The following is a 1,046,954-nucleotide window of genomic DNA, read 5'->3' as shown; positions in this document are numbered from 1 at the left end:
GCCTGAAAATGGAGCTCTTCCACCAGGCATTTGAGGCCAGGCTAAGAAGATCAGATCCCTCCCTGTATGGGCCCCATATGCCAGACATCACCAGAAAGCTCCCCCCCCCCCGATAGTGGTGGTTGTTATTATAGGGTATGGATGGGTGGGAGAGGGGTTCATAGATAATATGGAGGTCCATTGCAAATCATAACCTTCTGGTTCTTAGGACCCATATACAGCCCATCCATTAACAGCAATGTTTTGTGCACATTATAAAAAAGATAAAAAGAAAAATGTGCTGTAGTAATGTTTATTTTATACCTATTGAGTCAGTTACATATATTTGTTAAGTGATACTAATTTCTACTTTTCATGAATCCAGAATGGAATTCTCACTTGGACTGAAATAAATGGCATATTGTATCCCAAAGTCACTATACTAGCAATGGAGAATAGGGGGCTTTTAAGAAGGCATCTTCATGAGAAAAAAGTAAGAGTTGTTAAAATAAGTTGTGTGGTTAGTCTCAGACGAAAGGGGTGGGAGATAATTGAAAACACATTTCCTGAGGAATGGTACTGAAAACAGTGATTCAGCTTTTGAAAACAAACTGCAAATTATATTCTCATACAGTTAACAAAGCAAGTAATTCCTTTGATTCCTAGCACATGGGGTCATGACAAATAAGTAAAATAAGAGTGTGTGTTTTTTTAAATCAGTGTTCAAATTAAAGAGATCATTTTTTCATACAACTTTACTTAATATAATTTTATGCACCCTGCACAATACACCTGGCCCCTTTTTTGTGCATGATATAACAGAATTCATACAAAGGCCCTACCCGTTCTATAAATAATGAAAATATCTATGGGTATATTATGTAGGATTTAAAATAAATACAAGGGATATGAACTTCCATGCTTCAGGAAATAAGCCAATCACTGGCTGATGGGTTGGGGAAAACTCAAAGAGTACAGGCAAATTATTTTATTTTTTTGCTGCAGGCAGGCAGGAGGTTTTTTTTGCATGAGACATCTGGTTATTGAGCACTGTCATAAACAAAAGTGTAGGATAATAGGCTCAAGATCTTGTTCAGTTCACAGTTCATGCTTTACATTCCTATTTGAGAAGTCAAAAGTCTTTCCTGTACTCAGCAAGATTGAAATGATCCATGTTATTGGGAGTGAGCATCCTTAATGAACATTTATTGAAGGGAAATAAAATTACCATTTGCTATTGAAAGATATACCTAACTTTAATACTATTTTATTCCCTAATTCAGTATTACACAAGAATTAAAGCAGCTTAAAAATGTAAATTTTCATCTTCACTCTATGATATTTTACTAAGTCTTATCATTGAGAAACCCCTGAAATATCTTCCAGCAGGAAGCCCTGGAAGTGGTGTGATCATGCAGAATATGATTGACATAGCTGTATACACACCCACCTGGGGCCCCTCCCCTTCCTATTCCCTCCAGGACCATCTGGCCATTGGGGGGAGGGTCAACATGATTAAGCCATTCAGGAAACCCTTCAAGGGCCATCAAGAAACCCCAGGATTTCACAAAACCCTGGTTGAGAATGCCTAGACTAAAGTGATGAAGGGTACATTTGTGAGCAGACATACCACACAGTCAGGGATCAATTAATATCTCTACTCAGAAGTAAGTCCCATCCTATTCCCTTTTTAATAATTATTTACCACTAACTTTTCATTACTGCAGTGAATAAAATATTTCCTTTCATACTTATATTTGTGCATGATAAAAGAACTGTATCATCTGCACGTTGTAAAATGAGCTTATTTTAGTGCATGAAATCAGGAGAATTAAAACTCTTTAATTCCATTTTATTCAGTGGTACGTACTTGTAAGAAAGTGCTCTTAGGATTGCAGCCAAAGCTAACTGGGCATGCCTTTGGGAGAGAAGAGTATAGGATCCCACTGAAGAGTTTATTGAGACAGCCTATTGAGATAGCCTGATGAGGTGCATAATGCCCTATCATTATAATACCTGAAACTACAGTAATCACAGAATTAACACTTTTTATTTTTAAAACATTTCCAAGCTGCAATAAAAAAAGATTAAAAACATAAATATATAATACAATAATATTTAAGTGAGGATTCACAATATTTGCAGGGGGATCCAACTCCCAATTTCTCTCGATTCCCATTATGGCAGGGGGGAGATTAATGGGGGAAATCTCTCTCTCTCACACACACACACATACACACAAACCCCTCGGTGCCAAGCCTGGAACTGCTCGTGAGCCTAGCATCATCCTACTCTGCTGTTGGACCTGGTATGGCTGCTGGCGTTCTCCTCTGCTTGCCGGGGTCCTCTGACTCTGTTGCTGGGCTGATACAGATGCTGGCTCTCCTCTGTATTTACCAATCACTACCAAGCCTGGTACAGTTCCTGAGCTCAGTGTTCTCTGCCACTACTAGATCTGGTGTGGCTGCCAGCATGCTCCATTCTGGCTGGACCCAGAATGGCTGTCAGTATCTGGCACCAGGCCAAGCTGGGGTGCTCCCATTCTAATCAGGTTAGAACATTATCTGTGGTGCATCGACAATGCAAATGTATCGACAGGGAAATGAACTCCCCCTCTATATTTGCATTTTGATTTAAGATTTTTCTGCAAACCTGGGGAATTGAAAGTGTGCTGAAAAATCTGTTTGGCATATGTATGGCCTTGGTCCACAGATTAAATTGGGACAAAACAGAGCGGTTAATGGAAAGGGGGGAGCCTGACTGAGGAAGTGGGCTATTCCCTGTTCTGGATAAGGTTGCACTTCCTTAAAGCTGCAGGTATATAGCTTGGTGGTGCTACTGGACCCAAGCCTCCCATTGGATATGCAGAAGAAAGTGGTGGCCAGTCTTTGGCTGGCTCCAGTTAGTACAGAATGCTGTGGCCAGAGTGTTGACTGGAGTGGGTTGATGGAAACTCGTAACTCCAGACTGGTTCCGTTGACACTGGTTTCCAGTTTGCTTCTGCGCTCACTCAAGATGCTGGTCCTGACCTTTAAAGCCCTGTATTGCCTGGGATCAGCAAACCTTAAGGACTGCTGTGACAGACCCAAGAAGTAAGGGTAAAAGGAAAACAGAAAAAGTGAAGAAAACAATAATAAATACAAGGTTTGTTTATATCCACGCAGACCCTGACCCTTAAAGGGTTAATGCTAGTTTTGGACTGAAAGGTTCAGAAGGGGTGGGGCAAGATAAAAAAAAAGAGCGGGAAAGGCTAGTCAGGTTGCAGCCAGTCTGAAAGGAGACTCAGGCAAGTCAGTCAAGTAAGGGGCACTCAAGCAGGGGAGCTTAAGAGGAAAATCTGGCTTCCCTGGAGAAAGAATTGTGTTCTAATCTAAAGGCAGCTCTAGAGATCAGATAAAGGGCAGGCTTAGAATGAGTTCTGAGGGAAGAAATCCAAACTGTGGTGCCTAGTGGGGATGAGTCCTCTGGGGAAAGAAGCCTTCCTAGACGAAGAGAGCTGAGCAGCTGAACTCAGGGAGGGCTAAGAAAAAGAAGTGTGTCCAAGGCCCATTATGCACGGCCGCCGAAACGGCGATTTCGGGTCACATGGAAAACGTGGAGGGGGAAGACGCGACGCATACCGGTTATACACGGGGCGGGGCGCGACGGCGGCAAAACCCAGAGTAACCGATTATGCACGCGCCGATCCGGGCGCCGCTTCTGGTTGCGCCCCGCTCACCCGGAAGCTGCGCTTTCTTCCGCGTTTCACTGACGCGGCTTTTTCGGCGGCATGCACCGAAGCTGCAGCCGGTTGCAGCCGGCTCCGTGCGTTATCCGTGATTTTAGTCGCCGCCATTCCACCCCGAATGTGCGCTAAAACCCCCGTGCATAATGGGTCCATGTGAGGAACATTCTTAGCCTTGAGGGAAGCTCTGTTCACCTGCAGGGATTGTTTCAAGTCTGTGAAGCTTCTCAGAGACAAAACAGTACAACTATCTCTGTGACAAAGTCTACTTTACAATTAATAATGTATTGAAACTGCATTTACTTAAGAACATCCATCTATTTAATAAACTTCAATGTTTTATTGTTGTTCTCCAAAAAGTCAGCAATATAATCTAAGGCAGAAAGGGAACACTTTACGTCTGTCAGATGGTTCAGAAATCTTTTTCTAGTATAAGGGATTAGGGTAGGCCAATTTGAGAACTATTTAAAATAAAACCCGCTACTAGGCTGACCAGCAAGAACAAGGAAACGAAGGTTAGGGAACTTCCATATTGTTAAAGAAGACAAAGTTGTCTGTCTTAGTTCCCTGTTCCCTCCCATCACGTCGGGGTCCACAAAGGACATTGTTGCAACTGCTTTCTCCCACATATACCCATCCATTTACTCTGGCCATTTTTGGAGGCCCTGAAGCCAGACAACTTGTGGCCTGAGAAACTTTAGAACTCCCTCCTCAGGGAGTTTCATCTGTCTCCCTCTGTCAGGGTCTTACCAGCCAGTGAAAACTTTTTCATTTCATTTAACAGTGACTGAACCTCCTCCCTAGTTCTGGTGTTGCATGTTCGTATGTTTTTATTTAATTGCTTTTCAAATGTAAATGTTTTAAATTGGTCAGATGTTTTAATGTGAGCCACCTTGGGAATCCTGATCAAGTCAGCATCAAAATGTTATGAATAAATAAATAATTCCCAAACGGGACATATCTTCCTAGGAATAGGGAAATATAGGTTGTGATTAGTTTCTAAAGTGGTTCCAGGTTTTTCCCTGGAGGTGACAGCATGCAATCAAACGTATAGCAATTTTTTTCTTTTTTTTAGTTCTCCTACCACTGTGGTGACAGAAAGAGAAGATTGCCAGTGAAAGATATTTCACCATAGCAGGAGACATGGCTACTCTAATACCAAAACTAACTTGGAGCTAGCACAGGTGAACAAGATCTGGTCCCTACCACCCACTACAGTTGCAATTCTGGGACAGCATTAAGTACCAGGTGTAGCTTCTGGACACTCTTCAAGGGCAGCTCAACATAGATCCTGGCTGCTACTGCCATCAGCTTTTCTGTTAGGGGCCCCACGTTCAGCAGCATCCCAAGTTATGAGCCTTCTCCTTTAATAGAAAGACAACCACATCCTGAATAGGAAACACCTCGATTCCTGCTGCATTCCTTCTACCAGTCGCATTTCCATTTTGTCATTATTAGGTTTCATCTTATTAGCCCACATCCATCCCCAAACTGCCTCCAGGCACCAGTTCATGGTTTCCACAAGTTTCCTGGAAACTGTTGAAAGCCCAGGACAGAGTTGAGCATCATCCACCTACTGGGAACAATGCACCCCAAATATTCAAGTGACTTCTCCCAGCAGCATCCTGTGGAAGTTGAAAAGCCTACGTCAAGGGGATGCAGAGCTTGTAGTTGGCAACCCGGGAAAGCACACTGATGTGTTTGAAAAGTCAGCACTGGGAAGTATTTCGGACTCTAAGAGGTGAGGCAGCATTCAGAGCAGGCATTTGGAAGCCCCAAGACAAAGCCTCTTCCCCCATGCAGCTTGGCCCCAGTGTTGCAGTTGCAATGACAAAAGCAAACTAAGGATGAAGATGAGGGCATCTGTATTGCAGTTAACAGTATGTCAGACTGGGGAGCCCTGGTGCAAACAGCCCTTGAGTTGTGAAACTCCTTTAAAGCAGTTGCTTTAAACCTAAGCTACCTCGCAGGGTTGTCCTGGGGATAAAATGGGACAGGAAAAACTCCAGAAGTTTCTTCTTTGGCAAAGGGGTAGGATAAAAATTAGACAGATCAACGAATGAATAGACCTGTAAACATAGTTTCTCATGAGGAAATGCAAAATCAAAGGAAACTGCAGTTGTTCTGCTTTCAGATGGTCCCAAAAGCCATACTCACTCACTAAAAATATTTGATTGGCAGAAAAGGGACACAAAAACTTACTAGTATGTTTTTGGGTGGCATTTATAGTTTTCATACCACCGGTATAGCAACATCCCTGTCACTTACGTCAGGGGTAGTCAACCTGTGGTCCTCCAGATGAGCATGGACTACAATTCCCATGAGCCCCTGCCAGCAAATGGTCTGGAGGACCACAGGTTGACTAACCCTGACTTATGTAATCTGCTCACCTGTTCTTGCTCTGCTCTCCTCTCACTGGTCACACAAGATGCCAAAAAACTAATAAATGTCTCTGATTACTTCCAAAATTAGGTTTTCATTTAGCCATATATAAACTAAAGAACAGTGGAATATTTATTCAGTCTTTCATTCATTTACATCTGAATGCACATCTTAATTATTTTATAGTGCTATAATAACATCATAATTTTTTTAATAACTTCTTTAAGATCAATCAATTGATTGCTAAACGTTTATAAAAATGTTTTCCAGCATATATTCAGTTTTAGGGGTTTTATTTTTCTACTTTTGTGCATCACAGGCATACTGTTATGCCATAGAAAATTAAATATAAAATGTGGCTATTCCTTTTATCTAACATAGGGGATCTTGAATTTCAGTAATTCTTAAAGTACTTCCATGATTTTTGAAAAACAAATGCCTCTTAAAGTGATTTAAAAAAAAAACTTTAGAATTAAAATTGTGCTGTTCAGATTGTATATACTTTCCTCTCTACAGTGCTATATAACTGTATCAGATAAGGTACCATTTATTGACAAGGATATTTCTTCTATTGCTTTACTTTATTCTTTCTAGATTGCACATTTATCTTAGTGGTTCTCAGATCCTTTTCTTTAAAGCTCCTTTAAGGGTCACTTTACCTATTAGTTATGCCAGTAATGAGACGCTTTCAGTCTACCCACATGCTTTGTAGGCTGCATTGTGTCTAGCTGTTGTTGACAGCGCTGGACATCCACCCACGTCTCCTGCCGTTCACAAAATTGGATTCTAACTTCCTAGTTCTTACTTCCATGCTCCCACTACTTATTCCCATGGTTGAGATCACAATGTGAGAAGAATTTATACATGTCTGAAGCATTCCCAGATTCTTGGCATAGCTGTGTCTGATTCATAGTTATGCATGCATATCAACCCTTCCCACATTATGAATTTAGTCATGGGAATGACTTGTGGGAACAGGATTAAAACTTTATCATGCCATAGATCCCCAAGGCCATGATGTGAAATGCATTTGGTAAAATAAAGAAAAATCGCAAACATCCTCCTTATCATTTGCCAAATTCAAGCTGTTCTTTGAAGGACTGTGTGACAAAGCCATAATCTGATTGTCCCATCTTGTGACCTATCTGGTCCTCAGAATGTAAAAACGTCCCTATTTTCTCCACTTTTCTCATCATACTCTAAAGATTGATGTAGTCATGCAATGGAACAGTAAATTATACAGCCAGCTGTAACCGCATTTAAATTCACATTCAGAGCCAATTTGGGTCGTGAGATTGCTGACCTAAATCCCATTGCAATCAATGGGACTAATTTCCAAGCAAGTGTGTTTAGGGTTGATGTGCCAGTCTCAGACAACAGAACACTGTGTTTTGTTTCTCATAAGGTCATTTATTTTGAATATTAATGGGAGTATTGTCAAAAAGTATTACAGACTAAACACAAATTTCAGCAAACCAACTCACATTCCACAGTATCACTTACCACACAATTGAGAAATATTAATAGGGTAAGTCATTGGATCCAGACTAATATTTCCACAGGAGCAAGGGCTTCCCTCTGTGGAGTGCAAATTTCCAATTTTTTGTCTCCCATAGCAGCCCAAAATGCCACTGAGGGGATGGGAGGCGAAACCATACTTTGCCTGTGGATACGTTTGTCTGGACCCAAGCCATGGTAACATAATCTAATATATTTGAAAGATTTGTCTTTACTAAAATGCCCTGAACCTGCCAAAAAGAGCTGAACTTGTTGGAAGAATTCTCTTCCAATCAAATAATGACTGGATAAGACAAAATGGAAAATGGATACCATTTATGTCAGGGGTAACAGAAGGTAGAACATTTCTACAGAGATCACCGACCAGTTTCCAAAAGGACTTGGAAGTTAAAGTCCTTGAGAATAGTTCATTTTTGTTAGCTAGTATAACACTCTTATAGGTACACCACAGCTGAAACCAACAAATCTAGCTCATGGAATATTGAATATTTCCAGTCTGTGAGCCATTGTTTTGTTTTTCATATTTGTTGGCATATTTTTGTTAAAATTGTGATGGGTTCCAGTTCTGTGGCTTGAAATAGCTCTATCTGTAGTTCTTATTGTCCTTGTGTGCTTGTCACTGGAACACTGCACTTGGACTTCTCATTCTATTTCTGTCACTTTTTACTTTTGCTTCTTGTCTGTCTTTAAGAGTTTTATCAGTCATCCATTGAGGTTTTTCATTTCTTTTGGCTAAGGAATAGTCTTTGTGCATTCTCCCTTGATTATATCTCTGGTATAGTTCTTCTAGTTCATCTTCGTGGCTTCTGTACAGGCACACATGGGACTGAACTGTCACAGGCCAGCCATGGAAAGATAGCATGGAAAGGTAGCAAACTTCAACAGTTTATGGCTCCCAAGAGTGATACCCCTTCCCTTCACAGCTAGAAGATTAGTTTCCCACACAAAAGTTCTTTATAGTTACATTCTAATCAGGAAAAAAGCAGCAGCAACAAATCAAGAAGCAGATTGGAATATAAGCCTAACTTTTTGCCAGAACTAAGACCGCAGGTACACAGTCTTCATGCTCTCTCCATGTGACTCACAAATAATTACATCCTGTGCCACTTGAAACAGTCATGATACAGATAAGTAACCCAGGATATCTCACCACTGAACCCTTTTTTGAACACATTAAAAGTTTAATAAACCATAGATGTCAGTATACTTCCTTGGATTTTAATAATGAGGCACATAAGCTCTGGGGTGGGCTGTGTAATTAGGATAAAAATAGAAAAATGTGGTCAGGCACTCTGCTATTACCAAGGCTACCAGCCTTTAGCTTGGCTGTAACTTCACCGTGTATAATTTGCATATATTTGATTTTCAATGTCCTTAGCAAATGTTATATTGCTTCCCAGGTGGTTTCCTATACTGAAGCTTTTAAATTCAATTGGAATCAACATTCAATCCATATTTCCAGGCCTTAATCAAGACAATGCCTATGCAGACAGTTTTTAAAAGAACAGATGACTAATCCATTTCCTGACAAAGTGTACAGAAGAGGGGTCTGATGCTCATATGAGGTCCCTAAGATCCTTTTATTCATTACTCTTGGAGACAAAACAGTATCATTTTAATTCAGTGAAATAATAAAGTAGAAGGTTTAGAAAGCAGTTTGATGACCTGTTGATATTTAATAAAGAAAAACATGGGAGGGAGAAAAAAAGAGGTTGACAAGATTTGTCCTAGTGTCATTATTCATATTTGACAGACCCCCCTGCTGTGAAAGGAGATACAAGGAACTTTCCTGCAGAGATATAAACTTTGACAACCCTGTTCAGCGGGGTTTCAAAATGCTGAAATAATGCTGGCAACAAGAAAGAAGCCCTACTGCTATGTTAAAATGCCAGCTAAGATGCACAGACTAATCTCAGTTTCACATTAATGCTTGTATTCAATAATTTTAAGAATTTCTGAGTGATTCAGATCACTGAGTTTCAAATTGATTTACCATAGGAAATTAAGTGATGAAATTCAAATGTCTTAACATGAGATCCCTGCAATACATCCACCGCTAACTTAGTTGTGTAAATCTTGTGTTTCACAAACAAAACAAAGCAGAAATTTATGCCTGGGAATGTGCAAGTTGGAACCAGTTCACAAAAAGCTTAAGAAGGTTAATGCTAATGAATAGCTCAGGAACTCTAGTCTAGACACCAAGTCTTTTCTCATTTCTTAAGATAGTAGAAACATATCAATAACTCAGAAATATATCTACATGTTGTAAACAAGGGGGCATATGTTGTATTGGGAAGCATTACTCTACTGTACTTCTGCATTTACTAGCAATGGCTTGCCCTTTCACAAATTTCTGATCAGGCAGTCTCCCACCCAGTGGCTGAGGGTCAAGAAATAGCATCTCTATCACCTGCATTACAGTACTGGGTCCCCACAGTATTCTTAGTTTGGGGAACTCCTGCCCTTAAATTGCTGGTGCATTTCCGTGTTAGAATTGGGACTGCTGTATCTTTGCCCTTAAAACAGCAATTCTAAGAAGCCAGATTCAGAATCCTACTCTGGTCTGTTCAGCATGGTCTATTTATTTGGTGTAGAGAAAAACAGAACATCACTAGTGGTCACATAAAACTCTCAATTCAAAACAGTTCAGCAACTTACAACCTTTACTGGAAAATGACAGTTCTCTTTCACAAGTATGGGGGCTAAACCTTTTCTTGCACACAGACAGCCCCCCCAATCTCAAAAAAATCCTTAGCCATAATAATATAACATCTAAAATTGAAACATGGACCCTGTACCAGAGGTTGAAATAAACTCAGATGTCAACTTTGCTGCCACATACATCCAGATAACACAATCACTGGACTCAACAACATCCTAAACCTTCAAAAACTTATTTACATGTTCATCTTCTAACATATATGCCATCAAATGCAAACAGTGCCCTTCCATTCTCTATATAGGGCAAACAGGGCAAACCCTGTGCCAAAGGATAAAGGTAAATGTAAAGGTATCCCCTGTGCAAGCACCAAGTCATGTCTGACGCTTGGGGTGACGCCCTCTAGCGTTTTCATAGCAGACTCAATATGAGGTGGTTTGCCAGTGCCTTCCCCAGTCATTACCATTTACCCCCCCCCCCGCCCAGCGAGAGCAAGCTGGGTACTAATTTTACCGATCTCGGAAGAATGGAAGGCTGAGTCAACCTTGAGCCGACTGCTGGGATTGAACTCCCAGTCTCATGGGCAGACAGCTTCAGTCTCATGGGCAGAGCTTTCAGACTACATGTTTGCTGCCTTACCACTCTGCGCCACAAGAGGCTCTTGTGCCAAAGGTAAAGGTATTCCCTGGACCCATTATGCACGGGGGTTTTAGCGCACATTCGGGGTGGAATGGCGGCAACTAAAATCACCGATAATGCACGGTGCCAGCCGCAACTGGCAGCAGATTCTATGCACGCTGCCAAAAAAGCCGTGTTAGCAGAACATGGAAGAAAGCGCAGCTTCCAGGTGAGCAGGGCACAACCAGAAGCGGCGCCGGGGTCGCTGCGTGCATAATCGGTTACTCTGGGTTTTGCCGCCATTGTGTCCCGTCCCGTGCATAAACGGTTTGCTTCGCGTCTTCCCCCTCCGCGTTTTCCATGTGACACGAAATCGCCGTTTCGGCGGCCGTGCATAATGGGCCCTGTGCAAGCACCAAGTCATGTCTGACCCTTGATACAGAGTGCTCTCTCTATATATTGGTGGCACACCCCCAGGGAGGACCAATCAGGTAGGGAGTGAATTGTCAAGCTTTATTATGTTCAGGAATTGTTATGGTTTGATTTTGTGTTCTGTTGTAAACTTCATAGTTGGGATTTCTTTTAAATACACTTTTATTTCATTTTCTAAGACTGATTTCTTTTTGCAAAGTTCCGTAAAGTATTAACAAATTGTTCCTATGTATCTTTTTAATATATATGACTTGATCTTTCTTTATACATGTTATTACTCTCCTTTTCTGCTTCCTGAGACAATATGTGAAATATCTTTGGGATTTTGCATGTTCAGAATGCTTGAGCTTTAGACACTTCCATTTGTTCTGGATCTCCTTTGTCTCTAACATATCTAGTTGTTGTTTCTTTAGTTGTCTTATTTCTGTGTCTTTATTAAGACTTTTTCTTATACTCTTGCTCCAATTTCTGTTTTTTTTTCCTGCTAAATTCTTTACTTCTTTGGCTCTTTCCTTTTTCTTCATTGAAGCAATTGCTATTAAATTTGTTCTTATAAAAGCTTTGCTTGCTTCCCAGATAGTAGCTGATGGCATTCCTTCTGTGTTATTTTTAAAAACACAGTCTTCCAAGTCTTTTATACATTTTTAAATTCTTCATTTTATAGTAAAAGGGTGTAATTTAATCTCCCATCTTCATCTTGTTTATTCTGCTGCCAACGTACCTCGAGTGGATTGTGGTCTGCAAGTATCTTCAGTTGAATCTCTACTTTATCTAAGTTCATTATTATTAAACCTTGATAGCACATATCTATTCTTCTAGCACATATCTGTTCTTCAGCATGCTTGATGCCTGTTATAATCACTATCTTTTGGATGTTTGACTCTCCGGGCATCTTCTAATTTCAGCATGTCAAGATACTGAAATACAGTGTTCAGTAGCTTCCTGCATTTAGGGTTCCTGGATTTGCCCTTCTTTGGGTCTGATGCTCTGTTCATGACTCCAAAGATCATAATATCAAGTGCTCATTTTAAAGAATTAATTCATCTTTGAATAAAAACTGAAGTTATAGCAAAAGAAAGATGGACACCACACAGCACGCTTCTTGGTAACTTTGTGAATGATAGTTGTGATTCACAAAGATATTACCACTTTCTAAAACCTGCAAAATAGTATGAAAACATGCAAAAAGCAGAACAAAATACTCAGCGACTTCATCCTGTAAAACAGCACAATTTCATAAATCCTTGTCCATCTGTTCATACACATGACTATTTCTGCATACACATGCATCTAGGGAGCAGTGGGTCGAATTGTTCCATATATTACAAAATAATTTTACTTTATCAACTCCCCATTTTCTTGATGATGAATGTTAGAAGCCAGCTGGAGAAGGTATGTAAAAGAGCAATTTAAATAAATATGGAACTTAAATGTGTGGGAGGAGGTGATCAAAATGTTTTTCTACAGCATTGGATCCTGCAACTCTCATTGCTCACAACCTTGCTGTTCTTTTAAAAATGAAATACGAAGGGTTCATACTAAATATGTACTGTCTCAGCTTTACATCTGTCCTACACTTCAAAATTTTATGTTACTATAAATATTTACACTTGAACAGTGAAGTAGCACTTTGAGATCTATCAAGTATCACTTCTATCACTATCACTTCTGCACATCTAAAGATCATAGCACAAGGATAGTGATGCTAGCATATGATACATACACATAGATGCACTGATGGGCCTATAAGTGTTACTTGATCAAGAAGAAACTATTTCTCAGAGTTAAACTAACCAGGATAATACAACAACCTTTTTAAAAAGACCATGCTGTCTTGTTGTTTTTGTCAGCCATTTAGTGGTGTCTGACTCTTGGCGCTCCCATGGCACCACAATTGTCGATCCCACACCACCACCCTCAGCCATGCAATGTTCTGGCTGGTGTCCATCTTGATTGTGTCTAACCACCATGTTCTTTGTCAGCCTGGTTTCCTTTTTCCACAGATAAATCCTAGCATAATTGCTTTCTCTATTGAGTTGGATCACATGATATGGCCAAAGTAACTGAGCTGGAATTTTGTGATTTTGTCTACCAATGATATATCAGACCTTATGTGCTGTAGTATTTCCTTGTTTGTGACTTTTGCTGTCCATGGAACCCACAGAAGCCTTCTCCAACACTAAAGTTCAAATGAATCGATTATTCTCTTGTATGATTTTTTCATTGTCTGATTTTGTCATTGTCCAACTTTCACAGCCATAAGTGGCTATTGGAAATATGATAGATCTAACCAATTTACATTTGGTAGTCAGACTTATGTCCTTGCTTTTCCATCTTCAGTTCAAACTTGTCATTGCTAATCAACACAGAGCAATTTGACATTTTATTTACATATAAAATGTATTACATATTGCAATCGCCACTCGCATCAATTTGTGACCAAAGAAAAATGAATTATTTAATGCATTCAATCTCTTCCCCATCAATTGTTATTGTGACATGTTTGTTTTTTGCAGTGGTCATTATTTTTGTCTTTGTGGTGTTTAAGAAGAGGCCAAATTTCTTACTTACTTCATTGGCCTTTATAATCAGCTTCCTTAGTTTCTCACAGGAGGGTAGTGTCATCAGCATACCAAAGATTATTTATATTCCTTCCTCCAATCTTAATTCCGGTGTTGGATTCTTTGAGTTCAATCTCTCTCATAATGATCTCCACATACATGTTAAACAGGAAGGGGGAAAGAATACAACCTTGGTGCACTCCTTTCCAGCCAGTGTCACCAAATGATGTACGTACAATGGTTTCTTGGTTTATGAAGAGCTACTGCATCAGTTTGATCAAATGCACTGGCACCCCTAAATTTTGCAGGGCTTCCCACAATTTGTTGTGATTCACACAATCAAAAGTTTTATTGTAATCAATAAAGCAGGTGTAGACATCCTTCCGATATTAACTTGACTTTTCCAAAATCCAGATATGTGATGATAAGTGCCACGCCCTCATTGAAAGCCAGCTTGAACGTCTGGTAATTCTCTTTCAATGGTTGTTGTTATGCGTTGTATTATTTTGAGCAGGATCTTACTAGCATGAGGGCTATTGTATGGTAATTGGAATAGTTTCTTGAGTCAACTTTTTTGGTAGTAAGATGAACACATATCACTTCTACTCCTCTTATCAGTTATTAGTTTCCCAGATGTTCTGGCACAAAGCTGTAATGGTTTTGATTGGTATACATTTCAGCAGTTCTACAGGTCTAGATACTACTATAAATTTACTTCAGAATGCATAAATAATTTAGACTCACTTGTCTATATGAAGACCTAACATTCTTGATCCAGCTTAGGTACATGAAGAAGCTTATGTTAGTGGAGAAGGAGCTTAAAAGCAGTTAAATACATCAAGGGGAGGGGCCATGGCTCAGTGGTGATGCATCTGCTTTGAATTGGAAGGATGCATCTGCTTTGAATTGGAAGGTCCCAGGTACAGTCCCTGGAACCTCTTGTTAAAAGGAACAGGTGATAGATGATATGAAAGACCTTTCCCTGAAGAGCAACTGGACACTGAGTAGACAATAGCTACTTTGATGGACCAGTGATCTGATTCAGTATGTCAGCTTCCTATCATGTTCAAGACTTTCCTTCCTGAGTTTATTTTAACTTGTGAATTTAACATAGTCTGCTGAGCTAACCCAAATAAATGAATAGCAATAAAACATCTACCACATAAATCACAATTTGTCAATACATCTGAGGGAAGAAAAAAGATCAGAAAAGTTAAACTTCTTTCCTCAGGGCACTTTCCATACCATATACCTTCTTTGTACAATATGACTCCAAAATTAAAAAGAGTGCCCCTTCTCAAACATTCCCTAATTTCTTTATTGGGAGACCACTGAAATTGCAGTAAAATTACTGGAGACTTGAAGGTGGAAAATAACCCCTCATGTTGGCATGGGACAGGAGTCTGCACTGCAGCTTGAAAGCCCCATTGTTTTCATAGGACTTTTTATTGGTAGGAAAAGTAACAGAATTTCCCAGTTTCCCCACACCTCAATTTCCTTCCTCTTAGTCTACCCCTATTCCAAGACCTGTCCATGAACAGCATGGCATAGTCACATTCCATCTGTCCCTCACACCCTACACAAAATGAGAATTTCTTACCAACTGTTATGATCTCATCTGGAAGTGTTTTAGCACTGTATCATAGTGTCTCCTTTTATTAGTCAAATTTCTCTGCTTACTCAAAATAGCAGTCAAAAATCAAACTGGAGGCTTTCCTTAAGGGCTTTCTCTTACTCACTCTCTTTATTTCACTGGGTAAAAAATTACTTGAGTTCAACATTCCAATCTATTTAAGAACACACTTCACTCTGTTCATTGTAGCTACTGTGAGTGAAGCTGAAGAGCAAAATGTTTGGAATATTTACACCAATATTCTCATTTTAAACTAAATCTACATCTTTAATTAGAACAGTCTGCCTCATCTGTCTGGGAAGGAGCACTTATAGGTGGACTATTCTGATGTCTTGAGAAGTCCGACTTCGGACTTTTGAAAACTATAAAAACTATGGTCTATCTGGCTATTTTTTTTCTTGCATAGAGAGGGATCTCTCTCTTGTTTAGGAAAGTAAGGGGGTAAACAGGCTCTAGATTCATTAGAGCTGGACTTAATTCATATTACTGAAATCGAAAGGAGCTGTTTCTTCTAAACTCTGTAGTGTTCACAGATCTGGTCAGGGACAATGACTGAAGCTGCATTCAGATATTACAATGAACCATGGTTTGTAATGATAACTTAAACCATATTTAGTTTGACATCAGAATGAAGATGGTCCAACAAATAGATTTCAAGCTAGATAATGTTTTTGATTTGTAAACCAGAGTTTGTACTCATAGTGTTCTATTGTTATATCTGAATTTAATAACTGGAGTTTATTGAGTAGCAATGCTTTTTTCAGTGCTTGATTTACAGGGAGAGTAAGATAGGAGTGTAAAGTGTCTGCCATTCTCCCAGTCAGGAAAGGTAAGAAAGCATAGCTATTGAAATTAGACATACAACAGCTGAAAGACTCAATTGTACAAACTCAGGACTATTGTGACATCCGAATACATCCTTCAGCTGTAGCTGATCCTCCGTATAGTTGAATATATCCAAATGAAAAAAATTTAAAAATGGCTTTATTTGGGCTCAACTATACCTGTAGCCAATGAGATTCTCTGATCTATATTCAGCTTAAATAATACCTATAAAATGCCAGTGAGATATTTTTCAGGTGTATTTTCTGCTTTGTTTATGTGAAATGCACAACCCTAATCACCACTCAAATAGATTTATCTTGATGGCCTATAGCCTAGTGCAATAAAGTTTGACTTGACACTAAAATAGATTTAAGTAGCTAAATGTCAGAAGCCTGTGTACCCCAGGCATAATCCTAATAATATCCTGGAGTGAATCAGATAGTCTCAGTAACTTGAAAATCATATAACTTAATTTTTTGTCTTAGATGGGATCCTAAATTTAAGACAATCTTTTGCAACATGATATTCCATTTGATACAGCCCAGAATCCCATTTGCCTTTTTAGCCACTGAGTCACACTGCTGACTCATGTTCAATGTTTGGTCTACTAAGACTCCTAGATCTTAGCACATGCTACTGCCAAGACATGTCTCCCCTGTCCTATATTGGTGTCTATGGTTTTTCCTACCTAAATGCAGAACTTTACATTTGTCCCTATTGAATTTCATTTTATTCAGTTTAGACCACTTCTCGAGCCTATCAAGATCATCCTGTATTCTGATTCTATCTTCTGTTGTGTTTGCTACCCCTCCCAGTTTAGTATAATCTGTAAATTTAATAAGTATCCCCAAATACTTCATCCAAATCATTTATAAATATGTTGAACAACACAGGCCCCAGGACAGATCCCTGTGGCACTCCACTTGTCACTCGTCTTCAAGAGGATGCTAAACCATTAACAAGTACCCTTTGGGTATAATCTATTAACCAAGCAGGTTAGGAATAAGAAGGTCTTGAAACTACAAAGTGAAAATAAAGCAGTGGGAGGGGGGCACACTGAAAAATTAGATGGAGAGAGATAGAAATGGATGGAAAAGATATAAAAAAGGAGATAAATTAAGGGAAAGAGAGAGAAGGGTTGTTTTATCTTGCTGCAGATCACTAACTACCACTGGTGCAAGATCTGGTTCAGCTGGGTGCAAGGAAGGGAAGAGAGAAAGCCGAGTCAAGTGGGCCCTGTTGCACTACAAGCCACTACTACAAGCAAGGGTAATCAGCTGAGCTGCATCAGCAGTGGTGGTAATTGGCCCATCCATGTCTCCTTAATACAAACTGGTGGTAGTGCGTGAAGAAGAAGCATCTGGTGAGCTGAAGAGCCCAATATGTTCCTCATGGGTAGCATTGATGGGGTTTGGCTCTGAAGAAAAGGTTGAGTTGATAAATATGTTTGATAAAAAGGTACATTCCTCAGAGGACTGGGCTTTCTTGCCAATTGTTGAGCATGTTCTAAATGAAAAGCTATGGTTTGTGGTATAATGTGAATTTGCCTGTTGACCTTTATGGGAAATAGGTAATAGAAATGGTCCTAGCATTTTCTTGTAATGTATAGATTTGAGGCAGCAGGCTAGCTTGATACAGAAGAGCTTGTCAGTGTTCCTGACAATGTCTCTTAGTGTGCTGTTTCCATCCTATATTTGTTCTTTAGGTATTTTAATTCAAGTTATGAGGGCGTTATAAAAAGAACATTTTTAAAGTAACATTTTTAAAGTAATATTTTTATATAGTAGTACATTTATACCCCCAACTTCCCTTTTGATCCAAGGAGGTTTATAATGATGGTTTAAAACTTTTTCCGTTAATATCACCATATAAAGTGGGATCCTTATAAACCTAGTAACAAGTCTACAGTTGGGAAAGGTGGGGATTCTCTGTGTTTGTTGGGAATGGCTCAGAGAGCCACTTCCAGTCTGACTTGTATCATCCTCACTAAGATTCAAATGGCAAGCACTATCTTTCCGGCACAGGGTGGGGAGGAAAGGATGCTCCGTCTAATGCTCTTAGGCAATAATGGATTTATTTTTATCTTAATCCAGCCTTTTATCCGAGTATTTCCTTCGCTTTGATGGAGCAGGAACTAAGTGAAAACATCGCCGTTTCCCCACAGAAACGCGACTGGCCTTTCTTCCTTGCAAGGGACGACATTAGCAGGCGAGATGGCCTGCCTTGACTGGAAGGTCTCCATGATATTAAACAGCTCATGGGGGCTGTGAAGTGCTGAGAGTGATCACGCAGAGCAACAGGCCACAGGAATGCAAATCATGTGAAACGCCAAGACTGCAGCTAGCAGGTGGCCTCTCTTTTTCATCTGATGTCAACACACTGTTCTGAGCAAGCCCTTTTAACATCTGTGCCGGCCCACCATTGCCTTTAATTAAAGATAAATGCAGTCACCAAATGGGCTTACGTTCAAAGTAACCACATTAATATACTAAGGAATATTTGTTTGGCTTCTGGAGAGTGGCTATAATATATATGTAAATAATCACACTTGTATAAAGGAAAATGACAATTTTTTTCCAAACCGTAAACCATTCTCTATTCTGCAGAAAGTTTCCCTTGCACTGTGGTGATCAGCTCCTTTTCCAGAGGAAATACTCCTGTCAGGTCAGAAACTTATTTTTCAAAAAGGCTTTATAATTAATTTGCATACCATTGAAATATTTCCTCTCAAAAGAGCATCTGAACAGAGATATTTGTTTCAAAAAGGGATTTTGACAGAGTTAAAACCCTACAAATCATTGAAATGATCACATATCTAAGGGCATTCCTCTCCTACCCAACATTCCAGTAAGTAGCAAAAACCATCTGAAAGCAAATCCTACTCCCCCAAAAATCCTAATTGAATCTGTCCAGTAATTGATAACATAACACTGCAAAAATATGTTAAAGCTGTCACTTCTTTGAAAAATAGAATGCTACAAAGATCTTTTTCAAGGACAATAAACCCTAAAATAAAACGAGTAATGTAAGTATCAACAACCGTACTTCGGAAATCTTAGTATTTCATTGCAATGAATCTTTGAATAGGTCAGCTATTCCTTTTGAGACATCCTTGAAAAAGTAATTCAGATTCAGTAGTGGAATGTCAGAAGTTTAGGGCAGGCTTTCTCAACCAAGGTTTCATGAAACCCTGGGGTTTCTTGATAGCCCTGGAAGGGCTTCCCAAATGGGTGGGAGTTAATTATTTCTATATTTTTCAAATTTGTTAAGCATTTAACTGGGTAATATGACCAGTTATGTTCATGTTGCCCTGTGCCCTCTCCCAAAATGGCTAATGATGGGCCTGGAGGGGATGAGAAGGGAAAGGGCCCTGGGTGGTCATGTACACAGCTTTGAAATCATATTTTGCATGATTGTACCACTTCTGGGATTTTTCAAAGCCTGAAGAATGTCTCGGTGGTTTCTCAGTGGTAAAAAAGTTGAGAAAGGGTGGTCTAAGGACTCACTTTCAATATATCTATTGAACCTATATCTATTTCTGAGCATGCTCCTGATTGCAGATCATAAGAAATCCATGCAATATAGCCATGTATGGATATAGGCTTACCATGTGTAGGCCCATACCTGGTGAACTCTGACCCCAGTTCTTAATCAACTAAGCAGTGTGCAAAAGAGGGGCATTGTGGATGCTGTGTTGTCACTTTACCAAGGAATGATCTTACCTCCTCTGTGATGCTCACCCCTATAAGCCTCTATCCTCCATAAGCTGCTGGTATTCATTGGCACAAACCTGCCAACCTTATATAGGAGAGCTGTTTCTAGAAACCTGGGAAACCTCCCAGTTTGCAAGTAAAAACTTTAATCGACATTTCCATAAACATGAACAAAGGACATGTGAGCAGACAATTAGGGATGCAAAATGGTATTTTCAGGAACATATTACTAAAAGCATCAAGATCAACAATAAAGAATAATTTAAGTATATCAGGAGCAGCTATGGAAGCTTGTTCCTAAACTGATGTTTTCATGAGGGAGAGATGTGGAAGTGACAAATAAGTACCAGAGGAATAGCCAGTATAACACCCATTTTTAAAGAAGGATCCGTGGGGATAGTAGACTCAGAAATTACAGGCTGTTTAGTTTAACATCTGTTTCCAGGTAAATTGATGGAAATAAGGATGCCAGCCTCCAGGTGGGACTTGGAGATGTCCTGGATTTATAGCTCATCATCATACTACAGAGTGTTGTTCTTGTGGAGAAAAGGGATGCTTTTGAGGATGGATTATATGGCATTGGATCCTACTGAAATCCCTGTCCTCCAGAAATAGTCAAGTAGATGAGAGTTTGAAGTCAATGAGACTGACACATGGGTGAGTGTGCATTATGATACCTAATTCCTTGCAGTAATGGCAGTGGTGAAAGTTCACTTCTCCATTCATAATTCTAAACTCACCCGGCTTAATTCTGAGCTCACTTCTCCTCCACCATTTCATCTGTGAAAAACCACCAGTAGAGCTTATCCAGGGTGTAAACTGCATGGAGCTTTTATTCCAACCCCAGATCGATTCAGACCCTGCCCTCTACACAGAATGCGATTTCCATTTGGATTTGGGGCAATTTAAAATTTCATTCTGCAGCAAGAAGGATTGATCTGGAGTGACCCTACCTTTATTGTGCAATATCTTAGAGTGCTTTTAATCCTGAATATATTATACAATCGCATTGTTTTGAATCGGGGCTCTCCTCCGTAGTAGAGGACCCATGATTGGCCACAGGTGGTCATGTGATGAATTTGCCTTAAAGGAGAAGCCCCTAATTTCTCTCAACTTCTGTCAGTCCTGGATTTTTTCTGCCTTTTTCAATCCTCTCCACCCACCCTCCTCCAAGAAAAGAAAGAGGCTCCCTGCTTGGCTCCTCTCCCCCCCACCCTTCAAGAAAAGAAAGACAGAGGCTTGGCTCCCCACCCCCCTTCTGAACTACCCTAAACATGTGAAGAAGACTTTACTGTTTCAATGGGGGGGGGGGAAGGTCCGAGTTCAAAGCGATCTGAATTCAACAGGATTGACAATGGAATAAACAAAGTAAGTGCAGACTCTGCCCAGGTTGTGAGGATGCTCTTATTTTGGACCCTTATTCCTTTTCAATGTTTTTTGGAGATGAAATTACTTGTATCTATTGCATTTGAGATATCATAACTGGTTCAGTTCAAACATAATACCACTGGAGCAATATCTCGTTCTAGGGTAACCTTCAGTAAGGTAGGTCTGCTGAAGTGAGCAAGATTGTTAGAAGTGTGTGGTCCACTCTGTCTAGGCTTAGCCCTTGCCTTTAACAGCTGTCAGTGGCCAACACAGTTGAGTTGGGTGGTTTGGTTTGATGCAGGGAGTAATAAATTACTTCTTTGTGGAAGGGTGTCAGCACTCTTGGCAGTTTGGTCTTTGTCCAAGTGGCTGCCATTGGGATAGTTTTACTCTTTCTTGTCTGCTCTCCTCCTGGCACCTGGGTGAGCATGCACAGGCCAAGTGCAGAATTCTAACTGCTTTGAAAGACCCCCTTTCTGAAAACTCCAGTGACCTCAATAATTACCACCTAGTGACAAACATTCCCTTTTTGGGAAAGGTATTCAAGCATGTAGTGGCAAGACAGTTCTGGATGGTCTTGGAAGAAATGGATTTTCTGATGGCAATGGCCTTGGTGTGCCGAAAGGATGATATTTGCTGGCAGAATGACAGGTGGAGTGCATGACAGGTGAAGCACAGCTGGACCTTTCAACTGCTTTTGATAGCCTTCATCCTGGTATCCATCCCAAGATTCTGGCCAGGTTAAGAGTAAGGAGCATGAGGGATGTCCCAACAATTTTGAGCACTCTAAGCAAATGAGTTTGCTTTTCCCCAGCATTGTGTGAAAGCCACTCCCACTCAGACCACCAATGCTAGGATTGGGGCTGCAGCCTTTCACAGTAGTTCCACCACCTATCCTAGACCTTATAATGGGGGAAAGGCCTGCCTGGCTCCCAGGTGCCATGGTAGTGCTGCTTGTCATGGTGCCTCCTGATCCTGTCCCAAACCCACCCATTGGGGAATGTCCTACTGGTTTTTATTTTTAAGACTCCAAATGGCTTGAGGCCAGAGATCTTGGAGGGCTGTCTCCTTGCATAAAGTCCAGTCCCGAGTTAAGGTCTTCCTTACAGGACTTGCTCTTTATGCCCCTGCCTACCAAGGTAACTTAGTGGTGACCAGAGACAGGGCTTTTCCGTGATGAAACTTTGCCTTGGAATGCCCTTCCCCTTGAGGCTTGCCTGACACCTATGTTACTTTCTTTTACATGCCAGGCCAAACTGTTTCTTTTTATTAGGGCTTTTAATTAAAGGGTTGGCTTTTTAAAATCATTTTTACTGCCCACTTCCAGCCTGAGAACTATATTATAAAACTGTTCTTGAAACTTTTGAAGCTGTTCTGTGCTGTTTTTATTCTCTTAGTTGGTCTTTCAGCATTGCATTTTGTGTAGTGCTGATGTTTTAATTGTAAATACTTTTATAATTTAGATTTTTATTCATTTTACTTTGTACTTAAGCTGCTTTGAGCAGTTCTCTGGAAATCCATTCTCTGGAACGATGGCATAGACAATTACAAATAATACAAAAGTATATTCTGCTAGCAGAAGGATCCTTGTTTCCAAGGCTTCACTATTCCCAGAACAGAACATTTGGATTCAACCCACTGTTTTTGCTACATGTTTCTGTATCACATAAATAAAGTGATACTATCTCAATACAACTTAAGCCCAAATGCTTTTAGAGATTGTCTAAAATTGGTCCTTCCATGAATACAGCATGACTTTGTACTTGCCATTAATATCTAAACATTTATTTTACATTTAATTGGCAGTAAATATTCCCCAGGCTTAATTCTAAGTGATCTCTTCTGCTCTCAGTAGGACATCCTCAAGTATGTCTAGGGGTGTAGTCATAGTTAATTGCTTCTTTTTGTTAATGCTACTCCATTCCCTCTTTCCTGTCCATCTTGCAAAACACTCATCCCATCTTTCCATCCTCTTGAAACATCCCAACAGTTAGTTACAAAAGTTTACAATGTGTTATGTGACAATTCCCGTATAAAAGTTCTCTGTGTCTAGCTCAGCAATTCTGGCTAACCCTCTCTGGAAAATGAATCGCTCCAGTGGTATAAAACGAACCAACATCCAGAGGTGGGTGTCCAGACATGCACACTATCTAACAGGAACATATCTTCAGAATGGTGCCGCAGGGATTTATAAATATAATATAAATCTTTTGGGTAACCAATATGCTGATTCCATTCTTAAGTAGAAGCAACCTGTGTTTGTGTGAGTCAGTCCGCCTCAGGAGCACAAGGAAAGGTCATGTTTGTAAGATGTTTTCAAAGAGTTAAGACAGTTACCAAGGAAATTCCCCCCCTAAAGGTTGCTACTTTACGTTATTAAAAACAGTATATAAATATTTTTTTAAAAATATTTAAAATCTGCCTCAATACAGTGCTGAAGTTTTTACTTTGGTTTCATTTATTCAAACCTTGCAAACTAAAAAATGTACCTTTGCCTGAAAAGTTTTGGAATTGTTGTTTGGAGCTACTGGAGTGCTTCCTCAGAGGGAATGATTCTCACCTATGGAGCATGAATTTCTTTCCCTGCTTCTGCAATCCAGAACGACTCTCCCCAAGTATGCTACTCTTGAGGGACACAAAGTAGAATAAGTAACCAGGGTCATTTAAAGGAGAAGAAGCCGGTAATTAATGTAGATGAACACACACTTTTATTGTTCTTCCAAGTAATGTGGTGTTTTTCAAACTATGTTCCAGAGAACCTTAGAAGAATAAGAAGATCAAACAAGTTCCCCCAAAAGACAGTATGTTCACTAATGACAAGACTTCTCTGGCAGTGTGTAGTATGGGAGTGTTTGTTGTGTTCTTGCCCTCAATTTCAAGTCAGTCGAGCTGAAATGAGTTCCACAGGCAACAGGATCTGGCCCATGATGATGTCCTAGAATCCTTTATAATGCAGAGTCTTTCAACAGAAAAAAAATAAGGGAGGTGGGGCATCACCATGACAAATTGAGGGAGGTTTTTGATTCTACTCCTTTGACTCTTCTGTTCTAGGGCCAAAATTGGCCAGGTAGGGGTGGAATATCTCAGAAACAATAATAAGGAACTGATTCCTCAAAGTCAGAAATGGTTAAAAATGCAGATCTGGATGGTAATTCTCATTTTATACTGGTAAAAATGTTCACTTATGTAGCTTAGATTATTTCAAAGCATGATTTCATGCACACCAGAAACTTCACATTTGTTAGTGCTTGCCTCAGGATTGGGGAATTGTGGGTGCATCCTGAAGTTAAGTTACCTAGAAGTAAACCCTATTAGGTTCAGTGAGCCTTGCTTTCATCAGGTCATAACCTTTACTTCCATGCACTCTTTCCAAGGGAGAAAAGGAAAAGAAGCACCATCCCTTCCATCAGTCCCAAAGTCACTGTGGCTGTCTGGGGTTTGGCGCAGGGGGGAGCCATTTGTCATTTGGGCCAGTACTGCCCTTAAGACAGTTCTTGCTGCTGAGCAAATGATAAACGGTTTCTTTGCAACAGTGGGACAGAAAGCATTGGGATCTTCTCCTTCATTCAACTACTGGAGACAATGAAATGGTGAAGGTAAATGAATAAGGTCCATAACTCCTGGGCACAGTAGGCTTACAAAAGCACCTGCTTCCAACAGGCAATCTGTTGGGACTTTTGGAATTAGTTTTTGGAACTAGTCTTGGAATTATTTGAAAACTTGGTCTGCAAATAGAGTTATAGAATTTTTGCAGAGCATTGGCAGTTATTGGTTACATTTTGTGGATAAGACACAGATCCAAACTCACAGCGCTTTCAGGTTTCAAAGGAATAATCTTTATGGGGAAAATGATACATAAATATATATTATATTCATCTGCTTCAGTCTCCTTACTGAAGCAGGGCTCAAAAGCCTAGAAAATAGCTACATATTTTGTATTAACTTCCTTCCCTATTAAAAGCTACTTGTAGAGCCACTTAGTGCTGCCTGATTTATTTTCTTTTAGTATCAAATGCCAAACTGAGCTCAAATCTATCCTACTCCCTTCAAGAAGCAAAGGGGGTGCATAAACTTCTTTCAACCAGCACACCTCACCTATACCCATTTGCACTAGAGTAGTGGCACAATGAAAATAAAAGTGCAAGCAGGCACCATTTTCAAAAAAAATATTTTGAAAAGGGGAAGGGAACAAAGCATGATGGGAGGCTGCCTCTCCTATCAGTAAGGGAAACATGTCATTAATTTTGGCCTGGGAAATAAGGGGTTGTTGTTATGTGCGAAGTCGTGTCCGACCCATCGCGACCCCATGGACAATGATCCTCCAGGCCTTCCTGTCCTCTACCATTCCCCGGAGTCCATTTAAGTTTGCACCTACTGCTTCGGTGACTCCATCCAGCCACCTCATTCTCTGTCGTCCACCTCTTCTTTTGCCCTCGATCGCTCCCAGCATTAGGCTCTTCTCCAGGGAGTCCTTCCTTCTCATGAGGTGGCCATAGTACTTGAGTTTCATCTTCAGGATCTGGCCTTCTAAAGAGCAGGGGAAATAAGGGGAGGAAAGCCCAAATGTGGAAACACTAGAGTCCACTCGCAGCATCCAAAGGAAATCCAAAGTGAGGCTAAAACATAATGTGGAAACGGTCCAGGACCAAAAATACTACAATATGAAGTGCCAAAAACTTAAAATATATTACCTACAGAAAAGGCTCTGGTATGACACCTATATGAGTGGTATCATAAACGTGCTCATCTGAAGAAGGTTGATCACCCTTTTTAAATGGAGTCTTTTTGACTTTTATTTTCTACAGAGCTAATTCACTGCCTGAAGCCCCTAGACAGTTGTTTCTCTTCTGAAGGCTGAAACACAGTCCTCGTTTGAGGATATTTTCTGACTCCACCAATGATACACAGCTGCTGAGACATTTACAAAAGTTTTTATTGAGTGTGAGGAAAACTGTTATTCCCTGCTCATTTTTGAAACCCCACTTAGAAATAAAACAGCTCCACCTGGTCTGGAAAGCCACATAGAGCTTTGATCCTTTGTTGACTGGAGGTAGGGTTGCCAACCTCCAGAGAGCACTTCCCCTGGAGAAAATGGCTGTTCTGTGGCATTATACCTTGCTGAGATTCCTCCCCAAACCCCATGCATCCCAAGCTGTACCCTCAAATCTCCAGGAATTTCCCAACCTGGAGTTAATAACCTTAAGGGTCTACTACCAGAAATCCAAAAACAGAGCATCTTGCTCAGCAGTTTTCTTATTTTAAAAAACTCAACCTTATATTCCCCCTATTTCTCACCTTCCATATCTATGTGAACAGCAGGGAAGTTCCACGTAGATAGGTAAATGTGAGCTAACTGTGTAAGACCTCTAGATTCTTCTCTATCATTATACTTCTTGGGGTAATGAAATAAGGCCTGAGATTAGATGCAGTTGTCAAAACACAACTATGTATTACCCTAGACCAAATGAAATATAATACTTTACCAAAGGAATGGCCTAATGTTTTATATATAAATATAGCCAGACACATAGATGGCTTTCTGACTTACCCAAGAGCAAGAGAGAAAAGGAAGGTCTCAAGAGGACCCCAAAGCTAACAAAGGTTGAAATGTGTGCAGTGCTGTTTTTAAAAGCAATACATATTTATAGTCCTTTCATATATACTTATAACTGATATGATTAGGTCCTCCTGCAGTTAGTTTTTTTGCATCCTGTAATTTATATACAAGTACAAATTCTGCAATTATCTCCAAAATCTTTCCTTGAATATCCAGTGTCATACCATATTTTTTCAGTTTTTTTAAAATAACTCTAGTAATCGTAGCACAATTGGTATTTGTAGGGTTTCAACACTTGAGCCATGTCAACAGATTCCCAGCCCATTCCCACCCCCACCCCCACCCCCACCCCCACCCCCACCCCCACCCCCACCCCCACCCCCACCCCCAGTCCATCTTCATCCTACAGTGCTGCTGATGGTGCTAAAAGAGGTCTATTAGAAGCTACTCCAAAAAGGTTCAAACTATGGGGAGCCAAGAAACTCTCTTGGGATCTTTTAAAGGCTTTCCTTGCATGGGCTTCAGAATAAGGGTGCTCTAGTCATTACATTGCTTCCAGAGTTGAAATAAAAGGTAGAAAGTAGGCACTGTGATGCAAACTCATGAAAAGAAGCCATTTCGACACTCTTCTTAATGTACTCTCAGTCATTAACTGAGGCTTGCAGGCTTGCATGTAATGGATGACATACTTCTAAACATTCCCAGAGCTAATTATCAACCTCCTACAGCCACTTTTGCCCCTCATGTCACAGCAGTGACATTTCCCACTATCTAAATACACCAAACCCAGGAAATCATTATGTGCAAGCTTTTTCCTGTGCAGGTAGGCTGCACAAACAAAACTCAAGTCATCTAGCTGCAGACATTTGAGTCTATTCTAATGAAAACATGGGAGGACAGGAGAATTTATCATGCTGGTAATGGTAAATATTTATACAATGACATTTGGTGAGGTACTAGAATATACTGTATTGCTCCTGAAGTCTTGCTGCACATGATTACTGTTCAAGCAATAGGTGGGTGGAGAAGAGAAAAATCTACCAAGTTTAACCATTTTGGCTAGAAAGATGCAGATGATTGAAATGCAGATACATAATTTTAAAATGTGCTGTTTCTACAACTATTTGAAGAGTTTTTGAAAGTAACCTTTAGTGCAGAATAATATTTCTGCCTTTCTCCTGCTTCTTTGGGCAATATTTAAAGAAAACTCCATCTCACATCATGCAAATTGCACATGAGAGCCATATCACTTATTCCATTTGGACCCAGGAAGCTTAATTCATGGCCCATACAAGTGGGAAGGCATCATGCTGCTCCCAGATGGATAGATTCAAATGAGTAACCGCGTTGGTCTGAAGTAGCACAATAAAATCAGAGTCCAGTAGCATCTTTAAAACTAACACTAAGAACTTAGTCTGACGAAGAGTGCTTGCACTCGAAAGCTCACGCCTTGAATAAATCTTTGTTGGTCTTAAAGGTGCTACTGGACTCTGATTTTATTGTGCTCCCAGATGGTTCCCATGCTTCATTTGTATGTTTCAGAAGACAGGTATGGGCTGTGACAGGTAGGATATTGCAAAAAAGCTCTATTAGAATTCAACTTACACTCCTTTTGCATAATATTATATAGTAACCCTGTAACCTATTTTATGTGTATCCTTAACAATGTAAAATGCAAATGTGGTAGAATTGTGTTATCGTCCAGATATATGTTTTAGGAACCAACACTTAAAATGCACTTCCCTATCAAAGGTGCATTTGGTGGCAAACCCATAATGTAGTGTTTCCGCACTGGGAACTTAGCTGCCCCGGCTCCCATGCGGGAGCATAAATTCAGGGTGAATGAGGTGCACTGGGTCAAATGTTCCCCTGTGGAGGAATAGGAAGAGGTAGAGCAACCTGTCCCAACTCAAAGTCCAGCCTGCAGCCCAGTGTGAAGCCTCCAGTGTAGAAATGGTCTCATGAAGCAGCCAAAAATCAAGAGAGGATATTCCTGGTTACATATCCAAATCAAAAGTGAGCAAGCAATACACCACTACTTTATGTGACTTGCTGTGCTACTGTAAAATAGGTTTCATTGTCTGCAGGAAATCCCTTAAGTATTTCTCTGGTGCCCCACTTACATTATGCATACAGATCCACTAACTCCACCCACACTATTCTGCTTCTACAGTCTCTACCAAAATTGGAACTCTCTCTCGGGGCAGTTCCTCACATTTGTCTACCACTAACAAGAATGTTCCCTCAAGTGATTTCTTCATCCAGTAAGATATTGTGGCAGGGTTTTTGTACACGCCTTTTCTGTTCATGAAGCAATGGAGGGTTGGAGTGGTGACCTCTTAGTGCTGTAGGAGTGCTAACCAGCCCTGTGTCCCCCAATCACCCCTTCCCACCTGCCTCCTGAAGCACTAAAGTCTCTTCCTCCTTACCTCTGTCATAACTTGCTTCACGGGGCTGAGGAGGTAGGCAGCAATTTCTTGCTGCTGTGTGAGGGGTAAGATGGCTAGGCACCACTGTGCCCCATTCACCTGGCCATTATGGAGTTGAGGAGAACAGAAGGTGGATTCAGGAGCACAAGGTGTAGGGAAGGGGTGTGTGTCCGTCCTCACCCACTAGCTGGAGAACAAAGGAAGCAGGTAAAGAAAGCAGGTAGTGACTTCTTGCCATGCTGTGGGCGTGGTGGTGGATATAATCTTTCTGTCTCGCTATAGTCTGGGGTGGGGGTGAAGAGTGGAGGCATCCACCAGTCAGTTGCTTGAAGCTGACCAAGAAGAAGAAGAAGAGTTGGTTCTTATATGCCGCTTTTCCCTACCCGAAGGAGGCTCAAAGCGGCTTACAGTCGCCTTCCCTTTCCTCTCCCCATAACAGACACCCTGTGAGGTGAGTGAGGCTGAGAGAGCCCTGATATTCCTGCTTGGTCAGAACAGCTTTATCAGTGTTGTGGTGAGCCCAAGGCCACCCAGCTGGCTGCATGTGGGGGAGCGCAGAATCAAACCCAGCATGCCAGATTAGAAGTCCGCACTCCTAACCACTACACCAAACTGGCTCAACCCATCAACATCTGCTGGTTGACACCCCCTTTATGACCTGAACCATCCCGACCTCCCTAGAGGGGTTCTTGTTAAAGTTGTTGTTCCTGTTAAAGTATTGTTCAATCGAACCTGCTGTAATTCTGATGATGTTAGAACCCCTGTTGGAAGTGATATTGATGTGTTACATTATGACTATGACATATGTTTTTTTTTAATAATTTCAAATTTTATTTATAATCCATTACAAGAAAAATACATTTAGCCATCTCCAAAATTACATGTTAATAAATTATATTACATTTACAAATAATAAATTCCAACTGTATTTGTTAAAGAATATACGAAAAAACCCATTAATTTTCCTGTACAAAATTTCAATCCATTCTCATTTCCCCTTATAAATTATAAATCATAACCAATAGTCAAAAATCCACAACTATACTTTTTTCTAATATACTCTCTCCATAAGTTCCATTTTGTCTTAAAGTCGGCTATTAGTTTATCTTCAACATGAGTTGTCAATTTTGCCATCTGAGCGATTTCCAATGTTTTCAACTGCCAATCAAATATGGTGGGCGTCTCTTTTAACTTCCATTTTTTTGCCCAGACTATCCTTGCCGCCGTTATCAAATATCTAAATAACTCTCCATATTTTTTATCTTTTTCATTTACCAGAAAACCTAAAAGATAAGCTTCAGGATTTAGAGCTATGGAGTCCTTAAAGATTTTTGAGATTTCTTTATGGATATCCTGCCAAAAGTGTCTTGCTCTTTTGCATGTCCACCTTATATGGAACATTGTCCCTCTCACTTCCCCGCATTTCCAACATCTGTCCGATAGGCTTTTATTCATTTTTGATAATTTCTGCGGAGTCATGTACCAACAGTAATGCATTTTATAATAGTTTTCCTTAATATAATAACTGTTCGTAAATTTCAGATCTTTACTCCATATTTTTTGCCAGGTTTCCAGTGGAATGTTATGACCAAGATTCCTTGCCCAAACAATCATAATATATGTTTTGATGTTCTATGAAATACCCCACGACATTCATGTAAACCACCGTGAACCACCTGGAAGGGTGATATAAAAATTCAGGAAAATAAATAAACATTCCTGCCACCCTGCTGTCCAGAGGGGATGGTAGCTTGGGTGCCCAGCCAAAGGATCCCATCATCCTTTCCCCAGCCCTGAAAGGAATATGGACGAAACCACTGTTATTTTACCCTCAGATTTTATTCTTGTAGAAAGCAGCCTCCAGTCAGTTCACCCCCAAGGCTGCTGCAAGCCACTGAAGAAAGACTTCCATACCTAGACAAAACCTAAACATCATATCAAAGCAAACCACAGACTACCAGGCTAAACAGGTCCCATGGAATTGTATCCTCCTCCTAGTCTGCCACTCTGCATTTTATCACTGAGCCTAATTCCAAGTAGTTTGCAGCAGCATACCGAATCAGCCTTTTACAGAGAAGATGAGATATTTTTTCCAGGAGCCCCTTTCAGGCCATCAATCATAGATCTGTCATAAAGCAATCTGGATGGTTCGCTGCCTCTAGAAAAATGCACCCAAATGTTTCAGGTCAATTCTAACCACACAGTTTAGCACACTGTATGCTTTGACTTCCTGGCAGCCACCACATGGGAGATGTGTGATAAATGCATAAGGGTCACAGAAAGAGACCCTCAGATACTAGGTTTGCCAGGCCACCCCTAGTTCTTTCTTTCTTTTTTTTTTTAACATAACTGGAAGAGAACAGAGGAGCATGCCGTTGCCGCTTTGTGCATCTCACCTTTGAAAAGCAAATGCCTAACCTAATTACACTATTAGTAAGTGTTTACTCCGGCTCACTGTCATTACGTTAATTAGGTGAGGACTAACAGGCTATTACGCTCTCTGAAGCTGAAGTGATTTTAAAAAGTCACCTCACTCTAAAGTTTTTGCAGTCTAAACTTCACAGCTCCCGTCAGAAAGTGCACCGTACAAGTTCAGCACTCTGTTCAGCTTTCAAAACATCGCAAATTGGACAAGTATTCTTTTCTGATATTAACACCAGGGCCTTTCCATTTTATTCCTTCAACAGATTTCTGAGGACTTTGATCACATCATAGTAATCATATGCACTATATCAGTATGATATATTGAGTGCCCCCCCCTAAATACTATTTTAGAAACCTCTTGAAACATATTTACAGTTATTAAAATATGGGATTATTGTTAGCTCTGAAAAGGAAAGAAGGTCAGAATTTCAGAACTGCAGTATTCATAAACTGATATTTTTTAAAACTAAGCTTTAGGATGAGGTTCAGAGAGTCAGCTTTCACAGATGTGCATCTGAAGAAGATTCTGATTCTAGAAACTGGGAGTATTAAGTTGATATGGTAAGAGAGCTATCCGTCTGTCATTCCGTAGAATGTTTAAAGCAGAATTGTTCAGGGGGACTTTATAAACGGAATAGGATTGCAGTTTACTGCACTGTTTATTGTATTTTTACTTCATTTTCTCATTGTTAGAATCCAGTTTTTGCATTGTTTAGAGTATGCTGTATCTTATATTTTTAAAACATTATTTTAATATAGTGTTCTAATTTTGTAGTCTGGTTTTCCTGCATTGTACCTCGTATGTCATACTGTTTTGATTGCAAAATTTGAGTTGAGTAGCATCTTTAAAACCAAGGTAATTTTGCAGGGTAAAAGCTTTTGTGTATCAAAGATCACTCGGTTTCTGATGAAATGAACTTTGACTCTCAAAATCTTGTACCCTGCAAAATTTTCTGGGCCTTTAAGGACTCAAATTTTCTTCTACTACTATAGATTTAACATGGCTACCCACATCAAGCTGTTTATTTATTGTACTGTTTTTATATTTTGTAATCTGCCTTGAATCTAGATGAGTAAAAGGAAAACATCTTGCTTTTGCAGGGTGTTTCCAGGATTACTTGGATAGGCCCCATTTCTCTTCTGGCAGAAAAGTCACTTTGTATGGTTTTAAACATAATTTCTTTTAATGCTTATTGTTATTCCAAATTGCTGTAAACTGCCCTGAGACAGCTATATAGATCACATGAGCTGATGGTACTGCTTTACTCTGCTCTGGTTAGCCCTCACTTAGAGTGTTTACTACCCCTCCCAGTTTAGTATCATCTGAAAATTTAATAAGCACCCCCTCTGTTCCTTCATCCCAATCACCATTTATAAATATGTTGAACAACACAGAGCCCTGGACAGATCCCTGAGACACTCCACTTGTTACTCCCCTCCAAGAAAAAGACAAAACATTTACAAGCACGCTTTGGGTGTGATCTGTCAACCAGTTATTGATCCACCAAACAGTCATAGTATCCATACCGAATATCATATGGAACCTTATCAAAAGCTTTCGTTGCCTTTTAAGCACAAGTTTTAACAGAAAACAAGCTAATCACCTGACAGGGTCATTGCGTCAATGGAAAAACAGGCAGAAACACCGTCCCCCCACACACATCTTAAAATGTCAAATGAACCACAACAATTCAAATCTAATTTAAACCTAAGTGTCATGTAATATTATTATAATATGATAAAAATGTGAGTATTTTTGGCTATCCGCTGCTTGGATTAGCCATTACAAGCTTTCTGTGCGGACTGTGCCTTTAGAAATGTTTGCCATAGTGTTACCAACTCTGGGTTGGGAAACTCCTAGAGATTTGGGAGCAGTGCCTGGGGAGAGTGGAGTTGGGGAAGACAGTGACCTCAGCAAGGATCCAATGCTGAATCATCTGTCATCCAGAGATGCTGTTTTCTCCAAGGAATCTGATCTCTGTTGTCTGGAGTTGCAATTTCAGGTGATCTCCAGGCCCCTCCGGGAGGCTGACAATTCCCATTTAGGAGGTGCTGCAAAGCTATTTTATTTGGCAGGGCAGTTCATGGGGTTAAAGACTGCAGATATCTTGAGAAGGAGGGGAGTTGTTTGAGATATTATTTTATTCTGTTTTGATTGGTAAGCCATATTGAATCCTGAGAAAAGGCCATCTGCCCATTGACAGTGGCTCATAGCTGTGCTTGTACATCTAGCTGCAGCACATGTTGGTGCGGATGTGCCACCAAGAAACCAACCCATGAGCCACTTGTGCATGGAAAATTGCCAGAAGTGAAAAATGACCATGCACATGCCGTTTACCTTTTCATTCAGACTTCAAGGATTCAAAGAGGCTGTATACATTCTCAGCTCCAAATCAATTATCATCCTGTTACACTGTGTCATCAATACTCGTGTTTGAAAGCCATAATAGCTAAGAAAACCACTTTCATTGTTCTCCTCCAGCTTCTTATTTCCCCGGCAAAGGGGGAAGGAGTTCAATTGAAGCCTTTGTTAAACTAAACTGACCACAAAGAGGAAGAAAATAAAAAGGGACACACAAAGGCTTACTTTAAGTAAAGGATCCACAACCTTTTGCTGTACACAGTGAAGGAAAACACATCATTTCAAGAGCATGAAGAGATCTAAGGGGGAAACAAAGGCCTGTAATTGTAACCTTATCTGTAAATCTGCGGTGATGAAGGAAAAGAAAGCGGGTGGGTAGTTAACAAGAATAACCTGAAACTGAGCTTTGTTATATGAGTAAAATTAGCCCACTGAGAACTTTTGTTTTCCACATAACTTTTAGCAGGGCATTGTTTCACATATCTCCACGGTAGAGAGTTCTTTTACAAATTGTAACAAGCAATCACTGAACTTGAACTAATTTTCCTTCATTTTCCATTTCAGCTAATTAATACCTGTGAATTAGAGTCAGTTTACTAGCAATACCCTCTTTCAGAGTCTGTCAGCATTTCCATTGTAAGAACCCTTTAAAAGGGGACATTTACTCCAAACAATAACATATGGCTGAAGAATGACAAGGCCTGCCAATGTTTGCTCAGCAGTATTTCTTCTCATGCAATTATTATATCCGGCATCAGGAGACATCCAAAGGATGGGGTATTTTACATAGGATTGCCAACTGCCCTGGGGGGGGGGGGGGACCAGCCTCCTATGTACTTGTGTATTTAACAGAAGCTTCATATTTAAAAATCAAAAAGTGATGGGGTTTTTTTGTAAGTGTGCACTCAGAAGAAAAGGTAAGTTTGATACAGGATAGTGGCCATGTTCAGAATGATTTTTTTTGATGGGGGGCAGTTGGTATTCTGGTTCTAGTCAAGTTTCAAGGGAATGGCTTTTGGTTTACATTAGTGTACTCTTAATTCTCTGCTTCTCATACCATGTAATAATTTTGGGTCCCCAAATAAAGACTACTATTAAAAAGAATGGCTTGAAGCAATTCTAATAAGACGGGCAACTAAAACATCTTGTACAGCAGTCCTGAAGATTTGTTCTAGAACACACTGAGGTAATGTGATCTTAAGGCAAATGCAAGTTACGTTGTTAAATATGACGGAATGCCTCTAGGTTGTAAATTCTTTTACTACACAGCTCAATTTCAATGTCTTTGAAAACAACCCTGAGCCAAGCCACACTGTGTTACATAACCTCTTTTATATGAGCTGGGTTTGCCAACTTTATAACAGGACTTTTTAGCTATCCCTTCAATGTCATTTTGATCAGCAGCAAATACTGTTGACTCCATTGACCTCCATGGCCTCAAAAAGCCTCAACTGCCTATTTCCATACATTAAACCTCTTTTAAAGAGACATTTCCTTCACCATCTGTGAATTCCCCAGCCCAGGATCTCAGCCAATGTATCCCATCCCTTCTCCTGTGTTTGAAGAATTATACTTTTCTTTTTCTTATCACACTCATAAAACATCTAGCTGTGCCTGTATAAAACAGCACCATTTGTTTTCTTTGCAATCAAAAATAAACTGGGGTTATGCTTGTCAGATGTTTCTCCACAGCTATGAAACCTTTTTAAAAAATGTTTTCTCTAAAAACAGACACCTATAATTTTTACAGTTTTTACCATAGATTCCACAGTTTCAATCTTTTCTGCAGGCCGATGTATCATCCACATCGCTAACCCTAGATTGGATGATATGTCCATTTATCATTTCAAAAATACATAAGAATGGGAAAGGGAAAAAAAACCCTACAAGCAACCCCCAGATCCTTAAACATTCCAGGAGCATGAAATTTGTCTCAAATTGGTTTAAAAATATTAAAGTTCTTGTTTTAAATGGACATTTTTTCACATTTATTTGTAACACTACAGAGTGGGCTGCTATCTGTCTCAGCAGGTAGGGAGGCAAATTTAGTTTTAGGGTTCAGATTAACAGGAAGGGTTAGGGAGGGTTAGGGTTAGGGAAGGGTAGAGTAAGGTTATATATAAAACATTGTTTTCAATTATAAATAATTAGGGGATATCCTTCAACATCTATATTTACATTTACAATAAACTGAGAGTGGATAAAGATGCAAAAGTTTAAGAAAGGCTGCCCTAACCTAACCCTTGGTGCAAGCACACTGTATCTTTAGCATCACCATTGATTTATACACCTATCTTTCAACCACCTCTCTATATCCTCCTCAGGTCATTGTCAACATAATTGTGATTAGTTTCCCCTTGGAACAGTGGAGTAACATCAAGGTCAGATAGTGGACCCATCCATGTCAACATTGCTATTCATAGGTGGATCCAGAATCTCTGATAGGCAGCTCCAAGATGAGGCAAACATCTGTCTCCCTCATCCCCAGAGGCTTATTACTGCTAGTATATCAGCTTAATTTTTAGAAACTATGAGAATATGTACTGAAACATGAATTCCTCTTTCAATTTCTCAACACCCATTCCCCTATACATGAAATGAGTTACAAATCAAGGAATTTATCAACCCACTCCCTTTCCAGATAGTAATTTTTCTAAGGGGTTCCCTCTTGTAATCCCCATCTCTCCTGGGCATCTTCCCTAGACTCTCCAGTGTATCTTTGCAGAATTTGACAATTCTGGCATAAGAGAAAGCCTGAAACTGTTTCCTAGAATGGCCAGCTTCTTGTGATGCCCTGAATTTTATCCCTATCGCAGTCTGAAATGTATCTGTTGGGGTTTGTAAGTGTTGAGATCTGAGATGAATGCTTTTCCATCACTGATCAAGCTAACACCCCACCCAGGCCTAGCACCTTATCGCAGATCAAGGCCCTCCACAGTTTGAGAAGATCTTCCCATTCCCACAACATCTTCCTTCCCCACTTCTTCAACCTTCTTTCTGGGCTTCCAGTATCCTGATACAGTCCTCTTTTTCCACCATCAAGATTCCCGCCTTTTTCTTTCAAACTATCAGACCCTCTGTCCAGAGTTAATTTTCAGGTTCAGGTCCATTTTACACTGCACTTGCCTTTTCTCCCATCTCTGTTCATGTGCCAGAAACAGCAGAATCCACAGAGATGGTAGTGATGTAAAACTTGGGATAGGTTACAGAGACATTTGCAGAATCCATTGATAATTCTTCTCTCAATCCCAGCACGCTTCCTGTTGGCAGTCCTGTTGACAATCCTTTGTCATCTCTTGCACTCCAGCATCCTCTTTATTCTCCTGACACATTTGGTCAATGCCAACTTTGGTTGTCAAGTCCATAGTCACCTTGATTTTTGGGAAAACCTGCAAAACTGAGTTCCCCTGTTTTAATAGACAAGCCCTTTTCATATGAATGGAAGGGGCAGCATCAGCTCCCATATCAGCTTATCTAGCATCAGGAAGAAACTTAGGGCCCTGGATCACCATGGCATCACCATCTCCTTCAACTCCAGACAGCAATGTTGGGTCCTGAATCACCTCCTTTTGGTTCTCTTCATTTTAATTTTCATCATATGGACTGCATATCCACACCATTCTGTCCACTTTACTGGAAATGAGGGTGCACCATAATAATCTGCATTGCAGGCATAATATTCAAGTTCCATTATCTGGGTTACAAGAGACTTCCAGATTTGTTTCAGCACACTGGTAAAGCCTTGATCCATTAGTCGCACCAGATAAGTATCACTTGATGTTCTAGGTATTCTGCCAACCAACAGCCTTTCAACTACTTTTAGTCACAATGAATGAGAATAGATCACTCTAGATATGAATTCTGTGTCTCTCAATCCTTTTTTGAGACAAAAAAGTGAGTAATATACTGTAATATTAATCTAATAAACAGATGATGAAATCTTTCGTCCTTTGTTGCGTTGGCCCAATTGTTTCTACATCAGGAAGTTTTAGAAGATTCAAAATAAATCCCCAAAATCTTACCAAATCCAATGTCTCAAGCATTCACTCAAAGACCTGGCCTTTGAGACCTTCCAGGCCTCTAATATTTTACATTCCTTTCCTCTAAGAGACCTTCTAGGAGTATCATGATGTGAAGGTTTTCTTGGCATGCTAGACCATTTTGCATTAGAACATCCCTGGATGTTATATTCATGTCCATCAATATCCATCTGCATCCCACTGACATACCCTTCCAATTTTTCAAGCTAGGGGTTTGAGAAGGTGAACCCTCAGTGATAGAAAAACTCTCACCTTCAAATCTAAAGTCTTCCTGTCTTTGCCACCCTTGTCCTTGGTGCTGATCCTGGATTCCCACCTGTTAGACAAACCTACTGGAATCTTCTAGGGGTTGTAGTGGTGGTAGTCGTGTCAGAACCTGAAACTTTTCTTCTTTGAATTGCAGCACCTTTTCCAGAGGATTTCTGCACAAACAGTTTTTCATAAATATTAGGATCTTCACAACATAACATTTGTGCCTGGATCTCTTGTAATTTTTGCTGAAGAGATAAAAATGTTCCTTATTTAGTTGCACTAACATTGTATCTCCCCCTAAAATAAGTTCTTGTTGGAGAGCCTGGTGTTATCTATGGCCCTCAGACAAATCATCTTGTATTTTCATATCATCCCTTTCACCATCACCATCTTCAACAGACAACACCAAGGCATTATCAACCAAATTGGCCCCCTTAATCATCTCAGAATTGTCAGTCTTGACCGAAGTCAAACTAGGATTCAAAACTTCATAACTAGAACTAATAATTAAAACTTCAGGTTGATCCTTAATTTCAGGATCAGCCGTAATAAAATCCATACTTGCAGCCCTAGCATTTTCAGAATTAGCGGTTAAATTATGAGGATCATCTTCCAAAGACTCATGAAGGTCAAACTATTGTTTCCCTTTTCTTTCCACTGCAGCAAGTTTCATTTGAAATTCTTGTGCTGTCTTTTGAATGGAAGTTTCTAAACATGGATTTATGACTGTTCCTATTACCCCTTCCCTTCCATAATAACATTAACTTCTTCAGCCTCTTTTAAATTCTTCTCTATATCTTTTCCAATGCTTTTTTTTTTTTGCTGATAATTGCTAGCTAAAATCTCTTCTTCAAAATCAATTGTAGTCTGTAGCATCAGTAGTATTTCATCAGACAGTGTACTTATTGAACGTTTTTTCCTCTCATTGTTAGCCTGGGGCAGCTCCAAATAAATCAGGGTGTCTCCAAACTCTTCAAAAACTTAGAAACTGTGGGCACTAATTTGCTGGACATTCCCAGCCCCAGGGAAGCATGCCTGGCCTCGACTAGGGCCAGGGCCTTTTCGGTCCTGGCCCCTACCTAGTGGAATGAGCTCCTGGAGGAGCTGCAGGTCCTGTGGAAGATTCTGGAGTTTGCAGGGCCTGCAAAATGGAGCTTTTCCACCAAGTCTATGGTTAAGGCTGGCACACCAAGGAACATCTGTATGACCACCCTTCCAGGACAGAGCAGTGTGTATGGCGGCTGCGGGTTCCATCTGCCCCCCTCTTCCCACCTCCCTCCATGAGATTTCTAGTGGGGGGAATGGATAGTGTTTTGAATTGTTTTTTTCTGCCGTGTCTCTCTTTGGTTTGTGATTATGGATTTATGTGCTTTAATGTCTGGAGTTTTAATGGGAGTTTTATTGGGGATTTTATTCAGACTGTTGTAACCTGCCATGGGAGTGGCAAGTAATACATTGAAATAACAACAACAACAATTTGTCCTTGGGCCTTAGAAGGTCCCTCCCCTATCAAAATAGACACTTTTGGGGCTGCATGAAAAACCTCAGAAGGAATATGAAAAAAACAGCAGGAAGTTGCTTAGTTATAGGCTGCAAAATGTTTACTGATAACTTACATGGGGTTTGCAATTTGCAATCTGAGAAGGGAGGAATGCTTTGGGGTAATCATCACAGGCAATTGCAGCAGGGAAAATAATACTGATGTGGTTGGGACCGGGAATATGTAGACTTTCCCTTTCCATATGGATGCCACCTTGGTCTTGCTGCAATCTTTCCAAGATCATCATAACAAAGCAAATTCAAGACCAATGGCTTAGAACATGGGAAAACTGTAAACAAGGCACTGAAGCACCATGAACCCATGAGCACAAGTGCAGGGGAGACACTGTTTCCCAGCAGTATGTTCTCAGTAGAATAAATGTTGCTTTTTATACCCTGCTTTTCACTGCCCAAAGGAGTTTCAGAGTGGCTTATGATACCCTTCCCTTCTTTTCTCCACAACAGACATCCTGTGAGGTAGGTGAGGCTGAGAGAGCTCTGAGAGAAACTGCTCTGTGAGAAAAGTTTTTTAACAGGACTGTGACTAGCCCCAGGTCATCTAGCATGTGGCGGAGCAGGGAATCAAATCCAGCTTGCCATATTAGAAGCCACTTCTCTTAACCACTACACAGTTACTTCATTTGTTAAAATGTTATTGTATTCACCATTGGCCATCGCAATCATATGAAAACAGGATCATACAAAAAAGATATAACCAAACAAATGGTATATAGCAGCATGTATGAAATGATCAAGTCTAAAATAGTGTGATCAATAAAATACAGAAATAAGATTGGCAATTTAAGACAAGACCATCGGACATTAGAAGTGCTGTTTGTATAAACTGCCCTCGTTTTCCTGGCAGCCAGTGCCAAAGGGCCACTCTAGTGGAGACATAAGGATCTTTGTCTGACAATGGAAAGGTCAAGTTCTCCATTTTTTGTAGTACTCTAGGGCAGGAGTTTCCAAATAAATGTGTTTCTCAGTTCAACATAGAGAGGACAGTCCAGGACATAATGTATGGAGTCCTCAATTGCCTGATTGCTGCAGATACAAAGCCAGTCCAAAGCAGAGGATTGAAGAAATCTGCCCCTGCAGACCTCAGTCGGCATCACTTGGGACCTCAGATAGGTGAATGCCATACTTAAGGTTAGAGTTCGTATATTGACTAGATAAGTAGATCGGAGGTAGTTTGAAGAAGGGTGCTACTTTAGATTGAGCACTATCAAGCTGTACAAATTGCCTTTGCTTTAGAAAGATGTAGCTAAAGCACAGGCAGAATAAGCTGTTGCAGGAGGATGGTGTAAGTTTTCTGCCTTGCTCATTGTCTGTTATGGGATTGTGTTTCTTTAAATTTGGACATTCTGGCCGCTGGCTCTCAGAGCAGTCCAAGGGAGGAAGACAATTCAAGTGTTTCCTACATGGAGAGGTAATTGTGTAGTTAATGAAGTTTGAAATTTGAGAAGGGAGGAATACTTTTGTCTTCTGTGTTCTCTCTCTCTCTCCCCCACACTCCCTTTGTGTGTGTGTAGAGGGGAGTGCTACACAGCCCCCCCCTCCCCATCCCAAGCAGCTCTTTCCTCCAGGGGGACTGAGATCTCACCTGGAGGTTGGCATCTCTGAACAGTGGCAGGGATGCTAGCCTCCAGCTGGGAGCTGGGACTTGGAGAGCCCACTTCTGGGGCTTCTTGATGGCTGAAGAATGTTTCAGGGGTTACTCAATGGTAAAAAAGTTGAGGAAAGCTGACATAGAGGCAGTAACTGAGAAACCATCTGGGCCATTCTGCACTTCTAAAGAAATTGCTCAACGCTATTAAAAATTGCACCCTGCCATTTCTCACCTCCTCGCTCTCTTGTGTTCTTCTCCTCGTTTTCCCATGCTTCCAGGCACTCCACATGGCTGATTAAAATGGCTGCAGAGAGGGACTCGCAATACTAGTGAGTCTCCCCATGCCTGTCAATCATGGCAGGCAGCCAATCAATCAGCTTTCTCTTGGCTTTAAAGGGAAAGCAATCTTTTTTAAAAGTAGAAATTCTCCGTTGCTATGCCTATGCGTCTAATCATAGATGCATAGTGCATATTTTAATGCCACCCCGTTTTGGAATTATGAGGCTTGAAGATCCACAAAAGTAATCCCCCCCCCCATTTTTGAGGGAGAGTTGAGAGGCAAGCTTTGTGTGGCAACTGGTGGGTGGAATTCTTTTTTTACTCTGCCTGGCTTAAGCAACACATATTCATTGCTCCAGGCAGCTTGCTAGAAAGAAGGAAAAAAGCCCCCCTCCCAAGTAGCCCTTTTCTCCAGGGGAACTGATCTCTGTTGCCTGGAAATGGCCTGCAATTTCAGCAAATCCCCAACTGGATATTGGCATCCTTCAAACTCTCTGGGGCACAGTGCCACCGAGTGTCCCCCTCCCAAGCAACCTCTTTAATCTCCAGGAGCCTGGATATGTTGTCATTCCAGTCCCCCCTCCAAAACAGCCTTTTCCCCCTCGTGGAGCTGATCTCTATAGGCTGCAGATGACCTCCAATTCAACATGATTTCCAGGCTGCACCTGGAGGTTGGGGACTCCTGGAACAGGAACATTCCTTGAGGTTTGGAGGTGGGGCCTCCAGGGGTGGGCAGGAACTTTTGCCATATAGCCAGCCCCCAGGAATGCCACAGTGGAGGTGTACATCCTAGCACTCATTGTGTCCCTGGGTACAACAGGCTTTGTCTCTAGTACCTTATAATACCTATAAAAATCACAGAGCATGTGAAAAGCTGACTACCCCAATCTGGCTTCCCAGTAACATAGCTTCCATGTAGAGGCTGACCTCCTAGACTGGGTCCCCTATTTCTTCAGCATATGAAAAAGACTGTGCATACACTCAGAAGGCTGGCACTGCCATCTAGTGGCTGGAGGAACTTCTGGCTCCCCAGACAAGTTATTAGCACTATCAAATATAACTGCACCCCCCATCTATTACATAAAGGAGATCTTTGTGCAGATCTTTATGGTCCTCTTCCCCATTCAGAAAACAAGGCACAAAGGAAAATATCAACAAGAAAGTTTGCAGGGATACGTACATATTCTGAACCTTGAAAAAAGGCTTCTTTAGAAGATTTCCCAGATACAGATGCAGACTGCATATTCTTGTGTTGTCAACCAAATATTTGTGTTTGTTTCACTCTGTGATCATAAATATTTAAAATTTCCCTCCTAAGATAGTTTGTGGGTCTCTTTCAGACAGCCTTTGCAATTCATTTTGGTGGTTGGTTGCTAATGGGTTTTTTGTGTCATTTCATACACAACTGTTTTAGAAACAGATTTTATTTACCTTTGCATAAAAAGCCACTTGTGTCCATTTAGTAAAGGATGATTGAGCCATTCTTAACATAAACTTCTGTTTCCACCTCTCCTTTGTACTTCTGAATCACTGTGGTATGTTATGTAATAGTGCTGTGCCCCACCCCAGTATTTTGCACCATACCATCTTCCTCTAACTTTTTAAATGTGAAGTAAGTTCTACATTGAGCACTATAGTGCTAGACTAATATTGCAGTTTAGTTCTATGGAGGCACCATTGAGATGCTTTTATACAACTGAGATATACTCAGAAGCACTATATTGGCCTAGTACTATAGGAATCAACTTAGAATATTCCCCCCCCCCAAAAAATTGAGGAAAATCACATAGTGATAAAGGGGAGGGGGAAAAATGCAGCATTGTTTGAAATGGCCCGACCACTTCAGAAATGTCTCATAAGTGGGATGGAATTCACTGTATGAGCCCTCAGCCCCTGTGTCACTTTACTCAGAACTGGACCAACAACACATAACATCCGGTTTAGATTAGTAATGTGAAAGGGACGATACTAAAGCTGGTGAGAAAGAAGCATGAACCAAATTCCAAGCGTGCAAAGCTCAGGGGCCCACCTTGAAGAAGTGTGTTCTTTTTGGATTTGGATTTTGGAAGGATGGAATGTAAATACAAATGTATCCTTATTATTAAAATCAATTAACAGTTAGTGGATTAGATACAGACTGAATGAAAAAAATTGTATAAAACTTCAGGATTGTTAGCCAAGAGTAGTAGGGTTTCCAAATCTGGGTAGGAAATGCCAAAGATTTGGGGATACAGCCTAGAGATACCAGACTCTCGATCCATCAAAGGGATATAATGCCATAGAGTCTACCCCCCCCCCAGCAGCCATTTTCTCTGAGGAAACACATTTCTGTGGTCTGGAGATCAATTGTAATGCAGGGAGAGCTCCAAGCCCCACCTGGGGGTTTTCAACCTTAAAATGTAGCTAAAAAAAGAAATTATGTTACAAAATCTAAGAGTGCAAAAAGGGTAAAAGACTGCAAAATATTTCATGACTGAAAACTCTATGTAATTCAAACGACTTAAGCTATGAGATGAACATCACACATACATGTTATGCACTGAAACAAGAAACTTAAGACTCATGAGCACAGTTTAAGTCAATTTCTACATTACTAAAATATGAAATATCTGTTATCTGAAGAATATGTACAGTGCCCTAAAGTGCCTTATTTGGACTCATAATTTGATTTAACTCTACTCTTTCTTTCTTTCTTTCTTTCTTTCTTTCTTTCTTTCTTTCTTTCTTTATTTATTTATTTATTTATTTATTTATTTATTTATTTATTTATTTATTTATTTATTTATTTATTTAACATTTATATGGTTTGGATCCATACTCAAAATGTATCACAACTGTGTATCCTCTAAGGGTGGACATAAATAAGGTTGCCACTATTTTTTACTCAAAGAGAATGGCTCACTAAACCTCAATATCCGGAAGAAATACAGTAGGTGAAACAAGTAAAAACAAAAACATATCTACTGAATTTCTGGCAGTGACAGGAGCCCCAGTAGAAAATAACTGTGGAAAGCTTAAATGTATGCAGACAAACAAATGCATGAAATTTTCAGTGTTTCTTTTACTGTTACATCACTTTAAGCATGATTTGCTGCCCAGTTCTCACTTTTGGTGCTCTTGTAGCATGACCCTCTCAAATTCAGATAGAGTAATTGATTTCCCGTTTAAGGCAGAAATATAGAATGACATCCCCATGTGGCAAGAGTATAAGAAATACCAGCCAGATCTGACTTACTCAACAGTGTTTCATCCTGATCCAGCAAAGGAATCTGTCTTCAGAATTATGAATAACTTGCCCTTCTGGATGTAAAACTTGCATAAGTGTACAAGTGCTATGGGACCATTTAAAAAGATTGTTGAACTACGTAGAGTCCTCTGCACACAGGGATCTTTGGAGTAGAGCCTGTGTGTTTGTGTCATTGACTCTCTGTGTGTCTTTGTGTGTGCGTGAGTGAGTAAGAGAGACATGGAACACCCACTTTCTGTTTGAAGCAAAGAGATCTAAGCAATCATTTATCCATAGTATAACTAGAATGATCAACACCTCACGGTGACCAGGAGAGTGTCTCTTTACCTGTGGCCCATCCCTGCCTTTTATGTAATTTGTAAAGCGTTTGTCCTAAGAAGCCTTGGCTGGATCAGACCCAAGATTCCTCCCATCTAGTATTTGTTTCTAAGGGCAGCCAGACAGATGTCAAATTTACAAGCAAACCATGAAGACAACAGCCTTCCCTTGTTGCTTATCTACGACACGTGAAGTTACTTTCTACTGGCCTATCAAGGCCAATATTTCCTACTTGGACGGGAAGCAGCCGTCAGGCAAAGGCCTTTTTTATCACCTCGTATCTGATGTTTTTAACTAGAGCTACAGGGGCTTGAACCTTAAAACTACAGCATGCAAATCAGATTCTCTACCACCAACCACCACCATAACATCTGTTGCTTAAGAATACAGACTTTGCAGCTTCCATTTAGGAATCATGGCTATTAGCCGTTTGTACACACATCTTTTATGCATTGATTTGTCTAAACAATTTTAAAACATGTAAATGAATGGGCTTGTTATGATAATAGTAAATTAACCAGGTATCATGGTAGCAGATCTTTATGGAATCTACTGGCAGACAGTTTAATTGGGTAACCCTAAATAGTATTATTTAGGTATTATGAGATATATTATCTGGAATATAGTCTGTTTATTTATAATGGTACAGTCTAAAGAAACTTACAATGCCAGCCTAAGAATTTTCCTGGCAGGGTTGCTCCATCAGATACAATGGAACTTCTGAACTGACCAGATGGCTCCGGATCGTTCCCTTGGGTAATTCTCACTTATTGAAATAAATGGAATGAAAAATTGTTAAAAAGCATAAAATTCATGGAATTTAGGCATGTCTAACCAAGTAGATGGTAACTGCTGTCTTCAGCTCAAAAGTGAGTAATAGGTTACTGGTACGACCAGTCAAAGTTTAAAGAAAATCAATAAAATATAGGAATGTTTTCATTGTAATTTTTTCCTCCAAACCATCCACGTACTGCCCTTTGATGAACCCAGTTTAAAGGCCAATGACCATAAACATTCCTGAATAATGATAGTCTTCATTAACAAACTTCTGTCAGCTGCATAGGGAAAATATGTCCAGACTTGAAGTTTTCACATAGCTTAGGGGAATAGAAAAAATAAACTTTGTTGCTAGATGAATACGATTCTACGGTCAGTAGTGTGTGTGTGCGCGCATTACTTCAGATCCATGTAGAAGTTAGGCTGCTAACCATTAGTGTCATGATTGTTTTTACATTTTTTACATTTTTGGCTCTTCTAAGTAAAATCCTTGTATGTCCTGTTTCAATAATCTAGTGCTAATCAGATAGATTCCTCACATCTTTTGTTTCTTTGTTTCAATGCTTATGTATGCATTCTTTGCACAAGAGGATCAGGTCTTGAAATAAATATGTAGGAGCTCAACATATAGAAGGGACTGTCTGCATCCATGAGAAAATCTCTGGTTCATGGTACCTCCTGGACCAGTTCATCCACCCAGAAAATCAGATGTTGGCAGAGTGATTGTAAAGCTCAGATTGCTGGTTTTATGTCATAATATTGATCATCCCTCCTGTAACACTTTGGAGCAGCTTTATTTTATATCTATTTTTATTTTGATGGAGGAGCTGTGGCTTAATGGCTGTGTTTCTGCTCGGCAGGGGAAAGGTCCCAGGGTCAACTCCCAGCATCTCCAGTTGAAAGACCTCCGTTTGAGACCCTGGAGAGCTGCTTCCAGACTGAGCAGACCTGTGGTCTCTGATTCAGTATAAGGTAGCATCATGTGTGTGTGTCCCTATGAGTATAAATGGACTAATGTAACCAGATTTTTATGGATGCCCACTAGAAACTGTATCTGAACAGGGGGATCATGTTATAGTACAGTGGAATACATGAATGGTCTGGTTTATCCTTGGGAATAATTAATTAATTAATTAATTCAATTTATTGTTTCCACTTATTGCTTCATCGTGCTTCCACTTCAAGTGGGGTCCGAGAGTGGTAGTTAAGAAATTCAATTCAAAAAAATAAATAAAATGCTCATCCCATCTTTGCAGGCAAAGTTGTGGAGGGATTTAAAGGCAGTGGGGCTCATGACCTAATCCGCTGTTTAGTGGGTTCTGTCCTGCCTTTCTCAGGCAGCAGAGATGCTGCTGTCTGTGAAGGGAGGGAAACAGAAGCATGTGCACTCAAAGGCCTGAAACTTTTCAGATTTGGCCCCATTGAGTTGGCCAAATCGGAAAGGTGGAGGGTATTTGTGCATTTTGGATTCAGCTGAATTGTTTCCATACCTTTTTGTGGCGTGTGTACATGCCTAAGTGAAAGTGTGCTGAAATGGTGTGCAGCCACAGCAGAGAAGCATGCACATACACCCTGTCAACCCAAGGGACCAAGCCCTATGAAGATAGGTTGAGGGACTTGGGAATGTTCAGCCTGGAGAAAAGGAGGTTGAGAGGGGACATGATAGCCCTCTTTAAGTATTTGAAAGGTTGTCACTTGGAGGAGGGCAGGATGCTGTTTCTGCTGGCTGCAGAGGAGAGGACACGCAGTAATGGGTTTAAACTTCAAGTACAACGATATAGGCTAGATATCAGGAAAAAAATGTCACAGTCAGAATAGTTCAGCAGTGGAATAGGCTGCCTAAGGAGGTGGTGAGCTGCCCCTCACTGGCAGTCCTCAAGCAAAGGTTGGATACACACTTTTCTTGGATGCTTTAGGATGCTTAGGGCTGATCCTGCCTAGAGCAGGGGGTTGGACTAGATGGCCTGTATGGCCCTTTCCAACTCTATGATTCTATGAAAATGACTGTGTCATCTCAATGATTGATTTTGTTTCCTCCCACGTCCAATAGAAGGGAGCAAAGTTGATTATTTAAATGACTAGCAGCCATGTTAAGGTAGCAGCAGGACACACTATCTGTCCCTTGACAGTCAAATTCCTGAACCAAACCAGACAAAGGTCTTTAAAATAATTGGGGGAGGCACCTCCCCTGAAGATTGGTTCAGGAGGCACAAACTGGGGCATTTTTATGGGAAATTTGGCTTGTGCCCCAGTTCATGCCCAACCTTATTCAAGGCTAACCACTTCCTTGTGGCCTCAGTTTTTGTGAGTAAGGGCACATTTAATCACAAGCATCTTCCAAGGTGAATTTTGGCTCATGAAAGCAGATGCTGCAGCAGTCTTTGATGTGCCAAGACTGTTGAACAATCAAAGCATTTTGATAGACATACTTGCTGGCTTGCCTGACTTCATTTGCCAATAACATGCTTATCAGTGTACACAATTCTGTATTCAAAATTAGGGATGTGTGATTCAGCTCAGATAAGCCTGAAAAACTCAAATCAATTCTGCAAGCTAAATTGCAACCCCCGTTAGTTCTAATGGGCCAAATCAAAGAAGCCCAAAACAATTGGGTCCTGATTTGAATTATTGAGGGAATCAGTCTTTCCCCCCCAGCAGACCTACCTCAGGCTATGGAGACACCACCAAATGGATCAGGGGTGGGTAGACACGGAGATGACATATCAGCCGCATGCATGTTCTCCCCAACCCTGCTGAGACTGGCTACAGGCTAAAGTCAGGCAGGGTGGGATGGAGCTGAAATGTAAGTCCCATTCCTGGCTTCCCTGATCCTGCTGAGACTGGCTCAGTAGGCCCCAAGCAGGTCTGCTGGCCTTCCCACACAGCCTGAGCTGTGCTGGCAGAGGCTCATGGGAATTGTAGTCCATGGACATCTGGAGGACCGCAGTTTGACTACCCTTGGTTTATGGTATTACATAGGAAGTTTCCAAGCTACATGGGCTTTTGTTCAGGAGGTTTCCTCAGTCCTCTGGGGGGACAGAGAAGCTACTGGGGAAAAGGGAAGATGGAAATTATGCACTTCCGTGAACTCCTATCATTCATCTAAATAAGATCCAGCTCATAGCTATGGCTGAAAGTGGTATTTCCAGAGACGTAACAATTCCTGGTGCTATAGTTATTTTTGTATCACTCACCTAAACTCCTTAAAATCATACACTGAGGAACCTTTGATACTATGTGTGAGTCCAGCTAAAGGACCTGGAAATAGGGGGAAGCTGTTTCATGGAATCCTGGCCTTGTATCAGGAAACTATGGAGCAGAAGTAAACATTACGTCTCATCTACTGACCATGAAGTCACAGTACACTCAGTTATGAAAAGTAATTTATAAATGATGCCTACATATTACCAGCACTTTGTGTTCAACTTAAAAAAAAAAGAAAAAATTTGACGCTATGCCGTACCTTCTGCTGAATGCAGCAAATAAAGTTCTAATTTTAAAGGAGAGATGTTTTCAGTTCATGGGGAAAGCTAGGCAGAAATACTTCATCTTTTTTTTTCAAAAGTGTGATATTAGAATGCTGCAGCTGCTGGAGATTCTTGGGAGAGTCAAGACTAGCAAATTAACTTGCCTTTCACCGATTATAATTATTCTTGTCCCAAGGTGTTTACATTTCTGCTGTCAACTCTGTGCATTAGCACTAGGTTAATGTGCAAGCCATACATTAAATTATGCCCTGCATAAATCTTTTCATTAGACATCAACCCCCTTCTTCCTATTTCCTGAGACTAACCTTTGATCTTCCAATCAACAACAAAAATAATTACCATCCCTGGGCAACCTGGGTTTATCCCTATCACAGCTGCACAGCTGGAGACAGATGTTCATTCTTCCATGGCTAAACTCTAAAGGGTATTCTGCCATCATTTATAGCATACTTGTTATTAATCAGTCTCCATGTTGCAAATGCCACATTAAATGCATTCGGAATTTTAAACAGTAATGAATCATCAAGAGAGGGGGGAAGAAAGGCAGGAAAAATAGGGAAATGATCCTGAAATTTTAATTCTGCTCCTCAGAAACGTGTAAATTCCTCTGTTAAGATTAATTACTTAGAAACTGATTTGTTCCCTATTATTGTACAGTTAATTTGTCATTTAGGTTGCTACATCTGTGAGTCAGTGCCTGGCCCAAACTCACCTAAGGCGGTGGTCCCCAACCACCGGGCCATGGCCCGGTGCCGGGCCGCGAAGGCCCTGGCACTGGGCCGCGGCTCCCTCTCCCCCCTCCCCCCGCAGTAAGAAACTTCCAGGCCGCAAGCTAATTGGCTGCAAATGCAGCCGAGTAGCTTGCGGACCAGCAAGCTTCTTTTTGTGGGAGGGGGGGAGAGGGAAGCAGGGCCGCGCATGCGCAATGTGCATGCGTGGCCGCAAACACGCATGCACAGCAGTTTCGCGCATGTGCACATGCATGGGAGGGTCGTGCATGGCGCAAACACGCATGTGTGGCCCTGCTTCCTTATCCCCCCTCCCACAAAAAGAAGCTTGCCGGGACGCACATCAGGATGTCACTGAATGTTGGCTGGGCTTCCTGGCTACTTCCAGTAAATGCCCTCCATCCCCTGCAGATTGCCAGAAAGGACCTGGAAACCCTAATGGATCAACCAGTTTGCCTTGGAGTCAAAACAAACATGTATAATGCAGATCACAATGCAATCAATGAAATAATAAAGCCAGCTGGTCTATTCTGGAGTGCCTTCAATTAGGTTGAAGGCACTCCAAAACTAATAAGTCTTTATATTCTTCCTATAACGCCTGAAAAGAAGGCAACAAGTGTACCCCTTTTTCTCTGGGTTCCATCTAACCCAGGGGTAGTCAAACTGCGGCCCTCCAGATGTCCATGGACTACAATTCCCATGAGCCCCTGCCAGCAAATTGTGGTCCATGGACATCTGGAGGGCCGCAGTTTGACTACCCTTGATCTAACCTAACCTTTGGAAAAGCAGGTTCCTTCAGTGAGATCCTTCCAGGTTTTCCCAGGTCACTGGGATGGTTGAAAGACAAGCAACATACCATGTGACACATACATATATGTAAACCTTCCCCATGGTTTTGTCATCTGGCAGGGGGTAAGATCGGCTGTTTAGGGTTGCTCTTCATATTGGAAAAAGAGAAAGGAGATCTGGTTGGCAATCAGGTTGACTTCATTATTGCATAAAATAAAAGCTTCAAAATGTTTGTGCAGGCTAAGCATCTGACCAATTTTGTGAATCCAGGCTGTGAAAACTGCCGTGAGAAAGTGCAGAATACAAATATATCATAAACGCCTAGCAATTCTGTGCTTCGCGGAGTAACACAGGCAAGAGGATGGGCTCCTGCCCTGAGGAGCAAGATGGAAGTAAAAGAAAATATACACTGTGGGAGTTGGCCATAAAATGGTACATTAGCCACTGGTGACTCAACCGTCTAGCTAATCTATTTGTACTAAAGGTGGAAGTTTACATTTTGTTTATTTTTCTTCTGAATGAAAAGGTTTCTAATTTGACAGAGGTTTTAGCCCTTTTCACGAGGTTACAATGGAGCTACTGAAAGCTAATGAGAGCCCCTCTTTGCTATGCCGTGTCAGGCATTCCACACCAAGAGTCTCTAAGGCAGGCAGCTTTATTCCACTTGGACGAATCAGGAGGCTCCATAGCGGCAATAAAATGGTGGGATTTGAGCTAAATTGATGCACGCCAATTAGGATGTGTCCTTCAAAGTACAACTAGCTCTACAATCATGTTACAGGTGCTATAATGTACATTTCATTGGTTTCTTTGGGAATGTCATTAGGAATCTGCCTTGGTCCCCAAGGAGTCTGAAAGCTTAAACACATTAAACAAGATCAAGACAATTCTCTGAAGAATTTTTGCATCGAAATATAATGTTCTTGGCCATTTACTTGCAAGAAAACATTGTGCCAGTAGTTTTCAAACTGACAGGAACCTGGAAAGAGTTTTTATTAGCTACTAGGAAAAGAGATATGCTTGCATGCATGTGCAACAAAAACTACTTAGGTGTATAGCAATGCAGACCTTCGGAGAATGTAGAAATACTGGTGCCAGTTTCCTTCCAATCAGAAGCATGATAGCAATCAAACTGAGGGTATTTCCCCTCCCCCCCACACCAGCTTTCTCCATGTAGATTTTCAATGATATGCTTTTAATGGTTTATAATAATGCTGCTGCCGAAGATGATCATTCCTAGGGTCAGAATAAATTTTGACAGATTGCAATGCTTGCTTCTAGTCCTAGGCAAACCCAAATATCTAAATGTCCTTTACTGTCTCAGATTATATATAGCTGAAGACAGACTGTTGCCCCCACTCCTCTTTATTTACATTCCCCCCCTTTATGTTCATATTTTCACCCTTTTTCCTCCTCTTTCCCATCCATGTGACAGAAGCACGGAATGAAAGAAGAGCTGTTTTTCCATCAGAACTTACAATATTGCCTTTGCGGCATTCTAAACATCAAGAACCCTGCAAGGTGCATTCTCGATGGAAGGATGTTTCCTAGGGCTCCTGAGATCCTTTAAAGAAGCAATGTTTAAATTTCTGCTTCTTATCTGATTGTTGCCATTACATCCACACCCACAGCCAGGTATGTGGGCTTGCACCTAGTCAGGAGCAAGATATGGAAAGGCCACTTGTCTCAGAAGAAGTGCCACTGAAATTCTTAAATTCAGAATTGAGCTTCTATTTAAATACCTATTATTTTGTGGTTTGTGGGGTGCAAAATAATTGATGATCAAGAGTTTGAAAAATTCAGAAATCTAGATTAGGGGTGGTCAACCTGTGGTCCCCCAAATGTTCATGAACTGCAATTCCCATGAGCCCCTACCAGCGTTTGCTGGCAGGGGGTCATGGGAATTGTAGTCCATGAACATCTGGAGGACCACAGGTTGACTACCCCTGATCTAGATGACAATGACTGCAATAAGGGGCTATTTGTTCTCAGAATAAAGTGAAGCTGATGCTTTCCTAGAAGAGGAACCAGAAACAAGAGGCAAGCTAATATTACACATTTATTAGATTAAAATATATAATTATATTTCGACAAGATGTTTCAAAGAATAATATAATCTTCAATTACATACACTCAAAATGGTACACCTTTATTCAAAAATATATTACTTAATGTACCAAAAATACATTTTCAAACTTTATTTAAAATAAATTCAGTTCCAAACATCACAATTTCCCATCTATCTAAATTACAAACAAATACAACTTCCCCTTATAAATGTGTACCAAATTTATAATTATTCCAAATGTTCTCAAAATTTAATTCATAGGAGATATCTATATTAATATATATTACAATACATGACTTGGAGTTTCGCCATGGCTTTGTGAAAATTAGTATTAGATCTTTTAAAAAACTGCAATGATAACTTTTCTCTTTGACAAAAAGAAACCCTAGCAGAAGTTACAGATTTCCACAGATTTAACAACAAATAATTAAATGTAACAATGTAACAATGTTTCTGATGGTATTAAAAAGTTAATGATTTCTCCCCTGTAACTACTTACAGCTGACCATGTTATTATGCTACTGCATATATCTCCTTCCCACACTGCCATACACACACACACATCCACACACACAGGTCTTATTAAATAATGCTTGAATAAGAGATTATAAGATCCGAGGACTAAGTAAATGGACATTCTTCTTCACTTAAATAACACTCGGTTTGAATTGCTTGAGGATATCTCAGATTGCTCTGCTTCGTCTCCATTTCATGACCCTAACTTAAGAATGGACTGGGAGCCTGGCTCATCCATTTATTTCGGTCTATCGAGACAAACGGATCAGTTGCAGTAGCGTTACAGATATCAGACCAATGACATTCACTTGAGGTAAGAAGGTTGTACTATATTCCCCCCTCCCGCCCCCCAAAACTGTTAAGTTGCAAGATTATGGGCACAGCAGCAGACTCCCAAAGATTTCAGCCTCCAGCAGGACTGGCAATCCACAAGCAAAGCAACCTGGCTCCTACTGTTACACCAATTCTGCTAAAGAAAACAGCTCTACCAATTACGTGCAATCTTTCAGCCTCTAGGTCCGAAACTACCATTTATTTATATAAACGCAGTTCAACATTTTACTTTATCTAATGGAGTAGAACTTCTAAAAGGAGAATTGTGTTTAGCTAAGCATTTTTTTAGCCGTTTCTCAGTGCCTTTTCTAAATAAATAGTCTGCCAGAGTTTTCATTGGCACAATGTAGCCAAATGTATTCAATTTCCTTTAACAATATAAAACAGTCACTGGAGTTCTGGGATTTCGAAGTTAAAAAAGAGAGGGAGAGAACTATACAAAGCTTTTATTTTTTTTTTTAATGAAATAAGTCTGCATGATTAACTGAAGACGCACCAAGAGAAACCAATATAATAGACTGTTTGAAATGCCATCCATATAAAAAGAAACTATATACCTTTAAATAAATAAAAGCTACTATGTACACAACACTGTACATCAAATAAGCAGTGACATAAACTGGAAAATGTTTCCTTATGGAAAGGTGATAATGTCGCCTCTTTTTGTTGCTCAGACAATCTCTGACATCTCCTGTTTTACAAACGGATTCTAGTGGCAACCACATGATCGCACCACCATGTTTCTGTACTTTTTCAAAATGACGTTGGAGCTGTCGTCGAAGTAGAGCACAGAGATGGCATTCAGTTTTGTAGGGGCACAACAAGGCTTAGGAACGTGATCAGGAAACATTAAGTGGACCTGGGAGACAAAAGGAAAAGAGAGAGTCAATACCCTGAGCCAGGGATGGCCTACTAGTTGGACAACTTGACTGGGACTGGGGGAGGTCTGGGTTCAAATGTCCCTTGTGCAATAAAGCTCAGTGGGTGACCTGGGTCCAGTTGCTGTTTCTCACTAGCCTTTCTGACATGAAATGGAGGAGAAGAAAGCCATTGGATGCCCCCCTGAGCTCCTTGGAGGAAGGGTGAGATTTAAAATGATAGATAAATTAAGGCCTTGGTTGCACCGGCAATAATATTGGTCTCCCATATTTCTGCAAGTGGCAGAAATGAATATTCACTACTTTTGATACTTTAGTAGAAGTTTTTACAAATAAATAGTAATTAGATCAAACAACCATTGGGAATGATAAAATATTGAAGCTGGGTCAGGAGACCTGGGTTCAAACTCTCCAGTGAGGTCATTAATCTAACTTGCCCTGGGAAAGTCATTTTCTTGTAACCTAACATGGCCCCCAGCCAAGCCCCCATTAGCCTCCATCCTGTGCCTGGCCAGTAGCACCTTAATGGCCAGGTTTGTTAGAGTACTGGAGGCAGGATGAGTTGGTTTTAATGTTTTACATTTTAATGTTATATGGTTTTTATTTGTTGATGTAAGCCGACCCAAGACCCTTTGGAGAAGGACGGCATATAAATTTGAAGATAAATAAATTCTGCATAGTGAAGTACCTGGAGATTTTGGGGCGAAGCTGGGGGTGGCAGGGTTTGGGGAAGCGGCAACGCCACAGCAGGGTCTAAGGTAATGCGTCCAGTGTCAAAAGTAGCCATTTTCTTCAGTCTCCAGATGGGACCTGGGGATCTCCCAAAATTACAGCTCATCTCCAGGGGACAGAAATCAGTTCCCCTGAAGCAATGAATGCTATAGGTTTGTACCCTACTGATGTCTCTGCTCTCCCCTGGCTCCACCTCCAAATCTCCAGGAATTTCCCAACTTGGAGGGACAACCCTGCCGCCTCCCTCCACCAGTGGCCAGGGAGTAAGTACCTGGCAACCCTAAAGAGGACTGAGCCCTGTTGTCTGGAGACCACTTGTAATCCCAGCAGATCTCCAGGTACCACCTGATGGTTGGCATCCCTACACTACCGTCTTCCCTAAGCTATAAAAATAGTTGCTCATATCACGAGTTTTTCTCTGTGAAACATAGAGAAAGAAAAGAAAATTTCCCAGCCATCCTTCCCTACAACTTAACGTCTCGACTGTCTAGTATTCACCTTCTTCCCCTTACAGCTTATTAGACAGACTATATCCTTGTGCAGGAGACTGAATCCAAAAACGGATGTCTCTTATAAGCGAGCACTCAGTATTCAAGTAATCATTTAGCATTCATCAAGAGAGGAATAAAACTAGAGCACAAATGTGCTGCTTTCTTCTTGAAAGAAGGAGGGAAGTGGTCTTGGATAACCATAAGGAAGGCAACACTGAATGGCTTCCTGAAGTGAATGGGAGAGGTACTGGAAACATTTGAAAATGGGGAGAAATACAAGGCCTTTGTGCTTGAAAGCAGGTTAAAAATAATATTCCGCACATGTTGGGTGAGTTGAAAAGTGAGGAGGCCATAGAGGAGGGAGTTGTAATAGAAAGGACAAAAGATTATTAAAGCTTGTATTTTTTTTAAAGAAACTTCAGCAGTAATAAGTTTCATTTGTTTGGTAAGACTGTTAAAATCTGTTATAGCCATCTGCCCAGCAGTGATATAAGACTGCAGGCTTTGCCAGAGAACACAGAAGAACAGGCAATCGGGAAACAGCTTTTATATAACTGCAACCATGAAGAGATCGTTGACTGTGAAGCAAACTTCTTGAAATGAACAATCGTAAATCCTAAAAATGCCGTTTAGTAAAAATTCAAATTAACTGACCTCACAGAGCTCCAATGACAGGGGAACTGGGGAAGCCATGCACACCACCCTTGCTCCGTGGAGAAAGGGTGGGATGAAAAATCAATAAATAACTGTACACCTCATAGCACCGTCCACTATCCAGGCGGGCTCAGAAATAAGGCCCTTTGTATTCACTCTCGCCTCTCCCTGGAAAGTGTTCCTACACTTCAGCCATGCCTGAGAAGTACTGTTGTATTGTAAGCAGACCATAGGAACTGTGGCAAGGGCTTCTGTTTCCCAAGTCTAATATTCTTCACTTATCATTTCAGAGTCTTAATTATGAAGGAGATGACTGTGTTTTGGATGTGCCTGACATACGAAAATTAAATAATTAGAAAGGAGAGAAATGTGACAAATGTTGATGAGTTATGAATGAATCCATTAAAGATGATAACTGAAAATATGTATTTTTCTGATCATATTTTCATCCTGCCTTTATCCCAAGGAGCTCTGGGTTATGTCAGATGATCCTCCCCTCGTCCATTCGTTCCCTCACAACAAACTTGTGAGATAGGCAAACAGCCTCCCCAGGTCCAGTCAAACCACAGTGACTTCCTATTTAGGTTTACCAATTACCATTTAAATATCTAAATCTAATAAATAATATTATCAGAGACAGAAGGTTGAATTAGGCTGAAAACAGGGAAATTAACAAAAGCCCCTGAAGTGTTGGGGGGGGGGGTGTTATGCAAAGATTTCTTTTTTGTCATAAGAGCCTCTATTTTATTTATTTTGTGGCAAGTGTTCTACATAAAATGAAGCATACGTGGATTCATAACATACACCACTGGAAACATCTGTTTGTTAGAATCCCCAAGGCCATCTCTCATGCAGCACTCAGGCGCACAAAAACAGTCTTCTTGTAACAAGCCAGCCTTGTTTGGAAATTCCCCAAGACTGGGCTTTTTCTGAGCATCATCAAGAAAAGGACTGGGCTATTTCCTAATCCAAATGTATTTATCAGGGCTCACAAGGCAGTAGGCATAAAAAAACATTAAGCCAGGGGCATCAGACATATGGCCCAGGCCATATAGGTCTGTTTTTTGGCCCACAAACAAAGAGGAAGGTGGTGGTGGGATCAGCAAGAACAGCAAAAAGACCGACATCAGGTTGGCTGGCTGAAGGGTCCTTCCCTCCCTTCCTCTCTCAGTTGGTCCAGGCTGGACATGTGCAGCCTTCATCCCCTCTCCTCCTGTCAGAGGTGGGGGGGGGGTCACTGCCTCCCTGTCAGTGTGCTTACTCACTGGACCTCCCCTTTGTTTCAGCAGCAGAAGCCACCTCCTTCGCCACTAACATCATCACCACCACCTTCATCTCTGTTCTCCTCTCTTGATCTTGCTCTGCCACAATGCCAGAGAAGTGGCCCTTTGGGAGGACGAAAGGAAGAAGAAGAAGAGAAGGAGGCAGTCATTGCGTGTGAAGGTGGTTGTGGTGAGGGAGCTGCTGATAGAAATAAGCATTAGGCGAAGTGTAGGAATGGAAATGCCAGAGTGTATCTCTGGAGGGAGAGGCACAGAAAAGAAGGGTTGAAGGGCTTGCAATGGTGTATGTGATGGGAAGCAAGGAGTGAGGGAAGGTGCTGAGGGGTTTGGTTGGGGGAGGATGGCATGCAAGAGCAGAGGTGTAGTTCAAGGCTAAACAGAAATCTTGAGCCACCTTAAAGAATTACTGAGATTTTGTTCCAACATTTTTATTTTCTAGGCATCTGTACTTTGTTTTTCTCCCCAAACAGGGACCCAAAACAATTTACAAGTATCATTCTCTCCATCTAAGTTTTTGTTCTCACAACAACTGTGCAGGGTACATTAGGCTGAGAAGATGACTGGTCCAAAGTCACCCAGCAACTTCCATGGCAGAATGGGGCTTATGAACTTGGGTCTCCCAGCTAAGTCCCCATGCTCAAACCTCAGCACCATGAGAGTGGGGGGGGGGGGGTTGTGGAAGATCAGGACTGAAGTACAAGGAAAGGAGTTTTCAGTGGGATCAGATTTAAGATTTGGATGAGAGTGGATTGGTGTGGATGAATCACACAGAGGTAGTGGGAGAAAAGAACTGATATAGGAGTTCTGGTCTTTAACAGCTGCCTTGGTCAATCTGTGGGACATTCATGATAGTTATGCTGGATTTAGCAAGTGTTGAGGGTGGTGGCTCCAGTTTCTTGGGGAGCTGAATGTGTACATTATGGGATGGATCTCTTTAATTTCCTCTTCACTCGCGGAAATGCTTCCAGGATTGCATAGAAAAAGGTTGCTGATATAGTGTAGTTGAGGAGTGTATCTTCAGAGAAGGAAGAATCCTGGGATTCCTTGTGCTGGGGGAGGGGAATAGACAGGAAAAGTTTTTCTAAAGTGGGAGGTGTACTCAAGGCAGTTGTGAATTTCCTGCATTCTGCTGGGACTAGATGAACCTGGAGGTCCCTTCCAACTCTATGATTCTAAGGCAGATTAGGCAAAGTGAGTCAGTACAGTAGACAAAATGAGACATTCACACTGCTCCTCACCTACCAATAAAACTGCAGGTATTGGAGGGCTGCCATATGAAGGATAAGCTTTCTGAAGTTGGCATTAGCTAATTGTATCAATTTTTAGATCTGAATTACCCCCCAATTTAAAGGTTTTGTTTCTGTGTTTGGAACAATGTATTACAGCTCTTTTATGTGATAAATGTCAATAACTCAAAAGTATGTGGTCAGCTTACAGGTCTACATCTCAATAGCACATTCAAGGATGCTACAGCACAGAAATTGACTCCAGATTTCAATGCAATAATTCAGAGCAAGAGGTACTCATTATCAAAGACTGTTAAATAAATGAAATGCTATAAGAGTGTTAGCGTTTTAAGCTTGTTTGTTTTTTGAATTTAAAAAAATATCATTAATTGGGTTTGCCTGTGTCTTTTATAAAGATTCTATCTGTGGTACCTAGCACACATGGCCCGGTCTGACAAAGTGACATTCATGTCAGCTTGACACTTCTGATTTAAACAAGTAAACACACAATTAAAATGCAGTTAAAATATGAAATTAAATGAAAAACACATGTACAAACAACATTAGAAGGCAGGCCAACAACTTTCACTGGGTATATGCCAGATGAACTGAATATACAGTTTTTTCCTCAATCTATCTCCCTCCCCCATTAATCCGAACATTTGCATAATATAAAGGGGCTTCTGAATGTTCCTTTCCCTTGAATGACAAATTACCAAGGCACATGCAAGAAATTATAGAAACCTTATGGATTCTTTGAACATATATTGTTGTATAGATGTAGTCTTGTGTGGGCTTACCACATTATTCTCTACACCTCTGCTTGATCCTCCCAACAACAGCATCCTCTCCCCAAAACAGGGACTTTGTGAAGTAGGTGGTGCTGAGAGAGTCCTGAGAGAACTGTAGCTGGCCCAAAGTCACCCATCAGGGTCCATATGGAGGAATGTGGAATCAAATCCAGTTCTCTAGATCAGAGTTCAATACTCTTAACCCGTTCACTGTGCTGACTGAGAGAATGTGTTTATCCTAAGATCATGCAGCAAAATTCCATGGCAGATCAGGGGTTCAAACTCAGATTTCCAAGGCCCTAGTTCCACTGTACCCGCTCTCTCCCGATTTCCCTCAATTTCTGTTCTAAAATCTCACTGAAATCTTTAAGATAAGGGGCTTCTGTTATACGATCCAGTTGCACAAGCCTTCCTAAAACATCCCTGGATATCAGCCATGCTATTTATAGAAACATACATACCAGAGTCTGCACTATGGCATGGTTTGTAGCATTCATGTGGGCATTAAGAGGAAATGAACATTCTCCATCACAATAAAATGCCGCATAACCCTCTGGAGCTATAATCCAATCCTGAAAAAGAAACACTCAATGTTTAGGTGCAAGCTTAATACTTTCCACTTAAAATTATTTCCTAACTGGTGGACAGGGGAAATTTGTGAAAATCCTGGCCCAAATTGTTATGTCTCTCTCTCTCATACACACACACATATACACATACCATTTGGCAAAGAACTAATGAAAACAGAATTCAGATGAGAAATGTATAGTTTACAACTAAGCCAAATTTAGCGGAAGGGGGGGGCAGTCAGCAAATACACATGTATAAGGAGAAATGTAGAAAGCTAACTTTGAAAACTGGCCACCTTCTGCATCCATAGCCTAGTCATCTGTACAGTTGTATTTGAGCTAAGTGTGGAGTTTTCTTTTTCACCAGCTCCTTTTCCTCCATCAGGTTCCCCATACATATTTCCTGTGCAGCAGGTAAGATTTGCAAGGGAACATCTGCCCTCTGCATTTCTCCTACAAAGTGTACGTGACTTCTACATTTTACAGTAGTTGAGCAACAGCCAAGAATTACAGAGCTGGGATGCCACACATTTACACAGAGGAAAACTGTTATGAGTCTTTGCTCACTAACAGAATTAGTTCAAGGGGATTGTTATGATCAAGAGGGAAGGTGTAATGGGCTAGCCCAGTCTCATCTGATCTGGGAAGCAAAGTAGAGTTGGTATTTGGATGGGAGACTACCAAGGAGGACTGTGCAGGGCAGGGGTAGTCATACTGCGGCCATCCAGATGTCCATGGACTACAATTCTCATGAGCCCCTGCCAGCGAATGCTGGCAGTGGCTCATGGGAATTGTAGTCCATGGACATCTGGAGGGCAGCAGTTTGACTACCCCTGGTGTAGGGGAAGGCAATCGTGAACCACCTCTGGTTCTCACATGCCTTGAAAGCCCTTCCCTGCGGTCGCCATAAATCAATTTGATTTGACAGATCCTTCCATCCTTCTGAGGTCGGTAAAATGAGTACCCAGCTTGCTGGGGGTAAACGGTAATGACTGGGGAAGGCACTGGCAAACCACCCCATATTGAGTCTGCCATGAAAACACTAGAGGGCGTCACCCCAAGGGTCAGACATGACCTGGTGCTTGCACAGGGGATACCACCTTTATGTATACATTGCTATGATAAAAATCATGAAAAAAGGCTGAAATAGACGAACCCTGAGTGCCAACAGAGTATGATAAAGTTAAAGGTGAATGCAGAACTACTTCTTGAATTTGACCTTAAGCCACAGGAATAAACCTGTAGCCTTTCTAGCAAAGTTCTTCAGCTCCCGTTCCTGATTTGACACATCCAAATAATTCATGGTGGCACATCTGCTTCCACCGTTGTTCCCAGCCAGGAAATACCATTGTTTGTTATGCTGCTTTGGTAGCGTGCATCATGCAAAAACAGATCCACTGGCACAGAAAGTGAGCTCGTCAATGCTCCATCTCACTGTTAGCCCATGCAAGCAACCCCACTGGAGGTTCAGTGGTTTAAAACCTGGATTCAGCACCTTAGTGCTTGACTTTCCTCTGTAAAGACCACTCTGCATTCAACTGGGAGGAGGGGAGGGCAGGTCTAATCCAGCACTTTCAGTATAGACAAGTCACAGTGACTGTTTGATTGCCAGGTGGTCTATACCGAAAAGGTTAGTGATAAAACCGTATATAGTAAAATATAAACAATTTATTATTAGAGCTCAAAATATTTAAAAGCCATAAAAGAATATTTTATCTATTGGGCACAGATAATGTATCTTGGTGTGTATACCACTAATGCCAACAAGTTCCAATCTACAGCATTTCAGCCATACTGATATTCCTCAATGGCCAATATAAAAGATACACACAGTTGTACATTTTTAAAAAATCAGTTTTCGACAGGGAGTTAAATGCCTGTGGGCAACAGAAATAATGAGAAATTAGCATTGCTGTTATCCTTATTCAATTGTATAAATTCTAATGATATTATTTGGAACTTGTTGGCATTAGTGATATACACACTGAGATGTTTTATATGTGCCCAATAGATAAGATATTATTTATGGTTTTAAACCTTTTGAGCTCTAATAATAAATTGTTTCTATTTTTCTATATATGGTTTTATCGCTAACTTTTGTGGTTCTCACCTGTTTTCCAGGTTGGGTTTTTGTTTCCCGTTATACTCTTTGCTGGTTTATACCAAAAACCTAGGGAAATAATTGGGGGTGGGGATAGCCTTGTAGAGTATTGAGAATTGCCAGAACAGCAGCAAAATATGCATGCTACAGACACGATTATCTCAGGGGGAGGGGAATCACCTGGGCCCTTGAAGTGGTTCCTTGAGTGAACATTCTTTGGCTCTGAGTGGAAGGATTTTGTATTCCCAGCCCACCTGGTGTTAAAACACCTTTTTATCATTTAAATTATAACAAAACCTGACAGCTTGAATACCATAAACAACAGCATTAAGGCACCCTGGGGAGCCACATGCCTCTCCGGGGATAATTACTAGTGCTATGGATGAATATAAATTTTTAAGATGGATGCAGCAGCACAGAAAACAGCTGGCACACAGGTTCAGTTGCAACTGAATCATAAACACAGCCCTTAAGTCAGACCTTTTGACTTCAGTGCTACAGATCCTATATTTTTAACAATTACTGGATAGGCACTAGAAATCAGGGAGTATTCTCAAATCAATAAATATACAGCATTCAGTCTTGTAGCATCCTGCAATACAAAAAAGCTACAGGAAACCGTCACAACAGTAGCCTCCCATGATTTATAGCATGGGAATGTATAGGAACTCATATTGAAACAGGAAACACATTGGTTCTCCAGGTCAACAGGTGGGAAAACTGGAAAATAAAAATCAGGAAATGAAACAGTTTATACTAAAACAGAATGAAATACCTGGAAAAGCAGAGATGACATTATCTTAAAGAAGAAAATGTGACTGGGAGAAAAGTATGGTATAGATTAGTGGGCAACTGATATTGATTAGGTTAGAAGCACAGCCAACAGATACTCAAGCAGACTATAAGGAGGAAGCACACACAAACACGCACACACACACACACACATATACATACATACATACATACATACATACATACATACATACATACATACATACATACATACACAGAGAGAGAGAGAGAGAGAGAGAGAGAGAGATGTATTTACACAGAGTGTCATCAAATTGTGTGATTCACTTCCAGAGACTATAATAATGGCCACAGCTTTAAAGGGGGATTCCATGGACTCATGAGGGATAGGTCTGTCAGGGGCAACTAGCCATGAGAGGGGAACTTCCGTATTCAAAGGCACCAAACCCCTAAATCCCAGAGCCAGGAAGAACCTTCAAGGGAAGGTCTTGGCCTCTCTGCCCTGCTGTTGGCCCTCCAGAGGAACTGGTTAGCCACTGTGTAAGACAGCTTGCTGAACTAGATGGACCACTGGTCTAATCCAGCAAGGCTTCTGTTGTGTCCTTACATTTTTCCTGACAACTGATTAGACTGGAACAGCAACACTGGGGAAATAAAAGGGAAAGGCTGCAACAGGCAGTACCTGTCCGGGCCTGTCCAGACTTCACTTCCAGTCTGCGCCCCAATCAGGATGTTCACAGCATATCCTGACTGGTTACGCCCATCCCCACCAACCTGGCAGCAGGAATTCTGGCATGATAGAGGCCAGTGTGCCCCTGCCTGCCACCATGGGTGGATGGGCTGTGGAGGGACGGCCCCGTTGGGGGTGGCGAGGATGGAGATGGGGCTGGCCGCCACTTGCACCCGCCCATTCAAACCTCGCCGCCGCTTCCGTGGCCCTCACCAGGTCTCTGGGGGCTGGCACTGAGGGGTACTGGCCTGCTACGGCTGGGTGGTGAGGGAGCGCCCACTGCCAGCCACCTCCACCCACCACCTGCCACCCAAGCTCCATTGCAGACCTCATTCTGGGGGCTCGCAGTGAGAGGCGATATCCATCTTCTGATTGGCTGGGAGGGAGGGCAGACTGGCTGCTGCCTCCCCCCGCCGCCTCCCTCCCAGGCCCACTAGTGCCCATTGCATCCCTGAATGCAACAGACTTGCGGGCTAGTGCATCCATAATTCTGTTTTCTACATCTCAATGATTTTTATTTTACCTGTAGGGCTGATAACTAATTATACTGAATTTAAATAAGGAAACAAACACATTTCAAAAATGGATGCCAGTATTGAGTATTGTCCATGGCTGGAGACTTGCAAAGATGCAGGATCTGTAGAATCTGCAGACGGAAGCTCAGTAAAATGCTGGCATTTTCTGGTAAATGACTGTGCTCATGTAATTCCATACATTCCCAGTGCTCAGTCATGTTTACAGGGAATTTGCTCTCGTTCTGTATTGTCTTTGCTTGCCTTCAATGATGTTTCCCTCAATGACTAACTTATCTCTGATTGGCTGGAACCTCTTTAGGGAGATAATGCGGTGCTGGAACCAGCAATATCAAAGTGAAACAACAGCTTCAATCATAACTGACAAAGGCTAAATAAGGTGCTTTATGGGAGCCTCATGAGCCTCTTGTGGCGCAGAGTGGTAAGGCAGTGATATGCTGTCTGGAGCTGTCTGCCCATGAGGCTGGGAGTTCAATCCCAGCAGCCGGCTCAAGGTTGACTCAGCCTTCCATCCTTCTGAGGTCGGTAAAATGAGTACCCAGCTTGCTGGGGGGTAAACGGTAATGACTGGGGAAGGCACTGGCAAACCACCCCGTATTGAGTCTGCCATGAAAACGCTAGAGGGCGTCACCCCAAGGGTCAGACATGACTCGGTGCTTGCACAGGGGATACCTTTACCTTTACCTTTATGGGAGCCTCTTCAATCAGAAGCAAACCTGGACATCTTAAAGAACATTTTGTATGTAACCCTGGACTCACTAGAGGAAATAAAAGAGTTGGGGTGGTCCTTGCTGACAAGTGGGATCTGAATCTAGAGCTTTCAGTGCTTTGGGCTATATTTTTCTGTCCTTTGCAATTTTCGAAAAACTTCAGATGTACCAAATAGTGTGTTATTAAAATTAGCTGAAAAACTATTGATTGTATTACTATAACCAGCATGGAGCAACCTCATTGCTTCTAGATGTTTTTTTTCTAAAACTTTCTTTTATTAAATTGTATTATATATAACAGACAAGAAAGATAGAAAATAAGTATGAGATATATTAAACATAATGAAACCCCAGTCAAGTTTTCTGGTCCCCTAACCCCGTTATTTCCTTCTGTATTTATCAAGAAAGTCAATGTTTTTTAATTGGGATCCTCTGCTAAATTACTTTTGGAGACTTTCCTTCTCTCCAATACAAAATGCAAAAAACAGATCAGTTAATGGAACAAGTTTACTCTTTTTTCATTTTTAGTATTTATAAATATATATTGCTTTCTTTTACTTCTTTAATTTTTTTAAATTTAAAATTGTGACATATTCACAACAACAGAAGGACCGGAGGAGGGGAGAAAAGAGTGGTTCCCTCCCCCTTTTTCCAATTTCTTGCTACTAGAAGTTTGGCTGCTGTTAATTCTGTGATTTCAGGGACTGTTTCATTCTCAGAAACACTCCAAAGAAATTATTTGAGCTGTAGGGGAATGGAGTAACCTACAATTTTATTGATAGGGTATGAAAGTTTTCCCCCATGTGGTCAAAGGTTCTATCTGGGTAGTAATTCTCAAACTTTCTTACATCATGTTCTTGAGTGATGGCCCATATTTCTATGCTACCAAGCTATCTGCAGTGTATCTCACCCAGCTCACATGTTCTGCATCCTCACTCCTAATTTAGCATCCCCACCCTCAGAGGCACAATCCATTTTAGGGTTCTGGCCTATAGTTACCATGCAATCAGTTAAACACCTGTTCTAAGAAGTTGGTCAAGGATTCTATTGAAGAAATCTTCTGTGTTTCAAGCATCAGTTGCTGCTAGGTAAACATCATCAAACACACACACAGAGACACACACAGAGCATAAATATCAAAACTGATCATATTCCTACCTCCCACCCCAGGTCTCGGAAGCTCACGTAGAGTTCATGTTTTTTACAGGCCTGCTTCTGCTCACTTGTGCTATAATCTGGTGAAATAAAAGAAGCGCATTATAAATACTTGTTTATCTTTAAGAATTCATTGTTTTCTACCATAGATGCCATAAACATATTGACATGAATAAATTAAGAATAATAGTTTCATTTCCACAGCAGCTAGGCCTAGATCACTGAGATGGCATAACCATGTAAATTTCAGAATCCATAAATTCTCTCTTTGATATAGATTCAGGTGGGAAGCTGGGCTGGTTTGAAGCAATAGAACAAAGTTTGAGTCCAGTGGCACTTTAAGATCAACAAAGTGTAATTCTGGGTCTATGTTTCCATATGTATGCACACGAAAGCTTATGCTCAGAATTAAACTTTGTTGATCTTAAAGGTGCCACTGGACTCAAACTTTGTTCTCAGTCTATGATGAAATATGCACAGACTTAAAGATTATATATAATGCATTTGAGGCTACTGCTTGTCATACTGACTGTTTTATTTATTTATATTTATATTTATTTGGAGTGCCAGTTCTGCTAATATTATTAGAGGAACACTGGAAGAATAATATTGTGCCCATCAAATCTGGAGCAGAAAAGAGTCTCAGTTATAAACGTTATATAATTTCAAGTGTAGTTTAAATAAATACACCAATAAAATACACCATTTATTCAAACCTTAACCATATTTTTTTTTGCTACTTGCAAGGCTATTAGTTAATGATCTTCCTTAGGCAAACACCTCATCAGTAAGCATTTGCCAGCCCAAAGAGTGTGTTTAGCATGTAAACAGTAGAGATGCTGCAAATTTCTCAGTGAACCTGTTCAGCAGTCAAATGTACCTTGTTCAGTACTCATGATCGGACTGTGACCTGATCAAAGATGTGTTCTGTTTTCCCTGAACGACTTGAAAAGCTGCTGACCAAGTTGGCAGCCGCCTGCTGGTCAGAAGCTGACTCTAATTCTGATTCACTGTTATCACCACTCTCAGCAAAATGGCTACACCATGAAGGTGCAAAATGGAGAGAAGAGATTGTTTCCTTTCCCCCCTATAAACTAGGTGACTTTAGAAGCAATATTGACATCCCTACAATGGAGAATGAAGAGAAAGAGCTCTTTTTTCTCCCTGTTGCCTAAGTGTGTGTGTGTGTGTGTGTGATTTTGTGTATGTAGGGTTATGATTTGGATTTGCATTTTTAAAGGACTGAATTTTTTGTCTGTTTCCACACTGACATTCACCTCTTCAGGCACAGAATCAAATTGCCCCCTTCCTTGCTTCACAGCAAAAAAATGCACAGAAAACCATTTTATTATTATTATTTTAGGTGTAGACTAGTGGGGTTTAATCGAGGGCTTCCAATTCGGGAAGTGTGTGAAATCAGGTTTTTCCCCTCGCCCGCCATTTGTTACAGTCTTACGCAAACAATGTTATGATGTTATGATGTTATAACTCGTTTTTGTTTTTTTTTAATTACATTTGGGACACTTTGGGAGGAAGGGGGAAGGTGATCAGTGTCACAGAATGGTGGGATTAAGGGATGCGATAAAAACAAAGGTGCAAGCAGGCACCATTTTGCAAAAAAGGCCTCCATCTAACTCAGTGTGGAAAGCATATCATGAATTTCAGCCTGGGACATAATGGGAGGAAAGCCCAAATGCAAACATGCTAGGGTTGACTCGCAGCATCCAAAGGAAATCCAAAGCGTGGCTAAAACAAGGTATGCCTCCTAATGTGGAAATGGTCAGAGAGAGAGAGAGAGAGAGAGAGAGCATCAGTGCTTCTAAGCTCCTCACTGTAAAAAAAAAGAGATGAGAAAGAGCTTATTATTTTTCTTTTCTCTGCAACCCAAACTAACATTTTGACGTAGGGAAAAGGGAAAGGAAATCAGCTGGATTTCTGGTCCCCTCTTTCTCTTTCACACATCACACTAAATATGCTGTATGTCAGCAGGTCTGGTAAGCACTAAAGCTTCCAGGAAGAAAGGGCACAAGAACTTCACTTCCAGTTGATCTGCTGGAAGGAGGGTTGCCAGGTACCCTTGCAACTGGTTTGTATTGGGGGTGGGGGTAGTGATGTTAACGTTAACATGAGTAATGTTAACATTTATCAGGCACTGTGGGAACACCCTTCAGCAAAATCTCTATGGTAGAAATTGTTTTCACCATAGAGATTTTGACCAAATACCAGAAAGTCAGCACATTTCTGATGATATGATGACATCATTGCTAGTGTGAACCCAAAGTGACATCACTGCATTGCCACCTGCAGAGGCCTAGGCCAGCTAAATGGTGCCTGGGGCAGGGCCGCAAATCAAGGGAGACAACTTCTAAAAGGGTCCCCCCTCAAAGAAACACTTTGCTGGATATAGAACAAAATTTCCTCAACAAGAGATCATCTCAGAGACAGCTTCTGATGGCTGCAATTAGCCTGTTCCTAAAAATATACACAGGCAGCAAATAGTTCATAAATTAACAGCCTGCTTTCCAGCGGTGAACAGGAAGTGTCAAACTGAAAGTTACATCCCTAGCAAATAGTATGGGTATGGTTCATTATGCAAATACATTTTAATACAAAAATGCCAAAGCATGCAAAGCCATGGTCAGAATTGCCATTTTACCTGCATCTAATGGGTTGGAAAAACGGTAATGACTGGGGAAGGCACTGGCAAACCACCCTGTATTGAGTCTGCCATGAAAACGCTAGAGGGCGTCACCCCAAGGGTAAGACATGACCCGGTGCTTGCACAGGGGATACTTTTACCTTTAATTAGTTGGAAATGTTGAGTGTGTGTACAGCCTTTCCCGCCCCCCTTGAAATCCAGATCATTGCTAGCACTATAGAGTAAGTCAGACAACTGATCTATCAAGGTCAATACTGTTGACTTGGACCAGCAGCAGCCTCTCAGTTTTTCACATCCTCAACTACCTGATGCATGACAGCAGGGGTAGTCAAACTGCGGCCCTCCAGTTGTCCATGGACTACAATTCCCATTAGAGAATCTACAAGTTGGGTGTGACCTTCTCAACATTGTATTGCTGTCAGATATAAGTGGTGGGTTCTCCCCAATTCCTGCAGGTCTGGTGCTCAGTTTGAACTGATCATGGTGCTCATATAGTAGTGGCTCCAGCCTTCCCTTCAGGACCTTTTGCAAACTGAAACAGTCAGGAGAGGGGAGCTACTTGTCTCATACTTTCAGGAAATGAAGAGGACTCATATCTGACGGTGCTAAATTTACTGATAAGATTTTGGGAAATAGCATACAGTGGGCCACACAGTAGAGAAATAGAATTGAACTGCATACCTTGATTCTCTACAAGTGCTTTAGAGATCCCTGTCTTCACACAAAGCCTCTGGGCTTTTTTGCCAAAAAGTTATTCCAGAAATATGTAAAAGTATCCTTTCACCTATGTACAACTTGAAAACAGATGAGTGCTTTGTAGACATTTTTAAAGAAATGTTCCAGCATACTTGATGTGGAAATGTGCATTCAATACCCAGCCTTAGAAAAGTCGTTTGACCACACACCTATTTAGAATTCAAAACTGTTAAACGAAATCCATATTCCTTCCTTACTGTTCTGCATCCGAGATGAGACAAATGTGGTGGATGTAATGTTAGATTCCATGGAAACGAATAGGATGACATTTACAATACAGAATATGGTGCCAAAGATCCAGTTTCACTTCGTGGGGTTTCAAGGGCCATATGCTTACTGTGCGAGGAATCAAAAACAGGGGATACTGTGGCTGAATAAACATTGTACCCAAATGATTTGGAAACTCGAGTTAGATTTTAAAATCTTTATGTAGCAGAGAAAAAGCTTTGAAGGGAGAAAAGGAAATCAGATTGGAAACTCCTAAAAATATCCACAGGCAGGCAATGGATATTTGAAATGGGATTTTTTTTTAATAGGGAAGTAAAGACCTATGCATTTGTCTGTATATAATGGGTTGGATCCAATGAACCATGAATGGAACAAATTCATAGAACAGATTTGTTCTCCCTACCATCACCTTCTCTCCACTTTCCCCAAAGAATTGCAGTGTGGGACAGAGAATGGAAACTTGAAAGGAAATAATCCAAAAATCACTCCCCCTCCCCTTGGCAAGCTGTTTCATGAATACAGAATACAACGTGACTTTAACCATCCTCATTCTCACTGATAAGATTGGTTTTGTGATCAGTCTGAAGACTGACAGATAACACAAGAGCTCAGAGGGCATTTTCAGCTGCACTCCAGGTACTCATTCAAGCTTGAACTGCTAAACATGCCAAAACTTTTCTTTTGAGTTAGGGTTAGTGCAAATAAATTTGCACTCAAATGCCACAAGTGACAACATGGAACAGGTGGGCCAGTAAAATGTTACCTAGTCTAGAAACATTTATGGGCACATTAGGAAAGCTGGTATACAATAGCTGCCAAAGGCCCCATAATAAGGGTCTCACAACTGATAGCTGTTAGCTCTACATTGTGGCATGAATCCCATGGTAAATTTTCACAAATCGGAAAGGGAGAGTAATTTTGCTGATTTCTGCTAGACATCTCTGGTTCACATTTCAATGGGGTCTTCTGTTTCACCAGGAGCAGCATTTGGGGGACCCTTTTGAGCTATGGTGGGATGGGAAAACAAGGGCTGCCAACTGACTTATCTTTAAATAGTGAAGACTTACCACATCTAAGAATTATACATGATCTAAAATCCTGTATGTACTTGTTCCATTAAAAGAAATCCTCTGTGTGTGCAGTTGGAGACTCCATTGCATTCCCAGAAGACGTGATCCTCCTGACTATATTAAATCCGATTAAGTGCAATGCAAGAACACAGTGGAACTCCAAAGTATCAAACATGCCAGCTCATGCTCAGAGTTTTCACTGTTTGCTATAGTAAAGATAGAAGCTCTAGAACACCTTGCACTTTGTATGCACATTGAACATGGCCGTGGGGAGTGGAGAATAAACACAGATTGAAAAGCTTCCCCACAAGAAAGTGAGTATGTTTTGGAGAAAGCCAGGTGAGAACCCTTCATTCTTGTTGACATATAGTGTTTTATGTGACAGAGGTCTACAAGTGGAAGAATAACACAGAACCAAGCATAATGAGGATAACTCAGTCTTCAAAGGGTTTGCTTCTACAAATAGACAGACTATATATTCATTCATTTATTTATGGATTTATTTCCCACTACTCTCAGCATGCTGGCTCGCAGCGGGTTACATATTAAAACCCCACAAGAACATTAAAATACAAAAATAATCTCCATTTACAAAATAAATCTCATCAATGGCAACAGGTAAAATCAACCTCAATTCCTACCCTCCTCAAAGTCCTGGCAGCGCACAGCCTATGGACTGCTGTCAGCAGTAATTTGCTGTAAAAAACTCATGGGGAGAGGAGGAGGGGCCCCAGGATCTTCTGGCCCTAGCCTCAACCAAAAGCCTGGTGGAAGAACTCTGTTTTGTAGGCCCTGCGTAACTGATAGCTTTGTGGGGGCTCTCAGCTCTTCTGGGAGCTCATTCCACCAGGCAGGGGCCAGGACTAAAATGGCCCTGGCCCTGGTTGAGGCCAGGCGCACCTCATGTGGGCTGGGAACCACCAGCAATTCATATCTGCAGAGCATAAGGCTCTGTCTTGGGCATAGGAAGATAGATGGTCCATTAGATATGTCAGGCCAGAACGTGGATGGCCTTAAATCAGTACCTTGAACCATGAAATGTCACTTTTCATCCTATGAAAATTAAAATTTTAAAAATCCTTGTAGATGCAGGAAACAGAAGGCATGCCAAATGCAGTTTTCCTGTGTTCTACATGGAAGAGTTGCTTATTATAGGAAAGTGGCCTTCAGTGCTAAGCCTTAATGGGACTGTGTACTTGATTATAGCCTATTTATGTAAGTTCTTATTTTGTGAAAGCTAAAGTTTGTAGCATTTTACTGTCCTTGAAACCAAACAAAGGGCTAATTCACACATCCAAAACAGTGACCATGCAGGTTGCAGAAATGTGAGTTAAGTTTGGCTAATTGACACATGGCCAAGACATACATAGCTAGTTGATGCATTGTAAGTGTGAACTGAGATTTGAGTAGGGATGTGCTATCAGAACTTTTATTAATCACTATATGCCCATTTTTGAAGTTCATAAATTCTCCAAGCCAATTATTTATTTATTTAATTGTTATACCGTCCTCCCTTCTAGCTGAGGGCAGCTTACATATAACAAAGAGGAAATACAGCATAATTCATGAATTCGAGTAAACAGTAGTAACAGTGGTTTTAACTGGTGATAACAGTGTGTATAACATCTCATTAACTTGCTTACTATCCAACAATGATTCCATGGGAGGACCAGTGTGGGATTTAGTACATGGATAGGGGTTTTCTGTGGGCCAGTAGATGCTGCTGGCCTCAAACAAATGCCTGGCAGAAGAGCTCCATTCTGCAGGTCCTGCAGAACTGTGGAAGTTCAGGTAGGGCCCTGATCTCCACCAGGTGAGGGCCGGAACAGAGAAAGCTCTGGCCCCGGTTGAGGTCTGCATGCTTCTTTGGGGCCAGTGATCACCAGCCAGTTGAGGTGGTGGGGCATAGTGCTCTTTGGGGGATGTAGGCAGTCGGACGGTCTCTCAGGTATATTGGGACCAGACTGCATATGGCCTTGAAGGTGATTACCAAAACATTTAACCTGATCCAAAATTGGACTGGCAACCAGTGCAGTTGTTGGAGCACAGGCTGAATGTGGGATATTCATGGTGGTCCTGTGGGGACACTGGCTGCTGCATTTTGGATCAGCTTTAGTTTCTGGATCAAGGATAAAGGTAAGCATGTGTAGAGCAAAAGATTCTGAAAGAGAATCAGGGTGATCATTCATCAGGAGAAAGAGCTGGGTGTCATTAGCATATTAATGACATTCAAGCCCAAACCACCACACGTGTGGTTGGCTGAGCTGAAGCTAGCATCCTGTCTACTTTAGTCATCTGAAATTATTCAGTGTTACCTCCAGAGGTGGCCAAATGGACTCTAGTTCACTTTCTGTGTCTAAGGTTGGAGGGAGGTCACAATGGAGTGTAGAGATTTTGTCTGCAAAATAGCTTGTGAATGCTTCACAGCTGATTTCTGATTAACTATTATTTTGGTGCCCCTCCGCTATGGCAGTGAGCAACCAAACTAACCTGAACAATTGTGCTGGGCATTAGTTCACAGATGCAAAAAAATGCATTTTACTGACTTTACCACCATCTCATAGGCCTTTATGTGCATTCTATAAGATGTTCTCAAAGCTTCATCATGAGTCTTTGTCCAAACTCACTCTAGTAATCTCAGTTCCTGCTTCTTCTCGCAGAGCTCCTCTGTGTACCAGGGAGCTTACTTGAGATGGGGCGGAGAGGACACTGGGGATCTATCTTGTCAATGGCAGCCAGCATTCTGTCATGCCAGTCACTAACCATTCCTTCAGAGAAGTGCCAGGAGGCATTGGGTCCCACAGAGCATTCAGGAATCCATTCGGCTCCATGTGTCTCCATGGGTGAGATAAAATCTGTTTGGTGCCCAACTGAGGGGGAGGTGGCAATTGCATAGTGGTCTGACCATGCAACCAGATCCAGGGTGTGACCTGCCTGATGGGTAGGGCCAACAGCAAATTGCAAGAGCACTAATGTTGCCATGGCTGACTCCAGCTCCAGCCCATTTCTGGAGAGCAGCCACTCAGAGTGGACATTGAAGTCCCCCAGGATTAGTAATCTGGGTAACTGCAACAACCGGGCCACCACAGTCTCCAACAGGGCTGGCAGGCATCTGATGGTGCCTTGGGCGTGTGGTATACCAACCAGATGGCCACGCTCTTGGTTGTACCTCACCTGAGGCCAACACATTCAATTCCTGGAATAGAATGGCATCAATCATTTGTGAGAATGAAACTTATATGACCATTATTCTGATGCCTTGCTGCCTGGCTTCACGTCCTTAGATAGCAAGAGGAAGGAGGGCAAGTAAGGAGAGCTAACCTTACTTCGTCCCATTTTATCCTGCTACTCATGGTTGTTTGAAATATATTGTCTCCCAGCTAAGTCTGATGCCAGAAGTCAAGACAGAAGTAACATGTTGAAAGCATTAGAGAACAGCAAGTAAAGAAGTTCATGGTTAGAGTATTCACATCACATTCAAAAGGTACCATGTCTCCTGGCATCCCCAGCTTAAAAGATGATGTGGAGGACCTGTCCCTGAGACCCTGGAGAGCTGCCACCAGTCAGAGTAAACAGTACTAACTTTGATGGGCCAATGGATTCAAGATTTTGCAATCCTTTTCTGTGCACAATTTTTTGTAAAAGAAATCACATTAAAAAGTCTTTTCCCACCTTCAGCATCCTAAGAATGGGGGGAAGAAAACTAATTCATCCACATGCCCAATATTGTTATTCCTCTCCATGGCCCTTTCTAGAAGTGAGAATTTTAATTGTTCCTAAAATGGAAGTGTCAACAAAGGATCCCTTAGGAGAGAAGTATAACTCCTGAAAATTTTATTGCAGTAAGAAGTTTAATCGAGAAATGTTCTCCATTGAAACCAATGGAAGTTACTTGCTTTAATTCCAGTATTAAAAAACTTGATGCAGATTTCTAAAAGAACAAAAGGATCAAAGCCAGGATTACCAACTAGGATTTGGATAAAATAACAAATTGTGATTTTTCACAAATGCTGATGTGATGCATTTTGGAGCAGCATACCACACTTCTGAGGATCATTCCTGAAACCACAATGCATGGAATGACCATTGCGAGGAATGCTCCAATCTCTAATCTTTTTGAGGTAGGTCATCTCAGAATTCTCTCCATAAACACATTTATCTCCACAAACACAGATGTTATGATTTCTTTTGCCTTACCCCCAACACTTGACATTCTTGAGGAATCCTGAGGACTGCTGGATTTGTTGCGGTTCTGGTTTTTCTTTTTGTTGTTGGCAGCTCGGACAGATCGAAGAAGAACCTCACTGGCTTTGAAGAATGCAACCATGAATGGCTGTTTTGACTGTGGCCCATGCCTCCCTATAAGGCCAGCTGACTTTACGTTGATACTGCGACCTACAAAATAAGGTAGACACAGGAATATTTGCAAACAAGACAAAATCAATTGAACTGGCCAATGAAGTCACAATGTTAGAAATGTGTTTCATGTAGGCAGCTGTCTTAGTTTCTAGCTATAATAAAATTTGAGGTAGTAGCACCTGAAAGACCAACAAAATTTGCCCTGGCCCAGATAGCCTAGGTTTGACCAATCTTGTTAGACCTTAGAAGCTGAATGGGTTGGTTAGTACTTGGATGAGAGAATACTAAATGAGTCTAAGATTGCTATGCAGAGGAAGGCATAGATATAACTTGATGAATCTGGATGTATCTTGCTTTGAAAGCACTACAATGTTGCTATGTCAGCTATGACTTAACAGTGTGGTGTAGTGGTTAAAAGTGGCAGCTTCTAATCTGCAGGCTGGGTTTGATTCCCCGCTCCTCCACATGCAGCCAGCTGGGTGACCTTGGACTCGCCACAGCACTGATAGAGTTGTTCTGACCAAGCAGAAATATCAGGGCTCTCTCAGCCTCACCCACCTCACAGGGTGTCTGTTCTGGGGAGAAGAAAAGAAGGCGAATGTAAGCCGCTTTGAGCCTCCTTTGGGCGGTGAAAAATGGGGTATAAAAACCAACTCTTCTTCTTCTTGATGATCCTTTTGCACCACCACCATAAGATTTCATGAATCGAAGCTCACTTGGTCAGAATCTTATTAATTCAAACACCCTGGAAAAATAGGTTGGTGCTTACAATGTTACTGGACTTAAATAATTTTAGACATATGAACCTTGTTTGGCAAGAGTATCCTTGACTTTGAGAAATGTTATAGTACTGGATAAGAATAAGGTCTTCACTGGCCAAGTATCCTACACTATGATGGCAAAGTAGTTAAATTTAAAGAAATCCTCAATCCACTTCCTCTGAGAAAATGAGAAGGATGGATTGGAAACCTTAGATATACACACAAATCAACAGGAATTAGAATGGAGGTAATATACGTATTTATACTATAAGCCATAAATAATTTCAAGGCATTACTCAAATTTCACCAAAAGCCTTAAGTATGGATACAGCTGAAGCTTCAGTCTTTCAAGGAATAATATATAACAGAGGTTGAAATATGTACATGATTGACCCTGGTTTTACTCCTGAGAGATGGACATATTTCTTTGTAATATTTGTTCAGTCGGGACTGAGTGGTAACTTCACTAGATTATAAGACTCTAACCCTCTGGGCCAGGGGTGGGGAAACATAGGGCTGAAGAGCAAAAGGAAAACAAGCCGCTGATATGGCATCCATGAATTTCTAACAAATAAGCCCCCCAACTCTTAACAGAATTTATTTTGGCAGCTCAAATAATTTTGTGTCTCCATGTATTATGTGGAGACTTTGTTGCACCAGAACCTGAGACAGTGTCATGTGAAATTATGCAGCTGTACTAGGGGAGGGGCCCCAAGACCTTTGAAATGGTAACGTGTTGGTAAAGAAATGTTAAATTGTGCTAGTCTGGACAGCGGCAGAGTTCTGATCTCTTGTTCTGTAATAAACCAGAAGGGGAGGAGGGCGGTGGTTAACATCTTATGACAAAGAAGCATCTGCTTTGCAAATGCTTCATGCCATTAAACTCAATCTCACCAGAGAAAGAACTTACTAATAATCATAGGAGTAAGCCTTAAACAAATAAGCTTATAGGCTTCCCTTTTAAAGGCAAACTTATAGTGGCTCTCTGCCAGGGTCTATATTTCTTAGAAAAACTTCTATCATTGGCATAAATGAAAGAGGCAGTTTGATTTGTGGTTAAAGCAGTTTCCATTCTACTTCCACTGTAACAAATGTATTAATTCAGCTCAGACTTCCTCCTCCTGGCAGCCTTTTTGCAGTTTTTTTAAAAAGCGAAATTAGAAGTCGCAGCCAAATGCTGTACCTTGAACTGACCCACTTCAATACATAAACACTTTTACAACATGTTTATTCAGGTGTAGCACTTTAAATTGGTTTAAGATGTTTCCAGTGACAGAGAGCACAGCAAAGGTGAAAAGAGAAGAACCGAGAAAGTTAAGCAGTTCAAGAGCAGAGGAAATGGTCACAGATTGTGAAAAGTGTGATAAGACACACACACCCCATCAAGCAGTCTCAGCAAATGTGCATTGGTAGCAGCTTCTAATTGCGCTCCGAAAGCATATTTCATGTATTTACTTAAATGGTGGTTAAGCAATGCAGGAATACCATTCCCTTCTGAATGTCAGATTTGGGAGGAAACAAAACACACATGTTGTTGTTGACGATGAAGATGATGATGACAAGGACCAAACGTCAGCATTGCAAGCTTGCCTTCTTAAGTAGGAAGGACTGTCCTTCTGGATTGTCATAACAGTTCCAATGATTTTCGATCCTTTAATTTTATCTATAAAAGATGAATTCCTTACTTCCCCATGTAGGGGACCAGAGTTGCAACACACAGACTTCAGTGGACCTAAAAGGATTTAGCTCTGCTTAGGACTACACAGTTTACAAAGGTGTATATTGTGAGAGAAGGTGGAGTGGGGGGACCTGCAAACCAACATCAACTCCCTTTAAAATAATGTTTTATATTATTAAGTTTCCTCTTGGTTTCCTTTAGATTTCAGCAATGAGATGATTATTAAGATCCCATAAGCCAAGGTTTACAGAGATACTCTTAAAAATTAGTCTAAGTTCAAACACCCTTTAAACACAGAAGCAGTTTATGGGACTCTCTATCTTGTGTTTACTTGCTCTTTTGAACAGCCAAGGTAAGCTTTTAGGAACAGCTTTTTTTTCCCGTTGGAAGTAAGCCCTGCCAATGATTTCTGTTGAATTTACTGTTGGCGCCGATTTAGGATTGCATGGAAATCAAAAACTGAAGCACTGATCAATCAAGTTTTGTAATATGCTTTTTGCTGCGATCATCAAAGCCTTTAATTCAGAATTGTCCCACTGATCTTAGAGCTACTCCAAAATAAATTAGTGGTTTCAGAACTGAAGCCTTGCCTTATTTATTATGGCTGGGATCCAAAGAACTCATTCTGTGTTCCTAGGGGAGATTGGGGCTTCTGATTCTTGAACAGCAGCCCCTCATGCCACATAGGAAACCACTTTTGAACCTGAGTAGACTTTTAAAAGCAGTTTGTGATATGGCATTGTGGGATGCTGATCAAAGAAAAAAAAACTATTCTAAAATCCTACTGGATATTCGTGAGCCCTGCACACAGTTATGTAATTCAGCAAATTATTGCATCTGATTTATATAGTGTTAATAATTTTCATTTATATTCCTTTTATTCAGATTTAAATCCTTTAAAATATAGATCAGGGAGAGCCATTGTCTTATTTGGGATTCTCTATTTCAGAAAACTGTCTCAAAATATTTCATCGGCAGATTTCAGAAGAGCTTTTTTTTAATGCCCTGCTTTTCATACCAGAAGGAGTCTCAAAGCAGCTTTACCATCACCTTCTATCCTCCTCCCCACAACAGACAGCCTGCGAAGTAGGGGAGTCTGAAAGAGCCCTGATGTTACTGCTCTGTGAAAACAGCCCTAAGTGAACTGTGCTTAGCCCAGGATCACCTGGCTGGCCGCATGTGGAGCAGTGGGGAATCAAACCCAGTTCTCCGGGTTTGAGGCTGCGACACTTAACAACTACACCACCCTGGCTCTCAAGCGATGCCCTTAAATATAAATATTCAGAGTCTTCCCATTCATGCAGAGCCTCCAAGTGTCACTCTACTTGTTTGTGGATCATACCAGCAGTTAGTATTAGACATCACACTTATTTATATCCTATAAGGTAAAGGTAAAGGTATCCCCTGTGCAAGCACCGAGTCATGTCTGACCCTTGGGGTGACGCCCTCTAGCGTTTTCATGGCAGACTCAATACGGGGTGGTTTGCCAGTGCCTTCCCCAGTCATTACCATTTACCCTGCAGCAAGCTGGGTACTCATTTTACCGACCTCGGAAGGATGGAAGGCTGAGTCAACCTTGAGCCGGCTGCTGGGATTGAACCCCCAGATTCATGGGCAGAGCTTTCAGACGGCTGCCTTACCACTCTGCGCCACAAGAGGCTCATATCCTATATTTATGGCCTAAAGTAGCTTACAATAGTGTTTTACCTCTCTTGAACTATATCCCTACAGCCTTCCTGCCAGCTAATAGTGAATGTCTCGCTCAAGTTCCCTCAGTCAGCTTCTGTGTGTTAGATTTTGTCAGTAGCAAGTGTCAAGATGCTGACTGGCAGGAAAAGGTTAATTGTTTGTTAACACTTGTTGTTGCTAGTGGGGACAGGCTGAGTCAGGAAAGGGAAACACATGTTGTTGCTAGTGGGGACAAGCAGAGAGGGTCAAGTGTTCATAGAATCATAGAATCATAGAATTATAGAGTTGGAAGGGGCCATACAGGCCATCTAGTCCAACCCCCTGCTCAACGCAGGATCAGCCCTAAACATCCTAAAGCATCCAAGAAAAGTGTGTATCCAACCTTTGCTTGAAGACTTCCAGTGAGGGGGAGCTCACCACCTCCTTAGGCAGCCTATTCCACTGCTGAACTACTCTGACTGTGAAAAACTTTTTCCTGATATCTAGCCTATATCGTTGTACTTGAAGTTTAAACCCATTACTGCGTGCCCTCTCCTCTGCAGCCAGCAGAAACAGCATCCTGCCCTCCTCCAAGTGACAACCTTTCAAATACTTAAAGAGGGCTATCATGTCTCCTCTCAACCTCCTTTTCTCCAGGCTGAACATTCCCAAGTCCCTCAACCTATCTTCATAGGGCTTGGTCCCTTGGCCCCAGATCATCTTCGTCGCTCTCCTCTGTACCCTTTCAATTTTATCAATGTCCTTCTTGAAGTGAGGCCTCCAGAACTGCACACAGTACTCCAGGTGTGGTCTGACCAGTGCCGTATACAATGGGACTATGACATCTCGTGATTTTGATGTGATGCCTCTGTTGATACAGCCCAAAATGGCATTTGCCTTTTTTACCGCTGCATCACACTGCCTGCTCATGTTTAGTTTACAATCCACAAGTACCCCAAGGTCTCGTTCACACACAGTGCTACCTAGAAGCGTATCCCCCATCCAGTAGGCATGCTTTTCATTTTTCTGACCCAGATGCAGAACTTTACACTTATCTTTATTAAATTGCATCTTGTTCTCATTTGCCCATTTTTCCATTGTGTTCAGATCTCGTTGACCTCTGTCTCTATCTTCCGGAGTATTTGCCAGTCCTCCCAATAAGTGTTTATTGGTATGAAAATTGTTTACACCATTGGCATACCTGACTTGGTTGCTTCTTTGTTTTCAGAATGACAGTAATGGAGAGCTGGGGCCACAGAAAGTATAACCGTTAGAAAACAACTTTCTCTTTTGACTGGTTAATAACTGCAACATGGAAATTAACTTTGAACTGTTTCTGAGAGGAATAGTCTAGAGTTCCCAATGGACTCGCTGCTTAAGCAGCAGACATCCTAAGCAGCAGTAGAATCATACAAGTAAATAGAATCATACAAGTATATGAAAACAGACACAATGCAGTCCAATTTGATTCTTAGAACAATACTGAATAAATTCTTGATATCCTCTTTGCTGGGTTGGTGACATGCCATTCTTATGAATAACATTTCATTTTTCCCAGTAAATAAAAATTACATCAAAGAGATTTATTGTGCAGTTTAACCAGTTTAAAAATAGCTTTATTAATTAATTCATAAAATGTTTGGTTGGCTGCCTTTTGTCTTGATGAGCACGCACGTAGTAGTTATTCATTTTATTCTACAAAAATTATAGTCTTTTTTTAAAAAACTGCTTCTACAAGTATTTACACAGAAGGAAATTGCCTTTCATTTTTCAGCCACAGTGGTTATAATTTAAGGTAGCTATAGCTTTTCAGAGTATTTGGCGAACCAAGAAATAGTCAAGTTGACATACTGATTTCATTACGCTCCAAGGCCAATTTCTTTTAATTTAACCTTGTTACAGCACGAGATTTAATTTTTCTATTTATGCATAGAGAAAATAGGGTTCCGGAGTACGCAAGGAAAACTCCCCACATTGACTTGTAAAGCTTTCTTCAGGGATTATAAAATAGCTTAACTGATATGCTAGTCAGACCTTTGTAGCTCTGTGGTTGCTTCAAAGTTCAGTTTCCATTAATACATTAACACAAGTTCTCACATAAATTAACAGGCCTTGGGCAGCACAGCTGTTTTCTTACCACAGCTCAGCAGCCTGGTCTGCAGGGTTATTGGATGTGAAGACAAAAAGAGATTAAAGTGGACTCTAGTTTCCAAAAGTTTTATGCCATGACTCATCCATTTCCTTTAAGATACCACATCATTTTTTTTTCATCTCAAGAAACATCCCAAATATATCAAGACCTAGTATCTCTACCTATAAATGTAACAGATAGTCCCACTGTGCTTGTTTTTGGACTCTGTACTGGTGTGGTCCTGTTTTTCAGCTTCCCAAGAGCACGGGTCAGATGGGTCAGAATTGGTTCTGCCCCCTTCTGTCAGCAGCACGTTTCTGCAGGACAGCAAGAGAAACTGAGATCATGAAGTCAAAGAACTCAAAGCCAAAGAACCATGAATGGAACTCGGCCAGTTCTTCCTTCTCATTGCAGCCTCCTCTCCCCAGTCATTTCAGAATGTGGCATATCCTTAGAAACAGCATGGAGCAAGGCACCAAAGAACCGCAGGAAGGGAAAATTGGTAGAAACAAGCCCCTGTACATTCCAGTGCAAGCTCTGGCCCCATTCATGCAAGAGCTCCCAGGAGAATTACCTTGGGTTTTATATTCCCTTTGTAAGCTTCCCTTTGTGTCTTCTTGGACCCAAGCCAAGGCTCCCAACATTCATGTGTCTGATTTCAGCCTCATCTTGCCCTCATGGACCATTTACACTCTGGGAACTTCACTGTCCCAACTCCCGTGCAGGAACACAAATTGGGGGTGGATGAGGTGAACCAGGCCAAATGCTCCCCCATGTCGGTGCAGGAAGAGGTGCGGCAGCCTGTCACAACTAAAACTCCAGCCTGCAACCCGGCATGAAACCTCCAGTGCATAAACGGTAATGAAGAGCATAACTGGTATCTTCAGCCCATTTACTTCTGAACTTCCATTACAAGGAAATAACTGTATAACCAGACATGTTGCATTTCTACTGAACTTTTCCTTCTGTGCACAGTCAGAGTGAGTTCTTATTCACCCGACTAGTGCACCGTCATTTGCCTTGGATGTTTGAAATGGCCATTAGAAATCTCATGCTAAAGAGCTTTCAAATCTTCCATAATTTGCTGAATCACCATGCTTTTGAAGGGGCACATTTCACACCTTCAGTGGTGAACCAGATGGCAATTCTTGTTGATTTTACACTTTTTATCTATAGAAGGTATGTTTCACAGTCTCAAAATAAGTTGTAAATAAATAACACAAATCCGTTCAGTACATCCCTCATTCGAACTTCCGTTCTTGTAACTGCAAACTGCATGTAGGGATCTCCTGGGTATGCCTGTCCATTACAATTGGTCAACAAAATAAAGATGAAGGTATCTGTTCAACAGCATCTGGTCCTGTTGCACTTTCTAAATAGGGGAAAGGGGAATTGCTCAAGACTTGTATATCTGCCCAATTAGGGGAATCAACCCACTGTCAGAACAGTTTCCTTTTTCACCAAAATGGAAGGCAAAAAAATAGCCAAAGACTTGGACGTATTTTTAAAATATCTTCCCTATCAGGGCTACAGTCAGAATTACCAGAATTAATTTGACAGAGCTGCTTTGTGGTTATCAGTACACTCTGAAATGATAGCTGAGAAAACACTTTAAGGCAAGCGTCCCGAAAGATTTATGACTATTTCAGGAGAATGTTTTACACATTCTTCCATTGCAGGATGATATATTGTTGAAAAAGAGGGAAATGTTGTAATCATTACAGAAAAGGTGCTCTCGAAATACTTGACCCACCATTCAGGTTTAATATGGTTCAACATTAATAGTTCGTAGGAGTCTTGCTTTTGGTTCCAATTTGGCTTGGCTGCAGCAGCCTCAAGCAGATGGATGATAGCACAGAAAGGAAACAGGCTGCTTCACAAAAACGTTCATTAAAAGAGTAAAAAGAGCAGTGATTTCTCAAATAAATGTAGCCCTTTCCATTTCTGAAATACTGCTACCTTCTGCGTGAAAATGACTGCATGTGATTATGGGGTCCCATTGGCCACACGCTGAAACTTCTGCTATGTGATCTTACATATAGTGTTGTTGGTCTTCTGGAGCTGTGTCCTTTACTACAGGGGTAGTTAACCTGTGGTCCTCCAGATGTCCATGGACTACAATTTCCATGAGCCCCTGCCAGCGTTTGCTGGCAGGGGCTCATGGGAATTGTAGTTCATGAACATCTGGAGGACCACTGGTTGACTACCCCTGCTCTACTATATATCAGCATCAAGAGAGACTAGCAGCTGGGCCATGTACCAAAATGTTTACAATTTATTTTATATACATCATGTATTCAGCAGGGATGGAGAAATTTCTATTTATAATAAATGGGAAATATATAAGGCAGACTTGGTGGGCTACTGTTATAGACACCAAGTGGGAAGAAATACACATTGATACCAAAGATCCCACTGCAAACAGGAGATTGTTTAGGACACAGGACAAAGGGAGATATGCCTTGCCAAACAAAATAAAGCAAAGTGAACAGGGTTATTAAGCAATACAATTTATAACACTTTGTTGTTGTTATTTGCGAAGTCGTGTCCGACCCATTGCGACCCCATGGTCAATGATCCTGCAGACCTTCTTGTCCTCTACCATTCCCCAGAGTCCACTTAACACTTATCACTTAAGGAGATCCTTTTACATTTAGACTATTTCAGGTTGAGTGGTCAAACCAGATTTAAGACCTGATTTAGGACTTGGCGCAGTGGTTAAGAGCTGTGAATTGACAGTGTGGTATAGTTGTCAAAAGCATTGGCTTCTAATCTGGAGACCCAAGTTTGATTCCCCACGCCTCTAAATACAGCCAGATTAACTGTGTCCATCTATACGTGTTCTGCCTAATTCCCATTTACATTCAACACATGTACAGCTGAACATGTAATTTAAACCCCACATTTACCCAGGTCCCGGTCCCCAGTTTCCTATAAATATACACTGACTCTTTCTTACAAACACATGTACACACATACATGCAGGAAGTACATGTATTCACTGTACCATGTGAATGGGGCTACCATATTATCAGGATTCTAGGGGCAGAATCCATGGATGTACAGTTTATTAGCATGGAGGCTCTATGCTGATGTTGAGCTGAGTATGCATAGATAGAGGTAGGACAGGCATGCGCAATCCCACTTCCCCTATAAATCTTGACACTCCTCTATGTACCATTATTATGAATAAGCAGTGAAATATCTCCATGCGTTTCTAGGGCAACTGAAAAAAAGAGGCAAGAGCCGCTGTATATAAATATCAACAATAGTATTCAGAAAGTCATTTAGTATAATTTATAAAAACAGAATTCAGTAACAAAATTCAAATATGTATAAAGCTCTATACAATTTTTAGAAAAAAAGCTGGTCAGTCAGCAGGAAGGTTGGGTGGTTGCCAGTTCTAGGTTGTGAGATTTCTGGAGATTTGGGCAGTGGCGCCTGAAATGGGCAGAGTTTAAGGAGGAGGAGGACTTCAGTGTGGTTTAATGCCATAATGTTCACCACATTCAGCCAGCAGGTGACTTTGGACCAGTCACAGTTCTCTCAGAACACTTTCAGCCCCACCTGCCTCACAGGGTGTCTGTTGTGGGAGAGGAAAGGGAGGCAACTGTAAGATGCACCTGGAGGCTGGCAAACTTAGCTTGAGGAGGAGGACATGGTGGGGGCTAGCATTATGAGCATAATTAATTCTCAGATGCTGACCCTGCTCTAATCCCATCACCAAGCCCCGGCTGAGGTTTGCACATCAAAAGCACATCAAATCATGCATTTGTTCCTGCATCAATGTTCACACAGAGAAATGGGTTGAACATTGTGCACCATCACTGCAAGTGCAGTGAGCCAATGATCTCTCATGCGAGCCCAGAATTGCCCTGGTTTTTGAACTGACAGCTGATATTTTTGAGCTCGGTGGCCAATAATATCTGATAGGTGATGATGATTATTCCAAAGAACCTAAGGTTATGTTACTGCTGAATAAGACAGTTTGGCCAATTATGCATGACCTCTGAAACGGCGGCATAGAGAACGTGGAGGAGGAAGAAGCGAAGCAAACCGCTTATGCACGGGACGGGACGCAACGGCGGCAAAACCCAGAGTATCCGATTATGCACATGGCTACTCCGGAGCCGCTTCTGGTTGCGCCCTGGTCCTGTGAAGCTCCACTTTCTTCCACATCTCACTAACGCGGCTTTTTCAGCGGCATATGTTGACTCTGCTCCCGGTTGCCGCCTGCAGCGTGTATAACTGGTGATTTTAGCCGCCGCCATTCCACCCCGAATGCAGACTTTCCACTTTGTGCATTATGGGCCTTTATGAGCATGTTCCTTCTGCTACTTTAGTGAGGTAACAATTTGCTTCTGACTGGGGCATCCCTTTTACATGGCCACTCCCAGTCCAATAGTCAGGCCAAACATATTGTCCTGAAACCAGCTGCTTCCATCCCAGTATTTCCTTGATAAAAAATGGATGTTGTTTTGAACCTGTCTCTGCTGTGTGAACATGAGAGCAAGAAGGTGAGAGAGGACCTTATTCATGACTTGCAAGTAAAAAGATAGGATCCACGGCCACCCCATGTTATACTGCAACCTATTAACTTGCCTCTCAACCTCTCATATGAAAGTGATCGTTCCTTCTAGATGCCCACAAATACTTTCAGTCATCAAAAGCATAGAACACAAACCACAAGGGAATTCAGTAAAGTATTGCAAAGATATATGCAGACGTTAGAAAAGGGGAGCGAAAAAAAGCCACACGATACTTTCTTAATTTACCGTAGCCCTGGGGAAACTGTAAATTATATGTTGACAGCTTCCATATGTGTTATGTTGCTCTTTAGACCTGTGATTTAATATAAAATGTGGTTTTAGCTGAAAAAATTCCAGCTAGATTTCAGACAAAAATAATGCATGTGATACCCAATATTATTTTCAAGGGGGAAAATCTTGGATTCCAATGTCATGTGGCCTTTTGTACTTTTTAAGAATTATTGGAGGAGGGGGGATATGAACTATAGCTGCCAGACCTTTTTCTCATAGTTGTTTTCAATATACTATTATCTTTTTACCACCTATTTTCCCCACTGTTAGTCTAACAAAGGATTTACAGTTAAAAGCCACAATCCCAAAGGAGACCCATGAGGAATTTGTTTAAGTGTAGCAAGATTTAAGACCAGTTCTCACACAGAGTTGCATTGCATGAGGGTGAAGGAATCGCCCTGTTTTGCCACCAGTTCCTTACAGGGTATGGGGTAGGGACATGTGCAGTCAGTTTTGCTTTGTTTTCACTTTCAGCTTTAGTCCTAATTTTTGTTTGTTTGTTTAGAATCAAAATACTAGTGACTCCATGTAGTTTTCAGTTTAATTGGTTTCATGGAGAAAGATTTTCCAGAGGTCATCTTTTTTAACCTCCAGTTGAGATGCAGTCCCAACGATTGCAGCTCTTGGCCAAGAGATCTAGAAAAAGTCCACATATGTAGGGGAAAGCTACCTGTATCATAGACAATCAAAATTTTGATTTGCAGAACAAGCCAGGAGGGCATGATGACATGTGAGCCTTTGTTATGTGAATTCAGTGATGGTGAGGGGTACTTTCTGGGTTACTTTGGCGGTGGCAGTGGTCATAGGGCCAGCATGGGGTAGTGGTTAGGAGTGGCGGATTCTAATCTGGAGTGGCGGATTCTAATCTGGGTGACCTTGGACCAGTCACAGTTCTCTCAGAACTCTCTCAGTCCCACCTACTTCACAAGGTGCCAGTTGTGAGAAGAGGAAGCTGCTTTGAGACTCCATAAGGTAAAGAAACGTGGGGCATGAAAACCAACTCTTCTTTTTCAACCAAAATGGAATGAGCAGATGATGGGAGCTGTTTTCTTCCTGCTTTCAACAGTACACCTTGTTAATTTAAGCAGTCCATTATCATACTCATGCTGAGAGAAACATGCTGAAGGTTGGGGTGAGGCATGAGAGAGAGGAAAGGGGAGCTAAGCCATATTCCATTTCTGTTGAAACAGAGACCCTTCCCCCTCAGCATTTTCTTGTCATGTGACTTGGAAGACACTCAAATGAATTTATTGGGTACCAACCCCTATGTGAACTGCCCTGTACCTTCAAGGAGGGTGGTATATAAATGAATGAATGAATGAATGAATGAATGAATGAATGAATGAATGAATGAATGAATGAATGAATGAATGAATGAATGAATGAATACACGAAGCTGCCTTATACTGAATCAGATCTTTGGCTCATCAAAGTCAGCATGTCTACTCAGACTGGCAGAGGCTCTACAGGATTTCAGGCTGAGGTCTTTCACAACACTCACCAGCTGACCCTGTTATCTGAAAATGCAGGGAATTGAACCTGGAACTATCTGCACGTCAAGTGTATGCTCTACCGCTAAACCATAAGCCCTCTTCACATGTGAATCACCCACTTAGCCCTGAACCAAGAAGATTGCTTTTCTTTCTCCTACTGTGTAGCACCAAGACCCACATATAAATAATCCCTCTTGGCAGCTTTCAAATAAAATTTAAAATGTTGAGAAGTCACAGAGGTGATTTCTTATGTTGACAGATCTGAGGTCCAATCTCATCACAGAACTCATGTATCTCATATCATTTGGTTGTGGCTTGTATTCAAAGAAAAGCCTTTGCCCCTTCAATCAGTCTACTCTGCTTCAACTGTCTGCCTGCCTTCCAGAGGATACAAGCAATGTATTTCCTCTCTTAACCTAGCCTAGTCTAGCCTTTCCTTCCTATCCCACCTTGCTCATCTTCTAGATCATGGATTTAAGATCTGTATTTCTTAGAATGGAAGTGGGCCACAAGAGTAAAAAATAACATTATTTTATTTCAGCCAAGGGAATATCTCAATTATGCAAGGACTAGACTGAAAGCCTGTCCACTAATGGTGGTGCTGCCTCCACTTTACCGAGTGGTCCTGCCAGCTGCGGGGCCAACAGCCCAGGAGCCAGACACCATGCTGCACCGTGCCCGAATGGCCAATACCGGTGTATGGCGGGGCAATGGCCCCACAGTGAGGCTGCCATGGACATTGGCAGCGGGGCCATCAGCCCCGCTGCCATTAGGCCTGCCATGTGTGCTGGCGACCGGGTCAATCAGTGGCTGAGGCAGGGCGCCGCAGGAGTGCTCTCCTCGGCGGCCAGGCAGTGTCTAGCTGCAAGGCTGTGTGAGTGCCTTGTGGCCAGCTTCTGGAAGCAGGCACTCCAGGGGCTGGCCCAATCTAGGTGTGTCCAAGCTTTGCTGGCCACACCCGGATTGGCCCGCGCAGGCGGAAGCGCAGGATGGACACCGGACATGTCCCAGTTAGAGCACCGCCCATAGTGGCTCTTTAAAAATATTAGGAGCCACTAATGATTAGGATTAGTCAAAAGGAAGCTGAAAGGAGTGGGAAGCAAAGACTGCAAAAACTTTCCAGGATGCTTGGAAATAATTTAAATCTACAATAATCCATTTGTTTAGATTGAATGCGTATTACAGATTAGGAATGATACCATCAGATCTAAGAGGAGCCTATTGCTAAAAATACAAAGACAAACAATAAGTACCTTTGAATGCACAATAAGCAGGAAACTAGCCAGAGAGGTGATTGAAAAGTATCACAATTAATTTTTTTTAAGTGGAAATGATGTACACAGAAACGCAAGCTGGAATGAAACATCTTTTCATACCTGCTTTGTTAATTCATTCTTTCCCTGCCCTTTCTACTGACCCTACCTTGTCACTGAAGAGTGAAAATAAATAAATAATAAATAATCTATTATTGTAACCACCCTTCTCGGTTGACTTAGGGTGTGTCACAGCACATGAAAACATACAATTTAGTTTTACATTATAAATTATTTAAAAACCGCATCTTATAGTTTCACTCAAAGTGGTTAAGTTGTGCCAGCAGATCTTTGATGCTATCTTTCTGGCCTCAAGCCTCTGGAACTGTTGATGTCACAGTGTAATGTCATCTTTAAAGCCTACTAGTTGAATCCAAATAAGATTTGCACTAATTCCACCATTACTAAAAATGGGAAAGGGGCTAGTTATGTAAATACCCCACATGTCCTTTAATGGGGGCTTTAATGGGTTTTTATTGGACATTGCAACACACCATGAGCCGGCTTTGGAAGTGGCGGGAAATATGATGATGATGATGATGATGATGATGATGATAGTAATGTACGATACATTCCACATGGCAATATACATACATACATTTCAGCATACTTTAATGATAACTTTTAATGAATTAGCACCAAATATATCACACCAGAAGGTGGTGGTGAAGGTATCAACAATTTAGACATATCCTTAGAATCCAGTTCTGTATTTATATGTTCAAGAACTGCCTCCTCGGGCACTTAACATTCTGCTTAAAGTTTTAAAATATCAAAACTGGGAAACCACAAAGTATTGAAGAACTGGCAAGCAGCTTGAAAATGCTCCCACCCATCAAAATTTATTCCTCCGGGAATCTGTAAACCAGGCTAATCTCTCTCCTTTCCTATTGACTCTGAGCTGCTCTCCCTGTTCTGTGCAAAAGAGGGGAGGTTTGTGCATGACAGCCATATATCTTTCTAGACTTCCCTTTATGTTTGAACAAGATCTGAGCACAGTGGTGGAGGTGTAGATCAGTGGTCCCCAACCTGCGGTCCGCGGCCCGGTGCTGGGCCGCGAAGGCCAGGGCACCGGGCTGTGGTTCCCTCTCCCCGCCCCCCCCTGCAGTAAAAAACTTCCCAGGCCGCAAGCTTGCCACGCATGTGCGATTTCGGCCATGCAGTGCGCATGTGCGCATGCGCGCCCCGGCCGCGCATGTGCTCTGGGCGGGCAGGGCCGCGCATGCGTGCTGTGCGGCCAGGGTCGCGCATGCGTGCTGTGCGGGCAGGGTCGCGCATGCGACCTGCTGGTCCCCAGCCGAAAAAAGGTTGGGGACCACTGGTGTAGATCACATGGATGAAGTGATTTACTGCACAAAACATCTATTCTGCAGTCTGAAATTCATTCTTCACTTTCTTCCAGAACAATCTCAATCAGGGATTCAGTAACAAGGAGCCCTTAGGGGGGGGGGGGAATCTGGCCTTTTAGTAGTAATTATATGATCTACAGGGACCATTGCTGAATGAATATAACATGCAAATTGGTCTGAAGAGTTTAAAACAGTAGCCAAAGGTTGATTTTAAAGTGTGATATAAAACTGTAGCTTACCATCTGCTATTTCTGCACAGAGCTGCAATCCTAAATTATTCTGTGGATTAATCACCCAGTGATTGCTGGTCACGGTGATGTCAAATACAAGCCAGCCAACATCAAATGCTTGAGCCTTTCTTGTATCTAATAGGAACAAGTCTGCATCCCTAGTTTAAAAAGTAAAGAAAACAGTTAATAAATTTAATATTTCTAGGATTTTGCTTTGTTCCTGCCAATGAGGAGCTAGAAGAAGATTTGTTGGGACTTAATTTCAATAGACATAAATAATGGGAATAATCATTGCTATTTCCCTTGGAAACTAACAACGTAATCCTAAAAAGAATGATACCTTTCTAAATCTGTTGAAGTCCCACCCAGGGGACTTGGAAGATTGGAAGATTGTCACTCTCCTCAGGATTGTCCTAGAAGTCTGTAATGATCCACAAAAAGAGAGTCCTTCTGTTAATTTTAAAAAGGACTTCTGCACTGGCTTCAGTGGATCATTTCCACATTTCACTTTTTTATAAAGGAAAGCAGAACTTATCTGGGCTGCTGCTGTTGGCAGTTATGTAGCAAACAATGCAAAGGAATAGAGCAAAGAGAAACTCAACTCAACTCTATCTACTGGTTGATGTTGCACGCAACCAGAACTAATGGGAATTCCATACCAGATTGAGAATCAGAATCCCAGGGCTGGAAGAGACCACAAACGGCCATCCAGTCAACTCCCTTCCCACCTCGGGGGCTTAAAAATCACATGCTCCATCCAATTTCCTCCTAAAAATCTCCCACATAGAAGACTCAATCACCCTCCAAGGCAGCTTATGTCATCTATGAACAGCCATCACCATCAGAAAATGCTTTCTAACATTTCAGTGGTGCTTCCTTTCCCGTAATATGAATCCTCTGAACATCGAAGATGTTTCTGTGAGTACAGGCATCATGAGGACAAACCCATGGCCTGTTATATATAAAAAAAATCCTTGTGTAACTACACAGCATAGGAGAGAACAATATCTCCATGTGAAAATATATAATACTCTCTGAGTCTGTGTTCTATATATTTAATGTATTTTGACCACTGCAGAAGACTGTAGAGGCCAAAACATGTTTTGTTTCACGTGGTTCATAGGACATACTCATTCACTAGGCATGCTTGTAAATTTTGTAGTCTGATATTCAGACACCTAATGTTTTCAATTTTATATATGCGCACACTATAAAATGAATATTTAATTTGTTATTTTATTTTATTTGTTGTAGTGTGACCCTCTTGACAAAACTGGAATCTTCTGGGTTATGTTTGTTTCCCTTCTTTTGTTGTTTGTAAAGAGCAAGGAGAGCCCGAGATGCTAGTCAACAACTCAACAGCTGAGAAAGCCCCAATTCCATTACTTCCAGGCAACACAGGAGGGGATTCTCTAAGGCAGGGGTTGTCAACCTGTGGTCCTCCAGATGTCCATGGACTACAATTCCCATGTGCCCCTGCCAGCGTTTGCTGGCAGAGGCTCATGGGAATTGTAGTCCATGAACATCTGGAGGACCACAGGTTGACTACCCCGGCTCAAAGGTCCCCCATAGTGGTGGGGGGACATAGTCACTCCAGCAGGATAAGAATAGCATCCTATGTCCCCCATTTTCAGTACATTAAATGCTGATGGGTGTCATTTTTCTCATACAGGCAAATGCTTTAATCTTTCCAAGAACTAGACTCTTCTATTCCATCAGACAAAGTTTGGTAAGTTTCTTCACTGTAACAGGGATCCAACAAGCTTTTCTCCTAGTAAAAAAGGAAGGAGGTGATCCTCTTTCAAGTACCAAAAAGGCTATGCTGGAGATCATGAAACGTGCATGGATAAAGTGAATGTAAGATAGGGACTGTAGTCAGAAGTAGAATTATGTGAGATTGATTGAAAAACCTGGCTGGATCTAACCCAAGGTATACTATGCTGTATTTTCACTGTAAATTGGTTTGGGAGCCAATATTGCAGAAAAGTGGGCTATACATACAATAAATAAATGAGCCATTTAACCATTCAATTCTATGAGGGGGAAAATGTTCCATATATGTATTAGAAAATTCTCATGCGCATGCACAAGGCCTCCTTTTCATAAGCTAAAAGACAAAGAAGACTCCACATGCGTGGGTCTTGGATCATACCTATGGTATTTTAGGATTATTAGGAAAAAGCAATCTCTCTCTTTGGTTTGCTCTTAAGGTCCCAGCAAAACCACATGGAAAACAAAATCAATTTCTCTAGGCAGTTAAAAGGGAGCAGAACCCCTTTTCAAAATGTGGTCAGTAGCTTAGATGTTTTAGACGTATAGGTCATCAGTATTTCTGGAAACACCAAACCCAAGATTATCACTTAAGCCACTTCTTACTAATGCAATATTTGGATTAAAGATTACTTATGGTGAGGAGCATGGATGTGGCAAATCTAATCTAAAAGTCCTTTCATAGCTTAGAAGGCCCCACAAGGTATCCCACTCAAACACAACAGCCCTACACAGTACATAGATTAAGAAAGTACATGTAGCTCTTGGGTTTGTACAAATAAATCGTGTTGAGCCAAATAGTATATCCCTTGTTGCAGTTAAATGAACGTTGGCTTGTCACATTCATATTTCAGAGCAGCGGGTATTTTATAAAACTGGTCATTTAAACTGTGCATGTAATCCCTACATTTGCTCATCCATATCGGATAAGTGAACTAATCATTTACATGATGAAATTGGAAAATTGGATACCTGTGAATTTTCCTGCTGGCACCCTCACTGGACAGCAGTACAAGAGATGGGTTGTTCAACCTTCCAACCACTAGGAGAAAAAGACTCCAGGTAGAGGCTGAAAACAGACATGCTGGCATTAGGAACCACCGCTCTGTTCTGAATCCAAATCTCTATGCTAGTTTCAAACTTGCCACGTTGGTTGTGAATACGCTAAGGCACTTTCCGAGGTCCCATGGGCATGGTTCAGGCAGGGCTTTCATGAAACTGCACACGCAAAGTGATGTACAGAAGGACAGATTTCTTTTCAGATATCAAAATCACATGTATTGGGGGCCTGCCAACTACATATGCCAGGAGCAGGTTCTACTCATTCCATTCCCATACTCATGGTTACCATGTTGCGGACTCAAACCCTGAAAAATCCATTGGTCACTTCATGTGCCCTGAATCTGCATGCACTTTGAAAATGTGCCTGTTCTTCCCGTTCACACAGCATGGTAACTATACATTTCAAAAGGATCAATATATGATTGACAGGCTTCCAATAGGAGTGATCCTAGTACATGAAAAGGGAGGGATTCTAGTATATGAAAAGGGCTAATGATCCAATCAAAGGTTTTCTTGCTATCCACAAAAGGCCTAAGCCTCTCTCATCTGGGCAGATCACTGTCAGTATGCTGCATTCCATGCATATCCAGTTCTGAGCTTGTCCCCTTTAAAGAAGTCATCGTGAAACTTTACAGGATGAGGCCTAGTTCTCCTTGAAGTGGCAAACTTGTTTCTGAACTCCATCACTGCAGAATGGAGCTGATAATTGAAAGCTTCTTCACAGAAAGGCCTCCATTCATAGAGAAAATTATATATCAGAGCTATGGGTTCAAATGATTTTTGGTATGAGGCAACATAAATAAACAAACAGCTTTGTTCTGATATGCTTAGTGTTCTGTCTTCAGGAGGATTTTGCTCATTTGATTTGCATGAAGAGACGTTAAGTCTATCCAGTTTCTCCACACATACAGCCTGGTACAAGGTTACCATCTCATACACTCAATCAGCAAGTGATGTCAGGATCTTCTGACAGGAATACTGAGCAAATCTGGCCACAGGTCAGGCTTTCTCAACAGGGGTTTTGTGAAACCCTGAGGTTTCTTGACAGCCACAAAGGGGTTTTGCTGACTGGGTGGGAGTTAATTAAAAAAAAAAACAAACAGGTAATATGACCAATAATTACATTGACACACCCACTCCCTCCCAAAATGGCCAATAATGGGCCTGGAGGGGGTGGAAAGGGGAGGGGCCCCAGTCATAAAAATGACTTCCTGGGGCATGTAAGGGATGTGTGGCCTGCTGACATCACTTCCGGGGGTTCTCAAAGCCTGAAGGATATTTCAGAGGTTTCTCAGTGGTAAAAAGGACAAGAAAGCCTGCACTAACAAAGTTACTTTTTTATGGGCTGATTTTCCCAGGCAAAATTCCACCATTGCTTTCCCACAATGAGGAAAAATGCAAGGCCCACATGAAAGGGGTGAGGACGTTTTGTCCTAGCACTGCTGTTGTGATCAAATTCATTGGCACCCAAACCTGCACTTAACGTCCCACACCTTACAAAGTCGGAAAACTGATCATGGCTCTCCCAGTACTATGAGTAGCTGGAGTGTATGAAATAAGGCCAAATTTCAGAGCCTCATTTGACTTTCACACTGGATCAGTTGACAAAAAAAACCCCAAGGGAAACGCGCAATGAGAGGGGAATACATCAAAGCACTTATCAGGGGGAAAACACTCCACGCTGGCAGTTATCAGATGTCCAGTACCACTGAAGGAGTGATTGGGAAACCAAGGAATATGGCGGGATACAAGCATGATTAGTAAAAAACAAAAACAAAACTGGGATTGACTGTGGAAACAGAAGAGGGAACGCTTCAAAACTGAGACATTGAACAGGGGGTGAAAAGACATATCTAAAGACCTTTAGCAGCTTCGTTATTATGCATATATGCATAATATATATTGGATATAATATATATGCATAAATATATCAGAGCTATGGAAGCTCTAGAAATCTGATGACCAAATGGCAAACCATTAAGAGGTTTTCCTTCAATATGGCTCCCCCAAATATGAGTTCTTTACATTTGGCAACTTGTAAATAGATAAAGCTGAGCAAAGCCTCGCTGTGCACTGGTTTTCCTGGAGAAACAAGCAACTAGCAGCAGGACAGAGCCTCAATCAGCTTCCCCTGGACAGCCAGACAGCATTTTTTGCTATCTCTAATGCCGCTCTTGCCGCTTTTGTCTCTAGGCTGGCAACTAGTGGGCTGCACATTCTCCCCTCTCATGGGACCAGATTTTGCCAAGGAACCAACTCATGAATTAATTATGAATATGAACAACTAGATATGATCCAATTAGCCTCAAATATGGGAAGGATGTACAGATGTCCATCTATCTGTCCATTTAAGAGTATTAAAGGAAAATTCACAGGTAAGGCCAATATTTTTTTTTTATTTGTGGATTAGCCAAAGACCCTTGGTGGGGAAGAGTTAGAGCTATGAGTTCCAAGATCGAAACAGTAGTCTTCATGCCAGTTTGCTGATTGACTGAACCTGCTGAAATGCTGGATTTACAAAAAGGGTGTCACCTCTCCAAGTATCTAAACGTGTCTATGCCAGAAAACATTTAGCTTTGCCCTTTTCATGTTCCTTCCAGTATTAAACCTTTCAAGCTTCCTTTGCTCATGGTTGAGGATCCAGACATACTTTCTTTTGGAATATTTACAGAAATAACCACCTAATAATTTGTAAGTATGATCTCAAAGGGGCAACCTTACTGAGATGGGTATGTGATGTAGCCATGGTTCTGCAACTAAACTTATCTTAATAAAGAAGATATACATGACAAATTGCACAAAATCAGCTTCTAAAACCAAATGAAAAGTCTCCAATAATGGAAGGAGAACAAGACCACCCATGGGACAGGGGATGTCATAAGGCATCCAGTCTAATTGTTGAATTTTTTCACTCCTTAACAACCAGAATGATAGGAATCTGCACTATCTTCCATCCACAGGCTCTACAGTTGTTACAGAAGCCTGCTGTAGATACAGAAACAAGGTTCAGAATCATATTCTTATATGGTTAGTTGATAAGTTTTCAGCTAATCAATGCTACTGGGTAGTAGAGTTGGAGCACCTGGTCTTCAACAATGGCTGAAGAGCCTGGGACTTTTCCAGTTAGAAAGGAGATATAATAGCAGCCTTCACAACTGTTCATGTTAAGAGAAGGGGGCCAAATGGAACTCATTGTTCATCAAATTATGAGAAACTGTGGAAGGTACCATATGAAATGGATGGGCAGAAGAATCAGTATAGACAAAAGACAGCATTGCCTTATATAGAGAGAGTCAGAGTGGCCAAACTGGGGGTCTCCAGATATCCACGGACTACAGATATCCATGGAGTACAATTGGCATGAGAATTGTAGTGCCAAGAGAATTATGGAAATTGTAGTCCATGAACATCTGGAGAGCCCCAGTTTGGCCACCCTTGAGTAGAGTAATTTGGGTTAAGAACAAAGGATTGAAATTTAAAATTGATGACTAATTTAAAATGTAATTTAAAAGCAATGACTAATAAAGAATAATAAACCAAAGATAATAAACTAAAGGGAATGTATTTTGTGCTGCAGCCCTTTTACTGAGTACATAGATTCTCCTGCTCTCCCATTGATTAAAAAATGTGGCTCAAAACTCATTATTACACTGACATTATTCCCACTGGTATATGGAATAAAGACGGACTTTTAGGTTTCTTCCCTGTCTAGGCAGTCCTTTTCATGATTATTATCAACCATTCCTTGTAATAGCTTGACATTCTATACATTGTCTTCAGCTATGATTTAGGGATGCAGCTAGAGGAGACAAGAAATCTCAGCATTGGTGAGGCTTGATGAATTGTGAGGCTTTCACAGTTTGAGTCAACAGGTGGTTGTGGGTTTTCTGGCCTGTAAGGTTGTGGGTTGGTAGTTTTAGTCCCTGACATTTCGCTAGTAACTGTGGTTGACATCTTCAGAGATAGGACACAGAAAGATAGGAATTTCTTTGTCTCAAAGTGTGGAGCATGTAAACAGTTACTGGGCATTTTATTTATTTTACTGTCCACCCCCTACCCCAAGGAGTAAATAAAATGCTCAGCAACTGTTCACACACTTCATACTTTGGCACAGAGATTCTCATCTCGCCAGCCACAGTTACTGGTGAAACATTAAAGGTAAAGGTAAAGGTATCCCCTGTGCAAGCACCAAGTCATGTCTGACCCTTGGGGTGACGCCCTCCAGCGTTTTCATGGCAGACTCAATACGGGGTGGTTTGCCAGTGCCTTCCCCAGTCATTACCGTTTACCCTCCAGCAATCTGGGTACTCATTTTACCGACCTCGGAAGGATGGAAGGCTGAGTCAACCTTGAGCCAGCTGCTGGGATTGAACTCCCAGCCTCATGGGCAGAGCTTTCAGGCTGCATTTCTGCTGCCTTACCACTCTGCGCCACAAGAGGCTCTTCGGTGAAACATTAGGGACTTAAAATTACCAGACCATGACCACATGACCTGGAAAAACCACAACAACCAATTGCTGGGCTTTCCCATAGCTTCTATTAGTGAATGGTATCTGCATCCGAGCAAGAGGAAGGAGAGAAAGAGTTCATCCTTGTACAGTTTTGTCAATCAAAATCAACACACACATCCTGCCATTATAGTAATAGCCCTGGGAGAGAGGGAGAGACAGACAAAAAGAGTGGGGGCACCCATCTTTTTTAAAAAACTGGAATACCTCACAGCTGTTATTTGACTTTCAAAATATCTGAGAGGATCCAGTGATGGATCTTCAGCATCATATCTAATGAAGCCCTTGGCTCGTAAGATCTAAAGGACCAATTTAGCCAAAGAGGACTTTAGTAAATTTGGTTTCTCAAGCTCTGGGATCTCTTCTTCCCATTTCTTAATTGAGCTGCAAGGGAGATTTCTCAACACTTGATGTTTTGGGGCGTGTTCATTTTATAATCATACCCATGACATGTCTTTCCCCTCAGAAATTAAGACAAAATTTGAAATATAACAAGAATGAAAAGCACCTGTTTGGGTACTCCTTGATGATCTGATAAATGCTTATTTTAATCGTTTCATTTTCAAATCGATTATAACTTCGATCTTTGTAAATCCGAAATTCAGCTGCAGTCACAGCCTCTCCATGAGGGATCTGTGTCAAGTCAAACCGGAATTCTTTGTAATGTCGTCTTTGGTGGGAAAAGTCCTTGTCTCTTTCAACTGTGAAAACCAAATGAAAATGAAAAGGTCAAAACTCAGCATTAACTCAGCATTTGCCTTACAACATAAATAGGCCAAGGAGACGAGGGACCTAGGTAAACAGAGAAACCACAGCCGATAACATATTTCCACTTAAATATCATGCTATAAGCCAAATGCCTTGAATCCGCTGGAAAAGCCCTTCATGAAAGGAAGATCTGGAAATGGGCAAGATAATATAAGAATGATGCAAGGTGTAAAGAATTAAACTTGGCTTACCATAAAATTAGGTTAATGAATTATTTTAGTGAAATTATGTTAGTGAAAACATGGTCTGAAAAAGGCAAAAAGACAAGGTGGCCTCTCAACTGAAATAATATTTCTGTATTAGGGCAAAGTATATTGGGTTGGATTCAAATGTCCATAAACTGAGCGAGTTCGCAGGGGTGGTTGTAGTTTATGTTTTGCCACCTTCCCTCAGAGACCTTCTGAAAGGCTGCTGCTATGGTCCAAGGAACCCTTCAGAATCAATACGTTGTGTGGCATAAAGAAGGAATCAGCTCAGACCATCCTCCTTTTTCTCTCTCTTTCTTACTGCTGCCCACAGCTGGCCCAAACTCAAACATAAATTCCCTGGAGGGACTTGAATAGATTACTCACTTTCAGCGCTAAGGTTGTTTTGAAACTGATAGTAGGACCCATCCTGTGGGTTTCCACAGGAAACAAGCATATCCCTAGTTGTTTTTAATCTCCATGGAAAGCCCTTAGAACAAATTATTCAGTTTGGGGATTGTCTGTCATCAATTCACTAACAATATCCAGCTCTATGTTTCCTTATCCAGATCTCCTGGTAAGGCAGTAGAGTTCCTGAATTGCTGCCTGGCTGCTATGGCTAAATGGCTGAACAAACTGAAATGAAACCCTGGAAAGACGGAGGTAATGCTGGTTGGGAAGCTTGGGGCCTTGAAGAACATTGTGCTCCTTACTTTTCAGCTAGTACTTGCTGACTCAGTTCAGAGTCTTGGTGTTAGGCCTCTTTGGTCTTCCAGGGACATCTGGTTGGCCAGTTTTGAAGACTGAATACTGGAATTTTTGGCTTGAACAAGCAGGGTCTCTATTTATATTCTCCTGGAGAGGATCAATTGCTGCAGAAAACCTTTTAAAAGACCAGATGAGAGCAACACTAACCTATACATGGAGGACAGGCCTATCAGTGAACACTCACCATGGTGACTAAAGGGAACTACCTTCAGGGGCAATAAACCTCTCAATACCAGAATCCTAGAGCCAGGAGGCAGAATCAGGGGATTGGCTCAGTATCTATGTTCTTTTGTGGCTCTCCAGAATAACTGGCTGGCTACTGTGTGACAGGATGCTGGACTAGCTGGACCACTGATATGATCCATTAGGGTTCTTCTTATGTTCCTATTGTGTTAAGTAACAAAAACACAGTTTTGTTTTCTTCAGATACATGCTGTGATTAGATTTCCATGAATTGTACAGTCACTGACTTCAGATCACTTTTAACTGAAGAATATTCTAGCTGTAAGGGACCATTAGGGTAAGCAACTTTAAGACCATTAGGGTAAGCAACCATCAGTCAAGACCTTTTTTCCCCTAGAGAGTCAAAAGACTTCTACACTTAATCACCAAAACTATAAAAGAGTACAAAACCTTAAGAGAGAGGGGGATATGAGCAGAGGAGGAAAAGGGAATAAGAGAGTCTAAACTCTTTCACTTGCGTAACGTCTCTGATCCTCCACAAATATTCTTGTCTCTTAAAACAGGTAGATGTGATTGTGGTATGTATTGATCTTCTCAACTATGTGAGAGAAGGATGTTCCTTACGTAAAAGTCTCTGAATTCTTTGAAAAAGGAGAAAAAGTAAATCAGCCAGTACCAACCACCCCAGGTGATGGAGGTTACTGTAAACTGACACAGAACAAAGTACCCATGTGTACATCTTGAACTCAATGAAATGATAGTTTATCTTCAGTAAATACTTTCAGTTATCTGACAAGAACAGGTCAAAGGTTCCAGGAGTTTCCTCTTGAAATCACTGAGAGCTCTTTCTGATGACTGATAATTGAAAGCAGAGGCTGGAAATATCAAACATGGTGGGTGACAGATAAGTCACAGATAAACTCAAAGACTCTGGTTCCTACACACTCAAAGGGCAGAGGCCCCAGGAATTAGCGATTGTGTTACTGGAAACAGACAGAGACATCAAACAGTTCTCTATTCCTTTTCTCTGTCTTCCACCTTCAAGCAGGCAAATGCCAGAAACCGACTCTCATAAATCCTTTGCTTTCTCTCTGTGAATTGGAAGTGATGCAATAGAGAGAAGGAACGGCCACAAAGTGTGGAAAGGGAGAGTTAGAGCAAGCAGATCATACTGAAAGATTATACATCTTTTTTTGTTTAAACATCTCAAATCAAAAATATATGAGGCTTGACTCTCAGAACAGGGCATGTTATGGTCTAAACTCATATGTTGTGCATTACAGAACTAGATAGGAGCAAAGGCCACCAAACCCAATCCCTGTCCAAGGTGGAGTCATTTCAGATTAGTCCCTTTAGGATAACCAACATAATCCAGGCCATAAAATTAGGGCTATGTCTATGCCCTGATCCCGGAGCAGCATTGCCTCCAGCTGCAGGTGTTTGTCAGCCAACATCCAAAGGGATCAATTTCTTAACCCCACCAGGGGAGTGACTCTGCTTACATGCCCTAACTGTCTGTCATTTGGCTGCAACCTGAGTCATGGGAACATGCATGACTGTGCTTTCAGGGTCAGCCTGGTTTCAGAAATGCAATTCCATGTGCTGCGCTGAATCATAACAACCATGGGAGCAGCAAGAATAAATGGTAAATGTGTGATTCCCCGTGGACCCAATCTGGCAGCACTAAGATCTAAAAGAAGCAGAGAAAATATACAATATTAGATTGTTTAGTTGAGTTTCCTCACTGTCTCAAGTTCTAAGTGGAACTTTACTATACTTGGCATCTGACTGTGTGACATACTGCACATTGTTAGAGAGGCCATTCATTGACATTCTGCACTCGAGTCAATGGAATAACGAAGCAGCAGAAGAAGAGTTGGTTTTTCTAACCTGTTTTCACTACCTGGAGATGTCTTAAAGTGGCTGACACTCACCTTCACTTCCTCTCCCCATAACAGGCACCCTGTGAGGTAGATGGGGCTGAGAGAGCTCTGAGAGAACTGTTATTGACCCAAGGTCATCCATCTGGTCGCATGTGGAGGAGTAAGGAGTGCTGTCCAGATTAGAGGCTGCCAGTCTTAACCACCACACCAAGCTGGCTCCTCAGGTGCATGGAGTACCTGTGGCCACAGGATAACTGGAGTCTCCACACAGGAGATATCTCTCAGGGGCCTGGGTTCAATACATAGAGTTGGAAAAACGACCAGCACTGGTGGTTCATGCTAGTCTAGATCAACCACATTGGCCATTTGCTTTATGGGAGTGTTGTAATGTATACAAGAAGCCTCTAGGGGGCAAGTTACTGCTTTGCAGGTCTTAATGTTTTGGCCCTGCAAGGCTCCTGTAGAGCAGTTTGGGGCTGAGCAAGCTATCATGAAAGGCTGACTGCGAGAAGGCCCAGCCAGAGAAAGACTGGGACAGAGAGCGGGATAAAACCTTTTGTCAGACTGCAGCCCAGCTGAGGTGGCCTGCATTCAGGATCCTACAGAGAGGAAATCCTGGTGGAGCCTAGCCCTCAGCCCCCTCCCTTCCTCCATGGCAGGGCTGGTAAAGAACCTGGCTTAATCATGTGTTTTTTTAATACTTTTATACATTTGAGCTCCATAACTAAAATTCAAATGAAATACACTTTTATTATATAAAGCAGCAGTTTTCTCAGCTTCTCAACTCCACCTCAGTTTGGGTATTTCTTCCCTTTTTTGTTTTTTGTTAGTCATGTGCCAGCCTGGGCTCAGCGCAGCTAGCAGTAATGGAAATGGACATGGGGGCACCCAGCCTTTGCCCCCCCCCCATGAGGCACAGAGGCAAGGCTGCTCCTGGCTTTGCCCTGCCAGCCCAGGCCAGATGTGGCTGATAGGGAAAGCAGCGACACAGCAACACCTGCCTTCACCCTGCAAGGAAGAGCACAGGCACCATGGCATTCAGCTTCACCCTGGAAGTTCAGGTATGGCACAACCAGTGTGAAGGAACATGATAGTACCTCCCTTCTCTGCAGCAGAAGTCCATCAGGAAAGCAATGCATGGCAGCAGGGCAGGGTGAGGACTGATCGGCTGGTCAGATCTATGACTGTGTCAACTAGAAGGCAACTAAGACTGCACATCTGTAGCTAAAACAAGGCCCAGCCTCCAGACTGAACTCCCAAGAGTCCAGATTGAGGAAGATAAAGTTCTGTTCACCCTAGGATCTCTCTCTCAAGTTTGTTGTTGTTGTTAGGTGTGAATTCGTGTCCGACCCATCGTGACCCCATCGACAATGATCCTTCAGGCCTTCCTGTCCTCTACCATTCCTCGTAGTCCATTTAGGTTTGCACCAACTGCTTCAGTGACTCCATCCAACCACCTCATTCTCTGTCGTCCCCTCCTTCTTTTGCCCTCAATCGCTCCCAGCATTAGGCTCTTCTCCAGGGAGTCCTTTCTTCTCATGAGGTGGCCAAAGTATTTGAGTTTCATCTTCAGAATCTGGCCTTCTAAGGAGCAGTCAGGGCTGATCTCCTCTAGGACTGACTGGTTTGTTCGCCTTCTCTCGTCACCTATTTGTAAAGCTTCCTCAGACAGCCATTTTGCTTTCTTGCATTTCTTTTTCTTTGGGATAGTTTTAGTTGCTACCTCTTGTACAATGTTGCGAACCTCCGTCCAGGCACTCTATCAGATCTAATTCCTTAAATCAATTTGTCACCTCTACTGTATATTCATCAGGGATATAATTTAGTTCATACCTTAGTGGCCTGGTGCTTTTCCCTACTTTCTTCAATTTAAGCCTAAATTTTAAATTTTAATCATGTTTAAAACTTCCATGTAATCACCCTGTGTAGGGAAAAATACCTATTTCAATTAAGGAAATTGTCACACCTCATAAAATAACGTGTTGATGAAAAGCCAAATTTGTAAACATGTGTTATTCATTCCATTGATAATGTCCATATACTTTCTTAAGTCAGCCACAGATGCTTTGCAAACCAAAAGTACTGCTCCATTGCAGCTGCCTTCCAAATTATTAAATTCTGAATATTTTTACAAAGGTTAAGATTATAAATAGGAAAATGACCCCTTGTCTTTCCCAGTGAAACAAATTAGAAAAATTAGGCATGCAATATAAATCATGATATCCCAAATGCCTGGAAACTAGAAGGTGATGTAACTGATATTGCTGCCCTACTAAGACAATACTGGAAGGTATCACTTGATATTGGGAGCATATCACTGACAGTTAAAAGTTGGCAACCCATGTAGTGTCAGACAAAGCCAGGGAGACAATATGCATCACCTCAATTCCCTCCTCCTATCTAGGGTTGCCAGCCACCAGGTGGGACCTGGGGAGTCCCTGGAATTACAGCTCATCTCCAGACTACAGAGATCAGCTTCCCTGGAGATAACTGATGCTTTGGAAAGTGGACTCTGTAGAATTATACCTTATTGAGGTCCCTATCCTCCCCAGACTCCAACCCCAAATCTCCAGGAGTTTCTCAACCTGGAACCGGCAACCCTACCCACCACCTCTGCCACCCCTATGTCCTATATCTGTCTCTTTTCTTTATGTTAACAATATTAGACGGGAGATCTCAAATAAAGCCATATTCACTCAAGCGTCCTTTGAGTAATCAAAGGGGTTGAACTGTGTTGGGCTTCAAGAGGGTGTCACTTTACCATCGTTAGTAAAATGGATTTCTCCCAAATCTTTCAGTTTCTGCATGGGGTATTTCGTTTTTAGGATAATCTCCCTCACTCTTGCACAGAAATCTGATTCCAGAGATTTGCTTTGTGTTCAGCAAGATTTATAAAGATTAATTTGGTCTGAGACTGAATTGCTGGATAACAACTAAACTCTTGTAAAACAAGGCAGTTCCTCTGCCAGCTGTGCAGGACTTCTGTTTTTATACCCCATTTTTCTGCTCAAAGAAGTCTGAAAGCACCTTACAATCACCCATCTTTCCTCTCTTCATAATAGACACCCAGTGAGGTAAGTGGGGCTGAGAGAGCTCCGAGAACTGTGACTAACCCAAGGTCACCTGGCTGGCTTCATGTGGAGGAGCAGGAAACAAACCCAGAGGCTGTTGTTCTTAACCACTACACCAAGCTGGCTATTTTTATTTGAGCATAAAAACAGTTTTGCTGTGTCTTAGCCAGCAGATAGCATACGTCTCGCAAGGCAGTAGCCTTGAACTGGTTGTGGGACCTTGGCTTAATTTTCATGTGAATTTATATTAAATCAAGGCTTTTCATTATCTTCCAACTCCTCAGATCATCATACATACATAAAAATATAAGGCAGATGCAGGCTTTAATGCTAGCCTCCCTCCCTTAAAACAGAAAACCTTGTAAAGAATGGAGCTATACTACCTTTTCAGTAGGAAAAATGTTGTGAAATTAATATCATGCAGGTATAGATCAGAATACAGTAAGGCTGCTGTTTCAAGTTGGGAAGTCAATTTTTCCACATTGACTTCATGTCCTGTTAGGAAGCCAGGTTCTGCTATACAGTTCCTGATTAGTAAGAGAGGAAGGTGAGTCCATAATTGCCTATAAGTCACATAAATTGTTCTGCCTGCTAAGGCTGAAAAACATCATGTTGCTTTGGCTGCAATCTACCACTTTCTACTTGACTTCGGTTTTGTTCAGTAGCAAAGAGCTGCAATGAAAAGGTAACCGTTAAAAGCCAAGTTCCTCTCAAGCTACAAGAGAGCATGTCAATTCAAGTCAGCCTGATGATTAGTGAACCCAGCAGGCGGGGGAAAGGGGGAGATATGCTGGAAAAGCTCCTGGATACAATGAAGGCTCTTGAAGCACTATTGAATATGGCAAGTCATAGTTGAAAAACTGATTCCACTAATGCTCATAATTCCTTTCCCCTGAACTTTTCAGAACCAAATTCCTCTCTGACTTTTGCGCGACTCCTCTGGAGTCTCTGGCTTTAATTCAGCTTGTTCATCCAACAATAGTACAAGTTATACATCAGGCATGGATCAGTTCAAAACTTGATCTAAACCAGTGGTCTTCAGCTATTCCAGGTCTGGGACACACAAAACGTCAAGCTCGTGACAGGGAGTCAGAAAACATTACATCAGTTCTGTGTATAAAAAAATAGAACTAGATAACCCTACTGAAGTTTATGTGTAATGGACATATGGACAGCAGACAAAGAACTGACTTTACATATATTTGTTATTTAGGTTTTGAAGCAAGACTTTAAAGGACTGTAAAGTAAGGGGTATGAGTCTTGTGTGTTAAGGCTGCAAACTTCCAAGCAGAGCCTGGAGATCTCTTGGCCTCCAGGGTAAAAAGACAAATCCTCCTGAAGAAAATAGCTGCTTTGGAGGGTGGGCTATACAGTGTCACCTATCTGCTGAGCTCCCTCCTCTCCCTAAGCCCTGCCCTCTCCAGCTTCCACCCCAAAATCTCCAGGAATTTTCCAACCTGGAGCTGGCAACCCTAGGGTGGGAGCCATGCATGAAGAGTCACCACAACCATTGTCGGATAATGGTTGGATGAGGCCTGGCCAGAGCAGAAATTCAAATGTCTGCTCTGAAATGAAATTCACAAGGCCCCATTGATCAGTCACTGACCTTCTATTCTAACCTACCAATGAGGGATGATGAGAGGCTGTGACAAGGGGAATAGAGAGAACCATGCAAGTTACCTGGAGCTCCATGAAGGGAAAATAGGACAAAAATGTAGTTTCTAATACTTAACTGAATACAGGGGGAAAGGGGCACACCTCTCTCCCCTCTCCCTCTACACTGCAACTTCCAGTCTTCCCTCTTTGCATGGGGCCAGCTAGTGTCGCATTGTGATAAGAGTGCTGGACTAGACTCTTGGAAACTCAGGTTTGAATCTTCACTCTACCATGGAAACTTGCTGGGTAAGCTTGGGTCAGTCACGCACTCCTCATTGGGTTACAAGGACAAAAGAGTAACCAATCATTATTGCAAGGTGTGGATTTTAAGCCTTACTCAGCACTCTAAGTGCTATGCCACTCTCTCTCAGATTGTCCAGATGAGCCTCATTTGTTCATGACAGAGGTGAAGAGATCTCCACCTGTGGACACTATGCATTCATATAGGGAAGGTGGAAATGGCTGTCAAGTTGCAGCCCACATGGCAACCAGTGACAGACAACCTATATCTCCACCCTGCAAATACTGGCCTACAGGAGGAGCAGGCAGATTTTAAGCAGCATCAGCCAATGAGTGGCTGTTAGAACCTCAGGTGTGGCAGGGAAGAGTTAACTGGGGGGAAAGTCTATCATCCCCTTAAATAGGGCCTGAGGAAGCAACAGAGAAGGTGGGGGAAACTGCCAGGAGAATAGTTTGGTAGTTAAGATTCACTCAGTGACCGTTTATGCACTGGGAACTTCACTGCCCTAGCTCCCATGCAGGAGCACAAATAGGGGGCGGATGAGGTGCACCAGGCCAAATGCTCCCCCAAGGTGGGTGCAGGAAGAGGTGGAACAAACTGCCATGACTAAAAGTCAAGCCTGCAGCCCAGCATGAAACCTCCAGTGCATAAACAGTCAGTGAGGGAAAAGTACTCAGACATACATCTGAAGTATAGATGCATTTAGGGGCTGATAGAGGCAGGAAAAAAGCATGTAACCTGTGCTAATTTGGGGAAATAGTAGGTTAAGGATTTGTGAGGGAATTGTCCCAAGAGACAAGCAAGCCCTATTTCAACAGGCAGAGATTCCTGCGTATAAGGCGGAGTTCAAAATAAAAATCATTCTTTCTCTCTGACAGAAACAGCCTGACAGTGCAGTGAAGCTGTGGGTGTGTGCCTTTGCAATTGTTTTAAAGCGAAGTTCTACTGTCCCTTCCCAGATCAACGCATAACGTGTCTGATTCACAAAACCACTAAGCACTGAGCGCTTCTGAAGAAGAGACAGTAAGCTTATTGGGCCAGTCACATTTCTCTCAGCCTCACCCCTCTCACAGGTGTCTGTTCTGGGAAGAGGAAGGGAAGGCAACTGTAAGCCAATCTGAGTCTCCTTTGGAGTACAAAAAAAACAAAAAAACAACCCCAGCTCTACTACTACTGCTACTACTAATAATAATAATATCAGCAACCATATTACATACTAGTGCCATGCTTTTTGTTTTGCTTGCAGGCTTGTCAAAAAAGCAGCATATAAATATTTTAAGTAAACAATGCTTTTTGTTTGTATCTGGAGATGAATATATTTACAATGTCTTCTACATCCTGATCCTGAGCGCAGAGAGACATATCTCTGCAGCAGTGCGGTTGCTGCTGCCCTCCTACATTGATCCCGGAATGTTTAAAAACTTCCACCCACGTGGCTTCACTTTACACTGTGTTTATATAACATGCAAGCAACACTTGCTCCCTTGAGAAATGCGTCACTCACACATTATGTAAACAAGCTGCAAAGCAAAAACACATTGAGGGGACGGTGACATTTTTCTGATGTTCCTCAAGCGGCATGGGTGGCTTCAGCTATGTGGAAAGGTACCTTGATAAGAAATGGGTTCTACTGATATCCACAAGGTCTGCTCCCAAAGAAATGCATTCAGCCGCAGGAGCCTAAAGGAACAGAAGGCTGTTGTTTATTGATTTAAAGAGACTGACTAAACTCAAAGTAAAGAGCTGTCACCCTTAGCCTAGGCTGAACTGTAATCATGGATTTTTGAAGAATTAAAAAACAAACATCTCCATTCAGAAATACAGAAAACTTATTTTGGAATCCAATGGGTGTTGCTTACATGACCACAACCTTCACATTATCCTATCTAGTGCTGTCACTGACAGATTACTCCTGTTAGGTGATTTTCACATCTTGGGGGCAGAACTTTGGGAGACAAATGGAGAGAGTTTAGGGGTTTAGAAAACCCCATCTCCCTACCTGCAATGGCTTCTGCTAGACAAAACAATGTTGCTTTATGCTGTTCACCCTGAATTGATGATAAAATACTATATTTTCCCCCAACAGTGCAATCCTACACAGAATTACACCTAAGCCCACGAATTTCAGTTGACTTAGAAGTCTGTAACTCTATTTCAACCCAATGTACAAAACTGGCAGATGACAAATAATAATCAAGCCTGGCATTAAGGAGTTGGCTGATTCCCATCAGGTGCAAAGGTCTCATGAAAAGGATGCCTGAAATCTGTGCACTGTATGTCTATCAGAAAGACACCTACATGTGCACCTTTGCCTTGATTGGCCTGCTACTCTTATCTCCTGCTTTTGTACATGTGGAGGGGGTTTGTCAGGCGCATGTCTGTAACTCCTGGGAGATTTTCGAGGGTGGGACATGGTGTTTGTGGTGGGGGAGAAGATGTCATTTATGTGTTAACATCACTTATGGCTAAAAACCCAAAGTGATCTCACCAATGATCTAAGATTTTAGGGGTTTAGTTGGAAGTAATAGCAACACGTACATGACGCCACCTTTCCCATCCCATCCACCACCACTCATTTGAGCAGAAGTGACGGCAGGGAGGTGGCGACCACAGCAGTGAAACAGCAGCCACAGTGTCATGAGCCTATGTGCCACCATTCTTGGTGGAGCCCTCCTTTGACTGTAGCCTGGGCCTACTGTGTGTGTGTGTGTGTGTGTTTGGTGCCAATCCCATCATCATGACATGCCATCTCCAAACAGGTGGAGAGGGCCCCTTTGCTGCCTGCCTTCCATAAGGAACATAAGGCTGTTTAGACAGGCATATTGCAGTTAGTCTCATAGAAAGAGCATTATTTTCAGGGGAAAGTCATGTTGCTGTATTCTTATCTTCTGAAACATTTTGATTGTCTATCAGCTGTGAGTCAGGTATTCCTACTAAGCCTCTTTAAAGGGAAAGGAAAAATGAGATAACACTGTAAGGAAGAAAGAAAGGAATTTGAAGGGGGATTATAATTGCTGATTAGTGACCTTCCCAAGTACATGTTAAGAACCACTGTATCGTTAAAGGGCTATACCTTGAATCGCCCTTTGCAGAACATTCTGTTCAAAAGCATCAGTCAGAAAATCTCTTCTTCATAACCTGAAGGCAGTTTCTCCCTCTTTTCACAAACTCTTAAGACAAAAGCCTTATCCAACTGGCACCCTTCAGACTAAAGAAATAGTAGAGCATCTCAAGAGACCAGTCTTCAGAAGGAGAAGGGACATGTTGATTAGCCTTGAGACCCTCTCGATAAAGCTGAACGAATTCTCATTCTTCTTTCAAAAGAAAAAAGTTAAAACAGGACATAATTAAGTCAAATTAATAGCAGGGGTCAGATGGCCAGCAGATAAATATTGGCTGAGCAGAGACAGCATGCAGAGGTCCCTGCTGCCTTACATGCTCAACTCTGATTTAGAAAAACCAAAGGAGTAGATCGGTTCAAAAGACATTGTTTTCAATTATCCTGCTTCAAAAGAATAACCGTGCAACCCTAAGGAGCACTGCATACTCATAAAAGGGGGCAACTCTGTTTAGGACTACACTGCTAATATGCCACATCCTGACTTTCTAATTCAATACATTAAGATAACCTAAAATGCAATATAGCTTTGTTCTGGAGTGTTGGTGGGCTTTTACAGGCAAGGAACAGCTGCTAACACTAACAGTGCTTTAAAACTTCAGAAACTAAATTTCTGTGTTACACTTTTAAATTGTGTTTTTTGGCTTGGTCTACATTGGTATCTTAAGCTGTAAACAGAACTCAAAGATACAGGCTTAATTAAGATGATCCTCTAAACATAGCTTGGAGGATTGGGAACAAGCCAAGGATGAGTGAACTTCCTTCTCCCCCTCATGTTCAGCATCCATCTCCCTTTCCTGTTTAACACCAAAGATAGTGGACCACAGAGCTGAAAATCTGTTTAGCTATTCCCTCTATAACAGAGAATAAAACCAGAGCTTGAAGCAGGTTTGGAGATAATCATCATCATCATTAACAATAATTTGCTAATGTCAAAATACTATAGGGGGGGTGTTATAAAAAGGAAGGGGAGAAAGGAACTGTGTGAGGGGAGAGAAGAACAGACTGAAGCTCATCCCTGACCACCCAATGATGTTTCGGAGGAATATCTTGATTGAGGCAATGAATCCATAAGAAATCCATCAGCATCTCCCCCTTTTAACCAAACTTCGGAAGAGCCTGGACTCCCAATGCATTGCATAAACAACTGCTAGTCAAATGGGGAGCATTTGATATGAAAGGTCTATGAGAAAGAAAATCTACATCAAACCATTGTTAAGAGAACTAGGACTGCAGAACCATCTGGCTCCCTAAGCTGTGGTGGTTCCTACTATAAGCATAAAACTGGTGGTTGAAATGTGCAAGATCTTTAGTGTGCTTGATTCAGTAGCTTATGAAGGGGGCATTGGGAAAGATGTACATTTATCATAGCTAGAATAAGAACTTCCTGGTGTTTTCAAATCACCTCCTCCTGGGTCCTGATTGGCTCCATTGGAGACTTCCTGCACCTTTGAGCCCACTTCCCCTTTGATTGCCTCCAAAGAACAACAGTTAGGTAGTTAGGACGATCGTTCTCCTCTCTTCTATACAAACTTTTAGAAGAAAGCTCAACTTCTCAACTTTGCATATTTAAACTCTGCCAGCTAGGTTTCCTAGACAGCATCTGGCAACTGGCAAGAGGATTGCAGGCAAGGTAGTGGAGAGGGCTGCAGCATTGTGTGAGGCATTATGTCACTTCTGGTATCAACTTCCAGTGCTGTGGGTTTTCACATTTTCCCCCTGCCGCTGCTCAGAATGGTGGCAGGCAACAAAACCTGGGAACGAGGATCCCTTGCCTCCAGTAGGAGCTGGGCAGCCTGACTGCCAGCACTGGGCAGAAGGCAAAGATGAGAGTTTGGATATCGATTGGCTGCTTTTCCTGCCTGTAGGACCCAAAGCAGCTCACGAGAAATGCAAATGCCATTTAAACATACAGAAACCAGCAACAAGAAGAACAAATTGTATTTTGGGGCTGGGCTGGAATCCAGTGGGCCAGCTATGTGAGCCACGGTCTTAAAGCCTTTTTGCTCTTGCCCTTCAGGTCACGCCTAAGGGCTCTGCAGTTCCCAGCCATATCCAAGATACATACCTGAGACATAAAGAACAAACAAAAGCACAGGTGAGATGTCATCTCTGGCAGCTGCACTCCTCCCCGTCAGCCCTCCCTGCCTCAACATTCCTCTGACAAAGCTGGATTTTGAAAATACGACCAGGGCCAGCTGTCATTGGCAACAAGACGGGATTTCTTCATGGGGTACAGTAACACTTTTTTTTTTTTTGCTCCGTGTTGAAAAGCAACTCCCATTTTCAACAATTTTTCAGTCTCTGTTGCAAATGCATTCTTGTTGTTTCAATATTGTTCTTTGCCATGTTTTCTTCTCTTTTTTCGTTTTGCATTTTTAGCCACATTTTTGCCCCTTCTGCCTTCGTTTGTGATTATGCCATGTGATTTTTTTTCCAGTGACATCATAACGCTATGTTTAACCTGAGGGTAACAGACGCTTGCAACCCAAAATCATCTAAATTACCACAACCAATTAAGTTCAGTCGTAGTGAGCCAGTCATGTGGGGGGTTTGGGGAGGGGAGGCACCTCAGCAGGCTCTAATGCTACAGAGACCATCCTGCAAAGGTTATCTAGAGCAGGGGTAGTCAACCTGTGGTCCTCCAGATTGTCATGGACTACAATTCCCATGAGCCCCTGCCAGCATTTGGTGGCAGAGGCTCATGGGAATTGTAGTCCATGGACATCTGGAGGACCACAGGTTGACTGCCCCTGATCTAGAGATCAGTTGTGATAGCAGGAGATTCCCAGGTACCTCTTGGGATTGGAAGTTCTATTAGCTACAAGCCAATAGAAATGTTTAGTGAGGTCATTATTCTTCTGAGCCTAGCAGAGTAATGCTGTATTACTTACGACTCAAGCACAGTTTCTTATTTGCAAATTTACCACACCATTTCCAAAGCTTGAAGTAGGTAAAAAAAAAACAATTAAGTGCAAGTTATAGGGTGACTGACCAAAAGGAACATATAAGGAATCCCGGTCTAAAAACTAGGACGTAAAATGACTGTGACTTAACATGTCCTTCTGTCTGCCTTGCACAAAAAACATCTCAATCTTCAACGCAAAATTGAAACCACCTCTGCTACCCTTCCACCCAAACAAACTAACTGGTTGTCAGGACTGACAGTTGTGTCTGCTTTAGCACTCAGGGGTTTTTATAGGAACCTTTAGCCAAAGGTGTTATTTTAAGAGATGAGCAAATGGGGAAACCCCATGGCCTAGCCAATAAAATATGAACTTTAGGTGCAATGAAGCACTCATAAATATGACTCTGAACAAGGGGATTCATTGTTTCTTCTGACCTCCTTTTTACTTCCCTTCTGATCTCAGCCTCTCTGTGTGCGTCATGGCAACCCTCATCCTTTAACCTGTGGTTTTTAGCAAGCTAGCAACTCTGTTATTTATGGCCAGAAGCATTAGTAGCTGCTCTGTGTACTCCCTGTTCACACACATACCAAGGAGGGATGGGGCCTTTTTGTGTGTGTGTTTTACTTTGCTGGGATGAAAGGATTTGCCTCTGGAACTGAGATGGTTACTGTACTTTGAATTGGCCCAAGCAATTCAGATTTCTCCATCCACTTGCAAAGCCACAAGAACTAAATGGACGCTCAATCCCATATATCTTTTCATATTTCTATAGTCTATTTGTTTCACTTTCCAAATTATTTTTAGAATTTATTGGAATCCCCTGGTAATGAAGAACAAGTCCCCTAGTTCCTGAGAAATGTTATAATATTTGTCCCATTGTCATTAAACTGAGATGAAACCACATGGATTTCAGCTACTGAAAGCTAATTTCCTTTGGTTATATTTTTATTTCTCCACTTGGGGGCACATTTTATAAGAATAAGAAACCACAGGAGCACTACAGATTACAGAAACAAAAATATCAATTGTATACGCTCACGCCAACTGCATCCAGATCAGCAATGACTGAAATACAAGTATTATCATTCAGTAATTGTCCCTTCCACTGGTGCATGGAAATTAGACAATGAAAATCCAGAAGGAACTTTTGTACCACGCCATATCAGTCAGTCAGTGTGTTTATTCGGTCAATTGACCCATATAAAAGATACATCTGCAGAAACTGCAATGATCAATGATAGAAGTAAATAAATATGATGCTACATAAAAATATTAAGGTAATAAAACAATGTTAAAAACAATGCATTGTCGGAATAAAATGGTAATGATATTGTGGGTAGGGGGGAAAAGGGTTATAACATATAAAGAAGAAGGGGGAAGAAACCTCAAAGATGTTAACTACAGGGACAAGGAATCAATGCGACTTCTTGAACAATCCATGACTCAAGTGATAAGATGGCATTTACCTATCCATTACTATTGTTTGGACATTCTTTTTTATCTACGCCATATGACCTGAAACACAGTCCTTTCCAAGAGAATCAGTTCACCTATACTGAATGATACGAAGTAGCATACATGGATCAGGACCAACCTAATACCCAAGGGCTGACCTTTGTGTGCACCAAAGGGCAAATCCCCACAACAAGATCAGCCAAAGCTATGGCTTAGAGTTCTGCAAACTGGAAGGAACCTCTGAGTTCTGAGAAAAATATAATTTCAAAGAACCAATCTGGAAATAACCCCCCGAATGTTGATAGTCAAGTCTGTAAATGCAGACATTGCCCCCCACCCCCAGAAAAGCTCAGTAGCATTATGGGCTGCCATAGCAAACCAAAATGGCATATTATCACTTGCAGCAATAAACGGAATGTGGAGAGGAGAGGGGAAGCTGATTCTGTCACAGCAGCAAGAAGGGAACATGGGGGTTTGCACAATGGCAGAGAAAAGACCCTAATATGGCAGCAAAATGGGTATTTGCCTCTGCCATGCATCCTCCTGAGACCCCTCTTGTTTTCTACTGAAAACTGTAGATCTCTATTCAAATTCCACCCCAGCCACCACAGCCATAAATATTAGGTGGCTTCCATAGACATAGAAAATGGGGGAAATTGTTCCTGTATCTTGAGGAAAGCCATTTTTAATTAATACATTTGATTATGGAACAATCTTCCATGCTCAGCTTTCCATTTATAAAGGATAAAAATCTGCTTTAAAAAGGATAAATTCTACTTCACAGAGCTTTAGGGCTTGCTTATTCATTTTGAAAAATTATTTGCCGCTTTTAGTTTTAGACCTCCACAAGCAGGTTTCTGTAAAGTCAGTATACTTAGTTTACAGGGTATCAGAACTGTGTTTATTTTATTTATATACTAGCTTCCAAGCCTGTTCCTAAGAACGGGCCTTGGAAGGGGCCCCTGGCCCCTGGCCCGGCAGCTTGAGGTGGCTTTGGGCGGCAGCTCACAGACGGATCAAGTGGGGTGGGGTGGGCGGGGGCTAGCCAACTTGTTAGTAGGCCTGCTTGGGCTAGGAGGCCCTTGTTAGCAGGCCCTCCACCATGACCCTTTGCCCAGGGCCCTCACCCCTTACCTGCTGCTGGCTCCAGGCACTGAGGCGCGTCTGAGAGCAAAGAGGCTCGAGTCCAGGAATGGAGGATGGGAGCTGCAGGGACATGGCCAATCAGGGTGCTGCCAGCTTTGCTGGCTCCTCCCTGATTGGCCCTATTCCACCCTGACTGGCCCTATTCCAGTCCAGACAGCTGGACACATTTCACCCCCCAGGCTGTTTCACAAATATAAAGAGGAACCATTGATAAGGATAGATTTATTAACTGCCACTCTGGGACCAAGCCAGCTGTTAGCAGTTTACATAGAAGCCATAAAACAATAAAAACAATACAATACAATAATGGCGGCCTAATTCTATCTATTCCCTTTCCCCTCACCAGTCCAAACCCAGTACAGAACCACTCGCCGACCTCAGAGGAGGCCTCCCCTGCCTAGGTGGTCTGGCTTATGGAGGACCTCTAGGGGCCCTAGCAGAGAGGTGCAGGTTTTCCTGAGCCTGGCCTCAATCAAATGCTTGGTGGAAGAGCTCCCTCTTGCAGGCCCTGTGAAACCAAGATAGCTCCATCAGGGCCCTCAGCTCTTCCTGGAGCTCATTCCACCAGGCTGGAGCCAGGACTGAAAAGGCCCTGGCCCTCGTTGAGGCCAGGCATGCCTCCCGGGGACCAGGGACCACGAGCAGATTCAAACCCACAGAGCAAAGAGCTCTGCGAGGGGCATAAAGAGACAAGCGATCCTGCAGATGACCTTAAAGGTAAGTACAAAAACCTTGAACTTGATCTGGTACCCAATTGGGAACCAGTGCAGTTACCTCAGCACCGGCTGGATGTTGTCCTCCAACGGGAATTTTTCGCCACCAAAATCACATCCACTAGCTCTCGCCCGGCGCAATTATTTAGGGTAGTTTGATCTCTTGCTGCCCTCAGAGCAGGATGTCAAAATAGTAGTAAATCGAATTTGAGCTGTGAGGCTTTGTTTGTTTGTTTGTTTGTTTATTGTATTTATATACCACCCTCCCCGAACGCTCAGGGAGGTTTACATGAAACAAGAAACAATACAACTCCATTTGTAGTGATAACAACAATAACATTAAGGTAATAACAACAATAACATCAAAAAATGGTGGAAACTGCAAAGAGTATCAGTTCAACTCATACTGAGACCCAGTGGGTTGGGCAAATTTGTAGTGGTCATCGTAGGAGGGAGGCTTGAGGGCCAATGGGAAGCGGTGGTTTAGGTCAACCTCAACCAAATGCCTGGTGGAGGAGCTCCCTTTTGCAGGCCCTGTGGAACTGTTCACATTCCGTCAAGGCCCTGATCTCCTCTGGGAGCTTCTTCCACCAGGTGGGGGCCAGAATGGAGGAAGCTCTAACCCTGGTTGAGGTCAAATGGTCTTTCTTGGGGCCAGGGACCACCAGGAGGTGGTAAAGCGCATGGCTCTTTGAGGGGTGTAGGCAGTGAATTGAGGCAGATCAACTATCCTTGTATTCCTCGATATGTTGGCCACGTTTAATGTGGTCGACCATGAATTGCTAGCTGGGGCAGGAATTATGGGGAATTAGGTATTACCTAAATGCAGACAATGCAGTAAAAGTGCTACACTCAGTATGCCAGCAAATTTGGAAAACTCAACAATGGCCACAGGATTGGAAAAGGTCAGTTTACATTCCAATCCCAAAGAAGGGAATGCCAAAGAATGTTCAAATTACCGCACCATTGCACTCATTTCTCATGCTAGCAAAGTTATGTTCAATATTTTACAAGCTAGGCTCCAGCAATATGTGGACCGAGAACTTCCAGAAGTACAGGCAGGATTTTGAAAAGGCAGAGGAACTAGAGATCAAATTGCCATCACATGCTGGATCATGGAGAAAGCTAGGGAGTTCCAGAAGAACATCTACTTCTGCTTCATTGACTATGCTAAAGCCTTTGATTGTGTGGAGCACAACGAATTGTGGCAAGTTCTTAAAGAGATGGGAATACCAGAGCATCTTATTTGTCTCTTGAGAAACTTATATGCAGGTCAAGAAGCAACAGTGAGAACTGAACATGGAATCACTGATTGGTTCAAAATTGAGAAAGGAGTTTGGCAAGGCTGTATACTGTCATCTTGCCTATTTAACTTGTATGCGGAGCACATCATGAGAAAGGCGGGATTAGAGGAGTCACAGATTGGGATCTAGATTGCAGGGAGAAATATCAACAACCTCAGATATGCAGATGATACCACTCTAATGGCAGAAAGTGAAGAGGAACTAAAGAGCCTGTTGATGCGGGTGAAGGAGGAGAGTGCAAAATTTCAGGTGACTCTGCCTGAGCCATCCCGACACTGCTTTCAAGCAGCTGGCAAATGCTTCCAGCTTTCTGAGTACAGTTCTTCCCTGATTGCCTACAGAATAATGGCTTCAGACAACAGCTAGCTAGTGTGTTAGGTCTCCTCTTTCTATACATAGTGGTTCCTTTCACAACAACAATTGCTTTATTCGTTAGGCAGCCTGGTGTTCCACTTTCTCTGCATTTTCAAATTTGCCAACAGATCTAGTGGAACAGCATGGGGAACATTGCAGAGGTTCGAGTAGGGATGCCAACCTGGAGATGCTCATATCAAAAGATCCATTCCTATGAAGAAATTCCTTTGAAGGGTGGACTCTATGCCATTGTACCCTATTAAGGTCTGTCTCCTCTCCAGACTCCATCCACAAACCTCCAGAAGTTTCCCAACATGGATCTGGCAATCTGACCCCCTCATCCCCCACTGGTGGCAACCCTAAGTTGGTGACAACCATATGCATGAAGGAAACATGGGAATGAATTCAATGATTTGGCTTCTACCTCATCAGAACACATACAGAGTAAATGCATGGAGGTTACATCCCTGTCACTGGGAACATTCAAATAAGCAGCAATCTCAATCTCACTTTGCATGCATGTAGGCATGATACCTCCATTCCAGAAAACAAACATAAGTGGAGAGATTCATGGAGGGATACTAGCCATGGTGATTAAAGGAACCACCACATTCAGAGGCAGTAAACCTCTATTTACCAGAACTAGGCAACATCAAGGGGGGAAACCTCAGCCTTTATGTCTTGCTGTTGGCCCTGCAGAGTAACTGGTTGTCCACTGTGTGAGAGGAGATACTGGACTAGATAGACCACTGGGCTAATCCAGCAGGGCTCATATGAGTGGTACCAGCGCATGTATCCCTACTCTGTGTTCTTACCCTGCATATGTCATCTGAAGAAGGCCTTCAAGAGCAGCTAATATTAGGCAGACCAGCACTCTCAGTATAGAGAAGCTATATATGCCTATATGTTCTCTCTCCAGTTTTTCTCAATTGGTTTTATGTACACAACTCATTTGTTAATTTCTCTCCAGTTTTGCTTAATGGGGTAATTAAAGCAGCTACAAAGAGGTTCAGTGACCTCACCACTGACAGGCAGTAAAGGCGAGAAAGAGGGCAGGAAGAATGTGGGAAGTAACTGTAAAGCCAGATCGCAGTCAGAAATCTCTCAGAGCCCTGGGGAGTCTCTCGCTATCAGGAAGCTGCATTTGACACTTCATAAACTGTTAATCTCAGACTAAGCAGAAGCACCAGAACTTTCCTGCCATAATCAAGCCATAACCAGCCAAATGTCTGTAGGCTAGAGGGTCTTAAACTGCAGACTGTGCCTCCTGCTGGCTGCCACTTTGACCGACAGCACACAGGAGGACAGGAAGACGAAGAAACTGGGGTTTTGCACCCCCACTGTTTTACTACCCGAAGGAGTCTCAAAGTGGTTTTCAATTGCCTTCCCTTCTTCTCCCCACAACTAACATCCTGTGAGGTAAGGGGGACCGGGAGAGCTCTGAGGGAACTGTCACTGGTCCAAGGTCACCCAGCTGACTGCACGTGGAGGAGTGGGAAATCAGACTTGATTCTCCAGATTAGAAGCCACTGCTCTTAACCACTACAGCCAGTTTGGTGTAGTGGTTAGGAGTGCGGACTTCTAATCTGGCATGCCGGGTTCGATTCTGCGCTCCCCCACATGCAACCAGCTGGGTCACCTTGGGCTTCCCACGGCACTGATAAAACTGTTCTGACTGAGCAGTGATATCAGCGCTCTCTCTGTAAGCCGCTTTGACTGTAAGCCGCTTTGAGCCTCCTTCGGGTAGGGAAAAGCGGCATATAAGAACCAACTCTTCTTCTTCTTCTTCTTCTTCTTCTTCTTCTTCTTCTTCTTCTTCACCAACACTGGCTCTCTGACACCACTGAGCAATGAAACCAACATGGAACTGGCACATGGCAGAGAGGGTTGTTCATAATTTCACAAAGCCTTGGTCATATTTCCCCTTTGCATTCCACATTTACTCAACAAAGTCAATTCACGGTAGGTTAAGGACAAACAAAAGAAAGGGCTTTTTCACAGAACATATAATTCACTTGCAGAACTCACTACGGATGCCAGCCTGGTCTCCAGACTACTGAAATCAATTTCCTTGAAGAAAATGGCTGCTTGGGAGAGTAGACTCTATAGCATTGTACAACACCAAGGTTCCTGTCCTCCCCAGACTCCAACCTCCAGGAGGTTCTCCACCAGGATCTGTCCACCCTACCCCTTGCCCCACTCTAGTGGCCAGGGGAAACCAGGCAACTCTAGAACTCACTATCACAAGATGTTATTTTAGATGCCTTCTATAAGGTTTTGGGTAAAAGGAAGACTATGCTAACTCCAGGCAGTGACTGTGTTCAGGGGTAATACTCTCCATATACATATGGGAGATCAGAGGCATGCATTTGGAGAGTAACTAAACAAGACCCAGCCTAAACAGACACAATTCTTGAATATAATTATTGTAACTCATCCCTTTGATAGATTCAAATGAGTAGCCGTGTTGGTCTGAAGTAGCATCTTAAAGGTCTGGACTCTGATTTTATCATCCCTTTGAGTTATAGATCTTTTTCCAGATATTCTTGAGCTGGGGACAAGACTAAGGCTCAAATACGAAGCTTTCAGACTACTAACCAACTTCTGATGTTTTCATTTTGGTGTGGTTATACCAACTATATTCCTGAACAGGCCAGTTTTAATCCATTGATATTTGAATAAACATCCAGAATATATACCAACCTTCTTTGTCATAATAGCAACCAGAGATAGCTCAGGGAGGTCTTTGTGTAGGCAGAAATTGGTTAGAAATATTGCATTCTGCATAGTTTTCCAGGAAACAAAAACTTAGATTGACCATGGGGTGTTATTATGGGGGACTTTAATCACTGTCCATGGTTGCTATGAGTTTTTTTGTTTTCCTAGTAAGACATGTATGGTACATATCCCACAGCTTCCCACCCAAAGTCTGTGTTTAGTCTGAAAAAGCCATCGATACTGAAAAAACAAGCGGAATTGCCTCAGTCTCCTTCCTAACGGCAAAACTATTAAAAACAGTCCATATATTTACACATATATATGTCCCTTCACCATACACTCGAAACCATCTGCTATACTAGTTTCTTTGGTTATTGGCGATCCCTTTCAGATTTCTCAGGAAACAAAGATGCTGAGTCTTTTTCCAATCCATGGGGTGGTGGTGGGGAGTGAATTAAATCTTCATTTACAACATAATGTTGGATACTGCCTTAGGATACTGCCTTTAAGCATCGGACAAAATATTACATCATAACACTCTTTGTTGGTTTTACCTCAGAACAGTTAGAATTGTTTATAGGGAGATACATACTGACTGTGCACATGCTGGATTTCTTTATTAAAGTTGTCAGTTGTGTTTCAGGCCCATTTTGCCAATAAAGGAATAGTTCTTAAGTGACTTAAAAACAAGAGAAGTGTTGACAGATAAAAAAAGCCAATTGGTTTCGCTTCAATTTAAGGTCATGTTGCCATTGTTTCCTACAATCTGGGTTGGCCCTTGTTGTGTTAACAGGTGGTTGCAAGGCGTCCAAACTTAACAAAAGCTGCCAATGCTGAATCATGCTTGCATGTGACGAGCAATTTTAGTCCTTTGATTCAATTTTTAGGAAGAAGTCCTACCAGTCCGTAGTGATGGGAAGTGCCATCAAGTCACAGCCAACTCATGGCAACCCCATCGGGTTTTCCAGGCAAGAGACATTAAGAGGTGGACAAATTTGGAGTCCAGTGGTCCCTTTAAGACCAACGAAGTTTTATTCAAGGTATGAGCTTTTGTGTGCACTTACACTTATTGTATCTGAGGAAGAGAACCCATTCAGGGGTGGGTTGCCATTGCTTGTGTCTCTGTAGCAACCCTGAACTTCCTCAGGGGGCCTCCCCTTTAAATACTAACTAGAGCTGTCCCTGCTTTTTTTCCTGAAAGCCGACAAGACAAACACCCCACCTCCAGAGATCCAGTGAACGAGCCCTCAGGTTAAGATGAAACTCAGATGATGAAAAAACTATCATTACCCAACAGCCCTATTTACTTTTTGGTAATGAAAACTCTAAAGTTTGAGATTCCTTCAGGTACAGAAAAGCAGCATATAAGAACCAACACTTCTTCTTCTTCTTCTTCTAAAGAACTTGATTCAGAACAAATTATTTCCTTGCTTTTAGCTTATTGTATACTGACACCTCTTACGTGACTGAATAAGCAAATTAAAAATAAAAAAGATTGATAAGGGGTGTTTATGTCAGATTTAGTGGGAATATACAAGCAATTCCTCTACAGGAGCTGGTAGAACAATACAAAAAGGACCAATGGTCCGCAATTAGTATTTACTTTAACAAAATTCTCTTAGAAGAAGTGTAGTTGGTTCTTATATGCCGCTTTTCTCTACCTGAAGGAGTCACAAAGCGGTTTACCATCACCTTCCCTTTCCTCTCCCCACAAAAGGCACCCTGTGAAGTAGGTGAGGCTGATATTACTGCTCGGTCAGAAGAGCTCTATCAGTGCCGCAGCAAGCCCAAGGTCACCCAGCTGGTTGCATGCGGAGCAGGAGCAGGGAATAAAACCTGGCTCGCCAGATTAGAAGTTGGCACTCCTAACCACTACACCAAGCCGTGCAAGCCTTATTCAAATACATGCAGGTTAAGCAGAAGCCCTTCCTGCTGTGTTGTTATGGTTGTCACAATATTTATTTATTTACTTAAAATATTTATCTCCTCAGGCCGAAGACATAGAAAGTAGCCTCAACGACATAAAAACCATAACAAGTGTCCAGCAACACATTAAAAAAATACACAATTAGAATACACAGTAAAAAATGAAGCCAAACCTGACAAAACAGTCTGCTTTTCACCCAGTGCCCTCTGGAATAAAGCCAATTTACATGCCTTTTGAATTATGCCAGTGAAGATGCCCTCTGGACCCAGTTGGGGAGGCCCTTCCTTGGGCAGTGAAAGAAAGAAACAAGAGGGCCGGATTCCTAAAACCGAAAACAAAACCGAACCTACTCGCCTTCAAATGATCAATGGAAGCTTCACCAAGTAGATTATTTCATTGTAGCACAGCAGTTCAAAGCATGCACAGAATTTAAGTAAAAATGTTACTATTTCAAATGAGGATTGAAAGACAGATTTGTACTGAATACATAAGATATAAAAATGGACAGATCAGCTCGACAGTTCTTCAGTTCATATTTTAAAGGCAAATGTGCAAAAACCAACATGCAGACTAGAAAAGGGGTGGTTGTCCTTTTATATGTTGACCACATCTAGCCTGTCAAGGAACAACAATAACAAAGGGCTTTTGTAATTAGTCTTCTAGAATACAAAATTGCAATAACAGAATTTTCTGTTTTACTTTATCTTGATATTTTATGGGATGAATTGGACAGTTCTTAGATAAAGGGATGTTTCTTTTTACTGTTTCCACATAAGGGAAACATTAACAATGGTATGGATCTGCATATCTGTGTTGAAAGACATACCCAAATAGCTTCCAAAACTGGTTACAAATTATTACAGGATCAAGTGAGGTGAGTGGGCAATTAATGAACAAAAAGCACCCAAGTTGTATATAATGAACCAGAGCATTTAAAAATGAACAGAGCACATCCAGTAGTGAATTCTTTTGAATTCCAGAAGGTATCTTGGGCTACAAACAATACACACTTAGTTGGATTAAGCCACAATGAACAATGGGGGGCTTACTCTTGACTAAAGATGCTTAGGAATCAGGCGACAAGTTTTGGGTATCAGTTTTGACAGTTATGGAAAACAAAAAATGCCACTTGGGAGGGAAGATGATAAGTTACAGTACAATCGTGAATTAGAATGTTATCAATCTGAAGCAAAGAAAACTTTGTTTGCTCTTTTGAAGAGATGCAATCCAAAAAGGACACCGCAACTGAAATTTTAATTTCAGTTCTGTTCATTTTCTCAGTTGCCTATAAAATTATTTTCTTTTGAAAAGAAACATGGTCATCACAATTGTCTCCAAGGCGTTTTAAAGTTTTGTTAGCAAAATAAACACATTTATCAAAAAAAAAATTCTTGCAGAGCTGTTATTAAGGCTGAAACTACCTTTTGTACCTCAAGGGGATTTTTTTATCATTTATAATTGACATGTCTCTCAAGAATAATTTTATTATCCCAAGCATGCAGTAAATACAAGTTCGAGGACTTAACACTTTACATTTGTTATTTTTAACATATGAGTTCTTGAAGAGTTACGGTTTCAGTGCAATGATTTATGCAAATTCTTTATCATCTCATGGGGATTAGTGCATTGTAATTCGATAATGGCTTTCTGCTCTAGCACAGTCACTGCCACTTCCCAGAGAAGGAGGAATTTGATTGCAACTGACTGTTCATCCAAATCTAAAACTAGTCCAATTATCTTATCAAAGGTTTCATAAAAGAAATACCCTACAGTGAAAATAAGGGCTTTCACTTATGACTGCATCTTATAGCTTACTAGAGCAAATGCATGAGCAAATAATTAAACCTTAGGGAAACTGGACGAGAACATGGATTTATTTCCATTGTGTTAAATAAATTAGCCTGTGCCAATAACAGCCATTGTTATGGTGGTGCACAGTCCTTGATGGTAGAGCAGGACCTAATTTGATTTAAGAATAAGCCATTTCGAAAACATACCATGTCATTTCTTATAGAAGCCAAATATGCTTGATAATTAACAGTAGCCTGATTCCAGATAATAAGCCACACAGTAGAAAACCCCATATCTGATTCTATTATAATACACTGTTATTTCTTATATCCGGATCTCCCCCACCAGTCACCTGCATAAGAAGTCAATTGTATGGATCTAGGACATGCACAGAATCCATCTGAACAGAGGTCTTGCCTGTACAGGTACTGCTAAATCAAAGAGTGGAGGATTCTAGAAAAAAATGTAATAAGCTATTTGCTTAACAGCATTCAGAAGGTCCTGACTTGCTTAGCCCAGGCTAGCCTGATCTTGTCAGAGTTCAGAAGCTAAGCAGGGTAGGCTATGGGCACTGTTTGGAATGAGACCACCAAGGAATACCGAGGTCACTCGCTACACAGAGGCAGGCAATGGGAAAACACCCCTGAAGGTCGCTTGCCTTGAAAACCCTAGAGTCGACTGTGACTTGACAGCAAAAACAAAAAACCCTCAGAAGAACACTCAAGAAGTACCTGCTGATGCCAATGGGGACCAGTGCAGAGCTGAGTTTGTGCAAATTAGTACTGTGTAATGTGTCACTTTTCCTTCTTCAAGGATCTCCATTACAACTTGTACATCTAATCGCTTATTCAATGCTTTTAAAGACATTCATATTTCCTTAGGATATATTTGTGTGGAATGCTTAAAAAAAAAACCCTATGTACCACAGACACTGGAATTTCATGATATAATCAGGGCAATGAAACTTAATTCACAAATAACATATAAGCAAAAATAATGTTAAAACAACATTTGGAAGAAATAAGAAACACTCTACTAGCAGGGTCCATGTGCATTTGCTATTCTGCAGTAGTTTAAAGGCACATAGCATCGGTAGATGCCTTCCAAGATGAGACCTAAAAACAGATTTTAATTCCCTACAAATTTAACAAATTATTGCATGCTTGTGGAAGCTGGCTGTCCTGGAGTTAAAACAGTCACAAAGGAGCCTGCTGCAGTGAATGGGAATTTGGAAGACTGGGATCCTAAAATGTGGTCATCGGAAGGTAGTTCGGAACACGTGCTGATGGTTTAAAGATTCTCAGAGAAACTAGTCTATTGGAAAACAGCATACCTTATGTGAACATTGTATTAAACTTACAGTTTTCCAATTAATCCTTTTCAGAAAGGATGTTAAAGAGTCAAACAGATGCGATGTATTTCAAGACTCTTTCCACTTCAAAATCAAAATTAGTAAATATTGGTACAGAATTATTATCAACATACTTTAACAGAGCAATCCTAAGTGGAATTGCACAGGTCTAAGCCCACTGACTTTAGTGGGTTTACAAAAGTGTAACTCTGTTTAAAATTGCACTATAATAGTCTCAGTAAACTGGAGCAGTTTATCCTTGCATTATGGCAGATTGTAACCATATTCTACTCTTAATTACTACTCCTGTTTTCGGTTGGTCATTTTTCTAGCATAAAAATGCTTAAATGTTTTAATTGCTCCTCCCACAAACATTCATAGAAATCAAATTGCTTTTTTCCTTTTGGGATTTGCAGTAACACAATGATTCTGAACACCGTTCCTGACAAAGTTTTGTGGGCTTACATTAACTAAAACGTTTTTCATCCTATAAACAAACAAAAGTTACCCAGCAGCAAAAGAAAATGTGGTAATTTGTAATCTGTTCACTTATATCAGCTCCAAGAAAACATTTGAAAGCGAAAATTCTCTCCCAAATGGTTTGGTTTCTTTTTCTTCTCCCCCTTCCCATAGGGCTCTACAACTTTTAAACCATCCGCTATTACTGTTCGCTCTTTGCAGTTTAATTTGAAATTTGTAAAGTGAACAACTTACAAATACATACCAACACAAACAGAGAGAGCATTTGATTTTGTTGTTGTTTTAAAAACTGCCGTTTGCCTAAGGCTACAGCTTTATTACATCAAGGAAAGAAGGGAAACAGAAGCCGGGAGAGGAGAGTTATAGAAACTGACTTTATATAAACAGTGAGAGAAGAAACTCCCCCCCCCCCCCCCGGCCACCTACAAAGTAGCTCCTTTCCCATTAGCACAACTTCACCTTGTGTTCTGATCTTGCTAACAGTAATCACTCGGGCTCGTAGCTGTCAAACGCAGACCATATTTTTCTAAAGAAGAAAATTGAAACATACCTAAATTGACAAAGCTCATGACCATGTCTGCATCATTCAGAAAGTTGGCATCGTGCAGGCTAGCTAGCGGAGGGCTCTGTGTAGTCAGTGGAGTTGTCCGTGATAGCTGTATTCTTCGAGAGAATCCATTGGGAGTCGCAGGGTATCCCTTCCTTAACCCTCTGCTCTCACCTCCCAGGGGTCCCCGTAGCGAATATTCCACTTCTTCCGTCTCATCTTCATTGGTCATGGCATTGTAGAGGTCCAGCATGAAGAGAGGGGCAGAGGAAGCTTGCTTTCCAGGTGAGAAGGGCCTGGGTCTGTGAGGCAAGCCCAGGATAGAGAGAATCTCTCTCTGGATCTCTTTCCTCTCGTGGTTCCGAAGCCTCCTATAAATAAAACTGGAGTGGACGTGATTGTCTCCTATGCTTCCCTTAGCAGAACCCATTAAAATCCAATAATTCCAGAGCAAGCCCACTAGAGCTTTGAGCACAGTTTGGTCCATTTTAAATATATGATGTGTAAATGCAATAAACGGAAACAAAAAAAAACCTCCTTGTTTGCTCTGCTGATCTCCTAGGAGGTCTGTTTTCCCAGCGGCCAGAGGAAAAACAAAAAGGTTGTGGATGACCTATTCTTCATGTCAACGTTGTCATCTCCACACATAACATCTTGGCAGTTTTATTTTCTCCCCCTTAAAAAATATTAACAGGATAAGCTGGCAGCTGTTTCTAAGAAAGCTGAAATTCAGACTTCCAGATTTCCACTGTTGTTATTGTTTGCTCTGCATTGATGGAGCAGAAGACTAGACCTTGGTCAGTTGATGTAGGCATTCCTATTAAAAAAAAGAAAAAGAAAAAAAAATACTTAAAAATAATCAGAATGTTGGGCTATGGTTGTTCACTAGCAAGTGATGATCTCCAGTCACAGAGTAATCCTCTTCTGCTGTGCCTTCAAATTGATTAATTAGCTCTCCTCTTCTCCTACCTGGCCGTTCTTTCCTGAATCACAGCTCTCTGTCTTAATCTGCGACTTGGAGGATAACATCTATTTCCTCCAGTAGCCTGCTAAGAATTGTAACATCTTTAGACTCGCCTTAATATCCAGCAAATCTGAAACATGTACCAAGCACTTAAAGGCCTTTAACTCAAGGAAGGGGGAGGGGGGAGTCCCTTCTGTAAACCCACCCAGCCACTTTCAGTTCCTTAACTGTTATTTCCACCTCTAGCAGGCAAAAACATAGCAGCTCCCTTCAAGAGAGATCTAAAAGCTAATGTAAGCACAACCCTGCTGGGAACGAAGAGGCTTCTCATTGTAATTTGAAACGGGCAAAGTGAGGGGGGAAATGGCTTAACCCTTCCTCTGCCAGGCAAAGTTATTCCCCCCCCCCTTTCAGTTTACACTTCTGCCTCTAATAGTGTTAAATAATGACCCCTTCGAAAGAAGCATGGAGCTGAATGTAACTCACAATCCATATGTAGCAGAGTCGGCCATAGGTGGATTTTTAATTCCGCTGATTGTCATAAACTTCCCCCAAAACTCTTTCAAAGTAGTTTAAGCAACTAAGGAATACTCCCGCCAGAATTAAAACTTGACGATCCGTTGATTTCAAAGATGGAGATTAAAATTTGTCATTGACTCTTCAGTTGCAGTCCATGGGACTTAAAAAGTTGGATTGTGCCCTTCCACTTTTCCTTTTAAAAAAGAGAGTATTATTATTGAGAACATTTTGTTGTATATTTGCAAACTGTCAAACTTTGCTGTAATGTATTCATCATAAACATTCAAACTTGTTGGACTCCATTTTTTAAAACTAACTTTAGGATAATATGACTAACTTTACCTTTTAGATCTCTAAAGACAGAATTAATAGGAGACAAAATACCATTCTCAGTAAGTTCGTTTGGCAGAACGGTATGCAGATTTTGGGATTACACAGAAATTCTCTGGCTCAGTAAAAATTCTAGGGCTAATGTGTAGAGGCCATTTGGTGCTTCAACAGGACTCCATAAAAGCAGAACAGAAATCTCAAAATAAATAAGCAAATAAATAATAAATAAAACAGCTGATCAGTCACAGATGAATGTTTTAACTTTCTCCCATGAGAAGTTGTCACTGAGTTATTGCTGACATTGTCTCTTTGATATTCAATTAGTGATAACTATAGCACACATGAAAGTAATCAGCCTTCATGAAACCTTATCCAGTCTTCATCCCTTTATAAATACTGGTTACCTTTCATTTTTGTGCAAGGGGATACCAAATTGCAAGCATCCATTCAACTCCACCCATCATTTAATTAATGTGTACATCATAGTTCCTGTGCCTAAAACGACTGGATCTAGGAAATAAGTACATTGTGTTTTTTTCTGCATTGCAATAGCAGAAAAGAAGTATTACTTAAAGCAGCTTTTGCTTGCATAAAATATTGTACAAACGCTACTGTTAAGATCAAGCAACTGATTTCTGGTTTCTAGTCAATGTGGCTATGAAAACAAAATTTTGTTAGTCTTAAAGGTGCTATTGGACTCTTGCTCTTGATATCTTGATCTGTCTTTCCTAAGAAAGCTGATTATCATCACACCTCTCATTGTTGTAGCCACAGATCACAGTTGACTCCCAGATGTGTGTAGGAAAGCAGATGCCATGCACAGAAGCTGATATGCCATTTCAGACATGGGAAAAGAAGTCTGGAAAAGAAAAGAAATGGACAAAATATTAGCAGTACATGAGAGACTCCATGTTTTTCAATGTCCACTAATAGGGGGAGGAGAAAATGAGATTGCAAATGGGTGAAAGGGATTATTCTTTGTCCCCAAACCATGTTCCCAATGTACCTGATCCCCATCCCAAAATAATATCTGAGCCAATATATGCATTTTCTATAGGAGGCAAATAGCAGCTTAGAGAAAGGAGTTATTCATAAAGAAAATGGAATAGGAAAAAGAATGAATCTTGTCACCACAGTCCCAATCCCAGCATTTTCATTTCCATTATTGTCAGATGGCATTCTTTGCAGCTGATGCACAGAGCAGTCCGTTCTGGATTTGTCCCCAACCTCCTTCTTTGAAAATATACTAAAAACCATTTTAGAGCTCCCCAGCCTTTTTTAGCCTGAGGGCATATTTGGAATTCTGACACAAGGTGGTAGGCATATCTACAAAATGGCTGTCGGTTGAGTTGGAACTCACCACAGAATGGCTGCCAAAGGAGGAGGAGTCAGTCACAAAATATCAGGGAGTAAGATGCGTTACTGTACTAATGATTTCAACATTTCAGGCAGAAGCTCTGCTTAACAGGATGCCTTTGAAAAATCACCACAACCTTTTAAAAAATATTTTCATGCATACATGGACCTTACTCCAAGTCATGCAGTGAAGATCCTTGTGCTGTGGCAGTAGCTGCTGCCAAAGCAATGCTCTTTTGAATGTGCATGGTCACCAATCAGGAGTCCTGCTAGGACTCCTGATTGGTGACCATGCCACTTGATGGGTGCCAGAAAAAGTATGGGCAGGTACCATGCCACCCACACGTCCCATTTTGGGGAGCTGTTATTTAAGTATTGCATGACAGTGCTGCAGTGCTTAACTGATCCATATGCAGGCTTGGTGTAGTGGTTAGAAGTGCGGACTTCTAATCTGGTGACCTGGGTTTGATTCCACACTCCCCCACATGCAGCTAGCTGGGTGAACTTGGGCTCGCCACAGCACTGATAAAGCTGTTCTGACCGAGCAGTGATATCAGGGCTCTCTCAGCCTCACCTACCTCACAGGGTGTCTGTCGTGGGGAGAGGAATGGGAAGGTGAAAGTAAGCCACTTTGAGACTCCTTCAGGTAGAGAAAAGCGGCATATAAGAACGAACTCTTCTTCTCCTTCTCCTTCTCCTTCTTCTTCTTCTTCTTCTTCTTCTTCTTCAACCTCTCCTTTTGCTGGTGTATTTTACAGCAAAAGAAAGAATATCTAATGCAGGAAAGAAATCTTGCCACATACCTCCCTTTCCTAAAATCTATTACTGGTCATACTAGTCATCTTGTAAAGTAACACAACACAAGAAAACTTTTGGCCACATGTTGAAGGTCATAATGGGTAAATTAATTGCCTACAACCATCCCCAAATAGGTTCAGGGCTGCTGGTTCTAGACAAGAGACTTTCCCAAACCATAGCATCTGTGCTTTCAGGGAGCAACATTTCTCAGAAGTTCCAGGAACTTGATTTACTACTAGTGGTGCAATCCTATGAATGTTCAATCAGAAGAAAGTCCTTCCATATTCTGTAGCAGCAGTCCGCAACCTTTTTCCGGTTGCAGACCGCTGCCAAGGGGTGGGGAGAGAGGTCGACCCAGGACCCATGCTGGGGACTCTGCCGCTCATGTGTGTTTGCACCCCTGATGGAGGCAAATGCGCATGCGCCCTCGTTGGGCACAAACGCGCATGCGCGGCAGCTCTGTGCATGTATGAAACTGCCACGTGTGCGCATTTGCACCACTGGCGTGCCAACAGCCATGCTTCCCTCTCCCCCCTTCCCGCAGCAAGAAGCTTGCCAGGCCGCAAGATAATTGGCCACTTCGGTGGGGAGAGGAAGCCGCAGCCCGCTGACGAGGCTTTCCGGGCTGTGGACGGGGGGTTGGGGACCACTGTTCTATAGGATTCACTGTTAAGCAGTGTATATAGGATTGCATCCTAAAGGCTATTTGATTTACTTTGGGTAAAAAGTTGGGGGGGGGTCAAGAGCTGCTTAGCAACTATGGTTGCCAGACTCCCTGGTAGATGTGGGGACACCTTATCACCAAGCTCCACACATACCCCACAAACATACCTACTGATCAGCTGGTCTTTAGGGAGACTTGCCAGGACAGAAGAAGAAGAGTCTCCCCCCTTCCCAAACCCTGCCTTCCTCAGATCCTATCCCAGGAATTTCCCAACTCTATATTGGGGAGGGGGGGGGCTTGAATTTTTTTCCACTCCATTTATTTGGTAGGTGACCTTTGGCAAGCTAAGGCAGCTCAGGCATAGGGTTGTTAAAATCCAGGTGGGGCTTGGGGTTCTCCCAGAATTACTATGAAATCTCCAGACTATAGTGATCAATTCCCCTGAAAAGAATGGCAGCTTCGTAAGGTAGACTGTACAATATCAAGGCTTGAGAAGTGGGCTAAACTGAATAAAATGAAATTCAATAGGGACAAGTGTAAAGTTCTGCATTTTGGTAGGAAAAACCATAGATACCAATATAGGATGGGGGAGACTTGTCTTGGCAGTAGCATGTGCGAAAAGGATCTAAGAGTCTTAGTAGACCATAGTAGTAGACGTTGAACATGAGTCAGCAGTGTGACTCGGTGGCTAAAAAGTCAAATGGGATTTTGGGCTGTATCAAACGGAGTATCATGTCCAGATCACGGGAGGTGATGGTACCGCTTTACTCTGTTCTGGTTTAGCCTCACTTGGAGTATTGTGTTCAGTTTTGGGCACCCAAGTTGAAGAGGAATGTAGACAAACTGGAACGTGTCCAGAGGAGGGCAACAAAGATGGTGAGGGGTTGCGGACTAAGACACATGAAGAAAGATTGGGGGAGCTTGGTCTGTTTAGCCTGGAGAGGAGACAACTGAGAGGGGATCTGATAGCCATCTTCAAGTATTTAAAAGGGTGCCATATAGAGGATGGAGCAGAGTTGTTCTGTCTTGCCCAGGAGGGACGGACCAGAACCCATGGGATAAAATTAATTCAAAAGAAATTCCGTCTAAACATCTGGAAGAAGTTCCTGACAGAACGGTTTCTCAGTAGGACAGGCTTCCTCTGGAGGTGGTGGGTTGGAAATTTTTAAACAGAGGTTGGATAGCCATGTGACAAAGAGGCTGATTCTTTGATGGTTCAAGAGGGTGGCAGGGTACAGTGGACGAGCAATAGGGTTCTGAGTGTCCTGCATAGTGCAGGGAGTTGGACTAGATGACCCAGGAGGTCCCTTCCAACTCTATGATTCTATGATTCTAAGTTCCTGCTGAACTTACTCCCATCCCCAGCTCTGCATCCAAATGTTCATAAACTTCTTAACCTAGGACTGGAAACTCTCCTTGGGTACCATTCCACATATGCTGGAAAGACAGAAATACATTTGACCAGTTTTGTGGGAATCCTAAAAGGGCAAGGTTGCATGCTTGCCAACCTCCAGATGGTAGATGGAGATCTCTCTCTATTACAACTGATCTCCAAGTGAGAGAGATCAGTTCACCTGCAGAAAATGGCCATGTTATAAGATAGATCACATGGCATTATACCCCACTGAAATCCTTCCCTTCCCCTAAATTTCATCCTCCTCTGGCTCCACCCACCCACCCCTAATCTCCAGGTATTTCCCAACCCAGAGCAAGCAAGTCTACAATGCCTATTTAGGAAAGAATTCCAAAATGCTTTGGTGCTTCCACTGAAAAATCCCTGCTCTAAGTCATCATCAATCAACCCAAAGGCTGAACTACAGGAGCAGTTATGCTGAGAACAAGAAATTTAACTTGTTTGGTAAGCCCTAGGAATAAGAACGTTTGTGACATGGCATGGGAGCTGCTGCTGAAGAGGGGGATCCAGAAGTACCATTGAGTATGTATAAGCCTCAGGGCACATTTAAAGGAACTCCCAGGATTTTGGCCTCAGTTCAAAATATAAATATAATTTTGCCTGACCTTATGTCAATCGCTAACTAGCTTGCTTTCTAATTAGCAATGGTAACTTGTTCAAAATGCACTCTGCACTGTACATAATTATATTTCATTTCCCCTTAAAAGTCAAGCCATGAGATTTGTATCTCATCCCCTGCTCCTAATAAAATGAGCTTCAGAAAACATTTAAACTGGGAATAGATCTAAAAGGCGACTCACAAGCGCTTGCCCTGAAAAGAAGCTTATATCCTAACTCCCGTGATATTCACAAGAGAATCCTCAACTTAAGCAAAACTATCTGAGGTCCGCTTAAACAAAAGTTCTCTGCAGAATGTATTCTGCTTTCAGTTTATGTTTCTTTGGGCACAAATATAAAAGGTTCATCTAGCCCAAGAATTTGGTTGCCAAAAGAGGAAAGCCAGATGCTCCTTGGAGGCTTGCAATCAGAGCATGAAGAAAGCCACCCTCTTCTTTTGTTTCCCCCCCACACATCTGTGATTCAAAGGTACACTGCCTCTGAACAAGGATGTCTCATTTATTTCTCATGGCTTAGAAAAGGAAAGAAAAACATTCAAGTCGTACATACAGTTATGGACAAACTGAAAAGTTATGGACATCTGGGAAAAATTATCTTCATATTTTGTAATAGCTTTTGTGTCCTGGCAAATCTGTTCAGTTTTGCCATAAAAAGGATAAAGGTTCCAAAGTTGTATCTGCTGTGGGCTAGGGTTGCCAACAAGTTTAGGTGAGGATGTCCTGTCTCTTTCAGGCAGCTAAAACTTTTATTGGCATGGAAGGAGATAGTATCACCTGGTAAATAAAAACTCATCAAGCCTCTATTAAAGAGACAGGTCATTTTTTCTCTAGGCCACAGATAGTCAAATGTGGTAAGCAAAATGTGATCTGGACACTTCAATGAAGGTAAACAACATACTATGACTGTTCTTATAGATATAGATAGAATCATAGAATCATAGAATAATAGAGTTGGAAGGGACCTCATGGATGATCTAGTCGAACCCCCTGCACTACGCAGGACACTCACAACCCTATCACTCATCCCCTGTAACCTGCCACCCCCTTGAGCCTTCACAAAATCAGCCTCTCCATCATGGCTATCTAGCCTGTTTAAAAATTTCCAAAGATGGAGAACCCACCACCTCCTGAGGAAGCCTGTTCTTCCTGATGTTTAGACGGAATTTCTTTGGAATTAATTTCATCCCATTGGTTCTGGTTCATCCCACTGGGGCAAACGAGAAGAACTGTGTTCCATCCTTTATACTGGTGGTCCCCAACCACCGGGCCGCAGCCCGGCGCCAGGCCACAAAGGCCCCGGCGCCGGGCCGCGGTGCCCTCTCCCCGTCTCCCCGCAGTAAGAAACTTCCCAGGCCACAAGTGGCCCGACAAGCTTCGTTTTGTGGGAGGAGGGAAGCAGGTCCGCACATGCGCGTTTGCGCCATGCGTGGCCGCAGACACACATGCGCAGCAGTTTCACGCATGCACAGCCGCATGATCGCCCTCCCCACCACCGCCAGTCCATAGCCTTAGAAAGGCTGCTCTATATGGTAGCCTTTTAAATGATTGAAGATGGTTATTCTAGAATGAGGGGCTTTTTGCACGCCTTCAAAATCGCACAATGGTTGCCAATTGGAAACGCTATTGATTTGCCTTAACGCACGACGTCGTAGACAATCTGCCACACACCTGAAACCAATCTGCAAAAAGCGCTTCCTTGTAGCGCTTTCAGGGGAATCCCAAAAAGTGGATTCACCCTCCGGAAAGCGCTATACTCTTGCAACCAATCTGCAACACTAGCGAAAAAGACCTGTGCGTTAACATTGTTGCGGTTTCTTCAAAGTCCCTCCTCCTGAGCCTGTCCTCCAAACTTCCGGCGAAGCGATCGCCATTTTTTTTTCTCCGAGCGAGCGGGGATAAACGCACCAGCGAGCCTCTTTCAGTTTAGAGGCTTCCCTGGCTTCAGTCCCTCCCCTTCAGTCACTAAGCACACACATTTAACACAGTCATTCAGCCGAAAATCGGGCCCGTGAGAGGGGGGGGAGGGGGGGATTTTTTTTTCCACTTGGAGGCAGCGTGGCCACGATCAAATGACAGCTCAAACAGAGGCTTCCCCGGCTTCAGTCCCTCCCCTTCAGTCACTAAGCACACTTCAGTCACTAAGCACACTACTAAGCAGTCACTTTATTTTTTACACAGTCATTCAGCCGAAAATCGGGCCCGTGAGAGGGGGGGGGAGGGGGGATTTTTTTTTTTCACTCGGAGGCAGCGTGGCCACGATCAAACGACAGCTCAAACACCCCAGGCAGCTGGATGGGTCTCTCCGTTGCAACGAATCTACACAGATTCGTTACAATGGGTGTGTTTTTTTTAAAAAAAACCTTTCTTAAAGGGAAAGGGGCTGTTTGGGAGCATGCTAACGGCTGCCCATTGGCTGCTTGACGGCCAGGGGCGGGATGAGCTCGGCAATAGCGCTTCCTTTCTAGCGATTTCTGCCGAGACCGGAAGCCTGTGGGAAACGCTACAAAACGCAACTGGATACCACTACAAAGGCAGGTATGCATAACGATGAATTCCACTATTTTAAATGGCGATTTTTCATTCAGTGACCAATTTGCAACAAAGATCCCGGTGCGTAAAGCCCCTGAATATTTGAATAATTTTCGGGTGCATAGAGAGTCACTACCTACTACTGCTGTGTTAAACCAGCGCCTACAGTGAGAAAGACAGAGGCCTCTACGATTCCTACTCAGCCCTGGGTCGCAGAGTATATGACTATTAAGTGGTTTTCAGCAAGTTTGTAAATTTAAAAATCAATCTCATAGGCATGTCATATGCACTATACTGTTTTTGAGTTAGTTATACTCTTGTACAATTTTCTCTTTCTCTTCTCTTCTTCAACTCTTTCCTGTTCACTATTTGACAGAACGTGGTATATGCTTGAACCTATGTATTTTACTGTTTATGTATGCATATCTAAGGTGACCAGATTTTAAGATTGGTAAAGCGGGTCACCATTGACCGGGGGAGTTCTGGTTTAAAAATTTGGTCTATATGGAGCAACACAATTTTTCTTAGAATGCATAAAACTCAAAAATAGTATTGTAATATATATATATATATTTACTTGCAACATAAATACAATTTGCCAGGTGCCCCCAGATGTCCCTCCAAAAGTGGGACAATCTAGGACCTTACTAGTCACCTTACTAAAGAAGTCTGTTGTACCCAAACCCATCTGGTCTAGTTCATTTGGTCCTAGTTTGTTAATTGTTGAATTGATTTGATGTGAGGCTAAACCTTTTAGTGTTTTGAACCTTCTTTAAAAATAAATACATATATTTTCACATATTATAATATTTCTGATTTTTCAGTGGAAAACACCTGGCTGTCCTTTATATTCATTTAACATTTCTGGTTGCTTGACTAGATGGGGGCAAAGTTTTAAGTATTTTCTCCTCTTTTTTTTCTGGGTCTAAGTGCTGAAACAATAGCAACAATCTGAGAGGGGTTAAAAATCCTCACTAAGCAGACAGAACCAGGGCAGAGTCTGCACTTACTTTGTTTATTCCACTGTCAATCCTGTTGAATTCAGATCGCTTTGAACTCGGGTCTTCCTCTCCCCCCTCCTCCCCATTGAAACAGGAAAGTCTTCTGCACGTGGTTAGGGTAGTTCAGAAGGGGGGGGGAGCTAAGCCTCTTTCTTTCTTTTCTTGAAGCGGGGGAAGAGGAGCCAAGCAGGGAGCCTCTTTCTTTTCTTGGAGGGGGGGGGGGGGAAGAGGATCGAAAAAGACAGAGAAGGGAGAAAAAGACGCAGCCTCAATCATACTGTGGTCACAAGATTTTGCATTATGTGTGTGTGTGTGTGTGTGTATAAATTTGGTAACAGAAGGGAAAGGAAATACAAAACATTACTAGCCTCAGTAATGTTCCATATCCAATGTATGTGGAGTGAGCCCTCCTAGGAGCCCTCTGCATCACCTTGGGGAGCTCATGCCACCATGCTGGAGCTACCACTGAATAAACAGTGGCCTGAGTTGCGGTCAACAGCTCCATGGAAAGAAGAGCTCCACATGAGGATGACCTTGGAGGATCTGGATAGTGAACAGTCTCATAATGGGTAAGCAAGTAAGAATATTAAGATGTAGAAATGGCACTCCAGGCAGGGCAGTTTTTAAATATACATTACACACACACACAGTAATACAGATCTCAGGATCAATCCAGCAAGTGGGGTTACCAGCTGTGATTTGGGAATAACTTCCCCTTCCAGGACTTAAAAGGGATATTGGTTTCTTATCCCACTACATATTTTAATCTCATTCAGCCTTTAACTCTGTATTCTCACCAAGAAGGGCTCTACATCCTCTTTATTTTTTTGTATTGCTCATTTGGAATAGTGATTGGAATGTAATGGAATAGTGATTCGAATGGAGTAGCAGAATGTAATGTAATCTGGAATGGTAGATTGGAATGTATTTCTCTGGCCTGGCAACAAAGGAAAAAGTAATACTGCACAGTGAATCACCCCACCTTTTAAAAAAGGAAACTGTTAATTGCCTCCATGGTTGAGAGGAGATGGATGGAGCATAAAAACGGGGTTTCAATTAAACTGTGGGCATTCCACAGTTAAGAAGGGTGCTTCTACACATCAATCTCCAATTTTGATAAATTTATTTGCTTCACCATGTTTTTCCCAAAAGTTAAAACCAAACAAATGGTGAAACTAAGTGTATTATTCCTGTCTGGTCTTTGCCATTTGTTAAATATCTTTATGTTATATGCTAATTTGCAGCTCACCCTCTCCCTATATATAGGGTGTCCAAAAATGGTATTTTTCAGGTTTAGATACATTGAATTCAAAGAAATATTGGTATTTCCTGATATTTCCAAATCCCAATACCAGTATGGTATTCATAATAGATAAATATTCAGGAACGCCTAATTTTTTCTGCTCCACGAGTCCATGGCATTTAAGGGGACTGAGACCCCTTTAAATGCTTCAGAGTTCACTCCAAGCTGCAACTTCCCCTCTTAGAATGGAAGATGTGGCTTGGAGTGAACTGATTCCAAAAGCATTTAAAGGGATCTCAGTCCCTTTAAATTCTTTAACTCCAGCTGTCTACCAGTCCTGAAAAATCCTGGATATTTTTGGCATTTTTCAAGTTCAGACATTTTGGTAGCTTGAAAAATAGGAAAAAAATAACCCTGGCTGAATTAATACCTGAAAATGCTGATTTTCCAGGTACTTTTTAACTTTGATTAGCTGAATGTGTATTATGGACTGGTAACTTCCATTTCAATGTATCTGAAGAAATGTGCATACGCATGAAAGCTTGTACCTTGAGTAAAGCTTTGTTAGTCTTAAAGGAGAAGAGCCTAATGCTGGGAGTGATTGAGGGCAAAAGAAGAAGGGGACGACAGAGATTGAGGTGGCTGGATGGAGTCACTGAAGCAGTCAGTGCAAACTTAAATGGACTCCGGGGAATGGTAGAGGACAGGAAGGCCTGGAGGATCATTGTCCATGGGGTCGCGATGGGTCGGACACGACTTTGCACCTAACAACAACAAGTCTTAAAGGTGCCACTAGACTCGAATTTAGCCCCCCCCCATTAAGAATCACTAATCTAATCCCTAAAAACAGTGTCTGTAAAACAAAGCATATTGTTGTTTCTGCAAAGCAGCTTAAACAGTGCTACTGTGCAAACATCAAAAAAGATATGTGGCAAAGAAAAACAGAGAGGGAGAGAGAGAGAGACCAGGAGCTATTTTTACCTTCCCCAAAGAATTTGGGAAGGGAGAACTCCGCTAGACAAAAGACACAAACATGTACACCACATAAAACAAAGTTCTTATGTTAGCAGCTCTCTTGAAAACTTCTCATCCGTCTCCAGCCTAAGTGCTCAGGTGTTTCGATTTTCCAGTGCAGGGAGAGCAGAGCCAGCTGGGACCTGCTTGAAGAGTAGCAGCACCATAACTTCTTCTGCTGAAGCCGCTATAACAAATACTTTCTGGTGAAGCTTCCCAGGCAGCCCTTTTTCTCTCCTCCGATACCTAACAGCGTCCCTCCGGCTGTAAAAGTGTCACCAGCATATACACGTCCTGGACTACAAGACAACAAAGCAGAATAGCGTTATAGATATGAAAATTTTATGGGGGGAACATCCGTATTTGTTCATAATGCTGAAACGAGAGGATTTGGGCAGGGGGGATGACAAGGCTCTGCTTTCAGTGGACTCCCCCACCTCTCACAATGAATAAAACAATCCTTCATCATACTGCTGTGATTTTTCAAGTTATGCCAACCTAAAAGATTTCAGCAATCCTCTTTTGGTTTACAACAAAGATGACAATTAGCGCAGGCATTGCACAGTGGCGAGCATAAAAACATTGGCCGCAGAAAGCATTTGTAAGTAGCAGTGAAGAGCACTCTCTTAAATGCGGACCTTTGGCTGAGCCACTAACGGGTTTTATGGAGCTGCAGCTGCAGAGCAGTACCTGTTAAACTCATTGTGCTTTGACTTCACCGTTTCCTCGGGCACATCTGTTTTGCTCCAGTGCTGTCCTGATTTCTCTCTCTGAGTCACTTTGGGCACTTGGGGGCTGCATCATGATTTGAACACAATATTTACTTTTGAAAATGATTAATAAGGAAATAGCTGGATGATGAAGAACAGGAACAGTTCACCTCTTTCTAAATGACATGCCTTGTCCATATTATAGACTTCCCTCTCAGATGTTCTTGATCCTCTTGTGCATGGCAAGTTGACTGGTCACGCAGGCACCACACACAGGCTAGCTCTTACTCTGACAGATAATACGCCGGCATGGCGTAGCAGCTAGAATATTGGGCTTGGATTGAGGAGGCCCGGTTTCAAGTCCCTGGCTGGGTGAATTTGGCCCAGCCACTCACTGTCAGCCTACCTGGCTTCATGGAGCTGTTGTGAGGACAAAATGGACTAGAAAATAATATTGTAAGCCTCTTTGGCTTCCTGTTGGATTTTTAAAAAATGGAATATAGTAATTCAATCATTTCTCTCTTGGGTCTCTTGTGGAAATCACCATTAAATATCCTGCCTCTCCTCCAGGGCTCTGAACCAATCCTTAGGATTGTCAGCCAGTCAGAACCCATGGCGCTCCACTGAACAGGAGGCGGTGAGCCAACCTCAGCTCAAGCGGGATGAAGAGAACCTTTGTTTCTTTGGGCAGGGATTCAGGAGCTCTGGAAAGGAGCATCACCTTATTTGGCTGCAGGTTAGGGTTTGGGGCCGGTTTAAGGAAGAAAGCTTCTTTCAGTGTGACAATTAAGCATCTAGTTGAGGGCCCATCATTCCTAACCGGTAGGTGGATTTGGGGTCACTGTGGGTGGGCAGGTAGTTGTGAATTTTCTGCATTCTGCAGGCAGTTGGACTAGATGACCTTTCAACTCTATGATTCTATGACACTAAAGGTGCTCTGCATGGAAAAGAGCAGCCTTGAGCTGCTGAGGTAACCTGCCTGAGGAAAGGGGAATCAAATCCCCCTTCAGGATTTATTATACTTGAGTGCCCATTTTACTATATGTATTGAAGTCATCCACAAATAACATTGACCTCATTAAATACTGTATTTACTGTTCGATAGATCGTTGTAGTTCAACTCCATCTGTGTCTTTTCTGCCTCTTCAGGTGTCTTGGGAAAAGTGATTTCTGATGACTTCATAAATAATTATAGCCTTGATTTCCAGATAAGAGACCTCGAGGGAGCATACAGCTTACTTGCTACCAATCCTTTAGCCAAAGCTTGTATTGCTTTTTTTATTTTATTGTGAGAGGCTGGAGCTTAAGGAATCTTTAAGAGAGAGAAATGCCAGCCTTCAGGTGGGACCTCCAGACTACAAAGGTCAGTTCCCCTGGAGAAAATGAGGCTTTGGAGCCCACTGTGGTCTCCAGAGGTTTCCAAATCTGGATCTGGCAACCCTACTCTCCCATTTCTTGACAGTGGCCAGGGAAAACTGGCAATGCTAGGAGGAGAGGACATAGCGGGGATTGAGATTTCTTCAGTCCAGAAGTCAAATTGTCTCAGAGCTCCCTCCCCCCCACTCTGTCTCTCACCCAAACCACATCACCTTTTCCTACTGTTACTTTAAGCAATGGCTTGCATGCACATGTGGACTAATTCTGATATTAGCTCCGTGTAGATGTGATGGATTTTTTTCCTTTAAACTGGATCAGAGGTACTCTGAAGCTGTTATATGCCCTCTTCCACTTGCATTATCTGCTCTTTTCCTTTTGTAGTGCTAAGTATTATTAGAGTTATAACTAACCACAGCTTAAAATACACATTTTGGGCCATAGTTGCCGATTCAAAACTGATGTTAAGTAAGTGACCAAATATTTATTTATTTGATTGATTGATTGATTGATTGATTTATATACTGCCCTCTCTCGTGGCTCAAGGTAGTTTACATAGAATGTAGGGGTAAGTACAGTACAACACCTTCAGTGATGAGCTGATGCTCTTTGCAGTTTCCACTGTTCTTTAATATTATCGTTGTTACTATGTTAATGTTATTGTTGTTATCACCTTGTTGTTAATATAATGGGACTTACCTGTATGATTTCTTGTTTCATGTAAACCACCCTGAGCCTTCGGGGAGGGTGGTAAATAAATAAATAAACAAACAAACAAATAAATAAATGACGTAATAGTAATGGTAATAGTAGTTTCAGCAGCTGGTAACAGCAGTTCCAACATCAAACGGAGCTCTTCCACCAGGTCCATGGCTGAGTCCAGCGCAGCTAGGAAGATCTGTAGGGCCCCCCTCCCAGGATACAGTGAGTGGCGGCTTGCGGGTTCCATCTGTGCCCCTCTTGCCATCCCCCTCTAGGAGATTCTTATTGGGGGAATGATAGTTGAAAGTCGAATTAGAGTTTTTCCACTGTATCTTTTTTTGTTATTGTGATTGGTTGGGGTTGTGTTATGTTTTTATGTCTGGTGGTTTTAATGGAGGTTTTACTGAGATTTTATTCAGACAATTATAACCCGCCACAAGCCATTTGGGATTAGCAAGTAAATAATAATAATAATAATAATAATAATAATAATAATAATAATAGTGACAACGTTGTCAGCTATGGTCTCATATGTTGCTTGGTTTGGGAATCAGTTCATGGGGAGGGATTTCTGAGGGGCTCAGCAGATGTTGTTCGTTTGGTCAACATCAACCAAATGCCTGGCAGAAGAGCTCCATTTTGCAGGCCCTGTGGAACTACACTCGTTCAGGCAGGGCCCTGATCTCTTTGGGCAGCTCATTCTACCAGGTGGGGGCAGGACATAGAAAGCTCTGGCCCTGGTTGAGGTCAGGTGTGCTTCTTTGGGCCAAGAATCAGCAGCCAATTGGAAGTGGTGGGGTGTAGAGCTCTTTGGGGGATATAGACAGTGAGGTTGTCCCTCAGGTACACTGAGCCCAGACTGCATGTTTCTTTAAAGGAGATTACCAAGACCTTACATCAGATCCAGAATTCAACTGGTGCAGTTGTTGGAGAGCAGGTTGGATCTGGGACCTGCATTGTGTTTTTGTGAGGACCCTAGCTGCTACGTTCTAATAACATCTTAATATTTTTCAAGTATAATATTTTACTGATTTTTTATTTTTTTTTAAAAAGATCAAAAAGGAAAAGCAAGAAAAAAGACAATATAAAAGATGTGAAAGATAAAACAGAAGGACATCAGTTGCATTTTCAATTTTAAGCAACTGAGATCAATAACAGACATTTGTTTCCAAATCAAGTCTTTATTACTACGGTACTAGACCAGTAGTCAAATTACAAGGTACATTAAAACATCTGGCATTAACAAGATAACAGAATCATTGATAACTTAAACTTAAATATTATAAAAGATAAAAACATTCCAGCTATAAGAATCTTTCTGGTTTTAAAACTCACAAGCATTATCTCAAGCAATTGAGACTATCTCTACCTAAGTTGCTCCGAATCCAAACAGCTCTTCCTTGGTTTGATTGCTCTCCAAGCAAATCTGGCCACAACAGAAGTTATTTCTGTGCTTTTGTTTCCAAATAGTATTCTATTCAAAAAACGGCTTGCTTACTCTCAAGCTGTTAAAATCTATTACAGATTTATTTTTAAAACCCTTAAAGGTAAAGGTATCCCCTGTGCAAGCACCGAGTCATGTCTGACCCTTGGGCTGACACCCTCTAGCGTTTTCATGGCAGACTCAATACGGGGTGGTTGGCCAGTGCCTTCCCCAGTCATTACCGTTTTACCCCCCAGCAAGCTGGGTACTCATTTTACCAACCTCGGAAGGATGGAAGGCTGAGTCAACCTTGAGCCGGCTGTTGAGACTGAACTCCCAGCCTCATGGGCAAAGCTTTCAGATGGCTGCCTTACCACTCTGCGCCACAAGAGGCTCTTCCCCCCCCCCAAAAAAAAACCCTTACGCTTACTTTTTTGTTTAGCTCTCTAATAATCTCTCAACTTCTATCCAAGGTCTTTTACCCCTTATTCCACAAGACCACAAGTCATCAACTTATTCTTTTCACTTTTATGCAAAAAGTCAATAAAAGATTTCCAATCAATAACAAATGAAGTTATAGTCTTTTCTTTAATTAAAGAACTATTCTATTTCTCCAAATTCCACAATTTTCATCATCCAGTCCTCTACTCTAGGTATTTTTGACATTTTCCAATTTTATGCATATACATTGTTGCCATTATTGTATACAAAAACAGAGTTACATAACTATTTTCAATTTGCTTATCTATCAGACTCAGAAAATCTTTATTGGCACACAGTGCTTATCTTTCAGTGCAAAGAGAAAGTCCTCTGTTTGCATCTGTATGACCGTTTATGCACTGGGAACTTCACTGCCCCAGCTCCTGTGTAGGAGCACAAATCGGGGGTGGATAAGGAGCACCGGGCCAAATGCTCCCCCATGTGGGTGCAGGAAGAGATGGGGCAACCTGCCATGACTAAAACTCTAGCTTGCAGCCCGCCATGAAACCTCCAGTGCGTAAACGGCCTATCTGAGTCTAAGATCTTCTGCATTTTAAAGTATATTTGTGTTTTGTGTTTTAGCAAAAGCTTATACATTTTTGCTGTCATGTTGTCATCATGCACAAATAATTCTATTTTAAAGGCAGTCCTTGTTTGTTCAAAGCCAAACAATTTTTTATCCATTTTAAATATTTCTAATAATTTGTGGAGAAAAACCATTGGCAATTATAACTCTCTTTCATTAAGTCCTTCCTTGATTTCATTTTGTACTCTCTTTGAATAAAGACCAAAATATCTTTACAGGTTAACTATTTATCTCTCTTTTTTTAAACAAGCAAAACATTTATTCATACAAATGGATTTGTTGAATATACAGTAAAACCAATATAAATTTCAGCACCATTTAACAATTAAGCATTTCAAAAAGATTGTACTTCATTTGTCCAGGATTACTCCCCACGTGTTAAGGACCTTGAACCTGCTTGTTGCTCCTTGTGTGACCTGTTCTTTAGGGCAGGGGTAGTCAACCTGTGGTCCTCCAGATGTTCATGGACTACAGTTCCCAGGAGCCCCTGCCAGCAGGGGCTCCTGGGAACTGTAGTCCATGAACATCTGGAGGACCACAGGTTTACTACCCCTGCTTTAGGGACTCTGCCCTAGCATCATTCTTCTCCACACCATCTCCCAGTTTGTACATTCGGCTAGCATTGACGCATGTTCATATGTGTCTTCACATGCTTTCAGAGAATACTCCAAAGCCCAGCTCATGTCCTTCTCACTCCAGGGACTCCTTGAAGGAATATAGCACTAAGATTAAAGAAGCTGGGAACAAAACCACTATCACAAGCTTGTCTGTAATAGTCCCTGGCCAGAGAGGCATTAGATTTCACATCATCATTTACCTGCCCATCATGTAACAGTGTCCAATGTTGTGACAAGCCTCAGAGGATTTTTGCCACCGTTATCGCAAGACTTCAAAAAGTGGCTATAGGCAGTTTTTAAATCAGATGGTGGACCATCTTTTCCAGATACCTAGTGAGCTCCAAGTTTGTAGCAACTCTCACTGTGTTCCTTGCTTTCACAATTCTTCAGTACTTTGGCAGCTGCCTCAAATTTTTTCGTCACCCCCTCCAGGTAATCAGCCAGATGATGACAACCATCAGGGTCCTTATAGCACTGAAAACTGAACCCCACCCCCAGGTGAAAGTGTTCTGGAAAATATTTTCCTGAGGCCCTATGTGGAAGCGAATCGCTGATGGACTCGATGGGTTACCTGTTTATCTTGAATTAACATTTCCTGTCTATAAAAAGATTCTTCTGTTGATATTCATAACAGTGTTTTGGAGCAAAATCTCATCTTATTTTTACTCCATATCCTCTATCTCACATCTAATAAAACGGAGAAGAGCTGTGATGGAGAACAGCTGTAATCAAAATGAATGTTCTATCAGAATATTTGTTTTATTTCAGACAGTACCTGTAGTGTCATCTGATGTACCACTCAATCAAGGGAACAATTTATACTGCATGAGGGAAAAAACTCAAATAAAATTTAAGATATTGTTGTTGCTGTTGTTGTTAGGTGCGAAGTCGTGTCCGACCCATCGCGACCCCATGGATCCTCCAGGCCTTCCTGTCCTCTACCATTCCTTGAAGTCCATTTAGGTTTGCACCAACTGCAGAAGTGACTCGATCCAGCCACCTCATTCTCTGTCGTCCCCTTCTTCTTTTGCCTGCAATCGCTCCCAGCATTAGGTTCTTCTCCAGGGAGTCCTTCCTTCTCATGAGGTGGCCAAAGTATTTGAGTTTCATCTTCAGGATCTGGCCTTCTAAGGAGCAGTCCGGGCTGATCTCCTCTAGGACTGAGATATTACAAGATGCTAAAGAAAGAGGACGATTTGATTTACCAGATTTGAAGATTTATTTTGCTGTTTGGTATGGTTGAAAGAATTGATATTGCTGAGAAATAAAATGTTGCAGGAATTAGAAGCACATGATTTGAGATGTGGATGGCATGCTTATTTATGGTATGAAAAAACAAAGACTAACATGGATTTTAAAACCCATCTTCATCTTAATATTAATGCTAAGCAAGGATGGTGCAGCAAGCAAATGATTGGATCCAGTTTCAATTGGAATTTTGCGTCAATTTCCCCCTTTAGCAGCAGACCCCCATTCTCAGGGGCCTCAGGAACAGCATTTCATGGAGCTGAGTGGGCTGCCACAGGAGGAGAGAGGACAAGAAAGTTCCATTCTGCTGGTGGGAAATTTAGTCTGGATTCAACCCATAATATTTGAATGGAAAAGATCATAGAATCATAGAATCATAGCGTTGGAAGGGGCCATACAGGCCATCTAGTCCAGCACCCTGCTCCACGCAGGATCAGCCCAAAGCATCCTAAAGCATCCAAAAAAAGTGTGTATCCAACCTTTGCTTGAAGACTGCCAGTGAGGGGGAGCTCACCACCTCCTTAGGCAGCCTATTTTGAACTGCTGAACTACTCTGACTGTGAATTTTTTTTTCCTGATATCTAGCCTATATCGTTGTACTTGTAGTTTAAACCCATTATTGCGTGTCCTTTCCTCTGCAGCCAAGGTGTGTGTAAGTCTGACAGGAAATGAAGAAAAAGAAGGAAGAGGTATATGGAAGACTCAGAGATAGTCTCCTGAACTTTGAACAAGAGATAAGGAAACAAAGAAAAGTACCAAGCCAATCTGTTTTGTCAATCACTCATTTGCCAAACACCATAGGCAGCTGTAGTGGCAACTCTCTGAGTTTACCTGCAGAACGCTCATACATATGTTTGGCACATTCACACATTTGACCCATTTTAGTTATATTTCTTGGTGTGGGGATTTTTTTAAAGATTGCACCTTTTTTACTTTTGTCAGTGACATTTCTCTACTTACGTCTCTCTTTCCAAATGATCACTTATGTAGGTGATGATCAGTTACATGAAGGCTTTCCCTGGGGTGTTTCTCTTCTTCTTTTCCTGCCGAAAGCAGCTGTGCAAAGCTGTAATCTGGGTCGGAAGTTCACAAAGAGGAGGAGGTGCTTATCTCTTTCCCTGAGGGCAATTCTTATCAAATTCACCCATCCCAAGCTGTTTCTCGCCCCATATGGGAAAGATAAAAGTCCCGATAAACAAACTTAGCCTTTGTCATTACCTCTCAGTAATATTTGACAGTGTTTCCATCAATCCCATTTAACCCTCATCAGTTTTTTCTGTAATTATAAATACCTAGTTTTAACAAGCTGAGTTCAAGTGTTTGAAATTTTAGTCAAATGAAGTCTGCAGTAACAAATTAAATTAAAACTTCCATATTTTTCCCCAAGACTTCTTTAAGGGCAGGAAAGCTTTTCCTATCAATATAAAGGAAAATAATAGTGTATAGCTCAAGACAAAGTTAATAACTGAAATGTACAAAAGCATTTTATAAATGGTATGACATTCATATCTCAGATCCATGTGGCTAAAGCTGGTGTCAGTCCTTATGTGTTTATCTGCTGCGCTATCTACTTGTCTGTGGGTAGATTTTGGTCTTGGGGAAAATATATTCTGTTCAGTAATATGAAACATATGCAAGTCTGGATCTAACCCAGTCTGGATCCAACTCAGAATATTTTGGAGTAAAAGGGGTGAGTGAGCCTGAGAGGAACTGAAGAAAAAGAAGGAAGGCTGAGAGACGGTCTCCTGATTTTTGAATTTAAGAGATCAGGAAACAACACAAGCATCCTAAGCCATTCTATGCTGACAATCGCTAATTTGCCACACATCTGTATATATTTATATAGATACATAAACAAGATAAAGTTTGGGGCACTTCGCTTGCACAACATGCAACAAAGTCTCCGATTTAACTGGGCAAAATAGAGATACTGAAATACATTCAAATTACATCCAGAAATCACAAAAGCATTTCTACCCATGGTACATTGTAATTTAAGACTTTAAAAAATATGCATTCTCACTCATACATGCCAAGTTGCTAATTCACAGTAATCCTATAAAAAGACTAAAGTATTTGATTTCAGACAGCCAGAAACGCCATTTCAGATGTACAAGGTGTCGCATTATGATTTAAAAAAAAAACATGCCATGTTTGATGTGGGGGGGTTGGGGGTATATCACAGTCTGCCATGAGCACAACTTTACCACTATGCCTCAGTCCAGTAAAGGAAACCTTACTGATGATGCAGCCTTCTTAGGCCAAGTTGAAACATGATCCTGATAAGACTGAGGTTTCCTGGGTTTGTATAAACTGGCAGACCAAGGACCTGAGACGTCTACTGTCTTAGATGGGGTTATACACTCTTTGAAAAGCCAGGTTTGCAGTCACTTGAGGAAACCAGGTTGCTGCAGTGATCTGGAGTGCTTTTGCCCAATTCCGGCTGGTGTATCAACTAGGTCAGCCAGACTTTGCCTCAGTGATCTAGGCCACAATTACACCTAGACTGGAATATTGCAATGTGCTCTGCTTGGGACTACCTTTGAAGAGTATTCAGGGGCTGCAACTAGTGGAGAACACTGTGGCTAGACTGCTAGTCAGAGCTAGCTGCTGGGAGCATATGACTTGAAAACTACAGCAATTATATTGGCTATACGTCCACTCCTGAGGCCAATTCAAGACAGTGTGTCCTTGAAAGCCTCACATGGTTTGGGACCTGGGGTATCTGAGGACCATCTTCTCCCATATGCTCCTGTCCAGGAATTAAGACCACTGGTAGATCCTGACAGTCTCACCAATCAGAGAAAATTTTGTGGAACCACAAGACAGGGCATTTTTACTGGCTGCCTCACAGTTATGGAACAACCTCACCAAGGAGGTACACCAGGCCCTCTCACTTTCAATCTTTAGGAGGCAGTTGAAAATGATTTTATGTAGGACAGCATTTGGTTTATTATCAATCCTGAGTTTTGAGTTTGAAGTTTGAAGTTTGGTTTTATATTTCAATGTATTTTATTTCATATGTTTTATCTATGTTGTAAGCCACCTTGAGCTCCATAAGGAAGGTGGCTAATAAATGTTTAAAATATAAACATTAAATAAAAAGGAAAAAGGGTTGAAGAGCAGCCTGGAGTTCTCATGGAATTATAAATGTGCTTCAGAGAGCACTGCCTCTAGAGAAAATGGCGGTGGTGGAGAATGGACTCTATGACATCATAACCCCACTGGGTTCTCTGTTATCCCAAAACTCTGTCCTATTACCAGCTCCACCCATGCTCAATCTCAAGACGTTTCTCAGGCTCAAACTAGAAATGTTAATAAAAATTAATGTGGCAAAGCAGACTGCAGTGCTCATCCAGGCCAGGTGTATCATGGGATGCTCCAGTTCCCAAACTGGTTGGCCTTTGACAAGAGCTGAATCTTCTTCTTGGTTACCCTAGAACTGACTCCCCACCCTGTGTCCAAGTGACAAGGTGGGTTAGAAATTAATCTAAATAAATATATAATCTGTCTTCTCACGGAGATGTTTCCTGCCAAGTTGCAGCCTGGTGTGATTTTGTTTAAAAGAATAGCTATGCTATAAATTGCTTAAAACTGGGCTTTATAAGGGAAACGGTGACAGACTTTACTATGGCAGCACCGACAGGCGCCAGTATAATTACAGTCTTCGGAAGACAGAACTTATTACAGGCTCCACAGCAGAGCCCAATACTATATATTTTAATTCAAAAACCTGGATTTTGTTTATAATAATTGACTATTATGCTGCCCCTCTTGCCAGGACACTCTTGTAAAAGGAACTCTTGCCTTAAGAGTCATTTCTGCTTCCACGTTTTAAGCAAATTAAGCATTTTTGGAAAACCTTGTATAGCTCATTATCAGCTGTCTTTTTTCAGGTATGCAATTTGTCCAATATTTTCTTCAATGGAACTTCACAGCATACTCACTTGTAGCAACATGATACAAGCCTTGTGCAGTTCACAAGATTGGCCCATGTCCAGGAAGTCACAGCTCCTTGTGGCACCAGTAGGTAGCACACGACTAAACATGGTTGCATTCAGGATAGGCCAAGTGGATGCGTAACTCTACCTGGATCACTGTTTTGTCTCTTCTATGAATTTTCCAGGAAAACAAAATTGATTCGTGATCGGATCACTTCCTGGTGTTGGGGTCTGATCATTTCCATTTAAATTACAGAAACTTATTTTATGTTATCTTTGTGGATCAATTTATAAATTTATTTGCTTCATTTTTCCTCTGTCTTTCTCACAGGCACTCAAAGTGGATTACTAAATCATATAATTTAAAGATTCTCCATTTAGCTACTAAGACTGTGACTACAGCAACATGCTCAAAATGATCAAGTTATCTGTAAAAGCAAAGTTTGGCCAGATCTTTTTCAGCAAAGCTGTTTGGAGACTGAAATCCCCAAAATATGGCATCTCTGTCTGGAACTGAATGGAGAGAGATAGGTCCTGCCTTGAAATGTTGTGCTCCCATTTCCTCCAAGAAATTGCTGTCTGTAGTGTGGAGATCAATTGTAATTCCAGGAGAAATCCAGACCCCATCAGGCCTTCTTGAACCATCCTGTTTTGGGAGGGACAACATATGGCACTGAAGAAACACATACTCCCTTATGAGCCCACCCCAGCACTACAGTCATCTTTGGAGCCCCTGCTTCTCGTGCCTCCACCGTCTGAGATTCGGTGAGTGGTAAACCTGAGAGAAGGCCTTCTTGGTAATGGCACCAAAAGTCTGGAACTCTCTGCCCAAAAAGATTTTGTCTGTCTCCTTCAGCTGCCAACTTCTGTTAGTGGTTGAAGACTCCCCCCCCCCCCCCCGGTGTTCTCTTAGGAATCCTTCCTTCCTGACGAATGTTTTTATTTTTAAGAAAAAAAACCCTCAAGTTTTAGTGTTTTAGTGATATGGAGCAGTGGGTTGGTTTTAAGGGCTTGAATGCAAATTTATTATGTATATTTTACTTTGTTCACTGCATTTGATCATTTGAGGACAGAATGGCAGGGCAAAAATTTTGTCTGTAAAGTACTTCCTTCTGCTGATGGCAGTGGAGTGTATAAGGCTAATGGTTTGTTTGTTGTTGTTGTTGTTGTTGTTGTTGTTGTTGTTGTTGTTCAGCCAAACAGAGAAGGGAAGGGCCCTTCATCCTTTTCTACAAAAGTAGCAGTTGTGATTATGGTTGCTCACTTCTGCCTGAGCTCAGACGGGGAAATCCAGTGAGGAAGGGAGCAGACAAGCTCCTCCAAAAATTATTGTTTGGAGGAAGAGGCATACGTTTCTACTGATAAGGGAAAGGGTGTGTTCTTTGCTCCTGTTTGTGGGATGTGGATTCCAAATTGACAAACAGGGAACCTGTGAAAGGAACCTGAGACAAATTGCAGAAGGGTGGCAAGACGTAAAAGACTCGTTTTCATTCCTTTGCCTTTTTATTTGTCCTCCCCCTCAGCAATGACCAACTCCTTGGACATGAGGAGGAGAAAGGAAGGTAAAGAAATAAATAAAAAGGTACTTCATTACTCTGCAATTTCCTGATCCCTCCTGCCAAAGATCTCCTTGAGCCTCCTGTTGCTGAAGCAGCCATTGCAGGAGGGATTGTCACTGAAAACAGGTGTGTCAAAGGTCACACAGTCTCTGACCACCACTTTACTCTTCTGTCACTTTGAAAGAAGGAAAATTTTAGCCTCCCTTTGTTCCTGTGGGTAGACCAGTCAGGTGAGGTATTTTGACTCAGATACAGAAGGAATTTACTACCTAATGCTGAAGGAGATTTAGAAGAGTTATTTATTTATTACAAAGGGTTAGGAAATTATTTTGACTACAACAAATAATATTTTCTTGCTGGCTTCAAAGCCTGTTCCTAAGAACGGGCCCTGAAAGGGTCCCCTCCCCTGGCCCCCGGCCCCTGGCCCGGCAGCTTAAGGTGGCTTTGGGCGCAGCGCACAGCCAAATCAAGTGGGGCAGGTGGGGGCTGGGCAGCTTGTTAGCAGGCCCAAGACAGAGCTCTTTTGCAGGCAGTCAGCAGGCCAGGAGGCCCTCGTTAGCAAGCCCTCCACCACAACCCTTTGCCCTGGGCCTCTCCCATTACCTGCTGCTGGCTCCAGGCACTGAGGCATCTGAGAGCAAAGAGGCTAGAGTCCAGGGCTGGAGGGTGGGAGTCCCAGGGGCAGGGCCAATCAGGACAAAGCTGGGTGCACCTTGATTGGCCCTATTCCAACTTGGACAGCTAGACGCGTCCCACCCCCTAGGCTGTTTCAGAAATTTATAGAGGAACAACAATGGATAAGGATATGAGAATGGAGTCTGTAATATCAGTCAATCAGTGAGAGTTGCAGGAAGAGTCAGGACTGAATTGTCAATCATATAACAGTCTTGAAGAACTGCTCCCATAAAGTTGAATGTATCAGTCATTGTCCTTTTTCAAGCTAATAATTATGAGAGATGTACAGCGATTCTGTTAATAGGTACCATATTATCTGCATGTCAATGTTCTGTTGCAGTTTGAGAGATTTGTACATGATGCTCATAGCTGAGGAGTTTAAACCAGTTTTTTTTTCATTCTTTGGTTATGAAATAATATATCCTATTCTTTAACACTCTCTTTCACTGTACAGTATTCCAAAAGAATGATGCCTTGCTTTCATATTTAATTAAAGTCCCTTAAACTTAATGGGAGTTCATAGAAGTATTTAATGTAAGCCATTGGCGGTGTTGTGTAGAATGCTGCCACCTTTTGGCTTTACAGATATTTGCATGGGTGTGGTGATATTTTGTGATTTTGATGGCCACTGATTTCAAGAAGTGCATTTAGTAAGGCAAAAGAGTTGTTTGACACATGAAATGGTAAAAACCCAGGTTTGTCACCAAGTCGGGCACCCGAGAGCTACTCCTGGAACCATTATAAATATAAGTACTTACTGATAGAACAGAAAGCATGAATTTTCAGGAGCAGCTAATATTACTGAGCAAAAAACCAAAATCTAGTTGATTTAATATATTGTGCAACACATGTAAACAACACTTTACATGTGTTGGGCGGGGGGCAAACTAATATGAATGTAGACTGGGTCATGGTCCTGCATGGATGAGAGTTCAGTGTTCCTTCCTCTGTGCTTTCAATGAAATTCACCCACTCAAGCTGCTTAGTCAGATGTCATCAGGTACAATATGGGCAGATATCTTTTTGTTCCCTATTTCAGCAAATAGTAATTCAGAGAGGCTCTTTCTAAGCAGGGAAAGAGAATACCTCCCATAGTGGCATGGTCCCCCATATACCAAAGCTTCTTTCCAATGCTAACGAAAACATGAGACGATCTGATTACAAATCACACCTGTAATGGCCCAGCCTCACTTCCAAGTTAACTAGGGTTGCTAACTCTGGGTTAGGAAATCCCTGGAGATTTGGAGGTACAGCTTAGGAAGGGTCCAGTTTTGAGAAAAGAAGGAGCTGAGCAGGGACTAGATTCAATACAGATCACCTTTGAAAGCTACCATTTCTTCTAGGAGAACTGATCTCTGTAACCTGGAGATCAGTTGTAATTCTGAGAGATCTCCAGGCCCCACCTGGAAAGGCAACCTCAGCATGCTTATGGCAGGCCTTCAAAAAAAAAAAAAGTATCTGAAACTCCTTTTCCAATGCTATTCCCATGTGAAAAGACATTTATAGGTGAAACTTCAAATGTGGGAGCGACTTGCTCATTTAGACCGTTCCTGACAGATGACACAATATAAGTGAAACAGCACAACCGACCAGGGAGGGAAGTATTAAGAAGAAGTCCCAATCGCAAGAACAGGGAAAGAAAAATGAGGAGGAAGTAAATGCTAAATCAGAAAGAGAGGGTGGAGTAAACCCATGGAGATTTTTGAAAGCCAGGAGTACAATGAGGCAGCTGTTCAGGAGACTGGCAATGACGACCTATAATGACACAACAAGGACGTTGAGCTCAGTTTAATAAGACTTGCTGCATGATATCCACAAAGTAATGTTGGATGACTAAGCCATTTGAGAAGGGGATATGCTCTCACAGACAAAAAGCCTTCAGAAACATCCTCTGAGCAACAGCATGGGCTTGTTGTTTTTTAAGCAAGGCACAGCACCTCTGCCAAATACTGTTGTCAAGTAGCAAGGCAACATTATTATACAATTCCACAGAAAGTATCTGTTATCAGGCAATCTGCAGCAGTGATTGTGGGTGTCCCTCAAACAGAGCACTAGAGAAGCAAAATCCAAAAAGTAGTACAAAATCGCTATTGATAGTATCTGTCTATGATTGTGGCTGAACAACATATTATAACAGGTTGCAGTAGGACCATAGTTTCCCATATAATTTATGGTATGACAATATATTCATCTAATCTAACAATCACTATAGTCACTATTCAATACCTAAGGGCAAAAACTACCTATTCTTCAGGAATTCTATGACTGAACCAATATTTTTATTTTCAATAATTCTAGGTTTGTAAGGATTGTTCCTTGCAGAAGGAATTTGATGGTCTTCAGAGTCAAAAGTCACTGTAAAGTTAAGACATCAGATGTAAGACCTGACTGGTTTGGTCCACAAAGTCCGTTTCATGTCCGCTTTCTGATCGAACGCCTTGCCCCCTTCCCCAGCCACCAGGCAAGTCTGAACAGGACCCAGTCAAGAAAGCCACGGCCTTCAGTTTGCAAGACCTGAGCAAGACCTGAGCAATGATAGGGCATTTTGGAGGACATTGATCCATGTGGTGGCCATAAATCACAAGTGACTTGATGGCACTTGATCCACATACATATTCCACCAGAATGGCCCCTTCAGGAGATGACTTTTTGGTGCAAATAAGAGTCTCCATCAATGACATCTGTCCATGCCCAACTGCAGAGGGGAGGCTACTGAGGACTTCCTAAACTTTCAGCTAGTTTTCACTAGCCAAGTGGGATGGAGGTTGAGCAAGCAAAGTGTCCAGGCATGGTTTCCCCAAGATCTTGCCCCTATCTCCGGAGGTCATAATTGAAATTGATCCCTTAAAGTTTGACAAGGAAATAATGCTTTTATTGCTTTTTGCATGCCGTTGCTTTTGAATGGTAAAGTGAGCTTTGACTCATGACAGTTTAACACTGTGGAAAGTTTTGTTGGTCTCTAAAGTGCTACTGGACTCCATTTTTGTGCTGTGACTACAGACTGACATGGCTGTCCACCTGAAACTACCTTCGGGATTTCTATTACCCTTTTTCATGCTAAGGTGATTCTAAGGCACCACTTTTAGGTAACATGACTGAGCAGACCAAGGTGCTTAAAGGGGTAATTTCAGGGAGCATTGTTTGTTGGAAGAAGGTGTACATTTCTTATGGTAACAGTTCATAGGAATATTAAAACACAGAGATTCTGAGGCTTGAAAATAGGACTGTGGATACCTCTGTTATCAAACCAAAGATGACTAGTTTTCCAATTCATTTCTGAAATCTCTCATGGCAATATGGAAGCAACCCTACCTAACAAGGTAATGTAGTGAAGTCCTGGCATCAGTTCATTTCAACACATGGTAACAACAAACTGACCACCATATTTTACCAGACTGGTCAAACTTGAGTATCAAAACTCTACCGTAGCGTCACAATGGGTTTACTTCAGCTTGTTCAAGCACCTTAGGGAAAGAAGATTAGCTTGGTCTTAATTTAGTGAGCTAAATTGAGTGTTATTATGGGAAACAACTCTAAGCTTTTCCGTTCCCGCTAATAAAGTCTAAATGACTATGGATACTATCACCTGAGACTCCTGTAATGTTTTATTTGGATTAAGCCTTCTGACTTGGCAGCATTGTGATTTCTCTATAGACACCATTCATTTTCATTTTATATTCTCACAGGCAATAGATTATTTGTTAGCAAGAAGACTCCTATTAAATATGTTTCTGAACTTGGGGTCAGCATTATTGTGAGACATTAGCTGACAAGAGCTTCGGAACCTTTTGGTTGTCTAGTGCAAGGCAATAAATATCCACTTTTTTACTGCCAGTTGGAGCAAAATGTCTCTTTTTCTGTCACTCTGAGGAACTAGGAATCTATTTTCTTTGATCATCAAGCACATGTCAGAAAGGAGAGCTTACACAGTATTTCCATAAGAGTTAGTTCTGTGTTTTCCTGTTTGTATCTGGCCCAAGAGAGAGAAAGTCCGATTATGCATGGGATGGGTGCACCAGGCCTGCACTCACACATCAGCAGGGCAGATCCCCGCAGACACACGACATCCACGTCAGCCTAACCCCCTCCCATCTCTGGCCTGCTTTAGGGCCTCCAATGGCCCGCAGGAAGGGAATGCTGATTTTCCAGCATTCCCTTCCTTAACACGGGTGCCATTGGCGCCCATGTCAGGCTGGGCCTGTGTGTACAGGGAGGAGACAGGTCATTTAGGCCTGGCTTCTTCCCCCACCTACAATGTCCCTGAAGAGTCACAGAACACCCTGTTCAGCTTCACAGTGTTACAGAGCCCAATGGGGCATTTGGCACCACACTACCCCACCCTTGTGTAGGGATGCCCCCGACCACCCGCTGCTGCCACACCACCTTGCAGCATGGGGGTGCTGTCTGCCCCTGAATTGTTCGTGTGCATGAACAACTCCAGGGCAGACTGTGTGTGCCAGAGATTTGTGTTCCCCATGCACACGGGAAGTGGCGGTGGCCCAGTGTGGCTGCCACCATGCATAATAAGTCAAAGAGTAACAACATAACAGGAAAGCTTATGGAGTTGCAATGAGAAAATGGGGTGGGGATGTTGTTGCTTCTCTGTTCTGTGGTTCAACTTCAGGAATATTCTTTGGGAAGATCATTCTTCAGGAAGATCTACATTTCTGGCTGTTTCATTAGATCTACACACTGAATGTCAAATGATAAACAGTTAAATGGCCCTATGTACCAGGTTTGTTTACAAGGCATGGGGAGGCGGCCAGTTTATCCTAAATTAATAATGCTGCCTGCAGCCATAAGCCTTTTAAAGTATTCACAAAATGTTTTAAATATGTTCTTTTTTTGAAATAAAAAGTGGATTTTGTAGCTTTGCTGTGAATTCTTGCCATAACAGACATGTACACATAGATATATATAAATAGACAGATGAGGAAATTTCATTTTCTACTGAAATCTGAAATTATATTTCCTGTAGGTAGTGATGAATAAACCTGCCAGTTCATGTTTTGTTTGATATTTATTAATTTTTAGGAGTCTGTCTTTTTCTCTTCCTTGATGCTTTTCCCACAAGTCCAAATTCAAATGGTATCTTTAAACCGCTCTGCGGTATTAAATAAAAGAATAATGGGTAAGTGGGAGGAGAGTAGGCGGGCGCTGTCCGGAATAAAAACTCGGAGGAGCGAATCAAGAGCCGCAAAGCGGCTCCTGATTTGCTCCTCCGAGTGCCACTCCAGGGCCAAGTGGCCAATGGGGAGGCGCGCAAAGCGCGCCTCCCCATTGGCCACTTGGCCCACGCCGCCAACTCTCCACTCTTCCGAGGCCACCATCATCGCCTCAGCGCCCGCAGCACCATCAATCGGCCACGGGCGCTGGCATGGCCACCGCGGAGGATCCTCCCCACACGCCGCTGGCCTGAGGGAAACCTCCTTTCCCTCCGCCCGCCGACACCTCTTCCCCGACCTCCGCACTCGCCCCTACCCCCCCTGCGCCTCCCCAAATGGCTCTCCATGCCCCGCCAACAAGCCCTTCCCACCCTGGCCCGATCGGCCCTTCCCGGACCCCATTCGCTTACCATTTGCCCCGGCGGCCGCTTCCCCGCCGCTTTCGCCGCCTCCCCGCCGCCGCCGCCATGCCACCAGGGCCACCTGCCCACACACTGGTCCCATTCCCTCCGAGCCCTCGCTGCCACCGCTGTCGCCCCCAGACCCTGGCCGCGCCGATGGCTACCGGGCGGGGCCACGCCCGTGAACAACGCTGAGCCGGCCCGCCGGCTCCGCCACACCTCACTGCAGTCGCCCCCAGGACCTGCCCTCGCTGCTGGCTACAGGCTGCGCCCGCGCTCCAACGCCGCAAAACCAAGCTGCGGCCGCGCCCACGCCTTGCTGCCCTCTTCCTCCGGCCGTTGCCCTGCCGCACGACCCGATCCTCTGGCCTGCGACCGCACCCTGGCCCTACAGGTACTAGCGCCCGCTGTATTCTAAGGACAGCAAGCTTTATTTATATTTATAAGTTTATATTATACTTTTACATCAATATTTGTTTCTATTGTCTTTCTTATCTTTTTAAAAACTAAACTTACAAGCATTCAGCTGTGTGATATTTGCTTTCCTCTGCCAAGGTGGGGATGGGCTATTTAAACTTGTCTGTTGCTCAGGTTTCTCTTTCCATGGCAAACTAGAGGAAGGAATCCCTTCTTAGAAATCATTGAGGCTTGTATGACTGCAAACTTTGCAGCAGAAAAGCGGGATACATTCCAGGTAAAATCATGATGTGTACATGTGCATTTAAGCAAAATGTTTATAAGTCATATGAAAAAGCAGTCTCATTTGGAGATGGAAGCAGGATTCAGATATGGAATGTGGGGACATAGGTGGGTATCTGCTATGATATCACGTTCCAATACCCGTCTTTATCCCCCATAGGTCTTTTCCCACCTTCCAGGGCTCCTTGGAAATATATATTTGAATCTAATATGTAGAACTGGTGGCAGCACTGCAAATACAGCCATAAAGATGGGAAGCAGCAAAATCTGCCAGTGCCTGGAATAATTTAAATCACTGCAATTCTCACAGTGATTTTGGCATTTCAGTCCCACCCATACAAATCATGTAGGAAGTAGCATATTTCCATTTGGTACAGATGTGCAGGGCCCTAGTTTTGTTCAGGCTATCTTGAGTTATTTAGTATGGACACCTCAGTTCCAAACATCTTGCCTGCAAACACGTCTAAGTAATTTCAGTAGCATCTAATTCTCATGAAACTGTGCTTAGGTTCCCAGATGACATCAATGGAAAATTTAGATTCTGTGCTGTGTTTTTAAAACCCTCTCTTGCACACACACTTCTTTGATTATGCTAGCAAGAACTTTCGAGCCAGGTGTTGCAACTGGAGGTGAGGCAGAGTATAATTACTGTCATAAGGAGGAAACCAGTTCTTTCCTCCCCCAAGCACCTGCTACGGTTCTCATGCTGATAATCCATCTCCTCTGATGTCGTTTGGTATTGCCGTGACCAGAAATAGGTACACCATCCAGAGTCTGTTAGCATCGTTGCCCTAGAGAAGGGAAATAGCATCTCTGTGTCTGTGACATGATGTCTCAGCACCCTTTGGACTTTTGCCTCTTCGTTACACCATAGAAAAATAACTGGCTCCATTTGAATTTCCTCATCAGAGTCTTTTAAGGTATTGGTGTTATAGCTGTTTCTCTGTGTTTCTAATCATCTACCTTTAAACACTTCCCCCCCTGTCTTTCACAATAAAAGATAAAACTATTTCCTGAAAGGTCTCATATAGAAAACAGCAGTGCTTGCACTTGTCTTTCATGCAGTAATACCAATAGAATGAAGTATTTTGATGTGTGAACTAAGCAGGAATTAAATGTAGAAGTATGAAGGAATGAGAACATGGGAAAGAGTGTGGAAGAGCAATTTTGCTATATAGTAGACTACATATACAGCAATGGATCAAACGATCCATTTCTAATTTTGAATAGCAGCTGCAATAGTAAATAGCAGCAAATCCTCAGAGTTCTTTACTGCAGATATTCTAAAAATACATTCTAAATACCATTACACTGAGCTTAAGGTTTTATTCATATGTAGGGTGAGATACTATACCTGTAAGATTCTGATCTCTTCAATATTTAAAAACGTGTAAAACCTTCATAAGTATTTGGGATTGCCCAATTAGCCACTAAATCCATTGTTTGGATCCAGATCTAAACCCTGCATAAAAGTTCCTTCAGGTTATAACCACTTTTGCTGTTCTGGCAGCAGGCATGTGAACAGTGGCTGGAGGTGAGTCTCAGCTGCATTTGTTTTAAAATGCACCATAAGCAGTGTGAATCAAAATACACGAAAGTGAGAGCTCACAAAATATAACAGGGATGACCTTCATTGTGTGTGTGGCCCCATCTAACTGATGTCAGGTTTCATAGTCTTATTGGAAGAAGTTAGCCAGCCCACAAAAAAGGAGGGAATAGAGAGGGAAAATCCTGAAGGCTGTGGTCACCCCAGGGGAGCATAGAGGTAGACAAGTTATATGATTGTTTTCATTTAATGGTGGATTTGTTTAGTGTCAGGGGAAAAGGCCCAGAGGAGATTTTGTCTGGTGACCTGGCTCTCAATAGCTCAGCTGACTTCCATCAATTTTACCCCACTGAAAGCAATAGGACTTATTTTGTCTGAATCAGGGCCATTGTCCTGAATGTATTCTAAAGTGTATGTTCTATTATGGGTAGAGTTGCCAGCGATGGGTTGGGAAATACCTGGAGACTTTGGGGGTGGAGCCAGGAGTGGGTTGGATTTGGGGTGGGGAGGAACCTCAGTGGAATATAATGCTATGGAGTCCACCCTCCAAAGTAGCCATTTTCTCCAGGGGAACAGATCTCCATCACCTGGAGATATGCTGTACACAGAGGGATACCCAGGTCCAGCTTGAGACTGGCATATCTACTGGATGCATATATTCTCACTATTTGGAGAAAAGCAGAACAAAAAGATAATCAGCAGCGTGCATAATGGTTGAGTGAGGTATTCAGATACCAGCAATGGAAGCCAACTGTACACTTTTATCATCCCTTTATTTCCCCCCACCCTTTTTCCCCTTTAAGCATTTTCTTGGTTCCTGCTCTTTGTTGATCATCAACCGAACTCTCTCTAATCACCAAAAGGAGACAAAAACCAGACAAGCCCTTGAAACAATCTTTCTTGCAGGTTTGTCTTCCCGTTGCCATCGACCTCACAGCTGTTATAGCCCTGGAACAGCCAGCTCTCAAGGAACCACTTGAAATTACTGTCAAGCAAGCATTCTGCATAGCTGTCCCAGGAGATGTCTGGTTATCATCTCCCTTTGAAAACAGGCAGCTGAAATGGAAATAGCAGTTTTATGTATGTGGGAGGGAAATCTCCAAGTGAGAAGATTAGGCATATCAAACAGAGGAGTTCAAAAGATAGACCCAGATTTGTAATCAAGATGTGTTATTTCTTATTTATTTCATTCATGGACATTTCTGGTTTACCTAAGGACAAATCTTTGGGGGCAAATAATTACCTGGCCTCTGTCCTGCCACTTCAAATCTCAGTTTCCTGGAAGTAAACCAAAGCAAATAAGTCTTTAACAAAGAGTGTCAACATACCGGGTCTTGACCAAAGACAAGCTTGACCTGGATGTTTGTGCAAAGGTCAAAGTTTAACGCTTGAGTTGACCTGAGCTATCAGTATAGTTCATGACTATACTATAGTTCATTACATTCCTCTGCCAATTTGTCTACTTTTATTTTAATTCCCTCCTTAAACAAGAGCATAGATGTAACTCTCAGGCTGAATCTCTACCTAAAATTCCTCAGTATCTGCTATAGATTTGAATCCTGTAACCCTGTAAACCTCTGCAGTTAAGAATCTTATTTTGAATAAATGGAGACAAAATCCTATTAATATGCTATGAGACACAAATTAGGCAAATTTATCAATATATTTAATTCTCAGTATGGCCAAATCTGTGGATACTTATATCTGGAAATTGGAGCCATGAACAGACAAGACAGATCTTTCTACAAACTTGACCAAAGCCTTGGCTATGCAGGAAAATCTGAAATCTTAAAAAAATAAATAACCTGGCCCTCTAGATTAATAGAGGCAGTGCCTGTAGCTTTAAGAAACAAATGGCCCCTGTGTTCTTTGCTTGGCTACTATGACAGTATTGTTAGCTAAAGTCTTGATTTCTGTCAGTAAAAGACAATATAGCAGGGACAACTCCAGGGATGTTTTGAGGGAGGATTTATCATGGCCAGGGTAATCAGCAACCACTGGGCAATAGGACACCAAGTGATTTGCAAGACTCTCCCATGTCCAGCTGCCCCACAAAAGCTTGGTGTAGTGGTTAAGAGTGGTGACTTCTAACTCCTCCACATGCATCTAGTTGGGTGATCTTGGGCTTGCCACAGCACTGATGAAGCTGTTCTGACCAAGCAGTCAGGGCTTTCTCAGCCACACCTAACAGGGTGTCTGTTGTGGGGAAAGGAAAGAGAAGGCAATTGTAAGCTGCTTTGAGACTCCTTCTTATGAAGTGGCATACAAAAGTCAACTCTTCTTCTAGTGGTTAGAACAGCCTTTTTTCAACCTTTTGACCATGGGGGAGCCCCTGAAATAATATTTCATGCTTTGAGGAGCTCCAGAAGTGGTCAGCTGGACACACCTCCCTACCATGCCCTCGCCCCAAGAAGTGCCATGTCAGTAGAAGTGACATCACCATCCACATTAACAGACAGGCCTTGAGGAGAACTGAGGGAGGAGAGACAAGAGGTGGTTTAAGATGGGGAGTAGGCATGCACACTATGCCCCCTCCCAGGTGCAGAAACAACAAGACAACTCCTGCTCGGGAGGGGGAGCAATAGAAGCAGCCAGTTCCCTAGCTTATAGCAGAGTCCATTAAGGCATGAGGGGCAATGCCCTGGACCACCCACTTAGAACTACTGTGGACCCTCTTTGAAGCTCTTGTGGCCCCACAGGGCCCCCAGACTCCCTGGTTGGGAATTCCTGAGTTAGAATCTGGAAGTCTCAAATTAACATACCTGCTGTGTGATTGAATTTCACAAAACACCCCCCAAACTGTCCCAATAATCTATACTTGAGAAAAAATAGAATGTAACAACTACACTATCAGCATTGTTAGACCTACAAGAATAAAATTTTGCATCAAATAAAATGAAGATATACTGGCCAGATGTTATTGCTGACTCCATTGTGAGAATAGTACTACAACCTTATTGGTGGTGTAGAAGTCTTAATATACAAAAGCAGTCACCTGGAATGCTTACAGTGTAAATTTACTTTAAATGTGTTAATTTAATGTTCTCCATATTTTTCTATTGTTCTATGCTGCTTGTTGTTATCACCTTATTATTGTTAAACTAAATTAACTGTATCGTTGACATTTTATGTGAACCGCACTGAGCCTTTGGGGAGGGTAGTATATAAATATAACAAATATATAAACAAATAAACAAACATAAAAGGAAAAATTTGAAATTTGGCTCATCATGAAGATTTTAGCTAAAAAGGACTGGATTTTAAATCTATATTTACTGTTGTGTGATTTGACCTTACTGCTTTGTTTTTGAAATTTCCCCCTCTTTTGCCATGTTGAATACTGCTGTATTAAGATTGATCTTCCCTAAGCAGGGTCATCTCTGGCTAGTATTTGAATGGGAGAATTCCAGATTTACCAAGGCCGTGACATAGACATAGCAGGCAATGGCAACAACCTCTGAAAACCCTATGGGGTTCTCATAAGTCAGGTGTGACTTGACAGGTACAAAAACCAGGCTGACCTAGTTAGTTTGAAAATCATTTCTCTCTCTCTGTGTGTATGTACTCTCTCCTCAAATAGTCCCAACTGGGTTTCTGTGTACATGTACACTTCTGATCCCAGGATTTGCTGTCAAGTTGGGTATCAGCTGCCACCTCCTTAATTGGTAAATAAATGCATGTTGATTTAATGCAAACCCAAGACTGGTTCAGTGTCTATGTTGAGGTGTGTGGTTCTGGACTCTCAATTTAGTAGCATTTCTTTCTACACATTCAAGATTCATTAGCTGGACCCAAATCTGTAAAATATGTGGCAGATCCTTGCTTAGCTGAAAACCGTTTCCCTTACCTTTCATTCTTCATTTGGGATTCACCAGATTAAAAAATAAAAAGGCTGATGATGAGTTTAAATGCTCCAGAACCTATGAGGAAAGATCCAGCATAGAAGGCATATTTTTTTACAAAAGAATAAAACAGATGAAGCACTTGACATTTTGCACACTAGAGGGCAATGCTTTCTAAAGAAATACATTTCATTTCTAAAATACTATCCTTTTTTTGTATAAAATGTGACATCCATTTGGCTACTTTGGTACTGAAAAGGACATTGATGTTTATTTCCAGGTAAACCATTTAAAGGCCAGAGTGCTCAAGTTCCAAGTAGTTTTCAGGCAATGAGATAGACACAACAATCCCAGGCCTCAAAGCACATCATCATTCCTTATTCTAAGCTCTGTAGTTCTCTCAGCATCTGAAAACTAGGACCATTTCCACATTAGAAATCTGCCCCTGGACAGCCTTTGAATGTTGGCGGCTTTTAGAACCCCCTCCACATGACATCGCCTGCGAGCCCCCTCCACATGATCCTCATCCCGAGGATGTCAAGGAGCTGGGTTGAGTTTGGCCATTTTTAACTTGCGATGAGGGATATCGCCAAAACTAGATTTACTATACTCAGTTGGGCATCCCATTGGTGAGCAACCAGTGCGTAACCAGGGATAAGACCATATCGAGGGGAGAAGATGCAATCGTCTCTGTAGCATTGTACTGACCTCACACCTGCCCTCCCCTCTCCATTTGCTGCTCCAAATAATGTTTTTTAATTACATGGTCTGCGTTGCAGCACAACCTCAAAGCTACATTGTCAGTGGTAAAATAAAATCTTCGGCAAAGTGTCCGTGGTCTTTTTGGGATTAGGCAGGCAGAACACAACCCCTTTTCTGTTTTCTGGAGGTGGGGAATGAGTTGGGAAAGCAGCCTTCTCCTGATCTTACAGGGGTCTGAGCACTTTGTTTTTATGCCAACCATTTACACAAAATGACTTTTTGGGCTCCAGGGACCATGTTCAGCATCTCAGAAATCCACCCAGACAGAAACTGCAAACCCCCCCCACACACACACACAAATTCAAAGCGGGGCGGGGGGGGATGCTGTAGTGTTCTGCCGTTTCTCCATAGCAATGCAGCAGTGTTGATTTTTATTTAAAATGTATCTGTATTGTGGCATTACTGCATAGCAACACAGAAGTGCCTTTTTTAAAAAGGCACACTACCTCCTGGTCACGGATTCGTGTCTACTTACTGCACAGTTTCTGCCTTCCTGACAGTAGTCTCCTCTAATTTTATCCCCCAGTGTTGTCTCAGTTTTTTGTTTTCTGACCAGTCAGGAGGTTGCATGGAAGTCAGGACAACCTACTTCTCTCACCCCCTCCCCATTTTGGCTTGTCAATCACTGTGAGGTGGCTTCATCCACCAATCACCTTTCAGTGCCGTATTCTTGCATCCTAGCATCCCCCCAACCCTCCAAACATAGGAAAGAATTAAAAAAAAAAATCAAGATCCGTATAGCAACGCAGATCTGCTGCAACATATAATGTTTTCAAGTTAGCAAGTGGCGTTTTCATGTCTTCCCCCATCCCTTTGCAGGGGAGCTCAATTTGCAAGCAGCACAGAGGGACAAAGGACAAAGCAGCCACTTTCCCTTGGTCCCTCAGCACAAGTCCAAACAAAGCAGCGCAGCGGAGCAAATGAAAAAGCATCAGGGAAGTTGGCAGGGAATGGCTTGGGCATTTCTTTGTTTGGCAGCCTCATTGCGAGATCCTTTTCCACCTGCGAGGACTCTGCTGGAATAAACTCTGAAGTGTTTCTAGAGAGAATAGAAATTCTGAACCCTGTTTGCCTCTCAGCTAAAGGAGAGGGGTGAGAAACCAATAGGGGTTTTCCTTGGAACTTTGTCACACTGCTTTTACCTGACTGTCTATCTCTCTTACACCACCTCAGGCCTGCAGCTATTGTCCATGGCCAGAAATCCCCTTTCAAAAGCAGCCACCTGCTTCAAGGAAACTGATCTCTTTAGTCTGGAGATGGCCTGTCATTCCAGGAGATCCCCCGGTCCCACCTGGAGACTGGCATCCTTACAGCACTGCCCAGCCCCACCTCCAAACCTCGCTCCACAAAACTCACAAAGGCTTGCAAGCTAGTGCCTGTTGCCTTTCAGGGTGCAATGAGCTTTGCAACTAGTAGAACCATAAAAAACAGCAGCACAAATATTAAAAAACAAATACTGATGCTCTCTTTGTTTTGTTGCCATGTAGATTGCATATATTTTATTTAAGGAAAGTTTACATATTTAGTTTATGATCACTGTTGCTGTTTTTCTTGTTTTATTGTCTGCAGTTGCACCAGTAAAAAAGAAACGCTGACCTATAAACTACACAAAATGCTATTTGTTTATGTGGCATGAACCTTCAGATAATAATCCAAAACATACATGTACTTCATTTTGTAGCTTTGCTGAACATTTATGCAATTTTGGGATTAGCTAGAATTTAAATCAGGACAAATTCTCTGTTATTGAATTATGACAGGAATGTTCAACCAGCTATATTTTGGAAGAAATGGGACCTACAAGCACAACTTACTCAGAAACAATTTCTGCTCAGGTCCCATTGAAATAAATGCAAGTAGTGCAGTAATCTACCTGGAATGTTGCAGGTAGAAAACCCCAGTATGAAAAAAGTCCAAATTAATTTTAATTGCACTCTTGAAGTTGTTCAACTATATCTAACCTGATTGTATAACAACTAACATGATTTCCTTTGACAAGGACAGAAAGTTGTATCTCAGCTTTTTGCCTGTTTTTCTGCCCTAATAGAAAAAGCACAAGCATATATAGACAATTGGAGCGGTTTGTAGGGAATACAGTCAGAGAAAGATAAAACCTATCCCAAAGGTACTATAGATGTTACTCAAATTATTACAGATTAAATGAAGTAAATCGTATGTACAATATGGGGAACAGTTGGTATTACTACCATCCCATATTGAAGAGCCGAAGGCCGATATATATGCTATATTATTCAATAGAGGTTGCATTTCACAATTTGGATATTCATGATATTTACATTCAAAGGACAACCATTGAGGAACATTTCCATTTGAAAATGGACATATCTAGAAACCGTTCTGGTTGGATCCTACACGATAATAAACAAACAAGAACGAAGAACCCTTTATTTCATTTATTCTGTAATAATTTGAGTAACATCTATAGTAGCCTTGGGATAGGTTTTTTTCTTTCTCTTATTGTTTTTCTGCCCTAGCAGCTTTAGAGTTGACACAATTACCACAGGTAAATCCATGAAAATCATTATGTCCGTGCATGATTGTTCTCAGTGCCTCACGCATATATGCAAATATAATTGACTATCCCAGTACTGTGAATCAGTGCTTTGACAAGCAACCTAAAAATTCTAGTTATCTCCTGCTAAAGGATTCTGGGTTACAAGTATTGGGGAAGCCCTTTCTTTGCCTGAGACCCTAGAGAGCCGCTGTTGGTATTATTTTGAGTTAAATAGATCGTTGTTGTGCTTTAGTAGAATGAAAGTTTCATATGTCCATACTAGCAAGAAAGCCCATTGCAACCAGGAATGCCATAGGCACTAGGACCCAGGGGACACTGACAGGCACAATTCTCTCTCACACAGCAGAAGCTATAGGAGTTAATGAGGGCTCGCTCATAGCAGGGAATCAAGAACAGTTTGCAGTTTGGGGTGCTTTTGCAGTTTAGGGCTAGTTTGCAGTTTGTCTCTGTCTGTCTCTCCCTCTCCCTCAAAGCAGGAGCCATAGCAGGTAATTAGGGTTTGTGTGCAGATTGGCAGGGCTCTGTGTGTGTGTCTCTCTCTCAGGCATCTGAGAGCAAAGTGACTAGCATCCAGGGAAGGAGGGTGGGGCAGGGCCAATCAGGGTGTGGGCAGCTTTGTTGGCCGCACTCTGATTGGCCCTATTCCAACTTGGACACCCTGGACCGTTCCACCCCCCAGGCTGTTTCACAATTATTAAGAGGAACAACGATGGATAAGGATATGCTTCTACCTCCCTTCCCTTCTATGTACCGCTGAGAATATCATGCATGATCATCCTCTTCCATTGATATTAAAGTGCCTCTTCCTGTCTGGCATCTATCCTCCCTTCTGAAACTAATCAGAAAAAAACTCAGTTCATTTGCCACTCATTTTCTCTCTCCTTTTCTAACAGAGGCAGGCCATCTCATCCTGAAAGCTGATGGTGCGGCTGTACTGGGAAGAGAAGCCTACTAGGGTAAACTTTGATGAAGCAAAATGTGCCAACATACTGCCAGCAATGGAGATGATCTCCTAGTTTTGAAACTGTATTCTCCCCTCTCCAGTATCATGACCAATGATATCATGGATAAGAGGGGTCCAACTCATAGGAAACTCGGCCAAAGAGGTTCTGCCCTTTAGCTTTAAGAAGTTGGCAGTGTTTGCCTTAGTACAAAGAACTTAAAATTGTACATGAAAAATGTAAAATCACACACTTGGTACATGCTGTTCTATCGCTGTAAACTAGCTGCTGAGAATTCTTGTGAGTTGAGCCAATAGGCTTAGAGCGGAGAGATTTCTCGGAGAAAAAAATAAGATCTTACAAATTTCATTAGAAAAACTGCCATTTAAAATTACTTGGTATAGATGCAATGGAAACAAGGCATACATCTATTCCTATAGTTTGACGGTCCAAACCACTCTGAACTGTTGGCTTTCCATTAGCTACCTCATTGGCCCGCAAATGTAACTGAACATGTTTACAGCTTTTCCCGACACTCTTACATTTTGGGGAGCATAAAATGGCTTTGCTTATTGGGGTAGAATGTCCCTCCTGGCCTTTCCAGTTTCATACTTCAGCTATTCTCCTGCATCACAGGGGCTGATCATGGTTTGACATTGCAACTCCATCCATATTGTGCCATGGATTTAAGCCAAGGGTTTTGGTGACATGGCAGAGGGATCAGTTTAAATAAATAAAACAGAAGACTCCTCAAAATGATCTAACTCGGGAAGAAATCTCACTTTACACATGTGAAATTATTAACCAGCAATTTAGCAACACTGGAAGAAATGTTAATGATTCGATAAATTTGAATTCATATTTACCCCCAAAATAAAGAAATAATGGAAAAGATTTCCTGATCTATTTTGGATTCTAATGTCCTCCAGAAAAGTGCATGAAGGATTCAGTGATGTAAATTTTTATGTCAATTTTCCAGTAAATAATTTCTGAGCAGCTCATAACAACCTGGCTGACAGTGAAAGGATGATGGAACATGTCTTGCAGGAAGCACACCTGTGCTGTATGGACAGGTCAAATCCTTCTACCTGTTTTTTTCCTATTTATTTTGTTGCTATCCTTCTATTGTATTCAAGCAGAAGGACATTTTTGCTTGTGCAGATGTTTGTGTGTGTGTGGGGGGGAGAGTGAATTCACCCTTCCCACTACAGACTGAGAAATCACGTTTCAAGGTGTTGTTGAGGGTCTCTCTGTTCCAATATGTGTTTTTCCAAAATCCAGGGCTACAGCAGGAAAGCTCAGTGAGTGACCTCCATTCTACATGATAGAGGGCAGAGGATCACAGTTGGGGAGAATCAACCACTGTGAGGTTCCTCAGAGTGTGATTCTCTCTCCAACATTATTTAACATCTTTATGCATCCCACCACCCAGCTAGTCTGAAGCTTCGGGCTTGGGTCCCATCGATGTTTGTTTATTTGTTTGTTTGTTCACCACCACCACCCCTATGGCTCAGGGTGGTTTACATGGAACAAAGAACAATACAGTATAACTCAGTAGTAACAGTGATAAGAGTTAACAACATCAGTATTTTAACACTTTGAAAGCATCAACATTTTAACAGTCCCATGGTTAGTCAGTTCCAGGTGTTTCCTTCATGGGGAGGGGTTCAGCGGCCCCCATAAATATTGGTAGTTTTGGTCGACCTCAACCAAATGCCTGGTGGAAGAGCTTCCTTTTGCAGGCCCTGCAAAACTACTCTCCTCAGGGAGCTCATTCCACCAGGTGAAGGCCAGGACAGAGGAGGCTCTGGCCCTGGTTGAAGTCAGATGACTTTCCTTAGGGCCAGGGAGCACCAGCCAGTAGGAGGTGGTAGAGTATAATGCTCTTTGAGGGATATAGGCAGAGAGGCGCTCCCTCAGGTAAATTGGACCCAGACCACATATGGCCTTAAAGGTGATTAACAAAACCTTGTCTGATCCTGAATTTGACTGATAGCCAGTGCAGTTGTTTGATAATGGGTGAAATGTGGGACCTCCATGATTTTGTGTTGAGGACCCTTGCCCCTGCATTCTGGACCAGCTATAGTTTCTGGGTCAAGGTTAAGGAGAGGCCTACATAGAGCAAGTTGAGAAGTTCAGTCTAGAGGTGATGGTTGCATGGATCACTGTGGCCAGTTCCAGGGCCAAGTAGTTTGGCTTGGTGCAGGTGGTAGAATGCCAGCTGCGCTACTCTTGTGATCTGTGACTCCATAAAGAGGAAGGCATTGAGGATCATATCTAGGTTTCTAGTGGTGCAAGCCACTGATAGCTGCACACCATCCAGGTTGGGCAATCACACTTCCTCGCTTGGACCCTTCCTATTCAGCCATAGGACCTTCATCTTTGAAGAGTTGAGCTTCAGATGACTCTGCTTGAGTGACGTTGTCATTTCTTTCAGGCAGCTAGCTAATGCTTCTGGGGAAGAATCAGGACAGCCATCCATCAGGAAGAGCTGGGTGTCATCTGCATATTGATAACATCCCAGCCCAGAATTCCACACCAGTTTGGCAAGACGGCACATGAAGATGTTAAATAAAATTGGAGAGAGAACCGACTCCACCTGTGAGCTCATGGCAGCTTGATAATCTCTCTCCTACTGCGACCCTCTGTCTGTGATCCCAAAGAAGGGAGATTAGACATCAGAGGGCTGTTCCCTGTATCCAAGCCTCAGTGAGGCAGTGAACTAAAAACTTATTATCAACTGTGTCAAACACTGCTGAGAGGTCTAGTAGCACAAGCAATGCTGACACGCCATGGTCCAGCTGGCAGTGGAGGTCATCAGTCAGGGTGACTAGCATTGTTTCCACCCCATGGCCAGGCCAGAAACCTGACTGGGATGGGTCTAGGATTGAAGCCCCCTCCAGGAATGTTGTTATTTGGTCCATGACAGCCCTTTCAACTATTTTCCCCAGAAATGTTAAGTGTGAGCTGGGACAGTAGTTGTCAGGCTCTTGCGGGTCCAGAGATGTTTTTTTTAAGCAACAGGCTGTGCCACTGTCTCTTTTAGACTTTATGGGCATTCTCCTGTTGAGAGGGAAAGGTTGATTATTTCCTGGAGGGAGGGGCCCTATTCTTATATCAGTTGATTTTGGTAGCCACAATGGGCAGAGGTCTAGACTAGAGGGCATATGGTTGACCTCACTGTGGCTCAAAAGGACTTTTCTACAGGAATTTTTCCTATCAGTTATGGGCCCAGACTGCTTTGGTTTATTCCCTGATTTCTGCACTATTTTTTATGCCTTTACATTTCACATTTTAAACCCCCTTTCTCCTCTTGGATGTTTTGATACCACTTTTACCACAATCTTTTTTCTGGAAGTGGCTTCTGAGTCACCTTTTTCCTCAAGCATAATGTTTCTGTTTACTTTGTCCCACCCACTTCCAGCCCACTGTTTGCTGATTGGATTGTTGTCATCATGAAGCCACACCCTATTCTCTCCACCCGGAAGGCAAGCAGTTTCAATTTTTTGTTTTTGTTTTTTTAATGGCACTAAGACATCTGTATGTCAATACAGCACTGAAATAATAAGTTCAGCAGGTGCTTTGAATTACCAGCATACATCTTTTTAAAAGTAAGTCTCTACCTTAAAGAGATATGCTATAGAAAAAGTCGCAATGTGTGTATTACTGGCTACACTGCATCTATTGGAATAAAGAATATCTAAGCTGACAACTGTATGAAGAACTTTTCTTCAAGATGCCTTTATATTATTGTGTATAGCCAGTAATACACAGATTATGTCTTTTTCTATTGCTGGATTCTGTGTATCCTTTCTTGGGGGGGGGGGGGTTCTATTATTCTTCCTTATACATCCAGAAGAGGCCAGAGACTTTATTTTAAAAAATTAAAACTGGGAATTCAGAGTACCTGTTGAACCTACCATTACAATGATATATCAAAACGCTGATATTTTAGTGCCATTTATTAAAAAACACGAACTCATGATATTGATGTGCAGATGAACAATGTCCAAAATGATTACAATGCTTGTGGATTGACTGCAGAGAGAATCGGTACTAAGTTGAGCATGTGGAAAAGTCTCCCAAGTTGAAGAAAAGTATAGGGACATCTTTAGGCTGTTTCAGAATGATCCTCCCTAACTATCTTGTTTAAATGTTTTACTCAATACTATATACTAGCGATCCCCAACCTGTGGGCTGCAGACCACATGTGGTCCTTCGACTAATTGGAGGTGGGCCCCGAAGGATGCCTTCTCCCCCCCCCCCGGCCCTTTACTTCATCCCCCCCAGCCCTTTACAACACACTTCATTGTTGTGGCATCTCTGTATCTTATTTTGAAGGGATGTTTAAACATTACCATAGCGATCAGAGAGCACTAGGGCAGTGGTTGAGAGTAGAGGAGTAAACTACCCCCCCCCACCGGGCCTCAGTAAAAGGCATTGAGTGGTCCCCGGTGTTGAGTGGTCCCCAGTGATAAAAAGGTTGGGGACCACTGCTATATACCACACATGAGCATTACTTTGGCCTTGAAACTTCCGAAACAAAAATGGTTAATGTTTTGCAGGGCAACCATTTGTTGTCAATTTTAGAGTCATAAATTGTAGGGCCATTGGACTGCGTAAGATAGTTGAAGTGGCATCTTTTCGGAAAAAAGTATCCCTGGTTATGATTTGTGAAAAGCTTTTTGACATTTAGAAGGTCCGGGAGGTTTTCCTTTTGCTGTGCTCCTATCCTTGTGTGACCTCCAAGACAACTCGTACACAATTGCCTAAATGCCTCTTTCAGTAAAATAAATATTAATTTCAACTTTGCTTTCCTGGGATGCCTCAGGAAGATTATTGATGGTTTCTGCAGGCTTTGGTTTTGTAGCTCTCAAGTAGTTTTGCAGTCCAAGCTAGATCTATTTCCGATTCAAAGTTTTTCCTCCTCTGTTTGTTTGGAATCTCAGTTTGTTTGAAATAGGCAAGGTAACGAGGAATTTGTATCATAGGCATGTGCATCAGCACACAGAAGGCACATGGGTGGTCAATAAATGTGGTAAGGATGTAGTGGTACGGTGGCATATGCATGGCAATCTAATCGTGGCATTGTAACAGGAGCGGCAGCAGCAGCAGCAGCACGTTCATTTTTCTATATTCCCTCAAGAGTCACTAGAATAAGTAGCTTTCTGCTCATCTCCCATAGTTCTGTACAGCAGGGGTAGTCAACCTGTGGTCCTCCAGATGTTCATGGACTACAATTCCCAGGAGCCCCTGCCAGCATTTGTAGTCCATGAACATCTGGAGGACCACAGGTTGACTACCCCTGCTGTACAGCACTACTTAAAGATATCACTTTTCTTTTCCCATTCACATTGCAACATGTTGCATCATTCTGAATACTAACCTTAAAGTCTTCCCAAAAGTTTTTTTTTAAGGGTTATTGCAGAAAGAAACATTTCATGGATGATTTTTCAAAATTAACCTTTTTCTAGGCTGATTATTAGGGCAAGGCCGTTTCTAACTTAAAAACGTGTACTATATAACAATTAAAATCCAACTGAAACAGAATTTAATACATTCCCCTGGAGCTAAACTCGTGGCAGTTTGCAAAGGACTCCCCAGTTTTTCTTACCCTGTTTACAGGAAGAAGTGTCATGTTTTAACATTAGGCAGAAAAGCCCATTTCTAAAAGCTGCAAGCAACAAGATGTCTTTTCCCAGCCAAGACATGTGGAAGTTCTATTAGCACAGGAGGCTGCTAGTAAGAATCCCTCAAGATCAGCTGTGCACAGAAGCCACTTCGTTTTATCTCTGCCCTATATATATAGATTTTTTTTCCAATTGATCATGCTGCACAAATAATTTGGCAAAACATGAGATGATTCCTGGAATTTACAGTTCTTGGAACAATATACCTTCAAGCAACATTCTAGGTCTTTATCAATATGTTTGAACAATTAGAAAGAACAAAAAGAAAACCACACAAAAAGCTGAAATTAGAGAAGGGTGAATCCATCCAAGACAATTCAGCAGAATATTCCATGGAATTCAGAGACCGGGCGGGTTCTGGGAAACAAACAAGGGCAAAAGCGTGTCCAGTTCCACATCATATATTAATCCTTCCCAATGTCTCTATCCCTTGGAATATGCTGGGTTCTTCATCAGGGCATAAAAGAGCTTGGAGATGTTTACGCCTGCTAAATCCTGGACCTTCTCTACCTTTGTAGTTCTGCTGTTCGTAAGCTTACCACATTTTATCTTTCTTAACACATCCTGTGAGGTATATCATACTTACAGATCACAACTGTCCCAAGAATGTAAAATGGGCAACATTGCTAAACCGGGATTTAAACCAAGGAATCCTTGGTCTAGAGTTATTGTGAAATTAAGCATGTAATATTTTCCTTGGTATAGTGGTTAAAAGCGGTGGCCTCTAATCTGGAGAATCTGGTTTGCTTCTCTACTCCTCCGCATGCATCCACTCGGTGACTGTGGGCTAGTCACAGTTCTCTTGGGGCTATTCTCACAGAGCAGTTCTCTTAGAGCATTCTCAGGCCCACCTACCTCATAAGATTTCTGAGAGGAAGGGAAGGCAATTGTAAGCCACTTTGAGACTCCTTTGGGTAGTGAACAGCAGGGTATAAAAACCAACTCTTCTTCATCTTTAAATAAACATAACATGAAACCCAGCACTAGATTGGATATGTACAAATGAAACATGCTGGTACGTATAAGCGTGGACTTCCACATAACACCATAGGAACAAGCACTGGAGAACAAAAGATTCCTTGATCTAGTGTTGACACACGATGAAGTATGCCATACTGGTTGTTTACATGGGGGCCTCAGTTGTAGAGGGGAAATGACTCAAGATATGGAACACATCGGAGGGATTTCTGGCCAGGATTAGTCTAATTGAGCAATTGTTCTTCTGAAGTTTAATTTCGCTTCATTCCTTTATTGTTTTTCTACCGTCACTTTGGGTACAGAATGATCTGTGTCGCTGACCATAAATGGCTTCTGATGACCACTAACTTAATTTGTGAAAATACTAATCCAGACGGTAATATTGGAGTATTATGTTTTTTTGGCACCTTCCTGTGCATTGCCTTTGTTGTTACTTGTCCAACCGGAGGATAATATGGAATCTGAAAATGGGTGTGTGTGGTGTTTTACAATAATATAAGAAAAAATATAATTTAAAATTGTTTCTAGCTTTCAAGAAAAAGATGAGAGTGTGCATGGAATATGTTCCAGAGTCTCTTTAAATAAATATAACATGAAACACAGTGTACTATACTGAATATGTACAAATGAAACATCCTGGTACATATGAAGTGGACCTCTGGTTTTTATCAGCACCAGAGGAAAAATCATTTGCAGCTTGCTCATTAACTGAGGATCATCATGCTCCAGGATCCATACATTTGTATGGCTTCGGTAGTCAGTCATTACTTGCAGTAAGCCCTGCTACCCACATTCCTTTGGTTCATGCAGAAGGGTCAGAGGGGGGAGAAATAAGGCAGCCTCTCACCTACTGCAGAGCTTAGCAGACTGTTTGACATAGCATGTGAGAGCCAGCATGGTGTAGTGGTTAAGAGTGCCAACTTCTAATCTGGTGAGCTGGGTTTGATTCTCCGCTCCTCCTCCACATGCAGCCAACTGGGTGACCTTGGTCTTCTCACAGCGCTGATAGTGCTGTTCTAACTGAGCAGATGTGTCAGAGCTCTTTCAGTCCCACCTACCTCACAGGGTGTTTGTTGTGGGGAGAGGAAGGGTAGATAATTTTAAACTGCTTCGAGACTCCTTCTGGTAGAGAAAAGCAGCATATAAGAACCAACTCTTCTTCTTCTTCCATGACTTCTCTGTAATGTATAGAGAGCTGAGGGGATGACTACCATATGTCTACACTTTTCACCATATTAATCTAGTAGTAGTGAGGAAAAATTGTTAGTTTAGCTGTAGCAAAGGGGAGTAAGTCTGAAAGCAGCCTCATCTTCCCAGGAATTGTCAATTCTTTTACACAGAGGGAAAACACGCCAGCAGCATGCAACCTTCTTACTCTGCAACAAACTTCCTTTCTGATGTCTGTTCTCTGACTAACGTGTTCCAAATCGTGGTTGGGAAGACTGGGAAGACACATGCTTAGTGACAGAGAATGTACATTGCAGCAAAAAGGCCCCATGTTCAGTTTCTGATCTATTGGGCTAAATGGAGAATACTTTTAACAGTTGTACCATCTTGGGCGAGGATTTATTTTCTCCCTTCCTGTTCAGGTAACTGAAAGTTTGGGCATGGCCAGAGGACTAAACTATTGGGTGTGGGCCAAAGAGCACTTGGAGTTTTTTGTACTTAGCATGTGGTTTGCAGCTCACACCTTTGGTCCAGGACCGGCCCAAGATGTATTTTATTAGTTATTGGTTTGTGTATAAAGTATCCCATTCCCTCCCCCTTGTAACTTGTCTTGATTCCTTTTGAGGAGGAAATACTTTTTAAAAAAACCCATTTCATGAAGAAAGCATTAGTGCAGGGGTAGTCAAACTGCGGCCCTCCAGATGCCCATGGACTACAATTCCCAGGAGCCCCCTGCCAGCGAATGCTGGCAGGGGGCTCCTGGGAATTGTAGTCCATGGACATCTGGAGGGCCGCAGTTTGACTACCCCTGCCTTAATGAAAGACTTCTCTCTTCCTGAGAGTTGCTGCCAGTCAGAACTGACAATGGAACTAGATGAATCAGTATAAGGCTTCTTCATTTAGGCCCATGGCATTCTACACTTCCAGATTCTGCAGCTCAACAATATTTTTAAGTTTTTAAAATATGGCACCACCCAAATGGCAGTACACAAGGGGTCTCTATAGTTTTACCACTACTGTTAGTCTCTCTTTGCTATCAATAGACGATCAGTGGTTTCTGCTTAGAGCGAGCATAGGCCAGGTCTTAACAAAAGCTGCTGCAGGTATGGTCAGATTTGCCTATAGGAACCCTCTTACAAATGTGCGATTACTTTTAAGAATTGGGCAAACTCCTGCTATCAGCCCCCAACTTCCACTCCAAAGAAATTGTGGAATAGGGAAAAAACAGTCTGAAAATATCTTCTATGATTCAATGAATTTCTCCATGTCTCTGTGGCCTTTACCACAGTGATTATGGGAAATTCCTAGAATGTCACCTGGAAGTGGGACCACATTGTTCCCAAATTCTCCACTCCCTAGGCACTGCCCTCAAAATCTTCCAGCATTTGCCAAGGCAGTGCTAGTAATCCTAGGCAGGGCTCCATCTTGTATGTATACATACTGATAGGGGTTCTATACTATAAAAATATGTGTGCACTTCTAATACTGTATTCAATGCTAATGTAAATTATTGTTAAAGATTGTTATGTATTATAATTCCATGGACACAAGGTATGCAAAAGCACATTCAGGAAAATGAGATCCTACCTAATGGTTCCTCCATATAAAATGTTTTAACCAAATGTTTCAACAAATGGCTGCAGAGGAGAGGACATGCAGTAATGGGTTTAAACTACAAGTACAACAATATAGGCTAGATATCAGGGGAAAAATTTCACAGTCAGAGTAGTTCAGCAGTGGAATAGGCTGCCTAAGGAGGTGGTGAGCTCCCCCTCACTGGAAATCTTCAAGCAAAGGTTGGATACACACTTTTCTTGGATGCTTTAGGATGCTTAAGGCTAATCCTGCGTTGAGCAGGGGGTTGGACTAGATGGCCTGTATGGCCCCTTCCAACTCTATGATTCTATGATTCTATGAATATTATTAGCTAGGAGGTCTTCTGGGCATAACGTGTTGACAAATATATCTAACATAAATTACTGTGATGGGAGGAACTACTGTCTGAGAGCCAGTAATTTTCATTACCCCTCAAAGAGTCAATAAAAATGTACTGTTTATGCAACAGATTCCTTGTATGTCAACCATGGATACCCTGTTTTGCAAACTGCAGAAGGCATAACTGGATGGTGGCAGCAGCCGTTATGAACCAGAGCTTCTGGAATTGATAATTTGATGCTTATTTTTGTGAGACAACAAATACAAATAACACATTGTCCAGATGTCAATATGTGCTTCTGGTGCGCCTAATTCATTAGACAACATGTTAGCACATTTACTGCTAAAGATAAAAATGTGAAGCATCTTCAGTCTGTGGCATTGCTTGAGGGTTTCTGTAGAAAATATTAATACGCCACAATGAATGAAAGGGAAGTAGGAGAGACTGATAGTTTAAAGATGTTCCCTTTGAGACTTTTAAGGGGAACTTGGAGGATAATACTAGTATTTAATACTTGCTGTGGATTTGCAGATCCCAGACGTTTCCAAGTGTTCCATGGAGAAAATTGTTGTTTACTCTTTCTCAGAAGGAGCAACAATAATTTCAGCAGGAATAAATAGCATGTAATTTTTTATGCAAGGAAAATGGGGATGTGTTCAACATTAAGGTTATTAACTTTGCTTCCAGGCGCCATCTGCACCACCAATGCCCATTATTTTTAATTCAAGGGTTGAAAGCTTATTCTCTTCAACCAGAAGCCTTGCCCTGAGTGACAGTTTGTAGCAGCTACACAATGCCTTTCTTCAGTATTCAAAAGTTTCATATGCATTAAATTCAGCAACCTTACAATGCAGACTAATATTCTCCCTCTATTATAAACTGGGGGGTAATGTTTGTTCTGACTAAGCTGAAGACAAGACAAGGGCAATGCTGTTTGGGAAGCCTGATATATTAGAGCAGGGATTCTCAACCAGGGCTATCTGGAGTCCTGGGGCTCCATGAGAGCTCCCAAGGAGCTTGCCTTAATGGCCACACTTCCAGCCCAGTCCTGGGCCTCCCCGAAGCCTGAAAAATATTTCAGGGGCTCTTCCACAGGCAAAAGGCATACCAAAGGGACTGAATCCACTTGTCCTAGATGGACAAGTGGACAAGCTGTTTCCAAACTGGTGAAGAACTTGGGTGCTCATAGACCCTGCATTGGCTGTTTGAAGGTTGGCATGGTGGTCAGGAGTGCCCTGTATCAACTGTACCTGATTTGGCAACTCTCTCATTACCTAGACTCAGCTGCTGTGGTCATGCTGATCCATGTTTTTGTAAAATCAGGATGGATTACAGCAACATGCTCTATGTGGGGCTGCCCTTGAGGACAGCCCAGAAACTACTACTGGCCCAGAATGTAGCACCCCAATTACTGTCAGGGGCTAACTACCTGGAACATATGGGGTCCATTTTGAAACAGCTACATTAGCTGTCAGCCTGTTTCCAAGTTCAATTCAAGATGCTGGTCATGACCTTTAAAGCACTTTGCGACTTGGACGCCACATGTCTGAAGGACCATCTCCTTCTATATGCCTCTGTGTACCAGCTATGGTCATCAGGCAGCCATCTGTTGGTTAAGAGTAGCCTATTTCGCATCAGCCAGAGCCTGGACCTTATCCATTGTGGCTCTGGGTCTGTGGAATGGGCACCAGAAGAAGTCCTGGGAAATCTTCAGAAGGTGCTGCAAGGCCTGCCAGCTTGCCAAGGATATTGAGGGAATTTGAACAGCAGGCAGCTTTTAAGAGGGTAGGGCGAGAGATTTGGGGCTTGTTATTTTATTTTTTGTTTTAATTGAAAATGCTTTTCATTATTATTATTATTATTATTATTATTATTATTATTATTATTATTATTATTGGTTTTCATTATTTCATTGTTATTCATTTCATAAGCTGTCTTGAACCATGAGGAAAGCTGAGATATAAATGTTTTAATAAATAGATAAATGTGGCTTATCTGTACGGTTTCTGGATTTAATTTTAGTTTTTGTCTCCAGGCAAGCTCTGACTCTCAGAAACTTATGCCCTGAAAATCTTATTGGCCTTTAAAGTGCTACTCGACTCCAGCTCAATAACCTGTATTCAGCTCTTGGGCTGGTCCTGGGTAGAGTGGCTGACTCATTTGAAGGCACAATCTGTGTGCCATGGGTGGAGAACCAGAGGACAAAGCCTTTGGCTATGCCTAGGCTTTATGCCTGCAGACAGGAAAGAGACAAAAGACACACTGCTGATACGGTGTGTAATTGGCCAGAGGTTCTCCAGTAACAATGCCCCTCCCTGCCTCTCTTAATTAAAATATATGAATAACTTTCCTGTCCTTGTGGCTCAAGGCCATTTGCTAATCCTAATGATGATGATGATGAAGAAGAGCTGGTTTGTATACCCTGCTTTTCAGTACCTGAAGCGGTTTACAATCACCTTCCCTTCCTCTCCCCACAACAGGCACGCCGTAAGGTCGGTGGGGCTGAGAGAGCCTTGACATGACAGCTCTGTGAGAACAGCTCGAACAGGACTGTGATTAGCCCAGGTTCTTCCAGCTGGCTGCATGTGGAAGCGTGAAGAATCAAACCCAGCTTGTCAGATTAGAGCCACCACTCTTAACCCCCATGCTGAAATCACAATTTAAAGCCAACCAAACACAAGACCAAAGGATCTTCTTCCTCAAAAAGATTCTTGCAATTTATTCACCATTAAAAACTTTGGTAAGTAAGATGGCTTTGAAATGTCTCCTGAATGTTTCTAATAATGTCATTACCCCTCCCCTACCCCCGGCCTCCTCAGGGACCTCATTCCACAAAGCGGGAGATATAATACAAAAGCCATGAGCTCTGGTTGATGCCAGGTGGACTAAAACAATCATTCTGGATACCATAGTTGGCAAATAGACAGGGAGGAGATGGTCCATGAGATATGAAGGTTGTGGTGGGCATTTCTTGGTTCACTTGTATTTAACCACCACCACCACCCCAAAAACATTAGGATTCCAAAAAAACAACAACCAGAGATCCAAATACTGGTAGAATATTCATATCTAGGACTGGGACTGTCTGGCAGAGCCATCAAGCAGCCGATCCAGCAGGGAAAGTTGTTCCTGTAGGCTTTGCTGGGTGGCCTGGTTTTAAAGGGATTGCCCAGAAGAGCCTGCCAAGCAGCTGATCCTGCAGAGAGAGCTCTCCCCAAAAGCTAGGTTTGGGCTCTGCTGAGCAGCCTGTTTCTGAGCCTTAAGACAGTTCCAGAACAATTTTGTTACTCCCAGGGGTGATCATTGCTCTCTGGAGGCTGTTTTGCCAGCTCCAGAAAACCTATGCTACTCCCATGGGCTATCATGCCATTCTATGACCTGTCATTCCAGCATCAATAGTCACCTTCTTCTCTCAGGAACCTCCATTCCACTTGTGGGGCTGTCATTCCCGTCTCGGAGCTCAAATTCTATTCCAGAGGACTATAATTTCACTCTGGATGGAGCCTGTTATTCTAGTCCCAGAGCAGATTATCTGGGCCCAGAGACATTAATTGAAAATCCACTCCACATTTTCACTGTGATTGTTTTATGATATATTTCAGTGGAGCCCATGAATGTCAATGGGCATTCCTGGCTTCTATTATTTTCAATGGACATTCAAGCCTCTCCCATTGTTTTCATTGGACAATCCTGTCATTTATTTTAGTACATCCATTCTGCTGAGTTTGCACCCCTCCAACTTGGTGCTTCACATCAGTCCTGTTGAGCTAGCATTGCATGCTTTGGCACTGGGTTCTGCTGGGCACAAGGGTATTGCACTGATTCTGTGAGTCTTGCAAACTCATCCCTTGTGCCAATTTGTGCCAATATGTGCCAGTTTGTGCCAATTCATATAAAAGACATTCCAAAGGAGGTATTATCATGAAGTAGTTTTACCAGAGTAAAGAAACAAGGGGGAGAGTTTAAGGAGGTCACTCAGTAACATTGAAAGGCAAACCAAACAATTGTTCTTATTAATCTTTAAGCCAGCATACTCGTTATCATATCCCAAAATGATAGCCTGCTTCAGTTTTGAGAAATGATGTGAAAAGCAGCATACACGAAACGTCATCTTCCACTTTCATAAAAACGAAGCACCATTTAGGACTCTGAGTTTTTCTCAACCAGTTCCAAGAAAGATGTTAGATAGCATTCGGCTGGAACTCTTATGATTTCTTGACCACAGCCCAGACCTTTGTACTCTGATGCCAATGATTTCCTGGCCCTCAGCACAGAGATATTTTCCTTCAGAATTTGCTATCTATGCTATCCATTGCCGCAACAAAGCCAATAACAATCTGTCCACACACTGATACTTAAGTATTTATTTAACTTTTAGAAGATAGTTGAAGAAAAAAATGGTGCGATATGTTGCCAATGGAAAAGGGGTGGTGGAGCTTACAAAAATCAGTTTTTGTAGATGTAAGACTTGCTTTTATATGTGTCCAAAACTCCTAGCTAATATGCAGAGTCTGTAAGTGTAATCCTGTGGAGTGTTACTCTGCCGTAAGTACACTGATTTTGATATGCTTGGGCTGGAGTAACTCAATAGAGGACTGTAGAGGAGGGGTATGAATTCTAGATTAGCGATCCCCAACCTGTGGGCCGTGGACCACATGTGGTCCTTCGACTAATTGGAGGTGGGCCCCGAAGGACGCCTTCCCCCCCCCCCCCCAGCCCTTTACAACACACTTCATGTTGTGGCATGTCTGTATCTTATTCTGAAGGGATGTTTAAACATTACCATAGCGATCAGAGAGCGTTAGGGCAGTGGGTGAGAGTAGAGGAGTAAACTCCCCCCCCACCGGGCCTCAGTAAAAGGCGTTGAGTGGTCCCCAGTGAGTGGTCCCCGGCGTTGAGTGGTCCCCAGTGATAAAAAGGTTGGGGACCATTGTTCTAGATAGTTTCAAGTTGCCAACAAAACTCATCATGGAGGCAGGCAGAGAGGCAGAAAACAAGAATTAAGATATCCAGTATTTTGACATACTCTAGTGAGACCAGTATATTACCTCCCACCTCACTTATGCTTTCTTAATTATTCTAACAATGTCTGAAGTTCTGCACAAAATTTCCCCTCTCCAGGAGTAAATCCAATCCTGAAGCCACTTATTCCGTGGTTTCTGAATCCTCCTTTCCAGTCATTTATTTTTTCCTTTGGGAGGTAACTCACAGTTTTCCAGTGAGGAAATTCAGGCTTTGACTCCCCCCCCCCCACCCCTTACATGTTGCCAGTGATAAGATTTTCCCCCAGCCCTACTCTTATGCAACTACCAACTTGTTCCTGCAATATCTATCATTTAAAAAAAAATCTGTTTATTATGTTACAACACGATCACATAAATATTATGTTGATTTGCTATTGTGTTGTGAGACGAGGTGCATAACAATTGCTGGATAGTTTCTTCTTGGGACATATATGTGACATTTATTTAACCTAGGAAGGAAGGAAGGAAGGATGATCCGGGAAACTACAGACCAGTGAGTCTGACCTCTGTTGTGGGGAAGATAATGGAGCAGATATTAAAGGGAGCGATCTGCAAACATCTGGAGGACAATTTGGTGATCCAAGGAAGTCAGCATGGATTTGTCTCCAACAGGTCCTGCCAGACCAACCTGGTTTCCTTTTTGACCAAGTAACAGGTTTGCTGGATCGGGGAAATTCGGTTGATGTCATTTACTTGGATTTTAGTAAAGCTTTTGACAAGGTTCCCCATGAAGTTCTGATGGATAAGTTGAAGGACTGCAATCTGGATTTTCAGATAGTCAGGTGGATAGGGAATTGGTTAGAGAACCGCACTCAGAGTTGCTGTCGATGGTGTTTCATCAGACTGGAGAGAGGTGAGTACCGGGGTACCTCAAGGCTCGGTGCTCGGCCCGGTACTTTTTAACATATTTATTAATGATCTAGATGAGGGGGTGGAGGGACTACTCATCAAGTTTGCAGATGACACCAAATTGGGAGGACTGGCAAATACTCCGGAAGATAGAGACAGAGTTCAACAAGATCTGAACACAATGGGAAAATGGGCAAATGAGAACAAGATGCAATTTAATAAAGATAAGTATAAAGTTCTGCATCTGGGTCAGAAAAATGAAAAGCATGCCTACTGGATGGGGGATACGCTTCTAGATAACACTGTGTGTGAACGAGACCTTGGGGTACTTGTAAACTAATGTGGATTGTAAACTAAACATGATCAGGCAGTGTGATGCAGCGGTAAAAAAGGCGAATGCCATTTGGGGCTGTATCAACAGGGGCATCACATAAAAATCACAAGATGTCATAGTCCCATTGTATACGGCACTGGTCAGACCACACCTGGAGTACTGTGTGCAGTTCTGGAGGCCTCACTTCAAGAAGGACATAGATAAAATTGAAAGGGTACAGAGGAGAGCGACGAAGATGATCTGGGGCCAAGGGACCAAGCCCTATGAAGATAGGTTGAGGGACTTGGGAATGTTCAGCCTGGAGAAAAGGAGATTAGAATCATAGAATCATAGAATCATAGAGTTGGAAGGGGCCATACAGGCCATCTAGTCCAACCCCCTGCTCAACGCAGGATTAGCCCTAAGCATCCTAAAGCAAAGAGGTTGAAAGGGGACATGATAGCCCTCTTTAAGTATTTGAAAGGTTGTCACTTGGAGGAGGGCAGGATGCTGTTTCCATTGGCTGCAGAGGAGAGGACATGCATAATGGGTTTAAACTTCAAGTACAACGATATAGGCTAGATATCAGGAAAAAAAATTTCACAGTCAGAGTAGTTCAGCAGTGGAATAGGCTGCCTAAGGAGGTGGTGAGCTCCCCCTCACTGGCAGTCTTCAAGCAAAGGTTGGATACACACTTTTCTTGGATGCTTTAGGATGCTTAGGGCTGATCCTGCGTTGAGCAGGGGGTTGGACTAGATGGCCTGTATGGCCCCTTCCAACTCTGTGATTCTATGATTAAATCAAACATGCACATGCACAAGTACACAGCTGCACTGTTTGCTCTGTTTCAGAGGAGAGAGGGGCCTGCCGGCTTCATCAGCCTCCCGCCTCCATTTCAAATGGCACCTTGGCTGTCCATGGCAGGCCTTGTTTGGATGTTGTTTTCCCTTTTTCCTTCGCTTGCAGCTCGTCCTCCTAGTTGCTGCATGGAGCAGGAAAAGAAAAGCAAGATTCAAAGGGACCAGGCACAGTCTTCAGGAACACTGAGGGAAAGGGCATAGGGGCCGGCCCAATCAGGGTGCGGCCAGCTGCACGTGCTGCACCTGATTGGCCCGTATTCAACTTGGACACCCTGGACACACTCCTCACAAATATATAGAGGAACCATGGATAAGGATTATTGCTCTCAGTCAGTTTGCTTGGCTTCCTTTTTGCTAATGGAGACAGGGTAAAAGTTGGAATGGCCCGAAACAGTGCGATGCATTACAGACACTTGGGAACAATATTTAAAAAATGAAAAGGCAGAAATCCCGCATGGGAAAGGCCATGGGATGTATAAATATTTTTTCACATTTTTTTAACTTGTAAAAATTAGGTATATTAATAAAGATTTTCATACAGTTAAGATCCCTATGTACGGTTCGGGTTGCTTTATATATTGTTCAGGGTGGGCACTCTTGGTTTTTTGGAAGTGTTAGACTTGTGGGAGAAAAATTGACATGGTTGGAAAAGGCCATGGGACAATATTTTTTTCACAGTTTTTTCTTGTAAAAATTAGGTAAATTAATAGGGATTTTCATACGGTTAAGTTCCCTGTGTCTGGTTCTAGTTGCTTTATATATTGTTCAGGGTGGGCATTCTGTTACTTATTCGGAAGTGTTAGAACTGTGGGAGAAAAATTGACAGCTTATTAACAGTTCACTAACAGCATGTATTTTCTGAACAATTGCACCACTTTTAGGGTAGATTCAAATGAGTAGCCGTGCTGGTCTGAAGTAGCTCAATAAAATCAGAGTCCAGAAGCACCTTTAAGACAAACAAGGATTTATTCAAGGTGTGAGTTTTTGAGTACAAGCACTCTTCGTCAGACTAAGAACTGACCATCATAACAGTAGGAATATACAAGCAAAAGTTAATCCTGTTACATTAGTAACCTATTAGTAAACTGTTAGTATCCTATTAGTAACCTATTAGTCAACTGTTAGTATCCTATTAGTATCCTATTAGTAAAATGTTAGTGACCTAATAGTATCATATTAGTAAACTCTCATGAACCCATCAGTGAACTGTTAGTGACCCATTGGTAAACTGTTAGTGGCCCAATAGTATCCTGTTAGTAAACTGTTAGTAACCTATTAGTAAGCTGATAAACCTGTTACATTACCAGTAATAGTGACAGTTAATCCTGTTATATTAGTAAACTTAGTAACTTGTTAATAACTTGTTAGTAAGCTCTTAGTAAACTGCTGGTAAACTGTTAGTGAACTGTTAATAAGCTGTTAGTGAGATGTTAGTATTAACAGTAAGCTGTTAATGTTTATTTTACCACTTTTAGGGGTTCTCGAACCTAAAGAATGTTTCAGGCGTTTCTTAACATTTTACTAATAGGTTACTAATAGGATACTAATAGTTTACTAATAGGATACTATTGAGTTATAAATGGTTCACTAATGGGGCACACCTAGTTTGCTAGTGGGATACTATTATGTTACTAGTAGGATGCTATTAGGTCACTAACTGTTTGCTAATAGGTTACTAACAGTTTACTAACAGGATACTATTGGGTCACTAACAGTTTGACCATGGGTCACTGACAGTTTGCTAATGGATCACTAAGAGTTTGCTAATAGGATGCTATTGTTTACTAACAGTTTACTAATAAGATACTATTAGGTTACTAATGGTTTACTAATAGGATGCTATTGGTTTACTGGTTGGATTTCTAGTGCCATACTATTGGGTTACTAATGGTTTGCTAATAGGATACTATTGTTTACTAGTGGGATACCGTTGGATTTCTAGTGCGATACTACTGGGTTACTAATGGGATACTATTAGGTTACTACTGGTTTGCTAATAGGATACTATTATGTTACTAATAGGTTCCTAATAGGATACTAACAGTTTACTAATAGATTACTAATAGGTTACTAATGTAACAGGATTAACTTTTGCTTCCATATTCCTACTGCTATGATGGTCAGTTCTTAGTCTGACGAAGAGTGCTTGCCCTTGAAAACTTATACTTTGAATAAATATTTGTTGGTCTTATAGGTGCTTCTGGACTCTGATTTTATTGTGCTACTTCAGACCAACGTGGCTGCTCATTTGAATCTACCCTAAAAGTGGTGCAATTGTTCAGAAAATACATGCTGTTAGTGAACTGTTAATAAGCTGTCAATTTTTCTCCCACAGTTCTAACACTTCCGAATAAGTAACAGAATGCCCACCCTGAACAATATATAAAGCAACTAGAACCAGACACAGGGAACTTAACCGTATGAAAATCCCTATTAATTTACCTAATTTTTACAAGAAAAAACTGTGAAAAAAATATTGTCCCATGGCCTTTTCCAACCATGTCAATTTTTCTCCCACAAGTCTAACACTTCCAAAAAACCAACAGAGTGCCTACCCTGAACAATATATAAAGCAACCCAAACCGTACATAGGGATCTTAACTGTATGAAAATCTTTATTAATATACCTAATTTTTACAAGTTAAAAAAATGTGAAAAAATATTTATACATCCCATGGCCTTTCCCATGCGGGATTTCTGCCTTTTCATTTTTTAAATATTGTTTCCAAGTGTCTGTAATGCATCGCACTGTTTCGGGCCATATGAAAATCCCTATTTACCTAATTTTTACAAAAAAAACCTGAAAAAATATTTATACATCCCATGGCCTTTCCCAACCATGTCAATTTTTCTCCCACAGTTCTAACACTTCCAAAAAACCAACAGAGTGCCCACCCTGAACAATATAGAAACAACCCGAACCGTACATAGGGATCTTAACCGTATGAAAATCTTTATTAATATACCTAATTTTTACAAGTAAAAAAATGTGAAAAAATATGTAAACATCCCATGGCCTTTCCCAACCATGTCACACACACACACACACACACAGAGAGAGAGAGAGAGAGAGAGAGAACACAGAAGACAAAAGTATTCCTTTCTTCTGAAATTGCAAAGCTTATTAACCATACAATCACCTCTTCATGTAGGAAATACCTCAGTGTCTCCCTCATTGGATTGCTCTGAGAAGCCACTTCCCAGAATGTCCGTGTTTAAAGGGAAAGAATCTTACACCATCCTTCTGCAACAGCTTCTTCTGCGTGTGCTCTATCTACATCTCTTTAAGGCAATGGCAATTTATATAGCTGGGTATAGTGATTAAAAGCAGCAGCTTCTAATGTGTGATCTGGATTTAGTCCTGTTAGAAACTGTTCTCTCAGAGATTCCAAACTATTGCAGTACCTCAGTAACTTAAGAGTGTCATAGTTAATTTTGTGTGTCATTGTCACTCCCACCATTTACCTGCTCTTCACTCAGTTTCTTTACTTGAATTCAGAGCATTGGGCAGAAATGACATTCTGACAACACCAACCATGGGCCTTTACAAAGCTTTATTTTAATTAAACAGTCAGATTCATGACTTGTAGACCTTTAAAAAAACAAATTATTTTTATTTATTATATTTATATACCACCCTCCCCGGGGGCTCAGGGCGGTTTACATAATAACATAGGAACAATACATGGAGCAGTCTATGAACATTTGAATAACCGTGCAATAATAACTGATAATTGTAAACATATCTGTAAACCGCTCCGTGGTTATTAAATAAAAGAGTAAGGGCAAGTTGGGAGGAGTTAGGGTGGGCTCTGTCCGGGATAAAAACTCGGAGGAGCAGTGGTCGGCAGCGGCAACAGTCGGGAAGCGGCAATGGTGAGGGAAAGCTCTGGTCGGCAGTGATGGCCGTTTCTGGGAGGGTCGTTGGGGAGGGAAGAAAGGAACAGGGACGGTGTGGTGTCCCAGGTCCTTTCCCGGGAAGTTGAGAGGTAGTGCGGCTGCTCCTTTCCCCGCATCGAGGCATTGTGTATGGCAGCCAAGGAGGCAATGGGGAGGCGTGTGAAGCGCGCCTCCCCATTGCCTCCTTGGTCCAGAATTGACACTCGGAGGGGCGAATCAGGAGCCGTGAAGCTACCTTTGTGATCTGGGCTTCCATTGTGGGAAGTATCCAGAATCACACCTAGGTTCCTGGCGGAGTGAGCCATAGAGAGCTGCACACCATCCAGGGCAGGCAGGCGCACTTACTCACATGGGCCCTTCCTACCAAGCCACAGGACTTCCGTCTTTGAAGGACTGAGCTTCAGATGACTCTGCTTGAGCCATCTTGTCACTGCTTCCAGGCTAATGCTTCTGGGGGAGAGTCAGGCCGGCCATCCATCAGGAGGAGGAGCTGGGTGTCATCTGCATATTGATGGCAACCCAGCCCAAACTTCCGTACCAGTTGTGCAAGAGGGCGCATGAAGATGTTGAATAGGATAGGAGTGAGGATTGCTCCCTCCATAAATAAGTTGTCAGTGGTCCGATGTTCTTTCTCCTATTGCTACCCTCTGTCCACGATCCCGGAGGAAGGAGATCAGCCATTGAAGGGCTGTCCCTCATATTCCGGCATCGATGAGGCGGCAAGCTAGTAGCTCATGATCGAATGTGTCGAACACTGCTGAGAGGTCTAGTAATATCAGCAGTGCTGATCCGCCTCAGTCCAACTGGTGACGGAGGTCATCCATCAGGGCAACTAGCACTGTCTCTACCCCATGGCCAGGCCGGAAACCTGACTGGGATGGGTCTAGGACCGAAGCTTCTTCCAGGTATTCCATTAGTTGATTTGTGACTGCCCTTTCTATTATCTTCCCCAGAAATGCTAAATGCGAGATGGGTCGATAATTATTAGGATCTCGTGGATTTAGAGATGTTTTTTTCAGGAGTGGGCATACCACAGCCTCTTTTAATCCCTCCGGGAATTCTCCCGTTGTGAGAGAGACCGAAGGCCAGGTCTTCCCCCAAAGCAGCCTCCCAATGGGGGGGGGGGAGAACTTTTCTCCCAAGTCCAGGTTTCCTCATAGAGGCAGGTAGACCTGATTTCCCACTTGCCAGGAATTCTCACAGAAGCCTATTGGAGGTAGTCCTGTTGTCTATAGAATTATGTGGCTAAGGCATGGTAGACCTGGCCTCTAGAGTGAGCACTTGGACCTGGGAAGGTATAGCTAACCTCCTGAGGGCTCACCTGGCCACAGGAGCTGACTTCGGGAAACAGAACAGGTAAACGTGGCTTCTTGAGGGGACTTTAACAGCCAAAACATGGTAAACCTGGCCTCTGGAGAGAGTGCTTGGGGCCAGGAGAGGTGGGCATGGGCTCCCTGATGGAGTTTTTCTTTCTCCCCTCCCCCAAGCCATGATTGAGTTTTAAGAGAGATCAAGAGAGAAATGTCCCTCACAAGAAACATTATTTCAGTTCACAAAATATATTAATACAGTCCATAAAACCATTATATTTGAACTGAAGTATAAGAATAATTTTCTAGATGTGATCATTAAAAAACAAGGTAACAGCATTCAAACAGACACTTTTAGGAAACCCAAGGATGTCAACTCATTTTTGGCAGGTGACAGTGTTCACCCCTACCATCTAAAAAAGAATCTTCCCTTCTCTCAATTACTAAGATTGAAAAGGCGCTGTAGCTGTAAATCTGATTCCATCAAATATTCTCAAACAACTGTGTAACAATGGCTGAGAGAGGTTATTCAGCCAAAAATGTGAAATATGCTCTTTATATGGCTAAGCAAACTTCTAGGTCCAATCTTTTAATCAAGCCCGGCCCACCAGATTAGTCCATGCTCCTAACTGCTCCACCAAGCTGGATATGACTGAATGCACCCCCCCCCCAATGCCCCTCTCCAGGAAGCCACTAGTGCATTGCAGTGGAGCTGCATGCTCTGCCACTTCCTGTGTCCCCATGGGGGACCTTTTAGTGTGACTGACCTGGCCCGCCCTGGATCTTTGCATCCCAATGGATGCAGCCAGGGTGGAACAGTTCCGCCTCATAGGGTGGTGGTGATGGGTTTGTAGGAAGGTGGGATTGTGTGAGATAGTGGAGTTTCAATAGGATGTTATTTATCTCCGTGCCAAAGAAGAGTTTCAGCTCTCCATTTCCACACATCACACCTCTATTAGAGGACAGGGCCCCTTTTCCCCAGGCCAGTTGGCAACAGCCTACTTGTACAGTGGAATCATAGATTCATGGTCTTCCCAATTATAGGCTTTGAAAAAGACATTTGATTGTTTATAAACTTGTTTAAAAAAATAAATCCTAACAGCAACACACATGAAAGCCGTTCTCCAGTTTGGCACTGAATCCAGGTTTCCAGGATGAACCACATTGTGCTGTGACTCAGATTAAGTTCTGCCAATCTCTCTCTGTCTCTCTCCTACACACAAACCGTATTCAGGCTGCCACTTATTATATGGGTCAGAAATCTTTCCCAGAACGTGTCCCCACAGGCAGACTGAAGGCAAGACTCCCAACCCTCCTTAAATATGCCAGGCTTAATCTTCATAATCACCCCCCCCCCCCAGGATCCTCCATCAGCTCTCTACGGAAATATTTCTTATTTTCTTATGTTTGGATCATACATTCTTAAAGAAACATCTATTTCAGAAGTGACAGAAGAGACACTTAGAACATAATATATCCCATAAATAATAATTTGTATGCAGAAAAGAGAAAAAAGAAAGACAGTTGAGGAAAGGAATGGAAAAATGTTGCTTGTCACAATTAGTATCTGAAGAGTATCTGTCAAGTAGGCCAGCAACAGGGGCAAATGCCAGATAAACTGATCAGCCACTAGCAGAAGACAATGTGTCTTCCTCTCTTTGGAAAGTGCATATTTAAGTTGCATGTGTGACTTCAAAGGAGCCACAGAGTTGAACGGCATGCATACCTATGGAAGGTGTCAAGGGGGTAACAGTTGGTCTTGAAGATGCTCTCTTTGGATCTATTAGCAGATGGTGAATATCTATTTTGAACAATGTGTACCAGCAACTAATGGCCATGCATTTCTCCACTTTGTGAAAATGGATTATCTACCTCCATTTGAAAGGAGGCTTCCAACCAAATATGTCTCCTGTTTACTATCATTCAGCATTCAGTTGGATACACACTTTTCTTGGATGCTTTAGGATGCTTTGGGCTGATCCTGCGTTGAGCAGGGGGTTGGCCTAGATGGCCTGTATGGCCCCTTCCAACTCTATGATTCTATGATTCCTGGGTCTTTGCAAGAGTGATGGTTTTTAAAAATAATTGCCACTACTTTGGTGGGTGACATGGGCTAAAGGGGGAGGGGGGTAAAAGATTAGTTTACTTCCTTTGACAGCTTGATGTGATGAAAAGGAGAAAAGGAGGTTGAGAGGGGACATTGAGAGGGAGGTTGAAAGGTTGTCATTTGGAGGGCAGGATGCTGTTTCTGTTGGCTGCAGAGGAGAGGACACGCAGTAATGGGTTTAAACTTCAAGTACAACGATATAGGCTAGATATCAGGAAAAAGTTTTTCACAGAGTAGTTCAGCAGTGGAATAGGCTGCCTAAGGAGGTGGTGAGCTCCCCCTCACTGGCAGTCTTCAAGCAAAGGTTGGATACACACTTTTCTTGGATGCTTTAGGATGCTTAGGGCTGATCCTGTGTACAGCAGGGGGTTGGACTAGATGGCCTGTATGGCCCATTCCAACTCTATGATTCTAGGATTCTAGGATTCTATGATGAAGAGCCAAAGGTTTTGCCTATTTCTATCTACTGCCAATTTCCTGGGTGCCTGTTGTTTCTATGTGCGAATGCACCCAGGTGTGCAGATCAGGCAGGAGCCAATCAGGATCTTTGGAATTCTGAAAAAGCCAGATTTTTTTTGGAGGGGGGGAAGGAGGGGAGAGAAATAAATACCAGTTTGAGTCAGAAAAGGTTGAGATTCTGAAGAGAAACTGGAGGACTCCTTTTTCAGGAGACTGTCTCCCTTGGGAACTGGCTTCTAAAGAAAGCTAGCTATCATTTATTTATATTTTTATTAATGAATTAGTGTACTACCTTTCTGTCCTTACAAGACTGACAAAGGCAGCTAGCAATTTAAAGCATGCATAATAAAGCCACATTACAAAATCATTAATGTCAACCCAACACACATTAAAACAATTTAAAACAGAGTTAAAACAAATGCAAAACATATAAGCAGGAAACAAGATAGTCTTCACCTGCTGGCAGAAGGGGACATGTGAATCTTCCTAAAGAGAGAGTTGCAGGGCTTTGATGCCATGGCCAAGAAGTTTCTCTCCCAGGTTGCCACCCACTTCATCTCAGAAGGTGGGGGCACCCAAAGCAAGGCCACCAAAGATTCATGAAGGGATCGGCAGTCCTTTGGGTCCCACACTAGATAGGGCTTTGGAGAACAAGACTAGCATCTTGAATTGTGTCTGAAAACAAATGGAAGCTGCTATAGATGGACCGAGACTAGAATATGGTGCCTACAACCCACTCCAGTCAACATGGTGGCTCCAGAATTCTGTCCTGACTGAAGTTTCAAAATGCATCTCAAGAGCAGCCCAATGCAGAGAACATTGTGGTCATCTAATCTAAATGTCACCAGGTTCTGCAGTACATCTTTTCTGGCCAGGAAAGTACAGACTAGCATCCACAACAATGAATGTTCTAATACAAAATTGATATGAGCATGAAGTGGTGTACCAAGGGTGGGGTGGGAGGTGCAGTTCTACCCAGGGGTAGCTTGAAGAGGTCTCTTGAAGCCAGCATCATGTTGCGTCCAGCTGAACTTCTTTCCTTTTATTTTAAAAATGCATTTCTGGGTGCAGCCACTAGGGGCACAGGAAAGCCTAGACATGTCAGAAAGCACACTGGGATGAGATAGATTTCACTTTCTCCAAGACTGGCACAATTTTGCTTAACAGTTTGTACAACTGAGTCAGCACGCTGATAGCCGATATACTGTCAGCCTGCTGCTTATTTTCTCCAATAGTCTAGCCTTTCTCTCTTCCTTTCCTTGCACCCAGCTCTGCCAGATCTCACAAAGCAGTAGTTAAGTTAGAACAGGGGTAGTCAAACTGCGGCCCTCCAGATGTCTGTGGACTACAATTCCCAGGAGCCCCTGACAGCGAATGCTGGCAGGGGCTCCTGGGAATTGTAGTCCACGGACATCTGGAGGGCCGCAGTTTGACTACCCGAGTTAGAATGTTGCAGAAAGACCAAACAACCGTTTCCTCTCATAATTGCTCTCCGTCTTTTCCACATTTTTTTCATTCATTTCTGTCTCCCGTCACATAATTTTTCTATGTTCCCACCCCCTATTTTTACCTCTTAGTCTCAAGACGTTTTCATCTCTATACTGCTTGGTGACAGAATGAGGAGTATAATAGCAAATCTGTGTTAATATCATGAACCGAAGGCACTGGGTTTGTGGGCCACTGTACATTTCAGTGGTTCTGATGGCCTTCCAACCCTCTCCCTTGCTTGTACTGTAATTCTATGCTTGACTTCAACTAGTATTGCCACAATGACACTGGGCTTGCTGGGCACTATACAGCGCACTGGTTTTGCTCTCCTCCAGCTTGGACTATGAGTCTATGCTTGACATCAGCAGACATTACCACAATGGCACTCAGTTAGCTGGGAACTGCACAAGTTCCGCTGGGCTTCTGTAATCTACTGAAAAAGTGTCTCTACCTATGCTGGAGCTAAAAACAGATGTGTTCAGATTTATCTGAAATCCTGTTGACACAGAAGTGGACATAAGCACAGATAACTCTCCGTAAGGCCCTACTCTTGATGTAGTTAACCAACACTCTAAATTGCAATCAATTAAATATCATGTAATGTGTCTATTTTGGTGACAACTCCCTAAATAGAGTATAATTAGTGCCCAAGTACTTTGTTTTGCTGCCACCTACTGGAGCAGGTGGTAAAATAATAAAAAGCAGCCATAGCAAGTCTCTTTTTAACGTTATTTCACGCTGCAAAATTCAAGAGCATGTGGCTGATTTGAGGAAATGGTGAAAAGAGAACACATCTAGCAAAGATGTTACATCCTTCAGCAGTGATCAAGGCTTGTCTATACACCAATTCTGAATTGTGTTTTATATTAATATTAATTACTGCAATTTTGTTGCATGACCTGTATATATCATACTGGTTTTGTGGCACAGCAGTTATGCTCTATCACATAATGATGTGTGTTATATTGCAATTTGTAAGCACTGTAATTCTTTAGTCTCAATGAGAAAGATGGCTGATAAATGAAATAAGTAGATTGTATTGCGCAATTCTAATATACAAAATGCATCACAGTACTTTCTTCTGCAGAAAGTATGCTTACTGTCAGAACAGTAAGAACTGCTTTGATAACTTATGTTTAATAAATAAGTTTAAAAAATAGTCCTGTCCTCAATATATGAAGAGAGTCACAAGTCTGTTGCTTAGTGAGAGCCCAGAACTGTGGGCACTTTGAGTCTTTCTAGCCCTTTCTAAGTCCAAGAAAAATGCTTTGGAGATACAGTGAGGGACTCCATGTGTGTGTCTAACACTATACTAAATAGAAGATTGGGAACTCCCTGCATGTGGGCTTTGGATTGCACTTAGAGATGACCAAACATGTAAAAAGTACAGGCAGCTAAATAAAACATTGTAGAATGTCATTTGTGTAGTGCCTTTGATAAAACACAGCTTGTTAAAAAAAATAACAAAAATGACTTTGCATTACCACAAATTCTGTAAACATTTATTTAACCTTGAACATCAAGAACATTATGACTGACAACAGGAAATCCATCACAAAAAGACTAGTTATAAAGCTTTGGTTAAGTGCAGTAAGAGACTCCTAGCAATAATACTTAAAATGGCTTCAAATCTTAATGGAAATTGTACAACTTAATTTATTAGAATCCCAGCAGCACCTCTTGATTCTCATGTAATGAAATAAACAGAGAAATGCATTGCTTAAAATGTACAAAGAAGCAGCAAAACAAACTCTAGAGGAACATCGTAAGCATAAACATATATTGTAAACCATTTCTGACGACTACAGTCCTGTGAAGTTTGGAAGAAATGATAGCACCCTGGTTCTATACCTAGAATTAATATATTTCCAATTGTTAAAGTTCTGTTGTGCACATTCATGTTTTTTGAAAGATCTTTGCAATACAATACTTAGAAACCAAATTTTCAAAATTGTTTACATTAAGGTGCCCACAAAGGTTTCTTAGGTCATAGATGGAAACTGATGATTGGATCTTGGAATAAATAGTACAAAAAGGTAATTACATGAAGATCACAGGCGGTAAAAACGGCTTTTAAAGTTGTTAGGGCCATGCATTTCCCAACAGAAATCTAACAAATGAACAACGAAACGTACATGATGGATGAGATTCACACACCAATGAAACAACAGCCCGAGCCAGCCATGTTTTCATTAAAATTAAAATGCTGCATATATATGCTGAATAAGAAACACTTCACAGTGATTTCACTACTGATCGCCAAGCACTTGAGGATCCAATCCAGCTTCTGGTGAAGGCAACAAGTTCTTGCCAGTGGACTTAAAAAAAAAAAAAGCAATTATATAACTGGGCAAATATTATAGAACAAAATTTACTCTCACAGGATATGAAAGCTACAACACAAGTGGTCGAAACAGAAAGCATTGGGGCTAAACTTAGCCATGACTACTTTGCTTCATTTGTCTCCATCAATGGTACTGATGTCCAACTTTAACTGGATGGATGCTTGGAGATTTACAGTGCCACCCTAAGTGGAGTTACATTCATCTAAGTCTACCGGAGGGTATAACTCTGCTTAGGTTGGCTCTGTCAATAAATCCAAAAAAGCCACATTGTTAGTGTCTTCAAACTATTTACTATATTCCAGACTAGAGGTACCTTTGTTCCTGGGACAGGGGATTATTGTTAGTAATCTTCCTGAGACAAGGGTGAGCAGAAAAGGCACACACCAGGCCTAGTTTGCCAGCTAATATTTTCCAGATTAATAGTTTGGGCCTTTTCTAAATGGATCTCTTCCTACAACTACACTAAAGCATAAAGATGGGTCACAAATTCCAGGGGATCCAGTTTGTCCAGGAATTCCAGGACTTCCACGATCTCCGTCTTTACCAGGTCCTCCAGGTTCTCCAGGACGGCCTTCTATGCTTATCCCAGGAGGGCCTTCAGGACCTTAACAATACATGAAGTGAGTATATGAGAAATGTACAATATAAAAACAACACAACATTACAGTTGGATATGTACTGGTAGTCTTATCCACAGACTCATGTCATTAAAATATTAGATCAAACATTGTTTAGGTTTAAAAGACCTGAATGGTGCTGGCAGGGGGTCTTGGTAACATGGACATCTGGAGAGCCACAGTTTGGCCATCCCTGACCTATGGATCTTTCCTGCCTCCCACTTCCTGTTGGAGCCTGCTATGCTCCCCAAAGCATCCTGGGAGTGAGGGGACTCTTGAGAACAGCACAGGTGCAACAGAAGGGCTTGTCCTGGGAGGGAGGAGGAACCAGCACTCATCATGCCTGCTTTTGAAAAACTTCAAGTGCTCTTTGGTTTGCAAAGAATGACTTTGGACCCAACCTACCGACTTGAAATCTAAGTATCCTAAGCATTCTAGCGCAGCAAATTCAACCATAAAAAGTTGGGAGCAGATTAGTTACAACATTTATCTTAAAAAAACAAAAACCTGAAAAGTCAAATTCTGACAACAGAGCTTTGACTATGTGGCTTTGAATAAGTCCCCAAAGGGCCAGCATCTCCTGGGGTGCTCTGGCTTCAGACTGGAAGTTCAAAAGTCATTCAGAATACAAGCTGAAACCAGTATGGGCGGTGTTGTCACCAGCTTCAAGCACTCTGAAGTAGGTTCTCATCTGTGAGGCTCCATATGTGCCCCAAATGTACAGAACAAGGTTGACATATATCTCAGAGGTTGCAAGGCACAGTGGCTCAGTTGTAGACAATCCTCAGGCCAAAAATTAGGGAGTAGGGAAGGAAGCAGGAATATACCAGAGCAAAGGATATACCCCAAAGCGAGCAAAAAGCCAGGACTTAACTCTCTCTGAAAAGTATCCAAATAGAAAATCCTGGGAGAGAGCCTTTGGAAAGCCTGGAAAGAAGCCCACTAAGCTACTTGTCTCCCTGGGCTGTTATTCAGGAAACACTCACAAAAGGTACACGCTGCTACGAATATACTATGGACGGAACGAGAGACACAAGCCAGATGCAGAAAGGCAATGGAAAACCTGGAAATTAATCACATCTGCTTTCCAGCTTCTGTGTTATTCATGGAGCCATGAAACGGTCTATATGAAGCTTTCTGCCGCATGCTCAGACAGGAAGGCCAGAAGGGGCAGAAAAAGACCCTGCCCACCAGTAGATACCAGTAAGCTGAGCAGCCATCCTCTGCTTGCTGTCTACTTAGAAATGAAATGCAGGCTTCCGTGTGTGTCTGTGTGAGGCTGAGGCTTGGAAGATCAGATGGGCCCCCCAGAAGAGTTCTCCACCTGGCCGACCACCGTCGCCGGTGGATTGCTGGCACTCGGAGGCCCCTGTGGTACACCAGGAGGCAGCCTTTGTGGCTGTGGGGTAATTTCTAACAGGGTTTTATATTGTATGTTTTATGCTGGGTTTTTATCTTGTAGCCTGCTGTGAGACGGCTTGCCAGGAGCAGCAGGAAATAAACTGAATAAATAACAATAAAATAACGTGCATTTAGGGGCATAGGGGATGGAGTTTACTAGCTGACAGGGCGACGACATAGAATATTTCCTATTGAAACACAAATTGTACTTTATCCATATTTGAGAAGGATTTCAACTGAGTGCTGTCCACTCCAGTTGTCAATGGCTTTTATTGACAGTAAGCTGTCTTTGTGATTTTAGGCTCTACAAACAAATTTTAAATCTGCAATTATATGTTGGATACCAATTAAAATCTATTCTGCGTTATTATTCGTGGTTTTAATGGGGAGGACTGTCTCCTTTAGAGACCTGTCTTTACCTCCCTTTTACAGCAGCACAGGAAACCTGATTTTAACTGCCAGCATCAAACAATGGTTGAAGGATTCAGCACATTCTTCTCTTCTTGCCTTGCCCCAGTTTGAACTGGAGCCATGCACATGCACATCTTATCCTTCATACATTGACACATAACCATGAATCTCATCATGTTTAGCCTCAAGTTAAGCATCTCAAAAACAATTATACTGCAAAAGCATCAGGTAAGGCAGGTAAAACACTTACCTGGGGGTCCTGGAGGGCCTTGTATCCCAGGAATCCCAATTCCTTGGCTTCCTTTAGCTCCATTTTTCCCAGGTAATCCTGCAAATTATCAAATATGTATTAAGATTATGACTCCTCAGCTGTGTACCTGGATATGCCAGTTACTCTTGAGAAACCTGCCAGTATGCTACAAAGAATAAGTTAAATAATTAAAGGAAAAATAAATTTAAAGTTCCAATACACTAGAAAGGACTGATTCTCTGATTTAATGCTGTCGCCTAACTCATTTTTAATCAACTTCCTAGGTGGCTTAGTTAATTTTAACCAATAGAACTGTATGATCCAAACCATCCTGCCTCTCTTTTCTGACCTCAGTCTCAGTTCAGCCTAATGGCCAGCCAAATTCAGAAAAGTCTGGCCAGCTATCATGTAAAAGTTGCTTGCCAAGAACCTCATGTGGAGAAGGCTGTTCTTGCATCTCGGCAAGAGTTACTACTTTGGGCTTCTTTCCTTTTAACTGGGGTGGGGGGCATCACCCAGATGTAATGACTCACTGGATGGCCTCCTCAAAATGCATGCCATAATTTTATACACACTCATAGTAAAATGTTGGTGCTAAAAGAATCAACTGTGTTTCCAATTTTAACTCAGAAAATTTGTGGCAACTTTAATTCAGAAAACATGTCCCTAGCTATGAGATATGCTGGGTTTTTAATGGAAGTAAATTGTAAAATACTAGTGTCCTAATTTCAAGAATGAAAAGATAACTTTGTGATGAAGAAGGCTAGGATCCTAAGCAAAATGATTGCATGGAAGTTATATTCCACATACATGTAAACTGGCAGATCAAACAAAACCCTAGGGAATCTAAGAACAAAAAAATCAATAATTTGTATCCTGCTGTCCTGTTTATATTTTCAGGTCAAATATATCAGTTGCAGATGGAATTATTAATAATGTATTGTTTGGACTTATTGTTTGGATGGTGCTATAAGTTAGAAAACATTACTAATTAAAAAAATTCTAGTGAGAGTCTGATAATCACAGGATATGTGGAACACATACCTGCTCTCGGACTCCCTGGTTCTGCCCTCCCCCCTCTCTGTCACAGACACACACACATGCAGACACAGTCTCCTTCCCCCTGGGACTCATTGCTTTGCCACTGCCAGCTGCAGCTCCCCTCTTTCAAGGCCAGTCCCGCTTTCCTGAGGGAAGATGTGTACCACCGCGATAGAGCACTGAACGGGGCTTATTGCTGGTCCTCACTGGTAACTGCTCTGCGGCCGCTGGCTCCCATCCTGTTGCTACTGCCGCCTCCCATCTTCCGAGGCTGGTCCAGAGGCCAGGACTGGTGTCAAAAGGCTGGCGGCATATGCAAGAGCACTGAGGCCTGCTTTTTGCTCTGGTGTCGCTGCCACTGCCAAGTATCTTCTGAGGCTAGTCCTGCTCTCAGGAGGGCGAGGGCAAGACTGGCCTCAGAAGACAGGTGACGGCAGCTGCACCAGAGCAGCAAGTGGGGCTGAGCGCTGGCCTCACTGCTCTAGCGCCGCCACCACCACTGAGGGCCATCTACTGGCCTGCTCCCTGAGGCTGGATAACAGATTTCACAGCTGTTATCATTTCCATTACAAGGACTGCACCAGTAGATGTGTTCCACATCAAAGATTTTCTTCTGGTGGTACAATTGGAGCATTGGAGAAAAAAGAGGCTTTATCATCAGTATTTATAAAAACATCATTATCACTTTGTTGTTTAAAACTCTGGAGGGGAATAAATCCTACCAAAAAACAAAACAGCTCTGACAGCTCATGAATGAGCAAGGGAGCCTGCCAATAGACATTAAGTTTGTAGCAATCCAAGCAAGTACTTTAAAAGGATGGGTGTGAAGGTTTAACTCAGCACTTTGAGGCTTGCATTTGAAGTGCTGTCTGTCACAGCAGGGATCCTAAATTCTCATTCTTCAAGATGTCCAGAAGGGATATAATCCTCTGTATTTGAATGCTGCAAGCAGCTGAAGTCTATTTAGCAGACTTTGTAACGCTCTGTTCTGATACTCAGTCAACCCACAGCATTTCTTCTACTGGAAACCAGTCCCCAAAAGACTGCCCCTCTCAAGACTGAATCAGGAGTGGCAACTTCAGGTAATTTTTCTCACTTCTTTATTTACTATGTTGCTATATTCCCCATGACACCTAGCAATGATAACCCTTGGCCTGGTCTACACATGCAACAGAATGACATGGTAGAGTGCTGATGTGGTAGAAGGGACTGTGTTACTTTAGAGTGTGGGTGCCCAATTGTCAGTATCTGGGGGTGTTATGGTCTGTTTCAAGTGAACTGGACAGCTGTGTTTATGTCCCTAATTATTATGTATTTTTATTTTGTATTACTATGTTTTAAGATGTTCTAATTTCTGGTTTCAATGGATGTTTTGCATCATCTTGTGCTGGTCTATGACTGTAATAAAACTAAACAGCAGGACCAGGATCCCCAGGGCTCCCATTTTTCCTCTGGCAAGCAAAAGGGGGATCCCACCCAGTTCCATGTCCCTGCTCCCTCCAGGTCACTCCCCAGTCTTCTCTGGGCCATGCCTGTTTTTCCTCCCTGGCTTGCCTTCACCCTGCTGTTTTAAAGTTCCCCCTGGGGGTGGAGCCTCCCCAGACTCCTTCTTGGGGAAGTTCTGTTTGATGTCAAAGAAAAATCACCCACATCAGGCCCAGCAGCAGTAAGTGCAGGGGAGGCGGAGCTGCCCTGACACCCACAGTAAATGAATAATGCCCTGGGAATCTAGCACAGCATACAAAGGACTTGACCAGAATCTATCTTTCTGAGCTGGTGTTGGAGGGAGTGGAGGCTTTGGCAGGACCCTTTTATGGCCACTCTACCTCTTCATTCTGCTGCATGTATAGACAAGGCCTTAGAAGGAGGAGGAGGAGGAGTTGGTTCTTATATGCTGCTTTTCTCTACCAGGAGTTTCACAGCAGCTTACAATCTCCTTCCCTTTCCTCTCCCCACAAGAGACACCCTGTGAGGTGGGTGAGACTGAGAGAACCCTGGTATCACTGCTTGGTCAGAACGGCTTTATCAGTGCTGTCGTGAGCTCAAGGTCACCCAGCTGGCTGCATGTGGAAGATGAGTTGGGAGTCTAACCCTGCTTACCAGATTAGAAGTCTGTGTTCCTAACTACTACACCAAGTTGGTTTGAGAGTGCCTTTCCCAGAGAATCATGTGTACAAGAAACACATTGCTGTATGTCTAAGACCTGTGCAAACAGCATATCAACACCAGTCTAATTTGCTTAAATGTTTCCTCCTCTGCTGTCCTAGGCTAGGGCAAGAAAGCAGCACTAATTCTGAGACTTCTGGCATGAACAAGGAAGCAGGACTCAACAGCACCTTTTCATTAAGAAACAATGTTTTCTGCAGGATTCTATTACAAGGCTCCTGCTGCTTCCTACTCATGGTGTGTTCCCTGATCCCAGCCGAGGGGAGGGGACTCTGTGGTCAGTATCAGTAGCTACGGCTACCCCTGCAATTCTCAAGAATGGCTGGGAGAGGAGAGAGCCAAAACTGAATCTCACCTGCTCTAGATGAGAGAAAAAGAAACCAGCTAGCTGTCCCTTGGCTATGCCCAATGATATTCCTTTATTTGTTCCTCAAGAATAGACCACTCTTTTGCCTCCCCAATTATTAATGTTTAAAAAACTTTGTAAAGCTGAGTCTCAAAGCACACACATTTTGAATGGTCTCAGATTTAGTAAGGGTGAGTAATTGTTTCCCTTTATATATTCGATTTTTAAACTATTTTTCTTTCATAAGTTGCTTTGAATTCCTCATGGTGGAATAAATGCCAGAAAATAAGTAATGGTAATCTGCTGTGAGTTCATGCTTCTCCAACGATGCATGCATGCACCTCTGGGGGTTCCCCCAGCTTTTCTCTGACGTTTCTCTACCCTGCTTAGCTCCAAAGTGTTGGGAAAGATCACAGTAAATCCTGGGCGACTGCCGTCTGGGTGGGGAAAATTGGGATCTCTGACCCTGTCAGCAGCCATTTCATCCTCTCACTACTAGGCTTTTTAATTTTAATTTAAAACAAAGATTGGCTCTGCAAATATTCTATTGCAGCTACATGGCATAGCAGATTACCTGAATTCCCAGCATTCATTACAAAAAATAAAGTTTGGCACTTTTAAGACCAACAAAGTTTTTGTTCAAGGTATATGTTTTTGGGTGCACGCACACTTCTTCAGATACCTTATATCTTGAATGAAGCTTTGCTGGTCTGAAAGGTGCTACTGGACTCAAACTTAGTTCTGCTGCTTCAGACTAACATGGTTACACACCTGAATCTATCTTCTGGTTAAAAAGGCATCTACAGTCCTGAAGCCTTCACCACCCAACAGCCAATTGACACCTTGCTGGAATGGCATTCTCAACATGCCCTAGTGTCTGGAGTGGGAGGGAAATGATTGGTCCACTACAGTTTGTTGCACAAGTAGGCATCTCGAATAGATCAGCAAGCACAAAAGCCAGCTACATTCTTCGAACATCCTTCTCTTGAAGGGGCCGTCCCTTAGGACTGGACAGATGGTTACAGATAGGCCAAGGGCTCCTTTGGAATGGACTACCAGAAGCCACTGTCAGTCACTACCCCAAGGAAGGCACAGAAGACACAGTTACCCCATGAGCATTTGGCAGAAGGTAAATTATTTCCACAGACTTGCCTGCATTCACTTAATCCCATGCAATTTTAATTTTGTAATTCATGCTTTTTAAAACAATGCTTTAAAGCTAACCATTTTTTAAAATGTTACTTGGGCTGCTACTTTTTGGGCTCTTGCATCCCAGTATTGGTCAGCTTGAGTCTGAGGAGGTAAGGTAGGATATAAATGTTTGAAATAAATATAAGGGGTTTGGGTCTGCTTGCCAAGTATTTTGAGAGATATGTGATTATTAGTATTACTAGCAAGAAAGCCCATTGCAACCAGGAATTCAATGGGAACTAGGACCCAGGAGACATCAGCAGGCGCAGATCTCTCTCTCGCAGCAGGAGCCATAGGATCAGGGCTCATAGGCTCGTTTGCAGTTTGGTGTTCGTTTGCAGTTTGTCTCTTTCTGCCTCTCTCCCTCTCAGCAGGAGCAATAGCAGGTAATCAGGGCCCGTTTGCGGTTTGGCAGGGCTCTATGTGTGTCTCTCTCAGGCATTTGAGAGCAAAGTGGCTAACATCCAGGGAAGGACGGTGGGAGCTGTAGGGGCAGGGGCAATCAGTAGTTAATTATAATAATATTCATTATCCATTGTTCCTCTTAATATTTGTGAAACAGCTTGGGGGGTGGGACTTGTCCGGGGTGCCCAAGTTGGAATAGGGCTTTGCTGGCTGCACCCTGATTGGCCCTATTCCAACTTGGGCACCCCGGACAAGTCCCACCCCCCAAGGTGTTTCACAAATATTAAGAGGAACAATGGATAATGAATATTATTATAATTAACTACTACTACAACCTGCCCTTCCCTAAAAGCACAGGGCAGGTAACAACATACGTAAAACAAAACAAAAAACAATAATTATCACAATAAAATACATATTAATAAATCCTAACAATCAAATTGTTTATTTGATTAAAACCTTATATCAGGTCTTTAAATTATAAAGGAAATTCAAAGAATATTAATGTTCTGTACATTATTCTGCTAATGTGGTCATCCTGGTAACAAGGAATAAAATGATCATTGTGATAAAATGACTGCATGTTTCTGTATACATAGACATTTTACCACAATGATTATTTCATTTTTATTTATTATTTGACATATTGACTGTCTCTCCACAATTGGGCTCGGGGCAGTTTACAGCAGCAGATTAAAACTTGTAAAGGCAATTAAAACGTCATAAAAATTTTAAAAACTAACAAAAAAATCCCCCTCCACTCTCCAGCCATCTTCAATCTGGCCTGCAAAACTGGCTATAGGCCAAGGTAATATATACCAAAAGGTGGGGGGTGGTAGGGGAGCAGAGAGGTTGCCCCCCCCCCGGCAGAATTGTTTTAATCACATTTTTGTTAAGAGTTGCAAAATTCCTTCCCTGGATTACAAAATTACATTTGAAAATGAATTAAAGCACCTATAAAAGTCTCAAGTCCTTCTATTTTGTCAGAGGATGTGGAAATGTCTTGAGCACACACTTATCTTTCTGTGTTCTATTTAAGGCCACCTGGATTTCAGCTGAGAAGCACAGGCTCTGACTCCGGGGTGGATCCATATACAGTTTTCAAAAGATTTGAGTAATTAAAAAGACTCATTTAGGAAATCGAAGGAGGACCTTATAACCAAGGAAGAATATAAACAAATGACCAATGCTTTTGCAGGGAGAATGTTAGAAAAGCTAAAGCTCAGTATGAGCTTAGGCTAGCAAGAAATGCTAAACACAACAAAAATGGTGTTTTAGTTATGTTCAAGGTAAGAAAAAGAGAAAGGACATAATAGGACCATTGCGGGGACAAGAGAGTGACATTGTAACAGGTGATAAAGAGAGGGCTGAACTGCTCAATTCCTGCTTCTTCTCAGTCTTCTTCATGTGATAAAGGATGGGAGTTGTGGCCAAGAATCACTGTAGGGGTAGTCCATAAACACCTAGTTGCCTTAAATGAAACCAAATCCTGTGGGCCAGATGAATTGGAGAAGAGGTGAAGTGCCTGAAAACTGGAGGAGGGCAAATGATGTCCCCATCTTCAAAAGGGGGAAAAAGAGGACCTGAGTAACTACTGACCTGTCAGCTTGACCTCTATAACTGACAAAATTTTAGAACAAATCATCAGTCAGACCTTGAGCAGCTAGAGCAGGTTGCTGTGATTACAAAGAGTCAGTACAGCTTTCTCAAGAACAAGTCATGTCAGACTAACCTTATCTCTTTTTTGGGAGAAAATTACTAACTTGTTGCATCAGGGGAATGCTGCAGAAATAGTTTATCTACATTTCCGTAAAGCTTTTGATAAGGTTCTACATGATATTCTTGTTGACAAATTGGTAAAATGCAGTATGTATCACATTATTGTTAGGTGGATTGAGAACTGGTTGACAGATCACACCCAAAGGTGCTTGATAATGGTTCATCATCCTCTTGGAGAAGAGTGACAACTGGAGTGCCTCAGGGATCTGTCTTGAGCCCTATGCTGTTCAACATATTTATAAATGGTTTGGATGAAGGAATAGAGGGGGTGCTTATTAAATTTGCAGATAATACCAAACACAGCAGAAGAATCAGGATACAGGATGATTGTGACAGGCTTGAAAACAGGGCTAAAATGAATTTCAATCATGAAAAATGTAAAGTTCTGCATTTAGGTAGGAAAAATCAAATGTATCATTATAGGATGGGAGAGACTTGTCTTGGCAGTAGTATGTGTGAAAAGGATCTAAGGGTCTTAGTAGGTCTTATAGTGAACATGAGTCAGCAGTGTGAGTTGGTGGCTGAAAAAACAAAAGGGATTTGGGGATGTATCAAAAGAAGTATAGTGTCCAGATTGTGCGAGGTGATAGTACTGCTTTACTCTGCTCTGGTTAGATTTCACTTGGAGTACTGTGTTCAGTTTTGGCCACCACAATTGAAGAAGGATGTAGACAAACTGGGGCGCATACAGAGGAGGGCAACAAAAATGGTGAGGGGGTTGGGGATCAGATGTATGAGTAAAGTTTGAGGGAGACTGGTCTATTCAGTTTGGAGAAAGACGACTAAGAGCCATCTTCAAGTACTTGAAGGGCTGTCACACAGAGGATGGAGCAAAGTTGTTTTATGTTGCCCAGAGAGTTACACCAGAGCCAACGGGATGAAATTAATTCAAAAGAATTTTCAGCTAGGAGTTTCTAATAGAGTGGTTCCTCAGGAGAACAGGATTTCTTTTAAGGAGTTTTAAGGAGAGGCTAGAAAGCCATCTGACAGAAATGCTGATTCTGTGAACTTGGGCAGATTGTAAGTGCCCAGGGAAATGCCAATTACCACTTTGGGGTCAGGAAGCAAATTTCTTCCAGGCCAGAAAGGCCAGGTATTCTGGGAGAATTTTTTTTTGGGGGGGGGGGCTGGGCATGGAATTGGGGTCACTGTGGGTGGGCAGGTAGTTCTGAATTTCCTGCATTCTGCAGGGGATTTGACTAGATGACCCTGGAGGTCCCTTCCAACCCTATGATTCTATGACTGCATCTCTCTGAGATATCAAGTCCACTATGTGTCTCACTATGTGAACCACAGAATCTAGATGTGCAATAAGGTAAAAGTAAAGGTATCCACTGTGCAAACATATAGTCATGTCTGACCCTTGGGGTGACGCCCTCTAGCATTTTCATGGCAGACTCAATACGGGGTGTTTTGCCAGTGCCTTCCCCAGTCATTACCATTTACCCCCCAGCAAGCTGGGTATGCATTTTACCGACCTCGGAAGGATGGAAGGCTGAGTCAACCTTGAGCCAGCTGCTGGGATCAAACTCCCAGCCTCATGGTCAGAGCTTCAAACAGCATGTTGGCTGCCTTACCACTCTGCGCCACAAGAGGCTCTGTAGATGTGCAATAGATGCTACCAAAACAGCATTCAAAACCTGGGGAATGAGGGGATCAAAGAGAACCATGAGAAGACAGAAAAGTGAAGTACATGGGGGGGGGCATGGAAAGAAGGGAAATCTTATAACTTCTTTGCTCCAGATGTACAATCTAAAGGAATGACAAAAGAGAAAAGTCAAGGCTATAGTCATTATACTGAAGAGAGATCTACACCTCTTGTCCTCTAAGCTCAGGAAGTCCACATTTTGGTGATATCTCTAATAGAGAAGGAACTTGCTAAGCTCAGGAAACAGTTTTCCATTTTCAGTGTCCATCCTTAGCCAAAGAAACATAAAGAATATTTTCAACTGGAAGTTAAAGGAAACCTTAAAGACTAAGAGCAGGTTGAATAATTTCCACCCATTGCTCCTTCTTTTCTCTCTTCAAACTGCAAGCCACTTGTATTAACTGACCTTTGCAATTCAAACCCAAGCAGATCTTGTCAACCAAAGGAGAAGAAAAATAGGCTTTGTGAGCCAGACATACAATTACCTCTTGGTCCACGATTTCCAGGACGTCCAGGAGCCCCTGTAAGGCCTGGAACACCATCATTTCCTTCCAAACCAGGAAACCCTCTAGGACCTGGTGGACCAATGGGGCCTGGTGGGCCAGGAGGTCCTGAGGAAGGATTGGGAGACTGGCAATGGTCACAGTGTTGCTGTCTTCCATTCCGAAGTATGCTAGGCAACTGAGCTAAGGAGAATTCAGATAAAAAAGCTTAGTATCAAACAAAGTATGTCACTATATTTTAAAAAGCAATAGCCTGCAAAACACTGTACCACATTAACTTCAGTTTATTTAGTTTATTTAGTCATACAATCTTATACCAGAATACAAAAGATTAAAAAAGGACAAAGGGATAAAAACATAATGCTTGTGATACTCAAGCATTTAAAACAGTTTATGTATTAAAATTAAGCTAAAATATATAATTATTAAAAATCAATGGAGAAAAGATAAAATTCAGAATCATTTAGTATATTTCTTATCCTTCTGGCGGGTTTGAATCACAAACGCACAGAATTTCACCATCTGCAGAGGGATTTGAGGCTTTTCATCAAGAAGAAGTTCTCTTATCCACTCTGCATTGGTTTGATGTAGAATCACATCAATCAGTGGCCGACTAAGGTTGTAACATGCTTGAACAACAACAAAGCCTTTATTGGCAGAAGAAAAGAATAAACAGAAATAAATATACTATAAACATGGTATGAACCAGGTTTGCAAGACAAAACTATTACACACAATCAAATTCGGTTACAGCAGTTGTAGCTTTCATCCGTTTCAAGTTGGCAACTAAAATCTGGACTAAGATCCGTGCAATTGCATGCATCTTTGCAGGGTCCTTCTCATTCAGTGCTAACCCAATGCAGTGTTTCCTGTCTATATGAATAATATTAGCTTTGCACAAGGATATTTTCCAGCTGGATGACAACTCTCACAGTGAGGGTATTCTAAGATTAAATGATCCAGGGTATCTGGAGTGGGGCACCCATGCAGGCACAGACTCTGGGAAACAGGGATCTTGTTAAATCTGCCTTTCATTAAATTAGAAGGAAAGGTGTTCATTCTTGCTAGCAAAAAAGCTCTTCTTAATAGTGAATTGTCTATGCACAAAGATAGGAATGTATTTATTTCACAGTTTGGTGAACATGAACTACCTCAGATCTCAAAAATTTAATTTCCAGATCCTCCAGTCTACAGTATCAGCAGCAATATTGATTTCTCATCATGTCCAATCAGAAATGATAGATCTAATCTCATTGTTGCTATTTTCTGTTGGACTGATGCTGACTAGTTGGACACAAAGGGATCTTCCAGTAGATTAGAAACCAGACTCCCCAGGCAGGTCTTAAAATACAACCCAAGCCAATACTTAAAAGTTTGCTTCCAAGCTCTTGTTGCAATCAGGTGCTGACCAAATTCTTCAACCAGGGTTTTATTGCCTACACAATTAGGCATTCTGAGTAGTTACTGCAAGAAAGAAGCTTGTAATCTCCATTTGCTGCTTTAATTCACACTGGGACCCCATAGAGGAGACAAGGCAATATTTTGGATTCAAGCACTTTCATTACAGCTGGTCGATTATTATTACCGTTACAATGAAAGAATTTAGATAGTAGTGCCAGCTGACTTTTAATAAAATTTGTGACAGATCTCCTGTGCTCTTACCAGTTGTTGATGTAGGAAAATGTTATGCCTAGATATTTGAAATGGGGGGTTTAATGGGCTTTATTGTGGACGATTGTAACCCGCCACAAGCTGGTCTTGGGAGTGGTGGGAAATAAACATTTAAATAATAACAGACCTAATCTTGTTCTTGATAGGATTACTATGTCATCAGCCTATAGTAGTACTGGTATAGGCCTTTTCCCTAGGATTGTTGGGTGTCCTCAGTCAGGACCTTAGGGAGGTCACTTAAAAAGACATTGAAAAACTGTGGGGCTAATACGCATCCCTGCTTTACCCCTATATTGATGTTTATTGTAAGTGTTCCTTCTGCTGCTTGATCTGACATGTATTTCCTTTCTGAAGTTGTTTTATTAAGAAGAGGAGTCTTTGATCTATTTTTAAAGAGTCAAGCTTTTCCCAAAGACATTACCTGGGGATAAGGTCAAAAGCTGATTTTAAATCAATAAATGCTGCAAAAAATTTCCCATTTGCAGGTCTTGTATATTTTCCTCTTAAGAAGGCAAGTATTGAACAATGATCTATAATTGAGTTCCCTTTTCTGAAGACAATCTGTTCAGGTCCCGGTATGTTGTTTGCATCACTCTAGATGGTCAATTTTTGACCCAAGAATCTGCCCATATAGCTTACCAATCATTGCTAGTTAACTAATGGGACAATAGTTCCCCAGAATATCAGGTTTTCCTTTCTTAAAGATAGGGATGATTATGGCATTCAGCCAATAATATGGGATTGAGCCAGATGGATTGATTATTGAAAAAAGGTTGGCAAGGGGGCGGCCCACCACTCAGGATATTGTATTAATAGTTCCAGCGGTATCCCATCCGGGCCTGGGGATTTTTGTAACTTCAAGGATTTTATCAACTCCAAAATTTCATGTGGGACAACCTCTGGCCAGTCAGGTAGGTTGGGGGGTTGATTTACAGGTACCAACAACTCAGCAGAGGGCCTGGAAAACAGCTTCGCAAAATGGTCTTTCCACCTTTGAGCTGGGAATGGGTACAGGGCAATGTTAACCTGTTTCCACTAAATTCATTAGCAATTGTTTTCCAGAATAGCCTAGTGTCTGTGGAATTTAGTGCTTTCTGTACTGTCTCCCATTTTCTCTTAAAGAATGTTTCCTTCTTAGCTTTAACTAAGGACAGATATGCGTGTCTGGTGTTCTTAAAATCCTCTAAAGTGGAGTGGTCATAGCCACCCATTTGCAGTCTCCTAAAGCATTCCCTCTGGGATTTCTTTGTCCATATACATTCTTTATCAAACCAGGAAGATAGAGCTCTCCTTTTATTCCTAGGGGGTTTTGCCTGGAAATGCAAGGTTTTAATAAGGGTATCATATAATTGTATATCCTCTACAGGGGAGCTAGAACTGAGCTTCTCTTTCAGTTCTAATAGAGTGGGGGAGTTTAAAACTGTCTCCATGTGGGAGGTCACATTCTCAGTCAGAATAAGTTTCTTAGATTTCATTGTTTGGAAGTGGCACTGCCACTATATCTTCAACAGGCCTTCCCACCCGGTGTCTCAAAACCAGTTTAAGTGGCATGTGATCATTCTGTGTTCTACATCCCACTTCAAATTGCAGTATTTCCTTCAGATGCTGAGGTGATACACATACAAAGTTGATCACACGATTCCCCTTTTCTGATATGTGAGTAAATGTATTGGCTTCAACATAATAGCTGGGTCCGTTCAAAATTTTTAGGTCTAGACTTGATCAGAGGTCCATGAAAAGGGGTCATAACATGCTTGATTGTAAAGCAGCCAGTGGAGGAAAATATGTTCTGTTGTCTCAATTTCTTTAAGAGGACAAAAGCAGAGTCTCTCTGCAAGAAGAATTCTTCTTAGCACCAGCGTCTTCACAATATACTCTAACAGCAACTGCCTATTTATCAACTACCAATCTAAGTTCCTGAGAGCTGTGTCACAAACACCCAGATGTGTCTCAAATGCTCAGTGTCAAGACTGGCATGATAAGTGGGCCATAATTTTGTTTTTTGGTAGTTGATTTGGAATTGCTCTTCTCTACAGTACTATGCTAGACAGTCCAAGGCTCTCTTCATTCCCACTGGGGTCCGAGATAGCAAAGCAATAGCATCTGCATACAAAAGAACTGAAATATAACAATCAGCTAATTTAGGCAGATGATGAGCAGCTTTGTGTAGGCTTTTAAGAAGATAATTGATAAAAGTAGATAAATAACAGAGGAGCCAAGAGGTATCCTTGTTTTGCACCCTTTTGAGTCCTAATTTTGTCAGAATGATGGCCTTGCCTATTGCATCTTACTCTCAAGGCAGTTTGTTCATGGAGAGCTTGCATAAGAAACAGTAAGTGGCAATCAATAGATGAAAATTCTAATTTTTCCCAGAGCTTTACACAGGAGATGGAATCAAAAGCCGCCTTCACGTCTACAAAGGCAGCATATAAGGAGTATGTGCCCTTGTTGCTATACTTTCCCAGTAGGTGTTGTACTATACTACAATGATCTATGGTAGATCTTCCTTTCCTAAATCCTGCCTGTTCATCAACTAACAAGTCTTCTTTCTCCAACCAGTCTTGAAATTTTTTAAGATGTCGGGTCTAGAATTTGCTGATAATACTTAGCAGACTTATAGGTCTGTAGTCCACTGGATCCTCTCTTCTGCCTTTTTAATGGAAAGGAACAACAATTGTTTTCTTCCAAACACTGGGAATGAGGTCGTTCCTATCGATGTATGTGGAGAGGCCAAAAAGGAGGCCCATCAGTCTATATTCACTTTTACAAACTCAGGAGAGACGCCATCCATGCCCAGGGCTTTGCTGCTTTTAAGCAAAGTGATTCTAGTTCCCTGACAGTAACTGGAAGCCAATTGGGTAAGTCCTCAGCAGGGGTCATTGTTGACATGTTCAAAAGGTCTTTATACATTTCTTGAAAGTAACTAACCCGTTTGTCTAGAGTAATATGGACATCCAGTGGGGAAGACTCTCTATGGGCCCTGTCTGAGATTAACTTCCAGAAGAGGGATGGGTTTTTATTCTCAGCTGCCTGAGTGATTTCCAAAGGCTGTTAATGTATCTTTTGTTTTTGCAGATGATCATGAGTTTGTAGGCCCTGTTATAGTTGACTACAAAAAGGCACACTTAACCTGGGTATGATCCCAGGATAATTTCTTAAATCAAAGTAGGCCTTGCTCAAGAGCCTTTTCATGCTCTTACACTCTCCATCAAACCATGGTTTGGATATTTGCCTAACACAGGGACTTTTTTAGTCTTAGGATGGGTAAGTAGGGATTTTAAAGACTGCATGAAATGCTTATAACAATCGAGGGGTCATTGTTTTGCATTGGAATCAAAAAATATTGAATAGTATAACTTAAGAACTTCAGAAGCTAGATGTTCTTTTATCTTCTGCTCCAACTTTGAAGTCCATTTAATCTGACCTCCTGGTTATTCATTTGTGAAGACTTGAACTGGATAGTCTGCTTTTAGGTCTATTTGGCTGTTTGGGAGAGTAAAGCAGGAGCAAAGGGGCAGGTGGTCTGTGAAAGGCATTTAAACATATGATTAAGTCTTTAAAATCAAGAGAGTAGATCGGCTTAATTTTGGCTGGATCACAGGTTCACAGGTAGACATCTACATATTGCAGATGATTTCAGAGTCTGTCATAGGGCACACACAGTACATAAGAGATGCTGGCCAACCTGCTGAGTTGGTCCTAGAACATATCCATCATTAGCTGAAGTACACACACCATAAGAGAAGATTACAGTGGTGTCTTTCAAGGAAGTGCTTGCCACTACTAGCCTTCTCATTAAGGAAAGTCTAAAAATCTTCAAAGAAACTACAATCCTCAAAGCGACATCTTGACATCATTGTCTTCAGTCCTTAACTTCTCTTTTCTTAGTTTTGATATGGAGGGGAAGAAGGGAGAAGAGAACTTCAGGAGTATACTCTTTGTATGTTTGTTTGATGTAGTCATGTCACAGATTCATCAGATTAATTAGAGACTGAATTTAAAACTGAATTAAAAACCCATTTGGAGCTGGAACGAAGAAGAAAGAATTAGTTCCATTCCTAATTTTGTCAATGAAATCTATGTTATGAAAGCTGGTATGAGTTTTGTCTTAATAATGAAAACCAGCACCCTGAGCAATAGACTCAGTGAAGAAAACAAAAAACAAAAAACTTTGAGGCAGCACATAATTAACTTATGAAATTTGGGGTTTACAATATTTGGTGAAGGTCAACAGTTTTGTCTATTCATTTTCTTCCTTTTAAAAAAGGAAATAGACAAATGCATGAATGATAGACCATCAACCATAAAAGCTAAACAAAATCTCCATGTTCAGTGGCCTCAAAATACCAGCTCTTGAAGACAAACTTGAACAAAGTCTGTTTTTAATTTATTTTATTTATAATTTGATTTCCAACTCACCATCTTGGGGCGGTGTACAACAGATTACACATTGGTTACAGGATAAAACAATAAAATAGTATAATATTTTTTTTTCAAATTAAGAAAATAAAATACCAATCAACAGCACTGATAATAATTAAGTTCTGGCTTATTGATGTTACAAAAATAAGGAGGCAGTGGAGGTAGGAGGAAGGAGGCCCGATCAGCTGTTTTGATGTACTTTTGATGTAGGACATCAACGGGTTGACTGAGGGATTCTGATTTTTTTCCTTCTCTTCCTAGTCACTTCTTCCAAACTATTCTTTTGGTTTCTGTGGGTGGGGTGGGTTGGGTTTTGGGGGTGCTTTAGGGTTTCCTATTTCTTTCTCCTAGTGTTTCTTTCTTCTTTTATCTGAGGGGCGGCATTGTTTGCCTCTTCTTCTTGGAGTTGTGTTTCTTTTAAAAGTTGATTTTTACAGTTCTTTCAGTGTTCAGTTTTACATTTCTTTATTTCAGTGTTTTGTTCTGGGGGGGGGGAGGCACTGTAGTTGTAGTTAGAGATGTCAATTCTCCCAGACTGGTAGCTGTTGTACTTGTTGTACTAGGTTGCAAACTTCAGGTACTGTTATTCTGCTCTGGTTTGTTGGCCTGGGGGGCACTGTTTGGTTCTCCTGCCAGAGCTGTTCTCACAGAGCAGTTCTGTCAGTGCTCTCTCAGGGTGTCTGGCATCAAGAGAGGAAGGGAAGGCAATTGTAAGCTGCTTTAAGACTTCTTTGGTTAGTGAAAAGAGGGGTACAAAAACCAGCAGCTATTCATCCTCTTGAATTTTCTGTATTTGTTGGGCGGGGGGAGGCTGGATGTTCTTGACCCTCTTTTGCACTTACAGAGCTAGTTTACTGTTTTCTTTGAAACAAATATTCAAAAACATATAACCTATAGATGCCGCAATTAATGTAAATTTACCAGTAGCTGCTGCATTTCTCACCCTTGGCTTATATGCGAGTCAATAAGTTTGCCCAGATTTTGTGGTCAAATTAGGTGCCTCAGCTTATATGCTTATATGTACATAGGATGCAATGGTAATGTAATGCAGTTATATGTAGGCACATGCAAAAAGCACCATTTTACTTCCTCAAGCTCATGTCCAGCTATAGTAGTGATAATGGATCCTTGAAATGACCACAAAAGGCCCTACAACTATGTTAGCAAAAAAAGAAAATCACGTTTGATTACAATAAAGTTTTACACAGGCAATGTTCTTCCAGAAGTTTAAAAATAGATTTCCACTTGCTCAAGACCACACAAAACCCATGGTATTTTTTCCAATTTGTGAAATGTGAGACTACAGAAAATATTGTCGTAGAAAATGTAGTAAGATTTGAAAGAAAGTAGAGTGACTGCGTTTTATAATCTTAATTAGAAGAATTTAGAATGTATTTTAAAACAAATTTCTAAAGGTCGATTGAAAAATCACACTGTTATGGGACAAAAACAAACACATATCCATTTTAACTTTTAGATAATACTAAAAGCTGGAGAGGATCAAGATGCCATCTTGTTTGATCTGTTGCCGACTGTCAGTACCACCCACTCATCAGCTACTCATAGATTCATCCACATAATGAAACTGAACCTCAGGGAAACAACAAGGGCATCAGAATAGTGTGAATACGGAGGGCAATAGTTTCAAGATTACGTAAACAGGAATGAGTTGATAAAGGTTAATGAAATATAGGAAGTACAAAAACATGATGGAGGGTAAATCAAACTGTGATAACTGGGACTCACTTCTCAGCACATCTGCACAAACTTGTCGAATAAATTCTTCAGACAATCCTCTTCCCTGAATAGAACAGAGAAGAATTAGAAAGTTTACATAACAACTTTTTTTTTTTTACGTGTGACATTTTAAAAAGCATATGTTGGATGGAGTACATACAGGTTTTCCATCTGATCCAGGAGCCCCAGGAGAGCCTCTCTCCCCATGCATTCCTCTTGGGCCTGGTAAACCAATCAGACCATTTGCTCCAGGTTCTCCCTTTTGTCCATTAGAGCCACTAATGCCCCGATCTCCTTTCTCGCCTTTCTGAAATAAAAAAAGCAGTAACTTCTATAGCCAGCACTGAATACCGTAATCTCCACTACAGCGTGCTAATACAAGATATAAAATCACTTCAAGAACAAAAACAAGTTGCAAAGGTTTTTATTAGAACAAATGTGACAGGAAATCACATGACACTAGAGTAATGTGACAGGAAATAGTTTATGTACCTTATGTACCTTATTATGTACCTTATTATGTACCTTATTGAAGCCTTTCAAAAATATGACATTAAATGTCAAAGAGTGATGCAAAAAGGCCAATTAAATAAATCCTTTGTTTCTGACTCTCACACTTTTTCCAGTTCATTAATTAATAGGGAACAGTTTGCCCATCATAGAGGCAGGAGAGATTAGAGCCATTAGCACAGATAACAATGAAAATGCATGATGACCAGTAATTTACACTTAATCATCCTGAATATAATAAATTAATTTAACTTCATGTATTCAATCATTCCAGGCCAAGCCCCAGTTTTAACCCCCCACACAAAAAAGAATGTGACAGGAAACCATGTGACATCAAAGTAAGCTGACAGGAGATAGAGAAGCCAGAGTTATGATCTCATGAGGGTCAAGGCAAGGCTTTGGGCCACATACCAAGAGAGCTAGACACAGGAACCACAAGCAGAACAAGAGGTAATATAGTGACAAGCTCTAAAGGAATCCCTCTCCATCATTGAACTACCTCACTGTCCTCCTTCTCCTCTCAACATGTAAAAAGAAATAGAATGCATGATGCCCTGGCTCCCTATACACACGCTAGCATTCAGGTCTGAAGCATTCTGTTGGTCTGAAGCAGGAGAAAATGTTTGAGTCCAGTGGCCTCTTTAAAACCAAACTGAGATTAGATTAAGGCAGTTGTTACAATTTTTGAATGGCAGCAAATTAGCATACAAATTGCAAGAGTTAACAAAAAGACGCAAAAATGAAGTTTGAGTCCAGTGACCAACTAAGACCAACTAAACCAACTAAGTTTAATTCTGGGTGTAAAATTATACATATACATATAAAATTATATGTATAATGTATATGTATACACTGTATAATGTATATGTATAATGTATATGTATACACTGTAAATGGTGACCGAGTGGCCAGCATGTGTTTCTTTTAAACTTCTATAGTTACACTGTAGATTTCCTTAAATGTCACATATTGGTAGGGGAGTTAGTTGCCAAAAAGGGTTCATTAGTCAAGATGCAGAAGTGAATGACCAATAAATAAGTGGAATAACACATTTGATTAGAAGTGTAAATAGAGGCAAATACGCATACAGATAATATAGGAATTTACAACAGAAGTAAGAACTAAGTTTGAGTCCAAACTTCACTCTTACATTTGTTTCTTAACTCTTGTATTTGTTACACATGCTAGCAATAAGTCCTTTGAAAAATGAACAAAAAATTGATGCTCTCTCTAGAGTAGCGATCCCCAACCTGTGGGCCACGGACCACATGTGGTCCTTTGACTAATTGGAGGTGGGCCGCGAAGGACACCCTCTCCCCCCCCGGCCCTTTACTTCATCCCCCCCCCCAGCCCTTTACAACACACTTCATTGTTGTGGCGTGTCTGTATCTTATTTTGAAGGGATGTTTAAACATTACCATAGCGATCAGAGAGCACTAGGGCAGTGGTTGAGAGTAGAGGAGTAAACTACCCCCTACCACCGGGCCTCAGTAAAAGGTGTTGAGTGGTCTCCGGTGAGTGATCCCCGGCGTTGAGTGGTCCCCGGTGATAAAAAGGTTGGGGACCACTGCTCTAGAGCAGTGGTCCCCAACCTGCGGGCCGTGGCCTGGTGCCAGGCCGCGAAGGCCATGGCGCCGGGCCGCGGCTCCCTCACCCCGCCCCCCCCGCAGTAAAAAACTTCCCAGGCCGCAAGCTTGCGGCCCGGGAAGCTTCTTACTGCGGGAGGGCGGGGAGAGGGAATCAGGGCCGGCCGTGCCCATGCAGGTGCGGCCCGATGTGCGGGTGCGGCGCGCAGGCGCGCCCCGATGTGTGGGCGCGGCCCGCGGGCGCAACCCGATGCGTGGGCGCGGCCCGATCCGCGGGCGCGGCCCGTGGGCGTGGGCCGCGCGGGCCACGGCCCAATGCCCTGCCGGTCCCCAACCTCAGAAAGGTTGGGGACCACTGCTCTAGAGCCCTTTGACTAATGGGTTGAAGACCAGTGGATTACAGAGAGTCCATCTCTTTGCTCCCACTTTTCAATTGTTTATAATTTTATATCTGATAAAGTGAACTATGGGAAAAACCTAATAAGTAAATAAATGCGTTAGTCTTTAAGGTAGCCCTGGCCTTCATACAAAAACTATTAAATGCCTCATATTTTAAAGTCAGCTTTAGAGAATATGTTCCTGCTTACCATGACTTCATTGATTTGTGATTTTTAAATTACTTATGATTTGTAAAATCTGCCACTCTACCAGCTGTATTACATTGAGATAATATTTGTGAACGTTTTCTGTTTCACTTCTAGAGAGTGGATAGTTCTGGGAAATTGCCCTACAAATGTCAGGTTTTGAGCAGTTTTCTGCAAATTAATTAATACTATGAAAAAGGGTAAGATTCTGTTAAAGTACATGACCTTCCAAGGTTATGTGAATTTGGACATTAGAATTCGTAACATACACAATGAAATCTATATATTTTCATAACTTCTTCTCAAAGCACTTTACTGGAAATTATGGGCTTTGATATGGCAAAACATACCTGTCCTTCATGTCCATTTAATCCTGCGGCTCCCTTAGGGAATCAAATATTAAAATACATTAATCAACATGTTGAACCATTACCAATTTTCACCATATAAAATATCTATAATGGACTGCACTTTAAAATCTCAGAAATAATGTGTAAAGCGGTAACAGACTATAAAGTAGAGATGTCAGCTTCTGTGTGGGATCTGGGGATCCTTTGGAATTACACCTCATCTCTATACTACAGAGACCAATTCCTCTAGAAAAATTAGATGCTTTTGAGGCTGGACTCTATGGCATTGTACACAACTGAGGTTCCTGTCCTCCCCAGGCTCCATCCCCAAATCTTCATGAGTTTCTCAACCCCCATCCCTCACAGGTGGCTGGGACAGGGGCTGACAACCCTATTGTTAAAGGTTAATTCTTCACAGAACCAGAAAGCCTTGAATGACAAGATGCCCCAAGAATTTGATTACTTTGAATCAGCTAAGCAAAGAAAGACTTGCGAGTTGAATGCTGAGAAGGAAGAATCTCATTTCAGATTAGAAGAGTTGAGTACTGAGAGTTTCTGAATTCAGACCTGTTGGAGAGCAGTTTAATATAGATGGAGTACTGGGAAAGTTGGCAAGTGGAGTGGGTAGTTAGGAGAAGACTCCCATTTGGGCGAAGAAAAGGGGATAGATCTTATATTAAGATAATAATCTCCCTACCGAGTCAAAACAAGGAAGTAGCCATGAAGAGTGAAGAGATCCATGGTCTGGTTTAGTTAGAAACTGCCTTGTGAAATGTGGTTTTTATACCCCATTTTTCACTCCTTGAAGGAGTTTCAAAGTGGCTTACAATTACTCTCCCTACAACAGACACCCTGTAAGGTAGGTAAGGCTGAGAGAGCTCAGGACTGCTCAGTCAGAACAGCACTATGAGGCCTATAATGAGCCCAAGGTCATGCAGCTAGCTGTGGAGGAGTGGGGAATCAAACCCAGCTTGCCAGATTAGAAGCTGCCGCTCTTAACCAGTACACTACACTGGCTGAGAGTCAAATAAAACTCAAAGTACTGGTGTGTTTAGAGAAGGGAATTGATAGTGTCCCAGCCTTTTGGAAGCCAAAAGAATCAGTGAATGTTCAAAGAAATGTACAGGAGTGTTTGGGACGAAAGCCTCTCATCTTAGAGATCCTAAGTCACTGTGAAAAGCTTATCTTATTAAGGCCTTCAGTCTCCAAGCATTCCACTGTCTGCTTGAGACAAACTATTTAATTGGAGTATTATTATTCAAATGATAAAATAAGGAATTTTGCAGCACAGTGTAAAATACTTGGTCACAATGCAGAGATTTGCCTTTCTAGATATTTAAAGCTACAGCAAGCATGCCTTTATATGATTATTTATAAACATAGGTTTTATTGCATCAAAAAGCTTTAAATCAGTTGTTATAAAATGCACACTATCCTCTGAAATAAATGTAATGGAAAAATAATAAATTATTTTGAATTTTACCTTCTGTCCTGGAATTCCTGATCTGCCTACTTCCCCCTTCAGGCCCTTTAGAAAAAAGAAACAGAAATGTTTTACTGTATGAAAAGTTTATTTAATATAGGCTGGATCAATGTAGCATAAGTATGAGCATCCAAGATGTTGGTGTGAACGACAGAGCATGTTGGACACTGAAGGGGACAACAGCACTCTAAGGTTTTACAGGTGCTATCCCCTTGAATAGGATGTCTCCCTTTGTCTTAACCTGGGAGTTGCCACCTGATCACTCATTCCTATTTGCCCTATCACTCTCTGTACACAGCCTTCCATGGAGACACTGGCCTCATAATCTCAACACATACGATGCCGGATCAGCTGGCCATCTGTGATAAGAAAAGTACTCTTTAGACTAGGTATCTCTCTCTTCTTTTGACTGTAACTTGAATATGAACTGAACATGAATAGCTAAGATTTTTTTCCTACTTGAATAAATGTAAGTTTCCTTTTTTTTGCAATATACTTCTTTGGGAGATTAATTTTCTGCACTCAGTATCTCATTTCTATGTCTGGGCAAAACTCTGCTGTATTAACGAAATCTCTCAATATATTCAGAGTTCCCTTAGCCCACTGTGGGGGGCCAACAGGGCCTGTCCCACGGCAGACTTGTGAGGACGGGGAAGACAGGTGTGGAATGTATTCTGCTGAACTATGTCCCTCATGTGGACACAGACAGCTGCAAAGCATGCAGCTCCACAGCAATGTACCACTGGCAGCCCAGTGCAGCTGCCACTGTGTGGAATGGGCCTCTATGACTGGAAGTCCTTGAGCCTGTCGAAACAATAATTCGGATGCAAGCCACTATTGCCACCTTTCTTATAGTTGGCACATTACTTTTATAATACTGCTGTCTAATAGTATTAGAACTTCTTCATTTTAAGATATAACTGTTTTTAAAATCCTTTAATATCAGATACAATATGACTGTAATGTGACAACTTCGCAAGAGGGGGAGATGACCTGATGGTCTTGAAATGCTTAAAACCAACTGCTTAAAACCATCTAGTACATCACTCAAAGTAGTATGATTTTCATGGTGTATAGAATAAGCTCTTCACGTTGTACTACATTTGTACTCCGATTAATTACTGAAAAGCAGTATACCTGGATGCCTTTCTCTCCAAGGTTTCCTTTCTCTCCCTGAAAATGAGAGAGAAAAATGACATTTCCCTCTCAAACATCATGTATAACTTTTCATCAATACATCGTGGGGAAATTACTGAAATCACACACTATGGAAATCAAAGTGGAGTGGTAGAAACAGTATTGCATATTTGCCCAGATGAAAGGAAACGAGGGTAACAGAACAAAATGTGATGTTAAAAATAACACCAGTGTCGCAATGCAATCTAAGGAGATTCACAAATCTTTCACCTTGAGCTGATTATTTTATAATTTTTAATATACTGCCCTCCGCAGAGGTTCAAGGTGGTTCTCTCAATTTTCATCCAGTTTTCATAATGTCCCCTAGAAGCTTCACTAATCCAAAACAACTAGATATCTACTATTCCACAATCAATTATAGTTATTTCCCTATCTGTCCTATGCTATCCTGTAATGCCCAGTAATGGCTGTTTTTATAATGGTCCAGTTTTTCTATGGGTCAAATTGCTTTTAAAATGGAAAAAAAATTACCATGTGCCTTACAGGATGTTGATTATTCCCCTACATGATTGAACATTGATATTTTTCAGAAGGGCTTTTATATTTCGATCTGTGCATTTTCCAGACTTGAAAAAGAAAACATACAGTATTCCAACTGGCCATTCCAATTCTAATTTTCTTTGCTATTTCATCTACTCCCCATCATCTTGTAACAAAAATTTTAAAACAGTACTGGATTGGATCCAGCCAGTTTTTTCACTCGGTCTTGTACAATTCTCCTTCTCACTACAGCCACCCACCACACTACATATTTTTAGCACTTGTAGGTCCCATAATTTTGGAAAGAAAAAAGGGATAAAGAAAGGAACTCCCTTTTCCCTATCAGAAAAAAGGTAGCTAGATGCAAATTGACTATGTTTTGGGATAAAACCATAAAACCAAGGGGATGCTATGTGAGGTGTTGTGTATGTGGATTAACAGAGGCTGATGTTTTGTCACATGAGTGATTCCACCCTTATTGAACCCACCATTCAATATTACACACATACTTTCAATTTGAATATTTTAATCTAACCTTAATTATGGAAAGCCAGTGCAGATACTATAAGTATGACAGTAATCCCTAGTTCTTAACCATAATGCTGGTGTGCTCTTTTTTAACATGCATTCACACAGTGGGTTGAAGCATTTTTCATGGTGGAGTCCAGGAAAGCCTCTCACTTTTTAAAGCAATGGAACCTAAGTACTCATACATGTAAAAGGTTCTGGCAGACAATATGTAGAATCATAGGAATTAACAGATGTGCATTTTTCTGTGCTAGAGATATGTGTGTTTTCCTCACTGTGATGCCTGAGCAGGCCCCCATGGGAGAGTGACAAACTAACTTACTAACCTGAAGGCAGTGAGTGCAAGCTCTTCCTACTCCCACATCTCTCATGGCATCAATGTCTATCAAGTTGTTTATTTTTGTATTTTGTTACTTATTTACATAATTAATTACCCACCACTCCCAGACTAGCCATCTCCCCACAGTAAAATTCCCACAGTAAAACATAAAACCCCCAACCTTTAAAATTAACAATGGAAGCCATCCGGTTCCTGAGTCCCCACCCACCATCGAACTCAACAGGCCCCTGCCATATCCAGTGCCTCGGGGGGGGGGGGGGATAAGTGGGAGGGGGACATTGTGCCGGGGGGGGGGGGATAATGTCTTGCACGTAAAGGACAACAGTGCAGACTTGCAGATGGATTCAATGGAGAAACCACAGCAGAAAATACATGAATGGAGTGGGCAGACACTTCAGTGGGCAGTTAGGTCATGCCAGTTTATAGCACAATTTTATTCAAGTCACTACTCAACCTGAAATGGATTGTTCTAGCAGTTTTTACTTATGTTCTACAAATGAGAGAACATCGTCTATTTAAGTAAAACTGGCACTCGGTGTATGTTCAGGATGTACAGAGTTCACACCATCTCATCCTGTGGTTGTTGGGAAAACATGGGCAAGTTGATATCCTGATTTACATGAAATATTGATGTCACTTTCAGAAGGAATTACTGTGATTTATGGAGAACGACTCTGTAACTAAATGTACTAACATCTAAGTGTCTTTATTTATATTCCATATATACGCACACAGCCAGTTATTTGATACATCTCCTAAAATAAGTGATTTCAGAGCCAAGGAAGATCATCACTGGATGTTAATAGGAACAATTAGTCTTCCATCTAATTTTCGGTACTATAGATTAATCCATCTACCCCACAGTACAAAGATCCCGAGAAAGCATGTCTCAGCTACAGGACTACAGAGAAAAGTTTTGGGGCACATGAACAGTGGCTTGGACAGATCAGTTGATCCACTATGAGGCAAAAGATTAGTGTCCTTCCTCACTGCTACAATAATTCTTTACTCTAGAGCCCATATAATGCAAATTGATGCCCTTCCCTCAAATGTACCAGCAAAGTAACATGAATTACTGTCAGTTGTATTCAAAATAATGCACCTTACATGTTACATTGGTCTACACAAATAATGCTCATGGTGGTTTGTAAAACCAAAAAGATATTGGGGTAACTGGACAAGTATTACAACTGGACACTGAAATGTTCAAAGTCTATTTCAACAGGGTTCATGTAGGAATTTTTATGAGGAAGTGATCATAACGCAGCAAGCAAAAAAACTACTCAGAAAAATCCAGTGATCTCTGAGAAAAGCGGCCTTAATTTATACCCCTGTGAATGATCATGAATTATTTTTAACAGCTACATCATCAGACATTGACTGAAGAAATTATTCAATTTACTTTTTAGTAGAAATTTATGATTATGAAAAGAGAGTAGCCCTATCTTGTGTATTCTTTGCAGTAGTTCTAAAACACTTACCAAATACTACTTATTACATATACCGTGTTTTAAATGGCAACAAACATACCTTCAAACCTGGTGTGCCAGGTATACCGGGGTATCCTGGTTCACTTGCAGCACCTGGTCTTCCTTGTTCTCCCTGAATAATACAACAGCTCCATAAATCTGAGATTATATAATATATGATTAAAGTGTGCATTGCTTTTGGTATACTACATCTAACAACCCTGATGCTAAATTATCACTGTTTAGTTTTCCTGATGTCACTAATGTCAACAAATGGGTAGCTTTGTTAGTCTCTTATGAGTCATCTTTAAGGTTAACAAGCTTTCAAGCTCATATCAACCTAAACATCATTAGCCTTCAAGGAGTCACTGGATGCTTGCTTTAATATATCAAATACAGATGCCAGCAATGCAATACGGTATTCATTATTCAAGGTTACTCTTGGTACAGACATAATGACCATGGTTAAGGGCAGTAGGGAGAATGTGTGTGCAAAAGAAAGAATTGTGGGATTCCACAGCTTGTTCTCATTCCCCTAATAATTAAACAAAGCTGGATTGGCCCTTTAATTGGCATGGCAAGGAGTCAGAACTTCACATGTTCATGTAATTTCTGTCATAACTGGAGCTTCATATTAAGCAAGGAGCTTAGCAGCAAGGAGCTGTCTCTTCCCACAGCGCGCAACACAAGAGTTCAGCATACATTACTGGATCATAACAATAATGTCACCCACAGATTTACTTTAACTGTCATTGGCACTGATTAACTAAGCAAAGCATGACTACATTGTAACTTTCCTAGCAGCGACTATAGTAAAAGTTTTGATATCCAGCATTCATAGGGAAGGGTGACCTCTGCTAATCTGATGTGCTAGTAACCTATTGCTATGCTCTGGCTCCTACCCAGAAGAATCCGCAGCAACTAAATCATACATTCCCTAACGGGAATGCCATGGCGACAGGGCCTTGTGATGACACCTCATCTCCAGGCCATCTAGAAACCAGGGAGTTAAATTTCATGCCCTATTGTTTTATGCACTTTTCTTTTTTATAATTGAGGCTTTGGGGACTCTTCTCAGTGGCAACAATGCCTAGATTTAAGATGCCATCCAACATCCACTAGGCCTATTATGAGGGAACCATATGCTTGAAGGAACCACACAGGAAGCTTGACAAAAACAACTAAGAAACAGGTTTGTTTCAGTGGGATGTGTCGCTTGGTGGCTTTTTTGTTTTCCTTTTCTCTAGCCTTCTCAGTATTACAACCACAGTTACTGGAGAGCTGGGGCCTGAGAAAGCACAACAGTTACAAAGAAGGTTCTTTGTTTGACTGATTTGGACTTATAACATGGAGCAGAAAGGTTTTTAACTTTTTGAAAGGAATGAAAACTATTTATGTTCCACATTCTTAAAGGCCCCAGCAATCTCCCTGCCTAATCAGAAGACTTCCAAACCCTTCTCTAACCAAAATTCAATGACTTCCAACTCTAGCAATTGGCTGAATTCCTTGTTTCTTTTTCCTCTACAACATTCCAATCCACCATTCAAAAGTGATGGCTCAGGCTCCCAGAGGGGAGAACTTGGAAAAATACATCACACCCACACATCTAACAGGACAGAACACAGCAGGCAAACAGGCCAGGTGCCTGACAGGCATCCTAGAGAGCTGGCTGGCTCCTTGACAGCTTGAAGCAAGCTGAGGGGGAAGGAGACACTTGAGGATACCATTGGCTGCCACTGCTAGCTCTCCAAAGCCCAGAGACAGCCAGAGGTGTCAAGAGACAGGAATGGGTTGCCTGCACATCCAAGATGGAGGGCATGATGGCTAACTTGCTTGATAATCAAGTGCTGGATATTAAATCTTTCACTGTACTGTAAGTTCTTTAAGTCAGGGGTGGTCAACCTGTGGTCCTCCAGCATTTGCTGGCGAGGGCTCATGGGAATTTTAGTCCATGAACATCTGGAGGACCACAGGTTGACTACCCCTGCCGTAAGGGATAAAACTCTGCTTGAATTTACAATTTGTAACTTCAACCATGTTTACCTTGATGCCTGGTGTCCCTGGTTTCCCTTGTAGTCCTGGCTCACCCTTGTTGCCCTGTGAATACAACATTTGGACTCAATGCAGGTGAAGAAGCAATCTGTGGAATCACGTGAGAAATGAATTCTCAAAACAATTTGTCAAAGGTTAATTCTAGACAATTCAAGGCATTTAAAGTTTCTGAGCTGTAATAACTGCTATTTTCATCATACAATAGCTGAATAATTCATTGTATTGTGCTAATGGATCCAGACCATATCCCCAAACCTAAAGTGTTAATTATTTATTTCACTTTACCCTTCTCCCTTCTGGGAACCCAATGCGGCTTACGTGGTTCTCTTCTCCTCCATTTTACACATTTTATATTTGAAATGCACAAGTATCCCTTGTTAGATAACACAGGGAGCCTCAATGTCCTAGTGGTAAGAACTGTCCTGTTTATTACCACAAATATTTGCCTTGAGTCTCATCAAGAAAGGTGCCCTTTTCTCTAGCCTAGTAAAATAAGTAAATAAGACAGTATTTGTGGCAAAGGTTTTGGTATCATTTCTAAATTATTTCACATCAGGTATTCCAGATCCCAGATCTAGTCTAGGTTAAATTTTCAAACCCTTAATCAGCTTCTCAAACCTTAATTAAAGGGAAATGAGCATTTCTAAGAACATTTTTGTTCTATTTGTTGCATATTTAATTTTATTTATTTAAACCTGATGTTGCCTTGTCACCAAATCAGAGTCCCCAAAGTGGCAACCATGGTATGATTTAAATATCTGAGCAATTAAAAATAATATTTGAAGTTACGGAATAATTCAATAAAAACACACACATATATATACAGAACCAGAACTAGGAAGGAAGCCAATTACTGTTATTGGAAGCATGCCAAGTAAAACAAAAAAAAATCTTCACCTACCAATAAAAGGAGACATTAATTTCCCGGGGGAGAGAGTTCCAAAAGGTTTGCAGCCACAACTGAGAAGGCTATTTCTTGGGTTTTAAGAACATAACCCATTAAAGAACATAAGAACAGCCTTGCTGGATCAGACCATATAGGCTAAGCCTCTGTCTCACACAGTATCCAACCACTTCCTCTGAAGAGCCAACAACAGGGCACAGAGGCTGAAGCTTTCCCCTGATGTTGCCTCCTGGCTCTAGGATCCATAGGTTTAGTGCCTCTGAAAGTGGAGATTTCCCTCAGCCACCATGGCTAGTAGCCACTAATAGACCTATCCTCCATGAATCTGTCTATTCCCCTTTTAAAGCTATTTATTCCTGTGACTATCACTATATACTCTGGCAGCAAATTCCATATTTTCAAGGAGTATTTCCTTTTGTCTGTCCTGAATCTACAGCTTCAGTCTAGCTTCAGATAGTGGGGGCAACCTGAGCAGGGCCTCTGAAGATGACAGGTGTGCCAGTTAGGTTCATGTATGGTAGGATCTTAAGGTGTATGTTGCATATGCATGTGATGGCCCAGTTTGAAAATTCACATACAATTACTCTAGCTATGTATTGTGCTGCGCGGCATAATGAAATGCATGAAACAAGAAAAGCCTGGGTCTGAATACAAACAGCCAAATAAGTCAATGTAGGGAGGGGGTGTCAAGCAGGATGGGAAAAGATATCAATTGAAGACAACCTGCCCTTGCAGAACAACAGCCTTCCCTATAGATTCTTGCATGCAATTTATAGGTTTTTTTAGAGATGGCCTGATCAACATTTAGCAAGTGATATCTAGGTTGCATTTAGTTGGCCAAATAGGCACTACAGAAGAGAATGTAGCACTACCGCACTGACATCTATATATGTTAAACAAATGTGAATGTGTATGCGAGTAGTGAATGTGTAAATACTGTGAGAAAGCATACTGTCTAGAGCAGGGGTAGTCAACCTGTGGTCCTCCAGATGTCCATGGACTACAATTCCCATGAGCCCCTGCCAGCATTTGTTGGCAGGGACTCATGGGAATTGTAGTCCATGGACATCTGGAGGACCACAGGTTGACTGCCCCTGGTCTAGAGGATTAGTATAGATGTCAGAGAACAGAGGAATGTGGAAGAATACATAATTTGTAGAGTTTATAATGAGCATTAGAATGATGAACCACTGAATACCTTTAAAATCTTTCATATAGCACATATCACAGAACATACCTTAGGCCCAGGTCCTCCAGGTAAACCCGATGCTCCTTCAAGTCCAGCCACACCCTAACAATCAGAAATCAAAATCACCAATATGCTGGTAGAAAAATGGGAGCTTTCCAGTCAAAGGTTAATAATACCTAGCTGTAAAAGTAAGACACAACAGTAAGACCTAGCCCTCACCTAAACATTTAAAATATGGTGCCATAGACTTATAAACATATATTCAAAGCCTACCTAAAAAATAATGGTCCCTCTGAACCATGAGTGCTGCTCTGTTTGTTCCCCTGATGTGTCTAGGAACCCAGCAACCATCTCATCTCCCAGTTCACCTGAGCCTCAGAAGGCATTCTCTCTCTCTGATACGCTGGCACCAGCTAGTCATTTAGGAATTAACCACCAAGAGGACCAGTGCTCGCTCTTTCTCATCCCACATTGCCATTCTATGCCTTTGCCTAGTTCCGGCATCTTCTGCTACCTAAAGTCTGATTATCATGAGACTGGTTCACCACAGCTGCAGCGCTCCAGAAGAAATAGTGATTTAGCAATCTATCACCTCCTTTCCACTTAGTGCCACTTTTAAATAGCATGGTGGTGGTCTACGTGTTATGGAGAACAAATCGTAAAGAGTTTATTGAATGAAGTCTCTGCACAGCATCAGACTAAGAAAGGAATGCAAAGAAAAGATATAAGCGTGTAATTTCCTGTCCCTCAGATCTATATGTGTTTGAGCTTGGGGGTTCTCATTATGATGTCTGTAGGTACCATAGCATCCAATGACACCTTTTTTGACACCTGTTTTTAGAAAGTGGATGGGGTCAAGTGGGACTTTTGGAGTTCCTGATGACAGTAAAAAAGGTAAAGGTATCCCCTGTGCAAGCACCGGGTCATGTCTGACCCTTGGGGTGACACCCTCTAGCTTTTTCATGGCAGACTCAATACGGGGTGGTTTGCCAGTGCCTTCCCCAGTCATTACCGTTTACCCCCCAGCAAGCTGGGTACTCATTTTACTGACCACGGAAGGATGGAAAGCTGAGTCAACCTTGAGTCGGCTGCTGGGATTGAACTCCCAGCTTCATGGGCAGAGCTTCAGACTGCATGTCTGCTGCCTTACCACTCTGCGCCACAAGAGGCTCAATGATGGCAGTAGCTTTATGTAAAATAATTTACGTGCGCAAACAACAGGGCCATATTCTAAAAACATAGTGAGACTTTTGACTAAACAATGTAGATAAGCATGGCTAAAATTGCCTAATTGGAACTTCTGCTGAAGTCATAAGATCTTTCCAATTTTGAATATATTTTTTAGAAAACATCATACTTGGTACAGGTAAAAAGTAGCGTAAACAATAACAGTGATAATCTCTATGTTGATAAGCTACTCTAAAAATACAGACATACGTGTCTGTAAAAATTCAAGGCCCACAGAAGTATTATATCGACCTCAAATCTCAGTCGGTAAAGTGGACTATAATAAAGTAAATAAATAATCATATGAATAACCAAACACACAATTAACAGTACCAAAACTTGTTGTAAGTAAAAAGCACAAAGCAAGACCATGGCTTTCCAAACATAAGCTTTGCAAAAGTAGTATAATGTCCAGAGAAGCAATAACTAATTTTATCAGATAAAAGTATCACAATAAAAACACATGAAGTATTTCCCATTTCTTCTGAAAGAAGTTCCCAGATGGCTTAAAAAGTTATCTGTGGGTCAACACAAGGAATTCATCTGGCAGCTGCACTTTCATAAAAGTGATCCTTTTCAATCCTATCCAATTTTGCTGCACACAATGTTTTATGTATAGTCTAGGTTTTGACATTTTACACCAAAATAATTTGGTTACAATTCCACCTTTCTCCCCCACCATAATAACAGAAAAGAGGGGATAGGAGAGCCTTTCCACTCAGTGCGAACTGGCCAAATACCTCTCACTGACTCATTATGCACAGGCCAGAATGCACGTGCTGGCAGCATCAGGGCATCAGGAAAATCCCCAATTATGAAAGCCCCCGCTGCCAGCGCGGGCATGGCCCAGCCCAGGGCCACAGAAGGCCTGCGTTATGGAAATACAAGAACATCCGTGGTTTCCAGGATACCATGGGAGCCTGCAGGGGCTGGGGCAGGCTGGTGCTCTGCATAATTGCCAGCGCCGGGCCTTTCGGCCCGCCTGGCCCTGACCTACGGTGTCCCTGTAGTGACACCGCACGCCCCTGCGGGCTCTGCGTCCCCCTGCCCCCGCCATAGTGTGTGGAGGGTGCCCACCCCCCCACTACCCCCCCCCCCGGCCCCTCCCCACCTCCTGCCCTGGCCGCTGCCACTTACCCTGCCTGGCAGCGTGCCGAGCTTCCTGGCCCGGCACACACACGTTTGCGCACTCTACGCTGGGGCAGTCCCATACACCCTGCCGCCGTGCGTACATGGGGAATTGTGGGGCATCCTGCCCCACCGCAACGGCACAGCAACTGCCTGACGTAGCAGTCGCCGTGCATAATGGGAAACACTATTGCCAAAATTTGTGTTTCTGATGTTTGAGAGTTATCTGATTACATCAAACAAATTAACAGCATCCCACTTTCTTTGCAGAACGCTCTTGAAGATCATTGGGTTCTTAAGGCCCTTTATTCACTGCTAACTAATTGTATATTGTCCCTTATCTTCTCTGCCTCCACAGCTACTATATGTTTCTAAGCCTCTTTTGTTAGGAAAGGTAACTTTGGGCAAAGTTCAAGGATAAACTGGAGAGAATGAAAGCCTAGAGTTTGCTCAAATCATGTAGGTGCATTCTTTTGGACACATCTCTGGCACAGTTCTATGAACAAGCTAACAATACATGCTTGTTTGCCTGCAGTCGATTAAGCTCTCAGCAGCATGGGTTTGTTTAGATTTGTTGCAGCCTCATGTCTCCCATGGAAGCTAAGCAAAAGTACTGCCAATTCTTAGATTTCTACAGAGACCAGAGCCAACAAAAGTCCTCTGGGTGAACAGCCTCTATCTTTATCCAAACCTTGTAACACATGCAGGACACAATACCTTAAAGCTTTACGGAAAAGGCTTCCGTGCCAAAGACAACAACTATCATGTGCCAGAGCATGCCAGAGCATGCCAACACCAACTGGTGTTGCCAGGACATAGCTGGAGTTAGTCCAATCTTCTGTTAAAAATAAAGAGAAGAGCAGGGACTTCCTCTACCCTGCTGATTGTAATTCACAAGCTTATAATGCCCTAGGTTTTTATGCATTTTTATTTGTTGATCTTTATTATGATTTGAGGTTTGTTTTTATGGTGTACGTTTATATTTTGTGAACCACCCTGAACATGTCTAAAAAGATGTGGCATATAGATTGAATGAATAAGAACAATCAGAAACATTTGCACACCTGCATCCAGCTACTTCGGGTAACTGGGCTCCCTTGTAGATAGATGCCTAAGGACAGATATGGACTGCATCCATTACTCACCAACAGCTGATCTTTTGTTGTGAGGTAACAACTAGAAACTGTCTAATGACTTGAAGCCAAGATTTAGAACAAAGAAGCTGATACTAACAATAGCATGGATGATGGTGGGGATCTGAATCAAAATAGAAGCAGTTCAGTAATACAACCTGGTGTAATGGTTAAGAGCGGTGGCTTCTAATATGGTGATTCGGGTTTGATTTCCCACTCCTCCACATGCAGCCAGCTGGGTGACTTTGAGCTTGTCCCAGCCCTGAAAGTGCTGTTCTCCTGGAACAGAAGTATCAGGGCTCTCTCAAGCCCACCTAGCTCACATGTTTCCTGTTAATGGGAAAAGGAAGGGAAGGCAATCATAAGCCACTTTGAGACTCCTTCTGGTAGAGAAAAGCAGGGTATAAAAAACAACTTCTTCTAAAGCTAACTATGATTAGTGACAGCGCTCAGGTAATACTGAACCATAAGTAAGGCAAGCAAGTTAAAGGGGGAGAGGGGGGATATAGATACAAAAGTTTGTGCTAAAAAGAGAGAGTTGGAAAGAGAGGAACAGATCTAAGACTGGTTCCTAATTAGCAAAATAGAACTGGTAGACAGCAAGCATTACTTCAGGAAAGGACTTACTGAAGTGATTTTTTTCTATTCAGGTGACCTGAGTTTAAAATTGATGATACACAAAGGATATTCAAGCACAGTGAAACAGAAGGGCCTGAATGGTCTTTCTGAGAAGGCTTTAAAATTCCTGGCCATCCAAAAATATTTATTATTTTAAACTTAAATAGCACATTTCTGAAAACAAAATTTCCAATATGGGCGACAGCAATAATGAGATAAAGTCTGAAATACACAACAAAACCAATCCACAAGTCATTATGTTTTAAAAAAAAATTCCCAAGGTATCATTTTCATATCAGTAATATTTTCGCAAATAGTCATTTTTTTATTTGAGTAATCTACATTTCATTCAAAATTTAGAAATAATGGGAGAAAAACTGAGGAGATAATTGAGCCCAAGTAAAAATAAAGGAATTTAGCAATAGAAGCCATCATTAAATCTTTTTCCAACTCTGGCCACAGTTGTGGCAGATAATCAATTGATTTATTAAACTTGGCAATGATAATGTTGATAATTGTTTCTTAACAAGAACTTGTTACCAAATTCCCCTGATGTATTAAATCAAAACCGTCCACAGGATTTCCATCTGCTCTTTTCTGGAACAAAAAGTATGACTAATAGTAGGAAAATCCCACTCTACTCTTTGGTTGATCTCCCCCTTTTGTCAATTAAAACATTCATATATTCCATTCGTTGACAGTACGTTTATCTTATCAAGCAAGATGAGAAGTGACAATTGTATTGGATCTTTATAGGCAATATAGGACTCACATACCATGCCAGGACACCAAGACACTATGAAATACAAAAGCTAGACCACACATGAGTTACAAGTGGTTCATTGTGGAAGTACAAAGAAATGTATAAAACCCTTAACTACAAATTTGTTAGAGAATTCTTAAGTCTAAACATAGATAATAGAATTCTGTCTCATGTTTCATTGGGACTAATCATGACACACTTTTGATCTGAAGTTCTAAAACTGCTACAACAATTATATGTATGTCCTATGCCAGAAGGTTTCCTTACTAGCCAAGTATAGACATAATGCTAGCAATCTCCTAGCCATTACCCAGAGATTAGGAACATGATGGAAGATCACATTCTTCTTCCTTCTTTCTCTGTTTCTTGCAAATTTCTCATTCCTTTCTTGGTTACTATTAGATATGGCACAGAGTTACACCAGTGCAAACGACAACTCGCTTTTAACTCAGGAGTAAATGGAAGATTTGTTCCACTTGCCGTGAATCTTCCTTCTCCATGGTCCGAAAGTGGAGCAGTCCTGGCTCATGGGATTCAGCTCATCCTCTCTAGTCAGGGTCACAAAACTTATGACTCCAGTTGGGGGAGGTGCCTTCCTGACTGCCCCAATCTGGTCCAAAAGCAGTTCCAAATGGGAAAAGAAAACAGCTAACCCCTAAACTAACAAGAACTACCAGCTCTCCCACCAGATCCAACCTCTGGTGCAAGCTCTAAGGATGGGAACCAACCATCTAACTCAACCTATGGAAAAAAACAACAACCGCAGCAGAGGAATACTTCTTGCTAAACCACACTACACAGCTGGTTCTCCCCACCCCAGAGGCCAGTGTATCCCAAGATAGAGCCAAGGGTGAGAAATATGGACTGCCCTGCTTTCAGTCCGAGAAGGAAGATTCATGGTAAGTGAAACAAAACTTCTGTTCTCCAGTGGTCCTCAGTGAGGTAGTCCTGATTTATGGGACACACCAAAGCAGCGAATCCTGGGAGGGAGACCAGCCACTGGGGAGAGACAGCCCGCTGCAGCACTCGTCTACTGAACTCAGCATCCACTGAGGCTAACCAGTCAATTCCATAGTGCCTGGTAAATGAGTGAACAGATTTCCAGGTAGCCACCCAGCAAATCTTCTCCAGAGCTCTGTAAGTTGCCAAGGTGGCTGCCCCTCTAAGGGAGTGCTCCATCATTGCCACCCCCAACGCCCTGTAGGCCAGGAAGATACAATCCCTAATCCATCTGCTGATGGAAGAAGTAGACACTCTCTTGCCCAGGGAACCTTTCCTGAAGAAGACAGAGAATTAGCCCTTTGTCTTATCCAGGTAGAAACACAAAGCCCTCTAAACACCTAAGCAATGCCATTCCTTTACCTGAGGACTGCTAGGATTTGGAAAGAACGAGGGAAGAATTCCCAACTATGGAAAGCCAAACTCACCTCCGGGATGAAGGCTGGGTCTGGTCATGAAACCACTCTATCATTGTGGAAGATATACAATTCCTTATCCAACAAGAAGGCATGTATCTCAGACACCCGCTTTAGTGTAGTGACACACACCAAAAAAAAAAAAAAACATATTGAAAGTGAGTTCTTTAAGGGATAATTGCTGTGGGTTCAAAAGGCACCTCAACTAGGTCCCTTAAGATTGTGTTCAGGTTTCAGGTCGGAGAGTGGTGCATATGTGGCGGACTAACCAGAGAAGTACCTCTAAGAAATCTCCTGATATGAGGGTGCAAACATAACAGGCTTCCCTTCTTAGTACCTCTGACAGTTCCTAAGGCCACAGCTTGCCTCCTGAGAGTACTGATGCTGAGGCCGTTGTCTAGACCTTCCTGCAAGAACCTTAAAATCTCTGCCACCCATACACTGAGCAGATTGGAACCCCTATCTTATGCCATCAAAGACCTGCCAAGTGTTATTATACGCCCTGTTAGTGGAGGCCTTCCACAAAGTTACTAAGATTTCAATCACTTTCTCATGGTAGCCCAACTCCCTGAGCCTACCCCCCACTCAACCTCAGAGCAGTGACTTTTAAGATGCCTGGATTTGGGTGGAGAACCGGTCTCTGTGACAGAAGGTCCTGCCTGATCAGGAGCTGCCAAGGATCCACTGCCAACAACCTCAGAAACCAAGCTCTCTGTGACCAGAAAGGAGCCGCCAGAACTAGGTTCCAGCCTCCAACAAAATAAGGGCAACCATCATTAACGGAGGGATGGGGATACCAAGCCCAGTGGCTAGATTGACCCCTTGGCCAGGGAAACCGATTGTTTCCGCCTCCTGAGACTGATAGCCGGTGAGAGGATCTCCGCAGCTGTAGTCAAACCTGGTAGTTTGTTTGGGACTTTTTTAATCAATTAAGGAATCACTGTGCTAAAAGCAATTAGATCTCCATCCTGTTCCAAAGACTGGGGCAGTCGAAAAGACACCTCTCCCAAGATTTGCAGAGAGGAGGAACTGAATCTCATGAGTCAGGACTGCCCCGCTGAGGACCACTGGAGAAAATCAATCTGCACCAATAGTTAATCAAATGACAGTGCAAATAAAATATTACATCACAGCACAAGTCCAATTAGAACAGGGAGTAAAGAATTCATATGGGTGAGGGGGAAGCACAAAGCCAATAGCCCCGTTCACTCGTTACAGTGAATGCGTGTGCTTACTTCTGTTTGTAAGAAAAAGCCAAAGCACATTAACTTTGCAACTACAACCAGGGACTGGTACCTGAATAAAGGTGGGGACATCACATGTTCAGGTCTACGTGCCTTGAACATAACATGAGAATAAGTGAATGCACACATTAAAAAAATATCAAGTGAATGGCTAGAAAAGCTATAATGTTCTATTTGTACAAAACCATGCCTCCAATGCTAAGGGTCTTCCTGGTCAGCCTATTAGCCCCATCACCCAATACTAGCTCAGACATGCACAGCACGACCACTTTAATCCACTTAGTTGAGCCTCATAACATACAATTCAAGGAGAGGTCATAACTCAGGAACTATAAAGCAAATTAAAGTTTCAGTTCAAAGCAGAAGCTGCCTCCAAAATCATCCCCCCCCCCACGCCATAAATTACAAAAACCAGTGATGATGCCTACACCCTGCTGAAAATTAATAACATCCATTCTGGAAAAAGAATCATTTGTGGAAGTTATTATCATTATGAGAACAGAGGCGCCTCACAGTCATAAAACAAGGAGTTTAATATGATGGAAATAATAACAGCTTTCAAGCTCCCTATTAAGAGGGTGACATATGTCTTGTTAGAGCTCACACGCAATCCTTTGTTAAAAGAAGGAAATCTATTTGTTAATCTTTTTCAGATGTTTCATGAAAAGACACGTACAGCAAATGACATAATGGTCATATAATTGAGAATGACTTGACTAAAATGTAGTCCCCCCATATTTAGTGGCTTTTTAAACATACAGTTATATCTGATAGACATTACTGGAAAACATTTATTTGGGTCCTTTGCTTCACGATACCGTCCATAGCTGGGTTGGTTCCAATAAACATAATATAGCCTCCACAAACACTTAATTTAATCTTACAGGTGCTCAAACTTCCATCACAGCATATAATGAACAGTGTCATAAACAAATACAACAGTATAAACATACTGGTGTTCCAGAAGATCCTTTTTGTCCTTGTTGTCCTGGAAGTCCAATTTCACCCTAAAAATCAAACATATTTTGCAGAAATTTTAGGATTGTCCATGTTATAATCTGGGAATATCAAACCTATGTAAGGCAGTACAGGCTTACGCCTGCTCTTGTTCATAAATTATGAACAAACGTGCATTAGGGCAGAGGGCAGTATGCATGATCCCACCATCTCTATGTGTATCATTTTCCTGGAATGACTGCAGTAATTTCAGTAGGCTAACCATCATCTAATTAAATAGCAGCAACCAGGTTCTGTTCTTAATTGTGCATATTTCAAGTTTGTCCCCCGGCTCCTCATAAAATGTGACCTCCTAAACTTTAACAACAACAAAAAGCAGAATTAACCTCCCCAAACGTTTTATCTGAATCTTCCACAAATTTGATTTGCCTCTCAAAGTAAAATGTACAAGTACCCATATAATGCCAGCACACTTCTCCAGAATCTTCAGACAGAAGAAGAAAATTAAAATTGGAGGAAAAACATGAGCAGGGGACAAGGGTAAACGCTCCCTTCTTCACTACCGTGGCCAAAATCTATATAAATTCCTCATTCTCTTGTAACTACTTTAAGTCTTTTAAAAGAATGTAGGAGAGCCTAATCATGGATCTCCCAGGTCACATCAAGTTTGGCCTTTAATAATCTATTACCATGTTTGTTCTAGTGGGGGGCGGGAGAATCAAGCAGTCTGATTTTATATTCTTACAAATACCTTTTCTCCTTTTATTCCTTGAACTCCAGGGATCCCAGGAATTCCCTACAATGTAAAACATATTTAATTAATAACATATCTTTAGAATTATCAGTTTGAGCCTAACGAGACATTACAGATTGCACAACTTCAACACATTGACTAACAGCTATATTGTAATTGATGGTTTTTAACTTTTCCATCATAATTTCATTATCTAGTGACTACTGAATATAAATAGGCATTTACTAAAGCCCGCAAGGACATTTTACAACTATCAGTGGTGAAGGGCCGCTGTATTAGGACTTCCTTTCATGAATAAGATAGCTCTTGTAACCAAAGATCGATTGAAGATCTGGCCCATGTGACTTTTCAGTGCCCAAAGTTTACAGCAAATCAGGAACAATACCTTGGGAATATCTTATTACAATTCTCAGGAAGATCAGATTTAAATAAAATTGTAGTGCTACTTGCGAACAGGAATAAATGGATACCATTGCAAATGGAAACATTTACTGCCATGATTATTAAAACTAAGACAAAGTTATCTTATGATCTTGTATCTGTTGTTTGCTATGACTCTGAGTCAATACTGTAAAAGTACTTGAACTCGTGGCAACTCATGAGTAAATCACACAGCGGAGCCAGATTCAAGGTGGAACCACTGGTGAGAGAAGCCTTCTCACATGTGTTGTTTTTGGTGGCTGAAAAATCTCAGGCCAGTTGGAGGAGTATTATTTGCTCTGTGGGAAGCCAACATGTGCCAGTACCCCAATAAAGCAAATAGCACTCCACTTCTTGCAGTCCCCCAAGTGTTTCAACCACCAAGAAAAGCACAGGAAAGAAAGTAGGAATTTCTCCTTCGTATCAGTTCTGATAGAGAGCCAGAAGAAGAAGAAGAGTTGGTTCTTATATGCTGATTTTCTCTACCCGAAGGAGTCTCAAAGCGGCTTACATTTGCCTTCCCTTTCCTCTCCTCACAACAGACACCCTGTGAGGTGGGTGAGGCTGAGAGAGCCCTGATATCTCTGCTTGGACAGAGCAGTTTTATTAGTGCTGTGGCAAGCCCAAGGTTACTCAGCTGATTGTATGTGGGGGAGTGCAGAATCAAACCCGGCTCACCAGATTAGAAGTCCGCACTGCTAACCACTACACCAACCTGGCTTTCTCATAGGGTGTCTGTTGGGAGAGGAAAGGGAAGGCGACTGTAAGCCGCTTTGAGCCTCTTTTGGGTAGAGAAAAGTAGCATATAAGAAACATTACTACTACTACTACTACTACTACTACTTTCTTCTTCTTCTTAATTAACAAGTTGTCCTCAGGAACTGTTGCTACAATATACCTGCAAGCCTCTGTGGTGAACTTATGACATTTTTAACGTCTAATTGGGCTAGCGTCAGTTCGCACAAAGAACATCTGGAGCCTTGTACACGTGTTGAAGGGAACATATATATAACACAATAACAGATACAGGCAGTATATATAGGCAGGTTTGCCCAGTTTGCTTACCCCCTTTTTTCAACAAAGAACAAAAAGTTATAGAACAAAAAATTCAAAGGATTAAGCAATACATACATTTGAAGTCTCATTTTGAGATCTTCTTCTACATAAGTATTCATGATTTTTGTTGGCTATTCCAATTAAAGAATTAGTTTTATCCTGTACTTGACCATCAGATTGTGTTCCAAATTTGTGATGTTGAAAGATCTCTGTTTGACATTACTTCTTGGAAAAGGTATGGTTTTCTACCTAAAACTTGTCTATTTCCATAATTTATTATGTCTGCGTGTTTTTAAAAAGTTGTACCATCAGAATGAGATGCATACGCTTCCCTCACTACGAGTGAAATAAAATTGTACATGAAATTTCAGGAGGCATTTTTAGTTACAGCAAATAGGTTTCTTGTAAAATGTTTCATGTTGGATATGAAAAGCAGATGGCTTATCATGAGTTGTGAGTATGCCTAGGCTAACCATGTTGTACTTTAGCATTAGGAAATTTCCTGGCAAACAAAATTATTTCTTCCATGCTCCGGTCAGGATTTTCACTTTTATTAACATCTTCCACCCCCATTGTGGCTGGGTTGGAGTTTTGACCCTTCCCTCCTACACAACAGAAGGTTGGAAGAAAACACTGAGAAAAAGTACTCTGTGTCCCTTTCGCAGACTCCTATCATCCAAACACTATCAGAATGATTTTACAATACTGAGTATCTATACGAATATTTCCTCATCTCACTCTTCATCAAGTATGCCCGCAAGTGGCTTCAAACACAATTAATAAACATTAATAAATGCATAAAAATAAAACAATAACATCAGTAAAACTTTCCATGAAAACAAGCAAAATCTAATAAATAACAAATAAGCAATGGGGCTTATATTGGCCATTTCAGTTTGGATTACAATAGAAATGAGGCATTTGTACAACTTTTTCGCCTCAAAGAGAGACCAACAATCTTTCCAGCATTGGAAAGGATCCAACAATCTTTCCAGAGGCCTTCCTCCATCTTGTGACTCTTCTGTTGTGCCCAGACACAGACGAGTTAACCCAGGGGTAGTCAACCTGTGGTCCTCCAGATGTCCATGGACTGCAATTTCCATGAGCCCCTGCCAGCAATGCAGATTTTCAGCACAGAGATGATGCAATCTCTGTAACCAACCCTGGCCACCACATTTTGAACCAGATTTGCATTGTCTGAGTTGATCCTCAGTTTCTTGACCCTCATCCATCCCATTACCTTTTCCAGGATTTACCTATACAGGATTTCCACAAGCCCACCTGATATAGTATTAAGGAGAAATAGAACAAGGTGTCATCTGCATATTGGTGGCACCTCTAATGCCTTATCATATGGCATGTTTGAAAACATCTATTTATCATTTATGCTATACTTTTTGTTTGCAGTTTCTGTTGTGATCTCCACACTGTACAGGGATATACATAAATTCCATCCCTCTGCCAGCAGCATACTAAGACCAGTGTTTTCTTAAGCATATTATATGAGGGCCCCTGGGACTCCATGTACTAGAAAAGCTGGTTATATGGTACTCCCACTTCTTCCTACAGTACATGACCTTATAAGCCTTTATCAGAGATCTATAAGTCAGAGAGGGTATATGTGCTCAATAATCTCATCCCCAGAGTGTATATTTACTAGCTCTTTCATGGTCTTAGATTTTCTACTGAAGCTTTTTCCTGCAATCACATAATTACTTGGCAACCAAAAATCCAGACTTATTCTATTTTAGCTGGAAAAGTGCCAGATAGGATAAACTCAAGCATTTTAAAAATAAGTTGTTAAAATAAATGCTTTTAAACATTTTTGATACTTCTGAAACATGATTCAGGGCAGATGTTCAGTCACCAGCTTAACTATTCAAAAAGAGACACTCCCCACAAAAAACTGAGAGCAGAAAATACATGTCTATTTTGCCATTCATGCAGTGACTCCAAGTTCTGATGTTGCTGGCTATGTATATGAGAAAGAAGGACAACTTAGGAGGAAACCATTCACCAAATATTAACAGGCCAGACACAGTGGCTTTATCTTTAAACCCACATTTCCTCTTTACCAAGCCCCTTTTTCATGTTCAGGAGTACAATCAGGTAACGAAGACAATCCCTGTTTAAACTTTCATTGATTCCCCTGGTTCTGAAACTGTGAACAAGTCACAAGGGAAGTGTTTACCAACAAGACAGAGATGTGGTTATCAAAGGCCATATTAAATCAAAGTGAAAAGTAAAAGTTTATATTGCCTTTAATTTTGGGGGTTAGGCTGTAAACATATTTCCAGCCTTATTTTACATGTAAAAATCTGTCATATAAGAGTAGAGTCATATAAGAGTCATATATGAGTCATATAAGAGTAAATATATATACACACACACATTATTTTACATGTAAAACTATGTTAAAATATGGATTCATATAATGGAAAATATTAGGGTTAGGGCTGGCTGAGGTATGGTTTGGGTTGGGAATTGGTTATGTTTAGAGGGAGCATTAGGACTAGAGAAGAGTTAGAGACATACTTATGAAAATCCATATGATATATTACATTTTTAAACATTATTTTACATGTAAAAAACATGTAAAGTGTATGGATTTATAGTGCCTTTAATACCCTCAATCTTTGCTTTCTGTTAGGAAATCCTTACTTTATCAAGGGCTTTAATGAAACCATTTCTCATAAACTTCCTCTCTTAGGATTAAGCATAGCAACTCTAGTGAATTATGAGGAGTGTACAATCTTAAAGGTAAAGGTATCCCCTGTGCAAGCACCGGGTCATGTCTGACCCTTGGGGTGACGCCCTCTAGCGTTTTCATGGCAGATTCAATACGGGGTGGTTTGCCAGTGCCTTCCCCAGTCATTACCGTTTACCCCCCAGCAAGCTGGGTACTCATTTTACCAACCTCGGAAGGCTGAAAGCCTGTCCTTACGGATGGGCTTTGAAGGCAGTAACTTGATGTTAACAAACCCTGAGCCAGCCAGTGAAGGGCAGAATGTAAAAATAAAATTAGTAGTAGTAGTAGTAGTAGTAGTAGTAGTAGTAGTAGTAGTAGTATTGAGAGATATGTTGCTGATATAACAGTCTTCTAGTGCCTTTTTAAAAAAAGAATTGAAAGGGCTCCAGTGGCCAAGGGAAGGGGAGGACGGCCATTGCTGAGGGACCTACACAGCAAAACTGGGGAAACCTGCCATGTAGAAAACTGGTTACCAATTTGCTTTATCAGCTACTACAGCACAGTGAAGAGACCACACAAGCCCAGGCCTATGAGGAACTGGCAAAGAGTCTCCCAAGAAAAGCTACTTGCCAAGATCATGATTAGGAAGGCTTGTAGAGGGGCGTGTCTGTGCTGACTAACAAGTTGGCTGGCTGTGATCATTAGCATCCAGAGACAAGTGTCTTGCTTGCTATGTTCTACAGCCTTATTGAAGATGATGTTAGGCTGCACAGTAGGCAGATGTGATTAGAAGCACTAAAGGGGACCAGTAGGAACAAAACTGTACCCAGTGGCAATGGCTGGTAATTTTCTTGTTCCTGGAGTCAGTGTTGGCAGGGCAGCAGGAAACAAGATGAAGCTTGTTAAACATTTGTCCCTTTCCTCAAACACCCATCATTTTCCTACCAGTTACACCAAAAACATTACAAAACTTGTCTTGATCATAGGACATCTGTATGATTCCCTAAACACACACAGTAAAGTTAATGATTAATGCATGGAACACTGTGAAACACATGGCAGGTTTAGTGGCTGCTGGAAAAAATGGACATCCCCCATTAACAGTATTTTCCTATTGAATATCACTTGCTTGGAGCTGCAAAGACAAATTAATGTTAGCTCAAACCCTGAAGGGCCTAGAAAATTCTTCCAATGGTCTCCTGGTATCCTTCTCTCAGTTTCATAACTTACTTTCATTTCAGTTTACAGGGCTGAGATTTCCAGGGAAGGAAGGAAGGAAGGAAGGAGGGGGAGAGAGAGATTAACAAGTTTGCTTCACACTTATTTTAAACCATCTCAACTTCTGGAAATGTTTTAGAAAGCCACAAAACAGATTCTTTACATACAACGTAAAGATATGAAACCTAAGCGAATTAACAGTCCATGAGTTGGAGGCAGCAGATTAGAAAGGCAGATCTTTCCCAGGGTGCCAGAGTAGTACTTCTGAGTCAATCAGTTTAAACCTTACAACTTAAGTGGCATTAGATTTAGGCTCAATATATGTAGCATTAAAATAATTTTTGCAAGATCTGCAATGATAAGGAATGCCTGTCTCTAATCAAATGCTAATATAAAACAGATTATTCCTTCAGTTGTTAAAACCACCAAGGGTAAACCAAGTCTTTGGAAACACTGCAAATGGGAAGGGTTCCACTCTCTGGGAGTGTTAGAATAAATTGCATGGAATAATTTGTGATTCACTGGTTTCAGCAGAAAAATAGCCTTTGGGGAAGCCCTTTGCAAAATTAATTCTGTCCAGCAACATTTTGCCATTGGCAAAAGGGAGAAGGAACTTAACCTGCTATTCAGTTTCTTTTTCCTCTCTCTGCTGAGAAAGATTTTCCTGTAAAAGACAAGCACAGCTTAAACACAGCTTTGCAAAAATACACTAATGTATATTTTTGTCCAAGAATTTAAATTTAAAATATAAACAGGGCTTTTTTTACGCCCTTACTTGGCATCTATTGATCACAGTGTCTGCCTTTGCTCTTGGTTCTAACATTAATGCTGAAGTCACATCTAATCTGCCTTCCGTCTTCCTTTTCCCTTTCACATCCTTCTGCACTGGAACAAGGCTCCATTTTAAGAACCTGGCATGATCCTAACACAGTCAGTAAAGATAAAACCCGATAGACATTATCTCCCTTAGTGCCCTAAGCACAGTGAGGAAAGAAAACTCCATTCAGCAGACACTTATACCTCTTTGTGCAGAGAAAGTGTTATTTAGTCACCAACAAAAAATGAAATGGAGTATGTCAATATTCTCTGATTTGTATTCTGAACCAATCCTTTAGTTTTCACAATCAAGAACAGTTTTCTCAATAAATTTCAGCTTAGAATGCATTTCTCATAGGGCCCGTTAACTACTAGGTAACTTTAAGATCAATTCTAAGCAGGTCTACTCAGAAATAAGGCATGTTTTATTCCAAGGAAAGGATTCTTAGGAGTTCAACCATTGCCTTCTAGAATCATAAAACTAAACATCACTATTTGATATGGCAAACCTCTTTATAACCACAATAACATGTATCTACACTACAACTAGTTTGCTTCACTGAGCCTTCGGGGAGGGCGGTATATAAATCTAAATAAATAAATAATAAATAAATAATAATAAACTAGATGTAAAAGTTGGACATAGAAGAAGGAAGACAGTTGAATCATTAGAAATGTGGTGTTGGAGGTGAGTTTTAAAAATACTATGAACCGCCCACAAGACAAACAAGTGGTTTCTAGATTTAATTCAGAGCTGGGCTGACTGGTTTATATGACAGAATTCACTTTTGGTGGCATTCTAACAACTTTGTCCTTGAGCCCCCTTAGTTCCCTGAAGGAGAGAGGGATAAGAAAAAAAATCAAGGAAAAAATATGCAGAGCTAAAATACTACCCAAACCCTGCTTCCAACTGAAAAACCCAGGCTGATCTCTGACAGTAAGGAAATTCTCCTCCCCAGTGTGAGGCGCTGGATGGAGCCTTGTCTTCCACTTAGTAAGAAATACCGTCACGTATGTAGACAGTATAATGGATAGAGAATGATGTTGATTAATTTACAATAAAACATAACAATATTAGATAAATATGTAAACTATTGCTACTGAATTGGTATAGCAACACAGAGCATCAGGGAAAAATACAAATGTTTAGAAGCATCCAGCCACTCATCTTAACAGGAAGCTAATTTACTGCATTGTGATTGAGGAAGGGGGGCGGGAATCAGGACAAGTATTGTGTGTTTATTTTGGCCTAAAATCAATTAGGCAGCTGGGTTCAAATGAGAAGCTATAATCAAACATTAATCAATTAGGACAGCAATCACCACTGAAATAATGAACAGTTGAGAATGATTACTTTTAGTAGCAATTACATGGAAAAGATTTCCCAGGAAAGTTCTGTTCATGACACAGTCTTTTCTGCTAAACCCCACCCCTACCCCTTTCTACTAAGAATCTATCTCTTGAATGTCACAGGATTGTTTGGAAGACAGCAATGAGTACAGTACAGAGGCACAGACTAGGGGAAGATCACAGAGCCCCTCTCTTTTGCTACCATCAATGGCTGGTGCTTCACATTCTTTGGATACAAGTCATAGAAGTTTATAATATTTATACTCTCAGTAGTTAGGCTCAGCTTTTTTTCCCTATAGGACAAGCCATTACTAAAAAAAACCATAAGAATTCCCAAAGAATCTCAAAAGATAACAGCATGCTCTTGGATGAATTGCAAGGTGAATTGGAATATATACTGTGTTTACAAGTGTACATTGTGTGGCTCCTATAGGTTAAAGCAGCCTTTCTTAACTTTTTTACCATTGAGAAAGCCCCTGAAATATTCTTCAGGCTTCAAGAAACACAAGAAGTGGTACAATCATGCATCCTTCCCACCCTCCCCAGGCCCATCATTGGCCATTTTGGGAAGGGTATGTGGGTTGACTTGACCATATATGGCCATATCACAATAAATGTTTAACAAATTATTTTTCAAAAAATATTCATGAAACTCTTTTAGGGCCATCAAGAGACCGCAGAGTTTCATGAAATCCCGGTTGAGAAAGCCTGGGCTGAAGGCATATCTTAGTGGCTAGAATTTTCTATTCTTTTCCCATAAAGGTTCTATTCTTTGCCCATTAAGGATGCGTATGTACCTCTCTTTCCATAAAACAACTGGCTCAATTTAGTTTTCTGTTCCTCTGCACTTCTCTTTAAATAAAGTTTGTTAAACAAATTACTTTAAACATAATATTTCAACATAAACCAAGGTCTACTGGCTCCAGTTTTGTAAGCTACAACCATGAACAAGAAACACTTAAGATCCACCTGACAGCCTCCTGAATTACCTTTCAGGATTTATATCCAGTTTTTCAAAAGGCTCAAACTGGCTAAGAAATAATACAAGGCAGCCCTTAAAAAAAGGACATTAAAAGATTTCCATTTCCAAAATTCACTGGCAGATACAAAACTTTGTTTGTTTATAGGGAAAACAAACACTGATTTTCCTGGCACCAAATATGGCTGAAGTCAGCGCAATGAACAAAAATGTAGACAGCCGTCCAGGCATGTTCCTCAAGCGTCTTCTACTAGCAGAAGTTTTTGGACATGAGAAGGTATCATATGTTTCCACTGACCCAATTTCTTTTTCCTCAGCCTACTCTAGTTTCAAACTAAGTACATGGTAACTTCTCAGATATTCATTCATATAAATAATGAAATCCAAAGAACAAAACCTACACTAAAATTTAAATATACCTTTTTTCTTTTAAAAGAATTTGTCAACTCAATTCATTTACCTTTTTAAAACCATTTTTTTACATGAACTTGAACACATTACTTCAAATTCGGCAAAGCACAAGTCCCAAGTATCTTGCACCTTGGTAATTCAGCACTAACCAAGGCTGGGCAGATTCTTAAACTGAGGTACAGGCTCAGAGAAAGCTTGAAAGTGCAGGTGGACTCTAGTTATGCGTATGCCTAGGGATGGATTTAGAGCAGGGGTAGTCAAACTGCGGCCCTCCAGATGTCCATGGACTACAATTCCCAGGACCCCCCCTGCCAGTGAATGCTGGCAGGGGGCTCCTGGGAATTGTAGTCCATGGACATCTGGAGGGCCGCAGTTTGACTACCCCTGATTTAGAGAATCACTTTATCTCACCAAACAGCAACATTTTCAGTACTTGCAGGAGAGCTATGCAGAGTATAGGTTGCCCAAAGAATACCAGTTTGAACTACTGTACTGCTACCATGAGTGCAGCCACTGTTTATTGAAAGCATCCCAGTACTAAAGTTCAGTTATGGCCTTGATGCCATAGGAGTTATCACCCCTCCATGCGTACCATGAAGTAATATTTGTGAAGTAAATGAAGAATGTTCTAAAGCAGAAGTAAACTGTCCAAGTTCTGTGTGGATTTTTTTTCCTGGAACAAAAAAACTTTGAACCTCCACAATTCTACCACTTTACATAGCTACAAACATAAGAGATGGTCCCACAAAAACCATAAAAAGTATCAAAGTTTTTAAACTTACAGGATCTCCTCTTCTTCCTTCCGGCCCAGTAGAACCCAGCTGTCCAGCTTCTCCCTTCAGATGGATGACATACAATTAAATATCAGGTCAAAAATATTAACCTCTTGATGCTGAGTTTTGAATTTGTTTTCATAAAGAGACATGAGATTTACACGTTATCCAAAACTGATAGGAATAAGATTAATTATTAGAAGTAAAAATAATTATAATATATCGAGAGAATAACCACTCTGAAGTATTTTTTGCCAGCCTTACCATAAGGGTTATTTAATGTAAAATCGGCTAAACAATCACATAGTAGTGGATGAACAAGAAGGACCACATCCACTAACCCAGGAGTAGTCAAACTGTGGCCCTCCAGATGTCCATGGACTACAATTCCCAGGAGCCCCTGCTAGTGTTCACTGGCACAGGCTCATGGGAATTGTAGTCCATGGACATCTGGAGGGCTGTAGTTTGACTACCCCTGCACTAACCCATGACCACTGTCCCTCACTGTCACCCAGGAGCAGACCAGGTATCAGCAGCCCCACGCGAAGGGTGGCATTAATTGAAGGGAAGAAAGAGGGGAAAATAGAATGGCAACAAGGGTAAAGTTGCTGCCCCCATCCAAATTCTACCACCTCATTTCCCGTCATCATACAGCCTGTCAAGCTGATTTGTCGGAATTTTCGTGATAATTGGGTAATTATATTCTGTTTCAAATATTAAAAATACTTTCCATCTATGTACTTTTTAAATATGCTGGCCACAATCTAGAGGACATGTGCTTACATACATAATGCACTGGGTATGAACAGCATAGTCAAGTAGGCTCACACACGTATACAAAATCCAATCACAATAATTATTTTAATTATCCAGTGCATATCTGCAGATCTTGCTTGGATATCACCTATGCAGTTATATCCAGGAATTCAAGGAGGTCTAAAAAGGACCGAAACATTCAAGAAGAATGGAGGCACAGATTTTTTAACTGGTGAACTTCCATTCTCACAAGTAAAATGGCATTTAATTTTCAATTAGGCAATGATTCCTGAAATCAGAAAGCTGCCACCAATCCCTAGGATGGCTAAGCAGTGCTGAAGGAATAAAATTCAAGGGGAAAAGTGAGCATGCAATGAAGGAGTAACTGGCCAACTAATTATCTGACCACACTAGTTCATACTGTATAGTAAAAAAGTAGAATAAAGGCAGGAATTCTTGTCCTCCCAATCATTATATGAACCAAAAGCAGAATCAGGTAAGACCATTGATCATTTAGGGACCAGATGACATGAACTAACATGCAGGTGTAAACAATCATGGGAAAGAGTCTGAACATGAGCCTTGGTAAGTTCACAGAATGCTTAAACCTAGATCTCTGCCTACTTCATGACAAGGCTAACAGTGAAGAAACCAAAACATCTGCCAACAGATCATTCTTAAGAACGTAAGAGTCATCTAAGTCCAGTATTCTATTCCACATGGCAGCTGACAAGATGCCCCCAGAGCCCTGAGGCTAATCTCCCTTCCCCCCAGAAGTTGCTCCCTTGAGCATTAGTATTTACTAACACTATGTTCAGAGGTTCAAGTCTGCTACCATGCTTACTAGCCATTGACAGCACTGTCCTCCATTAATTTGTTGAATTCCATTTTTAAAAAGGCAGCTAGACTAAGGGCCACTGTCACATCCTGTGTCAGCATACTCTCCAAATCAAATTCTTTCAACATCCTGCTGATGCTCCCCTATTAAGGCCAAAGCACTTAAACAGTTTGGTGTAGTGCCAGTTTGGTGTAGTGGTTAGGAGTGTGGACTTCTAATCTGGCATGCCAGGTTTGATTCTGTGCTCCCCCACATGCAGCCAGCTGGGTGACCTTGGGCTCGCCATGGCACTGATAAAACTGTTCTGACCGAGCAGGAATATTAGGGCTCTCTCAGCCTCACCTACCTAACAGGGTGTCTGTTGTGGGGAGAGGAAAGGGAAGGCGACTGTAAGCCGCTTTGAGCCTCCTTTGAGTAGGGGAAAGCGGCATATAAGAACCAACTCTTCTTCTTCTTCTATGTCACGCTAACTGTAGGCACAAGAAACAGATGCTGCACCTATCTACATGGGCCGAAAAGGCCAAGAGTGTGGTCATATGGAAATGGGGCAAAATCCCGCGTCCATATGATGCAGCCGCTGGGCAGGCCTGTCGTGGATCGGGCCATCAGTTGGACCAGGTTAGAGACACATGGGAGAATCTGCAGTCCCTTAGCCCACTGTGGGGACCAACAGAGCCTGTCCCGCAGCAGGCCACCATGGAAAGTGGCCCAGGTGGGGCAAGAAATGTCCCGGTCAGCTTTGTGGTACTTCATCGCACCACAGGGCAGACCAGGGCATTTTTTTTTATTTTGCAGAAAGATTCTATGCAATCCCACCTTCCTGCAAAATAAACCCACCATGGCCCCCAAGATATGGTGGAACCATTCTGCCACCACTGTGTTTCCCAGGAGGACACATTTCAGTAGAACACCAGATATTCCACTGAAATGTGTCCCGTGAGGACACAGAAAGCTCACCGCACTGGCAGCAGCCTGGAGCAGCTGCCACCATAAGGAATGGGCCTCAGAAGAGTAGCGGTATAGCCAGACAGAGAATGAAAAAGACAGAGAGATCTTGAGCCCAGAAATCTTCTCTTCAAAGTCACCTCTTGCAGCAATTCTCTCTGCCATCCAAGCTAGGGACAATGGTCTCTTAGAAGTTGTATTGGTTGCTGTTCTCCTCAGCATGAAAGATGTGTCAATAAAATGGCTGGTTAAGCTGCAGGATCTCTGGACTCTCCCCTCCAATAAGACACACTGATGAAGTGAGGTAAAGAGCAAGCCATGGCTGCACTGGCTGGCAGGAAATTCAATTAAAGGCATTTCTTTTCTCATTTTTTCTCCTTAGCGCTCCCAAATGTCTGTCACAGGCCTGAAGACATACAGAGGACTAGTGGGAGGTTCTTCACTTGCAACAAGAAGCTTTCAATTCTGCCTTCCAGGTCCCAGGTTCAACCTCTGGTATCTCCAGTTAAAAGGATCAGGTAACAAATGACATGAAAGATCTCTCTGCCTGAGATCCTGAAGAACTGATGCCAGTCACAGCAGGCAACGGTATCTTGACAGGCCCGTGGTCTGTTTCCCTATAGGCAGCATCATAGGCTCAGGCCTGAGATACCAAATTAAAATGCTTCTACAGGTCCTTGGCTCGCTCCTTACCTCACTTCATTGGTGTCTCTTATCAGAGGGGAGGATCCAGAGATTCTGCAATTTAACTAGCCATTTTATAGACAGATCTTAATGGGTATAAAATTATCTATAACATTCACCGGTGTGCACGATTACTCATGTATAAAAAGAATAAAAATTGAACACTATATTTGTATAATGTACTGATTCCTCCCCTTACATTAACTGCAGTCAGCTACTTGGTCCAGTCTCTAAATGTATTTGGAAGGAAAAATACTGGTGAATGTTAGAGATAATTTTATACTCCATTAAGATCTGGCACATGGGAGTCAGGGGCAGGCCCTAAAGCAACTAAAGGGTAAAGGTAAAGGTATCCCCTGTGCAAGCACCGAGTCATGTCTGACCCTTGGGGTGACGCCCTCTAGCGTTTTCATGGCAGACTCAGTACAGGGTGGTTTGCCAGTGCCTTCCCCAGTCATTACCGTTTACCCCCCAGCAAGCTGGGTACTCATTTTACCGACCTCGGAAGGATGGAAGGCTGAGTCAACCTTGAGCCGGCTGCTGGGATTGAACTCCCAGCCTTATGGGCAAAGCTTTCAGACGGCTGCCTTACCACTCTGCGCCACAGAGGCTCATAGCAACTAAAGCAACTAAAGGCCCTTATCTGTACCAAACCCAGTATTTTAGCACAGGCAAGAAGCCCATGGATGGGATAGTTGTATATACTTCCCATTAGGACAACTAAGACTCTAAGAAGAAGGATGGTTGGCTGGTTTTGAAACTCTATAGAATCAGAAAAATTTCTATCTCAGTTCCATTTGGTTGCAGAACAGTTGGCCCTCTGCCACTTTCAGTTCTTAATCTTCTTTATCAGCTGATAACAGGGACAACAGTTATAGCAAGAATCGTTATTTGAGGGAGTGAAGGGTTTACACATCATGAAATCAAATTCCTCCTGTTGTGTTACATTATCACATAATCTGACTACTGCTTTTGCAGTTGTTGTGGAATACCAATATTATCTCATAACTGGAGCATACGTAAGGAAACGACTCTCATTGGAGTAAGTTCATTTGACGTTAAAAAGTCTATCTCAAATTTCAAAGCGGTAAACATCCAAAACTTAAGGAACAGTTTCCTTTGCACACAAAAAGGAAGCGTTGGCCAGTGTAGGCCTTTGGATTGCCTCATTTCCTGAACTATTATTTCCAGGCATCAAAACTGTTGACTACTGTGAAGAGTTCCAGTTGACTACTGCACTGTTCAGAAGCTGTTTCACAGATGATTCCTCTGTGTAATACTATGCAAACAGCATTCAAGACCTTTCTTGTTCTAACAGGATTAAAGTTCATTAAACCCACAAGAAAAAATGCTGCAGATGTCATGTTGACTTGTTACTTAACAAAATTAGGAACTACTCTACATCCTTCCGACGTAAGGAGAAAATACTTTTAAAGCCCCAAATGGTCGGTGAAGTTAGCAACTATTGATATTTATTTATCAGGGCATTTCGACTCACAAAAGGGGACCCTAAGCCACTTACAGAAATTTCTAAGAGACAAAGCAACCAATGTAAAACAATTAAATTTAACTAAATTAAATAATTTGCTTATCTATATATAATTTCATTTCAGTCACGCCACTCCTGTTGACTGGTTTGTGGCGGTTAACAAATTACAAAATAAAACCCACATTAAAACCCACCATAAAACCCCTTACATAAAAAACATAAGACAATCCAAGTCGTCCTTGACTAAGCCCCCCCACACACCCAAACTCACAAAGATGAATATCACCTCATGGGGGGGGGGGCGGGGAGAGGAAGCCACACCAATCTCATTTGCTCAAGGGGGGGGGACCCAGAGCTTAACAACCCCAGCCTCAATCCAAGACCTGGCAGAACAACTCCATCTTGCAGACCCTGCTGAACTTCAAGTTCGATCAGGGCTCTCAACTCTCCCAGGAGCTCATTCCACCAGGTTAGGGCCAGGACTGAAAAGCCTGGCAAACTTCCCCCAGGGACCTCCAGTAAATTCCTGCAGAGCAAAGTGCCCTGTGGGGAGGATAAGCAGGCAAGCAGTCTCTCAGGTCCCTTAAAGGTAAATACCAAAACCTGGAACATGATCCGGTCCGCAACTGGCAACCAGTGCAGCTACCTTAGCACAGGCTGGATATGGGCCCTCCAAGATGTACCTGTGAGGATCCTAGCAGCTGCATTCTGCACCAGCTGCAATTTGCGGTCACGGATGACTACTATGTAGTCCAATCTGGAGGAGACCATTGCATGTATCACTGTGACCAAGTGTTCCAAAGACAAGTAGGGCACTAGTAGTTACACCTGGTGCAGATGGAAGCATGCTGACTGGGATACTTCTGTGACCTAGGCCTCCAAAGATAAGGAAGAGTTCAAGACCTTTACCAGATTACTTGCTAAAGGCATAATGTTAAGTTGCACCTTGACCACGGTGGGTAAGGTGCGCTTCCTGACCTGCCTCCTTCCCACCCAGCCACATAACCTTGGAGGGGTTGAGTTTCAGGCGACTCTGCTTACAGTATCTAGCCACCACTTCCAAACAACTGGGAAATGTATCGGAGGAGGGGTCCAGCTGCCATCCATGACGAGATAGAGCTGGGTGTCATGCATAAATTGTACTAGCTGTGCCAGAGGGCGCATGTAGATGCTAAACAGAGTGGGTAAGAGGACCAACCCCTGTGGGAGACATGGAAGGAGCATGATAACTCCTCCTCCACTGCAACCCCCTGTGTCCAGTTCCGGTGAAAGGAGCACAGCCACTGAACAGCTGTCCCCTGTATCCTGGCCCCAATAAGGCAGGGTGCCAGCAGTTCATGGTCAACCACATCAAATGCAGATGACAGATCTAACATCACAAGCACAGCTGAACTGATCCAATCCAGCTGGAGACATCTACCAAGGCGACCAGTACCGTCTCTAACCCATGGCCAGGACAGAAGCCCAAATAGTATGGGTCAAGCACCAAAGCTTCCTCCAAGTATGCTAAGAGCTGGTTCGCAGCAGCCCTTTCAACCACCAAAGAAATGCAATCCATCTTGGGCAGATCATGATTAATTTGGACTGGCTAACAAAGCCTGCATGCTAAGGCAGTCATCCCCAACCACCAGTCCAACCCAAACTGATCACACCCAATCAAATCAATCAATAGGAGAGGGCAATCAGGTTGGATTAGGTTGGAGGGAGAGTAGATAGGTTGAGTTAATTGGAGGGGTAATCACTTTGGGTTGAATCATTCAATAGGGTTGAATCAATCAAAAAGAAAGTAATCAGTTTGGATTAGATTGGGGGCAGGTAAATAAATTGAATCAATTGGGGTGATCGGTTTGGGTTAAGTCAATCAATAGGGTTAACTCAGTCGATAAAGACTGGATGGAGAGACAGATAGACTGCATTGATTGGGGGTGACCAGTTGGATTGTTGGATGAGCACTTTTCCCACTCCCTCCCCTCCTTTTTTCTTTTCTTTCCCCCCTCCCTCCCCCCAACATTACCTCAATCTTTACTTTATTGAACCTCATCCAGTCCATTACTGCCTCCAAGAACTGCTTCAGAACATGAGTCAGCTCACCTGATCTAGCTGTGAAGGAGGGCATCATCTAATAACCTTAAATAAACAATGACTATCATACAAGTTTCTAAATGTGCTACAGTGATGGGATGATCACACAATATGTTTGATCACAGTACAGACTATGGTGCTGTGGGGAGGAGGTACTGAATCTTAAACTAATCTATACATGAAGGAAACTCTGTGATCAGGGAAGCAGACTAGTATTCATCAAACCATGTTAAATGTGGCTAAATCTGCAGCAATGAGGGCAAATTTTGCTGAAAGTCATTTCTGCAGCATTTTGAGAGATCAGTAGAAAGAGACCAGGAGGGAAGGACAGAATTCATCCATATCACATACAAAGGGTCATCTGGCCATTCCACAGAGGAACTGCCTCATGGGTAAAATTGCACCACAGGCCAAATTGCAGAAAGCATGGATTTGGTGTGCAGTGAACTGTTTCTCATCTTTTCCAAGAATAAATAGGTTTCTGAAATTTTCTAGGAAAATAAAGAAGACTCCAAAGGATCCTCCAGCTTGTTAAAAGTCTGATTTTGATTACAATAAGCTCAAATAAAGTAATGTTTTATAGAGAGCAGATGTTAAAAGGCAAGCTGAAAACATATCGTACTGCAGCTGAAATAAAGAACTACTGCTTTCAAAGTTTCAAGCAAATTGACAAAAATGCTATAAACTTTTCCTGTTCTGCAAGAAAATCACCATCTAAATGACTAGACAAAGCAATGACTTCCAAACAAAAAGGATACATTAAAAATAGATTTAAAAGCAAATATTGTGCTTGGGACAATAAAAAGAAAGACAATACTACAAGGGACAATCTGGAGCAATCTCATGTGTGTTTCTCACTGATTTCAAAAGTGCAAAAGTACTAGATTTTTGATAAATTAAGGAAACTACTAAAATCAAAACATACTGTAAAAAAATGAAATGCCTACTAATACTGTGAGATCCGTTACATATCTATTCAGCTGCTAGTGAATTAAAGAGGAGACCATTTGTACACTGTTGTAATACCGGAACAATTTTTTAGAAATTAAGCAAAAGCTGCACCGGTAATTTGTTGAAAAGTCTGCAGGTAAACAACAAATTCTGTGGGGTTAACCCAGAGTTACTTTTTAATCAAAGCTTTATCATATTATAGACATAAGTTAATAGTGTAGCTGGGCATCTCTCTCTAGAAAACATCTGTTCTTGTTAGTCCTTGAGGAATTATTGCCACCATAAAAGGTCAGGCTACTTCAGTCTCCGTGCACCATGTCCAGGGAGTGGAAGTAATTATTTGTCTTAGCTTGTCAGAAGATCCTAATGCCACTTTCCCATCTGCGGTGGCATCCAAGAGGAACAGAAAGCCTCTGTGATGACTTCACTTCTCATGCTTCATAACAGGACCAAATTCTTAATTCATCTTTACCACAAGGTTTTCAATACAATTCCCATCCTTGGCAATGTAGCCACAATACGGCATCCATTAGCAGTTCCCTGTAGAATGAACTCTGTTTCCTCATCCTTTGTATTCAGGTAATGATGTTGCTCGTCTCCACTCTAAAATGCCTTAACCACTGTGTCTAGAATAGAACTATTCACCAGAAAAAACCATGCTGGTGCGGCATCTAACAGGAAGGATGGATAAATATGTGGAAGCATTATCCAGGGAGAAAACATCCCACATATTTTGGACATCAGTGCTACTCTCCCCTGATTCCACTTATTCAGAAATCTAGGAGGACACAATAACTTTGGCCAGCTAGTTATTTGCAAATGGTCTAGACTGGGTCATTGAACTCCATCTGACCCCGGATAAGGGAATAACCTCCCATTTAAAATTTCCCACAAGAAATAAGTCAATGGGGCCCTAGAATTCAAATTATTTATTTAAAAGGGTTCTGACATGGGTCCTTTGCTCATGACTCAGAAGTGAGGAAGAAGACTGGAGCCCATTGTTTGTATCAACAGGCACAGGGTACTTTATACTGGAAGAAGAAGAGCAGCTAGTTTTTGTACCCTGCGTTTCTACCCAAAGGAGTCTCAAAGCGGAGTCTCAAACCTTTCCCTTCCTTTCCTCACAACAGACACCTTGTGAGGTAGGTGGGGCTGAGACAGCTCTGAGAGAACTGTGACTGGTCCAAGGTCTCCCAGCTGGCTGCATGTGGAGGAGTGGAACATCAAACCCAGATCTCCAGATTAGAGGTCACTGTTAAATCCGTGGGTTCAGAAGTGGACACAGACACTGGAAGTGATTTGATCTCTTTATTAGGACCTCAGAAGGGTACAAAAAGGACTGAACCGAAACTGAAACGAGAACCCCACAACCCACCCCAACTTATATACAGAAGACACACAATAGATCTTCCCACCAATGCATGCTATTGGTCAGTTTCACTTTAAACTGACTGGATCCAGCAGATAGGATCTAATTACACATTGGCCAATTACATGCAGATTTACGATCTTGCCTTGGACCTTAAGCTTGGTCCTTGGCAGAACTACAGGCACAACCACCAAAGGAGGAAAGGTTTAATTTTTGTTCAGAGTTTTTTCTTTTACATAATCTTCAGACAACAGGAGATAGCTGACTGGCAAAGACAAAATTGAAGGTAGTCATGTATGCAGCAGTACCTATCCCAAATCCCTGATGCTAGTGGCAGCCAAGCTCCTTCCTTCCCCTTTTCACCTATCTCGAGGTCAATCCTGCCCTTTCAATTACCCTGAGAACATGGAACATATTTGCAGGCTCCCTCCTCTCATTTATCAATTCTTTCGTTCATTTCCTGGCTTGCTTCTGTGTCTCAAATGCAGCTAGATCAGATGCCAGAGCATAGTAATGGCTACAGTAATGCAGAAATAGATGAGAGAACTCAGTACAGGAGAGTAACAAGGGATGAGAACCAGTGGCAGTTCAAGGGGTGTACCACAGGAAATACCATAAACCCACACAAACACACAGACACACACAAACACACACAGAGGCCGGGAAAGGTAGTGCCTTTGCCAATGGGCAACAGGAGAGTGCAAAAAACTGCCAGGACCAGGGCTGTAGCTGCCTTCAGAAAAGCAACTAATAAATAGCTTGTCAAAGAGAGCATGGGCCCAAAGAGATGCTGTCAGTTACTGGTATCTAGTTTCAGTAGCAGTGCACCAGCCCAGCAGCTCTGTTCCTGCCCCTTCAGCTGAGAACTGGGCTAAGTGGCGGGTGGTGGGACATTCCCTGTTATCTCAGAAACAGAGTACGATCATGACATACTCCAAGACTGAGTACAGTCCTGATCTTTCAAAATATGGAATATAGGTGGTCTGAATAATCCAGATCACAAAAATAGTGAAATATGGAACGTGAAGGTTTACTATGTTGTTTGAATGAGACTTATGACAGCAACAGAAAGCTAATTCCTCTTTTTGCATTTTTATGCTCTCTACCTCTATTAACTTAAGTTTAGCTCCTATATCTGTAAAACCGACCTAACTGCTTAGAAATATTCAATGACATCTATAGATTCTTGTGCAGTTTCAGGAAATTGGCATTTCTGTATGGGTGTACTATTTCTAACATGTGAAGTCTGTGGCAGATTTGCAAACTCACTGATCATGTGTACATGTTCACACATTCTCATGGGCAGGGAACATGTGCTCAAACCCACTTTCACCTTAATTAAATGTCATGTCTGCCTTTATCCCTTTCCATATACATGCACATTAACATAGATACACATGCATGAAGAATGCACAGAAGAATGCACATATAGATTAACTATTTCTTTATCTATACTATAGTGCCTCTATAAATTCAAATACCTTAACACCCGGGTTCCCAGGTACTCCATCCTTTCCGCTTCTCCCGGATTCCCCCTGTGATAACAGGCAAGATACCGTTATTCACAATATATTCTTTATTTATATTTATATATCGCCCTCACCTGTGGCTCAGAGCAGTTTACATGGAACAACAAAGAACAGTACAGTATAACTCGGTAGTGGTAACAGAAGGAACAGAATTTAATAAAATCAGCATTTTAACAGTCCCATGGTTGGTCAGTTCACGGCATTTGCTTCATGGGCAGGGGTTCAGGGCCCCCCATAGATGTTGTTAGTTTCAGTCAACCTCAACCAAATGCCTGGTGGAAGAGCCCTACAGAATTGATCTAGCTCCGTCAGGGCCCTGATCTCCTCTGGGATCACTAGCCAGTTGGAGGTGGCGGAATGTAAAATTCTTTGAGGGGCAAAGGCAGAAAGGCGGTCGCTCAGGTGCACGTGTATGGACTTAAAGGTGATTACCAGAACCTTGTCTGATCCAGAATTCAACTGGTAGGCCATGCAGTTGTTGGAGAATGGGCCAAATGTGGGACTTCCATGGTGTTGTTCTGAGGACCCTGGCTGCTGCATTCTGGACCAGCTATAGTTTCTGTATCAAGGTTAAGAGGAGGCCTGCGTAGAGCGACTTGCAGAAGTCCATTTGAGAGGTGACCATTGTGTGGATCACTATGGCCAGGTGTTCCAGGTTCAAGTAGGGCGCTAGTAGTTTGGCTTGGCAAAGGTGGCAGAATGCCAGCCACGCTACTCTTGTGACCTGTGCCTCCACAGAGAGAGAGGCATCAAGGATCATGTCCAGATTCCTAGCAGAGTGAGCCACTGATAGCTGTACACTGTCCAAGTTGGGCAAGCATGCTTCCTCGCTTGGACCCTTCCTGCCCAGCCATAGAACCTCTGTCATTGAAGGGCTGAGCTTCAGATGACTCTGCTAGAGCCACCTTGTTACTGCTTCTAGGCATCTGGATAATGCTTCTAGGGGAGGGTGGCCATCTATCTGGAGGAAGAGCTGGGTATCATCTGCATATTGATGACATCCCAACCTGAACTTCCACACCAGTTGGGCAAGAGGGTGCATGAAGATGTTAAATAAGATTGGAGAGAGGACAACTCCATGTGAGACTCCACATATGAGCTTGCAGTGGCTTGATAATCTCTTCCCTATTGCTACCCTCTGTCCACAACCCAGGAGAAAGAAGATTAACCACTGGAGGGCTGTCCCCCATATCCCAGCATCGGTGAGAAAGTGAGCTAACAGCTCATGGTCAACTGTGTCAAATGCTGCTGAGAGGTCTAGCAGCACTGACCCACCTCAGTCAAACTCGCAGCGGAGGTCACCTGTCACGGCAACTAGTGCTGTTTCTAGCCTATGGCCAGACCTGAAACCCAACTGGGATGGGTCAAGGACTGAAGCTTCCTCCAGGAAGACTGATATTTGGTCCATGACAGCCCTTACAGAAACATAAAATGGAAAGGCAAGACAACCCCCAAAGAACACAAACACAAAAACTTACAGGCCGGCCAGGCATTCCTGGAAATCCTACTTCACCTTTTTCTCCTTTTGTACCCTGTTAAAAGAATCAGAAACTGATAAACAACCCCTTCTAATAAGCACCCCCTGTATTCCTTCATAAATGATTTTGGGGGGGTGCTTATTAAATTTGCAGATGATACTAAACTGGGAGGGTAGCAAACACAGTAGAATCAGAATCAGGATACAGGCTGGAACACTGGGCAAAAATCAGTAAATTGAATTTCAATAGTGAAAAATGTAAAGTTCTGCATTTAGGTAGGAAAAATCAAATGCATCATTGTAGGATGGGGGAGACCTGTCTTGACAGCAGTATGTACGAAAAGGACCTAGGGGTATTAGTAGACCATACACTGAGCATGAGTCAGCAGTGTAACCCAGTGGCTAAAAAGGCAAATGGGATTTTAGGCTATATCAAAAGGAGTATCATGTCCATCTTGCGTGAGATGTTGGTACCACTTTACTCTGCTCTGGTCAGACCTCAATTAAAATACCGTGTTCAGTTTTAGGCACCATAACTGATGAAGGATGTGGAGAAACTGGAGCATGTCCAGAGGAGGGCAATGAAAATGGTGAGGGGTTTGGAGACCAAGATGTATGAGGTTGAGTGAGCTTGGTCTGTTTAGCTAGGAGAGAAGATGACTAAGAAATGATATGATAACCATCTTCAAGTACTTGAAGGGATGTCATATAGAGGTTGGAGCGGAGTTGTTTTCTGTTGCCCCAGGGGGTAGGACTAGAACCAATGGGCTAAAAGTAATTCAAAAGAATTTTCAGCTAAATTTCCGCAAGATGTTCCTGACAGAGCAGTTCCTCAGAGGAACAGGCTTCCTCGGGAGGTGGTAGATTCTCCTTCCTTGGACGTTTTTAAGCAGAGGCAAGAGAGCCACCTCACAGAAATGCTGATTCTGTGAATTTAGGCAGATTATAAGTGGCTGAGCAGAAGGGACTGTGTCCGTGCAGGACTCATGTGGCACTTTCTTGCACGCCCAGGGAAATGCCGATTATAATTGTTTGAGTACTAGTTAACATTTAAATAGTGGTGAAGCCTACTCGGTATAATGGTTAAGAGTGGTAGCCTCTAATCCAGAGAATCAAGTTTGATTCCCCACTCCTCCTCCATGTGCAGCAAGTTGGATGTCCTGGGGCCAGTCACAGTCCTCTCAGATTTCTCTCAGCCTCACCTACCTTACAGGGTATGTGTTGTGGTGAGAGGAAGGGAAGGCAACTGTAAGCCATTTTAAGACTCATTCCGGCAGCTCAAGCCCACCAGTCACGAGAGCAATCGCAACTTTTGCTCTCTGGTCTGATCCTGAACTGTATCTTACTTTAAAAAATGGGAGGCTTCAACATACCACAAGAAGTCCAGTTTTAGGAAGAACACAGAGGAACATCTTTTGCAAAGATGAAATGCAACTATGGCCATTTACATCATGCTTCATGAGAGATTCTTGAAACAAGGATGGGACAAGTGGTTTTCCTGCCTCCATCAGGCATGCAGACATCCCCTTGAGATTACCGTAATATTCTCACATGTATTTTTTAAAGTAGGACATTATACAAGATACAACATTTATGGCTATTTCCAGCATTCCTGCAGAAAATCAAGAATAACAGTTTTCAGTCCTCAGTGTTGAAGGAACCAAATTAATCTCAATCTTTTGCTCCATTGATCACATGGGCACACTGAATCGACTTTAGCCCCACTGCCATTCTAATCACTCTAATCCATTCTAATCACTCTAATCCATTCTAATCTAATCAGAAATTATATATTTCTGATATACAAACTCACAAGCAGCTGCAACATCACACTGGTAATGCAGAACTCTTATTGAATTTAAACTCGCCTTTTTCCCGTAAATTCCTGGTGGGCCTTGATCTCCTTTAGGTCCTCTGTCACCCTTGATCAAAAGACATATAACAAGGAATTAGTCACTTTAATTCAAAATTTAAGGAAACAAAAATAAAAATAGGAAAAAAAGAAATTGCAATCCCAAGTCTCGGCATTTTATGAGTTAAATGTTACAGCATATTTTGGATGAAGGCTGATAGACAGAATTAGTTGGGGCAGACTTTTACTGGCCTGCGAACAAATACTCCAGAATGCAGTAGGTTCAGCTCTTCAAGCCACCTTGAAAACATGCATTAGACTTCACCAAGCAATTCTATCTAGATGAATGAAACCCAATTTCTTCAACTGCATGAAATCAGTTTAAAATAGTCAAGAAAGACCATAAGAAATTGAATATAAAAAAGACTAGAAACATGCAACAGGCCAACATTCAAGTTTCAGCCAAAATTAAGAATATATTTTTAAATGACTTCAGAATTCATCTGGTTGGTTTCTATGGCAGGTGAAATAGTGGCACACTTAGCACTTTATTGCAGTTTCTTTGATAGAACTGGGGCCTAAACTGGTCCAGACAGAAGGTATTATACACACAACCTTAGCGGATGTACTTGCCTACTTGTACTGCTACGTAACTTGTCAATTCTGAACTACTGATGACCAATTTTGAGTTGTTGTTGTTTTTAAATTAAACATAAGAGTACAATTTTGCTTTTCAAAATCCCTTGATACTTTTTTTAACATCCTACCCATTGTTACAAGAAGCATTTGGTTTGAACCTTAGCTGCCGGCATGCCATGCAATCCAGGGAAGCCTGGAAGTCCTCGTTCACCCTAGAAAAAGAAAACAAGAACCATGAGAAAGCAAGAACAAAAACGGACACATCACTTCTTGAGCACCAAGAGCTTCAGTGGTCTGTATGGACTTAATCCAGAACTTTGTTCTCTTAATCATACAACCCCTGAAGCCTCTCATTTATACCAAAATATAGTTTTATATTACCTGGCCATTAATCTCCACCTTTCACTCTTAGAAAACAATGTACATGATTAGGGACAGAGTCTAAGGCTTTGGCTAGAAAACTAACAGCACTTGTATGTCGTTTTTTCAGGAAACTCAGACTTCAAGAGTGCCTCACTGCTTCTCATCAATTTCCCAAGCTCTACTCCCTTGTCATAAAGCATGAGTTGCAGACTCCCGGACGCAAATGCCAGAAAACCTGGTTATAAACTCTTTTTTTACAGTTGTGAGGTATGGCTCCACCCCCAAGGGATCAGACAACAGTAAGCAGCTAACTCACCTCACTCAAATAGAAGCCCTTCCATCAGAACAATGTGCTTGTATAGCACACATCAAAAGTTAGAAGTAAGAAGGCCAAGTCCTTTAAAGCTTTGCACATATAGAATAATTATATAGAGAATTATATAAAGTATAAAACAATTTTTGGCAGAGGTGTGCTATCTTATGTAAACAAACGCATGTTCTAGGTTTGAATTTCACAAAGTTGCAAGATGATATCTTGAAAAACAGCCAACTTTCTTAAAAATATTAACCATCAGTGGGTAGACATGTTTGGTATGAAGCAACAGAACAAGGTTTGTGTCCAGTGACACCTTTAAGACCAACAAAGTTTAATTCCAGGTATGTTTTCATGTGCATGCACACTTCTTCAGATATGATGGTATCCAGATTCTAAGTTCCAAAGATACTGTGATATTGAAATACACTCACAACACAGCACACTCACCGATGCAACCTAACTATTTCAGAGTGCTATAACCTCTCCATTGAAAAAAAGGTTCAACTGTGAACTTTGCAAAATGAAACAAAACCATCCAATAAAAGGTACAAGTCTATGTAGAATAGAGTATATTCAGAAGCATTTTATAAATTAAAGAGTAAGCACATGTGGAACTTCTTAAAGGCAGCAAAGTACCTACATGAAAGTATCAACATTTAAAATGTTCTGAAGATGAATATAAGTAGATATTCATGTTATAGGAATTTCTAAGGACATTGCAACACTGACCTTTTTCCCATCTGCCCCAGTTTCACCCTTCATGCCTTGAAGACCACGTGGCCCCTGGGGAAGAATAAAATATCCGGTACTGATTCTTTCTAGGTTTACCTTTATTTATCATTGGGATTACAGTTTTACAAGGACTTCACATGCAGAGAGCTTACTTGAATCCCCGGGGATCCTGGAATACCTGGAGTTCCTGATATTCCTTGGTAACCCTGAAATGAAAAACACAAACCTGATCCTGAGGCTCACTTTAACAGTGTGTTTTCAATTCTGACAATACAGTTTTAGCAAGCTAGAACTAAAACTATATAATTGCACAGAAAATTAACATTCCTTGAATGCAGAGCTTAATTATAAGATTTTAAAGTAAATATTAAAGCTAAGCTTTAGATCAAATGCCAGGATGGCACGAAGTATCCTCCTTCTGTGTGAAATAATCTGGATTCACTACCATTCCAAGTTACGTGCATACAGTCTTCACACCACTTGAAATCACGTTGTAGTAACAGAGGAAAAAATGATTGGATGACTTGTGGTTTTAGAGATTAAAGAAAGCAAATATTAATTACAATCTTAAGAAGTAAGTTTGGTCAAAATTGACACATTTGTTGTGTCGGTTATAATTTTATTTGTTTGTTTGTTTGTTCATTCATTCAATTTATTGACCGCCACTCCCAAAGGCTCATGGCGGTTTACATATGTCCCACTAAAAACCCCATTAAAACCCATTAAAACCCCATTAAAAGGACTATAACAGCAACAATCGAGTAAAAAACAACAACAAAAGTAAAGATGGCAGAACCCTCAAACCCCCTCCCCCTATTCATCTACTAGAGGGAGGAGAGGGGAAGAGACAAATCAGATGGTGTCCGTTGTTGGCAACAGGGGGACCCCAATTGCAGTTTAGGAACTGGTTGGCTGGAGGCTCAAAATTATTGCAATGAATGTGATATATCTGTTCCTTGTTCTCTCCCCCCCCCCATCTCTTATTTATTGTTAGTGTTAGGTGCAAAATCATGTCCGACCCATCGCGACCCCATGGACAATGATCCTCCAGGCCTTCCTGTCCTCTACCATTCCTCTTATTTGTACCTTCCCCCTTTTAAATCTGTAAATAAATCTCTAACTTTTAAAAAGTAAAATATTAAAGAGTGGTCGTGGGATCATCTGTAGTTCAACCATGCTTTAAATTCCATAGTACCCATATTTCCAAAGTGGCTAAAGACTGCTAGTCCAGGATAGCCCAATCACTTCAGGCCTTAAAAGATCTCAAAATCAGGGTCAGCCCTAATTAGTACTTGGACCAAGGATGTCCAGGCTGGCTATGCATAGACAGGCAATGGCAACTCTGTTGCCTTGAAAATCTTATGGGGTCGCAGCACTTTCTTAAGTCACATGAGACTATTTTCCTCATATGCCTTGAGACGACTATAAGAATTCCTCTTGATCTACCCTCAGAGACCATAATATTTTTAAAGAGAGAAAACTGCTAAATAATGACCTCATTGGGGAGAGAAAGGCATTAAGCGCTACACTTGTGAAGCACCAGTAACTCTTTAAAGCCAGGAAACTTTCTTTGGTGTTCCCAGGGCAGGATCTGAGGCAGTGGAACCATTAATGCAATCAATGGCCAATAATAGGGCTGGGATACGTACGGCAGAAAATAAATATATCTCCTGTTGACAAAATGAAATCAAGCTATTTCTCTAAAATAAAATAAAAAGCACTTTCAGCCTTCGTCTATAAAATGCTACTAATGTATCTGGCTTTTATACAAAGAACACTGTGTAAAGATTCAACTTCAGGCCATGCATAATCAGGGAGCACACACACGCAAAAACACTAACCCCTACCCCTCTACAACACAGAAAGTCAATATCAGTATCCTGTAGTTCTTTGTTAAACTGTTGGCACCATTGGGGAAAAACTACTTTATTAGGTGAGACATTTGGTATCTTCTAAGAAAGGACAAAAATCTATGTATCGAGCCTGCATCTGGATAGCTCAGCAAAGCCAGCTGTGCCAGGCCACTTTTTAAAGCTGCAACCACTTAACCGGACACTAGAAACCCAGAATAAACATTTATGAAATGCCATAAAGGATGCAAGATGAGAAGCTGGTACACATCCCTTCAGGAGGTCAAATTCTTCACATATGAAAAAAAAATCTGAATTTGTACATATTAGTTTCAGTCATATTAGTTTCAGTCCACTAATGAAGAGTCCATACTCTTCCTGTGCTCCTACTAAGAAACACTGCTGTTGTCTTCTCCATCCAAATGCCATGGATTTCTGACATTCTTATGCAGACTATGAAACAGCAAACTCTCATGGCTATTTTCTAGCCCAAGAACAGAATTCCCGTAGAGAAAGCACCTGCCTGGCCAGAAGACAGATTGTTATCTTGTGTGTGTTCTAAAAGTATGACATGGGGTCCATCATCTGAGCTATGGATACCCTGACTATAATTAATATAACAAAAATGGAGTCCAATAGCACCTTTAAAGGTAAGGTAAAGGTATCCCCTGTGCAAGCACCGAGTCATGTCTGACCCTTGGGGTGACGCCCTCTAGCGTTTTCATGGCAGACTCAATACGGGGTGGTTTGCCAGTGCCTTCCCCAGTCATTACCGTTTACCCCCCCAGCAAGCTGGGTACTCATTTTACTGACCTCGGAAGGATGGAAGGCTGAGTCAACCTTGAGCCGGCTGCTGGGATCGAACTCCCAACCTCATGGGCAAAGCTTTCAGACAGCTGCCTTACCACTCTGCGCCACAAGAGGCTCTTTAGAACCAACAAAGATTTATTCAAGGTGTGAGCTTTCGTGTGCATGCATATGAAAGCTTGCACCTTGAATACATTTTTGTTGGTCTTAAAGGTGCTATTGGACTCAATCATTGTTGTGCTCCTTCAGAACAACACGGCTACCCACTTGAATCTGTAATCTATATAGTGCTTTAAGAGCCAAGATTGGCTAGTTAGCATCCCAAAGTATAAGAGTAGGGTGAGAAGTTTCAAGGTGGGAACTTTATTTGTACCATCTGTATGGCACTTTAAAGAAGTATACGAGGACCCAGGTTGAGGAAGATTAGGCTCTTCACCAAGCATACAGTTAAGGCCAATGGAAAAACTGACTGAATATCTTGCCCAGGCCTCCTTCTACCCTCCATGCTCCCCCTTTTTCTCACCCCCCTAAGGGGCTTACGGTTAGATAGAAATCAGATTTTTAACCATTGTTCTTTTAATGTTTTTAATGTTTTAACTCTACTGATTGCTTATAATTGATTACATGTATTTTTATAAATCAATTGCAAACTGCCCCAAGGTGATTGTTTACAAGGGCACAGTATAAAAATCCCGAACTAACGAACCAACGAACCAACGAACCAACGAACCAAATAAATAAATAAATAAATAAATAAACAAATAAACAAATAAATAAATAAATAAATGTTGACTCAGGCTGCTATTCCTGAGTACATCTTCCACTTATGACAGTGGAGGGCTTTGTTGTTACTCTAAGAAAGCAATCATAAGCAATGGTGCTTTCTTTCTGAAAAGGGTTCTTAGGAACATATTGTAAAGTATTTAGGGGCAGGTGGTAATCTTCTATACTGTATTTCAGTCATTTCAAATCAGTTGCTTTAGGAACTTCATGGTAGAACATGAAATAATCTAGTTATTGCAGACAAATAGTAAATAGTGCATTTTTAATCCATGCTCAATGCACTTTTGAGATCATTTGCAAGCAGAACTTGCTGCTTCACACAGTAAAACCCAGTTGCAAAATACATTGAAAATGGATTGAAAGTGCATTATTCTGTGTGTGTAAAAGTGCCCTTTGATTTATCAAAACCAATTAAAAAGCCATTGCTTATCTGATCTATTGTTTTCAAAAAGTCTTAGTTAAGAATAACTTGAATTGGGTCAAGAACAGTATATTTCAGGCTTTTACTGTCTTTTTGATGTCCCTCTCCTTCTCAAATGTACTTCCCAGAAGTAAAAAAAATCTTTTCCATACTGAAAAAGACATTCAACTTGGTAACTGGTGACTCATCTGAGGAAAACATATACAAGTGCCAAATTACAAAGCTACAGAGAAATGGTTTATTTTTCCTCCATGGTTCATAATGCCATGATTTATGTTGCTACTAGGAAGTTGAATAAAAAACTACAACTGATATTAGAGTAATAATAATGCCAGAAATATTTTATGTTATTTACCCATTTTTAAAAATAAATCAGTGGTATTTTATTCTTAATCCCAGATTTAAGTACCAGTTTACCACTGGTTAAGTACCAGTTTACCACTGGTTTACAATCGCAGAGGCAGGGTGAGAAGCTGAATGGAAGTGGGCAACTCACTGTGTATGTGCCAGGCTGTGGTTAATTATTATCAAGCTTCTGGAATGGCTAAAAACTAGAACTCGCATATGCAGTCTTTCCATAAGTCTTGAAACTGTCACATTCTTGATCGCTGATCCAACACAGAGAATTTATCACAACGATTTCAGGAAGCCTAACCTTGTTGTGCTGGAAAAATAAATGTCCTTTTTGGCAAGGAAAGTAATTGCTAGAGTAGCCATACAAATTAGACGGGAGAAGGCAGAATACATAAAGTAGACAGCAAGTTTCTTTGACTGAGAGAAAAGTAGTTTTGTTTACTACATGACACAGTGCAGATCTGGAGCACGCCTGTGAATAATGTGAGCGTTATCCATTTCTTTCTCTCCCCTCCCACAAACGTCCCTCCTTCCATCATCAGCTCTACCATTAAGTAAGGTTCTTACCCAGATTTACAAACCTAGCTGAAAAGCTGATTTCAACCTGCAGCTAAGTCAAGCAACCCAAATAGCACAGGGCTGATGTAATTCTAGACCACAGATAAGACCAAGAAGAGAAGGAACAAAAAATTTGGACAAAAGAAGAAGCAGGTGAACATAGTAGTCCATCTCTGACCATTTAAAAGTAATGAGAAGCCTGGTAGCCTTAAACCTGCACTAGGAATAGGAAATTGGAGCTGCGTAAACCAATGAATGCAAACTTAAATGGACTCCGGGGAATGGTAGAGGACAGGAAGGCCTGGAGGATCATTGTCCATGGGGTTGCGATGGGTCGGACACGACTTCGCACCTAACAACAACAACAACAACAAACCAATTAATGGTCTGCATTACAATGCTACAATATCCAAGTGAAATAAGGGGGGGGGGAGTGGAAATAGTCCTAGTGACAAAAATAAGGTACTGATCAATCTCCTTGCTTTGCTGTTAGAATCATACCACCTTTTCAAATAACTCTTGTTTCAGAAACAGTCCAATAACTGATTTTGCCAGGCTCAAGTGGAAGATGTATTTATCTTACAAATAGAAATCCAAGCAAATAGATTCTTTTATGTTCTCCCAAATGCAGCTGGCGTCTGGCTCCGGAAGATAAACAAACGTGAGGCTGAACTTTTTAAGGTAACAGGATATCAACATGTACCAACATTTCCATTCCCTTATGGCACTGTCAAAAAGATGCTTGCAGATCCATTGAAGACAATCAAATTTGACACAATAGGAACTTACTACTTAAGTGGGGAGAAATGCTACAGGAGCTAAGGCTATACTTGGCACTTTGCTTTTTAAAGATGAGACGTCATTTATGCATATATCCATTTAGCCTTCATTTTATTTTACAAATTGAAAAATCAGTTTTAAAAAGCCTGCTAGTTTGCAGAGAAATTGAGATCTTAGCATCAGGTAAGATAGCAAAACTTATTTATGTTTTTTTTTAAAAACATGTATGTCTCTGTATTATGTTTTGAGATCATCAAATGGCCAAAGCCACTGCAGGGTGGGGGGCAGGGCGGGGAAATGACCAGGCATACAGAGAACACAGACACGAGAATATTCCTTGGTATGGATAAGGCCACAGCTTTTATTAACATGGAAATGAGTATGGGCATCACATAGGCGGATCCATTTAAAAAGGCCCCTCCCCCCGAAGCCATCAAATCTCAGGATAATGCGGGAGCGGAAACCCACTAGCAGGCTCACCCACAGGGTCCAAGCAATACACATGTCAAGCTCTCCCTACCCATCGGGCTTGCTGCGTCCCAGGAAAGTGAAGCATAGAAGTAGCTCCACAGGCATCAGCCTCTATTGGAGCGCCTCCCAGCCACCCACCATGCAAGCAGCCATCTCCCACTCCTGGGAGGACACAGCAACTGTTCAATGTGCAGTCTTTTAAAATTATTTACAAGATCACACAACAAGCTTTCATGGAGCTGGGGGATTCAAGCCTGGGTCTCCCAAATTCCAGTCTGACACTAACTCAGTTGTTCCCAGCCTACTTTGAGCCTGTGGGAATCTTTGGAATTCTGATGTACGGTAAGAGGCACAGCTACAAAATGGCTTCCTCAGGAGGTATAGCCTATCACATAATGGCTGCCGTAGCTTACCTTCATCCATGCAGTGAATATTCTTGTGCTATTGTGGCAGCTGTTGCCAAAGCAACATTAAAAAAATCTGTACAGCCAATCAAATCAACAATTCCAATCAGAGGCCTTGCTGGGCAGAAGCCCCAACCCAGTTTCTAAAAACATTTGGTGGATGTCAGGAAAGGTATTAACAGCCATCAAGGACATCCACAGGCACCACACTGGACACTCCTGTTCATACCACTATACCAATCTGGCTCTTTAAGATGGTTTATGCACTGGAGGTTTCATGCCGGGCTGCAGGCTGGAGTTTTAGTCATGGCAGATTGCCCCACCTCTTCCTGCACCCACATAGGGGAGCATTTGGCCTGGTGCACCTCATCTGGCCCGGATATCTGCTCCTGCACGGGAGCTGGGGCAGTGAAGTTCCCAGTGCATAAACGGTCTAAAACAGCGGTCCCCAACCTTCATCTGGTCGGGGACCACCTCCGGGGGTGGGGGAGAGCCAGCGGCCCAGCTGCTGCAGTTGCTCAAAAACGTGCACGCGCGGAACTGCCGCGCACGCGCATTTTGGCCACCAGGTGGTGCTAACATTAATGCGCAGAGTTGCTGAGCATGCGCATTTTGGCCACCAGGGGCGCAAACGCACATGCGCGGCAGTTCCGTGCGTGCGCGTTAGCGTCGCTGCCGCGCCGGCTGCTGCGCCGGCCTCTTCCCCCCCCTCACTACAGGGGGGGAGGCAGGTGTGGCCGCTGGCGGTCCAATGCAATGGCCTTTGCGGCCCGCTACCGGGCCGCCGACCGGGGGTTGGGGACCCCTGGTCTAAAAGATGCCTACCTTGGCACAAGGCTGATGCATTCTACAGTACTCCTCTAACAGCTAAGAACTGGGAAAACAGAAGATAGAAGAAGCAAGAATGATAAGGCCATTGCTTAAATTTCTAGAGAAGGAAGATAGGCAGATATGGGTACAGCCAGAAAAATTAGACCTTCTGGATCAAGAGACCAGTTTCTCAATCCCCATTTATTATCTAGCAATAAAATAAATGCTCTCTTTATTTGTTCCAAATGCTTTCCCCCATCTATCTTCATTTCAAAGGTTGTAGGGCACTGAAAGGAAGTGTTGAGACAGCCACAAACTAAGCAGTAGGTTGTGCCATGTGAAGAATCTTGAACTGACCTCACTCCAGCCTGAGTACAAGTAGCACCTGCCCTACAAGTTCTACAATGGCCTCTAGGTGCAGGACAGACAAGGCCATGGCTAATGTGGTGCACAGCGTGACTCATGAGCCCGGATGAATATCAAAGTTAATCCAGTGTGAATCTGGCACTCCACCAGCTACCTAACAAGACAACTAGTACAGCCATATCTCCAGGAACAGCTGTTTTATGACTAGCCATGACAGCTGTTTTATGACTAGCCATGACTAGCCTCTAAAAATACACACTGATGTGTATCCACTCAAAATGGCCACCCTTCTCCCTGCCTCTGTCACCTTTTTTCTCCTTCCAGTTACTGTTGCTTGTATTATCATTGTCCATTTTTAAAAATGAAGACTGCTGTGACGAGTAACAAATAATTCCCAAAAAACATCCTTCTTTTGCCTATTGTATAGTATTTGGGCAGATCCATGGATTTATAAGTCAGCCATGATAAAACCTTGAAAGTGTTCTTTTTTCGTTGCCAGTTCCATTAGCTATTAGGTGTCTTTGAACCCTACTCCAAAATTTCTTATTTGAATTCTTGGACTTCACCCAAATGTAATCTGCAGAATGTGGAATAAGTGTATTTTTGGTATTACTTCTCTTCTTGCTAGTATTGTGTCAGCATCCAAGGGGAACCACCACAATAACTTCAACCATCTGTTATCCATATGCACACGGCCAAAATGCATCTTAGCAACCAAAATAGGAAATTTGGTCATTTTATAATGTGTAACATGGAATTCTCTATGTAACTGGCAACATTCCGAAGACGTATACCATATCCAGAAAGTTTTCCTCTAAAACTTTCCATTAAGTTCAGATACAGAAATCTAGTGAACACTTGCCACCAAGACAGGACTCTCACCAGAAATGGGATTTGAAATGTTTTAATTAAGACATTTAAAAATCATTAGCAGTTTAAACTGTGATGGTTATCTTGGATAACATCAGCAATAATACAGACCATGTTGCTTAACAAGCAGTTAAATGTAATGAGATTTGTAGAATCATTCTAAGAACTGAAGAATTAAAACCAGATTCTGCCAAAGTTAAAAAGAGATGAATATTAGGAAGATCTAAAAGGCTCTGTGATTCCATTATCAATATTTAATTTACCTTGAATTATATAATTAGTACAAGTTAACTGACCCCCGGAAGTCTTCTTTTATAAAAAACACCTTTATTGTGCATGGTCATAATATTAACAAGAGACATCTATATACCTTTTGGCCAGAACAAAGAGCAACTCAGCATGGCTTTTAGTATTTGCCTGGGATTGGCTTAATGATAGAGCATCTTCTTATGCAGAAGGTCCCAGGTTCAATCCCCAGCATCTACAGTTTAAAAAGAAGAGCTAGGTAGTAGGTGATGTGAAAGACCTCCAACCGAGAGCTTGGAGAGTCACCGCCAGTTTGAATAGACAGTACTGACTTTGATGGAACAAGGATCTGATTCAGTATAAGGCAGCTTCATGTGTTCATGTGATAATAAACTCACATGTTTTTCAATTCTCCCTTTTGTAGCAAGATTCATATGGAAACTATTAGTTCATTGTTAGAAAGGTCCCCTGGCCAATCTAGTAAAATTATCTTTTGTCAAGCAAAAAATCACTAGACAATGCATGTAACTGCCAGATTTTGTGCCCAGGCCTGGAAACTTAGAAATTTGCACAGTCTGAAATAAAATGAAATTTTAAATCTCATTTCTTATATTTTTAAGTTATGGAGTGTTATGATTGTGATTATATTGTGATTGCAATTGTGCTGGTCAAGAGCCGTAATAAACTGACACTCGCATGATGCAGTCCCAAATATTAAGCCAGATGATGAGCTTGCTAGGACTTATTTGCTCTCCTTTCTCCAGATCGCTTACTTCCTATTGTGTGCCCAAGGACCTTGTGAGGTCACAGTCATTCAGCCTCTCCCTAGTAAACCGGAAGATCTGGCACCAGCAGCAGCAGGGGAGGACAGGTGGGTTGGCAAAAAACAGTGACAAGGAGCAGGCAGCAGGGGTGGTGGAAAAACTGGAAAACAGGAAGTAGAATGAAATTTCCATTCCCCATGAGTCTTATGGATCTCTTGGTTATGATTCGGTATTACATTATGTCATACTGTTGCTTAAATTTGTTACCTTTTAAAAATTAAACATTTAGTAACAAAATAAGGCTTTAAAAATAAAATATAGTCATTCAGGTCCAAATCTCATCTTCTCTGAAAATTTGTTTTTCTTTAAACAGGCCTAACACAATATTAATAGTAAAGGAATTTAATGAAAGCTCACTAGAAACAAATTTGCTATGATTCCAGTTTCTAGGGCTTCTGTCACTTTCTGGCCTACTCTGCACCTTTGCAATGAATCTATGTGTAGCTAGAAACTGCTACACAAAAGTGTACATGGGGAAGTATATAAATGTAAATAAATGTGCACTAGCTTAGATACTATTCTGCACATGACGTACTATCACATGGATTTGTCCTGATTTAACATCTGCAAAGGCCTCCTACAATTTCTGTGGAGAGACAAATTTACTTCCATGGAACAGCAACTTCCCCCTCCCTCCCCCTCCCACTGCAGACCCTAGTATGCCCTGAAAGGCTGATTGTGGAGGAAATGTGAACCACAGAAATACCTTTGGGAAATCAGCTGGAGCAAGGGGTCAGAGAAGAGGTGGCAAAAGCCACAGTGCCTTTGTGTGGGCAGAAATTTTAGACATTATACAATCCACATAGTTCATCTCCTAGTAAGGAAAACAATAATTGGCGTCACACAAATTTCACCATGGCTTTGATGGTAGACCACCTGCTCCTCCACCCCAAATACAGAAGACCATGTATCATCAAAACTGGCCCAACACTGAAGAATTCCATTAGTGAAAATCAATTAGTAATTTATCACCTCCAATAATCTTCTGATAAGGTTTCAAGTGCACATTATGCATACAGTATATAACTAAGTTTTTAGTACTCACAGGCTTACCATCTGGACCAGGTTCTCCAGGAAAGCCATGATTCCCAGGTTGCCCAGGATCTCCCTAGAAAGAAGACCATACATGTTAGAGTAAAGACAAACATTAAGAACAGCATGCACTATGATTACACTTTCAAAGGAGTGTTAATTCATAAAACCTTGGGAGCAAGCCAAAAGATGCTGTACAAAAGATCTGTTCCTGACAATACAATCTCCCTAGGAGACACTTTCGTACTTTTATAATGTTTTTGCAAAATATGGCCCTGCGCCTGATATCCAAGAAGTTACAGACTAATATAGTACACATAATTAAAAACATTTTGAGGAGGTGATGTTGCAATGCATGCTGGAGGGGGAGTTTTTCGGATGGTTAATGGAAGTAGGAGCAAAGACAATAGTATCATGAAACACACTCCAGGTTAATCTAATAGAGTCTACATTCCCGAAGAAGTCACGGCCTACAAAAATACAGCAATATAACAAAAAATTATTGCTGTTCGATATTCATTAAAAGCAAGTGACATTTAATATCAGCAGCTATACATCTGCTAATATAACATCTAATATATTAAAATCCAAGTCTGCTAACAGAGTCATTAAATGATAGTTAGAAGAACAAGCAGGCTTCTTATTCAGATGAGGATACAGAAAGGGTCTTCTCAGATCTGAATAAATTACCCAGAAAAAGAAGAAATGCTCAATAATTTCTACCAAAGACCAATCACAGATCATAAATCTAGACCCTCTTTCTTGGCCTGCAAAACATTCATGTAAGAATAAGTGGGAGTGAATTCATTCTTGCAAGGAAAAAAATCGATAGATTACGCTATAGAACAGGGGTCCCCAAGCTGAGCCCTTCAGCCTGCATGCAGCCCCCAACCTGCTTGTCTGCTGCTATTTTCCCTCAGCCCATTACTGTTCTTCCTGCCTCAAGAGGCACCATCTACTGATGTCCATCCTGTCCCTTTCTTACAAAAAAGACAATAGCAACATTGTTTTGGTCTCCATGGTTCTTTCTGTGAGCCCCTACTTGTCTTTATCCTCCATAATAGCATTTGGGCCATTCTAGGTGCTTTGCAAGCCAGCTTTTAAACTCCCCCTCTCCATGAATTACAATGTTGAAACTATGTATGTATATAAGGAAGGTAGAGTCTCTGTGTGAATGGGTTAAAGATAAGTCAAGTCTGCTTTTGCAAAAAAAAAAAAAGTAAAAGGCAAAAAAAAGGATACAGTGTTTTTCATATTGAACATCTCTAGAGGCTCCACCCATCAAAGCAAGTGGCTTTCAAAGTTACTAGTGAAATCGCTGCTTGCTGCTGCTGCAAAAAAAAGCATTCTTCCTTCCACAACGAGAGCTGGTTGCTCTGACTTCTGTCCTTGTTTGCTTCTGCCTCTTCTCCCTCACTCAAGCTAGGAATCTTTTTATACATCTGTGATTGCAGGAACTGGTGAGAGGCCTCTTGAGTATTCTCATAGCATTTCCCTTCTCACATCTTCATCCAGCCAAGTTCCCCTCCCTCTGGCTGCCAAATTACAGTATTTGCTGGCGTATAAGACTACTTTTCCCCCCTGAAAAACATGCCTCCAAGTGGGAGGGTCGTCTTATACGCCGGGTGCACTTCAGTTGGGATAGACATAGCTGCCCATAGTGGCCCATAGTACTGTATTTTGAGTGGAAATGTTGGGGGGTCGTCTTATACGCCCAGTTGTCTTATACGCCGGCAAATACGGTACTTCTCACGATGAGGCTTTTAATTTTAAAAAAAAAAATGTTCCTAGCCTGTGTGTATAGCCCAGTGAGTACTGTAGTGTATTGGGGGGGGGGGGTAGGGTCTGTACTCTTCTTTGCCCTGGTCAAATTGAAAATCCCCAGATAATAGCGGCTATTATCTGGGGAGGAGTTAGATCCCTCCAATTATACTACTCATATTATTTATTCAAAGATAACATTGAAACTCTGCAACTGCTGCTTTGCTAAAACCCCTGTAAGATGTCTGCAAAAGGAAGTTCTGTTTCAAATAAGCGAAAAATAGCAGGTGAGCATCGTGTCTTTAATGACAAATGGACTACTGAGTACTTCTTTGTTTTAAATAAGGATAAAGCAGTTTGTCTGATATGCCTTGAAACTGTCTCAGTATTAAAGGAGTACAATATTAAAAGGCACTTTGAACTCTGTTAGAAGATCTGCTCAATATATCAAGGAGAGGTGCAAGTGAACAAGATAAATTCTTAAAAGATCAATGTTTCTGCAGCAGTAGTTTTAGAAAGCATGTTTAAGAGAACCTGTCTCATGTGAGGGCCAGCTATCACGTTGCTAAATATATTACTGAGAGTGGTAGACCATTCTCTGATGGTGAATTTGTTCAAAAGTGTATGGTTAAACTAATGCAGGAAATGTGCCCTGAGAAGGTATCTTGTATTAGTTTTGTCAGTTTATCTGTATCTACAATCACCAGGCATATTGAAGAACTAGAAGAGATGAATATGGCTTTGGTTGTCAGAGATGACATTATAGACACTGCTCAACTACTAATTTTTATGAGGGGAATAGATTCCAACTTCAGAATTACAGAAGAATTGTGTGCACTGCAGAATTTGAAAGGCACTGCAACTGCATAAAACATAGTCTTGAAAGTGTGTAAATCAATAGAAAATCTTGGTCTGAGTGAGATAAACTGAAAAGCATCACAACTGATGGTGCAAGAAATATGGTAGGAAGTAAAACTGGTGTAGTTACAAAAATCAATGAAGAGATATTGAAATTAAACAGTACAATCCCCATGCAATTTCACTGCATCATCTATCAGCAAGCTTTGTGTAGTAAGATTCTTCAGTGAAAAAGTGTGATACATATGATTGTATACAGAATTAATTACATCAGGCATCATGGCCTTGCTCATCATCAGTTTCAGAATTTTCTCTCAGAGATAGATGCAGAATATGGGGATGTATTATACTATGTAGAAGTCAGGTGGCTCAGCAGAAGCAAAGTCCTCAAATGTTTTTTTTTCCAGTCTTCATCATGAAATTGATGTCTTTCTTAAGGAGAAAGGAAAAGGTCAAGAAGCACTTTCTGACCCTGAATAGATTTTTGATTTGGTTTTATTAACTGATATCACAGAGCATCTGAACACATTGAATCTAAGGCTGCAGGGAAAAGGAAAACTTGTGTGTGACATGTATACTGAATTGAAAGCTTTTGAAGCAAAACTAAACATTTTTGAGAAGCAAGTTAGTGAAGGTAACTTTTCAAACTTCTCATGCTGCAATGGACCAAAATTTTAGAAGTATTGGAATTTACAATTCAATGTTGAAAGACACATCAAAGCACTGAACCTATTGTAGGTGGAATTTCAGAACAGATTCACTGATTTCCATAAGCTTGGAAAGGAAATAAGAATGTTTCTATTTGAAGTAGCGCCAGAGGTTGCAAGTAACTCTTTTCAGATGGAACTAACCATTTTGCAAGCCAATGATCATCTCAGACACATTTACAAAGAAAATAATCTGTTAGATTTCTATTCCGGTCTACCTGATATATTTATCAACCTAAAGAAATTTGCAGCAGGCATGTTCATAATCTTTGGCATCACATACATCTGTGAACAAACCTGTGAAATTGAAATGTAGGTAGGTCAAGGCTTACAGATGGACATTTACATGACATTTTTAGACTGTCTGTCACAAACCTTGACTTGGACATCAATGCCTGGGCTAACAGAAAACAGCCACAAAAATCACGCTGACTGGGTAAGCATGTGTAGCTAAATAAAGGGATTCCACAGTAAAACATTATTCCAAAGTGGATTGCATTAAAGTTAACATTTCTTTGTTTAGCTTTGAGAAGGTTTACATTTGATCTAAATAAGTAGGTTAATAATTTTGTTACATTTTGGTTTAAGATGTGGCTCTCTTTAAGCACTGGGCATGTTAATCCACACTCAGCCATCTTGCTCACTAGAGAGGGAAACTAGCTACTAGCAATATCAAAGAAGTGAAAGAAGCTGGTCTGCCTACCAATTCTTCCCTGCAACCTCCTTCACTACCTGTAGCAGAAACTCAGAAGGAAAAAAATATATGGGTACATAAATGTACACTATCCAAACCCTGCCTAATTACATTGTAGTCTCTGAAAGAGACTAAAACGGGAGACTAACTTTGGCAACTAGCTCTCTGTTCAAGAACAGCCTTTTTCAACTTTTTAGCATTGAGAAACCCCCGAAACATTCTTCAGGCTTCAAGAAACCTCAGAAATGGTGTGATCATGCATAATATGGTAGGGAAAGCATAGCTGTGTACATGCTCACCTGGGCCCCCTCCCCATTCCCTCCAGACCCATCATTGTTCGGGGGGTGTCAACATGACCATATATGGTCATATCACCTGATAAATGTTTAACAAATTTAAAAATATATTAAAAATTAATGCCATCAAGAAACCTCAGGGTTTCTTGGCTGAGAAAGCCTGTCCTAGAGGCATGCAACATCACATTTAAGTGAGGCAAGGGAGCAACCACTTAAGATACTTTATCCAATTAACAGTCTCAAAGTTTTGGACAATAGTAATCTCCCATTAATTTGCTATTCTGATTCCCTGAATGATTTCTTCTGAGGCAGGCTGCTAAATCCTGGACTGATGATTTAATCATACCAATATAGCTATTTACCCTTGCCATTACCTTTGTGGGGAAACAAGGCCAAATGTTGTAAGTTGAAAAATACATTTGTGCCATTACCTTGGCGGGGGAAGTCTTAGCATAAACCCAAGCATTGCCTAATCATTACAGATTTATTCCCAACAGTCAGATTTCAACTTCTTTCTACCTCCTATTCCAAATACGCACACTTCCCTTCAAAGTCCAGAGTATCCAGAAACTGAATAGAATGGCCATTGATGATAAATGATATGGGGGCTCAGTATACATGTTTTAAACCTACTTTTCTAAAGTTAGCAACTTTTGTGTTTAATTCTTTTGTGTGGCTGTAATGCCAATCTCCTAGTCATAAATTAAGAAGAGGAGGAATTGGCTTGTATATACCGCTTTTCTCTACCAGAAGGAGTCTAAAAGTGGCTTTCAGGTACCCTGTAAGGGAGGTGGGGCTGAGATAGCCCTGATGTTACTGCTCTGTGAGAACAGTTTAACACTTTGTTTGTTTACAGGATTGTTCTAGCTTCAGCTTGAACAATAAATTCAAATTCTGTGAGAACAGCACTATCAGGGCTGTGATGGTCCCAAGGTCAGCTACCTGGCAGCATGTGGAGGAACAGGGAATAAAACCCAGCCTACCAGGTTAGAAGTCAAAATTCCTAACCACTCTACCAAGCTGGTAAATAGAATTTCTACTCACCTTTGGACCTGAAGGTCCTTGTTTTCCTGGGGGGCATATACACGGAGCTGGTGTAGATCCTACATCACTAGGTCCATTTAGGCACTACCAAAAATAAAAAATATTTTTCAAAAAATACATGTATAAGCAATTTATATTTTCAAATGTAATTGTAGGCCCAACAACAATGTCATAGTTAGATGATACTTAGATGATAGGCTGCTGGTTGGGACCAATTCCTGGGATCATGTGACCCCAATCCTACACCAATTACACTGACTTCCAAACTGTTCCTGATCCTAATTCAAAGTGTTGGCTCTACTATTACGGGACAACTTTCCAAGGGAGGTGCACTAGCCCCTTCACTCTCAACCTTTAGGAGGCAACTCAAGACAAATTTATTCATGACAGCATTTGATTAGTTCTTCTATCTATCAACAGTATAGATTTTTTGTTCTAATTAGTGTTTTAATGTATTTTATGGTATTTTATTATTATTTATTTTGTATACCACCTTGAGTTCCTATAAGGAAGAAAGGCAGCTATGACTTCATTACCATGGCTAATATGTGTATCGGGAGCTAGTAATTCTTGATGTGCATACCATGAGTTATGTATAGTTATAAACAATTTAGAATAAGAGACATAAAAGGATGCTGCTCACAGCACCTCCGCATGATTCACTGCTGTGCCTCTACTTTCTTCCAAGCAGTCTCTGCTAAGAGCAGATAGGGATCAGGGGCAAATGGATCATCCAGTCACTTCCAGTGCTAAGCAGAATTGCTCATCTTTAGAGTCAGCAAGCCCAGAATGGTGATTCATGCAGAAACAATCAGTATTTCTTTTTCCTTTAAAGCAATCTGGATCTGAGCAATAGTCCCAAAGCGCAGATCAAAAATTCACACAGTGGGGCCATATTCAAACGGAGGGGGATTCAGCTCATGTTTCTTTCAGAGTTTTAAGACTCCACTTCTAAAACAAAAGCATGAGTGGATGAAAAAAAGCTCCCTTTCTCCTAAGGAAGACATACTATCATGCTTCATGGAATTGTGCCTTGTATTTTTCCACCAGAAATTTTGGACATAGGCATGGAATCACAGAAAATTACTGTAGACAGCAGGGAACTCCTCTCCTGTTTCCTCATCCCACTACAGTCCAAAAGGCTCCTCCAAATGCTGTTCTTGAGGGAATTGGGACCCCCATGAACATGTGAGGAAGGGGTCTGCAGGAAAGGGAAATAGGCAAGAGGGGGAACCTTCAGTTTGTAGAAAATCTCTGTGGAATCCAATCCATTTTCTACTCCAATTCCAGTATTATAATTAGTGTGTATCCACTGGAATATACTCAGCAATTGGTAACAAAAATCTTATTCATAAGTATAAAACTTGGCATAAAAACAAAAATATCATTCCCCTGAAGTATTTAGATCTTTTCTCTCCTACATCAACAGTTCAATTTCAATACCACATGAACTAAATACCACTACCCATGAAAATATTTTAATTCTGAGTAATGGAGTACAGCTTGTATGTCAAATTTAATGCAAAATAATGCAATCCAATAAGAGTTTCATAATACTACTTAGTCTTTTAAAGAGATTCCATGCCCAATAACACAAATATCTTTTTTTTAGGAAGAATTCACTTCCCCAAGCAAAATAGCAAGTTCTTACTTGATGGAGTGATGTGGGACTTACAAAGGAAAAGAAAAAAGAAAGATAAATACTACCTTAAAGTCAGTATGAATAGAAGTGCTTTTGCATACCTCTCCATTCTGGAATAAAAGACAAACAATGTTCACAAATTTAGAAAGGCTATGAAAAGTATGTTTGGATTCAATTAAATATGCACACAATAGAAAGCCTGCACTATTCAACCAGCCAGAATCAAGTATTGTTACAGATGTTTCAGGGACTATTTTAATATTTCCAGAAAAGGAAGTCCAACATCTTTTCACAGTAAAAAGTAACCAAGAAAGATCCCATCTAATGGCATTTCTATGCACGCTGTTTGAGTAAAAGCAGCTTACATTTTTAGAATGGCTAGACAGATTGTTCATACTATACACAATTAGGGCACATATTCTTTAAAAAAAAATAAGTTATTTACAGGCCCTCCCTCCTCCCGTATTTAAGTATCATTAAGGAGTATTCAACAATCCTTAGAACACCATTTCTCCATACTCACAAAGCCAGGTATCTCACAGGCTGTTTCCCGGTTGTTTTGCTCTGGGTCACAGTAGATCCTCAGCTTTTGCAAATCAAACTGTTTAAAAAAAGGATTATGAACTCATTAGATAACAGCTTATGATAGGGTTAATTAAAATGTCTTGATAGGAGGCAGAAGAACAAATTGTCAACCAGAGTGCCCCATGCTGCTGAAGAAGAAGAAGAAGAAGAAGAAGAGTTGATTCTTATATGCCGCTTTTCCCTACCCAAAGGAGTCTCAAAGCAGCTTACAGTCGCCTTCCCTTTCCTCTCCCCATAACAGACATCCCGTGAGGTGGGTGAGGCTGAGAGAGCCCTGAGATGCTTCCTGTTTTTAAAGTCTGGGATTGCACCCCAGACCATTTCCACTCCACACTGGGGGGGGGGGGTCGCCCCCTTTGCCATCTGTTTGCCTGACAGGAAGTGGAAACTTTCCACCAGCCTTTTTTTAACTTCTCAATCTTTGTCACATGACAAAAACACCCAATCATCTGCAAGCACCATCTTGTTGCCTCTAACTGCTTCCCCCTTCCAAGTCTGAAGTTGTTTTAAATCACCCCAATCATGTTACAATGCTATTCCAGTATAGGAAAATCATTTTGTCCTGACCCACTGCCATTTGCCTCCTCTTGCTGACCTGATGCTCCAGGCAGTGAAAAGGAGGTGTGTGGTGGCATGGGGGGGGGCAATTTTCCTATACTAGAATAGCATTGTAACACAATTCCAGTATAGAAAATAAGTTTCCCCCATCCCACCCACTGCCACGCATCTCCTCTTTGGCAAGCCGAGGCTTGGGTCTACAAAGAGGAGGCACGCTGTGTAAGTGAGCCTCCCCGTTGATCTGTCCTGCTGACCAGGAGGCTTGCCTTTAGAGTGTGCCCCCCATTGGCCAGCTAGAGCCTTGGAACAGAACACTGTTCTAAAGGCAAGCCTCCCAGCCAGCTGGAGCATCACAACAAACACACACAAGTTATGCTGGAATTGCTTAGTAACACAACCAGCCATTTATTTTTAAAGGTAGGGGAAGTTGGGAGAGTTGTCAACAAAAGTGATGTTACAGGGGCATGAGAACAATGTTGGACAAAGACTGGAAAAGGTGGAATTTCAACGTTTCCACACTGGCCAGCCCTGACTCATCCCTTGTTAGCTCCCAGTACAAAACCTGAAAACCGGATTACAGAGGATTCCCTTGGGGTGGGGAAACTGAGGTGGCAAACTGGGTCTGCACCTGAAAGGGGGAATTTCAATGTGGAAATGGAGAAATAACTCGACCCTATGCAAATGGAAATCCGAGACAAAACCCTTGTGCAGACACAGTCGGGGTTTATTCGTAGTTTTAGGGGATGGTTTGCATAAAGGTCATCCTAAATGCTTACTATGTGAGCAGGGGTGGGGGCATCAGAAATGGCAGAAGACATGCCTCCATTAAATCCCAGAGGTCAAAAGTAAGGCAGGCCCACAGAACATAATCTGGCTGTAATGACAAAAATCACAGCTTTGACCATTTTTCTACCTTAGCCCTCACAATGGAATATGGAGGCAGTGGCAGGTTTTATACCTTTACATCAAAGTAGCCCTAATGTAAAGTTATTATAGGAATACTAGTAATTACATTTAATTTATGAAATAGAAAAACACAGCTGAATAATTGAATTTAGCCAAGTAGTGCAACGCAAAGGTCATCATCAACTATGCCAGATTTAATGCATTTGTTAAAGCACTTCTTTTCCCTATCCAAGAAAAAGAATTCGAGGCTGCTCATGACCAAACAAAACAAGTTAAGTAAAAAAAAGTAAAAATTTAGAAAAATATGAAAAGCAAAGAGTAAGATTCAAATTAGCTATAAAACTTAATTGAGAACTACAGCCACAACTACACATTAAATATTAAATGCCAAGACAGCATTTTCCTGGCAGCTGAAGTTGGAGCAAATAGAACTTCCTTGACAAAAGAATTCAATAAATTTCTTACCGCCGCACCAGGGATGCTGGGGGGAAATATGCAAAAAGGTTCCTGAAAAAAGTGTTAAGTTAGGAAGGCTCACATAAAAGGCGACCTTTAATGTATCCAGGACCCAGATCACCGAGAGCTTTAGACATCAATCCCACACTTCATAGTTCCTAGAAGCCAACTGGAAACCAGTGGAAATGTTATCCAGTCCAGTCCACACTGTGGCAACAGCATTTTGAAGCAAATGTAGCTTTTGAATACTTTTTGAAGGCAACTCTTTTGAAAAGATCTTTACTGTAATCTAATTTAGATATCATTAGATATGAATTACCGTGACCAAACAGCCAGGAAAAGGCACGGGTAATAAACCAGCTTAACACAATGAAACAGCTTCTTGGAACCCTAAGAGATACTTGGGAACCCTATGAGATCCAAGAGCACCCTTCATCTGTCACCCTGAATTTGAAGGGAGTGTGTAGCCCCATCCAACACAAACTATACTAAATTCCAGGAACACACAGATTGCCTAATCTCCCAAGGAGGAGGGGTGTATGTTTTTTGCTTTCAAAAGTGCTCAGCCTCCACATCAGAATGTTAACTGATTCCTGGGATTTGATAGAAAAGAGAGAATTCCATTCGAAATGGGAAATCAAAAAAGTTTAAAAAACACCCTATTCCATTTACTGTACAGGCAGCAGAGAAGTAACATGATAGGAGTCTGACAATGAACTGTACTGGCTAACTTTCCAGTTGCCCTTTGATGGCAAAATAATCTCTATGCTCCATGTTATTGTTGTGATTCATGCTCCATCTTTGACTGATGAAGGAATTGCCTTAAGAAGTGACCTTATATGAATCACATCATTCATCTAGATCAGTGGTCCCCAACCTTTTTATCACTGGGGACCACTCAACGCCTTTTACTGAGGCCCGGTGGGGGGGGGTAGTTTACTCTCAACCACTGCCCTAGCGCTCTCTGATCACTATGGTAATGTTTAAACGTCCCTTCAAAATAAGATACAGACACACCACAACAATGAAGTGTGTTGTAAAGGGCTGGGGGGGGATGAAGTAAAGGGCCGGGGGGGAGGGAGAAGGCGTCCTTTGGGGCCCACCTCCAATTAGTCGAAGGACCACATGTGGTCCGCAGCCCACAGGTTGGGGATCGCTAATCTAGATAGTCTAGTCCCATCTACTCAGACTGACAACAGTTCTCCATGGCCTCATACATAGAGATGGGTCCACTGCTCAGTGGAAGAGCATACACTAAACATGCAGAAGGCCCCAGATTCAATTTCCAACCTCTTGAGTTAAAAGGACTGAGTAGGAGGTGGCATAAAAGACCCTCTGCCTGAGACCCTGGAGATCTGATTCCAATGGTCTGATGCGGCGTAAAACAGTTTCACGCGTTTGCGCTGGGGCTGCCGCACGTGCACGGGCCCCCAGGCCGTCCTCTCCCCCCACTCTGGAGCAGCGGTCCGCGGCAGCCAAAAGGTTGCGGACCGCTGCTTTAAGGGCTCACTACCTCACAATCAGCAGGGAAGCAGGCATGAGCCAGGGGTAGGGAAACAAGGAAATGTGAAGGCAGTGGCAACTTTCCACAGGAATTACTCAGATCCAAAGGGAGCTCCACAAGATTTGAACTTCCAAAGGGGCTGGCCTCAGTATGGACAAAGAGAAAGAGTGTATAAGGCAAAGAGAAAGAGGTCAAGGTGGACACATTGCCTCTTGCTTTGAAGCAAGAAAGAGAACAAGGGTGGAGGAAATCTCCTCCCTCTCAGTCTGAGGTCTGTGTGCTTTATGTTGCCCAAAGTGAATGAATCATGCTGACTAACTTATTTCATGGTCATGTTTAATACAAATAGAAGTTTGTGTGACACTGGACTTGATTGGTATTTGGTCTGATCAAGCCTGACTCTTCTTATATTCTTATAATCAGAAATACCCATTGCAGTCTGTTGGAACATCTTATGTACTGTAACCCATTTCACAATACAAGCTGCTAATTAATATTGCTTGTAAAACTGCAAATTGTGCTTGACTTTTGCAACAAAACACAACAAGGCAGACAGAAAGGGCTACATGTTTCTCAAAATTAGTTCAAACACATCCTTGCAGAGGATAAAATCTGGCATTCTTGAACACAGCCATGAAAAATTCCATGCATTACATAGACAAGTAAAGCAGAGAAACATCAGGAAAAAAAAGACAATTGACTATTATAGATTAATCTTTTGAAATGCTGCCAAAGCCAATAAAAGGAATACAGAACAGTTGATTACAACTCTTCCTCTTCTGTTTAACATTATATTCTTTTAAAAAAATAACCCCAGATTTCTAGGAAAATGTTGACAATTCCACAATTTAGCAATGCCCATGCATATTTGCTTTGAACAAGTCTATTCAAATTTTACCTAGTACGGGGGGGGGGGGGGGTTCCTGTCGGCCCTGGAGGGGTTTCCCAAATGGGTGGGAGTTAATTAATTTTAATGTATTTTTAAAATCTGTCAAACATCCTCCCAAAATGGCCAACGATGGGTCTGAAGGGGATGGGAAGGGGAGGGGCCTCAGGTGGGTAAGGAGACAGCTATGCTTCCCAACCATATTCTGCACAACCATGCCACTTTTGGCATTTCTTTAAGCCTGAAGAATGTTTCAGGGGGTTCTCAATGGTAAAAAGTTGAGAAAGGCTGATCAAGTGCTTTATACAGATACAGTAAAGAAAATAATATGCATAAAGCTAGATGTTTTCCATACAGGGAAGTGTTCTGTGGTTTCCAGTTGCAGCTTCAGCTGCCAATACAATACAGCAGCAAATGGCATGTTTCCCCACATTTTCCCTGCCCCAATTGTCCAGTAGCCTCTCAAACCATGACAGCAGGAAGTTTTCAGATTTTAAAAAAATCTCAATATGTGTATCAGATTCTTTGAATTCCCAGGGGTTTTTTGTATAAAAAGAAATCCAGTCTCTTTCCTTATGAGATATAAAGTCAAAGGAACATTTGTGTGATGAAATCAATTACAGACTTTTTTAAAGGAAACTTAAGAATTGAGAGAACCTCACAGATTTTAATCAGAAAATATAGAACAAATAATTTAAAAGCCCTCCAGTGGCAGGGGGCCAATACATGGACAGGGGCAAAGAAAATGGCTGCTGTCTGCATGGAACCAGGAAAATCGAAACCTCCCTCATCCACACGACAGCCATGCAGGTTTTGCTGTGGTCTTTCCCAAATCCTAGTAGCAAAGATTTGAGAATGATCACAGAATAGCTGATGAATACCCTGGAGGCACACAGAAGCACCACAGAGCTGTGGGGAAGTGGGAAGAAATGCTTCCCAATAGCATTGAATCAGGGACAAATGACCTATGTGGAAGAGTTTTCAGTCTTTCACCCATTCACACAGCTGCCTCCATGCCCTCCACACAGGAAGTTGGGGTTAAGCAGTAATTCTGAGGGGCTTTTTGCACGGCTTCAAAATAGCACAATGGTTGCTAATTGAAAACGCTACTAATTTGCCTTAACGCACGACGTCGTAGACAATCTGCAACACTCCTGAAACCGACCAGCAAAAAGCGCTTCGTTGTAGCGCTTTCAGGGGAATCCCAAAAAGTGGATTCACCCTCCGGAAAGCGATACACTCCTGCAACCAATCTGCAACAATAGCGATAAAGACCTGTGCGTTAACATTGTTGCGGTTTCTTCAAAGTCCCTCCTCCTGAGCCTGTCCTCCAAACTTCCGGCGAAGCGATCGCCATTTTTTTTCCCCCGAGCGAGTGGAGATCAACGCTCCGGCGAGCCTCCGTTTAGCCAGTGAGGCTTCCCAGGCTGCAGTCCCAGGCTGCAGTCCCTCCTCAGAGCTGTTTACAGTCACTAAGCACAAGAAGCCCGCAGAAGCCCGTTTGCTGATGTATTTTCCCTTTATTTTTCACACTGTTTCGGCTGAAAATCGCGCCCGTGAGGGGGGGGGAGGGGGGATTTTTTTCCCCCACTCGGAGGCAGCGTGGCCACGATCAAATGACAGCTCAAACAGAGGCTTCCCGGCTTCAGTCCCTCCCCTTCAGTCACTAAGCACACACATTTCACACATTCCATTCAGCCGAAAATCGGGCCCGTGAGAGGGGGGGGATTTTTTTTTTTTCACTCTGAGCCAGCGTGTTAACGATCAAACGATCAAACGACAGCTCAAACACCCCAGGCAGCTGGATGGGTCTCTCCGTTGCAACGAATCTACCCAGATTCGTTACAATGGGTCTGTTTTTTGTTTTTTTTTTTAAATCTTCCTTAAAGGGAAAGGGGCTGTTTGGGAGCATGCTAACGGCTGCCCATTGGCTGCTTGACGGCCAGGGGCGGGACGAGCTTGGCAATAGCGCTTCCTTTCTAGCGATTTCTGCCGAGACCGGAAGCCTGTGGGAAACGCTAAAAAACGCAACTGATTCCACTACAAAGGCAGGTATGCATAACGACGAATTCCACTATTTTAAATGGCGATTTTTCATTCAGTGACCAATTTGCAACAAAGATCCCCGTGCAAAAAGGCCCTGGTTATCTGTCTTGTATGAATGCAGGTGTAAGGAGCTCACTGAAGACTCAAAATCCTGGTTAGTGAGTGCGATAAGCTACGCCATCAGAAGTAGAAAACAAAAAAAACCTGAAATCTCTCCCATATACAGGTTTCAAATTCCCACCTTGCATATTGTAATATAATTTTTAGTATTTAATAATAAAACATTACCTATAGTAACAAAGGTGAATTATTTTTACCTATTGAATATATCCTTTCAAATGCAAGTGCACCATACCTCGGACAGAACACACCGCAGTCAGAGAAACCATCTCCAATTCTACCATAAATATAACTTAAGACCGCAAATCTAAGTCTTAGTAATTCCTTCCACACCTAGCCAATCAAGTTCCAAGTAACTGCATTGAGGATCAGGCTGTAAATCTAATTGAGAGCTACCTAGACAATGGACACACACTTACTTGAACAGTCTCCTCTTTCCCAGAATATTTTCCTATTTGAGTTAGTCCACTGATATAAATTCCTAAAACAGGATGCAATGTCTTCATTTCAGCCTCTTGATCATCAATGTACAGTGTCACATCTGCTTCTGTTACTAAGAGACGTATTTGATGCCAGCCTCCATCAAACAAAATCTAGACAAATGAGGGATTAATTAGTTCTACATTTAAAGGAAACTAACAAGGCTTCTTTTGCAAAATTTACTGGCCATCATTACACTCATCAATCAATTTGGTGACTAAGTAGCTTCATGCAAAAAGAAAAGACTCACAATTTGTGTCAAGACATTCACTGGAGAACAACTCAACACTCATTTGGGGATTTTTCCTACTGGTACATGTAGCTGAACTATATGACAGGTTTCAGCTTCCCTGCTTGTCTGGGATAGTCCCAGTTTAGATAGTCCATTAACCTCTTCCTTCTTTATAACAGAACTAGTAAATAAGCCTGCTGCAGTTAAGAATGCAGCGGGCGCTAGAAAGGTAGCTAGCAAGGGGTGTGGGGGGATAGCCAGCATGTGGGCGCAGTGGTAGGGCGGGGAGGTGTGTGGTAGACATACCAGTGGGATGAGCAGGCAGCAGCTGGTGGGGTTGGAGTTGTGCTCCGCACCAGGGGAGGGTAAGCGCTACATTAGTGGGCTCTGCACCGCTGGCTTCCCTGGCCCTCAGCGTCAGGGCTGTGACCTTGATGGTGGGGCTCCAGCAAACTGGTGGGGCTCCACAAAACTGCTGGGCAATTGTTTAATAATTCTGCTTAGTTTTCTGGCATCACTTTGTAAAGTAAGAGGATGGTGAGTTTGCAAAACATAGCATTAGGTAATTGCCTCTGAGCCTCCTGTGTACAGTCCAACATGAGCAGCAACTTGCTACCCAACAACAGGATTATTTCCTGGTCTACACTTCCCAAATTTTATACATGTGCACCCTGTGAGAACTGGCAGAAAGCTCATATATTTGGTTATCTTTATTCAAGTTCTTAAAAGATCTGAAAATAACAAAAAAATTATTTCTCTATTCATTTAAAACAGACAAAATAGCCACAAATACATCAGTTTACAAATGAAGTGCTCTACCTTTACACGGGGTGCAGTGAAAGTAACAACTTGAGAACTGTTTATTTTGCTTGTTGTTGTAAAGGACAATGTTCTGTCCTCTCCATTCACAGTGACCGCTATCTGTGGCCTCCCATCCAAGCTTAATATCCTCCACAAGTCCCAAGTTTTTCTGACTTTGAACCTCTGAGTAGAGACAAACACATACGACGGAGGAAGGCCTTCTGGAAACACATCCCTAGAAATCAATTTTTTTAAAGAAAAATAATTTTGATGATGGAGAATATACAAAGCAACATACAAGACAAGAAACCACATCTTATTAGAACTGGTTAGCCATCCAAAAAAGAAATGTCTGGGTATACCTACAGATAGTTTTTAAATGTAAATTTGCTCTAGATTCAAAGAATGTTATTAAGTATCATACTAACAGGCTTACCAAAAGAAAGAAGATAATTTTTCTTTCACGCATCCACGGACTTCAAATTGCCACTGGATGGAAAGACAAGAAGCGCGGCATGTGGATGCATGGGTGTGTAAAATAAGAGAACTGTGAATGGTGAAACCGACTCGTTTGGTCAACCAGAGATGACCAGAAGAATTTCAAGATTATTGGGAGGGATATCTAACAGCTCTGCCACTTTCTTTGTCTTTGTAATTTTCTTTAATAATGAAATTTTTAAAAAAATGAATAAAAAGAAATACCTGGTTAATTCTGACAAGTCAACACTTGAAGTTACTTCGTATGCTTTTGCATTAGTAGATGGGATTTGAATTCTCTTTTTCACCTTTCTCTTCACACCTAAACCTAAGAGGATATCAAATCCTTTTTCATCCCGAGAGGCAACAGGAATTCTAGTTGGACAAACTGATTCTACAAAGAAAACAGACACACAGGTTAGTAACTGAGGCACTGCTAGGGAGAAGGCCCTATCCCGGTAGCCATCGTTTTACCTCAGAGGGTAGGGATCTGTGATACAAGGCCACACTGGAACATTTTATCAAAAAGTTAGAAGTAAGCATGGTGTCATGAAAGCTGGTTCATGCAGACCTCCCCACCCCCACTGCCATCTACAACACGCAGATAATATTTACATTACAGAGTTAACATTGCTGCAACAATGTACACAAACAGTTTGAAGTGCTATATAAATGGTACATTCCATCATTGGATATTTTACTTCAATGAAATATCAGAGTATAGAACTGCCAATGCACTGAGGGTCAGGGTATTGGTGTTTATACTACTGAACACTGTGCAAAGTGTCAGCAGCTTTTTCCCCGCCCATGTCTGCCTATAAAGATGCCTTCACACACATAATGCATTTTCAATCCACTTTCATGCACTTGTAAATGAGGATGATGATTTTATAGCCTGTCCTTCCCTAGTAGGTTCAAGGTGGGTAACAACACGGTTAAAACATTCAATATAATACATTTATGAATAAATAAAGTCTATATTTAATAATAAACCATTAATATAATTTAGACTTTAAAATTAATAAATGAGTTAAAAGCTGCCTCTCTATATAACTAAAATCCTTCTAAGTGTTTATCAGTAAAGTTCATTGAAAGTGGGTTGAAAGTGTATGTGCATGTGAAAGCACCTTATGTCAATGACCTCCTACCAAACGTGAAGAGAGTCTCTATGCAGAGCTTCATGCATGTGAGAACCAATGGGATCTGTAAGCATTTTAAATGAATCTGTAACAGGTTGTAAAAGCTACGTGTCCTCTGAAAGGCAGCTCACTGAATCACACATATTTGGTTTCTCCTTCATTGCCTGAGTTGCAGCACTGGCACGTGACTGGTACAAGTCAAAAGCCTCTAGCCAGATGCTTTATCACATCTGTGATTAAGTTGCCCAATTGCCTTTGCAGCTGTGAAGGAGCTGGGGAACTGTTGTGTAGTGGGTTCGCTAGGAAATAAGTGAGACGCGGTCGTGCATGAAGCAGCTCTTTATTGCTTCCAGGAGTGGGTACATGTTGAAGGCAACCATGCAGACTGGAGACTTGCCTGGACAAGCCCCCACTTATATACAGGAGGTTGAATTACCCTAGGCCAAGCGTGATTGGCTTTGCGGTGCTTGATTGATTCAAACTCATTGAGCCCCACAGGTGGGGATCCGACAGCTCATTGGTTGTTCTTCGGGGCTGCTTGGATCCTGCTCCAGACCCCAAGCTCAGCCCTCGCATACACAACAGGAACCTATTGCTAGAATCAGCATATATCAGGCCTTGTAGACCATTCTATATACAAAGAAACAATTTGTGTTTCTTGATTATATGGTATGGTCTTCTCTTGTTTTGAGTCCACTAGAGAACAGAGGTCTCCATGGGGCATGCACAGCTTGCCACAATTTCAAAAAGGGGATTGTCCAGCACATGGAAAGCACCAGTGAGAAAGGATGGCAAGGCTTGAATGTCCATAAAAGATTTAAAATTCAATGGAGGTGCTTGAGTTGCTAAAATTTGAAAACTGCTCATCTACCTGTTCCCAATGTCACCTAGCAGTCACATTAGTCTTAACAAGAACTGAAGACTTAACGCCAGCAGCTCAATGCCTCTTTCCCACTCCCAATAGCCCTTTCCAGCCCTCTGTGCCAATAGTCAGCAAGACTTATAGGGGGAACATAAAGGATCCATTGAGGTCCCACTTTTACAACACTAGAAGAATCTCGAGCAAGACACACAATCAAGCAAAATAGAAAGCAGGTATGGAGTGCATTTGCAGTAATCCAGTTATGTTTTGACTTATCCACTGAGCCTGCTATGGACTCACAGCCATATTCATTCTAAAAGAGTATGATGTACTTGCGAAAAAAATTCAAACTTGGACAAATACTAATTTTAAAAAAATACAGCACAATACTGGGCACTTAACCTAGATTGGGTTTTTTTGTTTTTTGTTTTTTTAAAAAAGCTTAAGAAATTCAAGTGCCAAAATTTCTTTTCACTGACATAATATACAGTAAAACCTCTATTACTCAGACTTCTCAGGGGACTGAGATGAGAAATTTGTCCCAAAAAGAAGCAGCACACTGATAAGAAGGGAACAGAAAGACCACAGTCCCAGAAACAAGATTAGTTTCCGATCCCAGCAAGGTTTTTAACGTTGCCATCACCAACAGGCCCCAATCCAATGGATCAGACACACACGCTCAGCTTAACGTACCTCAAGTAACTATTCTCAAGATAAAATGGGGAAGGGAGAACCATTCATGCCATTCTGAGCTCCTTGGAGAGGTAAAGTGAGGTGAAAATACACTAGACGGGCAGACTACTCATTGGAGTTCTTTGGGTCATAACCCATGTACTGAAATAAATACTCGACACGGTCACAAGACTTCATTACAGCGTGATAAAAATGAATACTTGAACTTTTGCTTTCCCACTCAAGGAACACTGAAGGGAAAACTCTTCACGTTTTTGAAAAGCACCCCTTGCTTGTGTTTTGAGAGTTGATCCCCTTGGAGACACTGCATGAAAAGTCTTGATGGGTTCACGAAGTTAATTCTGGCTTATAAGCTCTTGAGGCTGCTGCAAATACCAGAAGACAATCAGCCAGCCAGATTCTTAACAGCTAGTCTAGACTTGGAAATTCGCAGATGTGGTAATTTCAACATTTGCCTTGTCCATGGCTTTCATTCCTACGCTTTACATGCAAATACATCCCCCCCCCTTCAATTCCAAACCTGAATTTTGTTCTGCTGCAAAACAACATTTCCCTGTACAATTACATAATGCAGCTGTACTGGTCTCATCTTTTAACCTGTAAAGCAGCCTTTCTCTCTTTTTTTTTTTACAATTGAGAAGCTCCTGGAACATTCTTCAGGCTTTGAGAAACCCCAGAAGTGGTGTGATCATGCAAAACATGTTTGGGAAGCATAGCTGTGTACATGCCTACCAGGGGCCCCTCCCCTTCCCACCCCCTCCAGGCCCATCAATGGCCATTTTGAGAGGGGGGAATGGGTTGACACAACTATATATGGTCATATTACATGATAAATGTTAAACAAATTTTAAAATTATATTAAAAATTAATCCCACCCATTTGGGAAACCCTTCTGAGGCCGTCAATAAACCCCAGTTGAGAAAGCCTGTTGTAAAATATCACAGTACAGCCAAATAGTTATACAACACCATGTCTGAGGCATGTAATATATACACACATCCATAGATCCATTCATAGATCCATATGCTACATCATATTTTCAGAGAACATTCAGATTTACCTTCACAGAGTTTTTGCTTTATTACTTCTCTTATTCTGGATATTGCAATATAATCTTCAACATAGAAAACATATCTCGAAGAGGGCTTGTTGGCAATTGCTCTCAATTCATCCTCTTCAGTTTCTGAACCAACTCCAATGGCAAACAAGGTGATTTTGTTCTTTCTTGCTTCAGCTGCCACATCTTTGACTTCATCTTGTGACTTACCATCAGTGAGAACCACTGCTATTTTTGTAAGGAATCTGGGGGATTTAGCAAATTGATGGTCGATGGCAAATTGAATGGCTCTCCCCGTTCTTGTATTTCCACCCAAATACTGTATGGATTCCATTTCTCTGACTAAGTTTTCATTGGAGTCATGTGTTCCCAGTGGAATCTCAAGGACAGGGTAATCACTGTACTGAACTACTCCAACCTGAGTAAACTTGGGCCCAATATTAAAATTGCTTGTAATATTAAGAAGCCATCTTTTAACAATTTCAAAGTTTTCTGGTCCAACACTGTAGGAACCATCCAAGATGAAAACTAAATCTGATGGGGCAGTTCGACAACCTTTAGATAAGAGAGAGACAGAGAGAGAAAAACATATGTCAAATTAAGTTTCTTTTAAAAGCAGAAATTTTCATTAGAAGGTGATTTCTTCAAACTGCCAACTTTCGATCAATCCCTAGATTTCAGAAACATAATACTGCTACAAAAAAAATAAAATATGTTTGCATTCAGTTAAGCCAATCCAATATAGGACAGGATTGATGATGATTATATTATTCGTTCAGTTGTGTCCGACTCTCGGAGATTCCATAGGAAAGTATTCGCCATGCCCCTGTCTCTGACTGCTTCTTTTAGTTGGTTCATAGTCATTAGATTTCAACAAAATTAGTAAAACCTATTGACAAATTAAAGCCTACTGATTACAACAGTTCACAGCTATACCAGTTGGGACCAATATCTCTGATATCTTATCACCCAACCGTCTTCAGCTTTTCAGTAAATTTCTGTTTAGTCAACCACTGAAATTTTATGATAAACAACCACGTGCATCAGAGCTGTCTTGGAGGGCAGTATATAAATAATAAATTCTTGTGAGAGTCCAACTATCATAGGGTACATGGAAGATACCTGCTGTGGGACTCCATGATCCTGCCTCCCCAACAAACACACACATAGACACTCTCATTTCCCCCTCCCTACTTGCCTCTCCAACCTAGTCCCTCTCCCCTCAATCCCTCTCTCCCTCCCCCACACAATAACATTCCCCCCACTTCCCCCTTACCTCTCCCACCCACCTCTCCTTCCTGGTCCCACTCCCCCCACACCTTTCCCACACATCTTGCCTCTCCCATCTACCTCTCCTTCCCCCAACCATCTCAGAAACACACTTTCCCCCATACCTATCGTAGAAGCCCCCCGCTGGTGGCTGCAGTGCCTCTCCGTTTCCCAGGCCGTCCCCGCTCTGCAGAGGGCAGAGCCGGCCAAGGAAGCCAGGCACTGCAGCGACAGGACTTCCCCAGCCTGCCCTGCTCTGCAGAGGGCAGGACTGGCTAGAAGAGTGCCATGCCGTGGCAGCACAGAGCCCCCTGTTTACTTCAAAGGCGGTGCCTTGCCCCGCAGAAGCTGTGCAGTCACACAGTGACCCCAGCCAGCTTCACAGGTGACACCTCACCCCACAGCTATTGTGTGAGTCGCACGGTGGCCTCAGCCGGATTTAGGGCCCCCGCCTCTGCCAGCTTCACAGCCATACCCAGTTCCATCTCAGGGGGCATGCCAGAAGATGTGTTCCACATCAATAATAATAATAATAATTATTATTACAAAGAACACTGGGTCATTAACAAGCTCATAAAACATGTCAAAATCTTTACAAGATCTCTATTACTTCTTTGACTACTTGCATAAAGTTTTTCATTTATATTATGCTTGAACTTTCTCAGATGTGGGGAATACCCTGCTGTTTTCATTAATGAGACTTTATTACATAATAAATATTACTCATCTTGGAGAAACAAAATGAACCAGTAGATATAACGTGGGGCAGGACCTTTCAAAACCCTGCAGAGTGGTTTGTGGTTTTACCAGTTCACTGGAAAGAAACCACAAGTAACCTTGAATGAACAAGCACCACCAGAAAATGGTAATTTCTAACCACATTTGGTTTTTTCTAAACCCTTGGTGTCTAACCACAAACAAAAGTGTAATACACCCTTAAATAGCATTCATGTCCCTATATGGATTATTCCTAATTAGATCTCTATGCACAGGCTGGCAATATGGCTATCTGCTCTAAATGAATCAAGACGTTATGATCCAGAGCAACATGCATAAATTGGCTTCTAATTTTTCTCCTTAAAAGAATAAGCATACTCTATTACAATAAATTCAGCATCAGCACAAATCACCTTCATTATACTTAAATTAACAAGAAATGTATAGTTAATTTAAATTAAGTTTCCCTATCTTGAAATGTGTCTATTTTCAGAATATTAACTGTTTCCATGGTTACTAGTAGAACTGAATAATGATCTGCAAGTAAGTAAAGACTTTATTTAACACAAAACTTTTAGGTCCTATGCCCCACATGCACTAAGGAATTGTATTTATTTAGAGATTTCTTTGGCTATTCATGCAAGGTTACTAAACAAGAACACTGATTTGAAGGGAAAGATTACATGTCTACACACATATGTTGGGACATATTTATTTATTCATTTGATTTATATACCGCCCCTCACTACAATGGATTGTATGGGCCAAACGAGATGTGATACCGGGAAATGCATGTACAGATCCCAGATTTCTTTCTTGTTTGGCTTTATGTCACTAGAACATTTCAGAGACAAGAACTGGTAATCACTGGGCACAACACTGTTTCTGTCTGTTTATGCAAAAGTATTTATAAATTTCAAAAGGGAACACACTTTAGGGCTTAGGAAACAAGAACTATGCCAAATGTATTTACTTAATTTGTAGCATATACCTTCGGCAAGGCGGAGGACAAAATATAGAAAATAAGAACTTGGAAGGCATGAAGTGCAGAATGCCAGATAACAATAGTCTGTGAGTAAGACTGAGCTCTTCCACCAGGCATTTGGCAAAGGGAGTACCTGGAGTTACGAACCGGAGTCCTACCCAACATTGGGCATTGCACATCTGGTGGGGTAGATCTGTGCCTAACTGAATTTTTCAGAGCAAGTAGCGTCACTGGATGATTGTAACAGCTCACTGGGATAGAGGGCAACTGCTGTTTTTTTTACTGCCATCTGGGGACTTATGTTGTTCGATATTGTTGTGCAATAGGTAGATGGGAGAGGCAAGATGTGTGGGAAAGATGTGGGGGGAGTGGGAGGAGAGGTGGGTGGGAGAGGTAATTGTAGATTTTAATGTTTTTTTTAAATTTTATCGTTGTAAGCCACTTCGAGACGACTTAATCGAGAGAGGCAGGATATAAATTAAATTATAAAATAAAATAAAGTATGAAAATCAAATTTGATGAAAAACCTGCCCTCTTTAAGGAGAGTTCCACTTTTTCAGTCATGGTGACCAGATAAGGGCACATTCTATCGACCATGCATTTTCAGAACTGCTTATGGATGCAACATAACCCCAGACTCTTCTAAATCATCACTGAGTTAGGATTTGGAAAAGACTAAAGAATGAGTCCAAAGAACGTGGAGAAGAAGGTGGCCTATGAAAACTAATTTTAGGAAACAGTCACTAAAGAGAACGTGACTGCCGGTGCTGATGGAGACATGAAGATGTGGTTTATCCCTCAGGCACTGACAACATGATTAGTAAACTTGAGTTGCATGATTTCTATTGCCCGCTTTCATAGTTTATAATGCACGCTATATAGTATTGGTTAGTTTTATGATGTAAAGTAACTAGGGCAAAGCATAATTCTTCCCCTTATTTAGTCAACTGATAATATGGCAATCACTAACGAGAAACACACAGTGCAAGTATTATTTGTTTGGCAGAACAATGGCCGTCTTTCCTGTGTAATGGGAATGGCCGGAAGGGAAACAAAGTTTCAATAAAACAACGAGCAACGATTAATCACAGGAGGACAAAATATTGTACTCCTTTTTCAGTATTTTTCTTCTCTGGGCCAACCCTAGTTGGCTTGCTTACTGCATTTTTCCTGCTGTCGGCATAGCCCCTTTTGCTATATACTGAGCCACAAAGCCATTACGAGGCCATGCACAAGTCACTAGAGCTTGGATTAAAAGATCACAGCCAAGTCATGCTTTGGCAGTTGTGAGTACCACACAGGCTAATGTGTTCCCTCCTCACATGCCAATTTTCTCCTCCTTCGCTGATTTTCTCTAATCACAGTTCGTCGTGATTTCCAAACTGGGCAAACTATGGTTACCGATAAACAGGAACTGCCATAAATCCTTGATTTGAAACCATAGATGATAAACCTTGGTTCATCCAGTTTGGTTATCATTACTGTAATTACAGAAAAACGAAAGGATCACTGTTCAAGAAGAGCTCGTCTGTGGTGGCACTTTGGCTGTGGAACACCTTTTCCGCTTTTACCCAGCCAAACCTGTTAAGTTTTCTGTGTCAGCAAAATACATGCCCAAGCTTTTTGTCTAGCTGTATTTTGGCTAGCCTTCCTTAAATCCCCCGAGGCAGATTAGGATGGGTAGTCACGTTAGTCTGTCTAGGAGTCAGCTTGGTCTAGTGGTTAAGAGCAGCAGCTTCTAATCTGGTGAGCCAGATTTGATTCCCCGCTCCTTCACATGTAGTCAACTTGGGCTCACCACAGCACTGATAGAGCTGTTCTGACCGAGCAGTGATATCGGGGCTCTCTCAGCCTCACCCACCTCACAGGGTGTCTGTTGTGGGGAGAAGAAAGGGGAGGTGATTGTAAGCTGCTTTGAGACTCCTGGTACAGAAAAGCAGCACATAAAAACCAACTCATCTTCCATAGCAACAGAAAGGAGCAGGAGTCCAGTAGCACCTTAAAGACTCACAAAGGACATGAGCTTTCATGAGTCACTGTTAACTTCTTCACTCTGAAGAAGTGAGCAATGACTCACAAAAGCTCATCTCCTTAGGACGGGTTTTGAAGTTGGTAATATTTTTATATTTAAAATTTTTATCTGCATTTTAGTCTGTGACATTTTTTGACATTTTTATATAACTGCTCTTTATATAGTAACAATATTGTATTTCTGTTGCTCCTTACTGCCAAACAATGGTGCTGATTAATTGCTCTGCTTTCATTGCTATGGTTATTTTTCATAATAGGTTAATAGGTGATATTTTAATGAAAATAGTTAATTGGTTTCATGCTCTTTTAAAATATGATTTGCATACTGTCTCAAGAGCTTTACGACTGAGTGAACCTAGAGCAAATAACTATAAATAAAATATAAAAGGAAGGAGAACTCAGAAATCCATATTCACAATCACCACACTATGATTTACCATTACGTTACAGATTTACCATAAGATAATCATTTTATTTTTTGTTCCAGATCCAAATAAAAAACAAACCCCCCAAAAAACAAATTCATTTGCATCAAAACTGAAATGGATTGCTCATGTTTCCTCAGAAATTGTTTTTCCTCCTACTTTCTACATATGTATATCACTTCCAGTGACCATAATACAAGACCATGATTTAAAGTGCCATTAAAATAAACATAAACTTTGGCCTCAGTAGCTTAGAATTCTTGAGGGAATCCGAGACATGCAACTAGGCAACAGTATTGGATTTCTATGGCTAATATCTTATTTGGATTTTGCTGAGGCCTGCCTCATAGCTACCACCTAATTTAAGTTTCTAGGAGTTGAGTGGGGGCTGATAGCTGGATGAACTGTTTTCTCTTCACTACAGCCATGAAACCACAGGGGTGCACTGTAACTAGATCAAGCCTTCAAACCTCCTCTCCCTTCACCCTCACTCTCCTTATTTCTATTTTTCTGACTTGCAGACACCATTCTTCATTGGCAACTTCCAAGTCTCAGTAGAACGAAAGTGAAATAATGGGCCAGAGGCCACCATCAGGCCGGAGAAGAATCATCACCCTCTTTGGTACCCAGCCCTTTGGCATCGACTTTGGTTCGGGCTTTCTACAGGGCAATGGCAGAGAGACTAGAGTGGAATGAAATCTATCTGCTTTCTACCCCTGACAGGGGTAATCTTAAGCTTTGACAGGAGTTAGCTCTGGAGCAACTAGTTAGACACAGACCCTTAATCACCAGTGGGTCACACGTCAAATAAAGGAACGTGCTCTCTTCAAACTTCGTGCTTTCATTTTATGCTGTATTTTATTATTATTATTTTTCACCCTCTTGTAGACTACATGCATGGTTTTCTCCAGTGGTCACTGCAGCCCAGAAAGCAGTTTTAAGTTCAAACAATCTGCTTCTTGCTGATAGGCAATTGATTTTTTTTTCTCCAAAAATCTTTGGGTGATGTGTGGGTTATGTGACCTATGGTCATGTTTGTTAGCTGCCTTGTGTTAGAAAGGAAATGTGGGGTTTAAAACTTTAATTAAATTATGAAGGCCCAGAAGCTGGAAAACAATGTAAAGATCAACACTTTACAAAGGACAGATTCAAGTGAGAAGCCATGCTGATCTGAAGCAGCAGAACAAATGTACAGTGCAGTGGCACCTTCACTTTACAAAGGAATCTACAAAATGTAATACCCCACCAGCAGCAGGAATGATTTACAAAAACATCAAATAAATAAATAACACCACTTGAAATTAATATTATTGAAATGTCATCTAAACATTATGATGTATCCTATATAAAGAAATCCCCCCCCAAATGCCTTTATACGAATTGATATAAAAATCAACTCACTAAAATGTAAACTTATTTAGACATCGTCTTAGAAGGAAAGAACAGCAAGGGAAAAAAGAAACTAGGATATTTAGGGGAAAGTTTTAACTAGCCATGATTAGTCAATAAAGCAGATTCTTACTTGATCTTATATCATCATCATCAGCTGATACGTAATCATGAAGTAGCAACATTAAAACTGTCTGAAGAAATTTTACGTTCTTTGCCATGTATTCAGTATTCCCAGCTCTTCAAAATCTAGAACTAGAAGAACACAATTATTTTAATTGTGACCATTACTCATAAACATAATACATTTGAACAGTTAAAGTATGGTCAATTTGAAATCAATAGTCTAATCCATCTGCTTGTATTTCATGGCTTTGGTTCTATTTCATTCCCGAAATTTAAACAGGTAACTAAAAATGTTAGCATGTTTCAAGAGGAGCAGAAACAAGCACATCAGAAAATCTACATGAATTCTTTACCACTGAGTAGTAACCTGACAAAATTCAACACAATAATCCATCACTAAAACACAATATTCTGGGGTACTGCACAGATGCTTCTACTCCTGGCATATGCCAGGGACACCAAACACCACATGGGCAAGGCCTACCCACATGAAACAGGGGTAGCCTACCCACATGGAACAGGGACACTGCTGTAACTGGGGGTAGCAGCAGCACAAAACAAAAATAGCAAGTCCAAAGCTCTTTACTTCTACTGCTCTATCTGTCCAATGAGTCATAGCGCTTTTAGAAATATTTTATTTCCTTCACTTATCACCCACCTTTCTTACTGGGACTCCAGGTGAATTTCAAAATATAAAAAGCAATTCAATCAAACAGCACATGACATTCAATAAACAATTCAAAGGGACTAGGATTACAGGATTAGAAAGCAATGTAAACAGAAAACGTTCCTACATACCATAAACAGAGGAAGGAGTAGACTATAAAGGTAGGTAATGGACTACAATCCTATTCCTTTATAACAACACCTTCCCAAACCGTTTAACTATATTGCTATTATTATTATTATTATTATTATTATTATTATTATTATTATTATTATTATTATTATTATTATTATTATTATTATTCCCCGCCACTCCTGAAGCCGGCTCGTGGCAGGTTACACAAGTCCATAAAGCCAAGTTAAAAACCCCATTAAAAGGACATACAAATCAGCTACAATCTCAACAAAATAAGAACATGGCAAAATAAATCTCACCCCCAGCCATACCGCTAGAGGGGGGGAGGAAGGAAGGAGGGCCGGATAACCCCGATGTTACATAACGCTGAACGACGGACAAATAAATAAATGAATAAATATATATATAGGGTGGGCACTTTGATTTCTGTTTCATGTATTCTGCGGAATGAATCTTCCTGACCTCCTCAGGCAGACTCCTCCCTAAATTGGGAGCCACCAGAGAAAATACATGTGAGTGAGCATCTGCCAGCCTTACCCATCTGTAGAATGGCACCCTCAACAGGCTTTCCGCAGAGAAGCAAAGCAGTCTTGACAGTACATATCAAGACAAGCATTTCTGCAAGTATGTCAGTCGAAGGCTATCAAGGGCTTTGAAGGCGATCATCTTTTGTCCAGCCATAATAGCCCCACTACTGTACAGCTTCACTTGGTGTGCAATCCCAATTGTAACCAATGCTGCAAATACTACACTGCCATACTTAGAAACTACCATTAGAAAATGGTTCACATAGGAAGCCTGTTGCTTCACTTTATTCTCCATGTAGATACTGTTCCATTAGCAGTACTCTAGTACAGTGGTCCCCAACCTGCGGGCCGCGGCCCAGCGCCGGGCCGCAAAGGCCATGGCGCCGGGCCGCGGCTCCCTCTCCCCGCCCCCCCCCGCAGTAAAAAACTTCCCAGGCCGCAAGCTTGTGGCCCGGGAAGCTTCTTACTGCGGGAGGGCGGGGAGAGGGAATCAGGGCCGGGCCGCGCCCGCGCGGCCCACGGATGCGGCCCGCAGGCGCGGCCGGGCGCGCTTCGCGGGCGCGACCCGATCCGCGGGTGCGGCCGGGCGCGGCCCGATCCACGGGCGCGGCCGGGCGCGGCTCGTGGGCGTGGCCCGCGCGCGGTCCCTGCGGGCGCTGCCCAATGCCCTGCCGGTCCCCAGCCTAATAAAGGTTGGGGACCACTGCTCTAGTAGCACAATGCAAAGCACTACAAGAACCCAGACAACACTTAAAACATGTCAAATTTTAATAATCCTTTTCTTGATAGGAGAGAGCCATATGGATTCTTTCCATTATGCAATGATCTCCAAACTTAGAACTGAATGCTATGTACATTTAACTCCTATGCCATCCTGTAAAAAGATAATAAATTGAATTATATAACATGCCCCATGTCATTTCATATAGATAGACCATGAGATAATAACAAAATATCAGCGCACACATTGTATGAGCAATAAACCAGCCTGTAAATAATATTTACCACCTCTTATTGCTTTTCTGAGACCATCTGCTCTCCCAGTGCCAAAGCTAACACAATACTCTGCTACCCATGCAGATTTAGGATTAGGGTCCAGCAAAACATAGCTTTAATTTGACTCAACAAACTTCTGAACTGCAGTTCAACTTATCACAGGAAACTGCAGGTAGGAAAAGAATGTATATGTTTGTGTGACATCTCTCAGGACGTAAGATGCCAATTGGGCGGGGGGGGGGGTTCTCACAAATCCACCTACCTAAATTCATATATCATAGGTAGCCATAGCTGATATGTAACACGGTTTCCAGTGTCAAAAGGAGGGGGAGGAACAAGGCTATAGTATGATTCAATTTCAAGCATGCTTTCATTAGTGGCAGTTATTTATTTAATTTATATTTGTTTTTATTAACCACCACTCCTGGACCCTGCCAGTTTGTGGTGGTTTACAATTTAAAAAAAACCCATAAAAATACAACAATATTGGCAACAAAATTATGTCCTTCCCTCCCCACCCGTCCACACCTGATGACAGTAATCTACCACCGACCTTGGGAGAGGTATCCAATGACCAGATGTTCGGCACATGAGGGTCTATACCAGGCCCATACAGGGAGGGACCCAGTCTCCTTGGCCTGGCCTCAACCAAATGTCTGGTGGAAAAGCTCTATCTTACAGGCCCTGCAGAACTGTAGTAGCTCCATCAGGGTATCAGCTCTTCCAGGTGCTCATTCCACCAGGTCAGGGCCAGGACAGAAGAAGCCCGGACCGAAAAGTTACACATGATATTTGAATTCAGTCCCCAACAACCAGTCCTTAATAGTCTAGGGTTGTGTCCAAGTCAGGCACTGTTAAAAGTCTACCAAGTCTCTGCTGGGACAGACTCCTCCTTCTTCTCAGCCACATATTCGACATGACAGTTGCTAATGACATGCCAAATTTTCATCTGGTAAACACAGACCACTTCAGAGGCACAGGTTCAGGGAAATAAATAATCTTTTCCTTTACTAAGAACTGCCAAGGGAGTAAAAAAATTTAAATGTCAGTGATTTGCCATATGATACTAGATAAAACTTTGCAATCAGTGTACAGTGTGCAGAATGCACGTTGAGGCTGCAATTCTCCACACCATTAGATCCTTCAGTCCCCATGAGATTCAACCTAATTACCTTTGAGCCAAATTGCAGCCCTATAGCTGCACTCCATGACCACTAGTAGAGTAACCATCAGGAATTCCCCATCGCTCCTGCTGCAACTCATTGAGCCAAGAACAGAATTCCGCTCATAGAACAGGGTGGACAAAGCTGAAGAATGCAGAGAAAGGAGAAAATCAGTAACAGCCCCTTCTGCTCCTCTGTCAATTGAAGTGCTGTTTCCCTGCATAGCTTCTGGAATACCAGTGCAATGGCACTTCAGGATCCAACCCTCAGAATTCCTCAGTTTGGGAAAGAGAGACAGCATTGTTCTCGTGTATCAACTTAACTTGGCTTTTCAATAGTCATGCTGCATGTTTATACAGTACAATGGACATTCAGTTTGTCCAACTTTTTAAAGGTTTTCTCTATAAACAAAATTTCAGAAATTTTACTGCTGGCTTCAGATACAGCTATTGAAGTGAGGAGGAGTTACTAAAAGCAAAGTGTACAACCGCAATATTTACTTCCACACAAAAAGGTCTATGTTACGTATGTAACATGAAATAACCTCACGGATATGATACCTTTGTTTTCAGCATACCTCTACAGGCAAATTCTCACCATGCTACTACAGTTATAAATATTTGAGCTTTCAGGAAAGGAAGCATCAAAGGCTACAGCAACGGCATATTTCCATAGAACATGTGAACATGTCATCATTATCAACAACACATTACAGCAATGCACTCTACAGGGGCTGCTTTAATTGGGACAGGACATAACACTGATGTTCGTTAATTGACCCAAATTTTACATAGAATAATACTAGTCACCAGTTTGTTTTCAAGATCAGGCTAAAGGGATGATTCTGACCTATAAAATTGTATATGGTCTGGGACACTTAAAGATTGCCTCCTTCTACATTTGTCTTACCAGATACAGAAATGTCCATCACAGGCTCTCCTCTGTGCCCATGTGGAATGTACCAGACAGCTACCACACGGAGGACGTTATGCTGTGCTGCCCCCTGATTTTTGGCCCAGGGATAGTTGCCCTGATTATTCTCATGACTGCACAGGCAGCTTCTGGCTCACTTCCCCACCTGCCCACTCCAGATTTTTGCACCTGCATGAGGCAGCCAATGGACAGGAAGAGGAAACTTCCCACCAATATTTTTTTTCTTTTTTGGCTTGTCAATCATTGTCACATGGTGCAAATTCCTGATCACCTTCCAGCACCATTGAGTGTCCCCAAGCCCAAAATTGTTTTTAAATAAATAATGTTATTATTTTTTACTTTTAAATGCTTTTATTGTTATTTTACATTTAAAGAAAAAAATGTAAATATTCCCAGGTGGCTCTCCCTTGGAGCAGCTATGACCGCAATGTGGATCCATAGCTCCGTATCCGCGAAGCAGACTTGTGGGAAGCATCTACTTCAGTTTCTTAGAAGGAGTCTTTCTTTTAAAAAATGAAACAAATGCTTCCCACCGCTCCATGGCGCAGTAGAGTTGTGGAACTCGTTCATTTTATTTTTAGGAGGAGTTATTTAAGACTCCTTTGGAGTCCAAAAAATCAGCTCTTCTTCTCAGGCCATACTGAACTCTGCTCTTTTACTGCAGACCAACACAGCTACCCTATTGAAACAGTTTCTTGCCTCAACCACAGGAAAATTAAAAGACTAGTTTTGTTTGGCAAATAAGACAGTGTGCATTTCATTTCACAACTGAGCTGGGTTGCATACAAAAGCTTATTCCCGCTAATTAAACTTAATTCTGGGTATAAGCTTTTGTTGGTCTTAAAAATACCGCTAGATTCAAACTTTATTCTGTCCTTCAGAGTAACAGAACAGGCAGGCTGTTAGACTGGTGGATTAATTTTGTTCGGGAAAGGCTGACTAAACTCTTGGTTAACTGGTGCCTCCACTATCAACTTTCTCACACTGACAGAAACACTTGAACTGAGGAGTTTCCCTATTTAGTCTCCACACTGGCCCAGAAACAAGGACTCAGAATCAAGGTCACTTGATCTCAAGATCCCACCTTGATCTTCTTAGGAATTCCTAACCTACTATCTCCCTAAAATAGACTAGCCTACCTAGCACAGGATATCTATTCTTTGTCCTATTTTCCCCCTGGATAAGCCCTGTCTGAGGAGTTGATGGATTTTCTTCCCTCTAACTCTCTTTCCAACTCTCTTTCGCAGAGGATCCATGGTGTCTCTAGGATATCACATATGCACCCTGAGATTAGGAATTGGTGGTAATGTCTAGAGAACAGAACTGGAAAGCATAGATGTTCATTATTCCGCAGATGAAACCATCTGTTGAAAAATAGATATTAAAGTGGAGGATCCAAAAAGACTTGCAAGGGGAAGCATTCCATTCCTTCATGACTACCACTATTTCCTCTTTCCCTTCACTGAAAGTCCTTTCCCCCACTTCCTTCTCTTCTGTCTACCCGAACTATCTTCATTTGCCCCCAGCTTCAGTTTTCCTTCTTTCCCTTCTCCTAGCAGCCTCTCCAGGGAAAAAAAAACTCTGTGCGTTTCCAGCCACAGAATGGGACCAGCAATGTGGTGCCAGACACCAGTCCAACTGTGCAGTAGGGAACTCACAAAGATTTGGTGGAAGCACCTTACTTTCCCTCTATCCCCCTTCCATAACATATTGTGGATGTCACTGCTATTTTAAAAGGATTTTAAATGGTAGTAAATCCACATATCAGAACTGTGGATGCTCTCAAGTCTACTTTGGCCTCAAGGCAAGAGTATCAGCACAGACACAATAGGAAGACATCTACTGAATACAGGATACAGAATACTTTATTGGCATAACAAGAAGACATCTACTAAAAGAACATAACCTATCTACAATCAGTGATCTAAATAGAGTAGGCTTTCTCAAGCAGGGTTTTGTGAAATTCAGGGGGTGGGTTATGGCCCTAGAAGGGTTTCCCAAGTGGATGGGAGTTATTTTTAATTTATTTATTAGATTTTTTTGCCTGCCACTCTCAATGGCTCGTGGCAGATTACAAGCGTCTGTATAAAACCCCCAAATAACATACCCCTTAAAATACAGCAGATAAAAGACAATAAGATAAGGCAAAAAACCCCATAAATTCCCAATTCTGTCCCCCAAAAAAGAAGGTAAGGAAGGGCAGATAAAACCCCAAGTCCACCAGTCTCATAGCAATGTCTTTTGTCCTGAGGGAGGTCAAGCAGATCTTCCTTAGCGCGCTGGCCTCAACCATAGACCTGGCAGAAGAGTTCCATCTTGCAGGCCCTGCAGAATGCTGAAAGCTCCCACAGGGCCTGTAGCTCCTCCAGGAGCTCATTCCACCAGGTAGGGGCCAGGACTGAAAAATCCGAGGGCCGGGAATGACCAACAGATTTAAATTAAACCAACAGATTAAATTATCTTCACAGAACCTTCTTTTTTTAAAAAAAAAATTCAGTTCAAGCCATATACTTTAATTTTCTTCTGGGTATAACTTATTGGTCAAAACTGACTTTTCAGTCATTGTTTTTGTTATCCTGGTTACTGTTATTACTAGGGGCCAAGCCCTTGGCATTCAGGAATACAACAGGCACAAGATTGGGGAGGGAGGTGGAAGAACACTGAGACTGGCCTCTCCCTCCCCACGGGACGTAGAAAAGCTGAAGGATTGAGGCCCCCCAGGCAGGGAACTCAGGAGGAGCAGGAGCAGTTCTCACACAGCAGAGATCTTCAACCTCTGAACCTCAGAGAGAAGCAGAAGAATTTGCCTTTTTACCTACCAAGTCACACTGCTGATTGATGCTCAGTGTCTGGTCTACTAAGACCCCCAGATCCTTTTCACAGGTACTACTCCCAAGATAACTCTCACCCATCCTATAGTGATGCATATGATTTTTCCTACCTAAATTAAGAACTTTACATTTACCACTATTGAAATTCATTTTATTCATTTCAGCCCTGTTTTCTAGCCTGTCAAGATCATCTTGTATCCTGATTCTGTCTTCTGGTGTGTTTGCTACCCCTCCCAGTTTAGTGTCATCTGCAAATTTAGTAAGTTCCCCCTCTATTCCTTCATCCAAATCATTTATAAATATGTTGAGCAACACAGGGCCCAGGACAGATCTGAGACACTCCACTAATCACTCCCCTCCAAAAAAATGATGAACCATTTACAAGTACCTTTTGGATGCGATTTGTCAATCAGTTCTCGATCCATCTAACAGTAACAGGATCCATACCTCATTTTACCAATTTGCCAATAAGAATATCATGCAGAATCTTATCAAAAGCCTTACTGAAATCAAGGTAAACTATGTCCACAGCATTCCTCTGATCTAGCAAGGTAGTAACTTTCACAAAAAAAGAGATAAGATTAGTCTGACATGACTTGTTCTTGAGAAAGCCATGCTGACTCTTAGTAATTAAAGCCATTCACTCTAGCTGTTCAAGGACCGACTGTCTGATGATTTGTTCTAAAATTTTGCCAGCTATAGACATCAAGCTGACAGGCTGATAGTTACCCGGATCCTCATTTTTCTCCTTCTTGAAAATGGGAACAACATTTGCCCGCCTCCAATCTTCTGACACTTCACCTGTTCTCCAAGAATTGTCAAGAATGATGCACAGAGGTTCAGAAATTAAATCTGCACATTATTTTAGTACCCTTGGATGCAATTCATCTGGCCCAGAGGACTGGGTTTCATTTAAAGAAACTAGGTGTTTATGGACTACTTCTAAAGTGATTCTAGGCCACAACTCCCATCCCTCATCACATGAAATGATTTTGCATGTTGAGCACAATTCCCCTCACAAGAGAAGACCAAGGAGAATTGACCAGTTCAGCCCTCTCTTCATCACCTGTTACAATGTCACTTTCTTCTCCGCAATTTTCTCACCATGTGCCTTTTTCATACTTGGAATATAACTAAAGAACCTTTTTTGTTGTTTTCAGCATTTCTTGCTAGCCTAAGCTCATACTTAGCTTTCCTAATACTCTTCCTACATGTATTGGTTATCGGTTTATATCCCTCCTTGGTTATAAGGTCCTCCTTCCAGTTCTGAAGTGAGTCTTTTTTATTATCCGATTCTTTGGAAAGCTGTTTATTGAGTTATCCTGATTCCTTTAGGTTCCTCCCAGTTTTCCTTCTCAAGGGAATTGTCTGCATTGTGCCTTCAGTATTTCACTTCTGAGGCACTCCCAACCTTCTTGGACTTCGATCTCCTCCTTTTTCTGACTACGGGATTCCACCAAACATAACTAAGTTTGTTAAAATTTGCTCTCCTGAAGTTCAGCCTGCATGTATGACCACATACAGCTTTTCTCTTCCCCAAGATCATGAAATCCAAAATCACATGGTCACTACTACCAAGTGTGCCCACAACGTTTATATTGTCAACCAGTTCTTCCCTATTGGTGAGAATCGAGTCTAAAACAGCAGAGCCCCTGGTTGCCCCTTCCATTTTCTGGGAAATGAAGTTGTCAGCAAGACAAGTCAAGAATTTATTTGACTTTTCATTTTTAGAAGAGCTGGTCTTTCAACAGATACCTGGGTAACTGAAATCTACTATGACCACTAGGTCCCATCTCTCTGAAAACTTTGTAATCTTGTCTAGGAGCATCTCATCCAAGCCTAGCCCGGTGGTCTTTAGCAGACCTCTACCATAATACCACTATTATTTTCTACAGTTAGAGTAGTTCAGCAATGGAATCTGCTGCCTAAGAAGGTGGTAAACTCCTCCTCAATGGCAGTTTTTAAGCAGCAGCTGGACAGATACTTATTACGGATACTTTAAATTGATCCTGGAGGTTGGACTAGATGGACTGTATGGCCCCTTCATAGTGTATGAGCCTATGACTCTACTTTGCCAAATGGGCTGTGAGCACAACTGAAAAGCCGTACACAAAGGGCTTTGAACACTTAAAAACAACTGTATACAAACTATGCTGAAGATACACAACCTGGGGCTTCAGCTTTTGATACTGGTGGATTATGTTCTGCTGCAACAAGACAATGAGTAACACCAGAATATGCCCTGGACATCCTTTCACTTATCATCATATGACATTTCAATTATGGAATGGAAATAGCTATTACTTTCATAAGTTGTTTTGGACAAACTAGTAAATTACACACTTATCTTGCACCAACTAACATCTAGACAAGACCACTTATCTGCAGAGAATAAGGATGGAAGTGGTGGAAAATAAGGCTTTTACAGCAACGGTCCCAAACTCTGGTATGTTCTTCTTGAGCAGCCTCTCAACTTTTTTACCATTGAGAAACCCCTAAAGCATTCTTCAGGCTTCAAGATACCCCAGAAGTGGTATGATTGTGGAGAACACGGTTGGGAAGCATAGCTGTGTACACACCCACCGAGGACCCCTCCCCTGCCCACCCCATCCAAGCTCATCATTAGCCATTTTGGTAAGGGGGGAGGGGCAGTTACCATGACCATATATGGCCATATCACCCAAGAAAAGTTTAACAAACTTAAAATACATACAAAAAGTAACTTCCACCCATTCAGGAAACCCTTCCAGGGCCATCAAGAAACCCAGGGTTTCACAAAACACTGGGTTGAGAAAGCCTGTTCTTGAAGATAGAAAATATTTCTTTCAATAGGCACTCGGCAGGTGTTTATGCTATTTTTGTGCCAATTTATCTGCATTTAGGTATTTTAATAACAACTCTACTGCCCATCTAACTTTCTACAGTTTAGGGAAATGTTTTTAATCTATGTCTACTTTGTGTTGAGCGCCAATATTCAACACAAAAAGTCTCTGGTCAGAAAGTCAGCTTGTTCTGCCAAGAGACATCAACAATTGAATTTGACCCATTTTAAGATTATTTTGTGCGAAATGAAACTGATAATTAGTAATTAGGATGGCAAGGGAGGGGAGCCACAGCATAGGAAAGCCTGGCTTGAGATGCATGATTTATTGGAAAATGAATTATGTACCATGCCAGAATCTAGTCCAGGATGTTGGCGGTAACAATGACCTAGGTTAATGGCTCTCAGAAAACGATGAAAAAACCAAAATATATGTTATCCCCCTCTTTATCAAGGATCATAAACTAATCCAAGTAAAACAGCTAATATGGAAGGAAGCCGGCATTCAAGGCTCTTTCAAAAGAACTGATGATATGCCAGCTGCCAGCTGCATAGTTTTAAGAAAGAGACACATTTACAAGTTTATTTAACATTTAAATGTTTTTACCAAGGACTGTAAAATAATTTCTGCTGTGCCATACCAAATCTTAGAACATAGCTTCTCATGTACCAACAGTGCAATCCTAAGCAGTTACTCCAGCCTGTCCATTGAAATCAACTTTTCTTAGGACTGCACAGGTAACATGGACAACTTAAGGCATCCAGAGAGGGACATACCATATGTACAAATGAAAATTAAACATTTTCAAACCAATCAGTGAGACAAAATGGCTATTCTAAATTGCAGACAGCTTTGTAATAGATGTAACACTACAACTTTTTCAAAAAGATGTGGAATTACACTTGGCACCTGTCTTAAATGCTGTCAAAACAATCAAAATATAAAAACATGGGAATTAAAACTTAGCACTCATCACCAAGCATATTCTACAAAATAACATATGTGGATGCTTGGAATACAGATGGAAATGTATTCCTATGCCTCATTTAACATATTCATGAACCAATTTGAAACTTTTCATGGTGAGCCAAAAATTTTAATTCATTTAATGAAGTCTTTGATGTTTTACTACTTGAGTACCCTGCTTAGGTACTCCAAGTATGCAGAACCACATCTGGCCAACTTCACATCATTCCATTTTAATTTTAACAGAACAATTTTATAAATAAATCCTACTAAATCCACTGAGGATTTACTAAGTTCATCAGGTTTGAAAAGTGTAACTCCACTTAAGACTCTACTGACAGTAAATTAGCTTACACTTTAATGGAAATTATGATTTCTCAAAGAACATCTAACTACTTTTTTCTGTTCCTGCTGTTCACTGTATTATATAAAAATCACTGTCTTGTTTCTACAGAACTTATTGTTGATCTCATCACTAGAAAATGTTACAAGTATGCAAATATTTAAAAGAAGATTCTTTTAACAACTCTCTACAACCCCATCTTACAGCACTGGAAAATGCAATATACACATATAACAGTCCCGTCGCCCCATTCTGCCCCCCATGGAAGTTTTGCCACTTACATGGGGGAAAGCTGATCCTGCTATGATGCTATGATAACCTCACCCACTTCCCTCACTCAGTGGCAAGATTTTCTCTCTGTTTTTCTTTCCCTTTCTGACTGATCAGTTCTATATATCGCTTTTCTTCTTTTCTGAAGAACTATGGTTGACCCATTGTATTACAGTATGAAATTTTGCCGAGGGGAAGGGCTGAGATGCCCTTTTAACTTAAACCACTGAAATGGCACTTAAGGCTTTTTAAAGATCAAAAATAACAAAATATTTTATTCAACATATAGGGGAAAGGTCATTCGCACTCCTCACTTTGCAAAATGGGAAAGAAGCCAGTGAGAATGGCAGGCCCCTATGGCAGCGGCAAGGCAACATGCAGACTGTAGCAGAAAGGGACAGGGAAGAGCCTATACTTGCCCTCAGTGGGGGAAGGCCCTCCCAGTGAGGGCCAATCAGAGGCCCACTGGCACTTCCCGACAGCATCCCACCTCTCTTAGTGGTCCTTGAAGGGGAGGGCCCTCCCCCTCAAGGGCCAAAATGTGGCTATTCAGTTTTTAACCAAGGAACAGTTGCACAAACACACAGTCCCTGTTCGAAAATACCTTTATTCATGTTCAGGCTCAATTCAAAATGCTGGTTCTTACCTCTAAAGCCCTGAAGGATCATCTTGTCCTGGTACAAACCCAACAGAACAAATGCATGCCTCTCATTGGCTCTTGGACTACATCTACAGATTATCAGATATTATTCTATTGATTTTTTTGAACTGAATTTTTTCTATGTGAACAAAACAATCCCGTTGTAAATGATTGCCAGAGTGCAATGATAATGCAGTATCCATGTACAGGTGCAGCCTTACTTGTAATGCTTTATCATTGAAGTATTCAACCATTCTCAACTCAACCAATGGCTTTTTCACTTGCACTACCAATAGTTTAGAACGGTTAACACAGGAAGTGAGGACACCAATATTACTGGCTTTTAGGGGGACTTGGGTATTGAATGTTTATTGAGGGATAGATGGAATGGTTTATTGTGCTTGTACAGCAAACAGTTTGCAGTGGTAGTGCTGTTTTATGTTTATTATTGTAGATGTTTCATCTGTTGATGTAAGCTTCAAAGTTTAAAAACAAGACCTTAAACTAAATACCTTTGAATATAGTATACATGTTTGTTAAGGCAGGCTCTTAACCCACTTGACTTTCTGTTTTCTTCATGCTGTTTCATACGTCTATGGATTTGAATTTTATATTTTCCATTATTTTATTCTATTTTATTGTTATAAAATTATCTCTTATACTTTGTAAAGACCTATGATTATATACAAATGAATATTACTACTACTACTACTAGAATTTATGTAGATTTTCAACAGTATGTGAAAGCAATATTGGACAGAGTAGAGCCAAGAAAGAGAGAAAGGACCATCTGAAGGCTGAACTTTTAACAGCTCATCATCTTTGGTACTCTGGTACCATCATGAATAAGAAACTATGCAGATGACCAGTCATAATTGCCTTGTCTTTCTCAAGGTTTTACTACAACTCCTTTGGTTTATAAACAATAACAGAACTTTTGTAAATCACCTGAGGAGCAAATGTTGGTAAAAAGATGGACTACACATACCATAAAACAAACCGCAGGGTAGATTGCTATAGGAAAGATGTCCATATGTAATTAATGTAATATAGAACAAACCACTAAATGTTAGTGGGCTATTTTACATGAAATGTGAGACCCTAATAAATCAGTGTAAACTAATTTTCTTATAACATCTGGAAGCCAAGGTTCTAGGATAGGTCAATATCAGAAGAAACCTATTAATACATGTTGCCCCAACCTTGCAAATATAAGTTTCCTTCCAACACAGTATCTATGCAGCCTGCCCTGTCCAAATTTCTGTGTTATGAAACTGCAATATATTTGCCAGGATTCCATACACTTTCCTACTCATGAACTGAGTGGCCAAGGGAACTCCCAAGCCAAGATTTTCCAGATGGTGCATTAATATAATAGTGACCAAACACAGTTATCCAATGACCCCTTTTTCATTCTAGGTCTATATACTAATTTTTTTACACCTGGGAGTTTTAGTCTAAAACCTGGATTTAAAGTTTACTAGTAACACAGGACAAGAGGATAGATCCTACATTAATGAAATATAATCCTCAGCTTCACAAGGTAATGAGCTCAGTGTTCAGCTCACATTGAAACCAGGTCACTCTGCTGGAATGAACATGAAGGGAAGAAGGAGAAAACTCTGATTATATCCATATCCACCTCCTTTCAGTACAACCTGTAGAAAAGAAAATATTTTGGTATACATAGCAAATATGCATCAATTCATTCTCATTAACACTAACCAAGGAGCTTAGATCTGCTACCACTATCATCATTAACACCAAAGTCGATTTGATGTGCATCTAAGGTATACACAAGTGAAACACATATGGAGAGCCAGTGTACTACAGTGGTTAGCATTAGCCTAGGATCTGGAGAGCCAGGTTCCAGTTGCAAAGATTTTCATATTACTGTTCTAGACTGGATGTTACACACTGTTGGCCCAATTTCAAGTAAACTGATACAGGGGTGGGGGTTTCATCAAATTTCCTTCCATTAATTAGCCTTCTCTAAAGCACTAAGAGCCTCTTGTGGCACAGAGTGGTAAGGCAGCCGCCTGAAAGCTTTGCCTATGAGGTTGGGAGTTCAATCCCAGCAGCCGGCTCAAGGTTGACTCAGCCTTCCATCCTTCCGAGGTCGGTAAAATGAGTACCCAGCTTGCTGGGGGATAAACGGTAATGACTGGGGAAGGCACTGGCAAACCACCCCGTATTGAGTCTGCCATGAAAACGCTAGAGGGCGTCACCCCAAAGGTCAGACATGACTCGGTGCTTGCACAGGGGATACCTTTACCTTTACCTTTTTAAAGCACTATGGTTAGTTCAAACAATGCCACTTCCCCCACACATATCCCTTTTTCCCCACACAATCTTCCTCAGAGTTTTCAATGCCTTGACTCCATTGACTCAAATCAAGACATCTCAATGGTGCCAACTACAGCACTCAAGTGCTATACTGGTTTAGCGCTATATCACCTTAGAATGTTAAAAGAAATTCCAAGGAAGATCATGAAAGCGGGGGCAGCACTATAGGAAGTGCTATGGACACTTTGAACAGCACCCCACAGCAATTCAGAATGTAACAAAGGGTTGAAAACAGAGGAAAGCACTTTCCCTCAAAAGTGGCTCAACCACACTTTGCTAAACCAATGCAAGTGGGTTTGTATGAACATGTAAATAAATCCTGAAAGCAGACATTTACTAAAACAGGTCCATCTGAAATGGCCAACAAAAATCTATTAGCAACTGGTTACTAAAACTGAATACAAAGGAAGTTTGAAAATGGCCTCCCACTCTGACAAGGAAACTTATTAGGTGACCTTGGGTCAGCTGAGACCATCTCAGCCTAACCTTACTCTACAGGGCAGTTGTGACATAATACAGAAGAGGAAAGAATGCTGTTGTAAACTGTCCTCGGTTCCCATTGGAGAGAAAAGCAGGTTATAAAAATGAAACGCACAAAATGCAGTCAGGCTGCATTTGCATATTAAATCAAGCTGCAGCTTCATATATGCCCCCTCAGTCTACCCTTCATGCATGGAGCTTGATACAAAACTAATCATCAACCAGGTCCAAGTCACTGAACTCTAAATGCCGACATTGTGATGAAAATGAGCTTGATAAAAAAGAACAGTTGTGCATCAAGAAGAGAACACAGAGACAGAGGTGTACCAGCAAAGCAAGCTGAGTTCAGAGTTTAGTTCATTGTGACATCAGAACGTAACCACAGAAGTAGAAAGGCCTTGCTTGCCCAGTTGAGCAGACAGAGTTCAATCTAAACTCAAGAATAACCATCCAAGATTTTGTTCCGGTCTTTCCAGCTTGCCTTATATCACTGGAGAACAAAGATCCATGAAGCTTTTTCTGTCACACAAACACACAAGTCTGTGGGAACCTCTTGAAATCTAAGATGCACTGAATCTAATCCATGTAACCACAGATAACACAAATCTAGTCATTTCTTGATGCCACCCCAAAGCACAGACCACAAGTCAAAGATGCCGCACATGGCAAGCATTTGCATCCCCCCTTGGCACACAGAAAGTACCTCAGCACAAAGAGCAGCTGCCAAGCGGGCTTGGATTTCCACTGTCAAGCTGCCATCATGTGTTTGCTCGCATGTGGCAATCTGTTCTCTGGTGCCAATGAACTGCCAATGCTCAGACAGGCAGTCTGCATGGTACAAATACACTATAGCATTAAAAAAACCCCCACCAGCAACAGAGTTCCCAAGTAGTGGTTTTAATATGAAAATAAACACAGCTAAGATTTCTACATTCAAATTCCACACATAGAGATAAGCCAAGTTTATATGCTGTCCTTCCATTTTACCCAAATGTCTTCTTTGCCATAGGATAAGCAGGTAAACATTTTAAAGTATGCATAGTGTATCACAAAGCCAGTTGCCTCTTTCCCAAGAAATACACACCTGTCCATCTCCTGCCTTGAAAACCACAGGAGCCTGGGATCACAAGTCAGTTGCAACTTGATGGGATACAATCACCATTATTATGTCTCTGTTTCCCTGCACCCCACCAAAGAGTTCTTGAAGCGACTGGAAAATGGTCATCCAATTTCTACACTTAGATTTCCATGATGACCCATTTCCCCAGAGAAAAGCAGCTTTTTCATCAACAGACTGAGACTTACTAAAGCAAGGGACCCAGATGAGTGACTCTCAAGAGATACCCAAAGCTGTCATCGCATTCCTATTTTACGCAGGAAACAGGTAGAAATACTTGGCCTTCTGAGTAAACCTGCCTTGGATCAGACTCCATAGCAATGCCTCCTTAGCTTCAAGGGATTTTCTGGAGCTCAGCAAAAGCATTACAAATGTAGGAAAGCTTCCTTTGAACAAATAATGCTTTTAAGCTCTTGTTAGTATAACAAATGCCAGAGAGGAAACAAGCTCATTATTTTGCAGAGGCAGCCAAAATGCCCTTCCCGGGACGCTGAATCACACATCAACTTAAGGCAGCATTTCTGGCACAACTGCTTAGGAGTGAAGTCTCTCAGATATCCGTGGGGCTCTCATCCCCAGGAATGCGCATAAGGTCAGCAGCCTGGGATCCTCACCGAAGCACCAAGTCAATGTACCCCGTGGCCAAGGAACATCCATGAATCACTAGCCACCCAGGAGGCTTCATCCAAGGGGAAATGCCTTAAGGTTGTCCAACAGTTGGCAGATTTGGCTGAGATGCTGCTCACACTTACCTGGAGGTAAACCTTACTGAACAGCTATGGGGTAACTTCTGAGGAAACTTTCCTAAGCTTGCACAGTTGGCTCAAAAGGAGAGTCCTGTAACCGCATGCAGGTATTACTGTAACACAAGGCTTGCTGAGCCATCAGGTACCAAAAGGTTCCTCTTTTGACTTTGCCAACAAAACCGCACTTGTCAAGAGAAAACCACTCCCGGAAAGAAACGCGGATTGCTAAGCTTTGCCTCCAAAAACTCCATAGCCCACCACTAGAAACCCCTGAGTAAAATGGGAAACAAGCCAAACCAAGTATCGTTCCTGTCACATCTAGCGATCCAAACCTGCGTCGGATCTCCTCCCTGCTTTCGTTTGCACAAACCGGCTAAGGCGGCTGCAGCCTACCTACCGGGGACTGCAGCGACATCCAAGTTGAGATAAGGACTGAGGCAGGCAGGCAGGCAGGCAACCAGAAAGCAGCCCAGACTGGGAGGGAGAAAGATTCCAGTCCGCGCGAGTCCTCTCCGAAGCCCCGACCCTTCCCTCTTCTCCTCCGGGTATCCCCAGCTACAGCCTGCTCAACGGAACAGCCCGCCCGCAACTTTCCACTGACATTTTTCTTGCTCGGCACTTTGCTGGGGGCGGGGCCGGGAGATAAGAAAGCCCGCGGGGAGGGGCGGGGAAAGGGCAGCCTGGGAGCCCCGGCGGCGCCTCCACGTGGAGAGAGGCCGAGAGAGGCGAGGGGAAGGGCCGGGGGCCGGCGGGTTTGGGCGCCAGGAGGTTGCGCGCGGGAATCGACCTCCTGAGGCGCTCTCCGGTCCTGTCGCGCTCCGCTACAGCATCCTGGGCTGGCGGAGCCCGAAAGCAAAGGCGCTCTTTTGAACGGAGCCCCGCCAAAAACACAAAGAGCAGAGGGACACAGCCGAAAGCCCAGATTTCGCCTTGCTGTCAGTTGTTTTGTTGTTTTTTTGTTCGGGGGGGGGGGCTGTTCGTAGAAAGGGTTTTTTTTGTTTTGGTTCGGTTTGGTTTTTAAGTGGGAGGGAACGGACCTTCGAAGTGAAGCGGAACAGCAGATTCTAGGACGTCATCCAAAACGAATGGAGAATTGTTCCGTGCGAGCGTTTGACAAGAAACAAACCAGCAGTAGTGACCGTCAGTGCACAAACCTGTTTAATCTATTGCGCTAGTCTGTTTAGTTATCTATGGATTGTCATCCGTGCTAGTTTACGCTCAAATCATGAAGACATTTATCGTGAAGTAAATTCTGTTGTATTCCCATCCTGAATTCTGATTAAGGAATGGGTTTCTGATTAAGGAATTAAGGAATGGGTTTCCAGCATAGGATTGCAGTCCTAATTGCAAAAAAAAAAACCAAAACAAAACAAAACCTTCCCAGTGAATTGAGTTTCAGTTAAGATCACCTGATCTTCAGTTAAGATCACCTTCAGAAAGGCTGAATATGCATGGGATCAGGTTGCATATCCTTAACAATGAAATCTGGTTTCATTGATATATTTTAATTTCCATCCACATCTGTGTCGTAGTGATTCAAATCAATGATGGTAAACCAAATACATACTGAACTGGCATATGCTATTGGTGAGAATCAGTGTTAGGGGAAACTTTAGCCAGTCCAGATGTCAACTCGTGTTTAATTATCATATTTCAATATGGAAATTTGGAATTTCCACTAAAGTCTAAATTTTGTGGTTGACTGCAATTATTCTAAAACTGTTCTGGGTTTATGGCCAAAGTTATTTGGACAGAACCCATCCATGGAAGGAGCTGTAACATAAAGTTAAATCACTTTCAACTAAAAAAAAAAAACCCTGAATCGCTCATTCCACCATGTTAACAGAGGCTTAAATCAGGGTGTTTTGCAAAACTTTATGGATATAAGAAAATATCAATACAGCTAATTTTCAACATGACCAAATCTGTGAACACTTAAATCAAGAAATCAGAGCTGGGCACAGGCCGGATATGTCTTTCTAAAACTTGGAAAATACCCAAGTTATGAGAAAATCTGAAATCATAAAAAGAGAAAAATACACTGGGGGATAACCCCCACACACAAACTCCAAAACTAACAGAAGCAACACCTGTAACTTTAAGAAACAAATGCCCACTTTAGTGGTCATTGTGAGAATTGCACAACACAACAGTTCTGCCAGCTTTCCAGGCAGGAGATAGAGGGACCCTTTCCAGGAACAATGTGCCTATATCACCCAGGAGTGATGTTCAGGGGTGACATTTTGGCTTTTGGGCAAAACTCTATGGTAGAATTAGCTTCTAACCATAGTTTTGCCCCCAAACCAGAGAATCACCTCCCACATACACCCACCTCCGATGTACTGACACTCCTCCTGGGTGAGGTCAGCACATCATGTCATTCTTCCAATTTGGGAGAGGCTGGGGGGGGGGCAAGGTGTGTCCAGAAAGCAGGACCAAGGAATCTGGACTAAAAAACCTGGCAACCCTACTTGCAAAACTCACATAGGACTGGCTACAGTTCAATAGCAGCCATCCCACAAAAGCCAGTGTGCTGTAATGGTTAGAGTTTCAGACTAGCATCTGGGTTCAAATCCCCACTTTGTTGTGGAAGTTCACTCATTGTTTCCACAGTCGTCAAAAATGCCACTCTAATCTTCCTATGGAATAACAAACCTTTTACACAAAAATCTGTCTCTTACGGAGCAGATGCAAATGCAATCCCAGTTTGCTGCATGGTTTGAGAATCTTCAGAAACTGCAGTTTCTTCTCCTCCCCTTGAAAAACGATTTGCAGTTATCCAATGAGGAAGCTCAATTCAAGTCTACCTCCTCCTCCATTCCTGTCTCAAGTGATGTTACCATAGATACTCCATCTACTATCTGCCCCCGCTCCTGCCTGCCCCCTCTCTTAAAAAAAAAAAAAACTCCCAGAAATGCTGAGGGCCCTGGTGGAGCTGTCAAAATTCCACAGGGCCTGTAAAACGAAGCTCTTCCACCCCGTCTTTGCCTGAGGCCAGGGCTAGGAAGAACAGGGCCCCCTCCTTGGGCTAGGTGGTAAGGTAAAGGTAAAGGTATCCCCTGTGCAAGCACCGAGTCAAGTCTGACCCTTGGGGTGACGCCCTCTAGCGTTTTCATGGCAGACTCAATACAGGGTGGTTTGCCAGTGCCTTCCCCAGTCATTACCGTTTATCCCCCAGCAAGCTGGGTACTCATTTTACCGACCTCGGAAGGATGGAAGGCTGAGTCAACCTTGAGCCGGCTGCTGGGATTGAACTCCCAGCCTCATGGGCAGAGCTTTCAGATGGCTGCCTTACCACTCTGCGCCACAAGAGGGCTAGGTGGTACCATCATGCTAACCCATCCCCTAAAATGGTTGGCTGGTGGTGGGGGGTGGAGATTATGCTGCCACCTTATATCTGTTTTATTGTGGGTTGATTAGTTTTTATTGGGGTTTTATCTGTTTATGTAACCCGCCACGAGTGGTGGGCTAAAAATCAAATAAATGACACAAATGTGCATTAACAATAGCACCTGCTTTCTGGGAATGCTCCAGAAAGTTAACCTTGCTTCAGCAGCACATACAGTTAAATTGGAACGCTATGGAGTTAACCTATATAGTATCGTTTTCTGCCTGATCTTTCTCTGCTGCTACCATGAGAAGATTCCTTCAAGAGGGAACCTGTCAACAGTTGTTCAGAGTTGTAAGGCTGTCAAGAAGTAGGACCCCACATTCCTCCCTCTGCCTCCCCCATCTCTTGCTGCAACAACTAAATGCACTTTCATGATCTAAGACACAAGGGGGCACTTTGTAACTATCATGCTGATACACTTGTGTAATGTCAGCCAATATGCTTTGCCTTCACGTATGCCTGGTGATTGAGTACACATCAACACAAGAAAGCCACTCACCCCCCCCTGGGGAATTCAAGTACCTTGTGAATTGAAGGATTGGGGGGGGGGGAAGGGTTTGTGATAAGTCTTGCCTCGGACAGAAAGGGAGCAAAAACCAAACAAAACACAAAATTGTACTTCAAGCATGGGAGCTCACAACCTGCAAGTGTTTGAATGATAAATTGCTGTGGGTGATATTTTTAATTGTGATATAGCACAAGTGCATTATTGTACATGCTCAAGCAAAAAAGGGGGGCGACGGGAGGTGAGATCACCCACTCTCCTGATGAAAATGTAAAACACATACTGCGGTTGGAGTCCTGACAGGGACAGAAGAAGAGCACAGATGCAGAATGCCAGGCACAAATTCGGAGTCTACATTTAAAATTTGAGGTGATGAAAGCACCTTGGAAAATCATAACTGTGGAAAAGTTCCCAATGACCTTCGGCCAATTACACACTCTTAGCCTAACCTACCTTCCAAAGTTGCTGTGAGAGGAGAATGATGTAAACTGATTTGGGCCTCCAGTGTGGGTGAAATATAAATGAAATAAATATTTATTGTTGATTGGGGAGCAGATAAAAGGAAGCAGAAAAAGGTGAGAACAGGGAGCTGCCAGCCAAAGGGAAAGAAGAAATAGTGTTGGGAGGAGGATACAGGAGAAAATGCCCCTTGCAAGTTGTTCTGGGTTTCCCAACGCACAACTGGGTCAAAGTTTCTTCAGGTATACATTGATAGGGGCAGGAATGGAAGGAATGCTGAAGACAAGGGGACAGATAAAGAGATAATGGATGGGAAGAAAGAAAAGAAACAAAATGGGGGATGGATTTTCAGGAAAAGGAAGAGAGAGGGAAGGAGAAATGTGATGTCCCTCAGAAGTCCTTGTAGGTCTCTCATTTGAAAACTCCTAAACACACACAAAAGAAAGAAAGAAAAAGAGCTGGAATCTAAAGTTATGGTAGAGTTCATACTGCTGCCAGCATGGGTACAAAAATGAGACAAGTTATTTGTGGACACATAGCAGAATTCCATCCTATAAGCTGACAAATAACATCTCTACCCACAGAAGTAAGGGTTTCTGCAGCTTTTGCAGAGAAAAAATTAGGGCTTCCTCTTTAAGAAAAGATAACAGCCTGGGCAGCCTTGGCCATTCAGGAGTTCTCTACCACAGAGTCAGCTGGTCAATCAGGGCTTCTCTACCACTGTGAGTGCTTTCTCATGCTTTCTCAATCTGATTCTTCCAATAGTGCGGGTTATTTCCACTCTTAAATATTGCAGGGAAAAGGTAGGGTGACTCCGGATCAATCATGTTTGTTGCAAAGGGAAAATTTAAATCGCTCCAAATCAAAACGGAAAGTGCATTCTGTGTAGACGGCAGGGATTGAATTGAATGGGATTGGAATAAAAGCTCCGTGCAGCTTACACTCTGGAAAGACTTCTGAGGGACATCATATTTCTCCTTCCCTCACTCTTCCTTTTCCTTCCCATATGCAAGGTGACACCATAGAGTTTCCAGCAATTCCTAGAGAGGCATGATAGCACTGACAGCTCACACCAACTTATTCTGGCTTTGCCCTGAAGGAAACAGCTGCTCCAGCAGAGGATAACAACAGGTTCAGAGATGCCAGCTTGAAGGCTCTCCCTTTTCCAGCTCTGTCACCTTGCTCTTGGCCATCCTTCTCAGGCCATCTGATAGGTATACCAAGACCTCAGGATGGGAAGAGAAGAGACGTCCTCCCCGCCCCCTTTTTCTCACCCCCATGGAGCTAGTGGTTTATAATAGAAATCATAATTTAATTACTGTTCTTTTTAATATTTTAACTGTTACTGATTATTTATAACTATATTATATGAATAATAAATCTGTTGTAAATCGCCCCGAAGCGACTACTTATGAGAGTACAGTATAAAAATCCCCAAATAAAATAGATAAGATGCAATATTGTTATGGTTTTGCTTTTTAAAGTTTGGTGCCAATTTTCACCTTCCTGATGTCAGGTCAGTAGCCAGCTTTCCACAATCAAACCTGTAATAGTAGTAGTAGTAGTAGTAGTAGTAGTAGTAGTAGTAGTAGTAGGTGGTGGTGGTGGTTTTTTATACCTCATTTTTCACTACACTTTTTACTAACTAAAGTGGCTTACAAACACCTTTCCCTTCCTCTCCCAACAATAGACCCAGTGAAGTGTGACTGAGAGAGCTCTAATAGAACAGATGTAAAAGAACTGTGACTAGCCCAAGATCACCCAGCTGGCTGTATGTGGAAGAGTGGGGACTCAAACACAGTTCTACAAATTGGGAGTCCGCTGCTTTTTAACCACTATGCCATGCTGGTGTAGAAGTACTCAAAAGGACCCAAGTTGTGCTCTTAACTGAATGTGTGCCTGTTACAGATCTAAATTTAGAACCTTTGCTGGTTTTTATTAACTCTGTTTTGAGTTGCTGTTCTATAAGGGATACAAAGTAGTGTCGTACTACTACACCATTTTCTGAGTTAAGATGTGATTTTCCATCCCAATTATTACTTGTGGTTGTCATGGGATAGTTCTTAAATGCAGCAGTGTATTCCAGATATTGCTAGCCACATGGCCTGAATCTGAAAAAACTAACCACAGTACCCAGAGCTATCTCTTGTTTTATTTGTTTATCTAAAGACTATTAAATTGCCTCTTGGAACTGCTTGCTTCCTTGCCTTAAGAGCCGTATCATAATATCCTCTTTCATTTGAGAAAAATAGCTTATGGCTAAAGAAATATGGAAGGGCTTCATCAAATGGTCTTGAATCTGTGAGCTTCCCTGCTGGCAGTAAACTGTCGATAACACAGCAGCCAGAGAGAAACCTTTAGGCATGCTTATGGAATCCACTTCATTGGGATGCTATCCTATGATTAGACAGTATGTATGCACACATGAACTGCAGTGGTGGGACTAATTTGTGGATCTTTTTCCGACAACAGTCACCTCTTGAGCCCTGTAGATTGATACAACATCATCATTATATAATAATAATAATAATAATAATAATAATAATAATAATAATAATAATAATAATAATAATACTTATAATAATACTTATAATAATAATAATAATATATTTCTACATGAGATAGAAATAAATAAATTACTTTACCTACTTCTGAGCCCAGGCTAAAATGAGTGGTGAAATGGAATTAAATCATTTGCATGTAAGCCTGAATGGCAGAACAGACCACTTTCATACTTGTCTTCTCCTAGGTGATAACTCTATCGAAATTACTTCTGATGTAGCAAAGTACTGTGCAGTGGCTTGTTCAATAAGGCAGAAGAAACTGACTGATTCTCAGTAAACTTAGTTGTTTGTATGTATAGGTTTATATGATATGAATGGTATTATCATTAGTTGTGCAAATAGCAGCTGTGTGTTTTTGGATGTATCTGTATACTGGATCTTGGACAGAGGATAGCAATAGGCAAGAGAGTATCTAAGTGTCATCAGCTCACATGTGGAGTCCTACAAGGCAGTGGTCCTCAACCTTTTTATCCCTGGAAACCGGTCAATGCTTGACAATTTTACTGAGGCCTGGGGGGGGGAAGGTCACCGCCGCCTGAGCCCCGGCTCCCCTGACTTCCCACCGCCCACTGGGGGGCGCTGCCAGCAGCAGCTGCGCAGTGCCATGCCAAGGGGGAGCCCCAGCCATGGCGGCCGCTGGAGAGTACCAAAGGTGAGCTGGTGGCAGAGTGGCAGGGCAGCCCCCAAGACAGCAGTCAAGGAGGAGGACGAGGAGGAACTGCGGACCGGTACCGGTCCCCGGAACGGGGGTTGGGGACCACTGCTACAAGGAACAGTCCTATCGCCTATCTAACATCTTTATGCACCCTTTGGCTCAGCTGGTATGGTGGTTTGGGCTGGGTTGCCACCAATATGTGGATGACACCCAGCTCTTCCTCCTGATGGGTTACCACCCTGATTCTTCCCCAGAATCCTTAGCCAGGTGCCTGGAAGCAGTGATGAAATGCATCAAGCAGAGTCATCTGAAGCTCGATCCTGCAAAGACTGAGGTCCTGTGGCTGGGTAGGAAGGGACCATGGGAGGAAGCGTGTCTAGCCACCCTGGATGGTGTGCAGCTCTCAGTAACTCACTCCACCAGGAATTTGGGTGTGATCCCTTACAATGGAAGCCCAGGTCACAAAGGTAGCGCAGCTGGCATATTACCACCTTCACCAAGCCAAGCTACTAGCACCCTACCTGGCCCCGGAACACCTAGCCACAGCGATCCATGCGATGGTCACCTCTAGACTGGACTTCTGCAACTCACTCTACACAGGTCTACCCTTATCCTTGATCCGAAAACTACAACTGGTGCAGAATGCCACAGCCAAGATTCTCACTAAGACATCATGGAGATCTCACATCCGGCCTGTACTCCCAGTTGAATTCCAGATTAAGTTTAAGGTTTTGGTAATCATTTTCAAGGCCATACACGGTCTGAGCCCAGTGTACCTGAGAGACAGCCTTCCTGCCTATACTTCAGCATTTGAAAAGCCAATTACAGGGCTGGAACTCAAAATGACAACTGCATTGTAGCAAGTAATTATAAGGGGAGTAGAATTGACATGTCACATGGGTAGGGTGCCTCTTCTGCCACACACACACAATTGATAATATACTGTTGTTTGTAAAAATGACCATTTTGAAGAAGAATCTGCCTTGGTTACATAGATTATTTCCCACAAAACAAACTGCGAATGCTTTGGGGGAATAAATCAAATTTATCTTGTCCATTAGCCCATGACGCTATAGCTTTGTGGAACAACTGATGCCACTTCTGAGGAAAATTTTATGGGAAATCTGGCAGGGACTTGGGAATCTAAATAAAGGACATTTTCCTCTTTTGGATGGAGTTGGTCTCCTTGTTTAAACTGGGCCAGGACTGGCTCCCTTCAGCTGCTTCATTTTAAGAACACAGCAAATGAAGGAGCCAAGATGGGACTGCATCTGTCGCACAGCCCACATGCCTGGGTGGTTTGAGAAGCCATCCCATTAAATTGTACTGTGCTGTGGGATACATAATTTGAATCACACATAACCTCAAATAATTCTATTTGTAGGACATCAATCTTATGAATGTATGAATACCCACAAGCCCTTTTATGGAAAGATAAAAGTTCTTTGAAGATAAACCATGAATCTCCTTCACCCAGGAAAAACAATGGATGCTATCTATGCAGGCCTCTGGAATAATCTGCAAATTCATCAACCATGGAAGGTTTTGAACATATATATTTTAGGGTGATTCCTACCTAGTTCAAGCAGAACTGAAAGATGGGGAACCTTCTTCCCTCCCCCTTCCACTGTACTGCTTTACTGTCAGCCAAATCACACACACCCATCAGTACACCCAACAGAAATAGAATGAGGGTAAATTGGATGGATATTGCTCTCCTTTCATGGATAGAAGTGCATCAGACCCTATACTGCAGTGGTTCTCAACCTGGGGGTCAGGAACACTTGCATGATTTTATGGTTGGGGGTCACAACAACATGAGGAACAGTATTAAAGGGTCGGAGCATTAGGAAGGTTGCATCACATTCTGTTCTAGAGCAGTGGTCCCCAACCTGCGGGCCGCGGCCCGGTGCCGGGCTGCGAAGGCCATGGCGCTGGGCCGCGGCTCCCTCTCCCCGCCCCCCCCGCAGTAAAAAACTTCCCAGGCCGCAAGCTTGCAGCCCAGGAAGCTTCTTACTGCGGGAGGGCAGGGAGAGGGAATCAGGGCTGGGCCGCGCATCACGCATGCGCGGCCCGTGCGGGCGCGGCCCGATGCGCAGGCGTGGGCCGTGCGGGTGCGGGTGCGGCCTGCGGGCACGGCCCGATTCCGCGGGCGCGGCCCGATACCCTGCTGGTCCCCAGCCTCAGAAATGTTGGGGACCACTGTTCTAGAGCATTCTGTTGCCATCTAGAGTTTCTTTTCCAGTGCAGTTTGCTGCAGTTCAGAAAGGATAATAAAGATTTTTCCACTGTAGTAATCAAAGAAGAAAACCATGTGGCTAAACAATCATATATCATATCCATTGCTCCTCCCTCCTCTATCTTATCCTCACAACAGCAACTCTGTGCTTTGGGTGTTAGACTGACTAGGCCAAGGTTACTAGTGTGCTTCCCTGGCAAAGCGGGGATTTGAACCTGAGTCTCCCAGATTTCTCAACTTATATATCACTGAAAAACCCCTGAAATGTTCCTTTGTTGTTGTTGTTAGGTGCGAAGTCGTGTCCAACCCATTGCGACCCCATGGACCATGATCCTAAAGAAATGTTCTTTAGACTTCGAGAAACCCCAGGAGTGACGATGGGACAGTGCAGAATCTGTTAGCTGTGTACCTGCCCATCCGGGGCACCTCCCCTTCCCACTCCCTCCAGGCCCATCATTGGCCATTTTGGAGGGGGGGGGGGAGAGAGAGAGAGAGAGAGCAGGTCAACATGACCATATATGGTCATATCACCCAATAAAAGTTTTAACAAATGTAAAGAGCTCCTTGAACCATGTCACATTTCAACATTGAAGAGAAGCAAACCTGGGGTTACTTCAGGAAAATCTGAACAAGTGAAAAACCCAGTCACACATGAGACTCCATTTGGAAGTGAATAAAACCAAAGACTGATTTTGTAATAAATGCTGCTTTCACAACTTCAGGAAGCAATTAAAATGTTTTTGGTGCAAAGTCCATACATTGGATCCAGAACAGAAGATGCCACATGGAGGGGCAGGAGCCTTGGATCCAGCTACATCCGCCATAACAGGCACTCCAGTGGCTCAACAACTACAGCCGATGCTGTTTCCCAAAATCCTCAGTTCTGTAATCAGCAGACTAACTCACCTAAATCCATGGCACAGTTAGCAGCTCTGGGAAAAGAGACTTACTTACCTGCCTGCTGCAGAGGGAACAACCTACCCATAAAATGCACCTCTAGGGAAAAGAAAGAAGCCTAAGAGCAAACCACCACAACAGATTGCTACAGATGTGGAACTTGGGACTAAGGGTCTAAGCATTTGCTGGCAGGGGCTCATGGGAATTGTAGTCCATGGACATCTGGAGGGCCACAGTTTGACTACCCCTGGGAGGGAGAATTTCAAGAAGAGTGGGAAAAAGAGAGGGAAAGGTTAGTCAGAGGGGAACTAGTCCCAACCCATTTGGGAAACCCCTCCAGGGCCATCAAGAAACCCCAGGGTTTCATGAACCCCTGGATGAGAAAGCCTGCTCTAACTACCACCCTATGCCATCTCTTGATAAACTATTCTTGTTAAACACTAAGATTATCCTTGTACATGCTCAGAAGCTTAATTTTAATTGCTTGCGCTCCAGTTCTAAGTTGTGGTACTATGTTCACATGCCTGAAATTAAGCATCTTTATATCGTATGATTAGTAGTTCTCTCTCATGTCATCTTTGTCCTATTTACTGAAAGAGCATTAAAAAGTCTAGATTGCTAAAACGGCATATGATGAATGGCATGGAGAAAATAAAGAGATCCTTCTCACTGGAATCAATCAATTAAATTGATAGGCAACATAACCAAGTACTTCTTAATTCAATACATAATAAACATACTGAATCTTAAAAGAGAACCAGAGACATTTATGGAGGATAGGTGCATCGATAGCTATTAGCCCTGAAGTCTAATTAGAACCTCGGGGATTGGTATGCCTCTGATAGGGACTAAGCAACAAAAGTGTGACCTTCATGGCTACTTGTGGTCTTTCAGCAAACATCTGGCTGGCCACTGCTGGAAACAAAAATGAGGTTGGACTAGATGGACTCTTGGTCTGATCCAGAGGGCCTCTTCTTATGTTCTTATTCATTACTCAGCCAAACCAAATCTTAAGTCTCAGCTCTGCTGCCTACAAATCTTGGCATTTACTCCAAACGTTTCTATTAAAATAATTAACATCTGGAAAAAATGACAAAATTTTGGAAACCTGCATTAAGTTTAAAATGGTAGTAAGAATGTTAACTGTGGAAAGGACAAGTGTGGAGGGGGAGCACCACCCAGCCAGAGTAGAACCCCCAGCTAGATATCTTCCAAACCACTGGGCTACTGTTCCAGGGCAGAAAATCCTGCTTTTAATTTACCCTTACAGGAAAACAAATACAAGACAAATGGTACCGATTTTGTCTTCACTGGTATCTAACAAACAGGGAAGCCTTATACCTGATTTCAAGAAATAGGAGACTGCTGCGGGAAGAGATCTGAGAGTAATTGCTGTAGAAGTTTCACCATCTAAATATTTCTTTCTGATGAATCCACCTTATCCAGAAGCACTTTTGTTTAGTGTCACGGCTAAATTCTACTACTATCTGAGACTGTGCACTGATGACTATTAGTGCAAACAACTGGGGGACCTTCAAGGACTTGTGGGAGGGCATGTCATTTCACACACACACACACACACACACACACACACAAATTTCCTTGTTCCTTCCTGCTGGAAATCCCTTCTCCTGGAAATCTCCTGGAAATCCTTTCTTCCCATGCTTCATTCTGGCATTAAGTTGCACTGAAGTTGCTACAAGGCCTATCGTAGAATCATAGAACTGGAAGGGATCTCATGGGTCATCTAGTCCAACCCCCTGCACTATGCGGACAATCACAACCCTACCGCTCATCCACTGTAACCTGCCACACTCTTGAACCTTCACAGAATCAGCCTCTCCATCAGGTGGCTATCCAGCTTCTGTTTAAAAATTTCCAAAATGGAAAATCCACCACCTCCCGAGAAAGCCTGTTCCACTGAGAAACCGCTCTAACTGTCAGGAATTCCTTCCAGATGCTTAGACAGAATTACTTTTGAATTAATTTCATCCCATTGGTTCTGGTTCGTCCCTCCAGGGCAAGAGAACAACTCTGCTCCATCCTCTATATGGCAGCCTTTTTAATATTTCAAGACGGTTATCAGATCCCCTCTCAGTCGTCTCCTCTCCAGGCTAAACAGACCAAACTCTCCCAACCTTTCCTCATACCTCTTGGTTTCCAAACCCCTCACCATCTTTGTTGCCCTCCTCTTTTGTCTACATCCCCCTTCAACTGTGGTGCCCAAAACTGAACACAGGACTCCAAGTGAGGCCAAACCAGAGCAGAATAAAGCGGTACCATCACCTCCCATGATCTGGACATGATACACTGTTTGATACAGCCCCAAATCCCATTTGCCTTTATAGCCACCGAGTCACACTGCTGACTCATGTTCAATGTATGGTCTACTAAGACTCCTAGATCCTTTTCACACATACTACTGCCCAGACAAGTCTTCCCCATCCTATATTAGTGTAAATGGTTTTTCCTACCTAAATGCAGAACTTTACATTTGTCCCTATTGAATTTCATTTTATTTAGTTTAGCCCACTTCTCGAGCCTATCAAGATCATCCTGTATTCTAATTATCTTCTCTTGTGTTTGCTACCGCTCCCAGTTTAGTATCATCTGCAAATTTAATAAGTATCCCCTCTAATCCCACATCCAAATAATTTATAAATATGTTGAACAACACTTTTCACTCTTCTAAAGAGGATGCTGAACCATTTACAAGTACCCTTTGGGTACGATCAGTCAACCAGTTATCGATCCATACCACATTTTTCCAACTTGTCAACAAGAACAGTGGTCCCCAACCTCCGGTCTGGGGACCGGTACTGGTCCGTGGATCAGTCAGTACTGGGTCGCAACTCTTCCTCGTCCTCCTCCATGGCTGCTACCTCAGGGGCTGCCCTGCAACTCTGCTGCCGGCTCACTTTGTTGCTCTCCAGTGGCCACCAGGGTCGGGGCTCCCCCTCAGCATGGCACTGCACAGCTGCTGCTGGCAGCGCCCCCCAGCAGGCAGCGGGAAGTCAGGGGCGCCGGCGGGAAAGCAAGTGGAGCAGGGGCTCAGGCAGCGGCAGCAACATCCCTCGACAAAAGACTACCCCCCCCCCCAGGCCTCAGTAAAATTGTCAAGCATTGACTGGTACCTGGTGATAAAAAGGTTGGGGACCACTGAACAAGAATACCGCATTTTACCAACTTGTCAACAACCTGGCACTTTTGAATCCTTCATCAAAGGCCCAAACAGCCCTGGAAAGTGACCTAGTCCTCCCCCTGCCTGTCAGAAACCAAAGCTGGCAATGCCCACTGAAGGCATTCATTTTTTAAAGCCAGAGGGGCTGCTTCTATGAACTTTGTGGTGGTTAAACCCAACATATTTTTTTAGATTTCAGATTTTTCTGTAAACATGGAACATTTTTCAGATTTATAGAAATGTCTGTATGGCACCAGTTTCTGGATTTAGGTATCCACATCCCCGTTAAGAATTAGACATACTGATGTTTTGCCAAAGCTGTTACAAATAAAGGGGCAGAAAGGAAAGTGGTTGTTTCCTGAAATACTGTCTGTGCCTGGAAAGTCAACAGTGAACTGTTTTTTCAATGAGAACCTGAAAACATTTTGCCAACAAAAGGATACATGTAACTCCCATAATCCTAGTGTGTGTGTGTGTGTTTGTGTGTTTTTGGTGGTTAACTTAATTGATATGGAGTTCTTTTTTTAAAAGCTGCTAACTAAAATCACGAATGCCTTTTCTTTCAGTCTGCCAGCAAACTGCCACAATCAGCTTCCAGAAGTCTGAACATGATTCGATCATGCCCACTGAACTTAAGTAGCATTAGGAGCATGAAAAAAAGGGGGTTTGGGCATTGTTCCTGCCAAAAAAGAGTTAAAAGCCTTTCCGTTCCATTTTATAAGTCTGAATCAATCAAACAAGAAACCTGTTTTTTAACTGTTATGCTTTCTCAGGCCTCAGGCTCTCCAGAACTTTGCTACGTAATACTGAATAGCCTGTTGGAAAGAAAACATAGAAACAATCAAGCCAGGCTTACCCCGGAAATAAGCCTGTCCCTGTGTGGTTCTTTCAAGGCTATAATCCCCTCATTATAGGTCAAGTGAATGCCAGGTGGCATCTTAGGTTCAGGGGCTGCCCTCATCAAGACTGAGAGGTCCCTAAAGCCTGCATTGCATAAAAGTATAAAACATAAAAAGAAGCTTGTACTCATTTCTAAGTATGGAAATGGGCCACCACATCACTTTATAGTTTGATGTGGGCACTTCCAAAAGCAATCAGCATGATCTATATCTGAATACAGGGCAATTGACCACTTCAGAGTTTTGGCTATTGCAGTTGCGATGGTATTTGCTTCTGATCCACAGTATAATTTAAAAGTGACTGGTTGGCCTGCTACAGCAGCTTTGCATTACAAAGGCTTTGTAGTGGAATCCAGTTGCGTTTCAATAGTTTCCCACAGGTTTCCGGTCTCGGCAAAAATCGCTAGAAAGGAAGCCATATTTGCCGTGCTTTGTCCCACCCCTGGCCGTCAATCAAACGAGCAGCTAATGGGCGGTTTTTACCATGCTCTGGAAAAGCCCCTTTGCCTTTAAGAACAAGTTTAAAAAAAAAAGAAAAACACACGTTGCAACGAATATGCCTTGATTCTTTCTAACGTAGAGACCCATCTAGCTGGCAGCTGGCATGTGAGCTGCCGTTTCATTGTTGCCACGCTTCCCCGAGTGAAACCCCTCCCCCCGTGCATGGGCGCGATTTTCGGCCGAAAATAAAGGGAACTTGCAAATGGGGTTGTGTTGTGCTTGGTGACTTAAAGCAGCTCTGTGGAGGGACTGCAGCCTGAGAAGCCTCGCTGGTTGAATGAAGGCTTGCCGGTTCGTTGCTCTCCGCTCGCTCCGAGAAAAAAAAATGGCGATCGCTTCGCCGGAAGATCAGAGGAGAGAGCCAGTGGGAGGGACTTTGCTGAAACCGCAACAATGGTAACGCACAGAACTTTTTCGCTAGTGTTGCAGATTGGTTGCAAGAGTGTAGCGTTTTCCAGAGGGTGAATCCACTTTTTGGGATTTCCCTGGAAGCACTACAACGAAGCGCTTCTAGCGGGACTGTTTCAGGAGTGTGGCAGATTGTGTACGACGTTGTGCATAACTGCATTTTAGTAGCGATTACAATTTGCCACACTCCTGCTACATTAAACCTGTGCGGAATGGGCTTTAGTTTTAATTCTAGGAGTTCTCCAGCCCACATCTGGAGGTTGACAATTCTAGGAAAGCTGTTGATTAGACATAGATTCCATAAATAGCATGCTTATACCTTTTCTAGTTCTGCATTGTTTTGCATTTGCAAAATTGATTTTTTCCTGGAGCATCTGTAACAAATTACTCCAGCAGCTAGACAATACCATGTGCAGTTCTATGTCCACTGCAATTCTTGTTTGTGCTTTGGGGTGGAAGTTTTACTGGGAGTTTGCCTTCCCTGTGCAGAGTGCCGGGGTACTTTTGATTTTGCTCAATTGCATGCAGTGTTGCTTCTGCAAACATAGCTAGAGCTTCAGCACTGGTAAGAGCTTTCATTCTACAAATACCCGTAGCCAAGGGGGAAAGTGGGAGACAACAAGGAGTAGTCCACACCTGTTTCTCATCTAAGAGCAGCACCAGTGTTGCTCAGGTCTGAATCAAGCCCTGGTAAGAGCACTGGTTACCTACCTGGGTTTGTCTGGGATTTGAAGAGGGAAGAACCACGCATATTTTCTGCAGGCTGTTGGAGAAAAGATGGGGATAAACTCTAATACAGATCCATTTCATCTACCCTCATTCTCGCCAGTACTGGTTTTCTGTGCCTTGTATGCTTTTCTTGCTGAGTGAGAATGCACTCTCCCCTTCTCTGCTTGTCCTTCAGCTTTCCTACAGAATCAAAGCCACTTTGCACGTGGGAATTTTAGGTGAATGAAGTCTGAATCCAGTGGCACCTTTAAGACCAACAAAGTTTTATTCTGCTGTTTGTATTCATACATTTGTAAAAGTCAGCCATAACAGCCCCATCCTCTTCCCTCCTTTGGAGGCAAGATTTTCCCCTCCATTTTTCTTTCTGAACAGCCCTAGTGGCTGTTTTCTTCTTCCTTGAAAAACTTTGGCTGTCCCATTTTTACTGCTGGTTCAGCCCAGGAATCTAAGGAAGGAATCCTCCTTTAACTTAAGATACTGAAAACGCACTTGAGATGTTTTTTATATTCCAAAATAACATAATATTTATTTAACCCAGAGGTGAAAGGTCAGGTAAAAGCAGGGGTTGGAAATTCTGAAGTAAAATCAGTACATACCCAGTCTTTAGTTCTTATGTTTCGGGCTAATAAGAGTTTCTTAAGCTATGCAGTTTCTTAAACCTCTATGTTTAGAAGCTTTTGTTTATACATATATTTTATGTGGTCATTGAACATATTAATAAGCTGAACTGAACTGAAGAGGCTTTTGTTCCAGTGTTTCTCATACACTCCAGTACACTTTGAGTATTCTCTGACTCTTTTGGGTTCCAGAAGGCCAGTACACTCTTTCCAGTACCCAAACCTCTTCTCCTGACTCTTAAGATCTCTAAAGGCAATTTCTAACTACACCAGATCAGGGATCTCTGCAGTCTTCAGAGCTATCACCCATGGGCAGGGAACTTCTCTCACTAGAAGATCTATCTCCTTTCCTAGGCCTGAATGTGAGTCTCTGTCTAACTACCCACTCACCCTTCCAACTTTCCCCAGTTCTCCTGTCTGTGTTAAACTGCACTCAGTCAGGGCTCAATTCTGAAACTGTCAGCCTTTGAACTCTCCTCAGGTGGGGCTGAAATCAGACTGAATTATCCTCAGAATCCAGTTCAGAAGTCTTTCTCTGCGTAACTGATACTAACCAATCAGATTGCTTGGAGCAGTCTGTACTCAAGACTTTCTGTTTTTGTGAAGATTTAACCCTTTGCAGTCTTTCACCTATTTGTAAATCTCTTATAAGCTTTTAAAACTGCAGTCTGTCATATGTGCTTTCCATGTAGGTGTGATTGGCAGCAGATCCAGTGCATACAATGCCAAATGTAAATTTGCCTTTGCATGTTATAAGAAACAGGTATGAATGCTTCATGCAGCCTCCTGATTTTTGCCATATATTTACAAACATTAAAAATAAAATGTAAGCTAGTTAATAGTTAATTGGTTTGGAATTCTGGCTTTTTATGCTGGTTTGCAAGAAAAGGAAAGTTATTTTTTTCAAGAAGGCCATGAAACATACGGCAAGTTTAGAAGTGGTTCACCCTTCCAAATAGTTTCAGAACCATTAGTCAAGATCCAGAGTTGCTTTTGAGTGCACGGAGGGAGGCTGTGGGTATTTAACACTTACTCTTTACTAGAAAGTCAAATTGGCAGGGAAGCCAGAAGATAGAGGGAAGGGGATGAGTTTCAGCTGGAGTTGTGAGTGAACCAACAGGAGATGTAATGCTGAACATTGTCCATATTGCATTTTCCAGGCCAATAATGTTGAATCATCCGCAACAGATGGTGACTAGCCTAGCAATGGGACTTACAGAGCAAGGGGATGAGTGTTCTGGTCTGGCGATGCACTGAAGAAGCTGGAGCCACACAGTGGGGCGGTGATGTTTACTGCAGACTTCATCTGCAGCCATCATTGCGTGATGAAAGCACACATGCCTGTTGGGCTCATCTGGTCTTGGGCCCACTTATTCAAACTTATTTCCAGGGCTTATTGTCCGCATCTTCCTAGAATGCAAACTGCAATAGCTAGTTGCACAAAATACTGCAGCCATTCTGCCTCCATTTCAAGAAGGAGTGAGAGGCAAAATTACGACTGAAGTATTAAAAAGACTAACTCAGAATTACTTTGGAAATCCTTACTGAACTACATTTGATTTAATTAAATTTGTTTAAGAGACAAATGAGCAAATAGAGATTCTATTTAGGTCCCTCTGTGATGCTGAGTGGAGGAGGTTGCAGGAGTAGCAGTCTGAGGACGGTCTTGTGCTGCCCCACAGTGGGCAAACTTCCACAGAGAACTGTGTCCTTTTCTCATTTAAAACCTCAGGGTAAATTTTGAACAGGACTATCAGAATACGAAAGTTTAGGATTGCCAGGATGGGAGCTGTAGAGCTGCCAGATCCAGGTTGGGAAACTCTTGGAGATTTGGGGATGGAGCCTGGGGGGGACAGGGTCCTCAGTGGAGTCCAAAGGATACATATCCTCCAGTTTAACCATTCTCTGTAGTGTGGAAATGGGCTGTAATCCTGGGAGATTCCACCTAGAGGCTGGCATCCCTAGTTTCCATAGCTTATTCTGTTTAAAGTAGTTGCAAAACATTGCATGTATAGGTAACATTGAGAAGGGCCATTTTCAGCAAACAAGGAGAGCAGCCTTACCTCTTAGGGAACTTCTCTGCATTGCCATTTACATTGTCCTAGCAGCATCAGTGCATGTGGTTCTTTACTGCAGAGGGACACAAGGAAGGAAGGAGACCTGGCCCTGTTTGTTTATTGGCACTGCTGTCCAAACCTACTATATTGTTTACTTGATATTATATGCTATCTGACTGAATTTTTCATTCTATTTTATAATGTGTCATGATACTGAGTGAGAAAAATGGGCTGTAAATTAAGTAAATACTAAGGCTATTTCCACATGAGGAAAATGTTCCTGGACGGCCTTTGCATGTTGGTGGCTTTTACAGCCCCCTCCACATGACGTCGCAAACATCCCAAAGGTGTGTTTACATGCATGAATGGTGTTAAGTATAATTTAACAGATTAAATAAAAGGTGGTCAAAAACCAAACTGTGATGATCATTGTATTTTAAAGAATGATTTTTATGAGAGTTTAAAAACTTATTTCATACATAAATATAGAATGTTTTGTTCCTAAATTTTAGTTTGGTTTCATTCACGATGTGTTTAACAAGTAACTGTAGAATTTCACTGTGGAATAATCATTCTTAGCGAACGTGTGTCATTAAATGAAACTGTTTCTCAAACCTAAGGCCAGCAATGAGAAGATTACAATCCTTTTGATCATTCACCCAAAGTAAAATGGCACCCAAATTAAAGGGAGACACACTACAAGGGTTTTTGTGTTAAAAGGAAATAAGCACTTTCTTCTTCTATAAAAGCCCTCTTCCTCTTTACGCATCAAAGGCTTCTACGAATTCAGCTGTTTACAGTTTGTGCACTGGTTCCCGGTTAACACTGTTGGGAAGAACAGAGTCACACCCTCTTTTACATAAGCCTGGTGCACCTCTAGATCCTGGGTATCCTCTCAAACCAGGCTGGCCATGATATCCCCGTGGGCCAGGTTGGCCTGGCAGGCCATCAAAAGCAAATCCACCTCTGCCACGTTCACCTGGGGGGGGAGGGGTTGGAAAAGAAAATAATATGGGTATAATCCAGCCAATATGGGTATAATCCAAGCAATATGGGTATAATCCAACAAGTTCAACACAAGGTAACTGGGGATACCCTTAATTTTCCAAACAAAAGCAATAATCTTAAAAGGTGTGCAGCTTTGGCTCCTGCCACATATCACCTTGTCTATATGGACAAGAAGTTTAAACAGATTACAATTTTAATATATATCCTTGCAGATAGAAATAAATCCTGATGAAGTATGTGTAATCCATAGCTTGGATCCCATAGATTCAAGGATTTCCATCAAAGGGGGTGGCACTCTCTCTCTCTCTCTCTCACACACACACACACACACACACACACACACTGAAGCCAACCCCGACCCCCCCCCCCCACACACACACACAGATACAACCACTATAACCTATGCTCAATTTAGGAGATAACACTTTGGACAGCAATTTATTTTGTTTGGATGATAAATTTTAAGAAGTCATCATGGTTTATAATGCCTCAGTCAAGACTAAACTTGTCCCATTATTTAAAGAGAAAACTCTGTATTTGCTTACATCTTTCCCATTAATAACAATAGGATTTTCCAGCCTTAACTGTGACTAGAGTATGTCCTATAAGCATACTGTTGTTTTTCACAAGCATTCTCTGTGGTGGTTCCTACACTGTGGAATGGTCTACATGCCACACACCTAAACCACACCCATCTATCATTTCACAAAATGTACTAAAGAGAATAGTTCAGGAAAGCATTCTTGTAAAAGAAACAAAGTTCTATCCAGAAATACAATATCAAAACCTCTTGTCACCTGTACCATTTCCCCTACCTCAAACAGCCTCCGGGAGCGCTATAGGCCAAATTTATTTGACACTGTCCATGCATATACACTTTCCCATAATAATCAGCCCTAGAGGCAGCATGTTCCATTCTGCTTTATGACCCATATTCCCAGGATATATTTAGTGTACAGTGAAAAATAATGGTATCAGAATATGATATACAGCAGTATATGATATAGAAAGATGAGAGAAAAGAATTTTCATGTACAAAAACAGATTACCTCTTGAGCCTGGATTTCCTTGCAAACCAATTATTCCATAACCTTTATCACCTTTGTCTCCTTTCTGTCCGTGGTCTCCTTAATATTAAAACAAAATCTTAATTATTCCCTTTCTAGGTTTTATACATAAAACTCCTCAAATATATTTAACATTAAGTAGGAAAGTAATTATTTTGTATATCTCTAAACAATTCACCTTTTGGTCCTTGGTTTCCAGGCTCACCAGGTTCCCCATGCAACCCTTCAGGTCCAGGTTCCCCATTAAGGCCATTCAGTCCAGGTGTGCCCTAAAAGGACATCAGTATCATACTAGTGCAGCTCATAAATGAATGGGATGTTTAACAATGCAGATCAGCCTTTTTCAGCCTTTTGACCATGAAGGTACCACTTAAATATTTTTCAGGCTTTGAGGTACCAGGAAGTGATGTCAACTGGCTACACCTCCCTGCCATGCCACCCCAGAAGTGAGAGAAGCCTTGGCCAGCAAAGGTTTAAATACCCGGGAGCCCTCCCCTTCCCACCCCCTCCAGACCCGTCATTGACCACTTTGGGAGGGGGTTAGTCAATCTGCCCTAATAATGCTAGAAATTATTTTTTAATTAAAAACTATTTCTATCCTCTTCATTTGGAGCCATAAACAGCAGGCACAGAGTGGGAGGACTCTTCCCCAGCTGCTATTATTATTATTATTATTATTATTATTATTATTATTATTATTATTAGAAGAAGAAGAAGAAGAAGAAGAAGAAGAAGAAGAAGAAGAAGAAGAAGAAGAAGAAGAGTTGGTTCTTATATGCCGCTTTTCTCTACCCGAAGGAGGCTCAAAGCAGCTTACTGTCGCCTTCCCTTTCCTCTCCCCACAACAGACACCCTGTGAGGTGGGTGAGGCTGGGAGAGCCCTTATATCACCTATATCGGAACAGCTTTATCAGCGCCAAGGTGAGCCCAAGGTCACCCTATGCTGTGATACCATTGAGGGTCCTTCACAGTACCATAGGTACTTCTGTACCATGGTTGGAAACCTTGATTTCGATCATTAGAAAAAGAGGAATAGGGTTTCCAACTAGCCAGGAGAAAAATGTTTGAGAAGAGGCTTGATGTGTAGAAATGGTCAGTTAAATCTTTTAATGGTACAGAGTAAATGCAAAAACAATACAAACAATCCAGAACCTGAGCAGGGCACACCATATAAACAGTTTTGTTTGGACATTGATGTCATTGGCAGGCAGATGAGAAGTTTGAGGGCCAGTTCTTACTTGATGGGCAAAGTTGCACTTGTTACTGTTCATGTGTTCACAATGTTCCAACTACATTTGACATTTAGCCACCTTACATAAGAAATTATGTCAGCTTTCAGAGGGACAGCACTGAGTGATTTCCACCCTCCAAACACTACTTGAAAACCAAGACTGCAATTGCACAGAAGCTGCAACAAGACTGCTCAGCTAAGAATAGGCTGCTAAGAAGGCTCCAAGCCCTTCACCTGTGCCAGGCTCCACTGCTTTCTCAGTACAGCAAAGGAAGTTGTACATGGGACAGAGCAACCTTGCCATCCTAAGTAGAGTTACCCCCTTTTAAGGACACTGGTCAATGGACTTGGAAGGGTTTCACCTTCTCAGTGGCCCAAATGGCAGGGCATTGACCAGTCCCTTTTCTTCCACCAGGCCTCCAGTCAAGGAAAGTAAGCAAATCTACCAACTAGAACCCAGAGATCTCTCCCATCATCACTCACAGAAAAGAACAGAAACCACAGTGCAGAAAAATGGAGAACTGTCCTAATGTTAAATAGGACTCTATAAATTATTTCTATTTGACACAAGTTCCTGTTATCAAACTGTTATATATGTTCAAACCAATACGTTTATTTACAGTGTACTGTTTCATGAAAGTTCCATGTAAACCACCCTGTAGCACAAGGGAAGGTGGTATATGAATATAATAAGATGGATGGATGGATGGATGGATGATTACAGTATCCTGTCATGCAACCTACTCTTTGTAATTTCAGCTTCCTTGGCAGCAGCTGACTCTGACAACTGGCTTTCAAGAAGATAAGCCTCAAAGACACTTTGTTTCAACTTACTTTTATTCCCGGTTGGCCAGGTAAACCAGGAGAACCTGGAGGCCCCATAGGAATTTGACCATTCAGTGGACATGCACTGCCACAGTGCCTTCTCACATCATTTGTAAATATTGATATTTGTTCCAAGATAATCCTTTTGCATACTTCTGTTACATGAGCAGATGGGAATTGGGGCCCCTGTATGAAAATGATGCATGAAAACTTAATGTGATTGGCCATCAGGGAGTATTTAATACGATTATGAACAGTTAATGTTGCTAGTTTTTCTGCCATTTTTAATAATATTGCATGCTCTCATTTTTAATTTTATCACTACCTTCTATTCTAAGATAAGGAGGTGTTAGATCAGATTCTACAAAAGAACAATCTTAAAAGTAATATATGTGTTAGAAAGAAGGAACAGCACAACTCTCTTGTCCTGATACCTGTTGCTCTTGTACCCGTATCTCACAGTCACTAAACCAAATCTTAGACTTGTTGGCCTAAGGGTGAGATATAAATAACTCATTCCAGTCCTCAGGAACCATCTGTGCTTCTGAGCTGCTTCACAATGCCATCCTAAGCAGAATTACACCATTCTAAGCCCATTGACTTCAGTGATCTTGGAAGGGTGTGGCTTAATGTAGGACATGATTGTATTAAGAAATAAAGACTCACGGCAGGTCCAGGTGATCCTGGCTTCCCTGGTAGACCATTATCTCCCAGAACACCCTGTTTCCCAGGCTGACCCCGAGCTCCAGTATTGCCTGGTGGTCCTGTATGACCCATGATTCCTCTTGGCCCTAGTGGTCCTTGATCGCCAACCTAACAAAAAAGATTGACTTTAATTGATGTGCTGACATTCTGTAGGAGAATAATTGCTATAATATTAATTTATTCTATAAATATTGTGTGCATAAGGGCAAATTTATTTATTTGCATATAGCCTTTACAAAATATGAGAGACAAGTTTATAAACAATAAAATAGAATAAAACTGTATAAAGTCATACAATTTAAAACCATGGTAGCTTTATATAGCAAGGTAAGTACAAGCTAGCACAAGAGTCTATGTGAAACTGTTCATAATCAGTCAAACTAATGGGCTCAATTAGCCTAGTGTCTCTTGTTGTAACCCACTTGTAACCCAACAACACCTTCTTCTTCATCTTCTCTGATGACTAGCAGCAGATCTTCAGGCTTTCAGAAACAGGAAGCTCTTTCCCAGCACTTGCTCCCTGAAATCCCTGAACTAGAATGCAAGGGATTGTGTTTGGGACTAACATCCAAGGTAAGGTACCCCTGACTCTAGTCTAGAAAAGTAGAAAACAAATAAATACTATCTTCTACTTACTTGTCCTTGGAATCCTTTATTTCCTTTTCTTCCCTTTAAATACAAACATAAGTATTTTGGGTTGGATCCTATGGATCTACTGATGGAAATGCAACAGGATCTCTTCCATGCCTCCCAGATGGTAGGGGGGCACTCCCCAATCTTTTCTGCAATTACTTTCCCAGTTTCCAGTCACAATTTAAGAATATATTCAGTTTTAAAAACCTAGAGGTGGTTAAAGAATACTCATTCACTCTATGGTTAGTAGCTCCACCTTGGGAAATCCCTGGAGACTTAGATATAGTCTCCTGGGAAGAGTGGTCTTTGGAGATGGGAGGGAGTTTAGCTGGAATGTAATGCTATATAGACTGAAGTTGTCATTTCTGCCAGGTTCCAAAGAGGAACTAATATCTGGAGTCTGGAAATCATTCATAATTCCAGAACTCAAGGCCCCACCTGGGAGTCGATAACCCTATCACTCACTCCAGTTGTCCTCCATAGCAGGAAACATTACTGTGGTAAGGTAGGCCAGCCCAAGCTAGGCCATAGCTGCCTTTGCATGACCCAGATCAGGGCTGGGTAATCCCCCATCCAGGATCAGGAGGATGCAATGCATTGATCCCACCCCCACCTTCAAGAACCTCCTGGCATGTCTGAGAAACTGATTTCCCTTGCCAGACAGGAAAAGAAAGCTAGTTTGGAAAGCTCAGACTTGGAGGTTAAGCCTCACTGAAGGCCACAGTAGTGTATAACAAAAGCCCAACTCTTTTTTTTTTAACAAGAAGTAAATGTATATATAGCGCTGTGAGCTTAGTAGCTGATTAGTGTGGTTTGACCAAACATGAAACACCATATAGGGATGAGAAAGCCTCTAGCAAAACAGTATTCCATTGTCAGTGCTGTGTCTGTAGATCAGTTGAGTACCGAGCTTCAGGTCCAAGGCAGGATCGTAATCCAGCACTGTAATCAGCCAATATGCAGCTAAGGTGCCAGCTGCTAGATCCAGTCAGTTTAAACCAATAGTGTACACAGGCAGGAAGATCTATTGTGTAATATGGTATAAAAGTTGGGGTTATTAGAGGGGTTCTATAGTTCAGTTTTGGCGCCTTGTATCATCATGCTGGGGTCACAATAAAGAGCTGAAATGAAATGAACTCCCAGTGTCCTGAGTCTGCACAGGGCTTTTTCCCTTCTTCTCAGACCAAATTAAAAAAAACATCTTCACCTTATTCAATTTCCATTTTGTTATTGAGCGTTTTAAATTTTCCCTCTGCAACGTCTATGATAGATCCGAGATGATACTATCTTTCCCCCACAATATTCAGGAGTGGATATAACTCACTACATCAGAGAATAGCACTCCAAAAGCCCAAGTATTTTGCTGGATTAACTTTCTTTCCCTTCTCCAATGTTGTTGTAGCGCAGTAGTCTGTCACTAATTGGTCAGGGTGTCAATTCAAAGACTGCAGGAAAACTTGTTCCCTTGCAAGATTCCCTTGCAGGATTCCCTTGCAGGATTTATTTTTGACCTTATTTTGGGATCTGTTTTAAAGTGCTTGTGCTCCAAAAGCCCACACTTCTATGAACAAAGATTTGCCTTTTGGATTTACTTTCCTCCCCTTGTTCTCTGTGAGGCTGCTGCCAACACTGCCCCCCCCCCGTCCCCCCTGGTGCAGGAAAGGAAACATAAACAAGAAGCCTTGTGCGTCATTTGCTCCTCTCACATCTTGCTCTGGCTGTAGAGTCAGGAGATAAAAGGCAAAAAATAAACCCCTCTCCAGCCTTGTGCTCTATCTATGCTGGCTGAAGCTTCACACGGCCACTGCTCCCTCCCCCACACTCTTAGCTTCACCAATCAAGTGGGAAGGAAAGAGCGGCCAGACAATTAAGTGCAGAAGGCAACGTATGTTTCATATTGAGAAAAAGGAAGGCAGAATATCCGGGTTCGGATCGATGTGAATTCAGCAGAATCAACAACGGGAAAAAAAAGGGAGTGCAGATCCAGCCTGGTCTCTGAACCCACAAATTTAACAGTCAGTAAATGTTTTCATGAAAATTATAACATACCTTGTCACCTTCTTTACCCTTGATGCCTCTTATGCCAACATTTCCCTGGGAAAAGAAAAAAAATTCTATAAAGTTATATCTTGCTGTATCATTCATTTCCAAAGCTTGGGATAGGTGCTGTATAGGAGGGTAACAATTTACTCTTCATATACCTGTAGTCCAGGCAATCCTGGCATCCCCATACGACCCTGTGGAAGAAAGTTGGAAGTTTAAATTAGGTACTACATGATCAATTACCTACATAAAAGAAGGAATTGGCCCAGGGCAAATCCATTGTGAGTAATCATTGGACTTACTGTCACTCCTGGAGCCCCAATTGATCCAGGTCTGCCAGGCATTCCAGCCACACCTTTTGGACCAGGAAGACCCTGTTCAGCAAGACATAATATCGACAGGAGAACAGTTATCAGCACTGATCATGCATCTGTGCAGGAAACTACTTAATATTTGGATAAATAGAAGAACAGCTGGGTTTTTGTACTCCACTTTTTACTACCCAAAGGAGTCTCAAAGTGGCTTACAATTGCTTCCCATAACAGACACCCTGTGAGGTAGGTGAGGGTGAGAGAGCTCTGAGAGAACTGTGACTGACCCAAGGGCACCCAGATGGCCGCATGTGGAGGTGGGAAATCAAACCTACTTGTCCAGCTTAGAGGCTACCACTCTTAATCATTATACCACCAATAGGGCTACTAACCACCTAACAGGAGTGAATATGTACACCTAAATAGAAGCAAAATATTGTATTGCATAGTAACTGTTTTCTCAGTGCTATACAATGGTTTTATCACACATCCCACACTTAAGATGCTTTTGGAGATTATACTCAACAATGTTTAAAATCAGAAAAACAAATAACTCAATATGCTAGTCAGCTGATAATGATAATAGTGGAGAACATGAAAATGTGTGGCTAAGGGCTGACTGATGTGACCATATTTTTTCCACTCTGGCTTTTTGGCTATGACTTGTTTTTATGGTGAAAAGCCTTATGGAACCCAGATGGGCAAAAGCATGGTCAACCCGTTCAGAAGACATGGTCAGTACTGTTGAGATTCACATAACTCTTTACAGTGCGTTATCTACAACTGGCATAACATGCTGCTCTCACACACAACATTATGAAACTTAAATAAGATTTGGCCCCACCACTGCCGTACTTACAGTTCTTCCCTGTTTGCCTTCAGGACCTGGCTCTCCCCGATAGCCTTTTTCTCCCTTCACATATGTTAAAAAAATTCATTGTTAATCTACATAAACTCCTTGATGTGTCCCTAAAACTCCTAAACTTTGTTCCTACTTGCACAATGCACTTTTCCATGGTGGAGGCATTGCTCTGCTGTGGAGCTCATCCATCTAGCTTCATGGTCTTTCAATTATGCATGCCCAATGTCTTTCCATAAGCCAAAATGCCCAGCTAGAGGAATGTGGTCCATAGTCAAGGACCACCTCTGCAACTAATAAAAATGGCCACATGGGGAAAAGGGTTAGGGTACAAGCCTTTGAGGTTATAATCATATTCAAAAACTTAAACATGTAATTAGATATACATTTTTTTAAAAAGGTGATAAAAGAAGAGCATTTCTCAAACTCATTGAAAACCCAAAGTTTGCAAGCTGGTTCCAACATGAATTTAATGGATGGCTGGAATGTCTATAATCTATAATCTATAATTTTCAGGGTTAAAGTTAACTAGGGCTTCCAGGTCCCCCCTGGACACCAATGGAGGGGAGAGCCTAGAGTTGCCAGATCCAGGTTGAGAAACTCCTGGGGATTTGGGGATGGAGTCTGGGGAAGATAGGGAGTACAATGCCATAAAATCCACCTTCCAATGCAGCCAAGAAGAACTGATCTCAATAATCTGAAGAGCTAATTCCGGGAGATCCTCAGGTCCAACTTGGAGGCTGGCATCCTTAAGGTTACGCATTCTTCTTTTCAGTTGAACTAATAGCTGAACAGCATGTTGGCATCCATTTTAAGTATTTCTTAGGTACTCAGGAGCTCCATGTGTTATTAACATACAATGAGATCATTGGCCACTAGTATTTTGAAAGCAGCACAAATGGCAGAGAGGGGGAGATCTTGGAGCCTTACCTTCAACCCCAGAATACCTCTTATACCTGCCTGTCCTTGAAATCCTTGATTGGCCTGTAATAAGCAAAATAACACAGGAGGAAAATCTTACTTACTGTGGGTAGCAGGACCAAATTACTACTACATAGGTTAAACACATAGGAACACATGAAGCAGCCTTGATCAGACCATTGGTCCATCAGGTTCAATGTCTACTCAGATATACAGGGTTCTTCAGGGTCTCAGGCAAAGGTCTTTCACATAACTTACTGCCTGGTGTTTTTAAACTGGAGATGCTGGGGTTGAACCTTTCTGAATGCCAAGCAGATGCTCTACTACTGAGCCATGGTTGTTTACCTCTATTCCAGGATCCCCTTCTCTGCCAGGCAATCCTGGATCTCCTCGTATTCCCTATGAATCAATGGTATCACATAAAGAAAATATATATTAACTGGACATTCTTTATTTAATAAAAACATCTATGTCCTACCTATCTTATAGTAATGAAAAAGAAAATAATAATTTATAAGAAATTTATAAGAACAGATAAAATAACCACATTTGCGGTGGTAGTTTCCTTATGTCGTGTACATCATCCATTGCCAATGTTCTCCTGACACAGCCATTGTTATTATCTATTATAAAAGTCATCAGAAATGCATTCTGCAAAACTTCCCCCGAGGAGGAAGTTCCACAGCCCTGGGAACCCTCCCCCCCCCCAAAAAAAGGCCTGGATATTGCTGAGGGTTCTTACTTCCTAAGTCTGTGAAGAAATACAAACACAGAGAAGGTCCAGTGTCCAAATGCATGGAGGACATGGTCCTTGAAAGACCTTAAAGATTAAAATCATCACTATTCATTCCACTACATACCTTTGGACCTTGAGAGCCTTTCCTTCCTTTAGGTCCTGCAGGACCCTAAAGAACCAATAAATGCATCATTCAATATTGTAGTATATATCTTGATCAATATTATCAGTGTGTGTGTGTGTGTGTATTTAAAATATTTCTATGCCATCGCATCAAAAAAGTCATGTTTCAGGACACGATGCCAGTACAAAAGCTATAAGCCATTAGAACAAACCCAGGGATAGAAACAGCATAAACTTATCCATAAAACAGGCCTCAGACAAAAAGCAGACCATCTAAAAAGCCCAAAAGATTTTAAAATCTTGGCACCTAAAAGACAACAAAGTAGACTCATGAGGCAAGCCTCAAGGGGAGAGGACATTCCACAGGTAAGGTGCCAGCACAGAAAATGCCCTGTTTTATCATTCATTACATAAAATACCCTCATTCTTAGAAGACTCCTAGTCAGTATTATTATAGGGATTAACTATGTTAATCTTACTATGGTATACTGAGAAAAATAATATCAAAAGCTTTAATGTAGCAGACATCCCCCCCCCCAAGATACACTAGTTTTATGGATGCATTTATGAAAATGTATAGATGGGAATTAATTTACTTTGACAGCATTAAGTTTTGCCTCCTGATTTTTTTAGCCCAGTAAATGTGTGTCTTTAAGTTGTTCAAGGACTTTTTATTTTACAGCCCTGGAAATTTGTGGAAATCTGTTCATTTTTTGCAAGTGTGTATTTGTACATTTAATAGATATGGTATTCATTTCCTTTAATAAGTGGCTGAGCTAAAGCCATGTGATTCTTGTCTATCCTACTCTAGAACTTGGTAAATGATTATTGTTGTGGTGGTTGTTGTTATTTAAATTTATAGCCCAACTTCTTCCGAGGACTGAAGGTGGGTTACATAAAAATATAGATTCTGTAAAATCCCATTAAATCCCCTAACCCGTATAATTCCCAAGGTACCAAGATGGCCAGGTCCATCCTTCATCCTACAGTCATCTAACAAGGGGTGCGCTAAAGGTTGTATAACGAAGCCTCAGGGGGCCCATCACTCCTACTGGCCTCACCTCAGCCATAGACCTGGTGGAAGAGCCCCATTTCGCAGGCCTTGTGGAATTTGTCAGCACCGTCAGGGCCCTCAGCAATCCTGGAGCTCATTCCACCCGGTTGCAGCCTGAACCAGGCGTATTTGTCTGGGGCCAGGGAACATTAACAGATTAGTACCCATAGAGCAAAGGGCCCTGTGGGGGGGCATAAGCAGGAAAGCAGTCTCTCAGATAAGCTGGGCCCAAGCCGCAGATGGCCTTAATGATCAGAACCAAGACTTTGAAATTGATCCAGGCCAAAACTGGCAACCAGTGCAGCTACCTTAGCACTGGCTGGATATGTGTCCTCTAAGATGAACCAGTGAGCATCCTAGCAGATGCATTCTGCACCAGCTAGAGTTTCCTGGTCAAGGACAAGGGTAGGCCAGCATAGAATAAGTTACAGAAATCTAATCTAGAGGTGACCGTTGCATGGATCACCTTGGCCAAACAGTCTGGGGGCAGGTAGGGCGCAAGTAGCCATGCTTGGCAAAGATGATAAAACGCTACCCCTGTGACCTGTGCCTCCATCATAAGGAAGATGTCAAGGATCACTCCCAAGTTCCTTGCTGTGGGTGAGATGTTAAGTTGTGCCCCTGCAAAGGTGGGAAGACACACTTCCTGTCCTGCACCTTTCCTGATCAGCCATAGGACCTCCGTCTTGGAGGTGTTGAGTTTCAGGTGACTCTGCTCTAACCATCCAGCAACAGCTTCCAAACAACTGGCAAATGTATCCAAGGGGGAGTCCAGGTGGCCATCCATGAGCTGGGTGTCACCCACATATTGACAGTAGTTAGGCTATTACTGGAACAGTAGGAAAAGTGCTTACTGGGATTCCGTGTGGACCTGGTGGACCAAAAGCCCCAGGATCACCGACCAGACCCTGCAATTAACAAACAAGGGCACAGCATAAAAACAGGGGCAAGATTTTGGAACAAGTTCATCAGTCCTCTTAGGCTGCATGCAATGCTGGTATAGAGTTGCTCCTGCCATCTACACTTATTTGAATATAAGGCTGTCAACATATTTGTGTTTGTCTTAAAGGGATTCTGAAAAGGGATGAACGATGCCAAGCCCAATCTTCTTTGCCAAAAAGCATGTAAAACAGCAAGAATTTCTTCCCTCCCTGAGATCTCCATATTGCTAGGAAGGGAAAACATTTAGTATTTTTTACCAATCTGTATTTTGCAATATTACCCTGGGCCCTCGCTTGCCATGTGAGCCCACGGTTCCAGGAGAGCCCTTTTCACCCTGCACAGTTCAAGACAAGAAATTGCAATTGTTTAATATAAAAGTTTAGATGACTTTAGCTATTTGATTAACAAAAACTATCTATATAATTTTTTTCTCTATGCATGTAATGCAATTTTTATGCCTGTAAAAAGGTAACAATCCACTGTTTGGTTTGGGTGCCAAACTAGTGGGAATTAGCCTTGGCTATTTAAATCATTTGCCTTTTAGATTTAGTTGAATTATTACAGCATGGAATATTCAATGACATGTAGATCTCCTGTGAGGTAATGTTCTGTTGATTTATGTAAACATTTGTTTACAATATAATATAGTATTATGTGCTATTGTTATTGATAGAGGAGGAGCTTTTGCTCTGTGATATACTTTTTCCTCTGGCTCCTGGTTCGTCTCCATTTCCAAGTACTCCAATTATCCCCAGTGAGAAGATGGGCATATTCCTACAGATCCAGCATAGCTGGTTTTGTGCTTGGTGAGAGCCAGTGTGGTGCAATGATTACACTACAGCAGATTCTAATCTGGAGAACCAAATTTGATTCCCCACTCTTCCACATCTAACAATGGTAATTATAACATGCCTAGCTGGCTGACTTAGGGCAGAATAGTAAGCAAACAGCAGGACCTCTCCATCCTGATTTTGCCACATCATTATATAGCACCGTTTGTCTCAAACGTATCTCAAAATGTATCTTTAATTTTTAAAATGCCTTTTTCCCTGATATGCATGGACTTAGGTCCTTTGTGTTATACAAGTACACTAAACTCAGGCTGTGAATTTCAGCCTATAGGGATGCAAGTGCAATGCTATATCAATATTATTGTTATTAACTGAATTCAGTGTGAGTGTTTTTTTTAAAATTCACACTACATATAATTTGACATTTATTTATCTTATTTAGGAGATAATCGGACTTGCAAAATCAAAAATGACAAAATGGATAAGAATCACACCAAATCAAATCAAAGTTCTCCTTCCAAGCCAGCAAGCCAGGAACATGATGACTATTAATGACTCTTTGTAAAGAGAGACCGAAGAGGGACCTACCCATGCAACCTTTGGCAGCGAGATCCGTGTGTCCCTCTGCTAAGTCATAGATGTCCCTGCCACTTACATGTCTGCTTAATCATCCTCACCCTCCCTCTGATCTTGTACTTGAAGCCAAGAAGCGTTAGAATGATGGCCAGATTCACTTGCTTCCAAACATGACTTAAATCTGGATTCATTTGAACAGAGGGATTCAAGAACAGGGCCTTTCAGCTTGGATGATTATTATTTAAATGTCCAGCTTCACATCACTGTTCGAACATAACATATAAGAAGATAACAGAAAGAAGCGGGGGTGGGGAGGGCTTCTGGAAAGGGATTAGAAAACATACAGCATCCCAACCATCTTCTGTTTCTCCTGTAAAATGTTATTGGCCTTCTTGGGTACTACTTCTCGGTTGCTCTTGTTATGCAAGTGATTATTTTTGTCTTTCCTTTAACCCACCATGCTCTCCAGTTAATATCTCAAAGAGCAAAAAAGGAAAGAGGCAAAAAATGGAACAAGGCAAGCAAAAAATGGAAAAAGGCAAGCAAGAATGAGTTGGCTCACACAGACTGTTTATGCACTGGAGGTTTCCTGCCAGGCTGCAGGCTGGAGTTTTAGTCATAGCAGGTTGCCCCACCTCTTCTGCACCCACACAGGGGAGCACTTGGCCTGGTGCACCTCATACGCCTCCGATTTGTGCTCCTGCACGGGAGCTGTGGCAGTGAATTTCCCAGTGCATAAACGGTCACAGAGTAGCAACCAGTTCCAACATCTTCTTGTAGGTCCTCTCTGTCATCTTATGTGAAACAAACAGATGGAATATGTCTTGCATGTTTTCACTTTATATCTCAATGGGGAGAATAACTAGAGGTTATTTTTTTTAAAATAAATGTTGGTATTTCAAAAAAGAGACCTATCTGCGGGACAGAACCCCCAAATTTTCCCCTCTATGCTGGCAGATCTAAAACCAGATCTTCTTGACCAAATTTGACCAGATGTGCTTTTTCTAATGTATTGCATTTTTGGAGAACCCAAGTAAATAATACAATAAAAATAAGGTTCTGTGTGAAGTGCAAATCGAATATTCCTCATCTCTACACCAGGATTTCTCAGCTAGGGTTTCCTGTAACCAGGGATTTCTTGATGGCCCTCGAAAAGTTTCCCAAATGTGTGGAGGGTTAATTTTTTATCTTTTTTATTTGTTAATCATTTATTGGGTGATATGATGGGCCTGTAGGGGGTGGGAAGGAGAAGGGTCCCAAGATGGGTATGTACACAGCTATGCTTCCCAATTATATTTTGCGTGATCATGCCACTTCTGGGGTTTCTTGAAGCCTGAAGGATGTTTCAGGGGGTTCTCAACAGTAAAAAAGTTGAGAAAGGCTGAAATAGACTATAAATTGGAGATGGGAATGTCCTCTAGCTTTGTGCAAATGATCCCTTATCTAGCTTCTTCTTACATGCAAATTCTTTCCTCTCTGTCACAATTTGCATAATTTTAAATATGCATTTGCACTGGAACTACTATGGTTAAGAACATCTGAAATCATGTTTTATAAACCTACCTGGATATTGTTAAGTAATGTTAGGGACTAGTAAATTGAACAATGATTAAACCACAAGCTAGAGGGGATGGAAATTATTACATGAGAAGGCAAGAGAGAATGTTACAGTTCCAATGTCCAGATTATCAATCAAAGACATTGAATGTCTCAATGTGGGTTATAATCGCCTCCCCTTCCTCTCTCCACAACAGACACCCTGTAAGGTAGGTGAGGCAGAGAGAGCTCTGAGAGGACTGTGACTGGCCCAAGGTCACCCAGCCAGCTGCATGTAGAAGAGTCAGGAATCAAACCCAGTTCTCCATATTAGAGGCCATTGCTCTTAACCAGTATTCCAAACTGGTTCTTATCAAGCAGAAGACTAGCTATGCTGGATCAGACCACTCATCTGTCCAACATCTTGTTTCCCACTGTGGCCCACTAGATGTCTCAGGAATCCCCTGGCAGAGGCCAATCAAATGTAGATTCTTATCAATATATGAAAAATGGCTGAAGACCAAGAATGTCCTTTTGCACAGATCCATGAAGGATGTTTGTGAGAAGGAAGAGGCAACAAGATGGCCAATTACAAAAAGTCCCCCAAGGTAAGGGATATCCAGGGATAATAAATCATCTATGGAGTATAGTCAAAATGAGAGTGTGTGGGAAGTTTGTATGGGGGAGGATTGTAGGGGGCAATGTTTGAATGAAAATGCGTGTGCCCAAATAACACACATTATAATTTGCTTACAATATTGGGAAGCTGACAGCATCCCTCTGCGAATACTTTGTCTGGATCATCATACAGTTCAAGTTGTTGTAAATCGACCTAAGAAGGCAGTTAATACACAAAACAATTAAAATTAACCCTACAGATATACATGAGCCAAACATGTACTTTAACACAAAAACAGCTTTCTAGAATGCAGACAAAAGGCTACACACTTTTTGCCTACTGTTCACTAGAAATTAATATTATACTGAAATCTGTTTCACTATCCTATAAAGACAGTGCGATCAGGGCATCCAACTCAATAGAGGAAACATTACTGCCACTAATGTTCTAGTCATGTTCCTCCAGTGACTCTTGTTATCTCTGGCAAAGTATCAGGTTTGTAGGAAGTGGTCTTCTAATCTAATGGGCTCAAGGGAGAAAGGCACCTGTGTGAAATGAAGATGCAGTTTGAGAGGGCAGTGAGAGAGTAATGGCAGGAAGAATTGAAGTACCTGGCAGGTACAGAACCTTTCTCTGAGAATTTGTGGTAGGGTAGTAGACCTGCAGGCCTCACATACCCCCACAAACTGGTGACATAAATTGGGGGCATAAGCTGTAAACAATCACTACTTGTGCCCTGAATCCTTGCCCATCCTGGCTTCTATAATCATATGAAGATCACATCAACAAACCCTTAATATCTGTTATAAATCAATCCCTAATTTGGGGCACTTTCCCTCAGCCTACATCATCCTATCTTATCTCCTCAGACTAAAAATGGCTCAAGTTTCTCATGGGTCTTTGTCATACAAAACTGACCTAAATATTTCCAAGTAATTTCTGTTCAAGCTTTTGAAAAGGAGCTTAGGGGTTTGGTTTTTCATTGGTTAAGAAGGGAATCAGAGACACTGGGCAGACATGTGGCCATGCAGTTTGCTTGAATTATGACATCTTGCTTTTATGCCCTCAGTCTGTACCAACAAAACTGGATTCTCCTTTGCGTGCCAGAAGATCCAAGTATCCTGGCATGACAAGGTCTTAAAATCATGACCTTTCTCCCCTCTTTTTATTTTGTAACTTCTGGCCCAGTGGAGTGTTCCGGTGAACACTGAAAGCTCAGCAGGATTCTAAAAAAGGTCTTGCATGGATTGTGTTCTTCCTTTGTTTAGATTTTACTTTTGGACCATAGTAGTTGCCAATAACATCTAAATATTTCTGACCTACATTTTTAGAGACATATTAATACCAGCAGAGGGAGCTCTGACTCAGTCATAGAATATAGGTTTAATGTTTGATATAGGTTTATAAGCATTAGCAGTGGGATGAATCAAAACACCTCCTGAGGAATATTGCGGGGTAAAGCCTACAGTCAATAAATCACGGAATCAGATGAGAGCCCAAGATGCCATTTATGAGACATGATGATGCACAGTCTAACTAAGATGAGCTCCTCACAACTGCGGCCGGATTAAGATTGTATGCAAGGAGAATCGGTTCATTTGGGAAATGTACATGCTGCCTCTGCAGAGGCCTGCTCCATCAATCAACCCTGCCAAAGTGCACTGACTTAGCCAAAGGGCTTTCTTCAAAAGGCTTTCTAAGGGATGATACTATAAACTAGCATTTGCACGTGTACAAAAGTCCTACTTACCAAAACAGGAAAGGTATCCAGGGATCCTTTTTCATGGGAAGGACTCCGAAGGATGTCTTCCTCTCCAGTACTTGGAGCTGCACTCATCTCGTGACAATCAATCCACAGCTTCACATTATCTCTGTCGCTCACACTTAATGCTAATTTGTGCCAGGAGCCCTTGAATATCTGACCTGTGTGAGTGAACGCCTTGATCATGAGCAGGCGGTCAACAGGAGGGGCATGAGGAACCTCCAGGGTTATTTTGTCCCCCAGAACATGAATAACAACTCTGGCATTGCCTCCAGAATCATTGACTTGACACAATTTCCAGATGTTTCGTGGTGTGTCTTTGGGTATCTTAAAGGTAGCGATGATAGAATATTTTGAAGGGAAGCCATCTGGATAACAGGAACTGTCATACAAAAGACATGCAACAGCCATTATATCACAAATTCCAGTAAGACAGCCATGTTAGTCTGTTGTGGGGGGGGGGGGGAGAATCTTATGGCACCTTAAAGATGAATTAATTTATTAAACTGTAATCTTTTGTGGGCCATAGTCACTACATCTGAGGAACAACATGAAATTTCCTTCTGCAGATATGAGCCAAAGGGAGGGGGTGAACAACACGAACACTAAAGTAAAAGGTCATGAAATGCAAGAGATTTCTGTGCAAAACTCTTGCCCATTCTTTTATTTTTCCTCCTTATCTCTTTTACTTTGGAATAATTTGGAAATACACACACCCAGTAATATTCCCTATTCATAGTACAATTCAGGGGGGGGGGGAGAGACATGAGACTGCAAGCTAGAAATAGAAACAAGCCATACTGTGTAAGAGTTTTATCCACCCTCACCGTTTTAATGAAACACACAAAATATTGCCCTCAAACAAACCGTCCAAAATGTCACGCCCCTCCCACCCCCAAAAATCCTCCCATAGGAGCTATCCATAGGGATTAATTATGAATTCTGTATGCAAGCACACTAACGGGTATTATTTTGCATGGATAAGAAGGATCGGGTTCAGTGATCATCAGATGGCGCAGATGGAAAACTTTAATTAACAGATGTGTGACCTGGTGACTCCATTGTAAGTTACCAGGACATTTATTGGACTGCAATAAAAGCTGCACACGTGTGTGCAACGTGGGTACCATTCATCATCTCTCCCCTGCTTTGAGTCACTTTCCCTTTTGCTCAAAGAAAGCTGCTTAAAGTATGAGGAGGACTGACAGCTTGAAGCTATGATGTGATGCTGAAAAAGCCTGAGCACTGAATCAAAATGACATTTAATGACATCGACTCAGTAGACACTTCATTGAAATCTCAGTGGGGGGAGGGGAGGGACTTGATATAATTAAAAGAGAAGGTAACACCTCATCATATGCCTTCAGACTTTCGAAATCTTTTTCGTACTGGCAAGTTTCATAGATTCTTGAAAGTCTGCTGTGGGAAGCGGGAGGACACTCAGCTCAGAGCCAAATTCAGCTTCCCTCTTCCTCAACTGCATGCCTTCAGATCTCACTTCTCCTTTGCATAGCAGGTAAAGGAGGGCACAGCCTGCAGCAGGAAGTGGCTTGAGCCTTCTCATATCTGCAGCTTTTGCCCATTCTCCAGAACTATATCACTGCTGCAGATATGGCCAGAAATACAGTACAACAGTTGCTGTACTTGACCCCCCCACCCGCAAAAAAAAAAAGAAGGGAAATGTCTCTGTGCACAGAAACAGAGTTAGCCTGGCCTCTCAGTGAAAATATCAAGATTCACAAATGGGGTGATTAGCTATTTCCCATGACTAGAGAATCAGGGCTCAGTCGTGAACATATGAGTGGATATCTGCTTTCATACTTAAAGGATATATCAGGTACTAGTCCACTAGATTTAAAGCCCGTTGTACTTTTAAATACAACGGGCTCAAGGTATGCTTTTGGGGCCGGGGGGAAGGCTTCCTCCCCCCCTCCCACAGCAGCAGCACGGCCTTCCCACCAGGCCCAGAAGCGCACCCGCGGCCTCCCCCAGGGAGTGTGGGAGAGGACGGACCTTTGGGAATTGTGGCATAGTGGTTACAGATGAGCTTTCCAGAGCCATGTCCTCACATATGTGAAGGGAAAATCAGACTGAAGACTCTTCTTAGGGGAAGATTACATGGCAACCAATTCCTCCCAGGTCTGCATCATTTCCCTTCTTGTGTGAATTAGGAGCTCTCCAGGCCCTACCTGGAAGTTGGCTACCCCTGGGTTGGAAATATTCCTGGAGTTTTGGAGGTGGGACTTCAAAATCGTACAATGCCTCAGCATCCAGCCTTCAAAGAACAGAGGCTTGGACAGGCTGCGTCAGCCCTTTTAACCCCAAGGCTGTCCTTACTTTCACGTCCAACTATAAATTGCCTCAGAACACTGACAGAGCTGGCAGGAGGCTAGTGAATGCTGTCCCTCCCTTCCCTTCAGGCCTGCTGTGAAGGAGCCTCTGACAGCCCCTGACTGAGGGGAGGGAGGCATTTCCGAGAGCAACACAGGGGAGTCTCAGGGCATAGGGGTGGGCATTCATTTTTTTTGGGGGGGGGATTTCTCCTTCTGCCAAATGGCTGACAGGGAGGCCACAGAAAAGCCCCTTCTCACTTAAAATACTGCTCTGCCTGGGGGTTAGACATAGCCAAGCCATGTGTATTTCTTCTTCGTAACTCTCTGCAGATTTGAGGCCTACTGCACAGCGTTATTCTGCAGACAAAACTGGATGTTGTTGCGGAGGTTCTTTTTTCTCCTGTTTTGTCTGCACAACAACCCTGTGTAGTAGGCCTCAAGTCTTTCAATTCAACAACAACCTGTGTGGGAGGCCTTAAATGTTTCTTCTCTACCACAAACCTGTCCTAAGTAGCCCTTTCTGCCTGGGGGGCTGATCTTTGTACTCTGCAGATGAGCTGTAATTCTTTTTGAGGTATTATTTATTTATTTGTTTATTTATTTATTTATTTTCTGCCCTATCTCATGCAACTCAGGGCAGAGTCCATCCCAATAAAATATAGCAGTAAAATATAACCTATTGAATTAAATACATTAAAATCTAAACAAATTTAGTTATCTGTCGGGTAGTTCTTTTCATACTAGGAAAGAAAGAGAAAGGAGTTGGGAGGATCTTCCCAGCCCTAAGCTGACATATAAATAAGGCTTTGGTAGGGTGGCCAGCATAATTCAGATGTTCATCTGGGGGCCCTTCGCATTACTTCCTCCTGATTCTACTAAAAGAAGAGCTGTTCGATCTGACAATGCTGAGTCAACTGATTGGCAAGTCAATACTCAAATAGCCCACTTCTGAATGCTTGATCACATTGGGCTCCAGGCTCCAGTTTAAGAAAGAAGCTTGCCTATCCATGCTGTTTATTTATATACATACCTTGTGTCTTCCTTGAGTTGCACAACAGGAGTTATGCGGTAAGCCAAATAATACGGGTTCAGTCCTTCAGTTATGTTGATATCTAATGCTGTGGACAATTTGTAATCCCGCAGAAGATTCACTACTGCAATTAAGAAAACAATGGGTTTACTTCCAAGTGCATTTTACATAATTTTGTGTTTCTGTTGAAGGTTGCATAGTGAAATTAGCAGGCCCAGTTCTCTCTACAGAAACAAAATGCTATTTTATTTTATTGGTTCCACAGTTCTGAAAGAATGCAGTGTTTGTGGCCAGTGCAAAACGTGGGTGGAGGTCCCACCAAACTTCAACTAAAAGGGGAAGTCCCTCTACAACAGCAACTTGTTTCTCATAAACCGTTTATGCACTGGAGGTTTAATGCTGTGCTGCAGGCTGGAGTTTTAGTCGTAGCTGATTGCCCCACCTCTTCCTGCACCCACATGGGAAAGCATTTGGCTTGGTGTACCTCATCTGCCCCCGATTTGTGCTCCTGCGCAGGAGCTGGGGCAGTGAAGTTCCCAGTGCATAAACGGTCATAGTGGGCAACTTAATGCCCTGTTAGAAGATGCACAAAGTCCATAGTCTTCCCCTGATGTGGATCCTGAGCAGCTAGCATTGCTAAAACAAAAATCTCTATTGAAACTTGCAAAAGGACCATGTTTGTGATTGTGATTGATGCCAAAAATATTCAGGGTAGTGAGAATGGACTGCAGAGAGCTCTAAGAGGATCTGTCCCAACTGGGAGCCAAACTATATGTTCCCCCATGGCCGTTTCAGTATGGGGGGCAAGATTGCCTGGTACTGCTGCGGTGCAGGCCCTAGCAGGACTGAGCCCTCACCGCAGTTTTAGATCATTAACTTTTCCTCTAAATGGCGACGGACTTATGATGTAGTTTGATCCTGGCTAGGTGAGTAACAAGAGAAGCAAGAAAAGTTTAATGCAAGTAAAAAATTAGGGGAAAGTTCTAATCTTACATATAGTTGAAGTTGATCTGGAGATGACTAACAAGGAAATACATCTTGGGGTGATGGTGTATAATTTAATGAAAATATAAAGAAAAGGATTCCACACGAGAAGTTATCGGGGAAGGGATTGAAAATATGGCAGGCAACACTGAAATTTGGTGTACTGAACTATAATACAGTCACATTTGGAATACTGTATATAACTCTTATCCTACTCCCCCCCCCCCCACACACACACAAACTGGAAATAGATATAAAAGGGCAATAGAGATTATCACCTAGTTGGAATCCTTTCCCTGTAGCTTTTTAAAATACCACCAAGGGAGGACATGCATTATGACTTTTTAACATTCTCCCCAAAAGCAAAATAGAAGCAATTATGTAAAGGACCAGATTCTTCACTTTTGAGTCCCAGGTGGATAGCTGGTCACTAAAGGGATGGCTCAAAATTATTTTATACAGACCAGGGGAACTGTAGTCCATGGACATCTGGAGAACCACAGTTTGGCCACAACTGAGTAGACTAAGAGTACTCTGAAAAAGTTGCATACCTCATAGGCCTCTTATGCACGACGGCAGCTACCGTGCGCTGCTGCCGTGCAATTGCAGTGGGGCAGGATGCCCCGCCGTTCCCCGTGTATGCATGGGGATGGGGCATACTGGGCTGCCCCGGAGTAGCACACGCTGAACGCCGGGGCCAGAAAGTAAGCCAGCGCGGCGGGGGGAGGTTTGGACGGCCTGGGGAGGGAGTGGGGGGCCCAGGCCCCCTCCGCAAACACAGGTGGGGGCAGGAGGTTACCCCTGCCAGCTCCAGGGCTCCGCGGAGCCCATAGGGGCACGAGGTGTCCCTCCAGGGACACCATAGGGTCGGGGCTGGGCGGGCCGAAAAGCCTGGCGCTGGCGATTATGCACAGTACCGGCCCGCCCCAACCCTGGCTTACCCAGGAAGCTACGGAAGATCCCGCGGTCGCTTAACGCAGGCCTTCCATAGCCATGGGCCGGGAGGTGCCTGCGCTGGCAGCGGCAGCGAGCGTTATTGGTGATTTTAACCGAAGCGCTGCTGCTGCCAACGCAGGCATTATGGCCCGTGCATAATGGGCCATAGAAAGGATATTCGTTCATTCACTTACCTGTCCCATTTGTCAAATCCTGACAGCAGGAAACTTCATAGAGACTCACTAGTGAAATCAGAACCCAAAGCGTCATCTTCTTGAGTTACTGAGTAGAAACATCTATAAAAGAGGTTCAGCTCATAGTTAATGCTAACAATGTAAATGTCATTGAACAATCATTTCCCCTCACATCTTCACTGCAAGTTCAGCCTAACAAATAATCCAGAATTAAACTATCATAGTGTATCATGAAAAATCACATTGAAGGGTATATCATGATGATGTAAAAGGAAATAAAAACAATATTCAGTTACAGTAGAGCTTGTGAAGATATATCAAGCAAAAAGAAGAAGATTGTGTTTGTCTACGCAGGGAAGAGAGAGGATTATAGCCACTATTTTTCTGTATTGTTCCTGTTCTGTTAAGTTCTATGTAAACCACCCTGAGCCTCAGGGGAGGGTGGTATATAAATGTAAAATAAATAAAAAAGTAAAATAAATAAAAATAAACTAGAACTATAGCAGCTTTCTAATTTTTGTAATCCAGTTGTTGCATTTGTTAGTCATGTCTTACACTGCTTTATTGCTTGTTTTCTAACCTTGTAATCTAGTCATCACATACTATTATATGTCTTATCCTGTTCCTATTGCAGTGCTTTACATTCTGAGAGTGATCTTGAGTCTCAGCAAGAAAGGCAAACAATAAACAAATAAAGAAGCTAAGGAAGAGGCTGGTGCCCAGACCTAGGGAAGTCATCTAGGCAGACAGGTTCCAGGGAATCAGAATTGAGTCGTTTCGTTTTCCTAGAGACCAAGGTTCTGTCACTCTAAGCACCAAAGCAAACTATTAACATTGTATTTATTGTATTTAGTTTTCCAGAATGGGGCTATGACTTTTTAGCCTCTGCAGTGAAAAATCAGAGTCACTTCTTACAAAACGGTAATGGATTTCATGCCAGATTCAATGCAGACCTTTGCTCAAAGATGTTGCATGTCAAGGTAGAGCCATTTTTAATTATATTAACTAATCCGCAAAATATAGATGCAAAACCTCTCATGTCACAGAAAACTCTTCTTCTGGCTGAATGTTCAAGAGAGGAAATTATGATGTTGCTGAACCAGCTCTCGTGAAGCTAATTTAACTCTCACATGTCTGCAAGATAGAACCAGGGAGATGAAGCAGAGCAGAAACTTGATTAATGAGGCCATCAAGAGGCCATGGTTGACATTTGGAGGTTTCAAGATACACAAATCCTCTCTGGAGACAGAACGATAAAAATAATGTTATTAGCTTTAGAAATACTTTTTAAGCATAGTACATTCTTCTTTCCCTGACACTTTTCAAATTTTATTAGGCAGGGGAAAGCAAAATATACGAATTCTATCAGGAACAGGTCAGTTTAGAAAAGAATAATCTTCCACCAGAAACGTTAAACTCTTGTTGTAATTTATCTGCTTTATCCGAAGGACAATGAGAGCTGCACAATTAGAACATCATGTGTTGATCAACTAATATGATAGATTCAATAGATTAATTCATAAATCAAAGTCATATGGACAGTCAGAGAAGAGTAGGCAATCTTGAGCTAGCTGGATTAGTGGATTGCTATAAGGCAATTTGATATATATTCTTGGAGAAGTGCTCCCATTGCTTTTCTTTCTACATGCCCACACTTTCTCTTTACAGTGCGGAAATGCTGAATCCCTTCCTCCTTGAATGGTACTGCCTTTAAAACCCCGTCGCCAGTACCAGCATGCAGTGCAGATTGAGCTTCAGAGCAATTGGCTCCAAAATGGCTCTTTGTGTTATTTAGAGAAACAGCTGTTCTCAGTCCCCCCTTTTGCCTCTTTATTAAATGCCTGTCACACTGCCATCTCAGTTGAGGCACAGATTTTTCATTGTGTCCATTTAGTGATGGTTAGTGCTTTAAAATTAAAACACTAATAGTCTGGCACAATCTGCAATTACATTAGCTTGGGTAATTCTGCCGATTCTGTTCGACAGACCAGGCCTAAACAGAGTTACAGCTTTCTATGCCTGTTGACTTCAATGGGATTATAAAAGTAAAACCTACTCAGGACCACCAGCAAAAGTAACTTCATTGGATTTTGAATTGCTCTGCTATTAGTCTGTAGACAATCCAGTATGGCAGTCCACAGTTTAGTGTTGCTATTTTGGAAATTAAGGTATACATATAGATCAATATCCCAGCAGAGGCAAAAAAAACAAGATACTCTGTCATTTTGAAAGAAGATAATCCCCATTTTCAAAGAGCAGGCGTTTTGGAAGCAGTACTTTGGCAAGGTCCCACTAAAAATATCTTCCACTGGCACAGTGTGATTTCTTCACCTCAAGCTACATCCCCAAAATGTTCCCTAGATTGCACTCCTGAAAGCAGGAGGGAAATCAAAGGTCTGCTAGTGGGAATCAGTAGAAATCACCCCACTGCACACAGAGAAATCATCTGCAGGATCCAATCCATAGTCATATGACTGCTAGGACGTAATAGATTTAGATTTAGCAATAAAATTGTAAGATCTGGATTGGATTAAAGTATGTCACTCTCCCAGATGAGCTCACAGCCATTAATCATTTGGTGACACATTGAATTATCATACTTCTGAAATGCTATTATAATAATATAAGTAATTATGATCCCCTGCTTTTGGTTTTAGTCTTTGTGTTACAAGATGATTCAGTCAACAGCAAGACGAGACAGAGAGAGAGATCTTACCCAATAGAAGCAAGAAGGTATTCCAATATAGGTGCAGAAAACCAGAAAGCTTCAGATGGAATCTCTTAAACTAAGAATACCAACAGCTGCATAATGATTATGGGCCAGCATGAAAACTGTAGGTAAATTGCAACAAAATTGCTTCAGTTGATCCTCAATTGCCCTTTTTGCTCTCCACATGCAGCAATGTGCCATGAAGAGATGAATTCTTCCTAAATAAAAAAATCCCTGGGAAGACCTTGCAGAACACTGCACATTGCCAAAGTGCTCTAGTCCCTCCTGACTTACACTCTGAACTACAGCTTTGGCTTCTAAAAAAATGTAACACCTTTGTGGCAGGGAAAGAGAAGCAAACATTTTAAACCACTTCTGAGACTTGGACAGTGCAATAGATGCAGCCCATCAAAGTCTTCATAGGATTACAGGGTAAATGGCTGAAACAGTTTGAATCAATGGGAAAGTTTCTATTTTTTAAAAAAAATGTTTAATCTATACTAGCGTGGTTTTACACTAATACAGACAAATTGGTATGCATCGACACTGAACTGGGTCCAAAAGTACTTTGGCTCACAAGAGGAATTTTCTCTGATGTAAGGGGACAGTCACAGGAAAATTACTTAGACCTCACCAGTCTTCAGATCAAAGGTTCTAAGGACCGATTGGGTGTGATCTGAGGGGAGACGTCTCTAGCTCAGAAAATGGACTCCAGAGTGGGCCCAGAGGTAGAACCAGGATAGCAGCATGGCTGGGCTTGGAGGTGGGGTTGGAACTCCAGGCTGCAAAATTCCTGGAGATTTGGGACTGGAGCTTAGGGAAACACTTGGCAAAGAGGCCTCCTTAAAAACATCCATTTTCTCTGATTTCTTTCTAGAGAGGACCCTGGAACTCTGGGAAATCTCTAGGCCCTATCTGGAAGATAAGCAGCAATATGAAGTCCAAAACAAAAATCTGGCTGCACTTCTTATTTTAATTTTCTTTACAAAATGTATTCCTAAAAACATGTTCTGGTTTAGACAATGTTTTCACTGACAAGAATACATTGTTGAGTTATAAATCCTCTCATCCCAAAAGTTTAAGGGATAATCTTCCTTATGGGCATTTTCTAGGGCTTAGGAGAATGAACACTCAGATTGAAATGTTTAATAATGCAGCAGATAAATTGGAGGAAACACTTCTTAAAAGAGAGTATCTCAGAGAGGTGATTAAACAGGCTAGACTAATATCCTTAAAGGGAATGAAATATTTTCTATTGCGATATAAGCCAAAGAAAAATACAGATAGACTTATCTGTTCTTTTGTATATTGTGCTAGACAAAAAATATACTAACCCATCATTGGCATTCATTAGCTGACTTACCACTTTGATAGGAAACCCCCTTTGTAGCTTTGAGACTCACCCATACATTAAAGACTGGATTGTCCATTTTGATATTACTGGAGTTAGAGTGGTATCTAATTTATCTAAAGGCAATTTTCATTGTGGGTCATGCCTTGTTTGTACACAAATGTTGGAGTCAAATGAGCATGTATTTCAGCACGATAACTTTACTGTAAAAATTGACTCCATTAATTGTAACTCTAAAAAATGTGGTGTATTGCATAGGGTGTGGGCTATTTTATGTAGGCTTACCAACCGACCATTGAAAGTAAGTAAGATGGAACACAAGATCTGGGAGGCTCTTTTAATATAACATTTTTTAAAAATGACACACTGGATGATTTCCAGTTCTTTGGATTACAACAGATATGTCAGACTGAAAATCAAAAGATAGATGTATCCAAGAAATTATTGCAATGGGAGGCTTTTTTTCATATTTAGATGACAAACCCTTTGCCTCCAGGGGCTGAATTCTTCATCTGATTTAACTTGTTCCTTCTAATTATTTAGTCCCACTGTACCTAACTCTAGATAGATTACTTTGGAGCTATAGTTTTAAAGTGGTGCAAGTGGAGACACTGACCAGAGGGCCATATGCCACTGTTAGACTTAGTCCATATGTAAGACAGGCTTCTGAAAAATAAATCTTTACTATTATGTTTGAGAGATTTGAAAACCTTTTATACAGAGTAAGTAATGAATGGGGTTGATGGGGTTACTCTGTGGAGACTTGCGAGAAATGTTTACAGCATTTTGGTTTATTTGTTGTTAGGTGTGAAGTCGTGTCCGACCCATCGCGACCCCATGGACAATGATCTTCCAGGCCTTCCTGTCCTCTACCATTCCCTGGAATCCACTTCAGTTTGTACCGACTGCTTCAGTGGCAGCTCACAAAATAAAATATAATAAAAACATCAAACATGAAACAATACTAATTAAAGCACAGCCAGAGCATAAAACATATATCATTAAGGAACTTAAAACAAATAACAATTTTCCATCTAAGAGCACAACCAAGAAATGTTGTCTCCCCCTTAAGGAGAAGGGGGTTCACTGGCAAACTGCTACAAGTGAAAAACCCTGCCTCCACTCACAACCCCTGGGAGCTATTGGAGGTGGGGCATGGTGGTGGCAACATTGGCGTACTTAGTGATATCCAGAAGTGACATCCCCTGACGCTAGGAATTCTTCTCATCTCTCTGTGATTTTGGAGATAATGTGTGCATCTATGTCATGAACTCTGACCCACAAATGTGTATGCTGAGATAAATTTTGTTAGTCCTCAATGTGCTCCACTGGACTCCTGCTTTATTGTGCTGCAAAAGACCAACCCAACTACTCATGTATCACTAATGAGGTTACTGTGACATAAATAGTTTTACACCTCCAGATGGGTCCAATGTAGACAATGGCTGTCCATTAAACAACCACTTGTTAACAGCAAAACCTTTAGACGGGCCTTGGGAGAGACTGTGCTGTATTTGACAAATACACACTAGTTATCTAAGACAAATATATCAGCAATGGGTAGAATGAATTCTCATATTTTCCCAGATAGTGTGACTCTTGTGCAGCTTTTTAGTCAGCCTTGAAAGCATGCATTGCAAAATCATTACTGAGAACATTTTACATATACATATACATATAATATTTTTAAATTGCCTTTTTTCTTTCTTTTTTCACTTTTTTTTGGTAAGTTTGCTTTTGTTGTTATTGTTAAGTGTGAAGTCGTGTCCGACCCATCACGACCCCATGGACAATGATCCTCCAGGCCTTCCTGTCCTCTACCATTTCCCGGAGTTCCCCTAAAGTTTGCTTCAGCATTTTTTAAAGGCAGGACATAAACATTGTATAAAAATAAAGCCAAAATTGCTTTGGATCCATTATCTCAATCAGTGTTAAGATTAGGCAGATACAAACCTGTTAAAACACAGGTATTAAGGTAGCCACAATCATATGTACCCAGAATATACTAGCAGGTGCCTCATGCTACAAATGACACTAACACATGCTCTGTGCAGTGGTTATACTGTCAGTTGTAATTTGGTTATACTGTCATAAGTAATTTGAAGCACCACATAACTTTAGTGACTCTTCTTGCTCCTGTCTTCTTGAATGGGTATTAACCCCATTCTGTTAGTTTTGGAGCTAGATTGCACATTTATAATTGTATCAAAGAACTTTAAGGCCAAAGTCCTTCTTAAGATGATGGGTTGATCAAGGCAAAATAAAAAGAGCTGAAATTTGAATCCACACAACTGAGGGTAACACTACCACCCTATCAGAGACCAAGGGACTAAGCCTACAGGGACACTAAGCCTCCTGGGCCTAAGTTCAGGAAGTCAATCCTGCAAGGTAGGACAGGTAGAAGTGAGCCCAAGAAACAGCTGGCCTGGTAGCTACAGCCAATACTGAATTCAAACTGAAGCGCCCATCCTCAAGAACACCACAAAATATAATTAAAGTGATTTATTTATTAATTATTTTCTTTATTTCCCACTCCTCCCAACAAAGTCAGCCCAAGGTGGCTTGCAAAAGATAAAAGGTAAAATACAAGAATCCCCATGAAAATCCCTTAATTAATCCCCAATAAATAACAATACAATCTAAAAACTCCAACAGATGGCGGAATCAACATCCCAACATTGTGCAGGAATCTTCCCCTTAATAATACTCGGGTTGTGTCCTGATGACAAACCGACTAAACTGCCCTGATTGACCCTCAGTGGGGAACATAGATCCAGTAGGGAGAGGGCACTCCCTCACTGAGGGCCAATTGTGGGTCCTCCTCCTTCCCTTCTGTGCCACTTCCAGGCACTTGGCAGTGCAGGGGAAGAGCCAACTCCATTCCACGGCCCTGCTTCATAAGAGAACGGTAAGTGGAGGGAGAAGGAACACTCGCCCTTGCAAGCACGGCACCCGAAGCACCAGCCCCAGCAGCCCTGCTCACCAGCAGGGTTACTCCACTGCCCTGCTGCACTCCACGGAGTGGGGCGGGAGGGACAACACCCAGGAATGCCATAGTGTAGATGTGCACGCAATGGGTTTGCCTCTAGTAAACAGTAAAGGAGCGGTAAACAGTAAGGATGAATAAAGCTAAACCTAAGCACTGGAAAGCACTGAGTCCCATAGCATGCTGGAGTCTAAGTGCAAACAGGTGTTCTGGCCCACCCAGAATAAAGAAGAGCCCCAAAGTTAGACATAATCCAGGCAAAGGGCCACAACTAGACTATGAAATCTTTCTTCACTCCCAATAACCTGCATTGGCATGATTCTAATTCTAGAGATGCCAGTCCCTAGATGGGACTTGGGGGTCCCCTGGTTTTGCAGCTCATCTCCAGATGAAAGAGATCAGTTCCTCTGGAGGAAATGGCTGATTTGGAGGGTGGATTCCATATATTATACTCCAATGGAGTTCCTTCCCACACCATATCCTGTTTACTTCCAGCTCCATCCCCAAAGTCTCCAAGTATTTCCCAGTCCAGAGTAGGCAACCCTATAAACTGATCATCCAAATGTATGGCCAATATTGTAAATTGACCGATCCATTGTGTTGCTAACCAGCTGAGTCAACCAATCAAGTTGGTTGTTCTAATGATACCGCACACTCTGCAGCTGTATAGGGTGCAATGAAGCAAGCATCTTCCTCCAGCCCATAAGTCCCTGTACTAACTAGATGTCCTCCCAGATTCTTTGGCTTTGAAACTTCAAGGCCTAATGGACTGCCCAGCATCTCTGTTCATCTCCCATGTCCCTATGTCATTCTTTGAAGCGACAATCAGTCTGACCTCAATTCTCAGAAAAAGAAGCCTCCATGATTTTGACTTAGGCCTCAGCCTGAGTCATTGTTGAATTAACAAGAGACTGCAAACAGGGATCAGTGTCTTGAGAAATAAGGCTTGCTCTAACAATACTTAGCACCTCATGCATAAGGCTGCCCGTAACCTGGAGTTCTCATAGAACTACAGCAGATGTCCTCACTACTGAGATCAGATACCCTGGAGAAAATGGCAGCTTCAGAGGGCAGACTCTATGGCCAGCTTGGTGTTGTGGTTAGGAGTGTAGACTTCTAATCTGGTGAGCCGGGTTTGATTCTGCGCTCCCCCACGTGCAGCCAGCTGGGTGACCTTGGGCTTGCCATGGCACTGATGAAGCTGTTCTGATTGAGCAGTGATATCAGGGCTCTCTCAGCCTCCCCCACCTCACAGGGTGTCTGTTGTGGGGAGAGGAAAGGGAAGGCGACTGTAAGCCGCTTTGAGACTCCTTCAGGTAGAGAAAAGCAGCATATAGGAACCAACTCTTCTTCTTCTTCTTCATTACTTCTCTGCGAATCTCTCTCCCAAACTCCATCCTCCCAAGGTACTGCCTGCCAGATTTCTGGGACTTTCCCAAGCTGGAGTATAAGACTGGCTCAAAGTATGTTGCCACTTCAATAAGGTATAATTTTTAATACACACACTGTTACCGGCCAAACCATGTGACATGGGCTCAGGGGAAATATGTCAGTTTCCTGAGATATTTTATTTGTGATTTTATTTGGCATTAAAGATGTGAGATTTTAATTGCATAGGATCATAGTGCCATGGCAGATTGCATTGTGATGGGTACTCCCTACCTTATAAACAAAAAAGGAGTTTTGTGGCAACTTCAAGCCTAACACATTTGTGATAGCATAAATATTTGCTGAATTAGAATTTAAAGACAGCTTTAATTGTCTTAACCGGAATTTAAACCAACATGTTACAGCTGTTGTCAACAGCCATTATATATGCTTGTACTTTTGAACTTTGCAAGAAGCATCTCTTAGCATATTTCTTGCATTTCCTAAACTTTTCCCCTCACTGTTCAGTTTGCTTCCTTCTGTATCCCTCTGCATAATTATAACTGCTGCTGAAAGAGTCACTTCATGCACTTGATGAAATAGGTCCTTTGAAAGCATATTTTACAACAAAAAGGCAAAGGTATGTATATCAACTCAGAATCCCTCTTGGGTCCTTTAAATGGGGCTTGCTCTGGAGTTAATAACCTAATTTGTGCCGTAAGCTCATCAGCGTTTAGGCCAGCAGTTTGCTTTCAATTCCATAGCTGAGAACTGAAAGAAAAGGTCCCTCTCACCACTTGTTACCCAGTTCAGTCTCTGCATCAGGGCTGTCACATAAAGAGGATCACCTATATGTGCAAACCCAGAACATGAGTTCTCAGGTGTATGTGGGGGAGCATTATTTGAGCCTGTTGTTTATACAGTTCCCAGTACTTTTATTATTTAAATTTAATTTATATACTACCCGACCAGCAAGCCAACTCAGGGCAGTAGACATCATTAAAACATACCAGTAAAAATTTAAAGCAGTCCCAGTATTGAATCATCTTCAGTTCTCTCCCTGAACTAGTCTTCAGCCAGGGGGCATCTTTGATAGGACTGGCCCCAACCCAAAGCCAGCGATTGACAGGCCCTGCAAGAATATGGCATCTCCAGCAGGGCTCATTCCACCAGGTGGGGGCTACTGGATCACAGTGGATCTCCCAGGGAAGAAAGGTAGGCAGGTACACGTACTTAACAAGCAAGTAATGTAATCATTCTATCCAAGATTCAGGATAGAAAGAGGAAAATAACAAGATAACAGTAGTACAAGACAGTGAAATTGAGCTCTTCAGAGGCAATAATACAGCAATAATTTAGGTGCGGCCATCTAGCAATAACATTTACATCTTCCCATGTAGCTAGTCCAAGGAATCTAATTCAAAAAGTTAGATGATGGGTTGGCCAAAAACACAGTAAAAGGAAAAGACCAATACACAAGGAAGAAGTTAGGATAGGAAGGTAGGAATCCACCGTGGGTATGGAGGCAGGCATTAAAGCCAATTGGCTTGTAAACAGTCTGACTGACAATAGGGAATAGAGGAATTAAAAATTTAGAGCAGGTAGGAACATGTGGAGGGTTAAATCCAGAAGCAAGGCAGAAAAGGACAAAATAAAACCATACTCTGCCTGTCTTGAAGAAGTCCCTTGATAGTTGATGGAAGAAGGTTTGGGGGAACAGAACCATAGTGGAAGGATTGCCCCAGTCCTCACAAAGCACTGAGCTCTTTGTCGGTGGTTCAGAAGATTCTAGACTGCCCCAAGTCATTGCTTGCCAACTTGCCTACTTTCCTGTACTCCCAGATTAACTCTTTCTTTGGTTACTACCACTACCTACTCAATTTGTAGAGTATAACTACATTAGGTAGTGGAACTCCAACCCTCTAACCCTTCAGAGCCTCATGGTTGCTCTACCTCCTTACTGTACTTATCACCTCTCTCAACTAAGCTCCAGCAGGATAACCATTTGCCTCTTTCTGTGTGACAGAGGAAGGTGACCTTTGCATGTTCATTGGCCTGATGGACATTAACTGTGAGTCAGTTTACTGCCTGCTAGTTTTTTCCCCACCCCTTTATTGGAATATGCAAGATCTGTAGTGTGTGTGATTCAACAGCCTATATGAAGCATCTCCTACATGGGGCATTGGAGGAGATACAGTTATACAGTTAGCATACTTAGATGAGGATAAAGCTGCTTCCAAGCCTATTGTGTTGCTTTCCCCCTCTTTACATGAGAAGCTGTCACAAAAATCTGATGAAGACAAAATGAGAATTTATTTGGAATCTTGTTATGGATATCCATCCATTTTTATTTTGGCAATACAAGTGTTAATTCTTTGAGGTCCTTTGTTTTGAACTGAATTTCCTGCCTCTGTCTAGTAGAAAGGTTTTTGAGGCAGAGATCCTGAAGGGATTCCTATACCTTGGATAATTGTAAAAATGAGAGAATTTGACCAGGCATGGCATTCTCCAGCATAGTATTGTACTGTCATCCCTTTGCGTGTAACTTCAGAGGTCTAGTCCCAGAAACATCACAACCTCTTTCTATGAAATATATGCAACATAATTACAAGCCTCTTTAATATAATTACAAGCCTCTTTTAACCTAAATGTCTATAAAGATTTGGACTATGTTTTTTGTTTGTTTCTTCTATTTAAAAGATACAATAGGGCACCTTACATAACAGTAGGTACCGTCAGCTGTTCCTGGGAAGCAAAATGATAAATGAAATTCCTTTCACTCCTGTGCAATTCATCCGTCCAACCAGGTCTCGTTTTGTAACACATTTCCTTCTAACATTACTGCTGTATCCATTCCTTGCCTCTCCCCTTTGTTTCATCAATCACCGCTGGCTACTTTGACCACAAGATCAATGAAGGCAGGCCTCTGTACTTCCACAGCTGCTCTGCCTTTCTAATGCCCTCCATTATAAGTGGGGAATTTCCCCTAGGAGATCTAATGTCCTGTCTACCTATGCCTAACTCAAGCATGATATGATCTTGCTCTTATTACTGAGAATTATCCGCACCTGAACTGAAAATGAAGAAGTGAAGAACTGAATCTCATTTGACAAAGCCTTTCAGGGCCAATATTCTAACGGTGACTGTTTGAGAATGAGCACATGTGAAATAAATATTTCCAGAAGGACTGGAATTGCCCATTCCTTCTAATTAAAAAAGTTTTGTCACAAGGAAAGGAAGATATTCCTTAACATCTGGCCTCAAAAGAAAACAATCCTTATAAGTACATTTCCTCTTATTCCCTGATCCCATAGGTTTTTATTGGTGTGTGCCATTTTTACTCCGCATTTCTCCCCAATGCAGCCAAAATCAGCTTAAAATGTTCTCATCTCTTCCTGACAACAACTGTGTGATGTAGGTGGGTGACTAGCCTTAGAGTGTGTGACTGGCCAAAGACTATCCACGACCGAACTTGGGTCATTTCAAAGCTCTAGTTGGGGACTCGCATAAAGTGGATTCGCCAAACTAAAAGTGCTATCCCCCAGTGGACAAACAGCAGGCCACCAGCAAGAGAAAGGTATGGAGGTGAAGAAGTGCTACATCCACCTTCAATGTCCCGCCCTTGCACCCACCTCCCTCTCCTTTCTTCCAGGAGATGGGAAGTGTTCTTTAAAAATGGAGAACAGCATGGAGCAACAAATAAGCGGACATGCACCTCGGCTGAGATTGTCTGTGTGTCCATGAAGATCCGGATAGGCGTTTAAACAAATAAGTCTGTTTAAAAAAAATATTTTTAAAAATGGTGAACACCAGAAGTTCATTTGTCAATCAGCCATGTTGGGAGGGGATTGGCTGGCCAAAGTGATTGAACTGGGAGGCAGGCCAAAGCGCAACAAGACATTACACCCACTTTAGTCTTGTTGCGCTTTGGCCTGCCTACCAGTTCAATCACTTTGGCTAGCCAATCACTTTATATTCAAATATAAATTCCAAATTTGCCAGATTTGGAACATGTGGTTACTGAATGGGCTAACCTCTACTTCTAGCCTTCTGCTTTCACAATCTTGTGAGATGGTCCAGTTACATTCTATTTGATGCTTAAGTTTAGAAATTGTCTCTAATTTGAAAATTTGGTAATGCTTGCCCAGTAAGGTAACCCTTTGTAAATGAACGGTATACCCACACATCTCATCCTCCTCAATATACATGCAGCCAAAATGCTGGATCAGGCACATGATGCTCGGGAACATTCCCGAGTTTTGTAAAATGTTAACAGAAAAGTCATACACATTCTTCCAGATGTTTTCTAATATTAGCCCATTAGAGGGCATCAAAGCATTATATACAAAAGTACCAGTGAACAACTTGTGCCGTGTTGAACACTACTGGGGATATGGTCACACCGAAGCTCAACAGTTTTAAATCCCTTTGGTTTATGCCCAAGAGTTGATCATGTACTCTTTCTGGTGAAATTAATGGGACTCAAATGTGCTTTACTTTAGTTCGATTTGCTGTGGGTGTGATAATATAGGAAGAGCACATCTGTTTTGTTTTGTGGTGTCTATGAACTAGTTTTAATGATAAAAGTAGAAATTCTGCCTTATAAAATGTAATGTTTCATGTGCAAATAGGATTGCAGTGCTGTTCGCAGCATTCTTTATTTATGACATCAGAGCTTCATTTGTGGAGGGATGTAGGGTATCAAAACACTGCAATTAAAAATGATCTCTCGAGGGAATCTCGCTGTTTTCTTAGCAAGGGTTTATGCCCCATACTGCGTGTACTGAGCAGTCCTGTAGGCACACTGAACATCTTTCATCATTCTTCAGCTATGGGGCTTTATTTTCATAAGAAATGGGGGAAATTATACCAATATGGTAAAATAATACAATAAAAGCAAATTAAGAACTAAATGTAATGATCCTTTTCTTCCCATTTGATAAACCCTTCTGCATAAGGGAGGCTCTGCAACTAAGGAGAAATCTACTGATCCCTGTTCCCATAAGCCCGTGTCAACAGTGGTGGGTATGTAGCATTTCACTCTACCCTTTCTCATAAGGTGAGGGCATCCTAGTCTACCAGTCTGTCTCCAGGCCCCCCACTATGTTGAAGCAGGCTATCAGGACTTAACCATATATTTTCTGTACCCCAAAGAAACGATGTGTCCACTTTCCCAAAAATCCTATCCTGTGATTACAATTCAGTGAAAGAAAAAATACACATGGGTTTATGTCTGAAGCAACAGGCATCCTGCTACACACCCTGGAGAAATTACAGGTAGGGTTGTCAGACCCCCAGGTGGGAGGGGGTCCCCTGTCATCAAGCCGTGTTGCCAAGGTGCCAATCAGCTGGCCAATGAGGGATTGACCAGTAAAAAGAAGAAGCTACAGGCCGTGGCACCAGCACTGCACAGGATGTGTCATTATCACACCAGTGATGTGTGGGCAACGCTCTGGCATTTGAACAAAATCTCTATGGTAGAAGCCATTTTTATCATAGTTTTTACTCATATACCAGAGTGTCACAGCAACATCACAATATGATATCAGTTCCTGTGCGATTCCAGTTTGGTGAGCAGAGAGAGCTTAGCAAGGATGTGTTGCCTTAGACTCCACCATCCAACGCTACTCTTTTCTTCAAGGAAACTGGTCTCTGTAGTGTGGGAATGAGTTGCATTGCTGGGAGAATTCCAGGCCCCATCTGGAGGTTCACATCCCTCCCAGCCTAACAAGATTACTTGCCTGACTTGGTGTAAATTAGATTTATATATTAATAGCTAACACTGTTTTAGGCACAGATCCTAAACACATTAGAATATAGTGACTTTCAGGCAAAGGAAAGAGGAAATTATTGGTTATGGAAAAATTAGATGCCTGTTACAATTCCTTGCGAGAACCAAATCCGGTTCTTGTACTAAATAATGAATACAAAAGCATGCTTTTATTTCCATGAAACTCACAAGATCGAAATGCTTTAAATCCTTATTTAGCTGATTTATGAACTGAGAACTGAGGGCCATTCTGCACAGCGTTAATCTTGCTGAAGTGTTACCACTGTGTAACGCTATTTATTTTTCGTTATTCACGACGTCATACACAATCTGCAACACTCCTGCAAAAACTGCTTTGTTGTAGCACTTTTCAGGAATCCAAAAAAGTGGATTCCCCCTTTAAAAAAACCCACTAGACTCTGGGCCCACTTTAGACAAGAGATGGAAGCTAATATATAAGCTAGAACACGTCCCCTTGATGTTGCAGTTTCTGTGTGGAAGAGCAGTTTCTGTGTGGAAGAGCAGTTTGAAGTGATGCAGTCCAGACACAGCTTTTCCAACTAATCTGTTGCTTCTGAGAACTAGTTTATGGTTATCGCTATTTTTATCTACTATCCTTAGGTGGTGAACCCACCGCTGCACTCACCTGGCTCTGGAGGGTTCTAGGGCCTGAGGAGGGTACTCCAGCAATGGACAACCATGCCTGGACACCACTGAGGCAGTTATCCCAATTGGGGCTGTAGGGAGAGAAACAAGGGTGAGGCTATGCCCAGAAATGTGTCAGCAACAGCCCCAGAGGTACAGGCCTTAGAGGAAAAGCAGGGCTAAAGCAGCAGACAACATTCTGGAGTAGACTGGACAAGCAGAATGGCGGTGGCTTGGACATCCTGAGGCCTGCTCAGGCCACCAGATTAAAGCCTCGGGAGAGGCAGGCAAGAGAAGGGAGGGCCCAGCCAGGGAAGCCATTGGCACACATTCCTGCCATTCACAATGGGCCCACCCCTGAAGAACAGGCATTGGGGAGCCAAGGGTCAGCTCACCTTTTCTTAGGCCAGCCCAGGTAGAGCCAAGGGGGCAGGCTGTACCTGTAAGGTGTGATAAGTGGAAGCTGACTGAGGTGGAAGGAGTGTCCAGGGTGAAACTAAAATCCCCTTCTTCTCCCTGTCTGAGGCGCAGCTAATGCCAGGTCAAGAAAAGGGGGACATTGGTAGGTGCTTTGGCCCTGACACCTAGTTAAATTCATGCACCCTTTTCTGTTATACTGATAACATGTATTCTGCTGAGTGATACCTTCCTGAGAAAATCCTGCAAAAACTTCATACTTAAGATTTCAAATAATAAGTGTTTCAGTATCTTCTCATCAAGATACCCTTTCAGGTCCAAAAGTGTTTCAGCATCTTTTCATTAAATTTCCCTTGCAGTGTTTATCATCTAAATGGGATGGCCCATCTTGAAATAAAAGCTCTCTTCAGTTCCTCTAACCTCTATTTCTTCAGAATGATTATGCAAGCTCAGCAATAAGGGGAGTTGTTCCCAGCATTGCTGTGATGAGCATCTGTTTTCCCTGCCTTGCCAGTCTGCATTCTGGTGTTTAAAGAGTGATGAAAAATCATCACCTCCGCTGCATTATGAAGAATGAACAGATGCTGGAGGCTGGGAGAGATAATGAACCCCATTTTCCTCTTCCTGACTTTAAACCATCACCGTGTATCTTTTCGTTCCACCTTCTGCTTTATTGTCTCCATGGAAATCTGCTGGAAATCCTATTTCCCTGGGGACAGGGGGGGAAATTGCTTAGTAAGGCTATTAATCACTATAGCCTATTAACCAGATGAAGAGTTTCTGGTTAGATGTTATATCTGTCATTTTAAGAATAGGTGTATAGCCATAAAATAAAAAAAGAATCATATAATGGGTTGGGTTACCATCTCCTAAGTGAAGCCTGGAGATCTCCGAGTATTACAACTGATCTCTGGACAAGAGATCAGTTCCCCTGGAGAAAGTGGCTGCTTTGGAGGATGCACCATATGGAATTATACCCCGCTTACATCTCTCCCCTTCCTGCTCCAAACCCTAATCTCCAGGAATATCCCGACCCTCAGCCGGCACCCCTCATGGTGGGGAAACTGGCCCTGAAGGAAGCTTGTCCCTTTACCTCTTAAGGTCTCTATAGCTTTCAACATCCTTGAGGGAGAACTGAAAATATACATTCTCCACAAGCATTCATACATACTTCGGGTTACCAGGCCTATGGCTGATCCAGAAATGACAGGAGAAAAAAAAATTAAAACTGGCATTTTCTGCCATGATATCACATCAGAGTACGACTTGATAAAGCATGGCTCTAGGAATCACTGGAAACTCTCTCTCTCACACACACACACCCCTTCCCTGGCCCACCTCCCTCCCACAGGTTGCTAGTAGGGTTGAGCATGAACTGGCTTACAAACGAAATCTCCAGAAATTTCCTAATCCAGAGCTGACAACTCTAAAACCTCCCCTCACATATACTTTGGCCCTAGTGCCAGCGTGTTATAGTGGTTAAGAGAGGCAGCTTCTAACGTGGTGAGCCAGGTCTGATTCTGGCCTGTTCCACCTGCAGCCAGCTGGGTGACCCTGGGCTCGTCACTGGTAGTGTCTGACCGAGCAGTCCTGTCAGAAGCTCTCTCAGCCTCTCCTCCCTCACAGGGTGTCTGTTGTGGGGAGAAGAAGGGAAGACGACTGTAAGCTGCTTTGAGACACCTTCGGCTAGTGAAAAGTGGGGTATAAAAACCAAATCTTATTCTTCTTCAGTTCAGGGGACTGAGATAAGGGCCATTTCAGTTCACAGTCTCTACTAGGAAATAGCCAAAGCCAATACATTGTTATGAAACATTGTTATACAGTATAGTGCAGTGATCCCTCAGTGCGATGCCTGCCTGGGTGATTCCTGGTGCTCATTGCTTAGTGAATCACAGGGATGAAATCCAAAGAATCTTAAATGGGGATGGACAGGAGACTCCTGCTGATTGACCAGCAAAGTCCTTTGTTCATCCCAGAGAACCACATCCCATCCATACAGCCTCTGCTTGGCTTAGGGTTGCCAGCACAGAGCGGCTGCTCATTGGCAACATCACTCCGTCAATGTGCAGACGACACTTCTTGCATGAACAGCCTAGCCTACCTCAAAGTGAGGATAAAATGGAGGAGGGAAGGATGGTTTTGCAAGCCATCATGGGACCTCACTGTGGAGAAAAGTGGGATATAAACAAACAAATACCCCCATCAGACCAATTCTTTTTTTTCCCCTTTAATGCGTCCACAAGACTACATTTCGACATTAAGTACCAGCACTCCTTCCCGCTATATGCAACTGCTCGTCAAAGCATTAATTCCGTATATTTTTCTCAATAGGCACTCTAAAAATAAAAACAGCTCTGTGGGCAGTAATTTTGCAATTACCAATTACCTGATGCTTCATGCAGTATTAAATCCAGTTATCAAAGTCCTCCTCTGATGCCCGCTGACTCTTTATCTGGCTGTGTTTCAGGACCCTGCAAGATTCAGCCTCCAGAATGCTGAAGAAGTGAAAATGTGTAGTCCAGCCCGAGACTGAAAAGGGCCTGAAGGAAAGCAAGGCATCCCACAAGATCTTGGTGAAATGTTTAGAATTTCACAGCAAGTCATTGTAAGAGGTCCCAGCCATATTCACAAAATTTTATATCATCAAATCTTTTTTTTAAAGCTCCCAGAGAGATTTCGCGGCTTCCTTCTCTCAAGGGTCCCCACCAGTTTCTAGAAGTTCTGCATATCCTCTTCAGCTGTCCAAAGGAAATTGGAGCCCAAACCCATCAGAATCCATCCCCAAACCACCCTTGTCAAGTCTGGAATTAGTAAAGGAAGAAGCATTTTATGACCAGAGTGGTCTTCTGAACAACCATAGCCAGTTGTCGCAGATCTACTACTCACGGCTGGTATCTTTCGTCAGGCATCCGAATGATTTAGAAGTGCATCAAATAACTTTCATCTTGAGCAGTGGATGTCATGCTGCCATTCTTTCCAATATTTCAGCACTATTTTGCCTTGCAACTTTACATTATCTGAGGTTATTTTGCGTAAAAGGAGATATAAATTTCTTTTCTGACACACCATATATTTTTTTATTAGCAACAATAAATAAAACAACAAAGGCCTTGCTAAATCAAACTCACCAGACTACATTTATACAGAGGTCACAAGGTTTCTTAGCTGAAGAATTCTGGAATTGGAAGGTACATCGCACAGCTGTTAAGCAGATGAGTCCTTAAATAGGATTGCCAATTCTGGATTGGGAAATCCCTGGAGATGTGGAGCTGGAGTGTAACAAGGGCAGGGTTTGGGGAGCGTATAATGCCATAGAGTTGACTTTCTAAAGCAGCCACTTTCTCCTGGGGAACTGATCTCTGTAGGTTGGAGGCGACTCGTAACGCTGGGAGATCTCCAGGCCTCACTTGGAGGCTGGCAAACTTCTGTATTAACTCCCAGGAGCACAGACTTTTGTTTGAGCAAGAGGAATGGGCAGGTTGCAAGCCAAAGATGGGTACTGAGTGGAAATGCTGCAGCTGGGACTTTTTCTACCTGTTCTTCCTTCATTTGATGGGTCCACATCTGTGCTTAGAAACCTGCTCCAACCTGCTCACTGCAGTTTTAGAAATGTTAGAACCACAAAGAACATCAAGTGATCATCAGACATGTGACCTAGCAATTCCATTCCATTTTCTCTCACGGTGCCCCCAAACTACACAGTGCAACCATGTGTACTGTGCAAAACAAAGCTGCTTTTCCACAAAGGCTGTGCTCCCAAGAGCAGAAGAAGGTGGGGCACGGCAGCAGCTGTTCTCAAATTCACAACCGGCAGCTTCAGAAGGAGACAAATGAGGTTTTTCTTTTTAACGTCCAGGAAGGAAAACAAAACTACAATCACTAAAATTGGGCATGGCAGCTGAACATTGGAAGTGCTAACAATAGCAAGTCTTGGATCTCCTGGAGCGCCGAATGCCCATGATTAAGAAAGAAATCCAGCCAATGGCTCCTGTGATTTCTTCATTTTTCAAATGCCTGGACTAGAACCTTGTCAAAATAAAGGGTGGATTTGTGCATATATGGCCAGGCTGATCCACAGTGATACTATCACTGAGCAAGCAAAGCAGAAAATCTAGTTAGCGGTTCCTTGCCAAGGCATGAATCAGTTGCAAAATAATGGCTTGAGGTATGCTTCTTTTTTCCATTCTCTAATATTTCTTTGCAGCACAACCCAAACAATTGTTCATAATTAAGCTGATTGGAGCGGCAGACACTGGAAGGAAATATTCTGCTGGCTACGATCCCAGCGCACTTCATTAGGCTGGATATAGAACCATTACATCAGTTCCTTCCACTGGACCAAGGCAGGGTCATATTCACAGAACTGAGAAAAAACTCAAAACCTCAGAATAAAATGATGTTGGCAATTCCTTGTCCAATATTTTGCTGTTATCCCTTCTGATTTTATACATGGAGGTGGGACTACAAGCAGCGCTACACACCACAGAAGCAAGAAGTTTAGGTATTCGGTACAGAAGTCAGCATTGTATGATTCTTGGCTTTTTACAAAGATGGATTCAAAAATGAGGAGTGACTTGGGCCATTTCAGTAGCTGAACATTTTTACAGAGCCAGCTGGGTGTAGTGGCTCGATGACAGTGTTGAACCAGGATCTGGGAGACCCAGATGTGAATCCTCCCTCAGCCACGGGAGCTTGAAGAGGGACTTTGAGCTGCACAGTCTCAGCCAAACACTCTCAAGATTGTTGCAAGGATAAAATTATGGAGAGGAGAGTAATGCAAGTCAGCTTGCTCCCCACCAGGGAGAAAAGGTGAGGTATAAATGAAGTAAATATGGAGGCCATTCCACACCCGATAAATATAGTGAAATACCTTATGCAGATGCCATATTTTTAGCGTTTTGCACAATGTCACCAACATCTAGCCTCCAAGCAGCAAACCGGTAGCTACATCCTCCATTTTAAATCGCTAGCTGGGGAATCGTGTAAAGTAGATTCCCCCAACTAAAAAGCATAAGCTAGAGGAGAGCAACCAATAAGTCACACAGTAAGGAAATGTGTGGAGCTGAAGTAGCACTTTCTCCGCCTCCAATTCCCACCCTCGCATCTACCTCCCTCTCCCTTCTCCCAGGGATGTATTTTTTTTAAAAGCAAACTGCATGGAGCAACAAATAGCTGTTAAATTGTGCAGGCAAAGCAAAACAAAAAAAATCCCCAGTTAAAACACAAGTTTTAAAGTTATCTCCCTACCCAAATCAGGAATGAGAGTAATCTTTAAAAGACTTCCTGGTATGGTCAAATAATCTTGCCCTGATTGTCGCAGTTGGAGACTTCCTGGTCCTTTGAGCACACGTCCGCCCTGACTGCTCCCAGAACAACTGTTAGCCAGTTAGACTGTTAGGACTCTCTTTCTCCTCTCTTATAGATTTGGTTTCTCTTTTCAATAAAACTATTTTATTCTTTCAAGCAGCTGGTGCTTTGCCCTCCGGTAATTTAAACTCTGACAACACTAAATAAGGCCACACCATCCAGATGTCAGAGGATGGGGTTTGGTATTCTATTTTTCTACTGTTTCTCATTTAGTGGAAATAGAATGGTGCAAAACAGCATTCATTCTCCCCTCCCCCAAAAAGCAATCTTAGCATTTTCTCAATGTACCATTTGAGTCTTATTCCAAATAAAAATCAGTAATAAAAAGAATGTGCAATCTCAGACAACAATCACTTAACATCATAAAAAACATTTCCAGACTACATATGTCCACCTATCCTATAGCTCCTCTAGGTACTTGCTCTCTGCAGCACCACTCTGGCCCTTATTTTCTTTGCTGCAAGGGCAAATAATGACATTTTGTTAGAAACAAATGAATTAGTATCTGCTAACAAAAACACAAGTTTTTCCTGGTCGGATTTATCATTTATCCCATCTAGTAGGCCAGCAAGAAATTTGGCCCTAGGATCTGTATACAATGGGCAAGTGAGAATGTAATGTGGGAGAGCCTCCAGAACTAAAGCTCCACAAATACAGAAGCATTGATCTTTTGGTGTTTTATAGTATCGCCCACTCAGTACAGCTGTTGGCATTGTTTGAAATTGCAGGGAGGTAAAAGCTACTCTGAGACTATGAGTTGAAAGATAGACTAAATAGGAAGATCTCAAATGATTTGTTTTGAATAATTTGTACCAGGGTGAACTTTTAGATTGCAGGATTAATGATCTATCAATCAAGGCATCTGAGATAAATACCCAGTCTCTGAGTTGGTTATTATCTCCTGAAGAGTTTAACAGGTCATCTGGGATGGAATAACGTGACAAAATGCTGTTTAAAAGTCTGGAGCGAGAGGGATCTTTGGCCAACAAAAGCTTAAAAGATTGTTCACTAAGTGAATTTGAACTTGATGTCCCATACTTCCATTTCTTCCATACTTTTACAATGGCCAAATGTATGCGAGCCCTAATTGAGGGCAGGCCAGTTTCTGCTCAGATAAGAGCTGCTGATGTCCCCTTTGGAAGGACTAAGATACGCCTGAGAAAAAGATTTTGAATAGTTTCTAAGCTGTTAATAATATCTTCCTTCAAACCCCAGATTTCAGCAGCGTATAAGAGGTGAGGGACGACCTTGCTAGTAAATAGTTTCAAAACTGGGTCTACAAGATGTCCTCCCTTTGTGTTGTAGAATCTCAGAATAGACCCAACTAACCTCAGTGCAGAGGACTTGATGGTTTCTAGGTGTGCATTCCAATTCAGGGTCTCTTTAAATGTGACTCCCAGATATTTGAAAGAGCTACATTGTATGATAGGGTGCCCGCGTATACTCCAGTGTGATTTTTTGGGCCTTTTTCTAAATACAATTACTTTTGTCTTCTCATAATTAATGTTGAGTGACTCCTCCTTGCAGTGTGCACCTAGTTCTTGCAGCAGCCTTCTTAGTCCTATTTTAGTCAAAGAAATTAGGGCCATGTCATCAGCATACAATAAAATGGAGATTTTTTGTTGGCCAAGAGTCTTAATCCAGAAGTCCTTGAAATGTTGAAACTGGTCAGGCCCAAACAACAAGGTTTATTTTCAGCTGATTCCTAGATGCCTCTGAAAGCACATCCCAACTAGATGATGAGATACAGTGCTATGCACCGGATCCTTGCACCAGATACCGGATCTTGTGGATGGTCTGCATGTGGGCGGTGCCCAAACTGTTTGTAAGCAGAAGGCATGTCCTATACCTGGATCTCCTACTAGAGAGAAAGAATGGGTCAGCACTTAGTGGCAAAACATTGGTAAAACGGCTGCATGTCTCTAACATGCTTTAAAGCGTAGTGTCGACATCTGTAAGCTGAAGGCTGTTCTTCCAACCAGAAGTAACACACATATTTCCAAGGGCAGAACATGTGTAAAACTGTCAATGAAAATGAGAAAAAAAGAACAGATAAGGATATATGCTACTTTTGCTTGGCTGATATGGAGCTGCTTGGCAACTATGGGAAACGGACTAACTAGCCATTTCTTCCTGGGCACAATTCAAAATGCGGATTCTTTCTTTTGGAATCCTAAATGGCTCGGGGTCAGAGGACATGAACGGCCACCTCCTCCCATGCTGTCCCGCCCGGCAGTTAAGATCTATCTCACCAGCCCTGTCCTTTGTGTCCCAGCCCTCAGAAGGGCAGCAGGTGGCAACCAGAGATGGAGCTTTCCCCCCTTTGTTTATGAAACACCCTTACCCTGAGGCTCCCTTCGGTGCCAGGCAAAGGTGTTTCTGTTCACCCAGGCTTTTAAGGAAGGGGCTAATCTTTTAACACCAGTTTTATAGGGCGATTAGCCTGACAACTGTTATTTTAAGCCACCCGGTTATCTTTTGGACTCTGGCTGGTTTTTTGTTGTTATTATTCTGGATTTTGATTAATATCTTTTAAATGTTTTTATTATGTTTTATTTTGTAGTCTGCCTCAGGCAGGTTCTCTGGAAAAACAGCATTAAGGGGTTTTGAAGGCATTTGTATGATGGCTTATGTTCAGTTTGGCTGTGGTGCCTTGTGCCACTTATGCTGCCATTCTGATGCTCAAGGTAGAGAGTTTCCATGCTGCCTCTTGCACCAAAATGACATCATGGCTGATGCTGCACAGTGGAAAGCAACACTTAACAAAGACGCTGTTCGAAGAACTATTTTACCAGTTTTATGGGGGAAATAAGTATTTTTAGCCATGTAGAAAAACCTGTGTGTATAACAACCTCTCTCAACTTTTTTAACATTGAGAACCCCCTGAAACATTCTTCAGGCTTCAGGAAACCCCAGAAGTGTCGTGATCGTGCAGAATATGGTTGGGAAGCATAGCTGTGTACAACCCCCTGGGGGCCCCTCCCCGTCCCGGCCCATCACTGGCCATTGGGGGGGGAGGGGCAAGTCAACATGACCATATATGGTCATCTCACCCGATGCATGTTTAACAAATGTAAGAACTATATTACAATTAATTAACTCCCACCCATTCAGGAAACCCTTCCAGGACCATCAATAAACCCCAGGGTTCCACAAATCCCTTGTTAGGAAAGCCTAGAAAAAGCAACATTCACCTGTCTGGGTTTGCTTTGAATTTGATGGGTATGTCTCATGTGGGTGGGCATCTGCCTTCAGAGTCACTGGTTGTCTGCAAGACAGCACAGGATTACTCTAAGGGACTTTGACCTGGATGGCCCAGGCTAGCTGGATCTTGTCAGATCTCGAAATCTACAGTGTCAGCCCGGGTTAATACCTGGATGGGAGATCACTAAGGAAGTCTGGGGTTGCTACATGGAGGCAGGCAAGGGCTTCTCACTTGCCTTGCAAGCCTGATAGGGTACTTTCTACCACCATAACCACCAATCTAAGGGAGGATACACTATCCTTTGATGACCAAATACAGTTTAATAAATACTACAAAGAAGAGTTGGTTTTTATAGCCCACCTTTCATTACCAGAAAGAGTCTCAAAGCACCTTACGTTCACCTTCCCTTTCCTCTCCCCATATCAGACACCTCCCCTCTGAGGTGGGTGAGGCTGTGAGAGCCCTGAGATTCCTGCTCGGTCAGAACAGCTTCATCAGTGCTGTGGGGAGCCCAAGGTCACCCAGCTGGCTTCATGTAGGGCAGTGGTCCCCAACCTGCAGGCCGGGCCGCGAAGGCCATGGCGCCGGGCCGCGGCTCCCTCTCCCCACCCCCACCCCCTGCAGTAAAAAACTTCCCAGGCCGCAAGCTTGCGGCCCGGGAAGTTTCTTACTGCAGGAGGGCGGGGAGAGGGAATCAGGGCCGACTGCGCCTGTGTGGGCGCGGCCCGATGCGCGGCCGCGGCCCGCAGTTGCGGCCCGATGCGTGGGCGTGGCCCGCGGGCGCGGCCCGTTCCGTGGGCGTGGGCGTGGCCCGCGCGGGCCGCGGGCCGCGCCCCGATGCCCTGCCGGTCCCCAACCTCAGAAAGGTTGGGGACCACTGAGGTAGGGGACTGTAGAATCGAACCCAGCTCACAAGATTAGAAGTCACTGCTCATAACCACTACACCGAGCTGATCAAGATATAATTGAGTTGGCTGCAACTGCTGTTCTTCACCTCCTGTGATGAATACACAGGGCCATTTCGCACGGCTTCAAAATAGCACAATGGTTGCTAATTGGAAACGCTACTAATTTGCCATAACCCACGACGTCGTAGACAATCTGCAACAATCCTGAAACCGACCCGCAAAAAGCGCTTCGTTGTGGCGCTTTCAGGGGAATCCAGAAAAGTGGATTCACCCTCCGGATAGCGATACACTCCTGCAACCAATCTGCAACAGTAGCGCTAAAGACCTGTGCGTTACCATTGTTGCCGGTTCTTCAAAGTCCCTCCCCCTGGCTCTCTCCTCCAAACTTCCGGCGAACCGATCGCCATTTTTTTTTCTCCGAGCGAGCGGGGATAAACGCACCGGCGAGCCTCTTTCTGTTTAGAGGCTTCCCTGGCTTCAGTCCTTCACCTTTAGTCACTAAGCACAAACCACATAAAAGCCCGTTTGCTGAAATAAAGTCCCTTTATTTTTTACACATAAATTCAGCCGAAAATCGGGCCCGTGAGAGGGGGGGGGAATTTTTTTTTATCACTCGAGGCAGCGTGCAAACGATCATACAATCAAACGACAGCTCACATTAGGCAGCTGGATGGGTCTCTCCGTAGCAACGAATCTACCTAGATTCGTTGCTATGGGTCGGTTTTTTTTTTTTAAAAAACCTTTCTTAAAGGGAAAGGGGCTGTTTGGGAGCATGCTAACGGCTGCCCATTGGCTGCTTGACGGCCAGGGGCGGGACGAGCTTGGCAATAGCGCTTCCTTTCTAGCGATTTCTGCCGAGACCGGAAGCCTGTGGGAAACGCTAAAAAACGCAACTGATTCCACTACAAAGGCAGGTATGCATAACGACGAATTCCACTATTTTAAATGGCGATTTTTCATTCCGCAAACAATTTGCAACAAAGATCCCCGTGCGAAAAGGCCCACAGTCTGAGATGGGTGGCAAGTAGGTATCTGTGGTATTTTGAAAGTCTCTGGGGTTAGGGCTGCAGTGGCTGGAGGCACAGAGGGAGAGAGCCCTCTTTAATAAATAAATTCGGCTGGTAGAGCTTTCCTGAGTGTGACAGGTTGCACCTGACCAAATTCCTCCTTCTCCACAACTGTTACAGGCCACAGCCCACTGATGTTCTTTGCTGTTGTGATCATTGTGATCAATTGTAATAATTGCTGGACTGTAGTTGTTTTAACTGGATTTTAATGGATTTTATGGGGTTTTAGAATGTTGTAACCCGCCACGAGCCGCAAGGGAGTGGCGGGCAATAAATCGAATAATAATAATAATAATAATAATAATAATAATAATAATAATAATAATAATAATAATAATAATAATAATAATAATAATAACCTAGTTGGGGCTATATGAAAGTTCCCGTTGAGCCCGTTTGCACTATTCAGCTATTCCTGCAGTGGTCCAGACTGAGTTTCCATTGCCTCTATTATTATATTTGCACTTGATTTGTTGAGATGTATTTGTTTCCTCCTAAGCAGGCTTCTGATGTCTATCTTTGCCTTTGCTGCAGTGATTGCTCTTGGCATTTCGATGGGCTGCTTATGTCACATGTTGGCCTCTGAGTGCCTGTGCGAGAGCTTTCCTACCTTGCCTTATTTGGCTGTGGCTTTGTTGAACTTGCTCATTTTCCCACCCATGTACTTATTGGCTAGATTTCGGAATCAGGGAGGAAGAAGGCACAGACGATAACCCTGTCATGTTTGACACTGTGGGCTGGTGAGTCAGGGTGTGTGAAGGACACACAGAAACTTCGTGTACGCAGCCTTGATTAATGAGTAAGGAAAGGAGAAATGGAAGATGACCTCTACAGGGTCACATTTTAACTGGGATTTCTGTTGCCGACCTCTACAGGGTCACATTTTAACTGGGATTTCTGTTGCCCGGGCTATGAATTTATTTTCAGTCTTTTGAATCATGTCTTGTTTTTGTATTTTGTGATTAAGATTTAAGAGTGAAGAATGTAATTCTGAAAAAATACATAATTTTTTTTTCTTCATGTTTCCCTGCGTTTGACTCTAGAGTTAGGGAGGAAATTTTCTTCACTGGCAAAATGAAAAGAAATCATGCCAGAATTGGAGGACTATCCTGACTGGTTTGGGAGCAACTTTTCTTTTTAGGCCAGAAGCAGCCTTTTCTTTTTAAGCAGTAGTAGCCTTTCAGTCTAGTGTCCACTTGCTTTGAGGATATCTTCAGGCCTCCAGGGGCCTATGGCTATGCTACCCTCTCTCCCCCCTAATTTCCCGGTGTCTAAGGGTTGAGAGGCCCACAATCTTATGAGAGTCCTTTCTCTTCAACCTTCCTGGATCCTTGGATAGATAGCTATTAAACTCTATTAGTCTGCTTATTAGGAAATGAGCTAAAACTAGAAGGGCAGAAGGATGGTAGAATAGCAGTTCATCGTTTAATATGCATTAGGCTCACTCTCCTGTTGCCAGCCTTTTGTTTCTAGTGTCTGTAGCATGCCTACTGGTTTATAGTTCATCTTCCCACTTTCTGTTGGGGACTAGGTTCCAGCTATGCTATAAACTCACATTTCATTTGCTCATTCTTACATGTTCTTGGTCTCCATAGCCCATATTATTTTCTATAACCGTATGCATATTTCTGATGATTTTTTATCCACGAGTGGCAGACTGCCTCCCCCTGCAAGCCTCAACTTGTGGCCTCCAGCAGCCCGGTCAGACGTAAACACAGCCAGATCAGAAATGGCAGCCTCATGCCAGTGGGAAGGTGGGGACAGAGCAGCTGACCAGGGGATTTAAAAGGTGGGTGGAAGAAGCAGGGTGGAGGTTTGGGAAGGAAGGGCATGACAGCGGCCAGAGAGACAGTGTCGGGAGAGCAGGGCTAAGAGGAAGCAGAAGCAGCTGCCACCGTCCACGTGGGCACAGGACTGGCAAGGCTGGAGGCATCAGGATTGGCCACTGAGGGAAGCAGAGGTGCTGGAGACAGGCCAAGGCAAGAGGGAAAGGCTGCTAGAATGTCTGTGTTGCAGAGGCTTTGAGGGGAGCAAACAGGGACAGCAGCAGTTGGGAGGAGCAGACTGACCCCCAGAATGCTTTGCAGCCAAGAGTAGACTGCAGTAAGGAAGGGGATTTGTGGCATGAAAGTCCTAGACCTGTGTATGGTAGACTAGGGTAATGACTGTATATTAACCATTGTAAGTTTGGGCAGATGAGAAACTACAGGTTAGTCCATACGGGTATCCCTGGACTGGGGCTGATGGAACTCAACTCCATTATTTTAAAATATGTATTCCTTTATAATGCATGTGACTGCAGTTTGTAGTTTCCTTTTGTAGTGTATTATGCAATAGTGCCTTTCAATATACTGTTTAATTCATGTAAGTAACTTTGGAGTCTGTGTTTTCCTACTGGCAGTCGTATACGCTGTCTGGGCCCAGTGTACCTGAGGGATCACCTTTCTGCCTACACCCCTCAAAGAGTCCTATGCTCCACCACCTCCAACTGGCTGGTGATCCCTGGCCCAAGGGAAGCATGCTTGACCTCAACCAGGGCCAGAGCTTTCTCCATTCTGGCCCCCACCTGGTGGAATGAACTTCCAGAGGAGATCAGGGCTCTGACGGAACTTGAACAGTTCCACAGGGCCTGCAGAAGAAAGAAGAAGAAGAAGAGTTGGTTCTTATATGCCGCTTTTCCCTACCCGAAGGAGGCTCAAAGCGGCTTACAGTCGCCTTCCCATTCCCCACAACAGACACCCTGTGAGGTGGGTGAAGCTGAGAGCCCTGATATCACTGCCCGGTCAGAACAGTTTTATCAGTGCCATGGCGAGCCCAAGGTCACCCAGCTGGCTGCATGTGGGGGAGCGCAGAATCAAACCTGGCTTGCCAGATTAGAAGTCCGCACTCCTAACCACTACACCATACTGGCTCTCCAAAGCTCCTCCACCAGGCATTTGGTTGAAGTCGAACAGAGAGAAACAGACCTATCCAATGGCAATACAATAAATATATTCATAATATCCGTTTTCAGTGAGATTCAGACCAGTATCCCCATACCTATGAGCCTGTAGCCAATATTATATTATTATTATATATATATAAGGTTTACATTCTCGATACCTATAAAATTGATAAAAATATTGAAGACTCAGAGGACTTGTCACTCATGAAAGAATCTCACTGAAAACGGGTATTACCTGGATTCTGTTTTGACAGAAGTCCTACAGAATAAAAACACAAGGAAAACTACAAAAAAGGACACTTTTCTTTTTTTTATGAATATATCGTATTGCTATTGGATAGGTCTGTTTCTCTCTGTTTGGTTTAATTATTAGACCGTCCTTCTTATACTCTTGTATGATATTTGGTTGAAGTCGACCTGAACCAATCACTTCCCATTGGCCCCCAGAGCCTCCCTCCTATGGGAACCACTGCTGATTCGTCCAACCCACAGGGCCGTCAGTATGCGATAGTTGATTTATTGTTCTATTGTTCTATTATATTGTCTATTGTTACCACTGTATTATTATTGTTACAACTACTGAGTTATCTGTATTGTTCCCTGTTTTATGTAAACCACCCTAAGCCTTGGGGAGGGCAGTGTATAAATATAACAAACAAACAAATATCCTTAGGTTACTAAGAACTCACAAGAACAGGGGCCTCCTGCTTAAGGAGATGGAATTAACACTAGTTCTGGTGTGCATTCTTGTATTGCTTGCACTCAAATGCACCACAACTTCCAAGATAAGATGTCAGCTTTCTTTGTCCCATTGTCAGATCTGCAGATCAAAGTTGCAACTAGGCACAGTCTGGCTTGGGATTGGAAATAAAAAGGACAACGAAATGGGTTTAGAGAACAGCACCTAGGGAATAAGCATTTGACTCTAAGAATGGAAGCCTGAGTAGAAAGGCACCCCATCCTTTTCCTTACTTCCAATTAATTCTGTCAACAAAAATATCCACCAGGGAAAATCTCTTCTCAAACAAGACCTGGTTGAGTGTGGTGATTAGAAATGCTCCATATCAGTTCATAAACTTTCTCTGAGATTTCCATAAGCTAGGTGACAAAATAATGAAGACAAAACAGTACTAACTGGTTGATTAACCAATGAAATTCATTCAGTGGTAGTGTATGTGCTATGCATGCAGAAGGACCCAGATGGAGTCCCTGGCATCTCAGTATTCATTTAGTAACTCTCTACCTGAGACCCTGGAGAGCCATGGCCAGTCAGCGTGGACAATACTAACCTTGAGAGACCAAGGGTCTGACTCAAAATAAGGCAGCCACATTCATGCCTGATGCATCTGGTGGTAAGAGCTTCATCTGCTATTTAGTATGTAGGGTAGAACTCACATTATCATGGACTGAAAGTGCTGAGACTCGATTGTGTGAATGAATCATTTGGCAAATTACCAACAGAATATTTGTTGAACTTTGTTATATGTACTCAAAATACTTTTTGTTACTGATGGCCAGTTAAAGGTAGCTTGTTTCTTCTAAGAGAAAATCATCAGGGTATGGAAGTACCTAGCCTTTGACATGAGGAGAGCTTGAAATGCTAGATCGGAAAGAAGTGAATCCTGGGCCAAGGACTGCAGAAATGTACCACATCCACACAATATAAAGTGGGCTACTCTTGCTGTTCCACAGCCTAAACTCCAGCTGAGTCTCCGAAGAATAGTCACAGAGTTTTTCTGTAGAGTGCTGGGGATGGGGTGGAGGGAATGGGGTTAGAACTAGAAAGTCCCTGAAAATGACTCCAGCTCCCTAAAGGTTAACCAAAACAAAAGTGAACATTGTGTCCAAGGAAATGTAGCTAACAAAATGCCATCTGGACACTCCAGGGAATTAAGGGTTTGACATTGGCAGCAGATGGCGACTTTGGTTTTTTCCCCCATGGGGGGAGCCGAAGGAAAGCTTCCCCCTAGGCCTCCCAGAGTCATGCAACCAGTGACATTTATCATTCGGTGTCACAGCTTACCCCTCCCACTGTACTTTCCTATGGATCACAGAGTTTGGAAAACTCAAAATATGCGGTCATGGCAAGTTGACATTTCCCTGAGCCACTGAGCAGCATTTCTTCTAAACATCCTTTTTAAAGCACAGAGGTAGGCTGACTCTAATAAAATACGAAAGGAGAAAGAAGAAAATAAATAGAAAGATCACAATTTTGAATCAACAACATTTCTTCCATAATCACAGTGCCATGGTGCATCCCCCACCTATACTGGAGGAAAGAAAAATTCAGATTTTTTGGACTTGAACTTGCTTTCTTAAGTCTCATACTGAATGACAAGCTTGTAGCCAGATTGGTATATCTTGGAATCCTGTTTCATGGTAGACATTTACAGAGAGCTGGAAGTTAACAGAAATTTATCTGCTTAATACCAGCCAGGAAATCAACACCATCTAAGTACTGGCACCTTTTTTATGACAACAAAAGCAAATCCACTGCTCATGACAACCTACACAGAGGTCCCAAATTTATTTGAGAAGGTATTCTTACCTCAATCACAACCAGTAAAAGTTGGACCCCACCCCCAAAACTTTACTATTTCTAGTCATCCTAGCAAATTGAGGTGTGCTGTTTGCCAGCCATTATTCTGTGGCTGGATTGAGTGAAAATAGCCAGATGGATTCATGAGGCACTGCAAATGCATATTAAAAACCTTCAAGTTGGCTGTTTTGCACCATAAAAAAGGAACAAAAACAGAGCAGTGTTTGTTAGTCATGTTTGTGGAAACAGAAAGAATCATCAAAGCATTTCTGAGGTGAACCAAGGCACGTTGTCAGAAGCCTTCAGTTTCCTGGTAATTTGCCAGGTCCCACTTTGAAATAGTTTGGGATCATGTCACCAGGACTGCTTTGTCTTTGTATACTTGGAGTCCATCAGGAAAATATTAAGAGACAGAAATGATAGCCTGTTCAAAGGTAGTTCTGGTTAGCACCTTTACACTTTAATCGGATGCCTTTCAGTTAAGTAAAGAATACCCTGCTATATAATTACTTCAGAAAAATCCCTTTCTTATAGTGCGGACAAAATAATTCCATGTTAGAAAGATCATGGAAGCAGCCCTCTTACAAAAAGATAATTGTGATTTCTTGCCAGGAAATAGAACATATGAATTATTTTATGGCCCAGATGTGGTGTCCTTGGACTTGCTGCCATTAATTTTAGCACTGATCCAGTGACCTCAGAGGATTCAGAGAGACTTTTAGAAAGACGACTGTGCTTTTCATTGTTGAAAGGCTTCATGCTGCTTCATGCATACTATAAATCCCCTGTGTGAAGGCAGCTCTGAGTAAAACATGCACAGACATGGCTGCAGTAAGCCCAGTGCGTGGCAAGTGTTTTTCATGCAGTGGATGTGAGCCATGGCTGCCTGATCTGCGTATCCGCATTGAGACATTAAGACTTCCTCCATGTGAGAAACTCATCACACTAAATGGGACTTATATGCAAAGCATAATCAAACTCAAGATCTTGGTTTTTTGCTATTTTTTTCTCTTCCCTTTGAGAAAAGACAATGTACAGCAGATATTTAACAAAGCATTATGCTTTAAAACAAACAAACCCCTAGGTAGGCTGTTGCATTGAAGAACAGAATAAAATCAACTACCTTCAAGTGAACTGGACTCACAAGATCTATGGCCAGACAACTAACCTCCCAAGGAGGTTAGTTACTAGTATATTACTGGTACCAATCTTCAAGGCCTCACCAAAAAGGAACCTCTCATAGCTTGCCAGGGGCTCTAGAAGAGCGGGCAGCTGCACATACTAACTTGACAGAAGCCAAAGAGTCATTCTAAGCGTACTGAGTTCATCAACAGTTCAGGAACTGCAAATAACCATCTGTGCTTGTTATTTGGCTGCTAGGCAAAATTCAAATAGAAAATTAAACCTGCAATTTAAACCCAAATACTGCAACTGAATTACAAAAAAGGAAAACACAGTAGCTCTGTTAAAGCTCTGTCAAATGTAACTGGATTTAAGGCACGGGGGGCTGGAGGTTTGCACTTTGCCACCGGGTTGATATTTAAAAATTTTTAACTTTATATATGGGGTTTTATCTTCTGTAACCTGTAGCAAGATGGCTTTGCTGATAGCAGTGGGCAATAAATAACAACAATAATAATAAAGGAAGGACTGGAATCAATGTGGGACTACAAATTATTCTTCCAGAAGCCAATTTTTTTGTCATTTTCTGCTATGGACTGCTAGGAATTTCTAGGCCTATTGTTTGTTTATTTACTAGATGTTATAGACGTAGGCTTCAGCATCATTATAAAATTAAAAAGAAATTAAAATAACTGAACAGTAATCACAACAGTAAGCATCAGAAAAAATGTACAAGATTTACAAGTCTTGACCATAAACATTCAGCATATATACACACATAAAATTCTAGTTTTATATTCTCTTGACATTTTCTTCAAGGGATTTCTTTTTTTGTTTAATAGATTATATAGTTGGCAACAGCGAGGATGATAGATGGACAAACATCAGCCAAAAGAAAATCAATACACACCTCATCTGTGTCAGGGATGCTTGATATAACCTGACTCTGCTTACTACGGATGGAGCCATAAATCAGAAAGTGCAATACATAATGAGTAAGGTCTCCAATCTCATTGAGACCACATGGACAGAGTTGAAGGTCCCACAGGGTGTAACTAAGGGCATTTCCGCACATCATTAAAAATAGCGTTACACCAGCTGAATGGCTTAACGCTAAATATAGCCCCTCCTCACCTTCTTGATGTCTCGCTCTTCTCTGCCGCCATTTCACATTCTCCCCTCCACAAGTGCTGCTTGAAATGGCGGAAGAGAGCAACACAGTATATATGCGACTCGCTTCCACCTGTCAAGCCAGGCAGCCAATCCCCTTCCCCCATGGTTTAAAGGGCCTGTGATGCCCGCGATATTTTTTAAATTCAATACTTAATTGAAACACCTAAAATGAATTTCGTTCCTAATTGGGGGTGTGCGGGAGCTTAGAGAGGCATGCTCTGTGCTACAACTTTGGGGGGGGGGGATTTTTTTTTTGTTTTGCCTGCACAGTTGTATGCCTATTTGTTGCTCCAGGCAATTCACTTAAAAAAAACCCTCCCTTCCCTGGGAGATGGGAGAGGGAGGCAGGTGCAAGGGCAGGACATTGGAAGCGGAGAAAGCGCTTCTTTGCCTCCATTTATTATTATTATTATTATTATTATTATTATTATTATTATTATTATTATTCGATTTATTGCCCGCCACTCCCTTGCGCCTCATGGCGGGTTACAACATTCTAAAACCCCATAAAATCCATTAAAATCCAGTTAAAACAACTACAGTCCAGCAATTATTAGTTAGCAAGCTAACCTGGCAAGATTGGCTAATCCACTACCCTTTTCCCCTACTAGCAGGTGGAGAGGGGGTATTGGTGGTACCCATCTCTAATCCCAATCCCAAGTCTCGAGTCCCGGGGGGGCATAGATGTTAGCTTTGGCCTCAACCGTAAACCTGGCGGAAGAGCTCCGTCTTGCAGGCCCTGTGGAACGATGGAAGATCCCGCAGGGCCCGCAGCTCACCCGGGAGCTCATTCCACCAGGCAGGGGCCAGGACTGAAAAGGCCCTGGCCCTGGTCGAGGCCAGACGTGCTTCCCTAGGGCAGGGAATGACCAACAAATTTTCTCCCGCAGAGCGTAAGGCTCTGCGGGGGGCATAGGGCAATAGGCGGTCCCTCAGGTATGTGGGTCCCAACTCGCGTATAGCCTTAAAGGTTAGAACCAGAACCTTGAACCGGATCTGGGCAGCAATTGGCAACCAGTGCAGCTGCCTCAGCACCAGCTGGATGTGGGCCCTCCACGGTGTACCAGTTAGGACCCTAGCAGCTGCGTTTTGCACTAGCTGAAGTTTCCGGATCAAGGACAAGGGAAGGCCCATGTAGAGCGAGTTACAGAAATCTATTCTGGAGGTGACCGTTGCATGGATCACCGTGGCCAGGTGTTTGGGGGACAGGTAGGGCACTAGTAGTCAGGCCTGGCGAAGCTGGAAAAATGCCTGGCCCGCTACACTTTTGACCTGTGCCTCCAAGGTCAGGGAGGTATCAATGATCACACCCAAGTTCCTGGCCTGGGACACGATGGTAAGGTGCGTCCCTCCCAGGGTGGGCAAGCGCGCTTCCTGCTCCACAGGACCTCCGTCTTGGAGGGGTTGAGTTTCAGGCGACTCTGCTCGAACCATTCTGTCACCGCTTCCAAACATCTGGCAAATCAGGGCCCTGATAGAACCTAAACAGTTCTACAGGGCCTGCAAAAGGCATTTGGTTGAGGTCGACCCAAACCATCACTTCCAATTGGCCCCCAAGCCCCCCCACTACAACTGACACTAATTGAGCTTACCCACTGGGTCCCAGTAAGAGTTGAGCTGAGATCCCTTGGGAATTGTGAGGAATTCCTCTTTCTAGTACACACATACACCACCTCCTATTTTGGGGAGTGCATGTTTGCCTAGGAGTGGCCAGAATAGACTAGAACCTCTGTTTCTGGTACCTGGTCACCAGTAAAGGATCTATACCAATACCTTACCTAAACTGGGTGGAAGTGGCAGCAGTAATCTGCAGGGTTTTTGCTGCTAGCTTATACTTCTGCATGTGTTTCTATTCTTTGGCAGTTTCCAAGCAGAACAGCCCTCTCCCCTCAAATGGCACATCTTCATGTTTGGCCCTTATATTGGAGGGTAGTACTGCAGCTGAGAATACCTCCACGTAACAATGCCAGTTGCCATTATTCTACTATGAAAATCACACTGTGCCTGGCAGCATTTAGCAGCTGTTTGCTGAAATGTCCTTCCAATGTTATGAGTTTTGCTTGGAGCTGTTTGTCTTCTGGCAGTAATTCTACAAATGGTGACATTTTGTTCCAGAGGGACATAAGGTATGTGGGAATAAGTGAGACCTACAGCTCCTGAGGAGTAAACTTTGCACCCCATTATATCTATTTTTCTACCTTACTTTTCCAAGGGGGAGAAATGCATGTCTGACCGCCCCTTAACTGGTGAGACAGCTTAAATGACTGAATTTGACTTAGGATGTTTAAACAATAATTGACTCTTTGACTTTATATAAATTTTCCAGCTTCCTGGAAGAAGCAGGGATGGAGGCAGGGTTCTCCCACACTTTAATGGCAACATCTTTCACCCCCTAGACTAGTGGGAGTGCAACTGAACCATGTTCCAGACAATACAGAATACACATTACTGGGTCATAGATTTAGGTTCATCATATAGTTAATCTTCAGAGCATTGTTCAGAGTATATTTTTAAGTCCTCTATAAGTGATGGTGCTGAAGACTCTTCAACTGCCTCAGTTGGTGATGGTAACGATGTTTCCTCTGATCTTTTATTAATGCCCTCATTGGAAGGAGGTCACTTTGATGCTATGATTCTATGGTGTCAGAGTCATGAAGTCTGCTGTGCGGGTGGCAGAGCCATAGATTTCACTCTCAATGACAATAGAGGAGGTAGATACCATGGCATTATGAGTTGCTTCTCTCAACCTTTCTTGCAAAGGAGAACTATCATTGGGACAGAAAATCGTAGTGTCTAGTCACACTCAGCCAATTCCTCAGAGTCTTGATGCTAACATCACAAAGAGGCATGTGATAATACTTCAGAAACATTATTGTCAGTATCACTCAATGATTAGGGAGCCTGTCTCAGTACTGAAAGCACCCTCGGCATCAGGGAAGTACAGCTGCTGTCAGAGATAGAGATTAGTATTTGACATCAGGGTCTACCCTCTGGCTCATTTCTTGATCATTGGTGTTGGGAGGTAGCGAAGGGTGGTGACCTCAAGGGGACTCTGTCAACCTCGAATCATCTTGGCATTGTGGCAGTGGTGATTGCTGGGGGTGAACTGGGTTCAGGTGAGGTTGAAGTGCAGGGAAATGTTTTTTTTTTTTAGTTCTTTGACTTTTTAGCCAGCAGTTTGGAGTTGGCCCTGGGTAAAGGTGGGTCCTCCATTGGTTTTTGTGCCACTGGAAGAGCTCTGGAAGGTTTTTCTGTTTGTTTTTCAAAGAAATCTTTCTATGGATCTGAGGCCTTTGGGACAGATCCTATAGGACTACCTTCAGGAAAGCTGCTTTCCCCTCCCTCACTTTTGGGGTCAATTAGCGACAGGTGTTACAAGCTGAGATGTTAAGGCCTTCTGCCAAACAGAAGAGTCAGGCTTGATGTTGGTCATTTTGGCCCCGCATTCATTATAAGTTTTAAAAAGTGGCACAATTCATTGAATGTCAGATATTATCTTTTGCCTTCTTCCAGGATATTTTGAGGCAACTCAGACTGATTTCGCAGTTCTGATTTGCCAGCATGTTCTCACCTCATTAGGTTCTAAACATAGATTCCAAATTTGTGTCTGGCATTCTACAACTGTGGTTTTCTCCCATCTCTGTTTGGAACCCTCAGTTGTGGCTTTTATTTTGCATTTTTGCAGTAAAGTGGGTGCTCCCATTTCCCATCATGCCTTCCCCTTTTTTTTGGGGGGGGAGGTGATCTGAGCATGCACAATAATGCAATAATATGGAGTGGCCCGTTGTACATTAAATCATAAATTGCGGAGAGGAGGCGGAGGAGGGGATGTGGAGTCCTTGTTTTTTTTTACTTTTAACTTTCTGGAGCATCCCCAGAAAGCGGTTGCTATTGTTACTCAGAGTTCTCTGTCAGTCCTTGAGGTAAAGGGTAGGATCAGCTTACTGACTCATCCTTTCTCAGCAGTGGCAAAAAGAGAACCGAGGGAAGGGTGCTTACCCTTCCCACAACAAATGGCTTGGGAGGAGAAAGTCAGCCTTTGCTTTGAGTGGAGAGGGGGAGCACTCCTGAGAGCTAAAAATACTTTTAAAAGCTTGCCAGTTTTTCTCTGTAGCTGGCCTGTGAAAGCACAGTCCCATATGCAACAGAAGTCACAAAGATGAATTGTGCTCCCTCCTTCCACCAGGAAACTCAGGAAGCTCTTCGGGGATGAAGACGCAACAGTGTGTTGCAGTGTGCTGTGGAAACCAAATGCAAGCCGTGTGCTGTGGAAACCAAATGCAAATGAAGGGCGCCTTAAATACCTCAGTGCTCTGAATGTGAGGTGGTGTTGAGAGGTCAGAGGTGGAGAAGGATAGGACAATGATGAGGTGATGAAGAGGGGGAGGAGACTGTGCTGGGCAGCAATGGCAGTCATCTCCATGTCTAGAACCCACAACTGGGCTTGGAACGATGGCAGCACAGGCAGGAGGATGGTCACATCAACCAGGGAAACCACAGGATGACATGAGGGGAGGGCAAACACAGAAACATTCAGACCCCATTTAAAACTTTCTTTGACATTTTATCAATCATTTAAGTTTAGCAAAAGTCTTTTTGTTAGATATAGCCTGTTTCTAAAAAAAGAGAGAAAATGACAAGATGAAAGTTGTAAGCTGTAATGGAACTTGGAAACCAAGGAAAGGAGAACCACTAAAATGGCTACCAGATCTCTCCTTACAATTTAAACAACCTTGCCCAGCACAAAGCTGTGGTATCATGAGAAACCAACTACACAGCACCAAACACACATACACACACAAAAAATCGTCCTGACAATCTGACTCTGAGGGTATTTGGGGCACAGACCTGCTCTGGAGCAACTTGGTCAGGGCCCCCTTCCTCCCTTGCAAACACACACACACAGAGTCCCTTTCCTCCACCCCATTTCCCCCTTACCTGTTGGTTTCCCAACCTCATTTCCCCTCCCTCACTTGCAAACACACACAGACTCCTTCCCCTTCCCCTGTCCTGTTTCCTCCTTTACCTATTATTTCCCCAACCTTCCTCCCTCCAAGCAAGCAAACGCACACACCCGCACACACACCCTTCCCTTCCCTCCCTCCTGCTTACCTGCTCTTCGGCTGCTGCTTCAGACCCCGCTGGTCACACAGCAGCTGCCCAGGCCCCTGGGGCTGGTGAGGCTGCTGCAAAGGCCTCAGGGGCAGGGCAGCCACTTCCTCTGCACCTGTGGGTCATGCAGCAGTTGCTTAGGTCCCAGGAGCCAGTGCGGCTACTACAAATGCCTCAGGGGCGGGGCAGCCTCTGCCTTGGCTCCTGGGGCCGGAATGGCCACTACCAAGGCCTCGAGGGCGGGGCATCCACTGCCTTGGCCCCCATGGGTACTGCAGCAGCTGCCCAGGGGCCAGCATGGCTGCTGGCTGGGCCCTCCTCATCTTCTGGTGTGCTTTGTGGGTGGGGCAACAGACATCACGTCTGTCTACATTTCTAATGAGTCCTCATCAAGGACCAAAACAGCCCTGGAAGGGACCCTGCTGCTTTCCACAGCCTTTTACTCAAAATAACCAAGCTTTGTTAAAGCTACAGGTCCTCCTTTTATAACTTTGGTGTTTTTTTAAACCATTAAAAATGTTTAGATTTCAGATTTTCCTGCAAAAGCATTGTAGAAAGATGTCTGGCCTATTCACTGTTCTCATATCTAGATTTAAGTCTCCTTATGCCTGGCCGACTGTATAACAAGGAGATGACGCTACTAGCAAACCACCTCTGCTTCTCATTGCTTTAAAGCCCCTTACTGGATTCATCATAAGTTGGCAGAGGCTTTTTGTTACTTTGTGCATGTAGGCATAAATAACATGCCGCAATAGTATAAGTTTCTCCTGGCATAAAAGTACAACATTTTTATATTATTAGATCTCAATACAGAAAGCCAATTGCCATTTTTTATTTGTACTATGTATGCTTCCGGCCTGTATCCTTTGCGGTAGATTCCCAATCCAGCACAAGGCTTGTGGGGGGAAAGGAATCCCTTCCTTCTTACTCCCCCCCCCCCACACACACACAGCTAGCCTAACCATCAACTTGCAGAGCTACTGCAAATGGCTACCTGGCTTTCATGGCAGTGGAGGGACAACACTAGCTTCCTTACCAACTCATAATTCTACTCATGTGGTGGTGGTGGCTCTAGCTCTCCCCTACTACTCACATATGTGATGGCAGCAGCTCCAGTTCTTTTCTCCCACCAAGCTTATGCACTGGCTTCTACTTCCCACCCACCTCACAGCCAGCAAGCAGATGCTCCAGGAAATCTGTCCTGCCTCCATTATGGGTGATTTTCAGAGGGTTCTGCAAACTCCTCTGCAGAATATCATCCCCTATTGAGCCACATGGGAGCCAGGTTCAGCATTTGATATGGGACAAGTAGAGGAGGCATTAGGACTTCCAGAGGATATCTCATTTCCCCCTCCCCCACTATTTCCTCTTTATTTTCCCAGAAAGTGCCTACAGCCTCTTCCTTTTTTCTGGTTCTCTCTCTCCTTCCTACCCAGCAGCCAACCTTTTATACTTCTCCCCATCTTCAATTATCCCCTGCAGCCTTTGCATGGGAATAATATAGCCCAGTTGTGCAATGATGGCCCCTAGACCAGATCCAGGTACCTAGTAGGAAATGCAAAAAGACTTGCAGGGGGCACCTTCCTTTCCCGTATTCACCTCGCCACACTATTTTTCACTTGCTGTCCACCTATATCCTCACTTTTCCATGCCTCCTTCTCACATACCAATCTACCTTTTTCTGCCCTCATTTTCAGCTATATTGTTTACTTCATTTATACCTTACCTTTTGTCGCAGCAAGGAGCAAAAGAAGCTTACATCATTCTCCTTTCCTTCATTTTATCTTCACACCAGTCCCCCTAATTAGTTTACCCTGGGGGGGGGGGGCGGGGCGGGGGATGTAACTGGCCCAGGATCACCCAGTGAATTTCCATAGCAAAGTAAGTGTACAAACATGGATTTCCCTCACCATAGTCTGAAACTCTACCGGCTAAGGCACCCTAGTTTTGCTGTTGAGTAGCAGCAAGCACCAAGGGAGCTCCTCCACCAGGCATTCTCTTGAGGCTGACCGACTGAGAACATCTGCTGCCCCCCCCTCAGGCGCCCTTCCATGACTGAACAAATTTGATCTCCCCAGTGTTGTAGTTATTTATGTTGTGTTATAAATTGTTACTTGGTTGTTGTGAAACTTGTATGTTATACATTATTATAATGTTCCATGTAAAATTACATAATGTTCCATGTAAACCGGCCAGAGGTGTAAAGAATGGGTGGTATAAAAATCCAAATACATAAATAAACAAAACAAACAAACAAATAAATTTTCTAGGTCAGTCATGCAAGTCAGATGGTAGCAAGTAGCTCAGAGCTTGACACTAGGCCTGGCCTCACTGAGACCTCTCTAAAAAGTCACAATCCTGGAAATGGCCCTGCACCCCCCCCCCCCCCCCCGTCTTTTACTGACAAACCAAGCCTGGAATGCTGGCAAAATGGTTGCTTAGCAACAGCTACTGAGGCCACATGTTTCTTAAAACTACCAGTACTCCTTTGACATTTTGGCGAGATTTTAACTCCCCATACCCAGTTTTTAAAAGATTTGGATTTCAGATTTCCCCCCTGCAAACCTGAGGCATTTTTCAGATTTGTAGGAAGACTGGTTTTGTACAGTCACAGATCCGTATTTAAGTAACCTCAGATTTGGCTAAGTTGAGAATTAGGTATTTTGATGTTTCCTAAAGGAATATTTCTGCCACTCTAAACTCAAGACAGCAACCCCTTCTTCATATAACCTCACCTCAGTTCATTTGACTTTCTCCTTATTTCTCTTCATATACCCTCTCAGCTTTTTCCATTCATGACCCAATAATATAACGTTCTTGTACAAAAGGAAAATAACCAATGTAAAACAATGTCAGTTTTACACTGACAAGATAAAAAGATAATTCCGCAATTATTTAAAATCTGCTGGAGAATGGGAAAGCTACATTAAACTTCTCCCAAAAGTACTGATTTAAAGATATTGTAAATCATGACACAGCACAACAGTTTTCATGGGATACAAGTAACACAACAGCAACAAAGAGAAGGAACAAGATTTATTCCATAGATTTTTTTTCCTTTCCTTTTTTGCAAGCAAAACTGCTTCAATATAAAATGAGTCTAATGATACAGTGCTATCATCCACTCAAGCAAAAGAAAACCTCACATTGACATCGATGCAGAATATACTGGCATTCTTATACAAGTGTAATAGGTGTTTTATCCGGATTGTGTCTGCTCTCTTGTAAAGCAATGGCACGGAAAACGCTGCAAGATATTGGAGTATTGTACTGGCAAGTGCTCTTTACGTAATTTTTTCAGTGAGTTCTCTGGAGAATGCTTTTTACTTGCTCTGTGAACGGTGTTTTCTGTTTCTTAGTATCTATGCTACACACCGCTTAGTGTCCATTCTGCTCAAAATGCATAATTTTGCTTTTTGTCTTGTGTTTTTAAGACAAAGTTATGAGGTATCCTTTACCGTTACCCTAACAATGAAGCGACAGGCCTTCCTGACGCAAAGACTTCACTGTACATTCAGAAATTGCTTTTAGTGATCTCTCTAAACATTACTGCAAACCACTGTTAGTTTACATTTATTTTTTTAAAAAAAACAACCTTTCCCTGTTCACATAGAATATGGTGTAAATAAAAACAAAAGTTGACAAAAATTATACACAAAAAACAAGACAAATACACAAATAAGGCCATTGGCAAAATTAAAAATCCAAATCCTTGTAATATTTCACAATTATTTCTACAGAATATTTTACATCTTATAAACTTAAATATTTTTAATGCACAGGACAAAGAAGACCTTGACTGAGCCGATTACACTATCTCTTGAAGGACTTGTCTAATTTGCTAGCCGGTGACCTTCTCTGTGGAGCTGGAATTTTGGAAGGCTTAGCTGATCCAGACCGAGAAGAAAGTCGGGGTGTCGGTCTGCTTGCCATGCGAACAGTCTCTGATACGTCTGAGCACACAGACTGGATTTCTGAAATGTCAAAGTCAGATGCATCACTGCCCCGGCGGCTGCTAGAGCGGCTGCCAGCCTTGCTTCCTGCCCGACTTCCTGGCCTGCTTGGCGTTTTTCTAGTATCTGCAAAAGGGAGAACAAGGGAAATACACTCATTGCAATTAGGAACACAAGAGGCAACCAATCAGGCTTCTCTCCACAGACAACTTCAGTTTCACAGGGCTTCAGTTTCACAGGGCTCCAGCACACACACAGAAAGCTGGTGGAGCAAAGACTGCTCTGTTGCTGGCAATGTCCTGTCAAGGGTACTCTGGATATTCCACACGAGGTACATGGAGCATTCGCCAATTCACACAAGAAAATGGGTATAACCTGGAATGTGTGCACGCCAGCCCGTTTTTTTAAAATTTATTTATTTATTTATTTATTTATTTATTGTATTTCTATACCGCCCTCCCCGAAGGTTTAGGGCGGTTTACAGGAAACAACAAAATAGTGCGGGTAACATCATTCAAGTAACAGTAAGGTGGTAACAACAACGATAACAACATTTACATAATAACAATAACAACAATAACATTAAAGGAAGGTGAAACTGCAACTGCAAGAACCTTAGCTCAACTCGTACTGAGACCCAGGGGTTGGGTGGATTTGTTTACAGCATGGTAGGAGGGGAGGGCTTGGGGGCCAATTGGAAGCGATGGACAGGTCGACCTCAACCAAATGCCTGGTGGAGGAGCTTCATTTTGCAGGACCTGTGGAACTGCTTTAGTTCTGTCCTCTGGGAGCTCGTTCCACCAGGTGGGGGCCAGAATGGAAAAGGCTCTGGCCCTGGTCGAGGTCAAGCGGGCTTCCTTGGGGCCAGGGACCACCAGGAGGTTGGAGGAGGTAGAGAGCAAGGCTCTTTGAGAGGTGTAGGCGGAGAGGTGATCCCTCAGGTATACTGGGCCTGGACCGCGTATGGCCTTGAAGGTGATAACCAAAACCTTAAGCCTGATCCGGAATTCAATCGGGAACCAACACAGCTGCTGGAGGATGGGCTGGATGTGGGACCTCCAAGGTGTTGATGTGAGGACCCTGGCAGCTGCATTTTGGACTAATTGCAGTTTCCGGATCAAGGATAAGGGCAGGCCAGCGTAGAGCAAGTTACAGAAGTCCAGCCTAGAGGTGACCATTGCATGGATCACTGTGAATAGGTGTTCCGGGGCCAAGTAGGGTGCTAGTAGTTTGGCTTGGTGGAGGTGGTAAAATGCCAGCCATGCTACCGTCATGATCTGAGCCTCCATTGAAAGGGAGGCATCAAGTATCACTCCCAGGTTCCTGGCGGAGTTGGCCACTGTTAGCTGCACTCCATCCAGATTGGGAAGGCACGCTTCCCTGCTTGGACCTTTCCTGCCCAGCCACAGGACCTCTGTCTTTGAAGGGTTGGAGCTTCAGACGACTTTGCTTAAGCCATTCCATCACTGCTTCCAGGTAGCTGGCTAATGGGGGAGAGTCAGGGTGGCCATCCATCAGGAGTAAGAGCTGGGTGTCATCTGCATATTGGTGGCAACCCAGGCCAAACCTCTGCACCAGCTGGGCAAGAGGGCGCATAAAGATGTTAAATATGGTTGGAGAGATAATTGCCCCCTGGGGGACTCTGCAAGCCAGTTGGTGACGGCTTGATGAGCTCTCTCCTAATGCTACACTCTGACCGCGATTCCAGAGAAAGGAGATCAGCCACTGAAGGGCAGTCCCTTGATCCCGGCATTGGCGAGGCGGTGAGCTAGAAGCTCATGGTCTACTATGTCGAACGCTGCTGAGAAATCTAATAATATAAGCAGCGCCGATCCGCCCCGGTCTAGCTGACGATGGAGGTCATCCATCAGGGCAACCAACACTGTCTCTACCCCATGGCCAGGCCGGAAACCAGAATGGAATGGATATAGGACCGAAGCTTTTTCCAAGTATTCTGATAGTTGGTCCATGACTGCTTTTTCAAGCATTTTCCCCAGAAACGCTAAGCGCGAGACGGGGTGATAGTTGGATGGCTGCCGTAGATAAGGTTTTTTGAGTAGCTGGGGGACCACTCCCTCTTTTAGACCTTCTGGGAATTCTCCTGTTGAAAGGGAGAAGTTGGTTATTTCCCGGAGGGGGGCTACTACTCTAGAATCGGATATTTTTAGCAGCCATGATGGACATGGATCTAGAAAGCAGGTAGTTGGTTTTGCTGCTTTTAGCAACTGTTGCTGAAATCAAAGCAATGACCTACCTAATATGCCAGTATGTCCCTGCTCATGAACTTTTTTCCTATAACAATGCTACCTTCAGTCCTCCAGTCCCTTTAATAACTCTGCCCCTTCCTCCTTGGATGGTTCTTATGCCACACAGGACAACTATGTGATATTAAACTTTTCATTCAAATGCAACAAAGCTCACTTTTCCTGTCAAATCTCTGTCACAACACCAAAGCCCTTATTGAAGTCCTTTCCTTATAGAAACCAAGAATATAACAGCATCTTATTCCTCTCCTCAAAACTACTCCTCTCTGTTCCGTTTGTGTTAATTTACTTTCCAGAACTTGAGGCTGCCTCTGCCTGAGGACAGTCGGGTCCTGTCATTGTGTGTTTTGTAAAGCGCCTCACATGTGAATGGCACTGTACAAAGAGCAATGCAGTTCCAACCTCACATTAATTGTAGCTCTGCAAGGAACCAGTACTTCTTGGAAATCCTTGCCACAAAATAAAACCCTCTACACATATATCTCCCAAAGAGGTGGAGAAAGCCACAGTTTATGACAGGCAGATAGCAAACATTGTGCATTTTACTGAAGGGGTGATATTTCAACAAAGAGCAGAGTAGATGATGATGAAGAAGAATTGATTCTTATATGCTGCCTCTTATATTCCTCTACCCGAAGGAGTCTCAAAGCGCCTTCCCTTTCCTCTCCCACAGAGGCTGAGAGAGCCCTGATATTATGCTCGGTCAGAACAGCTTTATCAGTGCTGTGGTGAGCCCAAGGTCACCCAGTTGGCTGCATGTGGAGGAGGAGCGGGGAATCAAACCCGGCTCACCGGATTAGAAGTCTGCACTCCTAACCACTACACCAAGTTGGCTCTCAACTCAAATTATGAATGTTAAATAAATATTTAATATTAAATAAATGAAGGAGTAAAAACAGGAAAGAGGCACAACAATTTTCTCTTTGTACATCACCTTGAGACCTTTATGGCTATGAAGATAGTAATATAATAATTTCAATGATCTGAATGAATATTGGGCACAAGTTCAAATGCTCTAAAACTTCATGCATACTACGTTGTGTGGAAGAAGTGATTTTGGACCTCATGCAAGCATGCTAACATCCCACCTGCAATCCGTGTGAATATGTCAGTGAACCAAATAAGATTTCAATCCCACTGTGTGACCTTCCAGACCTATAGCTCCAAGGACCTTGGCACTCACCTGCAAAATGTGCCCTGACTCTTGTAGCTGCTGTTGAGATTAGACCGCTGTCTTCTCCAGAGTGGAAACCCTTCCCTGACAGATATCCTGGCAATCTAAGTTTACTCCCTTGTATTGGAGTTCCCTGTTAGACACAAAAATAAATAAATGAAAACTGTGCAAAGATCAATATCAATATAGAATTCAGGATTCCATCCATACCATCTTCTTTGGAAATATGCATGAGAAAGAAAAGGCTATTCTGAAAAGTGACATGATTTGGAAAAGGGACCAAAGAGTAAGAATACGTAGTAAGTTGATAACGATGTCACAGATCCTATTTTGCACAAGCAGAACAGTGCTCACGGAAGCAAACATTCAAATCCCCCTATCTATGCATCCTGATGTGTCCTCTGAAATTATGTCTCTGGGAAGCAGTGAAGCCCTGGGAACAGTGTGTGTGTGTGTGTGTGTGGGGGGGGTTATGTGGGGATTTACAGAGGGAGAAAATGGCCAAAACCACACACCCCTTTCTGCTGCCAAAATGGAAAACAAAATTAATATCCAGACCTTTTAAATTCATACACATTAACATTTATCAGAGCTCTGTATACATGGATTTTCATTACCACTGTAATTTGTTAACTGAGCCAGTTTATAACTTTGGTTGAGAGTACAGTGTTCTTAAGAGAACTTCTACTCAAGCCATTCGGTCACAGCAGCACAGCTGCTGGAGTATCCTCAAAATAATCCTCAAGTGTCAAAAAGATATGACCAATTCTGCGGGCAACAAAAAAGGTGCCCCCATCCTCCAAAGGGAAAAAATAGCTAAGCACAGTACAAACAGGCCCAGAGCCAGAAATTTCTTGTTGGGGGGCAATCTTTTGTTCAGGGAGCAATGGAGGCACCAATCTCCACTGGAGAGGCTGGAAGACTATACAAAGCAGGGACGGGAAGGGAGGCTGGCTGCAGGGAGAGGAGAATGGTACGCAGGAGGCTTTCAAAGTAACAAAACTTTCTAGCCAAGAGCACTGCATCAGGAAGATTCCACTAAGTGGAAGAGGCATTGTCCAATCAGCCAATGCGCTACAGCAGAGAGGAAGCTTCCCCACATGGAAGGGGATGTGGGTCTAGGCTCCTTCTACAACAAGAGGAAAGCTGATTGGTGGGATAGAGCATGTTCTGGGTGGGGCATTGCCCCTCTCAGCCCCCCTGTGGCTACGGTCCTGAGTACAAGCCCAGCAGAATGTCCCAGAGAATCTCTTCAGTGAAAGTATAATCAAGTTAGCTTTCTAGCTACATTTTTCCAATGAAGGAGCAAGTGAAAAAGCAATTGTCATATTCAAAGTCAGCAATTACATTCTATTTTATGTCTTATGGATAATAATAATAATATGGATAAATAATATGGATAAAACTAATAATAATCCTACATGCAAAGCAAACGTACTGTGGCAGAAAGGATAAGGACAGCTGTGTGTTTTGTCTTCTCAGTAAGCATAGCAATAAAACACTGTGTAAATTTAGTCATGTAAAAATCCCAGGGACAGTGCTAGAACTGGAAATCCTCTAAAGATGTACGACAGGCAAACAAGGAAGAATAGTAGTAAGACATTCTTCCCTGCACTAACCAGCCATGTGCGATATACTCTAAAACAGTGGTCCACAACCTTTTTATCACTGGGAACTGGTCAATGCTTGACAATTTTACTGAGGCCTGGGGGAAGGTGGTAGTTGGCCCCTGCTCCGCTTGCTTTCCCACCGGCGCCCCTGACTTCCCACTGCGCGCTGGGGGGCGTTGCCAGCAGCAGCTGCGCAGTGCCACGCCGAGGGGGAGCCCCAGCCATGGCGGCCACCAGAGAGCACCAAAGGTGAGCCAGCAGGAGAGTGGCAGGGCAGCCCCTGAGGCAGCAGCCAGGGAGGAGTACGAGGAGGAGCCGCGGCCCGGTAGCAACTGATCCATGTACTGGTACCAGTCTCTGAACCAGGGGTTGGGGCCAGCTGCAAAATAATTTAGAAATGTATGAAACTAGCAGGAAATGTTAATTGATTCCATTCATCTTTTACTTAGGAATTTTATTACTGAATCAAAAGAGAACCCTGCCATCTTTAAGGTATTACATCTTTAACAACCTATAGTTCTATGAAGTTTGAAGACTGCATCCTGCCTTATCTTCAGTTGCATCTTTGCTTTAATCTATTTGTGCATAAGGTCTGTATCCCAATAGCGTGAAATTTTTACAGTGATTTTACCTATGTGTCTTTTCACCTTGGAGAACTATTGAAGTTTGATCCTGAACATTTTCCAGATGCTACTATGAGACATTTTTATTTCAACCTGCTTATAGTGGCTGGGCTTAAAGAGGAATGGGACAGTTTCATTTTTGTCATTATACCACATTTTGTGTGCCACTAGATATTTATTTGTGGGTTTCTCGAATATTTATTTTACTGTTGTTCCCCGTTTTCAGCCTTTAGGGGTATGAGCAATTGCAAACAAACAAAACTGTAGTCTGGCACAGAATTAAATATGCTTAAATGCACAGGTTTCATAGTTTGAAAACTTTAGCTGCAATTGTGATGTGTTTACCAAACAAAGCCCAGTTTGTCACAAAAGTCAATGGGAAACAAGTAAGTAAAACAATAGTGGAATTCGGTGTTAGTGCAGGAATTTGAGACGTATTGTTCTGAAGAACTGATTATCAGGTCTAATAGAAAGGCAGGAGGATCTCAGTGAAAGAAAGAAAATGAACACACACTACATCATCTGGGTTATGTGTCCCTGAAATTGCGTATGTATGGAACCACTTGTAATTTTGCTTGTGGTTATTTACAGTTTTAAAGAGATATCTGACAAGTCACTAGTTGAAATCAAACAACCATCACACATAAAAAGCACATTAAAGACTGATCAATTTATAGGCTTAAAAAGAAAGAGAGATAAAACAATGTTGGACAATGTATTAGTGTATTAATATGCACAGTGGGCTGCACAACTGAATAAGTGTAGTGACTGTTAGCTAAAGGGATAGCTTTAGTGAGGGAAATTTTTGTTAGACTAGAAGATCCATCCATTACTGTACCTCTGTGGACGACACTTGATATTCAGAGCACTCTGGTGGTTTACAAGGAGATGTCGTTTTGCTGTTTATCAACCATGGTTTACCATAGTTGCGTGTTAAATGATGGGGTGTCTGTATGGAACAATGGCAAATCACAAGGGTGAAGAACAGTTGATGGAGCATAATGTCATGGAGCGGAATATTCAGATTATGGAGACCGAATCTCTCAAAGTCAAAAGCAAAAGGACACCAAAACAAAAGCAGGAACAATTGGCAACAAACATTCTACACAAAGGATGATGTATGTGTGCTTTTTAAAATGCAAGTGATAGGGTTAATGTTTTTCTCCTTTAAAATGTGTATTCAGGTTTCCAATTAGCTTACATGTTTTTTTCCAGGCTTGCATGACCGCTGCAATTGTAGGCAGGGAAACAATGAAAAACTTTGTTAGCTTTCTTTCAAAATCAGAAGAATTAAAAACTTCCCTACTGATTATAAAGCAGCACTATAGGAAACTCTAGCTCTCTTGTCCAATTTTATTACTGGATCTATCCGGTGCGACAATGCGCAAGATGTACCTTGGGTGTGCTGGTGGCAACGGATGGCGTTGGAGCTGTTTGGGCAGGTGGGTTCGACACAGATGTGGATCTGTTGGGTGAACCACCCCTTGAAGAAGGTCCCGATCTGCGCCCTCTCGGTCGGAAGGCAGCCATACTTTGGCTGGCTCCGTCAGCCAAAATGAACTTTTCACGTAGCTCCATGTTTGTTCTTCCTTTAGCTATAACACACAAAGAAGAGAAATGGACGAATATAAGCATTTCTATATCTCCCCTTCCAGGCTCTCAGTGATGCCAAGTCTCACACAAATAGGCCACACAAATCAAACACATTAGTAAATAATGCATTTGGTTGAGACAGAAGAGTTCATTTGTAGTATATGCATCGTCTAACATTTTATGCCAGCAAAGATGAACTGCTGTCAACATAAACCAGCATGATAATGGGATGGCTCAACATGCTACTCAGTTTACCAGTGCACAGATACAACCTGAAGACCCATTTGACTAATCCTACGGCTACTCATACTCGCTCAGATGACTCAGATGCCGGCTATGATGAATAAATATTGAAAGGAAAGCATAAACCATATTAGCTCTAAACTATAAAGTAATGCAGTCTGGCAGCATGCAATGACAAACAGAAACTCCCAAACAATAAAGAAGTAACTGGATGCTGGGCAGACACACACAGGTGAAGACGCAAACGTAAGACCCTTCCATAAGGACCAGATGTCTAAACAGGTTAGCGTTTGGCTTTCTCTATGTTAACAGCAAATGCTTTTGAAACACTCCCTTCAAGTGTATCAAAGGAAATGTATAGGCAAGCTCTCAAGCACCAGCCAGTGCAGCAAGTGTTAAGCTAAAAAAATTGTGATTACGTGAAGCGTTCTGTTAAATATATATATATATCTGCATGTATATATATCTCAAAGCAAAGTGGGAAGGAAATGGAAAAGAACGTAAGAATAGGAGAGACAAAAGAGAGGGGTTTGCCAACCTATAGTAGGCTGAGTGGTAATTGAAGAGTTTGATTCCGAACGTAACATTTTACTCCCGTGATGATGAACTAGAAAAAATGACACAGGATATATGGGTCATATTAAAGAAAATCGTTAGCAGGAGAAGAAATCAATTACAGCAGTTGCATATGCGAGAGATTCAAAGCTGCAGGCCAAGAGACAGATCTTAAGTGGCAAGACGTTCTCACTAAGAACCAGAGTTCTCTTCAGCAAAAGAAGAACACTTTTGATAAAATCTTAGCTCCAATGTCATCTGTGCCAAAAGTGGCTTCCCTGCCAACACTAGGAAGAGATGAGAGTGGAAAATAAATATGCAATCTTATGTTGCATGAAATGAGTGCACAACATAGTGTTTGAGTATAATGGAATGTAGATAGTTACTAAGACACCCGACCCCCATTCAACCAACAGTTATTTCCTTGCAGTTCACCTCTGACCTTAGCAGGTCCACACACAGACACTACATATATAGAGTTTTCTGAGTCAGCCCATCAGGAGTATGCAATCTTGCATCTCTTATTTGTAGAGAAGTTTTTTTCCTGCAAAAAGTCTGTTGACCTTTGTAAGAATGTTTGTACTGTTAAAGTAAACCCACATTTTTGGAAAATTAGATTCATATTGACTGATACTGAAAACCCCAAATGTACTTTTTAGTGAAAATTTCTTTAAAAATAAAAAGACCTCCCATGTTGAAGAGATGATATATCTCAACTTTGGACAAAACTGAAAGTCTTCTCATCATATTTGTACTAGCTGAAGTTGAGGTGCTTCAACCTGGTTACTCTAAGCTTCTGACACAATTTGCTGGGATTTCAGCCTCATTTATTTATCTATTTCCAAAAGATGCTACTTTATAGTCAAACAATGACTGTTCTAGTCATTAAGAGGAACTATAGCCAGGCCCAGAGGCTCACATCCCATTTCCCGGTGAAACAAGAGGTAGCAGAGTGCAAATGAATTGTGCACTGCTGTCTCCACCAGGCAACTCTCCAATCATCCTGGAGGCTTTTGGGTCAATCTCCCATCTTTCAGCAGTGGAGAGAATATGTACAACTATTCTGAGCTCTTTTTAGACCCTGGAAGTACTAAGGACAAATTGAGAAGATGGAAACATGAGAACATTTAACTCTGCACCTTCCAGCATAACTGGACTTTGCAAGGGTGAGGTAGTAGTGGCAGCTGCCATTAGGGAGGAAAATAGCCACAAAATAGGGGAGGGGGGAGGGAACATGGATACCCTTATGCTCAAGGGCCAATAAAGAATTCCATCTGGCCTTTTCCTGGCCTCAATATGTGAAGAATTAACGAGTATCACTATATACCAGTAGTGTCAACTCTTTTGATACAAGTGTACTGAGAAGGTTCATAACTTTTAAGCACGGCTTTCCCTTTTCACGATACATTTGTTTTTAACCTGGATCTAAGGAATTATATGACTACATTCAGACACAGGGTGCTCTTAATCAAAGAAGGGGAGAACAAAGGTTCATTAATTGGCTTTTTATTGAGTCAGAAAAGAAGACCTTATTTTATTTGATTAGCTATATGACTGCAGAAGTCAATTATAATCAGTGTCAGATCTCTAAAAGGTACTTATGCCTTGTTAGATTCTATAGAGTGGAATGTGTTGATGTAATTAGCTGGATTTTCATTGCAGCCTATACAACTATCTCTTCAGTCTACTTTTCACTTAATTCCTGTACAGCTGGAATTTAAAATGAGACTTAGTTTTATAGAGGCAGATTTCTCATTAGTTCATCCCTCTTCTTAACCCAATTTGTAAATAATTAGGGTCACAGTGGGGTCCTTGGTTTTGCATTAGGAATTTCTTTGATAAAATGGGGAATGGATAAAGTGGAATTAGCTTGATAAAAGTAAATATATATATATATCTGCCAAGAAACAGTACCACAAATGTAACTTTCATGTTTAAACTTACAGCTTCTCACTGTTTACAGTACTGATACAAATAAAGAATAAACAAGCAAATAATAACCTCTATTACTACTTCATATTTCCATTAAATATATGTGATCCCTTTTTTATTAGTTATTCCACCTGAAATCAGCAAACAGTAATACTTACCATTCCTCTAGAGTTTTCCCATTATCCATATGAGTTGAATTAAATATACAGTTCATACTAGGACGCAACCCAGTAACTTATGAATGTGCAGTAAATTACCAGATTGAGTACAGATCCAGCACACCATTCAATATGCTAAAACTAGGGGTGTACACCTTTTAAAAAATCTGTATTTTTCAGTTCACGTCTATTGGATCTGAAATTTTTTCGTATTTCCAAAAAATCCAACATCGATCTATCGATCAATCCATCCATCCATCCATCCAGTATGGCATTTGGGTTTAGGATTTTTTTTTGAAATCTCTAACTTGTTTGTGTTACTTAGACCCAAGAAGAAAAATACCATTAAAAAAAAGCCAGTCCATTTCTGGGGATGGCTTGGCTTCTTCTACAGCACAGTATAACCGTGCTGCAGGAGATGCTGGCCCCAGGGTCTATGTGCTGTGGGGAGGTCTCAGGATCTGCTGTGCTGTGGCTAGCAGATTACTCCCAGCAGCACAGGAGCTTCTGGGGCTGGTTTCTCTTGCAGCCTGGTATAAACTGAGCTGCACAACAAGGCCGCCCCAAACTGAGCTGGCAGGAGCAGTCCGCTCCCCTCAGTACAGCTGATCCTTTGGCTGTGGAAGCCCGACAAACAGCTGAGAGGTGGGAGCAATCTGTTTCCACCTCTCCACTGTTTCTGGGTCTACTGATAATTCCAGAATATATCCATAATTTTCTTGGGATTTCCCCCCAATTTTCCTGAGAAAGCCCAAATACTTGTGTGAAACTGAAATATAACCAAAAAATAATAAGGTATTTTGGGGATATATTTTCAGCTGTAGGAGATCCAAATGCATACCCCTAGCTAAGACCACAGTATGGGTATGTACAGCCAGTCTGTATGAATTAACCTGTTAAGGGGAAGCAAGATAACCAAAGAAGACAAAATAAAAGAAGTAAGTAGCTGCGCAATGTGACTAAGACAGCTTCAGGGATTCTCCCCATCGTTTCCCCCCCTTTAAGAAGTTTGCATGTTCCACACTGAAAACCAAGTGTAGCCTCAGCCCATTGCTTGCCAGCCATTAGGTCAAACAAAATACTTCTACAATTACCTCAGTCTGATGACTCTTCCCTCTGGCTCTGCCTGGGAAGCAGATTTTTTAAAATAAAATAAAATCAAGCAGCAAATCTAAGATGCATCTTAAATTTCCAAGTCCCAGTTATAACAGGGTTGGGGTTTTTTTGCCTCTCATATAAAAATGAAATGCCCTCCACACTGCTTTTTCATGATTTAAAGAGAAAGGTAAGAGATAGGAAAACAGTTCCCTTCTGATATTCAATCCTTATGTAGTGACTGTCTTACCTGGTCCCTTTGTAAGACCAACTTCCTCCAATTGAGTGCCACTACACTGAAGCAATACTTATTGCAAACTGTGCTAAAATTCAGCTGAGTTTTTCTCAGATTTCGTTTCTTAGCCTCTGAGATTGATTTTTGTGCTTGCTGAATCTAACACCAAATTGGATTTAATCAGCTCAGAATCATTTGCAGATGTAGGCCTGATTCCACTAAGTGCCTTCTCTTGTTTCACTCACAGCCTGGCTCCACATTATGCACAACACGTGAAAGCAGCCTTACTACGTAAGAGTAAGAGTTCCTTCTATTGAGGAGTCTGAAAACTCACCTAGCATTGTTGGATAGAAGGGACACAGAGCCAAACTACATTACAATTTTTAAAGAGTAGGTTCCAGGAGTTACTTTGCCAGTTTTGATGCTCAATATGCATTAAGAGCCTCTTGTGGCGCAGGGTGGTAAGGCAGCCAACATGCTGTCCGAAGCTCTGACCATGAGGCTGGGAGTTCGATCCCAGCAGCCGGCTCAAGGTTGACTCAGCCTTCCATCCTTCCGAGGTCAGTAAAATGAGTACCCAGCTTGCTGGGGGGTAAATGGTAATGACTGGGGAAGGGAATGGCAAACCACCCCGTATTGAGTCTGCCATGAAAACGCTAGAGGGCGTCACCCCAAGGGTCAGACATGACTTGGTGCTTGCACAGGGAATACCTTTTCCTTTACCTTTATGCATAGACACTCAACACGGAACAGCAAATTTGTCAAAATAACTCCCTCCCAAGGGGATTTTTGTGCAGGAAAATAGCTTGAGGAGAAGCAGGAGCCTTTCCTCCTACCAGGGTGCTATTTTGAGCCTCTCCCTTTTTTCCCTTTAGGAAATCATTCCCCATAGCTGCTGTGTTGCTGCAACAAACACAAGTTGGGACCAGGGAATCTGCATCCAGCTCTTCAAAAATCATAATGTCTCATTTGCTCACAGTTAAAAGAATAGCTGCTACCTATCTTCAGCCCTCCAGAGCTTATCCTCCCTCTTATCCTCCCTCTTAGGGTCCAGGGAAAGAAAAAAGAAAATGAAGGATAAGGGGAGATCAACAATGAATAAAGACAGAGAGACTGCAGCTCACTGTAGTCTGTGTATGATTTCCATCTTCTCCAGCAGTCTCTGCCTGTCTTTAGAATTGTGAAGAAAGAGCTAGAGCTCCTTTGTAGTGACAATAATGTGTAATCAGGCTTTATGTTTCCTCCAATATGCAGACTTTTAAATAATTAGGTGTGTGTTTGTGTGTGTTTGTGTGTGCATGTAACATGTGAATGATCACTGTTTAATCAATCATCAGACTTAAATTTCTTTCTGTATACACACGCCCAACCATCCCAAAGAATCTACAACAATTGCCATTATCTTGATTATTCATACCTAGGACCTTCTTACATACCTCTGCAAGGATCATTTTTCACTAGGAACTCATCCAGAGCCATCCATCCACCTCCAACTCGAACCATAACGGTGCTCCGCAGAATGCGGACCAGTCGAAGTTGCTGGGAGTCACCAAACTGCACAGAAAATAGGAAACCATGCTAAAGTTTTCCTGTGAAGTTCAGAAAGGCAATGTCTGCTTCAAGCCAAGTGGGTTAAAATTAGCCACACACAAGATGCACCTTAAGAATTAGTAGCAAAATCACCAAAGATATTTTCATTATGCACATGGATCAAGGTTGTTTTCAAGGTGAATGCAACTGCATTAATCCCAAAAGCAGCAATGAAATTATGTGGGAGAAAGAAGGGAAGGAAGAGTGCAAGCGTATGCCACTAGGTTGAATTCTATGTGGGACTGTGGATTGTGTTGGATATCCTTTCATTAAGTAATGTAACACATACAATTATTGCATCAATAACTGGCATTAAAGAGTTCATATCACGCTATCCTGAAGAAATGATGTCAAGAAACTTACCCACTGAAAGGTGTGTTTAGAACTTATACAATTGTGGAACCTGAATGTTAAAATTCTTCTAACAGCCCTGCATGGCTCCACATCTCAGATCAGTTGATATAATAGGCACTGGATCATCCCCATCCCCAAAAGGAAGTGACTTGCCAGACCATTAACTCTTCTCTTCCTGCCCTGGCATCACACCAGCACAGTGGTGAGCAGGTATCCACTGATTTATGGCAATGTCGCCAAACTCTGCTCCTCCTTATCTCACAAGGTAAGGGATGGAGCAACATTCTTCAGGAAAAATGTCATAGGCTCTATAATATTCCCAGCATGCAAACTGCCCTATTTTTGATCCCCTTTGAACCCACATCGTTCTTGTTTCACTATATGCCAGTGTAATAAGTGTCTATTGGATAGTGCTTCTTTGAATATAACATGCACTCCAACCTATTACCATTTTCAGGCAGGCGGTACATACAACTACTTTCCACTGGTTTCACAACTGTATTAGGTATCAAAGTAAAAAAAATGTCTCTGCACAGAACATATGGCACATACGCCGGGGGAACCTCCAGTACAGCCTCTACAAAACATGTTTGTCAAGTAGCTGTGAAACAGTTTTCCCCGCAACTATATAACGCATAATAAGCTTTAAAGCTCTTTAATATGTTCTTTCTGATTAACTAATTATGTTAACTGTGACAAAATTAACCCAATGCTTTCTATTTTTTACTTTATCCAAAATTCACTGGTGAACCAATAATTCAAAAATTCTGTTGGCGACATCTGCAACACTGAGGATTAAACTACAGACTTGTTCAAGTAAGCTTTTTCTCATCTCATAAATACACATTGGGGAAAAGTAGCAAATAGAATGAGAAAAGCCACAATAGTGTTCTATATTCATACCCTTCAAGCCCACATGAGCTGTAGACAGTGTATCAAAAAAACCAAGTGGCTCCAAGTTTTCCAAATTACTTATCAGTGGAGTACCTCTATCCCCAATGCAAAGCAATATGCCGAATCAAAAGCTATGAATATCAGTTAGCAACCTGGAGATTCACTGCATACCCTTACATTCCCTGCCTTGCTTGGAGATAAGGTGGCCATGGCTTCTCCTGCCAAGTCCTTTTCCACTATCATCCATCATTTTCCTTTTCATCCACTGTGAAATACACTCCTTGACCCTTTACGCACTGGGAACTTCACTGTCCCACATCCTGTGCAGGAGCACAAATCGGGGGCAGATGAGGCGCACCGGGCCAAATGCTCCCCCATGGGGGTGCAGGAAGAGATGGGGCAACCTGCCATGACTAAAACTCCAGCCTGCAGCCTGGCATGAAACCTCCAGTGCGTAAACAGTCCTTGTTACAACAAGTGAGGGGTGGGACAGTGGGAAAAAGATGCCATAGCTGCTCTTTGTCTCTTCCTGGACTGGGAAATGCAGCAGTATTGCAAAGATGCAACCTTTGAGCCCTTATCAATACAGAAACTCTTATCTCCCAATTTACCAACCCATCCTATGCAAGCTTTCACTGATTAAGTTCACTTCATGCTCATGACTACAGGGGGGGAAATCTCATAATTTCATAAAAAGCTAATCACAGAGATTAAGTCAAAATTAAGCACTACTTGTCCTAGGAAATTATTTCAATCCAAATTGTACAACTGATCTCATTAAAAAAAAAAAACAACTTCACTGAGATACTGCTTAAGCAAAGGGAAAGGCATATTACTTTGGGGAACCAAATAACAGGAAAGCACACAAAACTAAATTAATTAATCCAATATATTACTAAGAAGCAAAAATGCAAATGTGAAAGGCATACGATGTAAATCCCTAAATAAGGATAAAATGGCTTTGCAACAAGGTGCCACCTTTCCAGTTCAGTTCAGTGGTTCATGCTGCAATGACTTCTTTTTAAATACAAGGAAAGCTGACTTTATTCACTATTGTTCACTCCTGACGATATAAAATTCTAAAGTGATATGATTTACAACATGGACTTTATAACAAAAGTACTCCGAATTATGCTGCCTGATGAAATGTCATATGTTAATAGTACACAGTTGATATTTGGCGACAAATTATCATTTAGGTTTCAACTAATCTGAAATGGGAACTGCCAAAAAGTTGTGGATAACTGTGGCACTGATAAAGTAATTCAAATTTTGGTCTGAGGAAGGCCTCTCTTGCAGCTCTTGCTAAGGCCTTTTTTGTCCGCGGTGAAACTAGCTCCCTCAGTTGTACAGCAAATCCTATTTTACATGATGTGATAATAAAATAATAGAGTTCAGTCTAGAATCAACTTCTTATTAAGGATATACAGAGAACTAATCGGGAAAAGCAGTACTCATCTTTTAGGGAAATCCAGTTTCTTTTAGGGAAATCCAGTTTCTAATTTTTCCAGTTTCTAATTTATCCAAACTTTACCAAAGGTTTAAAAAGGGCATGATACTAGGTTATCTGGTGGTATGGATGCAGCACAGAAACCATAAAGGTTACTGCTAGAAAATCCACATATATCAATCTTAGCCAAAAAACTGCAACAAATTATTTTGTGTAACCCACAGGAGACACACTAACGGCGTTTACAAATTCTGGCAATCTATTATCTGGTTCCCTTTAAAGTAAGCTCATTAATGAGGCAGCAACAGGCAAAAAAAGAAGAAAAAGAAAAGGCAACTCCCCAAACAAGAAAATCTGCTAAGCATTTCCAAAGCGGCACCAGCAACACAGCTGACTAAGAATGAATTAGCTCAAGGTGAAAGGAGAGGGAAGGATAGACTACTACAAGCTGAAATGATAATGTATTAAGAGAGTACTTAGAAACTCCATAACACATTCCACTGTTTATACCTGATTTCCCAGGAAGAACTGATAAGAGATGGAAAATGGGAGAAAGACATAATTAGTTAAAACAGGACATCCTTTAACATGACTCTAAAACATACACAGTCCAAGTTACTAGTTCAGAAATGTGAAGGCAAATTAGATGCCTGAAGTTGTGAATGCCAAGGGAACCCTGTATTAACCGACCGCTGCTTGCTGTATTCCATAAACTCCTTAAGCTGAATTATCATTGGAAAATAATTTTATTACTGAACCAAAAGGAAATGAGGTATTTTCCCCTGTAATGTGACAGATTCTTTCATGCTATTTTTTAAAAAGATTCCTGGCACATTTCCTATCTAAATGAAGGGAAAGTAGACTGTAATGGAAAAACACACAGGATGGTGATGATGGGATGTATTTCATTCAAATATTCTGAAAGCCTAATGGAGTTCATTCCGTTAAAGAAAAAAATGCCCCCTTATTCAAACATTAACAAATGCCACCATATAAGGCCCCCAAAGCTGCTGATGTATCCAAATGCACACGGGCCCAGAAAATCAAGCTCCATCATGAGGTTCTGAGTAGTTCTAGCAAGAGCAAACTCTTCACAAAGTTCACGTGAGAAAAGCTGTACCACTCAAACAGAATATTAAAGCAGATATTTTTTTTGCACATTGATTTTTTTTAATTGATTAAGCTTAAAAAAAAATGTTACTTCGAGATTTTGAGAAAACAATGAATTTGTACTATCTGAGCCAGCCTGTGCCAGTATCTCTGCTCTTGGCAAAATTACTGGATGACACAAGCATGAAGATGATTGTTTTTACTTACTCTGTACTTGTTATCTCCAATCTGCTCCACTTGGAATCGCTTTGCACATTTACATTTTGCTACCTGCCTCGTCACCTGTCAAAAGATAATCAAAATCATACTATTATCCTCTAAGGATTTTACATAATTGCTCATTGTAGAATGAAGCAGGAGACCAGTAGGTCTATTCCATTAGCATATGCTAGCAGTAATAAAAGCGGTGGGAGAGAAACACACCTCATCTTCAATTTTATCTGCATCGGTTAGAGGTTTATATGCATCTTTATTTGGATGAAGTGCTGCTACAAATTCATAATAGTCAATATAGCCATCACCATCTCTGTCAAAGATATCGGCTACTGCACTCATTTCCAATCGGCTGGTAGGAAACTCTGCAGACCAAAGGAACAGCTTGCATTAGAATGACTGGCCAACATGGAAATTATCAATTTCCTCCCTGCAGAAACTATGTATGACAGTCCTCTAAGTGCCTGGAGAAAACATATTTTTATATGCTCAAGTTTTTTTGAAATCCCTATGCAGAGGCTTTCATTGTCTTCATTTTTAAAAAATAATTAAAAATAAATCAATAAATAAAATGTTTAAAATGGTTGTATTTTGTAATGGTCACCATTTTAATGATTATAATGGTTGATGTTTTATTGTTATTCATCATGTTGTTAGCCCCTTCATTCATAAGATGATGTGGATGTACAAGTATTTTAGATAAGTAACTTAAAAAGCATTCTGAAACATCTTTGGAGAATTATAGTAAACTCTTGAAAACTTACTCGAAGAAAGAATCCCATCTATAAATTCCTGCCTTGTAATCTTTCCATCTTGATCTTTATCTATCCTTCTAAAGAAGTCCATCACTCTAGATTTTTTATGGTTCATCCACCGCATATATTTTTTCCTCCAAATATCAAAATCAAAGTTAGCAAATTCCTTCAGCTGAGAGAGAGAGAGAGAAGGAAACAAAAGGATTGTTCTGTGATCTCATCTCATATGACCATAAAGCAAAAAGATCAGAAAATAAGTCAACACTGGCTTCTTGTATTTTGCAAAGAAGCAGTCAGGATCAGAAATACACTGCCCTTCCCAACGCACATAAATTTCCCTCCACTATTCAGACAATGTAATGTATATTCTGGGCACACCATGAGGACATCAGCTTGTGTAACTTCTCTCTTAAAAACACAGGGGAGAAATTGTACGAGCAGAGTAGAGCCTCCACATGCATCTGTGTTTGTTGTATAAGGAGTGCAATTGTGCTGCATAATTAGTATGGTGAGAAGTAGGATGTCTGTCACTCTGCCATCCCACAAAAAGGATGATTCTGATGAAGAAGGCACTACACCACTTGGTCTTTCAAGTGCCCCATGACTCTGTTGCCCTCACACAAGCAACAGAAGCACTGCTGCCAGTAATATGATGGCTAGCTTTAGTATTTACTTCCTCTAGTCGATCTAAAGCATCATTCAGTTTTCTTCTTCTTTCCAAGGCTAGGAGCCAGACTTGCTGCCATTTGCTGACTAACAGGTTCACCCGTGGATTCTTGGTTTCAATCTGCGTCTGTGCACCCGATGGATACAAGCTTGGCGTTGGGGAACGTTTCCCTGTTAAAATATGGAGAAAACAATTATTATTCTTTCATGTTTCCATACTCATGTCAAAGCAATTTAAACAAAGGATACGATGGCATCTATGCTTGGTTGTACATATTCTTGGTTGTGAATACAGGAGGAAAAGAGAGTTTGTGGGAGTTAGATGACTTGCCCCCAGGAAGGCAGGTTTGGCCTTAAGGACACAAGTTGCTGATTTCTAGATTTTACAACCCACTTCTTAATACAGCCAAAATAAACTGACAAATCAATTCATCCAGTATACAAGGAGATTACAAGTGTACAAATGATAGATTATAGTCCAAAACCAGGAATCTGCGTGCTGCTCCAGCCTCCCTCCATGCTATGATTTCATTAACTTACGTCCTCCTCTTCCTTTATCAAGTACAGGAATCTGAGACTGGATTGGAGCAGATTCAGCTGCTTTCCTTTTGTGCGTCTTAGTAACTTTATCAACATCAGGCTGTTTTCTCGTCATTTCTTCCATGAACATCTGCAATTAAATGTTGGTTCCCTTGATGAACAATGTGCAAGAATAATTTGCAACAATAACAACAACTTTATTTATATAGCCCACCTTTCATGGCTGGCTCAGGGTGGGCAACAAGAAGAAGTATACAAGTAATTAACTTACATGGATAAACAGTTTTTTGGGAAAATGCTTTAAATTAGCATATAGTAGTTAAATTATAATAAAAACGCTTCCTTTAAAATTTTACAAAGGAGGAATCAATTTCTATTGAGCAGCTGGTGTTTTATGGATGGAACATTGCTGTTTTAGGGTTAGGGAAGCCAGAGTTTCCTTGATGTTAATTTCCTGGCCTCAGCTATAGGCCTGACAGAACAGCTGTTTTGCAGGCCCTCTGGAACTGCTGAAGGTCCCAGAGGACCCTGATCTCACCAGGCAGAGTGTTCCACTAAGCTGGGTCCAGGACTGAAAAGCCCCTGGTATTGGTTGAGGCTAGTTCTACTTATTTTGGGCTGGGGATCCTAAGCAAGTGCTGTTGCTGGATCTTAGTGCTCCTTGGGGAGTATAGCAGAAGAGGAGGTCCCATAAATACAAGGGTCCCAGATTGTTCAGTGGAGCCAGTGGAGCTGGGAAGGCGCTGGTGTAATACGGGTTCTCCATTGAGTCCCAGTAAGGACCCATGGTGCTGCATTCTGGCCCGGTTGGAGTTTCTGGATCAGCTTCGAGGGCAGCCCTGCATAAAGCGAGCTTCAGAAGTCTAATCTGGAGGTGATCATTGCATGGAACATAGTGGTTAGGTCAGATGCTGACAGGTACAGTGCAAGCTGTCACGCCTGGCAGGTGACCTGCATGATCTGGGCCTCCTTAGAAGGGAAGCATCCAGAATCACACCTAGGTTCCTGACAGCGGTCATAGATGTTAAAAAGGCCCCCATCTAATGCTAGGAGCTGCATCATGTTTTCTTCAGCATTCTGACCCAGCCAGAGGACCTCTGTCTTTGCTGGATTTAACCTCAACAAACTCCTTTTGAGATAGTCGATCACAGCCTCCAAACATTTGGCCAGGGAGACTGGTGGGGTTGACAGTTGGCCATGCATCAGCAGAAATATCTAGTTATGGGAAACACACAGGATCTGATCCAGAGATCTAGGAGATCCTTCGTGTACACATAAGCACTCCTGCTCCACAAACGTTTTTTTCTACCTGCCAGAAGGCCTATGCTAGATTTACTGGTATTTATCCCATCCTTCCTCCAAGGAACTCAGTGGCATACACAGGATCCACCAATTCTCTATTTTATTTTCACATCAGTACTGTGAGGTATGCTGAACTTACTGACTTCAAGTCCCCTAATGAGTTCTGTGTCTGAATGGAGATCTGAATGTAGGTCTCCCTGTTCCTAGTACATTACACTGAACTGGCACTATCAAGCATCTCTTTTGTAATACCCTAAAGGTAGTATCTTTGCCTATCTTTAGGGTTTATGTAAGCCGCCTCGAGCCTTCGGGGGGAGGCGGGGTATAAATATAAATATAATAATAATAATAATAATAATAATAATAATAATAATAATAATAATAATAATAATAATAATAATAATATCTTTTTTTCTATGAGAGTGTTCTTTAAGAAGCCAAGACAGCCATCAGTCTCTTGGTCTGGGTACCCACGCTGAAAGCAGCAGCCCCAGTGTAGGTCACCAAATGCAGTGAAGTGTCCCTAATCATTCATTTTCTGAAAAGGGAGACTCCTAATGGGAGCAAGAAGGGAACCCACACACCTAAGAACAATTTTAAAAGCTATGCACAACGTGACTAGCAGAACCATATTGTTTCGATCTACAGCACACAGTTTGTGTTTCTTAAAAATGAAGGGTCAGATTCTTTCTTCTCTACTGCTGTTAAAATGTCCACCATGTTGCAGCCCATGATAATAGAGACAGACTTAAAAATATTGCCAAGCTATCAGCTAAAAGGACTTTGTCTAGTTGTCAGTGTTTGCTTTACTTTGAACAATAATAGAATAGGAAATACATCTATTCCACATAACATTCCAAAATATAGTTTCACTGAATAACTAGCCTGATCTTAAGAACACAGTCTCAGTTTACTTGCCTGGTGTTCAGCTATGAGTGCTTTAACATCGTCAATCTCCTGAGGAATGTCCTCCTTGTCTTTTTCACTTAGAGTTGTCTCTGCCCACTGCAGCCAAGACAATAACGCTTCCAGTAACTCCTGGTTCGCAATCAGTGCAGCCAGGGCTGTCGCCAGTCTCTGCTGATGTTGCTTTGCCCATGCTAACACCTTTAAATGAAGTGCAGTGCATTAAAAAATTTGAGTTACCATCATGGCCGCTTGTACTCAAATTATATGCCAAAGTTATGATTGAGGGCCACTGTTCATGCTACTACAAGGACACTGGTCAAAACATTTCCAAGGAATACATACTCTTAAATTGTTTTTAGAAGCCTTCAGAATATGAGCAGTCCCAGAGATACAGATGTGTTAGTTTTTCTATTTTTAAAAAAATAATTCACTTTATGTATTTAACATGGATATGTTTTAAGTGCTGGTGATAGATTTTGTTGCCATGCAGTTGCTCCATGGTTTTAGATTCTGAATATTCCCCCCCCCCCCCAATCCCTCTTTGGTGGCAAGGCCAAGATATGGAAGTTGAAATGGGCACTGTTTTACTTCTCTTTGCCTTTTTTCATAACAGAGGGATGAAAAAAGACTACAATATACATGACAGCAAGGGTATGCATGTTAAACGTTTCCTTCTCGACAGCTGGATCCTTTCCTCACAATGTAACTGCCTTGATCATTGCCAGCCATGTTCCAAGTTGTCAAAGAGTGATTGTTACCACAAAGAACTGCTTGAAAGGGACTGACCTCTTCAAACCTTGCTCTGATGATTGTGATCCAGTGCTTAATGGTAGTGATGGAGTCTGGGTGGCAGATAGCCAAGATGGCCTCTCCCATACCTGTGGCTTTAGTTAGCTCAGCCTTTTTCTCTTCCAGTTTCCTCATGAATTCCTAAAGCAGAAACAGTGATTTCAATTAGGTGCTGGCAGTGACTCAAAGGAAAAAAAATCATGCAACCTTCAGGCTGTGCAAGCTGAGTTAAAAAGAACAAATGCCTGAATCATCTGACACCTCAGTGGATTCAATACAATGGAAGCAGAGAAACAAGTTCACCTTTTATACAAACAAAGAAAATTATTTTTAATAATGTAGACAAATTGATAACATCAGATGTAAGGGATGTGCTAGACTAGAGCACACAACTTATTACTATTACAACAAAAAGTATCATTTGCGTATAATAAACATGAACAAAAAATGCACAGAACGTAACAAGTTAATTTTGCTGGGTGTATTTCAGGAGCCCCACGTATTATAATCTAACTACATACCCTGCACAGAATAGATGTTGTAGGTGAGCACAGATCTAACGTAGGAAATTATAAAGCACAAAATAATACACAGGAAGATACCTTGAACTGGATTTCTTTTTGTGTCCACAGGATTCTCCTAGGAACCCATGTGCTCAACACTTGGTTTGGGTACAACAGAGCTAGGGACAAATCAGGTGTGGTCACACAAGGTTTCAAGAAAACACAACATCTCTCTGTGCACTCATTGCATCTACCTGCATTCAGAGAATTTTGGGGGGGGGGTGAGTATGGGAGTGCATATGGCCAAGACCCACCTTCAGACTGAAGCCTGATCTTAATCCTGAGGCATGCAAGGCAAAGAGCTTTCCAATAGGACCTGGCATGGGCTCAGCTTTAAAAATGCTTTCCCCATCATTCTTTGTTGGCCAACAATACTTCCCTAAGCAGTCCTTCTTCCTTCCTTATCTTTGGATAGGAGAGAGCTGCCATTATTGTTTACTCCCTCTAAGCAGTGAGGTCTGGCTCACTGAATGGCCATTAGGGGAAAGAAGGGAGACACAGATTTTACAGAAATAACAGAGACTGTTATTTCTCCTCAAGAGGGTGAATCTGTGATCCATCCCATGTCAGCCTCTACTCATTTTATTATTTAAGGAGGAAGACATTGTTGAAGGAAGATACCACTTGTTTCAACAATTTACAAACATTTACTTCTGGGATTAATCTTAAAGAAAAATGTAATATTTTTATTTCAGGTGCCTTATCTGTCGTTTATGCCGTTAGGGGAGTTTCGCTGCAGAAAAGATACCACAACCCAAGTCTTTTTTTAAAATAAAGATCCTTATTGATTTCACACACAAACGTCAGCATAGCATAAAAGCCCTATATACTCCCTCCCTCCTCCCTAAAATGTCCTTTTAGCAGAGAAGGAATGAGAGAAAAGAAAAACAAAAGGTAGGGAAGGAACGTATGTTAGGAAATTAAGGTGCAACATTATGATTCAATTAAACAGGGAATAAAGGTGAGGAAATATCATTGCTTGAATAGGTACAAGAATTCATGTCAAATGGAGGTGAAGGCTCTGAGAGCTTCTCACCTGTTACGTGCTACTCTCTCCTTTGTACAAAGGCCTAGCATATTGTTGATCCAGAGATGTATAGAGGGAGATTCTTGAGATTTCCAGTGCTGTAAAATGATTTACTTAGCAACTAAAGTTGCACTTCAGGTCCAAAATATGTGGTATATGAGTACTGATAGAGAGTACTGATCAGTACAGAGTACTGATAGAGAGCCAAGCTTGGTGTAGTGGTTAGGAGTGAGGAATTCTTATCTGGCAAGCCGGGTTTGATTCCCCACTCCTCCCCCACATACAGCCAGCTGGGTGACCTTGGGCTCCCCACAGCACTGATAAAGCTGTTCTGACCAAGCAGGAATATCAGGGCTCTCTCAGCTTCACCCACCTCACAGGGTGTCTGATGTGGGGAGAGGAAAGGGAAGGCGACTGTAAGCTGCTTTGAGACTCTTTGGGTAGAAAAAAGCGGCACATAAAACCCAACTCCTCCTCCTCCTCGAATTGGTGTATATTCTAGGATTGGCCGTGAAGTCCCTCCCAAAGCATTTGTTCTGCCTAGGCTTGTGGGATATTATGATCAGTTGGTCAGGGATTTAAACAGTGCCCAGTTTGGCAAAACTGTTAATTTGGTTAGGATTAAAATCTCACATAGGCCCAGGCACCAGGAAGAAGAGGGGAAGGAGGGAAGCAGGATTGTTCGTGTGTGCCTGTGTCAATGTTTCACAGTTCAGCCTGGCTATCTCATTTCTACTGGGCTTCTGTGGATTGCTACGGGCTCTGCTGGACTTGTGCTGTCATACTGGCCTTGGGTTCTGTTAGGCTTCTGTGGGTTGTCATTGGTTCTGTTGGACTTGCAATAACCCCCTCCTCTTCCTTAAGTTTGTTCTGCTGACACTGGTTCTGCTGGCCTCGCAAAAGTCCATACTCCCTTGTTTAAATTTATTCTGCTGGGATTCTCTGGTTTGACATTGCTTCTGTTGGGATTCCCACATTAGCTTCTGGTTCTGCTGGGGATTCCCTTATTCTGCATTGGCTCTGTTGGGCTTGTTGGACGCATGCTACTCCTATGCTACTCCTGTGGAGTAAGAAATGTCATTCTAAATTCTGAATACTTCAGCTACTCTTAGGAGTAATCAATCCACTCTGCGGCCTTTCATTCCAGTCTCAGAGCATTTAGGCTATTCTAGAGACCATCATTCCACTTTGAGGTTGTTATTCTAGTCCCACAGCAGTTTATCTAGGACCAGAAACCTTCCTTGTAAATCCATTCTGCTTTTTCATTGTAATTTTTAAATTCTATAATGTATTTCGATGGCCCCCATGCAAATCAAAAGGCATCCCTGGTTCCCATTATATCCAGTGTTCACTCTAGCGCCTCCTATTGTGCCCCATGGACAACCTGTCAATCATTTTACTCCATCCTTCGTTAAAATTGGTTTGGCTTGGATTCTCTACTTTGACGCTGGTTGTGTAAGGCTTGCCACAATACACCATGGTTCTGTACTGGTTCCTTGGGCTTATTGCTTCTGTCTGCTTTGAGAGGCTTTTGGGCAGGGATTAAAATCTCAGCATTTTGATATGCTGGCATTTATCTCCCTAATATTATTTTCATTCTAAAACTGAGATTCTGAAGCAAGCTTCCTGGAATTATTTCCAGTTAAGCATGTTTAGTATTGAACTGTAAGAATTAATGTTCTCTACCAGCATATTGTAAAGTATTTGCATAATATTTCTAATCTGATACTTGATGGCTTAGATTGCCCACGTATAGGGGTTTGCACAACCCCCTACTTCTATGATCACTTGTCCTGAGCTAATAATCCTTGAGTTCATTTCCATTTCTGAAGTATTTTCATTTGAAAAGCTCCATTAGACCTTCTTTAAAATTGGGCTTCATGTAATGGAGCTTATGTATTCGAGACAACTAACGTATTAATTCTCTTTGAAGCATTTAGAGCTAAAAGGTACAGCAAGTTAGCACAAAGAATTAAGTAATAGGAGAAATATGTGTATACTCTTATGCTTGCTTTCTTTTCATCACGGGCCTCCTGCCTTGACCCAATTCAAAGTTTCATAAATCTGTTCTTTAAACTGTTATATAACCTCAACTTTCTGCTTTTTGAAAACAGTCATATGCAGTCCAGTTCTGCTAGCATAAAAACCATTACATCATCAGAAGCTTTTTTTTTAGTTGTGGTATGCTGTTGCGCAAAGAAAATCCACTATATTCATAACCTGCTATAGTACTAAGATTAGCTATGCTGGTCTTTATTTATTAATTTAAATTTAATAATGTATTGAACAATAATATTTTAAGGTGGGAAATGGAAAATGTTCATGATTATTCAAGGACTGTGCCAAGTTGAACATGAGTGCACAAATATTTGCATCAATGAAATATTACTCAGTTGGAGAGGAACACCACTGATATTTGGTTGTATTCACAAATAAGGATGGGCACAAATTGGTGCACAAGCCAAATGTCAGCATCAACTTGGGCCAGTTCAGAGCTTGGGAACCAATCTTCAGGAAGGCGCCTTTCCCAAACATTTACCAGACTTTTGGCTCGTTCAGTTTGGTTGTTCAGTGGTGCAGGATCAGCGGCAGGCCCACTGTGTGGCTCACCTGCTCGGCAGTTAAGTTTAAATGGCTGTAAGCCATTAACTATTTGGCAAGCAGCAGGGAGGAAAACTGAATGGTTAAATAGCTGCCAGCACGGGTCCCCCACTCAGCTGTTAAATTTAAATAGCTGGCAGCCATTAAACCCTTCCCTGGAGATCCCCACCTCTTTTTGCCCAGCTGTGGCAAGCCATGACCAGGAGAAAGGGGGGGGGGGAAGTCTTTTCCTGGGTGATCCCCTCCCTCCTTTCTCTTGGTCCTGGCAAATCCCAACCCTGGAGAAAGGTGGAAGGAAAGTCTCTTCCAGAATGGTCCCTGCCATCTTTCTCCTGGCCATAGGAAACCATTGCCAGGAGAAAGGGTAAACTGAACTTACTAGACAGACTTCGTTCCATTTGGCTCCAATTCATGGGCTGCCCTGAACCACCCTTTTTAGGGTCGTACCCAACCCTACTCACAAGAGCATACTGAGTTTGCATTGTTCTTGATTAGCTTCTAGCTTTTTAACATAACTGTGTTTGACACAAATGTTATAGAAAAAAAATCTTTCTGAACAGTAGCTAAGACCGCAATCATGTACACATTTCCTCGGGACCAAGTCCCAATGAACTTAATGGGCACTTACTTCTAAATGAACATCCATGAGGTCATGCAGAACTTCTGTTAGTCTACCAACATAGTAGATGCTAAAACATTTCCAGATATTCAGCAAACTCTTCTGATGTTGTAATTTAAGGCCTAATCTAATATACTTCTAATCAAGTGTTAGTCATACAGGATGCAGGAATTGCTTTTTGTGATCAAGGGATTGGGGAGCTCCCACCCCCCCCCCCATGAGAGACAACCATCTGGAGCCTGTTCAGCAAGATTGACAATAAACACAATATTATCTTCTGGGTGGATCATATAACTGCTGGCAGACTTTCCATGATGTCACTATACAGTAACAGACATATCAAAAGTAACCAAAAAAAATATATTGCACCAAAAATGGCCTGATTTGTTATCCGTACTCTTACGGGGCTAGGCAGTGCTCCCATGACCACTTACAGTAACAAAATTCAATTGCAGGCAAATGTAGAACCATAAATTATGAGAAATGCTTGGCTATTTCCAAAGACAGCTGCCACATGTCTGCTTCTCATCCTCTCACCCCCCAAAATGCAAAAGAGATAATGTGATTCAACATGGCAGCATCATATCCAAGTTTCCCAGCTCCCATTCTACGAACTTGGCAACATCCAAATACACCAAATAGTATGTGAGTGTAAACACATTTGCTCCTTTCAGCATATCTGGTTCTCACCTACTTTACTTATACCTTGGCACAAAAGCTGTCTCTGATACATACATCTTGACCTTAAGCATCTGAGCAATCAGTCCAATTTATTTTGAGAGAATCTTCTTTCAAGTAGGTGTGTGCATGTGTTGCCATGACAATGAGAGAGTACTGACATGGTAACAAAACAGCAAAACCTGCCCAGTACAAATCATGTGTGTAGTACTTACATGTGTATATGTATTATACATTTGATAAATAATTAGCTATTTATCCTTTCATTTTCACACTCTGATTGGATGGTTGGCAATCAAGTGCCACTGAAGCTCTCCCTACTCTCTTAAAATTACTAAATGTATTACATACCAAACTGAATGTAGCCTTATCTACCATGCATTTTGTGGAGTATATAATAATCATGAGTTGGATCCAATGAGAAATTTCAGTGGATGGAAGTGGGGCAATTTTCTTCTACTCCCCCTGCAGAAATCTGAGAGACTTTTGACTTTATACTTATCCAGTTCCTAGGAATCCCCTCATCCTGAGGAGTAGCAGTTTTGCAGTATTTGGGACTCCAACAAGGGAGGAAGAGTGGTATTTCGCTAAAGTATTTCTGTCCACTTGAATTACGGGTGGATCGAAGGCCATATATTTCAAGTTCTAGAGAAGAGTTGGTAAACTGTATTCTGCATTGCGAGCTATACATTGCAGAGCTTTGGTTTGAAAGGAAGCTTACATTTTCACCACCTGACCTCTGCCATACTCTTCCACTACAGCCTTTCTGCTCCAGCTCTTCCAACTGTTGAACATTATTTTCTGAAAGTGAACATTCAACCCACTGGAAGCTGTGATCCACCATGACTGGAGAGGTTGGTCAGCAGGAGGAAGATAACAAACAAGCAAACTGCATTTCACTTATTCCATTTGAGGATTAACAATACAGTTATGTCCAGTATGGCAGTGTCACAGCTATACTTTTCTAAGCCACTTGACTTCAAAGGAAGGGCATAATTCTACTTAGGGTGAATCTGTGAACTGCTAAGAATGAGAGGGCTTACACCAGGGTCCCAAGGAGGGCAAGGTGTTCAGTAACATGCAATGTTTAGATGATCTAGACCAGGGGTAGTCAACCTGTGGTCCTCCAGATGTCCATGGACTACAATTCCCATGAGCCCCTGCCAGCGTTTGCTGGCAGGAGCTCATGGGAATTGTAATCCATGAACATCTGGAGGACCACAGGTTGACTACCCCTGATCTAGACTGAGACATGCCAGTTTTAAGGTGTTTAACTGGATTGCCAATGATTCTATTAAAATTTCACAGCTTATGTTAGTGAAAACCTCAATGTGTGGACTGTTTCACAACTTCTCATTTCTAGGAAAGAACATTAACTTTTGCTGCTAGATCCAAATAAACCATAAAAAAGCCTAGACTGTTTCATTTTACTTCTGCCTTCCCATAAATCTAGCCCTGAAAGCCAAGCCTTGTCCCAATTATCTCGCTCACCCGATGCTGATCTATTAGTGCTCGCAAAGCCTCTTCATCATCTGGGAGGATGCCATGGAAACGAAGGGCCTGTTCAGCCTCAGCCAGCCATTCCAAAAGAACATGAACCACAGAGTGGAATTCCTCTGCCTGTATGGATGAAGGTTGGGGGGAGAGAACACTTAAAGGGATCTGACAGAAAGAGTACAATGTTGGATCCCTCCCATAAACAATGAAGCTGAGTCCAGACTAGTGAAGTCATTCATCATTCACCAGTGAAGGTACATTAACTTTCCATTAAGGAATCCATGACATACAGTGCCTCACTTTCAGAACTGTAAAAATGTCAAATGCTGTTTAAGAATACTGAAATGAGTCCAAAGGCCTATCTGTGCCTGCTTTTAACTATATGATTGATAGCATATGTGTAAGACCCATTCAGACCAACTTGACTTCATATCGACAAATTTCAGCTGAGATGTTTTAAATGAATAGGTGGGGCTGTGCTAATGAATACTATTAATGTTATTAGAGAAGAAGTACCCATCACGGGCTGGATCAGGTGCCAACATGCTCCTCTGCTGCTTCTGAAGCAGTAGCTGGTGTCCTCTGCCACAGCAGATGAGACCAATCAGCTGCCAGTGGCTGAGCTGCACACCTGCCACTGCTGCCTGAGCTGCACCACTGCCACTGCTGACAAACAGAGTATATCTCTCTTGTTCTGCTGCCAATCAAGGGATTTAACCCATCGTCCCGTCCCCCCAATGTATTTTTAAATATATTTTCAGGTTTTTCTGCACACCTGGGGGAAGATCTCTGGCCCTGATCCATGGATTTATGTATTTGCAGATAGTGGCCATGGCTGGCTAACAGTACATGGGTAGACATTTCTCAGTAGGGTTTATATGTTCATTTTTTGTGTTTTACTGTGCATGCTGGTCAAACAGGTTTTGTGAGTTTCAGAAACACATTAAAAAGCATTTAGAAAAAACTTCCAGTGGGTGCACCACATACTGCTTGAAGACATGTGTGTGTGCATTTCAGTGGGTTCGTTGCAGACACCTCACAGCATATGCAAAGGATGAACAACATGCCCTAACCTTCTCCACTCTATCTAGAACTATGTAGAGACTTATTTTAAAGGGTTTTTAATGTATTAATTGAACCATTTCAAGCAAGTGCTTATAGTCATGTTTATAGTCATAAACAAATAAAAAATTCACAACAGCCTGACTCGTACAAGGTATGTGGAACACATACCCGCTCTGGGCTTCTTGGTCCCTTCCCCCTTCTCTCTCTCTCTCTCTCTCTCTCTCTCTCTCACACACACACACACACACACACACACACACCTTCTCCCCATTCTGCTCTGCCCTCGTCCCTCTTGTTTTCCTGACCTCCTCCCTGGTCCCTCCCCCACTCTCAGACACACACACACGCATACACAAACAAGTGAACTCCTTTCCCCCTTTTCCCCCCTGCCCTCACCCCTCTTACCATTCACTTCCCTGACCTACTCCCTGGTCCCTCCCTGCTCCCCCAGAAACACACTCAGGCTCTCTTATCCCTCCCACTTCCCCTCCCCCTCTCCATACCCCTTATAGCGGTGCTGGCTGGGCCTGCTGCCGCACCTCCCAAGCCCGTAGAGGCCGTGCAGCTGTCTCCACCTACAGAGGCTTTGCGGCCACCTCCTGGGCTCATGGAGTCTGCACGGCTGCTGACTTGACCCACAGAGGATTTGCAGCCACTGTCTCAGCCCACAGAGGCAGCACAGCCACTGCCTCTACCCACAGTGGCTTCACAGCAGCGGCCTGGGCCCATAAAGGATGCGCAGCTGCCACCTCAGTCACAGCCTTGGCCTCCTCCACCAGCCACCCCCCCACGCCTGATCTAGCATGCTCCCTGGAGTGGGCCTACAGACCTCACATCCATATTCACAACTGTTTTAGCAATACTTTTGTTTTAAAATTTAATTTTACGTATGAATTTGACTAGATTAGACTCTATTTGGAATCCAGCCCAATCAGTTTCACTGTTCTGCTAACGTGATTTGGCCTAAAGAAACAGATTTTGTTTCTGTCTTTCAATTTAATATTTCTGTACGCTGGCTTTACAATGATTGGCTCATTTGCCACAATCTATTTGTGCATGTGAAGCTTTATGGTATAAGCAGGGCATGAAGAAGGCCCTCACGGTCTCCCCATGACATTAAGACCCTAAGAATGTACTGCACCACCATCTTCCCCCCCTCCCCCGCAACTGCTTGAATTTGGTGTCTTTGGTTCATTTGTTTACCTGGTGGAGGGCTTGTTCTAGCCGTGTTTGCTTGGAGACAGACAACGCACACACAGTCTCCCACCGAGTGCTAAGTTCCTGCATTTGGACTTTTACCCAGGAGGAATCATCGCGACTGCCTTCGATCAGCTCTCGGGCAGAACGTTTCAAAGCCTGAACACTGCTTGTCCTCTTTCCTAGTTCTTTCTGGAACACCTGGTCACCAGAAAAAAAGATTGGACCCTTCTGTTTCACAAAGTTAACTGCATAACCGCCCAGAGCCATATGGAAGGGCGGTATAGAAATCAAATCAAATAAATCAAATAAAACAAATAAATAATGCACATCAAAACTACATTATTTTACCTATGTTAAAAAGCTTCCTAATAACAATTTTCAGAGCAGATACCCCTAGCTTACACATTTTTTTTGTCTTATATTTAATATGAACACATGAAATTGCCTAGGTCAGGTGCTTGGTCTATCAAGGTCAGTAATGTGGACTCTGACACCTGCTTTCTGGGGTCTCAGTTAGAGATCTTTCACATTGTCAGGGCAGAAGGCGAGCCAATCCTAGGCACACAGGACCCTCACATACAATATCTACAACAATTGAATCTGGGACCTTCTCATTCAAAGCCAGTTGGTCTACCATTGAGCCATTGCTCCTTCTAAGATTTTAAAAGAAGTTGGGTTGGATTTATTAAAACTTTCTGCTGGTCAAAAGTACTAACAAGTCATAACTGATTTATGGCAACCCTGCAGGGTTTTCAATGCAAGAGACAAACAGAAGTAAATTGTCATTGCCCGCCTTTGCATGGCAACCTTGGAGTTCCTTGGTGGTCTCATATTCAAGTACTAAGCAGAGCTGACCCTGCTTCTGAGAACTCTTCCCCTCCACACGGGCCTGCCATGGGACAGGCCCTCTTGGCCCCTGCAGTGCGAACAGGGAACATGGATTCTCCCACATTCTCTTAGTGTGTGGCACATGAGGGCCTGATATGCAGCAGGTCAGGGAGGGCGACAGCCCAGTAGTGACATCATGTGGACACGGGGATTAGCCCTGAGCCCATATGGGCACCCTCCCAGCCTTTTCTACCTGTGCAGAATTGGCTTCTCTTTCTAGACCCTCCCCCCCTGCACTCTACTCCAAGCTTTTATATTCCAATCCAGAAGAACAAAATGCAATTTCCCTGTGTTTAAGATTCCCTATTTATTTCAGCAGATTTACTCACACAAAGGAATGTGCTCATGTATCATAATTCTAGTCTTCCTGAAAAGCAATATGGAGCATGCCCAAAGGAGCCTATATGGAGTGAATGCTTATAGTATTACCTACAGCATCTATAGTTTCACTGAGAAACATTTGCTTGCACTTATATTTAAGACTCTGAGATTTTAAATATTATAAATCAGAATACCCAGAAAGTATCATAAAATAAAGCCATATTCGTTATGAGCTGAGTTTCAACGAAAATTAGTTTTCTAAAGTTTTGCAAGAGTTTTATCTTTTCCAGGTAATTTTTATATCAGCCTAGTATTTCTATATAATAGATCCATCAATCTTTGTTATGTTAATGCAAAAGACATTTAATCTAATTGTTTAGAACAATCTGATTTAACATAATATGAAAATCACTGTAATTTTGTTGCATTACTTTGTGATTATCTATTAAGTTCATCACTAAATCAATATCTCCATGCACAGGCTGATCTTCGGCCAGCTGGGGTTCCACTTTGTACAGCCAATCTATGAGCGCCTGAAGAGCATCCGTAAATTGTCCAGAAAACAGCAGGGCTTCTTCCAGTTTGTTTTGTCTGAAGTTGGAAAACAAAACAGACACTGAATGCAGGGGTAGAGGAATAGTAATGCACAGACATCATCTACCACCGCATTAATGAATCATATTCAGAGCTGGTATCCAAATTAAACAATCATTTTGACTGAGGCTGGAAAAGGAGGCACTACTGCCTTTATTCTGATGAGCCATAGTGGCTGAATAAAAATTCAACATTGATGAGGGAATGCTACAGAGCAAGCTGCTGTGTACAGAGTGCGCTCCCATGTACAGATGGGATGATGTAGTGCACTTCCAGCCAGACTTATGAATAGCATGCAGAGAAACAGATACTAGTCATGTTGCCAAGGGTCTCAATTACCAGGTTCAGAACATACAGTACAATGCAACACTAAGGGCATTTTGACCCTTCTGTCCACTGAAGTAAATGGTCGTAGAAAGGCGTAACTCTGCTAGGATTGCGCTGACAAGCCCCCTTCCGCTGTTCATTACAGCTATTACTTCATGAGATCTTTTACATAAGATGCACTGCCACATCTTTTCTTTACCTTTCCACAGATTTTCCGCATACAGTATCCCATTTGTCTCTTAGTTCACTCAGCATGTCATCTAGTTTCAGATTGTCATCAGCAAGAGAGGTTTTCTCTTTTAAAGAGCGTCCACTTCTGTTTGTGGTGTCATACACAGAATGTTTGGCTCCAAGAGCTTTTTGGAAATCCTGAACACAGAAAAAGAGGAGAAATCAACAAACAATAAGACTTAACAACACAATGTACTAAATTGCGCTAAAGAACTGGTATAGCATAATGGCTTTGATAGCAAATCAAATACAGTAAAAGCTTTCTTCCCTAGTACCCATGGGGAATGGGGTTACCAATTGTCCAACTGTGCCTGATAATTAAGGTTATTGCTCAGTTCCACTCTTACCCAAAGGAATATGCAGCAACCAAACCCACCATACAGGAAACAACACAGAGACAGTGCCTATATCTGGCAGGACCCTTCCCTGTGAGCCACAGAACTGTCTTGCACAGCAGGCAGGTATGCCGGCCACAAAGTTGGGAGTCCTCTGGCAAAGCTGGTATAAAAACTGGGGCAGACTGAGGGGAAGGAGGCAACCAAGAATGATGTCAGCTGTCAGAAGCCAAGCAACATCCAGAGCTGTCAAGTTAGCCAGCTGGAAAGGCAGACTGGAGAAACATGCATCCAAAGATGCAGGGATGTGGTGGCTCAGGGAATGGAGATTGCTTTCTAAGCAATACCAGTTAAATGAGCATTCTAGACAATCAAGTGATGCATAACCAAGTTTTTTACTCTAGATCCCAATTTGAACTTTGTCCCTACCATGAATACACTGTGAGGTTTTAGCAAGGTAGCTTCATCACTTCCACCTGCAATACAGGGATAAGAGTACTGACCAACATTATAGGGATGTTGTAAGGATTACAAAAAAAAAATGTAGATTAATAGTGCAGTTTGAAAGCACTCTAAAATGTTATTAGGATTTTATAGCACTTGGATCCAAATTCAGTGTTTGGGGATTTCAGAAATACCCTCCAGTTAGTAAAGAAATCCCATGAGCACATTTGGAGCCTGGCCACACATTTCTTAGTCTGCCTGACATTCACTGAAATCAATAGAGCTTTAATCAATTGGCTTTAATGGGACAATTAAAGGAAGCCATGTAAGAAGGTTCATGACCTCCAGTTGGATGCTAGATTCTATCATTTCGGGCTATCGTCTATACAAAGCAGTTGCACCAAATCTCTTGCATTCAGATCCCCTGAGTCCCTATTGATTTAAAATGAGTCAAAAATCACCCTCAAAGCCAAGCATCCCAGCTAAATGGACTTGTGAAGAAGCTGCAGGGGAAATGTGCTGCTTGTTGCTATGAGCCACATGAGAAATATTAGAATACAGCTAAAGAAATCACAGAAACTAGTCAAATACAGAAGGTGTAGTCAAGACCTTCATGGTAATGCAAAGATACAAGTGGGATCTTAACAAAAAAAAAGACATTTCATTATTACAGAGGTCAGCTTTGGTGAGCAAGTGAACAAAAAGCATATCCAAGCAGTACATGTTTGATCACCGTTGTCACTAACAGAAATCTGCCTTTCTCTTGATCATGGGAACCCCCTGTTCCCTCAAAGAGGCCTTTATGCAGAAAATATCAGTGTCTGATTAGAGGGTTCAATAGGAACTGAGCTGCAGCCTTTGCCATGAAGTCACTAGCAGGCACAGAGCAAACCGTGTTTTCCCGGGACAAGCGGATGACAAAGGCTAACAGCTGTGTAATCATGCCTGTGCTGGGCTATGTACCTAATGCCATTCTGAATGTGGATGTAATTTATAATCCAGGAGTCAGAATCCCTGTGTTTGAACAGCAATGCTTCTTGCATTTCACCAAATCTCCTGAGGAACTGTAGTAGCACTCAGCCCGCAAGCACAACATAATGCTACTCATATTGATCAATTTTAATTCTATGCATTTTGGTTTTACTTTCTTTTTCCAGATTAGGGTTAGCATTAAATAACTTTAGACTTCAAGGGGAGAAACCCTTACTGTGTGCTCTCTCTCAGATGCCGACAAAGCTATAACACTAAGCAAACAGTGGACACAATCCAGCATAATTGAATAATTTTCACAGTATGCTGGTCTCCATGAGATACAAACAAATGGCTGCACTATTTCAGTTTCAAACAAAGGGAATTTATGAATCACGTAATAGAGGAAGTTTTAAAAGCCTGATTGTTTTGGGGTGCTTTTTCCTATGTGACAGGGATTTGTTAAGTCATCCCATTATAGAGCTACCATGTTTTTGCAAGACAGCATAACAAATGTCGAAGACACAAGATTTCTGTTAATTCTTCCATCATGTCCAAATGGTCAAGAATGAAGCTCACAAGGTATGAAAGCCCAATGGTCAAAGGCAGCTATTCTATCAGCACTGCCCATAAGAAGGAAACTGACAAAGGTACAGTGGAAAGGCGTCAAACCCTAAAACAGGAAATTCACGTGGGTAGCCGTGTTGGTTTGAAGTAGCACAACAACCTTTGAGTCCAATGGTACCTTTAAGGCCAACAAAGATTTATTCAAGGTGTGAGGTTTTGTGTGTATGCACATTTCCTCAGACATCTTTGTTGGTCTTAAAGGTGATTTTGGACTTAAATTTTGTTGTCCTAAAACATGAAGAGCTGAAATTAATCAGTCAAGGTGAACAATTCTTGATGGTTTCATTATTGTATTCAGCAGACTTTCTGGAGCTATTTGTGGTGTTTATGATGTTTTAATTATTACATTTTAAAATCTGTTCATAAGCATTTGGCTGATACTCTTTCCTAAAAATAAATAAACTGGTCAGGTCAACAGGTCACTATCCCGTTAAAAAGCCAAAACAAAAAAAGCTGAACTGTGTAACCCAAAGTCTTTCTTCCCCTGAGGTTGACTTCTAAATGTAACATGTAATAACAAACAAACAAAAAGATAAATTAGCAATGAATATTCCTGAGTCTTTGGCAACATGTACCAACTATGAGACACAGAGCATTTTTATCTTGGTTTCTTCCTATTTTTGGCAGTGACAAGCCAGCAAAGAATGAAGCCAAGTTATTCCACATATCACATGCTGCTTAGTTTATTACCAGAGTCTAAGAAAATAAAGCCACTAAAATCTTCAACAGTGGTTTAAAGACTTATTTGTAAAAAGAAGAGTCTAAACAAAGCATGCAGTCATACCACCCAAGGGAATTAGCTAGGATTTGGGGGAGACTACTTTGTTATTTTCAATACATGGGAAAGTGAGATAAGCTGATACTTTTTAATGGGTTAAATTAGCAAGAAATTGAGCATTTTTAAATTCTGGAATTTGCTTCTTTGAGCTGACACTAAAAGATCTGAGCTGACTAACCATTTCAATTAATAGTTAAGCCATTGTAACTTTAATAATGCAATCAGGTCTCAGCTATATAAACATTTCAAAACATTCTGGTCTTAGTGGAGAAGTCCTGCAAATCCTCATCTAAAGGCAAACAATGAATCATGGATGGATGGGGAGCCAGAGAGAAAAACTTTGTTGCAGGGGAATCCACTAACTTCTCTCCCTGCAAGCTCTGTTTCATTAGCTAAGGGGGAAAGAAGGGAAAATGCCTGCTCTAGGAGAACATTCCGTCTATAGAGGAGTGTCTGGCAAGAAATCTGAAAATGGCTCTTCTCAAAGCAACATCAGGAATGTTTCACCTATGAACAAGCCTCCAGACAATCTCCCCAGGTCAGCTGCAAGGCAGTGGGCTGCCCCTTGCTGGAGATTTTCAGGCAACAGATTGGATAGCCATCTGTTGGGAAAGCTTTAGCTGGGAATTCCTGCACTGAGTAAAGGGTTCGAGTCGATGACCTACTAGTCCCTTTGCAAACTCTTATTCATCCTATAAACGGTCTCAGTCCCAAGATAAATTTATTTATTATTTATTTTATTTATTAATTATATTTATATACCACCATTCCCAGCATGCTGGCTCATGGCAGTTTACATCCAATAAAACAACATAAAAACCCATAAAAACATCAAAAATTCATATCTTCTTGACTGTAAGTAAAGATGTAGTATAATTTGGTTGACCATCTGTCAGTAATGTAACAATAAAAGAACTTGAGGCCTGTTATCAATAATCATAGCAGAAAGCAAACTTTCATTTTCTTATAGAAAGCAAACAAGGACTAAAGAGAGATTTTTAAAAGATGGTGTGCTAGAAAGATGACCAGAATGCTAAGATTACCAACAATACAGCAATTGCTGAAGTTCAAAATGAAGGCAGCTTTGCAGAACAGAACCATGAAATGGATTGTCTCTATTCAGTGTGACCTTTTCCCTGTAGCTGTAAAGGTCCAAGGGTCAAAGGTTATTTTTCATCTGCCTATAATGAGATTTATGGAGAGGAGCTTTGCAGCTGGGAACTCTTAACAGCAAAATTATCCATTCCTATTGCAGAGTTTAACTGTTGCTGCTGACAGCTCCACTGCAGCTCACTCTTTTCAAAAAATAAACAACAATTATTCAACCAACTTTTCTGTCTGTCTTGAGAAAAAAAATCAGATCCTGCAGAGAACTTCCCAGCTTATATTTACTCAGCCAGACTCTGAATTTGAGGGTGACAAACATTCCACCCTACAAAAGCCAATAAATCTGCCTCTCCTGCTAATTATTCAGTGCTCTACTGAAGTTTGTGAAGCCTGATCGGACCATTTGGATAGTTAGAGCAGAGTTGCCTGAAACTCAACCCCTCCAAGACAGAGGTCCTGTGGCTGGGCAGGAAGGCAACAAAGCAGGAGGTACACCTACCCGTGCTGGCTGGGATGCAACTTAACATCTCGCCCTCTGGCCAGAAATTTGGATGTGATCCTGGGTGCCTCCCTTTCAATGGTGGCTCAGGTCACAGGAGTAGTCCACATGGCATTTTTTCTTGTGCAAAGCAAGGCTACTAGTGCCCTACCTGTCCTCAGATTGCTTGGCCACATTCATCCATGTAACAGTCACCTCCAGATTAGATTTCTGGAACTCACTCTACATGGGCCTATCCTTGTTTCTGACCTATAAATTACAACTGTTGCAAAATGCGGCTGCTAGGGTCCTCAGAGGAACATCTTGGAGGGACTATTTCTAGCTAGTGCTGAGGCAGCTGCATTGGCTTCCGGTTGCAGCCCAGCATCCTTTCTGCACACATTGGTTAATGCATTTTCAAAGCACTTTAGAAGCAGATTTTCCTGTTCTGCACAGGAAAATCCATGTGTAAAAGTACATTGAAAGTGCATTATCCTATATGTGCGGAATGAGCCCTGATAAGGTTCAAGGTTTTGGTATTAATCTGGGTCTGGACCTGGTTTGGGCCCCACATATCTGTGAAACCATCTGTCTCCTTATGCCTCCACAGAGCCCTTTGATCAGCGGATGCATATCTGATGGGGGTTCCTGGCCGGAGGGAGGTTTGCCTGGCCTCAACTAGGGCTAGGGCCTTTTAGGTCCTGGCCCCAACCTGGTGTAATGAGCTCCCGGGAGAACTGAGGACTCTGATAGAATTTTCCGAGTTCCACAGGGCCTGCAAGACAGAGCTCTTCCACCAGGTCGTTGGCTGAAGCTAGGACGGGTAAGATATGGGCCCCTCACTGTGCTAACCAGGACATCAGCCACTGAGGTGTGATCTGCTGGAGGCTGTTCTTGTAGTCTGTGAGTGGGGAGGAGTGAGGGTTATGTTGCCATCAAGGGTGGGTTTTAATGGGGTTTAAGGGTTTTTTTATGATTGCTGGGGTTTTATGAAGATTACTGTTAACCACCACAAACCACTATATGGGAGTAGCAAGATATAAATGGAATAAATAAACAAACCTTTTAACTTTCCATTAGTGGTGACTCACCTTATGCTGGGTAAGCTGCAGCTTAATTTTATCAGGATCATTTGCAATTTCAAGCTCTGCATCTAAATTCTTTTCCGAATCATCCAGCCATTCCATCAGTTTGTTCCAGGCTTCATGGAACTGTAGGAAAGTAAAATTTTCACTTGAATACCTTTATAAGCAAGCATCCAAAACATTCAATGTGTAATCAGCTATATATTAAATATAAAGGAATATTATGCAAAGTCATGCTTCAAGGTATGACGAACCCAGCTACAGTATATACTAAAAATAACACTCTTATTTTAGACTTTTAATTTGACTGCAATAAGCAATTTACATTAAATGTCTCATTCCTTCTCATAACCAATAGGATGCAAATTTTATCAGCAGCAAACAGATGCATACAATAGAGAGATGCCAGAGGAAAATTAGTAGACCGATTTGTACTTGGTGAGATTTTAAATTCAGGATCCAAGTTCCATGTGCACATTGTCTCAGGATAATGGAAGTTAGGTGGTCAAACCTCACATAGGTACAATACAGCAGTGGTCCGGAACCTTTTTTCGGTTGCGGACTGCTGCCAAGGGATTGGGGAAGAGGGTGACCTGGGCCCCGTGCAAACGCGCATGTGTTGACCTACCGCACATGTGCATTTGCACCCGGCAGGGCCGCAAACACGCACATGCAGCAGTTTCGCGCATGCGGGGACCTGCCGTGCATGCACGCTTGCGTTCCCGGCGGGGCACAAATGCACATGCGTGGCAGCTCTGCACATGCACGCATGCATGAAACTGCCACATGTGCACGTTAGCGCCCTCATTGGGTGCAAACGCGCATGTGCAGACCTGCTGCGCATGCATGTTTGCACCACCAGCGTGCAAACATGTTTGCATGTTTGCACCACCATGCTTACCTCTCCCCCCCCTCCCGCAGCAAGAAGCTTGCTGAGCCGCAAGCCAATTGGGTGCTTTGGCAGTCGATTTGCTCGCAGCCTGGCGAGCTTCTCGCTGCGGGAGGGGAGAGGGAGCCGCGTGGGTTAGGGACCACTGCAATACTGTCTTTATTTCCATATTGGAAATCTTTTGTCTCCAAATGCCTCCAATCTGAAAAAGCTTACATGCCAGGAAAAAAAGCTACGAAAATGAATTCACTGCCTCCTCCACCTCAGGCCTCTTCTTCCAGCCACTGTCAGTTTCTGCTTCAATGTTCCTACTTCTTAGCAGGCCCTTTTTTCTCATGGAGGCCTTCACCCCAGAAAAGGCCTTTGCTCCATATAGAGCTAATACTGGCTAACCTTTCCCTTCCTCCTGTCTGCTCTTCCATTGCTTTTGCAGACCTGATTGGTTCTTCCCTCAGCTCTGTGACTGGGCTGCCCAGGGCTGTGACCATCAGTCAATCAGTGAGCAGATTACAAGATATGGTAACACTTGAATCCAACAACAAAGATTCCTAGTAAGACAAAATAATGCAGTGGAGTTGGGATCATTGAATGGGGGGGGGGGACAAGACAATTTGGCACAACACATGCAAACATATCTGTTTAAGGCAACAGGACAATCAACATTAGAAGTCACCATTACACAGCAGCTTTTGATCTTCCTACAAGAATGTCCTAATGAACATTCTGTTTTGCACATTTTGCAAAATGACAGAACTGTGGGGGCCTTCATAATAGCCTCAGCTAGCCTGTTCCTCAATGCACATGGACAGGCAATTACCATTTTTATGTTTCTGGTTTAAAGAAATCACTTCCTTCAGTGTTTGCCATCTACATTGAGACTGATTATAAAAACTAACAAGAATAAAAACACCCAGAAGTGAGTTGGACTGGTGATCATCAAATTTCCTAAATTTTAATTTGAAGAGCAGCTCAATGGGGGAGAAATAAATTTTGATTATAACCCCCCCCCCCCAGCATTCGAGATGACAACATCAAGAAAAGAGCCTGAAGCCAATGAGCAAAGAGGAAGTGACTACAGAAAAGGTACTTGTTAAGTAATCATAACAATTAAAAGGCACATAACTTATTTTGCAAGGTGATGATAAGTGATGATTCTACCTTCTCTAAACGAAAGTACCATGTGGCGTGAAGGAACTGTAAAAATAGCTGATCTGGCTATAAGCAGCCAAACTCATTGTATTACAATGACTTGGAAAGTACCACCTACTTCAAGAATGCAGCTTTAGTTACAGGTATGCAACAGTTGCCACATTACCTGCTTGGCTCGTTTCCTTGCATCATCCAAAGCTCTTCCTCTCTCCACTAAGCGCTGGACTACTTTTTCCCATCTACTCTGGACACTGATCAGAAGATTCTTGATGAGGACAACATCCTGTTTCTGGCTGAAGTATTTCAGATGTGTTCCAGTTTTGTCCAGTTCTATAATCTGGTCACGGTGGGCATTCACTTCTGTAGCAAAGACCTGCCAAAAGAAAGTTGACATTTGTAAAGATTCATAGTTACACACATATAAAATAAATGATGTGCTGGCTTATCTACTTTATGAGCTAGAGAAACTATAAAATGCCATTTATAAAGCTGTTAAATGTCATTTGGAAGTTCCTGAGTTGCTTAAAACATTAATATGAGCCATCCCAGGGCCTTGCAAGGAGTGGGAAGGCGTTATACCTCCGCTGTTGATCCTTTACATACCTTGTGCTCATCAACTTGAAACAAGACGGTGTCCAAAATAAGACTTGGCCGAGAAGCTGCTGTCAAGGTTTGCTCAGCTTGAGTAAGCCAGTTGATAAAGTCTTGCAGGGAGTTGTGGAACTCCATTGCCAAACTAAGGGCTTCTTCCAGTTTGATCTGCAACAACATGCCATACTTTAGTCATGGTGGGAAATTTATGGGAATTAAACAGTTTTATAGTTCAGCATACTTGGGAAGAGGACTACTCCCCCCACCAATTGTTTCTAGGATAATACTAACATACTTTGGATTACTAAATAGATAAAAAGGATGGTTTTTTTTTTTTTTGGTGTTTTCAACAGGGAGACACTGAACAAAAACCTACTGGGAGCAAGCAAGAGTATGAAGTCCTGTATACAGATTTCTGTGTATTGAAAAACCAGCCTTACTTAACACGAAATGATTCTGCTTACAAGTGTCTCAAAAGGATTCCAGAAGCACACATGTGCATTTCAGCTTTGATTATGATTGCATGCGTCAGGACCACATGCATCAGTACAGCATGAAAAATAGTCACAATTAATATAAAAAAGGGACGGAGAGCTGTCTGGCCAACTAGATTGAGCATTCTTGTCCTAATTAGCTGAAAGAAGTCTACTTCCTGCTACTAAACAAAGGCCCAGTTGACAAGTTTATGAAGCCAGCAAGAGTCTCTGTATGGTGGGCCCTCTCGTCCAGCATCCAGCTGATGTCTCATGGAAGAAAAGAATATAATGAACTAGGTATTACGACAGCATGAAGTCTGATATTAATTAAAAAAGCAAGTTACTTCAGATTCAGTTAAGAATTGTTCTACTTTTAATTCAGAGATTTTATTCTAATGGTCTTCTGTTGAATTTCGCAGAATATCAGGGAGTAGAACCAAAGAAATAAAGAGAGAACACACCTCAATACTATCTCATTGCCAAAGGATGATGGATAGAGCCCCATGGCTATCCATTGCAAGAATAGTGAGAATCAGGGTGCCAGAAAAAGTGAATCCACTTGTGAATGCATAAAGCAACAACAAAATAACAGAATCCTCTCTGAAAACTAATCCCTGATTTGCTTTAAAAAACTACAACCTTAAAAGGCGTGATTTTTAGCATGACAACTGCTATTTTTAAGGGGGGTCAGAATAATACCTTCTAAGCCAGTCCCTTTAATGCCAAAATAAATACAAACATATTTTAAATATGTGCTTTTTTTGGAATACAAAAGGAGAGTTTTGAAAGGATTTGATCATTTCTTTTTCTTTTGCTTTTACAACTGTAAAGCATTATTTTTCTGAGATCCCTCAATCTCATTGTTGCAGACTGTTTGCAGGACCTGAAGAAATGAATCTCCCCAGTGTCTGAAGTCTACATGAGCACAGGGGGAAAACTGAAACAAAACCACATTTTAAAAAGTATGAGCTGTCTTTGACCGCTTCTTTGATAGCTCCCAGACTGGGTTTGGCATGAAGGACAGTTTGATCAGAAAGTACAAGATAATGTGATAATGAAATCAGCCCTAACTGGATTCTGCAGTTATTGGTAGATAGTCTGCCTGGGGTATAAGAAGGATGTACCTCCTACACACTCACTATTAAAGTATTCTTGTACAGCAAATGCCTGAACCAAGCCTCTCAACTGATTCATTAATTTACCATGAAAAGGAGGGTGCAAATATTGTTTATTTCTAAGAATAGCTTTCTTTATTTATTGAATCATTTCTGTTCTTTACAAACATTTTTTTCCCAGCGGCCACGATGTAATTTAAAGTTTGAACTCAGAATAAACTGTTTAGAAACGTTTGGAACAATTTTTTTAAAGGAATGTATAGTCCCATGGAAACCTATGGCTAAACATGAGTGCAGTGCTTCTGCTGGAGAGGCAGGAGAGGCCTCGTCACTTGAAACTTTAAAGAATTACTACGTTCAAAATGCCAGCAATAAAATTAAACTGTCAGTTTCGTGCTCACAAGATGACAGAGCTTGAAAGGCTTCATTCAGTCCTAAATTGTTGACCTCTGCACTACAATAACCACTGGTCTATCACCATATGTTTTATTGATCTGCTTTCCCATATGAATTTTTGGTGTGTGACATCATTTAGTGCTTAGAAGACAGTGTGGAGCTAAAGGAGGGCAAACCAATTTACACCTAAAGCAATCCAACGAAAACACAGCAACACATATTTCAAAAATTTCCTCATGTGTAAATTGCAACGTACTTTTCTTTCGCTGAGCTTTGTCTCTACTGATTCCCATTTTTCTTTTAGGTTATTTATGTCTTGCTCAGCCTTTGTCTCGACAGATTCTGGGCATCTTGCAAGCATCTGTAGGCCCTTGTGCATCAGGCATTTGTATGTTTCTTCTTTGGCTTCAAAGGCAGAACAGAGTTCCTAAAACAAGGGCAGAAAACACCTCAAATTATGAATACATAATTATATTTTACGATTAGCCTCACACTTTACTATACAGCGCACCAGGAATATGCAATTAGCTACATCTTTCTAACTAACTGTTAATGCAATTGGATACAAACTGTGCACAAACACCACCCATTGTGTAGGTATGGCAGGTGTCATGGAGCACACCATGCAGGTACCATGGAATTGTGAACATTCTCTGATTTTGAAAAATCAGCATAGAAAAACGAATGAAGTACATGAAGATGTCTATACGCAATTTATTTTATTTATAGTGCACTACTGGAATTTACCAACCTCTAAGGTTGTACAATCCTAATGATCCACATCTCAGACCAGGGGTAGTCAAACTGCAGCTCTTCAGATGTCCATGGACTACAATTCCCATGAGCCCCTGCCATGGACATCTGGAGGGACGTAGTTTGACTACCTCTGTCTCAGACCATGTGACCTTCCATCAAGCAAGCCCTATTCTGAAATTATAGATGCCGAGACAGCAGTCTACAACCAAGAGGTATGTAAGTTCCCTTTTCCATGAACCGGTTATTATTCATTGTCTCAACTGCCTTTCAGAAGTTCTTCCTTCCCTCACCATGTTTAAGAAAAGGTTTATGGTTTAGCAGGGGATCCTCTGAATGGTGAGGTGGCTCGGTATGCCCAAGCATTAGTCATACAGTAGTGGCTATTGGCTGGAACATTCAGGACTGTGGCTGATACAATGAGGCATGAAAAAATAAAATGAGGACAACTGGGACAGTTATTTGATTTGGGGCAATCTTTTCCTTTTAAAACAAAACAGTTTTGTTGATATAGAAGGAAAATCGCACAAAACAACCTTTCTGTTTTGAAGCCCTGTGTAAAATAAAAGATTTGTATGCTAGAGGGACAAAAAGAATGCGGATTACACAGCAGATTTCCCCATAAGCAATACAATGCTGAGGACTGCTCAGCAGTTCTTATGTACTACTCAATCGGCCTTGTAGCCTGGCAATTTACAAAGGAGTTTGTTCATTTAACAATGTTACAGACATTTGACTCTGTAAAGCTTGCCAGCATTTTACAACGAATGGCCACAAAGGTTAGCTTCCAAATTGGGACCATCTGCAAATAGTAAGACCCTTACCAGATGGGTATTAAGCTGCTCTCTTGCAGTTTCTGGTAAACCACCAACAGGTTTCGATGCCAAAAGTTGACGCTCAGTTTCAGTCAGCCATTGCTGTAGATCTTCAACTTCACCATGGTAACCTTGTGCCTAAAGTGATACATCATAGCATTTGGGAACATGTCTCAGTACTCAGAATTGACTCATCAGCTATGAGGCAACTGAACGTGGGCACATTAAGTCAGACTTTAATAATAAAAAAGCTACAATGAAAATGCTATAAGCCAAAATTAACCCCTGGGGTTCTACTGAAAATTATTGGACACACAATGGAACATTGTTGAAGACAGACAGACAGAACTCTCACAGGTATTATCACTGCCAGAACATGAAGTGGAAAAAGAGGCTTATACATTTTAAATCTCAGTTTGCAGCTACAAATGGATCAAGTCCCAATTAAACTCTTGGAAATACCAAAACCCCACAAAAAAAAGTAACTCAACCCATTAAAAACTGCTTACAGTATAATTCAGCACAAATCACCTAGTTGCTATATAAGCAGGAAACATGATGTTTAAGATTCAAGTGTGGTACTTCACATTGTAATACACAAAGAACACAATCTTCCCTAGGATAACCATTTAGGAATCCAAAAGAGGCACATAAGCTCAGCAGTCCCTCACTGGAATCAATCAGGCTTTGAAACACTGAAGGCTGGCTAGGTCATGTACAAATGTATTTAATCAATACAAAGGTCTCTATTACGTCCATTTCCCCCCTACATACCTGGATCAAAGCACTGTCCAGCTGTTGTTTCCTTTTTTCTGTTTTCTCCCAGACATTCTGCCAACGTTGATTGAGAAGTTCCAACTTGCTCTGTAAACTGCTTGCTTCTTCAACAGCGCTTGACTGAATAAGATCATTTCCTGCTTTCTTAACTGTTTCTACAGTGGACTGATGAGCTAGAACATCATTTTGCAGCACCTGCAATTAAAGAAAACATGTTATGCCTTGTCTCTATATATCACCAATTTCATTTGGTCTTCATTTTCATACAGCTTTACTGACAGTATTCAGACCTAGTACAGTTTGAGAGCCAGTTTGGTGTAGTGGTTAGGAGTGCGGACTTCTAATCTGGCATGCCGGATTTGATTCTGCACTCCCCCACATGCCACCAGCTTGGTGACCTTGGGCTCTCCATGGCACTGAGAAAACTGCTCTGAGCGAGCAGTGATAATCAGGGCTCTCTCAGCCTCACCCACCCCACAGGGTGTCTGTTGTGGGGAGAGGAAAGGGAAGGCGACTGTAAGCCACTTTGAGCCTCCTTCGGGTAGAGAAAAGCAGCATATAAGAACCAACTCTCTTCCTCTTCCTCTTCCTCTTCTTCTTCTTCTACATGCATGCATGCATGCATGCATGCATAAGGAATATAACTTCAAACTATCAGGACTATAAAATCAAGTTATTGCCATAAACTCATGATATATTTTTGATATGTTCTATCTGTAAAATACTCACTGTGGTCTAATTAGGTCAAACGTTTGCTAAAGATTTATGAAAATGTATTGTTAGCTAATTTTAATCTTCAAACATGTTCAAGAAGGCCATTTTTGTCCTGCCTATTGGGGAGAGTCCCAGTAGCCTTTTAACAGCACTGGTAAGTTATATGCTATTGTTACATTGTTTTATATGCAATCAACACAAAACAAATGACTATTTTGTCAATATTTTTATCCAACTACTGTTTTGTTCCATGCATTAAAAAATTAAATTTTCAAACTGAATCAGAGTTACCATGGTATTTGATAACACTTCTACTATTTACTGTCCTAATTTTTCACATCCATCAAAATACATTCCATTATTAGAACTTTACTGCAGTGGTTGATATAGGGCTGAGATTGCCTCACAGAGTGATCATGAAAATCATTTGACTAGGAGATCTCAAGGGGATGGACAATCAAAGGCTGGAAGTGAATCATCCCTTAAGGCTCAGGGGATTTAAGAAAAAACATGTCATTAATGGGTTAGGATAATGTAATCTAGACAAGACACTTGAATTCTCCCCCATTTTTCATATTTATTTTTTTTAATTTGTTTGCATTATATCCACTACTACCCATGTTTATTTTGATTATTAAATTTGCTTGTGTTCCCACTGGTATCTATGGGAAGACTTGCGCTACCTTCTCACCCTCTCCTTATGCCCACTGTGCTATAGAAAATGGGAGCTCCTGCCCTTTACCAGAACAGTTTGAAGTGATGGTTAGGATCTTCACTGACAACTTGGCTCCAAAGAACAAACGAGACAAGATGTGCATCCCTGAGTTATTACCACCATTTAAAAAAATTCTTATCCAGGAACTCCTTTGACCTGAATCACAGGGGCTCAGTTCTTGTTGGCACTGTAGTGGCACATGGGAAGGAAGGGATCCTGCATTGATTATTTTATACTGAATTATTTTAAAATACGTTGAAAGCCACCTAAAAACTCCCTTAGTAAGTAGGTGTCCCTGTGTTTGCATACACTTGCACACACATGCGTGATCTCTGAAAACTATTTCCACCATGGCACACTCCTGGGCTTCTGCTACTATTCACGCACGGGAGAAAGCTTTATTATTTTGCATTGTTTTAATTTCTATCAATTTAAAACAGTGAAAGTTTTTTTAGAGAAACAGATGTGACATTCCCTTCCCTTTCCAAAAGTAATTTTTAATGTCAATGACTTGTGTTCGCCAACTTAGTTGATATTTGGGATGATCAAAACAGAAGTTCTGCTCTGATCTCTCTCTCTCTCTTGCCTCTTTCTCATGCATGGAAGACTGAATGAGCAGGAAGTACATAATAGCATGTGTTTGCCAAACCCTTCCTGTACCTGCAGTTCATTTATTATGATGGGATCTTAGAGCTCTGCTTTGCCAACAAAACTTTTAAAAAATCAATGAGGGTGCCTGAGCCATTTATGATCGAGGAATTTAAAGGGAGGAAGGAAATAATAGTATCTTGGCAATGGCTATCTTATATCTGAAATATACACTGCTTCCAGTCTGTGTCCTAAGTTTTTCAGGATGTTACATAGTGAATATCAAGGTAATAAGAGATCAAAGTCCCAACAGGTAAACCCCAGACCACTCAGTTACATACGTGATGTTTGGCCAGTTCAATTTCAATAGCTTTGGGGTCACCACCCACAGGTTTCTGTTCATTCAGCAGGTCTTCAGTATGGGTCAGCCACGTCAATAACTCATCCAGGGCATGCTGGAACTGTCCCAGAGCTAACAAAGCACCCTCGAGCTTATGCTGCAAAAGAGATTTCAAAATGACATTGTGACATGATCTGAAAGTATCAAGTGGCTTCAAAATTTGTTTCACCCAATGAAATCTAAAATCAATGACTGGAATTAGGCAAAATCATCTGCATATAATGGTTGTGCACCTAAAAGCAACATTAGCCAGACAACCATAGCTAGTTTAGAGTTTGCACTGTAATATGTTTTTAGCACTCTTCCCTGGAATGGTTTATAACTTCTCAGCTTCATTCTATCCACATAACAAACCTTCGTTTTGCAACAACCTGGCTTACAACTTGGCTTAGCCCAAATCCACCCAATAAGTTTTATAGGTTGAGCTCTGATTTGAAATTACGTCTCTAACAGCAAAACCCAGTCACCATTCCTTGATGCTGGGCATCATCACTGACTTCCACGGGCAGCACAGGCTCACCAGACATAATGGAACTTAATTAGAATCAAAGAAGTCCATAGAGACTTCATCAGAAACACAGTTCCCTTCATCTGCCTGCTTTTATTCCTTGGGGCAGTTCTACCAGGCTTGCCCAGTTCTAGCATCCTTATCTTGACCCAGGTGTCAGGTCCTCATTTAGATACCCATTCCTCCCTTCTTTGTATCCTCTCTGAATTTCCCAGTCAATCTGCCTTCTTCACCTCCACCCCTGGTCTCTTCTGACATCTCCCATCTTACCCATACTGCCTAAGCCCTGCACTGCCCCTTCCATCTTTGACCCATGTTCCTCTCATACACAAGGCTAGGTTTGCACAGGGCTAGCGAGAGGCTCTTGCCGTCTTCCTTGCCCTCAGCTAACACCCTTGGCTCGCAAACCTTTTACCCCTGCTACTAAGCTCAGTTGCTGCCTGGTGGAAAGGATTGACTCATATTACATTGAAACCAATGACTCCCATCTGCCAAGTCTTTCTTCGAGGAAAAAAAGAGTTCCTCCAATGAAGAATAACTTTTTCTGATAAGAGCGTTTATGGAAGGAAGTCTTTCTCTGCTGAAAGATGACCAAGCCAGAAACTATGCACTGTTGTTATTAATTATTTGTATAGCTCGTGGAATGGTTTACTGAAGTTTTCACTTACCTGGCGGCTAACAATTTTGTTCTCCAAAGTTTCCCATAACAACTTGAGTTCAGATAAGGGCTCTTGTACAGTGTGCTTGTCGCTGGCTTCGGTCACCTTTTTCAACAACAGCTCCGCTTGATGGTTCAGACGTTCCATTTCTATCTGTTGCTGATAAGCCTCTATCTTAAATTGCTGTCAAAACAGAGGATCACAGAGGTCAAAAGTGAATATTTCATAGGCTGTCCTCCTCTAATTTCTGCATAGTCAAATAGGTCACATTAACAGGGTAATGTTTTTTTCTGAATTGAAATTACAGGTATAAATCATTCTTGCATCCAAATTGGCTTACTTTTTGAATGCAGAAAAATAAGAACCATCTGGTGTCAGGAGAGTTCAATCTCCATAAAAGTCATGTGTGTGTATCTGTGCTTTTTCTAAGTGCTTTTTATTTACATTGTTGCTATCCCACCCTTCTACATACAAACTAAAGGCACGTTACAAAATGAAAATCAATGAAAGCAGACAAAATAATGGAAATCAGCATAAAAGATGAACTAAATGGTTAGCTTAAAAACTAATCACATATGTTTAAAAAATCCTCTTGAAAAGTTCATCCTTGTGGAACCTCTGAAACTGAAACCAAGTATAAGTCTTCACCATATGTTTTGGAATGCTACTCCACAGCAAAGGGGCCCCTACAGAAAAGGACCATGGAACAGCATAGATTGATTTTACCTGCCCACCATGAGATTATCTGGGGACTGAGATAATACTGATACACACAACCAATGCCCACCATATAGACATGCTTAAAGGTTCAGTTCATACTGGGTCATGTGTTACCTGTATGACCAACATACTGGTGCAGGGTGTTCCACAGGAACAGGCACCTACATTTCTCAGGAGCACTCATGTATTCTAACACAAAACCCATCTTAGTGTGTTCCTTACCTAGAATATCTCATAACTAATTCTGAACCAGGTTCTCAGTGTTTGCATCATTACATCTGCACACAGGCATCAAGAACAGAGTGGGGATGGTGCTTGTTCAATCCTGGATCAGTCCACAAATTTGCATAAAATCCAAATTAAAATATTAATTATGGGTAGAAAAACTGAGATGTGTAAGGCCAAGATCTCAGCTGCCATTTTGAGGGGACAAAATGGAATGGAAGCTGCTGTTGCATAAGCCAAGCAGGCAGAACTGGGGAGCACTGCAGGTAAGTGTACTGCAGGTGAGTGTTCTGACCGGCAAGCAGGTTCCCTGGAGTGTGTGTGGGGTTGGGATTCCACCCTTAAACCTTGTAGATCCCTCATTTGTCCTTTCATATTTTGGCAAATTAGCCAAAAGATACTAGGAATTGAACTTGAAACCTTCAGCATGCAAAGCAGAGGCTCTTCCACTAAGCAACAGCCCCTCCGCAAACATTTCTTCAGAAGCCCATTGAATTTGCTGGCAGGTGGATCCAGACAAATAACAGACATGGAATCCAGAAATGGTACATGACTAAAAACCCTGCAGGTTTGGAAGCTTGCTGAAGACCAAAGGGAGAGGGACAAACAGTTTTGTTTACCCTCAAGAGATCCTGGGAATGACAGATAAATATGAACCTAACCACCATTATGCTACACTGTGCCCAAATTCATTACATCTCCTCCAGCATAACCAATAAGTATATCCATTTATATTTCAGTTCAGAACCTCTGCTGAGACACAGGCTTCCTACTCATTTTATATTTTATCTTCCTCTGCTCTTTGTTTATGAGAACAGTGTTAGAGTGAGTTATCTAGTCTAATTCTGTGCCCTAAACCAGGATATCCTATATCATCTCTGCTTCCTGTCTAAAACACACAGCCACATCCAGGTATTATGAACGGAATGAGTCATACTTCCATTCCAAATTTGCTTTTCAAGTTGGCTGGGGATTCTTGCTGCATAGTCTCGCAGACTCTAGTGGAAATGAAGCAATAGCTGAATGCTTAGGAATAATCCATGGCAGCAAGAATGATGGACTTGGCAGGACCTTGCACACATTCTGAAAGGGAAGTCAAGTGTCATAAAAGAAACTGATGCTGTGGGGAAAATGAAGGTTGCTTTATGTATATTTTTGAAGGGGAAACATCATTGTTTTCAGACTTTAAAAAGCTGCTTTAAAAGGAGATGCTCATCTGAAAATGACTTGCTTTTTGTTGCAGAGTGAGTGCAAAGTGATTCTAGGTGCCAACCCTCACAGAAAAATGCCAAAACCCCGAAAAGATTCATGTTTTATACCTTCAGCTCTTCTGTTTGCTGTTTCACTGTTTCTAGGTCAGTTCCAACTGGTGACATTGAAGATAATTTACTGCCAGCAATATCTACCCAGTCAAATAAAGCCTGTAAAATAAGATGGTTAATTAAAATAACATGTTTTGGTTTAATAGTAGGGAAAAGAACACTTCAGCAATGTACCGGTATGATGCTTGATACAATACAATTTTAATAAAACTAGGAGTGTGTTAAACTGACTTCAATGGACTTAAGGCAGATATAAGTCTGCTTAGCTTTGCAGGAATATGTAATTAGATTACAAAGAATCGAGACATTTACATTGCAATTGTCCCCTACATTTACTTATTCTGATGGTGTGTGGGCAATGGCTTGTTATTCTGAAAACATCAACGCCATATGAGTCAGCAAAACAAAGAGTTGTGGCACCTTTAAAAGCCTAAAAGGGTTTGTGGAAGAGAGCCTATGTTATCATCTGTAGGAACTGTTCCATTAGCTGGCAGATACATACAGAAGAATAGAACAATCCTTCATTATAAGGTGTCGATAGATGCGGACATTTCCCCCACTGTACCACAACTACAGAAGTCTTTTCCAACGATGGGAAAGCTGATTCCCAACAAGGTCATAGAAATAATGAAGCAGGCCTGGGGGTGCTGAAGTGTGGAGGGAAACAGGACGCACTGGTCCTTCCAGTCTCTTCTCTCTGTAGAGCTATCCTGACAGAAGACAGAAGAGAGGGCATTATTCCCTCCTTCCCCCTCCTTAGCAGTCTTAGCAACCCCAACCCATGCGGCTATAAATCCACACAGGATTCACAGGAGGAGGAGAAAACCGACTCTGAGGACATTTAAGAAAGCAGAAAGCAAAGGCCACTTCACTTACTAATGATGTGTGAACTATCACAGATTATGCATCGGTAGGCCTGAACAGCTGACTCACACGTCAGCTCCAACTCAGTGGCAGGTATTCTATTTAAGAGAAACCTCACTAGCGCATAGCCATAGCCAAGAGCACCTTTTTCTACCCTAAATGAAGAGCTTTCATAATTAGTCTTGGGAGGGGGGGGGAGCCTTGAGCTCACAGTCTGAGGCCTTGAGCGGACCAGTACAATGGATTCAGGACTACCCCAGGATGTGCTTTAGTGCATCGTCTGAAACAGGTGACACAGAAAAAGGGAGGAATCAAGTGGTACAACCTCTTCCCTCTCTGATTTGGGACTCTGTGGACCCTTCTGCAAAGACCATATATATGGTGCAAGGTAGAAAGTACAGGTTGTGAAAGGAAGAACTCACACATTTTTCCTGAGAAAAATGATTGAAAGGGCTGTTGTGGACCAAATATCAGCATTCCTGGAAGAAGCTTGAGTCCTAGATCCATCCCAGTAATGTTTCTAGCCTGGCCATGGGGGAGAAACCAGACTAGGGTTGGGCACTTCAGTGTCCAAAGCAACCATTCATGCCTGAAGCAGCCAGCACGTGTGGGGGGGGGAGGCGCCAGTGGTGACGTGCAACCTGGCGCCTGAACGCAGGCGCAGAGCTCTGCACCTGCATATGTGCACCCTTTTATAATGGAGAAGAGCATTATACTAGGTTTGGACATTTAGATAAATGAACTTTAACATTTTGGGTTTTTTGCTTCATTTAATGACTTATCCTTTCAAAAACCTAGCTTGAGAAATGTACTACTAAATATAGTGACTCCATTACTCACCCAGTGTACCTGAACAATAATTTTAACATACAAATGAATAGATGGTAAAGAAACAGCTATAAAATATTTCTACTGGAGACTAAGTTTATATCAACTAACATGACAAAATTAAAACACACCAGAGCACAACACATAGGGCATCACTATGAATGCATCAGTTCGTCCATTCATCCCTCATCAGCATCTAATGTTTTGTCAAGAAATAACAATTTAGCTCCTCATCTATCACTATTGATAGATGACATTACTCATGGTCATAAGTCAAAACAGCTCTTTCATTTTAACAAAAATGCAGTATTTAACTGATGGCAACACTATGTAAAGAACTTTGTCAAAAATTCCTTTTCTGTGGAAATCAATGGGACTTAAAAGTTTTTAACTTTAACTTTAAATTTTGGTTTAGCTTTAAAGTGTTTAGCTTTGTACATAATAGATCAGCTACTCTGTCCTTCTGTTACAGTAAGAACAGTAATAAGAACAATTTCAGTCGCAATCTAGCCAAAGTATTAATATTTGGTTTAATCATGCCTTCATCTATTTATTAACTTGCATTTAAATTTGCAACACAAAACAGCAACACAATAAAATACATGCTAGATCAGGCTTTCTCAACCAGGGCTTCCTGAAACCCTGGGGTTTCTTGATGGCCCTAGAAACATTTCCCAAATGGGTGGGAAATGATTTTTTGTATATTTTTATTGGGTGATATGATCATATATGGTCATTTCCCACACACACCCCAATGGCCAATGATGGGCCTGAAGGGAATGAGAAAGGGAGGGTCCCTGGGTGGGCATGTACATGACTACGTTTCTGCATACACTGTGCCACTTCTGAGATTTCTCGAAACCTGAAGAATGTTTCAGGGGTTTCTTCAATGGTAAAAAACTTGAGAAAGGCAGTGCAGGATATAATATCAGATTAAAGTGCCCAATTCCATCAAAAATCCACACAAAAGAGTAGTCCTATTATGCGTTGAGACAAATGTTTGAATTCTGCCTATACCTGCTGTACCTAACACACAAATGTCACCAATTAAGGTATTTCAGGAATTAGGGTGTGGCAGAAATCAGCTGTCTCAGAAATTGCAAAAGGAAATAAGTTGAGGAGGCAGCCTCTACAATATCTAGACATTGGCAGACATTGGCTGAAATCAAGATTTTGCTTGCAAGGAAATGGAGAGCTGCGATGGCTATTGGCAACACAGCCAATCCTGATCAATGAAAAATCTTAGGGTTAAAAAAAAAAATTCAACATACCTGGATATGATTTTTCCTATTAAAATAGTCTTACCTGTAATCCATCTTGATACTGAACAGCAGCCTGCATGGCTTCCTCAAGTTTGTCAACACGCTCCTTCCATGCCTTATTCAAAGTATCCCAAGCAGAATTTAACTGTATTTTAAATGGAGATCCAATTGAACAAAAAAAGAGAAAGAAAACAAATGCCAAGAAACATTACTTAATCTATAATGGAAATCAGACATTTCTGTAACTATTGGCTATAGAAAATGCTGCAAGAGTTTTGCTAAGACCATCACTGATAAAAAAGTACTAGGTACTTACTAAATATCACGGGAGATAAATTTAACAAGGTAGGTAGATGATTTTCAGCTAGGACTGGCATTCCCTCACCTCCTAGTTTGGGTGCTCTACTTGCCTCACTCAACCTTAGGGCCATAGCTCCATGGTAGAGACTTTCTTGCAGAAGACGTCAGGTGAAATCTCTTCTACCTTCAGCCAGATTCATTCCCTACTGACCCCAGATAACAGGAGATGGCAAAGCTACCTCTAGTGAGGGTGATCAGTTCTTTGATTTTCTTTTGCAACTTTATGCTGATCGATGGCCTACCCTGCTTAACTTCCATGTTCTGATGAGATTGGGCTATCCAGTTATCCAGATTTGGTAGCCAAATCTGTTCCATGGGGCACTGAATTCTGTCAAAATTAGAGAGGAAAGGCTGATAGGTTGGACATTTTTCTGTTCACAATGTCTTCATAAGCAGTTATATTCTTCTAAGTCCATTGAAGTTGATGAACATAGAAAGGCATTAATGCTGCTTAGGATAGCATGTCCGTGCCTCACCTTCAGCACATGTATGAACAGTAAAATGAGGAACAGATCTTGGGCTTCTACAGCTTCTTTCCCTCACTGCATGTCTAAAGCTGAACCATAATGCTGAATCATAAGGTACTACATTTAGACAAATTTCCAGACTTTTTGTCTATTTTTCCATATTACAGGATCCAGAAAGATGGGTGAATATGCACTCTTTTTTATCTCACTGCATGTACTGGTTCCAAGGAATAAACATTGTCAGAATATTGTCCTTCACAGCTATGCTTTGCTTAGTTTTCAGAATCTAGATAATAGTATATTCAGATCAAGTAGAGTCCAAGGATCTTGTTTTATTTTGTTGAAGCTATTTAAGCACTCGAGCTTAGTTCACTTAAGACTTGTGGTCTGGCTTCCTAAATTATTCCTTATCAGTTTACTATAAGAATCCTTCCCCATACACATACTGTCTGGGTTAAGCTATAAGGAAGGTAAATTCATGGACTAGCATTGAATATTGGATAATTCCACATATCAGGGCAAGGGGTTGATGTGCATGCTTGATAGTTTTCTTTCAAATCTGAAAATTATATGAGAAATTACAGAATCAAATCTGTGTGACCTTTGCGCTTGACTCCAAAGAGAGTCTTGTTTTCATGCCAAATCTTGGTCTTATGCATCATATACCACATTTGTTTGTCTGAACTACTTCAAATAACACCAAATATTTATATGACACTTACCTCATCCATGCTCTTGTTGACTAAAGGTTTGTCAGGTTCTCCACATGCAGCTATGAGTTCAGAGCCAAGACTGACAACTGCATCTAGTTCTTCTTGTAACCCATCTATTTCTTCTTTGATACTCTAAAAGAAAAAAGACAAAAAGTTAAGCTTCCAGTGTTGCTAAATTGAAGAAACAGACTAAGTTACGATGAAAAAGATTCAGTATTTTCTAGGATTAATTAACAGAGTCAGAGTATGTAGCTCTGACCACATGACACCTAGTCCTATAGAAGGAGGAAGAGGCAAAAAGTTTCTTCTGGCCTGTACCTAAACAATAGCAGAGCAGACGTTATTCACCATACTGGGCAGGAGGCACCTATGGCAGTAGTATGAAAATTCCTCTGTCTCAAAGAGTATTGGGAAGCCCTATGGAACCACTTATTAACAGGAATATTCCAATGTCACAGAAAACAGAGCTTAGTTATGAATACAACTTGTTGCCATGCTAACGCTTACTCCTCTCCCCTTGTCCACAAATCAGGATTCAATCATGCTTTGTGCAAAAACGGCGAGGGATAAAGGAAGGGTGGAGAAAAAGGGAAGCAAAAGCTTGAGAACAACAGTCTACGTAGAATAAATGCTATTAACAGAAATGAACCATCTACCTATCCACCTTATCTCTAAGAAGTGCAAGATGGGATACATGGTTCTCCCTTCCCCATATCACCCTCCCAATAGTGCCATGAGGTGGGGTAGGCTAACATAATGACTAACCCAAGATCCTCCGTTACGGCTGAGTGGGGATTTGAACCCAAGTCTCCTGGATCATAGTTTGATACTCTATACTGGATCTTCTTCTTTTTCTTCTTCTTCTATTATTATTATATTATTAAAATTTCTATATCACCCTCCCAGTATGGCTCAGGGCAGTATACATGATAGGTTAAAATTAACAGTAAATTAAAAACCAACAAAATAATTTCAACATTAACAATATAAGTTTTAAAAAAACATAAGCAGCTAATTAGCAGCATTAAACAATAGCGGCCTCCATATATTCACTGCCCATAAGTGTCCAGACTAGGAGTCTCTCAGTGGGGATGAGATTACTTTAAAATAAAGATCTAGTTACTTATGTCTCTAAGGCTTACCAGTTTAAAGTAGTGCACTCTAGAGATAACCAATTTTAAAAAGTGGCATGAAGAGACAATGGGTATTTTAGAAATACAAGCCCAAAGACACACATACAAATGCAGTTGTGCAATTATTTGAGCATCATACATACGATAAAATGGACAAGGGCTAATTATGGGCAACAGATGAACTTTCATTCTTCAATATTTCTTGCATTAAATTATGTCTTGCATGTGCACAGCAACAGAGAGAAGACAAATGCCCAAGCAGAACCTTCACATAACTTTAACATGCATTTTTTTCAGTTGAGCTGAGACTCAGCATGATAACAGATTGAGGAGTGAATATACATGCATGACAAGGCATGATAACAGTTCTTCACGTACTATCAACATATCTTCAACATCGCTAAATCTGTGGATAGTTAAATATGGAGACTAGAGCCATCAAATATGGAGACTAGAGCCTTCAACAGGCAAGCGAGATCTTTCTACAAACCTGGGAGGGGGGGGGACAGTATCATTGATTTAAAAGGAGTTAATTCCTACGTACAAGTGTGAAGAACTGTAGAGTTACACTTACAATTACTTTTAACATACCTCTGCTGATTCTTGTTGCTGTTTTACCACAGAAGGGTCAATCCCGGGACCTTCTAGTTCCCTGATAAAATCCTGAGTATCTTTAATAGTGACTATAAGAGCCATGTGATCACACCAGAACTTTTCTGCTAGTTCCATAACATCAAGCAGTTTGGCCTCCCTTTCCTCAGCCAGGGCATGGATGTCTTCCCAGATGAAGACCATTTGGTCCAGCTTATCTTGAACCACTAAGGATGACAATACAATCAGCAGTCACATCACCAGGGAAATTAAGATCTTCTATGAAACTGTTAATGAAAACTTCCACATGTGTTCATTTTGCAATCATTTTAAGGAACTCCAAAGGCCAAGTGACATTTAACGTAACTATGATCAGGATCCTCTTAGGTATGTTTAAATCGCAAAAGTGTCAGTGTGTGTAGGGGGGACATGTAATCTAAATCAGGAGTGGAGCAATGTTACTCTGATTCTTCTGTCTCTGCAATTTTAACACGCAGAGCAATAATACTTGTATGGTATACTTGTATGGTAATGCTATGATTCCCCTAAAATAGCGATCCCCAACCTGTGGGCTGTGGATACCTTCCCCCCCCCCCCCCCCCGGCCCTTTACTTCATCCACGATCCGGCAGGTGCACATGGGACTATCTCATTGCAGAGAAACAAGCTCAGGGTTCCCATTGATTTGTCATTGTCATGAGTTAAATTTTCCATGAAAATAAAATGTTCCTTATGTTCATTGTTGTGGCGTCTCTGTATCTTATTTTGAAGTGATGTTTAAACATTACCATAGCAACCAGAGTCAGAGAGCATTAGGGCAGTGGGCCTCAGCAAAATTGTCAAGCGTTGAGTGGTCCCCGGTGATAAAAAGGTTGGAGACCACTGCCCTAAAAGACAAGTAGAAGTAACTTGCCAGTTTAGTGTGTTTTTTTAAAAACCAGGAAATCCATAAATAGATCTCCCATAATTATGTTTTATCCTGGAAGCTGCCCTTTACCAACCTCAGGTAAACAACCTTCAGATCATTTTTATGCAATATTTATCTGTTTGTTCAGAAGAACAATAACATAATGACTGGCTTGCAGGTGATTTCTTTCTTTCCATATTCTACTGCAATGTATATAAAGGGGCATTCTAAATTTGACATACCTTTAGCAGATATATCCTTATCCGCACCTTCTGAACGTGCAATCATTTCCTCCCCTCTCTGTTTCAGTGTTTCATACACCGGTTGAAGCTTTTCTAGATCCACGGACACATTCTTATTTTCACTGATCTGTTCTTTAATCTTCTCAACCTCTGCTGAGATTGAAGGTGGCTGCCTCAAGCGCTCAACGATGCGTTCCAGGCTCTCAATGGTTGAGTCAATTTTGTCATGGAACTGGGCAGATAAATGGAAGTGGGGGGAAGCTGGATGACTCATATTAGACCAGCCGTGACAAAGGTTATTGCTGAATTAACGGGTTTGAAACATTCTCAATCTGATAGGCATATGAACATAAGAGGGTTCTTCATTTGCAACCAGCTACCAAACATTGAGAGATCTATGCTGAAAAAGAGCTGCCTGTTAGTTCAAGCAGCAGAAGCTTAATGCATCTTGGTCCATGTGTCTGGATAAGATCCTTCTGTAACAAAGCTAATGCAATTCTATGCAGAAGTATGCCGTTCTAAGTCCACTGACTTGAATGGACTTCTAAGGATCTGACTCTGCTGAAGATTGCACTGTAAGAAAACTTGTAACGCTGACCAACTGCATTTTATTTCTGCATCATGCATTAAAAGTCCCTGGATGTGACTTTTCTAAGTGGGAAAGCACAATGCATTTTTACTTTCACTTAAATTCAGTGATAATTTCCGAAGATCCATATACAGTAAAAGTGTTATTATTGTGACACTCATGAGGAAAGAGGGTTGCCCAGGAATCAAATGTGTGGGATACTCAAGATTGCTCTGTACCAGTCTGTATCCTGAGAAATCTGAAGCAGCCAAACCATGTCCCACTGGAAATGCCATAGCAACAGCTCCAAGTCTGGCAGGACCTTCAGCCCCAAGCCACGGAACTACTATATGCAGCCAGAAGTGAAGCAGGCTGGATGCCTTGGAATCCTCCTGGCTCCTGAAAACTTGAGGCAGGCTCAGGGAGAAGGAGGCAATTTAAACTGAGTACATTTTCCCACTTTCAGCAGGATGATAAAGAACTGTCTTTCAGTATAAAGAAGGAGAATGCACTGCAGCTACACAACATGTGCCATTTGACAATGCATTTCTTTAGATGTTTAAATATAAGACATTAACATCTAGCAAGCACTAGTCAGTGGCAAAGTCTACTGACTTTGTGGCTGTATTCAGATGTCATGAATAAAAGTCCTGAAGCTTAGAAGACCCTGACTCTGTCTAGGATCACCCTGCTTCCTGTCTTCTCTCAAATATGCTTGGACAAACAAACATCATGGTTTCAACTATCAAAGGGTTTCTGGAAATGTAAACCTAGTGTAGGGTAAAAATGTAGGTAGGGTGAAAGTGGCAGTGATAATTTATTGGGACCAGTAATCAGCGCTCATGACTACAATTTGATGGACAAATATGAACAAAATGGAGAAGCTTGTTAACACCTTCAGTTATGACCTCTGTATGAGGAAGGTAATCAACTCTTTGGATGCCTAATTCCCCAATAATACCAATTAATAAATCAAGTTGGAAAGATTTCATAATCTGTTAATTATCTATTTTGAGAGGTTCCAGCTACAATGCCAAGGAATATTGTTGGCATAAATCCTGACACCCACTCTACCTGTTATTTGGCTACAATTCTTCATTTTCTTAGGAGTAAGTGCTATGGAATAAAACGGACCTTACTTCAGAGTACACCTGTATAGGCTTTGCTCTCATAATTTTCCTATTGAAAACCTTTCTATTCTGCATGACTTTGTTATCTTTTGTTTTGTTTGGCATTCTCTCAGTAACCCTAATCAATTTTTTTTCTTGCTTTCTATGTATTTTTAACTCTGCTTTGTATATATTTTAACAAAACCTCTAAATAAATAAATGTCTCACTGATCTTCAGTGGCTTGGAAGGAGTGGGTGAGTCAAAAGGAGTGGATGAGTCAGTAACCAGCCCTCTCCTCTTTGGCAGGAACAACACCACTACCCCTTGGCTGTTCATATGCTTTAGTTGTCTTCTCAATTTATTATCCAGAATATAAAGTTTTGCAACTCTTATTTAACATAAGATTTCATGCTATTTATGGTTATCCTGTCCTTCTTCCAAGGACTTTAGAGTAGCCTAAAAGGTTCACATACCTCCCCCCACCCTGAGATGCAGCAATTGGATCAAAGTCATGAAAGTGAGCTTCATGCAGAGTGAACTGAAGTTCCCTCAGGACACTACTCTATGTACTGTTTATGAAGATGTTTTCATAAAACTTTCATATTAAAAATATGATAAATAAATAAATAAATAAATAAATAAATCATTGGGTAAAATTCACATATTTACCATACATATTTCCAAAATAATTACTTTGAGCTAATTTGTTTCTGATTTTATTTTAAAAGGCCAGATTTTTCAATACAAAATGTCCTAGGCCACTAACCAATAGGAAAATCAAAATCACAAACAATAGCCTAAGCATCCATTCGCATGTCATTTGGTAGGGTACATTCCTAATAAGCGTCCTAAAATATACCTTGAGGATATTGACATACGGAAACATCCTCAGGTGGGGAAATCAAATTGCTTGCCTGATAGAGAGTGTTACCTGGGTAGACTGAGAAATGGCTTCATCCAGGGTCTGAGCTCGCTTTTTGACATCTTCCTTAATTTGACTATAGAGGGCATCAGCTGCTACATATTTCTCTTGGATTGAAAATCCTTCTTGTGGGCTCAGCTCCAGAAGCTGAGGTCCAGTTTTGTTCATCTTATCTATATGAGGTTTGTGTTCAGCAATCAACTCTCGTAGTTGCTATAGCAAAGGAAAACACTTATCAGTATCCTAGCTTTACACTGCCACATTACAGCTGTCTGCAGGCCAACTCCATCCAGCTGGCAAAGAAGTCTAAACAAATGCCCTGCATACTAAAGCAAAACATAACTCATGTTGAATACAGCCCAAGGCCTCTTTGTGAGTTCTGGGTTTCCCACTAGGAGCAAAGCTAATTCAGACATCATTATAGAGTGCACAGGTGGGATCTACAGGTCTCTACTCTGTGTAACAACCAGAACAAAGCTGCAGATCCTCTTCAACTGCTGGATACTGGGTGTCTGACCTAGATCAGGATCACAAGTGAAAAAAGACTTAAGCCTTCCTGCTGTACCACTAGGTTTCCCATTAATCCACACTGCACCCCATACCCCCAGACTACTACAGGGTATGAAAATGTCATAGGGGAGGAAAGGCTGAAGCCTCTTTTCCATATGCATCACGGAACTGCCTCATCTGGCAGTGAAGAGGAGTTGGTTTTTATACTCCACTTTTTACTAAGTCTCAGAGCGGCTTACAATCGCCTTCCCTTCCTCTCCCCACAACAGACACCCTGTGAGGTAGGTGGGGCTGAGAGAGCACTGACAGAATTGCTCTGTAAGAACAGCTCTAACATGCAGCTCTAACAGCTGCATGTGAAGTAGTGGGGAATCAAAGCTGGCTCGCCAGATTAGAGGCTGCTGCTCTTAACCACTACACCAAGCTGCGTACATAGGTAGTGAGGAGAACCCACAACTCATGTCTGGCCGTGTACTTTGCAATGTGTGTATTGGGAAATCCTGTTCACTAGAAAATCATTGAAGTTATATCTTGTACTAATGTTTTAAAAGTGACTACACAACAGCATCCATTTTTGAGCCATTGTATTTTATGTCATGTTGACAGATATGATATGACCCCACATCTGTCTGTTCCATTATATATTTCTGGTAAGGGCTTGGAGGAGGACCGTTTCTCATGGCTTAGTGCCACTCAGCGCTCACCCACTCAGGGTGGCTGGTGGGAGGGGGAGGCCGTCTACAGAGTTCTTCCACCCCACCCCCCTAATCTGGCACCCGTTGTATTCCTAAATGCAACGGGCTTGGCTCCTAGTGTTTTATATAATTACTGATAGAGCCTCCATTTGATTGCTTATTACTACAGCTAAGGAGATATCTGTATTCATATTTAAACAATCTGACAACTTCTGTAGTTGTTTAATAACAAATGCTTGTTTTTGCAAGACAGTAAACAGAATTTTTTAAATAATGTGTTTACTCTTATTTCACTGGCTGTAACTTACCCTATGCTCTTCTTGCTGCTGCTTTAGAATCTCATATTCAAGACCTGGGGCTGGAAGCTGTGAGATAATCAGCGTTGTTTCCGTCAACCATGGCCATATCTCTTCATATGTCTCCCAGAACTGGCTAACCAGAGACTGTGCCCGTTCTAGCTGGAGGTTTCTTCTAGAGTTCATTTGACAAAGAATATCGTATTTCTTTAAAAGGCTATCCAGTTTCTTCTGTTAAAGAAATGATCAACAGAAAAGAGCACAAGCTTTAGAAGAAAGCATTTAGAAGGAAATAAGGGTTCCAGAATTACATACTATCCTCTGAAAGGTCCAAACTGTGGACCTAAGAACATGGAGATTTAGGTTAACTATTATTACTATTGGCTTGTTGATGCATATATCTTCCATTCATTTGTCTAGCCATTCCTCCTTTAAATCCATGTCTTCTGACAGGAAACTGTGTACATTAACTTTGTGCTACATGAAGATGTACTCTCGTTTGCATCTCTTGGAAAAATTTGTCTAGTCTTTTGCTTTGTCTGTCCTGGCAACATTTAAGTTGATTTATTTTGCCTGGTGTGACTAGAATTCAAAGCCATCTAAGCTAGAAACTATCGCCAGATCTTAATTCAGTGGGTTTCACATATTAATTAAGTTGTGTGTGAAGAAGTCTTCCTTAATCATTCTGGTTGGTTTCTATATTCCACTCTGAAATCATACAGGTCTAAATTTTTCCCCATGAAGATAATGGTGTGATGATTTTTTTTTGCTAATAACAGAATAACAATCTGGCATGTATTTTTCCAAGCCATAATCAGATACTTCTGCATATAATGTCCCATACCTACAGAAGCCGCACTGAGCATGCCCATCATGGTAGAGATACTTGTAAATCAGCTATTGTTTCTTTATAAAATATAATCTTCCTCCAGACCGCTTTTTCTTCTTTGATACACATGTGTATTAGCAGATTAATCCCATTGATAGATTAATCCCATTAGAGTAGCACAGAGAAAGAAATTTGACAGAATAGCTAGAAAAATAGTTATAAGCTCAGTAACCTTAGCATAAAGGATCTTACCTAGTAGGTAGCTCTGATTAAAAAGAAGAAGGAAAAAAATCCCACCACCACCTGTTTATTCCCAAAGAAATCTGAATATTTACATAGTTATTAGGTTCAGGGAACTAATTTGGAAACCCTGGAACTATACGTTTACTATTATACCCTGTTCCATCTTCTTTGGGGGAGAAGGACATAAAGCGAAGCAGGTGAGTCTCAGCTGTGCTCACAGGGAATGTAGTGTGGGTAACATATGACAGAAATTCACAACAAGCAACAAAAAGTCTGTTATTGAGAGGAAGGTATTCATACAGAAGTGGAGAACTGTGATGTATGTATGGGTGGTGTATGAGAATCACAGAACTGGTTGTCCAAACGTAGATATAAATAAAGACAGAGCTTTTCATCCCCAAATGCCACAACCAATCCATGTACTGACAATGCTGACCAACTCAAGGGAAAGTACTTCCTGAAGATAATTTCTTTGGTCAGGTAGCAGATTTTAAGAGATAAATTGAAAGCTTTGGCTAGTGATTGCACAAACCTTTGAAATATGAAACGATGTGTTTTGTTTCTGGGTTTTAAAAGGCCAGAGCTAAGGAATGATACCATGCTATCTAAGAAAGGATGTCAATTCTAGCATTTCTCTTGATTTATCAGGGAATTCTGGTATGTTCGTATTCCATACCTGTGGGATGCTGTTGCTATTTACAGACTGTTAGGATGGGGAACAAGGCCATTCAGGGCCATCCTATTCCAAAGCAAAAATGCAAGCAGAGTTAACAATTGTGATAGCTTAATTTTTCAAACTTCGTTGGACTTAATGCTGTCACTGGACTCAAACTTCATTCTGTGACTAAAATGTAAGCACTTCATTACCTTCATTGCTCTCTTCTCCTCTTCTGTGCATGTCTTCATAATCTCCTCACTGGATGCAACAAGTTCATCTATTATATCCTTATGTCTTAAAATCTCCATAGTAAAGGCCTAGTGAGGCAATAAAAATTAATAATTAAATTTTAATTTATTAAAAATTAATAAAAAAAAATTGTGATAGTAAGAATATGAGGACACAGAGGAAAAACATGTTTTGTAACAATCTGACAATCAAATCACGACAGAGTAACACAGGGGTAGTCAACCTGTGGTCCTCCAGATGTTCATGGACTACAATTCCCAAGGAATTCCCAAGGAATTGTAGTCCATGGACATCTGGAAGACCACAGGTTGACTACCTCTGGTCGAACATGTAAAAGATGGATTCATTTTACCTTTTGAACTTGTAGCTGAGCAGATGTCTGGTCACGTTCGAGCCGAATATCACCCAGAGATAGCAGTTTCTTCTCTGTTTCTGCAACCCAGGCCAGTTCAGCCTCAGCCGCAAGATCAAACTAAAGAAATGACATAGCAATAAAAATAATCATTTGCAAACATAACCCATCAATTGTGTGGCAGCTTGCGTTCAAAGGGGAAAAAAGCCTGTTTAATTCAACCATGTTCTTTCATCAACATAAACCAGCGCAATTATCTCTTGGACCAGTTTATATTATGAGTACATTTTTGTGGTGTCATGTCCACTTCCATACCTCATTTGAAATTCCCTGCCAGAGGATAAAATGATGGCCAACTGCACAAATTAAACAGATGCATGGATGAAAGGCTCATCAATGGATGCTATCTATGGTGACTAAAGAAAACCTCCATATTCAGAGGCAGTAAACCTCTAAATACTGGTTCTGGGAGACAGGCAGCATCACAGCCTTAGTCTCTGTGCTGTGTCTATCTGACCTTCTAGGACAGGGGTAGTCAAACTGCGGCCCTCCAGATGTCAATGGACCACAATTCCCATGAGCCCCTCCCAGAGAATGCTTGCAGGGGCTCATGGGAATTGAGGTCCATGGACATCTGGAGACTCTAGGGCAACTGCTTTGGATGCTGTGTGGAACAGGAAGCTGAATTAGAAGGATAACTAGTCTGAACCAGCAGGGCTCTTCCCATGCTGTTATTCAGACAGACATTCACCTTAAAGTGAAATCTAACTGATAAACTGTCACATCTTATTCCTTAATTATGAATCATGGCTTAAAGGTAAAGCATGAGGGCCTGACATTTCTTTATGTTCCTTGTGAGAAATTCTTCATCACACCACTAATCTATTTGAAAGAGACAACAAAAACACCTTTATAATTAGAGAAAGTGCATTCTAAGTTTTTAAAGAGAAGTTTATGAACTGAGTCGCACTGATTAAAGGGCCAATAAATTAGATGTTTAGAAAAAATTAAATGAACTTTAACAAAATACTAATGTGGAACATACTGTCTTTTAAAATTCTACTAGCCATTGAAAATAACGTTTGCCTTTCTAGAGAAACTGTACCCTCTGACCGTTGTCTGCATCTCTATTTCAAGAAACTGTTTACATAGGCTGGTATCTGACCTACATAGCAGCGCAAAATGTTATGAGGTTTGAGTTTACAACCCTTTCTCTGGCGGAATTCCTACAGAGAGCACTGCAGGATGCCTCTTATAAGGCTGCTCAATAAGAGGCTGATCCATAATTTCTATGTCAACGGGGTGGCAGATGGCTTCAACAATGTCTTGATTTGTTTTGGTCTGGACCCCGCGTCTAAAAATAAAGACTGGAGTCTTTTTAAGCAGCCCCCTTCTTGTGTAACTATAGCAAAGGCATCCCAGTAACAAGAACTTCAAGCTTGTATTCAGATCCTGAGAGATTATTTTTCTTCTCATATCACGCAAGAGAATAAAACTGATTTCTTTGTTTTTACCTGTTGTGATCTTAGAATGGCAGCATCTATCTCTTCCACTTTTTGGGCTATAGTGTCACTCACGGATCTGTATCGTTCATTGTCTTCTGTGATCATTTTGTCTATCCCTTCCCTTGCTCTCCATGGCACTAGTTCCAGCAAACCACTGCTGACTTCATTGAGGGTGTCCAATAAGCTTCTATTCTGTTTTGCTTCTAGTTTCAGTTCCTAAACATAAAAAGAACATTTAAAATGCAAAATGTCTTTAAGCTTGGGAGACAAAAATTTTATTAATCTGGATACTATAGTAGCTTCAGTATAGGTGTTTATGACTTTCTGAAACTTGTTAATGGTCCACTTAACTCACTAAGACTTACAAAAGATATGATATGCATTTAATTGATAATTTGCCTCACTCACAAACAGTCTAAGCTGCAAAATTGTGTATCCTATCGTGTGTTGTGTTATACTGTATTCCATGTATGAAAAATTACTAAGTTTCTTTTTTAAAGAAACATTGAAAGCCAGTCTTTACTTATTCAAAAAGATCTGGAGCATTTTGCTTCCAAACAAGGGCTGTAAACAGTACTCTCATTTCAGCTCAATAATCTGTGCTTTTGTTATAGTAAGTCATTTGACAGAGAAACAGGTGATTCCTGAAGGGAAGTTTTGACAGTATACAAATTAAATACATTCCCACAGTCTGCCAGGCAGACTGCCATTCTTGGAGGTGAAAGGAGTTGCCAGTCATTAATCAAGCACACAAAAGGAATAAACATATTTGTGATACCTTCCCCTTTGTTGTATGAGTCAATTGAATAGCAAAATGAGTACCCGTGAATTGATGAGGTAATGCCAGTTCTCTTTACTTTCAAGCAAATATCTAACAAAGCAACAAAAATCTTTGGCATGTAGATTTATGTATATATTTTAACTGTGTTTACTTAATACTGTGGGTAGCATGGTCCAGTCTTGGATAAATTCAAGATTAAGCTGCAAGAACCTTTCAAAATTTCATCTTAACATTTTATGCCACATAAAAATCACAGCAATATTATCAGAAAGCAAGTATTTATGGCTTTGGCATCACGCCTGGCCCATTCAATATATGCTGAGAGGACACAGGATATCAACCAAGTATATCAGGGCTGAACCAATTTGGGATTTAGGATTGCCCTATAACTCTCATAACCACTTTTAAGAAGGAACATATATCTACTATTTTAACTACAGCCAAAGTAGCTGCCATGTTCTTCCAGAAATGTACACCATTTGGTACTGAATGGGTAAACGTCTTGTTACAGGAAATCACTTTTTAGATACATAAAAAAGTTTATACCCACTCTTTGTCTGTCTTGTGTCTGATTTAACTCTTTGCCATTTGGGATCTGAGTTTCATATGAACGCAATTCTGCTTCAACTTTGTCAAGCCAAGTACAGAGTTCCTCATGAGCTGACTGCAGCTGCCCAGAAAGTTGGAGAGCCTGCTCTAGGGTCTTGGACACATCAGAACTCAACTTAGTGATATCTTTGTATCTTGCTTTAATGCCTTCCAATTTATCCTGGATTATGACAACTTCATCACCTGTAATTCGAAGAGACATTATTCCATAGTTAAAAACATATCTAAAGCAATGAAGAATTTCAGTACTTGTATGGACATTCACTGCCTAGAATAGTTGCCTCTTTCATTTCAGTAGAGAACACTAAGTACATACACATCAAGTACCCTAGTTCAAGCAGAAAAGGATCCCCGGGAACGTATGTCTGGATAAAGACTGGAGTTGCAAACCTCCAGGTAGTGTCTGGAAATCTCCTGGGATTGCAACTGATTGCCAGAAGTCAGAGATCCATTCACCTGGGTAAAATGGCTGCTTTGGAAGGTAGATTTTATAGATAGGGATAGGCATGAACCTATTCATGCACCAAAGTTTGTGAAGTCTGTGCAGTTTGCGGTTCATAAAATGAGTTTGTGGTGGGTCAGCCAGCACAAACTTTCCACAAACTTTCCAGTGGTTCATGGCAGTTCCTGAACACATACATTTCCAGCCAGACTGTCTCTGCTCACTCTAATTGTTTACCAAACTTCAAAACAACAGGGCGAAGAACATGGAGGGCATGCAGAGGAGCATCTGGGGGAGGTCCTTGAGGACTTTGATGTCTCTAGGTTGCCCAGGATACACTCTATACACTCCTGAAACTGCACCTGTCATTTCCCCAGAAAGCATTTTTCTGGGGGCACCTTCATTGGAGTTCTATTATTTGGACCCTGTAAATGCAATCTTTACCAAATTTTGGGAGGCTGGTAGAGGACAGTCAGCCAGAGATCCCTAGTAAGTTTGTTGTCTCTAGCCCTACATACTCCTGAACCTGTCAAAATGACCACCTCCGTTTTCCTTAGAAAGCACTTTCTTGGGGGCATATTATTTGGGGAGCTGTAACTTGGACCCCATAAAGCCACAGTCAGCTGGAGATCCCCTAAGAGATTAGTGTATCTAGCATGTTTTCATTTAAAAATGAATTGCTTTATATTTTCATGACTGTAAACCACCTTAGAAATTTTTTCGAAGAGAGGGAAACAAATGCTATAAACCAGGCTTTCTCAATCAGTGTTTCATGAAACCCTGGAGTTTCTTGAAGGCCCTGGAAGGCCTGGAGAGGGTAGGAAAGGAAGGGGCCCAATCACATTCTGTACAATTGCACCACTTCTGAGGTTTCTTGAAGCCTGAAGAATGTTTCAGGGGTTTCTCAACAGTGAAAAAGTTGAGAAAGGCTGCTATAAAGCAAGCAAGCAAAACATACCACAGTGATGTCATTAACACATGCCAGCTTACATATCTCTGAGTAGGATACAACTTGCCTGGTAAGGATTTGGGCTCTTTCAAAGTCCTTTCTGGGCCATCCATGAATGAAAGACATGGAGGGCCCAAACTCTGTTATTCCTAGCACAGCACATTCCAAAACGCAGGCTACCTCTCAGCACATAGGAACTCAGCAGCAACATTCTGGAGCTTAGAGCAATCCTATGCAAAGTTGCATTACTGTAAGCCAACTGAAATTAACAATCTTGGAGTGGACTAATCCTATATAACAGTGGTCCCCAACCTGCGGGCCGCGGCCCGGTGCCGGGCCGCAAAGGCCATGACACCGGGCCGCGGCTCCCTCTCCCCGCCCCTCCCCCGCAGTAAAAAACTTCCCAGGCCGCAAGCTTGCGGCCCGGGAAGCTTCTTACTGCGGGAGGCGGGGAGAGGGAATCAGGGCCGATCCGCGCCTGTGCGGGCCACGCCCGCTCGACCCGATCCGCGGGCGCGGCCCGTGGGCGCGGCCCGATCCGCGGGCGCGGCCCGATCCGCGGGCGTGGCCCGCACGGGCGCGGTCCGCGGGGGCGCGGCCCGATGCCCTGCCGGTCCCCAGCCTCGGAAAGGTTGGGGACCACTGCTATATAAGACAGCACTGTAATTGCCTTTTCACTGGACAACAGATTTTGAGAACTAGTTTGTGTAGTGGTGAGAGTGTTGAACTAGGCTCTGGAAGAACCAGGTTGGAATCCCTGCTGCGTTATGGAGGCTTGCTGTTTGGCCTCAGGCCAGTCACATACACTCACACTCCCTTATTGTGAGGATAAAATGGAGAACAATGAAAGAAAAATTGGGTAACCACTGGGGAGAAAGGGGGATATCCATGTGATGTTAATAAATAAATACATTTGTATTACATTGCACATTATTCTGATACAACATCTTCAAAAAGTCACCTACATGGAGATTCTGTAGCATGCAAATTAATTTTAATTTAATTGGTCAATTAATCCATTAAATTCCTGAAGGTTATTCAATTGTCAGCACCAATTACAAACAAGAGTACACATTTTTATCTGTTCATGACCCTGCCTGAACTATCATTGATATAATAAGAATGAAAGCCCACATGGAAACTGCACAGTTCACTACACTGAGTTCACCTTTCAGTGAACAATGTAAATTCTGTTTCTGAACTAGTTCTCCCCTCATCCCAGTCCCAAATTATGTATATTTTGGAGAGCTCATGGAGCTTGTGACTGGAAAATTTAGGAGTTGATGGTCTACAAACCAGACATGCTGTGTGTGCAATTGGAATGCAACTTTCCCACAGTAGTGGTCTAGTGTGGGGGAAGCAGTCTCTCTTAAAGCAAAAGGGAAACCAATCATTTAATTCACTTGTGAATTTTACAGAGAACCACTACAACATTTTTCTACTTAGCCCTCCCTCCAAGAGATTCAGAGAGAGAGTGAATCAGAGAGAAGGAGAGAGTTTTCATACTATTACATCAAAAGCATCAGAGATTTAAGTGGCAAATTATTTACACCTTCCTTAAACTCCAAATGCCACATGGGACTCTTCCACATATCTGCCACTAATCACTTAAAAATGACAAACTATTGCTCAAAAACAAGGGAGAATCAGTGTTAGAGTACATACTTTAAACATAGCAGGACGAATCCCTGCCAACCAAAGTGGGCTGGACTAGATGGACCAATCATCGAACTCTTTGTATGATTTATAACTTTGTATGATCATAAATAAAATGAGTTTACTAATGATGAAGCCTGAAAGCAATAATCAGTGATACCAGAATACTGTACATTCAAGGACTTTTCATCTAACGAAATGAACAGTCCATGCTTTCAGTGCAAAATGAATACAAGTACACACAGAAAGTTAGTCATGCCATGGAAATTAGTGGGATTTCTTAAATTAAATCCCCTTTCAAGCAGTAAGATTAAGTTTTCACTGTTGGTGCTAACAGTAGCTGATACTAAAGGCTGATTCATGCCTTTAATATTTACATTGCAATTTTCCTACATGTTCAAATCTCTTTTCCATACAAAATACCCAAGTAAGATGGGCACCATAATCAAAGATGGTTAAAGATGACAGATAATGACTTTCCTACGCTCATTCAGTGAGTTCATGGTTAAAATGAAATCTGAGCTGAGGATTTCAAGTTCAAAGCTCATGCTCTCAACCTCTACCTTATGCTAAGCTTACATCGAACATCACTTTTTTTTTAACTATTCCTGTATCTGACAAAGTGACTTTCTTATTCATGAAAACTTATATGCTGGAGAGTAGCCTTGAAGTTGCTACTGGATTTGAATTTTGTTTTGCATCTGTAATAAACGCTGAATCGCTTGAAACTGAAGCACTTTCAAAATGATGAGCGCTCACAAGCGTTGAATAAATTTTAACAGGCTCAGAGATGTTCCTGTTGAACTGCGGTTATTGCTGTTGATGTTATTGCTAAATGGCTGTTGTTGTTTAAAAAACTCTCACCTGTAGTTTGCTTGAGAAGCTCCAAACCATTTTGTATCGCTTGATCAACATTTTGCTTTCTGAGTAGAATCTCTTCTTGAAGAACCTAAGAGATTTGAGAACTGTTTTATACCTCTCGTTGAAAGTCTTTAAAATCACCCCCCTTCTTCAGCCAGAATAAATGCTGAACTAAGAACTGAAGGCTTAAAAGTAAACAAATAATCATGATAATGATGGCAACAGAAAACCAACAGAAAACAAATGCAAATACCAGCATTTCAGTGTGTTGTTTCATAAGCAAGTCTGTATTGTAGCCTTGGACTGCCAATTTGCTCAGCCTCCCATGGACTTCATTCAGCCAGTTCATCAATTCAACTTCATCCTCTCCGAAAATCTGTGCGTTGAAATAAGCTTGCTGGAGCAGCTCGGCCCTACTGCTGCTTTTCTTCTGAATCTCAGTATATCGGGCTTTGGAGGAATCTAGTTTCTCCTGCACCATATCTTTCTCTTCCCTGGAGCTCAGTGTCTTTAAAGCCTGACCAATACTAACAGCTTGCTGTAAATTTTTATTGTGAGTAATGATGTCTTCCTCTAAGGCCTAAATGAAATTTTCAAAAGAGTGAGGGGAAAAACAAACAAAAAATACATAAACCAAAAATAAGTACAAATGAACATAAAAGGGCAACGGAAATAATGTTATGAAATGACAGTAGTGAAGAAACGTACAATCTCAAACATGCAAAAAATTGTATTTTCTCAATTTGTTGAACAACTGAGTAAGAAACTATGGTCCAAACATATGACACAAGAAGTTCTTACTTTATGTTGAGCGATCTGCTGTTGTAATTTGAAGGCCTGTGTTCCAATGGGCTCAGAATTTGAAAGCTTCTTCTCAGTGGTGGTTAGCCATTCAACCATGGGTTCTAAGGTTTCATGAAACTGCTGTGCTACAGCTGAGATACCTTCCAACTGACAATTCCTACAACATGCAAAGACCAAAGCATAAAACAAAACCCATTTGTTAGGATGTGAAATATTCAAAACTTAAAATTTCAAGCTTGTTCTGATGCAACAAAAATGTAAGTATAATTGGAAGTGGTGAAGTGTCTATCATCTATTATTCAGAAATAAAATTATGCGATACAACAACAAAAGCTAGCATTTCTTAAACTTACACATGCCAAAATGAACAGAAGAGGTTGTAATATTTTACAACTTTTGCTTAATGACAGTGTTATGACTTCCATATTGATTAGTTGAAAAGAAAAAGCTATATCAGCAGAAGCACATGTTGTGGGGGGGGGAATGCTGTGCTAAACAAACTTTGCTGATTCAAAGGACAGAATTCCACACTGAAAGAAGAAGAAAAAGAAGAAGAAGAAGAAGAGTTGTTTCTTATACGCCGCTTTTCTCTACCCAAAGGAGGCTCAAAGCGGCTTACAGTTGCCTTCCCTTTCCTCTCCCCACCACAGACACTGTGGGAGGTAGCTGAGGCTGAGAGAGCCCTGATATCACTGCTTGGTCAGAACAGCCCAAGGTCACCCAGCTGGCTGCATGAGGGGGAGTGCAGAAGAAGTCTGCACTCCTAACCACTACACAAAACTGGCACACAGGGCTCTTGCTGAAAGATTCTGTGTTGCAAGTCTCTTCCTTTTCAGTAACGTTTGATTCAATCTAGCCCATATCTTGATGTTACTAGCATGTATGTGTCTCTGCCACCACCAGCAAAAGCCAATAATAAGGAAAAACAAATCATAACAATATTGGGACTTGTGTTCAGTTGAATTACTCTTCAAAGAGAGGAAGAAGAGAATGCAACAAAGAACTGCCATTTTTGTTGGCAAGTCCACATTATTTGTAGTGCATAGCGCTGTTCAAGGAAATGAAACACAAGTCAGCGCTGTTCAAGGAAATGAAACACAAGCACAGAGGATCAGTTGGTTGGAAGAACATGTGATCCAGCTGATCCAGAAAAGTTCAAAGCAAGGACAATGGGAGCAAATCTTCTGCCCAGAAGATGTCGATGAACAACAGTTACAGGTAAAAGAAACCCTGTTTTCATCTTTAGTCTTCTTGTGCACTAGCACTCTGGGACACTTATGAGCTTCATACCAGGTGGTGGGATGCTCCTAATGGAATAATGAGTGCAGAACAGCTTTTCCAAATTCTGATTCTTCCCATGTCTAAAAATCAATGGTATAATGCCTGATGAACACATCTTCTGTTGCTCAGGTCACTGCTCTACAAATCTCTGACAGAGGAATCCTTCAGGGAAGGCAGCCAAAGCACTCTGAGACCCCGTGGAATGCATCTTGATAATGAATGGACAAGAAAAATGAGCCAGATAATAGTCTGGATGGATGAGACTACCCAACGAACTATGAATTGGGGAAAAAGCTGCTAGACCCTTCCTCGGTCCCCCATAATAAACTTCCTAATTTGTTCCGATCCTTCTACTAAATAAAAGATAGCCCTTTTTACAATCAGCCATAGGCTTGGTGAAAGAGTACCATTTTACAGGCTCCGTGGAACTCCGAGAGATCCATTAGGGCCTGGATCTCCACTGGCACTGGTTATGCCTAGGCTGGTCACACCTCCTAAGGAAGTTCCCTCATGTGTAGCCTAGCATAGGGAACCACTGCATGGTGGAAGCCATGAGCCCTTGGAGGCACTAAATAGTCAAATTCAAAACTTTTAATGGCATATAAAAGGTAGCAGCTGTGCAGAAAGGAGTAATAATAATTACATAGACTGAAGTAAAACAGATAATAGATAAAAGATAAAGGTAAGTATAAGTAATAACCAGTTATACATTCCTCCATAATAAGCTCAACAAGTAATGATTTGCACCAGCAATAAATGCCAATGGCCTAGAATTATTTCTTGCATATCCAATTTCCCTTTTGTATCATGGTAGCCAAAAATTCAGCTATTGGTTCTGTTATATCCAGGGACCTATCACCTAGTAGATGGTGAGTAATTCTATCCACATAGCCAAGGAAATTTACAATAATAGGATCTATAAACTGGTATCTGAGCACAGACTGTGACGGGCAATGGAGTAAAATATGTGACATTGAGTCAGACTCCAATTGGCAAAATTTGCATAATCTATTCTCCAACAGTATATTATCAAATGTACCTGAGAGTACTGCTGAGGGGAAGATGTTTAAACTAGCAAGCATGAAAGTGCAATGGTAGAGCAGATTAATAAGATTTTGCACGTAAGTAGCTCCACAACCTGATTTAGAGGTCAGGCCAAAAAAGCAGGCTTTTTCAGTGGTGGTGCCTTGTTCCTGCAAAGTCTTTCTCCAACTTGAAAGTCTCTTGACATCTAGCTGTTTTACCATCCATTAAATAATAATAATATTTTATTTGTATATCATCCCATCCTATCAGCTTGAGGCAGTTAACATTATAAAATTTTACATAATAAAATCACACCGTTTTACAATTAAAACCCACTTCCCAGTACTGATTTCCTATAGGGTCTTTCAGAATTTGGAGAGGTCTCCATTGGTGGATGTGGGGAGGCCACTATTTCTTGGTGTTATCGCCTGGCCTCAACCATAGACCCTAACCCTAACCCCTGTGTTTTATTCAAATTTTAACTTAATGGTTTCATCTTTTTAGTGGTTTTCATGGCTTGCTTCCAGTCTGAGAACTGTTATATGGATAATCGGCTGAATATAATGTTCTGCCGTGGCTGGCTCCCCGCCCCCCTCAGTGGCTTATTTTAATATGAGCATGTTATGTTTATTGTTCTATTTATTATTGTGCTATGAGCCACCCTTTACAGAGGAGACATATATGTTTCCTAAATTAAAAAAACACAAAAAGAAATGTAATGCTGCATTCAAAGTCACTTTCTCATTCAGCCTCACATGTGAATGCTAATCTTATAATCAACAGAATGAAAATCTTTACACACCTGCAGATTACATAATATTCCGTACTGCATTTAGACGTGAACCCTGATGCACTTGTAAGTGAATAAAAATCTTTCCAGTACCTGGCTTCTGCCTTCTTGAGCAATGCATCCCATCTGCTATCTAGGAGGCTCAGCTGTTTCAAGATCTTCTCTTTATCAGTAGGCTCTGCTGACTCTGCAATTTTCTCTCCTTCACGCTTGATTAGTTCGACAGTGGGCTTGCGGTCATCCAACAATCTCTGGAGAAGCTGGAAGGAAAATAATTACAAATCAGATTGCTAGGAAATGACAAAGGCGTAAAAAGATAAAGATGCAGATTCTTCAAGGTTTTGTTTACTGGGGGAAAGGACAAGTTTAAAGAAAACATTTCCCAAGTGTCAGGAAATTGTTATTGCGCCAATAGTGCAGTACAACTGCCATCACGAACTATATAAATAATTTCTGATTAAAGCTGGCAAAGTACGCTGATCTTAATGTAAATTGCTGAGATACTTTTTCCAGGCATATTTTAATCAGATTTCTATTACATACTATAAACTATAGTGAAAGTTCAAGGCTGGAATCAGTGTTAATATGATTTTAAAATAGTTCAGTACGTAGAGGTTGTAGGGCCAAATCTGGTCCCCAAAGGAATATCAACCCCCACTCCCAAGATGCCTTGCCAGAGATAAGAGGGCTAAGTGGATGGAGATGTGGAGATGGGAATGCTGTTGCTGACCAGGATATCAGGGTTATGCTAATATTCAGCCATTTGGAAAAAAAAAACAATGCACAGAGGGATAGTAATACAATATCTTCCCCCAAGCATAGTTATTTGTCTTGACATGATGGCCATATGGCCTACATAGTATGTAGGTGTGCGGGCCAGATCATGCAAGGACATTGACCTACCACATATGGCAGTAGTAATTTAGTCATCTATGTGCAACTTTCTCTGGCAAATACAGACAAGATGACATCATCAGCATAATATCATAATATTACTCAGTTTACAGAACATGTGCACAGCCCAATGATGTTTTATTTATCTAATTTTCACAGAACTTCCCCATGAAGTTAAATTTCCTAAGAATGTTTCCGTATCCTTTTAAAAAGTAAAAGTTCAGACATGAGGACAATTGCAACTACTAGGGACAATCTGCAAAAAGATAAGCTTGACTGGACACTTAACTCCTTATAATTTTAACTTCCTTTGGATGATGTCTGAACAAACTTTTAATATTATATGAATTATTATAATATATATAATTTAATTGCACACAACTGCAACTATGGTTGCTCAGTTTTGCAGAAGAACTGAACACTTGATTCAGAAAGCATGATCCATTCTTCTCCCTTGACAGTTGTCTTTAACAATTCAGCCAAAACCCCCACTCTACTTAGCTTTAAGAAATGGACTTCTTATCTCTGATGGAGTACATGCTGCTTTCTAGTCTTGCCCAAGCTTTCTACTAATTTGTTCTAAAGATTGATCTGGTCACCCAATTTGCACTGGTAACAAATGGCACATATACAACCATCTGCAGACTTCACAGAGCAGGACTTTCTTTCTTCCTTTTGTGAATGGCATGGAGGATTGCCACTTTTCAATTAAATACAGCAGTACAAAGATGCCTGTCCCATTTCTTTTATGCTTGCCAGTTTTTGTCATTATTAACAGTACTATCAAGTGCTCTTTTAACACTAACAGCCTGGGGTTTGGGTGGTAAAACAGACCCAATCAATCTAATTCATATATTGCAGCAGGTATTACACTACATATATATAGCATAAGGACTGCATCAACAACTTTCACTCACTTTCTGTTCCTGTATTTGGGCTTTTACAACTTTAAACTCAGCTGATGGAGGCTTCTGATTAGCCACAAGGTCTTCTGTGTCAATGAGCCAGCTGAGTATGGATTCAAGAGCGTCTTGAAACCTCCCGCAGTGGAGTAATGCTTCTTGCAACTGTGCTGCTCTTTGGGCGACCTTAACAAAAACACAGACATTGTGAATATCGTCTTTTCCCTACCATCCCCTCCAACTCAATACATATATTATGCACAATAAACAGGTTAGAAGAAAACATAACAATTTAAATCTAATGCGCTTTGGCTCTTGTCACTCTTCACTGATTCAGGAAGTGACATCTATGCCCCTTAGTATTCATTTAAAACAGAGGTCAATTCAGGTCAGGTGTCTGGAGCAGAATAAGTTACAGGTTCTCAAAGAGAGAGAGACAGGTCTAACTCAGGCAGCAAAGATCATCCCCACGGAGCCTGAATTCTTCACAGACCACTTCCAAACATCCATCTTTATTTGGACAGGGCGTAAAATATTACCATTCCAATTGGCAAGATATAAAAGTTGCATCCTTATATTTGTAATCAGTATTTGAATTAATAAACCACTTCTCTGTCCTCTGGAGGTTTTTGATTCCCTAACGTTACACGCGTAAAAGGGTAGTTTGCTTTTGCAGAACCTATACTAACCATAGGAGTACATATCATAACGCAGACCTCAGGATGCCTACTCCAAAATATTTAGCATTGTATACATCTAGCTGCTATATAGTCAGACAATTAGTCTATCAGGGTCAGTATTAACTAATCTGATTGGCAGCAACTCTCCAAGGTCCCAAGTAAAGGCCTTTCAACATTACCTACTGTCTGATCCTTTCAAATTGAGATGACAGGGATTGAGCCTGGAACCTGCTGTGTGGAAAGTACATGCTTTTTTTACCACTGAGCGCCAGCCCTTTCCCAAGTAGTTCCCACAGGACCTGCGAAACGGAGGTCTTCTGCCAGGTTTTTGGTTGAGGCCAGAGCCTGGAAGATCTGGGCCCCCCACTGAGGTCATGAGGTCCCCCCCCCCCCGGTAAGATCTTCCCTGAGGTTCATTTTCAAATGGTCTGTCGAGCGGGGAGGGGGAGGGAGTTGTCGCCACTGGGGGAGTTTTAATTAGAAATTTTAATGCAGTCTTATGGGGTTATATTGAGTTGTAAACCACCATGAGCCTTTGGGAGTGGGGGTATAAAAGCCGAATAATAAATAAAAATAAATAAAATTAAGGAAGAAGGCAAAAGGCAACACTGCCCTTTTCAAGAGAGCCAGTAACAACAGTTACAAGATACCAAGCAGCAGTGAAAATAGCTGTGAGCTACCTTTTTGTTGAGAGTTTTCCATCTCATGTTAACATCCTCAAGATCATGCTCAAGGTTATCAGTACATGTGTTTTTAGCAGCACTCTGAATAAGGCCTTGGCCCAACCAATTCACCTCCTGCTGCTTAACCTGCAGTGGATCAATTTCTTCTTTCTCAAATACCTAGAAATGAAAGAAAAAAAAGTAAAGACATATTTGGACTGTCATATGTGGAGTACACTAAACATAAGTGACTAGAAGAATTGATAGATGTAGTGAAATCTCAAAGCACATACTTATATGCGACAGACACAAAAGCACCTCAAAGCAAATGGCATACAAATTAAAGTTGCAAACACTATATTTCAAAGGAAGAGACAACCCTACTGGCCTGCCTCTAACCCTTGTAATATACATGATCAAAGTATTTAAAGCAAAAGGTGCAGTTGGTAGGCTCACATGCCAGCTTATAAAATATTATATGCTTTGGGCATATGGGCGTATTTGGTCCTGGGGAATTAAACATTTAAAGACAGGGATATTTTAAAAGTCACATTTAACTCTGACCTGTTCCCACGAGTATAAATCCTCGTAGCCCATTTTATTGGGGGGGGGGGTGTACATGTAAATCTTTGGCTGTGCACATCACAAAGAGGCTTTTCATGTGACGGGATCCCAAGGAAGTAAAAATATCTTAGGCTTCAGAAGAGCCTGTGCAGTGGCTCAGCAAGAGAGAAGCACAACTAACTAGTTTGGAATCATAAATAAGACCACTTTTTGGTTGAGAATCCACTGCTACCTTCTGAAAGAATAAGAAATCAGCTGTGGCTGAAATTATGGAACAGGCATATCAAAAGAATCAGCTGGAAATGATCTATTAAAAAGAATGAGATTGAGGGTAGGGTCTGAAATCAGACCAGAAGGGAAATTAGCAAAGCAATCCTCGGCAGTATAAACTGCAGAAGGGCAAGTGGTTACAAGCCCGGCTGTCCTTTAAAAGCAGTTTCGTCTTGAGCAACTTGACACTGGTCTCTGTCTCCCTATTGTCCAAAATGACTAATAGGATGCTGGGTAGAAACACAAGCAGGGAGGAGACTGCCCCTAGCCATGACTCCCATTGAAGGGAATGAGGCTTATGACACAGTGGCTTGGATAAAATGTGATACAGAAACACAAGAGATTGCTACAGAATCCACTATTGGGTCAGATCTTAAAAATGGCACAGAAAGGCAAACTGCTGATTTAAAGCAATACCTTGCCTTCTCCCCACAGCCAGATGAGTAATTGTGATTTTATTATAGAACAGACTGACAAAGGCGAAGCAACAAAGCAACTGCATTCTCCAGGTGGTCTTTTTTGGCAAGAGATGCAAACGTTACAGAATGAAGTCATAATAGCTTCAGTATATGCTTCTGTTAACTCACTCTACCAACTCAAGTGGGGTTCATCTGAGGACAATGACGGACAAGTGGAAGAAAATATTCTACATTCACCAAATTTTGGCGGAACGCTAAAAACTGTACCATAGACGTATGTCTTTAATTTATATTTTAACTATCAAGAAAGCCCATTGCAAGCAGGAATGCAATGGGCGCTAGGACCCAGGCGACACCAGGAGGTGCAGATCTGTCTCTGTGTCCCTCTCTCTTCCTCTTGCTCTATGTCTCCTGTGCCTCGTAATTAGGGCCCGTTCTTAGGAGGGAAGGAGGGATGGTGTGCAGTTTGGGGCAGCTCTGTCTGTCTCTCTCTGCCTTCCTTGCAGCAGGAGCGATAGGAGGGAATGAGGGCTTGTGTTCGATCTGGCAGGGCTCTATGTGTCTCTCTCTGTCCCTGGAGTGTCTGAGAGGAACGTGGCTAGTGTCCAAGGAGGGAGGGCAAGAGCTGTAGGGGCAGGGCCCATCAGGTTGCAGCCAAATTGGCCCTATTCCAATTTGGACAGCTGGACACATCCCACCCCCAAGGCTGTTTCACAAATATATAGAGGAACCATGGATAAAAACCATGGACTTCACAGGGTATAGCTCTGTTTTGAGTTGCACTGTAAACCACCTACCTTTCTAACTACTGTACATTTAACTATGACACTAATCTTAAAGAAATTCTTCAATAAGAATACGCAAAAAATGCATTCTGAACTAATAAATAAAAATGTAGTTTCTACTATAAAGTTCTAAATCAAAGAATTGTTGATACGTGCGTAGTGAGGAAACCTACACATGCACAGATTGCCCCATTTTAAGGCTACAATTGTTACAATTCCCCCCTCCCATACCCCAAAGGGCAAAAATTAGGACACAGTCATCCAATGGGTCAAATTTCCCCCCATGGCCATTTCAGGTAGGGAGAATGGCGAGGCAGGGAGGAGAAGCTGAAACCCTACAGCTTTTAGAAACTTAGTTCCCAGCACTGCCATATAACTAAAGGGAATGAGACTTTAAAAATTTAACATCTAGTCTGGCCCCAAGGGACAGAAAGGAGAATTTTTAAAATATACATCTTTGTCTTAAACTGGAAGCATGGTATACTTCTGAAACAGTTAAAGTATTTAAATACCATATAAAAAGGTTAATTTGAAAACACCTCCACATACGTGTCCAAAAAAAGGAGATTTTTTAAAATGACGTTACTTGCACAAAAGGAGAGAAATGAGCTGTCCCCCCAAATAATAAAGTACTTTTAAACCCTATTTTTATATGTCTTACACATATTTTATGCCAATAAAAGGTTACTGACTATAAATAGTTCTCTACACATTAAAGCATATCACAAACAAGTCTGTCCACGCTTGGGAATATATGCAGAATAGCATAAGATCTTTTTTTCTCTTCAAACCCTTGAATCAACTTCTGTTCAAGGAAAGGGAATCTGTAATGACCAAACATCACCTAAATCTGAAAATGGGATAGATCACACTGGAGTTCCCAGATCTGGTTTGGGAAATTCCTGGACATGTTGATGAATGGATCCAGGGGAGAATGGGTTCTGAGGAAGAGAAAGACTTAAATGGGATATAATACCATAGAGTACAACTTCAAAAGCAGCTGTTTTCTCCAGTGGACCTGATTCTCTGTAGAGGTTAAGAACCTTAGTACATTGATATGCTCCAACTGCTTTCAGACTAAGGCAGAATGCTTGTAGGATGTATATTATGTTTATTTGTATAATTATTAGTATACTAGTATAATTCTATTCTCTGCTAAGAGGCTGCACTAAATTTACAGAACACTATAAGGGGGGAAATGAGGTTTTTAGATCTCTCAGGAAACTTAATGATTAATATTAAGCATGCACAATAGTTTTAAAAGCAGAGTTCCACGCATATAACTCTTGAAGACAGCAAGCAACAGCCCCTACTTTTTTCTTGCAAAATAAAATTCTTTCTTGCAAAATAAAAATCAAAACTGAAAATATTACTTTGGGCAACACAGAAAATTAGCTACATGTAGGCTGACCACATTTCCTTGTTACAACAAAGAGACACTGGGATGGCAAAAACGGGACAGGAGTTAAATATTCTATATTCATGAAAGATGATTAACACCATTAATATTTCTCAGATGAGGTAATCTTATGCAGCAAATTTTGGTCTTGCAGCACCGTATCATAAAACTTCTCACACTCCATGACACAGTTTTGCCTTACAACTAACATAGCCCTCATTGTCTCAACTAGGGTTGAGTGCATCAGCGGCTGAGGCGGCCATTCAAGCCTGAAACAGCCAGCAGCGTGGAGGGGGGGGGAGCTGCGGCACCGACTAGCACACCACCACCGGCCCCTCCCCTCCCCTCCCCCCGTGCCATGCCGCTGGCTGCTTTGGGCTCGAACAGCTGCTTTGGCAGCCAAAGCACACAACCCTAGTCTCAACACTTAATCTAGATGGCAAAACAAAAATGAATGCTACGGCAAGTACAGTATTTGCTGGCGTATAAGACTACTTTTTCCCCCTGAAAAACATGCCTCCAAGTGGGGGGGTCGTCCTATACGCCGGGTGCACTTCAATTGGGATAGACAGAGATGCCCATAGTGGCCCATAGTACTGTAATGTAAAGTAACAAACTCTATATTTTGAGTGGAAATGTTGGGGAGTCGTCTTATTCGCCCAATCGTCTTATACGCCGGCAAATACACTTTTTGTCACAAAGGGGCAAAATTAACATTTTTTATTAAAATGAGGGGACTGCCGGGAAACGTGAAAAAAGGGGTACTGTCCACTTCAAAAAGGTATGTATGGTTAGCCTAATTACAGGGCCCCAAAGATCAAAACAATATTTTTGGCATATTTGAGCAACACCTAGTGACACTTCTGACTTTTATTATTATAGCCACTAGAATTTCCAACTTCAGGTTAGGGAATTCCTGCAAATTTGCAGTTCGAGCTTGAGGGGGGAGGTTCAGAAGGAACTCCAGTGGGATTTAATATCATAGAGGGATGGGCACAAACTGTCTAAATTTCATCATGAATTTTAGCTGGGTTATGGTTCATTAATTGAAGAACTGCCACAAACTTTCATGTGTTTTGATGCAGTTCATGGTGAAAAGCAAAAAGCAGGGTTTTAAACTCCTGCTTTCTGTGCTTTGTAAACCACAACAAAAACAAAAACAGCTGAACTCCCTGCAGCTCAGCTGTTTGGTTTAAACGGTGATGAGCCTTTTAAAACACTGCATTTTGCTCCCCATGAAAACCTGCAGGGATCAGAAAGCAGGGAATGAAATGGCTGGGAGTTCTCTGCAGAAAAGCCAGGGGATCAGAAAGCATGGGCTCTCCACCACTCAGCTGTTTGATTTAAATGGCTGGGAGTCATTTAAACTCCTGCTCTCTACTCCATAAGGGCAGCAAACAGAACAGAAAGCAAGAGTTAAGCATTAAATCAGTGGTCCCCAACCCGCGGGCCATGAAGGACTTGGCGCCGGGCCGCGGCTCCCTCTCCCCGCCCCCCCCGCAGTAAAAAACTTCCCAGGCCGCAAGCTTGTGGCCCGGGAAGCTTCTTACTGCGTGAGGGGGGAGAGGGAATCAGGGCCACGCATGCGCACATGCGCCATGTGCGACCGAAATCGCGCATGCGTGGCACTTTTGCGCATGTGCACATGCACGAAAGTGCCGCGCATGTGTGATTTCGGCTGCACATGCGCAATGCGCGCGTGCGGTGGGGGCAGGCAGTTGCCCTGCCGGTCCCCAGCCTCAAAAAGGTTGGGGACCACTGCTTTAAATGGCTCATGAACTTATATGAACCAATTCAGTTTGCAACCAGCCTCATAGTTTGTATCAGTTCATGATTCAAAAATGTGTTTTGTGTCCATCCCTAGAGTTGGGAGTCCACTCTCCAAAGCAGCCATTTTCTCCAGAGGATCTGATCTCTGCAGTTTGGAGATCAGTTGTAATATGAGAAGCACAAGGCTAGTGGCTGCCTTGGGTCCAAAAAGTTGCCACAAAGTTCTTTGGTTTCAGATCTCTATTTCTAATTCAGAAGTCCAAACTTTTAAAGACATATCCACATTATTCCAATTTTCCCAGAGCTATAGCTTAAAAATACAGATGCACAAAATAGGAGAAGGCACTGAGGTTAGAATTTACCAGAAGAGCTTAGCAACAAACCCTAAAATAACCTGATATAACCAGACCAGAATGACCAAAAAAAAAAATTACAGACTTCACAAGCACCCCTTACTTATTACAACGCTTAACTCTTATTTTTTTACTTCAGTCACCACTCAGCAACTGTTATAAGGTCTCTTGCAAAATCTTGTACAACTTCAAAACTGCTTTTTGGCATGAAGATGCAAGGGAATCATTTCAGTACATGTAACAAGCCTTTAATCTGTGTACTTTGGAAACCACAACAATCTGAGTGTCACAGTTTATACCTTTATGACTAACAGTGCAATCCTAACAGAGTTACATCCTTCGAAACTCATTCAAGACAACAGCCTGGGAAATACATAACTCTGCTTAGGACTGCACTATAAATCTACTCAAAGCTGAATAAATCAGATGTATCTGCCTTTGAATGGCATTGGCTGCTCGACACAAAATTTGTGTTAAAATGGGATGGTGAAACATCAATGCACAGTGTAAGCATTCCAAAGAAGGGTAACAGGGACCATCTGGACCATAAATAACCATGCACCAAACAGCTGGAAATAATCAACTATTTCACCAACTGCCCTTAATCAATTTACTAAAGTGACCATATCACCAATTTCTGCCTCCTAATTGTATGCTAGGTAAACAATCCTAAGGACCTTTTTGGATAGATTAACCAAGGCATAGATGTTCAGTTACAGAAGAGAAACTTAAATAATGCAAAAGACAACTTCAGTATTCAAAAAGGTGTTTATGTTTGGCGTTACCTTGTTAGACAACAAGCCATTGCAAACTGTATCCAAGGTTTGTTCCATCTGTATGTTTGTACTCCGGAAACTGAATTCACTGCTCACTGAATTTGCTTTTTGACAGTTATCAGATTCTGATGCCTGATGAGAACATTCTATTTCACTTGAATCTGTATGGATTGTATTAGATTTATTCGGTTCATTTGTGATCATATATTTTACTGATTCTGGACCACTAGAATACAATACTGCATCTTCATAAAGAATATCTATGTCCTGAAGTGAAACATCCAAGAAGCCCTTTTCAATCATCCTGACTTGGGGTGCTAATGGCTCATTAACTTCAGAGCTATTATGCATTTTCTTTCTGTCTAAAGCAAAACCATGTTCTTTCTCATTCTCCTGTAACCATTCCACATGGGCAAAGCCATCTTTTCTCAAAGATGTCAGTGGGCTGCAGTGTCCATCTCCTTGATTACTTTCCAAGTTCCAGAGGAAATCTTGTTCTCTAAGCTCTACCTGTGAATCACCATGCCAATTCACTTGGTAGTGTCCATTCACAGCGGCACTTCTGGTAGCAAGCAATGAAATTTGCTGTTCACTGTTAGAAGAAGGTGCTCGAAAGTTATCTACCATGCAAATATCTTCTACAGAAGACATGCTCCTTGTTTGAGTTTGTTCTCCTGGGAGCTCGTCTTGTTTTTCTTCTCTTTCAGCAGGAGGGCTGCAGAGACCAGAATCATCATCTTCTGAGGTTAGAGAATTAGTCCCATATTTGCCTTGGCCTGTTGTTGCTAAGTCTGACGTATCGACAGTTCCAGCCACTGAACATTCACTTTTATTTGCATAGTCTGCAAAATTTGAGGGGGCAAGCATTCTCCACGATCTCCTATGCTCTTTCTTCTCTGTATGATACTTTGTTTTGGACATGCCAGTGGCTCGAATTATGTCACTGTTCAGTTTAAGGGCATCAAAAATCATTTTTTCATCTAATTTACTGGTTTCCCGACCTCGGAGCTCAAACACACTAGAGGAAGAAAGGGCACCATTGGAGCACAATGTACTAAGATCCAGTGTCCGATGGCTGTATGGCAAAGTCCTATCTGAGAAATGCCTAGAAGAAAGACTGCCTTTGGAACCTGAATCAATCTGTTCATTCAGCCGAACAGTGTCATAGATAGACCTCTGAGGAACATAACAGTCCTCGATATTTATATCTTCTTCCTCCTCATCGCCTTTTCCTACACAAGGAGGATTCTGGCGCAAACAGTCTGGTCTGCTAAGCGGCTTTCCCATTTCTGCAGGTATTTACAAGTCTAGCACTGCGACTATACTGCCTTAATGGAGACGTGCAACACAACACAGATCTTTAAAAGTATTAGAACCCGAGTTAGAAAGGCTACAGTAAACTTGCCTTCAGCAGAAAGACACGCCAGACATAGAACATAATTTATGAAGCAGTTAAGTTAAGGTCATGATCAGTGCATCAGTGTAATGAAAAAGTATACATTTACCAAGTTGTGATTTAAACACCCATCCGCAAAATATAAAGTGCTTGAGCGTAAAAGAAAACTTAGGAAGGTGGAGAAGAGACCAAATCAGACTCTGAACACAAAATACTATCTCTGTATGCATACACCCCCCCAAAAAAAGTATAAACCCCAACCAGAAAACCCCAATGAGGCGAGGGTAAGTGGCTCAAGTACTCAAAACTTCCCACATAGCATTCCATTTCTTTTTCTTTCTTTTTCTTTCAGGTCAAAATTTGTGTCCCAGATCTCCAGATTAAGTCTTCACAGTGAACCAGCATTACAGCAGGCAACACGCTATCTTCGGAGAGTGAGAGATTAACTGTAATCCACTTAAATGATTTGCAGGATTCCATCTCCTTTATAAATAAACCATGTTGTAGAAGCTTTTCAAGAAAAACAAGAGCGTCCAGAGACACTGCACACAGTTGAAACCAAGGCACAGAGAACACCTTCAAAGAAAATTAAGGTACATCCAGAACACAGGCAGCAATAAAAAAGGCTTTTACTTTTTTGGGTAGTAGCTATAAATAATCTTGATCCAAAAGGCAGTTCATTTGTTGTGTACTTAAAGCTTCGCGATAGTGCATTCAGAAATTCCATAGGGGAAAAAACGCCGTTTTCTGGAGTGCCAGGCCAATGGAATCAAACAACTCTTTAAAAAACAAAACAAACCCAAAAATAATTACAAAAGAAACTTTGCCCAGTTCCCTGGCAGAACATGCTCCCTGCAACTTGTCATCCTGTTGGAGGCAGCTGCAGAGCAATGTTTCTTCTCCCCTCCAGCACAAAGGCACAAGAGATTTACATTCTGTTTTCGCGCAGCAGGACTTCTGCATAAACTGTAGCTAAAATAGCGTGGTCCCAGTTTTTATCTTCCTTCTAAAGAGCAGCTCTAGCAAAGACGACGATGGAGGCATAAAAGGAACTCCGCACAATAAAGGCTCACATGTACTGTCCAGTGCAGCTGATAAGCTTTCTGCCTCTCCCTGGTTCCTTATGGTCTGAAAGGCATCCTCCCAACAGCGAGCTGAAAGGAACGCCCTTTCCATTCTTCAGGCAACATCTGCTCCTATCCCATTTGCTCCCCGAGTATTATTTTAACCGAGCATTAGTGGGTGCCTGACCTCTTAGCTTCCCCCCCCCATGTTTCCTGCCCCACAGGACTTAACTTCTTAGCCATCTTTCACTTTTACTGCTTGTCTTGTCTCTGAAGGAAGCTGAGACATTTCAGGGGGAGGTACACAAAAGAGCAAGTCCCTGTCGACAATCCATACACCGGACAGCTTTCTGTATTTCAGAATGAAAAGGGTGGTGGAAAATTGCTTAAAACACTGTACTAATTAGTTAAAAATGCTGGAAATTGTACTACATGTAGCTTTGTAGGGTAACCTGATGCCACACAAGAGAGACCGACCTACCAGGACCCCTCTCAAGTGCCAAGAAACAGAATCATTATGCTCTGTTGCAGAAAAACAATCCTCAATGCTGCAAGTGTACTGGATGTACAGATATCTGCCTTTTGGATGTTCAGTTCTAACAGGACTGATAATGGCACATGTCATTCTAGACTAGCCAGCAGCTTAATACAGAATGAACTAAAACAGAACTGATTCCTACTCCTCATCATTTAGACGTTGTATTTACAAGCCTGAACTTCTGCCTGTTTGTTCAAAAATATTCCCACTATGTCCTAAACATTCCCAAGTAAATGTTCACAGGATTTCGTCCTTAATGTCTGATAACTGTAAGAAATATTTGTTACCAAGATTCAAAAGTTAGAATGTTAGCAAGCTATTAAGTGACTAGAAAATTTGTTTTTGAAATGTGATACCATTTAGTCACTTTTAAACAGATTTTTCTATGCCTAGGTTCATTTGAAGGTGAAGGTATCCCCTGTGCAAGCACCGAGTCATGTCTGACCCTTGGGGTGATGCCCTCTAGCGTTTTCTTGGCAGACTCAATACAGGGTGGTTTGCCAGTGCCTTCCCCAGTCATTACCGTTTACCCCCCAGCAAGCTGGGTACTCATTTTACCGACCTCGGAAGGATGGAAGGCTGAGTCAACCTTGAGCCGGCTGCTGGGATTGAACTCCCAGCCTCATGGGCAAAGCTGTCAGACGGCTGCCTTACCACTCTGCGCCACAAGAGGCTCATTAGGTTCATTTAGGGGCTGTCAATGGGAAAAATATACAGTGACATACAAAAGAGAGGTTCAAAACCTTTAAAAAAATCACTAGTACTCCTATGAAGGAAAAGAAAAGGCTAAATTGAATAATGGAGCAATGGAAATGAAGACCAGTCTCAGATTTTTAGTTCAGTCTATCAGATAATAATGTCTCATAAGGAAACACACTCAATCTGCTTTCTCAGTATCACAAATATCACCTTCAGCATTCTGTTTTTAAATGGGGCAGCGGTCTAGCACACTGCTCATTCTGAACAGCATTTAAGACAAGACAGAAGCCAGAACTAAAATTTTAAACGTACAAAGCCCCACATAAGCATGACTTTCCAATTTCATTCTATATTCTCTAAAGCAGAAGATGGTCCCCAACCATTAGTGGTCCCCAACCACTGGGCCGCGGCCCGGTGCAAGGCCGTGAAGGCCCTGGCACCAGGCTGCAGCTCCCTGCCCCCCCCCACAGTAAAAAACTTCCCAGGCCGCAAGCTTGCGGCTCGGGAAGCTTCTTACTGTGGAAGGGAGGGGGGAGAGGGAAGCAAGGCCGTGCACATGCGTATGCACCATGTGCAGCCAAAATCGCGCATGCGCAGCATTTGCGCACATGCGTGCATACACGAAAGTGCCGCGCATGGGTGATTTCGGCCGTGCATGCGCAATGCGCGGCCGGGCAATCGCCCTCCCTGCTGTTGCTGGTCCCCAGCCTCAAAAAGGTTAGGGACCACTGCTGTACTTGCAGAATTTACCAAACATTATATACAGTAGAAAAACCACCCAGTGTACCTATGTGCTATGTATTTATAGGAGCCCTAAAGATATGTCAATTGCAATCAATGGATACTATTTTCTATTGCTAAAAGGAGTTGTTTTTAAACAAAATAAATATTTTGGATTCATGCAAGAGGCATCCTTGCAAGAGGCATCCTTGCAATTAAAAAAAATGCTATTTTATATTTGAATGATAGTTCCAATAAATGTGGCTATTTAGAATGATGGATTTGTGTTGTCCTGTGGCTAAGAGCATGCATATGCTACTGTTGAGCAACAATTATTTTCATTGCATCTGGCTATTCTTCTTGAGCTGATGGTCATCTTAGTGTTTCAAAATGATAGAATCATAGAATTGAAAGGGGTTCAATTCAGGACCAGCCTAAAGCATCCTGTCCAGCTGCTGCTTGAAGATCATCAGTGTAGAGGAGCTCACTACCGCCTTAGGTGGCCAATTCTACTGCTGAAGTGGAATTTTTCCTGATAGCTAGCTGGTACTCTTCTGCACAGAGTTTAAACCCATTACTACAGGTCCTATCCTCTGAGGCCAACAGGAATCATTCCCTGCCTTCCTCCAAGTGACAACTTTACAGATGCTTAAAGACAACAATTGTGTCCTTCTCAATTTCCTCATCTCCAGGCTGAATATTCCCAAGTGCCTCACCTTTCCTCATAGGACTTGCTCCCCAGGCTCCAGATCTTCCTTGTTCTCTCCTCTGTACCCTCTTGATTTTGTCCACATCGTTTTAAAGTGAGGCCTCTAGAATTGTACACAGTATTCCAGGTGCGGTTTGACTGATATACAGAGGGACTATGACATCTTGTGATTTCAATGTAATGATTCTTTTGATACAGCCCAAGACTGCAGTCACCTTTTTTTTAAACCACATCATGCTGTCTGCTCATATTTAGCTTACAATTCACAAGTACCCCAAGACCTCGTTCACACATACTGCTACCCAGAAGTGTCGCTTCCATCCAGTACACATACTTCTCATTTTTGTGACGTATGCTTATTGAACTGCATCTTGTTCTCCTTTGCCCATTTTTCCAGCATGTTCAGATCTCACTGTACTCTTATCTTCTGGGGTGTTTGCTAACCCCCCCCCCCAATTTGGTGTCACCTGCAAATTTAATGAGTAATCCCTTCACCCCCCCCCCCAAATCCAGATCATTGATAAAAATGTTGAATAGTACAGGACCCAGTACCGAGCCCTGTGGCACTCCACTGCTCATCTCCCTCTAATCTGATGAAACACCACTGACAACCACTCTTTGGGGGTGGTTTTCTAACCAGTTCCCTACCCACCTAACCATCCAAAATCTAGCCAGCAGTCTTCCAGTTTACCGATAAGAACATCATAAGGAACCTTACTAAAATCCAGGTAAACAACACCAATCGAGTTTCCACAATCTAGTAAACCTGTGACTCAATCAAAGTAGAAAACCAAGTTAGTCTGGCCAGACCTTTTGGAGACAAATCTGAGTTGACATCCCTGGATTACCAAATTAGCTTTTAGAAGTTTGCAGATCACTCCTTTTAATACCTTCTCCATTATCTTCCTTGTGACAGAGGTCACATTCACTGGCCTGTAGTTTCCTGGATCATCTCTCCTCACTTTTTTGAAAAGTGGGATAACATTTGCTCTCCTCCAGTCTTCTGACAAATCTCTAGTCCTCCAAGAAGCCCTGAAGATGATGGACAAAGGTTCTGCAAGTTCTCCAGAAAATTCTTTGACCACTCTTGGGGGCACACCATCCTGCCCAAGAGATTTGAACTCATCCAATGCAGCCAGGTGCCTTGACAATCCCTCCATCCAAGTCAACCCACCAGCCAGACACTAAGTCTTGCTTACTACCACCTCCAGATGGATCCATATTCTTCAGGGGGTGGAAGAGGAAAAATAGGTACTGAGCCTTTCTGCTTTCTCTCTATCCTCTGTCAGTGTTTTTCCAGTTTCACCCAACAATGGGTCTATTGCCTCATTTACCTTACATTTCCTCCTTGGGTAGCAGCGGCGGCGCAGCAGCAGCACGGGCAATGTGGAATGGACGGCATGGAAGCAGCATGGCGGCACAGAGGCAGCACCCCACTTAAAAAGTACTCGGGGAGGGAGAGGAAAGGCAGGAGTTCTAGCGATTGTGGAAGGGAACGGCTGAGGAGCTGGTGGGCAGACCAGTGGGGTAGGGGAGGGAAGATGTCGGGGTTTCTCCGACTTCGCCGCTCCTACCCGGGGACTCACCAACGAGAGGTGTATCACTGGGACCTTTATCCAACCCTGCAGAGTCGGGTCTGGGGGAGTCATCGGCAGGGGGAGTCCTCAACGAGGAGCAGTGTTTGCGCTTGGAGGACCGGGGAGGAGTGAGGAGCGGTCTTGGCCGGGCAAGGAGCCGCCCAAGATTGAAACGACGGATGCAAGACGCCGGAGCTTCTCCTTTAAGGGTTCGGTGGGCGGGGGATGCGAGGGAGGAAAGCTACTTAATGGGAGAGATCGGCGTCAGTGAGGAGGTGGGGTTCGGGATAGTGCAAGAAACTATCACGAACCCGGGAGTTTCAGCCCGGGTTTCCTGGTGGACTCCATTCTGAGACGTCGACTATCTGCCTCAAGTGCTATTCCGACCTGCCTTCCCGTCTGCCGACACCGTAGCGGAGCAAAGAAGAGGAGCGGACCCCTCGAACCCTGACAGAAGAGAGGAGAGGGGAGGGGAGGGGAGAGGAGAGGAGAGGAGAGGAGAGGAGAGGAGAGGAGAGGAGAGGAGAGGAGAGGATAAGTTAAGGGAAATGAGCCTGACAACCGAAAGGAGGAAGGGAAGGAGGCACTTAGTAAAAAAATGCTACAGAGAGACTTAATGGAGATTGAACTGATGGAAGGGGGGAATCTGCTTCCCCTGCCGTGTCCTTTGCTGGCCGGCCATGTTTGGGTTTTTTGGGGATGAGGCTTTACCTTACATGGCAATGCGCACGCGTGGCAACAAATACGCACTGACACATGTAAGTTTCAAGCTTAAAAGAAATTTAGAACAACAAACCTCCAATTGGTTGCCTCCATTGATTCACAGTCCGAGGAGCCTGTGAGCAAAAGAGTGTGTTGCTCTCTCTTTTGCTTTTTGCGCAGCATGTGAGGAGGGGAAAAGGTGAGACGCTGTAGCAGGAAGGCTTTGAAATGTGGAGGGGAGAAATAGTGTGATTAAAATCCCACTATTGCAAATGGAGGCACTGCATGATTTGACGCTCTGTGCGGAAATTCCCTTATTCTTCCTCTTAGGTTTTCTCTTTCAAAACAGATCACATTATTAAAGCTGATAAACCGATACATTATAGATTTAATTCTAAAGGAGCATAAATTACAGCTGCAGGGAATAGACAGCTCTATCATCATGGCAAAAGTCCAGTATCTGTGCAACAATCTAAACCAATCTAAATATTAGTTCAAGCTCATCAAGTGGAATATTCATCCAAGCCCAGTTCTCCTAGAAAGTTCAATTAGAAGGCACCTCCTGAAACATACTGTACACTACCAAAGTACTGAAATGACTCTTTAAACTGCCACATCCACTAATCGGGGAGGAGGCTTAATGAGGCGTTCACTGATGAAAACTGACATAAATTCCATGCACTTCAATAAAAAAAATTCTGGGGAGCAATTATTATAGAAATATTTTGTGAACATTTCAAGGAGCATAATTACATGACAATGAATGAATCCTCCTTTCCTTCTCTCAAGATAAGAGATTGTTAAAATATTTGAGCGGCAGAACTCACAAGAAAAGGGTGTTGTTTTTCAGGTTCATCCCGAATGTTTGTGAGGAAACGGGCCAACTGTTGCTAAATGGAGAAAGTTCATCTAATGAACTTTCCTTTTGTCCCCATCTGTTCAGTCTGTAGTTTCTTTAAAGCACAAAGATCAGTGATGAAACTGAATGAAACAGAAGCACGTGAAATACAATATGCTAGCTACTGTACGTGGCTGAAAACAGAGCTTTGAAGGGAAACAACGAAAGGGTGGTTCTTTAGGTGGTTTTCTAAAACTCCTTCCTATCCCTGCAAAATACCAACAGGTAGAGTTTTAGGATCATTAGATCACAGGTAGGCACCACTTCTGGACCAAATGCCCCCTCTCCCCCCCAACTTGGCAAAGTCTACCCTTTAAGATGATGGCATGCTGGCAAACAAAGCTGAAGAGGACTAGGCCAGGCACCCTGGGAACAGAAGCCCATGCTACCATTTCACAATAGGCATAAAAGGTACAAAGAGTCCCTGATGGATTTTAACATGAGACTGTCAGGGGAGAAAAACAGCACAAAGTTCTCTTCTTTTCTTGTAAACTCAAAAAGCAAGCACACTTTGACCCATTCTGAAATAAACTGTATCTTCAGAACCGAGATGCCATCTGAAACTATCTTCAAAAGCATTTTTAAACCCATTCAAGTTGCCATCACATACAGGCAAAGGAACAGGCTAATCTTGCAGGCCTTCAACAGAGAGCTATGGGATTGCTTGCATTTCTGCTGTCCCAGTACATGGTTCAGGTTCGGAAATGCATTCAACACAAGGAAGACAGAGGGTATGCAAGAGTTCTCTGAGAGGTACAGGCTGAACAAATAAAAATTTGTATTATTCTATATACGTATACAGGAATGTACAAATAGTACGGCAAGAAACCACCCCTAAGCTAGTATTTCCCAAAACCCGCAGGGCACCATTTTAACAGGTTAAAATAAGGACTACACTACTCTCTTCAAAAGCTCTTAGAACAAGGGCGAGGCATTCTTCTGAACTATGGCTGAAAGGGCAAATACTTTACATGCAAGATTAATCCCTGATATCTCCAGTTGAAAGGATGTTGAGTAAGATGTTTTACATTTAAAAAAATAAAGCTATTTTGTAGCAGGGAGGTAGTGAATCTAATAGAGTGCTAATATAGGATGGAGAAGAGCATGGTTCACTTCTTCCTTCAGCCATCAAGCTCACTAGCAGCCTTGGCTGGTCACTCACCCCAGCCTAGAGTTATAAAGACAAAATGAATGTGTCCTGAATTCCCTTAAATAAGGGAAAGGTACAAATGTAAGATAATCAATAGTCTAACTGCTCATCCATTAGTAAGGAAAAGAGAGCTCAGTACAGCATAGTTACTCTGCCAACAAGCATAGTGCAATCCTAAACAGACTTATAACCTTCAAAGCCCAGTGACTTCGGTGAACTGCACAGCTGATTATTCAAAATACAGGTCCTTTCATAATACCATAGCATACCCCAGAATACAATTTAGCATAATTGTGCTAAGTCTTAGCAGGTACAGAAGAGATTAATCATAGCCTTTTCCATGCCCAGTCAAGTTCGGCTATCTTTTCTCTCTTCTTTATCATGCCCTACTTCTTCACAGTCATCAGTAAAAAGCCAGAGCTAGTACACTGGATGAATGAAGGAGGTCTTTTCCCATTCCCTTACAGCTTTACAAGCCACTAGTAGAGTGCTTAGAAAGTTTGATGTGAGCCACTAGAAAGGGACCTCTGCATTTATATCTTTAAGACCTGTCCCATCCCATCCCCAAGATTTCAAGCAACGATACACTATTCACAAAACTTATTTTTATTTCTGGTTATGAAGCAGCTGTCTGATGACACCTGTATCAGGAATCAGCAATAAGTTTATCTGTGTTTTCTGGTGCTATTTGTTCTTTCTTGACAGCACCGGCAAAGCTGTAGCTGAGTTGTAGGTTGGCCTACTTTTATTTATTTAATTTTTAAATTTATATTCTACCACTCTCAGCAAACTGGCTTGAGGCAGGTTACATAGAAAACCCCACAGTACAGTAGTATAAAATCCATCCTTATCCATTGTTCCTCTTATATATTTGTGAAATGGGCCTGGGAGTGTAGACTGTCCTCCCTGTCCGAGATATAATTGGGCCAATCAGGGTGCGGCACACTGATTGGCCCTCCCTCTTCACCTCCCATCCTCCCTCCTTGCCCGCTTGCAGGCGAGGAAGATTCCCTTCCCTGGGGCCCGCAAAGTGTAGTGAAAGTGCCTGCCGGGCCCCAGGAAAGCGGCCGCGGCAATGGTGGGGAGGGGGGGCCTTTCAAAACCTGTTCTTAAGAATGGGCTTTGCAGCTAGTACAATTAGAATCCGTAACATGACAGCAGGAAAACAATCTCAAAAATTCACCACCACAACCGAAGTTCTGGCAGCTCTCAATCTAAATGGTACTGAGGCAGATCGGCTCTATATCCATGGAACCCAGCACAGAAAGGGATCCAGGATCTACCCACAGAAATTAAACATCAACACACTTTTAGCAAAACTGAAATATGCTCACTTCCCCTTTTAATCCTGCCCTCCCTGCTGTCTTGTCTAGAAATCAAGAGTGATGGTTTTTCACCCTGCATAGCCTAAGGGGATGTTCTTGCCTACAAGGTTAACACAGGGTGCTTGTGTTTCCCTACCAAACCATTATAGAATAAAAGTTAAGCCATTATATCAATTTCAAGGTAAGTTCTTTCCCCTCTAGCAGCTGGGAAAATCTTGGATTCGCTAGAAATTAAACTAAAATCTGCAAGATGGTTTTCTTGGATGGGATCCTGGGTTATGAGACAGAAACCAGAACTACACTTTTGAGTTGCACCGTCTCTGGCTTAGTGCCTTTGCCTTGACCTCACCTTTATTGTTCTCTAGGTTTCTTTGCTTTACTCAGCTACTTTCCTTGGAACCAATATTAGATGTAGCCTCCTGACCACACAAGCCCTGGTATAATACATGTCCAGGACTCTTGGAAAACCTGCTGAAATAAATTCTTATCTCAGCCTTCTTGGCCCTTACCAATAGTTTTGCTTGACCTTGCCTTTGTCACAGGATGGATAGCTTGAAACATGAAGTAAATAAGGGAAATAAATATCTACTGCCAGGAAGAAGAATAGTTGTTTCTTATATGCCACTTTTCTTTGCCCAAAGGACTCTCAAAATCAGCTTACATTCACCTTCCCTTTCCTCTCCCCACAACAGACACCCTGTGAGGTGGGTGAGGCTGAGAGAGCCCTGATATTACTGCTCCATCAGAACAGCTTTATCAGTGCTGTGGCGAGCCCAAGGTCACCCAGCTGGCTGCATGTGGAAAGCGGGGAATCAAACCCGGCTCGGCAGATTAGAAGTCCACACTCCTAACCACTACACCAATGTGTGAATATGTGCCAGCTGTCAGAGATCACACTTAAATGGCCATTTACTCACCTCATATCATCATTGCTTTTGATCTGGATTTGTTATATATTAACACACTACCCCATGCAGGATCTGTCTCTCTTCCTGTGTGCCAGTACAGTGTCTTTGGGCTGTGGGATGTTTGCTCTTAGGGAAAGACTCTGGCTGCACTCTGAAGGGGCATGACAGAGGGAATGGCTCAGGGCTGCTTGTATTCCAGTACTGCCCCCATCAGCCAGTTATATAGTTCAAGAGAGGACTCAATATGTGAATATCTCTTTGGCACATGCTTCATCCTTTTGGAACTCTGACATCACAGCAACATTAGCTTGCCCAGAAGGGCAACATGGTAAGCAAGAAAGGAAAATTTTATAAACAATCCAAACATGTAAGATTCATTAGAATGTATGGTGGAACCCTAGAAGGGTCAAAAGATCCACACAGTCCACCTGGGTGCTTGGGCAGAACCATAATGTAGTACTTTTGCCCATCTTGTTCTTCAACCAGCTTTAATACTGTTAACAACCATGATATATCTTATATTTTTGTGCCCTTACAAGTTGTTGCACTGTCCACTAGCTAGAGTCTAAGGCTTTGCTGGGATTTTCTCAAGCAAAATTACAGACCGTATGCCTTAAAGCAGGGGTAGTCAAGCTGTGGTCCTCCAGATGTCCATGGATTACAATTCCCATGAGCCCCTGCCAGCAAATGCTGGTAGGGGCTCATGGGAATTGTAGTCCATGAACATCTGGAGGACCACAGGTTGACTACCCCTGCCTTAAAGCAGCTTTAGAAAGTCTCTGTAACAGCTCTGACCAAAGGACACAGCTCTCATTTTCTAAATTGCTGCATGCCACTGAGCTGAGAACACATCACGGAAGTTGAGGTCTCAGCCCTCAAAGGGCTTGTAAATTCCAAGCACCCCAAAACCAACACTCCATAGGAGAGATTTTGTTATGCTATTCGAAAACTGAGGCTTTAATTGTCACAGACCAGATAAATACGTCATGACCTATTTTTTGAGCATTTATTTCTACTGACATAGTTCCAAGACACAGTCTGATGAGTTAACGAACACACTGCTTGTTAACAAAGCTTCTCGCTCTATCCGAGAATGTAATGGAAGGAACAAATGTTTAAAATGGAAGGAAAGCACCCTCTGTTGGGGCAAATGCAAAATGACCAATTCATAATTTTCAAGATATCAACTTGCATTTTAAGACTTATGCAATTTGCATAGAAAAAGACATCCAGGGAAGGGCTCCAGTTAACTGATCATGAGTTAGCTGAACCACAATTTTTATATTCATGCTGGGCTGATGCTAAACTCGTTACCAAACCATGAGTCTGAACAAATTCTATAACAATTTTAAAGTCCCATACTAAGAGCCAATTTGCATGTTTACCCAGCTGAGGAGGGCAAGTGATTGCATACCCCTCCCCACCCCTGGACCATATGGAGAACCACACTAATAGTAATAGAAGGCTGGAATGCACTTTATTTCCTTTCCAAAGGGGGAAGAATCAAGTTGATTAGACCTCTGCATGGAATTTCGAAGTCATGTTTCTTTAAGACCAAAGTGGAACTGTGAAGGGAAAAAGCTTGCTATTCCACCCTTCAAAGGTTAGATAGGTTAGTGTCCAAACCCGCTGAATGTTGCCACTACTGCTGCTGCAGAAATCTCTGACACCTGAATTTCAATTGCTGCAACAGCTAGGGATAAATTAAACATTACAGCAGGTGATCCACGAATCTCCCCCTTAAAAAACCTGGGAATGATAGAAACCACGATTCAGATCAAGACCATGACGTGAAGAAAAGAGATGGGTTTCCCAAGTGCTATTTTCTGACCATTATCAATCACATAATCCTGGAGATGCTATTCATCCAAAAAAAAAGGATACCTTAAACTTTGGTAACATCACGGTCACCTCTCCATGAATATGGAGGAAGGAACCTGGATGCTACTAGCAGTTGAAAAATCGATGTTTTTTTTTTGTTTTAACCAGTTCCCTACTGTTACATATGGTCTGGCCTTTAGTATAACATTCTGTGGGTAATGTTCTTAAAATCCCCAGGCAATCCCACTTCCTTGTGTTCTTCCTTCCTCTTCCTCTATTATATGTGTGACATTCTATCATATACTGAGTCCCCTAGAGCGGTGGTCCCCAACCACCGGGCCGCGAAGGCCCTGGAATTGGGCCGTGCCTCCGTAGGGCCGCGTAGGGCCGCGCTGCCTCTGTAGGGCAGCGCTGGGCCATGCATGTGCATTTGCACCATGTGCAGCCACAAACAGACATGCGTGGCACCCCGCGCATGCGCGCATGCACGGCCAGGTCGCACATGCACATTTGCACAAGTGCGGCCGCAAATGCGTATGCGTGGCTCTGGAGTGCCGCACATGCGTGTTTGAGGCCGTGCATGGCGCAAATGTGCATGCACAACCCGGCTGCGCATGCGCGGCCAGGGAGTGCCACGCATGCACGGCCGGGCAATCGCCCTCCCGGTCCACAGCTGGTCCGCAGCCTGAAAAAGGTTGTGGACCACTGCCCTAGAGGAAAGAGGAAAGCAACAGTACCCAACCCAATAATCTTTCCTTTTGGGTCTAACTCTTAAGCAGTTCACCCCATGATGCTCTTGTTGCTAATCTCCATTTTATCCACTCAACCATTGTTATGCAATTCAGTATACAGAATACAGAAAGGACTGTCTTACCTGGAATACTTTCAGCTGTTGATTAATAATCTCCGTTTCCATTCCAACCGGACCCTGAGATTCTTCATGTTCTTCTGCTTCTTCGAGCAGCTTGGAAAACTCCTTCAGGTTACAGTAGAACTCTTCAATTCGATTAATAGTCCCCTCTACTTGTTCCTCTCTAGCTCTTGCTCTATCCAGCAACTTATTGCATTGCTTATTTAAAGCCTCCAAGTCTCTCTTTATGCCGGCCAAATCAGGAGAAGCTTCAGCTTCACTTGCTAACATCGCTTTACAAGTCTTGTTTGCATTTTCATTATTGCTTATTAGGTCTTCCAGTTTCTTCAGGAATGTTTGGATATCCTCTCGCTGTGACTGCAGTATAACCAGGTCCCTACCCACAGAAGCCATGCTGTCCAGCTCATCATCGAACTCTGCAAACTGAGAAAACATCTCACGGATGGTGTTTTGGAAATGACCAATTCCTTGAAGTTTAGTTTCCAGAAAGGAACATTTATCTTCAACCTGCTGACTGATGGCACTGTACTCTTCTTCCAATGTTTCTGCCTGCAACAAGAGGTCAGAAACACCCGATGAATCGGAAGCATCCATCACCAGTTCTTGGGAGAGCTTTTTTGCCAGGTCTACTTGAGGCTTTAAGGTCTGAAGTGCTTTCTGGTGAGTTTGCATAAGCGTCAAATGTTTGTTGCTGTAAGCCTGGGGTTTCAAAGTATCATGAACTTCCAGCTGCTCTCTGGCATTCTGAAGCTGCTCTTTAACTTCTCTGCATGATTCTTGAAACTCTTTTAGTCTCCGAGCCATCTTTTCCAGGCCCTCTTTTTTAGTGTGCAATTGTTCTGTAACTGTATCCACTTTCTGGATCAGCAGTGCCTTTTCTTCTTGAATAATGTCTTTGTCTGTCTCACAGGCACTGAGCAACGTTGCTGCTGCATTGCTTAACAGTTCCACCATTCCTTGGTGTTTGTCCAAGTCCTTCTGCCAGGCCTTCACCTGAGTAATGGACTTCTCTAGCTCCACAGGGTCTATTCCTATCTTGACATCAGATAGGTTGCTTTGGCAGTTGGTTAACCAAGGCTGCAAGGTCTCTACATGCTCCCTGTATCTGAGGGCCTTTTCCAGACAATCATTCAACTTGTCTTGATTTTCTTTAACTTGCCTATGCATCTCATCCCAGTTCCCTTTAAGTGCGTTCAGCTGGGACTGCAACTCTGCCCTCTCGGCCCCTTGAGTCTTCTGGAGCAAGCTTTCACCTTCTGCAATTATTTTTTCATAGGAACCAATCTGTTCAGACAAAGTCATTTTAAATGCTTTCTGATCATTAATTAATGATTGCAGAAACTCCGGCTTGGTGGAGATAGGGCGAGACCGATTCTGTTCCCCTTTCTTTTTGTCCAGCCAGGCCTGGAAGTCCTTGGACATTTGTTGGAACTGATGAGAACTAACATATGTTGACTGGAGGTGCTCGATGTGATTGCCTGTAGAGCGCCAAAAAGAAAATGTAAAAATCCACAGCTATATGCAACTTTTATTATTCTGGTGTTCAGAAAAGGAAAGGACATGGGTTTCAAGGAAATACACTCTGCTCACATGGAGAAACTGTATTAAATTCTGGGTTCATACTGTGGGTATCATCCCTTGAGAAACGCATGAACTATTTTCAACTATATCTCATTAGGTACCTCAAATCTGGAGATGCAAGCCTTTGGCACATCTACAAAACTGGACTGTTGCCCCTCCATATAATCTAGGGTCTGAGGATGCAGCAGCCAAGCTCTGGTACAACCCCGTTAAAAAAATATATTTAACTTGGATACCAACCTGCTTTTAGTTCCATCTCCTTAAAGGGCTTTATGACACCTTCTAATTGCCTGGCAAGCTCTGTTTTCAGGTAATCTTCTGCCACCAGTACCGACAGTTCTTCACAAAGAGTCTCAGCAGCATTTATGTTTGGCATCTCCTCTTCTATTTCTTGTTTCAATTCTCTGGCCACTTCCAGCTGCTGCTTCACAGCATCGGGGTCTGTACTTACAGCCAAGCTGCTGCTGAGTTTACTATCCAAGGCACTAAACCTCTCAGAGAGGTTCTTCAGACAGCTTTGGTATTCTGTGCTTTTGACAATGGCTTGCTCAATTCGATCACAGCGGGCACTCAGCTGCCCTGTTAAGGCATCCCATTTCTGTGCCACAGCTGCCAACTGCTGCCTCACAGTTTCATGAGATGGTGGGTGTTCACCTGGTCTCTTTAGAATCCCTTGTCCTGCCATGGTTAACTGTTCATACTGCGGTTTTCGGGTATCAAACTCTTTGAGCAGAATCTGAGGGGAAAATAGATGGAAATTAATTGAAGGATAACCAGAAAAAATATTCCAGATTATCAACAAAGTATTTGCCCATTCAAATAACTACCAGACCAGAACTGTAACTTGGATTTTAGAGGAAAAGGTGTGCCTTCTTCAGCTCTTCCAGAAAAATGTCATGTATGATGAAGTTATAAAACAGTGGTGAGTAACTTTTTTACAATTAATCACTTCACATGATGATTGCTTGAGTGTGAAACAGCCATCAAAGATCATGTCACAGATTTCACAGCACCTGGTAAAATCCTAGTCTGTTTGGCATTTGGGTAACCAGAATTGTGCCTTTTGCATGGATCCCACAGATGAAAGCATGATTTTTGCCAATACCTCCCCTTCTGCTGCAGATCTTCAACTCTAACAGTTGCTGTTCCTGTAGTTCCATTTCCTTTGGAGCAGTTGGGGAGGCATTTGGGACTGTAGTGAGAGGGTCCTATTCTGTCAATGGAAATCCTTTCTTGTTTTTGGAAATCTCTGGGGGATCCAAGCCAGCTCAACTTAGAATCAATGCCACCAAGGTTAACTTGAATCTATAATTAGCAAGTTCCATTGCTTTCAACTTTAAAGTAATTCACACCTAACTTGAATTGGATGGCTGTCATTATGTGCAGTTAATTTCCTCTGGAATCAGTGGCACTGAAACTCATGTTAAGAAATGTTTAAAAAGGAATTTCAACTGTGAACAAGTAACAGTGCCATTAAATAAATATATCATGACAATATGATCCATACAATATGTTTTAGAAAACATTCCTCGGTCCCTACGTATTCATTATGAACGCTTTATTTCTCAAAAGAACAAACTAAATTTGTTTTGACTCTTACTGATAAATTGGTATAGCAAACTTCTGCTGACTGTACCTTGTGAGTAAAGGAAACTCAAGTACTATTCTTTGAAATAATACCCAGGAGGATCTAATGCTCACCTGAACTTGCTGCTTTTGCGTATTTAACATGTTGGGATCAATTGACAGCGGTCCCAGCACACTGACCATTAACTCCTTTTCCACCAGCCACTGTTTCAGCTGAGATTCTGCAGTCTGAAACTGGGTCATATAATTTGATGATTCTTCCAGTTTCTTCTGCCTATCAGTTGCTACCTGGCTGAGTTCTTTCCATTTGGAATCTATGCCGAGAGAGAGAGAGGGGGGGGGGGGGAGGGAGAGGGAAAGAGAGGGAGAGAGAACTTTTTAAAAGACACATTACATGAATACAGACCAGGTCTTCTAAACCAGCAGTCGATTTTGTGTGGCCTATATAAACCATGATCTATAAGGCTTTTCCATCTGCAATTTACCTATAAGGTAAAGGTGACGGTCCACAGGGAATACATCCTACTACAAGTTATTTGGAATAAATAAATAATAAATATTTGAGCACATTTAACTATTTACACATTGCATTCATAACAGTAAGCTGCACATTTATATTTTTTTAACATTTTGGGGTCCCTGCTTTAATTTTGGGGGTTAACATTTTTATTCCTTTTTTTCTTTGGGTGTACCAGGAAGGGCAGGGTACAAATCAAAGAAAAACAGATGAAATTAATTAAAATATTGATCCACAATAGATTCTCTAAGTATTCCTCCACATAGTTCATAAATAACCTGAGCAATTCACCACCGCTGGTGAGCTGCAGGCTTTGATAGCTTTCAAATGGGATTAGACAAACTGATAAAGGACAGGTACATCAATAGCTAAACAAAACCTCCTTGTATAGAGGCAGTCTACCTCTGGGGGACTCTTAGCCCTCCATGTCGCCTTTCACATAGTGACAGTGCAGACAACAGGATGTTGGACTACATGAACAACTGATCTGATCCATGTTTTCTTACAGCAAAAAAATAAATCTAATTCTTGTTAAGAATACTGTTTCAGATTTATAGGACCCTGGGAGTTTTCCTTAATTTTCTTACTGTTTTCTTCTGTCATTATATCTTTGCCATCTTCCAAGTGCCACAGTTCTCATTATATGAATGACCACTATGGGCAGTGATGGCTTGCCAACCAGCATTTCATTCGAGGCACCATAATGCCCAGAAGAACTAGGAGAAACCGGTTTACAAACTCATTGTTCAAACATGATTTTTTTCTCAAGTTTGGCAAAAAAAAATTAAGGTAGTATAAAGCAGGGGTAGTCAACCTGTGGTTCTCCAGATGTTAATGGATTACAATTCCCATGAGCCCCTGCCAGCGTTTGCTGGCAGGGGCTCATGGGAATTGTAGTCCATGGACATCTGGAGGACCACAGATTGACTACCCCTGGTATAAAGAACAGCCTTACTGATAGAAATGCATCATGGCATAGAAAAGAATATGAAGAACTGACAATCCCATGTCAGTTTCATGATATTGTTGCCACTGACTGGCTTAAGCACTTCAAAAAATTAATATGTCTCTTCCAGCAGCAGAATTACAATTATTAAAATGAATTAAACGATGTTCTTTTGAAACAGTAATGCAGCATAGGACTGTAGCTCTGAACATTTTTAGGCAGCTGAAATGCCACTGAAATGGAGCCTTAAACTTTCTGAAGTAAGTCAGGATACCAATGCAATTTTAAAAGAAATGAACAGATATGTGCCGGGTTGTGGCCCAAAGCTCTAACATGAATAGGAGTGCACCAAAATAGCACTTTGGCATGTGGCAGTGCAGTTAGTGCTGGAAAGACAGTACAGGATTGCTGGGGGTAAAAGAGAAGCAAGTTGTGGCTGAAAGTAGGGGTAGTCAACCTGTGGTCCTCCAGATGTTCCTCCAGAAAACACTGGCCGGGGCTCAGGAGAAGTAGTTCATGAACATCTGGAGGACCACAGGTTGACTACCCCTGGATGAAAGGATTAAATGAATAAAACATTGATTTCCAGCCCAGTCTGATGCCTATGGCAAGCACAGCGTAATACCTATTTTATCCAACATCTGTTTCCATTTGGATGCCTCGGGAGAATCTGGGTTCTTCTCCAGCAACTCTGTGACTCTGTCTTTGAGCTCTTGCAGTTTATTCTCATTCTGTTTCAACTCTGTTTCAAATAGCTACCAAGAAAGAACATGTTAGGGCTTAAGAACACATACAATTAGCACACTTGACAGAAGGGGTGCTCATGGAGATAGCTTCCTTTTGAAGGAAGCTAGACAAATTCAACTCCGATATAAATGATGTACCCCTGATAGGCATGCTTATGAGGTTTCCATGAAAATGTTACACAAAGGACCAATATATGGAAACCATGGAGGACAAATAGATGGTAGTTCAGTCTCATACATTATTAAATAGACGTTAATTTGAACAGGAAGATCTGCTTAAAAATTGATTATCCTTAATTGATAGTTTATAACACAGAAAGAGACAAAAGGCACCTTATGTTGCTCCACTTGTTCCTTAACGGCTTCACCATCTAGGAGAACAGCTTCCCATTTTGCTGCATCCGTATCCATTTTCTGTAACCACTCCATCATTGAATTTGATTCTTCTTGGATGTTCTGCATATTCAAAAGCATGGATTCCAATTCTGACCCTATTTCTTTCAGTATCTCTCCCAAATCATCATAGTTATGGCTTACAACTGACATATCCTCTTGAACACTGGCCAGTTCTGAGAGGGAAGAAGTAGAAGTAAGTTCAAACTTTTTACTCAACATCTGGCAAGCTACAAATATTGTATGTTAAAAACACAAAGACCTGCATGAAATAATAGCCACAATGAATTCATTATAGTCACTTACATCATCGATCAAAACACAAAATGAAGGTGGGTTAGGAACAGTCACCAGACTATTAGTAGAAGGAGGAGGGAAACCTTTGCACAAGGACTTGAAAAAGAATATTGTGCCATTGCTAGCTACTACTCACCCTTATTTGTCAGGAACCCATGATTACCTGTAGTACCTCCTTCACCATTTAACAGTGTTCCACTGACGGCTGGAAAAGATAAACGTGAATTGCAGTACTCATATAACATAAAATTCCATCTATCTGGACATTATTAGCATTTAAGTATTTCTAACATATCTAAAAGCATTTTTCACTTGTGTGCATATTTCCACTGAAACATGTAATTATCTTTTTATTTACAAGTAATTAGTACATTAATTTGTATATCTTAGTTAAGTAAATAAATCTTAGTAAAAACTCAATCAAAATCTGATCCTTAGGCTTGATCAAATATGCTACAAATGGGAAATTACTTATGCTAACCTACAGAAATTCTAGAAGGATACTGCAAAGGCAAACCATTTCCTTCCACCTATTTTTCCAATTTCAATTATTATTTTCAAAAGATCAACTGTGAAAGTGGGGAGAAGGGGGAAGCGCATCTTCATAACCTAATTCATATTCCCTTGCTTATTTCAGGTATTAGAGCAGCTCCCTCTATATATAAAGATTCCTTTGGGGGAACCCAACTTCTTGTTTTGCAGTTATTTGAGGGTTAGGCCCCTAAAGCAGAAGCCTTTTGCAAGAAAACATTGGCACAAGACCCAGAGTTGTCTCATATAGGGGTTTTGTATTTTGCTGAACAGAAAATAAAAACAGGATTGCATCTACCTGTAATTGTTGTTCATTGACATCTTCTGTGCAGACATACAACAGGACTGTACCTGTGTGCAGGTCGGCTGTAAAAAGGATTTTTCTAACTTGTAGAGATCCAAGGGAGTGCCACTACTCTCCAGAGCCCTGATGGCTTTATCCTGCCTAAACCATCACATGCTCAAGATGAGGGCACCCCTCCCTTTCTCCTCAGTTCTTGTCAGACTGCCACGAGAAAACTCCCAGAATGACCCATGGGTCTACCCTTCAGTGCCCCAGCAGTATGGGAAAATGTAATTATATATGATAGCTCACAGTGTGGCAAGAGGGAAGGAATGCCTGTCTGTATAGAAGTTGTAGATGAACAACAGTTACAGGTAAATGTAACTCTATTTTCATCTTCCATCTTCAGTGCAGCCCCATATAGGAAAATAGCCATCTTTAAGGTCCAGCACAGCATACCATGAGTTAGTATTCAATGACAGATGAAAGAGAGATTATTCTAAATTTAGACACCTTCAAAAATGTATTTAATTTCCTCAAAATAAGGATGCGTCTACAGCCCCCATCTTTATCAATGAGAACAAACCTAGAATGAAAATACCATGACTAGAGGCTTACTGGAACTTTTTCAGCTGCCGCTTTTCACAGGAGCAGCTGGAGCTCAGGGTATGGGTTGTCGACGGCTGTAGATGCCGGAAAGCAAAGAAGCAAATTCTAAAAAATTAACCACTATGACCTATAGCTAAGACCCACCTGTTGGAGCATAGCAAACTATATCTCCTAAGAGTGAGCCAGTCTGTGCCTGGGGATTTTCTGCCTGATAATGGACAGATAATCAGAACTTTGACAACTGCTGGCTCTGATCTCTTTGCTCTTTGTTGAGCCTGTCAGCCAGATCTAGGTCATGTAGCACTCTTTCTTTTCTAGAGGGAAGGAGATTGGTATTGATGATGAGAACACTGGTGATAACCTGCTGTCGAGGTCTTTGACTATGATAGAAGAGCGTGGCAAACCCCACCTGTCATGGGGTTGTCGAAGGAAGGACCCCAAGGGATTCAGCAGTTTGTTCTTTTTAATAACAGACATAAACTCATCAGTGACCTATGAGAAATGAGTTAAATCCTCAAAAGCGAGCACCTCTACTTTACAGTTTATCTCCAGTGGGGGGGGGGGCAGTCCCACACAGCCAAAAATGCCTTCTCAAGACCATGGCTAAGGCCACAACAGATCTTACAGATGCATCAGTTATGTGTCTGCTTGCATTTATTTCTAGTTTAGAAAGTTTGCAGCCTCAGACTGGATCAGGTTGGCTTCTTCATGCAGGGTGCCAAGTTACTGTGACATCTTCTCTCATATGAAAAGTCAATAGCCCATCATAATGGCCTAAAAATTTGCAGTCCTAAAATTTAAAGCTGCCAAATACATTTTTCAACCCAGAGAGTCCAGGTGTCAACTCTCAATGTTGGCTGGGGCTGGCTGTTGACTATGTCTTTGGTGCATCTGCATCTCTTCAGTCACAAGCAAAGAGGATGGTGTGTGAATGGATAAAAAGTCACAGGAATCTTGCTTAATTTCATACACATTTTTCACCCTATGAGAAGTGGCCAGAATGCATGCTGGTTTCTGCCATACTGGGGCTGTGATGTCAGTAGGGCCTTCTAAAACAGGAAAGGCCCCAATGTCTGGGGATGTCAAGGCCCCGATGTCAAGGTACAGATGACTCAGAATCTTGTCTTTTGGCTTGTTGTGGTGATATTTATGTTCATTGCTTTGACCATTCTCAACCTTTGATCAACATCTGTTCACCATACAGGTGGATATCTTTATTCTGGAAATGGGTATGGGGGCCCCAACCCGGTCATAGGCTCCTTAGGCAGCCTATTCCACTGCTGAACTACTCTGACTGTGAAATTTTTCCCCCTGATATCTAGCCTATATCCTTGTTATGCTTTGTCTTCTTTTCTGATGGTGGTTCCAAAGGACTATGGGCTGGAACTGAGGAAACCGCCAATGGGAATTGCTGATACCTTGATTCTGATGCTAGCACTGTAGAGGCTGTTCTCTTTTGATGGGGGTGTGGGGGTTGATTGCTTTCAGAACCACTGGAACCAAGTGCACAAGCAATGCTTCAGAAGGGGGGGGGGTCCAGTGATGGTTCCAAGGAGCTGACAGTACCAAGGAAGGTGGTCTAGTTGGTTCTGCACTTAGAATTGACTTGAATGGTTTGGATGAGGTGAGGGCCTTTTCCCAAAGAGCAGCCTTCAGACATAACATGCTGTCACTACATGCCTTACATGTGACTCAGGCAGAGTCGCCTGAAACTCAACCCCTCCAAGACGGAGGTCCTGTGGCTGGGCAGAAGAGGGCAGGATCAGGAAGCGCGCCTCCCATGCCTGAACGGGGTGCAATTAACACCTGCACCAGTTGCCAGGAATTTGGGAGTGACATTTGATGCCTCCCTCTCTATGGAGGCTCAGGTCACCAATGTAGCTTGGATGGCATTTTTCCATCTTCACCAAGCCCGGCTACTAGTGCTCTACCTGTCCTCGGAACACCTGGCCACAGTGATCCATGCAACGGTCACTTCCAGATTTGACTTCTGTAACTCGCTCTACGCGGGCCTTCCCTTGTCTTTGACTCGGAAGTTACAGCTGGTCCAAAATGCGGCTGCCAGGGTCCTCACTAGAACACCTTTGAGGGCCCACATTCAGCCGGTGCTTCGTCATCTGCACTGGTTACCAGTCTGTTTCCGAATCAGATTCAAGGTATTGGTATTGACCTTTAAGGCTATACGTGGCCTGGGTCCCGTCTACCTGCAGGACCGCTTGGTTGCTTATGCCCCCCCCCCGCAGGGCACTCCGCTCTGCGGGTATGAATTTACTGGTTGTCCCGGGCCCACGGGATGTTCGTCTGGCCTTGACCCGGGCCAGGGCCTTTTCAGTCCTGGCCCCAACCTGGTGGAATGAGCTCCCAGAAGAGCTAAGGGCCCTGCAGGATCTACCAGCTTTCCACAGGGCCTGCAAGATGGAGCTCTTCCGCCAGGCATATGGTTGAGGCCAGGGCAGCTCTCCCACTAATCCATCAGAGGATCCCCTCCAATATTGAGATCTCTAACATCGAGATCATTGTTAGATCTATTGTATTGGTGCCACCCTCTTCTGAATATTATTCTCTCCACCAGGCTGAACTTGGGGGGAACTCAGGTAACGAAGATCAGAATTGTGACCACCGCCGCTATATGTTATATGTGACTTGTTGTTGATGTTAATTGGGGTTTTTATGGGGATTTTATTGTGTTTTAACTATTTAAGTTGTAAACCGCCCTGAGACCTATTTGGAGAAGGGCGGTCTAAAAATTAAATAATAATAATAATAATAATAATAATAATAATAATAATAATAATAATAATAATAATAATAATAATAATGTGGCCATGTTCTAGGACTCTTCCAGGCACAAGAGGCAAAATTTCTGTTCATCACTATGGGTCATTTTGGTTGCACACTGAACGTATTTTTAAAAGAGAGCTTTGTTAAATGTAATTGTTACGAACAGTGAAGAATAGTGAAAGAAAGCCTGGGAGGGGTAGGTTGATGAGAGACAACTTACAATGAGGAATCCCTTGAAGATCAAGCTCAGTGAGTCACGAATCCACAGAGAAAAAAGCTAAAGATCAAGAAAAACTTCCAAAAAAGATGAAAAGGCATGAAGTTCAGTGAAGCCAAGGTCTCCAATGAAACAAAACTAGGACAATCCTATCCATGCTGTGGCAAAAAAGAAACTGAGGGGAAGGGACACCTTCCTCCAAAGTGCAACAGTTTAGTTGGGAAAAAGCTGTCACATGGGCTCCATGTTCCACTTCTTCAATATCTTTATTTTTTGAACTATCTTTATTTTTTGAGTACCCCTACATGGAAGGTCTATACAATTTCTACGATACAGAAGAACTAAGAGTTGAAGGGGAAATGTGGCCAAGGTCACCAACGAGTTAGGGACTGAACAGAGCTTTAACCCAGTTCTCTCAAGATTCTTATAAACGGCACTACAATGGTTTAATCACTTCGTATGATTAAAAGTAGATTCTTCATAATGTCAAATATTTAGGGTATTTTTACACATTGCAGAATCCACATGCATTCTTGTGGGAGATTGCTATCAGTAGAATTGCAGACAGAAAGCCATAGTGATCTAGAGACAAAATGATAACTTGGGACAATGTCTTCCACAGCTGTTTGCATACAAGCATATGTACTCATGAGCAAAGTGTAATGCTTCAGTTGTGAAGGTTGCAAGCATATAGAACTTGATGCTTAGAGCTGGACATCCTGATCCCTTTTTTGTTGCCCTTTCCAAATGCTTTAAAGCAGCCATTAAATACATATGTGTATCACTGTCTCGGTGTATATGAATCATGTTTTTGGTATCTGCAATGATGCACAAAACAATGCATACAAAAGCCAAAGAAATCATTACACCCTCATTGCAATATTACTATATGAATCAGGGTCTGTGATTCCATGTATTATGGAACTGGATCCGTAATAAGACATTGCCCTATTCATTTCTACTGCGAACCTAGCTGCTATCCAATAAACCCTCTGTCCTGTGTTTACCAGTTCCCATTTTAGGAGAAGAGGTTCAGGAGTATCCTCTTTTAGATGATCCAAAGGCAATTTAATGAGGTGTCAAAACACTTATTATTTATGAAGGAAATAAGAGCACTCAGAAGAATCTATTGCATGTATATTTAAACAGAATTTAATGGAGCAGAATTAATGGTTGCCTTGGAGGAGGCTAAGTATTCACCCTTTACTACCAGCTGGAAGGTGAGTATTAGCCTAATGGCAGCTGGGAAACAGAGAGAAAATCTCAGCTGAATTGTTCTCATAATAAGATAGAGGGACCTTTCTACATTCCCTGCTGTGGAAAGAACCCTCACTAGCATCAAACCCAGACGCCTGTACCTTTAATTGTGAAAGTAATATAGAAGTGATTGATATAACCCAATGAGCAAAGTTTGAATAGTTTCTTTACACTTTTATATTATTTCAGTAGGCCTGCTGATGTGACTAGAGATGATTTCAGATTTCAAATGACTAAAATGCCCCCATTTCTTGTTTTTTAATGTCTGCTGTATCAAGAATTAGTAGATACAAGTGGAAACCTGCAAAGACATGTGGAAAGCATATCATTTCCCACTCATCTTTGTTTCCTCTTGATGTCTCAAAATCTCCCACAGCCTCTCTCCTTGGTCTGCTTCTTCTATTTCTAGGGTTGTGAACCTCTAGGTGGGGCAACAAGATCTCCTGGAATCACAACAGATCTTACAGCTACAAAGGACTGGAAGAGAGCAAATGTTATTCCGATCTTCAAAAAAGGGAGGAAGGATGACCCGGGAAACTACAGACCAGTGAGTCTGACCTCTGTTGTGGGGAAGATAATAGAGCAGATATTAAAGGGAGCGATCTGCAAACATCTGGAGGACAATTTGGTGATCCAAGGAAGTCAGTATGGATTTGTCTCCAACACGTCCTGTCAGACCAACCTGGTTTTCTTTTTTGACCAAGTAACAGGTTTGCTGGATTGTGGAAATGCAGTTGATGTTGTTTACTTGGATTTTAGTAAAGCTTTTGATAAGGTTCCCCATGATGTTCTGATGGATAAATTGAAGGACTGCAATCTGGATTTTCAGACAGTTAGGTGGATAGGGAATTGGTTAGAGAACCGCACTCAAAGAGTGGTTGTCAATGGTGTTTCATCAGACTGGAGGGAGGTGAGTAGCGGGGTACCTCAAGGCTCGGTGCTCAGGCTGTCTAAGGAGGTGGTGAGCTCCCCCTCACTGGCAGTCTTTAAGCAAAGGTTGGATACGCACTTTTCTCGGATGCTTTAGGATGCTTTGGGCTGATCCTGCGTTGAGCAGGGGGTTGGACTAGATGGCCTGTATGGCCCCTTCCAACTATGATTCTAATGATTCCTATGATTCTATGATCAGTTCTTCTTTAGGATTGCCACCTCCAGGTTGGCAAATTCCTAGAGATTTGGGGTGGAGCCTTGAGGAGAGGATTGAGGAGGGAAGCAACCTTAGCAGTATAGCATGTCATGAAGTTCCCATTCCAGAGCAGCCACTTTTCCTAAGGGAACTGATGTCTCTTATCTGCAGATCAGTCATAATTCTAGGTGATCTCTAGCCCTAACCTGAATCAGGCAATCCTTGTTCCCTTAGAGGAAATGGCTGCTTTGAAAGGTGGAATATATGGCACTATATTCTTCTGAAGTCCCTCTCCTTCTCAAATACCCCTCCCCAGGCTCCAGCTGGCCCCAAATTCTAGGTATTTCCTATCCTGGAATTCGCAACTCAACTTCAAACAGCCTCCACCAAACAGTCAAACTACCTTTATCTGCACCTCTGTCTTAAGGTGTTTCCCCACTCCATGCAATCAGCCTCCCCCTAGAAAAACTGTGGCTCAATTGTGTGGCGTGGCCACTGGACCAGGTCCACCTGCATGCAGTGTTCCCCATAAGCTGTGCAGGCATGAACTGGTATATACATTTTTAGCCCTTAGTGCAAAGAATTTTGGGTCAGCACAAGGTGACAAAATTCCAATGTGGTTGCTTAGGGGGAGTGAGCAGGCATGGAGAAACAGCATGCAGGAAGGGGCTGGGCTGCCATGTATTGTTTTCCAGTCAACATCGTGCTCTCTTTCTATATGGGACTTGTCACTTGCCTGCCTAATGAAGGGGTAGAATGCATTGTTTCATGCTGCCTCTATTTAGCTAACATAAGTTTGCCGAGTGTGTTGTGTTCTGCCTCCTGCGCAACTATTTAAAAGTTAAAAATCCTGGGAGGGACACAGATGGCAAAACGAGCCTGCCTTTTGGCTCCCGACTTGGAGCCCCCCAACCTGTAGATCAGGAAGCCTCCAGAAAGAACTGCAGGCCAGCTCTCCCTAATAGATGTCCTTTGCATTGCCCTCTTTATTTCTTCTTGAAACATTCTTCAGGCTTCAAGAAAACCCAGAAGTTAAATCTCCAGGACCCAGCTGGAGGCTGGCATCCTTGCCACTGTTCAGGGATGCCAGCCTCCAGTTGGGACCTGGGTCAAGTCTGCACTGGGGTTTTTATCCTCTCCAAGCCCAAATAAACCCCTCTGCCCTGAACTTATTTGATTTCTATTTTGATTTTGGGTGCTTTAAATTTTACCTCTGCAACATCCCTGATCGAGTACGTGGTGACACTACCTTTTCTCTGCAATATCCAGGAGTGGCTATAACTTGCTACATCTGAAAATGTTTTCCAAAAGACCCAGTATTACAAATGTAGATGTTGATGTTTTGACAGATTAACTTCCTTCCCCTTCTCCACACCCCCAACACTGCTGATGTATCGCAGTAGTCTGTCCCTGATTGGTCAAAGACTGCAGGAAAACTGGGGTTCCCTCACAAGTTTAATTTTTGCCCTCAATTTTGGGATCGTTTTTAAGCAACTGCACTCCAAAAGTCCACTCCTCGATGAATAGATATTTGCCTTTTGGAGATTCTTCCCCCGCCCCACCCCGTTCACTCCTGATGCTCCACCCTCCCCCTCACAGGCAGAAGAAAAATAAAAATAAACAAGCAGCCTGCTCCACTTGCCCCTCCCCCAGCTTGTTCTGGCTGAGTCGGGAGCCAAAAGGCAGGGAATAAAGCACTCTCCAGCCTTGTGCTCCTTCAATGCCAGCTTCATGCGACCTTCATGCGACCACTGCTCCCCCCCCCCAAATCAAGCGGGAAGGAGACTGGAGACCAGCAATTGGGACAAAATAAAGTGCAGAAGGCACAGATTTAATGGGACCTGTTTCAGGTATGGAAAAAGGAAGGCTACAGATCTGTTGGAATTCAGCAGGATCAAGAATAGGGAACAATTGTGAGTGCAGAAAAGGCCCTGGAAAACCCCCCAGAATGAAATCTCCTCTCCAGACTGCAGAGATCAGCTCTCCTGAAGGAAAGAGATGCTTTTGACAGGGACAGGGGCTGTGTGGCACTCCCCTCTACAACATACACACAAAAGACAAAAGTATTCCTTTCTTCTGAAATTGGAAGACAAATTGACCACACAATAACCTCTCCAAGTAGGAAATACCTGATCTCCTTGGATCCTCCTGCAACAGCTTCCTGTTCTAGCTACAACTCTTTAAGGCATTGGCAATTTGTACAGCTTAGTGTAGTGGTTAAGAGCTTCTAATGTGGTGGAGCTGCATTTGATTCTCTGCTCCTCCACGTGTTGGGTGATCTTGGGCTAGTCACAATCCTGTTAGAAACTGTTCTCACAGAGCAGTTTCTCTCAGAGCTCTCTCAGTCTCAGAAAGGAAGAGAAGGTGATTATAAGCCCCGCTGAGACTCCTTTGGGCAGTGAAAAGCAGGGTATACTGAGAAGGTGCTACTGAGAAGTTGCTACTGGGAAACAGTGTCTCCCCTCTCCACATGTCCCCAAGCCTCATGATGTTTCTGTGCCCCCTATTATAGTTTCCCCATCTTCCATGCCATTGGTCTCAAATTTGCTTGATTGTGATGGTCTTGGAAAGATATATACCCAGGAAACACCCTGCCACTTCTGCCTTTTACTCAGAGAAACTCAGTCTGCAATCTATCTTGTCTGTTCAGAGCCCCAGTAACTGTATTTAAGTAGACTTAGATTTAGACCATTATTAGTATATAAAGTACACAATAATAATAAAGATTAGGAAATATGCTGATCACTAAGATAACAGCAATGCCAAGCTGAAATGCAGATATGTAGTTGTGAGTTCCTGCATTTTGCAAGGGCTTGGACTAGATGACCCTGGAGGTCCTTTCCAACTCTATGATTCTATAAAGACAGCACCAGAACTGCTAATGGCTCTGATTGTTTGTAAACCTGATCTCTGCTTTGACTTTGTCAAAATATTGAAATAGGAATGAGACCTTTACATTTACTGACTGTCAATCCTTGTATGAACAGTCTTAACATTCACTTGGGAGTCAAGTAAACATTGTGGATCTTCAAATAAATCATTTCTTTTAGTTAGTCTATCACTTGCATCTACATGCAGTATTCTGCTTTTTTTTAACATTTCTTATTGTCCTTATTCATACCTGATTTGACTCCCCTTGATTTTCCAGGGGAAGTGACAGTGCTGATTAGGTTACATAATGCTGTTCCTCTGCTAGTCATTTTCTGAATTTCAGGTGCCTTTGAAGTCCATTCATCTTCCAAATTCTATAAATGTGAAATATGGTTAATCCCAAATATCTGTGGCTGAGTTGTAGATATTTCTTACAAAAATTAGAAAAAAGCAATATAGTATGTTCCATTATAGTCTAAAAATTGGGCACAAGTTATAGAAATTGATTTGCTTATTAACGTTTTATACAGATTTTACAAGATGTTTTGAGCTGATATAATTTAAAATGTAGATTATCTTGTTGAATTTAATCTTGAGAGTAACATCAAATCAGACAGCTCGGATTAATTACTTGATCACGGATCCTATTCATGAAAGTATCACATCTCATTTGCCTGAAAGACCTTACCTTGGTGTTCTGCAAATATTTCTGCAATGTCTCTGCATTTAAAGATAACTGCACAGTTGGAACTCTTTCTGTCATCTCATCTATCCATTTCTTCAAACACTCTACATGCAGTTTGAATGCATCCATTTGCTGTTGGCAAGATGATACATCTTCTTCTCTATGGAACATAAAACAAGAAGTAAATATTAAATGCTCCTATTCAAGATAAACCTATGACCTGCATTAGCAATGACTATTAGGACTGAAACCTGGAATGCAAACAGGTCTGTAACCAGAAACGTGGAGGGGGAGGGATTTTTATTATTTTTATTAGCTGGCAGTTAAAAGCATAGTGGAACTATACATCCCCCACCCCCGTGAAAGTGCTGGGTCAGCCTTCCGGGATTTATCAAGCATATCAAAGCCATGCTGCTCCCAGCGCCCAGGTCCCCTTGCCAAGCACAGCCCACAAATCATGGTGCTCTCCAGCTGAGGGAGGGCCCTCTTCATGGGATTGCCTAGTGACACAACACTTTTTAGATCAACTCCCTAATTCCCCTTTCAAGTCTGCTTGATGGACACACACATCCCTGCCAGATACAAGGAGGGCCCATCCTGGAAAGCAATGACTCTCCATCATACTTTCCTCCCTTCCCTGAAGCCAAGATTCAGGGAGGGAAAGTGTGGCTATGTGTGGAACAGGTGCCATCAGCCAGCACAGCACTGGAGTAGGATGGTAGGAGTTGCCTTGCTGCTGCCAAGCAGGAAGCCCAGTGCTGGGATTCTGCTCCATGACCATACTCTGTACCCTGAAGCTGGCAACGACTGAGTATTTGTGAACTCCTTGCTCTCCATCAGCCCAGCAGCTGCTGAACAGGAAACTCAGCCCAGTGGGATTTGACTTTGCATCCCTGCTCTGTATCCCAAGCCTGGCAAGGCCTGAACATTCATGCACCCTCCACCTCCAGCCCCTAGGAGGATGACCAGGTACTCAGGAAGCTGCCCCCCACCCCCCACCCCCCATTTGCACTGCCTCCTCATCTGGCAAGGTTTGCAGCACAGAACTGAATGGGGCTGCAGGAAAGAGGCACCGTTGAGACAACCTATGCACTGCTCGTCCTACAACAGGAAGAAAGCTGATTGGTGAGACAGGGCATGTTTTGGGTGGCACAGTGCCCCTGTCAGATTCCTGTGGCTACAGGGCTGACTGAAACAGCTTTTAAGTCAGTCTAAGATTCCTTCATGCATATACATTGAGATTACCATTTCCCCTTTTCTTGATGCACTCAATAAGGGGACATGAAAAGCCCCAGTGTGCATGTGACACTACATGCAGTCCTATAGATTTCAGTCCATACAAGTAAAATGTCATCTTACAGTTTAGTAACTCATTATGAACCGCTACATGCATTGTAGGGACCATGCAAATTTGTGTCTAAATCAGATAAGTACTCTTATCAATATGGATGAAACATTTACAGGGCAAATTTAAGAACCCCTTCCTGAGACTGAGGAAATGCCACTCAATTTACTTCTGGGGAGAGATGTGTCAGATTATTCCCTTACTAATTTTACCAGTAGTTTAAGCAACTAAAACTTCACTTTGAAGAAAACGTTAACCAGCTGGACTGCAAGCGAGTACATTTTGCCTGAGCTTAGCTGAATAACCCCTATGCGTTTTGCATTCAGCATCATCAGGGAGAATGTACTTTTCAACTCCTTTTCAATTTCTTTCCATATAACACTTGAAACAGGGGTTGTGGCTCAGTGGTAGAGCATCTCCTTCATACAGAAGAAATTCTTGCCCAGCTTAAATTCTTTTTCATTTTGACACCTCTAATAATTTCCACCATCGTTGTGAGGGCCTGATCTTAAATTCCATTACCATACTCACTTTTCTCGCACACTCTCTTCCATTGCCCTGAATCTCTTTGACAAGGTATTGACTTTTTCTAACACTAATGACTTGTCCCCAGGGATAGCATGTGAAGAAATTTCTTCAACAATGTGCTGCAAAACTTCAAGATCTTTTTTCTGTTCTGCCAATTCAGAGTTGGTTTCCTGCAAAATGGACAAGAAAACAATTACTACGTATCAGATAGCATGACCCACTGAACTTGGCAGATGCTCTCACAGCTCTGGATGTGATGGCTACATTTACGGTTATATTAGCATACTCAATAACATGGCCATAATGATTTTATGCCAGTAGAAATTTACCTGCATATATAAGGACATTTCAGTGACATCCTTCCCTGGGATGTCAGCTTCACTGAGAGCCTGAGCTTTCTTGTCTAAGAATGATTGAAGTTTATCTGAGAGGCACTCAAATAATTCCACTTTTGACTTCAATCCCTCCATCTTTTCAAGCTTTTTCTTCTGTTTTTTACTGGCTTCACAAAACCGTAAAGAAAGCTCTTTCATTTTAGCTTGTAAAGAAGATGCAGTGGATGGATCAGTTGTTTCAATGAATTTGTTCACTTTTTCATTCATGGCATTTAGACTGCTCTGACGACCTGCAATGTCTTGTTCCAGTGCCTGAATTACAAAATGCAACAAATAAAGGAGGCAATTACAGTTGTGTTTCTAGATGTATGAACTTATCAGTCATGAACTGTTATAAATAAATCTAACTATCCAGTATATTTTTATCCCAGCTCTGTGTAGAGTTTTCCCTTCACCATTACACTCTCACAGCATCCTTGTGAGGAAGATGAGGCTGAAAGAATGTAACTGATTCAAAGTTACCCAGCAAGCTTTAAGGCAGAAAGAGCTTACAGATTCATTCTGGTCCACAATTGTTCTCTTAATTGCAACATCAAGAGTGCTTGCACCCAAAAACTCACACCTTGAATAAATCTTTGTTGGTTTTTAAAATGCTACTGGACTCTGATTTTGTTGTTCCACAAAATAAGCATTTGTTATCCAAGGGGTTTGAAAAGACATCTTGATTTTGTGCCATAGTGGCCATGCCTCTGTGCTAATCATGCCAGTACATTTGATCTAGTCAAAACCATCTTTCCATTAAGTGCCACCTATTCTTTGTAAAACATTACTTGAAACCAATGGCTGATTAGAAGTTATCTAACCAGGAAGAGTTTGCTCTATTAAAAAGTTGCTCACCATGCTTTTGCTGATGACATCTTGAATAGCAGACGAATTCAAAGGCACTTGACTTTGCTCCTCAAGGCTCTTCTCAACATCATCCATCCAATCAAGCATTTCATTCAATCCATCCTGGACACTTAAAGAACGTGTCAGAGTGATCTGGAGCTTCTCATTCCGGTCACTGACTGCTTTGGACAAGTGATTATACTTGTCCACAATAGTATCTGAAACATACACAGAGGAAAATTAATTTCTCATTCTTATATGAAGGTGTGATTTGCCACCAATGGTTCCTTAATTATCCACTATGATGACAGCAGCACCCTGGGGCTTGTGCAGCAGTTTTTCCTAACCCTGTTCCCTGAACTACGTAATTGACAATGCCAGGCATGGAATCTGGGAGACCTTTCATCAGGGATGATGACCTTTTCAATGTCAGGACTTCTGTATTTTTAACAATTATAAATTAACAATATGTGGTGCCATATGAAGGGCTATTTAACCATCATCACTAATGAGAGCTGCTGGGCCTCACCACCTCCCAATCCTCTGCCTCTCTCTCCTTCACAACAGTCTAAACTACTGGGAGGGACATCTCAGTTCCCACCAACTCCAGGATGTGGTGGAGTTGCCCACACCCCTTGCAGCCAGACCCTCTTGCCAACAGATAACAGCCAGGAGCTTCTGCATGCCGCATCATGCAATGGGACCCCTGCAGCCCCCCTGCCGCTGCCGTTCTGATGCGCGGTGGAAACTTCCAGCTCCGGAGTTGTGCATGCAGACACAATACTCCAGGGTGGCCTGTGTGTGCTGGGTGATTTCATCCCCCGTTCATACACAGGAAGCAGCAGGATATGCTGCCCCACCATGAGAAACTGCTGCCAGTCCAGCACAGCCGCTGCCATCATGGTGGAGATATGTTTTCCTCTTTGGAGGTATTTAAGCATCTTTTTAAATTCTGTGATTCTCAATTAATCTCTTCCTCCACTCCCATTCTATGTCAGCTTTTCTACCATAACAAATGGCCATACTTAAAAGTTTCTCCTTAACATCCTTTATCAAATTCAACATTCTTACTCCCAGGAGCTAGTCCATGCAAAACAGCACTGAATCTCATGTGGTATTTAGTCCACACAAATGATCAATGGAAGTATTTTAGGGGAAAATAACTAGTGAGGTGGCCTATGCACCTCCTCAGGGATATCGTTCCAGAAGATGGGGGGCAAAAAAAGCTTCTGCCAGAAGGCACTACCAACAAAAATCTTGGCTGAGCTAAATTAGGAGTTAGGTCTACACAGAAAGAAGAGAGCAGTATTTAAAAAAATCTATATACTTGTTCAGGAAACTCTTCAACAACAGAATTTTCTTGTTTTCTGAGAGCATACTATACTTTCTTCCATAGATTCTGAAGTTGAATACTATTTATTTCAGACAGTCAAATTTTCAGAGGTCTGGAAGAGTGTGATTCTCTTGATTTGACATTTGTGTCTATGTCCATTGTATGGGAAAGCAGCTGACTCTTGTGGATAAAACAGCTAATAGGTCCGGGACACTCCACGCTGCTGAAAGTCTACTTCAGATGAGTTTGCAATAGCTACGGGTTAGAATAGCTATAGTTCTAAAAGACTGCCAAGTGTGACAGATTCTGCATGAAGGGTAAAATATTACCCAATCTGAGTGACTGATTTTATACCCAATGCTACTGTTCAATAAGGGATAATTTTATTATTACTTAGAAACATCCCAACTTCTAATTATAAGGATTCAAAAAATCAGATAAACTTACAACTCCAGTATGTTAAACAAATGTATGTCACAAACTTCAATGGTTAAAACCAGAGGAATTAAAAGCTAACATTTGCCTATCCAACTTTTTCTTGTATCTTTGGCCTCAGAAACCTTTCAGAGTTTGTCTGCTGTGGCAGACCAGTTATAATTTCAAAAAAAAACCTTCTGTCAGCTCAGCTCTCATGCCAACTGAAACCACAGGAACAGCCCTGCATTCAAAGTTGAATTTGACCACGCATTATCCTAGCATTTCTTGATTGTGCCAACAGACTAGTTTTGTGCCAACACATTTGCTTATTGTAAGCATTTGGGGGTATTTTGCACTGTGTAAAGCGCAGCTGGACAACAGACAACATCTGAGTTGTGGGGCAGGTGGGCATTTTCGTTGTCCAAAAGATCAGGCACGAGACTGAATTTTGGCAAAAACAGGGCCACAGCTTTATTCAAACACGTATGAATCATGCCATGAGCGTTGGCACACCCATGGTGAGGGGTGAATCCCCAAAACGTCCCCTCCCTGCTGCTGCCTGCAGGCCGCAGCCCCAAGGGAAGCGGGCGCTAACCCTTAGTGGGCCCACCCACAGGGCTTGGGCAACCGTTCACCCAGTTCCCCTAACCATCAGGCCCGCTCACCCCAGGAAAGCGAGCCTGTGCAGACCCCACAGGCGTCAACCTCGATTGGAGCCTACCCAGCTGCCCTCCCATGGGTAAAGGCCAGCTCCCTCACTGGGAAGCTGGCTCGGTTCCCATGACATGCATTTGCTATCTTCATGTATGCAGTTTAGCCCTAAAAGATGTCTGTATAATCTCACTACATCTAAGCACTCCTCAACCATATGAATTTTAATGGAAAGTACTAAGTGTGTGCAAAACTGTCCCACTGGAATCATCTTAAAACTAGCTGGGGTGTGTCCTTTACTCATAACTGAAAAACAACAGTAAACCTAGACACGTCACAGAACAAACAAACAAACAAAAAGAGGAGGCCGAGATGGATCTACACAGAACTTTATATTTAGTCTCAAGGTGTAAGCAACAAGAGAAGGAAATTAAGACATTTTACTTACCCACTGTTTTCTCAATCTCCTTTTTATCTGGTAGTAATTCTCCCCTGGTGTCTAAGAGCACTTCAGCTGCTTTTTTCAGTTTCTCTACAGCAATTTGATGTCCTGCCACTTGACCCTGAAGTACCTGTAAAGTTGTACCATTTTAAATTACTTACATTTTTAAGTAACAGATTATAATTGTTCCTCTGCTGCAGAACAAGGAGGAAAGTCAGCCCTCAACATAATAAAGTTCCTCTGCACTAGAGGGGGCCAATCTGTCCCTGCAGCACTTGAGTTATTCCAGGCTAAATCCCTAGCACTACTGCTATATGAGACCCATCTGGGATCTCCCGAAGGCTGCCTGATACCTTCAGAGCAAGTCCAGCTGAAGTACCTGAGAACTGTTTTCCAAACACCCAGATGTGTCTCGATTGCCATGATACAACTAAAAACTGGTATGTCGAGGCAAAGGTCTGTCTTAGATCCCTTTATTTTTGGCTCAAAATAAACCAAGGGCTTCTTCAAGACCTTTTTAAATCTAGTTGGAGTTACCAAGACTAAATTCACATGCCTGAACTTCTCCCCAAGCGACTTACTTAGACTGTGCGAAGATCAGGCTAAGCAAGTCCTCAGGCAAAAAACAGAAGGCACTGAAAGGTAAATGGACATAGCAAACACTCCAGCTTTTCTCTTATTGCCAGCTATGAGATACATACTAAAACTAGCTGCCCATCTCTCATCAATTGATTGAGATCAATAAATAAATATATAAGAGGCTTCATACTAGCAAGATGCTCAGCCATGCCTACAGCATTTCTGGAAGACAAACATAAAAGAACTGCAATCTCTGAGAGATTGTGCACCTGCTCATTAAGGGAGGTGGAAACAATTGAGCATATCTTCTTCCATTGCCCTTTATGTGTCACAGTCCGCAGCAAGCTTATCCAGCCACTTCTGGACAGGAAGCCATCCCAAACAGAAGCAGATTGGTCCAAAGAATTACTCAAGGATGAAAAGCCTCAAGTTTCATTCCAGACAGTGAAATTCTACGACCATGTGATTCAAGCCCGTCAGAAAGATAAACTCACAACCACCATCACCATGTCCTTTTGGCTAATTTTATTGACCATTTTTATACTGCATAAAAGTTTTAAAGTCCTTTGTGCATCCTGGAACCATTCTGCAGACGTAGGATAATGCACTTTCAATGTGCTCTGGCAGCTGGATTTTCCTGTGCAGAACAGGAAAATCTCCTTCTAAGGTGCATTGGAAGTGCATTATGTATTGTGTGCAGAATAGGCCCTGGTCTGTGACAACATAAATAAACTTGACTTGACTAACAGGTTACATCTAGTGGTGGTGCTTTCCTCCAGTACAAAAAGTCTTCCCCTGACGTAAGAGCCACATTTAATCATTATCACTATTTACATGTGCTTTGCTTAAGGACTTATCCAGCTGTGCCTGGTTGGCCTCTGACTGGACTCAATGTGATGAACTGGATGGATTCCTGCTCTGATCCAGCACTTAACCTTAGCAAACACACTACGTAGATTTTGAGTGGGGGTTACTCTGCCCTTGCACGGCCCAGATAATTTCAAATAGGGTTTCTAAAGCACAATCTCCTAGTGTGATACATTCAATGGATAAGATCCTCTAGCCTGGCACACTGCTGCCTTCAACAGCACCCCAAACCTAATGGCGCCATCACCTCAGTAGCTGAGTCAGAAGAGTTAAAAAAGGACCAAAATTGCAATGATGCAATTTTCAGGTCTCATCTTCAGTCCAATATCTGTGAAGTTTTTCCCATGAGACAAACTACAAGAGCTTGATAATGCCTACTTTTCCAAAATGACTATCAAATACAGTCACTGTAGACCCACCTTTCTGCCACATAAAGACAGTACCTATCTATAGTAATAGTGGTCCCCAACCTTTTTATCATTGGGGACCGGTCAACGCTTGACAGTTTTACTGAGGCCTGGGGGGGGGGGTCTTTTGCCGAGGGACGTCGCTGCCGCTGCTTGAGCCCCTGGTTCCACTTGCTTTCCCGCCGGTGCCCCTGACTTCCCACCGCCCGCTGGGGGGCGCTGCCAGCAGCAGCTGCGCAGTGCCATGCGGAGGGGGAGCCCCAGCCATGGCAGCCACTGCAGAGCACCAAAGGTGAGCTGGCAGCAGAGGGGCAGGGCAGCCCCCAAGACAGCAGCCGGGGAGGATGAGGAGGAGCCGCGGCCCGGTACCGAACTGATCCACAGACCAGGACCGGTCCCCGGACCGGGGGTTGGGGACCACTGTATAGTAAGACAGATTTGTTACAGAAATACCATCTGTTAAGTCAATCAGCCTTTGGAGTTGGAACGTGAGCAATAGCACACTGTTTCCCCTTCATCTGTATTCCTGTCTTCATTTGTAATTATAGCAAAAAGATTATTCTGCATCCTGCTGCAAGGGTCAGTGCCTTGATTAATTATATGTGTCAGCTGAAAAAAATCAGCTTTAATTTACAATACAGATTTTTAAAATATATTCTTTGCTGCTATCCATCACCGTGTCTATTCATTCTAACTCAAGCCTTCTGTTTTTTGTTTCCTTTAAAACATTTGCGTCAATGTGAACTTCCTCTCCTCTCATTTCCTCCACATAATGTTCAAATGTTCTTTTGTTCTGCAATAAGATCTAGAATGGTGCTTCCTTAGAAACAATGCTAACATGGCTGATTGCACAGCATTACTTTTGGGAACCAAATTCATTACCTTCAGGTTTTCTTTAAATCCCAGAGGATAAACTTAAATGAAATCACTTAGGGTCCAGACTTTATGCTTTATAAGGTAAATATTTAGATTACCTTAAAAGGTATGATAAACTGCTTGAATTACAGAGTGCCAAGAGGCCTCTGGATCTCCTGTCGTCTCTGTCACCTTCCTAACCAACGGTATTTAGAAAGTTACAGGGATGCCATGCTGTGTCCATGATGCATTTAAAGATCCTTACCTTCCCTGCCATAATATACACAGTAGTGGTCTATCATGACTTTCTCAACTATGCCAAAATGTGGAGCTACAATTCTCAGTGCTGCCATCTAAATGGCTTGAAATACATACATTCTCAGATTCTGTCTAATCCATCCTAAACTAACCAACTATTGGTGTGATCTGGTTATTTCCAGCACCTACAGGTGGCAATAACAGGGTTCTAGCGGATCTAAAATGCTTCCTGGCAAAACTGGACAATCATCTAAATCCTTAATGTATTTCCTCCTAGCTTTCATTTGCAAAATTTCATTGTAATTTTGGGAAGAGTGAACTCAACCAAAGAATCTATAATAAAGCCCATGTTTTTATTCTAAATCACAGAAATATATACACAATAATTAGGTCATAAAAACAATGATGAAAAAACATTAGCAATCATACATGCAAAGCAAGAGAGAATGCACTTAGTTAGATCTTTTGCTATATATTACAATGGAAATTGTATATTTATAAAATGTTGTACCTTAAAAACAATTTTTTTATCTTGCCATTCTTCCAAGGAATTTGTGGCAGTGATTATATACATCCTTTGTCTTTTGAACAATCTTGTGAGACAGGTTATACCTCATGAGATACAGTAACTTGCCCAGTATTTCCTAGAAAGCATACTGGACATACAGGCATTTGAACGTGGGCCTCAGAGTTCCTATCTGACACTTCAGCTACTACATCATCTTAGTTCACCCATCATCCTCTTTCTCCTTTATATTCAGTGTAATGTGTCTATGGCAGGAGTGGCCAATCTCTGGCTCTCCAGATATCCATGAGCCACAGTTACCATGAGCCCCATCCAGCATGCTCTCCAGATGTCCATGGACTACAGTTACCATAAATCAGCATGCTGGCAGGGGCTCATGGTAACTATAGTCCATGGACATCTGGAGAACCACAGTTTGCCTACCCCTGGAATCAGAGGCATGAGCACACTGTGCTTGCCTAGCAACGCTTTCTCAAACCAGCAACAGTTTTGATTGGTGAAATGAATTGTAACTGCTGATCTCTTCAAGTCCTATTCTGGCTTTGTATCACCAGAATCCCAACTGCTGTGCCTTTTCTATATATCCCTCACAAAACTGGCCAACCTCAAATCAACTTGTCTGCCACTTACTGCTCAGAACCACAACTACCACAAAAAGTGCTGATGAAAGAGAAAAAGGAAACTGGATGTTGTCCATATAATGAGGACATCTCCATCTGTGTCTCCTGTGATCTTTACCTGTGGTGTCCTAAATGAGTTAAAGATAAACGGAACAGAACAGAACCCGGAGGCACTCTGTAGACTGGCTCTAAATGAGAAGCTTTCTTTTTTAGAAGGAACATGAGAAGCATAAAAGAGAAGCTTAACAAGCGTAAGTAACCACTGGCAGTGAACACCCAAACAAGAAAGTAAGAAGCTAGATTAAAGTATTATTCATACATGACCCTTTATATAGGATCTAAAATAAAGAGCGGCAGATCCAAAATGATCAATTGAATTATATTGCCTTTGTTGATCCCTAACCATAGAACATCCATCCAGCTACTGAAGTGGCCTCAGTGTCCACGGACAGGTTGGAAGCCCACCTCAACATGAAACAACTTTTCTATAAAACTATACACAACACTAATCTGAAATGTCAAGGACCTGGCTAACTTGCATATGGAAAAATCACATCCCTTCATCAATTCTTCTCTTATAAACAAAACTCCAATATTTTCAATGGCTCTACCTTGGTTTCTTCTAATTGTCTCTGGAGATTTTTTGGATCCACGGCAACTGCCTCAGAAAGATGTTCATTAACAGTGTCTTCAGAGGCCTGAAGTCCTGACAGAAGTCCAAAGGAGGCATCCTCATAATTCTGGTATTTATCTACCAGGTCTTTGAGGTTGTTTCCAAGGATACTGCACTAAAAAGGGAAAAAGAGAAAATTATGTACAAGAGGTTAGAGAAATTCTAATTAATATCATTAGATAAAATTAACTTAATGATTTCCTGCTCAGCTGACAGCTGAAGAAGGCAAGTAGCACGACCTTCTCGGTAGTGGAGGCCATACTATGAAATTCCCTTCTAATGGAAGTAGTTATTTGGCAAGCATCTGTCGTGTGTGTATAAAAGTATCCCCTGTACAAGCACCAAGTCATGTCTGACCCTTGGGGTGACGCCCTCTAGCGTTTTCATGGCAGACTCAATACGGGGTGGTTTGCCAGTGCCTTCCCCAGTCATTACCGTTTACCCCCCAGCAAGCTGGGTATTCATTTTACCGACCTCGGAAGGATGGAAGGCTGAGTCAACCTTGAGCTGGCTGCTGGGATCGAACTCCCAGCCTCATGGTCAGAGCTTCAGACAGCATGTTGCCTTACCACCCTGCGCCACAAGACAGCAGGCTGCCTTACCACCCTGCACCACAAGAGGCTCATGTGTGTATATATAAATTTAATGTAATTTTTAAAAATTGCAGTTTCTGACTGTTGTAATTTCTTTCTTCTTTCCAAATTGAAGATTGTCAGATTTAGGGCTGCCAGGCAATTGGCAGGATATGGGGGAGGTGAGGGCATGTGGGGGTAACTAGTGTCCCCAGCATGGTGGCTGTCTAGCATTCACTCCTGAACTCTTACTCTTTTAGGGATCATAGTAGCCTAAGTAAATGGAACTTGAGAAGAGAAGAACAGCTATGTTTTGGACCCTGCTTTTTACTACCCAAAGGATTCTCAAAGCAGTTTACGATTGCCTTCCCTTCCTCTCCCCACAACAGACACCTGTGTTGTAGGTTGGGCTGTTAGACTTCTGTGATAACCATGACTAGCCAGCTGGTTTCTTGTGGAGGACTGCGGAATCAAACCCATCTCTCTAGGTTAGAAGGCCACCACTCTTAACCACTACACCAAACTAGCTCCATATATTTTACACCATATACTTTCAGGCATAAGCTACTTTCACATATATATGTGTGTACATTTGTCTGTATTAAGGGACATAGTGCTTATGCCTCAAAAGATGTTCAGGTGTGAATGAGAATGTACACACACCTGATTGGTTATAAGCTATGATAACTACAGAGCCCATAAACCCCAGCACATCCATGCCATGAAAGGGTTGGGAGAAGGGGTTAACCATGGTTAGAGAAGCACATTACCCCCTTTGATATGGCCATGCTTCGAGGCTTGGGAATAAGTCTTAAAAATGACACCAAGGTTTTAAAGGGACCGGTTTTGGTTTCACTTACCATTTTATTGAACTGGGGGGGGGGGGGGGGGGCTTTAGAAGAAGAACACCAATACCTCAGCTACCTCAATAACTTTTCAAGAATGTAGGAGACTTCACTATAAAAAATTGCACAGGCTACTCCCAACAACACAAACAGTCAGTATAACAGAAGTGTAAACCTTTTAAGTTTTTCCTCCTCTGTTTATATATTGTAATTGGTCTTTGGCACCATCTAGTGGTAAATTTTTAAAGGCTGCACTGATGCATAGTGAATGGAGAATACTGAATGATCATCTGAATGGATAACAAATGAAGTATATAATATGGTACAGTATAAGCTGAAGAGGAATGTCCACTGCTGGATTTGCTAGCCAAGCCTTTAAATATTAACTATTCATAACCAGTCAGCTACATTTACACAGCTGGAGTTCAGTCCCTCCAACTGTATGTGTGACCTAGGAATACTTTAAGGAGAAGAAATTGTGTGCTTGGCCTTCAATCATGTATATGTGAGCTGACGTTTGAGTCCACAGTGAAGCAACTGAGTGGACTTCTCTTCTGTCACACTCAAGGAGTGATTAGAATGCTCACAGAGTTCAAATGATGACATGAAGTCATCATTCCAGAACAGAAATCTGGCAAGCCGGCGAAGGCAAAGAAAGCAACCCACATGCAGTATTTTTCCAGTACTTTAAAGCAGGGGTAGTCAAGCTGTGGTGCTCCAGATGTTCATGGACTACAATTCCCATGAGCCCCTGCCAGCAAACGCTGGTCTACCTTGGAGTAAATGGACATTTCTAAATCTTAAGCTGCCTCAGGATCAAATTACACATTGCACTGAAGATCTATGGTAACATCTCCTGATGTGTTTTAATGTTAAGTAGCTACAGACCTGTTAAGAAGCAGCTACAGCTTTGCTGGCTGCACCCTGATTGGCCCTATTCCAACTTGGACAGCCGGACATGTTCCACCCCCCAGGCTGTTTCACAAATATATAAAGGAACCATAGATAAGGATATATTGCTTTCAATTTCATATAGCGGATGGCTTGGTGAATCGAGACTTTTTTTTTTCATGTATACATTTCCATAGACTTGCAAGCTCAATTACCTTGGAATAGAGAGATTTAAAGCGGCCTGTCGCACTATCCAGCTTATTTTGTACTTCTGTGTAAGTTGATGAACTGTCAATACCTTCGTCATAACGGAAACCTTCTCTTTTGTTACATAATTTAGCAGCATTCAGCACTCTCTGCCCAGAAATGGTGATATATCTCAAGTCCCCTTTGTGAGAAATGACATCTTCTGAAAAACTCTTCTGCCTTTTCAGCTTGACAATAATGCCGCCAAAGTCAGAAGCACCTGTCTCCAAATTCTCAAGTTCTTGTTCTGCCTGCTGAAGCCAACTTTCGAACTCACTGTAGTCGGCATCAAACTTCTCCAGCTCCTCCTGCAGGGAATGGGTCAACTTCAGTTTGTGCTCTGATTCTGCTAAGGCAGTGTCATACTGCATCTTCAGTTCCTTCATATTTCTTTGGATCTTCTCTTTCTCCTCTAGAGAAAGATGATGACCTTGCTTCTCAAGTAGGGCTTGGGCCGACTGGGTGGCTATGATGACAGCTTGCTGTTGCGAAATAATTTTCTCATGCTGAGCCTGGGGTGGGGAAAAGAATCAAAGTTACCCCTAGAACATGACAAATGTATGATTCAGTCATATGAAGCCAGCATATGACTTCATGATCGCTCAGTCTCAATGAGTGTTTCAAAATACCACAACTATAATTTGTGGACTACAGATGTACCAATTAGCTCTATTTCTAGGCCTTCTAAATAAATCCACTTCAGTTAGTGAAGTTAGGAATATACTTTTCAGGCATTCTGTGTGATAGTGGTATCACTTCCAACTTTCTGCACCAGGGCCTGTACAAAAACCAAGGGCCCAATGCCTCTCAGGAAAAGGGCCTGGGCTGCACTCAGCCTCATTTGGCACAGAAGAGAGTCGGCACAGTGCCGTGGTTAGTGTTGGGGACCCAAGTCTGAACCTGCATTCTAACATGGAAGCTTAAGTGGGTGACTTTGGACCATCACTCTCAGTCTAACCTACCTACTGCATAGGGTTGCTGTTATGAGGACAAAATTGGAGGAGAGAACTATGCTGCAACTTACTTGGATTTCCACTGGGAAGAAAGGTGGGGTATAATTAAACATATAAAGAAATATTGTTCTGACAAGGAATGCAGCAAGTCTGCCACCTGAATACCTCCAAATATACAAAGTGGGTGTAATACGGCCTTGGAGGGGTGGGGGTGGGGGAGTCATACCTGCCTAATGTTATTTCCAAAAATAACACAGCATCTGCAGGAGAAAAGTGATAAACATTCAAAACAAATGGTGCACATATGGAGTACCTTGATTTTCTGATATTGTTTGTTGAGGTTATCTTCCTTGGGTTTTACTTGTCCATCTACTTGAGACGCATTCTCTTGCTGGACTTCAAGCAAGTTACCATTCAGTTCATCGTCTTCTGCAACCAAACCCTCCACATCCCCTTCTTGGAAATGGTTGCCATTCTGTTTGATTACTGGCTGGCATTTCTTTTCCCCATGTTCAGCATCCTTGTCTACATTCGACAACCAGTTCAGAAGGTTTTCTATTGTACTTTTGCTCTCTTCTAGTTGTTCTCTTGCTGCAACCTGCACAATTAAAAGCCAATGAATAGTTGAATGTTATTGCACTGTTTATTTGCAAGGGCTCTGAATGGGGTACAAACAGCACAAATCTTTATGGAGGGAGAAGATTCATTGTCTTTGGTTTTAACCTGTAATGTTTATATTATTACTTTCCAAGAATAAAGAGAAATTAGTTAATTAATAAATAAATATTCAGACTTAAATGATCCAAAGTAGGTTTTCTTACAAATTTTGGTTAGATGGTAGACACAATTTCCGATTGCTTCGAGATCTACAGCCCTAGAGGAAAATTCTCTAGATCAGTAGTCTTCAGCCCTTACAGACCTGGGGACAACCTTTAACCACCCAACAGCAGCATGGAGGGGGACATTTAATTAATATGCATACATATTTTGAGAGGAAATGACTCACAATAAATAAAATTGTAGTCTATATTTCATTCACTGCTCAGTATTCTGTACTTTAGGACCAATGCCCACTACCCAAAAATGTTTCTAGGAACTGGTTCCTTAAACGGATTTTGCTTTGGCCCTGAAGATATAATGTATCACATTTGGAATCATGAAATTCTTAAACTGGCTCACAAACTTACAAATGAAGGCAGTGCATTTCTATGCAGCCCCCTCCTTATGGTGAGTTGTGGAACTAAATAAGGGCTCCTTCCACTTGATATGTGTAGGGATTCTAAGAATGTTTTGTTTCAGTTTGATTAACATTGATATTCCTGTGTGACTTGAAAATCCCTGGAGAATTTTATGACAGTCCTTTCAAAAATTCATTCATGAAATTTGTCTGGGGTAGTCAACATTTGCATGAGCAACGTGCCATTTCAAAATGAAATGCTAATGACTGCCAAATCACCTTTTCTGTTTCCTGCTTAATGGCTGTTGTCACAGCCTTATCCAGCTCTTTTCTTGATTCCTCAGCCTTCTGGCTCAGCAGCAAACACTTTGTTTTGGCTTCATTCAGCTTCTTCTCAAGAGCAGTCTTGTCCTCTTGTGACAACTTTTCCCCATTTTCTTTCAAGAACATCTCTGTATTTTTCACAATCTCTGCCAATGCCTGAGTGTTTGCTTGCATGTCTTTCTGTAACTCCTGAGGAAGAGAGTGACAAGGAGCAAAAAAAAAAAGGTCAGAAAGAAGAGGTTGCACTTAGCTTTTGACTTCTCTGCAGTCCCTCTTGAAAGGTGCAAGCCGGCTTTATCTCCCAGATTTTCCCTTTGCACTTTGCTTCCTGCACAAATTAATTGATTCATCTGTGCTCTGAAGCACATGACACAGCCCTTTTCCCACCTTAGCTTGCTAGCTTGCTCTGAGCTGCAGCACTGTAGCACATTAAGGTAGAAGCATTTTTCCCCTATCTATTTTAGCACAAGTGGGGAGTGTTCAGAGGTGGCTGGAATCAGAGGAGGTGGAGGGCAACAGCAGCCTCTTTATTCTGCCTTCCACAAGTGGACTCGTGACCATTTCATAGTGTGTGCTGTTTTGGCTCTTGGGATGGAGTGGGGGGGAGAGGCAACACAGCATTTTAAAATATCTGTAAAATGGTGGTAATGAATTGGTGCTGGCAACAATTTTGCCTTCTCTTTTAACTGGGGAGAGTCAATCTCCGTGTCTGCAGAGAGGAGCCTCCCCAGAGTCTCTGCCCATGTTCAGGAAGCAAAAGTGTGTGTGTGCACATATTCACTGGGCCTGCCAACTCCATGGAGATTTGGGGGATGAAGCCTGGAGAAGGTGTAGAAGGAATATTAATCAGAGGTCTATCCTCTGAAGTAGCTATTTTCTCCGGGTGTGATCCCCTCAGTCTGGTGTTCACCTGTAAATTTGGGAAGGCCCAGGCCCCACCTGGAAGTTGGAAACCTACTGCATTACAATCTGTCTATAGTCTGAGTATCTAACCTTGTAGCAAATTATGTGGAGCCACTCCAGAACTGGGTTTGGATCTTTTTTTTTGGGGGGGGGGTTTCAATTAAAAGTGGTGTTGTGAATCAAAGGAGCCATCCATAAAAAAAAAGCACCTTCTTCTGTGATCTTTTAGCAAAGCTTAACTTCATTCTCAGAGGAAGAAACAGACACTTTTATGGTGATACAGTAGAGGGGAGGGGAATTCCCACTTGGCAGTCTGCAACCTATGAAAGTGGAAGGGAGGGCAATATGGGGGTGGGGATCTTCGTGCATTTATACGTCTCTGTTCATTATGTATAAATAAAGAAAGGGGATATCTGGTTTTAAACAAATCATCATTTAAATTATGGTAATAAAAGTTTCTGAGTTCTGATTATTGTTTCACCTCTGTAGCATGATCCCTTGTAAAGATGTTAAACTACAACATAATCATCATAACTCATTCATTATCTATTCCTCTTAATAAAAGGGTAAGAGAATGCTAGGAGGAGGTGGGACTCATTGCCTACCCACCAATCAGGCTGTCCCAGCTATCCCATCCCAGATTGGCTAGCCATTCAACAAATGGCCAATCGGGAGGGATGTCCTGCCCTTGGCCGCAGCCCTCTCCAACATCTTCCATATGGAAGAAGTGCCAGCCACTGGTAAGATAGGCAGGCAGCTGGAGCTGGGAGGGAGGGCCAAGAACTGCGGCTGGAGGCAGTGGGAGGAGCGGGAGCACCCAACAGCACTTCTGCCACCCTGAACAGCTCCAGGCTTTGGCAGGGCTGCCTGGGGTGGCACAGAGAGGATCAGAGTCCTCACCAGGACTTCCTTCCGCCCCGAAAAGGGACGCCGAGCCCTGCGGAGAGCCTCAGGGGGTCTTCTGGGGGGAATGGACTGCCTTCCATACTCCCCCACCCCCCAAAAGGCCCAGGAAGGCCTTCATGGGCCTCTGCAGGTGGGAGGGGGAGGTCCTCACTGGCCTGTCCGGGGCAGGGGAGCCTAGCACTACAATGGGCCTTGTTGCTAGTAAATAAATGTGCTCACCACCAATGTGTTCATTTGTCCCCCCAATAAAAATTTTCTGGACATGGGTTTGATTTTCAACAACCATGAGATGATGGAATCAGAAATACAGGCATTAATTAGTATGTGAAACAGAGTACAATTGCCCATAATACAGGGGTGGCTGTGGAAGATACTCCTAAATTTGTTGAAGTCAATGGCTTTAAGAAGGGTGTATCTGTGCAAAAGGATTGCACTGTTACAGCCGAGAATCTTTTCTTCATAATATTATGCCCTTCCTGCCCCATGATTATGGGTCCATGTTACCATCAGTTTAGCAAACCAAAAAGTGCTACATATGAACATGAATGTTTATGGAGCTCATTAGAAGAAGAAGAAGAAGAGTTGGTTCTTATATGCCGCTTTTCCCTACCCGAAGGAGGCTCAAAGCGGCTTACAGTCGCCTTCCCATTCCTCTCCCCACAACAGACACCCTGTGGGGTGGGTGAGGCTGAGAGAGCCCTGATATCACTGCCCGGTCAGAACAGTTTTTATCAGTGCCGTGACGAGCCCAAGGTCACCCAGCTGGTTGCATGTGGGGGAGCGCAGAATCGAACCCAGCATGCCAGATTAGAAGTCCGCACTCCTAACCACTACACCAAACTGGCTCAAAATTACATTTTGGGTGTGTGAGAGAAAGAAAGGCAAACAGAAAGATCCTCAGAAAGGGGGAAGATGGCCAAGAAATGTCTCAAGAGGAAAATCAATCCAAAACATTTGTTCAGACAAGGAGGACACTGACAGAGGGCTACTACCTGACTAATGAAGAACTAATTTCTAAATGAAGAATTCAAGTATGACTCTGGACTAGGTGCCGAAGAGTATTATATAATTTCCTTCATATATATCAGGGATCCTCAACCTGTGGTCCTCCAGATGTTCATGGACTACAATTCCCATGAGCCCCTGCCAGCATTTGCTGGCAGAGGCTCATGGGAATTGTAGTCCATGAACATCTGGAGGACCACAGGTTGAGGATCCCTGATATATATCACAACAAAAACTATGCAGTTGAATATTTACCACACTGTGCAATGCAACCAAAATTTGCACAACAAGCTTCCAGAAATGTAGCAAAACTAAAAGAATTTTACAGTGTGTTCCTAAGCTTATTTCCTAAGAAATATGTCTCACGTCTGCAAAAAAGTGTAATTTAAGGCAGTCTTTGTGCTTTGTTGCAAATAACTGTTGTTTATGTTATTGAATTATACTGCATTATCCTTATGTAAAATGCCCTGAGCGTCAAGGGTAAGGCTTTGGAGGAAGAGGAGTGTGCCTCATGGCTTATGTGCCACTCAGCAGTTAACATACACTCAGGGTGGCTGTCCCGCCCCTGAGTGCCTCCTCCTCCAACGGCTTGCCTGTCTGTCCAGCAGCCAGCCAATCGCCTTCCATCGCCCACCCCTGATTACCCCCTCCTCCTTCCACTTCCCTCCGAGGCTCAGAGGCTGCAGATCCTTGCTGCATGAGAACTGCCACTGCCGGTGAGTTCCCTTCCTAGGAATCTCCAGCCTGCAGCCTTTCCAGGTTCTGGGGGGAGGGAGAGATCATCCACAGAGTTCTTCCACCACACACCACACCCCAATCTAGCGCCCATTGTATTCCTGAATGCAACGGGCTTGGCCCGTATTATAAATATTATAAATATAAATGCGCAAAGTTTTTACCTCTTGCTTGGTTTGATATAGCTGCAACTCAGACTTGCCACTCTCAATAACAAGGTCTTCTTGGTGACCAATGAGCCGATTTTCAGTCTGTGTAAGGAGGTCACAGATATCCTGTATCTTCTCTTTGAATTCCTGATGTTGTTCTGCCAAGTCCTAATTTATAAAATAAGAACCATCAATAGAATATCCATAAGCTTGCATACCAGTTTATTTTCAAAGCTTTCATCAGACACTTTTTTCTGAAAGTATGCTGTAAACATGATAGCAGCTGCATACAGTTTAAATAAGCTGAATATAGAAGATGTGGATAAACCTCACAAACGATGTAAGTAAAGAGACCAGGTTTGGGATGGAATCGCTCAGCAGAAGTCTGGCCATGCATTATGCGTGTGAAAATCCAAATCACTTAACGTCTCGAAACCTGTAATAAACAGGTACAAATTCTGGAAAAAGGATGTCAAAACAAAGGTTAGTTGAAAACTAAGTGTTAGATCAGTTGGTTTGTGTAAATGACCCCTGAATATAAAATGCTCCCCCCACTTTTAAGCAATACAGCAAGGCAGACATGCAATGACATTTATTATTCATATTAAATTTTCCCACCCTTGAATGTGAAATTCTGCTTTTCCCACAGGCTGCAGAACAGTAAACCTTTTCCCTGTCTTACCCAGCACTAGTTCCAGCAAAACTCTCAACCCTCCTAAGCCTGGTACAGATGTTGTTAACACAGCGCCAATGGCCTTGCTACTCACAGACAGCTTTCTTGGTACTCACCAAGTGCTTTTAGAAAATGGGGGGGCAGTGGGGGGGACTAGAGCTTTTGCCCCTCAGAGTTTCTGATTGGTTATTGGAGATCTGATTAGCTGAGCAGATTAAAATAAAATAAAACCACTGCTTTTGCCAGCAGCTGAAACCAAAGCACTAGGGCCTTCCCTGTATGACTGAAGGTAAGTTGTGTATATACAGGAAAATATTTTAAGCAGTATGTTCATTTTGAAAGGCATTCTGTTAAATTGAGCTTCTGTCTGAAATTACTTCTTTTTTTGCCGTCAAGTAATATCTGACTTTTGATGATTTTATGAGAAGAGACATTCAGAGGTGGTTGACCATTGCTTGTCTCCATGTCATGACCCTGGCATTTCTTGATGGTCTCCCTCCCAAATACAGATCAGGCCTGGCACTGCTTAACTTATGAAAGCTGGTGAGAACTTAGCCTGGGCTATCCAGGTCAGGTTAAGTGTTACTACTGATGTTATCCATAACCTCACTTACTGATAGTTGGTGGCTGCACCAGCCATTTTTTGGGTTGCATCTACCACCTTGTGTCTGAATTTCAAATGTCCCTACAGGATCAAAAAACCTGTGACTCCCTGGTGTAGTAATTTCCCAACAATGGGAGATAAAATAGTGCAATCCTAAAAAGAGCTGCATTCCATACAAGTCAACGGGCTTAGGTCTGTATAACTGAGCTTTGGATGGCACTGATGGTGTTTCAATAGCTTTAGATGTAAAACTAGGCAAAATCAGCAGCCCTGTCCCCTATTCTGAGTTATGTAAGGATTTTTCCAAGGTACACTAATGCCAGAAGTTGTAGCTAGCCTAGTGCAAGGAGTGGGGCTGAATCCCAAATACTGGATTTAAAAAGATGGCAAGATATCCTCTTGAAGAGACCAGCCCTGACTTTAAATTCTATGGCTTCAATTTTATGTGCAAAAATAGTATACTGTTATCCGCCGCTGGGTGATGTTTTGCCATTTCTCAAGATTATAAATTAAGAATATCATATAAAACAAAACTGCTCTTAAAGCATACACACGTGCTATTTATATGTAATTCTAGAGAATTCTAAAGGAAAAGCTTTCGATTTCAGATATCCTATAATTTCTCCCTCTAAAAATGTATTTTCTGGACTTATGTCAGGATCATGTTAAAAATACAACCACACAGAGAGGCAAACCTTCTGGTCGACAAGAACTTGTGCAGTCTGTATTAGAGTTTCTAAACCGTCTGCTTGAGATTTTATTGTTTCTTGCATTTCTTGGAAACGCTTCTGTGTAGCATTTAAGAGTCTCAGTAACTGCTTGCTTTGGTTCGGGGAAAGATCTTGGGCATGTTCAGAAATGAAGAACTGAACATCAAGGGCTGTGGATTCCAAGTGCATTTTTTTAGATCCAAGCTCTTTTTCTATTTCCTGTAAATAAAGCAATAAAACATGGTCAACATTGAAAACTAGAAGAGACCATAAAGAAAAGTCAGAGTATGTTATCTTTCAAAACTCAAGATTGTTCTTAACAGTTAATGTTTCTAAGTATTTGTTTCAATCCAAGTGAGAAAAGGATTTGGGATATGAAATCTCTGAGAAAAAATGAGAATATATTTTCACTTATGGTTTAATATTTTTATCACTCTTGGTTTAGATGAAAATGTGATAAGAATGCTATATTTTTGCCACTTGTCACCACACAAAATAGCTAAAATGTAAAGAAGTGCACATGATATATCTTGGTAATGTAAATTATATAATACATATAAGGTGGATATGTTGCAGAGCAAAAAGTTATGGGTCTTCTGTTGCAGAATATCTATTGGTACACATTTCCCTTTCTCAATCAAGGCTATTAAGTTACACAGCTATGTTCCTGAAGGATAAAGGGAATATAATTTCACCTATACTAATTGTTTGCTAGAATAGTCATTCTGTGCCACTGGAAATCAGATTCAAGTTCTATAGTTTAGCGATCCCCAACCTGTGGGCTGCGGACCACATGTGGTCCTTTGACTAATTGGAGGTGGGCCCCGAAGGACGCCTTCTCTCCCCCCCGGCCCTTTACTTCACCCCCCAGCCCTTTACAACATACTTCATTGTTGTGGCGTGTCTGCATCTTATTTTGAAGGGATGTTTAAACATTACCATAGTGATCAGAGAGCGTTAGGGCAGTGGTTGAGAGTAGAGGAGTAAACTACCCCCCCACCGGGCCTCAGTAAAAGGCATTGAGTGGTCCCCGGTGAGTGGTCCCCGGCGTTAAGTGGTCCCCAGTGATAAAAAGGTTGGGGACCACTGCTATACTTGATGAGAGGATTTTCAAATGCAAGGAAACATTCCTTCTAATCAAACTGACAAATATAAAGAGAGGTTATGATGTATCTCAGTTTAGGAATCCTTTCTTGCAAGAACTCAATAATGTAAATTGATATGTTTGTGAAGTAAGAATAATTAAAGTGAATAGTCTTTTGCAAAACAAATACATTATAAGAACTCAAAGGAAAGAAAATGAGAATTTCAAAAATATAATTTGCCTGAAGTTCATATACACTTTATATTTAAAGAAAGGTGGGAACTATTATCCTAAATACTCTGGAATCTCACCTAAATAAGGAAAATGATGCCCTGCATAAACATGCAGCAAACTTCATCATGCTGCTATGTTTTCAGGACAGTCCATTTACTTCTTTGTACTTTGTAATCAGTAATATCTTAAAGAATATTATCATAAGTTTAAATAAATAAATTTTTATTTTTATATCCTGGCCTACCTGGTTAGCTCAGGGTGGGTCACAACATATCAACACACATAATTTAAATTACATACACATGGATATATGTTTAATTATAAATCACCAGCAGTCTTCGATGTTGAAATTCCTGTCCTAAACCACAGGCCCGGTGGAACAGCTCTGTTTTGAAATCCATCCAGAACTGCTGAAGGTCCTGGGGGGTCTTGATCTCCCCAGGAAGTGTGTTCCACCAGGCTGGAGTAAAAAAACCCTGATCCTGGTTGAGGCCAGTCTCGTCTCTTTTGCGTTGGGGATCCGGAGCAAATTCTGGTCTTCTGATCTGAGTGCTCTTTGGGGGGAATAGCACAAGACACAGACCCACAGATACAAGGGTGCTAGACCATTAAGTGCTTTAAATGTTAAAGTTCAAAACCTTGAATTTGATTTGGTCTCCAATTTGGAGCCAGTGCAGCTGAGAAGGTGTCCAAGATCACACCCAGGCTGCTGATGGTGGCTGCAGGTGTCAAACAGATCTTGTGGCAGCCATTTGGTAGTTGCACCCATCATTCTGAATCAGAATTCCTGAGATGCTTGCATGTATTATTTTAAATGCTTTGGTTGTATGCGTCTTACATGGAAATATCCCCCCCCATTAATATCTATAGTTTCACATTGTTTGCATTATGTTTCAGTGCATGAACTTCTTGGAACCTCTGTGCTGATACATGATTATAGAACTATAATAAATGAACAAAAAAAATAAAATGGTGAACACATGGTGAAGATACATGAAAATACATGTAAAAATTGTGAAAATGGTGAAAATACATAGGACTGTTAATACCTCTTTGATTGTGTCTGCAGTGATTCTACTGAACCTGTGTGTGTGTGTGTATTAGCTTCAATAATATCAATTACTGTGGGCATTCCAGGGAGCATGGCAGACTAAAAATAACATCCATAAAATTAATAAATGTTACCAGCTCTGGGATAAATCATCCTGAACATCATTTTACCTATAAAGAAGAATCTGGAAGTTCCCTAAGGAACAGCAACTAATCAGCAGTACTTGCCTTGAGTAAATGAAACTTTTGCTTCATTTCTTCCAAATCACATACATCCCCCTTAAGATTATTTACAGTTTCACTCTTTTCCATGATCCAGTCTGCAGATTCCTGAAGTCTAATTATATGTTTCTGATGCAACACTGTCAGTTTAGCCTAAAAAAAAAAAGTTTAAAAGCAGATTTTTCCCCACACATCCAGAAGATTGAAAACCAAATCAATATGAAATCAATATATTTCCATTAGAGGACTGCAAAGCAGAGATGTTTTTACAAATGAAATCATCAAACCATTTCTTTTTTGATCTTTCTATACAGAAAGAAAGCAAAAGGGCTCATTCAACTTGACTAGTACAGTTCCATAAGACAAGAGCTTTCTCAATGCTTGCAATAACAGAACTCCCTTTATTTAAAGGCTTGCTAAACACCTAAGTCTAATGGTAAATTCTAATTAAGTATATCACCTGACATCTCACCATTTAATAACCTGTCACTGGATGATTTATTGCCAAACACGTACATGCTCTGCAGTTGTAAAATAAAATCACACCTTCTTCTGATTCTGAGTCTAGAATAGCTGATTCACACAAACAAGCCTTTGATTTTGGTTGCCGTAATATACTGGAACTGGGCATTTGGAATGGGATGGTTTGAAAAAGCAAGATGCAGATCATGAACGTACCATTTCCGCATCCACCGCAAAAACTATTTGCTTTGCACGCTTTGAAGACATGTCACAGACCACAAAGAAATCCTTTTCCAAATCTTCATATTGTTTCCTTAGATCTTCAAGTTGGTCACTGGGAACATCCCTATGCTGAAGTGTTCCAAATTCTTCTGCCACCTTCATATCTTTCTTCAAAATAACAGCAAGGCCAGCCAATCTTGATTCAAACAACTTCATGAAAAAAAGTAATTCAGGTAAAGTGTCAAATTAGTTGCATTGTGTTCAAAACTTGATTCACAAGATAGGGCTAGGGATACTACACAGATGAAAGATGGTTTTGTGTCAAACTGCAATGCTGCCAGGTAAGTCATTACTTTGGCTGAGTTATTATCACCCAGCTTATAATGCATTACAAGGCAACTGTAAGAGTGACATGAATTCCTTGGAAGAACAAGTATACATAATACAGACACCCCACAACCACACACAAACTCATTATGCACGGGCCAGAATGCCCGAAGTGGCGGCGACAGGGCTTCGGGGGAAATCCCTGATCATACCCGACGTCGCTGCCATCCAGGGCCCAGCCCACCCCAGGGCCATGGAAGGCCTGCATTATAGAAACGCGGGAACTTCCGCAGCTTCCTGCATAACTGTAGGGACACTGCACACCCCTATGGGCTCTGCGGAGCCATGGAGCTGGCAGAGGCATCCCCCTGCCCCAGCCAAAGGGTGTGGAGAGGGCCCGCCCCCCCCACTCCTCCCTGACTCCTCCCCATCTCCACCTCCCACTGGCCGCTGCCACTTACACTGCTGGCCCCGGCACAAAGCGCATGTGCGCGCACTACACCGGGGAAGCCTCGCCATGTGTTCACGAGGAACGGCGGGGCATCTTGCCCCGATGCAACAGCACGGTGGCAGCACGGAGTGGTTGCTGCCGTGCATAAAGGGTCATAGAGTGATTCATATGGCGCAAATTTCATGACGCTTCACTTTCATTCACTCTCCCTTATCCCAAACAATGTTCCATGCGCAATAAAATCAGAGTCCAGTAGCACCTTTAAGACCAAGCACTCAAAAGCTCACACCTTGAATAAATCTGTGTTAGTCTTAAAGGTGCTACTTGACTCTGATTTTATTGTGCTACTTCAAAGCAACACAGCTACCCATTTGAATGTCCCATCCTGTTCTGCATTTTCCTCCTTCATCTCAGCATAGGGGTACACAGATGTGTTTGGTCTCGGCATACTATTGCCATAACCTCTCCCTTCCAACCTTTTTTGGGAATGGACTAAACTTTTTATAGTATGCAATGATTCGCAGAAAATATGCAGCTTGTGGCAGGGTGACACGTAGCTTAGAATACATATGGGATAATGAAGGAGGGGAAGAAATACAGGCAGTTCTCTGTTCTCCCTGCAGTGTATGCACCTCTTTAGGTTTTACTGATTTCATTGAAGTATCCAGAAACAAAGCAGACCATTTATGCACTGAGAACTTCAATTCTCCAGCTCCCATGCAGGAACACAAATAGGGGGTGGATGAGGTGAACCGGGCCAAATGCTCCCCTGTGTGAGTGCAGGAAGAGGTGGGGCAACCTGCCACGACTAAAACTCCAGCCTGCAGCCCAACACGAAACCTCCAGTGCATAAACAGTCTCATTCTATCCAATAACAGATTAAAAATATATATAGACAGACAACTCACCTCTAACTGTTCAAGCTGAACTTTTAGGGTTTCCAAATCATTACTGATTGGCTGCAGATCATCTAAGAAGAATTTCATATCTCGAACCACTGTTGCATGTCTTTTCAGATTTTCTGTGTGCTGAGAACACAGTTGAATGCCACTGCAGACCTGAAAACATTAAGAGCAACAAGCCATTTTCAATGCACCACCTTCAACTATGCAGCAGAAAAAACTTCTAACATGTTTATATGACCACTCATTTGTTTTTAAAAGGCTGCCATTTTATACTATTCCTGGACGCTTGTTTTAAACTATCATCTATGATTCTCCAGTGCCACCCAGGGCTCATTTGTTTCTGCTGTGTAGGTGATTCAGTTGGTGACATATGTGCCAACTGGGATTATGTTAAAAGTATACCCACCAGCAAACACAAAACACTCTCCCAGATATCTTTGCTTTTGCCTCCAAGACAATAATTATAACAGTTGTTACTCACAATGCTCCTTGCATCAGGTCCTGCTGCTGGTTCCTCCAAAACATCACCAGAAAAGCTTTGGGATAGATTGTCAACTTGATGGACTCCTCTCAAAGCACAAGCCTCACTGCATGCCGAAGTGTTCTCCGAAATAGCCTCTGCTAATTCCGATGAAATTCGATCTCTGTTTGGGATGGGCAAGGTACGATCAAACTGAGAAACCATCTGTTTAGCTACTTCCTGTTGCTCTGTTTCAGTCTGGGAGTTCTCATCCATTGTTCCAGGCAGGCCAGCAATACTTTGGCTGCAGTTGTCCTGCTTCAATATGTCAAGGAGGAGATCAGGACTTCTATTATCAAGCCAAAGACATGGGGCAGCATTATTCGTGTTTGCATCAGCGGTTTTGGAATTGGGTCTAATATTATCATGTATATTTTTGACACAGGGCTGATGAGAATCCTCATCTTCGTAGCATGTGGAATTAGCCATTTTAAGTAAATTTTGCATTAAAGCTCTTGTGCCTGTATAACTTAAAGGTTCATCCTCCTGCATGCAGAACATATGACCATCTTTCATTTTGCTCCTTAGTATACTTGTTAAGCCTTCAGATAATGTAGCTGACGCTTCAGAAGAATGCTCTAAATGCTCCTCGGCTGGAGTGAGATTAGGGAATATTACATCTTTTCGTAGTTGTTGCGTTTTTCCCCTGACAATATTTTCAAAGAAAGAAGACTCCTGGTCTAGAATGGCGTCTTCCTTAATCACTTGCTCCCTATCATGACTAGTCAATGTTTCATGCACTGATTGCTCCGTGCCAGGCCTGTTATCATATGTAGTGGCTACTCTCTTGGGAGATAAATTCATTACGTGTTTATGGTCCTTATACTCGGTTTCTGTACTATTACCTAATTCTTCAACAGCTTCAACATGCCTTGCACTGTTAAGAACATACTTGTCAGCTTGCACTGCATCATCATAAGCTTCGGAATGAGCAGCAGCCCTGCTGTCATTGCTATCTCTAGATTTCCCCAGTTCTGATGTAAAAGTTAGCACAGCTTTAGAATTTGGTTCTACTGCATGTTGTTTCTCCTTGTTATTCTCAGCTGCCTTCAGTGCATTCATACTCTGCATACCTTCCTGGTTACTTTCAACATCCTTAAAGTAATATGCACCTTCCTCTTTCAGTGCTAGGACAGCATTGGCTTGCACCTCTTTTGCACATTGCTTTAAATAAGTAGAAAGATTAAAATCCTCTGTATGGTCCACTGATACATCTGTACTGATGCCACTGGAGTGTGTAACTGATACAATTTCTTTTGAGCGTTGGTCATGTGAGAAAATAATTTCAGGACCATTTTTAATCACCGATGAGCAGATGTCTTCCAGTCTGTCTGTCAATCCACTTGATTCCTGGATGTTATCTTCCATCACAATGTCCATTCCATCTTGTTTCCTAGCACTACTTTCTAATTGACTGACTGGCAAATTATTACCTGTTTGTATTAATTTTCCTTCAGCTACTACCTGACTTGGACCATGATCTGATGATGACATTGCTAAGTCATTCTCATACATTTGAGGTATGTTTTGCTCAGTATATAAGTGTTGCTCAGAGGGTAAATGTATCTCAGCCTGAACAACCTCTAACATCGCACCAATGCTTGAGCCTAAGTGAGAGGTTTCACAGTTTTGTCTTGAAATACTTTCACTGCTATCTTGAAATATAAATTCATTTTCCATAACAGACTCAGAAGCTTGATTGGCTTCTTTCTGCCTCTTCCATGGAAGTTTTTGAATACTTTCTTCAGCAGGATCAGCTAAGTTTTGGCTTTCATCAACCCTACAGGTTTCAAAGCACAGCAAATCATGTTTTGACTCTGAGTGCAAACTATTTTCTGTAGGTCTATTCTTGCTTTCCCTCATTTCCACCTGGATCCTAACACTTTCCTCATGGCATTGTGAATAGTGCATTTCCATCACTTCTTCATCCTCATAATCAGTGTGATCAGAAGTATCATAATCTAAATCCATATAATCATAATCTTTAAAGTCATGCTCAGTGTCATTATCACCACCATCATTTTCCTCACATAAACTTTCATGTTCACTTTCATCCACTTCACTTTCACCTTTTCTGATTTCTTCATCTCCCACTCCTTTCATTGTAGTCTTATACCCCTTTAGCAGAGGAGTAAGATCAGTCTCTTTTCTTCCTTCACATTCTTTTTCCTGATTTTTCTTATCCACATCTACAACACTTTCTTCTACCTCTTCTAGGACTGTGTCTGATATCCTTGCCTTGAATGCAGCTGTGTTCGTAACTTCAAATGTACCCATGTCACTTAATTCACTAAAGCACGGAATATTTTCCTCTTTGTTATTCAGGCTGATCTGGGAAGATTCTTCTCCTTCTTGTATAATGACTGGCTTCTCTAATGTTACCGTGATGAGTGCTGCAGCTATGTCAGGCTCCAAAAATGCATTACCGTTAACCACAAAGGTGTCATTCTCACCAGTTTGGGCCAGATTGTAATAATCACTGTCACTTTTTACTTGTACAGCTTCACACTCCTTACTGCTGTCTGCGTGTTGAGCTAAGCCACAAGAGTCTTTTCTGTCTTTGCAGTCGTTGCTATGTTCTGACTGAAGGGTGTGATACTTGTTTACATTCTGGGCCTCAGAAGGCTTACTGTTAATATCTTCCGGAAGCAACTTGCCATGTGAAAATACTGTATTAATGTTACCCATATTGCATACTTGAGACGTTACCGACAGGTCACAATTAATACTAATATTAGACTGACTATCAGCATTAATCTTAATTGATGGCTCATCAATAATATTAGGACTGATATCCTCTGAGGGTCTGGCATTTGTATTGTAATATTCCAGAGGTAGTTCAAAATGAGTAATGTCATGGTCTCCCTGAAGTGCCCCATTTTGTTTTTGTTCATTATGATCTTCCAGTGGAGGAACCCCATCACAAGTGTCATATAATGACATGCTACACAAGTTTGCCTGATCTATGAGTTGTTCTTCTCCACCATGTTCATCAACGTAACTTTCCAATGACCTACTTTCAATCTGTGGCTCTAGCAATAATTCATTAATGCAATCGGTTTTGTCTTTACCAATGGCAAAAGGATGATTTTCTAGCACTGGCATATTATGGTTACTGGTGCAGTATTTCAGTGATGGGTGGTGTTTATCATCTGGGAATCCCAATGCTGATGCATCTTCTGCTGGAGTATGGTTTTCCAATGGACAAACACTAGATGTATTAGTAGAGTCTCCTAACGGCAAACAGTCCCAGATACCTACAACCTCTTCTTGCTGTGGCTTCATGTGAACTGAGCCTTTCAGCAGATGCACATCCTGCATTAAAGTGTCATCTCTTAATGGCAATATACCATTTGAATCAGTGAAGCCTTGTAGAGGAGATCTGTGGCGCTCACTGCTATGCTTCCGCAAAGGACTGTTAGTTTCTGACTGCTGTGTCTCACCCTCATCACAAGCCACACATTCTTCTTTAGTAAGTTCATTCAAAAGTTTACTGCCAAATTCCATTCTTGTGTATGAACTATTCTGAAACTTATCACCTACTCCATCATGTTTCTTTGACATAACTCCTCCTTTAGAATGTAAAATGTTGGGAATACATTTCTGCACATTATTGACTTGAAGATGTGAAAAATCAGTGCTCTTATGAAGTATTTCTGTATTAATGACTGAATGATTTATATCTAAAAAATTATTCAAGATGCCCAAAAAGTTGTTTTCATTCTCCTTGATCTTCGTCTCCTCTGCAGTGCAAATACTACCTTCATTTATCTTTGGCAGAAGATTCCTTAGTGAATACTTTGAAACAGATTCTTCAGCATCAACATTGCTAACATCTGGTTGCTCAGTTACATGTTCACACACTTCCATGGGGATTTGTTCAGAAAGTTCTGCCAAACCTTGAAAGGCATGGTCGTTTTCAGGATTCTGATCGGTAGTGATCATCCTTCCAGATCCACAATCCTGTTTCCAAGCTAAACTGTTTATGGCACATTTTGACTGCTCTGAACTACTTGCCACAGCAGTAATATAATTTCTGCCAGAGCTTTGGTCACTGTGGTGACTTTCCTTACAAGGCTCTGTCCTGTTGCAGTCACTAAAAACATTTAGCACGCTTTTCTGCTGGCCTGCAGCACCACTGGTGATATGACTTAGCAGCACATTTTCAGGCTGCTGCTCCTGCTCCAGAGTGGGTGCTTTGGTGCTCACACTTGTGTCACAAAATTGTCCTGCTGTCCCACTTGCACTATGTTCAGTTTTGCTGCCATCCATCAACAAACGGACAGTTTCACTTAAGTTACTGCAGTACAGCAGAAGTCTTTGCCCTGTGTTTGCATCCATGTAACTATTTATCAGTAGGTATGAGATGAATAACTTTTGAGTTTGTTCTGAACTGCAAGGTGAGACCTCGGTGATCTCAGAACTATCTTCGACTTTATCGTCATCTTGGACAAATGGGTAAAGTTCATGATAAGTAAGCAGTCTTGCAGTCCTTTTAAAAGGGGATGACGTATCATCCACATTAGGCATTTTATCAGGTAGGGTGATACCACTCAAAACAGATGCAGTGTTACTATCTATTTCTCCACGCTGAGCAGCATTATCTAGGCTGATCACTTCACATGTCTCTGGGATATAAAGCCCTGCTATTTTCTGACGTCCGTTTAGAATTTTGCAGGCCAGCTCATTTGTGACCATGCCTTGATGTAAAGATGTAGATACAGGAAATATCTCACCACTGTGTGGCCAGATGAGGCCAATGAAGGCTTGTTGTGCCTGCAGCACTAGCAGAGCGCTACTAGAGGATACTAGGTTGCACTGTACAGCTTCATCTATAGTGAGACGCTTTGATGAATTTGGACACAAGATCCCACCTGTCTGGACCTGATGAGTCAGAATAGCACAAGCAGCATCCTGATCGATAACCCCTTCTCTCATGGCCTCTTCCACACTCATTCTGTGTCCTGCTTCAGGGTGAATTATACCCCCAGAAAGTAGCTGAGTCCCTAAGAGTCTGAACATGGTCTCTCTCTCTAGGAGTCCTTCATGTGCTGCTCTCAAGATACTTATTTTTCTTCCACATTTCAGTACTATTTTGCCTTTCTCTTGAGGGGTCACAGGTAACAGCCTCAAGCCTGTGTCTTTATTTATTACAGTTCTTTCAAGCAATTCTTCAAGGGAGATCTTTTCAGTGGTGTTGGGATCAATAAAGTCTCTGCATATGTCCCGTCTTTCTAGCAGATGGGTATATAATTTTGCTGAAATAAGGTTCCTCTGGAAGGCTTTCTGCAAGGTCAGCTGTTCTCCTGTGGCTGGAATCATTAGATGTCCTCTGGAAAGCTGAATCTCAAGAATCTTAATAGCCAGAGATTCTGAAATTTGACCTTTTTCCAAAGCAGCTATAACTGGGAGCCCTATTCCTTGTGATTCTGAAATGATCTTCTTAGCCTTCTGCAGAACTTGTAATTGTGATGCTACTTGTTCATCAACAAGTTTACAAGCTCTTGCTTCTTCAAGGTCAAAACTCTTCCCTGCGCTTGGTGAAATTAGACCCGACAAAATATGCTGACTCTCAAGTAATCCGATGCCAGTGTCGTAGTCAATGAGACCTTTACAAAGTGACTGGAAGACTGAAAAAATCTCTCCAGTTGTTTGATCAATGATGCCAGCTATGACTCTGTCCACCTAAAAATGAGTATAAAATATGAAATTTTTCAGCATTTTAGACACAGTAAAGAGTTAAATGTTTGAATTTTAATACTTATCTGTGTACCATGCTTACTTACCAAAGTTGGAGTAAGACTGTGAATGTTAGCAGTTCAATGCAGAAGTGATCTATGTCAGTGATTCACGGCACACAGTGTGATAAAAGATTGAAACACGACATGCACTGGTGAACCGAAAGCCTATGCTCTGCATACATCAACAGGGTTAGTGGCAGACAACAGAGGAGATGATCATATAGTGAGCAAAAAAAGGACGTGTACCTGAAAAGCAAACTGTCATGCTATTTATGTGCTTTGTGAGAGGTTAGAATATTCAGAAAACAGTACATGGGACAAGAATATGCATGCTATTCATGTTTACAGCATACAGCACTTTTACATAGACACTCAACATACAGAATCAATTACTGTATCCACTTGAAAGCATTTTTTGAGATATGCTTGCTATAATTTTCATTTGGGAACAAAACTGGAAATCTGTATGCTAAATAGTTCTTGTTGACATTTTGCAACATAATTGACATTTCAGAGTAAGTAAAAAAATAAAAAATTATATTAACTCACTGCTGATTAAATTAACTTTCTCACAGTTAGTGAGTGTACGGGTTCCAAATTTAGTATTCCTGTGAAATTACTTCTAAAATATTGCACACTCTATGAAGATACCTCTAGGACAGCACATGGTGAAGTATAGTTTATGGACCTTCCATTCAGTGTTATATTTCTGAAGACAATTGAAAACATGGTTTGTAAAGAGAAGAGTTAAGTGATGTATGATTTTTTTTCTCTTAGTTCATGCAAGGCACACAGTATAAAATCCATATATTCTCACTGTATCTTCTTTCATTACATTCACCAAACAAGAATTCTGACTGCATAAATATATTGAAAACTGTCATTCACTTAGTACAGAATCAGCTATTGTGATACAAACAATTATGTAGTTTTGTTTTTCAGTATTAATAAATAGTAACACAACCATGCAATAAAACAGAGCATATACTACAGCCAGAAATGTAACACAGACTATAGGCTACCTTCTCATCCATGTTTTCATCATCTACAGTTTGCTCGTCTTGTAACTGCTTCAAATCTTCATTACATAACAGTTTATAACCTTCTTGGAGTGACCGCATGTGGTTTTCCATTTCATTTTTCTCTTCATCTGTCAATCTATGGAAGGGGGGGGCAACAAGTGTGGCTGTAAGTGCTTGTTGCTTCATCCATCAATCTCTTCAAAGAAACAAAGAATGATCACGACAATCAAAACTGCTTCCTACCTTTGTTAAACTCAAAAGATAATTTCATAAAACAATCAATCAAGAGGATTTAAAATAATTTTTATCATTATATATGCTAGCACGTATTCGCAGAGGAGAATAACAGACACTTCACTAAAGACTGAGTCACACTGTATTAGAAGAAGAGAAGAAGAAGAGTTGGTTCTTATATGCCGCTTTTCCCTACCCGAAGGAGGCTCAAAGTGGCTTGCAGTCGCCTTCCCATTCCTCTCCCCACAATGGACACCCTGTGAGGTGGGTGAGGCTGAGAGGCCTGACATTACTGCTCTGTCAGAACAGTGTTATCAGTGCCGTGGCGAGCCCAAGGTCACCCAGCTGGATGCATGAGGGGGAGCGCAGAATCGAACCTAGCATGCCAGATTAGAACGCACTCCTAACCACTACACCAAACTGGCTCCAAACTGAATTAGGAGTTTCCAGTATATGTTTCCTCCCCAAGCTACTTGACAATGGCTCTAAAGACTGGAGTTATTGGAGGACAGAGTATTTAGTACTTTTAGTATTTAGTACTCTTTTCTCATAATTCTCCAACGACTTAAAGTACACCTCAAAAGGTACAAGGAGTTATGTGAGGGAAATGGTGAATACCTTTCTTCACACCTAAGGAGTGAGAATGAGAATTTTGGAGCTAAATGCAGCTTCAGAATTAAGAAAACATTAAGCATTCCCTACTAAAGTGGCCCTTCTGAGATTTTTACAAAAGCCACTGTAAGGCTTTTAGCAACAATACAAAAATCTTTAATGGCCTCCAGCTACTAATTAGCTTGGGGAAAGGGCTTGCAAGATGCCCAAAGATTAGCATCTTTCATCTCAGGCCAACTCAAGAAGCAGTGTGGAACACACAGAGTTGGATCCTATGACTTCCTTCTACCAAATCTTCTTCCAACAGAAAAAAAACCCCTTCAACAAGGATTTCCCCATCAGAAAAAGTCAATCTACATTGGAAGGCGTCTTTCTCCACTGAAAGAAGACTTAGCAGAACTTACAGAAGATAGAAACTGTAAGATAATGGTTGTCAGGGGCCATGCCATTTAAGAGCTGGAATTTAAAGCTTTCACTAAAAGTAAAGCATGCTTAGGTTCCACAGAGTAACAAATATGCTCAAGTATATGTTTAATTTTTGTTCCTGCTATAATGAATGCTTAGTGTTTGATTGATCATGCCCTAGATTAGTAATCCACTTCTCTCTCACAATTTGGTGTCTGAAATAATTTATCAAATTTATTTATTTTATTTATTTATTTTTGAATTTATACCCCACCTCTTTCGACAAAGTAACCTCAAGGGGGCTTACCAGTTCATCAAGCCATTGAATTACAATTGCTATGATTAATATAGATATCCTGCTCTAAGAAAGACTAGTACTGATGACAATGAGAACAGTCCCCATCCCCCCCACCGATGATTCAGGTTACTTATGTTCAAGATTCAGGAACTGTGCCTGCATACTGATTCCACGTGCCACAAAATGGAGATCCCTAATTTAGAATGGGGACACCTAATTCCAAAATGCAGTAATCATAATGAACGTACTTATCACTATGTTTTGCTAAAAATAACTGTGTAGTTTGCAAAGCCTCTGAGATCTGTTCTTTCTTGGCTGACAGTTCATCAGAAGATACCTGAAAAACAAGAAAGTATGGTCTAATTTCCACAGTTGCAATCTAGGGATGTGAGAGGGGTGTTTAAGGAAATTAATCCAAAAGAATAAATAAAAAGTTTCAGCAGAATATTAAATACACTATACATTTTAACAGTATCAAGGCACCTTGGGTGGTGGATGTATTGCAGTGAGTCTTCATCACTTAGCACACTTGTTCTCTATTAAAGAGGCTTAAAACTTGGTTGCATATAAAAACATGATTCTTGGGGATTTGATAGCTAAGATTTTCATGTAAATAAAGGACTTGCCAACAATTTTTATTCTTCTAAACAACTTTAAACTCTTTATTTTAGATGGTTTGCACGTTGCACAATCTTACTAAGAAAATATCAGCCTGGGCAGGTAACATCAGTTTTTGTTTCTCCAATGTCCAACGCCACTGTTCTCAAGGTGCAGGAAATCCACATATAATGCATGTATAGTGTCGTATTGATTTTTCTTTCTATGGAAGTTGAGTAATTCTTATATTGCTTTCAACACATGTACACGTGATTTAAATTCTTATACTGAATTCATCACATGAATATGTGATTTAAACCTCACATCTATTGGGATATTACTACACAGTTTCATTTGTACAGTGATGTAGCATTGACTGTTTCTTACATACAGGTGTATGCACATAGTACATGCAGGATGTATTTAAGTTCACTGTAATAAATTCTGGTATTTTATATTTATCTTATCCTAAATTTGGAGTTCTCAAAGGCACATCACTAAAACTTGCCTTCAATAGCAAACCAATCTGCTTAGAGGCTTCCAGTTCTACATAGGATGAAGAGATGAACTGATCAATTCTGATCCAAAAAGGAATTAAGCAAACACACACAAAAAAAACCCAGGACTCTAGCATATGACTATAAGGTTTCTGTGGTTGCATATTGAGAATTGTTTCCAATGAGCAATAGGAGTGAGTTTGAATTTTCCTTTGCTCTTGTAAATACCACTAGTACTGGTAGCTTAATATTGTAATAAGTAACATGGGAGAAGCATTGATGTGGTGAAAAGTGTGTCCTTGTTTAATCTAGACTGTGAACAGAATCTGCTATGGTCAGTGTTGTCCTAAGATTTATTTTTAAAGAGATGCAGCAGTACATGTAAAGATATATGAAATCATATAGAGATTACTCTGAGTACTGGGCAAGGGAGTGTCTTGCTCACTGTAGTCACTGTCCAATCAGCATCCATAACGAGCTCCAGCCTTAATCTGGAGTGTTTACAAGTGGGGAGGGGGGGAGGGAACACCTCAGCATTTGTCAAACAGACAGTTCACATGATGCTGAGGCCTGCCCCCATTTGACCACTTACTTGATGACCTGGAGGCGACGCAGCCTCAATTTGTTTCGCACCTTCATTTTTAAAAGGAGGGACTAGAGGTAGGCTGGGTATTTCAGAGCCACCTGCCACCAAACAATCACAGCAAAATGCTCACATACCTCTAGCAGTAATAACTAGCAGTAATGCTAGTTATGCTTAGTTCAGGTTTGTCATCATATATGCAGAAATACTGAACAAAGACTACAACAGACCACAAGAAATTAACTTTCTACTGGAGGCAATGATAGCTTTAAAACATCACCTTCAATTTTCTGAAAACATCATTTTCTGAAGAATTTCAACGAAGTAGAAAGTCATTACAATTATCATCAATGGACTGTCTGCCTTTATTAGGCATGGGCTAAGAAGATTCTGTTAGCCACTATGCAGGGTGGAGGGATTTCATATTTCTCTTTTTTTCATTGAGTCCCCATAGTTTACCACAAATTCCTGTAAAGCTAGATATGTATTAAAATGCTTTGGTAAACCTGGAGAAGTCCTCTGCTTTGGAGGCCATGCTAGACTATGGGGATTATAGATATCCAAGATATTCCCCTTAAGAAGGCTACTTATTTACTGGCACTGGCGACCCTAAAGGGGACATTGTGTTCAAGAGGATATTGTGGCTTTCTCTCTGAAGGACTGCCGCAGGGAAACGAGAGGTCTGAAGTGTAATGCATATTTTTGTATGTGATCAAAATGGAATTCTCTTTTTCACTGAAAGAGGTAACTCTGGTAGCGGTCATATAAAAGAAGCACCCCTTCATCTGATGATGGCACTGAATTGCCAGGTGTATCCATCTCTCACTTCCTTCTCCATTGGGAGATAACACTGTTAAAATAGGCATTTTACATACTGTCTTCAAGGAAATGCCACTCTATTACATTTTTCTGCATGCACTAGAAGGGTTGGATATGAATGTACCGGAGGCAAGCTTTTTTGGGGGGAAACCATACACTTCCTAAAGATAACAATACTAAATTTGCATTTCCTATTCATTCTTTCAGCAACTTGTTTTGGGGAGTTAGTATGACACAGTAGGTCCTCTAAGATAGTAGACTTCTTTATTATTATTATTATTATTTAAGCAGTAAGAACTGGAAGAACTTTGAAATGTGGTGTTAAGTAAACACTCAACATGAATGAAAAAGTTATATGGACAAGGTTTGGATCCAACAGTTTCCTTCTTGTAAGTGAAGAATCTTTTGTTGAAGAAACAGCTTTTCCTCCAGCAACAAAAAAAGGTTCTGTGTTTAGTGGAAGGGAAACACTAAGTTGAACTTTCTGCATAGTCATATCAAAGGCTCTAAAAGCATAGTTAAGGAGGGATCTGTTGGCTACGAACATCTACATTCTTCATGCTATTTTGTTTCATAATACAGACATTGCAGAACTTAAAGGCACATTCCCAGTATATTAACTAAACAGGGATGGGTAACTTCTCAGCACCGGGGGTTGCAATGTCAGCTTATATTCCAACATACTGATTCAACAATAGAAGTCAAAAAATTATTTAAAAACAGAATGGCCAGAGTCTCAATATTCATGGCTTAGGATGCTCAAAGTTGTACTGAGAACATCAGTTCTCAGCAAGTGGTTTACAGAGTATTTTCAGGTCACAAATAATTTAAAGAAGTATTAGAGATAAAAATTTATCAGAGTCATTCACCTTTTTGTTGTAGGTCATGTTTTTACAGTCCATCCCAAACCAAGTCATGCCCACAGAAGTTAATGAGCTTAGAAGGGTATAAGTTTGCTTAGGGCTGCATTGCTAGGTGCTGTTATCTTTTTGTACATGCTGTTGAGGACAGAGAGTGCAACTTTCCATGCCACCAACTGGCTGGCTTGCCTGGCATTCAAGATCCTTAAACACCGAAATAGATTAACTGGATGTAACCTGTTTTAAATCCAAGTTGTATGATCCATTTCCCACCACAATCCAAGAATTCACTGTGAACTGACTGCTGACTCTAGATTTTACATGTAGACATGCTATTAAAATGTTTGGTGGATAACCAAAAGTGTCAGAGATGTGGCAGGCATGATGAGCAGAACAGGAAAACATGATCTTGCTCTTCCAACATACCAGGGGAGAAGGAAAGAAAGGGTATGCTCAAAGGGGGCATATGGTCTTACTATCTTTTCTTCAATGTTGCTTTGCTTGCAAGTAATGAGTGTAAATCAAATAATTCCTGTTTATTTTGAAATATGTTTACTTGGTTTTTCTGGATTCAATGCATGACATCAGTGTCACAGGGCTGAACTTTCAAAGCTTGATGCTATGGATGGTAAGAGTCAAATCTGGCTCTTTAGCAGACACAAAAAACAAGGTGTGCATAACACAGGCTCGTGGAATTAGTGCTATTTCCTCTCACATTGCTTTAATACCTGTTTTTTAAGAAAATCTGCTTTTTCAGGCTTTTCTCCTTCGCCTTTGCGAAGACTCTTGGTGATGTTTGAGACCCATCTCATTAAGTCCGTAGTTTTCTCAACATGTTCTTTCTTTTCTTCTTCCATTGACTTCTGATAAATGTGCATTATAAAAATACATATATTTTTAAATGGCTGTGACATGTGGTTATAACTATACAAGTAAAAATCACATTTTCAAGTATACTAGGGCCAAAAATGCAAGATTTAGAGATGCTCTATTTTATTGTATCTTGATGATTATGTAATTCTCATTATTTTATTTATTTATTTTCACATTTATATACCATCTTTTATTTTTGTATTTATATATGCAGGATAATTTTTTTAAAAAAAACATAGCAACTATAAAGTATTAACCCAACTGATTCATTAAAAATGCCTGCAGAGATCAAAAATAGCCATTTCAGTACATATTTACATACTCATATATACAGATTGAATTCACATGACAAAAACTACCTAGATAAGCAAATCCAAACAAGTGTTTGCATGTAGAATATGTATCAGCAACCTTTACTCAGAAGTATAGCCAAAGCTGTAGCATGCTGTTGATGAAAATACCAACATCAGCCATGAAACATTCAAAAGCTTTGAAATCCATGCAATATGTTTACAAGTTTTTCATTTAAAAGGCACTGGAGGGGGGATGAAATGTAGAGAGCTGCCATGCTTTCACAATTTTACTGTCAACTCTCTAATCAATTTCAGCTTTTAATTTTTAAAACCATAAAAAATGAGACAAATAAACAGAAGAATAGTTAGGAAACATTAGTCATGTTAACAGGGCCCTTCTTCATTTCTGAAGTCTCTAGAATAACTGAGACTTTTAAATGCATGTAGCTTTAAAATCCTTGGGCCAAATCATACACTAACCTGTTCAACTTGGAAATAAATACACTTTTAAATGTATTTATTCAGGTTATTGTATACACTTTGCAGGTTCCTTTGTGCTCATGGAGAGTGAAGTACATGGCTTAGTTCCCTTTCAGATTTTGAAAGTAGTATGTTCCTTGTTTGTTTAAAGCACATTGTATCATATACATTAAGAACTATTAAACTAAGACATAATGCAGTTGGAATGCGAACAAGTTAGTATAACCATACACAGTTATCCAAATATTCTCAGTATCTTAAACAAATTAAATAGCTGATATTGTTTATATAAACCAGTAGCAGTTATAAGTCTAAGCACATTAAGGTCTCAACCTTGTGACTAGATTATGCAACAGTTAGAGGCAAAAATCAGCACTAAGTCTGATATATACAGAAACCAATTCACAAAATAAGGTCATAGCTTAGAAATCAGCCTTATTTCTCACCTCTTCCTAACATATAATCCAAATAAATCAGTGAGAATAACTCCCATGACCTATATGAATTCTGGATAGGGCTGTCAATTACTGCTGTCTACTGTAAATTATTATTTTGAGGAAAAATAAAGGGTAGAGATTCCTGAAGTAACTGGATCAGCTACTTCTAGTAATCGTAACCCGGTGTGGCAGTCAAACATGGCTCTTTCTAAAGCTTCTTTATACGTCAGTTTCTTTTTTGTCTTAGGACAAGTAATGATTTTTAAGTAGAATTTATCATCTTTCATCTTTGTAGCAGTGATAGCATCAACAATGCCATTCTTAATAGCGTCTTCCATTGACAATTTAGAATGAGATTTAGGATCTATCAACCCACCCGTCAGATGTTGGTACTCCAGACATTGTGTACCCATTTCCTTGTCTAGGGCATTATTATTCATTGCTTCAGTTGCCGACATAATATTCTTGGTTACAGGATGAATAATTCCAGTAAAGGCCAATTCACACTGCTGAATGTGCTTGGCGCATGCTTCATCAATCAGCTCCCTCTGCAAGGCCTCTGCCACACTATATTTCTTTCCCGTACAAGGGTCAAGGATGCCTCCAGTGCTAGCTTGAGCTTCAAGGCACCTTATTGCTGTCATTCTATCCAAAAGGTTTTTGCGTGCAGCTTTTAAGAGAGGCATTCTCTCATTTGTTTCAGACAACCAGACACCAGCAATGGGGCTATTTACATCTTTCAATGGCTTGGAATTGCTTAGTAAAACATCACAAAGGTCATTGGCTGTGACTTGCCCATCCTTATATTTACTGACCAGCATCCTGTCAATTTTGCCTTGACCTAATGCTTCGTCAATATTAAACTGCATTCCAGTTTTCAGATCAGTCAGAAGAAGGTAAGAGTTTCCTTGGGAATCAAAGCAAGTGGATTCTTTCCACTGATATTCTTGCCCAGAGAGTTCCAAGTAGGTACCTCTGTCTATCAGGCCTTTTTTATAAGCCTCATATGAGGTCATCTCAGTTCCAGTTTTAACATCTACTACAGATATTTTATGAATTTTTTCTATAGATGGTGTGGTTATTTTCCTTTCCCCAACTGGAAGCAGGAAGCATCTGCTATCTATGTCAAGCAAACACAGCTTCAGTAGATCCTTATAATACATGGCTTGTCTATTATTAGGATTCTGAAAGCATTTTTTATTACTAGAAGGTTCATATAGAAATTTCAGCATAGTGTTATTTAGCAGGCCCAGGTGTACTGCAGTTTCCGGTGGAATACGCACACTCCTCACAGGATCAATAACCCCTCCACTTGCAATCTGGACTTCAAGAATATTCTTACCCTTTTGCCTTTCCAAGAGTCGGGTTTCAACTGCCTCATAGACAGAGAGTTTTTTACCAGAGAACTGATATCCTAGAACTGCTTTTTCTGCCTCAAGCAGCCTGTTTTTATATTCATGATCAACAAGCCCCTTGACAACTGAGTCATCAACAGAGTATTTTTGCCCTGTTGCAGGGTCAATGATAAAGCCAGAGGCAGCCTGAGCTTCTAACAGTGCTAATACAGACACTTTTTCAATTATTCTTCTCTGAGCTGCAGAAGAAAATGAGATCTTGTCTTTGTTGCTTTCAATGTACACCCCAGCTATTGCTGTAGGCTTGGTTAAAAATTTGTCAAGATTTTTTTGAACCTCAGAAATGGTCTTCTCCCCTAAATGGAGTTGTTCAGCTGTGCCCATGTCTAGTAGCGAGGTTTCAATCAACTGCCTGGCAGTTACATCTTGTCGGAGACCTTGAAATGTGATATTATCATACTCAGAAGGAATCATATCAACCTCCTTGGCTTTCTTTTCCTCTAAGAAGGAATTCATCTTGGAAGCATCTTCACTCCTAAACCCTTCTGAAGATCTGTATCCCTCAAGCAGTCTTCCTTCATTACCAAAAATCTTGTCATTTTCTTGATCTAAGGTAGTAACTTCAACATGTACACCATACTGCTGGCTGTTCACTCTCTGCAAATATGAATTATTGACACAATGAAAGACTCTGTATACATATATTTAGAAAACACATTATTAAGCCCATCACCAAGAAAAATACAGAATATGAATAGCAAACACCAGAAATCAGCTAATTTTATTAGTATTGACAGAATGAATGTATTTGAGCAGTAAAGGCAGACAAGGTCAGGAACTGTTGAAAGAGGGAATAATCTGGAAATCCTCTCCCAAATCCTCCTCTTACAGAAATCTACATTCGCTAGCATTTAAGCAAGCAAATGTACTCTCCCATATTTTGTTAATTGCTGTTACATTCTGAGCCTACTGGATTATATTCAGATATGACGGGTGGTCCTCGTGCTTTTGGTTAATACAAAGTCATGTTCGTCTGCATACCCAGGATGTTGTTCAGCTATGTAGAAACCTTTACATAGTCTGCAGGCTGTCCTGATTTTGCTGCTTTCATGGTTGGTACAGAGAATACAGAGGGCAGCCACCTTACTATCAGACATAGTCAAGGGAACACAGCAAAGTACGAATGAAACATTATTTCCTTTGGATGATGCAAATTAAAACTACTTTTAGTTGGTCATGTCTCATGCAGATATGAGCAATGATTCAGGTTATTTCTTTCCTCTTTTGATGAAAATATATACTCATAGTTGAAATCTTAAGCATATACCCTCAGAAATAAATCTCACTGAGCTCAATGGGACTAACTTCCTGGTGAGTACATTTAAGAATGCAGCCTTAAAGCAGTTTCTCATATCTACGTGTGCAATGCAATAATTTACATATCTTTGTAAGATCTGAGGGCTAAAACCAAAACTGTCCTTCAGCATCACTGGAAGCTCATGAACTTTCCTTGCATTGGCCACCTAATGTGAGGTCTCCTCCTTGGATCGTGATGGAAATAAAGGTCTGAAATCCCAGCTTGGGGAAAAGTTGCTGGGGATGAAGTGGAAAGTGGTAAACAAATAATAAGCTCATTTCTCCTGTCTGCTATACATCTGATTCATTCTGTTAAAATATTTTAGGAAATGGAGGATCCATTGTCCACCTATATTGATAAGCAATTTCTGGATCTGTGCATATAATTTCAGTATTGCGGGTCTGATGTTTTTTTAACAATTTTGATGTTTTTGATCTGATATGTTAATGTAGTTACAGCATAGAAGAAAAGCCTAACAGAAATTTAAGAAGGGAATCCCAGAAACAGTAGGATCAAATGCCATCAAAATGTGCTTGGTACCTCCAATGGATGCAGGTGCTTCCCTAATCCCATTTCGTAATTCTCTTCATATCTGGAACTGAGATGTTTGCTGTCTCTCAGTTTATCTAGTTCTGATATCCTTGTGGCTGGGCTGGTCTTATCAAAGGTTATCTCAAGTTGTGTACTTGTTTGTGACATATATTCAGCAAAGGATTGTTGGGTTATCCCATTTTCCTGTGAGTGACTTATCCCAGAAAGCTGGAACGGCTTCTCTTTTGGCAAGGAATCAGTAGCAGCTACTTGCAATTTCTTTGTAACCAGCTGCTCAGGTTTACAACCTGCAGTGCTTATCTCAATTTGTCTCCTTCTTAATAAAGGAGAGGTGCTTGCACACAGGTTAAGTTGGTCATATTCTCTTTGGGGGGCATCTCCCAGGTATCTAAACCCATTTCCCTTCCAACCAAAGTCCAAATTGATGTTGTTATTTTTGTGGATTTCATTCTGAAATAAACGCAACTGGTGGCAGTGCTCTCTTTTTTGCAGGTCTATTTGGTGCTTCATGTTCTCCACTGTACGTCTCTGAACTTGCAATTCTTCTTCTAGCTTGCGATATTTCTGCCAATAATCCATTTCAGCATGCTTTCCTTGCTGCAGCTGCTCACGACATTTCTGAAGTCTGTCTTGCAGATCTTCAATTTGAATCTTGTACATGCGGATATTCTCCTGAGTCATGTGCTTTTCTTGCTGCAGAGCGATGCATTCTAGCCTTATGCCCGATATGTCATTTTCAGTGATGCTATGGGATTCTGAGAGTTTCTCAAATTTCTTCCTAAATTCTTCTGCAGAGTGCTTAAATTTAATTGACTCCTCCTGAAGCAAAGCCACCTTCTTGCGTGCCATCTGTTCATCTAAGATCTTCTGATGAAAATCATCCTGCAGCTTCTTCAACTTGCTTTGGAGATCTTGAATATGAGCTTGCTGCTGCTGGGTTTTCTGGTCACTCATCTTCATTTCCATAGTTAATGTACTCAGCTGAGAACTTAGGTTCCTGACCTCCACCTCTGCACTGGCATTACAAGCATTCTGTCTGTCACACTTCTGCTTAAATTCATTAGCTAAATCTTTGGCTTTGCTTAATTCGCCTTCCAGTCTCTTGATTTTCTCCAAATGTTCTTGCTCAATTACTATCTGTTTGTGCAGCTGTTCATTTGTGACACGTAGCTGTTCTTTAAAACTATCAACCAGGGCTTTTAATTCATCATTCTTTCTGTTAATAATTTGTCTCTCAAGAATTATCTTCTCAGATTCAGACCGCACTTCACTCATAATTATTTTGCTCTCACTATTCCGTCTGCTAAGCTCCTCAACTTTATGTTTCATTGTCTCTACCAAGTGATTGCTTTTTCCCAAATCATCAGTCAGTTGTTGAATCTTGCTTTGATTTTCTTTTTCTTCTCTTGTCTTTTGCAGCAACTGTTCCTTTATTTTTCTGAACTGTTCCTGCAAGTTGCTTGCTTCCCCTCGGAATGAAATGATTCTCTGCTCAGCTACCATTTTTTCCTGCTGGAGAGCAGTGATCTGTGAATTCAGCTGCTGAATAATGATTTCAGTTTTTGTATGTGTTCTCTTCAGTTCCTCCAGCTCCCTCTTCAGTTGTGCCTTTTCCTTTTGAAGCATCCTCAGTTCTTCCTCATAGTTCAGTTTAATTTTCTTAAGATCCATTGCTTCCTGCATCACTTCTTCAGCCTTGCTTGCTGCTTTGTGCAGTTGCCTGTCAAGGTCTTTCAGTTGCTCCAAGTACCCTTGTTCAACCTGTTCTTTCTGATCCAACTCTACTTTGAGACGCCTGAGGGAATTATTGGCAGCATCAAGTTTTTCTTTTAGTAAACGAGCCTTTTCTTCAGAGGACAATTTCTGAAGCTCAAGCTCATTCAGTTCGTATTTTAAATCTTTAATAATTTTTTCAGACTTTTTGTTAGTAAATGTTAGCTCATCTACCAGTTGCTGGAATTCTTCTAAATTCTTTATTTCTTGGTTTCTCTGAAAATCTGTAACATCTGAACCTACTGGTAACAGAGTTTCTCTCCCTAAAGAGCATTCTATTACAGTAATCTGCTTTCTTACTTCAGTAGTTTCTTTTTCCTTCCATTTATTTTTCACTACACTCCCTTGAAACTCAAGGTCTTGTTCCATTTCTCTTATTAGCTCCATAAGCTTTTCTTCTTCAACTGTCTTCTTCTTCAACTCTTCCATTAATGTCTTCTTTTGCTGCTCCAAATCATGAAGATTTGTGTCTTTCCTTTTTAGATGCTCTTCAAGTGTTTTTCTAACCAGGGCACTCTCCTCTAACTGAATTCTGAATGTCCTGAGATTCTCTTCAACTATACTTCTCTGGGCCTCTGCTTTCAAAGTAAGCTGCTTCATACGATCCAACTCTTGCTCTGAAGCTTCTTTCTCTTTACGAAGATCTTCTAGCTCCAAGCAATATCGTTTTGCTTCTTGTTCAGCCTTGGCTTTCTGGAGTCTTATCTCTTCCATAGCTTTCTGGTGTTTCTTCAATTCTTTATCAGCATCTCCTTTTACTTTGGGTAGTTCTTCTTCCAGTTGGAATTTCTGTCTCCTTAGCTCCTTCAGCATCTCCTCAAGTTCATTTATTCTTTCCATAAGCTTCTTGTTCTCATTCACTACTGTCTTTTGCTGTGCCTCCAGATCAGAATATTCACCACGTACCAATGCTTCCTTATTTTTAAGGATCTGTGGAGAGAAAATGACAAGGAGCATTGGATTCTATCCTTTTAAAATGTAATCTTGGAGAATTCTTGCAATTTTTCCAAAAATCAACTGCAAATACTCACGAACTCCATCTACTGATTGCCAGGAACAAAAAGTGAGCTATTGCCACCACCACCTTCACCACCGTGACCACCACCTTCAGTTAGCAGCCATTAAAGAATTAAAAGAAAGCTGGATGAAGAAGTTCACCAACTGAAGTCCTCAAGAAGAATTCTTTCAGTCATTGAAGGGAAGAGCTATTTCAGTAGCACCAACAGAACAACTGTTCAGCAAAAGCTATGCAAGAAAATGCACTTTTATGGTTAGTCTGAGTAGCAAAATAAGAAAGTTTTAGAACCTGTGATCAAACATGATATATTTGTAATTGGAAAAAGAGATTATAAAAACAATAGTGATCCACTCTCCCCAAAAAAAACACATTAAACTAGGAGCAAGAGAACCACATTTAAATTCATGCTAAGGCTCTTTCTTGAACAGAAGTTAAACATAACGCTCTTCTTTTTAAAAAGTCAAATCTTGTGGGACAAGCATTGCATATTCCTTTCTCCCCTTGTCTTTTTCATCCAAATGAATCAATCAAAAAGTAAGGACCTGCTAGGAACAGCATAAGATACAGAATAGGGTCTGCATCCAAGTAATGAAGTCGATGGATATATGAAGCCTCACTCTTACCTACATAAACAGAGAGCCTTCCTACTTGGCTGAAACTCTTCTTCAGATCCAGTTACTGATTTCTGTACTAGCATGTGATGGTAGGCATAAAATCAGTAACATTGGAATAGACAGACTTTATTACCTGGTTCCTTCTAGATTGAGTTAAATGATTTCCAGCCATCATTAGAATGAATGTACAATAAAAATAAGGTTTTTCCAGCAGTTCTCTCCCATTAGCACTCACAACTGCCAGCTGAATTTTTTTAGGTGTTGTCACATAACATAAGATGCTTTAAAACGGTCATGCTAAGAATAAAGTTCCAGTGTCATTTTTTTAAAGGCTCGATTTTGCACTAATCTTGATCTTTAGTACAAGTAATCTGCTGAGAGGTGTTTACATTAAATCACCATTGGCATTCATAAATTAATCAATGCTTTATCAATTTGTTCAAATTTTAAAAATCATCTGAATTGGTTCAAAATTAAAAGCCTTCTCTTCAAAGAGTAGAACTGACGATCAGCAAAGATTTTGACACTGTATTGATCTCTGCAATATAATTCAATTGGTTTTGATTGGCTTTGAATTTTGAATATAATATGCTTACCTCATTCTATTCTTTTCTGTTCTTTCCACCTCTTGACCAGTATTTTGCATGTTAGTCTCTGTTTCCAGAGCTAATAGATCAGTTCTTATATCTGCATATTTTATTTTCCTGACATCCTCTCTCAGTCCAGGTTTATCTTTTTTGGGTATCTCGAAAACATCATTTGTATTTTTACCATGCGTTGACTCAGCTAAGAAAAATCCACCTATCCTTAGCCACAGATCGATTCCATCCTATATCTTCTGTATGAATGCCAGCAAAGGGCAAGGTCAAATCACAAACACAGCTCTGTCTCAAATGCTCACCATATCCTTGCTACCTGAAATTTTTTTTTCTTGGATCACAGGCTAAATTATCTTTCTTCAGAATTATACAGCTTTGTAAACTGACCAATCCAATCTATATTGTTAGTTTTTAAATGTAGCAATGATTAATATTTTGACTTGTATTTCTTGTACCAGAAATTAATTCATACAGCTTAGAACCACTAGGTACAACCTGATCTTCCACAGGAATGTCCATGCAAACAGTACACAAACTATGTCTCTTTAACCTCTGATGATTTGTTTTATTTGGACAAAGCCTTTCTGGGTATTTAATTGTTCTATAACTGCTGCTATCTAGAGATGCAGTATGCAATGTTTCAGATTTCCCCTCTTCATTAGAAGGACAGTACAAAACTACATGTTTTAATTGTCACTACTCTGTCTCTTTGATTTCCCTATTGGACTTAGAAGCATACAGCATTTTTCCTCATTTACAGTGGTTAATAATTCACTTGTTCCAATACTCTGTTCCAATTTTATGGACACTGTGCTGGAATATTTTTTTCCGCCATGATCTTTCCAGAAGGCATGCACATGGTTCATTTTGGCTGATCCCATGGGACAATCTCCAGCCCCCTGGCTTAGGTTATTTCTTTTCAACACTGATTCTAAATTCATTTTTGCGTCTCCTCTTATTTTCCCCTTGAGTGAACCAGGTCTTCTCACATTCGCTTTCCTTTCAGCAACAACTTGCTTTGTTTGCAACCATGTTTTTGTTTACTTTCTTATTTTTTACTCTTTTCTCATTCAGAGGTTTCATTGGTATTTATATTTGCAGACACAGGGTGTTTCCCAACATTGCCACGTTCAGTATTAAGCATCACAGAAACTACCAAAGGTGTTTGCTTGCATACAGAACTTTCCATTTATCATTCTATCACTATTGTTCACCCTACTATCATAACTTAAATCCTTATCACAGCAAGATTCTTATACTTTCACCAGGATTTCTGAATAGCTTGCTGCTATTATTATTATTATTATTATTATTATTATTATTATTATTATTATTATTATTATTATTATTATTATTAGCTTCTTTGAGCTGACACCTTGCATCCAATGTTCCTTCTCCTCTTTTGACTTTCTTCCCATGGCTTCACAGCTCTTCAAAAGCTCAGAAATGTCAGCTACTTTACCAAATCTCTGCAATTCATCAAGCACTAAACCTTGCAATTCAGATTAAAGCTATCATCACCCTTACTAAAAAGAAAAACTCAGAATGTAAACCCACATGGCAAACCCACTTGCTCTGTTATTTTTTTTACTTAGAAACTCTCCATACAGAATCCCCCAAAACCTGCAATTTATCAAAGTTGTTTTGAGCCTTGGAACACAATTAGGTTAAAGGGATCAGCTGATGTTTTTGATAGCTCCTCCCCAGGGCAACAAAAAAGGTTCAGGTGAGATTTCCAAACCGATATTTTAAAACTGTTATCTTTAAAAGCAGGTTAGGGGTTTTCTCAAAAGGGATCTTTCAGAATACTGCCCCAGCCATTCTCATACAGACTGGTAAATGACAGAGACGACACAAATAAACCCAGTAGCAGAAACAGCACAGTTTAATCTCCGAAGTGACCAACTGAAATGGCCAAGAAATTAGCATATTCTAACAGTTAATAGAACAGTTAATAGAAGTTAGTATTTTGCCATAAAGAATTAATGCAACAGAAATAAATACTGGCAGCGGGAGAGAAACCGAAGTATTAGAAAGAAATTGGTTAAAGCTAAGAAACAATTAAAACAATTAAATTCCTTATTCAGATTTAAATATGCTAATGTTCACATATTGTTCGAGGTGAATGTTTAGAACCATATAAAAGTAATTTTTTTCATCTTTTTTATTCCATGTACTTTTTAGTAAGATCAAGCAAGAAAGCGTAATTGTCCAACCTGGATGCGATACAGCTATCAGTGACTCATTCCACCAGGAACCTGGGCATAATCCTCAATGCCTGCCTCTCCATGGAGGCACAAGTCACAAGAGTAGCATGACTAGCATTCTACCACCTGCCCCAAGCCAAACTACTAGCATCTTACTTGGCCCTGGAACACCTGGCCACAATGATCCATGCAACAGTCAACTCTAGACTGGACTTCTGCAACTCACACTATGCAAGCCTACCCTTAACCTTGATTCAGTCCAGAATACAGTGGCCAGCGTCCTTACACAAACACCATGGAGGTCCCACATCTGGCCCACTCTCCAACATCTCCATTGGTTACCAGCTGAATTCCAAGTCAGGTTTAAGGTCTTGGGAATGACTTTTAAGGTGATACGCAGTCTGGGCTCAGTGTACCTGAGGGATCACCTCATTGTCTATACCCCCCAAAGAACTCTATGTTCCACTACTTCCAACTGGCTGCTGATCCCTGGCCCCAAAGAAGCACATCTGACCTCAACCAGGACCAGAGCTTTCTCTGACCTGGTCCCAACCTGATGAAATGAGCTCCCTGAAGAAACCAGGGCTCTACCCGAGCTACCACAGTTCCACAGGGCTGCAAAATGGAGCTTTTCTGCCAGAGATTTAGTTGAGGTTGATTGACCAACAACATTTACTGGGCCCCCAGAAACTCCTCCCCATGAACTGAATCCTGAACTGACCATCCTATGGGACCATAGTTGACAGGTTAACGTTGTCATCAATGTTACTGGAATTATTATCACTAGTTATTGAAACCACTGTTACTATTATGTTCTACTTGATGTTATTGAATTACACTGTACTTATCCCTATGCTCTATATAAACAGCTATAAACCGCAAGGGAGGGTGGTATATAAATCTAATAAATAAATAAATAGTTTTTGCAGACTACAGATGTAATCCATTTTCTATCCATTAAATTTTAATGCAGCTCCCCCTCTAAGGAGTTCACATTTTAAAAATAATATTTTCATCTGTAAAGGACTCTGAGATAAGACGACCAGAATTACTTATACATTTTGTCAGATGTGACCACCAATCTTTTTTATTTAACGTCCATAAGGAATCTTTTTTATTTAACGTCCATAAGGAATTTCAGCCTCACATTTCTCCACTTGAAATCTGAGCTAAGTTTATTTATTTTACTACTCTCTGGTCATCATATCAGTTGACTTACCTCTTCCTCTTCTAGTCTTTTCAGAGAGTCACCAGCAAACTTTATGTACTGAGTCATCAAGGTTACTAAAGCTGTATAGCGTGTTCGTAAATCCATGAACTGCAAACAAAGGAAATATGCTAAATTGGAAACCCATAAATGACACTTTTGACATCAATAATGTGAAAGGTGACTTCTGAAAGAAAAAGGACTTTTGAGGAGGGCAGCTTCAGAAATGCACCGTGTCTTCATGAGTCACAATGTACAAGCCATGTTAAAAGAATGCCCCCGAGGCCAAAGATACTTAGAACAGTTGGTGTGATAAATGAGGTGCTGAGTGGGCTTACCTGGTACCTGCTTTGGGAGTAGCACGTGTGGAAATGAGGGACTGACTCATGTCATAATTAACTTCCTAACCGCTCTCATCCTAAATCATTTATTTTATAAATTACTGCATGCCACTAAATCCCAGAAGAGATTTCTGCATGAAGCAGAGACATAATTCAGTATTCTGTGTTAGAGGAACGGGCTTCCAAAGAGGATAAAGGAATACAACTACAGTCTTGACATAAATCATTATTTTGTCTTTCATCCCAGACATGTTTAGAACCAATATTTAATTCCAGACATGTTTAGAACCAATGATTATATTCAGCTTTGCATGCACTCAGTCTCTATAGCAGGTGTAGTCAAACTGCGGCCCTCCAGATGTCCATGGACTACAATTCCCAGGAGCCCCCTGCCAGCATTCGCTGGCAGGGGGCTCCTGGGAATTGTAGTCCATGGACATCTGGAGGGCTGCAGTTTGACTACCCCTGCTCTATAGCATGAAAACATATTAACCCTATTGTTATGAACGCATGAAGCTGCCTCATAGACCGTTTATGCACTGGGCACTTTACTGCCCCAGTTCTCATGCAGGAGCACAAATAGGGGGCAGATGAGGTGCACTGGGCCAAATGCTCCCCTGTGTGAGTGCAGGAAGAGGTGGGGCCACCTGCCATGACTAAAACTCCTGCCTGTAACCCAGCATGAAACCTCCAGTGCATAAACGGTCATAGTGAGTCAAAGCACTGGCTTATAATGGTCAGAACTGTCTACTCCTACTAGCAGTAGTACTCCAGAGTCCTAGGTAAAGGTCTTTCACACATCACCTACTACCTGCTCCGTTTAGCTGGCTGAACCTTGCATCCTCTGAATGAATACAATTTATCACTGAACCATGGCCCTTTCCCAGGTTTAAATTCTCAGTGGCTCTTGGGGAAACACCTAGTACAAAAGGTTCTTTTAACTGGAAACGCTAGCATGTGGATATGGGACCTCCTCCATCCAAAGCATATGCTCTCTCACAGATCTGCGACCCTCTTCTAAACCAAAGAAAAGGCCACAAGCCTTTCCACAGGTGCACACCAGTAAATAATGTGAAATGCAGAGACTACAAGAATACTTCCATACATTAAATCTATGTGGCATGAGGGAATTGATACATTCATAAGTGCTAGTTCTATTTCCTATCTACTTCGCTCAACATCATCTAATTTATTTGAATTGTTCAAGGGGACTGCTTAAGTTAAGCACTGAAATAATCAGAAATTCTAAAAAAAAAGAAAGTTGCAATGAAATGAGAAGTGAAAGAATAAATTCTGATAGCAATTTAAGCAAGTTTTGGACAGGTGGGATCATACTGGATGTATTTGTTATGCAGCTTTTTTATGCTTAACTTATCTAATAAACATTGTTTAAAGGGCTCCCAAGTACTACAGGAATATGGGCTATTAACATTTATTTTTAAGCTTCATCTCACTACCTCTTGGATAATAAAATCAGAAGAGCTCTGCATTCTCCGGCGTTTCACTGGTGATTTTTGCTGGGAGTCAACCATGGCCCGGTAAGTCATTGTTTGCAACTCATAGTCCTGCAGTAAATACATGAAAATTAGGAAAATTGTAAGTTAGTTGCCCAATACCAATTATAGTGCATTTCAGTGCAAGACAATATGCCTCCAATACTGCAAAGCCAAAAGGCAGCAAGCTATATAATTATCATGACCTTCACACTATTGATCTTCCCATTACCCAGAAAGGGAAAGGCGCACTGGACCAATTCCATGCTAATACGTAACATGTAAAACTTCCACCCACAGATGTAAGCTAGACTACATGGTTACACACTTCAATCAAAATACTCATCACGTTCAGATGGCACAATGCATCCTACCAATTTGGGTGGAAATGTGGAAACAGCCATGTAAAAATTGTCGACTATAGTGCTGAGATACTTGTGTGAAATAAGTTCCAGAAAAAAATATAACTTACAAACTATCATGCTCAGACTACGGGAGCAGCATGTATATGCTGTAGCTCATTAATCTGAGCAGGAGTCACAGCTTCAAGAAGAATTAAGAATAGGCAGGTTTGGATACAGCATTACCTTCACTGCAGCTGAATAGTGTTCCGAGTATTTCTGACACTCATCCAGTTTGCTTTGTTTCATTTCTATTTCAGAAACCAGCATCTATGAAATACATAAAGAATTTCAAGGTAGTGAAGATACTAACCAAAGTAACTCATTGCCTCCGGAATTCGGGGGATAGCCCTTCAATGGCTGATCTCCTTTCTACAGGATTGCAGACAGACAGTAGCACTAGGAGAGAGATCTTCAAGCCGCCACCAATGCACATGCGGTCCCACAAGGAGGAGCCCTCTCTCAAATCCTATTGAACATCTTCATGCCCCCTCTTGCCCAACAGGTACAGAACTTCAGGCTGGGTTGTCATCAATATGCAGATGACACCCAGCTCTTCCTCCTGATGGATGGCCACCCTGATTCTCCCCCAGAAGCATTAGCCAGCTGCCTGGCAGCAGTGATGATGTGGCTCAAGCAGAGTCATCTGAAGGTCAGTCCTTCAAAGACAGAGGTCCTGTGGCTGGGCAGGAAGGATACAAGTGAGGAAGTGCATCTGCCAAACCTGGACAGAGTGCAACTATTAGTGGCTCACTCCGCCAGGAACTTGGGCATGATCCTGGATGTTTCCCTCTCCATGGAGGCCCAGGTCACAAGAGTAGTGTGGCTGGCCTTCTACTACCTTCACCAAGAGAAACTATTAGCGACCTACTTGGTCCTGGAACACCTAGCCACAGTGGTCACCTCTAGGCTAGACTTCTGCAGCTCATTCTACACAGGCCTATCCTTAACTTTGATCTGGAAATTGCAACTGGTCCAGAATGTTGTGGCCAAGTTCCTCACAGCAACACTATGGAGGTCCCACATCCGGCCCGTCCTCCAACAACTACACTGGCTACCAATCGAATTCTGCAACACGCTTAAAGTCTTGGTAATTACCTTCAAGGCCACACGCCGTGTACTTGAAGGACTACCTCTCTGCCTACATCCCACAAAGAGCTCTGGCTCCACTATCTCCACCCGGCTAGTGATCCCTGGCCAAAGAAAGTCTGTTTGACCGCAACCAGGGCCACAGCCTTCTCTGTCTTGGCCCTCACCTGGAGGAATGAGCTCCCAGGGGAGATTAGGGCCCTAACAGAACTAAAACAGTTCCGCAGGGCCTGCAAAAGTGAGCTCCTCCACCAGGTATTTGTTTGAGGTTGATCGAACCTAAACAACTTTTACTGGGCCCCCAAACCTCCCTTGAACTCATGTGATAGATCTAACCAACGATGGGACTGTTAGAGAGTTCACAATGTTAGAATATTATTTTTTGTTATTACTGTTACCTTTCATTAATTATAATCACTGAGTTTGATGTATTGTTCTGTTTATGTTTTATGTGAACTGCCCTGAGCCTTAGGGAAGGGCGATATACAAATGTAATACAATTAAAAATAAATAATAAATGTACCTTCCTGTTTCAAAAGTTTGTTGTTTTGCATTTATAAGATAAACTTCAGTAGTGATTTTGTAACTCAGTAAGCAAAATAGCTTTTTTTCTTGTACTCCTCTCCATAAAGTGATTTCCCCCCCCCACCTCATATCAGAAAAGAGGAATATTCTATACAACAGAAAAAGTGTGTTGGTGTGCGTTTGTATACACATTCATGAGTGAGAATGAACTACCGAGTGATTCATTTAGGCAAGATCTATGTATATATCAATAAATAATGGTCTGACAATAAGTGAAGTGTAAGTGCATGCATTTTGATGAGCTACTCATTTCATTTATTTAACTTCCACAACAGAACCATGATCTTATACCTTTTGTTGGTTTAGCTGTTTGAGTAGAGCTTTACTGTTCTGAGGTGGATTTTCCTGAAATCTCTGTTGAGTTTCTTCAACTTGCTTAATCCAGCTATCCAGAGCACTGTAAGTATCCCTGTAGTATTTTAGGGATTTATTGATACTCTCTAAATCACGCAACCTGGTTGAGGAGAGAGCAAGAACAAATTATCATAAGGTGAACATATAATATACTATTTTAAGATATTATTTGGATGGTAGATATCATGTGGATAAAATATCATTTGGATAGATTAGCAGAAATGCTCTTGGAGGGTTACAAGAGAAAAGGCAGTCCCACAGGTACACTGGTCCCAGCCTGTGCTGATCCACATCTGCTCAGGGTCCCTGGCCCAAAAGAGAAGTTGGCCTCGGATCAGGGTCTTTTCCACCTGGACTGCTTAGTAATCAGTTCCCAGAAGAGATCAGGACCCAGTGGGCCCTAAATCAGTTCCACAGAACCTGTAAAATGGAGCTATTCAACCGGGCCTACGGTTCAGGAAGAAGAAGATTGGTTCCTACCAAAAAAAAAATCCATCTGGGAATTTCACAGGGGTATTAGTTATAGTTAAATTATAATGTTTTAAACTTTTAATCCTTTTATCTTGTTTTAATGCTGTTACCTGCCCTGAGTGTTGTGGAAGTGCAGGATTAAAAAAATGTTTTTAATTTTTATTATTACTATATTACTGGCTAGGGTGAAGTAACTAGGGAAGATTCCTTTTAGAATAACACCATCTCCCAATTCTGCACAAGTTAACTTAATCCATTTTCTTTGTGGGAGGCGGTGCTATTTTTCCATTACAGAAAATGGTAACATACACCATGGTTAAAAATGATGAGAATGCTGCATTCCTGCATTTTTCAAAATTTTACAAATAAATATTGCAAGAAATAACGAACAACCCAGTTGTCATTAATAGACATAATAAAGTAATACTTGAAAAGATGACGAAAAGCAGTGTCAGCCAGTTTATTATTTTTTTTAATGTACCAGCTTGCTTAATTCACTGTTAGGAAGCAGGAGGGTGAGTACTTGCTGGGAACAGTCTGTTTACCAGACAGGAGCTGCAGTGCAGTTGGCACCAAATCTGTCTTACTTACAAATGGGTGCCTAAGTGTTGACAACAAACCACCAGCAAAGCCAACTATGATGTCCTACAGAGGCAATGTTTCCTTTATGTTTATATTACAAGCCAAGAAGAGCTTTTTAATGTGCCATAAATAAGGTTATGAAGAGCTACCTCAGAATGTGACAGGACAAAATTCCATGCACTTAGTGCTGTTGTTGTGAGTCAAATACTTCTGAGTAAGATTAAGAGTCTTTCCAGTCTGCCACTTGTGCCTCTTAGCAGGTATTAGGGAACCAACACAGATTTAATATAACAAATCCATATCTCCTTTGAGCTGTAACTTGGCAGCTGCTTCTCTGTGACTTCTTTCCATGCTATTACACTCATATTTGCATGAAGGAGTCTATTAGAGACTCCTCCCACAGTGTTCTTTCATGTATGTTTTACTGGAGCAGTATTGGTAACAGCCATGGGGAAATAAGTGCTGTTAATGAAGCTCTGCAATTATTTTTCTATGAAAACCATGTGCAGGGCAAACATCAGCTCCCCATGGCCATTTCAAATTGGATATATAGTACTGGTGGGATAGCTCTACAACCTCCTCCCCTCACATGGCAGTTCCAATGCAATTTGGATAGTGCTACACTTTTGGATTTGGATAGTGCTTCTTTAGAGGAGAAAGAATGCCAGGTGCTTCACTGACAGAACGCCCAGTATCACATCTCTCTGAATTCTCATCTATATGTCAGCCAACGGAACTCTCATTCAAATGGTGTATTAGATTGCCTTTCAACAGCTTAATACAAGAAATGGTTAAATAGAGAATTAAAGTTCTGTAAAGCAGTGGTCCCCAACCTTTTTATCACCGGGGACCAGTCAATACTTGACAATTTTACAGAGGCCCGGGCAGGGGGGTAGTCTTCTACCGAGGGATGTAAGCTGCGCAGTGCCATGTTGATGGGGAGCCCCAGCCATGGCGGCTACTGGAGAGTACCAAAGGTGATCTGGCGGCAGAGTGGCAGGGCAGCCCCCGAGGCAACAGCCGGGGAGGAGGACGAGGAGGAGCTGCGGCCTGGTACCAAATGATCCACGAACCGGTACCGGTCCCCGGACCAGGAGTTGGGGACCACTGCTGTAAAGTACTCATAGGATTTTATTTAGGTTAAAAATAACCTTCCTGAAATGGGAAAAAACCCTATAAGGAATGCTGATAATATTATTATGCTGATAATACTGATAGTACTGATAATATTGATAATATCTGCTGATAGTACTGATAATATTATTATGCTAAAAACAGACCTAAACTTAAAAACAAAAACTCGAGGAAGAAAGCCTTTCCATGAACAACCATCACTCCAAAAAAAATTTTGTTTGCTATTAAATTCAGTTCACAATTTAATATGATTACAACTGAAAACCTACTTCCAGCATCTTGAACAGAAACTGATCAGATAGGTGCGGTTCCACTTTTATGTATTTCTAAGGCTAATTCTGTCAGTTAACATGTGATGTAGCACTGTACATATAGACAAGGAGAATCTTGATGATTCCAAAAAGTAGTCCCTATATCACCGAAAGCAATACAAACCTGTTTTCAATCTGAGAGTGAACATTTTGCCACCTTTCAGTAAGCTGATCAGCTTTCTCTTTGTGCCAGTCAAAGTCCAAATCACGTTCTTTGTGTGTTTTAAACATTTGATCACTGATTGCTTTGGCTTTCTGGAGCTCATCTTCTAGGGCATGGAACACTTCTCTCTTTTCATCAACCTCTGATCTCCATTGCTAGTAAATAAAATGTGAGAATATACATCACAATGGCAGTTTTCTCCAGTTATACCCTACTATTGCTAGCTGCCTACAAAGGCAACCCACAGAAGCATTAGTAATCAAACAAAAATGCCGAATAGAACACTATCAAAATTATGTGGTGTTCAAAAGTATAATAAAAAATAACAAATTAAAAGTAGATCCTTGTTGGGTCATGTTTACTGTCCATTGCAATATCTGATATGGCTAATTTCCCTACCAGCTTGAAATATTATTAATGATGTGAGAGATAGGGTAGGATATATAAGAATCTGCTTTTTCTTTTCTTCTTTTTTTTGATAGAATTCAAGTGACCCTTGCCGTTAAAACCCTTGAGATTTTATTAGATCCAACCTTATAATTGGAGAAGCAAGTTAATACAGCTGCAAAAACATTCTCTGCTAACTCAGCCTAACCTGTAAGATGGCCCTTTACCTTGATAGGGTTGACCTGGTTATCTAGATCCACACCACAGTGCCATCAAGACTAGGCCTACTGTAATGCTCTGTATACTGGTCTCCCCCCAAAATCAACACCTCGGCTATTATCAGGAACTTGATGGAGCATGCATATTATTCTTATTCTATAGACACTCCATTAGCTGCCATTTGCTGTTGTTGGTGGGGATGTACTATATGCTATATGGAGACCTGTAGGATTTTTAAATCAAACAATGGTCATAGGTGGCCGGTCATTTCTTTCCTCTGGCTTGCAACATGGGGATTCCTTGGTGGTGTCCCATTCAAATACGAACCAGAGCTGACCCTACTTAGCTTCGTAGATCTGACAACATTGGGCTAGTATCAATATTGATAAACATGCATGACAATGTCAAGTCCTTCTTGTATTCAGCACCATACCTTCAATGTACCCATCAAGTTCTCAATATTACTTCTGTCAGCAGTCAACGGTTCTTCCTCACATAGCTTCGTCTCATACAGTTTTACTAATGACTCAGCTCCCTGTGTGTTCTTGAGCACCAAATTTACAGTTTTTAACCTGAAACAAAAGAAATGTTTTGTGATAATACTTGACAGACAGCTTTACACTTCACTAAATGAGCTTTTATTACATTACTGTATGATCATTCTATGAAGTTCTGTACCTATGATTCAACTTTGTGAAGGGTACTTTATTAAAATATTTATACCTTGCTCCCCCCCCCCCCATTTTTTCAAAGAAGGAAACAGAAGCTGCAATAAACTGTGGGGAACAAAATGATGTACTTACTTTTCAATATAAATGGAAGACATAGAGTAAATCTGATTCATGTTCTGAATTACAAGATTAAGCTCTGACCGCAAAGTAGGGACTGAGGGTGAACCAGCCGCTTGACTGAAAAACTCATCGCATTTATCTGTGACTGTTTCCAAGTCTTCTTTAAGTCGTTCCAACTCTTTTTTCAGCTTCTACAAAACAGAAGGCAAATTATTTCCCCTAGAGCAGGGGTAGTCAACCTGTGGTCCTCCAGATGTTCATGGACTACAATTCCCATGAGCCCCTGCCAGCCCCTGCCCTAGAGCACAGGTTGACTACCCCTGCCCTAGAGCACTTTCTCCCAATATGCCTTCCTAAATGACGAAACATCCACAAGAACCAAGGAGGAACTGTAGGCTCAGCGATAGAGGATGCATGTAAAAGGTCTACCGTTCAATCTAATCTCTCAGAAAAGGACAAGAACATAATTCAGAAGTTAGTTACTGAAACTCCAATTAGCTAAAGTGATCTCTTTGAGATGACATTGCAAACAGGAGAGAGATTGAAGACTTCTTAAACAAGGATGCCTCCAAGCACAGCTCCACAAACTAGGAGAGAGAGAACACAGAGAGCATGTAAACCCTGTAATAAATCAAGCTTGTCATCACAAACAAATTCCAGTTTGCTTGTACCATCTGAAGAGAGAACTGCTTATGGTTTCACGATCTGTGCACATGGAGAGATTTTATGAACAAAATATGAGCACCTCCAAATGAAACACAAACCTCTGAGATTTCTGTGTAGTTCTCTCATGAATGCAACTCTGGAAAACTAGTATGAATGATGGATTTCCATGAAACACATGCTCATATGATTTTTTTTACTTGTAAAACATGACTGAAAATCATGGATCTCAACTCTGAAAGAAGTCTGCTTACACAATCTGCGGGCATCTGCTCTGAGTCAAACTTACAGAACAAAGATTAGGGGAGAGGACAAGGCTTAGTTTCTTACAAGCCAAGAATTGATCTATTTATTTTTTCCCTCTGCATCCTCCAAAACACATTCTCACAGTAGTGAAGAACTGTACTTTGAGAGCCAGCTTGGTGTAGTGGTTAGGAGTGCGGACTTCTAATCTGGCATGCCAGGTTCGATTTTGCGCTCCCCCACATGCAACCAGCTGGGTGACCTTGGGCTCGCCACGGCACTGATAAAACTGTTCTGACTGAGCAGTGATATCAGGGCTCTCTCAGCCTCACCCACCCCACAGGGTATCTGTTGTGGGGAGAGGAAAGGGAAGATGACTGTAAGCCGCTTTGAGCCTCCTTCGGGTAGGGAAAAGTGGCATATAAGAACCAACTCTTCTTCTACTTTAGAAATATATATTCCACTTAATATTTCTGGTAAGGCCTTGAAGGAGGAGTGTGTCTCATGGCTTAAGTGCCACTCAGCACTTAACACCCACTCAGGGTGGCTGTCCTGCCCGAGTACCTCCTCCTCCAACCGGCCAGCCAATTGCCTTCCACCACCACCCCGACCACCGCCTCCTCCTTCCACTTCCGTCCGAGCCACAGAGACTACAGATTCCTGCCATCTGAGAGATGCCCTTACTGGTGAGTTCCCTAACAGCTGCCTGCAGCCTTTCCAGGTCCTGGGGGAAGGGGGAGGCTGTCCTCAGGGTTCTTCCACCCACACCCTCCAATATAGCACCCATTTTATTCCTGAATGCAATGGGCTTGGACCCTAGTAATAAAATAAAGGGACAAAACAAAAACAAAACCACCTTAGCACAGCTAAAGCAGTCCCAAGCCACAACAGCTGCAATTCCCAAACCAAAAGCCTTCTTAAAGGAGACAGTGTGCAAACAGCATTCAGGAAGTTCCTAAAGAAAACCAGCTTCCTTAGACAGGATGTTCCAGAGGGAGAGAATCAGACGACTCCCAAGCCTATAATTAGCTGATGGCACAAATTAATACTTTTCTTCAATTAAGGTATTTGCTTAACAGCTGTAGTTCATTCAGTATGATTTGTAACTGCAACCATCAAGGTAATTACAAGGTTATAGTTCCTTCCGAATGAATCCTTTATGCACTCATAATTACTCTGAAGGATATGGTACTGACTAGTTTTCCGGAGCACAAGAGCTTCATAGGTATGCACTCAGAAAACTCACTTCTTGTTCAGAAATCCGGAACACACTTTCTTGTAAGTCATCTCTTTCCAGTGGGGTTCGTATCTGTCTAATCAAACGATCTTCACAATTCTCCAAACGAAGTCGGATGTTTCTTACTTCTGAGATGTAGAGGTTGTAAATGGATTCCTCATGCTCCTCTGTTAGAAGAAACAACATGTGTATAACTAGAGCCAAGTTGTTTAAATATCTTTCTGCCATCACACAACAAATATTCCGATTTCACAGTGTTTTCATTTTCTTTTTGAAAGAATCAGCTCAGGGAACATGCAATTAATATTAACAGAAAGCTATCGGCTGCAATGTTGGACGTTGGGGGGGGGGTGGAGAGGAGCAAAAATCGTGTCTTGCAATTCTTGTTTCCAAATTTCTCCATGTCATACGAAATGCAGGGAGTCGGGTAAGTCTTTTCATCTCTGCAAGTAGATAGATGTAAAAATTCTATTTCGATTCTACATTTATCCTTCCTTCATCCTATGCATGATCATTGCTTATATCATATCTATAGGTTTTTACCAAACTCTTACATATTTTTGGAAAGACTCTATGTTTTGGAAAAACCACTCCTGCCCCCAAAACACACATCCATAATGTGTGCTTAGCATTTCAGTCTCTAGTATTATAATTCCCTTTGTGTATGGATGCTGATTAAGTGGATTGTCCATGACAGTTAATGTTCAAAGAATTCCAATGTAAAATGGTATTAAACCCAAAGAAGCGAGTCTCTTATCATTGATTCCAGATAGTCAGTACATACAGCTCTGCTCCATCCAGTGATATAGGGGCACTATAATCAGCTTTATGTCCCTCTCTATCAATATCATGCTGAATGCGTAACATAATACATCTATTCAGCTTTTTAAAACTTGGGCATTTATTGAAAATTTTTAAAAGTCTAATTCATAGAATCAGGAAAAAACTAAGACCTAAGAGAATGGGTTTTCTCACAGGACGCAAAAATCGACAGATCTTTAATTGTACAGTCCAGGTGTGCACCATTGTTTAAGACCTTTAAAAAAGATCACCGCAGAGCCCCGTATCTGGGTAATATAAATGTGAGCAAGCTAAGAGTAGCGTTTTCAGCCCTGAGATTTCAGACAACGCCCTCTTCTGTTCTGACAGGGAGATATGCTCAAATTCCTCTGTTACAACGTCTCTGTATTTGTGGAAACCCAGTAGTTGAAGATTTGCCACACTATCTACTGGAATGCCCACTGTATACAGATTCAAGGAGGAAATTGGACAGCTGACAGATTCTGCCCATGTGTACATGTTAACAGTGCCATCCTAAGGAGTTAGGTCCACTGACTTCAACAAGGCAGAAGGGCGTGATTCAGCTTAGGAGTTTAGTGAAAGTGCATTTACTGTAGGTAGGTGCCCAGCACAAACATCAATCATGTGATAGGAGAGGATTGGGGAGAAAGTGTTTCTCTGTCTGCATCAACTCCAACAGTTCACTTCTAGAAGCAATTATGGATGCATGCAAAAAGCACAAATCCCCAAATGCGCCCATTTGTTTGTCTTGCTGCTGCTATAGTTCTTGCAAGGTATTTTTAAAAATTCACAGCATGTAACTCTTCAGCAGCCCATTTTTTTCTTTTCAGTTTAACACTTGTTCTTACTATGATAGGCACCTGGATCTAGCCCTACTCTCACACCTGCCATCACCCCACACACTCTTTGAAGTCTCAGCTGATGCCATTGTAAAACAGCCATAATAACACAGCTTGTACATATAAAAGCTGAAGATGCAGCAGATACCGCTTGGCATCTTACAAGGGAAACTTTTCTACTTTAATTTTTTTCTACCTTACCTCTCTCGGCAGACTTAAGGAGCTCTTGGTAGTACTCCTTGCAGACATTCACCTCCCTTTCCAACTGTGCAATGTCAGCGACAGTGAAGACTTTAGACTCCTGACTGTCTCTCAGAAAGTCATCAAAACGGGACTGCAGGTTGCTTAGAACTTGCTGGTGTTCACCAGGCAAGAGTGTCTTGATCTAGGACAGTTTATGAGGAGGGAAAAGTAAGTGTCTTTCCACCAACAGGGACCATTTAACAAGACAGCATGAGGTCCATGTCCAACAAAAGGCAGAAGAGGACATCTGGTGGTGGGGATGGAAAAGGAGGAAGAGCAGGAACAGAAGGAGAAGGGCTGTTTTTTTTTATATTCAGCTTTTTTTTTACCCAAAGGAATCCCAAAATGGCTTACAACACCATTCCCTTCCTCTTCCCGTGACAGATACCCCTGTGAGGTAGGTGGAGTTGAGAGAGCTCTAAGAGAACTGCTCTGTGAGAACAGCTCTAAAATAACTGTGACAAGCCCAAAGTGACCCCGCTGACTGCATATGGAGGAGTGGGGAATCAAACCCCATTCTCTAGATTAGAAGCTGCCACTCTTAACTACTACGCCATGCTGGCTCTCAAACAAAAAAGAATTGCATCTATTAGGTGATTTAATTGTGCTGCACTGCAGACAAAGCAATCCTTAAAGATATATTTCTTTAACACCCATTAAACCCTAATTGGATCAGAACTCCCACTTGTGCCTAGTGGGTGCCTACAGATGCAGACATATGAGCCCTTTTTGAAACAGTGGTGTATTCCCAGCAAACACGCCTATCAGTTAAGGCATCAGGCTGCTCTCAGTCTTTGCTATTATCTTACAAAAATTCAAACTAAATATGCATTCAATAAAATGTTGTGGCAAGAATAAATTGCAGATATATTTTTATGTTAGGAAGAAAGAAAGAACTCTTTAATTTTAGTAACCATGTCCATTTGAAGCATGCAATATTTGCCCAGGTCTACTTTGCATGAACGTAGAAAAAGGCACATAACCTACCGAAGCAACGTTACCAGCTCGAACAGTTTCAATTTCATGTGTCAAGTAATGCCAGGAGACCACACTCTTCATGTTTACATGTGATTCGTGCCAAAGGGTTAAGACGTTCTGATATTGCTGTTCAATTCTGAAATGCACAAAGGAAAGGTAAAACAACACGAATTAACACAAGAAAGAGTGAAAATAGGACATACGTTATTCATTGCCGATACCAATATTCTTCCAAGAAGTGACCTTGAAAGACATAAAACTATATAAAAGGTGCTTTGTTTAGGTACTATGCTCACTCTTCATACCTGTTTACAGCGTCTATTGCATCTTTGTTTGGTGGAGGAACTGTAAAACATACAGAAGGGACCATAGCCTCATTACCACTCCGACTAATCACTTTCCACTTTGCCCGATGTGAATTGCTTGCTAGAAAACATTCATCGTCTTTGTAAATCGTTATCTAGTTTTCAACAGAAGAACAGAAAAAGATGATGAGCCAGTAACATTCTCACCCTATTCTCACAAAACAGTTTTGTCAATGGTACTAATACTGAAAACTGACAGGAGAATAAAACAGAAAATCACGCAATCTCCATGCAGAAAAACAAAGGTTTGCTGTGTTTACTGGGATGGAAGAGACTTCCAGGAACCTGTCATTAACAGAACCTTAGCTGTGTTCTCATGCCCTTAATTCATTGGAAGAAAGTCAAGGTTCCAACCTCTATTTGCCTATATTCACAGATGGATTTAATTGGGATGGATGTTTTGAGTAGATTATCTGGATTCCTTGGCTTCAGCTGAACTATGCTCTTGGATCTCCCCACAAGGCCTGCCACAGTGCTCTTGTATTGCAGAAGCTGTTCTTTTTCTTCCTAAAAGCCAAGTTTTCAAAAAGGAAGCAAACATTAGGGAGAAGCTTCAAATTCAACATGTCTTTCTTCAAAGGTTTTAAATCTTTTATCCTGCAGTCTGCATTGTGGTATGTCTTCTACAACTTTATTCAGATGAACTAATCCTAAATTTAGATAGTATTACTACTCTCTAATAATCATGGTTAATTATTATCTTGTAGAGACGTTAACACTGAATAAAGCATGCTGTGATACATTAAAGCAGTGGTCCCCAACCCCCGGTCCAGAGACCGGGACCGGTCCGTGGATCAGTCGGTACCGGGCCGCGGCTCCTCCTCATCCTCCTCCCCAGCTGCTGCCTTGGGGGCTGCCCTGCCACTCTGCTGCCAGCTAACCTTTGGTGCTCCCCAGCGGCTGCCATGGCTTGGCACTGCACAGCTGCTGCTGGCAGCGCCCCCCAGCGGGTGGTGGGAAGTCAGGGGTGCCAGCAGGAAAGCAAGTGGAGCAGGGGCTCAGGTGGCAACATCCCTTGGCAAAAGACTACCCCCCCCCCCGGGCCTCAGTAAAATTGTCAAGCATTGACCGGTCCCTGGTGATAAAACAGTTGGGGACCACTGCATTAAAGAATTCAGTTTACAAGACTGGGAAGAGCGGGAACCACTCACTGATGGTTTTCAGTAGTTAGGGCTAAGGGAACAAAACCTGAAGCCTGAGCACAGCTTGCAAACTGTATTTGGCTGCACAGATAAACCAAATTAATGTCCATGGCTCCAAAAGCTGATGGTCCAAGTGGGATGTTTTTTCTTCTGTGAAAGGAAACACCTGGCAAACTCATTTTTCCTGTTTCCTGGCTCATAGAAGAGGACAGAACGCCTCTGGGCAGAAATGCATGTGTATGGCCAGTGTGTACAGCTGCTGATAATAATAAATCAGCCAATCAGTTGCTCAAAAACCCATCATGTGTTGAGGGCCCTAATAATTGCTTTTCCCCCCTATTAAGTTCAGGTGTGAACAGAAACAAAGGGCTATAGGCTATCAACAGAAATTATCTGTAAGCCGTGATCAGAAATTATTTTTTTTAAAACTGGACATAGTGTTTCATCAACAGATTGCAGCAGTCCAAGCAGAACATTACACCTATATCCCTCACTGTTTTTGGTTTAAACACGTCACAGAACATTCAGTATAATTTGTGGCTAGAATGCAGAAGCCATTGCAAGTTAGTTCCCTTTGCAGTTTTGAAGCACACCATTAGTTTTGTGATTATCTTTTCTCTCTTAAACTCTAGTTGCAAAAGCCACAATGAATTCATTAGAATTTCTACCGGAGGTCATATCTGCTCAGGCATTGAATTCCTACCATGGACTCCTGGATCAGATCTTCCAGTTTGTGAATGCTACTGGACCTATCACAGCTGTACTTCCGTTGTATGGCATCTCTTAAATTCTTCAAGTAATCAATGGCCTCTTTGGCATCGTCAAAAAACTGGAAGAAAACATATATTTTGGCTTAAAGATAACATGGCAGCCCTAGGTCAGTGACTGGAAATTCAGAGTGATAATACTGCACTATCATACATAGCTGCTAGTGTTCTGAAACAGACAGATGAGGAATCTTAAAATTTTGCCCTATGCAAATGAGAAAATTGGGAGGAATCCTCCTCCTCTCGCATAAGTTTGTCAAAAAGGAATCCGAATCAAAAACAACTGCACAAGCTCTCTTACTATGGCATATAGAGATAAACTGAATGGAGCTATTGATCTTTAAACACCACTGCCCTCGGTTGTTTAAACCACACCAGAATACTTGGTAGTTACATTTACTCTCTTTTTTGGGGGGAGGGGGATATTTGTACCTGTATTATAAAAAATGCTCTCAAAATCTGAAAACTCAGATTTTGAATTATTTCATATACAATCAGTGGGCTTCATCCAATTATGCAGGTCAAAGACTTAAGGCCACTTCCACATTTGGAAACGGAGAAAGCATTTTCTGCCTATCCTTCCCTCCCACTGCACACTTCCAATTTGCTCCCTGCTATTTTTAAGACAAATGTTTGTAGTTTTGCCATAACTACATTCATGTAGTTCACATACCTCAAAATATGCAGCATTTTCTCTTAAATGCTGTTCAACACACTGGCAAAGTTGTAAAATCCAGCTCCACTGCGTTTGCATTGCAGCTCTGTAAGCCTTAAAGACATAGAGAAGGGGAAAAGAATAATAATTGGCTGGTTACATAAAACAGAATCAGAGGCTTTAAGTCACAGCTGATAACCGTAACAACTTGGTTTTACTTTACAGGAGAAAAATGGTCACTCCATGTAGTTGTCTCCAGCAATGTAAGATACGTTGCAAGAACAGAATAATTTACTACTTGTATAATACTTTCAATTGTTCAAAGTACTGCACATTATCTTTTAATTCTTACAACGTTTGCAGTAGTTCAGTATTATAATTCCTCTATTGCAAATTAGTATAGACCAAAAAGAGTGGTTCATCTAAAACCACCCAGACAGTTCATGACAGATATAATAATATTAGTAATATAATATTTAAAAGATTCAGAGCACTTTATAGCTCTAACACAGGGTTTTGCGAAACACACGGGTTTCGGTGGGTCTCCCCAAGGGTTTCACAAGATCGGGAGGGGAAAAATAATTTTTTAGTATTTTTTACTGATTTTTAAAAGTCTTCCATTAAATGACTATATATGGTCATGCTAACCTGCCCTCCCTCACAAAATGGCCAGTGATTGGTCTGAAGGGGGTAGGGAAGGGGAGGTGCCTCGGCCATACACATCCTTCCTGGCTGAAGCTTGTTGCACGTGGAGCAACTAGCATTCCAAGTATACTTCGGCTTGCTTGTTAAATGACGTATTGCCATCTGTTTCAACGGGAGTAGAAATTAGGGAGAACAACACTTCCAGAAGAAGCGTTATCTTATCGGTAACAAAATTAAAACAGAGCCTGCAAAATGGAGTTCTTCCGCCAGGCATTTGGTCGAGACCAGGTATAACCAATAACCAACAGCGAATGAAGGGCCCCTGCTACCCCACTCCCAGAACCCCATTAGAGCACTCTGGACCTGTTGAGCTGTTGCACTGTTGCATTGTTTGTACCATTATACTGTTATATTGTTATACTGTTACAGCCATTGTTATTAATATTATTGTACGGTTATTAATATAGATTGTTAATGTATTGTTCATATGTTATATGTAAACCGCCCTGAGCCTACGGGGAGGGCGGTATATTAAATAAATAATTAATTAAATAAAGAACGAAATAAAGAACGAAAGAACGAAATAAAGAACAAAATAAGGAACAAAATAAAGAATGAAATAAGGAATGAACGAACGAAAGAAAAGGCTTTTGTGGGGGTGGGGTGCGAGGAGGGTATGATAGGGCCTTTGCCGCTGCAACGGTAGGTCTTTCAGAGGCTTTCCAGGTGGTGGGGGTGGGGGCAAGAAGGGCATGGGATTCAAAGCTGGAACATTCCTACCCACCCCCTTCAGATCACAGTCTGATCGCGTTCTCAGAATAAAGCCATTTATTCTGATATTGCAGGCTCTAGCTCAGAAAAAATGTTGTTATTAGAACTTTTTGGTCTTTAATGTGTCAAAAGATTCCTGTTTATAAATGTTTATTAGATTGGCTAACTTGTATGTGGTCTGAATTTCTTCCAGTACTACCTGCTGCTTTTATGCTTTCCTATAATGACATTATGGCCAGCAGAGGCTGCTCTAAATACTTTAAACAGAGAACTCTCCCATTTAGGGTGCAAGCCCTCTGTTGGGAGACAAATTTCAATTAACCTTGGCACATTTAAAGAAAAAGAGACTTGTATGTGTATGGACTTCACAGGAGATATGATTGTCAATAAAGCCATTCCTGCTTAATCAAAAGGCTGTCAACAACACACACACGCACAGAAGCTGCAACAGTGCCGCCAATTAGAGGAAAAGCATCACCGTGTCCAGGTATTTGTATAAAAGTCTCACTGTTCAAGAATGTAGCCCCACATTGCTCTCCTCCTATGTCACACAAGTTATGAAACATGAAATTTGGAAGTCTGCTACAGTGTACTCCTAAACAGAGTTACAACTTTCTAAGCTTACAAACTTCAATGGACTTAAAAGGGTGCACTGTTAGGCACCTACAGTAGCTAACTTGCATTTTAATGTAGAACAGATTACCTACATTAAAAAGCTTGATTCCAGTCCAAAATAAATCTAATGTCCAAACAATATCTCAAGTTTATGAGTAAGTGTGTGTGCCTGAACTTCACACCTTAAAAGGAGGCAATGTGATGAAACCTTGATATATGGAAGCACACTGGAAAGTCCCTTTCAATCCAATACAAGAAAACCAAAGGCTCAGTCATGGGGAACAAACAGCTACTGCTGCTGTCCTGGACAATCAAAATGTCCTCTCTTCTTTTTGGTGCTGTTACTTCCACAGTACAAGAACCATATAAATATCCTGTGTGTTTGTTTGTATGTATGTATGTATGTATGTATGTATGTATGTATGTATGTATGTATGTATGTATTTGTATGTGTGTGTGTATGTATACACACACACACACAAACACAATATACATTTGACATATCCCCAAAGAAGCTATTATATTGTATCAACGTTATGACATGATTTTTGAGGGCCAGATCCCATTTGACAGATACATGAAGCCATATCTTCACTTGTGAGGTTGTATATGCTCATGGGCACAGAGAAAAGGGTTTTCTAACAGTCACAATATGTAACAGGTAATATTAGGTGTCTCTCGTGACTATGCAAAATCCCCAATGAATAATAAAGATCAAATTTTAGACAAACATTTTCTGAAACTTGAACATAAATTTAAAGGCACTCGGCAAATAAGTATATAAGTGTACAGTGGAGGGCAGGCAAGATGATTAGGGGGTCACAGCACCTTCTCTATGAGGAATCAGGCACTTTTCCTTCTAGAAAAGAGACATCTAAGGTAGGAGCAAGAGCCTCTTGTGGCGCAGAGTGGTAAAGCAGTGACATGTTGTCTGAAGCTCTGCCCATGAGGTTGGGAGTTTGATCCCAGCAGCCGGCTCAAGGTTGACTCAGCCTTCCATCCTTCCGAGGTTGGTAAAATGAGCACCCAGCTTGCTGGGGGGTAAACGGTAATGACTGCAGAAGGCACTGGCAAACCACCCCGTATTGAGTCTGCCATGAAAACGCTAGAGGGCATCACCCCAAGGGTCAGACATGACCCGGTGCTTGCACAGGGGGATACCTTTACCTTAAGGTAGGAGCAACATGATAGAGTTTTGTAAAATTATGCATTAGGTGAAGAAAGTTGACAAAGAAAAAAAATTTCTTCCTCTTCCAAAATACTACAACGTGAGGACATTCAATGAAATTGATAGAGAATAGGTTCAGGACAGACAAAAGGAAATACTACTTTACACAGAAAGTGATTAAAATGTGGAATTCATTGCCAGATGATATAGTGATGGTGACTAAGGGAAATCTTCACATTCAGAAGCACTGAACTCCAGAGCCAGGAGGCAACATAAGGGGAAGGCCTTGGTCTCTATGCCCTGTTGCCAGAGGAATTGGTTATTCACTATGTAAGACAGGATGCTGGAGTCTGAACCAATAGGGCCCTTCTTTTGCTCGTATGTCTCAATGCCCCATAAACAAAATCTTGAAAAACTGCTAAATCCATATGTCCCTGTTCTTAGCCCACACAACCTACCTCAATAGTTAATCTTGCAGGGTGGTTTTCTAGGAGCAATTGTTCTGCTATTTCCTGAACCGACTTAATCACTTCTTCTTTCTGATCAAGTTCTCTCATTAGTTCCTTCAAAATTAAAAATAATTAGCTTTAGAAACCAGAAGAAAACAAGGTGGTTACACTCGGTACATTTTTTTTTAAGTCTATGATACTTACAGCATGGTACTCTTTCTTCCTTGCTATATTTGTGTTTCTTTCACTCCAGTCATATGCAACCTCCTCTTCCTCTTTTTCATTCAACCATATTAGTTCTCTGGTAGCACGAGATACAAAGTTGTGAAGGGTATCAAGGTGTCTTTCCTGATTTCTTGATGTATTCTTGAAAGTGACAAGAGTAAAAAACACACACCATTTTTCCCCTTAAAACCTCTCATTATCAAATCAAGAGCTATTGAAAAGCTGAATTTGCAAGCAGTTATCTTACCAAAAGTTTTGCATATTGGCTCTCCAGTTTGTGCAATTTTTCTGCATAGCTAAGTTTAAGGGGAGCAGTCATTTGGATCTGTGCAAAACAAATGGAAAATGAAAAACAAAAGGAAAAAATAATTAGGCAACATTTGACCGTTAAGACAAGGATGACATTGTTTATATTATTTGCATGGTACAACATTAAAGCACAGTTGTGCAATTCAAATGAAGTTAGGTAACCTGTAATAAGTTTAGACTTAACTCAGTTTTAAAAGGCATGCATATAAACACCGCCAGAAAACATCTTTTTTTGTTTGTGCTGTACCTCACTGACTTTTGCTTCTTTAAGGCTTGAGTCAAATTCTTCAATAGCTTTATGGACGTTCTTGTGGTTTTCTACATGGCTTTCCACACTTGGCAAATCTGAACCCCATTCAGCCCGATCCAGTTGTACCTTATAGGCAGAAGTTGAAAATTAATTTTGATCCCTCACAGACATTAAGAAGAATGATAATCTGGAAATGGAGAACGGCACACACAGAGGTTACCTGCATTTCATCTACCCATCTTAAGAGATCCTGGACAAATTTCATGTTAACTTCCTCCTCTGTTAAATTCTGGTCCACAAATGCTGATTTCATCAAGGGCTTCCGGACCTGCATCAGTTTAAGTGTTTGCAGTGCACCACTGTCAACACCTGTTATGTAACTTTGAATTATCTGTGGAGGAAAACCCGGTGTGTATGCTGGGGTAATGGATGGAGTCAGTCTTGACGAAAAACCCGATGATAAACCTGATGTCAGACTGGATGAAGTCAAGGAAGGGGTTAAACCCTGGCTCAGTCCAGAGCTTAAAGTAGGGCTTAAGTTTGGTGCAAATCCTGAGTTTAAGCTTTGTGTTATTCCTGATATCATCATCTTGGTCTGTTCTGTTGTCAGCGTTCTCCCCTTGCTGTATATCGAGGAGCACTCTGCTCTTAAGGCCATAAGGTCATCTCTTAGTCTTGCAACCCTGTGTTAAAATCCATAATAGCAGCATTTAGTAAAGAAATAAACATAACAGGACACTCACAGAATTTTAGTCAATGAATTTAGCACAGGCATTCAGCACATTTCCTCTAGATTAACCTTTTGAGAGACGGGTAAAACTGGTGCATGACAAGTTTTGTGGTGCAGCAGTAAGTGGGTTTCAGTGAGCTAAAACAGGTGTACATTCAGATCTAACAAAGTTATATTAAATAATGGCTTACAAAAAATTATAGTTTCTCTGTTCCAGCTTGCTCTTTTCTATGTCTTAAGAGTCCAGAAACTAAGAGCAGGATTTTCCATATATATATAATCAGCTAATCCCAGAGATTAAAGGACATTAACCAAATTAAAAGGACATGTTAAAGGATGTACCATCAATCAATCAGTTTATTTATGGTCACAGACCATCCAATAAATAAAAAAACATAAAATTACAAGTTTAAAATCAATTATGAATAGATAGAACAAGAGATAAGACAATTATACAGGGATCCAGTATAACATGTGTTAACATGAAGGGTTGGTCCAGTTCTTCCTTATTTAAGTAGCTACCCAAGCATATTTAGATATTATTTTTGTTAGCTCTTTATTTGTGTTCGACAGTAGTAAGATGTCATTTCCTGTGGGGGCCCCGCCCCTGACTGGGCCCTAGGGTGTCCCCTGTTGCTGGTAAACCAACTGGAGGGTGGATTTCTCTGGGCAGAGGCCACCAGATGGGGGGTGAGGATGGGTTGTCCCAGGTGGAGTCAGAATCCTCAGAGTCTGACTCCTCTGCAAGATCTTGCCCTTCAGAGGGGTCCAGGGCCAGAAGTCCCAGGCAGTAGACTGGGGTACTCTTTCCCCCTCCTTTCCTACACCTATCCCTTGTCCTTGTCCATTCCTTTTTCCCCTTCTTTCTCTGTTTTGTCTCTTCTCCGCTCTTTTATTGTTAGTATATTCTTGTCAACACAGCAGAGACTGTCAGTTGCATACTTTATAATGCCTCTGCATAGCCCGCTCCACAGGCATATTTAAACTGTATACTTATCAGTGGCTTGTTAATTGCATGACACTATATGATCAGGGAATAATTTTCTAGGATTTGCTTGAGAACAAAGCCCAAGAGATTGGGCCATGATTCTTTTGACACATTCATACTGAGTTTACTTTCTCTAGTTATGTATTGCACATACATAGGCTTTTCTATACACAGAGTTCCCGCTTCTTCAGTTCATGCTTATGCTTATTTAGATGTACAGTGTGGCCTCACCAGCCCAACTTTAGGATAGATTTTTAATCACCTGTTAGGACATACAAAGTGTGTATAAATGCATATACCTCTGGACCAGCTGATCTGCCTGATAATATTTTCCATCAATAAGAATCTGGGCATCCATGACTTGTTGGCGCAAGAGATTCTCACTTTCAAGCAAATAGCCTGCAATCTCTGCCTCATTCTGGAACTGCAAACCCGATTCTAATCGTTTTGAATCCTATGTTAAGAGAGTAAAATCAGTGATGTGAACAATGGGGAAAGAAATCTTTAAAAAGAGACAAAACAATATATTTTTGTACACTAAAATGCATCATAAATCATTCTGAATTAATGCAATTTATAATATTTATTTCTGGATAAAATTATGCCAGAAGAAAAGTTGATAAGCAAGGTAAGACATAAAAGATACATTTTAATTTGCACGTTGTCAATTTGACTTGTTTTCTAAGGTACATCAAATCAGATTGGTAGATCAGATAGATCAGTGTTCATATGTGCACACACACATGTATACGTATATAAAAAAACAGCTTGCCCCATCAGATATATGTGGTAGAAAGACTATGGGGTACACGAGATTGACTACAGTGTCATCTTCTTACTGTTCTGTATTATTACATACACATAAATAGATGATCAGGAAAAAAGAATTCTACGGTACAGCATCCAAGTTAGCTCTGGATACCAGTAGGATGCTGTCAATCGTAGATATGTAAACAAAGCAAAGCTAGACTTAAGAGGTTTAAGTTAAACATTTTTAGTGCCGTCTTAACAATGCTTTCCTGGGAGTAAGCCCTACTGAATAGCCCTACTGAATAAATCTGTTTAAGATTGTATTGTTTAGCTTCTTGCTTCATTTAGAAGCACAGGAGGATTTCAAACAAATGCAGGCATAAACAGTTCTAAGGAAGCTGAGGAAGAACTAACTTCTCCAGAAAGCAATATCTATCAGAAAGTGCCAATTGAGTCAGTCATCTTGGATTCACAGAGTTTTTCAGCTGGAAGTATTTCAAAGGATGAAAGGTCATTTGCATCAAAACGTCTTGCAAAAAATATTGACTTTTGTTGCTGTTGCAGACTGTTTATGTGTGACTGCAGGTGTCTTTGTAAAGCTTAGCATGTACCATCCCCAGAACATTTCATTATAGACTCTGTACTGCTGGACTTGCAGGATGTAAGCTCTTCAATGTAAAAGGGCATGCCAGTGACTCTGCATTTTCAGGTGACAGTTGCCTTAAGTAATAACAAGTAATAAGAATAGCAATGTGATCCAGGACTGTTCAGCTCTCACACATAATTTGTACCAGTTTAGAGGCTGACAAAAAAGCAAACTGATGGATTAGCAAAATATTATGCATTAACCACCAAGGATCAGCCTTTGTTAATCAAAAGTGATCATTTTGGGGCGAATAAGTATAATAAAAGGGATACAGAAGACCCTCCATAGCATCTTAAGATGCTACAGCAAATGCCTTGGCTGCCACATGCACTGCGTTCAGAAAACAACTACCAATGTTTGCATCCACTTCAGAAGTCACAAGCTTTCACAACCGACAACTTGAACAATTAAAATGCAAACATCTATACACTTCCAGAAATATTTCCACCTTAAAAACCATCCCACCCTTAGAGCATTTAAAAAAAAATTATCTTTCACTCATATAGCAGAGGTCACCATCTGGAAGTTTCTCTCTATCTTCCTGAAGAGGAAGATAAGCAAAACCTCCACTCAGGGTAGAAAGGATTTGAAAATTTTGTCCCCAAAAAGGAATTACTTGGAATGTAAGGAACATGTTCATATCTTTTCCGCAACACATTCGAGTCCAGTAGTGCTACAGAGACCAACAAGATGCTCAGGAAATGAGTTCTCAAAGCTCCCTTCATTAGTTATCTGATTTTTGACTTTCAAAAGCTCATCTTCCAAAACTCTTGTTGGTCTCTGATTTATAGCAGACCACAATGCCTGCTCTCTAATACACTTAGAACGTATGTCTGTTTTCACCCTAGAGCTATCTCCTCAGCTTCTGGTGGCCAGCTGAAATCCTGCTATGCTACTGAGGCAAGATGTATAACTAAATCATTTTATACCCATATATTTACATTAACATTTTTATATAATGCCTATAAACCCAATTTCTCACTCCTTTTCATTCATCTTATAAAATAAGTGGAATGAGTACATATGGTGCAATCCTTGCTTACATATCACTGCTGCCGCCAAGTAACTTGTTTCTCTTCACCACAACAATCCTGGTAAATAACAGCCGCTATAGTTCCCATATTAAGAACCCGGGAGCTGAGGCTGATGGACAGTGATTTGTTTTTTACTACTTTGTAAGTACGAAGTTTTGCAAACATTTTAAGAGAGAGCTGGCAATGCTAGTTCCACCACTTCAGCCATAGATCACACTAGTCCTCAATACAGAAGGTGTGTGTGCAGAAGGCAGGTATTTAAATGAACTTACTGAATGCACAGCATTTCGAGCAAGCATTAGTTTGTCTTCGCAACTCAGGCTGTCTCGCTGCACTCTGTTTGCAATCTGTTGCAGCATTTCTAACCTAAAAGACGTCAAAGTTAGAACAAGTCACGCAAGGCTGGTCATTATTAACATTACTATCTACGACAAAATAAAACACTACCAAATTTCGCAAAGTAATTCCAGCACTTACCTGGATCCTTCCATGGGCCCATTGCCAAAGCTTATACAAGAGTTAACAAGAGTGGGACCACAGTTAACAGATAAGAAGTTTTCATTGGAGTCCATGCTGGTTCGAGTGCTAGTGCTGTTACTAAATAGAGAGTCGCTGCTATGGTAGCCGTAATTATTAGTATTCATTTTTTAACTGCTAAAAAGCTGCTCCAGTGGTCATTTACAAAGCTGAAAAGCCTCCTAAAACATATAGCTTCCAGGGATTTCACAGCTCCTCTGGTTTTTAAGGACAGCTCAGACTTTGCATCCTTAAATAGGTCCCGACATGCATATGCAAAACCCTGCAAATAATATTCTGATACCTCTTCAGAGGATTTTGCCTACAGCTACGTATGCCAATGAAGGCTTGGTTTCTCTAGCTTGAATTACCTGTACAAGTATGGGCTAATCAGAATGATTAGGGCGTTAACTGGGATATAGAGATGCCAAATATTTTATGTAAGCCTCATCCAATTTCAACAAGCTAAATAATGAAAGGAAGATGGAGATGGAAAAGGAACCCTTTTCCTACAGTTCCACATGACTGTAGGATGACTAACAAAGTAACATTGCAATTATTTTGGTGTTTTCTTTTTAAAACAATTCTTCAGGATAGTTATACACTCTTCCATAGGGCCCCCAGTGCCCCCTTAATCCAGGCTATTGCAGCATTAGAACATTCCCTGGGCCCTTAAAGAGCAGGATGACAGCAAGTATCAACTGCTATGATCAGTTCTTTATTATTATTGTTGTTTTCCATCCTATCTTGTGAGACTCATGGCAGATTACAGTAAAGGTTCAATATGTATGAAACTGTAACATAAAAATAGAAATTTAAAATCAATTAATTACATTATAAATATGGAAACAAGAGTTAGACTAATTCCCTGCTTTTCCTATCATGGGGAAAGGGGGAGTGCCATAAAATGGCCATTTGAGCTGGTTGGTGGATTCTAACAGGGAGGCCAGCAGATCAGATATTTTTAGGCTTCAACCATAGGCCTGGTCAAATACCTCCGTTTTACAAACCCTGCAGAACTGTCTGAGGGCCTGCAGAACTTTGATTTCAGTTGGCATAGCTTTCCACCATGCCGGGGCCAAAGCCAAAAAGGCCCAGGCTCTGGTTGGGGCCAAGCTGATCTCTTTAGGGCTGGAGATCTTGAACAAGTACTGCTGACTACATCTTAATGCTCTCTGGGGGACACAGTGTAGTAATGATGAAGAGTGGCAGCTTCTAATCTGGTAAGCCAGGTTTGATTTCCTGCTTCTCCACATGGAGCCAGCTGGGTGACCTTGGGCTAGTCACAGTCCTGATAGAGCTCTTCTCACAGAGCAGTAACATCAGGGCTCTCGCAGCCCCACCTACCTTACTGGGTGCCTGTTGTGGGGAGAGGAAGGGAAGGTGATTGTAAGCCACTTTGAGACCCCTTCTGGCAGTGAAAAGTGAAGTATAAAAAACAACTATTCTTCTTCTAAAATTAAGCATGTACATCCACTTATATGCTCATATCATTCATTTAATAGATATTTTATAATTTATTAATATTATTTGTTAAGGTGAAAAATTATTATATTTTATCAAATAACATTCCCTTTGTTTTTTATAACTCTGACCTGTCACCAGCATTAAGCTAATTTTCTTGGAGAGCATTGTGCAACAAGTTCCTATTTCGACTCTTTTATCAAGACAGGCTAACTATCCCACTCTTCCAGAATATTTACTGAGGTTGTTATATGCATACTATATCTTCTCCTGGAAACCAGTAATCACTTTAATGCCATCTGCAACATGCCATCCATTAGCAGACTTTACTGGCAGCTCCTTGGCATTTAGCCCACAGGAGACAAGACACAGCTTTTTTTTGTTTGTTAAATTCCTTATTTCCCATAACAAAACTAGTTCTTGAAACTTTTGTTCCTCAAGCAAACAGCCCATTTTCCCCTCTTTCTTCTCTTAAAGCTTTGTATAATTCAACAATTGTATATCCTAATCAACCTCCACAGCCATTGTGCTGTTGCTGTTTGAAATATAAAAAAACACAAAACACAAGATAATCTGTCCCTGCAGAAACTGTGCAGGCTTGTTACACAGTCCCCCAATGTTCAACAAAGAGAAGAAGTGCTCACATCATATTGGTTACCCGTCAAGGGCTTTCAATTGTTCTGTGGCCTTTGAATACATGGGTAATTACAGTCCGTATGATTTAAATGCATCTTGAATCTCTGAGCCACAATTCAGACATAATGATAAGCCATGTTTATGTGTACAAGTTGAGGCTCCATCCCCTTCCTCCTCTTTTCCTTCCCTCTCACACAAGTTGATAATTAAAAACATAAACTATAATATGTGCTTGTCTGAAAAATGAGATTCAAGAGTGAAAAATGAGTGCACGAGCCTGGGGATATCCCGTGGCTCATTCACATTTTGATGAACTTTCTGAATCATGCCTATATCTTTCCACCTATGGTACCGGAGAGATTCACACAATCTATCTTGAGGAATACTAAATATTACCTGCATGAAATTTTGTAACATATAAGGTCTTTACACCCCCATTTTTATGAGCTGAAGTGTCTTTGTGAAAGACACAATTCAGAACTAACATTTCTAATTTGGATTATACTCTCCCACATGGGGCTGGTTGTAGAAAAGACATAATACAATTGGCAACAATCTAGTAAAAATGATCAAAGGCTTTTTACAATCCATTTAAACTACCGACAGCTTATATCAGGAAGAGGGAGATCATTTCTTACTGAGGGATCCCTTTCTATACTAAAACTGGCTAGCAAGCAGCATCAAGAGTGCATGTTTATATGCTTTCCGCCACAGAAGACTAGACGGACTCCTAAAACCAGGCATCAAAATATCTCTTTCACATATTCACAAAGACACACAAGCAAAATTATTCCTTCACCAGAGGCTTGGTACTAAACTGGTAAAAACTGACCAACAGAGGAGCTGTGACTGAGAATGGCTAGGGACAACACTGTCATTTCTTAACCCTGCTAGTTATAACTCACAGAGAAAATTCTTGAGTCAGTCTCTGCTTGCTCTACAAGGATCATTTACATGTCAGATATACATGAGGTAGGTTTCATGTAAAAAAAAAAGGCTAAAGTCCAATAGCAGTTCTATATAATGTGAGAACAGTGTGCTAATCCACCTTTTTAAGGACTAAAAAAAACTCCAGACAGCTCCCCCTCCCCACCCCCAAGTGGTTGTAAAAATCAATGTGAGAATGGCTTTTGTTCTCCTCCTCCTTTGAGCTAGAAGCAGAGCTGGAGAACAGAGGAGTTTTGTTTGATAAAGTTAGGCTACTGTAGGAAAGACTATAGGGGAGATGAGAAATAGTGAACTGACTGAGGAAATACTGAGATTTTCCTTTCTTGGAGAGGGCAGAGGGGAAGATTAATAAAGAGGAATCTTGGGAATTAATTTTAGCTATAAAAATTATTCTGGTTGACACTCGGTGGGTAAATTAATCTGAAGAGTCAGCATGAGAAATATTTTATCAGCATTATTTTAGGCTACTTGATTATTGTTTTTTAAGCCCTAACCAGTTTTCATTTGTTTTTAAAAGGCTGTTGTAATGGCTTTGTTTGTTTTTATTATAAGCCGCCTTGATTAGGTTTCCAGAGAGGCAGAAAATGAATTTTGCAATTCAATAATAAAACAATGGTTAGAGTATGTCGCCAGCCATTATTTGCTGCCCTGGATTACTGGATTTGTTCTTCTCTGAACGCAGTCAGGAAGCAACAAACTACCAATATAATTCCTAGCAAAATTATAGAAGCCAGCATAGTGTAGGAGCCAGCGTGTTATAGTGGTTAAGAGCAGCTGCTTCTAATTTGGTGAGCCAGGTTTGATTCCCTGCGTCTCCACATGCAGCCAGCTGGGTTACCTTGGGTTCATCACAGCCCTGACAGTGCTGTTCTGACCAAGCAGTCCTGTCAGAGCTCTCTCAGCCCTACCTACTTCACAGGATGTCTGTTGTGGGGAGAGGAAGGGAAGAAAATTTTAAGCCACTTTCCTTCGGGCAGTGAAAAGTGCTGTATAAAAAACAACTCTTCTTCTAGCAGAAAATAATGGCTAAGAGTATGAAATCTATAAAGGCTGTTTAAAAAAAAAAGAGGTTCCACAATGGACTTTCCCTTTGTCAAACAATTCCTCATTCCTGTGGCTAACCCTTCCCCTTTATCAAAGGTAATACTTCAATATTGCAAGGGGTGAGAAAGATTCAAGGAAGGAATTCACACAAAAACATTCACCTATGCAAATAGGGGTAGGATTGTCAACTCCAGAACTGGACATTCCTGGAGATTTGGGGATACATTCTAGGGAGAGCAGAGTGCGAGAGGGGAGAGATCTCAGCACGGATATGATATATTCAGTTCAGTCTACCCTCACATTTCCTCCAGGAGAATGGATCTCTGTAGTCTGGAGATCTGTTATAATTTTGGTAGAATGACATGTCCCATACACAGGTCAGCAACTCTAACAGGGGCTATTATCATCATCTATACTCTAGATTAAAGCAAAATCTTTGTTACACTTAAGAGGCAGAGAAATGCTACTGCAAATAAAATACATTCTAAGTACATAGTACATACAAAAGTACATACAAAAGTACATACTACATACAAAAAATACATTCTAAGTACATAGAGTGCTCAAATTCTTACACAAGATCCATCATCATGAACTGTTTTGAGCTATGTTTTAATTGTTTGCTAAAATGCCTAAAATGATATTCAACTCAATGTGTGGATGTCTATATTACAGGCAATTCCATTTTTTGGATATTTTCATCTTTTCAAAAGAGTAAGTTACAAACCACACTTGTAAAGCAAAAGTACCAACATACCTCTCAACTTCTGGCCGAAGCATCTTCTCTCTTTCAAGCATAGCAATAATCAGCTTCCCCCATTCTTTCTCTATGTCATTTGGGTGGTAGCCTTGAGGGAGCTTGATACGCCCAAACTCTATCCAAACCTTCAAAAGGAATGATTGCGTAAGATCAAAATACAAGGAATGCAGCCCAGAATTCCTCAATCCACAAAAACATGGCTTACCTCCAGTAATTTATATAGGTGCTTGATTTTTGATTTATCTATTTCCTTTGGTGGAATTTCTGTTTCTTTAAACTGTAAATACTGGTTATAAAGTGCCTTTAAAAAAAAAGAACACAACTTTAATTCTGCTAAAATCATTGAATTACTATTTACATTATTTTGCTCTAGTAGAGATGGTTAAAAAGTTCTCACACCCAACAACATAAAACTTCATTTTATGTTGGCTTATTCACTAATTAAGGAAGGAAGGGTATAATTAGATGGTCAAGTTTTTTCATTAACCCTCCATGGCAGACGCCAGAATCCTAACACCATCTCTTGCAGGCATTTTATTTATTTGCCTCATTCATGCTTCAGCTTTCTTCCCATGAGGTCTCAGAGCAGCTTATGTAGTTTTTCTCCCACCATTTCATTTTCACAAATGGTGGGTTAAACTGAGAATATGTGATTGGCTTAAGGTCACCAAACAAAGTAGTGTGGCAGAGTTGGGATATCCTAGTCCAACACTAACCACTACAGCACATGGGCTGTCACATGAAAACTCTATACCACCAGAAAACTACTTCATCAGGAAGAAGGATCACTCGTGAAGCTGCCTTACACTGAATGAGATCGCTGGTCCATCCAATTCATGATGGCCCACTCACCAGGTCTCCAGGTTCTCAGGCTCTTCCACATCACCTACTTCCTGCTCCTTTTCTTTCTTTTTTACTGGAGATGCTGGGATTGAACCTAGAACCTTCTGCTTGCAAAGCATTAGTTTTACTGAGCCTTTGCCAGACTCTAACTTCTTGATGATTCAGATTTTTATGAATAGTGAGTTTCTCCATATAGGTATACTGAGTGATGCAACCAATACTACCATGTCCATTCTAAAGTGGCATAGTTCAAAGAATCTGTACACTGAACTTGATTTAAAGCAGACAAGTAAGAAGTAAGGCTCCAGTGCAACAGCAGCTGCTGTGCTGAATTTGACTGGAATCAATAGTGTAATGGGCTCCAGCAACAGAGCAGTGGGACAGTTCAGTTCAGTTCAAACTTTATTACAGTTGTTCAGACCAAGTTGTATGAAGTTAATACATAAAAGACCAAAAGAATATGGTCATTTGGTATAATGCAGTTTAAAACAGATCATAAAATAGAGTTTAAAATTATGCCACTTTAGAGCATTGGATTTTTATGGTGGCAGCACAAAACTTAGCAGCCTCTTTGCTCCATCTATATCATGATGTTCTGGCAACTTTTTAAGAAGTGGTTCAATCAAGTTGCTACAAATGTCTACATAAGCAGGGCAGTGGAACAATAAATGCTCTCTTGTATCAATTTTGCCACTCCCACAAAAACATTGTCTCAGTGTAAGGGGAATGTTCTTACAGAGCAGTAGAACATAAAATGAGGTTGTAACTAACCTATGGAGGTACATTGTCTCAAAAGTTTGTGAATTATACTTGAAATAAGTACATGGTTAGAGTAAAGTAAAATATACACTTAAGCCTGACCGCAAAAAAAAATATTTAACATATTATCCATGAAAATGTCATACATCACACTACAATTTGCCTGTTTATTTATATTCAGTCCATTTTATTAACACCAAATTTCCTTATAGATTTAAAGAGCAGGCAGCATTGTGAATTAAATGGTACAGGTCTGAATTTAAAAGATTTATTAAGAAACAGCAGAGCATAATTTGAGTTCAATGGCACCTTTAAGGCGAACGCAATTTTATTCAAGGTGTAAGCATCCATGTGCATGCACACTTTCTCAGACACATAACCACACACTCATTTCATGTTAAATGTTTAACTTGTAGCATATCAAGTCTGAGCTTTCATAAAGGCTTTAGTCTATTTTAAATCATACTTTTTACCTTACACCAACATTACTGATGCTTAACAAAGTCTGAATCCAGTGACACCTTTAAGGCCAACAAAATCAATACCATGAATGTTCTACACTTTGTTCGGTCTTGAAGGTGGCACTAGAGTCAAACTTTGTTCTGCAGCTTCAGACCAACAGCTTCCCACCTGAATCTATTACTAATGTATGCAAGTGCTGTCAAGTTGCAACCCATGGTGATCCCAGCCAGGGGCTTTCAAGGCAAGTGATCAAGCAGAGGGTATTTGCCATTGCCTTCCTCAGCAGTCTTCCTTGGTGGCCTCCCTTCCAAGCAGTGGCCTGTTTAGCATCTAAGATCTGACGAGATTGGGCTATACCATCCTGCCTTCCCTCCCTTTAAGTCAATGGGATTTAAAGTAATCTCCCCTATTTACCATATGCAGGGAAATAAAAGCATCAAAGTTCACCTTGAGTTCCACAGGATTGTTTGGAAACATTCGGTCAGCCATTATTGTGGCATGGTGCCTGATCCACTGGATGAGGTAGTTCACCATATTCTGGTATTCAACCCACTTGACTTCAACATCCTAGGAGGATCAAGTAAGTGTTAACAAGATTACTTTAAATCTGGATACTTCTAGAAGCCTGTAACAAAAGAGCTGTATTGTTAATCTAACGTGTTAAATTAAATACACCCACCCTTATACGTTATGAACCAGCACTGGAAGCAATCCCCAGTATTTTACCTTCTTCTGTAAGGTACTCCTGAACCCAAGGTATTAGGTTTCGACTTCAGCCAAATCACCACCCTATGCCTTCTGTCATAAAAACTGGGCTGAAAATAGTTTTTCAGCTTTGTTCTATGAGCTGCTGAATGTTTAGGAACAACATTCAGTGCTATCACAGAAACTCAGCCAGGAGCTGTTGAGGGTAAAAAACAGCTCACTGAAGGGCCTGGCGAAGGCATCTGGCCAGGGTGAAGCTAAGCTGGGTAGGCCCTGACCTCTCCCTCACTGCAACAATGTGGTGCTGGTTTGGGCAGCCCTGTCCCTCACTACAGCACCTGCCTCCCTTTTTGGGCTGGGATGGTCCTGGCAGGAGGGAGGAAGTCCTCAAGCCAATCAACTTTAAAGAGTCTTCCTGATGACTTTAATGGCCAATCCCCCCTGAACTCAGTCAATTGTCAGAGACTGACCAACTACAAATACAAATACAATATAGATTTTAGTAATATTTGTTTAAATAGGGTTCAGGTTTTACCTGGGAGGAAACATTTCCAAAGCTAAGCAACTCCAAACATCATCCTGTTCTTGGTACATTTTCCTTATTTTGTGTGAACAAGGACCAGTTAAATACTTACATTTGCACTGATGCCTTCACCACCTTCTGGTACTTTGGGAAATGCATCATAAAGTGATGACACATACGTGATTACTGACTTCTCATCAGGTGAGGAGACATCAACATCTAAAAAGAACATTACATACAAGTAGCTTATGATCAACATGTAAACATTAAAGCATCAGATGTCAAAGTTCACCATTATTCTCTTCTGTACTCACCTTCAGGATCCAGAAGTCTGGCAACACCAAGTTTTTCTGCTACAAAAAAAGCATGTTCTAAATTTGCAAGGTTGCTTTGAACAGCAACAGTATTCATGTCTATCAGGTCCGGCCTGCAAAACAAGGACTACAGTTTAGTTGGGAAAGGGAACTTCTTGTAGGCAGCTGCAACAGCAATTAACTTTGTTTTATGTTAGTGAGCTGAATGTACCAAACTGACTTATACAGAAGTTAGACCCATGGTCCTTCCATTTTGGTACTGTCTATTCTGATAGGTAAAGGTAAGGTAAAGTAAAGTAAAGGTATCCCCTGTGCAAGCACAGAGTCATGTCTGACCCTTGGGGTGACGCCCTCTAGCGTTTTCATGGCAGACTCAATATGGGGTGGTTTGCCAGTGCCTTCCCCAGTCATTACCGTTTACCCCCCAGCAAGCAAGCTGGGTACTCATTTTACCGACCTCAGAAGGATGGAAGGCTGAGTCAACCCTGAGCCGGCTGCTGGGATCGAACTCCCAGCCTCATGGGCAAAGCTTTCAGACTGCATGACTGCTGCCTTACCACTCTGAGCCACAAGAGGCTCTTCTGATAGGTAACAGATCTCTAAATTGTCAGGGAGAGAAAATTTAACAAGGGAATCTAGAACCTTTTACCCGCAATGAATCAGGGCTCTGATGGACCTAAACCAGTTCCGCAGGGCATACAAAAGGGAGCTCCTCGGCCAAGCATTTGTTTGAGGTTGAATGGAACCATCAAAATGGAACCACTGGGCCCCAGAACCTCCTTCTCATGAATCCATGCACCTGACTCAAACCATGGACCTATTTGATTGTTGTTCTGTCGAACTGTCATTCTTCTGCTGTTGTTATTGTAATTACCACTGCCATTGTTTCTATTAAATATAAAAAACTGAGTTTGATGTATAGTTCCCTACGATTCATGTGAACCGCCCTGAGCCTCAGAGGAGGGCAGTATACAAATATATATAATAAATAAATGAATAATGTATGTACCACTTGGCCATATCCATGCCTAAACGGAATACATTCGCAAAGGATATTATGAAGTCTGTTGCTTCACTTGGTAGCTGAGTAAGGAAGTTGCTGTATTTTAATCATGTAAGTAATTTCAGCATTCAGCTAAAGAAATGAGTTTTTACTTATATCAAATTAGCTAAAAATAAAAACCCTGCAGTAACATTTGACTTTATTAATTTCACTGAACCAGGATCAGCTGTTTGGTGGGGTCTTTCTCCCCAGCAGACTTGAGGCTGTGGAGAGCTGCTTCTCAGAGCTTCAGACAGGTCTGCTGGAGAGACGTTTAAAGATTAGAGGCTGAGGATTAGCTGTTCGGTGGGGTATTTAAATATCTCCCCAGCAGACCTGTCTGAAACTCTCCGCAGCCACAAACAGGTCTTCTGGGGAGAAAACCCCCCCACCAATGTTTGGTGGGGTCTTTAAATATCTCCCCAGCAGATACTTCTGCAGCTGCAGAGAGCTCTAATAGAACCCAATCAATTTGGATAAACTCGAATAATGGGAACCCAAATCACTGTACCAAGCCGGTGATTCAGGATGAATCAAAATCACACCCAAGTTATTTAGTGTGCAGATCCCTATTTCTGTTCCTCTAATCTCTCTACACTTGCTTAACTGTCAACTGCCAGCTTTCGTCTCAGCTCTTGCCGGTTGTTCACAGAGAGAGGTGGAATTGCACTTGTCAATCACAGTAAGGTATTACCATGACCATTCAGCCTCCATTTTGTCAGAACAGTGGTTACCTCTTTGGCCCACCTGTTCAGCCAAATTCAAGAAGATTTAGTTGTTCCAGAGATATTTGCAAAACAAATGAGGTAAATGAGGCAGGAGAATAGGCAGGAACAGACTACACAAAATTTTGAACTTCTTGGTCATTATAAATCCAAAATGCGCTTGAAACACTAGATACCTGAACATTCATAAACCACTCCAGATGACATCCCTGTATAAAATAGAATAGCTAATATCGTTGTTTGCGGTCCATCTTCTTCCTAACTTCAATTCTACAGTCACCAGAGTTCATAAAGGGTTTGTTTAAGCACTGGAAACATGTATAAGTATTGCAAGCATTTTAGTATTCTGTGCTGCAATATTCTTATTATTGTGTCTTCATGCTTATTCTCCATAATTAACTTTATCTGACTATTCTGGGCTTAGAATTTGAATAAATCCATAACCTCTCAAATATACCTCTTCACTTATATAGATAACATTCAGGCCTTGCCCCCCTCATGGGCCAGACATAGCACTAAAGGGGATAAATTCTTTAATTTAATGTCTCTATGTCTTCACACTGACCCCTCTGATATCCACAACTAAAGCAGAATTTCTTCAAGTGGGGCACATATTTCTCTCGGGAATCTTCTGCATGGCTCTATTTTCATTCGACCCATACTCATTGATCAGTCATAACAATTAAGTCTTACAAACTTCTGTTATCATTGCTAGGTGATCAGAAAGACTGGCTCAGCAGAAAAATTGCCAAATTAGTATAGGTAACATAGCAACAGCAAGAAAATGAAAACAAGAATCTATGATAAGTAATTTAAACATAACCTAAGGGATTATAATTCATTAAGTGGAACATAAAATGCAATGCTATTAATAAACGGTATATTTAGGGAGATAAGTCAACAGAAAGATGTGGCTCTAATAGAGACATGTAAGCAATGATAATTTCAGCTGTCAACTAAGAACTGTTACTTTTCTCTTAGACATATTTTCTGTCACCAGAATCAGACAACAAATTTAAAAGAAAACATTTCTGCTTAACCTAGCCTCTCTCAACGTTTTTACCACTGAGAACCCCCTGAAACATTCTGCAGGCTTTGATAAACCCCAGAAGTGGCAAGATATCTACTGTTATTTATTCATTCATTCATTTATTTATTTATTTATTTATTATTGGTTTTAATGTACTGCACCTACCCACACACAGGCTTGGGGTGGTACACAATACACGTTACATGTCCATCAGTTAAAAACATTATTAAACACAATAAATGAGCAACAAAATCCTTTCAACAACACCCTCACTTCAGCTTGAACGTAAAGGAGAGTTAGTATCTTGCTTTCTCATGTAATTATTTTTTAAATATTGTTCCCTGCTTGAACTTAAAGGAGTCTCTTTAAAACAAATTGTTGGAACGGCAAACTGAAAACCACAAATCTTTTTTGCTATAGCCAAAATAATACAGATTAAACATTAATGATTTATTTGGAAAAAAGAACCATGTATGCCATCCTGAGCTCCTTGGAAGGGGGGGAGGGGAATAAAAAGATAAACAAATGATGATCTAGATGAATAAATAAATATTTCCCACACCATACCCTATGCAAGCTGGGGGGAGGGGAAGACACTAAAAGCTACTGCTGCTTTCTTCACTATACTGATTTCCAATACATATTGTACATGCTAATAGAAATGGAGCAAAACATGAGACACAAAATACAAAGTGCTGCCTGTTCCTCTGCCAGCTTTTCAGAACAAGAAAGGACACGTCGTCAGACAAGCCTTTTCTGTCCACGGAGAAAAACAATCTGACTGAAATCTACCAATTATAAAGTTTTCAACTGAGAGGTTTTTTAAAAAAAATCACCACAGAATATGCAAGATCTGCAGTGTGTATGATTGAGCAGAATACTGGGAGTGTCCTGCAGGGGGTGTTGGAGGAGATGTGTCATTAGCATAGGTAGAACTAACTGATAATTTTTCAGATTATCTCTTCCAGTGTTCTGATGGGCTCAATTGGAGACTTTGTGCTCTTTTGAGCATACGTCCTCCCTGATTGGCTCCCGAACCGAAGGAGCCAAGAGAAAGTTGTTTCTCTTCATAATAAAACTATTTTGTTCTTTAAGAAGCCCTCTTGCATATTTAAATTCTGCCAACCAACAGAATACTTTTGGTAAATCAAAGAATAGCAAACGCATTCTCTGCACATTCCTAGTATTTATTATTTATATATATGATAGCCACCTTCAAGTATTTGAAGGGCTGTCACATAGAGGATGGAGAAGAGTTGTTTTCTGTTGCCCCAGAGGGTTGGGCCAATGGGATGAAATTAATTCAAAAGAATTTCTAGCTAAACATCCAGAAGTTCCTGACAAGGCGGTTCCTCGGTGGAACAGGCTTCCTTGGGCGGTGGTGGGGTTCTCCTTCTTTGGAAGTTTTTAGGCAGAGACTAGATAGTCATCTTACAGAAATGCTGATTCTGTGAACTTAGGCAGATTGTAAATGGGTGGGCAGAAGGGATTGTGTAGGTCCTTGGCTCGTGGCCATTTCCTGCAGAGAATTGGACTAGATAACACAGGAGGTCCCTTCCAACTCTATGATTCGCTGATTTTATAAAACTGCAAACATGGTTCTCTAAACTCTGACCAAGCAACATACGTGAGGAATGTTAAACAATGCCCCAAAAATGCTTCCAGTTTTCATGTTGTGTTCTCACCACTTTACATAACTGCCTCATGTTTAATGCTCAAACAGGGATCCCCAACATAGTAACCATAGTAATTATTTCCTGTAGCTGTCTCCAACATTGTAGTCATGGGAGCCACAGCACCCACTGACAACTTTCTTGGTGCCCAACAAGTGCTTTTAGGAATTGGGCAGAACCAGATGGGACTTTTGCTCAGTAGGGCCTCTGATTGGACATTGGAGATTTGAATGACTGCACAATTTTGTTTTAATTGCTTCAGCTGTAGTTGATACCACATCCCAACTATTCTCACTGTTCATTTTAAAAGACATTCAGAACTTCTGCCAGAAATGTTGAAAAGGCCTTATTCCCTGATATTTTGTGGCTGGCTCTTCCTCTTTTGTGGCTGTGCCCACAATCCAATGCCAGAATTCCCAGGGTGCCCACCAGCTGAAAAAATGGCTGGTATAGTGTGTCAGATGAAGCTGGGGAAGACCCAGGTTCATATTTCCACTCAGCCATGAAGCTCACCTTGAATCAATTCTTAAGACTGATCCAAGGATAAAATGGAAGAGGAGGCATATCTTCCTTTCTAGAAAGGCAGAATAAAAACAAGGGACATATTTTTACCATTCTATTCAATACAAATGTACAGAAAACAGTACATGGTGTTTTGCCCAGATACAAGCTACTCAAAAAGAACCAGCAGTTCCTTAAGTTAACAGAAACAAGGACTTTTCCCTCATGGTTGGTTTTCTAAGTTCAGCCCCATGCTAGTTTGGCTTTTGTGGTATTTCCACATGTATTTTTAGGTGTATAGTGACTGCTTCGGTTTTTCTAGTTTTTTTCTACATGGGAGCATTTTACCCTTTTTTTTTCAAACCAATCTGGAGTCTACTTTACTCTCCATATATAAAGCTTCAATCTGTTTTATTCTGTCCATTGACACCCATCGGTGCCCATGACCCTATCAGAAAACTATGCTCTTTCTCTTATCCCTCCCCCCCTCTCTCCTTCCCCTTACTTCTATGGAGGAAAGCGGCAACTCTTGTACATGCAAGTAATGCAAGCTGCAGTCAGGAAATCACCTTGTGAGAACCCTTCAGCCAATCTGATGTGAACTTAATTATTCAATGAAAATACTTCTCATTGCAGGTGGTATCTTCGAACATTGTAGAACAAAACTTTTTCCACAGCACTGAGAAGCGCTGTTTCTCAATTTCATTTTTACAACTGGAGAATCAACCTTGTCAGTGAACTTTAAAATCATCATCATCATCATCATCATCATCATCATCATCCCTGCAGTGTGCATTCAAGATTGACAGGAAGGAGGACCTCTGCCCAATTAGCTCATTACAAAGTGAAAAGAGGGCATGACTTGTATCACTATAACACTGCACAAAAATGTTTTTAAAAGAGGGCTAGTGCAGTGACACCACCTGGGATATCATTAATAATGACAGCACCCTTGTTCTATATTCCTGACTATTTCAGCATATCTGGAGCAAATAAACTGGCCTTGTGACTAAACTCACACAGAGAGAGGGTAGACATGCCAAACCACCATACTTAAATTGTTTCTGACACCTGCAGAACATCATCTAAGAAAAGTCACAAGTTGAGCATGCAGAGAAGTCTATGATCTTTCTATGAAAGGCTAGGGATATTTGAATGGGAACATGCAGCAACTGAACTCCAGATTACACACTTTAGTTCCCCTGGAGAAACGGGCAGCTTGGGAGGGTGGATTCTATGGTACAACATCCTCACTGAGTGTCCTCTCCTTCTCAAAATTTGCCCTCCCCAAGCTCTGATCCCAAAGCCTCAGGAATAACCCAGCTCAAAGTTGGCCACCCAAATAACAAGTATGTAAGACCCATGTGAACAATTACTATCTGTTGACAGAATCATTAGACAATTCTGTCAATTAAAAGCCTTATAAAACTAGCAGATCAGCAGTGCTCCTTGAAAAGATGGATCCATACACTCTAAGCCTTTCCACAACTGAAACAAGGACTATTAGTGGTTGCTCAGGCTGACTTTTTGCGGCCAAAACCCAGTCAATCCAAAGCAGGCATTTTCTGATAAAGAGTTTTCAGTTTGTTATTGGGATGTGAAAAAGTATGGTGTTGGGGTGCTGTCAAGCCGATTTATGAGTTAATTTCAAGAGTTACAGTCATAAGATTTAGTAATCTCTTACGAATCTTAAAAATCCTGCACTATGTTAAATGCTGCCTTTTGCTAACTTTAAAAGAATTCCCATTGTGACATCATGCAAGAAGGAGGAACACAGGCATGATAACCCAAATTACATCTCTAAAAGGTATAATGACCCACTCTTTAGTCATAACCTTATGAGTCATTACATGGCAGGTCTTTGGCACCGGAGGTAATACAAAAACAACTCAGAAATAACCTATGCTATGAGTGCCACACCCAGAACACACTGTTCACTTTCTGGATGCTGAGAAATGGATTTGTTTATTTCTGAAAATGCCCCTCTTCTCTAAAAAAAAATACTGCCCTATTCATAAAGAGAATGACTATGCAGGGGAGAGAAGTCAGGACCAGAGCAGCAAGCCCCACCCCAGAACACATACATAAAGGTCATGAGCATAAAGCTCTCATCACACACAAGGGAACTCTGAAAAAGCAAATTGTGCAGTGTAAACACGAAGCAAGTACATACAAACAATGTTTGTAGAACATGTGAAAGTCAGAGCAGAGCAGAGCTTGGCAGCAAAATTGGACTCCACTGCCTATGAAGTTATGAGATGAACTTGGGTATTAGAAAAATTACTTAGAGGATGGGTTCATATAGAGACTTCCCTGGGGGCTCTTCCCATAGTAACCTTAGGAGCTATATGGAGCTATATGAGATGGATAAAGCTAAGGAGCTATATGAGATGGACAAAAATAAATGTTCTGGCCAAGAGAAAGTAGGGTAGATACCAGGCAAGCCTCTAGATGAAGGACATATACCTTTGAATGTGCAGAAGTGTTTAGGTTTGTGCACAGGATTTATGGGCAGATTATGTAAAAACACAATTGTAATTACTAAAGAAAGGGTACACAAAAACATTTAAATGCAAGAACAAGTAAATTTGAGGCTCTACATAAAGTGAAGCCCTGCAGAGTGTGTCTATTTTACTCCCGGCACGAAGGTTACTAACAGTGGCCCTGACATTGATAAACACATGGAAATACATGTTATACAGTGATTGTGTCAACCCTGTGCTGAAAGATCTGCATTGACTGCCTTTTTCCAGGCACAAAACAAAGTCCTGGTTCATAACTAGAAAGGCTGTAATGGCTTGGGGTCAGAATGCTGAAAAGACAGCCTGCTTTCATACTGTCCCACCCACCAGCTTAGAGCTTCTTCATATTTTATTTTTATTTTTGTATTTATTGTGCAGTTTTATAGACCATCCTTCCTAGTAGTTTCCAACATATAAAATCTATAAAATTTACATAATGTAAATACAATTTATCAATAGTTTAATTTAGTATAATATTAGAAACCATAAAACCATAAAATCTTTACATCAATTGTGCCAGCTGATGAGCCAATTGGTTAGTTCTGCAGTATATTGGTTTATGGTTTCGTGGGGGAGATATGCATGCAGAGCAGAGGTGCCCAAACTGTGGCTCTCCAGATGTCCAAGAACTACAATTCCATTCTGGAAGGGGCTCATGGACATCTGGAGAGCCACAGTTTAGCCTCCCCTGTTGAAACTCCTCTTAACATTAGATATTGCTTGAAAAACAATAAAGTAGTGTAAACACATGGTGGGAATTTACTCATGTAAACAAGTTCATAACTGCATAGTAGACAATAATATCACTTAGTTTAACTGTTCACTGCAGGATCACAGTCTAAGTACACTAATGCTTTTGTAAACATGTCATATTAACTCAGAGAAAATTGTAAACATTTCTAATCAAAGCGGAACAAGCTTATAACCCAGAATGTCCACAAATGACACTTTAAACTTCATGTACAAATTGTGTGCCAAAAAGGAAGAGGAGGAGGAGGAGGAGGAGGAGGAGGAGGAGAAGAGTTGGCTTTTTTACCCGGGTTTTCACTGCCCTAAGGAGTCTCAAAGTGATTTACAATCATTTCCCCTTCCTGTCCCCAAAACAGACATCCTGTGAAGTAGGAAGGGATGAGAAAGTACTGACAGAACTGCTATGTGGGAACAGAACTATCAGGACTGTGACAAGCCCAAGGTCACCCAACTGGCTGCATGTGGAAGAGCAGCGAATCAAACCCAACTCGCCACATTAGAGGCCACTGCTCCTAACCACTACACCAAGCTAGAATGTGACTGGAGTTTTCAACGGAGTTTCCAAATGGCTAGTTTTACGCTTGCATGACCAGTTTTCATGTATCTGGCCTGTTCTGGTTTCTGCCATATAAGTCAGGAAGGACAGTTTTTAATACCCTTTAAAACAAATGACGGCAACCTAAAAAGCAGAGACATCACCCTGCCAACAAAAGTACACCTAGTCAAGGCTATGGTATTCCCAGTTGCAATGTATGGCTGTGAAAGTTGGACCATAAAGAAGGCCGAGCGTCAAAGGCTTTTGAACTCTGGTGCTGGAGAAGACTCTTGCGAGACCCTTGGACTGCAAGACGAACAATCCGGTCAGTCCTAGAGGAGATCAGCCCTGACTGCTCCTTAGAAGGCCAGATCCTGAAGATGAAACTCAAATACTTTGGCCACCTCATGAGAAGGAAGGACTCCCTGGAGAAGAGCCTAATGCTGGGAGCGATTGAGGGCAAAAGAAGAAGGGGACCACAGAGAATGAGGTGGCCACTGGACAGACAGGCAAGCCAGTTGGGGGAGGAGGCACTCAGGGGCAGGACAGCTGCCCTGAGTGGGGCCCATTATGCACGGCCGCCGAAACGGCGAATTCGGGTCACATAGAAAACGCGGAGGGGGAAGACGCGGAGCATACCGGTTATGCATGGGACGGGGCGCGGCGGCGGCAAAACCCGGAGCGGTGGGTGTCGAGGCATCGATGCGGAGCCCAGAGGAAGCGAGGCATCCGGGGGCTGCTGGCTTCTCTGAGGACGTGCGGGGCAGTCCCGGTGCCCCTCGCGAGAATCTGGGCCGGACGCCACGGGGCGTGGTAGGAAGGGGCGGGAACTGGGCATGGCTGGTCACTTGTGACCATGCTGCGGAGCTGGCGGGAGCGGCGCGATGGGGCCCGGTGGCAATGCAGGGCAGTGGAGCTGTTCTTGCTCCACTGCCTGTCCCTGGGCCACGCGCGCCGGCTCATGACCAGCCAGCTGGTCAATTGCCACGACATTTTTCGTGGGGCCTCCGCTTATTTGGAGGTTGCTGGATACTCCCGGACGCCCCGGCAATGCCGGGAGAAGTTCGAGAGGCTGCGGGCAGCCTTTTTCGAAGCGCTCCGGGCCATTGCTGCTGAGACTCCAGGGCCGCCTCCTCCCCATGCGGACTTGCTGGACCTCATGTGGGCAGAGGCTGGAGCGCCCACATGGATGTTGCGTCGTCAGGAGGGTGTGTATGGCGGCAACGGGCGGCTGCGCGAACCCAGGCCACTTGCCTGGCCGTTCTGCGGCGCCTTGCCGTCATGGCCCTCTAGGGACCGCTGGTACGGCCGACGCCCTCACCGGGTTCCTTTCTTGCCCCCTTGCAGGGGATGCCTCGACGGACTCCAGTGCTGCCGGACCCTCCTCGCCACCCACGTGAGCTGCCGTTGTGGACCTACCGCCTCCCTTAAGCTGGACTTTGGGGGGTTCGGGTGTCACCGCGGTCCCATCCCCTTAGTTGCCTCCCGGTTCGCCCCTCCCCTTGTTTGCTGCCCCGTTCCATCTGCCCCCTAGGTCGTCCCCTTTCTTACTGTATCCCCCTCGCGTATTGTGTTTGCTGTTCTCCCTTGTTTGTACTGTTTTTTACTATTTGCACTTTTGTACACTGTTTTAATATTTTATAAAGTTCGTCTGTTTTCACACACCCCCTCGCCTCTGCTGTCGTTTGTGGTTGGGGGAGGGTTCGGGGATTGGTGGGTGGTCGCTGCGGTGGCCTCTGTGCCGTCCCTCATAGGGACGTGCTGCCCCCTCTTCCCCGCTGGTGCTCAGCACCCCGGCCCGTTGCCTCCGGGGCTCCCCTGCTTCCCCTCCCCTTTGGGATCTCCGGACGCCTTTCTGTCCCCGTTCCCTTTGGTGCCCTCCCGCCTGACGCGGCGTTCCACCCGCTGCTTCGATTTTGCCTCTGCCCCGCTGAACCCGGAACTCCCCAATTATGCACGTGGCGCCTTCGGCGCCGCGTCTGATTGGGCCCTGGTTGTCAAGGAAGCTGCGGTTTCTCCCGCGTTCCTCTAACGCGGCTTTTTCGGCGGCGTGCGTCGCATCTGCAGCCAGTTGCCGCCGGCACCGTGCGTTATCGGTGATTTTAGTCGCCGCCATTCCACCCCGAATGTGCGTTAAAACCCCCGTGCATAATGGGTCTGGGTGTTAAGCACTGAGTGGCACTTAAGACATGAGACATGCTCCTTCTCCAAGGCCTTACCAGAAATATTAAGTGTTATATGAATAGAGCATTTTATGCAGATTTAAGGTTGCCCAGGGCTGGTAACCAGATGTCAATGGCAAAAGAATTTTGCTGTGGGTTGGGGCCCTCTCTGTCCAACTTCACACAGCATGAACCAGAAGTGATGTCAGCATAGTGAGGTGATACTCTACCATGTGCCTAAAATTCTATAGTTTTACAATAACGTTTTGGGTGAATACTAAAGTATTGCCCCTACACATTGATGTTACTTCTGGTTCATGCCTGAAAGTGATGCCACAGCACTGGAGGAGGAAGCCAACTTCCATTCCATTTCCCCACCACCATTCTAATAAATGTTGGTGGGATCATGAGGTTGCTGTAGGGAGGCCAAAGCAGGAGATCAGATATACCTATGTTGGCTTCATCCCTTGACCCTACTGGACTCTACCCTGGTTAGGCAGGCCTTAAGCCAGGCTTTGCTTGAACTAACCTCTCAATTTGCCAGATTTGTGCCTTCTAAAACTTGGCAATCCTAGTAGCCACTGTCCTACTAATCTGACCAGGACAACTATCTGGCAACTATTACAGATTTCTGGAAAAGTTTGTCAACTCCAAATTCCAACCATAACCTAAGGAAAATGTTCCTTGCTCTTCCCCTCTCTTTATATGTTCCTACATGTACCTGCCCCAAACTGGCATAATTCAGCCCAGGCTCCACATCATGGCCTTAGACTCACCTAAGGGAGTGGTTTTCTACTTTATCATACTTTAGTTATGATTGTGATATCATGGTCTCTGTTGACCAGCACTTCCTGGTCCTGCACCTATCACTAAAGGAACTAAACAGGGTTATCCATATATAACCAGAGACATTTATAGTACTGCTAAAAAGAGAAACTTACAAAAAAATAGAAACAACCTCTCCTCTACATCAAAAAACCTGGCCAGGTGACAAATGAACACTCACTGATCTTTAAGTTCCAAGCATCAGCTTAGAAAGAGGAAAAACAGGGAAAGAGGAGGAGATTTAGCTTGCACCAGGGTCTTCCAGTGTTGATTCATATGTAACACAGCAGTCCTGACATTCATTAATACCATCTAAATTTTCCCATACATTACAGGAATCGGTTGGTAAAAATATCCCATGTGCTTGGATATGTCTGCTAACTATGGGGACAGGTGGACAACTTCCTACTTACCTAAATCCCACAATCCTTGCCATCAGTTTTATAATAAAACTAGGCTATGGTCCTAGAGTGCTGAAATTTAAACTCAGGTGGACAGCAACCTTACTCATCCTACCCCAGAACCTCTGCTTTTTTATGTTGCACTACTGGAGATGAGGGTAATTTCTCAACCCATGGACACACAAACTGGGAACTGCATAATACCCTCAGGTTGGGGGTGCAGATGAGCAAGCTGCTTGTATAAACTGGACTTGCTTTTGCCTGCCATTGGTCATGTCTAAGCAACTGGTTACAATAAATTCATGAGTATCCAAATAATTTCACTCAGACCAGAAAAGCTCCCCCTAAGAAGTACATCTGCAGAAGGCCTTCCAAGACAGCGGACAATGTTTTAATCTCATGGGAAGAAAATGTAATCATCATCACAGAATGATGTGTAACTAAGGAATAGCTGAAATGAATGAAGAGAGAGAACAGAGTGATATTTCTTTACTTATGTAAGATAGAGCAGTGGTCCCCAATCCTCGGTCCAGGACCGGTGCATGGATCAGTCGGTACCGGGCCACAGCTCCTCCTTGTCCTCCTCCCCAGCTGCTGCCTTGGGGGCTGCCCTGCCACTCTGCCGCCAGCTCACCTTTGGTGCTGTCTAGCAGCCACCATGGTTGTGGCTCCCCCTTAGCGTGGCAATGTGCAGCTGCTGCTGGCAGCACCCCCCAGCGGGCGGCAGGAAGTTAGGGGTACCATCAGGAAAGCAAGTGGAGCAGGGGCTCAGGCGGCAGCAGCGTCCCTCGGTAAAAGACTATCCCCCTCCCCCATGGGCCTCAGCAAAATTGTCAAGCGCTGACCGGTCCCCGGTGATAAAAAGGTTGGGGACCACTGAGATAGAGCATTTTAATATTCCACAAGCAAAGAAGCCAGATCTGGAAGTCTAAAATTAAGAGAACACCCAAGTATAGTCTAGTTTGGATTTTAATTGCTGTAATTAGAAAATGCTTGTACATGTGAAAGGAATTCCTTGCCTGTGTACTCATAAAGGATAATAACACAAAGGTGCCAGAAATTCATCTAATCCAGAGAAATGTATAAGAGTAATCAAAAACCATGCCAGAACATGTACTTCTCAACTTAAAAAAGAAAACACAAAAAGATGAATGGAAAGATTTCTGCATCTGACAAGGCCTTTCCCCACCTTTTAGGGAGGAGGTTTTCCTGACAAAATGATTGCGATTCCATTAAGCCATATCCTGGTTTGTTTGTTTTTTAATTACGTAAAAGAGAGCAGTTGTGATAAATCTACAGGTAAAAGTTTAACTCGCTTTAGTTTGCACCTCTGCACTATGATTTATTACCGAATTTACATACACCCCTCCCCATCTCAGCCAGGGAGTATGAAAGAGACTTCACTCATGAGAAAATAAGTTCTTCCAGGTGTTCCCAACATTTCTATATGTTAGAGCATGCAAGACACTTCCCCATATTGCTTGGGGGAGACAAGACAATGACTTAGTGAGTGAGGCAAGGCTTGAATGGGGGCCTTAAAAATATTCCAAGCTTCCTCAATGTGAAACAGGTCCCATTGGCCCAAACTTTCGACTTTGACTGACAAAAATGAACAGGAGTCTTCTGCTACCTTCAAGACTAAAAAAATTACATCTTTACTCAAGTTTTCAGATGCAATGAGTGAATCACTATGTGGCCATTCTATATTAGGGTAAGAGAACCAATATGTGCTACCTTATTTCAAAACAAACAAAACTGAAGATGTCTGGGGTTGCACCTGGACCTTCTAGATGCCAAAAACAGCTCCTCCTCTAAAGACACTATTAGGTACTTAGCTAAATCAGGTACTTAGCTAAATACTGGACTGGTAGTGTCATTCCCTGACCAGCTGCAGTGCTTTGACTTTCATCTCCCTCATCTTCACAATCACAAATCACATCCCAAACTTTGTGTAGAAATTAGTGTTGCCAATATTCAGACTATTAGCCCCACTTAAAATCCCATGACATGCTTCTCCCACAATACTAACAGTGAAAATGGTCAGCAAAGTCTTTGGAACTAATACTTAACTATTCTGTCAATGACCATCACTAATGGCGATGCTGTATAAAGATAACGCAGTTGCAAATGATCTGGAGTTTAAACAGCCAAAAGCATCAATGCTATGTCCATTATTACTTCTTCCCCCACTGATGCTTCTTCAATGGCCAGTATCTGACCTCTCTTCCTTGGAGTTGGGAGAAAGTGCCATCAAGTCATTGTCAACTTATGGCAAGCCTGTTGGGTTTTCAACACAAGAGATGTTCAGAGGTAGTGTGCCACTGCCTGCCTCTATATTATATCTCTGGACGTCCTTGGCAGTCCCCCTTCCAAATACTAACCAGGGTCAACCCTGCTTAGCAGCCAAGATCAGGCTAGCCCGGGCCATCTTCCTTACCATTCCATTTAGATTATCTAATCTAATGAGCACAATAAGCCAAATGGGGAAAATAATCCATTTGGATTCTATGATATGTATACCACCTATCCATAACCTCTGATGATGGATGAATTTAAAGAGAACAATATAAATGGTTTTTGATCTTTGGGGGAAAAAACCATTCAAATATCAATTGGGTTGGCACTGCAAAGAGCCTACTTGCTTATACTGCCTCTTCTTCCTAGCTGATTGGGGTATGATTGGACCTTGCAAAGGCCAAAGCACACTGCCATAAAGCAGCATACAAGCAGTCTACTGGCATTTCTTCTCTTGTACTTTTCCATTTAGTATTGTGAATGTTTTTACAATTCAAAAAGGAAAAAACTAAATGTAGGAGTCCTGCTGAAATATAACTCCAATCTATAGGCTCAATCTATATGGTTACCTTAAAGTAACTCCATTTCTGAAAAGTTATTAACTTAAAATACTATTTGTTTAAGGAGTATGGCCATTTCCCAGATTTCTATCTTGCAACGGATAGAGTACAGGCCAAGCCATCCTAATATACTGCTCTGATCCAGCTTGGTGTAGGGTTAGCAGTGCAGCCTTATAATCTGGCGAACCGGGTTTGATTCCGCACTCCCCCACATGCAGCCAAGCTAGGTGACCTTGGCCTTGCCATGTCACTGATAAAGCTGTTCTGACCGAGCAGTTATATCAGGGAAGAGGAAATGGAAGGTGAATGTAAGCCATTTTGGGTAGAGAAAAGTGGTATATAAGAACCAACCTCTTCTTCTTTATGGACAGGCTCAGTAATATTAATTGAGGCTGATGGCACCTGAAAGTTCTGATCATTGGCATAATCTAGACAAGGTTAAATACCGTCCACCCCATTTATTTCAGTGGGTGAGATTCAAGGAAGTCTAACTCTGCTACTAAAATCAAGGCAGCCTATCCAGTGTCACAAAAAGAAATGAGAACAAAGATCTGTCCTGTTTTAAAAGTTGTAGTATAAAAAGGGTTAGCACAACATAGCATCCAAAATATGCCAAGATCTAGGAAGACCCCACTTCAAATCTCACCTATGCCTTGAGCTTTGTAAGAAGCCTAGAGGAAGATACTGTCTGTCAGCCCACTAGCTAAAATGCTGTTAGAGTTGTAATATTGCCACACATACATGAAAAGCTGAAACTGGAGTCCAATAAAGACCTTTGAATTAATCCAATAATTCTTCTTTTTCCTTAGTCTGCAAATTCTTTATTCCAAACATTAGGAACCTCACAAAACACTTAGGTTATGCATAATGATGCATAACAGAAGCACAGTTGTTATCCTTCCCTGGCGAAGCTTTATCCCCCCTCCAAAGGCAATGGTAAACTACAACTTGAAAAATGGCAAGTAGCAACTAGCAGATGCAAATCATCTTTGTCTTGATTTCAAACATATCCCAAAGCAATTCAAGGCTTGACACTTAGTAATGTTTTGTTTCTTTCCAATTCATAGCTTGAGGGATGCAACATGTTCCTGCAAATGTTGGCACAGGGCTTCTCCTATCCTCGAGGAATGTATTCAAGTTCAATCCTGATGTCCTGAAACATGTTTTGACATTGCTGCAGTGCAGTGTATGCCAACACTTGTCCTGTAGCTCGGTGTGGAACAGACGTTCCACAGCAAACTGTTTTGGATGACCAAACACTAGTTTGCCTTAAAGCAAAGCTCAGATCTAAAACATTTTTCCCCACCTAGACTTTCTTTCTTGTTCTTCTACCTTGCGTTTTTTTCTTCTTAATCATTTGGCACCTCACGTGGCTGTTATTTGTTGCTTGAAATCATCTGCGACATAGAACTTTGCACTTCTCTGCCAGGCCTTTGTTAGCTTTTCTTCCTGTTCTTCCTGGTGGCGGCGGCTACTGTTTCTCCCCCTCCTCCCCATGCATACCATTCAAGCTTTTAAAGAGCCTATTCAAAGGAAGCTTTCTCAGCACTTTCAAAAGGCTCTGAATTGGTCTCCAGCACTCCCTTCCTAGTACAATTGAGACCCCTGCTCAAAGACACAGCCAGTAAAGCTCTTTATCATTCAATAGCCTTCCTGGGTAAATCCCAGTCTTTTCGATATCCTTGTAATGTTGTGCCAAAAACTGTGCACAAATGTTCAGGTGTGCATTTGTGCATTTTCCTGTATATGTGCTACATACTGTCACCAAGTAGTTCAAGGTCTCTTGTTCAGTTTTTCCTATTCCACTTCAAATAAAATGGAGGAACAAGGCAGGCATGTATTTATGCTCCACTCATACCATTTAAAAGGCATGGCTTAAATGTTGCATAAAACTTGTTATGATCACCAAAACAAGGATACCTCACTAATCAGTTCAGATTAAGTCTTAGTACCCGCAGCAGTACTGACTGGAATTGTCCTTTATAGCCTTTCTTCCCTCTTCACTGGCTTATTATCCTTCCCTTGCCCTTTCTATTTGCCTGCAGTTGTTTTTCCCTGGCCCTTAGACTATAAAAACAATAATATGTATGACAAAAAATACCCTCAGTATATAGAGCTGGCTACAGATTCTCAGCTTCCAGATCACCTTAATTTTAATTCTTTAAAAAAAGGAGTTTCTAACCCTTGTGGCAACCTTTCTCAACTTTTTTACTGTTGAGAAACCCCTGAAACATTCTTCGGGCTTCAAGAAATCCCAGAAGTGATGTCAGTAGGCCACACCTTCCTGCCATGTCACCAGAAGTGACATCACCCAGGCATTGCCATTGGATGTGACATCACCAGGCCACTCCCACAGCACAGGAAGTGACAGAACAAAATATTTTCTAATGATTGTGAACAGAACCATACCTACACTCTAGGCTGTCTACCAGTTTGTTCTTCTTGACCAAAGGGAGCCTGTAAAAACAGGGCAGAGACAAGCCTATGCTGCTCCTTTGCCCCCACCCTCCAAGTCAGAAACAGGGCCAGAGAAGGTCTATGTCACTCCTTTGCCGTGCATGCCAGAAGCAGGGCTGGGTGCAAATAAAAGCTGGTCAAATGGAATTATCCAAGTTAGAAAAATTCTACCAGTTGGCTATCAAAAAGATGTGATCTATTTATTGTTTATAATTGTTCCAATTTACTGAAAGAAAGAAATAACTTCAGTGATTAATATTCAATAGATATTATCCTCATATCTGTAATATTCAAGCATAAACCAAAACAGGTTCTGGATAAACACACAAAAAAATGTCAATAGCCCGTTTTTAAAGTTGCTTTCTTCCTCAGTGGTTTTTATCATATAAACTGTACCTTAGACTCAGCATTTCCTGGATGTTTATTATCTGCTCTATGGATATGGTTTTAACTTTATCCAGAGCCCATTTTTAATTTGGGGATATTACAGATATGAAGATAATATATATTGAATATTACTCATTGAAGAAAAAAATCTGGGGCAGGCCTATGTGACTCCACCGCCCGCTCGCCCCCCCCCCACACACACACATACCTGGAGTTAAATGAGAGTGCTAACCTCTAAGAACTCCAATCCAGTCCATCTGCAACGAATTTGTTTTGCCTGGTTTTGTTTTGCCTGGCTTTGTTTTGCCTGGTTCCCTCTCCTTCCCAACCCTTCCAGGCCCATCACTGACCATAATGTGTGTGGGGGGGAAGGATTGGCATGCCCATATATGGTGATATATTCCAATAATTTATTTATAGAAATGGGTTTCGCAAGAACAAGTCATGTCAGATCAACCTTATCTCTTTTTTCGAGAAAGTGACTACCTTGCTGGATCAGTGGAATGCTGTGGATATAGTTTATCCGGATTTATTTATAAATGATTTGGATGAGGGATTAGAGGGGATACTTATTACATTTGTAGATGATACTAAACTGGGAGGGGTAGCAAACACAACTGAAGACAGCAACAGAATACAGGATGATCTTGACAGGCTTGAGAAGTAGGCTAAACTGAATAAAATGAAGTTCAATAGGGACAAATGTAAAGTTCTGCATTTAGGTAGGAAAAACCAAATACACCAATATAAAATGGGGGAGATTTGTCTTGGCAGTAAAATGTGCAAAAAGGATCTAGGAGTCTTAGTAGACCATACATTGAACATGAGTCAGCAGTGTTACTCAGTGGCTAAAAAGGCAAATGGGATTTTGGGCTTTATCAAACGGAGTATCATATCCAGATCATGGGAGGTGATGGTACCGCTTTACTCTGCTCTGGTTCGGCTTCACTTGGAGTACTGTGTTCAGTTTTGGGCACCCCAATTGAAGAGGGATGGTGACAAACTAGAACGTGTCCAGAGGAGGCAACAAAGATGGTGAGGGGTTTGGAGACCAAGACGTATGAAGAAAGGTTGGGGGAGCTTGGTCTGTTTAGCCTAGAGAGGAGACGACCATCTAAACATCCGGAAGAAGTTCCTGACAGTTAGAGCAGTTTCTCAGTGGAACAGGCTTCCTCGGGAGGTGGTAGTGGTGAGTTCTCTATATTTGGAAATTTTTAAACAGAGGCTAGATAGCCATCTGACAGAGAGGCTGATTCTGTGAAGGCAAAGGGGTCGCAGGTTACAGTAGATGAGCGATTGGGATGTGAGTGTCCTGCATAGTGCAGGGGGTTGGACTAGATGACCTATGAAGTCCCTTCCAACTCTATTATTCTATGATTCTATGAAATTAAAAATATATTAAAATTAATTAACTCCCACCCAATCCGCGAAACCCTTCCAGGGCCTTCGTTAGAAGGTGATTTTTGACAGTACAGCCTGTTCATCTATATCCAGACCCCCAATGATTTTTTATCTATCCCCAGTGAATTTTTATTTTCCCTTCTGGGAAAATCTGATATTTGTCCAGACAGAAACAGAGGAAAAACATGGAAGAAGGGTAAGATGCAAAACTGCTTCTTTTCTTGGCGAGTCCAAGAAGTAATTTTCAAGCAAATCATCCCTGAGCAGAAGTCTACATATCACACCCTGAGGCTAAACCAAAATCCTTTTGGGTTTTGTAGGTGTGGCAATCAGATAGAAAAGAGTATTTTCAGTAGTTGCTCTTTTAATGCATGAAGAAGGAACTCTGCAAATTGTCTCTTCTGCCTTGTCTTTTGAGAACTTAATCTCCATGAAATACTGTACACAACAAATGCTGAGATCACAAATTAGACACAATTTTTAAACCATTCCCCCATTCACTTATATTTCTGAGGGGAAACATGGATTTTTTCACAAATAATACAGAAACTTTATTATTTATACAGTATGGACATTGGGATGCCCCCATTCATTTCTATGAACCTTGAGAACACTCCACAAGAGTACACAAGAGTACACAAGAGTACATGGAAATAAAAGACATGTATGCATCTAGAGTTATTGAAACTATATCAGAACCACCTTACTATCTAAAATGATATAACCTTAAACTGAATGTAGACCCATCAGATAGGGGGGAAAGTTATTCTGTCCCAACATGAGGTGCTTTTTCAAGTCAAGGCAGCAGAAGGTTTTATTGCATATTGATACATCAGGCTCTCAACCAGCAAACATTCGATGAGCTCCATGATGCCATGGCTAATATAAATGTTAAGATGAGCTTTTTCACAAAGTAAGAATCTCCGTAGCACATTTGTGGTGATTTGTTTTAAATATATGGTAAATTGCGTTGGGAACGGAATACTTAAAGTGGCCTATCAGTGTAAGCAAACAAGCTCTGGACATACCCCAAAGCATACTTCAGGCAAGAATCCCTGCAACACATTTATGGGCATGCAGACAAGTATGACTGTTGCTCGTCACTGCATGAGAAGAGGATGTAGACAGCAAACAACTCATCCTCGTTCAGTTTTCCATACTTTCAAAGGGGCTTGTTAACAAAAATCATGCAAACATCCTGCCTGCTTTCAGGCTGTTCTGCATGATCTCTCCCCATCAACTCTCAGAGATTAATTTCATACCACAAACAAAAGGGATATTCCTCCCAGAACCTTAAGTGGCTCTAGTGCTTTTCAAAGCCAACACAAGAGAGCCCACTTGTGGACAGACGTTCAGCCAAAGAAAGTTCAAGCCTTTGCCTTTCAGCAGTCCTACTATACTTCTCTCTTAGGACCAATGCCAGGCCCAGCCTGAGCTTTATGGGATCTATCACTGCAAGATCTGCTTACATCACTCAGCTATCTCAAATACCGCATGCTGAACCTTTTTTTAACATTTCTCCAATAGATAGCAAGCATGTTGTTTATTAAGATGATGAAGTACAAAAGTTTCAGTATAGCACAGTAAAAAGGTTTCCACAGAAACAAATTCTAGAGTTTTCAGAAAAAGAATAAAAACTGATCAGTAGAAACAACAAGGAGGAATTTAGGATTCCACATAACTGCTCTAGACATGATATGTGATAAGCTATTGGGTTTGAAATTCACCTACGTGGGATCACTTGTACAGCGAAGTATGCAAGAACAGATCCCAAATCAGCAGCATACTGCCAATAAAACATAGCTCTATCTTGTCGGACAGAAATTAAATGCGAGGATGTGAATCTTTCATGCAGCCAGCATCTCACTGAACAGATGAATATATACGAGGTCATGGCTCAATGGTTGAGCATCAGCATGCCATGCAGAAGGTCCCAGGTTCAATCTCCAGTAAGGATCAGGTCATAAGTGATGTGAAAGATCTCAACCGTGAGACAATGGAAACCTGCTGTCAGTCTGCCTACACAATATTGAATCAGACCATTGATGGACCAGTGGTCTGATTCAGTATAAGATGGCTTCATACATTCTCACCTGCAAGCATCACATTTTAAGCACACATTATTTATAATGTGCAACAGGACAGAACATACGATTAGAAAAGCCTTGACAGACCAGACAGTAGCCCTGTATATTTAAAATACTTATATCCAATCCTCCTTAGACACAAAGGGTTAACAGTGAAAGTATAAGGTGCAAGAACATAACACACAAAAGTTAAACAGTTAAACCTGCTAAGCACCTCATCCTCCTGGAAATGCCTTCTGAAACAGAGCTTTCTACTTCAGTGGGGGAAGTCATCCACAGATGATTAGACTACAGAAGCACCCGCCAGTTCTAGACCCAGAGCTGCCCAGTGTCAGCACCGCAATTTCTGCCAGAAAAGGGGGGCTCACACAAAGAAGATGGTCGTCTGACTACCAGATCAATGGCTGGCTACAATATTCAGGAGAGCTGGGCAGCCACTACCTCTGAGAAATGGGTGTCCTCACTCGTGTCAGGAGGCCACAGAATAAAGTTCCCCTCACTGCTGCCCAACAATTCATTGCATCGCCAGTCCCGACACAATACCACAAAAGAAGCTCTTTCTGGTACAAACGAGCCAACATTTCTATTAGAGCCAGCTTGGTGTGGAGAGCCAGCTTGGTGTAGTGGCTAGGAGTGCGGACTTCTAATCTGGATTTGATTCCGCGCTCCCCCACATGCAACCAGCTGGGTGACCTTGTACTCGCCACAGCACTGATAAAGTTGTTCTGGCCTCACAGGGTGTCTGTTGTGGGGAGAGGAAAGGGAAGGCGACTGTAAGCTGCTTTGAGACTCCTTCGGGTAGAGAAAAGCACCATATAAGAACCAACTCTTTTTCTATGAAACTGAAGTGGTACCAGAGGCTCAGCACTTACAGGGCATATACACCACACTTTATGAGGTGTCACAGAAGTCTGGGGATGCTCTGTACTGCATGCATGCCTAGTTGTCCTCCATACCATTCTGGTAGGCCATTCCAAAAGACTGGAGCTGCCACAAAAAAGCCTGTGAATTGGACAGTCCTGAGAGCACCACAAGGTGAAAACTGTCAGAGAAGCATAACTGCCTTGTGAGAGTATACCAGGTAGTACAGTACAATAATTTAGGCCATCATCTTATTTTCCACTATGGCTCATAAAAAAGTATTCCATAGATCAGTGGTCCCCAACTTTTTTATCACCGGAGACCGGTCAACGCTTGACAATTTTACTGAGGCCAGGGGGGGGGGGTAGTCTTTTGCCAAGGGACGACGACGCTGCCTGAGCCCCTGCTCTGCTTCCTTTCCTGCTGGCGCCCCTGACTTCCCACCATCCACTGGGAGGCGCTGCCAGCAGCAGCTGCGCAGTGCCATGCTGAGGGGGAGCCCCAACCATGGCAGCTGCCAGAAAGCACCAAAGGTGAGCCGGCGTCAGAGTGGCAGAGCAGCCCCCAAGGCAGCAGCCAGGGAGGAGGACGAGGAGGAGCCACAGACCGGTACTGGTCCCCGGCCAGAGGGTTGGGGGACCACTGCCATAGATAACTCTAATTGATCTACCTCCTACACTTCCAGACTTTCCGCCACTTCAGTCGCCACAGAGTATTCTCTCAGTCTATTTCCACCACCTTGTTTTCTATATTATCCCACTCAATTTGCAGCTGATATTAACAATCCTTTTAAGCTTTTGAGTTTGTATATTTTCTCCTATGGCCAGATCTGAAGGTCATGGAAAACAGAAGAGAAGACAGAAATAATTATTTCCAGAGAGAAATAATTGCAGTAAGCATGGGGTCAAGAGTGATAAGATGCTGAGACTTACTATTATTATTATACTTCATGACATACCTCATTTCTCTCTCCCTTTTCATTAGCAAGTTAAGTGTTGCAATAACACAATCTTCCCCACCACCTCCACCCTGTCCTCTTCTGAGAGTATCAGAAAGACAGCAGGGATCAGTTGCATGTGTGAGAGGGCTTGCCTGCGCCCCAGTAGCCATCGCCCTACCCATTCTTTCTCTCGTCACATCAAGAGCCTTCCTCTCTTATTTTGTACGTGTTTATGCATGCAGTGCAAACTGCTTCACACACACCCTCTTCTGGCCAGGTAACTGTCTGTAGCCCAGTGAGGAGTTTCTAGTCAATACATGAATGAGCAATCAAGGCATCCCAGGTGAGATTTTGAGAACAGTCTGGGATTTTTAAATGGAAAAGATTTTTATTTAGCGAAGTACAATCTCAATACACTAGAGCCCAAGGGCACTGGAAAACTGAATCACAACAGTACAGGGTGTTACAGAACTGAGAAATAAAAACATGAAACAGAGTTGTACATTCACTGATTTGACATTAGCATTCCTTTCCATGGATTGCCACAACCACTCTGATAATTTGCAAATAAAAGCTGCTCAGGATTGACTTCACTTCATATCTACCCTGTTCTGTGGTCCTTGGTTTTTGTACCTCTGACGGGATATTCAGTCCTTTTAACCCTTCCTGTCCTGGCTGGGGAAGTTTCCCTTTGACCTATGATGAAATTGAATTTGAGACCCTACACTTTCTTACCAATCAGATTTAAGGCACATCCTTAAAACCCAACTCAGGACACTGAAATAGCTTGCCCCTTTCTGGCAAGTGGGCAAATGGTTATCTTCTGCCTTCCTATGGGTCTCCCTCAAGGAAAATCATTGCCTCTCAATTTATTGCTCTGCTCTCAAGAAATAATGTTTTCTTTGAGATCAAAGCCTCCCAGATTGTTAATCAAGGTATACTACATTCCTCTGTCATAACAAACACCACCTCAACTTTCAGAAAGATCAAATATCCTTCCTCTCTATATATTACAAATTTACATTTGTCAAGATGTGCAAGAACCTTATTCAAGGGTTCAACTTCACTGACTGCATATCCTTAAATACCACTACAATGAAAAGACCAGGCTCTGGTACAGCAATGAGACATGTAAGCTTAACAGCTCTCTAGCCTGTCCGTCTGTGGTACTTACAAGAGGAAGACACACATAATCCGTAAATGTTGACACCTTTCACCTGTCCTACTCATTCTATACATGACCACAAGAAAGAACAGTCTCATTGGTCTGCAGATGCAAAGCAGACAGGCAGCATCTTAAAATTTCTCACCCCTAGGAACATGATCTCTGTTATCCTGTCATTTGATGAGGAAGCAAGGACTTAAAGTTCCAAGACACACAGCACAGAATGTGTTATAAGCCCCAGGCTATGCTAAGGACTGCTCATACTCCAGTATTAAGACACAATTAGAATTATATGTTCATGAGGAGAGAAGCAGACATTTCTGACCAATGTAAGTTATATGAAAAACTGCTTGTGATGTTTTTCCTTTTCTGCATAATTTATTTTAGGGATTTTTTCTCTCCTGCTGAGCATGGAAACCTTTGTATCCTCATCCTCCTGCAATATTCACTCTGGGGTTCCTGAAATCTCCATTGACATTACCTGTACATTTTCAAGTATATTTCACAGCCATAAAAGGTAGAAACATGAGAATTTATTTTTTAAGAAAGCTGAAATTTTCAGGACACTGATTATTGCAACTTTTACTGTCACTTTACTTTTATTGCCACCCACTTTCTGCACTAAGGGATGCCATGACTCAGACAGTTTTGAGATTTGTATTGTTTTCCAATTCTGTAATCCAAGTCCTATTGCATTTTATATGTTATGCTGTCTGATTTAATTGCTTTTTATATTTTGTAATAATAATAATAATAATAATAATAATAATAATAATAATAATAATAATAATAATAATAATAACAATAATCTACCTTGTAGCTCAGTAAGAAAAGTGAGCTAAACATTTAGTAATAAAATAAATAACACTTTCTTGGGAGTAAACATCCCTGGCTACAATGGGATCGACTTCTGAGAAGTCCTTCTTTAGATTGCTCCCTATGACCGTTTATGCACTGGGAACTTCACTGCCCCAGCTACTGCACAGGAGCACAAATCGGGGGTGGATGAGGTGCACCAGGCCAAATGCTCCCCCATATGGATGCAAGAGGTGGGGCAACCTACCATGACTAAAACTCCAGCCTGCAGCACAGCATGAAACCTTCAGTGCATGAACGGTCTATGTCTACTATTTCATATTATGCACTTTTCCAGTAATGCTACATAGGCTACACTATAAAGAATATTTGGGCAATGACTGTGAAGCAAAATAAGGGATACTGTGAAGCAAAATAAAGGGATACATATAAACTTATACACACAGCAAAAGAAACTGATGACCACAATTTCAGAAGGAAAAAGATTTTCCAATCAAACATACTGTAAGTAGTCAAAAATGCAGAACTACGATAAGCAGAAGTCACTGGCCTTGGAATGCATATACTACTCAGTACATTCATTCGTTCCACTTGTATACTGCCCTCCCATAAGGCTCAGGGCAGTTGACATAGAATGTAAACAAGAACAATACAGCAAACTCAGTTCTGAAGTTTTAAATTTTAAAAAACTTATTATTATATATACTCTTAGCAAAATCCAAACAAGTATGTGAATTACCTGTATTTATGAATGATGGCATTAAATAATTTCCCATCTCGCCAGCAGGTAGTGAAATTTTCACAACGAATTCCAGAATAACCCTCAGTTGTCTGCTGTGTCCACAGGAGCAATCTCTCTTTTGCAGACATGTCCTCTGACTCCCCAGTAACATGGATGTCAGAAATCTAAATTAAAATAAAACAAATCATTGCAACTAAAATAGATCAAAATAATGAAAAGGAAGCAACAAATTATCCTTCCCCATCAACCCCAATTAACTCAATCTACAATAACTGAGGAGGGTGCAGATTTCAGCCAATGAAAGTCTGGGCTCTTTTCAACATAACAAAGTAGGACAGTTGTTTCAACAAGAATCATACCAATACAGCTGAACTAAGTCAAGAACCTATGCTCAACTGTAAATTAAGTGCCTAAATTAACTGAAGTGTGCCTCTAGGTGGCCATCAAAAATACATTGAAATCTAGGCAGATGGTTCTGTAAAGTAACTTCAGCAAATTTTAAAGAAGTGGTTCCCAAACTTTTTTGGGTTGCCACACACACACACACGCACGTGCTCACGAACATATACCTCTTTCTTGGTATTAGGTCTCATACAAATTCAAAACAACTTTTGTAAAAACACATAGATGTTTGTTTGTGGCTTTATATACTGCCCCTCTTAGTAGAACTGCCTCAGGGTAGTTTACACACATACATTTGGTAGATTAGTACAATAGACAATCAGTTAAAATACTAAAACAATTTCAAACCATTTAAAACAGCAATTATCATTGTCGCATTAGCAACAGTAAAGACCCGTAGCCAGGTAGATATTAAAAATTGGAGGAACAGGAAGAAAAAGGAGAGCAGGAGGGAGGCCCGAGATTTGGATGCAATATTTATTGTCCAGCAAGCCTCAACCATAGGTTTCCAACTTGCAGGCCCTGTGGAATTCAGAGAGTTCTGACAGAATACTGATCTCTCTTGGGAGTTCATTCCACCAAGCAGGAGCCAGGGCCAAGAAGGTCCTGGCTCTGGTTGAGGCCAGATAGATTTCCTTAGGGCCAGGAATCCTTAGCTGGTTTTCAGTGCTCACTCGAAGAGCTTTCTGGGAGATGTATTCAGAGAAGAAGTCCTTCTGATACACAGGGCCCTGACCACGTAAGGCCTTAAAGATCAAAAACAGAACCTTGAAATAGATCTGGAATTCAACTAGAAGCCAATGAAGTTGTTGCAGTACTGGTGTTATGTGGGCTCTCCACAGCATCTGTGTGAGAACCCAGGCAGCTGCATTTTGTACCAGCTGAGGTTTCTCAAGCAGGTTCAAGGGTAGGCTCATGTAGAGCTAGTTACAATAATTGAGTCTGGAGATGACCATTGCATGAATCACAGCATCTAGGGACTCTAGGACCAAATAGGGTGCTAGTAGCCTAGCCTGACAAAGATAGAAAAATGTGTGTTGGGCTACCTTTGTGACTTGAGCTTCTATTGTCAGGGAGGCATCAAAGATCACTCCCTGGCCCCTGGCTGAGTGCACAGCTGTAAGCTGCACCATCCATCCAGCCTGGGTAAGCGCACTTCCTGTTCTGGTTCCCTTCCAGCCCAACCAGATGACCTCTGTCTTTGTAGGGTTCAGTTTGAGATGCCTTGCTTGAAACGATTCTGTCACCACCTCCAGACACTGGACCAATGCGGTGTTTCACAAATAAAACATAACCCAACAAGTAAACCAGTTTATTTAGCTATTTTAGCAATTTGAAAGGATAACTTTGTAACCAAAAACCCTATTATGATTTTTTGAACTTCAACCTCAGCTCAATGTCATTTTGGGGTGAAAGCAGTTCTTCCTCCACCATTCCTGTCTCCTCATTGCTGATATTTATGAATGGACTGGATCACTCAGATTCTGAAAATTTTCTCAACGTGACTGAAAAGGTGCTAAGTTTGTGTCTTCAGAGTTAGGGTGTCTTTTCTTCAAATGTTCAAGAAGCCAGGAAGGTTTCATGGATTCTTTTGAGAAGACTCTTTCACGCGGAGGGTGAAGTGGTTGCTGTTGGTTATTTGCTGCTGATAGAAATCTATATTTCAGACTATATGGTCTAAACTTCATTTTTTGTGCAGCAGCCATATTTTATTCTGGAAAATAAATCAGCATGCCTAGAAGTGGGACATTATTCACACAAAGGATTCCCTCTTAAACTAGAATCACAGAATCTTAGAGGTGGAAAGGGCCATACAGGCCATCTAGACTAACCCGCTGCACAATGTAGGATCAGCCTAAAACATCCAGGATATCTTTCCCACCACTGCTTAAAGGTGTTTCAATCCAAATGGAACAATAGAGAAAATGACAAAGGGAGGGGAAGCAGCATCCCCCCACACCCATAAAAATGCAAATCTGTGAACAATCAGTTGAAATAACTCACTACAATCCTGCAGGCTTTCATTGAATGATAAAGTCCCTGGTTTCAACAGAACTGATTTGCAGATCAGCATGGATGGAATTGGGGCATTAGTCAAACAAGGGATTAATATTAATAGTATTAGTAAAACATGCCTTACACAGAGATTGCACTGGCAAAATCACACAAGGCCCCTACCCCCTTAAAATGTTTCACTCCAAATGTGGCAACAGAAAACAACAGAGGGTGGTGAAGCAGCACACCCCACCAGGAAAATGTAACTGAAATGTAACCTTGCTACAATTCTGAGAGAGCTAGGAAACTGAAGGGTTGTGTGCTGCCCTAGCCGGGCACACGCAGAGTTAGTCCAGAGGAATGCAAGCTTGCAAAGTCAACCAAGTTCAGAGTGCATATCAGAGAGTAGTCAAAAGCCCAGTCCGGGTCTTATCCGAAGCCTTGACAGCCAACGTTGAAAGGAGAACCAAAGGGGGAGTTGTTAATCACACCAAGGTCGAAGCCGGACAGTCGTTCAGGAATAACCCATTGCTTGCACAGGGGATACCTTTACCTTTAACTGCTTTGTATGTCTTGTGACAGGGGTAGTCAACCTGTGGTCCTCCAGATGTTCATGGACTACAATTCCCATGAGCCCCTGCCAGCAAACGCTGTCAGGGGCTCATGGGAATTGTAGTCCATGAACATCTGGAGGACCACAGGTTGACTACCCCTGTCTTGTGAGATCACATTGTTTTAGAATGCCCATGTCTCAGTACTTAGAACACAAGAGCAGCCAGCCATCATGTACCAAAGCAAAGTTCAACCTATCTTAGAATCCTTTTTCCCACAGTGGCTAGTCAAATGCCGCAGAAAATCCCAAAAGCAAGTGCTGAAGACAACAGCTCTTTGCCTGCTGATTATTCTCCAGCATCTGACAACCAGCCATATTCTACATTTGAACCCAGAGGTTCCATTTAGCTATCACAGTTAACAACCAGTGATAGACCTATCCCCCTTTAAGGTGTTCAACACCCTTCTAAATCCAGCTAAACTAGCAACCATCACCATATCTCATGGCAGTGAGAACTACAAGTCAGATGACTGTTGAAGTAGTTTCTTTTTCCTGTCCTCAAACTATTGCCAATCAGTTTCATACGGTGACTCTGAATTCCAGTATTGTGGGAGAAAGAAAATTTTCTCATTCTTTTTATACCATGCATAATTTTGTAGAATTCTACCAAAGTCATTCTTCATTCTTTATTCTTTCTAAAGGAAAACAAAAACCCCTCAGATAAAGGAGAGCCAGCTTAGTGTTAAGAGTGATGGCTTCTAATCTGGCAAACCAGGTTTAATTCTGTGCTCCCCCACATGTAGCCAGCTGGGTGGCCCTGGGCTCATCACAGCACTGATAGAGCTGTTCTGAAATTCTGACCAAGCAGTAATACAAGGGCTCTCTCAGCCTCACTTACCTCACAGGGTGTCTGCTGTGGACAGAGGAAAAGGAAGGTGATTGTAAGCTGCTGTGAGACTCCTTCTGGTAGAGAAAAGTAGCATATAAAACTCAACCCTTCATCATAATAATATCAGATTACTGCCTTGAATACTACATGCCTTTGAAGATGGTTTTGAAAAAAGCTCAAAAACCTGCCAGGAGATACTGATTTCAAGCAAATTCTCTCACTAGTACTCCTCTGGCCACATTGAATTAAAATGTCTGAATTTTACCCTTAGAGCCCTACATACAATAGCAGGTTTTCTCAACCAGAGTTTCATGAAACCCTGGGGTTTCTGAATGGCCCTGGGAGGGTTTCCTGAATGGATACGAGTTAATTAATTTTAATATATTTTTAAAATTTGTTAAACAAATGGCCAAAGATGACCCTGGGTGGGCATGTACACAGATATGCTTCCCAACGACATTTTCCACCATCATGCCACTTCTGGTGTTTCTCAAAGCCTGAATAATGTTTCAGAGGGTTCTCAACAGTAAAACAGTTGAGAAAGACTGCTGTATGGGCTTGCCTCAGTTTTGAGATTATTATCCAAGATCCTTCAGCGCTGAGGGGAAGCCACTAAGAACAGGGTCTGCTTTGTCTGTGAAATGCCCTTCCCCAATCCCCATCCTGGCACCAAATCTTTATATATTGAAAATAATAATAATAAACCTCCACTTCCTGTTTTAGAGGAACACGTGAAGTTTAGTACACGCAAAACTCATACTGGCTCACATCTAAACTGACAGCCTACTTGAAACAAACTGAAAGAAAACCTTGTCCTCTGTTTTAACCGTTGCATAAATTAAAATAGATAAATGACATTTTTAAGAGACGGGTAGATTCATAAATGGTCTCTGGACCTTTGGCCCACTTTACAGCTCTGCGAAACAAATTCCTCTTTCTGTAAATGACTGTTGCAGAGAGCAGAATAATCTACTGCCAGTTACATCTACAGTGACACATGTGAATGGTATGTGTCAGTTCAAATACAAAAACAAGGAGAACAAAGTCCTATTTTAAATAGCAGTCACTAAACAACTCAATCCAGGAATTGAAATGAGTATGTCAGTTACAATAATCTTTCCTTTCAGATTGCAGTTTCAGATTGCAAAAGATTGTTAGCAGAATTAAATACAAATAATTTTGGGGAAGGGGGACAAGAAGGTTTTTTAAAAGGGGGAGTATTTTTAATTTTATGCCTCATTTCTAGACTTTTTAATTCATTCTGTTCACATTACTATGCAGGGTAATCAGAAGAAATTAATGTAAATAGCCCCAGAATAATGGTGAAAGGTACAAAGAACCTTTCACTATGAATCTTGGGTACAAAGCCCATTGTTCTTAGATTTACCAGAGACCCTAGAGGGAACATCCATATCCAAGGAAGGTAAGCACACCCCTTCCTCTATCATTTACCCATTGTTCACCTTGTACTCTGTCAAAAGTTTTGGACAAGTAAATGAAATAATTTTCAAGCTGGCGATTTCATTTACTTGTATTATGGCTGACGGGTCGTCAAAACTTTTGGACAAAGCACAGAGAAAAGAAAACCCAGGTCTTTCTCTCTCCCTTGCCAATTCCCACATTCAGTACTCAATGAGCTTAGCAGAAAGGCTCTAGAAAAGTATACATGCACATCAAAACTTTGATATACTTGAAATAGTCACAGTATTTTATATACAGGCCCTGCTTAGATTTTAAGGATAGAACTCCCTGAGCTCTTTTCAGCCCAAAAAAACACCAAAATAACAACAGCTCTACAAATGACTTGTATTGTGGTTGTGATTTTCTCTCTTTCTTCCTTTCTAGTATCTAGTTTTCTCTGCTCTTAATGCATTCACATGTCAACAGTAACCTGAGACATGGACAAACCCCGTTTTTTGCTGCAGATGCTCCTTACTCCTCGCATGAAGAATACTGTGTAGAAACTAATAATATGATAAGTGAATGCAAGCACAAAAGGAGCAAGCTATCAGAACAGCAACAGTCCTGGTTTGTCTACTTGTCAGCTTAAAATGACAGCAGAACACAGCAGAACGTAATAAATATTAAGTTATTATTCAGCCCATCTTCTCCCATACAGTTCTTTATAAGTTAGTTCAAATAAATCAGGATTTCCACCTAAAAATCTAGAGTATATTTGGCTCTGTTTAAGGTCTTCAGGATAGCAGATACAGATGCTACATTTGTTTGTGTGACAGACTCTATTTAATATGCCGTGTAAATTAAAGATTTTACATCCGTTTCAATAAGCAGTCCATCTTACATTGGAAGAAAAAACATGGCACCTCTTCCTCCCCTGCAAAATATATCTATATCTTTCTATCTTTCTATATACTGATAACAAAATATGATGTGATGGTTCAAAATAATCAGGAAGTGCTTTTTTAAAAACTACAGAAGTATTGACAGTGCAAATTAAGCTGGGTAATAAACGTATTACGTCAAATCAGGCTGTCATAAATGATACATTGGACGCTCCTGCCAACGCAGACCTGGGTGTAATCTGAGCCAGGGTTCAGCCCGGAAATCTACTATTAGTGCTAGAGATTCATGCTGAGAACAGATGAACCTTAAAGTACCTCTGAAAACTGTACACAGTGTAATTCCATTGCCATTAAGTAATTATAGTCCAGACACATATATCTGGGAACCAGAGGAAGAGATGTCAAGATCTCCGGAATATGGCTGTTTCAAAATAGGCAGGTCTTATTTTCAAACACTTCTGAAAGGATTAGCACTCTAAAAAGAATAAGAAAGCTTCTTCTTTTTTTGGGATGATGGAAATATTCTATTCCATAAGGGCAAGGATAAAACCAAATGAGTCACAGAAGACTGGAAAGCTGAATAGGAAAAAAGTCCAAGAATTGGCAGACCCGAGAAGCTGGAAGCACCAAGGAGGCAAAGCAGCTGCAGAAAGGTGAAGAATACAAGTGGGATGAAAAGCTGGTGACAGAGATAAGAGACCTGAAGCAGCTAGCCCAAGAGATGGAAGAGGCAAAGGAAGTACCAAGGCGGAAGGGAAAGCTGAATGCAAGGACTAGGTATAGGAGAGATTAACTGGTACTGGTAAAACTAATAGACATGCAGGTTAATGTGTGGAGGGCATTGTGGTTCGGGGAATATGAATAATACAGGGTCAAAGAACACAGGAGTGAGTTATCAGGGGGTTTTGTATATTGATTTGAGGAACAAGATATTTGATGGCACAGTTGCATTTCCAATATGGAAGACTCATCATGGCTGAACTACTGTGAATATGGACATATTGGTTGTGTGGTAAAAGTTCAGAAGCAACACCTCAGAGACATACAATGTAAATCCAGCTCCAGCTTGTCTTTCTCTTGTTTCATTCCCTCTTTGCAAATATGACATAGTCTTTCATTTCCTTATCTTGTAGTTGGGAATAAAGAGGGATCTTGTTCGTCCCAGAGAGACCAATAGCATCTGCATGCATTCAAGTGGAGCCAGGTCATTTACATATACCAACGCAATCCTACTGAAAATTGGGCCTGTGTGATTCCAACAAAGAAGCTGTGGAAAAGATTCTTGACAAAAATGAGTTTGTGTGAGATCACATAATATGAAGGAAAAATTCTGTTTTCCCAAATCACATGGATTCTTTTGATAGCAGCAGCATATCAGCCACGAAGAGAAGTGTAAAGACTGAAAAGACTACAAATGATAAAGTTGAGAAATATATTTCTACCTATTACTCCCAAAGCATGGATCTGCTCCATGAAGCAACTGGGCACAAGGTTGGAACCATTCCTCATTGGCTAGGAATCTGAAAGAGATGTTGCTGTATTATCTGAGAGGAACCTACCCAGAGCTAGCAACACCAGCTCAGAAAGTCTCAAATGCAGGTTGGAGATTTGGGGTGGAGCCTGGGAAGCAGAAACTTGAGCAGGGGAGGGACCTTCAGTGGCTATAATGCCATAGACCAGGGGTAGTCAAACTGCGGCCCTCCAGATGTCCATGGACTACAATTCCCATGAGCCCCTGCCAGCAAACGCTGGCAGGGGCTCATGGGAATTGTAGTCCATGGACATCTGGAGGGCCGCAGTTTGACTACCCCTGCCATAGACTCTACCCTGCAAAGAGTAGAGAGACACTGATTTCTGTTGAATAATAATGAGTTGTAATTCCAAAAAATTCATCAGGTCCAACATGGAGGTTGGCAACCCTAGACCTGCATGAAAATCTTACCTCAAATTTGTACTAATTGAGGGAAATAATCTCCCTCTCTCACACACCATTTGTGAACCTTGTGATGTTAGTAGCCTACTTTGCAGGGTGAGGGTAACTAAATCAGCGAGGCTGAGACAGTAGACATGTTCAAACTCTTGTCCATAGTTCATTAGTGCAGTAATTCATTTCCAGTTCAAACAGTATAAAGGCATACCACCTCTATTTTAGGACAAGAGGAAAAGCAACTATATTAGAAGATTGATTTGCTGGAAATTGTAGAATGAGATAGTTGTGATTAACTACTTCATTATATAAATCTGTTCAAAAACTGGGTGGCATTTACCACATTATGATTGGCTATACATGTGATGGATTGTTAACCAATGCAAATATGTTGGTGGTAATTCCATTTGTGAAAGTAAACCACACACAAATTCTTGAATGAAGACTTACAGATAACTGAATGACCTCGCCTGTTATCTGAAGAACCCTTTACAGAAAGTGCAAACTTTACATTTTTGACATCTGATCCAAGCATCATATGCACTCTAAGACTATCCATGAATGACAATAACCTCAATATCACAAATTTGGAAATTAACAGAAATGATGATAATGGCAAAACCAGATGGTTACATGGACTTGCATCTGATGCACTTTTATAGACACCTACATGCTGTCAATGACATCTTCCAACTATAGAAATCTACCCAATGAATGCACTATCATAAATTGCTGTTTAGATTACCTACTTTGCATATGTTTTTATTGATGTTAGCTGCCCTGAGCCTGTTGCCAGGGAGGGGCGGCCAATAAATCTAAATAATAATAATCAATTAATTTCTATAGGTATAAAGATTTTAATAACAACAACAACAACAATTTACTTTGGGAATTCTATTCAAAGGGAGGGGGTTGTTAAGAACTCTCAACTGAAAGCCAGACACAATTGTGTTAAAAATTAAGTAGTTAATACTCACAAAGCCAATTAAAGTAGCAAGACAGTTGTATGTAATAAATGAGAGAAAGTATGAACAAGCTACATGAATAGTATTCAGGTATTTAGTGCCAAATTTAAATTTATACTATTCTAATGCTACAGCATACTTACCTTGTTCCTGTTTGGTGAAATGTTAAGAATGACATTTTCTTCTGCAAAAGATGGATATCCACAATTAGAATACTCTAGATTATTTTGATTTTGAAGTTCAAAATGGTCCAGATTTCCACTGTTCTTCTCAAAGGAATCATCAACATTCCTAAAGGAAGCATATTCTTCATACAATTTATCTAAGACAGAATCTGAGCTAGGTTTTTGCTTAAAATGAAGGCCATCACTGTTCTTCTGGAATGTTAATTTTCCTGTAAGTTTATCATGTAATTTTTTTTTCTTTTGTGTGCTGGAGTTGGAAATATTTTTCTTTGACCTCTTTTCCAGCTCTTCATTTAACCATGTCTCTTCCTCTTCAAGTTTGCTACTTCTCCGGTTACTAGCATAATCCTCAATTCCAGTGCAAGACTCACAGCTTGCTTCACTTAAAAGTTTTGTTTTCACAAGATCAGTGATAACTTCTCCACTCCCAAGCAGATCAGTGCTGTGCATCAGAGTGTTCTTAATGACAGACTCTCTGGGATGAGTTGCTGTCTCTGTACGATTCTGTTTTCCAGTTTGGATTTTCCCTTCATTTTCTTTAATCTTTCCAACCTCCTTTTCATCTTCTGTTTGTTTCCTTCTTGATTTCCTCTTGAAATATTTTCTTCCAGGGGAATGTTTTGCGGGGTTCAAGGGAGCTTTGGCAGGATCCAAACTCTGTTCTTCTTTATCAGCTCTGACACATCCACAGACATTCCCCATTTGGCTCACAGAATATCACAGCCACATTGCATTATGTTTACATGAGCTGAAATGATTTCCAGAGTGTTAAGACTCCCGGTTTATATCCTAGTATCTTCAGACTGCACTCCCGTCCTTCTCAGGACGTAGCCATTTTGCTTATGGGAACTGCACACGCAATAATGCTGTGGCATAGTGCCCAGGCTGGGCCTGTGTCCGATTAGACACTGAGGCTTATTTCTGGCTACCAGACCTCTTAAGCAAACATCACTGCTTCAGCATTAAACTGTAATGCTGATGGTCTTTTGCAGGAATGACACAGCATTTATAGTCAACAGAATAATCTCATGTAGATTTTAACTTACTCTTTCATTTGATAATGCTACTGAAATAAAACTAGAAAGCCTCTGAAACTTGTACCTAGCACTACAGGTCCAAAGTTCATGTTACCAAAGTAATACAGACTTTACATGCACAGTCAGATGATAAAATCTGCATACTGGCAAATAGATAGCAAGGTTCCTTTCCAGAGGCAAGTTCCATTTTTTAATAATATGCTGGAGCTGGAGGTGCTAGGAAGGTATCCCAGAAGAGTTGAAGGAGGAATAGCCTTAATGTGTGAGCAAGGCAAAAGCTTCTACAAGTACAAAGCAAAATAGAAAGAAATAAAAAGAAATAATTCAAGACTGCATAGAAAGCTGAGAATAAAGATCTTGCAAACTGGAGAATATTCATTACGTAAGTATAATCTTATAAGCCTCTTTAACTTCAGGAGGGGAAAGCTTTATTTCTGTGCTGCAGTGGCATGTATTCATCCATCTGTAAACTTTCGCCTCCTGCTGCAATCCATTTACCTCCATGTTTTTCCTACCACTCGGCTTAGCAACGTTTGAAGTCCTCCTCCAGCCTAAGGGTTATTCCTCCAATTTGTGGCTCTACCATTGGGGAAAAATACATTAAACTGGAAGAAAGTTGCATGGGCTGCATTAACCTCCCTGGAAAACAGCTGGATCACCCCAGTGACATGTCAGCTAAATTATTAAAAACTAGAAATTAAGCCTGCTGTTGAAGAAAAACAGCAGGCCCTAGTGGATGAGGAGGAAGACTGTAGGAAAGGAAGGAAGAAGAGGAAAGGAGGTATGGGAGGGAGAAAAAAGGGCAATGTGTGGTTGAAGGGATGGGTAGAAGGGAGAAAGAAAGGGAGTAAAGGAGAAAGGAAGCAAGTGAGAGGGAGAGACAGAGAGACAGAAAGGAGATGGAGAAATAGAGGAAGTCAGGAAGTAAGAAGGAAGAAAGGAAGGCAGGCAGAGAGGTAGGTGAAAGGGGAGGGGACAGGGTGTGTGTGAAGGGTGGGGGAGGAATCGCGGAGGGGCGAATCGGGAGGAGGAGGTGGCGAGGGAAGAGGGGGTAGAGAGGAGTGTGTGTGGGGGGGTGGGGGAAGGGGTGGGAGAGCGCGGTGGGTGGCTCTGTGTGTGTGTGTGTGTGTGTGTCTGTGGGGGCGGGGAAGTGGCGGCAGGGTGATCGCAGGGGGGCGGCCAGGGGGGTTGCCTGGTGAGGCTGTGTGTGTCTGTGGGGGTGGGGAAGCGGCAGCGGGGCGATCGCGGGGGAGTCGGCCAGGGGGGTTTGCCTGGTGAGGCTGTGTGTGTGTGTCTGTGGGGGCAGGGAAGCAGCGGCAGGGCGATCGCGGAGGCAGCCAGGGGGGTTTGTCTGGTGAGGCTGTGTGTCTGTGTGTGTGTGTGTGGGGGGGGGGCGGGGAAGCAGCAGCGGGGCGATCACTGGGGGCCGGCCAGGGGGGTTTGCCTGGTGAGTGTGTGTGTGTGTGTCTGTGGGGGCGGGGAAGCAGCGGCGGGACGATCGCCTGGGGGGCGGCCAGGAGGGTTTGCCTGGTGAGGGTGTGTGTGTGTGCAGAGAAGCGGCGGCGCAAGGACCCCGGGCGGAGTGAGGGGAAGCCAGCAGGAGTACTCACTGTCAGGGAAGTCCTTGTGTGCGGTTAGTTCCCAGCCGGGCAAGATGAGGCTGGGCCAAGCAGCCAATGGGGAGCCACGCAACATTGGCCACTTGGCCCTGGAGTGGCACTCGGAGGGCCCAATCAGGAGCCGCTTCGCGGCTCCTGTTTGGGCCCTCCAAGTTTTTATCCCGAACAGAGCCCGCCCTTTCTCCTCCCCCTTAGGGCTTACTCTTTTATTTATTCCACTCTACAGGAGCTGTTAAAGATGGCCACAACGTCACAACTCCATTCCATAGCAGAGCTACTGCTTCATCTATACCAGTTGACTTGCAGATAAAAGAGCCAGTTCTTAGTTTATTAGAATGGGCGGCATAGTTGCCATTCTCTTGTAGCTCTATCCAGTACCATTCTACTCAAGGGATTCTACAGAAAAGACCAGTAAATAAAGTAGCTTCCTATACCAACATTTCTGCTGCCAAAGGTTCTGTATATCTTTGACCATTTATTCGCTGGGAACTTCACTGCCCCAGCTCCCATGCAAGAGCACAAATCAGGGGTGGATGAGGTGCACTGGGCCAAATGCTCCCCCATGTGGGTGCAGAAAGAGGTGGGGCAACCTGCCATGACTAAAACTCCAGCCTGCAGCCCGGCATGAAACCTTCAGTGCATAAATGGTCCTTATGTGTGGGATGAGAAACAAAACCTGCTTTTGACTCTAGATTGCAGCCTCTTGCAAGATTCAGCCCATATGTTTAAGTCTGACTTAAACATCTTATGCAATCTTTCTGAGCTGGCATCTCCATATTCTAGTCAAAATATATAGACGTAATTCCTAGGGGAAAGTGAGGAACTTCAGAGTTCACCATCATTCATGCCATTCCAATCAATGCACTTCTATTATGTGTAAAAGCTGCAATGTGAGATGACATCATCATGCAGTAAAAAAAAAAAACTATTAAAATCCTTCAGCTAATGTCAGCTGATAGCAGGTTCCAATTTCTTAGTGTGCAACATGAGATCATTCTTTAATCATGTCTCACGGCACAATATAGCCTTCCTTCTACCACCGACAGCCATCATTGTTCCACTACCACTTTTAAAATAAGCTCTAGCAGAGGTTGACCAGGTCTGCTGTCATCCATGTCCTTGTTTCTTGAATGTCTAGCAACATTATTAGCATACCATATAAAAAGGTAACATAATCAAAAACAGCTCAACAGTTAACCAGCTTGCCTTGTGGTCCAAGGGATCTGCCCAGCAACCACTGACAAAAACAGACATTTTTCTATTTGAGAAATATCCCCACTCAGCCAATTGCAGCTCTTATTCAGGAGTCAGCATACCCCCTCCCCTTCCCTTCAAGCTTGCTGACTGAGATGAATAGTGCATTTCTCTGTCTGTCTTGCACTGAGAGCAAAGCCTTTGGCCTGCGTGTGCATTTCTTTTGAAGGGCACTTGTGAGGGAGGAAAGGAGAGCTTTCACCTTCAACCTGTCAGCTGACAGACAGGCGGAAATGAAGGGTGGCCTGCAGGCTGAGGTAGGGATAAAGTGGCACAGGTATGTCACACCAGGGTAATAGGCTCAGGCTAGCCCTTACCAGCAAGAGTTTTCTAGAGCCTGTTGCATTTCTTTGCGCTAATTCCAATTAAGCCAGCAAAACTATTTAAAAGGGATAACTCGTAACAAAACGGTACATGACTACGCTGTACCTGTAAAATAAGCAATGAATATTCTCATCCTCAAATCCAGTAAAGGAGAAGGATGCACATGGGGGAAGTCCTGATATTGCTGACCCTACCACAGTGAATCAAAGCTGTCCAGAGTCATTATATTAGCATATTGCATTTTTGTTTCACTTTAAGTACATGTGTTTCTTCTCAATCTCCATGGGCTTAGCAAGAAGACTGAAGTGACAGTCTTTAAAGAAAAATCTTAGTTTGATTATACAGAAAATATTTGGATAGGAAAGAAATACAATTTTATGTTAGGGCAGTGGTCCCCAATCTTTTTATCGCCAGGGACCACTCAACGCCGGGGACCACTCACCGGGGACCACTCAGCGCCTTTTACTGAGGCCCGGTGGGGGGGGGGGTAGTTTACTCCTCTACTCTCAACCACTGCCCTAACATTCTCTGATCGCTATGGTAATGTTTAAACATCCCTTCAAAATAAGATACAGACACGCCACAACAATGAAGTGTGTTGTAAAGGGCCAGGGGGGATGAAGTAAAGGGCCGGGGGGGGGGGAGAAGGCGTCCTTCAGGGCCCACCTCCAATTAGTCAAAGGACCACATGTGGTCCACGGCCTACAGGTTGGGGATCGCTATGTTAGGGGGTTTCATTTCTTAATGGGGGGTCAGTTCTCAATACTGAGGGGGAAATGTTTAGTACAAATACCTATGGAAATGCAACAAAATCAGTAAAATAATTTTTCGGTCTATGTTACTATCTAGGTAATCATTATCTTAACCTCTAGCTTAAATATATTTAATTTGAAGTACGCTATATGGATCTCACCCCCTTCAAGGATCGCTGTCTTGTTGTGGCAAGGGGGCTTGCGTAGTTCAGTGAAGCTATGAGCTATACCATGCAGGGCCACCCAAGACGGACAGGTCATAGCTGAGAGCTCTGACAAAAGGTGATCCACTGGAGAAGGAAATGGCAAACCACTCCAGTATCTTTGCCATGAAAACTCTATGGACAGTTCCAATAGGCATAACGATATGACGCTGGAAGATGAGCCCCTCAGGTCGGAAGGTGTCCAATATGCTACTGGGGATGAGCAGACGGCTAGTACGAGTAGCGCCAGAATGAATGAAGCGGCTGGGCCAAAGCCGAAAGGACGCTCAGTTGTGGAAGTAACTGGTGGCGAAAAGACAGTCCGATGCTGTAAAGATTTTTATTCCATAGGAACCTGGAACGTCAGATCCATGAATCAAGGCAAGCTGGACGTGGTTAAACAAGAAATGAGAAGACTGAACATCGACATTTTAGGAATCAGTGAACTAAAATGGACAGGAATGGGTGAATTTAATTCAGATGACCATCAGGTATACTACTGTGGACAAGAATCTCGCAGAAGAAATGGAGTAGCATTCATAATCAATAAGAGAGTAGGAAAAGCAGTCTTGGGATACAATCCCCAAAATGACAGAATGATCTCAGTTCGAATCCAAGGCAAACCATTCAACATCACAGTGATCCAGGTCTACGCCCCAACCACTGCTGCTGAAGAGGATGAAGATGATCAGTTCTATGAAGCCCTACAACACCTTCTAGAAGCAACGCCCAAAAATGATGTGCTTATCATCATGGGGGATTGGAATGCTAAAGTAGGAAGCCAAAAGATAACCGGGATAACAGGCAAGTTTGGCCTTGGAGTACAAAATGAAGCAGGGCACAGGCTGGTAGAATTTTGTCAAGAGAATACAATGGTCATAGCAAACACTCTTTTCCAGCAACCCAAGAGACGACTCTACACATGGACATCACCAGACGGTCAACACAGAAATCAGATTGACTATGTGCTCTGCAGCCAAAGATGGAAAAGTTCTATCCAGTCAATAAAAACAAGACCAGGAGCTGATTGTGGTTCAGATCATGAGCTTCTTGTTGCAAAATTTAGGCTTAAATTGAAGAAAGTAGGGAAAAGCACTAGGCCACTCAGGTATGAACTAAATCATATCCCTGACGAATACACAGTGGAGGTGACAAATAGATTTAAGGAATTAGATCTGATAGACAGAGTGCCTGAAGAACTATGGACGGAGGTTCGCAACATTGTACAAGAGGTAGCAACTAAAACCATCCCAAAGAAAAAGAAATGCAAGAAATCAAAATGGCTGTCTGAGGAAGCTTTACAAATAGCTAAGGGAAGTGAAAGGCAAGGGAGAAAGAGAAAGATACACCCAATTGAATGCAGAATTCCAGAGAAAAGCTAGAAGAGATAAGAATGCCTTCTTAAATGAACAGTGCAAACAAATAGAAGAAAACAATAGAATGGGGAGGACCAGAGATCTTTTCAAGAAAATTGGAGATATGAAGAGAACGTTTCATGCAAAGATGGGTATGATAAGGGACCAAAATGGTAGGGACCTCACAGAAGCAGAAGAGATCAAACAAAGGTGGCAAAATTATACAGAAGAACTATACAAGAGCGAGCTTAACATCCCTGATGACCACAATGGGGTAGTTACTGACCTGGAGCCAGACATCCTGGAATGTGAAGTCAAATGGGCCTTAGGAAGTCTGAGCAACAATAAAGCTAGTGGTAGTGACAGCATTCCAGTTGAACTATTCAAAATCTTAAAGGACGATGCAGTAAAAGTGCTACACTCAATATGCCAGCAAATTTGGAAAACTCAACAATGGCCACAGGATTGGAAAAGGTCAGTTTACATTCCAATCCCAAAGAAGGGCAATGCCAAAGAATGTTCAAACTACCGCACCATCGCACTAATTTCTCATGCTAGCAAAGTTATGCTCAAAATCCTACAAGCTAGGCTCCAGCAATATGTGGACCGAGAACTTCCAGAAGTACAGGCAGGATTTCGAAGAGGCAGAGGAACTAGAGATCAAATTGCCAACATACGCTGGATCATGGAGAAAGCTAGGGAGTACCAGAAGAACGTCTACTTCTGCTTCATTGACTATGCTAAAGCCTTTGATTGTGTGGAGCACAACAAATTGTTGCAAGTTCTTAAAGAGATGGGAATACCAGAGCATCTTATTTGTCTCTTGAGAAATTTATATGCAGGTCAAGAAGCAACAGTGAGAACTGAACATGGAATCACTGACTGGTTCAAAATTGAGAAAGGAGTTCGGCAAGGCTGTATACTGTCGCCTTGCCTATTTAACTTGTATGCAGAGCACATCATGAGAAATGCGGGATTAGAGGAGTCACAAATTGGGATCAAGATTGCAGGGAGAAATATCAACAACCTCAGATATGCAGATGATACCACTCTAATGGCAGAAAGTGAAGAGGAACTAAAGAGCCTGTTGATGCGGGTGAAGGAGGAGAGTGCAAAAGTTGGCTTGAAACTCAACATCAAGAAAACAAAGATCATGGCATCCGGCCCTCTCAATTCCTGGCAAATAGAAGGGGAAGAAATGGAGATAGTGACAGATTTTATTTTCCTGGGCTCCAAGATCACTGCAGATGGGGACTGCAGCAAAGAAATTAAAAGACGCTTGCTCCTGGGGAGGAAAGCTATGGCAAATCTAGACAGCATCCTAAAAAGCAGAGACATCACCCTGCCAACAAAAGTGCGTTTAGTCAAGGCTATGGTCTTCCCAGTTGCAATGTATGGCTGCGAAAGTTGGACCATAAGGAAGGCCGAGCGTCAAAGAATTGAGGCTTTTGAACTCTGGTGCTGGAGAAGACTCTTGCGAGTCCCTTGGACTGCAAGGCGAACAAACCAGTCAGTCCTAGAGGAGATCAGCCCTGACTGCTCTTTAGAAGGCCAGATCCTGAAGATGAAACTCAAATATTTTGGCCACCTCATGAGAAGGAAGGACTCCCTGGAGAAGAGCCTAATGCTGGGAGAGATCGAGGGCAAAAGAAGAAGGGGACGACAGAGAATGAGGTGGATGGATGGAGTCACTGAAGCAGTAGTTGCAAACTTAAATGGACTCCGGGGAATGGTAGAGGACAGGAAGGCCTGGAGGATCATTGTCCATGGGGTCGCGATGGGTCGGACACGACTTCGCACATAACAACAACAAATATGGATCTCAATGGAACTGAACTGCAAGTACATGCATACAGATGCTTTAGCTTGTTAAGCACAAAAACTCAAAGCAGACAACCAAACGTTAACACACACATGAAACAGAAATTCAGGATTAATAAAAGTAAACAATACAAGATGCTCAAATACAAACAGCAGCTTCACTCCACCCCCAAACTGAACAAATTGGAACCTGGCCCAATACTGTAATGTACAGAAAAGTGTATGACCAGGCACTAACTCAAGGAGCCATACTGGGCTTTGGCTATTTCTACAAGTCAGCTCTATCCACTGTTTCACAGTAGCAACTGAAACTGGAGCAATTCACAGATGGTGAGGAAAACTGTTTTGAACAGCTAGTTCTGCTGGACAACTACTTTAAAAAGAGAATGGGGTTCCATAAACCAGTCTGAGAAAAGGAAGGGAGATTGGGAGGTATTCAAAACACCCAATCCCACCCTTCGAAAGTGGCATGTGGATTAGCACATCTATCATCCAAGTAGGTAGGGCCAGGTCAGACCAGTTTTAAAAAGGCAGGCTGAATTTAACGGAAGACTATCCATTGTTGTCCCCCATCCTATAAATGGGGTTTGAAAAGACTACATGACCATTCAATTCCCTCAGTTTCTAACCATCAGGGGCCAGGCCTCTGAGATCAAATAATATAGCTGCATAGCATGATAAATTTTAGAGAGAGCATTAAAATACTGGGCTTGCATAGGAATCTGATTAAACTATCTGTGATAAAAGATTTTGCCATGGCCATACCAACAGATGGATCAGACCACCCATTGACACTTGTCCTTTCATTTACCCCTGCTCTTCACCAAATGTAGCTGCACCCACCACACTGTGTCAGAATCCCACATGTCTATAGGCTTAGAAACCTTGAGTCCCTGACCTACAGAAAGTCAGAATATGGTTGACCATGCAGCTTTATTAACTGTTGGCTTTGTGATAACTTTCGACATTAGAACAAAGCAAGAAAGAAATTTAAAAATTAGATCCATCTGTAAAAAAAAAACTTTTTTTCAAATACAAGCAAAATTAATCTCTTAAAAAGCTGTACTTGATAAATAACAGTCTGTCATGTTCCAAATTACACAGGAAGTAACAGTTTATCATCTCCTACAACTAAGGATTAAATCACAGGCATCAAATAACTTGAGACTGTTGAGAAGAGCAATCATTGACCTTTCAGCTGACTGTTTTAAATCATGACCAGATTACAAATGAATCTGTGAAGACAGGGTCCAATATCTGGAGGCAGTCCAAAACTATGCCTCAAATGTAGACATTGCCTGCCAGCTGCTGCAGAAACATATACTGGCAGTTCATAGCAAGTTTAACACATGAAGATGCTTTACAAAATACAATCATGGACCAGTACTAGAGTTCCCTGGCGCGTGTGTGGCTGCTTATTATCACAGGAAGACCCACTCAGCAGCAATCTGGAGACATGCAGAGTCTCACACTGCCCATTTTAAGAGGATCACAGTTCTATCCTGCTCAGGATCTAAACTGCTGTACTCAGTGAGGGAAAAAATTAGAGACAGCATTGCCCGATACTGTCTAGTCCAACAGGCAGCAACTATCCAGGGTTTTAGGAAGAGAAATAATAAAAAATAACCTGAACTGGTGGGTGCTGGTGCTGGTCTCTTTATTTAAAGCCATTGATAACTCCTAAAGAATACCAAAAGACTGGGGGGGGGGGGGGGGAGGGATTACAGACCCTATATTCAAGAGGGGGAACAAAGACAAGCTGTCCAATTACACAATTAGTTTGTTAAGCACTGCAAGTAAATTTGAAGAAATTATATGCAACACACAGAAAAAACTGAGAGATTAGATGGAACAAGATGTCTGTTCGGGCAATGGCTTCAGAGAAGGGATTAGATTAGTTCTGAGAGATTTCCCAAGCGGTGAAAAGCCAGCTCTTTGCTGACTGGGAAAGTGAGAAAAAGGAGATACTTAAAGAGCCACCAAACAGGTAATCTTCTCAGATCGCTTGATTGGTGACTCTCCCGCCCCTGCCACCTTCGCTGGGTTCAAAACCAGCCGTCTCTTTTTTTGCCTGGGAAGGAGGGATTTTAAAAGCTGACAAACTGGTGCTCCACAGAGTGCCTAGTAATGCTGTGGCTGAAGGAAGGAGACATTTAAAGAGCCACCAAACAGATGATCTTGACAAATCAGGTTTGACAGCCCTTCCTCACCCCTTCCTCTCTGCAGCCAGGGAAGGGTCATGGGGTGCCATCTAAAAGGCGAGCCAAACAGCTGATCATTGGGATCAGCTATTTGGCCTACTCTTCCCCCTTCCCTTTAGAGTTTAAACTAGCAGAATCTCAATTTAGATTGATGCAGCTGCCTCAGCCCACGCTGGAACTTAACTGCAAGTACATGTATGAACCAGTGAGGATCCTAGCAGCTGCTTGGAAAAGGTCTTTGAGTGACTTACAGAAGTCTGATCTGGAGGTGAACATTGCATGGATCACTGTAGCTAGGCAGTCCGATGGTAGGTATAATGCTAGTAACCTCACCTGGCAAAGATGGAAAAATGCCATGTGGGCTACACAAATGGCCTGGGCCTCCAATGAAAGGGAGGCATCAAGAATCACACCCAGTATTCTGGCTAAGGGAGTAATGTTAAGCTGCCAGAGAGGGTAGAGACATTTCCTATCTAGCCTTTCTGCCCAGCCACTTGGAAGGGCTCAGTTTCAGGCAACTCTGCTCTAGCCATCCATCAACCGCTATCAAAGATCTGGCGAATGTATCCGGGGGGAGTCTGGGTGGCCATCTATGAGTAGATAGAGCGGGGTGTCATCCACATATTGGTGACAACCCAGCCCATCGCTCCAAACCAGTTGGGCCATAGGGTGCATAAAGATGTTGAATAGTGTGGGGAAGAGTATAGCCCTCTGTGGGATCCAACAAAGGAGTCGGGATGCGATAGCAACTTCCCCACAGCCACCGGTTCTGGAGAAAGAAGCACAGCCATTGAAAGGCTGTTCCCCAAATCCTGGCCTCAAGGAGGCAGTGAGCCAACAACTCATGATCAAAAGCAACTGACAGATCGAGTAATGCGAGTATGGCCAATCCACCTCGGTCCAACTGGTGCTAGAGATCATACAACAAGGCGACTCGGATCATCTCCACTCTGTGGCCAGGAAGGAAGCCTGACAGGTATTAAGCCTCGAAGTTTCCTCCAAGTTTGCCAGGAGCTGGTCCACTGCAGCTTTTTTGACCACCTGCCCAGGAATGCAAGATGTGACACTGGGCGATAGCTGACCAAGTCCTGCAGGTTTTTTTTCAGTAAGGGATAGATCACTGCCTCCTTTAGCAGCTCTGGGAACTCCCAGTAGTCAGAGAGAGATTGACAACATCTCCCAGAGCGCCTCCTATCCACTGGTATCTTGTTTTGAGCAACCAAGAAGGACAGGGTTCAAAGGCAGGTGGTCGTCCTCACTGACCCAAGCAGCATGCCCATTTTGGATTCTGAGAGCTGCCTGAAGCCATCAAACATGACCCCCCGGGACGGCCAAGGGGCCTCCAATTCCCTTACTGTATCAAGAGTGGCAGGATAAAACTCTTGTTTAGCCCCCCTAACCACCATCTCCTACATCATAGGCGTGCAATAAGATGCTCTTGCCACCTCATTGTCAGTCTTTCTCTACACTCGCTCTAGCCATCTCACCTCCATCTTTCTCTCCCTTAGCTCCCCAGTATAACAGGGAGCCTTGAAACGAGGGCAGAGAGGGCTCAGGGGAGCAATCTCGTCAATGGTAGCCATCAAGCTAGACTGCCAGTCCCCCACAAGTGCCGCCAATGAGTCACTGGGAAGCATTGGGTCCTGCAGAGCATTCAGGAAACCAATTGGATCCATTAGTTTCCATGGGCGGGCTAAAATATGCCCGCCACCCACACGGGGGTGGTGGTATCCTGAGCCAGGCCTTCAGGACATAGTGGTCCAAACATGGGACGGTGTTAACTACCACCAGATCCACATCTAACCCAGCAGTGAAGATCAAGTCAAGGGTATATTCAGCTTGATGAGTGGGTCCGGTTACAAACTAGGAGAACTCTAGTGTCGCCATGGTCGATATCAGGTCCGGTCCAGACCCAGAGGACGGTGAATCAGTGTGGATATTGAAGCCCCCCAGAATATTGTATCATATTTTGTGTTATTTCTATGACCTGTATTAGACCACAAAAGAAAACATTCAAATGGCTGGGGCCATCCTATAGCATCTTAAGGACTAATTTCTCTAGTGCTAACCAATCACAAAATACTAGTAAAGACGTCTGTATGATTAGTCTATATAATTGCCTCTGACACAAGATCACAGTGATATACCCCAGTATTTTCATAAAATATTTTCTCACTTTAGAAAAAAAAGTCAGTTTCCAGGGGAAATATGTATTTTTCGTCCTACATATATAGTATATAATCTTATCCATTTGGTGCCTATTAATAATCGTGAAACAGCCTTGGGGGACAGACTGTCCGGCCTCTCTAGGGCCAATCTGCACCCCAGTTGGCCCTGCCCCTACAGCTCCCGCCCTCCCTCACCAAACCCTCACCCCTTGCCTCACAGACATGCCTGGCTGCTACAGCCATCCAGTCTGTGATTCCTCCACTCCACTTGCAGGGCCCCAGGTAAGAGGCCCAGCCAGGGGGGGAGTGCTTCCCAAAGGCCTGGAAAGGCCTCGCAGAGGCCCCGGGTGTACTTTCAAGGTCTTTGGGAAACCATCCGGCCAGGGGGGTGTGGGGGAGAGGGGGCGCTTCCCAAAGGTCTGCAAAGGCCTCGCAGAGGGCCCGGGTGTGCTTTCAAGGCCTTTGGGAAGGCATCCGGCCGAGGGGGAGTGGGGGGGGGGAGAAGGAGAGCTTCCCAAAGGCCCGGAAAGGCCTTGCTGCCACCCCACGTGTGACCCTTTCAAAGCCCATTCTTACGAACGGGCTTTGCCATTAGTATTAAATAAAAAGCAAAATGGTGCAAAACCATACATTTCACCTGCTTTTATTGCTGCATAATGGAACAGTATCCTTTTCTATGATTGGAAAATCTGGAAATGAAAATAAAAGGCAGTATCTCTGTTGTTAATTTTGGTTCTTTAGCTGCTACGACAGACACAAGATCTGGGTTTGTACAATTAAGGATATAAACCCAAATCAGCACTGCTTTTGGCATCTTCCACTTCCAGCTCTAACGTTAAATCAGCAATAATGTAATTTTTTATGTTTATTCTTTCTTTCCTTAATGTCAGAATTAATATTTGACTGAGATGGCAGGGACTGAATCGACCTGGGAATGGAATAAAAGCTCCATGCAGTTTCAGCCCTAGTATAACAAGCTCCCAGAAAAAAAATCTGGGCACAGTTGGAGCTAGCACAGTTCCACAGGACCTTCAATGACCCTCAATTTGTCCACTTTGGTTAAAGAGAGCCATCTGAAGCCATCAAACATCATCCCCCACAACAGTCAAGGAGTTCCCAGCTCACATTCTGTATCTACTGTGGTAGAAAGGTCCCAGCAGAGCGACAAGACTTTGTACGCAAAAAAGCTAATGCCTCACAGCTCAAGTCCAATTCACTACTATTTTGACACTCTTCCTCGAAGGTGGTAAGAGATCAAAATACCCTAAATCAGTGGTCCCCAACTCCCGGGCTGCTGCCTGGCGCCGGGCCGCGGCTACCTTTTCCCACTCCCCCCCAGCAGCGAGAAGCTCGCCAGGCCGCAAGCAAATTGGCCGCCAAAGCGTCCGATTAGCTTGCGGCCCGGCAAGCTTCTTGCTTCAGGAGGGGGGGGAAGATTTGCTTCGTTTCGGCGGCCAATTTGCTGGCAGCCTGGAGGGGCAGGGAGAGGGAGCTGCGGCCGCCGGCATGCCGGCAGCGCAAACGCGCACACACCACTTTCACCACCATCTCATACACTGTTATAAGTGTGCGATAAGATGTTCTTTCCGTATCTTCATGAGTCCTCCGCCACACTCGCTAGAGCCGTCTCACTTCTCTCTTCCTCTCACAAAGTTCCTGGGAATACCAAAGATCCTAATTGAGGCGAGGGCGGAGACAGTGCCTAAGAGCAATTTCGTCAATAGTGCCTTTTAGGCACAAATGCCAGTCCTCCACCAAGGCCATGAACAAGATACCAGAGGGCATCAGGCCCCTAGAGCATTCAAGAATCCCTCAGATTCCATTCCTTAGACTTGCAATAACTATGCATCTAACTGTCCCATTTTTTTCAAATGAAAGTTCTTTTTTCCCCAATTCATTATATTAGGCAAAGAGGATTATAGTATCAAAACCTGATAACATGAAGCATTAGTTTTACTTTGCATCAAATGGATTGGAGTATCCCCGCCATATAAAAAATTAGATGTCAGATTAAAGGTACAATTAAGGATGAAAAGTGCAATTAAGGATATTATGTAAATATTATAATATAATATTCCATATTGCAAATCTATGACATAAACAAAGAAAGATATTCAAAAATTTGCATTACAGGCATTTTAATGTGACTAATATAGCCATCCAAATGAACACTTAGGTTTTATGATGCTTGTTCTTTTTAATGTCACATGGAAAAGCAGTAAGCAGCTTTCTTATTGGCTTTAGATCAAAACAGGAAGTATGCTCTTCAACCATACCTCTTTCATAATATAAACCCATCTTTCTTATTTAGTTACCTGATGTCACAATGTTGCATTTCAATTTCAAATAAATGTTGAATGACAAAAGTAAAAAAAAACCCTGCATATCTGGAGGGATACTTGCAACAATCCTACATGTGATTTGTTCTCTCAACATAAATTTCCAATACTTGGCCTGACTGACAAGTTTAATCATACCCATCAGAGAAAAAAAATGTCAAATCAAAAATAAATTTGAACTAAATTGACAACTTTTAAACTCCTCATGATCTTATCAGTTTTATGTCTTGATTTTAACTGATTTTGTATATTGTTAATTTATCTGAAATGGCCAATGGCTGATTAATAACTAAGCTAAATATAAATATAAATTGAAAATGATGAGCCATCTTACCTGAAAGTGCAATATTATGGTCCATATTAATCCCAAAGTCAATTTGGGATTCCCATCTGTTATATCATCATTTCTGATGTTTACCAACTTCACCTGTCATTTGTAAAACAAAAAAAATGCAAAATACTTAAAACAAATGAGCACAAAACATATATCCTGACTTACACCTGGCATTGTGCATCTTTGGAAGGATGCGATGGAATAATCAATAATCTTAATAGTAGGTTTTCTTAAGAAGCAGAAATAGCTTTGTTATGAGTACACTTAATAGGCAGTGTAAGTACAGCAAATGTATGTATGTAAGAGAAAATGGGGACACCAAATTGCCAGTGGTCTCCAGCATATGTAGGCTGGATTGGGTCCAGCCATTTTTTTCACCCAATTTTGGCCTCCATATTATAGTTCACGTCCCGCATGGTTTTTGTATTATCTCCAGAATAGCTTTTTCCCTCTAGTAGACCCCTCCTTACATTTTCAACAACAGAACGCTAGTAGAGATCTAACCTACATAACAGACAACATCTTTGCTTCCATGTAGTATAAATTTAACTCATCTTGTGCCTGATACTAACAGAGAGCATCCACCCAACAAAAGAAGTCTTATCTTTCCCCTTCTATTCTCTGCATTGAGAATTACTCAATTGCATAAGAGACTCTGGCAATTAAAAGCAAAGCAAATGACATTAATCTGCATATTAATAATGCCAATAATACTAATTAGCACAGTAAAGCCTCTTTGAGTTGTGCACACTAACTTATTAAGGACATTAAATATATTCCTGAAGATTGATCATTAAGCTTTTCTTGTATTTACACCTTAACAGCCTCTAATTTATTTCTAAGTTCACAAATACTTTGAAAACCCTATTATTAGTTTAGCTTATTTGCACTATGATTTGCCTACTCAGCAGGAATGGCGTCTCTGGTGGGTAAAAGGCTTATGATGCTGACAAAAATATATCCAGATGTGTTATTTGGAGGGAAGTACAATACAATACAAGGACCTGAGCTTTTCTGACCTTAACATATAACTTCTTTTAAAGGAAATTTAAATCACAATTACATTTATGTAAGAGGAGAAGCTTAATTATTCCTTCCCCAAACGTTACAGAATATTTTCCTTGGAAAACTGTATAATATGTTTTCCAAATACTTTGCATCTTCCTCCCTATTAAACCCTAGGTAGTGGGGGAAGGGTACAAGAAAAAAAAAGATCTCAAGGATACATAAAAATGAATAAATTTTGTTAAATGTGATCTGGGTCAAGAGATGCTTTCTGAGGGGCAACTAGACCATTTTGTTTTATCTTGCTTTAACGTCCATAAGCTAACGTGAGAATTAGATCTTTGCTGGTTACTCTGGCCAAGGAATCCCCTTTGCTGTGCCATTCCTACTATCCAGTTTTGACTCTGTTCTACAAACACCCAACCAAAGGTGGGATTCATATGGATAAAGGGAATGTGTAACCAGACTCAATCATTTACTTCTACTAGAAATCATGCAAAAGCACAGCTGATCTTACGACATCTATTTTTAATAAACAGTAGCATAATCAAATCAATAAGAACATAATTGCCGATGCTCTGCATCTGTTTGTCCCTAGTAGACATGCAGCTCAGAAATTTAAACAACAGGAGAGAAGAAGAGCAGAAAACAGTAGAAAACCAGGAAAATATATTCACTGACTAGAGATGATATTTCATGAAAATATTCCTGTCCACTTGCCACTTACTCCTATAGGAGCAACATGCCGGTCCAATGATTATACTTAAGTTACTCTTCTACATAACCTACAAATGATTATTCTTGCTTTGCCAATTTTTTAAATGTTTTCTTACCTGCCGTTTTTTCAAATAATCAAGTGCAATTTGTACATTCTGTAGTCTGTGAAAACGCATCCGACCTTTCTCTCTGGGCTAAAAATAGAAAATTAAATCTGTGAGACTTTCTGCAGCAGAAATTCTACTAATTAGAAGTCAAATACACTGAAACATGTTTATAATTACCTACTTTAAATATTTGAAATCTTATATTGGGAATAAAATTTCACAAAGGTGTGTATGTATCCTAATATCTCTGCAGGAAAGCAGTTCTGATTAGAATATCTATAGATCCTCCCTCCCCCACCCCTCTACAAACCTCTTTTTTGTTCAAGTTTGGAGATATTAAATAATGGACTGAATGAACTAAACTCACAATGACAATGCCCATGTAAAAAGATCTAGCTATCACCCCTGCTATGATGCAGCACACTGAAGACAAGAGAGCTAGCAAAATATAAAATATGTCATATTGCAATTGAATAACATCAAATTAAGTTACATTCCCTGAGCTGCATGTTCACATATTTAGAATCTCACAATTTAAACTTAATTTATCACAAAGCTAGGCAGGAATGGTTCTTTTTTCCGGTGCTTCTTTTCTATAAATAAGGGTAGGGTCTAGAGCAGGGGCAGTCAAACTGTGCCCCTCCAGATGTCCATGGACGAATGCTGGCAGGGGCTCATGGGAATTGTAGTCCATGGACATCTGGAAGGCCGCAGTTTGACTACCCCTGGTCTAGAGCTTCTAGTGAAGGGAGAGAGCTGGTTTCTTGTACCCCACTTTTTGGTGTAGTGGTTAGGAGCGCGGACTTCTGATCTGGCGAGCCAGGTTCAATTCTGCGCTCCCCCACATGCAACCAGCTGGGTGACCTTGGGCTCGCCATGGCACTGATAAAACTGTTCAGACTGAGCAGTGATATCAGGGCTCTCTCAGCCTCACCCACCTCACAGGGAGTCTGTTGTGGGGAGAGAAATGGGAAGGCGACTATAAGCCGCTTTGAGCCTACTTCGGATAGAGAAAAGTGGCATATAAGAACCAACTCTTCTTCTTCTTTTTATTACCCAAAGGATTCTCAAAGCCACTTCCAATTGCCTACCTTTCCTCTCTCTACAACAGACACCCTGTGAGGTAGGTGGAGGTGAGAAAGCTTCAGGAGCACCATGGCTGGTCCAAGATTACTCAGACGGCTACATGCAGAGGAGTGGGGAATCAAATCCTGTTCTCCAGATTAGAGGCTGTTGCTCTTAACCACTATACTATGCTGGACACTTTTGTCAATGAGGTGTGTGTGTGGCGGGGAGGTTTCCAGCAATTTCACCCTCCTACTACAAACCTCCATTTTGTACCCCATGCTGTTCTTAGGGGTCCTAAACCTCAGAGTCAATGTTGGGGCAGTCACTGCCTCAATGGGGGAAGAAAGGAATAGTAGTCCATTCTTCAATATTATATTCTCCAGGCAAAATTAACCACATTTAAGTCTCATTATTTTCAACTCTCAAACATGGTTTTAAATTTCTTCCCTAACTTAAATAACTAGTACTTAAAACTGGTTACGTTGACTAGGATTGCACACTATATTCACTGTTTAACTTTGTCCATGCTCCAGAAAATTTTAAACACCAAAAGCTATTTAGCAAGACTCAGTGGAAACAATTCACTCCACAACGTTTGCTTTGAAGACTCTTTCAAATTTAACAAGTGGTTCGGAAGTATGGTGCAAGAAGTTATTAAAAGAAAATTCAGACTGCCCTAAGAAAGCTTTACTTATTATATTAATTCCTTCTCCAATCTGCTTTCAAAGTCCAAGAAAACACCAGCAAGTTTTTAAAAGGTATTTGGACTTTCAATTACGTTTCTTCAAGTGACCCCTACCAAATGATCCCAGTGGTCACATATACCCCTGGATCATGCTATTTGTGAGCAACCGTCCGTAACTCCACTAACTGCTTTGATGACCCCCCCCCCCACACACACACACATTAATTCACCTATATGAAGGTTAAGGGGCTCCAGAACGCAGTCAATATTTACATTCCCCACCCCACCCATACACACACAAACACCGAGGAATCAGTGCCAAGCCTAAGGACCATTTTGTATAGTGCATTAACCCAGGCTTGCAATTCACAAGGAAACTACAACTGAGCACAGCTCAGTGCCAAATAGACATATAGGATCCTCATATTTACATTTTTTACACCGTGAAGGCATATACCTATATGGCCAGTTACTAGGTGGCACACCTATAGAAATATTTACAGCGTAATTGGACAGATGCATGAAAGTTTCAGGAAAGGGTTAAAATCAGAATACTGTGATTCCCAGCACTTCCCGCTCATTCGCCTATTTGTAGATGCACAATTATGGTGCTACTTTTTCCCATATGGATTATATTGACATAAATTATCTAACATCACTAAAGAGAATAGCACACCAGGAAAAATTATTCGGAATCTGTTCATATACATCATTTTAAAAACTTAATTCCAAGCAACATCCATTATCACAAAACTGTGCCACTTTTGCTTTAGAAAGGTTTACAAAACTGAAACCATGCATATAAAAAGCTAATGATATTGTTAAGGAAAAACACAACAAACTACATACAGCATGATCATGACAGACAAAGCACAATTACATGCTATTAGTGTAAAATCACAAACAGGAAGAATCACACAAAAAAGTCATCAGTTGCTTAGTCATCAGAGAACAGCTATGAGAAAGTAGATAAATGAGAGTCACCCTATGATCCCACCATTAATGTCTTTCTTCCTGACTTCAGATTTTTCACAAGTTTATGCAATGGGCTGAAGCATGAAACAGCACAACTGACACCTGCAGCTAAGCAATGAATATTGCCTCAGACAACTATTTGTGAAATAAACATGACCTTATCTACATGTATAAGCAAAACTGCCCTCAAAAATTGTTTTTACATTCAGCAACCTTCCTTCTTAATCGGCTGTGGCTAGCACCATGAGGTGCTGAGAACCAATTCCGTACAAATCATATCCCTGTAGAAGGGAAAGCAATTGAAAATGAACACAACTGGGAGGAGGGGAGAACAGTAAGCCTTCAATCACCCTCCTCCTAGAAGAGTGACAGCTGCCTATCACCTGAGTAGCCAGCATGCAGGAAATCAGCATAGTCTCTTTGATTCCATAACCATATGATGGGACAAGTCCCACATGCTGAATTCTGCTAACAGTAGTTCTTTCATTCTAGCACAAGCAGCTTCCTTAAGTCCTCTCATGGCACAAGAAAGCTCTGCGCTGGAAGGCAGCACCTCTGTTAGTGGGATAGATCCATGGAACCCAACCCAAAGGTTTTTCACAGCTCAAGCTTTTTTGCACATTTATCATTATGAGTCTAATGACAAACAGCTATACCAGTCATAAAAGCTCTATGACTATGAAGTGATGTTAAAATGTCCTCAGAGTGTAAACTGCTGCCGCACACTATTTGGAACAAAATATGAAAGGTGCAGACAACATGGAAGAAGGCAGCAGTTACCAGAAGAAGTGACACTGCAGCAGATACCCACTCTACTGAAGCAACATGTGTCTTAGACTCAATCATGGAGAAGAAAGGATATACAAGTTCAAACATTATGATAGCATAAGTTATGTGGACTGAACATTATAGCCACACAACCTTTACTATGCATATTACTCAAAATACAATCACCAAATGCTCTAATAGAATTTTTTCTTAAGTGAACCCCATGTTCCTTCAGAATATCATGAGAGTGTCAAGAGGATACAAGCAAAATAAAATTAGAAAAGAAAAAATAACACACAAAATGAAGCCCTAGCTTTAACAGGCAGTTCAAGTCAAGGGCTACAACACAGCAAAGTTAACTGATCTTTAAGTGGGCTTAATTCCTCATTGGACTGTAGCCAATGCCCTAAGACAGGGGCAATGGTCAATGAAGGACAGCTAAAAGAAAAAATCCTCAAACTTAATACCTTCTGCATAAATGTTTTCAGGATTACACCCAATTGTATATTTGAACTATTTTATATATTGGGTTGAATGCTGCCAGTTTTTTGGCTGAAGTTAGGCAGAGGAGGGGCCTCTCACCAGATTTCCTTTCTCACTGAAGCCCATGTGATTTTGCTCATACAGATCCCATAAAAGCACAGATTTTTCAGGGGTCAAAACCTATCCTTTCACTTGCAACAGCAGAAAAGTTGGAGCCCAAAAGAGTTTATCTGTAGCTAAGTAAAACAGAGAGCAATATATACTCATGAGTGGGATGCACACAAACAAAATTTGGATAATAGGTGCTGAAAGGAAAGATGCTTGCAAAAATTCCAGATTCTCAGAAAATATAAAAGATATAATAGGGAAAATGTCTTTGGTGCATAGTAACATGGGGAAAGATTTTGAAATATTTTCTGGTCCTTGGCTGCTGAACAAATATCCCAGAAGGGTAGCTACAAGGCCACACATAGGAACAAACTGTCATGTGATTTTGGAAATGGGAAATTGTTTAAAGGAATGAAGGAACCTGTTTGGGACACAGCAATATTCAATGCCTTACTGTTTATAAGCAGCTATTTCCCATCTGGAAAACAAAAGGTATTGTTAAAAAGGCTACCTCCTCAGCATCTGCTGCTATAAAAAATAAATTATATGAGAAAGAAACATACGTGTGTCATCTACCAGTATATCTCATCTACTGGGGGAAAGTTACTAATATATCTTCAGCCAATTAGCTGTCTATGACACCAATCCACAAACCCACGGAATTCTATGGGATTAAAACTGAATTTGCACATATTCATCCCATGATAGTCTCGAATCTCCCTCTGCTCCCTTTGTTTTTGTTTTGTTTTTCACTCTTCAGTTATAGAAATTTTGATTGTAATCTCTTTGGTGCACGGATGTATCATTTTTGCTTACTGTTACTATGCTAAACAATGTTCATCATCATTTCAACCCTGAAGTCCTCCCTCTTAAATGGTTTGTGGATCAGGTTGCAGGTGATGAAACACAACTCCACCGCTATGTTCAAACTTAAATCACACCGGTATGAATTATTTGGAATACCATTCATTCATCTTTAACAGAATTACTTGTATACGTATAACGTAATTCATGATAATTGCTATGCAAAATAATCCGTTTTTTTTATTGTTCCAATTTGCAAATAACTGAGTCCCAATGCACTCCAAGGTTCCCTTGTATGAGCCCCTTGGAAAATAAGGGCGAGTGGGCAAGACATATTCTTTAACTTTCAAATCATTTCAGTGGGGCCTAACCAAAATCACTGGTACTAGAATTAATTTTTGTTGTTTTTTTCTATATTGGAGGCATTCCCATAATTTCATCTCTCCCCACACACAATCCTTTCTAATAAACTACTATACAACAACAAAAAGGTTACTAGCACATTAGCAGTCACCACTATTCAAATACTACATTAGTAGAGTTATGGGGGTCGGCACCTACCCCCTTATCCTCATCCTCCTCATCCTCATGCTGTTCAAACGGGCATGCTTCTGTTGAACTCACCAACCGTAAGGTCTTCAAAAAATCACGCTCCCTTGGCTAATGAACATAACAGACAGGAGACAGGACAGCAAAGATACAAGACAGACCACAAATGAAGAAAAGAGTATGAACAGAAGAATATAATGAAGGGAGTAAGTGCCAACTAAGCAAGGGAAGTAATGTTCACAACAAAAGGAAATGACTTCAGAAGGGAGTGTTAGACAATTACAGGTGGGATTGTTTTCCCTTACTGCTTGCAAGATGTGTTCTTTAACGACTAGAAGGAATATTTGGCATCCCATATTTTCTACAGAAAATTAAGACAGCAAAGACTAAGAACACAAGTGCAATACAGAAAAAAGTGTCATGGTCCTCTGAGAAGATAGTGCTAAAGGAGTCAGAAATGACAATATATTCAGGTTGACAATTTTCCCTATATTCCCACAATTACAGGAACAGAGTTGAAAGAAACTAAACAACCACTATCCATTTACACTTGGAATCACACAGAGGCCTGAGATGACTGAATTAACATTATAAAACTCACCAGGGTGTCCCCTGAAAGAACTTCTAAGAGAGAGATCAAGTTATGTCCATCTCTCAGATCTTCATACAGGTCATTCACATGTTTGCGAACCTATAGAGAAAAGAAAATACAAAGTCAAGATAGTGTCTCTTTCCAGCAGACTCAAGAGTGATGAGCATATGCAGTTCTACCCAAAACACACTTTTTTATTACATGATTTATTGAGTTTGTACATAGTACCCTAAGAAATACAAAAACAGCTAGCAGAATATTTTCTCCCAATTTAAACTTTAAAGACGAAAGAGTAAAGGATGAAACACTATTTCACCTTCATGCCAATAAAAAAAAGGGGGGGGGGAGGAAATGAATCCAAAATATTACCTAAACCAAGTTAAGGTGAAGTAGATACTAGTCTTATTCTACCATTCAACTGAGTGAAGTACACTTATTAAAACATTTCTAACCCAATTTTCACTTTGGGTCAGGCCTGGACTTCCTCCAGTCTAAGGAGCCTTCCTCCAACTTAAATGGCTCTTCCATGATTATAGGAAGACTCCTTGGGCTGGAAAGAAAATTACTAGGAAGATGGCTAGATCCACTTCTATATATGCTAGTTCAAGCTAAAATTGTATTCCTGTCGTCTAACAAAGCCAAATTAGCTAGATTAGTCAGATTTGGCACACAAAAGCTGAGGAAAATGTTTGTGAAGGTTAATTTGGTGAACTGTAAGATGCTGGCAGTACAATTCTAAGCAGAGCTATACCCTTCTAAATCCACTAGTGCAACTTCATCCATTCACCTATCATATGGCACAGGAAGGAAGTATTTATTTATTTATTTATTTATTTATTCATTCATTCATTCATTTCATTTCATTTGTATACCACCATCTCATAAGGCTCAGGGCGGTTCACATACAATGTAACAGAACAATACATCAAACTCACTGATTATAATGAAAGGTAATAGAATAACAACAATAAACAGAGAAATAACATTCTAAGGTAGTAAACAATTTAACATGTCCTTGGCTGGTCATATCTGTTACATGGGATCAAGGGAGGGAGGGTCAGGGACTGAATAGATCATGTTTAGTTTCAGTGGACCTCAACCAAATGCCTGGTGAAGGAGCTTCCTTTTGCAAGGCCTGCAGAAGTGCTTTAGTTCTGTTAGGGCCCAGATCTCCTCTGGGAGCTCGTTCCACCTGGTGGGGGCCAGGACAGAGAAGGCTCTAGCCCTGGTGGAGGTCAAGTGGATTTACTTGGGGCCAGGGATCACTAGCCAGTTGGAGGTGGCAGAATGCAGAGCTCTTTGAGGAGCACAGGCAGAGAGGCAGTCCTTCAAGTAAACTGGGTCCAGACCGTGTATGGCCTTGAAGGTAATTACCAAGACCTTAAGCCTGATCTGGAATTCTACTGGTAACCAGTGCAGTTGTTGGAGGATGGGCCAGATGTGGGATCTCCATGATGTTGCTGTAAGGACCCTGGCTGCCACATACTGGGCAAGTTGCAGTTTCCGGATCAAAGTTAAGGGTTGGCCTGCATAGAGCGAGTTGCAGAAGTCTAGCCTGGAGGTGACCGTCATGTGGATCGCTGTGGCTAGGTGTTCTGAGGCCAAATAGGATGCTATTAGTTTGGCCAGCTGTGCTACTCTTGTGACCAGGCCTCCATGGAGATGGAAGCATCCAGGATCACACACAGGTTCATGGCGGAGTGAGTCAGCTACACACCATCCATGCTGGGCAGATGCTCTTCCTCGTTTGGACCCTCCATCTTTGAAGGACTGCGATTCAGACGACTTGAGCCACCTCATCACTGCTTCTAGGCAGATAGCTAATGCTTACGAGGAAGAATCAGGGTGGTCATCTGCAACCAAGCTGACACAATGGGTATGCAGACTGACTGGGTAATCCCCCTACATAGTAATGTCAAAATTTTCAATCCACTCAGTTGCAGCTGATGAGAGTTCAAAGAGCTCCATAACATCTCTCTGAAAAGCATGATGCTCACATTCCTGTGACAGATGGAAATAGATTGAAGGGCTGCGTCAAAATCACATTCTAGACCTGGTATCTTGCTTTGGACTGTAATGGGAAAAATGTACAGCACAATTGTATGTGTTGTTACTCCAGTCATTAGACAGCACTGGATAGCACAGCTACCCAGAACAAGGCCCCACTGAAGACAGTAGGACTTCTAAGCAGACATGAGCTATACCAGGGTTTCTCAACCTTTTTACTATTTGGAAAGCCCTGAAACATTCCTCAGGCTTTGAGAAACCCCGGATATGATTTCATCAGAATACACCTTCCTGCCACGTCCCCAGAAGTAACATGATCACAGTGCATATGGCATCGCTAATAAAATAAAAAGCTTGCGAAATAAAAAGGTCATTTCATTTTTGTGCGTGAAGTATGCTAAACAGCAAACCTTGTCTGAACAAAACAAGGAAGCATTCATCTCAGCTGTTATAAAGCCCACCATGCAAAGCAGCAATTCTTCTCAGTGGAAATGATCCGTGTGATTTGGAGATCACTTCTAACTTTGGGAGATTTTCAGGCACCACCAGGCAGCTGGGAATCCTGGCAAGACCTGAGAATATATTTTCTCAGGATGAGAAATGACTGCCAGGGCCAAGGGGAAACCAGGGAAGAAAGGAATCCTTGAGCATGCTTGCACTGGATCAAGGTGTGCAGCTCTTGGCTAGAAATGCCAGCCTCCAGGTGGGACTTGGGGATCTCCTGGAACTACAGCTGCCTGCATAGTACAGAGATCAGTTTCTGGAGAAAAATGCTGTTTTTGAGGGTAGGCACCCCACTAAGGTCCCTATACTCCCCAAAAGCCATCCTCAAATTTCCACAGGTCTCTGGCAACCCCTCCCTCCACACTCCTGTGCACACATACTATCAACTTGGACTCTTGTTCCTCAATGTTTTCATGGCAGACTCAATACGGGGTAGTTTGCCAGTGCCTTCCCCAGTCATTACCGTTTTACCCCCCAGCAATCTGGGTACTCATTTTACTGACCTCGGAAGGATGGAAGGCTGAGTCAACCTTGAGCCGGCTGCTGGGACTGAACACCCAGCCTCATGGTCAGAGCTTCAGACAGCATGTCGACTGCCTTACCACCTGCACCACAAGAGGCTCATCCTGTGACTATATGAAGCTTTATTTTTCTTTTTAACAATATTTCCTAGGACTCCACTTACCCCATAACCAGCACAACCCTCTTGCGGATTTGCCAGGAATTTCCTGGCAACCCTACCTATGTAATTTGTACTTGAGAAACTGCCTTTCTGCCTGTACCCCTCAAAGAGCCTTATGCCCCACCACTTCCAAATGGCTGGTGATCCCTGGCCCCAAAAAAGCTCATCTGACCTCAACCGAGACCAGAGTTTTCTCTGTCGTGGCCCCCACCTTTTGGAATGAGCTCCCAGAGGGGATCAGAGCCCTAATGGAACTAGATCAATTCCATAGGGCCTCCAAAAGGAAGCTTTTCTGCCAGCCATTTGGTTGAGATCGACCACAACCAACAACTTCCATAGGGCCCCTAAGCCTCCCTCCCATGAACCTCAAATTTCACCTCTAGACTGGACTTCTGTAACTCACTCTATGCAGGCCTACCCTTATCCTTGATCTGGAAACTACAGCTGGTGCAGAACACCGTGGCCAGGATTCTCATTAATACACCATGGAGATTCCACATCCAGCCTATACTACAACAACTCGGCTGGTTCCCAGTTGAATTCTGGATTAAGCTTATGGTTTTGGTAATCACCTTTAAGGCCAATTTCACAGGGCCCGCAAAAGGGAGCTCCTCCACCAGGCATTTGCTTGAGACCGACTAGCCGAAAAACACCTACTGCTCCCCAGACACCCCCTCCTATGATCAAAGAGTCTGACCAACCCAAAACTGTGTCAATGCTCCTGTTTATAGTTCTGGTTCACTGTTATGTTATGATTGTTATATTTGTTGCAATGTTCTATGTAATTACCCCATGATGTTATATGTAAACTGCCCAGAGCCATATGGAAGGGTGATATAAAAATCTAAATAAATAAAATAAACTTCTATGAGCTTCAATGTCTTGAACCCACCAACCATGGGTCCATTGTATGTTATGGTTATGAATTTACTGTTCTCACTCTTTATTATTGTTCCATTGTTATCTATGGTTACCAATTTCTCTGTATTGTTCATGTTCCTATTTCTTGTGAACCACCCTGAGCCTCCGGGGAGGGTGGTATATAAATGTAATAAGTAAATAAACAAATAAACAAACTTCAGTTCTCTTTTCATACATTAACTAGTAATTTCATCATATAGCAGCATTTAAAACCATAGGAGCACTAATTGGAAGGGATATGTAAGAGGTGAAAACTACAGCATGTAGGCAGTGAAATGAAGGAAAAAAACTTTTGTCTGGTAACATAAATGTCAGCCTAAGGACACTTCCCCATATAAGACATACATTAAGGTTAGTGGGACTCTCAGCTGCTAAAATAAGGAACAGCATCTTAAAACAAATGAACAATCTGCCTATCCTTGTGGAACACATGAAACAACATGCTCACTGTTTGCATGTACACAAACTAGCATTCATATTTGCTGAAAGAAATGGAGGGAAGACACCTCAAAGCAATTATTCAAATTCTACAAGATGTGGCTTATGCTGCATGTATTTGTGATGGAAACGAAATTTTTAACTATGCTGTGCCAAATTCTCTCTCTCTGTTTTTTGCTCAAAGACATTTTGGCTCTGACTGACATGTTCCAAATGATTGTGCAACCTCATCTTGCATTTTAACAAGGAACAATATCACAAGAACATTTTTCCACTAATTACCCCTGACAATATTTTCTACCGCTTCTCCCATTCACATATGCTCTTATAGAATACCTAAATAAGATTCAATTATTTTTCCTCTGTTTATACTTCAAGAAACTAGATTTGAAAGAGTCTACACAGAAAAATATCAGAATGTTTAAAATTGTTGGGATGCCAGTAGGTGACAAAATCCACATACAAAAAAAGCAATATTTGACCCTTAGAATGCTGTTCGAGGTAATGCTTGTCAGGAGGTCAGGCACCATACATGGAATCATAGAATAAGAGTTGGAAGGGACCTCATGAGTCATCTAGTCCAACCCCCTGCACTATGCAGGACACTCACATCCCAATCGCTCATCTACTGTAACCTGCCACCCCTTTGCCTTCACAGAATCAGCCTCTCTGATAGATGGCTATCTAGCCTCTGTTTAAAAATTTCCAAAGATGGAGAACCCACCACCTCCTGAGGAAGCCTGTTCCACTGAGAAACTGCTCTAACCATCAAGAACTTCTTCCGGATGTTTAGATGGATTTTTTTTAATTAATTTAATCCCATTCGTTCTGGTCTGTCCCTCTGGGGCAAGAGAGAACAATTCTGCTCCATCCTCCATATGGCACCTTTTAAATACTTGAAGATGGTTATCAGATCCCCTCTCAGTCGTCTCCTCTCTAGGCTAAACAGACCGAGCTCCCCCAACCTGTCCTCATATGTCTTGGTCTCCAAACCCCTCACCATCTTTGTTGCCCTCCTCTGGACACGTTCTAGTTTCTCAACATCCCTCTTCAATTGGGGTGACCAAAACTGAACACAGTACTCCAAGTGAGGCCAAACCAGTTCTGAAGGTCCTGCAAAACAGTGCTCTTTCACCAGACATTCAGTTGAAGCTAATGAGCTGACAGAACACTATCAATAGGGCCCTTCTCCGTAACTCTCTTCCACCCTAGACTGAGAGCTACTCAATCAGTAACCTGTCAGCTACACTGAGTGAAACATTTTAATATTATTAAATGGTTTTATTGATTCTTGTTTATGTTTTATTGTAAACCGCCCCAAGGTGGCTGTGCCAAAAGGGTGGTTCTCGTGATTACCCAACTCTTATCCTTATATGATTTGCCTTCTTGAACAATTTGTCATGTTTAATGGTCACTGACTACTCCTGATAATCTCATGGGGGTTCCAAAAAAGCCACTCTTGTTTTTGAGTGACACTACAAGTGTGCTACAGAAATAGACAAACACTGTAGGGCAGTTGTCCCGTACCACCGGGCCGCAGCCCCAAAGGCCTCAGCACCAGGCCGTGGCTCCCTCTCCCCACCAGGAGCGCAAATGCAAAACTGCTGTGCATGTGCATTTGCACCACCACGGGCGCAAACGCACATGCGCAGACCTGCCGTGCATGCGTGTTTGCGCAGGGGCTGCCGCGCATGCGTGACACCCAGATTGCCCTCCCCCCCACCGGTCCGCAACCCGAAAAAGGTTGCGGACCACTGCTGTAGGGGACACAATCACAAAATGTCAAGACAGATGGCTTATTTCTCAAACTGAAGAAATACTTCTTCTCATTCTATATGGCTCATCTGTAAGTGACAGTAACACAATACTATAATTATAACTAATGACTTTCCTATCTTTTCCAAAATGTTACAAATACTTGGAAACGCCAAAGTAACATCTACATTGTTATACAGCTGTGCCATTCTTAAATTTGCAGGATGAGTATATGCCTTCATGCTCAACTTAAATGACCCTGAATGTAGTGTTGCCATATCTCTCAAATAACAATTTTATTTATGTGAATGTACAGTAAAATAAAATAAAAGCATCAAAAGTCAGAATAAAGCATCATAAACCTCCTGCCAGGCAGATTACAAACTGATAATTATATTGCTGTTTATTGGGAGTTTTAATGTGGGATTTTTAAACTGCTGTTACCCACCACAAGCCAATGTAGGGAGTGGCGAGAAATAATAATAATAATAATAATAATAATAATAATAATAATAATAATAATAATAATAATAATAATAATAATAATAGCCAGATCATAGCTTCCAACCGTTGTTTTTCATAGCTACTTGTAGTGTGGCCTTACAACACACTTGAAAGCCAGTGAGTCTCCAAATATGTAAGCCAAGACACCATATGAGTCCATATGAGTCCATAAAGAGCGGTGGCCATTGATTTTAAGATCCTTCCATAAAACACAAAGCTATTACCAATGTATTATGTATCCTTTCAAGCTTATAATTTTCTGCAGCCATATCATGTTGGCCAAAAATCTAGACAGTTTTTAGGAGAATAAATTGTCAGGGAGGGCAAGCTACTTTGTATTTTGCACAATAGCAGATTCAAAGTTTATTAACTATAAATAAAAACCATATAGCAGAAACAATTAAAACAAACTAGTAGAAATCCTTCAGTTGCTGAAAATCAAACCACACACACATAAAGCAACAAAAATGTACATATAAATAGTAAACAAGCCAATTTATTATAGCTCAGTAAGATGAAATCTATTTTCGATTTGCATTTTCAAAAAATCAGAGAAATTGGTTGAATTAAACTGTGACAACCCCACGGCAATTTGAATCTTATGGAATAATTATTGCTCCTGATAATAACCTAATGAATATGCAATGCATACCCACCCAAACCAAATGCTACCTACTTGGATAGTTTCCTACAGAGCAATTCTGTTTTCTAGGTTATTACATTGTGTATATTCCAGTGTTATCAAATACACCGTTTGAAAATGTTTGCATAATTGCCCTAATATACGTTAACATTATTTGGGCCTTTAGCTGTTAATAGTTTTTTCTTTCTGAATATATGAACAAAGTTCTAGCATTCATTTGTCCTTGTTTGGATGCCCCTAGGCATTTCTCTTAGCTTTAATACAATTATCGTGCTTCAAAGAGGGTTATGAAAAAAGACAACTCAGAAGCAGCACTTGCTACACACTAGCAAATTATTCAAGAGCAAACTAATGACCATGAACATACACAAGCAATGGTTTTGAATTATATCTTACTTTATTTGAGGGCAGATACCAAAACAATAAGGGCTTCAGGAATGGTACAAAGAAGAGGAACCATATTATTTGCACCAGGGACTCAAAGCAGCTTACAACATTTAAAGGGCAAAAGACACAAATAAATAAATGCAACAAATAGTACAGTAAAATGAAAACATCAACTTGACAGCAAATTAATCAGGAAAAAAAATCAAAACAAGTGGTCAGCTCCTTAGTTTTTATATTAACCAAAGGCTGCACAAAAGAAAGCTGCATTACACATCTTACGGAATGCTGAAGGGCACAAGCCTGGGGAGCTGATTCCAAAGAGAGGGGCAACCACTGAAAATACCCTAACCTTGGCATTTGACAAGTAGGCCATTCGTGGGCCAGGCACCTGTTAAAGGCTCCACAAGGATGATCTAAGGAGGTGAGGGGAATCATACTTCGTGAGGCAGTCTTGCAAGGACAGTCCCTGGTCATTTACAGCTTTAGAGGTAAAAAACTAGCACTTTGAATTTGTACCTGAAACTAATCAAAAGCCAGTGCAACTACCAAAGTATCAATTTTATGTCCTGACCTGGGGACCCAGTCAGAAATCAAGCAGCTGTATTCTGGTCCACCTGAAGCTTCTGAAATGTCTTCAAAGGAGGCCCTATGTAGACTGTATTGCAGTAGCCTAATCTGGAGGTAGCTTGGGTCATGCTTACCCAAAACAGATGTTTCTGCAAACTTGAGGATCTCCAAGGTTTGCAGGTAAATCTGACATCTTAAAAAATATATTTTGGGGTTTGCATTTCCCCACACACACACCTGTGTGTGGTGGTGGTGGAAGCAGCACAGCCCAGAACCCATGGTGGGCCCTGTGGCAGCAGTGCAGCTCAGGAGCTAGGGCAAGCTCAGCAAGAAAGTAGGAAGGAGAGATGGGATTCCCCCTCCTACGAGTCCTGCAGGACCCCTTGCACAGCTGGGAAGGAAAGAATCGGAGGAGAGTCCTCACTGCCAGGCAGCGGCAATGATAGAGAGATGGTTTCCCCCACCTCCAAGTATTGCAGGTCTCCACTTGTATATTCTAATAGTGAAGTTGGGACAGATCAGAGGAAACTTAAATCCAGTGACTAGAACCATGAATCGAGAAGACAAATCTTTCTACATACCTGAACCATCCCAGGCTTTCAGAAAACTCTGAAATAAAAACATATTTGGGGTGGGTGGGTAAAATAACCCCAAATGATGATAGAAGCACCTGTAGCTTTAACAACTGATTCCCTCAGTGGCTCTTACTTGGCAGCCACAATATTCAGGCTTGATTTTGTCAGTAAAAGACAGGGCGAGAGAGGGGGCAGAGTTCTTTGCAGGCCTTTTTTAGCCTTTGAGGGAGGACTCATCAAGACAGGCCTGGCTAGGGTTGCAGTCTCCAGTTCAGGAAATTCCTGGGGGGGTTGAGGTGAAGTCTGGTAAGGGTAGTGATCACTCAATTTGTATGACTCAGTGAGGCCCAGCTGCTTGCTATTGTTCAGCAGTCACACCATGAGCGGTATAAATAAAGCAGTACGGGCAAGTTGGGAGGAGAAAGGTGAGGGCTGAGTCCATGATAAAAACTTGGAGGGGCCAATCAGGAGCCGCTTTGGGGCTCCTGATTGCCCCTTCGAGTTTCACTCAGGGGACAAGTGGCCAATTGGGAGCTCCCCATTGGCTACTTGGCCCATCCTCGGCTCTGCACTCTGTCGAGTCGGCTGTCCTCACCTCTGTGCTCCCACTCTGGTAAGACAGCCGCAGGAACAGGCTTCGCCGGCAAGAAAGAAGCAGGGCCACCGCATCTTGCGGTTCCACTACTTGCTTAGTCAATTGTTCATGGCACTGATACATGGCTTTCATGGTCTAAAGACATAAGAATATAAAATATCAAAATCAAATATCAAGATTAAAAATTAAAAGCCTAAAAACATTAAATTAAACACAGCAGAAAAAGCAATGTATTGTGTCCTAACAGCCCACAGAAACATGGCCTATAGCCAAAGAACACAATAGTAATCTATACTGTGCTTGTCAAGCAAACAAGGGAAGTCTCTGTGAAGTTTAGGCAGAATTTCCTTTACAGCAGTGGTCCCCAACCCGCGGGCCGTGGCCCGGTGCCAGGCCGCGAAGGCCTTGGCGCCGGGCTGCAGCTCCTTCTTCCCTCCCCCCCCGAAGCGAGAAGCTCGCCAGGCCGTGAGCAAATCGGCCGCCAAAGCAGCCGATTAGCTCGCGGCCCGGCAAGCTTCTTGTTTCAGGAGGGGGGGGAAGAGAAGCTTGCCGAGCTGCAAGCTAATCGGCCGCTTTGGCGGCTGATTTGCTGGTGGCCCGGAGGGGCAGGTTGGGGGAGCCGTGGCCACCTGCATGGCGGCGGTACAAACGCACGTGCGCGGCAGTCCGCGTTTGCGCTGGGGCTGCCATGCGTGCGCGGGCCCCCAGCCCGCCCTCTCGCCCCACTCCAGAGCAGCGGTCCGCAGCAGCCAAAAGGTTGCGGACCGCTGCTTTACAGTTCAGGATTCTTCATCCTTCTGTAGTTTTCCTCCACTGGCCATTTTGTATGTCAGGGAGCTGGGAGAAAATTCTCCTGCCCCTGCTTTCAACTCTACAAAATTCTGTTTTAATTTGTATGTAACTTGAAATGTTCTAAAATGCAAACAAAAATGTGTGCAATTGCTTACCCAAGAAAAACAGAATTTTTGACGAGCACTAGGTAGAGAACGACATATTCACTATGACATACGTGCAAATTATTTTACTAATGCCTTTTAACAATTCTTTTCAGACTCTTGTCTGCATGCCCATGTGAAGTGGCAGGCTACACAAGCTTTCCAAGTAAGGTGCCAATCTCCAGGGAAGACGCTGGCAATCTATTGGATCCCTCATGAATTACTGTGAGAATCTGGGATTTAAACTATGTGCTGCCTCAGGCAGGGAAGCTTGGGGAACATTCATAGCACAGCTGGGTGTGGGAGGCTTGGCAGCTTGGCTGAAATAAGCATGCCAGCCTTGAGAGAGAAAAGAATAACACTTAATGCTGTAACTGGAGGAAAGGCATAGGGTGTTCACCAAAATTAAAGCAGAAGAGTTTCTGCTGCTAGAAAGATGCACAAAGGCAAACATAACTGGAGAGTGAGCACCCTCAGGTGATAATTGTGATAAAAATGAGGAAGAAATACTGGCAATTCTATTTAACACCATTGGCCTCCATCTCCATCTTCCCTACAAAGAAGGCTGGCTATATATAAGAAATAAACACGATTTGCTTTGGATAGTTCCCTCCCAGTTTAGTCTGAATAGATAGCCTGTATTTATGTGGTACACTGACTCCTGCCTGGCAGAAAAACTAATCTTTAAAAAATCCTGCCATCAATGCCAACGTTGTACATTGCAAATATAGAACGAGTCTGCTAAGGTACTTATGTGGCACTCAGAATACTTCTTGTCTGCGCACTGACTTCACTGCAATAATCTTTCACCCTGGCCAGTCTCACTGACATATGGACTGACCACAGCACAGCTGCCACTCTAAAATAAGAAAAAAAATACCAATGTGGTTTATGAAAATACCATATAAATTTCCTTGATCATCTTTCTTCATTGAGCCCCCCAAATTAGAACAAATGGACACTAGTAGGGCTTTATGAAAATTTGTGTCAAAGAGAGCTACATTGGAAGCTCGCTGGAAATTCTGAGAACAGTAAATGCTGTCTACAAAACTTTCCATTTTCCAGGATCTGAAATAGTGGTTTACAAACTACATTCATAAGAACCCTGATGAACTTTAAGCATTTTAGGGGTTTCTCAATGAGAAGATTAGTAATGGAGAATACCAGAAAGGTGCCCAGAATTCTTTATGATGTGGACGGATTCCACAGTCAATGTGCGGGATTTCTCCAAACAGAATATAGAACAGTTAAAAATTTGAAAATTATTGCTTTACAAGGGAAGATATATCAGAAGCCCGTGCCCTACAGTAATCAGTTGGGGTCTTTTCTTTGTCTAGCAGACTGGCTGGAAGGAGGGGCAGATAGATACAAATTGTACTCTCTCTTTCTCTCTGATGTCCCTGTAATACCCAACCCCTCCATACATAGATATCTCACCTTCTTCCCATACATGTAGTTTTAGCAGTTCTAAATTTAGGAAATTGGACACGGGCCTGTCTCCAACAAAACACACCCAACACACCCAAAAGAACCCAGAATCAATAACTCATGCTTAAATTAAATACTGATTATGTCTTAGTATTATATATTATATATATAGGATATCTGAGAAGATTGCCAATTACACCTATAAAGTCAATCTTGGGGGAAAGGTATTTCTTTTTCAAAAGAATGAAAATTGATTTTTCTCTGTTTTACAAGCTGCATGAAAGAGGTATTCAGAAACATGATTTCCATTTTATAGCATAAACAATGTAGTAGTGCATGTTTTATTGACTGTGGCCCCCACCCTCTACTATCTGCACAAATTAAGAATTGTCCAGATTATCCAAGAAATATAAATTAAAATGAAGTCAATTTTGCATTACTCATATCTTTAGGAGGAACTTATTCATTAATTTCAGCCTGAGAGGGGGAGTGCTCCTTTATCATCATCATCTATAAAATGTGAAAGATAATCCCCTCCAAATTTTTCAATATATACAGGAAATGAAAGCCTAGCATTGGTACCAAAAGCCTTATAAATGACATTGGGACAATTTGAAGCAGATTTATTCAGAAGTCCAACTTTATTCACTGGGGATTACTCCCAGGAAAATGTTTTTAAGCCTGTACCATTTGCACACAGCACACCGAGGAAAACAAAGCAAAGTTTCGCCTTCTTCCTACATACATCTACATACTGTCAGATGCATTTTAACTCACTACTACTCTAGGCAAATATAGATGACAAATGTATATGAACAGCTTTCCAAAGCACTTCCTTATCTTCTGTTTTAATTGAACACTAACACATCCAGGAGTCCTGCTGTGTTAACTTGGCATAAAGGGCCTGAGGCAAAAAGGGAGGGTGAAGCAGAGAGAATCATAGAGGTATCCATCTATCTTGTCTTAAAATGGCTTCCTTTGAACTGTCAAGATAACCCGCTTGCATAGATTGTCTCCCAGTGAAAAGATTACATTTAAAATATTGCCTTTCCGTTCACAAAGTAACCCTTTGCTACTCTTTCTATTATGAAAAAAATCTGTAGTATTTTTAAAGTTGCTAACACATCCCTGATCCAAGGTGGCTATGTTATCCTGCTTCTCAAGTATTAGATTTTCAGAGAAGCAAAATAATACAAGTACCTTTGTGCAGGTGGCGCTATTTCTCCACTCTTCAGTTGTTTTAAACAGGAAAAAAATGGAATAAAGTGCTAAACCATGCACAAATCCTGTGTCATAAGGGGACAAAGGTATAGTAAAAGAGGCAAGTTAACCATATCCAAAATAGATGCATGAGTAACGTGCATTGCACAGCTGTATGGGGAATGCAAGCTATGCAGACTTTTAATTCCTTATAATTGTCTACTGCACTCTCTGACCTGCAAGAATCCACAGCTGAATGCTACCTCTGAAGCAAAACTGAATTCTGACCCTTATATTTAGGATATTCATTAAAAGTTTTTATAACTTGAATTTATTTCTGCAAATGCAGTTAACAATCGCACCTTGTTGGTGGCATGAAACAGGATGAGAAGGAATGAAGATCCGTAACACTTAACCTGGTAGAAGCAATTCATTTTATGGGGATACCAAGGAGCTGGACAGGGTGTAAATTGCACGGAGCTTTTATTCCAATCCCAGGTCAATTCAGTCCCTGCCGTCTACACAGAATGCAATTTCCGTTTGGATTTTAGGCAATTAAAATGTTCCTTCTGCAGCAAGAAGGATTGATCCGGAGTGACCCTACCTTTATTGTGCGATATCTTAGAGCGCTTTTAATGCTCAATATTTTTCAAATCCGGATTGGGAAACCAAGCTCCGTGGTAGAGAACCATCTGGTCATGTGACAAGCTTGCCTTAAAGGAGAAGCCCCTAATTTCTCTCAACTTCTGTCGGTCCTGGATTTTTTCTCCCTTCTCTGCCTTTTCGATCCTCTCCCCCACCCCTCCAAGAAAAAAAAAGAGGCTCCCTGCCTGGTTCCTCTCCCCCCCCCTTCAAGAAAAGAAAGAAATAGGCTTGGCTCCCCCCCTCCTTCTGAACTACCCTAACCACGTGCAGAAGACTTTCCTGTTTCAATGGGGGGGGGGGAAGAACCGAGTTCAAAGCAATCTGAATTCAACAGGATTGACAATGGAATAAAGAAAGTAAGTGTAGACTCTGCCCAGGTCAAAGCTTTGCAGCAGAGAAAATCAGAAGAAGCAACAGGAGGCGCTCTCAGAAGCCTATTTGGCACTGCAGGAGCTCTAAGAAGCCTATTTGGATGAACAGAGAACTTCAAGAGGAACTAAGAAAGAAAAGGGAACTGTTCAGGAAATGAAGGGAAGGACAGAGCTCTAAAGAAGAGTACCTACAGGTTACTAGGCACTGTAGATCAATCATCAGAAAGGCCAAAGTTGAGAGTGAGCTAAGATTGGCCAGGGAAGCCCATTGTAACAAGAAAAGATTTTTCAGTTATGTGAGGAGCAAACGTAAAGGAAAGGAGGCAATAGGCCCACTGTTGGGTGCAGATGGACAAACTCTAACGGAAGATGCAGAGAAAGCAGAAAAGCTCAGCGCCTATTTTACATCTGTTTTTTTCCCACAGGTCAAAGGGTTTAGGCACATCTAGAGTTGGCAGTAGCCAAGGGATAGCATCTGGGTGGCAGGTTGACATGGACAGAGAGATTGTTGAGAGGCGTTTAGCTGCACTGGATGAGTTTAAATCTACTGGGCCGGATGAAATGCACCCGAGAGGGCTTAAAGAACTTTCCAGAGAACTTGCAGAACCCTTGTCCATAATCTTCGGAACCTCTTTAAGGACTGGAGATGTCCCAGGGGATTGGAAGAGAGCAAACGTTATTCCGATCTTCAAAAAAAGGATGAAGGATGATCCAGGAAACTACAGACCAGTTAATCTGACCTCTGTTATGGGGAAGATAATGGAGCAGATATTAAAGGGAGCGATCTGCAAACATCTGGAGGACAATTTGGTGATCCAGGGAAGTCAGCATGGATTTGTCTCCAACAGGTCCTGTCAGACCAACCTGGTTTCCTTCTTTGACCAAGTAACAGGTGTGCTGGATCGTGGAAATTCGGTTGATGTCATTTACTTGGATTTTAGTAAAGCTTTTGATAAGGTTCCCCATGATGTTCTGATGGATAAGTTGAAGGACAGCAATCTGGATTTTCAGATACTTAGGTGGATAGGGAATTGGTAAGAGAACCGCACTCAAAGAGTTGTTGTCAATGGTGTTTCATCAGACTGGAGAGAGGTTAGTAGCGGGGTACCTCAGGGCTCGGGGCTCGGTCCGGTACTTTTTAACATATTTATTAATGATCTAGATGGAGGGGTGGAGGGACTGCTCATTAAGTTTGCTGATGACACCGAATTGGGAGGCCTGGCAAATACTCCAGAAGATAGAGTTCAATGAGATCTGAACACAATGGAAAAATGGGCAAATGAGAACAAGATGCAATTTAATAAAGATGTGTAAAGTTCTGCATCTGGGTCAGAAAAATGAAAAGCATGCCTACTGGATGGGGGATATGCTTCTAGGTAACACTGTGTGTGAACAAGACCTTGGGGTACTTGTGGATTGTAAGCTAAACATGAGCAGGCAGTGTGATGCAGCGGTAAAAAAGGCAAATGCCATTTGAGGCTGTATCAACAGGGGCATCACATCAAATTCACAAGATGTCATAGTCCCATTGTATACGGCACTGGTCAGACCACACCTGGAGTACTGTGCAATTCTGGAGGCCTCACTTCAAGAAGGACGTAGATAAAATTGAAACGGTACAGAGGAGAGCAACGAGGATGATCTGGGGCCAAGGGACCAAGCCCTATGAAAATAGGTTGAGGGACTTGGGAATGTTCAGCCTGGAGAAAAGGAGGTTGAGAGGGGACATGATAGCCCTCTTTAAGTATTTGAAAGGTTGTCAGAGGAGGGCAGGATACTGTTTCCGTTGGCTGCAGAGGAAAGGACACGCAGTAATGGGTTTAAACTACAACGATATAGGCTAGATATCAGGAAAAAAAAATTCACAGTCAGAGTAGTTCAGCAGTGGAATAGGCTGCCTAAGGAGATGGTGAGCTCCCCCTCCCTGGCAGTCTTCAAGCAAAGGTTGGATACACAATTTTCTTGGATGCTTTAGGATGCTTTGGGCTGATCCTGCGTGGAGCAGGGGGTTGGACTAGATGGCCTGTATGGCCCCTTCCAACTCTATGATTCTATGATTCTATGATTCTATGAAAAACATTGCTAAAGGTAATAGAGAGTCAACAAAGATGGCCTCATGGATGGGGTCTGGGATTCTGATGTCAGAACATGAGCAGTGGAGGCCACTGAAGTTGTGAGAATTTTCCTATTGACAATGTCTGTAACAGCTATAAAAGCTGAAAGTAGCTATGGATTCCAGGAAGAACACAACTGCTCTTCCAGCAGTTAATCTGTGAACAATATCAGAGATTGACATGATTCAGCCAGAAGCCATGGAGCAAATTTGATAGTTCTAACATACAATGGGCTTGTGAACTTGCATTAACTTCAAGAGTATGGGGTGGGGGCAATCATGACTAGAGAGAGTTCAATGAAGACATGGTAACATTCACTGGAAAAATCTGCTCTTGGGTTCATTCAATACAAAATTATTAAAAAGTACACCATTTTAGGATAATTTGTTGTAGTGCCTTTATATAGCATACAACAGAGACCCGAGTGAGTGACATAGGATCTGAAACACACCATCCAAACTTCCCTCCACTTTATTTAAATTGTACTGAGAGGTCAGTGTCCTGTATGGTCCCCTCCACTAATAAGCATATGAACTAAAGTGAAAAAATCTTTTTGCAATTCCTCCTCCACATCTAGGTTTAGAATTCAGCTTTAATTGCAAAATAGTGCCATATATCCATAAGAGATGCATTTTCTATTAATATGTAAAATAAATAAATAGGTTGGAAAAGATGCTGACTAATAATATTTGGAACTTTTAAAAGATCATCTTTTTGTTCTAGGAATCTGTTATATCTTGCCAGTAGAGCAATTTTAAAAGGATAAATTAAAATCATCACTTTACTTCCATATTACAAAACCTGCCACTGAAACAAAAAATTATAGATTTGTGGAAATCCAAGATTTCTAAAGAGAAAAGTATTTGTATATAATAAGAGTATGTCATATTTAACAATGGGCCAGCAATGCTATTTGCTGAAAGTATACTAATAAAGGAATGAACCATTTTCCCTTGGGATAAGTAGAACGCTCACCAATGGAAACATAGAATAAGTCAATGTATTTTAAAAGCTTAATCTGCATATGGAAAATTGTACAGATAAAACGAAGCAGCTTACTGAATAATGCATCAATTAATTTAAAGCCTTTGGCTAATTTCAGCTGGGAAAGTAATCTTACATGTTAATATCTCAGAAGGACAAATAATAAAATATTAATCAAAGCTCATCAAAAGTTAATTGAAAGCAATCCACAACAAAAAGAATGAATTAATATATTAACAACATTAGCTGATTAGAGGAAAAACAGATTAACATTGTTAATCTGACTACTGTGAAGTGCACCAACCAATCGATGTGTGTGCTTAATTAAGCAGATATATCTATACAGTGAAACTATGTTCTGTGCTACCTTCTCCTGCCACCTGGTTTAAACTGGATGGCAGGAGAACGCAGCCCAGCCAGGAACACCGTGCCTGAGTGGAGCTGATAGCTCCCCACAGGCACAACTTTGCACTGTCTTCTCCTGCCACTTAGTTTAAACCTGGGGTGAATCTGCACAGAGCTTTTATTCCAATCCCAGTTCGATCTAATTCCTGCCGTCTACACTGAATGTGATTTCCGTTTTGACTTCAGCCGATTTAAATTTTCCCTCTGCAACAAGCAGGATTGATCCGGACTGACCCTACCTTTCCCCGTGATATCCTGGAGTGGATATAACCCTCAATATTTGAAAAATCATGGTAATGACTGGGGAAGGCACTGGCAAACCACCCCGTATTGAGTCTGCCATGAAAACGCTGGAGGGCGTCACCCCAAGGGTCAGACATGACTTGGTGCTTGCACAGGGGATACCTTTACCTTTACCTATTTGAAAAATCAGCATGAGAAAGCATGCAGTCTCTGCTTGACCCAAACTAACTTGCTGCCGAGCCTCTGACACTGTAGAAAAGCCCTGATTGGCCAGTTCACAGGTTTCCCAGGTTGCAAGCTTTGCTTAAAGGGGAAGCTCTAACTTCTCTCGGTAGAAGCTCCAGAATCCCTAACTTCTCTCGGCAGAGGTTTGCCTTTGGAATTTATTCCCCCTCCTCTGCTGTCTCCAATCCCCCCCTCTTCAAGAAAAGAAAGAACAAGGCTCCTGCTGCACTTCTGAGCTTCCCTAATCACGTGCAGAACGCTTTTCTATTTCAATGGGGAAGGGAGGGCATACAAGAAGACCCGAGTCCAAATCTATCTGAAGTCAGCAGGATCCACAATGGAATAAACAAAGTAAATGCAGATTCAGCCCAGGCAGAATGGCAGGGCAGTCCAGCTGGGATCACTGTGCCTGCAGGGAGCCCACTGCTCTCTACAGGCATAGCTTTGCACTGCCTTCTCCTACCACCCTGTTTTATCTAAGCTGCAACCTACTCCTGCCTCCTATTTTAAATCGGGTGACAGGAGAAACCAAACCAGCCCCAGGATCAGGCTGGTATCCTTTTTACCAGCATTTTTTGGTTTGGATCTCTTGAGCACCCAACATTTGGGGATTTCTGAATTACGTACTGTAACAGGATCTGTTTTTTTTGGGGGGGGGATTCCAAAATCATTTCACATCGAATAGACCCAAACCAACAAATACCTTTAAAAAAAACCATCCCTACTATGCAAATGCTGTGGGGCAGCTATGGTGCTCAGGGAGATATGGCAAGTAAATAATAATTTTTTTTCTGGCTATGCTGGTACTGTCCTGGCAAAATAAAGCTTAATATGAATCAAATTCAACTCCTAAAGCTGCTTTGAATGATTATGGCCTTAACTCTAACAGTAACAATTTATATACACATGCACTGATTGTGAAATTTTAAAAAGAGTAATATGTTTAACGCAGTTTGTTTGACAATATCAGGAAGATCAAGCACTTATTTCTCTATCAAGAAACTAGCACTTAATGGCAGATGGTATAATTTCAAAAGCCAATACCAAAGAAGATGTGTATTATAATAAACTGACCTTCAGAAGGTGCTGATTTATCCATTTTGTGAAGGTTTTCTTTTGTACTTTGTCCCGTTCATCTGAGAAGAAAAAACAAACAAACAAAATTCAGAATCTTTTTTAATGGCACTTACAAGGATTTTAGTGTACTACAAATTCCCTGAAGTCTTAAGACGTTTAATCTAGACATGGAAAGGTAAACATTAATTATTATGCAATTACAGAACATATTGATTATGTTACCAGAAATCAAGCTGTTATAGGCACCAAAGACAGAAATTTAAAAGCAATAGAAACTAAACAATAATTGGATAGAAGATGATATGTAAAAAAGAATACAAGCAAACAAATGTATTATATCAGTGTTTGAAATTAAAATTCATAAGTGAAACAGAAACACAAAGAAACATATTGGTTACTGATCAATATCTCATACTTCATTAGGATTGCCTGGAGATGACTGGCACTCAAAAAGAGACGGGGGGGGGGGGGGATCAAAATAACAGTAAACCTGGAATTGTTGTCCCACTGCCCTAGGATTCAGCAGAAATTGTCTGCTTCTACCACAGTTTTTCAAAGGAATTCTAGAGCAGTGTGACATTACTTGTGGTTTCACCCTGGAAAGAACTTATACTGTCATGTCAGCGACTCTCCTTCTCTTTTCCTCTCCTAGCTGGACTACAGAGACTCAGTGGGAATCAGGAAATGTTGGCAGGTTTCCCACAGCAGCAGGAGACCAAGCAACCTAACACTTGGTCCCAGGTCAAGGTTATCAAGTGATCAAATGGCATGGCCTATGCCTGAACATTTTGACAAAAATTGTATGAGATTTACCAACCTCCCCGTCACAGAATTCTCTTGTAATTAAAATCTCCAGATGATCGAGGCAGTTCCCCTGGAGGCAGAAGCCACTTTAAATGAGTGGATTAATCAGGGATAGTCAACCTGAGGTACCCAAGATGTTTGTGGACTACAATTCCCATGAGTGCCTGCTGGAAAATGCTGGCAGGGGGCTCATGGGAATTGTAGTCCATTGACATCTGGAGGACCATAGGTTGACTACCCCTGAATTATATGGCATCAGATCCCTTCTGAATTCCTTTCTCAATTTCTACCTTGCCCGGTACCACTACCAGTTCCCCAGGAATCTCCCCAAGTTGGAACTGGCAACCCTATCTATATGCAGAAATCAACAGATGAACCTTTTATTTACATGAAGCTGAAAGTGATCACCCAATAATGGATACCTGCAAGGTCAGGTTTAAAAGCTGGCAAACCTATCACAGGCTCACTGGATTCACTTAAGCTAATATTTTCTACTGCCAGTTCCTGTCTGTTGAACAATGTATGTTCCTTATTCATCCGCATATAGCAGGGGTAGTCAAACTGCGGCCCTCCAGATGTCCATGAACTACAATTCCCAGAAGCCCCTGCCAGCATCCGCTGGCAGGAGCTTCTGGGAATTGTAGTCCATGGACATCTGGAGGGCCGCAGTTTGACTACCCCTGGCATATAGCATCAGGACCTCTCTTACAGTTGTCTGGTTGCAGCCAGGCAATTTCCTCCCTTCCCCACCATCTATACTGCTTCTTAATTGAGAGTCAAAACATAGTTTCTCCATCTTGTCATCTGCTTTACTTTCCCATGTGTGCCACAACATTTTGAACTCCAGATGTGGCACACAGCAGGTTAGGGAGTAGTGCACAAGGGACCAGAAGGAAAACAAGTAATAGCCCCATTGTCTCCCAGTTCCCCCTGTACTGTTCCATATGCTGCTGAATTTTGCTTGAAACCTGGCAGTTTTTTCTTCCACTGCTCTAACTGTTGTTTTTTTAACTGCTTATTTCTGGCTGTTAAGTAATAGTTTCATTTTCTCCATGCATAGGCTCAGTTCAGATACAAGGCAAAAACATGGCTCCTTTGCAATACCAGGATATGGTTCATAGATGATCACTCAAATCCCAACAAATGCTGGTTTCATTGAAACTCTGGCCAGCTAGCTCTGTAGCAGGTATATGCATGAGAGCAATCACAGGTAGCAAAAATTAAGCACAAGAAACCATAGTGAAGACTACCTGTAGTTGATAAACCAAATTTAAACCTAGTTTGACAAACTGTAATAGCCTATGTTCATGGAGTGGCTTATGTTAAGACAATCACACTAAACACAGTTGGTTTAATTCAGATGATGGATGGTTAATCAACTGGTTAATCAGATTACATCTGAAAAAAGCCTTTGCTTACTTTGCAATTAATATACAGCAATGTTACAAAAAACTCAAAGAATGGAATTATTTAATACCACCATTAAAATGCTCAGATTCAGTGTAATAGCAGTGTACTTCCCAAACTACCTTCCAGGTCTACTCTACATATCTATACCAAAGTCCAAGGAAGACAGCACACAGGAGACTGCATGCTTTGATAGAATCATAAAGGGACCCCCAGGGACATCTAGTCTAACCCACTGCAGAATTCAGGAAATTCACAACTACCTGCCCATCCAGTGACCCCATTTCCATGGGATCATAGACAGGAGAACGAATACTATATGCAGCCAAGCCCAATGCTGAATATCACTTACAGTGTATTAGAATGTTATTCAAAACATAAAACCACACAAACATAATACAATTCAAGCAAAACTGACTGAATAAAACTGAAGGGACAAAACCTTGCATCTAAGCAACAGACTTTAATTTTGAAAATGAAGTTTTGCTCCATAACCTGCTTCATGAACCAATCTAACAGAAAAGCAGGGTCTAAATGCATCCAATAAAGAGATCTATCAGACATGATTTGGAACAACAGCGTATTAACCATTTCTGGTTTTTAAGGCCTTCAATGAAAAAAAGGAGGAGTAGAAGAAATGAGCAGCCATTTTCCACTACAGTAAAGTTGTTAATAAATTTAAACATTTAGTATTCTTAATGCCCTCAAACAGCCAAAGCAAGCAAGCACTATTGTGCTGGTCAAAGTAGTGTCCAAACGACAGAAATATTCAAGAAACTAAAAATACTTTAAAAACCACAAACAGTTTGCTTTAAAAACATCAGCGCCTTTTTCCAGACTACCTCTCTAATTCTCACTTTTAGTCATGCAATATTCATTTTGACGGTTGTAACTACTAGTGATGTCAGCCTCACGTTTTATATTTAGGGCAGTGTTTCTATGACAACTGTAAAGTGAAGACACTATTTTATGCTTTTAGAAAGTGTTAGGCCACCCTAATACAACCTTACCACCTAGTGACTTTTTAAATTCTGTCATATTAAGACTACTACCAGAAAGTATTATCAGAAGGCAGAAAACTGTATAGCATGATGCTAATACTCCTCCATTGGGCAGACTGTCAGACTATGGAAGGTACCTATCATGTCAGTGTGTTTGGCAAACTCATTTGTGACAACAAGCAGCAAAAAAGGTCAGATGAAGGCAAACATGCAACTTTGACATCCCCCAGTCCATTAGAAAAGAGACAGCAAGCCGAACAAAGTTCAAACTGAGAAACTCTTAAATCTAGCCATTGTTTTGTTGAAGTCTCTTATACACAAAACAGCAGTCTGAAGAATAATGATTAAGAAAAGTACAGATGACCAAAAGAAGGGAAACTGTTGTAATTCCAGTCCCTAGGACAAGTCTTACACTTTCTATCCCAATCGAACATGGTTAAGCAATTCAGTCAAAACAAAACACAGGTGTTGAGTACAAACCCATACAGCACATTAACTTCTCCAGTTTTCTATTCCATTCATGCTCATGTTTAAAGAGCTGTCCCTTCATTCTCAGAGGGAAAGGCAAACGTAGAGGTATGTTTCTTAAACTCTTCAACTTCAGGCGGCTATTATTATTTTTCTTGTGTTTTGTTGTTGCTGGAACCTATGCTGAAAGACTGGCTCCTCCTCCTACACAGAAGGGGGAAAAACTCCCCCTTGAAAGCAAATATTAGCATTCACCAGCCTGCTACAGCAAACCAAATAATGTCCAGATATATTGCATAAAGCCTGTTTGGGGATTTAACTGTGTCTCTTCAGGCATCAGCCTCTTCAACAATATGTATGTGGCCAGACAGCAGCCTCTTCAACATTGGTATGAGGCCAGTATCCAATGCATGTTTAATTAATGTTTTTTTTTAATCTGTACATTTCAAGGCTTGATGAAAGCACTTTGCTTGTTCCCAGCCACACCATACTTCCTAGTAGCACTTAAGTAGGAGCCAAAGCAGTTGTACAGCCCTAATATATTAATGCTGAAAAATATCTATGATAGGAACAAATAATCAAAAAGGTGGAAGGGAACTCCAGGGTCATCTAGTCCAGCCCCCTGCACAATGCAGGAAATTCACAACTACCTGCCCACTCTCAGTGATCCCAACTCTATGCCCAGATGATGCCCCCCCAAAAAACATACCACTGTCAAGACAAGTCTCCCCCATCCATAATAATGCATTTGATTTTTCCTACCTAAATGTGAAACCAGCTGGGTGACCCTGGGCTCTCCACGGCACTGATAAAACTGTTCTGATCGAGCAGTCAGGGCTCTCTCAGCCTCACCCACCTCACAGGGTGTCTGTTGTGGGGAGAGGAATGGGAAGGCTACTGTAAGCTGCTTTGAGACTCCTTCGGGTAGAGAAAAGTGGCATATAAGAACCAACTCTTCTTCTTATCACTAAAAAAGGTAAAGGTATCCCCTGTGCAAGCACCGGGTCATGTCTGACCCTTGGGGTGAGGCCCTCTAGCGTTTTCATGGCAGACTCAATCTGGGGTGGTTTGCCAGTGCCTTCCCCAGTCATTACCGTTTACCCCCCAGCAAGCTGGGTACTCATTTTACCGACCTCGGAAGGATGGAAGGCTGAGTCAACCTTCAGCCGGCTGCTGGGATTGAACTCCCAGCCTCATGGGCAGAGCTTCAGAATGCATGTCTGCTGCCTTACCACTCTGCGCCACAAGAGGCTTCTTATCACTAGTCTACTCCTAAAACACGGGCAGTATTGGAAAACTTGGTGGGCATTCATAAACCCATTATCAAGTAGCTTCTTTCATGTTAGAGCCACACAAGGAACACAATGTAGTAGTATTAAAAAATACAATCACCTGATACTACAGGAGTGATATGTCTTTTTTTAAGCTCCATCAATGTTCAAAATAACCCAAAGTCAAGGAAAGATCAGGAGGAACACCTCTGCCAGCTGTATAACACTTTAGGCGAGCTTTTGTTTTCCTTTTCTGTGTGGCCTGAAGCACGAGCTTGTGGTCTTCACATCATAAGAAAACATGGTTGCACTTAATTTAGTGTCTTTTCTGCAGGCACATATGAGACTACAGGCCTGCCGAAGACAACTTTTCAACAAACTTCTAAACCACGGGTAGTCAACCTGCGGTCCTCCAGATATTCATGAACTACAATTCCCATGAATTCCCTCCAGAGCCGACACCTACTCTCTCCGCGGCGCCACCCCACCCCAGCCCTGCCAAGCCTGCCAACGAGCCTTGCTTACAAACGCCTTGACCGGGGGAAGCCGCAAATGCCTGCCTGGAGCCGCTTCGCACACCTCCGTACCCCTTTTGGTCATGCCTCCAAATATGTGCCCACTCCCCCCTGCCGCACTGTCCTACCACCTCCTCACCAATCTCGTCTGCAACCTTCCCGCCATGGCTACAATCCCTGCAAGGTATGTTCCCCCCAACAACCGCATGCTGCCACAGGCCCCTGGGAAACACCGCACACTTCCCAACATCGTTCCCTTCCCCTTCATGCACCTTTTCCTCCCACGGGGTTTCCCGTGCTCCGGGAGGTCCGTACCTCCCCCCTCCCCCAGCCAATTTCTCTCTTCCTTACAACTTTCCTTCCTTCCTTCTTACCTTCCTGATTTCCTCCCTTCCTCTGTCCCTTTCCCCAATGCCAAATCCTAGCGCCCTCTGTATCCTGCCATACAACAGGCTTCCTCCCCTAGTCTATATACATAAAATCATGACCCTGACAAACTGCTGAAGGTTCCAAGACTCCTATTGGTGGAATCTCCCTCATTCAGAGCCAATTGCCACTCTTGCTCAGGATTCTGCGCACACACGCACACACACTACACCCTTCCTTTCAGGCTTGCTGTGAAGGAAGACTCTATCAGCCCCTGACTGAGGCAAGAGACATGTGTCCAAGAGGAACGCAGGGGAGTCTGCGGTCATGGGTGTGCTTTCCTTTTGAGGGGGGAGAGCTTTCCCCTTCTGTCTAACCATTGACTGACGGTGAGACCACAGGAAAGCCACATCTCACTTAAAATACCGCTGTGGCTGGCCTTGCTGCTGGAAAGAAAAGGCAGCCAAGCCATTCGTGTCTCTTCTCCACCACTCTCTTAATATTTGAAGCCTACCGCATAAGGTTGTTGTGCAGATGAAACTGCATGCTGTTGCAGGGGTTATTTTGCCTCCTGGTCCATCTGCACAACAACCCTGTGCAGTAGGCCTCAAGTGTTTCATCTGAACAACAACCCTGTACAGTAGGCCTTAAGTGTTTAATCTCCACAACAACCTGTGGGCGAGGCTCAAATGTTTGTTTTGCACAACAGCCCTATCCACGCTCCAAAGCAGCCATTTCTTCCTTGAGAGCTGATCTTTATAGTCTGGAGATAAGCTGTAATTCCAGCAGACCTGGGTTGCAAATATTCCTTGAGGTTTGGATGTGGGGCCTCAAAATGGTACAATGCCTCAGAGTCCTACTCTCCTGCAGAGAGGGATTTTTTGCCTGCATAGCTGATTATAATAGTCTAGAGATAATAGAGACAATGGTAGAGACGTCCTTTATCAGCAGCATCTTGTAGCTTTGGGTGCAAAAAGACAGACAGACCAACTGGATAGTAAAGAGGATGGTAGAAGCTTGCAGGCTGAGGGAGGGATGAAACGGTGCAGGTGTGTCCCACCTGGGCTGTGGACTCTGGCCAGCCCTTACCAGCAACTGTTTTTATTTGTTGGCACAAAGAGACAGATCAGAAAGGGCAAGAAGTGCAGGAAAGTGCAGGAAGTGCTGGAAAGTGCGGGAAGATCTAAATAAGAAACATTTAGACCCTGTAACTGTAAACGGTGAACAAGCAACTGGCTGGAGAGACACAGGGGTTGGAGTGACTTTGCTCAAGCCTGGCCTGATAAATAAAAATCAGAATATGCCATGAAAGTCCTATGAAATAAAAGGCATAAGTGGCCCAGAATTTCAAGAGGAGTTAGCTTTGGAGTTCACATAAAGAGGGTTTACATGAAAATAAACAATGAGACTTTGGGGGGAACTAGGGGCCTTTACGCACGGGGATCTTTGTTGCAAATTGTTTGCGGAATGAAAAATCGCCATTTAAAATAGTGGAATTCGTCGTTATGCATACCTGCCTTTGTAGTGGAATCAGTTGCGTTTTTTAGCGTTTCCCACAGGCTTCCGGTCTCGGCAGAAATCGCTAGAAAGGAAGCGCTATTGCCAAGCTCGTCCCGCCCCTGGCCGTCAAGCAGCCAATGGGCAGCCGTTAGCATGCTCCCGAACAGCCCCTTTCCCTTTAAGAAACGTTTTTTTTTAAAAAAAACAGACCCATAGCAACGAATCTAGGTAGATTCGTTGCAACGGAGAGACCCATCCAGCTGCCTAATGTGAGCTGTCGTTTGATCATATGATCGTTGCCACGCTGCCTCGAGTGATAAAAAAAAAATCCCCCCCCCCTCTCACGGGCCCGATTTTTGGCTGAATTAATGTGTAAAAAATAAAGGGACTTTATTTCAGCAAACGGGCTTTTATGTGGTTTGTGCTTAGTGACTAAAGGTAAAGGACTGAAGCCAGGGAAGCCTCTAAACAGAAAGAGGCTCGCTGGTGCGTTTATCCCCGCTCGCTCGGAGAAAAAAAAATGGCGATCGCTTCGCCGGAAGTTTGGAGGACAGGCTCAGGAGGAGGGACTTTGAAGAAACCGCAACAATGGTAACGCACAGGTCTTTATCGCTAGTGTTACAGATTGTTTGCAAGAGTGTAGCGCTTTCCGGAGGGTGAATCCACTTTTTGGGATTCCCCTGAAAGCGCTACAACGAAGCGCTTTTTGCTGATCGGTTTCAGGAGTGTTGCAGATTGTCTACGACGTCGTGCGTTAAGGCAAATCAATAGCGTTTCCAATTAGCAACCATTGTGCGATTTTGAAGCCGTGCAAAAAGCCCCTAGGTTTTCCAGTTTTATTAGGCAACAATTTGTCTTTGCGGACAACAACAAGAACTGCAGTTGCCAGTAGTAAGCTCCAGGCTTCAGAAGGGCAAACATCACCGGCTTCAAAAGGGTACCATGCCTCAGAGTCCACCCTCCAAAGCAGCCATTTCTACTCTTTATAGTCTGCAGATGATCAGTAATTCCAGGAAATCTCCAGGCCCCACACCTGGAAGTCAGCCACACCTGGGATGTAAATATAACGTGAAAGTGGGGCCTCAAAAGGGTCTAATTCCTCCACAGCCACCCAACCAACCACATAGTGCCCCTGGCCTATTTCAGGTCAAGAAAACATTGCAGGGAAAAGGTAAGGTTGCCAGATAGATGTAGGTTTATGTTCTGGAATTCCACACTTCCTATGTGTGCTTGAACATGATTTGGATCAGGACTGTTATGCACAGAGAAACCTCCTCTTAAGGTTGCCAGCTCAAAAGTGAGGCACACGACCCACACCAAACCATGAGCTAACATCCGTTGTATTACAGTACACATATTGGTATGGAGATTTGCTTTATCTATCATGTATCTGCCTGCCCTGAGCTCTTATATAGAGACGACTCAGAAATGTTTACAATGATGTTATCTGCTAAACTTCTAATCCTTCTGCAAAATCTGACAGGTATCTCTTGGCTGAAGCTAGATCTCTGAAAAAAAATATGAGAGACCTTCCTGTCTGTCCACTGAGTTCAGGTGCAGTGGTAGAAAAAAAATCTTATTCTGAAGATTATGTGGGCTGGGGGAAAATGAGTTTCTGGAGGCCCCATTGTGTATGATGTTCAAAGTCTCTATTCTGCTGGCTGTGCTTTAGAGAGAATTTCCAATGAAGTCATTGGAAATGAAACAGCTGCACAGAAAGAAAAAAAAAGGAAAAGAAAAGGAAAACAGCCTAGGATATTAGCCTTGAATTACAATTTCATTGAGGGTCTGCTTGCTAGAGCATAATGATTGCATTCAGAAGCTTCTTGGCATAGTATCTGCAACCAAAAAAGTTCTGCCAGTTTCATTGGCAAGACAACCCAAATCTATCAATTTGCTTATTTTATTATTGTTTATTTTTGGCAAGTACCATTAATGTTGCTTTTCAATGACTCTACTATTCCACTGACTAATTCAGGACTAAAATGCAGTAGTGATTAGAGTTGTGCCTCAATTTGCAAAAAAAGAAAAAGTACAATACACAGTTACAAGTCCTGCAGAGCTATCAAAGCATCCTATTAATTGTCCTGAAACTGGCATGAATTTACAGCACATGAATCACATTAGTTTGCTGCTAGACTTCATTATGAATATGACATTTTCAAAGGACCACTTCACACCTGCAAGCCAGGACCTTGTTTTCTCCATACAATGTGTCTCATATATGTGACTTTAAGCATTAAGCATTGCTGGCTGCTTCAACTCATAAGATGAGATCCTCAGGCGGATTTCAAAACGCTACTTGATGGACTATAAGCTCCTACAGAGGTGCTGATTTGTGCTGTTTTTTGGAAAAAACTGTTCCTAGCGTATATGTATAAGGGTGATAAATCCCCTGTTTCTCTTTACATGCTGAGAGGAGTAGCAGAACGGTGAGGTGACAGCACAGCGAGAGACAGGGACCCTCCATGCCTCTGACCCTAGGCTTGCTCCTTATCTTCTTGTGGAGTCATCCTCAGCATGGACTGTGTGTGCCATGAGGCTTTTGCCCAGCAGGGCTTCTCACTAGCCACTGGAAATCTGATTAAGTGCACAGATTTTAAGTTGCTTTGACAACAGCTGCCGCTACAGAACATGTCTCTTCAACTGCATTGCTGAAGTTAAGCTGCATGTAAGCAATAAAATTAAGAGACATACTGTGGAACTGAGCTTCTGCAAGATGCCACTCACTACCATTCTGTGACTGATTCTGCCTCCTCCTTCATCTGTTTTGTAGCTGAATCCCGCCATCTTGTGTCAAAATTCCAAAGGTACTAAAAATGATTTTGTCTTCTTCTGATAATGGCACATGAGAGGTTGATGGTAATTCAAAACTAACAAACTGCTTTCTTTCACTTTTGGGAGGAAATGGTTAGGTTGGTATCGTACTTAGGATTTAGAAGATGAACAAGCAACAGGAATGAGGTAACTTGGCATAAATATGAAAAATCGATCGCTTGCGACAATTAAGTAGCTGTTTTATTAAACAGACAGGACTCTTGACAGTCACTGCTTAAATAAACAAGCATTAGCATCTTTATCTCAAAAATACTTTTGAAAACACAGGAACATACCAAGTTTCAACTGCCTTTTTTAAGCACTTGACAGGAATCACACAACACATATACACCTTTACTAGGAGCTACTCCCTTAAGAAAAGGGCTACTCATCCCACTTCCCTAATTTCAGGATCCTCCTTGATTTTATCACTCTGCTTAACTTTCCTTCTCTGTTCTCACAATCTTGACTGCCACTCCTGACACTCCCAACTATAGAATTCCACTTGAATCCCCTGTCACTGAAGGTTCTAAGAACAGGTTAAATCATTAACCATTTATTTTATTATAATTTAATTTATAGACCACCCCCACCCTCAATTAGGCTCAGGGCAGTTTACAACAAAAAAATTGAACATTTCAAGCAATAAGCATGATTTTACTGTCCATTACACATGTTTGCAAGTCAAGGTCCTTAACTTGGCTTTTATATGCCACTTTACTAGAAGGAGTCTCAAAAAGGCTTTCAATTGCCTCCCCTTTCCTCTCCCCACAACAGACACCCTGTGAGGTAGGTGAGGCTGAGAGAGCCCTGATGTTACTGCTTGGTCGGAAAAGCTCCATCAGTGCTGTGAGGAGCCCAAGGTTACCCAGTTGGCTGCATGTGGAGGAGCAGGGAATCCAACCCGGCTTAACAAATTAGAAGTTAGTGCTCCTAACCATGCTTGCTCTCATAAGCAGTGAACTCGCATGTGAACTGGACATCACTGCCTACAAGATGCTTAGTACATCCTGAAACAAAAAAAAAAGGTTGAAACCTAAGAATGAACAATCAATATTAGGATTAAAGGATAAACAAAAGGAAGAGAGAGAATAACACTAGGGGGAGTTAAGTGGTTCCAGAACTTTGGGGAGGGAGGAATAGAGAATTAAAGAAAAGGAAGAAATTCCTAGGAAACACAAAAGCTTCTGTATTTAATTTGTGTTCAAAGCCAGTAAGAGATGAAGAACTGATTGAAAAGTTCTTTCTATTTAGAAGCAGGAAAATTACTAACAGTTTGAGAAATTAAAACATATTCAAGGTTCTTGTTCTATGCTAGTGAATATCCTGATACTGTTAAGATATAGTTCAAGGGTTACTTCTTTTTGGCAGGTATTATCACCAATTGATTGGAAATGCTGTGTACTTTACAGCAGTGGTCCCCAACCTTTTTATCACTGGGGACCACTCAACGCTTGACAATTTTACTGAGGCCCGGTGGGGGGGGGTAGTTTACTCCTCTACTCTCAACCACTGCCCTAACGCTCTCTGATCGCTATGGTAATGTTTAAACATCCTTTCAAAATAAGATACAGACACGCCACAACAATGAACATAAGGAACATTTTATTTTCATGGAAATTTTAACTCATGACAATGACAAATCAATGGGAACCCTGAGCTTGTTTCTCTGCAACGAGATAGTCCCACCTGGGAGTGATGGGAGACAATGACACCCAAAGTGTGTTGTAAAGGGCCAGGGGGATGAAGTAAAGGGCCGGGGGGGGGGAAGGCATCCTTCGAGGCCCACCTCCAATTAGTCAACGGACCACATGTGGTCTACAGCCCACAGGTTGGGGATCGCTACTTTACAGGGTTGTTGATTTTTCCATGGTTTCAAAATTAGATTATAGTTACATGCATTGTAATGTATTTTGTATGATTTATTCAGCAACACACTAATACTCTTATTGGTATATATGAATATCTATGTGAGAAACTCATTTTTTGTGTTTGTTTGCATATTTTTGTCTTTGTCATAAGGAGAAAAAGCCTAACTAATATGTTTTCTTAAAGCAGTACACCTTGTAAAATGTATTACTAATACAAAATGTATTACTACCCTTCTTGATATTCATGAATGCAAGATGTACTCTGTCCCTAGAGAATCAGCAGTAACCATAATGCAGAGACAGCAGAAGATGACAGTGGCCTCAGGTATAGATCAAATTTCCCAGTTCTGATAAAGCTTCAGGCAGAAACTACTATGACAAATTAGCAAATGAGAATCCTCTGCTTATTGAACTATTTCTTTTAAAATATTCTTACAGTTTACAGTTCAGATTTTAAAAATACTCAAATATTTTTATTTTTGAACCCTTCTGATGTCGTTTTTATTTATGTCCTGTCAGCACCATTTAAAAGGGAAGACCCCATGAGCTTCAATGGCCAGGGTAGCCAAATCAGATTTGTAGGACCTACACTTAATTAAAATGTTTTAATAATGTTTCTGTGGTTTTATTTATTTTCTGATGCTTGTCAATGACTAAATAAATGGAATTGGACAGGCTTTTAGGGGGAAAGTGAAACTGAGAATTCAATGACTCTGTTATGCAGATAGTTGTGAGTTTCCTGTATTCTGCAGGAGGTTGGACTAGATGACCCTTCCAAAGCCATGGTTCTATGATCCTAATATTCAGCTGCTGTGTAAGCCCCATTGCTGCCTTGTACCATATCCTAAAAAGGGAAAATATATTATGCCAGTTTTAGTATTTAAGTCCCCAAGAATTAATGTAACCTCATAATGAAATCCTACCAAATATTTTCTAAAGAATAATATAATTTAAAAGGTAGGGATCTACTTTTGTCTTTGGTTATAGGACATGAAAATATTAATATATTTTAATGCACCTGGATGTGCATTAAACAAATCTTTTAAAAAACAAACAGGTAACCATTTGCCAAACTATTTAAATTTAATACATAGAAAAGACCATTTCTAACAGTTGGTTATACTCTAGGCTGATCAAAACCAAAACGCAGTGCAGAGGTATGTTAGTTAAAGGGGGCAAATGTGCAGATTTTAAGCAGACTTGATTCTGAATGGCTGGGATTTGATTCAGAATGGCTGAGAACATGCTTAGTTCTACTCCAGTACTGTTTCCATTAATTTTATCTTCTACTATATATAGTATATCTTCCTTCCTGCCTACAAATATGCAAATCTTGTCCATATTTCTGATGCATTACACCAATGGTCCGCAACCTTTTCTAGGCTGTGGACCAGCAGCAGCGGGGATGGCGATTGCCCAGCCGCGCATGCCACTCATGTGCGGCCGCAAATGTGCATGCGCAGCTCTCCCGTGCATGTGCGCATGCAGGGAGAGCCACGCATGCGTGGGAGTGCTGCGCATGCGCGTTTGTGGCTGGCATGGCACAAACGCGCATGCGCAACCTGGCCGCACATGCGCGGGAGTGCCGCGGATGCACGTTTGCGGCCGTGCATGGCGCAAACGCACATGCGCGGCTGGGCGCGGCCCTGCGGAGGCAGGGAGCCGAGGCCCAGTGCCAGGGCCGTCTCGGCCCGGTGGTTGGGGACCACTGCATTACACCATTTCTGATATTGATAGTAAAGTCCCCAAAGGCAGAGGTCATGCAGAACAGTATAATGTACCCTCCTCTTTGCTGTGAAGCACACAACTGCTTCAGAAACACACACTCCAATTTGGTGTAGTGGTTAGAAGTGCGGACTTCTAATCTGGCATGCCAGGTTCGATTTTGCACTCCCCCACATGCAGCCAGCTGGGTGACCTTGGGCTCACCACAGGCCTGATAAAGTTGTTCTGACCAAGCAGTGATATCAGGGCTCTCTCAGCCTCTCCCACCTCACAGGGTGTCTGTTGCAGGGAGAGGAAAGGGAGGGCGAATGTCAGCCGCTTTGAGACTCCTTCGGGTAGAGAAAAGCGGCATAGAAGAACCAACTCCTCCCCCTCCTCCTCCTCCAGAAGTCCTAAAACTCTGTAACACTCTACAGCATCTTCTGTTCTCATCTACTTCTCATCTCATCCAGTTACCAAAAAATACCCAGGGTTTATATCAGGATGGCTGGAGAAACACAGTTAGAAAACAATCTTATTTTAAATGTCCCCCGCCCCCTGCATCTGTTATGTTATCTGTTTTCCTGTTTCCTGTAAACCGCCCTGAGCTCTCGGGGAGGGCAGTAAATAAACAAACAAACAAACCAACCAATAATCACTCTTAGACTCTTTAAATTGTTAAATGACACAATAACATTCTGATTTTTTGTAAAAACTGCCTGTCTAGGATTTAACCCTCTTGCCTGTGGTTCTCTGGGGACAGAATCTTCGTAGATGTATCAGTTTACTACCAAGGAAACTTCAGTTGGGCAAGACTACAAATGGAGGCAATGTTCATTGTACCTGTATGATTTCCCTGTTCAGATATGCTCTCCACAGAATACCAGACATTCACAAAATCATTGTTGAAATAAACATCAACACAGAGTAAATACTCCATAGATTAAAACAAAACTGAAGAACATATTGCTGAACTACAGCCAGTCAGGTGACATATTTGATGGTTGTTTCAATTCCCTGAGTCCCTATCTTTTTATCCACAAAAGGCATCAGAATCTCAACTGTACAGTAATGCAGTTTTGTTGTTATGCAGCCTATCACTCAGAAAACTGTACCTGATGATCAGGAAACTGTAACTGATGAAAGCTATTCCTGCCATTCTACCAACAGCCTACAGACAATCTGAATAATCATTTTCAATGGCCACTGAACTAAGGAGCCAAGCAGAAAAGACACAGGCAATCATATATAAATTATTCCAGTCTAAGCCCTGTGAAATCAGTGGACTTAAGGTCAAATTGGGCAATACACGACATGAGTCGATTTGAGAGTCTTGACTCAAGTTACAGGCACACATAACACCAGGTAGTTGACATTCCCAAGCCATCTTAGGCACTATTCAGCTTGGGAATACAGCACAGGGAGAATGGAGGTGCTTAAACAAGAAGGGCTGACTCCCTGGTTCCACATATAGTATCTGCAGCATCTGGCAACCCACACATATCATCTAGTTTGGCCCTGAGAATAAAGTAACTCTGCAAATAGACTGCACTGTAGATCTTCTACCTTCAGCATCTTGCCTAGCCAAAGTGGCAGATCCTGCAGTGCGATTCCAGCATCAGAGAATTGCTTCACCTTTCCCCAGCCACCTTCCTTGTGGAAGATGAAGGAAACCTTCAAGATGGCTCTGGCATGGGATGACACCAAGCCCCATACTAAAGCAGTACATATTTTGAAGTAGCGCAAACTATGTAACACCAAACCATAATTCTGCTACTCAGAGCTGCAAAATCTGTTGTTTTATTTGTACCTCCGGAGCAAAGAAGGGCAAAGAAATAACGCAATTTGAAAATACCACAGTCCTACTGTTACAAGTTTTTATAGCTGCATCAGTAGGGATCTTGGCTCTTTACTGCTTCTTTCCAGTTTCCTATCTGCCAATATGAAAAGACACATTATGACCCCCGCAGGAGACAGCCAAACAATCCAGGTTACAGAATGAAGCCAAAAATCAAAGCCACTAGATGTATAAATGAAGCAGCTAATGTTTACACCATGCATGCCCTTCTTTATTATAGCTGTCTGTGCTAATCTCCAATCAACCCACAGCTATCCTTTGTTTCTGAAGATGAAAGAAGAATCAAAAGATGCAACTTGGCAACAAAGAAACACAGGGAAAAATGAACAAAAAGGACTTTCTTGAGGCCAATTTAAGAAGACAAACACCACACACAGGAATAATCCTTTGCAGCCTAGAAAGCGTCTTTCAGTTTAGAAATTTATGTCAGTGTGCATTGAAAGTATTTGTCCATGTATACTAAGGTGACCAGACTGTCCTACCTTTGGAGGGACATCTCGGGGCACTTGGCAAATTGTACTTATGTTGAAATGAATATATATATATATTACAATACTATTTTTGCGTTCTATGCATTTTATGAAATTTTTTGTTGCTGCATATAGACAAAATTTTTAATCAACCCCCCCCCCCCCCGGTCAATGGTGTCCCGCTTTACCAGTGTTAAAGTCTGGTCACCTTAATCTATACCAACTGTGACATAAATCCCTGAGACATGAAGAGCAATCCTATGCAAGCTACTTTAGTCTGTCAATGGATGTAGACTGTAGTAACTCTGCATAGGACTGCACAGAATACTGTTTAACCTTGGCTGGATTGTGCCCTATGAAGCAACAAAGTGGCAGGTGTGTTCTCCCATAATGCTAGAAACTGCCAGAAAACCCTCCTGTTTTTTTATGATGACCACTGAACAACTGATATTCCACAATTCCAGTGAATTTTATTCTAGACCGATAAATTAGTCACCAAGTAATCAATGCTGTCTGGGAAATTCAAGGTAGGGAACCACAAACCCTCAAAAGACAGAAAATTCCAGCGATTAACAATGGATGCAGGTGTGTTCAAGTGGGGCAGGTAGAAATGAAGTAGAAAGTAGGCTAGGGCAGAGGAATCTGATATCCAAGAAAGGCTTTGCAGTTGATCTCTCCTCCTCCAAAGCCTACCTCCATAACAAGGCCCTAATTTTTTTTATTATTATTACTAGCTACCGATGTTCAATAATATCACTACTCCTTGCCACTCAGGATCGCCAGTATCAGCTGCCCAGAATCAAGAAGTCCCCACGTGTCCCTAACATCCCAAAACACATATACACATAATATCTCCTGCCATGCCCAGCCTATGTGACTCGCCACATTTTGACCTTTTCCAGAGCAACAACACAGCACCAGGCTGTCACCAAGTGTTTCGGCCAGGGCAAGTTGCCCCACCTCTTCCAAGGTCCATACAGGGAATCATTTTCCAGGCCAGACCTGGTCCATCCCGGATTTGTGCCCTCAGATGACGCAGCTGCGGCAGTGAGGTTCCGCCGCATGGCTCCACCATCAGGGGCATTCCTTTTTATTTTTAAGAAAGTGGGATTGTGTCACAACACAATCCTACTTTCTTAAAAAAAATAAAAAATGCTCCAGGTGCTCCACAGTGCTGTGAAGCTGCCTGGGGCGTTTTTTGTAACTTCCAGGATGTCGTAGTTGGGGGAGGAGCCCGGCCTGGGTGGCCTGACTCTTCTCTTCTGGATGCTCCAGGCCCAGTATAGGCCCCATAGAGGCCCAGGGAAGAAAAGGGAACCTGGATGGCCCCAGTCTGGCATGACATTGTCTGGAAGCAGGCATTAGCTCCGCAACCAGACAAGTGCCAGATTTGGGCCAAATTCCTTGTGTGGAAAAGATCTCAGTGAGATATAGCTAAAATATTGTTTCTTACAGGGCTGGACCTTGACCTGGATAGCCCAGGCTTGCCCAGTCTCATCAGATCTCAGAAGCTAAGCAAGGTTGACCCTGGCTAGTATTTGGATGAGAGACCTCCAAGGAATATCAGGAGCATGACCCAGAGACATTTCTTGCCTTGAAAACCCTGTGGGGTTACTGTAAGTTATCAGTGATTTGGTGGTAGTTTCCACCACCACAGTCAACTGGTAAACAGAAATGAGCAGCAAGCTAAGAGGTATCCCTGATGCATATTTTTACTTCCTCCAGTCCCTTTCAGAGAAAGAGAAGGGTATGCAGATTAGCACTAGAAACACTGATAATTTCAATACAAACACGACCACCATGCAAACTGAGCAAAAGCAAACTTCTTTATTTACATCTAAAATAAACCTCTTGTTCAGATTCACTTTGTTTTCTGTTAAAATTCATCTTCAGCACTGTGCCAAGCAACTTTGTGCTTGTGCAGTAGCCATTTATAAAGTACTACTAGAAAATTCCGAATGCTCTACATAACTTGGCAGGGCGTTGTGGGTCAGTGGTATGGCACATGCTGACACTCTACCTAAATAGGGTACTTTTAAGGATAACAACATACTGATGCCCACAGGAAGCTGCTTTATACCAAATCACCCAAACGGTCTATCTAGCTGTCTATTTGGATAGACAGCAGCTCTCAAGAACCTTGGATCTTTCCCAAGTAAAATATTTCTGGCAAGGATCCCACAATACTAAGCCACTTGGACCTACAGTAGTCCAGTATCTGTCATGGAGCCTACTTTCTAAAATAGCCCAATTTCAACTAGACATGCTTACCGTAACAGTGATACCTTAGTCGCTATCCCTAAATCAATGTCATTAGTTTATAGTAGGCAAGTCCCAGGATGAACCTTACATGTCTGCTTAAGGTCATGTTTAGGGTACTGTGGGTTTAAATTCTGAATGCCATAAAGACATGCTCACTCAAAAAAAAATGACTGTTCAAAATCCTCATGCAGTGCTATTAGGCAGCACTTTTTTAATGTTCTGCTACAGTATGCAAATCTTTCACCTCAATTGTTCTAAGATGCAAACCAAGTGCTTCTGAATGCCATTTTTCTTCTCTTCTTTTCTATCAGTGCCTTGGTTTAACCCGTCAATTATGCAACTAATCTGGCAGAAATTGACTGGGTCATCATGTCAGAATAATTGACCATGTAAACAAATCATCTGCTCTCCTTAAATCAGTATTTTAATACATAGAAGGGCCATAAACTACTTAGACTTTTCTGTTTACACAGATTTAATGGTAAAAACTTTGTCCTTTACAGAAGAAGTAAATGAAATTTATTTATTTATGCATTTGTTTGTTTATATTTTGATTTCTATACCACTCCATCTTGACCAGGTTGTCTCAGGGCAGTGTACATCAACAATTAGCAAATATGTTTCAAATCATAAATCAGCAGTAAAATTAAATCATTTAAAACAAACATTACTCATTAGTATTTAAAATTTAAAGCATCAAATGCTATCTCGCAGATCCAGACTGAAACAGCCCCAAAACTAGGGGGGGGGGATGGAAGAGAATAGGGGAAGGCCCATGTTGGAAAGAAGGCCTGGATATTATTTGTACTGGCCTCAACTGCAGGCTTGGTGGAAGAGCTCCATCATACACGCCCTGCGGATCTTTGTGAGCTACAACAGGACTCAGATTATTTACATTCATTTTACTGATACATTTGAGTTATTTTCGTACTGAGAAAAATTAGCAAACTTAGCATCAAATGGAATATTGTTAGCATTTAAAAATGAACTGCTATACAAAGTCCCTCAGATTTTTTTTTAGAACAAAACAGAGAAAATACTGCAAAATGAAAAAAAATGTCTGACAAGGCAATAATATCAAATGTTTGATGTAACATTGCTAAATTTTCAACCAGTAAGTGTAGATTTGTCTTGAGTGCATATATTAGTAGATGGTAATGTTTCTTCTCATTCCTTTTATTAGCAGATTTCCACATATCAAGTTGTTGCAAAAAACTTAAGAACTGAGTTCTGCACAGTTGATAATCATAATGTAGCACAGGAAAAACTAGTTGCTCAACTAATTACTGAATCCTTTCAAACTATCATGTGTCATTTCAGTAAAAATCAGCCTGACATTCTGACTAATCTTTAATTCTAGAGCAGCAGACATTTTACTATCCTGAAGGGGGAAAGTGTCTTATAACGCCTTAAAATCTGCAACAAATTTGGGTACCTGTTCTATCATTCATTCAGGTCACTCTGTTATGCAACCTAATAATATGTACAATACCACCAGGACTCCCTTCCTCCAATATGACATATGCCTCACCTACCAGCAACCACCGATTGCTATCTACATAGGACATACATTGAATGGCAACAAAAGGAGTATTAATGAAGCAAATCAATAAATGTACATGTATGCCAAGGATAACAATTTGTGTCTATGACAAAGAGGGTTCTAGTTTATCAAAGTTTATGACGCAATAAATCTGTTAGTTATCATAGTGCCTAAGTCAATCTTTAAAGATTCATTAAAAAAAAAACTCATGCATATAAGGAAATGTGCAATAGGTCTGTACATCATGCCTTAACAGCATGCTGCTAAAAGCCTAAAAGTCACAGGTTCAGATTCACTCACATACAAGTCAGTGATCTATTTCAGGTTCAGAGATGGATTACTAAAAGCATGGCTGCCAAATTAGAAGGAAGGGAGAAATATGAATCCCTGTCCAATCTATTTTTAGGTAGTGTAAAAACAAGTGCAGTGCCACACTAAACTGAAATATTATTTTACATGGATTTAAGGAGAGGAGGACTTTGATAAACACAGGCCATACTTCCATCTGGGCATGGCAAAATACCAGTGAAATCCAGTGGGATTGGGATTAAGGCTATAGTAGAGTCTAACGGAATTTTCATTAGCTCAGTAACCCATAGCAAACTCCCAATTATATTGTTTTTTGTAAACATACTTCCTCAGCAAGACAGAAATAAATAGCTTTTATTCACTAGATCCTCAGATCAATGTTGTTTTCATACTTTAACAAATCGCTTTTGATAATGCTGCTTCAATATGCCTGCATTACTGATTTATTCCTTGTTGCGCACTGCAATCCATTTCTCACCTTACTGTACCCAACTTTCATGGCACATGCACAACTGTAAGCTAAAAATACTAAGGACTGTCAAAGGGAACTACCCACCACATGAAACTATGAAAATAGCAGCCCTGTGCTGAGTCCTGCCCAGTAGTAATGTGTAGGGAAACATGTCACATGCTCTTGGTTCAATCATGTTGAGCATTTCGCTATTCCCAATTATATACAATGAAGGCAAGTAAATGCCCAAGATGACTGGATAAATTCACCTCATGTTCATCCTAGAATCAAGCTCCATCTTGTAATCAGAAAATATGCTCTATGCATCTGTTATACCACAAAGCAAAATCATCTATATATTAATAGTGAAGTCAGACAAATCTAGGGATACTTAAATCTAGTGACCAGAGCTGTGAATGGGCAAGAAAGATCTTCTACAAAGCTGAAAAAGGCTCCCAAGTTTGCAGGAAAATGTGAAATCTAAAAATAAAATTGGGGTAGGGTAAGAAAAATCCAAAATGATTAAAGGAACACCTGTAGCTTTAAGCAATGGATATAATGCCCTAGAGCAGTGGTCCCCAACCTTTTTATCACCGGGGACCAGTCAACGCTTGACAATTTTACTGAGGACCGGGATGCCAAGGGATGTCACCACTGCCTGAGCCCCTGCTCCACTTGCTTTCCTGCCAGCACCCCAAACTTCCCACCACCCCTGGGGAGCGCTGCCAGCAGCAGCTGCACAATGCCACACCTAGTGGGAGCCCCAGCCACGGTGGCCGCTGGAGAGCACCAAAGGTGAGCTGGTGGCAGAGTAGCAGGGTAGCCCTCAAGGCAGCAGCTGGGGAGGAGGATGAGAAGGAGCCGTGGCCCGGTACCGACTGATCCGTAGCCCGGTACCGGTCACCGGACCAGGGGTTGGAGACCACTGCCCTAGAGGGAAGCCTCCAAAGCAGCCATTTTCTCCAGGCAGAGAGATCACTGTCATCTGGATCCGAGTTGTAATTCTGGGAGATTTCTAAGTCCCACCTGAGGGTGGCAACTTTATGCCTGTCAGCAACCTTTGGATTTAATCCGACTTGATTTACATGGCTCAAGTGGGGTAATGCTGTAGTTCCCCTCCCCCCAACGAGCAATTTCCTTCAGGGGAATTAAGGTTGCCAACCTTCAGGTGGTGGTAGAATTAGAACTGCTCTTCAGATAACACGAAATGGCTCCTTTGGAGTGTAGACTCTCATTATGCTCTGTGGAAGTCATTTCCTTTCCAATGGAAGTCACCCTTCCAAGGCTCAACCCCCAAATCACCAGGAATTTTCCAACGTGAAATTAGCAAGAGGAACTGATTTTTGTAGTTGGGATTTCTGTTGTGATTCCAGGAAATCTCCAGCTCCCACCTGGAGTTGACAACCTTAGAAGGAGAAAACAAAGCAGGCATATGGGAGATACTATGGTGGCTTCCAAGAAAGGGGAAATCAGTAGAGGAAACGGGAATGAGATACCTCTTTCAAGGCCTTGAGGGTTCCCATATGTAGTAATATTATTAACCACTAAAGAAATCAGTTCAATATTTAGTTTAATTACTATAAAAACATAGAACAAACCATTATGTGAGATTTCAGCAGAAGATGTAGGGAAATTCCTCATAGAATGTGCTCACGTTACTGTTTTTCCCTTTGTTTTTTTTTATTTATTTATTTGGAATTTTATACCTCCCATTCTTTACAGCTCTGGGCAGTTTACATGGAACAATTATGATTTTTTTTACATGGAACATTATATAATTTAATTTATAACATACAGTTTCAATACAACATCATAACAACCAAGTAACAATTTCTAACACAACATAAATAATCACACTGGGGAGATCAAATTTGTTCAGTCATGGAAGGGCGTTTGAGGGGGGTCCAGCAGATGTTCTCAGTTGGTCGGCCTCAAACGAATGCCTGGTGGAAGAGCTCCCTTCTGCAGGCCCTGCGGAACTGTGGAAGTTTGGGCAGGGCTCTGATCTCTTCAGGGAGCTCGTCCACCAGGTGGGGGCCAAGACCAAAAAGGCTCTGGCCCTTGTTGAGGTCTGCCGTGCTTCTTTGGGGCCAGGGATCCATAGCCAGTTAGAGGTGGCAGAGTGCAAGGCTCTTTTGGGGGTATAGGCAGGGAGGCGGTCTCTCAAGTACACCGGGCCCAAAGCGCGTATGGTCTTAAAGGTGGTTACCAAAACCTTAAGCTTAATCCGGAATTCAACTGGGAGCCAGCTGAGTTGTTGGAGTATCGGCATTATGTGGGATCCCCATGATGTTTTGGTGAGGATCCTGGCCGTGGCATTCTTTTTTTTTTTTTTTTTTATAATGATTTTTTTTATTTTCATAAAGATAGAAATATAGTCATCATTTGAGAATATACGACCCCACATTGACTCCACAGTGATATAAACTTTTGCCCAAAACTCTAAGAGCCATGAGTCTAAGAGCCATCCACATTTCCACTACATTAAAAAAAAAAAAAAGCCTGTTTAGATATACAAAAGAAAAGTTATTATTAATCAACTTACTTGAGAGATCGTAGACCTCACATTAACTGCTTGATACAATCTGAGAGCTATCCTAGCAGATATTTCTAGGTTTGAGTTAGATGCTTAACATTAAACATTTCTTATAGCACAGTATTAGTTTTGGCCCTGTATCAATACCCTGATAAAGGGAGAGGAAAGTAGGGCTTTGCCTTAAAGATGTACAAAGAAAAAAAATTACAAAAGGATTTCATAATTTCTCCTTATCCTTAATACAGATACATCTACAAACCATTTATACTTGGCCCATTCTAAGAGCCATCCTGACAGGTATAAGTTGAGAGCTTTGCATTTTCTACAGATCAATATGAGCTTTGGCCCTATAACAATACACCAATAAAAAAAATAATAAGAGGGGAAAGCCCCATTTTATATTTCCAACGCTAACGATTATATTACCTATATGCCTACTAAGAAAAAGAAACAAGAGAGAAAAAAGGCACTGCTTCCCCTTTTTCATAAAAATAGCAATATAGGATACAGTATATGTTGTTAATACAGAGAATAATAAGATTTCCAGGTTTAGATTAAATGCTTAACATTAAACATAGAACAATATAAGCTTTCAGTCTTCTATAGCTTCTCCTTATCCTTGGTTCTAATACATCTACAAAACAATTTTTGCTTGACCCATTCTAAGAACCATCCTCAGTGTAGGCTTTAGTCCTAGGACAATTCACTAATAGAAGAAAGAAAAAATAAGGGGGGAGAACCCCATTTTACATTTTCAGCACTAATGATTATATTACCTATATGCCTATAAAAGAAAAGAGACAAAAAAAAAAAACAAGAGCGAAAGAGACACTGCTTCCCCTTTTTCATAAAAATGGAAATATAGAATACGGTATAACATTAAACATAAAACAATATGAGCTTTCGGTCTTCTTAAGGGGGTCTCATCTCGAGGCTTGCTACATCTTGTCGTTCCCGTAAAATTATATTCTGTCCCATTGGCCTTTGGCGTAGAAAGTGCAGTTGTACTCTTTCCCGCAAAATATGCATCGATAAATCTTGAGGCCGTTGCACCTCCTGGACTCCAGTATCAATACAATTTTTTCCCCAGAGAGATCCTTTAAATCGGTTACTTTCACTGCAGATCCATATTTCTTTTGATTGATTTTTGTACACTCTTGCTTTGAGATGGCTGTATGTCTTTTTAAAAAGGGTGTCCTTATCTGGGCTGCAGAACTCCGGCATCCCATTTTCCGTCTCCAGAATTTCAGATTTCTCTTCTACTGTTGGTTTTCCACCTTGTTTAGAGCTGTCATCAGCCACTGTTATTGATCCATTATTCCTGTTAAAGACGTCTTCCTTGGCATCTTGGATCTCCTTGAAGATATGAATTTCAGATTTCTCTTCTGCTGTTGGTTTTCCACCTTGTTTAAAGCTGTCATCAGTCACTGTTATTGATCCATCATTCCTATTGAAGACTTCTTCCTTGCCATCTTGGATCTCCTTGGAGATATTTTTGATCAATCCATCTAAGAATACTTTGTAATCTTGGGTTTGTATCTCTATTAGATGAGCCAATCTTTTTAACATAGACATGATTTTGACTTTAAAAAAACCCGGCCCCAAACAATTTTACAAGTGGCCAGTAGAGGTCCTCTGTTTTATCCTCTAATGTTCCGGCACAGGCATGTGACGTATTGAAGCCGGTTAAGGCAGGGATTCTCGTACTGGCACAAAGTTCTCGTGAGATTTTCACATTCACTGCTCTTATCTCTATCTCCGAAAACCAAAACAATTACAATAAGAGCTTTTGCCAATTAATTCGAGTTGATTTGAATCCTTCTTCTGCTTAGTTAGGAGAATTAGCCTGCCTCTTAACGAGGTGGCTTCAGGCAGAGCAGAGTAAGAGGGAAACAAAGGGCTTTGATGCAGGAAGAGAGACGGAGAAAAAAAAAGCGAGAGATACTTGCAGTAAATGATGTTTTGGAACTCAGCCGAAGTCCTCCCCTCAGTTCAAAGCGTTCATTTGTGGTAAATCATCATGTAGGGTTGAAGCAGATACTTTAAGATTAAAGAAAGAAAAGAAAGTCCGAGGTAGAAAATGGCAGTCGTCCTCTGGACCTGGAACGCTGACAGCCTATAATCCAGGGAGATATACTCCCTAAAGGATTGGAGACGGCCCCAAGAACTTCCTGGGTAGAAAGGTGAGGTGAGGTTTGCGTACCCCTCCTCTTTTCTGCCAATTGCTTGCACAATTGACCCCTGTCAGGCTTCAGAGATAGCAGAGCAGATGCCCTGCCACCCTCTCAGGACGACATCTTTAGCCACACCCCCTGGCCGTGGCATTCTGCACCAGTTGTAGTTTCCAGATCAAGGATAAGGGTAGGCCTGCGTAGAGCGAGTTGCAGAAGTCTGGTCTAGAGGTGACCGTCGCATGGATCACTGTGGCTAGGTGCTCTGGGTCCAGGTAGGGTACTTGTAGCTTGGCTTGGCGGAGATGGTAAAATGCCAGCTGCGCTACCTTTGTGACCTGGGCTTCCATTGTAAGAGAAGCATCCAGGATCACGCCCAGGTTCCTGGAGGAGTGCGTTGCTGAAAGCTGCACACCGTCCAGGGTGGGCAGACGCACTTCCTCCCATGGTCCCTTCCTACCCAACCACAGGACCTCTGTCTTTGCAGAGTTGAGCTTCAGATGACTCTGCTTGAGCCATTTTGTCACTGCTTCCAGACATCTGGCTAAGGGTTCTGGAGGAGAGTCAGGGCGGTCATCCATCAGGAGGAAGAGCTGGGTGTCATCCGCATATTGGTGGCAACCCAGCCCAAACATCCCCACCAGCTGAGCCAGAGGGTGCATAAAAATGTTGAATAAGATTGTGACAATAGATTAGAGCGACCACTGAATCACTTACCATTAATGGTCCTTCTCCTTGAAGTCAGGAGGACGCCTTGGTGGGTCGTCTTCCTGCCTCCCAGTTAAAGTGGCGGGAAACACCCACCGAGGCGTCCTCCTGAATGTCAAGGTAGAATTGTCTGCTTATGCAATCAATACATTTTTGTGTGAGTTCTTGTTCTTTTTTAGGAAAGCTGTACATTAACTTGAGGGCCTCTTGGTGTTATATTAAAAATTAGAAGTAACTAACTGAAGTGTAATATTAAAACTAATCAGTTTTCCCGGACTGTTAAAAGTTTATAACTGCAATTTAGTGCTAAAATCATAATGAAAAATAATTGTGGAGTGAAGGGAGGCGGGAAGATGAGATTAGTTATATAGTGTACACCAGTGGTCCCCAACCTTTTTGAGGCTGGGGATCGGCAGGGCAACTGCTCGCCTACGCATGCCGCGCATCACGCATGCGCGGCCCTGATTCCCTCTCCCCCCCCCTCCCGCAGTAAGAAGCTTCCCGGGCTGAAAGCTTGCGGCCTGGGAAGTTTTTTACTGCGGGGGGGGGGCGGGGAGAGGGAGCTGCGGCCCGGCATCGGGCCGCAGCCCGTGGTTTGGGGACCACTGGTGTATACCATGCTCCAAAAATTTATTGTTTTCAAAGGGTTTTCCAGGGCTGATCAATCATAATGCACATAAAGCCCTTTTTTACAGGACTAAATTATCTTAATAACAAAGGAAGAAAATTCTCCTTGTGGTAACTTCCCACACTGAAATGTTTATTTGAATAAATCCAGTGCTCTCGTACCTATTCCTATGCTACTCCCCCAGTTTCAAGAGTTTACTATAAGACAAAGAGGAGTGTCTATTGAAAAACATGTTAAAAGTCCCTTCCCATTACGGAACTAATCTGAGTTTATTTTGTACTTTGGGGGGGGGGGGCATTTTTATCCAGGACACCACTTGTAGGGGATGAGAATATATATGAGGGAGCACAGTAGCACGGATGCAGTTTAAATGACTACCAAGAAGTACAACAAACCATCTCTCAAGAGAATCTGAAGAAATTTAGACAACCATGACATGTGATTGTATAACATAGGTATTCCTGCTTTTCTGGGATATGTAGTCCCTAGAGATGTTATAGATATCCCACACATGACAGCTGAATAAAGTCTGCTTACACAGGTCTAACACAGAGTCTGCCATTTGACATTAACAGCTAATATTAACACTCCACTTAGAACTCTACACAATTCAACAGTGTTAATATGTTCAAGAAATGCAATTGTTTTGTGGATTATAAAATTGTGATATCATTTTTTCAGTTTGAAATAACATTACTTGTATTCTACCATTCCACTCTTCAGAACAGCCACTTAAATTGACTGCAAAAAGGTTACAAACTTTGCTAAAAAGGTAATAAGATACGAGCCATTGAAACTATTGAAGCAATGCCAACATGAATATTTTAGATAAATATTTTGGAAAGCAAGACAGCGATGACCTCTATTTCAAACCCGAATCTGATCGTCTATTATTGGAGTGCCTCAAAATATGAGCCCCATTTTCACAGTACAAGATTGGAAGATTCCACACACAACTAAGTACAGGACCTTCTGGTTTAGGCACTAATTGAGACTCCTTCGGGTAGAGAAAAGGGGAATATAAGAACCAGCTTCTTCAGTAATACCAGGACATCCTGGTTCAGGCACTAATTGATGAAGTGTACCTGTGCAAAGCCTGCTCCCTTCCACTGCCAAAGCACCAGAGAATATGTTTCTTAACTGTTCTGAGCACACCAGTCAAAGTTGCTCCAAACTGTCCACGACCTAACATGTAAACCCTATTCACTAACTTCTGAAGAGAAGACTGTGGGGCTTGCTCTCTCATATGTAACATTTTTGCTGCATTTAAACCTGGCTAGTTGCTCCTCCGCTGCATCAGAAGTAGGCTACATTTAATCCCGCAATACTTATCTATGAAGCATTACATAATTTGTGACCCACAAGGCAGAATACAGCTTTGTAGACATATACAGTGACTTAACAACACTTGACAGAAAAGTTTACTGAAGCCACAGTGCAGCAACATCTTACAAAGAAAAATAACATTTAACCACTGAGTACTGATAAGATCTTTCAAACATACTAGTAGGTGTTTTAGCAATGGAGGCCAAAGGGGATCACTATACAAGTACATAGCTGATTGGCCAAGCATTGGTTACCATGTAAGGGTGTGTGATTCAGTTCAACTGAGTCAAAAAATCAATGCTGATTTGGGTTTGTTCTGGCATTTCCTAAGCAAAATGCAATTTTCCTATTCAAATCATGAGCTGAATCACAAAAACCTGAATAGATTTGAATAGTTCATTATAACTTATGGACTTATTATAACTTATGGAGGAAAGGGAAGGTGATTGTAAGCCACTTTGAGATTCTTTCGGGTAGAGAAAAGTGGTATATAAGAACCAACTCTTCTTCTTCTATTAAAATCTACGGAAATCTAGCCTAAGTCCAGTGATTTAGTGGAGGTAGGGGGTTTGAGGTAGAGGAACCAAATTTGCAGCATAGCTGCTGGAACCTCTCCTCAAAATAACCAAAGTCTCAAGGCCTTCCTGATACAGCCAGAAACCGGGTGGGGCAGCCCTCAGCCAAAGAGCCTGCAGCTGGAGCTAATAGGAGCTGCAGATGGACCCCATCTACCTTGATAGCAAGATACCAAGCATGCTGAACTTCTGACAGTTGATGGGGAAGATCACCTCCTCCAACGCTGCTGTTCAGGGCTTGGAGTCTTTACCAATGGTCTCTGAAGCTGCTCCTCCAGCGAGTCCTCCAGGCTGGTAGCTGCCTTGTCTAATGACTCAGCACAATAAGTCTGGGTCTCAGCCTGGCTGGGCCCAAGCGGCTCATCCTTGGGGGAAATAGGCAGGTCCAGTTCTGTGACTGATGGGTCTCCCGGCAGTTCCAGAAAATCCATGACTCCAGAGCGCTCCAGACTTGGCGCTCGATTAGCAGGTGCGAGCATCACACAGTCTCTGCCTGCCCCGCCAGCAGTGGCCACTTCCTTTTCCCTTTCCTACTGCCTCTGTCACCCACCTCCCTGTCTCCATTTATACAGCAATTTTTATCTGCTGGCCCACCTCAATGACTTGCCCAGTAGCAGCTCAGTCACATCTCTAACTTTCCCTGCCAATTCTTCCATCCTCAAAATATGACTGAAATATCACAACATATCACCACAAGATTTTGTGCCCTCCCGTAAGTAAATGTTTGAGGAATTATTAAAAGTTCCCTCACTTTTTTTAATTCTTAGAATTTTTCTATAATATCCCTTATCCCCACAGTGGGAATTTTTTGTTAATTCACATTCTGGAACCATTGTTCAGAATCAGATATAATTATACATTTTGATCCTGTAACTTATGACATGAGCAACAGTTTTCAAGCTATGTAGATTATATAGTTGCATCTTTTCTATTCTATACTACACACAAGGAATAGAAATTTTCCTTTGCCTCAAGGAAAATATATATATATACCAGAAATATAGATTATAGACTTTTTCTTTCCATAGGACTATTGCTTATTTTTACAGCACATTTGTCAGCACTTATCCTATACAGTAGCAATCCCCAACCTGTGGGCTGCGGACCACATGTGGTCCTTCGACTAATTGGAGGTGGGCCCCGAAGGACGCCTTCTCCCCCCCCCCGGCCCTTTACTTCAACCCCCCCCCCAGGCCATTACAACACACTTCATTGTTGTGGCGTGTCTGTATCTTATTTTGAAGGGATGTTTAAACATTACAATAGCGATCAGAGAGCGTTAGGGCAGTGGTTGAGAGTAGAGGAGTAAACTACCCCCCCACCAGGCCTCAGTAAATGGCGTTGAGTGGTCCCCGGTGAGTGGTCCCCGGTGATAAAAAGGTTGGGGACCACTGCTATACAGGATACTCTGATCCTTTTTCAACAAATTTAGGAAATATTTGATCTGTCTTATATTCTCCAGATATTTAAGGAAAAGGCAAACAAATGGACATTGAACTACAGAAGCAAGTAAAGGGGAGTTGGAATGTTCAACTGTGTGTATAGTTGCTGTAAACATGTATAGACTCAGAATTTAAAAAAAGAAAAGAGCAGGCAGAGGAAATGCTTACAGCATACACAAAAACTTGGTAGAATTTCATTTGAAAAGTATGGTAATTTATGAATACCTTTATTATACAGCATTTGAAAGAATGGTTCCTGCAAATACTGAGGAAATTCTGCAATTAAACTGAACACTGTTACTAGGTTATATGTCCACTGTATACTCGAGCCACTTACTGTAACACAAGCCACCCATATCAATTTGGATTAATGCCCAGAAAAGAATGACTTTACAGTTGTCTAAAGATCAGCCAGCCCTTCAACTTGTTAATATGGGAAGCCAAGCCAGTTTCAACAGGAATGTCCAGCTACCAACCCCCAGACATTCCAGCGTAGGTGTGGTCATTATTAGCAGCTCCTCATCTGACCTCTTCCTTTGTGATGGTACATGAAGTGAGAGACTGTTTCACAGGCAAGTATCAACACTGGTACATGAGTATCCAAGCAAAGAGTTAAAAGGAAAATAATGTTTTATAGAAAATTATAGTCAGTATCAAAAACAAAAATACAGAAGCTTGGAACCTGAGATAGCTACTTTTATATCCCAAGTTTAGCACCGAGTCTTGGGAGGTATCTAAAATATGTCATTTTCTGGCCATCACAGACTGCTTGCCACACAATGACAAAAGTTTCAATGTACAGATCTGTTCACATATTTCATTTTCCTATTGCACCCAGTTATTAAAATTAAGCATTTACAAAATAAACTAGCTACAATCTGCTACATGATTTAGGTAAAAGCTATGTAGTAACTTTTGGCAACCAAAAACACCATGAAACAGCAAACAAGCTTTTGAGTTCTACAAAATTCTTATTCGGAAACATGTTTGATATAAAATTATATTTCAAGCCATGAAGAAATGGACACAAATCTGCAACTGTTTGAGACACCTACAAATGGAATGCAGGTTGCATCCCAGACTCAATTGAATTGGGTGCAGCTCAATTTTAAGTTGCACCAAATCCTGCTGGGACAAAGAAGCAAAAAACAGAAAGTATGAAGAAATGCCCTCCCCCAAGGAAATCAACACTAATATTTCAATTATTGTGACTGTTCTCCCTCCACGTACAGGAGCAGACAAATAGCTAGGTAGAAAGGGTTGTAGGGAGGAGCTATCAAGTTATGATAAAAACATCTGATCAAAGCAGGACAATGATTTAATATGCATGCACTAATAAGAGGACCCACCACTGAAAATTTTGGCAGCCTTTGGAAGAAAGCTAATGACTGATAACTGGACATCTTATTTTATTAAGTGACTCTGTTACTCTACAGTTCTTACCTTGGAGCTTTTATTGGCTGCTATACATATTTGAGACTCTTGTGGCACAGGGTGGTAAGGCAGCATACATGCTGTCTGAAGCTCTGACCATGAGAAAATGACATATTTTAGATACGTCCCAAGACTCGGTGCTAAACTTGGGATATAAAAGTAGCTATCCCAGGTTCCAAGCTTCTGTATCCTTGCTTTTGATACTGACTATAATTGAGCTGGCTCAAGGTTCACTCAGCCTTCCATCCTTCCGAGGTCGGTAAAATGAGTACTGAGCTTGCTGGGGGTAAAATGGTAATGACTGGGGAAGGGAATGGCAAACTACCCTGTATTGAGTCTGCCAAGAAAATGCTAGAGGGCGTCACCCCAAGGGTCAGACATGACTTGGTGCTTGCACAGGGGATACCTTTACCTTTAGACGTATTTTATAAGTGTTAAAACTAGACCTTTGAAGAATGTCCTATAAGTGTCGAAACGCATCAGTCTACCGGTTCATATAGTGCATAGCACACAGTTTTGCAATAGCCTATGAGCTGTTTTTAATTCCTAAATCTTTTTTTTAATGCACAATAAAGTAATATTATTTTAACATTTATACAGATATTCAACCCTTGAAGGTCCTAACTAGGGTTGTGCGCTTTGGCTGCCAAAACGGCCATTCGAGCCCAAAGCAGCCAGCGCCATGGCGCGGGGGGAGGGATGGCACCAGCGTCAGCGCGCCAATCAGCACATGCACACAGGCACAGAGCTCTGCACCTGTGTGCGGGTGCCGGGTTGCATGCTCCCCCCGCACCGCTAGCTGCTTCAGGTTCGAATGGCCGTTTCGGCAGCCAAAGCGCACAACCCTAGAACTGTCACCGGTTGGGTTTTTATGGTTCCCATTCCCAGAAAGCCAACAAGAAAGAACAGGAGAAACTTGTAAATCAGGTCCTTCACAAATGGCTTTCTACCTTCAAGAATATAAACATTGGCAGTTAATCAGAAAACTTGCTCTCTGTTTTGGAGGAGGAAGAAGAGGGGAGTCTCAAAGCAGCTTACAATTGCCTTCCCTTCCTCTCTCCCCCCCCCCCAACAGATACCCTGTCAGGGAGGTGAGGCTAAGAGAGCTTTTGTCAGGACTGCTTGGTCAGAACAGCACTATTGGGGCTGTGACTAGCCCAAGGTAGAAGCTGCTGCTCCTAAACACTATACCATGCTGGCTTGACTGATCCTAATAAAAATTAATGCATGACTTTTTGAGAGTTGGGCGGATTTTTTCCCTTCTACCTAATCTAACAGGCCTATAAGTGTTGATTTGGGGAATAGAAATAAAAAGCCAAAAGAGTTTGAAATGCATTTGTTAAACTGAGATATTCTGTTAATGGAAACTGAAGGTTTTTTCCAGTTCTACATTTCTTGATTATTTCCCCCCTGAAATTCAGAAGAACACTTGGGGGTGGGGGGAGATAGAAAATTCTACTGCCACTAGCCAAAGACAATCTCTCCCACCTATGTGTGTACAAACACTTTTTGGTCTTAAAGCCAATGACACATGTAAACTCAGAACAAGGTGGTCACATAGTTGTCTGCTATCTCTTTCACTAGAAATAAATTTGATTCCCCAAAAACGTGGTTATAGAAAAGGAAGCCACTAGTATTCATATATTTACATTTCTCATTCTAATTAGAATGGATTCATCTTTTAGTGAAATCACATGGAAATAACAAGCAATTTTTCCACATATCCTTTAGCAGGACTCCCATGAAGTCCTACGACAATAACTCTTCAGAATGCCTCAACCAGGGCTGCTGACTCTGGGTTAGGAAATTCCTGGATATTTGGGGCCAAGACTCAGGATGGAATTTGGGGAGGGAGCTCAGCAGAGACGCAATGCCATAGCATTCACCCTCCAAAGTTTCCATTCTGTCCATGAGACCTGAACTGTGTAGTCTGGAAATCAGTTGTAATTCTGAGAGAGCTTCCAGTTTCATCTGGAGACTGGCAACACTAGATTTTCAACATATTCTACTTCACCTCACAGTCCAAATTCTCCCATTTACTCCCATAATCCCAGTATTGTTGATGTTCCCCAGTGTCTCTATTTCTGTCATGTCACAATTCTCCAGAACTGCCAAGCCCAGGCAACATTTCTAAACTCAACAAGCTAAATGCTATATCTGAAGTAAATTATTCCAATTAAGCTGATTTACATCATCACATCTGATAGGCAAGTTTTATATTGAATCCAAGTACACTAGGATTCTGACCACAGAACTCAAGATACTTTTGGAATGGGGAGCATGAAGAGGAACAGTATTTATGGCTTTGCAGTATTCTGAGGGCATTACATCTGCTGTTACTACATTTAGAGCTATAATGAAAATGGCTATTGATCAAGAGACTGTGTGGATTTCATTGCTATACTGCAAGTAGGACGTAAATCAGTCACTGGAGACTGAAAATTTGAAATCCTTGGATCTATTATACTGTATCCTATAAATTATTTTCCAGATGCCGTAACATCTTCTAGTCCAATATCATTTCAAATCTAGGACTTTTTCCAATAACTTGAAAATTAATTTAATTAAACAGGAAAACCTCTTAGCTGACAGTCTTCTAGCAGATTACACAATGTAGATGAGGACAAGTGTCCCTATAATTATACAACATATTAATCACTGGAAATGTGGCATTTGTTGATCAACAGAATATAAGCAGCTTGAGGACCAAAATACACAACACATTTGGTCAGTAGATGCCTCTGGATTTCCAGAACACAACTTGTTTACACTGTAGTCACATACCAGCTACTAGAATGTCATTTTAAAGATCACAAGTAGTCTTTATCAACTTGAACTGTTGCTGGGGACAGAATCCTGCCTTTCCTCCAGGCCATTTTCAGATAGTACTTATCCATCTTCTCATCCTTTCAGGAGCAGCTGTTTCAAGATGGGAGGCAATTGCCAACCACAAGCTCTATAGGCCAATGACACAATTCTCATTCCTAGAACATATGGCAGGTGCCACATTGTGGAACAGCACATAGAAGAGCCATGGGTGGCATGTCAAACAGCCCCATGTAGCTCCTAAGCCACTGAATGTCACTATCCTAGTGGAAAGGTAGTACTTAACAATCATTTGCAGAGTTTGGTCCAACTGAGACCCAGAGTTGATACAAGACTATTTCTGTCAGCACTATGAGAATCCTCCTGAAAAATATGTCTATTCAGATAACTCATCTGTAAAAATGTGCTTAATGCATTATTCATCTCTTTGAACTTAAACAGAGCATGAAATTAACTACATAGAGAACTTATTATTAATTAAGTACAAAAATGGGAATTTCCTTTAATGTCTGTGTGTGCACCTATGGGAGAATGAAGAATGCAAGACTCTAATGTCACCATGCTTTCTTTCTACATACTTGAAAATTATAAATTGTCCTACTGCTTCCACAGATTTCTCTTTCCTCCAGAATGTCAGCAATTGGGACTAGTTAATGCAACTGAGGAGGTTGGATTTTGCCCTAAGGTTTCCAGCTCCTGACCTGGATGCTCTGTAATTAATGCGAAAAACTACTTTTTTCATTCATTTATTCATTTGTTCATTCATTCATTGGTAGCCCTCTTACGAAGTCTTGGGATGGCTAACAACAATTAAGGATCCAAACATATAAATTAAAAACAATAAAACATGAATATGTAAAAATTTAATTCAGTTGAAATTGCTCCACCTTATCCCACTAAACTAAATTTTCAGATCTAAATTATGATAGTAGTGATAGAGGGAGAGGTAGGGAGGAAGGCCTGTGTTGATGTTTTGTGCGCACTGTATTGGCCTCAACCAAACATTTGGTGGAAGAGTGCTGTCTTGTATGCCCTTTGGAACCTTGACAACCCCTTGATCTCTGCTGGCAGCTCATTCTACCAGGCTGGAGCCAAGGCCAAGAACGCCCTGGCTCTGGTTGAAGCCAAGTACACTTCTTTAGGGCAAGAGACCACGAGCAAGTTAGAGTGTACTAATTATAGAACTCTTCAGGGTTTTGTAACAAAGGCACAATCCTGGACACATTTACCAAACAGTAAGCACAATTGCTTTTAGTAGAATTTACTCCTGAGTATTTGATGGGAGACCACCAAGGAAACCCTAGGTTTGTTATGAAAAAAGGTAATGACAAACAACGCCTGAACACCTCTTGACTAGAAAACCCCACGGGGATGCCGTAAGATCACTACAATTTAACACAAAAAAAGAGAAAAGTTATACACGCTATAATATAAAATTTAGAGTCAACATTATAAGACTGTTACTGCCCAGGGAAAATTTACTGAATGATGTATATAGTACTGATTTTTCCCTCAGATAATACAATAGATAGGCAGCCTGATGCTCCTGAAAATGGTGACAGCCCCAGTATGCAATGGTTTCACTAGGAACAGGATTATTCTCAGTTGACAATGTGATGACAATTATGTATTAAACAGCCATACTTAATACTCATTTATTGGACTGCAACTTCAACACTGCCAGTAATTCCTATGAGATCCTCTCAGTAACTCAGTGCTAAGCACGCTGTATCTACTGCAGTCTTTCACCAATGTTTTCACAGGAAGCGTGTAAAGAAATATTTGCCTTGTACAAGTTTACACAAACCAAAATCTCATGGCAAGCTTGTTTAATTTGTAAAATACTAAAGAGAATTTATTCCTCTGTATGTCTGTGGTGGTGAGACTCGAGCATACACTTCAAATATCTAAGCAATATGCATTTTCTTATTGAAAACCTCTAGTAGATCCACTGCGGGGGGGTTAATAAAAGAAAAAGAATGTGAGTAGTTGGCTCAAGATGCAGCCAAATAGCTCCTTCCTTGCTGACTGAGCATTATCTTAAATTAAACATGACAGGGCGCTAGAAGTTATCCCTCAGCAAGTCACAAAGTGATTTTCATCAGAAAGGCCAAAGCTGAGAGTGAGCTAAGATTGGCCAGGGAAGCCCATTGTAAAAGGAAAAATTTTTCAGTTCAAGATTTTTCAGTTATGTGAGGAGCAAATGTAAAGTAAAGGAGGCAATAGGCCCACTGTTGGGTGCGGATGGACAAACTCTAACGAAAGATGCAGAGAAAGCAGAAAGGCTTAGTGCCTATTAAAGGTAAAGGTATCCCCTGTGCAAGCACCGAGTCATGTCTGACCCTTGGGGTGACGCCCTCCAGCGTTTTCATGGCAGACTCAATACGGGGTGGTTTGCCAGTGCCTTCCCCAGTCATGACCGTTTACCCCCCAGCAGCAAGCTGGGTACTCATTTTACCGACCTCGGAAGGATGGAAGGCTGAGTCAACCTTGAGCCGGCTGCTGGGATCGAACTCCCAACCTCATGAGCAAAGCTTTCAGGCGGCTGCCTTACCACTCTGCGCCACAAGAGGCTCAAGAGGCCTATTATACATCTTTTTTTCCCCACTGGTCAAAGGGTTTAGGCACATCTAGGGATGGCAGTAGCCAAAGGATAGTGTCTGGGTGGCAGGTTAACATGGATAGAGAGGTTGTCGAGAGGCATTTAGCTGCACTGGATGAGTTCAAATCCCCTGGGCCGGATGAAATACACCCGAGAGTGCTTAAAGAACTTTCCAGAAAACTTGCACAGCCCTTGTCCATCATCTTCGGGACCTCCTTAAGGACTGGAGATGTCCCGGAGTACTGGAAGAGAGCAAACGTTATTCCGATCTTCAAAAAAGGGAGGAAGGATGACCCGGGAAACTACAGACCAGTGAGTCTGACCTCTGCTGTGGGGAAGATAATGGAGCAGATATTAAAGGGAGCGATCTGCAAACATCTGGAGGGCAATTTGGTGATCCAAGGAAGTGAGCATGGATTTGTCTCCAACAGGTCCTGTCAGACCAACCTGGTTTCCTTTTTTGACCAAGTAACAGGTTTGCAGGATCGTGGAAATTCGGTTGATGTCATTTACTTAGATTTTAGTAAAGCTTTTGATAAGGTTCCCCATGATGTTCTGATGGATAAGTGGATAGGAAATTGGTTAGAGAACCGCACTCAAAGGATTGTTGTCAATGGTGTTTCATCAGACTGGAGAGAGGTGAGTAGCGGGTACCTCAGGGCTCAGGGCTCGGCCCGGTACTTTTTAATATATTTATTAATGATCTAGATGAGGGAGTGGAGGGACTACTCATCAAGTTTGCAGATGACACCAAATTGGGAGGACTGGCAAATACTTCAGAAGATAGAGACAGAGTTCAACAAGATCTGAACACAATGGAAAAATGGGCAAATGAGAACAAGATGCAATTTAATAAAGATAAGTGTAAAGTTCTGCATCTGGGTCAGAAAAATGAAAAGCATGCCTACTGAATGGGGGATACGCTTCTAGGTAACACTGTGTGTGAACGAGACCTTGGGGTACTTGTGGATTGTAAACTAAACATGAGCAGGCAGTGTGATGCAGCGGTAAAAAAGGAAAATGCCATTTTGGGCTGTATCAACAGGGGCATCACATCAAAATCACAAGATGTCATAGTCCCATTGTATACGGCACTGGTCAAACCACACCTGGAGTACTGTGGGCAGTTCTGGAGGCCTCACTTCAAGAAGGACGTTGATAAAATTGAAAGGGTACAGAGGAGAGCGACGAAGATGATCTGGGGCCAAGGGACCAAGCCCTATGAAGAAAGGTTGAGGGACTTGGGAATGTTCAGCCTGGAGAAAAGGAGGTTGAGAGGGGACATTATAGCCCTCTTTAAGTATTTGAAAGGTTGTCACTTGGAGGAGGGCAGGATGCTGTTTTCGTTGGCTGCAGAGGAAAGGACACGCAGTAATGGGTTTAAACTATAAGTACAACGATATAGGCTTGATATCAGGAAAAAAAATTTCACAGTCAGAGTAGTTCAGAGTAGTAGTGGAATAGGTTGCCTAAGGAGGTGGTGAGCTCCCCCTCACTAGCAGTCTTCAAGCAAAGGTTGGATACACACTTTTCTTGGATGCTTTAGGATGCTTAGGGCTGATCCTGCGTTGAGCAGGGGGTTGGACTAGATGGCCTGAATGGGCCCTTCCAACTCTATGATTCTATGATGCTATGAAAAGAATGCAATTTTTAAATATATTGAGGATTAAAAGCACTCTAAGATATTGCACAATAAAGGTAGGGTCACTCCGGATCAATCCTTCTTGCTGCAGAAGGAAAATTTAAATCACCCCAAATCCAAACGGAAATCGCATTCTGTGTAGAGGGCAGGGACTGAATCGACCTGGGATTGGAATAAAAGCTCCGTGCAGTTCACAGCCTGGTTGCAATCTGAAATTATGCTTGCAATAGGTAGCGCTGCAGACTCTTGGAATCAAGATAATGGTACCTTGTCGGATCCTGGAGGTAGATCCCAGAAAAGGCTAGGGTACAGATCCTAGCAGGTTTCAGCTAACATGCATGTGGAAGCAGTCTTGCTAATTCTAATCCTTCATGTATAGCAAGCATTGGCTTTGTTCTGAAAAGTACATCTCCTTTGTGATAGAATCCGATAATCTTCTGTGCAGACTTCACAGTTCACTATAATCACTCAGCTGCCCAACAGATAAGAGACAGAAAACAGGTCTCTGGAAAGGCAGCCTAGGAATGAATGAATGAATGAATGAATGAATGAATGAATGAATGAATGAATGAATGAATGAATGAATGAATGAATGCCCGCCATACTAAGGTGGACTGTGGAATATGTACACAAGTGGGTGATCCAATCACTTTCCAAAAGACAGAAGATTTAAGAGAAGGCTTCAGATCACAGGCACATAGCTAGAATTATGTTCTCGTGAATAGATCAAATAATTATTTATGGCCACTGCATTCAATACAAATTGGACGAAGTTGTTAAGTGATCAGAGCACTCAGGTAACAATACAGGTTGCCAGGTTTTGTGCCGCTTCCATTAAAATACATAATTCTTCAGTAAGAACCACCCTTAGGGGAAGAGCAGTATACAAATGTAATAGATAAATAAATGTCTTTCCCTTGTTCACAAATAATGACATGTTTTAATTGTATTGTGTTTTACAATTATATTTATATGGCTTTGTGGTTTTCTTGTAGTCTGAATGACTAACAACATTTACTTACAACTATAATAATGATGGTGGAACGCTAATGCATTTTCCTAAGGAAAAAATGAGAGAGAAAACTTGGCATAGCTAGATGTATCAAGTACTTTCTTTCCTTACAATTGGCAAAGTAATAAGGAATTTAACAAAAATAACACTTTTATGTGTACACAAGGTCTCTGCCTGACAACCTATAGGATTATGTGCCAGAAGCCTAGACTGAGGGGGAAAATACAGGTGTCTGAAGCAGGCAATGGAAAGATGACAGACATTAAATACTAACTATGCAAGCAAATGAGAAAATGGAAATCGCTGACTACCTCCCATCAGGGAAAATCCCCAGCCAGGGGATGGGTTTATAAGATATTAAGAACTGAAATCTGGTGTGGAAATGATGACAACCACTGGATTCCTCTTTTATACCGTATTTCTGTAATAAATAACTTGATGTTTAATGGACACCTGCTGTTCTCTATATTTATCATCCCCTTTGCCTCTGGAGTCCCACTCTTAAGATTCTTGAATCAGATGTGATGAACTGTATGGACATCTGGCCTCTATCTGGTCTATTCTACCAGACCACCATCCCTTAAAATAAACAACATAAACAATGTATCATTTGCTAGAAATACATTCTTCTCCTTCTTTCTTAACCACAATCAAGAAGGGAAAAGCCATAGATACATCAACCCTTCAAGTGCTGAGAACAGGAATTGGCAAGAGTATCAAGCAAAGTGAATTAAGGAACGACGTTCCATTCTGGTTTCGGAGGCCTGCACCCTCATGTACTTATGCAGAGCTTCTGAAAGCAGCTGCGTAGAAAAAAGAATTTCAGCAGGTGGAAGCTCAGCATGCAGACCGAAGAAATGCCGAACCTGCTGAAATTCCCTCTTTTACATATTTAGAATCCTCAGTGTTTCAAATTAGATTCTACGGTTGCCAACTGACCGAGAAACCAGACTGATCTATTCCTGCACCTTTAAGAACAGCAGTTCTTCAGACATCAGCAGAATATTTTCATAGCATACAGGTACATGACTGTTCCTACTGTCATCTGTGGAGCAAGATGATGCTACTGGAATACAGCATATCATGCATCCCCAGAAGTTTCTAGCATTATTCATTTTTCATTAGCAAATGGCATATGGTGGGCAGAAATCCTCCACCTCAACACAACTGAACAGCTGGGAAATGATTAAATATTGATGCTCTATTCTGTACTGTCATTATTACAGTAAAAATACAAGTGATTACCACATTCTGAGGACCAACCGCGGGATATCTTTATCTTGTCTTACATGTAAGTATCCATGGTCTGTTTGTATCACCCTGTTAGTGATAAAGACCAGTTGTCTGATCCAGCAGATTTACTTCTTTTGTATTCTCCTGCCTTTTAAGCTTGAAGCTATCTACCTAAGTGGCTTGCATCATATATTATTTCTTTTTTTAAAAGCTTAAAGCCACTAGCATTTTTTAAAATGAATCAGATGCTTTTGCAAGTTTTTTTACCACGTGCCTAAGAATTAATAGGGAGAGAACCTGATAGGCCTTCTTGAGGACTATTACATATTTTTTCTAGCATTGCATAAGTATCTAATCTTTTATTTAATTAATTTTAAAAAGTGCCTAACCTCTTGGTCAGAGAGGAGACACAGGGACTGCATTCGGATGTGACATACACACACAAGCAAAATTGCTCATAATATGAAGGGGCATGAGATGCTTTATTTTATTTATTTCTCAAATTTATATGCTACCCTAGCCCATGGGCAGCTTAGAACTGTTACATTTTACAACAAATTAAAATTCTAACATTTAAAATTAATACCTGCCTTTCCTCTATTCAGAGAGGAAGGAGAATAAAGTGCTCATACTATCGAGAGCATACTCAGTTATCTGAGATCATGTCCAGGCATTCTTCATTTGCGTAGGAAGGTCAAGTTTATTAATGGTATATGTTTATCCATCAACCATAAGCCTGGTGGAACACTTATGTTTTACACCCCCTGCACAACAGTTTTAAACCCCACAGGGCCCCGATCTCATGCGAAAGAGCGTTCCACCAGGCTGGCACCAGGGATGAGGAGGCTCTGGCTCTGGTTGAGGCCAGTTTTATTTCTCTGGGGTCAGGGACGCTGAGCAAGTTCTGAGTGCTCAATTGAAATTGTCTTTGAGGGGTGTAATGACAATCCTAAGGTAAGAAGGTCCCATACCATTTATTATTTGTTTGATTGTTTATCTATTTATTTATTTGTCGCCACTCCCGAGACCGGCTCATGGTGGGTTATAAAATGTCCAATAAAAAAAACCAATAAAACCCCATTAAAACAGGACAAAAAACAAATACAAACTGGCACAAACACGGCAGAATTTCACAATAATCCAGCCCACAACTACCTCAAGTGAGGGTGGAAAGAGGGGCCAAGATGGTAATGGCCTAACTAATGCCTAACACCGGGGGAGACCCCAAACTGATCTTCTTCAGTTTGAGGCCAGTTTGAGGCCAGTATGCCCTGGCCTCAACCATAAACCTGGCAGAATAACTCCATTATGCAGGCCCTGCGGCATGCTGGAAGTTCAGGCAGGGCCCGCAGATCTCCTGGGAGCTTGTTCCACCAGGTAGGGGCCAGGACCGAAAAGGTCCTGGCCCTAGTCGAGGCCAGGTGCGCTTCCCTGGAGCCGGGAACAACCCCAGGGCTTTAAAGGCGAAAACCAGAATTTTAACTTGATTCAGTCTTCAATTTGGAGCCAATGCAAGTGGAAGTGTACTGGTTGGATATGAGTTGGACCTGATTTCTGTGAAGAGTCTAGCTATCGCATTTTGGACTAGTTGGAAGTTTCCAAGTCAGATACAAGGGTAGCCCTGCACAGAGTGAATGGCAGTAGTCTTATCTGGAGATGACCATTGCATGGATCACAGCAGTCAGGTCAGGTGCTGACAAGTAAGGTGCTAATTTCATGTGTGCTCTTGGGCACTACACAGTGATCAATGCTTTAAAAATGTTTCAGTTGCATATTCTAAATACCAAAACATAAGCTACACATTGTATTCCACATGCTAATGAAGCTGCGAAAATGTATGCCGGGGTCCTGGTGCATAAGGTAACATTAACCATTCAGTGTATAATCATAATCCCACAGCAGCTATGATCCAGAGCCAGCATGCACATTCGGTTCCCACTATCCACTATGGCAGATAAAACTATATTTGCAGAAAGGGCTCTTTCTCCAACAACAGATGGTAACTAGGAAGCCCTAATTATACGTGCAAAGGTATTTTATTGGATTATCCCTATTGGCTGCATGTCTCTGTGCATACTGTAAAAAAATCAATAGATGTCACTTAGGCCAGTGGTCCCCAACCTTTTTATCACCGAGGACCACTCAACGCCTTTTACTGAGGCCCGGTGGGGGGGTAGTTTACTCCTCTACTCTCAACCACCGCCCTAACGCTCTCTGATCGCTATGGTAATGTTTAAACATCCCTTCAAAATAAGATACAGACACGCCACAAAAATGAACATAAGGAACATTTTATTTTCATGGAAATTTTAACTCATGACAATGACAAATCAATGGGAACCCTGAGCTTGTTTCTCTGCAACGAGATAGTCCCATCTGGGAGTGATGGGAGACAATGACACCCGAAGTGTGTTGTAAAGGGTCGGGGGGGTGAAGTAAAGGGCCGGGGGGGAGAAGGCGTCCTTCGGGGCCCACGTCCAATTAGTCAAAGGACAATATGAGGTCTGCGGCCCACAGGTTGGGGATCGCTAACTTAGGCAACTGATTGGATGGCAAAAGTGAAATCACAGTACTCTCAAATTACCCAAAACAGTAAAACAGAAGTCACTGTTATTTTTCTTTAAGCATAAGTGATAACCATAAAATGCAAGGTCACAAATGCAGGGAAGACACTCTGCTAATCAAAATTCTTCCTTTACTGTAAATCTTCTGCAAACTCCAGACCTATGTTATGTTTCAACTATACTACAAACTTCTCCATATTGCAGATGCCTTGAGATAATACCTTTAACTAAACAACCTTGCAGATTCTGAAATATGATGGAGGCAGTGAAAGCTCAAATGTCAATCCAAACAAAGCCCTGGAAGGGAAAAGACTGCTTTTAAAGGAAATATGATCTTGAGCAATCATGCAAGGGCCAATAGCTAAAAGAGTCGACATGAAATCACAGGTGAAAAATGCATGATCTATCTCTGACTACGAAACCTTCTGGAAACAGAAAGAAAGGTATGGCATAAGGTGCAAGACAAAGACAGGTTGATCTGATCCCCAAGGTGAAAATAACTACAAACACTGGTGTGCCGAATCCAAACAAAAGCTAAGGGAAACTTTTACAGCAATGTAGTGCCATCTTAAGCAAACGTACCCCCCTCTATATCCACAGGCATGCAGTCAGAGACATTAGGATGGCACTAATAGTGACAAAGAAGTGTTCAGATTCAATAAAAATAATTCAGGACCAATACCTCAACACTAATACAGGAAAAAATATTTCTTGCTTATGAAGATGAGAAGTCTCTGTGGAAAACCCACATCTTAAACATAATAGCTACAATAGCCAAAGGCTTCAACAACTGCCCTGACTTGATCCAGCAAGAGTAACAGCTTCATCTAAAGAGACTGGTAGGATGCTGTCTCCAGGCACTGGACCCTTGGGGTTAAATGATATGTTATTCATCTGCTGTGAGTGTTCTAGTAATGGTGCTTCTCGTGGCCTTTCAGATTCCTGATATATTCCTGATATACGCATTCACATACACGGATACAGGAGCTGATCCCCTGAACAACTCAAAAGGAACGGATAGAATACTAACAGAAAGGTGGGGAATGGTAAGATGAAACAAAAGAGCTCCAGAGGAACAACTTGGAAAGTTTCACAATACCAATTTACAACAGAAATGCTTGATTTCCTTCATGAGCAGCCTGCTGCAATAGAAGCTAAGAAATAGAGTTAGGAGGTCAGGAAAGAGGTTTATGAACTTTGAACTTGCCACACTACTTGTGACATGAATGATCAGAATAGCAAATTCTGACTAATTGGACTGCAGATCTTAGAACAGCAACGGATGGATTTTTCGCCTACAGAACTTTAAAGCTAAGCTCAAAAGTAGATTGGGGAAGGACAATTTCACCAACATTTTTTTATCTTCTGGAAAAACATACACTCGCTTGCAGGAAGAACTAAAAATATTTACTTGGATAATGAACAAACTCCTATTGCTAAGGTAAATGCACTGCCTTGCTAGCCATGATCTACCTTTAAGACCATTTAAATAATATACAAACTACACATTTTATTTATTTTATATATTGTATTTATATACTGCCCTCCTTTTTGGTTCAGGGCAGTTCACATTAGGAACTTTCATAGTACAATGCAATACAATAAACATCTTGACTTAGAGATATAATAACATCTTTAACAATGGGAACTTTTATTGGATAACACAGTTCATAATTTAACATTTAACAATCGGTAACTCAGCTTTTCTGCATTGTGATTCTGTTTTTTTCTGTTAGTGCAGTGAATGGTGGAGGGCCCTTGGGCTCTGGTTGGACTCTGATTAGCTGTGTTGGACTATGAATGGATTATGAGGAAACTCATTTGAATAAGCATTCTTTTGAAAGTAATTAATGCAAATGAACAAAATCACCATTAGGGTTGGGCGTTTCGGCATCAAAAGTGGCCATTCACGCCCAAAGGAGGCAGCTCCACGTCGCGGGGGGGGGGGGGACGAGGTGCGGGCAGCGGCGCACCAGTAGCCGCACATACTCAGGCATAGAGCTCTGTGCCTGCGTGTGTGCGCCAACTGGTGTGCCACCAACTGTGCCTCCCTCCCCTCATGACTCGGTGCTGGCTACTTCGGGCGCGAACGGCCACTTTTGATGCCGAAGCATCCAACCCTAATGCCTATACAGAATGTGTCCAGAGAAGGGTAACAAAGCTGGTGAGGGGTTTGTAGGCCCAGTCATATAAGGAAAGGTTGAGGGAACTTGGCCTGTTTACCCTGGAGATAAGATGACTGAGAGGTGATATGATAACCATCTTCAAGTACTTAAAAGGATGTCATATAGAGCAGTGGTTCCCAACCCCCGGTCAGGGGACGGGGACCGGTCCGTGGATCAGTTGGTACTGGGCCATGGCTCCTCCTCGTCCTCCTCCCTGGCTGCTGCCTCGGGGCTGCCCTGCCACTCTGCCACTCTGCCACCAGCTCACCTTTGGTGCTCTCCAGTGGCCGCCGTGGCTGGGGCTCCCCCTCGGCATAGCACTGCACAACTGCTGCTGGCAGCGCCCCCCAGTGGGCGGCGGGAAGTCAGGGGTGCCGGTGGGAAAGCAAGTGGAGCAGGGGCTCAGGCGGTGGCGGGGATGTCCCTAGGTAGAAACTACCCCCCCCCCCCGGCTTCAGTAAAATTGTCAAGCGTTGACCGGTCGCCAGTGGTAAAAAGGTTGGGGACCACTGATATAGAGGGTGGAGCAGAGTTGTTTTCAGCTGCCCCAGAGAAATTTAAGAGATATACTGGCCAGAAACCAACTTAGATCCTCTTCAGCAACAAATAGGATTAGATGGTACAGCCCTTCCTATTAGAAATCATGCATGTGGGAGATGCTCTGTTTGTGCTTTAAGTCTTAGATTTCAGGATTATTTTGATAAGAATACATTTTATATCAATCATATGTAAATTGTAACACCAAATGAGTAATTTATGGAATTTCCTATGTGAAAAATTCACAGAAAGGCTCATTCTGCGAACTTAGGCAGATTATGAGTGGGAGGACAGGGAAGGTTGTGTCAGTGCTTTGCTCTGCGGTTCTTTATTGCAGGCCCAGGGGAATGCTGATTGCCACTTCGTGGTCAGAAGGTGAATTTCACCCGGCCAGATTGGCCAGGGATTCTATGGGGGGGAGGCATCATATGGGCATGGAATTGAGGTCACTGTGCATCGGCAGGTTTCCTGCATTGTGCAGGGGAGGTTGGACTAGATGACCCTGGAGATCCCTTCCAGATCTATAATTCTAGTTATGCTGCAAAGAAATTGCCACATGGCAAAATGTGAAACCTCCCCATTTCCAAAACAATACAATTGACTCAGCTAACAGGAGTGTTTTTCTCTTCACATAAATTTAAACTGAGAGGAAATAACTGGCTTCCCAGAAGAAACATGACTTAGCCCAACTGACTGGGAAATACTGTGAAAACCCAGCCCCTGCCCCATCCCCAACACTGCTAGAACAGCAGCAACCTGGGACAAAAAACAAGCATGCAGATCATTATGACCAATAGGAAAAGACAGCTTCATAGAGTAGTTGTGTTGCCTGCAGCAGAAGAGCTAGATTTAAGTCCATTGGGTCCTAACATGACCTTCCAAGAGACAAAGTTCATCTGACAGCAGATGCTTTGATTCTCAAAAGCTCACACACCCAAATTCTTGTTAGCCTTTAAAGTGCTACTAAGATTTGAATCTAACAGAAAAAGAGTTCTTGTTTGTGGATTTTTTTCCCCTTTGAAGGAAAAGTTCTTGCATCATAAGAACTATCATCTTCAAAATTTTCAAGAGCTTTGATAAACATTTTGGAAATTTTCAAGCCAGATACTATTTTGGAAACAATGGCCATTTCCATTGCCTTTACCTTCTCCTCTGTAGCCTGCTGGCCTTTGTGGCTTTTACTCCGTGGTCCTAACTTTTGGAATCATCTTTGCCAGGGTCAGAAAAGACTTCTTGGGAGAAGGGAAAGTGGGGGAAATCTGCAATGTATGTACAAGGGTCCATCATCCTAGAACAAGCGAATTGCAGGATCCAGTTTATCTACAATACTGATTTATCAAAACAAAATGTGTACGAAAGTGTATGAAATGCATTCTGTATACCTTACTACAGTAATAACTGAAATACTTACAAAAATATTTAAACAAAATATTCAAACACAATTACAAATAAACCCAAGGATAGAGATAGATCTGCTACAAACCTAAGGAAGGTTCTAAATACTCCTCTTTCCAGTTGGAAAGTAGGGAAAAAACAGTCAATAATGGAAACCAACAACCTTTTGGTAAACCAAATGGAAAATCATATTAGTAGGCTTAGCAGACAGAAATCAACTCAGAAATTGAGGTCCAAATGAAACCCATTAATGACATATATCAATTACTAGTAGTTAAGCCTGCTGTAAGAACAATACAATGGGTGCTAGCGGGCAGTGGGTGGGTGCAGGAGGGCTCTCCCCTTGGAGGGAGAGAGGGAAGGAAGGAAGGCAGGCAGGTAGGCAGACATAGAGAAAGGGGGAGAGGGAGAGGGAGAGGGAGAGGGAGAGGGAGGAAGGAAGGAAGGAAGGAAGGAAGGAAGGAAGGAAGGAAGGAAGGAAGGAAGGAAGGAACGAAGGAACGAAGGAACGAAGGAACGAAGGAACGAAGGAACGAAAGAACGAAGGAACGAAGGAACGAAAGAACGAAGGAACGAAAGAACGAAAGAACGAAAGAACGAAGGAAGGTGGGTGTCATGGAAGGGGACAGGGCAGAGGGGGAAGGATGGGGGAGAAGGAGGGAGGAGGGGTCGGTGGTTTGGGGGTGTGTGGGGGAGCTGCAAGGGCTTCCCCGCGGGAAGGGTTTGCCCCCAGTTCATGGGCCAGCCACAAAGGCCTCTCCCTCTCGGCCCAGGTTCCCTGGGACTCTGGGCCTGCCTCTCGGTGGCCAGCAGACAAATGGCCACCGTGGGGCGAAGTTGGCCCATGTGGGGGGGGTGAGCAGGTTGGGAGGTGCTTTGCGCCTTCCAACTGGTCAGTCCGGGGCCAAGGGCCAATCGTTGCCCCCCATCCTGGACAGCTCCCCCCACCCCTTACTGTTTTATTTATACCGCTCTGCGATGCGAAGTGGTTACAGATAATGCTGAAAGGAAAATATTTCTTATAAAAATAATCTTTGTGTGTTAGATTTTCAAGGTCAAAGTAATTCCAGTCCATTACAGAGCTGATGTAAGGAAATAATACAGAAAAATCTTCTATTTTGGCATGCTAATGAGATCGACATATCATGGTTTAAAACAAAAAAGAGACTTGACATTTTTCATTGCTCCCTACTCCCTTCTACTCTCCAGGGATTTGTATCTCTAAGCATACCAAACTATTTTCACAAATGAGACATGCCAAATTTTCTAAATTTTAGTTGGGTTGATTATTCATTTCTAGTATTAAATCGTTCAACAACCTAATACTAATTCTGGAGTCCTATCTTTGAACCACCACCACAAATCAGTAGGAGTCCTGCCTCCCATTACTATGGTTTCATTACAATTGACAAAGAACATTTAAATAGGATGGATTATTATTTTAAAATGCTGCCCACTGAGGATTTTTGTCAACAATTTACATTTTCCCCCCTTTACCAACAAGATACGATCAAAAATAACCATCTGGAATGTAACCATGGGAGTATAAAAGAGCAAAGGGAAAGGAACAATACCCACGCATGTTATTATGTTTCTCCTACTGCCTGTTCAATGTTCTAATCCATTTAGTTGCATGTGGATAACTCTCACTTTTGTGCACTTGGTAATCCAAAGCAAAAATATATACATACATATATACATACATAACATTTGAGGGGGGGAAGAGATACAGAATGCTGCTGATTTTTGATCCAAGCAGTAAAAACTGTTCCAGCTGGCAGATAAATGCATACAGAAAGTTCATTTTAGAGTAACAAAGTTCCTGCCCCTCCTATTAACTCTTTTTCATCTAGTCAAATTAACAAAGAGGAACATATTATTTTAACTATTCCTGTACAAGAGCTATAAAATCAGAACTGCAGTAGGAAAGATGCTAAGAGTTTATAAGCATTGTAGCACAAGGAACAGATATTGATCCACTTAATGGAAATAATTCGCTGCCTGCTTTAATACGCTGTACCTCTGGATCAGCACTTTATCCAAGATAAAAATTTTGTAGTCTAATCCACGTCCAGAATGATCTAAAGGCCTGGGTGTGGGTGGAGACACCTGATCTATGTTATATCCCTATTCCCTGGGTTTGTATTGGTACTCGTCTGCCCAGACGTGATAAGGAAACTTGCTGCCTGACATGGAAGGCTGGAGTTTTTACTTATGTGCAAATTTTCCTGCTCGTAGGTACCCAGCAGCAATTTAGAAACTCCCACACTTGAATACATCTACTATGCATATTTCGTACTGTACTATAACCTTCAATAAAGTTAATCCTATTTAGGCAAGGGAGCTTCATGAGCATGCTATATTCCAGTCCTATGAAGTTACCCCAATCTAAGACCACTGACTTCTGTGTAATTAGGCCAGAGTAATTCGCAGAAGAAATGGAGTAGCCTTCATAATCAATAAGAGAGTAGGAAAAGCAGTCTTGGGATACAATCCCCAAAATGACAGAATGATCTCAGTTCGAATCCAAGGCAAACCATTCAACATCACAGTGATCCAGGTCTATGCCCCAACCACTGCTGCTGAAGAGGATGAAGTTGATCAGTTCTATGAAGCCCTACAACACCTTATAGAAGCAACGCCAAAAAATGATGTGCTTATCATCATGGGGGATTGGAATGCTAAAGTAGGAAGCCAAAAGATAACTGGGATAACAGGCAAGTTTGGCCTTGGAGTACAAAATGAAGCAGGGCACAGGCTGGTAGAATTTTGTCAAGAGAATACAATGGTCATAGCAAACACTCTTTTCCAACAACCCAAGAGACGACTCTACACATGGACATCACCAGACGGTCAACACAGAAATCAGATTGACTATGTACTCTGCAGCCAAAGATGGAAAAGTTCTATACAGGCAATAAAAACAAGACCAGGAGCTGATTGTGGTTCAGATCATGAGCTTCTTGTTGCAAAATTTAGGCTTAAATTGAAGAAAGTAGGGAAAAGCACTAGGCCACTCAGGTACGAACTAAATCATATCCCCGACGAATATACAGTAGAGGTGACAAATAGATTTAAGGAATTAGATCTGATAGACAGAGTGCCTGAAGAACTATGGACGGAGGTTCGCGACATTGTACAAGAGGTAGCAACTAAAACCATCCCAAAGAAAAAGAAATGCAAGAAATCAAAATGGCTGTCTGAGGAAGCTTTACAAATAGCTAAGGAGAGAAGGGAAGTGAAAGGCAAGGGAGAAAGAGAAAGATACACCCAATTGAATGCAGAATTCCAGAGAAAAGCTAGAAGAGATAAGAATGCCTTCTTAAATGAACAGTGCAAACAAATAGAAGAAAACAATAGAATGGGGAGGACCAGAGATCTTTTCAAGAAAATTGGAGATATGAAGAGAACGTTTCATGCAAAGATGGGTATGATAAGGGACCAAAATGGTAGGGACCTCACAGAAGCAGAAGAGATTAAGCAAAGGTGGCAAAATTATACAGAAGAACTATACAAGAGCGAGCTTAACATCCCTGATGACCACAGTGGGGTAGTTACTGACCTGGAGCCAGACATCCTGGAATGTGAAGTCAAATGGGCCTTAGGAAGTCTGAGCAACAATAAAGCTAGTGGTGGTGACAGCATTCCAGTTGAACTATTCAAAATCTTAAAGGACGATGCAGTAAAAGTGCTACACTCAATATGCCAGCAAATTTGGAAAACTCAGCAATGGCCACAGGATTGGAAAAGGTCAGTTTACATTCCAATCCCAAAGAAGGGCAATGCCAAAGAATGTTCAAACTACCGCACCATTGCACTCATTTCTCATGCTAGCAAAGTTATGCTCAAAATCCTACAAGCTAGGCTCCAGCAATATGTGGACCGAGAACTTCCAGAAGTACAGGCAGGATTTCGAAGAGGTAGAGGAACTAGAGATCAAATTGCCAACATACGCTGGATCATGGAAAAAGCTAGGGAGTTCCAGAAGAACATCTACTTCTGCTTCATTGACTATGCTAAAGCCTTTGATTGTGTGGAGCACAACAAATTGTGGCAAGTTCTTAAAGAGATGGGAATACCAGAGCATCTTATTTGTCTCTTGAGAAATTTATATGCAGGTCAAGAAGCAACAGTGAGAACTGAACATGGAATCACGGATTGGTTCAAAATTGAGAAAGGAGTTCGGCAAGGCTGTATACTGTCGCCTTGCCTATTTAACTTGTATGCGGAGCACATCATGAGAAAGGCGGGATTAGAGGAGTCACAAATTGGGATCAAGATTGCAGGGAGAAATATCAACAACCTCAGATATGCAGATGATACCACTCTAATGGCAGAAAGTGAAGAGGAGCTAAAGAGCCTGTTGATGCGGGTGAAGGAGGAGAGTGCAAAAGTTGGCTTGAAACTCAACATCAAGAAAACAAAGATCATGGCAGCCGGCCCTCTCAATTCCTGGCAAATAGATGGGGAAGAAATGGAGATAGTGACAGATTTTATTTTCCTCGGCTCCAAGATCACTGCAGATGGGGACTGCAGCAAAGAAATTAAAAGACGCTTGCTCCTAGGGAGGAAAGCTATGGCAAATCTAGACAGCATCCTAAAAAGCAGAGACATCACCCTACCAACAAAAGTGCGTTTAGTCAAAGCTATGGTATTCCCAGTTGCAATGTATGGCTGCGAAAGTTGGACCATAAGGAAGGCCGAGCGTCAAAGAATTGAGGCTTTTGAACTCTGGTGCTGGAGAAGACTCTTGCGAGTCCCTTGGACTGCAAGGCGAACAAACCGGTCAGTCCTAGAGGAGATCAGCCCTGACTGCTCTTTAGAAGGCCAGATCCTGAAGATGAAACTCAAATACTTTGGCCACCTCATGAGAAGGAAGGACTCCCTGGAGAAGAGCCTAATGCTGGGAGCGATCGAGGGCAAAAGAAGAAGGGGACGACAGAGAATGAGGTGGCTGGATGGAGTCACTGAAGCAGTAGGTGCAAACTTAAAAGGACTCCAGGGAATGGTAGAGGACAGGAAGGCCTGGAGGATCATTGTCCATGGGGTCGCGATGGGTCGGACACGACTTCGCACATAACAACAACAACAATTCTACACAGAACTATAGTGTATGGCTGCAACCATTCCTTGCATCATAAGCTTAACAGCAAAGAGAGTAGCTCTATGACTGAATCCAAGTTAGATTTTAAATCCCAAATAGAAAGGAATAATAAGTGTTGCAAGATGATAAGTTCCTGCCCCTCCTATTAACTCCTTTTCCTGCCCCTCCTTTATGCCATTTATGAGACTGGGCTCAGGACAAATAAAAGGTTCATTACAGTATAGAGATTGAGTATAGTATAATACATTATGCATAATATTTTAAAGTGCATGCATAACTGTTATTTCCCCCTAGGACACACAGAAATAATTCAATGCATGAAACATCTACTCCAGTGTCAGATAATCAAGGCGTTGTCTTTTAAGAACCATTTCAGGAATGCAAAAACCCTGAATGAATAGCTGACATTTTCAGAACTTGTATCTTTCTAAACCGTACCACACATGAAAACAAACATGCTCGACTTCTAGCACATTAGGAATGTACACTGTAGGCATGGTTTTAGCCTTAAAGAGGCATGACTAATCCTTGCAACTATCCAGCCCAACCATGGCCCGTTATTTAAATAAGAAAGCATATGTTTCTCATTGTCCCATTGATATCCATTAGACTTGAGTTAATGACTAGCTCTGACTAGATCACACCCACCTTTATAAATGCCATTATAACATTTACCATAGAACAGTTATTTTAAAAACCATTAAACATTTTAAAAACACCTCTCACTCACCTACCTGGGGGCTAGCCTTTCCTTCATTTCCTTATTTAGAAGTCTTCCTGTGTCATGGTAACTCCCCAATCACATGTGCAGCCTACAAGTCAGCTGACAGTTAAGCTTATATGAATTCCCCACCTCTCTCAAATCCCAAAGCTTTGTTGTTGTTTCAATTTTTATTTCCCGCTACTCCTGAAACCGGCTAATGGCGGGTTACAATCATCCACAATTTAAAACCCCCAATAAAACCCAATTAAAAAGGGTAAGTGCACTTCCTGTCCAGCCCTCCTATTTCCCAGCCACAGGACCTCCATCTTGGAGGAGTTGAATTTCAGACGACTCTGCTTAAGCCATTCAGCCACAGATTCCAAACATCTGGCAAATGGATCCAGGGGGGAGTCCAGGCAGCTGTCCATGAGGAGATAGAGCTGGGTGTCATCAGCATATTGATGACAACCCAGCCCAAAACTCCGCACCAGCTGGGCCACAGGGCATATAAAGATGTTGAATAGTGTGTGAGAAAGCACTGCGCCCTGAGGAACCCCACAAGGGAGTTGATAGGAGCGTGACAGCTAATCTCCCCAGAGCTACCCTCTGGGTCCGGTTATGGAGAAAGGAGCATCTGAACACCGCCCATGGCGCCGCGGGTGCCACGGACTAAATAAAAGAGTAAGGCGTTCTGGGGCGGGATGTGTCCGGGATGAGGAAGGGTCCGGATTGGACCCTTCCTCATGACAGACAATCGGAGGGACCAATTGGCAGGCGCTTTGCGCCTGCCGATTGATCCCTCTGATTCCCAGCCCCAGCAACTGCAAAGCGCCTCTCGCCGCATCAGGCCGCCACCCGAAGTAACCCCCGGCTGTCACGTGGAGCGCGGCTGCCGGGGGCTCCCTGCCCGAGAGAGCCGCCGCCTGCCCCAAAAGACAGCCGCCCGAGAGAGCCGCCCGAGAGAGCCGCCACCCGACAAGGTCAGTTTCTAGCGCCCGCTGTATTCAGCATACAGCGGGCTTTATTACTAGTAACCATATAAGAGCTGTGCCCCATATCCCTGTCCTGGTTAGGTGGTGGGCCAGCAGTTCATGGTCAACCAATCAAAGGTGGCCGATAGATTTAACAGAACAAGCATGGCTGAACCGCCTCAATCCAGCTGACCTTTGCTCCTAATATTCCTCCGTGAGAATTTCAGAGTTTCAGTAACTTCCCCAAATGTACCCAGTAATAGGATCCTGAAGTGTTTCTGGTCAGCAGTGAGCACTGAACCCAGCGTCCTTGCTAGGCTCGGCCATCTTCTCTGTGAACGCTTGCACAGATTTCTTCCCATGGCTTAACTTAAAATTCCCCTGCTACAAGCCCTCCCCAAACTTCTGTCTCTGATTCACATAAAGCACAAAACAGTTGTGTAGGTGTTTGGGATTTTTATCTTATTGTAGATATTCTAATATTGGGTGCTATATATGCTTGCCTCATGTTATTCTGTGTGTCTTATTTATGAAGACATTTTAATCTCTTAATCGTGAACTGCCTCTTCCAATATTCCAGTCTTCAATGCTCTATTCCAAATTGTTCCTAGGATTTTCACCAAACGATTCTTCATGCTGTGTGTAAAAACTTAAAACTTGCAGCAAAAACCTTCCCTAAATTGAATTTAGACTCACTTTAGCAGCAACAATGTTCCAACAACGCACAGTAACAGTGTGAGACAGCTCCACTGGATATAAAGTCGAAGTATGCAGGAGGAGGGTACAATCAGTGAAAATTGTTCCTCCCACTGGCACCAGTGGAAAAGACCTCTGGGCCGCAGAAACCAATCTCTGGATCCAACCTACAGTCTAAAGGCATGAAATTATATCCTAATTTCGGTATGAAACCGAACTATGGTAACAGAAGAGAATAGATCCTTCCAACAGTGTCTTTGGTGTTGTGACCTTAATAGAGCTGACAAGTATTTCTTCTTTATTGAACATCTTTAATTCTGATATTTTAAAGTACACATGTATATTTGTCATAAAATGAATAAACGTTTCCACCAAAAAAGTAGTGTCCTCAACATCGGCACTCCAAATAACTCTAATCAAACCTTTAACCACACTAAAGAACCTAGAAGTCTGCTACTCCCAGCCTTCTTCTTCACTATAACTATCAACAAACATGGCAAAAAGCACCTCTATAGTAATGCTGGGTATTCCTGATTGCTCCTGTACTGGATTTTAACAAATGAAAAAATTTAACAAATGCATAATGAAAAAAAATTCACCACCTCTGCTCAAGAAAAGGTAACAGCCTTCCAAATAGAAAACATAATCATTTGCTGTTGAATTAAAGTAATTGGGCACTTCAAGGGAGAAAGATCAAACATCTGATTCCTGAGTAGCAAGATTTGTGACCAACTGATCCACAGACCAGTACCAGTCCCTGGCCTGGGGGTTGGGGACCACTGATCTAGAGGGTATTAATTATTTCATACTCTGCTATGATTCAGTGTTATTTTCAGAAACAATATTGTCCTTTCAAAGTGGAAGGAACTTTTGGGGGAAAGCTGTACTCAGCAAACTGAATTCAGCACACGTGATTAGCCAACTGCAAAATTCCAGTCCTGCATATAATACCTGTCAAGAAGTAAACTATCACCACGGAAATTACACAGTATTAATAGATAAATATTCCCAGCATCGCAATGACCTCAATCTTCAGAGGCAGCAATAGAAAGCATGTTTCAAGATAGCTTGCTATAAGAAGTCCAAAAGCTACAGGCAGCTCAGGAAGGAGAATAAGGCAATTAGGAAAGGCAGCTCTGCATTTTTAGATATACAAATAAATAGCTACTAGAGTAAGCACACCCAGTGTATGATATTGGTTACTAAGCCAACAGACTTGGAAAGACATCTTTGCCTTTTGAAACCAAATGCTAAAAGTCTAGCACTAAATCAAAGATAAGCATTACAACTAGAAATAAATGTATGCCTGTAATGAATACAAATAACTTGGAGATTCTGAATTGTCTGAACAGAAAAAGTATTAATGGTAACTTTTAAGTGACCTACAATAATTAGTTTTGAAATTTATTTTCATTGGGTTGTTAATGGAACAAGATCGTGGCAGCCAGCTTCAACAGCAAATCATGCACCCAATGCAAAAGTTACTGCTTAAGATTAGTAGTACAAGTGGGCTGCTACAAAAAGCTAATATTGTTCCAAATCTATCCCCTACTGTCTGCCCTATACAAGCTTTAGCTTCATTCATACAGCTTGCTCCATTACTGCAAAATTGAAAGAGGTGGGCAGATGGCACTTTCCTGCTAAAACTACACAGCTTTAACTGACTAATACCACTACTACTTTACTGCCATGTTACTAATGCCACTTTACTACTACTTTACTAATGCTTCACTATTGTTTAACAACTTTACTATTGCTTTACTACCACTTTACTATGCTACTGCTTTACTATTTCAGATAGTGAAAAGCAGGATATATTTAAAAAACTACTTCTAACAAGGGGTTTTGGAATACAGACAAAACATCTCATCTTAGAGAAAAAGGTGATGTTAGGGAGGGATGCCACTTTCCTATTAATGCCACACAGCTTCATTTTCTGAGTACTACTACCACTTTACTGCCACCTTACTATTATTTCACTACTACTTGACTGCCACTTTACTACTGCCACTTTACAATTATTTCACTAATTCTTTACTATTACTTTACTATTGCTGTACCACTGCTGTACTATTGCTTTAGTACCACTTTACTAATGCTTTACTACCACTTTACTATTGCTTCACTACCACTTTACTATTGCTTCACTACCACTTTACTATTACTTCACTGCTGCTTTACTATTACTTTACTATTGCTTTATTATTGCAGATAGTGAAAACAAGGATATATAAAAAAACAACTTCTAACAAGGGGGGTTGGAATACAGACAAAACATCCCATCTTAGTTAGAGAAAAAGGTGATATTAAGGAGGGATGCCTAGCAGATAAAATGCACATTAAACTCAAGAGCATCCAATCAAGGACAACAACAGAACAATACATCAACAATATACTAATGCTAAGTGAAATAGAAATTTCATCCTGTAGGGCAGTGGTCCCCAACCTGCGGTCTGTGGCCCGGTGCCGGGCTGCAAAGGCCATGGCGCCGGGCCGCGGTTCCCTCTCCCCGCGGTTCCCTCTCCCTCTCCCTGCCCCCCCCACAGTAAAAAAAAGAGGGAATCAGGGCCAGCATCGTGAATGCGCGGCCGAAATCGTTCATGCGGGGCCGCGCCTGCGCGATGCATGGGCGGGGCAGTTGCCCTGCCAGTCCCCAGCCTAAAAAAGATTGGGGACCACTGCTGTAGGGGGAAGCTATTCCAGAATCATCACACACCACCTTCAAAAAGCTCACCTCTTCTTAACTCATTAGAGGCACAAAGAGCACAGTCCCCATAGAAGTATTCAATGACCAGAACTGGCTGGACAATATGGAAGCAGATGGTTCTTCATATATCTTGGCCCCAAACCATTATGGGCTTTAGTGCTCAAAACCAGCACTTCAGTGAGAAGTGGTATACAAATTGAATAAATAAATAATATACTAAAAGGCAATCAAAATCTCTCAATACAGAAATACACTGCATGGGGTGCTTATCAACACCCTAGCCAAAACATTTTGGATCACGTACATTTTCTAAGTCATTTCTTGAAAAATGCAGCTTCAACACGTTGTGTTAACTTCCATGAAACCAGGATGTCATAAATGAATGGATGTCATAAATGCATGAGTCACTTTGCAATGCCAGAGGTATGCAATGGAATTAGAACACATAATATTACAAATATCTATATGCAAAATCCAAATGTTGTGGGCTCTACTCAATTAATCTTTTGCAGGAATGTGTGTCAAGATTTTAAGGTGCCACAAGATTCCAAAGTGTAGAAACAGATTTTGTGGTTGGACTTCTAAAACTGCTGGATCAGAATTGTAGAAGTTGTGCAGCAACACTGCTTTTGTGATTAACCTGCTATGGTGTAATCATTAGAAAACTAAAATAAGATGTACAATTAAGAAAATTGAAATACTGAAGATGGAACAGACATTAGAAGATGATAGAAGAAGAGTTGGTTCTTATATGCCACTTTTCTCTACCCAAAGGAGGCTCAAAGTGGCTTACAGTCGCCTTCCCTTTTCTCTCCCCACAACAGACACCCTGTGAGGTGGGTGAGGCTGAGAGAGCCCTGATATCACTGCTTGGTCAGAACAGCTTTACCAGTGCTGTTGTGAGCCCAACGTCACCCAGCTGGCTGCATGTGGGGGAGTGCAGAATTGAACCTGGCATGCCAGATTAGAAGTCCTCACTCCTAACCTTTACACCAAACTGATAGTAAGATTCTAGACCAATGACACCTTAAACACCAAGAATTTGAAGGTATACACTTTCAAGAGTCAAAGATCCCTTCATCAGGGAGGAGCTTCGGCTCTCGAAAGCTCATTCCCTAAAAACCTTGTTGACCTCTAAGGTGCTCCTGGGCTCAATTCTAGTTGTTCTACTGAAGATAGATAGAAACAGCTACCAGCTGAAACTATCTAAAGCAGTGTTCCCCAACCTTTTTATCAACGGGGACCGGTCTACGCTTGACAATTTTACAGAGGTCGGGGGGGGGTAATCTTTTGCCGAGGGACATTGCCGCTGCCTGAGCCCCTGCTCCACTTGCTTTCCTGCCAGCACCCCTGACTTCCTGCCGCCCGCTGGGGGGGGGGCGCTGCCAGCAGCAGCCGCCACACCGAGGGGAAGCCACAGCCATGGCAGCCACTGGAGAGCACCAAAGGTGAGGTGGCAGCAGAGTGGCAGAGCAGCCTCCAAGGCAGCAGCCAGGGAGGAGGACGAGGAGGAGCTGCGGTCCGGTACTGACTGATCCACGGAGCAGTACCGGTCCCCGGCCCGGGGGCTGGGGACCACTGCACTAGACGATTGCTGAAGTCTTCCAAAATCAACTGGAACACCCAGATGTTCAAGGACCATTCCACCTCTGAGTCTTCCTGGTGGCTGAGTGAATCTTCCTGAACATTCAAGGTGCCCTAGATGTTTTCTGCCCTCAGGGGCGGGGGAGGAAGAGGAAGAAGAGCTGGTCCTTATATGCTGCTTTTCTCTACCCGAAGGAGTCTCAAAGCGGCTTACAGTTGCCTTCCCTTTCCTCTTCCCACAACAGACATCCTGTGAGGTGGGTGAGGCTGGGAGAGCCCTGATATCACTGCTCAGTCAGAACAGCTTTATCAGCGCCATGGCAAACCCAAGGTCACCCAGCTTGGCTGCATGTGGGGAAGTGCAGAATCGAACCCAGCTCGCCAGATTACCAATCCGCACTCCTAACCACTACACCAAACTGGCTCTCAGATGTACTCAGAGATGAAACCGGTCACGGCCCGGCTAGCTTCTCGCTGCGAGAGGAGGGGAAGAGGCAGGCGTGGCCACCGGCGGACACAAACGTGCATGTGTGGAACTGCTGCACATGCACATTAGCACTCCCTGCCAGCACAAACATGCATGCACAGCAACTGCACATGTGCATTTACATGCAGCTGCCGTGCATGCACGGCGCCCAGGCCGCTAGCTCTTTCCCACCCCCGGAGGCAGTCCTCAACCACAAAAAGGTTGTGGACCGCTGCTATAAACTATTACACTTAACAAGACTTAAACCCCCCCCTGCTTAAGAAGAAAGGGGGGGAAAGGGGGAATGAGGAATTAGAGTGAAATATAACAATTCTAAATTATCTATTGCAAAAAGGGTGAAGAGCGAATGCTCACATGACCACACTTCCTGCAAGGCAGGAGAAAAACTGGAGCAGATGGGAAGTAGTTTTAGTCCTGCCTCCCTAGCAACAGCAGTGAGAACCACCCATCAAGGATGGAATCCTAGAACCAGGGGAGAAAAACAGGGTATAAAAAACCAGTTCTTCTCTGATGCACCCATTAATCTTGTGATTTAAACTCACTAAATAATGCAATCTCCATCTGAGGAGGTGCAGATTCCTTCAGGGGCTACTTCTTTCCTCTCCCCAGACTGTCTTAGTTGACCAGACCTTTTTATTTAATCAATATTTTTATAACCCTCAACCATGTTCCCCTCATTGTAAAGCTTTAGCTAGTGAAGAAGTAGCTTTATCTGACTCCCAGTTTCCTTGTCCCTCATATTTGGGGAGGAAAAGGGAACAAGAGTTGGCTTCACTGTGGACCAATAGGGCCCATTGAGCATGGAGGCGTACAAATTGGCCTGGAACGGCCAATTCAGACACAGCCGCACACAACCCTAACTGGAAATTCTTTCCTTCCTAGCAAATTAAATGGCCCAGAGGCACTTATATTACTTCTTTAGACCTCAGGGTTGCTGGTGTCTGTCTGTATTACAACACCTGCTTAACTAGAGAAAGCTTTGGATGCCCTTGGAACACTACAAAACGACCAAGTGGCTTCAGACCTCAGAATTGAGCCTTGGATACTGGTACATTTTTGGCATGCTTTTCTGACTCTGCATTTCACTCCATGTACTTTTTGATTGGGATGGCCTTAGAGAAGGCACCTACCAGCATCGTTTGGTCCTGGCTCCCTACTTATTAGTGGAGCATTTCACACAGCACATTCACCAGTGCTCTTTCTTTGCCACAGTTGGGGCAGGCTAATTAGGGGCAGTGCCTGCTGGATCTATTTTCTCACATCCCCAGCCAAAATGGGCACCTCAAGATCACTGAGAGGACTCAACCTTGTTCCCTCTCAACTATAGCTAGCAGCTTCCATAGATTGCTCTTGGCTGAGCTAAAACGGCTGCCACCAAAAGGTCAGTGTTAAGATTGATTTACTTACCCCTCTGAGAAGCTAAGAGGTTACTAGTCATTGGGGAGCAGCCGAATGAGAGAGAGGAAGGAGAGTTAGATATATAGGTAGAAGTGATATGAGAAAGGATAAAGAACTGATAGAAGATAGAATAGAGGGAATAAGAGCCCTCAAGCTAGCTGCTCTCCCATTTCAGGCAGGAGAAAAAGTGGAGGTGGGGCTGTTCCACCAAAAGAGACAGTGGAAGAACTTTTGCTGTACCTGCCTCCCTGGCTAAGTGGTAGGAAAATCCAATCCCAGATGTCCTCCACTGAAAAACAGGGACTTCATGTGAGAAGCAGTGACCGATCGTATTTGGAAAGACAGATCCTCTAAATCAGTGGTCCGCAACCTTTGCCAGACTGTGGACCGCTGTGCCAGGGTGTGGAGAGAGGGTGACCCGGGGCCCCGCGCGTGCGCGGCAGCCCCGGCGCAAACGCACATGCGCGGATTTGCCGTGCGTGCGTGTTTGCGCCCCCGCCGGATACAAACACGCATGTGCGGCAAGTCTGCGCTTGCGCCGCCAGCATGCCAGCGGCCGCGGCTCCCTCTCCCTGCCCCTCCAGGCCGCAAGGAAATCAGCCGCCGAAGCAGCCGATTAGCTTGCGGCCCGGCAAGCTTCTCTTTCCGCCCCCTCCCAAAGCAAGAAGCTTGCTGGGCCGCAAGCTGATCGGCCACTTCGGCGGCAGATTTGCTCGCAGCCTGGCGAGCTTCTCGCTGTGGGGAGGTGGAAGAGGGAGCCGCGGCCTAGCTCCGAGGCCTTCACGGCCCGGCACCGGGCCGTGGCCCGGGAATTGGGGACCACTGCTCTATATCTTACCAGGAGATACATGTTGTTAACTACTAAATGAAACATTGTGGGGGTAAATACGTTGTATGAACATTTATTTAAAATAAAGAACTATTGCAACTGCTTGGCTTCGGTTTCTATATTTCACTAAAGGCCATCAAGTCATAGCTGAGAAAACAATAGAATTGGGACTATTTACTTATTGCATCAATGTATTTAACTGAAGATGTAAATCTACATATTGCAAAATAGATTTCTTTCAAATGCATGAACTCTATCATTAAATATGTGAAAACCTACACTCATACTACCAAACAAATTTCACTGCTACTAGATTAAGGGCCTTTAAGAGATACAAAAACACAGGCTTCTAGATATAATATACTGTGAGTGACATGACACAGTAAACAAGGCTAAGATTCTCAATGTATTTCAGACCATGATAGCTGAGATGTGAACTATGTATCAACACTTGTATTTGCACAAGTACAGCCAAAGGTTGAGAGACTGTGGCATCATGTAACATTCCTACATACATTCTTATTTTTAAAACTATCACCTACAGAAGACTTAAAATGACGTGTGATGGAGCACGGAGAAATAAGGAGATGGCCTGTTGGGCTGAAAGGAAAAGAGTTTCATATTTTGTTTGCTTGTTTTTAACTAATGCCCCAGTGCTTCCATGCACACCATGACAGTACAGCTGCTCTCATACTACAGCTTATTAGTAAACTAAGTGTGCATAAATGAGTATTTTAAAAGTATTTTTTTGTCCACATACTTTCCCAATTGAAATTTTCCCATGAGTCTACATTACTCATCAATGGAATTTCTAAGTCAAATGCACACTCTTATATGCATATGTGGTACTATTCTACAACATTCATGTTAAAAGTGCAAGGTAAAAAATATGTCAATGTCCATAAAATTTCACAGCAGCAAAAAAGGTACCATATTGGATTGCTTTTGAAAGAGCAAACAAAGAAGCATTTTTTTCCCTCACTGAGTGAGCAGTTTAATTCAACTTTATTTCTGTTATCAGCTTAGGTAAGACATTTTTCCTATTGGAAAGTTTTAGAAAGTTTCTGTCTGAAGAACCTTCAAAGGTATCAAGGAATAAATCAGAATCAACCCAATATGAATCCAAATCTCTCTCTCTTCCACAAGAGACCATAGCTCAACTACAGTTGCCCATTTATTGCCATAGGCATATCCAACAGACAGCATTTATACACATACAGTAATGTATACTTAGATTGCATTTTCAAAGCAAACAGAATAACGATTACGGGAAATATGTAGTTGCCAATCCAAAATATTAAATGTCTAGAAAAAAATATTAACCTAACTGAAACTCTTTAAGTGTCAGTTTTTAAATCAAATACTTATAATTTACAAAATGATACATCATCATGTGATTCCCACCCACAAAACCGGCAACAAATTCTCTACAGCTGACTCTGTTAGTTACAGTATTCAACAGCTGGGCCAGAGATAACTTGGCACATTGATAACATACAAAATGAATGCTGGGAGTGTTCTGTGACTAAGAAAAAACATATCTGAAATCAAGTAACTGATTACATGCTGATTGAATGCAAGTAATTGATCAGCAGGACAAGTTATCATTTTTGATAAAGATAGTTAGCCTCTTTCAACATTATGCAAAATGCCACTCTCTATGCACAGCATGTATTGTTGTCATTCTTTTCATATTAGATCACCTCCCATAGCAAGTCATCAGGATAACAATCACTGTAGTGAAGTCATGCCACTGATGGGAAAATACAACCAGCTTGAGAATACATCACTTTGCAATAAACTGGCCAGTTCTTCCAGCCTTCATAGTGTATTCAAAAGCTTTCTTTCCCTGCATAGTGACTAGATTTTTTATTTCATGAGCCTTTAAATACTGACAGGCCAAGTAGGTCAACCATTAGAAAAAGGAATAGAATGTGGATTGCAGAGGCTTGGACCACATAATCCTTGTCTATACCAAAACCATTATAACTGTAAAGATCCTGTTATATTTCAAACAGTGCCCCTGGTCCATACCTTCCCTGAAACAATCCTTCCAAGAACTTCTAGAGAAATTAAACTACTCTTTTAACCCCCAGAGCATCCCTTACATCAGGGGTAGTCAACCTGTGGTCCTCCAGATGTTCACAGACTACAATTCCCATGAGTCCCTGCCAGCAAATGCTGGCAGGGGCTCCTGGGAATTGTAGTCCGTGAACATCTGGAGGACCACAGGTTGACTACCCCTGCCTTACATGGCAGACAAGCTACATCAGTCAGATTCCAGGGTGGACTGTCACCTGGAGAGAAAGCCAACAAATCAACAGTCTTTTGCATGCGTTCAGATGCCCACCTGAATACACATTTTTGCTTGTATTGTGACATTTATTTGAGCTGTTTTAAACTAGCTGCAGATGTCTTTTACTGTGATATACTGCTGAGGTGAATAAACGAACTGGATGAGCCTTGAGACAGAAATAGGCATCCACAGCCAGAGTCACCAGTCCTTATTTATGACTAGGTACCCGTGGCTACAAGTGAACTGGGGCCAGTAACAATGGCACCAGTTTTGTCACAGTAAACATGGCAAATGCCAAGGGGAGGTGCTCTTGTCCCAATGTGCAATGGTCATACATTAGGGAGTCATGGCCAGCTGCAGCACTTTAGCCTGTGTCCCCCGGTTGCTTGAAGATGTACATCTTGATATCATCATCATACTTAATATAATTACTGTATCTTCGGTGTCTGATTGTTTCAGGAAAAGCTTATTCTCAATTATTTCAGTAGGACTATATCCATGTAATGAAGATCAGTATTGCAGTTCCATCATCACAGCCCTACAAAAGGAAACTGGTAAAATAAGACATACTGAAGACTCGTCAGATTAAGTTACAGTATTCCTATTACAAATTTGGAGATTACTGAAATTGATAGACAGGAAAGCAAAACTTTTTATAACTTTCATGATATAAATGCACTCAGAGATCAGTGACAGAACAATGCAATGTATAGTATTTTTGATTTTTTTACTTGAAAACGGCCGTCATTGAACAGGCTAATCTGCATATAAGTACTGGCAAATTCCCACAACAATATAATTGATCTTCTTTCTACAAGTCTCTTCAAAGCAGCTGAGTGGTTTTCATCTAATGGCGACTTAATGCATTTTAGTTCTTGGACTATTGCACATGCTCCATAGCTGCAATGACACAACTGGCCACAGACACAAAAGGAATCATTAGGCAACCTTTAATGATATATTTGTAAGTGAAGTAAATTGCCATGACATGATAATTATTTTAAGAGTTACTCTTAATATCAGTACTAAAATTGTTTTTCCACTGACATTTTACTCAATTTTTAATTAATGCTATTAATTTTACACACACACACACACACTATAACCATGTCACTCCCATTAAAACAGTGGATGTAGATCAACTTTGGGCAAATTTATTATTATAAATCCTCTCCTAAAACAGTATAATCAAGGCCAAAAATCTGTGTACCAGTTTGTTTCCCCTTGGGAGCTTCAAACAGTAGGTGGAACCATACAACAAAAAGTCAGCCATGCAGATTCTGCCCAAACTCTCGATTTCACTATTAAAATAAAACTTCAGTTATTTCAGATTTCATTAACTCTTTAACTATGAATGATTTTAGATTAAGGGAAAAAAAACCATTCATTATTGCCAGTGGATAACCGATGTGACCTTCCTATGTCTTTATCCCACCCACAATAATAACACAACTGGCATTTCTACTATGATAAATCCTTGGGATCTTTATATAAGAGAACTGCCTCAGCTAAATTAAGAGAAAGTGGGGGAGAAAGGCTCTACTGTCCTCCTAGCTAGCCTGAAAGATGCACAGTCATCCTCCTACCAGTAGTTGAAAGGAAAACAGGATGAAGTGTTAAGGATAGATATATTTCTAATGAAATGGCTTATATAGGCATTTCCTTTGTAAGAAACCCATTTTGTGATATATATTTCAAAGCATCTTTCACAAGGCTTTTTCACCATTGAACATAGAATGTCGCTCTATGCTAGAACGCATAAAGAGAAGATCTTGACCTAGACAACTACCCCCCCCCCGCCCCCCATAGCGCAGCCTAAGAATACATTCAGTGACTTCAGCAATTCAAGAAAAATAAACTAAAAGGGAGAAAATTATCCCCAAGGCAAACGCCATGAGGCAAAGGAGCACAGGGTGTTTCTAGACCTTCCCTGGCCTGGAATAGCCACCGTCTGGAGGACCTGATCCTGCCACCTGTTCCGCTGCAACCACTAGTAGCTATTTTAAGGCAAAGCTTCGGATCGCCAGTAAATCCTTCTCTAAAGCGTCGCCGTACCTTTGTACCTTTCCAGCACATCTTCATAAGCCTGCAGGCACTCCTGCTCCTCGCTGTTGCAGTGAGCGCCGGGAGAGAGGTAGCCGGCCATGGCGCAAGTTTTGACACTGTCTGCTCGGAGCGCTCCCAGCCTTCGGGGGCCGGCACAGAAAGGCAGGCGGGAGGGGGCTGCGGCCGCCGCGCGAGCCGTCCGAGGAAACGCCCAGGCGCCCTCCCCGAGCGGCGCGGGAGCACGTGTGGGCCGCCCCTGGCAAAGGGCGGCCTCCTTTTCGCATGTCAGCAGGAGCAAATCTCGGCTCTCGGAGCGCGGCGCCCACAAGGCAGCGGCCGGCCACTCCGGCACGTCACAGCCCCCAGCCATGGCGGTGACCTCGGGCGGCTCCCGCCCGCCCGCCGCCTTCTTTCCCTGCGAGCCAGTTCCCAATCCCCCGGCCTGCCGCCCGGCGCGCCTTTTTGTTCTCCCTTCCGAGGCAGCGAGTCGGTCAGCGCTCTTTCAACGCGCTCAAAAGGAAGGGGCGCCGGCGCAAAGGCGGGCGGACCCTCTTTCCTGCGGGCTCCGAGGCTGGCGCTCCGGCCCGAGGGAGCCTCGCCGGAGAGCACGGCGGCTGCAGAGGGCTGCTGCTGCTGCGTCGGCAACCTGCCTCGGGGGCTTGAATGCCGTGTCCCCCCCGCACTGCCCCCACCCAAAGGAAACGGGGGGGGGGGGTGCGGCCCCTTAAAGGCGAGCCAGATTTTACTCCGGCGGGAGCCAGAGCTCCTTTCGTCAGGTGCACCTGAAGTAGCGCATAAGGGCGGGGGAGAGAGAATGTCACAGGAGGCGGTCTTGAAAAGTCCGATAAAAAGGGTCACGACCTAATGTCGATGCAGTTCTTCAGTGAGCTCTGACTGACAGGAGCTTCTGCGGGAATGAGTAGCGTCCGTTTTTAAACTGACAAGTCTATTTTTCCCCCTCCTGCAACGGACCGGCATACTCATGCCTCTGAGATTACAAAATACGACAGTTCCACGGGGCAAAACTCCCGTCTGCCCCCCGGTGATTCTGTGTTTATGGCCAGATGCGATGTTTGGATCTCAACGAGGCGCACCTTGCTTAATATCCCCACTGACGCCGCTGTTGCAGGTGGCGGTTCCTTCCCAAGCCCCACAGCGAGGCGCTGCCGCTGCAGCAGCGGGCCACTGCTGCTCGGCCGCTCCCGCCCACCCGCCCTTATTCTGCCTCGTCTGACTCGCATCAGTGGTGGAAATGGCTCTCGGCTTTCCAGGCTGCCCTTCAGAGTTCCACAGGGCTCCTTCGAAAACGCGGAGACCAGCAGCAGAGTCACAAGCACCGCCCCCGTTAGCGCCGACTCCGCCCCCTCTGCGCATTATAGGCTGGTGACAACAACAACAAAAACTTCACCAGATCTGGGCGGGGCCTGATCGCCGCAGGTATCGCCGCCAGACACGCTATTTAAAGCAGACGCAAGTGGTCACACCAGCGCATGCGCTTCCCGGATGCTGGCTGGTTGGTCCTCTCTCTCTCTCTCGCTTCTGCCCTGCGCAATGGGCCTGGGTCCTTGTGCCCCACCGGCTTCGCGTTCACTGCAAATGGGACGGTCTCGCTATTGCAGTTCAAGCCTTGAGAGTCAAACACCTTCAAACTCATCCTGCCTCAGTCAAAGGGAGAGAACCGAGCAAATACTTCCGACAGGAATGCAGGACCCGGCCTGTACTCGGTCTTCTCCCTACTGTCTTTGGGGTTCCTCCCCCCCCCTTCTTGAGCTGGATACAGACTAATAAAATCAGAGTCCAGTAGCACCTTTAAGACCAACAAAGAGTTATTCAAGGCGTGAGCTTTCCTTTGTCAGACTAGTCTTCATTCTTCTCTGCTACCCATTAAACCACTTCAATGTAAATGCAAGTGGTGAAAAAAAACAAAATGGTCTGTTTTTCCAGGGAGAATTATTCTGCCGGATTTCTGGGGGAAATAACGATCCCCTCAATACCAGTTGCAAGCAGGCACTTCATCCTTGGACGCCCATCCCAGGTCAGATTATCATGCAACACCAGTTGGGAGGAGAAGGCAGAGTTTTGTGCTACCAGATTCACTCTCTTCCTCCTCCCCACCAGTTTTGACTTGAATCAGGCCAAGTTCTAGAAGAACAATGCAGCTCACTGGTTGCATTTCGGTAAAACAAAAGCAACAGGACTCAAACCAATGTGGAAGCAATATACTGGAAGGTCCATTTGAAGGGGAGTTTGGTATGGTTCGTGGTGATGAACAGAAAGGCACTTTCCTCATGCTTGGCTTAACTTTTCATATTTCAGGGCTGAGTTGTGAAGTTAAGCCAAGCATGAGCAAAGTGCCTTTCTATTAAGGTGACCAGATTGTCCCACTGTTGGAGGGACATCTGGGGGCACCTGGCAAATTGTAGTTATATTGAAATTAAAAATATATATTACAATACTATTTTTGCGTTCTGTGTAACTTTTTGTTGCTCCATATAGACGAAATTTTAAATCAAGAACCCCCCCCCCCCTGTCAATGGTGTCCCGCTTTACCAATGTTAAAATCTGGTCACCTTACTTTCTATACATCACCATGAACCCTAACCCATACCAAACTCCCCATCATATGGACCTTCCAGTATATTGCTTCCACATTGGTTTGAGTCTTGTTGCTTTTGTTTTACAGAAATTCAACCAGTGAGCTTCTTCACTGCACTTTTCTCACTGCATCCAATTAGCAATCACAGCAGAATCGGTTTATTCGTGCAAATAACTTCTGTGCTCTGCATTGTGTGCTCTTCTGTGTAACTCCTGCCAGCCTCTGAGAATAACACAGACACCACCGCTGCAATGTCTCCCAATGATCACATTACGTGGCCTTCTCAGTTTGCAGCCGACCCTGAACTATTTCATCACCAATGAGTATGAACTCTTCTGGTGCCTTATACTGAGAACCCAGCAGGGCCTCCCTCTCCTGTATTATTCAGGGGAGGGGAGGGAAGAGAAGTATGCTTTTCAATGGCTCAGCTCCTGCCAAACAAAGTAGCTGGTTTCCAGAGCAAACACTGCCACTTCACACACAACCCATGTCAAACACAAAACTAGGGGGGGAGGTTAGGAGCATAAGATTCCAATAGCTCCTCTCCTTTACAGCAAAAACATATCTCTTGGATTAAAACAAAAACTACTGTAGCCCAACTTCTATACACAATCATTCAAAAGTAAGTGCCACTGCACTAATGTGCACAGAATTGCATCTTTAAGCACACAGCCAGTTCAAATCCATACATTCCATCAGCAAAGCAGCATGCTGCACGCATGATATGAAATTGTTACTTCTGTTCAGCACTGTAATGCAGCCTCCCATGAAAGTTTAATACGCACACCTGCACATATTGCAGTTTATTTTTTCCCACATGCATTAATCCGTTCAACTGGAAAAGACAGCCAAATAGCTTAGTCACCACCACTCAAAAAAAAGCATGGAAGACAGATTTGTGTGTATCTTTTTAAGCACTAAAAAGCAAAGTTATTAAAACAATCCAAGGTTTGTTTTCTTCTTTGTAATGCACAAACTCACAATAATCCAAATACATTTGTATATAACATCCAGTCTTACCAGCTATCCTGAGCACAGCTCTCTCAGCTGGGTCCAGCACAGATCCACCTTGAATCTTCCTCTTGGATCTCTCATGTTTAGGTAGGTTCCATGGTAGGGTATCACCCGGAGCCGGAGACAGTGAACCAGATTTCTGGCTGAAATCATCATCATCAGAAAAATCCGCAGAGGATGACATGGAGCATCTGTAGGAAGCGTTTCCAGAGCTCTAGAGGGGGGGGGGACCAATAGTGAGACAGGCAGGAAAAAAATCCCATTTCCAAACTAAAGCAATACATTCTGTACTATTTAGATCACCCTCTAGGAAGATCAATCTGCCACTTATGGATTTCAGCCCTTCTTAACAATTCAATGAATAAACAAATTAAAAATATCAATGAATAGATTGCTCACCATTGTTGTTTATAGTCTGCTCATGTGATTAATCCCTGTACAGACAGCACGCAGGTAGATCAGAAGACAGTGGCTTAATGAAAAAGCATTTGTGGGAGGATGTGTGCGGGAAAAGAGTGGCCCAGTGTTCTGGCAACCAGCGCACAAACGATCCTTAGGAGTAGCCCAACAATAAAACCAGAAGGGAAGCGGGGGCAGGGAAGGGATGGATTTTTTTTTAAGCTTTCCAGTTACAAATCAATAGCATTTGGCTCCCCCGTCAGGCCAAAGGAAAGATGTACCAGGCTGCCGGTTAAATCATTAATGTGTATGGGGACACAGGGGGAATCCAACCCCCAACATCCCACAAATCCAGGATGCTGGAGCTTTGCTGTTGCATTTATAGCTCCCAAACCACACCCTGGTAAGTCGGCTTTTTTCTTTTCTGTTTTCCTTTCTCATATAGTGGCTGAATGCTGTCCTTTCCAGAGATCTAGAGTTGTTTTGCAGGCAGCCAGTTGCCAGACAAAGTGAGCCGGCTTTGAGAGGGAGGAAACGTGGCTTTCTCAAGGCAGGGAGAGCACAAAGGGCAGGTTGCGTGAGCTCTCTTGGCCACCGACAGCTTCAGTAAATAAAATGATCTCAGTTTATAGCCTTTAGGAAGGCTGATATTTTCCAAGTGCCACAAAGCAGGTAGAAGCTGCTGCCCACACGGTCAAAAACCAAACAGTCTGGAATGTAAACAAGAAGTGATGCAGTGCAGGCACAAAGAACAGGGAGGAGGGTATTGCTGTCCTCTCTTGAGCACTCTAGAAAAGGAGAGGCTGAAAGAATAAGCTGAGGTGTTAGCGGGATCATTTGAAACAAGGATGGGCTACATCCTCCGATCAAAGATTGGGATACAGCTATAGCTCAGAGAAGTGCCACGCTCCAAATGTACATATTCTCACCCTGTGCTCTTTTCCAGCATAATTTACAAGTAAATCTCTCTGAATTGCAACCCATTCTTTCAGCCATTCTTGGATGTAAAGGGGCATAGCTAAACACTGTACTCCTGCCTATCACATAAAAACTTATCAAAAAGTCTTCCATGGCAGCTCACTACTGCTCCCCTTATAACAGGAAGTGCTGTTTTCCTGTGGCTCATCCCATTGGCATGGAGCATTAGTCAGTCTTAAGAATGCTCATGCTGGTGTGAAAACTGAATGGCACAAGGAAAAGTCATACAGAGCAGCAGCACATTTTATGGCTGAGAGTGTCACCACCATTAAGTCACATTGCACAGCAATTCTAAGTACGATTCCCTAGGAGTAAGCTCCACTGAATAAAACCGGACTTACTTTTGAACAGACCTGCTAAGGACTGCTTAACATTTTTTAGAACTGCAGCCTCCATGGGGCCTCCTAATAATAACAATCATGAGCTGACTAGATTTTAGAATGGTAGGTACACCTTTAATGAAAGTATTATTTTATACTTTTATCAGATCTTTACATTCTTATACTCATCTGCTGTTATTATTTTTGGTGGGTGCATTTAGAATTCTTAAAAGGTAAAGGTATCCCCTGTGCAAGCACCGAGTCATGTCTGAATTCTTACAGGGTATAAATTAGATGAATTTCCAGAAACATGAAAAGTTTTGTTTTCTTTTTTTTACAACATTGCAAACTTTAAAAATTTTACATTAAATTTCCATTGCTGACAAACGTCTATCATTTCAAGGTTGTTATAATGACTTTGGAGACATTTGCTAAAATCCAAAACCTCTCCCTCCAACCCACACTCCATGTAATTTTTTTCTAGTTTTGTAAAGAATGAACACCTGTTCACTTTACCCTATGATTGAGTTGGGGAGAATACTGCATGCCTCCCTGTCTGCTCTCCTGATTCCTCACCATTTTAGTAGTATTTAAAGTAACTGAAGGGTATCAGCTGCTTCCATACTCCAGAAATATAGCCTACATTTCTCCTCCCCTGTTTAAAGGCTACTGGAGCAACTCCCATCTGCAGTACATTTGTGTTCAATTACATTATTATTGCAGGATCTGCAGGAATACCACTGTAGTCCTAAAGTCTCTTCAGTTGCTGTGAAAAATGAGGGTCTATGTAAGCCCTACATAACCCAAATTGGACAATATAAAGGTGGAAAGGTTGCTTTACTCAATGACTGATATAATGCTTTATCTAGTATCATTTCATCCAACCCTTCTACATAGGAACTCAAAGCAGCAGTTATGGTCCCCCCTGTTTTGTTTTCTTCTTAGCCTAACCTTGTGATAGGTTAGGCTAAAATAAAGTGACTGGTCCCAGCTTAAACAAATTTCATAGCACAGTGGGGGTTTGAAGCCAGATCTTCTATATCCTATTCAGACAATTTAAACACTATTTTCTCTCTTTCTACATAGTTAGCAGTCATTTAAAGATAAAAATCTGCAGTGAGCCTTAAAATGAAGTGAGGCTAAAATCTTCCTACAAGCTACAATACTTGAATTAAAAACCTTGCCCCTAACCTGGCTGTGCTTTTGAAGGGTTGGTTGTACTTAGTTGGGGATAACACTCTGCACATGCTCCGAATTACAAGCTCCATTTCCCAGGACTGAGCCATGGCAAAACAGGTTTAGATTCGGACAAACGTAGGCTCAGGCTCTGGAAACAGGTGACAAAAGGGCTTCTGCCCAATTTGATTTATAGGTATTTCTTCGTATACTATATAGTGTGAAAAGGTGAGAAACAAAAATGAGAAATAAAGATAAAATGGCACTTTCCTGTTAGAAATTCTTGTCATAAATGAAAACACCCTAACTAGATGGTAGTTCAGATTGAGGAGGAATTTAAAGAGATCGGGCAGTGCCGCTGTCATTGTCAGCTAGAAAGCTGCTACCCACTCCCTTTAAATGCTCCTCCCCCTGCCTTCGCCCGCAGCTTTGCCTGCAAAGGTGGTTCAGAAACAAACTTCAGCTGGTGTGCTGAACATTCCATAGCCTCCTTGTGTGGGCAGGGCTTTTCCTGAAGGCTTTAAAACATTCAACACATTGATGGAAGTACACACACTCTTTTATATGCTATAGATACCCAGAGCTTCTGAGACAAAATCCCAAATGTGACCCAGTGCAAATTCCTGAGTATATAGCTTAAAAATAAATTTGCCCATTTTACTGCTCACAATCTTAAATTGCATTAAGCATGATAACTATCACAATTTACCTGCCACCTTCAGTCTTTATAGCCTTATACCCCTTGACAGCAGAGTCAATATGACCTCAATATTGTTTCAGAATTCTTCAGAAAACAAAAAATTGATCTGGATTCAAAGACTACCAACACCAATAGAGAGATAAAACTGGCTGTGGACTTATTTAGAATGTTTACATGCCACTTTTCCTGAACAGTCCAAGTTGCACAAGCTTTTAAGAAAGTACCATAAAGACTCTACAGTATTTTAGTAAAAAAATTTTTTTTTAAATTTGAATCATGAAGAATTTTATTTAATTAGATATATGTCCATATTTTTCTACCCACTGGATTTACAAAGCAGCTTATAACATCATTCTCCCTTTTCCTCCATTTTATTCTCGTAATAAAAACAATCCTGCAGTTATAGTGGTGAGACTGTTGGACTAAGGAAAACTTGCAGATTTTCAGAGTAGTAAGACTTTAATCTTGACTTCAGATTCTGTGCCCAACTTACACACCATTCTTTTTCCTATAGTTTATTTATTTTGCAGCTACAATAAAAAAGCCCACACTTTTCTAAATCAGGGTGGAACGTCACTTGTGACATGTGAAGCAGGGGGTATACCAAGTTTTTTTTTAAATTTACACAGTTGTCCTTTCACAACTGTGCAGTAGTGTCCAGCAAGTACCTTCCATTTAAATCTCATGGTTCAAGTTCTGCACATGCATTTAGCATTAGTTCAAGAATGAAAGGGAACAGAAAGGAATGCAGGAAAAGGGGGAGAAACCAATGTTAATATTGGTGTTTTCAAAGCTTCAGGCTTATCATTTCAGTCTCTCTCTCTCTCTTTACATCTCATGTCAATTTCATTCCACATTGACAACCCCCCTTTATTTATTTTTTTTGCATGCCAGGCTGAAATCCTTCGACCCCCCTTTTTTTTGCCCTGGGAATGCTGCTGTTTGTCTCCTCTCTGATCCCTCTGAGCATTGGGGGGGAGGGGGAGAAGAAGGCATGGGGGTATGAGAACCAAAGAGGAAGGGAAGGACACACTTCGTTAAAAACAACTAAAGAGAGACTTAATGCTGTTTGAAATGACAGGGAGGGGAAATCTGCCTCCTTCTCTGGGCAGGAAATGGAGGGGGGAAGAATGGGAGTGAGGGCAGGACAAAGCTGAGAATACTATAGCACATTTCACCCTCCATGCCTTTTTTCGGTTGGTTACAGGCTGGGTATTCGGCAGGTGATTGCGCATTTTTGGGATTCCCAAAGTTTGAGTTAAAATGAAAGAAATCGCAAGCTGGATGTGGTCAACCTGGGCGTGATACCGGACACTTCCCTTACAATGGAAACCCAGGTCACAAAGGTAGCGTGGCTAGCCATTTACCACCTCCACCAAGCCAAGCTACTAGTGCCCTACCTGGACCCAGAAAACCTAGCCACAGTGATCCATGCAATGGTCACCTCTAGACTGGACTTCTGCAACTCGCTCTACGGAGGCCTGCCCTTATCCTTGATCCGGAAACTACAACTGGTACAGAATGCTGCGGCCAGGATTCTCACTGAGACATCATGGAGATCTCACATCCGGCTGGCACTCCAACAACTTGGCTGCTTCTAGTTGAATTCCGGATTAAGCTTAAGGTTTTGGTAATCAGCTTCAAGGCCATACACAGTCTGGGCCCAGTATATCTGAGAGAATGTCTGCTTGCCTACACCCCCAAAAGAGCCTTACACTCCATCACCTCCAACTGGCTGCAGATCCCCTGGCCCCAAAGAAGCACATCGGGCCTCAACAAGGGCCAAAGCCTTTTCAGTCCTGACCCCCACCTGGTGGAACGAGTTCCCTGAAGAGCTCCCTGTCCGAATTTCCACAGTTCCGTAGGGACTGCAAAAGGGAGGTCCTCTACCAGGCATTTGCATGAAGCCAACTGACTCAAACATCTGCTGCCCCCCCCAGATGCCCTTCCATGACTGACAAATCTGACCTGCCCAGGGATTGTCATTGTTGTTCTGTTAAAAATCACTTTTAACTGTTAAAACACTGTTCTGGTTTTCATGTTATGTTATGATTATGTTATGCCATGTTATGTTATTATTGTTATTTATAATATTATTATTATTATTATTATTATTATTATATTCTATGTAAGTATTCCATAACATTTAATGTAAACCACCCAGAGCCGTAGGGAAGGGCGGCGTAGAAATCTAAATAAATAAATAAGTAAATAAATAAATAACAAAAACCCCGAGGATAGGAATGTAAACTCTTTTAGATCCCTGTTGTGCAGGACATAATAACAATGAAATAAATAAACTGACACATCGTGAGATTAGGCCATTAGAGCCATCATAAGTGTCTTAAAACAGTGGTCCCCAACCTTTATTAGGCTGGGGACCGGCAGGGCATCGGGCCAAGCCCGCGGGGACCGCGCCCACACAGGCCACGCCCACATTTCGTGCCGTGCCCGCGAGCCACGCCCGCGGATCGGGCCGCGCGGGCACGGCCTGCACGGGCGCGGCCCGGCCCGGCCCTGATTCCCTCTCCCCGCCCTCCCGCAGTAAGTAGCTTCCCGGGCCGCAAGCTTGCAGCCTGGGAAGTTTTTTACTGCGGGGGGGGGCAGGGAGAGGGAGCCGCGGCCCGGCACCATGGCCTTTGCGGCCCGGCGCCGGGCCGCAGCCCGCAGGTTGGGGACCACTGTCTTAAAATATAGGGGGGAAAGTGTATGTATTGTTCTGAGTTACCTAATTATCCATCTGGCATGGGCCGGTATATTCACAGCTTAGCCTTTGACAGTTTGAGGAAATCCCTGTAATGGCACATAGAAGAAATGAACAGGAGTTGTGTGATTTTTTTTAACCTTTAAAATGAGAGGGTATACATTTATGCCTCCAGTGCCATTCATGGTTTGAGATACTTGCAAAGAGATCGGAAAGCCTCTGCTCATTTCCTTTTCCTCTAAAAAGAACCAGGAAACAAAAAACGAAAAAAGAAGAAGAAAAAGGAAGCACCACAGCAAGGCAGGATTTATGCTATTTTCAGAATCTACTACTATTTCAACTCCCATGATACTACCATGTTACTTGCACAGATTAAGAAAATAAAATATCTTAACAAATATGAGACATCCTTAAAGATCTCTTCTGTGTATATTTTAATGATAGCATTTATAATCCTGGTATACTATTTTTGCTATTATTTTATTATGAACACATTAAGCCTTTTCAAGTATTTGGGAAAGATATGCTTATGTTTCTATTCCTTAACTAGAAATGTGTAACATTGGTCTTGAATATTATTTTATTTTTTCCAGTCATAGTCCTTTAAGTTCTTTTATAATTTCAAGGCAAAATAAAGACATCATGGTAGCTTGGATCATGTACCCCAGACCTTATTTTTAGATTCAGCAATAAATCATTTAAACAGGAGGAATACATGAAAATTATCAAAGCAAACTATGAAAGATGGTAGCAGAAAGACACATTCTTACAGTGCACAGCAATACCTTGTGAGCCACTTCCCTCTACTGGATGTATCTGACCTCAACTATTTATACAACATACAATATTCTCTGGTGGCTAGAGATATGAACCAAGAACTAAAAGCTATAACCAAACAGCTGTTAAAGTTTTAAAAAACTCTTGAGATTTTGTCTGCAAAGGGCATTTTTCAGAAAAAATTTTACCTGAAATTTTTGCACAAAGCTATTTGGCATCTCACTCCAGGTTCCACCACATGAAATTAATTAGAAGAGTATCTCATTAAGGAATAACGTTTATGTGATGTATCTCATTTTTGCATGCAAAAATGAAATACATTTTTGCATTCTTGTCCTTAAAATGATTTTGCATTCTTGTCCTTAAAATGATTTTGCTGCTTCACTATAGCCTGCTTTTCCTTTTCTTTGAACAATTGTCCTTTATAAGGAATACTTCCTCATTTGGACACCACACTGTTTTTATTTGAAAATTTCTTATTTTCAGCAATTCCAACTACTTTACCAACAGATTTATTTGCCTCCTCTTAATTTGAGGGTGAGGAAACACAATCCCACCCCCCTTTTTTTTATTGTTAAAGTACCCACAGAATATAGCAATCTGTGTTCATATTTAGTAACAGTCTCCCACAATGTAAATACACTCCTGTAATGCAGTAATGTGGACAATAATGTGGTTAAAAAACCCTCTGAGATAGGTTTGTTGTATAATAAAAATCTATTAACTGTTTTTATATATAAATCTGTGTATATAAAATCATAGAATCATAGAGTTGGAGGGCCATCTAATCCAACTCCCTGCTCAATGCAGGATCAGCCCAAAGCATCCTAAAGCATCTAAGAATAGTGGGTATCCAACCTTTGCTTGAAGACTGCCAGTGAGGGGGAGCTCACCACCTCCTTAGGCAGCCTATTCCACTGCTGAACTACTCTGACTGTGAAATTCTTTTTCCTGATATTTAGCCTATATCATTGTACTTGCAGTTTAAACCCATTACCGCGCATCCTTTCCTCTGCAGCCAACGGAAAAAGCATTCTGCCCTCCTCCAAGTGACAACCTTTAAAATATCATGTCCCCTCTCAACCTCCTTTTCTCCAAGCTGAACATTCCCAAGTCCCTCAACCTGTTTTCATAGGGCTTGGTCCCTTGGCCCCAGATCATCCTCATCGCTCTCCTCTGTACCCTTTCAATTTTATCTACGTCCTTCTTGAAGTGAGGCCTCCAGAACTGCACACAGTACTCCAGGTGTGTTCTGACCAGTGCCGTATACAATGGGACTATGACATCTTGTGATTTTGATGTGATGCCCCTGTTGATACCTGCCAAAATGGCATTTTCCTTTTTTACCGCTGCATCACACTGCCTGCTCATGTTTAGCTTACAATCCACAAGTACCCCAAGGTCTCGTTCACACACAGTATTACCTAGAAGTCTATCCCCCATCCAGTAGGCATGCTTTTCATTTTTCTGACCCAGATGCAGAACTTTACACTTATCTTTATTAAATTGCATCTTGTTCTCATTTGCCCATTTTTCCATTGTGTTCAGATCTCATTGAACTCTGTCTGTATCTTCTGGAGTATTTGCCAGTCCTCCCAATTTGGTGTCCTCTGGAAGCGTGATCAGTAGTCCCTCCACCCTTTCATCTAGATCATTAAGAAATATTTTTAAAAGTACTGGACCGAGCCCTGAGCCCTGAGGTACCCCGCTACTCACCTCCCTCCAGTCTGATGAAACACCATTGACAACTCTTTGAGTGCGGTTCTCTAACCAATTCCCTATCCACCCAACTATCTGAAAATTCAGATTGCAGTCCTTCAATTTATCCATCAGAACATCATGAGGAACCTTATCAAAAGCTTTACTAAAATCCAAGTAAACGACATCAACCGAATTTCCACGATCCAGCAAACCTGTTACTTGGTCAAAAAAGGAAACCAGGTTGGTCTGACAGGACCTGTTGGAGACAAATCCATGCTGACTTCCTTGGATCACCAAATGCTCCTCCAGATGTTTGCAGATCACTCCCTTTAATATCTGCTCCATTATCTTCCCCACAACAGAGATCAGACTCACTGGTCTATAGTTTCCTGGGTCATCCTTCCTCCCTTTTTTGAAGATCGGAATAACGTTTGCTCTCTTCCAGTCCTCCGGGACATCTCAAGGAGGTCCCGAAGATGATGGACAAGGGTTGTGCAAGTTCTCCGGAAAGTTCTTTGAGCACACTTGGTTGCATTTCATCCGGCCCAGAGGATTTAAACTCATCCAGTGCAACCTCTCTGTCCATGTCAAACTGCCACCCAGACACTATCCCTTGGCTACTGCCATCTCTAGATGTGCCTAAACCCTTTGACCTGTGGGAAAAAACAGATGTAAAATAGGCGCTGATCCTTTCTGCTTCCTCTGCATCCTCCATTAAGAGTTTGTCCATCTGCACCCAACAGTGGGCCTATTGCCTCCTTTACTTTATGTTTGCTCCTCACATAACTGAAAAATCTTTTCTTGTTATATACACTTAGACTGATTATTACTCACATAAAAGAAGAGGCTCCCACACTTATAAAATGTGTCCAAATATATCTTTCTTGGAGCACCCCATTAAAAGATTTACTCTCCAAAATTATACACCATAAAAATGTTTTATACAAACTTTAATCATTATAAAAATCCAAATGCTTCTATTAAAAACCATTGTATGCATATACACACCTTATTATAGCTGTTTATGTTGATGCTTTTAATGTGCACATGAATAGAATAAATATTTGTATTTTAATATTTAGTATATTCTGCTGCTCAACCTCTAAGGTTCCTACAGGTTGGATTATTTTGTTATCTCTTTTGTTGTTCACATCATTTAAGCCAGTGGTCCCCAAACTTTTTATCACCGAGGGCTGGTCAATGCTTGACAGTTTTATTGAGGCCGGGGAGGGGGGATAGTCATTTACTGAGGAACGTTGCCGCCGCCTGAGCCCCTGTTCCACTTGCTTTCCCACTGGCGCCCCTGACTTCCAGCCGCCCACTGGGGGGCACTGCCAGCAGCAGCTGCACAGTGCCATGCCAAGGGGGAGCCCCAGCCATGACGGCCGCTGGAGAGCACCAAAGCTAAGCTGGCAGTAGAGTGACAGGGCAGCCCCCGAGGCAGCAGTCGGAGAGGAGGATGAGGAGGAGCTGCAGCCCGGTACCGACTGATCCACTGACCGGTACCAGTGCCCGGACTGGGGGGTGGGGACCGCTGATTTAAACTCAACCAAAGACCAGTCTTCAATGTCAAAATTATGTGTGTAAAATATTTAACAACAGGGCCAAGAGCTTAAGAGACAATGAGGGATAGACAGAAATGCTAAAAGATCATAGGCATATTGGGGGGGATCTGTTCACATATAACTGCTTCATTATTATTATTATTATTGTTGTTGTTGTTGTTGTTGTTATCATTATCATTATCATTATCATTATCATTATCATTATCATTATTAAATTTATATCCCGCCTCCCCCCGGAGGCTCTTTCTCAGTTAGTTTAAAATAAACTTCTTATACAGTTCTTTTGGTCCCAAATATTGTGCCAAGAGTTCAAAACAACACTGTCAAAGTCCCAGGAAGAGCCCACAGGATTTGTAAGTAATCAAAACGTGCTTATATTCTTCCCCTCTCTCCAAAGGACAATATTAAAAAGTACTTTAATTTTTGGGGGGCGTGGGGGCTTGTGTTTGCTGTGTGACAATGATAAAATTAACAAGACCATAACAGGCATTGGTATCTCCACTACACAATCTGAGATTGCTTTACACATTAAAGAGGGCAGTAGACCAACTACTCGTCACATTCCTTAGGCAATTTGAAGTCTGCTTTGTGGGCAAAGTATTAAACAAAAACAAAAAATAGAAGAGGTTCCACTTCCTGTCTGACATGTGATGGAGAAACATATCTATGCAAACATTTAGGTATATGTTTACCTCATGTTCAAATTCAGATACCTTCCCTTCCAATATTACATATGACACAGGGTTGGCCTGCTGTAAAAAGCTGTTAAGTGGTCTTTTTCAGTCTCACTTTAACAAAGCACATATGTAGTCTCTAGAGTAATTTTCCTACTTGTTATTTATTTCTCATATTCATGTCCCATCTTCCTTCCAGGGAGTTCAGATGAAATTAAGTAATTTGTTTCTCACAACAATCCAGGGCCACTAAATAAGCTGTCATATAGTGTTTATCCAGTCATTATCTACTCTAACTGGCAATAGTTCTCAAATACAGAACAACACCTGTTCCCAGGATCCTTTAACTAGAGAAGCCAAGAACAAAACCAGGGACTTCCTATGAGCAAAATATGTGCTCTTCTAATCAGCCACAACTCCTCCCTTTCAACAGTAAGTCTTGGTTCTACATCACATAGGCTTTATCACAGTGGAAAGGTGACACCCTTGTCTTTTTTGGGGGGAGACGATAAATATAGACCAAGTTCTACATACTCTCACCAAAGTTCCTTCATTTGCATGTGATTATGAAAAAATACATGACTGTTATTTTTTTTCATCACATTGCCCTGTGCATTTATCATAAAATATACCTTGTGCAACGTGCAACTGGGATTACTCCGGAGAGCACACCCATGTTATGTAAATATGGGACGTGATGGTTGACAGCTTAGTGATATGAATGGTGGAGTGTGCAAAAAAAAAAACCCTAAGTGTTTCAACACTAATATGAAATGGAAGGAAGAATGAATAGTATAGCCTGATCTCATCAGAATTCAGAAGATAAGCAGGGTTGGTAGTTAGAAGGGAGACCATCAAGGAAAACTTCACCAAGGATGGCAAGGGCAAACCACTTCTGCTTCTCACTTCCCTTGAAGGCCTGTTGCTGGGGTCACCCTGTCGGCTGCAACTTGACAGTACTTTACACACATAAACAGAGCAACATCATGCAATCAAACTCGCTAGAAAAATCATTAATGCTCGGCATGGTCAGCGACAAAAGGAAATGTGGTCACCAAAGGATCCACTGGCTCAACACGATCAAAGCCAATACAGGGATGACCATGAACCAACTAAAGAAGCAGTCAGAGACAGGGGCGCATGGCAAAGACTTTCCTATAGAATCGCCAAGGGTTGGACACGACTGAACGGATAACATCATCATCAAAGCCAGGCATTCATTTAACTATTCTGTAGCTGGTTTGCTTTCATGAAGCTTCCTGTCAAGGTCAGGTTTCCATAAGTTATTAAATGATATCTTCTTGTATCAGAAAGAAAGCATGCATACATCTGAACACATTCCACTCACTGCATACAAAACAATCAAACAATGAAACAAGTCTTCCAAACTCTTTATTTCAATATGTGGAATATATGACAGTGAAATAAATGTGAGTTTTCCAAGGCTAATCTGTAGAGAGGAAGATAATTAATCATTCATATACTCAGAACCCTGCTCAAATACATTCACTAGTGCTTACTCCCAGTAAAGTATTTCCTAGAAGCAAGTATGAATTAGCAAAAAGTTCCTAGCTGAAGGAAAAAACAGATAATGCTGATGTATCCTAGACAATTTACAAACATAGATCCTGTATAAATGGATCTCTTTCCTGTTTGGAAGGCACTGCTTTATATACACAATATAATAGTATATTGTCACCCATTACTTGAAGTAGAAATGCAGGAAAAGGAAACATCTGTGGTTATACTCCACAATCTCTGTGCATCTATAAGACAACAATGGGCTGTACTCTACCAGTTTTTTCACCACCAAAAAGGATAATGGGACGCACATGAACAAAAGCTATATATAGTGGAGACTACCGTAAGAGTGGAGAATTCAGTAAGCTGGTAGAATTCGGACTGAGTTATGTTTGGTGTTTATGTTAGAGAGAAATAGAGTAACATATTAGCTGATATGTGAATTTTATATTTTGCTACTTTTACTATTGAAAAGTATCACAAATATCTTTCAGCCATGTTAAATTGTTCTTAGTATTTTAAGAATCCTAAGCAGATAAAGTCCTAGTGGAGATCAGCCCTGACTGCTCCTTAGAAGGCCAGATCCTGAAGATGAAACTCAAATACTTTGGCCATCTCATGAGAAGGAAGGACTCCCTGGAGAAGAGCCTAATGCTGGGAGCAACTGAGGGCAAAAGAAGAGGGGGACGACAGAGAATGAGGTGGCTGGATGGAGTCACTGAAGCAGTCGGTGCAAACTTAAATGGACTCTGGGGAAAGGTAGAGGACAGGAAGGCCTGGAGGATCACTGTCCATGGGGACGCGATGGGTCGGACATGACTTTGCAACTAACAACAACAAGAGGCAGATAAAAACATACTGTTCCAATTACAGTGCCAGGAGCTTGAGATCAAAACAAAACAGAACCAAAAATGGTCTCCTGTCTTGGCATGTGGACAAAGAGAGGTGGTCTAACACAGTGATCCCCAACCCCTGGTCCAGGGACTGGTACCGGTCCGTGGATCAGTCGGTACCGGGCCACAGCTCCTCCTCGTCCTCCTCGCCAGCTGCTGTCTCGGGGGCTGCCCTGACACTCTGCTGCTGGCTCAGGATCCTTTTAGTCTTAAGTACACCATAATTAATTATTTGCAAGGCTTGGATTTATGATCTGATTGCCCAGTATTAGGAGAAGCTTGTCTTCTCTCTGGATCTTTTTGTTCTCAGTAGGTATGATTTAATTAGCTATAGTCCTACTATTTCTGCAAGCTCTTGGTTTCCTCAGGTGCTTATGGGCAGAAATTCTGCTTCTTGACCTCGTGTGACTACTGAGCCCACATCATCAGGATGGAAAGGAAAAGAGAATTTCAATTAATTAGAGGTTTGATCACAGCAAAAGAAATAATTCAGGCTTTATGTGGTTTATAGCAAATTTCATGGTGCTGCTGTTTTGCCATGTTGTATTGCTATGTTACCACTTTGGGGGGGGGAATCATTGACCTATTCACTGCTGCTATCTTTTTATCATCTAATTAATTTATTGACTGGTTTTATTGAGTATTTAATTGTATTTCATTAGTGCTGTAAAGTTATCTTAGTATGTTAACATACTAATAAATGATAAATATAGACTTTATACCTTAGAGGGCAAGAGCCTCTTGTGGCGCAGAGTGGTAAGGCAGCTGTCTGAAAGCTTTGCCCATGAGGCTGGGAGTTCAATTCCAGCAGCCGGCTCAAGGTGGACTCAGCCTTCCATCCTTCCGAGGTCGGTAAAATGAGTACCCAGCTTGCTGGGGGGTAAACGGTAATGACTGGGGAAGGCACTGGCAAACCACCCTGCATTGAGTCTGCCATGAAAACGCTGGAGGGCGTCACCCCAAGGGTCAGACATGACTCGGTGCTTGCACAAGGGATACCTTTACCTTTACCTTTACCTTAGAGGGCATTAGTCACATCTCACAGGAACACAGGGGCATAGTGGTAAGTGACTAGCTCAAGATCAGTTAGTAAATCTATGTCACCAAACTCTTAAGCAAATATAACAGCTAAGCAACAGTAATGTGCATCTATGCCTTTCACTTACTGCTAGGCAAATGCACTCCGCAGCTGTCCTTCCAAAGTACTCTGAATAAAGAAAAACCAAACTACTAGCACCCTATTTAGAAATTACACAGTGACATCATCTCTAACCCAAATACAAACTACAAACAGACATCATGTATATTATTTTCTCCTCCACACAACAGTCAACGACTTCCCTCCCTTACTTTCCATCCGGTAACTTCTTCCCATCCCTTTCATGTTACAGGTAAACCTCTTACTATCTCCTGTTACCCACACCTAATTTGTGCCATGATTCATTAGTCCAGGAATCTGCTTCAATATCAGGGCTGAGTTCCATAATATATGACGTACTTCTGAGGATATGCAGTGCATCTCTCCCCACCACTGAATAACTGCCATCTCTTGGCTTCCCATACGCTTTGAATATAAGCGTGGGTCACCTCTATGCACAAATTCAGGTCCAAGCTCAACTTCTCTCATTCTCTCAGCAGCTCACTTAATACAGTAAGAGTTGCTGGAGTTTGTTGGGGGAAGTGTCTTTTTGCAAAACAGATTGTCAATAGGGCACCTTTTAATTTTTTGCAATGCTCATTTTCTGTTGCATGTCAATAAAGTAACAATGGGAAGAGGCCTACACCAAGCATTCCCTAGCCAACAGAAAGGACCTAATTTGCATTTAGGATTTTTGTGATGAAAATCTCTAGGGAAAATGTAATTAGTAACTGCATTTTACAGTTGTTTTTTTTTATTATTTTTTTTTAATTCGTATCCTGCCACTCTCACTAGCAGTGGCTCGTGGTAGGTGACATTCATCCCCACAATAAAATCACATTAAAAAAGCTTAAAAACCCATTAAATCACGCTAGATGGTAACAAACCCTCCTGTACTCAAGACTCCTTAAAAAGTGCCTCAGGGAGAAAACACAGGGTAGCCAGATGGATTGACTGGCTCCGGGAGGGGTCCAGATCTTCCATATTCTGGCCTCAACCAGATACCTGGAGGAAGAGCTCTATCCTGCAGGCCTTGAGGAACCGTGCTAGTTTCATCAGGGCCATCAGCTTTCCCGGGAGCTAATTCCACCAGGTCAGTGTCAGAACTGAAAAGGCCCTGGCCTTGGTCAAAGCCAGGCGAGCCTCCCATGGGCTAGGGACCTACAACAGATTCACACCCACAGAGCACAATGCCCTGCGGGGGGCATAAAGAGATTGGCCAGGTCCTTGCTTACTGATTTTATGCCAGATTCTTTCTTACTTCAACAAGGATGTATATGATCAACAAACATTGTTTTTAACCTTAGTATATCTAGAAGATATCAAAACTAGACCTTTATATAGGACTTCTATATAGGACTTCTTTGTCAAGCTGCTCTGGCTGTCAACTTTAGCTGCACTAGACATATATAATGAAGAAAAAATAAACATTACTGGTGCTTTAAAACCCCAAGGATGGCCAAGTTTCCCTCAGAAAAGAATTTTTAAAAATGAAATTGCCCAAATGAATCAAGCCAGTCAAACAGTATGAGATATGCCCACATAATGGTCAATCAGTTTGGATCTCTTTAGTCACAGGACAGACTGTGTTAAAGGGCCTTAAAGAAAGTCAACTATTCAGGACAGAAGGAATATGACATTTCTCAGCTTGGACAGAAGAGATTTCTACACTGGAAGGCATGACAGGTTCTTGATTTGGTATGGGAAATCCTAGGTTGATGATCTGATGACCCTGGGTTGTCAAATACTTCTTCCTCAGCTCCCCAATATGCCTTCAGTAGCACAAACAATTCAATTTAAATGACAAGGAGAAAAATTTCTGCAGAACAAAATACATTTCTTACTTTTTAAAAATTTTCTTTAGAACAAAAAACTTAGCTGATTAAAACAATTAGTACATTGCCCAACCCTTAGGAAGTGGGATCCTGGATAAACTAAAATGATTTTAATATGGCTGGTTGTTGTACTAACAACAGAAACAAAAATACCATTCAGTCGGCATTCCCTCTAACATATGGCTTTATTGGTGAGTTTTGAGGAATATGTTGAAGTCAGCTAAATGGATATGACAAGCACTGACATAGAATAAAATGACTACTTTCCTCTTTTCATTATTGCATCCCTTCATTCCCAAAGTATGCTGGAGCTCTGTAGCATGGCAGAGACCCACCTGCCTACAGCTATTTGTGCAGATGTTGCATTGCTACACCTTTGATGCTTTGTTCCTCATGTCAGCAATTAGAATTACTCAATCAATAGTTCTTCTTGTGATGGGTCAGCCTCTCAGCCTCAGAACAGAACACTGGGATGAAGCAAGTGTTTTTAAAAGAGAGCAAAGGAAGAAGGCATAAAGGAAGATGAGGGCAAGAATATAGGAAACGTTTAGACTAACATGGGCAGGAGGAAAACAGAGAGGAAGAAAGAAAGAAAAAATACAAAGATGGCAGAGCAATTGGGCAAGACTGGAGGAAAACCATAAGGCTCAGTTGACAGAACAATAAACTGTGAATACAATTCTTAGTTAACAACTGATGAAAATAACAAGCCTTTTTTTTCATAAACCTAGTTAGTCAGCCACTTGTCTCCTTTCCTGCCTCCAAGAATCCCGGGATGCTACCCCTAATTTCCCTGTGTCACAATGTAGGCCAAGCCAAGCTTTCTCAGGCATCTTCAAGCTACTCTTGGCTAAGCAGCTGGACAGTCACATTCCCTCTTCTGTCAAGTCACTTCACTGCAGCCCCTAATCTTTTTAACTTTGGTTTATCTGCCATTTCATCGCATCACCTTTGTTTTCTCTCAGAAATAAAATTAAAACTGAAATCCACTCACTTGGTTTCACCTGGGGGGGGGGGGGCTGCATTGCATATTTTGATATTGTTTCAATACAGTAATCATTCACAACTGGCTTTTTCTGCATCAACAAGACAAACCACCAGGTGAATAACTGCTATAGTGTAGTGATTGTGCAATATCCAGGGCAGTTCTGCACGTTGAAAAAAATAGTGTTATGCCAGCAAAGTGGTGTAATGCTAAAAAATAACGCACCTCCAGCCATTCCTCACCTTCCAGCTCTCACGGTTTCATCTGCCGCCTTCTTGAGCTTCTTAGCACTCCATATGCCTGCTTGAAATGGTGGAAGAGAGTGACATGTTTTACACGCAACTCTCCTCTACCTGTCAATCAAGCCAGGTAGCCAATCACCTTTCTCCATGTTTTAAAGGGCCCGCAATGGCAGCTAATTTTTTTAAAGTAAAACTTCTCAATTGAAATATCTATGCGTCTAATCATAGATGCATAGTGCTTTCTATAATTCCACCCTTTATGGAATCACAAGCCTTGAATCTTTTAAAAATTAATCTCGTTCCTGATGGGGGGGGGTTAGAGAGGCATGCTTTGTGTTTTAACTGGGGGGAACTTTTTTTGCTTTGCCTGAACAATATAATGCCTATTCTTTGCTCCAGGCAGTTTGCTTTAAAAACAAAAATAAAAAGGTCCCCGGGAGAAGGCAGAGGGAGGCAGGTGTGAGCGCAGGACATTGGAGGTAGAGACAGCGCTACTTTGGCTCCACATATTTCCTTAGCGTGTGGCTTGCTGGTTGCTCTCCTCTAGCATGCGCTTTTTAGTTGGGGGAATCCACTTTATGCAATTCCCCAGCTAGCGCTTTAAAATGGAGAATGTAGCTACCAGTTTGCTGCTTAGATGCTGGATGTTGGCGATGTCATGCAAAACACCAAAAATATGGCACCTCATAAGGTATTTCACTATATTTATTGGGTGCGGAATGGCCCCCGTGATCTCAGGGCTGCCTTTATGATGCCTGCAAAAAATCTACCCATGGTGTTCACTGGGCATGGTATACAGAAAAGGGATACATTACTTGAGGATACATTACTTTGTTTGGTAAATAAAACTGTATTCAGTCCTATCAGTTCATTCTTTATTCCGAGCATTTTTACCTCCTATCAAAGCAGTAAGTTCACCATAGTTGGAAAGCTATTTCTTCCATTTTGCAGTTATTTTTATGTTCAGATCAAGGTACCCTATTTTGGTACCTTGGTACCGCATGAATGGCCGCTTCAGTGGCCAAAGTACACAACCCCTATACCTGATTAGGGCTAAACTACCAGGACAGACCATTCCGTGCTGAGGGCCATCTCCTATTGGGGGAATATTTCCAGGGGGGGTTTCAATCAGGTAGGGAGTAAGTTGCCTGAATGCAATTTGAGCTGATTGGTCATTAGCAGAGTGCAATATGAACTTACTGGCCCTCATTGGCAGAGTGCTCTCTCTCTCTCTCTCTCTCTCTCTCTCTCTCTCTCTCTCTCTCTTTCGGTGGCACACACACAGGGAGGGCCAATCAGGTAGGGAGTAAGTTGCCATGTTGAGCTTTATTATGTTTAGTGATGTTTATAAGAATGATAAAGTGAGAGACACAGAGAAATTTTTAACATGGCTATACTAAACAGTGTTACATTCTTCCAAGACCATTTACTTCAATGAATTCGGAAGGGTATATCTTTGGTTAGGATGATGATGTCTGCCATTCAGTCGCATCTCACTCTTGGCAAACCTATGGCACAGCTGTCTCCATGTCTTCCAATCTTGCACCACTTCTTTTAATTGTATAATGCTCTGGCCAGTGTCCATTTTGATCATATTGAACTACCGTGTTCTTTTTCAGCTTGGTTTCCTTTGACCACTGACTAGCCAGGATAATTGCTCTCTCCATTGAGTTGAATTGCATGATACAGCCAAAGTAAGTGAGCCAGAGTTTTGTGATTTTGCCTTCCAGTGATATATCAGGGTTTATGTGCTCTAGTATTTCCTTGTTTGTGACTTTTGCTGTCCATGAAATCTGCAGAAGCCTTCTTCAGCACCAGAGTTGAAATGAATCAACTCTCCTCATCATCATCCAGCTTTCACAGCCATAAGTGGCTGTTGGAACTATTATATATTGAGGTAATCTTCCTTTGATAATTAAACGTCCTTGCCTTTCTATACTCAGTTCAAGTTTAATCATTCTTGAGCGACCCAGAGCAATTTGACATTCAGGATCGTACTGTAAATGTTGTATTTTGCTTTATACTCTTAATAGGAAATTACTCCTCTTCTGGTATTTCTTCTGTCCAACCCACCCCCATCTCACCTCCACTGTCAATTGTCTCAATTGTCACTTAGCTTCCTACTGAAAAAAACTCATTCCCACAAGTCCAGTTCTAGCTGAGAAGCTAGTTTTCAGTCAATCAACACAAAGCTCTTTTTGGTTTAGCAGATATTAGAGATTCAAGTTTTTCAAGTTCCCTTTTTCATTTTTTGTGTTTGTTTCTCTTATAAACCTTCCTTATACAGTCTTCCAAAGTACTTAAAGAAAAATGAATATTGCCACAAGGATTAAGGTGTGCAAAATGTGTGCACAACATAAGTTAGTTGTGAATTGCTTTCCACCTCACACTGTTTTATCTGGAATTATTTCTGTTGAACATATCAGCAAACTGAATTAAAAAATCAAGATAGTTTGTCCCACTTTCTTTCTGTCCAACTGAGCACATCATTAGTAGCACTGTGGGGAGACAGATTTTAGATCGGGGGGGGGGGTTGTAACCTTGGACTTCACAGTTAAATGACACTTGGTACAGAAACCAAATTTTAAAAGATAATGAAATTTTTAAAGTACTGTATATCAGAGGTGAGATACTACAATAAGCAGTATTTGAAAGCATATCAAACAAAGATTATTATAAGGGCAAATGGGGGTTAAAGAGCTACTTATAGCTCTTGTCACAAAGGGAAAAGATAGCAGCTGCCAGTAATTCAAGTGCGAACCATGCACTGATGTGTGTAACTTCATTTTAATTGTTTGAATTATATGTTTTGATGGGTTTTAATGTCTTTTAACATGTGCTTATATTATGTATTTTATTTGTTAATTGCCTTGGTAGCTTTGATGAGAGAAGAAAGTCAAGATATTTATATACATAGAGTGATTCATACTTCTGATTCCGCACTCCCCTCCTCCCTTCAAACCTGCTGCAAAGGGAGCCTCTAACAGCCACTGACTGAGGGGAGGGAGGCATTTCCGAGAGCAATGCAGGGGAGTCTGAGGGCATGATTGTGCTTTCTTTTTGCAGGGGAAAGCTTTACCTTCTGCCTAAGCATTGGCTGACAGGGAGGACACATAAAAGCCCTTCTCACTTAAAATACTGCTTTGGCCAGCCTCACTGCTCAAAGGCAGATGCAGCCAAGTCATGCATGTTTCTTCTCCACAACTGTCTGAACATTTGAAGCCTACCACGCAAGGTTGTTGTGCAAATGAAAGTGGATGCTGTTGAAGAGGTTCTTTTGCCACCTATTTCATCTGCACAGCAACCCTGGTGCAGTAGGCCTCAAGTGTTTCATCTCCACAACAACCTGCGTGGAAGGCCTTAAATGTTTCTTCTGTACAACAACCCTGTCCACTCCCCAAAGCAGCTGTTTCTGCCTGGGGAGCTAATCTTTATAGTCTGGAGATGAGCTGTAATTCCAGGAGCTCTCCAGGCCCCACATAGAGGTTGACTACCTCTGGGTGGGAAATATTCCTGGAGGTTTGGAGGTGGGACCTCAAAATGGTACAATGCCTCCAAATGCAGAGCTAATTGTTATACTGTAGAGATGAGCAGTGATAGTAGAGATGATGGTAGAGGCTTGCAGATTGAGGGTGGAGTGATGCAGGTTTGTCCTGCTAGGGCTATGGGCTTTAGCCAGCCCTTACCAGAAACTGTTTGTATTTTGGGTCCTGCAAGTCTGGAAAGTGCAGGAAGATCTAAATAAAGAATATTTACAGCCTGAAACTGTAAATGGTTAACAATGGTGTAAATGGCTGGGGGGGGGACGACGACATAGGAACTGAAGTGACTTTTCTCAAGCTTGGCCTATTTGCCAGGAAGGTCCTACAAAATCAAAAGCATAAGTAAGTGGTCCAGAATTTCAAGTGGAGTTAGCCTTATTTATTTATTTGTTTGTTCGTTTGTTCATTCATTCATATTTATATACCGCCCTCCCCGAAGGCTCAAGGCAGTTTACACAAAACTGAAAAGTAGACAGTGAGACTTTGGGGGGAACTAGGTGATCCACTTTTATTAGGCAATGACTTGGCCTTGTGGACAATAACAGGAACTGCAGTTACCAACAGTAGGCATCAGGCTTCAGAAGGGCAGACATCACCAACCAAGCAACAGACTGTGCTAGCCAAGGGGTTTCTGTGGCCACATGTATTCCTTTTGAAGGGGCGCATGTGAGGGGGAGAGTTTTCCCTTCAGCCTAACTGCCTGTAGAGGAGCTGTATTTCCAAGGGATTCTCAGATCCCACCTGCAGGCTGGTATCCCTAAACCTCAGTGGGATAAAGTGCTATAGAGTCACCCTCCAAAGCAGCCATTTTTGCCTGCGGAGCTGATCTTTATATCTGGAGATAAGCAGCAATTCCAGGAGATCTCCAAGCCTCATCTGCAGGTTGACCATCCCTGGTCTGTAAATATTCCTTGAGGTTTGGAAATGGGGCCTCAAAAGGGTACAATGCCTCCGCAGCGACCTAACTAGCTATTTCAGGTAAAGAAAACATTGCAGAGGAAGAACGGTGGCCAGATTGGTGTAGATTCATGTTCTCGAATTCCACACTACCTAGATGTGCATCAACCTGACTAGATACTGTATGCATGTCAATTATAACTGACATGTCAATTATAAGTGATATATATATACTAAGTTATATATTTTTAGTTATGCAAATAGGTTTAGGGAATGAGGAGAAACAAAAGGTAAAACCCTTTCCACATTAACAGAGCTGTGCTTGTGGAAGAGAGGAAGCATAATTTCATCCCCTTGTCTTTCCTCACCCCCAACCACACAGCTATTGCTCCATATTGGTTCCCCTGAAATTACCTTTCTAGGGATCAGAAGGTGGGAAAACTTTGTATTCAATGCATGAATGGTTGACTACAGGCTACTGCATCCAATTACTAGTCAATTTACATCAGTATTATGTACTCTGACATTCCCCTCTAAACGGAACTCATTACTATCAAAATTACTAAATTCACCAGTTAAATTGTGGTGGCTATGGAACCCATTGTTGTTGTTGTTAGGTGCGAAGTCGTTTTGCAGAAGGTAAGAAAAGTGTCACAATCCACCTCTTTTTGGTGGAAGAGCAGTCTCCCTTATAGATATACCCAGAGACAGATAGCAAAGCTGGCTAAGATGCAGAATATCAGGTGCAGAACAGTGATTGTAGACAGAGGATTTGGAGAGCATTGTGTTGTAAGACAGCAACCTCCTCTCTCCATCTCAGTAGATCAGCACTATTCAGTATCAGATGCTTGCAGCTAGTAGCTGCTAGTTATGCAGTTTACAGCCCAACTTTCAGACAGAGAATCAGACACAGCTATTATTCCTGCCTTGGATGGCCCAAGCTGGCCTTACATTACTGTATCTTGGAAACTAATCACAGTAAGGCCTAGTTTGTAACAAACTATCTTCACCACGGAGAGTGAGAAAGGTATCTGGAGAATGGGGGGGGGTAGGATTTTTTTTCTTGTTATCTGTTTCTTCTTGCTGATTTTTTATTTTATTTAGTATTCACTTCCTCAAAACATCCAGAGGACGTACTATTCATTAACATTTTGTTTCCAAGTGAGTTACACATGATGTCATTTGGGCAGAAGGAAAGCTTACTGTTAAAGTAAGGGCAAGATACCTTTACTGTTGGTTAAACTTTGGTGTTTAGTGGTTTCGGAAAACAGGGGAAAAAACACTGAAAAGGCAATGGATGCTTTGTGAAGGAAGCTGACCTTAACGGACCAGTGGGGGTAGTCAACCTGTGGTCCCCCAGATGTTCATGGACTACAATTCCCATGAGCCCCCTTCCAGTGTTTTCTGGCAGGGGCTCATGGGAATTGTAGTCCATGGACATCTGGAAGACCACAGGTTGACTACCCCTGTGGTACAGTATACAATGGTCTGATACAATATAAGACAGCCTCACATAATACCATTATGAATCACTGCATCAAGAGAGGAAGAAAAACTTACAGGCTTTCGGGTTGGTGTCACTTGAACAGAGTGATAGAATTCCGGTTGGACTCTGCTACTCTTCTTGATTTTTCTTTTCTTGACAGATGTTTCTTGCTCGCTCAGCTCACGCGTTTCCACTAGGGGCTGTGTTTCTTCAAGGCGAGGTATTACACGTCTTCTAATGTGACGAGGGCTTGGTCTAAAACCCTGTTTTTAAAAAGATGAAAAGAAATGATATAGTGTCCGATGGTTCTCATTATTCTACAATATAACAGAAATATTACATCTGCTTACTTAATTTTTTATCTCACCCTTTCTTCAAGGCACTCAAGGCAATTGATATCAATCTCCTCTTTGGTATTTTATCCTCACAACAACCCCGTGAGGCAGACTAGGCTAAGACAGAGTATCTGTCCTAGGGTTATCCAGGGTAGGGATCTGAACCCGGGTCTCCCAGATCTTAGCAAAACATCCTAAACACTATTTCATACAGGCTACTTGTACCTGATTTTTTAAAAATGTATCTTCTTTAAAATCTTAATTTTCTATCTGTTGTCTATATTCTCTCAGAAAAAGAAAACATTGAATGTTAGTAACCAACTGCATTTATTTTGTTGAATGTGAATAACTAATTGCATATTTTTAAACCAAAAGTTAATAACAACATACACAATAGGAAGGGGGGATTCTATTACTAGGATCCCTAACAAATCCCCATTCAACCAGTAAGTCTTTCTTTCAATTTAACTTGGTGTTTTTGAAGCTATTACCACATGGACTTAATCCAGTCAAAAATCTGAAGTCCTATTGGTTTCAGTGGGATAGACTTATAAATATACCTAAATGTGCCACAGATGTTAATTCAAGTTGCTTTACTGGATTATGGCCTCTGTATAATTTTCCCAAAAAAATCAGTGAAACAAAAATATTTTTCTAACATTCAGAAGAACATAACCAGAATTGTAATAACTAGTCAAATATAATTTTCCCTGTTATACATTAGGGATTATTATTTTCTGTTAGAACACTTATTTATAGCAAGAGGATGTTATTGTTCTGAGCCAGATGGGTGGAGGTTCCCAGTGAGACAAAGAATACTGTTAAAGCAAAACCTCTAAAACCTAATCAGATTTTTATCAACAAAAACGACATGCAATATTACTTTAATTTAAAATTCCAGGTAGAAATAAAACAAACTAAATTGCTTGTAATAAAATATCGCTGTATATTCAGTTCAACAATTATATACTGAATAAAATATTTTAAACATGCTTGTTTATGTAACAGAAAAATCTATGAGAAGTTAAGCAGCTCTGAACATGCTTAGAGATGCATGCCAAAGAGGGATTTAGGCATACAGATGAATCTTGCTGAATAATTTCACCTCCAGTTTGCTTTGAGGTTAAAAATTGACTAATTTCTTTAAGACAGTTCCTGGATGCCTGATATGAAAATAAAGCACTGTGCTGAACTGTAACCTTGGAAATATGCAGAGGCATATTTTTAAGGAAACAAAATATTCCAAGAAGCAAGATCTCTGTTTCTTTAAGGCTTCATCTGTTCTTAATACTGGCACTTACTCCTCACTGAAAGTCATAATCTTCTACTTATGACTTCACAACTGGAGAGGATTATGATGTTGTATAAGAAAATGGGCCCTGTTTTCAGATGACAAGCATGCAGCAGGACGAAATGTCAATGTTGGGGAACATCTTAATGCAGTTGTCTTCAGCCTGCTAAATGCTTGTGATATTTACAAGCACTCTGCCTGAATAAAACATGACGGCTTCAGTCCATAAAAACCATATTGCAAAGCACAATCTTAAAATAAAGGCAATATATTTATTTTTTAGACTACACCTTAACTACGTTTTTCACTACAGAAGTACAGGAGTACCCTACAACAGCAACGACGGGACAGGATCTGATTTGTCATCTATAGAACTATCAAAAACAAAAGGGTTCCATATTTGAATGGCTCTTTCCCTAAGGCGATCATGATTTGTGCTGGCGATTTACAATTACAAGAATTTTTTAAACTGGAGACTCAGTGAATCCATGAGGGTACTTTAATGGGGTCCGCAATTCTTAATTATTATTTCAAATAGTTATATATTTGCCTTTCTTCTGATCATTTCAGGATTTAAGGGGATAATACCAATATAAAACTAACAAATATTTACTAAGTAACAAAATCACAATAAAACCCTGTCATGCCCATCTGAGTAACGTAACAAGGTAGCTCTAATGTTCTAGAATGTAGCGCACGGACTCTCCACCTCAAGGAAAGAGGACAAAATTGGCTTCCTTCTCTTTCAAAATAGAGGGAGGAAATAAAGCTTCTTCCATCTGACCTCAGAGTACTAGACAAACAATATACCAATTGATTACTAGGAACAAATAGTTCGGCCCTGGAAATTCTGGCTGAGTGCCACCAAGGAAGTACAGATACAAAGAATATCATTGCAAAGAATATATATATATATATATATATAGAGAGAGAGAGAGAGAGAGAGAGCATCTACTCTGCACACATAGACAACAGTAGGCCATCACATACTTCAGTTGAACACTAACAATTCAAGTTGTATGTGATGCAGATCTTTTTTTGTTTCTGAACACTTTTTTCCCAAGCCTCTTGCCCCTCCTCTGCAGCTGGTCTCTGTGTAGAAATTATTAAACAATAGTAAAGTTTCTTACTATCTCTGATGCAAAATCTTTTACAATCAAGAAGATAAATTGATTCAAATTTGGATCAGGGCCTTTTGAATCCTTAGGGGATTTCCGCACATCGTTAAAAATAGCGTTATGCTAGTTGAGTCAGATGTAATGTTCAGCTGACATCTATACATCTGCAACATAATCTTGTTTGATGTGGTCTCTTCTCTGCTGCCATTCTGCGCTTCTCCCCCTGCACATGTGCTGCTGGAAATGGTGGAAGACAGAAACGTGATTTATACGCAACTATCTTCCACCTGTCAATCAAGCCAGGCAGCCAATGCTTTAAGGGTCTGAGATGCCCGCTAATTTTTTTGTAATCAGTAGTTCTTTGTTGAAACACCTATGCATCTAATCATAGATGCTTCTTTATTGCCACTGCTTATGGAATCACGAGTTTTGCTTCTTTTAAAAATAAATCTAATTCCTGATTTGGGAGGGATGCTTAGAGAGGCATGTTTGTGCTACAACTATGAGCATTCTTTCTAGTTGTTCCCATTCCAGCTATCAAAGACAAAAGCTGCTTTTTAAATTGAACAGTTAACTTGCCCCTTTGACAGCGGAAAATTTCAACAGAAGCTCTGGCTACCTGGTAGATTTTCACAAGGTTGCTTTTCCCTGCACAATTGAATGCCTATATGGCCTCCAGGCAGTTCACTAAAAAAAAAAAAAAAACCTCCCTTCCCCAGGAGAAAAACAGCAGGAAATTGGAGGCAGAGATAGTGCTTCTTTTCCTCCATACATTTTTTTGCTTGTGGCCTGCCAGTTGCTCTCCGGCAGGTAGCACTACATATGTTGGTGAATCTACTTTTGGGGATTGACTAACTAGCACTTTAAAATGGAGGATGTAGCCAGTTATTTACTGCTCAGAGGCTGCACATATGCAACATCACGTGGAGGGGGCAGAATATAATGAAAATGAAAGGTAAGTATCTTACTATTTTTAAAGGTTGCGGAAATCCCTTGTTCTACCAAATCAGCTTCCTTCTGAGGCCTGACTTTGTATAGAAAATGCAACCATTTTCTTAAACTTGCTTTTAAATAGCAGTTTATAAGGGTCTCACTATTTCCACAGGGCATGCTTGGTCTTCTGTGCACACTATGAAAAAGAGCTATCTGGGATGTTGTGCGTAAATGAGGTAGGGCCTGGGGAGATATGTAAAGGTTGTGTTTCTTTTTAAAAAAATCAAAAATGAGGATCTTCAAGTTGCTATATGAGAACTGCAGGCCTCGGGGTTGATATAGTCAGAAACAGCACTATTCTGTCTTACTTAACCAGCACCAGAGGCTGCTTACATGGTATAATTTTAAGAGGTACTACAGCTTCATGCAGTTAAGAGAGGCGGAACTGTAATAATTCTGACTGGGATCCTCTACACGGTTATTCATACTTGGTGCCTACAATCAATGCAATGTAAATAGATAACAATGTCCAAGTAGCACCTATTTCAGTTCCTGATGTCAGCTGCCCTAAAGACAGTAGTCATAAACCCAGAAGCAAAGCTGGAAGCCAGTGATAGAAGTATCAGGTTTGCAAAGGGGGTGCTGTCCAGCTAACTGAGAGTGCTGATCCAGTTGGGGAACAATCCTAAGAGATCCTAAGTCCCATGATATTCAATGTGTTCTACTCCAAGGAGAGCACCCTTAAGACTGCAAGCTTTGTCCAGCAGTGATCAGCATAAGCATAGGCACAGGGCACAGTTCAGCATACTTGCATGCCAGCATTCCAGTCACCTTTGAAAGCACTATAGTCAGTGGAAAAAGCTGAGACCTTTAAGCACCATAGGCAAATATAACCACAAGTTATATAGATATACCTGGAAGAATTACATGTATGAGTTGAGCATTCTTTCTAGTTGTTCCCATTCCAGCTATCAAAGACAAAAGCTGCTTTTTAAATTGAACAGTTAACTTGCCCCTTTGACAGCGGAAAATTTCAACAGAAGCTCTGGCTACCTGGTAGATTTTCACAATCTTAAATGGTAAGAAATGTGTAATGTCAGATTCATCTTAGTAAAATATGGAACTTAGGATCACAGAGCTGGAAGGATCCTTATAGGCCATTTTCTACAACCTGCAAATTGAGAGAATTCAAAGCTAGATCATACCCAACAGGCATTCTGCCTGAGTATTTCCAGTGAGAGACAACACAATCATTCCCTAAGCAATTGGTTCCTTTGTCAAACTACTCTCACAATTATGAAGTTTCTCCTAATGTTCAGATGGAATCTGTACATCTGCAACTTAATCTTGTTTTATGTGGTTTTGTGCTGTAGAGCAGGGGTAGTCAACCTGTGGTCCTCCAGATGTCCATGGACTACAATTCCCATGAGCCCAAGCCAGCAAATGCCATGAACATCTGGAGGACCACAGGTTGACTACCCCTGCTGTAGAGAAATTTGGACCAAATTTTGCTGTCTTTCATGTGCCGCCCATGGCAAGAGCTATTATGTCCCTGTGCAGTCTTTTTTCCAAATTTAGTTCCAACATATCTAACTCCGTTAACCTTTTCTTAATGCAATTTATTTTCCAAACACCTGACTATCTTTATTGCCCCTTCCAAAACCCATTCCAATTTCTTTACATTTGTTAGTGGTGCACATGACTGGACATCTGTAGCTGCATACAACAAATATACAAATGTACTTATATACTACAAATATACTACAAATTATGATTCTTTATTTGAAATATTGCTTTTGGATTCTGAGGTTATTTTGATTATAGCTATTTTCAATATTCTAGGGAGGGAATTATTTTTAAAATAACATAAAAAGTAAAGCCATGAACCTAGTTCTGTGAGCCTAGGCTGGTTTTATGTGGTTTTGTGCTGTTTTTTTGTCAGTTCATTTAAAAAAAAGGCTACTTGACTAGTAAAGGCCCTCTAAGTTAACAGCTGTATGATTCTGTTCTTTGGAGCGTTTAACCTTTCAACACAAAGAACTTCTAAAGAGGAGGCATAACTCAGTGGGAGAACATCTGTCTGGCATGCAGAAAGTCCCAAATTCAATCCCTGGCATCTTCAGTTGAAAGAACAAGGCAGGAGAAGATGTGAAAGACCTCTGCCAGAGACCCCTGAGAGCTGCTGCCAATTAGAGTAGACAGTACTGACCTTGATGGACCAAGCGTCTGGTTCAGTATACAGCAGCTTCAACTTTACATCTTATAAGCAGGTTCCACAATTACAAAATATTGCCCTAAAATCCAAGTTAAAACACTTTCTACATTTTCTGCTATCTTTAGCATTCCAAGCTGTTATTTATATGAAAACAAAATTAAACTTCCCTGCTCCTGGCTCCATTCAGGAAAATGCCAGAGACATTATACCCTCCGGTGTTTGTATATGAGATTATCATAGAGCCAGATGGCAGTATATTTCCATTATAACTATAAATCCAATGGCTGTTCCAGTCATCCCCCCCCCCACACACACACACTTTCGGAAATGATGTGTGCATCAAACTGGGCTAAAACCCGATTCTTGATGGACAAGTTGCCAGACTTCATATTATTGCCAGCATCTCTTTACATAACACACAGTGCAATCCTAAACAGTGTTATACCATTCTAAACCCAATGACTTTCAATAGACTTAAAAGGAAGCAATTCTGATTTACGATTGCACTATCAGTGACAGATGTCAAAGTGGTACAGTTCAAAAAGAGAAAACATATCCTTATGTCCTCATATTTCACCGAGGAGTGTGATTCATCTGCCATGGAAGTACTTTATACCTCTTACATCTGAATGAATGTTTCAAATATTAAGAGAAGAATAATTTACAGATTACATATTCTTAAAGTAATTCAAGAGGAGATTAACAGATGTGGCATTAATAAATCTGCCGAGAACTTTGTAATACATTTTCAATTTAATTTTCTACTTCCAGCCCAAAGCTACATTGAATGTGAGACTGATGAAAACACAATCTTTCTGGAGATAAACTAGTTTGAAAAGAAGGTCTTTGCATTATGGATAAGAGTCAGGGAAGTAGCTATGGATGGGCATTTGACATGCTACTTACCTGATTCTAAGAGGATATTTTTGATTTCAATGCAAAAGGGAAGACTCTCCTCCATAAGGCAAACAAAGACATGTAAAGAGAAGAGGCTAATGGGGACTTTCAAGGAAGGGAAAGTAGAAACAGTAGGGGAGAGGAAAATGAGTGGGTTCTCTTTTTGTCCAGCCTGTTTTCCTATAGTACATCCTGAGTCTCTTTACTGTATCTTAACTATTACTTTTTAGCCCACTGCTCCTCCAGAAAGATTGGGTGGCTGTTCCTTCCTTCATTTTTCTCTTCAAAACAATCTTTGTGAGGGAATTTAGGCTGACAGTGATTGGCCCAAGGTTACTCACTAAGCAAATAGGGATTTACAACCAGGTTTGCTCAGTCTCAGTCCAGCACTCTGACACTACACCATAGTCTGGTGTTTTTTGAGCAATTTAAAGAATAATTTTTGACCACAGGCAGTTGTCTAACAACGTAACAACTATGCTAATGTAGCAATAAATGCAGCCAGGCTGTGAGGTGCTGAGACAGATGTTGAGTACTTCTAACCCAATATTACCTCACAGAATTTTTTCCATTTTCACACAGATAGGTTTTTCTGAGTCAAACCAGCAATTTTTAGGACTGAATTTTAGGTTCTTAAATATGTAAAGCATGTGCTATACCATTTAGCTATGGACATCTGGATCCATATATCCACTTCTTTTTCTGTAACATAATTTTACCATTTATTTATTGCATTTTTTAAATTCCATCCCTTTTTCAGGGAGCTCCCCTCTTATCCCCCCCTTCTGTTTCAGGAGTCCCCAACTTTTTGGAGCCTGCAAGCACATATGGAATTCTGACGACATGGTGGCTACAGCAACAAAACAGCTGTAACAAAATGGCTGCCAGAGGAGCTGGAGCCAGCCACAAAATGATTAAATAGCTCAATATCAGTGCAGATCTTTGGGATGTGGTAGCAGCTGCTGCCAAAGTAACATTTTAAAAATTTGCACAGACAACAGAATCTCCAATAGGCAGTGTTAAATCCATAGGCACATGGGCACTGGAATCATTGCAGCTCTTTATTTGTGCTAGAACATGATACAAATACTAACAAACCTGCACTAAAGGAAACCGACCAACACCCCCCCACACACACACACAATATATATATACATTCAAGGAACAAAGGGATCACCTGTGGCAGCACACAACTGGCCAGATCCCAGATGACTTATTTAAAACCATTGGATCCCACAGCAGGGATCCTGACAGCCCACTGGTTGGTGCCATGCTACCTTTGATCCTACCTTGGACCTCAAGCTCAGTCCTCCATAGGATCATTAGTGTGGCTGCATACACAACAGGCAGTCAAAGGTCTTGCTGAGCAAAAGTCTACCTGGAGCTTTCTAAAAATCCTTGGCAGGTGCCCAAAAAGTTGTCAGCAGGTTCCACAGTACCCACGGGGACTCCTATTCTATTTTGACCTCACAACAACCAGGTGAGGCTGAGACAGTAACTTTTCCAAGGTTATCTAGTAGGTTTTATAGCAAGTGGGTGATGAACCCAGGTATCCCTAGAACAGGTATCCCTAACACTCTCTAAAAACTATACTATATTGGCTTCCTCACAGTCTTTTAACTCTTTGGACAAAGCTTAGGGCTGATTAATGATGTTCATGTAATTTACATTTCTGATGCTTTAGATATAACACCAACAGTAGTCTAACTGGTGTGCAGTGCCTCACCCACGGCTCCAATTTGCAGATAACTAAATCTGTGGATTGGAGCAACACAAAGACTAAACAGATCTTTCTGCACACTTCTCCCCAGGTGTGCAAAAAACCTGAAATGCTTTTAAAAATACATGGTGGGTTAAATAGACTCCAAAGTAAAACAGCATTCTCTGTGCAGGCAACACACTTATCTCCAGCAGTCAAAGCACCGACACTGGATCTAGTGGGGGCAGCTACACAGCCAGGGACTCTGCGGTGGGCTTAGAGACATCAGTCACACAGTCCAGGAGCCTGCAGAGCCAAGAAGAAGCCACTCCAGCCCAGCAGTGGAGACCAGCAGACATGCTAACCCCAACCACAGGGATGGAGAAAACCAACAGTTGCATTGGAGTAGGCAACAGCGGCTGAGGCTGGCAGCTGCACTGGGCCTGGCTATGTCAGCAGAGGAGGCCAGAAGCCCCACTGAGCCCGGCACTGGACACTGGGAGGTGCTCCAGGCCTGGCTGCCACCTCAGCACATGTCAGAACCTGCTCCAGGCTCAGATGCAGCATTGGAAGACAGTAGGAGCTGCTCTGGACTCTGCCATAACAGTAGCAGAGGCCAGGAACCACTCTGGGCTGGGAGCAGCTCCCAGATACCACTGCCACTGTAACCAGGCTCCAAGGTGAGGTTTGGATATGACAACTCTCCATTGGGAGCAGATGGGATCCTCCCGTGAGTTTTGTGGGTCCTCCCCTATACTGATCTATATATCAGAGACAGCATTTCAGATAATCAATGATGTTTTAAAGCCAATCTGTGCACCCACATATAGTATTGAAACTTTTGTTTCATATAACAATTTTCCCTTCAGGAAACTCAAGGTACTGAGTATCACAAGTGATCTTAGTTCAAGCATTGAGTAGATACAGACCTGTTTGGCATCAAATTTAATTCATATTTTGACAGCCATGTCTGTTTTAGTTTAAGGGCAGCAATGAAGGTGAAGTTTAAGCACATTTAGTCATGCAGAACCAGTGCTTTCCATTCAAATGGGGCTATTTTGTTTGTGCTCTGAAAGAAATGCCAGCTTCATTTTAGCTGTAGGCCTGGAATCTGTTCTGAATTTAGTCTGCAGTCCCAAGGCCATAGTAACAATCCTACTGGCTGTCATTCTCACCAGCTGTCCCTATAACTTCTGAACTTTTTTGGTAAACAACCGATGACAAATTATGGCAGTCAAAAATTTGAGAACTGTTTCAACAGCAGCTTCTGAAATAAACAGTTTCCGAAGTATACCTTAAGCATGTACTCCTGGCACTGGTGAGTGAGCAAGTATTATTTGCACAGTAATATGACATAGTGATGACCTTTCAAGATGACACAGGATGTTATCATAAATACTTTCTAGAACTAGTCCTAATTCAGTGCCAGTGGCACAGTATTCCATTATAATACAATGTGGGGGAGACTTATTTTAAGTGATCTTGTTCACCTCTTTAGAAACAGATAGTCATGACTGATGTATTCTTCAGAGCTCGAGAGAAGATATGCAGAACTCTGAAACAAGCAAAGGATTGTATAATAGGAAACAAATCTTCTCCTCCATCATCATGTGATAGCAATATTCAAAATACTTTCTTAGAAATAAGTTCCATTGAATAGCATGAGGCTTACATCTAAGTCAGATTTCCTCAACCAGGGTTCTGTGAAACCTCGGGGTTTCTTGACAGCCCTAGAAGGATTTCCTGAATGGGTGGGAAATAATTAATATTTTAATATATTTTAAAAACTTGTTAATCATTTATTGGGTGATATGACCATATATGGTAATGTTAACCCATCCACCTCTCCCAAAATAGCCAATGATGGGTCTGGAAGGGGTGGGAGGGGAGGGGCCCCAGGTAGGTGTGTAGACAGCTATGCTTCTCAACCATATTTTACACTATTGCACCATTTCTGGGGTATCTCAAACCCTGAAGAATGTTTCATTGGTTTCTCAGCAGTAAAAACACTGAGAAAGTCTGTTCTAAGTAGATATGCTTACGATTTCTCCCTCTAACTCCCAAAAAATCAGTGCTGGGAATTGGGTAGTCTCATGAACAAAGCTGGGTGAGCTCACACAGCAGAAGCAGCTGCTGTGAAGTAGACAGACTGGTCCAAATTGACTCACCACCCTTTTCTACTGGTGGAGCAAGTTCAGAGCTTTCCACTCATGTAAGACCAAGGGAGCAATTTTGCTTGACTATCCCTCCTCAATGCAGCCACAATGCAGCATGGCATTTTGCCCAACAGGACCACCACCATGATATGTGAGAAGAACAAGTGGATGAGTAGCATGACAGTGAATGGTGCAGATAGCAGTGAATGGATGGGTATGAATGGGGAAAATGACAATCCACATGATTGATACAATCTCTGACACCCTTTTATAATGACAGGTAATTTGGTAATGTAACAATAAACAACACAATTTTCACAAATCAGAATAATTTTGTCAGTAGCAAGACACAAAGCTGAAATCCTGAACACTATTCCTTTTAGAATACTAGCAAATAAGTCCCAATTAGGTTCATGAATATATATATAGGGACTGTTCCAGAGTCTGTAGCCTAGACTTTTTCAACCTTTAGACTATGGAGGAGCCCTTGAAAGAAATGTTCAGGGTTCAAGGAGCCCCAGAAGTAATGTCAGCTAGCCATGCCTTCCTGCCACGCCACCAGAAGTGACATGTCAACAGAAGTTACATCACCACTTGCATTAACAGTCAGGCTTGAGAAAGATCGGGGGGGGGGGTGGACAACAGGAGTCGGTTTAAGATAATAGGTGTGCAGACTCCACCCTCTCCCAGACAAAGAAACCATAAGAGAACTCACTCATGCTCAAGTAGGGAGAAGGGAATAATGTAAATGGCCAGTTCCCTTGCTTGTGAAGACAGGAGGGGGAAGGCTGCAGACCCCCTCTGGAACTCCCAAAGATCCCTGGTTTGGAATCGCTGATGTATTACATTTCATGTCAATCAACTGGACAAATAAATATTTGTAAAGGCACAAAGAGCTATTAAAGATTCTACATTTATTGAAAATCAGTAGTAACTCTAAGTAATCTGTCCTTTTGAAGTTTTCACCTAAACAGATCATACACACATACACAAATCCTAAATCTGTTATAATTTCTGTGTTTCAGTTTGTTCAGACAAAAGTATTTTTCACGGAAATTTCTAGAGGTGTATTCCACTAAAAACAATCTATTAACGATACTGCTTCTGCTTCTGCTTTGCACACCTACGAAACTATTAGCCAACAACAAGGTAATTTGGAGAAGGGCATTGTTCAGAATTTTATCTTTCCTCTCCAAACTTCCTCCTTTGAGACATATTCTGTTATTATATGTATGCTGACAGGAGGCCACATCAGTTCAGATTATAGTGGAAGCTTAATACAGATGGTAAATTCAAAATTTATTCCCATGGGATGTAACATCTGTGTTCCTAGCCCAACCAAATTTAAAGAGCCAAGAAGTATGCAGGAATTATCATACTAAGCAGCTGAATTGAACTCCAATCTCAATCTTTGCAAAACTGAATATCAGATCTTAATCTATCTATATAAAATGATTTGCATAGCATACACATCACTAAAGGTAAGGGAATGCAGAGTAGAATAGTCCGCTGTATGTAAATAGAGAAAACTGAAGATGGTTCAAGTCACTGGACTAACCCTTCTTGGATAAGAATCTAATTCCATTAATGGATAGGTTAATTCTACACATTGCATGACAGTAAACCTGGGTTTTCCTATGTGTAGCTGGTCAATCCTAGCTGTTCTAGACTTGTATTTATTTCTTTAACATTATCTATATTTTACTTTCCCAGGTATTACAGTGCACACATTTGTCTTATGCACACTAATATTGTAGATAACACTCTTCCAAACCAGCTATACACCTAAAAATGTAAACGTTTGAAGTGGCCTGTAAAAAACTACCTTCACTTTACCACTCTGTGGAAAATTCTCACATTCTTATTTGAATACAGCCCTTTCACATTCACTTTTGGAGTATTGTGTACAATTCAGTGTAATTTGACCAATGAAGCAATCATTTGATAGTTACATGAGAAGCAGAAAGTCAGAAGGTGAAGCTTTTCTCATTACTACAGTTACATGACATTAAAAGATTAATTTCCTGAATTTCTGTTTTTTTTCAGGAAGTTCTCAAAGAGTCAAAAGCCCTGGTAGACAAAGGGCTAACAAACGTATTTAAATGGCTATACAAGTACAGGGTAGGGAAAATAACAGCATTACCTACCTCCAAGGAAGATAAAAGCAGAAACACTGCCAAGCAGCCTCTGGAAATTCAACATACTCACTTTCCCACAATCTCCACTTTCCAATTTATCTTATATTTTAAAAAGAGTATAGTTGTAGTCATAAAATGATGGCCCTGGCATTGTAACACAGAAGCAGCCCCAGGTACAGAAACTGCTGCTGAAAACAGTCCTAAGCATCTGAACCAGTATGAGCATAACTACATTTACCAACAAATATACCAGTTTAACTGTCATTGCTTCTCCCACAGAATCCTGAGAACTGCAGTTTACTGAGGCAGCTGAGAATTCTCTGTTAAAGATTCCTTGTTCTCCTCATAGAACTGAAGTTCCTCAGGTTTCTCTGGAGAGATGGACTGACTAATAAACCGTCTAGGTCAGGGGTAGTCAAACTGCGGCCCTCCAGATGTCCATGGACTACAATTCCCAGGAGCCCCTGCCAGCGAACGCTGGCAGGGGGCTCCTGGGAATTGCAGTCCATGGACATCAATGATACCTCTTTTGTCCTGAAACATCAAAAGAAGAAAGGAATACATTTTTGTGTAATTTTTAAATACGCTTCAGAAGGACTCGTGGGGAAATATTCAATATTAATTTAATATATGCAACTATATAAAGGTATTTACCTCATGGAAATTTTCTATTAGACCAAGAAAATGTACTATCCTTGTCTTTCTTTTTCCTAAATAAAGTTATTTCTTATTTTTCTGAAGTGCTTTATAACGTTGACTAAAACAGGAATTAGGGCTGGTAAGGTAACAGCTCTCATGTCAGTTCATCTTAGATTGCATTACACTGCATGGCTTTTATTTTAAATGCCATATTCCACTTCTTCAATTTAAAATATCTTTGTACTGTCAATAATGTGCTTCAATGTAAACAGAATATAAATTTTCTAACATTAATTTTAAGCAAGTACTTCTAGACCTTCATTACCCATTTTTTACCACTGGGTATGCACATATTATAGAGCCTCTTGTGGCACAGGGTGGTAAGGCAGCCGACATGCTGTCTAAAGCCCTGACCATGAAGCTAGGAGTTCAATCCCAGCAGCCGCCTCAAGGTTGACTCAGCCTTCCATCCTTCCGAGGTCGGTAAAATGAGAACCCAGCTTGCTGGGGGGGTAAAATGGTAATGACTGGGGAAGGCACTGGCAAACCACCCCGTATTGAGTCTGCCAAGAAAACGCTAGAGGGCGTCACTCCAAGGGTCAGACATGACTCGGTGTTTGCACAGGGGATACCTTTACCTTTATGCACACATTGCAAAAGGATACAGTCGAAAAAGAGTGTTTGGAATATTCTAGAACATTTCTTCACCGTACAAACCCAATAGTAACTTATACAGAATAAAGTCCAGAAACTTTAAAATGTACAGGGAACCCCTTGCAGTTTCATAGGAGCTGCTTACCAGATATGTCCATGCAGAGAATATTCTCTGACAGTTGCCATAGACTGGCTTCTTTGCTAGAAATGACAGCTTAACATTTTTACAGACTGCCATATAACATTGCAGATTTTAAAATATACTTGTCATTCATTTCTCATGGCCAGTGCAGACATATTCTATCAAGCCTGGTCTTTCACTGCAGAGAAATCACATTTCTGACAATAGTTTATGACTGGGCAAATGTACTTCTTTCCCCTGAGACAACAGATGAAAGTTTGAGTCCAGTGGCACTTAAGACCAACAAAGATTTACTCAAGGTATAAACTATTGTGTGCAAGCACACTGCTTGAATAACACCCCTTGAATAAACCTTTGTTGATCTTAAAGGTGCCACTGGACTCAAAATTTACTCTGCTGTTTCAGACCAACTTGTCTCCCCACCCTGAGATAGTTTATCCACTACTTTCCCAATTGTTATATGAAATATACTGTCAAATGAAGAAATGGGCAGCCCTCTAGTATTTTGCATAGGTTCCTTGTTTGCTTAATGGTGCTGGATGGAAGCAGTAATATATTAAATAAGAAAGAATTATCTTTTGGCCAAGTAATTCTGTTGAGTTTAGTACAAGCTCCTGTAACTTTTACAGCTGCTTAGAAGATAGCTATAGCTTTTACCATCATAGTACAACAAAACAAAATCAGAGTCCAGTGGCACCTTTAAGACCAACAAAGATTTATTCAAGGCCTTGAATAAATCTTTGTTGGTCTTAAAGGTGCCACTGGACTCTGATTTCGTTTTGTTGTGCTGCTTCAGACCAACATGGCTACCCTCTTGAATCCATCCACTTAAGTTTAAAGTGTCTCTACAAAGTGAGTTGTTTTTGTAAAAACTACTAAAGGTGCAGGAACATAACCATATATTTACTTCAAGAACCTCGATTGGCATTTGTAATTTGGCTTAAACTCTATCTCGTATCATAGAGAGCCAGCTTGGTGTAGTGGTTAGGAGTGCAGACTACTAATCTGGTGGGCTGGGTTCGATTCTGTGCTCCCCCACATGCAGCCAGCTGGGTGACCTCAGGCATGCCACAGCTCTGATATAGCTGTTCTGATCGAGCAGTGATATCAGGGCTCTCCCAGCCTCACCCACCTCACAGGGTGTCTGTTGTGGGGAGAGGAAAGGGAAGGCAAATGTAAGCCACTTTGAGACTCCTTCGGGTAGAGAAAAGTGGCATATAAGAACCAACTCTTCTCCATATCTTATTCTCCTATAGTGAGCAGTCCTGCCAACCTCGGTAGAAAGTGGAATTTTTTTATTTGTTGTGCTTACAATAGGTTTGGTAACCTGCAATAAAAGGTTCTGAGGTTAAGAGATCAAACAGGAAGGATATTATTGCACATCCCTCAAGTCCCCATTAGCTGAAAAAGGCCAAAGTGTCAGTGGCATAATGCATCATTGGAAATATCATTCAAAATCATTTTCCCATTAGTTAGGTGCAGATTTCTTTTTTTCCTCTGATGGTGGGGAAAGCAATGAAAGGCAAGAACACTGCCGAATGTTTCTGGACCCACCCCAGCACAGCTGGTTGAATTAGCAGCAATCCCTGCAGAATATAAAGGAGAAATATTTTGCAAACTGCAGAAATGAAAAATCGATCATGTCTGTTTATGGCTGGAAAGGAAAATTTTCAAGTCAGTAAGATTACATAACAAGTCATACCTAAGTTGACTCGTTTCAATTGACTTTAATTTAGATGCATCTAGAAGTAGTGTCATGATGTCTTGTTTTGCAAAGTCATTCCCCCCAAAAAATAATTAGTCTATTTGAAGAAAGTACTGTATCTTCAATCAGAAGATGTGTTGACTTCACTTATATGTTATTCTATTGCAAAGGGTATGTATATATCTGTTTTTCAAGTGCAGCCTCCCCATCTGGAAAGGCCTAAATCCATTAATTGGGCCAGGCTTACACAAAACCAATTTTTCCGGACACTTAGGTGATTCTTCCCAAGTTTGCAGAAAAATCTGAAATCTTTTTGAAAAAATTACATGTGTAGGGCAATCCCCCCCCACCTGTAAAAATATGCTCTTTCCTACTTTGAGGATGTTGGGTGGTAGCTATTGTGGAATCAGTAGCTGTGGGCTGTGGCAGAGCCCAGGACCTGCATCAGATACCTCAAAGCCTGGGAACCATAGCTAGCTCAGCAGTGGCAGTGAAGCAGCCAGGGAGCCATGACAGGACACAGACTTGCAGGTGGGAATCCCATTCCCCCCTTCACTTTCCCACTGGGCCCGCTGTGGCTCTTAAGCAGGTCTGGCGCGGCTCCTGGACTCTCCTTCAGCTGCTGGCAGGTCTGCTACAGCTCCCAGGCTGTTTCACCACTTCTGGCAGGCCCTCCATGCCGGGCAATGGCAAAGCAGCTCAGGAACTGCAGCAGGCCTGCCAATGGCTGCAGGAGAGCCCAGGAGCCACAGCAGTGGCAGAAAAGCAACCTGGGTGCCACAGCAGATCCGCCAACAGCTGCAAAAAAGCCCAGGAGCCATGGGAAATCTGGTGAGAAAGTGAGAGAGAGAGAAAGAGAGATAGCATTACCCCAGCCACAAGTTCCACAGGCCCACATTTGTATATATCTAATTATCAATGTGGCCTAGGCCAGGGATCCTCAACCTGTGGTCCTCCAGATGTTCATGGACTACGATTCCCATGAGCCCCTGCCAGCATTGCTGGCAGGGGCTCATGGGAATTGTAGTCCATGAACATCTGGAGGACCACAGGTTGAGGATCCCTGGCCTAGGGAAGCCAGGCTCTAGGGAATCCCCTGGATATACACCTCATTTCCAGAGATCAGTTCCCCTGCAGAAATGGATACTTTGGAGGGTGAATTCTATGGCACTGTACCCCAGTGAGGTTTCTGTTCTCCCTAGGCTCCATCACCAAATCTCTAGGAGTTTCCCAACCTGGATTAGGCAACCCTACCCCCCATCCCTCAGCATCCAGGGAGGAGGATGAAGAGGAGCCGCAGCCCAGTACCGAATGATGCATGGACCGGTACCAGTCCCCGGACCAGGGGTTGGGAACTACTGCTCTAGACACCTCTGCTGAAGAGAACTGCTGCATTTATAATTAGAGAATAGTGACTATATTGGAAAGATAAACACAATTGTGGGGAAATGTGTCTGTCTACACTGTAGTTTTAGGGAATTTTGACAGCAGATAAGGTCACTTACTTAGTACTCCTGGCCTTACTTAAATTCCCCTCTAATTTTCAGATCCTTAAGCATTTTGTTTAATGTATCTGAACCAGAAGTGGTCATTAAATCATGTGCACAATTCCCAGGGTCACAATTGTGATTTACCCATATCTGCAGTTCCCAGACAAGTCTACCATCCTCTGCATTTATTTATTTAGAGAATACATTGTCAAGTCTGCAGAGGGAAAAGATATACAGTGCCCCAATCATTCCACACAAGGGTGCGGAGCATACACATGAGGCAGTAAAGGTTAGTTGCCATTCCATCTTGCTGAAATCCATGGGCATATAAAGATTTAAGTCTGTTTAGGACTGCACCGCCAGCATTTTAGTACTCCCTATGTAGCTCAGCCTATCTTATGTATCTCTATTCTCATCCATTTATCTTCTGGTATAGTTAGACAATCCAAACCATTACAGCTTTGTACCAGAAAATCTGGGAAACTAATAACTGGCCAGTGGAATAGAAGCTATCCGTGTTCATCCCACTACTGAAAAAGAATGACTCAAAAAGAATGACTCCAAGTATCGCACAATAGCCATCATCTCTCATGCCAGTAAACTCCTACTTAAAATCATGCAACAATGCATAGCGCCAACCATTGAAAGGGAATTACCGGATGATCAAGCCAGCTTTTAAATGGGCGTGGCACTCATTACTATACCGCAAACCTGCACTGGATTTTGGGAAATCACAGGAATATCAGAAGGATGTCTACATCTGCTTTATTGACTACCAGGAAGTTTTTGACTGTGTGGATCACAACAAATTGTGGAAAGACATACAAAATTTGGGGATGCCAATCCATTTAATCAAACTAATGCAGATGCTCTATATCAGGGGTAGTCAAACTGCGGCCCTCCAGATGTCCATGGACTACAATTCCCAGGCGCCCCTGCCAGCATTCGCTGGCAGGGGCTCCTGGGAATTGTAGTCCATGGACATCTGGAGGGCCGCAGTTTGACTACCCTTGCTCTATATAAACCAAGAAACCACTGTACGCACACCTTTGGGTGACACTGATTGGTTCCAAAAAAGGAATGCACCAAGGCTTTATTCTTTCCTGCTTCGTGTTTAACTTGTATGCTGAGATCGTTATGAGAGAGACTGAACTTGAAGAATGAAACATTGGAGGAAGAAATATAAATTCAGTGTGCTGATGACACTACTCTCCTAATCAGAAACTAAGGAAGGCCTAGAACAGCTGATTACAAAAATTAGTGAAGAAATCAAGAAGTTGGGCCTTTTCTTAAACATTAAAAATACAGAAATAACGACTACTGCAAAAAACAGCCGTGTCACAAGAGCAATTGATGGCAAAGAGACTGCATGTGTTCAAGAATTCATTTTTCTTGGATCCCAAAATGCTAAGAGTGGTGATTGCAGTTTAGAAATAAAATGTTGAATTGCTCTCGGTTGTTCAGCAATTATAAGCTTGAACTGAACATGGAAAAGCAAGGGCATAAACCAGACTACCAAATGTAGATTAGTGTGAGCTATCATATTTCAAGTAGCCACTTATGGCTGTGAAAGTACGATGATGAAAAAACTGGACAAGATAATTAATTTATTTGAACTCTGGTGCTAGAGAAGTTTTCTGCAGATTCCATGGACAGCAAAAGTCACAAACAAGGAAATACTAGAATGTGTAAAGCCTAACATATCTCTGGAAGGCAAAAACTTGAAATTCCGGCTCACTTACTTTGGACGTGTCATGCAATCCAACACAAGTGGAGAAAGCAATTATGCTAGGATTGATCAGTGGTCAAAGGAAACTAGGCCAACAAAGAACATGATGGTTAGACACGATCAAAAAGGACACTGGCCAGAGCATTACACAACTAAAAGAAGTGGTGCAAGATAAAAAGACATGGTGACAGCTGAGCCACAGGATCGCCAAGAGTCAGACCCAACTGAAGGCAAACATCCTATCCATGTGTGCTTGCACTTCAATGGCAATTGCTCAATAAAAATTCCTAGAGAAAATTTGTCTCCCGTGTTTTTCAGCTGAACATGGGAAAGGGGGGATAGGCCTTTCTAAGAATATAGACATGTGCACAGTATAACTGAATTTTGTTCATCATAAAAGCCTAACCTGGCATATATCTGTGAAGCAATTATTCCGTATATACAGTGTAACTGAATGCAATCACATCAGTCTTAAGAGGCAAATTTTATGTGAAATCAAGAGGACTACTAAAAATTGTTTGGAAGCTTCAGTTTGGTATAGAATGCTGCAGCCAGGCTGTTAACTGGAACAGGTCATAGGGCTCTCACCTCTCTTGGCTTCCAATTTCTTTAGGCAAACAACTCAAGGTGCTGGAACTGACATTTAAAGCCCTAAATGGTTAGGAACGAACATAACAGAAGGACCCCCTACTCCCAACCAACGACCATCATCTTTGGAAGCCATGCACGCACCAGGTACCCTGACATTGTGAGATTTGTTGGGTAGCAACCCAGAGACGGCCGTATCGGCAGTGACAACAAAATTTTGGAACACTTTCCCGAGGGAGATTTGCCTGTCACCTTCAGTTGCCATCTTCTACTAGCAGGTGAAAACTTTTTTGTTTCCTTCAGTGCTCCCTCCTTCCTCCCCAAAAAGATCATAGCCTGACGAAGAATGCTTGCACTTGAAAACTCACGCCCTGAATACATCTTTGTTGGTCTTAAAGGTGCTACTGGACTCTAATTTTACTGTTTTTAAGTTTTGTATTTATTTTAAGTTCTGATTTTAAATTGTTTTAATGATGTATTTGCGTGTTGTTTTAGTAATTGAATTTTGTATTTGTGAATAATGCATTTGAGTGTTGGTTTTAATAACTTATTTTTGCTGAGATTTTAATTGGAATGTTTTAGTTTGTTAGTCACCTTTGGTGGCCCTATGATGGCAGAAAAGCAGGGTCAAAAATCTTGTTAAATAAAAACAATAAATTTTAAAATATTGTTCCTTATATAAGACTTCTGTAGATAAATTCTTAACTAAAAATCTTTTTGTACATAATGATAAAGAAAGCATTATTTTCATCCTGGATTGCCTTCCTCATAACTATGCTCCTTCAACTCTCAATGCTTAATATAATACAGATTAGTACTAAAAGGGGGAAATGGTGTCCAAATACAATGGATCCAATCCACTGAGAAAATAAGGCAGAGGTTTGCTTCTGTCTCCAGCACTGTATGCTTTCATCTGTCCTTGAATACACATCTCCCAAATCAGACATAAAGCTATAATTCGGCTTAGATGCTTAGCTGATTTCTCTTTTCACCAGAGCTCTGCATAAATTCACCTACTTGTAAATAATCCTGGAATTCTACTATAGAATTCTAGTACAAGCCTTCAAAGGCAATTCATGATCAACAAGAGTGGTATTTTTAGCTGGCCGTTGTAGTAAGTAGAAAGTGGGTTGACTGTGATAATACACTGAAGAGGGCTCTGCCAATGACAGGGAGGAAGTAGCTGTCAAAATCCAGCAGTCTGGGTTTTTGTTTCCCAGAAATGTGCGATACAAAATTTCTTTCTCTCTCCATGACCTATTTTCAGCACCAGATGCATATAAGCATCTTATCTTTACAACAAATGAAAACATAGATGTCATCTCTTGCTATGGCAGGAACTATTCAAGAAGCTAAGCAGCACATATATGTCTCTTCAAAGCTTTGGGAATTAATAATTATATTTTTGTTCCTTTACATGGGGGGGGGAGGTAATCCTGTCAGTACCAGCCCTGCTAAATAAAAATCCTGAGTGGAAGTTGTGCCAGGTATATTGGCATGAGTAGAACTCCTCTTGAGCAATAGAATATGGCTGCAACCCTAAAGCAGTTAACATTTTGAAGAAAGAAAGCAGAAGACAGAATTGGCTAAGAAAGAAAACTCACACAGGGTTTGGAGACAGGAAGGGATGTGCTACAATGAGATGGGGAGCTGGGAGCTGAGTATTTGGGAAGTAGGATGAACAGAACGATCACAGAGCCCCAAAAGCAGAAAGGTTATAAAGAGAGAATACCTCATATAGACCCTACAGTTTCTGGGACTTGGACAGCCAGTGACAATTTCTTTGTCCAGATGGAATTTTGTTTACTAACTAAAAATCTTTCTCTAGGTTTATAGAAAATTAAAGACAGCCCAATCCTACACAATTTCCTCAAGAAATCCCACCAAGTTCATTTGGAATACTTTGAAGTAAGAAGAAGGGTTGGTTCTTATACGCCACTTTTCTCTACCCGAAGGAGTCTCATAGCGGCTTACAGTCGCCTTCCCTTTCCTCTCCCCACAACAGACACCCTGTGAGGTGGGTAAGGCTGAGAGAGCCCTGATATCACTGCTTGGTCAGAACAGCTTTATCAGTGCTGTGGGGAGCCCAAGGTCACCCAGCTCGCTGCACGTGGGGGAGCGCAGAATCGAACCCAGCTTACCAGATTAGTAGCCTGCACTCCTAACCTCAACACCAAGCTGGCTCTCATACAGTCAAATACAATGTGACTTGCATGCAGAAATTTTGTCATTAGTTTGCACCCCATCTTTATATTCATTACTGATAAATATCCAGAAGATGGAAGCTTTGTAGGATGTGCCCTATGGCATCATACCCTGCTGAGGTCTTTTTCCTCCCCACGCTGAACTCTCCAGGAATTACCCAACCCCATATTTTGTAACCCTAAATGACAACATATTTATATATTTTCAGATGATTATGATTAGGGCTGGCTGGCTGGATAGATCAATTGATGGAAAGGATTTCCCCCCATTTCCCATAACAGCTCATAGGCCTTAAGCTTGTCCATGAACATCATGAACCAAGTGTTAGGCTCTTAACATCAGTTTTTGGCACAGTCATTTAGTTTCTGACGTGATCATTGCATCACCAACAGAAATCAGACCTTGAACTTGTCATTTTACAAAATCTTACCAGGGAATTAATAATCTCTGTATGCAAGCTTCAGAGGGGAAGCTTGCAAGCTTCAGAGGGGACATTACAGAGAGTCCTCACTGCAAGGCTTTTCCCACCACCTCAGAAAACATAGTCTGTGCATAAAGATGTAGCTCTGTCCACTCAGTTCAAATGAATGGGGTATCTTTATCATGGAACTTGTGTGTGCATCAGTGCACATCCCTAAATATATCCTCAATGTTCCCTTTAGAAAGGAAGAGTTAAGCCTCCTCCCTCATGCACTCAGCCATCACAAGCCCTAGAAGTAATACAGATTGTACTGATCAGGCTTTGCCATTTCCGCACCTTCAAAGCATCCTCTAAAACAAGAAAGTGATGAAATAAAGTGAGTCAGTTAATGCAGTGGGAATTTTTGGCAATACGGTTGAAGAAATGATCAAGCGCCTCTCTTTTTTCTTCAACTTTGACCTTTACCAACAATTCTGGTTGGCAAAAGATTGTCAGATACAATCAAAAAACAATTCTTTCTGTGGCTGCATCTGAAGCAATGAAAAGGCCTGTTTTGCACATTATCTTCACCACACATGTGCCCTGAGAGACTGTCTAGTGGTCTTGTGAAATGAGGTTACTTTTTAAAAGTTAATTTGGTTTTTAGAGACGTTAGCAATTTTATCAGGATTTTCTATAATTAATATAATATCTCCATATACAGTAGATTAAAGCACTTCAAACGGAAGAAAAATTTAGGACATTGTAGTTACTTTAATAATGCTGGCATCATCATCAAGATTATTGTTAATAACAATAATTAATAATAATAGTTATGACAGTGAAGAAGAGTTGGTTCTTATATGCCACTTTTCTCTATCTGAAGGGGTCTCAAAGTGGCTTACATTCACCTTCCCTTTTCTCTTCTCACAACACACACCCTATCAGTGCTATAGTGAGCCCAAGGCCATCCAGCTGGCTATGTGGAGAAGGAGCAGGGAATCAAACCTGGCTCGCACACCTGGTTCAGAATGTTGTACTAGACTGTCTTTTCATAACCATAAAAGCATGGGGTTTGGTTGTGGTTATCCAATAGAGAAACAAAAACACAACATATATTCATTGCTTTGTTGCACTTTTTCATATTCCAAATCCAAGGGCCCCGGTTAAATCTTTTGAGGCCTGAACTCGTATATATTCTTCATCAGCAGAAGAGATCAGAATGGAAGTGGGCAGGTTGACAGAAACTCAGAAATAAATTGGTCAGGAGAATTCCTATTATCCTATCTACATTAGGACAGTATAAACATTAATCATGGAACCATCAGGTCAAGAAACCAACCTGGACGAGATTATTCCTACTCACAATAGTTCTATTTTTTTCAAGCATAGATACCTGGCTATATTTTTCCTCTAATGATTTGTTTTTCCTCTAGTGAAGAAGTACTGATACTTCATCTTCACCTGTCTCCCAGAACTACCACAAGATGCAACTGTACTGGTAAGGCTCAAGGTTTCTGTCTCCTTAAGGTTTACTCTGTAAGTTAGTTTTGGAGTATGGAAGTTAGGCAAAGTAAGTCTAGTAATTTCTCTTTAATAAAACCACCAAGCCTTTTGGATTGAAAGTCTGCTCTGAGACTTTTATTCACTCTGTTTCAAAGAGGAACAGAGTTTTGCTTGAAGTACTGGGGGGAGGGAGAGAACACTGGAGTCCCAAAGTTTTAGACTCTTAAAGAAGTTCTGGGATCTACTTTGTGGCCATGAAGATGGATGTGGGAGATTTCTGAACAATGGATGGTCCATACAAGCTTATAAACTCAGGATGCTATTCTTACTGAATACCTGGTGGGTATTTATGATTGCTTGCAACTGGCTTGCCTAAAGAGGAAATAGCCCTGATATAGAATTTAATGAGCCTGAGATGTTATTCTTGCAATATAAGAAGGGACATTTAGACTTCGCCTGGTCTTGGGACTCACCAAATAGTCAGGAAAAAAATTGATAGGTTACAAAGTCCTACTATCACATCTGTGTATAAGGGGGCTAGTAAATAAGGAACCTATTACTCTGCCTATGCTCAAGAAATTAACAATACAATTCTAAACAAAGTTACACCTTTAAAACCACCAAAGTCAAAGGACTTAGAAGAGTATAACTGTGCTTATAATTGCACTGCAAGAATCATAATGAACACACACATATACAATTAAGGAAAAGTTCATGTGAGAGGGAAACATACTGACTCATATTCCAGTGATTGCACCACTTTGTCATCACAAGTGTAATATTGCAACAACATGAATTTTACTTCTGAGTGTAGTCTCAGTATACAGCAGATACTGTGATGGCAATAAAATGACCTATTTATCTTGATGTATTATGTTTTTACCATGTTACCTGCCACAAGCCAGCTCGAATTGGGAGTAGTGAGCTATAAATACAATAATTAATTAATTAATTAAATGTTAACTATGTGCTCAGTAATGAGATACATTTTCACAAGCCCATGAGTTAAGCAGCAGGGTCATGATCAACTTTGAATAAATAACTCAACTAATTCAGACACAAGTTTCTTCCTCCTGGAGATTCCCATGACTGTTGCCTAGCACTGGGACAGGAGACAAGGTTATGGGTCCATGTCATGCACTCATACTGGATCCTTCAGTTTCTCTCCAGAGTTTACAACAATGACACGAACTGATATGGTCGACTGAGAGTCATACAACAGGAAACCATAGTAGGCTTTATTTGACTCACAGGCCATATATATATATTAAGAATAAAACAGCAGCCTTTTTGTATCATCAATGGTCCATCTAGTTCATCATCCCATTTCACACAATGGCCAACCAGCTGCACTTTGAAGGCCCACATGTAGAGCAAACACTGCCAAGTTTTGTCCAATCTCTACCTGCATTCTGGCACCTCAGTCACCAGGGAGATAGTCTCCATATCATTATGATGGTTATCACCTGCTAATTTACTTTTATAGAGTTGCATATGTTTCACAGCCTTATGAAGAGAGCTGGTTTAATCTGCATTTCTCTCTGAAAAATCTGTTCCCTTATACACACGGGAAAGTCAAGGCTCATTGAAAGTCAACTGGACATTCTGACTTCTGAATGCCTAAGGCAGTACTCCTGCACAGACAGCTAAATTCCATTGAAGTCAAAGACATTCAAGCACCCAGGAAATGCAGCATTATAGCCTAAGGCTGCAATCTTCAAACAACTTATATTTCATGGGGATGGTGCTTATGCAGCAATTTTAGGGATGAGCCCATATGTTTCAATATGAAAACTAGATATCAAACAGTGAGGGCCAGTCTGTACAAAAAAACAGTACAGTACAATGAAATTACTAGATAATTGCTTTGGTGGATGTTTGGGAATGGTGGGCTAAAACTCTGATTCCAGGTATTTGACCTGGAAATTAATTTCATTCTAAGAAGCTAACTACACTTGTTTGTCTAGAGCAGTGGTCCCCAACCCCCGGTCCGGAGACCAGTACCAGTCCATGGATCAGTCGGTACCGGTCCGCGGCTCCTCCTGGTCCTTCTCCCCGGCTGCTGCCTCAGGGACTGCCCTGCCACTCTGCCGCCGGCTCACCTTTGAGCGGCTGCCATGGCTGGGGCTCCCCCTTGGCATGGTACTGCACAGCTGCTCCTGGCAGTGCCCCCCAGCAGGCAGCAGGAAGTCAGAGGCACTGGCGGGAAAGCAAGTGGGGCAGGGACTCAAGCAGCAGCGACGTCCCTCGGCAAAAGACTACCCCCCCCCCAGGCCTCAGTAAAATTGTCGAGCATTGACCGGTCCCTGGTGATAAAAGGGTTGGGGACCACTGGTCTAGAGGACCCAAGTGCACACTCTGCCCCCAATAAGCAACAAGGGTTGCCACCTGACCTGTGAAAAATATCGTGTCCCTTCAATAAGTCTTAACAGGATGCTCCAGGTGATGTTATTTACCTCCATACTATGGTTAAGCTTCCATTTCCATTCATTAAGCTGCAATTAAAGGGCCAGCACATTTTTTCCTCTGCTATTTGTTGCTTCTGTCACATTAACACATGAAGCTTCCTTATACTGAATAAGATCATCAGTCTATCAAAGTTAGTATTGTCTAAGACTGGCAGCTGTTTTTCAAGGTCTCAGGCAGACCTTTTTTATGCTGCAAGATCTTTTCACTGAAATGCTGGGGACTGAACTTGGGATCTTCTGCATGCCAAACATAAGCTCTACCACTGAGCCACAGTTCCTACCATAACATCAGTGGCTAGTTTCCTTTAAGGACCAACCCACACTCCATAAAATAGATGTCAGCGTGTTCTGTTAGATATTATTTCCTCCACAGTTCCTTTATTTCTGGGCTAGCAGCTTGAAGAGATACACCTCATATGTGCCTCAGGGGTCTACAGTAATCAAATCATATTTTACAGTCACCTAGATTAAGCAAGTGGATTTATTCTTACCCTGAAGATAATTTTTGCAAGTGGTCACCATGTGACTCGTCCCCAGTGCCTGACATACTGCTGGCCAAACACAGTGTCTCACAAACGAGGGTAACTTTTCGGTAATTACTCTCCCTCAGTCTATCCTCGTTTATTGTGAATTTATACTTGTAATAATGTGGAGGGCTATGTACACCACTCTGATCTACTTGGATTAAGAGCAGGATCAAAATAAATAAATAACTGACCCACCATTAATTGGATGAAGGCCACATGCTGCAGCAACCTCAATGAAGCTAAACAGAACTGGAGCAGGAGACAAAAGGCCACCAAGTAATCCTAAGAAAGCCCCCTTGATACACGGTGGAAGAAGAATGTACTATAAGCATAATGAAGTCCAGACTGGTAGCCATGATGGCCTGCTACAACAAAATGAGCAAAAAATTAAAAAACACTACGAAGATGAGCCTAGGCATTTTTTCATATACTGTTGTGTACTATTGTGTTTGAACACAAGATAATTGCCTTGCTTTTGCTATTTAACTGGAGGTACTTTTGATTTTTAACTTCTAGATTTCTTCCATGATCTATTTAATGCAGACTTGGCAGACATTCATCTTCATTTATTTAAGTAGTTTGTCAATCTTTAAATGTTTCAGAGTGAGTCATAACTTGAGTAGGATCCACAAAAATTCCATAAAAGCTTATTTGCTATTATCTGTGACAAATGTTCCTATTTCATACTTGTGATCCTCAGCATACTTCTGAGGACGTATATTCCATTAAAAAGAATGGGGATGGGCTATAGGCTTCATTTTTATTGGCACTCCTCTCATTCAACGTGTCCCAATAGTACAATTTTTGACACTGATTTTTAAGAATGATATTATATGTATGCACACAATGTGTGATATAAGTCATGTCTCAAATCATAGTTCAGGAGATGAATAACTAAAACTCAAAGTCATTAAGTTACTTCCTATTTCACATGTGGGGTCTGTAATTACAAAATTACTTATTAAATCAAAAAACAGCAGGCTACAGCTTTAGTACAGCTTTTGTGTGTGTGTTGTGTGTTTATACTTAAAGGGTTTTTCTAAATGGTACTCAACTATTCAAGGACTCAATATTTAAAAATAATATTATGCACATTTCAAAGTAAAGCAATTAAGCATTAAATAAATGTTAGAAGTGATAAATGTGGACTCTACTGTAATTCTTTTCCTGATGTAATCATAAACACTAGCAATATTATAATCCATGGGCCACAAATTGTCCTACCCCGCAAAAGAGCAGGTTAAAAGGAGGGTTTACTAAAAGTACAGTAAGACTAAAAAGCAAATTTTAAATTAGTAGAGGAGGTTCACAAAGTACTATAAAGACTTCCATATTGTGTGTTACACCTCAACCTTCAGACATTAGTACTCCAATTTAACATAATAGCCCAACTTCAAATTAAGCCAAAATCTAGCCAGTTAAGAATCTCAAGTTCCACATAGCCTACCAGGAGAAATTTCTTTGAATGCTTAACTCTTTCACTGGTACCTTTGGGTGGGGTGCTAAAACACTTAACTTCAGCTGAATTGCTCCTGTGCAAACAGACCCTATACATGTTTACTCAGGAATTAATTCCATTTAGGAGACATTTCCAAGTAGGAGACCTAAGATAACATTTTAAGGGTTTAACAACATGGATGTTTTCACTGAAATAAGTAGCACTGGTTTCAAAGGGGCTTACTCTCAAGCAAATGTCTGTAGGCCTAGTCAGCTCTGAGTCAACATGCCCAGGATTGGACTGCAATGGCAACCAGAAATCAAAACTAATGTTTAGTAGAAACAATACTGATAACAGAATCTATTAATTATTGCAGCGGAAATGTTAAATGAAGGTTTAACCAAGCTTTGAAGCTCAGAGAGCAGTCATTCTAGTGAGAGAGAAAAAGTAATTTGATGAACATTTTAATTTTCCAGTGGGATTTGGCTACTATTTCAGGGGAGAATCAATTGTCCTTGAACACAAGCAATGAGAGAAAGGCAGCCCTATAAAGATACCCCTCTAGGAAAGCATCCCAGTAAATTGCTTTGAAAGGATATTCTTAATGTACCAATGCAAAGTAAAAAAAATCAGTCTAGCAGAAAAAAAATAAGGGCCAGAAGCATTAAATAACCTTGGGTAGTTGTGACAAGATTAGATGTGCTCTGTTTCCTTAAATCTGTACAGGACTCCAAGAATGTCTGAATAGCAAACGAATGCAGAAAGCCAACTAGGGCATAGAGCGGTCCTATGTCCCTTGTTGGCAGAAACAACTTTCTGTGATCTGTATGATAGAGGGGAAGATGGGAGTCTCTTATTCTACAGCTCTATCACTGCAGCAGCAGAAAATTGGAAGGCTGTCAGTCCTCACTCCCATGGGCAACACTGATTCTCTAAAGCAGGGGTAGTCAAACTGTGGCCCTCCAGATGTCCATGGACTACAATTCCCAGGAGCCCCTGCCAGCGAATGCTGGCAGGGGCTCCAGGGAATTGTAGTCCATGGACATCTGTAGGGCCACAGTTTGACTACCCCTGATCTAAAGTAATAATGTTAATGCCATTAATATTTAAGTTTTCATATTGTGAAAACTTAACTATTAGTGAAAACTTATTACATGTTGTGGAACATGGCTGATGACAAACCATCAAGCATCTGAAGTCAATCCTATGATTCTTTAATGTTCTTAATAACATTTATATTTAATTGCCTTGTAAAACTAGGGGGTATTCTTACATATACACACAAAATAGAATTAGACGAACAGGATATTTAATCATATCAGTAAAACAGCGTATGAAAATAGCAAGATTTCAATGTGATGCTTATTAGAAGGTGCCTGGTACTTTTAACAGAAAAAAACAAATGCTTTAAGTGAGTTGTACTTTGGTAACAAAACTTGTTCTGACCTTGAGATTGCGCGCTAAATAAATTACCTCAGAACGAAAGTGATGGGATCGCATGACAGCATCTGGAATGGAAAGGTCGGGGGAAAATAAGTCAGAACTGCATCATTCTCTGTTCCGGGGTCATTTCAAGTTCTACTGGCTGTGTGCTTAGAAGATCCAAACACTCACTGGAGTGGTGGGGAAGCTCCCTGCCAAGTAGAGCCAGGGACGGCCAGCGTGTATCTTTGATTCATCCCCTCAAAGTTGATGGGAAAGTTCTAGTGTTCTTGAGCAACTGAGGGAGAGGTGAGGGGTTCCCAGCTAGGAGCCTGGCATTGGAATCCTGGGATGGGGGGGAGACTAGGCTGCCGCAGGCTCTGTTTCTCTCCAAAGCCGCTTTCTCGACCATCCTTCTCAGCCACACCACCCGCCTCCAACACAAACCCCTCACACCTTGGACAGGCAATGGGGGATTCCCTGACAGCTCCCCCCCACCCCACCCCCGCCGCCCTTTCCTCTCCTCTCAATGCTTGCGTGCTCCACGCGTCCCTTACCTCGGCTCCTTGAGCGTCCTGAAAAGACGGATTTCATCGGATGCCTCCCTTTCTGGAGCTTACGATGCCAGCAGCAGAAGAATAAAATTGTAGCCACAGTCCCCAGCAGGAGAAGCAGCAAGAAGAGGGCGCATTGGATGCTGTAGGGTCTCAGCAACACCAAGAAAGCGGCGGCGATCATGGCTCAGGAGCGCGGGCAGCTTCCGCCCCCCTCTCGTCTTCCTGGGTCGGGGGCTTGGGCGGAGGGGGGGGGCACAGGTGATGCTGGCCGAGGACCGACGTGAGCCTTGGCGAGGGACGCGGCGAGAGGGCAGCTTGCCTGTGCGGAGGAGGCGGAGGCGGAGGCGGCGGCGGCGGAGGCGCATGAGCCCTCGCTGGTCCTTGTGGCCCTGGAATCCGGGCTGCAGCAGGCGCAGCCCTGAGACGTGTCAATGAATCCCGCGAGGAGGAGAGAGGGACTCGCAGCCCATGACTCAGCAGACGAGGCGGCGGCGGCGGCAGCAGCAGCAGCAAGAGCAGCTCTAGCGGCGGGGATTTCCCCCCCCCCCTCTTCCTTTCTATCTGATTTTAATTGTTTTTTTCTTTTTGCACGCGCGTGTGTGTTCGGGAGCGAGAGCGCGGCTGGCTGGAGCCAAGTGCAGATGGATCAGGCAGCAGCACCTAAGCTGCAGTCCTGCCTGGAGACAGGGAGAGGGCACCCCACCGGAGCGGAGTCTGCAGTACAGCAGCCCAGTCTTGCTGCGGCCGCCGCCGCCGCCGCCTGCTGCCGTCTTGCACCTCCAGCATCGCAGCAATGCCCCGCCGCGGGAAGGTTCGCCACCCGCGTGGGAGGTCGCTGCTGCCGCTGCCGCCGCTGCTGCAGCCCATCAGGCAAGCGGGTCTGCAGGCAGAAGGCGGGAAGGGAAGGGAAGGGAACTCCCACCGAAGTTTGCTGCTCCTGCTGCTGGCTGGTCAGGAGGGGAGGGCGGGGGCTTCGCATTCGCTCTCATTCTGGGGGGCTTCTGGGTCGGGCTGCCCAGTGGGCGACGATGACATCACAAGTGGCTGCGGAGTGGAAATGGCTGCTGGGAGCTGCAGGCAAAGGGGGGGGGGGGACACGGATGTGGGTCGAGGTGTGCCGTCTGGCCCCTTCCTGAGAGGCGCACTTCTCCCCCCCCCCCCGCAAGGCCAAGGGGACCCGGCGAGGGAAAGACGCCTCAGCAGACGCAGCTCCCGGCAGGACTGCAGCCGCCGTGGTTGGGGATTAGAGGCTGCGTTGCTCCTCTTTCCGGGCATGTCTTGCCGCCCCGGAGAAGGAGGCAAAGGCTCGCGGAAGGGCCGGTGGGGAAGCGGGCTCCCCTCCTCTCCTGCTTCCTCATGGGCAGCGAAGGGGAAACGAACATGAGGCTCGTCTGACACGCTCGGGATTGAGCGCGCGGCGGCAGGCAGGCCTTTGCTCTCGACGATGCCCTTGGCAAGCCGGCCGGCCGGCCGGGTTTGAAGAGCTTGCACCTCTGCGCCGCACGCCTCGGCCTGCTTGAGCCACGGAGGAGAACGTTTGTGTCCTCGTGCCGCTGGGGCCAGCTCCTCCCGGAATGTGAAAACAGCCACGTCCCTGTGGGTTGTTATTTAACAGTCGGCAGGTGGATCTGCAAGGCCACCTTTAGAGGGCAAGGGCAGGAAATAGAATGCAATCTCCGCACAGAGGGCACTTTATACAGTGTCTAAGACAGGGGTAGTCAAACTGCGGCCCTCCAGATGTCCATGGACTACAATTCCCAGGAGCCCCTGCCAGCGAATGCTGGCAGGGGCTTCTGGGAATTGTAGTCCATGGACATCTGGAGGGCCGCAGTTTGACTACCCCTGGTCTAAGTGATATGTTTGTCTGACAGGTCACACAGAACGATGTACTTAGCATACAAATGCACACACTGTGACTAGGCAACAAAAGTGGACATGTTACACATGATGTTCCTGTACCAGATTCCAGAGGCATAGCCCTTTCCCTGCTTTAAACACGATTTTGATTGGGACAGAAGCCCCAACCCATACAGCTATGCATGTGCCCATCTGTTTGGCTCAGTTATTTCATGCACCGTGTTAGGACTCCAGAGATCCATACCCCAGATTTATGTTGCACGAATGAGCCACACAATCAATTTACATATGCAACAGCAGGGCCAATTGGAGGGAGAGCCAGGAGGGCCGCTTGGTCTGAGCCCCAAACTCAAAGGGAACCTCACATTGGTGGCACTGCAAAGTGCCATCAGGTAACTGCCAAGTTATGGCAACCCCAGAGGGTTTTGAAAGCAAGAGAGTAACAGAAGTGATTTGCTATTGCCTGCCTCTGTATAGAAAGCCTGGACTTCCTTAGACCATTCTGCTTGTTTTAGCCTTGCTTAGGATTTCCTTTGAATGCTATCATGTGGAGTCAACTATCCACATTTGGTCTCTCCTCCCCTGATTTCCCAGGCTGAAATTCACAATATGCTTTCCACATCTATGGCCACACTTAGAAACACACACACTTAGAAACACTGTTGTATAGCAATCTTCCCTTTATTAAAAAAAAAAAACAGGTTTTTCAGAATGGAGGGAGGGTGGGAGAAAAGGGAGGGGAGAGGGAAGATAGCAGCAAGGAAAGGGGTGTGCACAAAATGGATAGTGCAGGGGGAAAACTGAATCCACACGTTTCCCCACTGGGCAGCCCTGAATTAGATTCTGCCTTGACAGGTTAAATCATTGTTACTGGGAAGTTTAAAAATGCACGGTAAGTCAGGGCAATTCGGAAAAGTGGATTTTAATGCGGATGGAAAAATCAGCACATTGAAAATGCAAACCCAAATGATATTGCTGATGCAGAAACAGTCTTAGTGGTCTCCTATTCAAGACCTATCCAGGACCAGCCATGATTAATTTCTAAGAATTGACAAGAGCTGTCTCTGTAGGGGGGGAGAGAAGTGCCAACAAGTCACTTCTGAGACTTAATGTTGACCTTATGATTTAACGTCCTCCATAACATCTTATCATTAACCGTTATTCTCAGGTCTTGCAGGCTGAGGGCCATGGCTGTGTCACTCTATTCCAAGTTGGGTTTTCCTATTTTCTTGGTTCTTTCAACTTTTCCTAGCATTATTGTCTTTTCCAGTGACTTTGGTCTTCTCAGAATGTGACTAAAGTACAATAGCCTCACTTTAGTCACTTTAGCTTCTTGGGGAAGTTCAGGCATGTCAATCATGACGTCAGATTCAATGCTTATTATTCTTTGGCAGCAGCCTGATTGTCCCAAGCCTGAGCTCATGAAGTCTTGGGAGCTAAGCAGGGTTACCATCATCAGTGGCTGAGAGACCACCATGAAAGCCTTGGGTTGCTATTCAAAGGAAGGCAATGACAAAACACCTCTATTCATCTCATGCCTGGATACTCCATGGAAGGGTTGTTTGCAACTTGTTGCCATATTCTTATTTCTTGTGAATTTTGATTTTATATTCATTGTGTGTTGCCATCTTAAATTTTTTTTATGGTTAGGGGCCTCAGGAGCTGGAAGTGGCTCAGGCTTCACCGGACCTCTGAAACAAACCAGGTAGCAACCGGGTTTGAATGAGATTAGGGGCACGCAAGAAGTCATATGAGTAAATTCCTCCATCTGACTCGCATCACCATTTAATTAGGTCGTAGTCTACTAAAAGAAAGGCAAAAAGTCTTGTGATAAGATTTATTTGACAAGTACTTCATGTACTTAGTCTTATGTTCTAGTCCCTGGACACTTATATGATAAGGAATCTCAGGTTGGTACGACTCCTTTTTGTTTTATTTACCTGTAGTGAAATTCAGTTTGCTATATCTCTTGTCTGTCACTGGTGTAGAAATACAATCGGTCGAATATCATGTGCATGATACAGTTATTCTTTCCCAGTAGTTTTGGGACCAAAAATCTGTTCCACTTAATATCTCTGGTAAGGCCTTGGAGGAGGAGCACATCCTCCTCCAACCAGCTTGCCTGTATGTTCAGAGGCCAGCCAGTCCCCCACCCCTGACCACCCCTCCTCCTTTCACTTCCTTCTGAGGCTTGGAGGCTACAGATCCCTGCCACGTGAGAGCTGCCCATGCCAGTGAGTTCCCTAAGACCCATTATGCACGGGGGTTTTAGCACGTGATCCGGGTGGAATGATGGTGACTAAAATCACCGATAACGCACGGAGTCGGCTGCAACCAGCCGCAGATTCGGTGTACGCCGCCGAAAAAGCCGCGTTAGCGGAACGCGGAAGAAAGCGCAACATCCCGGGCTACCAGGGCGCAACCGGAGGCGCCGCCGAATTGACCGCGTGCATAATCGGGGAGGTCGGAGGCGACGCGACCGCTCAAGCGGCTGCCGGAACGAACGGCGGCGCAGGCCGGGGGGAACCCAAGGGAACACGGACAGAAAGGCGGCCGGAGAGCTCACAGTGGAGGGGGGAGAGGGAAGAGGGGATCGCCACAGCTAAGGACGGCAGAGAGGCCGGCCACCCACCTCTCACCCATTCCCAAACACCCCCCCAACCACAAACGAGAACAGTCTCTAAGAAAATACAAAAACTTTATAAAACAGTGTGAATGAACAAAGCACAAATATACAATACAAAGCTTAAAGTAGGGGAAACAATATAAAGGGGAAACCTATGGGGCAGAGGAACCGGGGCAGCAAAGAAGGGGAGAGGCGAACTGGGAGTAAACTAAGGGGAAGGGGAAACATGCTCCCTCCCCCTCCGTGCCTGACAAACCCGGCAGGGCTGCGCCTGCGCAGGCTGCTTCCGCCCTTCCTGGTCTCCACCTCCGACGCTCGCCAACACAGCGGTGCGCTCGCCTCGCTTCCCCTTGGCTCCTCATATTTATATTATTACTAGAGGCAAAGCCCATAGTATGTCTAAATACAATGGGCGCTAGGCTTTCCCTGCAGGGAGCCCCTGGCAGGTTGTTTCTCTCTACAATGAGTTGCACTCCAGAACCAGAAACTCTGATGTTTTTCTGAGGCCTGCAGCATGTGCAGAGTCTCTCAGCTGTACCAGCACAGGAACATAAAACACTTCTCAGCATTGTAAAGCGAAAAGGATGGACATACCTCCTTGGACCAGAGAGTTGGCAAAGGAACGGTCTCGTTGTTTTCTCCCAGGGGCGGCGAGACAGTTGAGCCCCCCCCCCCACCAACGGCAGGGATCTTGAGGCTTCTGGCAGCCGTGGGAGTGGCCTAGGCGTGGAAATTTTGAGTGCAGGTCCATCCGTGCTGGCGGCTCCTCAGTCGGCCGGGGCTCCTGCTCCGAGCGTGGGGCCGGCACCGCCAAGCGCATGTCATCATTGCTGGCGCAGGTTCAGCGGCACTGGCGGCTCCATGTGTGATCGCAGCCGAGGCTCCGGCTCCGAGCGTGGGGCGGCCGCCGGCACTCGTTGTTCCACCGGGCAGGGAACTGGCGGGGGCTCCATTGGGCGGCGGGCTGACGCGGCGGGCTCCGTCGCCTCGGCGCCGCGGTCCTCCACCGGGGAGGCTTTTCGATCGGTCCGTGGCTCCTCATGGTGCGTCCGGCGCAGGCCCCTGTGCCAGGCCGCTGCTCCTGGCGCTGCTGCTGCTCATGCCGCTGGCCGGGGCTCTGAGCGTGGGCCTCAAATCGGCCGACGACCCGCTGGCTCCTGCCGCTGCTGGTTCTCCTGCCACTGGGCGGGGATCTCAGGCTGGGGCTCGACTCGGCCGACGACCCCACCAGGGAGGCTTTTCCGCTCTCTCCGCGGCTCCTCATGGCGCGTCCGGCGTGGGCCCCGGCGGCGGGCTGCTGGCTCCTGCCGCTGCTGCTGCTCCTGCCGCCGGCCGGGGCTCTCAGGCTGGGCCTCGACTCGGCTGACGACCCGCTGGTGCTGCTGAGCGCCGACGCTGGTGCTGCTGGGCTGGCTGGCCGGCGGCCTGACGTGTCGGGAGGTGCGCCGCCGGCAAAGGATGGGGATTCGGAGGGACCAATCGGCAGGCGCTTTGCGCCTGCCGATTGGTCCCTTCGATAGTCTGTCCGGAGGAAGGGGCCAATCGGCACCCTTCCTCATCCCGGACACATCCCGCCTCCTCCCAAGGCCTTACTGGATTAAGATTATTATTATTATTATTATTATTATTATTATTATTATTATTATTATTATTATTATTATTGGATTTGTTACCTGCTGCTATTGGCAAACTGTCTCACAGCAGGTTACATAGTAAAACCCCACATAAAACAATAATATAACCCCATTAAAATAGATTTATTTATAAAAACCCATTTAAAATGTATTTATTATTTGATGATTTGGTTTGCCATTGGTTTTATATATTGCCCTTCCCTGTGGGCAGGCTCAGGGCAGTTTACAATATAACATGCATACAAATGTATAAAATGACAATAAAATCATAAAATACCATTAAAACAATTCAAACAGCTCAATGCTCCATTGTACTTTTAATATCTTATAATATCTTAAACTTGATGAAGAGTCCTGGTGAGTTCACAAACTTGCACAATATTCTGTGTTTTTTTGGTCCTAAAAATGGGATTCAGATTCAGATTCAGAGTACCTGTATTGGCATAAAAGTGCAAAGCATAAAATGAAAATTTCAAACAGTTCCAGATGTAAAATCCATCATAAAAAGATTTTCATTTAAAATTGCCTGCAAAAACTTTGCTACTTTTATAATAGTTGCTGAGTCCCTCACATTTAGTATCATTTTAATCCAATGTTTCTCATTAACACAGCTGAATTTCAATTTCTTTAGATAATTAGCTAACGGGTGACAATATACTTCAAACTTAGGACACACCAGAAATATATGGTACAACGTGTCAGGGACACTACATCCATGTAAACAGTATCTCTCCTGAGAAGGAAACTTCAAAAATCTACCTCGGGTGACATTTGAGGGAAAGATGTTTAAGTGAGCTACTAGAAATCCTCTTCTTAACTGGTGTGTCTCCAAAATTTGGAGATACGTGGGCATGGATTTGTATGTTAAGGGAATATTGTTAGAGGAGCCCAGAATCTGGGTATCCTGATCTTCTAGTCTCTGTGATATTGTTGTTGTTAGTTGCAAAGTCGTGTCCGACCCATCGCGACCCCATGGACAATGATCCTCCAGGCCTTCCTGTCCTCTACCATTCCCCGGAATCCATTTAAGTTTGCACCTACTGCTTCAGTTAATCCATCCAGCCACCTCATTCTCTGTCGTCCCCTTCTTCTTTTGCCCTCGATCGCTCCCAGCATTAGGCTCTTCTCCAGGGAGTCCTTCCTTCTCATGAGGTAGCCAAAGTATTTGAGTTTCATCTTTAGGATCTGGCCTTCTAAGGAGCAGTCAGGGCTGATCTCCTCTAGGACTGACTGGTTTGTTCGCCTTGCAGTCCAAGGGACTCGCAAGAGTCTTCTCCAGCACCAGAGTTCAAAAGCCTCAGTTCTTTGATGCTCGGCCTTCCTTATGGCCCAACTTTCGCAGCCATACATTGCAATCTGTGATATTAGTTTTAGTATAGTCCTTTCGTCTTGCATGCTAAGGGTTGAGATGTCCAGACCCATGATTTGAAGTTTCTTTGACATTTTGCTTAGCCAGTTAAAAGAATAAGGGTCACTCAAAAGGTGTGGATTTTATTATTGGTTTTGAAACAAAATGAAATATTCAGATGTTTCCTTTCACAGGCTGTCTTTAATTGCTGTCTTTAATAGCTACACATGCAGGAAAATATTTTGAAACTCTCCAGTAATAAAACGTGTTTCATGGCACTAGACAAATTCTAGTCTAGTTGTGCTTTTATTCAGATTAGAAAAAAGCAAATACAAGATGTGTTTATGCAACAGAGAAAATGCATTCGCAGTGGGGAGCTCCTTAGTTATAAACTGTATGAACGAACAATGTTAGACATGATCTACTAAATAAACATAGATTAAAATGTTCCATGGGACTCAGTGAATGTTAGGTGTTATGCTTCACCTCCCAGATGTTTGTTATCTCAATTTAATTCCATGTAAAAGGTAGCAGATATGCAGTCTGATACTGCACATGCTTATTTAGAAGAAAATGTCATATCATTCAATAGAACATACTTCCAAGTTAGTGTGTATTAATTTATAGTTTTTCAGCCCAGTCCTGTGCATGTTTATATAAAGTACTGTTTTGGTCAGTAAGTCATAGGGGATTGCAGATAGAATTTCTCAGTGTTTTCTGTAAATCCATCATGTTTTAACATCTATTGCAATAGGATTACATTCTAGAGAATGGTACAATTTACATTAAGAAGCCAGTGCCCTGGTTCCCAACAGTTGCAGCAGTGGTGCATTGAATGATGCAATAAGTGAAATGCTCTCAAATTCTGCAGTATACTGCAGTCACTCATTATTGGTGCATGCAGGTTACTCAGAGATTGTTAATAAGATATCCATTACTGCAAGGTGAGGCAGATTTTGTGTGCCTGTGTTCTGCCCAGCTGCAGTGCATTGCTGCAGCATTATTGCAGTATCCAGAAACTTCAGCATCTCTCTTTTGACATTAATGTGTTACAAAATGGGAAGCTGAAGAAGATTTTAGCTTGTCAATTATACTTATGATAAATCCTTGGGAAGATGAGTTTTGTCAAATACCACATATATTTTGCCACTGTTGAACAGGTTAAGGGGGATAGAGGCAAATGGGTACAATTGCACATCACTGATTTATTTTCTAGAAGATGAAAACAGCACATCTGAACATTCACAGTCCCCATTGACTTTAGTGGGAATGTGATGAAGCAATTCATTTTAAGATTTGTTTAAAACTGTTTAGTGGTTATAGATTGCACCCTATGGCTTTAATCCTGCCCATCTAGAGATGCTTGATTTTGGGATCTTTAAGCATGTGTTAAAACTAATGCTGTGAACTACTGTGATGACCCGTAGGGTAAATGGTATATTTATATGAGAGGCCAGCCAGTGTGGCCAGGGACTTTTGTGCCCTTTTTCCTTTTCAGTGGCTATCAGAGATTCTGGAAGAAAAATCAAACTGCTTTTGCAGTTCCTAAGCAACCATGGGGATACCCCTCCACAAGGCAGTAATGCTTTTCACTAAGCAATAACAAGCTCTACTCCAAGGCTTCTGTTAATTGTAATCCGCTGTAAATAAACCCAGTGATGACATCGTATATCAATCTGCAGGAAGAAGAGGATTTTTTCAAAATAGCAGTGGAGCTGATTTTTTTCCTTATCAGTGTTTTAAACTTTGACAGCATATTTCTTTAGTACATATATTCTGATGCCAATAACTATTATCTACTCAGATATTTATACTCTGCTTTTATCCTCACTGCTTGATGGGAGTGCATGAGCTCACTTGTGCAGAAGCTTTGTATGTGCATGCAGAAGGCTTTACATTAAGACTGAAATGTTAAATGTTTTTTTCTGGTAAAGACTGGCTAGTTAAAGAGACAAAGCTATAATAGGGGAAAACATAGATGTATTGCAATTAGTAGTTCATATATTTATATGGTTGAACAAGCAGATGTCTGTATAATACAATAGGCATATTTTAATAGTATTACACTAACTGGGTGCACAATTCTGCTGGAATCTGGTAGTGATATATAGAATCATAGAATAATAGAGTTGGAAGGGACCTCATCGGTCATCTAGTCCAACCCCCTGCACTATGCAGGAGACTCACATCCCAATCACTCATCTACTGTAACCTGCCACTCCTTTGAATGATAACTTAAACATGCACACTGGCAAAAACATTAGAAGCTCCTCAATTAATCATTTTTTAAATCTGAAGACCAAGATCCTTTCAGCATTTTCATTTGTTGATTTCAGTGTGCAGTCCTGTTCATCCTCAGAGTTGCATTTTTTAAATATACATATATGGAAACTGTATGAGAATGAAGTTAAATTCCAGTTTAATCCCAGCCACCAAACACCTGTAGTTATCTAGCTGTTATGTTTCCTTGCGAAGGAGATACATATGCTACCACGCAAAAGTAGCTGAATAGACTACTTTCTTCTTGCTTTCTTCTTGCAAGTAGATATCTTTATTTAGTGGAAGTAAAAAAGAGGACTCCATCCCAATGCAGTCTCATGTGATACAAGCTGTTCTACAATTTAATTCCCAAACACTTGTTTGAGACTGAGGAGCTAACTACATATTATGTACAAGTCTGACAACAGTGTCTTGCAGGGAATGCTGAACCCATTCTTAACATGTAACTTTTTCACTTTAAAATCATACCCTAAACTGATTTATCCTCTTGCAGAGTTCAAAATTTATACTTCCTCATGTCTCAAACTCAGCAAGGGGCAGAGGCAGAGATGTACTACAATTCCCATGAGCCCCTGCCAGCGTTTGTTCTAGAGCAGGGGTAGTCAACCTGTGGTCCTCCAGATGTCCATGGACTACTGGCAGGGGCTCATGAGAACTGTAGTCCATGAACATCTGGAGGACCACAGGTTGACTACCCCTGCTCTAGAGTAGTGATCCCCAACCTGTGGGCTGCGGACCACATGTGGTCCTTCAACTAATTGGAGGTGGGCCCCGAAGGACGCCTTCTCCCCCCACCCCGGCCCTTTACTTCATCCTCCCCGGACCTTTACAACACACTTCGGGTGTCATTGTCTCCCATCACTCCCAGATGGGACTACCTCGTTGCAGAGAAACAAGCTCAGGGTTCCCATTGATTTGTCATATTTCCATGAAAATAAAATGTTTCTTATGTTCATTGTTGTGGCGTGTCTGTATCTTATTTTGAAGGGATGTTTAAACATTACCATAGCGATCAGGGAGCGTTAGGGCAGTGGTTGAGAGTAGAGGAGTAAACTACCCCCCCCACCAGGCCTCAGTAAAAGGCATTGAGTGGTCCCTGGTGAGTGGTCCCCGGTGATAAAAAGGTTGGGGACCACTGCTCTAGAGGGCAATACAGTTAAGAATTCCTTCAACATTGCTTCCCAGCTCCAAATTCCCCTCTCCTGATCCTTTTTCTAAAAGCATGCTGAGATCTAGTTCATGCATTCACACATCAAATAAAACTAATCCCCAAAATAGCTTTATAAGTTACTCAAGGCTCTATTCTGATCTTGATGTTAGCATTTCTAGAATTCAACCCAGAGACATTTCCATTTAAAACATGGAAAGATTTCAAAACGTTGATTGAGGGCTGATATAGATTATATAGATTTGTGGAACACAATTGAGAACACGAATACAGATTTGTGGAACACACTTTAGCCACAGTCTGTCTATGGTTTATTTTTAGGTCAGGCAGAATGTATCTTGAGTGTTGGCTGCTGTGGCACTATGGGTATAGTTATTTCTTTGTCTCTCAAAGTAACCTTGAATTTGTCAAAAGCAGATAGCTCCTGAATGTAGCATCCCTCCATATAAAGGAATGTATTCTTTGAAACATAGAGCGAGAAAATTGTAATAAGATACATAGCCATCCGTGATAGGTCAGATTGTACGCCCTTTGTCGTTAACCTGATTGGTCAAAGGGCCAGTGAGGGACTGAGCGTCAGGATACCTCATGATGACGTATCAAGGTCTTAAAAATGAGCTGCACTGATGCAGACTTCAGAGAATGCACCAATTAGCTTTCTCTCCATGCTTGCAAACATGTATCCTAAATAAATCCTCTTGCTGCTTAGCTGTCTTTGTTGTGGTCTTGTAAATTTTACACTGCATGGTCCATAACAAGGGCAACATTGTAAAAAGACTAATTTGGCAGAGGCATTGTGAAACACAAGATTAGCGAGACCCTAAAGCAAACTTTTTGTCTTTTATGATGCTGCGAGAAATCTCCCACTGCCTAGACCAGTATCCAACCCAGGTCTTCAGACCCCCTCAGAGTTCTGGGCTTTGAGTGAAATGCCAGCCAGGTGACAGTTCCTGGCTTATTCCTTTCTGTGAGTAACCCGCATTTTGTTCTTCTCTCTTTCCAGTCCCTTTAAATCACTCATGAGGGATGATGCCAAAAGACAGGCCACTATTATCCCCAGGGCCAGTGGCTTGTCACAGGAGATTATTCAGAATTGTGCGCCATTAGAAGTGAAGAGAAAGTCATGCATTCATAGTGGGGGAATGCTGAAAAGGAGTCAAAAGAGATATAGTTTAATTTGATACCCTTGATTTGGCATTAATTTTACTCCATGTCCTTGTATAATAAATAAAGCAAGAACTGTGCTCGCTCTTTTGAACTGTTGCTGTCCCAGATGTCAGTGCTGCAAAAACAGCACGACTGATGGCACAACATAGATGCCTACAGAGCCGCCATGTAAAATTTCGATTTCTTTCTAGAAACCCAGAAAGATCATGCAAAAGCCGTCATTTTTCTTCCTGAACTTCCATGATAGCCTCTGAAAAGGAAAAAGGGAATATAGATCCTGGCCACGTTGGCTGGCCTCTCATATAAATGTGACACTACCATTGCTACATCCTCCTACTTAACACTGCCTTCAGCTAAACAATGAAGTGAGTTGCTGGTCATGGTTTACCAGTCTTCATCTCAAGACTAATTTATCCCAAACAAAGTCCTAGGAGCTTAAACAGCCCGTTTATTGGTCTTCAGCTCATTTTGCGATACCTGTGATGGCCATGACTAAACAGCAAAACCAAAACCGGAACACAGCCCAACCTTAACAGGTAGGAACTCAGAAGTTGAGCTGTACAATAAAATAATGTAAAACTGTTAATTATTTATTGTAGTGCACAATTAAAAACAATAAAAACTATATAAAAACTATACAGAACTAACAGCACATAAGACCAAACGTGTTTCGACCCTACTGGGTCTTCCTCAGTGGTCAGAACTGTGACAATACACTCTATATAAAATATTTATACTAAACTCATTATAAAGTGCAGCTGAATGGTTGAATGGGATCTGTAAATTATGGCTCCAACCATTATATGTAAATTTTTCCTTTTTGGAGACCACCTCCTATGACATATGCTCACCACTCTTTGCTATTATATAATTCTGTGCTGAGAGTATCTCATGTGCGTCAGAAAAAAAGCTATAACTGAACAGGACTTTAATGTTAGGCACACATTTGGAGAATGAACTTAGGCAAAGTGTGTTAGTTATTGCTACATCTGGAGACAGGCTAATATATATTGCATAAATGCATTGCATTTATAAGTTCCTTCCTGACTAACCCAGCTCTATGACACTTGAACAGTCACAGTCCCATGAGTTGCTAGGAAACCAACTACTCCAAGGTCTTACCTGCAAAATGCTCTGTATACAGCATGGCATTTCATATGCAGAAAACTGCAGCCATCAAATTGCACTGTACTGTTATATTTTATGTTTCTATGCACAGTTACTATGAAATCAAATTAGTTTTAAAGAACATGGAAGACAGTATGAATGGTAAAGACCTCTTTGGGTAAACTGGAAAAGGGTCTGCCCAAGATTACCTTTAGTTCTCTTAATTGCAATTTTTAAATTATATAGAATGGTCTTGTGGTTTATAGTGGGGGAGTGGATTCAGTCATGTTGCTTTCCAGCTACAATTTGCAGACTCATGCAGCTGGGCAGATTTTTAGCCTTCTGTGTGGTCTAAAATTGAACCAGAAAGCTGCACAGTTTCATTGACTGAGAGATCCCTTCCTCTACATGGATGCATCTAAGGCTGTCAACTCATCTTTGGGGGATTCCTGGAGTTTTGCCAGTGTTGCCTGGGGACAGTAGTGGCTGGGAAGGGAGAAGGCCTCTGAGGAGGATGCCATATTCGCCTCCCCTCAAAATTTTCTCCATGGGAACTTCTCTGGAAGGCAGGTGATCTCCAGTCATGCCTGGAAGCTGGCAAGCCTAGATGTAACCACAGGACCATTCTGCATGGCGATTTTCCTAACATGTAAGCAACTATGACTAAATATGATTAAAATGCTATCATGGCTGGTTCTATGTGGGACTTTTCTACTGTATTGCAAGCAGGATTCCCTCTGCATTTTAAGAGAATGTCCATGTGGTTTTGTGTTCATTCTGAACATGAATCCTGCCCTTCCTGGGCTTTCCCCTTAAAATCAGACCAAACAAATATCCCACTATCTGGTTCAAAGATGCTGCAGAGTGGCTTCATACGGAATATTCCTTAGAACCCTCCACCCTTAGCCATTATAGGGAAGGGGGTGGAACTAAAGCACTGTGCTGGCCCTTATAAGGACAGGCTGAAGGAGCATACATTTTGTAAATTGACTTTCCTAGCCAGTTGTGCTGGGAAAAGAGGCAGCCCCAGCATGGTTTTCTTCATACTGTGAGGTGCAACAAAAGAAAAGAGGAGCAGGGAGGGTAGAGGCAGCGGCAGCCGAGAGTGTGAAGGGAATGGGGCTGTGCAAACGTGTCTCTCTCCCACTTGCTGCTGCCACCATAGTGTGTGTGCAGGGGATGTGTGTCCCCATATCAACACAGCCCCTGGAAGAGTTCAAAACATGGGAGAATTACAGTACTGGTCTGTATCAGTAATACGATCAAAAGATTACAAGAATAAAGCACAACTATGATTTCTAAAAAAAATCCATTTGGCTGCAGTTTAAAAAGTCAAAACTTTGAATAATTTGACAGCAAAGCAATTTATGCAAAAAAGGAAGAGCATGAAAAAGCCTTCGAGAAGAATTTTGTAATGATCAAATACCCAAAAGAATCATATACCCAAAAGAACCAAAATGTTTCATACAGAACCCTTAACAAAAGTGTCTCATGAATACCAACAGGGAGAGATTTCCATAGAGAAGTTGTGTGCTCTCTATATATTTATGTACCTCTCCAGGGTTTAAATGTATAGTAAAGCTGACTGCTTCGCGCCTTCCGATTGACCCCTCCGCGTGTCAGTCCGGGGCCAAGGGGCCAATTGTTGCCTCCCTCCATCCCAGACTGAGCCCACCCCCACACTCCTTAGCCTTTTATTTATACTGCGGAACACAGTTTACAGATGCAAAACGCAGTTTACAGATGGTTTTTGCTGATTTTGCAGATAACTTATGCAGATAACCCTGTAGGGTTTCAAGGCAAGAGATGAACAGAGGTGGTTTGGCATTGCCTGCTTCTGCACAGCAACCCTGGATATCCTGGGTAATCTTCCAACCAAGTACTAACCGGGACTAAGCCTTCTTAGCTTCCAAGATCTGATGAGACTGGGCTAGTCTGGGGTGTCCTCAGGTCAGGGTTCATGTTACATAGCATCTACATATAAATGTAGTAAAAGTCTACTGTAAAACAACATGGAGAGGGAAGTCTTTGCCCATAGGGTCAGCATGGCTTAACCCTTCTCCACTTGGTCATTTCCTCCCCTAAATCTTACCCTCACACAGCTATTTCCACCCCATCAGTGTTCTAGACCCAGGTTTATCTTTCAGAGGGGGGGGGGGGGTCCTAGAAGCCAATTGGAAGAAAAACCTCTGGACTAATTGAGGGAATGAATTATTGTACTTTGTAGTCTATTGCATATATTTTATTTGCTCTTTTAATGTATTACATCTATATTTTATGTGTGCCACTATTAATATTTTAACGGTTATAGAAGTCTTTTATTACTGGGAAATATTTATAATGGAATTTATCCTTCTTTGCTGGTCTTGGCCCATAATAATAAATACTGATTTCAATTGGATGGAAAGTTTCAGGAGATTTTCTAATCACTCCTTTGTCAGGGTCTTTTACAATGAAGGGGAGGAAGGGCTATGGGTGGGAGGTTCATGGTATGTGGCCCCAGCATTTAGTTCCTATGACTCATGCATATTACGCCAAAGCAAAAGTATCAGTACTTTTGGGATATAGCATCTGTAATCTACATACTATTAATGAATTTGGCTAAATCCAAGGATACTTAAATCTGGCAACTGAAACTGTGAATGACCAAGACAGGTCTTTAAACAAATCTGAAAAATGCCCCAGGTTTGCAGAAAAATGTGAAAACTTAAAAACAAGACAAAAAGGGACGGGTTTAAAAATTCAAAGTGACTGAGCATTTCAAAGTGATCTTGCTTTAAGCATTGGGTTCCCTCAGTAGCTGGTGCCAGGAAACCAGAGTATTCTAAGGCTTGGTTCTGTCAGTAAAAGCGGGGGGGGGGCTCAGGGAGAGGGGCAAGGTCCTTTCCAGGTATATTTTGGACTTTGAGAGAGAGCACCTTGAGGCTAGGCCTCAGATTGGGAAATCCCTGAGTTGGAAATTGTGCCATAAAGTTCACCTTCCAAAGCAGGCATTTTCTCCAGGGGGATAGATTGCTAGTCTGGAGTGCAGTTGTAATTCTGGGGGAATTTCTGCACATTAGTAAAAATAGTGTCACGCCCATGGAATGGCAAAGCTCTAAAGTATATTGCGCCTCCCAGGCTCTCCTCACCTTTTTGCTGTCTTGCCTTTGTCTGCCTACTTTTTGTGTGTCTTACCCTCCTCATCTGCTGCTGGAAGAGACGGAAAAGAGCAATGCACTTTATACACGTCACGCTTCCGCCTGTCAATCAATTCAGGCAGCCAATCCCCTTTCTCCAACAAAGGTCCCGTGATGCCTGCTAATTATTATTTTTTAATTCATACTTCTCCATTGCAATGCCTATGCATAGAATCATAGATGCATAGTGCTTTTGGGATGCCACCCCTTATGGGATCATGATATTAATTAGAACATTAATATAAAAGCTGGCAACTTTAGCACATTTGAGTCCCCATACCTTCCTTCTGCTGGTTGCCTGCTGGTTCCTCTCTGGTAGCTAACACTTTTTAGATTGGTGAGTCTACTTTATGCACTTTAAAATGGAGGATGTAGCAAGTTGTCAGCTGGATGTGGGCGACATCATGTGCTGGGGGCGGAATATTCAGCTTGCAATCGACTGGCATGACATTACATTTAACGGGTGCGGAAATACTCTGGGAGATTTCCGGATTCCAATTGGAGGCTGGCAACCCTAAGTTTTGCAGCAACCCCTAGGTGGCCAGATACCACATGATTTGCATGACTCAAGTAGGCCTGGCTGTTTGCTACTGTTCAATAACAGCCACCCTATGAAAGCCAGTGTGGTGTAGAAGTTTAAGATGCATGGGTCTGGCAGATCCAACTTCAAATCTCATCTTGCTGGGGAAACTCACTGGTGATTATGGACCAGTCTCCCTTCAGCCTAACCTACTTGGCAGGGCTGTTGTGTAGATAAAAAGGAGGAAAGGAGAATAGTGTGAGCTGCTATGTCTCTACTGTGGAGCCACTGTCTCTACTGTGGAGAAGGGTGTATAAGGGAAATAAATAAATAATAAATACTGCTGAAGATGAGAGGTAGATAACAGGTTGGTGAATCTGAGCAGGAGAGTATGGGACAGAGGAAAGGGAGAGTATATGGGGGTTGCCAGGAGGAGGGAAAGAGGAAATAGTGTAGGGAAGAGGAGACAGGGAAAAGTTAGATGCCACCCCACAAGTCTTTGAAGGTTTCCTCTTATGTAACTGGGTGTGGCCCAGTGACAGGCACCACCAAATTGGGACACAGTTTTCTAGGAAGAGGCCAACTGTTGGGAACACTTCAGACAGTGGAGCAGGTACACTGGTTGTTGGGTGTGAAATAAGATTGCCAACTCCAGGTTTGGGAATACCTGAAGATTTTTTTTGGGGAGGGGGACTTGGGAAGGGACCTCAGAGGATGACACTATAGATTCAGCCTTCCAAAGCAGCCTTTCCTCCAGTGGAACTATATTTGCCAACCTCCAGGTGGGGGCTGATGATCTCTCAGAATTTCAACAGATCTCCACATTGCAGAGATCAGTTTCCATGAGGAAAATGGTTACTTTGGAGGATGGACTCTATGGTACTATACTCTGCTGAAGTTGCTTCTCTCCTCAAGCCTCACTTCCCCAGGCTTCACCCATAAATCCAGGAATTTCCCAACCTAGAGCTGACAACCCGAAGGAGAGAAGGAAGTGGAAGACGGAAGAGTCTATGGGAACTTTCAGGAAAAGGAAAGAGGAAAAAATGGGGGATGGGATATGCAATGTCTCCTGGAAGTCCTTGCGGGTTTCCACTTGGAGCATTAGATTAGGTTATTTGCTAAGAGGTACTAAATTTAAATTTACTAGTTCTAAGCAGAGCTACACTCTTATAAATCCTTTGAAGTAAATTGGCTTAGAAGGCTGAAACTCTGCTTAGCACAGCACTACAAGAAATCTAATGGAGGTAGGGAGGTTTAAAGTATCTTACCTGTCTTATTAGTATCAGTTACTGTATTTAAAAAGTAAGACTAGTTGTTTTTCCAAACATGCCATCAAGAAAAAGCAGGATGTTGTACATCCCTACACAAATTACATGTATGTACAATAATAAAAAAGCATTTTATATATAACATTTGGGAACTTTCACACTCACTAAAGGTAAAGGTAAAGGTATCCCCTGTGCAAGCACCGAGTCATGTCTGACCCTTGGGGTGACGCCCTCCAGCGTTTTCATGGCAGACTCAATACGGGGTGGTTTGCCAGTGCCTTCCCCAGTCATGACCGTTTACCCCCCAGCAAGCTGGGTACTCATTTTACCGACCTCGGAAGGATGGAAGGCTGAGTCAACCTTGAGCCGGCTGCTGGGATCGAACTCCCAGCCTCATGGGCAAAGCTTTCAGACGGCTGCCTTACCACTCTGCGCCACAAGAGGCTCTTTCACACTCACTAAACACTTTCAATTCACTTTCAATGCACTTTGCAACTGGATTTTACTGTGTGGAATGGCAGAATCCACTTGCAAATGGTTGATGATGTGGATAGAAACTGCATTATTTAGCATGTGCAAAAAAGGTTAAGGGGCTCATCTCGCATTAAGGGTCATCTTCCCTTTGGATAAACACAGGTATTCTTCAGCCTTCCAAAAGGCATGGTAAGCATGGATAAATGAGAGCAAGATGGTTTTGTGATTACATTTAGTAGAATTCAGGTTTTGCCCTCGCTGTCCACAGACTTGTCATATCTCATGTCCATCAGCTCTTCCTGTGCCAGGATGCATCATACTTATTCCATGGCTTCAAACCAAAGGGCATATACAGCATACTCAGTGTAACTGATGTGAAAACACATCCTTTTAATGTAATAGTATGCATAGGAAATAGGAACATGTCATCAGCTTGACAAGCACAGTTCAGGTAGGCGTGGGAAACAACAGGGCCATCTTATATTAACCACACTCAGCAAGATGGCAGCAACTTGTAGAGCCCTGGTTAAAATGTTAGTTGAAATACGCTTCCCTCTTCCGGGGTTGACAGTAGCAATGAATAACATCTCCAGGACTAGTTTGCAGGCTTTGTGCTAAAGTGTGTCACTAGAAAATCCTTAAAAATGAAAATACGTTTGTTCATGACAACACCACTGCAAAATGGAAAAACATCACAGTTACAGAACTCTCCCAGAGATGACACCCAGAGAGTAGGGATGCCAATCCCCAGGTGGGACCAGGGGTTCCCCTGAAATTATAGCTTATCTCCAGGCAACAGAGATAAGTTCCCCTGGAGAAAATGGCTGCTTTGGAGGGGGGGCTCCATATTCCCCTTCCTGCCCCAAATTCTATCCATTTTCAGCTCCACACTCAAAGTCTCCAGATATTTCCTAACCCAGAGCTGGCAACTCTATCACAGAGGAAGATGGTTGAAACCAAAATGAACACATAGTGGTAAATTATCCAGAGGATTAAAGAAACAGGACAAAAACAACCTGTGTAACTGATGAGTGCTTCTACTTAGTAACATCTCTGGTCACTATGTGCGCACACACACACATACACACACCAACCACAACAGTGAAACTGTATAACTTGCCCTATATTTCAGGCCACACAATTGATAGTCCTGACTCTAAATCCTATCCATCCACAGATCAACTGATTTATTGTGGCATGAACCTTTATAGGCATACTTTAGTGCTGCAGGAGTGACTGTCTTGTCAGATTAAGAGCCTCTTTAGACATTCTGGGAATAAAACTATATTTTTGTGCTGTGTAGGGCTGTTAAACTGAATTAAAAACAATTGGGGCTACTCCTGTGTTTTTAGCAGCTGCTTGATATGTTTTCCACAGTAAAGAAATAAATATTTATAATACCTGCATACCAAGCTGCTGTTAGCCACAGCTGCAAGGGACAACACTGTACAAGGGACAACACTGTGATAATTATAGTCAGATCAAAAGAGCATCACAAAACTATATAAATCTAATATATAACACATACTCAATAACAATAAAATTACTTTATATGAAAACACACTAGCATGCAGCAAATCAATCTAATAAACAATAAAAATTAACAAAATCCTTTTACTAATATGAACCAAGGGAAGTACACAATCTCTGAGACATGTATGCTACGTGTTTTCCAAGTATGACACATGTTTCAAGGACTTCCTAATGCATACAGTATTTTAAAAAATTCTTTGATATTTCATAATCAGCATAACATCGTGTTGAATATTCCTCCTGCTTGGGGCACTGCAGTTTACAAATATTCAGTAGATAAACTGGCGAAACTGTCTTCTGCTGATAAGGTATGAACTACAACATTATCATAGTATACATTGGCAGTTTACCAAAAGAAGACTGAATGGAGCCCATACCTTTGTCAGAGTACAAATAGCAACAGCACCGGATGTGTTTCCAGAAAGGCTCTTACTAAGCAAATAGAAGATGCTAAATGTAAAGGGGTAAACAACTTTAGTACTATAAAATTGAGAATGCTTCTGTATACACGTATAAATAGCAGGATAAATTCCAGCTCATTAATTAAACCAAGAAGAGAGGCTGTTTGTAATTGATCCAGAAAGCCTCCTCTTTGAAGAGAAAATTCTAGACATTTGTCAGATAAAAAAAATTAGAAATAAACTTCTAAATCACAAAAAATGTAATCTGCTGATTTATTGTGACAAAATGTTGAACTAAATAGCATCCATGGTTTTGTGTCTAATTTTAGATCTCTGCTTAATAATTCTTGTTTTTACACATCTACTAGAAATGCTAATATATCCTAGCCCACAAGTCCAATCTTGTAATATAATCCCTAATCAATTTAGTTCTTCTGTAGCCAAATGTAGGGGAATTTTCACATCCTGGAATGAACTGGATGATGTGCCATTGCTTCTTTTGATAATTAAGGCTGATAATATAATTATTAGATTTTTTAACCCTTTCCCTCAGCAATTGATCTCTAATCAATTTAGCTCTATTAATTATGTGCTCAAGTTAACTATAATTTAGGACTGAAAACTAAGATTTAGGACTGAACTGCTTTTTGGCTCCACAATCAGATAGTAGTAAAAAACAAAAACAAACACAAAAAAAACCCCTGCTTTTAATGTAATAGATATCATGAATCCCAACCTAATGATAATATTCTAATCTAATTATCAGATATCCGTCTGGATAATCAATTTCCTACTTTTTTTTCCTGATACCCCTCCTTGGCCTTTCAGCTAAAAAAAATTATTCCACATTTTGCAGCATGAAATCTGTAAATTCAACCCTTAGACTCATGTATTCATAAAGAATTCACATCAGTATTCTCAGGGCTAATATCTGACAGGTAACCTTATAGCTAGTTTTGCTCTCTGAAGTCCATATATAGACTTCGTTGAGATTATAGCCTTGTTCATACTATAAGAACGTCTTGTATTCCAATTCTTGTATGGATGGGCGTGAAAGAGAAATGAGGGAGAGGGGATGTAGATTGTTTTATGTATTGTTACTGATGTTATTGTGGGTGGAGGGTGGGATAGGGTGTTCAAAAGAAGTTGTTCAGTTATTGATTTGTTGTGTTTATTGTAGGGGAAGGGAGGGCAGGTTTGAGGGAGGGAAAGAGGGAGGGTTGTTTTGATGTTGTGTGTTGTTGTAAAATTAAAACTGTTTCATAAATGTTAAAATTCAAAATGTAGCCTTTGCTGTCTTCTTGAGTCAACATTTAAAAACCACCCCCACCCAACATAACAACCTCAAACCTTCACACATTACTGAGAGGGATTGCCCCTGTTATAATCCTGAGCCACATTCCATCACTGCTCTTGGAATGCCCAAGAGAAATGATGACCACCACAAGCACTGCTATAGCAGAATAAACCTTTTATTGTAAACAAAAAAGTGGGTAATTGGATAAGCAAAATGCTCTCATAGTGAATACTTGTCCCTCGGTTTTATTATTCTCATCCTTTTGACCTGGCTTCTGGTCTGGGTTCCCTGGCTAGTTCCAGGAGTGGGGGGACGTGGAGGCTGGTGGTGTTGGGGGGATCTGTGAGGTGGTGGGATGTGGTGGACTGGCCAGTTCCCATTTTTCCCTGGCCTCCATGAGCACCACAATCCTCTCCACCAGGTCTCCCATCCTGTTCATAGACTGCACAGTCCCACGAAGGATGGCATTGTTCTCCTGCATGCTGGCAGAGAACATCTCCCTGGCCAACCTTGCTTCTTCCCTTGAGTTTTCCAATTCTCTATTGGAGATTGCCTCCATCTTGTTCATCCTTTCCCTCTCCAAACGCACCAAGGAGTCTGCTATGGCCCTGCACTGCCGCATGTCCTCTTCTCCCTGCTTGAGGAGCCTCTGGCCGAGATTGGTGAGCACGGAGACATGTTTCTGCCCCCTCCGCGTCCGCTTTCGGGGCCCCATGATAGAGAGGGGCCTGGGAGCCTCAACAGTCCTCTGTGCAGCAGGTTCTTCCTCCTCCTCTCCAGACATTTCATCTGCAAATCAAACACGAAATCAGTGATCCATTGGGAGCTGGAGGGGGGTTTCATCAATTCTCTACACAGCAGCCTTCTCACTGATTCAGCTTGGCAGCAGTCACTACACATTCCTGGTCCTCTTCCATGAGGAGAGAGTAGACTCTCAATGGGAGGGAAGGAGACATGTGCAATGCTCATTCCTGTTTTAACAGTTGCACATTCCTGTGGAAGTAAAACTGCTTGCAATCTCTCCAGTTAACTGCAAAGCTTACCTCCAGGTGCATCCCGTGGTCCTGGGGTGAGCTGCAGGCAAGGCACAGCTACAGACTGCACGGAGAGAGTTGGTGGGATATAATCTGTGGAGAACATAATTTTTTGACTTATGGGGCAAAACACAAGACAGAAATCAGAGGGTGTTTGCATGCCACCTTCACAAAAGATCACCCTTCTCCTAAGAGAGTAATCTCATGCTGCTCACAGGCAAACAAATTGCACCCTTTCCAAATACCTGGGACCTGCATGAAAAGAGCACCCACCGATGGCTGTGGCAGAGGAGTCACTGCCCTGGTCTTCCTCTCGCTGAGGAGAGATCTTTTCACTAGCTTGGGTGGAAGGCTCGGGAAGTTGGGTCTCTGTTAAAACAAAAAACAACACACACCTCTAGCAGCCCAGAACAGTTTCGTGTGCTGCCTTGAGGACACACCGAGGAAGAGATTACCAGGGGCAAGCATTGTTTAATGCACATTGAACAATGTGTAAGGCGGGATAACTGCAGAGCAACTGAAGCATAAGCAGCTCTGGCCTGCCCACATGGAGAAACGAATAAGATTATGAATGCTTGCCACCTGACAAAGGTTCAAGTGACAAAACCTGCAACTCTGGCACTCCATGCTTACCTGAGGCTAGGGAAGTAGGGCAGTGGAGAACGGCTTCCTCCCCTGGCAGGATTGGAAAGAGGTTGAGGGTGACCATCTCCATCCTCTCTGGCTCGGCATCGATCCTCGGATGAGACCTTGCAGTGGATGGTCCCTCGTCGGGATCATATGGCTGCTGCTGGCTGCTGTCCTCCATCATATGCTTCTTCTTTATTAGTTTAAGGCTACGGGGAACCCTTTTGGGCCGTCTGTCGCCATTACACTCACCATAGATGGCCCTTTGGACCTCAAAGTAGGGGCAGGTTACTGGAGCTTCTCCAGGAATCCGGTTGTGGGCCACACAGCGAAAGTATTCTGCCCTCATTGTTTTAGTTTTGGACCGGCACTCCAACCCTGTCCTATTGTGGCCCAGAGCCCGCATCCTCACGGCAACCTCTTCGAACACCTCCCGGTTCCTGTGGGAGGAGTTAAGGGCATTTTGTATCTTCTCCTCGATGAAGATGGCAAGTAGGTCCCTGACCTCGGCATCCCTCCAAGTAGGTCCCCTGCCACTAGTCTGGAAGGTCGATGACTGGGAGTTTTTCTGCGATTTGGACTCCATTTTGGCCCTAGGCAAAGAAGGTAGAAGATGGTTGGCCACAGGAGCCGCTTTTGATTTTGACCCTTCCTGCCTCACTCCACCCAGGGGAATTCTCAACTCCTGATTGGCCACGTAGATTGGGCTGATGGGATCACGTCTACTTGAATTCTCGCCACCATTTATTTTACTTGCATGTAAACGAACATGCGTTTACACTCATTTTGAAGTGAAAAAATAGCATGCGAGCCACCCCAAAATGGTAAAATCAACCATTAAACTTGCTTATGTTACCTGATGTGCTCCTTTGAGAACAGCAAAGTACTCACACTTCGGGGGGGGGGGAAGACATTTTGTGGGGGAGGGGAGTTTTCAGAGTACGCCAAAAACATGGTGCTTTGGCAATGCTGTGACAACCTTTTAAATCATACTTTTGTAAAAGAAGCAAGCCTTGTATCACATCACCACAAATATATACTTCTGTGTATTGCTAGCCTTGCCTATTGCCAATGCATTGCTCTGCGTGCGTCGCCATTTTTAAGAAGAAAGAAATTCCCATCCCTGGGAAGAAGGGAGAGGGAGGAAGGTGCAAGGCTGGGACATTGCAGAGCTGACTATCACACGTTCCTTCTGCTGGCTGATTACGCTTTTTAGATTGGTGAATCCACTTTTTGCGATTCCCAAAGTCACTCCTTAAAATGGAAGATGTAGCGAGCTGGCTGCTGCCCATACACTGGATGTAGGTAACGTTATGTGGAGGGGCCGAAATATGCTGTCTACATTTGGCAAACATTACACTACATTTATCATGTGCAGAAATGCCCTGACTTTTAGATCAGCAACGAATGCTCTGGTAGATTACAAATATTCAGAAACCCACTGGTTTCAGAATATTGTAATTAGGTTATGATTTACCCTGAAAAGAAAGAGCATTATGTAATGAGAGCTTGCATAAATGTGCATGGACTCTGGTTCAAGACCAAAGAAAATTCTTCAGCTTCACAGATGAGTGACTCACATCTGCTTCTGTGCCCACATTCCAGGTGAGCGCACTGCAGAAGGATGAAAAAGGAAAAGCAATTTCACATAATTCTATTGTTCATATAGTACTCGGGCCTTTGTAACGCAAACCCTGGGGGAGGGGGAATTGTAAAAAAAGAAAGCCAAGGTCAATGCAATTACTTGTGCTACATGCAGTAAAAAATAAGAGACACTACAGATATGCAGTAAGAACAGTGGGATTCTTGGAGCTGTATGACATGGAAAAAGTTCATATATATTCTTGAGAAAGGGTGCAGCTGATATAATTATTTTGCTTTTTACATAATTAAATTTTGTGAAATATTAAGGGTCTCAGATATTAAATAAACATTTTCAAAAATGTAACAATGACAGATCCTTTTTAAAGCGAAATCCTTTTATATAGTCTTACCACAGGTTTACTCAGGGTTAGTTCAGATGACTGCTTGAAGGTTTGTTAGGTGCGAAGTTGTGTCCGACCCATTGCGACCCCATGGACAATGATCCTCCAGGCCTTCCTGTCCTTTACCATTCCCCAGAGTCCATTTAAGTTCGCACCAACTGCTTCAGTGACTCCATCCAGCCACCTCATTCTCTGTCATCCCCTTCTTCTTCTGCCCGCATTCGCTCCCAGCATTAGGTTCTTCTCCAAGGAGTCCTTTCTTCTCATGAGGTGGCCAAAGTATTTGAGTTTCATCTTCAGGATCTGGCCTTCTAAGGAGCAGGCAGGGCTGATCTCCTCTAGGACTGACCGGTTTGTTCGCCTTGCAGTCCAAGAGATTCGCAAGAGTCTTCTCCAGCACCAGAGTTCAAATGCCTCGATTCTTTGACACTCGGCTTTCCTTATGGGCCAAGTTAATAAGCTTGAAGATAATCCTTATCAAACACCCAGTTTATCAAAATTTCTTATATGATAGCAGCTTTATAAAATGAGGGTCGTGCAATTTTCATGTGAACAGCAACAATGTTAATCAGCTTTCAGTGAACTGAAAACTGAACCTTTCAGTCAGTTTCTGCCCCAAATCTTCAGATGACTAGCAAGCTAAAATAGAGGTGACACAGAAGGGAGCCAGATTTTATATTCTTTTTAAGCAATGAAACTAAGAAGGCATTTTTTTAATGACTAGTAAACCACCATATGTTCAATCAGGTAAGTGTGCATAGGACAGGAAAGTTTGGTGCAGTGGTTAGGAGCGCGGACTTCTAATCTGGCGAGACAGGTTTGATCCTGTGCTCCTCCGCATGCAGCCAGCTGGGTGAACTTGGGCTCGCCACAGCACTGATAAAATTGTTCTGACCGATCAGCAATATCAAGGCTCTCTCAGCCTCACCCACCTCACAAGGTGTCTGTTGTGGGGAGAGGAAAGAGAAGGCGGCTGTAAGTAACTTTGAGCCTCCTTCGGGTAGAGAAAAGCAGCATATAAGAACCAACTCTTCTTCTTCTAAAGCAGTGGCCCCCAACTTTTTGAAGGCCACGGATCGGTCCGCCGGGGGGGGGGGGGGAGTCCCGGGCACAAGCAGGTGCTGCCGCACGTGTGCGTGTGGTGCGCATTTGCGCAGAGATGCCTTTAGCGAATTGGCCGCCGAATGGCTTGCCCCCCTGGGCATCACTATCTCTGGGGTCCACTGCTTGCAGCCATCCCCATTAGACAATCTCTGTGCAGAGTTCACATCTGTTTTCAATGACATGCTGGGATGTTATACCGGCCTGCCAATCTCTTTCGATCTCAACTCAGCTTTCAAGCCCATACGGCTGAAGGCTTGCAGAGTACCATTCACTCTCAAACCACGGATTGACACCAAACTCGACCATCTGATCGCCCAAGTCGTACTAGAACACGTTTCCCACGCCAAATGAGAAACCCACATTGTTACTCCACTCAAAGTGAACGGCAGAATCTGCATTTCTGCCAATTACAAATGTACTATTAACAAGGCACTCTAATAGCAAGTTTAAGCATTTTCCATAGTCAGCCGTTTGCTGATATCGGACTCTATTCTAGAGCATAACTCCAGAGCATAACTACGTACAAATTGATAAAGAGGCCTTAGCTAAAAAATTTTAAATGACTATCTGTTCAGCTGCCCTTTTATATTTATTTGAACCACAAGCCATTGTTCGGACTGTTCACACCAGACAATCAAACCCCACAGAGTCTTTTGCCCTGGATGTTGCAGTGGTCCATTTTCTTCAACGGTTATCAATATTCCTTGTAACACCGTGCCACCGACACTATGGGTCATGCTGATGCCCTTAGCTCAGCTACCACTTTGAGAGGTTGGCGCTGACCCTTCCCCAGTGCAGCACATCCTCCTCATCGAGGACTTACCGGAGCCTCCCCTTCATGCCGCCAACATTGCCTCCACCTCCTCCAGGGACAAGGTACTGAAGCATGTGCTGAACTGGGGGTGGAGGGGGTGGCCCAAGGACAAGCCAACAGGGGAGTTTGCCCCTTTTGCAGTGTGGCCCACAAGGGCTTCCTGCTCTGGGGGAACTGAGTGTTTGTGCTGCCCAAACTCCAGTCCCGGGTGCTGGCAGCGCTGCATGATGGCCACCCCAGGATAGTTCACATGAAGGCTTCCGCAAGCAGCTATGTTTGCTGGCCTGGCATCAACTGGGATATCGAGGCCTTGGTAAAATGCTGCACTCCCTGCCAAGCAAATCACCCCGAGATTCCACAAGCTCCTATCCAGAAATGGGAGTCGACCAGGACATCCTGGTCCTGCCTGCATTTGAACTTCACTGGCCTCTTCTAGAACCAAACATTCCTTCTAATAGTGGACTCATATTCCAAATGGTGGGTCTTATCTTAGGGGGGAGGGGTGTTATTTATGTGGACAGTTGTCACTGCATGCAAATGATGGTTCAAATGCCAACCAATGATAACTGATCCTAACTCTAACAATGGACCAATCCGGTGGGCTGGTTCAGAGCCAATCAGAGCTCTTGGTGGCTGGCCTGAAATGTATATAAGTTGCATGCATGTCACTTTTCTCTGTTCAGTGTTTGGAATGTTGTTGTTATGTGCGAAGTCGTGTCCAACCCATCGCGACCCCATGGACAATGATCCTCCAGGCCTTCCTGTCCTCTACCATTCCCCGGAGTCCATTTAAGTTTGCACCTACTGCTTCAGTGACTCCATCCAGCCACCTCATTCTCTGTCGTCCCCTTCTTCTTTTGCCCTCAATCACTCCCAGCATTAGGCTCTTCTCCAGGGAGTCCTTCCTTCTCATGAGGTGGCCAAAGTATTTGAGTTTCATCTTCAGGATCTGGCCTTCTAAAGAGCAGTCAGGGCTGATCTCCTCTAGGACTGACCGGTTTGTTCGCCTTGCAGTCCAAGGGACTCGCAAGAGTCTTCTCCAGCACCAGAGTTCAAAAGCCTCAATTCTTTGACGCTCGGCCTTCCTTATGGTCCAACTTTCGCAGCCCTACATTGCAACTGGGAAGACCATAGCCTTGACTAAACACACTTTTGTTGGCAGGGTGATGTCTCTGCTTTTTAGGATGCTGTCTAGATTTGCCATAGCTTTCCTCCCCAGGAGCAAGCGTCTTTTAATTTCTTTGCTGCAGTCCCCATCTGCAGTGACCTTGGAGCCCAGGAAAATAAAATCTGTCACTATCTCCATTTCTTCCCCATCTATTTGCCAGGAATTGAGAGGGCCGGATGCCATGATCTTTGTTTTCTTGATGTTGAGTTTCAAGCCAACTTTTGCACTCTCCTCCTTCACCCGCATCAACAGGCTCTTTAGTTCCTCTTCACTTTCTGCCATTAGAGTGGTATCATCTGCATATCTGAGGTTGTTGATATTTCTCCCTGCAATCTTGATCCCAATTTGTGACTCCTCTAATCCCACATTTCTCATGATGTGCTCTGCATACAGGTTAAATAGGCAAGGCGACAGTATACAGCCTTGCCGAACTCCTTTCTCAATTTGGAACTGTCCATAGAGTTTTCATAGCAAAGATACTGTAGTGGTTTGCCATTTCCTTCTCCAGTGGATCACCTTTTGTCAGAGCTCTCAGCTATGACCTGTCCGTCTTGGGTGGCCCTGCACGGTATAGCTCATAGCTTCACTGAACTACGCAAGCCCCCTTGCCACAACAAGGCAGCGATCCTTGAAGGGGGGTGTTTGGAATAGGAGTTGTTAAATAGTGCTATTATTATTAAAGAATTGGAGTCTGTGTCTTGCCAAACCCGCAGACTTCTTAGGCAGTTTGACTGAAAGTGTGAGACTCACTTTAATGCTAACAATGTTAGGATTTATATTATTTATAAACTGTTGTGAGCCACCCTGAGCCCCCTGGGGACGGGCGGCATGCAAAGGGATACATAAATAAATACACACACACACACACATATATATATATACATACGTACACTGGGGTCCTTAGAGACCAGTCAGCTTTTGAAGCAAACCATCCGGAAGCATAATACAAATGTCTTCTTGGCCACAAAAAACCTTGCCCAGAAGCCTTCTAATAGAGCCCAAGGCCAGCAAGCAGCTCCAGTTGCTCCACCCTTCAAATCTCCAGGTATTTCTCATACCGGAAACTAGCTTTTTTTAAAAAATGTTGTGATCGGCATCGATTCTGCAAGATCGTTTGAAGGCTTAGGTAAAGTACGGAGCAATTTCATCTAGGTCTACTCAGAAGTACACTTGCTTCAGTAGGGCTTACTTCGTATCCTCCCGATCGCAGCCTTAGAGAGCCATCCTGAACCGGTCCACTCAGAGTCCTATTTATCTACTCGATGAGAATCAGGTCCCGGAAACCGTTTTTAGGACTCCATTGCTATCTCCTTTTAACCAGAAATAGAAGCTGCGACTCTGTGACTGCAGTTTTAAGAATATACTGTGATGGGAGGAAGCCCACGTAGGATACACTTCCGAGTAGATCCGCTTTTGTAAAGCATATGCGCAGAGGCAACGTTTTTCTATAGAGGTTCAGCTAAATGGAAGGGACACAAAAATGAAGACTCGTTTTTAGAGACAAATATAAAAAAAAAAACCCCACACAAACCGCGGCGAACGTGCTAACAGCGTTTGAACCACCTCCGCGCCACAACGTTACCTTTAATCCCGCGCAAAAAAAGGAACGAAACTACAATTCCCGGCAAACCCCGGCGAGTCTTTCCGGCGGCCTGCCGTGTCGCCCTCTAAATTTGAAGCGCAGGAAGTAAAACTAGCGCGCGCGCTCGGCTGAAAGTCACGTGTGAATGCCTGTAACCCGGGCAGGGTTCGGAAGGAGCGGAAGTGCCGAGGGCGGGTCATTGCATCAATCCGCGCGGCGACTCTTCCGCGGGGCTGTCTCCAGGTGCCTCCCGCCGCATTGTGGCGAGGCATAGCGTTGTGCGCTCAGGGGCTGTCTCTTAGTGACTCAGGCCCGTGCCAGCTCCCGCCTGCCTCCTGACTGGCAGCCTTGCCGTTTCTTGGATGCGTCCCGGTGGGTTTCGGGCTCAATGAGTGTGTGGCTTGCAGGAGGAGCACAGTGTGGTGTTTCTTAGATCCGCCGCCCTTGGGTGCAGTCTTGCGGGTAAGAGCATGTAGAACAGGGCTTTGGGTCCACGGTCACCGTTAAGACCAGCAAAGTGGTGGTCAAGCTTTTGTGTGCACGCACACTTCCTCGGAAACAATGAATGGGAATTATCAGTAAACTAGTCAACAACATGATTGGGATGTCTCACAGATTCAGGGGCCAAATGGAGACTACAAGCTTAACATATAACGTTGCCGTTCATTTTGTTTCCCTTCCGAGTGGGGGGAACACAAGAAAGGAAATAAATTGTCAAAATTGAGGATAAATGCATTCTCAGCTGGCTTTAGCACTGGAAGGTGGAAAGACTAGCTCCTTGATGTTAAACCCCTCTTGTCTGGCACATTGGTTGGGGGAATTGTTGATGATGTGGTTTACTTGCCCTGAACTGTGTTAGAAGGGCAGGTTAGAAAAATAAAGTATTTATTTATGAATGCTGAGAGCAATTAACTGACTGGACATAGTTGCTGGTAAGGCTTAGTGGATTCCAGTTCCCTTTTTTGACTCCCATTCTTAAGAAAAGATTTTCTGGTTCTCTATATACATTCTTCGTTTCTTCATTACTAATTAGTTGTTTGTTATTGTTAGACTAGGCTAGATAGATAAGACATCATTCTTTATGGGCCTGCTCAAGATGGTGTGGAATCATTTGTGTCAGGTTCTAAGGAACTCCTTTTCAGATTCCCCCCATGTCCTTCATCAGAAGTTTGGTGATACTTAGAAAGCCTGTATGTTTTTATACTGACAAAGTAGGCAGAGCAAAAGGTGGCATTTTGTATTCTTGTTCTTTAGAGCTAACAGGGTAACTACTCTGCAATTTTTCTACTGACCTTTGGTTTTCTGTTTTCTTATATTCAAAACCGAATGCAAATTCTCTGTACAAAAGCTTGTTGTGTTTTCTCTATCTACCTAGATTTTCTTTGTTTTATTAATACCTGCAAGTTTCATTAGTAAAAATAGGCTGTTTTAAGTTTGTTTAAATTATATCTTTTTAATATCAGTTAAAAAAATTACAACCACAATTTTTTAATCTAGTTAGTCTTATAGAATTGAGTTGGAAGGAGCCATACGGGCCATCTAGTCCAGCCCCCTGCTCAGTGCAGGATCAGCCTGAAACATCCATGATAAATATTTGTTCAGATGCTGCTTAAAGGCCACCAGTGAGGGAGAGCTCACTATCTCCCTAGGCAGTGGTTCCACTGTTGAACCTCTCCGACTGTGAAGAATTTTCTCCTGATATCTAGCCGGTACCATTCTACACATAGTTTATGTATTTATTTATTTATTTAGATTTATATACCACCCTCCCCAAAGGCTCAGGGCAGTTTACATTAAAACTAGTCAACGATACATGAAACAGTCTTCGTTAAAAACATACAGTAATTAATAACAGTGGTTGTAACCATATAACAGAATAATGTAACAGTATAACAATATAATAAAATAATATAACGATGGAACAGTGCAATACCACAACAGGTCCAGAGCGCTCTGGTGGAGTTCTGGGAGGAAGGGGGGGAGCGGGGGCCCTTTAAAACCATTACAGTAGTCCTGTCCTCTGCTTTACAATGTTAACTATCAAAAAGGGATGAGCCTTTAGTTTGATTACTATTTTATTAAGAACTTACAAAAACTAATGTCTGACAAAGGGTGCTTGCACTCGAAAGCTCACTCCTTGAATAAATCTTGGTCTTAAAGGTGCTACTGGACTCTTATTTTATTAAAAAACTAATGAAGTGATGCTGTGTATTCATGTCTTTTCAGATAATGGAGTGCCTCGTATCTCCTCAAAGCCAAAAGGAGGAGAATGCTTCCCCTCAAGAGGATGAAAATGAAGATGATATTGAGTTTGTTGGTGTATGTAAATACACTTGTTCAATTCCTTTAAGCATTATTGGTTGACAAAAATAGAATTTCTGCAGTGGTTTGAGGGTATCACAGGCTTGAGTATTTGTATACTGCTAACATGGTAAAGCACAGTAGTTTCTTACATAAAGTTTCAGGATAGAAGAAGAAGACCTTACCTGCGTCTTTTCTCTACCAGGAGTCTCAGAGTGGCTTATAGACACCCTCCCTTTCCTCTCCCCACAACAGACACCTTGTGAGGAAGGGGAGGCTGAGAGATCCCTGATATTACTGCTCCGTGAGAACACCTTTATCACTGCTGTGGTGAGTCGGTCACCCAGTTGGCTGCATGTGGAGGAGCAGGGAATCAAACACTGCTCACCAGATTAGAAGCCACCTACCCTAACCACTACACCAAGCTGGCTCTGTGCCCCCCATCTGTAGATAGCTAAATCCACAGATCAGGGCCACCCAGAGGTTAAAGAGGTATTTCTGTAAACTTGGGGCAGTCCTGAGATTTGCAAAAAATATGGCCTAAAAACAAACAGTGGGGGTTTAATTTTGTCTCCAAATATTTCATGGAGCTTAAGAGCCATGCTGTGCCCAGTGGCAATCTGGGAGCCACGCTATACATAGTGGCAGTGGTTACCAAACTCGAGAGCAGAGCCTTGCCTGAAACTGGGTGGGGAACACGGAGTGGCTCACAGCAGTGGAGGAGCAACAGAGGAGTACACCAGACTTGGTGATGGAGGGTGGGCATGTGGAATCCGCCCAATGAGGATCTCCCCCCCCCCCCCGGAATCAACAGCACTTGGGTGGAGTGAATGTCCCCCATGCAAGTGAGTATTGTAGATCTCCACATGTCTTATATTCTAATAGTGGTCAGGATATCTTTGGATGTTTAAATACAGTGACAGGAGCTGTGAGCAGGCAAGACAGATCATTCTAAAAACCTCGAAAGGACTCTAGGTTTTCAGAAGAATGTTAAATATAAAATAAAATGCACTGGGAAGCTTTAAAAAGCTTTAAGAAACTAATTCCCTCAGTAGCTTTTCCTAGGCAACCATGGTATTCCCATCTCAGCACTAGCAGGAAAGGCTGCAGGAGGGCCTGGGCCTTTTCCAGGCCTATATTGGCCTCTGAGGAAGAACTCATTAGGGCCAAACCTGACTTGAGTTGCCTGCTCTAGATTGGGGGATTCCTGGAGGTTTTGTGATGAAATCTGAAGAGTGTAGGGTTTGGGGGAGGGTAGGTGCCACAGATTCCACTTTCCAAAACAGCCATTTTCTCCAGGAGGACAGCTGTCTGGAATTCAGTTGTAATGCAGGAGACTCTTCAGATCATACCTAGTGGCTAGCAACTGAATGACTGAATGCCACCCGACTTGTGTGTCACAAGCATGCCTTGTTCAATAGCAACCACCTTAAGAAAGCCAGTATAGGATAGCAAAGCTTCGGAGTTGGATCTGCGAGATCCCATCTTTGTGGAAGCTGACTGGGTGATTTTGGACTAGTCACATATTTTCATTCTAATCTACCTCGCAGGGTGATTGTGTGGATAAAAAGGAGGAGGAAATAATGTAAGCTGCCTTGTTCCCACTGTGAAGAACTTTGAAGTATAAATGAAGTCAATAAAGCTAAAAGATACTTTGATTAATGGCTGAGAAAGAGAATGAGGCAGGGAGAGGATATGTGGATTGCCATGAGAAGGAAAAGAAGAATTAGGGTTGCCAACTTCCAGGCTGGGCCTGGAGATCACCTGGGATTATATCCACTTTCCAGATGAGGCAGATCTGTTCCCTCAGAGAAAATGGCTATTTTGGAAGATGGACTTTATGACATTACACCCTGCTATGAATGTTTCCCTCCTTAAACCTTTCCCTCACAAGCCTCTACTTTCAAATCTCCAGAGCTTTTCTAACCTCATTTCACAACCCTAATGGAGGAACTGATCTCTGTAGTTGGGAGATTTATTGTGATATATAATAGGCAATACACATGTGGTAAAATACATTTTCAGTGTCATGGACTGTGTATGAGGTTATAAGTGAGTGATTATGAACAGGAGGTCATGAGGTCAGTATTAGTACATGAAAAGGTTTTTTTTTAAACCCTATCCAAACAAGTCCTCTGAAATGGATTTGGATCAAGGCAATCTACTACCATGTACAGTAGGCATTTCTGCTTCAGAAAGATGCACATGCATACTTAATAGTCCTCTGCGGGCCACATTCTAAGGGCAGGCTAACATTCTAAAGGCAGTTAAACAGTCACAGAATGGAGAACCAGCATGGATATGAAGCAATGTGAACTTGGTAATATTGTTTGCATGCTGGGATAAGGAATCACACATGGGGTGTGTATGAAGATAAATGGTGGAAATCTCTTATAGACAGACTCATCTGTTATGTAAGATTTCACAGGCTTGACTTGTACATTTCCTCTGGTTTCCTTTTAATTGTATTCAGCTGAGCATTCTCAGTCTTCATTAGGACAACTGGGGAAGAGATTCCTTTTTGTTAGGTTGATTTTGTAAAGTCTATTTGCGTGCCTGGTGAGTTCCCCTAGTGAGTGCAAATCCCCTGACAGTGCTGCTTCTCCTCCTCCTCCTGAACTGCCCTTCCGAGGCTCAGGGCGGTGTTACATATATAGTTTATCAATAAGTGATTACAACATTAAACAATAACATTACAACCATTTAAAGCCAATTGACCAATTAGCATCAATAATCGCATCTGTCGAAGGTTTTGTTCTACTGTAGCCATCGCTGGCCTGGGGGCAAGGCGAATATGAGAGAGTGAGTTTAAGTTGAACTGCAGTGTAGTAATCGAGACTCACAGATCAGGCAATGGAAGAAAAAACAGTTTTAGCGGTACTTGGTGTCAGAAAGGAGACCACTCGCAGAGGTGCATGTGATGTTCCTGAGATAGGGCAGAGGAAAGAGGCGTTTGCTGATTTTTACAGAGTGGGGGGAGATTGCGCTTGGAGTGGGAAGCAAGAGAAGGGCAGAGGTACAAGCTGGTGTTGTACAGCTTAATATAAGTACAGGAGAGGGAGAGAAACAACAGTGATCAAGAGCTGGTGGAGCAAAAGTAGGGGGATGCATTGCTGATAGAAAAGAGGTCTTAGAAGTGGGGCTCAGGGAGAGATGGACATAGGGAGATTTGTTTGAGAGAGAGAAAGCTGAGAAGAATTAGAAATCAAAGTTCATATTTTACCAGGTCAATTAGTTTGGGCTCAATGTAGGGACTCAATAGAGTCCCAAAACACCTTGGCAAATGGGAGCTGCAGTTTCTCATGTAGGCCTGTATGCCTCTGAGCATTACTGGACCTTTTCTTTCTTCTATCTTCACAAACCAAATAATCAAAATATTCTGCCTTGGGCGGAAGATTCTAAAATGAGTATTTTAAACTGCAAATATTTAAGTTCACTTGGCTTCCTTATTGAAGGCATAATTGTAGCTCAGTCTTGGTAGAAAGACAATTCTGTCCTGCAGTGTGCCACATGTTGATTTAATGACTTTTTTAGATGCATGGGTTCTGTGCCAAGTTCCCCCACATTGGTCTTAATTGTCTTACAGTCTTTCATGTCATCCTTAATTACATTAATCTGTTGCATGCCTACAGTGTTAGTTTCAATGTTGTCTCCTGTTTCAGGAGTGTCCACCATTTTGTGTCTAAGCATAAAGTGGCTTCAGCTTGTGAATTCCCCCCCCACACACACCAGCTTTACTATATCATATACACATACATATAGATAAAGATAAAGATGGGTAGCTGTATTTGTCTGTAGCCATAAAAAAGAGCAAGCATCCAGTAGCTCATGAAAGACTAAAAAAAACAAGACATGAGCAGTGACTCAGCAAACCTCATACCCTGTAACAAAACGTTGTTAGTCTTTAAGGTGTTACTGGATCAAGCTCTTTTCTACATAACATATAGAAGAGGAGAAAAACACAAATTAGCTGTTTTTACAATATGCTAACAACAGAACTAATACCAGTATTATTAGCAAACTAAAATTCCTCTTCGGTAAGTTGTTCATTTAATACTAAGTCTTTTTATAATGCCATTTAGTAGTAATATTCTAGTGCATGATCAAAAGTCAGTTGAACAGTTGTAAGTAAGGTTTTCCCAGATTATTTCTCCAGTACCATTTGTCTCAACAATGCAAAATATTTTTTTTTCCTGTTGGTGAATGTTTTATGCAAATATCAAATATCCATTGCACTTTCCTGTTACTTTCATACAGCTGAATATATGATTCTACCATAATGTTTTATCTCTGAAACATTGTAGAAGACTGCCTAACAGTCTTTATTCTATATCAGATTTTGAGTCCAGTAGTAAAGACTCTTGAGTCAAAGCTCACTTTATCAGATATAAAGTGAACTTTTTAGAACTCAAATTTTGTTCTACTAGGATCTAATACAGCTTCCCACCTATAATGTAACACCAGCTAGTCATTTTGTTAGTCACAGATCTTCAGTAAAAACGGTATAAACTCAACCTCCTTTCAGTCTCGCTCCCTAAGAAAGAGGGAATTATGCCCATGATGCAACTAAATCAGTATGCTTATGCCAGCAGAAGGACTTCCTTGGATTCACAGAATATTTGACCACTGTTAATAAGCAGTGTTTAGGCAAATGCAATGATATCTCAGTTTTATAGAACTATATTTATTTGTTACTAGAATGAAAGCCCATTGTAGCTGATACAACAGGCCCTAGCGGGTGGGAGAGGGGAAATACCAAAGAGAGCAGGAGGTAGAAAGGAAGAGAGTGATTAAAGTAGAAAGAGCTTGACATTGGGAAGAGTAAGGGGAGGGGTTGTCCAGTCTGTAAGGGCATGAGGTTGAATATGTTTGTTGTTGGGGGCGGGTTGTGGTGGTGTGGTGACAAATCAGGGTGTGGGTGTGGAGAGATGGGTGTCAAGAACCCATGCTTTAGAATGTTAGTTGAATGTGGGAGAGGATGTCTTCAGATATGTGAAGGGAAAATCAGACTGGAGACTCTTCTTAGTGGGAAATTACATGGCAACCAATTCCTCCCAGTTCTGTAGCCCTACTCCTTCTATCTCCATTTTTTTACTGTTGATATAATGTCATGTGCCCACATGCTTCAATCACTATTGCCGCTTAGAAGAAGAAGAAACGGATTTTTGTACCCTGCTGTTTACTACCCAAAGGAGTCTCAAAGCAGTCTTTCCTTCCTCTCCCCTTAATAGACTCCCTGTGAGGGACGTGGGGTAAAGAGCTCATGGTTTGGTGTAGGTTTAGTGCCTCACTTGGAAGGTGGCAAACCTGAGAGGAGGTCTCTCTGTGCAACTGCAGCCCTGCAAGGACAAGTCATTGCCTTCGGGAGTCGGCGGGGGGAGGGAGAAGCCATCTAGCGCCCATTTTATTTCAATATAAAATGGGCTTTTTATCTAGTTGCCTAATAAAAGTGGATAACCTAGTTTTCCCCAAAGTCTCACTGTCTACTTTCCTGTAAAGCAGCGGTCCGCAACCTTTCCGTGGCTGCAGACCGCTGCCACGGAGTGGGGGGAGAGGGCGACCCAGGGCCACATGCATGCTCAGCAGCCCTGCGCAAACGTGCATGCACGGACTTGCCACTCATGCGCATTTGCGTCCAGCGGGGCCGCAAACACGCACACGCAACAGTTTTTCACATGTGCAGCACCACCACACATGCACGTTTGCAGCCTCCGCCGGGAGCGCAAATGCGCAGGTGTGCCGGTGCTGCGCATACGCGAAACTGCAGCGCGTGCGCGTTTGCTGCCCTGCCGGCTGCAAACGCGCATGCGTGGCAAGTGTGTGCCGGCGGTCGCAGGTCACTCTCCCCCCCCCTGAAGCAAGAAGCTTGCCAGGCTGCAAGCTAATCAGCTGCTTCGGCGGCCGGTTTGCTTGTGGCCTGGCGAGCTTCTCGCTGTGGGGGGGGGGGCGGGGAGAGGGAGCCGCAGCCTGGCGCTGAGGCCTTTGCGGCCCGGGGGTTGGGGACCACTGCTGTAAAGCTAACTCCACTTGAAATTCTGGGCCACTTATGCAAGGTCTGGAGGCAGCGTGGCGGAGAAGGGAAGACAGAGCGAGCTGGGCATCCTTCCTTCCATGCAAGTGGGTGAAAGGGAGCCATGGTCACCATGGACACTGCACTGGGTGTCTGCCTGGAGGCACTTCTGGATGTCCAGAGGCATGCCAAATGCATCTTTACGGTCCTGGAGCTGCTGAAGGTGGGCAGGCACCTCTGAGCTTGTGCAGAGGACCTGGGGGCAGGCAAGGTGCCAGGTGGGGGAACTCTTGGGGATTTGAAGCTTGGAGCCTGGGGAGGACAGGGGATTCAGTGGGGGGTGATGCCATACAGTCCCTCTCCCCTTCGAAGCAGCTGCTTTCTCCAGCAGAACTGCTCCGTGTGGCCTGCAGAGGAGCTGTAATTCCAGGAGATCTCCAGGCCTTACCTGGAGGCTGGCACCCCAAGAAAGGAGCCCTATTCTGCAGCGGGAACTGTTCTCTCTGGCCTGCAGAGGAGCTGTGATTCCAGGGGATGCCCAGGCCCCATCTGGAGGATGGCATCCTCAGAAAGGAGCCCTATTCTCCAGGGGGAACTGCTCTCTGTGTCTTGATAAGAGCTGTAATTCCAGGAGATCTCCAGGACACATGTGAAGGCTGACATCCCGAGAAAGCAGCCATATTCTCCAGGCAAAACCAGACAAGGATCACAACGATTAAAATAATTTTATGGTTGGGGGTCACCACAACATGAGGAACTGTATTAAAAGGTCACAGCATTAGGAAGGTAGAGAACCACTCCTCTAGATTATAATTTTAATGATGAACTCTGCAGGCAAAAATGGTTCCTTTGAAGGCTGGACTCTGAGGCATTGTAGCATTTTGAAGTCCCACCTCCAAACCTCCAGGAATATTTCCAACCCAGGGGTAGCCAACTTCCAAGTGGGGGCCTGGAGAGCTCCTGGAATTACAGCTCATCTGCAGAGTCAGCTCCCCAGGCAGAAAGGGCTGCACAGGGCTAATTGTCACGTCCAACATCTTCCCTCACTTTGCCTCAGACCACTGACTAAGCTGACAGGTGGCTGGTGAGTGAGCTCCCTCCCCCCTCCCTTCAGGCCTGCTGCCTCTGACAGCCTCTGACTGAGGGGAGGAAGGCAATTCCAAGAGCAACACAGGGGAGTCTTTGGGGGTACTTGTGCTTTCCTTTGGGGGGGCTGACAGAAAAGCCCCTTCTCACTTAAAATACTGCTGTGGCCTCTGTATTTCCTCTGCACGACTCTGCAGATTTGAGGCCTACTCAAACAGAAGGCAAAAGAACCTCCACAACAGCATCCATTTTCATCTGCACAACAACCCTGAGTGGTAGGCCTCAAATCTACAGAGAATTGCTTGGCTGCATTTTCCCACCAGCAGCAAGGCCGGCCTGAGCAGTATTTTAAGTGAGAAGGGGCTTTTCTGCCAGCTTACTGTTTGGCAAAAGGGGAAAGCTTCGCCCCAAAGGAAAACACAATTCCTCCCACAGACTACTCTGCGTTGCTCTCGGAAACGCTTCCCTCGCCTCAGTCGGGCTGTCAGAGGCTCCTTCGCAGGAGGCCTGAAGGGAGAGTGGAGGGAGGGAGCGCACCAACAACCACCTGCCAGCTCTGTCAGGGTTCTGAGGCAAAGGGAGGGAAGTTGTTAGACATGGCAGTTAGGACGGCCCTGGAGCGGAAAGGTCTGGCACAGCCTGTCCAAGCCTCTGTTCTCATCCCCCTTGGCAGCCCTACCAACCTCCTCTCCCTGCGGTGGTCAGGGGCAGACTTGCAGCGATGTCTCCAGATTGCCCCTGGCTGGGCTGGGTTGGCGAGCCCTGTCCTTCGGGTACAGAAAAGCGGCAACTCTTCTTCAGTAATCTCAGGGTTCTCTCAGCCTCCCCCACCTCACAGGGTGTCTGTTGTGGGGAGAGGAAAGGCGAATGTTAGCCGCTTTGAGACTCCTTCGGGTAAGAGAAAAATGGCATATAAAAGCTTCTTCGAGGACCACACAGGTGGCAGCAGGCAGGCCACCTGCGGACCGGGGCCCCTGACGCTGACCTCCATCCCCGGCAATGTCCAGTGGCCTAATGGGTGGCCACAGACTTCACTGGGTTTGCGGAGGGAAGGCCTGAGGGTGGCTGGCCAATCAGAAGGCGCATAGGACGGACAGGGCCTGCAGGACAGACAGGGCCCCGGACAGTCTCCACCCAGGAGGCTGTTTCCAAAATATTAAAGGGAGCAAAAAGTGTTACAGATATAGAGAAGAGACATCATTAAAGATAAATACTTGTTTTCTTCCTTAGGAAGCTGCATTAAGACCTGTCGTGGACTGCATTGACCTTGTTAGTAGTGGTGATGAGGAATCTAGCAGTTCATCTAATGTGAGTATTACCTGGCATGCAAAATATTTGGGAAAGTTTTCTTTGGCCTTGTTCTGATCTTCCTCATTAATGTTAGCTTGTACCAGTTTGGGCAACAGTATGTTGGGTATATTCTAAGTTCGTAGATAGCGTAAAAGAGTCTTAAAAATTGCCATGTCAATGAGAGTTTCCGTTGTGTGTTCCAGACACAGTTTTTAAATTGTAGCTGCACTGAGTGGCTCTTCATAGTCAGTAGGAAGTAGGGAGTGGCATCCTTCTGGACAGCTGTGATGTAATAAGGAAAAGGGGCTGGGATTAAAGCCTCAGTACAAAAGCAACGGTGCAGGGTGTTATGAATGGGGCTGCTCTAATAAAACAATACTTGTTTATTTGCTGGAATGGGTTAGAAGGTACTCAGATTCCGTAAAGAGTAGAATTGCTAATTTCCTGGAAATAGTCACCATTGTGGGCTTTTCAGTAATGCATCTGTTGTTTACATGGGTCGGGCAGTGACTTAGGCTTTGGTCACCAGTTCCATGAGGCACTACCGACTAAACCAGTTTTCCTTTGCTGTGGCTACTTCAGACAGAAATCTTCTCAGAAAATAGTTAGATAATTCCGCTCCTTTTTTTTTTCCCCACCTGGGATAAAAAGCTTTTCGGTGTCCTGTATTTGGAATAAGTTTATAGTTGTTGAAGCCAAAGCCATAACAACTATACAAACAAACAAAACATTAAACAATAAAATATTGTACTAAAAACAATGATCACAATCTTACTTGGTCCATGATACAATATGAAAATAAAATTGGTAAAAAGTTATTAAGTACAGCTAAAAATTACAAAAACTGAGTAAAGTAAATGAAATAGAATAAAAAGAATTATGAGGGTTCCTTAGCCATACTTGAAACAAACCTTTTCCTAATAATCATGGATGAGGAAATGAAATGAACAGCAGACCCCTGTACAAGAATTCCTTCTTTCCTTTACTGATGAGGAGAAACTTTCACAACAAGTTCAGTGTTTTGCTTTATAGTAGCTCTATAGGCTCTGGCTGCCAAGAAAATATGTACAAAATATGGCTTTCATCTTGGTCATTTTAATTCTTGTGTTTTATCAAGACCAACTTTGTAATGGCCTTTGGCCACACATAATAAAAATGTATTACTATACTACATGTTTTATAGTAAGAGAAAGAGAAGTTTCTGACACTAAATGTCAAGGTATGTCTGATGCCACCAACATTCCAATAGCGAAGGAAACAAAGATGAGCAGTGTAACGCCCCCAAGTGGACTCTTTTAGGTATTGTATTGAGAAGAGAAAATTAATACTTAATTATTTTCACAAGCGGCAGAACAAATTACCAGCTTTTCCCCAACAATTCCAACTCCAACCCCCCCCCTTACTGTGACTTTATAATCCATGGGCCCATTTTTCTAACAACAGTGCCTTTCTCTGGTAATAAGTGCCTTCCCTTGACATGTGGCTAGAAGGTTCTCTTGCTCTGAGCAAATTAGCTCAGGTTAGCAAAATTGGATCTGCAGGATCCAGCCTTATGGATTGTTGTGGGAAAGGGGAAGAAAGCTCAAGAAACTCAAGAAGAATATTGCATTGTTCTACAAAGACAGACCTATTACCTGGAATTTTTCATCCTCTATTTATTTATGTGATTTTTAGGCTGCCCCTCTCTGGCATGGTCTTGGGGCAGCTTACAACAATGTATAATTACAGATCAAATTCAGATTCATATAAAACAACAGAATTTTACGCTAAAAATTATTACAGTATTTCCTGCTACATAATTGTTTTGTCCTGGAAACATAGTGAATGGTGTTGACTAACTAGCCATTTATGAAGATCTTTTTTTCTTCCTTTATAGAAAAAAGTAAAACGCAAAGACTACATAGATTACCAGAAGGAGAGGGTTGCTTCAACCCTTGATCGCCTAGCACGCCATGTAGAAATAGAGAAACAGCTGAAAGAAGAGAAAAACAAAGCTTTCAAGGTATGTTTCTTTGCAAAGCTATGGCAGAAGTTGCATGGCTTGATTTTGTGATATACATATGAAGATATAAACCTGATTAAATGCCACGTGCAACGGTTGGTCATCTTCTTTTGTTACCTACCCTGATCCTTCAGGAAAGGGCAGGATATAAATAAAATCTTACATTATATTACTTTTGATGAGGAAGCTACCCATCTGTTTTTCTTACCAATTTGAGGCCGCTGTTCCTGTCTGTCTGTGTTGGCCCCTTGGATTCTCATATGCTTTCCACACAGCATTATTCAAGCCAAAATATTTAAATATTGTTAAATATTGTTATTCTAATGTTTTCCATTACACTTGTACTCCTCAGTTTGTATTGGCCGATCTTTGATTGGAATGAATGAAAAAATGTTGCATTGCATGAAACCATAGTGACTGTAATAGGAAAATGCTTATTATTGTGCATACTGTGGGCCAGCTTCCAACATTTCCCTTACATATTTGTTGTTGTTAGATTCCATCAAATCATTTCCGACTCACGGTGACTTTACAAACAAAGGCCCACCATCCAACTCCGCAGTCATTTCTTTGTTTCTGTATGTCTTTGATTCTATTCATCCATTTGTTCTTTGTCTGCCTCTTCGTCTGCTTCCCTCAGTCTTACCAAGCATAATCATTTTTTCTTATACATCATTTGCCCACCTTATATGACCAGAGTCTGGGAGTTTTTGCCTCAAGAGAGCAGATGGGTTTAATTTGGTCCAAAACAGATCAATTTGTTTTTCTTGCAGTCCATGGTATTTTCAGTGTTTTCAAAAGCATCTAGCTTCTTTCTTTCACACTTCCTTGTCCAGCTCTCACATTCATACATTACCACAGAAAAAACATTGTTTTGACAATTCTGAACTTTGTTGCTCGTGAAAAATCTTTGCCCTTCACAATCTTTCCCAAATTTGTAAAAGCCTTTCTTCCTTGGATTAGCCTTCTCTACAATTCTCCAGCACACTTTCATCTTTATCTATTTTGGATCCCAAAAATATAAAATTGTCCACTATTTCTAGTCCTTCTCCACCAACTGCAAAATCCCTCAGAAGTGAGTTTCATATTATTTTTGCTTTTTTAATATTGACGAGTAAGCCAAATTTTGCACTTCCCAATTTTAATTGTTCCAACAAATCTTCTTCATTCTCTGCTTAACAGAGTTGTATCATCTGCATATCTTAACTTACTGATTTTGTCCTCCAATGTAAATGCCAGCCGCTAATCCAGCCGGTCTTATAATATGCTTGCTGTACAAGTTAAAAAGATATGAAGATAAACTACAGCTTTGTCTTACTTCCTTTCCTAATTTGAACCGTTATGTTTCTCAGACATCTCTCACTGTATGTCTTACTGTATCTTTTTGTTCATTGCAAAATCATAGCAGCTTAAACACAGCACACATGCCTTCACTGCCTATACTCTTATAGAACTATAAGCTGCTTTCTTTGGGGAAGTGTATGTTACAGCCTTGAATAGGGTCCTAAGCCAATATTTGGTCCTTCTGTCCAAGAATATCAATATAATCAATTCTCATAGCCCTTTGCTAAACTTATTTGATGATGCCTTCCCAGTGTTATACTGGTAGAAAAACAATAGTGGGTTTTATAAGGCTTGCAAGCAGAAGATTGCCTAACTGAGCTATTGTATTCAATCTAGTTTTGTCTCTTTCAATACATAGAGCATAACATCCGGGCTTAGCACGCAGCATAGCCATACTGTCCATGCCACAATCTTTTGATTAACATAAAAAGGAATGTTGTTAGTAGCAGCAGATGTCTAAAAATGGATGTTACAAATGACTGTAACGCTAATCTATAATTTTACAGAGCTCAGGTCAATAATGCAAATGGCACTAGGTTGCAGCTGAAGAACATGTTGTATTGATCTGGGATTATTATCAAAGCAGTGGGAAACATTCATTCATAGTAGTGGTAATCGATGTAGATCTTTGAAAATCATTGTAGATCTTTAAAAACCATATAAGATTGCTAAAAGAAGACATTGTTATCAGCATTTATATTTTTGAGTAAGTTACAAGCTTCTTGTGTTTGCCTTAATACTCATTCAACATCATTAATTTAACAACAAAACTAATGGCATATATTTCTAATAATTGGGACCATCATTAGGAAAAAATGGACTCCCAACATGCTCATGGACTGCAAGAGCTAGAATTTATCCATGGACACAGTGATACAGAAGCAGCAAGATTGTGTGTGAATCAATGGCTCAAAATGCCAGGTAATTCATTGGGTGTACTAATTTGCATGCAGAAAGAGAAAGTGATCTTGAGGATAAGTCTAGTGTTTGCATAAGAACTAAAGATGAACGGAGAAAATTGATTTACTAATTTGCTGTTTTGAGAGTTTCTATTTGTAGTTTAAGTTAGCTTGCCTGATCTTCACCATCATAGAGACTCAACATGTCTGTACGAATGGGCAGGGTCACTATTAATATATAGATTAGCTATAAGGGGCTCTATCCTGTCCTGAGGACATGTCCTGGGGGTTGCCACTTTCAGATGTTGCACTGAGACAAATTTCAGAACAGGAGGGGAGGGAGTTAGACTCAGTCTTGGCCACCTCCTCCCTCAAGCTTGGCCTTCAGTTGCCAGCTCAGGCTCCTCAGCTATTCCTCCCTAGTCTCCTTCTGGAGTCTCCTTTTATATCCCTGTTTCTTGGTCACATTCCCTCCCACTCCTTTCTAACCATGGCTGCTCCTCCTGTCCATCTCTGTGGGCCTTGGGCCATTGGGTATCTGGGACAGGGGCCTGGGTTCCTGTCCCACCCCCTCCCAGCACCTGCCAGAAAATGGCCCACCCTGTTGCCTATAGGACTGACTTTCACCTGTTCTTCTCAGGGTCAAGGCGTGATTGCCCTTGTGTGGGCTACCGGGGATATGCACTAGAAGAAAGAAAAATCCGACTTGACGGCTTAAATGTTGCTCTTCTTTATTCCTTATGTATATTTAAGTTATTAATCACAATAAACTTAATTGGAAATTATTCTTTGTGATTTTTAATTCATCACTGACAACTGAACAAAAGCCAAACAGGGTCCGGACAAGCACAATAATTCTGTTTGTTAGTATCCTGCTTTCAGTGGTTCTTCTTCAGTAGCTAATTGTTCTGTTAGGAAGTGGTTCAGTAAATTCTTCAAATATTTCTTGTCCCAAAGGCTTACAATCTTAACTGGGGCTTCTTCACATCAGTGGCACAACTGCTGCCATGCTGAAGTTTCTGGGATTGGCATTTCCTGACAGCTTAGTTTAGCTGGCATGCTTGATCTCTACTGGGCTCCCCTGATAGTCCAGGGAGTGGCTGAGTCCAGTCCCTGGGAGATGGTGGGAAAGCATCTGGGCCCCTGGACGTCCAGCTGTGCAGTTATGGGATGTGTCAGGCTCCTTCCTCAGTAGTGATTGGTAAGATTATTATCTGATCTAATTGATAATACAACTTCCCTCAAATCAGTGCTATAGCAGCCCAACTTCTAACAAAGTATTAATGGTGCTTTATATGTATAGTTATCACAAAGTAACAAGGTAAATTGCCTATCACATCAGCACAGTCTGTTTTCATTTTCTCATTTAACTGTTCTGAAGCATAATCACCCAATGCATTAAATACTGTTGTTTCATACCTCAGGTCTCAAGCCTGGTACTGTAAACTCAGGAAGAATGTTACCTCGGAAATCAGCCCAAACACCATCTGACAGTAAATCCATTTTATGCCCCATAATGCACTGCAACAAGAAGTTTGATAATGGATATCTTCTTCTAGGCCACCTTAAAAGGTAACGTTTCTTCATACTCTCAAGTAAAGATGTCACTAGATAGGGTGTTGTGTGGAGTTTCAAAGGCTACATCCGAGTTTCGCATGGATGAAACCCAGGAATTTTTCGCTGTTCCTTGTATATTAAGAATTTTTCAGTGTCCTTTATTGAACTTGATGTATATTAAATTAAGCTATAAGAAAGGGTTACGTTTGCTTTTACTCTGAAGTGAAATGGGCAGTTTTCAAATGCAGAATTAATATTGTTTATTAAAGCATAACTTTATACATATGATTCTTAGGTTTGATCACTCCCCATGCAACCCAGCAGTTACACTACATGGACCTCCATCTAGTTCTTTCGCCTGTATAGTCTGTAGCAGAAGATTTCCTACCTCTCAGCAATATAGTGATCACTGTTTATCTAAGGTAAGAATTTGAGGGTAGGTGTTTACAGAAAACAGCAATTTTACCCCCTCTAAAGAATAACTTTCAGAGGGAAAACTCTTATTTGACCTCTTCAGAGGTACTCATAAAGATATAGAATTTATCTTTGATTCCTCATACTTCACCTAGTTTATGAAGAAAGCCAATATAGCATTTGAGATCATACCACTACTGAATCATGAAGCTCACGTTGGGTCAGTCATGTACAGATTGAAAAAAATAATACATCTGTCCACATCTGTACATACAGGTTACTTGATTTGGAAAATTCCTTGGCATCGCAAGCACTGTACTCTTTGGCTAGGATTGGCATTCCTCCTTTTTATTGTGTGTACTTGTGTTGCAGAAGACATTTTGGAATGTCATGCATTGTGGTATTAAAAGAAAGGAAATACTGTATATACTCACATATAAGCCGACCCGCATATAAGCCGAGGCACTTAATTTTACCACAAAATCTAGGCAAACTTATTGACTCGTATATAAGCCGAGGGTGGGAAATGCAGCAGGCTACTGGTAAATTAACAGGTTGGCCTAAATGCTTAATCCATGCTCAATCGTCACAGGCTTTCCCATCCAGCCTCTTCCCCCCCCCCCAACAAATACAGAAAAGTCAAGAGGATGAATAGCTGCTGTTTTTTGTACCCCGCTTTTCACTAACCAAGGGAGTCTCAAAGCGGCTTACAATTGCCTTCCCTTCCTTTCTTGGTGCCAGACACCCTGAGAGAGCTCTGACAGAACTGCTCTGTGAGAACAGCTCTGGCAGGAGAACCAAACAGTGCCTCCCAGGCCAGCAAACCAGAGCAGAACAATAGTACCCAAAGTTGACAACCTACTACAACAAGTAGAACAGCTATCAAACTGGGAGCTACAGTCTCCCCCCCCCCCAGAAAAAAACACTAAAATAAAGAACAGTGAAACTGGAACTGAAAGAAAGAACTGTAAAAATCAACTTTTAAAAGAAACACAACCCCAAGAAGAAAAGGCAAACAATGCTGCCCCTCAGATAAAAGCAGAAAGAAATACTGAAGAAACAGTAAATCCCAAAGCACCCCCAAAACCCACCCCACCCACAGAAACCAAAAGAATAATTTGGAATAAGTGATTAGGAAAAGAAGGGGAATAAATATCAGAATCCCTCTGTCAAACCATTGATGTCCTACAAGCTGCCAGAGTAGGCTCAGCTTTCAAGATATTTGCAGAAGGCAATGGTTAGCTGGGAGCAATTAGCTCACTTGCAAAGAGCTTAGTTTTTAAGATCTTTGCAGAAGGCAAAAGTTAACTAGCTCACTTGCAAAGAGCTCAGGTTGCAAATGCAATGCTGTGATTAGCTGGCTGGTGCAGGCTGTTAATTAATTACCCATGTATAAGCCAAGGAGGTCTTTTAAGTGCTAAAAACTGCTGGAAAACTCGGCTTATATGCGAGTATATACAGTACTAAAATTTATCTCGTTATCCAACTGTAAATTCTAATACTAGGAACAGTTTTCCCATAGTAGGCTGTAAAAATTATCTCCCGTAATAGCAGTCAATAACCTTCACTTTATCTACAAAAATGAAGAGTTATCTTCTGTTTCTCTCTCCTCCCCCTCCCCCCCTTCCAGGCAAATGAAAATGATGGCCATGAAAGAAATTATCCTCCTCAGCATATTCAATTTTTTGCATGCCCATGCTGTTTCCTTCTTTTTAACCTAAGAGATGAGTGCCTGCAACATATGACTGGAGAGAATCATTTTTCTCACTCTTTTAAACTGAGTGGTATGTTCCTTCTTTTTTATATCTGGTATGAACACACATTGCATTATTTGGTTCTTCACAGAAATGCATGATGTGACTTTCCTAGAATGCGTCCTTAAATATTTTGCCTCCCACATTACCTCAGATCACTCTCCATCTCACCAGGGATGCCAAAAAGAGCTTATTGTAGGATGCAGTCAGCTTGGGTATAAAGCTCTCAGGCCTGTAGTGTGTAGCCCAAAGCAGTATTTGTGAGGTAAAGTGAACAAAATGGCTTTGAAAAAAGAAACAAAGGTTTATCTTGAACAAGAAACAAAGGTTTATCTCTATGTAAACAACTAATTGTAACACTTAAACATTGAGATGAAGGATTCATTCCTAGAATGCACATGCCAAGAAACTCTTTCATAGGCTAGTTTCAAGCAATTTTCGAATGACTTTTATTGCTTCTTGTATTTTCTGGGTAGTATAACTTGCCTTGACCTGAATAGCCTCAGCTAGTCAGATCGCAGAAGCTAAGCAAGGTTGGTTAGTATTTGGATGGGAGACCACCAAGAAATAGCACATTCACTATGCAGAGGAAGGCAATGGCAAGCCTTTTACCTTGAAACTGCTACAGAGTCACCATAAGTTAGTTGCAACTTGACAGCAAAAACACACATGCACACAACAGGGAAACTTAATGCAAAATCTTTAATCTCTATACTGATACTTAACCCTATCTCTCACTCCTCTCAGATCAAATCCTAATAGGCTGACTGTTTGTCTCTTAACTACCCCCACTCCAATTGGTTCTTCATAGTTGAGCGACCTATACGACTATATATGGTGCCAAAGCAGTGTTATACCCTTCTAAGATCACTGAATTCAATGAGTTTAGGAGTGTAGGAAAATTTAGGATCACACTGTTACTGTTAAAGTGAACGAGGCATCCATCACATTCTTTTTCAAACCATTTATTGAAAAAAAAATAATAGATCTTATTTCTTTTTAAAGGTAAAAGAAGTATTCTTATTCTTGATGTATCACTGGAATATAGTGTTGCTTGTAATAGTTCCCCAGATCTTTTGAATCTGTCCATGAAGATGCATTTATTTTCCCCCTCATCCTTTGTGCAAGATCTTTCTGGGCTTTGAAACCCATTTTGCACATGCCCTATAATTTTATTGAGGTCCTTCAAGTTACACATGACTGTAATTGCCTTAAGCAGGACTGTGGGGTGGATGCCCAACTGCAGTCTTATGTAAGATAGAGGGATCTGAAGTTTGGATGTGCCAAGTCCACACCTTTATTGTACTGTTGAACTGCAGATGCTTTGAAGCGGGCTTTTTTATTGGTGTTGCAAACTTACTGTATATGGTACATGATGCATTATACCCTCGATGCCACTGCTTCATAAAATCTTGTCTGCCTGTTTGTTTGCTGTGGAATATAGTTTGGGTGGAGGGGATGATATGTGGATCTGATCTGAAGACTAGATGATCTTTTGTCAGTTCCAGTTTGGTGATTTGAAGTCTATTTCATACCTCTAGGCAGACCTTTTCAGCACATGTTGTTTTTGCATTCTATTGCAGATAAAACAGGGACCCCACTTCCATTGCCTTTCCCAGCCTATGCAAAAAACCTTCTTATCTCCTTGTGCAATGAAGTTTCATTCCAAGTAAAATGTACATCTTGTCGTCAGGATTTACGTTCCCACATGGAAGTAACAGCACATTTCAGGTTTGTACAAGTCTTAGCACTTGAAAAATCCAACTTCAGACCAGTCTTTCTAACCACTATTAAGTCCAGCTTCTGTTCTTGTGTATCCTTTGTTTTGCCTTCCATCTTATTATTATTATTTATTATTATTATTATTATCTTTCAATTTAATAAAACTTTATTATTGTAATAAAGGAGAACTCAGTGACAAAGAGCTGAGAATTCCATTAGTAAGACAGTAACAACAATCTTTAATACAATGTGATACACAACTTTTGAGACATTCACGAATGTCTTGATGACTGCATGGATATGTTCTCACATCTGTATAAGCATTTTGTTAAGTGTCACATATAACTATATTTTGCCCTTATGAGACATATTTACGGTTTTCTGTAGATGAAGCAAAAAATAAACCTAACAAAATAATTCGTTCCTTTATTTCAACAATTTTGCTTATTCTGCTACATTCCTAGGTGTTCTCAGAAAATTCTGACATTTTTCCAGACAATTGACCCCCTTCCCCATTTTACCACATCCTGTTTCACACGTGAACCTTTTATATAATAATTGAAATCAGCTTTAGCTAATTAACAAGGCTAGTGCCATTTTAAGAGTGCATAGCTTGAGCTTCAATTAACCTGTAAAATCAAGTTATGCACTCTTAAACTGGCACTAGCCTTGTTAATTTGCTAACAGTCATGCTAGCTTGCCTATAAATGAGCTATCTAAGGCCAGAAGACTAAACAGAACTGTTCGGTTCAGTTTATTCAGTACAGCACTTTGGCCAGATAAAATTTGTTAACAATTACAAGTGCAAAATATTTCAGGATATAAGATAAAGTACAAACATTTCACAGTATCCTAGGGAAGTACAGCAAAAAAAAAGTTTAAGAGTTTTGAAATGTTATAACTAAATAAAATATATACAAGATTAAAAATTTGATATGTATACTAAAATTAAAAGTTAACATTTTAAAAATTTTGTTATTCTCCTTTGCCTTTTCTAGGTCCTTAGCTGAATATTTCAGACTCCATATATTTGGATGCAATATTTGTGTAATACTTGAGGAGTTTCCATAGGAGGAGTTTAATTTTTTCCTCTTCTGTATAACTAGAAGTATTTTCAAGAAGGGGGGAGATTAGCCTAGCTCTGGCAGCTATATAGAGGGGACACCTAAGGATCATATGTGCAGGAGATTCTACTTCCCTAGAGTTGCAAGGGCAAAATCTTTCTGCTCTAGGCACTTTCTTTCAACAGCCCTCTTGATACGCAAAGGGCAAAGCTGATCTCCTTGCTAATGAGAAGGCCCTCCTAAGATGTTTAACTTATAGTAAAGAAAGATACTGTGTTGGGGCTTGTATATAACTAGTATTATGTGGATCAAGATATTTAGGGGTATAAGCAAGGTCTATTTGGTGCTCAGAGTCTTCTATTCTACGTTTGACAGCTATTTTGGCCTGGTCTATCACCGTGCCAAGCAGAACCTGGGGGAAAGACCAAGTCTTTTCATTTCCAGTTTTGTAGCTTGGACCCACTTTGATTTGTAATTGTCACACAGAGTTAGGGATAATAACCCTGCAAGAGCCCAGTGTGTCTTTAGCCAGAGAGAGAGAAATACAAGCAAAGGCAAGTTTGGCTTCAGATTTCAAAAATCCTGCCTCTACTCTTTTCCAGGAATTTGATATGCATTTCCAGAGCTGTAATATGGCTCTAAGGAATTTAGCTTGCACCCACTGGAGTGGAGCAAAATGGGACTTATATGAACATAAAAAGTCCCATAAGGCATCTATGGTGCTACCTTAGCATGAAAAAGCTTTTGAGTGCTGCTACAAAATAAGCTCCATTTGAGCAATGGCATTTAACTAAGGTATGTGCTGATTTCTCCCCTAAGATTGACATCTGTCTGCAATGCTCAAAAGCTGGATCCCGAAGCCTGAAAAATTACCCCCAAATATATGAAAGACTTTACTTGCTCAAGCTTTTCCCCAGCTTTTTTGTAGTTTGGGAGAAATTACCAAAGGCTATTATCTTAGTTTTCGATGCATTAATTATAAGTGCTTCCTTCTCACTATATTTATTTTATTTATTTATTGGCTTTCTAGCTTGCCTTTTTCTGTAGACTCATGGCAGGTTACATAAAACAGATAAAACCCCCAATAAAATCAATTGACTCCCCTTAAAAGGCATAAGAACATTAGAAGACAACATATAATCCCCCTCTAGCCTCCCCCATCCTCAATCAATTACCATAGGGTGGGATTCACATGATGCTACAGCATTCCCTAGAGGAGGGGCCCTAGTTGTTCCTGACCCCAGCTTCAACATGCGACCTGGTGCAAGAGCTCCATTTGGCAAACAATGCGGAATTTAGACAGCTCCGTCAGGGCCCTCACCTCTTCCAGGAGCTCATTTCACCAGATCGGGGCCAGGACCGAAAAGACCCAGGCCCGAGTTGAGGCCAGGTATGCTTCCCTGGGGCCAAGAACCACGAGCAGATTAGCACCCACTGAGTGGAGAACCCTGTGGAGGGCATAAGGATAGGCAGGGCCCAAACAGCAGATGTCCTTGAATGTTAATACCAGAACCTTGAATGTGATCCGGGCCACAACTAGCAACCAATGCAGCTGCCTCAGCACAGGCTGGATGAGGGCCCTCCAAGGTGTACCGGTGAGGACCCTAGCAGTTGCATTTTGCCCCAGCTGCAATTTCTGGGTCAAAGACCAAGGGTAGGCCTGTGTGGAGTGAGGTACAGAAGTTTAATCTAGAGGTGACTGTTGCATGGATCACTGTAGCCAGACAGTCCAAGGGCTGGTAGGGTACCAGTAGCCAGTAATTCTCCACCGTACCCCACCCTAGCGAAATTCTCCCATCATACCCCACCCTAGACAAGTTCTTTATCATATCCTCACCAGGCAGACAAGGACCCTATTTAGGCCCACTGGGGTTCTTGATAAAATGGGCTGGTATGTGATGTCCCACGCGCCTAGGTGGATGGCAGGCTGCAGATTCAAAACAGTTTATTAGGTTGTTAATGTAATAGATGAAAAGTAATAGACAGCCTTTTCTCACACTTTAAAAGTAGAGGGACACTTTAAAAGTAGAGGGGCTAATAGACAGCCTTGTCTGACTCCTTTATAAGTTTTTATCTCTTTGGAGTGGGACTGTGGGGCTGCAGAGAGACCTCCCCACTCCAAGTAGATCCTGGGGAGAATTTCTCCTGTGGCAGGTTTTAAAACCCTGCTGCAGAAGAAGAGTTGGTTTTTATATGCCACTTTTCTGTATCAGGAGTCTTAAAGCAGCTTACTATTGCCTTTCCTTTCCTCTCCCCACAACAGACACTCTTTAAAATACGTGAGGCTGGGAGAGCCCTGATATTATTGTTCGGTCAGAACAGCTCTATCAGTGCTGTAATGAACCCAAGGTCACCCATCTGTCTGAATGAGGGGGAGCAGGGAATCAAACCCAACTCATCAGATTAGAAGCCACTGCTCTTAACCACTACACCAAGTAGGAAAAGCCAACCCAGTACCAGAGTCAGGCTGGCTTTTTAAAAAATTGTTTTTCTTCTTGGGTCTATTGGACCCCAGAAAATTGTTTTCTCCAAAAAAATCCTTAATCCAGGATTGTTTGGAAATCCCAAAAATTTTCAGCCGCAGTAAACTCTAACTGGGAAAAACAATGCACGCCCCTAGTTTTGCCAGGTGTTTTGAGATGTCTACTTAAAGAGAAGGAGGCATTATCTGGCAGGAAGGTGTATGGGTTGTCTTAAATGGGATTTTAAAAGTAAATCATACTGTATTACTAAGTTGGCATCAAGAATATTGACTGTTTTTTAGTGGACACTGGAAAATGTTTAGAATTACAGCTGCATATTCATTTTCTGTTTTTTTCCTTTCCAATTACAGAACTCGTTGTCGTAATGCTGGTCCAGTGGCTGTATCAGAGAAGACTATTTCCCAAGTAGCTGAAATATTTAAAGCAAAAGGCTTCTGTCAGAGCTGCAATGAGCTGTTTGTGAATGACAGCCATGTCAGTCAGCATACGTGCAAAACCTTGCACAAGGTTAAAATTCTCACCACAATGGAACAATCGGTCTTGACGTTTTGCCATGCCAATAAAAATGTCTCTTACATTAAGAAATACAGAAGCCTTGTAAAATCTTCTCCTCTGAAGAGATCTTTGGCCAGCGATGATCAGAGTGAAGCCTTTTCAAAACAAAAAAGGGCTTTGGATGACAACAGCCAAGAGACTTGTAGTGCCCATACCGTGAAAACCTGGATGTGTGAATGCAATCTGACATTTCCTTCTGAAGAGTTAGTAGAGAAACATATTTTTGCTGCTAACAGAATATGCCACAAGTGTGCTGTGTGTGGGAAGCTTGCAGAAAACGCAAGCATAATCCGTTTGCACATGAGCAGATTCCATGGAGGAGCACACTTGGCTAATTTCCTCTTCTGGTGTCGGTCCTGCAGTGTTGATCTTCAGAAAGGAGGTGATGTAATGGCACACGTGACTGGATTTCATGGTGGTCACAGCTACTTTTGTGAGAAGTATGTTAGTGAGGATGAGCTTGCTTTGTCTTCTGCTAGACTTACAGACACAGTCTGTGATAATTCAGTTGAAACAGAAAACCAGCCTTCAACCCCTATGGAGGTGTCTCCACCTGCAAGTCCAATGGACTTGTCTGAGGAACCTTCTCAGCAAGAAAAATGGCAGTGCTGCTTATGTGAGGAAATCTTTGACTCGGAAGAGACTGTGAAACAGCACTGCATGTCACTGGAGAGTCATCATTTTCACAGATATAGCTGTGACTTGTGTAAAGTTACATTTCGGAAAATAGAAACCTTGCACCGACACTGCCAAGAGAGGCATAACAATGTCATACAGATGAAATATATCTGTGGGTTTTGTGGTGATCTCTTTTTTGATGTTGAGGAAGAGTTTTTCCTTCACTTCAAGGGACTCCATAGCACCGATTACATATGTGTGTCTGCAGCAGCAGAAACATCAATCAAGACCTTTGAGACGATAGAAGAAAGCAGCCTTCTAAACTGTGGCTGTCGAGAGCAATATATCTCCAAAGAAAATAGGAAAGCAGATCATATGAAGTGCCAAGAAGCCATGCTGGCAAAAGGTAACCTGTGGTTTCGCTGCGCCTCATGCTCTGCAACAGCACAAAGCCATTCTGATATGATTACTCATCTTGCAGGCCACCCAGGCACCAAAATTGAAAAAGAACTGTATGTTGTAAGGTGTGGCGCATGCAACAGAAATTTCACTGAGCTTGCAGTTGCCCATCAGCACTATCATGCCAAACACAGTTTCTCACAAAAGCCAAAGTTAGACTTTGGCTCTCCAGAAAAAAGTGAAGTCTTCCAGTTCTCTGCCAGTGGATCCTGTGTAGACAAAAAGCCTGATAAACTGAAGCTTTCAGCTGCTATGACTGCACCAAGTTTAAAATCTCTTTCTCCAAAGAAGGCAGGAGCTGCAAAGAAAGAAGCACTTGGCCAAGGTTGGTAGATATTGGATGTTATTGCATGAAGAGAGACTCTGACATAGAGGATTTGCTTCAGTAATAGGAAGAGAGAAAACTCTAAGTCGGTGAGGTAGTTAACCACTGTTTGCATGCATGTGCAACCTATCCTGTGATGTCAGAGAACACATGCTTGTAGGGGGGACAGGGGTACTCTTTGTCCACAGTTAACGATCTTTAGCTAGTAACTCTCCAAAACCAATTGCAGCATGCCCAGTTTCCTTTGCACTGCAAGGAGCTGTTGGGTATAAATTGCTGAATGAGATACTCATCATTAAATACACTGTAAATATACTTCGTTTTAATGGTTTGGATTATGCAGCTGTTAAAACGTATGTTTGTATCCTACCATTATTTCCATTGGAGTAAGAGGGAGACTGGATGATCTTGCTTGATTCTCTTTATTACTGCAGGCCATCCCTTAACCTGTTTTGTTTTTGTTTTGTCCATTTTCTGGATGGGTCAAAAGGCATTCTTGGGAAAGGGAAATTATCTACTTGCACCAGTAGGAAACAGGAAAACAGTTTATAGAATTATACTTTCAACTTATAGTTCTATAAACTGTTTTCCTGTTTCCTACTGGATCTCATTATCTGTGCTAAAATGTGAGATATATTTTGTTCTCTCCCTCTTCTCAACCTAGACGATGAAGATCTACCTGATCTAGATTACTTGTGCACCATGACACATATTATAATGATGGATCTAGATAACTGGGGAAACCTCTTCCACCAATTGCCTGCTACTCTTAACCAGGGGACTTTTATCTGGGGCTTTCAAGGTAAGGGGAAAGAATAACTGTTCAGGTATAACCATGAAATCTTCATAGAATAGGTGATGCAATTTCTTGGTATCTAACAAACAGAAAAAGTCAGATATGGTCCACGTTCTACATAGCAGCTTCTTTGGTTGTAAACCAAAGTGTGTTCATCCTATTTTTCCCACCACACACTGCTATTTCTTAGTTTCCCTTCCTCCTTTTCTCATCAGCTGCCAGCTTGCTCCTTCTTCTTAACTGCTAAGTTCTAAAGGGTTGATAGGAAACACCCTAGTGCCTCTCACAGTCTCATAACATCTCTTGGATGGGACTTCCTCAGATGATGGGTTGGGGTGGTGGCGTGTGTTGCCCTGCAAGCTCTCCTTGATGCTTTGTAAATTGGTGATACTCACTTGTTACTGAAGGATGCATAACTAGGGAGCAAATAGTCCCAGGGGAACTGCATAGGACACCAAAAGTGATGCAGTATTGAAGCCCTTTATCATCAGTAATTTCTCTCTTGCCTTAAAAGTGAACCTATAGCTATCTTTTATGCTACACTTTGATCGGGGGTAGTTGAATGTATCTCATTCACTCTGTTTATCAACCACATGTAACTTTTTCTGTTGCTTGGGAAATGCATATAACGTTTTATGGTTTTCACAGTAACATTCTCCACTACTTCTAGCCCATTCCTTCTGGTGAAACTTCAGTGATGTTTCTAACAATAGGTCCATTCCTTTCTTTATTTTTAGGTGGGCATGGCAACTGGAAGCAACCTGTGAACTGCAAAATGTTTAATTATCTTAACAAGATTGGGTGTTTCTTCCTTCATCCACGCTGTGGTACAAGGAGAGAAGCAGCTGACTTTGCAATCTGTGTACATGTAAGTCATCAGTAAGTCTTCTTTGACTGCCTTCTGTTTTTGTCATGCAAGAATGGCAGCCTGAGGAAAATCTACATACACAGTCATCTGCAGGTACCTGCGGGTGGGTCACAGCAATATCCTTTTTTCCTCATCCATTGTGTTCTTAGAGCTTAGTCTTGAGAAGAGTGGGAAATCGTTTTCTACATAATAAAACCATTAGCAAATAGTAGAAAACCATATATCTATAAGGAAGTACTGAAAGATAAAAGATAGGGCATATTTCTGAGGGACAATAGTGTTTGATTCTGCCTGTTGATCTCTTTTTGCCATTCATTTTTTTTGCTTCCCAGGTATTTATTGTTGAAATACATGAAAAATCCAGTCATGGTTCAAACAACTGATTAATCTCCAGTCATACCATTTTTTTTAAATTGTATACTATTATATGTAATACTAGGGTTTAAGGCCCGCTGTAGGCTCAATACAGCGGGCGCTAGTAGGCCGGCGGCTGGGCGCGGGAGGGCCTCCCTGCCCCCTCCGCCCAAGTCCCTGGCTTCAGCGGTGAAGCCAAGGACTCGGGCGGGAAGGGGGTATGTGGGGGAGGCTTCAGCGCGGGGCTCGAAGCAGCCCCACCGCATCTTGGACGTCTCTGACGCGGTGGGCCTCCTCCTTTGGCCACCCCAAAGCCTTTCCCCCCTCCCACCCGAGTCCCTGGCTTCAGGGCGGACAAAGAAGCAGGCATGCCGCGTCTCCCCCAAAGCCTCCGCCAGCGACTGCCCTCCCCCCAAATAGGGCTGGAGAATCTGGGATGGGCAAAGGAGCCGATTGGGAGCCACGTGCTGCACGGCTCCCAATTGGCCCCTTGGCCACGGACTGACATTCGGAGGGGCCAATCGGGAGCAGCGAAGCGTCTCTTCGATTGGCCACTTTGAGTTTTTTCCTGGACTCGCCCCGCCCCGCCCCTTTCTCCTCCCACATAGGCCTTACTCTTTTATTTTTACTGCTCCCGCGGAGCGGTTTACAGATTATATACTTCTCTCTGTACATCTTCATCTGAATTCAGCTTATCTCAGTAGAGAAAAAGCAGCCTCCAGTTTTGAATAGACTACGTGAGAATTTCCCTTTACCACATTTTCCCATATTTCTGTCAGTTCTTCATTGTCACAATCCAAACAGCCATGCTATGCTTAAAGTTTGTTTGTTTTTTTACTGAAGAACCAGTTTGGTGTAGTGGTTAGGAGTGCGGACTTGTAATCTGGAATGCCAGGTTCGATTCTGCGCTCCCCCACATGCTGCCAGCTGGGTGACCTTGGGCTCGCCACGGCACTGATAAAACTGTTCTGACCGGGCAGTGATATCAGGGCTCTCTCAGCCTCACCCACCCCACAGGGTGTCTGTTGTGGGGAGAGGAATGGGAAGGCGATTGTAAGCCGCTTTGAGCCTCCTTCGGGTAGGGAAAAGCGGCATATAAGAACCAACTCTTCTTCTTCTTCTTCTTCTTCAAATGTCTCTGTTTAAATGACATGCTTTTAGCTTTGGTTAACTTACAGTGTGTTTTATAGGTGGGCCGCCTGGATGAGTATCTGCCCAAGCATATTCCTTTCACCATTCTTTCTGGAGACAAAAGCTTTCTGGAGTTGGAGAACCAGCTTAAGATGACTCAACGGACAACCCGCATTCTAGACCCTCATAAAATCGATGCTGATATGATGTGTGCCTTATTAAACAGCATTTCAGATACGGCCAAAGGTATATTTTTAAGCTAACTGGCACGCACTCTTCCTCAGGGAAGCATAGATGATTCTCCTCCACCAATGTCAACCTTCCCAGACACTGGGAGGGCCGGTTATGCTGAAAGACAGCAGCTTTCCTGGTCAAGAGTCCTGGTCATTTAAATCCAGGTCTCCACATTCCAAGCGCATGTTTTAGGCCTATGCCACACTCGCTTTCTTACAGTATATTTTGCACTCCAAAGAGAGATGCTCCCAGTCTAAGAGGACAGCAGAAGATGCCTACTTCTAAATGGGTGCAGCTTGGACTGTGTGAGGTTGTTAGCTTCAGGGTATTAAGCTTCTGTTCAAAGGCTATGTGGGAATCAAAGCACAGGGAGGGGGAATATGTGAGCTGAGATATTTCCTAGTGAGGACAATATTTGTGTCTGTTTACAGAAAACGAAGAGGATTCACCAGTGATGACACAACAGTGCTTGCAAGGAGCACGGATTCAAAGGGGTATGTCTTAATTTCCATGTGAGATGTTTATTAATTTTCGGTGGCCAAACTCCTTTTAGGTCAAACAAGGAACAGTCTGAAATACTTGTTTGCTGTCTTTACTGTATGTATACATTCCTGAGCAAAAAACCCATAGTGATAACAAAAAAGTAACAGCAGACAAACAAGGATAGTGCTCACAAAACAGGAGTACTAAATGGCCCTATAAGTCATAAAACACTCCTTTTTTATTTCTTTATCATTAGAGAGTTGAATTTGCAAGTCAATTCATATTACTCAGTGACTTCTATGGGCTTCTGATATAGACAAGGTCATTAGAAGCCAATAATGGCATGAATTGATTCCTTTATACAATACTCTCTATATAGGCCCCACAGTCTGCATTGACGCACCAATACATTTTATAGTGTCACAACAAATTGTGACAAATCTCCACATTGACATACTGATGCATCAGAGTTTGTCATGTGAGCCTGCCTCCATTATTGTGTATTCCAAGGTCTTCATACAAGAGCTGCCACTTAATGTATGTTATTAAATGTGGAACCAAATAATATTAAAATGTATAATGAGCTTCTTAAATATATGGTAACAGAATCCATTTAGCATCAAGATGGAAAAAAGACTTCTTACCAGACATTACAGACTAGTTAAATAAACTGATGAAATATGGGACAATGGCAAAACTTGCATATTTGATGCACAATAAATTATATTGAACAGTAAAAACTGAGATTTTTAAAACTCAGTTTTTAGACTGAACATGTGATCTTTGGGAAAATGCAAATTCTGGATGAAATGCAGTATGATATTAAGGTGATGCAAAAAACCCGAAGCTACTTATTGTCAAATGTCAGCTTTATGTTTATTCTTTCTAAAATAGTAGTTCTCTAATATGTAATATGTAATATTTCTCTTTTCTTTAAATAAACATTTCTTTTTAAAAGCAATCATACAAAAGCTGCTGCTTATATGGGTCAACCCTGAAAGACAGCGACTTGCTCCAGCCCATGCTGTTGGACCATAGCAGAGAGAGTATTAGAATCTAGGGGTGAAGGTCTCCTAACTAGCATCAGAGGGGTAGAAAGATAGTGTCTTGTTCTATTGTCAGGTTAACCACAAGGATTCTTTTTGCATTTTTTTCATTGATCCAGATACCCTACATGGTGCTTGGCACCTGAAAGAAAGTCCTTTGCACCTTACCACTTCATAATTTAGCTAATGCTCATAATGATGGTCACCCTCTTAAAGGACAAGTTTTCACCTAAATATTATTTTAAAACCCTAAATAAATACAATTCCAATATTTATGCAGATGAGGATGTACAACTACAAGAGGCAATCAGACGAAGTCTTCAGGAAAAATGAAGATGTCCTGAGATCACTGCTCTACGAGATCCAAGCTGTTGTCGCCATGTATTAGAAACTTGTCAAAACTTCCTGGTTACCATTTCAAGCTATAAATGGCACTTTAAGCAATTGAGCTCCCTCAAGTACCATGGTCCAGAATAGAATTAAGCACACATTTAAGTTCTACAGATTACTGTCGCATTTAAGTCGGCTTAACTGCATACCAGATCTGAGTCATCGCAATTCATCACAAAATAGTATAAAATGAGAGAGTGAGAGTACTGTAAGAATTCCTCTATACTGCATTTTAAGGACCCAAGGGAACGCCTTTCATGATATACACTCTGAAAGCTAAGGTGATGATTTATTCCTGATTTCGATATTTTAATCACTCCTTCTCTGTTATATGTATGTTGCTAGCAAAACCTTGCAGCTGGTATAAGTATTGAATCCTCATTTTTTTGGGCCATCCCGTCTTAGTTGATCAGTTCATAAAGTAAAGATCTGCAATTACCTTACAGTTTAGAATACAGGTTAAACTTGAGCAAACTCCACTGTGGTGTAAGCAAACATTAGTTATTTCAGTTATTTGTTCACTTTGAATTTGGGGAATGAATGCAGTGCCAAAACAACTGTGTTGTCTATTTTTTCCCCCCTTTGTCTTGTTAACATTTCCAAAAAGTATTTTCCTCTTTCGGCACCCAAAAATCTTGTTGGATTTGTAAGGTCCTGCAATACTTGAATCAAGATTTTCTACTACAGACCAACTAAAGATCAGTTTCCAAATCTACCTTCAGCTGCAGCCTGTTATTTTCCTTATGAAGCCAGATATGGCCTAAGAGAGCTGACACATTTCAAAGAATAGCCCATTTGTATTTTCCTCAGTCTACATATTTTCTGAATTATTTCATTCTTAATTTCCTTTTTCTGAATTCTACCTGCTCTCCAGTCTTTCTGCTATTCTTCCCCCATCGTGTTTGTGTTTTATGATAACAGAATTCATCTGGATTTTGTTTTTAGCCATGCTGATTAATTCATTGGGAATCTGCCTTGAGGGAATATGTCTGGTGAATCCTGTCAAACTGCCCCAGGCATAATCCTTTAAAAATTATTCTCAGCCAGGAGTACTAAATCTGAATATGAAACTTCACAAAGGGGTGGAGTGGCCCCCAGCTCTTCTACTGTGGTGAAAGAAAACAAGCATGTTTCCTACTATTCTAGCTTACTGTTTTCAAGTAGTTTTAGGAAAAAAATACTTTGTTACTCAGCTAAATATACCCTATGCATTTAATCAACACACTTCTTCTGTTGAATCTGTAACATAATATACAAATATAATATTGAGCCCTCATACTTACATAGAAATTGTTTTTTTTTTTACTTAAACGAAATTATGTCAATAAAAAGTTTCAAAATGCAATTTGTACATTTTAGTATCAAGCAAGTAGAAAATCATTAAATATAACTGCCAGAACTTACTCTGTTTTTATGATTGCATGAAAGAAAACAGAGAAACTTCCCATTCATAGGAGGGAGACAAGACTGCCCAGCGCTCAATCACTGTTATAATTATGTCATCAATACTGTATTTGGTATATTATATTACAGTTTTCCCCACAGAAACTTTTTGGTGAAATGTATAAGGAATTCTTAGCCGAGTAATAAAACATTTGTTTTCCTTTATGTACACTATCATCCTGAGCCTTATTTTTATATCTCAGTGACTGGTAAAGCTTTCATTTTTTTTCCTTTGATCAGAGAAGTATTAAAACCTAAAAATATTCACCTGTAATCTAAAAATACCATTTGTACCTGTTCATTAAGTAAACTCTAGGCCTCTCACCTGATGACAGAAAATATATGTTATTTAATCAGTTGATTGAGTTAAAGTTACATATACAGTGAAGTATTTTTTATACCGAAGCCTATTCCTATTGTGTGTAAATATTCCTTCATATGGGGAGGAATAGAGGCAATGCTTGATATTGCTGGCTTTTCTAAGTAGTTGTATAGTATTAAAAATCCTTTATTTTAAATAGTTTGCTGACTGCATAAAAGGGGATAGTTGTAATTGGATATGGGAAGGTATTTCTGTCCCTAAACATAAACAACCTACCAGCGAATGTATATCTCTTGAACAGGGTCGGTGGTAAGAGCTCAACTGATAAACTTGGTGGTGGTGAGGGAATGCTTGGATTAAACTATCATCTTGTTATGAAAGGTCATTTCTGTTGTTAGTACCAAGGAGTGTAATTTTTTAGTTGCATATAATCATTTAAGTATTTGGGAAGGGAGGATGCTTGTTTCATGGGAAAACATGCTGAATTTAATGGGATGTGTTTTCAGTGTGCACATTGGATTGCAGCAGTAATATTAGAATAAACCTATATGAAAAAGTTGCCCCATGTATAAGTTGTGGTTAGATAATGCCATGTGTTAATAGTGTAATCTTATGCATAATTGTTTCAGCCTAAACTCATTAGACAGAGTTCCTCTGCATAAGATTACACTATGAGGGTGCTAATACTCTCAAGAGTTTTTTTTAAGTTGAAGATATTTTCTATTTATACAAAGAAAGCTACTAGATGTGCATACAGTAAACATTATCTTCACTCTAAAGACGGGTAAGTTTATAACATTGTGAAGTTATAATATGCTTTCTTTCATAAAAGGAAGGCCTTCTGTCAGCCTTAGATGCTTATTTAGAAAGAAACTTCTAGCAACTGTTGTGACCTTACAGAAAATCGCTTCTGACTACCGATATGGTTATGTTAGCTGGATCATGAACAGGACTAAATCCATGTGAGGTGGGGAACTGGATAAGACTGAATGAAACAGTTGACTGGCTCCAAGCCTATACAAGACTAGATACCGAATCACAGAATTCACATACAGTGCTCTGCACCCTTCAGAATCTTATTAACCTCTACATAAACATACTTATGGCTGAGCTCTACATTTGGGTAGTATGTATTTCCCTAAGTAAAACAAATGGTTTGTGAAGTTTAAAAAAAATGCTTATTCTATTAAAAAATGGTTTGTGAAGTTTTAAAAAAATGCTTATTCCTGTCCCTACAGTTTCCTGCTATGGGTTATTCTATAAAAGTTGTTCTGCAGTTTCTGTTAATAATGCTTTCCCATGTATATACACTATACACCTGATTCTTATAAAGGTTTTCTCATTTATTTACATTTTTATACCACCCTTTTGGCTTACATAGAACATGGGGATAAGTACAGCATAATTCATAGCATCAAGTAAAATAATAGTAACAGTGGTTTCAATAACTGAAAACAGTCTCTATAATATTTCAGTAACAATTACATATAACAATTCTAGAACTAATGGTGACGTTTAACTTGCTAACTATGATTCCACAGGTAGATTGGATCAAGGTTTAGTACACGGCTAGAGTTTTCTGGAGGCCCAGTATATGCTGTTGGTTTGATCGACCTCAACCAAGTGCCTGGTGGAAGAGCTCCATTTTGCAGGCCCTACAGAGGTTTAGGCAGGGCCCTGAAATCTTCAAGGAACTCATTCTGCCAGGCGGGGGCCAGGGCAGAGAAAGCTCTGTCATAAACTAACATCAGGATAACAGGGTATCTTCTAAATATTAGTTTACTGGAAGAATGGCAAAATGGAAGTGGCTTTATAATATATCACTAAAGAAAGTTGAAGTTGGGTACAGCCAACTTCCTACCTAATTGGTCCTAGGGATGTGCTGCCAATAGGGAGATACCACTGCTAGTGAGGGCCAAGCAGTGCAAATTGCACTCTGCCAGTGAGGGCAAACCCTACCTGATTGCCCCTTCCTGGAAGTGTGCAGCAAATAGGGAAAAAACTCTGCCAGTGAGGGCAAATAATGGGTCTTATCTGTCCTCTTTGTGCTGCTTGCTGGGTGAAAGAGGAGCTGGCTTCTCTGAAAGGCTGCTAAATTGCTCCATTCTTAGCCTCTTCCCACTCTCCCATCTTCCTTTGCCTCCTGTGTTGGTCCCCAGGTTTCAGCTCTGCTGGAAGGAAGCACAGGTAAGCTGTAATCAGTATTTCAAAAACAATGCCAGTGCACAGACTGTGCACTTAATGTCTTAACTGAGTCAGAGCTCTCTGCCTGTTGGAACATTTGGTTGGGATAAGCTCTCATCCAGCTTAGTCTTAAGATCCAGTATGGTAAAGTGGTTAAAGAGTAGCAGACTAATCTCAAGAGCTGGGTTTGATTCCTGACAGCAGCCAGCTGGGTTGCCAAATTCCAGGTGGGGGCCTAGAAACCTTCAGGAAGATGAAAAAGAAAGGGGTAGGGAGGAAGGCATCAGTTCTGAAAACAGCTGCTTTAGAGGTGCACTGGCCCTCCTGCCCCCATCACCCCCATACAACAGTGTTTATGTAGGTCACTGCTGTCTCCACCTTCCTATCCAATTGCACATCTTCCAAAGGCCAACTGGGCAGGTCATGGAAGAGTGGGCTGCCAACTTCCCAAGACCAACACGGGAGGCAAAGGAAGCAGCTGGCTTCCCTCCATTGCCTGGGGGAGTTGGAAGGTGGGAAGATGCTGGGAATGGAGAAACTTACTAGCAGAAGGGCCTTTCAGAGAGGCCAGCACATCTTCTACCCAGCAAGCAGCAGAAAGAGGACAGATAAGTCCCATTGTTGGCCCTCATTGTTAGAGTGTTCTCTCCTTATTGGCTGTACACTGCCAGGTAGTGCCAATCAAGTAGGGATTAAGTTGTCTGCATGCAATTTGAACTGATTGGCTCTCATTGGCAGAGTGCAATTTGCACTGATTGGCCTTAATTAGCAGAATGTAATTTGAATTGATTGGCCCTTATTTGCAGAATGCAATTTGAATATATTGGTCCTAATTAAAGGTAAAGGTAAAGGTATCCCCTGTGCAAGCACCGAGTCATGTCTGACCCTCTAGCGTTTTCATGGCAGACTCAATACGGAGTGGTTTGCCAGTGCCTTCCCCAGTCATTACCAAGCTGGGTACTCATTTTATCGACCTCGGAAGGATGGAAGGCTGCTGGGATTGAACTCCCAGCCTCATGGGCAGAGCTTTCAGACTGCATGTCTGCTGCCTTACCACTCTGCGCCACAAGAGGCTCTTTGGTCCTAATTAGCAGAGTGCAATTTACACTGGTTGGCCCTCATTAGCAGAGTATTCTCTCCCTATTGGCTGCACACTCCCAGGGAGGGTCAATCAGGGAATGGGTTGGCTGCACACAACATCAACTTTATAATGTTTACTTATAGTGATGATATTAATGAAGTCCACCAATCTTTGGATAATTCAATCTAGTGATCAGTTTACAAACCTGAAAGGGGACACAGGTTTGCAGGAATATGTGAAATCAGTGTCTATATTGTGAGTATTTTTCAAATCTAGAAATGATGAAAGGAATTATTTCTAGGTTTAAGCAATGGTTTCCTTCAGTGGCTGTTGCTAGGCAACCACACTTTCAGGCTGGATTTATGTGAGGAACAAATGCAGGGGAAGGGGACCTGGGTTGGACCCTTTCCAGAACTATTTTGCTAGGCCTGACAAGGCTAAGCCTGGCTAGGGTTGCCATCTCCAAGCTGGGAAATTCCTGGGTATTTTGTGGTAGAGTCTGAGGAGGTCAGGGTCTGGGGAAGGGAAAGGCCTCAGTCAAATATTCCAAAGTCCACTCTCCAAAACAGTCATTTCCTCCAGGCAGACAGATCTCTGAATCTATTGTTCAGATGTAAATCAGATGTCCAGATCCCACATGGAGGTTGGAAACCCTAGAACTAGAAGCACCTAGACCTGGTGACTTGATACCATCTGATCTGCATGACTCAACAATGGCTGGCTGGCTGCTACTGCTCAGCAGGAGTTACTGTAAAAGGAAATGTGATATAGCTGTTAGATTAGGGCAGTGGTTCTCAACCTGGGGATTGGGATACCTTTGGGGGTTGAATGACCCTTTCACAGGAGTCACAGCAAGACAAGCAGATTGGCTGGGGGGAGGAAGCCATCTGAATAACAGCCTTGCAGGGTAGATCGAGATAGAATGTTCGTCTGTCTGGAGCAGCGGGAAAGAGCAAGATCAGCATGGTGGGACAAGAGGCAGAACTGAACTGAGAGACCCCAGTCCATTTTGGTTTAATTTGTGTGAAATAACACTTGCATAATTTTATGGTTGGGAGTCACTACAACATGAGTAACTCAAAGTGTTCCGGCATTAGGAAGGTTGAGAACCATTGGATTAGGGTTTAATGAAACCTTGGAGTTTCTTGATGTCCCTGGAAAGATTTCCTGACTGGATGGTATAATTGAGTGCTATGATCATATATGTTCATGTTAATCTCCTCACCCCCCCAATGGTCAATGATGGACATGGAGGGATTGGGAATGTGAGGGTCCTTGGGTGAGTGTGTGCACAGCTTTGCTTCCCAACCATATTCTGTATGATTGCACCACTTCTGGGACTTCTCAAAGCCTGGGGAATGTTTCAAGGGTTTCTCAAAGGTAAAAAGTTGAGAGAGGATGAGTTAGATACTAGGTAATTTTGGGCTAGTCACATAATTCCAGCCTAATCTTCCTTACAGAGTATTAAAAAGATGAGGGGGGTTATAGCATAAACTGCTTAGTAAACAGAAAATATAGCTGAAGATGAGAGGCAGATAAAAGGTAGGCTGGTGAATGGCTGAAGGGAGAATGAGGCAGAGAAAGGGGAGAGGATGTGTGGATAGAATAAAAAGATAATACTGTGGGGAGGAGGAAAAGGGAAACTGAGGAGACACTCAAGTCCGTAAGGGTTTCTACCATGCAAGTGAACCTGGTCCAGTAGACAGCTCCACACACCTGGCCATGCTTTTCTTAGGTAGAAGCTGGAAGGTGGGGGAGCTAAACATAGGTTGTTGGGTTGTTTCTTAGCTCAAGGCTAGGCAAATCCTAGAGATTTGAGAAGTGTAACCTAGAAACAGTGGAATTTGAGGATGGAAGGAATGTCAGAGGACTATAATATCATAAACTCCACCCTCAAAAGTAGCCATTTCCTCTAGAACTAGAGTTGTCAACCTCCAGATAGGGACTGAAGATCACCGGGAAATACAATTGCAACAGAGACCAGCTTCTCTGGAATAAATGGCTGATTTGGAAGGATGGACTCTATGAAGAAGAAGAAGTATTGGTTCTTATATGCTGCTTTTCCCTACCCGAAGGAGGCTCAAAGCAGCTTACAGTCGCCTTCCCATTCCTCTCCCCACAACAGACACCCTGTGAGGTGGGTGAGGCTGAGAGAGTCCTGATATCACTGCTCGGTCAGAACAGCTTTATCAGTGCTGTGGTGAGCCCAAGGTCACCCAGCTGGTTGCATGTGGGGGAGTGCAGAATCGAACCTGGCATGCCAGGTTAGAAGTCCACACTCCTAATCAAACATAATACCATGCTGAAGTCACTACCCTCCCCAAACCTCATCCTCCTAAGATTCCACCCTCAAGTATCTTGAAGTTGACAATGCTAAAGGATTGATTACTGTAGTTGCTAGGTGGCAGAAGTGGATGGTTTTTAGGACTGAAGGCTTCCTGAATTACAAATCTGTACTTGTTTCTCCTTACCATACAATCTTTCCTGTGCTTATTGTTAGGTTGTTTTCCACTGTGCCCAACCAAATCAATAGCACTATTGTGTAGATAAAATATTGTTTAGTTCTCAAGTCAGAAGCCTCTTTGGCTTTATTTCCCTAAAAGTTTTTAAGAGCTGAGAAACCACTGCAGTGCAGTTAATGGGAAGGTTTCTCACTGTCAGCTACTGGCATTAAGTCAAGGGAATGCAGCAATGTTGTATTCCATACAAAAAAAAAAAGCTTGGCAGTATAAAAACCTAGGCAACACAGACAGCATTTTAAGAATAAGTATCAGTGGCAATAAGAACAGTTGTTTTTATGAGTGCTGAGAAGAACACTTCTTAAGGGAGATTATGTATGGAATAGTCCCATTCTGCTACAATTACAAGTGTTAACTAAAGTAAGGAGTGAATGATCTCTTTTTCCTGGCTGGATTTTAAATTCTGCCCAGTTCTGCTTCACCGCGTACTGGCAGCGCTGTGTCGTGAGACCTTTCGGTTTACTTTTCATGAGGGCGAGGCGGCCCCTGGGCGTGTGCGAGCGGGCCTTCCCCCCTTTCCTCGCAGCCCCTCAGCCCGCCGATGGCTGCTGGGCGGCCGGGCTCCGGCACTTGGGGTTGTGCCCGCCGAGCGGCCCGGGGGGCTCGAGAGCGCGAGCAGGGATGACTCGTCTCCTCCTTTGGCGGCGACGCCGGTGTCACTCCGGGGGCGGCGCTGTGGCCGCAGCCTGGCTGCGGGGACTCCTCCCGGGCAAGGGGCAGAGGCGGCCACCTCTCTCTCGCCTCGGCCGCCATGGCCCAGGCCAAGATCAGCAGCAGCGGGAAGGGCGGCGGCGGCGGTGGCGGCGAAGCAGCCCAGCAGGCGGGCGGTGGCGGGCAGGTGCGAGGCCGCTTTTTCCGCTCCACTTCCATGGCGGACCGCTCCAGCCGCCTGCTGGAGAGCCTCGACCAGCTGGAACGGAGGTAGTCCGCTCGGCCGGCGGTGCGAGAGTGTGTGGGCTGTGTGTGTGTATGTGTGTGTGTGTGTGGGGGGGGGGGAATGTAGAGCAATGGCTTTTGTCAGGCGGGGAGGGGGCCTGAGGAGGCCGGGGAAGCAGCTGCATAACCCCTGGTTGGCCGCAGAAGAGAAGGCGCCCAGTGGCCAGGTGGGGTTTATTGTTATTATTAAAGCTTTTTATGTGGTAACCGAGATATAAGGTGACTGTTTCTTGCAAGGAGGGGCCCTCTTAAATGTCTCCCGCCCTGGAAAACATGATTACTCTTACAAAACAAAGCAAAAAAAGTCCATGCAGTCCGTCCCGCCGCCCCCCCCCCCCCCCCCCCGGATGGCAGCCGCCTGAGTTTTCCCGGCGTTAGGATGGGAACGATTTCACCGGCTTGGCAGCTGTTCAGAAGGGGACAAGACGCTGCTCAAGGGAAACACAGGGATGCTGATTGTGGGTGGCTGTGTTGGTCTGAGGCAGCCCAACAAATTTAGAGTCCAGTGACATCTTTAAGACCGACAAAGTTTTACTCAATGTATGAGCTTTCACGGGCATGCACACTTCCTCAGATACAGTGATACCTTGAATAAAACTTAGTTGGCCTTAAAGGTGCCACTGCATTCAGTTTTGTTCTATTTTAATGATAATAATCCCAGAAAAACTTTACATTTGCCAAATGTTTCTTAATTCGCTTTGGTCCTCGGGGTCAATTTGTTTTGCTTGGGGGTGGGGAGGGGGGCTTACCATATCTCGGGAAGAGAGAATCTGAATGATTAAAACTACAAGGATGATGTGATTTCATCATAACAAGAAGAAATACGTTAGGTCAGTGTATTTAGGGGCTTGAAGTTTAAAAGCCTGAGCCAGCTTGCTGGGAGGGCAGTGTAAAATAATATAAATATAAATATAAATATAAATATAAATATAAATATTATATATTATATATTATATATTATATATTATATATTATATATTATATATTATATATTATATATTATATATTATATATTATATATTATATAATATAATATAATTATATAATTATATTATATATATATATATAAATATATATATATAGTTGAACAGGAGGTATGGCTTATCCTCTTTCATCACACTGTTCATAGCTAAATGAAGCTAAAGTTTATAGCTAAAGGAAGGCTGTTTTCAGGAGGTGTTAAAAATAACAACATAGAATGATCTAGAAATCTGCTCTGAGGCGAGGAAATTTGACTGGACAAAGCTGGGTGGAGTTTGGAGCACTACTACAGGGAAGGGGAGGCGCTAGGGCCATTTTTTAACTGCAAGGTGTTTTGATATTCTAAAATCAACTTCCAGAGGGAAACTGCTGTGCCAAAAATGACAAAACCCATTCTACAATATGGTCCTAAGCGAAGTTATATGCTTCAAAATCAACTGAAGATTGTGGTTTTACGGCATAACTCTGTTTAGGATTGCACCATTATTTAAGGAAGTGTATCCATTAACTCCCACCGTGTCACCAGCTCCCTTAACCATTATGATTTTAATATACAGAGAAAAGAGGTTGACAGGAAGTGATTTGCCAAATTTATTTATTTGTTTATCATATGGCATGTGTGTGGTATAGCCAGGAGATCCTAGAATTGTCTGGCATCCAAACAAGAGACATTCGGGGATCGTTTGCTATTGCCTGGCATCATGACCCTAGCATTCCTTGGAGGTCTCCCATGCAAATACTAGCCAGGGACTGCTTAGCTTCTGAGATTTGATGACATCAGGCTTGCCTGGGCTATCCAGGGCAGAGTCCCTCTGCACTTACTTTGTTTATTCCATTGTCAATCCTGTTGAATTCAGATCGCTTTGAACTCGGGTCTTCTTCTCCCCCCTCCTCCCCATTGAAACAGGAAAGTCTTTTGCACGTGGTTAGGGTAGTTCAGAAGGGGGGGGAGCCAAGCCTCTTTCTTTCTTTTCTTGAAGGGAGGGGGGGAGGAGCCAAGCAGGGAGCCTCTTTCTTTTCTTGGAGGGCTGGGGGAGAAGATCGAAAAAGGCATCGGAGGGAGGAAAAATCCACAAAACATGACCAGGTGTGGCCTATCAGAGATTCTCTACCACAGGAGCTTGGTTTCCCAATCAGGATTTTAAAATATATTGAGCATTAAAAGCACTCCAAGATATCGCACAATAAAGGTAGGGTCACTCCGGATCAATCCTTCTTGCTGCAGAAGGAAAATTTAAATCGGCCAAAATCCAAACGGAAATTGCATTCTGTGTAGAGGGCAGGGACTGAATTGACCTGGGATTGGAATAAAAGATCCGTGCAGTTTACACCCAGGTCAGGGTCTAATTTGCCAAAGATTTCACAAGGAGTCCTTATTGGAGCCTGAATTTGAATCCAGATCTTTTGGTTCTCACTCTAGAACTTAATTGGGTCAGATTGGCTTTGAGTCATTCTCTTTTCATGTGGATGTAGTTGAGAGTGCTTGGGAAAGGGAGACCAGAAGAAAGTGGACTTGTGTAGCACTAGAAAGCACTAGAAATTGATGCAGTAAAAGTGCTACACTCAGTATGCCAGCAAATTTGGAAAACTCAACAATGGCCACAGGATTGGAAAAGGTCAGTTTACATTCCAATTCCAAAGAAGGGCAATGCCAAAGAATGTTCAAACTACCGCACCATTGCACTCATTTCTCATGCTAGCAAAATTATGCTCAAAATCCTACAAGCTAGGCTCCAGCAATATGTGGACTGAGAACTTCCAGAAGTACAGGCAGGATTTTGAAGAGGAACTAGAGATCAAATTGACAATATACGCTGGATCATGGAGAAAGCTAGGGAGCCTTTGATTGTGTGGAGCACAACAAATTGTGGCAAGTTCTTGAAGAGATGGGAATACCAGAGCATCTTATTTGTATCTTGAGAAACCTATAGGCAGGTCAAGAAGCAACAGTGAGAACCGGGCATGGAATCACTGATTCGTTCAAAATTGAGAAAGGAGTATAGCAAGGCTGTATACTGTCGCCTTGCCTATTTAATTTTTATGTGGAGCACATCTGAGAAAGGCAGGATTAGAGGAGTCACAAATTGGGATCAAGATTGCAGGGAGAAATATCAACAACCTCAGATATGCAGATGATACCACTCTAATGGCAGAAAGTAAAGAGGAACTAAAGAGCCTGTTGATGCAGGTGAAGGAGGAGAGTGCAAAAGTTGGCTTGAAACTCAACATCAAGAAAACGAAGATCATGGCATCTGGCCCTCTCAATTCCAGCCAAATAGATGGGGAAGAAATGGAGGTAGTGACAGATTTTATTTTCCTGGGCTCAAAGATCACTGCAGATGGGGACTGCAGCAAAGAAATTAAAAGATGCTTTCCTGGGGAGGAAAGTTATGGCAAATCTAGACAGCATCCTAAAAAGCAGAGACATCACCCTGACAACAAAATTGCGTCTATTCAAGGCTATGGTCTTCCCAGTTGCAATGTATGGCTGTGAAAGTTGGACCATAAGGAAGGCCGAGCATCAAAGAATTGAGGCTTTTGAACTCTGGTGCTGGAGAAGACTCTTGCGAGTCCCTTGGACTGCAAGGCGAACAAACCGATCAGTCCTAGAGGAGATCAGCCCTGACTGTTCCTTAGAAGGCCAGATCCTGAAGATGAAACTCAAATACTTTGGCCACCTCATGAGAAGGAAGGACTCCCTAGAGAAGAGCCTGTTGCTGGGAGCGATTGAGGGCAAAAGAAGAAGGGGACGACAGAGAATGAGGTGGCTGGATGGAGTCACTGAAGCAGTCGGTGCAAACTTAAATGGACTCCGGGGAATGGTAGAGGACAGGAAGACAGGATTGTCCATGGGGTTGCGACGGGTCGGACATGACTTTGCACCTAACAACAACAACAACAACAACAACAAGAAATCAGGAGTATGATTAAAATATGATACCCTCTTTCATTGTCCAAAACTTTTTGAATTGGAAGTTTCTCTTACATACATACATACATACATACATACATACATACATACATACATACATACATACATACATACATACATACATACATCTACATACGACTTTATTGTTTCCAGCCATAGGCCATTACAATGCGATCAATATCATATCAGTTGATATAAAAACAGTAAAGGAATTAGAACAATACATGCCAGTAGTCCATAGATAATAAAAGACAATAAGAATTCAGGTTTCTAGTTCTCTGGTGGCATAAAGTTTCTCTTGGTGCTGTTTGCTTACAGGTTATAGATACATGCATAATTTCTGCTGATTGATTATCAAATACTGATTTTTAAAGTGTTAACAAAAGAACACTTATTGTATATTGATGATCGCTTATTTATTGATTGATTGATTTGATTTTTAGCCCGCCACTCCCAAAAGGCTCGTGGTGGGTTACAACATTTAAACCCCCCAAAAAAATTCCCCTAAAAACCATATAAATATCCAATACCTATACAAAATTCAAGATACAATTCGGCATTAAAACAGCTAAGAAATCCCCCTTAACCAATACCTCTGGGGGAGGATATGGGAGAATAGAACTTCAGCCGTCAATAAGATGTTAAAGAAGGAAGGGGGGGGCAGTTCTTCCATAGCATGCCGGCCTCAACCATAGACCTGGGGGAAGAGCTCCATGTTGCAGGCCCTGCAGAAGTTCCTGAAGGGCCCTCATCTCTTCCCGGAACTCATTCCACCAGGTAGGTGCCAGGACCGAAAAGGCCATGGCCCTGGTCGAGGCCAAGCACGCTTTCCTGGGGCCGGGTATGACCAATAAATTGCTTACCGCAGAGCGTAGTGCTCTGTGGGGGGCATAGGGCGAAAGGCAGTCCCTAAGTTATGTGGGACCTAGACCGTGAAGGCCTTGAAGGTAAGTACCAGAACTTTGAACCGCATCCGGGCAGCAATCTGAAGCCAATGCAGCTGCCTCAGCACGGGCTGGATATGGGCCCTCCAAGGTGTGAGGACCCTAGCAGCCGCTTCCCATATGCAAGTACTTGCCATGTTTCATTATTTGCCAATTTAATAAGAGGATGCTGCTGCCTGTGCTTAAGGCCATCACACTTGGGTCTCCAAGTGGTGGATATTGGTTTGTTTCACCTTCATAGCAAGCTTGGGCTACCTCACATTTTCTCTTCATCTGTGCGACAATGAGGAAGACATGCTTCTGGAAGATGGGCCAAAGTTGTGAGCGAAACACACAGGTGCTCTGGTGGGGGAGACCTATAAATAGTTCCAAACTAACAGAGACCTCGGAGTCCCAGCTGCCATTGCAGAAAGTTTATGGTGTCTGGGCACCTTTTATTGTTTGTCGGAACTTGTGCCTGGACTGTGAGGAATGACTGCTGTGCAAGCCTAGGCCTTTTACACAGACATAAATGTCATTGAGTTGAATGGCGCTTATACACTGGCAACTGTTCTTGGGAGTACTGCCCGCAATTGCCAGGAATACTAAGGGTTAAAACGAGGGTCCCCAATATCATGGCTGCAGACTCCATGGCTGAGCCAGATAGGGCTTTTGTCTAGCAGGGCTTCTGAGTACCCACTGGAAATACATTTGACTGTGCAGATCTTTAAAATGTTGCTTTGGCAATAGCTGGCACCACAGTATAAGGAACGTCACTGCATGACTTCAGCTAAGCTGTGTGTATGCAAAAAAATATTTTTAAACAATATGTTCATTTTAAAAGGCATGGTATAAAACAGAGCTTCTGCCTTTAATGAGCTTCTGACTTTGGAGAACGGTGGTATAGAAATCTAAAAATAAATAAGTAATGTTGAAGAGTTGCTGTTAAAGTTACACATAACTTAATTCTTGGATATTTTGTGGTTGGCTCCTGAAGCAGCCATTTTGTGGCTGTGCCCACTGCCTCGTGTTAGAATTACAAAGGGGCCCACAGGCTTTAAAAGGCTGGAGACCCCTGGGCTAGGTGGAGCCTGAAGAGCATCTGCTTGTGGTAACAATAAGGAGGTGACTTCTCAGAGTTTCCTTTTACAAGGAGAGAATGGAAAGCCATAGAGACTGGTCTCATTCCACACTGGGAAGGGTGAGATCTCTGTTACATTTGTAACCAAGGAAGACTTGCTTACATGGTTGGAAACCAGACCATAAAATGGATGGTCATGTGACACTGTTTAATGACTATCAAAGCATAGGTCTGTTAGGAAAAAGTCAGATGCTAGATTTTCTTTGCTCTGCTAGGAATAGCTTAAAAACTGCGATTCAGAGATATTTCTTAAAAGTAGAAATTTATGTATTTTCAAGCGGGAAGTCAGTTCAACTTGGCCTTTTCTGCAAAACAGTTTAAACATCAGCAGACGGCACAAGGAACTTAACCACAAACACATTTTGATTTTGCTAAACTCTTTTTTTATGAGCCCCTCCAAGGCAGACATGTGTAAACTGTAAGCTCCTGTTTCTCAGACAGGAGGAGGGGTGAGAGGTGCAGTTGCGGGAGAAAATGTATAAAAGGGAAAGTTGCTTATACAAACTTTGAGCTGGCTTTCTGGACATGCTCTCATATTAAAGCGTTTAATATGATATAGGACAACTTGATATGCAACCCTTTGTTTCCATTTTGATAAGTAGAGTTTAGATACTCTTGTTGGAGTGGAGCCTTTTTGGCACGGGGACTCCCTGCATATCAAACCTAGCTAAAAATGAAGTAAAATGAGCATTAGATGCTGCCAACAGAACACCATGACAAAACCACACCCTTTTCTTCTTCTAAAGTTTAATGAATTGGACAAAATTTCTAATCCATTTCTAATCCGAATCTCTAATCCAGAAGCCATGAAGATGAACCACAGTTTGGCCACCTGTAGTCTAATCCAGTGGTCCCCAACCTTTTTATCACTGTCAACGCTTGACAATTTTACTGAGGCCCGGGGGGGGGGTAGTCTTTTGCTACGGAACATCGCTGCCTCCGCCTTAGCCCCTGTTCCACTTGCTTTCCCACCAGTGCCCCTGACTCCCCGCCGCCCACTGGGGGGCCCTGCCAGCAGCAGCTGCCCAGTGCTATGCTGAGGGGGAGCCCCAGCCATGGCGGCCGCTGGAGAGTACCAAAAGTGAGTCGGCGGCAGTGTGGCAGGGCAGCTCCCGAGGCAGCAGTTGGGGAGGAGGACAAGGAGGAGCCGCTGCCCGGACCGGTGGTTGGGGACCGCTGGTCTAATCCATTGTTTTGGGAACTCCAGTTTTGTAGAAATGACATGCAAGATCCAGGTTTGTTTATAAGGAGATTTTAATAAGCAGTTCTCAAAGCTTACAGAAATAGCAGGCTAAGCTCCCATCTGCTGGGTCTTGAACGCACATATGGGCAGTGAAACTTAGCCAAACTTCTAGCTAGACAGCTAATACTAAACATTTTATATCCAAAGTAAAAAATAATTAAGGCAAACTATCCCAAACATTAAGATGGGCCAGGGCATCTCATATTTGGCATCTAGCAGTGAGAGGAAACAAATCAGACTTTGAAGATAAAGAGCTGCTAACAAGTGTGAGAGAGAAGGATGCTCTTGGGAGGAACCTGACCATTGTCCCTTCACAAAGTTAAGGCAACTAAAGGTCAGGTACCAGACTGCAGCAGAGATGGGAGTTACAAAGACTATACCTCCATAATGCTCACTTGAAGTCTGAAAAACCTGTTTTCAAAAAGTGCACCAACATTCTTTCCCTTTATACTATGTTTATATTACTTTCTGTAGTAAAAGTAAGCACAATCATTTTACAGTTTGGGGGAAAGGAGCACTATATCCTCTTATGAATCTTTACTGTAATGGCAACCAGTTGGTTTCATCATGCCAATGCCCTGATTTTAAATATATTATGTTGGTCATTTTCTTATTAATCCCACAGTAACAAGGATGCTGTCCATTCACAGAATTGCAGCAATAAAAGGCAGTCTTCTACGAAAATCATCCTGAGAAGAGTCTAAGCATGACATGAGAAGGCAATCTGTATCCAAAATTAAATAGTGAACAATGCCTCCTCCACTCTTGCCTATCATATATAAAAAGTACATTATTTACTTAATTAATTCCCTGTGGGGATCCTCAGTCCCTCCTCCATTTTATTGTAGCAACTATGCTGTGATGTTGGTTAGGTTATTATGACTGGCCCAAGGTCAGACAGCAGGCTTCTGTGGCAGAGAGGGGATTCAGATCTATGGCTCCCTGATCCTAGTTTTCCCAGTTGTTCCTCTTCCTTCCCCCTGCTACACTATTTTTTTGCCAGTGGTAAAAAGCAAACCAGCAACCTAGATGATCTGCAAATGCTAAATGTTATAAGATTAACCAAAGTTTTGTAAAAGTTGTTTTCAGGCATGGTCTAACTCAGAAAGAATGTAATTGTTAAACTGTGAAGGTCCACTTTACATAAACTAATGGAAGGGTTTTTTGTTTTTGTTTTTTGGAAACTGCCTCTCAGTCACTTGAATCTATATGCTCCTTTCAGTAATGCTACAGAATGCTACTGGGCCAGGTGGTTGATGTATTTTCCATTTCCTTCCAACATGCATGATAGGATTCATAACTGGGTTACATTATCACAAGGGTCCTTTCCCCTATCTTTCTTCTTGTGATAATTGCTGCTACTCCAGGCTGAGAAGATGAGATTTATTACCCTTCCTCTCTCTTCAAGGTAGAGGGATCTAGGAGGAAAGGTGACTGTGGACTTAATGTACTGGACTGCTCTTTCCTTCCCGTTTTTCCCTTTGGAAGGCCATCATCTGCTTATGGAAAGCCATCACACACACTCTACTGAGGGGCTGAATCAGCTCTTAGTTTTTCAATGTAGAAAGAACAGCATTTTGGACCAAACCAGGAGATGAAAAAGTAGGAAATTTAGTTTGTTCTAGTTTGTAAACTAAATTAGTACTATTAGGAACAGCTTGCCACGTTTAACTTTTTATCGAGTGTATGTGTTGATAAGTGTTTTTACCAGGATGTACAGTATTTCCCCAATTCTTCCTCTTCCTTTTGCCCACAATTAGGGTTGAAGCCTTGCGGGATGCAGCATCGTCAATGGAACAAGAAAAAGAAACTCTTCTGGAAATGATCCATAATATACAGAACAGCCAAGATATGAGGAATATTAGTGAAGGTGGGAGCTTAGTAAGCATATCACTTGTGCATCTCTTCATTCACTCAAAGGAAGATTTTAAAATATGTTGATCAAAAAAACAAAGGAAGTTTCCATATGCAGATATTTCCTAGTAGCCACCTATAACCTTTTCCTTTGGTGCTCAATGAAGCCATGGCTAAGGGTCTGGGTACCCATGAAAACAATGTGCTGCAAATGTCTACCGTGAGAAGGAGCAATCATCAGATGAAATGTTTCCCCTTCCTTACTCTTGTTCTGTTTAGAGCTAGCTCCCTGTGTGTGGGGCAGAGGAACAATCGCATCTGATTCCTCATTCTTACAATAGCTACCCTTTTGTAATCAATAAATCTAGATACTCACAGGAGCTGCAGAACACAACTTCTTTATTTGCAGCCTAGCTCCTAGTAACTTAGGAGAATGAAAGCAAGGAAAAATAATAATTGGGGGTGGAGTTTCCCTCCACTCCTAATAAGGCTTCAGCTAACTCTTTACTGTCTAGTTTACTACATACCCCACATTAGTTATTTCATACAGAACAATACATGGCAGCATGTTTGGCTTGGTCCTCTTTACATGATAGATGAATGCATGTTAACAGATTTATCTAGTATGAAGAGATGCTACTAAAGATTGTCAGCCTCTCAAAGAGCCTCTTCTAGCAGTATGCAATGCCAATGCCACTCTTATGTCTTGCAGAAATTTCAGAGGCCTTAGAAGGGTATGATTTCTGCTTTGCAATGCGCTATAGATCACGCATCAAGTAACACAGTTCTTTTCAGTCTCCCTATAATAGTTTGTTGTTGTAGGAAGCTTCAGTTCAAAGTGTTTCACTTTCTAATGCAGGTGAAAGAGAAGAGCTCAATCTGACTGCCAAACGTCTGATGGGCAGAACCCTCACAGTTGAGGTTTCTGTGGAAACCATCCGAAATCCCCAGCAGCAGGAATCGCTGTTTCATGCTACGCGGATGATTGACGAAATAGTCAGCAAACTCTTGGATGACTTAGAAGACTCCAAGAGCCGCTTAATGTCACTTTATGGGGCATGTATATCTGAGGTACCATCTGGACCCATTGATCAGAAATTCCAGTCCATTGTAATTGGATGTGCTATAGAAGATCAGAAGAAAATCAAGAGACGGCTAGAGACTTTACTAAGGAATATAGAAAACTCTGCAAAATCCATCATGCTCCTAGAACATCAGAAGGCAACTACCAGGAACCTCTGCAACAATGGAAAAGATTAAAAGCTATCGCCATTTTACACAAAGCTCACAAAAACAAAGGAATGCTGCTCTTAAAAATCCTAAATCATGGGGCTTCTCAATGCATAGCTGGTGCTGTGGAAATCTGATTGAACAGAGAACTTCTCCCTAACTCAGTTGTTGGCTGTTCAGAGCACACCGAAGCATAGCTGGAAGAAGAGAATTCTAGAATATACTCTTACCTTATACTAGAGGTAAAATGTCCCTGACTCCATTGCAGATAAGGCAAAGACCAGTTAAACTTCACACTTGTGGGGCATTTGTCCTATGGCAGCTATGGGGTGAAACAGCTACAGGAGCCATACTAGTATCATTGAGTAATGTTTATTCCATGTCTTATGTTCCCTACACAGGAATTTCAAGGGGTAGACTGTAACCCTATTGGGGAGAACATGTCCTTACTGTGCTGGGTACATTTAATGGATAGCTGTAATCTCATGTAAAATAATGGAGTGACAAGCAATTTTTTGTCTTCTTAAGAATTAGCTTTCTCATAACTCATGTCAAATCTGTTTATAGGGAATTAACCATTTGATATTTTTAATTGTAAAATAACATGTTCCTGCTAAACTTGAAGCTTCTCAGCACCCATTCTTCTGCCTTTTTTTTAGTTCTCAAGAAAGTTTCAGTCTCATTATATACAACAACATTCTCCCAATACTTTTTTCCATCTTTGGTGAATGAATCTGTATGATGAGGAGGCTGCTACAACAGATATGAAGGGAAATGTTGATCTGCATTTGTTTATTTTTATTGTAGGCCTATAAATAAAGAGAGAGTGCTTTGCACTGCGAGCATTTCATTCGTCTTCACTGGATACTTCACTGAGTATGTCTAGCACCCTTAACTACTGGAGACAAGTAGTAGGTATCCCTTGAGCTGTATTTTAACTGCCTTTCCCCTGGGACCCAGAAGTGGGTAAGCAAAAACAGGGGCAAAATAGCTACAGTTTGGAGCAGAGATGTATCTTGAGCTGTGCAGGATTGCCTTCTCTTACCACTCTTATTCAATATATATTTTCGATTACCTGTTGTTGTGGGGGGAATTAAATTTTGGGTGCTAAGACATCATTATAAAATTATACACTTAAGATGGTATAATAGTGGATATTCAATACTGGTTAAAATTCAGTACACTTAAGATGGTATAATAGTGGATATTCAATACTGGTTAAAATTCAGAGGTGATGGAATTTTATATAGAAAAATCGTAAGGATGGGATGTGGCTCAGTGGTATAAGCACACACTTGCCATGTAAGAGGTCACAGATTTGATCCCTGGTATTTTTAATTAAAAGGAGTAGGTAATGTGAAAGATCTCTGAAAATGTGCTGTCAGTCAGAGTAGACAATACTGACTTTAATTGACCAAGGATCAAATTCAGTGTAAGGCAGTTTCATGGTGGGTTTAAATACAGAAGGCAAAATTTTAAAATTCTGTAATTGGAAATTATTGCAATGATCTATGAAGTATGTTCATTCGGCATGTGTTTTTTGCTGCATTTAGAAATTAATCATATACTGAACACTTTTCTTATTTAACTTAAAATAAGATTTCAATGTACACACAAGGTCAAGGGAACAAGGATAGATGAGCAAACAAATCAGTAGATAATGCTACTATAAAGGACATTTCCAACTAAAGAATTGGTAGACTGATTATTGCAGTGTATCCATTGGCTTGAAGAAGGGTTTTAGTTATGTGTAAGAAAAAATAGAAACCTTTCTGGATCAGGCCAATGGTTTTACAGATCAGCTGGCCAGCCAGTTGCTCAGGAAGGCAAAGAGACAGGGCATAGAGGCCAAGGACTTCCACTGATGCATCTGGTATTCTGAGCCTGCTGCTTGTGAGTATGGATATTCCCTTTACTCACCTTGGCTAGTAGGCGCTAATAGATTTATGGAGGATAGGTTTAACTTTTTAAAAGCAATCTGCAATTCCAGGTAGAAACAGGTTTCTAACCCAAATAGAAATAATAAAATAAAGAATGACCCCCCCCCTTTTTTTGCTGTTTTTTAAAAAAGTGATCCTTGTTATATGCTTAGTTAAATAGCAATACTTTGGGTATGCAGTGTTATTTCAGATGTCATCAGTCTTAAAAATCCATCTCCATTAAGTGCCTTAATCCTTTAGTACTATTGAAAAATACTTGAACATCCACTGGCTTTACTGACGTCTCAGTAAAGATTCTGTAAAATAGCCCATGAAGCCTAGTGGGTTTTATCACCAGAGTACCTTTTATTGGTTGTGTAGAGAGAAACAGCCAGTTTTAGGTCCAATGCATTTATTTTCCCTGCAAAGATCAAAGACTGCAAATCATTTTGACAAAGTTAATTAAAAAATATCTGAGGTTACATCAATGTGGAAATACAGTTAACCAGCCACAGACACAATTTGTTTTAATAATTTTGTTACACTCTTGACAAGGACTATAATAATAGTAATAAAACCAAATGTCCCTTTTTGGTGTGGGATAACTTGTAGAAATGTTTGACGTAATCATAGTCACAAGTCTACCAGGCACTCCATTACCCACATGAAACAGAATATCTTCCTCAGTTAAATTCTGTTTACCTTGATGGACAGAATAGCTCTATGCAGACTTAACACATGTATGTAGACATAATGCTTAACCATAGTTTGAATTAATTGTACAGGCCATAATTGCAATTACTATGGTGAAGCAACACCCTTGCACTGAGCAAACAGTTAAGATATTTTTATGCATTTATGTTTTGTTTGAATTGTATTTCTAAATGTTTGTAAGCAGCTCTGATCTTCACCAGGAAGAAAAACATGATAGAGGGGTAAATGAAATTTTAAATGTAAAGGCATCAAGTAGCTTTTAATGGTATCATCTTATACCAAGTCCTAAGTGAAATCAGGCTCCATCTTTCATTTGGAAACTTTCACTATTTGTACCTCCTTTCCCCCCAGTGGTGATACAGAGAAGCTTACTCCACATTCTCACCTCCATTTTATCCTACCCACTTAACTGTGAAACAGGTTAGGCTGAGGGAGTAGTAGCCCCAAGGTCACCCAGTAAGTTTCCATCACAGCAGAGCAGAGATTCAGACCTGAGTGTTCTAAATTCTGGTTTGATGCACTAACCACTACACCATGCGTTCTCAAAGACCGTTTATGCACTGGGAACTTCAGTGCCCCAGCTCTCATGCAGGAGCACAAATTGGAGGCGGATGAGGTGCCCCAGGCCAAGTATTCCCCCATGTGGGTGCAGGAAGAGGTGGGGCAACCTGCTATGACTAAAACTCCAGCCTGCAGCCTGGCATGAAACCTCCAGTGCATAAACTGTCAAAGCAAGGCAACAAGCCATGATTAACACTAATCTTAGGTAAGCATTACACCAACACCGGGTCAGATTCTCAGATCCAAGGCACCATCAAATTCAAGTGAGATGAGCTTTTTCACTTTTCCTCCAGCAGCTTCTTCCTACCCCATCTTATGCTTTCATTTCAGTATTAAAAATTCAAACAATATTCAACAGATCATGGAAGTGTCCAAATTTTGTGATATTGATTCTTGTGTGAACTTCCTAAGAAAGGCTAAAGGAACTATTCTTATTGAACATATGCCATAGAATGGAACAACTACTGTTAGGTTGATAGGTTACAGTGACTTATAGCAACCTACTGTGGTTCATGTATTAAAAGTCCATTCTGACCTTTGCAGATTTCCTGTTTCAAAATTCAAAAAGAAATTTTAGTAAATAAGTATTCATTTTCCTGACCAACAAAAGATTTTTTGATCAACTGAGTACATTCAAAACACTATATTTCCTAAACTGGGGATATGCTGATTTTAAAAGCTTAGATTTTTTTTTTTTAAGCACACTAATTTAAGACAAAATGACGATTGGATACTCACCGTGAGGAGTCTTCCTCCTCTGAGGAGAAAAAGAGGACATCGTCTGGGTGATTCATCACCATTCCATTATGGAGACAGCTTGGTGTAGTGGTTAGGAGCATGGATTTCTAATCTGGCGAGCGGGGTTTGATTCCCCACTCCCCCACATGCAGCCAGCTGGGTAACCTTGGGCTCACCACAGCACTGATAAAGCTATTCTGACTGAGCAGGAATATCAGGGCTCTCCCAGCCTCACCCACCTCACAGGGTGTCTGTTGTGGGGAGAGGAAAGGGAAGGTGAATGGAAGCCACTTTGACACTCCTTTGGGTAGAGAAAAGCGGCATATAAGAACCAACTCTTTTCTTATTATTATTCAGATTTTTTCCTTCCTGTTAGCTTCCGATGGGAGTCCCTACCCCAGCTCAGTTCGGGAAGTCCAACAGTTTCTAAACTTAACTAATAATCTGTTAACTCTTCAAACTGGTAACAAGAACATAGAAATATAGAAAAGAAACAGTCAGAATAATGACAGTTATAGCAGCCTCACAGTATGGCCTTTTCTTTGGTACATTGCTTAATTTCTAACAATGATGTAGGAGGGATGAGGATGTCCTTTTTTCCCCCTTAGAGGAGAAGGACTCTTCTGGCTGATGGTAGCCTCTTGCCTCCTTGGTGAAACCTAGGTAGGGTGTTCTGAGTTCGAAACATGGAAGATAAACCAAACTGTAATCTCCTGTTAGACCTTCTCAAAGTCCTGGGCATCACTTTCTTTTTATCTCGTTTCCACTAATACTCGCTGTAAAGCCTCTCCAAACAGTTTCTCACCATAGAATGACTAGGCAGTCACAATTGATTTGGCCTTCAGATCCGCTTGCCATGCTCTCAGCTATAGAGTCCTTCTTGCTGCAGAGCTCGTTGCCATGGCTCTAGCTTTCTAGACGGTTCCCGTGCTGCCTGGTATCTCCTTAGACTTTTTGTGGCCGATTGGGAAGCTTCTTTGGTGGTCAGGGAGGGGACGGTTCTAGAGGATGCGCCCACCAACTGTTGAGTCTCCCCCTCAATCATCAGGGCTTCCATCTCTGTCTTCAAAAGGAGAATGTCCTGTGAGCTGTGACTGCTTATTTTCTCTTCTTGGAGGCATGTAATGGCCACCGGCTCTGTTAAACTGAGAGTGCACCTCTCCAAACTTTTCTCTCTTCTGGATTTTTAGCCGCTCTGAACTACTATTAATAGTGTTCAGGCAATACTTTAGGATAGACAGAATTTAGAGAAATAGAGACTCAATAGAATATTATTAAAAAGGGCTGCCCACTGCCTACTTAGCTGTCATCCTATGCTGAGGCAGGAACTGAACAGAGCAGCGGTGACTCCCACCAGAAGTTAACAGGAAGGAAAAAATTTGAATAGCCCTGCCTCCCTAATGGAATAGTGGTGAATCACCCAGAGGATATCCTCATCCCCTCAGAGGAAAAACTAGCCTATATTAAATGATACCAAGCTCAGGTCCTGCCCAAAGTTGCCATTGACTTAAGGATTTCCATCACTGGAACATCACTGTCCCATTCTCCACCACTATAAGCCAAGATTCCCATGTAGTTCCTGAAGATGAGGGGGGACAGGAACAGCATGAGAAGGGAGCTACAGTTTTGCAGCAGAAGGGGGCAATCAGAGATCGTGTCTCCCCTTCCATTTGTAGAACTGCTGAGAAGGTTCCAACATACTGAACATGCATTCTTGCTTTTTAAACTTAGACACATCTCAGCTGGATCAGATCATAGTCCATCTAATCCAGCATTCTTTGGAGTAACCCCTGCAACAAACAGCAACTGGATAGTCCATCTGAAACAAGCCAGTGAACCACCAAAGGCATTGCCCTCTGTCTCTTTAATAACTTTCTCCTAAGGTTACGTACAGCTTCTGCCATTTTGAACTTTACAAAGCATAGCATAAGAATAAATGCAACAGGTCTCTCAAAAGTGGTGAAACCAACTCAAGACTTTTTTGTCCACAGCTTTTTGTGCCTGTGACTTTGAACAATAAGTCAGCACACAACATTGCAATAGGTGTTTGTGATGGGCTGAGTGACCATCCCAGATATGTTACATTGCATCTGAGTTACAAATGATTACTACCTTCGTTTTCCTAGAACTGCAGTCACCTACAGTTAGTGTTAAATTTCATAGTCTACTAATTACAATCCATGTGTGGAAACAGGCACAAGTGTTGATCCTTAAGGATTGTCCTGCACAAGTGAAATAAAAACTGGAAGGTCTGCAGTCAGCACCCTTGGCTATAAAAACAAAGTTTTTTATAAGCCTGGGGCTACATGGACCCTACCAAATGAAAAGTCTATAGTCATAGCCCCCCTCCAGGCATGAGCACAATCAAAGCTGGTAGCAGTGATCATTGTTTTGGTAGGGAAATCTACATTTGTAGTAGCATATGACTGAGAACTTATGAATTAGATCAATAGTACTCCCACCTCAACACTGAACATTAACATTCAGTAGTAGCAAGCTTGATACCATTTTGTGCCACTTTGTGTTGCACTTATCTTGAAATAAAAATACAGACTTCTTATTGACTAGAATTTTTTAAATATTATACCTATGCATGACCATGATGGGTGGGGATAATTGGTATTTTTCTTAGCTAAGTGGAGATGCCCAAATTAGGTCTTTGATTCTGAAAGTAGTAGTATGAATGAAGGCCTTAAAAGCACAGCAACACAAATTTGCTACTGCATTTATTACCCCCCCCCCCCTTCATCATTGTGAAACTCTCAGTGACTCACATAGGATCCAAACCCTGCTAATCCTGTATCTCTGTCTTTGTTCACTGAGGCATTTCCGTTTGTGGAAGCGAGGTCCATTTACTGCTTAACCCCCTACTGCTGGCTACGCTTCCCTCAACCCTTGTGATGTTCCTAGAAGTCCACTGACTCAATACAGAAGGATGGCAGCCATTGTGCTGTGCAGGCTCCAAGAACAGGGTACCCCCCTCAAACTCAGACAAAACTGAGATCCCTGTAGCTTCAGCAAAGCTGCCACAATCGTATGCTGGCTCTATAGATGGCAATTACATTGTTATGGACAGACTTTAAACTCACATGACGCATACAAAGGAAACAAAGCAAAAAAATGGTGTCAGAAGTCCTTCAGGTAGTAGACAGCATGTAAGGCTACTGGTTTAATCTGAAAGTTTTCTTATTTTGAACTAAAATGTACAATGAACAATTCTTATTTTGTTTACATACCCCTGCCACTGTACCATAAATTCATCCCAATTTGGACCGGACCCACATAAAAACATACAGTTGGTGATTAAATGTACCTGTTAAAAATAAATCCTTAATCCAACATTTTAAAGTAAAAGAAAAGAGGCTTAATGACCAATATGTCTCTTATGCCAGCAATGAAAGCAAAATTTTGTTTAGTTTTTGGGTGGCTGTTTGTTTCTTGTACTCATGTTAAAGAGACAGTTGGGCTAAGACGTCTCTAAAATATATACAAGTTATATTTATTATTGTATTTAAAATCATAGAATAATAGAAGACCTCTCCTATGCAAATGCCAGATTAAGACATATTTTCGAATGTAAATGCAGTATTTCAATGTAAATGCAGTATTTCAATGAGTACAGTTTGCAAAAGCAAATTATACATTTGCAAAAGCAAATCATAGCAATAGATAATTTTATCCAACAAACCAATATAACTCAGGCTGGGAGAACTACAGTGCCACATCATCTGAACTGCCTTTATGTATAATCTATGCACCTTAGCACTATGCCAATATACTTTGGGAACAGAATAATCTGATGCTGGCTGAACTTTGTTACACAAATTCTGCAGAAATATTGAACATGTAGACAGAATTCATACTGAAAATGCGTGCATAAATTAATGCTTTTGAAAAAAGACAACGCAAACACATTCAAATTTTTCCATTGATCTTGTAACACTAAACAGCTATTTTAACACCTGATCCTAAACCCATTATATAGCAGCTAGTATCAAAGCCCATTTTAAAAATGGGCTTTGAAAGGGGTGGCAGGCAGGAGGGCGTGAGAGGTTGGCCGCAGCTCACTTTGGCCCGCAAAGAGGGCTAAAAGGAGTGGAAAGCCCCCCCTCCCCCTCCCGCTGGCGGTGCTACCGCGGGAGGCTCCCTTTGGCCTGGCAAGTGCTTTGGCCGCAGTGAGAGCACTTCCTGGGCTAAAGGGAGTGGAAAGCCCCCCCCCCCGCCATAGCAACAGGGCTTTGCGGCCCGCAGGGAGGCTGCAAACTTCCCTCCCAGCAGGAGTGAACCTGTGGGCCGCAAAGCCCTGTCGCTGCTGCTCTCCTCGTGGGCGATAATGGAGGCCGCAGCCACAAGGCTTCTAGCAGGCAAGGAGGGAGGGTGGGAGCTGGAGGGGGAGGGCCAATTAGGGTAGACCTGGACAGACAGGGGCCCGTACAGTCTCCTCCCAGGAGGCTGTTTCCCAAATATATAAGGGAGCGAAATAGTGTTAAGGAATAGTGTTAACGATGCAGCACTTTCCACCAGACTAGTCCTAGGCACATTTACTCAGAAGTAAGTCATGAGAATTACTCCCAGATAAACTTGCAGCCTTACATTCATGCATTGTGTTTAAGAACAGGGTGCATCTTGAAACTACAGGAGAGGAGGAAAACCTTACTGAACATGGGATTCACAGTAGATATTACAAGACGCACTGGAGAAATTCTTTAAAAGTGTTTAATATTTGGGTAACAAATCTCTTTAATATTCAATCATCTTTTCCAAAAATTAATAGCATATGAATATATAAGCTATATTTCTTTCTTTTTAAAAAGGAAACTTGACGTGCTTCACTTGGCTATTCCTTTTATATCTCACATTTATCTAGTTAAAATTTAGAAAGTGTATCAAATGAATTTGACAAAAATATTTTTAAGTGTAGCAGCATAAAAATTCATTATTTGGCACAGCACAACTGTATTTAAAAAGGCCCACATGGGAGATCTTTAAACATGCACAGTACTGTTTTGGAAAGGTTGATTAAAGATGTCAGCAATTTTAGAAGTGGTAACTGTTTTAAGATGCCACTTTAGCATTTAGTTATCAGGACAACGTAATTGGATTGCGTACCTTCTTATTGTAACTTCTGGATCTTTCACCAAGTATCTATAGATGTATACTTCAGTTAGAATTTATAAATGATACAAATATTGCACCAATGAAACTGCCACTGGAGTAATTTCTATTCTATTTTAAAATAACTTCATAATGAATAATCCAGTCATTAAGTAAGAAAAACTATTTTATCTTAAGACAGCATGAGCGGTACTGAGATTCAGGAATTTCTGTTGAACTTGTGAGACTGTTATACACTTTAATACATCGTACCTTTCAACCAGAAAGTTGTCCTATTCGACGTAAAATGAATGTATGAGGCAATGGTTCTATTCTTGTGCCACCACTAGTCTTAACTATGTACCAACGATAATTCATTGCAACAGCAATATCCACTATCAGCGTGGGATCCCATGTGTGGAACGCTTGTGAAAGCACTGGACCACTACAGTCAGCTGCATTCCTTCCTGACTTCAGCTGAAACGCTTTGTCAGACTGTCTTTTCTTCTCTGTTCAGATCTTTAGGGTATGCTACAGTTGCTAAAAGGGCTTCTGTTCTTCTTGGTACGTTGCTTGTTAGGCCTAAGGTTGATGACGTCACCACCATTAAGCATGCTAGAATTCTGGCCAGAGTGACTTCCGCCGGCTGTGTTGAAAACACCTAAATTAAAACCAACACACAAAAATAATTACATCTAAGCAAATCTACCATCTTTGAAATACAGCACTAGATCCAAACAGCCTTTTCATTAAAATACAGTTCCCCTCTAATACTACCATCTCCTACCCACAAGGATTTCATACAAGCAGGTCCCAGGATTCTAAACACAGTTTAAAACACCATATTTTTCTTCAGCTGAAAACCTGGTTGGATGCAACTGACAGCCCAGTTTGTTGTTAGTAGCTGATTATTAGCCTCCTGGAGTATTTGGAAATGGGGCCAGTGCCAACAGCGAAACTTAAGTTAAACTTAAATTAAAGCCCTTCTCAAAGCCTAGTTAATGCTTTTAAAAATCCACAGGTTTTTTTTTAAGCTTAGCTGTTCATATAATGTCTATATTTGGTAGCTGTGGTGATTCATTTGAACAATATAGAGACACAGTTATAAAAAACTTTACAGAGGATCAAAGTTGGCAAATAGATATTGCTGTCAAGTTTACTTTCAGTGCAGAGCCTAAACCTAGGCAAATGGACATTTGCACTCATTCAGGCTCCTGATCTGGTTACTAAGTACAGCCAACAGAAAAGCAAACTCCAACAAATCTTCGGACACAAGAAAAAGTGAAGTGAGGGAAGAAGAAAAGGACAATGGGAAGAAGAGTCAAACTGACTATGAAGCACTTTTAAGGAAGTCTAAAGCTTAGCGTATCTGTACAAAAGCCTGTTTACAAAGCTATTTTCACCTGATGCCAGTGATGTTTTATTTAAATCAACTCGTTATTCTTTGCCAGCATAACTCTCACTGATGGTAGTACATATGGACAAGACCTTGACATTGTGCTGGGAACTGTGCATCCTCTGTTGTTCTTTGTACAACTTGACATTGTAAGCTCTTGAGAGGACAAGCCAACAAGATGTAACCACTGTAATCATGGCCACAAGGACATATTCTACCAAGTGATAGTATATTATCCCCTGTAGTGATTTCTCAAATTAGGATATCTAACAAGACAATACTATCTGGCTACACTTAAATGCTGCATACGCACCAATTTTGTTACTACTCGTATGTACTACTTCTGAATTTTCAGCTGTTTGTTGTTTGAGTCTTTGAAGATACTTCTCAGCCAAATACCTGAAAACTGAAATACACAAAACAGGGTTTAAAAAACAAACAAAAAACAGGCAAACACAGCAGCCAGTGAAAGCGGTGCCCTAAACCAGCCCGTCAGAGCTGTGTACGAGGAAAGGGTAAAATCTGACAGAAGAAGGTTTAGCTAGTTACAGTTGCCTTCCCTTCCCTCTCCCCACAACAGACATCCTGTGAGGCTGACAGAGCTCTGGTATTGCTTCTCGGTCAGAACAGCTTTATCAGTGCTGTGGTGAGCCAAAGGTCACCCAGCTGGCCGCATGTGGAGGAGTGGGGAATCAAACCTGGCTCGCCGGATTCAAAGTCCTAACCACTACACCAAGCTGACCATGATTTCCCACAGGAACGTATTCCAGAAGTGCAGCAGAGACCCTAAATTTGGACCAGACCAAAGGGGGAAAGTGTTTTCTGCCCCTCCGACCCATTTTTCTGAGTCAGAACAGCCTCACAGAATTTGTTTCTCATCCATTTTATGTATTTTCTGAAGCAAAACGTAACCTCAGACAGAAGGTCAGGCTGTAATTCTGCCTACAATCTGAAGTTAAGTCAGAATACCACATCAGGATAGTATCAGTACATAATTAATATCTCTTACCTTCTGTTACATTTAAATCTTCCTTTACAGATGTTCGGTAGAATCTTAATTTTAGTTTTTTTGCCAATGCCTCAGCTTCTTCACTGTTCAAAAAGGAAGAAAAAACATCAGTATTTTTTTTCATTGCAGTGAGCAGTGCCTTTAGAGTGAAACTGGATAAGCACCTTCAGGATGAATTATGGCGGAGCACTGAATCAGCCATGTTTTGGAAAATATAACCAGATTGGTGTTGTGTGGTTAGAGCAGACTTTCTCAACCAGGATTTTGTGAAACCCTGGAGTTTCTTGACTGTCCTGGAAAGGTTTCCCAAATGGGTGGGAGTTAATTCATAATATATTTGTAAAATTTGTTAAATATTTGTTGAATGGTCATATATGGTCATGTTTAACCAGCCACCCAGAGCCTCATGTGGCGCAGAGTGGTAAGGCAGCAGACATGCTGTCTGAAGCTCTGCCCATGAGGCTGGAAATTCAATCCCAGCAGCCGGCTCAAGGTTGACTCAGCCTTCCATCCTTCCGAGGTCGGTAAAATGAGTACCCAGCTTGCTGGGCAAATCACCCCATATTGAGTCTGCCATGAAAACGCTAGAGGGCATCCCCCCAAGGGTCAGACATGACCCGGTGCTTGCACAGGGGATACCTTAACCTTTACCTAACTAGCCACCCACTTGCAAAATGGCCTGGAGGGTGTGGGAAGAGGAGGGGCCCCAACTGGACATGTACATAGCTATGTTTCCCAACCATATTCTGCACGATTGCACCACTTCTGGGGTTTCTCAAAGGTAAAAAAGTTAAGACAGGCTGGGTTAGAGTGTCAGATTAGGAACTCTAATGCAAGGGAACTCTAATGGGGGGCGCTGAAAGCTATTTCATCCAGACCTAGGTAAGCACACTTAAAAATCTATGTTTTGCAAACACAGGTGAATTATGTTCTCTCGACCACCACCACCCAAGCCCTTGGTGAGGCACTCTAGAACAGTAGTTTGGACCCTATTTAGCATGAGCAGAGCAATGAACTGTATAACCTTCCACTTCTTGCTGGAGCCTTGTAAACCCTTCAGCATAAGTGTAAAAAAAAAAGGGGTGGGGTTGTGAAATTTCCCAGTTGGTCAAAATTCCTTCTGCCAGCAGAAGATGCAGTTAGAATTTGAGCCAAAACTGTGCTGTGTTGATTTTAGTGGACCTAAAATACAGAAAATCTCTACATGCCTGCCCTGTTCACAAAAGACAACTTTCAAAGAGATGGAGGAAGCTCAGCTACCAGTCCCGCTGCCCCAGCCAGACTCATGCCAGGGCTTTGGAACTTAGCTAGGTAAAAATGGACCTCAGGGGGGTTCAGTGTAATCAAATGATGTGGTCCCTTTACACACTCCTTGCACGGACACCATCTTTATACTGAATAAAACACTCTCAGCCTAACCTACCCCAGAGGTTTGTTGTGGGGCTAAAATGGAGGAAAGGAGTGTAAGTTACTTTGAGACCCCTTTGGGGAAAAAATGTGTAATTAAAATAAATCATATAAATCATTATATGCAGTTCTGTCCCACAGAAACAAGTTGGTTGCCATCACAAGATGTTTGTCCTCCTTTTTTATATCTAATATAAGCATGCCAGTCTGGATAAAGTTATCTTAAGCAACATCTGTAACACACAAGTATAGCAACTCTTATCCAAATTATGCATTTTCATCTAAGTATTAGGGGTGAACATGTCTTCTTTTAAAGTTGGGCAATCAGATGCTTACAATAGAAACCATTCAAAGCCATTAATGGTGCGATCTTAAGAACACTTTTCTGGAAGTGAGCTCCAGAGAATGGACCTGAATAGGATTCTGAATATACCTGAATATCCTACTACTAAATGCTTAGAAACATAATTATGTTAATATGCTAATAACACTTACTTCTTTATACAAGAATCATCTAGGAGGTCAATCTTGTTCTGAACAAGAACTGTAGGTAACTCTCCAACTTCAGATACAACTTTCTCCTTCCAGTTAGGAATTGCTTCAAAAGACTCTCTATCAATGGTGGAAAATACAAGCACACAAGCCTGGGCTCCTAGAAAATAAACACAATAATAATCATAGCTAACACATTGGATTAACTACACCAGGGGTCCCCAGCCTTTTTGAGCCTGTGAACACTGGAATTGTGATCCAACTAGTGGGTATAACCTTGGAGGTCTCCCATCCAAATACTAGTCAGGACCGACCCTTCTTGGCCTCTGAGATCAGGCTAACTCGGACCATCCATGTCAGGGCTTTCTGCAAGTTAGAGGGAACAAATAGTTTCTCCATTGAAATCACTTTCCACATGCCAACCCCAAACATTATCTCTTCTGTTCAGGATATGACTGATTCAGTCATTGCTCAAATCATGTAAATTACTGAGATTTAGGTTTAGAGTGCCATTACACTATTGTGCCAGAACAGCTCTGGCGCAAAGTGAAACCATACCAATAGCCCTTCTGCGAGGTCAAGGAGCCATTTTTGGTCCAGAGTTGCTTCTGGTTCTGTTTCACTACTATCATCTTTCAAAAAGGTCCTTGCTTTGTGGAGCTGCAGGTTCATTAACAGACCAGCAGGAACAAAGGTTTTGTCCCTGCAGAAAAGGGATGCGGCTGCCAATCCTAAACTCTCTTCCTGTGGTTGCCAATCCTAAACTCTCTTCCTGTGGTTGCCAATCCTAAACTCTCTTCCTGTGGTGTAACAAAATACAGGAATAGGCAGTTACCATACACAGCACTGTAGCAGCAACATGCTTCTTCTGCACATACACCTTTAAGTATGGATGTGTCCTGGTAATCATATTTGTATCGTATATACAAAACAGTATAAAAACGAAACCCTATGGTACACAGAAACAACACTATGTACAACCACCATTTTAATCTGTTGCAGAGCTCATTTACCTTTCCAATGCAATCTTCCCTTGTCACATGAAATCCACTAGCTAAAAGACAGGTTTCAATCATTAAGCATAAATTCAAGCCCCAAAGGGTGCAGAGCCAAAAGGGGTCTTGGCTGTTGGAACCAAGGCTTAATTTGTTTATATGCAGAACCATGTAATGAACCCCTTATCAGGAGTGAAGCGGAACAATAAAATGCCACTTTTTTTTTTTAAGGCTGCCTACTCGCGACATTCTATCCAGCTTCCACTGCAAACAGTGAATGAAAGGTAAGTTTACACTGGTAACCATTATCCCTGGCTTCTGCAGAGCTGTTCCTGTAGTGTGAGCACTAAGAAGCCTTGCGTACGTAATGTAACTCAATAGCCTATATCTTTAGCTCTCGTTCTTAGATGGTGGGGTTATAAAATATACCTGCAAAGTCACATGTAAGAAAGGGACGCCAATCAATTGATTCTTATTTAGCTAGGACTATCAGAGGCAAATACTAGGCAATGTAACAGTGTAATTAACCTTGTAGACTTCGCAACATCCCTCAAATGCTTACAGCAAAACCAGAAATAAATAATATATTTATTTACTTATATATTTAGAGGTTATTTTCAGTTGATTAGTAATTCTATCTCTATGTTCCTTAAAGGCAACAGGAGAAATTATATGGGTATATTGCAAAATGCACAAAAACACAATGAAGACCACTGAAAGACATTAATTTCCACTGAAGTTATGCATTCGGCTCTGGAAGATGGATCCAGGAATGGTCAGTTTTTCTGTGCATGCGACCCTTTTAGAAAGATGTTGGAATACATCACCATTTGTGTATTCATGCTCCTGTCTTAAAGTACCACTCTCAATGAAGCATCTTTAGTACCTCTTAATAACCAAAGATTTTTAGAATCCTTATGGCTTCACTGCACAATATCATAGAGCTTGTCTTGAGGAAAATAACCCATGTCAAAAAAAGGAAGGGGGGGCGATAACCCCACTCCGTACAACTTTTTAATGTTAATACAAAAGCCAGTATTTGTTCCAAACCAGGTGTGTTCACATTCTCCCTCAGAGAAGCCTGTTTAGTTCTCCTCAGTCAGCGGGTCCATAAGAAAAGACAAGAACAAATGCATGGTGGAGGAGTCTGCACCAATACCTAAGGATATTCAAAGATTACTGCCCCCATGTGGAGGCTACCAAAATATATGTCAAACAAAGGCTATATCCCTTGCACCATACTGCTGCAGTTAGACTGGCTGTGTTACTTGAAGAGATTAAATGACACACAGCATATTGTTTTGGCATTGAATCTCTCCAAGCAACCAATCCAAAACACATTTAACTAGCTACAAAAATTATAGTCCTTTATGGAACCAGGGACACATACTTTTTAAAGGACATTCTTTACCTAGAGGGGGAATCTAAGAATTGCATTTGGGGGCAGACCATACTATACACAAAAATTCCACAGATACACTGTTTCCTTAAAAATCTGACCAATTTTACTACTTAACTGCAGCTCCAAAAGACTATATGTAATTTGGGAGATATAGTACTTAAAAACATTAGACCTTTAATGTGATTTTTAAAAGAAATATATATTAAATATTTGTTTCAGTTTCACAGAAGTAACACACAACTTTCAAAATCTCTGTGATAATCAGAAGATAATTAAATAGCTTACAGACTTTTTCATTTCATGTTGATGATAGCAAACAAAGCTTTAATATATACTTATCAACATAAAACCCTATCAGTAAATTGATTGGCGCTATAAAACCAGCTGATTTAATGTATACCAATAATGTTACTTGCCTCTATAATAAGCTTTTGTAATTGCATCAAATTCTTCTTGTCCTGCTGTGTCCCACAGCATTAATCGGACATCTTCATCATGGACTCTAAAATCAACAGCACACAGGATTTCAAGAACTTGAAACATGTTGACAGTGAAAAATTATGCAAGAAGAATTGTTTGCTTTTGTCATAATGTTCATATCCACTATGGACCATATTTTCTAATCATATAAAAATTTCCTGCCTTATCCTGTCTTATTTCATCTTGATGATACTTTGTTTTCTTGAAAGTTACTTTACAAACAAACCATAAGAGTTTTTGCATGTTATTCAACTTGATAAATCGGGCAATCATATGCAGTTAGCATATGAATGCCTCACTTTTAGTTCTATGGGGAATACTGTCACAGCACTTTTCCCTGGGAGAACATTAATTCAGCACTTACAAAAGCTTTAATCAAAAAAGAAACAAGACATTGTGTTCCTGTTAAATACATACTGAATTTGCCTTTCCAGGAAATCAACTCCAATAGTCTTCTTGTAGTCTTTTGTAAAAATTCCTTTGCAGTATCTCTGGATCATACTGGACTTCCCAACAGCTCCATTCCCCACCACCACCACCTTGATGGCCACTTCCATATCTTCTTCCAACATCTTAGCCACTGACAAAAGGCTGCAGTTATTTCACAGTGTTACTGTAGATCTCCCAGATCTGTAAAGACAAAGCAATAATAAATGAGTTGGGGATCAAGGCAATGGACAAGGACATTTGATTTCAGTTTCTAATTCTGCCACAAACTTTCCTTGTGACATTGGAGACTCCACACCAGTAATTATTTTTTTCAGGGCTAGATTTACCATTAGGCTAACTGGTCTGAAGCCTAGGGCCTGAAATCTAGGAGGCTTCCAGCCTAGGTGTATAATATTTTTGACACGGTCGTAGGCCTTCCTTACACATGCTGTCATAACACATTGCTCTAAACAAGCTGCTAAGTCTGCAGGTTCAGTGAATACAGACTCAGACATTCTTCTCCCCCCTTCTCCCCCCCCCCCGGCCCTTTACAAAACACTTTGGGTGTCATTGTCTCCCATCACTCCCAGATGGGACTATCTCGTTGCAGAGAAACAAGCTCAGGGTTCCCACTGATTTGTCACTACCATAAGTTAAAATTTCCATGAAAATAAAATGTTCCTTATGTTCATTGTTGTGGCGTGTCTATATCTTATTTTGAAGGGAGGTTTAAACATTACCATGGCGATCAGAGAGCGTTAGGGCAGTGGTTGAGAGTACAGGAGTAAACTACCCCACCGGGCTTCAGTAAAATTGTCAAGCATTGAGTGGTCCCCAGTGATAAAAAGGTTGGGGACCACTGATCTAAACCACCATTGGTGGACACAAAGATAAATTTTCCATTGACATTGCATACACTTCAGCCCCTTCTTCCTAGAAACAGAAATCTTGTAATATCATGGGAGTCAAGCAGGAAGAAGTGAGGTGCTGCCCTTACTCTAATGTAATCTCACAATATTTGACAGAATTTTAATACTCCCCTTGGCTAGAAAGAGTCCAAAGCAGCTTGCAATATGGCTGTTGTGCCAAAACAAGTATGAAAAACCCAGCTGTGTTTAAGGGTTCCTTGAACAATATTCAATATTGTAGCGCAATTTTTGCTTGTTTTATTATGCCTACTAGTAGCTGAAGCCCGTTGTAGCAAAAAATACAAAAAATACAACGGGCACTAGCATGGTGTAGTGTGGTGCTGTGAAGGCTTGGGTTTCGAGGGAGGGAGGAGAAAGATGCACTGTCCTGAATACTGGAGGGAGGAAGAGAGACACAATGTCCGGAATAGTGGGTGGAAGGGAGGAAGGAAGGCATAGCAAAAGAGAGGAGGAGAGAGAGAGAAAGTGAGAAAGACAGAGAGAAGGGGATAGAGGAGATAAAGGGATGGAAGAAAGAAAAGTAGAAGAGAAAGAGAAAGGGATGGATGGGAGAGAGAAAGGAGATAAAGGGATGGATGGAAGGATAGAAGGGAGAGAGAGAGAGAGATGCAATGTCCAGGTGGGGGCCCCCCTTGGCTTGTTAAACAGTCTAGGAAGCACAACAAAACAAAATCAGAGTCCAGTGGCACCTTTAAGACCAACAAAGATTTATTCAAGGTGTGAGCTTTTGAGTGCAAGCACCGTTCCTCAGACTATGAACTGACCATCATGTCAGTGGGAATATATAAGCAAAAGTTAATCCTGTTAAATTAGTAAACAGTGTCACATCAAAATACAGCTATATATATATATTTTCTAAAACAGCCAATCAATCCCCTCAAATACAGTTATAGAAGCATTATTCCTCTTCTTCTGTAAGCTAGAGTGGGTGGGAGAAGATAATTTGTACTGGGAGAATAAATGCTTCATGATATGCTTCCTCAGCCTTATCTTCACACTTCCCCCCATTACAGGACACTTCTTAACCTTTTAAGAGCTCTACCCCATTTATGGTTCAAAGGGGAACATGTCACTAATTAAGAACTCTTTTTCTCCCATCCTAATTTGTCTCCCTACCTGGGCTCTTTTAGCTTCAAAATAGTCACAGCCTTCAGGAGCTACAGTATCCTAGTTTGGGGTGAGGGGAGAGAATTTTGGCTGGGGAATGCCTACCTGAGTGGACATCCCACAATACTTGCCATCTAAAATGCTATATGCTATCACAATCATGTTGATTTCCCCCAATCATGTTGATTTCCCCCTGACTGACCTTTCTCTTTCTTTTGAATTCAATTACCTTCCATGTTCAGTGTTTCTTGGAGAGCAATGAGCATGGCCTGTCTTTGCTACACTATTCTTCAGGTTGTTTCTCATTAAATTACAAACTCAAAGTTTAAATTTGTCTTCCTATTCCAAATCCCATCCAGTCTGACTAATGCTCCTTTGTCCAGCACCTGGGACTTTTCGGAAATATCATTTGGGGGGGGGGGGGGCAGGGGGCTGTCAATAGACCCAAACTGAAAAATACCATATTTTTAACACTAGTAATGGGAATATAAGATTCACTATTAATATTGTGATTACAAAGATATATATACTACCTTTAGGTACTGGGTTTTATCTAATAAATACCAGCATACAGCATTTATAGAGCATAATTGGAACATACATTAACTCAATAATGTAGATCTGTCAAAGCTCCCTTGTCCCACAAGAAGGCTTTGGGGTGAAGGTCAAGATCAAAATGCACAGAATTGGGGAGTGAATCCTTACTGTCCAGGGTAACATGCCACCACCAATTGGGACGGAGTCTCCATCCCTATTGGGTGTTAATCAAGAAGTTATCTCTGGAATTACTTTGCCAACTGTAACCAAGGTGGTTGGTTTAGATTGAAGCCTCAAAACCCAAATAACACCCCAGAGTATGGTTTGATGTTGTTAGGTGCGAAGCCGTGTCTGACCCATCGTGACCCCATGGACAATGATCCTCCAGGCCTTCCTGTCGTCTACCATTCCTCAAAGAGTATGGTTAATAAGGGTTATATAGAAGCAGCACAAAATAAGGAAAAATAATTGAACTGTCATCTGACCCAGTTATCACCTGGCCGGACTGAAGATACAAAGTAAAGACAGAACTCCAAGGTCTAAAATCCCAAAAGCAGGTTTTTCATTCACACAGGACTTAGCTGACCATCAAAAGGAGGTTAGAAACTCCAAGCTAGAATGAATGTTCTTTCTTTATGCCCTACTGCCCACAGCTGGTCTGATTCTGTTTGGCCTACCCTGTACCTCTGCAGCTGAACATATAATCACAATCAAACAGCTTTCTGGTGTCCAGTGTTCCTTGTGCTAGTGAGATTGAACATATGTGCAAAACTCCCTCTTAGTTTCTGCCCTGAAACTTATGGGTCCATGTTCTCACTTGAATCTATGTTCTACTCCATCTCATCCCCTTCTGGAAACTGCAAATCAGTGTGATCACTCCCCTGAGAGCAGCCTTCAGTAACTTTACTAGACCCAAAAGCATGAACCAAACTTTAAAAGGCCAAGAAATGGCTAAGCAAGAGTAGTCTCTCAACAAGATCAGCAGGATTTTTCCCAAACTGCAGGTGCAGAAGGCAGTCTCTTGGTGAAAGAAATATTTGAACAGGCCTTGCTTACAACTGACACATAGCTGATACTCTTTGTTCCTGCAATACATACAACTCCTGAATCAGGATTACAATACGTGTTTATGGTTTAAAAGTGGGAGCTGCAGAACACACAACTAGTGCATGTTAATTTCTATAACAATCTTCCCCTCCCCAAGAAAAAAAATATTAAAGCCCAGTATAAAGGAAATGCATCTGTCATTATACAAACAATATAGTCTGAATGACTGTTGTGTAATTCTGTTATGGTGTTTTCTGTATGCTGGATCGTAATAAACCATTGATTGATACAAATACTTTTAGAGACATACATGTAATTTAATAAGTTTATAATTTTTTTTATTGAGAGACACTGAAATGGAATGATAACCAATATCTAATTCCCACAATCTAGATTCAACTGAAAGTCTGTATAATCCTAAAATCTGAGTTATAAACCTAAATCCACTGAAGTAAATTGGTTTGGTAATAGCTATTTGTTTTAGGACAGCACTGCACATTTACACCTCAATCTGGCCTATCATAGTTAGGATACTAACTTATATCATAGAATCATAGAGTTGGAGGGGGCCATACAGGCCATCTAGTCCAACCCCCTGTTCAACGCAGTATCAGCCCAAAGCATCCTAAAGCAATATCTAGAGAGCATAAGAGTGAAATGTGGGTATGCACTTTGAAGCCCTAAAGATTTTTGAAATTACAGTCCATTACACCAATTTCTAGAACTTCTAGAACAACTTCTAGAACAAGTCTCAAGCAGGCTCAAGCACTACTCAAATACTGATATGACACGCTAAAAAAAGTAGACAACTTTTTGAAGCAACAGTGGAAAAAGACGGTTCGCAGCCAAGTTCTGTTTTTTTAACTTGTGTTACATTTGCATGGTATTTTTGCCACTGTACTACACAAACAATTATTCTAAAACAGGAATATCTGAAACTCATATTTAAATATAAAAACTATCACCATCTACAGTTGCAATTTAAATGCAGTAATATATAGTTTATGGTCGCACATTCCCTCATCCCAGCAATCTGTATGCTATCCATTGCTGTCATTTTTCTATGCATACTCCAATTCAACAAAAAGAAAAAAAACCTTTTTCAAAGATACACCCAGATGTCAAGGCAGCTCCTCGCCTCTCTCTGAGGATTTGATCTCATTCCATTCAGTACAATCTGTTGACTCTTTTCCTTCCCCACCCTGTTAGTTCCTTCCAATACCAATTTAATCCCATAAATCTATGCTGTGTCCCTCCCACTCATCCTTACCACACACACACACACACACACACACAAAAGTTAAGGTTCCTACTCCACATATTTTAGCTGCCTTAGGAAACAGGCTTCTATGCCACTAATGATTGACTTGAGGTGCTGGTTCTGAGAGTAAGACATAGCCAAGCTCTTCAGTTGAATACAAATCCCTAAAGTCACAACTCTCCAGGCAACTCATGGCAAAATTACATGTTATATTGCCCCACTGTGGTAATCAATGGGAACACCATACAGGCTTGCAACATGTCTTATACCTTTGTGTTCAATCCCCATCTTGCCTACAGAAATGAACATGGCTAGCTTGGTGATGTTCTGTGCAACACGCAGGACAAGCACAGTAAAGTGTGCTACACATTACAAGCATTACATTAAAAAGCTAACCTGTGGAAGATGTAGAGCAGCAGTTCCCAACTTTTTTGGGCTGTTGTCCCTTGACTGCCAAGACATATCCCTAGTACCTTCCCCATATATGAATTCACATTTCTTTCCCAATGTTAGGTCTATTGCAAATACAAAAGACACTATGTTCCTATACTTTTTTGGTAGTTGGGCAGCAGCCATATTTTAGTCTGGAATTTTATATATATAACCTGTTTGTAAAAGCTACTTTGGCTCCTCACTGGGGAGAAAGCGAAGAAGGGAGGGAGAGAAGCAAGCAAAAGGCTTTTCCAGCTTCCCAAAGATAGAGACTTTGGGGGAAGGGTTGCTAACCCTGGGTTAAGAAATTCCTGGAGATCTTGGGTGGAGCCTGGAAAAGACAGAGTCTGAGGAGGAGGGAAGGAACTCAGCAGGAATAGGATCCCATCCACCCCACCTTCTTCAGGAAGCTAAGCAGGGTTGGCCTTGGTCAGCATTGCGATGGAAGACCAGCAAGGGAATTCAGGGCCACTATTACCCAGGAGGAGGCAATGGCAAGCACCTTGGAATGTCTCTTGCTAGGAAAACACAACCGCTGCAGTAAGAGTCAGACTGCTGGCCTCCCCTAATGCCCCAACATTTCTCACCCCCCCTGTACTGCCTCAAAAGTCCTCACCACCCCCTAGATTCTTTGACTGCCTACAGGGGGATGACATACCACCCCTTTAGGAACTCTTAATGTACCGCATTACTGAAGCAGTGGGTGTGAACTTAAATGGACTCCGGGGAATGGTAGAGGACAGGAAGGCCTGGAGGATCATTGTCCATGGGGTCACGATGGGTTGGACACGACTTCGCACCTAACAACAACAAATGTAGTGCATAGACAAGCACTTCCTTCCCAGCTTCAGGGATTTCCCATACATTAGGATTTTCCTAGTGTTTGCATTGATGACCCAACTGCTCAGAGCTGCTAAATCAAACAGACAATAACAGAAGATAACCCTGGGTGAGTGGTCTCCATCAGCTACACAGCTGACTCTGTACCTGTTAGCAACACTTCCTGGATACTTTTTTTCCTGCTGTGTTTTCCACCTACTGCATTTTCAGTATTAAGAGACACTATGAAGAGATATAACAGATGGTCAATTAGAATCAGCTACCATTTTGGACCTGTCAACCTTTTCCCGTGAACTTGCAGTCAGCCAATCCGATACATATCCACCGCCTTCCAGGTAAACTCCCTGGCAAGCCATAGGTGCACACAGCCCAATGAGAGATAGGTAGAGAGCCTTCATCAATATATCTGAAAGGCTTCCTCGGCCACAGAACGTCCACACCTTCAGTCTTCCTTACCAAACTTGCTAGAGACCCCCAAATGCAGCATTTCTATCGGGGACCAAAGCTGAAGACTGGCAGAAGACGGTCATGGTCCCTATGAAAAGCATAACAGAAGAGGGCCCCTGAGCATGCCTGAAATGCCTTCTCCTACCAGCAACGGCTAACCAGGAGTATCAGACTGAGAAAAGCCATCCTCAATAGGTCTCCTCGGAACCCCACCCAGTAGGGCTCAGTCGGAAGAAAGCGTTCTCAGGAGAAGTCAAACCTTCCAGGCCCCTCCGCCAGCGTCGTCCAAGCAACCTCCGCTCGGTCCTTATAACAGATGAAGGTGGGGCCAAGGGCTGAAGGGAAATCCCCGGGGGCTACCGGGCAGCAGAGCACCCTCTTGCCATCCCCATGCGCGCAAAGCACAGGCGGCGGCGGCGGCGGCGCTCCGGCTCCTTCTCTTCCCGGGGCCAGCGCAGCCACGGGCCAGACCCCCCCCCCTTCCTTCCAGCCCCGACGCACCGGCACTCGCCCGCCCAGGCCGTAGCCTCCGCGCCCCGCCAGACCCTCCCGGCAGCCCTGCAAGCGGCGCCTCGCCCCACGTCCCAGGGGCCCAACCCGGCCGCCGCCGTCTCACTAACCCTCGGCGTCCCTGGCCCGGGTCCCGGCGGGCGCGTGAGGGAGGCTGCGGGAGAGTCGCCTCCGCGGAGACCGGCAGCCCGGAGGAGCGGAGCCGGCCCAACCCGGACGCACATCCCGCCTCGCTTGCCACATGCACAGCCCCGGAAACGCCGTCAGGGCCGCCGAGGGACCCGCGGGGGAAAGCAAGCAGCCTGACCGAGGGACCGAGGCCAGAGCAGCCAAGACAAGGCTGGCTTACCGCCGGCACCACCCGTCGCCCTCGCCGTCGCCGTCGCCGTCTGTTGCTGCCGCTGCCGCCGCCGCTGCGCCTGTGGAGGCGGGGAGCAGGCCCGCTGGCCGGGGTGGGCGCCTGGCGGGGGCGGGGGCGGAGGCAGAGGCAGGGTTGCGGCGAGACGCCGAGGAGCGCCGCGTGCGCGGAGGCACAAAGCCCGGCTGGGTCGGTGCGGGAGGGAGTCTCCGCCCCAGCCTTAAAGGCCAAGGGGGCCGACACGACGCGCGCTTCTTCGCCAGGAGGGAACCGCTGGCTCCCGAGGAGGGAGGGCGGAGGGTCTCAAAGCGGCCCTGCCTTCAGCCCAAAGAACGTCGAAGGGAGCCTCCACCGTCAAACTGCGGATGGGGATGGTGCAGAGGCTGCCCAGGCTCCCCTCTCCTCCCCCCATTGAACAGGGATTAGAGATTCTTCATCTCGCCATAGGTCACCCTGTCTCTGGAGCCCTTGCTGTAGGAAGCCCCTTCTCTGTGGCAGCGCCAAAACTCCGGATTTTTTCCCCCAGGGAGATTCAGCTTTCTCCTCTTATGGTTGTCTTGTTTTGTTTGTCCTGTCCCCAATAACTGTTCTTGGCCTCCCTAGTGTGTTTTTTGATACATGTTGGCATCACATTATTTTACATTTTTTATTTTAAAGGCTGTTTTGATGTTTGCGGAAAGACAGCACAGAAACCTTTGAAAAAAATTGTGTTACAAAACATGCGACTTCCCACCTAATAACCCAACTTGGAAAGCCCAGACAAGCCCAGTCCTGTCAGATTTTGGAAGCGAAACAGAGTCGGCCTGGGCTAGCACTTGGAAAGGCAACCTCTAAGGAATACCAGGGTCATGATATGGGGGCTGGCAATGGCAAACCAGCCCTGAACATTTTTTGCCTGGCAGCCAGACAATTTTAGGAACTCCTGGCTATATTACGCACATACTATAATAATAAATAAATCCCACTTAATACAGATGTCAGATAATTTAGTATATGTTATTTATTTTATATTGAATTTACCCAGCTGCATTTTGCTTATAACACTTGCATTTATTTATTTCTCATTTGTCTTCTGCATTGACATTAAAAAGAAGAGTTATAAAACCATGCTATAAAGACCAGTAAAATATAAGCAATACATTTTGTTAAGTAATTTTAATACTTTCCATGTAAAATGATTGCATAGCAAGGGATCCACTGACTGCACTTGAAGAAGTGGGCCTGAGTCCACAAAAGCATATGCTGGGATGAAATAGTTGTTAATTTGTAAGATTGTCACTGTTACTTGAGGAAGGGCAGAGGTTATAATGGGCTTTCTGAAGATGCTTTGCTATTGTTTGCCCATCTACTCTCATCTGGTAGCTGTTTGTCACGTGTCCCTTCAGGATCTCTACCTGAACACTGTGGGGATGATGCACATTCTCTTAACACAACGAGTGTTGTTTTAGACAGCCCTTCTCAACTTTTTAGAAGAAGAAGAGTTGGTTCTTATATGCTGCTTTTCTCTACCAGAAGGAGTCTCAAAGCGGCTTACAATTGCCTTCTCTTTCCTCTCCCCACAACAGTCATCCTGTGAGGTAAGTGAGGCTGAGAGAGCCCTGATATTACTGCTCGATCAGAACAGCTTTATCAGTGCCATGTGGTGCCCAAGGTCACCCAGCTGGTTGCATGTGGAAGAGGAGCAGGAATCAAACCGTCTTGCCAGATTAGAAGTCTGCACTCCTAACTACTATACCAAGCTGGCTCAATGACTTTAACCATTGATAAACCACTGAAACATTCTTCAGGCCCAGAGAAACCTAAAAGTGGTGCAATCATGCAGAATATGGTTGGGAAGCACACCCATCTGGGGGCCCTCACCTTTCCACCCCCTCTAGGCCTGTCATTGTCCATTTGGGGTGGGGTTTGACATGGCCATATTTGGTCCTATTGCCCGATATATAAAATTAATTAACTCCCAGCCATTTAGGAAACCCTTCCAGAACTGTCAAGAAACCCCAGGTTTTCACAAAACCCTGTTTGAGAAAGCCTAACTTAGGGAAAGCAGAACAAGCAGGCAAATCATATGTAATTAGTTACAGAAGAAGAATAAAAAACAGGGAGTGTTTTCAGACACAGGGAAGAATGCAAAACAGCTAAAAGAATGCAGAGTACTGACACAGCCTGCCTGAAATGGTGCCTTAGCTTAATGGCTAACAGTTTTCACAGATCTTGAGCCATGTCAGCTAAACATGGGCCTATGCCACAAGGGTCTCACCTTCCTTTGTTTGGCCTGGAAAAGAATTCAGATGTAACCATGCTGTCCATGTCATGCTTTTGTTAAAACTATGAATAATGAGACACAATAATATACAAATTCTTCACTTTTATACATGTACTTAGGGGCAGTACTTGAATCTAAAGGATGAATAATAAAAACTCTAATCATGCCTAACCTTTCAAGATACAGCTTCTTCACTAGGGCAGAGTCTGCACTTACTTTGTTTATTCTATTGTCAATCCTATTGAATTAAGATCGATTTGAACTAGAGTCTTCCTCTCCCCCCCCATTGAAACAGGAAAGTCTTCTGCACGTGGTTAGGGAGGCTCAGAAGAGTGGGGGGAGGCAAATTGAGACTCCTTGTTTTATTGAAGCGGGGAAAGAGGATCGAAGAAGTCAGAGAAGGGAGGAGAAAAATCCTTTCTTTTCTTGAAGGGGGGGGAGGATTGAAGAAGGCAGGAAAAAAAATCCAACAGAAGTTGAGAGAAATTAGGGGCTTCTCCTTTAAGGCAAGTTTGTCACATGACCATCTGTGGCCAATCACGGGTCGTCTACCACGGAGAAGAGCCCAGATTCAAAACAGCCTTTAAATATTGAGGGTTAAAAGCACTCTAAGATATCGCACAATAAAGGTTGGGTCACTCCGGATCAATCCTTCTTGCTGCAGAAGGAAATTTTAAATGGCCCCAAATCCAAACGGAAATCGCATTCTGTGTAGAGGGCAGGGACTGAATCGATCTGGGGTTGGAATAAAAGCTCCGTGTAGTTTACACCAGTGGTCCCCAACCTTTTAATCACCAGGGACCGGTTAATGCTTGACAATTTTACTGAGGCCCGCCGCTTGCTGGGGGCGCTGCCAGCAGCAGCTGCGCAGTGCCACGCCGAGGGGGAGCCCCAGCCATAGCAGCCACTGGAGAGCACCAAAGGTGAGCTGGTGGCAGGGTAGCAGGGCAGCCCCCAAGGCACTAGACAGGGAGGAGGACAAGGAGGAGCCGCGGACCGGTACCGACTGATCTACGGACCGGTACCGGTCCCCGGACCGGGGGTTGGGGACCACTGGTTTACACCCAGGAGGCCTTGAGGTCTGGAACTTTTGCAGTGAATCAGACCCCAGCTAGATTACTCACAATCATCCCACTAAAATAAATGGTGGGATTTTATATTGAAATAGTCCAGACTGAGTTGTAAAGCCTCTCCCATTGTTAATGTCTATATGTGGGATGGTGTTAATGCTGGATATAAGGGGACCAAACACGCCTGAAGAAAAATGTCTTGTCCATTTAACAGAGAGCTAATGTGTGAAAGTTGGCAGCTGGATAATTTTAACACATGGTAGTAAATAACATTCTGCTCTTAGAGAAACAGTATTTTTTTCTCTCTAGGTAGTTGACAAGCATAGACATACCATGTACTCATGGGTTTGTAAGTACTATTTCAAATGGGCAGCAATATTGATCTGTTACAGCAAAATAAATCTTGTAGCTCCTTAAAGTTCTGCTTATTTAATCTATGTACAAATAGTGAAGTCAGCCAAGTTTTGGATGCCTAAATCCAGCAACTGGCTGTGAATGGGCAAGACAGATATTTCTACAAAACTGAAAATGGCCCTGGGTTTGCGTGGGGGGAAAAAAGTGAAAAAATACATTGGAGGTTTAAAAAAGAGATAAAAGTAGTTCCTGTGGCTTTAAGCAACAGCTTCCCTCACTGGCTGCTAGGCAACCAAATTTGCATAGGACTGAATTATAATGGTCCCTTTGTCTGCTGAGTAAAGATTAAGCTTGGGTTTCTCAATAAAAAACTGCCAGAGACAGAGCCTTGTCTCTTTGGGCCAGGCCTGACCACCCTCCAAAGGGTCCATTTTTTCCAGGGTAGCCTGGAGATTAGGTATAATTCCAGGGGATTCCCCAGATATCTCCAGGTCCTACATGAAGATTAACAACCCTAGGTGTGGCAACACATATAATACCAAGGCATGGGAAGGAAGCAGTAGCTTTCATAAGGGAAAGTAAGCAGAACAGTTTGTGGCTACTGGGTGTAAAGTCTTCTTACATTACTGTGGTTCATTGTGTAAGGGTGCTACCTGGTAACCTTGTGCATCAGTATCCAAACCCAGGTTGATGCAAAAGGAAAGATAAAAGCTTTTCATGTAGTATTCAGACTCATACAACTGCACAGTCATGTTTCAAAGTCAAATATTACAGCATTGAAAAATGAATACCTCTCCCTAATAATGTTTTTCTAGAAAATGAGGCTCCCTGTATTCCATAGGATTCACCATCTGGAAAGAGTGATTAAGATTGTAGCCTTTAGTGAAATATAAAAAGGCTCTAGTGTCCTAATTATTTTTCCCATTTCAATAGGACTTAATAGGTAAGGATATAAATGAAGTAAATAAATACATTAAAAAGCACAGGATCCATGTATGGGACTTCTGAATGACATTTGTTTATACCTGAGATAGGTCTGGGAAGTATAGCTTTGGTTTTGTGGAACAAACAAGCAGCTGTACTATTTTAAAGTCCTGCCTTATGCACAGCTCTGGCAGACGCTTTTCAACTCCATCCAGTTGGAATTTGTTTTTATCTTGTCTTAAACCATTACAGTCCTCCTTGTTCTACCTCATATTTAGTTTGCTGACAAACTATTTGTCTTGTGGATGATTTATGCCTCCAGAAAGCCTGAAGTCATATTTTACCTTTTGCTTGGCTCAAAAGTGTTTTACCTGTTTTCTTTACCTTTTGACCAGCTGATAGGGGAAACCAGGACTCCCCTATCAATAAATTACTGTACAGAGAGGAATTTTTGGAACCACCAAACCTAACCTTAGGTGATATATGAACTTCAATAAACAAAGCAGGTTATAGAAACTTGGCAGCAGAAGTTAATTAAGCCATCTTAAAGTACCAGTTTTGCGCTTGTTGCTTTAAGATGTGGAAGAAAAAGAAGCACACTCAAGATATGATGGAGCCGAGCACTGCGTCTACTGAATCTAAACAACCCTGAATTGATGATGTACTGCTTGCTCAGTGTCCAGATTTTCCAGCTTCCATTCTTTCTCCTTTAAGATTGGCTATGGAAGGAAGCATGCCTGAAAAGCCACAAGAGGCCATGGGGAGCGAGCCAGCGAACTCAGAGAAACTACTAATAGCAGCTCTGCCTTCTTTCGCAATCCCCATCGTGCACTCAAATTCTCCATCATATGCTGCCACGGATAAATCTCCTATCAAAGACTTATCTGGAGGAACCTTGTTATGTCTAATGCAGAGCTCCACTCACAAAAAACAGTGGACGATGCTAGCTGCCCTGACCAGCTTGCATATCAAATAAAAAATGTACACAAGATAAACGAAACAGCAGCAGCCCCCACCCTCCTACCACAAATGAGAAGCTGCGTGGAAAACAGATGGCAGCCTTGAGTCTGAAAACTTAAACTCCTGGTCTTCCTCATATCAACTAGAGAAACAAAATAATTCAGAAAATTGATAATCTTCCCTGAAATATAAATAAATGTCTGGGTAAATTCCCAATTATCACTTCTTGAAGTCAATTAATGAAAAGAAATAAATCATGCATAGAGCAGCTCCTTCAAAATAAAGCCTCAGTGAAGCTCCTTTCTTTTTGCTCCTGTGTCACCCCAGATAACCTTGCAAGGAGACGCTTTCGCTCCTTTTCACACACCCATGTGCAAAGAGTTTCCTTTAAGAACATAATACATCCGCTCTTCTTAAAAAGATCCAACCCTAAACAAAAAGCAATGTTTTCCGATACTGGCCGTGAAGTGACGGAGACTGAGCCCAAGCAACCACTTAATGACCCACCTCCTCTAATGCTGTCTTCGGCTGTTGAAACCAGCTTAGAACAGACTGTAAAATTGTCATAGCACTGAATTATAACAGTCCCTTCGCCTACTGAGCGAAGGACCAAGCAATGCTAATCTGTATTCATTCTGAATGCACCAAATATGAAAAAATTTACTATTTAACTGCCCTGATTGTGTCTTACAACAAAAAGGTAAGTAGTGGCTCTGGGATAACAATATATGTTGAGTGGTCTCAACTGCATACACCTACCTGCTCTTCTTTATTGACTTTTTTCTAAAGTTGTCTCAGAAATTAGATACTTCAGGATTAATCTACAACTCCCACTGTTAAATTCAGGCAGTTACATCAGGGTCAGAGTTTCCTATTAAAGTAAGTGTTGGTGCTTGGTTGCCATGGTAAGGAAGGGAAAATTTGAAAACATAAATTGTGTAATACCACAGAAATGTCTGAAGCTTGGTAAAACAGATTTGGGAAGTACAGTTTGTCTTGCATTTTGAAGGGATATTGACAAGAAAGATTGGTTGACTTGAATAACATTTCAGATATGCAGCCCAGTCCATTTACTAGGACAGAACCATATACTGTGGGCCAAACAAGTACTGTTATCTTCTTTTGTCTCCCAACACACATGCATGGTGGGAGATGTGAGGAGAACCTTAGTCCTTTCCCTAGTCTTCCCCATAATTTCCCCATCCCCTTTCCTCCAACAGGCTTTTGAGATCAAACCATCTGGGGGGGGGAAGGGGCAGGAAAAGGAGTGGTGGGACTGGTGAATACTGGCCAGTTCTCCCCTTCAAGATGCCCCTAAAAGGTAAACATCAGCTTGGGAAGCAAACATTTACTAAAGCTGTGTGGAGTTTCACCTTTATTTCTGATTAAACCTAGAGAGCTGCTTCCACTTTTGCACCCTGTGGTGTATTTCTCAGAGCCACAGCTGTGGTGGAGATCGGAGGAGCTGAGTCAGTACTGCAGATCAGCAAGGCTCCTGGCAAGGAGCGCAACCCAGCTGGATCTGACTGATGTCATGCAGTTGCTTCTAGTCTGCTTCCTTTGTGCTGCAAGGTCTGTGCTGACTTTGACAGCAGGAATTGGCGTACGGCAGCACCGTTGTTTTTAGACATGCACAGACACACAATCATCTTTGTTAATGGGGAGAGGCTAGCTCAGGAATCCTCAGCTTTTTGCATCCTGTGGGCACATTTGACTGGGTCCAGATTAGCATGGTTGGTTGCCTTACTCCATAGTGGGTGCAACCATAAATGCCTTCCACAGAGTTGCCATTCTCTAGGTCTCCAGACAACAGAGATCAGTTTCCCTGGATAAAATGGTTGCTTTGGAGGGTGGGCTGTATCTGATTGAGATCTCTTCCCTACCCAACCCCCACCCAGGCATTCCTCCCCCCCCTCCACATATTTCACAACCCAGAGCTGGTAACCCTACTTCCACAGGAAGCGGAACCCACAAAATAACTGGCATGGGAGGCTGCACTAACTACAGAATGTCAGGGATTGAGGTTATGTATAACTCTGAAAATAGGCCTGCTGCGTTTCAACCAGAATCTCTGTTTAACAAGGTGCCTTGTAAAATTAATATTGTTTAAAACCATTTTTTACACATTAGTTCGGTCTCCTTAAGCAAGAGGCCTCTCTTATTTGATGGATTTTCACCCTGGTAGGTACCCAACTGTCAGTAGGAAAATGCAGACTTCAAAATGCTACTGATACAAAAGAAACCGGTTTATTGAAAGATGTTACTGAATCATACACTACAAAAGCAAATTGCAAACCGAATCAGATGCATGATACAGGAACACAAGAAAAAGGCATGGATACAAAAGCATCAATAAGGTGCAGATGTTTAAAGAAATAATATGAGCAGAAACATTGGCAATCCTGAAGCATAAGTGTATTTGGAACCAGTTTTACACCCAGTAAATGACACATTAAATAGTAGAAAGATGAACTATAAACCTTGTAAACACATTTGAAACAAAAGGTTGCAAACATGAGAGCAAACATATATTAGCCAACCCAAATGTTAAATCATTAATTGCCACCCAAAGATCCTTAAAGGTTGAAGAGGAAGGGTTTTCACAGGTTTGTCAGCCCCTCAACCCCGTAGACCTCTGAGGAGGCGAGGAGGACAAGGTGAAGATAGGCCTTTGGAGGCCTCAAGACATCCTCAATGCACGAGGACCGAAGCAAAAATGCTACTTTTGGCCTGAAAACAAAAGCTGCTCAAAAAGTAAAGCTGTCACCAAACCTGTCTTTCTCCTGGACTTTTCAATATTTATCTGGGACAGGGCTGCATGTCACTTCTAAGAGCTGGAGACAGAGGTGTAACTTAATTTTTCTCTCATTGTTTGGCACTTAAGGGCCTCCAGAACCCCATATCCATACCATCTTCCTAGTACCAAAAAAACAAACCAACAAAAAACACATGTTGGCTTGATCTCTTGTTATCAGTCATGAGACTGGTCTTGTTTGTCAGAATTGCACATGTTCACCTGTATCCCCAGAAGTTTTTGCTTTCTCAGCTAAGCAGCATATTCTGGGGTTTTCCAAATTTTCAGACTCTAGTTCAAAGAAAAGAACAGGATGGTGTGCTAACAGGGGGGGGGACTCCTCCTCCCCCACGCAAGAAATCCATTCCTGTGCAATCTGGTTCTCATCGGATCTTGGCAGCTGCTTATCTTAGATTTGTAGGCAAAGTTAAGACACCAGTTTCTGGGCTCCTTCAGCTGAAACCTCAAATTTTCTGACATCATTGATACAACCATACAAAATAGGATCAAAAATCCAGCAAACCATGTTTCTCTTCACCCCATAGTGTTATGTAGAGTTAAACATTATTGAGGTCCTCTCATGGGAGGGGGTCTTCCTGTTTCATTTGGACAAGCTTTAGGCAAATTTTGGGCAAAGTTGTTTCCTTTAATGAAAACTTCCTCCTAATACTAAGAGGTGTTCTCCCAGCTGCTTGTGGTTAGATGTTTTGGCAGAGTTTAAATTTGCAAAAGAGAAGCAAAGCACTAGGAAGCTAAAAAGAATAAAATAGTTTTATTATGAAAAGAAGTCTGTATAGAAAGAGGAGAGAGATTGAACAAACTGTTCTAACAGTAGTCTGCAGTCATTCTGTCTGTTTGGCTGTTGTTCTGGAGCCAAGCTCAGAGGAAGTGTGCTCAAAAGAGTATGAAGTCTCTTATTAAGCCAATCAGGACACTGGAAGAGAAAATTTGAAAAAATATCAGGAAGTTCCTGATCTAAATATGTTAAATACACATCTCTGATGCCCCCCTTGTATTCTGCTTAATCATGCACACTGCCAATCTTGCATATTCCAACAAGATGTCCCTCATGGAACGTATAGCAACCACTCATTATAGCAGTCTTTCTCATTTTTTTTACTGTTGAGAAACCCCTGAAACATTTTTCAGGCTTCAAGAAACCTCAAAAGTGTTACAATCATGCAGAATATGGTTGTGTACATGCCCTTCTGGCCCTCTCCCCTTCCCACTCCCTCCAGGCCCATTACTGACCATTTGGGAAGAGGGAGTGGGTTGACATTACCTTATGTGGTCATTTCACCCAATAAATGTTTAACAAATTTAGGAAAAATAATATAAACAATTAACTCCCTTCCATCAAGAAACCCCAGGATTTCATGAAACCCTGGTTGAGAAAGCCTGCATTATAGTCTCAGCAAAAGTCACAGCTTGTGACAGCAAATTACAGAGTCAAGATTTGAAATTAATTTTATTCAAAGATGGAGGCCGTAACTAGGCCAATTCAGAGCCATAAAGGTACTGGATTAATACTGTCTACACACTAAATAAGTAAAGGTAGGAAATTCTCATTTGGTTGTGAAATAAGAATGATCTTAATATGCAAGTAAAGGAGGATTGTAGGGAGATGTTGTTTATTTTACACTTGTCCTTTTCTCTCTCCATTATATTCTGATGTGAACAGTGTGGGGCTTTACGCACCGGGATCTTTGTTGCAAATTGGTCACTGAATGAAAAATCGCCATTTAAAATAGTGGAATTCGTCGTTATGCATACCTGCCTTTGTAGTGGAATCCAGTTGCGTTTTGTAGCGTTTCCCACAGCTTCCGGTCTCGGCAGAAAAGGAAGCGCTACTGCCAAGCTCGTCCCGCCCCTGGCCGTCAAGCAGCCAATGGGCAGCCGTTAGCATGCTCCCAAACAGCCCCTTTTCCTTTAAGAAAGGTTTTTAAAAAAAAAAAAACAGACCCATTGTAACGAATCTGTGTAGATTCGTTCCAACGGAGAGACCCATCCAGCTGCCTAATGTGAGCTGTCGTTTGATCGTATGATCGTTGCCACGCTGCCTCGAGTGAAAAAAAAAGAAATCCCCCCCCCTCACGGGCCCGATTTTCGGCTGAATTAATGTGTAAAAAATAAAGGGACTTTATTTCAGCAAACGGGCTTTTCTGTGGTTTGTGCTTAGTGACTAAAGGTGAAGGACTGAAGCCAGGGAAGCCTCTAAACAGAAAGAGGCTCGCTGGTGCGTTTATCCCCGCTCGCTCGGAGAAAAAAAAATGGCGATCGCTTCGCCGGAAGTTTGGAGGACAGGCTCAGGAGGAGGGACTTTGAAGAAACTGCAACAATGTTAACGCACAGGTCTTTTTCGCTAGTGTTGCAGATTGTTTGCAAGAGTGTAGCGCTTTCCGGAGGGTGAATCCACTTTTTGGGATTCCCCTGAAAGCGCTACAAGGAAGCGCTTTTTGCAGATTGGTTTCAGGTGTGTGGCAGATTGTCTACGACGTCGTGCGTTATGGCAAATCAATAGCGTTTCCAATTGGCAACCATTGTGCGATTTTGAAGGCGTGCAAAAAGAGTAGAGTCCCCTCTCACATCCAAAGCCATAAAGCCTTCAGTCCTGTTATGTTTCTCAGGAGGAAGAAGATCTTTACACACACATACACCATTCAGGAACAACTGACAGTTTCCCATCCAGTACTGGAGAAAAGGGCTCCCCCCCCCAAGCCAGTCAGTGTGCTTTCCTCTCAGGTAATGTTGCTTGATCAGAGAATAGCTGACCAGCATACAAATCAGAAAACTTGCTTTGCTCCCCAGGCAGCCATGCAGCAGGACATGAACAAGACAGTGCCTGCAGGTTCAAGTGGGAATGACTTTACTGTTTCCACATGGGCTGGTCATAAAGTTCTTACTGGTTATAGCAATGATTCTCGGAGTGGAGAGGCTTGTGGTTCAAGGTAGCCATCTTACTTTTTGCCCCAGACTGCATCAGCAAAATTGGGGACAAGAGCCAAACAGCAGTTTGGGTAGGATTCCTTTTTTCCTTTCTCCTGTACAGGACAGCTAGTCATCCCCCCCTTCCCCTTGTATGGGAAGGAGAATAATGGCCAAGGCCTGGGGAAGCTTGCATTCAGAAGTGAAGATCAGTTTGCTGTGGCTGCCATGGTCTCTGAACCAATGTTCTTTTCTATCTGCAGGGCCAATCAGAACTCTTCTGGCTAACCAAAGGCCCTGCTGGGCACAGGCTGCCCCTGGCCCTCTCCATTTCCTGAAAATTCTACTCAGTCACAGGGGACCTCCTGCAGCTCCAGACAAGGCCTATTGCTATGGCTGACTTGTCTATTTGATATTTTACTAGGGGCTAAAGCCTATTGTATCCAGGAATACAATGGGCGCTAGTGCTTGGTGGTGGGTAGAGGAAGGGGGAGGGTTGTCCTGCATGCAAGGGCATGGGGATGAAAGGGTGTTTTGTGTGTGTGTGTGTGGGGGGGAGTTGTAGCGTTGTTGTGGCAAATGGAGGCATGGTAGTGGTGACATGGGTGAGAAGAAAGTGTAGTAGGGAAGGTTAGATGGAATGGTTGCTGGCTTTGAAGGGGCTGGGTGGAGAGGGCTTTTGCAGAGAGGGGGACAGCAGGACAGGGCAGCATGTGGCTGCCAAGGTCTTGGAGGCCATGGCAGCATTTTATTGGAGCAAGGGGTCAAGGGCCTGGTTGCTTAGGTGCCTTGTAGGTGAGCTTGGTTAGAGAAGGTTTTTTATTTTTTTTGGGGGGGAGATGCAAGTAGGAGTCAGGTTGGTTTCGGGGGGGGGGGTAATGGATGGAGAGGTGGGAAGGCTTTCCTCTCCCCATAACAGACACCCTGTGAAGGAGGTGGGGCTGAGAGAGTTCTCCAGTTTAGAGTCCACTGTTCCTTAACTGTTGGCAGGGGCTGGCAGGGACTCATGGGAATTGTAGTCCACGGACATCTGGAGACCCACAGTTTGGCCAACCCTGCCCTAGAACAACCAGGAGAACACTGGGGCAAGCGTGCACACTGTAATTATAGGGGATCCCCAGGTCCCATCTGGAGATAGGCATCCCCAATTACAGTACCAGAGAGTTCTCCCTTCAAAGCATCCATTTTTCTCTAGGGCAGGGGTAGTCAACCTGTGGTTCTCCCGATGTCCATGGACTACAATTCCCATGAGCCCCTGCCAGCAAACGGGAATTGTAGTCCATGGACATCGGGAGGACCACAGGTTGACTACCCCTGCTCTAGGGGAACTGATCTCTTTAGTCTGGAGCTGTAATTTTAGGGGGCCCTCTCCTCTCCCTGGTGTTCCCCTTGGCCCTCCCCTCTGTTTGTTTTTGGGCTTTTCTCGGCCTGCAGCCATTCCTGAAAGTTGGCAGGAAGGAGGCAGGTGCTGGCAGTCTCCATGTCAGGCAGGACGGCAAAGCTGAAGCACCCTGGCAGCTCACTCACCTCAGGAGAGTGTCTGAGGAGCTAGAGACTGTGAAGAAGTGGCAGAATTATGGGAAGTCCATTGGGGGTGGGAGTTCTAATGTGATTGGGCAGCCAGTGGGTGGAGGCCAATCAGAGGCCTACAGGCACCAGTGATGGACCTAATCGGCCCATAACGCTTAACACCAACTCCTCCCAGGATGCCTTACTGCTTTTATTTAGATGATCATGGTTTCAGATAGTCTGCTTAAGTACAGCCTCTTTCTTAACCAGCTGAGTTAGTTCTAAGGCTTGCACCTAACACTCCTTTATTAGGAAGGCTAAAGTCTAGGAGGAACTGGTCCTGCAGCCACTTTGATGGAACCTAGTTACAAATATGCCTTTAGTAGGGTTGTTAGGCTCTATTAGAGCAGTTTATGTGTATGCGCACACATTTACTGGGAACAGGCAGTAATGACAGAAAGCCCTACATACCTGGGTAACCTAGAAGTGATGTAGGAACACTGAGGACATTGGAGGAATGCAATCTGGCTTTTGGGCAAAAACTCAATGGTGGAATTAGTTTCTACCATGGAGTTTTGCCTGCAAACTAGAGTGTAAACCCCCACGTCACCATATCACTTCTAGGTTATATATGCATGTTGGATTCATTTCCAGCATTATTCCCCTTTTGTGGGGGAGAGGTGCAGCCTGATAGTGGTGAACCTGTACCCCAACCAGGGTGGGTATGACATCCCTACCCCTAAGCCAAGATAAAATTATTTGACAATGGCATTCCCTATTCCTGGAGGGGTTGTTCTGGGATGTCACTTAAAAAAAAATCACTTACCATCAGGAATCACTCCAGTTTAAAACATATACAACATCTATTCATTTGCTCACTAACGAACATTACTTTTATATTCCATTTGTATATTGTGTATATGCAAACAGTGTTACATGTTTAAATCATTAATTTTGTTTAAATGAGGGGATCATTAGCATTAACTTGGCTAAGCACAAATGCCATTATTCCTAATCTTAACTATTATTAACAGTAATAAGCACTGGAGAGAGATTCCATGGCCTATGACTCATGCTCATGACTAAATATCATTTATGGGAAAGGAATGCCACAGTGAACAAGGCTTACTTAACATTTAAGCAGCAATACTTAATTTATGCAGCAGTGTAATTATTTCTATTGATGGGAGAGAGAACATTTTTCCTGGACTCTCCAAAGACAATAATCTCAAATTTCATTATATCTGTTCCTAAAATATAATTTAAAGAAGTGAGGAGAACTGTTAATTGCAAGTTGCCAGATCCTCGTGGAATTTTTCAAGTTTCTGCAGCAGAGAGATCCTCCACCCAGCCTCAGGAGTCTCTGATAACTGGGAGAGGGGAAAGTTAGGCAAGGGAAAGCAAGGGACACTCTTCCTTTAAGATGTATTGAAGAGGATTTAAACACAGATACATATTTTAATCAACACTGACACCAGTGATTTGGAAGCAGATGCATGTTATGACAGATGACATTCTGTATTAAACAAGCTTGTGATTATATTAAGAACATATCCTAAATATAAAAAGCAAGACTTTCATTCAAAGGAATTAAAACACATTAGTCAATATTTTCTTTCAGATGGTCTTTGTTATAAATCTTCTGATTCCCAGTCTTTCTATCTTGCTGCCATTCTCCTATAACCTGAACCCTGTTGTAGGTCTCTTTTTAGCATCTTCAGTACAATACCTCATTTTGCATGTATTTGTGCATCAAAAGCAGCACCCTGAGCTTGTGCCCTCCTTCTTCCCCTTCTCTTCTTATGTAGATGACAGGCCAAAGTGTAGTCATTTTAGACTCATTTTAGTTTGAGTGTAGATGGCTGCTAATAGCTGAAGCAAGCACACAAGCAGAGCAGACTGTATCAGTTATGTTAAAACAGGTGACAGGCTAGACAAATTTATTTAGTTCTGGATTTTAAAAGTTACAATAATTCAGATTTTGACTTGAATATTTATATTATTGTATGTATAAAGGCTGTATACTATAAAAACTAATGCCATAGTGCCTTAAATGCATCTCCTGGCTGTTTTTTTCTGGGATTACCTTTTATTGCAATAAAAGTTTTGCTCTGCTTTATCAGAATCTCTCTGTTATGTCTTGAATTGGAGTGAGGCACACCAGGTGATGGTTCAGTTTGGACAACATAGATTCTATTATCCATGTCTTGGTTGATAGCCAGCTTGGTGTAGTGGTTAGGAGTGTGGACTTCTAACCTGGTGTGCCATGTTTGATTCCACACTCCTCTAGATGCAAACAGCTAGGTGACCTTGGGCTCGTTACAGCACTGATAAAGCTGTTCTGACTGAGCAGTGATATCAGGGCTCTCTCAGCTTCACCTGCCTCACAGGGTGTCTGTTGTGGGAAGAGGAAATGGAAGGCGACTGTAAGCCGCTTTCAACTTTTCCTTCCTCACCACACAAAAGTGGGGCTGAGAGAGTTCTAAAAGAACTGCTCTGCAAGAACAGCTCTATGAGTATTGTAGATGGCCCAACATCACCCAGCTGGCTGCATGTGGAGTAGCATGGAATCAAATACAGTTTTCCAGCTAAGCGTCTGCTGCTCTTATCCATGACACAACGCTGGCTCAAAGGAGCACCATTTACAGATAATGTCCCCTGGTTTCAAGGCATCTTGGGTCTACCAGGAGGATGTGGAATTTATCCAGATGGTCCAGGTCCCAAGTCATCAAACCTCTCTTTAGCCTTGTAAGGTACAAAGAGAAGCTGGAGATATTTTTGCCTGGATTCAAAGTTAGGTTCCCAGAATTCGCCCTATACCCAGTATAAATTGGAATGACTTGACAAGAATCGTTTACCCCTGCCAGCAACAAGAGCAAATAGAAGTCAATGATATTTAACTCAACAATCTCTCTTTAAGTACTTGAATTCATTTACCAATCACAGGCATTTTCATATCTGCTGACTCTGATTAATTGGTAATGTGACTAGCAAAGACTCCTATTGCCTTGTGACTTATTCCCAGTTAACTTTATCATCCTTTGTACTGACTGAAAATACCTCAAACAATTTGAACTACATCTATAGCCTGCCTGGAAGACTATTTTAAGCTAGTTTTTGAGCATTAGCAAAGTAAACATTTATATTCCCATAGGTTATGGAGTCTCATTTTAATACACCCTCCCCCAAAAGCTGATTTTTAAACAAAAAGTTTGGTTAACTAAATCACTCTCCCTATAGCTTCCAAGAGTACCCTTGCCTTTTAGGTATAGATAAAAATCCACTATGTATAATCCCTGGAACATTGTAGAACCTTCGGCTTGATAAGGCAGACAGGGTTCTGAATAAGTCTCCTGTTTCACTCCATGCTTTTTCAAATGTCAAAAAAGCACTGCACAGTCATCAAAGTAGTTTGACAAACATAGTAATAGTTATGTGACCAGCAGGCTCTTCCTCTCTGTTGTATACGTAATTGCAGTAATGCTTCTTAAGCCAATACAGCATTTAGCTGGTAAAACTGATTTATTGTACACTTGACAGGTTGCCAATTTGCTAGGTTCTGTACTAGGAGAAGACAAATGTTTTGGAAGTATTAAAGGCACTTGATTGGAAACTGGGCATGTTGCCAATTTGCTAGGCACTGTGCCAGCATATGACAAATGTTTTGGAAGTGTTAATTGCACTTGTTACTTGTTTTACACATTTATTGTACCTTCAAAAGATTAAATGAACAGATGGTTCTTGTTATATAAAAGATGGTTTAAGAATTTTGCAATTTTGATATATTTGCCTTTTATACATAGTGAATTTTTGTCTACGTTTTTGGGTTTCACTATGTACCGTTGTTAGTGTTTTAGGTATAGATGATAAATCTCAGTAACTTGATGAATGTCCAAACTGTCTGGTGCTTGTTTCCATGAGGTTTTGCCTGTTTTCTCTTCTCTACTTCATTAAGAACGTGAAAATGAGAATTTGCAGAAGATCTGATGATGGAAAACAGTACTGGGAATCAAGATGAAGAAACAGCAGAGGAGGAAAACAGATGTAAATCTGTGGCATGTAAGGACAGAGGCTTCTATTAAATCCAAGACCAACAAATTCAGAGTAGAGCTATGGGGAATGTATGTGTGTGGAACAGCTTTAATGCATGCCAAATAATCCACATTCAATAAACAATATAAATGCTTCAAATATGGAGTAAGTCTCACATGAGATGCAAACTCTGGCTTGTGGAAAGTGTTTCAGATTAGTAAATTCAAAGAATTAAGACAAGTGAGAAATCATATAAATTAGGCTTTTTTCACAGAGCAGCCACAGCAATCAGCTAACCACCAGAGAAATGTCCATGGCTGAGACATCAGTTTATACCTTGAATAAAAATTTGTTGGTCTTAAAGGTGCCACTGGATTCAAACCAGCTTGGTGTAGTGATTAGGAGAGCCAGCCAGAGGCAGCTTTGGTGTAGTAATTAGGAGTGCAGACTTCTAATCTGGGGAGCTGGGTTTGAATCTGCACTCCACCACATGCAGCCAGCTGGGTGACCTTGGGCTTGCCAGGGCACTGATAAAGGTGATCTGACCGAGTAGTGATATCAGGGCTCTCTCAGCCTCACCCACCTCACAGGGTGTCTGTTGTGGGGAGAGAAAAGCGAAGGTGACTGTAAGCCGCTTTGAGCCTTCTTTAGATAGAGAAAAGCAGCATATAAGAACCAACTCTTCTTCTTCAAATGTTCACATTTTCAGACTGTAACATATGTTTTCATGATAGCATACCTGATTAGCTCTGAGAAACGATACAGTTGCTTGTAGAAGTAGAATCGCAGCAGAAACTATTTGAAAAGTTTATATTGGTTTTCTATATCAGTTGAGTGTTAAATATGCCTCGTTGCTTTTCACAAGCCAAAGCTACTTAATTTGGGGCCAACATTGCTCTTAATAGATTACTTGAAACTTTGTAGAGGGATGTCCCCGGCTGATCTTATGGCAGCCCCCCTCCCCCTCCCCCTCCCCCTCCCCCTCCCCCTCCCCCTCGGTTAACTAGAAAAACACACTTCACAAAATGTAAACTTTACATTCGTGCTGGCTTGTCACCAACAAGCCTAAATTCAACTAAAGTCTGGCAGCATGTTAAAGACTCATTATGGGATAAACTCTTGGAAGCCGAATTCGACTTCGTCGTTTGCAATATTATCCTCAGGTGCGGATGCTCCACCGTGTTTCATGCGGCAGCGCTGCAGTTCGCAACGGAAGTGAATGCTGTGCGTGCTCCTCTTCCTTTCTCTATGGCCAGGGCCGCCAAATAACAGCTGGAGGAAACAGAGAAGATCCTTCTCCTGCCCCCTTTTTAATAACGCCTTACTCCAGGGGTAGTCAAACTGCGGCTCCAGATGTCCATTGACTGCAATTCCCATGAGCCCCTGCCAGCAAACGCAGGCAGGGGTTCATGAGAACTGTAGTCCATGGACATCTGGAGGGCCGCAGTTTGACTACTACCCCCTGCCTTACTCGCTTTCTTTTTGCCGCTGCTCCCCTCCCTCCCGTCCGTTGACTGAAGAGCGGAAGGCTATCCCCTGGATCCCGAGAAGGGAAGTGGGTGTTTCCATGGCAACCGCAGAAGCCGGAAGCGAGCCCATTGCGGAGTCCAAACCACTCACGAGGGCAGGGCAGGAAGTGACGGAGCATGGGGGGCGGCGGAGGAGCGCGCGTTGTTTTTGCGCGCGAAATTGGGTTCGGCGGTGCGTGAGTTGGGGGCGCTGGACTTGCCAGGTAGGAGAGCGCTTCTCTCCCTCGGCGGAGGAGTCCTCCTCTCCGGGGACCTTGGTCTGGGTTGTAGAGGCAGCAGGGGCAGAATCCTGCGGGAGTAAAGCGGGCGGTGCCTGTTAGCGACAGAAGTTCTTTTATATCCCGTTTTCACTACCCGACGGAGTCGCCGAGAGGCTTACAGAGACCTCTTTTTCTTTCTCTCCGCCCAACGAACACCTCGTGAGGTAGGTGGGGCCGAGAGAGCTCTGAGAGAACTGTAACCGGCCCAACCTGGCTGCGTGTGGAGGAGGAGTGGAGAATCAAATCCCGTTCTGCAGATTAGAGGCTGTCATTTAATCGCTACACCATGCTGGTTTATGTTACAAATGAGGAACAGAACTTTTTTTATCTGCTCTGCTTTAAAACAGACAAAAAACCTTCAAGTTGTAACCTCCCTGACAATGCAACACAGGTTGTTCCTTGAGGTGCTAATTTTCCCTTTACACGTTTTTAAACATTTAAGAGAGTACTGAAAATGTCATAATGTGTGAGGCTACTGAATATAAATCCTGTTCACATGTAAAATTAGTGCCTATATGCCCTGCATGGACATGCGTTCTTTTTGTTATAGTCCATTATTCTCACTTGGCCACAAGGTGGAATATGCAAAGAGTCAATACAGTCAACAGGATGATTAGGGTTGTAGGACCAATTAGAAACTTGAAAACAATTGACCCAACATCTAAGTATTAACATGACATATTAAATGATGCAAGAATTACATAGCAGGATCCCCCTTACAGCAAGCTACCCATAGGTGTATGGGCCATACTCCTTAATTTAAGTGACTTTGTGGATCCTTTTGTAGAGTGCAGTCTGATTGCTTGTGTAGAAAAGCCCTTTTGAATAGTTCAGCTTGTGGAAAACCAGGAGAGTGGGAGCCTTGCTTACATCCTTGGGCAGGCCATTCCACAGGTTGCCAATTCAAGGAGAAGGTATGTGTATGGGCAGTTGTTGATCTTTTGTTGGTTGGCACATTCAGAAGACCATGCTCAGCTGTTGTGGCAGTGCATAGGAGGAGAAGCCGACTCACAAATATGAGGGTGTAAGGCCACGAAGAGCATTGTACATGATAGTCAACACTTTAAACTGAGCTGGGTAACTGATGGGTAGCCAGTGACATGATTGCAGAATGGAAATAATATGCATGGTCCATCTAGCTTCTCAGAATAACTGAGTTGTGGCGTTTGGCATCAGGTTCTGTGTTGATTTTGAGGGGGACCAGTGCACAGTTTGTTACGGTAGTCAAGCCATGATGTAGTGTAATGTAGATCCAGGTGGCCAGATCACCTCTATCAAGATAAGGGGCCATCTCACAGGCTAGGCTGAGTTAAAGGAAAGTCTTTTTTGCAACTCTGTTAACTTGTTTCACCAGCAATAATGTTGGTTGTATAACTATGATGCACTTAACTAAGTCAGTTGAACTCCATCAGAAGTGGGAAGCATAGGGTCCTTTTAGATTTCTGCTTTCCCAACCATTATCACCTCTGTCTTTTCAGGGTTTAATTTCAAATTTGTTCACGCTTGGCCAATTTACCACAGTAGCTTCTTCTGCATTCCCAGGATATTTGGATAAGGACATGTAGAGCTAAATGTTCTCTGCATATTGAGCACTGCAGGCCCCAAAACTTTGAGAGATTTGTCCTAAGAGCTTTATGTAGCAATTGAAAAGCACAAGGGATAGAATTGCACCCTGTGGAACTCCACAGGATAGGTCCCACATTTATATAACTGGTTTCTAATATTAACCCTTTGAGTCCGATCTGGTTTAGAGCACATGCCCTGATATCACTTGTGCCTCCAACCACCTCAGCAAGATGGTTTGAGCTACTGTTTCGAAGGCTGCAGATAAGTAAAATAAGATCAACAAAGAGACTTACCTTTGTGTACACCTGTCTGTCTCAACTTTTTACTGTTGAGAAACCTCAAGTGGTGCAATGGTGCAGAATATGGTAGGGAAGCATATTTCCTCCCCTTCCCCTCCAGGCCCTTCGCTGAATATCTTGAGAGGGGGTGGCGGCATGACCACATATGGTCATATCACTTGATAAATGTTTAACAAATTTAAAATATATATAAATTAATTAACTCCCATTCAGGAAATACAAGGCCGTCAAGAAACCCCAGGGGTTCATGAAACCCTGGTTGAGAAAGCCTGGTGTACACTTAGACAGAAGTCATCATTTAAAACTAGCAGAATTGTCTTTGTTCCAAGGTTTGGCCTGAAGGCAAACTGAAAAGCAGCAGATGAGTTACCCAAGAAGACTCAGAAAGGGCAGATTAGAGACCAGGTGAGAACTGTCCACGTAATTTTTTTCTGTAAGGATGTTTGTTTTTTAGTGGACAGATAGCCACTAGCGGACGGTGTTCCCAGATAGTGACTGCTTTTGCGATGGATTTCTTGAAGTGGTCCTTACATTATTTTAGCAGCCAGACTGGGCAAGGATCCAAGGGTACAATAGTGGCCTTTACCAATCCCAGTACCTTAACATCCAGCGAGGAAACTGGGTCAAAATAGACTAGGAACTGTATTTTTCTGTTGTGCCTATGTTATAACTGACATCCAGATCAAGGCACATTCTTGATGTTTTTTAAATTAAAGAACAGGATAGATGTATAGCAAATTACATGCATGTGCCTCTTTGTATCTCTTATAGGGTTACTTGGAGAAAATGCAGTTCACTGGAAGAGGGAGACGGAAGTTGTCAAGGCTGGCGGGTGATGCAAGGGGAGATCTGTATCCTCATAGCCTTCAATTTTACCTGCAACCTCCTACTGAAAATATCTCTTTAGTGGAATTTGAAAGTTTTGCTGTTGATAGACTTAAATGTGAGTAACATTTTTATTTTGTAGGAATGAATGCAACTTTGTGCTCTGTCACTGTTCTATATTTTGGACCAACCCTGTTTTATGTTTTCAATACAATACTATACAATACAATGCAAAAACTTTAATGGCATCCAAAGTATATAACAGTATACAAATTAGTTCTGTAATACAGATCTATAAAGCTGGAAAAATTACAGCAGACAAAGGAGCAGCTAATACAAAAAGATAAATCCAGTGATGTTTACTGATTTACCCTGTGGGTCATAACTATAGATAAAAACTTGGCTACCTGCTCAGTGGTCTCTGAGCAATTATCAGTAAGCAGCAATTCAGGAGACCTGGCATCTGTCACATTAGGAAAAGGTAAAAGTGGGGAGATCAGATCAGAACGTTGGTTGTTATGTTGTTGTTGTTGTTAGGTGCAAAGTCGTGTCCGACCCATTGTGACCCCATGGACAATGATCCTCCAGGCCTTCCTGTCCTCTACCATTCCCCGGAGTCCATTTAAATTTGCACCTACTGTGTCAGTGACTCCATCCAGCCACCTCATTCTCTGTCGTCCCCTTCTTCTTTTGCCCTTGATCGCTCCCAACATTAGGCTCTTCTCCAGGGAGTCCTTCCTTCTCATGAGGTGGCCAAAATATTTGAGTTTCATCTTCAGGATCTGGCCTTCTAAGAGCAGTCAGGGCTGATCTCTTCTAGGACTGACCGGTTTATTCGCCTTACAGTCCAAGGACCTCGCAAGAGTCTTCTCCAGCACCAGAGTTCAAAAGCCTCAATTCCTTGACGCTCGGCCTTCTTTATGGTCCAACTTTCACAGCCATACATTGCAACTGGGGAGACCATAGCCTTTACTAGACGCACTTTCATTGGCAGGGTGATGTCTCTGCTTTTTAGGATGCTGTCTAGATTTGCCATAGCTTTTCCTCCCCAGGAGCAAGCGTCTTTTAATTTCTTTGCTGCAGTCCCCATCTGCAGTGATCTTGAAAATAAAATCTGTCACTATCTCCATTTCTTCCCCATCTATTTGCCAGGAATTGAGAGGGCCGGATGCCATGATCTTCGTTTTCTTGATGTTGAGTTTCAAGCCAACTTTTGCACTCTCCTCCTTCACCCACATCAACAGGCTCTTTAGTTCCTCTTCACTTTCTGCCATGGTTGTTATACATCTATGTAAAATAATATGGCAAATTAAGTCTGGTTCTGTATGGCAATACCTGCAAATTCTTTCATTGTGGGGAATTCTCCTATACCCGCCTTCAATCATTGCAGAGGAAAATATGTTAGTTTGATTAGCATAAATGCTCTGCAATTTGAAGGTATTATAAGGTTGGAAAAATAATGTGCCATAGAGTTTGGGGTATAGGATAGACTGAGAGCTTGTGGAGAACACGGCCCCTCTGCACCAACGTAAATTATCTGAAGATCAATATCCTGGATCCTTCTTTGGATGGTTTGAAAAATATGGTCCTCTCCAGAGTTAGCTAAAGAATCAAGGTCAATACCTATGGATTTAATTTTTGAGGCAATGGCTTGAGACCATTTCAGAGTATAATGATCCAGATGGAAGAAGTGCAAGGAGACTATTTGGAGGAAGACTAAAGAAAAGATGGAGCCAATATTTGATGGATAAAATCCAATAACGTGATTCAATAGTGTGTAGACCCAGCTTGGCACATAGCGTCAAATAGGTTTCCGAATTCGGTAAGTCTAGAATTCTGCAGTAGAAGGCCACAGGCATACAGTCAGCTTCTTTACTTAGAGACTGGATCCATATAGGAATCCCACAGAGCAGTCGAGGGATCACAGAGGCTTGAGAAACCCGAAGAGCCATGGGCACATATGGGTTGCCCTTCTGGAAGTGGAAGCGACTAATGGCCTGTGACTTATTCTTGGCCAGGGAAAGACTAGTATTACGGTGGGTATACCATTTTAGGTTATAATGAAAAAGAAGCCCCAGATATCTGAAGGACTTAACCTGTTCACTCTTTTTGCCTGCAACTCTCCAAGTGGCATACTTCCAGGATTTAGAAAAGATTAATATTTTGGTCTTATCTAAATTAACATATAAAGAATTCCAATCACAGAAGGAGATAAATTTATGTAGAGAATGTTTAAGACCATTTTTTGTGACTGAGAGAACCACTGCATCATCAGCATATCATAATATAGGAACCGCAGCTGATTTTAATTTAGGGGGATGTCCATCCACTGTAGCCAGATATAGAGGTCGATCGGTAAGGAACAAATTGAACAGGCTTGGGGCTAATACACAACCCTGCTTTACCCCTTTTGAGATAGGAATTTTATGGGATCAAGTGCCCAAGTTATCTAATCTAATTTGGCAAAGATTAAAGATAATGACTGGGGAAGGCACTGGCAAACCACCCCGTATTGAGTCTGCCATGAAAACGCTAGAGGGTGTCATCCCAAGGGTCAGACATGACCTGGTGGCTTGCACAGGGGATACCTTTACCTCTACCTTTAATCTTTGAAGTAGAGGACAGGAAGGCCTGGAGGATCATTGTCCATGGGCTCGTGATGGGTCGGACACGACTTTGCACCTAACAACAACAACAATTTTTGAAGTAAGAAAAGGAGGCAGTGTTTTATGTTTTCTCTGATGTAGTCATACTGAAGAGAATTTTTTATAATTGACTTGTTTTTTTTAAATAAAATTATCAATGTAAAATGACTGCAGTCTAGTTTCCTTTCATTCAGTGTACTTTCATATATGAGCTTAATTCACTGTCGCACTACAGCACGAATGTTGACTTGTTGTTTTTGTTTTGCAGTGCTTAAATTAGTTGAAAATCTGGGTGTGAGTTATGTGAAAAATTCTCCAGAGTACAAGCAAAAACTGGAAGCAGAACTTCGAAGACTTAAATTTCCATACAGAGTAAGAGCAACTGAAATATTTTAAGGCACTGAATACAGATTTTGTGATTCACTGAAATATCATCTGGGTGAAAATGTTGTTCTGCTGAAGCCTATGATACTCACAGTATTTTGCAGATAGGAAGGTGATTTTTTGAGGAAGAATAGTCCCCCTTCCCATTCTGTGAAATTTAGGGTGGTTGTTAGAGTAAGAAAAGGGTCTTTGTTGATAGGTGTTGAATGCTTCTGATGCTAGGCAGTAATAGATGTGCTCAGAGGCCTTGGCATATGTTTTGATGATGCTGTTAGAGTGTGCTGTGGCATGGTGGCTTCCAAACCTTCTATGGCTCCTCCCTCTTTCCCCCTCATGTACTGGCATATCAGTAACTGTGTATTTTTGTAATTAGGCATTGGTTGAAGATGATTATGAAGCAAGAAGAAAAGATCACATTTCTCATTTCATACTGCGTCTTGCCTACTGCCAATCGTATGTATCCTATTTCGCATGTAATAAGGTGGACATAGGCAACAGTGATATATGAGTTTTAAAGCTTGTAAATGTGTATATTTGGAACCATTTACTGGGTAGCATTGACTGGGGAAGGCACTGGCAAACCACCCCATATTGAGTCTGCCATGAAAACGCTAGAGGGCGTCACCCCAAGGGTCAGACATGACTCGGTGCTTGCACAGGGGAAACCTTTACCTTTACCTTACTGGGTAGCATTCTTTTAAGACAACCTTACATGACAGCAATTATGGAATGAAAAGTTCAGCGGTTCACTCCAGACATCTTGTTGAACTACAGTCAAGGATGTCTGAATGCTAACAAATCAAAGTTAAGAATAATTAAAACATCTCCAGCTAAAACCACGGATAAAATGACAAGCTCCAAATCCCTCCCTCCACTCACTCTAAAAAGACAGCTGCTAATCAAACTCCTTCAAAAGCATTGACAAAGCAGACAGGCCTCGCAGTATCTCCTGGATATCTCCATGAAGCGCCATTCCCCACCCACAGAGCAGGAGCCATGGTTGAAAAGGCTCAGGCATGTTCCACTCTAAGTGGTAGAATAGCTGGCAGATTGCTGCAGTTGGCGTACAGAGAGATATGGAGGAAGGTGATCTTTCAAATATGTAAGTCCTAGGTCATGAGCGGCTTTTAAGGTTATAACTCAGAAACAGACTGGCAGCTAAAGAAATGGTTTCAAAATAGGCAACATATTTTCCCTGGGGTTAGCCCATGACAGTGGTCTGGTTGCCACATTCTGGACCAGTTGTTGTTTCTGGGTTGTCTTCAAGGGCAGCCCCATACAGAGCACACTGCAATAATCCATCCATGAGATTGCAGAAGCATGAATTTCCTGAATCTAGAGAATAAGAAAGTTGGCAAATAAGATGCAGCTGATAGATGGTGCTTCTAGCCACCATGCTAACCTACTTTTCAAACTGCAAGACAGGGTCCATAAGTTCACCCAGCCTGCTCCATCCAGTGCTACTCCATCAAGGACAAGTGCATCCAATCCCTTTAGAATATCAGTCATCCCAGCCAGTATTATTTCTGCCTTATATGGATTCAGTTTCAGCTTGTTCTGTCTTAGCCATGGCTTCAAAGCACCGTTTTAGGACTGAGATGAACACATCTGGGGGCTTGGATAGTGAAATATAGAGCTGGGTATATGCACACAGGGAGACCCCACAAGATAAATTCCATCTACTTGATTCTGTACCTCCAGTGGAGACTTTGTGTTCAGTAAGACAGAAAAGAGTGAAACCATCAAAGGGTGATGCCTTTAATAATGACTCTGTTTTCAAGCTGATTGATAAGAATGGAGTTCAAATATATGTTTTTCATATACATTTTAAACATTGTTTTAATTATTTGCTGCCTTGAGGCACTCAGAGCTTGGTGGATTCCGACACGTGTGCTTTCTGAACAGATATTTTAATTCATGCTAGCTGCGCTGTCTGAGTATTTATTCCTAGTATCTCTGCAAATATAGATGTTTTAATTTTTAAAATAAATAGCTATAAATGTCCCGCTGTCTGTTTGAGGCAGCCTTCAAGTCGAGGACAATGTCAGGGGTAATTCTTGAACTAAAGCGGCAGTGTTAAATAAAATGAAAAGCTGTTCCTCTGTTTAGTGGTTCAATAGTGCCATCAAGAGGCAAAAGCTTGCATTGTCAGCCATAGCTCTGGTGCACAAACATTTTTCATTCAGAAGACTATTTGTCCATATGCGTGATTAAACTGTTTTGTCTTATTTATTGTGTGTGTATATACTTACCTTTAGACTAAAGCTGCAGTTCTGTTCATGTTCCCATGCTTTATATAACACTTGAGAAATATATTTAAAGACTTTTCTAAAAGAATATGCTGCATTTGATACATTCTGTAGGGCAGGGGTAGTCAACCTGTGGTCCTCCAGATGTCCATGGATGACAATTCCCATGAGCCCCTGCCAAAAACGCTGGCAGGGGCTCATGGGAATTGTCGTCCATGGACATCTGGAGGACCACAGGTTGTCTACCCCTGCTGTAGGGTATTTTTCATTAAATAGAATTGGTGAGCTCTGTGGGTTAGAACCTCAGGAACTCAAGCAGAGAGTTAATGGGAGGGATACTAAGATTAGATTTCAAGCATAACAGAGGAGTAAATGATCAGGTGCTTTAGTATTGACACCTGGTGTTAATGGCTGGGGTCTGAGCAGGAGAAGATAGGAAAACTGCTTTTGATGGCATATCATATGTTGAACTTGGTATTGGATTCTCAGTATAGGAAAACTTATTTTGGTGTCATGATCCAGCATTAACTTAGCACTTGGAGAACTGAACTAAGAGTGGCCAAAGAACTCAGAGTATCTCTGTTTTGGCAAAGGCTCTTGGCTCAGCAGTGACACCAGAGTTCTTGCTAAGCTCTTCAGCGTTCTGTTAAATGCATGGGCCTTTGGCGTCTTCTCCAGTCAATTGTATGCCTGCATATTGTTTGTTAGCTGCTTTAATTAATTAGAGGCTTTTCAGTATGCTCATTTTTTGTTTTGACAAGTCTTTAATGGAATTCATTAGGCCCAAATCCCTTAGATCAGGGTTCCCCAGTGCCCATCAGCATTTTCTCTAGAGCCCGCTGAGCTCTTCAGAAGGTGGACAGAGCTATTGCAAGGCATAGTTTGTTATTGGGTACTTGTGTTCCCAGGGAATGGTTTTCCGGAGATGCAGTGTCTGCCATAGGATGATTAGGGGGACTAATAAGCATCCAGGATTATAGATCCATTCTGAGTTACCTTCTTCTGATTCCCTCTTATCTCTTTCTCTGCCAATCTTTCCTTTGTATCGTTTTAATCCCCTTCAGCAATTCTTCTGCAAAGGGAGGAAGGCAGTGCCACATGTACATGTTGTGTGTTTGCCTGCGTCTAAAAGCATGTTCCCTCTTCCTCCCACCACCCCAAGTTAATAAACAACCAGGGCCTTGGGGTGCTCTGATAAGGCTGCCTCTGAGTAACTACAAAGAGTAGAGCTTGCAGTTACTTTAGCTTGCCCTTGTGGGTCTGCATCCCTAGTGTGTAAGATTGGTCTTTGGGGAGTGGATGGGGTTTCAAACAGTTTGCTTTTTTAAACAGGAAAATATTAATAAAGATTAAATTAAACTAGAGCACATACATGGAAAATATCTATTATAGTAGGAGAATACATATCTAATGAAATAAAAGGAAAACACCAACTTAACTAAATTGTTGTTGTTGTTGTTATTAATATTATTTTGATTTATTCCCCACCACTTACGACTCGGTGGGTTACAAAGTCTTATAAAACCCCCATTAAAAATCCCATTAAAAAGACAAAAAAGATTCCAACATGGTGGGAACCCCCCCCCCCCCTTTCTACAGGAGGAGTGCGGAAGGAGGTCTTGAGAAAGGAATGCTGGAAATAATTTGTTTTAAAGCAACAATAAATTGTGTAGCAAATATTGTTCTGAGAATAGAAACATGGCAGTAAACTGTTCATTTATGCTTAATCTTTCAGGGGAATGATATCTAGATAACTATGCTATAGGTTAAATTGGGAGATGTTCTTGACTAAGGAATGAATGCAGGACCTCATTCCATTTTTAGAAGACTCCTTTGTAAACAGAAAGATGCCTTCTGGATCCTTACATGTGCATTTTGAATCACAATTGCTGAGTTAAATGTATTTCGAAATGTGCTAAATATTTTACTCTAGGGAGGACCTCAGGCGGTGGTTTATCCAACAAGAAATGGACCTCTTCCGCTACAGATTCAACCAGTTAAATGACCAGTTGGTTGAAAAATTCCTCGCATATATTAATTTGGCATATGATAAAGTAAGTACCTTGAATGTAAATATTTTTTTTGTTTACAATATTTTACATTTTGCTGTATTTGGTGTGAGTTGAGTGGGAACAGGTAATCTCGCTGAATTATTTGGTTCCATTGCCTTGATCTAGGCTGAACAGCTTCTGCTTGTATGTGAAGTTAACCAGCCAATGGTTAACTTCCCATACAAAAACTTGTTCTGTCTACTTTGAATTGTACATTAGACAGCGTGGTTTAGAGTAAAGCTTATTTGGTGTCCTGTGCAGTTTCTTTTTAAAAACAAATGACTACATTGGAAGTGTAGAGAATACTTGCACTGTGGCCATTTTCACAATGGGAGCCTGAATAAGAGAGAGGGAGGTGGAGCTGATAGGCCTTGTGATCTGCTGTAAGAAGAAGGAGCTTTGCTAATTTTTTTGCTTTTTTATAGGTTCTGAAGGAAGAACTATATGGAGGGGCTGGGTTAAAATGAAGTTTGAAGGTCAGCATGGCTGACAAAGTTGTTATATTGTGATACAAGTGAATGGCAAAGGTTAACAAGATTTGTATGAAGGCTTCTCTTCAGTTACACTTTTGTTTCCTAAGAAAAGGTCAAAGCTCCAATAGCGGACAACTCGATAAACAATCTATGAGAGTCTGCAGTTCAAAGCCTTTGACGATGGCATAATACAATTTCTATCATCCCAACAGAATAGGAAAAAAGCATTGCAGCTTTTCCTTTTGAACTTCAGTATTCCTTTGTGTGAAGCAGGGTAGACTCATCTTAACTATAACAAATGGACTAGTAATATGTGTTCTTGTTCAGATAGGGCTTATAAAAATTTAGACCTATGATGTCTCTTTAATGGGCAGGGTTGGGGTATACCTTATACAATGCTCAATTTCCTCTACTCTTAAATTACTGATCATCCTGTTTCTAAATTTCAGATGAGAAAAACAAGACAAGGAGTAAACGTCTCTGTTTAGATTTGAGGTTTATAAAGTCCTGGTGGTTAGAGTTTGACAGTGGTTGGCGCAAGTCAAGCTTGTAACTGTTGCCAGAGTTCTGCATAGAAGTCTTTCTTAGACGTGTTTAGACAAATTCTGCTTTGACTATTACTTTGGAAGAAAAGCTTGCACTTATTTCCATCTAGGCTTGTTTGTGAGAGCAAGCATTTAAAATGCTACTCTTAAAATGCTACTCTGACTTTTTAAAAATTACAAAATCCATATGCAGAATTTATTTCAAGTGTAGATATTGCTCAGGAATACAGGGGGTGAAATTTGATATACTTTTATGATTAAATCACTGCAGTCTTAGCAGATCCGACCTATCTTAAATTCTGATTGTGAAAGAAATGTAGTTATTTTATTGACAAACCGTTCTGAGATGTTGAGCTTTCAGTATAAGTAGTTGTGCCTATGTCCCCCTGTATAAAACACAGATAATGAAGAAGCACTGCTTCATGGTTAAGGAACTATGTATGGAATATGAGATAACATGCTTCCTTTTCCCCATGCAAATACTTCTAGCCAAGCACAAATATCAGTCTAACTAAAGTAGCGTCCCACCACATTATTATGGACAACAACCCTATGACTGTGCTTGATCCAAGTGGGAAGAAGGGGAACAATTTTGGGTGGGGAGAGAGTAAAGGATCCTCATACTAGGTATCCAGACTAAATTTTCCAGCGGCAGAATGGACCTTTCCTGCCTCTCCCCTCCCACTGCCGCCCACTGACCTGTGTGAAGTCCTCTTCCCAGGGGACAGGGTACCTGGGGGAACTGGAAGAAGCTCAACAGTCAGGATTAAGGACACCCTGGTTAAAACTGTGCCTGATAAACTGCATCTGCTGAAAACCTTTTGTCTGATGAAAGGAGAGATATTCTGAAAGGAGAGATGTTCTCTCACAGACAAAAAAAAAAGTTCCAGGCAATTTTTGACATTTTAAAAATAGGAATAAAGTAAAAAAAATATGACAAGCATGGTTGAGGATGGCAAGCAAGTTCAAGTTCTTTCACATCACTCTGTGATTGTCCTTTTATAGGATAAAGAAACAATATTTAATAACAAAGCAACATCACTTAGTTCAACTAAGGAGTGCAGTCCTTATTAGTAGGCCTTAGTTCTCAGCAAGGCATCCAGACCTTGGCACACACTCAGATATCCAGGTCTTTGCTTGGATTTTATGCTTTGCACTCCAAGGTAATATGGGTCATAGGACCAAGAAAGTTTATCAGTGTTCACAATGGAAAATTCTGATTAAGGCCCGTCTGGCATGGAATGACGTGAAGACCAACTGCAATGGTAGAGAGGAATCAAATTGCCAATTTAGTCTGAATCTAGTCCATTGATCCCACTCCCTTAACAGGCCAAGATATATTCATTTCGGTAACCCAAGAGGACATTACAATGAAGTAGGAAGTGAAAAAGAGCTAAGACAACATTTTCAGTCAGAAGAAAATGTGAATTCTGATTACTTTTATGGGTTCAATGATGCCACAGCTGTGTTGCACCTTGGGTTAATTGTGATCTTATTGGCATGTTTGAATTTTACTTTTTGTTACCTTGTAACAACAAAGTGGCTGCCCTTTGTAATATAAACCACCATGAAAAGCAAAGTATATACTTAATGTGCCGTAATTAGTCTTGTAGTTGATAGCTCATTTTTGAGGGTGGGAATTTTTTGCATTGGGCAGGAGAACTTGGTAAGTTTATGTGAATGTTATCAAAACCTCCTTGAGGTTATTGAAAGTACCACAAGAATTCAACGTGTGTTAAACCAAAGTCCTGCTCTTTCCTTCCCAAAGGTTTTGTAGTTGTATATAAAAAAGTGCTTTTGAACAGGTGTGCATAGCTTTTTTCTTAAGAACCACAAGTACCCTCAATACATTAATTGTTAAGATGGGTCTTCAGCATGTAAGGGTATGATTTTTGAGCAGACTTGAACCTTAGCATCAATTTTAGAAAGTGAATACTACTCTTACTCTGGAATACTAAGTAGAGTTTACTCCCTTCTGAGGCCACTTAAGGATGTAACTCTGCTCAGAAGCCCATTGAGTTCATTGGACATGGAATAGTATAGCTCTGTTCAGGGGGGCACTGTTAGTGTCCTGTGAAGCACTGCTGTATGTCCCCCAAGCATATACAGAGCCATGTTATCCCCCCAAGTCTTTTTCAAACCTGTTGTCTTAGCTGAGGGATGCCAAATTGATTAAAGGCAGCTGGGTTATTTCCTTCCCTGGCTTTATTCCTTCGTAGCGACAGATACCACTTGCCATGTGTCTGCTTGACTTTGATCCCAGGAGTATACCTTTGGGATTCTTCCCTCCATGAACGCTTTCCAATCTTCAGTATTTTTTTTAGAGAAATAAGAGTTAAATTAAAAAGAAGACTGGCAAGACATGTATATGTATACCCAAAGGTTTTTAGAAATAGGATACAGAAATTTACATAGTCAGAGCTCAACTGGGAGCATGGCCAAGGGCCTTGTTTCAGGAGTGTCTTCTTTTCGTTTCCTTCGTACCATGTACATGCCATGTACCAGGCTTTCTCTTCATTAGGCACCTCAGTCCTGTTTCACTCTCATTACTGGCAAGGCAACTGCAGTGCAAGGTTAATCCAATCCAGTTCCAAAGTATTTACTGTTTAGTGGTGGTTTCCCAGCTGGCAGTTGTGAGACAAAACCAGGAGAGGCCACATGCAACCGGGACTCTAGGTTTCCCTTGCAGTGGGTGGGAAGTGTTAAATCCAGAAAATTGGTAATGCAAACCAAAGTGACTGCAAAAGGATATGTCCACCTCTTCTCAGAAACAGAATGTTGTTGGCTTGAGGTGGAACAACTCCTTACTTTTGTGATCTGTTCTATCAAAGATGGCCACATACAGTTGCTTTTAAACAAACATAGGCAGGAAGGAAGATGAAGTGTGGGCCCATGGAGAAACAATCACGCACTGCGTAGGTGATTCCCAGTCCCTGAGCAGAGCAAGCGGTGCTTTGTCAGTGGTAAGAGGGTGTGCCCCGGGAGACTGTGTGTGTGGTTCCTGGGCCTCAGGCACCGCAGAGTGGAAAAGTTGGACTTGCCCAGTAATCACCTTGAATGCAGGTGGAGGGTCAGCTCAGGGAGACACAGTCACCCACAACTGTGTGGGTGGCTCCCTGGTAGGGTGGGTGAATTGGTTCTGTTCTGCAGTCATATTGTTCATGGAGGGAGGGTGGGCGTGGGGAATCACAGCCATCTGGAGGGCTGGCCCTGTCCAGTAATCACCTTGATTTCCGTGGGAGGGTGGTTTTACATTCCAAGATTGTTCTCCTTTTCTGTGAAATAGTAGTTTCGGTTCTCGTCTGTGGTTTGGTGGGAACAAAAGCACAAGGCACCCAAGATTGGTAGTGTATCTGATTTGTAAACCAATCTCTCTTCAATGGAATTGATTTTCTGATCATCTCCTTTTGATGTGGAATACACCTACTGCCACGCTCACTAAAATGGAAATGATAACAGATGTGATGTCCGTTGTCCCGTCTTAGGGAGTGTGACAGTAGAAGGAGGCAGTGGAAGCAAAGCTGCTAGGCTCAGAATTGGGCCTCGGAGCTCTGCCGGGGTGCCACCCATCTTCCCAGGCCCGTCCCTTCCTTAGAAGAGTGGGATTGGCCTGAGAAGAGTGGAGATGCTGCTGGAAGAGCAGAGTTGCAGCCTGCAAGGGGGGAGTCTGTGTGTGTGTGTGAGAAAGATGGACAGTGAGATAGGGGGGACCAGGAAGAAAGGTAAGGGGGAGTGGGGGGGAGGAATCACTGTCTTTTTTGTGTGTGTGCGTATGTGTGTTTGTGTCTGAAGATGAGGTAAGGGGGAGAGGTGAGGGAGGAGTGGAGAGGGAAAGAATCTATGTTAGCCCCCTCCCTTATATGGATGTGTCTCACATAATGGGTGAGAATCCTCATCGTTAGATTTTTTTGTCTCTTTGAGTTTTGTCTGTCCTATCTGCAGAACATCTTTGTGAAATTTGCTTCAAGAACTCCATGTTTGGATTCAAATGGGTAGCCGTGTTGGTCTGAAGTAGCACAATAAAATCAGAGTCCAGTAGCACCTTTAAGACCAACAAAGATTTATTCAGGGCGTGAGCTTTCAAGTGCAAGCACTCTTCGTCAGACTATGATCTTCTTACATGACAGGGAATATATAGCAAAAATCAATTCTGTTACATCAGTAGACTGTGTCACAACCAAATACAGCCAATGATAATCCATTTTCAAAACAGCCAAACAATCCCATAGAATTCAGTGTACTTTGCATGTTGCATGTTGCTTTTGGCACATATGGTGTGTTCGGTGTTGGTTTCCACAAGTTTGTGAAAACAAAGTAATAAATGTGATTGAAGAATAACTAGTTATCACTTCCATAAACATAATGAAAAGCAATTTGAGAGCGGATACACACAATGCTAATTAAAGGCTTTAATTTGTTAATTGCCACAGTTTCATTAGAGCCAGATGCTGATTATTAGCAGAAAACTTAATGGACCCTTCCAAGATAGTTTTTAGTACTTGCAATAAACTTATCAAAATTAGATCAAGAGTGTAATGCAACTCGTATGGCAAAGATTCAAATTTTTAAATTAAATATACTCATGAGTCAGAGTAGTTTGCCTGAGTGTCTAGAAATGATGAAAAGAATCCAGTACAGATCTCTTACAGGGGCTCTGTTTGTGTATATTTTCACCTGTATAGTTTGTTTCCCCCCCCAAAAAATAACTATTCTAAAAGAGAAAAGGGAAATGTTTAATTTAGCTGAACTATGCATATTGCATAATCTTTAAAAGTTAGTGATTAAAAAAAAAACCTCTGAGGCTTTTCACCTTCGGTGGTCCAAATGCCTACTCCACTGTGATGGGTGCCAAGTGGCCATAGGTGGTTATTCTGATGGTGGTCATTCCAACATCACATAGTCATCTTTAGCCATTGTAATGTTGAGTTGGTGTGCAGATGATGCACACCCTACCCAGTTGGCCCTCAGTGGGGGATATGCCCCACTGAGAGCCAATCAAAGGCTTCCTTCCTTCTTGCCCTTCTCCTGAGCAGGCCAGAAATATACCTGACCAGAGGTGCTGTAAGAGATCTGTACTGGATTCTTTTCATCATTTCTAGACACTCAGGTAAACTACTTATGAGTATATTGAACTTAAAAAGTTAAACCTTTGAATCTTTGCCATATGAGTTGCATTACACTCTTGATCTAAATGGACAGGATGCTAGCAACAGTGAGGCCAACCACATGCCCACTAGACCCATCCTGGGTCTTAAAAACAGCTGATATAAAGATAAAGGGCCCCCTCTGGGAGATAATCATCTCTCACAATGGGAGAATTCCCAGAGGAATTGAAAGATGCTGTGGTAAATCCACTGCTGAAAAAAACATCTCTAGATCCGCGAGAGCCTAATAACTATCGACCCGTCTCGCATGTAAAGCTTCTAGGGAAGATGATAGAAAGGGCTGTTGCAAACCAACTAATGGAATACCTGGAAGAAGCTTTGGTCCTAGACCCATCCTAGTCAGGTTTCCAGCATGGCCATGGGGTAGAGACAGCACTAGTCGCCCTGATGGATGACCTCCATCGCCAGTTGGACCGAGGCGGGATGGCACTGCTGATATTACTAGACCTCCCAGCAGCGTTCAACACAGTCGATCATGAGCTTTTAGCTTGCCGCCTCATCGATCCTGGAATACGAGGGACAGCCCTTCAATGGCTGATCTCCTTCTTCCTTGCAATAGGAGAAAGAACATCAGACTGCCGACAACTTCCTTGCGGAGTCCCACAGGAGCGGTCCTCTCTCCTATCCTATTCATCATCTTCATATGCCCTCTCGCACAACTGGTACGGATGTTTGGGCTGGGTTGTCATCAATATGCAGATGACACCCAGCTCTTCTTCCTGATGGATGGCCGCCCTAACTCTCCCCCAGAAGCATTAGTCAGCTGCCTGGAAGCAGTGACAAGTTGGCTCAAGCAGAGTTATCTGAAACTCAATCCTTCAAAGATAGAGGTCCTGTGGTTGGATAGGAAGGGGCCATGCGAGGAAGCGCGCCTGCCCACCCTGGATAGTGGGCAGCTCTCTATGGCTCACTCCGCCAGGAATCTGGGTGTGATTCTGGACACTTCCCTCACAAGGGAAGCTCAGGTCGCAAAGGTAGCGCAGCTGGCATTTTACCATATCCGCCAAGCCAACCTACTAGTGCCCTACCTGGCCCCGGAACACCTAGCCACAGTGATTCATGCGATGGTCACTTCTAGACTGGACCTCTGTAACTCGGTCTACGCAGGTCTGCCCTTAGCCTTGACTCGGAAACTACAGCTGCTCCAAAATGCAGTGGCCAGGATTCTCACAGCGACATTATGGAGAGCCCACATCCGACCCATCCTCCTTCAATTGCAATGGTTGCTAGTTGAATTCCGAATCAGACTAAAGGTTCTGGTATTGACCTTCAAGGCCATTCGCGGTCAGGGTCCATTGTACCTGGGGGACCACCTCCCTGCCTATTCCCCCCAAAAAGCTCTATGCTCTACCGCCACCAACTGGCTAATGGTCCCTGGCCCTAAAGAAGTCTGCCTAGCCTTGACCAGGGCCAGAGCATTCTCTGTTCTGGCCCCCACCTGGTGGAACGAACTTCCAGAGGAGATCAGGGCCCTGACGGAGCTTAAACAGTTCCGCAGGGCCTGCAAAAAAGAGCTCCTCCACCAGGCATTTGGTTGAGACCAGACATAACCAACAGCGGCTGAAGGGCCCCTGCTCTCCCCTCCCTCTCAGAACTCCACCAGAGCGCTCTGGACCTGTTTGCACTGCTGCATTGTTTACACTGTTTATATTGTTACAACTATCATTAATATTATTGTACCATTATTCATGTTATAAATTGTTTCATGTATTGTTCATATGTTCCATGTTTCATGTATTATTCATATGTTCCATGTAAACTGCCCTGAGCCTCTGTGGAGGGTGGTATATAAATATAATAAATAAATAATTTTGATAAGTTTATAAGTACTAAAAACTATCTTGGAAGGGTCTATTATCTTTTCCGCTAATAATCAGCATCTGGGTCTAATGAAACTGTGGCAATTAACAAATTAAAGCCAGGCCTGCAGTGGCACTGCTTCATGCCCACTTGGGCATTCTTCCATCTCCTTCCTTGCCTCTAAGTAGCCAGGGTGGGGAGAGCTGGGCCCACTGGATGCACCTCTGTGCCCCCTTCTGGACTCTAAGCTGTTGGGGGGTAGCACTGGGCCTGCTGACCTCCACACTGCAGGGTGTGGAGACCTGTATGCCCTCCTGGCTTCCAAACGGGGTGGGGGAGTGTTATGTGCCTTCCTGGCCTCCAACCAACTTGTGGGGGGGGGGGCCCTGAGCAAACTCCTGGCCTCGAAACAGCTCTCCAGGGAGCCCTCCAGTCTGCTGTCCCTTTTGAAGCCCTTTCGAATTCTGTCACAGGGTTCTGACACTGTAAAATGGTTCCTGCAGGCAGAAATTCAGTTTAACTGGATTCTTTTAAAAATGAACCTATTTTAAAATATTTTCTCGCAGACAAACAGCTTACTTTCCGCCTTACTGGTCAAATGCCTCATCTGACCCTGGCTACTTTCTAAAAAAAAAACTCGGTAGGCACCAAGGAAGTTGTTGGCAGATAACTTGGGGCCCACAGGAACCCCACTGGGGACCCCGATATAAACCTTTGGGCAGTTTGGGATGAATGCAGTGATGTTCACAACTTTCTTATAACATCTTTCAGGCTCAGTAATAACTTCATGGTTATTCTTGGGCAATGCAGAGCCTGATAGAGGTCTGATTCTTCTGTATTCTATGGAGCAGAGTAAAGCTCAACTCATTATGCCATAGCTGTGAAAAGCCTGTTCCTTCACTTCTCACAACTTAGTTCTTGCATCCATTGCTTGGAGGCAGAATGCTAATTGGTATATTTTGCACTTAATTCAATATCAGTGGATTTATTTCATGCATGTGTGCCAATTTTGTGAAGCTTTATCCTTTCTAGTCTAAAGTTGGCTTATCAGATGCCTACAAATCGGACTACTACAAAACAGATTAATGTTCTTTAGAGCATATGTTTTAAACAGAAGAGCTGCTACTATTAGACAGTTGTAGCAATGAAAGAACCATCATTTCATTTATTAGATTACTTAAAAATAAATTTGAATTTTTCCCATCTTTGGCCACTAGGAAGTGATTGTGGAAAATATACAGGGAAGATGGACAAGACCGATTTCTTTGTTATCATACGTACAAATGTCTACTCCTGTGATAAACACTCCTGTGGTTATATCTATACATACCTACACATGAACTGTTAACATAATTCAACCTTTAATAATGTTTTGGCTATTCATTCTGAAGGCTTGAGGGAAATCTGTTGGAATAATCAAATTGCAGGTCATTCCCCCTAGAGAAAAGCCCTGGCTTTTGATCCCATGGAGGTGCAGGGATGCCAGGCTCCAGGTGGGAATCAGAGATATGCTGGGCGGCAATAATTTCTAATAACAATAAAAATCAAATAATTTATAAACTTGTCACAGTTTCTTCCTTCAATGAAAATATTTAATTGATAGCAAAATTTGCTTAAAGAACTTAAAACCTTTCAGTCACTACGTTCTTCAGTTCAGTTCAAAACAGTTGTATATTACAATCAAACATGGAAACATTGGTTGGCAAAGAACTTACAGAAGGTTTCTCAATTACTGCCTCAATGTAAGCTTTTCTCAACTTTTTTACCATTGAGAAACCCTGGAAATATTCTTTAGGCTTTGAAAAATCCCAGAAGTGGGATCTCCACTGGTTATGGGTGCCAACCTCCAGGTGGGACCTGGAGAACCTCTAGAATGAAAGCTCCTCTCCAGACTTCAGAGATCAGTTTCTCTGGAGGAAAGAGCTGTTTGGGATGGGGATTTGGGGGGAGGAGCTGTGTAGTATTCCCCTCTACACACACACAGAGAGAACCGAAGACAAAGGCATTCTTAAATAGCAAACCTTATTTAACCACACAATCACCACTTCCCTCCTTGGATTGCACAGAAAAGCCATTGGCCAGAAGGTCCAAATTTAAAGGCAAAGAATCCCCAAACAGACAATGAGCAAGTCAGAAAAGACTTACACCACCATTTTGCAGCAGCTTCTGCCTGTGCTCTAGCAACATCTTTTTAAGGCAATGGCAATTTGTACAGTTTGGTGTAGTTAAGCACAGCAGCTTCTAATGTCTGAGCTGGATTTGATTCCCTGCTCCTGCATGCTGGGTCACCTTGGGCTCGTCACAGTCCTGTTAGAAACTGTTCTCACAGAGCCTCACCTACCTCCTACAGTGTCCATTGTGGGGAGAGGAAGGCAGACTATTATAAGCCACTCTGAGACTCCTTTGAGCAGTGAAAAGCAGGATATAGGAACCAACTCTTCTACTGGGAAGGTGCTATTGGGAAGCAGTGTCTCCCCCTCCCCCATGGGTTCAGGGTGCTCCTGAGCCCTGTCCACACTTTCCCCATTTTCTATGCCATTGGCCTCAAATTTGTTTTGTTATGATGATCGTAGACTGCAACAATACCAAAGTGATATCCATATGGAAAGCAAAAGTCTATATCTTCCTAGTCCCATCAACATCAGTATTATTTTCCCTGCTGCTATTGCCTGTGATGGCTACTCCCAAAGTATTTCTCCTTTTTCAGATTGCAATTTGCAAACCTCACATGGCTTACTCATATGTACACATTCCCAGGGCAGAGGCCTTTCCTGGCTGTCCTGGGTCTCTGAGGGCTGGCAGAGGGGCATTATTGTTCCCTCCCATGCCCCCCCATTCAGATGGTGCACAGAGGCTGCATCAGGAGGGAGCTTGAAAGAAGCCAGAGCAACTTACTGGCAGCAGGGCATGTTCTGAGGCTGGCTCTTCTTCCACCCATCAACCTTCTGAATTGTCAGGAAATTGGGGGTGGAGAGCTGAACCCTTATAATGCCTTTGCTGTCTGAGGGCTGCCTCCTGATTGTGTCTTAAACTACCTGGGCAAGCAAGGATTTGAGCGGGCCATTCGTGGATGAGGGCCAATCAGATAGTAGGTGACTTGTCAGTTTGGTTTTTGTAAGGTTTACTGATGACAGATGTTGATTCCACCAGTTATAGAATGTTAGAAAACCATTGTTATATGTTATTACTGTTATTTATTAGTGCTTATTTGACTACAACTGAATTACACTGTACTGTCCTTATGTTCTCTTGTGTTCTGTGTAAACCCCCTGAGCTGCAGGCGAGGGTGGCAAATAAATAAATAAACAAATGGGAAGGTGGGTTGAGCTTCTTGATTACCTAATAATTTGAGATCAGTGCGTTTTGAAAACAGTGTCACGTCAAATGATGTTTCCATTTTAGACACACCTTTCATTTGTACTTCTTAAAATTTATCTTGCTAATATTTCCTTGGTAGCATGATTGTCTTCTGTCAGAGTTAATGCCTTGCTTATTTTAGAATAGTTATCTAAAACCACAGAAAATATTTTCAGTGATGCAAAAATACAAATGCTTTTATTTCAGATTGAAGCAACTGAAAAGACCAATATTGCAGATGAGTTAGTAAATTCAACTTCAGGATTAAATTTTACTAAAGTGGAAGAAATGGTATACTATAAGGTGAGTGAGACGGTAAAGGCACACTACATGTTACTGTAGTGCCAATGGTTATAACTTCAGAGTGCTGTTGTTCATTTTGTAATTCATTTTAACTGGAGTTCTTGCTTAATATTTTTTTCAAGAGAAATAGCGATTAAAAGAGCTATTGTGGTGCAATTGTCAATGTGCTGGATAAGATGAGGAAGACCAGGGTTCCAATCCTTGCTTGCCATGAAACTGAATTGGATGGCCTTGAGTCAGTTATTTGCTGTTTGAGACTGACCAAACTTATGTGGCTGCTGTCTGGGCACAAAATATAATGATTAAAAACTGGCTACACACACACGCACACAAACCGATAGTGGGCGCTAGCAGCAGCAAAGTGGGGTGGGTGGTGGTGGTGAGAGGCAGGCTGCCAGAGGCACGGAGAGTTATCTGGCTGCCTCGGCCACCTTCCAGCCCCAAAGGTGGCGGGATGGTGCCGCATCTGCGTGGGGGTTTGCAGGCACTGCGGGAAGCTCTTGGCTTACCCGCTCATCAGCTATGGGCCCGCGGGGTTTCTGGTGGTGTTTCCGGCGGCGTTGGAAGGACTGAGGACACCCCGCGGTTGCTGACTTTAAGAGGGCTTGATAAGTGACCATATTTCCCCACAAAACAGTATTTGCTTCAGCCCTGTTTTTTGCGCATAAACTGAAAGTGGTACTTCAGTTCCTTGTGGCGCCACAGTGCTAAATACCCTTGCTAAAGCTCATGTTTATTAGGTACATGGGATGGATCTATAGTACAATCATCAGAGCATGGTCATGGGAAGGATTTCTGCTGCTTTCCTTTTCGCAATATACCTCTCCACGCAAAATCACGCTTGAGGGCTTGATGACAGTTGGGAACAATAGTCTGGCATGGAATAAGGCGCAAGTAGAAGTGGGAACTGGCAGAAGTATTCCCCTTTCATTGTGCAAGCTTTTCTTCAACTTGTACAAGGAGTGATGAGTGTGATTTCTGTTGGCCTCTCCATCTAATTTCTGTTGGCTTTTCCATCTAATGCACCTCCCTTCCCTGTATTTAAGGTTCTCTCAGCCCCTCAATAACAGTTTGTAAATATCAGAGCTAAAGAGAGTTACAACAGAAAGAGGGGACTTCAAAAACTGATTCTATCTAAAATTAGCCAGAAAGCCCGTTGCATAGGGGCATGCAATGGGCTCTAGAGGGGGTGTGTGAACTGGAGCGGTACCTGCAGTGGCTGGGGGCTTGTGGAGGGCGGGCACCTCGAGGTGTGGGCTCCCATCCAGTAGTGGTGGCGAGCAGTGCTGGCAGCGGGTGGATTGGGGCTACAGGAGGGCGGCTGCTGTGGGGCCTAGCACCACTCATGGCGGCTGGCTTGGTGCTGCTGTAGGGCAGCATCCTGCGGGGGGCAGTGGGGCTGTGCAGCACTCATGGCAGCTGGCTCGGCAGCTCAGGAGGTCAGGCGCTCAGAGCCCTGGCCTCCCATCGTGTGGCCTCAGTTGGGCAAAGCAGAGGACTGGCCTAGGCACTGCAGTTCTGATTGCCTCATAGCCCAGGCTGTGTCTGGGCATGAGGCTCCTGGAGCGCCGTGCAGCAGTCTTGTGATGGTGGGCCGTCTAGGGGCTGGCTCAATCAATGTGCACCCAGCAAATTGAAACATTATCTAAGCAATTCTGGTAGTCTAAACAATTGTTCTAATTCATAAAAACGATGAAAATGTCATGGTCATTTCCTTAAGTTAAAAATTGGTTCCTCTATCAACGCTCTCAAAAATGATTTTATTGTGCTTCATTGTTTTATTGGACTTGTATTTATTGGTCACAGCATAATTTATCATTCTGGCCTGGCCTTTACTTTTTAAATGAACTTCTTTTCAAATTCAGGTTCCTTTTTGTGATGCTGTGGATTTAGTTCGTGTGAGAAGAGTTTACTTCCATGGTGGCTATGCTTATGTACCTCACCAAGATATCATTACCATTGTCCTGAACAATTACAGAACGAAGCTGTCAAAAGCCCTTGCAGTAAGTCTTCTAATTTGTGATATGCTTTTATGCTTTTTTATTTGCAGTTTATAAATGGTAATCTTGCGGCTAACCTGCAAAAGCTTATCAGAGTTAGGGTAAAGGTTCATAGTTTGTAACAACTGAAAGGTATTTCAAATGTTTAGAAGAATAAACAACTTATTACGTCCAGCCTCATTAAGTGCAACTGAAACTGGCTATTTCCCAATAACTTTTTGTCAACTGTCCTACAGTTCTAATCATACAGTTCCCATCTTCCTTTTATTCTAATGCACTTCATGAAAAATTTTACTTTAGGAAGTAAAGAGGGGAAATACTAATGACAATTTAAAAATTTGTCCTGTCAGTAAGACAGTGTTGTAATTGCTTAGCTGATGGTGGAAAATGTAGCATGTGGCAAACTTTAGAGGTAATTATCCCTTCCCTCTCCATGGGGAGAACAGGGGAAAGGAGGAACACTTTCATTGCTTGTTCAATAGCTGGAATAGTCCCTACATGTTTATACCTGTGCAAATATAAGGACTTGAGACTTGTGTTTGAATATTCTCAGAATGGCAGTTGGTGCCCACAACTGCCATTTACTCTGCAGTGGCTAGAGGCAATTTTTTTACTGTTGAGAAACCCTGAAACATTATTTAGGCTTCAAGAAACCCCAGAAGTGGGATGATTATACTGAATATGGCTTGGAAGCATAGCTGGGTATACACCACTCAGGACCCCTCCTCTTCCCACCCCCTCCAGGCCCATTATCAGCCATTTTGGAGGGGGGGGGAAATGGATCAACATTAACATATATGGTCATATCACCTAATAAATGTTTAACAACTTTAAAATATATATATATTCAAATTAATTAATAGACAAAAAAGAGGAAGGAAGGCAAAGAACGAGAAAGAAAAAGGCTGAGTGATGGAGAAAGAAAAAGGAAGGAAGGCGAAAGGAAGGTAGGAAATAAGGAAAAAGGAAAGGGAATGAAGGAAGAAACAAAGGAGAGGGAGAAGGAAGGAAGGAAGAGAAAAAGGGAAAGAAAGAAGAAAGAAAAAAGGAAGAGAGAAAGAAAGAAAAAGGAAGGAAAGGAAGGAGGGAGAAGGAGGGAGGGAGGGAGAAAAAGAAAGGATGAGAGAAAGAAAGGAAGAGAAAGAATGAAAGAAAGGGGGAGGGAAGGAGGGAGGGAGAAAGAGAGAAAGAGAGAAAGGAAGGGAGCAGGAGGGAGAAAGAGGAAGGAAGGAAGAGATATAGACTGTCCTGAGCCCCCCCCCCAATTGAGGGTGCACAACCAAGGAGTGCTCTAAGGCCGACCTGAACTTTATGAGCCAATGGACGGCATTTTCTTAATCTTCTGTTCCCCCCTCCCTCAGGAGGGTTTGTGATGGTGTGCCATAAGTTCTTGCTGGCCCCTGTGGGGCTGAAGGGTGGCTTTTCCTGACTAGCACCCCCACTCCCTGACTCAATCTTGGAATTTAATCAGACATGGTGTCCAAAATATTATAGGCTATTCTGTTACCTTTTGAGCCAGAACAATGTTGTGGGTAGTTTTAGACAATCAGAGAACACTACAAGAGTCAAGCTACAGCCAATTAAAGTTATATAAAAAGAAATCATATTTGTGCATGTTTATATAGTTAAAAATATAGAACTGAATATCAGTCTACATTAAGAATAGTTCAGAAAAGCTTTACATCAGTTGTTAAAATTTCCCTTTTGAAGCTGATGAACATATCAAATGACCAACACAAGACCAAGGATGGAGAATAATTGTTCTCTCTTGCCCCAGAGGGACAGACCAGAATGAATGGGATGAAATTAATTCAAAAGAAATTCCATCTAAACATCCGGAAGAAGTTCCTGACAGTTGGAGCGGTTTCTCAGTGGAACAGGCTTCCTCGAGAGGTTGTGGGTTCTCCATCTTTGGAAACTTTTAAACAGAGGCCAGATAGCCATCTGATGGAGAGGCTGATTCTGTGAAGGCAAAGGGGTGGCAGGTTACAGTAGATGAGCAATTGGGATGTGAGTGTCCTGCATAGTGCAGGACACTCACATCCCAATGACCCATGAGGTCCCTTCCAACTCTATTATTCTTTGATTCTATGATTTGCATTTTATCCTGTAAGGTCTTTCTTAGTGGTCAATAGGACAATAGTACAGTGGTCAGGATTGATTCTTCAACTTTGTTTGGGAAATTTTAACAGCTTATGTAAAGCTTTATGTAAAATATAATATAAAGCATTCATAAATATCAATGCGCTGCTCTTATTTATTAAACTAATGATTTTAGGCTTGTAAACTCAATTCTACATTTACGTACTTAAAAATGCTTTCACGATATTAGTTGTACATGGAAATCCTTTGCTACGCAGCACTAATTCCCTGACACACTACAGATTTTATACAAATTGCTTCCTTATGATAAGACATCAGGAGATTCTAGTTGCTAGGAAACCAATGAACACTTAAATAACTTCTCTGGTGCCTGGAAACTCTGACATTTTAATACATCAAAACATTACTTGGAGGCTGCAGAGATCCCTATAGATTTCAATTATAAAATTATGCACAATGTATTCCGTGAATACTTGAAAGTGGTGTGGTGGGCTTTGTGGAGAAAGGAGTTCCCTAACAAGGAGAACAAATACTGTTTGTAATTTCAGAATAGGTTGTTATCTCTGTTCATATACGAAGATTCTGCTGCTGGAGCATTTCAAAGTGTCACAATGTATTTTCAGCTGGTAAAGCAAGAGACTGTTGTGTAGGGAAGGTTAAAAGTTCACTGATGAAGAAGAGCTTTTAAACTTAGAACATTTTTGTTAGGAGGGATGTTTTGCGGGTGCTCATAATACCTGGAATTTCAGAACCTGTCAGAACGACCTGAAAAAGTGTCAGCAGTTGATTGGATGGAACTTTCCTGCAAAGAGTATATAAGGAGCAAAGGGGAAAGGCAGCAGACTGAAGGCAAGGAGAATTCTCCATCAAAGGGGGAAAATAGCACAGGTAGCCTCGGCAGAAGCTAGCAGGTGTGTGGGAAGCAGTCTTTTGCAGCCCCGCACCAGCTTCCATGGGAAGCTACTGGGCCATCAGTAAGCCTATAATATATGGGCTGCGATGGAGGAATAGAAGTCTTTTTAATAGGCAGAGTGAATATTGTACCCTCATCTTGGCAGAAGTATTTTACTGGGGAACTGAGTGGCATATATGTTTGATTTGAAGTTTAAAACATATACTTTTCTGTTTAAAACTTATGCCTGTATTTCTAGGGGACCTGACTGACAACTTGGTGAGGCTTCCAAACCTTCAGCATCTTATCAGGTTGTCAGGAGCTTAATTTCAGAGTTCCTAAAAAGTGAATGTAAAAATAATAGATATTTTGATACTGGGCTTTAAAATTTCATTTTTGGGGGCTATAGGATTTGGGGGCAAAAAGCATAAAATATGTTCAGAAAATTGCTTGAGAATCTAAAGTGAGACTGTGGCATAAAGTGGCACAGATTTTATTTCCAGAGTACCCAAAGAATTAACTGTAATCAGTTAATTATGGGAAAGGAATATATTGTTAAACTCACTGGATGTATGGAGATTTGGTTTTTTTTTTATGCATTGCTGTTTCAGGAATTAATTACATAATTAGAAATTACATTTGAGGATTTTGAACCCAAAGTCTTGTACTTTTCAAATATATCATTAATCTTTTTATGGAACTGCAGCTCTAGAAGAAATACTTAAAAAAAACCCTTTCCATCTTTGGCTTTGATTACTGAGCTGTTCTGAGGGGATAGGGCATCAAAACTTAAAGCAGCATTGTGTGAAAAAGTCCTCAAAGCCTTGGACCTTTCATCCAATTTTATCCCGGAAAAATAATCTGTTGCCTTGTCCTTGGAACTGACGCAGTCAGCCCCTTCTCTCGGTTCCATGTTGCAACACATAGAATTCATCACTTCTGATCACAAGCCAAGGAGTAAAATTTTGAGTCATCTTTATTCAGACTCCACTAGTATTATTGCATTCCCAGTGTTAGAAGAAGGCCTGTTGGACCTTACACAGGAATTGTGGCAGAAATCCCTTTTCTTCAGCCCATGTCTAGAAGAGTGGAACATTTTTACAAAACTCACCCTGAACTTTTGAAGACAGGGCAGAACATAAGTCCCAAAATTCATAACATTTAGTCCCATCCCAGAGGGTAAAGGCTGTGTTGGATTCCATAACAGGAAAAGGTTTCTTGTCCCTTGGGAGAGTACAAACCATTTCTGTTTTAGTTAGGCAGTTTAGATCAGGGGTAGTCAAACTGTGGCTCTCCGGATGTCCATGGACTACAATTCCCAGGAGCCCCTGCCAGCAAATGCTGGTTTAGATCAAGCCTGTTCCAGTCAGTTCATAATTTTTTTCATCTATTACGCTATATGGCAGGGGTAGTCAAACTGCGGCCCTCCAGATGTCCATGGACATCTGGAGGGCCGCAGTTTGACTACCCCTGCTATATGGCCTCTACAGTGGCAGTTCTGCTCCTTGCCAGACTGCATGTGCGGCCTCTATGGCTCTGGTTCTGTGCTGTTAGAGAGAGGGTTTACATGCCCAGTGGCATAGATTTTCTATTCCCAGACATGTCCATTCCTTGTTATTGTGGCTCTCTCATGACAGTTTATCCCAGGGCATCTCCTCTAGAGTTCCTTACTACAGATGCTTCATTCTTGGGTTGGGGGCCCTACTGTGTGAGATTCTCTGCTTGGGGTATGTTATCAGATTATGGGAGGCAACTTCATATTAATCTGTTAGAGATACAGGCAGTTTGAATGCCCTTAGCTATTTCTCAGATATCCTGGGGAATCAGTCCATACTGGTCCAAACAGACAAAGGGGCACAGGGTCCAGGAGCTACCCTGACCTAGTCCATGGTGTTGAAGCTCAATGCTTCCATTCAAGCTATCCATATTCTTGAAAATCTAATCATGGAGGCTGACAGATTAAGAGCAGGAATGCTTTCTCACAAATGGTCTATAGAGTCCTTGTATCAGGTACCGATTTTCATTCTCTGGGGAGTCCCAGAGATCAATCTTTTTGTAACAAGAGAAAATGCAAAGGCTGTGAGATTCTGCTCTTGAGCAGGGAAGGGCATAAGTTCCCTAGGGCAGTTGTCCCCAGCCTTTTTATCACCGGGGACCGGTCAACGTTTGACAATTTTACTGAGGCCCGGGGGGGGGGGGAGATAGTCTTTTGCCAAGGGACGTCACCGCCGGCTGAGCCCCTGCTCGACTTGCTTTCCCGGCAGCGCCCCTGACTTCCCACCGCCCACTGGGGGACGCTGCCAGCAGCAACTGTGCAATGCCACGCTGAGGGGAAGCCCCAGCTATGGCGGCCGCTGGAGAGCACCAAAGGTGAGCTGGTGGCAGTCAGGGCAGCCCCCAAGGGAGGGAGGAGGACGAGGAGGAGCCGCGGCCCGGTACCAACCATCTATGGACCAGTCCCGGTCCCCGAACTGGGGGTTAGGGACCACTGCCCTAGGGGATGCAGTCTAGATTTGTTGGGAGAGGGCTATTTTATGCATTTCTGCTGCTGATTAGGGTGATAGAAAAGGCCAGGAAAAAAGAGGAAATATGATTGAGGTGACTCCCTTTTGGCTTTGTCAAATCTGGTTCTTGTTCCTTATGGAGGTCTCCCAGGGCCAGTAGTTCCCCTTGCCTAAACAGTCAGACTTAATCAGTATCAATCAGGTGTTTCAACACAATTTAAACTCTCAGCCTGCTGGCTTGGAGACTTGGGATACAGACTTAATATTCTTGAGGGAAGTTAATAATGCAGTCTGAAAAGAGAGGGTGGGTAATAAATGCAATTATAATTAACTAGTAATCAAGCCCGCTGCAGGGGAATGCAGCGGGCGCTAGGACCTTACCATGGTCTTCGGCGTGCTGGTCTGCGGGTCCTTCGGCGGCGGCGGCGAGCCGGGGCTTCGGTCCTCCTCCGGCGCCGCCTCCTCCTGCTGCTCCTGCCGGCCGCCTGCGCGTCCCCTTCGGCCGGCGCTTGTCCGCCGACGCCGACGCTCCTTCCCCTGCTGGCCAGCGGGCCCGGCCCCTTGGCGGCGGCGGCGGCGGGGCGGGGAGAGCCGGGCGGCGGCGGCGGGGGAACGGCAGGCGGCGGCGGCGGTGGAGGTCCGGCCTTCTTGCAGGCTGGTCTGAGCTTCTTTCGGCGTGGGCGGGCTGACGCGGCGAGAGGCGCTTTGCGCCTCTCGCCGCGTCAGCTCGCCAGGCAGGGAACCCCCGGCAGCCGTGCTTCGCGCGACTGCCGGGGGCTCCCCCAGGCGGCGGCCTGACGCGGCGAGAGGCGCAAAGCGCCTCTCGCCGCGTCAGGTCAGGAGGAACTGCGAGCCACGCTGCGCGCGGCTCGCAGTTGCTGGAGCTGGGAATCGGAGGGACCAATCGGCAGGCGCTTCGCGCCTGCCGATTGGTCCCTCCGATTGTCTGTCATGAGGAAGGGTCCAATCCGGACCCTTTCTCATCACGGACTAATCCCACCTTCAGACCCCTTAGCGAATTATATAGTCCGTGGCGCCCGTGGCGCCACGGGCGGTTTAAAGATAATAATAAATATATACATTTAGAAAAACAGATAATTATATAAATGAGATTCAGAAAGAAAAGTGGGATTTTTATAACCAAGTATATATATATATCAAAAGTGGTTATTTTAATGATGTACTCTTGAATTCATGCAAACTCAATACTAGAAGGTCCTATTCACATAAATGGAGGCAATTTTTTTCTGTGGTTAGTGATAGGCAAATTTCTCTGACTGCTTAGTTGCAAATCTTATTTGAATATCTATTGCACATGAGAAATAAAGTTTGGCTTTTTCATCCTTAAAGGTCCTTCTGGGTGCTAGCTGTTGTTATCACAAGGAAGTTGATGGGGAGAGGGTCAGTTTTCTCCTATCATTTGTTCAAAAGCTTTTAAAATGGGATTCATTAGTCTTTGCCTGCTCCAGGACCCATTGGTTCCCCGGTGGTCTCTTTTACTTGTTTTGACACAATTGATGCATAAGGCCTTTGAGCCCCTTGCCACATGTCCATTCGCTTAACTTTCCATGAAAGTCTGCATCTTAGTGGCAGTTTCATCAGCCAAGAGTAAGGGAGTTAACATCACTTTAGGGGGAACCTCTGTTTTTGAGGATTTTTCCCAAGATGGCAATCCTTTGACTCAGTCTTAGGTTTTTTCCTAATATAGTCTCCATTTTCCACTTATCCCAGGATATTGTTTTGCCCCTCTTCTTCCCAACACTCAGCTCTATAAATGAGTGATTGTTGCACTCCTTTATTGTTTTACCTGAAAAGAACCCTGGAGTTCTGCAGGGATAAAGCACTGTTTAAATGCTTTGTTGGTTGTAATAAAGGGAAGAGCGTGTGTACTGGTGGATTGTCTCTACTATTAGGGAATTTTATGATTTAGTTAGGTTGCCGTACCCACTAAAGATTCATCCTCATTCTTCCTCAGCTGTAGCTTCTTCAGCAGCTTTCTTTTATGGAGTACCACTGACAGAGATTTGTTGGGCTGTTACTTGGCCATCAGCCGACACATTTGTTCACAGCTGCTGTTAGATCTGTAAGTGAGGCAAAAAGCTTAGGTGGGAAAGGCAGTACTGCATTCATTTTAAAGTGAGGAGAGCGTTCACCACTGCCTGGTGAGCAGGTTGCTAGAATCCCCTTGTGGGGCTGTACAGAAGATTCATGATGAAAACAAAGTTGCACTAACCTGTAACTATTATTCACTGAGTAACATTTGTACACATATATTATTATTGTTATGAGCCTCTTGTGGCGCAGAGTGGTAAGGCAGCCGTCTGACAGCTTTGCCCATGAGGCTGGGAGTTCAATCCCAGCAGCCGGCTCAAGGTTGACTCAGCCTTCCATCCTTCCGAGGTCGGTAAAATGAGTACCCAGCTTGCTGGGGGGTAAACGGTCATGACTGGGGAAGGCACTGGCAAACCACCCCGTATTGAGTCTGCCATGAAAACGCTAGAGGGCGTCACCCCAAGGGTCAGACATGACTCGGTGCTTGCACAGGGGATACCTTTACCTTTACCTTTATTATTATTGTTGTTGTTGTTATTGGATTTCTAGCCCACCGCTCCCCTGAGGCTCGCGACGGGTAACAACATGTAAGAACCCTATAAAACCTCCCTGCTACCTTGTTGCATGCTCTGCTTTGGTGGCACTAAAGGTACTAAAGGTGAGAGTTCTGCTGTGTGGGAGCATGTGTTCCTGGGTGGGAGCAAACTTACTGGCTGCAGCACTTAGTGCCCCCTGAAGGCTTTTAGCTGTAAAAACCTCTTGGATGACAAACCTGCTCATGCGTGGTCCCCATATGTGCATATACAGAAGATTCTTGACGATCAATAGTTAACAGGTAAGTGCTACTTAGTTTTCCTTTCTTTATTCCAGAAGCTCAGGTCAAAGAAAGAGAAAGGCCCTGCATTTGCAGAGAATTTGACGTGGAGTGGCTGAGGAGAAGGGGAAGGTGATTGATATGTTTTATGCAGAGTAATGTGACTTTGCTTTATATATACTTGGGACATTAGTTTCAGATCCCAGACTAGGCATAGACTTGTATGGTCTCAATTCAAATTTGTAACATGGAGGGGAAACTTGCTGCCTCAGAGCAAAATTATAAATATAGGCAAGCCTTATAAAGCAAGTATTTTCTGTGTGCATCTTAAAACAAAGCTGTAACTAAAGTCTTTAATTGGTGCTTGTGATTATAACGGAAAATACTTTCCTTTCTTGCTATCAAGGTTCTTCTCTTCCCCAGGTCTCAGTTCTGTAAACACCATTTATCACTGCAGTTCTCTGCCAGTAAATTCTATTTGAAATTGGGAGTGGGGAGGATGCAATTTTGTGCAGGTGGTGTTCAATAACATTTGATCACCTGAAGTTTCAAACTGTGAACAAGGAGGCTTTGTGTTGTGGTATTAATGTATGAAAATTATGATTAATGAGGGTCTTGTCACTTGAGATTCGTTTCAGGTATTGAGTTCTGAGTGTTAACCTAAAGTAATTCACTGTAACATAAATGGATGATTTTTATAATATGCATATACAAGGTTAGTAAGGTAATAACTTTGACAGTGCAGTATAAAACATGATTAAAATGACTTTGTCCTCTAGATGCTTCATGCTGAAGTGCAGCAAGAAAGCACTTTCATTTTAGTATAATTTCATTTAATGTCTTCCTATTATTTCTGTGCCATTTATTATGTTTTCCATTTCTGATACTGTGGAGCAGTTGCAATATGTTTGGCATTGCTTGTTAGTTCAAGGTGCTCAAGAGTATTTTTATGAAATACTTTTAACAATTTCAGTCGCTGTGCAATGGAGTGCATAAATATTATTTTTGCAAGGCCAATGGCTGAGGTACATCCTTACAAGTCCTTATATCAATATAAAGTCAAACTAGGTGCTAAAGAGATGGAAGTACATGGTAGTGTTTGCACAGAGAAGGCAATCAGAATGGGCTGAAACAACCCAGGAGTACTGCCAGATTTCAGCTTCAGTGAAAACTCCTTTTTCTCTTGAATTCTTGAGGATCTGAAAAATTGGAGCGTCTCTATGTTGGATTAAATGCTTCTGACAGGGTCTTTGTATGCTTATCATAAGCTGGTAGTAAGCTGTTTTGAGTAAGCAGAGAACCTAAAGTTCATATGAAGTTAAAAGTTAAAAGTTTCATGGGCAGTGACTGGATAGGATGACAGAAATCTAGTTTTCTTAATGAATTGCTAATATTGGTTCTTAGGTTTGAGTGTCTAAGTCAGGGGTAGTCAAACTGCGGCCCTCCAGATGTCCGTGGACTACAATTCCCAGGAGCCCCTGTCAGCATTTGCTGGCAGGGGCTCCTGGGAATTGTAGTCCACGGACATCTGGAGGGCCGCAGTTTGACTACCCCTGGTCTAAGTAATTTCTAAGGAGGATGGATCTAACAGAAGTTTAAATTAATCAGGCTCTAGAGTACCATAAATGATCAAAATGGTACACACCCTGGCTAAACTTATGCATATTAATTTATTGAGTTTGGTAATTTCCTACATCCCCTGAAAGTGATTTGTAGATTTGCCCCCCCCCCCATCAGATAAATTCTGCTTTATGCAGCATCCAAAGTTCATTAAAAGGAAGAGAATGTATCGTGGGGTGATTGGTGGAGATGTATGTTACGCTTACATTTATGAAGCTGTGAGAAGAAAGTAGGGAGGAACATGCCAAAAAAAGGAAGCCAGGGCTGCTGCTCAACTATCTCTGGACTCCCATGCCTTTCTGAAGGGGACTAAACTGGCAGAGTCAGCTGTCTGTGGGAACTTTCTCTTCCAAAACAAAGAGGTTATGATAACTTGCTATGCAGAGTGTGGTGGCTTAGCTTCCTAACTTTAAGCAGCCCCAGTGGCTGTTAATAAAACTTCTTATGAAGTTCACACGTTCATCTCATTTGACCAGCTGTTCTTAGAGTGCCAGCTCACATGTTCTGCTCTTAAGGGCTGTGAATTAGTGACTTTCCACAGTGTCCTGAGAAACTTTGTTATCCCCCTGCCAATAGAGTGTAAGGTGAATCACTGTCTTCATCTGCGGCTCAAGGGACTGCAGGAGGATAGTGTATACATGTGGGAGACAATTACAGTTCCCCAGAGTTAGGATGGTAAGGAATATCTATTCTGTTCTTATTTTCAAACCCTCAACAGATGAAACAGACTTTGAGCTGGAAGAGAGGGATGATAGTCTTCCACACTCTTTAGAATTTGCCCTATTCCTTGTCCCATGATGCTTTGGGAAAAGGAAAGCCTTGTACTTTGGCCTGTCACATTTGTTAATGTTGCCTCTTTCTTCACTTTTGCATTTTTCCTCATTTATCCAAGTTACTACTGAATCTCATATTTCACACTTTAATGAAACAGCATTTTCCCTTAGTTTTGTTTCTATATTTTTGCTGACTACAAAGATGAAACCCACTTTAAAACAAACTTTTGTATGTCCTGCTATTCTGTGCTATACAAATGGCTCTTAGTCTTTACATGGAACACTTCAGATTCACTTGAAGTACTGTTGTAGACCAGCCAACTCAAGCAGAGTCAAGTTATACAGAGGACTCCTCTGAGGAAGAGGCAGCCAGCAGACCTGACCCAGATCTATGGCTAGTAACAGAGACACTGCAGAAGGAGATGAATCCACAACCAGGTACCAGTACAATGCCCCCCCCCCAATACTGAGTTGGCAACTGAGGGGCTTTCCGCACCCCTTCAAAATCGCACAATGGTTGCCAATTGAAAACGCTACTGATTTGCCATTATGCACAACGTCGTTGACAATCTGCCACACACCTGAAACCGATCCGCAAAAAGCGCTTCGTTGTAGCGCTTTCAGGGAAATCCCCAAAAGTGGATTCACCCTCCGGAAAGCGATACACTCCTGCAACCAATCTGCAACACTAGCGGGAAAGTTCTGTGCGTTACCATTGTTGTGGTTTCTACAAAGTCCCTCCCCCTGGCTCTCTCCTCTGATCTTCCGGCGAAGTGATCGCCATTTTTTTTTCTCCGAGCGAGTGGGGATCAACGCACCGGCGAGCCTCCATTTAGAGGCTTCCCCGGCTTCAGTCCCTCCCCAGAGCTGTTTAGTCACTAAGCACAAACAACAGAGGAGCCCATTTGCTGATGTATTTTCCCTTTATTTTTCACACTGTTTTCGGCCAAAAATCGCGCCCGTGCGGGGGGGGATTTTTTTTTTCACTTGGGAGGAGCGTGGCAACGATGAAACGGCAGCTCAAACACACCTGCAAGCTGGATGGGTCTCTCCGTTGCAACGGGTGTGTGCTTTTTTTTTAAAAAAAAAAACTTTCTTAAAGGGAAAGGAGCTGTTTGGGAGCATGCTAACGGCCGCCCATTGGCTGCTTGACAGCCAGAGGCGGGACGAGCTTGGCAATAGCGCTTTCTTTTTAGCGATTTTTGCCGAGACCGGAAGCCTGTGGGAAACGATACAAAACGCAACTGGATTCCACTACAAAGGCAGGTATGCATAACGACGAATTCCACTATTTTAAATGGCGATTTTTCGTTCAGCAAACAATTTGCTACAAGGATCCCGGTGCGGAAAGCCCCTGAGAGTCATCTGCTGGCCAGTTTACCTCTCCTGTCACCAGAGCCTCAGGTGCATAGGAAGAAGATACGGAAGTTGCAAGGCAGAAGGTGTAGTGCCAGATGGGCAGCACAACACCATTTCCATGTCACTAATGAGGATGAGTGTTTGCAGGACTAGGGCTGAGGTAGCTGTCAGATGTTTAGTGTGAGGTTAAACAAACAAGGTAGTGGCTGTGTGAAAACAATATGTTGGTTACTGATATAGCCTGTATTCCAAGATGATTTCCTCAACTGACCTGTGCCTTTAGACAACTTTAGACAAAGGAGCTGTTAACAAATATAGTCTAATGAACTGTTGTATAAAAAGCCATCTGCTCTACACAACCAATTTAAATTTTAATTGATTACTTTGTGCAAACCATGCATATAACTGGTGAAAATGTTCACAGATAGTACCTTTTTAAAAAGTACTTTTGTTTGCCACAGAACTAAGTTTTAAAATTTGTTTTGTTATAGCATACTAGTGCATTTATTCAGTGTCAAAATCTGAACCTAATATAAGTAGAAACCACTGAAATTAGAGCTGTGTAGTTGCTAAATGATGGAATAGCAGTGCACACGAGAGGTAGTTAAGGTCTCCTTAAGACAAGGGCAGTTTCCTGAGGAAACAAGCAGTGGTCGGTCTACACTTACTCTGGATAAGTGTAGTAGACACCTACTCTGGACCCAAGGGCTTCCAATAACTATTAAGTAGTCTCAAATGCTGTTCCATTCTTGAGCAAGGTTATTGAAGAGGTGGTGGCTGAACAACTTTAGGCATTTGTGGATGAGCAGATTTTTTGGATTTTTCTTCTCTGGGCTTAGGCCTGGTTATGAGAATGAAACAGCCTTGTCACCCTGCTAGATGCCCTTTACCTGAGAGATGTATAGAGGGAATGCAATACTGTTGATTATCTAGGATCTCTCAGTGACTTTTAGTACCATCAGTCATCGTATCCTCTTGGACTACCTTTCTGGGTTAAGATTGGGAGGCACTATCCTGCAGTGGTTCTGATCCTACCTGGTGGATAGGTTTCAGAAGGTGGTTCTGGGGGCCTTTAGCCTGAGGTGTCCTGCAAAGTTCCATCTTCTCCTTAATGCTTTTTAACATCTACATTAAACCATTGGGTGAGGTTAACCAGATATTTAGCTGGATTGTTATCAATATGCAGATGACAGTTCTAAACCTCATGCTTCTAGTCAATCTTAGGGAGATTTCAGAAAGCTGCCGGTGCCTAAAGGGAGTTTTGGAGTGGATGCAGGCTAATACATTGAAGCTGAGTCCTGACAAGGGGGAAGTGGTGAGTGGAAGGTCTACCCCAGTATTTAAAGTGTCATCTTTTCTGGTCAGGATTGCACTATCCTTGAAGGAACAGCTATGTCATTTTGATATACTCTTACTCAAGTTTACTGATGGATAAGTATATGGCAGCTATATCCAGAAGTTCCTTTTACCAGCTTTGACTGCTTTAGTCAGCGATGTCCACTGTGGTACATGCCTGGTTGCCTCTGCAATGTGATCTATGTAGAGCTAACATGAGAAGTGTTTGGAAATTTTAACTGGTGCAGGATGTTGACTGGAGTGGGCTTTAGGACTAGTTTGGTGTAGTGGTAAGCCAGTTTGGTGTAGTGGTAAGGAGTGCAGACTTCTAATCTGGCATGCCAGATTCAATTCTGAGCTCCCCCACATGCAACCAGCTGGGTGACCTTGGGCTCGCCACGGCACTGATAAAACTGTTCTGACCGAGCAGTGATATCAGCGCTCTCTCGGCCTCACCCACCCCACAGGGTGTCTGTTGTGGGGAGAGGAATGGGAAGGCGACTGTAAGCCGCTTTGAGCCTTCTCCCTTCTCCCTTCTTATTGAAGACTCTGAATCTGTTTCTGGGAGCAGTTCAGTGTGCTTGTATTGACCCTTAAAGCTTAATATGGCTTGGGACCAATCTGCCTAAAGGACTGCCTAATCTCTTATGAACCTACCTGACAACTGCAGTCATCTTCTGAGGCCCTGCTTCAGGTACCCTCTTCCTTCTGGGGTTAGGTGTCTGATAACCCAAGAAAGGACTTTCTCAGTTGAGGCACGAAAACTCTTCCCAGGGAGACTCATCTGTTCACTTTTGTTATCTTCTACCAGTATGTAAAAATTTTGTTGGTTTTTAAATCATTGATCCTTCCTTCCTTCCTTCCTTATGTTTTCATATGTGCATTTTAGCATTGGCTTTAATGATGTGTGGATTTTTTGGTTAGTTTTAATTGTCTGCAAGATGTGATTTTATTACATGTGTATTTAATTCATCAGTCATTTTGATGGTCCTGATGAGGGCAGAAAAACAGTATAAAGTTTATAAATAATAAAATGTTCTCCTTCGATATTCTCTTATTTGCTAGGTACAGACGTTATTTCTACATGGTACCATATTTCAAAAGAGTATAGTTCTTTGTGGGAATATTCAGTTAAACCCTAAATTATAACCTGGGAAGTCGGAGACAGATTTAGTGACATTAATTAAGACAGGAAAGGAAACTTGTTTTCCTTTAAACAGCCTCGCTTTCTACCATTTGGCTGTACTTTTGGAGGGTCTCATTATGGATCATTACTGGTTCTTCCTTGATGCCTTAGAACTCCTTTAGAACTTAGAACTTTTGAAGGATTGAATGAGACTCCAGCTTGCATGGACAGGCTGAATGGGCACATTAAATTATGCCTGGGTTAGGAAATCTGAACGCTGCCAAAAAAATCTATAAAAGTTAGTCTGGATTGGAGTTCTATGTAAGACTGGAGTGCATGCTCTATGTTGATTGATTACCAGGAAGAAGGCTGTTCCAAGATATTCCATGTTGGGCCCATTGCCAGAAAGCTTAATATAGAGGATCTTTGTAAAAATAGAATTAGTTAGCAAAACATGTTTTCATATTTCTTTCTAGAGTTCTCCCTAAAACTAGCTTTCTACTGCTTATTCCCAAGAATCAGTGCTTTTTCATATCAGTATTTAGTTATTTAAATACAACCTTTACTGAACTGACAGGAGTAAAATTCTGGCCATTTGCCACCTGCTCTGTTACATTAATGAGAGTTCAGCTAGGTTGAAATGGTCAGCATGACAGATACCAAAGTCAACAAGTCCCTGCATCATCTTCACCCAACACATATTCATATATACTTAGTGTTCAAGAGTGCCAGAATCATCACAGATAAATATATATTTTTTACAGTGGCAGCTATAAAAAGAAATCCAAATTGCAGGGGAGGTGGAGTTCCTGGGGGAGCTGGAAAATAAAGTTGTCAACGGTAGACCCCTTTGATTCTTGGTCAACTTAGGAGCTCAAGACTCAGTAGCAGGCTGGAGGATGCTGACAGCCAAGGAGTGTTTGTGATAAGAACTGTGTTAAAACATGTTTCAAAATTAAAGGAAACAGCAACTGTAATTAAAGAAGATTTAAGCTAAAGTAGCTTCTGGAGTTGGTAAGGCAAAGTTATAAGAGAACTTTTTTAGACATTGTAATTCATTTCATTCGCTAGCAGACCTTACAGCTAGACAGCTGTTGCTTTTTGGGATATGATAATGTGCTATAAATATAAAAGCTTAGTGGTTCATCATCATCAGTGCTATCTATTACTACTAATGGTATTAGGAGCCCTTGCTCTGACTAGGAGCCAGGAAGGTCAAGGGGAACTCTCAGTTTTGCTCCTAGATCCACTGTCAAATTCACAGGCAACAGGAATGAGTTAATTTTGTATTTCTACAAATAATAGTTTGTCACATATGAGTAGCTGTTCAGTTATCCAGACAGGTCCTTAAAATAGGGATTCCCAGCAGGGGGTCTGGGAAACTCTGGGGTTCCATGAGAGCTCCTCAGGGGTTTAGCGGCCATTTCTGGAAGTTCAGCTGGATGCCTGCTGTTGTGTGGTTGGGTGCAAGGACTGAAAAGGGCCTCGTGTTAGGCTGAGGCTGTCACTGGGTGATCACTTGTAATAGAGGCTGGCAACCCTAACCATACAGGTTAGGTGTGGTTCTTGGAGATCCCCAGACCCTACCTGGAGGCTGAAATCACAAAGAATCCTGAACAGGGGCTGAATAGAGTACAACAAAAGTAAAGCAATCAGCTTATGAAAGAAGATGATATTTTTCTTATTTTCTCTAGAAAATAATATAAGAGTAATCATTAGATGCTTATTACAAATACATACATAGAAAGGCAAATCATATAACACTTACCAAAGTAGTGTTATATAGAAGATACCTACAAACCATTGGTTGCACTTATGGCAAAAATCCTAAATAGAAGCATACAGGCCTCAAATGGGACTCACAATTTAGGGTTGTTTAATCTAAAAAATAGTGCCGACATCCAAGCTATAAAAAACAAGAACATACATTTTATATTTCTCAGTTCTCAGATCAGGATGAAGCATTAACCATTTACTATTCATATGTTTCACCCTGTTTCTCATTGCTAAAAGGGAGGTTCTTTTAAGCTTCTTCTCTGCGATGGGACATATCAGATGTTTACATTTTTAAAATCCCAACAAGTCAAACTTCCTATATAACTGTATACAATCTGCCCTTATTTTACCACCTGTACTTGTAGGTATTTCTCAGGAGTGCATTTGGTTCTCTTTTACGTGCACAATGCCAAAATTGAAATCCTGTAACAGACTCCATCTAATTCATTTGCTATTGGTAATTTTAACTTCAACCAACATAATGGAGAATGGTCAGCACATAATGTAAATTCCTTTCTGTTGAAGTGTGGTTTTAGCTTGTTTTTTCCCCTTTATCTTTTGGTCATAAGGACCAGGTTACCTGTGGATTTAACATTTTGACATGCAATAACTTTGGGCTGATCCTGCATTGAGCAGGGGGTTGGAATAGATGGCCTGTATGGCCCCTTCCAACTCTATGATTCTATGATTATAACTTACATTGCTCCCCACCAGGATTCACATTAAACAGTTTACACTAGAAACCTGATTTACAGTTTTGAAAGGTCCTTCCCATGTTACTTCCAGCTGGTGCCTCTGTGGTTTCAGAACAAGGACTTGGTCTCTTGACTTGGCTAATCTCTCTCTGGGCTTTTGCTGAGCTAGATATATGTTGGCTGAAGCAGCAGTTCTAAGTTCCTGAAGATTCGGTTGTAACTCCTGTAGATAGGTGACTAAATCTTTGTTTTTGATGTTCTCTCTGCCCATGCTTTGTTGAAGATGCCCATTGTTCCTCTTACATGGCACATGAACAGTAGCTCAGATCTGGAACTTTCCTGTGCCATGTCTCGATATCCAAATAAAAGATGTTGAAGTCTTTGATCCCAGTTGCTAGGATGTTTCACTGCATATATCTTCAGCATATGACTCAAGATGCCATTGAATCTTTTGTTTAGTCTGTTGGTTCATGGATGATAAGCTGTGGTGGTGAGGTGTTTCTTTCCACAAGTTTGCAGATCCTTCAATACCTGGAACATGAATATTGTTCCCAAATCTATGACCATTTATTCCCATGCTGGTTTACTCTAGTGACTAGTCCTAGAATATCCACACCTGTCTTTTAGGACGTGTCAGTCATGACTAGAACAGGTTGTAATTGTCCTTTTGTTTTGTCCTGTGCTTTGCCGACTAGGTGGCATGCTTGGCAAGGCTTGCAAAAAGTTCTTAATATCCTTCCCATATTGGGCCTATAAATTTGAGCTTGCAACCTTATTCTAGTTTTCTTAATTCCTAAATATCTAGACATGGGTGTTTCCTGGGCAAGATATAGAAGCTGCAATCTATTTCCTTGGGATAACCAGCTGCTTATACTTCTCCCATAGGTCAGCATGGTTTTGCCTCATAAATGTTCGACAATGTCTCTGACCTACGGCTTTTAATGAACAGGAATTTTTTATTGTTCTTGGGAAGATGCTCAGTTTGTTGCCATGGTTCCTGTAAAGAATAATAATAATAATTATTATTATTATATTTATATTTATACCCCGCCTCCCCCCAAAGGCTCGAGGCGGCTTACATAACCCCGTCCCCTAAAACCATAAAATAACAATAACAATCTGGCCTTTGCTCAGTTCGAAATTGTAGAGCAGGAATGTCCTGCATCAAAGTTTCAGGTTCACTCACACTTGCCATTGCCTGGGTCTGCTCTGCAGAGCTGCTGCATTCGGTTTCCATAACAACCACTCTAGCTTCTGGCCTAGCAGGCAATTCTGAATCCTTTGTATTTGATTGGGATTTCTGCCAAGTCCACATCAAATTCTGGGCCACTGATCCCCGTGATTTAATATGTTTTTCTAGGTGGGTACTGTACATTCTTTACTAACAGTGGAGTTATTAATGTAATGTCTGCTCCTGTGTTTCTCCAGCCCACTACTTCACTGTTAATTTCCACCAGCTCCATATATTCCCTGTGGAAATTATTCTTCACTGTCCATACCTGTAAAACTCTGGCAGGTCTCTCTGATTTGACTTCTGCAGGTTCAGGGCCTGGATGGAATTCTATAGCTGCTTCAGACCTTTCAACTATATTAAGAGTTTTGGCTGGGATTTGGTGTCTTTTTCTAATTTTGGGCAATTGATTTGAGATGTCCTTCTTCCTGGCAGTTACAAAAAGTCAGCCCTTATTTGGCTCTGGAGTGTTCTGCTCTTTAAAGTTTGGTTTCATTGGCTCAGTTTTCTCTGAAGGTTCCTGAACTTTGTTTTTCTTTACAAAGAGTTAGGAAAGAGATCCTCCCAAGTCACCTTTTATTTCATCAAATATATGTAAATCTGCAGTTTTTAATTTTTTATCTCTTATATCTCTTATATACCATCTTAGCTTTGAGGGAATTTATTTAGAAAATTGTTCCAGACCAATTGACTGCTTTAGCTGTTCAAATGTCTTTATTTTGCTTCCCTCAACCCATCTTCTTTTTTGACAAATTATCTGTGCATATGTTTCCCCTTGTTTTCTTTTAATTTCTCTACAAACTTTCCAGCTTAGTTCAGCTGAGAGTCCATAGCAAACTCTCACTCTTTCTTTGAAAAGAAAATAATTAGAGGGGTAACTTAGAATCATAGAATCATAGAGTTGGAAGGGGCCATACAGGCCATCTCCAACCCCCTGCTCAACGCAGGATTAGCCCTAAGCATCCTAAAGCATCCAAGAAAAGTGTGTATCCAACCTTTGCTTGAAGACTTCCAGTGAGGGGGAGCTCACCACCTCCTTAGGCAGCCTATTCCACTGCTGAACTACTCTGACTGTGAAAAACTTTTTCCTGATATCTAGCCTATATCGTTGTACTTGAAGTTTAAACCCATTACTGCGTGTCCTCTCCTCTGCAGCCAGCAGAAACAGCATCCTGCCCTCCTCCAAGTGACAACCTTTCAAATACTTAAAGAGGGCTATCATGTCCCCTCTCAACCTCCTTTTCTCCAGGCTGAACATTCCCAAGTCCCTCAACCTATCTTCATAGGGCTTGGTCCCTTGGCCCCAGATCATCTTCGTCGCTCTCCTCTGTACCCTCTGTACCCTAACTTGCCTCTCAGTCCTTCACAAATCTGTGGATACAAATAAAAGAAGAAGAGTTGGTTCTTATATGCCACTTTTCTTTACCAGAAGAAGTCTCAAAGCAGCTTATAATCACCTTCCCATTCCTCTCTCCACAACAGATACCCTGTGGGGTAGGTGAGGCTGAGAGAGCCCTGATATTACTGCTCAGTCAGAACAGCTTCATCAGTGCTGTGGTGAGCCCAAGGTCACCCATCTGGCTGCATGTGGGGGAGCAGAGAATCAAACCCAGCTCACCAGATTAGAAGTCAGTGCTCCTAACCACTACACCAAGTTGGCTCTCTTAGACAGAGAGAACATTGTTAAGATATTTGCATAGTGGTACTTAGCCCAACTCATAAACTGTATAGATTACATAGGAATCTTTTTATTGAAAGAGTGCTGTGTCATTGCAGATATTGCATTGCTGGTTGCTGCTTAATAAATGAAATCGTATTGTGACCAGAAAACCTTCTATGTAAATTTTATGTTGGAATCTGATTGTAGACCTTACAATAGTCCTTTTGACATATATAAAAGGAGTGGTACCAAGGAAAGAAGAGACTGTCTCATGATTAAAGACATTAGATCAGTTGTATTATAACCACTATAATGACTGTATAAAATGATGCTTTGAGAAATGTGATTAGCTCAACATTTCTAAGGGAAGAGGATATATGTGCACTGAGTTTCTTTTGGAATAGCTGACTTCAGAAGTCCCTTTTTGACACCTGGCCTTTAATCAAATGAATTTGTTTCCCCTATCCCCAAAATCAGCAGCTAATCCTTTGAATCAAGTTTAATGTAGGATTGAAATGTATGGCTGTCCAATGATGTTGTCTCATGGTTTCATTGAGGTTACTAGTGCTTTTGTAAAAGGTGGACAAAACATCAATGCATCAGATTGCCTTTCTGGTCAAGCTTTATGAAAACCACATACCATAAGTTGTTGCGAAGGAAGTGCCATTGTTCAGCAAGCTTCTTAAAGTTCAATAGTCTTTCATTTCTTTTCAGACTTATTCTGGAGTTGAAACAGTTACATCTTCTCAAAAATCCTTAAGATTATTTGAAGCATATCTCATGTAGAATGCTAGTTTAGCTGGACAATCTATGAATGATTTATAGAAATTTAAACATTTTTGTGATTATCAGAAGACTGGATTCCTAATTAAGTGTTTTGCAAATCATTCTTGTCTTCTCTACTATATTGTTAATGGAACTACTTTTTCATAGTATCTTAATAAGCAAGTTGTCTTTTATGAATACAGCAGAGAAATAATCACAGAGTAACATTATTAACCTAGTATACTGAATTCTGTCTCTTTCAGCACTTGATGCTACTCATCTTATATTGTAGGATTTTGTGGGGTTTCTTTATTCTTACCATCTTTTCCTTCTTGATCTGCGATTATAAACTTAGCTAGCTCTATCCTCAGTGGCAGTACTGCAACCATGTGCTGAAGATATTGAAGAGCCATGTGTTGAAGAGCCAGCTTGGTGTAGTGGTTAGGAGTGTGGACTCCTAATCTGGCAAGTTGGGTTTGATTCCCCACTCCTCCCCCACATGCAGCCAACTGGGTGACCTTGAAATTGCCACAGCACTGATAAAGCAGTTCTGACCGAGCAGTAATATCAGGACTCTCTCAGCCTCACCTACCTCACAAGGTGTCTGTTGTGGGGAGAGGAAAGGGAAGGCAATTGTAAGCCGCTTTGAGACTCCTTCGGGTAGAGAAAAGTGGCATATAAGAGCCAACTCTTCTTCATATTCCATTTCTACTTAAAACTTCAAGAATCATTGTGTTCAGCTTTTCAGAACTATGTGTTTCTGTAATCTGTTTCACAGTAAGTGTGTGGAGGACAATTTTTTCATCTGAACTGTGGGGCATACTATTAATATGAATCTTTCATGATAAGTAGCATATTCAACTTCCCAAGAAATGAGCTCACCCATAACCACCTGCTTAATGCCATCACATTCTGGATGCAAGGAGAGAAGAATCATCTCAAATATATCAAACGTTATTGGCAGTTCATTGCCCAAACCTTTATGATTAAAACCTTTTGAAAGCCTAAATTGTGTAATGATTTAAAAGGTCTCTCATTCACTGTTGCTGAATCAAGGCTAGCATCAAGCAAATTAATCTTTTCTCATTTCATTTTTACCTTGCTATTGAATATAGAATCTAGGGAAGATTACTTTAAGTGCAGATTCAATGTTTTTGTGAAGAGGGCCAAAATAATACTTAACGGGAAGGCCTTCTTTAACTTTGAGGTTACTTCCTTTGAGTAAGAACCATCTTGATGCCATTCCTCAATTTGCCATTAAAACTTGCATGAGATAATATAAGCAGCAGCCTTGCTGGATCAGTTCCATCTAGTCTAGTATTCTAATGCAGTAGCCAAGCAGATAGCCTTAGAAATCCTACAATCAGGGTAAGGAGCCCAAGACCTCACAGTATTGTTGCTCCCCAGCATTAATATTAGAGGCTTGTAGCTGTAGTAGTCATAATAAGTGGGAGGACCTATTAGGAGTTGTGGAGGTGGAAGTAGGGGTATCTCATTTCTCTATTACCACTCAACCTTTTGCTTTACTTTTTTGCTACCTATTCACCCACTTTTTTTCCTGTTGCCACCCCCCCAACTAATCTTCAGATTTCCCTTCTTACCTTACCTTGCTCCTCTCTGTCCAGTTTTAGCTCACCCCCCTTCTATGATTTACATTTGGAATTCTGTATTTCTTTGTCCTCCCTCATGCTGACCCAAACTGAAGCTTGGAAGCCCTGACAAAGTTGGTTGGTAACTTACTAACCATCTCCAAAATGGCCAGCAGAAACAGTATTTGCTTCTTTAAGAAAAATGCCACTGAAATCTCATTAAATCAGTGGCGTTCTTCTTTTAAGAAATAGATGTCTTGTATGTCTAATAGCTACCCATGGTCCCCATCTGCAGATATCTAAATCCATGCACTGGGCCACACAAGGACTAAAGAGATTTTTCTGAACACTGGGGGTATATCCCAAGTGTGCAGAAAAATTTGAGCTCCCCCCAATAGTAGGGGTTTTAAAGAATGCATCTACTTGATTCAACCCAGCAGGTCAGGAATCACACTTGGAGGTTCAACTAAGATCAGAATTGTGACCACCGCCGCTATATGTTATATGTAACTTTTGTTGATGTTAATTGGGGTTTTTATGGGGATTTTATGGTGTTTTAACTATTTATGTTGTAAACCGCCCTGAGACCTATTGGAATAGGGCGGTCTAAAAATTAAATAATAATAATAATAATAATAACAACAACAACAACAACAACCCAGGAGCTGCACTGAGCCTGGCAGCAGAGATGCAGCAGAAGCCCCATTGTGCCCAGTGGTGGAGGCACAGCAGTTTGGGAACAATGCTGGGCCCGGTGTTGGCAGTACAGCTGTTTGGGATATGCATTGGGCAGCAGCACAGCATGGCAGCAGGGCATGGGCCCAGCAGCAGCACAGCATGGGGTATGTGATTTCCCCTCCTGTACCTCCCATCCCGTCCTCCCCAGCAGCCTACTGCTAACCCACTGGAAGGTAGTTGGAGAGAGCAGTAAGTGTGTGTGTGTAGGTTGGAAGAAAGCAAGGGTATGTGTGTGTGTGTGTGGGGGGGGAGTGTTCTATCTTGATTAGGCTCTTCCTCTCTGGTGATGGTGGAGGAAAATGCCATCAAGTCACAGCTGACTTATGGTGACCTCACTGGGTTTCAAGGCAAAAGATGCCTTCACTTGCATCATGACCCTTGCATTCCTTGGACGTCCCCCATCCAAATACCAGCCAGGGCTGACCCTACTTTGCTTCCAGGATCTGATGACATTGGGCTTGCTTGAGCTGTTCTTGTTAGAGTTACTGTTCCTTTCTACCTTGTCCTTCAGTAACTCTGTGGTGGCCCTGTACTGGTGGAATAATTTATCATAGGTTACTCATGGCCTGTGGCATGCCCTGCAAGGCCTTGATAGCTGCTGCAAGACTTGTAAGACAGAAATCTTTCAATAGGGTTTTAATTAGTCATTGTGTTACATCTTATTATTAATGAGTTGTTTTCCCAGATCATTTTACTTTTGTGTTTTTGGATGCAGGGCGGCCATATTCAGTAAGAGATTTATGTAGTTAGTTTGAAATTGTGTTCTATATTATTATTATAATTGCTTTTAAGGCTGTTTATTAAATGGTATTTTTCTTTGATGGAAGCTATCCCAAGCCTTGTTTGCTGAGGGAATTGTGGGGTATAAATCTGATAAATAAATGCCTCTAGGCTCCAATGTGTTACTCTGTCTATCATATGTTCTACTCTGAATTATGCCAGCTAACTTTCAACTGAATTTGCCAGTGCTTCAATACTTAATATCTGTGCTGTAAGAAACTTCAGCAAGTGTATCTAGGAAGTTAGCTTTGTTATTTTTATGTGCTTTGAACTCTCACCAGAAGTGTATTGCTTTCAAAACTTTTTCTTCTTCTTGCTACTGCCTTTGCCTTAAGCCAGCAACTAGTGGCTGCTGCCTCCTCTGCCACCACCCACCTGTTGCAATGGCGGATCTCTGCTTGTCCTCTCTCTGCCTCTTCCCTCTCTCTGCTGCCTCCCCCCCCCCCCACACACAGCCTGCAGCAGGTCCACACACAACCACTGCAGCAGCAGCCTAAAAGGGGTGGAAGAGCTTGCTGTGCCAAGGCCAGGCAAGTCATAGCTGCTTGTGGGTTGCTGCCACTGTGGATGTATGTGAGCCCCGCTGCGATATGCAGAGGTAGCAGCAGTAGCAGCAGAGGTGGCAAGAAGACCAGTAGAGACTCTGTTGGAGCAGGGTGGCAGTGGTGACTGGTGACTGGCCTAAGATGATTGTGGTGGCAAGGATATGGGGAAGGGGGGCTGTCTTCTCTGCTCACTCCTTTCTTTCTCTCCCCACTGTGCCATGTCACTTACATAATGACTTCCATTGCATTTCCCCCTGGAAGCCACTAAAGATGTTTCCACATCAGTAAAGCTTATTTAGGTTTATGTTGTTTGTTTACTATGGTTCTGACCCAGGGTAATCTCAGTTACATTATCTTGGGTGTGGCGCCATTTAAGAAAGGAGGAGAAATACTAGATTATAGAAGTATTTTAATAAAAGAAGTTTCCAAGTGTGTAAATTTGTTTGAATGCAACACTTGAACCATATTAATTTGTTATAGTTGTCTAGGGTGAATTAACAACCCAGCTACACTTTTTTTCTCTTTGGCAGAGTATGTAGGGAAGTGACTGTTCAAGTTTTTCGACTTAAGACATTGTCACCTACACATTTGTAAACTGTGTTCCTAAAGTACATCTACTTACAATTTTCTTTCTGTTAACCAAGAAGTCCGTAGGATACAGAAGAATCCCTGAAATATTTTCAGGCTTACATTTGGGCTACTTTCTTTTTGAGAGCTCATAAAGTATTTGAGAGGATATTTTTTAATGTTGAAATATTGTATCATGAAAACTTTCCCCCCAGGTACTCCCAGATACAAAAAAATTTGAATTATTTATTTCCCACTGTTTGTGAAAGTGTGTTTTCAGGCTCTTGGCTGTTCAGGTATTGTGAAGCAGAATGTCAGTTGCCATACTAAACAATTTTGGTGGGATATTTTCTACCCCAAAACATACTGGAACTTGGCTGGGAGTATGAAGGTATGCCAGAATGAAGTTTGTAATGTCCCCCCTCCTCCCATAATGTGGTAGCATTAGTGACCTTTACTGATTCATTCCTGCATATTATTTTGATATTTAATTTCAACTAGTTTTAGACTGTCGGACAAGTGAAAGTTTTTTTATGGTATATAAAGGAAATATAGCGCTTTTCCTTCTTACATTTTATCCTCTCCACATTGTGAGGCAGGTTAGGCTTTGGATGACTGGCTAGCAATCACCTAGTGAACATTTATTGTGATGTGTTGGGAGTTCCATGTCTCAGCATTTTGTTGTTGTTAGAAACTTTCTAGGCCCTGTGGATACCTGATTCTGACTGGGATAGTGTTGGGAGGATAGAAAGCTCCCCTTCCCCTGGTATAATTTCACAAAGAACTAGTTGTCCTGTTGCATTAGCATAAATAACACGGGGCCATTTTTGATGGAAGGGAAATAAAGCACCTCCTCTTTGAGCCCCTCCTGATCCAAATCAGATCCCCCGTGCCCCATTACTTTTTTTTTTAAGCTGTGTGCTTTGTGCACAGAACTCCCAGAGTATTGCATAACCAAGCCCTAAGTGGGAATTTGAATGTGGCTGTCCTAGTCGGAGATGCCAGTCATAACTACGCTGGCATCTTTGGCTTGCAAACCCACTTCAAATGGAACAACTTTTCTGTTGTATATCTGTATATCGCAGTTTAAACCTTCTCTTCCCAATACTGCTCCCTCTTTGACTTTGTTATGCTCACCTTCCTTAGGTTAACTTTGTAACCTTTAGCACACAGACTTTATTACAAGTATTTAACATGCAATTGACATTTAAGTATCTCTTGGATGAGATTGAAAAAAGAGGGAATAGCTTCATTAAACGGATTCAGAATTCTGATCAAATATATTTTGTTCATTGAGTTTTCTTTAGCCAAGTCAATTTTGTTTTAAATCAAAATTCACTTAAAGAATGGATGTTTCTACACTTTTATATCATCCTATTTCTATTCTAATGTCATGCAAATGGAAGTACTTCAGTTATATTTTACACTACATTGGTTCACTGATTTACTAGTACATTGTGTACTTGATCTGACTGAATGCAAAAATATTAGAGCTGATATGGGAGGTGCGCGAGTGATTTTTCTCCTTTCATTTTCAAGGCTTTCTATTATTGAAAGAAGCTTTATAGGAGGCTTTGTATGCTTGAAACCTACCTGCAGCATATCAACTTAAATGGCAAAATTAATTTCAGTGTTGCAATCCATCATCCTTTGCACCCATCTCCTCCTCTTCCGACTTTAATATGCAAAATATAAAGTACAATGCTTATGTATATTTTGCCATATTAGTTCTTAATATTAGATCCAAAATGTTAATGGGGGAACTTTTATAATTTTTCTGCTTCAGAATTCCGGCAGCCATTAGGGTTTGCTCCCTAAAGTGGTAATGTGCCTTTGTAACATTGTTTCAGTAATGTAAGTATCATCTTTACATCTAAAGCTGACTATGGGCCAACTGCAGATCCTTAAATTTGGTGACTAGGGCTATGTCTTGACAGCAGCACTGGCTTGACCTCATCCATCATCATCGTGGAAGATTTGTGAAAGATGGAGGAGGAAGGGAGGTGGTCATGTCAGGCAGGCAGGCAAAGGCCTTGGTGGTACTTAAGGGCCAGTGAGCCTACTACTGAGACCACGATCCCCACCGGTATAGATAATAAATTGAAGACCTTTTAGGCAAGGTGATAATTATAAATGGCATATTATATTACCAGTAGGGGGAGTAAGAATTACTAAAAGTTAATAAACTATTGAGGAAGATGGTTGTATCCAAAAAGGAGGTATACCGGATCTTGTTCTATCATGATTAAAAATTGAATAAACTTTTGCCATAGCATCCAGCTTGATATTTCTTCACTTGTCAGGATGGGACTCAGGGGCAGGTCATCTGCATTGATTGATGCACATCCACATCCTCTGGACCATCCTTTGGTCCACATCCTCCCACACTAACTGGGGGGTGTATCACAGCCTGTATCCTCCTTTGAAGGAACTTGTATATCCATACCTGAATGGAGGATGTGGACCAAAGAACTTTTTCAGCTGTGGGCAGGGACCAACATATCTAGGGTATGGCTTTTCATTTGGCCCCTCTCCCTCCCCTAGTGGCATTTCTTCATATTATAGAATCATAGAGTTTGAAAGGACCATATAGGACATATAGTCCATTCCCCTGCTCAATGCAGGATCAACCTACAGCATCCCTGGCAAGTATCTGTCCAGCAGCTATAATTTTCCAAATTTAAACCTGCAACCATTGTCCTTTGGTTGTTAGACCTTACAGGGAAGTCAGTATCATTTGTTTACCCTCTCAGTGGTCAGTCCTAATCCACTTCCCTTCATCTCATAGAGATGAGCCATCTAAAATCAGGGACAATCTAGTTGGCTTTCTTGCAGGATTTAGTTTAAAAACTGGTTTGCCACCTTTTTGTTTTAAAGAACGACCACCTGGTTTCTTTTCAGGACAAGTAGATGACAACCTGGTTTCTTCTCAGGACAAGTAGATGACAACCTGGTTTCTTCTCAGGACAACAAGATCTGGTATACTCTTTTTAATAGTATCCCAGTGTCTAACAAACTTAAATCCTTCCTTTCTACACCATCTTCTCATCCATAGATCGAGACCCCTAATTTGTGCCTATCTAGCTGTTCAGGAATAGACAGCAACCCATCTATCTACATGCCTAAGGATTAAATCATCAGTTACCAAGAACCCCCCTTCCTCTCCACCCAGGGATGGTTCCTTGGTGCAAAAGGTTACAAGTTCACTAACTGTAAAAGGCTTCCTTCTGAGGGAACATTCTCCCTTTCCTCAGCATTGTGCTGTTTCCCCCTGCCCTTCATGCTCCTTGACAGTTCCAGGGCTGCCATTCTCAGAGTGGTACACATCTAACAAGTCCCCAAGAATCTTATCCATGTGCCTAGCTGACTTGAAAGTGTGAACTCATTCCCTGAGAACCAGGAACTCCTTGCACCAAGCCCTCACCCATGGCTGGCTGGCAGATGGTTATACTATTGCACTCAGTGCAATACACTGGATAGCCCCCAACCCCATGCTGGTATTCTGCTTTTAGAATTATTTTTTAAAATCTTTTTAAAATATAAATTTCCTATTTATATTTATGTAGATCTGTTTGTGGAAACTGTGTTTACCATTTTAGTGATGTGGAAGGCCTAGTGCCCAGGCCTTTTCACCCTACTGCTGAATTCACTTGTCTGCTAAACTTGCTTGCTTATTCCCTTGCCCCAGACACTTTTTCACTGGAGCTGGAATACGTTGGTACTGGAGTGAGGCTTGTTACCTCACAGAGCTTGCTACTTATTAATGTGATCATCTTATAATTTTACAGTGATATAGTGGCATCATTTTCTTTTACCTTCATTTTTTAACTGTTGTTGATATTTGTACTATGACTTGGTTGTATAACTCAAGACCTTAGTCCGAGGGAGCTTATTATTAATAAAGGAAAGTATAGGATTAAAAAGAAGATGGAAAACTTTTCTTTTTAGACCTAGTCTAAAGTCTGTGTACTTGTCTTGAAAGAGAATGCTTATTGGTAGATTAGGTCTCAGCAAAGCAGTGGGTTTGAGGCAGTTTGTGGTGGAGAGGCTGTCATTTACATTTTAAATTACCCTTCTGCTTTTATCGATGTAGGTATTCTACCTTGCCCACAGAGAAAGTTTCCCAGTGCTTGGGTCTTCCTCTGAAAGTATTCTTACAGCTAAAGTATGCAGAATGAGAGTTGATTTCCCCTTGTCCTTGAAGGTGAGAATGATTTCCTCAATGCAAACTAAAGTTTCTTACTTGATTATGGAGGCTGATTATTTATTTGAAACAGATATACCACACCTCTAAGTGTTAGATATACCACATCTCACAGCTCCTTCCATTAGACATGAGGAGGTATATATTTCTCTAGATATCCCATAGAAATCCTCCCAACTCAAGAAATCTTGTGTTCTTTTCCTGACTTATGGGAATGGTGCAAATAATTTATATTATGACTTCTGGATGGTCAGTCTCCATATCACGTTAGCTAATAAAAGGGCATCCTGAAATGTGAAACATCATACCTAACGTACTACTAGTGTCTTCCTTGTTAATAATAATATGGCCATTATATATTTTGGAAATTGAATTCTTTTAAGCACTGTGTAACCACTAAGCAAGGAATGTTACAGATTAAATGTATAGTAAAGCTGGCTTATGAATGGTATCTTTTATTATCTGATGTTTAATGGAAAGAAAATGTTAATTTAGGGTAATGAAATAGGCCTCCAAGTGTGGTGGATGAGTAGACCATTAGGTTAATTAGAATGAGGATATGTATCACTGCTTTAGTGGAACTATCATTTTGAAGGAGACAGTTTCATTTAGTGCTTGAATAGTGAAATTTAGAATGTCTTTCTCCCAAACTGGATTTACGACACACAAGACCAAGATAAATGGCAAGGGCAATTCAAATTTCTATTCATTTACTTTTACCTGTCTACCATCACTTGTCAGTCTTGACTGCTTGTCACATAAAGGTGAAGATTTATCTAGCCTTATTTAAATCAATTAAATGTAAATTGTGTTCCTTGACTGTCCATCAGAGAAGCAGCAAGTTCAATACAAGAAGTGTTAAACTTGTGACAAACGATATAGAGGGAAATTCTGATACCTTACAGTTGCTGTCTCAGTCTGTAGCATGTCAAGCATATTGAAGAGAAATGAGTTGTTTGATTTACAATTAAAAATATTCATTGTTTGGCTTTGGGGAACTACTGTAAATACTGAAATAGAAGAAGAAATGGAGGTGATGAGAATAACTATTTGAGAAAAGAAGATAGAGAAATATAAACAGTCATAAAAGACTAAGCAAGCTTTCTTAAATTTTGAGTGACTGGGTTAGTGACATGGGATCATGTCTCTGGAATCTGCAGATGACTATTATAGCTACTGACTGTAACAGCTTCTACAGCTATCGAGCTCTATTCCTGTCTGCATAAAGCACTGTTCATCTTACTTCTTATTGTGCAGCCCCACATTGGGACTGCCCCTGTGAAGGCTGGGCATGGACACTTTCTAGCTTAAAAACTCCAAAGACAGGGCACCCTGCCCCTTTTGGAGCTGTCTATGTGTGGGGTTACCACCCAATGCATAATGTGTTCTAATAGTGGGACCCTCTTCCATCAGTTCTGTTTTTGCCACCACAAGGATAGGAAGCTTTCTAGCTTGCTCTGTTGATATTTGTTGTCATTGTGGATAAATCAGACTCTGCTTTGTCCTTATGATAATTGTTTTTCACATTTTGCAAATCTATCTTATGGAGGCAAGTCCCAGCACAAGGAGGACTCTCCTTATCTGTTATGCTTTTGGCCCCTTGTCATGGCATCCAAGGCTCTGTTCAAGAAACATTCTAAATGTGGAAGGAAAATGAGACAGAGTGATAAGCATGAGCTCTGCCTCCTGTACTTAGGAGAGGCCCACAATGTAATTGCTTTTGCAATCTGCTAGCACTTTACCCTGAAGACTCAGTTGGATGGGGTCCCTAGGTTAAAAACTGAGCGTTGGAAGGAGGTGTTGTCTTCCTTGGCTCCATCCACAGCAGCGGTCCGCAAGCTTTCGCTTGCTGCGGACCGCTGCGGTGTAGTGGAAGGAGAGGGCGGCCCGGGGGCCCGCACACGAGCGGCAGCCCTAGCGCAAATGCGCATGTGCGGACTGCCGTGCACGCGCGTTTGCGCCCCGGTAGGGGCGCAAACGCGCGTGCGCAGCAGTCCGCGCATGCGAGTTTGCGCCGCCGCCATGCCGGCAGCCGCGGCTCTCCCTCCCGGCCCCTCCGGGCCGCGAGGAAATCGGCCGCTAAAGCGGCCGATTAGCTTGCGGCTCAGCAAGCTTCTCTTCCCTCCCCTCCCGAAGCGTGAAGCTTGCCGGGCCGCAAGCTTCTCGCTTTGGGGGGGGAGGGAAGAAGGAGCCGCGGCCCGCGGGTTGGGGACCACTGATCCAGAGTGATTCTGAGTTTGAGTCCGACTGTTTCCGTTCTGCTTCCTTCAGCTCGAACTACTGAATTCCATCGGGATACTCATAAGTCCTTTTGATATCTATAGGTCCAACTATCAGAATAGCTTTTATCACTTCCAAAAGTGCCACTTCAGTTGCCCCAGAGACAGAATCTAGGCATCTGCACTCACCTTCTCCAGAACCTTTGACCAAAGTCCAATTGCATTCAGAATCTCCTATGAAGAAGCAATAACAACAACAACAACAACAACAACAATAAATCAAAGCACAGTGAGGAGATTGAGCTCACGTCCAAGTTGGCATACATGAAACCTAAGGGTCCAGAGCCAGACCAGGAAGTTATCCTGGTTCCCTGTATAACCCATCTCCTCAATAATCCTTTTTTGCCATGGTTCCCCAATATATTTGTGAAACAGCCTGGGGGGTGGCCAAGTTGGAATAGGGCCAAGTTGGAATAGGGCCAATAAGGGTAACCCTGATTAGCCCAGCCCCTGCAGCTCCCGCCCTCCATCCCTGGACTCTAGCCTCTTTGCTCTAAGACGCGCCTCAGTGCCTGGAGCCAGCAGCAGGTCAGGGGAGAGGGCCCTGGGCAAAGGGTCGTGGTGAAGGGTCTGCTAACGAGGGCCTCTTGGCCCACTAGGCTGGGCCTGCTAACAAGGACCCCTTGGCCTGCTAGACTAGGCCTACTAATGAGGACCTCTTGTCCTGCTGGCTGGGCCTGCTAACGAGGGCCTCTTGGCCTGCTAGGCTGGGTCTGCTAATGAGGGCCTCCCGGCCTGCTGACTGCCTGCTAAGGAGCTCTGTCCCAGGCCTGCTAACAAGCTGCCCAGCCCCCATCCACCCCACTTGATCCGGCTGCGAGCTGCCGCCCAAAGCCACCTTACACTATCTGGCCGGGGACCAGGGGAGGGGACCCTTTCAAGGCCCGTTCTTAGGAACGGGCTTTGAAGCTAGTTTTTGGATATTTCAAAAGGAGCATCATCCCAAGGGTCAGACATGACCCGGTGCTTGCACAGGGGATACCTTTACCTTATTAATACTGTAGGTGATCCAGCAACTCCTAGCGAAGACTTCATTTTCTATGGAAAACAGATGCTGAAAATCAGTGGCTCCATTTTAGAGAACCATCTAAAGGACAGAATTTTGAATTGACTCTATTCCAACACTTGAGGGTTAGTTGCTTTTCCAAACTTGAAGTGCCTGTGTGGCCTCACTGTTCCAATCTGACAGAAACCAGCCTTCATGCAAGCTACACCTCACAAGTTCAAGAATTTATACAGAGTAAAACAGGATTTCCTGTCCATTCATTCACCAGCGTTTTCATAGGTCATGGAAGACATGCCCAGTCCCCTTCCTTGTTGCAGTCTTTATCACACATGGCCTTTCTCCATTCAGAATCCTAAAATTCCCCCAGCATAGCCTTGTTGATGGTTGAAGGAGGCTTCCTTCTCTCTATTCATCAATGGAAAAGCTCAATGAATCCATCCTAAACTAACCATCTACAGCAGTGGTCCCCAACCACCGGGCTCCCTCTCCCCGCCCCCCCGCACAGTGAGAAATTTCCCAGGCCGCAAGCAAATTGGCCGCCAAAGCGCAAGCGCGAATGCGTGGCGCCCGGATCGCCCTCCCCCCCACCGGTCCGCAGCCTGAAAATGGTTGCGGACCACTGGTCTACAGAATGAAAAATTTCCTCCATCTAGATCATTATTTTCTGCTCTGACAGAGAAGCAGTTTTTCCGGGCTCTGAGAGATATTTCCCAGCCCTGCTACCGAAGGTCCTTTAAGTAAAGATGAGGATACTGAATCTTCTAAACATGAAGCCTATGTTTTACCACTGAACTATGTCCCTTACACCCACAGGATGTGCTCTGTTTTGAGCATTTGTCCTCCGTTGAGCTAGTTTAAACAAATAGTACTGGATAATAATGGATTTCAGTGCAAATAAAAATGATGTAAATGAATACTAAAACATTTTATAATCTCTGCTGATGCCCTTGTATGTCTTTATGTCTATTTGATTTTAATCTTTAACATAATTTAAGCTAAAGGGCTTTGCATTTTCGAGGGTGAAGAAGGAATCCTCTAGCAATTTATGTCTTCTCAACACTGCTATAGCAGTTAACCTAAATCTAAGGTAGGCTTATGAGCCTCTTGTGGTGCAGAGTGGTAAGGCAGCAGAAATGCTGTCTGAAGCTGTCTGTCCATGAGGCTGGGAGTTCAATCCCAGCAGCCGGCTCAAAGTTGACTCAGCCTTCCATCCTTCCGAGGTCGGTAAAATGAGTACCCAGCTTGCTGGGGGGTAAATGGTAATGACTGGGGAAGGCACTGGCAAACCACCCCGTGTTGAGTCTGCCATGAAAACGCTAGAGGGCGTCACCCCAAGGGTCAGACATGACCTGATGCTTGCACAGGGGATACCTTTACCTTTACCTTTAAGGTAGGCTTAAAGGATTTAATTAAGAGCAGAGTGATTTCTCTGTCCTGGAGAGCACTCTCTACTCATATGTATCAATGCCCATTGTTCAGCCAGTTTAATAGTTGATTCATACACCCTGCGTTACTAAATAGGCCTTGATAGTATGATTGGCTAAGACAGGAGGGAGGAAAGATAGACACATCTATATATTTTGGGGTAGTTTTGAGTGAGCCCACTCTTTGGGCAAGAGAGCCTCAGTGGTGAAGTATCACAATGACAAAACTTTCATAAAAAGAAGACACTTAGTGGGTTAAGCACTTGACCCATATTGTGTTAACACAGGAGAAGTACTAGTTATAAATGAAGGGCACTCAACCTGTTTTCATCTGGATGAACACACTACAAAATAAGATTTAAAATACCAGGTAGAAAGCCATCAGGAGTTGTGGACCTATCCAGTGTATTGCATGGAGTGTCATATGTATGATTATCTGCCTGCTGGACAGAAGCTGTTGGTGTGTGCTTGTTGGTAGGTGCTCTTTGCCCTCAAGGAACAAGTTTGTTTTCTTGAGGCAAAGGTAGTTCAGCTGGAGAAGCTCTGAGAGGCAGAGAGGATAGTTAACAAGGTCTTCATGGATGAGACAGCGGCATCCTAATTCTGGGGGGATGGCTCCTTGCCAGTCATGGATAACGACAGCCTTGTGATCTCTTAGAAGGGACCTTCTTTCTTGGTGGATGGACAGATTTTCTCTTGTGTTAGGGATATGTCTCTGAAGGGAGAGGAGTTTGTCATAGTGGGAGACTCGATCATTAGAAATATAGATATCTGGGTTTGTGACAGGGATGTAGACTGCACAGTGTACTGCCTGCCTGGTGTGAAGTCTGAGATCACTTGTCAGCTAGATAGCTAGTACTGTGGATGAGTCAGTGTTTGTGGTGCATGTTGGCACTGATGATGTGGAAGAGTGTCATCATGAGGTTCTGGAAGCATCATTTATGCTGCTTGGTTAGAGACTAACCTTCAAAGTAGCTTTTGACACCTAGGGCCAGCAAGACAAGCACAGACTCAATGTATGGATGAAATGATTATGTAGGGAGGTGGGCTTTAGATTTATTAGACACTGGGAACATTTTAGGACAAGTGACACCTGTCCTAAAAGAATGGGCTTCACTTGAACCAGAATGGAACCAGGCTGCTAGCACATAATGTAAAAAGTTGGCAGAGTGGCTTTTAAACTGAACCTGGGGATTAAGCCAACAGGAGTTGAGAATCATCTGGCTTGGGAAGATTGGTTTCAAAAGGACAAAGGAAAATACTTCCAGTTGTGCAAATGGGGATTGAGGGAATAAGGAAAGAGAAGTAAAAGTAATGCACGATAGCTAGTCAAAGAGGCCAAACAGCTGGAGTGCGAAAGGGCCACATCAGAGATGTCTAGAGAGAAACACAGTGTGAAGGTGTTCCTACACAAAGGACAGAATCCTCTGATTATAAATGGGGGAAGTCAAGTGTTTGGTTTTAAGGGAAAACATAGATATAGTGAGCATAACAGTAAGTAGGTAGAAGGGAGAGAACCTTAAGATGCAGTCATCCCTGGGTACAAACTCTGTTGAAAAGGGAAGGATGTACTGGAGGAGATGTTGCTATGCATATCAAGGAAAGCATAGCATCTAATAAACTAGAAACCTTAGTAAGGGCTGACTCCTCCACAGAATCACTGTGGGAAACAATAACAGGCCCCCCAAATATTTTAGGGCTGGGGATGTACTGTTGGCTTTCAACAGAATTTCTCAGGATGATCTTGAGATAGGAAATGATAACAAGGAAGCATCCAAAGGAGAGGGATGTGTAATAATGGGTGACTTTTAACTAACTTCACATTGACTGGATAAATGCATGTTCCAGTCTTGCTAAAAAGGTAAAATTTCTAGATACACTAAATGACTGTTCAATAGAACAGTTGCTCATAGAACTGACCATAAGGGAAGCAATCCTGGACTTACTCCTAGGTGGTGCTATTCAGTCCCTAGTGTGAATCATTGTAGTTGAACCAACTGGAAACAGTGATCAAAATGGTATCAGGTTTAATTTAATATACATGTATGTGGATAAGTGCCAAAGAAATCTGGTAGAATAAAAGAAGTTGGAAGAAACAATCAATACGATAAAATATTTTGAAAAGGCTTGGGTAACTCAAAACCTTAATCCTAGGTCTCAGTTAGAATGCATACCACAGGCCAGAAAAAGAAGAACATAGTGTAGGAGGTCAGGAAAAGAAGAACAAAGCATGGTGGGGGAAGCTATTAGTTGCAAAAGGCTTTCTTCAGAAACTGGAAGTCTTACCCAAATTAGGGAAACAAAAGCCAGCACAAACTTACAGGAAATTTAAGCAGACAATTAGGGATACCATAGAGGATTTTGAAGAACGTATTGCTAAAAGCATAAGGACCGACAATAAGGAATTCTTTAAATACATTTGGAGCAGAAAACCAGCTAAGGAAGTAATTGGACAATTGGATGACATTGGAATTGAAGCAGATCTAAAGGAAGATAGTGATTGCTAAGAACCTCAATTTTTCTCATCTATCTTCACTGCTGAAGCTGTAAGGCAAATACCTATTTCTGAATTAATGTTTTCAGAAGGGAAGGGTATGGAGGTGACAACTAGAGGGGGCAAGGGAGGAAGTTCTAGAATTATTAAACAAAATGCAAACTAACAAATCACCGGGATTGAGTCTTTTGAGAACTCAAATGTAAAATTGTTGATCTTCTAAGCCCTGACCATATCCTTAAAATCAGACTTTGTATCACTGCACAGGAGTATGGCTAACGTAACTGCCATTTTAAAAAAAAGTAACCAAGGTGAATCAGGAAATTACAGGCCAATTAGTTTAATGGCTGTTCCAGGTAAATTGATGAAAAGTGTTATTAAAGATCAAATTGTTGAGCATTTTTAATTCAGCAGGCTAAGCCTTGCTGAATAAAAATCCGCATGGCTTTGGCAATGCCAAACCTTATCTCACTAATATTTTAGATTTCTTTGAAAGTGTCTATAAACATGTAAATAGGAATGAGCTGGTAGACATTATTTATTGAACTTCCAAAAGGCTTCTGACATTGTCTATCACCAAAGACTGTTGAAGCAACTTCAGAGACATGGAATAGGAAGACAAATCCACTTATGAATTTGAAATTGGCTGAAAGCCAGGAAGTAGCAAATAGGAATAAATGGTCAGTTCTTGCAGTTGAAGGATGTGATCAGCTGGATCCCATAGAGTCCTGTATTGGGACCAGTGTTTTTCAACTGGTTCATAAATGTCCGGAGGTGGCCAGATTTATAGATGCCAAATTCTTTGGGGATGATTAAGACAAAAACAGATTGCAAACAGCTCCAAAAGGACCTGTTCAAACTTGAGTAATAGGCATTAAAATGGTAACTGTCATGCCCACCACAGCTAAGCCACCAGCCCTGGCACCAGGGGCCGCTCCAGAGGTGGCTGCTAACCTGGATCAGCCTGGGTCAAGCAGTCTCCTGGAGCCACCAGGAGACCCAACCAGTGTGGCCCTGGATAATGAGCAGCCTAGCGCAAGCCAGCTAGAGTCCCAGCTGTGCGTCTCAGTGTGCATAAAGGCCCGGAACAAGACCCCACCTAGCCTTGAGGGGGAGCAGCTCTGGCACCACTAGGCCAAGAACCTCACAAGCCTCAGACGTTCGCCAGAGCAACAACAACAGCAGTGTCGATTGACCTTTACAGCTGTTAGAAGATTGGCACACTTAGCAGCTCTCTGTCAAGGTAGATGGGGCCCAGCTGCAACTCCTTCCAAGGTAGATGGGGCCCAGCTGCAACTAGCTCCAACTGCAGGCCCTCTGGCTGAGGGCTGCTCTACCCTATTCTGCGTATTTCTGCATATAGGACCTGAAGACATGATCCTTCATGGAAATAATGTGTGCGTTTCCCTGCCTGTCTTCCCAGACAACTCGTTCCAGTTTGCCCTGGTGAAGCTCTGCTCTTTTGACTCCCAGATCCAGACCCTTGGCTTGGCTTTTGACTATGCTTCCAGCTCCAGACAGTCAGCTCAACTTCTGACCATGCTACAGCTCTTGACTCTTATCTCAACTTCTGACTCCTGATTCCAGTTTGGCTTTTGGCTGTGTCCCGGGCTTTCAACCCTAGCTCAGCTTGAGTTTACTCCCAGCCCTGCCTGCTGTGTACACTGTCTCCCATGGCTCCCAACCTCTTGGGCTGGACTAGCCCTCTCTCTCACGTGGGGCGTACGGGCGGAGGACGGGGGCCGCCATGGTATACGTGGCCATCCGAAGACAGCACCACCTCGAGCCCTATGCGCGGTGCCTGGCGGCTCGCAACGCTCAAAACCCGCACACGTTCCCGGAGTACCTGGCTGCGGCGGTGAAGGAGGCCGCCCATGAGTGCCAGCAGCAGGGAGAGCGGCAGGCGGGGACGCTGTCGGGCCATGCCTGCTGGCTGCGGGAGTGCACGGTGCCGTTCGCTCTGTGGAAGGACCGCTGTCGGGCCTACCAGCAGTTCTTACAGCTGTGAGCTGGTCGGGAGCGGCCACGTGAACAGCATCAAGTGGACCACGCAGAGGCTATCTGCCCTCGCAACGCCGCAGCCGCGCCAAAGGGCGGCGGCCAACAGAGACAGCACGGCACTTCCTGGACAAGTAACACTGGAAAGCCTGGAGGGCACAGACGGACTGGGCGATATGGGGACATTGAACACTGAACACAGAAAGGGGGGTGACGGGTGACGGGGAAGGGGGTGTGGAAGTAGAGACACTCTGTACAGAGCATGCGCAACACGGCGGAATGTTGATGCCACACATTGTAAATAGGTAGGATGGTTTTCAATAAATGGGTTTGGGGGAATGGGAAGGGGGGGATGGGCGGGGCGGTGGGCCAGAGGGGCCGGCCCCGCCAAGACGTCCCCCTGACCCTAACCCTGGTCTCTGGCTAGCCGTCTCTCTCTCTCTCTCTCTCTCTCTCTCTCTCTCTCTCTCTCTCTGCTGTCATAGTGCTCTTATACCAATCTGTGGTGAAAATGCACTTGGAATACTATGTACAGTTTAATTAATTATATTTATATATGCTGCCCTCCCTTGTGGCTCAGGAAGGTTTACATAGACGGTAGGAATAAGGCCCATCCGATTGGCCCGTCCGATTCCCGCCCTGCTGACAAGGAAGCAACTGCGAGCCGCGCAGAGTGCGGCTCGCAGTTGCTTCTTTGCCGGCGGCCTGATGTGTCGGGAGGCGCTTTGCGCCTCCGACGCTTCAGGCCGCCGCCAAGGGAGCACCTGCCAGCTGCGCTGCGCGCGACTGCCGGGGGCTCCCTTGCCTAGCGCCTACTGTCTTTATTTTACAGCAGGCTTGATTACTAGTAATACTATAATACAGGGTCATACACTGAAGCTGAAGGGTGGGAGATTCAGGACAGTTAAAAGGAAGTATTTCTTCATGCAGTGTATAATTTGTGGAACTCATAGCCACAGGATGTGGTCAGAGCTACCACCTTGGAAGGCTTTAAAATGGGTGTGGACATACTCGCGCATGACTGGCTTCTAATTGTGATGGACTCCCTCCAGTCCCAGAGGTAGTATGCTTTTTAAATCAGTTGCGGAAGAGCAAAGGCAGGATGATGATGTTATTGTCTTCCGATTTGTGGGCTTCCTTGAAGTACCTGGTAGACTGCTATGTGAACAGAATGGTGGACTAGATAGGCCTTTGGTCTGATCCAATATGGCTGTTCTTATGTCTACCCAGATATTGTTACCCTGTTTTTGCTACAAGGAGCTCTGGGTTCTATGTTTCACCCTCTCAATTTTGCTGTCATAATACCTCCATGTGTTATGTTGGGCTGAAACAAAGTAACTGGCCCAAGTACACCCAGTGAATTTCATGGCAGAATCAGGGATAGGTTTCTTATTTTTGCAACTTGGTTGCTGCCGTACCTGTAAGATAAGAGTTAAATTCAAGAGTATTGTTGAATGTTACAAATCTGCCGAAGATTGTATAGCACTTAAATATAATCACATCTTTGCTAAGATTGTTTATTATGAGTACTGTAATGTGTTAAAGATCAAAAGCCCCCCCCCCCCCCAATCACTCAGCATTGAAATGTCAACTGTTTAGTTATGGCATTCTGCTAGAATGCAAACACTGGTTTATTATTGATTTCCCCGGCTGCACATTTGTATTGTGACATTTGGCTACAGCATTAGCAAAATGGTTGTTTCTTGATCTGGTGATTGAGTAAGTGTAACCTCCTTGAAATCAGGTGTTAACTAATGCACAAAAGGATATTTTTACATATCACATGTGTGTGTTTCTGTGTGTTTTAGGGGTAGGAGAACCAAGATACTGAGAGCAGTTTCCTTTAGCTTAAAATTGGTATTGAATTTAGTTTGTAGATGCTTAAGCAATAAATATGAAGCCACAAAATTACTAATATTGTTTTGTGTTCATTTTTAAAACTATGGGCTTTCTAATAGTCTTTTTAAAGCATGTTTAGAGTCTCAAGTAAAGTTTCGATTTTCTTGTCTGTCTATAAAGCCTATTACCTTCCAGTGTCATCTTCTAATCTGAGGAATAAGTAAAGACCTCTTTTCTCCCTTAAGGGGAGGAGCACAGGAAATCAGTAGGTGTTGTAGAAGTAAGCTTTAAAAAAAGAAGTGATTTGGCCAAAGGTAGATTGGATTTTTATGTGCTTTTGTTCTCAGGAAACAATAGCCTTGTTCCACTTTGAACAGTAGTCCATATATATCTTCCACACTTAGTTAGCCATGTCACATTGTTTTTGCTGTTGAATTGCTTATCAACGGATGTATTATAGGAGGTCTCTTTTTATAAAAGGATTAAACAGGGTATAGCAGGGAAAAAAGACCCAGAGAATAGGCTATAGAGAGGATGGATGAATGTGAGGCAGGGCAAGGTTCAGCATCCCTTGCATGTGTGTTCCTTTTGGCACTTTAAATCTTTTCCTCAGCATTTACTTTGTGATTAGGACATACAGATGTCTAAAGATGGCAGTCTACCACTCTCCTTTGCAATTTCAGTACAGCACTCTGTTTACAACACTCAGTTATGCAGCTGCTATGACACTTCACTTTTCCAGAGTCCCTGATTAGAATTCATTCCATCTCCCCAGTGTCTCAGTCGTTTCTTTAAGCAGACTTATACAGTGATGGGATGCTTTGCAAGTTCTAGACAGCATCCAAGGTCACAGTACTGAAGCCCGACAGCAGGAAGAGTAACATACTGCAAGACAGCAATGGTGCTTCACTAAATATAATCTGAATTAGTTCACTGAGGCTTTACTAATTGGGGCATAAACTACATAAAATTACTAAATTGTTATCCACCCTCCCCCCCCCAATCTTTAACCGCTCCATGGGAGTGGCATAAATAAAACAGTAAGGGCCCTTGAAGTGGGCCCAGTCCGGGATGGGGAAGAGAGCCCATTGGGAGTGAGAAGCGGGGGGCCCAATTGCCCAATTGGGAAGCGCCTCCTAACCCGCCCACCCCCCAATGTCAGCCGCCTTCCCCCTACTGCCGCCATTGCCAGGCTGCCCCCCCCCCCCACGACAACAGGTAGCCACCCGGCCAGGGCAGCCTGGTGGAGGCTTCAGGGTGGCCAAAGGAGCCGGCTGAAAATACACCGGGGCGATCGGGCGGGAGTGGGGTGGGAGAGAGGCTTCAGGGCGGCCCTGAAGCCGCGGGATTGACTGGGAGGGCGGAGGGGGGAAATTCTCCTAGCACCCGCTGTATTTTCCCTAAACTTCTTAACTTCTTAGTACTACATAAAGTTAATGAATGGATTTCTTCTCAGTTGCCCCTACGTTTATGTATTTTTCATACGGCATGTGTGGTGTAGCCAGGAGAGATCCAAGGATTGTCTGCCAGCCGGGCAAAGGATGTTTGGAGGTGGCTTGCCATTGCCTGCCTCCACATCATGACCCCTCCACATCATGACACATCATGACCCACATCATGGAAGAACTCTATCCAAATCCTTGGAGGTCTCCCATCCAAATACTAGCAAGCCCATGTAACATGAGGATCATCAAGAATCTTCAAGGATTCTTTAGGGAGTACTCTGCTTATTGCCATCTAGGGCCTCTCTGCACTATTCCTGGGACAGCTTCTATTGATGAGCTAAAAGAAGTCACTAGCCAGATAACAGAGGTATAGACAAAGGGTATAAAAATGATGAAAAATGTAAGTTGAACCTGCCGCACATGCACGTTTGCACCACTGGCATGCCGGCAGCCGCGCTACCCTCCCCCACACACAGAAAGAAGCTTGCTGTGCCACAAGCTAATCGGCTGCTTTGGCGGCTGATTTGCTCATGGCCTGGCGAGTTTCTCGCTGCGGGGGTGGGTGGGGAGAGGGAGCCGCGGCCCGGTACAGAGGCCTTCGCAGCCTGGCACCGGGCTGTGGCCAGGTGGTTGGGGACCACTGTTGTAAAGGATCCTGTTATCCACAGGAGTGAGAGTCACTCTTTATGTAAAAGCATGCATGTTGATTGACTGTTAATTACAGTTCTAAGGGAAAACATAGAGCAAATAAGCATAGGAAACAAATACATGCAAAGATAACAGAAGCCATAATAGATCCTCAAAAATTAAATTTCTAACACATCTACTAGCCTCACTAAGAAAAAAGGTCTGATCTATGTGTTAAAATGTCTTCAAAAGTTCCCAATCCTTTGATTGTATTAATAGAGGGAAATGTACCTGCTAATTCCAGGGCTCTAAATTCATATGGGAAATAGAGAAGGTTTCTCCCTGAAAGTCTCAAAACAAAGAGGCAGCAGAATGACTGGGATACAGCTATGTAATCAGAATGGGGATATCAGTCTTCCCTGCACAGCCTGGCTCCTTTTGAAGGATGCAGATCAGAAAAGAATGTCTTCTCAAAGAGTAGGATAAACAAAATAATTTTATGATGATAAAGGAAACTAAGTAATAAGCCATGAATCTACATTCTTAGGTTGGCTACCTGAAACATGGCTTACTGTAGAAGTCAGTTTGGAGTTGGTGGAGAGATGAAAGATGATAACAAACTAGCCTTGGCAACAATTCTGCTTGGGTGGTGAAGAATGATCAGAAATAATTTAATGTTCGTATGTGATATAAGATTATACATAGGTGTGACATCCTCTTTATTTTGGGGGTTAATTGTGACGTAAATTCCCCTTCAATGGATTTTAAAATAATGTGATCCAGTCATTATTTTGATGGATATATTAATGTGAGTTTGTTATTGTGAGGAATGATAAGCGCTCGCAGCCTCCAGGTAGGACCTGGAGATCCCCCAGAATGACAGGTCATCTACAGATTATTGAGATCAGTTCCCCTGCAGAAAACAGATGCTTTGTGGACAGACTATGTGACATTTTGCCCCACTGAGGTTTCTGTCCAACCTAGACTCCATCTTCAACCTGCATTTGGCAACCCTATCCCCCACCCCTTGCTGTTTGCCAGGAGGGAACTGGCAATACTAGGAATGATGAATTATTTGTAAATGTAACTGAAGAACAGGAGGCAGTATGACAAAAGAACAACTGGATTTGTTTACTTTCTTAGTGAGGTTTGAACACGCATATTTGAAACAGCTGCTGCTTGAATATTACTACAATAACATTTGACTGAGGCAAAACTTTTTTTGTTAGATAATTACTGATACAAAAAGGGTTTAAATACAAGATAACCCAAATCCCTCCAGAGCTTAAATTCCCTTTCAGTCTTGACTGACAACTGTTTCAGTCTACCAGCATCTGACAACTCTCATGTTAGTTCTTCAAATCAGCCAGATCTCACAGTCTCAGCAGTACTGGGATCTCCAGTCTAGTAATTATTATTTTATTTATATGACGGCTTCTCCATGACACAGGGCAGTTCACAGAGTTTAAAATACACACATATATACATATACATATAAAATATAACATTCCAGTAAAATTAAAGTTATAATTTAAAATAAATTGTGCCTGTTCTATCTTAGCTTGATACAACTTCAGTGGATTCTGCTTGAGCCAATCCACCATGGCCTTCAAACATCTGGCCAAGGATTCTGGGGGTGAGGCCCATCATCAGATATAACTGGGTATTATCCTCATATTGATAATACTCAAGTCTGGATGCAGATTGCTAGGTGCTATTTCCATCAGGGAAGGAGTACGGGTCTTACTTTCGTATTTCATGATTCTCCTCAATCCGTTCACCCAGCTTAACTGAACTTAATTATTTTAACTCCCACTCTTAACTTACACTCTCAACTAGGGTTGTGTGTTGTTGTTGTTATGTGCGAAGTCGTGTCCGACCCATCGCGACCCCATGGACAATGATCCTCCAGGCCTTCCTGTCCTCTACCATTCCCCGGAGACCATTTAAGTTTGCACCAACTGCTTCAGTGACTCCATCCAGCCACCTCATTCTCTGTCGTCCCCTTCTTCTTTTGCCCTCGATCTCTCCCAGCATTAGGCTCTTCTCCAGGGAGTCCTTCCTTCTCATGAGGTGGCCAAAATATTTGAGTTTCATCTTCAGGATCTGGCCTTCTAAAGAGCAGTCAGGGCTGATCTCCTCTAGGACTGACTGGTTTGTTCGCCTTGCAGTCCAAGGGACTCGCAAGAGTCTTCTCCAGCACCAGAGTTCAAAAGCCTCAATTCTTTGACGCTCGGCCTTCCTTATGGTCCAACTTTCACAGCCATACATTGCAACTGGGAAGACCATAGCCTTGACTAAACGCACTTTTGTTGGCAGGGTGATGTCTCTGCTTTTTAGGATGCTGTCTAGATTTGCCATAGCTTTCCTCCCCAGGAGCAAGCGTCTTTTAATTTCTTTGCTGCAGTCCCCATCTGCAGTGATCTTGGAGCCCAGGAAAATAAAATCTGTCACTATCTCCATTTCTTCCCCTTCTATTTGCCAGGAATTGAGAGGACCGGATGCCATGATCTTTGTTTTCTTGATGTTGAGTTTCAAGCCAACTTTGGCACTCTCCTCCTTCACCCGCATCAACAGGCTCTTTAGTTCCTCTTCACTTTCTGCCATTAGAGTGGTATCATCTGCATATCTGAGGTTGTTGATATTTCTCCCTGCAATCTTGATCCCAATTTGTGACTCCTCTAATCCCGCATTTCTCATGATGTGCTCTGCATACAAGTTAAATAGGCAAGGCGACAGTATACAGCCTTGCCGAACTCCTTTCTCAATTTTGAACCAGTCAGTGATTCCATGTTCAGTTCTCACTGTTGCTTCTTGACCTGCATATAAATTTCTCAAGAGACAAATAAGATGCTCTGGTATTCCCATCTCTTTAAGAACTTGCCACAATTTGTTGTGCTCCACACAATCAAAGGCTTTAGCATAGTCAATGAAGCAGAAGTAGACGTTCTTCTGGTACTCCCTAGTTTTCTCCATGATCCAGCGTATGTTGGCAATTTGATCTCTAGTTCCTCTGCCTCTTCGAAATCCTGCCTGTACTTCTGGAAGTTCTCGGTCCACATATTGCTGGAGCCTAGCTTGTAGGATTTTGAGCATAACTTTGCTAGCATGAGAAATTAGTGCGATGGTGCGGTAGTTTGAACATTCTTTGGCATTGCCCTTCTTTGGGATTGGAATGTAAACTGACCTTTTCCAATCCTGTGGCCATTGTTGAGTTTTCCAAATTTGCTGGCATATTGAGTGTAGCACTTTTACTGCATCGTCCTTTAAGATTTTGAATAGTTCAACTGGAATGCTGTCACTACCACTAGCTTTATTGTTGCTCAGACTTCCTAAGGCCCATTTGACTTCACATTCCAGGATGTCTGGCTCCAGGTCAGTAACTACCCCATTGTGGTCATCAGGGATGTTAAGCTCGCTCTTGTATAGTTCTTCTGTATAATTTTGCCACCTTTGTTTGATCTCTTCTGCTTCTGTGAGGTCCCTACCATTTTGGTCCCTTATCATACCCATCTTTGCATGAAACGTTCTCTTCATATCTCCAATTTTCTTGAAAAGATCTCTGGTCCTCCCCATTCTATTGTTTTCTTCTATTTGTTTGCACTGTTCATTTAAGAAGGCATTCTTATCTCTTCTAGCTTTTCTCTGGAATTCTGCATTCAATTGGGTGTATCTTTCTCTTTCTCCCTTGCCTTTCACTTCCCTTCTTTCCTTAGCTATTTGTAAAGCTTCCTCAGACAGCCATTTTGATTTCTTGCATTTCTTTTTCTTTGGGATGGTTTTAGTTGCTACCTCTTGTACAATGTTGCGAACCTCCGTCCATAGTTCTTCAGGCACTCTGTCTATCAGATCTAATTCCTTAAATCTATTTGTCACCTCCACTGTGTATTCGTCAGGGATATGATTTAGTTCATACCTGAGTGGCCTAGTGCTTTTCCCTACTTTCTTCAATTTAAGCCTAAATTTTGCAACAAGAAGCTCATGATCTGAACCACAATCAGCTCCTGGTCTTGTTTTTATTGACTGGATAGAACTTTTCCATCTTTGGCTGCAGAGCACATAGTCAATCTGATTTCTGTGTTGACCGTCTGGTGATGTCCATGTGTAGAGTCGTCTCTTGGGTTGCTGGAAAAGAGTGTTTGCTATGACCATTGTATTCTCTTGACAAAATTCTACCAGCCTGTGCCCTGCTTCATTTTGTACTCCAAGGCCAAACTTGCCTGTTATCCCGGTTATCTTTTGGCTTCCTACTTTAGCATTCCAATCCCCCATGATGATAAGCACATCATTTTTGGGCGTTGCTTCTAGAAGGTGTTGTAGGGCTTCATAGAACTGATCAACTTCATCCTCTTCAGCAGCAGTGGTTGGGGCGTAGACCTGGATCACTGTGATGTTGAATGGTTTGCCTTGGATTCGAACTGAGATCATTCTGTCATTTTGGGGATTGTATCCCAAGACTGCTTTTCCTACTCTCTTATTGATTATGAATGCTACTCCATTTCTTCTGCGAGATTCTTGTCCACAGTAGTATACCTGATGGTCATCTGAATTAAATTCACCCATTCCTGTCCATTTTAGTTCACTGATTCCTAAAATGTCGATGTTCAGTCTTCTCATTTCTTGTTTAACCACGTCCAGCTTGCCTTGATTCATGGATCTGACGTTCCAGGTTCCTATGGAATAAAAATCTTTACAGCATCGGACTGTCTTTTCGCCACCAGTTACTTCCACAACTGAGCGTCCTTTCGGCTTTGGCCCAGCCGCTTCATTCATTCTGGCGCTACTCGTACTAGCCGTCTGCTCATCCCCAGTAGCATATTGGACACCTTCCGACCTGAGGGGCTCATCTTCCAGCGTCATATCGTTATGCCTATTGGAACTGTCCATAGAGTTTTCATGGCAAAGATACTGGAGTGGTTTGCCATTGCCTTCTCCAGTGGATCACCTTTTGTCAGAGCTCTCAGCTATGACCTGTCCGTCTTGGGTGGCCCTGCACGGCATAGCTCATAGCTTCACTGAACTACGCAAGCCCCCTTGCCACAACAAGGCAGCGATCCTTGAAGGGGGAGGGTTGTGTGTGGCGGCATCCAAATCAGCCATTCCAGGCCGATGCCTGCATGTGCGCGCCTCATTGGCGCCTGCGCCTCCTCCCGCGGTATGGCGGTGGCTCCATCGGCCTGGAACGGCCGATTCTGATGCCACTGCGCACAACCCTACTCTCAACTGTAGAATTCAATTTGAGTCTCTTGTCACTCAAGGTTCTCAGGCTGGGTTAAAGCATGAACCATTCACTGGCAGTTACAAATGTGAATAGATAAGTTCTCACTCTTCTGTAGCAGGATTGAACTAAAATTTTCTCCTTTCCACTTTCCCCTCTACACTATTTTGTAGGATTAAATATAATGCAGGAAAGAAGTTGTCTTCTGACTAACTAACTAAACATTTGTTTGTATAGAATTTGAGTGTTCCAAGTAGTTTGTGTATGTTTTTAGCACAAACTTTATAACAGCCCTGTGAGGAAGGATTTTATATTATTCCCATACTTCACATGGAGGCCTGAGGCTGAAAATTTGTGATAGAAAACAGGCTTGAGTCAGGACGCATGACTTGTGTCTTGGTCTTTGCCACTACCACCATGGTCATCTGAGAAAAGTGCTCTGGGAATCCTTTCTGACAAATATTTTCATAAGGTTTCAGTTATTGAGAGAACAGTTATTGTGAGAACAGCTATGGGAATTTTGACTAGTTCAGTACTTCATCAGGAGTGGATTTGGCATGGGAATGGATTAGCTGTCACTTTCTACCAGTAGAGGGAAGGTACTTAAATGGAACAGTAAATGGATTTAGGACTGTAGAAGAAAATAACATAAAACACATAAATATACGTGTGCATACATATATGTATATATTATGCTGGGCTCAATGAATAGTGAAATGAAGATGTTTAGGAGAGTTCTAGAAACAAGAAAGTCTTCCTTTGATTGAAAACTCATTTAGCAACAGAGTCTTTAGATTCAGCCTTATGCAGCTGTGTACCAAGAGATCAAAATATTGGAAAAATTTCATTAGATCTGAGCAAGTTTTTCTTCCACCTTTAGATAACAGCACGATCTTTGCCTGCTGTACAAGCTGATGAGAGACTCCAACCTCTGCTGGGTCACCTGAGGTAAATAATCCATATTTTCCTGCAGTATTTCTCCTGTATAAAACATAAAACAAATGCACTTTCAATGATGCACTGTTGAGTAGAAGCTAGTATTGGAATTATAGAATCATAGAGTTGGAAGGGAATCTACAGGCCATCTAGTCCAACCCCCTTAAGACAATCACATGGTAAATATTAGATTTCAAATATTTTGTTCTTGCTTTGAAAATTAATGTATTGTATTTAATTAAGTGAACACTTACTTGGAAATATTAAGGTACCACTGCTAACTTTTGTGCAAAGAATTTATACTGGTTGCTCATTTATATTTGCTGAACTGTCTTGTTGAATATTATTTCTATTATAAATATCTTTGGAATGTTACCTTTAGAGGTTTTTTTTGCATAGCTTTGCACAGATAACAGTGAGATTTCTTTTCTGAATCTGTGGAAATTTTATGTTCTATAAGTAGCTTTCTTCTTCCCCCACTCTACAGCCATGCATATGTTGGTCCAGATTACAATATTCAAAAAAATATTGGAAAAATTTCATTAGAACAAATGGATGCTGTAAGTATTTATACATCTGTAATGTACTTAGTTTCTATGACTGTGTGAAGAAAGGGGAGTGCAGTTGGTTAAACCAAGGTGGAAAAAATACCTTATCAGGATGTTTCAGTATTTCCTAAGCTGAATACATATTAGAGAATCTTTGCCTACTGGTATAGCTGCCCCAAATAAAAGCCATTTGGGGGGATTTTACTGGAAGATATTAGCTATACCAAATCAGATGGAGTGGCAGGAGTTCTTAGCTTCCGCCACTCCAGTTAATTCTCTCATATCTGTGGGTTGGCAGAGAGAGATTTCTCCCAGTTCATGGCAGATGCAAGACTGCTTCTGCTGCCAGGTGGGGATGCAGGGACATGTCTCCTAGTCCCTTGCAGCAGTGGTCCCCAACCTTTCTGAGGCTGGGGACCGGCAGGGCATCGGGCCGCGCCCGCGCGGACCTCACCCGCGGGCCATGCCCGCGCATCAGGCTGCGCTTGCGGGCTGTGCCCGCGCGGACCACACCCGCGGGCCACGCCCGCGCATCGGGCCGTACCCGCGCGATGTGCGGCCCGGCCCTGATTCCCTCTCCCCGCCCTCCCGCAGTAAGAAGCTTACCGGGCCGGGGTGGGGGGGGGCGGGGGCGGGGAGAGGGAGCCACGGCCCGGCGCCACGGCCTTCGCGGCCCGGCACTGGGCCGGGGCCCGCAGGTAGGGACCACTGCCTTGCAGAATCTGCAAATTTCCTTTGTTTCCTGGCAGTTTAAAGCTACCAGGCAGCAGACGCCTCAGAGCCGGGTGTGCAAGGGGTGAGGAGAGACCTGCCTACCCCAAACAGGACCTGGGGACAACTTCTGCAGCGGGGTTTAAAACTTCACTGTAGGTGAATCCAAGCCAAGGATTGGGCTGGCTTTTTAAACATTGGGTTTTCTCTTATAAGGTCTATTAAGGTAAAGGTAAAGGTATCCCCTGTGCAAGCACCGAGTCATGTCTGACCCTTGGGGTGACGCCCTCTAGCGTTTTCTTGGCAGACTCAATGGGGGGTGGTTTGCCAGTGCCTTCCCCAGTCATTACCGTTTACCCCCCAGCAAGCTGGGTACTCATTTTACCGACCTCGGAAGGATGGAAGGTTGAATCAACCTTGAGCCGGCTGCTGGGATTGAACTCCCAGCCTCATGGGCAAAGCTGTCAGACGGCTGCCTTACCACTCTGCGCCACAAGAGGCTCCTAAGGTCTATTACACACACACAAAATAGGTGTTTCTGAAAAATCCTGTATTTTTCGGAAACACCGAATTTTTCAGATATACCAAATTGTTTTTTTTTTTGGGGGGGGGGGCGCCCAATAGATCCAACCAGAAAAAACCTGGGCTTTTTTTGGATGCCTGTATTCCATATAGTACCAGCAATTATGTTACTGTTTTATTAAGTGCTGTCAAGGCTGCAACAATTTAACTGCATAGTAGAACTTTTAAAAAAAGGGGGTATAGATTTTCATTCAAATCTCCCATCAATATATATATCTATATACTGATTTGAAGGGATAGTGGTTTGATAAGTGCATTTTAGAGCATTTTTCAGGGCACTTTACAAAATTTATAGTAGGGATTTTTATAACTAAACCTGGAATTAGCAATGTTGAAATGTTACATCATAGACGTTATTATTAAAAGGTTGTTTATTGTATTATTTTCTTAATAATGTATTATATTATTACCTTAATATAGGTTATAGTTTGAACACTATTTAGTTAAGCTGGCAGCTTAGATCTTAGAAATGCAAGTAAGTAATTAATGTAGAAATAAACTTAAATCCACTTCCAGATTTAAGAACATAGATAATTAATGTCAGTGCCATAAAAAGAAAACATGCTTTGTATTTATATTGTAGCTTTCCCCAGTCAAAATCAATACTTTAAACACAGGACTAAACATATTGATTCATGCTTTGGCTAGGAATAATAAAAATAATTTATTAACCAACTGGGAAGGGTGGCCTATAAAAATAAAGCTGTTGTTGTTGATTATTTAAAAGTACCTATGTGATATAAGGATAAATGTATCTGATAAGATTTATTGGACTTAGCACATTTTAGTTCTAAAGTAATTTTAATTTGTAGAGCCTATAGGCTTTGCATACTTTTTTATCATGAGCATTCATCTTTTTTCTAATGATTTTAATTAGTGGTCACAATCAGCTTGTAAGTTACGGTAGTTGATACCAGTTTTCTTGTTACAGCTTTCAGTTAAATCGTTCCCTCTCTGCATGCGTCAGCTGCACAAAACTCTGCGTGAGAATCATCATCTCCGCCATGGAGGCCGTATGCAATATGGTTTGTTTCTAAAGGGAATTGGTTTGACACTAGAACAAGCTTTGCAGTTTTGGAAATCTGAGTTTATCAAAGGAAAAGTGGATGCAGACAAGGTAAGTTGGCTAAATTAAATATCGGGGTTCTGTTTGGGGCACTTGTTTATCTAATTTATGTTGAACATTTATAGTGTAGGCAGATTAAAGCTGATAAAGACAAAAACAGCTGCTTTCCCACTCCTTTCTCTCAGTAGAGTCCCCTTTCTTTACAAATTATATTGCTAGTTTCATTCTAGGAAGATTTGGGAGCCAAAGTGTGGATCATGGAGCCCCATGTTGCAAAGAAAAAAAATAATCTGGAAATGCTGATTGCAGCCGTAGGGGCATGGGAGGTTAGGCCACAGAAACCTTGTTTGGTAAAATGGCTACATAACATGGCGTTATTAAGTTCAATCACAGGAGCATTTGGTGCAACATCAGGCTTGGATCCAGCACTGTGGTTCCACTCAAGTATGAGCCCATGCCACCTGAAGGTTAGAGCCAAGTGACAGCCCCAGGGCTGGATGGCCTAACTTCCAAGACATGTTTTGGGGGTCTCCAGACCAAGGGAGTCAGGCACATAGGCTCAGCCTTCTTCCAAAATTGAATCCGGTCTGATGTCCAAACTGTTGCAAGAGAAAAACGCAAATGTGGAAGGACAGCATTTATCTGATTTCAATTTGTTGACAAATCTGGAAGCATTCTTGTGTTCACTTTGATAAATATGTGGTTGGGAAGGCATAAGATAACTTGAAGTACAAGTACTTTCTTCTTCTGTATCTGTGACACCAGAATTGAATTTTGTGGTAGCCTGTAGGTTGCCTGTTTTCTTTTGCCTTGTCCTCCTTTTCAGTAAATCAGTAAGAATGGTTTTAGCTCACTGTTTTTTTTTAAATAGCAATCTTTAAAACTGATAGACATAAATAACACAAAGTTTTCTGTAGTTTTCTGCTGTAAATATTAAATAACTCCATATGTCAAACTCAAGACAAATTAATCACTGAGAACTGTTAAAGGAAGCAATAATCATGCTGAGCAAAAAAAGCCTGTCAAAACTCTTCAAATTGATGATTTTAATGATTCATTCTAATACTAGAGCTGAATGATAAATTTAAAGAATAAGGCAAGGAGGAAGAAAAAACAAGGAAAAGCATGTCAAAATAGGTTATAAACTCAGATTTTTAAAGCAGCCAGGATAACTGCTGTTTTAAATAATTTGGGAGAATGTTGAAGTACTGCATAAGAATAATTGCCAAAAAGAAGAGATCCTTAGGTCTGAGCTTGCCAGACAGCAGCCATTTTAATAAGTCTTGCTACTTATGAAGCTTCATTATGTGACGTATACTAGATTTCCATGATTATTGTATTTTAGAAATGAACAATACTCTGTGGATGTTATTTATGATTTCCATGCATGCTAAGTTTGTTGATATATGCTGATATAGGCCAATATCATTTCTTTTCAGCAGCTATTTTGTCATTTTGGATTGGTTCGTCCCTGTATTGCTTTTTTAAAATACTTGTGCTTTGTAGTATGCTTCCTTCCCTTGAAATAGTAATATTCTGTAATGAGAGGAGCACAACAAAGGTATAACACAAGTATTCTCAGGTTAAACTATCTACAATTTACAAGAGGATTATTTAGATTATCAAAACAAATAGCAAAACTGTTACTTATATAAGAAGTGTTGGTTCTTAAAGGTAAAGGTAAAGGTATCCCCTGTGCAAGCACCGAGTCATGTCTGACCCTTGGGGTGACGCCCTCCAGCGTTTTCATGGCAGACTCAATACGGGGTGGTTTGCCAGTGCCTTCCCCAGTCATTACCATTTACCCCCCAGCAAGCTGAGTACTCATTTTACCGACCTCGGAAGGATGGAAGGCTGAGTCAACCTTGAGCCGGCTGCTGGGATTGAACTCCCAGCCTCATGGGCAAAGCTTTCAGACAGCTGCCTTACCACTCTGCGCCACAAGAGGCTCTTAGTATGCCACTTTTCTCTACCTGAAGGAGTCTCAAAGCGCTTACTGTCGCCTTCCCTTTCCTCTCCCCACAACAGACACCCTGTGAGGCTGAGAGAGCCCTGATATCACTGTTCGATCAGAACAGCTTTATCAGTGCTGTGGCGAGCTGGCTGCATGTGGGGGACTGCAGAATCAAACCCGGCTTGCCAGATTAGAAGTCCGCACTCCTAACCACTACACCAAACTGGCTCTTGTTCATCTTGGGTCTAGCTTTTCAGTATTTTATGTTAAAACTAAAAACTGGCTTCAGCTTAAAACAGTGTGTCTTTTGTTGAGCCACAGTGCTGCAACACTGCTGTAAACGGTCATAAAACATACTTTGATATATGTTCCTGTTGCCCCACCCACCTTCCCTCAGTGCTTATTAATTTTTAATTAATTTAATTATTACTGCCATCAGCTGAATAGTAGAGTATTAAAGTTGCATTTTAATGGGGATTGTTTTAAGTTGTTGCTATGCTTATGCATTTGATATGTATTTTACATGATTGTAAACTGCTGCGAGCCAGTTAGCTGACAGCGGCGGTTATATAAATCCATTAAAAATAACAAAATAAGTAAATAAGTAAATACAGTTAAAGTGGCAAATACTGTTGTAAGGCTGTTGGACTAGGAATGCTTCTGGGGAAGGTGGGCTTGTACAGGCTTTTCCAAAGACGGCTGCCTGGCTTTGTGTAATGTGGCTCAAGTAGAAGCAGAGTTACATGCTTGCCTTGCTGCTGTGATCTGCAAACTACACATACTGTTGTAAAATGCAATGAGACACAGATGAGCTTATATTTTTTACTATTAGAGAGAGAGAGAGAGACCCTTAATGACCTTAAGGACCAGGAAAGCATACAGGTTAAAATATATAATAAAACATTTCAATGACTAACAACATTAATAAGAATAGCTCAGAGAGAGCAACAATATAAGACCTTCAATGCTTTGACCTGGTTCTCAACCTGGGGGCTGGGACCCCTTTGGGGGTCGAACGACCCTTTCACAGGAGTCACAGCAGGGCAAGCAGCTTGGCCGCGAGGGCACCGCCACTGTTGCTGTTCTTCCTGCAGGCGTCTGTGCTTGGCTGCCAGCCACTCCAGCAGCGCCTCTGGAAAAAAACAACAACCATGAACAATGGATCTTCATGCCATTGGTCAGTTTCAGTTTATGGTTGGTGGTCACCATAACATGAGGTACTGTATTAAAGGGTTGCGGCATTAGGATGGTTGAGAACCACTGTAATAGATCCAAGTGAAATAACAATTGATAAGAACTGCTCCATAATTTCAAGGGACTTATCTGCTAACAGAAAGCTCATAATCATGTTGCCTGTATATTTTGAGTAAAGTAATGGCTTTCCCACCAAAAGTGGTGGGAGAATAAGAAGCAGAGGATGGGATTAAACATAGGATCAACAGTAGTCAACTAAGGAACCCCTCATCTTGTTGAAAGTGTCTTGTTTGGGCACTATTCCTTAATGCTCATTCAAACTGCAGTGTGATGTTGTAGTTTTTGTTACTGTGAAACTTGTAGAAAAAGGAAGAGTAATGCACAGTACCGCAGCATAAAAATTAAATATTTTGCTAAAATGGAATGTTTTTACTTGCATTAATCATCAAGAGGCCAGTTAGTCACCTTTTTATTAAATTATGTTTTCATTGTTGGGAAATTATTAAAATGAAATGGGCACCACTGACTGTATAAATTAGCTTAAGACTATTATTTGTATTTTATTTGGCTTATTTTGTCCTTTTTAGTGTCTTATATTTCATGTTACAGTGACAAACTACACAAAGATAATACCTTGTATGGATTTTTCAATGAAATAATCAACCTTGAAATAAATTGAATGTGAATGCCAAGAATGAACATTTAAGCATATTGGCTGAAATCCAAAGGGTTGCTTTGTTTTCATCATATTCTTGTTCTTTTTTTTTTGAGGGGGGGAGCAGTAATTAATCTACTGTACTTTTGAAACTACCTGTTTCCTAAGCAGCTTGTGGTACAGCATCAAAGGCTTCAGTTCAGTTCAGAAAAATAAATCTAAAGCTCTCTTGGATTCGTGGTAGTTGCTTATTATCTCTCTTTACTAGCTGCAAAGCCCGTTCCTAAGAATGGGCCTTGAAAGGGTCCCCTCCTCTGGTCCTCTAGAATTGGGCAGGACCTGGTGTCAACCATGGCGACACTAGGGCTCTCGCAATTTGTTCTTGGCCCCACCCATCAAGCAGGCCACACCCTGGATCTTATTTTTGGCATAGGCCTGAATGTGGATCTGGTCACGAAAATTGCCGTGCCATGGTCAGACCACTATGCCCTGAAGGCTCGGCTAAGGCTACCATCCGCTCCTCAGTTGGGCGCCGAACAAATTTTAGCTCGCCTGCGGAGACTTATGGATCCCATTGGATTCCTGAGCACTCTGCGGGAACCAATGCCTCCCGGCACTTCTCTCAATGGCTTGGTCAATGACTGGCATGACAGACTGCTGACTGCCATTGATGAGATAGCTCCCTGACGCCCTCTCCGGCCCTGTTTCAAGCTGGTACACCGAGTACACCCTGGTACACCGAGGAGCTTCGCAACAAGAAACGGGAGCTGAGACGGCTAGAGCGAGTTTGTAGGAAGAACATTTTATAGAATGCAGATGAAGGCCTATGTGATGGTGGTGAAGTCAGTAAAACGTAATTTTTACTCGGCTACCATCGCATCTGCAGACTCACGCCCGGTTCAGTTGTTTAAGGTAGTTCGATCCCTCACTGCCCTGGTTGAAGGGCAACAAAACAGTAGCCAATTGGACATCAGCTGTGAGGCATTTGCGAGTCATTTTGCAGATAAAATCTCGACACTCCGCCACGACCTCCCACCAACCTTAGATACAAAAAGTGAACAAGAGGCCCTTTGGCCGTCTTTGGAGAAAACTATGAGTAACTTCAGATGATTCACGCTGACCGAAGTGGACAGGATACTAGCAACAGCAAGGCCAACCACATGCCCACTAGACCCTTGCGCATCCTGGCTCTTAAAAACAGCTAGCATAAGGATAAAGGGCCCCCTCCGGGAGATAATCAACCTATCTCTCACAACGGGAGAATTCCCGGAGGGATTGAAAGAGGCTGTGGTACGCCCACTGCTGAAAAAAACATCTCTAGATCTACAGACCCGTCTTGCATTTAGCGTTTCTGGGGAAGATGATAGAAAGGGCAGTCGCAAACCAGCTTACGGAATACCTGGAAGAAGCTTCAGTCCTAGACCCATCCCAGTCAGGTTTCTGGCCTGGCCATGGGGTAGAGACAGTCGCCAGTTGGACCGAGGTGGGTCGGCACTGCTGATATTACTAGACCTCTCAGCAGCGTTCGACACAGTCGATCATGAGCTACTAAATCGCCGCCTCATCGATGCCGGAATATGAGGGACAGCCCTTCAATGGCTGATCTCCTTCCTCCGGGATTGTGGACAGAGGGTAGCAATAGGAGAAAGAACATCAGACCGCCAACAATTTACTTGTGGAGTCCCACAGGGAGCGGTCCTCTCTCCTATTCTGTTCAAGATCTTCATGTGCCCTCTTGCTCAACTGGTACGGAAGTTTGGACTGGGTTGCCATCAATATGCAGATGACACCCAGCTCCTCCTCCTGATGGATGGCCGCCCTGACTCTCCCCCAGAAGCATTAGCCAGCTGCCTAGAAGCAGTGACGAGATGGCTCAAGCAGAGTCGTCTGAAGCTCAATCCTTCAAAGACGGAGGTCCTGTAGCTGGGTAGGAAGGGCCCATGTGAGGAAGCACGCCTGCCTGCCCTGAATGGTGTGCAGCTCTCTATGGTTCACTCCGCCAGGAACCTAGGCGTGATTCTGGACACTTCCCTCACAATGGAAGCCCAGATCACAAAGGTAGCGGGGCTGGCATTCTACCACCTCCGCCAAGCCAAGCTACTAGCGCCCTACCTGGCCCTGGAACACCTAGCCACAGTGATCCATGCGACGGTCACCTCTAGACTGGACTTTTGTAACTCGCTCTACTCAGGCCTGCCCTTAGTCTTGACCCGGAAACTACAGCTGGTTCAAAATGCAGCGGCCAGGATCCTCACTGCAACACCATGGAGGTCCCACATCCGGCCAATTCTCTATCAACTGCAATGGTTGCCAGTTGAATTCCGGATCAAACTAAAGGTTCTGGTAATTACCTTCAAGGCCATACGTGGTCAGGGCCCAGTGTACCTGAGGGCTCGTCTCCCTGCCTATGCCCCCAAAAGAGCTCTGTGCACCACCGCTACCAACCAGCTAAGGATCCCTGGCTCTAAAGACGTCTTCCTGGTTTCGACCAGGGCCAGAGCATTCTCTGTTCTGGCCCCTACCTGGTGGAATGAGCTCCCAGAGGAGATCAGGGCCCTGACGGAGCTTAAACAGTTCCGCAGGGCCTGCAAAAAGGAGCTCTTCTGCCAGGCATTTGGTTGAGGCCAGACATAATCAACTGAAGGGCTCCTGCTCCTCCCCTGCCCCCCCTCAAAATTCCACCAATATGCTCTGGACCTGTTTGCATTGTTGCACTGTATTTTTTGTATTGTTTATATTGTTCATACTGTTATATTGTTATATGGTTACAACTATTATTATTATTGTAAGGTTATTAACATGTTTATAGACTGTTTTATGTATTGTTCTTTGTTCTTATGTAAACCACCCTGAGCCTTCTGGGAGGGCGGTATATAAATATAACAATAACAACAACAACAACAACAACAATAACAATAACAATAACATAAATAGTTCTCCCCCTGCCCAACTGATCTAAAAGCTATTCGGGGTATTGGAAAGCCCACATAATGTTGAAGCTGGATTAGCCTTAATTTGCTTATCTGCAGTGTCCCAAAACAAATATAACTTCTTATTTCTTCCCATGCATTTGTAGACATAAAACGTATAAGGAATGTTACATCCCCTTGTTTTCAGAAGTGTTTTTTTGCAGACAACCAAGGAAACTGTTGGGAATTTATGTATACCCTAATTCCGGCCCCTTGGTGCTTTGTGTCATCTTCTAGTATGACATAATGGTGTATCATCCAAAGGTGCCAATTCTCTCTTTACACAGATGTTTGGTTTTTAATATGCAAGTAAATTGGTTTTCTAGGCTTTAACTTCGCATCTGTATCTATAAGATCTGCATGTCTTTGTTATAAATTTAATTCCACAGATGCTGCTTCTAATCCCCTTAGCATGGAGGGTAGATGGAAGAGATTTCTAAAGGAAGGGGTTGGGAAAACCAAAGATCGGGCTGAAAAAGTCCACAGCACCTGTTTATCCAGATGTTTATAAATGAGGTTTCCTTTTGTGGACATGAAAATGTTTCACCCCCTGTAGACTCCTGTTGGTCTTTTGTAACTGAGGGAAACTGTCTTTATTAAATTTTAAGTCCTAATTCCTCTGTTTCAGGGTTTTATATGAAGCAGCATTTGCTGGCCACTAACCCACACTAGTGTAGCATACTCATCTAGCCTTATTTATGAGCAGGGTTTTTATCCCCCCTCTCTCCGGTAAGTTCTTTTAAAGCAGGATGGTTGACTGGTTGGAGGTAATCCACATGTATGATGATCTTGAATGCTGGTATTAATATAAATTAATTGAAGATATTCTAGCCCTCTAAGGTTCTAGCCAACTGGAATCGCCCCTAATATCTATTGATCTAAAAATATGATTTAGTTAGTGTCACTGAATCTCTTAGTGTTTAATTTCAATAGCAGTTGCTGAAGACTCCAATTTTTGTACAAGTCTTTGTCCCCCCCCTTCATTGGTATTGTAGCAGTTACCCTACCCCAGTACCCTGGCTCTAATGCAGCCCCCCCCCCCAGTAATTTTAAAATATTAGGGATGTTGTACATCTCCCATGTTGCATATAGCTTAACTGAGACTAGAAAACACATGTTTGTTATTCATTGTGTCTCTTTTAGTTGCAAGCATCAATAACTGCAAAAACATTAGCTTCATTTATAGCCCACCTTCCCACAGCCTTTCTCAGTGAGACTGGAGGCAAATATAAAATATAAAATATACAATACAAAACAATACATAAGACATCCAGTAAACAATGCAATGGGGCTAGGAGTACTGAATTAGGAAACAATGTAAAAACATGACTTGACTATCATAAATAATGGAGAAAATAGAATTACAGAACTAGAAGGCAAACATACATAAGCAGTGGGATAGACTCCTATTCTCTTTATAAAAGTATCCTCTGAATCATTCCGTTATCCCGCAGCCCTGTTCCCTTTACAAAAATGCCCTCCTATGCATGTGAGACTCTTGTTCGAAATACTTTTCATTGTAGCTTAGCTTTAACAGTGATCTTAAGGGTTTTTTTTGGGGGGGGGGGACCTTAATCTTCCCTGCTCCTAAACTATGAAGTCCTAAACTATGAAGTAGTTAGTGAATATTGTGACTTGGTCAGTTCAGTATTTACTAAAATGTTCTGTATGGAAGGCCCAGGTTCATAGAGGCCACTGTGGGGAGTTGTGTAGGCAGATGATAATGTCTATCAGTGTGAAGAGCCGGGTAAGGGGCTAAAGCTCTAGAGAATTTATAGTTTCATTTATTCAAACACCACTGTCCTTGACTTGCTGTCACAAGCTTGTTCTCATAATTAAAATCTAGATTAGTATTGGGAAGGATTGTTGTGTGGTGTTAGAGAACCCAATACAAGCATTCTTTAAATAAATTAAGACCTAAGTAGGTGTCTGAAGAACACTGTAAAATAAATATTGCAATCTTATTGCCATAAATTAATGTATAAATGAATAAATCACTCAATAATTCCATATTAATTAATGTATAATAAAGTTTTTGGCTCTCTGATAATTTGTAATGGATATTCATGGATGGCAATTTTGGATTTTCACAATAAATCACATTCTAGAACCAGCTTTGCCATTTCAGATTAACTGTTTTACTTTTAGTGTTACGGTATTATGTTTTTAAGAAGTCTGACCTTGTAGACCCGAGGCCTCTTTTGGTTTAGCTGCAAAGTAAAAAATACTAATGAGAATGTCTCTGGGATATAATTATGTAGATTTAAAGGAGTGATGTAGTTTTAATTATGCCCTGTAGCCAATATAGATGCATATTAAACTAAATCATGCCTCTGTGTTTCCCTCAGAAATTTCCCTCTTCTCAGGCCTTAAATTACTAATCAGCACATTGGTGCTCAACAAGGTTAAGTAAACTAGTGGAACATTGGCAGACTACATTTTATATTGTATTTCTATGGCATATCAGTAGCTGAGTTTAACTGTTGCTGTATTATCTCATAGCCCTTGAGACGCTCTTGTAGTAGCAGCATCTATATGGTATGGAGAAATATTTGTTCAAAACACTTTATGGTAGTATCTGCTTTGAATAACTGTTGTTCTACATATAGTATATGTTCCATCACAATTTTATTTAAAAGTACTGTCACTGCAAAAGATATAAATGCTAGGAAAAGTTGAAGGCAGCAGGAAAAGAGGATGACCACCGTGAGATGCTTTGACTCAACCAAGGAAGCCATAGCCCTCTGTTTTCAAGTCTGAGCAAGGCTGTTAATGATAGGATGTTTTGGAGGTCATAGGGTCACCAGAAGGTAGAAGCAACTTGATAGCACTTAACACATCCAAACCATTTTAATGTGATAGGCAGTGTAAATAAAAATGCCTTTGAGCATGTGCAGAGTGGCTTTCTGTCATCCCTGGGCAGCCCCAGCTGGCATCCTGAGCTGCAAGAGAAAGGCCTCCTGGTGGGCTCAAGTTGGGCATCTGTTTTTGGAGAACAAAGCCTGGCTTGGCAGCCCCAAGTAACTCACCTGGGCCCCCATGTAGGAGGGAGGCCCCTGTCTTAGCCCCTGTCTCCTGCAAGGAATGGAGTTCTCTCCTCCACAGCCACGGTGGAAGGCAGAAGGCAGCAGGGAAGAGGAGAGGTTAGAATACAGGGAATGAAGTGGCGGTTAGAATAAAAGGGGGCAGCAGGTGGGGGAGAAACTAGTGTGATATAGTTGGATCATGTTAAAATGCAGTTGTGCCAGAGTTTCTTTTTTTAAAAGCCACAAATATGTTGGATATGAAGGCAGAAAAATGGCAGTCAAAACTGAATAGAAAAGAATCCATGCAGAAATTAATAGAAGTAACCAAGGAAGTAACCAAAGGAGTTCCTAGGTATAATAACTGTTTTTCGAAGGAAACCTTCCTCAGTGGTTACTTCATATAAATTAATAATAATATTGGTTTATAATTGTGAAATAACACTATACAATATAAAATAAAATTTAAACATTATATTGCAACCTACCTCAGTAATGGTGATAGTATACAAGTTCTTGATCATATTTATTTTAATCTGAAATGGAACAGAATAATTATTAAGTAAACTGTCTCAAGTTGTTGCTAAGCAGTATAATTAAACAAAATAATTAAATGGTGTACAGCTCTCCATGTACCGGAGTTATTTCAAATAGAAACCCAATTCCTGCTAACAATTCCAGTATATTTCAAGACCCACTGCTGATGAGCAGGTGCCTCACAGGTGTAGTCAATTAATGTGATTAAAGGGCTATGGCCTATAATATTTTCATCATGTTTATAGAAAGCAAGATAAATCCCAAGAGGAATTAAGTCTATTAGGAGTGATGGTATCCAACTGGAAAATGAAAAAGCACTTGCGCTTTGGTAAATGTTGCTGAATGTTGCCACTTTGAAGTTGACTGGTCATGACAGACTCTATGCGGAAAAATGTCAGATCTTCCAATGAATGTTGTTGTGCAATCCAGTGGGACACCAACGGAGCTTCCTGGACCTGGTTGCGGATTCTGGACCTGTGTTCCATGATCCTAGTCTTTAGAGGTATTGTAGAGTTTCCAACGTAACCCAGATCACATGTACAATGGACCAAGTAAATTACGTTCTTTTTACATATATATAATTAATAAAATCCTTAATTTTTATCTTAAAATGATTGGAATGAGTATAATCTGAGATCTCCAGAATATTCTTACAAATGGAGCCATTTCCACATTTATGATTGCCTGGTGGAAGGTTCCTAGGAGCCGCCTGGGGAGGTGTTAATGGTTCATTAATATTTTGTCCCTAGTGCCATGCCAAAAGGAGATTTAATCCACATCCTGGAATTTCAGAGACCAAATGCCCGTACCGTAGTGAATGGTTTTTAAATCATAAGAGAAATCAAAAAATTCAAATGTATGTGTTACATGGCCAGAAAGGACACTTTCCTTGTAAGTTTTTTTTTGTCAGTTTGAGTGGCTTGTGCCTTTGCTGACACAATTGAACAGTCTGGGTACCCTGCTCCTTTAAATCTAAACTTAAGGATTTACATGCAAGTCCATACTGTTCCCTTGAAGTATTATTACGTTTCAAACATAAAAAATGACCAGTTGGTACATTTGTTTCAAATGCCATGGGAGGAAAGAATTGAGGTGCAACAGAGTATTACTGATGGCATGAAGAAACAGTTAAACTTCTGTCATCAGTGATGTACCATGGTATACAGAAATGCGATTTTTTCATGATGAAATTGAGCTGAGAATTTAATAATGCGATGTTGGGAATTAAGCCATAATTCAAATGTATGAGTACAATTCTGATCAGAGGAAATATGTCATCAAGAAATCTGGCAAAAAATATATGCTGAAAAAAAGGATTAACCTCTGGGATGCATAGCCAGGATTGTTCTATAAATAATATAAATTAATTGGCAACAATTTATAATTAATACCTAACTGACCCAGAGAGCTGTGATCAGAATAATTCCCTGTATTTCCAATATGTATAATCTGATTTATATTTTAGCAGTTTTATGGTCTAAACTGTTTTATATAATTTTACTAGTAATTAAGCCCGCTGCAGTTTAAATACAGTGGGTGCTAGGGCGGTAATGGGGATGGGGGGGTGGCTGTGGGGCCTGGTGGCGGGCGTGGACCGTAGGCTTTGGATGGGCCGGGGCGAGGCTGTCCCGCGTTGGCTGGCGGCTTCTGTGGAAGTCTTGCTGGGGCAGGCCCTACCTGAGGCGTCCTGTGGAGCGTGCTTGTAAGTGGCAGAGAGTCGAACGGGTGGATGTCCTTGAGGCGGTGGCTCCGGCGTTGCGGCAGGGGCCTGTGCCGGCGCCAGGCGCTCGCAGCAGAGGCGGAGGCTGTGCTGTTGCCGCAGCGACTGCTATTGGTGGCGGGCCCGCCGTTGGAGCACCTGGAGCACCTGGAGGCTTCGCGGCAGCACCTGGAGGCTTCGCGGGGCGGCGTGGAGGTGCTGTCTCCAGGCGAAGGCGGGCGCGGTGCTGGCGCGGCTGTCGGCGGGGCCAGTGCCATGGGGGAAGACGGCGCCAGGTCGGGCGCTGTTGCGGCTGTGGCAGGAGGCTGAGGTGCGGCCGCAGTAGGTAGGGAGGGGCGTGGGGCGTTCGCGAGGCGGGCCGGTCGCGTGTGAGGGCGGCGGCAGTTCCTCGTCTGCGGCCGGCAAGGCAGCAAGCGTCGTGTGTGGGCGGGCAGGAGGCAAGACAATGGCGTTGGTTGGCCGGATGTAGGCGAGTGGGGGGGCCTCCCGAGTGGTCAGTCCAGCGGCCAGGGACCAATCGGGAGCCGCACCAGACTGACACTTCACGTCTGCCAATTGGGCCCTCCGATTGTCAGTCATGAGGAAGGGGCCTATTGTCACCCTTCCTCATCATGGACAGGGCCCTCCTTAGGTGCCCTTAACTGATTATTTAATCCGCTCCGTAATAAAGATCTGTCTGTCTGATTGGCAACAACAGGGGTGATTGCTGCTCCCATGAGTTTGTAAGTATAAAGTACCCTCCTATAAGAAACAATTGTTTCCTAAAATTATATCAAACAGATCTAAAATAAAATGGGTAGGACAATGAGGGTCAGAACGTTCATTTAAACCCGGTTCAACCACTATGTGAGCCTCTTCATGGAGGATATTAGTATAAAGTGCACTGATATCTAACATCATTAAGCAAGCCCCTAAAGGTGGGTAGTATCATGAAATACTGAATTGCAATGTGGCAACAGTTTCTGAAAATAAACATCTGAGTATTTGGATAAAGGTTCCAAGGTGAAGCCACACTGGGTAACAATGGGTCTGCCTGGAATTGGCTGCACATTTTTATGGATTTTTGGTATAATGTACACGTGTGGAATTCTAGAGTGTTTCCTTTCTAAAAAAGTGCGCCTCAGCTCTAGAAATGTAGTCCAGGCCCAATCCTTCAGGACCTACCACTCTGATCTTTCTTGAAATAGTGTTTAATCTGTCAAAATGAACTTTCCTGTAGTGATGCCAATTAGACAGTTGTCTATGAACTTCAGTATCATAATCCTGTTTGTTTAAGACCACCACACGTCCACCCTTGTCTGCTGGCTTTATTATAATGGACTTGTCAGATTGTAACCCTTTCAAAGCATCAAATTCTGCCCTGGATAAGTTCTGTTTGTAATGTTTGGGACACAAAAGATGATTGGCTGCTTTCATCTCGTGACAAAGATTGATGGGGGAAAAAAGGATGCTGGGAACTTTGAACTTCCTCTCCCTTAGCTTCAATGTGGAGGCAGATATGGGGGCTCAAATTGGAGACAAACAGATGGCAAAGGGGGGCCAAAGGCTCCCAATGCGGACATGTGAAATGTTCTGGGGTGCAATGCTGAACTTTAAAAACAGGAAGCTTCATGACATTATGGCTGGGTGAGTCCTCAGTGCAGAAAAGGTCCATGTTAAAAACAAGGGCAGTCTTCAGAGTTAGAAGGGTATAATTCTGCATAGTGCACTCTTATTTCTTCTCTCCCTTATTAACAGCATATAAAGTACCCTACAACAGCATTTGTATTCTGTGCCAAGTTGTTATTGGTTGAATTCGGTGGGATGTAACTTTTTGAGTGAACATGTTTAGGATTGTGCTGTAAATTTCCAAATCCCCATGAAGACGTTACAATGGGGGATGGGTCCTCTCATCTCAGCATAGTTTGAGCACCAAAATCATCCTTCTAGTTTAAGAGCCAGTGTGAAATAGTGTTCAGAAGAGGGTTATGTCACATATCTGTCTGGGGATATAGTCAAATATTAATCTGTGTGAGGCTTTTAACAAAGACTTGCCTGGTGTTAAAAGGTGCAAAAATTCTTTCTTTGTAATTTATGATTGCTCCCCCTCCCCCTACTATATATTAGGGCTTTTTGAAATGATGAACTTATCTGTGATAAATTAATCTTGGTACTTTTGAAGTTGTGAATGATAAAGTGAACATTTTTAAAAAGTCAGTCTCTAAGGGTTGCTTTTTAAAAAGTTCATATATATAGATTTTAGTGCCACTAGTGATATTACAATAATGTAAATCTTGATCACAAACTAATATCCCTGTCAATGCTCAGTCCTCAGTCTTGAATGGCTGTAGCTCAGTGGTAGAGCATGCAGAAGATCCCAGGATCAGTCCCCGATATTTCTAGGAAGGATCAGTTTGTCAATTACATAAAGCGGTGGTCCCCAACCACCGGGCTGTGGGGGAGGAAAGCAGGACCGCGCATGCATATGCGCGCATGCATGGCCAGGCAATCAAACCCAGTTTGCCGTATTAGAAGTCTGTGCTCCTAACCACTACACCAAGCTAGCATCACATTGTCAAAAAACTCCTACCATCAGCCTTTGTGACCCTTTACCCTTTAACTACCATATGTGGCTTTCTTATGCAGTTGTTCATAACTGTTCATGTGGTCATAAGTAGATGGCTATTATGTATGAAGCATCTCCTTTGCTTTCTTCTCATCACATAGTGTGTGATGGTTGGACAGTCTTCAAATTGTATGACTGCTTGGCAACTATATTTATTCTTTTGATTTCTATCCACTTTCCAAGATGGGACTCGTGGCGGCTTACATATAAACATTACCCCCCGCAAAAAAACCAATCAACCCCCTAAAAGATTTAAACACAAGACAGCGGCATAGTCCCCAATTCTCCTCGATCTTCAGCTGTTCACCTCAGGGTGGGGGTTTGTTTGATGTTCATCTGATGGTACATTTGCTTTGTGTATTTTTATGTACTTACAGGTATGAAATATCCACTGTCTTGCAGTATCATGTCAAATACTCTAGAGTGACTTATACAGAAAGTGCTGGCTTATCCCTGATGGGACAGTGAGACATAGTTGTTGCTCTTCACTTTTCTGTGACTTGTTGCTCGTTTTCCAGACCATGCATAGTATCTGAGAGTTCTGGTCTCAAAAAGGGCAATAAGATAATGGATGAAAAGTAGGTTATAATTCACCATAAATGAGTTAAAAGCGGGTGGTCCTGGTATCTTATGAAAATCAGAAGGAACTATAGAAGGGAAACATGATTTTCCATGGAGAATGTACTGGAGGGGCATGATGTAGGGCAGTGGTCCCCAACCTTTCTGAGGTTGGGGACCGGCAGGGCATCGGGGCGCGGCCCGCGGCCCGCGCGGGCCACGCCCACGCATCGGCCGCACCCATGCAACGGGCCACGCCCGTGGGCTGCGCCCGCGCATTGGGCCGCGCCCACATGGCCGCGGCTGCCCCTGATTCCCTCTCCCCGCCCTCCTGCAGTAAGAAGCTTCCCGGGCCGCAAGCTTGCGGCCTGGGAAGTTTTTTACTGCGGGGGGGGCGGGGAGAGGGAGCCGCGGCCCGCCGCCATGGCCTTCGCGGCGCGGCACCGGGCCGCGGCCCGCAGGTTGGGGACCACTGATGTAGGACATAAATATAATGGGTTGAAACCTGCAGATCCACCCAGCTAGTGGTGATATAGAATCTTTTGCACCAGTTGTGCCAAATGAAAATGCTCCTGATTGCAGAACAGACCTACAAGGTTCCACCAAATATTTGGGGAGTTGCAATTTCTGGGCCTGCTTTTGGGGTGCCTTTGCCTTTCCCCTTTCCCTATAATATGAGATTATTCCTTTACTCTGCATTTAAAAATCTGGTGGTAGCTAACTAATGGTGCAATCCTGCTCAGAGTTATATTGTTCTAAACCGTGGGACTTCCATAGAAGAATATGTCTGCTTAGGATTCCACTGTAAGAATAGAGGAATATTTGCTGCTAAAATATATTTTAATTTTCACTGCTAAATTTGCTCTAAGAGGAGGACTTTCTCAAATACAACCTTTTGAATGAAGTCCCAGTAGTTTATATATCATAGTAGTGAAAGTGCAGGTCTCAGTTACAATTAAAAGGCAAACTCTTTCTCTCTTTTTTAAAACTATGGTTGTTCAGTTTGACAAAGGATATGCTTACAACATCCGGCATAGCTATGGAAAAGAAGGAAAGCGAACTGATTATACTCCATTCAGCTGCATGAAAATTATCCTGTCCAATCCACCAGGCCAAGGAGATTATCATGGTGAGTGCTTACACCTGACATGTTCACAATGCTTTGGAACCCAGCAGATTTGGAAACCAGCTGATTGGCTGCCCACATTACTGGCAGAAGTTAGTTTTGCAGCTTATGCCAGTCATCACTGTCAAACTGGTGTGCTGTTACTCTTTTGGTGATTTGTCTTATTACAGAACTAGGTCAAGCAAGAGAGATTCATTCAACAGCGCTTCAATATATGCTTCACTGAGCTTTTTACTGTTTCTCTTCTTTTCTTCTTGAAGATTTTCTATTTTTCCCCCAGCAGTGACTCAAGACAAACAGTAAAGTTCGTTAATGCGCTTGCCTGAAAACTCTCAAATAGTAATAAAGCATCTGAATATTTTTATATGGATAAGCATTCTGGACTCTTATTAAATATGTTAACGCTTGTGCCATGCTCTAGAATAAGAATTCTGGGGTGGTAACAGCACAATGATTTGTTTAAAAACAAACTGTAGGAAATCAGGATTTCCCCCCAAGCTGAAAATCTAGTTTGGAATCTGTTTTCAAAATAATTCTTCAATATTGGAGTTGCACAGGTTTATTTATTTAGATGTTAGGAAGATGCTAAGAAATTTGAAAGCAGTAGGAAAACAACATGAAATGGATTGACTGAATTAAGGAAATCACTGCCCTCAGTTTGTGAGATCTGAGCAAGGATATTAATGAGAGGATATTTTGGTGGTCATTAATTCATAGGGTCGCCATTATTTATGTATTTATTTATTGGAATGTTCTGCCATCGTTCCCTGCGAATGGGTTTTGGGCGGTTCACGGTGACAGGCTGGCTCAAAATTGTCCGAAGCTAAAGTCTTCAAAGATGTAAGTCCTGTGATTTGGTAGGAAAGGTCCAGGTGAGGAAACGTGATTGTCCTACTGGAGTGCAACTTTCAGTTGTACACTCAGCCAGGAACCTGGGTGTCAGCTTTGACAACTCCCTCTCCATGGAGGAACAGATCATAACAGTAGTTTGCTTAGTGTTCTTTCACCTACGTCAGGATTGTTACTAGCACTCTATCTGGCCCCAGAACACCTAGCCACAATGATCCAGGTGACGATCACTTCTAGGCTGGATTTCCGCAACTCGCTGTACATGGCCCCTTACTCCAACTAGAACAGAATGCAGCAGCCAAGGTTCTTACAGGAACACCTTGGAGGGCCCACATCTGGCCTGCACTCCAAACAGCTGCACTGGCTACCAGTTGACTACTGAATCAAGTTTAAAGTTCTGGTAATCACTGTCAGGGTCATATGTAGTCTGGGCCCTGACTTCCTCAGAAACCACCTTTCTATCTATGCCCTACAGAGAGCGCTACTCTCTGACTCTCCCACCTCCAACTGCACCCACTGAAGAAAAACTGAATCCACAGTGCAGTAAAACTGAGTCCCATTGTTGAATGTTAAATTGAAGCAGCAAAACCAAGTTGTTCTGTACTATACTGCATGATGAAAGTTTATACAAGTTCTTACTGTTAAAAATGGTATGCATTCAAACCAAGATGTTATTGCCCTGAGCTGCAAGGAAGGGCAGAATGCAAATATAATAAAATAAATAAAAATATAAAATTAAAATAAAACTGAAACATTAATAAAACTTCCATAAAATAATACCCGTTGTTAGGTTGGTTATTTGTTAGAGGGTCCCCTCAGAGGGGGGAAGAGAGTGTAATATGGAAATAAAAGGGGAGGAAGAGGGAGAAAGGGAAAATGACTTGATGGCACTTAAAACACCCCATTTTCAATCCTAGCAAGGTCCCAATGTGAGTTCTTCTCTTTCAGTTTTATCTTCATAATAACATTGTGAGGTAAGCTAGGATGAGGGAGAATGGCAGGGCCAGAGTCAACCCAGTGAGCTCCATTGCACAGTGGGTTCGCCCCAGTCCTAGTCCAGCAGTCTAACCACTACCACATACTTGCTCTCAGGTTATGATAAGCAAAATACTTTTCTCTCTGCACAAATGACTTTGCAGGTCTCTGAAAAAAATACGACCTTCAGTTTGCTAAAGTGGGTCAACTTTGTTAGCCTGTGCAGCCCAGTTTTGCCCAACAGGAGCCCATGGAATAGCTGCTTCAAAGCAGGCCATCAGTTAGTTCAGGTGTTGTGTTTACTCTCATTTCCAGTCCCTCCCAGCTGATAAAGCTAATAAAGGGATATATTGGCTGCCTGAAAATCCCCTTGTTACTTGTATTGAAAACAAGAGGATATGCTTTGAAGGGGTAAAAGAAAATAAATACCAGTTCCCTTGCCTCATTCTCATTACCTTTTATGTTCTCCAGTGTCACTCATGCTGTAGTGTGCAGCCTACATGTCTCTAGCCAACTGCGTGGGAGACTTTTACAAGTACCAAATGTGTTGTAAGAGCTGTGGATCTAAATTTTCAATAGTATTTTTTATATTTTACATCTATTTGAAATAACATAGTTCACACAATTGGTTTCTGCTGACAAACTGTTGATCATATACCAGCTAATCTGTGACACTTTGATTTTAAGCCAATGGAGTTGCAGTGAAGTATTTTCAGATAGCCAAAATAAATATTTTGTATACAGTTGTGTACAGCATTTATCTTCTCCCACCTGGGATCCTGTAAAGTCAGATTACTTATTTATGCCTTGCTTTTCTTCACAATGGGCACTCAAGGTGACTTACAACATCATTCTTGCCTCCATTTTATTTTCACAACAACACTGTGAGGTAAGTTAGGCTGAGAGTAGGTGCCTGGTCTAGGTTCACCCAGTGAACTTCCATGGTGGTGTGGAGATTAAAATTAAGGGTTTCCCAGGTTTTAATCTGATGCTCTCATCGTTCACTTCCACATTTAACATTTTACTTTTATCTTCCTTTTATCTGCCATTGGTGCAATATTGCCCAATTATAGTCTTTTTGTATAGTACGTTACAGATCTTTGTGTATTTTTATAGTTGGTAGTAAGGCATTTAATTGAATTTTGTCAGATTAATGAGAATTTTGGTCTGCTCGTTGTAATGTTTGGTATAATTCTTGAGCCTATAGTCTCACAGTACCATAGTGTGAAGTAGTCATTTAGAAGAACAGTAAAGCAGTTTAACACATGGGCAATTAACTTTTGTATTAATAAGCTGTTAGACAATTAGGAACTGCTTAGCCAGTCTCTCAAGTGTGTTATTGTACTAACTTCTGAGTAAATAGCCTTGTTTTGTGCACTTTGCTTGTTAGGATGCCCATTCCGCCACAGTGATCCCGAGCTGTTGAAGCAGAAGCTGCAGGCGTATAAAATTCCTTCCACTGGGGTCAGTCAGGTAGAGAACATTTTCCTCTGATACTTCAGTAATGTGGCATCAGGCATTTTCTTTTGGTTGACTTTGTGAGTGATGATTATGTACAGTGTGTCACAATGCATGCAAAATATCCTGTAAATCAGCTATTCATATTTGCTTTGAAACTTTTCTCCCATGAAGTTTTCTCTTCACAATAATGACAAATGGATTGATAGTTTTGTTTCCTTGGAATATAATGCTCTTTTTGTATTTCATCAAGGACAATGAGGGGCTCTGGTTTATTGCTGCTCATTATAACTTCAGGGTTTTAATGAAAGTGGGAGTTAATGACAACATTTTTCTTGGGATTTTTTAATCTTATTTGACATTGAAAAATTATGTTTTGCAGAGAATGGGTACCGTGATATGCATTAGTAATAGTCTTATATAATATACAGTTCTAATAACCCATTAATTTCATGTACATGTTTGCTTTGAAATGCTTTATTACACTGGACTGCCATAAACAGACCTCAATATAGGAAATCGCTTTGCAATGTGCTGTAAGTTTTAGGCCTGTTCTTAAAAACATTTTTTTTTCTTCTAGGAAGGCTTCACAAATCTCTGCTAGCACTCAGTTGTTTTGTAGCTGGGTAGATACACCACCATTTCCCATGAACATTGCCAGTTTTGTCTGCATTTCTTCATATGTATAGATATATGGGCTATAGATCTTATGACTATGAAGGCATAGTCATATATCTGTGTAGCATCTTTGCAGACAAAAACTGAGCTATTTTGTAAACATTTGGGTAGTTTCTTTAGGATATAAAAACGGGATGGCTGTACATTGTTGATGCTGAATGTTCAAAATAAAACAAAATTAGAGAGAAGTTGCTTCTTCTGTGCAAGGAGGTAAATGAAGGTGTTTGTAAAGTTCTACGCAAATAAGCTCAGTGATGAAAAAATAACCTGGAGCTAGGGAAATGTCTCAAAATACACCCAGGCAGTTGTTCCTTGATTACCTTTTGTGTCATGTTTACTAGCCCTCCTAGTATCGTTTAGTGCTTTTAATTATTTTATCAAAAGCTGCCAAGAATTCCAAGAGAATTAAAAGTGTAGAGCTCATCCATCTGTCTCCTAGTGTACATTATCCAGAGTAACCATGGCTGTTTCAGTACCATAACTAACCTGAAACTAGATTGAAACTGCTCTATACTACTCTAATGGCAGAAAGTGAAGAGGAACTAAAGAGCCTGTTGATGCGGGTGAAGGAGGAGAGTGCAAAAGTTGGCTTGAAACTCAACATCGAGAAAACGAAGATCATGGCATCCGGCTCTTTCAATTTCTGGCAAATAGATGGGGAAGAAATGGAAGTAGTGACAGATTTTATTTTCCTGGGCTCCAAGATCACTGCAGATGGGGACTGCAGCAAAGAAATTAAAAGACGCTTGCTCCTGGGGAGGAAAGCTATGGCAAATCTAGACAGCATCCTAAAAAGCAGAGACATCACCCTGCCAATGAAAGTGCGTTTAGTCAAGGCTATGGTATTCCCAGTTGCAATGTATGGCTGCGAAAGTTGGACCATAAGGAAGGCCGAGCGTCAAAGAACTGAGGCTTTTGAACTCTGATGCTGGAGAAGACTCTTGCGAGTCCCTTGGACTGCAAGGTGAACAAACCAGTCAGTCCTCGAGAAGATAATCCCTGACTGCTCCTTAGAAGGCCAGATCCTGAAGATGAAACTCAAATACTTTGGCCACCTCATGAGAAGGAAGGACTCCCTGGAGAAGAGCCTAATGCTGGGAGCGATTGAGGGCAAAAGAAGAAGGGGACGACAGAGAATGAGGTGGCTGGATGGAGTCACTGAAGCAGTTGGTGCAAACTTAAATGGTCTCCGGGGAACGGTAGAGGACAGGAAGGTCTGGAAGATCATTGTCCACGGGGTCACGATGGGTCGGACATGACTTTGCACCTAACAACAACAACAACAACAACAACAACAAATCATATGCCAAAAAGCAACAACAAATCATATGCCAAAAGCTGTCTAGCTGTAAGGTCTGCTAGCGAATGAAATGAATTACAATGTCTAAAAAAGTTATCTTATAACTTTGCCTTCCCAAATCTAGAAGCTACCATGAGGTTGCGATGGGTCAGACACGACTTTGCACCTAACAACAACATAGAGGGAAATGCACCTGCTAATTCCAGGACTCTAAATAGAAATAGAGAAAATTTCTCCCTGAAAGTCTCAAAACAAAGAGACACGAATTCGCACTGAACAACAACGAGGCTTTTAAATGAGCTTAGCCCATGCCTTGTCAGATATATCTTTCTCCGCCATCAGTGTAGTTGCCTCTGCTTTCTTTTAATTGCTCACAGCCCCTCATTAAACCAAGGGGCTGCCCAGGCTCTTCAACTGGAGAGAGGTTGTCTAGATGCAATTATGTCTGTTGCCCAGGTCATTTCCCTATTCCAGAGATCAATTAGGGCAGCCTTTCTCAACCTTTTTACCATTGAGAACCTCCTGAAACATTCTTCTGGCTTTGAGAAACCCCAGAAGTGGCTTGATCGTGCAGAACAGGATTGGGGAGCAAAGCTGAGTACATGCTCACCCAGGGCCCCTCTCCTACTCATCCCATTCAGGCCCATCATTGGCCATTTTGGGAGGGGGGGCATGTTGACATGACCATATATGGTCAGTCACCCAATAAATGTTTAACCCATTTAAAATATACTAAAAATTAATTAACTCCCACCCATTTGGAAAAGCTTTCCAGGGCTGTCAAAAAACTCCAGGGTTTCGTGGTTGAAAACTCTGAATTAGGGCATCGAGAGGAGTGGTGACCATATCAGCAGTATACCAGACCATACCCCAATGCCAAAGATGGAGGTCCTATGGCTAGTCAGGAGGGGTCCAAGTGAGGAAGTGCACCTACTCAACCTGGACCGAGTGCAGCTATCAGTGACTGACTCCACCAGGAATCTGCGTATGATCCTTGATGCCTCCCTTTCAATGGAGGCTCAGGTCATGAGAGTAGCACGGCTGGCATTCTGTCATCTTCGCCAAGCTGAACTACTAGCACCCTACTTGGCCCAAGAACACCTAGCTACAGTGATCCATGTGACAGTCACCTCTAGACTGGGCTTCTGCAACTCGTTCTACACAGGCCTGCCCTTAACTTTGATCTGGAAACTACAGCTGGCCCACAATGCAGCAGACAGGATCCTTACAGCAGCACCATGGAGGTCTCACATTCGACCCATTTTTCAACAAGTGCACTGGCTACCATTCGCATTCCAGATCAGAGTTAAGGTTCTGGTAAACACCTTTAAGGCCATACACAGTCTGAGCCCATTTACACGAGGGACTGCCGCTCTGCATGCACTCAAAAGAGCTTTACCCTGTGCTACCTCCAATTGGTTGGTGGTCCCTGGCCCCAAGGAAGCTCGCATGACCTCAAGCAGGGCCAGAGCTTTCTCTATCCTGGCTCCCATGTGGTGAAATTAGCTCCCAAAGGGGATCAGGGCCCCAATGGAACCAGGACAATTCTGCCAGGCATTTGGTTGAGGTCGACCAGAACCAACACTTTCCACTGGGCCCCTGAGCCTCCGTCACATGAAACTCAACATCTTATCCTACCAACCATGGGTCCACCAGTATGCTGCCATTATAAATTACTGTTCTCACCATTGTTCTATTCTGTACTATTGTTCTATTGTTATTTACTATTTACTGTTATTATGGTTATTTATAGCCATTGATTTCTCTGTATTGTTACCAGTTCCGCTGTGTTTCATGTGAACTGCCCTGAGCCTCAGGAGAGGATGGTATATAAATGTAATTAATCAATCGATCAGTCTGACACCTTATTGGATCTTACCAGGATATGTGGGTGGATCATCTTAATCCTCCATCCCTGCAGAGTCTTGATACCCTTGTATATTTAAACCCAAACAAGTATCTCCATATGTAAATTCTGTTAGTAAAAATTAAACCGCCAACAAAAGAAGGCAAATAGACCTTGCTCATGTCTGGATCATGTATAAATACTGAGGTTTCCTCAGATTTCACATCCCATGTTTAGCCCATCTGACATCATGATTTGTAGCACAACTGCCCTGACAAATATACACGAACAGAAAAGTATTTTGTGGAAAATATACAGCACCACCAAATTTTCTTTCCCACATCACTGGCCTCTCGAGATTGAGGCTTAATGCTGTTATTATGCTAGCTTTCTTTTTTACATTAGGGCATTAAGCTTTGAACAAGTTATTCGAAACAAGGCACCAATCCTTATAACATCTGAAGTCTTGTAAGTTCTTTTGGCTTTGTTTAAATCTGTACTAGCAACCTTAACCTGAGTTAAAGCAAAAATCTGAAAAATGTTTAAAAAATTCAAAGGAAATTGACAAATTCTCGACTCCATTGGTTAGCTGCCATGCTCTTCACATGCTGTTGAACAAAAAGTGACAGGAAAGGCTGACGTTTAATCAGTGGCACTTGTAACACCAAAAGAGAACCAGTAAAGGCTTCCTTGGCAGCATTGTGTTTTGATATATTCAGCAAATATATTCAACAAACATCTGTCAGTAACTATAAGGCAGCCTTCAATAATGAGGACAGTAGAGATTTGTGCTGAGTTTATTGCTGCACTTGACACAGAAAGGTCAGCTTTTGGAAAAGTGTCTGGAAATTTGCATTGCTCAAGAATTTTCTCTCCACCGAGGTTATCTCTTAGTTCCAGCAATTTTGTGTGTTTGATAAGCAGAGAATATACAATTTAATTATATAATGGTGGAGTGAAAATGACATACAACTTGAATTTTCAAATGGCATTGCATTTTGCTGATAAGAATGTTTATTCAGGACAGAAGAGATTACATGAGGTAGAATTGGAAAGCAAACTGTATTTACCAGAGATAAGAACATGCTTCTAATAGTAGTTAAAACAGGAGGTCCCCTTTCTCATTCTGAGGAGCACTAGTAGAAACAATTTTTTAAAAATATAGCTTGTACTATTAGTTGCTTTTTGAAACACTCCCAATTTACTCTAAGTGTTTTTACATGGTAGCACAATTTGTATGTTTAAAACAAATAGTGACATTATACTTTATTAAGTCATTTTTTCATTGTACAGGTCCTGGATTTAAATTTGAAGTCACAGATGAGATTTTATGCTGATTATTGCTGTAAAACTCTAGGCCAATCTCATCAGATCTTGGAAGCTAAGTAGTGTCAGCCCTTGTTAGAATTGGATAGACCAATAAGGAAACTCCAGGTCTCTACATAGAGACAGGCAGTGGCAAACAACCTCTAGAACAGGGGTAATCAAACTGCGGCCCTCCAGATGTCCATGGACTACAATTCCCAGGAGCCCCTGCCAGCATTTGCTGGCAGGGGCTCCTGGGAATTGTAGTCCATAGACATCTGGAGGGCCGCAGTTTGACTACCCCTGCTCTAGAGGTTCCTTACTGGCTGTGACTTTACAGCACTTTCTACCACCAACTGTTGTAAAACAGTGCTTCTAATTGTCTGTCTGTAAAGCAAGAAGCTTCTGTGTCGGGGTCTTTTTCTAAGCAGAGTGAAACTTTGTCAGGTTCTAGTGCAGGGGAGTCTGCTGACTCTTCTTTCCAGCTGGGGCCTCTTATACTATATTCAATACTTGAGTATCTTTTGGGAATATAAATCCATCACACAGAGGATAAAAGGAAGAACCTCATCTGCACTCCCTTTTGTTGTTTTGCTCTAGATCATTTATCCTAACATTTTTAGGAATGTTATGGTATATACATTCTTGTACCTGACAGCTGTATTACAACTTGGAAAGGAGTATTTTTGTTGTTACAAATAGTTTAAATTAAATGCTTCCTTTTCTCTTTTCTAGATTTTGGACCTGGTGAAGGGTATGCATTATCAGCTGGCTTGTCAGAAATACTTTGAACTGACACACAATGTGAGTTCATGTTTTCAGTTCCCTTTAATATACTTCTTTAATCAGTGTTTCCAGAACAACTGTAGCAATGCTAAGTAAAACTTCAAGGACTGCATACATCCAGGCTTCCATCTGGGCTGCAAAGTGTAAGGGACCCCCCCTCCCGCCGGCTCCATGGCCACTGCAAGGTAAAGAGGGGCGAAGGAAGGGGAGTAAGGTGAGGAAATAAGGGCCCGCGCCACCACCCCCCCCCATGCCGTCCCCAGAAGGAAAGTGAAGCTGCCGTTCCGAGAAGGAGCACCCGGCTGCAGCCTCACTGTCTGCGAGGTCTCGGAAGGGGCATGAGGGGGAGGACGGCGGTGGCTCCTCTGGCTCCGGTGTCACAAAGTCGGGCAGTGAAGGGCCAGTGCGGCCTGCGTGCACAGGTGAGCTGGGAGCGTCCCGGCTTGGAAAAGGCGTCTGTGAGAGGGCTGGTGGTGCCAGCCTGTTGGGTGACTCCTTCTCTCTGGGTGAAACTGCAATGCTTGCCTTTGGGTGCGTGTGAGTGTTTTGGGTCTTGATGTTGGCCAAAGGGAATGTGCCCCCTTCCCCTGGCCCGCTGGCAGCGCGACCACTTCCCTCAGGCCCACAAAAGGCTCCCTCCGTCTGAGCACCTCTCGTAGTGGCCGATGCAGGCTCAGGATCACGTCCGCTGCCAGCGGTGGGTGAGCAGCAGTGTTGAGGGAGGGGTTTTGGCACTGGCAGAGTGGCAGAGAGAGAGACTCCAGTGTCAGCCAGCCAGGCGCGTTTGAGGTGAGGGGCAAGCAGCAGTTGCAGGAGGATGGGAGGTGTATGGGGCGGGCCACACCCTGATTGGCCCTATTCCATCTCAGACACCCTGGACACTCTCCACCCCCGGGCTGTTTCAGAAATATTAAGAGGAACCATGGATAAGGATAAGTATGACCTGAGGTCAGTTTAATTTCATGTACCAGTTGACATTCCATATGTGTTAAAACATTACGTATAATTGTTGCGAGGCTGTGCAATATTAGATTGTAACATATTTTTATTGAAATTGTGGTCCTAAAGTAATAATTCCACAATGGGAGAAAACTTCACCAGACTTCTTACAAGTTAAATGTCAATATAATTCCAAGTTGCCTTTGAATGACAATACACAGACTTTTCTTTTGTGTTCAAACTTTACTGCTGGCAATAGTTGAATTTTGTATACTTGAGCAATTCATTTTACAGTTTCACTTATAGTTTGAATAGGTTGACTTCTCCCCCTTGTGGAAAAAGAATGCATCTGCTCAAATTGAATATATAAGCAGTCTGGTGCTGTCCTTGTATTCTTCATCACTTATAGGTTTTTGGACCCACTCTGGCCCGCAGGTCCTGTTCCACCCTGCTCTGCAAGGTTTTCCCAACACCCGGAGAGGCTTTTCCTTCTCTCTTGAGTAATTATTGTCGCCACCTGACCTTTGTAAGGAATTGCTTGCCGGGAGGGTCTAGACTCCCAACTTCCCTTGCAAGTTCCCTTGCACAGAGGACCTTGCCTCTGTGTCTCCCATTGCTCAGCATCTGGTTTCCACAGGGACAGTTTACTGCCTTATTTGACCCTGGAGGAATAGCCACTTGCCAACTGCCTTCCTTCACCCCTGGCACGCCTTTTTAAATAGTGTGTCTAAGACAGTAGACATCTATGTGATACAGAGAACCACTACTAGCATCAAAAGTGATGAAGTGTTTATTTAAAAGAAAATCTTCAAAAGCTTTCTTTTACTACAGTACCAGATTGAGCAAAGGATACGAAAGAAATAGATAAAACTCAGTTCCTCTTTCCCTCTCTCTATACATGCCTATCAGATATTAAAATTTAGGACAGAATCCTTAGCTTAGAATGCTATAGATCTCTACAGAGTTTCTTTTACCTTGCAGCTTACTCTGTCTAGGCCAGCAGATCTCAGTTAAGTTGAGAGGGGATTTACAGTCAATGCGATTAACACACCTCATAGTTCAACACTGGCAATCATTTGTAGAGGAGGGAGGAGCAGCTGTCATGGGCATGATGTAGGGCTTGAAGCATATACAAGCATGATGGAGGAGCCTTCCAGCATGGCTTCAATACATTTCCTTAGGCCAGGCTTTCTCAGCCAGGATTTTGTGAAACCTGGGGTTTCTTGACGGCCCTGAATGGGTGAGAGTTAATTAATTTTAATATATTTTTAACATTTGTTAAACATTTATCAGGTGATATGACCATATATGATCATGTTGACCTATCCCCCCTCCCCCCAATGGTCAATGATGGGCCTGGAGGGGATGGTAAGGGAAGGGGCCCCGGGTAGGCATGTACACAGCTGTGCTTTCCTACCATATTCAGCACAATCATGCCACTTCTGTGGTTTCTTGAAGCCTGAAGAATGTTTCAGAGTTTCTTAATGGTAAAAAGGTTGAATAGGGCTGCCCTTGGCCATCACAGACTAGGACTCCACAGCAACTCACATCTGAGGGTGCCATGGCTCATACCACCATAATGAGTTGCCCATGTGCACAGCATGTTCTTGACACTGGCCCAGTGATCTGGAAACCAGTTGCCAGTTGCTGGTGGCCGGGAGTCCTCCCAGAACTAGTCAAATATGTCTTTGACTGGTGGGCTCCAATTTTAGCCAAGCTGTTCACCCGGATCAACACAACAGGATCCTCCCCATAGGGTGGAGATGCAGCATTGTGGTCCCTGTATTTAAAACTGGGGATAATTGGGTCCCAGCAATTGCCACCCAATTAGACGGCTGGATAAAGTCTCCAAGATATGGAGGAAATATCTCTTAATAAGCTAGATACAGAAAAGAGCAAAATACGATTGTCTTGATGTGAACCTTGAAGATGAATGGTGTCGTCTCATTATAGCTCAGAGAGCGCATTGGAACCATCCAGATGACAGGGTTGGGGATCTGTCTCCTGTTCCCCCAAATGAAGATTTGATACTTTATAGTGAGGAAATGCTCAGGATGGCTTAAGATACTGTATATTGACATTTCCATGTCTGATAATAGGACAAAGGATATGTGTTTGAGTTGCCTCTTTCTTAACTCACCTAGTATTGTGGTTTTTCCTGTTTTAAAGGTACTTGCTATTCTGACAGTATCAATCTGAAAAAAACCCAGCGTCTACTCCAGCTACTTCTTGCAGGGTTGAGAACTGGAGATAAATGCAGGCAGACAAGTGGTCGACATAGCAGCAAGGTCCACAGCCTCAGCCTTTGTCCTGAGATGACATTTCTGGCTCTGTACAACTCTTTTCCCCTTAGAGATGCACTGTAGGGTTGAGGACCTCCCCTTCGAGAGATCTAGCCTGATCTTACTCATACAGATGCATTTCTATCTACAATAAAAAAGAATAATGAAACTGCAAAATCCCTCAGGTTTTTCCTTTACCTTCACTCCACCAGCAGTGCTTTTCTCCAAGGCATCAGGAGAAGCAATACTCTTTTATAAGGGCCAAAGGTACCAGCAACAGCAGGCCCCCTATAGTATTCTCAGCATCATTATCAGCCAACCTCCTTACAAAGCAGAAAGAGTGCTCTGATATGTAGGTCTGCAAGCCAGTAACATCCCCACAGGAAGCAGTCAGCAATTAAAATTCCTAGTATCCATTCAGATGTCCTCAGGTATCTTTATCCCACTTCCCCCATGTCTGTTCGCATCAGTGGCAATGGATGGCCCACCTCCTGAGCTCTGACTTCAACTTAATGAGCTCATACAAAAAGGTGCACTTGAGAAAGTTCCCATGGACTTGCAGCCAAGGGGGTTTCACTGCAGGTTCTTTTTGATAAAAAGATGGAGACTGTAGGCCAATCTTTGATTTGAGAAAATTAAAGATTTCTAAATTCAGAGTGGTTTCTCTTTCATTTGTAATTGATTTTCCTACTTCCAACTCCTGGTTTGCCATTTTAGACCATAAAAACCCTCTTATTTTCACACAGCTATTCACCTCTCACACAGAAAGTAACTTTACTTCAGGCAATGCACATAATTTTCTCCGTACTCAGCCCTCCAGTTTGGCCTTGCTACCGCTCCTAGGATCTGTCATTCCCCTGGCTTAAGACTACATATGCATAATCTCCAGCTGTGGTTCATTAGGAAGTATAATCCTGTAAAGCATCCCCCTGGAAACTATTTCTGTATTCCTAGATCAATTTGGATATATCTTAGCTGACAGACAGAGGATGCCAATCTGTTCACAGGAGTCTAATTTGAGTTTTGGGTCACATAGATCACCTTCACTACTGATGCTTCCTTAACAGGCTGGTGTACTCATTGTGAAATGTTCTCAGTACAGGGTAGGTGATCGATATGCAATAGAGGCCTTCGCGTTAACATGATCAACCTACACACACAGTCAGATTCTCCCATACCTCCCTTGCAGATATCCTCTAAGATATGATCCTCAACCTGTGGGCCGTGGACCACATGTGGTCCGTCGACTAACTGGAGGTGGGCCGCGAAGGATGCCTCCCCCCCTCAGCCCTTTACTTCATCCATGATCTGGCAGGCACACATGGGACTATCTTGTTGCAGAGAAACAAGCTCAGGGTTCCCATTGATTTGTCATTGTCATGAGTTAAAATTTCCATAAAAATAAAATGTTCCCTATGTTCATTGTTGTGGCGTGTCTGTATATTATTTTGAAGGGATGTTTAAACATTACCATAGCGACCAAAGTCAGAGCGCGTTAGGGCAGTGGGCCTCAGTAAAATTGTCAAGCGTTGAGTGGTCCCCAGTGATAAAAAGGTTGGGGACCACTGCTCTAAGACAAGAGGGTACTTGTTCAAATGAACAATATAGCTACCAGGCATTACCTCAATAAACAAAATGTTCTCCAGGAGTTCATATAGTGGAATCCTGAATACCATGTCTAACAGCTCAAGCAGGGTCTAGCTTACCAACCATGAGTGGTTGATTCAACCCAGATATCCTCAGGAAAGGGGACCTCTTTGCCACATACAAGATGAGGAAGGTGCCACAGTTTTATTCCCTACTAGGCAGTAATCCACCCTTGGGAAATGCTTTCCAAGTCCCTTGGTTGGGGACTCTGTTCTGTGCCTTACCCCTTGTTAGTAGGGTTATTGGGAAGCTGATAAAAGAGAGCTTGGATTTTATTCTGATAGCCCTTTGTGACCACACCTAATTTGGTTTTCTGAGCTCCTGTACTTTGCAAGATCAGAAGCGCCACAAGCTAAGTTTAGCTATTGTTAGCATGACCTTATACTCTGTCAAGAGATTCCTTAATAAGCTGAAGTTGGTCCTTAAATATAAAAACCATTGTCCCTTGAAAAAACTGTAAGGTGAAATGCGTCGGGACTTGTGTGAAATAATAAGAATAAAAAATTACTGAAAAGAGATATTTGGATATTTTATTGCCATATTGGTTTCCCAGTGCATCTGTATTTTTCTATATTTGTTTCTTCATTGGGACCCACCCCTCCTAGTTCATTATTTTTGCTCCCAGTGAGGATCATAGTGGCTGCATTCTGCACCAGTTCCAATTTCTGGGTAAAGGACAAGGGAAAGCCCGCATAGAGCGAGTTACAGAAATCAGTCCTGGAGGTGTCCATTGCATGGATCACACGATGTGTGGACAGGTAGAGTGTTAGTAGCTGTGCCTGATGTAGATGGAAAAACACCAAGCCTGGGCCTCCATTGAGAGAAAACATCATATGTCTGCATAGAAGACAATGAACAAAGGTTACAGGTGTGTGTTTTTCAGACAATAAGAATCTAATTTTGATGCTAAGATTTCCATAACAGGCAAACCTTTCCATAGGATCTCCAAAATCTTAATAGACCTAAAACTGATGATTAGTTTAGCATGGCTGATTCAAAATACTTACTCCACATGCTGGTAAACATGACCCCTAAATAGCAAGATGATGTACCTGTTTAATCTTAAGTTAATTAAGATGCTTTGTGTACAAGACTTGAGTTTTCTCATAATTAGCACTCTTGTAATAATATTTGCCCAATGCAGCTACTAATCAACACATCCCAATTTGCATATGGGATAATGTCACCATTTCATTAACATAAAGCGATACGTGTAGTTTTGTTTTGCCAACAGAACTATAGGAAGGAAACACATATAGTTTTCTGCCTTGTATGTAAAGGGCATCATAGAAGAATTTAAATAGAAAGTAATGTTAATCTGTGAGTGTTCTGCTTAGATCAGTGATCTGGTGGGGGACAGGGTATTTGGAGAAGAAGCGTAGCCTCCCCTCATCATTTGGCTGGATGAGGGAGGCATTCTCACAAGCTACTCCAACCAGTTTGTTGCAGGCAGTCTCACAGCATAGTGTTGCAAAGTGTTATTAGACATTTTAAATTTTGATCTGGAATGTCTGTGCTTCTCTTTGTTCTTTTGGGGTGCTTTTACCTCCCCTCTTATTATTTGGCATTAGAACATGTAGACAAGATAGACAAGATCTGCAATATGGTTAGATCAATATCTTGCTCCCTATTATTTGAGCTATGTTTTAAACAAAAGAAGTGCCATCATTTTGTTTTGTTTAAATCAGAGGTCCTCAAAACATTTGAATTTGAGTTCCTCTTCTAAGCCCTAGCTTCTTATCTCCCAAACCAAACGGCCACCAGTTTTGTGGTTACACACTATAATCGCAAGTGTGTTGCCTGCTACTGTGGGTATGGATTTGTGGAATTGAGCGTCAAACCAACACTGGCACTAAACCTGGCAATTGTAATCCGCTTCTAAAACCTCACACAGGGAAACTTCATTAGAATAAAGCAGTAGCTTATTTTGACCTACTTTCTTTTGAGTTTTGTGTAGGGATGCATTCATCCCTCAGACTGTATCTTTTTTCCAAGGCCTACAGGAGGATTTCTATAATTAAGCAACATAGCTCTTTTGTTTAAAACCAGACAATATTCTATCCTGAAATAAGTTATGAGCTCTCCCTGGTACTTGTAGCAAACCACCCCCCACATTCCCCGCCAGTATTTTACTCAGCTAGCTTCAACTGGTAAATTGGATTACTTCTTCTCTCTCAGTATTTACTTTGTGTCACCCTCTGTGTCACCCTCCAGGTGTCCTATGTTCTCTCTTCTTCCCCTTCCATCCCAATTTGGGGGATTCAGTTTACGAAATGAAACTTATCTTAAAGTAATATGCTGTTTGTGAATGAAATACATTCACTCAGCAATCAACCCTAAAATTTTTAACATTGTAGGCACCTTGTAGTGGAGTCCCAGGCAAATTCATTTTGGGAATGAGACTAGTTTTTAGATATGCTCTAAAAGTCTGGGTGTACATGTGCATACACATATATGTACATTGCTTGTTTTCCTTCAAAATGACAGCACAGAGGAAGATGATCTTATCATGGCAACCTCCTTGAGCTGTAATCCTTTAAATTCAATAATGACATACTATTTCCAAATATATATTTTTATGACTCAATAGCTATAAATGTTTACCACTATGAATTAATTGAGTTAGCCAGAATATATGATAAACACAACTAAATAGACGTGCTGATGTGTTTGGTAAACAGTTGAGACCATTAGGTTGCAGGCAGTGTAATTAGAGTGCTTCCATTAAAATATGCAGAGTTGAGTACCCCATTTCTAAAGGAAAATTGCTCCTTTAATGTAGTTGTGCAAAGGCTAATATTTTGGATTTTGGTATTTTTCCTTTATTGAAGAAAACACATCTTGATTATAAAGGAGCAGATTGGGTTGGCTTTTCAATTTCTTCATGATCAAACCTGAGTTAAGAGCAAGTTTTCTAAAGAGCAAATGGCCCTATCTAAAAAAAGATCCATATGGCTTTTTTCCCCCTATGTGTAAAAACTAGCCTCATTATCACTTGTCATTTTGGAACTTTTTGATTAAACTTCTAAGATCACATAGTTTCAACATTATTACTTCAACTTCTTTTTAAAAAGCACACAACACAGCTCAAAGTCATTACCAGGCTTCAAAATGCATTGAAGAGACCTTTGAAATTCAGTGGAGATGAAATGAAGAGACCTGATTTTTTTTAATCCAGTGACTTTTGCCCTGTGTCAAGCAAAATTTTTAGTTTTCCTTGCATGATAAATAATATTTTTACTATTAACATATAGGTGGGGGAAATCAGTTTCAGTCTAAGTGCCAAGATGACATAATTTTCCCTTCAAAATTTACAAAACTTTTTGGGCTACTAGGGTGGAGGCAAAGGTGAACAACCATCCTCCGACACTGATGCTGTGCAATGCCAGGTCAATTAACAAAAAGCCTCCACTCTTCAAGCCTATGTTGCAAAGCAAGGGGAGGACCTGGGGTGTGTGACAGAAACTTGGACCAGGGATGGTGAAGCAGTCACTCCTGCCGGGTTCTCCGTCCACCATCAGTCACGGACTGTAGGGGGGAGGGGAAGTGGCGATCCTGATCCATGATGAGTTCTCCTTCAGGGCTCTCCTTGTGCTGTCAGTTCTGGGAATTGAATGTGTTGGCCTCGGGTGGGACTCAACTGAGAGCATGGCCATCTTGCTGGTGTACTGCATGCCCAATGCACCTCCAGGTGCCCTGCCCACCCTGCTAGAGGTGGTTGCCGCCTGGACATTACAGTTCCCTAGACTAGCGATCCCAAGCCTGTGGGCAGCGGACCACATGTGGTCCGTCGACTAATTGGAGGTGGGCCGCGAAGAGCGCCTTCTCCCCCCCCGGCCCTTTACTTCATCTCTCCCCGGCCCTTTACAACACACTTCGGGTGTCATTGTCTCCCATCCCTCCCAGATGGGACTATCTCGTTGCAGAGAAACAAGCTCAGGGTTCCCATTGAATTGTCATTGTCATGAGTTAAAATTTCCATGAAAATAAAATGTTCCTTATGTTCATTGTTGTGGCGTGTCTGTATCTTATTTTGAAGGGATGTTTAAACATTACCATAGCGACCAGAGTCAGAGAGCGTTAGGGCAGTGGTTGAGAGTAGAGGAGTAAACCACCCTCCCCCACCGGGCCTCAGTAGTAGTAGTATTCTTTATTACGGTCATAGACCAGCAAAATCAAAACAATTTCACAGTTACATAAATAATATGGCTAAAACACAGTTTTACTCCTAAAATAGCATTATGTTAAACACTTAGACTATGAGTCTGCTAAAATATAAATTAGAATTAAATGGAAATATAGGAAATTGTTCTAAATGCTCTCAGGGTCTGTTAAGTTTTAGTCAACTTCCACCGCCTTTTCATGGCTGCAGCACAAAACCTGGCGACACTATATGTGATGGAACAATTTGTGTCTGTGAGCAGCAGGGAGATATAAAATTGTCCTGAGCACCCTGGGACTCTATGTAACCATGATGTGATAAATATGGAACGTATGTCATCATAAAACTGACAATACAAAAGGATATGTTCCAATGTTTCTATCTGACCAGAGCTACAGGGGCACTTCCTTTCACCATAGGGAGTTTTCTTGTATCTCCCTTCAAGTACAGCTGAGGGAAGGGCATTGCAACGAGCTAAAGTGAAGGCCCTCCGGTGGCTAGGCACCTCAAGATTCTTTAAATAAGCCAAGGGAGCTGTGACATACCTGTAGCCTTCACTAACAACGAAGGCAGAGGTATTCGCTAGATCATGTTGGCGTTCTATATCCACTACTCGCTGTTTGATAACCCAGATGGGACTATCTCGTTGCAGAGAAACAAGCTCAGGGTTCCCATTGAATTGTCATTGTCATGAGTTAAAATTTCCATGAAAATAAAATGTTCCTTGTTCATTGTTGTGGCGTGTCTGTATCTTATTTTGAAGGGATGTTTAAACATTACCATAGCGACCAGAGTCAGAGAGCGTTAGGGCAGTGGTTGAGAGTAGAGGAGTAAACTACCCTCCCCCACCGGGCCTCAGTAAAATTGTCAAGCATTGAGTGGTCCCTGGTGATAAAAAGATTGGGGACCACTGCCCTAGACTACTAATTCTGGGGGACGTTAATGTTCTTGCAGAGATGCCATCCTCTGGAAATGGGTTGGACATTGTGTCAGCCATGACGACGCTAGGGCTCTCGTAATGTGTTGTTGGCCCTACCCACTAAGCAGGCCACACCCTGGACTTCATTTTTGGCACAGGTTGAATGTGGATCCAGTAATGGCTAATGCCATGCCATGGTTGGAACACTATGCTCTGAAGACCCGGCTAAGGTTACCACCTCCCCCTCAGTTGGGCGTTGAGCAGATTTCAGCTAGTCTGCAGAGACTTTTGGATCCAATTAGTTCCTTGAATACTCTGCGGGACCCAATGCCTACCAGCACTTCTCTAGATGGACTGGTCAGCGACTGGTATGACAGAATGCTGGCTGCCATCAATGAGATAGCTCCCAGACGTCCTCTCTGCCTGTTTCAAGTGGGCCCTCTGGTATACCAAGGATAAGTTGACCAGATTTTAACATTGGTAAAGTGGGACACCATTGACCGGGGGGAGGGGTCTTGATTAAAAATTTGGTCTATATGGAGCAACAAAAAGTTTCACAGAATGCATAGAACTCAAAAATAGTATTGTAATATATATTTTTAAATTTCAACTTAAGTACAATTTGCCAGGTACCCCCAGATGTTCCTCCAAAAGTGAGACAATCTGGTCACCTTAACCAAGGAGCTCCTCATGAAGAAACAGGAACTGAGACGACTGGAGCGAATTTCATCTCCTGTTGATGAATTGGGAACATCTTATAAAATGCAGATGAAAGTGTATGAGTTTGTAACCCACCATGAGCCGGTTTTGCCGAGAGTGGAGAGTAATAAATCCAAATAATAATAATAATAATAATAATAATAATAATAATAATAATAATAATAATAATAGTCCTTTGCTCCGCCACCACCCGGCTAGTTATCCCTGGCCCCAAAGAAGTACATCAGACCTCAACAGGAGCCAGAACCTTCTCTGTCTTGGCCCCCATGAGCTCCCTGAAGAGATCAGGGCCCTGCTCAAACTCCCACAATTCTGCAAGGCCTGCAAAAGGGAGCACCTCCACCTGGCATTTGCTTGAGGCTGACTGACCTAACAACATCTGCTGGTCTCCCCTCAGATACCCCCTCCATGACCTGAACCAGTCTAACCTCCCTGGGGGGTTCTGTTACTGTTGTCATTCCTGAGCTGTATGGGAGGGTGGCATAAAAATTCTGATAGATAGATTTTTAATTGATCAGTGAGAATACTGAGAAATGTTTTAAAGATCCCAAGAAAGGAATTCTGCTGCTATCTTTAACTGTTCCTGCGGAGTGGATAAAATAAAGCCCTAAGGGCTAATGGGGAGGAGTTAGGGCGGGCCCTGTCCGTGATAAAAACTTGGAGGGGCGAATCTGGAACCGCAAAGTTCCTGGCACCTTCCCCTCGTCCTAGGGACAGGAGCAGAGATGCCACATCAACGACGCTGCGTCCCTGCTCCTTTCCCTCCCCCCCATACACTTCCACCCCACGCCAACTACCCCCTCCCCCCAAGCCCCTTCCCATGATGACGACGCTCCCAAAACACACACGCACCCACACACACATGCGTGCACCTACCCACCGCTAAATAACCCCCCTCACCCCAAGACCCCTTCCCACAACGACGACGCTCCGAAAACAACACACACACACCCAGACACACACATGCACGCACCCACTCACCCCTCAATAACCACCCTTACCCCCCAAGACCCCTTTCCACGCTGCCGACACCGCTTCCAGCACAACACACACACACCCACACACACACATGCACGCACCCACCCACCGCTAAATACCCCCTCGGTCCCAAGACCCCTTCCCACGCTGCTGCCACGCCACGATGGCCACTACGCCGCCACGGCACTATACTGAACCAGGCATGCGTGGACTCCCACACATGCCTGGTTGCCCTTCCCAGGGCCCCGATGCAGCACTGGCCCACCCCTCGACCACGAATGCGTGGCCTTCCGCGCATGCGTGTTCCCCCTCTCCATCGCTGCACCAGCCCCCCATGTCGCACCGCTTCTCCCGCAGGCCCCTACCTCCACGATTCCGTCTCCCCCCCATGTGCGGGGAGAGGACACCGACTGACGCCCCTAATCACCCGCCTCTACAGCCTGCCTCGGCCTTCTCCCGGCCACAGCCCCATGGCCACACCATTCACAATGAAGAGGATACCAAGGCCGGTGAGTGGCCCGCGGGTTCCGCCTCGCCTTGCCCTCCGTGCCCACGGCTACAAGTTCTGGGGGGGTGGCTGCGAGAGATGGGGAAGGGTGGGTGTGTGCGTGCAAGCGTCTCCCTTCCCCTTCCCCCTTCTCCCCTTTCAAAGCCCGTTTTTATAAAGGGGCTTTGAAACTAGTCTTCAATATGTTTTCTTATCAGCTTAGTGTTTACCAACAGAATATGAGTCAGTCAGTAACCTTTTATTGGCATAAAATATGTATAAGACATATAAAAATAGGGTTTAAAATTTCAACAGAATAATAAAATAGGCCATGGGGTTACATAACCAAACAGATCTTAAAATGATTAAATAAACTATAAAAGATAAAATAAAAGGCAGGCAGCATTTTTTTTTTGAAATTCAACAGAATATTCATATTTAACAATTTATTATGGACTTTATTCTGTATAGAAACAGTAATGAATCCTTAATATAAAGTAAGTAGAGCTGGGTCCCATGTAGGACTGATGAATGGTGGTATGCTCTGATTTTAAAAAAACAAAAACAAATGGCAAACTTTGGCCTAGGTGCAATGGGCAAGAGTTTGATAGTGGTATGTCCTGGAGACTGTCTCTCTCAGAGAAATATTTGATTGTTAAAGCCTCCAGTGTGGTATTTGTCTTCCGATGTATAAATGTTTAGATTTGCAGTTTGTTTCAAGACAGCTGAATGGGAAGGAGGAAAGGTAGCGCAGCACTGTACAAAAACAACCTATGGTTAAACTTCATAAGCACCATTTGTGCATGTGTAAAGAAACAAGGTGCAGTTCACAACAGCAAAAGTCTTGTCTTGAGCCATGGCCTCTGTGGACTAGATTTGAAGGGTACTTTTTGTTTGTACAGTAGAGAATGCCCACCATTTTTACTGCAGTCCCCTCCCCCTGATCATAACAAAAGCTATACCTAAGGCTACCCTGCCTCCTAAGACTTATTTATTCACTAGGAGCCAAGCCTGTTTCATTCAGGAATACAATGAGCACTAGATTGGGGTGGGGTGGGGTGGAAGAACTCTGTGGATGGTCTCCCCCTACCCCCAGGACCTGGAAAGGCTGCAGGCAGCTGTCATGGAATTCACTGGCAAGGGCAACTCTCATGCAGCCTCAGAGTGAAGTGGAAGGGGGTGGTCAGGGGTGGGGGATGGAAGCCAATTGGATGGCCGCTGGATAGACAGGCAAGCTGGTTGGAGGAAGAGACACTCAGGGGTGGGACAGCCGCCCTGAGTGGGTGTTAAGCACTGAGTCGCACTTAGGCCATGAGACCAGCTCCTTCTCTAAGCCCTTACCAGAAATATATTACTTGGAACAGATATTATTTATTATATTTATATACTGCCATCCCCTAAGGCTCAGGGCAGTTCACATGGAATGAAAACAAGAAGAACATATCAAAGTCAGTGAATATATTGAATGAAAGGCAACAGTAATAATATTTACACTGCTCCGCGGGAGCGGTATAAATAAAAGGCTAAGGGCTGTGTGGGAGGTCTCAGTCCGAGATGGGGGGGCAACGATTGGCGCCTTGCCCCCCTACTGACAAGCAGAAGGCCCAATTGGCTGGCGCACAGCACCAGAAGATTGGGCCCTCTGCTTGTCAGCCCGCCTCCTGACCTGCCCACCCCCCAACCTGGCCCGCATTCGCCTGCCAGCCGCCATTCATGGTTGTCTGCCGACAAGCCAGGTGCGCAGCCGCTCGCCCTACCCTGCCATGCGGCCCTTCGAGGGGGGCATGCCTCGCCCACCGGATCCTTGGCCTCAGCCCACCTCCTTGCCGCTGCTTCGCTCACGCGCTCCGCCTCTGCTTCCCTGCCCCACCTTCTCCCCTGTGCATTGTGCCCAGCTGCCCCCACATTGCCGCTCAGCTCTGCTGCCGCTTTCCTGCGCCGCCTTCTCCACCGCCCCATCTACCCACAGGAGCCTGGCTGCCGCGTTGGGGATGCTCCGGCCTGGCTTCTGTGCCCGCCCTGCAGCCAGCTAATCAGCCGGGAGGGGGGTGGAGCTGCGAGAGGCTTCAGGGTGGCCAGAGTAGCCTCGCTGCCACGTCGGATACACAGTGACCCAGCTGCTGTGCCCAGCCTGAAGCTGGTGCCCACGAGGGGTGGGAGTGCTTTCAGGCCGGCCACAGTTTCTAGTGCTCCCAGCGCCCGCCATGGCTTCCCACAAGCGTCTGTTGTGCTCCGGCGGCGGCTGGACTACCAGCCCCAGCATGCATTGCATCCCACGCAATGCATGCCGGAAACAGTGAGGGGGTGGGGGGGAGGAAGCACCCAGCCATGTTGTGCAAGGCCTGGGAGCCCGGGGCTAGGTCAGCTGCGTGCCCCATCGCACTCTTCTGTTTTTGCGAGGCTGCCTGCTGCGTGTTTCCCCTCGCAGTCCCTGCCACAGCTCCTCCTCCTCCTCCTCCGTGCACCCCTCCTTCTCTATTGGCAGCAGCCCAACAGGTGAGCCCGGGCACACGGCCGTGAGGGGGATGGGGGGAGAGGATTCTAGCGCCCGCTGTATTTAGCCTACAGCAGGCTTAACTTCTAGTAATAACAATAAACAGAGAAAATAACATTCTAACAGAGTTAACAATCTAACAGACCCATGATTGGTCAGTTCAAGCATATGGGTTCAAAGGAGGGAGGCTTTGGAGGGATGGCTGTGGAGAAATGGAAGACTGCAGCAAACAAGGGTGTGTATGTGGGAGGAAGATATTTGTTTTGAATCCAGGCCAAATTATTTGCCACTTTTGAAAGTTGTTGGCATTTATATTGTGACAGGGGACTGTAAGTATTGAGACATTTCTTTTTTTACTCTTAGGGGCTTTAATTAAATACACTTGCAAGGCTCTGCAGAAGAGTTCAGCTAAATTATCCTCTGAAACATGACTGTCAAAAAATTTAGCAAAATGAAAATTTAATATGTATTTCAACTGTAGAGGCTGTAAAATATAATAACAATGACGTTTTTACTTTTGTTTTTCTTTTCCCTGCACAGGTCAGTGATATCGGATGGTCTTTGAATCATCCAAATCAGTATTTTATAGAGAGCCAACAGCTACTCAGTGGCATCAAGGAAATCAAGAAAGAACAAAAGCAACCTGACAACTGTCAGCCAAAGCAGAACAGCCAGAAAAGTCTGAATACAGCTACTGCCACCACCTCCACCACCTCCCCTTTAAACCCTATAGAAGAAATGGAGCTGGAGGGACTGGATGACTGCTTTACGGAAGATTAAGGAGCATTTTCTACCATTTGCAACATGTCTTTTCTGGCATTTCCCACCCTTTGAAATTGCCCTCTTCTGATAATGGGGAGCAGTGTGTGAGTGGGTGTGTGGGTGGGTGTGTGGGTTTGTGGGTGTGTCTGTCTGTTGCATTTAAAGGGAAATCTGCCTAATAAAGAAAAGTGCCTTGTGATTGCACCCAGCCAAATAACAGCTGCTTCTCTTTTCAAAAGTAGCCACCCATTATGGCATGGGAACTGCAAAGTCACTTGCAAGGCTGGTTTCTGTGGCAGTATGTCACATTTCTAGTTTTGGCTGAATATTAGTTGCTAGCATTCCCATCATGTGATTATCGTGTTACTCATCTTTTTTACTTGATTGTGTTTTTAAAAAAATAAATCATTCTAAAGTGTAAAGAGTACCTGCTGGGTCTGCTCGTAATAGTTTATGTACTGCTCTTGCAATCATGGAAAAGTTTCTTGCTGTGATTCATATTGTGAAGGTAGTTGTTTGACACAAGCTATAATATAAAGCAGGGTGCCAGGCTAGAATCCTGAAGACCCACTCTGCCATGGAAGCTTGATAAGTGTCCTTGGGCCACTCATTCTCAACGTAACCTGCCTCATGGAGGTGGTAGTTGGGAGGATCGTGTAAAGCAGGGGTAGTCAAACTGTGGCCCTCCAGATGTCCATGGACTGCAATTCCCAGGAGCCCCTGCCAGCAAATGCTGGCAGGGGCTCCTGGGAATTGTAGTCCATGGACATCTGGAGGGCCGCAGTTTGACTACCCCTGGTGTGGAGAACAATTTAAGCTGCATTACATCTCCATTGGAGAGAAAATGTGTCTGTGTGTATTTATTTGCTGTTCATAATTCATGTATACACACACACAGAGAGTGAGAGAGATGTTTCAGTGTATACACTAGCCTGGACTAAGGGTTTCACAATATTATTGATCTTCCATCAATTATACTTCTTAAAGTACAGTAAGAAAGCTTTGTAT

The 1,046,954-nt window shown here is 42.1% G+C and overlaps 9 protein-coding genes, 1 long non-coding RNA gene and 1 pseudogene across 83 annotated transcripts; 4 read left to right on the top strand and 7 right to left on the bottom strand.

The window, feature by feature from the left end:
- Positions 1-53,296: 53,296 nt before the first annotated feature.
- BMP5 (bone morphogenetic protein 5) lies at positions 53,297-128,453 on the bottom strand. Its single transcript, XM_077308646.1, has 8 exons — positions 128,163-128,453; positions 127,197-128,010; positions 99,134-99,326; positions 91,295-91,443; positions 75,681-75,878; positions 66,774-66,850; positions 60,684-60,794; positions 53,297-55,026 (listed from the first exon to the last, which is right to left on the bottom strand). The coding sequence occupies exons 2-8, from the start codon at positions 127,678-127,680 to the stop codon at positions 54,877-54,879; spliced, it is 1,362 nt and encodes a 453-aa protein (XP_077164761.1). The 5' UTR covers positions 127,681-128,010; positions 128,163-128,453; the 3' UTR covers positions 53,297-54,876.
- Positions 128,454-145,463: 17,010 nt separating this feature from the next.
- LOC143825674 (cytochrome c oxidase assembly factor 7 pseudogene) lies at positions 145,464-147,662 on the bottom strand (annotated as a pseudogene).
- A 48,748-nt stretch (positions 147,663-196,410) lies between these two features.
- Positions 196,411-319,447, bottom strand: LOC143822911 (uncharacterized). Of its 3 annotated transcripts, XM_077308635.1 has the most exons (30): positions 319,210-319,447; positions 301,838-301,959; positions 294,892-295,443; positions 291,363-291,531; positions 290,679-290,895; positions 289,567-289,740; positions 282,610-282,687; positions 282,188-282,196; positions 280,445-280,528; positions 275,098-275,160; positions 264,661-264,714; positions 264,506-264,559; positions 263,256-263,309; positions 262,475-262,528; positions 260,608-260,661; positions 259,082-259,135; positions 248,496-248,549; positions 238,772-238,816; positions 238,017-238,070; positions 229,584-229,637; positions 227,434-227,487; positions 225,452-225,523; positions 222,514-222,549; positions 221,377-221,421; positions 219,894-219,926; positions 217,024-217,170; positions 216,873-216,927; positions 209,016-209,216; positions 199,955-200,032; positions 196,411-197,879 (listed from the first exon to the last, which is right to left on the bottom strand). In XM_077308635.1, exons 2-30 carry the CDS (start codon positions 301,923-301,925, stop codon positions 197,692-197,694), a joined length of 2,874 nt encoding a protein of 957 aa, XP_077164750.1. In that variant the 5' UTR covers positions 301,926-301,959; positions 319,210-319,447; the 3' UTR covers positions 196,411-197,691. The 3 variants fall into 3 exon arrangements, with proteins under 3 accessions (XP_077164750.1, XP_077164736.1, XP_077164743.1); XM_077308621.1 differs by lacking the exons at positions 282,188-282,196; positions 282,610-282,687; positions 289,567-289,740; ... (3 more) ...; positions 301,838-301,959; positions 319,210-319,447 and having other exon boundaries at positions 275,106-275,160; positions 280,445-280,530; XM_077308628.1 differs by lacking the exons at positions 264,661-264,714; positions 275,098-275,160; positions 280,445-280,528; ... (6 more) ...; positions 301,838-301,959; positions 319,210-319,447 and having other exon boundaries at positions 263,226-263,309.
- Positions 319,448-338,343: 18,896 nt separating this feature from the next.
- Positions 338,344-400,015, bottom strand: LOC143822860 (uncharacterized). Of its 10 annotated transcripts, none has more exons than XM_077308556.1 (21): positions 399,818-400,015; positions 375,965-376,055; positions 361,134-361,235; positions 359,020-359,143; positions 355,645-356,038; positions 354,030-354,107; positions 350,653-350,706; positions 350,285-350,338; positions 348,378-348,422; positions 347,863-347,916; positions 347,527-347,580; positions 346,597-346,650; positions 345,729-345,800; positions 345,585-345,620; positions 345,433-345,477; positions 343,387-343,419; positions 342,712-342,858; positions 342,055-342,231; positions 340,168-340,258; positions 339,972-340,049; positions 338,344-338,893 (listed from the first exon to the last, which is right to left on the bottom strand). In XM_077308556.1, the coding sequence occupies exons 3-21, from the start codon at positions 361,207-361,209 to the stop codon at positions 338,709-338,711; spliced, it is 1,851 nt and encodes a 616-aa protein (XP_077164671.1). In that variant the 5' UTR covers positions 361,210-361,235; positions 375,965-376,055; positions 399,818-400,015; the 3' UTR covers positions 338,344-338,708. The 10 variants fall into 10 exon arrangements, with proteins under 10 accessions (XP_077164671.1, XP_077164689.1, XP_077164680.1 ...); XM_077308574.1 differs by lacking the exon at positions 399,818-400,015 and adding an exon at positions 379,509-380,612; XM_077308565.1 differs by lacking the exon at positions 375,965-376,055.
- A 2,823-nt stretch (positions 400,016-402,838) lies between these two features.
- On the bottom strand, positions 402,839-807,721 carry DST (dystonin). 42 transcript variants are annotated; one of them, XM_077308223.1, is made up of 106 exons: positions 807,185-807,720; positions 806,652-806,713; positions 777,007-777,195; positions 753,406-753,613; positions 683,553-683,614; positions 664,360-664,449; positions 663,771-663,869; positions 658,328-658,405; positions 656,490-656,582; positions 631,861-632,027; positions 605,987-606,099; positions 605,785-605,891; positions 604,892-605,011; positions 602,586-602,681; positions 602,378-602,505; positions 597,285-597,378; positions 594,882-595,036; positions 593,085-593,547; positions 592,862-592,990; positions 592,553-592,630; positions 592,285-592,446; positions 592,090-592,194; positions 588,451-588,546; positions 587,714-587,839; positions 586,223-586,375; positions 585,809-585,963; positions 585,513-585,639; positions 584,484-584,667; positions 582,652-582,809; positions 580,512-580,690; positions 580,142-580,280; positions 579,064-579,257; positions 576,379-576,541; positions 574,600-574,683; positions 573,977-574,084; positions 572,191-572,289; positions 564,749-567,463; positions 563,332-563,508; positions 560,142-560,276; positions 556,306-556,394; positions 554,509-554,644; positions 547,707-553,430; positions 547,229-547,378; positions 545,537-545,752; positions 544,865-545,011; positions 542,254-542,487; positions 540,297-540,449; positions 536,539-536,772; positions 535,396-535,680; positions 534,099-534,641; positions 531,514-531,690; positions 526,797-526,920; positions 523,957-524,165; positions 523,054-523,371; positions 522,728-522,894; positions 520,855-521,011; positions 520,417-520,540; positions 510,628-510,696; positions 510,135-510,370; positions 509,681-509,810; positions 507,707-507,906; positions 506,246-506,741; positions 504,428-505,902; positions 483,729-483,890; positions 482,384-482,554; positions 480,666-480,832; positions 477,473-477,632; positions 476,925-477,251; positions 476,675-476,759; positions 472,705-472,946; positions 471,383-471,589; positions 469,869-469,988; positions 469,477-469,584; positions 467,550-467,768; positions 466,046-466,249; positions 463,437-463,668; positions 462,289-462,515; positions 460,574-460,696; positions 459,068-459,169; positions 456,068-456,169; positions 453,813-453,986; positions 452,578-452,733; positions 450,217-450,414; positions 449,452-449,580; positions 448,131-448,301; positions 445,900-446,055; positions 445,463-445,669; positions 443,265-443,384; positions 437,404-437,573; positions 436,715-436,874; positions 435,078-435,272; positions 432,804-432,932; positions 425,822-425,965; positions 425,045-425,233; positions 422,825-422,954; positions 422,292-422,455; positions 421,628-421,790; positions 421,074-421,228; positions 420,858-420,932; positions 420,051-420,068; positions 416,689-416,806; positions 411,816-411,884; positions 410,837-411,036; positions 410,643-410,669; positions 407,218-407,341; positions 402,839-403,896 (listed from the first exon to the last, which is right to left on the bottom strand). In XM_077308223.1, exons 1-106 carry the CDS (start codon positions 807,363-807,365, stop codon positions 403,631-403,633), a joined length of 26,529 nt encoding a protein of 8,842 aa, XP_077164338.1. In that variant the 5' UTR covers positions 807,366-807,720; the 3' UTR covers positions 402,839-403,630. The 42 variants fall into 42 exon arrangements, with proteins under 42 accessions (XP_077164338.1, XP_077164292.1, XP_077164321.1 ...); XM_077308177.1 differs by lacking the exon at positions 410,643-410,669 and adding an exon at positions 410,280-410,390; XM_077308206.1 differs by lacking the exon at positions 410,643-410,669 and adding an exon at positions 410,280-410,390 and having other exon boundaries at positions 663,834-663,869; positions 807,185-807,719.
- Positions 724,003-728,557, top strand: LOC143844653 (uncharacterized). Its single transcript, XR_013234086.1, has 3 exons — positions 724,003-724,095; positions 724,301-724,365; positions 727,810-728,557. It is a non-coding gene; the product is annotated as an uncharacterized LOC143844653 (long non-coding RNA).
- A 21,481-nt stretch (positions 807,722-829,202) lies between the features above and the next one.
- LOC143822684 (uncharacterized) lies at positions 829,203-837,491 on the bottom strand. 6 transcript variants are annotated; one of them, XM_077308137.1, is made up of 6 exons: positions 837,358-837,491; positions 836,662-837,234; positions 830,711-831,297; positions 830,351-830,446; positions 830,087-830,170; positions 829,203-829,832 (listed from the first exon to the last, which is right to left on the bottom strand). In XM_077308137.1, exons 3-6 carry the CDS (start codon positions 831,288-831,290, stop codon positions 829,336-829,338), a joined length of 1,257 nt encoding a protein of 418 aa, XP_077164252.1. In that variant the 5' UTR covers positions 831,291-831,297; positions 836,662-837,234; positions 837,358-837,491; the 3' UTR covers positions 829,203-829,335. The 6 variants fall into 6 exon arrangements, with proteins under 6 accessions (XP_077164252.1, XP_077164236.1, XP_077164278.1 ...); XM_077308121.1 differs by having other exon boundaries at positions 836,666-837,234; XM_077308163.1 differs by having other exon boundaries at positions 830,711-831,144; positions 836,666-837,234.
- A 44-nt stretch (positions 837,492-837,535) lies between these two features.
- On the top strand, positions 837,536-871,583 carry ZNF451 (zinc finger protein 451). Of its 5 annotated transcripts, none has more exons than XM_077308082.1 (15): positions 837,536-837,729; positions 839,584-839,676; positions 847,985-848,062; positions 849,921-850,046; positions 852,200-852,311; positions 853,714-853,861; positions 854,142-854,268; positions 855,891-856,044; positions 857,598-857,745; positions 861,634-863,240; positions 863,905-864,042; positions 864,774-864,904; positions 866,449-866,635; positions 867,055-867,117; positions 868,433-871,583. In XM_077308082.1, exons 2-15 carry the CDS (start codon positions 839,587-839,589, stop codon positions 868,483-868,485), a joined length of 3,162 nt encoding a protein of 1,053 aa, XP_077164197.1. In that variant the 5' UTR covers positions 837,536-837,729; positions 839,584-839,586; the 3' UTR covers positions 868,486-871,583. The 5 variants fall into 5 exon arrangements, with proteins under 5 accessions (XP_077164197.1, XP_077164188.1, XP_077164207.1 ...); XM_077308073.1 differs by having other exon boundaries at positions 837,581-837,819; XM_077308092.1 differs by lacking the exon at positions 837,536-837,729 and having other exon boundaries at positions 839,578-839,680.
- Positions 871,584-876,617: 5,034 nt separating this feature from the next.
- BAG2 (BAG cochaperone 2) lies at positions 876,618-893,993 on the top strand. Its single transcript, XM_077308059.1, has 3 exons — positions 876,618-877,012; positions 886,008-886,117; positions 886,961-893,993. Exons 1-3 carry the CDS (start codon positions 876,843-876,845, stop codon positions 887,359-887,361), a joined length of 681 nt encoding a protein of 226 aa, XP_077164174.1. The 5' UTR covers positions 876,618-876,842; the 3' UTR covers positions 887,362-893,993.
- A 748-nt stretch (positions 893,994-894,741) lies between these two features.
- RAB23 (RAB23, member RAS oncogene family) lies at positions 894,742-911,633 on the bottom strand. 2 transcript variants are annotated; one of them, XM_077308040.1, is made up of 7 exons: positions 911,427-911,633; positions 903,956-904,168; positions 903,475-903,560; positions 900,665-900,821; positions 898,763-898,845; positions 898,067-898,159; positions 894,742-897,018 (listed from the first exon to the last, which is right to left on the bottom strand). In XM_077308040.1, the coding sequence occupies exons 2-7, from the start codon at positions 904,108-904,110 to the stop codon at positions 896,879-896,881; spliced, it is 714 nt and encodes a 237-aa protein (XP_077164155.1). In that variant the 5' UTR covers positions 904,111-904,168; positions 911,427-911,633; the 3' UTR covers positions 894,742-896,878. The 2 variants fall into 2 exon arrangements, with proteins under 2 accessions (XP_077164155.1, XP_077164161.1); XM_077308046.1 differs by lacking the exon at positions 911,427-911,633 and adding an exon at positions 911,188-911,338.
- A 16,560-nt stretch (positions 911,634-928,193) lies between these two features.
- PRIM2 (DNA primase subunit 2) lies at positions 928,194-1,046,373 on the top strand. 12 transcript variants are annotated; one of them, XM_077307972.1, is made up of 16 exons: positions 929,923-929,998; positions 932,250-932,325; positions 932,692-932,863; positions 935,659-935,762; positions 936,148-936,227; positions 939,957-940,077; positions 951,622-951,717; positions 953,583-953,720; positions 982,735-982,845; positions 1,002,056-1,002,123; positions 1,002,599-1,002,671; positions 1,004,884-1,005,069; positions 1,021,236-1,021,362; positions 1,024,574-1,024,656; positions 1,030,506-1,030,574; positions 1,045,725-1,046,373. In XM_077307972.1, exons 3-16 carry the CDS (start codon positions 932,707-932,709, stop codon positions 1,045,962-1,045,964), a joined length of 1,653 nt encoding a protein of 550 aa, XP_077164087.1. In that variant the 5' UTR covers positions 929,923-929,998; positions 932,250-932,325; positions 932,692-932,706; the 3' UTR covers positions 1,045,965-1,046,373. The 12 variants fall into 12 exon arrangements, with proteins under 12 accessions (XP_077164069.1, XP_077164053.1, XP_077164046.1 ...); XM_077307954.1 differs by lacking the exons at positions 929,923-929,998; positions 932,250-932,325 and adding an exon at positions 928,194-928,293; XM_077307938.1 differs by lacking the exon at positions 932,250-932,325 and having other exon boundaries at positions 929,850-929,998; positions 1,024,574-1,024,647.
- Positions 1,046,374-1,046,954: the final 581 nt, after the last annotated feature.

Source organism: Paroedura picta, chromosome 1 (assembly GCF_049243985.1).
Source record: "Paroedura picta isolate Pp20150507F chromosome 1, Ppicta_v3.0, whole genome shotgun sequence".
In the NCBI taxonomy this organism is placed as follows: Eukaryota; Metazoa; Chordata; class Lepidosauria; order Squamata; family Gekkonidae; genus Paroedura; species Paroedura picta.
This window is presented reverse-complemented; position numbering and strand designations above follow the sequence as displayed.

What these genes read in the sequence shown, in the direction of transcription:
- BMP5 (XM_077308646.1), bottom strand. Translation starts at nt 127,680, where the DNA reads ATGGACCAAACTGTGCTCAAAGCTCTAGTGGGCTTGCTCTGGAATTAT. An exon ending in CATGAGCTTTGTCAATTTAG is followed by an intron (nt 99,327 to 127,196) that starts GTATGTTTCAAT and finishes TGGTTTTCACAG; the next exon opens with TTGAAAGAGACAAGGACTTT. An exon ending in TCCGAGACCTGGGGTGGGAG is followed by an intron (nt 60,795 to 66,773) that starts GTAGGAATATGA and finishes TTTCTTTTTCAG; the next exon opens with GATTGGATTATAGCTCCAGA.
- LOC143822911 (XM_077308635.1), bottom strand. Translation starts at nt 301,925, where the DNA reads ATGGCAAAGAACGTAAAATTTCTTCAGACAGTTTTAATGTTGCTACTT. An exon ending in TGATGATGATATAAGATCAA is followed by an intron (nt 295,444 to 301,837) that starts GTAAGAATCTGC and finishes TCTTATCTAAAG; the next exon opens with GTTGTCGAACTGCCCCATCA. An exon ending in CTGGGAACCCGGGTGTTAAG is followed by an intron (nt 248,550 to 259,081) that starts GTATTTGAATTT and finishes ATCCATCTGAAG; the next exon opens with GGAGAAGCTGGACAGCTGGG.
- LOC143822860 (XM_077308556.1), bottom strand. Translation starts at nt 361,209, where the DNA reads ATGACGCTTTGGGTTCTGATTTCACTAGTGAGTCTCTATGAAGTTTCC. An exon ending in TGGATACCTTTCCTGTTTTG is followed by an intron (nt 354,108 to 355,644) that starts GTAAGTAGGACT and finishes CTGCCTTCTTAG; the next exon opens with GTCGATTTACAACAACTTGA. An exon ending in CAGGTCCACACGGAATCCCA is followed by an intron (nt 348,423 to 350,284) that starts GTAAGCACTTTT and finishes TTGGTTCTTTAG; the next exon opens with GGTCCTGCAGGACCTAAAGG.
- DST (XM_077308177.1), bottom strand. Translation starts at nt 807,365, where the DNA reads ATGATCGCCGCCGCTTTCTTGGTGTTGCTGAGACCCTACAGCATCCAA. An exon ending in AGGAGAAGAGAGCAATGAAG is followed by an intron (nt 467,769 to 469,476) that starts GTAATGAAGTGC and finishes TTTCTTTAACAG; the next exon opens with AAGAAACTGGATAGCCTTTT. An exon ending in ATCAAGTGTCGTCCACAGAG is followed by an intron (nt 407,342 to 410,279) that starts GTACAGTAATGG and finishes TGTGTCTAACAG; the next exon opens with GGAACTCCAATACAAGGGAG.
- LOC143822684 (XM_077308137.1), bottom strand. Translation starts at nt 831,290, where the DNA reads ATGGAGTCCAAATCGCAGAAAAACTCCCAGTCATCGACCTTCCAGACT. An exon ending in CTCCTCTGCCACAGCCATCG is followed by an intron (nt 830,171 to 830,350) that starts GTGGGTGCTCTT and finishes TGTTCTCCACAG; the next exon opens with ATTATATCCCACCAACTCTC. An exon ending in ACCACGGGATGCACCTGGAG is followed by an intron (nt 829,833 to 830,086) that starts GTAAGCTTTGCA and finishes TTTGATTTGCAG; the next exon opens with ATGAAATGTCTGGAGAGGAG.
- ZNF451 (XM_077308082.1), top strand. Translation starts at nt 839,587, where the DNA reads ATGGAGTGCCTCGTATCTCCTCAAAGCCAAAAGGAGGAGAATGCTTCC. An exon ending in ATGATATTGAGTTTGTTGGT is followed by an intron (nt 839,677 to 847,984) that starts GTATGTAAATAC and finishes TTTCTTCCTTAG; the next exon opens with GAAGCTGCATTAAGACCTGT. An exon ending in AGAAAAACAAAGCTTTCAAG is followed by an intron (nt 850,047 to 852,199) that starts GTATGTTTCTTT and finishes GACCATCATTAG; the next exon opens with GAAAAAATGGACTCCCAACA.
- BAG2 (XM_077308059.1), top strand. Translation starts at nt 876,843, where the DNA reads ATGGCCCAGGCCAAGATCAGCAGCAGCGGGAAGGGCGGCGGCGGCGGT. An exon ending in CTCGACCAGCTGGAACGGAG is followed by an intron (nt 877,013 to 886,007) that starts GTAGTCCGCTCG and finishes GCCCACAATTAG; the next exon opens with GGTTGAAGCCTTGCGGGATG. An exon ending in TATGAGGAATATTAGTGAAG is followed by an intron (nt 886,118 to 886,960) that starts GTGGGAGCTTAG and finishes TTTCTAATGCAG; the next exon opens with GTGAAAGAGAAGAGCTCAAT.
- RAB23 (XM_077308040.1), bottom strand. Translation starts at nt 904,110, where the DNA reads ATGTTGGAAGAAGATATGGAAGTGGCCATCAAGGTGGTGGTGGTGGGG. An exon ending in TTCCTGGAAAGGCAAATTCA is followed by an intron (nt 903,561 to 903,955) that starts GTATGTATTTAA and finishes TGTTGATTTTAG; the next exon opens with AGTCCATGATGAAGATGTCC. An exon ending in TACAAAAGCTTATTATAGAG is followed by an intron (nt 900,822 to 903,474) that starts GCAAGTAACATT and finishes TTTATTTTCTAG; the next exon opens with GAGCCCAGGCTTGTGTGCTT.
- PRIM2 (XM_077307954.1), top strand. Translation starts at nt 928,249, where the DNA reads ATGAAGAAACAGCAGAGGAGGAAAACAGATGTAAATCTGTGGCAT. An exon ending in CAGATGTAAATCTGTGGCAT is followed by an intron (nt 928,294 to 932,691) that starts GTAAGGACAGAG and finishes TATCTCTTATAG; the next exon opens with GGTTACTTGGAGAAAATGCA. An exon ending in CGTCTTGCCTACTGCCAATC is followed by an intron (nt 936,228 to 939,956) that starts GTATGTATCCTA and finishes ATTTTACTCTAG; the next exon opens with GGAGGACCTCAGGCGGTGGT.